This window comes from Panthera leo, chromosome C1 (assembly GCF_018350215.1).
Source record: "Panthera leo isolate Ple1 chromosome C1, P.leo_Ple1_pat1.1, whole genome shotgun sequence".
NCBI classification, from domain to species: Eukaryota; Metazoa; Chordata; class Mammalia; order Carnivora; family Felidae; genus Panthera; species Panthera leo.
The window spans coordinates 123,045,107-124,198,539 of NC_056686.1; the positions used below are offsets into that span (position 1 = coordinate 123,045,107).

At 40.1% G+C, this 1,153,433-nt stretch overlaps 3 protein-coding genes, 4 long non-coding RNA genes and 1 pseudogene across 9 annotated transcripts; 3 read left to right on the forward strand and 5 right to left on the reverse strand.

Moving 5' to 3' along the window:
• The first annotated feature begins 8,152 nt into the window (after positions 1–8,152).
• Positions 8,153–207,652, forward strand: GPR39 (G protein-coupled receptor 39). Its single transcript, XM_042948512.1, has 2 exons — positions 8,153–9,099; positions 207,146–207,652. Exons 1-2 carry the CDS (start codon positions 8,244–8,246, stop codon positions 207,649–207,651), a joined length of 1,362 nt encoding a protein of 453 aa, XP_042804446.1. The 5' UTR covers positions 8,153–8,243; the 3' UTR covers position 207,652.
• LOC122225826 lies at positions 203,026–206,637 on the reverse strand. The gene is made up of 3 exons (XR_006205406.1): positions 206,180–206,637; positions 205,880–206,047; positions 203,026–203,223 (listed from the first exon to the last, which is right to left on the reverse strand). It is a non-coding gene; the product is annotated as an uncharacterized LOC122225826 (long non-coding RNA).
• Positions 207,653–208,066: 414 nt separating the features above from the next.
• Positions 208,067–244,589, reverse strand: LYPD1 (LY6/PLAUR domain containing 1). Its single transcript, XM_042948513.1, has 3 exons — positions 244,258–244,589; positions 242,791–242,928; positions 208,067–208,317 (listed from the first exon to the last, which is right to left on the reverse strand). The coding sequence occupies exons 1-3, from the start codon at positions 244,307–244,309 to the stop codon at positions 208,082–208,084; spliced, it is 426 nt and encodes a 141-aa protein (XP_042804447.1). The 5' UTR covers positions 244,310–244,589; the 3' UTR covers positions 208,067–208,081.
• A 907-nt stretch (positions 244,590–245,496) lies between these two features.
• NCKAP5 (NCK associated protein 5) lies at positions 245,497–974,810 on the reverse strand. The gene is made up of 21 exons (XM_042948658.1): positions 974,679–974,810; positions 856,986–857,059; positions 765,661–765,724; positions 682,069–682,202; positions 561,278–561,365; positions 532,613–532,762; positions 453,484–453,552; positions 443,285–443,323; positions 434,472–434,591; positions 371,413–371,514; positions 359,831–360,019; positions 351,294–355,066; positions 350,349–350,526; positions 342,964–343,039; positions 304,886–305,200; positions 301,740–301,876; positions 298,376–298,508; positions 290,338–290,417; positions 251,329–251,441; positions 245,934–246,114; positions 245,497–245,652 (listed from the first exon to the last, which is right to left on the reverse strand). The coding sequence occupies exons 1-21, from the start codon at positions 974,727–974,729 to the stop codon at positions 245,497–245,499; spliced, it is 6,222 nt and encodes a 2,073-aa protein (XP_042804592.1). The 5' UTR covers positions 974,730–974,810.
• On the forward strand, positions 382,003–389,545 carry LOC122225827. 3 transcript variants are annotated; one of them, XR_006205409.1, is made up of 5 exons: positions 382,003–382,318; positions 383,737–383,865; positions 384,351–384,386; positions 386,090–386,181; positions 389,386–389,545. It is a non-coding gene; the product is annotated as an uncharacterized LOC122225827 (long non-coding RNA). The 3 variants fall into 3 exon arrangements; XR_006205408.1 differs by lacking the exon at positions 383,737–383,865; XR_006205407.1 differs by lacking the exons at positions 383,737–383,865; positions 384,351–384,386.
• Positions 485,368–490,512, forward strand: LOC122225828. The gene is made up of 2 exons (XR_006205410.1): positions 485,368–485,448; positions 490,097–490,512. It is a non-coding gene; the product is annotated as an uncharacterized LOC122225828 (long non-coding RNA).
• Positions 523,137–523,911, reverse strand: LOC122225829. Its single transcript, XR_006205411.1, has 2 exons — positions 523,739–523,911; positions 523,137–523,272 (listed from the first exon to the last, which is right to left on the reverse strand). It is a non-coding gene; the product is annotated as an uncharacterized LOC122225829 (long non-coding RNA).
• Positions 974,811–1,059,222: 84,412 nt separating the features above from the next.
• On the reverse strand, positions 1,059,223–1,059,299 carry LOC122229019 (annotated as a pseudogene).
• Positions 1,059,300–1,153,433: the final 94,134 nt, after the last annotated feature.

The following is a 1,153,433-nucleotide window of genomic DNA, read 5'->3' on the forward strand; positions in this document are numbered from 1 at the left end:
AACCTAAGGGTTCTGGCTTCTGAGTCTATTGTTGTACTCACCATGCTATAGCATGCTCAGAGGAGTCCATGAGTGAATAGAATGTCAATCCCGAATCGATTTGTATAGGTTTACCTAACAAGAGGTGGTGGATCATAGACTACTTTATTAAAAGACATCACTGAAATTTTCATCAAGGCTAAGAACCACCATATCCCTGAACAACCACTGGGCTGGGGACATGCAAGGTTTCTGCTTCAGTGGGCTGGAAAAATAGTGCCAGTCAAGAAAAGATAGTTTGATCTTTGTTTGGAGGATTTTAAAATAAAAAATATCAAGGCCTGGAGGTATTGGTTTCTTCATAAGGGCTTGGATATGGGAGAAGCACAGGAAGCTGTGGCACCGCTGTTTCCCTGGGCTCTGGGCATGCCCTGTGAAGAGGACACGGCTAGGAGCAGCCCAGGAGGTAGGTGTCCTCTGGTCTGCGCCAGCCAGCGGCAGCTGTGCAAAGACAAACAGGGAGAAACAGGGGTGACTACCCAGGCACTTGTCTCCCCCTGGACGGCCTGGGCCTGAATGGCCACTCTCTCCGACCTCCCAGGGATGAAAAGCCTAACAAGTAACAGGGAGACTCCCTTACAGGGGAGGAGCCCATTTTAATGAGCTCAAGATATCCATGTTAAAGGAAGAAAAAAGATATGTGCTGAACTAAAACCATAACTCATCAGCTTACCCAAACCAATGAGACAATTTTTCTATTCTTCATCACTTTTTCTAGATGGGAATAGAGAGGGAACCTGGTAAAAGGGGAGGGAGGGGCAGTAAAGTAAGTAGTCCTCAAATTGAGAGGCACTTTGAGGTCAGAAAATGGAGCAGGTGACTATGTATGGTTTACACAAAGTTTTTTTTTTCAATTTTTATGTTTATTTTTTGAGAGAGGAGAGAGGGAGAGTGAGCAAACTAGGGAGGGGCAGGGGGGGAGGAAGAGAAAATCCCAAGCAGGCTCCACATTGTCAGCACAGAGCCTTATGCAGGGCTCAAACTCACGAATTGTGAGATCATGACCTGAGCTGAAATCAAGGGTTGGAAACTTAACCGACCGAGCCACCCAGGTGTCCCTACACAAAGTTTTATTTAGGGTAACTTACTGACAGGGGGATTGGGCGGGTGACCATCCAGGCACCTAGGAAGCTATTTTTCACAAGGTCTGGACCTTTGTGAAATTTATAGAGTGAAGGGATACACAGAAGGGCAGTGTAGTGAGATCAAAGGATTTGTGCACACCTCAAAGGGCTTGCATGCACCAAACTGGCAGCTACCCTTTAGTTAGATCTTGTGATGCCATCTGTGCATCAGGAAGGGGAGATACTATGTTATCTTTAACAAATTTACAGAGGGCCAAAGCCAGACTCTGCATTCTGGCCTTGGTAGGCATTTCTAAGGTATGTATATTAATCTCCAACGAGCTGCAAACACATAGCCCCAAAGAAGGACATGAACAAGACGGAGGGCCAAAGATAGAGTCAGTATTGTCAGTACTGTCACAGAACGTAACACATAAAACATTTCTAAGAGAGAGAACATAATTTCTCAGAAATCCAGAGCCTCCTGGCAAGGGCTCACCTAAGTATCAATGTGGCACAACATTCTATAAGTTCCATGGGCAGGACCTTAACCCTCTGAATTTGTGAAGCTGGAAGCCTCCATGAAGACATACCATGTTTCACAGAACCTCCCTCAGCCTTGTTCCCGTGGTCCAGGAAGCTGGATCCTGTTTGCCTGTTGGCATTCCAGAGGTGAAGGAAGGAGAAAGTCTCCAGGTTACATGATAATGGCTCCTGAGGGTCCAACTTGTCATTGCTCCTATACTCATCTAGATATTGAATGCTGCAAGAAATGTGGACATTCAGGCTGTCGACCTGCAAGCTACGGATATAGACCAAGTCCTGTGTAGACTGGAGAGAAGGCACTTGATGGATTATTTGTACATGTACCAAACATGTACATAGAAATAATGACCCTCAACTTGCAGGACTATTTCAATCATTGAATAAGCATGGTGTCTGGTCATAGTAGGTGTTTAATCATGGAAGTTGTTACTGTTGTTATCACTTGAGAGTGTTCTGGCTGCAACACTTTCATACCATAGGATGAAAAACAAGGTTAACTGAACTTATCCAATTAGCTGTGTGGGTATTCTTACTTTTTAACAAAATTCATTTTGCAATATTATGAAATATAGCATTCACAGAGTATATAAGATATAAATAACTGCATAATAAAAATCATAAAGCAAAGCATGGTGCAATTACTATCATGTAATTCCTACGCAGGTTAAGAAATAGACATTGTCAGCACTCAGAAGTTCTCACCTGTGTTAGATAGGTCCTTTCCAGGTCATGCACCTCCCCACCTCACATGAGGTGACTTCTATCTATTCATGGAAATGACATTTTTGCTTAATTAATTAATTGCTTTATTATACATATCCCTATATAATATATACTATTCCCCCAATATTATTCTTTTGTCTATGTTTAAGTTATATGTGGACATATTTATTCTTTTGTGTCTTGCTTCTTTTATGCATCATTATAGTTGTTAGATTCAAACACATTATTTTAGTAGCAGTGATGTATCTATTTTTGTGGCTATATAGAATATGAATATGTTTCATTTTACTATCTATTCTTCTACAGATAGATATTTAGGTGTTTTTTAGGTTGGGGTAATTACTGACAATGTTGCTATACACATTCTTGTATATGCATTTTGGTGACATGGGCTGTAGGGTACAGGCATTCCTGGGTCACAAGATATGTATGTATTTAACTTTAGTAGGCCTTGCCCAACTTTTTTCCTAAGTGGTTGCACCAACATACTCCCTCATCCACAATGTACAAATCACCATTACTTCACAGCTTCATGGACAGATGGTATTGGTCATCTCTGAATGTTAGTCAATCTGTTAGGTGTGCAGTTGTATTTAATTGTGGTTTTAGTTTGCATTTCCCCAACTACTAAGGAGGTTGGAGAGCTTTTCACTGTTTATTGTCCATCTGGATTCCTCTTTTGTGAAGTGACTGTTTATCTCTCTGGCTCATTTTTTAAAATGGGTTGTCTGTCTTCTTTCTTAATGAATTTTATCCAAATGGATACTTTATTGTCTCAAATAGCATTTATTGACTGGTGTCCTGGAACTCACAAGAGTTGATTCTTAAAATTTCAGGAGTTTTGTGAGAAGATTTTTAACATGTGGATAGCTCGAAATAAGCCATACTGGGAGTATTTGCACTCTGGATATTGACAGATGCTACTAATCAGGGCATTCCCTCACCTTCAGTCCATAGAGAGTCAGTCAACTGCTACACCAACAGAAAATACCATCTCTTCTGCACTGCCACAGTTTCATCTCTATCATAAGTCCTGTCCGTATACATGTGGATTTATTTCCGTGCTATGTCTTTTGTATCATCCTTTCCTTTGTCTATCCCCATGTCAATACCATACTGCCTTATAAACTATAGGTTTATAATAAGTCTTGATATCTGGCAGAGCAAGTTCTCTTACCTGCTAAGAGTATCTTGCTCATTCTTGGCGATTAACATTTAAAATTTTGGAACCAGCTTACCTAGTTTTTAAAGACAAATCTGTCGAAATCTGTCATTTACCTATGGCTACAGGGTTACTTGCCTTGCAGGACTTTATTTTTATCAAAAAAGTTTATCAACTTTTTCTTTACAGATTCTAGGATTTATGTCATAAGATTAAAATTCCAGTTTAGGTTTTAAAATTCTCTATTCTTTTTTTTTTAATTTTTTAATGTTTTATTCATTCTTGAGAGAGAGAGAGAGAGTGGGGGAGCGGCAGAGAGAGAGGGAGATACAGAATCCAAAGCAGGCTCCAGGCTCTGAGCTGTCAGCACAGAGCCTGATGTGTGGCTTGATCTCATGGATCATGAGATCATGACCTGAGCTGAAGTCAGATGCTCAACTGACTGAGCCACCCAGGTGCCCCTAAAATTCTCTGTTCTATCATTTAATGATTTCCTTATTGATTAAAATCCAAAAATTTTAATTTTTGATCCACCTGGAATTTATATTATAATAAAGTATGGATGTAGGCATCGAACTTTCTTTTTTTTCAAGATGGCTAACCTATGATCGCAGTAACAATGATTGAACAACATGTCTCTACCTACTGATATTAAATGCCACCATTATCATAAATAAAATTCCTGTAAGTATTTGTTCTTTTCTTGGAATGTCTCTTTTGTTTCATTAGCTGTTTATAATATCATTGTTCCATAGGAATATCATGTTAGCCACAAATGCAAGCCACATTTAATTTAAAATATCCTAGTAGCCTCATTAAAAAAAGTAAAAAAAAAGATGTGAAATTATTTTTAGTAATATATTTTATTTAATCTACTATAGCCATTGTATTATTTCAACATGAAATCAATATATAAAAGCAATTACATTTACATTGTTTTTTTTCATATAAAGTCTTCAACATGTGGTGTATATTTTATTCTTACAACACCTGTCAGGTGGGATTAGCCATATTTCAAGTGTATGGAGCCACGTGTGGCTAGTGGCTACCTTGTTAGACAGCTGACGTCAATATTTTTGTTCAGGCAGGTTTACTGTAGCCTTAGCTTTTTGGCTAATTTAGTCCTCCTCATAAGGTCTGGCCCTTCTAGGTTTGGTTCAATGAGACATCTTCACTCATTGGTTGGAACTTCAGCATCTTTTAGCTTGGTGTGACTTTGGGAATTGTTTGGCTTACTGATATGAGGCATTTTTGTGTTTATTATTCTTTACATATTTTGCAATTTTGGCTTGGGTTTTCTCTTTGACCAATTGTTTCATAGATTTTTTAAAATTTTGAGATGGTGGAGTTTTGGAATTTTATCTTTCAGTTTTCTGGTTCTGTTATTACTTTTTAGTTACATTGCATTATAAATAAAGTTATTTATACTATACTTTTTGAAAATTATTGAAGTGTTCTTTGTAGCCTAATAAAGTCACTGTGGTTATACCATTAACTTCTGTAAACAAGGTGTTACTCACTTTTTAGAGTATAAATTGTTGATTAATTTTGAGTAAATGTTAACAATTTGAGCATTCAAAATAAATTTAAATTTATAAAAATGCAATGTATGTGTATGCATAAGTGTGCATATGTGTGTGTGTGTGTGTTTATTTTGGATGCCAGTGTAAGATTTCATCTTAAAAATGAGATTTAGTGCAAAGAAGGGTGTGAAAGCCACTAGCCTAGATGACCTCAAAGGTCATCTAGAATGTGTGAAAAGTGAATATAAATTTCTGAAGACCTTAGGTGACCCCTGAGTGGAGATGATATCAAAGGGTAGTTAAAATATTCTTTGTCTCACTTTCCATTCCTGTTCGTTTTTCCCCTCTATACAATTTGCTAATTAAAAAAAAATCTAGATTACACAGACCCAGGCTGAGTATTACACCAGTCTGTTATCAACAAGTGAGAGCACATTAAACAGTTTTTAATTGGTCTTAGGAAAAGCAAAGGTGAAGTGAAAATTTAATTCCCCCAGCCCTTTGTTCAAAAGGCATTTTTCCATCTGCATTGTAAGGAACACATTTTAATTAGCTTGATTTTCACTGTTTGGCCATGCATTTGTGATCTTTGTTCACACTTTGGGAACGAACATTTTGATGAAAGAAATTAGACAATACTGGAAATCTTGTCTGAGCAGAACAAATTGAAATTATCAATTACGTTGCAGGATGACTGGCACGCTGCATCTGGGGAGAGAAGAAAAAAAATGCCTTTCCCTAAGATGCGCCTGTCCAGCCTGGCACAGTTTTGCCCTGCACAGAGACAGCACGTTTTAGAGTGGAAAGTGCTTTAGTGCCAGGCAGTTTTGGGTTCAAATCCTGCCTCTGACCCTTTATAGTAGGTCACTTAATTCCCCTGATCCTCAATTTCTTCATCTGTAAAACAGGATAATAACATCCTCCTTGTAGCCTCACAGAATGGAAAGAAATGAATAGTGTGAAAATGCCTGGCATGCAATAGGGGCTCAGAGCATAACCAAGAGGAGCATTTCAAAGGAAGGGTCTGTGGCTGGGCTGAATACTTGTGGGGTTCCCAACTGTTTTCTATTGAGAAGAAAGAAGTGGGCAGGGCTGGGGATGTGGCACCTTATGCTGCTGGTGGTGGTGGTGGAGGCAAGGTTCTTCCTAGACCTCCTTCTCAGTTTCTCTGGGACAGCAAACAACCAGCGCCTTTTGCAAAGAAGTCCATTCAGGACTCTGATGTGTAGTTATGAAGCCCCAAGAGTCCATGCTTGCCCTGTGCATTTGTGGGGGCAGCTTTAAGGCCACGGAGGTCATTTAGCTAAGCACAGTGCACTAATAAGGAGATGAGTTAGCATTTTTTTTTTTTAACTCCCTGAGACAGGGTCAAAATCAAATATTCCCTGTGATCCTCACACTATGTGCCCAGGTTTGAGTTGAGAAAACACAATCCCTGTGTCTCTATGTGCATCATTCAGGAGTTCTTTGTATAGCACCCATTGTGCTCCCAGAATTCCCTCCCTGTTAGGAGTGCAGGCTCAGGGTTTGATAGATCTGGGCTAATTTTCAAGTTTCTCACTCACTCTTTTATCTTTTTGGGGAAGTATCTATGTGGCCACTGCAGTTTCTTCATCTTTAAAATCATCACACCGCAGGGTGGTTCCTGAGATTCTTCAAGGCTGTTTTTAGCACAGGGCCTCAGCTAGTCCCTTGGGATGGACACAGAAATGGGATCTATTTTCTTCCTTCCAGGCAGTGGTTCTCCACCTGGGAGGATTTTGTCCCCCTAAAGGACATTTGGTGACGTCAGGAGGCATTTTGGCTATCACTGTTGGGGGGCGGGCATGTAGGAGCTAAACACCCCACAGTTCACAGGACAGCCTTCTCCTCCTCCGCATCCATTACCTATGATTTACCTATGATTTTGGAATTAGGAGCTGAAATGTGTCCATTAGAGGTTTTCCTCTCTCTGAAGAGAGGGAAAATGTCCTGATCCTTAATGCCATTTTTACACTGTGTCCCTGTTTGGGGTGGCCTTGGTGTCTTGGTCGCAGGTCCCTCAAAAGGACGCGCCTCCCATGTGGGGCATCCTGGAGGAGTGTGACATTCTCACATACACCTGCTCCCAGTTAAAGACTTCGCGAGGGCCCCGCAGTGCGGAGGAGCACAACTGAGGGGCGGGGGTCGCGTTCCTCCGGTCCCTCCGCAGCAAGGGAGGCTCTGGAGAAAGGCAGGGCTTTTAGGGAGCTCCTGGTAGCTTCCTTGGGGCTCACTTCGTGAGGCAGCTGGGAACACCCCGAGCGTCGGAAGATAGGGCACCAAGGAGGCAACTGCTTGCTGGCTCCCCCAGGGCGGCAGGCCAGGGACGCGGGCACCTGGGTCCCGCCGCTCCCATGCTGGCGGTGGCACGGCGTCTGAAGGGACATTAGGGCAGGGAGGGGAAGTTCGTCGTCGCCAGCCTCAGCCCTGGACTGCAAGTCTGGGAACACACTCCAGCTTCCCCGCGGCCGCGCCTCTCCGGAATGCGCTTCGGGACAGGAGGCGACCGCTGCCCCGGCGGTGGCCGCGTGGGCGGCGGGGCCACTCGTTGCCCTGTGCTCCGGGGGCAAGATCTGATTTGGGGACCACGACTGCGTGCTGAGTCAAACCCCGCTGCCGGGCTGGGTCTGCAGCGGGGCCCCGGAGCACAGTGCGCGGAAGTTAATGATTAATCGCTGACCGCTCCTCCCCCCGCAGCTCTGGAGAGGGTGCTGCAGGGGGGTGGGTTGAGGCCCGCAACGGCAGGGAGCCCGGAGCCGGGGCGGGGGACTCCCTGGCGGGGCGCGTCGAGCGGGGGCAGCGAGGGGAAGGGCGGGCGCTGGGGGTGCCGCGGAACTCACTCCCCGCGGGGAGAGTAAGACCTCCTTCCTCCTCTCTCCCCGCCTGGCTCGTACACACACACACACACACACACACCCACACACACACCCACACACACACCCCAAACTCCACCCCCAGGCGCCTCCCGGGCCCCTGCTAGGTTGGGCTGCTCCAGGAAGTTTCCATGAAAGCACCAGAAGTACTAAGTTACTCTTTCCAGGTGAGCGCGGATGAGCAAGCGCTGGGCCGGCCCTGGTGAGTTGCAGCCCAGAGCTCTGGGCTCTGCTGGCAGGAAGAAGGCAAGTTGAGGAGGTCTTTGGACCGGGTGGCGTGGCTTTCACCCTCATGGCTTCGCACAGGGACCCCAGCAGTGACTGCTCCTATGTCATCGATCACACCCACGTCCCCGAGTTCGAGGTGGCCACCTGGATCAAAATCACCCTCATCCTGGTGTACCTGGCCATCTTCGTGGTGGGCATTCTGGGGAATAGTGTCACCATTCGGGTCACCCAGGTGCTGCAGAAGAAAGGTTACTTGCAAAAGGAGGTGACGGATCACATGGTGAGCCTGGCTTGCTCGGACATCTTGGTCTTCCTCGTCGGCATGCCCATGGAGTTCTACAGCATCATCTGGAACCCCCTGACCACGCCCAGCTACGCCGTGTCCTGTAAGATTCACACTTTCCTCTTCGAGGCCTGCAGCTATGCCACGCTGCTGCACGTGCTGACGCTCAGCTTTGAGCGCTACGTTGCCATCTGCCACCCCTTCAGGTACAAGGCCGTGTCGGGGCCCTTCCAGGTGAAGCTGCTGATTGGCTTCGTCTGGGTCACCTCCGCCCTGGTGGCGTTGCCTCTGCTTTTTGCCATGGGAGTCGAGTACCCCCTGGTGACCGTGCCCAATCACTGGGGTCTCTCCTGCAACGTCTCCCGCACACGGCACCACGAGCAGCCGGAGACCTCCAACATGTCCATCTGTACCAACCTTTCCAACCGCTGGACTGTCTTCCAGTCCAGCATCTTCGGCGCCTTCGTCATCTACCTCTTGGTCCTGGTCTCTGTGGCGTTCATGTGCTGGAACATGATGCAGGTGCTTCTGAGGAGCAGCCAGGGCACGCTGGCCGGGAAGGGACGGCGGCCGCAGTTGAACAAGTCGGAGAGCGAGGAGAGCAAGACAGCCAGGAGGCAGACCATTATCTTCCTGAGTGAGTCCTGGGGGGAGGGGGGGAGGGGATAACCAGGGAGCTGGCCTCCCCCTCCCCACCCCCCATTCCCTGTGCTCCTCTTAGCTGGTCGTCCTGCCTTGCCGGCGTACACCTCCGTTTGCTGGGGCTGAAGAGGCATTGCTCTGAACCTCTGCATGCTTCTTTCCTGTGTTTTGGGGACTTGGGTAATGGAGAAAAGAACCCTAGACCAGGAGCCGGAGTCTGCCTATGTTTCAGGACAGCAGCTCTGTGACTCTGGCAAGTCACAGAATACCTGTAGTAAAGTGGAGTTAAACATACTGAGAAGTGTGATGGTCATTAGGTAATGTGGGAGAGGTGAAAGTCCTCTGAGAAGGATCAAGGTCTGTGGAGATAAAAGGGGGCATTCTTATCTAGCTGTCTTTACCCTGGAGAACCTTCCTCAGGCAATTGGATTTTGTTCCCATTTTTCTCCTCCTTGGGAGAAGCAGGCTGCCAGAAACACACACTCTCCAGGCTGCAGTTACATTCCCCTGGAGAGATCTACCCAAGTCTTAAGAAACTGGAGCTTTCAGACACACGGTCCTCAGGGTACTTCTCAAGTTTCTGTTGTGTTGGCTCTATACCTTTATCAGAACAGAGAAACGTGGCAGGTATGGCCAGCCTGTTTGATCCAGAAAATCTGGTGTCACAGGTTCCTGGGACTTGACTGATCATCCCAAATACTCAATTCCACTGCAGAGAAAGCTGTTTGCTTTCCAAACTTTTGTTGTGGTGCAAATATTTAAAGCCAGGTCCTTCTGTGTGTCAGGAAAGAAGGAAGGAGCCCTTTCTAATGTGGCATCAGGAAAAGGAATAAATCATGGCACTGTTTGTTTTGGTGTGGGAAACCTGAGTAACAGGTTCAAGGGCCAGGGGGTTGACATGGAAGAAAATGTGAAGGCACTTGAGAAGGAATGGAAAGAACCTGGTCTTGTCCCAGCCCTGCCCCTGGCTTCTGCTGTGTCTGTACAGCAGACTTGACTTTTCTGTTCTGTGTAAAATGAGAGGAAGAGCTTGCAATTTTTGGATGCCTACTCTGCATCAGGGGCTGTGGTAGGTGATTTATATTTCCATTTCCTAGAGGAGGAATTTGAGTCTAGGAGAGAGAAGATCTAATTCAAATAAGCACAGCTCCTACATTGTGACCTTGCTTCCCAGGGCTGGGAAATGAGTGGTTCCCAGTGGCTTACACAGGCTCATGTTGAAGTGAAAATGAAACAAAAAAGGACTTTGAAAAGGAAGGTGCTACCTAGATTAGGCTGGTGGTGTTGCTGCCTCCTAGGGCCAGCCTCTGGAAGTTGGAGTAAGGAGTCTGTGGCAGGTGTTGACATCTGGAGACTTGGGAAGGACACCCAACCCAACTCAATCTCTCACCCACCTCCTGCTTCCCAGAGTATTCCAGGAAGGAATGGATATTAGATTGGCTTGAATATCCATTGAAAGGCTAGTTCTCTCTTCCCTGGTATACCCTTAGGCATATCTTAAACTTTAAGCAGTAATTTATACTATAGTGTGAATGAATCCCCCCTCCCTTTTTTTTTCTGAGTAAAGTGCACTACCTCCCGGTCTAATTTAGGAATTAAGGCTTCATTTGACCAAGGAAAAATAATTTATTTATCTTTGTTCTCTGTTGGGCCAATCTCTGTATTTTTTTTTTTTTTTGTTATCATTTCTCTGAATAGTGGGTAATTTTTATATTTATCCCAATGGGTATTGTTCCAAGTTGAAGTCAGTCTTCATTTTGTAGCATCAAATTGGAGTACCACAGACTTATACTTGGAGATGAATAGGACCTTGGGGATCCTCTCCTCCAGTTAGCGATTGCCTGTGAGGAGTTTGTTCTCACTGCTGCTCTCATTCTTTCCTTCCACTTCTCTCCTTCTTTCTTAAAACAACTATGTATTCATCGCCCACTGCTTTCCCGGGCAGAAAGATTGTTGACTGGCAATCAGGTGCTCAATGTGCGATCATGTCTTGGGGGAATTTACCGTTTGTATTAGCTCATTTCCTTTGCAGTGGGTTTTCAAAGCAGTTCTTGCAAATGTCCCTCTCTCCCAATGAATTTCAAAGAGCTTTTAAAAATAGGAACCTCGCTAATTAACTCAAGTTAGGAAATAAATTAATGGAGTGAAGAGGAAGAAATCACGGCCTGCCTCCATCAGATTAATACAATGCAATTTACTTTGTGGGTGTCATAAAACTTAGGCTTTGGGGCATTTTTAACCCAGAACAACTGAATATATAAGTTGTTTACAAATCGCTGAATTTAGTATAGTGATTTAGCTGTCTTTTTAGCATTTCAGTTAACAGATGTATCAAATTAAAACAAATATTTGCTCATTTCAAACATATTTTGCATTTAATGTGAAATGTAAATGACGACATAGCACAAGATGTCTTTGGAGCTCTTGAGGCAATAAAAAAAACAATTAAAGATTTTCCCCCCTCATTGTTAAAAATGCTAACTTCTGCATAACGGAAGCGAAATTCATAAATCTACCCGAGATGAGGAAGTCTATGTAGAAAATATTAATTTTCCTTTCTGCCTCTTTTGCTATTGTGCCTCATTCTGGTTGAGGTTCTCAGCTGGGTGAATCATGAAAACAAATTGGGAAATCAGGGAAAGAAAGAGATGCAGGGCCGCCTCCTGGCTCTCAAGCAGTTAGCAGGAGAAAACAATAGTAATGTAAAAGTGAACATTCCGGGAAACGTGAGTGTCTCTTGCCTCTTGTTAGCCCAGTGAGAAATCAGTACCAGATAAATTTCCATTTGCAAGGTTATGGCTGATATGGCCATGGTAATACTTGGTGATGCCAGAACAGAGGTTGTTGGCCTGGAGAAGAGAAACTGCTGCGTTATTTATTCCTTGGATGTTAAGGATATGCAAAATAAACCTTCCTTTCAAAACATTTTCCCAGACCTTCCATTTTATCTTTCTGAACTCTCACTTGGAGTTATCCACACCACATGTGGCATCTGGGTCCACAGACACCCATGTTTGTGTCTGTGGCACATGAGGCTTGCTGTCCAAATGTCACCTGCTCAAAGTGGAACAACAGAGTAGTTTAAAAGAAGTATAGTTTTAATTAGTAACTTTCAAGAGCGTTAAGTGGTAGAGACTAGGTTATAGTTACCTCTGAGAGATCTGTAGGCAGTGATTGGCTTTCAACTGTGATCATGAAACCAAAAAGCTTTACAGAGAATCAGGAAATTACAAAATTCAGGAAACATCATACAAAATTCAGAACTCTGTAATGATTATACTTCTTTGCATTCTGATTTCTTCTCCTGAGTGACAGAAAGGGGAGTGAAATGTAGGGGCAGGAACTGCAATACCAACGTGGGTAGCTCATAGGAGACTATCTTGAATATGGACATCACCCAGTCAAGTGCATCTGGGCGGAAAAAAGATTAAGAGTTGCTGCTGTAGGGGCACCTGAGTGGCTCAGTTGGTTAAGCTTCCGACGGCAGCTCAGGTCATGATGTCCCGGTCCGTGAGTTCGAGCCCCACGTCAGGCTCTGTGCTGACAGCTCAGATCCTAGAGCCTGCTTCGGATTCTGTGTCTCCCTCTCTGTCCCTACCCTGCTCGTGCCTCTCTCTCTCTCTCTTTCAAAAGTAAATAAACATTAGAAAGAAAAAGCGTTGCTGCTGTAATGGAGTGCTCTAAAAAGAAGGTTGATGTGTATTTAGATATGTGTGGGTTGAGAGAAGGAGGTAAGAATCATGTCCTCTGGGTTTTAGACCCCAGATTTGGAGGTCAAGTCATGTCTCCTGTGTGTGTGCAAGTCAGAAAGTGGGGCAGGGGTGGGAGCTGAGATGGTGGCAGTGGGTCCTCTTCATCTGAGGACGGTGAGGACCTAAAAAGAACTGTTAAAATTAGCTCCTTTTTTTAAATTAAATATATATTTTATATATATATTTTATATATATTATATTATATATATTATATATATATCTATAAATATTATATTATATATAATATAATATATATAGATATATAGATATATATATATATAAATAATTATATATTTTTAACGTTTTATTTATTTTTGACAGGGAGAGACAGAGCATGAACAGGGGAGGGTCAGAGAGAGGGAGACACAATCTGAAACAGGCTCCAGGCTCTGAGCTGTCAGCACAGAGCCCGACGCGGGGCTCAAACTCACGGACCGCGAGATCATGACCTGAGCCGAAGTCGGCGACTGAGCCACCCAGGCACCCCAAAATTAGCTCCTTAAAACTGAGTCCAAAATTTCATGTGGAAACAGGTTTGATTGGGACTTCCATCGTGAAAAACAAAGGCGAAAATCACGAAAAGAAATTTGTCTCCTATTTTATAAAACATAGCTTGTAATTATATGTTAATTCTCAGAATAATTTGCCAGAATGTGGCTTTTTTGAGGGCCTGATTTTCCTGACAAAATTCTGTGATAGCCTTTGTGTTTGATTTTCTCAGCAAGATGGTAAAGAGGGCTTTCTCCCAAGGGCGTCTCCTAATTCTTTGCTACTTAAATCACCCTCACTGAAGCACCTCTCCTTGGCATCTTTCTTGTCAGTTTTCCATTCTGTCAGGACTAACTGGTCTATGTGGCCAGACCTTCCTTTGTCAATGACTCGCCATGTGATTCATGTGTTTCTTCAGCTCCTTTGTCACTGACTTCATGAAATTTTGCACCTCGTGTGCAGACCATACCCCAAAATATAATTGAAAAATCAACCCCTATACACTAATGTGTATCAACTGATTACATGGAAAATGTTTCTGAGGTGCAAAACGAATTTTATTTATTTATTTATTTATGAGAGACAGGGACAGAGCACAAGTCAGGGAGGAGCAGAGAGAGAAGGAGACAGAGAATCCGAAGCAGGCTCCAGGCTCCGAGCTGTCAGCACAGAGCCCCACGCAGGGCTGGAACTCACAAACTATGAGATCATGACCTGAGCCGAAGTCAGATGCTTAACCAACTGAGCCACACAGGTGCCCCCCCAAACAAATTTTAACTACAGCTGACCCTTGAATAACACAGGCATGAACTGAGAGGGTCTATTTCTATGTGGATTTTTTTCAGTAATTACGGTATAGTACTGTAAGTGTATTTTCTCTTCCTTATGATTTTATTTGTTAGTTTAGAGAGAGGTGGGGGGAGGGGCAGGAGGGGAGAGAGAATCCCAAGCAGGCTCCATGATCAGCACAGAGCCCGACTCAGGGCTTGATCCCACAACCCTGGGATCATGACCTGAGCTGAAATCAAGAGTCAGATGCTCAACCAATTGAGACACCCAGGTGCCCTCCCCTCCATCTTATGATTTTCTTTTCTTTTAAAAAATTTTTTTAATGTTTATTTTTGAGAGAGAGAGAGAGAGAAGGACAGAGCATGAGCGGGGGAGGGGCAGAGAGAGAGGGAGACACAGAATCCGAAGCAGGCTCCAGGCTCTGAGCTGTCAGCTCAGAGTCCGACGTGGGACTGGAACTCATGAACTGTGAGATCATGACCTGAGCTGAAGTTGGACGCTTAACCAACTACGCCACCCAGGTGCCCCATGATTTTCTTAATAGTGTTTTCTTTTCTCTAGCTTACTTTATTGTAAGAATATAGTATGTAATACATATAACATACAAGATATGTGTCAATCAAGTGTTTGTTATTGGTAAGGCTTCTGGTCAAAAGTAGGCTATTAATTCAGTTTCTGGGCAGTCAAAAGTTAAATGCAGATTTCTGACTGGGTGGGGGTTGGTGCCCCTAACCTCTGTACTGTACAGGAGTCAACTGTAGTTGCTTTTTCTTGACTAGTTTAAAAACTGATCTTACAATCACGTTTATATCATTAATTTTCTTATCAAAGGCTATTTCTTTGCTGTGAAGCCCTGTGCCAGTGCAGTCTCGCAGGGAAATATCACGAAAATTAACTTAGTGACTTTTCAGATGTGAGATATTATTTTGGCTCCAATATTTGGATATTTCAGGAAAACGTTTTGCCTCAAGTATTCAGGTTACCCCCTCTATTCTAGAAGGGAATTTATTGGTGTAGATGTGACTGTAATAAATAGTATTTCATGTGTGTTTTTGTATTTGTGATATCTGTCATAAATTGCAAGTGTCCTGTGATCATCCTGGCAGACAAATATAATAATGCTCCTTTATTTTTATAATCAGGCTGTCTCAAAGATTTCATTTCTCCGTTGGAGAGATGCATAGTTCCCATGGAAGGGGACATTGGAATCTCAGTCCTTATTCATTAGCGTGCCAGTTCATCCGTCTTAGTTGCACGCCTCATGGGGGCTGCCACAGTGTAATAAGGCAGCAGAAGCCTCAACTGAGCAAAGTGTTCAGCTTATTAATGCTAAAACCACTCAGAATAAAAACCATTTGTGAGTGGAGACAGCACAGAGGAAGAATATTGAATTAGGAATCAAGGATCCCCATTCTGCCCCAATAGACCAGGTCCCCCGATCACGTGGATGACACTGTCATCTCTCACTGCCTTTTCCTTCTGTCCACCTCCCCTGCCGTGCTGCAACCCTGGGCCAACCCAACGAACTCCCCACCCCTACTCCTTGGTTTCTTTGCCCTGGAGGAAAGAGTGCTCATCATTGCTGCTGAAAGTTCCTGCAAATAGACAAGTGTTCAGCCTCACCTGGGCCCCCTGTTTGGTGAGCACCTTCCTTGGCAAGTGCCTTTGAGAGGCATGAGCTTCTGGAATGCCTCTCCTATCTTGTTTCCAGCACATGTGCTCTCTGGATGAGAGACATAGAATTGGTGCGTCATGGCTGGAAGAATATCTGCATCGACTCTCGCCCTTGTCTGAGCGGCTGTTATTCATTGCACAGCCACTGGGATCTCGCTGACACCGCCCTCCCCAACCCCATTAAATTCAGACCTCTGATCGGCTTCCCATGGCTCTTATGTCAAGGATCAGAATCCTTAACATGAAGTCCCTCATGGGCAGCCGCCTCTCCACCTTTACAGAGGACAGTTTTCCCCTTATATTTGTAGGTGTGGGTGTTGTGACAAAATACCACAGGCTGAGTGGCTTAAGCAGTAGATATTTATTTTGTCACAGCTCTGGAAGGTTAGAAATCTGAGATCAAGGTGCTGGTAGGGTTGCTTTCTGGTGAGACTTCTTTGGTTTGCAAATAGTCACCTTCTCACTGTGTCCTCACTTGGCTTTTCCTGTGTGCATGCAAAGAGAGAGAAAGAGAGAGTCCTCTGGTATCTCTTCTTATAAAGGCACCAGTTGTCTTGGATTAGGGGTCCACCCTTATGACCTCATTGAGCTTAATTACCTCCCTGAAGGCCTCATTTCCATATACAGTCACAGTGGGGGTTAGGGCTTCCACATATGTATTTTGGGGGGTACATGCTTCAGTCCATAACATCCCTTAATCGCTCCACCCCAGTGGGCTCTCTTCAGTTCCTCAGACAGATCATGGTCATGCTCTTTCCTACCACCTGGCCTCAAAGTTAATGTCTTCAGACCAGCCCCCAGGAAGCTTGGCCCATCCTCCCTGACTTGACTAACCCTTCAAATAAGACTCATAGTTGTAATGTTACTTTTATTTTTCTTCTTCACTTTCTTTTTTTCTAATTTTTCTTTTACAATTTGCTCTATGAGATTATTCGTTTGACGTCTGTCTGCCTTCTCATTTCTTGAGGGCATATGAGCTCTCATATTTTGCTCAACACTGCACCTCCATCCCAGCATAGTGCCCATTCCCCGTCTCCCCCCGCCCCCCCGCACACAGCACATGTTCAATGGGTGTTGGTTGACTGAATACATAAATGAGCAAGCCTCGCCTTGGAATTGGGAAGCAGCGTCCTGTTTTCCCTTGGGCAGGTGCTCCTATAGAAGTGTATCACACTACACAATACATTTGGTCAGTCTGAAGTGAAAGATGCTCTCTTTGAAAGGAATACGATTCCTCCCAGGCTTCCAGAAAGTCAGGCCATCATGGAGGACACGTAAAATTTTCTCTCCCCTGAGCAAAGAAATAGTCTGTTAATCAGCCCCTGAGTATCAGCTTTCACCATATGTACCTGCCAGAAGTAACCATGAAATGAAAGTGATTAGGGTGATGTTTAACAGTCCTTGTTAAACCCTGTTTAACAAGATGTTAATGCAGTGAGACAGCTCTCAAAATTATCTCTTGGCAGGCTCTTTCGCCACCTGTTCAGAAGGGGGTTCTCAGGATAAAGGGGAAGAGGGTGCAGTGGGGGTAATATTTTAAAAATATTCAACCCATATGTTTTCTCTTTACTCTTAAATTGCATGCACTTGTAGCCATCCGCCCCCTGTCTGAGCCATGAGGCTTCTCCCCCAAGGGGGACAAAAAGCAGGAACTACCTGGTACAGAGGTATTGCTGATCAGCGTTCAGTCCGGAAGCCAGATTGCTTGACCTCTTTCACCCTTTGCAATGGGTGCAAAGGGGCTGCTGAAATATGTAGCTCTTCCTTTAATGTATCATCAGCTTGGCCTGGTGTGCTGATTAGCCACCACACAGCCACTGCCAGGGAAGACCTTAGCTAAGGGCTCGAAATTCCTCCTTGGAAGCCATTGGAGGATATTAAGGAGTAAGGCAGTAGAGTGAAATCTGTGGTGCCGCTGGTGGGGTGACAGCATGTCTTGCACGGCACTTCGAGTCAACATGTAGGCCCAGACATGTTCCCAGATTGAAAAAGAGGAAACCCTTTCATTGGGCCACAGTCCTGGTAGAGCCGCTGTCACCGGTGAGTCCTTCCTGCTGGTAGCCAGACCTCTGGCTCTTGGTGTTGGCCAGTCTTGCTGCTGTCGCAGACCTCCACAGCCAGAGACCCACTCTCCTTCCGCCCAGCTCCTCACATCGTCCTGGCACAGAGGCCCCTACTGCTCAGCATTGCTTTGGCTCCAGTTGGGAGGCAGCTCCAGGCTGCTGAGCAAGGCCACGGAAGCTCCAGCTATCTCTGTGGTGCGGTGGTCTGACTGTTCTTCACCAACAATCTCAAGTCCTTGCTTCTTCTGTGAAGCCTCCTGCACTGATCTTCCTACAAATGATGAGCCATGTTAGACATTTCTCAGAGGGGGGCATAGATGTGGTCTCCCGACTCTCCTTGGAGCTCCATGGGACCAGGGATGTTGCACACTCCTATTTTTTCAACCTTCCCTATGAGGCTGAGGCTGGGGGCACAGTGGCTGTACATTGTTTTGTAGGTTTAGAGAATAAAATCCCCGGACACTGGCTGCTGCTCCGGAGAAGAGGGAAGCCACATAAACTGTGATACTCAGGGAGGCACTGTGACTTTATCTGCCTTTTCCCTCTCCTTCCCTGGGGTGGGCAGAAATCGCAGATGGCTCCAGAAGTTCCTAGACCTGGAGTACACATACTTGCCCCACTTACTCGTTGAGGTGGCACCGTGAAGGGATTTTGCAGAAGAAAAGGAGGTCTCAGATTGGTTCACCTTAAAGTAGGGAGATTTTCCTTATGGGCTTAGTCAAGTCATGTGACCCTTTAAATCTGGGTCTAGAGGTCAGAGACAGGAAAAGTCAGAGATTTAAAGCAGAGGAAGGGTTTGATGAGCAAGAAATTCTCCACATTGGCTTTGGAGCTTGAGGGGACCCCTGGCAGGGAATGTAGGTGGCCCAGAGGAGCTGAGAGCCAGCATGGCAATGGGGACCTGAATGAGCTCAGGTGGATTTCCCCCAAGAGCCTCTAGAAAAGAACTAGCCTGGCCAGTAACTTGAGACCCTGAGCAGAGATCCCAGGCATGCCATGTCTGGAGTTCTGATCTACAGAACTCTGAGATAATAGATTTGTTTTAAGCCACTAAATTTGTGTTAATGTATTATGTAACAGTCAAAAAACAACAACACATTCCCTGAACTCTGATAGAGGGGCTCCAAGGTAAACATATGTCCTGCCTTAGTTATTTCTTTCTAGAAAGGCCCAGTCTCTAGAAACTTATGTTTGATAAGTCTCACCTTCCAAGAACTGCACCCTTGGCCCAAGCATTCATTGACTCACTTCCCATTGATTGACCCTCTGTGAAGCACTCCGTGAATGGAAGTTTACCAAGCTCCAGGGCACCATAGAATTTTCACTAGGCTTTTAGATTCTTATTTGGGGAATTGAGAATGTATAGGTTTGAGTCCCACCAGCTAGATTTTTGGAATCTTGGATACTTTGGTTCTCAAAGAGGAAGACTGTAGTGGATTGATCTAATTACCATCCTTTGGATAGCTCTTTTTCCCCCTAGGCTGGCACTTAGTAGGTGTTGAATAAATGTTTGGTGAATCAATGAGTGTCTGGGCAGCTTTGCTGCTTCCTGGAGCCTTCCTCACTGGAGGAGAGAATGCCTACATACTTGGTCATTTAGCTCCAAATGGGTTTTGGGGGAGAAAGCCAACCCCATTGTTGAAGGCAAGTCTGAATAAGAGAGATGTCTCAGGCTGACAAACTTTACCATTTTCTGACATTAGAGTTACTGCCAATTGAAAAACTTGACAACATTTCCTGTTTGTATTTCCTGTGTTTAAGAGCCATTCTGGCAGCCAGAGGCTTTTTAGATACCTCATCACACTGCTTTACACATCTCAAGGGTGGCTGGGTACTTGGAGAGCAGTGGCGTTACCAGAATCTGACAGATGGGGATCAGGAGGCAAGGGTACAGTGTCAGATTGCTATTGTACTTGTTAAATGTCTAACTGGCTATGAAACCCGAGGCATGCAGAAATGGGAGTCAGGCCCAGTTGGGAGCAATGAGGTTCATTGAACTTGTAGAGAAAAGCCATCTTCTTTTTCTAGTGAGGGGGGAAAAACATCCAAATTACCTTAGAAATAAAACACTATCCATGGGATGTTTGGGCAGAGCTGAAGTCATTTGGTCGTTGAGTTTATGTATTATTATTCTTTGGAGGACACAATAAACTCAGCAGAAACAAAGCTTTCTGGGAAATTTATGGGTTTACTTTTTATATGCTGCAATTCTGAAGGATTAAATATCATGTGGAAATGACAGCTGCGTATTTTGTTTATTTAAAGGATAGCTGATGGGTTGTCACTGTTTCTCAAGTTCAAGTTGTCTCTACAGGGGAGGCAAATGGGAGGCCTTGGTGATTGAAGGTTGTTTTCCAGAGGATAAAGGAAACGTACACAGAAGCAGGCTGTTTTCCTTCTTGGACTTGGGGTTTCCTCACTACTGAATCAATTGAAAGACCTACTTCCTCTGGGAAGCCTTCCTGGACTGACTTGCCCCTATCAGGTCTTTGAGTTTCATTTTGGTGGTTTATTCAAGTATTTATGAAAGCCTAAGATGTGCATGATATCATTTGGACCACAGAGATCAAGGTACTGATTACCCCCTTCAAGGAACTTAGTATTTCTGTAGTTGGAGCATCAAGGTGTAGAGGTAGAGCCTTATAAAAGGAAGCCTAAAAATACCCTTGGTGAAGGGGCGTGGGTAGTGGCTATTTATCAAGTAAGCTGGTTCCGGAATTTTTAATAGGGTAATTAATTGGACTTCACTCACCCCAGAGATATTGTCTATGATTCTGATATTCACAGCATGGTGTATGGATTTGCAGCATCAACATCACCTGGGAAATTGTAGAATAAACTGAGTTTTGGGCCCACCCCATACCGATTGAATTTCAATCTGTATTATAAGCAGGACCCTGTGATTGCTCCGCACATTGAAAGTATGAGAAGCCCTCGTCTATGACACTTGAAGGGGATTCTTTAACTCAAAAGGAACAGAGAAGGATGAGCTGAGAATGGCTAACCTCACCATTTGTAATAACAACTATGAACATCTTGCAGTGTAGTTGTGACTGGTAGGAATTTGCTGCAGGACACTTGGCTGCAAGAAACTTCACATTGTTTTTAAAAAGAAACTTAATGGGGTGCCTGGGTGGCTCAGTCGGTTAAGCATCAGACTTCGGCTCAGGTCATAATCTCACGGTTCATGGGTTCGAGCCTGCAGGGCTCTGTGCTGACAGCTCAGATCCTGGAGCCTGCTTCAGATTCTGTGTCTTCTTCTCTCTCTGCCCTTCCCCTGCTCACGCTGTCTGTATGTCTGTCTGTCTCTCAACAATAAATAAACATAAAAAATTAAAAAAAAAAAAAAAAAAAAGGAAAGTTAAATCTGGCTCCTAGCCTCCATTGTAGAATAGTGAAAATTCAATCTCAGGAAAGTGTGGGGAAGGCTTCCCCTTCCTCATGGGCTATGAAGATTCAAGGATTCTGCTTCCAAGGCTGCACCAAGTACGGGGACTGGCCAGCCTGTATATCACATCACCATCATGAGGGTAGAACTATATGCACTTTTCAGAATTGCTCAAGGTCATCACCCATTGAGATTTGAGCTGGGATCTCACTCCAAAGTGCATGCTGTTTCCCTGAGCAGAAATATGGGCTCTTAAAAGAAGATGTATTCAAGCTGGGGGACTTTTTATGGGCAGTGAGGGATGGGAAGAAAGAAACCACAATGCCAAGTCTGAGGTACATTTGTCTTGCTTTTAGGCTAGCCAGCAGCTTTTGAATATCCTTCTTGTGTTTGGAGGATTTCCCTCTCTTTGAGTCCTGCTTCCCAAAGGTGGTGGTCAGAAACTTGCTTTCCCAGCATCCCTTGCAGCTAGGGTGCAGCACGTGGCCTGGGCCACATCGGTCAGCTGCACTGGCATGAGATGCTCCTTTGTAAGAGAGTGATGGGAAGGAGCAGCAACCATAAGGAGTCTCCTTGGGGACAGGGCCAGTGTGTGACAAAGTGATATTGAGAGCAAGGTTGCTTTTAGAGAGAGCAAAGACAAAAGAAATAAGGGTAGCATCCCAGGCCAGGGGTTGGCAGTGTCTCTGTGGAAAGGTCTCCACTGGCATCTTGGTGGGATAGCCTGATATGATTGTTGGTTGCATACCCAATTCTCTGGCCCTCCCAGGGCTTATGTAAAACAACAACAACAACAACAACAACAACAACAACAACAAACAACAACCAACAACAACAACAAAAAACAATAATAACAACAATAACAACAAAAAACCCCAATGACTTCATTTCCAGTTTAAACTGGAATGAGCTTTGTTGTTTGCACTAAGAACTCTGTGTGTCCAGATTATAGGTAATAGAACAATTGGATTGCAGTGGGGGGCCCAAAGGGGAGCAGTGAATAGTGAATCTAGATTGGAAAGTAGGTGGGGTCAAATAGGAAGGAAGTTGATAGCTAGTGAAAAGGATTCACGCTACATAGTAGAAGCAGTGGGGAGCCACAGAAGGCTTTAGAGAAGAGGAGTGGCAGGAGGAACTACAAGAAGACTAATGCAGCCCTGGTGTGTGTTGCAGGCAGGGGAGGTGATGTGAGGGGTGTGGGTATGGAAGTGGTTCTTGTGCTGTGGGTTCTAATGATGGTGAATGGACAGGTTTGCCCCTGAAGCGTTATGAGGGGTGGTAGTTGTGAACTGTGCTTACACATTAGAATCACGTGTGGTGTTAAACCATGTCCCTCAAAACCTTTGGGGATGGGTCCCCGGGCATTTGTATTATATCAGCTCTGTAGGTGATTCCCGTGTGGGGCCAGGACTGAGAGCTGGGGATGAGGGGTTTGGAAAAGCAGGCTGGGCCTAGAGACCTCCACTTTGGTGGCTGCACTAAGGTTCTTTGGCTGCAAGCCACAAAACCTGATTCTGATTCTTCTTGAAGGAAAAAGGAGTTTTGTGGAAGTGTAAGGAGTAGTTCACAGAGCCAGAAGAAGGGGTAAAGAACCAGACTGTTCAGGGATCCAGGGGAAAGAAGTTCGTGGACAGCCTGCTCAGGCTCCACCATCACGGAGAGACTAGCTTCAGGCATCCTCCTGTGTCTTGTCGCTGCATCCAAGGTCAGGTTCCCACAGGTGACTCTTCCTGGACTGGCCAGGGTTTTGCTGTGCTCCCTGGTGAACAGCGTGGTGGACAGTGCCAGCAAGACTGCATGTGATGAGAGGCGTGGTCCCCACAGGAAAGCCAGTGACAGAGACAGGTGCAGAAAACACACCCCCTCTGCAGGGCCTCATGAAGCTCGGTGATTAGCATCATCATAGTGGCGTTTCTTCACTCCCTATAGACTTCCTGAACTCTGTTCTTGTGGGTTATCTCTCTGTACCTCCTCTTGCCCCTTGTTGAGTCTTTAGGGATGTTTCCCAGGGCCCAGGTCATCTTAGTGTGTGAGCCAGCTGGAGGGACAGCCCAGAGACTAGCAGCAGAGCCTCTGTGTTCCTAAATGTGGCTGCTGGGAGGCTGGTTAATACCAAATCCACGTGGCATGCTTCCTGCCTGGGAACCTGACTCATTCACCCAGGTTCCTGACCAGGTATTAGACTGTGGTTTGTCGTCACCACAAAATCAGTTTCTATCTGAACCTCGACCTGGAAAACAAAGGTCTCTGGTGGTGTCTCCAGGTCACCTGTGCCCTCTGCTTCCTCGGGGAATTTCCCAATTATGTCTGAATACCAGGCCAGCCTTAAGCCAGGCTCCTCGTTTCAGATGTAAAATCCCACCTTTGATGTCAAGTGTATTTCCCATGCAAAGTAGGGAGTAAGACAGGTGCATTCATTGCCTTCTGGAAATTCAAAGCAGTATGTAAGAAAGAAAAAAGCCACTTGTGAGGAATTTGGTTTAGAAAATGTTTTAGTTTCATGTTGTAATGCTGATTATTCTTTGATTTTTAGATCAGCTAGATTCCATTACCAGGCCAGTTGCTGTTTTCTATCCCAGCAAGTTGAGAAGCAAGGAGGCTGCCCTCCCAAGCACAGTCTCACGGTCTGTCCCCGTGGTGGTGGTTCCAGGGTGGGCGAGCACCCTGAGCCCTCTCCGGGGAGTTGGACATGTGCTGTATATAGAGAGCAGGTGGCAGGAGGAAGGCGCCCGTGGCCCTCACAGTCAGAGGACGGGGCCGTAAGTGCTCAAGTACTCTATCTTGAGTTGTGTGATGATGGCAAGAGTGGTGTGTTAGTTTCCCATGGCTCCTGTGACCAAGTGCCACAAACCTGGTGGCTTAAAACAGCAGAAATGTGTGCTCTCACAGTTCTGGAGGCCAGAAGTCTGAAATCTGTTTTACCAGGCTAAAACAAAGGTGCCTACAGGCCATTCGACCTCTGGAGACTGGGAGGGAGAGACCCTCCCTTGGCCCTCCAAGTGTTTGGTTGTTGCTGACCTCCTTGGCTGTGGCTGCCTCACTCCAGTCTTCAGGATCTTCACGTTGTCTTCTTCTCTGCATGGGTCATCTGTCTCTCTTTCTTTCCTTCTCCCATGGGTACATCTGAGGAATTATGGCCCATGCTCTTAATTCAGGATAATCTCTCTGGCTCAAGATCCTTAGCTTAATCACATGTGCGAAGATGTTTTTTCTTTATCAGGTAACACAGACTCTAGGGATTAGGATGTGGCTTTCTGGGGGACATTTCTCAGTCTACTACAGGAGGCAAAGGGTTGCGGAAAGTGTAAATCGAACGTGGTATGTGATCATAGTCTCCTGAGCCATGAAGAAATGCTGTGGGACATGACAAAAGAACTATGTTCCGATCCCCTTTCCATCACTTACAAGTGGGTGTGACCTTAGGCAAAGTGGCTCAGAACTTCAATTGCCTCATCCATAGGTTGGACAGACTCTGACCTCAAAGGTTGATTTGAGTTTCAGTGGGAAGCATGTGGAGGCCTCCAAGGCATAGCCTGGCATGAGGTAGGTCCTCAGTAAAATAGAGTGACCTTGTTGTAGTGCAGAAAGAATTCTGGTTGAGGACGTGAAAGAACTTTCTTTTAGTTCTTGCTAGCCTGCTGGTGTTATCTTCTTCAGTGCATCTCAGCTTTTCTCTTTGAGGAAGCCTGAAGGGGGTGAAAGGGGTGAACTTGAGGAGTTTGTCTGAAGAGTCTCCACAGAAATAACACAAAAGGGGGATCTGGGTTCTAGTCTTCACTCCATGGAGTAGAAAATCTGTGAAGTCACCTCTTCACTGTAAAGATGCGTGGACATTTGCGTTTCATTCCACTATAGAGCATTGCAGGATGCAATGTAAAAATGTTTTCAGTTCCCTTCCACAGAGTAAAGGTGGCAGCCAAGGAATAGTGACTCTTGATGACTTTGAGGAGCTTCTGGAACATTCTCAGGTGGCCCTAGCTGTGTGCTCATCCCGGCTGGAGAGGTTTAGGCTCAGAAGCTCCCTACACTTAAGAAATTGTTTGCCTTTGACCTTTACTCCATGGGAAGTTACTGGAAGAACACGAGCAGCTTCAGGCCCTGGCAGCCCATTCTGGGTGGGAGCTGTTGATGAATGAATGTGCTGATGTTTTCTTCACGCACCTGTAAGGCCAGAGCATTATTGGCCGTGGCAATCAATATATCAAAATGAATTTTTGGAAGAGTGTCATCAAGCTGAGGTTTATTTCCAAAAACATGAAAAAAAACTCTGCCCCGGGGAGGGAAAGATGACTTTCATTGTGAAATAAACAAAGTTGATGGCTTAGACATTACTTACGTCGTGCTACTTGATCTGAGATGTAGGCTGTGTGGTAACCAATTGTTCCCAGAATCCACATTCCCGACACCCATTAAAACTCGCAGCACTGAAATCATGTTCTCTCCATTTCGCCCATTCTAATAATAATAATGAGAACGTTAAAATGACATTTTGAATTTATATTGCACTTGTCTGCACGGCGCTCTGAGCACTTTCCAGACAGTGTCTCATCAATCCTTATCACAAAATGGTGGGATGTTGGTAGCAGGTAACATTTGCAATTATATTCAACTTAGTAAAGAGCCCCCTGGGCTGGAAGGAATTCTGGTGATAGGGGATAATGCTGCCTTGTGGGTAGAGAAGAGGTGGAAACTCTGACTGCAAGTTTGACTCTCTGCTTTACACATCTCTCCTGGCCTCACTTCTATCTGTCAAATGGGATAATACCCCACATCCCTCAGCAGTGTGATGTGGATGCTTGTGTGTGCTAATCCTGTTAGCTAACTTTGTGGTCTTTTGAGTACTCGCTTTGTACCAGGTGTTCCTTTTTTTTTTTTTTTTTTAAAGAAGTCTTCAGGCCCAATGTGATGGTCAATGAGGGTCTTAAACTCATAACCCTGCGATCATGACCTGAGCAAAGTTCAAGAGACTGACACTCAACTGACTATCACCCAGGAGCCGCTATGTGCCAGGTATTGTAAGAGTCTTTTGTATACTCATTGAATTTTCACAAAGACCCTGTGAGGTGGGTATAATAATTTACTCTACAGAAAAAGCAACTTGAAATGCAGGGAGGTTAAGGAACCTGCCTAAGGTCACACAGCAATTAAGGGGCAGAGGTGGGTTTGACCCTGGGAGACAGGCCCCAGAGCCTGTGGTGTTCCCACTTCCTTAAGAGTTCTTTGGGAGCGGCTGGGTGGCTTAGCCTGTTAAGCATCAGACTCTTGATTTTGGTTCAGGTCATGATCTCGCAGTTGGTGGGATGGAACCCTGCATGGGGCTCTGTGCTGACAGCACGGAGTCTGCTTGGGATTCTCTCTCTCCTCTCTCTGCCCCTTCCCTGCTCATGTTCTCTCTCTCACTCAAAACAAACAAACAAACAAACAAACTGTAAAACAAAGTTGCATGGGCTTTTATACTGCAAACAGTACACAGATGCACATGGGTACACTTGCACACACAGCAAATGGAACTTTCACCAGACAGTATTCACCCACCTTTGACAATGTGAAACGCAGTTTGGTATTTTCTATTCATTTCGTTAATACAAATGCCAGCCTGAGCCACTAAACTGATTTTATGGTCACGGGTAAGACTTGAGCCACACTTTGAAAAGCTTTGCACTATACCATACACCTGGTGCATGCTCGTGGAAACAGGCTTGGGAAGGGAGACGCATGGTGTGTGTGGTGGGGGGCGTGGGGGCTCGGAGAAGGCCAGAAAGCGTGAGGGGTGGCCCCAGCGCTGCTCCCACAGCATCGCCTCTGGGGATGACCGTTCTGTGTCTGCAGGAGTGTACCTGGGCCTGTGGGTGGGTGGGCGTGAGCAGGGGTCACCTCACTGTCGTCTCCTGCCTTGCACTGTAAGGGTCTTTAGTGTCTTCTCAGCCTGTGTGCCTGGGCTTCAGCTCGAAATTAAACCGAGGTCTTCGCAGAGCAGCCAGTATGTGCTGGGCCCGTACTTCTCAGGCTCTGTCTGGGAGGGGTCCTGACTTGAAAGGAAATCGCAAGCCCTCAGGAAGGCAGACAGACAGGGGAAGGGAGAACCAGAGGCAGCTGAGAGGTGAAGGGAGCCAGAGCCTCAGATTCAAGTCCTGCTTGGCTCCTCCTAGTAATGAGACCTTGGATGACACGCTTGCCTTTTCAGAGCCTCTCTCCTCTGGCTACAATCGAAGTTTGAGTGAGAGAACAGGGAAGTGTTTGGTGGCGCATAAAGTGTTAGGAGGAGGGGAGCAGCCTTTGTCACAAGCGGTATTGCCACATACTGAGAACCTGGTATGTGGCAGGAGTAGGGAATGGGCATGCTGTAATAGTCTGTGAAGACTTCCTGGAGGAGGCAGCATTTGAGCTGAATCTGAAGGAGCATTTTCAGTTTCTGGCCAGAAGGATCGTGGCTGCACTCGAGGGGTGGACAGAGATACGCCAGGTCCGACCAGTCTTGTTTGATTCATGCTTATGTCTAATCAGATCATAACTCCGACTCAAGTAAGAGGATCCTGGGCTCCTTCTGGAGTTCTGTGTGCCCTCTTGGCCCGAGGTCACTAGCACACAACCACGTAATTTGCTGAGGCCAGGGTTCAGCGAACCCATGGGCAAGACCTGTGTTTTGTAGTTCATGACCTATAATATAAGCCTGAATTTTACATTTTTAAAGAACTGTAGGGAAAAATAAGGAGGAATGTGTGACAGCAACTATGTGGCCCTATAAAGGCTAAAATATGTACCACCTGGCCCTTTAAAGAAGTTGGCCAACTTGTGCCTTAGGCCCCAAAGTGCATGATCGTTGTTTTATGTTGAAGGCCTTACTTAGTTCTGAATCACCCTTTACTCATTCTTCCTGTCCTTCTGTCACAACCTAAGGGCACTGGAGAGAAGGGGAAAATATGCACGTGATTGCTCATTTTCTCACAGCACGGCTGTCAGGAATTCCCCTGCTTTTGTCTCATGGCACATTAATATGTAGCACTGAGCATGTATATATTTAGTTCTTTTGACGTGTGGCACATCAGTGATTAGTGCCAAATGCCAAAATGCTGGGCTACAGCCGTGATGCCATTTATAATAACATTCATAAGAATATTCCCCTGTGATACAACTTTCCAGTTTTCCAACATAAATAACCTGGGAGGCCAAATTGCAAACATGATTTCTCTTCATGCTTCACCTGGCCATTTGTAATAAGAAGGCAATGTGAAATTTGATCTTAAACAAGAAGTTCAACCTGGAAAATCATAATGTAGTCAGGCCCATCATTTATTTTAAAAATCAAGAGAAAACCAAAGGTGAGTGGCTACTTGGTGTGTGTGTGTGTGTGTGTGTGTGTGTGTGTGTGTGTGTGTGTGTGTGTTTTACTAATGGCATCTTGATGACAAGCTAATGTGCGGCTCAAAATAAAAGTATTGTGGATAGAGATGGCCTTTCAGACACACTGAGACAATATGCCAAGGGGCTTTTAGCAAATGGCGGTGAAGGAGGACAGATTACTTTAACAGCTCTGTTGAAAATAGAGAGTTGTCCTGTGCAGGTGGCTCAGACACGGCTATACTTGACAATGGTGGGACTTTTGTTACAGGAAGATTAGATACCTTTGGATGGGTCTGAGATTGTCCTTGTCTTTTCCATATAGAAAAACGACACCACTTAGAACAGAAAGTTGAAGAAACATCCTGATTGAATGTCTTCCATAAAAGGGATGCTTTTGGGAGAAACACTTCAATTTGCTTCTGATGATTGTTTGGGGGCTCATTCCTGAAGTGGTTTCATTCTGATACAGGCTTAGATGGCTCTGAAGAGAGAAGTGATTTTTTTTTTTTTTTAATTCCAGGGAACACAGAGTGTTCATCCATTTTTCCAAGTCCTGAAGCACATCTCACAAAACACAGTGTAGAGACGAGAGGTGGCCAGGATAAGCTTTGTTTGTTGGGCCCAGTGTTTATCTGTGCATTTGTTAAAGAACTTGACTACCACCAGATAGCATGAGCTGCCTCCAGCTTGCCGCGGGCAGCCCTGTTCGGCTGCATCAGGCTGTTTCACACGTTTGTCTAGGAAGGAATGGGAGCTCAGGATGCATGGTCAAGGTTTGGGGGCTGCACCAAAACATGGCACCAAAACAGGCGGGTCCCTGAGGCTCAGGCTTACTTGTAGGGAAACAGCTCCGAGACCCACTGTGCTGATGGCAAGTCACAAACCCCAGCCTTCTCCAAAGGACAGAGTTCTATTGCTGCTGCCATCCCTGGAAGAAATGTGAGGTGAAGGGCTGGTGATCGTTTTCTGGCAGTGGCTAATTACAGCGAGTAGTGTTGTAACAGAAAGTTCTGTAAAGCCGCTTCCACCTGCTCCACAATAGGCTGAGCTGTGGTTCTTGGCTAGACAGGGCCAAGGGGTTGCTGAGTGAGGAGCGTGGGTTTCTGGGCTCCAGTTTTCTTTCTGCCCCTCACTGGGGGTGTGAGCTGAGAGGCCTGCCTGGCTTCTGAGGGGAGGAGCGTGGTGAGCTGGGTGAGAGATTGGTAGAGGGAAGGGGAATAGCAAGTGGAGATGCCCTTGACATTAATGTGAGTTCCAGAAGTAAGCAAGTAAATGCCAGCCCGGTACTTGGATTAATGGCTTGATGGGCACAAGAAAGAGATCTACCAGTTAACAGAGTTTAATGGTGACTGATGTCAGGTCAATGGTGAGGAAGGGATTAATAGTGAACACAGCTTAAGTACTTTAGAGCATATTCGGGTTTGAAACCTTTTCAGTCATTGGGGTTTAAAAGAAATAATCATAGGTCTGTCATTAGAGAGACAGAGATGAAAGTGTCTGGCTGGGACCAGAATGGAGATGAGAGGCACTCACGCCCTGGATAGGGTGGGTTTCAGCAACCGTAGGGCATGGGAGTGCTCAGAACTGACGGTCCGTCTGGCCTGCCCTCTTTGTCCCCCTGAAGGACGCTCTGCTCTCTGCCTTTTGTCTATGTGAGTGAAGGCCTCAGCAAACAGCCATTACTATTTCAATTAAAAGTCCAGGCAGGCTCATCTTTAGCTTGTAATAAGCCTGTCTTGAGTGATTATCACTATTCTTCATTTCTTGATTCTTTCCAAAAATAAGTACAGTGTTCCCATTTCTTGATAACCTCTACTCTGGACCTCAAAGTGACGGGAATACCGCCTGCCCTCCAACCCCCACCCCCACCCTCAGTTCTACCCAGCAGCTTCCAGTACTAGAAATGAGAAGTGTATATAAGTGACTTGGAAGCTAGACCCTGTGTGGTATGGTGGTCAGGCAGGCAGTTCCCTCCTTGCAAATATGTGGCATTCCACAAGTTAGTTTATAAAGCCTTGGTTTAAAAACTGGACTCATTTGCCAGTTGAGACCTTCTTTTCATGCATGAATGCACTTTTTTTAGACAGAAGATATTTATTGAATACCTACCATAGAAGGAACTGAGAATACCAGGAAGAATAAGCGTTGCAATGTCCTTCAAGTGGGGGAGATAACTGTCCTTAAGAAACCAATGTGGTGAAATGCTGGGGTTGGTGCTTTACACTGAGGGAGCTGTGTAGGGGTACCAGGGTGGGCTCTGATACATGGAAGTGTTAAGACACCTGAATTGCCTCATTTTCTTCCTCTTCTTCATCAGCTCCAAGCTTCCATTTCTTCAGTTCATCCATTGTGCTAGGTGTTGGAAGGAAATCAACTCATTTCATTTGAATTTACATGTGACTATGACTTTAGGGGGATGTCAGTACCCTCCCTGCCAAAGGGAATTTTCTGTGTCTTAATGAGCTAAGACTCAGCTTCTCCAAGGTCTGGCCCTGGAAGGAGACTCTTCAGACAGAGAGGATCATTTACCCTTTGCTCTGACTCAAGCTCATGAATGAATTTGTACCTGCTCTTGATAGTATTTTGCTTCAGTCCCCATCATACCTGCTACCGGGTGTTTCTCCTTCGTGGTGGAGTTATCTCTTATTTGGAGACTAGGCCCTAAAATCAGTGTAAAGGCAAAAGGCCAGTGTGGCCCCAATTTCTCTTGAAGTCACAAAGGTCCCACACTGGAAATCAAATTACCTTCTTTCAGTAAGTGCAACCACGTTTCCCTTCCTGCAGGAACAGATCTTGTGATTGTTCATTCAGAAAGCAGGCAAAATGGGTGGGTAGAAGAAATAAACAGAAAACTACAAATTGTGAAAACACTAAAATAGCGCTCAGCGTGGGCCCTTGGAGGCCCTTGGTGACAGGAGCCCATTGAGACCAGTGTTGATTCCCAGATGTCATGTCAAACTCACTCCATGTCTCAGGGGCATGGAAATTCTGCACTTTGGTCTTTGTGTGTGGGTCTGAGGGGCTCCAGCCCTGAGTTGTGCTTTAGAATCACAAATATACACACAAACTCAGTAAACACAGAGTGTTTACTCTGCCACTTAGAACTTGTTTCATGACCCATCACTTTAAACATGTGTTCTCTTGACCACGATTACCACTGCTCAGGTCCCAGGGAAATGCTTTCCCTCAGCTCTTGCCCTGTGTCCTTGAAAGCAGGTGAGCCTGTGTGAATGCTGTGAAGGTTTTTGGGTTTTACCACTGCAAGAGTCAGACGCTGCTTTGGAGTGCAGGGAAGATTTGAGTGGCAGAAGTGTTTAAGTAAGAGGAAAAAACAAATTAATTATCTTGTCAAATTTCTCCTCTCATATAGAACAGATGCAGTGGATTTTTGCGTGATGAATACTGGTTTTCTAGTAGTGCTGACCGCCCATTTTCTTGCTTCTCTTTCTCTTCCAATTTGTGGTAGCAGAGGTATTCCTGGATCCCCAACGGTTGCATATGGTAACTAAGAAAGGCAGGGGAGGGTGCCTGGGTGGCTCAGGCAGTTAAACTTCTGACTGTTGATTTCTGCTCAGGTCACGATGTCATGGTTCATGAGATCAAGCCCCATGTCAGGCTGTGCCTCTCTCCCCCTTTCTCTTTGCCCCTCACCTGTGTGTGTGCCTCTCTTTCAGAATAAATAAATAAACATTAAAAAAAAAAAGAACTGTAGGGGAGGGAGAAATCTTCCTCTACCTTCAGGGTCTTCTAGCTGGACTTAGAACTAAATTCACATGAGACAGGTAAATGGGAAGAAAAAACCCCCCAGAGATTTATCACTTGCACACAGAGCCCTAATAGTGAAATGAGACCAAAAGAAATGACCAAGGCAGGCAGTTTTTATATGTTTTACATAAAGAGATAAGAAATTTATGGATAATTTACAAGAGAAGGAAAACAGGTGTTTGTGAAATTTAGTTAGTAAGGAACTCTAAGTGGAATTTGGGCTGAGGTAGTAGATTAGTGAAAAAGTGACAAGTTTGGTGTTTTACAGATTTCTTAGCTTTAGAGTTCCTATCTCTGTCTTTTTACTTGTCAGTGTAGGGAAGGTATTTTTCATATGGGAGGTTTGTTTCCTGCTTTCAGGGGGACAGAGGAGGGTTTGGGTGTCCTTGTGCTGATTGTTTCTTAAGTAACTTTTATTTAAAATCATCAGTATGCCAAAGAAGACATACAGATGGCCAGACACATGAAAACATGCCCAGCATCACTCATCATCAGGAAAATGCAGATCAAAACTGCAATGAGATATCCCTCTTACACCTGTCAGAATGGCTAAAATAAAAAACACAAGAACCAAGCGTTGGTGAGGATGTGGAGAAAAATGAACCATCTTGCATACGATGGTGGGAATGCCAACTGGTGCAGCCATTCCGGGGAACAGTACGGAGGTTCCTCAAAAAGTTAAAAATAGAACACCCAGCTCCATGATCCAGCAATCACACTACTAGGTGTTTACCCAAAGAATACAAAAAGACTAATTCAAAGGGATACATGCACCCTGATACTTATAGCAGCATTATCTACAACATCTGAATTATGGAAGCAGCCCAAGTGTCCATCGTTAGATGAATGGGTAAAGATGTGAGATATATGTAACGGAATATTATTCATCCATAAAAAGGGAAATCTTGCTAACTGCAACATTATGGATGGGGCTAGAGAGTATAATGCTAAGCAAAATAAGCCAGTCAGAGAAAGACAAATACCATGTGATTTCACTCATATGTGGAATTTAGGAAACAAAACAAATGAGCAAAGAGGAAGAAAGGAAAGAGAGAGGCAAAACAAGAAGTAGACTCTTAACTATAGAGAACAAACTGATGGTTACCAGAGGGGAGGTAGGTGGGTGGGGGATGGGGATTAAGGAAGGCACTTGTGATGAGCATCAGGTGTTGTGTGGAATTGTTGAGTCACTGCACCTGAAACTAATAAAACACTGTGTTGACTAGCTGGAATTAAAAGAAAAACTTAAAAAAAAATTAAGTGTTTTAACATTATGTGTATTTTCTTGACATCTCCCTTAGCCATTCATTTATTGATGAACACGGGGCTGCTTCCAAGAGGCTATGGTAAGTAATGCTGCTATAAACATCAGCGTGCATGCATCCCTTTGCATAAGCGAATACCTAGCAGTGCGATTACTGGATCGTAAAGTAGTTCTGGTTTTAACTTTTTGAGGAACCTCCACACTGTTTTTCAGAGTGGCTGCACCAGTTTGCATTCCCACCAGCACTGTGAGAGAGTTCCCCTTTCTCCACATCCTTGCCAGCACCTGTCATTTCTTCTGTAAAACACTTGATTTTTAACAACATAATTAGCATTTTTGCTGAAATGAGGGAACATAAGTTGTATGAAACAAATGTATAATTTATGAATTATTTATGCTCATTCAGCATTGCTGAAGTATTAACAGAACACACAGACATGTGTAATGATCAGTAAATTTGTTCATCTTTGATATTTTGCAACTTGCAGCCCTGTAAAAAAAACCTTAAACACATTTAAAATACCATCTTTATGAAGGTGTATTGGTCAAGGAAGGAAGAGAGAACACATTTTATTGAATAATTTGGCAGCTTGACTCACAACTTAAATATTTATGTGGGCTTCCATTTGTACTCTTGGACTGACGCCAAGCCAGAATCACTCAAACTATTCAATTATTCTCTCATCTCATGGCAAATAGTTCAATTCTGTTAGTTCCTAGTGGGTAGGGCTATGAGATGCTCCTCTAACACTGTGATCTAGTGAGGCTGCTAAAAACCGTCCATTTGCTAGAGTCTGGATTATGCCTACTTGTGGAATGGAGAGAGAGGGCATTTTGCAGTTGCTTTAGAAAACTTGTTAGGCCTGGTAATTGTTTCAAAGATGTACATTGATGAAGTGCCCAGAGCTATCAGCTGGGAGTGTCATGAAGGAGGAGAGAATGGCTTCGTATCTCCAGTTTCTTTTGCCGTCCTTGTAATTTAGTTCAGAGTAGCAGGGGCCCTTCCAGATTAGAAGCAACATGGAACATCGCGACGCGTCAGTGAACAAATGTTGAGTCAGTCTTCATTAAAGAAGGACAAAATCACTGGGTGGCATGTCTCCCTTACTGGGAACCAGATAACTTGCCCTCAGCTCATGGGTTACAACTCTCAGGTCCGTTTAATGATGCCAGCAATCCACTTCTCAGTCCCTTTTTGAAATTGGATGACACTACTGCATTTTTTTTAAATGACAAAACTGTCGGGGCACCTGGGTGGCTCAGTCGGTTAAGCGTCTGACTTCAGCTCAGGTCATGATCTCGCAGTCCGTGGGTTCGAGCCCCACATCGGGCTCTGTGCTGACAGCGCTGAGCCTGGAGCTTGCTTCGGATTCTGTCTCTTCCTCTCTCTCTGCCCCTCCTCCACTCACACTCTGTCTCTCTCTCTCTAAAAAACAAACATTAAAAAATCCTAAAAAGATAAATGATAAAACTGTCATTTGAAAATCATTCTTGATTCATCATCCTGACACATTGGTTTCATTGTGATGTATTAACACACACACACACACGATTGCATTATTCCAATCAGCATGTGCATGTTATTTATATTTTCTTTGTTTGTGTTATATGTTATCATATATTTTTACTGTGTTCCTGTGGTCCCCACAATTTCCATTTTTAGAATCTGCATAATACGGTGGGATGATTTTAGATCTCTTTTTTGTTAGATGGAAATGTGAGAGTAAAAGAGGGGACTAGTTCATATCCCTTATAGAGCTTTGAGTTTTTATTAGCCCTGTGGCTTCCCAGTCACTCCTTAAAACCCCTGCTGATTTGGGGCACCTGGGTGGCTCAGTTGGTTAAACTCCCGACTTTTAAACTCAGGTCATGATCTCTCGGTTTGTGAGTTTGAGCCCCACATCCGGCCCTGAGCTGACAGCTCAGAACCTGATGCCTACTTCCGATTCTGTGTCTCCCCCTCTCTCTGCCCTTCCCCCACTTTCCCTCTGTCTCTCTCTCTCAAAAATAAATAAGCATTAAAAAGAATTTTTTTAAACAAAACAAAAAGCCCTGCTGATTTCAACTTGGCCAGGAAACTGATTTGGCAATCAAGGTTCACTAATAAAGGTACGTATCAGAGTTGTCATATTTCTTTTAGGTAAAATTTTATGATATAATGGACTTAACCTTGGTGTATGAACCCCCATATAATTGACGTGCATTGGACATTTAAGCCTGTTTTCTAGGTCTTTTCTTTCATTGTTTTATGAGGCTTTTAAACGCAATACAGAGATTTATTGTTGTGTCTTTGCTTCTATGACAAATTGTTGGTCATACCTGTGATTTATTTTTTTACTAATTCATTCTCAGAATGAACAACCTTGAAATGTAACTCTTCAATGCAACACTCATCCTATGGGGAAATGAGGTCTGCACTCTAATGGTCTGCCTTCTAGACACTTCTGGGTTAAAAAGTAGCCACTGCTGTGTTTGTACCAGATAGATACCAGTTGAGGACGGCCCCCTGTACTGATGAGAAGTGATGGTCACTGGTCAAGAGGAGCCTCAGAATTGTGTGGCATAGTCTCTCCCACAAACATTTATGTAGCTGTAGGCATCATTCAGGAAAGTGTGGGGGAGGCAAGGCAAGCCAGGAGTGGTGGGGGCTGCTTTAGGGAAAGCAAGGGAGTGCAGAGATAGGACTCATGAGAGAAACATGTGGGCAAGTCTTGAAATAATAGGGAAGGGTTAGTGGATTAAAACCGATTTTTAAATCACGTTTTCAAGATTTTCTTAATTGGCATGGGAAACCCTAGGCTGAAATCTGTATCAGGTGCCTGGCCCCGTGCTGACACACTGTACTCAGCGTTTCATTCGCTCAGCTGTTGTTGAGCATGCTGTTTGTGCCAGAAATGTGTGGGGCCTCAGAGGCGCACGTTCACTAAGACATGGCCTCTACCTTCTATCTTTTTCTGGTTCAATGGGACAGACACACATATAGACCAGATGCTGCAATTTGGAACGGACTGTGAAGACTGAACAAAAAGTGCTAACACAGGGCCTTGGCAAGGCGCCATGGAAGCACTCATTCGCTCAGCGTGTCTTTTGATTTTCTGCTGTGCACCAAGTACTGTGCAAGGTGCCGGGGTACAGGAGAGAACAAAGTGGGTAACAGTCTCTGCCTCGTGGAACTTAGGGTTCAGCGATGCCAGGATTCCCCCAGATAAAGGGTTTTGTGGTTTCCACCTGGGTCCTGGAAGCCTTCTTGGAGGAGATGCTGCCAAGGCTAAGTTCATTCTTATATTTTTTCAAGTTTATTTATTTTCGAAAGGGGGGTGGGAGGGGAAGAGACAGAGACAGAGGATCCAAAGTGGGCTTTGCACTGACAGCAGAGAGCCCCATGCAGGGCGCAAACTCACAAACCCTGAGATCATGACCTGAGCTGAAGTCTGACCCTTAACCAACGGAGACACCCAGATGCCAAGTTTAAAGAGAAGTAGGAGTGGGGTAGCAGGAATGAAGGTAGGGTGGGGGCAGGAATGGAAGAGCGATGGAGGTAGAGTAGGGGCCAGTGATAGAGGTGGGATGGGGGCAGAGGTGGGATAGAGTGGAGTGGAGGGTTGGGGTGGAGGTAGAATGGGGGGTGCTGATGGTGTGGTGTGGAGGCAGGGAGGGCAGTGGCATGTGGGAGGAGCAGATGTTTTTCTAGCACAGTGAATATAATGGCACCAAGACTCAAAGCAACTTGTTTAGGCCTGAATATACATTCCATTTGTGAGGAGAGATCCTGGTGCCACGGGCTATATGAACAATGTTGGGCAGACAAGGGAAATGCGTGAAACAGATAAAGTCCTTGTATGGCCTGGTGGAAGAAGGTGATGAATTTTGCAGCCCCGGGTGCACATTGCTCAGCAGCAGAATCCGAGTAGCCAGCCTGTTGCAGCAACCCTTGATCTGGTCTCCATACCTAAGTCCTCACCCAGCCCATCCCTCTAGTCAGTTGTGAAATATTTCCCAGCAGCTCCTGAGTCCTGGGCACAGTAGATTCTGCCCATACGAAGGTAGTGATAATTAAAAAGGAGTCTGTCCTTCTAGGGCCTCGTAGCTATTAGAAGATGAAGGTAAATGTATGCAATACCCAGGAGCAAAGAGCATTGTTTCATCTGAAATCTGAATGGAACATAGAGGGTCTGGCTGACATTTTCAGTAGGGCTTTGTGGCCGACAACATGTGGTTTTAATTTCTTAATGCCTCATTCTTGTCTGTCATTTTGCTGAAGCCTGCTCCCCACGCTCTTGCTTATGAAGATGCTCAGCTGTGGTCTGACCACAGTCCATGTTCATGAATTTCTCCAAAGGCTAGTATTATAATAATTGACTGAATACATGTCCCAGTTAGAACTGCAAGTGGCTTGAGGATAGGAGACTTCTTTCAGAGCCTTCTCTGGGCACTGGTGCAGGTGTTCCAAAATATTTTCCCACAATTGGAGTCACTGGGAAGAATTCATGAAAAAAATCTTTAGAATGTAAGAGTAAAAAGAGTGTGGCTTTTTGATAAAGCTATTAGTCCTTTGATTCCTTTTAAAAAAATGCTTATTCTGAGAGAGAGACAGGGGGAGAGAGAGAGAGAGAGAGAGAGAGAGAGAGACAGACAGACAGGGAGAATGAACCAGGGAGGGGCAGAAAGAGAGGTGGAGCGAGAATCCCAAGCAGGGTCCATGCTGTCAGTGCAGAGGCTGATGTGGGGCTTGATCTCACCAACCATGAGATCATGACCTGAGCCACAATCAAGAATTGGATGCTTAATTGACTGAGCTACCCAGGTGCCCTCTTTGATTCCTTTTGTTGAGTGCCACCTGTCCAAATATCACCAACAGAATGCAATCTGTTGATAAGACAAAGCTATGTTTACTATTTGTGCAGTATGGGAGAACAAAGCCTTCATAGCTTTGGTGGCATCTAAGAACAGAAAGTCATGGTTGAAATGTGCTAAGAGTTGGAAGTTTGGCCTAAAGCAGATCTAGATCTTTCAATGGGAAGATTTAAAAAAATTTTTTAAACGTTTATTTATTATTGAGAGACAGAGTGTGAATGGGGGAGGGGCAGAGAGAGGGGGAGATACAGAATCTGAAGCAGGCTCCAGGCTTTGAGCTGTCACCACAGAGCCTGATGAAGGGCTCAAACTCACAAACCACGAGACCATGACCTGAGTTGAAGTCTGACGCTTAACTGACTAAGCCACCCAGGCACCGTCAATGGGAAGATTTAATAGGGATGGCTAAGGATCCCCATGTAACCATTCAGGATTGGTGGAAACAGCAAGGCGAGGATATTGGAAGCAAGGGATCCCAAGAATTCTAGGATGTAAGCTGTTGATGAATGCTTTCTGTGGAAAAGTTGATGGGTCCTTCTGGAAATTCCTGTGATGAACAATCATTATGTGCCTAAGCAGGAGTCTCCTGGAATAGTCAAATCGTAACTATGACAGTGAAATAGTGCAGTCATGCTAACATAGACGGTAAGCTGTGTGCAGGGTGGATGGTTTTGAATCTTAGCCAAGCAGGAGGTAATTGATGGCAGGAAGAAAAAGGCAGGGAAGGCTTTCTCTAAAGTTTTGTTTGGGATCTGGGGTTTTGCTTAGGCACATACAGAAGCAAAGGGGGCCTTCTGTCCATGAAGATGTGCTCCACGGAGGAGATCAGATTTGTTGACAGGTGGCTGGGTGCTGACCCTTGGGGGCTTGTCACATGCACCCGGCATCCTGACTTTCTGTCCTAACTCAGCAAATACCAGGCCTGCTGCAATCCAGCGACGTGGCAAGTCTCTGTCATCCCTTGTTCCTGTGTCACATCTTTCTCATGACATTTATCTTTCTCATGACATCTAGAGGATGTCTGCTAATGCAGGCACTCACCAGATGAAAACGTTTAACAACCTCCGGATACTGTATTTCGTATTTCATTAAGTCAAAAAACTGCCATGGCTCTTCCATTTCATGCCTACTACAACCAACTCACCTCTAAATGCACTGTGAGAGAATCATTCTTTTCTTTAATCATGTGGCAAAATCTCACCCAAGGAATCTGAAATTGATTTCTCATCCTTTCTGTCCAGACGGTGCAGCTCCAGACACCTTTTTGGTCCCCTTGTGGTGAAATGGGAGGTCAGCCCCTTGTCATCTGGGCTGATCCAAATTTCAGGGAAAAACAAAACAAAACTTTACCTCTCCCAGCCTGTTCTCTGCAACACCCCCCACCTCCAGGCAGTTTGCTGATGGCAGCTTTTCACATACCACCTTAGATGGTATTAAACCCTCTTCTTTCAGTCCAAGTCGAGCAGTAAATAGTCAAAATAAGTGATTGAGTTTCTGAGTAGTAACAGGTGGGCAGTGACTGTAGCCGGGGCAGTCATCACTACGCACAAGGTTCCGGCAAACGTCCTTCCTCCCCAACAAAACATGTGGCCCCTCCCTTTCTTAATGGAGCTGTTTGAAATTTCACATGTTTATCTTGGATATGAGGGCTTCTCACCAGCCTTTTTCTGTTATTTTTACTTTTCAAAACCATTCTATTTCAGTTCTCATCATCTTTGTTCCTCAGTTCCTGAGAACAAGTGTGTTTTTAATGAAGCACTGATCTTTTTTTTTTTTCTAATTGCTTTTCACCAGGCCTACATGATTGGCATTTATTATCATTTTCTGTCCACCTTCTGTGTAAAATGTAGAGGATCTTTGGAATTATTTTCTCACCTTTACTAGGGGCCCAGTGTGATGTCACTTCTTCCCTGCTTACCCCCCACCCCCCGCCATTTCCTCTACTTGTCTTCTTTCCCTAAACCTCTCAGCACCTCCTGATACGGAGCACCTCCTGATATGGAGGCTCTTTATAATCTGTAGGGTGGAAGTAGCTGGGCTGACTCAGACAGTTGAAAAAGAAAGAAGGTCCAGGCAGAGAGGATCCATGGCAGAATCTGGTCTGTCAGCTTGCTGCTGGTAGCTTATGGCACGGACCTTTCAGGGCTCCCATTGCCCTCTGTCAATATCAACATCCTTTGGTCATGACCCAGGCCCCAGCACGGTTAAAGAAGGCCTGAAATTACAGTCCCTGGGGCTGAGGTTTGTAGCAGTGTGCTGGAATCAAAATTGCCTGATAGGAGTCTGGACGGAGCTCTTTAATCCCGATATTGCAACTGTGCCTTCAGCAATCTCCACCGCTGATCACAGAATTCATGCAAAGCAGATGGCCACCAGCACTGTGTTTTCTGCTGTCATCCTTCCCTGGTTGTGCTTTGCAGAATTTCAAAGTAAGGGGAGTTGACCTCCATCTTTCTGCTGACACCCACTTTGTTTTTTTTTTTGTTTTTTAACTGAGAAAACCGTTTTTTTTTTTTTTTTTTTTGGATTGGAGTATAATTAGCATATAGTGTTTTATTAGTTTTGGGCGTACAATATAATGCTTTAGCAAGTCTATATATTACTCAGTGCTTATCATGGTAAGTGTACTCTTTTTTTTTTTTTTTTTTTAAACTTTTTTTTTAACGTTTATGTATTTTCGAGACAGAGAGAGACAGAGCATGAACGGGGGAGGGTCAGAGAGAGGGAGGCACAGAATCCGAAGCAGGCTCCAGGCTCTGAGCTGTCAGCACAGAGCCCGACGCGGGGCTCGAACTCACGGACCGCGAGATCACGACCTGAGCCGAAGTCGGACGCTTAACCGACTGAGCCATCCAGGCGCCCCGTAAGTGTACTCTTAATCCCCTCCGTCTGTTTTACCCATCTCCCCACCCACCTCCCTTCTGGCAACCATCTGTTATATGTATTGAAGAATCTGTTTGTTGTTGTTGTTGTTTGTCCCTTTTTTGTTTGTTTATTTCTTAAATTCCATGTATGAGTGAAATCATATTGTGTTTGTCTTTTCTCTGACTTATTTCACTTAGCATTATACCTTCTAGGTCCATCTATGCTGTTGCAAATGGCAAAATTTCATTATTTTTTATGGTTGAGTAATATTCCATTACATATATAAACCACATCTTCTTTATTCATTCATCTTTTGATGGACACTTAGGTTGCTTCCATATCTTGGTTATTCTAAATGATGCTATAGTAAACATACTATAGTAAACATAGTAAACATATAATGCATATATCTTTTTGAAATAGTGTTTTTGTATTCTTTGGGCAAATACCCAGTAGTGTAATTACTGGATTGTATGGTATTTCTATTTTTAATTTTTTGAGGAAACTTCATACTGTTTTCCACAGTGGCTGCACCAGTTTGCATTCCCACCAACAGTGTACAAGGATTTCTTTTTCTCCACATCCTCACCAACACTTCTTATTTCTTGTGTTTGTGATTCTAGCCATTCTGATACTTATAAGGTGGTATCTCACTGTGGTTGTGATTTGCCTTTTCCTGATGATGAGTGATGTTGAGAATCTTCTCATGTGTCTGTTGGCCATCTGGATGTCTTCTTTGGAAAAATGTCTATTCACATCCTCTGCCCATTTTGTAACTGGGTTGTTTATTTTTGTTTTTTTGGGGAGTTGAGTGGTATATATATATATATATATATATATATATATATATATATATATCACTCTCTCTCTATATATATATCACTCTCTCTATATATATATCACTATATATATATATATATCACTCTCTCTCTCTCTCTCTCTCTATATATATATATATATATATATATATCACTATATGTATATAGTGTTAACTCCTCGAATATATCATTTGCAAATATCTTCTCCCATTTAGTGTATTGCCCTGCTGTTTTGTTGATTGTTTCCTTCATTGTTTAAAAGCTTTTTACTTTGATGTAGTCCCAGTAGTTTATTTTTGCTTGTATTTCTCTTGCCTGAAAAGATATATCTAGAAAAATGTTTCTATACCCAATGTCAAAGAAATGATTGCCTCTGTTTTCTTTTAGGAGTTTTACAGCTTCAGGTCTCATATTAGGTCTTTCAGCCATTTTGAGTTTATTTATATGTATTGTGTAAGGAAGTGGTCCAATTTCATTCTTTTGTGTGTAGCTGTCCAGTTTTCCCAACACCATTTGTCGAAGAGACTGTCTTTTCCCCATAGTATATTCTTGCCCTCTTTGTTGTAGATTAATTGACCGTATAAGCATTGGTTTATTTCTGGGCTCTCTGTTCTGTTCCATTGATGTTATGTGTCTGTTTTCGTGATGGTAGTATTCTGTTTTGGTCATGACAACTTTGTAGGAAATCTTAAAATCTGGGATTGTGATACCTCCAACCTTGTTCTTCCCAAGATTGCTTTGGCCGTTCAAGGTCTTTTGTGGTTCCATACAAATTTTAGTATTAATTCTAGCTCTGTGAAAAATATTCTTGGTATTTTGATAAGAATTGCATTAAGCCTGTAGATTGCTTTGGGTATTATGGACATTTTAATAATATTTGTTCTTTTAATTCATGAGGGTGGAACATGTTTCCATTTGTTGGTGTCATCTTCGATTTCTGTCATCAGTGATTTATAGTTTTCAGAGTATAGGTCTTTCACCTCTATGGTTAAGTTTATTCCTAAATATTTTATTCTTTTTGTTGCTGGCACCCACTTTGTAATAGAGATTTTATTATGGGAGCTTGGCTGAGAGGTTTGTACATTTTTTGACATTAATCTTCTGAACTTCCATTTTCTTACCCGCATTATTGTTATTACCTATGCCTGGGATTTGTAAAAGTTCGGCAGGAAAGCATACATTAAATACCTGGTGCAGAGCCGGACATTTGGCGGCCTCTCCATAACTGTTGATTCCTCCCTCCCTGCTTCTTTCACTTACACTGTCTGAAGCTCTAGCCAGGCAGCTGGGTGCTAGTAGGTGCCTAGGGAATAGGCACCAAATTGAGTGCCACTGGAGAATGGACAAGAAAGCTTTCTGTATTGTGTTTGAACTTCTTCCCTTCCCTCTGCCAGCTAGCTGAGCTAACATAAGATCAATAACAGCCAACCATTTCCTTTTAATTGGTATCTCCAATTCTGAGGCTTCAAACAGCTCCAGCAGACTGCAGGGTTTAGTTTTTAGTTTGCTTAGAAAATACTCTGCAGCTAATTTGGTGAAAGGTACCCACGTTTTCTGTAGCAGTCTGACTCTGTTTGCCATGTGAGCTTGATTTTATCTGATTTTCAGCCCAGATTCTAGCTTTTCCAGTGCTCACAGGTGGAGGCCCAAGGAAAAGGGCTGGTGAGTCTGTGAGCTGCCCCAGAGAGCTTGAACAGAGATGATTAAGACAGGAGGCAAGGGGACCCGGAAGCTGTTGGAAGCAAGAGCACATTTCTACTGTGGAGGGCATGTGTGTGTGTGTGGGGGGGGGGGGGTGCGTGAGTGTGTACCTGTGTGCATGCATGTGTGTGGAGGGAGTGGAGGACTCACATCTACAGAGGTAAACTGCCTAATTTTGGGGAGGAAAACCCAGCTACCTAAATTGTAGGCCTGACTGGCTCAGGCATTTGCTAGGTCCTTATCTGCCCCTAGATGTTTGCCCTTGATGGTTCATCTTCATGGCAAGCTCACCTGTCCTTTATTTCTGACCTCCAATAGCTTCTCTCCACTAGCACCTCCTTACTCTCAGTCCTCACTCTGCTTAATTTTTCTTCATAGTACTCACCACGACTTGGCATTTTATTGCACAGCTATTTGTTTATATTATGTCTCTCCCCATTAAATGTCTGTAAACTCCATGAGGGCAGGAATCTTGTCCATTTGGCTCATTGCCTTATCCTCAGCACTGGCACATGCTAGGCACTTAATGAATATTTGTTGAATGAGTGAGTGGGTAGGTAAATGTTAGAGTGTCTGGGGCAGCAGGCAGAAAGGTGAGAGGTTATTATATGACATAGACTTGACAGAAAATGGGAAGGAAAGCTATCAGATTGATCTTCTGCTAGTACATTCTTCTTCCTTTTCCTCTCATCTTTCACTCTATTTTATGGTTATACTAGTTTTCTTAGTATTTCCCTTTCTGCTGTTAAATAAATATGTTTATTAGGTTTTAATATCTTTACCTTCCAGCTATAAAAGACAATGAGTACTATAGGTTCTTCCTCCTTCCTCTTCTGTGAGATCAGATCTATGCTGTCAGGGATTATAGCATTTATAACCCATTTCTTAATCATAAATCCCAACTTATTTGAGTCCTACTCCTATATTTAAATAGATTCAGTGTTCTCCCCCAGGCTTTTGCTATTATTTTCCACTCATCTCTTAGAGAGCTGGAAAGTTCTTTAATAGTTTCTTCAGGATAGGCTCATGGGTACAAAATGCCTTAAATTCATGCACGTTCAAAAATGTTGGTTTGTTATCATTGTAATGAATGATAGTTTATCTGGGTATAAAACTCTTGTCACACTTTGTGTTCTTGAGGACTAACTACAAAGCTGTCAACCTGCCATCTTCTGACAGTAAATGATGCAGTGTTAAAGTCTGAGTCCAGTGTCTTATTACCCCCATCATCAGTGAGGGGTGCCTAGATGCCCAAAGATTCTTTCTTTGAAGTCTTATAAATGTACCAGATGACTTTGTCAGTTTCTTCCCTGAATATTCTGTGACCTTCAATGTATCCAAGTCTTCTGTGTCTGGGAAGATTTATTGAATCTTATTTTAAATACTCTTTTCTGTACTCTACCAATCTTCCTTTTTTATCATTTTCTCTTTAATCCCTTTAAATTCTTCATATATTTTTATTTCATTTTTTCCCCTCATATTTCCTATTATTATCCTTCCTTTTCTATTCCTTCTGTGTTTTTAGGAATGTCTTGTTTTCCTTGTGCTGCTTTCAATTTTGCCTTTATTTCTGTTATTTAAAAAAAAATTCCACTTTCTATATTTCAGCTAATTTATGCTTTAAATTATGTGTCTTACCACATTTTTCGTGAGCTCTTATGTATCTGCTGTATTGTGTGTGTGCGCGCGCGCGTGTGTGTGTTTGATTGCTTCATTAACTTTTTAAAAATCTATGGCAAAATATTTAATCATGTGCGTTTTTTTTTTTGTTTCTGCCCCACAGCAATATTTTTCTGGAAAGTACCCTTTGCCATTATTTTTCTTGTTCTTTTCCTTATTTTTCATACAATATTTTTTAATACAGCCTATGCTAGTTTCTTTTTGATGACTTAGTTTTGACTTCCATGATTTTTTTGTTGTTGTTGTTCCAGACCAACTATTTATAATTCATAGGAGGTTTGTATAAGGAAGAGATCAGTATTCAAGGAGGGATTTTTCCTTCACTCCAGTGTGTTGCGTGAAGCCTTTTCACCCTCACCTCTGTCAGCCAATGAAGCCAGCAACTGCAGAGCCCTTCACACGCTAAATTCCTTTCCTCTCCCATCATGTGGAAAGACTCATTTTGCTCACATGACATGTCTGTGTGGCTCCTTATTCAACCCAATCTCGTCTGCTTCTTAGAACAAATCTGGGTCTGGAGAGGCTCAAGCTGACAGTATTGTGCAGCCTATTTCCATTGTATTATTCAAAGTAAGGGAGTTTGATTCTTTACTTCTTGATGTGCTCCTCACCTTAGAGTGTGCCTTTCTTCTTCTGAAATGGCAGCCCAAGTGCATCTTCTCTCTTTTTCTGGTCTTCCTTCTTATTGTGTGTTCGTATTTTCTTGTCTTCTGGATTCATCAAGAGTGGAATTTGTGTTTGTGTCTTGATTCAGAGTTATTGTTGAAAGAGGAGAATGAGTGCTGTGTGCTACCACATTCAAAATGGAGGACCTCAGCCCTTTCTGAGCTATCTATCTCTTTCTTCTCTATCATAAAGTCTGATTTTCCACACTTCTGGTTCTCCCAAAGAGCAGCTGTTTTCTTGTCCCTTTCTGGCCCTCTTCAGGTTTTCAAGTGAGGTCAGATTCTTTGTCCCCAGAAGGCTTTACCTTGACCATCTCCCTCTGGATCCCCATTATACTTATAGTCTATGCTGAGTGTAGCAAATACTGCCTTACATTGCTCCGTATTTTTTTTTTTTTTTACATGTGTGTACACTTCTTTAAAAACATGATAAGGCATTTGGGGGCATAGTCTGGAGCATGAGTGCTCTGTGTCCTTTCTAGACTAGCACAAGTCATTCTGTGCAGTAGGTGCTACATTCATGCTTATGGACTATTCCCTTACTATTATGGTTTGCATTGATTTTTGAAATACTTTTATCGTGTCTCATTAATTCTGAGTTTGTGTATTTTCTTCCTGGGCATTGTTCTTATGGAATTAAATATCTGTGTATTTGGCATTATTATATATGATATACAGTCATGAAGATTTTATAACACATATACTGCCTCTGATAATGAACTGTGGGTAAACACCCTTCTTGAATTTAAATGACATTGGTCAATGTCATTAGAAATCACTTTAGCTTTTAGTTGTCTTAAGGATTATATAGGTGAGTGCTCCTTTTAAAACCACTCTCCCTAGGTAGAGCCTTTGTCATCATGTGGTGATGTTCCTTATAGACTATATCCTATAAATGTTAGTCACATTCCAGGTGTCACACCTGAAAGTAAAAGGGAATCACTAGGCCAATGTTTCTCATAGGGCTCTCAGCCCTGCTTAAGTAGATGCATTTCAAAACTTAGGATTGAAGGGTAGATAGTTTGAAAAACAAACACAAATATTCTGTGTAATCCTGATAAAACTCCTAGGGACCTGTGTCCCTATCTCCGCCTCCAGACTCCTAAAGATAAATGATTCAGTCTCCTGCCTGTGCTTCAAGGTAACATTTGACCTGGGCATTCCTCCCAACCTGGTTTGCTGTTCTTGCCCTTCATATGATAATCTACAAACCACAGATGGACAATTTCTCTGATAGATGGATCTGATGCATCTGAAGGTCAATGAATGCTAAAGTCAGTCTTGGTGTCTGGGATGGGTTGAGTGGAGGAAGAAGACACTATTTTAGGAAAAAAGGAGCCAGTAGAGCAGAATGGAAAATGTACATTTGACACCAATCAATGAACCTGTGTTCAAACTGAGATTTTCAAATATGATAAAGGACTAGAGAAGCTAAAATGGTAATTCAAGCCAGACCAGCCTCTTTGACCTCAGCCAGTTGGAGACTCAATGGAATAAACCATTGCTTCTCCAAAAAGAAAAAAAAGAAGAGGAGGAAAAGGTTAATTTCCAATTTCTGGGAAGGTATACCTAAAACACGACAGATTTGAAACCTCTGCCAACAGTTTCTCTTTCTCTGTCTTTTTTCCCCTTAACTTTAACTTTACTATTGCTGAGATACTAGTCTTTTAAATTTCGTTTAATGTCAGTAAGGCAACTCCTATCGTAACCCCAGATGGGAAAGAGACGCATAGCTATGGAACACATCCAGTTCTGGACAGGGGCTTGTTCTGGGTTAACGCTTTGGATGTATGGGTCAGCAGAGTCAGTAACATGCTGCCAGAGACATCCTGGAACTCATTGGCACAGCCTGTGCATACCTGGCAGAGGAACAGGCTTGGGGGAGGGATGGAGTGTCTAAGACATTTGGCCTGCATTGGGTTTTGAGATGCAGAGCTGGGATGGATGAGGAACAGAGTGGCTGCTGACCCTGCCAAGTAAATTCCAAAACCATCTGGCTCCTTTGATGACTCTTGCCCTAGAATAATGATGTGGGACCCTTGTGGATATTATTCTCATTCTGTAAATGAAGAAAACAAGGTGCTGATAAATGTGGTGCTTGCCTCTAGTTACAGAAGTAGCTGCTGACAGCTCAGTTACAGTCCTTAACTCTGCGCTCTTACCTCACCATCCTTTCCACAGTATTTCACAGTGCTCTTTCTCTCTCTGCCTGTTACCCCTAGTAGATATTTCCTAAGTACTTGCTAAAGGCTAACATTACACTAGGGTAATGCGATGTAAAAAGTTGTTACAACAATTCCAGCCTAAGAGGAACTTACTTTAAAATATTATTGACTACATTTTCTATTTTGAAAGTGACATACCACATTTTGGAAATTTTGGGAAATAGCAAGAACAAAAAACATTTAAAATAACCTCAGCCTGCTAACACAACTGCTATAATTATTTTGGTCTATGGCCTTCTGGTCATTTTCGTCATGCATTTAGCTTTTTAAAAATTCTAGTGGAAACTCTATTGCACGTACAATTTCACTTCTTGTTGTTTTTACACAGCCTTTTGTTATAAGTAATTTCCCCCATAACCACTTTAATGACTGTGGGATATTTGCAAAGAACTTAATCACAAAGCAGTTACTAACCATAGTATTAAAGTGTTTTATTGTATTAATTCAAGAAGTGTCTGTGAAGCGTCTTGTGCCCAGGCTCCACTGGCAGCCATCAACCTGGTGACTGTTACCTTGGTGTGCCAAAGGGTTTGGACATTTGGAACCATATTAGTGGGATCCTCATATGAGTTACTGAGAGCTCCAGACTTTATTTTCTGGTCTTTCCTACATTAACAGACCGCCTGATGGCACAAACCTCATTCAGGCTATCTGGGGCCAAGATGCGCTAAGACCATCATAGATCTAGTGAATTCATCCTCATGACTGTTGTAATCACCTCCTCTTCAGGCCTGTGGTGAGGGAGGGATTCCCTGCCTAGGGTTATGGGGATGGCCAAACACACAATATCTGACACTAGATAAATGAGGTCAACATTTCACAGTCACATGTACTGACAGCTTGGTAAGGAGGACCCTGCATGCCACTCAGGGCCACACAGGGGTTGCAGTCAGGAACAGAGGGAGCAACCAGGGCTGGGGGAGACAGACTTTATTGTATCAGAAGGTGGGGTGCCCCTGGCTCTTTTGGGAGGATGCATTTTACTCATTTGGATAATTTGTGGTCTGGCAAAAAAGTGAAACCTACCAGTCAGTGATAAACAGGAACTGAATGTGGTCTGATTGATAAAGAAGGTAGTTTGGTTAGAGAAAGCACCTAATATTGAGCTTTAATTTTAGATCTTACACCCTAGGCACAAAAACTGCTTTTCCTTCCTACTGGCCCTGCCATTTTCTCCAACTCTTCCCTCATATATACTTTTTTTTTTTTTTTTTTTTAAACTCCGAGTTTGGCTGACTTATCTTTAAGAGGCTGTATGATGTGGTGATTAACAGTATACACTCCAAGACAGGCAACCTGGGCTCACGTCCAGGCTTGGCCATGTGCTAGCTGGGTGGCCTAGGCAAATTACTTCCCCTCTTTGTGCCTCATGTCACGTTTCCTGGGAGCCAGCAGGTCCCAGTACGCTTAGCTATAGCCACTGTTTTGAAATGATGATTTGATTTGCTTATTTGCGGGATATGTTTGGATTTGTGAGTGTAATTTATTTGACTGGCAACAAGAAGGTGGTAATTTGGAATACGTGGAAGTGATTGGTTCCCTCTGCCCAGCATCTTCCTCTAAGTGGGAAGAAATGGATTGAGACAAAACCAAAAACAAACACAAAAGAAGCCCATTTGCTCTGCCCAGAACTGGACAGTTACCTGGAACAAATCTGTAGGAACAGATTACTGGACCTGCCTCCAGTAATCTGCATGTCTCTGTGTCCTCAGTTTTTAAACCAGGTGGCCACCATCTCCCAGTCTTGGGAACCCAGTGGCTGCTGGCATGTGTAACTACGATAGAGGGAAGGTCAGCCCTGGAACTCTTTGCTCTGCTTCCCCACACCCTGTCCCTAGCCTGTCACCCCGGTGCAGTTGGCTGTGAGAGCAGTTGCGCTGTGGGATATCACTGGTCCTTTGCTGCAACCATTGGTGTTTCCTGGGGAGTCTCTGGTGGCAAAGAACCTGGTAGCCAAGGAAGAGGCATCTGGGTCTCCCTCAGCAGGTTTAAGCAGGTTTGTCCAACATGCTAGAGTAGTCAGAGTTTTTGAATGAGCACTACTTAATGTTTAAGAAGGAGAAGGTTGTATAAAAAGAGGAGTAAAGGACATAGAATTTAACTGAGATGGGCTCATTCTTTTACCCTGCACTTCATAGCTGTGTGACCTTTAGTAGATTAATTAATCTCTCTGATCCTTAATGTCATAAACTCAGAGCAGTAGTGCAAGAAGAATGAGACAGTGTGCATCATCCATATAAGTTGGTGCCTAGCATAATGTAAATACTTAAATTTGAGTCCTAGGTGATGGAAATCTAAATGATATGTTTTTCTTTTTGTTTATATGTGTAATATTGGCCGAATTTTCTGTAATGAATACGTATTTACTTTATAATGAGAAAAAGAAGATTTGAAACTTAAAAGTTTAAAAGCCATCTCCTTGCCATGCCTCACATGTTGTCTCTTGGGCTGAGCCTTTCCCGGGTCACCCATGCTTAACATATTCTTGACCTTGGGTCTCTCTGAGCAGTCATAGTACATTAACATCAACAGGGGCTTAGAAGGGTCCATTACTTAACTGAGTGAGTGAAGAACTATTTGTCACTGACATGGGTAGAGTACTTCAAATATTTTCTCAATTTTTCAGTAATTACAATTTGAATTGATTTTTTTCATCCAGAATCATTTTCTCTTAGCAGGGTCACTACCTGGATGTTAAAAAAAGAGGGGAGAAAAGCCTTTTCCTTTCATGCGATTGTCCTTTTTTCCAAATGTATTTTCCTTGTGTTTTAGTTTTTGTTTCTCTTCCAGCTAGTAATGAGATGCACTTTGCAGGAAAGGTCAGGGAGGGCTCCTGCAAGCTTTGCAGCTCTGAGGACAGTTCACGGGGCCAGGGTCAACTGAGTTCTGCGGAGTCTGCTATGAAAACCTCTGGGGTGCCAGGCTTCTGGGTTGCTCTTCTCTTTTAGGGTAAGTGCAAAGAGGGCAGTATAACCCCCAACCTGATAGGTCTGGGCCCTTTTTAAGAAACTCAACACATAGGTAGAGTGAGCTGAGTGAGAACTCCTACTGTGTGTAAATTGGTTGTTGAGTCTCCTCTGTTATTCTCTTCGGGTCTATAAAATTTTAGATGGAGAAGGACTGGTGGAGGATTTCAAGGCTGTTTTTTCATGGGTAACTTCCAGGATGTAGAGAATGGTATTTGCACTCAGATAGCGCTTGTTTTTTCAACAGTCTACTTGAGCTAAGCACACCCTGACTTACTCTACTGGGTACGTGGAGTTGTTTCTCCCAGCCTGGACTATAAACTCGCTCACCCTGCATGTCATGGCTGCTCACTTTCTGCATGTTTTGTAATTTTTGATGTCTTGAAAAGTACCTGTCAAAAAACAGAGCTTATATATGTTTACTAATTGGCAATGAAGACCTAGGGGGAATTGTAGGAGTTGGAAAAATGTTAGGCAACAGGAAACATCAAAATAAATTTCCTCCAACCTCTTCTGGAGCTAAGTGGAGACCCTATAGCATCTCAGTCTCTATGGGAAGCCCATGAAGAGTGAATCAGTCCAGAGGTGGGTTGTGAGCACAACTCCTACCTTGCAGGCCATTGGCCAGTGGGGAGCATTCAGAAGCTTCAAATATAATCTCTCTGTAGTCAGGTCGGTGAGATAGGGGTGCTTCCTATGAAACTTTGAGCTGTGTGGTCCTAAAGTCCGTGAAGCCAGGGAACATAGTGGCCCAGCTTGTTACAGGAGGCCAGAGTGAAACTGGAATATCAGGGTCAGGTGGCATCTACACTGATTACCTTTTCATACCCATTTAGAGTGAATCTCCTTCCATTTCTCTTAAGCTTCAGAGAATCTCCCAGAATTTAGATGATTGACCAAGTAGCCCTGAGCTGATAAAATCTAGTTGTTAATTTCCACCCCTTTTTCACCCTTTCTTGAGTATCTTGTATGCTTTCCATTCCTCAAAGCCTCAGTCCTGGTATCCTCTCCTTAGAATTCTTGCCCCTAACACTCTGCCTGATGCTTGATAGGGGATTCTTTTCTCAGCTAAATAAAGCCAACCCTTGTGAAAGCCCCACAAAATAAACACTCTTCAAAATTAAATTATACCCAATATTCATCAAGTCCTTGTGGTTTTTCTCTGTGTATATAACTCAGATGAAACAGTGAATAGTTTCTTGACCTCATAAGACTTTACCTTCCAGACTAGGAGAAGAAAATAACTATATTGCAGGATAGAGTGTGAGAGAAGCATAACAAAGAAGGATGAGATTAACCCCAGAGGGGCAAGGATTCATGGAGGTGGAGGGATTGGGCTAAGTCCATAAGGAGCTTGTGAGATTTACAAGTATGGAAATTCACAGTGAGCACAGGGGTGGTAGGACATTACATCCATAGGGCACATTTTTTTTAATGTTTATTTTTGAGAGAGAGAGAGACAGAGAGAAAGAGAGACTGAGTGTGAGCAGGGGAGGGGTAGATAGAGAGGGAGACACAGAAATCGAAGCAGGCTCCAGGCTCCGATCTGTCAGCACAGAGCCTGACGTGAGGCTCAAACTCATGAACTGCGAGATCATGACCTGAGCCAAAGTTGGATGCCCAACTGACTGAGCCGCTGTAGAGGGCACATTGTGAACAGAGCCACAGAACTGACAGGAACAGGAAAGAGTCCAGGTTTGGCTGGGGCCAGGGATATACGTGGGGGTCAAGGCAGTTAGATTGGAGCCACAAATGGCATTTGGAACATGACGCTGAAAGGTTGGGCCCTATCCTTGAGGCAGGGAAGATGCTGGAAGAATTTTGAGGAGGCAAGGGATGTGAACTTTAAGCTGGTTTTTCTGGCATGTGTGTGGAGCAGAAGGCTGTGAATTGAGAGCGGGAGGTGAACTGCACTGGAAGGACTGGTAAACGTTCTATCTGGCAATCACCTACACTGATGGTAATGCAGGCTGAAAGTAGGGCAGTGGTGGTGGGCCTGGAAGGAGGGGACAGGTGAGAGAGACAGGCCGGGGGATGCTGTGCTTGTCTTTTCTCCTCCCCAGCTAAGGTGACACTGTCACATAGGCAGTCATTTCAGGATTGCAGGAATCTGATGCTTTTGACCACAAAGGGAATGCTGCCCTTGAGATTTGACAATGAGAGCCAGAGTCTATCTGGCTAGGAAGTTGTTTCATTGATTCGGAGGCCTTGGAGGAGCATCTCTGGGACTTTGGGTGTCTCACCTTCCTGGGAGCTGCTCCATTCTTCCTGTGCACCTCCCCTAGATGGGACCACTCCCTCGCGCCAGTGCGTGGCCAGAGGCCCACTCCATTCATTGGGCAGACAGCCTGTGCAGATGCAAGGGAAAGGCTAGGCTCCCATTTTTACCTTACAGCACTTTACAGCCTCTACTGACAGATCCTATTCAAGCTAAAATGAGTGGCTGGGGGCAACTCATACATAATTTCCTTCTATTTAGTGACTTCCTACACCATGGGTCTGCATGATTTCTGTTCATTTAATTAAAGGTTATATTGGCAAATTGTTATCCTTGGGAGTGTGGGTGTGCAGGGAGTGCTTTTGGAATACATTACAGGGTAATTCCCTTTGCCCTTTATTGCCTCTGCAGGCCATGTGAAATTGAATCACAAATAACACATTTTGGAAACAGGCGGAGAGACTGAGGCCTTAGCTTCCTTTGGCTTTAATAAGACAGTAAGCATGTGTATGTAAATGACTCTCTGGTTATGCAGGCAACATGGAGGAGGCAGAGTTACAGAATGAAGGGGAATGATTTCTGCACCCCAGACAGTGAGCTCAGATGCCTTTCCTCCCACCGGGGGAACTTGAATCCAGTAGCTGGTTCTGCCTTTGAAACATCCAGAGGGTCCATTACTATTAATGGGAGTCTCCTACGAGCACCACTAGAGATGAGCCCCACTTACATGCTGACTGGAGGAAATGCAGTTGATGAAACTTTCCGTTTCCAATCTTCCTCTCCAGAGGTAGCTGCAACTCCCAAAGTTCTTGTGCATGAGGGAAGGACAAACAGGTGAACACTGTTATAGCAAAGTTGCTCCCTGCCAGAGCAGATGGCAAAAGTCTGGCAATTTCAAAGAATGTAAAGTCTTTAAGTACTGAGAAGTCATTGCAGTATGGTGGGGTAGGGTATGGGCTGAAGGCATGTTGTGACCAAATAAGACATAGCTTCTTAGAACCCTCCTCTTCATGTGGGAAAGGACTATCATCATGAGTGGATATGGCTGCCTCCAGTCTTAGGATGCATTTGTTCCTGAGGTTGAGGGACTGAGTGTTAATACCTTTGTGCCCTATAACATCCTTAGTGTTGGTGAGCCATTTCTACAGAGGAGAGGTGTGGGGCTGCCATCTTGTTTGCAGTGGGGATTGGGATTGCTATGGAAGGAGGGCATGAAGGTAGGTAGGCATTCACATTAAGTTGTGTAGTTAGGGTAACCTCCCTGAGAAAGTAACATGGAAACAAAATTTTGAGGAGGAGAGAGAGTTAGATGTCCAGTGGGAGACTCCTTCAGACAGAGGGCACTGGCATGAAATCCTGAAGCAAGAATGTGTCTCATTGATGGAGGAATAGGAAATGTGAGTGGAACAGAGTGGGCAAGGAGGAGAGGTCAGAGGTGGGCTTGGGAACAGAGTACAAATTGCTCTGTTGGCCTCTGTAAGAACTTGAGCTTCTCTCTGGGTAAAATTGGTAACCATCATGGTTGAGCAGTGGAATGATGAGGCAGACATGAAAATAGACAATCCTGTATGAGGCAAATGTGTGGATCCAGCTACATGAAGGAATCATAGAGAACTGACATCTCTTCCAGCCTAAGAGGAGGAGACGGAGAGGGCAAGGAAAGTCTTCTTAGGGGAGGTGCCAGCATTTGGCCTGGGTCTTAAATGATAGCTGACCCATGACTTCCTTGATCCCCTGACACCTGACTTCCTTTGTGTACCTCTTACTGAGACAGCAGAGGATGGGCTTCTCTTTTCTGGATTTTTGGACTGCTATGGTGGTCCTTCTTGCCTGTGATTTGTCTGGAGTCTGTGTCCAAGCTATTTGTGTAGGGCTCAGTCCCCACATGATGCTTAGGACCCTAACTCTGGCTGGGAATCCAGTTCCTACCCACTGCCTCCTGGAGATCAGGACCCATGTAGCAGTCTCACCTAGCAGAAACCTACCTGCTAATACTTTCTTAAGGGCTGCAATCTCAGGACAGAGTGTCGGAGAGAAAGGACATGAAGAAGGGAAGAAGGCAAAGTAGAAACAAGAGTGTCTATTACCAAGCTGGCCACACCATCACATGAAGATAGAGCTACTTCCTTGATCACATAAAACATCTCTGGACAGGCCATACAGAACCACTGGAATAGTCCATCAGAGTTAAAGTGGAAGGGAAAGGAATTAATTTCTTGGCAACATCATGAGCTAAGAAATACTACTATTCCATCTTGGCCTTAGAACACTGTAGATATAGTCATGCTTAGCTCATGATGGACAGCTCAGGTCACATGGTTACTGGGTGTTCCAAGGTCATTGTTCGTTTCAGCTAGGACTCAGTTACACACAAGGAGCTATTTAAAAACAAAGTAGTTCTTTGCTGCAAAGGAGGTGGTCTTGTTTCAGAACTCTACAAGTCTGTACTGTAGATCTCATATTGGAATTAGCCCTGTATCCTGATCCACATGGATCCCACGTGTCATCCCAGTTTGCTATAACATGCTATTCAAGTGGCAGGCAGCTTGTACCACAGTCTGAACATGCTATGGGGTCTTCTCTTCTTCTGGCAGCCTTCTTAGTCACCAGATAAATAAACCTGAGTTTTTCCAATTGTGCTAAGTGCTGCATCAAAATTCAAGAATTCTAACAGGTACTCTGCTGCTTTTGTAGTAGTAGCTATACAGGATGTACCGATTTCTTCCTGAGAGGCATGTCCAGGAATGCCCCAAGGCACGTCCAGGAATGCCCCAAGGCACTGGAAGCTCTAGAAATGTCACTGATTGGGTAGTCCCCAAGTATCTTTGGGATTTATATCTCATTTTCCAACATGTGTGAATCTTATTTTTTTTTTTTCAGGAACAAAGAACAGTTTATTATTCACAGCAATAGCAACTGCCAGAGTATCGCTGTTTTTTCTTATACCAGTTTACCAAAGACTAATTCCTGCAGGGTGACACAGAGTCAGGTAATACCTGCAAACATAGGGGTGCATTAAAGGAGAGGAACCCTGAGCTTAGGGAACACAAATCTTTTTTTTTTTTAACTTGTTTTATTTTTTATTTTTTAAAATTTACATCCAAATCAGTTAGCATATAGTGCAACAATGATTTAAGGAGTAGATTCCTTAGTGCCCCTTACCCATTTAGCCCATTCCCCGCTCCCACAACCCCTCCTGTAACCCTCAGTTTGTTCTCCATATTTATGAGTCTCCTGTTTTGTCCCCTTCCCTGTTTTTATATTATTTTTGTTTCCCTTCCCTTACATTCATCTGTTTTGTCTCTTGAAGTCCTCATATGAGTGAAGTCATGTGATTTTTGTCTTTCTCTGACTGACTGATTTCACTTAGCATAATACCCTCCAGTTCCATTCACATAGTTGCAAATGGCAAGATTTCATTCTTCTTGATTGCCGAGTAATACTCCATTGTATATATATATACCACATCTTCTTTATCCATTCATCCATCGATGGACATTTGGGCTCTTTCCATACTTTGGTTACTGTTGATAGTGCTGCTATAAACATGGGGGTTCATGTGTCCCTTCAAAACATCACACCTGTATCCCTTGGATAAATGCCTAGTAGTGTAATCGCTGGGTCATAAGGTAGTTCTATTTTTAGTTTTTTGAGGAACCTCCATACTGTCTTCCAGAGTGGCTGCACCAGCTTGCATTCCCCATGTATCTTATTATTAAAATATCTAAGATATTGCCATTTCCTGCTCCCCAAAGCAATTAGTGTGATAATCATCAAAATAATGGACCAATGTGTTATTCTAGAGAATGTCAAGTTCCCGGAAGACTAGATTATAACAAAAGAATTAACAAGAAGGTGTACTATAAGTCAAAATTCCTTTTGATTCTATCTCTAATAGGTATTGAAAGGCAAAAAGCACTCATCAACTCAGTAGCAACATACTAAGTACCAGAGTCCATATTGGCCTGCTTTAATGATGATATTACATCTAGTCCACCAGTTGGTATTGAGGCTACTGCTTGGTTAATTTTACAGTAGCCTGTGGTTATCAAACACAATACATCTGGATCCTGCAGAGGCCAGTCAGGTAAATTGGGAGATATGATGCAGACCAATATCCCTGTCTCTTTCAAGTCTTGGGTTGTGGCATTAATCTCTTTGGTTCCTTCAGGAATGTAATATAGCTTCCAATTTATTATCTTGGTAGAAAAGGGGGCACTGACAGGGGATACATTTGGCCCTTATTACTACAATGGCTCCTATTCCACAAGTCAGCAAGTAAATGTGAGGGTGCAGCTAGCTAGTGAGTGTATCTAACCCAATTACATATTTAGTGACTGGGGAACTAACCACAGTGTGAGTCATTGGCCTCATTAGGACCACTGTGACTTAGGCTAAGTAAGTCCTCTAACCAAAATATCATGGTGGCATGTTTTAGGTCCTTTTGTATTCGTGTTGGCTCAGACCCTATATTTAACAGTTCTTTAAATTTCTGGATGTTCCCTTTTCTCAGAGGCTAAGTTACCCAGGCAAATGGTCACAAGTCTCTTTCCAGGAGGAAGGAGAGGTATATTTTCTGCATATACTTATGCTAGTGTGTAGAATTCTTCCTCAAGGAAAGTTAGCCTCCTTTTCTGTCTGCCTCCACTACCCTCGTGTCTGCCAGACCAATAACCATGGACAGGATTTACTACAGTGTGAGCAGGGCTGAATGGGCCCTATTCTAGGAAGTAATAGACAATACAGCAAAGGGATTCTAGGGTTTGGCTAATGTATACATTGAGTATAGAGCTTTGCATCTGTGAACTGGCTTAAATCTGGAAAAGAGACAAGAGAACTGTTTCTAATTCTCCATTGTGGTTGATGTTAGTCTTCTGCTGCTCACCAGCTCTTGTGTGTATCTGTGTGTGTGTTTATTTTTTATTATAGAAATCAAACAACATCCTAGTCAAGCTTCCCAACTTGCCTCTTGGAACACCATGCTCTATCACCTAACACCATAGACCGCTGTTGGTCAAGGGACCTCAAATGCTACTCCAGCCTTGCTGCACATTATAGTAATTGTGTCAAACTTTCCTCTCCTTGTCAAGTACTGCTTCCTGTACTTCACCATTCTGGGATCCCAACGTCCTCTTTATATCAGGGAACTCTGTTCCATGGTCGTATATTCATGGCAACTCCTGTTGACACGGGGCACCACCATAAAACATCTCAACAATTCTTGGCCCCCTTCATTGGTACATTTCCTACTTCCAGATTGAAGAAGTGAGCTCTCCCAGAGAATTTAATCACATGGTGGAGACTCAGATTTTATGTAGTAAATCCCTTCTAACAGTTCACCTCTCTGAACCCTCTGACCCCTTCTTCAGAGCTATGCCAACGAAGGTCCAATGTCTTCACCTCATCTATTTAGGCCACCAGAATTCCAGTGTTTCTAGGAATTTTCCCAGCATGATGTTAGGATTAGCCTCTGGTGTCCTGGTCGGTTCATTGGATCCCCAGTCTGAGATGGTGCCCCTCACCTGTCCCTTATCTGTCCTTTTACTCTGCCCTGTATGTGATCTGTCACCCTCAAGATTCACTTCTGCACACATGCAAAGTCCTGTAGATCCTTTGGTGTATAGTCTGTTACTTCCTGGAATAAGGCCTATATATCCCTGCTCACACTGTGGTAAGTCCTGGAACTGGTTATTAACCTAGAGTTCATGAGTGGTAGTAGGCAGACAGATCTAGAGAAGAATAAATGCCATTTGCCAGGCATCTTTTCTTTTAGGTATGCTTGGTACATGGTCTCCAGGCAGGTTGAGGAGGAGGGAGGGGGCTTTTTTCCCTCTGGCAGTGGGGAGAGGCTTCCTCTACTGGCCCAGGGGGTCCAGGATTCTCAGGCTTAAACACAAAAATGTCCCCATCCCAGGTTTCACAATCTCACTCTTACCAACTGGGACTCTGATGCTGACATAGGAGACATGCTGAGGCTGCACATTTAATTTCCTTTGCAGATCTGCCATATGTAAAAATCATATCCTGGGCCTGATTTTCTGCACAGTCTGCCTGAAATTGCAGTGTCTTTTAAAATGACATAGAGTCTAAACTCTTTTAAAACATGCCTGAAATTGGCAATTAGATGCCCCATTTAATTTTCTTTTTGCAGAATCTCCAATGCCTTCGAAATAACCATTTTACACTACTACGTTTTTAGTTATCATTATCCCCATCCATCAAGTGATGCAGCCGTTTGACCTTTCAAGGTGGTGCTTTACCTGAACCTCATCTCAATCAGGTGAAAGCTTTACTAATTGTGATGTGACTGTGTGCCAGGGATTACTACCATCCTGTGGTCACCAGACAGGTGGGTGTCAGGAACTCTGAAGAGTAAGACTGGACTCGAGTCACAAGCCAATCACTTAGCCTGACAGTTTCATGGATGCGGGCAGAAGACAAAATCCTTGATCTCTTGCTCAGCAGGGCCATGTTGTCTGTAACAGAGACTCATGGAGAGTTGTCTGCCAGCAGTGGGCATTCCAGCTCCAAAGTCTTAGACTGAGGGTCTCCTGTTCCCAAGTTTTCTCACTCAGCATCCCTGGAAAACAAAGCCTAAGGCCAGGTTTATGCCTTCATGTAATTGAGGAATATAATTCACAGGGCACTGAGAATGTAGGGGAGAGGAGGTGAGGTCAGGCTGGAGGAAAGGCAGATGCCACCTTGCCAAGCTGGCCTCAGTATCACAACCAAGAACAAACCAATGTAAAGTAGTCATTTTTCCCATTGTGTAGGCCAAGCTGTTGTGCATCAGAGCGGTCATTCTCGAGCAGGAAGGGGGAGGATGAACCTGCAGACTCCTGTCTGTGGAGGCACTCACCAGCCTGTTCTTCCCAGTGCTGCCTGCCTCTTGGGCAGCCCCTGGGGAAGCGAGATCTGGTGCCCACATCTCATTCTGGGCGTGGTGGGAAGAAGCCCAGCCTCTGTGGTCTCTCTTCCTGTTCTTCTGCCTCTGATTCTCAAGATGGTCTGCTTCCGTTTCTCGTTCAGCAGGAATAAGAATGCCTGCACTGCTTATGTTGAAAGATTATTGCAGGAAAGAAAACATTTTGGAAAAGTGCTGTAGAAAAGCTATTTACTTTCCAAAGATTTCTTAAACTTGCATCTGTAGAGGAAGAAGGAGGACTTGAACAGTGCTTGGGAGCACGGGTAGAAGATACCTAGATGGAGGCACAGGGAAGGGTTTCTCAGGTGGAGCATTCTGTAGAAGCAAGGGACAGAGAGGGGAGATGATGTAAAACTGGGATTGGCAAACAGGGCCAAAGGCCAAACCCGGCTTTTCACATCTTTTTGTAATACAGTTCTATTGGAATGTAGTCACACCCATTTGTTATTCACCTTTGGCTGTTTTTGTAGTATGATGGTAGAATTTGGTAGTTGAGACAGAAATCACATGGCCCATAAAGCCTAAAATATTTACAATCTGATCCTTTACAAACCCCTGATGTAAGAGAAAATGCCAAGTATAATACAGTGTAGGTTATTAATAAATATGAATTGCCTTCCTCCTTTTACGTTTCTTCTTTAATAAATAATAAATAGTGATTAGAAGTTTCACTCTTTATAAAGATATTTGATACCACGATTTCTACCAAATAAAGAGTTAATCCCAACACATTTACAAATTTAACATTATGACCATAGCCTGAAAAAAATGGGAGGCAGTTTATTTTATCTCCTTTGCTCTAACCATAGTAACAGCTGAGACGCTGTGATCTCATCTGTTAATTGGGTCTAGGACCAACTATTTGAAATTGGACTGTTCTAGGAAATCTGGATTAATTTTGATTCAGCTTTACAATGACTCTTTAAAAACTATAAACTGTGATCAGGGACATACAAATCAAAACCACAATGAGATACCACCTCACACCTGTCAGAATGGCTAAAATGAATAACTCAGACAATAACAGATGTTGGCAAGGATGTGGAGAAAGGGGAACCCTTTTACACTGCTGGTGGGAATGCAAACTGGTACAGCCACTCTGGAAAACAGTATGGAGTTTCCTCAAAAAATTAAAACTAGAACTACCCTATGGCCCAGCAATTGCACTACTCGGTATTTATCCAAAGGATGTAGGAGTGATGATTTGAAGGGGCACATGCACCCCAATGTTTATAGCGGTGCTGTCAATGATAGCCAAAGTGTGGAAAGAGCCCAAACGTCCACTGACTGATGAATGGATAAAGATGTGGTGTATATATATATATATGATGAATTACTAATATATGCATATATATACATATATATATGATGAATTACTAAATTCTACTCCTGAAATCATTATTACACTATATGTTAACTAACCTGGATTTAAATTTCAAATAAACAAACAAACAAACAATGGAATACAAAGACTAAGTTTCCACAGTCACCAAGCACACAGTGGGATATTACTTGATAAAAAAGAATGAAATATTGCCATTTACAACAATGTGGATGGAACTAGAATGTGTTATGCTAAGTGAAATAAGTCAGAGAGAGACAAATATAATTTTACTCATATGTGAAATTTAAGAAACAAAACAGATGAGGGGTGCCTGGGTGGCTCAGTTGGTGAAGTGTCTGACTGCGGCTCAGGTCATGATCTTGCAGTTCGTGAGTTCAAGTCCCGCATCGGACTCAGTGCTGGCAGCTCAGAGCCTGGAGCCTGCTTCTGATTCTGTGTCTCCCTCTCTCTCTGCCCCTCCCACATCTTGCACTCTGTCTCTGTCTCTGTCTGTCTCTCTCTCAAAAAATAAGCATTAAAATTTTTTTTTAAAAGAAGCAAAACAGATAAACATAGGGGAAGGGAAACAGAAATAAAATAAAAAACAGAGAGGGAGACAAACCATAAGAGGCTCGTAAATACAGAGAACAAATTGAGGATTGCTGGTGGGATGTTGGCTGGGGGGATGGGCTAAATGGGTGATGGGCATTAAGGAGGATACTTGTTAGGATCAGTACTGGTGTTATATGAAAGTGATGAATTACTAAATTCTACTCCTGAAATCATTATTATACTATATGTTAACTAACCTGGATTTAAATTTCAAATAAACAAACAAACAAACAATGGAATACAGACTAAGTTTCCGCAGTCACCAAGCACAAATCTGAACCATTTCCTAGACTCCTTGAGGGGAGGAATCATCTCTTATGTGACTTGGAATCCCCAGTGCCTAGCATAATGCCTGACAAATAGAAGGAATTTAATAGGCTTGCTGACCAAAGGAAGTGTCTGGAACAGTGCCTGGCACAGTTCTTGGTAAACGTTTGTTGAATTATCTCGCAAAATTCTCCATTCATTCAAATGAGAATTTTTAGGCTACGGAACATAGACCATTGATAGACCTGGACTGAAGCTCTCTGTAAGGTGCACACAAATAATTTAAAATCTACATCTAATTTATTTTTCAGAGTGTTGTATCACCACTGGTTGGCCCCAAATACTGAAAGAGCTATCCAATCAATGTTGTCTAACAGGAACAGCTATATGGCAAAGATGGAGAGCTCAGTTGGGTGAGACCTCATGGCTATGCTGCTTTAAGGCCAATTAGCTAGTGCCTGACATCTTCCAGTAAATCTAAATGAAATGCATTCTTGTGAATTCTAATTTCAAGTGAGTTTAATTGAACTTGAGAGAGAAGCTACTATTTAGTGAGTAAAATGAAAATGAAGTAATTGAATATTTTTCCAGAATTGTATTTGAAATGTGTGCTCCATCAAATGTTTCAGAACCCAAATGACCAGCTGCACATGGTTAATATTTGGAAAGGAAGAAGGAGTATTGAAATGTCAGCTTGTAGCCACTAGGAGGGTAAATGAAATAGCCAGCTGTTCAGTTACTCGACGTGGGCTCTGTTTGGCATTCAGAAAGATCTTTTTTTTTTTTTTTAATTGGAAGCTAAATAATGTGATCAGGAGAATTAGGATGAGTCTAGATGACTGAAAACCAAAAACTAAAATCTTTCCCCAGTCCCATCTCCCCCTCTTCTCAACACATACAAAAAAGAGAATGCCACTGTTGATTTGAAATTGTAGATGTTTTGATGTGCTTAGCCAGCTGATTGCACATTAAAATGTTGAGTCCTTTATTTGGAACTATTGAAGGCCTACAGTGTTTTAGGCACTTGGAAGACTGATGATTGAACAGGACTCAATCTGGGGCCTTAAGGAACTTTCTGTTCAGGGTGTAAGAGGGGACCCAGGAATACATTAGTGTAGAAAAGGTAAATGTGACACATACCATAAGAGCAAGCACGGAGTGCTGAAGGAATAGTTTTCTGACTGTGCAAACGTAGCACTCCTCTTAGGGGAGATGCTGTCTGGGGTGTACATATTTGTAGGAGGAAAAGAAAGTATGGGCCCTGTTTGGAGTATGATGAGGCATTTAATGGGGCTGATGTGGAATGAAACATTATGAAATAAGATATATGTGGTGCAATTATGCAAAGCCTTGAATGGATTTGTACCTTATTCATTAGGCAGCCTCTATGAGGGGAAAGAGTTTGACCAGAGATAGGGAACAAAAAGATAGATGTAATGCTCAATATCATTCATCTATCAGAGCAATGCAATTTAAAAACCACAGTAGATACCACCTCACACCCATTAGGATGGCTACTGTCAAAAACCCCAGAAAAAGACAAGTGTTGGCGAGGATGTGGATGAGGAGAAATCTAGAAACCTTGTACACTGTTGGTGGGAATGTAAGACAGTGGAAGCACTAAGAAAAACACTATGGAGCTTCCTCAGAAAGTTCAAAACAGAATTACCATATGGGCCAGCAATCCCCACTTCTGGGTAGATGGCCAAAATAATTGAAAGCAGGCCTGGAACAGATATTTGTACACCCATGTTCATCACATCTCTATTCACAATAGCCAAGAAGTAAAAGTAACCCAATGTCCACTGATGGTGAGTGGGTAAACACATTGTGGTATACACATACAGTGGAATATTATTCAGCCTTAAAAGGGAAGGAAATCCTATCACATGCTACAATATGGATGAACCTTGAGGACATTATGCTAAGCAAAGTAAGCCAGTCACAAAAAGGTAAGCATCATGTGATTTTGCTTATATGACATATCTAAAGTAGTCAAGCTCACCGAAGCACAATGCGGGTTTCCAGGGATTGTACAGGAGAAGCAAAAGGGGAGTTGTGTAATGCGTATGGAGTTTCAGAATTGCAAGGTGAAAAAATTGTGGAGATGTGTTTCATGATCCTGTGAACATATTTAACACTACTGAACTGTACACTTACGAATGGTTAAGGTGGCAAATTTTATTTTTGTAGTTTTTACCTCAATTAAAAAAAGAATACAGATGTAGTAGGGTGGTGTGAGTTGGCTTGTGGGTTGGGAGAGGAAATGCGAAATTAGTTTAGGGGTCATTGTCTTGCACTAGTTCCCTTAGTGAGAAGTAACTAGGGCAGGGACAGGGGTAGGATGGGCGAAAGAAGTTATCAAGGTTGAGTTAGCAAGAGTTGGCTCCTTCCAGAAGCTAGAATGAGGGCACAAGGTCAGAGGTGCCTTGGAGGTTCCCAACTTGAGATAAGGAGGAAATGATGGAATCTTTCCCGACAAGAGTTACTTATGTGGGGAGAGAAGGAATTTGGTTTGAGATGAATTCTGACTGCAGCCTCTGGTGGGTTGTATGAGATCTGGTCTGATTATACTGTGTTTTAAGAGCTATTGGAAGCTATTTTTTTGTTTGTTTTATATTTTCTCTCATTTTTCCATGTGTTTGACCTTCACCTTCACCGTTGGCCTTGCTCGGTAGTTTTTTGCTCACTCTTCAGGTTAAGGGTGGGTTGCACATTGCAGAATCTGGATCTCGAGGAATTCTTTTCCCCAGTCCCTCAATGTGAGGCTGAATGTTCTGTAGAGCCATACAGTCTAGGGAGCTGTGAAGCTTCCTTTCCTAAAAAAGACCCTTTTTGCCCTTAAATTTTTTTCCCTCATCTCTTTCATTAGAAACTGTATTTCTAAGCTGGTAAAATGGGCAATACCCTTACCTTTTGTTCTGTGGTGTCTTATTCATCTAAGCTGGAAGGAGCCTCGGAGGTATGAGCTCATTATTTTTTATTATTATTATTTTTTTTACTTAAGGCATTTCATGGTGACCAGAGGTTTACAGAGGTATTTGTGTTGTGTGCTAGAAGGTCGCCTCCTCCAGATTCCTGGTGTGGTGGCAGTGGCAGATTTGAAATTCCAAATCTGTGTGTTCACAGAGAATTGTGTTGAGGATGGAAAAAGAGAGCACTGAAATAGCCTGATTTCACCCCCATGTGGATTGGTTTACAGAAATAATTACCCATTTGAGTCCTGCAAAGTGTCCTTTTTTTTTTTTAAGTAGGCTCCACATCCAGCATGGAGCCCAACACAGGGTTTGAACACATGGCCCCTGGGATCAAGACCTGAGCTGAGACCAAGAATCAGGTGCTTAACCAACTGAACCACCCAGGTGCTCCCTGCAAGGTGTGTTTTTCATATACCAAGAGGTATAGGAAACATTTGGGGTATTTGCAGAGGCCGGAATCTGGGATTGTAATGGAGTGCACTTTTATGGGCTTCAGTGTGTCACCTATATCAGAAAGAATTTTATTACTGATATTTGGGGACAAATGGTTACTCATGCTGAAGTGAGGTTGAGCTTTGCTTAATGCCTTAACATAAATATTTCAGCCCTGGAAGATTCAAATTCTTAGAAAATTCACCTCAGGCTTTGGAGAACAGCTTATATTCTGAGACAGGAATTTTAATGACCATATCTGACTCTAAGAAACTGTAAATAACTTTTATTTTGGAAATTTCAGATTTCCATCATAGAATTTTTAGAAAATGTAGATGAATACAAATGACCTAAATTGCCACCCCCGTAACAGACTCCTGTTAGTATGGTGTCCCCTGTCCCAGTATTACAGGGGTGTGTCTGTGATGTGAGCATATGTGTATTTTGAGTGTGACCGTATTGTGCATATTAGTTTGCAATCTGATTTTTTCTTTTAATATATCAGGTGTGTCTTTTCATATGACAGTTTTCTCTTTTAACATCTTTTGTAAAGGTCACATAGTTTTTATTTTACAAATTCTCCCTTCTGGACACTTAGATTGCTTCTATCTTGCACTATGGTTTATACCTGTTATCTCCTGGCTTATTGATTACTAGCATTTCCTTTTCAAGTCAGAAGTGTCCCAGTTTGGGTGGCAAAGAATAATAGCTACCCTAATTATTAAGAAAAATGGTGGAAATGGATACTATTTAAATTTTGTGCATGTCTGTTAGTATGTCCTTGATGTAAACCTCTTAAGAATAGAATGTCTATGGTAAACAGCATATGCTGTCAAAGGTACTTGATGCATGAGAACAAGTTGCCCTTTAGAAATGTTATAAGGAGACTATAACTTTGGCCAGTACTAATCACCCTGCTAAATATATATGTATGTATTTAAATATGTACTTCTGTTGACTTAGTTCAAAGTCATTTTGATCTTTAGTTAGTAGGAAAATAAGCATAGATATTATAGACTAGGAGGTGTTAAGGAGTGGAGGGCAGGGGGAGATAGTGTAGAATATGTTGGAGGTAATTGGAGAGTAGCACAGTTATAATCCTACAGGTACTTGGTGGTAATGATGATGTCAGTAATCATCATCATAATAGTGGCGGTTCCATTTATGGTGGGCTGAATATCTGCAATAAACTATTTACTTCTCAAAGCAACTCTGCAAATAAATGTTACGTTCCTGAAGAAAGAATGGAGGTACAGACATGTTGAATAAGTATATACAACTAGTAAGATGCAGAGCTGGAATCTGAACCCAGTGTATCCATTTCCAATACCTAGTTTCTTTCTGCTTGGCCAAGCTTCCTCCCTTGATTCTCTGATCTGCCTTATCTTTTGGATGTCCTCATTTTTTGCCATCAGACATTAAAGATGGACGAGGAGAGAGGTTGATAATGGGAGCCCATTGTCCAAATCCCCTGTGCTAAAAAGTTGCTATCCATGGTTATGTCTAGGCAAACTCAAGAAATCCACTTCACTTTAAGGGCTACCTGATTTTCCTTATGGATTGCTCAAATAGAACAATTTTCTTGTTAATTCAATAGTGTAACAAAGAGGCAAGATGATGGGAAAGTGCTGAGGTCATTGTTTGGCGGTCTTCATTAAATAGTTGAGTTTTTCACTTATTAGAAGACAAACTGAGAGTCTCTGTTGCTTTGAGAATCAGAATATTAGAAAATAATTGCAGAACAGACAGAACAGATGTCATCGAAATTTTTTAAAAATCAGATACAATCACAAGCAAGCGTTTGTTAGACTCACACTTAACAACAGGTTGAAGATTTTGAAGCAGGGCATCAATTAGGCAATAGAAATAGATTTATGTGTAGAGTAATCCGACTTTGACTTATTTCATTGCATTTTGATGGAATATTTCCCGTGAAAAATTATCCTCCATTTACAGTCATTATCAAGTTAAATATTGTGTTAAAAAGGAGCCACTGAGTTATCATGTACAGAAAATGGTTGAAATGGGACCCTGAAATGGGACAGAGTTGAAGGGAAACTCTAAAATGAAAGTCATGTTATCTTTAGATGCGGCTCCTAGCCAATGACCTTCATGCTACTGCTCAACACTGGATAAGAATATGACACTCATAGCAATGTCCCAGCCATGGCTGCCCTCCCCAGCCCTCCTCATGACATTGTTGGAAAGTGCTTTCCTACAGATGAAAGCTGTACAGAATCTGGGCCCAGGGAAACTGCCTCATTTAAACCCATCTTATTGACACAGCCAAGCGAAGCTGAACCTCTCTAGACTGGACAGTGACTTGTGGGTCCTTCTCTGTGTTGTTGATTTTCCCTAAACAATGGGTCTACATTGATCTTGGACTGTTGTCCAGAGTGGATCAGTGATTTTCCCCTTTTCCTTCTCTTATACCTCTGTTTGCATCCTAGCAATGAACTGATTAGGTCCAAAGTTTAATATTTGACCTATGTTCTCTTTTCCCTCCCAGCTTTATGGACTCACAGATATTTTGTTCACTGATCTTGTCCCAATATTGACAGGTCTTTACACCCAAAGTGTCTCTGATTGTTGTCCCTAAGCTCCTCATTAACAAGACATTTCTGGCCTGCCTTTCCCTCTTCAAGATGCAGAATTACGGATCTGTCTTTTTTTTTTTTCTTTTTCTTTTTCTTTTCTTTTTTTTTTTTAGGAGTTACTGGGTTTTTGTGGGTGAGAGAGAGAGACTGAGGCTCAGGCCAGGGGTTGCACAGCTACACAGTAGCTACTGGGGGCAGGCAGGTAGCTTCAGTAATGGCAGGCCTTAGTTCCAGAATGGGATAGGATTTTTTATGCTTGGGCGTTCATGCATTTCTATGTTTTTAATATAATAATCACTTTGCTAAGTTACCTGTCTAGGTCTAAGCCAAAAGCATCTCAGGTTTTAGTCTCCTACTTTTATTTGAGCTAACTTCCTCATATTATTGCATATTATTGCAGATTTGACAAACTATATTATGTATTATCATAGTAATCTATGTATCTATCTTAGTTATCTTTTGCTGTGTAATAAAACCCCTTAAAACTTAGGGCCTTAAAACAACCATGATTTTTATTTCTCATGATTCTACAAGTTGGGCAAGTCTTGGCTGGCGATGTTTCTATGCCATCACGGTGCCATTCAGCTGCAGTTAGCTAGTGGCTGAGCTAGGGTGGGGGCCAAGAAGGTTTCACTCATGTATCTGGTGCCTCAGGGCTCCTCCATATGTCTCCTTAAATGCAGCTAGCTTAGCCTTCCTCACAGTCTGATGGTCTCAGTATCACTGGGTTCCTTAGAGGATTGCCGGCTTCCAAGAGCACAGAAGTAGAAGTTGCCAGTCTTTCTTCAGGCTTATGCCTAGAACAGGCACAGCATCACTTCTACCACACTACGTTAGCCAAAGCAAGTAAAAGGCCAGGTCAGATTCAAAGGGAGAGAAATAGGCTTCAGGTCTGAGTAGGAGAGTCGCTGAAGATGAGGAATTGTGGCCATGTTTGGAGACAATTATACTACATATTGATTTCTTTGTAAGCACCAATATTGTGATACCAAACTGGTAATACCTTTTGGGTTCCATTGAACCAATATTTTTTAAGGCTTTGGATATCTTTACCTGGGTTCCTGACTAATAGTAATTTACAAATCAGATGGAGTCAAATTATAGCAATGCCAATTTCTCCCTCAGTGCTTTATCTTCCTTTAACAGAATTGAAACTCATCCACACACCCTCTAAAAAGAAATACTTACAGTCTAAGTGTTGAGTGACTATCACAACTGACCTACAGAGTTATCTTATGTACAGCATTTAGCTCTGCAAGAATATTCCTACATGGTATATGGCATTGTAGTGTAGCAGTGGAAAACAAAGCCTCAGGAACCAGTTGCCTGAGTTTGAATATGAACTTTGTCATATATGAGCTGTATAACCTTGAATAAGTTTCTTAAGCTCTTTGTGACTCCATTTCTTTATAAAATAAAGTCTTTATAAGTAAGACACAAGCATATAGCATTGTTATAAAGATTAAATGTGGTCAGAGCTATTGTAGACATATTAGTAACATACAGGATATGTCAACTATTGTTATTGACCAGGACCAGCCCTTTAGGGCAGGATGTGTGTGAGACAATTGGAACAGCCAAGGTACAAGGTCAGCTCTCATCAGTCAGTAGAATCTCGTGGGTTCTAGCCCACAACTGTGTCCCATCCTTTTTGCCTCATCCAGCTCACTGGTGGGTACATGGCACAGATGCCAGCAGTCTGGGCAACCCTTGATGTTGGTTTCACTTCCACATAAGATGGAGAGCTTCTGTAGTCCTTCGACGTTGTGCTAGAAGTATATCTCTGTCACTCAGGCTGTGATTCACAATTCTAGTCTCATGGTTATATGGCTAATGCCAGTCTTTTTGGTGTTACACCAGAGCACAGTACCAGGTGGTATGTGTCTCTCAAAAAGGTATCTAACCCTCAGCCTCTGTTGACGTTGTTTGACTCCAGGACCTGGTTGCTCTTTAGTTTTCCCTCAGTGGAGATCACAGACTCCGCACTGCACTCAAATTCACCACTGAGAATTCTAGCTTTGCATTCTCTTCCAAGGCTTATGCTCTTCCAAGCCCCAAGAAGGCCTTTTGGTGTCTGGAGAGCTGCCTCTTGGAGCAGTAATTATAGCCTTCCTGGATACTTTGGATAGAAGCTGCTGTAAAATTCTTAGATTGGAGAAGGCTGCGAGTAGCAATCCTGGGAATCCCTGTGGTACATCAGCTGCCCTCTCGTTAGTAGGTGGATCAGATGTAGGAGCTTTTCCTGACCTTGATAGGAATATCTCTGCTCAGCCTCATACACTTAACCCCAAGGAACTGAATACATAACGCTGGCCCTGGATCCTGTTCAGGTTAATGACCCATCTTCAGTCCCTTAGATAACTCAGTAAAGGTAAAAGTGTACTTTTTAGTGCAGTTTCACCTTCACTCATGATCACTGGTGTGTTGCATTAGCTACAGGCTGGTGGCTAGCTCCAGAGGCCAATATTCAGTGAACATGCCTGTGGCCAATTGCAGGATGTTAACATATCCCTGGGGCTGCATGGTAAAGACATCCCTGTGTCTTCCATATCCAGCTGCTTAGCTGACTAGAAACCTTGACAACAACTTCCCTGCTTAAAAGAAGTGAAAAATGCTGGCTAAACCATTGAAAAATATTTTAAAAGGTATTGGTGAGCTAGCAAGAAGCAAAGACACATAGAGGTCACAGACTAAATGGAAGTAGGTATTCGAGAGGTACTGTGGACCCATGTGGGCATTTGCCAGGTTAGATGAACTTGACCCTTGATGTGTATAGGCATGGGACACAGATCCCTAAAAAAGCCCCAAATGAGAAGCTCACTTCTTCTGTCCAAAGTGGGAAGTCCACTTGGAGACTCTGAATATCCTAAGTTAGGACTGCAAATGGTTACAGACTCAGGGTAAGGATGAATAAGCCCCAGGGGACAGTAAGAAACATTGTCTCCTCCCTTGACTGAATGGAAGGGAAATATTCTCCCACAAGTGTTCCTATATATGAATGTCCTCTCATAGGTTTGTAGCCCGAACTCTCACTATATGGGTGGTTTGAAAAACCTCACTTGGAAAATGGAGTTTTAAGTTGAAGTCAGTGTTGGTTGTACCTTGGGCACCTGGCAGAAGGAAACAAATCTTCTCTGGAGGAACTCGCCTGTAACCTAGGCCTCAAGGAATCCTTACAGATAGCATTCTGGGAAAAAAAATGAGCTTCTACTTTGAGAAGAAAATTACAAAACCACATATGGAATCAAAGCACTAAGAGCAAAAGCCTGAAAAACCAAGACAGCTGAAGCATAGCCGTAGTAGTTTCAGACATCAGAGCCATAAGGCGCAAATTATAAAATAAGTCTAGGACGATAAACAAAGTGACTTAAAAAATAAGACAGGGGCATGAGATTTTAAATAATCACACAGATTTGACAAAGACCAAATACAAATTTTCAAGGTGAAAATTATAATAGTCAAAATTCAGCAATTCTATTTAACAGATTTAATAGCTGATTAGACATAGCTGAAAAGATTAGTCAACTGGAATAAATTTAAAGAAATTATCCACTAACGCAGTCTAGAGAGGCAAAGAGATGAGAACATGAGAATTAGCAGTTATGAAGGATAGAATTGCGGAAGGAGAAAAGAGAATACTGGAAACAGACGATACTGAAAGAGATAATGGCTGAGATTTTTCCAAAACTGATGAAACTAAACAGATTCAGGAAACGCATTAAATCTCGAGGCGATCAAATTATTTTTTTAAGTTTATTTATTTATTTTGAGAGAGAGAGAGAGCGCAAGTGGGGGAGGGACAGAGAGAGAGAATCCCAAGCAGGCTCTGCACTGTCAGTACAGATTTAAAAAAAAAAAAAAAAAAAACATGCTTAGACACACCCTAATGCAAATGTGATATCAAAGAAAATATAATTAAAATAGCTAGAGGAAAAAAATGTACATAATTTTCTAAACATCAGCCCATTTCTAGGTCCTATTTGCTTTCCATATTGGTCAACAGAGAAACTGAATGTAAGTAGGCAAATTGCTACCCTTTTCTGGACCTTCTTGATTTTGTGTAGTGGTCTTAATTTTACCAGAGGAATTTCTGGTGAACATTTTAGAGAGCTCTGCAGACTTCAGCTAGGATAATCACAGTGACTTGCAAGTCCTGGGTGAGAAAACAGTTGTGTGTGAGGGTGGGGCATGGGGGGGGGGTGGACAGAAAGAGGGAGAGGGACACCTTTACTTGATCAATGGTCATTAAATAAGAATAGAGTCCCAAGCAGGGTCTGCAGTGTGAGTGCAGAGTCCCACATGGGGCTCAATCTCACGAGCTGCGAGATCATGACCTCAGTGGAAATTGAGTCTGATGCTTAACCGACTAAGCCACTCAGGCATCCCTAAATAAGAGTGTTATTACTGCATGGATCAGACCTTTGTTCCAATTCTTTTCATATCCTTTTCTTGTATATGTGCACCACCATCCAAGAAATTTTGCTGTGTTAGGAGTGCTGTGTATTTTGTCAATTTTTAATACATTGTAAACCTAATCTGTAACTGGAAGCTGACAAACTACTTTAGAGGGTAGAAGAGGCTCAGAGCCCAGTTTGTTTGGATACAGACCCAGGAGCTGGAGGGCCAAGGGTTAGCTCTGGCGAGACCTCTGGGAGAGTCTGAGGGGAGCTGTGTGTCTCTCAGCACGTGGTCCCCAGGGCGCCTGGCTTATAGCTGCCTGCTTCCCTGTACCCTCTCTTGCTTTCCGTACAGCCCAGTCAGCAAGCCACGCTGTTCTCTGAAGCCCAGCTCACCGGGGGTGCAAAGGCCTTCCCTTTAGGAAGATCCAAAGGAACGCCTCCTTTTTAAGAAAGGAGAGGATGAGAAGGAGATGGAAGACTGGGGGTGCACGAAGTAGCTTGTTGATGCACATATACTTCTCTTCATTGTGGTGTTGGAGACAGCTGGGAGATGGAGAGGAAAGAGGGGGAAGGGGATATTCCAAAGGAAAAAACCTAAGAATGAGACATTGCTCGTAGTGTAAAGAAATACAGCTTTCAGTCCAAATCCTCCTTCATGGAAATCTCTAATCATAAGCTCTATATTTAGACTAAGGGGGGTTATTCAATATTTATCATATATTTAATGGACTTCTATTATATCCCAGGCACTATTCTAAACAGTGGGGGATATAATAGTGAAAAAGATAGACAAAAATCCTGACCTCACAGAGCTGACAGCCTAGCGGGGGAGCCAGAGGGCAAGCCAATAGTTCCTGGTAGCTGGTAAAGGCTGCAGAGATGAGGAAAGTGGGGAAGACGAAGGAGGGGCTGGGGAGCAAAGGGTGGCTCTTTTCGGGGTGTTCATGGGAGGCCCCAGAGGCAAGGTGACAGGAGCAGAGCTCTGCAAGAGGTGGTGGAGTGCCGGTCCCCAGGTGGTGGGCAGGCTTGCTTCATATTGGACGGAAGCCCATACAGCCCCTCCGTAGCATGGAGACGTCAGCATGCCCTGATGGTGGGTCCCCAGCTCCAGGCAGGCACTGCTGAGCCGGGGATATCCCAAACATCGCCCCAGGTTGGAGAGAGTGGAGAGACACTCTTGAAGGCTGGCTGGCTGCAAAAGCTGGGGTAGGGGGGACAACCATGGAAACCAGGCCCTCGAGCTGAATCCATAACTGGGTGCCAGCTCAAGTGTGAACCACAGCACAAGGAACTGCTATAATTTGCGAACCTTGAACCAAGCTGAGCCCCAAATTAATTTTTTTTCCACTGAGCTGAGCATTCAACCAAGGATTTTTCAAAACAGCAACACCTAGTAAGCCAGTCTGAACCAGAACCAAGCCTATTCATTTTCTAAAAGTATTGAACTGGAACAATATGGGAATATTAAAGTATCTTTCAAACTAAACCAGAATTGAACTGATCATTCACAAGTGCTCAGCTTGAGATGGGAAAAAAAAAAAAAAAACTTTTTGGAGAGACAATTTTGTGTATATTAAATGTCTGGCTTGAGAGTCCACTGCCCGTGACCTCTTTTAAATTGTAATCTTGGGTTTAATTCTTACATTTAATTTTTTCATTTGTGCATTTTATTTCCCTGCTTTTTCAACATGTTCTTGACAACAGGAGCCCCATTTTGTATTGCCCTGTGATCTCAGCACAATTCTGGTACATGATAGGTGTGTGGGTGTGTATAGGTGTGTGTGGGGGTGGGGAGTAGGAGGGGTGGGCCAGTGGCATGAAGCCACTAAGAGATTGAAATTTATTTTTCAAGTCAGAGGAAGCCAGGGGAGGGTTTTAAGCAGGGGGCAGTGTGCCCAGATCTGAGTTTCAGAAAGATCACACTGTAGGGCAACAGTGTTGAAAAGGGGCCGGGCTGGAGGGGAGGCAGGGAGGCAGGTCAGGAAGTGATTGTGGTCATCTGGATTGGAATCCTGGCTTCACATTTCTTTGCCTTGTGACCTGGCACAAGTCATATTTGTCTGTGCCTCAGTCCCCTCTCTTGTGGAGTGTGGAAGCTAATCGTGCTCACTCCATCATGTGTTCGTGGTTTACACGACACATCACGCGTACGGTGTGGAGAGCTTAAAAACAGTGCCCGACAGTAATTGGCACCCAATTAATTTGTATTAGTGGGCAATGGAGAAAAAGTAATAAATAGGAGGCACATGTAGATAGTAGAATCAATGGGTTTGTATATAGGGAAGAGTGAGAAAGAGTTAAGGATGAGTCAAGTTGCTGATTTAGGCAGCTAAGTAGATGGTGGCCACAAGAGTGTAGGGAATTTGGGAAAGGACCCAGGTTGGAAGGCAGTGCTTGAATGTACTGAGACAAAGGTGCCTTGGTCTCATATATCTGAGTATTAACAGAGCAGCAGAGGCTGTAACTGGGTACAGACATGCGAGTCATTTGCAGAGCCCCTGGGTGTGTTGAACTCCCCAGGGAGAGGATACAGAGTGAGAAGGCTAACATTCAGGGGAAGGCTGATACTTCAGAAGCAAATTAAAGAAGGAAAAGCTATAGAACAGAGGTTGAGAGAGCCCCTGAAGAGGTAGGAGGCAAACCAGGAACAAAGGGGAGTCACAGAGCCCAAGGAGGGAATTCCAAGTAGGTCATGATCATCAATACCAGATTTCAGTGGTGACATGGCTTCATTGGCCCCCACTAAGATGGTTTCTCTGGAGGGAGTAGGCAGATTCCAAGGGGCTGAAGAACAGCTGGGAGGGGAGGGGTGGAGAGGGCATGGGTAGGCAACTCTTTCAAGAATCTTGGTCATAAAGATGTGGCAGCAGATACAGATTCTCAGAGTTGCTTTCCCTGAATTAGGGTTTGGATTTTCTGGCCAAACTGGGGGATGTTATAGAAATGGTCCAAATCTTCACCTGGCTGATGTCTCTGCATCCTCTGAGGAAGACATACCCCTCTCCCAGTCTCTCTGTTGAACCAGTATGGCAGGAACATGTTGTCTCCCTCCCTCCCTCTCTCTCTTTTCTTCCCTCCCTCCTTCCTTCCTTCCTTCCTTCCTTCCTTCCTTCCTTCCTTCCTTCCTTCCTTCCTTCCTTCCTTCCTTTGTAAAATACAAGGTCCACAAAGGCAGACATCTTTCTTGTCTGTTCCCTTCTGTTTTCCCTTCACTAACTAATGTCTGGCATTAAGTTGGCATTAATTCCTGTAATTCACTTTATCACACAGGGCTCCCATTGTGGGATCCAGGACAGAAATTTCCCTCAGGCTTTTATTCCAGGCATGATTTTCCCTGAGCAGTGGAAATGTTTTCATCACATGGACATTGTGCCTCGTTTCATGTTTCCCTCTGATTATGTTCCTCTCTTTGAGGAACTGAGTCAAATTTGCATCCCATTTAGCAGATGATAGGACATTCAGGCATGTTTTTGTGTGAATTCATTCAACACATCCCTAGCTTCAGTTTTATTTTTCTGTCACTTTATTTTTTCATTTCCCTGGTTTCCTCATTTCCTAATATTTATTTTCTTAGCCTGAATGCATCTTTCCAAGTTTTGTCAAATACTTTCTGAAACAAAGTGTGTGTATACATCAATAATGGGAAAGATAGGGTGGTAACTAGAAGAAGCTGTGAGGAATTCACTTTGGAGGCTTAAGAGAAATGAAGTGGGGAAGGGGCTGAGATAATAGGTAAAGGGAGGGGATGTGATCCACAGCTCCATTGGGTTTCCAAGGGATTTCAGCCTTGTTGGAGACAAATCAGAGACACAAGGAAGAGAATAATAATATAACAAGGCCATACGAGCGTACGTCACCATAAATGGTTCAGGTGAGGAGGTATATGGGTATCAGGAAAGATCATCCTATGTGACTGGCATGTTCTAGAAGGCTTCTTGGAAGACATGGGACAAGAAGAAATGAAATCTAAATAGTGCAGATAAACCTTATGTTCACTGAGAAAGGATTGTGAATGGCAGTAGCTAGTGAACCAGGTGGCTGGGCATCTGGATCAACCCATTCTGGGAAAGAGGCACCCACTGGAATTAGGACTATGACTTGTAAGGGTCAATTTGTAGACCTCCATTTGGAAGCCCAGAGGTGGGTGTCTCTGTCAAGGTCAGAACAGGACAAGACCAGTTCTCTCTTGCTTGACTGCTTGACCTGCCTTTCCTGGCCAAGGTTTTTGGATAAGCATACTCATTCCTGCCCATTCTGATCTGCTGTCTACGCTGACCTCAGTGTCAGTAGAGAGGGCAGGCTGGATTGAAATTCTACTTAAGGCTCAGAGAGCACACCTTCCTTGCCGATTCATCAGTCAGCAATAAATGGAACTTCTTGACAGTTTTAAATTTCCTGCCAGGAGCAGCTGGTCAGTGTTCCTCCAGAAAAGCAGTCTTGGGGAAGTTTTATCAGCATCTAGCTAGAGAATGTATTTTTTCTGTCTCCTCCCTTTTCCATCTCTCCCCTCCCCTCCCCTCCCCTCCTCTCCCCTCCCCTCCCCTCCCCTCCCCTCCCCTCCCCTCCCCTCCCCTCCCCTCCTTGCTTCTCCCCTTCCCTCCCCTTGTCCCTTTTACCTTTAAAGATTCTGCTCCTCTTGGGTCCCTAGTCACTGAAAATTAATTTAGGGACAAGAGAAGGCTTTCTCTGCACAGCCTGCTGAGTTACTCATTACCGTCTTTAAGATTCAAAAAGCAACTCTCTTTTTCAAGGTTCTTTTAATGAGCCATTTCAGCATCGGACTTCCAATTTTCACCCCTGCCAGACAACAGCCGCTGGGAAGGCCTGGAAAACCAGTCTCGCTTCCAGACACTTGCAGCTACTGGGCCACAGGAGCGATATAATTATTCCCCATTAGTGCTCTGTGAAAGTGCAGATGGTGTGTAGAGGCCTGATGCTGTTTGGCTTGCCTTTTTCCCTCACTGAAACATTTTGGTTTATGCCCCTTCATTTCAGACAACAAGGGTAAGGCCTGGCTCAGTGTGTTTACCAATCTCTCCTGCTGGACAGGTTAATATCAGAGTACAGTGTAATAAATTTCCTATACGGAACCTATAATTACTTATTTACCCAGGCATATGAAGATACATGTTAGCCTCCAGCAGGAAAACGTGTTAATCAGAACTCCCTTTGCTGCTGCAGGAAGCACACAGTCCAAGAACATCCGTTACCTGAAACCGAAGGCAGAGCTGAAAAAGAACCTGGTGATAATTTTATCACTGATCACCAACAAGACCATTAAAACAGAAATGTAGCTGTCATCTAGGGAGGAGATTGTGGGGCCTTCACTGGGCTCAGTCTGCCCCTCCACCAAACCCTTTTTGCTTTCTTTCCACTTTTCCCTAGCTCCACCTCTGTTTGAGATTAGAAGTATTTCTGACATGCTGTGCAAATATATGCAAATTCGATGTGAGTTCTTGTCAACTCCACTTTGCCCAGTTTGGCTGGGCTGCTTTTGCAGCATTGGGCGGCTGGCCTCCTGGAATCACAGCAATATGGCCCATGCACCCCATGCCAGGGGCCATTAGCAGCCTTGATGAGTCGAATTAAGGAGCTCTGATGGGTCCACGGTCTCTGGGTGTTATACCGGGCTCTTAGGGTGTGGAATGGCACTAGGTGATGTCAAAGGCAGGAGGGAAAGAGCTGACTTTCACTGATATTTACAATATCTGCTTGGTTTCTGAGTCTTACTTTCATTTTTATGCAGCCATCGTGGAAATTTGCTATTCTGACAGGAACAATTATTTGATGACATCCTTATTCGTGTGTCTCTTTCAGAGCTGGTCTAACAAGCCAGTGATCACTGCTGAGACTATCCAGAGGCAGTCATGCTGATGTGTGAGTGACTGGATGCAGAGATATCATGTATAGATACACATTAAGAGTGCCATCATGACAAGGTCAACATCTCACTTGCATATGAATTCCAAATAACCATTATGTGGCTCCAAATATGGACATCCTCAAGCAACTGGAAATTTTTCTCTATATTCTTGAGGTCGTCATGGGCCATCCTCCTCTCCTTTTGCTGAGGTCTTTCCCTCCCCTCTTCACTCACCTTGATTGCCTGTTCTTTGCAGCTGGAGGTGAGAGGAAGAGTGGGTTCTGGTTAGGTGGGGGCCAGAGGAAAAGTTGCAGGTAACTAGAAGAGAATTCTATGTACTCACGTGACTACCATCACCTTCAAACACAGCTCTTCTTAAACCAGCCCTGCTAGAGAGCAGGGGATCCTTAGTGGAATCTGCAGTCTTACCTTTCTTGCATATACATCACTGTGCAAACAGTAAAAAGATGAATGTTGGACTCCTTTGGGACTTTTATGTAATTGTCATAACTAATTAAGAGTCATAATTATTTCCCACTTTGGAACAAAGCTCTTTGTAACACTCTACTTAGTATGCCACGTGTGGAATGCATATGAATAAATTCCTGTTGCTCCCCACCCTGAAGCTGTCCAAGTAAGAAATAGCTCAAACACACCTTAACCCCCTGCATTTAGAGTGTGTGCCCTAAGGACTCACTAATGGTTCTTGAGAAACATAATCTCTGCAAATGTCTGAAAGAGAAGTGAATGGTTTGAAGAGCTCAGCAGAACCCGGGGAATAAAGATTTCTCTAAACCACACCCTGTTGAAATGCATAGCTGTTAGCTGGAAAAGGATCTGTACTCTGGGTGCCTAAAATAGGCCCCACCCTGACATTACCATTAGAAAGACATCACTTAGGCTCAGTGGTCAATTACAGATGACAATTGTGTCCAATTTTTAACATTAAACTGGTGCAGGAGTCTTCAGCTACTAAGAGTCTAAAACCATCATTATTTCCTTTTGCACGACATCGAAATATGCATTTCATGTGTCTCTTGACTGGCAACAAAATGTCCCTCAGTAGAACTTTGGTTTCCATTACCTGTGAAAGAAAGAGCAAGCCACTTCCAACTGGTGTCAGTTGATTCTAGCTTGGGCCCTGGTTCCAGAGACTCTGAGTGGTGACTGCCTATTTTTTGGACACTCAAATACTCCTTGGGCTTGAAGCCCTGAAGAAAGACCATCCATCTCTACCAGCTTCAAAATGTTCTTCCTGCAGGTGTCCCTTATTCACCCTTAGAAGAGTCTGCCTTTCCCGATAGGCTCTCACACAGAAGTTTCCCCTCAGATGACTGTAGGACTCTGGTCCTTGTCAATTTTAGCTGTGATAATGGCATTTTGTGTGACATATTTTCCTTGTGTTTCCACATTACCTAGAATTAAAGCAACCACTTAAAAGAATTAATCAACATTTGGTGAGTCGTTGTCATACCCGTAAAGTTCTAGCACAATGGAAAAATACATATCCAGTTGTTGAACTCATTTGTTGAACTGTGTAAAATAATTGTTTTTGGTGTGAAAGAAAAACAATTGTTGCGCTTGGATGGCTCAGTTGGTTGAGTGTCCAACTCTTGATTTCACCTTGGGTCATGATCCCAGGGTTATGGGATCAAGCCCTGGGCTGGGCTCAGCACTGAGCATGGAGCCTGCTTAAGTTTCTCTCTCTCCCTTTGTCCCTCCTCCCCTGCCCTGCTCCCCTGTGTGCTCTCTCTCTCTATATATATTTTTTAAAATTATAAACAAAAGAAAAACAATTGAAGTGCTTCATGGGTTCCCCAAAGGAACTTTCTGTGTACTGCTTAGCCTGTATTTGTGGTGAAATCACCTCCATATACCTCTTCAGATTTGCTGAAATATCATCCAACTAATTCTCTGTTATATGCTAATAAATAGGTATGTAAAAAGGACCAAACTTTATTTATATGCATATATGATATCTAAACTAGTTACTAGAATAATATTATGCAGTGCTCAGCAAGATGTGAAAAGGGGTGGGGCAGACCAGAATATTCTCTATTGGGTAAGACCTTAACACAGACAATGAGGTCTTTAACAACTGGGAGTCTAAAGATAAGGAAAGGTAAAGACAGAAGTCCCTATCATGCTGCTTGGCAGGGTGTAGGTCTCAATAATGATAGGTAACATTTATGAATGCCTACAGATACCAGCTGCTCTGAACATTTTACATGTGTTTTCTCCCTTGAATGATTCAGATGTAGGCACTGAGAATTGAAAAGATAATGGCACAGTAAATGGCAGTGACACAGCTAGAAAGTCCCAGGGTCAAGGTTAGGACCACCCCCCCCCCCCGCCACTGCCAAAATCTGCACTGAAATTCTGTATCTATCTGGAGTTGCATCATATTTCACAGCTTAAAGACATGATCCCCACGAACCTGCTTTCACTGCAGACACAACCTGGAGGCTCCCTGGTCACCCACATCTCTGAACAATTAACTACAGATTCTGGTGTTCCTGTGCCTCTCTTAGGTTTGATAACTCACTAGAGTAACTCCCGGAACTCAGGAAAGTTGTAGACTACGATAATAGTTTTATTATTATAAAGGATACTAATCAGAACTAGACAAAAGAGATGCATATAGGGTGAGGTCTGGGAGGGTCACAAACACAAAGCTTCCATGTACTCAGAATGTGGCACTCTCCTGGCACAGTAACCAGGAATCTCCACTGAGCTTTGGTTCCAGAGTTTTTATTGGGATTTCCTTATGCAGACAGTTGGTTGAATCATTGGACAAATGATTGAATTCAATCTCGCCCCACTGCCACCCCACCTCTTCTTCCCAGTAAGGAGGCTAGGCCATACCACCGGGTTCTAAACCCCAATCCTCTAATCCCAAGGCTGGTCTTTGGCACAACCAGCCCCCATCCTGAAACTATCCAGGAACCTTGCTGAGAGCCACTTCATTAGCTTAAACTCATGTGTGGTCTGAGGTACCCACCTTGAATAATGGACAGGTCTGTCACTTAGGGGAATTCCAAAGGTTTAGAGGCTCTCTCCCAGGGGCCAGGACAAAGGCCAGCCAAATTTTTTATTATAGAACACAGCCTAACTGCAGAGACACATTACAGCCTACAGAAGCCTCTCTGCTCCTTTCTTTCCCTGGGCCCTGCATCAAGCCTCTGCAGTGTGCCTCCTGGCTGAACAAAGACTTCTGTTTCTGAGCTCTGGCCAGGTGGGTAAGGAGAAGGGCTACCCTCTGAGAATCAGATGCTGAATGCTCAGGATTGGATCAAGTTTCCTAATGAAAGATGTAGATTTCCCCTACAAAGACAGGAAGCCACCCATTTGGACAACAAACTTTTCTACTTTTAAATGGAACAAGCTGCAAAAGCTTTTCCCAGAGACCAAATGCACCACATTCTTAGGTGCAAGAAAAACCATATTTATATGCCACAGAGGGCAGTGCTGGGCTGTTATCTGCTATCAGCAGCTGGGAGCCCCGGAGCCTCTGATCTACCATTTTGCAGACAGAAATGTTGGTGAAGGGGGTGGGGCCACAGACAGCCTGGGGCAGAGAAATGCCCGTTGACACTTTGTGTCCACTATTACCAGCCCAGATGCCTTGGACCATGGGACCCAGCTCCTAGGTACAGCACTCTGGGTGCTTGGATTAGCCCTTGAATCCACAGGCTTCTCAGCTTCCCAGGAGAGGGAAGACAGATAGGGAGGGAGAGCCTCCTAGAAATCTAGAGTGACTGTGTAGTGCAGGAGAGAGGGAGGAATCAGAAACTGCTGGGGAGGGTCCAAAGATGGGAAACCAGAAATAACTGTTTTCAGAATCTTCCCTGATCACTCTATCTTCTCCCCAGCATGATTTATCCCCTCTCACCTCCAGGCTTCTGCCTAACAGCCCTGAGGCAGACCGACTCTCATCCTGCTGTGATGGGGGTTGGGGAATGAGCAGCTTAATATGTGTTGCCTGGATATGGAAAAAAAAAAGTCCCAAACCTTTCTGATTGTTAAAATAATATATGAGCATTAGAGAGAAAGTGGAAAGATGTGCAGAGCAGAATAAAATTCCTAAATGCTGCCCATTCTATAACTCAAAGAGAACAACTTGATAAATTTGCTATTTTCCATCTAAAACCAATGCCAACCTAACCTCAAACACCACACATACTCACACACACGTACACACAGGCTCACACACATCCACACATGTGTGAACATGCATGCTTACAAGAATGCATGCACACCTACATGTATATGCCCACACATATACCCCCATATGTGTACACACACTCACATGCACATGCATTTATACATGCACACACTTCCATATGTGTTCATACTTGTGTGCACATGTACACTCATACACTCACACATGTCTCCTATTTGATTACTCATTGTCTGAACATGGGAACCAAATACATTCAGAAATGGAGCCATGCTTATAATCATATTTCAAGAATTTTACTTACATTATATTGTAACTATGTTTGCATTCCTCATAATTCTTTAAAAAATAAAATTTTGGATAGTTGTGGCCTTGAGCAAATCTCTTAATTGCTGTGACTCTCAGGTTTTTCGTTTGTAAATAGGCATAGGGATCCCCGCCTTACAGACCAGATGATAGGAGGTCTTAATGAGATGGGAGGTGAGGAGGCACTGACACTGCGCAGGTGGTCAACAGATGACACACCGCCATTAGTGTGTCACCGTTAGTTCCGTGTCTGACTCTGTCACCATTGTCTCTGACAGTTTTATCCTAACCCCATTTTGGCTCACCTGTCTGCAGACACCTGTCCAGGTGCTGAAGCACCTAGGTGGAAAATGCCACAAAAGCATAGAGGAGGGAGGCTCTCAGGAGGTTGTTGGCCATGGGTGCAAGGAGTGTCATCCAGGATGGGTAGGAAAGAAGTATTTCCCAACCACTAACTTTAATTTTTAAAAATCTGTGTATGCCCCAATTGTGACTGAGAGGCCCCTCGGCACCATTGCCGTGGATCAAATGAATGGGCTCACGGTCAAGTCGGTTGGTCATGCCGGCTGTGCACACAGCCCTAGTATACGCAGTCAAGTAAGTGTAACAGGTTATTTGAATTTTGACTCCTTGAAAATTAGCCATGATGGTGACTTAGACTGCTCTACAGTATTAAATTCTTTTTGTTCTTGGTTTTACTTTGTTTACTACCATAATAGATCTGGTAACATGGATAAGGCACATTGATGTTGAAATATGTGAAATGAATGAAGAGCATAAACATGATGATAATTCTTCAAATGTGCTTTGAGATGATCTTTATCTGATTGCACATTGCAGTCATTGGATTGTCACTCATGCGTCGTGCATCAGGGTAGCTCTCCAACTCCAAGAGCCATTGTTTAAAAAGAGAAAGTAAAGCCATGATTATATTCAGTTGGGCTTTTCATTTATTCAGAATAAAGAGTATCTTTATCCAAAATATGTTATTTGCAGATATGCTTAAAAAGAAACTCTGAAAAGAAATAAGCCTCCTTTATCTCATTATCTAAAAGGAAAACACAAGAATTATAAAAATTAATGAGTTTACTTTTAAAGTGCACATTGCAAGAATTCTCTGCATCACATCATGAAACAGGGTTTGGTTCAGATGTGGCCATGAATTTTAATATATATTCAGTCCCCAAATCAAACTTGATATATTACAACACTTTGAAATTTATTGTCAACAAATCACGTTTTTCTTACATAATTAATCTAGAGTAAATTAAACTTTGTGCATCACTTGGTAAATGCAAATATGTACAAATTTGACTACATATTATGAATATTATTAAATACGATTGAAAGTAAAATTTATAATGAATTCTTTAATAGTATACTGATCTCAATGAGATATTTTAAACTTAAAATCAGTTCTGTATGATATTCTAAACACAAATGACTAAATGGCTTTTAAAATTCTGGAGGCAGTTGGTTAAGATTATATATTACTGCAGGCAGCATTCATGAGTCAGGGCATGAAATGCTGAGAGGGGGCTCTGGAACTCTCCTGACAAGCCTGTGGATTGAACATCCAGAGTAGTGTTATAGGTAGGCGGTGGTGGTGATTAATGTTTCCTCAAGTAGGCATGTTAGGGTTGGGGGCCATTTACTGTCTTGGCAAATAACAGCAAACACTTATTTAGTGCTACTATGTGCCAGGCATCATTAACCACGCACTTCTTAGTATTAGCTATTTAACTCTCTCAGCCATTGTCTGAGGCAGGCACCATTCCTAATGTCATCCTCATTTTATAGACAAGGAAACTGAGACACAGCAGTCCAAGCCAAGTGATGACTGAAACCCAGGCTGTCTGGCTGCAGACTCCATACATAGAACCACTGTGCCACATGCTTGTCATAAAGCCCACAGACTCATGGTTGACCTCTCATGGTGTGTGGCTTGTCATTTTTCCTCACCTTCAACCCCAAGCCCTCAGCCTGAAATCCAGTGCCCTTGCCAGGGATATGAAGTTCGTCCTGTGTTAGCCTGGGCTCTGTCCTCTCATGAGGGAATTAAGCTGTTTCTTGACCAAATGTGTCTGGGGATAAGTGTGTGAGTCAAGAATAATTATATTTCTTCATTCTTGCCTCTACAGTTCTGCACTTTATAGGAGCTGCTACTGAGCTGTAACAAATACAAAGCATATAGATACTGGCATAAGTACTATACCATTTCCTGGGAGAAGAGGCCTAGTGTAACTGGGACTGGCATCGCACACCACCCCAGCCCAGCAGTGGGGAAGATTGAAGGGATTCTAGAAGAGATATTCATTCAGAGACAAGGGTACCCAAAGGATGAGAGTAGGGCATGGTCCCTCTTTCTTGGCATTCTCTCAAGACCTCTTAATAGCTCTAGTCCTCTCCATATAGATATATTCTGGTTGTCCTTGATGGTTTTGGTTTGTCTTTGTGGAACTACCTCAGGCAGAGCAGAGGTTGGGGACCCCAGGTTAGAAATCAGGCTGGGATGTGTGTTCTCCTCTTTATCAACTGTGTGACTTGAGGTGACCTCTCTGAGCCTTTGTGATCTCACCTGTATTCTTGGGTTAATGATAATTTTTACTTAACAGGGTTATTGTGAAGATTATGCTTGTGAAATACCTGGCCCAGAGTAATTACAAAGAGCGCTGTCACATACTTGTGTTCATTGCACTTAGTTATTTGTTGTCAACAACATATCTATACCTATACTACAACACATCCTTATACTGTAACGTGTCCATATTTGTATGTAGGATGCATACATGTATTTCTTCTTTTTTATCCCCCTGGGTGCCTAGGAATCTTAGACTTACCGATTAATATCTTTATTACAAAAACTTGACTGCTTATAGCCTACTGCAGACCAGAAGTGTTACTGATAATGTAAACAGTCAGCCAACACATATTTGGTATGGTATATGTATTATGTACTGTATTCTTACAATAAAGTAAACTATAGCAAAGACAATATTAAGAAAATTTTAAGGAAGAGAAAATACATTTACAAGATTAGGCTGTATTTATTGGAAAAAATCCTTATATAATGGATCTGTCCAGTTCAAATTCAAGTTGTTCAAGGGTCCACTGTAGTAGCTATAATTGTAGTGGTCATTGTCTCCCATCAAGATCATTTGCTCAGTTTTTTTAAAAAAAAAAATTATTACATTTATTTATTTTTGAGAGACAGAGAGCACAAGTCGGGGAGGGGCAGAGAGAGAAGGAGACACAGAAACTGAAGCAGGCTCCAGGCTCTGCACTGTCAGCACAGAGCCCGATGAGGGGCTTGAACTCACAAACCATGAGATCATGACCTGAGCTGAAGTCGGATGCTTAACCAACTGACCGAACCAGGCGCCCCATTTGCTCACTTCTTAGTGGCAAGTACCAGCTCTGGTTACCCTGATAATGGCCTGCCCTGTGACTTTGGCAAACCACCAGTGGCAGGTGGGATTCTGCTGATGTCTCCACCACATCCTCAAGGCCCCTTCCAGCCTGCTGTCCCTCATTCTCTGTCATCTGGCCACAGTAATTGCCTGAGGGCAGTGGGTGAGCAGGTGTGAGCTGCTGACCAACTGACACTTAGCAAAACTCTTATTTATTGAATGACCATCTCTCCAACTAGAATGTGACCTCCCAAGAGCTGGGACTGCCACTGCTGTATCCCCAGCAGCTAAAACATGCTTGGCACATAGCGTTCACTCACTAAATGTTTGTTGAATACTGAGCAAGTGTTGACTCACTCCCACTGGTCCTCCCCAAGCACCTGTCTCACGAATGCCTTTGTTTCCACTTCCTGGGGCCAGGCCAGCCCACAGAGGCTCACTTCTGTGCCCTGTCTTTCTTACCAGGCTTTTGGGGGGAGTGAAATTCTCAGTGTCATTATCATTGGTAATTTTTCACAGGCCTCCTTAGAGAGCTGTGAGTTGAGGAGGGTTATACATTTCTGGCTAACTCAGCTTCTCAGCATACAGCTTATTGCTGGGGTCTGAGTAGCAGGCTCTGCTCAGTCTTTGGTAGCAGAAGGACACCTATACTCTATACCAGAGTGGAGAGCACTACCTCGGGCTGCTGGTCAGCCTGAGGAGGAGCAGCCTGGGTGTTCAATATGGGGCAGAAAAGTACCTACAAATGGTAAGAGAGTGTTTGGGGGAAGGGGAGTGCAGCTGACTGATATTTCCTATTCTGAATATTCTCCCACTGCAAGCACAGGACATAGAATGTCAGTGCTGGGGGCTTGTCCACAGACAAGTAGGTCAGCAGTTCTCCAAATTTTTTAGCTGGCCACACTTTGAGAACCTCCAAGCTGGGTGTTCTACCATTATGTACAAGTACTTCGTAGAAAAAAAACCCAGTGTGTGTTGTGGATGATCTGCTCTCTGCCTCCAAATGTAAGTCTATCCTCCTTCAACGAGCTGTGATGGGCCAATGTGACATAACCTTCACCCTCTGCTGGGGCATCTTAGTGTGGCACCTGGTACAGGTGGACACACAGTGAATGCTTATGGGGCAAATGAGTGAATGACAAAAAGTGAAGGGAGGGAGAGAGGAGTGGAGAATTATTTCATATGAATGATGTCAGTGCTAGTTTAAAATCCCCTAAAATTTTATAATAGCACAATATTAAAAAGAACCCAAGTGTCAACCTTGGGGGTCTGATTAAGTAATTGCATAATGCAGTACAATGAAGCAGTTAAAAAAAATGCACACGTTCTCTATGTACTGCTATAAAGAAACTTCCAGATATTAAATGCAAAAAGCAAAGTCACTTTGGTGTGTGTGTGTGTGTGTGTGTGTGTGTGTGTGTGTGTGTATGTATGTGTGTGAAACTACTTTCATGAAAAAAAATGGTAGGGGGGACAGAAAAATAAGACCTATATGTTTACATATGTCATAGAAGCAAAAGAAACTCTGAAAAACTACATAAGGCCTAATAAAAGTAGTTAGTTTTTGGGGGGATCTGGAGAGTCTGATAGGGAGAGGAGAGGATACTTTTTATCATATATGCATTTTATGCCTTTTATAATTGATGTGCTTGGAAAATGTATTATTCCTTCAAAAAATGTAAGTTCCTTAAGTCAAGAGTACATTCTAGTTGAATTTTCGTTATCTGGTGCCCAGCATAGCACATGACTGGAGCTCTCCCTCAATCATGACAAAATTGATTTCCTAATAGAATCTGATCCTTCTCATTCTAGCCAAATCTACCTCATCTGAATTGTTGCTCTCCACTTACAAGAGAGAAAAAGAAGATGGCCTGGCTTGAAGGACATGCTTAGTTACCGATACATCTTTTCACTTCTCAGCTGGGGTGAATTATACTATTGATCTTCAAATTTGTGGACAGTTTTCACCTTCAAAACCATTCAGTTTTACAAGTAAATGGTTTTAGCTGTCAAAAAATTGGTAAAATTCAAGTGTGGATACGACTTGCCATACTTTCTGCAAAGATGCCTAGTCAGAAACCAGTTTGTTTTAATACCTTTTCTCTCTCTGTCCTTTGCACCTCGAGCTTTCTTTGAAAACCTGTCTGTTCAACATCTTTCATGGGTGTGACTTTAGATGAAGAAAGCCAGATACATGTGTGGGTGTGTAGAAACCACTGATATGTCCGTAAGAGTCTGCCCTTCCTTTCTCCCTTTCCCTCTTTCTCTCTCTATGTTTGGGAAAGAATGGTAAATTATTGCACTATAAATGTATTGGCATAATAAGTGGCTGATATTCTTTAATAACAATTGGTAATTTCCTGAGCCATTATAATCAGGCTTTAACATATTAACTCAGTGAAGACTTGATCAATGTCTTTATTGAAAAAATATGTTACGACCCAGCACATTTCCATCCATTACAGTGTTCTTGGTCAATAATCATAATTTTTATTGTAATTATTGAAAGCTCGTTTCCCCTCTTGTGCAGAAGATTGTGAATGTAGAAGTACGTGATTGTGCGGGATCAAGGTGTCATCTGTAATAGCACATTCAGCCGAATTTATGTCCCTCTCCAATTAGGGGACAATCAAGCTCAAATTAATTTAGCTCTCAGCTACTAATGAGCAACAGCAAAATCAGCTCACTATAAAAATTGTTATTGAATTTTATTTCCTTCAACTTGATGCACCTCAGTGCACTGGGAGGTAATGCCGGCTTGAGGTCTGGGGGTTAGGGACCTTGGGGTTGTCTCACCTGTTCTGTCCGTGGGCTTCCTGACAGCTTGGTCCCCTAGAGGACCAACACCTAATGAGTTGTTAGGGGTCCACAGAGATGGGCTGCTTTTACACACTCAGCCTTCCCGGCTGCCTTTTGAGTGAATTCTGTGGTCTAGACTATCATCCAATGTAAATAGAATTCAGGCCAAATTTGTAACTTAAAATTTTCCAGTAGCCATGCTTTAAAAAAGGTTGGAAAAACAGGTGACATTAGTTTTGATATATTTTATTTCATTCAGCAGATCCAAAATATTATTTTAATGTGCCAAAAATATAAAAATATTCATGAGCTAGCTCACGTTATTTCCTGTGCCAGGTCTTCAATATTTGATGTGTAATTCCCATTTGCAGTATTTCTCAGTTCAGCCTGGCCTCAGTTCAGGTGAGAGATCGCTACGTGTGGCTGGTGGCTGCCACACTAGACAGGGCCAGTCTGAGTGAATTTCTTCATTTGTAACAAAGATTACTCTCCTCATTAGGGTTTGCGGGTTGGGGGCGGGCATGCCTTGGGTGCTCAGTGGCAATAAAGAACACACACACACACACACAAAACACACAAGCACGAGAAGATACTACATTTTCATTTTTACTATTAGTCTTGCAAGTCATTGGCAAATTTACAATCTCTGTGAATTGGCTTACAGCTCCTGTCACCATCTACCTTCTACGCTAATAAAGGCAGAATAGATCCTCATAAACATCCTGTTTCCTCATTATCAGAGCTTGGCTTCACCCATTGTGGTCTCATAAAAAATAAGGTTTTGAAAAAATATTAGTATTATTTGTTGCTATGAAAAATGCACATTTTTTTTTGATGCCTGACTCTGGTGCTTTTGCTTTGACATCAAACAGAGCATGAAGCATATTGGCAAATATATGTTTGGGGAATAAGGAGCCGCTGAGTATTTTATCTCACTGGCAGTGTTCCTGAAGAAAGCACAGACTTAAATCTAGGAAAGATTTTAATTGTTTAATATTATAAAAGTTTAATAGGCATTCCAAGGCATAATGCAAGGACACCATTTGTCACTGAACTTGATTACTGCAAACCAGGAGACATGTGATGTGAGCCTGGAGCTCTGGCGTTTTTGTCACTTGGAGACCCCCATACTCTAATGCATGGACGCTGGGGAAGGCGGAGGAGGCAGGGAAGCCACCCTGATGCTCCAGTGGATGTCTGTTGCCTCAAATGAGGCTGCTGCTTGCCAGTGCAGAAGGCCCTTGGATGCCTCCCTGACAGGCTTCAACCTGGCACATCTCATCTCAACACTTATTCCTCCCCTCCTTTCTCTTAAGTGAGTAGGTGTGCCACATTCCTGGTCACCATGTCTTGTCTTGTCCTCAAATTTATCATCCACAAAGCTTCCAGGGAGATCTGTCATGTGCCAGTGGGAGCCCACACCTCACTGGTAAGCGTACTTCAATGCCTCTACATTGCCCTTGGGGCAAAGACTGTTTCTTGAGAGTGGTGCATGGGCTGCCCTGTGATCTGGCCCCTGCTGACTTCCCTTCCTCTCTCTCCCTGCCTGCTTGCCTCCCTCTAACCTTTAATTTATGCCCCTCCTTCTCCGAAGCTCCATGATGAGCTAACCAGATGCTTCCCCCACTGCTCTCCTCGGGCCCCTTCCTCACTGAGAACTTTAGTGCATCTCCTTTATAGGACTCTAGGCTCCACCTCCTCCAGGAAGCCACATCTAAGCCTTCCCAATTCCACTCCAGTCAGGTTAAATGCCTGCGGTACATTCCATGCTATAATACTTTTAGTAATTATACATGTATCAATCATAATGCCTGTGCACCGTCTCCCGTCTGAATAAGGCCTTGCCTCACTTGTTTTTTGAATTCCTTATGCCAAGTTCAGTGCTGGATGCAGATGTTTCGTGGGTGTCTGCTGATGGGTTGGACCAGTTCTCTGAGACAGAGGTTTCTGGGCCTTTCCTCTCTATTGGCAGATGAGGTGTGATGTCTCAGTGAGCTCCAGGGGAGGGTCAGCCATTCTCCTTCAAGGCTGAGCCATCCAGGGGAGGGTCAGCCATTCTCCTTCAAGGCTGAGCCATCCAAAGCCTGCTTTCCATGGAGGCCTGACCACACACATTGCATGGCAGTGAAAATGGATTGCTTTGGTTCGGTGTGATGAGGTCTCAGAACCCCACCAAGAATGTAGGGTTTGGAAATGGAGAGGAGGGGAGGAAGGATAGAGAGGTGACGCCTGGGACGTTGGGAGTTTAATCTCCATCTAGATGACAATGGGAGCATTTTTAGCAGGGAGGACGTAGAGCCCACCTTCCACTGCACATATGTCTCTGTTAGTCTCTGATTGGGGGAGTGCAGAGGACGAGGCCAGAGGTATCAGACTTATATCAGTTAACAGCTGCATTATGTTATGGGTGCAAGATAGGGGGTTATGTTTCTCTCACGTGACCTGAAGCCTGGAAATGGGCCATTCAGGGCTGGTGCAGGGACCACAGTGTCATCAGTGTCTGTGTTTCTTTGCTGTTCTGAGTACAATGGACTTTGTCCTTAAGGCCACAGGATGGTTTCCCCTTTCAAGCAGGAACAAGGGGGAGAGGTTAAGTTCAAAGAGCCAAGAGAAAAGCTGCCAAGTCTCTTTCCTGGATGGCCACCCAGTGACCTCTGGTGGCAGCTCATTGTCTGGCTTGTAACCCATGGACACTATTCCATGGACATTGTGAGCTATAGAGGAGCCTAGGACATTTTGTCCCCCCCCCCCAAAAAAAAAGGGGTTCTGTTAAGAAGGAATGAATGAATATTGGGTGGGCAACCAGCCTTACCACTGGTTTTCTACCATCTTCCTGTGAGGTCATTTTATTTTCCTTGTAGCACCCAACACTCTCTAGAATTATTTATTTACCTGTTGGCTGGTCCACCCCTAGAATATATTCTCCATGAGGAGGAGGGCCTTGTCACTCTTGTTCCGTCCTGCGCATTTTGCCTGTCACACCATAGAGGGTCTCCTGTACTTCCCATGCCTCCAGACCCAGAATAGAAATCCTTAACTCGATTCCCCAGTGGGATATTTGGAAGCATCTCCCAAAGGGTCAGAGTCTTTCTGACATTTTTCACATGATTCATTTCACCAGGCTTGTTGCCTTGTCTCCATCTCTGGGAACTTTATTTATTTTTTTCCCTCCTAGTGAACAAATTAGCTAATGTGACACTGGACAGTAATTAGCAATTTATATAGCAGTTTTTTTAAAAAATTGGCAGAATTCCATTGTTTTTCTCTTTAATTCTTAATCTACATTTTTAACGTACTGCGTCTTCATTCATATGAGAGGTTTCCTCTTCTGAGTATGTCCTTAATGGAACAATGCATTCTTCCCCCTCAAGTAATTATGAACATTAATGCGTTGGTCAAATTATTCAGTCATCTTATAATTTGAGGTGAGAATATTTATGGCCTTTTCTCTCCTTCCCTTTGAGCCAAGGTAATAGTCACTTGTGTAAGTGTGGCTCAAAATGTAGTGGCGTTTGATACTTCTAGAACCTTTCCTGTGGCCCTGCATGCTGGAGATTTTAGAGTCTTTGTCCTCCTAGACGTAGGACATCCTTAACCTTTTGGTCAGCCTTGTACTGTCATGTAAGTGGTCAACACCTTCATATCTCCCTCTTAGGAGTCCCTCACTGTGCCCACCCTTCTGGCTCCCATGTTAACCTGTGCTTCTACAAACAGTTCTTCCTTTGTTATTAGATTGCTCCTTTATTTGTTCAGCAGAGGTTTTGGTGGGGGAGGAACTATACCCTATCCATCTATATCTCCCTAGTCCCTCAAGGGTTGGTAGACACTGATAAATGAGTGTGAAGAACTGAATAACAATAAAAGCCCACATCCAAATGTATTCTGTATGACAGGTGCTGTTCTTGGTTGCTTTAAATACATTCATGCATTTAATCTTTACAATTACCCTATCAGGCAGGTCCTGTTGCTTTGATTTAATCAACGAGGGAGCTACCAGAGGGAGTCATTGAATAGCATGCCCAAGATTACATGACTGATACAGAGGAGAGCAGGATTTGGCCCCAGCCATGTGACACTAGGGCCCACCTGCTTCTACCCTGCACCACCAGGTCTTCTGGTGTGCATGGAAACCACCACTTACATATGTGGCATGAGGGGTGGGAAGCAGAGCTTTTCTCGGATTCAGAGGTCTCCCAGTGGGGATCCCCATGCACTTCCCCCACCTGACTCCAACAACTATCTGAGAATAGAAATTAGTGCAGATGGCAGGAAGCTGAATTGATGTGAACCTTCCTTAATGCCTGGGGACTCCCTACCAGATAAGTCTCCTCACACTTTCCCTAGGCCTGTGTCTGTGGCTACCTGCAGCCCTGAGAAAAGGAGGGTCACCTCCATATGGGACAGAGCCCTTGAAGAACCTGCAATAAGGCTAAAGGGTAGAGGACTGGCCTATGGAGTAAGTGACTCTGCTGCCACCGATGCATGTGACACGTCACTCTGAGCCACTTTATAAAATACAGGTGTTCTCTAGGTGCTGGGAGGCAGAGTGGCAGAGTGCTGTCACTAGGAATTTTCCAGAATTTTTTTTAAACGGAGAAGGGACAGAAATTAGGTCTTCATCTATTTATTTTTCCATGTAACATGAAAAAGGGAAAAAGAAAAAAGATCTCTTGCCACCATCATTTGATAAAAGCACTTTAACTCCCTAAAATATAAGTGGGATTATTTTAGAGAAAAAGAACAATTCATTAAACTGAGCTCAGATGGTTAATGTCATGAAAAACTCAAGACTTTTTGTTTCGTTCAGTGCAACTTGGGCCTGTGAAGATGCTGTCAGCCATCACTGAGGACTGGTTTATGGGAACAACTAATGTAGGAAAAACGAAGGGACCTGCTGTCCACTATTTGTGTAACCTCAGGCAATCTATGTAGCACAGCCGAGCTTCGATTTTCTCCTCTGGGAATTGGGGGCTGCTTTCCAGGGGCTCTGGGAAGCTCAAATGAGATGCCTGTTGAGGATCCATTACCTGGGAGTTCAGTCCATGCTTAGAGATTTTAGAGCAGTGATTTTCAAACAGTGGTCCCTGGCAGGAAGCATCAGTGTCACCTGGGAACTTTCTCCAAATGCAGATTATCCAGATTATCAGGCCCCACCCCAGACCTGCTGTGTCAGAAACTCTGGAGGTGGAGCCCAGCGATCAGTGTTTTAAACAGCCCTCCAGGTGATTCTGATGCATGCTCTGGTGTGAGAGCCAGTGCTGAAGAGAACACGGCCATCTTTGCAAGGGCGGCAGCAGCAGTGGCTGGTGTTTGAACTCTGACAGAGCTCCAAGAGCACCTGCGAAGAGGGGCAGTGAGAAGGTGCTGCTATTCCTGATAATTATCCATCTCAAGCTGCACTTTATTCTCCAACCATCCCTCCTGGAATGAGGCTTTTCCTGGATGTGTTAATCATAGATCATCTGCTGGCCTGTCTCTGTCAGATTCCTCACAGGTAAGCTCAGAGCACCAGTGGCCAACTTCTAGTCTGGCAGTGGGGCAGCACTCTGCAGAATGGGGGTCCCTCCACCCATCTAGCTCTCTCTGACTTCCATATGCCAGGAGCTAGGGCAAGCTACACCCTGCACTTTGTGGTTGACTAGCTTTTCTAGATATGTCTCTCATTTCCACTGGATGAAGCTTATAGGTAGGTGCTGTGGCTGGTGTCCCTGTCTATACAATCTCTCTGCTCAACTCAGGTTCTATAGGACACTCTCAGAATCTTTGACCCAATGAACAACTTTGACTGAGTCACGCTTCCAATCAAAATGGTCCCTTCCCAAGCCACCTGCAGAATAAATCCAAAGAATTTGGGGGGCACTTGGCTGGATGGTTTCTCTCTGAACCATATAAACTTAGCTGGGATGGCTGGAGCATGTACTTCTGTCATGTTCTGTTTGACAAAGTGCTTACAAGTTCTGAACAGATTCAAGAAGGGAGGAAAATAGACCCCGCCTTCTGATGGGCACAGCAGGATTGCATTACAGGATTGCATGACAGGAGGACATGGGATGGGGAATACACTACTTGTTTTGGAAAATACAGTCCCCAAAGGGGGCTTCTAGGCAGATCATATGCCTATGTGGAGGAATCTGAAATTCTAGTGCAAAGAATTATGATGGAGACAACTTGTGGTGCAGAGAAGCAGAAATATGATTGTTCTTCTTTATATATGTGTGATGAGAAAAGTAGGTAGTTGGTGTTAGGAGGGTGAAGAAATTCCATGTGCCTCCCTCTCACCCAAATCCTACCCACCCCACCCTCCCCTTCCTATTCCCCCATCCACAAGGTGCAGAAAGCATCTCCAATGTCTGCAGAATGTACAAATTAGAATATAAAGGTTAATGCTACAAAATATAAAAGTTAGGATTTAGTATTAAGGCCTGCTAAAGCTTATAATGAGCGCTCCCCAGAGAGTTAGGTGTGAGCTCAGGAAGGCAGTATGAGCCCCAAGGCCCTGGAGAATTACGGAAGGAGGGGCGCACTCCTGGTGGAGGGAAGTGGTCAGGAAGGAAGATCCAGCTGTCCTCATCTCACAGGGGCACCGAAGGGGTACTGCTGGGCCTGGTGCCTGCCTCAGCTTCCCCTCTTCTTGCCAAAGTATCATCACCTGATTCCTTCAGGGGACCTCCCCCCATGTGCCACGTGGGTGTCAGGATCTTGTGAGCTGGAGGCGAGAGCATCATGTTTCAGAAATTTGGCTAGATTGACAGGCAGGGGAGAAACCCACCAAGGAGCACTTTTATTTCAGCATGTTAAAACAGTCCTCATCTGGCCACCTGGGCCTGTGGGGTTTGTAATTTTATCTCAGCTGCTGCCCATCACTGCAAGTGTGCTATTAAAGGCAATCTTGCTGCCACTGCTGTGAAATGCCGGCTGGGAGCTGCCAGTTTCCTGGCTGACCGGTGACTGGGGCTTCCATATCTTTTCACTCCAGAGTGTGGTGTGACATCGAAATTGAGTTGGGACTGGATTCTTTCCTCCAGATGAGCCTCCTCTGAAAGGAAAAGAATCCCTATAAAACCAGGGATCAATCTGACTGATGAAGTTCCCACACTGGCAGGCAATCCCAGGCCTCCATGTTGGATTATGTGCTTGGTGGCATCTCTGAGATGATAATCCTGCCCTGGCTGCCCTGCGTTCAGCTTCTCCTGCCCCTCATTTTTCTCTCTGAACTGGGGTCAGCTAGCTGGAATAACAGACCTTCTGGAATATTCAAATCATAGCCTGAATTTTGGGAGATAAAGAAGCACATTTTCAGTATTCCATAGTTTTCTATGATCTATGCCACTAACTCTCTCCTTCATCATTGACAACATTTTCCTCACTGAAAAGCTAAGGAAAATGATGTGGCAGGCCAGTTCTGTGGGGTGAAGAACCAGGGTGGCGGGACCAGGGAAAGGAGCAGGAGTGAGGGAAATCCCAGAAGGAAAATAGGCAGGGTTTGTGCAGGGTGTTTTGGGGTGGGGTGTGGGCAGAGGGCTTGAACTTTTTAGCTCACTTGTTGTCACACCATTTGTGAAGGAGGCAGAGGCAGTTGGACCAGTTTATTTTACCAATCTGGGCTTTGGTGTTCTCAATGGAAAAATGGAGATAATAGGAATATCTTTCTCATTGGGTAGATTGGAAGATTCAGTGAGACAATATGTGTGAATGCCAAGAATAGTGCCTGGAACAAAGGAAATAATAAAGGTTCACTGTCATTGCTACTGTTACTCTTTGATAGAAGACTAAATGAAGGCACAAGGAAATGGATGAAAGAAGGAGCATGTAGAAAAGAAAGTCTGCTGTGCCAGATGCACATGGGCAACCCTTGGGTCTGTTGGGGAGGAAAAATTTTCTCTGTAAATCAAGATTCTTCTAGCTTATCTAAGAATTAAATTGACATGAGACAGATTAACAAGAGAAAATCAAATTTAATTATGTACATATGGGGAATCCATGTAAACACAAGATTCCAAAGATAGTTAAGCAAAATGATGGATACATGTTGTCCTGAACTAAGGAGAAGGAGGTGGGGATCTGGGACTTCAAAGGGAAGGAAGACAACTCACAAGAAGATGAAAAAGATGAACTGTTTGGTAAACAAATATTTTCTGGACCATACAGAACAGTAGGAAACAGAGAAGAATTTTAATAAACAGACTTTGCTAAATTCCTCCCTGGTTTATATTATAATATAGTTATCTATGGTGACTGCTGTCTTCCTGGAGCTGGCCTTCTGCCTAAATTTTTCTAGGCAGTTAGGGAAAGGGTCAAAGGTAAGGTCAGAGTCAAGGTCTTTTGGGCCTTGATGTTTTTAGCCTGAAGTAATCTGCATGCCAAAGGGGTACATCTTGGGGCAACTTGTTCTGAATCCCTACAGGTCATAATCCCAAATCATGTGACTTTGGTAAATTCTTTAACCTCTTTGAGCCTAACTTTCCCCTCCTGCAAAGTAAGAAGATTGAAGTGGCTGGTTTCTAAGTCCCTCCTACTAGAAATGTTATGAACCTTCTCTGAAGAATTCAACATCAATTAGGGCTTCCCATTATAGACCTAAAAGGGGGAGGAAGAAATGAGGGTGGGATGGAAGGAGGGATGTGGAAGCTGGGGGTGGGCATGGGATTCCAGAAGCATCTGTGCCACTTCTAGAGTTTTGCATAAATGGTCTGGGGCGATGTGGCCCTGTGTGGGAGTGGATAGAGCTGGTGGTGGTTTTAGCAGGGTGTGTGTGTTGGGGGGATGGGGGACAGGATGGCTGCTTAGGAAATGTCCTTAAGTAACAACTGTCATTACAGCCCCTGCAGTTGTTCTGGGATGCTTTTGAAATGACCTTGATTCATTGGGTCAGCTTGTCTTCCCCTGGTTGAACACTGAGTGCTTTGTGGGGTCAAGTCCTTCTGTTGACGTTCTGAAGGAATGGGCTGATGCATTTATTCATTGTGAAAATTGTACTTCTGAGACCCTGCAACTAGATTGAGAGATGGCCCCCGCAGCAAAAGGTGATGGAAATACTGGATATCCAGAGTCCAAGGAGGAGGAAGAGGCTGGAATGGGAATTCTCCAGTAAGAGAGGTCATTGATGCTCAGCTTAGCTCAGACAGGGTCCATGGGAGAGAAGCAGAGGGAGCTTCATAGCTGGAGGAACTTACATCTTCCCAGCCCAACTGTCTTGTCACCCACATGGGAAAACTGAACCCCAAGTGTGGAGAAGGTGCACAAATATGCATGTTCTGAGGGTTATGTATGTGTAAGGCCTTTTGGGCACAGAAACAACAAAGTTTGGTATTTGGTAATACAAGGAATAATGAATTATATATGCAGGGTGGTCTGATGTCCCCTCTTCTGCATCCCTGTCCTGCTCTCCCTGACCCCTGTCCAGCCTCTCCTCTCCATTAAAGAATCACACAAACACCCAGCAACACCAAGCTTCTAGGTGGCCTCATCTAATAGAGAAGTATGGGCTGTGGGTAGACAGTGTCCCTCAACATCCATTCTCCCTCCTTCCCTTATTAATAGGATCCCCTGTTTGAATTGGTCACAGGCCATGCAGGTAGAGTCTGCATCTTCCAGCCTCCCTTGCTCAATAAGGCCAGTGACCGAACCAAAGCCAGGGGGATGTGGGCAGAAGTGATGTGTGCGGTGAAGGGCCCCCCTCCTCAAAAGGAAATTGCCTTCCTCCACACCATTCTACCTTCCCACGGGAACCCCAGCAGGGGGTTGGAGGTCCCGTTTTCACTTAGAGCATGAAATGGCATTGTAGGAGGGATGGCACACCTGGGTGGCCACGTGGAGCAGAGGCACTTTAACCTCTGGGTCCCCTATCTTCTTGGACTTTTTCATGAGACAAATATAAAACTTCTGTTTTAAGTCCCTGTTACTTGGTCTTAGGTTAGGTCTTAGCAGCCAAATAGGGGTGCCATGGCAGTGGGGATGGAGAGGCAGTAGTGAAGAGTAATTTGTGTTGGGTCTTGAGACAGTGACAGTATTTAAAATATTGCCCCATCTGAAGCCTGGGCTCTAGCCCCTGATCGGCCAGCCCAGGAAGCCTGGGTTGGAGGCTGGGGTCGTGGTCATTTCACCTCTCATCTGTGACTTGGTAGGGCCTGACCTCCAGGACCAGCATTCTCTGATCTTCTAACTTTGGATCATTATAGATGACTCCACGTCAGTCACTTTGAAACTGACAGCCGTTCACTTCCTCTCCCGGAGAGGTTGGGGAATCAGCCAGGCGGTACGTGGGAGGCAGATGCTTTACACACTCTGCATAGCCAGTCCTTTGTGATTGGGCATGTGGTGGGATTGGAGAGTTGTTCTCCATAAACTCCCTCAGATCCACTGTGCACCACAGGGTTTGCAAACCCACTAGTAGAGTTTATTCCTGGATTGAGTTATTCCAGGCTTCGTAAGGGTTCAAAAACAAGGATTCAAAAAGAAGTCCTTCATTCACTGTTAGCATTCACTCACCAGACATGTATTCATGCTGAAGCTGATACAGCTGGCTGGACTCTAGATACCAGAGACCCAGCATTGAATAGAGCCCAGACTGCCCTAAAACTGCCTCACATCCACAGCACGTGTGCATGTGTGTGTGTCTGTGAATGTGCAGAGAGCCCTCGACTGTGACAGTTCTCCACCTTCAGTGTGCCTCTGAGTCCAGCGGAGACCTTACTAAATGTAGGTTCAGATGAGCATGTCTGCGGTTGGGCCTGAATTCTGGTTTCTTAATTTTTTTTTTATGTTTATTTTTGAGAGAGAGAGAGAGAGAGAGAGAGAGCACAAATGGGGACAAGGCAGAGAGAGAGGGAGACACAGAACTAGAAGCAGGCTCCAGGCTCTGAGCTGTCAGCACAGAGCCTGACGCAAGCCTCAAACTCATGAACCGTGAGATCATGACCTGAGCCAAAGTCAGACGCTTAACAGACTGAGCCACCCAGGTGCCCCGGAATCCTGGTTTCTAACAAGCTCCCATGGGATGCAGATATACGACACTGCATAACAAGGGACAGTGAGACCCTGTGGTAATTATAGTTGCCCGGTGAGCAGAAGGCTCACACAGGAGAGAGGGAGAGAGTTTTCCAGGCCAGTGGTTAGAGGATTGGGGAAGGTTTCCCGGGAGGTTTCGTGTTTATCCAGGCCTCCCCCAGATGAATAGGCCATCAGCATCAGTAATCCGATTGGCATGAAGAACAGTTTTTGAGACTTCTTACATTTTTTTTTTCCAATCTGCATTAAGACACATAGCCAAGAGTCAGCTTTGTCTGGGAATTTGGCATGTGGAGAAAAATGGAAGACATTTGTAGTAACGATTCTGAAACCCAAGTATGCATCAGGATCTCTGGATGGCTTGTCCAACACACATTGCTTGGACCCCACCCCAGAGTTTCTCATTTAGTGGGCTGAGGCTGGGACCCAGGAATTTGCATGTGTGACAAGTCCCCAGTGAGTTTTGAGAACCACTGGTTTATAGTAAGAGCCCCCCTCACCACACTGCCCACAGGCTGTGATGCGGGCAGCAGAGAATGCTGTGGTGGGAGTGATTACTGGGCATATCAAGGGGTGGGCAGAGAAAGAGAGACAAGTATATCAGGAGTGGTTGCTGGCAGGGATTTTGCTAAGACTTGGTCCAGTACAGTTTGTGAGAACAAGATGCTGAGTTGTGAACTGTGGTCGAGACTGCTCATCTACTCTTATTTTGCTACCACCCTGCACTGAGAAGACCCGGTCATCCCAACCAAAATTACTCTTCCTCCTTCCCTCTGCTCTTTCGGAAGCATGCTGACTTCCAGAGGCTGGCTATAGAAATGAAGATCCAGTCCAGTCCCACCAGGCCTCAGTGGACATTGGCACCATGGGGACATTGGCACGAGGTCAGGAGGCTCTAGAGCTTGACAGAGCCTCCATCTTTAGAGGAGCCTCAATGGGAAGGAAGAGGCATCTTATACAACTATGAAAGGAAAAGAAGAGAGGGAGGGACTGGCTGACATTTTGGCTGTTCCTGGATCTTCTAAGGAGAAAAACCATTAGTGCTTGGATTAATGTCAATTCAATGGAATTGGAGCAGCAAGACGATGTGTTTCATATTTTCTCCAGCCCCTGGCAAACCATGCTGATGGATGGTCACCAGGGTTGCAGTATGAGGAATCTCACTAATTATATTACATGGGATGTTTGTGCATTAGCTTGGATGGAATTGTCTCCTAACAGAGTCCTTTGGGGAAGGGTGCTCTTTCAGGTGGAGGATGGAAGAAAACGGAATTGATAAGTAATTGGAATTTGCAAAGGACATTTCCTTGGGCCCTAGACAGAATGGGTTCCGCACGTCCAGCAGGGGGCAGCAATGCTCAAACATTATATCCGGTCATGTGAATCCAAGCTCGGAGTTGTCTCCGAAATCACAAAGCCATGAGGATGGCTGAGGCCTCTTACAGAAGATCTCCAGAACTAGCCAAGCTGGGCCTGTCACACCCGCCCTTTCCCCAACAACCAAACCTTTGATTTTTCTCGGTATGCTGAGAAGTCATTAAATGTTTAGGTCGGCTGGGTTTTAATTCTAGAAATTTTCTTTTTATCTTTTGGCTGCTTTGTGTAATTTAGAATTTCTGCAGCCTGACTGAAAATTATAAGTAAACTAGGATTAAGAAGTCGGCTTTATTAATATGATAGTTCATATAATAGACATTTAAAAATTGTCATGCAATTCATCTTCTCTGGGTTGAAATTTTATTAGTGCTATAATTGATATGACACCCACACACCCAGCTGGGGAACTTATTTGTCGATATCCATTTTAAAGTTGAGGAAATGAGACTGACAGAGTGCAAGAGAAGAAATCTCAAAGAACAGTCCGTTTTCCCCCATTTAGGGATATAAAAGACCTATTCGTTTGTCCATTCCTAAGTCTAGGATATGTGGCCCTTAATATATTTTCTCAGCAATTTGTCAAGTTTGCTTGTAAATCACTTTAATGATAGATGGCTTTGCCTGTTTTGCTGGGCTGGAAAATTCTGCAGCCTGGCATACTTTTCCTTTGGGAAGCTTCTTGCATTTTGTATAATATTTCTCCCCACCATCCTCTACCATTATCCCCCCTCCCCAAGGTTAATTTAATCCTGTTGTTCTTAAATGAAACACCCTAAATCATCCTCCTCCCCTTCGTTGTCTTCCTCCTCACTGTTTAAACCCTTCAAGGATGTAATAGTCTGGAAAATATTTCAATCATCATGTCTCCTTTTCAGCCGGCCAATTCCATTTGGTGTGTTCTCTGTGGCTTGTGCTGAAGTGCAATTTTTCACAGCATTGTTTTTAGTTTAAATAACATGCAGTGCACAATTACTAAAGGTCTTCTGGAACATTCCACTTGGGGTCTTGCCATTAAATAATATTTTGATGGAAAACTAACCCAACTTTCCATAGGAGGAAATGCTATTGGCTCCCAGCGCTAATTGGCTATAAATTTAGCTAAAGGTCCATCTGCCTTCAGAGTTAGACCATCTTCTCTGAGCTCAGAGTGGTGCCCTGTATTAGATGTTTAATGGATAGACTTAGTGAATAAATATGTATTTGTAAGTGCATCATTTAGAAAATAGTCAAGTGCAAGGAATTTAACTCTGCTAAGCTAGCAAATGTAATTTTTCTCATTTCTTACGCTATCTTGCCAGATGTCAGCTCAATTTACCAGCTCTATGACCTTGCATGTGTTACTCAACCTTGCTGAGTCTCAGTTTCCTGCAAACTAGGGAAAGCAAGATCTCTCTAGGCTTGTTGTGAGGACCAAATAGAGGTGCACAGTATTTAGCAGAATGTATAGGAAGTCTGTAAGACATAGCAGTGACTTTTCACTGTTTTTATTATCATCACTACTCCTCTTATCATTCTGTGGTCTAAATCTCATGTTTGGGTGAGATTTTTTACCAAAGTCCTCTGCCTATACATTCTCATTTTGCAACAGCACACATTAATTACTTAAAGAAGCCTTCTCTAACCATCCAGACTAGGTCAGGGCCCCTCCCCTCACCTCCATGAGTCCCTGCTCTTCTTTTCTCCTAAATAGTCATGGCAAGTACACCCTCATAGCCCAAGTGAGGCTAGGAATCCCCAAGGGCAGGGGTGAAGGCTTTCCCTATCAGTGGAGCCTGCGTGACCTCACACAGGACTGGACACTTGGAAGGCTGCAGTGTCTCCCTGTGGGGCTATGAGACAGTGAAATCTTTGCTTCTGGGAGAGGTCTTATCCATCTTTGGTGCCCAGAACATGCCATACCTGGAGCCTCTACATGGTGGGTGTTCAGTGGGGGTTGCTCTGCTGATTAAGGCAATATGCTTACCAAGCCGTGTCCCTCCATACATGGAAGCACGTTTCCTCTTAAGTGTCTGTTTTACTATTTAATATGACTGAAAGGCAGCAAGTCCAAATCCCCACATTATTTCACTTTGACTGTGGAAGATTTCCTTAATTAAGGGCGTTAGAATGACATTCTAAGGTACTTGCCCTAAGAATCCCATGTAACAAATGGCCTGGACATGACTTCTTTTTAGTTAATTTACATGGATGCCAAGAGATCAGCATGTCTTCTTGTGATGTTTGAAAACAACCTGTTTAATAATCCATGTTGCATTTTTAAGGAGGACTTAGGTCAGGATGAACTGCCTATACATTCTGAAATCAGCTTTTCTTCTTTCTGGAACTGGGGCATTTGCTCAAGTACTATCTCCTGTCTTCTCCAGGTGCCTGTGGGAATTACTAACAGATCCTCTGAATATTTTCTTGAATATTCCTCCACATCCCACATGTAAATTTGCTGATCTGACACCTATCCATTACCATAGCTTGACCATTTCCTACTATCTCCTGGCTTGGTGTGGACTTGGATTGTTTCCTAGGACCCTGGCTCTGCCCCGTCCAATTTGCAGACGCTTCTCAGTGCCAGAGAACATAATAGCCTGGTTGGAATTCTAACACTTCGTTTTGTGTTGCCTATTAATTTTGCTCCCACCAAATATTTTAGAATCTTCTCGTGTTGTCTTTACTTCTCATAAGCCTCCATAACTTTTGGGATTTTACCTGGATATGTTTCTTACAAGACCTTGACATATTTTTTTTTTTAATTTTTTTTTTCAACGTTTTTATTTTATTTTTTGGGACAGAGAGAGACAGAGCATGAACGGGGGAGGGACAGAGAGAGAGGGAGACACAGACTCGGAAACAGGCTCCAGGCTCTGAGCCATCAGCCCAGAGCCTGACGCGGGGCTCGAACTCACGGACCGTGAGATCGTGACCTGGCTGAAGTCGGACGCTTAACCGACTGCGCCACCCAGGCACCCCAAGACCTTGACATATTTTTAAGATTCATCTTGACTTGCGTGTCTCTCTCCATCTTTTGCCCTTGACTTTTAAACACCCGAGCTGAGCAGAGAGGACCCTGCATAGCTTTCTTGCTTCCTTTAGAGGTTGCCCCTCTCCTGCCGTTCCTTTCTTCCTAACTCAAATGTGGTAGTGTGGTCAGAATTACATCTTGGAAGCAGGAGATTCTAATTACCACACAGTGGCAGCTGGAGCAGCTTATCTATATAGTCCTCCTGTCCTCCAAGGGCAGCTGCTAAGAGGGTGATGATTGTGTAAGCAAACATGGTATTAATTTTCTCTCCAGGGGGGCTGGTGTGGGGAACAGGAGAACAAATGGGGATGGTTATGTTTCCCTGGAAGGAGAAATAAAGAAGGCAGTGCTCAGGAACAGTCAGGCAGGGGAGGAATAGCTATAACAGGTGCCACAGGAGGTTTGGTTTCCAAGCACTAGTGGTCGGTCCCTGGCCCTTCCCCCTGGACTCAGATGACAGTTGGGGTTTGTGCTGGGCTTCCATGCCAGCAGTGGCCAATCACTGCCCCCAGGGGGTAGAGTCAGTGACATCACTCAGTCTTCCATTCACCAGAGTCTCACCCAAGCCTGTCACCTGGTGGTTCTATCAGAATCATGTGGATTTGAATTCTATTAGCATCCCCGTGGGTGAGGTCCTGGTGTCTGCAAACTTCATTAAGATGATTTTCACATCCTTGATGTTCCTCTTTCTTTCCCTGTCTTCTCCATTCTTGGTTATGTATGTTCCATTTTTATTTCCCAGAAGGCCAGATGCTTTTCTGGGCTTACTTATAGCCAGAATTCAGGTCACCCAGTGTGTGCAGGCTCAGAACCCTCATCCTATTTCCCAATCTCAGGCTCTTCTTGTCTCCACATTTCCACCTACCATTGTCTTCTCAAATCAAGACTTGTATATTTAGCTGAGAAATGTTCTTGAATTGCTGAATCAGGAATCACTTCTACATATGTATATTTTTATATTATTCTGCTTTGAAGCTAAAATATATGGGTAAAGAGGCAATGTGACAATAAATGTGGAAACAATGATAGAATTCACAAAATTTCCATTTTGTAATTTACGGTGAAATTGCTGATTCAGGCAATGATCATCAGTGAATGCCACCATTAGTTAAACTTGATGGAGAACTTCACATGGGGAGGAGTCAAGCTGTCACCTTCTGAGCCCACTCATTAATGATAGCATCATTAAGAGGACAACTGCAGGTCAAGTGCCTCTTGAAATACAAACCTTTCAGCCCTACCTAGAAAGTATTCTTGGAAAAATAAAGTTAAACTTAGATTTAATCAAGCTGCAAAGCTGAATTTCATTTAATAGAGAGACAGGGAACAGAGGAACATATAAAATGACACCACAGAGAGCTAAGCTGACAAATTAGGAATACAAAGCATTCTACAGATGTCACTATAGCAAAGGCATAAGACTTCAGAGACAAAACAATCAAATGTAACCAAGTACAACATGGGTCATTGTCTGGATCCTGATTTGAGCAAGCCAACCAGACAGTTGAGGATATTTGGAATTATTACTAATTTTGTTTGACATGTTAATTGTATTTTTAATATTTATTTATTTAAGTAATCTTTACAGACAACATGGGGCTTGAACTTACAACCTGAGGTCAAGAATCACATGGGGCACCTGGGTGACTCAGTCAGTTAAGCATCTGACTTTGGCTCAGGTCATGATCTCCAGGTTGATGAGTTTGAGTCCTGTGTTGGGCCCTGTGCTGCTGGCTCAGAGCCTGTATCCTGCTTCAGATTCTGTGTCTCCATCTCTCTGTTCCCCTCCCCAGCTTGCACTCTGTCTCTGACTCTCTCAAAAATAAATAAACATTAAAAAAAAATTTTTTTTAAGTCACATGTTCCTCCAACAGCCAGTCAGGAGCCCCTTGACATCTTTGTTTTAAATCAGGGTGATTAGTATATGGAGGTTAGTTGAGCCATCTGATATTTCAGTATGTTTGAAAATGTTTTTAATAAAAAATGCTTTTTGTAGATTAAGAAATGAAGCAAGCTGGTCAGTTTACTTTTTTTTAAGTTTATTCATTTATTTATTTTGAGAGAGAGAGAGAGAGAGAGAGAGAGAGAGCATATGAGCAGGGGAGAGGCAGAGAGGGAGGAGACAGAGAATCCCAAGCAGGCTCCAAACTGTCAGTGCAGAGCCTGATGTGGGGCTCAAACCCACAAATTGTGAGATCATGACCTGAGCTGAAATCTAGAGTCAGACACTTAACTGAGTGAGCCACCCAGGCACCCCATGGTCAGTTTACTAAGACAGAGCGTCTAATATACAATGACCAAAGTGAGTGATCCTGCCTGATTTATATCCTTCTGTTTTTAATAACTTAGGAGACTTGTTTCTAAGTTTAAAAGGGGGGAGGGGAGGTGGAAATTATTATTAGTAGAGTGGTTGGATTTTTACAATAACATGTTTATTTAACACAGCTTTGGTTTTATCATGGAACTTGGAGGTTACATAACTGCTTTCTTAGTAGATACAGAGTATCTGAAGTCTTGAAGGAACCTGGGCATCCATTTAATCACCCTTTTCTCTGAGCTGGACCACTGTAAACCACCCAGAAATGATGGACAATAGATGTTCCTAGTATAGTCTTCCAGAAAGGTGAATATGTTACCTGCCCGATAACCCAAATATAATAGTACTCACTGTCAGGGAAGTCTTCCTGAGATACTAGGCACTCTCTGTCTTGTCCTGTCAACCAGGAAGAGGAGGAAAAGCCTCTTGGCAATAACTCTTCACATCCAGAAAGACTGACATTAACTACGTGGCTCTCGGGTTCCCTTCCTTCTCTTTTCCTTCTTCTCCCTCCTCTTTGGGGTTTATTCTCCACCCTTTCAACCATCTGGAAGGTTCTTCTCTATGACCCCCTGCTTTCCTTGTCCCCTTAGAGGTGTGGGGGCTGCCGGTGTTGAGAATAAGGTGCAAGTTCCTGAGTACACTCCCACTGGCCCCACGTCTTCTGGCCCTTGTCTTGGAGTTGCCCTTTTCCGATTCCACGACCCTTTTATAGACCTCCTAGGAAGTCCCAAACACTCTCCCTCCACTCTGCTCATTTGGTAAGTGTGCACGCAGAGCAAGGCCTCAGTTGTTTGGATCCTACGCTTCCAGAATCCACAGGGCTCAGAAACAATCCAACTTATAAACACAAACATGAGGCCTTGTCAAAGAGGACCTGAGAGGAGAGTGAAGGTTGAGTCCCAGATGTAGGGTCAGATGGCCTGGTGGGAGCAGGGCAGCTGGTTGGGTGGTGGTATCTACAGAGTGCCAGCTTTCCCCACACAAGCTGAGGAAGTGAGAGCAGGTGGAAGAGTGGAGAGAACATAGAGCAGAGAGGTGGTGGTTGGGGTGCTGGAGAGGGAAGTTGAAACATTAGCAGCCGTCCCTCTGTGAGCACACTGGAACATGCCAGCCTGCACTATGCAAGCTGTCCAAATAATGGTCTTCCCTTAGGGGTGGAGGGCTGCCCTGACATCCATGCACCCACCTCTCCCCCATTCAGTTAAGGAGCCCTACTCTGGGCTCATGGTGCCACATGCGTACTTCTGTGCTGCCCTTAGAACCCTGTAGTACAGTATTCACTTATCTGTGTCTTCTACCTGACTGTAGGCTCCTGAAGCCAGCAGGTGCCCCCTTTGATCTCTGATTACCCCGCACTTAAATATGCCTGGCATGATGCCTGCATCTCTGTACAGTGGCTTTGGGAAGCTGTGCAGGGTGTGACTCTGGTGAGGGAGAGAAAAGGAAGACATCTGGGTACCCTCCTGAAAGCCCACCAAATTATTCAACCCAGTTGACTAGTTCAGAATTCACCACACAGCACAAACCGAGCTAAATTTGGAATAATAAAACACTGTAGCCTGGACAATAATGAATATGTAAGCAGCATAACAAAGTGGAGTACAGAGAGCATTCTATGGTAGATGGTTTAATCTTCCTTTAGTGACAGATCGAGGACAACAGCACAGAATGATTGTGCTAATTTGAAAAAGAGAAAATGGATAAGTAGCTAACATGGACAGGATGAATATAGGGAAGCGTTGAATCAGTCTATCCGTGGTTTGGGTATTCTGGAAGACGGCAGATGTAGGTCTCTGGATACTAAGGGACCAGCACCTACCGTGGGCCGTATCTTCCTCCTGGAGAACACGTTAGGACTCTGCGTTGCATCTGTAGTTTGCATGGTGTGAAACTGCCACTACCTTTGCTCCAATGCACTTTGAAGAGATAGTTCATATTTATGAGCAAGTGGGTTTGTCCTTTCAAACTTACACAAGGCATTAGAATGTCAACTCCAGAAGCTGGAAAGCAGCCAGCAAATTAGGAGGCCACAGAAGAATTTTGTGAGTTTTTATTTCAGTCTTTAGTTTACATAGAATTTACATAGAATGTCCTCCCTTCCCTGCCAAGGGGATCCCCAGGTTACCCAGTTTAACTCCTTCATTGTATAGATGAGGCCCATAAACAATGACTTACCTGAGATAACAATGTTACTAGTGGTTAGAGTTTGAATTTATGGTTCCTGATTCATGTATCAGTGATTGTTCCATTATACCAAGGCTGTACTCCCATCCAGAACAGTTTTATAATGCTGATTAAGCTGGGTTATATTGGTGAATTTTGCCGACATATCGTAGATTTCACCAAGGCTAATTTGTGAAGGTGGCTGTGTTAAAGCATTAGAGGGCCTCCTGTGGCAGTTTCCCTAGAGTAAGTGGAGGAAGAGCATCGACTGCGTTTACTCTTGCAATAAATAAGCTTGGTGGCTGTAATATACTGCCATCACTGTTATTTAGGAAAGCTTTTGTCTTAGTGAAACAGATAACCTGACCACAATTGCTAGAATGAATGTGGGTTCATTTTTCTGACATTACAAGAAGTCTCGATGTAGGAGGCTTTGGTTTTAGTTTAACAGCTTAGTGATGTCAGGACAGATGCCTGATTCTCTCTTGGCCTTTGCCTCCTGGTCACAAGATGACTACTGCAGTTCCAGCCATCATGTCCATATTGGATGCAGGAAAAAAGAGGACTGGGTGTAGCCCCGTGCATCTTCCTTGTTACTGGGGGAGAAAACACTTTGCCATAAATGCCGAAGAAGGCTTCTGCTAGGATCTCATGGCCACAATTTTGCCACGATGCAAAGAAGCTGGGAAAATGGGGAATAGGATGGCCTTAAATTGGCTTAAACCAGTCATGATCCATTCCCTGGGGCTGAACACATAACCAAGGCTTTCTAATGCTAATGAAGAAGAGGAAATAGCTGAGTATTCCATATCACCCTAAAACTGTCAAGGTCCCTCATGTGTATATGATATGATCCTGTCAGAGTACAATTTTGATGCAAAGATGGGCAGTGGGTTTTTTTTTTTTTAAGTGTCTGATTCTGTAATCGTTTTATGCCTTTAGTGGACGATTATTTCAGTAACAAACGCTTATCTGAGGATAACAAAGCAATTCCATTGCCACACATTTGTAGTGCTTAACCAAATAATAAATGTCTGGAACACTTTTTACCTGCACCTGTAATTCAACCTGTAAACCTAGGTTAAAGGAGAAATTTTATGAAAAGTTCATTAAGAGTAAATACTAGACAGATCTTTAAATCTCATAATATAAAAGGTATAATTTTTAAATGTTGCCAGAGTTCTGTTAGATCATGTAACAGTAGCATACCAGTGACACTTTACAGTTTTCAGAACTCATTCAATAGAAATTTGAGCACAAAGTTGTGCTGGGCTCTCTTGTAGGTACCTGGAATATATCAGTGAACAAATAAGAAAAAAAAAAATTCTGGACAGATGAATGGAGAAAGAAACTGTGGTGTATACATACAATGGGATACTGCTCTGCTTTTAAAAAGAGGAAAATTCTGTAATATAAACGCAATATGGAGGAACCTTGGGAACATTATGCTAAATAAAACAAGGCAGTCACAGATGAATATGCTTGATTCTACTTATATGAAGCATCTAAAACAGACCAATTCACTGAATCTAAGATTGGAATGGTGGTTGCTGGGGGCTGGGGTAAGGAGAAATGGGGAAGTACTAACTAGTGGGCATAAAGTTGCAGTGAAGCAAGATCAGTAAATTCTACAGATATGCTGTGTAACATCATTCCTGCAGTCTGCAGTAAGAGGCAGATCTCATATTAAGTGTTCCTCCCACAGTGAAATAAAGTTTTATTTTTTTTAATGTTTATTTATTTTTGACAGAGAGACAGAGTATGACCGGGGGAGAGGCAGAGAGAGAGGGAGACACAGAATCTGAAGCAGGCTGCAGGCTCTGAGCTGTCAGCACAAAGCCTAACAAGGGGCTTGAACTCACCAAGCTTGAGATCATGATTTGAGCCGAGTTGGATGCTTAACCGAGTGAACCACCCAGGCGCCCCTGAAATAAAGTTTTAAAAGAAAAAAGACAAGTTCAGCCCTTGTGGAGTTTACATGTGGGGTGCGGGTCTTGGGGAGTATATTAGTGTTTTCCAGAGAAACAGAACCAGCAGTGTATATGCGATTGTGTGTGCGCGTGCGCACACACACACACACACATACACACACACACTCACTTTATTTTCAGTAGTTGGCTCACACAGTTGTGGGATTTGACAGGTCTAATATGTGCAGGGTAGGCTGGCCGGCTGAAGTTCTAGGTCCAACTTGATGTTGCAGCTCTATACCAAAGGCGATCTGGAGGCAGAATTCCCTCTCTGACTGAAGTTCAGTCTGTTTGTTCTTAAAGCCTTCAACGTATTACACGAGGCCCACTCACATTAGAGAGGGGCATCTGCTCTACTCAGGGTTTACTGATTTAAATGTCAGTCTCATTTTAAAAATACCTTCACAGCAATGTGGGGACTGGTATTTGACCAAACATTGGAGTACCATAGCCTATCCAAGTTAACACATAAAATTAACCATCAAAGGGAACCAGACAATAAGCATAATAAATAAAGTTTGTAATACCCTAGAAGACAGTAAATGCTGTAAAAAACAGAGCAAGGTAAGTTGCAACTTAAAATAAGGGGGTTGTGCCCTTAGGAAGAATGCCTGAATGTATGTAGAAAGATTTTCGAAAAGTCTTTAAGGAGCATTTACTACATGTCGAGTGCTCTGCAAAGGAGAGAGAAATGGGGAGAAACACAGTCTCTATCCTCAGGGGTTGCTTCACCATCCAAGAGATGAATAAGACCCTCAAGGTGCTACGTGGTGGGTCCCTGAGGAGCACGGGGCACACGGATGTGGGGACAGGTACAAGTGTCCTCTCTGACTCCATTATCCCTCTAGGGTAGGTCCAGTGTGAGACTGAGAGAGCTGGACTGATTTAGCTCAAGTTCATAGAACCCAGCCCCCCTGGCTTATCTTCCTGCATCACTTTCTAATAAGGAAGACCCAGCAGGTGTTGGCACACAGCCTCTCTGAAAGGTTACCAGGGAGGGCATCCTTTACTCTGCATGAGGGAAGACAGTACTGGGCATAGAGGGGAGAAAGCAGCAGATGACGTCAGGAGCCTGGGGTCCTTGTGGCTGGCTGTACATGGGACACAGAGGACGCTGGTATTGTGGAACTGCTCACTGCCACAGCAAAGGGGAAGAATGTTCTGGAGTGTGAGGAAACCTCTGGGTATGAGGCTGCTTCTGCTCTGCTTCCCTCATTCACACTGTGGTGCCTTACTAGGCCCTTGGGAGAAAGGCTAATGATCCAGCTGAATAGACCATCTCGAGATGGACACGTGAGAAACTGGTAGCAATGGTGGCCTCCAGGGAACAGAACTGGTGGCGACCCTGACTTTCATACCTTTTGGGTTTCGTGCAATGAACATGTATTACCTTGAAGTATTATGTTAAACAAGCCAATACCAAAGATTTTTCTGAAGACAGCGAGAGTTCTTTGAAGGCCACCTGCGGGATTACAAAGGGCTTGGGCTCTGAGTCAGACCGTCCACAGCTCTGCCACTTATTAGCTGGGTAACCTCACTTATCTGCTCCAGGCAGCAGTTTTCTCCCCAGGAAATGGGACAGTCATAAGCTTGTGTGAGGAATGAATGAGGGGGTTTATGAAGGTTCCAGAAACCAGAAGTTGGCCTTGTTGGTTAGCCTCCTAGGTGTACTGAAGGCAGTCACTGACATGCAGCCCTGAGTCCCCAGCCGTGTGCCCTGCCAGATGTCACAGAGATGACATCTGTGTGCCCTGTATGACTGGTTTTCACAACAAACATCTCACCTCATCAACAGCAGTGACTTCCTATTGCTTCTGCTTCAAAAGCTCAGGAAGGGGATAGTGTCTTTAGAAAGGGGACAGAGTAAAATGCTGTTCCAGGGTTTTAAGGTGGCTGGAAAACTTGACCATGCAGCTTAACTTGTTTTTCAAAGAATTTATAGGATCATTTTTCTCCCCTAGACTTGTGATCTCTTCATAAATACCACTTAAAATGTTTACTTTTAGTGCATATGCCTCTTATGTCCCATATAAGCAGTAAGCTTCTCTTTGGAAAAGACCTTGTTTCATGAAACTTCATTCTGTTGAAACCCCTCACGTGCAACTGCCTCCAAGCAATTTCAGTACCCTGCGATTTATCTGCTGTTGGTTATCCATGGCTGTGCAGCAAATTACCCAAACCTTAGTGTCTTAATTCTCACATTTTCTATGCATTAGGAATTCAGGAAGGGCTTGGTTGGGTGGTTCTAGCCCAGGGTCTCTCTGGAGATTGCAGTCCTATGTCAGCTGGGGCTATGGCATTTGAAGGCTTGACTTCCAGGGGGTCTCACTCACATGGCTGGCAAATTGGTGCTGGCTAGTGGTGTCTCAGTTCTATTCTCACGGGCTTCTCCATAAGTCTGCTTGACTGTCCTCATAGCATGGTGGCTGGGTCCTACCAGAGCAAGTGAGCCAAGAGACCAAGATGGAAGCTACAATGGCTTTTATGACCTAGCTTCAGAAGTCACACGTCAGCATTTCTGACCACTCTGTTGGCCACACAGACCACTGGTGATTCAATATGGAAGGAGACTAAATAAAGGCACGAATGCCAGGAGGTACCCTGGAGGCTATCTTGAAGGCTGACTGTAATACCGATCTCATAGCACACAGTAGTGCTTAGAAAGTACATGATAATTTCTTACCTGTGGGTATGAGTGTGTACAAAGAGCATACAATATATAAATGGTGAAGGCCAAAAGTTTGTTTTACTTTTTCTGGATAGAGTTCAATATCTGAAACTTGAATGTGCATTGCAGTTACTTGGAGGGTTTATTAAAGCACAAATGGCTGGGTCCGTTCCTAAAGTTCGCAGTTCAGTAGATCTGGGGTGAGGGGGAATTTGCATTCCAAAAAGTTCACGGGTAATTCTAATGCTCCTGATTCAGGGCCACACTTGGAGAACCACTAATCTAATTTGTATAGAGATGCTAGTGGCTCTTTAAGAATATTTGCCTCAAAGCAAATACCACCTTGGCCTCTTAGAGCTAAATACCAAATGGTTAAATTCATTATGCATGTTATCTTAAACCTGAGGTTTGCTGAATGATATGGAGATAATGTACACATTGGAGAAAGGACAGTATATGGGCAGCACTAATCAATGGTGTACTAGCAAATTCTCCAAAAGAAAGAAAGAAAAAAAAAAAAAAAAAGAAAGAAAGAGGGAGAGAAGGAAGGGAAGGGGAGGGGCTTTAATTTGTAACTTTTGCTGATTTCCACAGTGTAAATGCTCCCACCATGGCCAGTTATCACCAGATTCCCGAAGGTTTCACAGCTGACTCCCTAGCAGGTACAACACCAGCTGCAGCACACCCCTAGCTCTGAGCAAGCTCTTCCCTTGTCATGTGTGATTCTGGAAAGCTGCAGCCCAGGTGGGGTCTGTGCCCGGCCATGGTTCTAATAGTGAGTCCTCTGTACGCTGAGGCTGTTAAGCACCAGGTTTGGTTTTCTTCCTGCCTAGAGGGAGACTTTCTGAGGAAGCTAAAGTGACAGGATATAACTGTGCAGACAACTCCATGTGCCATAGGCGAATGCAAAATGTGACTCCTCAAATTCTCCGAGACACATGCCATCCCCACCTGGTCCAGTCAATTCTAATGACTGCTCCAGGCCTTCTCCTAATCAGGTTCAACCTCTTAGAGCTTCCTCCTCATCAAAGCCCTCGCTGGCCTTCCCTCCCTTTGGAAACTCCCCTCTCTCAACACGCCTTTCCTCAGGTGGGTGACAGGAGCTACTTTAGTGAATTCAAATTTTGAGCTGCCAGGATGCCTGTTAAGAGTATAACATCTGAAGGTGTATAGAAATTGCATAGAAATTTCATCTGGCAATTCACCTTGTAGGAGGCTGGAGACTTCTCTTTACCACCCTGAACTGTTCTTTAGATTTGAAGTGGCTGTTTTTTTTTTTTTTTTTTTTTTTAAATTTTTTTTTTTTTTTCAACGTTTTTTTATTTATTTTTTGGGACAGAGAGAGACAGAGCATGAACAGGGGAGGGGCAGAGAGAGGGAGACACAGAATCAGAAACAGGCTCCAGGCTCCGAGCCATCAGCCCAGAGCCTGACGCGGGGCTCGAACTCACGGACCGCGAGATCGTGACCTGGCTGAAGTCGGACGCTTAACCGACTGCGCCACCCAGGCGCCCCATTGAAGTGGCTGTTTAACTTGTAAGCTTCTTGAGGGTATACAGGCTTATTTCTGTATGTTCCCCACAACGTCTCCCATGGGGCCTTGGGTAAAATAAACCCTTATAAACATTTAATGAGTCCTAATTTGGAATTCTCTCCATTACAGAAAACACTGTCATCCTAACAGAGAGCTTTAGTTGCCTTAATACCAAAGAGTGAGTAATTTGGGAATTTCAATTACCATGAGAAATAAGTGGAGTATGGTTCTTCCTTAGGAAGTCCTTGCGGGGTATCCCATAATGCTTCCTTTTGTCATGTAACAGACATAGTCTTTGAAAACTGGAGTCATGACAATTTAGTGCAATAACAATAATAAAAAAAGCATAGCTTTTGAGGTGGGCAGATCATGACTCCTATGGGAGCTCATCCTTAATAGCCTTAGTAGCTATCCTATTCTGGGTGGCTTTCTTAGACTCTCTGAGTCTCAGTTACCTGGTCTCTAGAATGAGACTGATAATAATCACTTTGCAGGTCTTTTGTGAGGATGGAATGAAATAATCTGTGAAAAGTGCTAGAATGGAGGCTTATGGGGAGTGGACTTATGGTAAGCTCCCTGCCCCACTTCATTATTTGAGGGAATCCCACATACTTGTTTCAAATAAGTCCAGGGCCCCATGACTGACTCTCCTGACAAATTCTTATTTTTTTGATGGTACATGCTTGTTTTGCTGTGAATTTCTAAGATATTTCTGTTTGTTTGTTTGGGTGTTTTGTTTTTTTTTTTCAATTTCTAAGGCAACATTAGTGACAGTGATAAAGGTCTTCTTTCCACACAGCATGACTGGCAGGTCTAATGAGCTGGGGGGGAGGGGGGAGGGGGAAGGAAACATCTTGAGTATTAGCATCTCTGGAAATGTTTAGTAGGGAGAAAAGAAGCTATTTCTTTAGGGCCTAACCTGATTAATAAGATGATAGGTTTGAGATTCTGTGGGCTGGATTTCTCTGCTTTCTATTTTCTGAGGCTCCTGGGTTTCCAGGTTATTTTAATGGTATGGCAGATACTAAGCAGGAGTGATCAGTCATGAATCCCAGGTTTGGAAAGGACAACTCTGAAAGACAGGGGCAGATTAGGAAGAAGGAAATAAACACTTAGCAGGGTGCTTAGAAGATTGCCCCACAATTAATATGCTTCTTGGTCCAGTTTAGCTGTGAATGGTAAAGTAGGGAGATAGTTCCTCTCCACTTGATCGGAAACACATTGACTAGGCACCAACTATGTACTAAGACCCAGAAGGGATAGAAAAACAGCAAAGGGACTGATTTTTCTACCCAAGAATTTACAAGGTAGATTAAAAAGCTATACATGTTTGCTGTTTAGTTGATCATTCTTACTTTATTAGAAAACAGATTTCCTACTCAGAAACAAGTAGAGGAGATTTTCACACTTGGAAAATTAAGTCATGGTGAACCTCTGATATTTTGAAACACTGCCTTTCTTTCTAGCCACTTAGGAAAAGAGACTGCCCAAGTTTGGGACCCGAGACCTGAGCTTTATGGCATGCAAAGTAATCTGAAAAAGTGAGATATGGCTTTCTGAATTTTTATAGAAAACAGCAAACCCAGTGCTTTCCCAAGTTTTTGGGTAATATCAAGCAAATGAACAGTAAAGAGTTGGGGCTTGATTTATGGCTTTATTTGTTTAGTATTTTAAAACAGGCATAACTTTCCATGTGCATAAAATTGTCACAATGTATGGCTTAGGACGCGGGAGTGGGAATCAAGGGTCTGGATTTCATTCAGAAAACACATGAGCACCTTATAGGGGACTGGCTTTATACCAGGCAACCTGTTGGGTGCTCAGGATAGGTGAAAGCAACTTGGTACCATCCAGATAAAGTCTATGGATACACATTTGAGGCAGCAAATAGTTCTTCCCAGCAAGGTCTTGGGGAGACTCAGAGAGAAGGTAAAACTCACAGGCTTTTTTTTTTTAATATGAAATTTATTGTCAAATTGGTTTCCATACAACACCCAGTGCTCATCCCAAAAGGTGCCCTCCTCAATGCCCATCACCCACCCTCCCCTCCCTCCCACCCCCCATCAACCCTCAGTTTGTTCTCAGTTTTTAAGAGTCTCTTATGCTTTGGCTCCCTCCCACTCTAACTTTTTTTTCCCTTCCCCTCCCCCATGGTCTTCTGTTAAGTTTCTCAGGATCCACATAAGAGTGAAAACATATGGTATCTGTCTTTCTCTGTATGACTTATTTCACTTAACAACTACGTGGCAATGAGAAAGAATGAAATATGGCCCTTTGTAGCAACGTGGATGGAACTGGAGAGTGTTATGTTATGACTGACAGTCTTAAAGAAGGAGTAGAATTGGTGAGAGACCCGTGTTGCAAGCAGAGTAAACAATGGCACGCACATTTCATGGTGTTTGGAAGGCAACAAGAACTGTAGATGACAAAGTCTAGAGCAGTGGTTCCCACCTGGTATTGTACATCCCTGTGGATCTTGTTACAGGAGGTCTGGGGTGATATTTGAGATAGCACAATTCTAACAAGTTCCTGGCTGATGCTCAGACTGCTAGCTTAAGCCCACACGTTGTGTAGGGTGGGGGTCGAGCCTGGAATGTAGGAGTAAAAATGGGGGCTGGATGGAGGAAGGGGTGAATGGTGAGGGCAAGGGCCTGTCACCTGGGGCTGATGGCTGCCCCTGGCATGTCTGAGCTATCCCCACCTTCGTACTGGTGATAACGTCTGTGCCGTACCCATTCTCCTGTAGGCCTGGTGCAACACTCAGCCAACACGCTTTCTCAGTCCCAATAGCAGTGATACTGAATTTTACTATTTTCCTCAAATCTCCTGCCACCATCTACCATCATGGATTCATCAAATAGTCTGTTTTCTAATCACAGAGAAAAGAGATAAATTATTGGATGGCATTTTCTTAAGGTATGCATTCTCCCTACCCAAAGCCCCACCTGTGTCTTTCATGCTTTTCTTCCCCCACCTGTCTACTTCTGTCCTTCCCTCTGCTTCAGGCTGAACCCTCCACTGCATTCTGGAAGGTGTCTCCTCTTCTGTTTGGCTTCTTGTGGTCCTCCATCCATCCATCACTCTCCTTTTTCATGTGTGTCCCACCTCTTATCTCCCAGCTGTTTCTTCTGCCATTGATGTGCTCAGAGATCTCCTTTCTTGCACTCGCCCCCACTGAAAAAATGGCCTTGATCCTGCTCCCCTTCTAGCTACAGTCTGACCTCTCACCCTCCCCTCATAGCCTGATTTCTTGAGACCAAGTCCACACTGCTTCTCCTCAACTGTTCTCTGCGGACTACTATCATCTGACTTTTGCCTTCCCCACTCCACTGATGTGGCTTATCTGAAGTTAACTATGCCCTCCCACCTGCCCGGTCAAGGAATTTCAGTCCCGGCCCTATTTATCCTTCACATTGGCAGTGTTGACCTCTCCTGCATTGTCTTCCGTGCTCTCTAGATCCTATTTCTTGGGTTTTTTGTTTGTTTGTTTTTTAAATTTATTTAAATGAAAAGAAACAAACAAAAACAGTTCATCCACTTCTCCAACCTCCCATCCCCTGCCTCTGGCAACCACAATCTGAATCTGTTCTCTGTATCTATGAACTTGTTGTTTTTTTTTTTTTTCCCTCAGATTCCACACATAGGGGAGGTAATATGGTATTTGTCCTTCTCTGACTTAATTCACTAAGCATAATGTCCTCGACGTTCATCCATGTTGTCGCAAATGGCAAGATTTCATTCTTTTCTGTGGCTGAATAGTATTCCATTTCATATACACACCACATTTCTTTATTCATTCATCCATCAATGGACACTTAGGTTGTTTGCATGTCTTGGCTATTGTCAATAATGTTGCAGTAAAAATAATAATGTGCATATATCTTTTCAAATTAGTGTTTTTGTTTCCTTCAGATAAATGCCCAGAAGTAGAATTGTTGGATCATAAGGTACTTCTGTTTTCAGTTTTTCTGAGGAAACTTCATACTTTTTTCCATAGTGGCTGCACCAATTTACATTCCCTTCAACAGTGCAGGAGGATACCTCTTCCCCCACATCCATGCCAACACTTGTTATTTCTTATCTTTTTATTAATAATTATTCAGACACATGTGAGATGATATCTCTTTGTGGTTTTGATTTGCATTTCCCTGATGATCAGTGATGTTGAACACCTTTTCATGTACCTGTTGGCCATCTCTATGTTTTCTTTGGGAAAATGTTCAGGTCCTTTGCCCCTTTTTAAGTTGGATTGTGATTCTGTTTTTGCTATTGAATTTTTTGAGCTCTTTATATATTTTGGATATTATCCCCTAAGTGGATGTATGGTTGCAAATATATTCTCCCATTCAGTAGGTTGCCTTTTCATTTTGGTGATGGTTTCCTTCAGTATGCAGAAGATTTTTACTTTGATATAGTCCCAATTATTTATTTTTGCTTTTGTTGCTTTTGCTTTTGGTGTCACGTTCAAAAACTAATTGCCAGGACTTATGTTAAGGAGCTTACCCTCTGTGTTTTTTTCTAGGAGTCTTATGGTTTCAGGTATTATGTTCAAGTCTGGACACATTTTACATTTATTTTTGTGTATGGTATAAGATAGTGGTCCAATTCCATTCTTTTGCATCTTGCTGTCCACTTTTTCAAGCACCATTTTTTTCTTACAGTATTTTGCAACTTTGTATTATATTTAGTATATACATATATGCATAGGAAAAAAAGTAGGATTAAAGATGTTTTCTCTTTGCTCTGCTTTTCTTTTTTTCTCCAAACTTTTATTTAAATTCTAGTTAGTTAACATATAATTTAATATTGGTTTCAGGAGTAGCTTTTAGTGATTAATCATGTATATACAACACCTAGTACTCATGATAATAAGTGCCCTCCTTAATACCTTTCACCCATTTAGCCCCTCTCCTACCTCCCTCCCTCCATCGACCCTCAGTTGGTACTCTTTTGTTAAGAGTGTCTTATGGTTGGGGTTCCGGAAGATGGCGGCGTAGGAGGACGCGGGGCTCACAGCGCGTCCTGCCGATCACTTAGATTCCACCTACACCTGCCTAAAGAACCCAGAAAACCGCCAGAGGATTAGCAGAAGGGAGTCTCCGGAGTCAAGCGCAGACTAGAGGCCCACGGAAGAGGGTAGGAAGGGCGGCGAGGCGGTGCGCGCTCCACGGACTGGCGGGAGGGAGCCGGGGCGGAGGGGCGGCTCGCCGGCCAAGCAGAGCCCCCGAGTCTGGCTGGCAAAAGCGGAGGGGCCGGACGGACTGTGTTCCGACAGCAAGCGCGACTTAGCGTCTGGGAGGTCATAAGTTAACAGCTCTGCTCGGAAAGCGGGAAGGCTGGAGGACAAAGGGAGGGAGAGCTGCTGAGCCCCCGGACGGCAGAGCTCAGCTTGGCAGGGAACAAAGGCGCCAGCGCCATCTCCCCCGCCCATCCCCCAGCCAAAATCCCAAAGGGAACCAGTTCCTGCCAGAGAACTTGCTCGCTCCGCGCAAACACCCAACTCTGTGCTTCTGCGGAGCCAAACCTCCGGCAGCGGATCTGACTCCCTCCCGCTGCCACAGGGCTCCTCCTGAAGTGGATCACCTAAGGAGAAGCGAGCTAAGCCTGCCCCTCCAGCCCCCGTGCACCTTGCCTACACACCCCAGATAATACGCCAGATCCCCAGCAACACAAGCCTGGCAGTGTGCAAGTAGCCCAGACGGGACACGCCACCCCACAGTGAATCCCGCCCCTAGGAGAGGGGAAGAGAAGGCACACACCAGTCTGACTGTGGCCCCAGCAGTGGGCTGGGGGCAGACATCGGGTCGGACTGCGGCCCCGCCCACTAACTCCAGTTATACACCACAGCACAGGGGAAGTGCACTGCAGGTCCTCACCACGCCAGGGACTCTCCAAAATGACCAAACGGAAGAATTCCCCTCAGAAGAATCTCCAGGAAATAACAACAGCTAATGAACTGATCAAAAAGGATTTAAATAATATAACAGAAAGTGAATTTAGAATAATAGTCATAAAATTAATCGCTGGGCTTGAAAACAGTATACAGGACAGCAGAGAATCTCTTGCCACAAAGATCGAGGGACTAAGGAACAGTCACGAGGAGTTGAAAAACGCTTTAAACGAATTGCAAAACAAAATGGAATCCACGATGGCTCGGCTTGAAGAGGCAGAGGAGAGAATAGGTGAACTAGAAGATAAAGTTATGGAGAAAGAGGAAGCTGAAAGAAAGAGAGATAAAAAAATCCAGGAGTACGAGGGGAAAATTAGAGAACTAAGTGATACACTAAAAAAAAATAATATACGCATAATTGGTATCCCAGAGGAGGAAGAGAGAGGGAAGGGTGCTGAAGGGGTACTTGAACAAATTATAGCTGAGAACTTCCCTGAACTGGGGAAGGAAAAAGGCATTGAAATCCAAGAGGCACAGAGAACTCCCTTCAGACGTAACTTGAATCGATCTTCTGCACGACATATCATAGTGAAACTGGCAAAATACAAGGATAAAGAGAAAATTCTGAAAGCAGCAAGGGATAAACGTGCCCTCACATATAAAGGGAGACCTATAAGACTCGTGACTGATCTCTCCTTTGAAACTTGGCAGGCCAGAAAGGCTTGGCACGATATCTACAGTGTGCTAAACAGAAAAAATATGCAGCCGAGAATCCTTTATCCAGCAAGTCTGTCATTTAGAATAGAAGGAGAGATAAAGGTCTTCCCAAACAAACAAAAACTGAAGGAATTTGTCACCACGAAACCAGCCCTACAAGAGATCCTAAGGGGGATCCTGTGAGACAAAGTACCAGAGACATCACTACAAGCATAAAACATACAGACATCACAATGACTCTAAACCCATATCTTTCTATAATAACACTGAATGTAAATGGATTAAATGCGCCAACTAAAAGACATAGGGTATCAGAATGGATAAAAAAACAAGACCCATCTATTTGCTGTCTACAAGAGACTCATTTTAGATCTGAGGACACCTTTAGATTGAGAGTGAGGGGATGGAGAACTATTTATCATGCTCCTGGAAGCCAAAAGAAAGCTGGAGTAGCCATACTTATATCAGACAAACTAGACTTTAAATTAAAGGCTGTAACAAGAGATGAAGAAGGGCATTATATAATAATCACAGGGTCTATCCACCAGGAAGAGCTAACTATTATAAATGTCTATGCGCCAAATACCCGAGCCCCCAGATATATAAAACAATTACTCATAAACATAAGCAACCTTATCGATAAGAATGTGGTCATTGCAGGGGACTTTAACACCCCACTTACAGAAATGGATAGATCATCTAGACACACAGTCAATAAAGAAACAAGGGCCCTGAATGATACATTGGATCAGATGGACTTGACAGATATATTTAGAACTCTGCATCCCAAAGCAACAGAATATACTTTCTTCTCGAGTGCACATGGAACATTCTCCAAGATAGATCATATACTGGGTCACAAAACAGCCCTTCATAAGTTTACAAGAATTGAAATTATACCATGCATACTTTCAGACCACAATGCTATGAAGCTTGAAATCAACCACAGGAAAAAGTCTGGAAAACCTCCAAAAGCATGGAGGTTAAAGAACACCCTACTAACGAATGAGTGGGTCAACCAGGCAATTAGAGAAGAAATTAAAACATATATGGAAACAAACGAAAATGAAAATACAACAATCCAAACGCTTTGGGATGCAGCGAAGGCAGTCCTGAGAGGAAAATACATTGCAATCCAGGCCTATCTCAAGAAACAAGAAAAATCCCAAATACAAAATCTAACAGCACACCTAAAGGAAATAGAAGCAGAACAGCAAAGGCAGCCTAAACCCAGCAGAAGAAGAGAAATCATAAAGATCAGAGCAGAAATAAACAATATAGAATCTAAAAAAACTGTAGAGCAGATCAACGAAACCAAGAGTTGGTTTTTTGAAAAAATAAACAAAACTGACAAACCTCTAGCCAGGCTTCTCAAAAAGAAAAGGGAGATGACCCAAATAGATAAAATCATGAATGAAAATGGAATGATTACAACCAATCCCTCAGAGATACAAACAATTATCAGGGAATACTATGAAAAATTATATGCCAGCAAATTGGACAACCTGGAAGAAATGGACAAATTTCTAAACACCCACACTCTTCCAAAACTCAATCAGGAGGAAATAGAAAGCTTGAACAGACCCATAACCAGCGAAGAAATTGAATCGGTTATCAAAAATCTCCCAACAAATAAGAGTCCAGGACCAGATGGCTTCCCAGGGGAGTTTTACCAGACATTTAAAGCAGAGATAATACCTATCCTTCTCAAGCTATTCCAAGAAATAGAAAGGGAAGGAAAACTTCCAGACTCATTCTATGAAGCCAGTATTACTTGGATTCCTAAACCAGACAGAGACCCAGTAAAAAAAGAGAACTACAGGCCAATATCCCTGATGAATATGGATGCAAAAATTCTTAATAAGATACTAGCAAATCGAATTCAACAGCATATAAAAAGAATTATTCACCATGATCAAGTGGGATTCATTCCTGGGATGCAGGGCTGGTTCAACATTCGCAAATCGATCAACGTGATACATCACATTAACAAAAAAAAAGAGAAGAACCATATGATCCTGTCAATCGATGCAGAAAAGGCCTTTGACAAAATCCAGCACCCTTTCTTAATAAAAACCCTTGAGAAAGTCGGGATAGAAGGAACATACTTAAAGATCATAAAGGCCATTTATGAAAAGCCCACAGCTAGCATCATCCTCAACGGGGAAAAACTGAGAGCTTTTTCCCTGAGATCAGGAACACGACAGGGATGCCCACTGTCACCGCTGCTGTTTAATATAGTGCTGGAAGTTCTAGCATCAGCAATCAGACAACAAAAGGAAATCAAAGGCATCAAAATTGGCAAAGATGAAGTCAAGCTTTCGCTTTTTGCAGATGACATGATATTATACATGGAAAATCCGATAGACTCCACCAAAAGTCTGCTAGAACTGATACATGAATTCAGCAAAGTTGCAGGATACAAAATCAATGTGCAGAAATCAGTTGCATTCTTATACACTAACAATGAAGCAACAGAAAGACAAATGAAGAAACTGATCCCATTCACAATTGCACCAAGAAGCATAAAATACCTAGGAATAAATCTAACCAAAGATGTAAAAGATCTGTATGCTGAAAACTATAGAAAGCTTATGCAGGTAATTGAAGAAGATATAAAGAAATGGAAAGACATTCCCTGCTCATGGATTGGAAGAATAAATATTGTCAAAATGTCAATACTACCCAAAGCTATCTACACATTCAATGCAATCCCAATCAAAATTGCACCAGCATTCTTCTCGAAACTAGAACAAGCAATCCTAAAATTCATATGGAACCACAAAAGGCCCCGAATAGCCAAAGTAATTTTGAAGAAGAAGACCAAAGCAGGAGGCATCACAATCCCAGACTTTAGCCTCTACTACAAAGCTGTCATCATCAAGACAGCATGGTATTGGCATAAAAACAGACACATAGACCAATGGAATAGAATAGAAACCCCAGAACTAGACCCACAAACGTATGGCCAACTCATCTTTGACAAAGCAGGAAAGAACATCCATTGGAAAAAAGACAGTCTCTTTAACAAATGGTGCTGGGAGAACTGGACAGCAACATGCAGAAGGTTGAAACTAGACCACTTTCTCACACCATTCACAAAAATAAACTCAAAATGGATAAAGGACCTGAATGTGAGACAGGAAACCATCAAAACCTTAGAGGAGAAAGCAGGAAAAGACCTCTCTGACCTCAGCCGTAGCAATCTCTTACTCGGCACATCCCCAAAGGCAAGGGAATTAAAAGCAAAAGTGAATTACTGGGACCTTATGAAGATAAAAACCTTCTGCACAGCAAAGGAAACAACCAACAAAACTAAAAGGCAACCAACGGAATGGGAAAAGATATTTGCAAATGACACATCGGACAAAGGGCTAGTATCCAAAATCTATAAAGAGCTCATCAAACTCCACACCCGAAAAACAAATAACCCAGTGAAGAAATGGGCAGAAAACATGAATAGACACTTCTCTAAAGAAGACATCCGGATGGCCAACAGGCACATGAAAAGATGTTCAACGTCGCTCCTTATCAGGGAAATACAAATCAAAACCACACTCAGATACCACCTCACGCCAGTCAGAGTGGCCAAAATGAAGAAATCAGGAGACTATAGATGCTGGAGAGGATGTGGAGAAACAGGAACCCTCTTGCACTGTTGGTGGGAATGCAAATTGGTGCAGCCGCTCTGGAAAGCAGTGTGGAGGTTCCTCAGAAAATTAAAAATAGACCTACCCTATGACCCAGCAATAGCACTGCTAGGAATTTATCCAAGGGATACAGGAGTACTGAGGCATAGGGGCACCTGTACCCCAATGTTTATAGCGGCACTCTCAACAATAGCCAAATTATGGAAAGAGCCTAAATGTCCATCAACTGATGAATGGATAAAGAAATTGTGGTTTATATACACAATGGAATACTACGTGGCAATGAGAAAAAATGAAATATGGCCTTTTGTAGCAACATGGATGGAACTGGAGAGTGTGATGCTAAGTGAAATAAGCCATACAGAGAAAGACAGATACCATATGGTTTCACTCTTATGTGGATCCTGAGAAACATAACAGAAACCCATGGGGGAGGGGAAGGAAAAAAAAAAAAAAAAAAGAGGTTAGAGTGGGAGAGAGCCAAAGCATAAGAGACTGTTAAAAACTGAGAACAAACTGAGGGTTGATGGGGGGTGGGAGGGAGGGCAGGGTGGGAGGGAGGGCAGGTGGGTGATGGGTATTGAGGAGGGCACCTTTTGGGATGAGTACTGGGTGTTGTATGGAAACCAATTTGACAGTAAATTTCATATATTAAAAAAAAAAAACAAAAAAAAAACTGAGAACAAACTGAGGGTTGATGGGGGGTGGGAGGGAGGGCAGGGTGGGTGATGAAAAAAAAAATAAATAAATAAATAAACATTAAAAATTTAAAAAAAAAAAAAAAAAAAAAGAGTGTCTTATGGTTTACTTCCCTCTCCTTTTTTCCCCCTTCCCATATGTTCATCTGTTTTGTTTCCTATATTCCACATATTAATAAAATAGTATTATATTTGTCTTTCTCTGACTTATTTAGCTTAGCATCATACACTCTAGCTATATCCATGTTTTTGCAAATGGCAAGATTTCATTCTTTTGAATGGCTGAGTAATATTCCCTTGTGTGTGTGTACACACACATACACACACACACACACACACACACACACACACACATATATATATCTCACATCTTTATCCATTTATTAGTCAATGGACACTTGGGCTCTTTCCATACTTTGACTATTGTTGATAATGTTGCTATAAACATCAAGGTTAATATACCAGTTCGGATATATATTTTTGTATCCTTTGGGTAAATACCTAGGAGTGCAATTGCTGGACCATAGCGGGTAGTTCTACGTTTAACTTTTTGAGGAACTTCCATACTGTTTTCCAGAGTGGCTATATCAGTCTGCATTCTCACCAACAATGCAAGAGGGTTCCCCTTTCTCTGCATCCTTGCCAACATCTGTTGTTTCCTGTGTTGTTAATTTTAGACATTCTAACAGGTGTGAAGTGGTATCTCATGGTGGTTTTGATTTGTATTTCCCTGATGACGAGTGATGTTGAGCATCTATTCATGTGTCTGTTGGCCATCTGGATGTCTTCTTTGGAAAAATGCCTGTTCATGTCTTCTGCCCATTTCTCAGTGGGTTGTTTGTTCTTTGGGTGTTGAGTTTGATAAGGTATTTACAGATTTTGGATACTAGCCCTTTATCAAGTATGTCATTTATAAATATCTTCTCCCATTCCATTGGTTGCCTTTTAGTTTTATTGTTTCCTTCACTGTGCAGAAGCTTTTTATCTTGATGGAATCCCAATAGTTCATTTTTGCTTTTGTTTCCCTTGCCTCCAGAGACATGTCTAATAAAAAGTTTCTCTGGCTGAGATCAAAGAGGTTGCTGCCTGTGTTCTTCTCTAGGATTTTGATGGTTTCCTGTCTCACATTTAGGTCTTTCCTCCAGTTTGGATTTATTTTTGTGTATGGGTAAAAAAAAGTGGTCCAGTCTCCTTCTTCTGTTTGCTGCTGTCTAGTTTTCCCAACACCATTTGTTGAAGAAACTGCTTTCCATTGGATATTCTTTCCTGCTTTGTCAAAGTTTAGTTGACCATATAGTTGTGGGTCCATTTCTGAGTTTTCTGTTCTGTCCTGTTGATGATATGTGTCTGTTTTTGTGCCAGTAGCATACTGTCTTGATAACCACAGCTTTGTAATATAGCTTGAAGTCCGGAATTGTGATGCCTCCAGCTTTGTTTTTTTGTTTTTTTGTTTTTTTTTTTCCTTTCAGAATTGCTTTGGCTTTTTGGAGTATTTTGTGATTCCATATAAAATTTAGGATTGTTTGTTCTAGCTCTGTAAAAAATACTGATGGTATTTTGATAGGGATTGCATTAAATGTGTAGACTGCTTTGGATAGTATAGACATTTTAACAGTGTTTGTTCTTCCAGTCCATGAGAACGGATTTTTTTCCCCATTTCTTTGTGTCCTCTTTAATTTCCTTCATAACTATTCTATAGCTTTCAGAGTACAGATCTTTTACATCTTTGGTTAGGTTTATTCCTAGGTATCTTATTGTTTTGGGTGCAGTTGTAAATGGGATCAATTCCTTGGTTTCTTTTTCTGCTGCTTCATTATTGGTGTCTAGAAATACAGCAGATTTCCATACATTGATTTTATATCCTGCAGCTTTGCTGAAATCATGTATTAGTTCTAGCAATTTTTTGGAGGGGTCTTTTGGGTTTCTACATAAAGTATCATGTTGTCTATAAATAGTGAAAGTTTGACTTCTTCCTTGTTGATTTGGATGCTTTTTATTTATTTTTGCTGTCTGATTGAAGGGGCTGAAGACTTCCAGTCCTATGTTAAATAGTAACAGTGAGAGTGGATATCTTGTTTTGTTCCTGACTGTAAGGGAAAGGCTCTCAGTTTTTCCCTACTGAGGATGATATTAGCTGAGGGTCTTTCATATATGGCTTTTATAATGTTGAGGTGTGTTCCACCTATACCAATTTTGTGAGGGTTTTTATCAAGAATGGATGCCATATTTTGTCAGAAGTTTTTTCTGCCTCTATTGAGAGGATAATATGGTTATTATCCTTTCTTTTATTAATGGGGTGTATTGTGTTGATTGATTTGCAAATATTGAACCAGCCCTGCAGCAGAGGAGTAAATCCCACTTGATCATGGTGAATAGTTCTTTTAATGTACTGTTGAATTTGATTTGCTAGTATCTTGTTGAGAATTTTTGCATCAAGTTTCATCAGGTATATTGGCCTATGATCCTCCTGTTTAGTGAGGTCTTTGTTGGGTTTTGGAATCAAGGTAATGCTGGCTTCATAGCATGAGTTTGGAAGTTTTTCTTCCATTCTAATTTAAAGAACATTTTGAGAAGAATAGGTATTAACTCTTCTTTAAATGTCTGGTAGAATTCTCCTGGAAACCTATCTGGCTCTGGACTTTGTTGGGAGATACTTAATTACTGATTCAATTTCTTTGCTGTTTATGGGTGTGTTCAAATTTTCTGTTTATTCCTGTCTCAGTTTTGGTAGTTTGTATATTTCTGGGAATTTGTCTATTTCTTCCAGATTGCCCACTTTGTTGGCATATAATTTTTCATAATATTCTCTTATAAGTATTTATATTTCTGGGGTGCCCAGCATCATTTATTGAAGACACTGTGCTTCTTGCTTCTTTTGTACACTCTTACCTCCTTTGTCATAAATTACTTGACCATATGGACATGAATTTATTTCCGGGCTCTCTATTCTGTTCCATTGAGCTATATATCTGTTTGTATATTAATACCATACTGTTTTGATTACAATAGCTTTGTTGTATAGTTGGAAATCAGGGAGCATGATGCCTCCAGCTTCTTTTTAAGACTGCTTTGGCTATTCGGGGTCTTTTATGGTTCCATACAAATTTTACATTTCTTCTATTTCTGTGTAAAATGCCACTGGAGTTCTGATAGGGACTGCATGGAATGTGCAGATTGCTTTAGGCAGTATGGACATTTTAACAATACTGATTCTTTTAATCCATGAACACGGAATATCTTTCCATTTAGTTGTGTCCTCTTTGATTCTTTCAATTAATGTGTTGTAGTTTTGGGTTTTTTTTTTTTGAAGTTTATTTATTTTTGAGAAAGAGAGAGAGAGAGAGAGAGAGCATGCACTAGCAAGGTAGCAAGGGAGGGGCAGAGAGAGAGGGAGAGAGAGAGAATCCCAAGCAGGCTCTGTGCTGCCAGCATAGAGCCCGACGTGGGGCTCAAACACACGAACCATGAAATCATGACCTGAGCCAAAACTAAGAGTCAGGTGCTTAACCAACTGAGCCACCCAGTTGCCCCAGGTGTTGTAGTTTTCAGTATACAAATCTTTCACCTCCTCCTTGGTTAAATTTATTGTTTTTTGTGTGTTTATTGTTATTGTTGTTGTTTAAAATGTAAGATCCTGAGTTCTTTTCTGCCCTTCTCAGCCTCATTTCCTGGTTCTTGTTTCTGTGACCGGTCTTGACCAGTTACCATTTCGCAGGATTCTAGCCTCAGCTTTATTCTCCTCCAACCCTAAACATCCTCTCTTAGGCATATCACTCACACATGACACTCACTAGTCATATATGTGTATGTGCCCCACATTAAAAAAATAAACCTGGCTCCTCCTCTTCTCTCCTAAACCTTCTCTTCCTTCTGAGTCCCACTCTAGGTGAATCGTACCCCTTGTCACAAACCCCAGGCTTGGGGGTTATGCTGGACTCCTCTCCTTAACTTGCCAGCCAGCCGTAATGGTCTTGTTCTCTGCCCCCTTCAACTCCTATCTCATGCATGAGATACCTTCACTCCATTACTTAGATTACTGCCTTTGCTGCTACCTGAACCTTCCGGCAAATACCTGTGTTTTTTTTACCCCAGCCACAAAGAAATCACTTGGAGAACTTTTAACAATCCTCACGCCCAAGTCACACCCCAAACCAATTACGTTAGAATCTTCAAAGGTGGGGCCCAGATGATTCCAATGTGTAGCCACAGTTAAGAGCCTTGCATTGCATCTCTTCTCCCTCAAATCCATTCTCCACACTGCCACTAAAGTGTTTTTCTTAAAACTCAAATTGGATTATGTTTGGTTCCCTGTTCAAAAATCCTTCAATGACTTTCCATTGCCTTTGGAAAAATTCTTTAGTGTGTTATACAAGCCTTTTTTGGCTTGTTATATGAGACCTTTCATGATTGGCCCTACCTAATTCCCTAGCCCTACCTCCTGTGGGTCCATCAAAGGCACCATACCCAGGCCATTGTGATCCACCTCCCCAGGCTTTTTCAAGGCTCTCTGCATGTGCACAGACTCAGGCCTCGGTCTGGAGTATCTGGCCAACTCAACTCTCTCTGTGCTTTAATATCCTGTTTAAGTGTCATCACTTACAAAAAGCTTTCTGGGGGGTGCACCTGGGTGGCTCAGTCAGTTAAGCATCTGAGTCTTAGTTTCAGCTCAGGTCATGATCTCACGGTTTGTGGGTTCAAGCCCCATGTTGGGCTTTGTGCTGGCAGCACAGAGCCTGCCTGGGATTCTCTCTCTCTCCCTCTCTCCCTGCCCCTCCCCCACTCACACACACACTCTCTCTCTCAAAATAAATAAACATTTAAAATGAGAATGACAACAAAAAAACTAAAAAGCCTTCTGGGACACCCTCATGTTAGGTTAAATGCTCCTTCTCTGAGCTTCCTGGAAACTAGGCTGCTTCTACTACAGCAGCTTTTTTTTTTATCTCTACCACTAGCACAGCTGCTTGATGGCAGGGGCAATCTCCTGTTTACACAGCACCAAAAGGTAGCACACGGTAGGCACTCAGTATATGTACAGTGAATTTATCCATCCATCTCTTCCCACATCTCTAACCTCATAACAAGCTCATGTAGCAAAACAGAAATATAGAGTTGAAAGCTCAGTGAGTTGTTACAGCAAAGACTTAAACCCAAAGCAGTAGGCTGTTCGGACCTTTCTCCTCATTACACAAATGTGCACTTAACACAGGTGAACCCTCCACCCCCTCCTTAAAGCAGCAGCATTATCCACAGAGGTCCAGCACAGCTGAGTGTGCTGAGTTTGCTGGCACACAGAGGGTGGTCCTGTCCCCTGACCCCACTGTTATCAAATGGGTCCTGCTACATTAAATGCAATGTTTGCTTTGATTCCAGAGATGAGGTTAAGACAGAGCTCATTTTATTTTTTTAATTAGTTAATTTTTAAATTTGAATTTCACATTTTATTTCTTAAATAAGTTCGTTTTTTCCAAACTCTTAATTTATATATATATATCTATATATATATAGATATATATAGATATATATAATTTATTGTCAAACTGGTTTCCATACAACACCCAGTGCTCATCCCAACAGTTGCTCTCCTCAACGCCCATTACCCACTATCCCCTCTCCCCCACCCCCCATCAACCCTCAGTTTGTTCTCAGTATTTAAGAGTCTCTTATGGTTTGCCACCTTCCTCTCTGTAACTTTTTTTCCCCCTTCCCCTTCCCCCGGGTCTTCTGTTGAGTTTCTCAGGATCCACATATGAGTGAAAACGTATGGTATCTGTCTTTCTCTGCCTGACTTATTTCACTTAGCATAACACTCTCCAGTTCGATCCACGTTGCCACAAATAGCCAGATTTCATTCTTTCTCATTGCCAAGTAGTATTCCATTGTATATATGAACCACATCTTCTTTATCCATTTGTCAGTTGATGGACATTTAGGCTCTTTCCATAATTTGGCTATTGTTGAAAGTGCTGCTATAAACATTGGGGTACACGTGCCCCTATGCATCAGCACTTGTGTATCCTTTGGATAAATTCTTAGCAGTGTTATTGCTGGGTCCTAGGGTAGATCTATTTTTAATTTTTTGAGGAACCTCCACACTGTTTTCCAGAGTGGCTGCACCAGTTTGCATTCCCACCACCAGTGCAAGAGGGTTCCCGTTTCTCCACATCCTCTCCAGCATCTATATTCTCCTGATGTGTTCTTTTTAGCCATTCTGACCGGTGTGAGGTGGCATCTCGGTGTGGTTTTGATTTGTATTTCCCTGATGAGGAGTGACGTTGACCATCTTTTCATGTGCCTGTTGGCCATCTGGATATGACAGAGTTCATTTTAAAAGAAGAGTTTGGACCAGAGCAATTCAAGTACAAAGGCAATCAAGTTTCACTAGTTCAGAACAAAGAGTTTGAAAACAGACCAAATGTGGAGAGGGGGTGATGATATTTACAAATGGAGTCTTCATCTTACTGAAGATCTATCTGCCAGAGTTTCTTTTCAAACGGGAGCTTACTTTGAGCACTTAAAATTAGCATCCAGCTTATAAAGGTGCAGGGCAGGTGCACATGACTTACAAAAGAGATCCTGCTGGATCATGCCTCCCCTGCCATGCAAGGATGGATATGAAAATGACTTGGAGAGCTAATAAAGCAGGCTTACCAGTGAGAGACAGGGTCTGGACCTTCTTCCCGATTCCCTGGCAGATTCTGATCCTCATCACGATTATGGTAAGGGTGACCACGATCGGGCTGTGATCAGCCATCACCCTCCAGCTTAGTGCTTCTTAATACTGGCTCCACATTAATCTTTGGGGGACTTTCAAAAATCCCAACATGCAGGTCTTACACAAGGCCAGTTAGGCATTAGCCCTAGGAGTGGGCGACCAGCACTGGAAGTTTTAGGAGCTCCTGGAGGATCAGCTGTGGGTCTGGGGATCACACCTCTAGCTTCCTGGTTCTCAAACTTGGCTGAGCTTTGGAATCACCTAAGGGCCTTCAACAAACATGCCAATGCATGGGTAGGCAGGGTATACAGTAGTATCTAGAGATACCATTGTAATTGCTGTGGGATGCAACCTGGCACCCACATCAGGATTTATAAACACTCTTTGGCAATTCTAAAGTGTAAAAAAGTGTCAGAACTACGACCACAGTTCATCCTCCCACAGTTCCTAAAGAGCTCTTTTACTTTGATAGAAAGAATCCATTGTCATAGGAAGATGAGAAACCCAACCTGTCAGGAACATATTTATCCTCCTGGCTGATCTCAAGTGACTGAGGTGGGAGTTCCCTTCAGAAAAAACGGTTATTATCTGTGCTGGAGGGAAAGTAACAGAGTTAGTTAGTTTACAGATTAAGTTCATGGACACCAAGGGCCCCGCTTCCTGTGCCACCGGCTGAACATCCCTCAGTTCCCCCACTGCCTGAGTGATCTCAATTGCCTTGACAGGTCGCCATCCCTCCCTGGAAACATGTAGAGTGGCATTACAAATAATAAACGGATACTACTAATGGACTCAATTATTGTAAATTTCTGGGTCATTGCTGATGGCATTTTCCTCCCTTCTTTCATCCTTTATTCAAAATCTTTCTCCTTATACTTCTCTATTTTTGGATGTGAGGGCTGAGTTAGTGCCCTGTTTTGGGTAGGCAGGCTACAGACTGCCCCTTTCCACCTCATCTCTTCTTTATGGTGTCAAGGTGGTAGCTTGCCCCTTCATCTTGAAAAAAGGCATCCTCTTCTGTAGTCCCAAAACAGGTTCAGGTGACACCACTCTCCATCTAATCTTAGAATCTTAACACTCCGGGGGTATACTCTCAAACAACTCCATTAAGTCAGTGATGAGGATTCTCATATAACACTTTTTAAAAAAATGCTGGGGCACCTGGGTGGCTCAGTCGGTTAAGCGGCCGACTTCAGCTCAGGTCACGATCTCGCGGTCCGTAAGTTCGAGCCCTGCGTCGGGCTCTGGGCTGATGGCTCAGAGCCCGGAGCCTGCTTCCGATTCTGTGTCTCCCTCTCTCTCTGCCCCTCCCCCGTTCATGCTCTGTCTCTCTCTGTCTCAAAAATAAATAAAACGTTAAAAAAAATTAAAAAAAATGTTTATTTCTTAGAGAAAGAGAGACAAAGTGTGAGCGGGAGAGGGGCAGAGAGAGAGGGAGACACAATCCAAAGCAGGCTCCAGGCTCTGAGCTGTCGGCACAGAGCCCTACGCAGGGCTCAAACTCACAGTCCGTGAGATCATGACCTGAGCTAAAGGTGGACGCTTAACTGACTGAGCCACCTTCGCGCCCGCCCCCCCCCCCCCCCACTTCTTTGTAATGAAGATACTCATTGGTTCACTTGGATGTTGAACATAGGATAGCGGTTTTGAACTTTGGCTTCACACTGTAATTCCTGGGGAGCTTTAAAAACTATTGATGCTTATGACTGTCTCCTAGAGATTCTGATGGAATGGTGTGGGGATTGGCTGGGTCAATGGTATTCTTTATTTCAAGGCCTCTCAGGTGATTCCAGTATTTAGCAGAGGGTGATACCACTGATATTTGTCAATAGGAGAGACAGAAGAGAGAGGCCAAAGGATACCCAGAGAACATCTCTCAAGTCTCACTCTTCCAAAGGATTCTCTGTATGAGCCAACAGAGGCATTTGTCCCATTTAGATTCTTTATGAGCACAGGTGGTTGAATGAATTTCCTAGGAGATCAGAAGCAACAATAGGCCACAGAAGAATCTCAATTTCTTTTCAGTGGCCTTTTCTTCTAGAAGTGCTCACCTAGGGCTGCTGTCCCATGGCTCCTGCTGGCCCCTCTGTCCCCATGGCCCATCAGCATTTGTGCAGTGTTTCTTGGGTACCATGGATGCAGGAGAAGAAACTCCATGCCCTGCTGAGGGTGAGCAGGGAGGAGTGGGATGCTGTGTGAAGTGTGAGATCTTGAAGAAGCTCAGGATAACCGCTGGGCCCGCACACACTGTGCTGCCCTCCCAGGTGGACATTCCCTGGTCATATTTGTGGTTTTCCCCTCCCTCATCTTTCCCTTCAATCCTTTTTCTTTCGCTGAATGCTTTCCTGTCCTGTGTGCCGTGTCTTTTGAGTGCCACCAGTAGGACTGCCTGTGACGGCCACAGTCAATGGCCTGCTCAGCACCCATGTCCCTCCACCTCTTTGCTGCCTGCAGAACCTAGAATTTTATCAGGCCTCTGGCCCAGCAGCAGGTGGTGAAACTTGATTAGCCCAAACAGTGGTTTCCCATATTGGCTACCTATTAAAAACACCCAAGGGGTTGTTGAAGCAACGCTGATACTTGGGCCCCACCTCCTGGAAACTCTGATTTAATTGGTAAGTAGCAAAACCTCCCAGGTGATTAAAATATGCATCTAGGATTGAGGATCACTAGGACAGTCACGGTATTTTAGTTCCCCTCACGAATGCTTGATTCAAGATTGGGCAATGAGGCCATTTGGGTTGTTGAAACACGTGGATACAGGGTGGGGATGGGGAGATTTGGAAAGAGGTTTCCTTGGCGTTCGGAGAGGATGGTTCTTCTTTTTCCCGCATGGTCTCAGGAGTTATTTGGGGGAAGGATGAGATGCTTGGAGCCACTGCTGCTGTCTTTTACCTGTGAGTATCCGTGCCAGAGGACATAGATGTTTCTAATGAGAATGGCAGAGTGCAGTGTTAAAACGAGTCTAGTCTTTGAGCTGCTCAGCTGGTCAAAGTGGGAAGCCCCTGTTGTCCAGGCTTCTTGGTTTGCAAGGCCTGCCCGTTCTTCCCAGCCTCACAGCAGTCCTGGGCTAGAAACGGGTCACGATCCCACGTTCCAGGTTTCCAGAGGGGCATTTGTGAGCGTGCCCTGCTAGACAGGCACAGCACATCTGGGGGTAAAGCTCCCTAACACTGATGAAGCCATCCACCCACCACCAAGGGGCCTCCAAGACCCAGCCACCTTGCTGGACAGGTTTTCTGGGGAAGTACTGGCAAAGCATGTCTGCCGTGGAGAGCTCTGTGCCACGAATGAGGCAGGGGAAGTCTTGGTGGAGTCCGGCCAATTCCGGCTTGAATCCTGGTTACTGATTGTGAAAATGAAGTCAGTGAAACTGTGTGTGCCTCAGTTTTACCATCTGTACAATGAGTTAACCTCAAAGAGTTGTTGCTATAGGTCATTTAATAGATTTAGCACAGTACCTGGCACTTTTTCTTTATTGTTAGTAAATGGCAGCTTTTTTGCTATTAAGGTTTTTTTAATGTTTGCGAGAGAATTTGTGAGGTGGGAGGGGTAGAGAGAGAGAGGGGGGCAGAGGATACGAAACGGGCTTTGTGCTGACAGCAGAGACGCTCATATGGGGCTCGGACTCACAAATCTTGACATCATGACCTCAGCTGAAGTCAGATGCTTAACCAAGTGAGCCACCAAGGTGCTTAAGTTTTTGTTTTTGCTATTTTGATCTGTTGACTCTGTGCTGTAATAAGCAAGAGGTAAAGTCCTTGAAAAGAATGAGAAGAGAGCTGGTTGATTTTCATAGGCCTGACTACTGGTTTAACACTTCAGAAAGACTGAACAAGTTTGTGCTGGTAGTTCTCTCTGCCTGGAATCTGTCCACATAATTTGAGCATGATTTGCCAAGTCAGCATAGACGCTGGGTCAGGTGTAACTGAGCTCTGTTCCCACCCCAGCTGCTGATGGGCTTGATTGATATCAATCAATTCCATAACTGGCTGCTGCTGGTTTTGGAAGGAAAGCAGCTGGGCGTGGGGTCACACCTTCCTGGAGGCTGTACCCTGCTTGCGACAGGAGCTGTGACAGAGAGAGGAGGCTGGTTAGCCTGTGAGGGTTGGGTCTTCCAGTGCCTCTTGGCTTCAGAGCACTGTCCACACCGGGGTATCCTCTCTCCCTCGGGACTGGCTGTCAGCCCTGACTCACGCCTCCAATCAGGACTGGCGGTGTGGGTATTGGACTGGTGTCTCCAGTCGGCTGTGAGGGCATCCCAGAGATTCTCAGAAGGCTCACTGACCTAGTGCTCTCCCCACTCATCCTCTTCTTCCTTCCTCCATGTCTCTGATCCATGTGTGTGTTCTCCTCCCTTCTCTGGGCTTCTCCTCAGCTTGGCTGGGACATCCTCTGATTTCCACCTCCTGCGTGCTCTGACTGTCCTACTCCATGTCCCTTCTATCACTTTGGCCCCCTGTTGGGCTTCTGTCTCTTCCGGGAAGCCTGCCTCTGGGTACTTCCACGAGCACCTGCTTCTCGCCAATCTAAAACGTCCCTACACCTCCCGCTGCCCACCTCTGCTGTTCAGACTTAATACTTCCTCTGGGCTTGATCTCTGCCCCTGGTGACCTCCTCCCCTCTGCCAGCAGCAGTGCTTTGCTTCTTTTGTTTTCATCACTGTTGTTTTATTCTTGAATTCCCTCCAATGTCTCCGCCTCTGGTCCATATTTAGTTAGAATATTCTCTCCTCCCACCTTTCTGGGGGTCGTGCTCTATCACTCTATCAACCATCCTTTATCTCTAGAACTTGCCATTTCTTTCTTACTACTTTTTCATCCATTTTTAAGTATGTTTAGGTTTCTGCTATCTTAAAAAAAAAGGGCAGGACGCTCTCCTTCCTCTACTGTTCCCATTTCTGCTCGAGTTGGGCCTCTCCTTTTCCCCACAGAAAGAGTTGTCCAGGGGGCACCTGGATGGCTCCGTCTGTTAAGCATCTGGCCCCTGATTTTTGGCTCAGGTCATGGTCTCACAGTTTGTGGGATTCAGCCCTCCATCAGGTTCTGCACTGACAGCTCCGAGCTTGATTGGGATTGTCTCTCACTCCCTTTCTCTCTGCCCTAAAATAAAGAAGATAAAAATAAAAATAAACACACCTGAAAGAGTTGTCCAGGCTCATTGTCTCCCGTTCCACTCCTCTCCACACACAGGAGTGTGTCACCTCCTCACGTGCTTTGGAAACTTTCTCCCCAGGGATAACGGATCACCGTGGGTTTAACTCCCGAATTTTCCAGAGGCAGTACAGCCTAGGGGGATAGGCCTCTTTAGAATCCTGCCTACCTCTTAGTCCAGGTTTGACCTTTCCACTAAATTGCTTAATTCTTTCGATGGACTTGAACTTTCTTGAAGGCCAGGGCTGTTGACTTCCCAGGGTCTAAGAATAATTAGGGTGAATACATACTGCAGGGGCGATGGGGAGGTCGACTCTGCGGATACTGTGTGCTTCTTCAGTGGAAGATCAAAAATTTTTGCTGGATGAATGAATGAGTTTTGCCCAAAGATAATACTTAATATTCCCACAACCATCTTCTTTCCATTCACCAGGTCCCTGGTTTATTTTCTGATTTAAGAAATCATAAAACAAAGGTCTTCCTTATGGACAAATCTGAGGTGTCTTCTAAACTGACATCTCAGACCATTTGAATCTAAGCTAGGACTGGAACAGGAGAGGTGCCTTTGGAGTGTCTGCTCATAGAAGAGTCACATCTTGATTTGACATTTGATTTCAGACAGTTAAGTTAATATCCCTCAGCAGTGGAGATGTGGTCCTTTTGGTTGTGATCAGGCAAAACATGTTTTAAATTCTAAAATCCAAGCCCTCCTCTGCTATTTGTGAATATAGAAAACCAGGGGTTAGAAAAATCCCCCTCAGGGTCCTAGACTGAAGATCTTTTAATGGGAAGGAAAACTACTGTGTAAAGAGAAGCAGGTAGGTCAAATGGGCAGTTAAAATCAAACAGTTGGATGTCTTAATTGGAATTTCATTACCCTTGTCCTTGGGAGTGATTGTAAACACCGGCTGGGAAACAGGGGGGTGGGGTCTTAATCAGTGGGTGGTAGGGGTTGGTGAGATCTACTCAGTGCAGGGCCTGGGGATGGGGGTTCTGGGGAGTGGGACCAGAGGCCTGGGCTTGACACAACTTGCAGTCTTCTTGAGATTAAACTAACCCCATAAAAAGCAGAGCATTTGATGCGAGACAGTGTAATTAAGTGCTAAATTGTGGCACAAGTGCTAACTGCTAGCAGAAACTGGATGAGAAGTTCCAGGAGTCCTGGAATAGCTTATAAACCCATAGTAGGGATGAAGGATTCCATTGGAGTCGTAAGGAATGGGCCAGGCTCCTTTGACTCAGGGCTGGATAAGCCGAAAAGACAAGTGAGGGGTGCTGGGCAGGTACCTTACAGTCATAAATGGTGAGTGAGATGAGGCCCTCCCAGTGAAGTGATTGAATAGGCTGTACATCCCTGGGCTCTTCCTGGCCAGAACTTGGTCCACAAATCCTTGTGGGGTGCTAATGTGTGCTTCTTATCTCCAGTCTTTGCGGCTGCCCTGGGGTATCTTCCTCTCCTGACCTGCTTTCTATGGTGGCAGCTACAGGCTACTTTTGTGATCTTCTCAGGTCTGTCAACCCAGGCAAGCTCCTAGTGGCCCTTCTGCCCCCCTTCCAGCTTCCCCAAGACATGCTGGCTACCCATTGCCACATCTCTCTTAACCCCCTGGTGATTAGAAGCCCCTTCTCCAAAGGACGCTAGGACAGGCCCCTGAAGGGCTAGGAGTGTCATAGAGGGTCTCCACCAGCTGCTTGATGTGCTCTTACTTTCCTTCTGACCCCTGGGCCTGACTTCCCAGATCCACCACTCTCTATGTTGTATATAAGTTAGTTGTTTTTCCTGAGAGCTTTTAGTGGAACTCTTGGGGTTGGAAGAGATGGAAAATGCATTGTAAGCATTTTGAAAAGGACAGATGAATTTGTTGAATCTTGAAACCAAAATCTACAGGTGTTTATGGCTGAATGCAGGTGATGCCAGGTGTCTATGGGAGGTTGTTGGGCTCTCTTGGGCATAGTCCCTTTTCCCAAATGACCACCAGCAGCAACAGGCTTCCACTCTGCCAGCTAGACATCTTGCCCTAAATAGTCCTCTTCCCCATAGTCCTATGGAAGAAATCACTGAATTGATCATGAATTGTCTGCTTTGGATCATCGACCCAACCCTGAATCATTTTGGCCAAGGAAATGAGATACTGCCATTGACTAGGACTGTGTCACATGCCCAGTGGAGGTAGACTCAGGATGAGGTATTTCCCTAAATGGAAGATGTGGGTTTGTTACCAGAATAAAGAATGCTGGTCAGGCCCCAAATGGTGTCCAGTAGAGAAGTAAAATGGCTCTCCCAACGGCCAGCAGCTGTGATGTCTAGTCATGGGTCCCATATTGCTCATATATAGGGCTGCTGCACCAACTCTTACTCTCCCTCAGAAATGCTCAGAGGCAGGCCTGAGGCTTCCAGTTTGGGAGTCCAGTCGAGGCAAAGCACAGAACTAGATTATGTGGGGAAACGTGGCTAAGATTATTTTCAAAGATTTTGGAAGATCCTCAAAAGCCTTCATTTCTTCCTTCTGCCTTCCTTATTTCCCCTCCTTTGTGGCAGTGGTTGACAAGGGAAGCTGTTGCGATCACGCAGTTCACTGGTTGTTTCTTATTTTGTTGAGCGACACCTTGGATTCCCAAATAAGAAATGCAACCAGGGAGGTTTCAGAGTGATGTGGAGAGGGGAAGAGAGCGGGCCAGGCATTTTCAAGCAGAACATTTGTACAAGGACAGAATGCCAACCTTCCTGTAAGGTTGGCAGAGGTGCCCCCCTCCTCTGCCCCCCAGCAGGCAGTGACAGAAAGGTAATCAGAACCATTTGCCACTTTCCATTCAGGGAGACATGGAACCAAAGTGGGAGCAATGCGTGGATGATAAATTGGTTTTTGCTCTTCCTTTGAACTTCAAGAGCCATCCCCCTGGGTCCCTCCCATCTGATGGATTGATGGACAAGCTCAATGGGCTTAGAGAGGATTCCATATCCAAGCATCTGAGCTGCATTAAGGGGATTCTTCTAAACTAATTGAATGTGAATGTCAGCTAGCACTGATGGAAGAGGGGAAGAAAAGAACCAGCTTTAGCAAGGGAGCTTTCAAAGGCTGAGAGAGAAACCAAGTGGTAAGAAAAGGCTCCCGAACCTCCATTCGACATCTTTGGAGCCCCAGCAAAAGTCAATTTTTCACTGGGTTTTAATTATTTTAAGTATTTATTGCCTTTCTGCAATCAAGAAATTGGAAGCTAGAAAGCAATAAAATTTTAATTGACATAATTTTATATGTTCAGTTTTACATGCTGATGTTTTTATTACATCATGAACATTGTAAGCTAATGCCATTTTTCAAAGCCATCACGAATGGCTATATAACATGCTAGGATAAGGGTGTGCCGCACTGCATTTCAACGTGTCTTTCTCTTTGGTCATTTGGAGTATTTCTGATGTCTGATGACACATTGTTGTAGCTTCATTCCTACAGCAGTATGGAGCTGTGTTCATTCATTTTTACCAACATTGAATATTATTTTAAGTGGTTATTCTTGAGAGAGAGAGAGAGAATGAGAATGAATGCCTGAATGAGCAAGGGGGGGGGGGGGAGGGAAGTGAGGGAGAGGGAGATACAGAATGTGAAGCAGGCTCCGGGCTCTGAGCTGTCAGCACAGAACCCGACATGGGGTTCAAACTCACAAACGGTGATATCATGACCTGAACCGGAGTTGGACACTTAACTGACTGAGCCACCCAGGTGCCCCTGAATATTACTTTAAAAGTCTCTTGCCGGGGTTCCTGGATGGCTCAGTCAGTTGAGCGTCAGACTTAGGCTCAGGTCATGATCTCACAGTTTGTGATTTCGAGTCCCGCATCGGGCTCTGTGCTGACAGCTCAGAGCCTAGAGCCCTCTTCAGATTCTGTCTCTCCTCTCTCTCTGCCCCTCCCCAACTCCTGCTCTGTCTCTCAAAACTAAATAAATGTTAAAAAAAAAAAAAAAAGGTTAAAAGTCTTGGGGCGCCTGGGTGGCTCAGTCTGTTAAACGTCTGACTTCGGCTCAGGTCATGATCTCGCAGTTTGTGAGTTCGAGCTCCACGTCGGGCTCTGTGCTGACAGCTTGGAGCCTGGAGCCTGCTTCGGATTCTGTGTCTCCCTCTCTCTGACGCTCCCCCACTGTGCTCTGTCTCTCTCTATCAAAAATAAATAAATGTAAAAAGAAAAAATAAAAAAAAGTTAAAAGTCTCTTGCCAATTTGATAGGTAAAATGACTTCTCTTTGAGCCACATATCTTTGATTCCGGATAAGGATATTGTTTTCCATATTTATTAATCATTTGTATTCCAACTTCTGAAAATCATCTTTATGCTCTTGGCACATTTTTGGTGACAGTTAACAAGATATTGATACATTAATGTATTTAACATAGTGTAACATCCTTCATATATAACTATCTTTTATAAGATTGGTTAGTAACATTTTGCTCTTTGTATTTAAAACTAGCATAGAGGATATAACTCTATTTTTCTGATACTGTTATTTAAGAATGATTTTTTGAAGAATAGTATATTCACAGGATACTATGAGTATTCACTGAAGTGTCTCCAGTCTTGCCTTTGTGTCAGTTCCCCTTCTCAAATCCTTTGTTACCAATTTCATGTGTACGTTGAGTTCCTTCTATATAGTACACATTTACAAATTTCTGTATTCCTTTTTCCTTTTTATACAGGTGCTAAGGTAATATCTGTACCCTATTACAGCTTTCTCTTTCCCTTAGAGATTTGAAGTTCATTTTCTATCATTACAGAAACAGCTTCCTTATTCTTGGTATGGCAACATAGTATTCTATTGAATGATGTAGAGTAGTTTTTTGAGTTACAACAATTTTTAAAGATTTTATGATCCTATCTGTATCTTTTTATTTATAAATGTATCTATTGATTTTATATTTAAAATTTATATTCAGCCCTGCAATCATTTAAACGCGCCTCTGTGTTTTCTTCCTGTGTGGTTTTGGTTAGACTTTTCTTTTAAGGTAAATGTACATTGACATGCAATAAGAGGTAATACAGAGACATTCCTTGTATCTTTTACCTAGTTTCTTTCAATGGCAACATCTTGCAAAACTGTAATAAAATAACACAACTAGGATATTGATATTGATACAGTTAAGGCAGAGTGTTTCTGTCACCTCAAGAATTTCCATGTTTCTGTTCTATAGCCATGCCCACTGTTTCTTGCGGTCTTTAATCTCTGGCAACCACTAATCTATTCTCCATTTATGTAATGTGGTCATTTCAAGAGTGTTGTGTAAATGGAATCCTACAGTATGTGACCTTATGGGATTGCCTTTTTCACTCAGCATAATTCTCTGGAGATTTATCCATGTTACTGTGTATATCAATAGTATGTTCGTTTTTATTCCTGAACAGTATTTCATGATATGGATGTATCACAGTTTGGTTAACCATTTACTCATTGAAATACATGTGAGTTCCCAATTTTTGACTATTTAAAAAAATTTTTTTTAATGTTTGTTTGTTTTTGAGAGAGAGACAGAGCATGACTGGGGAAGTGGCAGAGAGAGAGAGAGAGAGAGGGATAAGAATCTGAAGCAGGCTTCAGGTTCTGAGCTGTCAGCACAGAGCCCAAAGTGGGGCTTGAACTCACCAACTGGGAGATCATGACCTGGGTGAAGTCAGACGCTTGACCAACTGAGCCACCCAGGTGCCCCAATTTTTGGCTATTTCAAATAAAGGTGCTATAAACCTTTACATACAGGTTTTTGTGTGAACACAGGTTTTTATTTCTCTGAGATAAATGGCCAAGAGTACAATTGCTGTGTTGTATTGTAGTTGTAGGTTTAATTTTGAAAACTGTAAACGTGTTTTCCACAGTGGCTCTACTATTTTACATTATAACCAGCAAGACCTAATGACACAATTTCCTGCCTCCTCACTGGCATTTGACATTGTCACCATATTTTGTTTTAGACAAGACTGATAGTGATGCATCGATATTTCAGTATGGTCTTAATTTGCATTTCTCCACTGGCCAATGATCTTGAACCTCTTTCATGGCTTATTGACCATCTGTATGTCCTCTTCATATCTTCACACTTTTTTCTACTTTGATGGTTTTTTTTTTTTAACTGCTGAGTTTTAAGATTTCTTTATATATTCTACATTCTAGTCCTTTGTTGGATATGTAATTTGAAATTTTCTCCCAGTCTGTAACTTGCTTTTTCAGTTGGGTAACATGGTCTTTCACAGAGAAAATTTTTAAAACTTTTAATGAAGTGCAATACATCATTTTTTTTTTTTCCTTTTATGCATTGTGCTTTGGGTGTCGAGACTAAGTATAGCTCTAGATCTTGAATTTTTTTTTCTACAAATTTTGTAGTTTTATAGTTTACATTTAAGTCTATGATCCAATTTTATTTTTATTTTATTTTTATTTTTCTAAGTAGGCTCCACACCTAACATGGGGCTTGAACTCACAGCCCTGAAATCAAGAATTAGCTGCATGTTCTATCAACTGATCCAGCCAGGTGCGCACCCTATGATCCAATTTTATATAAAGTGTAAGGTTTAGGACGGTATTTTGTTTTTCTTTTGGCCTATTATGTCCAACTGCCCCAGCACCATTTTCTGAGAAGTCCGTCTTTGTCCACTGAATTGTTTTTGTACCTTTGCCAAAAATCAGTCTGGCATATTTGTATGGGTCTCTTTTTTTCCCCTCAATTTTGTTCCATTGATCTAGGTGACTAATGCCTCTGCCAATACTACACAGCCTTGATTACCGTAGCTCTCCAAGTTTTGAAATTGGGTAGATGGATTCCTCCTACTGCATTCTTTGTCAAAATTGTTTTTAGTATGTTAGTTCCTTTGCTTCTCCATATAAATATTGGAATAATCTTGTCTCTATCAACAAAAGCATTTGTGGAGACTGTGGAAAGAATTGCATTAAATCTGCATGTCAGTTTGAGGGGAATTGACATCTGTACTGTGTTCAGTCTTCCAATCCATGAACACCATACGTCTCTCTGTTTAGATCTTCTTTGATTTCTTTTGTCTGCACGTTGTATAGTTTGCTGCATACAAGTCTCAGGCATGGTTTGTTAGATTTCTATTGAAGTATTTTTTTGACTAGTTTTTAATTTTTTAAGAATGTTTATTTGAGACAGAGACAGAGTGTGAGCGGGGGAGGGGCAGAGACAGAATCCCAAGCAGGCGGCATGTTGTCAGAATGGAGCTGACATGGGGCTCGAACCCACGAACTGTGAGATCATGACCTGAGCTGAAATCAAGAGTTGCATGCCGAACCAATGAGTCACCCAGGCGCCCCTTGGTCTTTAGGTTTTGCTCTTGCTTTGTCTTTGATTTTTGACAAAATGATCTGGGAAGTGTTCCTTCCTCTTTTCTCTAGAAGAGATTGTGGAGAACTGCCGTTAATTCTTTAAACATTTGGTAGAATTCTTCAGTGAAACCATCTGGATTTGAAGATTTCTTTTGTGGTGTTTTTTTAAAATTAAAAATTCAGTTTCTTTAATAGTTACACGTTTGTTCCAATAATTTCATCTTGTGTGAGTTGTGGTAGGGTTTAGTGAAGAATTTGGTCTGTTTCATGTAAGGTGTAAAATGTATTTTGTAGACGTTGTAGTAGTCTCTTAATATTTCTTTAATGTCTGTAGTAATATATCCTGTTTCATTCCTTATGTTGGTAATTTGTGTCTTTTTTTTTCTTTGTTAGTCTTGGTAGAGGTTCTTTAATGTTATTGATATTTTCACAGGACTAGCTCTTTGTTTAATTTATTTTCCCTGTTGTGTTTCTGCTGTCAGTTTCATGGATTTCTGCCCTTTTATTTCCTTCCTTCTGCTTACTTTGGGTTTAATTTGCTCTTTTTTGGATCCTTGATGTAGAAGCTTAGATTATTAATTTGAGGCTTTTCCTCTACTCTAATGTATGCTGTTAGTGCTATAAAATTTCTCTCAGCCCTATTTTGGCTGTGTCTCACAAATGTGGACCTTTTCATTCAGTTCAAATCATTGAATTTTTTTATTCCTCCTGAGACTTCCTTTTTGGTCCACAGATTTTTAGAAGTATGTTCTTTAGTGTACAAGTGTATGGAGAATTTTCTGTTACCTTTATGTTTCTGATTTCTAGTTTGATTTCATTACAGCCAGAGAAACTATAGAATTTCAGTTCTTTTAAATTTGTTGAGGTTTGTTTTATTTGGCCCAGGATTTGGGTTATTCTTGGTATATGTTTTGTAGGAACTTGGGGGGAAAAAGTGGATTCTGCTTTAGTTGGGTAGACTCTTCTATAAATTTTGACTTGATTCTGTTGATAAGGATGGTGGGGCTGAGTTCTGTTTCCATGGTGATTTTCTCTTTAGTTCTGTTGAGAGAGGGGTGTTGAAGATTACCAACTAGAATTCGGAATTTGCAGATTTCTTCTTTCCGTTCTATCAGAGTTTGCTTCACATACTTTGTTCTTAGTTCCTGGTCTTTGGCAGACATTTTAATTAGAACGTAGGCTGCTAGACTGAGTTGACAAAAAATTGAGTTGCCACTGTTGGATTTCTGAGCAAACGGTTTTTAGAAGCTGTTGAGAGAATATGTAATTTGTATCTTCTGATTTATCCTGAAATAAAATCTTGTTCAGCATGAAGCACATTGTATTTCTTAATTGTTCTTAAATGTTAACATTCTGAGTTCCAAGAGGGGAATGAAGAGGCTGAGTTCCCTGTGACAGGACCTAAGGATTATGTATTATTGGGATAATTGGTTGTAAAATGCCTCCCGTTTTAGTCTGCTACTGACATCTTTTCTTAGTTCCTTTTAGGTTAATTTTTTTTCTAACCTATCTATTATTGTTCATTCAGAGATTTTGGAAATTGTGTTACAAAAGGCTGCTAGAAAATTGTGTTACAAAATGATTAAAAATAGGGGCTTTAGGGGCAAAGCCTGGGCTTGGAGTCCTGCTTACACAGGTAAAGTCCCTGATAGTTGGCTCATTGGTGAAATGGGAGTGGAAACCTTTCAGGATTGTTTTAAGAATCCAATGAGTAACCCAGTGACAAGCGCTTCATCAATCTCTTTGTTTTTATTGCCTCGGTTAGAAAAAGGGACTGAACCAATGAGTTTGGCATTGGCTTTACTTCCAGTCCTGAAAAGTTTTCCCATCATAGAACAGGTTTCCTTTCAGTTGACCGTCATGGTCATGGGCCCTTGAGCCACAAAGTGTAAATGGCTGGGAAGTAGTCTGTCCACTTAACCAATCCATGTTTCCGATCATGGGTCAGAAACGTCATCTTTTGAAAGTGAAGGTGTGTTTACTTGTATACTTAACCCCACTAATGGGCTATGACACAGAAATATTTCTGCATATTTCATTGGGTACACCTGAGTCATGGAGATATTTGGCCATCCCCCAAGTCAGGTATTAGAACCAAATACAGTGTGTGTCATCCAAATTCTGCTTTGTAAGTATTCCTTCTGATCAGACATTAACTGTAAAACTGGCTTCTTTGAAGTGATATAAAGATGAAAAAATATTCTGTGTTTGGTTTAAAGAAACAAAAAGGGTGACAGTGGTTGGGAGAACCTCTGAGGAAGAGCAGGTTTTACGAAGACTGAGTATCTTAGTTTTACAGTGACATTCTCCCTGTGGGTTTCATTTCTTAAATCATCTTGATTTAACAGAAGACCAAGAGACCAGAGCAAGAGAGGCTAGTTGGTGGGAAACCTTTAAATCTTCTATTATGTATTTGTTTCATTTGACACAATACTCAGTTGGGGGTCTTTCTAGGGTTATTGGAAAGTAGTGACTTTCTTTTCTTCTTCTTCTTTTTTTTTTTTTTTTTTTTTTTTTTTAAGGGGAAGAATGATCTTTTCTAAATCTAGAAAAACACTTAATAGGTCCAGGAGTTCCAGAAGCCATGCAATGGCTTTGTAAGGCCTTAAAAATATTTTAAAACAGTACTTGGGGACAAAAATGGGTCCCCTGGATGGTGACCTCATGATCTTTTCTCATGCCCCTTCCCCCACATCTTTATTGCTCTCCATATCAACGATCAAGAAACTAGAATCAAGAAACTAGATGTTTCAGGCTGACCCTGACCTCACAGCTCGCAGGGCTCGACTCCCAATATCCATGGGAAAATGTAGTGTGGATCACAGGGGAGTGAAGCCCTGGGGTTTAGGGGCAAAATAGATGGTCTCTAAAACTAATTGGAGGGAGGAAACATATTTAAAGAAACCAAACTGGTTTTTACAGCCACCCTCTTCAGGGAAGGAATTGTCTCCATCGAGAAGCTTTTATTAAGTGGCTAATGAAGTATGATGCTCCCTGGGCCCATCTTCCTGTAGGAGTGGTTCTTTCTTGCTTTCTTTTTTAAACTAGTTATCCAAATAAGAATGTGTGTGAACTCCAGTTTCACTGAGTTCTTAACTGACTGTGGTGTTATTTATGGGTGGTGTTTATAAAAACAAATGGGTTTAAACCAGCTTGGGCAGGAGGCCTGGTGGTTAGGGGAAAACTATGGATTGGCTTTGCCTGCTGCTGCTGGGGTCACCTGGCAGCCATGTGAGCAGGTGATTAAGTGACAGGTGTGCTGGGGCCAGGGCCAGCCAGCTGTCCTCCAGGCCTGTTGAACGCCATGGCAGGTGTCCACTACTGGGTGTGAGTCAAAGCTGTAGGTGATGAGTGAGGATGTTTGCCTCCCTGTGGTCACCTCCGGAGGGCCATGTACTGTTTGGGGGAGGGAATGTGCTTATAGAGGAGGAGGGAGGAGGAGGCTGTGCTTATAGATGGAGAATAAAACCAAGTCGCTGCCTGAGTGACAGAGACTTCATTCTTAAAGATGCTAGTGAGCCATGGTGTTTCACTTCATGACTCTGTGAGGAAGAAACTGCACAATATAATTCTTCAGTATTTGGCAACTTGCCTTCTCAGGCAGGCTTTATTGCAGTAATGTACCAGGCTAGTCTCAGAGCTGTTCCTGGAAACCAGATGAGTGGGTGCTGGCTCTGTTCTCCAGCTTAGGATAGAGCAGGGGGAGAGCAATGTAGACCATGGGTCTGGTCAAGTCCTGCCCTCAGATCTTCACAGAGCCAGGCATTTATCTGCAGTGGGTAAGGTCAAGTTGGCTGAGCATCTCTGAGGCCTGGGGCCCTGGTTGGGATTCCTAGCGGAGGGAGTGCTATAGGCTGGCAGACAGTGCCTCGAGGGAACTCTGCTTAGCTCTGCCAGGTTCCCATGCCTGTCTTGGACCATCACTATTCAAAGCAGTGCTCTTCCAACTGTGGGCTGCCACCAACTAGTGGGTTAGGAAACTGATTTAGTGGTTTACAACAAACATTGGAAAAAGGAGAACAGAGGATCAGAATTCACAAGTAGTACATACTATTTGCGAGTATGCTGCGTTTTTGTTTGCTGGGTAATAATGTAAAATGTGTTTCTTACCATGAGTCAAAGAATTCCAAAGCTATTGGACTTTTCCCTTGCAATTATTTCTTTCTACAGATCTTCCTTCCCCCAGCAGACACACATCCTCGAAAGGGAAGTGTTGCCAGTCCCCCAAAGACAGGCACATTTAATCTGCCTTAAAAGAAAGAGACTATTGTAAGAACACTAGTCAACCTGTCAATTAAGGTTAATTTCCTCTGGTCCCCTGTGAATTCAGAGGGACTGAATTTATAGGAAGAGGGCTTGGGGGACATTTCAGTTGTTATTGCTGCAAAACAAACACTATGGTAACTAAGTGCCTAATGAGCACAGGCCCATTCTATTATGCTGATGAATTACATGTGTTAAGAATCAGGGATGACCTTGCCCCTTCTTGTCTAAGGCTGGAAATCTTGATGGCTGGAGGTGATCTGCCCCCTGGGGGCTGGAATCAGCTGGAGGTGTCTTCACTCGAAGGTGTAACATTTGTGCTCTTGGTCAGGGAAACCTCAGCGGAGGCTGTTAGCCAGAGCGCTGCCCTGGGCTCTTTGTGTGTGCTCCAGGCTTCCTCCGGCTTCTTTCATAGCTGGCCAGGGCTCTGAGCAGGTATTCCAGAAGCCGCTGGAACCCATGTGGTCCTTTCTGACCCAATCTCAGAGGTCCATTCTGTTGCATTCTAACAGCTACAAGCAGGTCCTCAGGAGAAGACCTACACCACCTATATTCAGGGAGGAGAGGAACATTTTCAGGGAAAACTGGTGAGAAGTTTTAAAGTTGCCACGGGTTAGCTGAGATGTCCTTTTTGAGAGGGGGAAGGATTTTAGTGACTTTTAAAAGAAAAGCTGTACTTGAACGTGGGGGGACAGTGCCCACCAAGCCAAGGCCCAAGGGCACATGACCTCTTGCAGAAGGGAAGGGGGGAGTAGTGGCTAATAACAGCGGAGGCCGTGGGACCAGAGAGCTACGGCCAGACCATTTATTGTTTAAATGTTAGATGAAAGGCATTCCCCCAAAGGCCTGAGCATTACACGCTAAAGCAAACAGACTAGCATTTCACTAATAGACAAACCAGTTAAGAACAGCCATTGCTAGGAAGTCACTGTAGGAAGAGGAAGATACTTAAGCAACAGGTGTGGTATAGATGACACTTTGGTACTTAGGGTTTTACTCCATTCCAGGAAAAGCCCAGGGACTTACCTTGGGTTGGGGAGGTTTGGGCCTGGGATTCTCTGCCCTATTCTCAGAAAGCCAGGTCTGCTTTCTGTCTTGGTGGGGAGGCCTGGCCAAGTCTCCAGCTCTTTCTGAAGGAAAACATGGTTTCATTTCAAAAGTGAAGATAAAAGGATTGGGAGATTTACTCACTTCTACAAGCTTCTAAGAAAGAAAACCCTGTTTCCAAAAGCAGACCTGCTCCATGCAAATAAGGCTTTCAGAGACAATTTGGTCGGAAATGGGATGCCTATTACAGGATTACCACACAGTCCTTGCTCTCCCAAATTTGAATAATCCTCTTAATCTAGAGGCATTCATTTGGATAATCTGCAAAATCATATTTACGGACTTGTAACAATTGGAGAGAGAATTCCTGCAGACTGATTTCCACAGATCGCAAAAGCCTGGTCAAACAAACCTGGACATGGGGGAAGGGATGGCCAGTGACACAGCCAGGTTGCTCTGTACCATCTTATCCCATCAGGGTGGGGTGGTGGGCCAAGAAGCCATTCATAGCTTCCCCCTCTCCCTTCCCCCACCCCGTGGCTCAGCCGGCTAAACACAAAATTAAACTAGTAAACTAATATTTTTGTATCGCTTTGGTCTCTTGGCGATACATTAAAGAGTATACTCTTTAATATACCAGGAACTCCTAGGTGCATAATAAACCTTCTCACCTGTGAGGGATGTTGCGCTGATTTGGGGCAATGTTCTCTAACACCCATCACTTTCCCCTCCAGGAACTTTCTGGCTGCCCTGGACGCTCGGCGGGGGATCTCTGCTGGCTTGCAGGGGGTCCCTGGCCCTCCTCCAGACAGCCCCTATCTGGCTGAGGCAGAATCCGCCCGCCACGTTAATCAAAGCGCAAAGCTAGATTTCCCTCCGGGCTTCAGGGTGATTTCGGCGAGTTGCCAGGTGCACATTAACAAACTTGGCCCAAAGTGGCTTTTCTTTGCGTGGATCGGCTGTCTGTGTCTTGAGGACCCAGCCTAGGCTGTAGGCTGCACCGTGTGGCACCATGCCTCACCCCCGTTGATGGCACTTGCTCTTGTGCGCAGTCTCGGGGCCCTTGGGGGCGCGCGACCAGGGCTGGAGCAGAAAGCCGGGACTTGGGGGGCTGAGCGGTGGGGGGGGGGGGTGCTGTTCGCTGGGTCTCAGAGGCCAGGCCAGCAGCATGCTTTCTAACGACCTACCTCCTGGCGCTTCGGAGGTGGAAGAGCTTTGCTGGGCATGAGCGCGCCGCTGCCTCTCTGTGCTCCTGGGCCCCACAAGGCGGGGGCCCCTGGGTTGGGCCTTAGTTGCTTCGATTTTGGGGTGGGGCGGTGCGTGGGGGCGGGGAGAGAGGAAGAAAGGAAGCCCCAGCTGTAGGGCTCCTACACAGGTTTTTGAATGCCCTTCTCAGAGCAATGAATTCCAGGGCGAGGCTTCATTAACACGCCCGTTAGAACTCTTTGATTCACTGCCGCTGCCGCCAGCGGAAAGCTGGAACCTCCGCTGGGAGGGCTACTGGGCTTCAGCTTCAGCTAACGCATGCGTTAATGACACTAATGTGCAGCATTTGGTGTTCCTCAAAGAGAGTAAACCATGCGTGCTGTCTTCACCAATATTTTAAACAGAAAGGGGTTGGGGGAGGAAGCCACACCAACCAGCCAAGCCGTCCACTTGCAACATTTAGAGTCCGCGTTCATAGAGGAGAGCAGCCTGTTGGGCGTTCCAACCGGACCGCGCCTGTACGCAGACCCAGCTGCCTGCCTTCTTCAGTGATCCCCATTGCAGATGCCTCCCGTGTGGACGTGAACTCGGGCATCTGAGTTAGAAGAGCATGCTGGCTTACAGAAGAGTTTCCCTTGTCCTGTCCTCTCCTTAGAAGGAACGTGAGGTACCATCTGTTTGCTGTGTTTGGTGGCACTCCTGAGGATTCACCCAGTTGAGGCACCTTTAGGGGTTCCTTGGAAATCCTGTGTGGCATCAAACAATTAAGCAGCTTCAACTACTGCTTTCTTGGATAGACATCAGTCAAGTTGTTTCCATAGCAAAGCTGCTGGAATTGGCCCTGACAAAGCATCACATTCCATACTTACACCACAGGATGAGAGCCTCAGAGCTTTTAATTAGAAATATTCTAGGGGAATTAATTCAGGCCTTGATTGCATGGAGCACAGAATCCGGGTCTTGGAATTAATATGATACTGGTTGAAATTGCAGGTCTGTGCTCCTTGTATGGGATTCTTGATTTCCTCCTTCTACCAGGCTTAAAATGATTTTGAGCAGTATTTGTTTTTTGTTTGTTTCAGTTTTTTGTTTGTTTGTTTGTTTGTTTGTTTTCTTCCAGGAAACCAGGTTTAGTTTGGTCCTTTAGACTTCCAAGTTACTGCTATTGGGGGACAGGAACTATCTCTGACATAATTAACTGGCTGCAGTGGAGAGTGACGTTTTAAAATCTGGGACTCTCTCAAATTGTGTTAAGAGCAAGTTTGTACATTGAATCTGGTTTTCTGGTTGGCAGCATTAAAAGATTGAAGATATGTTCCCACAGCGAAGAAGATTTTTCAAGTCCTCCAGCGGGGACTGCATTTAAAAGCTTCAGTTCAGGACGGATTAGGGTGGTCTAAAGCGACTCTGATCCAGGTTGATTACTGCGGTATTTTGCCAGCCCTCTGCCTGCTGATACTGGAAGCTGTGAAGTGTTTCAATGAAGTCATGTGGTCTTGTTTTCTTTTTCCTTTTCTTGTTTTTAATAGTGTTTCCAAATAGACAAAGCATAGAAACCAAGATTCTGTAGCATGTTAGGAGATCTGTGGCTCTCTGGCTGTTACTTCCGTTATTTTTAGTTAATTCTCTGCATAATAGACCAAGAACTAGGGTACTATTAGAAAATCGCTCTCTCCTAGCTGGGGCCAGTGTTAGGTTAAGGTACTTCATGCAAGTATAAATTTTTTGTGTCATTTGGCCTTGAGCTCTGGTAAAATACTTGGTTAAAAAAAAAAAAGTTTCCTTTCTGGTTTCGGTTTGTCTTGAATAAATGTTAAAATAAGTTATTTTCCCCTGGCTATGCACTTTCTGGTGATGGAAAATAGAGGGAAGGTTATTATGAACATAAAGATTTGGGATAAAACTAATGAATGAAAAGCAGCTTTCTTAAGGCCGAGGAATTTCATGCTAGTGATGCCCAGGTCTCTTACCCAGGGATTTAATTGCTACAGCTCATCAAGTATGGAGTGTCTGCATCTGATTGAAGTCTTGAAGATTTAGTCTAGGAGAGTGGATCTGGTGGCTGAGAAGATGGGAGGTAGGGCAGGAGGGGAGAGGCAGTGGTGACTGTGATGGGGGACAATGGTGGAGTTCATTAAAGGCACAGAGTGGCTAGCAGTCTTAGGATTATTGGCCTTTGGGGGACTGGTCTGGCTCCTGTCCGAATTCCTGTTGTAAGGGAGTCTCCCACTGTGGCTTCCTCCCTACACAGCAAGTGCTACCAACTCTGTATCCTCTGGTGGGAGGAAAGGATGACTTATTTCTCTACTCTGAACATTTATGACACCAAATATGTGGGTTTTCCACATCACATGATTGTCCAGTTCTCTCTGTGGACATCAACTGGGTGTCCTATAATTCAATTCACTTCTGACACTGACCAGAGTTAACACAAACCCCACAGATTCAAGCGTCAGCCCCAAAAGACTGCCCCCAACTACAGATGCCAGTCTCAAGTAAGGGACAAATACAGGGTTTCTCATGACCCCCTCCTCAGGTTTGATAATTTGCTATAACAGTTCACAGAATTCAGGGAAACACTTAACTTAGATTTACCAGTTTATTTTAAAGAATATTATAAAAGATACAAATGAACAGCCAGGTGAAGTGGTCATAGGGCAAGGTGTGGAAGATCCAGAGGAAATGAGCTTGTCCCTGTGGGGTTGGAGTGCATCACCCTCCTGGCATGTGAATGTGTTTACCAACCCAGAAACTCTATGATCCCCATTGCTGGAGGTTTTTATGGAGGTCCCATTACATAGGCATCATTGATGAAATCACTGGCCATTGGTGATTATCTGAATTGCCAGGCCTTCTAACCTTCCCCCAGGTTGGAAGTGGGGAGAGGGCTGAAAGTTTCAACCATCTGGTCACCTGGTTGTTTTCTCAGGCAACCAGCCCTATCCTCCAAGAGCATAAACTCAGTCATGGTGGAAAGGAGCTTATTATGAATAACAAAACACTTTTCATCCTTGTCACTCAGGAAATTCTAAGGGTTTTAGAAGCTCTGTGCCAGGCACTGGAAGAAGACCAAATGCGTATTTCTCATTACATCACATTATCGTAGTGGTTAAGGGTCTTATTTTGGTTACTGTTGTTAAACAAACTACCTCAAAATTTACTGGCTTAAATCACGGTTTCTGTGGGTCAGGACAGGGCACAGTGGGAATGTCTGGTCTTTGCTCCTTGATGTCTGAGACCTCAGCTAAGAAAACACAAAGGCTGGGGACTGACTAGATGGTGTGGGGCTGGAATTATCAGGAGGCTGCTGCACACACTTGTGTGAGACCTGGCTGCTGGAACCAGTAAGGTGACTACCTGTCACTTGGCTTCTTCACAGTATGGTGGCCTCTGGGGACTCAGACTTAAGTCTTCATATATTGAGGTTCAGGGCTTGAAGCCAGTGAATGTTCCACTGAACAAGGCAGATGGTCCATCATGTTTTATATATGGCCATGGAGGTCCCACCCTGTCACTTCCATCACACATCATCCGTAGAAGTACTCCTAATGTGTACCCATGCAGAAGGAGAGTAGGATTGGACTCTACCTCCTGATGGGGACACATTGCAGAAGAGCACGTGGGGTGGGAGATACTGTTGCAGTGACCTTGGGAAAATACAGTCAGCCATAGGTAGGAAGATAGAGGAACCAAGCAGAAGAGATCCAAGGGCAAATCTGGCTGTTCTTGCTCCAGCCTCACTTTAGAACCCCTCTAAGACCGGTTTGTGCAATGCCAAAGCAACTGATGGGTCAAGTTGATAATTTTTTTGTTTTGAAAAATCGATCAGATTTGTCACTATGGGTTGCATAAGCCAAAGAAAAATGGATTGACAGCTTTTGACCTTTCCAGTGACTGTGTTGTGTTAGTTAGGTCCAAGTAGGGAAATAGGGGCCTTGTGTGCAACAAAAAGCTAAGAGATGCCTTTCTGGCAAGTGTTTTCCCCCAGCCCTTCTGCCTCCTTGGTTACTAATGGGTTACCTGGCAACCAGGTTTCCCCCACATCAGCTGCAGAGCCAAGAGGCTCAGCCTTTCTCTTGTAGCTCTCAAATCTCCCATGGATCACTGGGGACAAGATACATAATGAGATTTTAATTGTCACGTAGTATCTGATCTTTTTTTCTGTGTGCGTATCTTCTAGGCAGAGATGTAATTTCAATTAATTTTGCTTATCTGATAAAATTTTCATATCCTTTAAGCTAATTTTATTGGAACTAATAGGCATCATGCTCCCTTTTGAGTTCCAGCCTGGATGCCTTATCCAGAGCAGAGATCTCCTGCATACTCCATCACATCAAAGAATGTTTGGATTGTACATGTGGAAGTAACCTTGAGAAGTGGCCTCTCTTCCCAGATGGAGCTAGTGGGGTCTTTCCTTTTCTTTCTTTCTTTCTTTCTTTCTTTCTTTCTTTCTTTCTCCCTTTCTCCCTTTCTCTCTTTCTTTCTTTCTTCTCTCTCTTTGTTTTTCTTGAAGAGCTTTACTAAAAACTGAATTGATTTTACTGTTTTTCAGATAAAGGCATCAATATTTCCCAAACAATAGGTGCCCCGTTGCTTTCAGTGTCAGACTCCTCAAGATTAAAGTTATATTCATCTTGAAGGAGTTCTTATTTTCCTCCCTACTTCTGCAGGAAAAGGGGCAACTCTATTGCAGTGTTGGGTCTGGGTCTTTGTTTTATTAAGAGAAAAAAGACGGTGGGGAAGGCCTTGCACTTTGTTATGTGAGGCAGAGGGCTGATGCCATTTCTCAGTAATTCCTATGTGTGTGCCAGCTCATGTTAAAATTCATTTGAAGCAGAAATGTGCCTTTGTAAAAATTAAGCTCTTCCCATTTTTTTTTTCATATGGTACAGCTAACCTACAAACTGAGTTTCTCATTTATCCTTTGACATGGTACTGAGTTCAAGCAAAAGCTTGAAGTGTCAAGGAATAGTGGGTCACATGCAAAATGCAGAAAGGCAGTGCTTCAACAAAGCACACACGGATCTTTGGTTTTTGTTGCTTGCATTTGCAAGCTAGCAAGTTTATCTATCGCTTACCATTTCAGGAAGAGAAATCTAAGGAATACGAATGAAAGGGAAAGGTTTAAGCAAAGGGGAAAACAGAATTACTGAGGCTTAAGATACACATACCTTCATAGACCCACACCCACGCATATTAACAGGGATGATTGATTGTTAGGCCCTCAGAGGACCAGCCTTGGGGTTCTAGTCCAGACTGTCACTGGTTAGCTTTATGACCTTAGACAAACAATTAGTAACTGTTCCTACAGGGCCAGAATGAGGAGTGGAGCAGGACCTAGGGAATATAGGGCCCACTGATGTCTGCCAATCTTGGATTCAAAACCTTGTGACTGGAGTTGCATTGGGACCGCAAGGGCAGACACTGAGTTAGGAGCTCTCCGGGAGTGCAGAGATGGTAGCAAAGTGAAAATTGATTTGATGGCATCACCCAAGTCCAAACATTGCCCCTCACCCTCCCTGTCAGTGTCGTGAAAGTGGTTTCATCTCTTAGGGATGGACTCATACCCATCACCTGGAGCGACTGGTGTAAACACACACACAAAAAAAACAAGTGCCAATTTGAACATTTATAATAGAAATGTAGCATGAAAACCACATTTGTTATGTAGATACCAGTGTTTGTATCTGCATATCCACACATTCATGATGGATAAGCATGCTACAGGAAAAACCAACTGGTGCTCACCTGTTGAAAGACCTCTTGGTTATTTGCAGTTTGGGGCAATTATGAAGAAAACTGCTATAAACACTCACATACAAGCTTTTGTGTGGACACAGCTTTTTAGTTCATGGGTAAATAACTAGGTGTGGGACTGCTGGGTGGTATGGTCAGTGTATGCCAATGTGTGATTGGTTTTCAGCCAAACTGTCTTTCAACGTGGCGGGACTGGGTTTGTATTCTCACCCAGCAATGAATGAGAACCCGAACTGTATTGATACATTTATTTGCTGAACAGGGATTCATTGTGCAATAAGTGTTTGTTGAGGGTTCACTAAATGCCAATGTGTACTCTAGAGATTGAGAGTAAAATAGACAAATTCCAGTCATTATAGTTAATAGTTTAATGGAAGGGTTGATAAAATTTTAAAACACTACAAAGAGTAGGTATATAGCATGCTAAAAGGTGATTAGTGCTCAAGAGAGGACCAAAACATGGGCATATACTTTGAAATAGGATAGTTAGCAAGGATGCAGTGAGAAAGTAACATCGAGTAAAGACCCAAAAGAGGTGAGGGAGTGAGTGAACCATGTAGGTATCTAGGGAAAGAGCATTCTACATAGAGGGCAGGAAGCTACAAAAGCCCTGTGATGGGAGCATATCTGGGATGCTGAGTGACGAGTGTGGTGGAGTAGAGTCAGGGAAGAGGGGTGGTAGCAAATGAGGTGGAGGAAAAGTAGCAGTGAGGGGACCAGATCCTGGAGGAAAGTGGTGAAGACTTGGTGTTTTTCTTGGGGTTGGATGTTGAGCCATTAGAGGGTGTAAGCTGAGTAATGATCTGACCTAAAGTTTTAACAGGGTCACTCTGGATGCTGTGTTGAGAATAGCAAAGAGGAAGAGGAAGAGAAGAAGCAAGGAAGATGATTAGAAAGCCAGTGGGGTGGGGCACCTGGGTGGCTCAGTTGGCTAAGTGTCTGACTTGAGCTTAGGTCAATGATCTCGTGGTTCGTGGGTTTGAGCCCTGCATCAGGCTCTGTGCTGACAGCTCAGAGCCTGGAGCCTGTTTCAGATTCTGTGTCTCCCTCCCTCTCTGTCCCTCCCCTTTCTGCACTCTGTCCCTCCCCTTTCTGCACTCTGTCTCTCTCTCAACAATAAATAAACATTAAAAAAACAAAACAAAACCGTTGTTGTAATCCAAGTGGGAACCTAGGGCTTAGGCTAGGGTGGAAGCAGTGGAGATTGTGGCAAGTGATCAGATTCTGGGGGCAACTAGAATGGGGGACTCATACTAGTTTAGCCATCAGGAAATGACCTTCTGCTATTTACTGTCATATCACTGGGAATTACTTCATACTCACCACATGCTGCCTTCAAACTGACCCTAACCAGGGGCAGTGGATCACGTGACCCTGGGAAGTCACTTCAGTCCATTAGGGCTATTGGACATGACTTGTAAAATGGAAATGGTTGAATTTGATGATTTCCCAGGTCTCTCTTAGCTAAAATGATCTTTTGGATTGCTGCTGCTTGTATGCGTATCTGAGTAAGTATGCCTGCACCTATGTGTCTTGCCTCCCAAATATAGTCACATATTTATGATGGGGAGTTAAGAGATTCTAGAGCAGAACAGACCTGACTTGGCTTGGTCCCGTCTAGTATTTCTCTCCTATCTGTCTAGACATAGGAATTGGTACATATTAAATGCTCAGTAAATATTTAGTAGTAGTGAATTGAAACTTAATTTGAATCTCTTCCCTGCCTCCCATCCAAACCAGACCAAACACTTTGGGCTCTGGGTTCAAAATATTTTGTGCACACATACACACACACACATGCACACACACATACACACAAATGAAGTAGGGGAGGGACAGAAGAAGGCAGGGAGGGAGGGAAACTTTTAAAGACAGGCTACAAAGGCAAGAGTCCATGTCTGGCTGGGTTTTATCCCCAGTTCACCACTGCAAACTCTTTTAAGGATTACTTTCACCACTCTGTGCTCCGATTTCCTCATCTGTAAAGTAAATCTCACAATCATACTTACCTTATAGGGTTGATCTTGGGACTCAACAAATTACTATTTGTAAAGTACTCGGTGTGCTGGGAGTAGGGCATGGCCCACAGTGGAGGCTGTATAAGTGGTGGTCGTTGTGGTGGGTCAATGGTGAGCTGACTTTCTTTTTGGTCCAGAGTCAGGACTGGCCAGATGGGCTGTAACACCTGTAGCATGGAGCTTGTTCACTTAGCATGGAGGACTCGTACTGGCTTAGCCATCAGGGAATACTTTCTGCTATTTACTGTCATATCACTGGGAAATATTTCATACTCACCCAAGCTAAGGTTCCTAAGGACCTAAATTAGTTTTTGTCAAGGGGGAGATGAGTTCCCTCTCTGTTTCTTCAGAGCTGCAGCCTGTGGGTCTCTGTCCTGGATCAGCAGCTGGCCATAGGTGAAAGTCATTCCCCTGGAGGAACGGCACTCCTGCAGAAAATGACTCCTGCGACTCCTGTGAATCTCCACGTCACTGGACACAAATGGTGGCTCCTTTCATTTTTAGGAAATATTCTTTATTTGTGTTTGAGGAGAGTGGGGACCAAGTCTAGTATCAGTAGAATTTACCCCTCATGATGGCCCACTTAGCACAATGTGCAATTTTTTTGTTCGGATCAAAGCATATTTCTGCTCCTACTGAGACCCTGAGCCTCAGAAACAGAGCAGCAGCTCGGGTTTTACAGCCGAGGTACGAACCACTAAAACAGGTTTCTAATGAAAATGCTAAGGAAACTTTAATTATAACTGTGCTTTTGGGCTCCCTTGGCAGCCTCTTCTTTTTGATTGTTTTCAGAAAAGGAAAAAAAAAATGAAGCTGCTGTTGATAGTTCATTTTCAGGGGCCTCCGTGAACTTGAGGCTTTGCAAAGCAGCCAAATCGTCCACCCCCCATGAAGAAGCAATTCCTCCCAGGTCCTGGGAGCCCTGCTTCCCTCCCAGCGGGCCCGTTCCCAACACAGTGCAAGGACGAACATCTTTAGGAGGCTGGGAACTAACTGCATGTGAGAAGGAAAAAGACCAGGTTGTGCTTAATGAAAACCCTGGGGTTGTTGTGTCCCCTGGGATTTTATTGAAATTGATTGCCTAGTGCTGTTGACGGCTTTGGGGGGACAGGTTACACGTGTTTGCTCAATCTTCTTCATTCTCACTGTGAAAAATTCCCTCCCTTCCTCTCTTCCCTTTGTTGCCTTTGTCTCCTTGTTCTTTCTTTTTGCCCTCTCTTCGTCCCCCTCTCTGGTGAGGCCCCGGGCTAAATGCGCGTGGCACCCAGTAAGCTCTCAAATACCATTAGTGTGCCTTCTTGCCATCTGGGTCTATCCTGGGCCTGTTTTTCTCTTTCTTCCTCCCGCCTTCCCCAACACTTATATTATCTCTATCTATTGGCCTGGCCCCCTTTCCCCTGTCCTTTTCCTTCCTGCCCTGGGTTTTTCTTCCAGACTTTCTCTGTTCCCCTTCATTTCATTTAATCTCAGTCCAAATCTCTCCCCCTCCCCCCATGTCTCTTCTTTTTGCCTCCCCTGTGGTCTCTACCTCTGTGTTTTCAGTCTCCCTTTGCCACAATGCTCCTTAACCTTGGCTTGGAACATTATAATCACTGGAGAAGCTTTTTAAAAAATCCTAATGACCAGGCTGAACCCTAGACCAATTAAATCAGGTTTATGGGAATGAAAGTCAGGCATCAGTATACTTTAAAAGCTCCCCAGTTGATTCCTGTGCATAGCCCAGGCTGAGAAGCATTGCTGTTCTCCTGGTTGGAACATGTTTGTTGTGCGAAGCCAGCTTTATGTTGCTGTGGCTTATTAAGATGTCTCTGGGTGGTTGGTGTACTTGGTGTGCTTCAGTCTTGCATTTGGTGGAATGCATTTCCTCTAGTTGGGGCCTGGGGTCCTTGCCCTTCTTTCAAGGTCATAAAGAACTCTGTTCAGAATTGAAAGAGAGATGAGACTGGGCTTTGATCAGTGTGGGAGTAGCACAGGGACTTGGGATGGAGCCCAAGGAACTCTGTATTCTTGGCATTATCTAATGCTGGCCTAAATGCAAAGAGACAGTAAAGGCATAACCATGGACTGGAACCTTGTTTTAGACACTTGAGTGGAAGGCTGGCTTGGGTTTGGGTCAGACTGCATCAGATGGGATACGTGCCCTGCAGGAATGTCAGCTGCCCTGTTTGGGGGGGGGGCAGGGGACACAGAGAGCATGCCATTACTGGCAGTCTCTCCAAATGAAGAGAGTAAAGGCGTTTGTTGCACCCCAGAAGGAAACCAAGCATTTGCTTAGTGAACTCAGATCCCTAGCACTTTGTCAGGCAGAGGAGGAAGCAGCAGATCCAGAAGATTTCTTGGAAACACTGCCTAGTGGGCTGATGCTCTGGGGGTTTTACGAGGCAGACTGTGTGGACCTTACTAAAAGCTCTAAAGGGATAGGCACTTGGTGTGTAGTTTTCCACACTGGACATGTGTTCACTGACCACTTACACAAATCGGTTGAAAATGTCTGGTAGCTATAAGGAGACTGAAGTCAAAAAGCAAATAGGAAAACGATCGTGGACCTTTCTCCATCAGGTTACAGGGGTGGAATACAAGGATTCAAATACTATGGGCCAACTAGGCAGATGTGTCCTCCACCTCAAAGTCGAGAAGAGAGTGCAGCGAATATCTCTGGCTGTTCTGACTTTGTTGTTCTCTGGTGAGGGTGCTGAGCCAGCCCAGCCCAGCCCAGCCCAGCCCAGCCCAGCCAAGGTCCACTAACCCACCAGTAGCAGTTTGTTCCTGAGAGTGAGCAGCAGTAAGCTGGGGCAGCAGACAGTGGAGGACATTCTCTGCAAGGGCTGGGTGGCCTCCTTGGCTGCGACGTGGCCTCCAGCTCAAAGGTGGCAGGATGAGTTGGTGGCAGCCCCTTGTGGGGCTGGGAATTCACTTTCCTTGCTGAATTTAACCTTACCTTTAGTGAATATCTAGGGGGTACTGGCTGATGGATACAGATCTGTTTAAGGCTTCTATTACTTGAGACATTTATTTGCATGTATTCATTCAATTACTCTGCTTGAGGGTAGCCTGGTGAAGCCCAGTGGCTCTCAACTCGAGCTAAATTTAAGAACCATCAAGCATTTTTTTTCTGTTTTTGTTTGTTTGTTTGTTTGTTTGCTTTGTTTTAATATACAGAGCTGGTGCCCAGGATCTATCCCCAAAGTTGCTTATTTGGTTGGTCTTGGGTGGGTATCTTATTTTAAAGCAATTGGCGGTGGTGGTTTTTAACGACCCCTAATTTTAATGTGAATCAGGGATGAGGACACTGGTAAGGTGGAAGGCACATGGACCGGCCAGGATAACTGAGTTCTGAGGCTCTAGAGTTCAGGTTTGCCACCCATAGATGTGGAACTGTGGAACGATCAGGCCTATACTCTGTAATGTGAGGTGTGGGCTGCATAGAAAACTAGAGTGAATATCAGACTTCACCAGGGAGTCTGGAAGCTCTAGGAAGTCTCAGGTTGCCATTGCTAGGGGGTAGGGAAGGGTAAGCAGTCTCCATGGGTGATGCTGAGCCACTGTCTTGGAGGTCCCTACAGGCTAGAAAGTTTAGGACCCTCTGATTTCAAAAAGTGGCACCTTGCTTGTGTGGGAACCCAGACATCTTGCAAAGTCCTAGTCCTCAAAGCACTAGAACATGGTTGGCCAAGGTGGGGCACATGGAGAGAGCAAGGGACAGGGAGCTAGAAAATGAAGCGGCCACAAAATGAAAAATCTCAATGTCCATTAATAAGAAGGCAGGAAAGCTGAGGGGTGATGCCTATGCCATTTACACGACTGTGTGAGAGGGCTTACTGGAGGACAGTAAGTTCCCTGTCTCCACCAAGAACTCTTAAGGATCTAAGTTGTAATGAGAGCAGAGGAAGAAGCTCCCACTGGGGCATATACGACAGTCTTCAGAAGACTGTTTTTAACAGGCTTCCAAAGGAGCTTATGGGTTTTTTCTCCCATGGGACCTTAGAAATAAAACTTGTTTAAGAAGTCGAGGAAAAATCTGCTTTTCCCATATGGCAATAATTTTCTGCTGACCCATCATGAGAAAACATGGTGAGTCTTTTGTGTTGGCATGTTTTTTTGTTTGTTTGTTTTTCAGGAAAAGGGATGGCTGGGCGGTTTTTGCATTCTCTTCTCTCCCTTGGTCTGCCTTTGCAAGACTGCTGTAAAGCAGTGGACAAGGCTAGAGGTGCTATCTGTGGCCGGGGAGAGAGCGTTTCTTTGTAGGGATGACAGCTCCATTTCTGCACTGCTTGGATTCTGGCAACAGCATCACAAACCAAACTGTAGGGTTGTGGGCAAATCACTCCACCCTGTGGAGGTCTCAAGTGTCCACATCTGAAGCAAGTGAGCTATATTAGGTGGTCCCAGAGATCCCTTCTAACTGTGATCTGTACTCAGATATAAATGAGCTCATTATTTCTAGGGAATAAAACCTGGAGACTATGCTCTATAATGGGATAACATGAGGGCAAGGTGCAGTAGTGGGGGCACTGGTGAGTTGCTCATCCTCCTCTGGACTTCTTGGGTCCTACAAGAACTGTTAGGTCCTACAAGGGGGCCTAGTCAAGGGTATGGGGTTAGATTGGAATCTAGCTCCAACTCTACTTGCCAAGCTGACCATGCTCTGGTGGCAATCTCTCCAAGGAGGTGACATTTAGCCTTACTCTTTTTTTTTTTTTTAAGTTTATTTATTTTGAGGGGGGGAGGAAGGGCAGAAAGAGAAGGAGAGCAAATCCTAAGCCAGCTCTACACTATCAATACAGAACCCGATGTGGGGCTCAATCTCATGAACCATGAGATCATGATCTGAGCTGAAATCAAGAGTGGGATACCTAAGCCCCTGAGCCACTCAGGTGCCCCTAAGCTTACTGTTAATAACACCATAGGTCTATCCCTGCTTGAAGTATGGGTAAAAAAGCGTCCTTTTTAGATACTGGGCACATCTGTCAGGGAATGCTGTCTGTTTCTGTCTCACTGCTGAGTCTCCCCATACAGGGGGCCATTCCATACCTGTCTACACTTAGAACTTCTGCTTAGCCTAGAGTCTCCAATCAAAAGGTAATTACAAAGGGTGTGCATGTATATGTATGTGTGTAATGGGTTCTTGAAATCCACTGAAGTTGGAAGCTATTCATCAAAAGCTGGAAAGGTTGACATTGTTTTCAACAAACTCTTTTTGTTCACATAGACTTCCAAGCAGTAAGGGCCACTGATTCATTCCCAGGACCAGAAAGACACTGGTGTTTAGGCCTGATTTTTAAATGATGCATTATAGTGTTGGAAGAGCATGGGTGTGAGAAGGGAGAGAGACCTAGAGAGATGGGTGCACACTTGGAAGTGTGCATGTGTGCCAGTGTGTGTATTTGTGGTGAGTGTGTAGGTTTGAAAGAATCTACTTCCGAAGACAGCCTAGGACTTGGCGCCTTCCAGAGCCTCTTTCCTAAGCAAGATATCCCGGGTTTGCATCTTTCCTCTGCCTACCATGTGAACTTCATAGCATGTGTGATCTTGCTTTTACTCTGAGTCTCAGGCTGTTCCGTGTATGTGTGAAATAACCTACCACACCTGAGAACCATCAGGTCAAGGCACTGTCCTCTAGCTGTGAGTTGTGTACATCACTTGACCAGGCAACTGGCCTCACCGTCTGTGGTGCTCATTCCTTCTCTCTTTCCGCAGCAGGCAGTCCATATCTGGGCACATGATAGATGGACCATTAGCCCTTGCCATAATGACTTTGAATTAAGAAAAAAAAAGAAAAAAGAAAAAAGGAAGCGTTCTTCATTTGAACTACAGTAGCTCTCAGAACAACCTATCAGATGCTAAGGTTGTTGAGGGCATTCATTATCACCAACAAAAACCTTTGAGTTCTGAGCTCTAAAGACATAAAAGGCACTGGCTTTGGCATCATAAGAAGCTGAGCCAACAGTCCTGGGGAGAGAACACAACCTATACACAGAAGGATCCAATTAAACCCAGCATATACCTCCGAGCTTGGTGCTAAAGACGTAAAGATGAATGTAACTCATCTCTTGAGATCTGCAGTTTGATGGCACATACAGACTTTTAAACAACTAACCATAAAGCAGAAGGCTAAGCGCTTACATAGAAGGTTATGTATAAATTTTGTGAACACATAAAGAAGGGACCAAGTCTGTTTGCGTGCTCGAAGAAGGCATGTCAGAGGAAGGGGCATTTGAATTGGACTTCACAGGATGACTAGAAGTTTGTTGGGCAGAGAAGGGGCAGTAGAGAATTTTAGACAAAGAGAATTAAGACAGGACCTATAAAAATGCATGGTGTTTGCAAAGTGGGGAGCAGCTTCATGTAGCTGAAACTGATGATACCTGGCTGTGTAGATTATAGAGGGCAAGAGATGAAATTATGTAACATTTACTGAGTGCTTACCATGTATTGGGTATCATACTAAGCACTTTACATGTTATTTACTTAATGTTAAAAGCATGATTTATAGGTACTGTTTGCCTCATTTTACTTTTGGACAAGTTGTGTGGGAAAATGAGTAATTAGGAAAAAAAATTTCTCAAGGTGACATAATGAATAAATGGTGGCACTGGGATGTGATCCCAGGCAGCCTGAAACCAGGGCTTGTGCCCTTCACCACTATCCTGTTTGTGAATATTCCAGAAGCCCTGAGGATTCTTGATGGATAGGGTTGGGGAGACATGGCCTCAGGGAGGAGGCAGCACCAGGAAGGGGTAAATGAAGAAGAGGCCGGTTAGGGGTGGGGTAAGAGGAGGCAGGGGGTACCTTGCAGGCAAGGAGGAATGTTGTGATCAAAGACTGAGATGCAGGAATGAGTACATTCCAGGGACATGGATGTGCTCATTGGTCTGGTCAGTGGCTCAGTTGTTTTGGCACAAAGGAAATTAACATGTCATTGGAAGTCCCTGGAGCATTTCTGCTCTCAAGAAAGGTCCAGTAAACTCTCAATTTCTCTCTGGTCCTTTGCTTCAAACTGACTGAGGAAGATGTAAGCATACAAAGGAAGGAAGACCGAGGGCTGCAGGAAACCCATAGGCCAGTCTTCCCCTCTGTTACATGTGGTTTCAAAAATGTGTCTTCTCCCAAGTATTCCTGGGTAAGGACTGGTGCTATTAGTGCGATTTAATGAATCCAGCAGTGCCTTCCTTCCCATTATGAATCTCTGAGGGGTATTCAGCCTGCAGAGCAGTGGAAGGTTCCAGCTGCACACATTTAAATAAGAGAGACATCAGGGCAGTGTAGCAGAGGCCAAAGGGAGAGTGCTCCCCAAGTGAAATTGAATTTTCTTGGAGTTAAATTGAGATGCTGAGTTGTCTTTTTATAAACATATTCATGGGATTGGCTGTCACTTTCATTTAGTGGGCTTGTCATCTGAACTCTAGTAGGCTGGCCTAGCAGTGGCCTCCCCTGCCAGGGAATGCAAAGCTTCACCCCTGAGGAGCTGGGAGCCTGGGTGGGGTGGGGATTACGTAAGGAGGGACAAGCCCAAAGGAGGGTCTCATCCACAACTGCCACTTTCCCTATCAGCTGCTTCCCCTACAACCTGGCCAAGAAACGGCAAGATGAAAATTGTAACATGACACAGGAGAATAAGCACGCTAGTCCCACAGACGGGGTGAATAGCTATGTGGACATAGGAGAGTCCTTGAACCCCTCTGTGCCTCCATTTCCTCCCTTATAAAATGAGCTTGAAAATCATATTGATCTTAGACTCATGGAGACAGCTAACTGAACTAATACCTGGGAAGTGCTTAATTCAATGCCTAACCAGAAGTAAGCCCTTAATAAAGGTAACTTAAAAAAATCATGTATGATAGGGGCGCCTGGGTGGCTCAGTCAGTTGAGCATCCAACTTTGGCTCAGGTCATGATCTCACAGTGTGAGTTCCAGCCCTGCGTCAGGCTCTGTGCTGACAGCTCAGAGCCTGGAGACTGCTTCCGATTCTGTGTCTCCCTCTCTTTCTGCCCCTCCCCTGCTCATGCTCTGTCTCTCTCTCTCTCTCTCTCTCTCTCTCTCTGTCAAAAATAAACATTAAAAAAATTAAAAAAAAATCATGTATGATAAACAAATTGTATGCATGGGTAAGTAGGAAGGCATTTGTATTTCATGATACCTGCCTAGCAAGGATGAAATTTCATCCTTTGCAATACGTTCCTCATCCTTAGGCATTGCCTTTTTGAGTCTTTTTTTATAAAGTTTTATTTGCTTGGGAGGGAGCCATGGGTCAGTTCTAGTAGAAGGAGGTGGGAAGCACCAGGTTAGAGTAGCATGGCAGGGGCATGAGGTAGGTAAGGTGGGAGAGCTCAGTGCTGATGAGGAAGCGAGACAGACTTCATCATTTGGTGGAGACAAAACCCTGGGTAATAACATCACAGAGAGGTTGTTACCAGGGTAGGAAGGTAAGAACAAGGGCTGTTGGGAGGGTGGTCCCCTTGGGGTTTGCAAGGTTTTCTGTAGGAGAAGGCATTCAGGGTTTGAACTGAAGATGCTGTTCAAGGTCCTGAGGGAAGAGGTGATAAGTTTAGTGATGGTCTGGGGAGCTCCTGTGGGGGAAGGTGGCAGCAGTGCTTTCTGTCTGTTGTCTTTAGTGGTAAGTGCTTCTTTCTCTTATAAGGGTTGCTGTTAATGGAGATAGTGCACAAGGGATGCCTTGAACAATGTCAAAGTGAGAAAGGCAGCTGGCAGAATTGAGAGCCGGGAACTTTCTTCCAGACTCATGGCCAAGGAAATCCAAGGCTCAGGTTCTCTAGATTCTTGCCCTGTGACCTTGGACAAGTACCTTCTGCTCCCTGGGCCTTTGTTGCTGTATAATGCAGGAGCCAAACGAAGGGCCTCATGTTGGTCACTGGGGCAGCACAGTGAACACGTGTGCCTCCAGAGGGGCCAGGTGCCTCCTGCCTCTTTTAGCCTCAGTCAGAAGCTCTCCCTGTCACCCAGGCATCTGACCTCAGAAGGTACATGAATTTTGACTGCATACCAGCCAGATCAGATGATCTGAGGTCCCTCGGTGCTCTGTTATGTCAGTGTTCTAATGCCTGACTATAAGCACCCTCAGCTCTTAACTTAGGGGTTCTTAATCTGGGGTCCTCAGAACCATAAGGGTTCATGGGACAGAATTTAGGTGGTTCATGAAATTGGATAGGATAGAAAAATAACATCTCTTTAATTTCATCTTCTCCTAATGGAGATGTAGCACCTGCCTGTGCTCCCTAACTTAGGAATCTAGGTAACAAACCACAGTCAGAGTAGCAGTCCCTGCCACTCTGTCACCAGTGGAAATCACAGGTATTTCCCATTACTGTTTCTCTGCCCTTGGAGAGTCTCTCCATCACGCACCTGGGCTGGGCTGGTGACATGCTTTAGCCAACTATGAATGTAGAAGAAATGATGCCATATCAGTCTTGGACTTGGCCTTAAGAAAGCCGGGTAGCCTCCACTTGTGTCTTTTAGGGGGATCCCTGAGAAGCCATATAAAACATCTGGCCACCCTGCTGGAGAGACCACACAGAGGGGTTGTATATATAGGCCATGTGGAGAGAGGGAGGCCCTGGGACTACATGGAAATAGAGAACATTCTCCCAGTTCTAGGGCCTTCGCTGAGCTCAGCCTTCCAGGCGTCCCCCTAGGATGTCCCCCAGGGACATCACTCTCTGGAATATTCTAGCCCATTCCAGCCTCCCCGCCCCATGCATGCAACCCCAACTACCATGATGTGAAACAGAAGAACCACCCAGCCAAGCTGAGTCTATTCACAGAATTGTGGGGTATGTTAAAACAGTTTTCATTTTAAGCCACTAAAATGATAATGCAGCAAAAGGCAATTAAAATAGAGCCTTTTTAGTTTCACTATGTAGAATCTAAATTGAGTCCCAAAGTGTCTATATCCATTTGATCTCCCACATTTCCAAGTGTTTGACATCCTTTGTGAGCCAGCAGGGTGTGCCTACCATTCCAAAATCATTACATGATGATAAAAATCACAGTGGACTATTGGCTGGCGTCTACTTTTGAGACCAGCTGTGATGGTGTTCGCTGTGAGGAATGCCTAGAACTCCTAAGAGCTGGATACACAGCCCTTTCTTGAAGAAACAGACCATTGACAGCTGAGTTCTACCCTGACTTGGAGCAGGAAAGCCTCTTAGAGAAGACTTGAGTCCCACTTGGAAGGAAGGGCAAAATTTGGAGTGGTTGAAGAAAGAAGGGAAGATACATAGTGTAAAAGAGCTATAAGCAAATTCACAGATCAAGAATGTGATGGTTAATTTTATATGTCAACTTGGTTGTCCAGGTATTTGTTTAAATATTATTCTGGGTGTTTCTTTGAGGGTGTCTTTTTTCTTTTTAATTTGATTTTTTTGCGTATAGTTGATAACCAATGTACATTAGTTTCAGGCATACAACATAGTGATTCAGGAAGTCTATATGTTATGCTGTGCTCACCACAAGTGTAGCCACTGTCTATCACCATACAATGCTATTGAAATTATATTGACTACACTTACTATGCTGTACTCTGTATTCCCTTTGCTTATTCATTCCAAGCCTGTATCTCCCACTCCCCTTCACCCATTTTACCGTGCCCCATTGCCTGCAACCATCCATTCTCAGTTATTTGTAGGTCTGATTGTGCTTTTTGTTCATTGATTTTGTTTTTTAGATTCCACATGTAAGTGAAATCATATGGTATTTGTCTTTCTCTTTATGACTTCTTTCACTTAGCACCATACTATCTAGGTCCATCCATGTTGTTGCAAATGGCAAAGCTCTCATTCTGTTTTATGGATGAGTAATATTCCCGTGTGTGTGTGTGTGTGTGTGTGTGTGTATCTGTATCTGTGTGTATCCATATCTCACACCACATCTTCTTTATCCATCTATCCATGGACATCTGGGTTGCTTCCATATCTTGGCTATTGGAAATAACACCACAGTAAGCATATCTTTTCAAATGACTATTTTCTTTTTGGGGGAGGAATTCCAGTGGTGGAATTATTGGATCATATGGTATTTGTATTTTTAATTTTTTGAGGGACCTCCATATTTTTTTCCACAGCATCTGTACCCATTTACATTCCCACCAACAATGCATGAGCGTTCCTTTTTCTACACATCCTTGCCAACTCTTGCTATTTCTTTTTGAGTCTAGCCTTTCTGACAGGTGAAAGGAGGTACCTCATTGTGGTTTTGATTTGCATTTCTCTTATGATTGGTGATATTGAGCATCTTTTCATGTTGGCCATTGTATGTCTTCTTGAAAAAATTTCTACTCAGGTCCCATGAGGGTGCTTTTTGTATGAGATTTATATTTAAAAAGGGATTTTGAGTAAACCAGATTGCTCTCCCCAGTGTGGGTGGGTCTTATCCCATCAGTTAAAGGCCAGAATATAGCATAAAGCTGACCTCCCCTGAGCAAGAGAGAATTATGCACCAGAGGGCCTTCAGACCTCATCTTCAAAATCCACTCTTCCTGTTGCTGTAGTGGATTGCTTTTGGACATGAACTGCAGCTCTTCCCTGAGTCTCTGGCCTACTATTCTCCATCATCAGATTTTGGATTCACCAGCACTCCACAAGCACATGAGCCAGTTCCTTGAAATAAATCTCTGTCCATATACATACACATCCTTTTTGGTTCTGTTGCTTAGGATAAATTGAGTAATACAACGAGTGGGCTATTCATAGTAGGAGAAGACCTATGAGCAAATTCCCCAATCAAGGCCAAGCTTGTTCAGAGTTTAATAAATTCTTATCGGAGTAGAGGATTTGTGTTGACCAGTAGAGAGTTTGGTGTTTGATCAAAGGAGTTTCAGGTACTAGATGTTTGAGTGTTTTCTATCAGTAGAGGAGGCAATGGAAGGTTGGAACAGTTGAAATTTAATAAAAAGTATTTAGTGGATGCCCAATTTCTATTCTCCTAATCCACACTGTTCTCTCATCCTGTCCTCTCTGGTTAGCCAAAATAATCTGGTTGAACCATTAAGTCACTCCTGAGATCCTGGAGCACCAACTTTCCTTCTGGAATCCCAGAATGTCCTTGGAGAGTGAATACAAGGGTGGGGCCCAAGGACATAGGATGCTTCCACTCCCTTCCTAAGGCAATGATTTGCCACCATGAGGGGCAAACAATTCAGCAGGACCTTGCTCTGATCTGCCTGTATAATTTTCTCTACTAACTCCTTATCTGAGAAAGCTGTTGAAAGGCTGAGGGCAATGTGGATGAGAGCTTCCATGATGAGCATGAAAAGGAAGCAGAGGATATGCATGCAAAAGTGATTTGGGTCTTATTTTGTATCTCAAGTATTAGCTTGCTCTGGGCTGTAGATTTCAGTAGGTGACAGTAATTGCAAAGTTTGCAAGATGTTGTTTTCTTTTGTTTAAAATTCTAGCTTATCCTTTTCCTGTCCTTTGGTAACTTTCCATATTCATCCATTCATTCTTCATTCATTCATCCTATGTTGAATGAACACCTGTGTAAAATTTATTGGGTTGACCAGAAAGTCCATCTCTTGCTCAGCCCTGAAGGAGTAAGAAATACCGAGTCAGGGGAAGAGGAGTATGCAGGATGGCTTTAGGCTTTGCAGGAAAATGTCTGCGATTCTATTTCTAATGGCCTCAGGGGCCAGTCTGAGTGGAATCTGCCCTTTTAAAATGATGCTTGTCTATAATTAAGAGAACCTTGAGGGAGGTTCTCTCCTGCAGTCTAAAGTTATCCTTGAGGTCTGACATCAGCAAGAGGCAAATTTTATCTCAGGAAACAAGCCGCTCATCCAAAGGAGATAACAGCTGTGAGAAAAATTCCCCCAATGCTGGTCCTGTTGACTTATGTTTCAAAGGAGAACAATTTCAACATGGAGTTGCACTTTCCCTCGAGCTGCTGATGCAAGAAAATGGCTGTAAGCTGCAAAAACTCTTTCAATATGGCATGTATTAAACCTTTCAGAGGTAGTGCTTTGATTTTTAATTTTACGCTCTTGGCAGGCAATCAGGGGTCTTTAATAGTATGGAGGCCAGAGGGAGAATGTTTCAAAACAGTGAGGATCTTATCATAGTGTGCAATTAATGAATAATTATTAAAACCCAGAAATAGCTGGAAGAGAAGGCAAGAGGTGGCAGAGCAATTCTCTGGTTTCAGGCCTATAATGAAACCTCCAGAGAGGAGAAATATGATATACAGTTCCATGCAATTAAATCTTCCCCTTCACCCCCACAGGAAGATCAGCAATTTAAATAGAAAAATAATGCCCATCATGTAGAAAGAAAAAGTACAAGTCATTTACTGACATCGATGCATCTGTCCAGTTTCATTTTTCAGCATTTGTGATTACACTTAATAATAATAATAATAAGGACAACAGTGAAACACCTCCTTGACATCATTTTCTGAGAGTGGGCAGCAGAGTTGGGGCTTGTTGGGGGCCCCAATTAGAACTGTTAAATTGTTGTACAAATGCGCTGCATGAGCCACACAAGTCCGAGCTGTCACAAAGAGATCCCCTGTGCTAGTCTTCTGAACACACGTCCCCCAGCTTCTGTCGTTTCCAGGCCCAATTTTGTCAGCTCCTTGCTGTCGGGATCTCTCCCCTGTAGGTCTCAGTCCTACTGTTACCTTTTTGAGGCAGCTCTAGAAGACCCTGTCATCTGTCAAAGGGCTGTTTACAGTTCAAACGCCAGCCTGCCCAGCGGTCCTGTCTCTGGCTGCCAGTCAAGCACACAGGCTACCGCTAAGCAGGTACAAATGACCATCGCTCCTCGGAACCCCTCCAACCAGAAAGCCCGCCATGCACGCAGGCAGCAGTGTGACTGCAGACAGAGCATTTATTCATTTGTGAGCCACCGGCTGCCCCTGGGCCCCTGCTGGGGCGGGGGAGCATCTGGGGTCAGCTGGCCTTGAAGCAGCCATTAGTTCCCCCAGCTGTGAGGCTGGGGCAGGTCAGGAGGGAGGGGAGCAGGTGGAATCGATGGGCGCTTGAGATGGCAATTTCCCAGCATGGGGTAGCTCGTTACTGAGGGCCTCAGTGCAGACCTGTGTTTTGGTGATTGATCTCAGCGGCATTTCAGGAGGCCCGTCAGCATCAAGGGGCCAAATGGGCCTTCACAATAAATAAATAGGTAGATAGACAAATAAATGAGTAAGGGTAGGGGTTGCTGTTATTTAGGGAGCAGAGAGAGGACATTTTCCAGCATGTCACACGGTACAAAGGTGCCTGGGGTCACCTTATTTGAAATTCATCTGTGGGAAGGCATAGGACAGCAGATCATGAATTTGAGGGTCATGGGACCCTTAGAGGCCAGATGTGCTATACTCTGCCCAGAGTATAGGAATGGGGGTTTTAGGGAAAGGATTGGTTCATTTTTTTCCCCTCTTTGTTAGCCGCATCCCTCCCTTACTTTAGTCAGGCCAGACACTTTCTCTGGTCAGGATACTAAGAGCTGATCGTCTCTGAGCACTTACTGTGTGCTGAGCACTGTGCTGTGGGCTTCATGGATGTCCGCCCATGGAAAGCTTTGAGAACAATGGCAGTCACCTGGTCGTTGTAGAATGGAAAAGAGCTTATAGAGGTCAAATCACTTATACAATGTCATATAGTTAGGGACCAAGGGGTACAACTGGATTCGTGGGTCCAGTTTAACTTCTCAATCGGTGTTCTTAATCACTCTTCTAGATGGTTTGTCACACAGTCCCAGGCTGCCCCTTGTAGCCTCCCACCAGCAGGGGGAGTTTCTGGGGGCATTGAATGCCAGCTGGCTCTGGACTCACAGTAGTAAGTTTACTTGCCCCTCTCATCCCTGGTCAGTCTCTGCAGCCCCCTCCTAGCTAGGGCCCTGTTTCTACTCTCTGCTAATGGACCCTCTGTTCTTTCTCTGCCAGGGACACACTCAGAACAACTCTGCTGGGTCCCAGTCCTTCCTTCCCACCACCCTGACAGGAGGAGGGTCACGTTTTTGAGCATGGTCTCAGAGACACTTCTTTGGTGTCCTTGTTGCTGAGCCCCTCTCCAGAGTCACTTCTGGCTGCACTCTAGCCAGACTGACCTTTGTAATTTAGCGCAAGGGCTATTTCCTTTTTCTACAGCTCCATCCCTTCCCCTGCTCCACTTACACCTCTACCTGGTCCCTGCTTGTTCATTCTTCAAGACTAATTTCAAACATCGCTTGTGTGGAAAGCCTTTCTTTATTTTGCAAGACTATCCACTTGTAAATCCACGTGTAATCTACTCTAACTCTGAATGCATTCATGCTAACGATCTGATCTGGTTACCTGCCTCCCTCATGCACTGGACTGTTGCATGAATGGGAATACTTCACCCTTTGATTCCCACATCCTCTGTCAGGTCCAGAGACTCTAAATGCTTATGTGCTCCTGTGGTTTGTTCTTTTCTTTTGTTCGGTGCTGATGGTCCAGAATGGCCTTGGCTTCAATACCAAAGCTGTAAAACCACCCAAATGTTCTAGACATAGTCATAATCCAGGAACATTCTATATCAATTAAGAAAACATTATCTGCTGTAACAAACAAATCCAAAATGTTATCATGGATTGAGGTTTATTTTTCCCTTATGTAAAACCCAAAGTGGATGTTCCTGATTGTTAATAGGCTCCCCAAGTGATGATCTTTCTTGCTGGGGAGCCTGCTGTCGTCAATACATGGCTCCCAAAGTCCTTGAGCTCAACTGAATCAGGATGACAGAAGGGGAAAGAGCATAGAATACTAAGTGTGGGAACCTTCCGGGGCCAGGACTGAGGGGGTTCAATTACTTGTATTTTCATTTCATTGGCTAGATCACATGGCCCTGCCTGATCTTCAGGGAGGCTGAGAGATGAAGCTCCTTGTGGGCCAGTTAGTCTCTGCCATACTATTTCCTTCACCATAGCACAGTCTGCAAGATTTTGAAGCACCCAACTTCCTATGTTCCAAGTCAGGGAAAAGGGTCTCTTCTCAATTCCTTATGGGAGAACATGATGCAGGGAAATCTGTCACTTCCAGCTTGCTCCAGTGGTAGCTGCATCTGTGATTTTTCTTTTCTGGCAACCTAAAGGGCTGCAGAAGGGCTAGCTTCTAGATTTATTAGGGCTCTTTTACTTGGCTGTCAAAGATTTCCCACAATGCCGGGTGGTGAAGACGGATGGCCAGTTTGGCAAGTTGAGAGTAACTCAGGTAAAGCACTCTTTCCCCTCTGCTGTCTTCTAGAAGCAGTCTGTCACTTGATGTAGTTTTTATTTCAAGCAACAGCAAGTGCAAGTTTAGGTGAGAAATTAGTAACCCTCAGAACACTGGGGAGAGATGAAGTCATTTGCATATCTCTGCTTGGGTCAGGATTTGCATATCTCTGTTTGTCCATTCATCTCATTTGGTGGTTATGACCAATTTTCTTCTAGGAAATTGCTCTGAAGTCTGCTCGAAAGCCTAGTGTACTGATTTGCAAAACAGGAGCTTCTTCTAAGACATGGCTCAAAGCACCCCTCCTCTAAGAAACTTGATCTGATAATGTCACTCTATCCTCTGAACACCCTTGACCCCCTATGCCCTTGGTATGTGGGACCCAAATTATACAGTATCAATTACTGAATTTGACTCGATTTTTTAAAAAAGCAATTTCCTTCTGTGAGCATCTACATGTAGTAAACATCTTCTATTTTCCTTCCTCAGGGGCAATTAGTGAAGTGTTTATTGGAGGCATTAGCTTCTATCATGCTGAAGCAATTGAATGCCCTTATGACCAAAACTGGGTTTTTCATCTGCATACTTACTTATATTACAGAATTGTCAGCCTAAAGGAAAGCAGCTACATGAGTTCAGTATGCATTTTCCTTTGCCCAGAAGCTCTTCCTGCTCATGATTGCTCTGGTGTCTTTTTCCATCCCCCAATGTTGCAGCGTCCTGCATTGACCTCCCTAAATCACCATGTTAAACTATAGGAGCTCAGGTCAGATACTTTTTTTTTTGCTTTAAGACACCAAACTCAGACATCCTTTTCACTTTGTTCAGCTTTCATTCCTTACTAGAAATGAAATAAAGTTTTCTTTCCGTCTCAGGAACTTCCGCTAGACCCATGCATCTCTTTCCTTCCTTATTCCTACTCCTTTGACACCGAACGAGTCTTGCTTGGTTTATGCTTTGCTGACATGAGAGGTATTTTTTTTTAATTCTCTGACCCTGTGGTTTTAATCAGGTCCTGTTTCATTCAGTTAGTGCAAGGAAATGTTTGCTCACTCCAGGACTTGAGGTGCTTCTGTGCTTCCTTCTAAAACATCTTTCACCCTTAGATCAGCAATCGTTCTGGAATTGATTTTTGTGTATGGTTTCAGCTAAGTCACAAGATTTATCTTTGCTGTTTGAAGATCCAGTAGATCAAGACTCATGTATTGAAAAGTCCATTCTTTATCTACTGCTCTGAAATGTTACTTTGTCATAAATCAGGTGACTGTATATGTGTAAGTGTACTTCTGGATCTTTTGTGTTTTGTTGGCCAGTTTCTCTATTCTTGTGCTAATACCACACAGTTTTTAAGTATTAACACTTTATAGCATTTCATGATATCTGGTAGTATAAGTCCTTTATCTTTGTTCCTCATCTTCAAGATTACCTTGGCTATTCTTAGCTGTTTGCATTTGTATATAAATTTTAGAATCAGCTTGTAAATGTCTACAAAATAACTTCTGGGATTTTAACTGATCTAAAATTGATTTGGAAGGAATTTATATCTTTATAACATTGAGTTTCCTAATCCATGAGCATGGTATACACCTCTTTATTTAGGCCTTCTTAAATGCTTTCATTAATATTTAAAGGTTTTCAGTGTACAGGTCTTGCCAGTATTTTAAAATTGTATTTCTGTATTTAAAAAATTTCCATTTTTTTAAAATGCTATTGTACCATTTACAAATCAACTTTGTATCTAGGGACTTCATGAGATTCACTTACTAATATGAACAGTTCCTCTGTAGAAGCTTTTGGATTTTCTGTATATGATCATGTTGTCTGTGAATAATGAGAGTTTTATTTCTTCCTCTTCAGTCATTTTTCTTTCTTGTCTTGTTGCTACCTGCTCCAGCTTTGTCACACTCCAAATAGACTCTTGTGCAACAGTAACAAATGTGTCTGTAAAACTTTCAGTTCTCTGTTGTACAAGATATGCTAAGTGCTGTTACATCCACCCAGAAAACCCTCCCTATTTTGATTTTGTTTAGGTAAAATTCAGGCACCCTTCAGGTCTCAGCTCAAACTCTTGCTTCTTCTGGAAGATTTCATTGATCCCTCTGAGACTGGATGTAGGGAGTGGGAATTGCCCATCATCTGAGGTGATAGAGCACAGCCCTTAGGATACTAGGCTGAATTTGCTTACTCATGAGTTTGTCTCCTCTGCTGAACTGTAAATTCTTCAAAAGCAGAGACTATACCGTTTATTGCTCTATCACCATTATTTAGCACACTGTGTGGCATATGATAAACACTGCATATATGTTAGATTATCATCATTCTTATCCCTACCCTAATGCTTGTCTTCCTCCTCTAGATAATGAAGCATGACCCTCATCAGGGTCTATGGAAATTGTTGAGTCATCCCTCTTTTTCACCAGATCATGATGTTCTCAAGGGCAAAAATCTTTTATGCTTCTATCTCCAGTGTTTCACACAGTGCCTGCCTCTTTTTAGACACCTAGCAAAGGTGTGAGAAAGTAAAGGAGTAAATGAATGCATTGGTGGATGAGTAGCCCTCACTCTATGAAACTGAGATCTATACAGAATGACTTGGGTAGCAATTTATGATACTCGTGCTGCAGAATTATAAGCCTAGAGCCAAAGCTAATTAGTTCAGTGTGAATTTTTCTTTGCCCAGAAGCCCCTCTTGATGTCAATTCTCCTCACATTTCTCTCCATCCATCCAGAATTACAGTGTTCTGATAACTTTCTTAAATCATCTTAAGCAATAGGAGCTCCACGACACTAAGGCTAGATACTTTCATACAGTAAGAATCAATACTACTTATCATAATTTTCAAAAACCTTTGGCATTCTTTCCTCCTCAGAATTAAAGTTTGCTTTTGATCTTGGGACCTCTCCCTCAACCTATGCATCTCTTCCCTTCCTGGTTCTATCTGCCCCTCTCTTCACCCCAGTCTTGTTGCTTGGCTGCTTAAAAACTTGAGAGGTGAGGGGCGCCTGGGTGGCTCCGTCGGTTGGGCGTCCGACTTCGGCTCAGGTCACGATCTCGCGGTCCGTGAGTTCGAGCCTCGCGTCAGGCTCTGGACTGATGGCTCAGAGCCTGGAGCCTGCTTCCGATTCTGTGTCTCCCTCTCTCTCTGCCCCTCCCCCATTCATGCTCTGTCTCTCTCTGTCCCAAAAATAAATAAACGTTAAAAAAAAATTAAAAAAAAAAATTGAGAGGTGAATTCTCAAGTTTTCAGATACCATGGATTTAATCATATCTGCAGGGACCTGGAAAGAGCTTGAGAAAAAAAAAACAAACTATTTTTCATGATCTGTCATCAGGAACTGTGGAAACTCAGCCATAAACTCACAATCCAGGGATCTCCATTGCATACGTTTGAAAAACAGAATGAAGCTCTGCAGGGTGCTTCCCCAGAATACTTGATCTCCAACAGGGCAGGTGACTTTCTTTCCTTCAGGCTCACCTGGAGCCCTGCCCCCTTCTTGGTGTTACTTTCAACTTGCAGGCCTTTATAGAAGGCATCCTTGCACATTGCCTTCTCATCTAAAAACTCAGTTCCACCCCACTGAGATGAGCCAGGCATCAGGATAGGTCCTGACAGCAGCATGTGCTTTATTGGAGAGAGTGGAGCCTGGGATGTTAATATCAGCTGACTAGAGCATTGCAAAGAGTGGGGTAGGGCCAATGAACAGGGGAGACAAGGACCTTGTAAATACAAACTCTTGCCCCAGGCTTCCTAAACTACAAATTATAACTACATTCACCCACCTCTCCTCTTACTCCTAAATAACGATGTCTGTCCATCCAGGGCCATCAGTTGCTTGCTTCTACCTAAAGAAGTTTCACTATTTAACTCAAGAAATTCATTTAGAAGCCACTGTTGTGACCTGGCTCAGGACTAGGGTAAGGCAAGGTAGGCACCTTGGCAAGAAAATTTAAGGAGACACTCATTGCCAGGTGCTGACCTTGCACTTGAACTGCCTTGAGAGTGAGCACCTCCTTAAGTTTTTTGCTATAGGCACCTTTCTTGCCTCACCGCATTTCTAAGTTTTGATCCAAATGTTATAAGCAGGTGTTCCTTCAACACAGATTAAGAAATCATGGTGAGATAGATGTGAATGCAGAAAACCTTCCCTGTGATGTTTCTGTCGAACCCTGGAAGGTTTTGTGAGTCCATATCTGCCCTGCTTCTTCCCTCAGATGAGGGCTATTTGTTGACAGCTTGATAAATGCTGGATTCTGGGTGAGGTCCACTCTTGATAATTTATTGCTCTCCAAGCAACTGGGTAGTGTTACCCAGTTTTGTGGATGAGAAAATGAGCAAGAAGAGGTTGTTCCTTGCCTAACTCTAGAAAGAAGAAGAACCAGAATTAGGCCTAGGTTTGTTGGACACCCTGGCATTCATGCCCAAGAGGGCATCTGCAACCACACAAGGTAAAGCCGTTGAGTTGTTCAGTGGCAGGGATTTGAGTGTATGGGAAGGCAAGGGGCCCAAGAAAGGAGTGTAGGGAGGAGATTCTGGAGGTAATGCAAAGGGAAGGTCAGAGAAGCTCCACTCTCCAATTTGAATTGTTCACAGCAGACTTTAAGCATGAGACATAGAGGGTAGTGCTGGGCCAAGGTGAGCCTCCGTGGATTCCTTTGGCAAGGGGGCAGCCTCCTCTGTGCTCAGTCCACCTGTCTGTACCTCACCTCTGCCTGGTGGCAGCCCTGCCCTTATTAGGGCTATACTCCGATGTTTTTAGCTTAGGCCTAGACCAGAGAATGAGTATAGAATGGCTTTGCTTAGCAAAATGTCACTTGATATTCTCTCAGTGCCTTGCTCATGTCTTCCCTTCCTTGATACCTTTTTCATCCTTTTCAACTAGTAAAATGCTACTTCTGTCTCAAGGCCCATTGTGCGAATCACCTCTCTAAGAAACTCTCTTCAGCTTTTCACGTTATCCCTTACCTTCTGCAGAGGGAAATGGTTCTCTCTTGCCATGAATCTTTATTCTCCTGGTTTTGTGGGGTCTCCTGTTGTAGAGTTGTTTGCCTCTGAATGCAAGTCCACTTCTGATCCATTATGCGCTCCTTAAAGGCAGAGACAGGGCTTGTTTTAGTGATTCTCTACAGTGTTCCAGTCGTACTACGCGTAAACCTAGAGCTTCTTTTACCACCTTCTTAGAGAATGTCCTGTTTGTCTTAATAAAGTTAAAGAATCAAAATGCATCAAACTATATAAAGTGGAAATTGAAACTCCCTTTTCCTCATCTGATTCTACTGCTCAGTGGTGTCCACGGTGGATGCCTCTTCCAGAGGTTTCCCTATACAAGCACAAATGCACAGATGCACATCTAGCATCTAGACCCATGTCTCTTATTTCTTCCAAGAGCACAAACTAGGCATGTGTTATGGATTGCTTTTTTCTACTTAATGGTGTAATGCGGTCTTGGTCTATTTCAGTGCATCCAGTATTGGTTCAACAGGTATGTGTAGATGTACCATGATTATTAAATATCCCCTGTTGTTGGATATTTGGGTGGTAATGTTTCTGGCAGTGAACTTCCTTGTACTAAAATATTTGTGCATCTGAGGGGCACCTGGGTGAGTTCGGTTAGTTAAGCGTCCAACTTCAGCTCATGATCTCATGGCTCATGAGTTAGAGCTCCCCGTTGGACTCTGTGCTGACAGCTCAGAGCCTGGAGCCCACTTTGGATTCTGTTTCTCCCTTTCTCTCTGCCCCTCCCCTGCTCACGCACACTCTGTCTCTTTCCTTCAAAAATAAATAAACATTAAAATAGTTGCACGTTTGAATATTTTTATGGCTTGGAGTCTCAGAGATGGAGTTCCTGGGGAAACTAGTATGTGCCTTTGGATTTGGATTTTGTTGCTTCCAAGGGGACTAAGCAGGTTTTCTCTTTAAAAATTTTTTTTTAACGTTTACTTATTTTTTTGAGACAGAGAGAGACAGAGCACGAATGGGGGAGGGTCAGAGAGAGGGAGACACAGAATCTGAAACAGGCTCCAGGCTCTGAGCTGTCAGCACAGAGCCCAACGCAGGGCTTGAACCCACGGACCGCGAGATCATGACCTGAGCTGAAGTCGGCCGCTTAACCCACTGAGACACCCAGGTGCCCCAGGTTTTCTCTTTAAACAGTGAGTGGGAATGCCCCCTCCCTCCTTCCACCTGAACCTCACTAACACTGTATAGTACCAATCTTTAACACCTAGGTGAAAGGTGAAAATGATTCTTCATTGCCGTTTTGATTTACATTTCTTTCATATATTGGTAAAGTTAATTATTTTTTGATGTGTTTATTGCTATTACTACTGCCTATTCACATCCTTTGTCTATTTTCCTTTAGACTATTAGTCTTTCCCTATTGATTTCTAAGAGCTCTTTATATATATATAATATATATATAAATATATATTTTATATTTTTATATTATATAGGCATTTGTTTGCCATATGTACAGGAAATATTTTCCCCAGTTTATGTTTTTATTTATTCTCTGGGTTATTACTATTAATATTTTTAATGAAAGTCTTTTTGTACTTAAATACTTCTTAAAGAGTCCGATTTGCTTTACTGTAAAATAAGAGCATAAGCTTCGAACTTTGATCAGAGTTCAAACACAGGCCACACAGCTGTCTCTGTGGACTTTCCCAAACCTTTTAACTTCTCTGAGCCTCAAGGTCCTCATCTGTTACTTAGGAATAATACTGGAAATAAATCAGGTATAGAGTAAGCATTGACAAGAATGCACGGAATCAGCGGAGAACCATCTCTGGACAGTGGAAGTAGGCTCTCTCTGGCTCAGTGCTACCTGCCCTTCCTCTACTGCCCTACTGTAGTTCTTCCCTAAAACTTTCCTCCTTGGTCTAGGGGGTTGCTTCCCCACCAAACGTGCCCCTCATTTTCCCACCTGTGAAAAGTCAGGTGAGGAGATCCTGGATGTCTCCTCCCTGATTAATAGGGAAGATAGAATAAGAAGGCATTCATTCCTGAAGTTAAATGTCTGCTCCACCGGCCAGGCCATCTGGCCACCTGGCAGAGGTCACCCCAGCATTCTCCCACTTACGTCGCTAAAACTTACTGAACCTTATCATTTCAGCCTCAGATCATTTTGCTAGATTTTCATTTTGTTTGCGAGTTGTTCATTCCCTCTTGCATTCAGACTAGTAATTTCAGGGGCTGTATTATAATTTCGAGATGTTGCTTTAGAAGCATTACAAAACATTAAAGTACATTTAGCCTTGAATTGTCACTTAAGATTATTGCAGGAAATGAGGGCTTTCTGGATCACAAATGTGACAATAGATTGAGAACACAGCTTCTATTATGACTAAATGGGGATAAAGAGTAAAGAAGTGCTAAGTACATAGTGACTGCTTGTGTGGGTGCCAAGGAACCCAGGGGAATCGAGGCTGCCAGACGATGGGGGCTGGCCTGGGCCATGGTGCTCCGGAGGGGCATGAACCATCCCTGAGTAATGGCACACAGAGGCCTGGCCCTACCTGAGAAGCATGCTGAGTGGTTTGTGGGATGTGGGAGCACAGACTGGTTTTTCTGTTCACCTCCCACCCTACTGCACTCCCGTCCTCTTCTACCTTTATCTTGAGCGTAACCCATAGCCAGCCTGGCAATGCTTGCAATGGTCAGTTTCCCTTAACGTCGGGGTGTCTGCCCATGACCACTGCGGTTCTCACAGAACTGCGGCCTTTAGAAGGTGAGAAGGAGGCCAGGGGCACTATGTGGGGGGTTGGGGCACCCTGCCCTGTGTGTTTCTTTTGTTTGGGGTGGAAATGTGCCAGGAGTACCAGTGATGTTTCCTGGGACTCTGCGGGAGTCTGTAGCCAAAGGCGTAGCTTGGGGCACTACAACTGCCTGCGAGCCAGAGAGCCCCCTGTAGGTGGTGGCCGTAATCTCTAAGGTCCTGCCTGGGTCTTGGGCTCCCAGCCCACAGGCCTGCAGACAAACATTTGCCTCTTCTGCCTCTGCTCTGAGGTGGTGTCCCCTCATGTGCTTTTCCAGGGTACCTGGTTCCTGATGTGGGTCTTGCAGCCTAGCTTGTTTTCTTCTGGACTTGAGGTCAACTTGGCCTGGCATGAGATCACTGCCAGGCACAGTGTGCAAGGCTCAAGGTCTCTTTGCAGCCAGATTGGGACACATGTGTCCTCAGGGCCAGCAGTGTTGGCAGCAACTCAGGCCTTGGGCAGGATGGCCAACAAAGCCAGTGGAAGGTCTGACAAGTGTGAATAATGTTCCTATAGCAGGCTTCTTATGCTCTTGGCCAAAATGAAGTGAAGCAGGCCTCCAGGCCATGGCACCAACACAGGGTCCCAGCAGGAAGGGGGAACTAACTTCCTTGCTTCCAGTTTCCAAGAGCCCAACTCTAGTGGCAGGCAATAGTAGCCCCATTTTACAGATGAGGTGCAAAGAGGTCAAGGAAGCAGGCCAGACAGTGCACACAAGCCAGAGGGAGAAGAGCTCCATGTGGGCCCCAGAAATCTGTCACTTTGGATAAACTGGGTGTTCATTCACCTCTGTGTTGACCTTGTCTTGCTGCAGACCGTAGCAGCCTTCAGTCTCCTATCCCTTGTCCAAGCAAGAGGAGCTCCTGAGAACCCATGTTTGTCCTATATCTGTCTTTGTGGCTGGAGGGGCGGGGAGGGGAAATTCTTCTTCCCGCTATGACTCCCTTGCCATCACACAATTCCCTTGGCCTTCTTGCCCTCTGGTGCTTCCCCTGGCTGTTCACAAGCTGCCCTGGGCCCTTCCTAACCTCTCCAGGAGCAGAGTCCCTGGGGGAGGGGCAGGCAAGCAGTGCCTGGCCCTGATGTATCTTGGATGGATGCATGATGGGAACATGTCCTCTCACCTCAGCCCTTGTTCAGGTTTGATGGAGCTTTGCCCTTCTCATCAGTTGACCGCATCCTGCTGTCTACCTGAGGCCATATATCCTTTTGGGCAGGGACGAGTTCTGCTCATTCTAGACTCTATCATTTAAGTACAGCTGTTAACTTGGAGAGGATATCGGGAGCCTGAGCCTGGGGACTTGGTCTCCTAAGTCACTTGTTCTGGGTCCTTAGAAATGCTTGAGTACTTGGTGCCCAGGGGCCTGTTGCCTAGCCAGACATTCCTCAACAAAGAGTTTCCCAGATGCTCAGAGGAAATAGCCTGGTGTCCTGTGGAATACCCATCCCCTTCAACACCGATCCCCCTGATATAGGAGGCCCCCTCTCCCTATGCACTTGGTGCCAAGATGTCAGCCTAGGGCCATCACCTTTGCATGGGTGGTTTTCTCAGGATGGCTCCTGATGCTCTGTGCCAGGGCATCTCAGCACTGTTTAGTTTATGACACAGGCATGTAAAGGACATTCTGGGGAGAGGAGGGGGCCTCTAACAACCCACTCAAGCATCTCCTGCCACCTTCCCCAAGTCCTTTTCTCTCTATTGCAGTTTCCTGGGACTGTGAAGCTCAGAGGCCATGCTGTCCCCAGGCTCGTTGCAGACACTGCCCTGTAGTGCCCATACCTCACCTCCTGGGGGATCTGTGTAGCTCAGAGCCCCTCCTTCCCTGCCCCTGGACAGGATCACTTGCTCTGTGACACACAGGAAAGGTCTGGGAGGATTCCTGCTTCAGGAAGCCTTCCCTACCACCCTCCTGTGTCTCTAGGAGCCACGTTTGCTTTACTTTGCTTATGCCCAGACACTTGACATCACCCCATATTTTCCTCTTTATTTCTCTGTCACCAGTGGGTCCTATTGAACTCATCAAACTACAGCCTTTGCATTTTTGATATGTCCATTCTCCAGAGAAATCTGGAAAGGCCTACTATGCAGCTCTTCTGCTTCAGTGGTTTTCTTTTGGCCACAGCTGTTACCTGGCCTCAGTCCCAGCCCCCAGAGCCCCTCTCTGAGCTGCCACTGGAAGATTTCCAAGTTCCTGCCTGATGTCCAGAGCTGGCCAGCTGAAAGCTTGTCCCTGAGCTCCAGTGAATTCCCTTAGCTCATTACCAAAGTGTCTCTCAAATAGCACATTAATAGGGGAAGAAGAGTGTCATTGGCTTGCTGCAGATGTCTGTGACTTAGAGCTTACAGCTCCCTGTGCTGGTGTCTGGAGTGGCCATTGCCCAAGGTCTGAGCAGGATGGGTGTATAAGGTCAGCAGCACATTCTTAATGGTGATAAGTACTGCTTTGTTTCCAGTTGATTCATCCAAAGGAGGCTGTTTTGTCATCACTACCGCCAGATATTTGTGGGACAGGCAGTGCCTGCGAGGTATCTTACCACCTGTAGTCCTGGCCACATGGCTCATCTATTCTAATACTTGCCAATTTGCCATTTTTTGGTGCAAACGGGGCAGTGGGGGCACAGTAGATTGGGTGAGTATGGTGGGGGCAGAATTAAAATCTGGCCCCAGTCTATCTAGCTGGTGTTTTTGGTCAAGTCTATGTTGTCTGTTGAGTGGATTGAATGATGCCCAGCTTCCAAGGTTATTTTGATGGTTGGATTTGTAAAGCCCCTGAGCTGGGACAAGTCAATCCATCATGGCCTTTTGGTTCCCTCATTCTAAATAAGAAGGCTGCTTGTCTGTTTCTAGTACCTTCCATGGAGTCCAGTGTTGGAGAGGCCCCATCACAGAGCTCAGGCTGGAGACGAAGGGAATATGCATTGAAAGGACCACTCCTCCACCCACCTCTGCTCATGTTTACTGACCCCCCTCATCCTTGGTTGGGAGAGGAGTGGATCTCTGTCTGGGGAGAGTTTTCGGAGAGGCTTGCTTTGCCACCCAGAGAGCAGCTGGTGCCCACTGGGTAGATGGGGAACCATCTGTACAGAGTTTCAGTGATGTGCCTGAAGGCACACAGGTGGAAGAACCCAGCACCCTGGACTCTATATTCTCAGACACCTGGAGGAAATCCTGCAGTGGGACCGAGGGAAGAATAAAGAGGATGGTGGGAGAAGGGAGAATGGGGGAAAACATGGAGATGATAAGCTTGTGTAGGTGCAGCTTTAAAAGACAGAAACAAAGCTAAAGCTTATGAAGGAAGCTAAACTATTCCTTCCCTACATCTCCTCATCCCATCCTCCAAAGAGAGGAAGGCAAAAATGATTCAGTGCACAAGCCCTGGTCTGGAAATCAGAGTGTGGCAGCAGATTTAGCCCCCGCTCTACCATTAACTAGCTGTGTGACTTTGGGCCAGCCTCCTAACTTCTCTGGACCTTTCTTTGCTCATTTCCTCACTCATTCTCCTCCAGAAGGCTTGATGAGAGCACCTGTTGTCTCTTCTAGCTGTAAAATTTTCTGTGACCATTCAAGCAAAAATCCCAGAGCTCTGACAGTTGTGTGAATGCTCTGAGATGGGAAGCCAGCAAGATTACCTTAGGAGACCTGCTGCCTTATTCTTCAGCCAGAGAAGGCTCTGGAATGATGGAAAAGCCTGGGGGCAGCCTGAAGCTGATGCTGGTGTAGAGGAGCAGTCTCCCACCCATCCCTTCCACTTCACCTCCACCCATGCTGCCCAAACCTCTTTTACCTCCCAGGGAAGCGCCTATGTAATATCTCAATACTGTGTGTGAGAGGAGGTCACAAATAACCAGGGTGACTGTCTCAGTCAGTGTGCGTGGCCATAACAAAATCCTGCATACTGGGTGGTTTAAACAACAGAAATTTATTTTTCTCACTATTTGGGATGGTAGAGGTCCAAGATCAAGAGGTCACCAGATTTGGTTTCGTGAAGTTTTTCTCCTTAGCTTTCAGATAGCCACCATCTCACCGTGTCCTCACATGGTCATCCCTCTGTGTTCCTTTAAGGATACCTGGTCATATAGGATCCTAATCCCACTGTAATTGTACCATTTTAACTTAAATACGTCTTTAAAGACTATCTCTAAATACAGTCCCATTCTGAGGTATCTGGGGCTAGGACTTCAACATAGGAACTTGTGGGGGGCAGGGCACAACTGAATCTATAACAGTGTCTGTGACATTTATTGTTCATGCTGGAATTCTTTTTAAAAAATATTTGAGTTTTTAATTGAAATATAGAATGCACACCAAAAGGTACACATCTTAGAAGCTTACAGCTTGAACACATTGACATAAACAGATTAAGAAATAGAGCATTACCATTACACTAAAATTTCTCCTTGTCCCCTTTCACTTACCCCCACAAAGGTAACCATTATCCTAACTTCTACCATACATTAGCTTTTCCTGATTTTGTACTTGGTATATACAAAATCATAGAATATATAATCTTCTGTGTTTTCACTCAACATTATGTTTGTAAATTTCATCCATGTTGTAGGGTATGTTTGTATTCTGTTGATCCTAAATGCTGTTGTTGGTGTATAGTGTCCCACTGTGTGAATATTCCAGTTTATATGTTCTACCATTGATGAGCTGCTTCAGTTTCCAGTTTGGGACTGTCATAGACAAGTTGCTATGAACATTCTTATACGTGTCTTCAGGTGTTGGTATTTTATGCAGTTCTGTTGCCGTATACATAGGAGCAGAGTTGCTGGGTCATAGGGAAGGCATACATGCAGCCTTAGGAGAGACTGTCACATAGCTTTCCATAGTAGTTACAAGTTTTAGTCCCATAAGCAGCTTATGAATGTTATGATTTATCCATAGCCTTGCCTACACATGTTTTATATCTCTTTGTATTTTCATTTTAGCCATTTGGTTCAGTGTATGGAAATATCCCACTGTGGTTTTAATTTGTGTTTATCTGATGATTAATACTGTGGAGCATCTTTGTATTTGTTTATTGGCCATTTGGTTCTTTTTGTGAAGTGTCTGTTCAGGTTTTTTGCCCTTTTTCTTTTCCTACCAGATCATCTGCTTTTTTCTTGTTGTTTTATAGGAAGACTTTACACATTCTGAGTCTCCTGATTTGGGGACAATTTTGAGAGGAAAACAGGGGAGCTAATAATAACTAGGTGTGACCAGGATTGGAATCCAGGATCATCTTAGGAAAAGCAGGCAAACTCCAGCAAGCAACACACAGTGGGTTTGAGTTTTAACAAGATTTTAAAAGGCAAATAGGAAGGCACCAATGGCTCATGTGAGGTGGAAACAAGAAGAAAAAAGTTATGTTTGTAGTACATGGCTTTTCAGGGCTCTCAGTTCCCTCTTTTCCTGTATCCTCCTGAATATGCTTACCTTCAGATTCCAGTATTGGAGGGAATTTTTATTGCCATGTGATGCTGATTCAGCACTTAGCTTTCTCTCTGCCCACAATGTGCTTTAGGGTCATTAAACTTGTGACATTTTATGATCCTCTTAGTCCAATCTCTGATTTTATTAATGAAGAAACAAATCTTAAGTGGTTAAATGACATTCCCAAGGTCACACAGCTGGTTGGTTAGAGAGCTGGGACTAGATCGCAAAGTTGCAGTTCTTTCTTCAAGGGCATTTTGATGTCTCAATATTTAAATCAGCCCATGTGCAAGGTCACTGCAAGGAATTGATATCTGTTGAAATACTCGGGAGGGCGGAGGGAGGGCACAGACCTGGAAGTCAGAGGCTCAGCCATCAATGGTGTGAGGTTTGCCATTCACCTTCTGTTTTCTCATTGGTCAAATAGGACTTTACTGGAATGTCCTGTGATACACCTTCCAACTTTAAGTCCTACATCCAAAAATATTTTGCATGAGGGAGGAAAAAGGGATATTCAAAAGAAGGTTTTTTGCAACAGGAAACAAATAAGTATAGATTTCCTATGAAAGGCAAGGATTGGGTTGCCTTAATCAATAAAGAGAAAAGAGAGAAATCAAGTTTCAAGTAGATCAAGTCCCAGTGGTATGAGTGGTGGAGAGCAGCCACTGCTGCCTCTCACTTTCTCTTTTACTTCAAATAGGCCAAAGAAAATGTTTGTTTATAGGAGAAAGGGCTCAGGTTATACTTGAGAGACTGAGTGATGTTACCTTAGGAGGTTGAAGAATCTCCTCTGTAGTTCACTAAATTAAAGACATTTATGTAATTGAGATTGTTATGGTTGGAAATAAGAGAAAACCATTTTAAATTGGCTTAAGCAAAATATGTGTAGAATCCAGACTCAAATAATGTTAGAAACCCATCCTCCTCTCTCTTGCAAATCTTCACTTTGCTTTCCTTTGCGTTGTCATCCATTTCAGGGAAGACTGTCCCATCTTAGGGTAGTCATGCCACATGCTTATAAGCTTGTATTTTTCTGTTTTAGCAATTCTAGCAGAGTATTTTTTTCCTAGTGGTTTCAGCAAATGCCCTAAGACTGGCTCTGATTGGCCTGATCTGGATCCTTGTTCATCACTGAACCAGCTACTGTAACTCTGATTGTCCATTCCTTTGTTATCTCTCTACCTTTGGGTTGGAGAACAGAGTCATCTCCCAACATGAATTTCAGAGATTGAGTCATGGATGGACATTTGTTCCCCAAAGGACTATCAAGGTTCTCTTCTGGAAGGAGGGAAGATTAATTCTAGGCAGACAGAAAAACTAATGTGTACTTTACCACCTGTGATAGTGTGATTTATAAGAAATACACGTGGTCTTTGGAATTTGTCAAGTGAGGAGAGCAATCAAGGTATCTTCTGTCATGTTTATGAGGTGACTTTTGGAAAGCATCTCCTGATGGGGCTGGTTGCCAGCAGAACCACCTTTGTGATTAGAGGATTGGAACTTGCAGTCCTACTCTCACCTCTGTGAAGAGAGAGGGGCTGCTGCAGATTAAATTATTACCATCAGTGATGGATGCAATCAATCATGCCTCCATAAAACCTGGAAAGGATGGGATTCAGAGTTTCTTGGTTGGTGAACACATGGAAACAAAAGGAGAGTGGTGCCCCAGAGAGGGCATGGAAGTTCCATGTCCTTTCCCTCTACCTTGTCCTCTGCTTCTCTTCCATCTGGCTGTTGCTGAGTTACGTCTTTTTATAATAAGCTAGTATCTAATAAGTAAAATGTTTCTGAGTTTGGTTAGCTGCCCTGGCTAATTAATGTAACCCAAGGTGAGAGACATTGGAACCTTGAATCTGTAGCCAGTTGGTCAGAAGCACAGGTGACAACCTGGGCTTGGGACTGGCATCTTGAAGTAGGGGCAGGGGGCAGTCTTATAGGACTGAATCCTTAATCTGTGGGACCAGATCTATCTTCAGGTAGACAACATGAGACTTGAGTTGAATGGTTGGGCACCTCACCATAAAGTTAATGCAATCCACATGCAATGGTATGCAGAATACCATGTTCCAGGGAGGATGGTGGCAATGGTATTACTTTGTCTTTCCCTCCAACCCAGGATTCTAGGAAACCTAGAAGGGAAATAATATTTATTGAGTAACAATATGCAAAATATTGACATATAATCTCATTTCCATTGGCTATATATGTATGTGTATATATTTGCATATATATGCATATATACATATGTATATGTAATACATATATACATATGTATATGTAATATATATATAGACATATGTATATGTAATACATATATACATATGTATATGTAATATATATATAGACATATGTATATGTAATACATATATACATATATATTTGCAATAAAAAGAAACAATAGCAAGAAGTTTAAGTTACTTGCTCCCCAGGATCATACCACTCATGAGTGAAGAAGCCCAGTTCTCAGCCAAGGGTTCTAATCCTAAAACCACCATCAATGCACAGTGCTATTTTCTAAACTGGGGCTTCAGTGCCTCAGGCTGTGAAAGTCCTAAATGTCAGAGTGAAAGGCAGAGTCTGGGCTGTAGGAAAGGAGAAAGGGGTCGGGCTGAGGTCCTGCTCCTTTCCTAGCAGCTGGACAGCCCTGTGACCTGAGATGAGTCTCTTGCCTGCTGTGGACCTCCCTTTCCTCATCTATAGTATGGTGGGGTTGGACATATCTGTAAGGTTGCTGCAAAGCCAAGTGTGACCAGTCTGTGATCAGGTGAAGAAGGGTGCCTGGCCATGCTGGCTCTGGCCTGAGCAGACACATCCTAAGGGGGCCGTGGATTTACACTGGGGGGCTTCTGACCACGCTCAGTCCCAGCATGCACCAGGTCACGCTGGTGCCCCACACCACCTAGTCTCCCCCTGGTGCTTTGATTTTTTCCCCCACCTTAGATGTGTCCCACAGTGTGTACCCACCCCCTCCACACACATTGGGACTTTGCTCCAGGCCATGCCAGTGCCTCACACTCCCCAGTATCCCCCTTATGCTTTGTTTCCCCCCCACCTTAGATGTGTCTTGCAGCATGTGCTCTCCTCACCACACCCGTCTGGACCTGCCAGTGCACATTCAAGTAGAGCCTTGCCCTAGGAAGCACTTGTTCTCAGAGGAGTTCGAGATCTGAGGCCCAGAAGCCTCTGCCACCCTCTGCATTCCAGCCTGCCTTTCCTGGGTTGGGCCGGTGTGCTTGAGGGGCTGTTTGGTCTCCTGAGTCTTTCTTCAGCCTCTGCCAGACTCACAATATGCCCAGAGACTTGTTGCCACTTAAAGCCTGAGAGATTTGCAGATTCTAACATGGCCCCAAGCAGGGCTTTGGCAAGAGAGAGGAAGATTCCTGTTCTTCATCCACCCAAGACCAGTTGGGTGGTCTTCCTGGTGAATAATGGAGCTGTCCCAGTGCCTTCCTGCCCTGTCTCCAGGTTCTAGAACAACCTAGAGTCAGTGTATTTTAAGTGCATCTTCTCAGGTTGGGAGAAGTGGCATCTGATTTTTCTTCTATAAGTCCAAAATCATTTTTCTAAGTACCATTCCCTAAGGAATAAAATGGTGTGTGTGTGTGAAATCAGTGCAGTAGGGTTACAGTTTAGTCAAAAATTCAGGATAGGACCTTGGCATACATTTTAATGGGATTAAAGATTTTCATACTTTTAAGAAACATGTGTTGAGGGCTTACTGTGCTATGCTAGGCATGAGTCAGTGTCTAGAATATGTATGGCCTTTGCTCTCCAGTGATTACAGTAGGCCAGCTATGGAAATTCATCATTAAAGTAGTGTGGTTATAGGGTGCTTGAGTGTTTTAGTCTGTTAAATGTCCAACTCTTGATTTTGGCTCAGGTCATGATCTCTTGTTTTGTGAGATCGACCCAGCTGAGAGCACGGAGCCTGCTTGGGATTCTCTCTCCCCTCCCTCTCTGCTCCTCCCCCTGCTTGTGTGCAAGCACTCTTTTACAAAATAAATAAATAAACTTAAAAAAAAGTGTATTATCGTGCAAACAAGGACAAGGTCGGAGAGGTTCCTTCTCTTTGAATGGACAGGGAGCCTTTCCCAGAGGAGGGAATACTTGGTCAAGTAGGAGATTCCTGGAGTCTGTTGTGGGCAAAGACCTGGTATGTCTTGGAAATTAGGAAAGGTATGGGGCTAAGCAGGGGAGTGGTAAAAAGGCTCAGAGGACAGGCAGCAGGAAAGTGGGGAAAGATCGGGATGCTAAGTGATGCTAAGAAGCTTGTACACTGTAGCACAGGCCACACAGATTCTGATCAGCAGGTCGGTGCTGGGGCCTGAGATTCTGCATTTGTAGTAAGCCTTCAGGGGATGCCATGGACCACAGCCTGAGTGGCAGGAGTGAAGCCATTTGGCTATCACTGAGGACTTTACATAATGAAATGATTGTAATCCTTAGAATTTATATCCCTGGAAATCCTAAAAAGTATAAGAATCCTGTCTAATTCATACAACATCCCTGTGAAATGTGATTCAGATCACCCATAATTTTTTTTAGATGAGAATCCTGGCATACAGGGAAGTTAAACTAGAGTCTCACAGGTGGAAAGGGCCTCAGATAATCTAAGATACACGCGTATTTTACAGGAAAGGAAACTCCTTTGTCATCTCTGAGGTTTTGGGGGGGTCTAAAAGCCCAAGTTTCTGAAATTTGACTGTGTAGCTCAGTTAATGCAGGTCCTTGCAGACAATGGTTAGATTCAGATCTTCAGTCTGTCCTGGGAAAGGTCCGGCACTTGCCTCCCTCTCCTGGGCTAAGCTGTGGGAATGGGTGTGGGACTGCATCTCTGGAAGAGAGGGTTACAGACATGGACATACAATGCTGGAGTAATGTACTTAAATTTGTGAGTATCTTTGGTTGGAAGATGCCAGGTTTTAAGCTTCCGGTCTTTTACTCATTTTCTTTGTAACCGGTATCAAACCGATTAAGTGTCATGTATGTCACCATTTTTATCAGTTAAAAATAGGGATGGCAGCCCCCACCCATCTACCTCACTACATGGTTAGGAGCAGCAAGCCCTGGCAGGTCTTCCCTCAGGTATTGTGCACGCCTATGTGCCACGTGCTGTTCCAGTCACTGCAGACCTAGAATAGGACAGAGCCAGCTCTAACCCCATGGAGCTCACATGGCTGAGAAGACAGACACAAAAGGCACATATTCCAAGTTAAATACATCAGAATGTAGAGTGTGATCAAGAAGTATGGGGCAATGGGGGCTTAAAACATGGGTCTAAACTGGAAGTCTCAGCTTGTTGGAAGAAGCAGTCTTTTAGCAGCGACTAAAAAATGAATGTGAATTAGAAAAATGAGGGGAAGGGAAGCTGGCTGGGTAAGGGCTCTGAGTCAGAAGGGGTTGTCTGGCTCTAGGAAATGAGAAAGTGTCAGGTGTTGGAAGGAGACAGAGCGAGCAGAGAGGGTTGTGTAAGGAGAGCCCGAAGGAATAAGCCAGGTAAGATCCTATAGGACTTGTTAAAGACTTGGGACTTTATTCTAAGGTCAATAATATGCCATTGGAAAGTTTTCATCAGGGGAGTGATGTGAACTTTTTAATTTAACAAGATGATCCTGGCTCGTGTGGAGAGTGGTTTGGTCAGGAGTGATTTTGAACAAGACCAGTCAGGTAGCTGGTCCAGGCATGAGAAAATGGAAGCCCGCATTAGGAATGGGATGGGGAGAAGGGAATAGATGATGGAGGTATAACTGATAGGCTTGGGGACTGAGTATGGGAATAAGGAGGAGGAAATACAATAGGGAGACTTTCAGGTTTCCAGCTAGAAAAACTCAGTGAGTGGTGGAAGAGTTTATTAAGGTTGGGAGTAGTGGAGGGAGGGCAGGTTGGATGAACGTATCTCATTATAGGTGCAGATGAGCTATCCAAGCCTTGATGTTGAGTAGGCTGTGGATGTCTACCAAGGCTGGCAACATTGACTTGGGATCGCATTATCCATAGAGATGGTATTTCAGGGTAGAGGCATAGAGGAAGTGCCCACCTTCTAGATGGCAGAGATCTGGGGACAGTATCTAGAGGTGCTCTGCCATTTGGTGGTCAGGTGGAAGAGACAAGTGAGATAACAGATAAGGACTAGCTTTAAACATGAAAGCAGGATGTTACTGTTGGGCTGGATTGGATTTAGTGTGTATAATAATGTGCATCTTAGACAGTTACTGCTACACTCGGATAGGAGAGCTCACGCTTCATTTTCCCAAGTCTACAAGGCTATTTCCTCAAAGTTTTTTTTGCCCCTATGAAAAGAAAAAACCTACCAGGAGGGATTTATTCTTATCCTGTCATGCAACAGTAATTTCATTTTCAAATCATTAACAGGAAGGCATCCTTATCTGATCATTCTTGATACAAAACTCTATCTTAGAAGCCTGATACCATCTCCTCAACTTCCCCGAGAGCTTTACTGATTTTCAGTTGAGAACCCTCAGCTCTAAATAAGCCACAGTATAAGCCCAGCTCCTTCCTGAACCTCTTTTGGTATCTCTCCCATCAGCTGATTCCTTTTTTTTTTTTTTTTTTTTTTTTTTTTGCCTCCTATCCTGGCATTTTGCTGTAGATTGTTCCCAGAATTTCTTTACTAACTTACAAGATATGAGCAGATAATGGGGAGCTGAACTTACTTTCTAATTTACTTTGAAACAGAATTTTAGATTGTATTTATGAGGAGGGGAAGAGGCAGCCTGTGATGGGTGAGAGTAGTCTTTAACTCTGAATTTAAATGAGTCTTCATAGGAAAGTATCCTTCTCGAGAACTCTTGCTGTGGATAGGAGTGGGGGTGGGGTAGAGGTGCTTGCTTTCCATAACATAAATCCAGTCCAAAGCAGACCTTCTCTAGTCTAGCCTGCCACACTCCTATTCAAAGCTAGTTTGTTTCTTTGAAATCCACCAAGCTTTTCTCTTCATAATCGGAAAATGCTAAATGTTAAAAAGGCCCTTTCAAGCTGATAGCATGCCTTATCAGAGAGATGTGTTGGGAAGGGGTGTTTATTTTTACTTATTTATTTTTAACCTTGTAGCCATTTGAATTGAAATACCTTAATTTGAGTTTGGGACTCGGAAAGCATTTGATCTCTGATCCCCCTGAGGGGTCCTGCAGCTGAGGGCAGCCTGCTGGGGCCGGGTGATGAAGAACACCAACTCTGGCTGCCTGGGTCTAACTTCTGGCCTGTCCTGGCCAGCTGTGTGAGTCTGGGCAAGAAATTTAACCTATCCACACCATCACTTACCTTATCTGTATAATAGCAACAAAAGTCAAGTAGTGGCCATCCAGTGGGGCTTAGTGTAAGGTTTAACTAAGCAAGTTTAAGTCAAGTGCTCAGAAGAGTGTCTGAAATACATATGCACTGTATTAATTTTAGCTGGTATTGCCTTCACCCTGGGGCAGCTGATGGGATTATGTAATGAGTAGTAGGAGCTGTGGTTCATGCAGTGCTGCTGTGCTAAGTCCTTCACGTGTATGCATGTCCTTGAGCTTTTCTTACACTAACTCCATGAAGTAGATACTGTTATTTTACCCATTTCACAGAGATGTAAGTCTATGATCACACGGCTGGTAAATAGCAAGGCTGAAACTTAAACCCAGGTCAGTCTGACTCCAAATCCCAGCCCTCACTCCCGCCACTGTACTAGAGCTTAGCCTGAGGTGACAGGGCCATGGGGCACTGGGTGTGGGTGGGGATGTGTGCTGGAGGGTGGAGTAGAGGATGGAGGAAAGAAGCAAAGATTCTTAGCTGAAGTGACCAGATGAACAGGCAGTCATGTAGCCTCCCTGCCACTTGTCATTCCTCCTGGAGAGGAATTGGGCAGAGACAGGGACTTGGGGAAGGGCTCAGGGCTCCTGTCTTCCTGGGATTTGAAATTTGTCCTTTCTCTTTAAACTTGCCTTCTGTTAGTTGTTTCCTTTATTATGGCCTCTACTCATTGACTCTCTTCTTAAAGCCACAAATACCCATATGTAGCTATTGAGGAAGGGATAAGTGGTTCAGAGTTACAGAGCAGAGTGACAGAAGCTTTAAACCTAAGTACTGGAAAGAACTTTGACTAGGAAATGAGGAGACATAAGTCCTGGTTATCTCTCTGCTACTGATGAGCAGGACAACCCTGCCAAAGTCATGGAATCATTCTTGGCTCTATCTATAAGTTAAGGATCAGAAGGTGTCTGAGATCTGGTGGATCTAGGCAGCCTTCCCCTGGATCTCTGATCTCTGGGAGCTATCTGGAAGTGATGGCAGTAGAGGAGGTGATGGAGCCAGTGATGATGGTGGAAGTGGTGGCAGAGAGGGTGATGGGGTGGAGGTGGAGATGATGACTGTAGAGGAGATGATGGAGATAGTGGTGGCAGAGGTGAGGATGGTTGGTAGAGGTGGAGATGATGATGGAGGTGCTCATGGTCATAACTACAAAAAGCCCTTGCCTGGCAGCAAGCACTGCATTTAGCACTTTATTGCCACATTTCATCATCCCAGCAGTTGTTCTTAGATCCATTTTGTAGATAAGAAGCCTGAGCTTTAGAGAGGAAAGATGGGCATTCCTTGGTGGGTGGAGTTGCCCAGGTTGGATGGAAGCAAAGGCAGAGGTGCCAGGAAATACACTATTGGAACATTAGTTCCTGCATAGAGCAGGAGGGGAGGTAGTTTGACCTTCCTTGTGTTCTCTCCCCAGATCCTCTGCCTCTGTGACCAAGTTGTGTCCCAGTGGAAATTGAGGGTTATAACTGCAGGACTGCATTCCCCTGGGGCCACACAGCATGTAACATAGAAAGTCTCACCACATTGACCAAATGCTCTTCTAGGTGCTTTCTCTTCATTTCCAAGTTATCACGTTGACTGCACACCTCAACCCTTAGGCTTTGAGTCTTGGCCTGCAGCTTCTCTGACAAAGACTTGTAGCATCTTCATGGGGGCCATGATTTATCACATTATTTTGGGACAAATGAATGTCCTCTAGCTCCTCTCTTGGTAAGTGTGGCTTTTCTATAACCTGTTTAACGGGCTGACCCTCAGGCCATCTTGGAAAGAGATTGGGCAAGAAACACATTTTTAGTGTAGATCATCCAGGGATTGGCTAGTTAGCACAGTGGGGTGGGACACTAAAACTGTTGACCCCTGAAGGCCTTGGTCAGACTCAAAATTCTTCAACCCCTCTTTCTTGGGCTTGGAGGTTCTTGTCTTGCTTAAATGAGAAAGGGATCCCTTCATGCAATTCCTACTGTCTACTTCTCTTCACCTGGGGATGGGGGATTGGAAGCATGAAGGCACCAGGCTCTGTGTTAGGAGGATTAGTACTGACCGCTCTGGTCAGGGAAGGTAGCTTCAGATTGATTGTGTGTACATCAGAATACACTCCAACACCTGGAACCTCCAACACTCTGCCTGCTCCCAACAAATGTTGATGGAACAATCAGTATGTAGCAGTTTTCTGTTGTGTGCTGAGGATACAACAGTGAAGATGGGGCATCCTGCCCCCATGGAGTCGATGGTCTCGTTTATGCTGTATTGTTATGATGACAGGGACAGGAGTAAAAGATGCTGGTGAACCTGTAGTAGAAACTTGACAGAGCCTTGTGGAGACAGGAAGGCTTCCTGGAGGCAGTGACACTAAGCAGAAACTTGTAGAATAAGAGCTGGGCAAAGCATAGGCAGTGGGGGGAAAGGAGGGGGAGGGAGGAAGGGACACAGGAGAACAAAGAGCAGAGTGTGGGGAAGATGTGGTCTGGGCCCAGGCATGTGCAGAGTCTTGGAGTCTAGGAAAGACACACTAAGGGGCTGCTTGCCTCACCTGGGCCTGGCCTGCCTCAGTCATAGGCACTCAACACCAGTTCTCCCAGGGTCTCCGTCTGTTGTGCTGTACCGAGGGGGCATGAGCAGGGAACGAGAGACGCAGGGGGAGATCTGCAGGTACTTTGGCTGGTCTCCACACTCCCAGAATGCCCGTGTTGCCTCTGCTGAACTCTTGGCTGAGTGCGGCTTTACTCAAGGGCTGTGTGGTTTTTGTGTGTTCTGAGGGGAGGTCGTGGCCAGTGCAGACACCATCAGACTGAGAGGCCCTGTTTTGGACTCCGAGGCTGTGTGAATTTAGGCTCCTCATCCACTTTGCTGGGGATTCTGCTGGTTCACCAGTACACTCAGCTCTTAAGTTTCTTGAGTGCTAGCATTCTGAGGCTTTCTCTACCATTTGCAGGAAACTAAATTCCATTAAAAATGGCAGGCTTTCAGCCATAAAAATTGATGAGTGTTTATAAGTGACATGGCCCAGGTATGTGAGTGGGAATGAGTTGATCCATTGAAGGGCGGCCTGGCCATCCCACAGGCTTAGAGGGCATCATGGCCCTGGTTCCCACCACCCACTCCTGTGCTGTGTGTTACGAGGCAAGAAGCATTTGCCTTCATCTGTCTTGCTGAGGAACAGCTTTTGGCATTTGTAGCTACACCACCCATGGGGACTTAACCATCAGTAGATTCAGAATAGATTCTTTACATAGAAAGCCACACAGCTGCATACAATTGAGATCCACATAGAAAAATATTTATTCAGTGGATTCCAGTTGATCATTTAGCATGCATTAATAAATGAATAGAGGCACTAAACCACCACGCTGACTCTAAATGCTGTTTACTTTGAGTGCATGTGGCTGTCCTACAGCTCCCAGACAGCAGGGCTTGCTTTAGAAATATATATCTGCGATTGTAGCGATTTATATAGGTTTTTCCTTGTCCTGAAGCTTGTAGAGCAGAATGAGATGGATGTAATGCTTAGCAAATTGAAGGCCATTTTGGAATCTGGGTCTCTGGCCTCCACATGGTGGCTGGAGCCACAATGGGGACAGAGTCCTTTCATAGGCTCCATCAAGTAGCTGGGGCAAAGACGGGACATCAAACCATCTGTCTTCCTGGACAGAAGCGGCCATCTGTGGCCTTTACATCATTTTAAAGTTATGGCCTGTGCCCTTCTCTGAAAACAAATTCTAACAGCTTTTTAGTCTTCTTCTAAATAAAATTTTTCAATAGGAAAGGGTGCAAGAGGCAGATGGGTTTAAACAATAATCACTAAGCTGACTAGTCACTGGAAAAGTGACTGCAAGTATCCAGGCAAGCCCTGGCAGGGTCAGAGGGCATGGGATGTGGAGTGGACTCCCAGTGGGGGTATGTCCAGTGCTTGGCCAACACCCAGGTCCCTCACATCCCATCAGCATTGCTTCCAAAGCCTCTCAGATTTCCTTTGGCAAGCCCTAGCAGTGCATGGTGACCACCCATCCAGGAAGCCACCTTTTAGCTGTTAGGAACTTGCCTGCTCCTGATGGAATCACCTTCTCAAAGCCATCCTAGAAAGTAATGGAGAAGGAGAGAAGGTGTGGGTGGGCAGTGTGGGTGGACAAGGGCTGTATATGGCCTGGTTTATGGTGACCTTAGGAAAAGATGGAGGGGAGAAAGAAGAAAAAGAAGAAAGGTAGGACCAAGGCAAGGGCAGTGCTCAGGAATGAGGGAAGGGGGTCTCGGTTATTATGAGTTCAGTCTGCACTCAGGAAAATGGGATGCTTCAAAAGGTGGCCAATGTGATAGTGATAGAACCACAAATGCCTGAGAACCCAGGCTCCACCTCAACTTGGGGTTGTCTTAGATAAGTTCTCAAATTGGAGTAAACATCAGAATCAACAGGTGGGCTTGTTAATTCCAGACTGCTAGGCTCCACTCTCAGAGTCTCTCATTTAGTAGATCTGGGTTGGGGCCTAAAATGTGTATTTCTAACAAGTTCCAAAGAGGTGCTAAGGCTGCTGTTCCAGGAACCCTGCTTTGAGAGCCACTGTCTCAGAGATTAGAGACTAAACCAAGGTTGGTGCTGATTGGGGCTCCTTGGATGGGGCAAAGTCAGTGAGATCAATGTCTCAAACTGGCTAGCAGAAGCAGATTGGCAAACACAAAGATATAAATTGAGTAAGTGCTAAAACCTTTTATTGGATGTATTTGTCTTTCCCTAGCTCTTCATTCAACTAACCATATGCTTACTTTCCACTGACAATTGCTATTTAAATGTCTCTTCACAGGCAGCTGTTCCTCATCCTACTATATGCTAGTTGATTTATTGTTCACAAAACCTGATGGAGTGTTCTCTAATGGGCCTCATTTCCCACAGTCTCTACCCACCCTTCATGTTGTTCTGGCTCTGGAAGCTGGCAGAGTCAGCTGCTATTACAGTCTTCCATCCCTTGCTCATGCTGTGTTTTTGCCTGGGTGCCCCTTTGCAGGCTACCTCTGACTCTCCTTTAATTTCCTGAGCGTTCACCCCCCCTGGGAGGGTCAACCAGCTCTTTGCTTCCATAAAACTGTACCCAGATAGCTCTCAGGACCCTTGGCAAGCAGTCACCTGGCTGTGGCTGCCTCTTCCTCCCCAGCCTTTAATCACTAGTGCTTAAGAAAGGGTCTGTAATAGGCCCCAGCTAATCAGGAGATGGCTGCTGAGTGAGTAAAGTCCAGAGAACTTGAATTAGAGGGTGGGGGGGGGGGGGCAGGGGAGATCACTAACTCCTGCTCACTGTGGTCACAGTTAGAGAGAAGTGGACTATTGGGGCAAGAAGAGATGGAGAATCTATGCTAAACACAGAAAACCTAAATCATTCTCTACAACCTCCTCTGTATCCCAAGGCTTCAATAATTCAGTAAAATGGGACCCTAACACCAAGTGGAAAAGCAAATCTTTGTGATTCAAATCACACAAACTACCTTGACTGGATAAAGATGGAATTTCCTGAGCTTTTTGGAAGCTCAGTATTTAGGAAGCTAAGTATTCTTTTCTAGCAGGTACTCACGTAAGATGGACAGTCTGATGGATACATGGAGTCCTTATCAGCTTGATCGCAAGGTCGTAACCTGGAGTCATACCTTGTTTTCCAAACATGCTTCAGCTCCCTTTGGGGAAAGCTACATTTCACCTTCCTTTAAAAGGGGGAAAATATGTGCTCCAGGGCTTTGTTGTGTGCCTGTTTTTTGAGGAACCTGGTCCTAAAACTGAGTCCAGACAGTGTACAGAGCAGGTGTTGTGCTGACTTTAGCTAGGATCTGAGGTTGGCCTGCCTTGCATTGTATTCCAGATGGGGGATGGCCAGCATTTGGGCCTAAAACTGGAGTGAAGAAAACTACATTTAGGTAAAATGATGGGGGTGCCCCGTGGCTCAGCTGGGTGAGTGTGTAATTCTTGATTTGGGCTCAGGTCATGATCTCACGGTTTGTGGGAGCGAGGCCTGCACTGGGCTCTATGCTGACAGCGTGGAGCCTGCTTGGGAATCAATCTCTCTCTCTCTCTCTCTCTCTCTCTCTCTCTCTCTCTCTCTTTCTCTCCCTCTCCCTCTCCCTCTCCCTCTCTCCAAAATAATTAAATAAACATAAAGAAAATAGAATGATAGGCTTGTTTGTCAATCAAAAGTCAAATCCCATGTTCTGAGCCATAAGACAAGAGGTAGAGAGAGTCGTGCCACTCTGCCTTTGGAGATCTTGGGTGAATCAGCCTCAGTTCCATCATTTGTAAGACAGAGGGGTTCTGGGCCTAGTTTCCATGGGAGACCTGCTCTCCCATTCTCTGATGACTCTAAGGTGAACTCGGGATCACAGGAACAGCTTCCTGCACTGGAAAGGTTTAGAAGGGAGAAAACAGAGCCAGAGTCAGATGTTAAGAATGTTGCCACATCCCAGGTGGCATAGCTTCACGTTTTCCGCAGATGAAACCATGCAGGCTGACTCAAATGCTAGTATGACATGTTGTTGGCCATCTCTATTACTTCTGTTTTTTAAACAACATTACTTTGCCGAGAATAAATCTGTGTCATCGTCTAATGGCACCTGTCATTTTAGCGTAGTGATCACGGAGGACAAATGGAAGTACTTCACGTGGAAAAACAGATAAGCTATGAAGGTATTTCTTACCCAGAGGGCAAGGCTGTCTTCAATATAATACAGATCTATCAATAATATAGTTAAAACAGTTTGCCGACTTAACATGACTGGGTTCAGTTCACTGATCTTCATTCAAGTTCATAGTAAAGTTGTTTTTAACTGTGGGCTGCACATACCATACAGACCAAAGCATTATAGATTTTTCCAAATGTAAGTCCAAATCGAATGCAGCCAAACATAAATTTAGTCAAATCTTTAATATACTCTATTAAGGCATGAATGTAAGATTTTAAAGCTTTGTCTCAGAGTAGCTGGGACTAGAGCTGAACTAGTTGCACACAACCTAATAAAAAATTACCTGGGACACGACAGTCTCAATGTCATCTCAATGCACTTTTTTTTTTTTTTCAAATGTAAAAGTGAGCCATTACCTTATAAAATGACAAATTTTACAAGGGGGCTGGTTTGTTCCCCCTTGCTTCCCACCAGAGGCTAACTTCTATTACATGACCCATGGAGGCACATGTCACAAGTACCTGTGGTGGGTGCCTGTATGCCTAATCCTCCATTTTCCTAGAACAAAATTATGTTTCAAAGCAAGGAGGAAAGACACCAGCCCTTTTTCCCACCTCTAGTTGTGGTGGGAGGGTTAAGAAACATATTAAAATAGATTTACCCTGTTTTTCTACTTTCTGAATGTGACTACTCAAAATTTTAGGTTGTAAGCCACCACAGTAGCTTACATTGTATTTCTAATGGTCAGTGCTGTTTTACATCCATTTTACAGGGTGGAATTATGGCTCATATTTACTTGCCTGCATTTTCTGTATTTTTCAAATGGAAAAAAGGAGAAACAATACTGTGTCGTTCAAAAAAAAACACTGATGTATAATGGCTTTTGGAGCCTAGCAAGCCTGTGTCCTAGCTATAGGATGTGGGCAACTAACCTGAGACACAACTTCTTCCCCTGTACAATGAAGATAATGACAGCTTTGATCTCACCAGGTGATTATCAGAAGTGAGAAACACATAGGAAATAAACACAGAGTGCTTAGCACAGAACCTGGCAAAGGGAACACTCAATACGTTATTCCTGGTTATGTGTCAAGACCTTTCTGATGCTTAATTGTTAACCTCTGTGGATTTCTAACTCAATTTCTCCTCTCTTGTTCTCCAAGTTCATATTTGCTATCCTACCTTGCTACTCTACACTCAAAAAGCAGAGATTTCCCCTTTCCTCGTCACTGGAGAATCTTGGGTCTGGTTCCCTATTTTCAGCAACTTGTTTAGAGTAAGTTACCTCCCACTTATGGACGAGCTCATTTCGATTTCAGAGCAAAAATTTTATCCTGGCTAAAACGACAAATCAAGCTACAACTCTTCATCTGGTCTTCTGCCTTTCCTCATACCCAAGATATTTGGTCTTGCTTTTTACTGCACTCTGCTTCTTTAGACAGGAAGGTCAGTCAAGGACAACTGATGCCGGGTGTAGGGGGTGAAGGTAACCAGCATAAGGGTCACGCACATAGGAGAGGGCCAAAGAAAGGACACAAAAATAACGACTTTGTAACTTGCCCCACAGCCCTGGCCCCTTTCCTCACTGCCTTTCTTCCCTGGGCTTGAAAAGTGATGCTGTGTTCAACCAGAGTAAGTACAAGTGGGTTCTTGTCCCCTTGCTAGATTCTTGCTGCCTGAAGTATGGCCTCCCACAGGGGATCATAAGACACACCTAAAATCCTGTGCTCAATTTCCATATTCTGGGAAATACGTCTTCAGATTAAGATGGTTGTACTGATCTGAAATGCAGTGGTAGAGAAGAGAACTTAAACCTTTGTGAAGACATATAGCTTCCCTACGTAGGGGAAGCTTCCCAGCTGCTTCAGTTAATGAGATGAACCTTTCAGTCAGAACTGCTTCTGCTAAAAACAAGGAGAAGTAACTTATGAACCCACTTCGAAAAGTACACGTCTGGAAGCATCCTTGCTTCTCAAAGCAGTGGGAGGAAAAAAGCCCCCGCTTCCTTGTGCAAGTATTTAAACACAGAAAAATGATGATTTTTGTTCCCTTCCAGCAGCTATAACTAGCTGATTCAGAATATACTCTTGACTTAAGGTGATTTTTTTTTTTTTTTTTTTTTTTTTTTGCTTTTTCATCAGATCAATACATTACTTTGCTCATTGTATTTTTAGACTTATGTTCTCAGGGAAGCAAACACAAAGGAAAGAGATAAGCAAGTAAGTTTGTGTTTCCAGCTTGGGCTGAGGGTTGACAAGAGAAACGCTTAGAAATGATCAGGGGAGCAGAGTTTCCAGAACCTTCTTTGCTGACAGCTGGGATTTGTGGAGGATTTGTTCAGGGAACTGGGTTATTTCCGGGGCAGAGAACATACCTAGGGCTGCTCAGCTACCAGGTAGGGCATGCTCAGGTGAGTGTGTGGGAGGGCGAACCCTGGTTGCATAGACATGGCTGGTTTTCCTGGAGCATTTATCAATGAAATATTTACTATGGATCAGAGGCAGAAAGGGATTATTGCCAACCATCGCTTCCTTGTGGTTTCCTAGAAAATACAAAAGTTCAAAACGTGAATGAATTTTCCTTATTATAGTAATCAAATTTAGGAAATGGAGGAAGTATTTCTGACAATCCAAAATACAGCTTTAAGATCCCAGCTCTCCACACAGGAACTTACTTTCTGGTGTGTTGGCTTCAGAGCAAAGAGCAAATGTGCAGATTCCTGATCTTCCTTTTCTTGGATGTTTTGTCACTGTAGATAAATGCTCCTTTGCTCTGTCAGAGGTCATAGAAATAGAGATGGTGTAAGTTGGAAAGCAAACTTGTGGACATGCAAACATGTCCATTCAGTCAACTTTTGATCTCATGGGGTCACCAAGTGGTGTCCCTTTAGGGCGTGATCATTTACCGTAGTTCAGTGCCACAGGCAATGAGCACACTACTGGCTAAACTTTAAGGGGGTTTTAGATCTGTTGTCTGTGGGTAATGGTCTTTTTCCCCCATGAGGGTGAATAGACGATATAACTAAAAATTTCTAAAAACAGGGTGCTTTGCAGATAGCATGAGAATTACAGGTGTGCACACTGCACGGAGTAGACATGTTCAAAAACCATTCTCAGTGACAGGCTATTCCCGGTTTTGTGTCCCTTGAAATTGAATGCAAAGTCAGTGTCACTAAATATGCTTCTTTGTTACAAGGGACACCGTTTCCATTTGTCTTGAAAATATCACTGGGTTGTCTTTATGTAGACATTCTTTGAAATACAAATATTGTTTCACCTGATACGACATAGGGTATACATCTATTTCCTTAAAACAAAATGACAGATTTTACTGGACTATATAAAATGCTTTCTGGATACACAACAATGAAAACATTTTTTTTTTTTAAATGAACAGCCATCAAAAGGTATGCATAAATACTTGAAAGCATTTAATGGTCTTTAACACAGTCAACTCCCCCAGCCTTGAAACACACTGTTCGATTCTTTTTTGCTAGTGGCAAAAGAAGCAGTCGAGCACAACACTGAAAAATTGGTAGCATTTCCTGGCCAGTAAGCACAGAGCTGGGGAGCTAAATATTTTGTGGCTTTGATTGTTGTTCTCATGCTGTTTGTGTCGGTCTCTCCTTTTGCCTGCTCAGGGCTGATTGTTGTGACCTTGGCTGTCTGCTGGATGCCTAACCAGGTGCGGAGGATTATGGCCGCAGCCAAACCCAAGCACGACTGGACAAAGTCCTACTTCCGGGCGTACATGATCCTCCTCCCCTTCTCCGACACCTTCTTCTACCTGAGCTCGGTCATCAACCCGCTCCTGTACAACGTGTCCTCACAGCAGTTTCGCAGGGTGTTCGGGCAGGTGCTCCGCTGCCGCCTGACACTGCCGCACGCCAACCACAGCAAACACCTGCGTGCCCGCGTCACCTCTGCTGCGGACAGCGCTCGCTCGGCGCGCCGCCCCCTCATCTTCACCGCTTCCCGGTGCAGTTCCTCTGCAAGAACTAACAAGGTTTACTTGAGCACTTTCCAGAACGGGGCCGAGCCAGACTCCAAGCCCCAGCAATTGAGTCTTGAGGCAGCAGAACCCAACGTGCAGATGAAACCACCCAACTCCGCTGCAGGGAATGGTTTTCAGGAACATGAAGTGTGAATGTCAACTATGGAAGCCTTGAGGACTAACCGGCGCCCCCAATGAAAGCAACATGATCCTGACACACGCAGTGACAAAATAAACCATGCCCCTATGAGGGACAGGAGTGGAAGCGAGGGGCCTTGGAAAAAATGGATGCCTCCCTAAGTGTCTTCCAGGGACTGATTCTGCCAGCCCGGCCTTGCCTCTGGTAATAGGGGACAGACTTGGACTCCCCTCTTCCCTTCAAGTACACACTGAAAAGTCAGACTGAATTTATTCAGAGCTTACAAAAACTGTTTTACACCAAGCTCTTTGATTTGCAAAGGAACTGAAAGAAAGAGAATACGCTCCCTCCCAACCCACAAAAAAAGGACACCCAGGAGAAGCTTGGGGAGCAGGGGGAGCGAGGGCCTGAAGGACAATGCAGGAGGGATGAGCATCTCCAACTTCAGCAGTGAGCCAAGAGGAGGGCAAGTTTCAGGAGCAGGATGGTGGTGGGGAGCCCCGGCCGCAGGGCCAAGGCAGAACTGCTCCGTTTCTTGGGCCGGGGCCCATTGCAAAGTGGGGTGTTGCAGCAGCTGATGCACACTGAGTTCAGTTTCCCAGGGGAGCAGAAGGATTGGTACCCAGCGGAGGCGATGAGGCAGGCTGCTGAGGAGGCACACGATTTGCGGTACATGATCCCTGCAACACAACCCAAGAAGTGGGGTTAACTGGAGTTGGCCAAGGTTCAGCTCCTCCTCATTCCTCCCACAGCCCAGCTACTTGGTGGGACCAGCAAGGTACTTTTGGTTGTTTCACTGAGCACACCCCCCCCCCCCCCACCAAAATATAAGTGATGATGGCTTCTTCACCATACAGCTCCAGTAACTTTTGACAAATTGTTCCAAAAGCTATTAGATATTGGTATCAGCAATGAGCTATTAAAATCAAAGTTCACTTAAAAAAATTCACACACAACTTATATTTGCCTTTTGTTGTTGTAACTATCTCATGCCATGGAGAATGAGATGTTTATTATTTTATAAGTGATACAGAGAAAGCTGTCATCTATGTGTTAAATCCTAGAGTTCCCTGAACTAATTCCCATGAGATCCCTACTGAAGGGGCCCTTATTTTTCTGAGGTTTCAAGGTCCACTAGAGTGATGGGGTCCACTAGAGATACTGGTTACAGGAAATAAGCTTTGCCCTCAGAATATATGGCCACCTGCCTAGTTAGCATCCACAGCCACCATTTAGTAAGGTACTGTGAAGGCACATAAAGGAGCACATAGGACACATGGGAATTGCAGCATAGTCACCAGTTAGGTTATCTTGACTAATCATTTAAGTTATTAAAGCTGGAACCTTAATTCAAATAATACTAACTTCATTTAAAGGCTTTCCTGTGTTCCAGACACACTACAGAGGGCTATGGTGTTCTAGTTGATTTATCACTACAGCAAGCCTACAAGGGAGATCCCCATTTCACAGACGGGAAGCATAAGGGCAAGAGAAGTTTACAAATTTGCCCGAGGTCACACTACTAGAAAATGGAGAAGTTGGGATTTGAACCTAGAATTCTGACTCCATTCTATCCATATCCTTACTAGTATACATACCAAAGTAGCCAGCCAAGAAACCACAAAAAATGTTTTTTGGGGGGGAGGGTGGGGTGGGGAGGGGGAGATAAATAATATGTCTTACAAAACTGGGCTTGGAAGTGAATGGCTTTAGCTTCTGAACTTCCCCGCACACCTGAGGGCTCCAGCATATTCGACCAGTAGCCGGGGTCCTTATTCTCTGACTCCCTGCAAGGATGTGTGTTTGCAGGCAAGGCTTTGGTTTGTGCCTCCTTCATCTGCCTTATGAATTGTTGCTTTGGGTTATGGAGAAATGGCAAAAAACTGAGCTACTTCAGACTTCCAAGTGGGAGGTTAAAGAAATATTTTGGAACATACAATTTTAAGTCATTTTTGTTCTAGAACTGCACATTTGAAAGGATGGATTTTCTAACACATAGAAAATCCTGGACAGTAGCTGCTCTGGTAAGATTTATCAGGTAAGATAAAGTCCACACAGAGGGTGTGTGTGTGTGAGAGGTGCTGTATGATTTCCAAGAAACCTGCTATGGGGCTTTGCCCATTTATGGATTTCCCAAAGTTTCTACATTTTCTATCCATTGCCCATTTTAGGAAATTTTACTGTCATTTGCTAGTTCAACTTCAATAAACTTTCTTCAAGTGAATTGTAAAAGTTAAAAAGAAATAATATATTTTTCACTGTAAAAAAAAAAAAAAAGCCCAGGGAGATCAGGTGGAAATGCCCCCTGACCAGATAGTTGCTCCTCAAATGTAACCACTCTTGCCAGTTTGGAAGGCCTCCTTCTGGGCCTGTTTCTATATATATATATATATATACACACACACACACACATACGTATGTATATATATATATATATATATATATATATATATATATATATACATATATACACACACACCCATGGAAAAATAAAGTGTATGTATATGTGTACACACACAGATTTGTTACTGGTGTCACATCCTAGATGCTGATTTACAGTTTGCATTTTTGTTTAGTGACATGGCTGGTATTTATTTTTAAGCCTAACTCTATAGGGCTCAGGAGTGATGATGAGGAAGGTTAATTAGGTAATGAATGCACAAAGACAGCCCTGATTTTTGTGACTGCCTCCCAGGGGATACCTCAAGATCACCTGTTCTGTTGGCCAGGAGAGCTTATGCCTGTGGTCCCACAGGACCAATATATATACATAGATATTTCTATTTCTTAAAGGTGGTGGATGAAGGTCTGGCTTCCAATAAGCCTGAATCTAGGTGCTGAGATCTTCCCTTTGAGGACACTGAGTGGGCTTGGCACATCCTCAGCTGCTGGGAACTATTAAAGTAAACATAGGCTGCTTATAGAAACACGAAGAAGAGCCCAGCAAAATGAAGAATATGCTCCAAATAAAAGACCAAGATAAAACTTCAGAAAGAGCCTTACAGAAACAGAGGTAAGTAATTTACCTGAGAGGGTTCAAAGTAATGTTCCTCAAGAGGCTCACCAACTGGGTGAAGAAGGGATGAACACAGAGCTTCAACAAAGAGAAAATCTCAGTATCAAGGAGAAGTCACAGAACTGAAGAACACAATAACTGAACTGAAAATAACACCAGAGGGTTTCAACATCAGACTAGCAGAACCAGAAGAATGGATCAGTGAACCCAAAGACAGGGCAGAGGAACTCACCCCATTAGAGCAGCAAAAAGAAAAATAAAAAGTGGAGGTAGTTTAAGGGACCTAAGAGACCACATCAAGTGGCTAACATTCTCATTTATAGGAAACCCAGAAGGACAAGACAAGGACAGAAAACTTACTTGAAAAAATAATGGCTGAAAACTTCTCTAACCTGGGGAAGAAAGAGACATCCAAGAAGCCCAGAGAGTTGCAAATAAGGTGAACCCAAAGAGACACACTATAATTAAAATGTCAAAGTTAAACACAAGGAGAGACTTACAAGCACCAAGAGAAAAACAACTTCTTATGTACAAGGGAACCTCCAACTATACTATCAGCAGACTTTTCAGCAGAAACTTTCCAGGCCTGAAGCGAGAAGCATGATATATCTAAAGTGCTAAAAGGAAGAAAAAAACTTCCAAGAGTACATGGCAAACTGATCACTTGGAAGTGAAAGAGAGAGTGTCCAAGACAAGTAAAAGGTAAATGAGTTAATTACCACTCAACCAGCCTTACAAGAAATGTTAAAGGGACTTCTTTAGGCTGAATAGAAAGGGTGCTAATTTGTGACAACATATAAAAGATATATATATCTGATAAATATATAGGAAAGGTAGTGGATTAATTACCTATAAAGCTAGTATGAAGGTTAAAAGACAAAAGTAGTAAAAATAACTACTAGTTAGTAGTTACTAGTAGTTGCTAGTAATTAGTAATTATTAGTAATTAAAGGATACATGGGCTAAAAAAAGATGTAAATGAAATGAAAAAAACAAAATGGAGGGGAGAAAGTAAAAATGTAGAGCTTTAGAACACTTTCAAGCTCATCAACTTACAGTAGACTGTTGCAGATATAAATTGTTATATGTAAGCCTTTCAGTAACAACCTAGCAAAAACTATAAGTAGATATACAAGAGATAAGAACTGTAAGCATACCACCAAAGAAAGTCATCAAATGACGAAGAGAGCCACAGAAGGAACAAAGAAACTGCCAAACTGCCAGAAAACAATTTTTAGATACAAATACTAAATTCTTCAGTCAAAAGATATAAGTGGCTTCATTAAACGACATCAACAAAATAAGACCCATCTATATACCGCCTATAACAACTAATTGCAGATCTGCATATACAAAATAAGCTTTAAAACAAAGACTGTAATAAGAGACAAAGAAGGGCATTACATCAAGGGGTCAATCCAGCAAAAGGACAGAACATCTGTAAAGAAGTATGCACCCACCATAGAAGCACCTAAATATGTAAAGCAAATATTAATAGACCTAAAGGAGAAATAGTACAATAATACTTGGGGACTTTAATATCCCATTTACATTAATAGATCATCCAGACAGAAAATCAACAAGGAAACCTAGGCCTTAACATATACAGAACATTCCATCTGGTTCAGTGTTACTTACATCCATCAGAAAGCAACAAAGGAGATGGAAAGGATGTCACTACTAGTAGGAGGTTCCTGAGCTCACCTCATTCCACAGCTATACCAAAGCAATAACTACATCTATATAACTAACTGAAAATTACTTGCAGGCTAGTAGAACAGATCTTCCACAACTCCTCACAGAGAAAAGGGCACATGGGATAAGGGTAGGAGGGATAGGGATGCAGTTGAAAAGCAAAACCCTGGAGCAAATAACCAAAAATCAGAGAGACATCACAAGCACAGAGGAGGGAGGGGATCAGATCCCACAATGGGTAGCCCTAGCCCTGAGGATTTGCACTAGGAAGACAAGTCCCCACAACGTCTGGCTTTGAAAATCAGTAGGGCTAAATTCTGGGAGAACCAGACGGAAATAGGAAAGAAAGTCCCCACCCAGAAAGAGATGGCCAGATAAACTGGCCTGAGACACAGCACAGAAACAGTAGTTGAAAAGCACCTGGCGTGTATGTAAAGAAGATTTCTTGACTAATCTTAGAACTTGTGCTCTAGGGGCAGGGATCTTTAGGAGATTTCTCAGGAACAAATGTGCTGGTGGGCACCATTTTCCTGTCCTCCCCTAGCCTAGGCAACAATCACTTGCAACAAAACACCCTTAAAACAAACTTGTGGCTGCTAGAGGGGAAGTGGGTGGGAGATGAGTGAAGCAGATGAAAAGGATTAAGACTCACAAACTTCCAGTTATAAGTCACAGAAATAAAAGAAGTACAACACAGAGAATATCATCAGTAATATTGTAATAATGTGTGTGGGGGGAAGCAACAGAATATACATTCTTCTCAACTGCACATGGAACATTCTTCAAGATAGATCATATGTTTATAGGACACAAAAACAAGTCTTAAGAAATTTAAGATTGAAAACATATCAAGCATTTTTTTCAGACCACAGTGGTATGAAATTAGAGATCAATTAGAAGAAGCCAACTAGAAAATTCACAAATATGTGGAGATTAAACAAGTTACTGAACCATCAGTGGGTTAACAAAGAAATCAAGACAAATTAAAAAATACCTTTACACAAATGAAAATGGAAACACATCACACCAAAACTTCTGGAAAACAGCTAAAGCAATTCTAAGAGGGAAATTCATAGTGATAAATGCCTACTTCAATAAATAAGGAAAGTCTCAACCTTACCTTACACCTCAAGGAACTAGAAACAGAACTGAGCTCAAAGTTAGCAGAAGAAAGGAAATAATAAAGATTAAAGCAGAAATAAATGAAATAGAGAACAGAAAAACAATAGAAAAGAATAAATAAACTAGGAGTTGGTTCTTTGAAAAGATAAAATTGACATACCTTTAGCTAGATACACCCAGAAAAAAGAGGATTCAAGTAAATGAAGTCAGAAATGAAAGAGGAGACATTATAACTGAAACCCCAAGGATCCTAAGAGACAACTATGAACAATTACAGGCCAAATAAGAGTCAAAAATATACAATGGGGAAAAGACAATCCCTTTAATAAATGATGCTGGTGTAACTGGATCAGTCTCTAACACCAAAGACAAACATTAACTCAAAAAGGATTAAAGGCTTGAACGTAAGACCCAAAACCATACAACTCCTAGAAGAAATCACGGGAGGTAAGCTCCCGGACATTGGTCTTCATGAGGATTTTTTTTATATTTGACATCAAAAGCAAAGGCTACAAAACCAAAAATAAACAAATTGAAAAACTTCAGAACAACAAAGGAAACCATCAGCAAAATGAAAAGGCAACCTACTGAAGAAAAAATTTATAAATCATATCTGATAAGGGATTACTATCCAAAATATATGAAGAACACATATAACTCAACAGTACAAAAAACATTCTAACTAAAAAATATGCAAAGGTTCTGAATGGATATTTTCCCAAAGACCTATAGGTAGCCAATAGGTACATAAAAAGATGTTCAAAATCACTGATCATCAGGGAAATGCAAATCAAAAGTATAATGAAATACCATCTCATACCTGTTGGGTTGGTTATTACTAATCACAAGTGTGAAAATTTTGGGAAGGGAAACTCTTGTGCAGTGTTGGTGGGAATGTAAACATGTGCAGCCACTATAGAAATAGTATGGAATGTCCTCAAAAACATTAAAAAAAGACATACGATATGATTAGGCAGTTCTACTTGTAAGTATTTATCTGAAGAGAACACAAATACTATTTTGAATAGATATATGCATCCCCATGTTAATTGAAGGGTTATTTACAATAGTTAATAAATGAAAACAACTTAAATGTCCAACAAATGAGTAGATAAAATGTCACATATCTACAATGGAATATTATTCTGCCATAAAAAAGAACAAAGTCTTGCCATTTGTGACAACATGAATGGGCCTTCAGGATGTTATGCTAAGTGAAAAATGACAGAGAAAGGCAAATACCATATGATCTTACTTATATGTGGAATCTAAAAACAAAAGAAAACCAAAGTAATAGATACAGAGTACAAATTACTGGTGGCTAGAGATGGGATGTGGTAGGTGGGTGAGATGGGTGAAGGGAGTCAAAAAGTATAGACTTCTAGTTATAAAATAAGTCACAGGGATGTAATGTACAGCATGGTGACTAGTTAATAATACTGTATTGTCTGTTTGATAGTTGCCAAGAGAATGTATCTTAAAAGTTCTCATCACAAGATGGGGCACCTGGGTGGCTCAGTTGGTTGAGCATCTGATTCTTAATTTAGGTTCAGGTCATGATCCCAGGGTCATGGGATCAAGCCCCGTACTGGACTCTGCACTGAGCATAGAGCCTGCTTAAGATATTCATTCATTCTCTCTCTCTCTCTCTCCCTCCCTCCACCCCCGCCCCCCCTTAAAATGTTCTCATCACAAGACAAAAGCCTACAACTATATATGGTGATACATGTTAACTAGACTTACTATTGTGATCATTTCGTGATATACAAATATTGAATCATTGTTGTCCACCTGAAACTAATAATGTTAAATATAAATTATACCTTAATAAAAAATATATTTTTTCAAAACCCTGGAAAAATAATGCCTGAAGTTACAAAGAGATGTACCAACAGAACCACAACCTGTACTTTTGCTGATACCCTCACATCTTTAGTTAGAAGCCATTTATCTTTGTAAGATGTGTGTGTGTGTGTGTGTGTGTGTGTGTGTGTGTGTGTGTGTGTGTAGTGGGGGGGGGGCAGATTTATGGCCAGGTGAAAGCCCTTAAGAAGGTAGTTCATGAATAGATACCACAAAAAAGACTCCAGGAGGGGAAAAGTTGTAAGCTCCACCCACCCACCCCCTCAGAGGTGTATTTACCTCACAGAGAGAGGGAAAACAGAAAATGGGTCTGATGCAAGAAAGACATGTTAATTGAATGGGTGGCCACTCCAAGCCAGGGCACCATGAGGAGGTCCAGGAGTAAAGAGAGTCTGGAATGATCTGCCCATGATCCACGAGGTTCAGAGCAGCTGCCCTGTTCATAGACCACTGTGAGCCTTCCACAGTGGAGTCTAAGTCCTGGAGACTACAGCTAGAGATACTGTGGATGAAATCAGAGGTGATTAAAAAGATTTCTAACCAGATGGAAGGAAATTCGGAGCTAACAGATATCAAAACTAACTGATGGGCAAGCAGCTGACATTGGGGTATTAAGACCCTGGCTTTGGAGTTATTCAAGAAGAACAAAGAAATGATGCTCTAATACTCAACTGTTGGCAGAGGTAGAGGAAGGAGTAGGAGGTGTTATACTAGTAGGAATGGGCAAGTTCAAGATTAAAAAGAACTTTGAGAAAATAGGCACTTTACTCATCTTTTTAAAATCAAAGCAGTAGAAATGTCCAGCTAAAACTGCCTTTGAGAACCTGGGGACGGAGCTGTGTGGTGAGGCTGGGACAGAAGTGCTGCTGGTTTATAATCTGCAAAGAAGAGAAAAACAAACCTCAGAGTCTCAGAGAAAGAGGAGGCTTCCAGTTCCATTCTAGGCTCTACAGCAGGGAGGATGGGATGGGGAAGAGGGCTGGGGACAAACACGAAGTGGTTTTGGGGAATGCTGAGAATTTCCCTACAAGGAGTGTGTGACTAGACATCACACAGGCAGCTATGGAGCTTTAAGTAAATGTCCCTGAGTTTAGATGTGAGGAAGTCAGGGTGACGTGTGATGATGGAAGTGGTTAAGAAGACCACGGGAAAAATTCTGCAGAGGCAAGGGGTAGGCATAAAGAATAGTAATCAGGCTGAAAGGAAATAGGTAGGTTGCTAAGTGTGGAGGGTCAGACCACAGCTTAAAAGTATTTACCAGTGCCATCACTCACAGCTTATCAGGATAAATTCCAAGTGGCTCTAAGATGTAAATGTTGAAAAAAATCATAAAAGTACTAAAAACCACTTTGGGACCTGTGAGATTTGTCATTTAAGAGTAGTGAAGGCTATTCTATGATGCACACTCAGAAACCATTAAAGAAAAGATTAATGAATTAAACTGTGCAAAAATTTTAAAAATTCAGAGATAGAACAAGCAATCTTAAAATTGGTATGGAACCACAAAAGGCCCCCGAATAGCCAAAGCAACCTTGAAAAAGAAAAGAAAAGCTGGAGACATCACAATTCTAGACTTCCAAGTTGTAGTACAAAGCTGTAGTGATCAAGCTATAAGTATGGTACTGGCACAAAAAATAGACAAATAGATCAATGGAACAGAATAGAAAACCCAGGAATGAATCCATAACTATATGATCAATTAATCTTTGACAAAGTGGGAAAGAATATTCTGTGGGAAAGAGACAATCTAACAAATTGTGCATGGAAAACTGGACAGCTACATGCAAAATAATGCAACTGGACCACTTTCTTACATGGTACACAAAAATAAATTCAAAATTGATTAAAGACCTAAATGTGAGGCCTGAAATCATAAAAATCCTAGAGGACAACACAGGCAATAACTTCTCTGGCCATAGCAACTTCTTTCTAGACATGTCTCTAGAGCCAAGGGAAACAAAAGCAAAAATAACTATTGGGGCTTCATCAAAATCAAAAGCCTCTGCACAGAAAGGAAATAATCAACAAAACTAAAAAGCAACCTTCGATATGGGAGAAGATATTTGTAAATGACATATCTAATAAAGGGTTAGTATCCAAAATACATAATGAACTTAAAACACCCCAAGCCAAATAATCCAGTTAAGAAATGGGCAGAAGACATGAATACACATTTTTCCAAAGAAGATATCCAGATGGCCAACAGACACATGAAAAGATGTTTAACATCACCCATCATCAGGGAAATGCAAATCAAAACTACAATGAGCTACCATCACCTCACACCTGTCAGAATAGCTAAAACTAACAACACAAAAAACAACAGGTGCTGATGAGGCTGTGGAGAAAGGGGAACCCTCTTGCATTGCTGGTGGGAAAGCAAACTGGTGTAGCCACTCTGGAAAACAGTATGGAGGTTCCTCAAAAGTTTAAAAATAGAACTACTCTATGATCCAGCAATTGCACTACTAGATATTTACCTTAAGTATAAAAAATAGTAGTTCAAATGGATACACGTACCCCTTTGTTTATAGCAGTATTACCTATAATAGCCAAATTATGGAAACAGTGCAAGTATCCATCAACTGATGAATGGATAAAGAAGTTGTGGGGTGTGTGTGTGTGTGTGTGTGTGTGTGATGGAATATTAGCCATAAAGCTAATAGCCATTAGCCATAATAGCCATTAGCCATTGTCACTTGCAATGATGTGTTTGGAGCTAAAGAGTATTATACTGAACCAAATAAGTCAGTTAGAGAAAGACAAATACCATATAATTTCACTCATATGTGGAATTTGAGAAACAAAACAACTGAGCACAGGGAGGAAAAAAAGAAAGGGAAGCAAACCAAGAACCAGACTCTTAATGATAGAGAACAAACTGATGGTTACCAGAGCGGAGATGGGTGGGTGGGAGGAGTAAAACAGGTGATGGGGATTAAGAAGTGCACTTGCTGTGATGGGCATCGGGTGTTCTATCAAAGTGCTGAATCCCTATATTATACACCTGAAACTAATCTTACACTGCATGGTAATTAACTAGCATTTAAATAAAAACTTTAAAAAAATACAAAAAGTAAAAAGCAAATTACTAAAAAAAAAAAAAAAGAAAGAAAAGAAAAGAAGAAGAAAATAGCATCAGTGAGCAATTCCCTGAAGTAAAATAACAAATTTCTTTCATTAATAAATGTATAACAAAGGTACGGGAGATAAACTGATACCAGAGGTAAACTGCAGGAAAATTTGTTCTTATGGGCACTTGATTTAACATTATATCATTTTAAAAAGAGCATGATTCAGTGATATTTCACGTTCTAGGAGAGTCCATAAGACTACATTTTTCTCTTGAAAAGTATATAAGTTGTTTCCTTGTCATTATTATTTTTTATTTCAGTCTATAGAGTGCTTATATCCAAAAGAGTGCTATTGATACAGAACAGGGAAAATAAAAGTCTTGCTTAAAAAATAATTCCATCTAGTAAAATCACTAAAAAGTGAAATATTGGGAAAATAATTGCAACTCAAATCACAAAGAGCAAAATTACTTAATATGTAAAAAGTCCTAGAAATCAGTAAGGAATAAAAAAGAACCCACTAGAACAATGGGAAAAGCAAATAAAAAGTTTACAGAAAAGAAAATAAAGTGAGTTTTGAAACAATAAAAAGAGATTTACTCTCACTCCATAAAAAGAAACACAAATTAAAGCTACACTGAGATACAGTAAAACCTTGGTTTGCGAGCATAATTCATTCCGGGAACATGCTTGTAATCCAAAGCACTTGTATATCAAAGCGAATTCCTGCATAAGAATAATGGAAATTCAGATGATGCATTCCACAACCCCAAAATATTCATATAAAAATGATTACAATATGTAATAGAATACAAAATAATAAAGAAAATGCAAAATATACAGAAAAATAAACAAATTAACCTGCACTGATCATTGAAAATCTTTGTGGCTGGTGTGAGGGAGACAAGAGAGGAGGGTTATTGTGTAGGACAATTTTCACTATCACCAACGGAATCACTGCTATCTATTGGCTCAATGGAATCTTTTTCTTTTCGTGCAACAAAGAACCTATCCAGTGACACTTGCTTTTGCCTCCTTTTGAGGATTGTCATTAAAGAAATTCATTGCTTGCACTGCTACAGCCTTATTTGGGTGTTGCTTTTCTACAACATTTTGCACTGTTTTCCACATTTTCCACATCTCCCTAATCTCATTTGAAGAGAGGGATTCCTCCACCTTTTCCTCCTCCTCTGTATAGGAGATGCAGACATCGACTTCTCATAAAATCTTGCAATTTTGGCCACTTGCATACCTCATTCATCCTTCTCGATGATTTCTTTCTTCACTTCCACTGTAATCATCTCCTCTTACCGCTTTTCCTTTCAACCTTTTTCTGCATAGGGGCCACTGTGTACACTTGCACGGATGCTGACTACAGTACAGTATTAAAAAGTTGTTGTCATACACTGTATTTGATGCTACTGGCAATAATGGGGCAGAGAAAAGGGACTATATGTGCAGGCAGCTTTACCTAGAATGAAACAAAGCATTCCTAAGCTTACCCTTGTATGGAAAAGCAAGGACTGTCCATACGTGCTTTGAAGTGACAAAAAATACACCAGTGCCAGTTGTGGGCACCTTTGAATGTCTTGAAAAATCACTGATTTCTGCCAAACACCGCAGCCTGAGGCTGAGCATCTGAGAATGGGAAACAATCACCCACATTCCCACAGCAAGAGACACAGAGAGAGAGAGAGAGAGAGAGAGAGAGAGACAGAGAGAGACAGAGAGAGACAGAGAGAGAGAGAGAGACAGAGAGAGAGAGAGACAGAGAGAGAGAGAGAGAGACAGAGAGAGACAGAGAGAGAGAGACAGAGAGAGAGAGAGACAGAGAGAGAGAGAGACAGACAGAGAGCGCGCACGTGTGCTAGAGAGACCGAAAAAAACCCATTGTCTCGTTGCGGTCATGTGACATTTGGCATCATGTACCACTTGTATTGCTAGGCATCGCTCATTTATCAAGTTAAAATTTACTAAAAATGTTCGCTCGTCTTGCAGAACACTCGCAGAACAAGTTACTTGCAATCCAAGGTTTTACTGTACCATTATTATTTACCACTTGGGCAAGGATCAGAAGTTGATCACCATATAGCCATGAGTCTTGGGAAATAAGCCCTTTTCCACACTGTCAGTTGAGAGAGTAAATAGGTATAAATTCCATGAACGCAATATTGTGGTATCTATCAATATTATGAAATTTGACCAAGCAATTCCAGTTTTATGAGTTTAAGTTGCATATACAAATTCACACACATGCAAAATGACTATATATGGGGTTATTAATATCAGAGGGATTTGCAACAGCAAAAAAAAAAAAAAAAAAAAAAAAAAAAAAAAAAAAAAAAGGACAATCACACTATCCATCACTAGGGTCCTGATAAACACCGGAAGCTCATCCACATGATGGAATGCTACACGGCTGTAAGAGGAGGAGGAATAAGCTCCATGATATTTTTTTTTTTAATGAAAAAATAAAACATGACACCAGAGTAAATATTGAAAATTATCATGGGCACAAATGGCAAATAGTACATACACATATATACAATTTGCATACATACTCATATTATTGGAAGAATACACAAGAAAAAGGCAATAGTGGTTGTCTCTGGTGCTCACTTTAGCAGCACATATACTCATATTGGTTGCTCTGGGGAGGGGCACTGGGTGGCCATGGGATAGGGTTAGAAAAAAAAAAAAACCTGTACAGCTAGCTTTTATAATCAGAACAACGCAAATGAAGCACATATATTTTTTAACCTCCTGAAATAAATTACGCCCCAAAGAATCATTTTATTAGATGCCTTCTCTTTGTGTCTGGCACAAATCCCTTCCTGTCTGTGTCCACCAGAGGGCTTCTGGGAATAAACACACCCTTAAGAAGAGAGCCACGAAAACTTAGCCCCAAACCTAAGTCTCGGGGTCACTGGGCAGAGGTACTCACTCGTGTCTGTCTTTTCATTTTCCCTTGAACCCAGTCCCCAGGAGCTCAGGTCTCGGCCCCAGAGAGTTAGAGGCTGCAGGGAAACCAGAAAGTGCGCTCGTGGCTGCTGGAGGAGTAGAACAGCAGTTTGGAAGGATCTACACTAATTTGAAATGTACAAATCGAACAGTGGCGTTTCTCAGCATTTACCCTTCAAAACAAAACGCACTTTCGCACGTGCACAGCCTTAGGAGGAAAAGGATGCACTTATACTGTGGGATGTTAAACACCAGTTCAAGGTCATGTGCAGAGTTCTGTACTTATCTGGCTCATTATACTGACTGAATCACTACATATACTGATGTGGTTTTCAATAAGTAGAAAAATGAATTTCCAAATGATATACATGTACGATTTATGTAAAAAAAAGTAATACAATGTGTGCTCTTGCAGTGTGTGCTATGTGTGTGAGTTTATGTCAGAGACAAGGGGCCATAAGGCTATACACTGAGAAGTGGTTATCCTTTTAGAAATGGGCCACAGTCAGGAAGCACTTGTGCTTCATTTGTGATATTTTAATGCTGTACAGAGGGAATATGTTTGTAGATTGTATCAGTAATGACAAATTAATAGACACGGAAATTATACACGGAGTAAGCCACTTGACTGACCTGAGCTTGAAGTACACAGCAGCACATGGCTCCAGGAGGGCAGACAAGGGTCCATACCACTGCACCACAATATAGCCCTCATGGCCTTGGGGCTTCCCTAGAACCTCAGGCAGGTGCCATCAATATGGCCATGGTTCTGTGTGGCTTCAGCAGCACCGTGGGCAAGAAGTGGTAGGTATAGATGGTCATGGGTTTGGTTCACCTGCACCTTTGTGAATGCCCTACAGCCCACAGCAGCCACCCACTGCAGGAGATGGCAGTGTCTAAAAGCAGCAGTGAGGGCACCTGGGTGGCTCAGTCGGTTAAACGTCTGACTTCTGTTCAGGTCATGATCTCATGGTTCGTGGGTTTGAGCTCCGCATCGGGCTCTGTGCTGACAGCGTGGAACCGGGAGCCTGATTCAGATTCTGTGTCTCCCTCTCTCTCTGCCTCTCCCCCACTTATACTCTCAAAAATAAATAAACATTAAAAAATAAATAAAAGCAGCAGCGAGTCACCTTTTGGACACTTCCCCAAACAGCTGAGGGACGCTCCTTCCCCATATGACCTTTCTTTTAATCACTTCTAATATTCTACATGTTTTTACTATCAAATCATTTTTAATAGAATGTAGCTCCAGTAATTAGAGCAGTGCTTGATACCTAAATGGCTCAAAAAATACTGAATGAATGAATAAGGGAATGAAGGGGAAAAGGGGAGAACACAGAAGGAAAAGGATCATTTAAAGGGGGCCCAGAGGCCCCATGATAGTGGGTACTTTTCTGACTAGTAGCAACCCCAAATTTTATTCTTGGGCTGGTGGGGCCTGGGTAACAGAGGTTACAGAAAGCTAGCACAAACCCACAGGCCTTACTTGAAACAGGCCTGCGTGAAAGGCAATGCCTTGGTAATGGGCTTTCAGACCCAGAACTGGCAGGCTCTGCAGGGTGATGAAGTGCTGTCCATCACCCACGGCTGGGCTAATCCCAGCTTGGGCCTGCTCCCAGCCATCCCACCCTGCAGGGACACAGGGACGTGTCCTGCCTGTGCCAAGTCATTTCTCACAGCTCCCATCTGCAGACCAGAAGTGTACTTATGGAACATACCACCCACTATCACCAAATTGAACAAGAGCCCCAGCACTTAACACGTTAATCCTCTTTAAGTCTTTCGAGGGGTGATGGCCTCCTGGTAGGGGAACTCTTGGATTTAGATGGGTGGTTATAGTGGCTTTCAAAATACCACAAATTGTTCTCCTGGAGTAAGTCAGTCGTATTAATCTGCCTTATTTAGGATAATGATAGCTATGGAGAGGAATGAAGGAAAGGTAAAATAAAATACTGAGGTTACTTCCAGGGAAATTCATTCCACTGTAGCAATGGTACCTATTTCCTGGGACTAGTGAAATTAGACTTTGAAGGAAATCAAGCTTGCAAGAGTTAGGCTGAAATCATAAAACATGGAAACAGGAGAAAAGGGATTAAATCATATGTGCTCTACACACTGGAATTAAATGTAAAGTGGGAGGAAATGCATCCAAATAGATGGTATGAACACATTTCAGTACCACCACGTGTCCTCCCTGTTTTACAGACACTAGAAACGATCTTTCCAAGTTAAGAAACTTGGAAAAAGTTCCTGGCACAAAGTAGGTGCTATATAAGCGTTTGCTGTTGCTATTTTTATTGTTATTATCTGTCCATGGTGTGTTTTCTAATTTGAACCCTTAATTCACAGAAGTGGCTACTTATTGAATTTATGCACACCACGGTACATCCCTCAGAGGGGATAGCGACTTCAGTAATTACTGATCTGCTCCATCATTGAAAATCACTGGCTCCTTTTCCCATTCTGTCTCCATTCCTCTTGGACTATATTTGGGTCACATTTTAGCCAACATGCTCAGTTTGCATTCAGATCAAGAAAAACCAAAGGCAGACCAGGAGACGGGGCAGCAGGGAGAAAGAACGAAAGAAAGAAGCGTTAGAAGTTAGTATGGATGCTGGATGGCCCCTGTCGTCTTCTTTGCAGCAGGCATTCCATCAGGCATCGGGCGGGCTTTACAGGGTTGAATTATTGATTATACAGGGAGAAGAAGAAAGATGGTGTTTTCTCTTTGCTTGAGTCCAGCTCTTTCTGCCTGCCCCTAACACAGCTGGGTCACCACAGATGGAGCAGGCAGAATAAAAGGCACCTGGAACAACTCTGGTTGACATCAGCCCAGAAGTGGTCAGGGCTTAGGAATACAACATCAGGGAGAGTTACACCATGGCTCCGAGGCTGGCATTCTGACCTGGAAGTCTCTAGGCTGACCTGGCTGGTGGCACACAGTGCAAAAATCTTTAATGTGCTAAATCACTGGTGTGGCGATACCTTTGGCCCAAACTCTCCTTCCTCGAGGTTCTTTCCTGTGCACTTCACTAAGGGGCCTGTTATAACATGCACCCGCTCTCCAGATGGGACCTGGAAAGTTCTAGAACCCCAGCAGGTAAAAACTGCCCAAGCAGTGTTTCTCAGACATCATTGTGCAGAAGAGTTACCTGGGCATTCTTTAAATACAGATTCCTAGAACCAACCCCGGATGATTCAGACACAGGTGGCCGAAACTTCCCAACTGCCACTTTGGGGAGGGAGCGGGCACATGTAGGTTCTAAATGCACAAAACAATTTATCCAGGGAGAAGTCTTTCACTACCTGCAAAGATTTCATTCGGCGTTACAGGCCAGCCCCTGCTCTGCCCTGCACGGTGAAGGCTGTGACAACTCTGATGATCCACAGCCATGGAGAAGGAGAGACGAGCCAGTTTTTCTTCACTGCTTTCCACTCTTCTCCTGGACCACATTTGGTCCATTGCTACCTCCCTGTCACAATAGGTCTGTCCTATCAGCCTCATTTGAGGACAGGCTCCTCTGCCTGCTCTCCAAGGACTTCAGTGATTGAAGGTGGGAATGTTCACTGTCAACCACTCAGCTTGGGTGTGAAATGACCAGCTTAGAAGACCAAAACACTCCTGGAGGTGATCAGGCCAGGGCTAGTTTGAGTACCTGTCAGTAGGGGTTTTTCTTTCTTCCCTTTGGCCCATTCATATCCCACTGGGGTGGCTTTTTCTGTTTAAAAGCAACACTGTACATGGTAAGTTTCTACCCAGGGGTTGGCACACTTCTTCTGTGACAGGCTAGATAGTAAACATTTTGCTTTTGAGGTTAAATAGTCTCCATCACAACTACTTGATTCTGATATTTTATCATGGAGGCTGCCAAAGATAATGCACAACATATGGGGGTGGCTGTGTTCCAATAAAGTTTCCTTTATAGAAATCGGCCACAGTAGTCCACTTGGGCTGTCACAATAAAATATCCCAGGTTGTGTGGTTTAAACAACAGAAATTTTACCGGAGTTCTGGAGGCTAGAAGGCTAAGACCAAGGTGCTGGCAAAAATTAAGCTTCTGGTAAGAACACTTCCCTGGCTTAGAGTCAGCTGTGTCCTAATAGGGACCTTCCTGTGCATATCTCTCCCTCCCCTATAAAGAGGTCAATCCATTGGAAGCCATACCCTTGGATCTCATCTAACCCTAATTATTCTCAAAGGCCCCATCTCCAACTGCAACCACACTGAGGGTCAGGACTGCAATATATAAATTTGGTGGGGGCTGGGAGGACAGTTCAGTTCATAACACAAGTATTGGGCTAGATTTGGTCCAGGGGTCAGAGTTTGCTTACCTCTGTTCTATCAAAATCCAATCACCTTTACCTAATAACACCTATCCCTTTCACCTGGTCTTTCCTCTCTAGTTCTATAAGAAATACAACCCACAGTTTGGAACATTTACCTTTTTTTTTTTTTTAAGTTTATTTATTTGAGAGAGAACTCAAGCAGGGGAAGGGCAGAGAGAGAGGGAAAGAGAGAATACTGACAAGGTTCCACACTGTCAGCACAGAGCCTGATGTGGGGCTCGAACCCATGAACTGTGAGATCATGACCTAAGCCGAAGTCAGACACTTAACTGACTGAACCACCCAGGCATCCCTGGAACATTTGCTTTTTGAAGAATGTCAGAGGGGCGCCTGGGTGGCTTAGTCGGTTAAGTGGCCAACTTCAGCTCAGGTCATGATCTCACGGTTCGTGAGTTTGAGCCCCGCGTCGGGCTCTGTGCTGACAGCTCAGAGCCTGGAGCCTGTTTCGGATTCTGTGTCTCCCTCTCTCTCTCTGACCCTCCCCCATTCATGTTCTGTCTCTCTCTGTCTCAAAAGTAAATAAACATTAAAAAAAAATTAAAAAAAAAAAAGAATGTCAGAAAGGATCTCTGGGTTCAAAATTCGACCAAAGGCCTTTGCTGGCTTTAAACTATTTGGAGAATTTTATATCCATATTTTACTATGTTTTTTAATTGAACTGTCTCTGTAGAAAGTACATTCTTCACAGCATACACAAACATCCTTACAGAAGACATAGGCACAGCTTGAAGGCAAAAATGAGGGGGAAAAAAAGGGCACAGTTAGAACCACTACAAGAACACTGTTTCCAGTGTGGCAGGATGCAGATTGATTAAAACTCACATTTAGAGGTCTTGTGGTTCTGTTGTACGTAAGCCAAAATGGAGCAGACCCCACCCTGGGCAGACCCCACTTTCCACAGTGTATCTGTGCAACTGTCCCTAGCAGTCAACATTTTCTGACATGCTCTGTCACAAGGTCCTGGGGTTTTTTTCTACAGTGGCTGTGAGATAACCAGAAACCACCTTATTTAAGAAGCCTAGTTAGTTCATGTGATGTCCTTGTTTAAGCCATGGTAGATCCAAAATACTGCCTGTGCTCCATTGTTCTCCCATATTTTCTGCTTTGAAGAAGCCAAAAGTGCCTCTTAAAGCACATTATAAATATTGATGTGGTAACCTGTTTCCCCTATGAGTTTAATAATACTTTTCTCGATGTACTTTCAGGAATTTAATGATTTTCTAAGTCTTCTTAAAATCATCATATATTGAAAAAAAAAATAATGATTTTTTTTTTTTCAGAAAACACCATTTTCAAATGAACTTATATTGCCAAAGAGATAAACTGGGAGTTCAAGAAGCAGCACTACTTACTAGGAAGGCATTTGGTAGCACAAGGGGCTCCTGTTCAGGTTTTGTTTTTTTTTTTTTTTTTTTTTTTGTGTGTAATGTATTATTTCTTGACCTATCCAAAATGATCACTTAAGCTCGAAGATGAGTGGCATCTCGTCGTTGCTGGCAAACCCAGTGGGAAATTGTATGTCCTCATAAAGCAAGGAAAGGAAGTTTCAATAATAAACTGAAATTGTTAGAAATTGTTAAACTTAATTTTTTACCAATAAAAATCACCTTAGAAGAATTACAGTGTTAGATGTAAAGAAATATTAGCCTAAGTGCAAGATCAGGGTCTACCATTAATTTCTCCCATTAAGTTCTGGGTCTTGAAGAAATCTTAATCTTCTCATTTACAGACCAAGGTGGGGCAAGCTGAAGTGAATAAGTAAAATGTTCATGTTTCATTTTGCTTCTGAATAATTCTTTACATGGTGGAAAAAACATGGACTCTGAAGTCCAACAGGCTTAGACTAGACTTACCACTGAGATAACACACTAAACTTCTCTAAGCCTGTTTGCACTTTTGAAAAGGGAGAAAGGTGTACTGACCCAACAGACTAACATGTGATGATTAAGGTGACAATGACTGCAAAGCACCTATGATTGTGTCAGTCCATAATACGTAACTAAGAAAAGTCAACTTCCAGGGTACCTGGGTGGCTCAGTCAGTTAAGTGTCTAACTTCAGCTTTGGCTCAGGTCATGATCTCGTGGTTCATGAGTTCTAGCCCTATGTGGGACTCTGTGCTGACAGCTCAGAGCCTGGAGCCTACTTTGGATTCTGCGTCTCCCTCTCTCTCTGCCTCTCCGCTGCTCATGCTCTGTCTCTCAAAAATATGTAAAACATTAAAATTTTTTTTTTAAAAGTCAACGTCCTTGACTTGAGGTGGTTTTTTAAAATTTATTTTTATTTTAGAGAGAGAGAGAGAGAGTGCGCATGTGAGCAGGTGGAAGGGGTAGAGAGAGAAGGGGAGAATCTTAAGCAGGCTCCACGCTTACCACAGAGTCCAGTGTAGGGCTTGATCCCATGACCCTGGGATCATGACCTGAGCCCATATCAAGAGTTGGATGCTCAACTGACTGAGACACCCAGGCACCCCTTGTTTTTCATTTAAAATACACAACTACCATGGAGAAGTGATAAACAAGGCTGAGAGAGGGAAAATTAAGATGAGTCTGGAGTATCTTATCTTGTGGTGCCAAAAAATAAGGAAGTCTTCAAAAAAAAAGATGGGGCATGCTGAGAGGACACGGAAGTCAGTCTCCCAGGGGATAGCTAGGGGAATCTGAGCAACAAAATAACAACAGTACTGGATTAGAACCCACAGCATGAAGTGAATATCCACCAGTTCACCTTTATAGAAATAAATAAACGATTAAATAAACATTTGGAGGAGCAGGGACAGCTATATATTACAGAAAGATTCCAAATAATAAAGTCAGAAGAAATTTTGCAGAAGAATAGAAATTTTAGAACACCACAGGAATAACTTCCACAGTAAGGGAGAGATATACCAACAGGTGCTGATATTAGTGAGCAAAGTTTGAGGAGAAACAAGATATCCGTATAGTTTCAAAGAATTTCCTTCAAGTTATCTATTAATTACAAAGAGAAAAACAGTCATTTGTGGGGAAGCCCAGCAGACACCATCTTAATTAAGCGATCAAAGTTAACATCACTAGTCATAAGACATGCTGACATCAAGTACCTCTTGATATAATGCACTGAAAAATGATAGCACATCACTTCCAAGTAGTCTTCCACAATCTAACCATCAGAAAACATCAGACCAACTCAAATTGAGGGACAGTATACAAAAAGCTGACGGGTCCTCTTCAAAAGTGCCAGCATCACAAAAGACAAAGAAAGAATGAGGAATTGTTGGGAGACTAGCCGAGACCAAGGAGGCATGACAATGAAATGCAATGTGTGATCCCAGATAGGATCCTGGAACAGAAAAAGGAAAACCTGGTGAAATCCAAAAACAAACCATGGGTTAATAGTGTTGGACCAATGTTAATTTCTTGGTTTTGGTCATTATACTGTAGGTATGCAAGTTAATCAACATTAGCGGAAACTAGGTGAAGAATATATATAAAGTCTGTACTATTTCGCAGCTTTTCTGTGGCACATTATTTCAAATAAAATTTTTAAAATAAAAGACATGACTATGAGTGAGGGTCAAGTCTGTATCACTTTTCTATGTACGACCCAAACACAAGCTACAGTGAAACATCCCCAGTCACTGCCCATGCTGATGACCAACACGTGACCCATGCAGCCCCAAACATCTGTGCCACTTAACTACTCCACTCTTGCCTCAAAGATCTTGGAGAATCCTGAAGTGACTATTTTTGGGGGTCGGGGGAAGGGTGGACTTCAAGGAAGATTACTGGGGGAATGTTTTTTTGCCCATCTGTTTCTTTCCACACAAAGGGAACTAAGGGTACTCTGGGCCTCTCTCAACCTCTAGTCCCTCATCCTCAAAGGAGTGACCTGATTGGTTAATTTGGGAAGAATAAAGCAGACACACTTTGTTCATCTGCTTTCTTTTCCTTCTTGGGAGTGAATGGCTTATAGCAAATAGGTGTTCTGCCATGCTCCTCAGGACAAGAAACTTCCCCTCTTTGGCCTTTATGGACCGGGTAGACCAGCTCATTTGGAAGCCTATTTGACATTCACCCCAAAGCTATTCCCTTCAACTTAGTCTTTCTCAGTTACTATGGTGATATTTTTGCCCTCGTCTGCCCTGTTCCCTGTTTTATTTCTCAGTATGCTCAGAACCTGGGTAAGAAGAAAAGCTGATAACCAGTGGGCATTCTCTAGACCCTGCCAGGTTCCATGTGCCCCAGTCTACGTGGTATCCTAGGACCTAAGTCTGTAGCCATGATTCTCTCTGAAGTTGGGAAGCATTTTCCAACTAATCTTCTATTCCAAATAGACTCTGGACTTTGAAAATCATAAACAGTAATGACTTAACATTGTTTTTTTGCTGGGTGAGTTGAGCTGCACTGGGGCAAAAAGAGGATCAAGACCATCATACCCCCAACCCACTCTCACACACACACACACACACACACACACACAGATGTATGTGCAAATCTGACCCATCCCATAGAGTATGGGACTACAGTCCTGTTAGGACACACTGGCTCTAAAGAGGTTTTTAAAATGAGCTATTTTCCTGGTTTTCTCACTTTAGTCTCTGCCCCAACAGTCAATTAAATAGAGGCATAAAGCATGTGTTCCTTCCTTTTTACGGACCACAGTGCATTTATCTTTTCCAACAGTTTCCTTTGTGTCTGCCTTCTTTGCTGGTATAAAGATGGAAATTTCTCAACAGAGCCTTTAAAAGTCCATTACTTTCACCCCACGTTGTACAATTTAGTTTTAAAGTCAACTTCTATGGTAAACTGCTACTTGTGTGAATGCCCGTCTGGGAGTGAGACTAATCTTCCTCTACCCAAAGAATAACCAACACTTACTGCACCAGAGTTATGATTACATCACAATAAATATTCTATGCAGAACTAGGAAGAGCTCCTCAAAGAAAAATGCTTGGAAACGGGTAATTGGAATGAACTATATGCATTTTCACTGAGCTTTGAAAGAAACTGCGAGAAAAAAGATCTTCGATCTGTTCTCAAGTATTTTTTTTTCTCTTAAAGAACACCATGTGAGGAGTTTTGACAGTGTCTGCATTCTAATGGGAACATCTCAGGAAGAAGAGGCTTATCTATATTTGTGCCTTGTTACTGCCATGATGGACACCATTTATCAGGCATAAAGAAGGGAGAAAACCCAGAAGGGAGTTCTTCTCTGGACAGTTTTGTGTTCTGGCTCTTAATTACTTTTCCTCTGCCATGGATGTGAATATTTTAAAAGCCAAAGAAGCCCCTCCATTTGAGCTACAGATGGCCACAGGAACCAAATAAGAATGCGAACCCATTTTAAAAGGCAAAAAACAAAAACAAAAACAAAAAACCCAAAAAAAACAAAAAACCCTTAAAAAAAACCAAAAAAACTCAAAATTCAAAAACAAGGGAAGTGCCAAGTTCCACATTGCACATCCAAACTGATGCCAAGTCCATCTTAACCATGCTGCTAGGACCAGAAATTGACAGTAATGTTAAGGAGCTGCAGTGACCCCGAGGGTAAAAATAAACATGTCTGTTAAAACAAGCACCACCAACACCAGAAAATAGACATGAAACAAGATGCCACAGGAACATTCCTTTTCCTTATAACAGGGATGTGTTAACTTCACTATTCAGAAACCTTTGATTACCCTTTTCAAAAGTTTTTTTGGTTGAGTTTAATTTTCAAGGCTGTTAACCACTTGATGCCAACTTAATTATAACAAGCAAGTAACCAACCCATAATGTATGAGGCCAATTGTTAGTTTTACTTTAGCTTCACTTTAGGGTTGGACTTCTCTGCTCATTTGTAACTTCCTGAACCAGGAAGGTTCTGTACAGTCACTTGCTTTTCCTCAGCTGGTGTCTTTGTTTCCCTGTTTGCCATGGAGGCTTGGGGGAATAGATATTTATGACTTATTATCTCAGTGTTAACAGCGCCCTTCAATAATTTATGAAACAGGGCTCTTGGATTTTTAACCTTGAAGTCCCTCTGATTATTGTTCTGAAATGCTAAGGGCTCAAACTTTAATCATCAGATTCTTGCACAAAAATTCACTCAAAGGTAGGAAAAACAGGGTTGCTGGTGGCATGATGGGTCCAGATGGGGTGGGCCAAGAACACCTTAGTCTTTAACCCTAACTTCCCTTTCACCTGTTGCCAGAACATGGCATTCTCTTCTATAGAAAATATCCTTGTTTGGGGCACCTGGGTGGCTCAGTCAGTTGAGTATCCAACTCTTGATTTTGTCTCAGGTCATGATCCCAGGGTCATGGGATTGAACTCCACTTCAGGCTGCTCACTGAGCATGGAACCTGCATAAGAGCTTAAGATTCATTCTCTCTCTCTCTCTCTCTCTCTCTCTCTCTCTCTGCCCCTCTCTCCTACTTGTGCTTGCTAAGAAAAAAGAAAAATATCCTTGCACTAAAATGTAGTTACACTCTTATATCTCAGCATTCAGTAAACCCAAATATTCTGGAACATCACAGACATCTTGAATTAAACTTCAGGACATCACTTGCCAGTGTGTGTGTTTCTTTCCCTTTCCAAAATGTGATAATCATTTAGGATGACAATGCATTTCAGTGTTCACTTTAGGCAAAAGAGAAGGTGATGTTCAAGAAAGGGAATTATCCCTGTTCTTTCTCTAGGGGATCCTGGAGGCATTGTGCCCGATTTTTCTGATTTTGTGCATGGATTTCTCAAAAGGTGATTTGGCAGACACTATAGCTGGCCACCCAATAGCCACCCTCTACCATCTTCCTTACAGCAATAATGACCATGAGACCATGTTCTGACCAATAAAAAGTAAGCAGAATTCTCTTGGGGAACTTGGGGAGAGTAAAGCTGAAGATAAAAGCTCCCGATGCTATTCTTTCTCTTTAACTTGAACAGAGAAGTCACCTTGTGACCAAGAGGTAACAAGCCTGACAGCAAAAAGCCAATACGCTTAGGAAGTGAGAGGGCAAATGAAGAGAACCGTGTCTTTGATGGCATCACTGAGCTGTGGGAACAACTCCAGGACCACCTACATCCAGACTACTGGTTAGGTAAACAATAAATGTCTTTATGGCTTAAGTCCCTGTTACTTGCCACCAAAAGCATTCTTCAGCAATCCAGAAAGTGATGTCTGGGATGCAGGTAAGAGAAATCTGCCCGCAGCAATGGCTGGTTTATTCTTTTGAAGCTGTGCCCCATAGACTAAAGAGGGGATAGCACAGTGTTTTATTTATTTAAATATAATTTACTGTCAATTTGGCTAACATACAGTGTGCTCTTAGTTTTGGGGGTAGATCCCCATGATTCATCCCTTACATACAACACTGTGCTTTCTGATGCCTGGGAGCTATTGCAGCCGCTTCCTTGAGAATGGCACCCGGGTCTCAGGACAATGATATTAATGATAGTTAATAAACAGAGCAAGAATACAAACAATTAGTTGGCTCTTAGAGTTCAGTGAAACACAGTGTAAGTATAAGGTAGACAGTAGGAGAGCAAAAACATGGTCTTTTTTTCATATCCCGTGTTTCCCTCTATGGTTTAGTCTGTGCACACTCACGGGTTTAGAAGTATGTCCCCCAACTCAAAGTCTGGATGGTTTCTATCTTGAGGAGCATACCCATTTGTATTTCAAATTTGCATTGGTGTATGGGAGGGATCTATGGGCGGGGGCAGAGGTCTGCCAGGGGAGAACTAGTATATGACTATGTGTGGGGTGGGTTACTTTCTCCCTTAGGAAGTTCACGACCAAGGTGGATCTCCACTGTGCAACAGAGTTCCTAATAACGTAAACCGCCAGCTGACCAGATTGACTAAGTGGTGTCCTGTCCCTACCTGGCTTGATTACCAAACTAGCTGGATGTTTAGGAGGGAGGTATATGTGTTTCTTTCCAGAAAACTCCTATGCAGAGCACAGCCAGATTGGCCTCAAAAGTGAGCTGACAAACCAGAAAAACTGGGTTTATTATACTTCGGAGTTGTTCCTTAAATGATAACCGTGACTAACAGGTATCAGTTGGCTTTTTCTGGTTTAACTGAAAAGCAAATGGTATATTAAGCTTAACTTTGTTGTATTTTTCTTCTTACGCTAGAGATTTAAGCTCCCTCATTTCTGGTCTATTATTTTTTAAATACCAATCAATCTATCTGTTTTTGCTTGAAACTTGATTTCTTCAAGTACACTCATTCAGCAGGTATATATTGTGTGTCTTCATATGAGCGAGCGAGTCTAGGTGTGTGGGTGTAAGAGAGACAGAAGGAGGGGGGCGGTGGGGAGTATGCAAGGGAGAGAGAGGATGAGAACAGCTTCCTTTCAGGAGCCCTGTATCCAGAAATGAAAACCATGAATGGGCTCTAGTGCATGAAACTGAGGTTCAATTGGATTAGGAAAAGATACTCTAAAAACACTGAAAGGCTCTGTCACCAGGCACACTGCTGGCTGGAGAATGTGGAACAAAGATAAAATTGTCAGAACATCCTGTCTTCACCTACACCAGGAAGGTCAAGTCTAAGATGCTTGTCCAAGGGCTCAGGTAAGCAGGGTCCCTGGCTGGCTTTTCCACATAGAGCCAGTTTTAACAGGGGTTGGTTTAGTCTCTCTAGATCTTAACCCACTCTTAGGTAAAATGCCTGCTTCCGCCTTGCTTTATTCTTCTTTCCCTCCCAACAGCCAGTGCCAGGCTGAGTAGAAAGTTGTTTGACCTTTCAAACAAAGTTAGCTAGCTCTTCCCTCAGTAGGGGCAGCTCCGCCCACCAGCTGCCTCTCCCTCTGAAGGCAGGGAAATTCTCCTAAGAATCGGGATTGGCTTTGAAGCCCAGATCTCTTTGCACTCCTAGTTTGGATGTCTTCACTGGGTGGAAAACTAGCCAACCTGCCCAGCCTCTTGTTATTTCCGAACAGATTCTCTGAAGTTACAGGAGACCCAAGTGGTTTGGTAGATTTTGCATAAGCAATAAAACAGTGCATAAAACCCACGGCCCAGCGTCACTTAATATACCTGCTTCCGCAGACGCTCTTTGAAGAAGCCTCAGCGGAGGGCATTGTAAACTGCTATGCACATTCGTATTCATGCCGAGCACAGCATGCACGGGTACAGCGGCCGAGTGCCGCACGCCTGGCGCCACCCGCCTCTGGCACTGTCTCCAGTCATTCCTCTGCTCCCGCCAACAAGTCCAAGAAATAGAAAAACATAAAAAGCTATTGTCCATGTCCAGTGAGAAATGAAATGCACTGGACCAAGTATCACAACTTCCTTAAAATAATACACTTCATCACTTGTGCATCTGGATCCCTCTTCGTGGTTTGCGAAGTCATAAAGCTCGAAATCGACATCCTGAACCATCACTGCTTTTTTCTATTTAAGTGCATTCCTTTAAAAAAGCAATTTATTAGCAGCTCTCTATGGTTTCACCTTATCTAAAAAGCACTTAATTCAGTTCATCTCCTGCTTTGCTTTGTACTGTTGCAGGCAATCAGAAGATTGGAAGCAACGTATTAATAAGAGAACATGCCCCGAAGCTCTGGCCCATGAAAACAGCTCCTGAATCACAATGTAGCCACAACCTGAAGTTCACCATGGACAGAAAGAAGTAATGACATATATCATAATTCTTTTTATTTGTAGGCTGATTCATCACAGATTTGGGTGAAACTCCTAAGTTATAGACAAGACCTTTTGTAGAATGCCCAGGGAAGGAAACGTATTATCCACTACCAGAAAGTCTCCTCTCCCCAAAATACAATCACTTCTACCACAATGAAAAAGTAAGGCAAGGAAGAATCCAGCCTAGTTTTTAAGGAGGGAATAACAAAGGGGGGAAATGGAGTAAATGGTACTGCCTACATAAAAGCTATAATCAATGATTTGGTTTGGGAGAAAAAAGCCAGACTTGCACAAGTTCCCTGAGTATTCATTGTGGATGACCTAATCATGCCAGAATCCCATTGCCTTAATAAAAATGCCTTCCCAGAATAGGTCTCAACCTGCTCTACCCTCAAGCCTTCTCAAGGGAAGAAAGAGAAATGGACTGCTCAAGATGTTTAAGGCCTCAGGAAAAAAAAAAAAAAAAACTCCTTTCTTTTCATCTGTAAAATTATAAATTTAAGATCTCTTCTAGCCTACAAAGTGCGTGATTCCTAAAACCCTGGCCTATCAGTGATGCTGATCAGGGATGGGTAGCTGGGATCCTGATAAGAGCTTCAGGCATTAGGAATAGTGCATCCAAGTGCCTCAGAATTCTTGCGTTAACACAAGCCAATTCAAGATTCCCTCATGGAGAAGCAGATTGACTCTTTGATAGACAATGGGTGGAAAGCCCAGCACTTGGCACATAGGTGCTTGATGAACATGAACTCCTTTGCCCTACAGTTCACTGGAATGATTTGCTCTTGGCACAGGTTTTTAGTTCAGCTCAGTAAATTGGCTAATCATCCCATGGAGTTTCAAGTTCACCAACCACCCCATCTTATCCCCTCCATAATTTAGGCATTTTCCCAACCTGAGCTTTCTCTTCAGTTCTTTGTATAAGCAGAAGGAACGAGATCTCAAACTGAGAGGCGAAATGGATGAATTTAAAAAGTATTACCATAAGCAAAAGAAACCAGGCACAAAAGGCCACATACTGCATCATTCCATTTATATGAAATGTCCAGTAGAGGCAAATCCATAGAGACAGAAAGTAGATTAGCGGTTCCCAGATTAGTGACTGCTAATGGGTACAGGGTTTCTTTTTGGGGGTGATGAAAATGTTCTGGAATGAAATATCTATCTGGAATTAGATTATATTTACAATTCTGTGAATATACTAAAAACCACTTTAAAAGGGTGAATTTTATGGAACCTAAATTATAGCACCAAAATTGTTATTAAAGAATGCCCCAAAATAGCATTATGATGATTGCAAAAATCCTAAGGAAGGCAAAGGACTTGAGTTTTAGTCCCACTGGATGTGTGGCCCTGAGCAAATTGCTCAACCTCTGTGCATCTCAGATTCACCCCCTATTAGTTAGGATGTTATCTCACTGTGAACCTTCAGGCTAATTACAAGGATCTTATTGTAAGGGATCAAAGGTTACATTCAAGGGCGCTCTCAGTCTGCAAAAGGGAGAAATAATATGCCAAGTAACCTAGACTAAGACCTCTGGGTCATCTTCAGAGACAGGTAGAGATAGGAGATGAAGCAACTCTGTCAGGTTTCTACTTTCAGGATCGATTTCTAAAGATGGTTATAATGACAGCAATCCTCAGTGTCTTGTATCTCACAAGAAAACAGCTGGCCTGTTCCTATATTTTACAGGGGAGGAAGCTCAGCCCCTGGGACATTAAGTTACATCTTCCTGGGGAGCCTGAAACATGGGTGTTTTCTCTTCCAAAGGAGCTAAGTGGCCTTCCCACTCAACTAGTAAAAACCCCAGGGGCTGGGTATTGAATCCTTGTAAATAGTGTGATAATACTATGCCATGTTTGGGACTTAGAACCTAAGACATTCAATCCTTTTAGAAATTTGAAAGAAAAAAGAAAGGAAGGGAGGGAGAGAGGGACAGAGGAGGAAGAGGAGAGAGAAAGACTCAGGAGACAGGCAAGAAAAAGAAAGCAGCGGGGGAAGGGGAAGAGGGAGATAGAGGAAGCAGGCTGTAGATTTAGATCTTTCTCTTTCAGGAATATACAAGGGAAGCAGGTTTCCTTTTCCAAGTTCAAAGGAAACGGTGTGTTTTGTTTTCATACTCCGTTTCATTTTTCACTTGGGAAAAAACCCAGCTTTGAAGCCTCTCTGTTTAAATTCATTAGGAAAACCATCAATGATGGAAGCTTTCATGAAATTGTAGTGGGAGGAAATAGTGTTATGGGAGAGCTGGATCAATCTTCAAACATTTTAGCTCTGGAGTTGGGAGGTCCGCATTGGCTGCTTGTTCAGCTGGAAAGTTAACATAAACAAATGCTTCACTTACTGGAGAGTCCAAGGGACTAATGACACTTGATATTTACTTTCCAAATACTTCCTTAACAGCCAGCTATGCCTGCCACCTGAAAAAGATGGATGCTTCTTGAGAGCTAAGTGACCAAAGTGACCAGCAGAATGTCTCGCCCCGAAGAAAAAGGTTCTTTTAGAGGCCTGCCAGAAAGGAGGTAGTGATATTGACATGCACTGCACAGAATCTTTTCCTGTGTAATTCATAACCTGATCAAGTTGGACATGGAAACCTTTTCAGCATGGCTGTGTTAATGTTTAAGGAGATCCTTCTTGGCATCTGAATCTTTCTTAAAGTGTTGCAACCTGTTGGACTCTCCTTAGCAAAGTTAAAATAGGGCAATTTGTTTTTGACTTCTGTTTTTCATTTCATTCTCAGAGCATAGTCCATAGCACAGGTGATTGATTCAAAATGGATTTGAGGGTGACAAAGTAACCACTACATGTGGGATGCAGGAGAGGACAGTGAAGACGACGGAGGAGAAGAAATGATATGGGGCAGACAAGAGGGCACTGGAAGATTAACAGATACTACTGATGCTCTTACAAAATCGTTCTGGGAAAAAAGTTAGAAAATTTCTTCGTGCATACAGTGTAATACAGATTAAGTAATTTATGATCTGAATGTCTGCAGAGAAGGATGACTTTTTTTATTTTTCTGATAAGAATTATATAGGTGTATGCAAATGAATACAGGTAAAACTGTAAAAATATACACACATTCATGGATATGCCATTGTGTGTGCATCTGGGTGCACAAACATGCATATGTGCACCTTAAATAAATGAATCCATGTGCAAAAGAATTATGATATAATATTGATTAGCAGACTTCTTCCTGACAAGTCTACCCCAAGGACAAACTAGAGCCTATTTTTTTTTTTTTTAATTGAGGTGAAATAAGGAGTGCATAGATATAAGAACACAAAGGCCACAGTTAGATTTCCATTTCTACAATGGAAACTACAGTGAGTAACTCCTTGTTTTAGGGACATCAGGTCCTCACTTGCTATCCCTTATTTAGCTTGTGAGAAAATAAGGCATAAAATTAATCTATCCAAGGCATGCAACCATCCCTGCCCAACTTAATGAGTGACTAACTAATCCAAAAGGAAAACAGCCATTACTTATACAGCCATAACGTAGATGCAACATGGCATATAAATCAGTAACTCTTGTATTGCAAAACAGACAAATAGATTAATGCATGTTGCAAAAGATGGGTGAAGAGATCGATTAGGTTACTGATTCAGACCATGAACTTTCTCTCAATATACTGCATTTAACTTTTAAATAAGGTTTAGGAGAACCTGTAACATTTTGCTCACTGACAGAGCTATATTTTACTTAGGGCAGAAATTGGCTAGTCTATAAAAATTAAATTATGCCCCTTTCACTGTATCTAGTCAAGAGGAAAAACTCTAATTACAAGATTGCACTGTCAAACAAATGCAAATTCACATTCTTTATATCCTGGTTTAAAAATTCATATGGGGGGAGCTTCTATTTTGAAATGAGAATCAATATTTGAAATATTTTTCGGAACGCAGTGATAAGCAAGAGCAAAAGAAATGTCATTATCAAGGGTGCTGGTAAGTAGAAGCTAACTCATTAAGAGCAGAGCTTGCTAGAACAAGTCATTCGTTATGCAAACATTTAAATATCAATTAGTAAGGACAATGAATGAAGGCTCTCCTTCCCCACAGCCTGGTGCCTTATAACTCCAGAAACGACCAAGGGGACAAAAAGCAGTGGAAAATCTCTGCACCTAATAGGAATGCCACTCTGGGGAATAGGTAAAGGTTAATTTTAAATGTACTTCCCAATTGAAAATTAAATGTACCTGCCTCCAAATTCATAAAAGCTGAGTTTGCAGACTTAATCCAGAAAGGACTAACTAAAGACCTAGGCATATTGCATCGCTGGTATTTTTTGGAAAGAGAATGCCTTTCATCACTGCTTAATGTCAAACTTGCTTGGTTCATTAAAATCTCTTCGTCTGTTAAAACTGTGCTTTTCCTCGACCTGTGAAAAAATGCCAATCCATACAGCGCTCAAACTTTAAAAATCCTACTGGTTGGTTCTCATATTCATTTAATATCAATTTCATGGCCTGTCCAGTCAACCAGTTCACAAAGCCCGTAAGGTGAATATGGTGGACATGAAAACCATTTAAATATTTAGCACTTTGCTTGCATTATCTTCTCAGGCAAACCTGGTGTTATATTTTGCTAGAAGGTGCTGGCTCAGGAAAGCAGGTGCGTCTTGGAGAAAGTCGGCTGGTGGACATAGACCAGATGCGGAACTTTTCTGGCTGTTGTTTCCCTCCTCTACAAACAAAAGTCTGGTTTTTCCAGACTTAGGGGACCCCACAGTCACGTGGGGAGCTTATCAAAGACCCACGGCTGGGTATATCACAGACTAACTGAACTGGCCGCTTCAAGAGTGACGGGAGACATATGGATTTCAACAAAACTTCCAGGAAAAATCTGACGTGCACCCTGAATTCTGAGTCAATGGGCCTTTTCAGTTTTCATGCACTAAGATTTTCAGAACAGGTTATTGATCCAATGAAAATAATAATTCTAACTTCAGTACCTAATACTATTACGTAACAGGTATGACCTTCTTTCTCCAAAGTGGAAAGACTGAAACTGCAGAATTTATCACTGGTGCGTTAGGGGTTAGGGAAATCAGGACCACAAAAGAGGACTACTGGATTTCATGAGACACTCTGTGTAAGACCCAGGCAAGTAGCTGCTATGTTCCCATGTTCCCATGTAGCCCATGTTCCCAGGACTGTGATGCTTGCATTCCATGTGGTCACTTAACAATCCAAGTCTTAGCTTGGCTCTCCATCCCTGTCAGCATCAGGAGGGTTAAGTGTCATGTCTATTCATTGGTCTAACAAGTACATGGAGACAAAAATCCAAGTACCTTGGAAGGAGCAGATCCCCAAACATTGCTCTTTTGACACAGGAGCATGCATTTGGCTAACTTTACTGAATTCAGGCTTAGAATGTGTGTCCTTCCCCCTTATCACAGGCTTTTCTTTGGAGTCCAAGCTGTGTCTGTTTTCTAGACTTCTCAATTGGTATTGCTTTATTATTTCACTCTCTGTGTACCCTTTGGCCTATGGTCTATGGCTGGAGGAACCTAGTTTGGAGAGAAGGTATCCACTTGATCCAACTAATAGCAATTTCAGCCCTGGAGACTCCCTGTGCTAAAGGTTCCCCTAGGTAAGACAGGCATTATAATGCCCCCTCTGCCTTTTTTTTTTATAATGTTGTTTAGAGGACAGAATAAAGCAAGATGAAGAACACCACTATGAAAATGGAGTGTGTGGTATTTATCTTACATATACTTCTAGAGAGGAAGAAACATCTCTCTGAAAAAGGACATCTCTTCTGGCTATAGTTTGGGTTGTATCTTTTTCTTTTCTTGTCTCAACCATATCCCAGCTCATAAAACATGATACCCAGGTAAGCATTGGCCTAGAGGATCCAGAGGAAGTTCCTAATGTGTCCACAGTTTATCCCTATTTTTTTCTGGGTCTAAATTACCATTTGAAAGAAAGCTGCAAATATTTGGCAAAAAACAAAAACAAAAACAAAACAAAAAAACAAAACCCCAAAACAAAACAAAACAAAAAAAAACAACGGTAAAGCGTTCAGAGTGATTACAACTAAAATTGCAGCAGTACCTCTGGAAAAAGGGCAGATTTTACAGGTAAAATCCTCAAGAATGAAACACAAGGAGAAAAGAAACAACTTACCAAAATCATAGTTATCAATCTTAGCTACAGAATCGTCACTAAATTTTATTTTGCTTTTGTAATAGCCCGAATCCCATGACAAATGACAGAACAATGCATGCTGCTTTTCTTGGGACAAATTATTCTTGAGAGCAATTATGTATCAGACTTCCCAAGAGAGCGCTTTCCGTGGAAAGAATCCACACCTAATGACCTAAAAAGAACAGCTTTTAAAACTGCGCACACATACCCTCTCGCCACACATTGATGAGCTAGCTATCTGCTCATCAAATATCTGTGCGGTTAGTAGCAAGGTATTTCCAGGCCCTTCTCTGAGAAGAAACTACTTTTCCAAGGTGCTGCCTTTAAAACTGTAGCCTTTGCATTCATTTGCTAGTAGGTTAAGAACATCACTTGACAGATTTAATCCCTTCAACCAAAAGCTCTGGGGGGCTATGCAGTTAAGCCAACAAAAGAGGAACAGAACTTCGGTTCACACCGTATCATTCACCACATGATGCGATTTCCCCTCTTGTTAATATCCCGAAAATGGCAAGGTCTAGCATTATGGGTTTGACCTTGGAATTCAAAGTAGAGTTCCATTCCTTTCCCCAAAGTTCCAGGTGCACTTGTAGGGGACTTTGATTTCTGGTAAGGCTATTGGGAGTGGCTGGGGAGTTCCACATCAGGGAGAAAACTCTGGTCAGCTGAAGTAAGTGAGGTTTGCTCTCACAGGATGCCCTCCTTCTCCACATAAAGCGCAGCACCTTTCATCAGCCAGCTAGCAGCTAAGCTTGTGGGGCTGGAAACTACATTCCTTTGAACATCTTGGCAATTGGTGCCTGGAATTTGATGCAGTAGCTCTAAAATTAAATAAAGATCCTGTAGTGTTCTTCTAAGAAATATGGCGTGGCTCTATGACAAAACACATTTTTCAAGCTCTGACCTCTGGGAACTTCAACTAGCTTCATATTTCAGGCTGACACTGCTCACAGGCTACTGTCTAGTTGCCCAAGCCGAGCTGGTTATCCATATATTTTCCAGCCTCCTGATCAGCTTTTAGCAGAGAGATGAGGAGAGTAAATAAAAAGAGGAGAACCACTAATTTAAATGCACTTCCCCTCCAGAGTCCCTTGGGGAGAAGCCCTGGTAATTAACTCTAATGAGATTAACTTGGAACTCTTCCTTTTGCCAGCATTGTAAAAGTAAATCTGTGGTAACCAGTGTGTGTGCATTAAATCAAAGTCAGTCCCCTTTCTTGTAATTTAATGCCCCCCGGCCCCCCACCTCCCACTCCTACCCCTAACCCAGGCTGGAGGCAGGTGAGCGCTGCTTGGTTCTTACCCGCACTTTGCTCCATCACTTCTTTCTGACACATGTCTTGAACATTCACCGTGCAATTCACTATAAACTCGGGGGAGGAGCAGTCGTTGTTCAGCTGGAATTCTTCACATTGGTAACACTGGATTTGCAGCGCAAAGCCTGTGGGGACAGAAGCAATCGGATTTAGATCCAGCCCTCACAGAGACCACCCCAGAAACCGCGGCCCTCCTCTGCCCCAGCCAGCCACGGATCCCGACCTCTGGGGTCCTTGGGCTCGGCACCCCTGGGTCTCCAAGAAAGGCGTATGCGGCTGAAGCCTGCAGCCGGCGGCGCGGACACCGAGGGTCCTGCAGGACAAATGAATTCTGTCGGCGACCCCCAGACCAATGCTCCAGAAACAAGAGAGCCCGTCCGACACCACACCTGGCCCTTCCGCCACGGAAGTTGAGAGGCCGGGTACACAACTCGAGAGCGAAGTAGCTCCAGAGACGTGCTTCAGCTCCAGTGTACAGCTAAGGATTTGCCTAATTGTTAATTGGTTACAAATTGCTTAATTACTGTTTTGGCACCATTCGCGGTTGCATTTGCAGACGCCTTTTTAGTTTTAGTTTTTGTCGTCAGCGTTCCTGTGCTGGGGCTCCGAGGTTCCCTACGCGACCACCCAGGAACCCAGGAGGAAGTGCCAGACGCCAAGTGTGCTGCGCCCCGAGTGTCCGGCCTTTCTTCGGGACAGTCCCCGCAGCAGCGCTGGGCGGGGAGGCGCAGCGTGTGCAAGGGGCGTGTGTGTGTGAGCGCGCGCGCGCCCGAGCCGCGACACCACAACCTTTTCTTCTTGGCTTTCAGGGCAACCATTTGGCTAGGGTCCGGTGGGGGTCCCCGCTCTGCAGCGCTCGCTCGAGAGCCGTTTGCATAATTCAGAGGACCGAAACGTTTTCGCATCTCGCAGCGTTCCAGCCTGGCTGCTCTGCCTGGATCAATGAGCTCCTGTCTAGACCTAACACCCCCTGCTCCCGGACCCCCGGGCTTCTTCCCAGCTCCACAACGGCGGCGCTCCGGGCGCTGCAACACAGCCCCGGCGCGCCCGGGCCACAGGCTGCCCAGCGCTCCCGTCACCTGTCGGCGGCGCCACTCCCACGGGTTGCTGGAGACGCCTGCTAACTTGGTGGGGTCAGGGGCTTTTTATCACCCCCTCTCCGTCGGCAAGGCCCCAGCACATCTCGGACCCTCCGTCCTCCCCAGCTCAGCTTCTTCTCCCGCAGCCCGGGCATCTGCAGCTCGGGTCCCACAAACCCATCGCTCCCGCCTCTCCTCCTGGAGACTTTCCCACGTCGCGACTCCGGGCACCAGCACCCGTCACCGCCGCCAAACTCCCGCTGGGCAACCCCTGCGCAGCACGGGCCCGGAGGTGGGTGCCAGAGGGGCGAAGGGGCAGACGGGTAGATGGGGTGTGCTCGCCTAGCGGGGCCGGTGGTTTCTTCGTCTCCCTACCTTGAAGCAAGAACAATCCGCAAAAAGTTGCCGCGATGCCGAGGACCCACATCCTCCCGGAGCCGCGGAACCGGGAGAGGGCAGGCGCAGCAGAGGCGGCGACCGCGGCGGAGGCGGCCCGGGCCGCAACGGCTGTGGCTGCCGAGGCTGCTGGGGCCCGCGCTCCTGCCGCCGAGGCCACCGCCGCCGCCACGAGGAGCCGCAGGTGCCGCCGGCGGCGCCAGCATCGCCCGTGCCGGGACTCCCGGCTGCGGGTCGCTGCTCCTCCCGCGGGCGCTCCCGGGCAGAGCGCGGCGCCTCCGGAGTTGGCGGCTGAGACTGGAGGAACTACTGGCGAGCCGGAGCACCCAAAAAACTCTCGTCTCTTCTCCCCACCTCCCACTCCAGGCACCACGTGACGGCTGCCGAGTTGGGGTGGGGGTGGCGGGCGAGGAAGGCTGGGACCGTCTTTTCAGGTCCCCACCCCCTTCCTATCGCCCTCCTCTCCCGCCTCCGCACGTCCCCAGGACAGGGACGCCAGAAGGAGAGGCAGAGTGTAGTTTTCCAAGGTTGGGAGGCTTGGAGATTGGGGAAGCGTGAGGAGGGCGCAGCAGGTGCCGAGGGGACTGGCCGGGCGCTGACTGCGGGACCTGCGAGGTGGGGTCGTAGGACCGCGTGCCCCACTAGCCCTCCGCGCCCCCCGGGGCTGGTCCACCCAGCTGGGGTTGCTGGGAGGCCCGCATTGGGAGCCCAGTGCCGGGGGCGGCTGGCTAGAGGGGCGCGTGCTCCCCTGAGTAAGACGAAGTTGCACACCTGCAGGCTCCCTGAGGGGGCCGGCGCAGCTGCGCCTTTTCTTCCTCGTAGAGGCCCCTGGTTCAAGACCAGGCTTGGCTTCAGCGGCCGCAGAGCGGGCGGGGTGTGGTGAGGACCCTGCCTGGACAGGCGCCGTTCGCCCCGGGCGGCCCTCCTTCCGTCTGCCCGCTCGCACAGCTGGAGGGTGCAGTGACATCAAGCCTAGCTTAGGACAGGTTGGCCTCCCGGGGACGACTGTCACGAGTTCCCACCAGAAAGCAAATCGGGTGAAGAAGGGAATATCTTTGCTCTCTTTTCCTCCCAAAGGCCGGGATCTTCATCCAGCTTTTCTCAAAGTCACGGGTTATTATTAGTACGTCCTCCCAGGTCCTCTCCTGCATCACGCTTTCCCAGCCCAGGAGTCAGTCGCAGGCTGCCCTGCGCCTCTGTTTTAAGACCCCGTCCCATTCACCCTCTCTCAGTCAAGCGACCCACCTTGAATACTCCCGGGATGCCACCGGTCTGAGTTCGTCTTCCTTGGAGCGGAGCCTTGCAGCAGGTGGTGTGGGAGCCTCGGCGCCCCCGCCCCCAACCCCGCACGTTGTCACCCTTCCCCCTGAGTCCCTGGGGAGAACCCATTTCTGTGCAAATCGCTTCAGAAGCTTAGCTCCTCTTCACCGCCTGCCCTTCCCTTCCCCGCGAGGAAGCTCTCTCAGGCCAGGACGCTGATTATTTATTTTCCCATCCTGCCAGCGGAGCAGGTCTGGAAATGGGCTTAAATGACTTTCTTGTAATTCCTCTGCAGAGATCGTTCCATATCTGCCTCAGGCTCCTTCTCTCCCTTTGCCCCCCTCTTCTTTTCATTTCTAGTTGGTTAACCCCTCGGGGAGACTGAACGCTCTGACCATTACACCCTTGTCTGCAGACTCTGATCTTACAATTGGCTGAATTACTATCTCGGGAGCAAAGGGGGCCACCAGTTTATTTATTTCTTCCGGGAATTGATTGTCTGGAGCACGTGTGAGAGCAAACAACTGGGCCAAAGGATCCTTGAACAAGTTCTTTGCAGATTTCAGAGGGTGCCAACTGTGATAGAACTTTTATTCAGAAATGAAACAAAAGAATTTTTTCAAAGTCTGAAAGACAATGATACTTTACATAATTTTCATTTAGGACAACAAAATTCAATATAACAAATTGCACAAATTAACCAAATAACACTGATTATACAACACTCTTTAAACATACAAACGTGTGCTGAAGTAACCATATAGATCCTAAAAATATTTCTATTAGGCCTACTTTACAAACTCCTGTACAAAAGCAATTATAAATAGTTCACATCTAGAAAAAATACAAATAACCTTTAAAATAGAATTTATCCTCACATATACACAGACTTTGTAGGGAAAAAAAAAGATCTTAAAAAGTAAGAATTTTTTGTAGCACCAGCAATTCATTTTTAAAAAAGTGAACATGACAGACAGGAATTTGCTTTCATTTCTAGTTTCCCCAGATTTTAATAAAAAGAGCAGGAAGATAAAAAATCAAATACTGTTGAGAATCATAGAGAAGCACTAAGCAGAAGAGGTTGTAAGAAAATGTTTGGAGGGAAAACCTGTGGTTGAACATAGAATTAGGTCACTTCTGATCCACATCCTTTCCCATCAGTGTCACACTTGAGTACCTGTTACATTTTTCAGTGGAAGCAGAATTACACTCACTCCTAGAACCTGAATCTCCCTGGTAACAATTTTGAAATTGCATTAGAATTAAAGTTTATATCACATTGAGATTGTGAGTTGGAGAGGACAGTGAGCCCTCTGGTTTTTGGCAGGCCCTGTTTTAGCTTTACAGAGTGTACCCACAAACAATTTGAGGACTAGGACAGTGAAGTCAACAAAACACTTTAGCTGGAATTTTTGAAAAATATATTATCAACTTCTAACACTTAGTACATCATTTCAAGAGCATGGCACTGATTCAATTTATTGCTGTCTTTTTTTTTTTTTTTTGCTACAAATATAATTTCTTTTCCAAAAATTTACAACTTCTGTACAAGTATTCAAAAAAAGTGCAAAATTAAGACTTCTGCATTGTGGGTGTGTTTACATCTAATCTTGGTGAAACACAACAAATGGAGTCTATTGCCCTGTCAGAAAAGGAAGCTCCAGTGGGTTACTTGTTATGAATCTGACAATGGAGGCTCCGTTGTTGCCATGGTTTATTGTTGCCATCTCTGTTCCCCTCCACACAACTGTTTCTTAAGTGCTCCATTTTCAGCTAAGAAAAAACAACAATAACAACAACAACAACAACAACAAAAACGGTCCTTTATACATCATTTGAACCCTGACTTGCACAGGAAGAGAAGCTGTCATATAAAGAATCACTCAGGGATTCCAAATTGTCTACCCCAGGCCTATCTGAGCTACTCAAAGATGCCTCTTCAGTTTTTTCTTTTTCTTCCTTTTGTCTTTCAACCGTGTTTAGAGAGTTCTTCTCTCTTTCTAACAAAATCATAGTTTTGCTGTTATATTTATTGAATGACTCCAGGGAAATTTTAGATAATCTATTCTCAGGATCTTCTTTTGTTTCTTCAACTTGTTTCAATTTCTGCAATAAAAAGAGGAAAATATTAGAAACATATTTCTTTGGAAAATCAAGTTATTCTATCCAATATTCAATTATTGTCTGTATAACGTGCAGTTTAAAGGGATAGAGAGAGCCTACAAGTCTTTAACAACCTTCTGGTATAACTAAAGGTAATAATAAAGGCTATTTTAGGGATAAATCAAGACTTTAATCATTTTACTGAGATAAATAGGTCCCGATTTGCAAACCGGTAAAGTGCCACTTAATTTCATTTTAAATGGATCCATTTGAAATTTGTTCAGGTAAAGTGCCTTATATTTCTTCACCAAAGTTTCAGACTCCTCTCTTTTCTTACTAAGTATTAGTAGTTGTCTTGTTTTTAAATATGGATAAAGGATTGAGTTTCAGCCAGAAGTTGGGGTTATATGGGGGGTGGGGTGGGCAAGGCATACAATCCCTTAAATTGCCATGGGAAACATTATCATATTTCTGTTTTCTCCCTTTATGAGCCCAAAGATATTTGAAAGAGATCTCCAGGTCTGTGGGTGTAGATTCTAGAAAGCCCAAAGGTGGGGGGGGGGGAACATAGTAACACTTTTGCCCATTAGTAACCTCTCCCTCCAGGAGGTTCCAGTAATACCACTCTAAATGGGGATATTTGTAGGATGCTACTGGCAGTCTCCAGGACTTTATAAAACACTGCAGCCATATTCAATAATTATCCTAGGTGAACTCTATAAACATGAATATATTCTATTGCTCAAGTGGTTCCTAAGGTCTGAGATGAGAGAAGAGAGAGGTACAGATACAAAAGCAACACATGTAGACGTGTTAAAGCCACTAAGGCATTTCCTCTTTGGGCAACAATTCTATCCAAACACCAGGAAAAGGTAGGAATAGGGGCTTAGACATGGTCATGATAGTTACGATTTATTAAGCATCCACCATGTAAAACTCAATGAATATATTTTATCTAGAAGCATTTTCATAGGGGACTTGCAACTTACACATCTTCATTTTAAAGAGGAAGAAAACAAAGCTCAGAGCGACAGAGCTACTCGCCCAAGTAGCAAATGGCAAGAGAACAGGATTTGAATTCCAGGCTGGCTGCCTTCCATGCTCTTGTTCCTATTAAACCATGCTCTTATGTAATAAAAGACAAGATGTCCTGTGTTTTTGTTTGTTTGTTTGCCATCCATATATTGTTCATTTTGCCACCCATATATTCCACTTAAGTAACTTGCCAAACCATCTCAATTGCTACTATCCCAGATTCTGATAGTGCAGTTCTGTTCCCCAACCTACCACAACCCCCACACACATTGTTACAATGCATGCACACAGGCGCAATGAGGAAATTGTGTTCTGATCCAGGGAACAACACACATAATCCAAGCCTATGATTCTCCTTTGCTAAATATGTAATAGAGAAAGAAAAAGATATGTAAGTGGATGCCTTTGGTGTCCTAAGAGCAGGCCGAGACACAGTTTCTCTTTCCATTATGGAAATGGCATAATTCTATAGGAATATTTGAAAATCACCCTTGAAGTAGTACTTATTTCATTAGACTGTTAATGTACAGGAGCATTACTCTCGGAGCTCATTTTCAACCCCAAATGGCTGCTTTGAAATCAGAAGCAAGCTAAGGAACAGATTTCTAGGTGATTACAGAAAAGTGGCTCCATAATTAGGAATAACACCATGCAAAAGCCCCTTTTCATTGCCATGCCAATTTTTAGACATTTCTAATAAAGAATTATACAGTACCATCCTAACAATGCACGGAGAACAGGAAATGCTTTGATGTACCAAATGTAGGTAAGTGAAGGACCTTCACTGCAATTTTCTCCTCACCTGAACACCTTCTCCCTGTCTCTTTATTCAAGAACCACGAGCAGTTTCCTTGCCTATTTCTGGTCCATATGGATCTCAAAGTCACTTAATAAACACTTAATAGAGAAGGGGGCATGACACAGGTGGAAGGTGTTGGTGTTGGTGTTGAGTATATACAGCTAGGTGGCAAGGGGAGCAGGCGAGGCCCTGGAGGCAGACACACCTGAGCCTGAATCACACCTTTCCCCTTTTATTGGCTGGGTGAGTGCCCTCCAGCTCCCTTCTGCAGGTGTAAAATCGTAGGACACACTTTTATTTCAGGATTGTTGGGAGTAGTCGAACTAAAACACCTTAAGACCTGATACATAGTAGTAGGTGGTCAATAAATAACAGTAAGGCAGGATTCTTTTTCTAGACAGTGTTTCCGAAACTGCTCTACAGGCCATCAGCATGGGCATTTGGGAAAGCTTGTTAGAAATGCAAATTCCTGAGCCCCACCCAGACTTACTGCATCAGAGATGCTGAAGCCCAGCAGATGTTTTGAACAAGCTCCCCAGGTATTCTGATACTTGCTAAACTTTGACAATCACCTAGTCTGGAAGAACTTGAAGTCTTGGAAGGAAGATAGATGATAAGTATGACTCAGTGTATTAAGGTAGAGATGAAGACAGAATTATTTACCACTAAAACACCCACTGTGTCAGATATAAATAGTACGTCATGTTTTTCAAATGCTTCGTGCTTGTCAGTTTGTTTCTTCAGCTGGTTGAAACAAAGGCCTATGGAGGTGATGAAAATGAAGGAGTGGCCCATTTTAAGAAAAATCACATGGCTTTCTCAGTCTTCCTTTTATTTTCACAGTTTTTAATGAGATAGTTCTTGACTATCAGAACAGTATCAGTGCAAGAGTGACCAATACAGCCACCTGGCACCTAGCCTCAGTGTTGGGTAGTGACACGGAGTGGTGAGGACTGCGGTCAGCTCAGAGCACGTGCCTGCTCTGGAGACAGAAACAGCTACTTAACATCTAGCTTATTGTCACCATGCAGAAACGTGGGCCCAGATCTTTAGATTTTAAAGAGGAGGCTATCAATGTAGAAGACTATTTGCTTGTGTTTAAGATCCTCTCATTTTTAATTAGTTTGCTTATATTAAGAAAAAAACAAAATAGCAACCCCTCTGCCCCAGCACACTGTATATGTCCAATCGCAGTCTTCTCTCTGTTTGGACTTCTGAGGTAGAGATCACGTTTTATACATTTTATGTCCTGTCTGACCCCCTCCTCCTCCTTCCCCCACCAGCTTTCTCCCCAAAGGCCTTGTCCAGTGCTCTGTCATCAATAAATTCTCAGTGGAGACTTGATGGGTTCAACCTTCTCTGGTTCAACCCTCTCTAACAGTCTCAACTGTTTGCTTGGGTTTTGCCAGTGGTCCTGCCAGCTAAGAATAAAAGCACTAAAGTAGCTTCCTTCCCTGTCTCCAATTAGAAGCACACCAGGCTGTCCTCAACACTGTCTTGTCAGATCTCAGGTATTTTTAAAATTTTGAAGTCCTATAACATTTACATTTAAAATACAAGGAGGGCTTGAGGTCAAACAGTAATGTGCTAATGATGTATCTATCGAGTGGCAACAAAACTGCACATTGGTTGGCAGTGACTGTATGTGAAGGTGCTTTGCAAACTAATCATGGTAATAACAGCATTTAATTGAGAGTCTGTTCTGTGCAGACACTCTGCTAAGCACTTTGCACAGCTTATCTGTTTTCATCCTCACACCAGTTCTGTGGCAGAAGGTGTCACTAGTATCTTCATTTGGGGCCAATCGGGGCTTGAAGAAGTTAGGTAACTTGTTTAAGGTCAGGCAGCAGTACCTGTGGAGTGTGGATTTGGACCTAGGCAGTTTGCCTGCAGAGGCCAAGCTCTTAACCTCTATCCTGGAGACAGCTTTACAAATACCAGCCACTATTATCTTTAAGAGGAGCATCTGAAATAAGGATTACAGAAGAACAATATTAATGATAAGAAGCCCTGTGAAGGTCAGTGTTTGACAAGGATTGTGTTGGTTCCATAAGACATCTTCATTTCTTTCGTATATTCATCTGGATTGTGATCAAACTAATGTACTACATTTGTCACCTATAGGTGGCAACAGTTGTACAGTTCTCTTTCTGGTGGGGCTTTTCACTGCACTTGGGAACCAGGTATGGCTAAACAGGGCAGGGGAAAATATATTTTCATGTTTAAAATACATAGCTTTGCATATTCTTAAAATACTTTTCTGCCTTTCGTGTAACCGTGGCGTTACTGGTGATAATTCAAGCAAGTGGATAGATAGAGTTTGCGGAAATCCCCTGGGAATTGTAACTTAACTAACTTAATTCCTTGTAGTCAAACAGTTAATCGATCAATGAAACCAATCTGCTATGTGACGGACTTTGTGTGAATAACTGTGTGGTCTTGACTCTCAGAGAAAGTTCCACGGAAGAGGGGCTGTGGAAATGATTTTGATTTGTGAATATGATGGAGATATATGGTAAGTAAGAGGGATGGCATTCCAAGGAGTTGCCATTTAATAGGCCCCTGTTGCATCTGTACACCGTTCTGTGTCTACTTTAGGCCCATAGGTCATTGGAATAGTCTCTATCCTTGCCCTTTTGGGTTCTGTAATGGACATAATCACTGTAAAGGCAGAAACGCAGATCATAAGGGGTTCTAAGAGCCCCAACCAGGTTCAGTTTTAAGTACCAGCTCAGTACCTGGGTTATTAATAATAAATAGCTTTTGTTTCCAGACAGCTTTCCCATCCAAGATTTCACTTCACTCTTACATCATTCTGGAAGGTGAAGAGGCTCGTGTTGGCTGTTCTCTCCATGGGGTATTTATGGAATTTGTGGTTCATACAAATTCAAATTCAGGGGAAATTGGACCTGGAAACTCGGTCCCTAATTTTCAACACAGAAATGCATACCATTTTTTTCCAGAGTCAACAATGATCGTAGACTAGAGATTCTGCCTAGACCAATATCCTGAACTCTAGGAAGGATAAAATTGAAGGCTATATGGACCCTCACCATAAGGAAAAGATGGGAAAGATTATATAAAGTGATAGAGAAAAACTTAAATGGTAAACCAGAAAAAAAATATACGCTTAATGACATCAATTTCAAAGAGGTGCATGCTATACATGTACAGCCAGAAACTCCTGCCCATAGGGGAAAAACAAGTCATAAATTCATGAAATAGTGTAATGGATTAGTGTTTTATGATGGAGGCTACTCTTTAATTATTTCAAAGAAGTTTGCATCCATTGATTGTATCTTGAAACTTGGTATGTCTACTACAAGCTGTCAGAAAGAGATTCACATCTTGTGAAATTCAAAGGCAACATCACTCCTCTGCTGGACATTAATCCTTACAAAGAGGACTGGCATTTTTAGCACAAATTAATGTAAACATCAACATAACATAGTCTTATTTCTCTATTGCTGTAGAGATTCGCTGCCAATCAGTTCGAGAAGACATGTGGTAGGAAAATAGCTACGTTTATAAAGTGTTTTTACTATGTGTCATGTCCTGGGTTGAGTGCATTGAACGAATTATCTCATTTAATCCTTCTCCTCCCCATTACTTGCATTAATGTTAAAACACAGGGTAGAGAGGTGTAAATATTAGCCACATACTCCTGGTTAATAAGTTAGGGAATTAGAATTCAAGCAGAAGTAGCCTGACTACAGAACTTGGGATCTTAATCATTATGCCCTAGAGCAGGTATTTGGAAACCAGTGTTTAGTTCCCTGGAATTGTGTTAATTAGCTGTGTAACCCCTCTATGCCTTAGTCTTTACATTAAAGTTTTTAGAATCTTCCTTCTCTGTAAAGCTCTGTGACTCTAAAATATTCTTAATTGGGTGTCTTCCAAGCATCTATTATTGGCACAATAAATAGCTCTCTTCCTCACCTATGTTCTGAACAAACTGAAGAATAAGATGAAAAGGCTGGTGGGAGAATAAAATATCAGCTTCATTAATGGGGAAGCTTACATTGGAGAATGAGGTTTCTAACTGCAAAGAAGGGAGTTTCCTCATACTCATTCTAGAAATAGGCTTGGTAACTAGGAGCCCTGGACTGGGGGCAAGTGTCCTCCCATAAAGCTTACAGCACAGCCAGCCTGACTCCAGAGAGAGGGTGAGAAGAGGGGGAGGTGGGTTTAACATTCCCTGTTCTCCTAGACTTGCTAATTACATAAGCCAGCCCTCCTTCTTTCCTGGACAAGTGAATGAGGGGAGCCCAGAGTTGCTGAGCTCCTAGGAAGTTACCCCCTCCTGGAAAGAGGCACTTGAAATTGGGAAGAAGCGTCCCCACCATGCTCCCTACCACCACCCAACCCTTTTCATTATGTATGGTGATGTAGATTTTAACTAGTCATAAATGCCCCAAGGCCAAGAAGATGCAGGAAGTAACACTGGGGGGGGGGAGGGGAATCAAGTTTATGAATGCTCTGCCACTTAGTTGTCATTAAAAATTATTTTTACAAAGATGCAAAAACACCTCATAGAGGGCAGTAGGTGAGGTTGGGCAGAAAAACCTCCTCATAGGCAAAGAAATAAGAGAGAGGGGAGTTAGTAGATGTGAAAGACATAAGAGCTGCCAGGTGGATGCAGATAAATCTAATAGAGGGGACAGTTTGGCTAATCCTGGACATAGGGTTCATGTTGAAGGTCTGATTTCCCTCATCCCTTTCATGATGAGTGAATCTTGGGCACTGGGAGGATGGATCCATGGCAGAGTTTTGTGTTATGGTCTTGTTGTGGGAATGGAGAAGAGGTATTTTAAGCCAGGGATTCTTGGTTGAAGCTGTGCGCACATTGCAAAGTCTAAGTTAAGTGATATTTGCTGGGGGAAGGCCAGTCTCACAGGAAAAGATGCAGCCGAAGTCATTTCTCTTTTCTCAGAGGCACTAATCTCTTCTTTAATGCCACCTCTTACTGTATTCCTGGCGGAGCTACTTTCTGAGTAAGACATAAAAATAGATAAAATGACCTTTGGTGAACAGGAGAGACCCTCCAGACTTTTCTTGAGAGTTGTGGTGTTAACCCTGTTAACCTGGTCGAATTCCAACCTGGATAATTACTTTCTCCCTGTGCTCAGTTCCTTTTATTACCTCAACTGGACACATTACTCTTCACTTGCCCTTCTGAAAAATTAATGTGACGGATCGGTAATAGAGAACCACTCTCTCCATCCAACAACTGGTCGGGAGATGCGATTCAGCACTTGGGGCACTCTCTGTTTCCTTACTGGGGTCCTGAAGATTCTTCAGTATCTCCAGGGCAAACTGGTTTTATTAGGTGAAAGAGTAATTTTCAGCTGAGATGTGTTTTTATGACTATATTATTAACTATATTTCTGTCCTTTACCAGGATCAATGGCTTTTAGTGACCTCTGCTGGACCCCCTGAACCCAGAGGGAAAAAAGCGAGCTTACTTTTTGGAAGAAAAAAAAAGAAAAAAAAAAAAGGCAAGCAGAGAGAAGGTCAGTAAGGGAAGAAACAGGGTGGCTAGAAAACAATATACCTTACAGAAAGAAAAAGAACTCAGCTCAGAGATAAACAATGGCCCTGAGGACATTTAAAACTAGATCCAAAGGGCAGTAGGAAAGAGAAGCCATTTTATCAGAGAGATCAGAAATGCTCCCATATATGGAAAATGGGGGAAGATGTGGGGCCAGGTGTGTCAGTGGGAAGAGAAAAAAGGAACATAAAGAAAATCACAAATGTAGCTCATGGCAGATTAAGGCATTTGGAAGAGGAAAGGCCTGTCATTATAAGTTTGACTTAAACTACTTTATGAACATGCAAAGGACATGTTTGTGAGTTCTGTGAACTCTAACATTAGTGCCATCACATGCCCATTTAAAGTCATACTTTTTGATTTTTGTTTTCCAGGTTGTGGATGAATCCACAAATGTAATTTAAAATGTAGGCTGATCACCTTAAGTAATGCATTTGATGGGATCAATATTGTTCAATGTCTCCAAAAGTAAAAACCTGCAGTGTTTTAAAGTGACCTAGAATCGGGATAAGGATCCAGCTCATTGATAGTGGCTTGTGTAATTAGCTTAAGTAAATGGAACATGCTAACCTCTGTTCTTAGATTCCTTTTTCTTCTTCTAGCACAATAATATTAACTACAAGTTTTATTCAGGAATGAGAGTTGTATGCTGTCTGTGCAGCATAAAGAGCTCATGAACTTCATCAGAGGAAGATACAGCATGAAGGGGCCATCTGTGTATTCCAGCACCAGATAGCTATGTTTTCACTTTGGACTGATAGATCTGAGGCTGCTCTAATAAGAACAAAAATACTCTTATTTGGAGGATGATGAGTGTAAAAAGGTTATACTAATTTTTCCCCCCATGGAAGTTCTCCGTCCAAAGATCTCCAATACCATCATAATGGTGATCATCATAAAAGTGTATCTGAAAGTGCCAAGTTTTTATTACAATGTATTCTGTGAGGGCCAAAGCCAGGGAGAAATATTCCGTGTTATTCAGTAACTGAAAATTGGCAACCTGAAATTACTTCTAATGGAATTTGGTAGACCATTTAAGAGCTGCAGTACACCATGGCAGCCAATCTCTTAGGCACTTTACTACAGTCATTGAGTCCAATGGGACTGTACAGTAAGTTCATCCAGGAATGCACAGATATTTGTACATGTTAGAATGTTCACTCTCTTCATATTTAAGCTATTCATCTCCTAATGCAATTCATGTTTCAGTAGGACTGGTCAGCCTTCCCCTTGGATGCAGTTATTCCCAAGGATATGTGACATATTGAGTCCTAGAACCAGGGCAACTCAGAATCAGCAATTTATTGATCCTTGTTCTAAAGAGAAGATTCCTTGGTGGCAATTGTTCTAAAGATTTAGGAACATTAAGCTTTACATTCTGTATTGTATTCTATTTTATTGTGACAATTGTAAGATGCTCTTATACCTCATTACCCAGTAAACATGAGGGATCCTAGGATGGAAGGATGTGCTAGTTGGGACAATGTCAGTGGAACGTGCTTTCATTCTGGATTCCATCCCTTGCTCTGCCACAGTATGACAGCAACAGTCATTACCTCAACTCTGTACCCAGATCTTCACGAATATTTAAATATGGATTATGCTGCTCTTGCCACATCACTTATTTATTTATCTATTTATTCAACAGATATTTATTGGGCACCTAATATGTATTACATGGTATTCTAGACCCTGGGGATAGAGTGGTATACGAGGTAAAGCTACTGCTCACATGGAATGTACTTTGGAAAAAGTCTTTAGTATCATGTCAATATAGAACAAAGCTTCAGATATTTTAGGATATTAACCCCTGAGAAATGGGCTGGAATAGTCTATCCAGCCTGCTCTTTGGCCTAATAATGGCACTTTAGAACTCAAATATCTTGTCAATCTCAAAGTTGTGGCTGTGTCCATTTTACCCCAATCCTAGTTTGGAATGAATGCCCTCAACTTGCTTAGCGTCTTTTGATCTTCTTCCATTCTTAGTCTGTAACAGCTTTTGTGCAAAACATTTTTCACAGGTTAACTAATTACTATTTCCATTCACCTTTCTTAACCACCCCGGGCCTAGTCATCTCCTAAATTCAACATGCTTAAATGAGAATTTCTTCTCTTTTCTTCAGTTCCATATTGTTGCCAATGATAACCAAGTTTTACAACCTGATCCTTTTTTTTTTTTTTTGTTATTCAGAGATACTCATTCTCTTTCTATAATAACTCATTCAAAGGATCTTTTCCTCTATGAATTCCTGGCCTAAATGTCCAAATTGTCCATTTGACTCTGAACTTATATCCATTCTATTTTATAGGCTGTTTCCATATCAATGTTCCACTTCTCAATTAGATTATATACTTCTTGAAGCCATGGACTAGATTTTTTTCTGCTTTCTTTCTCAGATTCTGACACTATGCCTTGTATCTCTTGGAGTTGATATTCATTGCATATCCATAAAGGTAGTCTGTATTAGATCTGTTTTTACTACACCATTTCCTCGGGACCTCATAGACTTGACCAAGTTTTCTGTAATGTCTGCTTTTCTGTGCTGAACATGTAAAATAAGATCATTTCAGATGTTCACATTACTTGTGATAGTATGGCCCCCAGACATATTAGCAGGGGCATGGCCTCTTGGATTCCAGGTTAGCATCACGAACCAGGATGACCCTTGCAATATTGGATGTCTGACTATTATCTACTTCAAAAAAAGCAATCTCCTATCTGCGTCAAGGGCAGAGACATGTGCACTCACACACAATGGCCACGCTGGTCGGGCAGCTGTGCTCTGAGTCAGCCTCTCCCTCCTGAACCCCGGTGGGTGTGGCCAGAAGTTGGGTGACATGGCAGCTGCCATCATTTCCTGGAAACCCAGGAGTGCTAGCCAAGATAATAAAGCTTCTCGGGGGATGAAATGTTATTAAAAAGAACAGGCCCATGATAGATGGCACAGACATTGGCTCTCTTAAATGCTTCCTTCAGCCAGCGAGCGCTGCCTCACCTGATCTGAGCCAGTGGCAGGCAAGGTGCTCAAGTTCAGATTCTTATCTCCTTAAAACAGGGGTGGGGGAGAACTTGGTGATGGGAGTTACAGTGTGAACATGAAAATGATGACATTCTTAGGGGCAGCAACCAGACTGACTGTTGAGGTGACAAACCCACCGACGTTACTGGGTATATCAAATCAAGAAATTAAACTGCATGGAGATTACATTACAGGTGCCTTGGTACAAAATTCTAGAACGAGGCAGCATGCGGGAGGTTTCTGTTCTGTCTCTGCCACCTGTAATAGATTCAGTTGGCAAACTGACTCCTGCATTATAAAAGGTATTCTCTTCATAAACCACCTAGGCTGGCTCAGTGCGACTTTATGAGGTTTAATTCAGCTATCCACTACAATAAAAAATAAACTATTTTTGTCTCACATGCACAAAACAATTTAATTTTTAAATTAATGTAAAAGCAAAAGGCGCCTTGCTCCGAGTGAAGCAAGTTTGCCCCACACAGCTGTGTAAACAGAACTCGATCCCTATGAGAATTAAGTGTGGATCAACAAAATCAATAGTTAATTGTGTAACTCAGGGTCTTTCATTTCAGATCTAATCTGTAAAGAAGGTCCAGGGAATGTTTGTGTTTTGATTTTCTTAAGATATTATTTAAAACCTTTCTGTCAGGCACAAGAGTTCACTCAGTCTTCACATCATTTCCCTAACTTATTTGGCTTGTGAGCAGTCAAGGTCGTACTGACCCTTCAGCCTCTCCAGTCTTCACCTTCTAAAGTTCGGTGTCTTTATCAGCCAAGCCACCTCATTCGGGAGTCTGGCTGGCACTAATGCTGAAAAAACTTTATTGCAGAAAACAACCCAACGTGATAGGTGTCTCGGCACCAGACATGGCTGCATTAGTTGTATTATGAACTACCTTTTGGTCTATTTCACCACACTATGTATAGCAACTAGGCAGCCACCTTCACCCCCACCCCCATCAGTAAAATGTATTGTGCTGTGAAGATGCACGGTTTTGTGATGTGGCAACAACACATAGGTTAAGCCAGTAAGAACAAATATGCTATCTGTTCCAGCAATCTGAAAGGGACCCGAGGGAGGGGGTGCTCTTTGAATAGAACCTATAAAAAAAGTCATCCAATCTCATTAGCCCAAATGGATGAGAAGGGAAGGAGGGCAGGGAGGCCTCCTTTGCAAAGGGGATAGTACAATAACATTCAGAAGACCACGGGAGTAACAGATGGACTGCCTTGACCCTTGTTATATTATAGCAGAGCTAAAAATGTAATGTTTGAACTTCTTTTCCCTTTAAAGTGTAACCTTTCATATAATAAGTTAAGCCTTTCTCTCTCTTACATATTGTTAGAAGCCTTCATCCATTTTGGGGACTGAAGGCAAAATAATTCTGGAAATAATGAATCATTTTTCTTTTTCCAGTGTGTCCAGAAATCCCATGATTATTTTGCTATTGCAGACAGTGACCTTCTCAAAGGAGGCCTATCAAACATTCAAGATAAATAATGAGAGGGTCTCTTTTTCCTGCCTCAAGGAAAAAACTGCATGGAGGGAAGGTGTTTGTGAAAGCCTCACTATGTTCATCTCAGGAAGGGCAACAGCGTCCTCCAAGTGAAATAGAGCAGCACGTGTGTTTGTGTGTGACCAGCGGCCCCATTCAGCGGGACTCCCAGGCAGCGTCCTTACAGGGACCTTGGGGGAGACACCTAAACTTTTCACCCAGTAAAGCTGGAATTGGATGTTTCACTGGTGACAGGTAGAGCACGTTTTAAACTTCTTGACTTGTAAGCTAGTTAACTAAAGGAGAGGAAGCTCTGGTTAATGCCTCCTTCCAACAGTATAGAAAAACATGGTTTAGGCAGAGTAGGGCCCAGGAGCTAAGACTAATCATAATGAATCTCCCCTTCCTCCCATAGCTCCATCTTCCCACCAAGCAGCAGATACTCAAAGGGCAAAAGGAGCCTTTCTTTTGTCTCCCTATGGAAGCAACGTCTAAGTAGAGAGCCGCAGTTGAAATAGCAACTTTCCCGTGATTTGAGCACTCTGGGGATGCACAGGAGTATGGGCCAGCTTATCAGAGAAAAAGTTATCTGTCCACCTTTTTATGTCTCTGTGGACAGCTGTACTCAAGTCTCTGTGGACAGATGAGGACACAGACCCTAACTTCAGGAGTAGGTACAAGACCTTCCCAGATATGCCTCCAGTCTCCTCCTTTCCTTTGTTGAAACTCCTACCTTGCCCCATAGATGGGTAGTGGATGGCCTGGTTCTAGACCAGGGGAAGAAAATTCATTGCCGGTGAGGAGGATCTGACATAAGCACAGATGGGTGGATGGTGTGAGTGGGTAGTGGGGACTGTGGTGAACTCAAGAGCACCTGCTCCCGTCAGTTAGTGGGGCAGCTAGTGCTTATTTAACAAACATCTACGTAGTACTTATTATTGCTATCACACATAGGGTAAGGAATTATCAAAACACACTTTCACAATGAAGACCGTGTGCATTTCTATAGGCTTGCATTGCACCTGACACTGACTGTTCTGTGACTTCCTTCTATGATTTTTTTTAAATGTATAGGATTTAGGTTGATATCTAGGAATATAGCAAGTCTAGTAGTTTGTGGTTTTTTTTTTTCCGTGTCAAAATGAAAAGCCAGCGATGAAATAGAAAGACATTTCAAAGATATAGGGCTCCCTATGGAAAGGGGAAGGAGAATAGGGGAGTGAGAAAGAAAGTGCTCTATTCCCAGGCAAGCTCAGGAATCAATGTGTTCAACTAGGCAGTATCCAGTGGCAATGCAGGGGCAAGGGTAAAAAAGCAATCTCAAAAGTAATCAGGATACAAATGATCCAGGGCTTTAAAGATAAAATTGAAACCGTTCAGCAACACCTTGAAAACAAGCCAGTAAGCATGCAGATAAGGATCAAGCACATTACTTAGCTGGCCAGCTGAGGATGGCAACCAGCTGAATTTTGAGCCCAGAAAGGCAGTTAGTATCTCTGTGTTCTGGCTCACATATCTTCCTCTCTCCAGAATGTCCTCCCCACTTTTCACACCAGCCAATACCCACTCATCTCTGGAGATTTGGATGGAGGAAAATATCCTATGAATTCTTTTCTAGCCAGAGCCTTGACCACTTCCCCTTTTTGTTCTCACTTCATTCTCTGTGCAGACTATTATCATGGCATCAGTGGGCCTTGGATGTATATAGTGGTGGCCACAGCTCAGTCTCCTGGGTAGGCTATGACCCTCTTTATCTTTTCATCCCTTGTGTCCAGAACACGCCTGACACATAGGAGGTCCAGAAACATGAGTGGAATGAAGGGAGGATGCTAATTATATTTCTTATTTACTGATCATCTTTTTTCTTTTCTATAATGTTTCCTTATCTTTTACCTAATGCCGTTTATTGCCTTTGAAAGTGATTGAGTCCCAAGGATAAGATGCTGTACTGTCTGGTAGGGAACATTCATTTATTTCCCAAGGGGTAGTTGATGGTCTAATTACCCAGAAGACACTTAAGTTTCCTTTATTTAGAAAGTAGCGATAATAACCTCTCCAGTAAGTAAACAGGAAAACAGATTTTCATTTTCAAAAAAATTTGATTAACATACAATTTTCAAGGAGTATTTCTATTGCCACAAACCAAGCTCCTTACAATAACCAGCAGCACTGGTTACACAGATTAAAAGACATTAAATAAGTCAAGATTATATCATGTAGCAATGGGAAGATTAATATGTCAGTGAGGCTTTCTAAACATCCAAGTAGTTTCCTGGGACAGAAAAAAATCCTCATTGTGCTCAAAATGGGGGAATTGCCTTAGAATGAAGGTTTGAGAATACTGTGATGAATTTCAAGAGTAGTGGATGTCCTTAAAGAATACAAGAGATTTTGGAGAGTTGTTGAATGACTGCATCCCCTAGATGTAGGACAGGGTGACAGCTTAGGGTCAACTCGGGAGATGCTCAGCCTGGATTGTGTCCTTAGGCACACAGGGGAGAGATGCAGTGTGGCAGAAACAGATCACTGTAACAGGTAGCAATTTTTCCCATATCAGAACTAGCATCGGCTACAGTTGTGTGGGTGGGGGACAATTCTCTTTTCCTCAACTCTGTGAAAACCTAGAGTTTCAGTGAGTTAAATGTGAGTGGGCCGGTGTTTCTCTTTGCTGGATTCAGCGCATATGGCTTCTCTGTCGTGTGTATCTACAATTCTCTTAAGTGACTGGAAAAAATACTTTTTCTTCCATCAGTGTTAAAGAAGTCACTGGCAAACTGTCCCTTAAATATTCTTGTTGGGTGATATCAAAGGATTACTTAAAGGCTGTTCCAAAAGCTATTCCCCATTGGAAAATGACTAGGAAAAAGACATTTCAGGCCAGGTCTGCTATGCATAGATACTTACATACACACATATGCGTGAGCGCACATGCACACACACACACGCATCCTTCTGATGCTTTCAGGGCATGGCGATAGAAATGTCATTTGAAGCAAGGAAAGAAAAAAAAAATCACCCTCACAAAAATGTTTAAATGAATTTTGGTCTCCTGGTCAGGGCCAATAAAGATCTCTTGCTGTGAGCCAGCTCGAAAAGTAATGCGGTGAAGGATGTTACACTTTATGTGGTCTGAATGTGATTAGTGATTAGCACGGGTAGCCTCGGTCAGCTGGGAATAGCAATCAGGGTTTCTCTCCTGCAACCCTGAAGGGCTACAAACACGACTGGCTTCCATTCCATACGATGATGGGATATTAACTGAAAACCTAATTAACCTGTGAATGAATTATGGCCTAAGAAATACACTGTTTTATAATCAATTTTAAGTGAGTCCCTAACAGAAGATAAGAAGAAGAAAAAGCTGTAAAATTATAAGAGGTTAGTACATTCTGTTCACTGTGACTGATGATTTTGAGGGAGATAATTTTACAATCCATCAAATTTTAGTCATTTCAAAAATCATGCCTCCCAATGTATGCTGTAAATTAATTTTAAAATTTACATATTCATTAAAAATCGTACTGAAAACAGCAGGAAGTGAGCCCCATTTGAATAATAAAATAACTTGTTATTCCACTGGAGATAAAAAAACAAAAAAAATTAAAAGATTTTTATTTGTTGCTAATAATCACATAAGTTGCTATCTGAGTTAGTTAAACCAAGAATTTACATTCACCAGAAGCATTGTCATAGTATTACAGATAATCCCCCAAATTCTCATTTTGGGTGGAGGAAGCAGGTCTTGTAACATGTAAAAATCACCGGAAGAAAAACAGGAAGGTGAAGACCATGGCTCTTAGCCTGCTGGGTGTGCATGTCTGAGGCAGGGCTACAATCACCCTGGGGGGAGGGAAAGGGGTTTGCAGACAGGAAAATATGGCCTGGCTCTGGGGAGGAAGAACACTTGACTTATTATTATTATTATTTTTAAAACCTCTTTATTTTACTTTGCAAAATCTATTTGGTTGGATTTCCCATAAAAAATGGAAGGCTTGCCTGAGGTACAGAACATTCCAGATGTATGCATTAGCCTTGACTGCTGAGGGGCTGGTGACCAGCAGGGGTTGACTTCACAACACCAGGGACGTAATTGGAAGGGCACAGAATTGCAATTAGAGAGCGAAGCCATGCTACATCTGAGTGAACACAACCATTCGCTCTAGATTAACCTCATAATAGACCATTGACTCAAAGATCTGGCCCCACGGTATGAACAGCCTAGATTCATCTACAGAACAATGAAAGAGTCAAAGGGAACAGAGGGGGTATGAGGCACCATGTGAATTCCCTAGTAGAATGTACAATCCACTGGGCAGGACACAAGGTGATGTTCTCTTCAAATTCTGGGGAGAGGTGGGGGAATGACAATAACTATTTGCCATGAAATTCAGTTTCTTCGTGGCTCTTTCTTTCCACAGGGGATTCAAGATAAGGTATTACCATTATCTTTAAGAAGACAAGAGATCCCTTTACGAAGTGCTGTTGGTGAGGTGCTTGGCTTACACTGGCTCCACTATGCAGAGTTCACTGCTTGAGTGTACACATGGCTAATATTAGGCACTTGTGTGGCAACTGCTTGCTACATGCCCATGGCAGGCAGTGCGTACCAATCTCTGTACCCCACACCCCCAAACGTGGATACAACCTCAGACCCCTTTTCATACACTGATTCAGGCAACTTCTGCCCATTGGTTGTTGATATCATTTGAGATGAAGGCTATTTGATATCGCTGCTTAATGTGTGTGTCTGTGTATCTGTATACATATGTATATGTATATGTACATATACATATATACATGCACACATATATACATACACTGAGTGTATACTAATGTATATAAATATACTTACATATCAGAGTATCTTTATATTAATGGGGGAGGTAGGTCTCTTAGTGTATGTGGCTAATATTAAATATGTATATTGATGCCTTAGTATATGGAGAATTTAAGTTATCTTTGACTCTTCTCTTTCTCTCATACCCACATCTATCAGTTTTATGACAAATTGCCTGTGTGTTCTCAGATGCATTCCTCTCCTTTTTGTTGCTTTGCTCTGCATCATAGGGAATGACATTTTCCAGGTTCCTTCTCTATGTGGCTTCTGGGGAGACTCAGCCAATAGCAAGCAGTGGCAGAAGACTAGAGGACAGGAGAAGGGGAAAAAACAAGGCATTTCTTCCCTTCTCTGTGACCTGTGGTGTTCCTGGAAGCAGCTTCTCTAAGGCTCCATCTCCTGTCAGATAGTCCCTCCCTGCCATGGTTCCATTGGTCTAGCTACTGGGCTTTACTGATACCTTCTGCTATTGTCTCTCCACCCCTAGGAGATGACTGTCACTTCCTGCCTCTGCTTGTCCCTGGATTGACTAACTGTCCCCTATAGAGCTCAGTTACTCCATTATCTAAGTAAGTGATTCCCTGTATTAAATTCTAGAAAGACTTAGAATGGTTCCTGTTCCATGCTAGACTCTGGCCAATACAATCATCTAATTCCATTTGCTCTACTTTTTAAACATACCCTAAATCCAATAATTCTCCATCATTTGTTTTCTGCTACCATGTTAGGGCAGGATACCATCATCTCCTGCCTGGATGACCACAGTGGTTTCCTATTCTCCATATAGCAGCTATAGCATTCCTCAACAACAGTAAATCAGATCAGATCATATCACTCCCCTGTTCAAAATCCTCCAACAGTTTCCCTTTGCCAAGGATGAAACCTAATGTTGCTGCCACACCCAAAGGGTCCTATGTAACTGGCTCCCGGATTCTTGTCCACCCTACTTGCCTTCCTCTCTATCTCTCTGCTCCAGCCATAATGGTCTGTATATAAGTAGAAAAATATGAAGCGTGATCCTACTTTATCTCTGCTGATATGCATCTCCTTTAAATAGTAACATTTCCATGTTTCACCTCCTTCAACTTTCTTCAAATGTCCCCTCTTGAGATAGAATTATCCAATCACTCTCTCTGAAGCAGTACCCTTATTTCCTATCTAGTTATTCTGCTTGACTTTTTAATAAGCTAAATCACTACTTTATATTATATTACCTTTTGTCTGTTTATTATCTTTCTTCTCTATAAAACATTAAATCCATACAGGCAGGGGCTTTGCCTTTTTTATTTTTAATTTGCTTTGCTCTCAATGCCTAGAATGCTACCAACTAAATAGTATGAACTTTATAAATACTCTTGAATCAGTGAATATGAACGATAAGCCTATATCAGACTGTGAAAAACAAGTAACACAAAGGAATAATTAGTTGTGTTATTAAGAATACAAATAAACATATAAACACTTTTCTATTTAAATTAATATACATGTTCAAAATGGAAACTAACTGTAAGCCACGGTGTTGCTTGGTAGTTATGAAACAAGCTAAGTTAGTGAGTGAACTGTACTCTGATTTTATTCTTTCCCATGTTCACAACCCTACATCTTTCCTTTTCAGGCAACTTTCCTTGGTACCTATGTTTAGTGCACTTGTACACGATGTGGAAATACTCTGAAATTCGCATTAGTGAAAGGGAACCAGATAGTTTGTAGATAAAATCCTTTGGTTTACTTGTTTCAATTATATAAAGTAGAAAAATATACCTGAGATGTCTAGAGCTATTGTCCCACCACCAACTTCTTCTGGCCAGCATTATAGCTATGAATGACCTCTTGTTTAAGGGACCTGATATTGATAAATCCTAAGAACTAAGTAAGTCAAGGCTGATTTCTTCCTATTGAAGTTGAAAGTCTTAATACTTATCCTGTCATCTTTATTTTTTGACCTTGAGTATTCTCATGGGTTGATGTGTCCCCTAAAAAGATATGCTAGCCTCTGATACCTGCGAAGGTGACTTTATTTGGAAATACAGTCTTTGCAGATGTAATTCAGATGCAAGTTAAAAGGAGTCATGTTAGAATAAGATGGGTCCTCAATCCAGTACAACTAGTGTCCTTATCAGAAGAGGAAGAGAGTCAGACATACACAGAGGGAAGAAGATGTGGAGAGATACAGGGAGACACACACACACAGAGGGAATGCCATGTGAAGACACAGACATACAGAGGGAAGGCAGCCATGTGACGATAGAGACAAAGAGGAGTGTTGTGTGGCTGCAAGGTAAGGAATCCTAAGGGCTGTTGGCAACTACCAGAAGCTAGTAGTTGGCCCTGCTAATATCCTGATTTCAGACTTCCGGCCTCCAGAACTGTGAAGGAATGCATTTCTTTTCTTTTCATTTTTTTAAGTTTATTTATTTATTTTGAGAGAGAAAGAGACGAGAGAGAGAGAGAGAGAGAGAGACAGAGAGAGATGAGAGTGAGAGCTAACAGGGGAGGGGAAGAAAGAGAGAGGGAGATGGAGAATCCCAAGCAGGTTCTACACTGTCAGTGCAGGGCCTGATGCAGGGCTCAATCCCTCAAACAAATCAAGAGCAGAAATCAAGAGCCTCAGGCTCAACCAATAGAGCCACCCAGGCACCCCGAAAGAATGCATTTCTGTTGTTTTAAGCCCCTCAGTTTGTGGTGTTTCATTACAGTTTGCAGCAGACCTAGGAGACTAATAGATACTTGATACTCTCTAAAATATCCGTTATCATTAACAGAAGCCATTTTAAGGCACTAAAATTCTAGGTTTATCATCACATGCTTATTAGGTGTTTTGTTTGTTTTTTTAACTGCTAAGGAGAAGTAAAGCAAGCTTTTTTTAGTCATTTTTTTTATTGGACTTAAAAATGTGATGCTGAAGGGGTGCCTGGGTGGCTCAGTCGGTTGAGGGTCTGACTTTGGCTCAGGTCATGATCTCGCAGTTTGTGGGTTTGAGCCCTGTGGTGGGCTCTGTGCTGACAGCTCAGAGCCTGGAGCCTGCTTTGGATTCTGTGTCTCCCTGTCTCTTTTTGATGCTTCCCTGTTAATGCTCTGTCTCTGTCTCTCAAAACTAAATAAACATTAAAAAAATGTGATGAAGATTAAAAAAAAAAACTTTGGTTTAACTGTGCCATGTGAAATTGTGAAATTATGGTTGCATTAATTTTATAAAATATTAAAAAAATTCATTTGAAAAGGAAAATAATCAGAAAGGAAGTTATATTTAGAGTGTCAGGAAATGATGGAATGCAACATTTGTAGAAAGCTTTTGATGCTAAGCTGTGCTAATGTGTTAGTTACCCTGTTTCCCTTGTTGGCTCACTCCATGAGTGGTAGAAAATTGTAATCAACATTTCCTTGCAAATGTGTACTTGGCTCAAAACTCTTAGAGTGCCAAGGTTCTTTCTCTTTAAAAACATATTCAAATTTAATTCTCCCTTAAAATTTGAAAATGCTAGAATTAGGCACAAAATTCTACTTCTACCTAGAATTTCTCCCCACAGCACGCAAGTGGAATATAACTGGAAGGCTGTAAATATAAAGGGCTTAACTTCCTTCTCTCACTTAGGGATGATATGCAAATGAGGGAGTTACAGACCAAGTTAAACTCATGCCAACCAGAGGGCCATCTGGCATAATGATCAGAATATGACCAACTCATTTGAACCCGCTCTTCTTGGAGTCCCTATTGCGTCATGAAAGTTAAGGTTGGCCCCAAAATTTGAGTCAAAGATGAACTCAGGTGCTCTCCCCCGAACTCCAGCATGGTCCTCAATAAAGTTTTGGACCCACTTGGGTCAGGTTTTGCTTATAATGGAGGAAGAAGTCTCATCTTGGAATGGAAAAGACCATTTGATGTTTTCTTGGTAAGGAGAAAAAAAAAATCTCAGAATGAACATCGTTTCTGCCCCAGAAGGTATATCGAGAGAAACCTGGTTCGGTGATGGAAAAAACAATCTAGAAGGATGTAGATGTCAGAGCTTACTATGTCTGTAAGGTAGGAATGGCCTTTTGATTCTAGAGCTTCTTTTTATTCCTTGCTTGATTCCTGGCCATAGAGCCCACTTGTGCCTCATAATACCTAATTAAATGATGGGTCATGACAAATTTTCAATGGAACTGCCTCTATCAAGAGGAAATGTGTCAGTCTTAATTCTACTGGTTACATACTATGACCTTTGGTGCATAAGGTGAGAATGATTAAAAAAAAAAAAGTAAGCCATAAAGAATTCCCATATCGTATAAAATTGTGCCTGTATTTGAAACAGGCTACAAGGATACTTTTTGCTATTCCTATTCACTTCAGCTCATGTACCTTTACATTTCCCCCATTTGACTTTTAACCTTTTACACTATACAATTTACAATTTTATATCTTTCCTAATGTTCTATTGTTTTTCATTTCTTTTAACTCTTAAAACCTTTAAAATCATCTCACTTCAGAAATGTATATCCTTCTTAGCTTTGTTGAATTCCTTTTTCTATTGAAGATTAGATGTGTCTTCATATATCACCTATACTAGCAGTTAACTTTCATTGAGTATTTTGGCTTCACTCAACCCAAAGCTAATAAATCGTGGTTTTGTTTGATTGTTTTTTACATTAAACACTTAGGGAAATTAGTTGGCAACAAATGTGCATATATTTATTTTAAAGTTGCAATTATGAATTTACATGGACAGAGAATGAACAAATAAAATGCATTGGCTTTGTATGTAAAAATGAGGCCATGACGACCCCACAGAAGGGAAAATTTAATGACTTCTATTTTTCGGTAGCACATATAGGTTTCTTTTGGTTGATCCATTCTATATAGTCTAGTCCTCCTTATGACCAGGAGTTTACATGTATAAAAAGCTTACTAGCATTGGGATGCTACAATTTTTGTGAGCAGTTAATGCTATTATTTTATTAAAAGCTAATTGGCCCATGTAGAGATAGTGGTCATGCAAACACCTATTAAATACTTCCTGTGTTCAAGGCACTGTGATAGAGGCCCCATATACATCATCTCCTTGTGATTCCATAACTTAATGGAGGTAGATTCTCTTATGCCCATTATAGAGGTGACAAAACTGAGGTTCAGCAAAGTTAAGGAGTTTATGTAAGGACAGAAAGGGCTTTCAGATTCTAGAGCTCATAGTCTTTTTATTGGGATCATTAGAAGAAAGTTTAATTGTCTATATTCACTGGCCATAAATTTGGACAGATTTTAAAAGCTCTCAGAATTGAGGGAGAGAAATCAAAACTAAGGAGTAATTCTCCTAGATTGACAGTTGGCAATGCTTTATATGATTACATTAACCATCCATAAGTAGGTCACACTAGAATAATTAAAAGAGAGCAGGGGCGCCTGGGTGGCTCAGTCTGTTGGGCGTCTGACTTCAGCTCAGGTCATGATCTCACAGTCCGTGAGTTCGAGCCCCGCGTCGGGCTCTGTGCTGACAGCTCAGAGCCTGGAGCCTGCTTCAGATTCTGTGTCTCCCTCTCCCTCTGCCCCTCCCCTGGTCACGCTCTGTCTCTCTCTGTCTCAAAAATAAATAAACATTAAAAAACATAAAAGAGAGCAAATAATATAGATCTCTGAATGGTGGATGGTCTCATGTCCCCATGCTTCTAACTACGGTCCCTTAAATGGAGAGCTGTCCTTTTGTTGTCTGTCAGGATGTGCTCAGAGGATATATGCAGTTCAGTATAGACCAAGCACCATGATAAGTGCCACTTAAGTTTATATTTTACTTCGGGTAATTTTGTGCATTTATATTTAAAATGTTTATTTATTCTGAGAGAGAAAGAGAGAATGAGTGAGCATAAGTGGGGGAGGGGCAGAGAGGGAGAGAGAAAATCCAAAGGAGGCTCTGCACTGTCAGCGCAGAGCCCCCCATGTGGGGCTTTATCTTATGACCCCATCAAGAGTTGGACACTTAACTGACAAAGCCACCCTCTGCATTTAAACTGCAGAGCTGTAAATCGCAAACTATCCAAATCATCTTTGTCATTCTTTATTATTAAAAATACTGGACCCCCTGAGAGAATGTCATATTAGGTCCTTTTCTGTTCTGAAACTTACAGGCTTCTCAGGATATGAAAACAACACTGGAAACACTAACAAAAATAGAAAGAAAAATGGCATCATTGTTTTTTGTTGAGCCTTTTGTGATTTTTCTAGAGGCTTCCACAGGTCAGCTTAAGGTACCATCTTCAGGTACCATCTATGGAAAAAAATTTCCATATCCTGAAGAAAGCTAAGTGTATATATGATGACATTTTTCATTTTAATATAGTTGATCTATTTTCCAGACTGTAGAAAACCGGGAAATGACTTTTCATTTAAATATAAGTTGAAACCCTTTGGGAAAGTAAAATAATTCAAGAAATATGGAGAAATGGTTGTTTCCAAGCCAACAGGAGAAAGGGAAAGTCTTTTTGGTTTTCAAATCAGTTGTTAGGGAAAACGTTTTTCTTCCCATCAAACTTTCACTTTTCCTTCTTTAAAATAGATTAATCATAGCTGTGTAGGTTTGGTTTTCTGCCTGCTTGTTAAAATGTGGAAAATATGAACAGTGGCTGCAAACTTTTATGAGTAAATTGTCATTTTGTGCCTTTTATTAGCCTATATTTCAAACCTCACATTGTGGGAGCTCACTGCTTACTTCTGAGCCTTTCACTGGTAAGAATATGCTAATGGGTTATGCAGACCATGTCTTTATGAACTGACAGTACAATTCCAGAGGACGAAACAGCTTCCAACCATAATTCAGTAGCACAGAAGTGTTTTGTCAACCAATTTGATGGGTTTTTGGAGTTCACACATTTTAGGACCTAATAATACACAGACACTTGTGTATCTTTTCCTGCTTTGAACAGACCAAACTCATTCTGTGCTTTTTTATTTATCTTTTAAATTTTGTATTAATTATTTTAGAGATCAAAATAGCACCACAGTAAAACTATACAACCTGCTTTCATCTTCAAAATGACTCTTTAGAGCACAAAAGGCAGCCATATTTGGCAGAGCTGCCAAAATATGAATATGGCTATGTGATGGACAAGTCATTGAACTTTTTTTCTATGGTTCAGTTTTATCATGTTTAGCATGAGGACTAATGCAGGGTAGTCAGAGCAGTATGTCTCAACCTGTGATCCCCAGACCAGCAATATCAGCAGTACCTGGGAACTAGTTAGAAATGTAAATTCTAGGGCCCTACTCTGGTCCCAGAGAACCAAAACTTCGGGAGTATACTAATTGTGTATTAATCCACGTATTAACAAGCCTCCATGTGATTCTGATGCACACTCAAATTTGAGAACCGCTGCCATAATGAGTGAGAGAAGACAGCTCTTAGCTACAATCTCATAGTGAATCAATTGTAAAACCAAACTGTTCCATCAGCTGCTGCTGCATGGACCCCTTTCCTACACACGAAGTGCTGGACAATCATTTGAAAGTCCCTAATGTTATGCCAGACACTGTGCAAGGTGCTGGGCACAGGGATTAAGATGTGGTTTCAGCTCTGAAGGAGCTGATACAGGTAGAAAAACACAAATAGTTTTGCTGTCTTTAGAAAACAAACAACAACACTTATTTCTATGGCATGTTTCCTACCTAATTTGACAATTCAAAGCATCATTCTTTGATCCCAAAGATAAAAATGGTGAGGTTAGAAGTCAACACTGGGTTTCCCAGGGCCAACTAGAGGGAACCTGAGATCTACCCTAAGTTTCCATTTTGAAAGTTAAAGGAATGAAGAATACATGATGACAAATGATATAGGGATGATTGTATTGTGCTGTGCTGTGATTCACAATGGCTACATCTGTCAGACTTTTTGACAAATGGCCTCAAATGTTCCCCAATTAAGTGAACTGCGTAGAATTGAACAGTTGCTGGGAATAAAAGAATGTGTCCTTCCATTTTGGGGAATAAATTTACTCCCATTCACACAAGGATGGGTCATCATTAAAAGTGTTTATGTGCCATAGGAAAAAATAAAATATAAGAAGGCAGTGGACGTAATGCATCCTCTAAGGACCTCCCAGCCAGTGTCAATTTGGCAGAGTTTGTGATGGGCAATGAGGAATGACAGCTGCTCCCTGGTGCCACTCTTGGATGCTAAGGACCCAGAAATGAAAGGAAACTTCAGCTTCTTCTCTACCTACCTCCTAAGCAATGGGAAGACATTTTAGATGATTAGTTGGCCTTGGGGAAAGAGGTGGAAGAAGAAAGACTAACAAGCCGTAAACAGGTCAGCCTAGAGGTGCAAGAGAGCCCTTGAGATACAATTATCTTCCCCTAAGAGTTTGGACTCCGAATCCAAATAGTCCCCAAGGCTCACACACTGTGAGGGAATGGCAGTCTGTTCACACCACTTACAGAACACTTATCAATTTCTAGTTCTTGTCTTTTCTGTTTTTCATCATCATATCTTGCCTGCCACCATCATCATCAAACCCACTGTCTCCTCCATGTCACTAAGTTTCCTTATGGAGATTACCTTTAGCTGTCATTCCCCAGCATCCCCATTACTTTCTTCCAGGATCACTATAGGTCTAGGAACTATAGGTCTAGGAATCTCTGACTTACTGAGTGATTTCTAGGATTTTCTAGTCTGTTTCCAATTGAAGATAAAAATTTGCATCCAAGCAAATGCTGTTCTTTTCAATATAGTCACCTTAGACATATATAAATTTATTCTAATAATTCACTTTGGAATATTTTCTTTTGAGGTTCTTTTCAGAATCAGTTTATCAGACTCATTACTTCATAGCCACATTTGGTATTGACCAAAGATGGTATTATTGCCTGGATTCGCCAGATTTGCATCCGAATGATGCTGATTCCAAAACCCAAATTCACCTCCAGTGGGTGAAGATATATGCTCCCCTGAAGGGAATATAGACATCATATTAATTAATGAGCTGGATTTTCCTTCTCAATTGAAATGGATAGACATGAATTGGTTGAGTCATTCATTCATTCACTCAATAAACATTTTTTTTTTCCAGCACTTATTTTGTGTAATCATTGCTGTCAACACAGAGCCTGATGTGGGGTTTGAAGTCATAAACCACGAGATCATGACCTGAGCCAAAATCATGAGTCTATGCTTAACCAACTGAGCCACCTAGGCACCCCAAAAGTTCATAGTCTTTTAATCTCTAATAGTATTTTGAATAAATTCAGCATTACTGACATAAATGTATAATTCCTGGCACTCATTTAGATGTCTAAGTTCTTTTTGTTTATTTTTTAAAAATTAAAAAAAAATTTAATGTTTATTTATTTTTGAGAGAGACAGAGACAGAGTGTGATTGGGGGAGGAGCAGAGAGAGAGGGGGACACAGAATCCGAAGCAGGCTCTAGGCTCTGTGCTGTCAGCATAGAGCCCAATGCGGGGCTCAAACTCATGAACTGTGAGATCATGACCTGAGCCAAAGTGGGACACTTAACCGACTGAGCCACCCAAGTGTCCCAGGCAGGGTTCTTTTTTTTTTTTTTTTTTTTTTTTTTAACGTTTATTTATTTTTGAGAGAGAGACAGAACACGAGAGGGGACAGGGCAGAAAGAGAGGGAGACACAGAATCTGAAGCAGGATCCAGGCTCTAAGCTATCAGCACAGAGCCCCACACAGGGCTCAAAATCCCAAACTGTGAGATCATGACCTGAGCCCAAGTCAGATGCTTAACCAACTGAGCCACCCAGGTGTCCCAAAGTTCTTTTCTTTTAAGTTTATTTATTTATTTATTGAGATTGAGAGAGAGAGAGAGAGAGAGAGAGAGAAAGAGAGAGAGAGAATCCCAAGTAGGCTCTGTTAGCACAGAGTCCAACACAGGGCTTGAACCCATGAACCACGAGATCATGACCTGAACTGAGATCAAGTGTCAGACACTTAACTGAGTGAGCCACCCATGCAGTCCTTGGATGTCTAAGTTCTAATTTGTTAGATAAATATACAATGATTATTTAAAGTCATTCCTTATTCATATGTGATCACAACTGTGACAAAGACAATTGTCACCCAATATCTAATATGCTATTCTTTCTTTTAATATTTGAACCTCCTGAGGTTTAATTGATTCTTTTTCTCCCACCTACAGACCACGTTTCATAAGTACCTTTGCATATAGGTATAGTAATATAACTAAGTTCTGACTGCTGGGACCTGAGTGAAGTGATATGTGTGTCATTGAGGGCATATACATAAAATAGAGAGCTTTGTCCTCTCATTCCTCTTTTCCCCTTTCTGGGCACTGAAATATGGATGAGGTGCTGGTGAGTCAGCTTTGGATGTAAGAATGAGGTTAATACCCCAGCAGATGGTGAAGTAACAAAAGGAACAGAAGTATCTGGATGGCCTTATGGAGCAATGCCAGCAGGAATCATCTTCCTACTTCTGGACTGTAATTGAGAGGGAAAGAGACTTTTCTCTTGATTGACTTATTGTGTTTTGGGGTCTAACCTAAGACTAGTTTATATTCCAAGTCTATATTCCAATGTATTCCAGACATATTTCAAGTCACATGTCTTTTCCATTTTGAACATTTACAAGAAAACAAATTAAATCCTTTCATTCATCTCTACTCTGTACTGGGTCATCTAGATACAGCCTATGCCTGCTTTTTTAAGAATTTTTCCACCATGAATGATAAGAGTATCCTTCCTTTGGTCTCTATATCTCTTTCAGAAGCTCTGAAAGCTCCCAGCAAAACCACTCCTCCACTCATCTCCGTACCACCATTGTCTGGAGAAGTTTAGAGGAAAAAGTTCTTCAGATAAGAATGCACTACTCTGCAACTCCACATCATCACTGGCAGAACTGCTTCTGGAAAGACCTCTACTATCCTCTTTACAACACAATAATATCCACAGTCTTGCCATTATTATTTTCTTTGGAATCTCATGATTAATCTCATTGAGCCCCATACACGTGTTTTTATTACTAACCACAGGAACCTTAAGGCTCTGAGGTCATTCATAATTCCCTAGACTATTATGTTCATTTGGGTCTGTATAACCTCCTTTAAGGATCAATTTGCCACCCCTCCTATGCCCCTGTGCTCTTGAAACTCAACGCTAATTAATAGAAAAATTATCTTATATAATCTCAACCTCTTTTCTGAGTACTCACTTAAACTTCTAGTTCTTTTTTGGGGGGTGCCTGGGTGGCTCAGTCAGTTGAGCATCCGACTTCGGCTCAGGTCATGATCTTGCGGTTTGTGAGTTCAAGCCCGCGTTGGGCTCTGTGCTGACAGCTCAGAGCCTGGAACCTGCTTGGGATTCTGTCTCCCTCTCTTTCTGCATCCCACCGTCCCGCCCCCCCGCCCCCGCCCACGCTCACGCTCTGTCTGTCAATAATAAATAAATGTTAAAAAAAAAAAACAAAAAAACTTCTAGTTCTTTTTTTTTTTTAATGTTTATTTTTGAGAAAGAGAGAGAGAGAGAGAGAGAGAGAGAGAGAGAGAAGGGGCAGAGAGAGAGAGGGAGACAAAAGATTCCGAAGCAGGCTCCAGGCTCTGAGCTATCAGCACACAGCTCAATGCGGGGCTCAAACTCAAGAAATGTGAGATCATGACCTGAGCCAAAGTTGGACACTTAACCAACTGAGCCACCCAGGTGCCCCAACCTTCTATTTCTAACAGAAATCAGACCTCTGGGGAAATGACTTCCCATGGAGTCGTCTCAAGTGGTGGCTACTTTCTTCCCTATACCCTTTGTATCACTGGACCTGGAGGTGGAGTATGTATCTTTCTCTCCTTCCTTGTTGCCCCAGGATTGATTTTCATGCTGTCTGATTGCCACCCATTTCACGTCCTTTTTATAATCATCTATGGATTTCCTGGTCATTTATTCTAATTTACTAAAGACTGTGGTTCACTATCACACTCTCCAATACAACTCTATTCACAAATCTCGATGATTTCAATGTCCATGCAGATGATCCTTTGAACACCCTGGTGTTCTCTCTCTCTTTTCTATTTTATTTTATTTTATTTTATTTTATTTTATTTTATTTTATTTTATTTATTTTATTTATTATTATTTTTTAAACTTAAAAAAATATTTATTTTTGAGAGACAGAGAGAGCGTAAGTGGGGAAGGGGCAGAGAGAGAGAGAGACAGAGAGAGAGAGAGAGAGAGAGAGAGGGAGACACAGAATCTGAAACAGGCTCCAAGCTCTAAGCTGTCAGCACAGAGCCAGACACGGGCATCAAACCCACAAACCGTGAGATCATGACCTGAGCTGAAGTCAGTTGCTTAACCAACTGAGCCACCTAGGCATCCTATGTGTCTTCTCTTTTCTATAGATCTTGTCTTCTACCCACTTCCACCATCACCTAGTGAACGCCTCAAGAAACTCAATTTTAAATTTCTCACTCTCTCAGTTTCCTTGTTTACCAGATTACTTCTTCTAATACTTTAACCTAACAATCTTTTGATTGGAATCCAACATCCATTAATTCTACTAATTTTTTAAGATTCCTAGTATCCTTCATGTACACATTTCCATTCTTTTAAGTTGTCAGATAAGATTTATTAGTTCTATTTTATGAGTAATTTTAATTTACATTTATTTATTTATTTATTTATTTTAGGTTTTATTTTATTTTTTCCTAATTATTTATTTTTAAAATATAACTATCATCAAATTTCAATTCTTATTCAGCTTTGTCTCCAAGATTTATCTTTGCTATCACTTCCTTTCAAACACAGTCAACTCTATTGCTCCTTTCTTTATTGTACCATCTGACCCAAACCCAACTTCATTAAGTCCAGCTCTCTGCCTATTTCATTATTGCTGCTGAATATGCAAATAGATAGATACAAAACCCTGCTTATTGGTCTCATTTAATTCACAAATACTAGCTTCAAGCTGACAATCCTCATAATTTTTCTAGTCCCCCTCTTCTAGACTGTTTCACACATTCTCTTCTTTCTTCACAATTTCAATATGTCATTAACAATATTTAGTCTCAGCTGATGACCCTACTGTCTATTTTCCTGAGAAAACAGAAGCAATCAGAAGAGAATTTTTATAAGGTCCTGCCCATATCATATCTAATTGCATCTGCCCATAAATTCTCCTACCCTCTAGTCATCATGGATGAGCGTCATGCTCCTGTCTAAGAACAACTCTCCCCCGCACCCTTGTACACATCTCCAACATCAATTTTTCTCCCACTTTCCTGGATTATTTCCATCAGCATACAATGTTTGGCAATTTATCCTAGTTTTTAAAAAAAGCCCTCTCCAGTGCTCCATTTATCTATGCCCTGTTGCAAAAATACTTAAAAGTTTTAGATATACTTACTGTCTCCAATTCCTCTCATCCTACTTTCTTGAGTTCTTCCTAATCAGAACACCGACCTATCACTCAACTGCTATTTCTCCTGTCAAGATATTCAGTGTCCTTCAGATTACTCCAAAGGTTAATTTTCAGTATTATTTGACATACTTAATATCTTTTCCACCTTGAGAACTCTTTCATAATCATATCTTCATAGAAAAGTCTAGTCAGGTTTCATGTAAATTGCTGTGCAAAGTCTCAGTCGTATCAAATTCTGAATTAGGAGGTATTCACCTGTACATGGGAAATACTGGAAGGAAATGAAACAAATAATGAAGAAGAAGGAAGACCCAAGAGCTTGTCTTTAAAACTGATGATGCTCACATTTTAGAAGAGATGTCTGTAAGGTAGAAAAACCTTTAGAATTTGTATAGTCCAACACTTCTGTTTTATAATGAGGAAGACACTGAGGACCGGAGGAGTAGTGATTTCTCCATTGTTATAGAATGGCAGAGTTGGGACTAGCACCTAGGACTTCCACCTTGGAAAGCTTACTTTAAGCAGTTTACACCGCTATACCTCTGGTATATATATATATATATATATACACACACACACACACACACACACACATATATGTATATACCTCTGATATATATATACATATATATGTATATATGTACATATATGCATATATATGTATATATGTATATATGTATATGTGTGTGTTAATAAATACTTTAGAAACAATTATATAAATAGATATACAGAATAATATATGTACAAAATATATAAATATATATACATAGAAATATCACATATATACATATATATGTACGTATACAAGCATATAACATCTATGTATATATATTTTCTTAAGATTGGTTTCTCCTGAATGAAAGAAAGAGCTCATGCACTCCCTCTCTGTCCACTGCTCTCCTCTTAGATATCCCTACTTGCTCTCTGCGGGTCAAGCCCATCTTCCATTAAGACAGAGCTGATACTGAAGCAAAGGACTATAGGAAGCCCTTGATTTGGCAGACCACTGGCTGAATATAAAACTCACTGCCCTGTAGCACTTTTTTTGTTCTGCTGATGAAAAGAAGCTGGATCGGGGGATTAGGGAGACTTAGCTCTGGTGCTGGCAAACTCACTGTGTGACGTTGGATCTCATCTGAACCAAGAAGAGGCTGTATTAGGTAAAGTCTTCATTCTTCCCTTCTACCCTGAACTGCCCCACTGCAGGGTACCTAGAACCCCCAAGTTACCTATAACTTTTCCTCCTGATCTTTGCTCCCTCTCCATGATCTACTGCCACCTCAGCACTGAGCTTCTTGCCTACCTGATTGTCTGTCTTGATTAGCTGAACTGACTTCTATAGGTGGGATTACTGGACTATACGATCTGGGGTTTTTGCCAGCACCCTTCCTATCTAATTTGACTCTTGGTTCAGGCTACTGTTAGCTACTTCTCAGTATCCAACATGACATGAAAGAATGAATAAGCAATGGGGAAAGCTGGTCTTGTGAGGCAAGAGAGGCAATTCAAAAGAGCACTAGAGCAAAAGGAAAGACAATAAAAGGGAAGATGAAAAGAATGGCATTATGACACTCAAGCATAACACTCTCTGATACTGATTCTGGCCTAGAAGAATAGAAGGAGCCTAGGGTAATATGTGACTTGTAACTAAAAAGAGTGTGGCATTTAATACTGATTAAGAGTCCATGAGGTGCCAGCGTGGCCCAGTCAGTTGATCATCTATCTGACCCTTTTTTGTTTTTTTTAATTTTTAAATGTTTATTTTGGAGAGAGAGACAGAGCATGAGCAGTGGAGGGGCAGAGAGAGAGGGAGACACAGAATCCAAAGTAGGCTCCAGGCTGTGGGCTGTCAGCACAGAGCCTGATGCAGGAGACCGACGTAGGAGCCCAATGCGGGGCTTGAGCTAACAAACTATGAGAGCATGACCTAAGCGGAAGTGGGAAGTTTAACCAACTGAGCCACCCAGGCACCCCTCTGACTCTTGATCTCAGCTCAGGTCTTGATCTCAGGGTTGTGAGATCCATGTTGGGCTCCACACTGGGTGTGAAGCCTGCTTAACAAGAAAATGAGTCCTTCTAACATCTAAGAAGGTTGCAAAAGGCAAAAATTGGAGGTAGATAATTTGTGGGTGTGCAACTCAAAAAAATGGAACACTGGAAAGTTCTAGAATTCTAGAGGTCTCAGATCAGGCTATTCTTTAATGGTCACTTTTCCTACAGTTATTTTAATATAAAAGAGATTTAAAAAACTTGGCTCTCAGATTCCCAGAATGGGATTAATCACAATCTAATATTCATGACAAATTATTGGACTACACATGGTCCTTTTTCATTAATGATATTTATTTATTATACTAAAGTGAATGACTGTGGAACCACTACCTAATCCAAGGACTAGGATGTTTTAAAATTGCTTATGTCTGCCTACTTTTTCTTCTGTATGCCATCCTGTGCCTTCCCTACATAAGTAACCACTATGATAAATCCTGTTATCATTTCTTGCTTTTCTCTTTGTTAGTTTTATCACATACATAGGTATGATAAATAATGTTTAATTTTCTTGTTACTGAACTTTATAAACAGGGTATCATACTACAAGCATTCTTGTGAGACTTGCATTATTCATTAAATATGTTACTTAAATAATTCCATAGACTTGGTTCTATCTATGGTTCTTTCCATTTCCCTGTTGCATAATATTTTACTGTGTGAATATGGCACAATTTGTTTTTCCATTAACATGCCAATGAACATTCTGGAGGTTTCCAGATGTTTTTACAATTACAAACTGCTGTGGATAGCCTAGGACAACCTTCCTGGTACCCATGTGCTAGAAGATCACAAGGGCATGTTTCTAAGAGTGAAGTCAGTGGATAAAGGAGCATAAAAACAATCACCCTTAAACAACAATGCCAAATTCTTTTTCAAGGTGATTCTTATATTTACACTCTCAAAAGAAGTGCAAAAGAGATCTTGCAATTTATGTCCTTCTTCAACACAACACATTATTAGATTTTTAAATTTTTGTCAATTAAATACATATAAAATGGTATTTCAATGCTGTCTTCATAAAACTTTTCCTGATTACTAACCTAGTTAATCATCTCTTCATGTGTTTACTACCCATATAATTTTTTTCTATTCTTTAAAATGCCTTTTCATGTTGTTGGACCTTTTATCTCTTAAATCCTTATCTTTTTCTTATTAACCTATAGGAAATCATTACATATGCATGGTGCTAATCTTTGTTAGCTATATGCAATGCCAGTCTCATTTCTTAGTTTGTATTCTGGATTTCTTTTTTCATAAGGTATCCACTGATGAACAGAAGTTCTTAATTTTCATGTGCTTTTAATGCTTTCTGCATCTGGTTTAAGCAACCTCTCTTTTTACTCAAGTCAAAAGGAATTTTTAAAAGTTATAGTTCTAGTTAATTGTTATTGTTATTAGAAATACAGTAAACTCTTTTATATTGATCTTGTGTCCAGTCACTTTGTAAAACTTTCCTGCTATTTCTAGTAAATTTTTTCAGTAAATTCTTTTGGGTTTTCTATGGACATATCTATAACATCTAAACTAAAGGAAAGAAATAGTGGTATACAAAAAGAAAAGAAAAAAAAAACAACTCCAAAAACCAAAAATATTTGATCACAAAAAAGGAAAGAAAGGAGATAAAAGAAATGTGGAAACATAAAAAATGAATAAGCTACATGTTGTGAAATAATTAAAATGAATAAAGATGAAGAATAAAATAAATGAATATTTATTTAAACTGAATAAAGATGAATAAAGATGAAGAATAAAATAAAGAATAAAGATGAAAGAAGGGGAGATGATAAAAAATAAGAGTAGAAATCAATAACATAGGAATTAAAAATATTAGGTTTAGCAAAGTTAAAATTAATTCTTGGATGAGACTTAAAATTTGACAAATCAATGGTTAGCTTGATTTAAACAGAAAAGGTTAAATAACTTATATTATTAATAAAAAAGGGGATGTAACTACATATATAGTAGGGATTAAATGGATAATAAGCAAATTCAATCAACTGGTGTATGTCAATAAACATGTAAACTTAGACCAAAGGTCCATATTCCCATAAAAATTTATATTATTTATCAGAACTGACAGAAGATGAAATAGAGAGCCTGAAAAACTTTATAACTTAATGAAATGGAAGCAATCACTAATCTTTCCACAAAGAATATATCAGGTCCATATATAAGTAAGTTTTTTTTACACTTTTTCAAGGATTAGATCATTCTAACTTATACAACTTCTTAAAAAATAACAGAAACAGGGAATACTCTCCACTCATTTTATATAACCAGTATTACTTTGGTAGTAAAGTACATGAAAGTACGAGGTAAAGAAAGCATAAGAAAATAACAACACTGAGCCATTTCAACCCATTTAATAAAATGAATTAATAATAAATGAAATAATAATAATTAAATGGGTTAATACATAAATATGGATGTAGAAATCTTTAGCAAACTATTAGCTAACTAAATTTATCAATACATACAAAATATATTATAATGTAGCTAGATTAGGTTAATCCCAAGGATGTAAAGCTGGTTTGACATTTAAAATATATAAATATCTTTTACTTTATTAAGAGATTAAAGGTAAAAATCACATGATTATCCAAATAGATGCATATATACCTTCTGATAAAAAAAATCAACATGAATAAATGATTAAATTAAAAAAAAAAAGAAACTAGGGTTCTTTGTTAACTAGGGTTAAAAGAAAATATCTCTAACCTGATAAAGTTAATTTACCAAAAAATAAAAGCAACAACCAAAAAAGTTATAATGAACATCATCATGCTAAGAAACATTGGAAGTAACCCCTTTAAAAACCAGCAATAAGACAAGAATGCCTATCATTGCCACTTCAACATTAACTGAAGCTTCTTTCTTCTAAAAGCATACATCCTTTTCAGAGAATCTCATATCAACCTTCCCTTTAAATGTAACTCTAGAAACAGGTGTTCATAGATGCAAGGTATAGTGTTCTGAAGAGGTAGAACACTACACCCTCCCCCAAAGTCATTATCAAATTTCTTTTCAAAAATAATGCTCAGCAGCATGGCACATTTTAACAGTCATTTAAAGAATGGAAAAAAAGAGGAAAAGTATAATTTTACATAGTTAGTTGTAAATCTAGGAGCATTATCCAGGCTAAATATCTTCTCATTCTGGGACCAAGGAATTAAACTCATTTTGCTTTTTCTTTTCCAACAAATGCAGAGCTTAAAGAGAGGTTTTAGCCCATAATTTTGTTCATCTTATGATCCAACTGGTATTATGCTGAAAAACATTTGTAATTTAACTGTATTATGTGTGTGAACTTTGCACTACAAGGAGAACTAAAGAGACATTTTATGGCACCGAAATGATAATTTTTTAAAGCCTTTTTTTTTTCCTTTTGAGAAAGGTATCAGAGAATCTGTTCATTTATGCTTTGGGTTTTTAGTGAAGAGAATGACTTATTTCAGGACCAATGCCTTTTGCTCATTTAACACATATTTATTAAGTGCCTCTTGTGTGCCAGGCACTGTTCTAGGCACTGGTGATACAACAGTGAACAAAACAAAACATTCAGTCCTTATGTTGTTCAATGTCCAGAAACACATGAATGCTACTCAGTAACAAACAGGGCAAGGATGAGTCCAGGAGGGCCTAGAATAAGGGTCCCCTGTCCAATATGTGCTTTCTTCCTCTCTCTGAAAACCTTTCATTACTACATTTTAGGTACAAGAAAAGTGTCCAGATTTATCACCTTCCAGTCTTCTCTCACTGCTCCATACTAGAGCTACACCTCACCGAGTTTTTCTTGGTAAATTAATTTATAGTAATAACAATAGCCTGAACTGAAAGAGCATCTTTCAGAAAGGTATGTTGCATATGCTGTTTCATTAAAATCTTGCAGTTAGGTGTTATTATATTATTTGACAGAGGAGAAACTGAGGCTCAGAGAAGCTCAGTGATACTACATATTATGAATAGTAATTTGACTCTTAAGAATTCATGAACATTTTCTGTTATATCTGGTTGACTGATTCATTTTCTCATGCATGCATGCATTCATTCATGCATGCATTCATTCTTTCATTCACCATCTCAGCAAATGCTGAGTTATATATCAAAGAAAATTTTGGATTTCATGTTGTTGTCCCTGAATGCTGAGTGTAGTCTTTATCTACAATCCATCAATGCATGGATATTCCCCACCTATGTAACACTGTACAACCCAAATGTACGCACATTTTCCTTACCTCTTCCTTCACCAGTGTATGGCATAGAAAAACTCAATGAACAATAGTTTGAACAATTAGAGTTTTTTTCCAACAGAATAATATCATTTGTAAAGTGATGAATACCCTAATTACCTACTAATGGGAGAATCCAAGCAGAGGCTGAATAAGAATAGGATGAGGAAGATTCATTAAAGTATCCATTGAATGCCAGGAATTAGGAGACTGTGGCACAAAACAAAACAAAACTCTTCACCCTCATGGAACTTACATTCCAGTGATAGGGAAGGTAGATGAGAGGACTCACAAATTCTCTTCAAACATAAAATCTCTAGGTTATTAGACATGGGGAAAAAAGCAGAAAGAGAGAAAGTGAGTTTTTTGTTTGTTTTTCAGCAAAGGCTATAGGACAGATTCATATGTAAGCACAGATTCTGGGAAGAGTGACTGCAAATCCAAGCCTGTTCATTATCTGTGTCTGTGCTGACCCTCTGCTCACCTTTCAAACTCACTGGCACACATAGATCACAACCACTGCCAGTTGGCACCGGCTTTACATTACAAATCACTCTCATAAAACCATATGTCCTTCTGTTCTGTTAACTGCCGAGGGGGAAGGCTGGCAGGCACTGCAAGTCACTGCCCTCTTCTGACCCTCTCTTCATTCCCCAGCTCACTCACTTGTCCATAGGAAAGATTCCCTTCTCCTTCATGCCCACTCAAACTTGACTCTTCAAGGCTCACCCTAGAAGTCCCTCCAGGAAGACACCATGACTACTTTATTCCTTTTGCTGGGAACCCTGTTGGCACTCAATGTCAAATGCACAGGCCATTCAGTTACCCAGGCCTTCAATAAACATTCAGTGAGCCCTTGCCATGTGCTAGAGATTCAGTATAAAAGGTCACAATTCCTGCCATTAAGAAACAAGTAGGGGAGACATATGAGGACCGTAGCAATTTGACAGTTATGGTAAGACTAGAGTACCTCGGGGGCACCTGGGTGGTTCAGTTGTTAAGCATCTGACTCTTGATTTTGGCTCAGGTCATGATCTCATGGTTTGTGGGATCAAGCTCCATGTCAGGTTCTGTGCTGCCAGTGTAGAGCCTACTTGGGATTCTCTCTCTCTCTCTCTCTCTCTCTGCCCCTCCTCTACTTGTGCACTTTCTCTATCCCCATTTCAAAAATAAATAAACATTAAAAAAAAAAAAAGAGGACACCTGGGTGGCTTAGTCTGTTAAGTGTCCAACTCTTGATTTTGGCTCAGGTCACAATCTCAGTTTATGGGATCAAGCCCTATGTTGGGCTCTGTGTGGAACGTGGAGCCTGCTTGGGATTCTCTCTCTCCCCCTCTCTCTGTCCCTCCCCTGCTCATGCTCGCTCTCTTTCTCTTTCTCAAAAATAAATAAATTAAAAGAAACCCTTTATATGTTAAAAAAAAAAAAAAAGACTAGAGTACCATGGAATCACAGAGGAGGGACAGAAGCCTAAATCTAGAGTTCTGACTTTGAAAGCATCTACTCCACTTGAAATGAGAAATAAGACTTCATTTGACGTGGGAAGAAAGACACTATGATAGTTCAAAATGTAAAGTCACAGAGGAGTTATGAGAGGGGACAGGAGGGTATGGGTAGGGGTGGGAGGCTCTGTATCATCCTTTTGGGAACTTATTTATATGCAGCTGGTCTTATTAGTGGATTTTTTAAAAATAAAAGTATAATTTTCATACAATATTCTATAAGTTTCAGGTGTTCAACACATTGATTCAATATTTTTATGCATTACTAAATGATTCCCATGAAAAGTATAGTTATATCCCCATGACTTATTTATTTTATAACTGGAAGTTTGTATCCTATTTATTTATTTATTTAATGTTTATTTATTTACTTTGAGAGAGAGAGAGACAGAGACAGAGACAGAGAAAATGAACATGAAGTGGGGGGGCACAAAGAGGGAGAGAGGAAGAGAGAGAATCTCAAGCAGGCTCCAAGCTCAGCATGGAGCCTGACGTGGTGCTCATTTTCAAAACTGAGAGATCGTGACCTGAGCTGATATCAGGAGGTAGATGCTTAACCAACTGAGCCACTCAGGAGCCCCTGTATTTCTTTTAATGTCCTTCACCCATTTCATCTGCCTCCCAACCCCTAGCCACTCTGGCAACCGACAGATAGTTTTCTGTATCTAGGAGTCCATTTTTGTTTTGTTATTTTGTTTTTTAGATTCCACATATAAGTGATATCATATGGTATTTGTCTTTCTCCCTGTGACTTGTTTCACTTAGCACGATACCCTCTAGGTCCATCCATGTTGTCACAAATGGAAATATCTCATTCTTTTTTATGGCTGAGTCATATTCCACTGCCTATCACTACCACATCTTCTTTATTCATTCATCTATAGGTGCTTCCATATGTTGGCTATTGTAAATAGTGCTGCTATAAACATCAGAGTTCATGTATCTCAAGTTTATAATTTTTCTCTACAACTAGACTCTAAGCTCCATGTGGGGAGGACCATGTCTTGTGTTCCTTCTCTATTCCCCACAGAACTTAACTTAGTAATGATGCATGGTGAGTTTCTAAAAGTACTGAGTCTCCTCATAATCAGTATAAAAGGAGAGACTTTACTGTCTAATTGGCCTAAGATCCTTCTCTTGCACATTTAACTTCCTTTCCTTCCACATGTTCAGGCCTCTAATATAAGTGCTTCAAAGATCAGTTAGTAACAGAAGGATAGTACACTGTATGAATTACCCAGAAGGCTCTTGAAAACAAGCACTTCTTTATCTATACATAGGTCTTATGGTCCTTTTCCATCAATTAGGCCTCATGGTGAAATGACTTAACACAGCAAACTCCAAACTCCAGAATGTGGGGATAAAAGGCTCAGGCTGGTCAGTTAAATCCAGCCTTTAAATGTGGAACAAACTGGGATCTTTTTGTTTTACCCAGTTACCAAATTGTCTCCCTCATGTCATAAAAGAAATGGATTGACTTTTTCTTTTGTTAAATTATTCCTTTAAAACAAAACTGACTTGAAACAACTGGATAGTCAAATTAAGAAGTTAGAGCCATATGTGAGGAAAATTCCAAACTGTATGGGTACAAGAGTAAACATGAGGATTATTTTTTCCCAATAACTTTGGAGTGGGAAGGGGCTTGTCATAAAATAAGAGATTTATGAGCTTGTCCATATGAAAATAAAACCTTCTGCACTGCAAAGAGCATCATATGTGATGTCACAAGCAGATGAAAATCTGACAACATTTAGTTTGTATCATAAACAAAGGAATATCCCTAAACTGAGATGAAAAAAAGACTAACAAATCAATAGAAAATTGGGCAAAGGTAACAAACAGATGATTTACAGAAATAGAAACACCAGTGGCATTTAAGTAAGTTTAAACAAAAGTTCTCATCCTCACTCTTTTTAAAAACATTTTTAATGTTTATTTATATTTTGAGAGAGAGAGAGAGGCAGAATGTGAGTTGGGGGAGGGCAGAGAGAGACGGAGACATAGAATTCGAAGCAGGCTCCAGGCTCTGAGCTGTCAGCACAGAGCCCGACGCGGGGCTCAAACTCACAGACCGCGAGATCATGACCTGAGCCGAAGTCGGATGCTAAACCGACGGAGCCACCCAGGCACCCCTCACCCTCACTATTAATAAGAGACATCAAATTCAAACCATACTGGAAAATTATTTCTTCTGTGTAATATTGACAGGACACAGAAGTTGACCTTGAATTTGTAGGTGAGGCTTTGGGGAACAAGGCATGTTGATCACTGCAGGTGGATCTGAAAGCAGCACAAGTCCCCCGAAGATACATTCACTTTTTCACTCAACAGCCCTATTTGGGAATCTATTCCATAGAAAACTAGTTAAATTAATTATAACACAGCCACACAATATAGCTGTGCAAAAGAACATGGGAGACTTTTATGTGCTGACATAGAATGGTCTCCAGGATATACTGCTGAGTGGAAGAAAGCAAAATGAAACAAGATGCTGACAGTGTAGATAGTAAGCTTCCTTCTGAACACAAAATATTTATCTGCATTTGTTTGTTGTGCACAAAGACTGGGAGGATAAACAAAAAAACAGTAAAAATGGTTACCCCGTATGGGGCTAGAGGCACGGAGATTGAGAAGGGACTTCTGTGATCAATGCAATAAGATCAAAGTTTGAAAAATGACACCTGAGGGAGACTGCAAGACCTTCTCCAAATAGCGGAGACTGCTGAATACTGAAGCATGAAGCTTGACAAGTAAGCGAATGCAGCATTTGTGCTAGCATGTGTGATAGAACACTGGGCAGAGGGATGGGAAGACACCTGCTTGTTTCAAGTTTTGTATTTGAGTCCTTCCACACCTCTCAAAGAATCATGGGCACAGGATGCAATGAATGATGTCAGCACAGCTTCAGGCCTTCCCTAAAAATATTGATCCTATAGACTTTTCTACAGAATCCTAATTAAGGCTCAAGGAAGGTGGGGCGCCTGGGTGGCTCAGTCGGTTGGGCGTCCGACTTCAGCTCAGGTCACGATCTCACAGTTCGTGAGTTCAAGCCCCGCGTCGGGCTCTGTGCTGACAGCTCAGAGCCTGGAGCCTGCTTCACATTCTGTGTCTCCTTCTCTCTCTGCCCCTTCCCTGCTCATGCTGTGTCTCTCTCTGTCTCAAAAATAAATAAACATTAAAAAAAATTTAAGGCTCAAGGAAGGCACCTGATGGTTTCTGGGGGCAGGGGCGTCCCAGGATGAAAAGGGTCAAAATGACATAATTATAGCACAGGATGGGCCAAACAGATCAAGAAGGTGAAAAAGACGAGAGGGGAAGAAAACACTCCTGAAAATGCTTTTGGGGGCTCATAAGCAGGGAAGCTGGGAGCCAACCACCAGCCTTCTCTGCCTGCACAAGAGGGAGAGCCAGCTTGGCCAATACCATGGAAAGGACGCTATCTCCTTTTCTAATTAAATTCCTTAAAGAGTGCGCTGATTTATTAATTTATAATAAAATCCCTGGTCTAATTAAAAATGGTATTTTCTCCCACCTGATGTAACTTCACCATATTTCTGATTCCCATGTAATTGAATCTGAAAACAATGATGCTGAGTGATAGCTTGGGATATTGCTACTTATTGTGAAAATAAATAATAAGGAAGGAGAATGCTGCTTGGCTTGTTTCAGGGAAGTTTAAATCACCTCTTTCTCACTTCGACTGAATTTTAACAACATTTAAAGATAATATGATATTTCCCATAATGAAACTGTATAATGTTGGCTAATTTATGGGAGAGGTTTACCTCTCTGAGGCTTTAGCATCCTGTTAATTTGGCCCACAGTTTGCAAGGTCTCTGAACTCCCCACCCCTATTTCATATCCTCAACCTTAAATTCCAGGATTTGTTTTTTTCTTTCAACCCATTGTACATAATACTGCTCATATTTATTTAGCACTCTGCAAATTGGAAGACTTGTGACATCTATTGTCATGTCTGAACTGCTCTGGGAGAAGGAGGCAAGGTGGGCATCATGTGGCAGACAGAAGGGAGGCTCAGAAAAGTCAACACTGGTCATCCAGGATCACAAAGTCTATTTACACAGCTTGACCTAGAACCCAGGTGTCCTAACTCCTGATTGTGGGCATGTTTAACATTTCCAGCCAAATGACCAAAGCTTTTGGTTTCTAGGTTCCAAGAGATTCACAGGGCAGCTAGTTGTGTTATTCACTGAATGATGCTTGACAATTTTTCTTGGCAAAACTCCTGTTTGCTGCTTAGGAAGGAACAGTGTGTGTGTGTGTGTGTGTGTGTGTGTGTGTGTGTGTGTTTCCCCATGAACTCACCTGCTTGGTTGTACCGTATGTGTATGCTTCTAGGTTTCTGGCTGGTTGAGGAGGAGCAAATTGGCATGGGAGAATGTTAGAAATGATCCCTTTCTCTATCCTTGAAGTTTAAGAACAAAGCACTCTAAATAATTAGAATATACCCATCTTCTTTCCCTTCATACCTCAAAGGTTTGCATACCGTATTCCTGTTTTGCATACTATAATAATTACTTCTAGAAATAGTTACTTCTGAACACTAAGCCCCTTCTTTTTCCTACTTACCCCATTTCTTCAAGAGCCTTTCTTCTATTGACCTCAGCAGTTTTATTCCTGATATTTATGTTAATCTTCTAAGTCTTACACATTCAGAGCGAAGAGTTCTGGCAAGAGGCCCTTTCCAAATGTCACTATGTGCTTTTTAGCCAAAAATGAAACTCTAAGGTTCCCAAGGAAACCCAAACACCTGTTGACTATGTTTTTTCTTCACTTTTCATCTAATTGCAATTTACCTAATTCACTAGAGCAGTGTGAGGATTAACTGTCCTCTGGTTTCTTTCAAGTCTATAAAGGATTTCCGCCTCCTCAGGGCATATGTTCTCTAAGAGAGACAGAAATGAAATACTAATAAGAGATTTCATGTACAGCAGTCTCAAATAGTCTGTGCTCTGTGTTACCATTTCAGGCAGTTGGTGTCTCCCTACCACCCTCTGACAAAGGCTCTGGTCATGCGGTCAACAGCCCAGTGTGAAAGGCCCAGACAGACACATGAACTTCTTTTCAAAGCCCGTTGGAGGAAGTGCATTTTAACTACCCATTTAGGTGCTGAACCAGGCCTGGGGTGCCTGCTGGGAAGGCAGAGGGATTTGGCTGCTATCATATTTTGGCATAAATATTTGACAGCTTGTCCCTCCCAATGAACATTTCTGATGCCTTAAAGGGTAATCTTCCCTTGGCTTCTTCCCGGTATTGTTGACATTTTGTGCAGGATAATACTTGGTTATTGGGGGCTGCCCTTGTGCATTATGGGATGTTTAGCAGCCTCCGCAGGCTCCACACACCAGGTAAGAGTCCCCTACCTCTGAATGTGAAAATCCCAAATGTCTCCAGAGATTGTCAAATGTCTCCTGGGGGCACGACCATCCTGTCTGAAAGCCAAATCCTGTGTGAACACTCACGGTACTACTTGGATTATGGGCAACCTCTACAAAAAAACCATCCTTCAATAGGCTCATGGGGCTGTCTTGGAGGTCCAGCAAGCGACACCCCCTTCTGCTCCCCCTGCATGAGGCTGAGAGGACGCAGTTTCCCAAATGATGTGTCATCCAATTCACTGCTTAGATATTTTGTTTCAGATCCTTTGCCCAGTTTTCTTTCTACCCTGGCAGCCAAAGATGGCTAATTTGCACAGCATTAAGTATTATTTGCTCCCCCCACATATTCCACAACAACAAGGGATTTTTTACTTCGAAATTCTACTTTGCAAGCTCCTGTTTAAATGTTTCGGGCTACCACACATTTGAAGTTGAGAAGGTAGCACTGGGGGTGCTGTGGTAATGATTGGGGGGAGAACGTCCGTCAAAGAGTGACAAACTCCAGGAGGGGGGCGTCTCTTCCCTCCAAAATGTCTCATTAGGGTCCCAGACTTGGCCTCCCTCTCCTCTATATCCCACAGTCCAATTTAATTGAGCGACGGCCTCGCCACGGCACACTGCTCTTTCGACAGGAGGGTAAACTCATTCTGTCCATCATGACATTTGCTTTCTTAAGGGCTTCACAATATGCAGCTTAAATAATTAAATTCAGGTCACATCTCAGCCTCCCTTTTCAAGCTTGTCTGAAGGCACGGTGGGTTTTTATTTTTTTCTTCTGATGGTTACATTTTGACCATGTGATTTTTAGAAGCCAGTGGGGTTTTTGCTTCTTTGGTTTTATTGTTGTACATGACACTTCTTCCCACTGAAACCCCCAAACCTCAGCATAGTACAAACCCCCTCCAAAAGCTGAACAAGGGCTGTGGGTTTTCTGATGGTGGACAAAAGGTGACAGAGAGAAACTTGAGACCCTGGTTACTGTAAGGGTCTCAGAACAGCTTGCTTGTCATGGTCAGTACTTTTCATTTGTCACCCAGGAAAGTTTATTGCTAATAGATGAATCCCTTGTGTTTTATTGCCTGTGTCCATTTACCTTGAGTTGGGATGAGCTTGTCAAAAATAAAGCAAATCTTTAAAATGACCTAATAAGAGTGAAGTTCCAGGAAGGACTAAGGACAGCTCTTACCTGGAGTGTCCATTTTAAACAATAGATTTCTCTGGGGGAACCTGGGAGTGATTATAATGAGTTTGGATTTTGTTTAACCTAATGCTAATTTTGCACATTACACAGATTTGTCATCTTTAAGTCATATGCCAGATAAATGCTTTAAAATAGATGCAACTTTGTGTGAATTTTCTATAATATAGCAAAATCTGATTGCTCTATTAATAGCCAAAGTCCTCGGCCTTGGGAAGGCAGGGTGGCAGAGTTTTTAAAATTCATCATCTCTGCATAATTAGTTGTGAATCTCTAAGTATTCAAGCTGAGGAATTAACCAGGACCTGGAGCTGTTATCCTTCAGGGTCCCTTTTAATATTGTTCCACAGTCATCATTTCCCTGTGTTTTTCTAATTACTGCAAAACCAATTGTTTTTAACTCAACTGCCCTAACTCTTTGCAATTTGTTGAATGTAATCACCTTCAAAGGAAGAAAGTACACTTCGTGTTCAGAAAATTGGAGCTTGATTAGATCAGCATCATCAGGTGGCTATGGGACCCTGGTTCTGAAGCTTCACTTATTTGACATGATCATTACATTTTGAGGGCATGGGGCTCAAGGAAGGAGGGAGTGTTCTTGAAAGTGAGCTCAAAAGTGTGATCCATAGATCCTCGTGGGATTTAATTTGGAGAAGCAGATTTATGAAAACTCAAAAGAAATAGGAATTTAGCTTTCTTACTCTGAGAAGCCAACAGTATGGCCTTGGGCAGTAGAACACAACTGTTTAGGGTCCTTGATGATCTCCTCACTTAGATGGTGCTTCAGGTTTAGAAGCATCCAGGGAGCAGCGCTGTCACTAACCTGGCCTCAACCCCCAGTGTCCAGCATTGGTATGGACACCAAGCAAGGGCCAAATAAACCAAAATGAACTAGTTTAGAGGCCAATCATCTTCTTTGCTTTTATTCTTTTGCCAGTCTCATTTACCTATCCAGTTATCCAGTTCAACATGGAAATTTTCAAAGAACAAATATGGCAAGAACAAAGGTTTTCAATCTTGATTTGTCTCTTTCAGATCTCAAGGGTATGATGCATTTTCATCAGTAAGACTGACTGTCTGTGACAACAATTCCCAAAGTGGGGAAGAGATTATGAAAATCAAGCCAGGGTTCATGGAGCCATATGAAAGAAACAAAAAAGCAACAGATTCTGAAATGCTTCCTCAGCACCCATGAAGAATCATCATTGAAGAATAAGCTAAAATTCTACATCCTTAAAAAAAAATGGAAAATGGATTCATTGCTTTCTCCAGCACAGCCACCAGGGAAAGAGAAATGTCCCAGTAGGTAGCAACTCTGGGTCTTTATTTCTCGGAACAAGGAAAAGTCCAAATGGAGCTTGATTAGAGGAGCTAACCAAAGGCCTTAAAAAGTTTTGAGAGTTAGTTATAATTTTATTGAATATTTATGATGCTGTTTAACATTTATTAAACTAGGCCTTGTGTTAAGTGCAGAACATAAATGAGGGGCAATCTTGGCATTAGTGAGAGAGTTTACTGTGCAAAGAAATAAGTACAATCTCAAGTGACGAGTGGCAGAAATAAAATCAGGGTATTACAGGAGAATAGACAAGGAAGAGTAATTGAGGTATGGCTGATGGAGGAGCATCTGGGAGGACTTCCTAGTCTGAACTGAATCTTAAAGACTAAGTTAGTAGGAGTTACGTGAAGGTTAGAGAAGAAAGGTATTGATATGAAAGATATTCCAGGAAGTGAGATCACAAGAGCAAAGGTATGGAAGACCCTAACAGCATCATGTATTCAGGACAGAGGGAGCATTCTGATGACACATAAAATTTAAGACAGAAAATGGAAAAAGATGAAGTAGGAAAGGCAAGGCCAAGGTGGGCCTTGCAAACCTTATGGAGGAGGAGATTGGATTTTTGTTTGTGGGTAATAGAGAGTCCTAGAAAAGCTTCCAGCAAAAGGAACAACATGATAGGATGATGCATTTGTGTGTGTGGGGGGGGGGGTGGGACTGGCAAGAGGGCTGTGTGGACCAAGGAAGGCCCTACGGGGGCACTGGTAGAGGAGCTAGAAAGAGGGAATATTCGAGAAGTATGTGGTAGGGAAGCCAGCAGGCTCTCAGGACTGCCAGAATGTGGAAGGTGAGAGAAGGGTCCAGGAAAACTAACTTCACAGAGTATATTCCTAAAAGAACGGCAAGACCATCAGTTAAGACAGAGAGCCTGGGAAGTAGACGTTTCTAGAGAGAAAAAGACCAGCTTCAGTTTGTACTTCTACCATTGAGGTACCTGGGGGGATTGGTAGTGGTGGTGCGCAGCCTGGTAGATGAGCTAGAAGCTTGAGAGACAAGCATCAGCTAGAGACTGTTATTTGATTTTTTACTAACCAGGTCCAGCAGGTTTGGCAGGGGTGAGACTCCCCTACCTCCCTTCAGAGATCGGGGCTCCATTGCTGCAGCTCGCTGGGTCTTGCCTCATCTGACATTCTGCCCCTGGCTTGCTCTCTCTCCCCATCCCCTTCCACCTCTGCCCCATGCTCATGCCTTCTCCAAGCCCCTGTATGCAGGAAAGAGGCAGGAATGTTTGTTATGCCCAGCTTGGCAAATGAGAGTGGGCATCTCTGTGGAAACAAAGCCAGAAAATTACTTCTGTTGGAAACCTCACCCGCTGGGCCACCTACCCAGCTCCTAAATCCTGCTCCTGCTGCTCTGCTCTAACAACCTGGACTTTTCAAATATATTTCAAAGTTAAGCTAAAGAAACCAACCTTGAAAGAAAAGACATGTATTTTTACTTTAGTGTTTTATGAGCCCGTAGGCAGGGTTTTGGAAAGTAGGTTTCTTTGGCCACATTCAGTATGATTTAAAGAAGCAAGTGGGGAGGAGAAACCAAGGGAATGTGGGGTCACAGGACACTCTGTTTGAAAGGAAACGCTTCCCAGGCATGCTGTCATTGGCAGGGCAAGTGGCTAATGATCGAGCAGTTGCTTGGGGGAGGGGTTGGTGGGTAGCGTATGGGGTGCGAGGCAGAGGTCCCTGACTCTGCGTTTCCCACAAACCATGGAGGGAGAGACTGCCAATGTCAAGAGCCTTCCTCTACCTGTGGGAAATTGCAAGAAGCCAGGGAGAGAGGGCGTATTTGAGAAAGGACCATATCTTGGAGAACATCCAATAAAGCTTCCTGGTCTACTGGCAATTCCATTCTGCAGGGTGGGGACCTCTATTACAAAATCATGTTACTTAAACAGGGAAGGGTGGGTCACTTTCATAGGTGCATGTGATGAAAACCAGGCAAAATGGTGACTGGAAGGGAAGACAATCTTAACCACATATCCAGGACATGCATTCCTTGTAGTGTTTTTCTCTGAATCATTTCTATTTCCTTTTCAGATCAATTTTGCCAGCATTTAAGAAGTTAACACTGCTGCGTCCACCATACCTGCCCCTTCCTGGGGTTTCTTGGAAGCCAGCATGCACCCACAGCCACGCCAGCTGTCTGCATACGTTCTTTCTTCCTGGCAACACTGTCATCAGCCAGGATGAGCGGCCACCTGCTCTGTGAGGGTGTGTAGATGACACAGCTCTGGCAACAAGTTCACTATTAAAGGCAGAGGGCAGGTGCCAGGCTAGAGGAAAGCATCTTCTTGCTGGTGGTGCTGCTTCCAGAGTTACTCTACCTAAACCTTAGCTTCTTATCCAAAGAAGCACCATTCACTCAGAGGCTGCAGCAATACTATGAAAGGAGCCACTCCTCTCAGATGGGATTTGCTCTGGGTAGAGAGATTAGGATGAGCAAAGTGAGTATATTGAGAAAACAACTCAGTCTGAGACTCCCTTCCTTTTGCAAAAAGATCAAAAAGAAAAGTTAAAGGAACAAGTTCACTGTTTACCAGGATCCCTGGCCATCCCCTAATGTTCATTCCTGATTGCTTTGCATGACTCATTTAAACAGAGCAATGTTAAAATTTGCACCCTAAAGTAAGTTCTTTCATACTCCAGTAGCTGTTCATTGACACAGTTTGGTTTAATCTCTTTCTTTCTCTCTTTTAAGTTTATTTATTTATTTTGAGAGAAAGCACAAATGAGCACACATGAAGTGGGGGGAGGGGAGGGAGGGGAGGGAGGGGCAGAGAGAGAATCCCAAACAGGCTCCTCACTGTCAGCGAGGAACCCCATGCAGGACTTGATCCCACAAACCATGAGATCGTGGCCTAACCCAAAATCAAGAGTCGGATGCCTAACCGACTGGGCCACCCACACACCCCTGGCTTAATCTGGTTTCCTTTTCCAAGATGTTTTCAAATTGCCTTTGGACCATCTTCCTCTTCCTCCACTTACTTCCCTCCAAACCCCACCCACCCCTACTCCCCACTGGAAGCCCACTGCCAGAGGGAGAGACAGGACCACTGAATGCAAAGCTTGTATCAAGCTACATATGGAATCATGGAACTCCCCCTCAACCTCTGACATCTTTCTACACCGGGCTCCTAAGACACCACACTTCCCTGGGTCTCCTGCTCACTCCCTACTTGCTTCTGCTCAGTTTCCTTTGGGGGCTGTTTCTTTTCTCCCTGACCTGTCAACTTGGGAGGACCAAGTCCTCTCTCTATCAATACTCCTTCCCCTCCTGGCCTCACTTGGATCTGCTATGTGCTGATGCTCAAATTTACATCTCTAGACCAGACCTCATCTGCTGAGCTGCAGATGCCTACAGTACGCTGCCTACCCAACACCTCCACCTGCTTCACAGGCAGCTCACACTGAGCATGTCCAAGATGCTTCCTCAAGCTCCAACCTCAGCCTTCTCCATTTCAGTCAGTCAGTCCCTGCCAGGACCCAAACATCAGATCCACCCTTGACTCTGCTTTTTCCTTTACCCCCACCCTTTAATCTATCAATAAATTATGTTGTCTTTTTAACTAGGTCTGGAATCAGACCATTCTCACTCCCTGTGTTGTATTAGATGCATGTGGTTATTAATATTTAAGTTGAACTTAATTAAAATAAAAAATAATAAAATAGAGGAAAAAATGGAATGGGCCAAGTAAGAACTCATAAGAAAACAAGAGCAAAAATTAAATTTAAAAATTTAAAAATTAAATTTAAATTTCCTTACTTATACTAGCCACATTTCAAGTGCTTATGGGCCACATGTGGCTCGTGGCTCTGGTACTGGACAGTGCAGATGGAGAACATTTCCATCCCTGCAGAGAGCATTACTGGCCAGTGCTGGTCACTCCTTTTGCTGAGACCACCCTGTCCCAGTCACTAACATCTCTTGCCTGGATGACTATAATAGCCTCTGAGCTGATCTTGCTTCTTCAGTCTTCACGACATGGCAGCCAGAGTGATCCTTTGGAAATATCTCAGGTTATGCCTCTCCTCTGCCCAAGGTCATCTAAAGATCCCATGCATGGCTATCAGAGAAGAAGCAAAGTCCTCAGAATGGCATAGCCAGAATAGGCCCATATGTTATATTGCCAAGACTCTTGGAAACTGGAAACACATGCTTGATAGGTTTTCCCTAAAGCAATATATCAGTCTTGTTTTAAAAAAAGAAAGTCATGCTTTCATCATATAATTGATAAATTAGTATTAGAAAAAAAGTTGATTAGTATGAACAAAATGATTCTCCATTGCATCACTGAAATATTTTGGACAATCCAGAGTAGATTACAAGGAAAGTAGATCCCAGATCCCAGTTTGTGTTATGGGTCCATCTGTCCTCCTGTAGCTATAAGGAAGGGCCATCTGAATATACACATTTTTAAATGCCTCGGGATGATGGTTTTTCTGCTGCCAATTCTGATTCAAGAAGAAAATACAGTGAGCAAGTCTGAACTTCACAAACAGATCTGTTCATAACAGCATGGCTCACAGGTGCAGAGCTACACAGCACGATATTAGTAAAAAGCCTGGAAGACTCCATCCATGGCTCACTGGATGATTTAACTTGCCAGAGGATGTAATTAAGAACAAAGTTATCTTTCTAGTCATTCCTTCATTACAGAGATAACTCAATTGGAGACTTTTTGGGAGTTGCCAGATTTGGAAATAAAATCCTTATAGACTGCACTGAAATGTCATGAAGATTATACCAGAAAACAAATTGATACACATAGACAATCTTCTGTACATAGCAGAAAATTAGATCTCAGGAGAAAACGCGGGGCTAAGATGTAAAGTCAAGGGTGGGGGCATGGAGGCAGAGTACTGTGAAAGGCAAAATCAGCGGCTTCCCAGAGAGAGAGGAGCCCCGAATGCCCAGGTGCTCCCAGAAATTACCTTGGGTGGCGCTCTTCATTGCTTTCACTAACTTGCCCCTTCCAGCTCCAAAACCATTATTTCCATAGTGCAGGTCACTGTCACTATCACTGCCACCACTGGCAGAGTACGCACACATTCTGGGTACCTTGTCCTGAATAAGTAATACGAGACTGTTAAGATTATTCACGCAAGTCAAAATGGGGCAGAACATCCTGTGAGAATGGCAAACAGTTCACAGTTGGCTGTCATTGTGCGCACAGAATTCCATTCTGCTGCCCCACCCCCAAGACCAACTCTGCTTTTCCTTTCTATCTGCCTCACGCTGAGCTGGCACAGTTTACTCAATTATTGGAGCTGCAGAAACAGGGCTGTGGTAATGAAGCCACTGACCACTCGGAAGCCATTGTCCCAAGCAGAGGAAAGTCCTTGCATTTACCCGCTCTGCATTTTGTACCCTTCTTTATGGGGTCTTATTTTTCTCAAGTGCCTATTATGAGCTGCTCTTTTAAGCCTAATGGCTTATTTGTTTAACTGATCTCAGCATTGGCTTTCGAGTATCAGAGGGTATGAAAAAAATCAACCTTAAGCACAAAAGAATGCATGCTTGCCTAATTTATAATTTTCTTCTATCCCTTGAAAGGACAGGAGCCTTTAGAAGTGTGTGATTGCTAACCCGATATAATCCTTGAATCGATTGAAAGTTCATGGGTTGAGGGACTCAGTCTCCCCTCTTGCTCACATGCACACACAGCCTGAGTCTTGAGACATCACTGGTGTGGTGATGCGGCCTTGCCAGGAATTGCTGAGGTGGTTGATAGTGTACAAACCATTTCCCCTTTGTGCATAGAATCAGAATACTAGATCCAAGACTGCAACCCGGTGTAAGGAATTATAAAAGAATGTCTTTTAGGTTTGAAGGCTTTCCCATTAGAGCCCATTATACCTCACCCATCCTAGACAGTTCAGGTACAGATGTATGGGATGGGTCTCTAAAGTCTGTTAGGGAGGATGTCATTCAGTTGGAAATTATAAAAACTCATTTTAGGATGTAAGCTCCCTCAGCTAGGGTTACAAGTTCAAGCAACAATTCATTTCCTTTATACCTTCATTCATGTATTCATTCATTCACCCATTTAACAAATGTTTATTGAGTGTCTATTCTGTGCCAAGAGGTGTGGTAGTCTCTGGGGTTACAGAGCTCAATACAAGAGATACCAGTAGCCCAGCAAGGATGATGTCCTCATGGATAAGTGTCCTGGCTGTTCTACGGGAGCCCCACATCTAGAGTTCCAGCAGGACCTCAGTAACATTTTCTGGGTATGATAAGATGCACATTTTCATCTCTCCATTCAATAAACACTAGTGGAACCAGGCACTGTGCTGGTGCTAGAAATGTAAGCTAACTCTTGCTTCTAAATTTCCTTCCCTGGTAGTCAGCAAAGCAGGGTTCTAAGTTCCAAGCCACAGCAATCACTCTCTCAAATCAGAGCAGGATTTCCAGTGGGCAGAGCTGGGGCAGGATGAGGGAGAGAACCCCAGAGAGGGGTATGTATTTGGTGGGCATATATGTTGGGGGAAGAGTGTTCTTCCCTCACATACAGGGGGACAGCAGTCCCTGGGCTGGCACTCAGTTGTTATTACATTTACTTTCTTGGACTTGCCTAAACCTCTTTGCCACTGTCACCACCTGTTGTTTTTGAATGATTTCCCTTCCAACTCTGGGTGTCTTTAGGGTTTTCTCAACTTTCCAGTTCCCAAAGCAAGCACAGAGTCCTTGGGACAGCCCATGGACCAGCAGCATCAGCATCACCTGGGAATGTCAGAAATGCTTGGACCTCAACCCAACAGTACCAAATCAGACACGGTATGCATGGATCTATAGCTGTCCAGGTGATTCTGATGCCCACTCAAATTTGGGAATCATTGATTTGGAGGAGTCTTAACATTTTTATGTTTAAATTAAGGCATGATAGGGGCGCTGGGTGGCTCAGTCAGTTAAATGTCCGACTTCGGCCCAGGTCAGGATCTCACAGTTCCTGAGTTCAGGCCCCGCGTCAGGCTCTGTGCTGACAGCTTGGAGCCTGGAGCCTACTTCAGATTCTGTGTCTCCCTCTCTCTCTCTCTGCACCTCCCCAGCTCATGCTCGCACTCTGTCTCTGTCAAAAATAAATAAACTTAAAACAAATTTTAAATTAAGGCATGATAAAGTACACTGGCTTACTCTTTTCCCTCTTAGGCTCCTGCCTTAGAGAGGCTACCCTTCTGAGTGCTAGACATGGAATTCTGAGGGCTGAATTCTAGTCCTGACTCCTTTCCTGTGGACCCTGAGCATGGTCCAGCTTCTCTCTGGAGTTGTGTTCTCTGCTATAAATTGAGACTCTGGGCCCAGAGGATCTCTCTCTCTCTCCTTTTCCATAACACCATACTGAGGTGCTAAAGGCTGAAAGAAGGTTCGGCCCCAGTGACTGTGGGGGACCCCAGATGTGGGCTAATTTGGGTATCTTCTCAACATAAGTTGGTAGAAACTCTAGTAGAAATAGCAATGGGTGCTCCTAATGCCAAGTTTGGGAGAGGCAAAGGCAGCAGGAGTGGGAAGATTCAAGGAAGGGTGGGGGAAACTCTGATAATTGATCCATATGTTCCTCTTCCCCCACCTTGTCACTACCAGGTGCCACCAAAGACACTGAAGGGGCCCAGCCCCAGGAAGTTGAGAAACAGTGAACAGTTTGAATATGGCCCAGGTAACTAGCTGGAAAAGGTAAATAGGAGGAAGACTAGGAGAGAATATCAGGTAACCCCAAGGGATGATAGAATGTCCTTGAGCCATGGGCAACTTCCCAGGTCCAATCACACATCAGGAGGCATATGTGTGCCATCTCAGGGTGGATGAAGATCCCATAGCAAAACGATGGGACTGAAGACACAGAGATCTCACTGACACTCTGACACTGGCAAGTCACTGGCCTACCCCAGACCTCAGTTTATTCCTCCCTAAAAGAAGTATAATTATACCTCCTTTATCTGTCTCATAGGAGCAAGGTAAAGGTTAAAAAGTAAGAAGAAAATAATGAAAAAGTATCACTGAATCATTCTCAGTGGTGTTCTTATCTTGGGAATGTTCTATGCCACCTAGTCTGGACAGATCATCTATGCCTCAAGAATCTAGGTGCAGATCTGTGGAGGCGTTTCACTTCCTCCCAACAATCCATGCTATCACTTAATAATTCAGGCAAAAAGGTGAGCTGTGGACCTTAGTTTTTATTCACCGAGCCAATGGCAAATTTGATTCAAAAGTTGAATCTATTGTAAAAGTGTTTAAGGAGATCATTGTTCACCGTCGGGGCAATAAGTGGAGGTACCCTTCTGTCAGCCTCTCCCTTACCTGGGTCTCAGCCGTGGGGGCTGCACAGCCCCAGTCTGGAAGCTGCTCAGTTGCCATTGTGTTTTCAGCATATTCAAATGACGAGCAGGTCTGAGGCCTTGGCTCCGCTTCATTCTGCTTTTGGGAATTGATTTTTCCTAAATGAGAAAATGTACATCAAACCACAATCAGCTTTCTTGAACTCTTTACAAGTTCAGGGAGGGAAGTGAGGGAGACATTCAGGAAAAAAAAAAGTCCAAATACACTCAAAGCTGGGTAGCCCAACATTCTGTCCCCTGTAAATCTGTGCTAATTAAACATCTGCATTGCATGTTGTGTGTATCTGTAGAGGATGTCCACCTTGGAGAGCTGAAGGCAAACTTTCCCACAAAACGATGATAGACTTTTCACATTAGGAAGAGGTTAGGGGGAAAATCATTTGGGAAACAATGATTAGTCCTCAAATAGTGTTATCCATCAAATAACAAACAGGTTTCCTTTTTGGATCACTTCTCAGAGCCTTCATTGTGCTACTGGAAGTTGTCATGATGTCCAAAAACAGGATTTAAATTAGAAGCCCTTCCCAAAGATACTTGGGCAGGGAACCCTTATTTTCCTAGAATACCCATTATGGTCATTCCCAATGCACTCATAATGTACAACGGGAAACTTTGCTCTTAAAGATCTGGCAGGGCAGTGCTTCTCAAGCTTTTATGTGCATACGCACCAGCCGAGTTTTTGTTAAATTGCAGATTCTGAATCAGGAGGTCTAGAGTGCGGGTCTGAAAGTCTCCATTTCTGAAAAGCTCCCAGGCAATCCTGATCCCAACTAGCCGATGGATCACACTTTGAGTAGCAAGGGCGTAATTAGCAGGGAATGATTAAAGAAAGTGCCTCCATTACCCTTAATAGTAGATTAACCTGCAGAGTGTACTCCTTCCTTGTGCCAGAAAGGAGAATTGCTATTATTATCCTCCAGCCTCAGTGATTACCGACAGGACATGCTGTGATAGCCTCTCAACAGCATTCTGCTTGTGAGCAGAAGCGAAGTAATTGTATTTTCATCAGCACTGAGAGGTTTGTACAGTTACCTCTATTTTTGATAGGGGAATAAGTGAAAAACCAATTCAAATACAGGCATTAGGGGAGCCTAGGTGGCTCAGTCTGTTGAGCATCTGACTTCAGCTCAGGTCATGAACTCACGGTTCATGAGTTTTCAAGCCCCATGTCAGGCTCTGTGCTGACAGCTCGGAGCCTGGAGCCTGCTTCGGATTCTATGTTTCCCTCTCTCTCTGCTCCTCACCTGTTCACATTCTGTCTCTCTCTCAAAAATAAATAAAGATTAAAAAAATTAAAAAAAAAAAAACAAAGAGGGGCGCCTGAGTGGCTCAGTCGGTTAAGTGGCCGACTTCGGCTCAGGTCACGATCTTGCGGTGTGTGAGTTCAAGCCCCGCGTCGGGCTCTGTGCTGACAGTCAGAGCCTGGAGCCTGTTTCAGATTCTGTGTCTCCCTCTCTCTGACCCTCCCCCGTTCATGCTCTGTCTCTCTCTGTCTCACAAATAAATAAACGTTAAAAAAAATTAAAAAAACAAAACAAAACAAAAAACAAAGAAAACAAATACAGGAATTAAACAGGAAGTGACTCCTCCTCTAGGCAGGGATAACCTCACTCTCCTTTTGTTCCAGCTGGTTTTCCATTCCCTGGCTTTTTAATTGAGTAACCAATGGCCATAGAGAAAAGAGAAGCCTTGGAAAGGCAGCCCTGCCTCTGGACCACAGTGATGGCATCATTTGATAGATAGGAAGCTTTGGGGTGGGAGACACAAAAATACCCTGCAGTTATGTTGACCTCACTCTCTACCATATACTACTTTTTTATAACTCTTCATGACAATTTAATTAAGACACAAACCTCCAAAATCCAGCACAGTGGATATTAGCAGTAAGATCAGAACAATCTCCTTCCAATCCCCTTCTTATGAAGCAATTCAAGGCTTGTGGTTTCTATTCAATTTGTTATAATGACAGTGTTTAATCATGAAGTCTACTTGGCAGCCCGCCGCTGAATTGAGGTCACACATGTGACTATTCAAGCATGGAGCATATAATCTATAACTAAGATCTTGCCCCTGAATCTCTGGAGGCTGTGTCATTAATTAACAATGCATTTATTTAAAAAATAATATGCATTACAGCCTTTTAAAATGTAGCCTTGGCTTGAAACGAGCAGAAGTTTGTGATGAAACATCCATGGCAGTTAGTATTATTGTATGAAGAACTCAGCCATGGGATTAGCTCAATCACATTTATTCAAAGATATTTAATTAAATGCCTTCTTTTCTAATTTCTCAAAAGCCTATAGTATAATTTCTACTTGTGGCTCCTTTCTAGTCATCAAATTATAAAAGAAAGTCTTTAGAGTTCTCGTTCATATGCTTATGCATGTCATAAATGCAACATAAGCCATGCAAGTTAAAAATTATTTAGTATCATCCTGCACTGCAATAAATATTTTTAATCTTGAGGGAACAATGAAAAAAAAAAAAAACTTTGACCCTTAGCCTGCTCCTGTCTTTAATCATGGAAGCTTGTTTCAATTGACGGTGACGAAGGGCGGTACGTCTCAGTGCAGAGGCTCATTCCACTGCATTGCAGCTAATGCACAATCTACTGCTGAGATATCAAACAAAGTTTTTTATAGTTCAACATATAAATATATTTGAGCAGGATGGGAATATGTCAGAAGACATACATTTCTGGTTAGAGGGCAAACAACATTTCAGCTAAATTTATGTCTTGAGGCTAACCTGGTCTATATTCAGATTTAGGTTTTACAAGATAAAATCCTATGGGTATGTTGTGTTTTTTTTTCTCTTAATCAATTTATATATCCATATACCTGTGCTTAGGTGCTTGTTTCCTTTATATGTGTGTACACTCTTTAATGTAATGCTAAGAGTAGATGATGTTTAATAGTCGTCTTTTTACTTTTTGGTTGAGGACTTACAGGAATTTTCATGCATCCACGTTTCCATTGGGCAGAGGTCACTGACTGACCTCCTGGTGGAAACCTTCTCTGCTGCCTGTTTTCCACTTTTTTTGTTTTTTAGCAAGTGCATTATTTTGGTGTGGAAACAATCTAATTTGGAAGGTCATAGGTGTTTTACCTGAGGAGGCTGGTTTGGGGAGGCGACTTTCAAGAGGACGCATCCCCCTGGTGGTCATGATGGGGTCGGATGTGGAATGAACAATGGCATTATCTGCAGAGACATGGCTGTCTGCAGAGGAAGGCACTTCTCGTTCAAGGGTCTGAGCTCTGATAGAGGAAGCTGCACAAAGTGTTGGCTGGAGAGGCAGGATGGGTTCGGTGTCCTCTGGGGAGTCTGGGTGGCATATGTACCGCCCTGTGGAGCGATTTCCAGAGTCTGGGAGTGGGAAGGTTCCGATCCCACTGTCCAGTGTCCTCATCAGGCAGTTTGATTCTAGACAAAGTAACAACATAGTGAGGATTAAAGAATATTCACATAAAGGAATAAAAGTATCACAGGCATTTGTATCTAATCTGGAGGAACGGAGATATCTAGAAGGAAGAAATACTATTAATGGGGTAGTAAATTTCCAGTGAGTGGCATCATAAGATTTAATTAAACATGGAGATACTCCCTTCACTTAATATGAGGTAAGGCAGCCAGCCATTCCTGGCAGTGAGAGTCACATATACATTTTCCTGGCTGGTTCTCCAGAATTATCATACAAAAAGAACAGTCATTAGAGACCAAAACATATTTTTGGTAAGCTTTATTTCAACTGGGAATCATATGACTTCAACCAATTAGGTGAAATTTATTAACCGAAATATGATGAGTAATGAGCACACATAACACATTGAAGTGATGTCCTGACAAAGGTAATTGTGCATCTCTTACATGAATTATCATCCACTTGTCAGTTAACGGAGTCTCTGGCCTCTCAAATTTAATTGTGAGGGCAAGTAATTCACACGCTACAGGGATCATCCCCAAACATACCTTACCCATGATAACATCACTGTATCAAGTGGGCTTCATTTGGCCCAAGTGCCATTTGAACTCAATTTGTTGAGAAGACCACAGAGCCACTTCATGTCTTTCAGTGACTTTATGCAGTGACAAAACCCATCAGTACCTTCGAATATCTTGTCACTCCCAGAGATCTCACTACTCCCTAAAACAAATCAAGTTGATTTCACCATATGGGGGTAACATATTCTGCTGTGTCTCATCTTTAAGAAATTTTATACACAGATAAAAATTCAGTATCTGAAAAATTTATTATGTATTTCACTTCTAAAATGGTGGTATGATTTACCAAAGCCAATGAGACAGCTTCCAAGATCTGTTTGTCACCCCAAAAGTCTCATGTTTATATAACAATCTTCGAATAAAGTATCCTTAGTAAAGTTTTTGTCAGCAGCTTATACATCTAAGACTAAGTAAGAGGCACAATTCAGCACCCTTTTAGGCATGGCAGAGAATATAACGGAATAGGGCATAATCTTTGCATCAAGAGGCTCAACAGTGAATATTTTACAGTGAACAATGGTTTGGAAAATGGTAAAGTCAATAACTGTTACATGACCCCAACACAGGATTCTTAACCTCTTGAGGTCTCAGGTTCCTCACAGGATTGCTGTGAGGATAAAAATGTTTGCCAGCAAATTTCTAGAATTGAGAATGACACCAAGCATACTGTGAAGTGGCTGGAGGAATTAAATAATGAACAGTGACATACACAAAATGCTTAGTATATATATTAGATATTAGCAGATAGTTTATCCATCAGTGCTTTTCTTACATAATTGCCTTTGATGCTGAGCAATTAGTATCAGAATTCCCAAATCTGTCCATTCCCTACCCTCTTCCTCAAAACCTCTTTGCTGTAAATGAGTGGAAGAATTCTGGGAATTTCCTAATAGTAAGGTAAAAAAAACAAAAGGGTAGGGGTGTGGACAGACGTGGTTGTTGTAAGTTCTAGTAGGTTTGATGCTGGTTTTGGAAGCACTGGGAAGACAGTCCCTATCAAAGGAGAAGCTTCTGTTTTCAAAGGGATATTTAGTGGGAAGATGCAGATACGCTCTTGCATTTAGCCATCTCCTATGCCATCTGACTCAGATACTGGTTAGGGATTGCAGGGGCCTTGATTCATATGACTATGTTCTGGGGTAGGCTTTTGTTTTGCAGGATCACAAGGGCTAAGTTTTAGCTCCATTCATTTCAAGTCCTCCACCTGGGCAGCTTTACTCTCTATCAATTTTAAAGATTATTCTTTATCTTCTCCATTCATTTTCTCCTCAGTTAAGGGGACCTGATTGTTACAGAAGGGCCTTTTTGAAAATGAACAGATATTTGCATGGGGAGGCATTGCCAGAAGAGTTCAAAAAAAAGACCCTGCTTTTCAGAATTTGAGGTCCTTTTTTCATTTTAGCCTAGAAACACAAAACCCCTCGGCTTTAGCATATCCGTGCGTTGTACTTGGGGCAATTCTAAGAGGCTGAACTACTTCAGTATCATACAGGAGCACATGGGTCTTCATCAGAACTGGTCCAGTGTCTGGGAATGGGAAGCAGACTCAAGGCACACAGCAGCGGAGGTGTGTTAGTCTCCATGTGCCCCAGGCTACCTCCCGTAATAATTTACTCCCAGCACCTTTAGGACTGTACCTGAACTAAAGAGTGCTCAGCAGGAGGAGGCAGGTGGAGCTCTTTTCCTTTTGTGGGCATGCATCATCAAATCCAGTTACTTATTGTGGCCAAAGGACTTTACTCCTTTCTTTGCATCGGTCTTCATCTTCCAAACTTATAAGGTAAGAACTATTATCACCATCTACAAATGAGGAATCATAGCTCAAAAGGTCCAAGTAACTTGCCCAAGGCCTTGCACTATAAAAAAAAGTTTGGATTTGAATCCAGTCAGATGTATTTACAAAGACCATGCTCTTAACCATCAAGCTATCCTGATACTTGCCCAAAGTACGGATAAATCCAGATGTGGGGTCCACTCGTTTAATAGCCATTGAGGCAGCCTTGTGAATGCAAAGCTCACAGAATGCCCCTCTGCTCCTAAGCAGGAGTTCAGCTTCTCCTCTGGAATTGGAGCAGGTGCCTGAATTCTAGCTGGTTCTCCTGCTCCCCATCCTGAGGTCTGAGTCTACTGTTGACATTCTCTGTGTCTAGGTGGTTGTTGCCCCATCATGCAAGATGCCTGCACACCCTGATCTGCATGGTTCCTGAGAACCACTATTGCTCAGTAACTCTTCCCTCTGTCTTCTTCAGTTGCATCCATAGACTTCCATGCCAACATTTTTCTGGCCTTAATCTTTGCTCTCTGGACTAGGTGATAGGCATTGTCTTCAAGGGCAGTTTTTCTGGCTTTGTCTAAGAACTCTCTCCCCTACAAGTATTTGATGGGGAGCACTGAATCCAATCCTCTCAAATGGAGACTCAAAAAGCAAAATGAGATCCATGGCTGCCTCTTTAGTGAGCTTCTGGGGAAAAGCTACAGACACCAAAGCCTGTGTGTGCTGTCCTGGCCTATAACACAAGACAGAAAATAGGGTAAGGAGGGGTATTGGGTAGGAAAAATGATGAAGGCTGTTTAAGTATGGTACTCTTTGGAAAATACCAAAATTTTCTGGTTTCTGTCTCCTTAAATCATTTTTCTTTCCCTTCTTTCCTTTTACAATACTGTCATACTAGAATATATAAAACAGGACTTTTGGTATTCCTGAGTTCTCAGATTCTCTGAGAAGTGTGTGACACTAAACTCACAAACCACTTGCTATTAAAGTCATTTTTTATTTCTAATAATTACAGATGCCAAATGTAGTGAATTTGAAGAACTCATTTGTAAGTACCTATGAAAAGAGGTGTAGACAGTCAGGGACTCAGACACCATATGCCAAGTTTCACCCTCAAGCAAATTTCTCCAGAATTGCATCAACCTTTGGAGGTGGAGTTTATATTGAAAAATGCTGACCCCTTCGTTATGTACTTTCTTTAAGGTGCTGTAAGTTTCTCACAGTTCATAAAAATACTGTAACCTGAGAAAGTATAAGATATTGTACTTCTGAAGCCAGTTTTTTTTTTCTGAGAGAATTATAAGAACCACAATGTAATTAAATGGCTGTGATAGGAACAAAGTTCAAAGTGGCAAGCTGACCTTGCATCTCAAATGAGTTGACAGTCTTGATCTTGACAAGTCTAAGTTCACATTTGTGGCTGTGAGAACAGATGCCAACAGGGCCTTGCTAATGAGTTCAAGGGTTGGGTCTCTGGATGGACCAGCAGGTTTCATTCTTCCAGGGTCACTAATCACTCCTGTGACCCTGGTCAGCCCTTCCATGTACTTCTCATTGTCCCATTTGCCTTTATCTCCCATTCTCTCAAGGTTAAGTTCTCTCACTTATGGGCACCAACCAGCCCTAGACATTTCATCAATGACTCACAGTGGTGCTTCCCAGTCCTTTTAAAGTCATGGCACATATAGAAATTTGTAGCTCACTGAGGAAAACACTGGCTACACCAAGGAAAACACTGGCTACTTGAGAGCTGAGGGCTCACCATCTCAGCACCCCTGAGTCCCATTTAGGGTGTCAGCAGCAGAATGGCAGGGAATCTTTTACAGGATGGATTCAGAATCTTTTGCTCACCCCTCGAACCTACCACCTTGTAGATCTCTGGCAGGCAAGGAGATGGATATCTTTTTGGTCTCTTAGCAGCTGATACAGAAATTTCTACGCCCTCCTTCTTTGGGAAAAAAGCTCAGAGTCCTTGGGTTAGGAATACTGTCTGGCATCAAAGCTTCAGTACAGGGGAACTTTACTGTACATAAAAGGGAGAAAAGCAGCCCATGAGTGGGTGAGTAGCCAGAAAGGGTGAGGTTCTGCATTGGATGGTGGCAGAGAAGAAATTCTGGAGAAACCTTTCTATTGCAGATTTGCCAACTGTTAACTTAGGGTGCACAATGTAAAATCCCCACTCACTTCACCAAGGAGCATTAGCACTTAATGCTCCTTGTACCAGAAACCTCAGCAGGTGGTTTTAGTTTTCTCATCTGAAAATTAGATCATACAGCCTTCTTCATGGGGGAGCACTGAGGACTAGAAACATAGTACCTAATACACATAGCATGGTGCCTGGAGCAGGCACAGAGCTAACATTCAGAAAACAGCACAATTCTCAAAATCAATGTTATTAGACTGTAAACATCCTGGGGGCAGACTGGATCTTATTAATTTCTTATATAAGTCCATTCCTGATTCTATATTTTCTTTTTTCAACAGTATGGTAATTATATGCTGATAGAGCTGATAATAACAATAGGCTGATCAAGTATTCTCCATCATCAGTGCTCAGCACAGCACCTGACACATAGATAGTTCTCACTGAGTGTAATGAAAAGAACGGGTGGAGAAAAAAAAAAACAAAACAGCTCTAATCTTTAGAAAATTCTTCCTGAAATTAAATTTAATATGAAGCTTTGCTTTTGAAATCCCAATCGGCTGCCTTTTGTTCTGACTCTAGCAACCAAAGAAAATAGCTGACTTCCTTCTTCTGTATAGCTATTTTTCACATACAGCCAGACTTCATTAATTCAGATAGCCAGAGGGATAAGATCATTGAGAATTATTGGATATTTTAAAGACCAATTTCTTAAGACTTCCAAGCCGTTAGAACAAGAGTCCATGACCAAGACAAAGGACAGCACCTGGGATGATGTTTCGGTGTCCTCCTCAATCTCCTGCCCCTCCTCTTCCGCCCCCCAAAGCATCACTGGTCTGAAGGTTTCAGATCTAACAGGAGCCAGAGTGGCATCATCACCCTGGCCCTCATCCTCAGGAATTCTTGATGCCATGCTGAGTGCTGGAGTCCCACTTGACATCAGTGCCCTTAGTACTGTACGAACTAAGCTCTTATAGAGTCAAATTCCTGGGAACATTTGTAGTGAGTAGATGAGATTATGCAGTAACATCTTATATGTATTTACACAAAACAATGAGTTTCTCTCTTTTAAAACAATTTGTTCTCTCATGTGGATTGTCTAGGCTTCTTCCAAACTTGTTTTGTACTATTTCTTTACACAGTAATGTTATCTTTAAAAATAGCTGCAAAGGGAAAAGTTTATTTCCAGCACTGTTTCAGTTAATATAAATTTCCAGGTTGGTGGAATCTGAATTAGCAATGATTTTGAGTGTTTGGAAAATGTTGCTGATTTTCCCTCAGCCTTCTCCTCTATGGATTAAAGTGTCTCGAACGTTTTCTCACACAATTCTCTTTTCTCACACATTTTTGTGATCCTGTGGCACAAATCTTAATTGCTTGAGTTTGTAAACCCAAATTCCTGGTATTATTAATGTATTTGTCCAAAGAGATTATTTCACAGAATAGGCTTGACAAAACCTGACTTGAGTTCTAAGTTACTCAGAATATTCAGAAGAATGAAGTGAAAAAGAATAGGTGAAGTGGAAAGGAACAGGCCTCAGAGCCGGAAAGAGAAGGCTTGAAGACCTGTGGGGCTACCTGCTAACTGTGTGACAACAGGGTTTGGAAACGATTCTGACCGCATACAACGACAGCACATTTGTAATGAGCCTGGCGCAGTACTCATGACAAAGCAGGTGCTCTGTAAGTTTCACAAGTGGTTGTGAGGGAAAGGTGGGGGCCCCTCACACACACTGTCATGGAGCCCAAGGTAAATCAAATTTCCATCTGCGTGGTTAGTATATTACTGCAGCACCTGGGTACATTTTACCAAACAACTACCTTGTGTTTGTTTCCTAAGAGATTACCTTTTGGCAACCATTTCCTTAGGCCGGGGGGTGCGGGGTCGGGGGTGGGGGGTGGGGGGTGGGGTGGGGAGGGGGGGCAGTTAGCTGATTGTAATCATTAATGAGCAATTGTGAAGATCGAGCAAAGTACTTGGAGTTGGCTGCAAGCTCCCTCATATATAGAAAAGGTGGAGTCTGTTCTCTCAAGAAGTCCATTTTGGAGTTGGCACCTGAAAGGCTTTTTAAAAGTCTAGATGAATGATGCTTACTGATGTCGCTTTACCTACAGACTTATTACATTCTCGGGGAACATTCAAAAATTAGTAAGCCATGATTTTCCGTTAGCAAGGGTACAGCTCATCTATCCTAAACAGTGTACTTGCTCCCATGCAGTGATCTACCTTCTCTCACGGAATCAAACAAACTACTTTAGTAACCGCTGATTTTTGTCCTCTTAAGCACTAATAAATCCTAGAAAAGTGGAAAATTTAAAATCCAAACTCTTTTTTACTTTGAGCATTTCAATCCTATCTACAAGTTTCAGCCCAGAAATGCAGTGAGGATCCAATACAATGCACCAGCCAGAAAGGGTGTCTATATGGGTGCTTAATATTCATGCCACATTATTAATTGGCATGCTTTCTTCTAATGCAAGTGGTCATGTAAAGAAATCTTTGTATGAGTTCTCTCCAGGTTCCTAAACATCTTTAAGCTACGTGCGGTGTTGGCACCAGAAATTTAAACCACAGATGGGAGAACAGATCTCTTTATTTGCACATCCTTCTCTTCATCTGTATGACTGAAACAAGTTAAAAAAAAAATAATCCTGTTGCCAACGCCACAACAATTACATGGAGGTTATGCATTCTGAGTTGGCTCCATGGTTTTTTCAAAGTCGTCAGAGATGACTATATTGGCTATTTATTCACAACCATGGGGTAACTTTGGCTGTGGCATTAAGATGACCTTTTGGGGGGCGCCTGGGTGGCTCAGTTGGTTAAGCGTCCGACTTCGGCTCAGGTCATGATCTCGCAGTTTGTGAGTTCGAGCCCCGCGTCGGGCTCTGTGCTGACAGCTCAGAGCCTGGAGCCTGCTTCAGATTCTGTCTCCCTCTCTCTCTGCCCCTCCCCCACTCACACTCTGTCTCTCTCTCTCCTTCAAAAATAAATAAACATTAAAAAAAAATTAAAAAAAAAAAAAAAAAAAAAAAGACCTTTTGGAAGAGTAAATTCAATTTGATGGCTTTGGAATGCATGAGAATACTCAGCCTCTGAATTCCAAGTGGATTTAAGCTTTCTGAAACTTGAAAAGTTTATAGAAGAATGGAAATTTGTTTTCCATTCCCCTACACTCTCTTTGATATAAAGGAAGACCTGGATGTTGGATGTTGGGGGTCTGGAATTCTATTACACAGGGAATGAATATGAGAAAGAATACAGGAAATTAACATGACAAAAAATTAGAGGGACAAACCAGACCATGGAATTTCTTTATAAAGATGAAGATAAGTTATTTAAACTAACATAGAAGAAATGCCACCTTAGGCTGGGGTTGGTTTCTGGTGAATAAACATTCTGCATCTGATAGTAGCATCACATAAAATACTGTAGTGAGATGTCATTTAAGAATATAAACTGGAGAAGGTTAGAGACGGGTTCTAAATGCCCATGTAGACCATCAATTCATAGAAATACTTCTTGAATTTAGTCCCATATGCAGCTGGTAAAACCCTTGAAGGAAAAAAAAATCCTTTGCTTGCTATGTGTTCCTTCCTGTCACACTAAAACAACGTTTAAGGTTCTGAGGGTGGTCTTGGTCTAGTATTTTGGGATTTGTTATGCAACTTTCCAAACCCTTCTTGATTTTAAAAATGTTAATAATTATCTCTATTCTCGTATCCCCCCCAGACTGAGCAATCTTGAGATCTTCACATATTCCTTCATTTCATGCTATGCTACTATGCTTGTTGTATAAAACTATGCTCAGACTTGTATGCAATATTTACTGTGATATAGAAGAGTATGGCCAGTATGGTTTAACTGACAGCATCTGTTTGAATTGGTCAGCTGGTCTAGGAACTTTGATCACAGTCTCCTACATCCTATTTTGGGAGTCACCACTTCAGGTCAAAGTCTTAGATGATGAGTATACACATAGATCCCTCCTAACTCCCCCAAAAGCAATGCCTACCCCTTGACCACTTTCCTATCCACATGTCAAGTCTTGCCCTATTTACTTTGATATTATTCTAACTTAAAAGAAAACAAAACACAAACACAGTACTCTCATTAGCCAAACTTTCTAGAATATAACAATGTGGAACCACAATGGTTCCAGCCCTGATCTGTGATCACAATGTTTTATTTGGAGAAATGCGAGCTTATTTCTCCCTCTTGTTTCCTGTTATCCTTGTTCATTCTCTATCCATGACAGAATTACTCTATCCTCACCTTTTTTCCTCCCAATCTAATTATAACTTAGCTGTCTGCATCTTCTTTAAATATACTTTTGGACTGGTGCTCATGAACGGCATGTTAAACATCTAAACAAATGATGTTTACAGATTCTCCTTTGTTTGCAGACTCATTATATTCTCAGATTACATTCCCAAATTAGTAAATCATGATTTCCTTGTAGAGAAAGTACAGCATATCCATCCCAAAGGTTATCCTTGAATCTGTTCAATAATCTAACTTCTCTCCTGCATTCATTCCATCTCTATCTGTCCTGCCAAAGGAAGTGAAAAGTTAAACAATTATCTGGTGAATCTGATAGACACAGATGGCTCTTATGGGTAATTCTGTGTCTCTAAATCTCTTTTACTCCATATCAGGTTTTCTGAATTATATGGACTACTGCCTCTATTCTCCATTTCACCTGCCTAGATAATATCTGCTTTGATGAAGCAACTGAGGGAAGGGAGGAAAGAAAATAAATTGGGGGTAAGATGTTGCAGGAAGAGATTCAAAACAGTTTGATTTGGTAAGAAGCATATAAAAACAAAGAAACACGGGGAGATGCAGACATATCAACTTAATAACAGATAAAAATTTATTAAAGATGTTTACTAGAGCTAAAGCATCTTATGTATTATTACCCAAACTTTTTTTATATTAATTTTTTACATGCTCTAAAATTGCAAATTATTTCAGTTTGTTCATATTATTGTAGTTATAGATATTTAATGAAAGCCTCCAGAAAGATACAAATGTAAAGTTCATAGATGTTTTTCTCCATTTGTCTCTATATTTAATCAGTCTCAATGATTTTTTAAATTATATGCAGAAAGGAAGAAAGCCTGAGTCTTCATACTCCTAAACTTTCTTTTTTTTTTTTTTTAATATTCACTTTAACACACCTTACTTGCTTGGTTCAGGATTTTAATTATTATATGGTGATCTATTTTAAGTGAATATTTAAGGACCATTTATTTTTCTTTTATGTGACTTCAGTTGAAATGTGGGTGAAGAGAAGGCTGAGGTTAATGCGAGCCTATCTTTCCATTTCAGCTGCCACTCTCCACTCTCCAATATTCCATGGTTGTCTCTACAGGAAGATAATAAAGAAGTAATGAAATCCAACAGACCAATGGATATGGATATAGGTAAAAATACAGAGAGGTTTTTGCTTCTGTCCATTAAGTATTAACTGCAACAATGCTATTAAACACTTTTTCAGATATTGGACAGTAGGCAGCATACGACTTGACCTCTGAATCATGGGAAACAAATGAGGTGAGCCCTACAATCTCCCCAGCCTTCTTCCTGACTACCGTTTCCAGACTGAACTACAGAGAGAAGGAATACAGAGCCTGCAGGTCCTGCTGAATTGAAGAGATAAATATAGGTGCATGTGTTTGTGGGGTGGGGTGGGGATCAAGGTTGCTAAAATTTGCAGGGCGGTATATTGTAAAGAAAAGATAATAGCAGAGGTATGCCTAAAGTCTTTGGCCCTGTACTAATCTGAACATGCATGAGGTAACTACATTCATGATGTCAGAGAAACAATTACTATGAAGCACTAAGTTAAATAATTTCTTGAGCTCACATAAAGCTGAAAATAGTTTATGTTTCCACCATTCAGGGAGGCTAGGCTTTCCAATATATGGGCTATAGGCTAGAGTTCTAAGAAGGGACATACTTAATAATGAGGCTAAATTATACTTTGAATAAAGGTTTCCCTGAACAAAGAACAAAACTTGACAGTAAGCCTTGAAAAATAAAACTAATCTGCAAATACTTTTAAAAGAATCCTAGAACATAGTCCAAAAATTGTTATAGGACTACTGAAATCTGGCACCCAACAATGTAAAATTTATAATTTCTGACATCCGGTCAAAAAGCACTAGGCATGCATAAAACGGAAAAATATGATCTGTAATCAGGAGAAAAATCAATCAATAGAAACAAAAGCATTAATAAGAGATAATGATGTTCAGGAGAAAAATCAATCAATAGAAACAAAAGCATTAATGAGAGATAATGAAATTATCATAAAGAACCTTAAAATATTTTTTTTAAATTTTTTTTAACGTTTATTTATTTTTGAGACAGAGAGAGACAGAGCATGAATGGAGGAGGGGCAGAGAGAGAGGGAGACACAGAATTGGAAGCAGGCTCCAGGCTCTGAGCCATCAGCCCAGAGCCCGATGCGGGGTTCGAACTCACGGACCGTGAGATTGTGACCTGAGCTGAAGTCGGACGCTTAACCGACTGGGCCACCCAGGCGCCCCAAGAACCTTAAAATATTATAGATATTATAAATATGTACAAAGTTATAAAGTAAAACTTGAACATAATTAAGAGATATCAGAATAATAAAAATACTCAATGAAAATTATAGACAGGAAAAAAACTACTAAAATTGGAAAAAAAATACACTATCTAGGATTTATAACAGATTAGCAGAGATATCAGAAAAGAAAAAACCAACAGTGAATTTGAAGACATAACAATATAAATGATCCAAAATAAAGTATATAGAGAAAAAAGACTTAAAGAAATAGAGCATCAGTGACCTTAGAGTCAATATGAAGTAGTTTAAATATGTATAACTGGAGCTCCAAAAGGAAAAAGAGAAAAGAGAAGAAAACTTACGTGAAGGAATAACCAAAAATGTACCATATTTGATAAACTGTAACCCCAAATCTAACAGACTCAATGAACCCCAACCAGAACCAACATGGAGAAAACTCCAGTAAGACATATCATAATTAAGTTGCTGAACATTGATGATAAAGACAAATCTTAAAAGCAAATGAAAATAAAGATACTTTACAGAAGAACAACGATAAAACTGACAGTAGACTTCATGTCAGATGCTATATAATCCAGAAGTTAGTAGAATTACATCTTTAAAGTGCTGAGAGAGAGAGGAAAAAAACTATTAACCTTATAAAATTAATTTCAATTAATCAACTTTTCAATTATTGTAAAGATCAAGGAAAAATAAATATTTTAAAAACAAACAAGAGCTGAGTGAATTCATTGCCAGAGGATCTTTAGTGTAAGAAACATTAAGTGTATTTTCACAGGCAGATGGAAAATGAGTATCAGGTAAAAATCTGGATGTAGGAAAAAAAAAAAAAAACCACCAGAAATGGTAAGTATGTGTTGTAATATAAAATGTATTTCTATTTTTAAATCTTTTTAAGGATAAGTAACTAAAGCAAATATAACAGCATATTGCAAGGTTTCTAATATATGTAGACATAAAATATAACAATAGCATAAAGGAGGGAGAGGTTACAAGAAAGCAATCTATGATATATTATTTAAGATAGTGCTAAAATAAAGATGTAGACTACATTTAAGCATTACATTAAGCACTAAGGGATAACCTGCAAGTAGAGATAAAGGGGAATTATGAAAAAAATGACTTAAAAGAAGACAGAAAAAAATGCAAAACTATGAAGAACAGAGGGGACAAGTAAAAGGTAACATATTAAGATGGCAAATTTAAACCCAACCATTTAGATAATTACATTAAGTGTAAATGGCTTAAACATGCTGATTAGTAGGCTGAATCTGTCAGAATTGATTACCCAAAAAAAAAAAAAAAAAGCAAGATCCCATTATTTTCTATCTATGAGAAATCCACTTTAAATATGTTCATGGATTAGAAGATTTAATACTAGGGGTGCCTGGGTGGCTCAGTCAGTTAAGTGTCTGACTTCAGCTCAGGTCATGATTTTACAGCTCATGAGTTTGAGCCCCATATGGGGCTCTGTGCTGATAGCTTAGAGCCTCAAGCTGCTTCAGATTCTTTGTCTCCCTCTCTCTCTGCTCCTCCCCTGCTCATGCTCTCTCTCTCCTTCAAAATAAATACATTAGAAAAAAAATTTTTAAAAAGAAGATTCAATATTATTCAGATGTCAAATCTCTCCAAATTCATCTGTAGATTCAAGGCAATTCTAATGAAAACACTACCAGTCTTTCTTACAGACAGTGACAAACTGATTTTACAATTATTTAGAAAAAATATTTGGAAAAATTATTAAATTTTTTTAACTTTTTTTAATGTTTATTTATTTTTGAGAGAGAGAGAGAGCGAGCAGGGGAGGAGCAGAGAGAGGAGATGCAGAATCTGAAGCAGCCTCCAGGCTCTGAGCCGTCAGTACAGAGTCCCACGCAGGGCTCGAACCCACAAACCATGAGATCATGACCTGAGCTGAAGTCAGATGCTTAGCCGACTGAGGCACCCAGGCACCCCAGGAAAAAAAATATATATATATATATTAAAAGTAAAACAATGTTAAAGGACTGATGCTACCTGAATTCTATGTGGCTATACGTGGTACTGGATGAGGAGTTGCACATTAGACCAGTGGAACAGAACAGACATTCCAGAAATAGACTCACACATATATTGTCAATTGTCAAAGATGACAAGATAATTTAATGTAAGAAAGATAATGATTTGAAAAAAGGTACTAGAAACACTACATACTCATATGGAGAATAATGAACTTCACCTCTTTCTTCACACTGTGTACAAAAAAGTATAGACTAAAACATAAGAGTGAAAAACCATAAAAGTTCTAGAAGAAAACAGAGGTTATCTTTGCAAGCTTTGATTAGGCAACAGTTTCTTAAATAGAGCTCAAAAGCAAAAAACATAAAAGAAAAATGATAATTTAGACAATCAACATTTAAAAAAACCTTACTATTTAAATACACTATAAAGAAAATTAAAAGGCAACCAACAAGCTATAAGAAAATAGCAAAAAAGTATATCTAACAAGGGGTTTGGATTCAGAATAAAAAGAACTCTTATACTACTAAGAGAATAAACAATTCAGTACAAAACTGCACAAAACTTTGAATGCCTACATCACCAAAAAAGATATGTGCACGCCAAGTAAACATAGGAAAGGATGTTCAACATCATCAACCATGAGGGGGATGCAAATTAATATCACAGTGAGATACCACTACATTCCCATAAAAGCGGCTAAAACAAAAAAGACCAATAATAATAAATGTTGATGAGAACGTGGAGTAAGAGGAACTCTCATACATTGTTCTTAGGATCACAGAATGGTAAAACCACTTTGGAGAACAGTTTGGTTGTTTCTTGTAAAGTTAAACATACACTCATCATGTGACCCAGCAATAACACACTTGCTCAAGAGAAGATAATATATATGTCCACCCAAAGACTCATACACACGTTTAGAGCAGTTTTGTGTATAATAGCCCAAACTCAAAATAACCAAAGTGTCCACTGGCTAGTGAATAAACAGATGTGGTATATCCATACAATGAAATACCAACTGGTAATGAAAAAACGAAAACACAACTGTGAAGACATACAATATAGATGTTTCCCAAAAGCATTTACATTAATTGAAAGATTCTATTCACATTAAATTCTAGAAAAGGCAAAAGTATAATGATAGAAACAAATCAGTGGTTATTTGGGACTAGTGGTGTTGAGAGTAGATTTTATGTAAAGGAACATAAGGGAATATTTGGGGGTGATGAAAATGTTCTGTACCTTGATTGCCATAGTGGTTACACAGCTCGTACACTACTCAAAACTCATGAGACAATATACTTATATAAGCCTGCATTTTGTTGTATATCAATTATGTCTCAATATTCCTGATTCTAAACATTATATGCCCAGCCTTCTGATAAAGAGTTCATGAAATCCAAAAGTGCAATCCTGGTTATCTGGGTTATCTGCAATCCTGCACTTATCTGGTTGAACATGGCTCAATAGAGGAACTGGGCTTTCTGAGGTATAACCTTGAATTCTCCTTACAGGCATCTGAACATCATCCTGGGAAGGAAGGGTCTTCAGGAGTCACCAGGGAGCCAACTGAGGTTATTCCTTAATCCCAGATCAGGCAGCACGCAAAGGACTTTGTTTATTCCTTTCTCCTTTCAACAATCCTGGCAAGTAGCTACTATTATCCCCATTTGACAGAGGAGGAAAGCAAAGCTCTGGGAAAACAGGGTCACTTGACATAGTGCAAGTCTGACTCCGAAACCCAGGCCCTTTCTATTCATTAACCTGCCTCCCAGTAGGGTTGGTGACCCCTAGTATCAGAGATCCTGCCAAGTACTCTAGAGCCCAGTATTTCTCTAGCTTGGGGGTGGTGCACAGACTCCTGGATTCTCTGGCTATGTGCCTGACTCTCCTCTGCAAAGGTCTTTAAGGACCATAGCCACTGAATCGTGGCTGGACATACCATGTGGAAATGCATTTGACCTTCACCATCCCTCATATTTCTGCAGAATAACAACATTTGCAGATTGCTAACTACAGGGTGAATGCTGTACTTGTGTCAGATCATGATAAAATATGCAGCGGACACATTTTACATACAAGGAAACTGAGATTTAAGAAGGTTAATAAAGTTGTCCATGGTCATGTAGCTACATGTAGGAGAGCCAGGATTTGGAGTAAGGCCTATACAAATCACAAAAGCTCATAGGGCTGACTGCTACGTGATTTTAGTGTTGTCTTCTATATTCAGTTTACCAAGCACTCTGAATCAGTAAGGATGCCTTTGGTGGAAAGTAACATATTAAATAGTAAGGATGCGTTAGCACATAGTCCAGAATTCAAGCAAGCTTCAGGGCTGCCTTAATCTAGAGCCTCTGTCTCCACCTCCCTGCGGTTGTCTTGGCTCTGCCCATCCTGTGTGTCAGCTTTGGCTTCATGTCTGTAGGAACCACCTCTAGGAGCTCCATACCAGTCAGCTGTATACTCCCAAGTCCAGAAGGAAAGAGAAGCTGGCTCTTCATGTGGTTTCTCTCTACACCTCCAACCATTCTGTCCCCTGAAGACTAGCCAAATGAGGTCACAAGCTCATTCCTGGGCCAATCCATGTGATTTGGAGAAGGCCATTCACTGACTGGCCCAGGCCAAGCTTCTTGAGCCAATTGTTTGCAGGGAAAATTACCATAAATGCGTTAATAACTTCATACCCCTGAGGTGGAAATGAATATTGGGAGGCCAACCATAATGTTTGCTACATTCTTTCTCAGTTGTTATTTCAATAGAAATTTACAGTAATGCTATGCCTCAGTGACAATCTCCTCTTTACAGATGAGAAAACAAACAGAATGTGTATGTCTCAGGAAACAGGGACATGTGCAGCAGCTAGGATTCGAAGTCACGCCTTCTCATTCCAAGTCAACAGCTCTTTCTCCTACTTGGACAACTGCTATGACTGTACCCCACTTGCCTTCTTTAGACCACATTCCAAGATGTTGCTGAGAAGATACTCATTTTCGAGCTCTGAGCTTCTGGTATGTATCATCATTTTTTCCTAATTCAGTAACCACTCCATTACGGACTCCAGTGAATCATTTATAAACAAGTCAGGAGGCTTTTTTTCAGCACTTCATTTCTAATGAGGTTTTATAGCTATCATTTAAAATAAATACATAGTCTGATGTACCTTAAAACCTATTTAGTGTTTTGTAGACATTCTGCTCTTTTCCCTCTTTAATTTCACTTTCTAAACAATCTCATGTTCAAAAAGACTGTCCTTTTCAAATTCTTCTTCCACATCTATGGTCAACACACTATCAAAACATACCCTTGGCCTCTGGCTCTCATCAGCTCTATTCATTCTCTGTAACAGACCTAAAAAGAAGGTTCTGGCCTTTGGGCATTTAAAGCGAGAATGTCACAAAGGTAGTATCTTTTTCCTTAAAAAGATGAATAAGATTAACACGATGGGGAAAAAAAACCCTCAAATATCTGCTTAACTACACAGGGCACTGTTTCAACTAGAGTTCCAACAGAAATGGGGAAAGATAAAAGGCTGGTGGATGATTGTGGCTTCAGTACCTAGCAGAGCCCCAGATGTTGGTAAAAGGAATCCCTTGCACCTTGGGTCTATCTTACATTTAAGGCATGCTGTCATGAACCTGATGTCCTTTGATTTTCTTGGCAATAATGTGCTGAGTTGGGGAAGGCAGAAGTCAGTATATCCAATTTACAGACACAGAAACCAAGGCAGCAATCTGCTTACTAATAAGGGACAAAACTGTAACTAAAACTTAGGTATTCTTCTTCCAGGTTCAGCGCTATTTATGCCACATTATTTTGATACCTAAAAAGTTAGGAAAGATGTATGAAAGATATGAAGGCTCAGAAATTAGTTTAGCACCTCTAACTCCAGATTTTAAGTTTGAATGTTACGTATTTTTGGCCTTTCCTTGGTGTTAAGGAAAAGTAAACAAGACTTGACAGAAAATCTGATGAGAAGCTGCAATCATTGTGACCCAAGGCCAATACATAAAAATTCAAAAGATGTTATCAAGAATATATGTTGGTACCAACTAGGGCAACTGTCATAACACGGCCTTATCATTGCATGTTAATTAATATCGAATGCTATCGATTCTTCAGACAATGTGTCTCTCTGCAAGAACAGAGGAAAGGGATGAAAGAGGCATAAAAAAAGACTCTTATTTTTCTCAATGTGAAGAACTGGGAGTAATGGGGGGAGGTCTTTAAAATAAGGAGCCTAGCTGGAGCATGAGGAAAAGATCACAATAGGGAAGTGACCATGGTGAGGAGGAGAAGAGGAGGCTGAATGGAATCTGGACCTTGGAGGCCATATTGAAACATCTGGAGTTCAGCCTGGAGATTTTGTTTATAAACAGTGTTGCTGGGGAAGCAGAAAGAACAGCTATAACCAACAGCATTGCTGAAGGTGAGGTTAAGGAGGAAGCCAGAGGCAGCTGAAAGAGCTTCAGGATGTAAAGGCTGGACATGTCTCTGGGAAGCTCAAGCAAGTCATAGGACACTTAGTGATCCCTAGGCCCTCTCTCTCCCTAGCTGATTGGAAAAGGGTCAGGAATGGAGCAGAATGAGGCAGAGGTTGACTGGGTCTTTCTGTGGGATCCTGAGGACTGTGGCAGAGGGGAACATGCTAGAATGTCAAAGGTTTTTGATAGCTAAATCTGCTTAAGTGTGCTGGGGAAGGAGAAGCTTTACTCTGAATGACACAGCTCAACCTATTTGTTTCTGAAGAATTCCTCTTGGCTTCTATTCCAGATGCCTGTAGAACATCACCCTACAAATGGAGTTTATTATCCTTGTAAATACACACTCACTAATGAGGCATGGCTTATTGTGAAGCAAGGCACGTGCCCCACAGCCGTGTCTGATCCTACTCCAAGACCTCCATCATCCCAAGACACTTCACTCAACATGGCAGGATTCACATGCTTGATGCAAAGCCTGACTGGATTCAAGGATCCTTGTGCAATTGAGGAAGCAGGGGTAGGTATGTGGATGTGACCCTAAGGTGTCACTTTCTCATATGGAGGTTGGCGAACAATAAGAGTTTCTCACTCCATGCACAGCAGATTGCTTTCTGTCTGGCAGCTTAATTACAACATTCTATACAAGTTATATCTATAAATGAAGGCCTAGCACAAATTCAGCACAGCACCTCACACACTGTGGAATCCTGGACATGCTGCTTTGAGGGGAGGAAGGCCATTTAACCCTATTCCCTGGCAGCCCAGTCTTCTTGCAGAGCAGAGCAGCATGCGAATTGCACAGTGTGCTAATTGTCATCCATGCCTCTGGCCAATCAGCACAAGTGCTTACATGGAAAGCAACTCCCACTGATTTCAGCAGGAGCATCTCATGAACACCTGAAATCATCATTTTTGCTCTTAGAAGAGTTTGCTCTAAAACACCAATTCTAATAGGGATCTATTACTATGTAATGAATAAATATTCCATGCACATGTGCATACATTTTTCCAGGGGCCTTGGGCCCTTTCATCCTGCAAATGCCTCTTGAATCTTTACTCCCATTGGGTTGAGAGGAGCTCATCTGTAGAGGGCACACACCTCTTTGAGGAAGTTCACATCTTACAGACGTCAGAATGGGTTTTGATCCCGGATTCGGTTGAAGTAAAAAAGAAAAAAAAATCTAGCTTTGTTTGCTCATGTGAAAGTGGAATGCTCAACTGGAGGGCTCCCAATACCTGGGGGTCCACTAGGGCCTCCCACTCCCCTGTTTTACATAAATGGTGATGATGTGGGCTGTCTGATATTTGACTCCTGGCATTTGCAGTCTCCCTAGCCCCTGCCCAGTTTATAGGATAAATTCATCTGCTCATTTTTTCCTTGGCCCAGATGAAGCAAACTGGTAGTCATCTGCACAGATGACAGCAGTTCAACTTCCTCTAACTAGCTGATATTCTAATCATCTTGTTAAAATCTAATTACGTGTATTGTACAGAGAAACAGAACCAGTAGGCTCTGTGTGTGTGTGTGTGTGTGTGTGTGTGTGTGTGTGTGTGTTATAAGGAATTGGCTCATACAGTTATGGAGTTATGGAGGCTGGAAAGTCCCAAGGTCTTCAGGGAAAGTAGGCAAGTTGGAGACCCAGGAGAGCCAATGGTTCAGTTCCAGTCTAAGTCCCAAGGCTTGAGAACCAGAACTGTCAGTGTACTTCCAGTGTGAAGACCAGCAGACTCGAGATCTAGGAAGAATTATTATTCCAGTCATTTCTAGTCTGAAGGCAGGAAAAAAACTAACACCCCAGCTCAGAGGCACTCAGGCAAGAAAGAGAATTCTCTCTTACTTTGGGTAGGGCCAGTCTTTTTTTTTTTTTTTTTTTTTTTTTTTTCTGTTCAGGCCTTCAACTGATGGAGGAAGCCCACTGCACTTAGAAGGGCAGTCTGCCAATGTAACTGTTAGTCTTCTCCAAAAACATCCTCACAGAAACATCCAGAATATGTTTGATCAAATATCTGGGCACCCTGGGGCCCAGTGAAGTTGACATATAAAATTAATATCACAGTAATTAAGGAGCGGTTGTTTGTGGCACACAGTGATGATTAAGAAGCCAAAATGTGTGTGGGGGGCATTTTTAAATTAAAACATAATTTTTATACCCCCTTCAAATAAGCACATGCAAGATGGCCGATTTAAGATGAGCTTAATGGAAACCATCCTGCTAATACCCTCCTCCTCCCACCCCAAAGCTTGGAAAGACATTGCTATTACTTAGGAACGAAATCACTTTTTTAAAACTGCTTTCCTAACATTTTCTGACGGAGACTTCTCAAACCTTATGGAAATTGACAGAGAATAATGCTAAGTCCTCTTCCCAGATGAGGCAAATGAGGCACATGGGGGAAGAAATAGCTTGTCTAGCATCGTAATATTTGGAAAACAAATGTGTCTGCACTTTAAGAACTCAGGATTGCATCCCCCTGCCTCTTTTTAAAAAGTGTATGGTGCAATTTCCTCGTGTAGAAAATGATGGATATGTTGGTTATTAAAGAGCTGATTAAAAAGCAGGTGGAAAGCAAAGGGTTTAGGGGCTATTACTTTTAAACAGGGGGAACTCCAGTAGGTGTCCCCACAACAAGGTAGCTTCTTTTTTGAGACATCTGGTGCTAGTGTGGGGTACCAGATTTGTTGGTTTTTGGATAGCATGCTGGCAGTCGCTGGCCCATCCACCTTCTAGAGACTTACTACTTGAGTGTGCCCCTGCTGAACTTCAATTGTCAGTAACTACACCTCTTCGCCCGAAGGTAACAGCCCCAGAATCAGCCCTTGGCTAATCAATGATGGGAGGTGGTGACGAATACCCAGTTTCCTCAATCCTTAGGTAGGGAAACTGCAACTGGGGTGCTATAGCCTAGTGTGTTCCTTCTGTCACTTACATTGATAGCCAGGGCTGGCAGCAGGTGGGTGTGACCTGTGTCCTGCTGTTGCTATCTTGAAATGCTTAATAACTTTTAGACAATGGGCCCTGCATTTTATTATACACTGGTCTATGGGAAATATATGGCCAGTCCTGGTGGTAGCTGGCATGATAACCCACCCTTTATTGGTTGATTCCCCTCCCCTGTCTGACTTCTACTAATTGTTCCTGTACTAATAATTGACTCATCTCTAATTCCTTTTTACAGGGTCTACTTCTGGGAGACCCCAAATTAAACTGTTGCAAATGTCACCAGAATCCTGACAAAAACACTATGAAGAATTAACAAAAGCCATCCTACTAGTTTTTAAAAACAAAACAATAGTGCACATGGGTTTAAAAATTACTAAAAATAGTGTGGTGATTATATAAGCTGTCATTTCCACACCATACTGTAATATCTAGGGAGGTTTTATAAGCAAGTAGTACCCAACTCAGCTTCCCAACTTTGCTGCATCTCAGATCAAGTGCCCAGGTGAATCCAGCACGCAAATATCTCCCTGAAGAAGTAGGCCAATAAATAGCAGCAGAGTTGACATTTAAACAATGGCTCTGAACGCCATCTGCTTTAAAGAAATTATTTGTCTTTGCCAGCATGTCAAGAAGAATAAGTTCACGTAATTTAGGAACTCCTAAGGCAAATAAATTCTTGATTATTTACAATGACAAGACTATCTATAGCCAACAAGTTTCTTTTAGTAATGTCCGACATAATGTCTTAAAAAAGGGTTAGGGAAATTGACCTAAGAGGAACATACTAGAGCGATTCAATCTTCAACTAAAGTTTAAGAAAGAGATGTAAATGAGGATTCTGGTTCCAAATAAGATCAGCTGAGCTCACCAAATCCAAGAGCCCATGTCGTCTCTCTTTTTGTATTCCTAGAGTCTAGCGCAAAGCCTGGAATAGAGTCAGTGCCGAATCGATAATTAGGAACTGACTGAAAGTTTTATGGCTGTGCCTTTGAGGTTTGAGTACCAGAACATGAAATTGTCTCACCTCTCCTGGGGAAGAAGCTCTAGGTTTTCCCGTTGGCCCTATCTTACACACTGAAATTTGTTAAATGGGTGTAAAACCAGTGCATGAGGACCAAGTGAGAGGAAGAGACGGGTGGGACACTGCATGTGGTGGATGGTTGTGGTTTAGGTGCGTTGGCAGCATGTGGGGGACGCAATACTTGAGAAATGGCTGGAGAAACATAAAGCCATGTTAGGTCTTTCTCTCCATGTGTGAGATGTACATCCAGGAACTTCTGTGACCAAATCCAACCATCCTTAAGTCATATTGGTTTTCACTGTGAATCCTGTTACCACCATGTGGTGAACTATAAGACAGAAAACCTCGTTGAGCCTCACTCTCCTCATCATTTAGAGAGATGATATCCAGATTAGTGGCTTTGTAACAACGGACAGATATCCTACTTCCCTCACCTTCCTCAGGATACATAAATGTTAGTGCAGTTTGATGGTTAAGTGAAGCTGTCCCCAGAAAGGCTAGGCTTTTTAGGCTGCTTACTGGATAAATATTAAGGACAGAGGGGTTAAGAGGTCATATAAACCCATTTGGAAATGTTTTAAAATTTAAGAGTTTGTCCTGACCAATTTTGGAACATGATGTATCTTTCTGATCGAGTTGTATGAAAACATTTTTCAGTGAAAATTCTTTGTCCAAAATTCTTTTGGACATACAACCAGTCCAGATAAAAAATGTGGGTGAGAATTTAAAGATGAAAAAAAAAGGTAAAGTTTTGATTACTAAGTGGAACACACTAATTTTGTACCAATGGGGGAAAACAAATCCCCAGTACCTGGAGAGTAATGGAAGTGAGGTAAGAAGGGAATTAATTATCTTTTTTTTTTTTTCCCCTCAGAACTATTCCTGGATGCTTTCCCCTTTTCCTGAATGAAAACGCTCCCCATGCTACTTTTCCAAGCTGTTGGTGAAGGCCTTGCAGTCAAAGTGACTGCTGAGCCTAGGATCACACCTGACACCACCAATCACAAGACAGCGAAGGTGGCTTAGCTCCTATATTTTCCACAGACGACACTTATGTATGCCATTGACTCATGGCATTGATAATGACACTGATGCCATGGACAAGTAGAGCTGTTTGAAACTGAATGCAATATCTCTGTAACCAAGAACTAACCTGAATTATTTCTGGCTAGATTGGGAATCACACAGTTAGGAGCTCCAAGATGGGCAGCCACATGGGGGCCCATTAACCTGTACCTCTGACTCATGTTTGTCCTGTTTGGAGTACCTTAAAGACTGTAAAGTTTTTGTGTCCAAAAGTACCATGTACTGTCCATGGAAATGTCCTTCTTGTGTCCACGAGGATGACCCTATCAGTGACTACCATGACACTATCTCAGCCTGGATGGAGACATTCAAGTCAGCTTCAGATTAATTGCGAACCTTTAAGGGGAATAACTGAGGCCAATGGTTTGGTCTCACACTGCTGTATGGAGTCCTACTGATAATAATTTTGCTGTAGGACGTTTTGGACAAGGGCCAAGGTGACAGATTGCAAAGAAAAGAGTTGTCGTAGCAGGTCTAACAAGGCTTACCTTTAGAAAGGCCTGATTGCAAGTCTGGCCCTTTACTAGCACTGGGGAACGTGGATTTTGAGAGGGTTCCCAGCACCCTAACTGATGAGAGTGACTCACTATGCCTAAACCGTTCACGTGAACAACGTGGTTTGTGGTAAACACATGCTTTCCTTTGGGGAAAATGGGATCTTTATATGTGCTGGTCAAGATGGTACCTGTGTGATCAGCCCCCAATAAAACCTGGGCTCTGAGTCTCTCAAGAGCTTCTCAGGGGGATAGCATTTCACATGTGTTGTCATAACTTGTTGCCGGGGGGATTTAGCATGCCCACAGGAAGGGGACCCTTGGAGGCCTGGGCCTCATTACCTCTCAGTGATGCTCCATATGACATTTCCCTTTGGTGGTTTTGCTTTGTATCCTTCACTGTAATAAGTCATAGCTATGATTACAACTAAAAACAAAAAAAAAAACAAAAAAAAAAAAGGAAAGAAAATGATGTCCATAGATACCTATACTTTACCCAGTATCTATCTTAATAATAACTAGACTAATAATGAAGACGAAGAGTTGAGTTCTTGCTAGCCCCTGGCATAGCTGTCAAGCACTCATCTGCAAAAAGCTCATTTCCTGCTTCCAACAACACTTCAACGTAGGTCCTTCTGTTATCTCTGTTTGGCAGATGAGGGAATGGAGGCTTAGAGAAATTCAGGAGCTTGCTCAAGATCACAGCATCTGTTAGGTGGCAAAGTGGGACCTGGAACATAGGCCTATGTGACTGCATCCCCCTGGCTGGGATTTGAGGGGATCCATGGGAGCACTAAAAAAAAAAAAAAAAAAAAAAAAACCTGCAAAACTTTAGGCAAATGCACGATGGGTGACGCTACTGTGACAGATGATGACTAAGTCCAGCCCAGAAATTGTGAGCATGTTTTGAAAATTTCTCCTTTACTCTCCTTTACTGTGATTGAAACCTCGTCTTCTCACAGATTTATGAGAAGTGGGGACTTGACATGGACTGGCATCTTGAAGATCAGGTATACCCCCATTCCCTCAAAGAGTGTTAGAAATTGGTCTGGGCCAAAAAAAAAAAAAAAAAAAATAGAGACTACGTAAAATAAATTCTCATCTTATAATTGAGGAAACAGAGAAATGCAGCATTTTGCACTAAGATATAAAATCCCAGACTGGGCTTTGGATCCTGACTCCATTCATTTCCTCAGGACACTGCCTCCTCCTTGCCACTTTTCTCTTTAAAATCAGACTCCAATGTAACCCAGTATATGAAGAGTGCTTGTATTTATTATTTTTTAAATTATAACTTACATAGGAAAGTGACCTGTCTTGAAGCAGAACTATACACAAAATACTTCTGACATCGGAGAAACATTCTGATGACTGGGTCAGTGGTGAAGGGAATTAACACCTTTGGAAATGTAATCCACTCATCCAGAAGCAGGGCAGCAGATGCCCACTCCAAATGTGTTCTTACACACATAGGATTCCTTCCAAATGGACTCTGAAGGCAGAACACATGGCTGAGTTTCAAATGGGCAGAAAGTCACCTTAAAGCATATTTCCCCTCCATTTGGGAGTTGACACAATCGAGTTACAGGCAGAGACTGTTTATCAAGGTGGCATGAAAGTCTCTCTTCAAATTCCTCCTGCTTTTATAATCAAACAATAACATCTCCAGAGTATAGGTTTTAGCTACATAAGAAACATATTGGAAATTGATTCAATGCTGCTGGCTTGGCTGTAACAATGTTTCATAACCCAGTAACCTCTCAGTTTGTTCTTCCCCCTTCCCGAAAGCTTTTAGCTGTACCAGGGTGGCAAAGCATAGATAAAGCAAACATCATCCTTTTATCTGATTGTGTGCAAAATGAGTGGAGAGGCATTGTACCACTGATAAGATGATTGCTAAATGAGTCTTCTCAAATTCTATCAGTGGGCTTATGGAAGAAATTAAGACTGACATTGATAAGTTACTTTCTCAGGCACTACCTTTTTCATAAATGAGGGCTTGTCTTTCACAGCAGTTAAGCCCTACTTGCACGTGTATGATTCATTAAAAAGTGCCCTGATCAGTTCCATGTTGTAACAAAGTCACTGAGATGCCTTCCTTTCTCTGCATCCTGTTCTCTTCTCTAGGATGCTTCTTGAATATGGATTCATGCAAGTCAAGAGCACCCTATTCCCAAGATCACGTTTCTTCTTTCCTTCCTTAGTAGCATATTTCATTACACAACTCAATTTTCATCTCTACAATTTTCCATTGCCTTCACCTGATCTATCATTCTGGCACTCTACACTTCCCTTGTGCTAAGGTATTTGCTCCAATGTGCCAGACTTAATGAACGTATTACTGGGATTCCCCATGGACTGGATGTGAGGATCACCTTAATTGAGGTTTTTTGTTTTTTGTTTTTTTTTTTCATCAGATATATACTATTGAGTTCTTACAGTAGGAACAGAGCCTTCCCAGTGTCTGGAAAGCTACAAGTTCCTCTCTGGCAGGATCTCTCTCTCCTTCCTTTTCCCCTCCCTCCCTTTCCTCCTTCCTCCCTCCCCTCCCTTTCCTTCCTTCCTTCCTTCCTTCCTTCCTTCCTTCCTTCCTTCCTTCCTTCCTTCCTTCCTAAATCACATCTACTTCTCAGTCACTAATTTTTCATCACCTTCACACATAAGCAGAACTGCTGGCTTTAACTGCACTTAAAGCACAGTCGGTTCAGCCAATCCATAATGTGTGGTCAACTCAGAATTATCTGTGGTCGACTGGACAAGAAAAAGACAAAAATTCAAGAGTTTCCCACAATCTCTGTTTCTGACTTATTCCTCTGACACTTGATGTACTTCAGAATTGATGATGAGTAACTTAATATGGGTGGTCAGGGCCGTGTTCCTTTCCTCCCCTCTCCCTCTTCTCTAGGCCAGTCTCTCTTCTGGAGATGATAAAGGGCCAGCCAAATGGTAGGAGGGAATGGAGTGCGGTGACGGATGCATGGTATAGACCAGAAGGATAAATGGAAGGCCCATTCAGCCCACAGATACTTGCCAAAATATATTTGTGTTTTGTTTTGGATGGTATTTTAATTTTTATCTTTTTTTTTTAAATTGTCAAACATACTATAAATACAGGAGTAGATACAACATATAGATTCATTTAAATCACCACCATAAAAGAACACCCATAGCCAACCTTAACAACAGAAAGAGTGTTTTTAAGACACTCTTGTGCTCCTCTCTGGTCATATCCTTCTACTCCTACCTCTTCATAAGACAATCACAGTGTTGAATTTCATGTTACTCATCAATTTTCCATGTTATTTTTGTTTTTACAGTAAAAAAATGACATTTTTATTAAATTTATATATAAGCTCATCTACAGAGTTGTACTGATTTATGATGTAAACATTTATTACTGTGGATACTTGTCTAAAAGTTTGAAAGACATGGCCATTCAAAAAATCTTGGCAAGGACATCAGGGAATATATGGCACGGTGACCACAGAAACATTGTCATAATAGAAAAAAATGGAAAACAATCCAAATGTTCATCGACAGTAGAAAGGATAAGTTTTAAAATATGCATGCTATGGAATACTATAGAGCAGTGAAAACTAATAAATAGCAGGTGCATGTACCCTCATAGATTCATCGCAAAAACAATGTTGATATAAAAAAAGCCAAATGCAGAATACTTACAGTATGATTCTAGTTGTATAATGAGCAAAACTAAACAAAACTGTAATAAGGCTATCCAAATAAAAATGAATATTAAAAGATTACATGTGTATTATATATATATATATGTGTATATATATATGCACACACATATACATGCATACATACATACACACGACAATTTCTTTACCCATTCATCTGTTGATACACTTCGATCATTTCCATATCTTGGCCACTGTGAATAACGCTGCAGTGGATGTGGACATGCAAATGTCACTTTGAGATAGTGATTTTACTTCCAAATAGAAAATAGAGGTATCACACAATGCAGCAACCCCACCTCTGGATAGGTATCCGAAGGAAATAAAATCCCTATCCCAATGTGTAGATTTCCTTTTATTTATCTTGCTTGGAACTAATTTGGCTTTCTGAAACTGAGAATCAGTAACTTTCTTTAATTTAGAAAATTCTTAGTCATGAATTCTTTTGATATTATGTTCACCCTGCTCATTCCATTCCCTCCTTCGTGAGCTATTATTAGATGCATGTGGATTTTATCACCTCTTACTTAATGTATTTTACCCTCTCCTTCACTTATCCACCCCCTTGGTTCTCTGTGACACATTTTATATAATTGTTCAACTCTGTCTTTTAGTTGAGTAACACTCTCATCAGTGGTAATCAATACTAACAGCTTTTGATTTTTTGAAGTTCTTTGTATCCTTTTTTGATATCAAACTTTCATTTGTTTGTTCCTTTGTTACTGTTCATTTCCATTTGTGTTTACTTTGAATACATAAAATATTTTTATTTTACATTCTCTATTGGATAATTCTCAATTCTGCAGTCAATGCAGGACTTATTCTATAGCTTGCCTTTTTTTTCTTCCCTGCCACTCGCTAATGAAATTGTTATTTCCCCTTCTTAGTGATCTTCTATTGTGAGTTAATCTTCCTTGGAATTTTATCCGTGTGTAAAGTTTAGAGTGGTTGCATCAAGAGAAGATCTGCGTTGGATTCTGCCAGATTCCTACAAGCACTATCACCTTGAGTCTGCACTTTTTAAAACTTTTCATTACGATAAATTTCAAATATTCTCAAACAGTGGGGTTGCACGGCTCGAAAAATATTAATATTCTGCCATTCATGTCTCAACTATTCCAGTTTCTTCCAGTTTCTTCTCTGTAGTATTTAAAAGCACAGTTCAGAACACTTAAAAAAAATTCAAGCTGGGGGATTTAGGGGACACAGAGAGTGAATGAGTGCCTTGATCCACAGGAGTGTGAGCTAAGGATTCAATCTTCAGAGGAGACTTTTTTTTCCTTTTTTTCTTTCTTTCTTCAGCTAGAGTTAAGACTGAGTTGAGGCTAAGTTAGGAGCTTATCCTTACGGTCTTCCTCTGGGTTTGTTGCCACTGCTCTTGGGAATCCAGCCTGATGCGGGTGGGGAAGGCATGTTTTTGATCTAACACCTTGCCCTGCTCAGCCCCTGGGCTCTCATTATGTCAATAGTTTAGCTCCTTAACACCAGGCTCCAGGGAGGATGACAACTGTTCCATGTCATCCATATCTGAGGGACTTCAGTACTAAGTGAAAGTGAAGGCAAACTAGGACAGCTGGTCACCCTAGCCCTTGGTCATCAGACCCTGGGGTAAGTGCTGGTTACAGCACTTCCCCCCACTCCCTGCCATGGATTCTAGCTCTCTTGCCATCCCTGCCTCTGACACATTCCTTGTAGGCAGCTCCACCATGCATTTAAAAGAATATGTGTATTTTTATATTATATTCTACACTTTTAGTTGTGAAATTCTGGGAAAGGACTTTGAAATTCTAATCTGAAATATTGCCAGATAAAAGAAAGTCTCTGAAGATTTGCTTTTTACAATTGAGCCCGCATTTTAAAATGTATCATATGTCACATAAAAAATCTATATTTTTTGGCTTCTGGTGAAAAATGGAAGGACTTGGTTACATAGGACCAGCCTTCTTCTACAGTGACAATGGAAATTGACAAGTAGCTGCTCCCCTGGGGTGCGTTGTATTGTCTCCATTCCTTAAAACTCCCATCACTCATGTAATATATGCTTGTATATGCCAAGTCTGGCCTATCTCACTCATTGAACCGGGGGCTTATTGGAGTTTTCAACCCCCAACCAAGCAATCTACTAAAGGGATCCTTGAACTGTGGTGCCTGCAAGGTGGCCAAAAAAGTACCTAGCCATCATTTAGCATTCTTGGGGGTTGCTTTGGTTCACAGCTATGGACTGAGCTGGGTTTGGATGTTGGCTCCATTCCATACCAGCCACGTTGCTGAACAGAGTATGTAACCTTTCAATACATCCATTTCCCCACTTGGAAAGGGTGACCATAGTATCTAAGCTGCAGGGTTGCTGTGTGGATAAAGCAAGGCAACATACATAAAACACGCTGGTCAGTGCCTAGCATATAGAAAGTTTTTAATAAACAGTAGATATTCATATATGACCATCTTACTTCTTTTAGAATTTACTGTCACACTGGGCAGGTTTCTGGTTCAGGGTCTGAGGCACTCTGCTTTTTGACTTTGTTTTGACCTTTTGCCTATTCCTTACTGTGCCATAAGTTACATACACGTGCTTATGTTTACTTTAATTGAATGAACTTCCTCTTAAGAAATTGAGGGAACTCTACAAAATGAGGTCTATGTATAGCTATTTCAGATTCTCCAACTTACACTGTACAGTGATAGGCCTTGGAAAAATGTGGGAAAAAGGGCAAAAAGTATTTAATGTGTCTACCATTACCTATTTGGTGAGCCCTTTCCCCTTCTCGCACCTGGGTTAATTCCTGCCACCCACTAGGGCTTCAGGTCTGCCTCTGCCTCCAGCAGCTGAGTGTCCCCATCTGAAAAACACCATGCTTACCTTTCCTAAATGTCAAGCTATTCCTTCTTCTGATTCTCAGTTCCCTGGAAGGAGAATATACCAGCCTCATGACTCATCCCTTTAGGGTCTTGCTGGTACTAAGCTGAGAAATGCACTACTGCTATTAGTCAGTGAGGCTCAATGTGCACCCTTTCCAGAGACCAGGTATTGTGTAACAAGCCACTTGAGGGCCTTTCCTAAAGGGGTCACCAAAGGGTAGGGAATTCTAATATGCTACCAGGAGAGATCTTTTGGGGCAGAGACCCCTTTGGCAACCCTTAAATAATCCTGGGTGTCTACCCTTTCACATAAATATGTGACTCTACTCATCAGAGCACACCATTCAGGAGGAATCAATATGGTGCATATATATAAAAAGGTGTTACAATTTTAAAAGTTGGAACATGAACATGAAAGTGATTGGATGGCCACTTCTGATCATGTTAGCCTTTCTTTAAAAATCTCCACAGTCTGTGTGTTATTCTGTAGGATAAATTTCGAATATCTAAGGCTGGCTTTCAAGGTCTCCACAATCTAGTCCCATCTTACAAACCAACTGTATCTGTACCTTATTCTCAAAAATTACTCTCTACTCTAGCCAAGCTGGTGCTCCATTAACTATCGTCCCCTGCAGTATGCCACATTCCTATCTTCAGGCCTTTGCTTACCCTCTTGCCCTTGAGTTGAAAGACATCTCCCTGTCCCCTTGGCTGATGAGATCCTAACCTTTAACGCAGTGGTTCCCAAACCTTGCTCCCCACCGGAATCACTTGGGGATCTTTAAAAAGACACTAATGGGTAGCTCTTATCTCCAGAGCTTGTGATGTGTTATGGGGTGTGACCTGGGCATCAGCATATTTAAAATTTTTTATGTTTATTTACTTTGGGGGGGAAGGGCCAAGACAGAAGGAGATGCATGAAACAGGCTCCAGTCTCTGAGCTGTCAGCACAGAGCCTGATGTGGGGCTCAAACCCATGGACCACAAGATCATGACCTGAGCCAAAGTTAGATTCTTAACAGACTGAGCCACTCAGCTGCACCTGGGCATCAGCATATTTAAAGACTTCCCAGGGGATTCTGATTTGTAGCAAAGTTTGGGAAACACTGGTGTAAATGGAAAATTCACTTTAACTTCAATATCTTATTCTCTTACTTTTGTCTTTTCCTCACACATGAAAATCAACCTTCCTGGCTTTACCAAAGCTGGATTCTACACCAATCTGTACACTCATATGTATGCAGAGTATTCCTGTAACTTAATCTATGATCACAGTGTATCTGTTGGCTTTTCTGTCTCCCTACTAGATGGCTGTTGGCACAGTAGAGGCACTGTGTCTTACTCATCCCATATCCCCAGCATCTAACCCAGGTCGTGGTTTGTAGAAGATACTCAGTATAGGCTTGTGGACCTAAATAGAACTCAGCTTCCTGGTGTAATCTATAGGAACAAATATTTTCCAGGAGTAAAAAAAAAAAAAAAAAAAAAAAAAAGTCATACATTCAACTCTCCAAGTCTACAAATCTCTATCTCTAGTGAAAGAAAAACAAACAGAGGAAGGGAGTCACAGACCAGACTTTAGTAGGCTCATAAATACAGAAATCTCCACCAGAGCCTCAGCTAGTGACTCTCTCTGGTAGTTAGAGGGAAGTACTTATCAGAAACAAGTTTACAGATGACAACAACAGAAACCCAGCCACAAAGGAATGAAAAAAACAAAACAAAAGCAAAACCAAGGAGGATGACCTGTAATATTCCAAGCACAGGACTTAGTATGTAATGGATATTCAATGGATGAAAATTGATATTACTCTTTCCAGTCCTTGTCAGAAGAAATCAGATGGTCCTATTTCCATGGTTCTACCTTCATGACAGGTAGTCATGGCTGTCAGATGCAAAGCTTCCCCTTTAGAGTTTGTCACTTGCAGTTGTAAATTGCAGAACTCTATGTAGTCACATGGAAGTGTCCTTTCCCAACCTATTACTTTATAGTACCTCTTAGATGTCCAATTTAGGTACACTACTCCATCTTATTCCCCATCCATAGACATTATTATCTAAATAGTTCTCAGTTCAGTGCCAGTCTGTTAGCAGTCAACAGAACATCATTTACTAAAATTGTTATTGAGAACATTTGTACTTCCCACTCACATTTTGTTTTGATCAATAACTCACCCTTTCTACAATTAAGCTTAAACATGTCGGCACACTATTTAAAATGTGACATTTGACTTAAATAGCCATCTACTCAAAAGTTGTAAAAGTCTCATCAAGTTTCTACAATATGCTTTAATTTTATTTTTAGTATGAATGACACTCCCTGTATACAAAATTCCTGATTTTTTTCAAGTTTTCTCAGTGGGGAAAATTGGTAATATTCTCAAAATGAGACAGATTATTATCATTAACTTTAATTGACTGGCACCTATAGTCCTGAAAGGCCTGGTACCCTCTTGGTTTTAATTCTAGAGAAAGGAAAATTCTAGATACATTATATTTCAGAGAAGATTTATGTGAGCTTTATATACTTTGTGGGTGACTAAGTATATATTACTCATAGACACAGTGGTGGCAAACTAATCCCAGATCAATATATTTTCTCAAAAAGTTACTCAAGATTAACTATACTAATAGAGAGTGGTTGCTCAGGTCATGCAAAACAAAAACTAAGCATACATCATTAAAATTCTGTATTTTCCAAAAACTCTTCAAATTTATTTTCTATAGTTTTCTTAAATTACAGTGACAATTTATGTTTCTACCAAGGAGGTAAGCTTGGTAGGGGGTGAGCAGCAGGCTAAAAATGGTATGTGTCCTCTGAAAGCCATTGCCCCTTTCTTCCAAAGAACTTCCTTTTTTGTTTTTCCTCCTGGACATATGGCTTGCTGCCTGGCATGTTTCCTATCCTATGTACTACATACTGGCCAATGGCAGAAGGCATGGGTCAACTGCTAGGAAGTATTCACAAAGGGATCTTGCTGGTTGGAAAGTGAATGGTTTTTCAAGCCATCTTGAACCATGAAGTGGCCTTGGGAATGGAAAACATATAAACCAGAGGGGCAAGATAGGAGAAGTCTGGCACTGTCCTAACATCCTGGATTACCTTCTTCTGGACTGTCCTGCGTGACAGCAAGAAAATTCTGTTGTTATTTAAACCGCTGTATTTTGGGATATCGTTCACTTCCATCTGAATCTAACCCTACTGATACTAATAATTAAGGGAAATCCAGTCTTGGATTGAAAATAATTGTGGTCTGGGTAATTCAAGCTGTATAATCTATGTACAGATAATGACGGTTGACCATAGTGTATTAGGTCATTAATATTGATGAGGGGGCAAAAGGCAAGCTAAGGACAAAGCAAAGCTAACACCCTTGCACCCCCTAGCCCCAACCATGTTGCAATATGTTTGCAACTGTCTTAATGATTTACAAGAAAAAAGCAATCTCTAGAAACCTATAGACTCAATTTCCTGGAGCCCTAATATCTCCCCTCCATAGGACAGAAAATCTTATATGATCACTCTTCACAGCCCCAGTGCAGCCTTTTCTTACCATGATCCTGTCCCTATGCTTTAATAAAATCACCTTTTTACACCGAAGACATCTCAAGAATGTTGGCCGTAGGCTCTGAACCCCAACACTCCAAACCACATCAATATTAATATAATAAGATAGGTTCCAGAACTCATTCCATTCGGATGAGATCCACATCTAGGTTTTGATTCTTAAATTCTCCATGTAACTGAGGTACTTGATTCAAGAGTCTGTGAGACTTTCTCTTTCTCTCCTAAGAACCACAGCCAGAGACACTTTGACCTCAGTCCAGGCCTTCTCTCCTCTGCTGTGTGAAGAAGCTACTGCATTCCTTGACCTTCATTGGAATGTGACAATAGAAACTATGTGTCATATGACCCTTTCATCCTTTCTGTTTGTATCAAACTCTAGATTGGGCACAATGCTATGTGGATTCCATGCTGTATGGCTGAGTGAGAAAAGATTAGGAGAACGAGGTCTGTATATTAGGCAGAGGTGAAATGGTGATTGTAGCCGGTTATCTAAATCTTCTCTACTTGGCTCAACACAGCTTTGTCCCACTGCTTAGCCTTCAGGCAGTCTATTTCTCAAAAGTACAGTTATATGACAAAATAATTTTTCCTCCCTGGCACTGTGCCTTGTGCTATTTATTGTCTGAAATCAGGTTAATTCTGTCCTTTCTTCCTCACCCCATAATTTGCTCAAACCAGTGATGTGAATGCCTGAAACTTTAATACAAGTTTCAAGAGTTCCTCTTAACTGGAGGTAAAACTTTTCTTGAGTCTTTGTTATAATGCAAATATGTGACCTGAAAAGATACCTGCTTCACCTATTACTCCACTGATGTGAGTTAGTCTACCAGATTGGCTAGCTAAAGTCTAGGAGAGAGCAAGGGATAGTGAAATGAAATGTCCCGGGAAAATGGAAATAAACTGGTGAATAGTCTGATAAGTAAGTCAAAGGGGATCTTTATTGAGTACCTGTTATCCTCCTGCATAATATATTAGCTGCTGGCTAAGGCCAGTTTGGGGAAGAATGGAAAAAGGAGGAGGACAGAAAGATCACTTGGGGGAAATTCCTGAGGTGGGTAGGAGGGTACCAAGCAACTCCACAGAGCTACCCAAAGAAAGCCAGATTCTTGGGGCTAGATAATGCCCTTTGTCATGCTCTCCTTTGGTCATAGGAGCCAGAAGCCTTCCTTTAGAACTAAGAGACAAAGAGGGCAACCAGCCAACAGGGGAGGGTAAACAGATTTCATGCAGCCATGGGGCACTGGGACATTTGACCATTGGGCTATTGGACAGATTATTCTTTATAACTCTTTTAAATTTGGAGAAAATAATACATATCCTTCATTTCACTAGAGCCTACCATGAATCCTTGTTTTCTTGGATATCATTCAATTCTGCTTGGTTTCTTCCTTAAACTCCTCAAAAGACATTTCCTCCTCTTTAGAGGAATTTCCAGATCCTCTGCCTCTGCTTAGAGGATTATTTTTGATACTATCACTGGCCAGTGTTCTTAATATTTATTTATTTTTGAGACAGAGAGAGACAGAGCATGAATGGGGGAGGGTCAGAGAGAGGGAGACACAGAATCTGAAACAGGCTCCAGGCTCCGAGCTGTCAGCCCAGAGCCCGACGCGGGGCTTGAACTCACCTAGCGCGAGATCATGACCTGAGCTGAAGTCGGTCGCTTAACCGCCTGAGCCACCCAGGCGCCCCTTCTGGCCAGTGTTCTTAATATGAAACAATATTTTTTGAATTCCTACTGATCATTTAATCCCATTAGATAATTAATATAATACACAGGGTGAACCTATTATAGTTAAATAGCAGGAAAGAACAATTAGAAATATGAGCTTTGTGATCATTTGTGATAGCACTTCTATTAGGCTGGGCTAGTCATTTTCTTGTTGTTTATTAACGTGGAAGTCTGACATTTATCAGGGTGATTTTAAAGAAAAAAATCTAGTTGTATTATTTTAGTTAATTTATGAATCTTGAATTTCAATATAAAGCAGGCTTAGTTAATGCTACTTTATGTTATAACCAACTCCTAATATTTTGATTAAACTAACATGACAAAAATGTAAACATTCAGATTCACAAATTTTCTGATTATTCTTCTTTGTTAATGGCATTAGCTGTTATTTGGTTAGAAGGATAACATATTTAGATTTGCTCGGTTGCAAAGCATATTCTATGCTTATATAACATTTTGAGGCTATGTGACAATACTTAGCTTAGACAAAATGAAGAATATTGGGTTTACCAGCATGCTAAAAATACCTTCTCAGTCATTCTTGTGGAATAAAAAGAAATACCCACTTGTTTGTTGAGTCTCCTTCAGTCTTCAAATGGATGAAGTTTTTACAAGGTTTGCAGTGATCTTATGGATCGATTAACCCAGGGAATGTTCTCAACCCTGTTCTCTCTGCTACCTTATGCAATAAAGAGTAGCAATATACTGACTTTCCCAGCATCCTTTGCAGCTAGGATTGTCTTTATAATCTGGTTCTCCTCAACAACATGTAAGATGGAGTCTAGCGGGTGGATTGTGATGGAGCTTTTATTCTTCCTTATACTTTGCGCCTTGAATATAAAGGAATGCCCAGAGTGGTGGAAATCAATTTGCAACCCAACAGGTCTGAGGACAAAAAGCCAGGGCTTTTGATAACATTGTTGAGCTGCTACCCATCTTTCATGTTTTTCTTCTTCCAGTTTTTTTAATTGTGTAAAATGATCAAATGGCTTTATTCCATATAATGATTACTCAGATTTGCAGTTGTCGTTTTATTGGTAGCTGATAGCAGCTTATTCACATAGTTCCCCCCTAGTTTGAGGAGATAAATCTCCATAGTGTGAAGACCAGGTCAGGTCTCTGTCATAAGCATGGTCCAAATTTACTTCCAGGAGAGTAATCTAAAGCAGCACTTTCCAACAGAGCTCTGTGTGATGATGGAAATGTGCACACAGACCACATAGGATATGTAGCCAGTGAGCACTTGAAATGTGTGTAGTGCCACTGAGGAACTTAATTTTTAATATGACATAGTTTTAATGAATTAGAACTGAACCTGAAATGGCGACATGTGGCGACTAGCTATTGGGTCAAACAATGCAAACCTAAAAAATCACTAGCCTATGAAAGTATACATTACTGTAGTTCTTTTGAAAAAAAATCAGCCTCTAATTTTATATGTTATTTTACAGGCCCGAGAACACCTCATTATAGAAAAATGATGATCCAGCAGGGCATTACATAGTGTCATGTTTGAAGGTTGTTAAACAATATTTAACTTGCATATTAGCTAGCTACACAGAACTGATACCAATTTAAGCATTTTACATTGACAACTATAATAAAAGATGTCTTCTTGGAATAATAATCTTATTCAGACTGCACTCATTCAGCTGTTTGTTAAGGTTTTTGGCTCCTCAATTACGAATGGAAAGAATAATAATGGAGTGCCGGTCTCATTAAGCTGTGGGGGTACAATAACTCTCTGAGAGAAACTGTAAGTTACAGTTTGCAGAAGACTTCCGGGTACACGAGAAAACCAGCCATGGAGGGTCTCTATAGGACCCAAAGAGTGGGGAGGTGCTTGAAGCTGGCAGCTGAAGATACAGGAGCAGTGGATACTCTAACCAGACTAGAAACCAGAAATGTGTGGGGCTGTCATGCCCTAGAACATAGGATTCGATATCAACTGCTATACCCAAATGTGATTAGAAGAAATTATTCCATCATGCCTTGGTATCTGGTGTAAAATTCCTTAATTGGCATGCTTGCTTTCATAGCTATTTTTGGAGCCTGAGGAAAAACTTATTCTGTCATCATCCAAGGTGGCTGCTATCACCTGACAAGGATTATAGTCACAGACAACTACCCCACCAGTTACCTCCTGGCTGCTGAAAACAGGTCAGCAAAAGGTCAGCAAAGTCTTTTCGTGTTGGGAAGCTGAGTTCCTTCCACCTAGGCCTAGGCACGATTTTAAGAAATAGCTGACAAATCAAACTTATTTCACACACACGGATACTTGTAATCAGGGTTCTAACAGAAATGATGAAGAAAATGAGTTGTGAAGTTTCAGCAAGCCATGTACACCGAAATCTACTAGGTTCTGTGTGTAAAACATATTCAATTAAAAAATGATTCCATTTAAGAAAGCTACCACCCCACATTTCTATGGCAGTTGTGCAGAATGCTTCTTGAGACAATTATAGAAGCTGGATCGATTCAAAGTTGATTTTTTTCCTCAGAGAAATTATTTACACTCAGCATTGTTTTCATTTCATCCTGACAAGTACCTACTTCTCATCAGTTTGCAGCGCATTGCTCTGAAAACACGCATGTTTTCTCTATAGGTCCTGCTTTGAACCACTTACTTTATGGTAGCTTCCAATACCTGAGAAGATAAAAGGAAGCCTGTGTGAGAGGTTAAGACCCAGTGCTCACAGAGGTGAGGCATGGGACGTGCTCTGTAGGAACACACTGTGTCTGCAAGAAGGTTGCATTAAAAAAATATCACCCATGAAGATGTACATGACGTGGATGTTTACCTATGATGTGGCTCTGAAATGTGGGCTCCGCGATCACATCTTCATCCTCTTGCAGGTCTCCGCTTGCTTCTTTTATCTGTGGCAAGAAGAAAATACTGTAAGTTCTTCTTTATTACATTCAACAGATTGTCCGCAATCCTCAGAATGGTGGTTGGTTCTGTAACAAATGTGGGCATGTGTGAGTCAGCTTGTGTATGTACATATACATATACAAAGATTCTTCATTCACTTGGCTTTATGACAAGTTTTAATCACAAGAGCATATTTTCAGAAATATAACCCCAGACCTGAAAATGAAGATTTTCAGGGTAACTAATTCTCCAAAAAAAATTAGAGATAATAGCGTTGGCTTTTAATACTTAATAAAGTCATAGCTGTTAGGAAAAATTAAAGTCAAAGGACATATAATTCCTCCAGAGACAGCGACTTTCACCACAAGTTATTTTAATAAGAAGAAAGAAATATACTTAGATCTCCTGACACTTTCCTGGAATGTAACTCTCTAAGAAAATTATTTTTTTTGTTCTTTCTGTGATGAAACATAAGGTGACTATGATGTATGCTTAGTGGACTAGAGCAGTGACACATTTATATCGATTTTTTAGGTCAAAAACATTCCCCTTATATTTCAGTTGAAATATCCAGATGCTGAAGGGGGTAGCATTCAGCAGAACTCTAGAGACCTGAATAAAGTCACAGTGTTTTACAAATGAGAATTCTGAGATCCAGTAAGTTTCCATAAACATATTGTAAGTGGAAATGTTGGGATTACAACTCAGGTCCCCTCCTTCTCAATCTAGTGACAGTAGTAGCAACAATAACATTATCAGTACCAACCGTAATTTAAGATTTTTTTAAGTATATTTATTTTCAGAGAGAGAGAGAGAGAGAGAGAGAGAGAGACAGAGAGAGAGACAGAGAGAGAGAAAGCAAGTGCAAGAGATGGGGAGGGGCAGAGAGAGAAGGAGAGAGAGAGAATCCCAAGCAGGCTCCTAGCTGTCAGTGCAGAGCCCGATGTGGGGCTCAAACTCACAAACCATGAGATCATGATCTGAGCAGAAGAGTCAGATGCTTAACCGACTGAGCCCCCCAGGTGCCCCGGTACCAGCCATAATTTAAAAAGCAAGCTCTTAAATACTATAGAGCAGGAGCTGTTTGAGCTCTTAATGCCTATGATCTCATAATCCTTAGAATAATGCTAGGTGCTATTGTTAGCCTCCTCTTCCTGAAGAAACAGACAAGTAATTACCCAAGTGGTGGAACCAGGATTCAAACTAAGTAGTACCAACTCCAGATTTGTGTTCATTTGAGGGAAATTTGTTGTTCTCAAATGTCCATTTGACTATGCCAGTAGACTTGGCTTCAATATCAAGGCAGCTTGTGGTCCTTGGCAGAATGACCCAAAAAGCCCTTTTAAAATATATCCCCATCGGTCACCTGGGCAGCCAATGATAATGATGTGAACCATGCACTGAATGCAATGGAGTTCTGCTTAGGCACATGCATTAGAGGCTGTCAGTGGACATGTGCAGGGGCTTGAGTGGAATGCCAAGAAACTCTTATTTCATACTTGCAATGTTGAAAGTCATATGGTGCATAATGACCTTGAGATACATTTAGCTTTTACCTATTTTTCATATTTAATGGAATAAGACCAATATTTATATCTTAAGACTGCAGTTCCAATATCAGAATGTAATTGGTGCTTATTCTGTATATGCTGATAGTCAGACGGTGGTGGACTCAAGAGAGTATGTAGATGGCTACCTGAACCTCACAAGGAGAGACCAAGGGTTCAATATCCAGAGGCCATGCTTCCTCACTTTCTTTCCTCATCAGCCTTTTGCTCTGCAGGCATCCCCCTGTTTGTTAGCATGTCCAGAAGAGGAAAGTTAGGGAACGGGGCAGGGTGTGGTCGGGGGGGAAGCCTTCATCAATAATCTCTGTTTTCAGTAGTGGACATTTATGCACAGCAGAGAAGAAAAATGCCATGAGCATCAGCAAGGCTAATGTGTTACTTATTTGCCTTCCAAGCTTTGCCTAGCTCAGGGATCTGTTTGTGACAAGGCGATCAAAAGACTCACTGAAAAAGGGATCCCAAAACACCTTCATTTCCATCAACCCAATCTGAAGCTTCCAACCTCATTTATAGACACATCAATGAAATCTGTTTGTATTTTCAGTGCATACCAACTCTTATGCCAACATATTTAATGTTTTTCCTTACCTGTTATGTAAAATAATATTTCCTTTAGGTTTTCCTAAACTGGGGGTGCCCTGCTAACCTGCTGGAATGTAGATGAATCATCATCTTTATCAGCCTGTGAGATTCTAAAATAAAGATTCCAATAATTAAAATAAGATTCTCATCTTACAGATGAGGAAGAGGCTCATACAGGGTTAGTGATCTCTTCAAGGTCAGAAAGGATTTCAGTTTTAGAGGGGGCACTCCTGGCCCCTATTCATTGCTATAATTAAATTTTTCATAGTGCATGATACTGTCACAGATGTCCTTTCTAGACCTTCCCAAGAACTAGGATATTTTTTTAGTGTCTGCCAGTTAGATATGTAGGCAGTACTCCACGTATATACAAGCAACATTTTTATTTAAGAGTAGCAAAAATTTTCCAAGTGTGTGTGTGTGTGTGTGTGTGTGTGTGTGTGTGTGTGTGTTTAACTTCCTTGCTTCCCTTCCCTTCTTGTTTCCTAACCAATCTGTGGAACTTCACCACCACTTTTCTCCAAGTATCATATTCAAGACAGAAAAAAAAAGGCCATCCTTTTGTCCTACCTTTCAGCTCTCTGTCAGAACTTTTCTAGGGCGTTCTGTGCTTAACAGCAAATGTTAAACGTGGCCTCTGGGTATTTATCAGAGGAACAGGGCTTGTAGACAAGGTCCCTGGTTCTTTCAGCTTTCCTAGGCTGATGACCCGTGAGGAGTAGATGACCCATGAGAGGAAAATCCAAAGGAGATGGGTGAAGAACTAGCAAAGGAGTGGAAAATGAGGCATGCCTCAGAATGGCATACTTGTTGGTTCTAATCATCTATACAAGTAGATTCCAATGTGAAGTGGCGAGGAATTAAAAAAAAATCCATTTGCCTATGGAAATGAGGGGCATGATTTGTTTTGGCAGCAGATTCCCCTTGCTAATTATATTTTTCATCGGCTGAATTTAAAATGAATTTTCATTCTTGATCGCACAGGGTCTGGGTATTGGTGAGTCATTGTAGGAACTTTGCTGGGGATCAGGGGCTGCCAACTCAAGATTAAGAATTTGCCAAAGATAGGCACAAGTGGGACGATCTTCACATGATGAAGCCCTTCAAAGATAGGAGTGGTCACAAAACCCAGAAGTTTGGCTCAGAAAAGAATAGTGATTAGAGATGTAGAATTTTCTCAAGCATTGTTCTACCAGAAACAGACACAACCTAATGTCAGTAATGTCCTATTTGATAAGAAGTAGCAGGTAATTCAAGCAATAACTATGGGCTATTTTTGGTTTAAGTTTGTTGTCAGTATGTCAGGGGCCTTCTAATGGTACACTTCCAACTTCTGTCCATCTTTTGGGGTCTGCAGTTGTAGTCAAGAACTGTACCAAATACTAATCCCTAACAGGAAACCAGTAAAGTGTCACTGTGCCCATTATATTCTATTCACCCCTACAATTAGAAAAGGCAGGGAGGAATGAGTTTACAAAGGACCCTGGAGGAAAATGGAAAAAATAATTCAACACATGCACACACAGACACACACCCAACATTTGGGGATACCCTTCATTTGGAATTCTGCTTCTATGTCTTCTATAAATCATCCCAACATAAACTGCTTCCCAGAAAACAACATTTATTGCAAAAGAACAGAATATAATGAACCTAAGTGAGACAAGAAGCGATCTTTGGAAGGAAAACTCTAAAAGGCATTACTTTTAGAAAAGTTAGTCATTTAAAAAAAATTGCAGGAGGAGGTCAAAATATGCATGCTTCTTATTAGCATCAAAATGCATTTAGTACAGAACTGTTCAATTAAGGATGTTGAAATTACAACATTTTGCAGAACTTAATAAGATGATAACAATTTGCGTAATTATTGTACTATTTTATGCTATTTCATCACCACCATATCATTTTCATGGGATAGTATTTGATGCTTTTTTTATTAGCATATGTGATTTTTTTCACACTATGGGACACTGGCTGAAAAAAATACTCATAATTTAAATTAAAATACCCATATTAAAACGGCCATCTCTTCCCAGCGCATGAAGAAGGTATACGATCTCGTTAATTTTGTTAACAATTTTTATTTTGTCCAGTGATAGTCAAGTAGGAGCCTGGAGCTGTCTTCCCTTGAGACTTCTTATTACACAAAATTATCTGAATCCATAGGAAGGAAGGATTTATAACACATAGCAAGTAGAGTGCATTTCTTTCTTTCTTATTTACTTAATACCTATGCAATCTTCCCTGGGGATGCCTCTTCCCATCTTGTCATGATTTTATATAATTCAAGTAGAAGTACAAAGTAACATGGCCCTTGTCTAAATTACACAAAAATTAGAGCTAAGTGGTCTGTGAATGATGGCCTAAATGGGGACATAAGCCTCTAATTAAGGTTCTGAAAAGAGAAAAAGATTGAATTCAGCAAAGAATTAATGGGACTTTTACACATATTTTAAAATGTATCTAGCAATCCTGAAAATGGGTATTGATATGCAGCTACCAGTGAATGCAGTGCAGGTCTGCTACATACATGAATTTGTTACATGTATGGAAATGCTTATGTATCAGCATAGATTAGAATACAGTCCCTGAGGATCCTCATAACTGAATATAGTCTTGGTGTGTAAAGGGAAGAGATGGTGGTATATTATAACATTTTGAACAGTGATTTCACTAAAAAACAAAACAAAACAAAACCCATGTGACACGTAATGTATTATGCGTAGCTACTGTTTTCATCCCGAGTGAATACTGTCAGAAAGATTCTCTGCAATAGAGTTTAAAATAAGCAAATGGGAAATTTACCTTGAGCTCTAGTAGGGGAAAATTCCCTCAAACTCTGAATTTTAAGAGGTTCATGGGCATTCCCATCAATATGCTATGGTATTACAATATATCCTATTTTGCAACTAATTTCCTTCCTGTACAGGCTGATAACATATAATAAATAGGTTTTCACTGCTAGTCTTGTACTAGTCCCAAAGGAGACTATGGCAATGTCCTTTCTGAAATTAGTAATTTTAGTCCATTCCACATTGATGATTATGGAGATGAAACAAAAAAACCCCACTGCATTTTACATTAAAAAAAAAAAAAAGACTAGGTGGTCAACTATCCAGGTTAATAATATTCCTCTGTATGGAAAAGCTTCCCAGCATGACTAATTTCCTCTTGCAGCTAACTAGAAAAAATTAGCATATCCCTATTGATTATGTATTTTGGGGTGGTTAAGTAATCTTTGTACTTCACAGAAAATAATAAGAATGTTTCTTGCTGATATTCTGGAAGGACCAAAGGACACTTATTACTACCCTGAAATGTAGTAATTCAGTGAAAGACTGAAGACGAGAGACAAAAAGCACAGAAATTACTGTAGTGTTAGGAAGTAACGAGAAAGTAAAAATGAAATTGTGAAAGCCAAACAAAGGTTTTTTGTTTTTTTGGTATTTCTGTGCAGCAAAGATATATACCCTAAGCTGTCAGAAACATATTAAATGGGGCATAGTTAAATTGAGTGCCTCTGATAAGAGGCTCTGCCAGGCTATCAAAGTTTTAGATCAGTTGGATTGAATTTCTGGCATATTGCACGTTTCCACACTGTTCATTCTCTCTTTCCTTTCGGTGACACTACAAGGGCAGCCTTACATATGCTTATAATTTGTGATTTTACAATGCGGGGGACATCTACATTTTCAAAGAAGGGAGGATACCATGGAAGCCCAGAAGAAAAAGGCGGGGGGGTGGGGGTGGGGTGGGGGGGGGAACTTTTGCAAGGACCTAGTTTGCAATATGACTTCAGAGCATTTGAAAAAAAAAAAAAACAAAAAAAACCCCAAAAACTTTATAGCTCTTCCGAGTCCAAAGCTATTTGAAAGAAAAATGTGCATTTGTGTTAAATTAAATTATGTCTATGAAATTCTAAGGGATCCTAAATATCAAGAATTAATTAAACTAGTAATTAATAATAATGAATGCCAATCATGATTACTTCTAAAATCTCCTGTGAAACACTCTAGAAAAAAAATGTATAATTACTTTATATTTCAGGTTTTCCCTAAGAAAATGGTAGTATGTACCATATTTTACAATCTCTTTTATTATAGTACAAAAACATATGGATACAGTAATTCTATAAAAAGAATTTCTTTTTGTTTGTGGAAGTGCTTCAAAACTTATACAAAGGAACAATAAATATCACCAAATCAATTATGCAAGAACAGAAAGAAGGTAAGGAGAGCAAATGCAATTTAAGGTAATTTTAAAACCAAAATATTATTTGAAACAAGCATATCCTGGGGAAATATAAAAATACTCTTTCATTTTTTAAATATTTATTTTTGAGAGAGGGAGAGGGAGAGGGAGAGGGAGAGAGGGAGAGAGGGAGAGAGGGAGAGAGAGAGAGAGAGAGCTCACATGACACAAGAGCAGGGCAGGGGAAGAGAGAGAGGGAGATAGAGAACCCCAAGCAGACTCCATGCTGTCATCACAGAGCTAGACTTGGGACCAGATCTCATGAATCATGAGATCATGACCTGAGCCAAAATCAAGAGTCAGCCACTTAACAACTGAGCTACCCAGGCCCTTTCATTTCTTAAAAGAAATTACCCCTGAGTTGAGTTTTTCACTTCATAATTAAGAGACTCAATAATAGGGAATCAAGTTCCAAAATAGATTTCTTCAATACTTTCTGTCTAGGTGAGAGGAATTGGTACATACAGCTTTCAGAAAAAAAAAAAAAAAAAAAAAAAAAAAAGAACAGTGCTTAAATCGAGCCATCAAAATAGCCAACAATCTCTCCAACTGTTTAGCACTATTATGTTTTATAATCATGTCCACGCCTTTTTGTGTTGTTGGAAATGAAGGAAATGATCATCAAAATAAATCCCCTGCACAGGAGCCTAATCTGAAGATGACACCAGCCTGTCAGTTGCAGGCACTCTGGTTATACTGCCCTGAAAGGCAGCTAACCCAGAAAAGATCCTGGAGGCAGAGACTCCATTTGCAATATTGCTCTCACTTCTCTGCTGTCACCAGGTGTCTCTCCTTTTCCTTGAACTTTCTCCCCCCATTCACCTGATAATCTTGTGCTTGTACATTGCCATCAGCTTAGCTAGAAAGAACCCAACCAGATTCACTTCATAACCAGGATGGGGGGAGCACTTACCAGGGAGCTTTTCGGTATTTCCACATCGGCTTTGGTTTTGATGTTTTTCTTGTGGTTTCCTTGAGTGCTCGTAGAGCTGCTGGTGAGGCAGGAACCCTGGGAGCTGCCCTTTAACACTCTCCTGCAGGAAACATTATTTGATCCACTTTCTGTCTGTTGAGCGGCTTTCTTATCAACTCTGCAGGTAGAAAGTGATTCCTCTGATAAATTACATTGCTCTTCTTCAATCACTACTTTTCCCAATCCTTTGATGTTTAAGGTAACCTCTTTGTATCTCTTTGTCTTTAAACCTTTGAGTGATAAATGTTTGTCAGTGGCCTTGATCAGATCTTCACCTGACATCCCAGGAGTGTGTCAGTTTAGATTTGATATTTATTTATTTATTTATTTATTTATTTATTTATTTATTTATTTATTTACTTACTTACTTACTTACTTACTTACTGCTTGTGAGATGGGGGAAGGAGGGAGCAAAATAAAAGCCACTGAAGAGTGATTGCTAAATACATGTCTGGCTTGAGATCAGCAGGAAATGTAATTACCTCTGGAACGTTTCTAAGTATACGTTTGCTTGCTTGGCACAATCAATGAGGTCGGCATACCTTAAAACGTATGTGTAATTTTGTTCCATTTCATGCCATGTGGGTACAATCCACGGTCCCAGTGTAGGCTGAATTTCTATCAACCTTGATAAAACTTACCATTCTTTAATTTCAAAGACCATTGATTTGGTTAACAAAGTAACATGGACTAAATTATCATTTTATGGCTAACTTTTATTTCATTGTTTAAATTCTGGCTAATGTACAAAAGACTGCTGCCACTGTGCATTTCTATTTGCATGAAAACATGCTTGACCAGCATTTCATGTGCAGGAAGCAAACGACCCTCCCTGTTTTGGGGGGGGACCCCTTGACACTGCCACCCTCTTTGCCAAGACCTTACCTGTTCAAAAGTTCCGTCATAAATGTATCTTTCGTTGAACATGTGACAGGGCTGGGTCTACTTCTTGGTTCAAACTTCGTTTGGTCATAGACGTCTTGTGGGGTCTTCAAAGTATTTTTGCTTTGTAAACTACTGTCTGGACTCTGTGCCAACCTAGTGTTCCTGGCAAGCTCATTTTCCATTTTACACTGCAGCTCAGGCTTCTTTTTCTCTTTTTTTCTCTCCGATTTTAGCTGTTTGTTTCCAAACCCCAAACCTTTTGCATCCTTTTTTTCCACTTTGGTTTTGGAGACATCCATTTTCTTGCTACTGAGAGCTGGAAGTCGACTCCTCCGAAAACCAAACCAGCTGGCTAAAGAAGGCCCCGGCTTTGGCTTCGCTTCCACAGAGGGGGACTTTGTTTGCACTTGGCCCTTTTCCACGTTTTCCTGAATGCACAACATGACCTTTTCTTCAATTGTGGGTGAGAGGGGGGCTTCGGGGCTCACAGCACCAGTCCTGGTTGTAGAAGTATCTGGACACATTCCAGAAGTTTCTAGCTTGGAGGTCCTGCTTGTTTCAAAACTGTGTGGACGCTCTGTCCTCCCCGGATTCTGCGGGGCTCGTGGGCAATCTGCTGGGGTGGGTGGGCATGTGTAGTGGTCACTGTTTGGTTCCTCAGGGACAGCCATGGTGGGACATCCTCCCTCTGCATAGCCCTGCTTGTCTTCCATTCCACAGGGGACAAGGAGCCCTTCAGATGTTGGAGGGACCCTCAAAGGCAACTTGCTTGGGCTCCCATGCTGGTTACTGGGGCTGCTGCCTGCACTCCCTAGGGAGGCTTGCCTGGTGGAGAGATGTCCCAGAGGCCTCCCCACACTGGGGAGACTGTCAGACATGGGAGCAGAAGGGGTCTTGTTGGGCGAGACTTCCGCGGAGGAGCTCTGTCGAGTGAGGGAGTTGCCTCTCTCAGCGGTGTTGGTAATAATCTGAGTTCGAACTTTGCCTGGCCCTTCCATGGGGGGAGTAGGGGGCTTGTCACCCGAGTGAGCACTGAAACTCTGGCTGCGGGCTTTGGCTCCATTCATGCCTAGAGCTGGTTTTAAGTGTGGCTTATTGGAGGAAAGGGATCTTTTCACAGCCCTGTTTTCTACCCCATCTTTTCCATCAGCCTCAAGGATGCTATTATCCAATGACTCTGGCATTGCCGTTTCCAGGGGAAGCCCTTCAGCCAAATTGCCTTGTGCCTGAAAACACAGTGGAGTCACAGTTCTTTCTCCCACTGTGGTCTCCATGCTCACTGGATTCCCAGCATCCTCTGGCTTAGCCTTGCTCACAGCCACAGAGCTTTTAGAGGCTTCATTCAGACTGTCTTTTTCATGTTTCCCTGGCACTGTAGAACTTTTCCTGAGCAATTGGGGAGATTTCATGAGGACTCTGAGCCCAACCGGGAGGCGAGTTTTCAGCCCTTTCTCATGAGCGCTTTGACAACCATGTGGGGTGTTATGGCTTTTGGAGGAGGGTGATGATGAGTGACTGTTACCCTGAGATGATGGTGATTCATTCGCCCCTAAGAAGGCAGGCTTGGGTGAGGTGGGGACACAGTCATTCATTTGTCCTTTTCTTCCTGGGGACACACTTTTGGGGGATGATATTTCCAGTGGCTCAGGGCCTGAAGGACAATTCTTGGGAGTCCGTAACCCTGTGTCTGCTTGTGTGATCCCAAGCGTTTGGTGAGGTGGGGTTCTGGGGACACCTCTCTTTGGAGAGACCTTTAGGGGCCCTGGGGCCATCACAGCAAATGAGCTGCTTGGGGTATGAGCGGAACATCTGGTTTGAACCACTCTTTCTGTGGAGGGCAGAGGGTGAGTGAAGATAGGCTTTTTGAAGGCCACAGAAGGTTTCTTCCCTGGCACTTCTGTCATGATCTGATTAGAAGAGATAATAGGAGCAGAGGATCCCTTCAGAGGTGGGGATTTGAATATGGTCCTTGCTGTTTCATTGGGGACCCTGGTGTCAGGCTTGGCAGATGAGGGTGGTGGCAAATAGTCATAACTGGGCCTGATGAGAAGGGAGCCTGACCTGTCTGGAGGGGGTGGGGGGGGAGGTGATTTCATCCCTGCCTCTGGCCCAGGGTCACAGTGTTTGTCCCTTGTCGGGGGTTCTCCATTGTCACCTGGCTCATTGAGGGGCCTTGGCAGTAACTGTGATGCTGGAATCTGACTCTTGGAGCACTGAACCCAATCCTTTCTGCTGGACATTTTGGAGCCATGAGGAAGTTGGCCAGGGTGTTTTGGAATGTGTGAATCTGGCTGCAAATCAAAAAGGGGTGCTGGGCCCTCAGTCTTCTTGAACCGTGAGAGCTTCCCAGGAGCTAAGGCTGGTGATTTTTCAAGAGACACTGGGCCCGATGAGGGCACTCTTGAGGAGAGTTCAGGCTCTATCATTTTTGATTTCTGAGGTGAAGACTTGCCCCTGGCAGGGATTTTTGTCAGACTTTGTTTTTGATAGATACCCATGGACACTGAAGACCTAGAATTACTCTGGCATGACACAGTGAGTGTTGGTTTGGCTGGTCTTGGTCGCTGAGTATTTTGTGTGACTGTCCTGGGGCTGAAAGAGTCAGTGGGTGCCACAGTAACATTATCTATGTCATCTTTTGGAATGTTTTTCTCAGTTTGCTCTTCAGGTCTGTTCAAGAAAGTGTAGTCTCTTGCTGCAGCTCCTGGCTGTAAATGAGCCATTCCCTGAGGTAAAATTTCAGTGTGTTCTGCCTTGGGTCCAGTAGGGGCCGAATTGATAGAAATTTCATTTCTGGTAACAGTGACAAAGCCAGTCTGGTGAGAGCTGAATTCAATGGGCTCGCCATCTTCCGCGTCAAATATGACGGTAATGCATTCTTCTGAAGAAGTCCTTTTTACAACCCTTTGCTGCTTAATGAAGCTAAACGTCTTTGGTCTACTCTCTAAGGGGATGGGCACTTGTTTTTCCTCCTCATCAGGAGACCCCAGTTGAGATTTTCCAAATCCCATAAGGATGTCCAGATTCTCCATGGATCTGTCAGTGTCAGCAGTCAGTGACAAGTCTGAATGGCTTTTCTCGTCACTGCTACCAATGTGCAATTCATCAAAGGCTTCATTGTCATCGGTGTCTGAAAGCTGTAGACTGAGAGCCACATGGCCCTGACCGCGTGGCTCCCTCTCTCTCTGTACTTGAGGCGCCTGCACACTTGGGCACAGCATCCTCTCCAAGGGGCAGTTGCTGGCACAACTGGTCCGATTCTCAGGCCTTTCCCTGGGGTAAACTGAGGACATACCTTCTGTAAAGTGTTTTCTATTTAGCTCCCAGCCAAATAGGCTGTCAGAAACACTGTGGGTTAATTTATGACTGTGCAGCCTGCAGCTCTGGTTTGGAGCTGCCTGGAGCAAGGCTAAGGAGGAAGAGTCCTCATCAGCATCATCATGGGAATCTGTGTCATAGACAAATGTCTCGTGAGGCTCCTTGCTGGGGCTCCTCGTGTCAGTTGGTTTGCAGGGGGGATACCCCTTGATGCTGCTACTCTTAATTCCTGGAGAATATATTCCTTCATTTGAGTTCATGCAATCTTTATAACCCCATTTTGTTATCACTGACGGGGGTTCAAGTAACACCTTTTGCTTCTGTAGCTTTCTTAGTCCTTCCAAAATGTGACTTTCCTTGATACGAGTGGGAGGTAGTTCATCTGTCGGACTAGCGAAGCCACTTGGGAGCGAAGAGTCAATACTTAGCCTTTTATCCCAGTTTTGTGATGATTTCTAGGAAAGAAAAGTACATGTCAGACATCATTGAATCACGTGGATCACAACTACAAAAAGGAAAAGTACGTGATTAGACTTGATTCTGGTGGTTCAGTATTCCTCTATAAATGCATACCTTAATTAATTAATGGTAATTAATCATTAACTATGTAGCAAATCTCTGCTTTGCCAGCTTCTGAGCTAAGTAGCCCATGATGTAATAAAGTAGTAGATAAGGACCCTGCCCTCAAGGAGCAAGCAAGCCAGCAGAGGAGAGGAGACTTGACACAAATAACCAGAAGTCAAGGGGGCAAACAAGGAGTATGAATGTAGTAGGAACTCCAGAAATTCAGAGAGAGGTCAAACCCCTGTTTGGAAAAGCCATGAGAGGCATATATGAAGATTTTTGGTGTGTGTGTGTGTGTGTGTGTGTGTGTGTGTGTGTGTGTCTGTGTTTCAAACCTCCCTAGCCCTAAACAAAGGATGAGTTTGCCTTGGCTGAAACCTAGGGGAAAGGATCTCCAGGTAGAAGAAGTGGGATGGCAAAGACCAAAATAGTGAAGATATGTTGAAGGTGCACTTAGGAAATAATCAGAAGAAAATATGACCTCATTGTACAGTATTTACAAGAGGTAGAGCGGGTAAATGGAAAAGCAAGTTGGTCCCTATATTAATGGTCCCTTCCATTCTAAAATTTGATAGTTCTGGGTCTTCATGACTTTCTTTGATAGAAGGGGAACATCTGTGAAACACATACGTACATCTAACAGTGGGACACTGGCTGCTAGAACCCTATAGTAATGATTTGCCTACTATGAAAGGTCAATTTTCTGTTCTTCATACCATCCCAAATAGTAGTGCTGATTTTGACTAAGAATGACACAGAAAAACCATTCTATCCTACACAGACCTTCATATTTCTCATAGTATTGCTAACCAGAAGTGGAGGGCAGAAGTAGAGAAGTAGCATTTACTGACCATCTGCTGTGTAGCAACCACTGGAACAGGGCTTTGAATTAATATTCAGAACAACACCATGAGGGAGACATTATCAATTCTGTTTTACTAGGGAGAAAACTGAGAGGCAGCATGGTTAGTCTGTTTAAGATTACACATTTAAGGAAGAGCTGGAACAAAGGTTTCAAAAGCTCTGATTTCCAGGGCTCTTCCTGGGACTCGGTTCCAAAGTAGCATTGCGGAGATTCGAACCCAGGCAGGCTGGCTCTCGAGCCTGCATACCCATTGGCAATGCTATGTGACTGGAGCCAAGTCTCTCTGTCCTCTTCTCTATATTGTCAATGTCATAATAGAGATCATACATAATCGTAGACAATCTTCACACCGCTCACACCCCTCTCTTGAATGGAAACTGCAGAGTTTTATCGCATACCAAGACTCAGGGAAATCGGTGGGATTTGGGCACTGACCTCAGTCTTTTTTTTTTTTTTTTTTTTTAAGGTTATATGATTAAAGGTGAAGAACTTCTATGAGTGAATCTGGTGGTTTCAGACGTGTGCTCTGTGCCCACCTTGCCTAACAGTGCAACTTCTCTTGGCATCTCCATACCAGCTGCCCCCGCCCATAACTGACCACAAACCATGTGCAGAGGTTGAAAAAGTGTCAGAAACTTCACATTGTAGCCTTGGCTTTTTAGTAATCTGTGAACATTTGTTTACATCTAAGACATTTCCATTAAAATTACTCTTGCTATCTACACCACATGGTGTTTATTTTTTTATCTGTTATTTGTTGATTGTTTTTAAGTCAAATTATATATTTTCTTTAGAAAACTCTCCAGTATCAGAAGTTGCTGTGGATAAATGCTATTTGGTGATGCCTCCCCTTTCCTCTCCTTTTCCTCTATGCCAATAAAACTTCTTTGGAAATCAGGAGAAATCCCATTAGTGAGTTTGGGTATTAGAGACCAACCAGTGGGAGGGCTGCCCCTCCTTGGGTTTCTAAGAAGCTCCATGATCCTGATAGTCACGTTCACAATAAGAAGAGAAGCCAGGCAAAAGTACCCCGCAAGAGCTTGAAAAAGGCAGATTTGTTAAACCCATAGAAGATGTGCTCAGCCGAGCTCACTCTGCCTCTTTAAAGCCTGGCTTCCTGAGGTTGGATTCATCCCAGGGCCAGTGACCATAAACCTCCCAGGGCCCAGCTCTCTATCCTATGGAAAACCAATTGAGGAATGTGGTTAATCTCACAGGATGGAGAGCTGGGCCCTGGGAGGTTTTATAGTATTCAGTAATTCAGTAATTTTTATATAGTAAATATATAGTATTCAGTAATTCAGTAATATTATAGTATTCAGTAACATGAGAAAAGTTTGGAACAATCTGGAAACTTGAAAAAAAAAAAGCATGAATCTTCTATAGGAGAGATGAGGGAGGAGCTGGCATTTCCACAGGCAGCTTCATGCTGTGCCTGGAAAACAGCTGCTCTGGGAGGCAGTGCAATTGGCTGAAGGATGCCGCTGATAACATAGGGGCCTAGGTTCCACGTCCATAGTCTTTTTCTATTTCTTGACTGGACAATGGTTTCACACAACTTTTTTTTTTTTTTAATAACATTCTTGGTCTTAATGTAACCAGTCCATCCCAATAATTTGAATAATATTTCAAGCTTGGCTGATTCAACAGGGCCATGACAGCAGAATGGCAAAGAGTGAAAGTTCTGGAACCAACTAGCCAGCTCTGCCACTTACCAGCTATGAGATCTTTGGCTAGTTACTTAATTTCTCAGTAGCCCAATTGCCTCATCTGTACAATGGGGGAATAGGCAAACCTACTTAAATAGGCTCTTATGAGCACTGAATGAGCTAATACTTGTGAAATACTAAAAGAGCTGGGTGGCACATGGTAATTATTCATGAATTAGATCCAGATTCCTCCATGCAGAGCAGCCTAATGCATCTCTTGCAGGCTTCCTTTCTGTTTCTATAGAAAAGAATATTAAAAAAATAATTGTGAATTATCAAAGAGCCATTGGTCACATATTTATTATTATGCAAGTTATTATTGTAGTCATGTGAAAATTCATAATACATGAATTTATTATGTAAGTTAATACTAAATGAGTACTTGGTACGTGGTAAGAACTGTAGAAGTTTCTTAAATAATATAAATTTAAATGTCTTTATGGGCTGGGTCTAGTTTGCTAGGTCCTTGAAAACTGGGACTATGTGAGATGTGACAGGTGTGCTGGTACTCCAATCCATTCTGATTCAGGACCTTATGAAATCCACAGATGACAGTCACCTGAGTGTGTAAAAATTACATAAGAACCTAATTTCTCCTTTCTCAGGGAAGAGGTTTCCCTAAAAGATTAAGAGGTGCTCGAATTGTAAGAATTTCAGGAAAAAGAAAAGAAAAAAAGGCAAGCAAGGCAAAGGACAAAAAGACAAAGGCTCTGAGGGGGGAAGGGGGGGAAAGGGGGAGTGAAGAGAACAGAGCAAGGGCTCTGGAGCCAGTGACAACCACAAAGAGAGGGAACATTCCTGACCATCTTCCCAGTTTGTTAAGAGTCAGGCTCCAGCAGCCATTATTCAGAACTTTGAACATCTACTCAGAAGGAACAACTTTGATAATACACACATGCTGTATTAGGAGTCTGAGTCCAAGGGAATAAGCTCTAAATTCCACTTTGAAATTTTTTCTGAGTTCTTGTTCAGAGTATGACAAAGCTACTGCCTCACTATTATTTTCTGGCAGTTATGAAGCCCTCCTGGCTTCTATGCTTCCAAATCATAAATGGGAGTTTACGCATATGACAGGAACATGACCTCTGAAACTTCTGATTCAGGGTTTCCATTGTTGTGTACTTTCTGCTTTTCTTCAATATGGGGAAAGGGCAGAAGTAGCTCTTCCACACCCTCTGCTTATGGCAGCCTGCACAGATGCTTGTTCGCTTGTGAGGGCCCACCTAGCAGATGGGAGGCATCCAGCAGCAGGAGTTACCTAACAACCTGGTGAAAAAACTCCCGGCATCTAAGTCAGCGCATGCCTGCCTCCAGTGGAGCCACAGTCCCTGTCATCTACCATGGTATTTTCTCTCTCTGCCATGCCACCCTCCAATTTATAGTCAATTAGTGCTTTATGAGGCTATAAAACTGAGTAAAGGAGGTCAATATAATACATGCCATGCTTGAGTAGTAAATTCCTACAAAGCTAATGATACTTTGAAAACTTTCGGCCATTTATTCTGAGATGATGTACCATCCTCCCTATCATCTGGGAAGAAAACAACATTCGCTTTGAGTTCTCAAGGGATGCTTAGTCGGGGTTGGCTTGGCCAGTGGCCTTGCTCACTGTCATTTGCAGTGGGCATTAGCAAGTCTTTCTGAGCATCGCAGCAATAGAGAGTGTCCATAAAACTAATTGGAAACATCTGAGTTGGCCTGAAACATCGTCACTTTCATTAGGCCAGGGCTCTGGGTTCCAACTTGATATGAATCTATGAGCTTGGTGGGCTCCAGCAAAGCCCAGAAGGAAACTGTCTTCTTCCTCCCAACTCCCTCCCATGCTGTCCAAGTCATTTGGGTTAAATGATCCTTCCACCCCTCACTTGCTGTGGGACTTCTGGAAAGTAACTTAACATTTCTGAGCCAGCTTCCTCTCCCATATAATGGAGGAAATGAGATCTCCCCATATAATTCTGTGAGCAGTAAATGCACAGGTACTCAACAAATGGTCATTCTCTTCCCACCGTCCACCTTCCTGCCAGAAGAGGATTCTTTCCTGGCTCACTCTGATGCTAAATTGTCTCAAAAGGAGGCCTTACCCTTTTCCTGAGGTTCTTTCCATCGTGCCATGTGTGGGAGGAGCCGCTGGAGTTCTCACTGCAGGTGCTCGAAAGAGACAGCTCACTGCTGCTGCAGCTGTTTCGAGGACAGAGATGACCAGGCATGACGATCCCCAAACCAGGGCATTTCAAAGCAGGGGCTCCTGATTTTGCATTCGGCTGGCATTCCTAAAAAAGCAGGACAGCTCTGAGCTAAGGCTTTGCTTAGGGGACAGTAAATACCAACTTGACATCACAGTGAGGTAGAAGCAAATGTAGCCGAGTGCTTCGAAGGACAGCTTTTGGGGTCAAACAGCCTAGAGGTCCAAATCTTGGCTCTGCCTCTTGCTAATATACTAGAAGGAATTATTTAATCCCTCAGAGCTACATTTGTTCTTAAAGTGAATAATGATACTATTATCATTACTGCCTACCTTATAGAGTTACCACAAAGACCAAATGGGGTTCTAGATCAGAAGCATATCACACAGTACCTGGCCTAAGTGGTACTTGATTATGACGAACTGCCATCACAATGGCAGAAATATCACAATGGTAGTTTCCCACTTTCTCCAGTCAGATGGGTCAAATAATCAGATCCATATCAAGCCATGACCAATGGTACAAAAGAATGAAGACAGAGTAGCATCTTTGGCTGTAGGGTTCAAGAGCATGACCACTACACTGGGAGTTTAGTGACCTGGATCTCAGGCTGCATGTTACCCCTGGCAGGAGACACTGAGTAAAGAAAGCATTTAACTCCCATGCACCTCAGGGTCTTCCTTTGTGTGTGTGTGTGGGGGGGGGGGTGGGGACAGTTCCACCAGATTGTTCTCCTGGCCCCACACACAGCATCATTCTGAGTCAGGAATCAAATACCCAGGAAGTCATGTCTAGTGGCACATCAAACTGAGGAATTAGGAGGTACTGTTGGAAAGGTTATGGAACTTTCCATATCATTTGGCCGTCTAAATGGTAAAGACTGCCACATCAACTAGATCTGGGTTCCATGCCGAAGACCCAGGTGGGGGCACAGGTGACAAAGTTGTAAACATCTAAGCACATCCTGACAGCCATATTCTTGGCCCCTAATTAACAGATGAAGCTCCATGAGCTGGACAAGCTAAATTAATTTAGCATCCTGATCACGAGAAGAAAGTCTCTCCATTACCGTCTCATTCCACTCTCCTATCTATATAAAGCTTTGTCTCAGAAGCTCTTTGATGGGGAACCATCTGTCTTTGTGTCATTCACAGAATGGCAAAGCCTCTTACTTATGCAATTTATTGACACTTTATAGGTGCCTTTATTACCTGAGTACTTATCACTGTTCTCCAAATGCAATTCCAGCTGACAGTGACTAAATCCCCACTGGAGGAAGGAAAGGCATGCTGTTCTGGGAGTACTCAGGGAACATGCTAACCCCCTGCATAAGTACAAAGGGTATATTTAATTTCCTCTCTAATCAATATCCATAACGCTTAATAAGGTTAGATTTTCAACATCAAGCATTGCCTGCTATCAATACTTCATTTTTGCTGCATAACAATCCCTTTAAGTGATCTAAATATGCCAAGAAATTTTACTATTCCATCCCCCACCCCCGAAATTTGGCTCTAAATAGCACTGAGAGGAGAAACTCGTCTTAAAATTCAGCATTCAGCAGTATCTGTTGATTTATGACCTTGTTACTGCTGCATGTAACTTACTTAAGGAGAGTTTATTATTTGCACCTTGACAGATGTCTACAACCAGTAGTGCTATTGCACAGGTTGCCTGACATCGACACTTGGGCCACTGCGTACATCTAGGACAAACTTTCAGAAGTAACACATTACACTCCCCTTCTACTCGTGCACTTTCCTATTTTCACCATCCCCAAACCTCTTTCATATTTTGTTGCTTGAGTAAGCAGGGTGGTGGTTTTATTTAGGACTGCCTCTGCTCTGGCAGACTGGTCTGTTCTCCAGAGGAGATTGTGACTGTGTCCTGCGAGACCATCCAGATCTAAATTTTTCTTTTTTCTTTTCTTTTCTTTTTAATGTTTATTCATTTATTTTGAGAGAGAGAGATCTGGGAAGAGGCACAGAGAGAGGGAGAGAGAGAATCACAAGCAGGCTCTGCATTGACATTAAGTAGCCCAACATGGGGCTGGAACTCATGATTCATGAAATCATGACGAGCCGAAATCAAGAGTTGGACACTCAACCATCTGTGCCACCCAGGTGCCCCTGATATAAATTTTTCTAATGGCCCTTTTCACACTCTGCATGGCTTTCGGTTACCGTTTGTACTCTACCTTTTCTCGAAGCACCGAAACTTCCATGATTTCCCTCTGTCTTTCCCACCTATTCCTTCCTACTATACCTATCAAAATTCTATCTATTTTTACAGCTCAACTCCATTCCCAGGACACTTTTTACAAATAAGCATCCTTGCCCAGTTGTTTCCCATGTGTGTACCTCCTGTATGGATGCTGGATTAAGATGACAGGAAATTTAACCTCAGAGCAACCAAAGGAAGGAATTGCTGCATCTGCCTTTGACCATGAACTTGAGATGAGCCGATGTGATGGAGCATACTTCAGGGAGGTGGAGAAGACCTATTACTGTCATGTAGAGGCCAGTGGGGTTGGGGGTGCTTAAGCAGAGAAGTATCTTCCAAGTCAGGCTTCCCATACTTCAGTGTGTACATGTATCATCTGGGATCTTGTTAAATGCAGATTCTGAGTAATTCTGAGGTGGAATCTGATGTGTAGTATTTTTGACAAGTTCCCGGGTGCTTCTATGCTGCTGTGCCAGGACTTTGAGTAGAGGGTCCCTAGGGGAAGGTATGAAAGAGGTCTACCTCTGATGTGGGTTGCTTGGTAGCAAGTTGTATTACCACACGGCCTGACCTGGACTTTGGAGCAGGATGAAGGGAATGGTCTGAGCCTACCCATGGACCAGTGCAGTGGGGAGAGAATATGAGTATGTGTGTAGGGGGGTGGGGGGGGAATTTACAGGGTAATTCCTTAAAAGAAGAGGAAGGGTCAGTCCTCCATATCGGATATTCTCCCATATTTCCCCCACATTAGACAATCAATATTTGAAGGGACCTAGAATCAATATTTAATAAGGGACCTAGAATCTCTTACATCATGGCTGCAATGCGAGCTCCTTTTTCCTGAAGTCTCCTTCATCAGCACATGATTATCAAGCAGGATTATCTACTCCAGCAAATAACTAACTGCTGTGTGGTTGAGTGCTTGTACTCTAAGGCCATTTATTAGGTTTAAACTCTGGCCCTTCCACTTGCTAACTCCTTAACCTTGAGAAAGTTATTTAACCACTCCATGCCTCAGTTTCCTTATTTGTAAATGGAGATGATGAAAGTACATATCATACAAGATCACTGTGAAATCTGGACAGCCCCTGGCATACAGCAATGCTTAGTAACATTTAGGTGTTCCTACTATTATTTTTTTTATATACGTGTGTCTTGACTCTCAGACTAAATCACAAGTTCACAGTCTCCCTAAGAGACTCTACGTTATACTTTCTTGTGGTGCCAGTATTGTCTGACACCTTGCACACAGGAACTGGACTGAGCAACAGCCAAAAGTGTGGGTGCCCTTTGGTTCTGGGAATTATTGATATGAAGTTCAGAGAGATATACTAGCAGATACTACTCTTTGTTATCATTCCCCATCTTTGCCACGGTGTTCTGTGGCTGTGGCATAGTGCCGATTATGAAGAACAGAAGAGTGCTAAACGGCAGAAATCTTATTATTGCCCCAATACGGTTGGTGGGTACTGTGGTACATGAATTTTATGTATTGTGGGATTTCATCCTCACCACGATTCTCAGAAATAGAAAAGAAATATCATTATGCTCATTTCTCAGATGGGGAACTTGACGCACAGTGGCATTGCTGTCTTGCGTAAGGTTACCAAGCTAGTACAACATTCTGAAGTCAGGCCCACATCCTAGCCATTATTCTATGGCACCAAGTAAGGACCTTAACAATAAGCAGAAATCCTGGACATATACAGACCATAAAGTACCCAACAGGGAAGAGATCTAATTAGTAATAGATGATTATTATTAAAAAGATTTTTGGCCGAAAAAATGTATAGTGGTTTCCACTGTAACATTATCTTAATTATGTTGACTTCATTGGCAAAATACACCCCTTTTGCACTAGTCGAAATGTTTTTTTCTCATTGTGTATTTTAGATTACTACCTTGGGTGACTCATGCTTTAACATCTTTACTGTGAGAAATACAAACAAAATCTGTAATTAAAAAAAAAAAAATGAGAGAGGACTGTCTACCCTAGAGAAACCGGGACAACCTGAGGGGCCATAGGTGGGTGATTGCGAACTAGGGGAGATAAAACGGGCTGTGTAGGCATGGAGAGGAGGGATCCCCTTCTGCAGAGAGACAAAGGGAAGAGAAATTGTGGCTGGGGAAGCATAGGACTGTATCTGGACAACAGAAAAAACATCAGATCGGGAAGGAGAGGGATCCCATCTGTAACTGCAGGTTAGAGGATCTCTAACTGCAGATCCCACCTTTGGACTGGGGCTGGTTGCCCTGTTCATGTACCTGGTGAGGAGGGAGCCACCTCCGGGTTCGGTGGTAGATCAGGGGCAAGGTCCGCAGCAGGAGAAACCGGTACCCTCCCCTGAAGTGCTGTGGCACAGGACAAAACCAGCCAGGACCACATATCAGGAGGCGTTTCCCTAGTACCGGGGTGCACAGAGAGGGAGTTTAAATCCCAGCCAAGCACCAAGGCCACAGAGTCAGAGAAGTGAGACAGACAGCCTAGTCTGTGCCCGTGGCACAGTGAGGACGGCTTCAAAGGAGTGATTTGGGACACCAGGTTGTGGAGGAGACACTGGGGGGTTGCCATTTTTCTCCCACCACCACCAAGGCAGGGGTCTCAGGGAACTGACCTCGGGGCCCAGTGGAGGTGGGACCTGCCTACACCAAACCACGCCCCTCCAAGCCAGGTAACCGTGTATCTACTGGAGTGGGATAGATGTTGTGGAACCAGACACACCCCCTCCTCCAGACCAGTGCTTCTGCATTGCCTGGATTAATTCTAGGACAATTCTCACTATATAGATGTATTCTTCCTTCCATTTCTCCTTCTTATCTCTTCCCTCCTCTAGGCTGGTTACTATGGCTATTGGTTTGTTTAAACGGCCATATTTAATCCATTCTCTTGATACAGGTTCTTCTTTACATTCCTTTCTTTCTCTCTGGAATAATCAACCAGTACAGTTTCTCTGTCTGGGTAACTTTACCTTCGTTTCTTTTTCCCCTACCTCCTTATTTTCCTTTGTCTATCTTTGGATTAAGCCTTTTAGTTTCTCTGCCTGGTCATTGTTCATTTTTTTCTTTTTCCCCGCCCCTGTCATTTCTGTCTTTGTGTGTGCTCTTCCATCAGCACCGCCTCCACCCTGTTCTTTACTTGTAGCTCATGTTTCTGGTTTTTTGCTTTTGGATTGTTTTTAGTTTTTTGATTTTGTTGGTTTGTTTTATTGGTTTGTGTGTCTGCATGTTTTTGTTTCCTGTTTGTCTGTCTGTTTTCCTTTCCAGGGCTACTTCAAGGAACAAATCTAAGTACATCTGGTAGAGGGTCCAAAACATCACTACAAGTAGGGAAATAAAATAACCAAAGTCACAACACCAGAGAGCAAATAACACTCTCCAAAAAACACTTACTGAAGGCCCAGGCCCTGGACAGTGTATGACCCTCTTTAATATAGCAGTGCTCACAGGTGCAGAACACATAACAAGCTTTTAAAAATCATAAGGACAGAAAACTAGCCAAAGTGATGAAACAGAAAAATTTTCCTCAAAAGAAATTCCAGGAAGAAATGACAGTTAAAGAATTGATCAAAAAAGACATAAGCAACATAACTGAACAAGAATTTAGAATAATAGTCATAAAATTAATTGCTGGGTTTGAAAAAAGCATAGAAGACAGCAGAGAATCTACTGCTGCAGATATCAAGGGATTAACAAATAGTCATGATGAATTAAAAAATGCTATAAATGAGGCGCAAAATAAAATGGAGGCAGCCACAGCATGGACTGAAGAGGCAGAGGGGAGAACAGGTGAATTAGAAGATAAAATTATGGGAAAAGAGGAAGCTGAGAAAAAGAGAGATAAAAAAAATCCAGGATCATGAGGGGAGAATTAGAGAACCAAGTGATTCAATCAAATGGAACAATATCCATATCATAGGAATTCTAGAAGAAGCGGAAAGAGAGAAAGAGGCTGCAGGTGTGCTTGAACAATGAGAACTTATCCAATCTGAGGAAGGAAACAGGCACTGAAATCCAAGAGGCACAGATAACTCCCTTCAGATATAACTTGCATTGATCTTCTGCACAACATATCATAGTGAAACTGGCAAAATACAAGGATAAAGAGAGAATTCTGAAAGCAGCTAGGGATAAACGGGGCTTAACACATAAGGGTAGACACATAAGGGTAGTAGCTAACCTATCTACTGAAACTTGGCAGGCCAGAAAGGAGTGGCAGGAAATTGTCAATGTGATGAACAGGAAAAATATGCAGCCAAGAATCCTTTATCCATCAAACCTGTCATTCAGATTAGAAGGAGAGATCAAGGTTTTCCAAAACAAACAAAAACTGAAGGAATTCATCACCACTAAACCAACCCTATAAGAGATCCTAAGGGGGACTCTGTGAGTGAAATGTTGCAAGGACTAAAATGTACCAGAGACATCACTACAAGCATAACCTACAGATATAACAATGACTCTAAACCCATATCTTTCAATAATAACACCGAATGCAATGGACTAAATGCTCCAATCAAAAGACATAGGGTATCAGAATGGGTAAAAAAAGCAAGACCCATCTATTTTCTGTCTACAAGAGATTCATTTTAGACCTGAGGACACCTTCAGATTGAAAGGGGATGGAGAACCATCTACCATGCTACTGGAAGTCAAAAGAAAGCTGGAGTAGCCATACTTATATCAGACAAACTAGACTATAAGTTAAAGGTTGTAACAAGAGGTGAAGAAGGGCTAATGCCCTAATTACAGGGTTTGTCCATCAGGAAGAGCTAACAATTATGTATGTCTATGCACCAAATTTGGAAACACCCAATTATATAAAACAATCACAAACATAAGCAATCTTATTGATAAGAATGTAGTAATTGCAGGGGACTTTAATATTCTACTTACAACAATGGACAGATAATCTAGACAGAGAATCAGTAAAGAAACAATGGCCCTGAATGATACATTGGACCAGATGGACTTGACAGATATACTTAGAACTCTACATCCCAAAGCAGCAGAATATACTTTCTTCTTGAGTGCACATGAAACATTCTCCAAGATAGATCACATACTGGGTCACAAAACAGCCCTCAATAAATAGAAAAGAATTGAGATCATACCATGCACACTTTCAGATCACAATGCTATGAAACTTGAAATCAATCACAGGAAAAAGTCTAGAAAACCTCCAAAAGCATGAGGTTAAAGAACATCCTACTAAAGAATGAATAGGTCAACCAGGCAATTAGAGAAGAAATTAAAAAATACATGGGACAAACGAAAATGAAAATACAACAAACTAAACCCTTTGGGATGCAGCAAAGGCAGTCTTAAGAGGAAAATAAATTGCAATCCAGACCTATCTCAAGAAACAAGAAAAATCCCAAATACAAAATCTAACAGCACACCTAAAGTAACCAGAAGCAGAACAGCAAAGATACCCCAAACCCAGCAGAAGAAGAGAAATAATAAAGATCAGAGCAGAAATAAACAATATAGAATCCAAAAAAACAGTAGAGATCAATGAAACCAAGAGTTGGTTTTTTGAAAAAATAAACAAAATTGATAAACCTCTAGTCAGGCTTCTCAAAAAGAAAAGAGAGAGGACCCAAATAGATAAAATCACTAATTAAAATGGATTTATTACAACCATTCCCTCAGAAATACAAGCAATTATCAAGGAATACTATGAAAAATTATATGCCAACAACTGGACAACCTTGAAGAAATGGACAAATTGCTAGACACCCACACACTACCAAAACTCAAACGGGAAGAAATAGAAAATTTAAACAGACCCATACTTAGTAAAGAAGCTGAATCAGTTATCAAAAATCTCCCAACAAATAAGAGTCTTGGACCACATGGCTTCCCTGGGGAATTCTACCAGACATTTAAAGCAGAGTTAATATCAATCCTTCTCAAGCTGTCCCAAAAATATAGACATGGAAGGAAAATTTCCAGACTCATTCTATAAAGCCAGCATTACTTTGATTCTAAAACCAAACAGATACCCAGCAACACAAAAGACTACAGGCTAATATCCCTAATGAATGTGGATGCAAAATTTCTCAACAAGATACTAGCAAATTGAATTTAACAGCATATAAAAAGAATTATTCACCATGATCAAGTGGGATTCATTCCTGGGCTGCAGGTTTGGTTCAATATTCACAAATCAATCAATGTGATACATCACACTAATAAAAGAAAAGAACCATATGAACCTGTCAATAATGCACATTTGACAAAATACAGCATCCTTTCTAAATAAAAACCCTCAAGAAAGTCCGGATAGAAGGAACATACTTAAACATCCTAAAAGCCATTTATGAAAAGCTCACAGATAATATCATCCTCAATGGGGAAAAACTGATAGCTTTCCCTCTGAGATCAGGAACACAACAGGGATGTCCACTCTCACCACTGTTGTTTAACATAGTGTTGGAAGTCCTAGCATCAGCAATCAGACAACAAAATGAAATAAAAGGCATCAAATTGGCAAAGAAGAAGTCAAACTTTTACTTTTCACAGATGACATGATACTCTACACGGAAAAACCTGACAGACTCCACCAAAAGTCTGCTAGCACTGATACATGAATTCAGCATAGTCGCAGGGTATAAAATCAATGTACAGAAATCAGTTGCATTTTTATACGCCAATAATGAAGCAGCAGAAAGAGAAATAAAGAAACTGATCTCATTCGCAATTGCACCAAAACCATAAAATACTAGGAATAAACCTAACCAAAGATGTAAAAGATCTGTATGTTGAAAACCATAGAAATCTTATGAAAGAAACTGAAGAAGACACAAAGAAATGGAAAAACATTCCATGCTCATGGATTGGAAGAATAAATATTGTGTTAAAATGTCAATACTACCCAAAGCTACCTACACATTCAATCCAATCCCAATCAAAATTGCACCAGCATTCTTCTCAAAGCTAGAACAATCCTAAAATTTGTATGGAACCACAAAAGACCCCAAATAGCCAAAGTAATATTAAAGAAGAAGACCAAAGCAGGAGGCATCACAATCCCAGACTTTAGCTTCTACTCCAAAGCTGTAATCATCAAGACAGCATGCTATTGGCACAAAAACAGACATATAGACCAATGGGATAGAATAGAGACTCCACAATTGGACCCACAAAAGTATGGCCAACTAATCTTTGACAAAGCAGGAAAGAATAGCCAATGGAAAAAAGACAGTCTCTTTAACAAATGGTGCTGGGAGAACTGGACAGCAACATGCAGAAGAATGAAACTGGACCACTTTCTTACACCATACACAAAAATAAACTCAAAATGGATGAAGGACCTGAATGTGAGACAGGAAACCATCAAAACCCTAGAGGAGAAACAGGAAAAAAAAAACTCTTTTACCTCAGCTGCAGGAATTTCTTAGTCGACACATCTCCAAAGGCAAGGAAATTAAAAGCAAAAATGAACTATTGGGATCTTATCAAGATAAAAGCCTTCAGTGCTGTAAAGGAAACAATCAACAAAACTAAAAGGCAACTGATAGAATGGGAAAAGATATTTGCAAATGACATATCAGATAAAGGGCTAGTATCCAAAGTCTAAAATAATTTACCAAAACTCCACACCTGAAAAAAAATCCAGTGAAGAAATAGGCGGAAGACATGAATAGACACTTTTCCAAAGCAGATATCCAGATGGCCAACAGACACATGAAAAGATACTCAATGTCACTCATCATCAGGGAAATACAAATCAAAACCACACTGAGATATCATCTCATGCTGGTCAGAGTGGCTAAAATGAACAAATCAGGAGACTATGATGCTACAGAGGATGTGAAGAAATGGATCCCTCTTGCACTGTTGGTGGGAATGCAAACTGGTGCGGCCACTCTGGAAAACAGTGTGGAGGTTCCTCAAATAATTAAAAATAGAACTACCCTATTACCCAGAAATAGCACTGCTAGGAATTTACCCAAGGGATACAGGAATGCTGCTGCATAGGGGCACTTTTACCCCAATGTTTATAGCAGTGCTTTCAACAATAGCCAAATTATGGAAAGAGCCTAAATGTCCATCAACTGATGAACGGATAAAGAAGATGTCGTTTATATATACAATGGAATACTATTTGGCAATGAGAAAGAATGTAATCTAGTCATTTGCAGCAACATGGATGGAACTGGAGGGTATTATGCTAAGTGAAATAAATCAGGCAGAGAAAGACAGATACCATATGTTTTCACTCATATGTGGATCTTGATAAACTTAACAGAAGACCATGGGGGAGGGGAAGGGAAAAAAAATGTTACAGAGAGGCAGGGAGGCAAACCATAAGAGACTCTTGGATACTGAGAACAAACTGAGGGTTGATGGTGGGTTGGGGAGAGGGGAAAGTGGGTGATGGGCATTGAGGAGGGCACTTGTTGGGATGAGCACTGGGTGTTGCATGGAAGCCCATTTGACAATAAATTATATTTTAAAAAACAAAAATGGATGAAAAAAAAAGGAGAGAGACAGAGTGAACGAAGGCAAGAGTTTCTTGGATATAAATTGCACACTTAAAAAATTCCTGACCTTAAGGCCATATTATAGATTGGAAGGCATTAATGTCTTCATGAATGTTTAAAGTGACAGCATTCCACTGAAATTTAATTCCAATCTAAATTGAGAATATTTACCTTTGATATAGAATATCCTGTCTACATTGATAAAGTTATACAACAAAATCAAAAGCCAATTATCCACAAATGTTCATCTGTCACTGTTTTAAGCCTAACATTTTTCATTACATATTTATTTGGCTCTTGTATTTTTCAAGTTACTTTCTTTATGTCAATGAGAGTTAAAAGCCATGCTGGTTAAAGTTTTGCCAAATAAGCACAAAGCTAACCCTAGCTAAAAAAAAATGTACAGCCCATGAATTTTTAAAAGTTCATACATAATATATCATAAAAGTAGGATGAATAATATAGGACATGGGCTTTAATAAAAAGCTCCTTGACCATTTCTCAGAGACTTTGAGATGTAATCAATACCCAAAAAGGTATCTTGGGGACAAAGTCAAGATTTATGATATTTTTGCCAAGAGTGACACTTTCTGCTTACTCTATCAGCTGGGGGACATAATATTGAATTTCAGAGAACACAAGAAAGGAAGGTATTTTTATCTGCCTGACAATGCTTCAAGGATGCGCTTTATGGTTCACTTGTGACATCATATTTGATGGAAGGAAAATAACCTGAACAAGCATTCTGAAGGCAAGAGGGAAACTCACATGAATCTCAACATCAGTTCGTGACTGCGTCAGACTTCGGCTTCTTTCCACGTCTGAGAGCAAATCTCCAGATGAAAGATCTAAGATGCGTGAGTGAAGTTTCTAGGTAAAAAGCAGAAATGTTGCACCGTGGTGATTTAATTGTTTGTTTCCAAATCCTGCCTTGGCCAGCTAAATCTCAAAGGAGTTGACATTTCTAGATTAGATAATACATGTCCTAACCCAAAACATTTATTCTAGTTTATGAGCAAGCCATATGTATGTATGTGAAAACTATAGCTTATAAATAGTAATCACACTCTCACTGTCTGTCAGTTGTGCTGGAAAGTATTAGTAGGAAAAAATAAGTAGGAGGAAAAATGTGAATCATCCAATACACTTATTGGCTAGTATGAAAAATAACTTTCGATATTCACATTAGAAAACAATCACCATGTCAACCTTATTATGTTGAATAGTGGTTAAAATCTGAGCAAATAATTATAAAAGTGACCTTATTTCTAAACAGCATTGATCTTGTAAAATCTTCCCTTGGATACATTTTAACTCAAAGTCATTAATGTCATCTGTTAGGAACAATTAATGTGAATAGAAAATAATTGCATCTGGGAGCTGGGGACGTGGAGGATTTTGCGCATTAATATTCACATGCTATTTGATTATATACTCAATTCTTTATTTCAGCTTTGCTTGGGAGGCCTGCTAAACCAGGGACATTTCACTATATTAATCTTTATACTAATTACTAAGGCTTTTCTGTGGACATTAAATTTGATCTGTTTAATTGCAAATACAATAAAACTCATGATTTATGTCTAATGTTTCTGCAAGGCTGATGACATTTTAAAATGGTACTTGTAGCCTGGTTTGTCTTGGTTACAGCTTTTGTGACTTCAGACACTAAAAAATCGAATTGAGTAAGTAAATAATGTGGCTAGGCGTGCCTCCCTCACCTCTGAAAAGTTTTTCAATTACTTTTTCTCCCTGGAAAGGCCTTGCTGCATACAGATGTTGATCCAGGAAATGTCTGAGCTTCTGTGTCACTAATTAGTGTTAGAATCATCTTAGAGTACAGAGGTGGCCCCACCGGTCACTCTGTTCTTGCAGATGTGCCATTGTCAGCAGGAACCCTAAACTCCACTAAAATGAGTCACATTCACTACGTTCTCCATTTGACTCCCCTCGGACTGAACTTGCATGACAGCCCCTATGTGTGTGGTTAGTTGGCCACTCAACGAACATGCCTTCAGCACCTGCTGGAGGATGAGCGCTGAGGTAGAACTGTGCTGCATCCCTCAGCAGGAGGGCATATTTTCTATTATGGATCATTGTCCTCCTTCCCAGTGAAGCTCTAAATCACTATTTTCTTCAAATCAAAAAAAAATAAGTTTTTTAAAAATGTTTATTTATTTTTGAGCGAGGGAGAGAGAGAGGAAGACATATAAGCCAAAGTGGGCTCCAGGCTCTGAGCTGTCAGCACAGAGCCTGATGCGGGGCTCAAACTTACAAACTGTGAGATCTTGACCTGAGCCAAAGTCGGATGCTTAACTGACTGAGCCACCCAGGTGCCCCTAAACTCTATCTCTACCCCCATAGTGGGGATTGAACTCACGACCCTGAGATCAAGAATCACATGCTCTACCAACCTAGCCAGCCAGGCGCCACCCGTCAACCCCCCACCCCCCCGCCAAATTTTTTAATGTTTACTTATTTTTTAGAAAGAGATAGCACAAGTGGGGGAGGGGCAGAGAGAGAGACGGAGACACAGAATCTGAAGTAGGCTCCAGGCTCAGAGTTGTCAGCACAGAGCCCGATGTGGAGCTTGAACTCATGAACAATTAGATCATGACCTGAGCCAAAGTCAGATGCTTAACTGACTGAGCCACCCAGGCACCCCCACTGTTTGCTTTAGACCAATACTTGTGCTTTCCTCAATCTGTGTTTGTGGGGCTCCTTTGACCAAAAAGGGCATAAATTTTAAACTAGCTGCCTGTTATTTTGAAAATTCTAACTTTTTCAAAAGAGCTAAGACATCAATAGGTCACTAGAGTCAGGATGTTGTTTCTGTGCAATTTTTAGAATCCTTAGCTTGAGCTCCCTCTAGAAACTGAGTCAGCTGGGGGCAATAGTCATTTAATCCCCGGGACCTATCACAGTGTGTAATAGTAAGTAGCAAGTACCCAACTGATGCTTGTTATAGTCTATAAAGAAAAAGATGTCTTTGTATTTTTTCTACCCACATATACATTTTAAAGATTGAGAGACTGCCAAAAGAATGATAATGTTTTGAGACATAAGGATTCATTTATCAATATGCAAACAGTCCAAGTTATAGGAAATGACATTCAAGAAAAGAAATGATGATTTTGAGTGGTATATCATGTGATATTGGGGAAGAGTCCTTCTAGGTTAGCTATCTGATGTAATTTGGTTCATGGTTGCTCTTCACTCCTTATCAAATATATGATGTCATCCTTTGCTTTCTGTGTGAATCTATGTATGTATAAATGCATCCTCCTAAATGATGTTATATTTTAGCAGTTTATATCCAAATGTTCACTTCCCCTCAATTGAAATTAGTAACATGGTGTGGGAGAGGGGGCAGGTCCTAGGACAAGGGGCCAGGTGATCTGAGTTCCAGCTCTGTCTAAGAGTTTTACCAGATCTTGGGAATGTAACTGCATCTCTGTCTCTGATTCCTTGCTGGGTATGGAGGGATGGAAGTGGCTACTTAACCTACTCCACAGGTAGGGAGAGGTGTTGCCATGGTTAGGAACAAAAACAGACAGGACAGTGTGCAGAAATTCACACAGCCTTACACCAATTACTGGTCAAAACTGAGAGTTGTTGGTAGGTAATTTCTTAAATGCTAAGGTACACATGGATCCTCTGTTGTTAGAGTTTCCACACATGTAAGGCAAAGTTCCACATATGCAAATACAAATTGACTTGGGAAACAAAATCTATTTCTGTGTTAAGGCAGTAGGCAAGAAAATGGTGGGTAAATATCATCTTTTTACACAATTTGCCTTAAATAACCAAGAAAGCTCAAAAGTCCATATATGTTACATTTATTTTTTGTTGTTGTTACATTTCTTATAAGAAGAATTTTTATGAAAGGCTTATATTTTCACATATGTATAGGTATATATAATACCCTAGTGAACATATTCTCATGGACACACACATACAGGGTGTACAAGAGAATAAGCACATCACTTTTCAAACTGGTACTGTGATGTTATCTGTGCTTAGTAACGATCTTGGCGTGGAACACCTGGGTGGTTCAGTCAGTTAAGCATCCAACTTTAGCTCGGGTCGTAATCCTGCGGTTCGTGAGTTTGAGCCCCACATCGGGCTCTATGATGACAGCTCAGAGCCTGGAGCCTGCTTCAGTTTCTGTGTCTCCCTCTCTCTCTGCCCCTCCCCTGTTCGCATTCTATCTCTCCCTCAAAGATCAATAAATATTAAAAATACATAAATAAAGATCTTGGTGCAAAGTAGGTAGAATATAGGTATGGGGAATTCAATTAAAGTTATTGTCAGAAAGAGTATAACTGACAGGAGAATACTGTGACCTCTTGAAAGAAGTCTCCCTGCTTAGTTAGAGGGAAAATTCTCAGCACATACCTATCTATAGTTCACATTCACGGCTAATGTCCATCTGGATAAAATCTCTCACCTGAAATAATTCAAACTTATAATTTTTAACCTGAAAATCGAGAGGAATCTTGGATTGAGACGTGAGTTTTTAAATGTTTTAGACATGAGAGGTAGCAAGATTATTCAGTAGAGGTTTAAAATTGACCTCACATCACCTCTTATATTATCTCAGTAACTTAGATTCCACTTGGTGTTAGAAATACAGATTCCCAGCCTCACACATTTCCAAACCAGAGGTCAGTGAGATCTGTTTGCTCAAATGCTCCCTTTGATGGAGACAGTCTACCCCTCCCTTCCTTCCAGACTGGTATTATCCAGTCCCTCTCACTTCTGAGCTGATGCTTTTGTCTATCTTCTCATGGCACACCTTCCGTGCTCCTTCCCACCCACCTAAAAACCTGCTCATACCTCAGGATTGCATTAAAACCCTACCTGTAAGGTTGTCTGTCATCAGTAGCCCATACTGGATTCCACACTTAGCCAGATGATACCCCTGGCCCATTTTGGCCCTGAACCTGAGGGCCATGATGGCTGAATGGCTCCTGTATGTAGGGTCTATTTTCCTAACAGGGTGATCAGGTCTATGAGAATGCAGGTCAAGCCCTGTATTTCTGCTTTGTCCCTGTGGCAGGGACTGGCTAAGTGTCATGGAATGGATTTCCTCTTTTCTCTGGGCACATAGTTAGATGGCATTTCCCAGCCTCCTTTGCAGTGAGGTGTGGCCATGTGACATAGTTCTAGTCTGTGGAGTGTGAACCAAAGTGATGTTGTTCCTGGCCCAGGAATACCTTTGGTGTGTGGTGTGCTAGGCTCTTTCCCCTCCACTGGTTTGATGTAGCCAACTGAGCATAGCAATCTTGTAAACGATGTGTTAAAGATGGAGCCACCAGGGAGAAGGAATTTGTGTTCCTGAATTGCCGACTGAAAGGGTACCACCTAGGGACCAGAGATAACTTTTTGGACTTTCAATGAGGAAGAAATAAATGTGTACTGGGTTTGAGCCATTATTCACTTGGGGGTTTACTATCATGATTAATATTAGCCTGGCTGAGATAGTCCTCCTCTGAGATAAGCACTCTGTAACATACAGGATAGCCACTCCATCAGTCAGTCAACAAACACAGATTCACACACACACATACACACTACACATACAACACATACATAGTCACACGTGTATATAGGGTTAGGTCAGCAGGCCAAGGGGACTTCTCCCCCTGAGGACTTTCAGCTTCACAGGGAAAAGGCGTGCTTTCTGTCACTATGTAGAGACAGGGGTGGGGATTTATGTGATGTGCTAAAGTGTATTGCAATCCATAGTCAGAACACTCCCTCATGCCAGTATAAAATACCAAGCTCAGCTCTGGGGGGCCTGGTGATGCTGGGGCGGCTAGTGCCAGAACCACACCAGGTCATTGATATTTGGTGGATGACCCTGTCTTGGGTCTGCCCACAGTATGTTCTCTGCACGGTTCTGAATCTGTAATTCAAAGCAGAGAAACGTTCCCTTTGACAGACTGTGCCCAGGGCCAGCTGCTCTGTATCTGGTGGGATGAGGGCAGAGTGGCTCCTTCAGAGCAGCAGATACTGATTTGGCAGCTCGCCAGTTAACGATGGTAGTGGAGACTGGACGTGGCGGTGCACTTGGGCCTTCAGAGCTGGGTTAGGGGACCAGTTTCCCTTTTCCTGTTTCTCTCCACACTCACGGAGCTGCAGTTCTCCGGCGCTCAGTGAAGACTGTGCATTTAATAGAATTCTGCCTCTGGGTTTTTGCTGAGGATGGAAATGAGGTCTTCACTGTAAGGCCGCTGATTTCTGAGGTCAGGAAAGCACTGAATCCTCATTTAGTGGCACAAGGTGCGGGTAAAAAGTATATCTTTATCTGAGAAGTTTGGGCAGCATGGGAAACCAGGCTGGAAACATCAAGTGGAGCAGGGTGATAGAGCAGGTTCTGTGTCCATCAATGTACTTCCTAACGTGTGAAAAGGAACGTGTGGGTTTTTTCCTGCCAAGATCTCAGAAGTTATTAACTCAGTGTAAGATGTAAAGAGGAAAGGGCTTTTCTTCCTTTAGTCTGATTCGGTGAGAGAATTATTCTAGGCTTATAATCACTCATACAATTTATTCTCCCCTCTAACTATGAAAATCCAAATATTGTAAAAAAGAGAAGTTATGGGAGTGGATATGGTGTACATATGATTAATGGGTTCTACCAACATGAGTAATTTAGGCTCAGCAGCAGAGGTAGAAGTGAATTAGTGTTTTTAACGTGATTTGCCTCAATACCCTTGATTTACTTGACCTTGGTAGATACTATTGTGTGGATATCCAGAATTCTACCTCAGGCCTGTTGTATATTCTCTCCAGAGTTGCTTTTTTCTCTCTGTGAAAAAAGTCTCTCAGTTAAAGGGGATGGCTTCAAAGCATAAGAGACTGTTAAAAACTGAGAACAAACTGAGGGTTGATGGGGGGTGGGAGGGAGGGGAGGGTGGGTGATGGGTATTGAGGAGGGCACCTTTTGGGATGAGCACTGGGTGTTGTATGGAAACCAATCTGACAATAAGTTTCATATATTAAAAAAAATAAATAAATAAAGGGGATGGCTTCTGTGCCCACAATTCCTGAATTCCTGTTTTATGTATCAAGTGAAAAGGTCTGTTAATTGCCACACGAACTACTGCTAAACCTTCTTTAGTGACATTTCCCTGAATTCTGTTCACAATATGCTCCACCCATTTGAAGGTATCTTCTACTCTCAAAAGTGCATGGCAGGATATTTAGAAGAAAGATGCAAGAATTTTTTCAAAATCTGCCCCCTCACCATTGGCATCTTTAACTGTTCAGCATCCGGCCCACGAGATGGGATATCAGGGCGTCCTCCTCCCCTCTTCCTGCCTGCTCCTTTGCTGCGCACTGCTGCTCCCACTCTCTTGGCTGGCTGCTCGTTTGAACTTGGACTTTTTTAAGGGATCACCCTCACTTGCAAATCTAGTGGCCTGGATCCTGGGCTGATTTCTCGAGTGGAAGAACTCATTGCTTTTTCAGCTCCAGCTTTGTTTGCTGATCACCCTGACTCCACTTTGAAGAGCTCATCTCAACTCACAGCCTCCAGAAAGCTTCCTCGAGCCCCACTCCTGCTCCCTCAACTCAGCCCCAGGTTGGCCCTGGGGCTCCTGTTTCATCTCCTTTAATCCCACCACATGGGAAGCAAGTCTGGAGTGCACTATTATGAAAGCCTCTGAGCGTCTTTTGATACTCCTAACTTCAGACGATTTCCTGCAATATCACCACCTTTCTGGATAGCCTCTGTTACAGGGGCAGAAAACACAAGTGGTGGATTTGGTATGTTTAAGAGACGTGTTCTAAATATGGCTCTGAGCTAGACATAACCAGGTGAATAAGCTTTGTTCCTCCTGTTGGATAACAAGGCAATTTTCATAGGTATGTGTAGGCTCCGGAAGGAAGTTCAAAGAACTATCAATAGTGTGGAGACTGATTAAGATAATTTCTCCTTGGAAGCTTTACTCACCAGATTATTATCCAAAAAAAACCAAAACCAAAACCAAAAACAAACAAAAAAAAAACAAAAACCAAACCAAAACAACCAAAAAACAAAGTTTTACTTTATGCACATACGTAGACTTAATATTTTTGCCATATTCAGGAAATGTGATTTTTCATCAGCCCTTCCAGATACCATCAGGAGAGCAGACCCCTGGTTCACATGTTACAAGTTTCATTCCATTTCATTAAGAATTTATTATAAAACAGAATATGACATAACTGTATATTACATAACTGAGTATAAATGATCATTTCTTAGATTCACAAAAATTTGAGCCTAGGACAAAATCTTTTTGGATAAGAGCTGATGTTTAATTAATTATGTCATTATTTCTATTTTTGGATACAAAGATAAAACATAATATCTGCATTCAGCCACCTTGCTGATGCGACAGAGTATGGTTTTCAAATGTTCTCCTGGAAGCTTTTTAAAAAACACTTTCACCAAGATTTGATCTCACTTCAGAGTCTGAAATTTTATCTCTCTCTCTTTTTTTTTAACCATATACAACAGTTCTTGCTGCAATTATATTTTTCCCAACAACTTCTAGACTTGCCCTGAATATAAATCTTTAGATGCCCTGGGTACATTCTGTTTCACTCTGGATGCCTCTGTAAATGACATGGTCCTACATCCTCTTTTCTACTTCTCTGGGATCGAAGGTTATAAAATACTTTTGAAACAATTATTCCAGAACTATATTCAAAACCTTCTTTAAGGGTCTCTGCTACCATGACAACCTGATTATCTGGTGGCTGCCTAAGGGAGCATTTGGGTTTGGTGACTAGGAAGTTCATTTGGGCACTTCTGCAGCTTAAACTGATGACTGGAGTATCTCAAATCTGTCCTGTCCTCTGAAACTCCATTAACAGTGCCCCGAGGACCCACAGGGTGAGAACCAGCAGGAAGATGAATGGAGATGAAAAGAGCAGACCTTGCCCTTGGGAACCTCCACTCTAATTAGTTCAACAAGAAGCATTTATGAAGCATCTACTGTGTACAGAGTCTCGACTATGAACTATGAACAGACTCAAGGAAGCTCATTAGTGGAGCCCACTCAATATCAATGAAGAGCCCACAGAGATGAGACAAAAAAAAAAACACATAAGAATTCTTAAGGCAGAATATGCAAAAGAGATCATGGTAGAGTAAGGGTGATACGAGGCAGAAGTGGGGAGGGATGGGGGTCAGCCTGGTAACACAGTTACATATGAGTAAGATAACGTTCTGTGTAATAAATGTTCACACAACAGGGGCTTAGTTCTCACTCTCAAGCTTCCAAACCTCTTGGTCTCTTTATAGAAAACAACAACAAAAAAGATTCAGAAATATTTAATATGTAACAGCGAAGTGGCAGAATGTTGGGAGTGTAGGGTTAGGGGTTCCACAGCAGGCCACCTGTGGGCAGGTGAGGAGCCAGTTCCGAAGAGTGATTCACACTTGCTTGCCTGTGAATAATCTCAAGACTCTCTGAAGCTTTCCTTTTGTGTTCTTCCCTGACTCTGATCTGAGACAGGAAATGATTCAGCACAGCCTGAGCCTATTCTGGGATCTAAGAGATACAGAAGTGCGGTGAAACTTCCATTTTTATCACTAATTACTTTAACAGGTACTTTAATAAGTGCTTGCCAATTGCCCCTGCTGTTTTGTAAAATTATCTACACTGCATTTTACATTTTTAATCAAGCTTTATTTTTGAGAAGTTTCCTGGATTGATGAAGCTTTTGCTTTTTACATGTAGGGGGACAAATTTTCCCTCTGATTTCATAGAACTAAAGAAATTAGGCAGGGGTCGGGGGTAGGGGGGGGACCTGGCCTGCTATTTTTACCAGGCCTATTGGAAATTATGGTGGTGGCCACTGGAGTCGAACACACCATTTCTTAGGAAGAAATGAATCACTTCCTGCCCTGTGGGGTACAAAGGCTCTGTATGAAGTCTCTGCCCTGAATCTCTATCTCATGGATCCTCACACTAAATGTGGAAGAAGTTACTATCTTAACTTTTAGGGATGAATAAATTCAGGTAACCAAATCTAAGGAAGGGATCCAAAGTCAAAAGTTTATATTCCAGTAAGAAGTAGAGCCAGGATTCTTTCTCAGATATGTGTCCTTCTAAGTCCAGACTTCCACATTCCGTTTGCTTCTCACGTGAAGAGAGGGAATTGGTCTCTTTTGCAAGGTGAGTTGTTTATTTCTGCCTAAGTGTTTAGCCCATAATTTGGGTCACTCCCATCAGTAGCTGTAGACATTTTCTGAGCTGTGTTTAGCATCAGGTATGTCTTTCACGTATATTATTCTTTGAAACGCTCATCATCACCCATAGTAAGGACATCATCATTCCCATTTTATAGGTAAGAAATTGAGGTACAGAAGCTAAAAATCTTGTCTAATGTCACATAAACAGTATCCCAGGTAGTATGAGTGCAGGGTTCATTCTCTTAATTTCTATAATTGGAACTGGCTTATGATGGTTCGTTATATAAAATTTACAAAAATAACAATACAAATTAATTAGACAACAAGACAAACCATGTAAGATTAAAAAAAGAAGTACCTCGAAGTATAATGTAATACCTTCCCTTACTACACTCAAACATCATTAATTCATTTATCAAAAAACATACTTTCATTATTATTATTTCATTATTATTATGATCGGTAATTTTATTGGTACTGGTGATGTTTTTATTTCCTCTTTAGAGCTCCACATTCTTTCTGGAAAACACAATTTTGTATATAAATTTGGATCTAACTTAAAATAAAACTAACGAGAAAAACAGCAAACATTTATAGACTACATGCCAGGTGCTATGCTTAGTGCCCCTATTATTTTTTTCTAATTTAATCCTTATACTCACCTCATGAGGTAGAAACTGTTATAACTTTGATTTTTCAAATGAGAAAATTTAAAGAACAAGAGCAGGTGAGGTACTGTTCAGTCAGGGATTTGAACCTGGACTCATATGTCACGCCTGCCTGTGATAGGGTCCCCTCTCTAAGGAAAAACACAACAAAATAAAAACCTCAAGGCAACCTGGCTATACGCATACCTGACAACATCCCTCACGACCTTCTAACATGAGACCACTTAATCAGACCACATGTTTGTGTGTTACCATATATGGGAGACAAAGAAGTAAAAAAGGTATTAAAAAACTACGCCACATGGCATTCAGGGCTAAGTTTCTAGGGTATCAACCCAACTGAGCCGTACTGGCACAAATAAAGTTACTTCCTGAAAAGAAAAGCCTCCATGTCATGACTCTGTGCGAGAATCCTGCCACATGACCTTTTTAGGACACCACATTCTCTGCCACTGTGATGTCTTACCTAGGACACAATGATGAACAAACACAGTCCCCACCCCCAAAGGCACAGGTAGGAAGACAAGCCATCGGGCACCCTCACTGTCATGTGCCATGTAAATCTCAGCAGGAGGCTCCATGGAGGCTTTCCTGAGAAAAATAGCTAAATAGAGAATGTAGGAACAAGAAATGATGACTCAGGTGAAGGAGCCAAGAAAGGAGGGGGAGAAAAAAAGGCCTTCTGGGCAGAACGTATGCAAAGGTCCAGAGATGAAAGAGTGTGACATCTTTCTGCAAACAGTTGAGCAAGACCATGGAGGCAAAAAGATGAGAGAGACATCTCAGCAGTAAGGAACCTGTGGCAAGTCATACAGTGAGTAGTAAGGGCTCAGACTTGAACTCATCACTGTCTCCAAGGCACATGCTTTCCCCTTTATCCCTTTGCCAGGCCCACATTTTTTCCTAATGCTGAACTTAGCTGTGGCCTCCGTTACTCTTATCTACGTAAACAAGCAAGGCGAGGTCTATAAGAAGGGACTGGAAGGGTCCCTGGAAGGAAATGCAGACACGGTGGAGACACACAGAGCTTCTGTGCCTTTGAGGGGTGCTTCTTGGTTGCAGGGAAGGGAGGGGGTTCAACCTATGATGCTTATTTCACCACTGCGTGCTAAAACTGTGCAGATTGCTGCTAGCACTCCAGAGGTCTCTAATCGCTAATCAAGAAGATACAGGGTGATTTCCTTGGTGAACCAAAGGGGTTCATTTTCCAGGCTGTTGGCAAGAAATCATACCTGGGCCCTACTCTCTTCTTGCAAGTACAACAAGGAGACATCAAAATAAAGAATTAGTGCCTAGCACTAGAAGATTAAACTCCAAGGAAGGGGAAAGGTCTTGTTGGTGTTTTGGAAACAAACAAAACAAAAAACCAAATAACAAAACAAAACAAAAAAACAAAACCGAAAAAAAAAATGGAGAATTATATATAAGATGTGTGCCTCCTCACATTATTAAAAGAAAGCTGAGAACAAGTGAAATTCAGAGTTTGGGAGATAACTGCTGGGGCCTTCACAAACTATAGGATTCACCCTCATGGCACTTCCTGGCATGGAGGCTAGCGTTAAGGACTAGATCAGACGCCCATGAAAATGACTTTTGTGCTATGCACTCATCTGCATTTTATAGGCCAGTGTCCTTGTTCTAATAGGACAAGTTCCTGGAGTCCCATTCATTTAATATTTGTGAAGATGTATTCCGTAAGCTCAATTTCTGGCTGAATGTTCAACGAGGGCCCATAGTCTCACTGCCCCTGATAGTTAATACTAAGTTGTACATTATCAGGGTTTCAGACTTATTACTTCAGTTTGCTTTATAGGCTTTGTTGCCACAGATCCACATCAGTTTCCCTGTGGCTTTATCCCCACAGCAGTTTTTTAAATCCACTGTGACTTTACCCCATGGTAAGAAATGCCTCATGGTGTTACAAACAAGCGGTTGAAAATTGTTATTTATGTGGCTCCCTAATAGCAATTTGAAATATAGGGCATAAAATTACTAACTTACAATACTGTTCAATATTAACAGTGGGAAAGGTAATATGTTAAACAGACATTAAAGGATTAGCTGTAAAATACATTTCACTAAGCTAAATCATTTCTTGGCAAATGGCAGTTTTCAGCTATTATGTAGGATTTATCAAGTCAAGTGGATTTATTTTTATTTTTCTATTAGTTTGCTAAATATATTCTATATTTAAATTTCAATCTTGTGGATTTTTTTCCCCGGCATATTAAGAGAGGCTGTTGAAAACAGAATGTGAAGTAGAAGTGATGCCAGACTTTCAAGTCAAAATCGCTCCTTGGTTTCTCCAGCAAATCCTCCAGCAAATCGACTAAAGACTCAAACGTAACATCCAAGAGAAAAGTAAATGGATATGATTTTACAAACATTTGTATGACAGATAAGGGAGTTACGACTGCATCAGAGAATACAGTAAAAAGGCATGTTCTCCACAAGACATGAAACAGTGCTTCTACTCTTTTTCTTTCTTTCTTTCTTTCTTTCTTTCTTTCTTTTTTTTTTTTTGCTTCAGACAACACTTTGTTCTAATCAAGCATGTTCAGTAAACGTTTATGTATTTGTGAATCAGGCACGGAGGAAGAAGGTGGAAAGAGAAATTCCTAATCTCCCAGGGTGGAAATTGTGAAGTATTAAATGGATATCCGATGCATAAATACAAATAACATAATCTCTCTATTTTCTTCTGAGACAGTCACCAGTTACAATAATCCTAAAATTATCCCATCTTCTCAAATCCCTCAAGATTTATTAATTTTCATAAACTGCTTTGATGGAAACTTTCTTAAAAGATGCAAAGTAACCTTTCTCGAGCTCTCCTTTTACTTCAGATCATGGACAGCATTTTCAACCTCAGAATACCAAAAGTGAGTTCTTACTTTTCAAAGGAATTGGTTATGGATCTATAAATAACTATTACAAAGAAATGAGCATTATGGAGCAAAGAAACTGCTCTTATACTCATTTGAGAAATGATTGCAGGATACAGATTCCCAAGAAGTAATTATTATTATAAAATTAAGGGTCTGCTTTGAACACTTGCTAATCATCAGCTGGTTTTAGAGACAAAATTTTTTTCCCCAAGACTGTGAGTCGCAGACTATAAAGATTTCTCCCCAAATGTCCCTGTTAATAATTCTAAATGGCTTCAAAACATTTATTACATATAAATCTTTACTTTTTTTGTTCAGCTGTTTTATGTGGGATGGTAAATTTCTTTTCATAAATACTTTTATATTGATCAAAAACTAATGGAATAAGACGCCCTCCAACTTGAGTACATAAAAATACAGTCAGCGTGTAAAATGTGAGTCACTTATTCAGAAAGCCGACGGTTGGTTCCTGGAAGATGTCACCTAGCCCAGCAAGTCACTGAGCTAGGCTAGGATGGAGTCCGGGCCCACGCACTGCGGCCATGTTCATCGCATCACCTGGACACCTCCATCAACTGGAATCCAATGAACCCCAACCCTTGATTAGCTGACTTACTTATTATTACCTTTTTAGCTGACATATTTAAGACAAAGATGATCAACAACTAGAAAACTAGCTTTTAAACATTCAGGATAAATCCTGGGTCTGAGTTTACACATTAGCTCCCTTCCCCATTTGCCACATCCATAACCAGGGAGGCAAGGCTGGCACGTGGCCAAGGTATGATCAGGCTTGGGTTCAGATCCTGGTTTTGTGTAATTTAAGGCAAGTTACTGTACCCTTTGAGCCTTAGTTTCCTTTATGGATAATAGTAACAACATCAACTCAAGGGGCCTCATTGAAGATTTGATGTTCAAGAGAAGGAACTCTGGAGTTATAAGGTTGTGGTAAGAATTCAATTCACCAAGGGGTTTGGACACATGAAATGCTCAACAAATGTTAGCTATTTTCATAACCAGTGACATAACTTGTGCAATGCAGGGGACCATTTGTAAAAAAAAAAAAAAAAAAAAAAAAAAAAAGATACTAAGAACTTCACAGTGATGACAGAACAGTATTACATCAAGCACAGGGCCCTTCTAGCCCTTGTGTGACTGTACAGATTTGCACCCAAGAAGTCCACCCTGGCTCTTATCTTCTCTGATTATTTATTATTAGACTCGGAAAGATACTCCCAGACCAGAAAAAGATCTGGTTATGTTCCCTTTGCTAAGCTTGCTGAGGTAAGAGTAGAATCTTAACATAATTTTCAAAGACAGAATAGCATGATTCCCACCCCCTCTTGCATCTACCCTCAATTAGTGTCAGTGCCAAAAGTATGCCTGATAGTATAAACCAAAAAGAAGTCCTGAGACAGCTTCCTAATATCATTTCCAGTGAAAAGCCACCATTTCGGTAGCATGTAGGTGATAATTTGCAACACGAGACCTTAAACTCCAGAAAATGCCAATAGCAGGGTATCCAGTTGAGACAGAAAAAAAAAAAATACACAGAGCAAGGGAGAGTGGGGTCAATATTTCTTGGAAAATCAGTTTTGTCAATTCTGAGGTAGCTGCTTTATAATCAGAATGTTAGGTAGGAGTGGCTTGTTCTAAGTCCCTCCTGTTTCCACTTATTTCCTTTCCTGTTCCTACAGGAAGATTGCCCATATCCTGGAAAATGCTCCTGCCTGGACAGGAAACATGGGAGAAATCCCTTGCTGAGACATCAAGATGGCTCCAGGTGAAAGTAAGCTGAGCTGTGTCTTATATTCACATTTACATTTCTGTGCCCACCCACCTGACTTTCCTGTCCCACTCTTTATTTTGTAATGTTTATTTTTGAAAGAGAGAGAAAGAGAGGGCACATGCATGAGTGGGGGAGGGGCAGAGAGACAAGGAGACATAGAATCTGAAAGCAGGCTCAGGGCTCTGAGCTGTCAGCACAGAGCCCGAAGCGGGGCTCGAACTTGTGAACTGGAAAATTATGACCCGAGCCGAAGTTGGACGCTGAACTGACTGAGCCATCCAAGAGCCCCATTTCTTGTCCTACTCATTAGCAACCCCTTTGTCATAACACTCCCTGATGTTCCCAATCCTGAAATTCACTTATACTTGTCCTGTTGCTACTCATGGTCTCTAACATGACAGAATCAAGGAGCAGTTCTTAGTAAAAACCCTAGGCAGACAAACAATGAAGTTATATAAAATGGCAAATAATGACTTCAGAATTCTACCCATATAACCTTTCCAGATAAATCTCTGAGAAGAGACAGTTTCCTTTGCCACTGCACTATCTAGACATGGCCTCCCAAAGGATACATATAAGTCAGAGCACCAAGTTTCTCCTATTCCCCTCCCTAAACTGTAGTGTGTAGCTATAATTGCTAAGTACAAAAATAGCTATTATTATATTATACCATGTGGTACCACTATCACATATCTCTCAATATGAAAATCCTTTAGCAATATCCAATTAATCTTAGCCTGGGCCAAGACAGACTCTGTCATGTGCCAGCAAAGAACCATGTAGCCTGCTGCTGGTCAGTGGAGTAATTGTGAACCTCTTAAATTCTTTTTTCACATTTACTTCTTGAATCTGTCACCAGACCCTAGAACCCTCTGAAAGAACTAGGCAGTTTTCAGTACGATCTCATTATTGACATTTATGTTGATTGATGTTGGCTCTTACAGAATTGGAATCTGCAGATCAATTTCCTTATTAGATTCTTTCTCACTGCTGCCATAATCATTTTATCACATAGGCTGCTGCTATCAAATGCTGCTTTGTCACTATGTAATGGGACAAGCCAAACCAGTTCCTCTAGTCTGTTACAAGAAACAGAAAATTCTCCTGGTTTTAAATCTGACTTTCGTCAAATTTTAAGAAATTCCTGGATAATTATACTTGAACATCCTCTTTGTAAAAACTATGCCCCATGGAGGAACCAGTGATAATCTTAAGGTAAATGCACACAATACTACTTAGAACCATTTGTCCTTTCCTCTCTGAGACTGTCCAATGTCAAATTATGAAACAGGTGCCATGCACATGGTGACTTTTGCCAGCTAGGTAGAGCAGGTGATCATGTCAGGGTCTCTGGTAGGCTTCCCAAACCTGGCCAGGTAGTTTTGTGTAAAGGGGGAGAAACAAACCCTCCAAAGTGCTTCTAGCCCCACAAGTGGTCATCACTTGTAAGAGAGCTAAGAAAACAAAAACAAAAACAGGGTGGCTCTCATCAGAGGATGCATCCCTACTCTAGAGAGAACAACTCAAGGGTATTAAGTAAACATTGCATGGAAAGAATAAATAATCATCCTTGTATCTACACAGGCCTGCAATTCCTAGGAAATATACAGACTCTCGGGGTTCCTTAATGTGAGAGCTCAGAGATCCATGAGTAGAATTCAGAGCCTTTGTGAACTTGGAGGAAAAAACAATGCATCTTCAGTTTCACCAAACTTGAACTAAAATTTAACATTTCCTTCAGTTATGAATGTAGGCATGAAACTACAGTGGTATTAATTGGTGACTCTGTCACTACAAGAGATCACAGACATCTTCATGTCACGTTGCAGTTGTAGTAATATCTCTAAATATTATATATTGGAATCATTACATAAGAACTAAGTTAGAACTTCCATTTGAGCTTGTTATCTCATGCTTTAGGAATGAAGCTCATCTTACATATTTTTCAACACCTTAGTAATGGCACCTCAGTATAATCGGTTTCCTTTTATAATCCCATGTCTTCGTGCATGTAATAGCATTGTTCTGAGAAGGGGACCAAAGGCTTCTCTGGTCTAAAAAAAAAAAATGGGCCATGGCTAAAACATGGTTATCAGCCTCAATTACGTCACTACTCCCGAACCCTCCATCTCACGTCGTGTGTGATGGTGTGATGTGGAGACCTTCTGTTGTGGCTCTGACTTCCCACATGTGTGAGGAAGAATGGGTGGATTTCAGCCATCCTGGGTCCTGACGATTACCTCCAGCACCTGGTAATGCTGGCTCTGGTTGGACAAGGAACGTACATTAATTTGAATCTCCACTAAAATAAATGAGCTTTCTTTTCATTGCCAAGCTGAGCTCTACAGCTATGATTGTTATGTATCGTTGCAATCTAGGCCTTAATGGCATTTTAGCCCTGTGGTGGGTTCACAGAGAAACTATTTTCAAACTTCAAAAGGCCATTAAAACATGTGCAGATGTCTGGAAAATTAATACTATTATCTAACTCTCACCCTTTGCCTGTAGGAGGCAAGGAAGAGACAAGGCTCAATAAAGATATTAGAGATCAATACATGGTCATAAAGCAAAGTGCTGTCCTTCCGGGGAGTGCGGGTGGTGACAAGTAAGGAAGCCGACAGTGCTTTTGAAGAGATTTTCTCATTAGATTTTTTTGTCAAAGTCATTCACGTAATCTATTAAAAATTTAAAGAGAGAATAGGGATGGCATGGAAGGTAGAAGAAGGGAGAAAGAGATAAAGATAATTTTCTGCTACCCTACTTCAATTTTGATGTTCAAGGTCCTGAGATCTCAAGAGTGGAGGCGTTCATTCATTCACATGACAGAACCCAGATTTGTCAAGGTTAATGTTGAACAAGTTACAGTTTCTGTTCTCAAGTGTTTTGAATTTGAGAGACTTCAGCACATTCTGTAATTCTCAGGATACGGAGATATTCTCATAGTTTCAAGGCTTTTATAAAGTTTTTAGAACCATGGTCTCTTTTCTTCCTTTTTATCATTTTATTTCTAACAGATTTTATTCTGTAAGTGTCCCAGCTACCCCAATAAAACATGAAAACAAGACTTAATTTTTTATCACAGAATGGAAGCTTTACACTTTTATTAAAGGATTTCTTTTAGAGAGTTCTTCAATATAGAAAGAGGAAAGAGAAAGAAAAATGTTTTAGAAGACATTTCCAGCAGTTTTTTGTCTGTTTTCTCAGATGGATGGAGCTGACCATGGGAAATATACTGGAAATTCTTAAAGCATTATATGGAATCATCTCTACAGATAGCCCTTCATCAAAAAACCTGAAAACATTAACAGACTGTGGGTAGCGCATCTGTTTAAATTCAAGAATAAAGAAGACTGTGTCAGCCTCAGCCAAGATTGCACCTACCTGTAAGAAACAGAAAAACTGACTCTAAGGGGCTTAGACATAAACAAATCTTAGGCATCTGTATTCTTACAAAGCAAGAAGTTCGGAGCTAGGTGGTCAATGAGATTATGGGGGTTATTTGTTAGTACATCTTAACCTAGCTTATACTGACAAAGCAAGCTCACATGAAATGACACCCAAAAGACCTGTGGCAAAGGGTCTAAAACAGGAGAATGTATTAGCAATCTCTCAACCATATTTTAATTTCACTGGGGTAATTGTGGGTAACACATCCTTCCAAATGGAAAGTTTTCCTTTTCAATTTCAAAATAAGGACTCTCAGGATTGCATTCAGCTGTCAACAACAACAACAACAACAACAACAACAACAACAACACAAAAAGCCTGACTTACAATGTCATAAGCTTATAGTAGCGTTTATATTTCTCACACAGCAAGATGTCTGGAGGTAGGCAGTCCAGAGCTGGTGGTGAGTTCATTGATATCATCAAGAAGTCAAACTCTTCTCATTCCTGTCTTGTTCTGCCATCTTTTGTGTGAAGGCTCATGCTAAGATAGCTGCTATATTTCCTGGCATTTCCTCCACCTTCCAGATAGGAAGAAGGGGGGTAAGCATAAATGAACACTATAGCTATGTTTCACCCCTTTTATCAGGAAAACAAAAGCTTGCCATAAATCCCCACAGCAGATTTCCACAAAGGTCTCATAGGCCAGAAGCAGGTCAACCTGGACTCTCTTAGTACAAAGGGAAGCTGAGAAACAGCATATTTGTCTTTCTAGTATCTGGGGTAGAAGAAATAAGGAAGAAAGGTGTCCGCTGAGTGTGGTGGTCATGAATGCTACTTACTAAATATGTCCAATTCTCTTTCCTTCTCGGGACATGTCTACTTGTGTTTCTTAACGCGTCTATGGTTGAGTGGGGCCATATACTTAGTCTGACGAAAGCATTTTTAATAGTGATGTGAAACCATCCATAGCTCTCTTCTTCTCAGCCTGGTGATTGGCAATGTTTGAGATGGTGGCTACTCCATCAGTAATGTCTCCTGAGTGTCTAAGATGTGTGGCTGGCTCCCGTGCTGACCTACAAAAGTAATCTAGCATAAGAACAAATCTTTGTGTCTGAAGCCACATATATTTTGCAGTTGTTTGTTACTACAGCTTACCATAGCCCATCCTGACTGATTCAATGAGTCAATTTAAAATGTCAACCAGAAGGAACAAGTTTGAGAGGCAAGTAGTCTCAGGTAGGCCAATGTCTTAGAGATCTCTGAAGCAATACTGATTTCAGTGGGATGATATCCTGAGGCCAACTTTCTCTACTTCAAGCGCAGTTAAGTGGTCTTTAATTCATACTGTTATAGCTGTCCTTGTACTGCCCATGGGACATAGACAAATTATCCCTCTCTCCTGTGTCTCTACACAGGTGAGTAGCTAATGAAACATAGCGTGTTCAAGGTAAGCCACCAAATTTAATATGAACTTCCAGGATGACCACCCACAAAAATTTAATGTATGATAATGACGGATGGCATAGTTTATGACAAGCCTAGTTAATGATACAATTCACATGTCTGCATTGCTGAGACTGCCCTTAAGAGGAAGCCAAAAAAAAAACTAGGGGTGCGGGGAGGTGACTAAGAGTTAAAGCATTAATGGCCTCTTCAGTTACATTAAGAATCTGATTTTATCTCTGAATATACTATTTCACAGCCTCAGCAAAGTCAATAGAAATTCATTCAGTAGTGACAGGGCTTTTCCACAAGGACTCCAAAGCCACCAGTATCAAGCCACTGTAACAGAGGCAAGTCATTTGGGAGAAGAAAGGGGGCATTAGGAGACTTTAGTACAAAGGAGGTGGATTGCTTGACTAGCTGTTTCAAGTTTCACTGTTGCTCATGTTTCATTTTAACTACTACCCCTGGTCTTACCATGGGATGAGAGAAGTAAGCCACATGGATTTGTGCCAGCAAAATGCTTAGTTTCACAAAAGATAGCAACACCGAATCTTCCACGACATGCTTCTGTGCTAAAAGTCACTTAACATAACTTCAGGCTCATCTGGATGGAAATGCGTGGAGAGTAGGGGGAGCAACAAGGAGAGTACTCAATGGCTACAAGTGTCAATGCTGATTCGGTCCCCTCTAGACAGTCACGTTCCAGTTCCCACTTGCAAAGGTCAAAGGTTAGTTTGAAAACAGCAATGGAAGAACAGAAGGTCATTGTCACGTAATGTTACACTTCCATGGGAGCTTTCAAGTGCTCCTTTAAAAGAAGGTATGTGAGGGGCGCCTGGGTGACTCAGTAGGTTAAACCTCTGACTTTGGCTCAGGTCATGATCTTGTGATTCATAGGTTTGAGCCCCACATCAGACTCTGAGCTGTCATGGGTTCGAGCCCCGAGTCAGGCTCTGTGCTGACAGCTCAGAGCCTGGAGCCTGCTTCAGATTCTGTGTCTCACCCTGTCTCTGCCCCTCCCCTGCTCACATTCTCTCTTGGTCTCTCAAAAATAAATAAACCTTAAAAGAAGGTGTGTGATAAACTCTTCCTTTTCTAAACTCCAAGTACACCTTCCCTGCATGTGTACCTGCCTCATTTTGTGTGTGTGTGTGTGTGTGTGTGTGTGTGTGTGTGATCTTCAAGTGTGAATTTTTAAAGCAAACATAAATATTGTAACTTTAGGGGCATTAATAATAACGGTTATAGCTATAGTTCCTTCTAAATATTTCAATGGATTCCCACTCTTCCATAAAAAAACATAAACCCTTTAAATCTTTGAATCATTTAATTTTATGTATTCTTTTGGTATTTCATTTGGGAGTTATGGGGTGTGAAATATGCACCATGATGAGAAAACAATTAACCAGCACACCTGTTGTTTATGCATATCGTATTGAAGAAGGGCCAGCTGGAGCTATTATTTTAATCCACAGTATGGTGTCAACCAGGGGGCTATCAGAGGTGACCTGATGACACTGAATTATACTTTCATTTGTATTACATGCCTTGCACTTGGCCCTGATGCTGGAATGATACTTCTCAAATTAAAATTGTGTCTTTAACTCATAATTAGTGAGATTTTCAGATTTAGTAGAAAAATTAAAGTTCAGATTTACTACAGAAGTAGTAAGTGATAGAATTGTTTTTTTTTTTAATTTTTTTTAGCCTTTATTTATTATTGAGACAGAGAGAGACAGAGCATGAACGGGGGAGGGTCAGAGAGAGAGGGAGACACAGAATCCGAAACACGCTCCAGGCTCTGAGCTGTCAGCCCAGATCCCGATGCGGGGCTCAAACTCACGGACTGCGAGATCATGACCTGAGCCGAAGTCGGACCCGTAACCGACTGAGCCACCCAGGTGCCCCGTAAGTGATAGAATTGTATTAATAACAGAGAAATTGCCATTTATTATATTACTATAAAACAGGGAATTCACAGGTAAAAAGGTAGGGAAAAACTGGCCATTCTAGATTTGTTCCTAATACAAGAGGAGAAATATTCTGTTTGCTACCTTTCATTAACAGACTGTTGATAATAGATGGAAGCAATGCATATTTTAAAAAATCTTAACCTCTGCTTTAAAATTTGATTTGGGGCACATGAAACCAATAATTATATCTCTGGCATGCTACATGTAGATATGTGGGGGTGGAGGGTTATTTTGTTTAAGACAATGGTTTTCAATCTATCAAACCTAGTGCCCCTTGTAAACAAATATTTTTTAATTCCCCATTTGCTGCATGCCAGTGATTTTCACAGTTATTATAACTTACTATACAGTAAAGAATTAACATTGAAGGCCTGATTGCTATTTCTTTTTTTTTTTTTTTTTTTAATTTTTTCAACGTTTTTTATTTATTTTTGGGACAGAGAGACAGAGCATGAACGGGGGAGGGTCAGAGAGAGAGGGAGACACAGAATCGGAAACAGGCTCCAGGCTCCGAGCCATCAGCCCAGAGCCTGACGCGGGGCTCAAACTCACGGACCGCGAGATCGTGACCTGGCTGAAGTCGGACGCCTAACCGACTGCGCCACCCAGGCGCCCCCTGATTGCTATTTCTTAAAAGGCTTGCTTATAACATAGGCCCTGGGCTGGAATCTGAATTACAGAAGGTTCCTACTGTGCTTACTGATCACGGTAGCTTACTGTGCCTAAATTGTTTATACAAATAATGTGGCTCATGCAGAATACCTGCTTTCCTTCTGGGAGTCTAGAATTTGGGTGTGTGCTAGGCAGAGGGTGCCTACCTGACCTGCCCTATTAAAAACCCTGGGAACTGATGCTGTATGAGCTTTTCTGGTCAACAGTATTTCATATGTGCTGTCACAATCCACTGGGGGAAGCAGATGCATCCTGTGTGACTCAAACAGGAGAGTTCCCTTGAAAGCTTGCGCAGGTCTCCCCAGACTTCACTCTATGCCCCTCTGCCGACGGCTGAGTTTGCTTTGTATCCTGTCACTACAATAAACCTTAGCTGTGAGCACAACTAAATACTGAGTCCTGTGAGCCCTCTTAGCAGATCGTTAAACTTAGGGGTGGTATTGGGGACCCCTGAAACACACACACATACCAACTTCAAAAAAATACATATAATATATAAACTTATAGGAAAGGAAATATATGTGTAATTTGTAATAGAACAATACGCTTGTCAATATGCAAATGCTCAGGCATTACTCTCCTACAGGGTGTAATGAAGTGGTCAGATGCCTGCACCATGGAATGACCACAGCTGTGACACCATAAACACAGACTCTTACAGGTTTCTTGTGTCGGAGACTCAAATATAATGAAGACGGCTACAAACAATGGCGTGCTTTCCTCAAATGGGGAGCAATTCTTGGTGAAACTATAAACAAAACAAAGCTCAATTCTTCCCTTAAAAAATTCTGACCAAATTCAGCTTACATTAAAACCATCCCCAAAATACTTTGAGTTTCTGCGTAAAACAGTGTGAGATGCTCTGCTCAGATAATCATGAGCCCACAGTAAGATCAGGTGGGATGGATGAGGCAGCAAGGTGCACGGGGCTAGGTGTGGCATCTTTGCCTCCAGTCTCTGAAACGCTTCCTAAATACACTCCAACCAACGATATGCGCCAAACACCTCCTTCACAAGGTGCACCGCTGCTCTGTTCAGAACTACTGGTCTTGGAGAACACATAATGACTCTGTGGGGCCCAGAAGTGGGGCTTATGGGGAATCTGATATCAGGCGGATGGAGATGCTAAGACTTAATAATAACATCAAGGAATAAAATAGAGAGTGGGTTTCCCTAGTAGCTGAGAGCAGACTTCAGTTCAAATTAGTCTAACAAACCCTTTGTAGGCACGTACAATGCGGTGGGAAAGGACAAGGCAAAAGCAGAGGCCAGGAGAGAGAAAGTGCTTATATTTAGGGGCAAAGAGTCACTCCAATTATCCCCAGAGGTGATGATACAGAAGGGGCTGCTTTTCATACTTGAGCGGAAGACCACAAAGAGAGGGTGGCAAATATGAAGGGTGTCTGTCATTCAGCTGGGGACAGAGTGTGGGGGTATAGTCATAAAAATAGTTACAAATGCAACAATTAAAACTGTCACCAGCTAGACCCCAGACCTGACTTTTAATGTCCACCTGCTTGTACTCATTAACCTTTATCTTACATTCTTCCCTAAGTTCTTCTTTCTGGTTTGCCTCTTAACTCAGGCAAATGAGACCCTAAACCACCCCTCGGGTGATGGTGACCATCCTGACAAGGCATCCCACTGGCCGAGGCCACCCAGACTGCTTGAGCTAACCCAGTGACCCAGGCCTGCGCAGATGGATTGTGGAGTGAGTCCTGGGATGACTGGCAGTTAGTTTTACCTCTTTTAATACTACAATCTCCACCCAAGGAGGCACCTCAGCCTCATTTGCATAACATACAACGTATGTATAGGCATGTTTCCTTAAGGCACACGTGTGACCTTACGGCCGCCTCTAATCCAGTGACAAGACTTCCTGATGTAAATATTCATCCTAATCCATGCACCCTCTCTGGGGAGTCAAAGCTTTGGAAGTGATTCCTCACATGATTTCCTTTCTTTGTGCAAAAACACACTTGGAGTTTCTGACTCACCAAGGAGCAAAGTCACACTGGTTGGGTTACAAAATGAATGCACAGCTACTGTGTGTCAGGCCAGGTCCTTATGTGTTATTTCAATCCTCACAACTTCCCTGGGAGGTGGCTATGTTTATTAGTTCCATTTTACAGATGGAGAAAATAGAGGTGGGGAAAGATAAAACAACTTGCTCGAAGGAAAAACCTGGACGATCTGGCTCCAGAGTGCGTGCCCTTAAGTTCTATGCCATGAAGAATGCATGGGAAGCTGTTATAATCACACACAAAATTTCACAGGATTTTCTGAGTCTGTTGATTCATGATCTTAAATAAAGTCTGTTTACTGATTCTCGTTTTTGAATAAAGGCCTCTAAAAATAGATGGTTTAAATGTATTTCAGTTGAGTTTCTGAGATGTGATGCAGCTGCCACATAGCTTTTACAAAGCCCAAGGCTGACCCTGTACCTGTTTTTAGTTCACAGCGGGGCCACTACTATAAAATTAAGACATTGGTTAAGACATTGGCTTTGAAGTCAGACTCAAGTTCACATCCAAGCTGAAGCATCTACCAGCTGTGTGATCTTATCTGTTATCTGCAAGAAAGGAATATGTTTCCTCATAGTATTTTATGGTAATGAACGGATACCCTCCAGGGAAAGCACCTGATGGCGCACTGAGGCGTGCTCAGTGAACAGTCGTTCTTATCATGACTCCCCTCACAGTGCACAGTCATGTACTTGGTTCAGTCCCAGAAGGGAATTGCCTCTCAGGCCACCCCTCTGGCAGCCTGGTGAGTGTGCTGGCTCAGCACAGAACAAGATGGAGAAGTAGGTGTTTCCTGTCGGCATTCTCCTGTCCAAAGTTCCCTGGGAGTCTTAATGCCCAACACACACAGCGCCCTTCTACAGCCCTGCTCTGAGGCCTGTGCAGGCCCAGTCTGGGCTGTGCTCCATATGACAGGTCTGTCTTCATGATGGCATAGTGCCATCTCAGCTGTCAGCTAAGAGACTTCGTGTCTTATGAAGAAACTGGGGATGGAAGGCTGAAGTGACCATAAAAAAGCACTTACAAATATTTATTTGTATTTACTAAAATGATAGCAAGTCATCTCGCCAAACAATGAAAGTACTAGCTATGCTTTACTTATGTCAGAGTAATAATGGGTACAATGCAATTAGTTTCCAGTTAACATACACAGTATAGCCTTTGTAGGGAAATAAAGTTTGGATTCTAGGCTTGCTAACTGAATGCCTTTGGGCAAGTTTGAAGTTCATTTCATTATCTACAAGGTGAGGGCAAGAATGCCTACCTTATAAAGTATGGGGCAAAAAAAAAACGAGAGAATTTATAAAAAGTATCATACTTACCCCACAGGAAATTCTCAGTAAGTGGGAGCTGTTACTATTATCTACAACAGGGACTTGCAAACCTATGGGCTAAATCCCTGTTTTTGTAAATATATTTTTAAAGGAACACAGCCACGTTCATTCATTTATACATTATCTATGGATGCTTTGGTCTACAATGGCAGAGTGAGTAGTTCAGACAGATACCTTACAGCCTTCAAAAACTCAGATTGTTACTATCTGAGCCTTTACAGAAAAAAAAAAATGTTTTCTGATTCCGGATTTAGAGTAGGAGTTTTTCAAGCCGTAGCATGCATCAGAATCACCTGTAGGGCTGGATGAAACCCACACTGCTAGGAGTTCCCAGCTTTCTGGTTTAGATCTGTGGTGACCTGAGAATTTGCATTTCTGACTTGCTGCCAGATGATGCTAATGTTGCTGGGACAGGAACCTCACAGGGAGAACAAACCATCTACAGAAACTTTACCCACCTCTCCTTTCTTCAATTTCAATAGTATACATACATATCATAGGGTTGCTCTGTTGCTGTTGATACAGACATAAGAGGTATTTATATTCTCTATTCTGGCGTTCCAGCCAGATTTTCAGATTGCATGACTAGTGAGGACGACTTTTCATCCCTTGGTCCCTACTACAGTCCAAAGACATGACAGATAAGACTCAAGGTTTCTGCTCCTCTTCCGCTGGCTAGAGTCTGTTCCTTTCTTCTAACTGAAGCAGAAGCAGAAGCAGAAGCAGAAGCAGAAGCAGAAGCAGAAGCAGAAGCAGAAGCAGAAGCAAGGTTTGAGTTTACTTCCTTTCAGCTTCCTTTAACCCTCCACCAAGGTTTTACTGAAGTATCCTTTCTCATGTTACCCTTTTGAGCTCCTTTCCAAGTTTCAAAAATTATATTCGGTGACATGCACAGAAATAAAAAAATACCAGAAAGTTCTTGTAAGTGGGACTCCAGTTTTTATTGTTGTCATTGCTGTTCAATGTTCTGTTTGGTTGCTTTTTGAAGGAAGTGGGGAGATGATTGGCTCATTGGCACTTCTGATTATTACGCTAAGTGCTAAGGACAGATAATCCCTTGCTGTTTTCCCCCTTGCTGAGTTACCAGGAACTCAGGAGAGTAAACAGTATTTTAATCCATGGAACAAAGGACCAAGGTGCAATGTGGGCTCTGGTGGTTGACAACAAAAAAAGATATTTTGGGGACATGAGTCATCCCCAAATCACACCACAGAGATAATAGCACAGTTGACCTTACTCTACCCATCTACTGAGTACTTGGATATCCTTAATATTGCTTCCAGCAGAAGTGAAAACAGTACAAAGCAACTCTCCTCTCATTGGGGCGGATAAAGGTACATATTTATCATCTGCTCAGTGACATCCGGAAGCTGGTCAGTGTTTAGAAGAACAAAATAGAGTAATTATCAAAAGAATATCAAGTGGATCAATGGCACTTAGTGGCCTTTTAATTTAAAACAATTATATATGAATATATATTTATTATAAATATAAAAATGTTTATCATAAGAAATACATATCCTTATAATAAAACTTCAAATAACATAGAAGCATATGAGTAAAAGTGCAAGTCTTTTTAACAATTTCCCCCTCTTCTCCACCCCCGATCAGTTCTTTTTCCCAGAAGTAACCGTGGTTTATATTTGGTGTGCATCCTTCCAGAATTTACAAACACATGCTGCATTAATTACGCTTTTTTGTTTGTTTGTTTGATGTAGTTTTGATGCTTTCACATGGCGGAGGCTTGCCGACCCTAGAGAGGTGATTTCTCCTAGGTTTGGCCATTTCCTAACCGTAATAAATACTCATGGAAGGGTTGTCTTTCATATGCAAACTAACCAATCCAAAGCCCCTACTCCTCAACTATCTCCTTTATTGGACTCTTCTACTCTATTACACTGTCACACTGTACCCCTGCCCTAATCACCTCAGGTTAAACTTCAGACACCTAAGGGCACCCCTACACCCCAGAGCCTGCTGAAATTATTCAAACTAGTCAGTCCTAAATCTGTTTACTCTGCCTCACCGGTTCCTTCCAGCATAAACCACAGTAAAGGTCCTTGCCCACGTTTTCCCTGAACTCCTTCGTCATGATCAACCCTGGTGCTTCCCTGGGCAGCCCCTGCACAGCAATGGCATATATCATTCTCTTGGAACTGGAACAAAGGATCTTTTCAATGGTGATGGTCTCCTCATGCGCTGGCCTCAGCATACCTGACTAATAATAAAACTTGCATCTTAAAAACACATACTAACACACATTTTTATATATATATATATATGTATGTATATAAGCTGATGACAGTACTATGAATATTGTTCTCCAACTTTTCATTTTCTTTTCTTTATGAAATAGACTATTTTGAAATTATTTTTGTGTTCAGTAGATATAGGTAAATCTTACTCATTTTTCTCACTTCACAGGGTTCTAGTACATGGAAGAACCAACCATCCTACTTTGGTTGTTTCTAAGTCATTGTTCTGAACAAGGCTGCAATAAACACCACAATAAATCTATACATGAATGTGTGCAAGAATTTCTGCAGCAGAGAAACCAAGATTAAGCATTTCTGAGACTGAGAACATATATACTTACATTTTTTTTAAAGTTTATTTATTTTGAGAAAGAAAGAGAGTGTGTGGAAAGGGCAGAGAGAGAGGGAGAGAGAGAGAATCACAAGCAGGTTCCACACTGTCAGCACACAGCCGGATGCAAGACTTAAACTCACAAACTGTGAGGTCATGACCTGAGCTGAAATCAAGAATCAGACACTTAACTGTCTGAGTCACCCAGGCTCCCATACATTTTTGCAATAAGGAACCAAATAGCCTTACACACAGACACACACACACACACACACACACACACACACACACAGGTACCAATTCATACTCAACTATATTTGCTTTTCATGCGCCAAATACTGGATGTCAGTTTTTAAAATTTTTGTCAGTTTCTAGTTCTTATCAAAGTACATAAAATAGCCTAACAGGATCTGATTTAATTTTCATCAATCTGGGGAGTTAATATTGCTATTCTTGAGTATTCTCATCCATGGACACTGCATTCTTCCATAATATATATTTCTTACTATCCAATACAATTTTATAGTTTGCCTCACCTATGTCATAGAGCTCTTAAATGGGCTTATTTCTTATTTGTGTTTATTGTGTTAATATTAATGCATTTCCTGTGATAATTTTCTAATTAGTCCATATGTAGAAATGGTGTAGAGAAGTTTTTCTACTTTTATATTACACATTAAAGAATTTTCTCTCTGTAAAGTTTTTCTAGGAATACCTTGGATTCCATGGATAATGTTTTTCAGAAATAATAACAACTTGGGGTGCCTGGGTGGCTCAGTCAGTTAAATGTCCCACTTTGGCTCAGGTCAGGACTCACAGTTCATGGTTCGAGCCTTGTGTCAGGCTCTGCACTGACCACTCAGAGCCTGGAGGCTGCTTCAGATTCTGTGTCTCCCTCTCTCTCTGCCCCTCTCCCACTCCCACTCTGTCTGTCTCTCTCTCTCTCAAAAATAAATGAACATTAAAAAAAATTGAAAAAAGAAATAACAACTATGTGTCTTTCTTTCCAATACATATGCCACATATATCTTCAGTTTTCTTATTGACCAGTAAAAATTAAATAGCAGTACATAAAAATTTATTTATATTTTTTATGATTTGAATTTAAATGTTTCAACTTTCAATATTGAAAATAATACTTGCTCTTGGATTCTAATAGACAATTATTATCAAGTATCTTTTAGCTTTTTTTTTCTCTTTAACTAATGAAATATAATTTCTGGCAACCATTGAGATGATCATATGAATTTTTTTATTTTTATTATTTAAAAAAAATTTTAATGTTTATTTATTTTTGAGAGAGAGAGACAGAGAGACAGAATGTGAGCAGGGGAGGGGCAGAGAGAGAGGGAGGCACAGAATCTAAAACAGGCTCCAGGCTCTGAGCTGTCAGCAAAGAGCCCAATGCGAGGCTTAAACATACAGACTATGAGATCATGACCTGAGCCGAAGTTGGACGCTTAACCAACTGAGCCACACAGGTGCCCATCTTTATTTTTTTAATTAGAGGATTACATTAATGAAATTACTAAAGGTAGAGTTTCTTTGTACTACTGGAATTAGCTTTGCTTGGTTATAATTTGTTGTAACTTCTAATACATCACTGGATTTTTCAAACAACGTGTTGATCTTTATAAAGACTGCATTTCCGGGGGAAATGAGGAAAGTTCCTTCATGCATCAAAATCATAAGACTTTCTTTAACACTGAGTATGGCCAAAATACCCTTTCCTCCCATTTCTTACCTTTTCCCAAAATTGCTTAGTGATCTACAGAAGAGGGTAGGTCTTTTACTTACAAGTGTTTAGATTTGAAAGAAAAAAAATGGTACATTTGAGAAGAGGTCATATATGTATTTGAAAAACAAGGGACCCACAGAATTTGATATGAACAACAGGGAAAATGACATACAAGCTTTTACATACTTCAATTGAATGTGATTGTTTGATAGAGAAAAACATCCAACTGTCTTGTTTGGTTTTGCTCCTAGTTCATTTCATAACTTTCGGAACATGTGACATAAAGTTCTATTGATTAAGGGGGAAGAGGGCTGGTTAACTCTTCATTCCCCTCCCCCATGGATGTAGAAATGCACATATTTTACCTATGTATCCATGAAGCTATAAATATGCCTTTCTAAGAATGTAACTGCCATTATTGTAAGAGCCACTTGAGGAAAGTGAGCATGGGGAGAAGTAGAGAAAGAACCTTGCTGGTAATAACAGCAATCTAGAACTGAAAGCCAGATAAAGACTGTTATACATCCTGCTTCTTAACACAGTTCAAACTTCGCTGTGGACTTCAGTCCACCAAACATAGATGAGAGAAGGATGCATTCCTTTTACCTCCCAGACCACAGAGCTGAGAACACTGGCGGAGTCCTCGAAGTGGTCCCTCTGGTTGGCAGTGAAATCATGCCCACCTTGTTTTGTGCCAGTTTTGTTGTTCGCAGGAACGGCTTCATAGGGAACGACTGACTTGGAATAAAAGGCAAGTCTCCGTAGGATGTTATGTATCAACATTTAAGATTATTGTGTTTTTTTTTCCATATGTGTTTCATGAGTAGAAGCTTAGACTCCGTGTTCATGTGGGTTCTTGTTGCCCAATGTCACTATCTGAGTCAGCCTACCCTTGGAGAATGGGAGAGAAAACTTCCCAGCTGAAATGGTTTAAGTAACGATAAAAATCATCTGTGTCAAAAAGATCAGGTAGTACACTCTTGTGAAGGTGTTGCTGCTTTGTTGAGGGAAGGATCTTTGCTGTTCCAGCTTCTTTCTGGGTCATTGGGCGGCGAAGGTTTCCTACCTTCTCTTGAGATGATTTTCTTCTTTTATCTTCTATAGAACATTATGCATTCAATTTTACTGGTATAAAGCTCTCCTTATCTGTAGTTCACACCATTTTCTAATTCCTAATGTCACTTATTTGCATTTTTACTCTTTTTTTCCTACAACAGGCTTGTTCAAATTTCTCTTTGTTGGGGATGTCTGTTGATTTTTTTCACTTCCCTGCCTTTCCTGGATTGATTAATTTTTCTTTGTTCCAATTTTCACTGAAATAGTTATTATACTCATCATAGCCCTATTCTCATTGTTTTCCTTTTAATCTTTAACTGCCAGTTAATTTCATGTCAATTAATTTTATTTTATCCACATAAAATACATAAAAGTTTAAAATTCCAATATTACTAAATGGTTTATAATTAAAACAAAAAATTAAAAGTCTCTTATCCCACCCTTCTTTACCTCTTGGGCCTATAATCTACTACTGGTTTCCCTGGTATTTGGCTTCAGCTTTTGGAATAATCATCATAGTTATGGCTAATAAAGTGCTTACTGCATATCAGATACTATTCTAAAAATATACACACAGCAAAGGAAACCATCAAAAAAATGAAAAGCCAACCTACTGAAAGGGAGATCATATTTGCAAACCATATATCTGATAAGGGGTCAATATCCAAAATACATAGAGAACCCATACATCACCAGCAAAGAAATAATCTGATTAAAAAACTGGCAGAGAATCCGAACAGACATTTTTTCCAAATATGTACAGCTGGCCAACAGGTACATGAAAAGTGCTCAACATCACTAATCATCGGGGAAAAGCAAAAGAAAACCATAAAGAAAAGTCACCTCACGCCTGCTAGCATGGCTAGTATCAAAAAGACAAGAAATAACAGGTGCTGGTGAGAATATAAAGAAAAGGTAATGCTTGTGCTCCATTGGAGGAAGAGTAAATAAATGCAGCCACTATGGAAAACAGTATGGAGGTTCCTCAAAAAAAATTTTTTTTTAAATTGAACTACCATGTGATCCAGGAGTTCCACTTTAGAGTATATATGTTCAAAGGAAACGCAATCATTGTCTTTAATAGACCTCTATACTTCCACATTCACTCCAACATTATTCACAAGAGCCAAGACCTAGAAACAATGTTCAAAAGTGTCCATTGATGGATGAATGGATAAAGAAAATACACACACACACACACACACACACACACACAGACACACACACACAATGGAGAATTATTCAACCATAAAAGAGAAGGAAATCCTGCCATTTGCAACAACTTGATAGACCTTGAGGACATTATCCTAAATGAAATTAAACAGAGAAAGACAAATACTGAATGATACCACTCATGTGTGGAAGCTAAAAAACAAAAACAAAAACAAAACCAAAAAAAAAAAAAAAAAACACCCAAAACGCCCAAAAAGCAAAAAGCTACAAACTCATAGAAACAAAAAATAGATTGGCAATTGTCAAAAGTGAGGGGTGGATGGTGGGAGAAATGGGTAGAGATCAAAAAGTACAAACTTCCAGTTATAAGAAATAATTTTTCTAAAAGTAATAAAAATATACATATGTCATTTAATTCTCATTATCTTTTATTACTGGTGGGAAAATCACAGTTCTGAATCATTAAGGAACTCTCTTAAGGTCACATAGCAAGGAAGTTGCAGAACTAGGATTCAAATTAAGGCAGTATCTGTTAAAAAGAGGTACTGCCTCTCAAAAATGCTTTGCTAACATGTGTTACAGTTATTTCTTGATTTATCAACTTTAGACATCATCTACTGACTTTGCATTATAGTAAATAAAGACTAACATCTCCTGTTACACACCCTCTCCTCCTGCCCCTTCTTATCCTTCCAACACAGTAATCTGCAATTGCTATTTATTTTTTAAATATTTATTATTTTGAGAGACACAGTGGGAGGGACTGAGAGAGAGGGAGAGAGAGAATTCCAAGCAGGCTCCATGCTGTCAGCACAGAGCCTGATGTGGGGCTTGAACCCACAAACTGCGAGATCATGACCTGAGCTGAAATCAAGAGTCAGATGCTCAACCGACTGAGCCACCCAGGTGCCCCTGCAATTGCTATTTAAATCCATAACAATTATATTATCAGGGCCATTGATTGCACAGTTAACCAAACTGCACTATTTGTAATAGGCTATTTCATAATACTATTTCAAAATAGTGACGCTTTTAAGAAACAATCCCTTATTTTCTTAGAAGTAGCTTTAAAAAAATCCTGTTTTGTTCTGAAAACCTGTATTTTATAAATCTCCAAATGACCCTCAATATTTTCCATATGCTCAGATATAAAGTTTCCTTTTTCTTAAAGTTCCTGATTTGTTTTTGTTTTTGTTTTTTTTCCCTAGAGCCCCTTCCCAGAGCCCTGGGGTGAACTGGTTTCAGAGCCTGCTGCACAACATTTTATTTTATTTGTGGGTCTACCCTTCACCATCATTTTCAGTCTTCTCTGTTGATTTTCTGTGTCAAATCCTCCATTAGGAGAATATCACGTTTTCCCACTTACTACTCTATGGTAGCTCTAAGAAACAGGACACCTGCTAGTTTTAGTCTGAGTCCCCATAAGCTGGAAAGTATCTTTAGTCTACCCTCATGTTTGATTAATGTTTGGTTGGTTATAGCAGGTTGAACACATCATTTCACTGTCAGCCCAACAGTGATGCTACTGAGAAATCTGATGCCATTCTGTTTGTAGTTCCTATTTTGTGACCTATAATTGCCCTCTTAACCCCTTGATGACTCTTGCCTTTAAGGAGCTTCTTTTTTCCCCAAGTGTTCTAAAATTTCATGATACATTTCACTTTGGTGTTTCTTCAATCCCTGCGTTAGGTACTCATTGGACTTTTCAGTTTTAATGCTTGTGCTTTTTCCTGCTTGGAAATTACCTTATTCATTTCATAATTGCCTTCTATTTTCTGTCGTCTCTTTCTGGTATTCCTATTCCTTACTCCTGCATTGTTCCTTTACTTTCCTTATTTTGGGGATTCTAATATTTCATCTCTTTTCTCAACTTTCTGGAAGATTACCTATATTTAACACTACAACCTTTCCATTGAATCTTTTATTTTGGTTACCACAGTTTAATATCGAAGAATTCTTAAATTTCTCTCATCTCTTTTCAGGGTAGTAATTTCTTTACCGATGGATTTAGTATTTTCTCTCATATTTCTGTTACGTCTGGGTCTCTCTTTCCCATTTGTTTTGGTGTCTTTTATTTTTGAATTTATCCTGAAATGGCTGCTCATTCTTGATTGCCCATAAACATAGGAGAAAGTATTTCTAACAGCTGATTAGAAGCCTCTGCTCATGGGCGGGGCTTGTCTGTGGCTGGGCTCAATGAGGATGATGAACTGACCTTCCCACTGGGGAGAGCCCCAAATGTCAGGAATTGGAAGCTGTTCATCATTTCTGAAATGAATCCTCCAAGCCCTTTCCCGGCCTGGAAGCAGGGTGTTATATATCTGCATGTTGATGTTCTGGCAGCTGGACAGAAGGGCAGGTATGGATGGGACTCTATAGTGCAGCATGCAGACTTTCACTTAACTCCTTTGCAGCCCTAGTATCCTTAGCACGGAATGCTCCCTGCTCAATTTCTTCACAGGATCAACCCTTTACTGCTCTGTGCATGGGTGTGAGTGGTGATGAGTGAAGTGAATCTGGAGGTCTAGCCACAGACACAACCCTCCTCTCTCTAGCGCCTGAGGGTCTACCAAAGGTACCCTGAAAGAGTTCTGCAGGGAGAGTTACTTGCCCAGTGACAATACTTAGGCTGCAACTTCTTCCACTTCATTAATTCTGCTCCTATTACTTGACTTGCTTTACTTTTCTAAAGGCTTATAGAGGTCTTTGATCTACTTTTGTTTCCCCTTCTGTACTGTTTTAGTGTCATGGGCTAATTTCTTATTTCTACAGCAAAAGAGACCTGGGAGTAGAAATCCTGGCTGAAAAAGAAGTATGTATTTTTAATTTTAAATATTTTTATTTTTATTAGAGAGAGAGAGAACACAAATAGGGGAGAGGGGCTGAGGGAGAGAGTGAGAGAATCTTATGCAGGCTATGCTATCAGTGTGGAGCCCAATGCAGGGCTCGATCTCACAACCCTGGGATCATGACCTGAGCCAAAATCAAGAGTCGGATGCTTAACCCAATGAGCCACCCAGGTGCCCCTAATTTTAATACATACTGATGGCTGGCTTTGCAAGACTGTAACATATCATAAACACGACAGTACCCTCTCCATGATATTCATTACAGTAAATTAGTATTATTTCTCTCCTAATTATTGCTATAATTGGATTAAAATATATCTAATTTCTGCCTAAATGTTAATTACCGTGAATTCTAGTAAATTTCAGTATCTTTTGAAACGTTTGTTGACCATGTGGGTTTGCACTTCTATAAACTACTCTCTCATATATTTGCTCCATTATCTAGTGTATCGTATGTTCCATTTGTCAATTTGTAAGAGCTTTTTGTATATTACAGATATTTGTCTTATGTGTCACAAATATTTTTTCCTCTGAATCCATCTGTCTACTAACTGTGTTAGTGGTATTTTTTTAAGTACACAAAGTTTTTATTATTTATAGAATCAAATATATTCACTTTTATAGCTTCGGGGTCTTCATTTGATTACACATGTGGGATCCTGTATTAGTTTGTAATATCTATCATTTCCACTACATTGACATCTGTACTCTATCTAGAGTTTCTTTATAGGGAATATGATAACCAAGTAGACCTATTTTCTCTATACCTATTTTTTTACAGATAGTTGGCTAGTAGTATAACCACCATCTTTCAAATAATCCACTCATTTTCTGCAGAATTAAAATTCTGACTTTATTACATGTTATATTTTCAAATATATTGAGATCTATTTCTGAATCTTGTATTCCATTCCCCTGGTCTGTTTGTCTATCCCTATGCCAAGAACATATTGATTATTTTTAATGTTTATTTATTTATTTTGAGAGAGAGTTAGTGGGGGAGGGGCAGAGAGCAGGGCAGACTGAATCCTAAGCAGGTTCTGCACTGCCAGCACACAGACCAACCTGGGGCTCAAACTCACAAACCAGGAGATCATGACGTGAGCCAAAATCAAGAGCCAGATTCTTAACTGACTGGCTGGGCCACTCAGGCACCCCAAGACCATGTTGATTTTAAATAGAGTACATTTACTGTATGTTCTTATCTAAGGACACAGGTCCCCCTGACATTTCTTCTTTTTTCACACTTTTCTTAATTTTTTTTTCTTCCTAAGCATCTATTCTTCCAAAACCATGTTAAAATAATTTAATCTAATTCTAATATTTTGGTGTGTGACTTCTATCATGGGGTCCACTACATTTCTTTTTTTTTTTTTTCCTCAGTGTATTTCTTTTAAAATGTCTTCCAAAATGCCTTACAGTTTGAGCCCTGACTACAAGAGGAGTTGACTTTCTGTTTCCATTCCTAGGTGTTTATTACAAGAATAGGCAGAAGCTACTAATTTTTGTTTTATTTTGCCTTCAAATGAACAAGGTTACCATTTTTACTACTTTACAAGAAATTAGAGATGATTTCCAAGTATGTATTTTAAAATGAGTAAAAGAAATAGTTGTTAAGTTCTCCTTTTCCAAAATTTATACCTGCCATTTCATTTTTGTGTCTTACCGCATTTACTGGAAACTCCAATACAATGTAGGACAATAATGGTGATATCAAGCACTATTGTTTATTTTCAGATTTTAATTGACATTATTTGTTTGCCAAAGAATTGCTACATATTTTCTATTACATGTAATTTGTTTCCATCTTCTCCATCTTTCTTAGAAATTTTAGTGGGAATGGGTACCGAGCTTTTCAAGTATACTTCCAGTATCTTTTATCTTGGTCCTATGGCTTTTCTATTTTAATTTGTTCAAGTTGTTATACTGCATTATATTGACATACTTCCTGATATCGAAGCACCCGGGCATTTCGGGAACTACCTCATTTGGTCATAGTGTATTGTTAAAGATATTTCTTGATTCTGATTGCCAATATTTTCTTTAGAGTATGTGCATCTAAATTCATGAAGGCTGTTTATCTACAGTTTTCATATATGTACTATCTTTCCCTGGTTTTGTGTTATAGTTATGATGGTTTCATCTTTCATATAATCTGAAATGATTCAGATACTATTGGTATTACATGCTTGTTTAAAGGTCAGGCAAGGCTCAGCTATAAGCCTATCCGTTCCTGGGAACTTTGTGAATGGTTAGTCTTTAATCACCTTTCCAGGGTCTTCTGCTGTACACTTCATTTTTTGTTTTTTTTGGTCTATATTTTTTTAGGCAATAGTGACTTCAAATGTGTTGCTATAGACTGGATGTGTATTTATTATAAACTTTTATATTTTTTTCTCTCTTGTATCTTCTGTGACTATGTTTTTTCTCATTCTAATATAGTTCAGTTCTCCTCTTTTCTTTTCTTATTTCTTTTTGGTTAAATGAGAAGATTAACATTTTATTGGTAATTTAAAAATATCTTTTGGAAATATACATATTAACACACATATAAATTTTCTATTTATTAATTTCAGCTTTTACTATTAGGTAATTTCCACTTTGTATTTTCCTTTGGTTTATCTTGTCCTTTTCATAATTTCTTAAAATGAAGGGTACCTGGGTGGCTCAGTTAAGTGTCTGACTTTGGCTCAGGTCATGATCTCATGGTTCATGAGTTTACGCCCTGCTTTGGGCTCTCTGCTGACAGCTCAGAGCCTTCAGCCTGCTTCAGATTCTGTTTCTCCCTCTCTCTCTCTGCCCCTCCCCTGCACGCACTCTTTCTTTCTTTCTTTCTTTCTTTCTTTCTTTCTTTCTTTCTTTCTTTCTCTCTCTCTCTTTCAAAAATGAATAAGCCTTTTAAAAAGTCTTATAATTTTTAAAATGTGGATTAAGTCACTTCATGATTTTTCTCTCCTTTCTAATACTAACAACATTTAAAGATATTCAATCTCCATTTTGCTATGTCCCATACACAACTTCTGCTTTTGTCACCTGCCCATAGATTCTGGGCTGTAGTCTGTATCTTTTCATGGCTTCCTAGATAGTCTGTAATACCGGATTTGCCATCGTCTTTGATCCAAGGATTGTCTAGGAGTATAGTTTATAATTTCCAATTAACAATACGTTTGATAACTTTTTACAATTTATTATTTTGTCAGCTTATTATCAGAGAAACAGCCTATAAAATCCACACACTTTTTATTTCATTAAGGTTTTCTCTGTGGCAAGGCATAATTGATCTTTCCAAGTGTTCTGAAGGCATATGAAAATAATGGATATGCCTTATTGAAATGATACAGGGTTTTGTATATAGCTATTATGTCAAGATTATTGATTATATTATTTGTATCTTTATAGCCTACCTACCTATTATTTGTCTATCAAAGTTGCCCATTTCTAAAAGAATCCATGTCTTTGTGTTCTGAAGTCTTCCTATAATAGTAGGTAGTATATTTTTTTACTACATTCTCTTGGCATTTAGGCTGGCTGCTTTGTAAAGTAGCTGCTGTGGTATTTGGTGCATACAATTTTATGACTAAATTTTTATTCATGGCTTATAATTTTTTTATTATCTAATGTCTCTCTTTGTCTGTTTCAGGCTTTTAATCTTAAATTTCACTCTATCTGTTATAATTCCTCCATAACTGTTTTATGTTTGCATTATTTGGGGATCTTTACTTATTCATTCATTCATTTCCCCTTCACTGCTTTTTTTTTTATTTTGTTTTTTTGTTTTCTTTACATCAATTGCTTACCATTGGGTGTTATTCTCTAACACAATCTGAAGATCTCAGATGGGGTCTATCTTACTTTCGATATCTTATGTTATATTGTTCCCTTTTCTCTTACCAATTCAATATTTTAATTTGCTATGTGTTTCAATGTTATCCCCTTGCTAACTTAAAAGTTCTAGTGTTCTGCCCTGAATAATACACAGATTTCCCACACATTTGAAAAAAAAGCCACGAGACCAACTTTTTCCCCCACAGAGACACATTTCTATCTTTCCACTTCCCTGACATCCTCATTTAAGGCCTGAAGAATACTTACTTCTGCTTCCCCCTACTCTTTCTCACCTTTGTTCTTCCCTTCCCTCACTACTCCCCACTGTAAGGTTTCACTAAGGACAGCTTAGCATTTTAAGATATAGACAAACAGAATCTTCCTTGCAATTATGAGTCATTTGTTTTGAGCCATACGAAATACACATATTAGACATTCTCAGAAGTCCATCGCTATAAACGTATGTGTATGCTTGCCTATGTGTCTATAGCATGTCTCTATATACATAAGTTATTGTATTATTCTCAAATTTATAACATTTTCCTGCAATTGATGTTATTTTAATTTACTTTTATTCTAAGTAATGCTTTTCAACTATATAAGTAATATATGAATACATTTTCACTGTAAAGAATTCAAACAATACAAGAAAGAGTCATGTGGCCATCCCTCATCCTATTCCCTTCCCTAACGCAGCCACTGTTAGAATATAGCATGTAATTTTCCAGACTATTTCCCATATACACACACACATACACACACACACACACACACAGACATATATACATACATACACGTGTATTTAATATAAATGGTATCACGTGATCTGTACAGGTTTGCAACACACACACACACACAGACATATATACATACATACACACACGTGTATTTAATATAAATGGTATCACGTGATCTGTACAGGTTTGCAACTTTACTTAATATATTTTAGAGATCTTTCTTGGTGAGCAAATATAGTTGAACATACTTTGTCACATAATACTGTATAGCATGTGTGTAGCATAGCTTTTTGATGGACATTTATGTTGTTTCTACTAATTTGCTATTGAAAACAATGTACAACCTTTTACATGTCACCCTCTAACATGAATGAGGGCTTCTGTAAACACTGGATCTATGGAATTGCTAAGTCAAAGAGTAGTGCTTTACTATTAAATTGCTACCCAAGAATTGCTGTACTTAACCAGCATTGCATGGAGTTTAGATTTTCAATGACAGTGCATGATGATCCTCTCTAGCATTTTTTTTTATGCCTTTCTACGTGCATTACAAAATGGCTATCATATCCATTCAGTGAAATGACACTGTGTTCAATGTAGTAAATGATAGTATTTTTCCAAATACCTTTTATATGTCTGTGTGTTGAAACACTACTATATGTGTACTATAGAAGGACTAGAGTAACCATTTCCTGAAATAACACTATTTTGCACATAGCAAACTCTTGGACAGAACTTAATATGATTAAATTTTTTTTACGCTAGTATGTTGGGGGAGAAAAGGTATGTTGTGTTTCAATTTCTACTTAGTAGCAAGGTGAGCATCTTCTCATGTTACCTTAGCTATGTGTGTTTCCTCTCCTGTCAACTGCCTATTTTCATTTTTTGTCTTCTTTCTGCATCTTTTTCTAACGTAAAATTCTAACTCTAATTCACAAGTTATCTATTTATAGAGTTTAATCCTTTATTATAATATATGTTAAATTATTTCTCCCAGTCTGTTACTTATGTTTACCTATGTTTATGGAATACTTGGTCAACACAAATTTTTAAACTGTGAAGTAATCAAATGTAAAAATTCTTTCCTTTAATATGTCTTGGTTTTACACCTTGTTTGAGAAAGCATCTAATACACTAAGATTAAAAAAATATTCTTCTGCAGGCATCTAGGTGGCTCAGTCAGTTGAACATCTGACTTTTGATTTTGGCTTAGGTCATGAACCCAGGGTTGTGGGATCAAGCCTCACATTTGACTCCATACTGAGTATGGAGCCTGCTTAAGATTCTCTCTCTCCCTCTTCCTCTGCCTCTCCCCTGCTTGTACTCTCTCTCTCTTAAAAAAAAAATTCTGTATTTTCTTCAGTATTTATATGGTTTTGTATATTTATGATATTAATGCATGTAAAATTTATATTTCTTTATGGTAACATGGGCTGTAATTATTATTTTTTTCAAATGGATTGCCAAATGTCCTCCAACCATTTATGCATAGTTCATTATTCCTCACTGCCACCTTTATCATAAAATAAATTCCTACTTAAAAATAGGCTTGTTCTTGGACTTCTCTTACATCAATCAATTTATCTCTTCTTGGTTCAAACCCACACCATTCTAATTATTACAGTATTTTTGTGTATTCTGAAATATCAAAGGATAATTTTTCCACACCACATTTTGTGTAGTGCTTTATTTTGAAAGCTGTCTTGGTTACTGGAGAACATTTTTACCCTCCCAGGTGTATTTTATAATCAGCTTGAAAAATCCCATAAAGAATTCTGTTGGATTTTGATTGAAAATGCATTCAATTTCAGATTGGCTCTAGAAGAAATAACATTTTTATAACATTGACTTTTCTCATTTCATGGATATACAATACTATTTCCATTTATTCATTTCTTCCCTCCTTTTCTAATTAAAAAGTTTTGTCATTCACTTAGATCTTACATGTATCTTATTAGGTTTATTTCTAGGTAGTTCAGATTTTTTATTTATATTATGAATGGAATCTTTTCCCAATTACATTTTCCAATGGGTTGTTACTGAAATAGAAGAAACTTCTTGGATTTAGTGTGTTTTAATGTCAGGCTACCTTGGTGAACTCAATAACCACCAAATTTTCAAAAATTTCTTAAAATTTTGTTTCTACTAATGAAAACTGTATTTTCCAGTACTAAGCATTTAATGTGATATAATAAATTTAGAGTTAAGTTTCAGAATCGGCTTTCAAGTCTATGCGTACAGACTATAACCCCCCCCTTATATTATTTCATGCTGACTCAGCATTCAATGAGTCCATACCCCCATTCCATTCCTCTCCCACCCCACCCCCCAAGATTAAGAGAAAGAAGGATTTCTGTTTCTTGCCAAATCCCTCATTTTACCTAGTGAGACCTAAAGAATTTAAATGATTTGTCCAAGGTCATACAATGTAGCACTGGCAGAACTAGATTAGCTTCTGGGAGGTTATTGCCATTTCTAATGTAATAAGAATAACAGTCACTTTTATAAATTGTATATGCTTCTAATATACAGCTTTGTCCATTTTAGTATTCCATGATATTTGTGTAGGATTTTATGAATATGTAAGAAATAGGCACATTTCCATGTCATGAAAATACTGCTGGCTTTCAATTATATTTCTAATTTTAATAATTTAATTAACTTTTATTTTAATTTTAATAATTTAACTTATTAATACTTTTCATAAGTAGGAAATGGGTCATATTTATATTGTAACACTATGTAAGTATTTCCAAAGTGGTTGAAGACAATTATCAAAATGCTTGGGAATGAAAGCCAATGAAAAGTTATTCAACCCCCAAAATGCCTTGAGCATTAAGAGTCAACGTGGTGTAAAAAATTGGGCCAAAAATATAATTAAATAGCTATTATCAGCAGTTTAATACACTATACTATGTACTTCACATACACTATCTCACTTAACTCCAAGACACATACAACAACTAAGAGACAAATATTATTGTTCTTACTTTTTTTTCCCTTTCACAGAGGAGATACTAGAACTTTAGAGGCAAAATTGCTTGTCCAAGTTCAAGACATTTGTCAGTAGCAAAGACTGAAGTGGAACTCAGGTGTATTTAACTCCAAAGCCCTTTTCCTAACTTATTTGTTTATTAATCTATTTTGCTTAGAATCCAGCTAAGGATATATATATCCACCCATTTGGCAACACTGCATAAGTACACCAAGTCCTGGGGACATTTTAAACTATTAACTGAGACACAAATGCATCTGTAACCAAAAAGCTTGTCGTGTAACTTACTGAACATTTTCCATGAGTGCCTCTGATGTAGTATTCATGACATATCTCATCACAAATTAAAAAAAAAAAAAAGTCATTGTAGAAGAACTGATATATGCAACTACATGGATGAATATCAAACACATGCTAAACAAAATAAGCCAGACACAAAAGAGTATATATTATATGATTTCATTTATATTAAACTCTTGAAAAGGCAAAACGAATCCAGAGTCACGGAAAGCATATCAGTGGTTGCCTGGGGCTGTGTATTATGGCGAATTGACTGGGAAAGTGAACAAGGGAATCTCTTGGGGGTAGATGATACCTAATGCAAATATTCCCTAGAAACAGGTCACAACCATTGGTTGAATTAATAATATACCATGTGGATCTTAAGGTTTTTTTTTTTTTTTTTTTTTTTTTTTTCAATCTGGTCAGAGAACAGCAAAATTCAGCTACTAAAATAAACAGTCTGGAAGCTTAGTGAACAATCAATTGTGATAATCCGTCTAGCTGAACAAAGGGCACACATGAACATCTCCAATGTTCTATTTTGATATGGGATTCATGCAGTGAGTTGTTGTTTCTTCCTTCTTGCAATGGACAGGAGATTGTAATGAGAAGATAATTTTGCATCAGAAGCAGCAGTTTACAGATTATCTCTTTCAGTTTTTCTCATTCTTACGGCAAATTCTGCTACAGCATTCAGAGTAATGGAATTTTGCACTCATATTATTATAAGATTTTTACATTAATTCAAGGATCTCAATGCTTGCCTTGAACAATGTCAAATATAACGGCAAAATATGAGCAAGACTTATTGGAAAACATCTGTATGCATCTCATAACAAAAAAATGCACAATACACTCTATTTTGAAATTCTGATTTTCTTCACATTAAAATTGCCTTCAAATATACCTATTATGCAATATGATTCCTATGACATGATCCTTTATCCATTATCCCCTCCCATTTAATATTTTGCTATTTAAGAGAGAAAAACAATCCTAAAAAGGAAAAAAAAATGAAGACAATTCTCTCTCTTAAGAGAACTTGTACTTTGAATTTATAAAGGTGAATATTCAGGGATCTAGCACTCTTGGCAAAGTTTTCAAAACAGGTATGAAGGAAAAGAAGGATATGAAATAGAAAGTATCCAATACAAGGTGAATGAATAAAGGTAAAAGGACAGTTATAGTGCACATCATCAGCACAGATTAAATCTTAATTTAGGATTAATTTCTTAATTAAGGAAATTAATAGATAGACTTCACAAGGTCCCTGGACATGTTGAGGTTATAAGCAAATTTTTCACTGCATGTAGGAAAAAAGCCTACTGCCTTGTAAGACTCTCCAATGATTCTGGCCATATGCCGCCCACATTCCCCTAGATTAGATACGTAGCTAATTCAGGGTATATCCTACTTATCCAACACTAGCATATCTCATACACATATTGTTGCTTAAACATTCACTCTGAGCCACAGAGCTAAAAACCCATAAGGATCTCCTTAGAGCTAAATATTCCCAGAGAATCCCCAGAAATATAAATTCCCAGGAAAATCCAAAAACAACCAAAAAGCCAAGAGCAGAGAGACACTGACTTCATTTTGGGTCTAACACCTCAGACTGGTTTATCAAAAATATTCCTGCTGAGCAAATGGATCACTTATTGCACTTTCCCTGTTCCCTTGCCTCCCCCACACAGGCCAATGACCTCATAGGCAGAGAAAGGAAAGAAGGCAGCATTTGTTCAACTTCTACTCTGTGACAAGCAATGTGCTTGGCATTTTGGACACCTTTCCATGCTTTGTTTGGATGGAAAGTTAAGATTCTGGGAATCGCAGCAAACTGTCCTCACCCAAGCAACCTGTGGTGGAGTGTGGACTTGAATCCCAGCTAGCTTGGATCTTAGCAAATCTTTCTGCCCAACTACACAGTGTCTCCTGCCCCTCGCCTCAACCTCTTTGGTCCTCTCCCACAGGGAGTTGGATGTTTACAGCCAGCTCACTCCAGCTAAACCATTTCCTAGGGGCAACTGGGTGGTTCAGTCTGTTAAGCCTGCAACTTCAGCTCAGGCCATGATCTCACCATTCATGAGTTCGAGCCCCACGTTGGGCTCTGTGCTGACAGCTAAGAGCCTGGAATCTGCTTCAGATTCTGTGTGTGTGTGTCTCTCTCTGCTCCTCCCCTGATTTCTCTTTCTCTCTCTCTCAAAAATAAGTAAACACTTAAAAAATTAAAAAAAAAAAAAACAGAACATTTCCCAAAGCTGCCCATTACGCCACAAGCAAATTTCTTAGGACAAGCGCACCCTCGTCCTTCATTTAGGTAAATTTCAAATGTATTACTGCATGCTCATGGTGGGAAAGGTACAATGCTGGGAATCAGGGTGCCTGGCTTCTAGCCTGCTCTAAAGAGACTATGTGACCTTGTACCAGGCGCAAATCAATCTAACTATCAGATGGCGAGGCGGGTAGATTACACGATCTCGAAAGTTGAGATGTAATATTCCGAATCTATTATTCCTTGGCATAAACATGTTTCTAGGGAAAGTCATTTGATCATGTTACCATATTATTAGATTCAGTGCCCTTATTCAGGGAAATATCAATTATGCCCACAATGGTTTAGTCCATAATTCAGATTATTAGGACATCACCCCAGTGTATTTTATTTGATTTGTATAAAGTGTAGCACATTGCTAAATCCAAACAGACCCTTAAATGCCATTTAACCAGATGATTTTCTGAAAGCTACTGCAGTATTCTTTGCATGTGCAAGCCTGGGGAAAGTGATGAAGGTGAAGTTGGAGATGAGATGAAGCTCTGAAGCAGGAGAAGAAGGACCATGGCTGAAAAAACGCAACAGCCTCTACGAATTTCATTTTCTTGTATTTAAAAAAAAAGCATTAATAATCTAGGTTTCTAGTAAGGGTTCAGTGGGATGATTCTTGTCTGCTAATAAGGTATAAAGTGACCTCAAAGCAGAAAAATCAGGCATTATTTTAGATCTTGATTTTGAGACATGAGTCTGACAGTTATTGATAGAAATTGACCCAGGTAAGGGATACAAGCTGCTTTATAGGCAAAAAAAAGCTGCTACAACTTGATTGTATAAAAATGACTTTATGGACAGGAGAATGTGGTATTTTCTTGTTTTTTCAACCACACAAAAGTATCCTATTACCTCACGTGTTCAGAGATTTCCATCAGAATTGTGGAAAATTTGACTGGGGCTTGTGTATGTATTTATGTATGATAGTGGTGGTAGGTAGGTAGGTGTTCCTTTGTCCTTGAAGCCAGTCCCAACTGTTCTGGGGCAGCCAGGTACACAAGCCATGCATCGATCATCAGGGGAGGAAAGCACCTTGTCCTGGTATTATTTATCTCTGTCTTTCTGACCAGTTTGGAAGCCACTGTGAACCTAGTCCCAGCATATTTCTTAGCAACGGCAGAAGTCCAGGCACAACTAAAGGCCAATCCCATTTGTTTCTAGTGTCTGACCACCCCAAGTTACACTGAGCTTCAGACCTGCCTGAAGTTCTCCCCTCATGGAGACACAGCCTGGTCTGGGCAGGCTTTGCTGAGAGTTTCCAGATGCTTCTATGTGCCTTTTTGGTGTATATCCCTCATTTTCCCCTCCCTTCCCTGACCCATGCAGCCAAGACTTCAATGATATTCTGATAGGTTAAACACTTGTTCTGGAGTCTCCTGGATAGTTGGCAGCAGACTGCAAAATCACTGCCCGGTTCCAGAAAGTGGCTCTTGATTATGTCAGGGTAGGTCTCAGACAACTGTACCCTCATGGCAAGAGAAGTGTTAGAACAAAGCCAAATCGCTTTTTGCTCCTGGAAACACTGGTCTTTCATGTCAGAGTTTGGGTTACTTAATCTTTTTGTGCCAGGAATAAGATTTCCCTGGTGTGACATCCACTGATAGCAATGGACATTCTATGACTTGGAGTGCCAAGAAATTAATGCTTTAATCTGCATAATCAAATCCCCAGGTAAACATCACCATTCTTTTCTCAGTACTTTCTATCCCTTGCATTCCCAAATCCATCCTTACATTTACCCAAAATTCATAAAAATGCAATACTTATAACAATTTTTACTGGGGGAGCTTTTAAGGTTCCTGTGATAAACATTTACTGCATGAAATTCACTAAATCCAGGATCATCAGGTTTTCTTATGCGTTTGAAATATGAAAAAATATATACAGCCTGAATGTTGCATGCTATAAGGTACATTTCTTGAATTTACATTTCAATCACTTAGTCTATTTCAATATACTGTTGATTTATATTCAGGTTTTAAACCTCCATTTAATGTTAAAATCCTTAAAACAAACCGTAGCCACAGAGGGCTTTTCATTTTTCATTAGTTTTCTTAACTCAGCTTAACTCGATTCTTTCTCTTATAAAAAGCTAGAAAGAATTGTTGTTGAAGGGCACAGTGACAGAAGACTCAATTAGCATGATGCTCCTCACAGGTGTCTGTTTCCCTCCAGAGCTCAGTGGGTTAACCTGATATGGTTGGAAGGGACTGGGGAGACCAAAGGAGACCAAATCAGGTTAAGGCGATTTTATGATTTTCGAATTCTGATTAAAGCCAGGATGTGTGGTTGATATAAATTCCAGTATTAAGCTTAGCCTGGAGTTTAGTTTGCAAATTGCTTTTAGAACAAACAACTGTTCCTTGTTCAGTTTCATGGCCAGCACCTCCTAAGACTTTCCTCACACCCCAGATAGTGTTAATCATTCTTTTCTCAACTCGTAAATATTTGTCTCATTTACTACTCGATCGCACAATTGTTTATTCATATTACCTGTCTCCTTATTGAAAAAAAAAAAAAAAAAGAAAACCTGTGTCCTCAGTAGGTGATCAATGAATTGTTGCTGAAATAATGAATACAGCAATATATTCTGGCTGTACTGGGAATATGACTGTGAAGTCTTGTACCAGGTGTTCTGAGCATGTACATCATATTGTAAGATAAACCCACCCTCTCTAGAGCCAAGAAAGAAAAGCAGGTTGAAGACCAAATACAACCCACAGATGTTTTATTGGAGCTCTTTGGTATTACCAAATAGTTAAGTTGGGTGCCTATGTTTAAAAATTGAGAGACTGACCACAAAAGTCTGCATTTCCAGGTTGTTAAAATACCTAAAGCTATGGAAACACCTCATCAGCATTTCTATGTGGTCACAACTGGCTGGAGCTGGCAGTGGAGTACACAAAGTCCTTTGCTTATTCCTTCGACTGGCTCAGCCCCTCATGGCATTTCAGTTCGCCATGTTGGTCTTATGGCTTGAGATTTTTCAATGTCTCAGGTAGGAGGATGGTTTATGCAGAGGCAGCTGTACGCTCTTGAAAGCGATATTTGGGACACATCTAGTTTTAGGAGGCTACAAAGAACATGAAGCCAGGTGCCTTCCATTAAGTAACTTAAAATTTGGGTAGGGGGTTGGGACAGGAGAGAGAAAAACTCATACCTCTGAAAAAATATAGAAACATCAGTTCCTCGGCTAAAGGCATATCTATGCAACAAAATTCTCTACAGCTCCAGGGAACAAACAATTCCAAGATGAAACACAGATGAGACCCTGAGGTCTCACTGGCAACAGAAGACATAAAGCAAATGCAAAAAACAAAAGAAACAACGTCAACAAAACTACAGTTCACTTAAAAGGAGAGATGAAGTTCTCCTCAGCTGTTCCAGCTTATCTCAACACAATATTGCAAAGTCTTTCTTCTCTTGTGTGCACAGTACCCTAAGGACTGTGCACACTTCCTTCTTTCTTTTCCACTCCTCATGGTGGCCTCATTTGTGAAGCCATTTCCTTCTAAGCTCCTCTGTTGGCAAGCCTTTCCATGTGCCTCAGAGATTCACTCAATCCTTAATTCACTCTACATTTACTGAGGCTCACCTTTGTTTAAGTTAAGTACTGGGAAGATTCTAAGGTCAATAAGGCAAGGTTGTGGTCCCTATGAAGATAAAAGCTAAAGCAAGCAAGTGAAGACTAGCAGTCATACCCTGACTTCCTTATAAAAGACCACTTGTACCCCTGACCGTTACATAATGGTGACAAGAAGCACATCATAACACAGCATTTAGACATGATACATGGACAATTAAGGCCAGGGCCAACTGACTTGGGAATGAAGAGTAAACACGTATGAAAATAAAGTAGCCTACTTACAAGGTGACATATCAGTACAGCCTGGAACCTGGTGAGCAAGGTGTGTGTAGGACACGGAGGGGTGGGGATGGAATGATTTTATTCCAGGAGCACTTCCAAAGCATATACATATAAAACAGGATTGGAAGGAGGAGGGAGACCTTCCCCATGCCTTCACATCTTTGCACAGGCTGTTTCTTCAGGCTTGTGTTTATATTCTTCCTCGTCCCCTAACAAACGTCTATTCATGTTTCTAGACTCACAAGGAGGCATTCCTTCCTCTGTTAGTCCTTCCCAAAGCCCCTGACCCACCAGGGTTAGTCCTCCTGCCCTGCTGCCCTGACCCTGTAGCATCTCATGCGCCTCTCACCACAGCACCACATTCTCCTTGGTACTTATGGACTACAACTGCTGAGGAAATGCATTTCACCACCGAATCCCCAGCACTAACCTACATTTGGTGCTTCAGATTGATTAAGTGAAAGAAGAGGGATAGCAGGGGTGGATGGGAGGGGTGGGAGGAACAGCATTTCCAACAGGGGAATGACATACAAAATGGAACAGTTGAAGGAAAACCTATGTTATGCTCTGTGGAGTGAAAAGTGTTTCTGCTTGGCTAAAGTAAAGAATTTGTGTCAGAAAGGGAAAAAAAAAGAAAAATGAAGTTGTTGGGGGTGAAGCAAGTCTATAGACGGCCTTGGATACATTACAAAGAGGGGAAAATCACATCTTGCCATAACCTGAAGATTCTTCCCCATATTCTCTGCTACTCTTACTTGATTCCAAACCAACCTTGCATGGGGCATCTAATAATTGAGAACCCTGCCCTGCAGAAGCTGTGTGATCTTTCAAAGTGTCCTTTGCTTCTCAGAAAGGCCATTCTCCATACTCCAGACAAGTGAATACCCTTCCCAGAGCTTATTGCATGAGAACCCCTGCCGCACATTCCTACTATGTTTTCACGTTTAACAGATACCCACAATGAAGCCACCAAAGTTCTCTGATCACGCAGGATAACAAATCACCACTGGCGGTGCTCTGCCATCCAGGCTCTGGTGTCACTCACCATCCCTACAATATCATGACAGACTCCTCCTGTCATCCTGTGGTTATTTCTAAATTAGACACCGAGTCCATAGAGCAGAGCCAGAGGCCCCTCCACACCTGGCACAGAACAGTCCTGAGGGAAGAGCTGATCAATTTTAGAAACTCATAAGGCAAATTTATATCTTTGCAGGGTGGGAAGCCAGGTAGCTGCTCTAAATATGTATGGATTTTTTTTTTTTTGCCACTTCTCTTGACTCCTTCTTAGCTTGTGGCTCAAGAGAGGCCCAATCAATCCGAATGAAAAGCCTCCAGCTCCAGAAGTGAAGAACCATTGTCCCATTCTTTATCCAGTCCTTTACCCACTCACCTCCTTCTCCCTTGATGCTTTTTGTGTTATTCTAAAGTCTCCTAATTACTTCTTTTCATCTCACTTTTCACCTCAACTCTGTATATTTAGAAAGTACCCTAAAGGCAGGTGTGCACACCTTTTAAAAAGCAAATATGTACAGTTAAAAACATTTAACTGGTTGATGTCTTCTAATTCTCAGAATGACCAAATACCCTGGAGAAGGTACCTTCATGTTGGTTGTTAATTGATTGTTCAGCTCTGGGTAGTTCTGCGCGGCTGTGTTCTTTATGCAATCACAAGTTCTAAGGTAGCAAAGAGTGTAAACGCCTAAAAAAAATCCTTCTTCTCAGAAATAAAGAAAGGATTAAAAGTATAAACTGGGTACCTAGCTACAGCGAAACTAATGGAAAAATATACCTAAGTGGACAGAAAATGGCATAATCTTCAAACTAAGATTACAATCTTATCACAGTTAGAAACATCCCCCTCAAGAAGGAAAAAAAAAAAAAGAGGTTAGAGTGGGAGAGAGCCAAAGCATAAGAGACTCTTAAAAACTGAGAACAAACTGAGGGTTGATGGGGGGGTGGGAGGGAGGGAAGGGTGGGTGATGGGTATTGAGGAGGGCACCTTTTGGGATGAGCACTGGGTGTTGTATGGAAACCAATTTGACAATAAATTTCATATATTGGAAAAAAAAAAGAATGAAAAAAAAAAAAAGAAACATCCTCCTCAATAGTGATGTGATCAAGATGGTGATAGAGGTTGCTCCTGACTTCAGTTCCCCTCACAAGAAGACCAACCATCCCTAGATAGGACACCATTATGAAAGTCCCCAAATACAGGAGTGAGGCGGAAGCAGCCCTTTGGACTACAGAGACCAAGAAAGACCACACTGGAAGGGTAAGAGAAACAACTACACTGTGACTGCATCAACTCTCCAAAAGACTGACAGACCACTGCACCAAGAGGGCCCTTGGAGCCTATGGTTTCTCCAGTGGGAGAAAAAAGAGCCTGAGATAGACATCCAGGTCCCTCAGCATTGTGGGTCACTGCCTGAGAGGTTCATTTGGGTCTCATCCCATGGGGATTGCAGAGGACTCTGTGGAGCTTGAACACTGGAGATCAGATTGGGACAGAAAAGAGGGGCAAGGCTTACAGTCACCAGTGCTTGGATCTGGGCAGACCAAGTTCCTTCATGCAATGGCACCTGAGATTCCAGCCAGTGGGTTTGCCTATCTGCAGAGACAAGCCAGTGACCTCATGCCAGAATACTCAGTATGCAGTTCTGTCCTGTATGGGTCCCTGAACAATGAGCAGTGCCAGCCTCTGGACCTGTTCTGCTATCCCACACAGACAGTGGAGCAGATTTGTAGCCCCAATTACTATTGTAGCTTCCAGCTCCACCTGACAAGGAAACCTAACCAGAGCACCTGGGAAGCTGTGTGCCCATCCTACAATGCCACTTATAATGGCATTTGAACAGAGAGCTCAGCCAGCAGCTCTTACCATCTGCAGAGACCAGCTGGTGGCCTCATACTGCCAGGAAACTTGGTGTACAGTTATGCCTGATTTGAGTCCTTGGTTAGTGAGTTTTCCCAGCTTTGAAACCTGTTCTGCTGTGCCAGCAAGGCAAGGAAGTGGGCTCAAGGCCCCACCTATTGTTGAGTATAGATCTCCATCTTACCTTCCCAGGAAGTATAACTAGAGCATCAGGAGGTTGCATGGCCCACTGTAGAGCCATGTTTTGTAGTGGTACTTAGAAAACCCAGCCAGCAGCTCTGCCCATCATCAGAGCGGATGGCCCTGTCTGACTAGGAGCTCAGTGAACAGTCTTTCCTGATTCTGGTCCACAACTAACAACGTATAACAACTTTGGACCCTGTTCTATGTCCCTGCCTAGGCAGGGAAGAAAATTCACAGGCTTGCTCAACTGCTATGTAGAGCACCCACTCCCACCCAATTAGAAAGCCTAATCAGCAAATGTGGAGCCCATCCTCCAGCTGCATTTTGGAAGGGACCCAAGCCAACAGTTCTATCCAACTGTTCACAGCTAGTGACACTTCCAACCTAAGGTCTAGATCAGTGCCTCACCCAAATGGAGACCCCCCTCAGAGCAAACCCCACTTGCTACCAGCTCGCCTTGCCCAAGAATGCTACCAAAGATATTCAGAAACCTCTTCAGAAACCTATTCAGATATATAAACCTCCTGACAAACAATTAGAATTATCCTCTTAAAGAAGTTTAGTAAACTACAAGAATGCACAGGCAACTACACAAAATTAGAAATACAATGCATAAGCAAAATGAGAAGTTTAGCAAAGATGAAGAAACCATCCAAAAAACAAACAAACAAACAAACAAAAATCATAAAGCTGAAGAATACAATGACTGAAGAATTCAGCAGAGAGCTTCAGCAATAGACTCAACCAAGGAGAAGAGAGAATTAGTAAACTGGAAGACAGGTTATTTGAAATTCTCCGGTCATTGGAGCAAAAAGAAAAAAAGAATAAAAAAGAGTGAAGAAAGCATATAGCACTTATGGCACATAGTCAAGAAAGAACAATAAACACATTAGGAAAATCCCAGAAGTTGAAGATAAAGAGAAAAAGACAGAAAATATATTTAAAGCAAAAATGGTTGAAAACTTCCCAAACCTGGGGAGAGAAATGGACATCCAAATTCATGAAGATCAAAAACTCCTCAATAGGCTGAACCTGAAAAGGCTACACTGACACACATAATAACTAACTTTTCAAGTCAAAGACAGATAATTTTGAAAGTAGCAAGAGAAAAGTGACATGTCACATGCCTGGGAACTTCCATAAAGCTATGGGTGAATTTCTCAATAGAAACTTTGCAAGTTAGGAAAAATGACACACTATATTAAAAATATTGAAAGAAAAAAAACTAAACCCCAAATACTATACCTAGTAAAGCCATCCTTCAGAAATGAAGGAGATAAAGACTTTCCTAAACAAACAAAACCTGAGGGAGTTCATCACCACTAAAACTGTCTTACAAGAAATGCTAAAAGGTGTTCTTTACATGGGAATAAAGGTATGCTAATTAACATTATAAAAACACATATCTGTATGTGCAAAATTCACTGGTAATGATAAATATGTAGTCAAAGACAGATTTTCTATTATTATAATGATGGTGCATGTCCACTTACAACTCTGGTTTTAACATAAAAGAAAATGCATTAAAAATAAACATAAGTACAATAATTTGTTATTGAATATACAATATAAAAATATGTACATTTTAAAATCAATAACCTAAAATGTGACAAGGAGAAAAGAAAGTGTAAAGCTCCCATCTGCTACCCAAGTTTAATTGTTATCAGCCTACAACAGGATATTATAAATATAAAATATTTCAGATAAGCCTCACGGTAACTACAAAGGAAAAACCTATAGCAGTTATACAAAAGATTATGATAAAGGAGTAAAGCATACTGTTACAGGAAGTCAAAAAATCACAATAGATAATAGCAAGATAAAAAGCAAGGAACAAAACACCTACAAAATTAAAAGACAATTAACAAAATGGTAATAGTAAGTCTCTAGCTATCAATAATTACTTTAAACATAAAGTGATTAAATTCTTCAATTAAAAAACTTAGGATGGCTGAATTGAGTCTTATAAAAAAGATCCAATGATATGCTGCCCACAAGAGACTTATTTTGGCTTTAAAGACACACATAGATTGAGAGTAAAAGGATGGAAAAAGGTATTTCAACCATGGTAAACCAGGAAAAAAAAACAAGTAGCTATATTTATTTAAGACAAATGGACTTTATGCTAAAAATGGCCAAAAGAGACAAATAATGTCATTATATAATTATAAAGGGGTCAATCCATCAAGAATATATAATAATTATAAATATTTATGCACCCAACATCGAAACACTCAAATATATAAAGAATATGTTAACATAACTAAAGGCAGAGAGATAGCAGTACAATAATAGAGAACTTCAACACTCCATTCTTAACAATTGATAGATCCTACATACAGAGAATCTATAAGGAAACAGCAGATTTGAACACTATAGACCAAATGGACCTAATAGACACACACAGAACATTCCATCCAACAATAGTAAGATACACATTTTTCTTAAGCACCAAGGGAATATTTCCTAGGATAGATCATATGTGAGAAAACAAGTTTTAGCAAATTTAAGAATATTGAAATCATCCAAGCACTTTTTCTGACCACATTAGTAAGAAACTAAAAATCAGTAACAGGAAGAAAATTAGAAAACTTGCAAATATATGAAAATTAAACAATACACTCCTGAACAACCAATGGATCAAAGAAGAACTCAAAAGATAAATAAAAAAGGTATCTTGAGACAAATAAAAATGAATACACATCAAAACTTGTAGGGCACAGAAAAAGCAGTTCTAAGAGGGATTTTTACAGTGATAAACACATGCATCAAGGAAAAATAACAATCTCAAATAAGTAACCAAACTTAACCCCCAAGGAGGTAGAAAAAAAGAACAAATTGAGCCCACAGTTAGCAGAAGGAAGGAAGTAATTAATATTAGAGGAGAAGTAAATGAAATAGTGAACAGGAAAACAATATAAAAGAATAACAAAACTAAGGTTTGGCTTTTTGAAAAGATAAGCAAAATTTGTAAACATTTAGTTGGACTAACCAAGGAAAAAAGACAGAGTATTCAAATAAAAAAATATAAATTAATGAGGAGACATTATAAATGATAATAAAGAAATACTAAGGATCATAAGAAACTACTCTGAACAGTTAAGTGCCAATAAATTGGACAACCCAGAGAAAAAAACCCAGGAAAAATGTCTAGAAATATGCAACCTAGTACAACTAAATCATGAATAGAAAATCTGAAAAGACCGGTAATGAGTAAAGAAATTGAATCAGTAATCCAAAACTTCCCAATAAAGAAAAGCCTGGGACCAGATGGTTTTGCTGGTGAATTTGACTAAACATTTAAAGAAGAATTAATGCCAATTCTTCCCAAATTCTTCCAAAAAACTGGAGTTTATAGAACACTCCCAAACTCACTTTACAAAGCTGGCACTACCAAGATACCAAAGACAGATAAGGATACTACCAGTAAAGAAAACTACAGGCCAATATCCCTGATGAATGTTGACAAAAAAATCTCAACAAAATACTTGTAAACTAAATTCAACAGCAAATAAAATAGATCATACACCATGATCAGCTGGGATTGATCCCTAAGGCACAAAAGTTTCAATGCATGAGAATCAATAGAAGTGATACATCACATTAATAAAATAAAAGATAAAATCATATGATCATCTTAGTAGGGACAGAAAAAGCATTTGACAAAATTCAATGTTCATTTATGATAAAAACTCTCAACAAACTGGGTGTGGAAGGAACATACCTCAACATAATAAACACCACAAGCTAACATCATTCTCACTGGTGAAAGATTTTTCCTCTAAAATTAGGAACAAGACAACGGTGCCCACCCTCACCACCCATATTCAACAGAGTATTGGAAGTTTAACCAGAGCATTCAGTCAAGAAAAATAACTAAAAGCCAATGGAATCAGAAAGAACCAAGTAAAACTGTCTCTATTTGCAGATCCAACAAGCAATTAGACTTAATGAATTCAGTAAAGTTGCAGGATACAAAATCAACATAAAACATGAGTAGCATTTCTACACACAATGAATTATCAGAAAGAGAAATGAAGAAAACAATCCCAGTAACAATATCATGAAACCAATAAAATACTTACAAATGGATCTAACCAAAAAGGTGAAAAATTTCCAAACTGAAACTATTAAACACTAAATTTAGAAAGAAATGAAAGAAAACACAAATAAATGGAGATACTGATGCTCTTGGATTGGAGAAGCTAATTTTGTTAAAATGTCCATATTACCCCAAATCATGTATAGGTTTAATAAAATCTCTATCAAGATTTCAGTGGTATATTTTACAGAGATAGAAAAAAAATCCTGAAATTAGTTTAGAACCACAAAAGACCCCGGAGAGCCAAAATAAGCCCGAGAAAAAAGAAGTAAGCTGGAGGCATGACATTTCCAGATTTCAAATATATTACAAAGCTACAGGACTGAATTTAAATGTTATTGGTAGAAAAATAGACATATAGATGAATGGAACAAAAGTGAGAGACTCTTCCCACCACCCCACCAAAAAAACCCCATGCATATATGGTCAACTAATATCTGTCAAGGGAGCCAAGAGCACTCAATGGAGAAAAGACAGTCTTCAATAAATGGTGTTGAGAAAATTGGATATTCACATGCAAAAGAATGAAACAAACAAATAAAAACTCCTATTTTATACCATGCACAAAATCAACCTGAAATGTCAGTGTACAGGCTTAAATATAAGACCTGAAACCATTAAACTTCTACAAGAAAACACTGGGGGAAAAAAAGCTCCTCAAAATTGATATGGGTAATGATTTGTTGGATATGAAACCGATAGCACAAGCGACAAAATCAAAAAGAAACAAGAAAGACCGCATCAAACTAAATGATTCTTCACGGCAAAACAAATGATAAAGAAAGAAAGAGAGAAAGAAAGAAGGAAAGAAAGAAAGAAAGAAAGAAAGAAAGAAAGAAAGAAAGAAAGAAAGAAAGAAAGAAAAAGAAAAGCCAACTTATGGAATGGGAGAAAATATCTGCATATCATGTTTCTGATAAGAGGTTAATATCTAAAATATATAAGAAGCTCATGCAACACAATAACAAAAAATCAAGTAACCCCATTTAAAAATGGGCAAAGGGCCTGAATAAACATTTTTCCAAAGAAGCTATTCAAATAGTCAACAGGTACATGTTTGATATAACTAATTACCAGCGAAATTCAAATCAAAACCACAAGCTATCATCTGATACCTGTTAGAATGCGTATTACCAAAAAGACAAGAAATAACCATGGAGGTTCCTGAAAACATTAAACATAAAATAATCATATGATCCAGCCACTTCTGGGCAAATGTCCAAAGAAAACAAAATCATTATCTCAAGGAGGTATCTGCACACTCATTTTCATTTCAGCATTACTTACAATTGCCCAGAGATGGAAACAGCACAAGTGTTCATTAATGAATGAATGGATAAAGAAAATGTGATACACACACACACACACACACACACACACAATCCAATGACACATGAATGAACAAAAAAAAATGTAATATGGGGCACCTGGTTGGCTCAGCTGGTTAAGTGTCCGATACTCTTGATTTCACCTCAGGTCATGACCTCAGGGTCATGAGATCAAGCCCTGTGTCAGGCTCCATGTTAAGCATGGAGATTGCTTAAGATTTTCTCTTAAGAATGGAATATATACATATATTCATATATATATATATATATATATATATATATATATATATATATATATGTATATATATGGAATATTATCAGCCACAAAAGAGAAAATCCTGGCATTCTGACAACATGGATGGACCTTGAAGTCATTATGCTAAGACAGAAAAAGACAAATACCATACGATCTCACTTATATGTGGTGTGCAATAAAAGAGAACTCATAGAAACAGAAGAGATTGGTTGTTGCCAGAGGTTGAGGGTGGGAGGTTGGGGGAAACTGGTGATGGTGGTCAAAACTTCCAATTATAAGATACATAAATCCTGGATATATAATATACAACATAGCGACTAGAATTGACAATATTGTATTGTATATTTGAAAGCTGCTAAGTAAGTAGATTGTAAATTTCTTATCACAAGGAACAAATTATAACTATGTGAGATGTTGGATGTTAACTAAACCTACTGTGGTGATCATTTCATAATATTTATGTGTATAGAATCATTCTGTTATATACCTTAAACCTATACAACGTATGTCAGTTATATCTTAATTACTCTGGAAGGAAAAATAATAAAGAAAATGACATTGTTGCACACACAAAAAACACAAACAAAAGAAAATTCTTCCCCCCTCAAATTATATCCCATAAAAAGGTCTGTAATTAAGTGTTGAACAATCACTAAGTACATACAATGAATACATATTATGAACAGTGATAATATCGGTGGGAGGTAAAATGCCACATTCAGCATGGTTCTTGCCCTCATAGAGATTGAAAGGAAAGGTTAGCATAAAACCACAGTTCCTGGCATTTCCACTACATGCCTTCCACCATCCCTGCCATGAGAGATTAGGATTATATAATTCCATACATGACCATGACCTGCTTAATTGTGTGGGATGGGTCATCAATACTAACGGAGCTTCAGCAAGGGGAAAGTTCCAGGAGCACTGCCATGGCCCTGGGGTCCTTGAAAGCTGGCAGCACCAGCCTAAGTCTCAGAGAATGGGATTCATTGTTGTGGGTAGGTGGAGAGGCCAGTGTACAGTGTATTCTCCTGTCAAATCAGACTGTTGAAATAGATTTACACTCTGAAAATAAAGATTTAGGGGAGAAAAAAATAAACAGAAGTACAAGAGAATTTTAAAATCCTCTAATATCATATGAAATAATACCATAAAACAAAACACTAGCAAAAAAAAACACTCTAGGAAGTGACAGCAAATGTTTACACCTTGGTTCTAAGCTGTCAGATTCTCAACTGTTTGCGTGAATAATCTATATTACGTCATTTCTTTTCTTTCTATTTTGGCCTAAGGATATGGGTATTAGGACCCTTTGAAATATCCAATGAGAAGGAAAAGAAAAGAAAAACTGTGTTAGGCAAAAAAATATGAGAATAATGTTTTATCAGAATAAGGATTACACGGTGTCCAAAATAAGACAAAAACAGAACACACAGGAGAGGGGAAAATCATGGATGCCACAAATCAAGAGGCTTTCAGAAATGTGTAAATATGGTCGTTGCCTTGTTGTGATTTCACTGCAGAAGCCCTCTGATCCGACCTGATCACATGGTCCAGTTAATCAAAATGTCAGTTACAGTATGGAATCAGAAGTTCCTCATGATCATTTGTATTCCATAGAGGGAGCACAGAAGGGAGGGGGAAAGGAGGGACCTGAGCCAGACCATGGGTTTAGATTCCCACTCTGTCAACTACCAGCTGGGGGACTTTGTGCCTAACAGTCCCCATTTGTAAAAATGGGTGCAATGATACTTCCTGCCTCATAGGATTGTAATGGAGACTAAACTGGTGAGCATTGTAAAGGCTGTAGAACAGTATCCTACATATGGTAAGCACTATGCGTTTGTTAAATAACATTGTTGGTAGGGCCAAGGCCACTTCTTTGCCTGGGGATCCTATTATTAGAGTTTGTTTTTTCAGGAGGGAGGGATATCAAACACATGCTTTATGCGTTGTCTATGCATATGTCTTTGTTTTGGGTTTTCTTAACAATGTAACAAGAACTTAAAATGATTTCCGAAGCAATATGCATACAGAATGCCTCCACAGTTAATATAATTCTCCAGCTCCCATAATTTTTTTAGTTAGGCACCTATATTTCATTTGATCATAAACATTTATTTAGTGACTTGCCTTTATAGATGGCTTTCAAGTATTCAACTTTGTTTTATATAAACAATTCTTACTGTACCCTATTTCATCCCTATATAGTAGTTTAAAAATTACATAATTGCCATTTTAAGTACTACTTGCCTAAACATACTGAGTCACAAAGATGGCTCATTTATGGTAAGAATTCAACTCACCTCACAAGAGAAGTAAAGACACTTAGTAAAGAGTTCTCTACCAGTTTCCAATGTCTGATAAAATGACTGTTGTTTAACATGATTTACAAAAGGAAATGGTGAACGTTGGTTAATGGGCTCAAATAAGGTTAGTTAGAGACTCAAGTTCCATTAAGAACACTACCTTGGAATTTTATTTGCTGTACTGGCTTCTCAAGTCTTTAGAATTTAGCTCAACTTGTTTATTTTAATAAAGGGCCTTGCTACTGTGATTTGTTACCGCCCCTAGTCCCAGAAATACCATTCTGGAAACTGGAATCACCACAGAACATTACTGCTATTCTTAAGAATTTAATTTTCAGGTTAGTTTCTCCCCCCCACCCTGTCTCCAGCATGTACCTGGTCCCTTTATAAATTTCCCAGATTTTTGTAAACTAGCCCATAGAACTTCTTTTTTGTTTCTCCTATACACAAAAAATTGCTACATAATATCTATGTAACCTCATTTTCTATTTCTCAGGACAAAGAACTGACTGGTTCTTATGAATTATTTCCTTTTCTACTTTTTACAGTCTATCTCCTAAAATCATAATGGGTTCAACAATCTTCTTTCTGTATTTCTCTTCAAGTGGGCACTTTACATTGTAGATAATCATTAGGCCGTATTCGGCAGGGAGCAACTAACACAGGTTTCTATGACATACAGAAAACTAGTTAGAAATGTACTGTACTGAGTCTCCAGTCTATGGGCAGAAGCTGTAAGGTCAATAATGTTTGGAACCAGGGGCGCTGGTGGATTTGCAATGCCCCAAAGCCACACACTCCAAAAGGTTCGGCTGGATGGGCACGACTGGGGAGCTCCAAAGCATCCACATATGACAGGAAAAGTTCAGAAGAAGTGAGGGCATAAACTTCCCTTAGGTGTATGCAAAATAACTCCCAACTTACAGAATATATTGGTGTCATTTATTCATTATTCCGTTCAACAAATAATTAAAGTGCTTCCATAGGTGCAAAGCACATACAGCCTGTTTTTATTTTTAGCCAGTGCTCCACCGTGTGTATTTGTGCCACCAGACAATGAAAAATGCAAGTCACATAATTAACAGACCCCCTGAAAAGCCAGAAACTCCGTCTATCTGTGATAGATGGTAGAGCGCAGGCATCCCGCTTTCTACCATTCTTCTTTACAGAACCATTAGCAACCTATCTTTTAGAAATGTTATTCAAATTAGAATGGCTCCCGAAAGTGAAGACTATTTGGGGAGGAATACAAAGTGGGTTGGCTGAAAATACCCAGTGAATAAACACTGAGTTCTATTGTTAGCATACGCATCATTCTCTGCCATTTGGATACGGATTTCAGAAATTTGTGACAACCAATGAAAAAGTTTAAATATCCATGGCACATGTGTTTACTCTGGAAATAAGCCACCATGATTCATAAACAGAGACGATAGATCCTTAAACATTGTTCTCAAAAAGCCTGAAGTTAAACTAAGCAAAATGGAAAAATTCATGTACATGCAACAGCTGTTAAAAGTAATTATAATATTGGATCTTGATACGAGAGCAAAAGAAATACAACTTTTTACAGATGCAAGATTCTCTATGATAAACATTTGTTGTGGTTGGGACCAGGAAACAGAGATAGACCAATTTTTTTCTGCATAATTTTTGAGTCATAAATTATGAATGATGCTGTAACAGATAAAGCAGAGAGGAAATTAATTTAGGAGATGAGATCTATTGTGCAATTCAGAGGCTGGTTTTAATTTGGGGAGGGGGAAATTATATTTTGATGTTCGGCTTTACCAAACATCTTTCTTTCCCTGAAATAACCTGCAATTTCTCATTATTTCCCTGAGGAGTCAAGGAAAAATGTTCATACCAAAGTTCAAAGGGTAAATTAGCAACAATGTCCCAGCCATATGGAAAAGTGTTGTCCTGTAGAACTTCCTATGGTGATGAAAATGTCCTATTTATGCACCTTCCAAAATGGTAGTCACTGTCCATATGTGGCTTTTCAACACTTCAAATGTGGCTAGTATGTCACAGGAACTTAATTTTAATTTAATTTTCAATTTCCATGGCACCACATGGTTAGTGGTTACTGTGCTGGGCAGTGCAGTCTAGAGCATACCTCTGTCTTTTCCCTTTCTCTCAGCCAATTAGGCCAGACAGCTGGGGATTATTTTTTGTACGTTGCCCCTGTGAAGCCTAACCCTTTGCTAGCTTAGCCTCAGAAGGGCTCTAAGCAAGGCTCATGGGAGCTTGTCTGAGCAAATATACACATTAATAGGATTTGAAAAAACCCAGAAAACAGCAAAGATCAGCCTTCCAGACCCCTTTGCCAATTCATTTGTCTCCCTACAAATCAGATATAGTCTCTGGTGCTTTTTCAGGGATGGCTTCAAAATGATTCAAATGGCTTGACTTTCCATGACTTTTCATGTTATGAAGGAAAGTAAAGAAGGAGCTCAGGGAGAGCATTTAGATAAAGGCAACCTGAAAACACTGAGGCAGGATATAGGAGGAATCGTGTGTGAGCAGGAACTCTGCACAGAGAGAGGTATGAAAGAAAAACAAATCCCAGAAGAATTTTTGACTACAGAGGGAATGAAATGAAGAAATGTGCTGTGGCATTGCATAAAACTCTTCTTTGCTTATCATGGAACGCAAGATTACTAACATTAGTCCCCAAAGTAATCAATTATTTCCTGACTCTATTCCAAAGTTTACTACAGGACACCTTCTGTCCCTTTTACCTGTTTATTATTTGTTGATGTATTTCTTTATCTAAACATAGCTTTAAAAAGTCAGCAATTTAAGAGACATTCAATTTTAAAGACATTCCTTGAAAAGGAAAAGAATCAGGGTTCTGATACACTATGCCTTGCCTATGGAGATCCTGGAAACTTTCAAACTAAAGTAACTTCTTGTCAATAGCATTTCAGTAGCAAAGATTGTTTCCACATAAGCACATACCTGAAGGAGTAGATCAGAAGTTGGTCTGATTCGCTGTTGGAACAGGATGCTTAACGTTCGATTCTGTTGTTCTAAATCAAACACTCTTGTTTTCAACTTTACACATTCCTCCCTTAGATCCTACAACAAACACAGTGAAAGAAAAAAAAAGTCCATAACTGAAAGACACCCTTGCATATTATAACCATATTTTATCTGATATTTCAGACACATTAGTACAAAAACAGTATTTTTATCCTTCAAAGCCCCCAGGAATAAATCACACACGATGCTTTCTTCCACAGCCCATTGTCTGATAGAATTATTATGTGCAGGGAAGACCAATTTGAAAAAAAAAAAGTACCTTGAAATCAGAAGTGCATTAATCTAGTATGCTATTTTTGAAGATGGTAAATGCTAGCGATATGAAGTCAATTTAAGTTTCCACCTATATATTTTGCCTTTTCACTGTCTTCATAAAAGCAATCATAAAGCACAAACCACAAGGACAATAATGTTTTTGCAGTGAATAGAGATGTGATGAACTAAAGAAACTATCACTTTTGATAGAGCCTTTTGCTGTCATTTGTGGAAACAAGTTGGAATTTTCAATGCTGGGGCTAATAGAGCCAGTGATGCATTTAGTGAGAGAGAGGCAACTCTGAAGTGAAGGCTTTAAAAGGCCACTTGAAACTGCTCATGCTCTGAACTAGTGCATTTCCATGTGTTTGGAGGGGTTCATCTTGGTGCTGGGGAAGAAGTTGAGTAACCGTACCTGGGCATCCTTCTGGAGCAGCACTTTCGAATAGTTCAAAGACCACAGAGACCTTGTCCCCAGCTTTCATGAGGGAGGCTAAGGCACAGGGGCTTTAGGATTCTCTGGAATATACCAAGGAGCTGTCCTGCAAACCAATTTGTGATAACGATACGTGCAGTGCTTAAATGTCTACACCCTCTTTGATGGGGGTTGAGAAGACCAAGTAGAATAATGTCCCAATTCAGAGTTCTTTGAAAGCTGACCCTTTCTTACATGTCAAACTTGATATTTCTCTATTTCTTAATTTCTTTTTTTTAAAGGCATCTGCTCTTGCCATATGAAGAACAACTGTCTGCTGTTTCGTTCTCAAATGCTCTCATGCACTCCTGCTACCCCCTGCCCCCACTTGCCATCATGTTCCCTTCTCATCTACCTCATTGTTCATTGTGACTGGTGTCCATTTCAAAATCTGTATCCTCTCTGACACTTCTTTAAAAAGTTTATTTTGAGAGAGAGTAAGTGTACACATAGGGGAGGGGGAGGGACAGAGAGACAGAGGGAGAATTCCAAGCAGACTCCACACTGTCAGCACGGAGTCCGATGTGGGGCTCGAGCCCACAAACCATGAGACCGTGACCTGAGCCAAAGCTGGATGCTCACAACTGAGCCACCCTGGCTCCCTTCCTCTCTGATACATTTATCTGGCATCCCCCAAAGACCATTACTTTTTCTGAACTCCAGTAAGCCTTCAGTACCTCTTACCGGACATTTAGTATACACTGCTTTGTACTGATTTCATCTTTCATGCTCTAGACTTATCTTGTCAATTAGATGGCACATCCCTCAAAGGCAGGCATAAGAAGACAGACCAATAAACAACACCACAAGTAGTTTGTCCTTTCACTCTTTTATTCCATAACCTGGCAAAGCACCACATACAGTATGACCTTAATAAACTGTGTGATTATTTTGGTAACCGGGATGATGATGATGCCAAATTCTATTCTCTAGTGTTAGTGTGACTGAGGCTTTAAGTTTCTCAGCACTTCTAGTTTGTGCTTCTATATATTCTGATGTGGGACAGCTACAGCCTTGCTAAAGCTCTGCAAGGAAGAGAGAGAGCATCAGGCAACAGCTCTGATCCCCAGGCCCTAAACAAGAGTCACACAGGTGAGTGTGCCTGTCCATTAACCTTGTGTCAACCTAAGTGTGAAGCCAGACAGTTCTAGCTTCTGAAGCTTTACCAGAGCCTCATTATATCCAGTTGTATTTCTTCTATTTACAGAGGGCAGGGAAATAGGCCAAGGTGTGGCTCACGGCACAACTTACACTCTCCTCATATTTTTAGTTAAATGGGTAGAGTTTATGCATAGGATGGTTACAACTGATTATAACCTACAAATGCAGAGCATAGAAAAAGAAATGTCATGTTCTTTTAGGCAACCAGGTCCAAGATATAGGAAGGCAGCAGACATTCAAGGCAGGGGCAGAAGTGTGTGCGCGAAGGGTGCTTGGGTGGCTTAGTCGGTTAAGCACCTGACTTTGGCTCAGGTCATGATCTCATGGTTCATGAATTTGAGCCCTGCGTGAGGCTCTGTGCTGACAGCTCAGAGCCTGGAGCCTGCTTCGGATTCTGTGTCTTGCTCTCTGTCTGTCCCTCCCCCACTCACACTATGTCTGTCTGTCTGTCTGTCTCTCTCAAAAATAAACAAACATTAAAAAAAGTGTATGTGCACATGAGCAATATGCATTTGGCAGAGGCCACTTTGGGGGCCAAGGCACCGCTCAGATTAAAGGCTAAACTTGTTTCCTTTATTTAGAATTCAACCTCTCTCTGTGTCTCACTTATTCTACTTTTTTCTCTTAACATGCCTATAACTCCTCTGCACCCAAACACTAATTGTTTTCAGTACTGGTAATTAAGTAATTAATAAAACTTGACTGTGAGGTAAATAAATATTAATAGTACCTATTGTGTTGCAAAACATAATCATTCTCATCTGCAGGTGAAGAAATGCAAGTAGAAACACACAGGTGAGGGTTTGCAAGAAAGGAGACCTGTAAGGAATAGCACTGATGATTTTTTTGCAGCAAAACTGAGATACCTTGAAACAGTTCTTCAGATGGGTAGAAAGAAAAGAACGGAAAAGAAAAGAAAAAGAAAGAATACACACACACACACACACACATCAGGCTATTCTATAGAGATTTTTGGTACAGGTGCCCAAATTTCAATGGCCATTACTGTTACTTAAGATGGTAAAAGTTCATTTAGCAGGGACACGAATTAGTGACCTGGAAAACTGTTCATTGCTCTTGGCTCATCTAGATCAGCGCATGGCAGAGGGGGAAATAGAAGGCTTTAGGAATGTGACCATGGTCTTACGATTGTTGACAAACAGAATTGAGCTGGTCTGAGAATCTGTTGACATAAAAACTCATAATTGCCTATATTGTTCTAAATTCTTGTTCTCTTTACTTAAGTCATGGATGGTAAGTGATGTCAGATAGTTATTATCTTAAGAAAATGTATTAAAAACCATGGATGTGTGCCCATGTGCACACACATAAGCACAACCAGACTGGGCAGATGGAAAGAGCACGAGAGAAAAACAGTAATTTCTCTTACCACTACTAGGCTGCGGCCTAGGCTGACATAAAGGGACATATGACACATATAGGCTGGCTACAAGAACCATTATTTTGACCCTGACAGTTATAGAGGTGAGACCTAGACTATCCTTCTGGTAAGGCGTTAGAAACAAATGAATTCTCCTCTGCTTAGATGCTATCACTGGTTCACAGTGGGGGCTGGGCCACCTGTTCTCTTTCACATCCTTCTTTTTCTTTTTTCCTAGCATGTTCCAGGCCTCAAGACGAGTACCCCAGTGAAAATATAGGGTTGTGTCTTCTGAAATGAGAAAGAGACCTTATATAAAATTTTATTTGGGGGAAAATGATGCCAACAGTTTGACTACATTTAATCTCACATAAGAAAGTACATGGGTCTGTGGGTCAAGAAAATAGCCAGACCTGTTTTCCTTGCAATCTACATGTCACTAACAATTGAAAATAGTAAGAGAGTAAAGCTGAATACAAGGGCAAAATATACTGAGCAATACTGGTCTAAAGGACCCTGTGTGTCTTCATGATCTCAAACCATAACTTCCCTGGAGTATCCATACACTATAATCCTGGTAAGTTTCATCTGCATTTGGGGCTAAAGAAGATTCTGGATCTACTTCTATATAGTACCTATGAGTATAGCTGCTTTAATGCATTTAGAGCTAAACCATTATCCATTGAAGTCAATTTAATAACATGTTGACTGCTTAGGAGTAGGACATATACTGACATCACTAGAGTATTGTTGAAAACTGTATCTGATTTTGTCATGCAAAAATGATACTATAGTGGTAAAACTGCTTAAGATGGAATGCATATCATGGGAATACACATCAGATTGGGAGTTAGGGGTCTGGACTCTGGTCCTCGTTACCCGTACGACCTTGAAGATGTAATTTATTCTGGTTTTGTCTCAGTTCCTTTACCTATAAACTGAGCGACTGCACAAAACAGCGCTTTCAAGAGAATGAAAGTCTCAGCTGCTTCGTGAGATGGCTTTTCAAGTGTCATCTAATTCCTTCCCTGAAGCTTAATGGCCACCATACCTACCTGCTTCTCCTTGTAACAGTCCTTCTCAGTGGCTGTCACTGATATATCCCTATCTTTTCCTAAGATGCCAAGACTTCTGTAAAAAGAAAAGCCCTTTCTCAGACTAACCAAGGGCCTCAACATCAAATATCTAAAAGGCACGGCAGGTAACAGAGATATGTGCCTGCATCAGGCCAGCCCTAATGAACAGGGAGTCGTTAGTCCTGTGGCAAACTGAATACTGCAAGCCTTCATCCCAAAGGCATTTGGATTAGAACATCATTAATCTGGGTGATGGCTGAATAGTTTATGTAATCATAGTAAATTAAGCCCATTACCAAAGCTAGTTGACAATCTCAGTATTAAATGCTTGTTAATAAGGTCCCTGGCAAGTGTGAGATTCTAGGGTCCAAAATAAGATGGATTCTGAGAAAGCCCAACTCCAGATTTCCAGAGTCAGTTTTGACTCCAATATATGCTTTGGAGATCTCACATGGTTTCCTTGCTAGCCAGAACTGGAATGTTCCCAGAAGTTTTAAGAAATCCATTGGCTCCCTCACCTTTTTGTTCTATTTCCTGCGATCTCAACTAATAATTGAATTTCAATCCATCTGTTGATTTCCACAGCCTCATCCCTGGCTGCTGAGCTACAGTGGGGAAAAACAGTAAGTGATCCAATGGAATCTTGGGGGCTGAACACCGCAAAAGGAAGGGGATGGATTTGGAGTGTAATAACCTTAGGCTGAACATATGGGCTTTGCCACTTCCTGCAATCAGAGCTATGGGAGCACTATTTCCTTAGTCCTATCTTAACAGGGTTGCGGTGAGAACAAAATGACTTAGTGCATTTAAAGTGCTTGGGGCGCCTGGGTGGCTCAGTCGGTTGAGCCGCCGACTCCGGCTCAGGTCATGATCTCACGGTCCGTGAGTTCGAGTCCCGCGTCGGGCTCTGTGCTGACAGCTCAGAGCCTGGAGCCTGTTTCAGATTCTGTGTCTCCCTCTCTCTGACCCTCCCCCGTTCATGCTTTGTCTCTCTCTGCCTCAAAAATAAATAAACGCTAAAAAAAAAAATAAAAAAAAAAAGTGCTAGACGTGAGGTATGAGTCCTTGTAAGTGCACAGTAAACATGAACATATCCTCTCCAGGGGACTGGATCCTGCACACACCAGAGCCAGCCAGGTAGACACAGGTGGCCTGACTGCCCCTCCACAAGGGACAAGGGATATATGTAGAAGTTTGGAGTTCTTTCAGACACAAGCTACAGAACTCTGTTTTGCATCTACCCAGTGGCTGCACTGCTGGGTTCTACCACACAGAAACTTATGCCGTGTAGGAAAAGAAAACAAAAAACAAAAAACACCATATAAATAGTTGCTTATTCTAAAGAACATGCAGACAAAGCTAAAGTTGATATGCTGGAAAATGGCTACAAGAAAAAAAGATTTTCTTTGAAGTTTGGTGATAGTGGCAAAAACATAACAAAACAAAACAGAAAAACCTATGGCAGTAAAGAACCTAGGACAGTTACATTTGCAGTGAGTGTAATTGACTTAATGAAGATAAAATATATTTCAGACAAGAATTTGAGGTAAGCCTGAATTATTGATTCACTTGCACTTGTAGCCTTGGACCTATGATTTGGAGTCATAAATGGAAGTGAGCTGGGTTTAATATTGTCACTTTAGCTTTATTGATCTAAAGGATGGACAATCTGCTGTGTTAAGGGAATCCACAGGTTTCTGAGATAAATTGAATTACTTGACTAGAACAGTGTATGTACATTTAACAGAAAGTGATAAGTTCGTGGAAATAAAATTTTTTATCAGTATTGGGAAAAAGAAGTACATTCTGTTATTTCAAGATGCTTATCTTGGCCAATTCATGAGATGCCAGAAAAATGCTTCTTTGGTTGTTCGTGGTAGATTTTCTTTGTGTCATAACAAAACAATAAACTCTAAAACTGCATGCTTATGACTGTAATTTCACCTCAAAACAAATTTTTTTGTGTGACTTGGATAAATCACTCAAGATTTCTGCTTTCACTCTGTGCCAGCTACAACCTCTTTAGAATCAGTTTTTTCATCTGCATTTGGAGTACATTTTATTTCCTATATCATGCTCTTAATTAAAAAGAAATCTGAGTCCTTTTGTAGCAATTTTACAGCCCCTATAAAAACCAGGAAGCACACGTTTCTGCAGAACATGATTCTTTTGGAATCCTGGAAACTCCTGGCATCTCTTTTTGCCTCAGAGTGTCCCCGAGGTATGCTATCTCACACGGCACCATGTCTTCTATGTCTTATTGCTTAACGGTACCAAGGTAGATTTATCTGTTTACTAGTTATTACTTGGATTTGTGTAGCTATTTTTTTGTGGCTGACCTGAAGGTCCCATTTTCCTTTATATTGTATCTGATGGCTTCCTTTTCTCTTTCCTGAGGCACCGCTAAAAAAGATGGGCACGAGAAGGTTTCAACAGTTACATGTAGAACTCTCAACAATGCTTCCTTCATTCCTAGGTTTGTAATTAAATGAGCAAAGAGTTTCCACCAGGAGGAAAGCAAATGAGAAATTAAAGCCTTTGAAAAAGAAAAAAAAATCAAATATCTTGTGACAGAAATTGTGAGATGCACAAAAAATCTGTTTTTCCCATTTTTCCACAATACTAGGACGGTCAATGTTCAGCTGGGCACATACCCAGGATAAAGGCTTCATTGTCAGCTTCCTTAGGTGTGGCTGTGTGACTAAGGTCTGTTCAAGGAGATGTAAATAGGGAGGTAAGAAAGCTTTTGGAAGTCTCTCTTAAAAGGCAGCTAGTGTGTGCCCTTTACCTTCATTTGTTTCAGCTTTTCCTTCTTCCTGATGGCTGTAATGGGGATGTGTTGGCTGGAGCTAAGCAGCCATTTTGGACCGTGAGGTGACCTTGGGAATGAAGGTCATATTCCACAGAATAACAAGATAGAAACCAGAGACCTCATGGAATTTATGGAGCAGAGTCACTGTATCAACCCTACACTGCCTACCTATAGATTTAGATATGAAAAAGAAATAATAGCTTAGGTTATTTAAGTTACCACTATTTTGGATCTCTGTTACTCACACTGGAACCTAATTCAACCTAATAGGTGTACTTAAATCTCTTTATTTATGTGATATTAATGCAAAATCTGAACCAGTTAAAATCATTTGAAACAGAAAGCCATGATATTTTAACAAAAGTAGTTGAGAAGAAAATCTAGCAAAAAATATTATCACAAGGCCTCCATAGTGTAAATTAAAAATGATATTTATTTACATATCTCCATGAGAAGTGGTCAAGCCCTAATAAAATTATGTTTAATGAAAAAAAATTAAAATGTCACAAATTATTTTGCTATCATTAACCATGTATTCCAGAATATGCCACATGATCTAAGATTTTCTTTTACAGAGGAAGTCCCCATCTCACAGAGAGGCAATTCAGAATACACAGAGAGGTAATTTCAGATTTAGTAATCTGAAAGAACTAGAATTTAGCTTCTGAAAAACATTATAGAAAGAGATGGAAAAGTTTCAATAAAATGGACCAAAGCAGCCAAATTTGAGCAATTATCTCCCTCTGCCCATTCTGGCCCAAAGACATGATTGATCTTCATACTATCTGAAGCCAGAATAGGGACATGGCATAGGAGAAGACATACAAATCTCATGCTCAAAAATCATCACTTGTTTTTATCTTTCAACTTTACTGAGGAATAATTGACAAAAATAACTATATATTTAAAGTGTAAAATGTGATGATGTGCTACACCTTACAGAGTGGGATGATTACCAAGATCAAAACAACTAACACATCCACACCTCGCAGTAGCTTCTTTGTTTGGTGGTGAGAATGCTTAAATCTACTGTCAGCATCTTTCAAGTATGTAACACTGCCATTTTTTTTTTCCATTTACCATGAACCAATCCCTATAGGAACTCCCCTGTGTGCTTTCTTTCAAAGAATGGCCACTGCAGTTCTGGGAGGGGGGAAATGTTATCCCCACTCTACAGAAGAGGAACTAAGACCCAGAAAAATTAAATAATTCCCCTAACCTCTAAGACCTTTTCCCTGAATTTTAGGCTTCTGTTAATGCTGTCCATGAAGGCTATTCATTTTATAGGAATTGGAAGAATCCACTGATATATTTAATGTCTGTATTTACCAAATAAATGGGTGCATGGTAATCTTTCATCTTCTATTACTTTACCAAGAGTTTGAATTTTAGGATTCTATTGGTCACTGATATTACTTTGTATGCCCATCTAAAACACACACAATTTTAACCTAAGTGAATAAATAGAAAAGTATTGCATCTATCAATCACAATTTCCTAGTTTGACAATATGAGTTCCAACCTATTCACATAAGTACCTTGAAAATAATAAGTCAGAAAGTGACCTACCTTTTGAGTGAGCAGAGCTTGCACAACTTGGTTGGCTACCTTTAAAAAATAAAGAAAGAGTTGCCATTTATAATAATGAGACTTTAGATGCATAGACTCTAATTTACCAATGTGTTTCCCACAGCTTATTCTACCTAATTAGCTCCTTATTTGCCTCTTTCCTCCCCATGTAGAGAACCTGATTATTTTCATAATAGGCCTATCCTTCTAGGTAATATTTTTCTTTTTTCCAAAGGTGACCTTGTTGCTAATTAAGATGGTTAGGTTGGAAAGATCATTCATACCTTGACTTCCACATTTCCATATTTGGAAAAATAATATCCTTTCATATGTAAAGTACTCCAAGAAGGCTAAAAAATGATACAGTGTAAAACACAATCCTAATTATCTGTACACAATTTCTACACTTTGCTGATTTACAATGTCCTTTGCCTCTCCTTCCTATACTTCTGCTGTGTGACTATTTCACTATTTAAAATGACTTGGAATAGAGATAGGTTTGAATGGTGAAGGATGAGAGCAAATCATCGTTCTACCTATGTTCTTCTTACATCCCCCATATCTTAATTTATGCCATCCTTTTGTCACTGCTACCAGTAGCAGAGTCTGATAGTTGGTGACTCTTGTATCTATTTCCCCCTTTCTACTAAGTAATAAACTCTGATTTTTTGGCTGAGTACATTCAAATACATACCCTACCCTTCCTTGTAGCTAAGTGTCACTTTGTGACAAGCTTCCGACTGATGAGTTATAACTAGACTTTTCTTGGGCTTATAGAAAGTATCTAAGAAGAAGAGGGCTCACCCTTCTTCCTTTTCCTGTCTAGGATATAAAACTGATAGCTGGAACCTCAGCAGCCACCTTGACAGTGAAAGTCACTGAGCCTGGCCCTGATGATATAGGGAGTTAGTTGCACTATCTCTATACTTCTATGAGAGAGGAAACATAAATGTCTACTTTTTTTTTTTTTTAGTTTCCTCCAATATGCAAACATATGGAGTTCTAACTCATATATTAACATAACCCTAGTTTTTTTTTCAGGTATCAGTCAAGTTAGGGCAGTAGGAGAAGCTCTCCTCAGTAGAAGCCCCTCTCAACCCAAGAAGGTGAATCTTGATTAATTTAAATCAAACACAGCAATTCCATTTAGTGAATGGTTTAGGAGTGGGTATGTGCACCATTCCAGCCAAGGGCCTCATATAAAACTAGCAACATGTCTCTGGTATTTTGAAGATCTGGCATTTTCTCTAGATAACCATTCATCATTTCTCTGTGCATTTGTGCTAACACTTCTTTTTCACCTGCAGGTTTCAAAAACACTATATAGGAAGCCACTCACTAAACTTGACCATAACCTTGAAGCTATATACCCATATAGCTACTATTGATAAAATTAAGGTGGGCAGGTGAATTACACAGTGTTTTTCAGGTAGTACATAAACTGTATACACTTAATGTGATCACTGAAACTTATAGCCTTGAAGAGCAATATTTAAATGTCTTAGACATCAGGAGAATGTCTAATGTCTCATTCCTTTCTTCCTTCATTTATTTAGTATAAATATGTAGAGTATTTGCAAAGCTAGATGACTGGAATGTGTTCCTTGGTTCAAAGAGAATATAACTAGTAGGAAGTTGCAAGAACACAATTATAACACAGTGTGATAGGCATGTAATCATCTTGGTAATTCTCACATTCAACCAAAGCCTGACGGACACGCTTTCATCTTTTTCTCTTGATAACCTATTTCTTTTTGGTGATACTCAACTATGTGTGCTTGTTCTCCTGTCTAGTATAGTGGAACAGATTAGGGTAAGAATGTTTTCATGGCGCTTAATTGTTTCTTGACTCAATATTGACAAAGTAGTGCATCCTTAACGACAGTTGGCTACCAATAAGTCTCACAGAAAATTAAAATACAGGCTGTCATCAACTGTGGTTCGGAGGCATTCACAGCACAAGCAGTAAATGATTAAAATCAGATTACCTATAATTGATTAGTTGGACTGTAGGCAGAAGAGGTTTTTTTTTCCTATCAGAATCCTTGCCAAATTTACATTGCTGATATTAAGCAAATTAGAGAGACCTTTCATTAAACCTAACTATAGTTTTGAAATAAAAGCATTATTGATTTATTTTTTTGAAGTCCATCCCAAGTTAAAGAAACATATGTAAGGAATCTCACAGACAAAATTAAACCGTATTTTCCTTAACTGGTAATTTTTTCTTTTTCCTTTAGCATTTAATTTACACATGATCATAACAGTGATAAATGTTATTCAGTCCTACAAATTGACCAATAGTGTCATCTTGAAAATCTTTCAGTTTTTAAACATTCATTCCAATTCGTAAGTCACTGAGAATTTAAAGTCAAACTGGAGGTCATCCATTTTATTCTTGGCAAATTAAAAAAAAATACAACAACAGAAGAATTCAACTATTCACGCAGCTTGAATCAGGAACAAGGCACCCAAATTAATTCATACCATAAATAATTTAATGCTTTTGGATCTCAAACTTTGGATTTGATTTACAGTCTCATAAAACTGCCTAATATCAATATTTTCTTTCCTTTCTCCAAACTGGTCCCTCACTTAAACCGGGCTGTGGAACAGTGGTCACATAAAATAGCTCTCTCCATGATTTAACGGGAGACATAAATGAATATCCTAACTGTAACAGCCCGCAGGAGGGAATACGTTCTATCTTTGCAATCCGAGTATGTTGCCCTATAGGCTCCATCTCTGACACAGCTCCTTCTGGCAGGTACTTTGGACAATTGCTCTACCTAATAATTGAACAAAGATACACGAATGCATTATTTCTTTACCTACTGACATGGGGTTATATTACCCAGAAGGACTCGCAGGTCTTCTGCAGAAGAGCAGGCCGGTTTGTACAAATGCTTTCCCGGGTACTGTCTATAAAGACAGTTTCCTGGGTTTCATTACTACTTTTAACAGCCAGCTTCCCCGAAGCATCAATAGAACAGCTGTTTGGAGCTTGCGCCTGCAACCTCTAATAGGTTCACAAGATGACCCCTGGAATGGGCCCCTGCCCTCATCATAGAATTACGCCCTTAGCACTTGGGTTGCAAATAATCACACACCCACAGGCCCAGCTAATGAGAACAAATAACTTCCAGTGTCACCTGACAGCTTTTCTCTCCAAAGAAAGGAAAAATAGCAGCTGGGCTGGGCCAAGGGGACTTGAGACACACTGAGCAAAGCTGACAGTCCTTAAGCCTCTGGCTTGTTTTAACAACCTGTCTTAGGCTCTCTGTGGAGACCTCCCTGCTCTGCCTCAGTGGAGCAGGACTATAGGGGAGCCCGAGATGCCAAGGAGAGAGCCCAGGAACCTCTCTTTTCCCCTGGGTAAGAATTCTCTCACACAAGCCAGCCCCTCTGATACCGGGTTCATCTTCCACCCACACAGGTCTTTGTTCTTCTTCTTCTCCAGCAGGCTTCCAGGTGGCATCTCCCACCCCCAGTCCCCTGTTGCCGCTGCACTCCCCAGGAAGCAGGTGGGCAGAGGGAGGAGTCAGGGCTGCGGTATTGTCTGCTCTTTCAAAATCATCCCTGAGGCTGGATGTGAAGTCACACTGGTGGGGAATAAACCACACTTATTCCAAGAGGGAGCCAATCCTCACCACATCCAGAGGACATCCAGGGCTGGGTCAAGGGTGGTAGAGTGAGAAACTCAAAATGCACCAAGCTCTGACAGGGCTCCTCCTGCCTCACAGTCCTGCTTTCATCCTTGCAGGTGCTATTTTATCATGCAGAGCAAGTGTCCTATCGGCACGCCCCTTTAAAAACCTTGGTAAGAAAGGACAAGTTTTGGAAATTGTGCTTTGGAGAAATTTTCAATGCTTCTGAGTTTGATTTATCATACTGAGACAGCTGGGGGTGAGCGAGTGGAGTATTGGGCAGAATCACGAGAAGGACTTGGGTTCAAATGCTGCCTGTGTTGATTATACACTGATATGTATGGGGGTGGGGGGGCAGCTTAACTCTATACATCTATGGAGGAGGGGGAACTGACTACCTCTCAAGTGGTGAAAAGTGCATGAGATGATAACTATAACCGGAAAAACCACCGTGGACAGTACCTGATAAAAAGCAGTCACCCAATGAAAGTTAGATCTGAATCTGAACATTTGAACTTCAAAGACTAAAATGCATTTTCGGGTAAGTAGTTAATGAAGAATGGTTTGAGAATAAAAGATGTTATTTACATAGGAATGAAGTGTTTGCATGTGTGCGTTTATAATATGCATGTATAAATATGAATCACTAAGTACCTATATTATTTACTTGCTCTGTAAAATACTGGGAGTGGGAGAAAATCATCTAAATGTGTATGTGGGATTGCAGGGAAAATTAACTGGGAAATTAATTTGGGGCTGGTAATCTCCATTCATTAATTTAGTCATTCAACAAATACACATCAAGTGCATAGTATGGGCTACAGATTATGCTGGATCTTGGAGAAATAATGGTGAATAGAACACGGGTGCTGCTTCATGGTGGTTAGAGTCTGGAGCAGACACAAGAGGTCCCTTATCTGTTGATTTCCTGGTCCATTCTTGCAATGGGCATTTGAAGCATGTGAAAGCCACAAGCAGGATCACCCCCCATCTCCATCGATAAGACACTGCTTTTCAAGATTCCTTAGGACCCAAGTGAGGGACACGCACTGAGAATGTCTGATGATTCCAAAAGTCCTGGCTTACAGCATGGGAATCAGAGAGGAAGGTCAGAACTGCCCTTAACAACGTACTATTGCCTTTATTTAGCCTTGGTTTAAAAGAAATTCTGGGGCTTCTTTTTTTCTTTTACTGAACTACCTCCAAAGTCTAGTTTTTCCTGCCATTGTGCTCTGAAATAGAGAGCACAGAAAAGTCAAAGACCTCAAATGTGGATCCTTACTGACTATAAGGAACTCACCCTATTCTGATGGTTTGAAGGGGAAGGCAGGTTCTCTAACTTCTGTGTGCAAAGGCTCTGCCTAGGAAATCTGTTAGGTGGCCAATTTCCTCACACTCCATTCTGCTTGGATTTTCAGCTATTTAACTGAGTGAGGTATGAGGATCTGCACGTATTTTTATTTTTTTCTGCATCATTTTTATTTATTTTTCAAATTTTTATTTAAATTCCAGTTAGTTTTCATATAGTGTAATATTAGTTTCAGGTGTAGAATTTAGTGATTCATCACTTATATGTAACACCCAGTGCTCATTACAAGTGCACTCCTTAATCCGTATTACCCATTTAGCCCATCTCCCCTACCTCTACAACCTCTCCTTGAGTAACCCTCAGTTTGTTCTCTATATTAAGCATCTCCTTTCTGGTTTGTCTCTCTTTTTTCCCTCCTATGTTCATTTATTTTGTTTATAAAATTACACATATTACTGAAATCATATGATATTTGTCTTTCTCTGACTGACTTATTTGGCTTGGCATAATACACTCTAGTTCCATCCACGTGGTTGCAAATGGCAAGATTTCATTTTTTTTGATGGCTGACTAATATTCCATTGCATACATAGACCACATCTTCTTTATCCATTCATCGTCAGTGGACATTTGGGCTCTTTTCATACTTTGGCTATTGTAGATAATGCTGCTATAAACATCCAGATGCATGTATCCCTTTGAATCCGTATTTTTGTATCCTCTGGGTAAATACCTTGTAGTGCAATTGCTGGGTCATGGCGTAGTTCTATTTTTAACTTTTTGGGGGATCTCCATACTGTTTTACAGACTGGCTGCACCAGTTTGCATTCCCACCAACAGTGTAAGAGGGTTCCCCTTTCTCCACATCCTCACCAACACCTGTTGTTTCCTGTGTTAATTTTAGCCATTTGGACAGGTGTGAGGTGATATCTCATTGTAGATTTGATTTGCATTTCCCTGATGATGAACGATGTTGAGCATCTTTTAATGTGTCGGTTAGCCATCTGGATGTCTTCTGCAGAAAAATGTCTATTCATGTCTTCTGCCTATTTTTTAAATTGAATTATTTGGGGAGGGGGTGTTGATTTTGGATACTAATCCTTTATCAGATATGTCATTTGCAAATATCTTCTCCCATTCTGTCGGTTGCCTTTTAATTTTGTTGATTGTTTCCTTTGCTGTGCAGAGCTTTTTATCTTGATGAGGTCCCAATAGTTCATTTTGCTTCTTTCCTTTGCCACAGAAGATGTATCGAGTGAGAAGTTGCTGTGGCTGATGTCAAAGAGGTTGCTGCCTGTGTTCTCCCCTAGGATTTTGGCCTCACATTTAGGTCTTTTATGCATACTGAATTAATTTTTGTATATGGTGTAAGTGGTCTGGTTTCATTCTTCTGCATATTGCTGTCCAGTTCTCCCAGCACCACTTGTTGAAGAGACTGTTTTTTCCCTTAGGATATTCTTTCCTATTTTGTCAAAGATCAGTTGACCATATAGTTGTGGGGCCATTTCTGGGTTTTCTCTTCTCTTCCACTGATCTATGTGTCTGTTTGTGTGCCAGTACCATGCCATCTTGGTGACTACGCCTTTGGAATATAGCTTGAAGTCCATAATTATGATGCCTCCACCTTTGTTTTTCTTTTTTCAAGATTGCTTTGGCTATTCGAGGTCTTTTGTGCTTTGAACATCTGCATGTTTAGCAATTGCTGCACATCTTTCTGCAGAATGGGCCCAGAAACACACTTTGACAGGATTTACTTTTTGCTTGCTCAGATACTGTTGAGGAACTAGAAATAACCCAAAATTTCCACATGGGTCTGTTGCTCTTCTATCATCATATCCAAGTTTGGAAGAGCTTCTATCTTCTTACTGACACTTTCTGAAAATGTTCTCTAAAGCATAGCATTCAGAGGGCCTAAGTGCAACGGTTCTTAATCTTGGCTGAATATTGCAACTCCCTGGAGTCTTCAAAATTTCTAACACCCAGGCCCCACTTTAGACTAGAATTGGATCAAAATCTCCAAGGTGAAGCCCAGTTGGCAGTATTCTTAAACCTCCCCAGGTAACTCTGAAGTGCAGCTAAGGGTGAGAGTCACTTGGGCTTCACCTGCTCCAGCTCCTTTGGCTAAAGACGCCCTTTCAGTTCTGTCCCCTTCACTGCTGACTCACCCACTGTCTCTCCTGCTCTTTGGTGACTGTCTTATATGTTCTCAAAGGCCCCAGTGCACCTCATTTTCTGTGTGAGTGTCTCTCATTTCATTCTTCTGTGATTAAGCATCCCCCTCACTTCTTCTGCCAGGCTGGGACCACCTTGACTTTCCAGGTCTGCGTGACACTGACACCCAACAAATACTTATAGGATAGACTGAATCCATCTAGATGTAAGGCAATGGTTTGAGAAAATGTTCTTTTGCTTATTTTTATATGTGTCATTATCCTTCTGTCCATGGGAATTAGTCAGTTCTAAAGGAATTATGGGCAAAGCATTAGTGAGAATAAACAGAAATTCACTGTTTGCTAGCAAACTGTATGTCAAACAGCTAGATGAAGAAACTAGACTCAAACATGAAAACCTCCAACCTGCTTAAGAAATCCTTGGTGTTGCCTTTGTATTGCAAGGCAAGGAGATGAGGATCTAGGTAGCAGCAGAGGCGATGTGAAGTGGTGAAGTGTGTGGGCATGCGTGTGTTCTGGCAAGCCCGTGTGTGTGTCTGGATGTGGCTCTGCGTCCTTCTAATAAACATACCCCTTTTTAAGAATACACAGAGGGGATTTCCTACTCCCAAGCGTTTTTCTCAAATCCTCAACATGTTTTTCTTTTCCCAGAAAATAACAATCAGTGCAAAAGGGATTGAAGCACATTTTAAATTTAGATTATACCCACTTGTGTATGTTTTATGAAACCCACTAGCAAGGAAATAGCGTACACGAGGCCTTACCTTGTTAGTTTGTCTAATTAGTCTAAAAAGCCTTGAAAACAATTTCCAGTTGGCATTATTACTACACTCAACTACCCCTTTGAGAACGTTCTCTTACAATGCATGGAAATGGATTGTCTACCCTCATGCAATTAGTTTCAAAACAACTGGCATGTGTAATCAGGGGCCAGTATCATGAATACAAAACATCTGTACTGCTAAGAGGGGTTCTGAGCTGCCAATCACCTCTTTGGCAACAGTTAATTTTTGCAATCAAGAACAGAGGGACTCTCCCTCTAAAAATTCTGTCTTCAGAAGAAACTCCACGCGAAATGGTTCTGTGGATGAAAAATTATGGTTGGCTTGACACATCCCGACAAAACCTTCAGCATGCTGGCAGAGGGAGCATATGGAAAACAAGACTATGAGTTTCCATGAAGAAGTGCTGTGAGCTTTTTGAGTGATGGGGAGGGATGACCAGTGGGAGAACTGGGACAAATAAGAAGTTTCTATGGTGTGATTCACATAAATTTGACTTCTGAATACAGATATGGTTTTCTCAGAAATTCTGTACAGGAGGTTGAAGTGAAACCTGGCTGATCGATACATATGGCCCAAGGGCAATATCTGTTTCTTTCAATATCCTTGGATGTATCTGGTCTTTCTTGCCCTAAACTTTGTTGGACCAAGAGCCTGGGGGACAGGGTTTAGAAGTGCTAAACTGGCTTTGCTAGACTGAGTCATCGTTCCCCACTTATGTCAACTTACTTCAGCTATTCTTTCAATTTGGGGCCTTGTAAAGATGATTCTGAGTCTTTTTAAGTCCTGACAGGGCAGAGTACTGCAAATGCCATTTTTCTTGAGTAACTAATACATATGGCTAGAAATATTAAACAATTAAAGAACTTTCTGGAAACATGGTGAGGGTTCTTCAACCACACATCAGTAACCATAAGGCAAGGTGGTCCCGGCTATGAAGACAGTGGGTCTCAAACTGTAGGGTGTATCAGCATTGCTTGCAGGGCCTGTGAACACACAGATTGCTGGGCCCGCTCCCAGAGTCCCTTAGTCTGGATGTCTGTTGTGGGGCCTCAGAATCTGCGTTTCTAACAACTTCCCAGGTGAGGCTGATGCTGCTGGGTTCAGGGGTCACATTTTGAGAATCCCCGGTGTAGGAAAACAGCAGCCCCAACTGCAACTCTGAGGAGAGAGGCCACTTTGGGTTTGGAGGGAGGGGGGGAAGGTGTAAGGTGGCAGCAATAATGTCATAACTGGGATTCGAACCTGTGTTCTTTATGGCGTCACCTGTCACCTCCCGGGACAGTGTGGGGAAGGGGAAGAAAGATCAAGAGGGGTTTTTTGGAAAAGATTTTCCTAATTGTTAGTGAGGAGAAAAAGACTGAAGATATATATGCTAGTTTCCACCAGTAAGGTAATGGAATGCGATTAAACGTAGCTTTTCATACTTTCTTAAAACCTGTGTCAGCATTTCATAACAAACCTTAAGATGAACAGACAGATATATGCTAGTTTTATCTTTATTTGGACAGATGACTAAAAAAGCCATCCCGTTAAAGTAATAACCACAGTCGCCAACAAAATCCCAGATGAGAGCGTGTCTGTGAGGTGAAAAGCCAATCCCGGTTGGATGATCCAGCGGGGGCTGAGGGTATGATCCGGGGTGGAGTGTGAGGGGAATGGCTGTGAGCAGAACGAGGGCCCCACACACTCTTCAATTTTCCCCTTTCCCACCATCCTTGCCTTCGTCTCTTTATTATCATCAAATAATACTTACCGGGTTTACTCACACGTGTGGCTCTGTCTTCTTCCACTCTGTTCAAATTTTCTTCCTCACTTCCCTTTCTCTTTGTGGCTTGTTCTCAATCTACTGATCCTTTCCCTCCGGCTGCCAACTGTGAACGTCATCCCCACCCACTACATCGAGGGTTTGCTTTTTCAGACACGGCATCCAACTGGCGATGCAGCATGCCTTGACATAGCTTTTCTCATTCACAGCCTGGAATCACACTTACTGGGCGGAAGAAATTTATCATACAGTGAGGCATACCTCAACTGTGCCACAAGAATATTAAGTAGTAACCAAAAGGAATTTACAGATGCCTGTACAGTGAAATAGGAAGAGAAGGGAAGAGGGAGGGAGGGAGAGGCTGACCTTCCTTCTCAGTGTCCACATACATGTTTGCAACCTTCCTTTGGAGATCAAAATGCTAATGTTCTGTGGAGGCTGCTAACAGACCTATATTAAGATCTGACCAAGGGAATCCTAAATAGTTCAGCCTTTTGTGAAGAGCCTTTCTACTCCACTTACCTCATCAAGACATCTCTCATACTGTTCCCTTTGATTTTCATTTTCCAAAGCCAATGCTGAATTCTCTGCCTGCAGTGAGATACAAAAATAATACAAATAAATCAATGAAATGTTGTGTTAGGTGACAGCTTATTCAATACAGTTACTAAATATACCTCCTCAGGATCCAAAATAATCTTTGAGAAGAATCTTTGACAAGTTTGCTCTAAGTACTATTATAAATAACTCAGGGATGACTTGTGTCCTATCAACTTGTTCACAAAAGTACATTACCATCTCAAGAAATGCAAAAACTTGATATTCTGAACAGGTAGCAAATAAAATCATGGCCTGATATGAGAGCGTTCTGTAAAAAGATTACAATGTTTATTTCATTCTATGAAAATGTCAATGTAAGAAATGCCTTAATCCACTTCATTAAGACCTGTCACAGTTTCACAACCCAATATTTGTTTAGGCCATAGAAAAGAATCTCAGGTATATTCATGAAAGCATAATTCCAAATGCAAACCAAACACGTGGCTTTCCTTGTTAAGCAATGGCTTTTGAACATAAGAATATAATGAGAAATTTAAGAATTTTACTATATTTGAGTCCCTCCCCCTCCCCCTCCCTTTTAAAAATTACTGCCTCTCTGCTCCCCAGAACCATGTGGGTGTCTGAATGTTAAATAGGTTACTATAGGATACTAGGTTGAATATGTTACAAGTGGAATAAAAACGGGAAAACGTCACGCTCATCAGCATATTAGGTTTTAGAAGGAACATGAAATGGTGACATGGGCACTGCCCTCCACATCTGGTGACCTGGGTCCCCTTCAGCTACTACTGGCTCTAGTCTGAATCCTGAACTGTCCAAGTTAACCCTTCCCAAGGCTGCAACATTGACCACACACCCTGCTCCCCCAAACAAGCTCCCCCAAGCAAACAGGCTTCTACCTACCCTTCACTACCTACCCCTTCACCACAACCTGTCTTGACATTTGGAAGCGGGGGTATAGAGTTCTAAATCCATTTTTTCCCTCAAAACAACGATGGTGATTTCTAGGTGTTAGAAAGAAAGATCAACATTTTCCCCTTATAGTTTCCTCCTACCTGTTTTTTTAACTTTCTATTTGAAATAATTTCAAACTTGCAGATAATTTGAAAGTGGAAAGAACTCCCTCATACCTTCTCCTCAGAGCCACCAGCTGTTAACATTTTGCCACATTTGATAGATCATCATCTCTTTCTTTCATTGTTTTTCCCTGAAACTTGAGAGGGAACTTCAGGCATGATGTGCTTTATCCCTAAATACTTTTGTGTATGTTTCCATTTTCTTACACAACCAAAGTACAGTTGTCAAATTCACGAAATATTAATTCATACGATACAACAATCTTATCTTCAGTACCTATTTCAACTCATCCATTGTTCCAATAATGTCATTATAGCAATTTTTTTTTTCCAGTCCTAAAACCTATCCAGGGTCAGGCATTGAATCTATTTGTCACCCATATTGGATCTCTTAATCTGGAACAATCCTTTGGTCTTTCATGTCATTAATTTCTTTTTCTTTTTTTCTTTCCTCCCTCCCTCCTTCCCTTCCTTCTTTCCTTCCTTCCTTCTTTCCTTCTTTCCTTTCTTCCTTCCTTCCTTCCTTCCTTCCTTCCTTCCTTCCTTCCTTCCTTTTTTCTTTCTTGGAAGAACACAGGTCAATTATTTTGTAGAATGTCCCTTAATTTGGGTCTGTTTCAAGTTTCCTCTTGCACACTTGTCAGGAATAGCACAAAAGTGGTGTGTGTGTGTGTGTGTGTGTGTGTGTGTGTGTGTGTGTGTGTGTGATGCTGGGTCCTTCTCAGTGCACATAATTCTATCATATCCATATACCTGTTATTGGACATGTTAACTTTGATCATGTGGTTAAGGTGGGGTCTGCCAAATGTATTTCAAAATCACTTGCCTTTTGTAGTTAATAAATAAATCATGCAGAGATGTTTTTAGACTATGAAAATGTACTATTTCTCATCAAACTTTTATCAATTTATCTTAGCAACCATTGAATCTTGCCTGAATCAATGATTATTATGTTTGCACATGTTGATTTCTCACTCCATTATTCTACTTACACTTATGAGTTTGCATTCTTTTCTAAGAAAGTGCTTTTCCTATTTATTATTTACTTATATGAATACATGGGCTCTTATATTATTGAAAGGGTTCTAAGTCATTACTGAATTTATTTTGATGCCCAAATTGTTCCAACTTTGGAAAGGTGAACCCTTGTAACCTGTGCCTTTTGACATGTTTCCATCATTTTTCTTGATGTTTATTCATTTAGTTGGAGAAAGAGAGAGAGCACAAAGCTGGGGAGGGGCAGAGACAGAGGGAGAGAAGACTCTCAAACAGGCTCTGTCAGCCTAGAGCCACACACAGGGCTTGATCCCACGAACCATGAGATCATGACTGAACCGAAGTCAAAAGTCAGATGCTTAACCGACTGAGCCCCCATATTTCCATAACTTTGAGAAAAGACTCTTTTTAGGCACAAGAAAATGTTTCAAGCCCACTTTGCTTTTTCTCTGCCCCATTCCTGAAATCAGCTATTTCTCTAAGGAATCATGTTTGCTTTTTGTTGGGGAATGATATTTGGAAACTATGATCTGAGTGTTAATGTGTTCCCATTGCTACTGAGAGGTCATTTCTTCCAGTCCCTTTCAGTAAAAGGGTTTCTCTCTTCTTCTCTTCACTACACCTACACACACACACACACACACACACACACACACACACACACACACACTCCATCCCTTACAGAATTCTTCCTTGCCTTCTCCTTTTCTTATTTGGGTCTTCCTTTTCTGCAGGGAGAACACAGGCATTCACTATTATTACATTTATTCATTTATTCAACACTACTGCGCATACAAAATTGTTACACTATGAAAAACAGTAGTAAGAAGAGTTCACAATTTGTTTTTTCTTTAGAATGCAGGTATACATAGTAACAATATTGTGTTCAAAAGTTACTAGATTGGTAACTGTCCCCCTTTCATAATGGTTATGCTATTCATTCCTTCCTGCAGTTCAGTCCATTTGTTTCTGATGGTAGTAACATTTAATTTCTCTTCTTGTGCATTTCACCTCCATTTTTGAATATAGAAAGTGTTAATATGATTCCCAGTGTCAAAACTATACTAAAAGATATACTCAGCAAGGGGTCACTTCCTCTCCCACCCCTTGTCCTCCACGGCCCTCCACCTCTTACAGGTTCATTTATAGTGTTCTCTACTCCCTTCTGTGTCTTCCTTTATTGTTACTATCAAGTTACAATGATGTCCCTTGGCCCTCTGCAATTACATATGCCACAATTCCTACCAATCCTCTTGTCACATTCTTTCTGCTTAAATCAGCATGTTTCACATTCACGTCCCGTTCTTCGACCCTGCACCTATCCTTGTTTTAGCTTCTTTAATACATGATGATTGGAGGAGGTGGTCATATATTTTTCTTCATTTCTTTAGCATCTTAGAATTTTCCCTCTTCCTTTTTCTATCAGAACCAGATCTTCAAATGGCACCTCTTCCTTTTTCCTTGCTTCCCTCTCTCCAGAAATGTTGCTTTTCTGAGACAGTTACCTCAGGTCCCCCGCACTTTCAAGCCCTGCCCTACAGCCAGCACTGGGCACTTCCCGTCTCCATGGCCAGTACTGGGAATGTTTTCCCCACACCCTCTGCTCCCACCCTCGCCTGGGACACACAGGCTTGTAGCCTTTGTTCTGTGGATATTTCATTTTTATCTTTCTACTTAACAGTGATTTGGAGTTCTAATGTTCTATTTTCCAGTAACTCAGAAGACATGGATCATATGTGGTTTTCTTTGTGCCTCTGATGACTGCAATGTTTTCTTTGACAGATATATTAAAAGCTCCAGCTTTAGACCAGTTTGTTAGTTTAATCAACAATGAAATTCAGGTCCAGTGATCAAATGACAACGGGGCACAAAAGTTGAGGGAAATTGCTGGGAGAAGCCTTTTTGGATGTGGTCTTGCTAGTGTTAGATCATCTCACCCTATTCCTGGTTTGAGTCCCAGGATTCAAACCCCTGTTTCTTCTTCAGGTACCAGTACTAATACTCGACTTTGACTTCTTTCCTACATTCTTGTCATGGGTAGACATCTGCCACACCGTCCAGTGATTCCACCTCCTGCTGATTATCTGCTTATTCAATATTGGTTATTCCTAGGCTGTTTCTTCTCTTCGTTTCCACCCCCCCCCTCCCCCCACCTCCCAACACTCAACTGAAAGCTGTTTCCTTTTGATCGCTGCTATTTCCTTCAGGGACTGCTGTGGCCTGTCACACTGAACTTCATTCATACCTGCAGCTGGTGTTACCTCCCAGGTCCTCCCTCAGTCGAGGTGGGAGGACCGGTTCTAGGTTCTAGCCCCAGTGTGGCAGTCTATATGGCAATACTCATCATGAAACCTTTAGCGAGCCATTTAATGTTGCTGGGTTTACAGTTCTTTAGGTAATAAATGAAGGGAACAGCCTAGCCAATCTACAAAGCGACTTCCAGTTCAAATATTTGAATACTGTGAATCACAGGGGAACTGCCAGAATTCCAATTCTATAAAGTTGCTGCTTTCTTTGGAGAAATTGAGCTTGTGTGGGGTCTGCTGGTTTCAGTAAGGCAACTGCACAAAGGATAATGGGAATAGATAAAGGAGAGAATGGCAATGCCAGTTTACGTTGTTTTCACTTTAAACGTCTTGGAAAAACTGTGTAAGGAAGTAAAGCTGAAAATGGGAATTTATATGGGATGTCTCTATCTCACTCCTACCCACAATATCATGTTGCAATAACACTACAATCGATCCATTCAGATAATTACCATCATTACACCACTTACATTACTTGCCTCACGTTTACTGCTCTGACAATCTATTACAGGCAAGCAAATTAAATACCTAAAGGGTTCTGGGGAAGACAAAGTCGTCACATTTATGGTTAATGCGTTCTGTTACAGAGACCAATTTAATTGATGTAATCCTACATATCCCAGGGGACAATAGAGATATTAACAATTATGCCAGTGAAGTTCAAATAATCTTGAACCTGTGATCTTCTTTAATGCATTTGCACTTATTAGAAATTCAGGATTTACCTGCTACCAAGATGAGGCAACAGGGGAAAAAAAACAAAAGAAACAAACAAACAAAACAAACCTAATTAAATGTGATTTAAAGAAACAGTGGATAATTTTATGGCAGGGATGGGAAAGGACAGGGAGAGAGGAAAAGAGAAGTAGGTGTTACTACTGAGACTTACAGAAATGACAACACGGGTCTTTTTTAACTTTAAGAAATTATGTTATTAACTCAGTATACTCAGAGGATGTAACTAGAGCATGCATGCTAACTAAATGTACTGGGTCTTGGTATTCAGTTTTGCCTTCTATAACAACCAAAACCTTTTGCCAGACTTACTTCCTGATTTAGAGCTCCGTGTGGTTTCCTCACAACCCCCAGGTGCTGGGATCTAAGTTCCTGATTTCATCTCTAAAGTTCTCACACATTTTTATAAAACTGAATAGCTTTCTAGAGTAAATCTATATCGTTTGGGTTTACTGTGGAGGATTACTGTAAATTAATTACTGTAAATTAATATATACTTAAAAGAAACGATGTTTTTCAAAGGTCTTGCTCAGTGAATAAATGTTAGCCAAAACTTACAAATGACTGAACAGACCGATGCTTCTAGATTGCTGCTGTACATTAATTCTCTAAATGCTTATTATATTTGAAATCTCTCTATACCATAAATAGCTTAATACATCTTTGATGACTGAATATCTGTGTTCCCCCAAACTCCATATGGTGAAATTGTAATGCCTGATGTGATGCTACTAGGAGATGGGGGGGTGGTCTTTGGGAGTGATTAGGACATGAAGTTTGAATCCTCCAAAATGGGATTAGATTTATATAAAAGAGGCTCCAGAGACCTTGCTAGCTCCCTTCCACCATGTGAGGACACAGCAGGAAGGCGCTGGCTGTAAACCAGGAAGCAGACCCTCAACAGATCTTGACCATGCCAGAGGCGTGATACTGGACCTCCTGGCCTCCAGAACCGTGAGAAATAAATTTCTGTTGTTTATACACCACCCAGCCATGGTATTTTGTTACAGTGGCCTGAATGGAATAACACAACATCCTCTTCCATAGCCAAAGGTAGGATATTTCTGCACAAGAAAGTTCCCTCTGCATTAAGTGACAATTCCACTGTAAGCTTTTTACCTTGCATAGCCTTCCCACTCACCTATCCAACATCCATCTATCTGTGTTTGCTGCTTGAGAGCATGTGGCAGCTCTCAAGGCAGGCCAGCCTCCTGGGTCTCTTGTGAGGACCCAGATCTTGTTTCCTGGGCTGCACGCCTTTGCTTCTGCTGCATTAGCCTGGAGTCTGCCCCACCTCCCTAGTGGCCCTTCTAAATCCCACTCAATATTTTGTGGTCTGATTCAAACATGAACCTCAAAAGCTAAAATGGGGGTGTATATTAAATTTTAAAAAGCAATTTCAGATGTACAAAACTATTTGGAAACCATTACAAAGAATCCTCCTACCTTTCACTCCCAATGCCTCAAAAGGTTACCTTTTTGCCACACTTACGTTATTACTTGTTTATAATCAGAGATCACTAAAAGAATTTTTTTCAAAGTAAGATGCAGACATGATATCCCTTTACCCCTTAATACTGTGAAGAGTATTTTACGAAAAATGCATTTTCTTACATAGCTGCTGTATAGTTATTAAATTCAAGAATTAACTTCCATACAAAATCCTAGTCCACTCTACAGACCTTGTTCACATTTCACCAATTATCCCCCTAATGTCCTTATTGAGTCCGGGATCAACTCCAGGTTCCCTGCACTTAATTATCATTTCTTTGTAGTCTCCTGTAATGTGGAATAGTTCCTTTGTCTTTCGTGACTTTGACATTTTTCAAGAATACAGGCCAGCTATTTTGTAGAGTATCCATCAATTTGTTTCATGCTTCCTCATGGTTACATATAAATATTTTTGGCAAAACTATCACAGCGATGATATCGTGTCCTTCTTGGTACATGACATGAAGAGATATGTGGTGCAGATTTATCTCATGACTAGCCTGCTAACTTTCATCACTCAATTAGGTTGGTATCCACCAGATGTGACCATGAAAAAGGTATTTCTCTTTATAATCAGTAACTATCTTGTGGGAAGTTACTTCAAAAATATATAACTACCCAAAGTCTTTGAGATTATGCAAATATCTAAATAGCCACACATTGTTCATATATTTTAGCATCCGTTGATAATTTTTTGCCTAAAACAATTATTACAGTGATGGTTACCAAATAGCAATTTTTAAATCCCAATATTACTCCTATGTTCATTAGTTTGACCTCTAAGGAGGGGGTCATACATTTTAACAATTAATTATAATGCCTTCAATTGGGATTAATAGTTTTATGAATATTGATAATATTCTCTCAAGCCAAACTGTAAGCCCTTTGGGACCGGGATGATGCCTTATATGCCTCTTTTCAAAAGAGTAAGATTTAAAATTTTACTATAGTTCTGGGTGGAGCTAAAACTCACTTTGATATTTATATGTACTTAATACCAGTGAGTTTGCACAAGCAGTATGTCAGGCATTTTTACCTATGTGCTCTCTGTGGTGATCACAGACATACATACAGATATATCCTGATGTATCTTTTTGATAATAACTTATTCACAAGTGGGAAGTTAAACAAATGACAAACAATTTTTACTCTTTACATATGTCAATTTATTATTATGCTATCTATTGTTTCCAAACAACAACAAACAGTATACATCATCTGACACATTTTGACAACTGGCAGAATATTTAAAGTTTCTACTTCTCTATACTAAGCAGTATGAGAAATTGGGTTTTTGTTCCTAAAGTGTTAATTTCACTCATCACTAGTATTACCATAGCGGTAGATTAAAAATGACTGAAAATGCTTTATGACGTATGTCCTATACTCTGGACTGGCCTTATTGACTTGCCTGGCTAATAGAATGTAGCTGAAGTGCCATTATGGGGACTTCCAAGGCTAGACCATGAGTGTTTTGGCTTCTACTTTGGCCTCTCAGAACACTAGCTCTTGGAGTCTTGAGCTACCACGTAAGAAAGCTGGTATGTTCACGTGGTATCAGGCCAGGGCCACACGGAGAGGCCCTGGAGGATGAGATGCCCTGTGGAGAGATACAGGCCAGGGAGCACTGAGAAGCCAGATATGGGAGCAAGGAAGCGATTTTGGAAATGGATCTTCTAATTCTAGGTTGGAAATGAATCCAGCTGTGTCCTTTTCAAATTCAGGACCCACACTGTTGTGGGAAAAAATAAAACAGTCATTTTAGGTCTCAAAGGTTACACAGCAATAGATAAGTGGAATGGACATATTTAGGAGATGAGCGAGAACATCAATTTTTCCCTGCATACATCCAGTTACTGATCTCTCACTGTTCTCCAAGAAATATTCTATGGAGGCTACAAAGATATACAAAATAGGGGCTACCTCAAAGAAGGAAATAGCCTCATAGAGGAAACAAATTAATTTCTCGCATTGAAAGCTATCATACAATAAGATTAGAGGGAAAAATAATCGGCTAATTTTACCTGAGGTAGGAAGAGGGAACTTGACCTTTGAATGAGCCTACTCAATAGGCATTCAAACCAACAGCAAAAGTCCTCATTGGAATGAATAAAAGAAGTATTACAATTTTGAACAAAATACCAAACAAATGACATCTGGCTTGTATTAGGAATTGGAAATTATCCCACCATGATAGAATCCTGGGTGTAGATGCTGCCAAATTATTATGAAAGTGAGTAATGTCAGGCACCAGTAAATATCCACTGCAGAGAATATCTTGGGTTCAAGAGTGATGAACAAGAACAAACTGATGGCGTGCAAATGAAAGCAGTAGAAATGCAGCAGGGATACTGTGGTCTGGAGGAAAGAAGGTGGAAAGAGGAAGGAAAAAAGAAAAAGAAGAGAAGTCCAATCCACAGAACTTAAAAAGGATGCATCCCTGTGTCTACCTCTGCTGCAAAAGGTGGTCTTTTTCAGAATGTGTCTTCCCATCTGACCGAAAATCTTTCAGTTCAGCAAAGGTACACAGGTCAGAATAAGGGTAAGAAGGCTATTTGGGAAAGTGTGTTCCTTTACAACTCCCACCCTGAATTGGGGTCCTGTGGTGCTCTAGTTAAATAACTTACTTGCTAACTACAGTGCCATCCAACTCTGGTCTCTGGGCCAAGGAACCTCACATCCAGCCTTTTGAACAAAACAAGGCATGCCCCAAAAATCCAGAATTACACCATAGTCTGTTCTATTTTGAACTAGAAACACTAGGAGAATAAATCACCACAGGAAGGGCTAAGTCTGCCATTAAGCATGCCATCCAAGTATGCACATTTTGATTTAGTAGAGGGGTGGAAAGCCTGAGTACAAAGGATGACACCAAGAACTGGATTGGATATTGAATCTCCTTCCTTTTATCACCATCAAATGAACCTGATGTGGTCTGTATCATTCACCTTATCGTAGCCCGTCACTGTAGTGACTGTGCTAGAGATAGGTGGCTAAGGGGTGTTTCCCACTGACTGTATTTAAGAGCAATAGTCTCTTATACCCAGGTGGGGTCTAGGGCTCCTATACATTTTGGAGGAAAATTCTGTCATCCTAAAAAATTCAGGAAATAGTTATGAGCTGTGCCCATCCACAACAGGAATGAACATGGACACTTGTGTATCCAAACATGAAGACATATCACCGAAATGTCCTTGCTCTTGCACTCTAAAGACCTTAGGGATAGTCGCTAAGTCCAGGCCTAAAACAAGGCAATGGGCACATAAATTGAAATAAAATGTTATCCCTCTTTCAAGGAGTTCAGGATCCCATGCAATGAGAATGTGTTATGTAGGACCTGTCTGCAGGTTCATTTTTGAAGAATTAAATAGAAAACATTTCACAGTGAAACTTCTGTGTACTTCCAGAATTTAAATCCTTAGGTGGGGCTCTAAACCAGTGGTTTGCAAACTTGGGTTTGCATTAGGGTGACTTGGTGTGTTTGTTAGGTCAGCTTGTCGGGCACCAACAGTGTTTGGATTCAGCCCATCCAGGGAAGGACCCATGAATTTGCATCTCCAAGTTCCTAGGTGATGCTGATGCTTACTGGTCTAGGAACTGTATTTTGAGAACCAGTGTCTCAGTAGGATCAGTTTCAGAATGAAGGCAGTGATTACTTTGCACCACCCCCAGCTGTCGCCAACTTTGAATGGCTCAGGAGTTTCTTACTGCTTTTCTGGATTTGGAGGTGGCCGCCATGTGTGTCTTCTCCACCAGAAGCCCTCAAAAATCTCTTGAGTGGAACAGGTGCCTGCTCTCTGCTTCCACAATGTATCATCTGTGTGCCTCTAGGAGAGCACCTACTGTAAAGATTCTCACTTCATGTAGATGAAAACATACAAGTTTGTGCTTTGCTTTCTCTTATTCATTTTATGAGTCCGCCTCTCTCCTCTTACCTCAGTGATTCTCACTGGGGAGAAACAGTCCCTTAGAGGATATATTGATGTGTGTCTCTGTTTCTGTGCGTGCATGGGAGCAAGTGCGCACGCGCGTGTGTGCGTGTATGTGTGTGTGTGTGTGTGAATAGGAAAAAATGTGTGTCACTTGGACAAATATTTGATATTGTACTATATCTGAAAAATAATAAAAGGTAATGCTTTCACAGTAGAAACAGTAAAGAAAGCTCCATAATTTTCTTGCCTACAGGGGACATTCAGGAAAGAAATCCATGTATGGAGTTGGGAGGCGGTAGGAGTGGTAAGAAGGGTATATCATCCTAGGAGCAAAGTCTGAGCAAATGTCCTCTCATTAGGGAGGACACAGTGTGCTTTTTTAATTTCCTTTTTATTCTTATTTTTTATAATGGAAAGAGGCCTGGCCTTTGAAGTTAAGTAAGTGTTTATTTGGATCCTGGTGCTGCTTCTTGCCTGCCATGACCGCAGGCAAGTCACTTGGGCTCTGAGCCTGTCTTTCCTTGGTAAACGAGAGGAAAAGGAATACCCATCACTCCTTTGATGTTGAATGGCATGATGAATGTAAGGTACATCTAACACAGCGCCTGGCCCCTTATAGGATTCGATCAATGTCCGTTTCCTTCTGTCCTTTGTAGAACAACTCTCGTCTGAATCTGGGCAGCTCACAGTCTTCAGCAGGGGGAGAGGCATCAGCCAGGGGGTCTTTGTGGACTGGGGAGATTCCAGCCAAGAGCAGTGTAACATGGGCCCTCACACCTGGGTCTTTTAAACAGCCTTGCACATAGGTCAGCTTCTGGCACTGGCTCCCTTCATCTGAAGCCTTCTCTTCTCCTTTCCCTCCCTCTCTTACTCCTCATTCCCACTTGCCAGAGCCCATTTATCTACCACCCTCCCCTGCATAAAATTCGCTATCACAGAGATACTCCCAACTTCCTTCACATTAAGATTCACAGCTGATAAATAAAGCACTAAGAGGATTTGCATTTTAAGAGAGGATTAAGGAGTGAATCTTTAATTGTAGCAATGGCTGAATTAGAAAGCGGGAAAGCAGGCAGGTTTGCAGGGGTGTAGGTTGGTCTGGGATAAGTCATCGCATTTCACCTTAAAGCCATGTCACAAGTGATCACCTACTGGGCTCTCTTGTAAGGCCTAGAAGGACTTGATCATGAGAATCTCTACTATGTTATAGGGCAGTTGAAATGAACCATGTCCCACTTGGTTCTTCCCAAACTGAACATATGAAATAGTCATCTCTCTTGTGGGTTTTGGGTGCCACTGAGCCACTAAGAACAGGGTGCCACCTGTTCTTAGGTGCCTATTCCCTGCCACCCCTTGGCTACAGCACCCGCCACATGTAGTGCAGGGTGGTTGACATCCACCCAACCCCTGGCTCAGTGAAGGCAGGCCATGTTGTTTCCTCCATCCTGCACTGCCTGGGACGTGGAAGGGTAACCAGACCATTTGTAATTCTGACACTTTCCACGTACAATCCTTACTTCCCAGGGATGTAGACTGCAGCTATGATTATAAAAAGAAATTTTAATTGGTTAGGGGAATAAACACTTCTGTTTTATGCGTCCAAGGTGCTGTTTCTTGATTCTTCTCAAACTTACCTTCAAACCCTTGCCACTTGCCAAGGCCACAGATAGGACGTGTTGAGAAATCACCACCATTGCAGATTCCATCCCCACCCCTACACGCGGTACTATAAACTATAACAGAAAAGTCCACCTACACCCTTTAGACTGATATGGAGTAAGAACAATCAAGCCAGGCTGAGGGAGACACAGGATAGCCAATGGCTCGGGGACATGAGACAAGAGCTGCACACAACCTCCCAGCAGCGGGACCACATTCTCACCTCCTCAAAACAAGCTCCTCTTTGGGAATGTGCTGGCAAATGTTTAACAATCTGCTCTCTGGGAGAGAAGAGTCCCACTTGGAAGTCTTTTCCAATTTCCATGGTGTAAATACCGCCACCATGATTGAGTCCAAGGCCCCAAACACAAAGTTGGGAGGAGATGCATGGGAGCATATCATCATACAGTGTCCTCACCATATAGGATACAGAGCTCAGATAATAGTAAAATGGTGTCACTGATTTGAAACGAGATATGTGCCCCTATGTTTATTGCAGCATTATTTACATTACTCAAACTATGGAGGCAGCCCAAATACCCATCAATACATGAATTTGTAAAGGAGATATGGTCTACATACACAACGAAATATTACTCAGCCATGGAAAAGAATGAGATCTTGTCATCTGCAACAACACGGATGGAACTAGAGGGTATAATGCTAAGTGAACAAAGTCAGTCAAAGACAGATATTATATGATTTCATTCATAGGTGGAATCTAACATAACAAAATGAGCAAACACACAAGCAAAAGCAAAAACAGACCCATACATATGGAGAAAAAACTGGTAACTGATGGGAGTGGGGGCAGGATGGGAGGTACAGGCTTCCAGCTATGGAATGAATAAGTCATGGATGAAAGGCATAGCATAGGGAATATAGTCAAGGGAATACAGTCAATGGTATTTTAATATTGTTGTATGGTGAGATGGTAGCTACAGTTGTGGTGAGCATAATATATACAGTTGTTGAATCACAATGTTGTACACCTCCAACTAATGTAAAAAAATAGTAAAATGGGGTGCCTGGGTGGCTCAGTTGGTTAAGCATCTGACTTCAGCTCAGGTCATTATCTCGCAGTTCATGAGTTTGAGCCCCGTGTCGGGCTCTGTGCTGACATCTCAGAGACTGGAGTCTGCTTCAGATTCTGTGTCTCTCTCTCTCTGCCCCTTCCCCACTCAGGCTCGCTCTCACTCTCTCTCTCTCTCTCCCAAAAATAAACATTAAAAAGTTAATAAAAAAATAGTAAAATGTAAAATAATCAGGAAGTGATGAGTTTTGAGTGTGTATTGTCTTTGCCGTTAAATGTAACTTACATAATTTAATTAATAATACTTGCTGTGTTTAATGACAGGCTCACAAAATTCTTGAAAAAATAACAGTTGGATCTCCAAAGCTGGTATGAGCTTCCTTCCACACACCATTATTCCCATCTATCATAGATCTTGAGACTATCTCTCCGATGGGGTAAACGTACCCATTTATATCTGATAATACAAAAGGGTTTACTGATTGTGTTCTGCTTGGAATTTTATTCAGAAACCTACTTGACTCAGCAGTGACCATCAGGCCTCTCAGCTTGATGTCATTCCCAGCTCTGCTCTCTTCCTGAGGTCTGTTTATGCGATTTAGTTTCAGAAACTCAAGTGTCACATAAAGTGTCATAAAGCTGATAGCACAGGGACCTCCTCCCTCATTTAATGAGGTGCCTTCCTTCACCTCTGAACTTGCTAAGGAGGTTAGCCTCACCACCCCTTCCCTGAAACTCTTTCATCCACCACTTCTCAGGCCCTGTCCCCAACCCCACACAAGCTGGAAGAGGAAAACTGATGCATTCAGCTTGCAAAAGACTGCTTTTGAGAGTCAGACATGTGTGGATTTAGGGAAGTGAAGATTTGTGGGTCTGATGAGTGTGTGTCTTTAAAGGCTGATACAAACATTCTATTATTCCAAACATTTAACAGCACTGTCAAATTATGCCTATTAAAATTGAAAATTTCAGCAATTCAACAAATTACATATTTGAGCTCAAGATGTAACAAGCATTTTCCAATCATGACAGAGCAAACAATTTAGGTACTCTAAAATTCTTAGCAAAAGCAACCTTTACACATATCTCCCCCACCCCCAAGATGTGCTTCAGACATAGAAAATCTATGACTTTTAAGTAATTCCTCAACCTGAATCACCTGCTTCTTAGTAGAGGAAGACAACGTCTGGTCTCAGACATTTCTCAGACTATATTTACTTATATTTTGTTCTTCAAAATCTTGAGGAATGGGTATTTGTCCCCCGGTACCAAGAAGCAGGTGATTCAATTTGAGGTATTAACTGGAAATTCCTTGAGGAATAGGATTATTTGACTTCTGAGCTATTCAGGAACTGAAGGACAAATGGGAAGAAAACAAGAGCAGACATCTGTGTTCCAGGAATCATTTTACGCCAAACAGGAAGTTACTTAAAAAATGCAAATAAAAGTACAAAGATATACCATCACACACACACACACACACACACACACACACACACACACTAGACAGGCACAAATTGAAATTTTTATATGCAAGTGTTGGCAACAAGAACTCTGAGATACCACAGGTGGGAGTGTACATTAGTTATACCCATTTTAGAAGAGTTTGGCTTACAAACAATAAGAGACTCTTAAAAACTGAGAATAAACTCAGGGTTGATAGGGGGTGGGAGGGAGGGGAGGGTAGGTGATGGATATTGAGGAGGGCACCTGTTGGGATGAGCACTGGATATTGTATGGAAACCAACTTGACAATAAATTTCATATTAAAACAAAACAAAACAAAAACAAAAAAAGAAGAGCTTGGCTTAACCTGATAAAGGAGGATACTCATACATTCTGACCCAGCAATGCCATTTCTAGGTATATTAACTATACACACCTGTGAACATATATACTAGGATGCCCATATACGTGTATTCACAACAGCTTTGTTCTTATCAGCTCCCACAGAGAATTCAAATGAAAATTTACAGTGCATTGGATAATTTGTGGTAAATTTATACGAGAGAATCCTACATAGAAGTAAAATACAGTGGAGTAAAACTACATGGATGAATCTTGCAATCACAGCACTGAGCAAAAGAAGCAAGATGTATATTTAAACATACATGTGTGTATGTATACACACAGGTGACTCTTGAACAACAGGGGTTTGAAACGCAAGGATCCACTTATATGCAGATTTTTTCTACAAATGCAGCATATTTTCTCTTATGATTTCCTTAACATTTTTGTTTCTCCAGCTTACTTTAGTGTAAGAATACAGTATACTCTACATATGACACATGAAATACGTGTTAATCGGCTGCTTATATTATCAGTAAGGCTATTAGTTAAGTTTTTGGGGATCAAAAAGTTATATGCAGAATATCAACTGTGTAGGGGTTTGGTGCTCCAACCCATGTTTTTCAAGGGTCAGCTGTGTGTGTGTGTGTGCGTGTGTGTGTGTGTACCTGCATACATATACACACGTATATAAATATACACACACACAATACACACATACATCAATACACTGACATGATTTCCTATACAGAGTCTAAACAGTGAAAAAGTTAAATTATATTGTTTAGAAATACATATATAAAAAGTAAAACTCTACTTTTTTTTTTTTCCCCCAAAAGTAAGAGAAGGATCATTACAGAAATCAGATTAACTAGTATCTCTAGTAGGGAGAAAGGAAGCTGTGGTAAGAGAAGATCCCGTGCAGGAGTCCATGGTACTGGCAATATTTCATTTGTTAACCTTATGGCAGTTACTTAATTTCTTTGCTTTATCATTCTTATCTGTCAACGGACATTTCAAGTTCCTTTCTGTACAACACATCACAAACATATGCACACATACTTATACAAACAAACCCACAAATAAGTGATAGAGCACTGGGCAGGACCTGAGGGCCAGGCATTTCTGGAAGGGCCTCAGTGGGTTTGGGGAGCTGAGTTCCACAGTAACAGGTCAGTGAGTAGATAGTAGGTGACACTAGTTAGGGATAAGGCCACAGAGATGGAAGGAGCCAGATGTCAGGGTGAAGGAACAGGAGCAAATGTATATTTCCCTTTTTTTTTTAAGTTTATTTATTTTGAGAAAGAGAGAGAAAGCACGAGTGTGGGTGGGGCAGAGTGAGACAGAGAATCCCAAGCAGGCTCCACACTGTCAGTGCAGAGACTGCTATGGGGCTCAAATCCATGAACCATGAGATCATGACCTGAGCCAAAGTCAGACACTCAACCAACTGAGCCTCCCAGGTGCCCCACAAATGCTTATTTCCACTAACTAATCCCAGCACCAGTGACTGAAGGGACTGAAGAGAAGAGGGAGAGATGAGAAAACACATGACTGTCAAGGACGACATGGAGGAGGGGGAGAAAGACATGCATTTGAGAGACAATTCAAAACAGATTCATCAGCTCCCAACCAGGAGCTACATGAGGAGGAGAGCTGAGAAGTGAAGATGTCATAAAGGTTTTTATCTCAGGTCTCTGAGAGTGTGATAAGGTCTTTAGTAGAAATGGAGAACAAAGTGAGATAAACAATATTATGGGAGATTTTTAGAAAAAAGTCTATTGGTTTGCTACATAATGATTTTTTTTCCTTCCTGCAGAGAAGACACAATGGCCACAAACACATAAGCCTGGTTCTTACGCAAGATTTGCTGGTAGTCACCCTAACTCCTCTCCTCTTTCTTCCATTGTTGGCACGTTTTCATTAAATTCTTAAAATTTTTTTTAATGTTTATTTATTTTTGAGAGAGAGAGAGAGAGAACAGGGGAGGAGCAGAGAGACAGGGAGACACAGAATCAGAAGCAGGCTCTGAGCTGGCAGCACAGAGCCCAATGCGGGGCTCAAACTCACAAACTGTGAGAACATGACCTGAGCTGCAGTTGGACACTTAATCGACTGAGCCACCCAGGCGCCCCTTCATGAAGTTCTTTTGTTCAGTCATGCCAGTGGCTCACACTAACTCTTCCCTCTCTCTTTAGGGAAGAATAACGTCCTTTTGCTTAAGAATCCACAAGGAAAACATATTAAGCTTTAGGAAGATTGTGGTTCACTTTAATTATGATGCATGACTTCTGGCCTTTCCACTCAGGACAACTGCCCTTCCACACAGGTGGAGGAGACGGACAGTGGAGAGTCAACGGAAGGCAACCTTCAGCCCTGCTCCCCACTTTCATCTACTTCCAACACGAGTGGGCAACAGCTGCCCTAAGTGGAAGCTGTCTGCCTTTCTGCAAGGATAGAGTGCAACAGGTAGCATTGTGTCTAAGGCTAATCTAGTCTGGGTTTGGTCTTTAGCTGGAACTTACAAGGGTATATAAAACCCCTGGACTTATTTGTATCATTTGGTGTCTAGAGATTTCCACTCGGGTTACAAAAAAAAAAAAATCTAAACAAGATCTGGTCATGAGAGAGGAGTTACCCTTGAATTTGTGGCAGCTCTCGAAATAATTCTGAAGAAATCATGAATTCAATTTTGTATATTTGAGATGTGAGAGTAACTTCTGGAAAATGTGTGTCCAGGAGTTGTAAGCATGGGTCTAATTTAAGACAAAGCCAGGCTGGAGCCATTGCTGTACCTGGGATGGAGAAGAAAAAGGGAGGAGCTCTACAAAATGATGATGATGGTGGCAATGACAGTTAACAAGCACTGATGATGACCATGTGCCAGGCTCGGTGTCCAGCACGTAATATACTTCATCTTCAAAGGGAGAATATGTTGTTCTCTACACTTTGTAGAGAAGCAACCTGAGGCTCAAAGACATTTACTGACAGTCTTTAGCTCACACAGACCTGACAGAATCACAGGTATTCTAAATCAGTACTGTAAACACCTTCCCATTCTGAACTCCCAAATGTTACCCTAAACTAAATATCCTTGTAAAAACCACATTTCCTGTTTCCAAGTCCAAGAGCTGAAAGGGGGTGGGATGATTTCCCGCTCCTCTTTAGAGAACTGGCAAAGCAGCAGGATTTGCTTTGAAAACGGTGGGGAAAGAAGAAAGCTAACACATTTATATACCATCCTAATTCCTCCCAATCCAGCTTTTAAAATTTCCTGGGCTGTTTTGTGTGGGTGAGTGGGTGGGAGCTGGCAGATATTTTTAAGCAGTTGGGACCCTGGGGTGATAAGGGATGAGGAGAACTGAAATGTAATTCCTTTTTGAGGGCTAGGATAAAAGAAGAGTAAACACCTCAGCTTATAGCTCAGCTCAGGTACAATAATAGACATGTAGGCTGAAAGCTAGCAGCCACCAATTTTATTAAAAGACTTTTTCTGTTTGAATTACACATCGCTCTACCAAGGTAATACTGAATCTCTGTGCACACTGTGTACTTACCCAGTGATGCTACTCAGGAGGTATTTTATACCTAGATGACGTCTCATAGAGATATTTTAAGTATAAGCATAGTGTGATATCCAGTGATCTGGTTCTTTAGTTGAGTTTGGTGGTCTTAAAAACATTTTCTAGCAGGATGATGTGGCAGAGAAAACACGGTTTCAAATTCTGGCCACTTACTGCGGCAGTGATCAAGGTGTTTAATTTCTTTTGACTTTATTTTTCTCCCCTCGTAAACTTGCCAGACTCCCTAAAGCCTTTTCCAGCTATGAAATCCCAGACGTCCTCGAATTTATATAGTAATTACCACAATACTAATCATCATAAAATCATATATTCTTAAAAGATGATGAAGACAATCAGACTTCTACTTCTGTCATGGTTCAAACAATCTCTTTTACAAAATTCTGAAATATATGGCCCTCACTTGTTCCCTTCTTTGAGTCCCTGAGGAGATCAGCCAACTCCTGCCAGAACTCATAGAGCCTAGCTGGCCTCGTTTCTCTAAGCCAGACTTTGATGCAATCTGTTGATCAGAGAGAAGGGTAACCAAACCAGAAGAAGTCTCATTAAGACAAACATAGATGAAATGTAGGGCTATGTACAGCAAAGCTTATTTCCATGTCTCAACAGATGGCGAGGAAAACAATGTCTTGTTGATCTGGTTAGAGCAAATTATATATGAAGAGTTCTTCTATATAATGAGAGAGTATGTGTTGTGTGTGTGTGTGTGTGTGTGTGTGTGTGTACAGCATATGCCAGCACTGTAGGAATAGGAACCACTCAAGTACCCCAAAAGTAAGGTCTATGAAGAGTTTTGTAAAGTCCTATTTCATGTTGAAGGAAATCAGCAGTGACATATGAAGGGCTTGCAACAAGGTCCTAGAATTGTCAGAAAGGAGCAGTTACAAGTACTGTTCTAAATGTTAACACCTAATGCATTCACACTACTTCCTCTTACTATCATGTTTGTGAACTCCAGAAGAACTTTCTTTGCAACTTGTATAACATTTTCTGTTTTCCAGGTCTTACACATCAGTCTGGTGTACCAATCAAAATGTTTGTGATCCCTGTTACTATTGATTTTGGCCTTGGAGCAAACCACATAAAATAAAAAGATGAAAACCGAAAAGAATAAATAAAAACCCAAAACAACACACACACACACCCCCCTCTCTACATACATACAAAATAGGGTTACTCAACCTCAGCACGACTAACATTTCGGACCAGATTTTTGCTGTTGTTGTTTTTGAGGGGCTGTTCTCTGGATTGCAGGATGTTTGGCAGCATCCCTGGCCTCCACCCAATACAGACCCATGGAACTTTCAGGTTTGTGAATGCATTTTATTACCTTTTAGACTGGGATATCAAGTCGAAGTGAGTAATTTTATAAATAAAGGAAACTGGAGCTCAGAGATGTAAAATAATGACTGTCCACCTGACCATCATAATGCATCTCTTGGTATAAGACACAAGAAGACTGGAGCTGAAAGAGATCCCAACTTTATCAAATCCAGTCTCCAGGTTGCAGACAAGAATATGAGACCTCGCTTTGTAATTTTTCTGCCCTTCTACCCATTACACTGATCATCTGGATAACTGGTTCTGATAGTTTGAGTATTAAATAAATCTTCATTTTACCCTTCCAGGTGGCAGGATTTGGGCCCAATTTACTTGAGAAGACATCTTCACAGAGCATGTTCCCTTTGATCAAGTAAGTGACGACAGGTTGAGACAGCTCCAGGCTCAGGTCTCACACCTGCTGAGATCCACTCAGGTCCCATGGCAGCCAGAGCACAATTATCTAGTCAATTGCTCTGGAGGGAACATCATCTCAAAAACATGACCAAGTTCACACCATCGTAATTAATCAGACAACTGCTCTAGTGTGATGGCAGTTAACACTTCATAGACTTGGAACTGTCTTTTTTGATCCAGAAACCACTATTCACATTAAGGCTGAGTTGTATTTACATAACCAGAGTCCCACATTTGGATGCTAATTAGCAAAATAATACCCACAATGCAATCCCACTTAAATATTTCACCTCTGGGTGGAAATACATTAAGTAAACAACATGTAGAATGAAATAGGATTGTGTCAGTATATTTACAACAGAAAAAGTACTTGAAGTCCTGTATAAAAAAAACAGGCTCTTTGTATTTCTTTAGGCTGTCCTAGAATTACTGTCTTTGAAAAATGTAGCTTTGGGATACTATAAAGACAGGACTATATAAAGAACTACTTTAAAAGAGCAAAGAGCAGAGTTGCTCTGTGCATTAATTGCATGTAAGTGTATGTCAGGAGTCTGAAAGAGGCTGGTTGCAATTTGCAAATCCTAGTACAGGGTTTCAGCCATAATGATGTTAGATCATCTTCTCATGCTTGTGAGGAGAAATAAGACTTAGTCATACTTCTAGGTGACATGTATTTTGCTTTTCAAAACCAAAGGTCCTCATTTTCTGTTAGCATTTGAGCATTAGTTTGTTTCACAGCATTTGAGGATTCTTGAATTTCTGTGCATATTGATTTTTCACTTACCAACATTCAAACACAAAAGTATTTATTATTGTGCATCACAATGATAATAAAACTGACTTTAAAGTATCCAGGCAAAAAAAAAATACCACCTATATTAGTCTGGAATGAAGTATTCTTAAATCTGAGGAAGTCTATTATTATTCAAAGATCAATCACAACATGTTAAGAAGTGAGCAATTTAAGAAGAGAGGGCAAGGTGGGAAAGAGGCATTTATCAGACACTGAGGGGAAAGCCAACGAGGGTTGATAGGTGAGATGTCCAGTTAGAACTTGACTAGCAACGCAAATCTCTGCTAGGTATCACTGATAAAGGTCAAGGGGAACAGAGTTATGACAGTGAACTTTAAAAATACTGACAGGAAACAAGAGTACTGGTTTCCAGGTGCATTGCTTGGCTATTCACATAAAACCATTAGTCCCTTCACAGAAAGGTTTATTGATTTACACAGACACTCATTTGTCACATCCTGTAAAGTACATTAAAAGCTGCCCAAGTATTTCAAATGTACTCAACAAATATGCCTTCTCACCTGTGTGCAGTCTGGGGCCCTGGCTGTAAGATATTTTCAGTGTGAAGCTCTTGATTGAGGAGAAAGCAGCAACTAAAAAAGTGTGTGTGGCCTTAACACCCCTCCCTGATGTCCTGCTGACAAGTCCCTCCCCTGGTTGGGAACTTCTGGTGCCAGATTTCTACATATAAGAGGATTGCATTGCAATGGGTTCAATGCAGAAGGGATTTGCCACAGAGGGGCAAGACATGGTTTCATCTTGCTCCTCCCCCATTCCCGGACTTCCCTGTAGTTTGTCACTTCCACTAGCACATGCCTGTCAGGTGACAGGCCCTGCATTTAGTGTGGGAGACAATACAGACTAATGCATTACAGTCGCTCTGTCATCACCCATGTGGTGGTGAATTACAGTACCACAACTTATTTTTTTTAATTTTTTTAACGTTTATTTGTTTTTGACACAGGGAGAGACAGAGCATGCATGGGGGAGGGTCAGAGAGAGAGGGAGACACAGGATCTGAAACAGGCTCCAGGCTCTGAGCTGTCAGCACAGAGCCCGACACGGGGCTCGAACTCACGGACTGCGAGATCATGACCTCAGCCGAAGTCGGACGCTTAACCGACTGAGCCACCCAGGCTCCCCTACAGTACCACAACTTATTAGCACACTCCTTACCACGTAGCTTCCTCGCCTATAAAATGGGGGTATAAAGAATTCCTGGGTTGCAGGTTATTGTGAGGCTCAAATAAGATAGTGCATGGGAAACACTAAAGATCAAGATGCCCACTCCACAACAATGCTACACTGTACAGCTGCATCCACTTGCCACTTGTGGCTATGTATTTTGAAATTAAATTAATTTAAAAATTCAGTGTCTTACTGGAACCCTCTTGCACTGTTGGTGGGAATGCAAACTGGTGCAGCCACTCTGGAAAACAGTGTGGAGGTTCCGCAAAAACTTAAAAATAGATCTACCCTACGACCCAGCAAGAGCACTGCTAGGAATTTACCCAAGGGATACAGGAGTGCTGATGCATAGGGGCACTTGTACCCCAATGTTTATAGCAGCACTTTCAACAATAGCCAAATTATGGAAAGAGACTAAATGTCCATCAACTGATGAATGGATAAAGAAACTGTGGTTTATATGCACAATGGAATACTACGTGGCAATGAGAAAGAATGAAATCTGGCCTTTTGTAGCAATGTGGATAGAACTGGAGAGTGTTATGCTAAGTGAAATAAGTCATACAGAGAAAGACAGATGCCATATGTTTTAACTCTTATGTGGATCCTGAGAAACTTAACACAAGGCCATGGGGGAGGGGAAGGGAAAAAAAAGCTAGAGAGGGAGAGAGCTGAACTATAAGAGACTCTTAAAAACTGAGAATAAACTGAGGGCTGATGGGGGGTTGGAGGGAGGGGAGGGTGGGTGATGCGTATTGAGGAGGGCACCTGTTGGGACGAGCCCTGGGTGTTGTATGGAAACCAATTTGACAATAAATTTCATACCAAAAAGTAAAAACTAAAAAAAAAATAAAAATTCTGTTTCTCAGTCACACCAGTGACATGTCAAATGCTGTTTGGCTCAATGGCTATCATATCAGAGGACATAGCTAGAGAACATTCCCAACACCAGACAAAGTCCTGGAGAGCACTTTCTAGAGGTTGATATACATTATTTTAATTTATAAACTAATGCTTTATAGGCATTATTATTTAATCGGAGGCACAGGCCCATGCCTGATAGTCACCAAAAATTATTTAATGTGTTGACTTGGGACATATATGGTGACAAAATCCAACTTACTATATCTTTATTATATTTTTTTCTTCCAAATCATGTTTCCATCTTTATCTCAATTTATCTTCACAGTATCCTTATGAAATAAATATGTTAGACATCTATCATTTTCAACTCATCAAGAGGGAAACATATAAGTAGAGTATATATATTCTATGAGCAATGTCTATCCTTTGGAGAGTTTTGGGAATAAGAAACAAATAAGGTAATAAATGCTCATCAGCAGTAATGAAGTTCTCATTTTTCCTGATTTGAAATTACTAAGACCATTTTAGAAAAAAAGTGAAATGTACACAAAAATATGAAGAAAACAAAAATTGCTCAAAATTACATAACCCATAGATAACCACCATTAACATGGGGTCACTTTCTAGAGGTATAAAATGTATATTGTACATGACAGTTGATTTACTAAATGATGATTTTTTTCTCACTTAAAACAAAGTGGATATTTTCCCACACCATTAAAAATGATGACACATTTACTGAATGCAAAAGCGTTTATTGTGGGATATATACTATAGATTATTTTACCTTGTCTCACTTGTACTAGTAAAAATAATGCTACAAAGACTGTGCTTAAACATAAATCTCATTTTAAATCATAAATTATTTCTTTGGAATGGAGCACCGCAAATAGAATTAATGGGTAAAAGCCTTAGAATGTTTTCACTGATTCCTGATACACATTACCATTTGGCCTTCTGTAAAGGCCTTATCGATTTTCACTTCCCCTGGGGTGTATGTGAGTGCTACTCTTCCTTCTCCAGCACCGATTAGTACCATCTAAACATGTTGCCAGTTTTGTAGGCAAAACATCCTCTATTATTATTTAACATTTTATTTCTTTGACTACACGGGAGGCTAATTTTTTCCTATGTTTATTAGCTAATGGTATTTTCTCTCCTGCGAACTGTCTCTTTATATCCTTTGCGCAGATTCCTGTCACAATGTTTCCATTACGAATTTATATTAAATCTTCACGTATTGAGGATAGCAAAAATTGTTTTAGTTCTAATGTCTTCTCTTTTCCTGTCTTTTAATTTTGTTTGTAATATATTCAGGTTCATAACATTTAAATGTTTATAAAGTTAAGAAAATCTTTTTCCTTTGTGATTTTCTTCATTGACTTTATAATTAGAAAGTCCATTCCCACCCAAGAGCAATTAAATAGTCACTTTCCTCAAATTTAATAATGTTTCAATTCCCCTTTTTGGTGCATTTACCTCTTTAACTCATATGGGATTCACATTATGCTGTCAGGTAAGCATCTTATTTTCTTTCCAAATAATGAAAAAATTGTTCCAGAACATTTACAGACGCAGCCTTTGTCTCCTGGTTGATAGGTGATATCTTTTTTTTAATTTATTTTATTAAAAAATTTAATGTTGATTTGTTTTTGTGTGTGTGAGAGAGAGAGTGTGTGCGTAGGGGTGGGGCAGAGAGAGAGGGAGAATGTGAAGCAGGCTCCAGGCTCTGAGCTGTCAGCACAGAGCCTGATGCGGAGCTTGAATCCATGAACTGTGATGTCATGACTTGAGTTGAAGTCAACACTTAACCTACTGAGTCACCCAGGTGCCCTGGCTTTTTTTTTTTTTTTTTTTTGAGTTTATTTATTTATTTTGAGAGATAGTGTGTGGGGGGAGGGGCAGAGAGAGAGAGACAGAGCGGGAGAGAGAATCTCAAGCAGGCCCCACACTGGCGGCGTGTAGCCCAATGAGGGGCTCACCAACTGTGAGATCATGACCTGAGCCATGGTTGGTGCTTAACTGACTGAGCCACCTAGGCACCCCTGTGTTATCTTTTTTAGAAGTACTAAACACTTAAATACGGTAAAGTTATTGTCAGATGACTTATACTGTTTTATTGATTTACCTGATCTAGAGCTATAAGCACACTTTAACTACAAGTTGATACCATTTTAATACTTAATACAGTAAGCCATCATTTGTTATTCTTCTTCCTCTCAAACATTTCTTGTTTTTTTTGTTTGCTTCTTTCTACATTGTCTATAGAATCATTAAGTCCTCCTCATTCCCCTCCTATAATCCAATTGATTTTCACTTCTTTTAAAAGGTTATAATCAACCTTTAAATTATTTGGGGAAGAAATATCAGTTTTGCAATATTTGGTCTTCCCCTGCAGGAACATGGTATACCACTTTATTAAATTCTTGACTTCTCTCGATAAGTTGTATACATTTATTTAAATGAGTTCTACACTTTTCTTTAAATAGTATTTTATGACCTTCCTTACAATTATACACTGAATTTTCCCCAATTATTTTTTGAACCATTATTCCTCACTGACAGAAAACAACTGATTTTTGTAATAGTCATATCTGACCACTTTATTACACTCTTTTATTAATTCTTAGGTTTATTTCACTTAATTTCTCAGGTTTGTAGTATAGAGAATGCCACCTGAAAATAACAATATGTTTTCCCTCCTTTCCAATAGCAGTGCAATTTTACCTCTGAATCATGTATTAAGGGAAGTGGCAGAACTTCCAAAAAGGCATTTACAAAGTATGCTAATCGCTGGCACCATGGTCCTGACTATACTTCAATATCTACAGTATATTTTCCTATTGAGAGTGATAGTGGCTGCCAGATAAAACTATTTATCTTAGTAAGGAATTTTACTTTTAGTTCTAATTTTCTAAGAGTTTTAAATAGGGATTCGTTTGGAATTGTCTGCAAGACTTTTGGTCTATTTCTCTAAGGTGGCATTGGGTTTTCTTTGTCAGATTTGGGTATCTTTCCCTTCTACTCTAACTTCTGGAATAGCTAGCAGAACATGAGAAGTACCTAATACTTGAAATTTTACAAGAATATGCCCATAGACCACTTGACTAGAGGGACTGAATTCCACTTTAAGTAGATGAGGGACAAATTAGCTGTTAAAGGAAGTGCCAACAACAGTGGAGAAGCAGATGGGCATTTTCCAGATGAGTGATGATGCTGCATGCAGGAAGTGATCTGGGACTTGTCATCACCCTACAGAAGCAATATGGTCTCATAACCCTCACTCCAAAATTTGGTTTGGATGTCGAGACTGATGATACCACGTATGCACCAAAAAGTTAAGAAAAGATTTATTACTCACACACTGAGTTTTTCTGGGGAGATTAAGGAAGGTTTCCAGGGAGCTCTGAACATGGCTTGGGCAGCCAGCACTTGCAAGGTCTGAACTTTCTGACTGAGACAAAGGAAGCCTTTCTTATCAACTTGCTGAGATGTGGCACAGAAGGGAAAGGAAGAGCGGTGGGATTTGAAAGCTGTCAGCAAACATCCAAAGTGGAAGCCAACTATTTATTTCAGTAGAGGTTGAGGGAGGGGCACAGGAAGACAGACTTGATGATAGAGAGGAAAGGCAAGAAAACTGGTGTCTCTAAATGGCCTTAGGAGTTTGGGAGGCAGGAAAACAGTAATCCTCCTCCACATACTGAAAACTGCATGATGCATAAGGGATTTAGGGTACAAAAGAAATTGTTCTTTTATCTTCACTGGTATAACTTGAATGGCTTACCATTTGGAAGAAAATTTCGTGGATTTATACCATGTACTAGAATCGTGACTTCTGTACCATAATCAGAATATTTGTCATTGAATTCCGAAAAAAATTATTTTAAACATGCAAGAGTAGAAACAAAGAATTTAGCCTCTTCCTAGCATTATGTCTTCCATTTTGGTACACAGAATTACCTGTAGAATCCAAACAGACAAACTTTCTACAGTCATAAGCAACTGAACCAACACTGTGTAATAATACATACTTATTAATAACATCAATAGCTAAACTTATTGAGAATTTACTACGTGCAAAAGTGCTTAATACTGCATGCATCATCTCATTCAATCTTAGGGCAATCTTAGGTATTCGTATTATTAGTCCTCCTCCTACCCCACTCCCTTTATAGAAGAGGAAAGTGATGATCAAGGAGACTGAGCAATTTACTTCAGATCAAAGAATCAGTAAATGAGGGGATAAGTTTTCAGCCTAGAACCCTTTGATTCCAAATCACCACTTGCTTTTAACCACTGAGCTGCACTGAATACCTTGTCTATGAACCTATACCATAATAAGTGTGTGGTTCATAGGGTGGGTGCCTGAGCTCATTTGAATCCTAGCTTCCACTTACTAGCAATGTGAGCAAGTTTAAAAAAATTCTGCAAGTTACAATTTTCTCATCTTTAAAAACTAAGATATAACAGTATCTACTTCCTAGGGTTCTTGAGAGGACTGAATGATTAAACATTTTTAAAGGATTCAGTATATTATCTAGTACACATAAATTATGTGCTTAATCTAGGTTAACTCATTTTAGTAATAAGGTCATAGGTAGGAACATTAATTTTTACCTAGGAGTGGTGACAAAATATTTAGAATAATATGTAAAAAAGCACAAATACCTAGGAATTGAAAACCTCTGGGTTGACCTTCAACTCCAACCAATTATTACATAACCAAAGTCAAGCATTTCTGAGGTTGTATAAATGCTTTTCCAACTTAACCTGATCTTTTGCCTAAAAGGTAAACCATTTTGAGGAGGACCTGAGTGGCTCAGTAGGTTAAGCGTCTGACTCTGGATTTTGGCTCAGGTCATGACCTCACAGTTTGTGGGATTGAGCTCCACATAGGGCTCCATGCTGAGCATGAAACCTGTTTGGGATGCTCTCTCTCCCTCTCTCTCTCTCTCTCTCTCTGCCCCCCTCCTTCAAAATAAATAGATATCAATAATAATTTAAAGGAAAAAAAAAAGTAAACCATCTTGAGTACCCTACCCGGCTCTAACATGGATGCTTCAGAGATTCAGATCTCTATGGCAATAAAGCCTCAGGTCTACTTCTTGCCAAGAATTTAGAGAAGCCTCTTCAGTTTAGCCATGAGGTATAAACTCCTACATAAAGATGTCTAATTTACTCATACAGACTCATGTTCACACTCTCTTCCTTGCAGCATGGAAAAGATACTTCCCATTGTGTATTCCTGAAGTTATCATTGGCATTAAATAAGAGGCAGAATGGCTGCCCTACAAGAAGACTCTCATCACTGGACAACACAACTTGGAACCATCTACATAACTATTCAATTTAATGTAATCATTCTTTTAAAAGCCTCACATTCAAAAGACGTTTATTTGGTCAATGCTTTTATTTTTATTTATTTATTTTTAAAGTTAATTTATTTATTTTGAGGCGGGGAGGGGAATAAAGAGAGAGATAGGGAGAAAGAGAATTCCAAGCTGGCTCCATTTTGTCAGCGTGGAGTCCAATGCTGGGCTTAAACCTACAAACCATAAGATAATGACCTGAGTTGAAACCAAGAGCCAGATGCTTAACTGACTTACCCACCAGGCACTCCTGGCCAATGTTTTTCTACGTTAAAGCTTGTTAGCTCCAAAAACCAGCTCATGGTATAAGTGGACACCTCTAATTGTTATAAATTCTTTCTTTAGATTTTCACCCCTAAAATCTTTATTTATTAACTCCTTTTTGCCTTAAGAAATATATTACATCTATCTATATATGATTCCATAAGAAAACTTTTATAATATTCAGAGACCTAAGTGATATGTCTTCTTGATTTTTCTTTTCCGAAATTAAGTAGCTGTGGCCTGAGTTCTTTCCATCTTTCCCTACAACATTGTTTTTAGATCCCTCTAAAGGCAAACTATTTCATTTTCTTTCCTTTTCTTTTTTTTTTTTTTTAATACACCTTCTGGTTTGTCAATTTCTCTCTTGAAGTGAAACTATCTGGAACCAAACCCTTTAAGATGTGGTCTGCATGAGGCAGAATGTGGCAGGGCTAATCACAGTGTCTAGAGAAAACATTATCCTCCTATTAAGCATCCTCTGTCTGACTTGGCTCTTAGCACACTCTTGATTCATACTGAATTTATTTTTAACTACTGTCCCAAGTTTTCCTCCGAACGCTAATTGCTTTGAAGCTCCGGGATTTAACAAATTAATTTTTAACCTACAAATGCAGGAACTAACATTTATTACTGTTAAATTTTATCTTGTTTACCACAGCCTACTGTTCTAAGATACTAAGATATTATAGAACATTCAGAATTATGATTTTGACAAGATCACAGCTATTCTCCCTTCCCAGCTAGTACTACCTATACATTAAAAAACTTGCTTGCCTTCCAATAGTCATGTCAGTGATAACATATGATGAGTAACGTAGTTATGAAGATAGACCTCTGTGGCATAGGTCTGGAAAGATTTCTCTGAGTTAATTAGTCTTTATTTGGCTAGATCTGTGTACAATGGGGCAGCTGATTATGCATCTATCCAACTGAATGATCCACCAACATATTTCTTAATCCTCTCTGAACATTATCCTGAGTCAAAAGATAGATGCCTTAATGAAATCCTGATACAACCAACTTATAGCAGTCTCATGATAAACAGTTAATTTTTTTAATCTGTTAAAAAAAAACACTTTATTTTTAGTGAGCTCATGCTGTGTCTTAGTGATTCCATCTTTATCATTTGTTGCTTTCTAGACATTTTCCAGGTACCAATATCAAGTCCCTGTGCTCTGGTTTTTAGAACTTTTTTTTTTTCCTTTATAGAAATAAGAACTGTATTTTCCCATTTTTTGGTCCTTTCGCTTATCTCCAATATGCCATTTCCTCAGGGATTATCAACAGTGGTTCTAGAATAGTATCCAGTACTTGGAATGCAATTTACCCAGACTGGAGAATGATGAGTCATCTAGGGTTGCTAACTGCCTTACCAGTTCTGGAAATCGATTCTCCCCTTGGGATAATGAACCCATCCTTCCCAGTGTGAGAAACACTTTACAGAGTCTACAGACAGAAAGTACGAGGTGACTAACTTTGCCATTTACTCTTGCTGCTGCAAATGCTGCTGTTTTCATGATGTTACCAAAAGGCCCAAGTGGTTGAGGAAACATATGTGTTTTTTTTCTTCTCAGAAGGATGAGAATAGTACAAGGTTTTAAAAAGCCCTCACTGAATATGCTAGGCCTTGTTAAATATTTTCTATAAAGTATCCCATTTAATTTTTACAATAAAGCTATGATAAAAGTACTGTGATTGTTCCCATTTTACAGACGGAAAAAGCTTACAACTGGAGTAGCTAAGGAACTTGCCCTAGGTACGGCTAGTAAGATGTGGACTTGATATTCAAACTCAGGTGTTCCTGATATCAGTGACCATAAGTATTAACCATTATGCCACAGGGCAATTTATTTAAAAAATGTAAATTTGGTTGACACTCTTAATGTTTGGGTTTGGTAAATTTTGGCTTATTAACATTTATATTCAAATATGCTATTATTTTAAATTTGTGTCTCTTGTCCTTTGTAACAGTCCTTTCGTCTAGTGAATGTGCATACCCTTTAAAAATCTGGTTTTATCATTGAACTCCCTGTGTGATTATGTCATTATGTTAAACAGCTCACTTCCTTCCTTCTCACCCTACTGTGGTTCAAGAGATTTGTTATGAGTGTGTCCATGCATGCACAGATGCTGCCACTGTCTTTAAAGTGCCTCCCACGTGCGTGGCCAAGCTGCCCTTTGCCAGGGTAAGTGGCCTCTATTAGATGAGAGGGCCCTGGTTTCCATCTTAAGGTGATAATGGAGAAATGTCTCTGCAGCACAAAAGTAGGAAGATTTGTTATTTCCTGGGAACCCATTATATGTGTCTATTCTACTTTGTGGTGGCTTCGGTCAACTCTGGGGCTGCTGCCAGGGGGCCCTCTCAGGCCCTCCAGCTGCTTGAGAGCCAACAATCACTGCTGCTGGCTGCTGGCATAACCTGGATGAGCTGGTGAATCAGGGCTGTTTGCACAAGCTATGAAAGTGCGCCAAAGAAGCTCATTGGTGAAAACAGCCAGGTGAGGGAATAGTTCACATAGTTACCTATTCAGCAGAGCCCTCACTCTCAGAGCCTTCTGTCCAAAGTCAGATGCTGACCTCCAGGGACAATACTGTAGTGACAGAAACAGGCAGGCGTGGGGACCTCCTACAGGGCCACACGGGGACTGCTCTGCCTGCAGTCAGCCATGCTCTCCTTCTGTGGTATGATGCCATTTAGGAAAGATAACCAAATTTGAGCTCACGATGTAACAAGAGTTTCCCAATCACAACAGAGCCAAAAATTCAGATACTCTAAAGTTCTTAGCAAAAGAAAGAAGTTTTAAACATATTTTAGCCCCCACATGTGCTTTCAGAGATACCAAATCTGTGACTTTCATGCATAGAGTGAATTTTGTGCTGATTCCAGGCCTGACATGCAACTTCATTTCAGTCAAGCACAAGAAGGCGAGTAAGACAATGTGTTCAAACAGAGAACCCTCAGGCTTTAGATGGAACACTCAGACTTTTTCAGAATATCTAGGGCCCACATTAGAACCTTCAATCCTTTGTGGGCTGTGTTCTCTTTCAGAGTGTCCATGACTTCACTGTTACATTTTCAATGAATCGTTTGATATCTTACTTCTCAAAAACCAGGTAGGGTATACAATCTAACTATTGCTTTGGTTCCTCTTGTTCCATGGATGCTCATTTGCTTTCTTAAGTTTTTCTTTATGGCCTAAAATAATAATAATAATAATAATAATAATAATAATAATAATAAAGGGGCGCCTGGGTGTCTCGGTCAGTTAAATGTCTGGCTTCAGCCTCTGTCATGATCTTGTTATTACCAAGTTCGAGTCCCACATTGGATTCTGGGCTGACAGCTCAGAGCCTGGAGCCTGTTTCAGATTCTGCGTCTCCCTCTGTCTCTGCACCTCCCTTGCTCATGCTTTGTCTCTCTCTCCCTCTCAAAAATAAACCAACATTAAAAAAAGTTTTCCTTTACTTCCCAAGAAGAATCAGATCCCTCCCGATGCTCAGAGTTAAGCACACAGTTATGACCCCCTCTTCTCCCTCTGCTCTCAGAGAGGGAAGCTACTTCCGAGACAGGTCAAGAATTTATGAGAGGCGCTGCTTGCCGCAGCCTGAAATTCCAGCAGGCTAGCTGAGATCCCACACCACTACTTCTACTGATGGTTTCTTTCAAATCAGTTGAGATTAATCATCCTCCACCTGCATACTCTGGCTTCATCTCTCAACCCTCCTGATATGTGCTGTGCAGCTGTAAGCTACTCATTTCTGAGTACAACTTCACAAACTTCTAGTTTACTTCCAAACTTGACTTTTACCCCTAAAGGATATTAGAAAAAACATGGTTTTCACAACCTACTAATTGCATATTAAATAAACTGAATAAATTATTCATTTATTTAATAAACTAAATTATTGTGGTTTCTTTCCTGCACCTAACGTTTGGAGCTGGGCTATGCCCTGGATATGAGAGCCAAATCATAAATGTGGACGGTGCTCATTTACTGATAACCCACTATGTGCCAGTTGCCTACATAACATAGTCCAATGCTGAAATGTTATGTGGTAATCATACAGGCCTACATTACTAATTTATAAGAAAAAAAATCAACTAATGGGCACAGATATTCAAGTCACATGGTGGTTCAGAGAATAGGCTCTGGAGCCACATGGCCTGGGATCTGACACTATTAGCTGTGTGATCTTAGCTAAGACTTTGAACCTCTCTGTGTCTCAATATCCTTTTGTGTACCCACAATAAGAGCAGCTGCTATAAGCTTTTGCAAAGAGCAACTACGAAGTGAAAAGTGCTTAGAACATGTTGGCTACATAGTTCTCTCTCAATGAACGTGAACTGTCATCTTAATTTTCATTATTATTTATAAACCAGGGATTGACCCACATGGCAGATTCTAAACATTACAGATGTGAAGAGCCGTTTTGGGGTATAAGCTTCCACCAAAATGACTCAGACAACACCGTGTACATCGTGCGCTTATGGTAAAAATTTGTTGAATGAACATTTGAATAAACAGGCCTTCAATTTTTAATATACCCGCAAAGAACAGGACCAGCACCGACTGCATGGAGAAAATTCTCATCATAATTTTCCATCTTCTCTATCCTCGATTAGCATACTTATCCTCTTCCTCAATCTACAAGTAAATTTGAAAAACTAATGGAATTCAGATTTATTTATGAAAATGAATCTGCTTCTTTGTTTAGGGCAATGGACCCCGTTGGTAATATTTCTCAAGGTGTTTTTTTTTTTTTTTAAGATTCTTAAAGGAAACATATAGTTAAAACTCAAGCCAGTTTAATACACCTTGAAAAATAAGCATAAGAGCCTTAATTGCCTTTTTCTTGGCATACATCAATTCCTACACATAAAAATGCAGCACCGAATAACAATAGTGAGCCACGTTCCTTTTAAATAGCACATCCGTGTGAATACTAGCTGTCTATTATGTTTCTTAAAATCTAGGAGGCTGAACCATATTTGTGAAAAGAAACTTTTTAATAAAATTTAAAAAGCCTAATTCTCGTGCAAGGAAGAAAAGCTAGAAATGTCTTTCTCTCTCTCTCTTTTTTTAATTAGTACAAAACCTCCCCACATGCTTCAAAACAGTAACAACGTGATGTTAATATAACTCATTATAACTGCAGTCGTTTATTACAGAACATTCTAGGCAAAAAATAATGCTGTGTAAAATATAAGAAAGAGGGAAGAGGACATTTGGGGAATTATAAGCAATTTCCTTTTCAGATAGAAGTTTATAAGTCCTAACAGAGTTCTGTTGTCCCTTTGACCAGTACTCACAAGTATTCCCATAGAATGATACTTCCATTGAAATATAACCCTACATTTGGGGAGCCTGGGTGGCTCAGTCAGTTAAGCATCCGACTCTTGGTTTCAGCTCAGGTCATGATCTCATGGTTCTTAAGTTTGAGCCCCTCGTCATGCTCTGCACTGACAGTGCGAGTCTACCTGAGATTCTTTCTCTTTTCCTCTTTCTCTGCCCCTCCCATGCTCAAAGTCTCTCTCTCAAAATAAATAAACAAACGTTAGTGCGTGTGTGTGTGTGTGTGTGTGTGTGTGTGTATGTGTGTGTGTGTGTGTGTGTGTATGTGTGTGTGTGTGTGTGTGTGTGTATATATATATATATATATATATATATATATATATATATTCCTACATTTTTTCTTAAAGTAGATTTCAGAAGCCTGGATATATTTTTTTTCATTTTAGAAAATCAAAATGAAGTTATAACAGTGTTATTATGCACATCAGTGACTATTTTCACATAGAGCCCCAAAATTTTACGCTAGAAATAGTCACTGAAAATTCAAGTACACTCCCCATGTCCCACTGGTTTTTAGGGGAGCTAAAAAATGCCTTGACACTGGTGGTCAGAAATGAGTCCTGGAATTGATTTCACTTATTAGAAGATGTGACCCTGCCTGTATCTCTTCTTTGTTCCTGATATCTATAAATTGAAGGGAATAGAATCAGAATCAACTGGAAGTTAAAAAGCAATCCCTCCCTCCCCTGACAAACACACACATACCAACTTCATTACAGAGTTTTTAAAGCCTAAATGGTTGGGCGTTATGGGCAGGAAGACTGTACTTTTTATAGAGAACACATGAGATCTTGTTGCACAGCCTGGTTGAAGGACCTCTTGGTTCTATGATCGTTGAAGTTATTCAGAGATTGAAGATCTGTGCATTTCACTGTCCATAAATTTTATTTTAATAGAAAAAGTGATAGCTTTGGGGCACCTGGGTAGCTCAGTCAGCTAAGCATCTGACTTCAGCTCAGGTCATGATCTCGTGGTCCATGGGTTCAAGTCCTGTGTCGGGCTCTGTGCTAACAGCTCAGAGCCTGGAGTCTGCTTCGGATTCTGTCTCCCTCTCTTTCTCTGCCCCTCCCTCACTCATGCTCGCTCGCTCTTGCTCTTTCTCTCTTTCTCTCTCTCAAAAATAAATAAACATTAAAAAAATTTTAAAAAGTGATAGCTTTGTGATTCTGATGGTCACTGAAAATGTTATTGGAAGCCACTGGGTAAAAACATCTATCCCGCGAGGAAGTGTGCATCTCTGGATATGTGAGCTCTGTGGCTTCACCACTGGAGCAACACTGCTATGTTCTGACACCCCAGAGAAATCATCAGTTCCCATCCTGAGTGTCCTCAGTGGCAATTTAAGATGTAGCCAGAACTCAACCAGACATCAAGTAAAGCTATGGTGAACATGTCTGTGGCATACCTTTCATGTCAACCATGATGTTCCTAAGAATTTATCTAAGGACAGAATTTAAATGACAATTACAGATGTGCACAAAAGATTCAGGTGCAATATCCATATGATGAGCCTAAGTCAGGATGGGTCACTTGATGCACCTGCCAGACTTAAGGCCAGGGCAGTGCCGGTGTGTGTCTGCCTGAGTTCACGTTCTTTGGAAAGGAAGTCTGCAAGGCGAGAAGCAGAAAATTCCGCGGTGTTATATCATAAAGGAAAAGGAGAGGTGGGCATGCTGTGTGCTTTCCTATAGAGAAAGGGACAGGAGGCTCAAGTGGATGGGTCTATCTTTTGATAGGATTTGGGGACTAGTACTCTCATCCCCGGAATGACACTTTGGGGCCCACAGGGGAAAGGGGCGTTCCTGCCATTTTTTTCCCCCTAGGAGACCTAGGGAATGCAAAACAATAGGAACAAAATATCTGAGATAAGGCACAGCAGAGCCCTCAGGATTATTAGTTGTGCAAAATTGAAGACAGAATATAGCCTAGTGAGGGAGACATCAGGGTCCTTGTGGGGGTTCCTAGAGCAGCAGTCACAGACAGGGGCCTTCTCTAAATTGCTTTCCACCCAGGGCTGTGTGTATTGGAGGGTCAATCAGGGAATGGGAGAATGTGTTTTCATGTACATATAAATGAGCTTTCTGGGGATTTCTGAAATGACTGTGGAGCAGTTGTTTTTGTGTGTGTGGAGGGAGAAGAGTGAACTGAGCTTCTGTATCATCTGGAGGTGGGAGAAGATGGAAAAGAGCCAGCAACATTTGAGTCCTTCATGTGACATAATATGAACTCATAGGCAGATGAGTTAGGGAGATGGGGGAGTTACACTTATAATATAGTAAATTTGGAAACAAAGAAAATGTCCAACAGTAGTGAGTGAGAATTAAGTGAACTATCACACATCCATACAATGTAAGGCAGGGCTATATGACTCAAAGAATAACTGTGTATATTTTCTATGTATTTCACAGCCCACTATTCTCATTCTCACTGTTACTCCAAGAGCATCCTGAGACCTCAGTGAGCAGAGGCAAAGCTCAGAGAATTTGACTGCCAAAGTGAAGACAGTAATATTCATGTCTGCAGAGCCTGCCCCCTTTTCTTATCAGCATCCACAGATGGGAAATTCTGCTGCTGAAGGAAATGTGGGGCAATTAAGAGGGGCTGACAAGTTCCGCCTGGGGTTAAAAATGTCACCATGCGTACAGTGACCATAAACTTTATGATCAAGCATGGTCACTACTGAGACTGAAAGAAGGCACTAATTGGATGGGCAACTGGGGCTTACAGTGTCCCATTTATGCATGGGGCTGGTGGACCCCCTGCCATTGTTACAAATGGAAAATGGATCACTACACAACCATTAAAGTTGAATCTATAAACCACACATCATGATGTGTAAAGGCTCCACCTGTGACATTATAAAAAGTCATATTACAAAACGGTACATGTATATGCTCCCATTAAAATAGGAAAATACATAGAAAAGAATAACTGGAAGTCCACATGTGGAGAAGAATGATTATTCCTGGGTAACTGTATAAAAAGGATATTTAAATTCTATAGTTTTCAATGTATGTATTAATGAACATTTATTACTTATACAACTAAATTTTATGTAAAAAATATGAAACAAAGTTGATGTTGGACCAAAAGTTTAAAATTTTTTTAATGTTTTTATTTATTTTGAAGGAGAGAGAGACAGAGCATGAGCAGGGGAGGAGCAGAGAGAGGGAGACATAGAATTTGAAGCAGGCTCTAGGCTCTAAGCTGTCAGCACAGAGCCTGATGCGGGGCTGGAACTCATGAACTGTGAGATCATGACCTGAACCAAAATTGGACACTTAACCAACTGAGCCACCAGGCGCCCCCAAAGTAGAGTTTATATGTGGCACTAGATGCTTAATTCTGAAATACAAATTCTTGCCAACATTTGGAATTATGGCTACTGTTTTTCAGTGGACTCAAGTTATAATTTTCTCAAGGATATGATCTGTGTCTTATTTCATGTTTTACACATTTATAGGGATTGGGATAACACCAGTTTGTAGTGTGGATATAGGTTAATATGTGGCCTCTGTTCTGGGGTAATCAGATTGAAATATTACATTTTAGGTCTTGATTCTCTAATGCAAGATTTACATAACAGTACCCAAATCCTCAGTGCTGATGCCTATTAAAGCTCATAGAATGACTTCCATGTACCCTCTGTCAGGCAGTATTCTAAGCCGTCTACATGCTTTATTTAATTCTTACCATTATCCTATGAGAGACTACGAACTCTTATCATGCCTATGTTATAGATGGGAAAGCTGAGTTAGAAAGATGGGCAGTGACTTGTCCAGGGAACTAAAATGCATCATCTCTCCTCCATCTACAATGGCCTTTCTGAGACTACTCAGTTGCTCTTAAGTCCACTGGAAAAAGGAGAATTTCAGTGGTTTTCAACCTTGGTGAAGATTTTATGCAAATAGCGGTTTTTTTCTTAATTTTAATATATACCTTTTTATAACTCACCTATAAGATACATACGTTTGGTTGCTTATTATAAATTATTTGTTTACAGGTACACTTTACTGTTATACTGAAAAGGGCATTGCAATTATAGTTCACAGACTCAGGCAACATGGCCCTTTAACTTCCAAAATGGGTCACTTCTGGTTTGTCCTTTAATCTACTAGGGTGGTTTGTTCCTTTGTTGTAAAAACTTGCTGATGCTCTAGTGAAGGTATCTTTTCTGCTGTAAAATCTGTAATTCTATGATTATTTTTATTTGCTGGCCAACCTGAAGAACAAACATAAACAGTGCTGATGAACGTTCTTTGACTTGACTGGCTCCAGACCAGGGAGACACAGATACGCTGGAGCACCTGTGTTCACGAGCAGAAGTGGGACTTCACTATCCAGTCCCCATGGGCTCTTGACTGAGGCCATCTGAAACACTAGCCTATAACTCTCATTCCTTTTAACGTGTCTTTAGGGCTACAAACAGTAAGACTTCCTTCCCACCAATCACTCCATCACTTTACTCTGAATTCCACTTACCTCATTTCATAAATTTACTTTCTCTGGGGATCTTTCTATTCCTCTGAAGAAGGACCAATTTAAATCATCATTAAATCATCACATTAAACACCAGTTACCACTGGCTACAAGCGGAGCCAAGAAGTGTATTATACCGAGTCTTAAAAATGCTGTCCATGCCTTTTTAATTTTAACATAAAATCAGAACTAGCTATTTTATCATGGAGGATTTAATAAGTTTACCTTTTAAACTAATGGACTATAATGGGTTCCTTAAATTTTGCATGTAAAAACCCCTGGGATGGGAAACTTTCAATTTCTTCTTAGTAACTCATCACTATAAATCAGATTCCTTTAATATACTAAACACCAATGCCGTAAGGAGCTCAGAAGGAACTTGTACCATTTTCCTTCTGATGTTTCGGCCACAAGGAAAGGCTAGTTTATTTCTGAAAGGTAGCACTCAAAGCAATTTCATTTTATTTCCCTCCACAGAAGATATCAGATATTTAAGCACTCCCATAAAAGATCTACCCTTAGATATTTCAGAATGACCAGTTTCTTGGAGATTTCATTGGTTTCTCCCTTGCCAGAGAATATTTTTTTTTTCTAAATAGGTTTTAATTCTGTCATCGTACATTCAGTGAATATTTTATAATATAATATTGGTTTTTTTCACAGCCAGTAGTTAAATATTAATAGTAGAACACATTTATTGGATCGTTTCCCCTCCAATTAAAATGTTGCACTAATTATGATAATGGTGCTGATATTATAACATCGATAATGGCAATGCTATTGTAAAATAACAACATTGATTTATTTTTGGTCCTTCTCCAACAGTTTGCATTCATCTAGATTTCTAAAATAATAAAAAAAGGATGATAAAATCTAAGTTGATTCAAAGGTCAGTATAATGTAAATAACAATGCTTTCTAAAGATTCCAAGTTTAAGAAAAGCCATGAAAAGAAACTGTTTCCTGAATACTGCACAGTTAATCACAATCTGGTCCCTAAAGTTCTCCTACAGTGAAAGGTCTACACACTGTCAATTATCAGGATGAAAACTCAAAGTTGTTTTTAAAAATTCATGCTTTCAAACATCTGATTTCAAACAAAAGAAAGATATTCCCATTCATTCACAGAGTTGGTACCATGTTAAGTCATGGATGGCCTGGATTAGCTTATTCTTTAATGATTAAAGGATCTAATGGTTCATTTCATGGGCCTACAACCTCAAGTCAAAGGGGGGAATAGAAATTGTCAAGTTTTCTTTATTTCAACTTAGCCAATGTGACATTTCATATGGCAAAGTGGATTTGCAGTGACAAGAGAGGAAACGGATTTACATGCATGGCTGGACAGTTGATATAGCCCTCTTGGTCTGGGGCGATAGAGAAGAGAGTGAAAACCACACATAGAGGCAGGACACTCCAGGGTGGTGTTTACTTCAGCTACGAATTCATCAATTACCATGCCACTGAGAATCCCAAGATTATAATATGCCATGCAGTCAGAGGATGTGGAGGCGCAGAGCCTCTGGTAAAGAATGTTCCCGTCTATCCTGTTTTGATTGTGGGTTCTGCACAGTGGCACACAGAGCCCGTTGGAACCAGGGCATCTGGAGAGAGGGTGGGCGTGAACTGCAGCTGAGGGGGAATCGTTCACTGAACATACTTCACAGAAATTGGCTAAATGTTATCAAGCCACGAAATTAATGTCAACACCAATCATAGGATTAAATATACAACATTTGATGCAAAATCAACAGGAAGATGATGGTAAAGCTTCTGAAAACAGGTATACTCGACCATAAAGAAATCAGATCAGAGTGAACAACAGAAAGAAAGGGAGAGACTGAAGGCAGAAGAAAGGAGATAGGAAAGAAACAATAGAGAAGAGAAAGGAAAGAATAAAGGGCTAAGGGAGGAAAAAATACGATCTCTAGCAGACATGTTGTATACCTCCTACCGCACCATGCATCAGCTCTAGAGAAATTGAGAGTTTATGTGAAATACAGCAATTTGTCTCAAAATCATTGAAAGATGCTGAGGCTAAATGGTCTCTCATGCAGCTTTCTCATGGGCAGGAAGCACCTATAAAGCTAGAAGGAGAGGCCAAGCCTGCCTTGTCTCTCTACCTTAAGGTACCAATGGGAGGAAAGGTGCCCTTGTGGCGTAGGTGCCAGTGATGGTCATGGTACAAATTGCTAGAATCCATCTAAAATCCAAATAGCAAGAGTGTTATCCCTTGGCTATTGCCTACATATCTAGCTGTGCCTATGTGAGTGAATGCCCGGGTCCCACCATGAACACCTTCTCCTCCTTATCACAATAGGCTTCTTATTAACTTTTCTTTGGTGATTAAACTGCTAATGCTAAGCTTTGGGTATACTGATGTCAGTTCTGAGGTCAGACAGTTCTCAATCCCGTTTCACCACTTACTTAGCTTTGTTACCTGAGACAGGTTACCTACCCTCTCTGAGGCTCGTTGTTCCTGGGTAGGAACAACAACGTGTACCTCAGAGGAGGTCCCTATGCCTATTTTACTCTCACATTCTACAAACATTCTCAATTATTCTCCTTGACTATGTACTGAACACTATCACTGGACTGGTTGACTAATATTGTACAAACTACATTTTAAAACAATGACTATAACAAGATACAAAGAAAGGCACTATATAATAATAAACGGGACAATCCAATAAGAAGATATAACATTTGTAAATATTTGTGCATCCAACATGGGGTACCCAAATATATAAAGCAATTAATAATGCACAAAAAGTTAGGGACACAAGAAAGAGGCCTCCTTTTGTTCACATATCACCTCAGAAATTAGGGGAGGGATAAGGGGAAAAGTCAAGCCAGGAATTAAGCAAATGCTTAAAAAAATCAATGTGAAAATACTTGCTAATCATGCATCTCGTAAGGAACTGATATTCAGAATATATAAAGAACTTCTTTGACTTAACAACAAAAACCAAACAGCAGATTAAAAAATGGACGAAGAATTTGAATTGACATTTCTCCAAGAATGATAGGCAAATGACTGATGAGTATATGAAAAGCTGCTTAACATCACTAATCATTAGGGACATACAAATCAAAACACAATGAGATATCACCTTAAAATGGCTACCGTTAAAAAAGGAAACAAAACAAAAACCGAAAATAACACATTTTCAAGAAGGTGGATAGAAGGATGGAGAAAGAGCCCTGAGTCTAAGACACGATATGGGCTTGCAAATATGGCTATGCAGAGAGTTTGTTCTGAGTAAATACATCGCCCTAATGGCTTAAGCCAGCTTGCATTGGATTTTCTGCCATTTGCAACTGAGAGGGTCCTCACTAATAAGATAGTTAAGGAGGAAAGGCATGTTCTAGGAAGAGGGATCTACATATGCAACAGCCCAGAGGCCAAGTAACCAAGTGCCATTCTGTGTACATAGTTTGGTGAGAGCGTTTAGTAGGTGTGAAGAGTGATGTGGAGAAGCTGCAAAAGTGTGGAAGAGCCAGATTCTTCTAATTCAGTGTCACTCTGCCAGAGCCACTGTAATAAAATGCAAATGTGATTTCAGAATTCCTCTCCCCTGCTTAAAATACTTTAACAACATCCCAAAGGTTTTAGGATGAAGTTCAAACCCATTAGCTTGGCACCCAAGGCTCCTGATGACCCGCCTGCTTCTTCTCTCTTAAGTTCCATTTACCACATCTCTCCCATGGGTACCCTGTGCTCCAGAGAAGTGGAACTACTTACTGTTTTCCAAACATGCATGCTGTTTCATGCCTTTGTGCCTTCATTTTACATGCATTACATCATTTACTCCTCACCAGAGCCCCAGGAAGTGGGTGTTACTGTCCTCATTTTCCAGATTGGGGAAAACAAGGAGTGTAGAGAATTAGAGGAACATCAAAAGCCATACGGTCAGTAGAAAAGAGAGTGGGATTTGAACACATGTCTGTCTGACACCAAAGTTCTCATTCTTTCTTGTTGTTGTCACTCATCCTACCTCTTTTGCCTTCTGGTCCATGGATCTGTATATTTCATAGACTGGTCTTTTAATGAACTAAATACAATTTCAGGATCTCTGGAGTGGGGCTGCAGAGATGCTTACCAATCAATTCAAGCTACTTTGCTACTAAAATTGACACTTGCATTTTCTTCATTTAGTCCACAAACATTTCTGAGCATCTCCTTTGTGCCAGGGAGTGAGCAAGGTGGTGGCACTGCTGGGGTGATATTTATAGCAGCACTTTCAACGATTGCCAAATTATGGAAAGAGCCAAAATGTCCATCGACTGACGAATGGATAAAGAAGATGCGGTTTATATATACAATGGAATACTACTTGAATATGAGAAAGAATGAAATCTGGCCATTTGCAGCAACATGGATGGAACTGGAGGGTATTGTGCTAAGTGAAATAAGTCAGGCAGAGAAAGACAGATACCATATGTTTTCACTCATATGTGGATCCTGAGAAACTTAACAGAAGTCCATGGGGGAGGGGAAGGGGGGAAAAAGTTATAGAGAGGGAGGGAGGCAAACTATAGGAGACTCTTGGATACTGAGAACAAACTGAGGGTTGATGGGGGGTGGGGGAGAGGGAAAATTGGGTGATGAGCATTGAGGAGGGCACTTGTGGGGATGAGCACTGGGTGTTGTATGGAAACCAGTTTGACAATAAATTACATTTAAAAAAACCCCAAAAAACACAAAACAAAACAAAAACTAACAAACAAAAAACAAAGCTAGCCATAGCCCTTGACTCCATGGTGCTTACAGTGATCTACGCCTTCCACCTGATTCTCATTGAGAAGCCTTCCTGGCTACACACAAGAATGAATACCTTTTCGCTTTCATATACACATAGCACTCCATCATTGCTGCTGCTGAGGAAATATCATCAGCTGCGTTATTCTCAACCAATGCTCATGAGTTATATCAGAGATTAATTGATCAGGTAAATGGGATAAGGAGGAGAATAGACTGGAAATAAATCAATGAAGGAAATAGTGTGCTGTGTCTTATATAGCTGGGATCAATTGTGTTATAGCTCACTCAGTGAGGCCCCAGATTGCAAAACAGCCTGCTTGGAAGGGGTCATGAACAGGGCAAATCACTGATTTAACGACATAAAAAATTTTCATTGCTTTATTTATAGTCAATTTCTTACTAAAGTGAACACTGTCTCTCAATAGTACTAATTCTGCAGGATCAAAAACCAGCAATGTGTTCTTTTCTATTAATTGGGAGAAACCTGATCATCATTCAATAGGCTCTTTGTGGAGAAAGAAATATGTAAGAATTAAGAATTAAAAAAAAGAACACAAACCACAAATTCAGCACCAATAATCCAGTGAAAATAAAAAAAAAAAACTGTTTTAAGATCAAATCTTTAAAGGTACTGTTAGAAAATCAAATAATTACATTGTACCTATTATTTGATAGGCTGGGTTATGGTAGAAAAACTGATGGAATTTTGCCAACAAAAATTATAACCAAAAAATAAGAAAATATTATTGAGAAATGAAAAATTCAAAGGGAAATGTCTAGTGTCCAAAAGCACCTTTTGTGAACATAAACCTGTATCAGTCCTTCATTCCCCAGCGAGAGCTGGATGGGGTCTGAGAGATGAAAAGCTGGACGCCGGCCTGGTTGGGCTGAGTGAGAAGTGATTAAGGCATCATGGGAGGGAAAATGAGCAGCTGGTCCCAAAACTCGTGGGAGAAGGCTTCTCACTGTCCTGCAGGGTGTGCAGAGGGGAGGGCATGCTGGTGCCCAGAGAAGCCTCTTTGGGCAAGCAACCTTCATACACCTCAGCTGCTATTCATGGGCAGGGGCTTTTTCTGCCCTGAAAATGTTGTTTGTGGCAGGAGACATTCTATGAGCAGGAAAAAAAAGCCGTTATCCCACGTAGGAGAAAAGACAGTTTTTTTGTTTTTGTTTTCGTTTTTTCAACTGCAGCGGCCATAAAAAATGGACTCATTTTTCTTGTGCTGCACCCTGGACCCAAAAAATAGTTTCAGAATTTCTAAAAAGACTGTATTGTAGATGGAAGTTTTGTTGCAACCAGCCAGTCAGAAGTGAGGATTAACTTAAAAAAGACTACATTTCAAAAAGGCCCTAAATCCCCAAATTAAGAAAATGTAAAATGTTACTGAGAGATCTCTCCTTTTGTGTGTGTGCATTGATCATGTTTATTCAGTGAGTCACACTTGAAATGCAGCATGTCAAATCCTCAAATAGTATTAATTCTTTTAAAACTACATGAAATTTCCCGTTATCAACACGGACCAATAAAATACAAACAGGCATAATTGGTGGAAGACAACCCTTAACAGCTAGTGCAGGTTAATCCTTTGGTGTGGATTAGATTATAAAAGGTATAAATGGCAATTAATCTCCAAGTCTTACATTAGGGATTTTATTTGACTAAGCTTGGTGATTACGTGAGTGTTAACCAGAGTAACTTAAGAGGCAGGGAAGCCCCACACCAAATCACATTAAATTACACAGGAGTTGGAGGGATCCAAACTGAATTGAAGAATTAACATGGAAAAAAAAAAACTACGAAATATTTTCATTACAAGTTAAAGAATGTGAGATAGATCAGGACAGATGTTTTTTAAGCTATGGGATGAAATGGAGATTTAATAAGAGCAAGGCGAGAGGAAGATGCTACCTTGAGATTCAGAATTATATGCTTTGCATTTCATATCCCCACAGATACTAGCTGTGTCTTAGACAGACCAGTTATTTGCTACTTTGGGGGGATGGTTAATTCTAGTCTGAAGGTCATCTGTTATAGTTGAGAAAGTGATTTTGCCCACAGTGACATATTAAAGAGGGGGAAAAAAGTTATAAAATTGAGAGTTCTTGGGCATCTGGGTGGCTCAGTCGATTAAGCATCCAACTCTAGATTTTGGCTCAGGTCATGATCTCATGAGTGTGAGAGTGTGAGATCCGTGAGTGTGAGCCCCGCATCGAGTTCTGTGCTGACAGTGAGGAGCATGCTTGGGATTCTCTCTCTCTGTCTCTCCTTCTCTCTCTGCCCCTCTCCCTCCAAAATAAATAAATAAACTTAAAAAAAAATTGAGATTTCCAGACAATTAGGTATTGGTAACTACTATTATTTAAATCAAGAACTCGGTTCTATCACTAAGCAGTATGCTACGGAAGTTCACAAAGCAATTTCATTTATTCCCTTTGCTCTTTCTCATGGAGAAGAGGCAAAGAGACAACATTCTGCATGTTGATTTATAATTGTTTTCCAGTTTCACATGTATGACATATATCTGTCTCTTCAAGTAGAAGCATATTTCCATCCTTCTCTTAGACTTCTCTATATGCCATCCACAGTGCTTCGAATATGGGTTTTAAATGCTGTGGGAAACAGCATGGGGGACGGGTTGAGGTCAAACTGCCTGGGGATCCAATTTCAGCTTCATCATTTAGTAACCAATTGATCTTGAGTAAGTTATCTAACCTCTCTGTGCCTTGATATCTCCATCTGTAAAATAGTTATAATAATAGTCTCCGTTCAGAGGGTTGTTGTGAGGATTATGTGAGTTTTTCACGAAGCTCTGAGAACAATGCCTGGCACATGGTGAGCAGTATATAAGTGTTACATTCAAATAATTTTTCTTTTTTGCTAAATGACCAAATATTGCTTTGCACCTATACCAGTTAATATTATTCAGCAATTGATGAGGCTTCCCTAACCAAGACGTGGTTTGAAAATTTGCTAAACTTAGAACAACTCTCTTACTATTTGAGATAAGCCAGAAGATAAACAATAGCTATGACACACATACCTATCTTGTACGATGTTTCATAATTATTTATTACTTGCTGAAAAACTTGAGTGGGCAAAGGGAGGAACAAAGCAGTCATGTTAACATCTAAACCTCATTAAAGTTTCATCTTCTTTTAAAGTCCAGGAAGACAAATGAGTTACCAGAGGAATTTCTTTTCCTCTGTAAGGCTTATACAGATATTTGAACATAACTGCTAAAGTAAATTCAATGGGATCTCCTAAATGGCCAAATGTCACAGTGGGGGCAGGTAGGGGAGCTGAAAGAGCCCAAATATCAGTGTTGGGTATAGATTTCAATGTCTGAGATGAAGTTGATATTAGACTCTTACTTACTGAGGCATTTTATTTGAAAAATATATATATAGTATGCTAATTTTTAATATGAACATTGAAAAATAAAAATGATTGTTAATTTATTAAAAAGGAAAATGAGTAAGTGACAAATCAGATTGAGGGAATTATCCTCTTAAAAAATATACCAATGATTACTTGGCATGGAAGGTATAGTAAATGACAAAAAAAATGGCCATATTTTTTTTCTTATCTCTGTATGTTTATCCTTTGCAATGTGACCTTGCCATCCTTCCCATCAAGATATAGGATCTATTTCCAACCTCTTGAATCCAGACTGGTCTTGTGACCTTCTTTGACTAATAAAATGGAGAAGTAAAGTCATAGGAGTTCCAAGTCTTGGACTTGACAGGCCTTGCAGCTTCTGTTCTCATTCCCTTCTACCATCATAGGAAGAAGAGTGGTCTAGCCCACTGAAGGACAAAAGGTCACTTGGAAAAGACATGATCCATATCTGCTAAAGGCTTCTAGATCAGATAGCCAATCACCAGGCATGTGACTGAGGCCATCTTGGACATTTGCCAGATGACTGTGGCCACATGGGTGATCATTAAGAAGAACAGCATGAAAACCACCCAGGCCAAATTGTTGGCCCAGAGAATTATGAACAAATAAAATCATTGGTTGTTTTAAGTCATTAAAAGTGTGAGGTTAGTTTGTTATACTGCACTAGATAACTGATACTGATGGCTCTCAAACCTCTTAAAATGAAATCAAAATTAAGGAACTATAGACATTCAAAATGAGTCAAAGTAGGAAAAACACACAAAAGACTTTGCTGTTTCTACCTACAACTGTTTGATATAAAATATTTTCAAAATTAACAATTAAATTGGAGAATTCTTGGCTCTCCATGCAGAGGTAACTTGTTTTGCTTGATTTGTGTTACCCGAGCTAATAAAAAAAAGGTAAAAGATAAAATATCATATTTCAAAATCTAGAAAGTATTTTGGGAACACATTTTAAGAAAACAAAGTCCATTAGATTTTTTTTTAAAGTGTATGAGAATCATTTTTTAAGTCTTTTATTGAGGGAAAGTACTAAGAAATGAATCCACATGTCTCTCCTTTAGCTGAGCATAGATCTCTAGTGACTGGGAGCAAGAATATGGGGAGACCTGTGGAACTTTGCTCCATGGTCCTCAACACACAATCCCCTCAAAATAGGGGTAAATTAAGTTCAATGTGTATCTCATTTCCTCTTGATTGCCCTCATATTTGTCCTCTCTTATGCCTATTTCTTCCTACTTTTGGTCTCTGCGATGGCTTTGTGATGTGTCAACCTGGGTAGGCTGAATTACATTTCCCAGAATCCCCTTTCTTGTCCATTTCAGAGTCACAAGAAAGATGCTTAGAAGATCTGGAGGAGGGAAATGAAGCCATAGACATTGTGTAACTCACACACGTTGTTACCGATCTGCTGATTCAACCGGTGGCCATGAAGCAACAACTGGGCCTGCAATTGTTCTATCTTTTGCTGGATTCTTCTTCACTTTTCCTGACTCCTGAGACAAGGATGTGTGTTTAGCTCTGTGACAAATGGCCCTTGCAGGATGCTGTTGAAACCAAGGTCAGAAGCAAGGATACGAGTTTCAGTTCACCATTATGGACTTCCACCTCATAGCTGTGGGCACCAGCCTACTTGTGATCTTCCCTGACTGCCTTCCCTGTAGACTTGAAACTCCAGCATCGGAGGCAGACACCACAGCCTTATGGAGACCATTTAACCAGCTCCCACAGCTGCATAAGCCAAGTCCCTGTAGCATATTTGCTGGTTTTGGTTTTCTGGTTGAACCTTGACTGACACTGTCATTGTTCTGACCATGATGACACTAATAAGGTTATCTCCAGGTCGGTAGATCCTCCACATCTCTGGAGAAAAAACAAAGAGCCCTCAAGAGACTATAGAAGTGGCTTCACAATTTCAGAGACGGTGGAGATGATGATAGAAAGATAATACATATATAGTACATACTATGTGCAGGTTCCCAATGCTAAAGACTCATTTTATTCTACCAACAACCCTATGAGATATGTACCATTATTTCCTCTTCCTCTGTGCTTTGAGAGTCAGAGAGATTAAATAACTTGCTAGTAAGTGGAAAAGCCAAGAATTAAGCTCAGGCATTCCAACTCCATAATCTATGTACTATGTACTGTTATGATCTATTACATGGCTTCAAATCAACCTGTATCTAATGGTTTTCATTCTCTGGTTACCTCACCTTTTAGAAACATTTCATGTGGGAAGCTAGCCTATGACAGTGTATCAGGACATCTCAGTGCTGTTCCTGATTTCTGATGTTGCTACTAACTAGCTCTGCCGTGGACAGGTCATGCTAACTCCCTTATTCATAAAATGATCTCCATGTTTTCTTCCAGCTATAAAAGTTCACAATTCTATAATGTTCTGACAATGACGTTATAAGGTCTTTGAAGGAAAGCAATTATATACAATAAAATCAGATTCGAAAACCTTCGTCTATGGATTTTACTTCCTTGCATTTGCTTTCCACAACTTCCCATATCAAAAATTCCTCTGTAGCTTCCTATGTCATTATAATTATAGGTTTTTATTCTTTTCATATGTGAGGACCCCACTAATCTATTTCTACACACACACACACACACACACACACACACACACACACACACGAAGACTTGTGAATAACCACATAAGAAATATACTTTGACTGTAAATTGAAGAAATATATGACAAAGGCCAAATGCTACATATATACCAATATATGTACCAAATCCTACATTTGGTAATGCTTTTAAGAGAAGTTGTTTTTATTAAGTGTAAGAACATCTGAAGGCATCTGAAAAACATATTCACTGTACAGGAAAAACTGCATGGAGTTACTGATCTTTGGAAGTCTTGGAGTTACATTTTCCTTTCTCCCTGGGTTCTTGGAGTACATACTAGGCAGGTTTTGCTGATCATTTCACTGTTATTCATCTATTTTAATTTTATTAAACTTACGGTACAAATGTAATTATTCTTATGAAATATATGTCAAAAATCAAAAGAAGAATAGTTCTAAATGCCACAGCTTTATCCTCTTTAGACTTACTGCCTAGTTTTTGTTGTTGTTCCCAATGCTAAAGACTGTTGTTTGTAAATCTGTAGGTTTTTGGTCTTATAAAAGTTTCTGATCAGGAATGTCATGTCACTTAGTCACCATCTTTCAGGAAAAGATTTTACAAGAGTTAAAAAGTCAGGAGGATGGGGCGCCTGGGTGGCGCAGTCGGTTAAGCGTCCGACTTCAGCCAGGTCACGATCTCGCGGTCCGTGAGTTCGAGCCCCGCGTCAGGCTCTGGGCTGATGGCTCGGAGCCTGGAGCCTGTTTCCGATTCTGTGTCTCCCTCTCTCTCTGCCCCTCCCCCGTTCATGCTCTGTCTCTCTCTGTCCCAAAAATAAATAAAAAACGTTGAAAAAAAAATTAAAAAAAAAAAAGTCAGGAGGCAGGTATCAAGTTGGAGACAGGGAAGCAATACAGGGTGTAAAAACAATTCAGAAAAATTGAACAATCAGCCCCAGAAGAGTAAGAGATGACTGCTTTTACAGGCTAGAGTCCAAATCAATGGCCTTCAGTATTTGGTTGAGCTGATGGCTATAAAGTAAAACGGTAGTACTGGCACTCACCAGAAGGGTTAAGGTGACATTGCACTTGGAAATGTAGCAATAGCTAAACAAAACGTGGACATGATAGGAACAACAGCTGTGCTAGCTATTTTTCTTGTGTCTGAGCCTATGCCAGAAAGGGGCTTACTTTTCTGAGAGAGAGAGAGAGAGAGAGAGAGAGAGAGAGAGATACACTACATGCATGCATTATGATACTCCTAGCTACACACCCTAGAACTCATTACTTAGAGGACACACAGCAAAAAAAGGTCATGCACCCCATCCCTGGCAAGTTACCATGGCAGTCTCAGTTACCTTCTAGGGACAACCTTGATGGGGTTTGAAAGTGATGAAGAGAGGATTAAGGGTTAACTTGCATAGTTCAACACTGCCACCTCAGACAAATCTTTTCTGATGATCCTCTGATTCTACCCTTCAACCATAAGCTGAACCACCCTCACTTCTATATTTTGCCAAACTTGTGCTATTATACATGGCCTTATACTGCACTTTAAAAGTACTGTATATATCTATCTTCCCCATTAGACTGTGACTGAGGGCAGGAACTATGTCTCATTCATTGATCTGTTCTTAGTATCTGGCGTGGAGTCTGACTTATGGACAATGCCCAGGGAATGGGAAATGGAATTAAATAAATCCTGTTATTTTCTCTAGAGAGCCAAATTTAGGATAAGAATCCATGTGGAAATTTTTCCAAGTATGTGTACCAGTTTCTCTGGGGTTGATGACAACTGCCTTTAATTGTGCATAAAATAGGTAATATTTATTCTTTTGTAACTTCACAAAAGGCAACAGCAAAAAGCCTTCAATATGGCCATGATCCAAATTAAAATTCTTCAACTCCGAAGAAATAACATGGATCTGATCAAAATGTATGAGTTGCTTTTTTTGTCACCATAATTTAAAGACAGATAAATGGTATTTAGGATTTACATATACATGTGGAGTCCAACCTCATTATGATGATTGTACCTAGAAGCCAGGGAGTTTTGAATCTTAAATGTATTTTCAGAAAAAAAAATGTATTTTCAGAGAAAAAAAAACCCTACAACAATAGCTTTAATTTAACTGGAGACATTTATTGCACAATCCCCAAAGAGCAGGATAAATTGTTGAGAACATCAGCACACTGTCTATTCATCTGGCATATTAGCATGAAAGGGGGCTTTTTGCCCACTGGAGGCTGTTCTCTTCTCTACAGGATCTTGCTTTTGAGATCTGTGAAATTGCTATTTCAAATACAGTACATTGAGATTCACTCTAATCTTAACTATGGAATTAAAAAAGTCATTATAACTTTAAGTATAACTTGTTGGTATATTTGGCCAAGTCACGAATCTTGCCCTTGAGACCAACATCTACATTATACCAGAAAATAGACACATGTACAGCCAATTATCTGTTCCTTTCAGTGATGGCATGCAAAAACTGTGTAAAGGCATGGATAGCTAAATATGGCAAAAATCACTATATGGGAAAGATATTCTTTAAAGAATTATCTTTAAAGATATTCTTGAAAGAATTAATGATCACAAAGTAAAATGTAGCTTTGAAAATCACAGTTAAAAACATACCTTTTAAATCAATTAAAAACCGACTTGGTGTTCAGACAAGGGTGACTGTTCTTAAGGGATCACATGTGATATGTAATACAATATGGTATCTCTACAGCCCTCTGTGATCTAGTGTGGAAAACTACGTGGCCATCTACTTGACATGCATTCCATTTCTCCTAGGAGAGTACAGTGTATAAAAATCATAGGGCTGGTCAGTATGGATCACGCTTTTTTAGGTCTTGTTACCCTAATTTACCTTATCAAATTAGGGTTATGCCATTCCCCTTGTGACAGTAATTGGTTAATATATCCAGAGGATAAACCAATCAGTACCTGGCTTTTTTCTGGCTTTTCTTCTTTTCAAGGGGCTACTCCAGGAAAGAGTATGTAATCCATTTTAGACCCAAGAAGGGGAGGCTTCTGGAGATGGCTCTATATTTTTCAGGGACTCCTGTGAGAGATAGCTTTGGTAATATATTAAGTGGATATGAAACTTGGATCTGCTACAACCATTTATCTGCCTTGAGGGAGCCATCTTAGAATGATGTGAACATATGGAAAGGTCAAAGGCAATAAAAATTATACAGAAAGATGTAGCCTGAACCTTCACAAAATTGTAGCAAAAGCCCAACCTATTTCTGGACTCCTTTAAAATGCTCGATATCTTGACCTCAGTTTTCTATTACTTGCGGCTGAGTGCATCCTGATTATTACAACAGTAAATAGGAACTGTGGTATCAGAGCTGATTTCTGAACGAAGAATACGATTTTGACAAGCATATAATAGGAATAGGAGTCTGCAGAGCCCTTTCCAGGGTCAAAAAATTGCAGGAATAAAAGCAAACAAGTATAGAAGCACACAACGTGACCAGGTTCAAGTGCAGCATATAAGAAGACAGGTGGTAAGTGAAGCTGAAGGGCAGGTGACTGCAGTTGAGTGACCCTTCCAGAATGCTAACTCTGGTAACAGATGGCCACTGGACCAGAAGAGGGAAAGCTAAACACAGGTGGCTATCACAGTAATCCGGATGAGAGATAATTAAGACCTGGGCTTGCACACTGCTGAAGATGGAGAAGAAAGGATGAGTTCAAAGGGTGTGTCAATGACAGAATTGTTGCGTCATACTGCATGAGAGGAAGAGAGAGAGTAAAAAATGGACTGTGATGTTTCGATCTTGAAACATCATTTGGTAAAGGCTAATGCCTTCCCATTAATCAGAAATAAGAATTCAGGCAGAAGCGCGAGTTAAATCACATTAAATCATTTTTGGAATATGTTCTGTGTGATTTTTTAAATGATAGTTACGGAAACAATCTAAATACAAAATAACAGGAAGTTAGATGAATTATGGCACATTTACTGAATAAGCGAAATACTATACAGTGAGTTATTAACATTTTCCTGTGCATGGCTCACTTGATTGCTAATATTTCCATGCCAAACACATCCCCATAACAAAGGTTCTTTGCTCTGTGTGGCTGTAGCAAGACGGTGGGTTACATGTTCATTTCAACTCCATCTCTTTCTCTGCCACTAATAAATCCCTGGGCACCCAACAGTTGATATCCTTTATGAAAAAGAATGTCAAGAAAAATGCTTTAGACTTGGGGAAAAATAACTAAAAGAAGCACTGTTCTGATGTGATGCCAGTTTTGAAAATTAAGAAATATATATACACATGGGAAAAATAAAATATACACCACTTTGTTTATAATCATTAACTTGGTGTGGTAGGATGTAAAGTATTTTTTCTTTGGCTTGTTTATAGTTTTTTCCCCTAAAATGCACATGTATCAATTATATAATTTTAAGGGAACATTGTCTGTTGGGTTCCCCAGAGGCAGATAATGAGATAAGGATTTGCATAGAAGTGATTTATTAGGAAGTGTTCTCAGGAGAAGCCAGTAGGTGGACAGAGGAGTGAGAATAATCAAGGAAGGAGACCAATCGAGGGTATTAAATCAGATAAATCCAATTGGGGATGACTTGAGATCAGTCCCTCAAGGTCAAAGGAGCTGGAGATATTATTACCACTCCTCCTGTTCCTCACTGGTTAAGGGCTTCCCTGTAGAGATAAAAATGATTCTCTGTGCAGGAAGGAAAACTTGAGGGCAGTCCACCCACCAATAGAGACAGGTGTTGGCTGTTAGGAACACATACAAAAATAGCAAAGGGATGTTAAGGAGTGTGCATGGTACACTGACTGCATCTGCTAGACATATTCATAATATGAAGTCTTCACTGTTTTGTTTAATAAATATGAAAGCCTTTATTTGATGACTATGTCCGTGCATATTAAAACTGTTTACTTTTAGGGGCACTTGGATGGCTCAGTCGGTTAAGCGTCCGACTTCAGCTCACATCATGACCTCACAGTCCGTGAGTTCGAACCCAGCATCAGGCTCTGTGCTGATGGCTCAGAGCCTAGAGCCTGCTTCCAATTCTGTGTGTCTCTCCCTCTAACCCTCCCCTGCTCATGCTCTGTTTCTCTCTGTCTCAAAAATAAATAAAAATGTTAAAAAAAACCTGTTTACTTTTGGTAAAAAAGTAAAAACCCCAGAGGACTGAATAATAATGTATTATTGGCTCAGAAATTCTACAAAGGGAGGTTTGAAAAGTCTTACATTTTAAAATGGGTATGTTAGAAATTAGGACCATTAGGATATAAAACTTGATGACATCTGGAGATACCAAATGTTGATTTCTTCTTGTTGTTACCAAGCCAAGATGGCTGAAACTTAGCAAAAGGAATCTCCCTTCCTGACAGCAACATGCCAAACTTTTAAGAACCTTTGCAAAAATCAATGGTGGTCTGAATTATTCAACTAGTGTAAAACAGGCTAGAGTGGAATGCAAACTATTTTGTTTCCATCGAAGATCTAGGACGGCCATCAATTATGAATCCCCAATGTAAATACTCCTTAGGAAGAAGAGAAAAATGCCAGATTTGAGAACATTAGCTAACTGAGTTGACCCTAGCTAAACCCCAATGTCTTCTCCTATTTGCTAATAAGAAGAACAGACCCATTGGCACAACATAGGTTGGGAAGACCATGGGCTCTTGTTATGTTTCAAAAGGGACTGGACCAGGCTATACCATCTTCTGAACTTTAAGCTCTCTTCTCTTTTCAATAAATATTCAGTATGTTGAACCTTTAAAAGGCATCTCCTTCTCCAATCCCAGAAGGCTCAGTCTATATGGGTGGCTGCCAAGGTGGCATAATTTAAGGTGTTTTGGAAAAGTTCTGTTTATCCCCAAATAGCTTGTCTCTTCTAGCCTCTCAGCCATGGAAAATCAATCAAAATGGGATATTTTAGGAATCAGGAGCAACAATGGAGAGCAAAAATGAATAGGGATACTCAGGGATTCTTACCCACAGCAGAAGTGATTTTATGGATAGACTTCAAGAGTTCTGGGATCTCATGAAAATATTTGAGAAATATTGCATGCATACATATGAGTACTTTTTTAGGTAATGGAATCTAGGAGTTACATTATGTTTTCAAGGTAATCCATGACCCATGAAAGGCTAAGGGAACAAAAGTGAGAGCACACCTGTATTCTCTATGCTTGATTGGCTACTAACTGGCCAGGTGATCTCATACTGAGACTTTTCCTCCCTCAGTTTAAGATTCATAAATTTCTGAGGACCCCACTTTTTCACTTGGTTAGTTTCAGAGCTCCAGCGTAGTGCTTTTTTGTGCTGCTGTTGTGTTTGTTTGTTTGTTTTATTGTTTTTCGGAGAAGCAAATGGCCTTCTTTCAAAGACTACTGAGGAATATGTCCAAATACTTCTGTTGTACCTGTTCCTTATAGGTCACTCCTATAGCTTGGGGAAGAGTAATAAAATACAACAACATTGGGGCACCTGGGTGGCTCAGTCCGTTAAGCATCCGACTTCAGCTCAGGTCGTGATCTCACCATTTGTGAGTTTGAGTCTTGCGTCAGGCTCTGTGCTGACAGCTCAGACCCTGGAGCCTGCTTTGGATTCTGTGTCTCCCTCTCTCTCTGCCCCTCCCCAACTTGTGTGTGCTCTCTCTCCTCTCTCTCTCTCTTTCTCTTCTCTCTCTCTCTCAAAAATAAATAAACATTAACAAATTTTAAAAATATTTTAAAATAAAACAACACTACTGGAGAAGAGGGGGGAAGATACTTAGGGGTGAGGGAGGGAAAGAAGGAAGGAAGTCAGAAGGGGGAGGGAAAAAGAGATGGCTTTCCCTAATAATATGGTGTTATCTATGAGGCAGAATTGAACAGAGGTAATGGAAAGTGGTTGTAGGATCAGATTTTTGCCCTCCCTTTCACTTCCTTTGAGTATCGCTGCAATATTCAAATTTTTAAAAGCTCAGTTTTAAGAGGTTTTTAATTAAATTAGGATGGGAGGCAGGGGGAATGCATACATGTGTATATTCTCTTTAATTTTTACATTTTCAGTTATCAAATCATCCATGTCCTCCGATGAGTGATAAAATACAATAAAGTAGAATTTTTACAAGCCTCTTCATTTGTTTAATAGTGATGATGTGGAAAAATGACCTTTTAAAAACACTCAAACATTTAACTTTTGATCCTAAGTCTTCTCCCCACAGCTTAGTTTATTAAAACTGAACACATCTTGACACTATAAATTAGGAAAGACGAGAGGGCAATCCACTATAATTAGAAGTCTGGGCTAGGCATTCTAAGGGATAGATCACTACAACTATTATAATGCAGTTTATTGAAAATTTTATTGAGTCTCATTCGTGCACAAGTAATAGAACTGCCACTCATGAATTAGGCTTGAATAAGAAAAGTCAAAATTGCAACAACTTCAGCAATCCCTGTAGACTGAGATCAGCCTTCTTTCATGCACAAATGTGCTTCTCTCATTAACAGAGGTAAAGGTAATAACTATGGGGAGGGGTAGGCAGAGAAAACCTTTCCAACTCTTTTTGTGGATTCCACACTCCTGACTGTGTGCTCACTTAACACTGATCATCAGCATAAAACAGATTCTGCTCGCACAAGTGCTTGTATGGGCCCATTACACTTATTAAGTACCTAGTGTGCTCGGCATAATTCCTTAGTTTTATTTATGGGAAGAGACCAAACTGGGATTGAGACTAGAGACAGTCCCAAAGACATAACAAGAGCCCATGGTCTTCCCAACCTATGTTGTGCCAGTGGGTCTGTTCTTCTTATTAGCAAATAGGAGAAGGCATTGGGGTTTAGCTAGGGTTTAGCTAATGTTCTCAAATCTGGCATTTTTCTCTTCTTCCTAAGGAGTATTTACAGGACTCAGTAAACATTGGACCATAGATGCAGTTAACAAATATGGCCTCTACCACTGCACTCCTACACTTTATTGAGGTATTTACACTTAAAATATATCAAATAGAGAGACACCAATTTGTGGCTTGTAAATACTAGTTATACCTCATCTTCCAGGAACATAAAGTGATATAGAAACTGAGTAACAGTTAAAAATTAGTAAAAAGCTAAATAAGCAACAAAAGAGTAACATGGCAGCATATCTTTGACAATGTAGAGTGCAGCCATTGAAATTACAGTAGATTCTTATGATGAGATGTGAAATTTTAAAAAGTAAGTTGTAAAATGTAATATATTCTTTTGCAAGGATCTGAGCCTGTAAATGTTATTCTTTTTCAGAGATCTGGGTCTGTACTCATGCCAGATGATTTTAATTAAGAAAAACATACAGGGAAAAAAATACAATAATAAAACAAAATAGGATGCTAATACTGTACCATGGGGAAGAATAGTTAAAATTATGAGTGATTTTTAACTCTCCTTCTGAATTTTTTATAATTACCTTATAAATTATAGTGTACTCATAATTAACTTTTATACTAATAAACACATTAATAATGAAAATAAACATTATTTACATTCATATATGAATTCAAAATTTTAAGTATTTCTCCTACTCTAACTTGATTCTTCAACTACCACTTGAGGATAAAAGCAAAAATACTAAAAAACCAAGCTGTCAGATCTGAAGACGAAAGACAGTGAGTAAAACTTGGTCAAGTCTGCATTGTTGGTGGACCACACCAGTTGGTCTGGAGCAAAATATATCCTGAAAAACAAGGTTGCTAATACCCAATTTAGCATTCCTTTCTCCCCAAATCACAGTGCTATTTTTGGTATAAACTAAGTACATCTATTAGAGAATGTACTTAAGGGAAAAAAAATCCCTTTCTGTTACTGCTTTTGAGGACAAGATTTCTGCTGTTTCTACTTCCAGCAACCATTGTATCATTCTCTGGCATCTTTCCCTGATTTTCCTTTGGTAGACCACTCTTCTCTCATTCATGGTCCATACAGATTTAAGTAGAGCTAACTCTATCTCGCATGTCCATGATTATGCAATGGCTGAGTTCAGTGGGCCAGCAGTCAGCACAGTCTAATGGACTCCAACCTCATGTAGTGTGAGTAAGCCCTGAGATCCTGTTGGACCTTAGCTGGAATAATATTCTATCCATTGGGGTTGCTAGGCCAGTAGCAAAGGAACCTAGTGCTACAAATGATCTTTTTTCCTACATTTTGAAAGATCCTGTCTGAAAATGGAATAACCCAAAGAGGAGAACAGCTGAAAATACAATGGGATGTTTTCTAGTGATATTGTCTGAAACCTGGATCTAGCAATACCTGAGACTTGACACTATTACTGGACTTTTCTTTTACATAAGTTGATGAATTCTGTTATCTCTTTAAGCTAATTTGAATTTTGCTTTTGTTGTTACCTGCAGCCAAAAGATCCTGGACTCGTATTTCTGCAATTATCCATCAAAATGTACACAAACATACTTTCTGGTCAAACAAATGCTTACTGATTAAAGAAACCACTGTAATTAGATATAAGGTTGTCAAAACTGTAATCATTCACCACTGTTGTGATCCATTGTACTTCCTCCCCTGGACAAATGTATTTGAGCACCTTTTAAGATACTAAATGAGAAAATACTGAATTAAATAGCTATAGCTATTTGATTTATCTCAAATGTATGTGGTATATAGTTCCTCAATAATTTTGGAAGGAAACAAATTACTTCAGATATGCTCACCCACATTGGGCAATCTAAGTGTCTATGGTGTTTAAAAATGGGTTTTGATCAACAGGTCTTAATTGACAAAGCAGAAAAAGAAGGTGCTTAATTAGCCATCCTTATCATTAACATTAAACCTGAAAACATTTTTACTAATGGTCATAAAATATAATGTAGATTGGTGATTCTCAAACTTTAGCTTGCATCAGAATCACCTGTAGAACTTGTGGAAAAAAAAAAAAATTCCTGGCCACACTCCCCAGAGTTTCGGATTCAGTGAGTCTGAGGTAGGGCCCGGGACTTTGCATTTCTAACAAGTTCCCAGATAATGCTGATGCTGAGGGTTGAAGAACTACAAGTTAAGGATCACTTGTTTAGATTCTTTTTTTTTTTTTTTTAAGTTTTGCATTTGGGCATAACTGCTTATATTTATTTGGTGTCTTTGTTTTAAACACGTGAGCTCACATCTTCTGACATGCAGGTATATTTTAGGTCTGAAAATTCTGGACATAAAGGTCATGATGTGCTTTAAAGGTGGATGAGGAATAACACACTTTAATCTGGGCAAAAGCTTGATTAAAATAACTCATTATGGAAGCCAATCAACCTTAATTTCCAATAGGTGACAGGATCAGTCAGGCATTCTGCTACATCAAGCAAAAGTCAGGCTTAAATGTTGTCCAGCTGCATTTATTAGCAAAGTTCAACAGGTCAAAGTAATCAAGATACCACAAATGCTTAGGTGACTCTCTACCTCTGCCTAATAGAACTAAGTGGTTTCTATCTGCCAATAGGGACAAGTAACTCTTAGCAGGAGCAAATAAACAGTTTAGCAAAACCTGTGTAATCTGCATCCAGTCATTAAAATGAGAGTACAAGTCAAAGAATCTGCTAATACCAGGTAGAAATGCCTTATTATTTTGTAATAATTTAATGATACCAATCAATTTCATTCAAGTAAGAGTTTCTTGGACTTGAAACTAGGGAAGGGTCTAAATTGAGTGTTATGGGGCCAAAGCTCAAAATCTCACTGGCTTTCTCTAGACTTGCCTAACGGGGTTTCTATATTGATAAACCACCACATTTCCCCCTATATTCCCATTTAAGCCTTAACCACTGATGAAGTAAGGATCGTTCATAGTTTAACAGCTAAGATTGCATTGTAACAGAAACTTCATTATAAGTTCTATGTAAAATATCTTCTCTATCAATATGAACATAGTTCATTTTAGCATATCTCACTTGAAAAATATATACTTGAAAGGTAAAAATGTGCCAGCATTAGCTTTAAAGCTGGTAAATCACAATTGGCAATAAGGATTTTTATTTCTGTATGGTAAGGAGGTGTGATAACATAGAAGCACAGAGTTGGAGGAAATCTTAGACCTTCTGCTCAATCTCTTCCTTATACAAATGAGGGAAGCAAACTCGTAAAATGGCAATTTATTGTCACAGGAGTTTAGCCAGCTATGGAAACTCATTGAGGGTCATAAATTTCTTATTTCCCCAATCAATAGAGGTGCCTTTTCAACACATCTGCAGATGACACAGAACAGGGTGGAGAACACAGATGTTGGGCACAAGACTCAGGATCCAGAAAGGTTCCAAGAGCCTGAAGCAATGGATTACACTAGAATACATCCAGCAAGGTAAAATTTAAGTCAATACAATGCCCCACACTCTAGTTAAAAACCACCATGCCAGAAGGGGAAGAAAAGACATGGTGTCAGCACATGGCACAGAGGACTGACTTAGGGGTTACAATGAGCAGGTGGCCCCAACATTGGTCAACAGTGTGATCACACACCAGGTGTACTTTAACAGGTGTGCAGCACATGCAGAGGGGAAAGAGGGACAAGATTTTATTTTGCCTTTTACTGCTCAAGTGGGACCTGTCATTATGTTCTGTTGGATTTCCCACTCACCAGGCATATGGAAAAATGAGATTGGGGCTCCTGGGTGGCTCAGTTGGTTGAGTGTCAGACTCTTGATTTTGGCTCAGATCATAATCCCAGGGTTGTGAGAAAGAGGCCAGCATTGGGCTATGTACTGAGCATGGAGCCTGCTTAAGATTCTCTCTCTCTCCCTCTGCCCCTCTCCTTGCCTCACACATACTCTCTCTCTAAAAAAATAGTAAAAAAAAATTAAAAATGAGATCAATCAGGGAGAAGAATCAGGATGGTGAATACACTGGAACTATGTCACATAAATGCAACAGCAGAAGAAACTGTGGCTATTGAGCCCACAGGAAAAAAGTCTTGGATGGGATGTGATGGGAGTTGTCCCTGAATGAGACAACTTGTCATGGAAGAGGAATGGAACTGTCCCACGTGGCCTCAGGAGACAGAAAGAGCATTCTTTGGCAGAACTAGACTTCAGAGAATTCTAAAAAATGAAAGTCACTCAAAGATGGATGATAGCTAAATAAAATTTTGGCTACCATTTTCTTGAATCCTTATTTTGTGCCAACCTCTGTGCTGAGGATTTTTTGTTACCTCATTTCACCCTTCTAACAACCCTGTATTAGGTTCATTATCATCTTTAGTTTAAATATGAGGCAACTATAGCATAGAAAGCTTGAGTAACTTGTCCACGAAGGCATAGCTGGCTGGTGTGGTACCCTGGATTCAAATCCTGGCTCTCTGCTAAGCCAGGTGCTCGACCTCTGCAGCACACTTCTTTGGGCTGCTTTGAAAAATAGGTTACCTGCCATTGGCCGTGTCCTAAATGTAGGCAGACACTGAGTTAAACATAACCTTAATGTTCTCTTCCAGTGAGAAGAACCTGAGACTCTGTGCTTTGTAGAAATGAGAGAGCCACATTTTGAATGTCTAGCTATACTCATGTAAGGTAACACAGAAAAGGGTTTTTTTATGAACAAGAGAAAATTACTCTACGAACATTGTGAAAATGCCCTGGGATTCTTCCTAAGTACCACTGTCAGCTAAGGAGTTACTGCCTTCCTGGGACAAAGAAGGGCACAGGGGGGTTGGGGCTTCAGGTAAAACATTTCCCCGAAAACATTTGCCTAAGTATCTGAGGAAAGCAGTCAAACCAAGACAAATGAAAGACTGGGACTGAGGGAAGACTTTGCCCAGGTGAGTTCAGGGGTTAGTGAGTCTGCTCTCATTCCAGAGGCACAGCCACTGGACAAACACCATGAAAACAGTGGACAAGACCTGGGCTTGGCATACAACAGGGACAAGACCTCGAGGCAGGCTATAAACAGGACAGGCCCCAAAACTGTCCATCACCCTATGCACCTGGTAGGGGAAAGGCTGTGCTATTGGTCCTCAGAAGACAGGAGAAGGGAATTTTGGATAATGTGTTCCCTACACCTACACCCCTGAGGAAATGAGTGGCCTGGGGAAGGGGCTCACAAACCTTCCACAGACACACCCGAAGCATGAAACACTGGTGAGTGATTTATCCCTCCTGTGGGGGTGGGAGAAGGAGGAGGAGGGGATGGTGGTCAGAGCACTATCAGGGGTTTCTCCAACTCCTTAACTTACTGAGAAGACCAGAGGGCTGAACTAGTCACACAGGGGGTGTGGCAATCAATGCCAGCAATAAAATTGCCTAAGGAGCAGAAAAGAGGATCTGTAAGCACTTGGGGACTGATGAAGTTATGTCCCATCATCTGGATGCCTGATTAGGAGAGCACAGGTCACTCCTAAAAGGTCACTTTTCCCACAAGCTGGGTGAAAAGAATTTCCTCCGTCTTACCCAGACTTAAGATTCTGCTATTCAGTTAAGAAGAAAGAAAGAAGTGTCCCTTATACCACACTTCATGCTAGCTTTTAAATATAGTAGTCTTTGTGGCACAGTGGATTGACCATCCGATTCTTGATCTCAGCTCTGGTAATGATCTCAGGAACTGTGAGTTCAAGCCCCACATCTGGCTCTGTGCTCATGGTACAGAGCCTGTTTGGGATTCTGTCTCTCCTTCTCTCTGCCCTCTCCCAGTTGTGCATGCTCTCTCTCAAATGAATAAAACCTTGAAAAAAGAAAAGCATTACTTTTTCATTTAATGCATTTGCATATGTATTATTAGCCCATCTTAGAGACACTGTAGCAGAGGCTCAGAAGTATTGATAAAATTCCCCAAAGTTAATAATAGCAGCAGGTTCTGAACCAAGGACTAAAGATTTCAGTCTCTGAGCTCCCTTCTACCATGACGCCTCAACTTTAGGGAAATTTCAAAGTACAGAGGAGTCAAGAACCAAACAGGATAAGCTCTCTTTACCTTCAGTTCTTTGGCTAATAGGTACAGGCAAGTCCCATTTGGCTTTGCCAGGAGATTTGTGTTCATGTGACAGTTATCCCAAGATATTTGCATTTAACTATTAGACTCTTGGAGTGGGGTAGGGAGCTAAAACTAGAGGAAATGAGTGAAAAGGGGGATAAGTGAGGACATCAGATGGGAAGACAAAGGAGGCTGGTCATGTGATCACCTCTCAGGCTGTTTTGGTAATCAATGTCCAAGTCTACTTCTGTAAAAGCAGCTGGGAGTGAGGTTCTCAGCCAGCTACTTTTTAAGAAACAGGCTGTCCTCTGGTAGAGCCAAGATAGGTGACCTTCTAGGACATCCAGAGGAAAAGAGGCAATGGATATCATATCCAGGGCTGTCTTCAGGGTGAACACCCGGATTTAATTCAGTGGTAATGAGTAATGATGATATTTTTTGCTGGTCTTTGGAATTTATAATGACCCTATGGGAAACAGCTGCCCTCAGAAAACATCTATCTTTCTGTGAGTGCTCACTAAAAACTCACTGCTCCCACTTCCCCAAACCATCTCTAATTTCTGTGTTGAAAACCAATGAGTAAGTAAAAACTTACAAAAGTGAGCTAGCAGCTTCACTTCATGAATGTTTTATCACCTTCCGAAGTTCATATATGAGACCAAATTATCACAGGATTTATTTTTGAAAAGCAAAAGTTAATAAGGCATTTGAGAAAGATGGATGAAGTCAATGAACAGGTGTTTCCTACACATACAATAAAGACTTCTTTCTCCCAGGGGCGTGCTACGTCTACCCAGAGGGTCAGGGTTCATTTAAAAGGTTACTTGTTTATCACATGCTTACTGTGGGTTCAAATACAGGTGGCAATCCTTAAATCAAAGAAAAAGCATGGTGAGACACAGAAATCAAATAGGAGAACTACAAGAATTACACACTTTCAAGTTGTTAACATTGGGATTTTTTAAAAAAAGCTCTTATCTTGGGTGTTAAAAATAATAAAAGACAACCTATGGATTCGTTAACTCTGCCTAAAAGTCATTACATGGCCTTGCATAGCAGCGTTGATTTAAAAATAAGATATGCTAATTTATGTACCAATAGAACAAATGAAAACTAGAAATGATGCAAAGTAGGTGAGTGTATCCTGGGCTTTGTCATTTCTTGGTTTATCAGTGTTAGTAATTATGTGTAATTTTAAAATAAAATGATTCCTTTAGCAGATAGCACACAATTCCCCGCAGCCCATGAACGGAAGACAGCCTAGTACTATGACTATTATCTTGGCTTACGATCACTAAAGCAGGGCCCCTCTTCAGCTTTTAAACCTTTGTATTCATGTGTAGAGTCCATGGTCTGGAAGATGCAGGCAGACACCACAATTCAAGCCTGTGGGCACTGTCCAACAGGGATACAGGGTGAAATTGTCACTATCTGTCCTTGCCCTCCAGGAGCCCACACGTTAGGGCTGACAGGACACTTGTTTTCTTTTGGAACTTAAATCCCAGATAAGGGAAATGTGAATTCACAGCACCACACTTTAGGGGACAAATATACTGCACTGCTTCACCGGTTTCAGTTGTCACCTGCCCCAGGTTGCCTTGTGAGAATTGCTTCTTATTCCTTAGAAAGGACTAATACATACTTTCTGCTATAAAATTAGCTCCAGTGCTGAGATACACAAACTTGCTACCAAAACTGAAATCATCCGGACCCAAGATGCATGGGGGCTTCTGAAGTCTTTCTCCAGTTCCTTGGCATCCTTATAGTGCCTCCTGAAGGAATGCCCAAGGGATACAAGGAAGGGAGGGGAGCGGGGACAAGTGTCTGCAGACTGGCTTAGATAATGGTAGACTGTAGTGATGACTGTCTTTCTGTCTTTCTTTCTTTCTTACTCTATTTTTTTTATCATCAACACAGATCCCATGCATTTACTATTTCATATGAATCTTTTCTCTGTACTTTTCCTGAAGCAATGATACAAATGAGCCTCCAGAGAAAAGTGGGCTTCTTTATGAATGACTGGTGTGGGGGACTACTGTGGCTATATGCAGGTTTGCAGCTCGTTGTAACACGATCCATCTCAGCCGGTTATGTGCAGAGAGCAGCTGGCAGCAGGTGCCCAAATAGCTGCTGAGAGAAGTTAAAAGGGACTACTGCCTGCTGAGAGAGCAGAAGAATGGCTTTAAGGACTCCCTATAGCACAGCCTCCAGCAGCCAAGGGGGCATTGGCAGGGAGGCAGGGAAAACAGCAGCAGCTGACAGCCTCACTGACAAGCAGTTGGAGAAAACATAAATTGGCCATTCAGAGTGAAGGTCTGGGGACCAAATGGGAGTCTAGGAGGTGGAGTGACAAATGGTGACAAGCTATTTGGACAACCTCAAAGGAGAGGCTGAGTACGAAGAGATCCATCCTCCAGGCTCTCTCTGTGCAAAGTCCAAGATGAAAGACACCAGCACAGAGGCAAATCTTGGCCAGCTGGAACACAGAAGCCCTGGTTTTGGAAATGACCATAGACCCAGGTAAACATTTTGCCTTCTCCCCTCCCTCCTCCTCACACCTCCACTTTGGCAAGTGAAAAGCAATCCCTCTGCACAAATAAATCAAGTTTAGAAACTAAAATATCATACGATTAATATAAGGTGACTAGCCGATTCATTCTAAACAACTCATTATGTGGAGGGAGAGGCAAACACAAATGGAATGAAAAGGATAAATGGAATCAGCAAAAAGAAATGTGATGAGGAAGAAGGACAAGAGACCCCCTGTCCCTGTCCATCTACCCAGTGATGAGAAGAAGCAGAGAAGCTGGTGAGTGAGTAAAATAGGAGGATCAGTAGTGAAAGACAGTCTAGAAGTTTGGAAGCAAAATAGCCCATTGTCCCTAAGTCACAAGATGCACTAAAAGAATGTCCATTCTCAGATACCCATGCAGCTTGAGGGGGCAACGCAGTTGTGTGCAATGCACATACACATGGGGTGTGTGTGTGTGTGTGTGTGTGGGTGTGTGTGTGTGTGTCTGCCTGTCTGAGAGTAAGTAAAGGAGGATATAAGAGTGACAGAAGAGAAGGAGGAGGAACAAAGAATTCTTCTCTACCTCTTTGAAAACTGCCTTTTATAACAAAGACATTAATTTTTTAAACAGACCAAACTTTAATCTGTTCACTATACATTTACTCCTAGCATGTACCTTACTAAAAGTATTTTTGAAAAATTCCTTCTTTTGGAATTACAAGCTGATACAGTTTAAGATTCATATGAGATTATCAGATAAGTATGTTTTAATATTTCCCCCCCACCCCCCAAATGTATTACCAGTACATTTACCATATTTCTATCCGGCTGGCCTCAAGAGGTTGCAATGTTATATAATTGTTATAATTATTATATTCAGTATATACTTATTAAATAATGAGCATAATTTAGATTGGCTCTGATGATCTATGAAGCTTTTAACACCTTTGTGATAAGGCCTTCAGACTCGCTTTTGGGACACTGAGAATTGGGTGAGGCCACAAGTGGGGTCTGCCTTCAAGAATTTACATTCATCTCAGAAAACACCCAGACGCTGAATTTGGGGTGAAACATAAAATCTGTTTCTTTTCTTATTTGTCTCTCTCTCATAAAACTAGACTGCTGGGAGATTTTTGGGTATTTGGGTTTCTCAGGAACCCATTTTATCACATGGACTTAGACACATCGGCACTTCAACACACTGTCTGCCTATAGTTGCTGCTCATTTGAAGCTGGAATGACCTACAGAGTTACTTCCCTCGAGTTACAACACTGTGCGGGAGGCAGTCTCCTCTAAATGAATTCATGATGAGCTTGGTATTTTATGAGATTACCAAAACCAATTTGACTTTGACCCTAGGCACATAAAAAGCAAAAAACAATAATGATGCCACATGAAAAGGTGTTTGTCATGCTTCTAAGAAAGTTCCTGTGGCTACGGCTACAAATGAGACACAAGTGACAGAAACCTCTCTGTCCTGAGAAAGAAGATCCAAACTTCCTGAACCGATTATGTTCCCTGATTGTAACTGTAAAAGGATTTCTTCTTTTTCCTTTGCTATGTTGAGATAGTGTCTTCACCCAACAAACAATAGGCACTTATTACAAACCACACCTTCTTGAAAGCACAGTGGAAACTTGCTTTCTAGGAGAGCCCCACTTCACTGTATTAGTTGAAAATACTTATGAACATGGAGCTCTGAAAGAGAGGTTGTACCGACTTGCGTTGTGCTATCACTAATGAGCCCCAATTAGGAAGCCAGGGATGCTACTGGGCACGCTGAGGATGTTTACATTTCCTAAGTTACATTCACAAATAAGACCAAAGACGTATTTTATGTGGTTCTAAAACAGAAGTGATTATCTAAACTAATACTGTGGAGATCCTTCCACCCATGGTCCTTTGCATTTATTAATCTCTCCCCTCCCCGCCATGTTCAAATCTCAAAATCCCTGATTCATTCTAGCAGTTGGTCACAGTGCTTTGGTAATAAAGTAAAACTGTATATTTCTCACTCCCAAAGCAGAAAGGCTCTAGGGTTGGGGCTGATTTGAATGCTAATGATTTAGATCCCCCTCAAAAGGCTGCCATGAGAAATCAGAGTAAGTAGATTCCTTACAACACTTCATAGTGTTAGAGTGGCCATATTTCCTGACTCAGCTGCTAAAGGTAATACCTATGCATATAACAAGGACACATTTCTGGACCCCATTCTGGAGCCATTTCTCCCCCCAAGGCTGTGTAACATTTTCTCCTACCAAATGAACAGAGTTTATAGAATGCCCTGGTTCTGTAACTGGGACTGCTCATCAATCATACTGCTTTTTGAATCACAGCTTCTAATTTTTATTCATGACACTCAGGTATGTTACTTAGAAGCGTCACATCTAGGACAGCTCAGACACCCACTGTGGAAAAAGAACCAAGATTTGGGGTTTTGTTTTCCAATTATACTCATGACATACTAAGCTTAATCATACTTTGTAGATAAGGATTAAAATGCTAATTGGCTGTAACTGAGCAAATTGAGGCCTTTTGATTAATCAAGCCGGTCAGCTTTCAGTTTCTGACATCAAAATTTATACTCTCCAGGAAAAAAACAAGGCCACGGCTACATAACATTAAACCAACACACAATTAACAACACTTTGTTCTAATTATCTGTGGGCACAATTAATGTTGGCTCTATGGTTCATTTTTCTTCTTTGATGGCTCTTAAATATTTATGGAGATTAGTCCTTGATGCATTAGCCTTCTCTAAGATCTGGGGTTTTCTTACAAGCTCCCACGCAAATCTGAGTAGGGCAAAGTAACACATTTATGCAGATTAATTCCTGACATATTGGCTGTTTTCTAACATCCGAGGTATTTCCATCAAGCTTCCCCCCAGATCTGGCCCCACAGGGGCATTGTAGCCACAGGTGCCCTAACACTTGAGCCCACCACCTCCCACTGAGGAGTTTTTCTTTCCCCTCAGCAGTTGGTCATAACCGATAAAAGGTTATGTCTTGATTGAACAAGCTTCCAGGAGCTGGAAGGCCAGAAGGGCTGCTGTAAAACAGTGCTGTAGATGCTAACAAAACCCAAGGTAAGAGGAATCCTCGGCTGCCTGTTACTGGGGAGAGTAAATTGCAGACAAGTTGAGCTCCCTCGCATCAATAGTAAAGAGACAGGCAGAAAGACAAGGAGAGGCGATCAAAGGCTTTCAGTGATTGGTACAACTTCTGTTTATGGCACGCACGTATTTTTCTACACTCCAAAGTCAGTGGGGGCCTAAGTTTTAAGGCCATAAATATTCTCCCCAAGACTCAGAACTGTTCACACTGCCACTCGTGTGTTTGTTTGGCCATGTTATGTTATGCGGTAAGTGGGACTGAGGCTCCTGGGGAACTACAGCTCCAGGGTACTGTGGGGGCTGGAGGGGCTGTTAGTTACAGATGTCTCTAGACAGATCAGAGGTGTGATTAGACAACTCCATAAATTGTAAAAAGGGGGGGCTGGCACCTGGGTGGCTCAGTCAGTTAAGCATCCCACTCTTGATTTAGACTCAGGTCATGATCTCATGGTTTGTAAGTTCGAGTCCCACACCTGGCTCTGTGCTGATGGCAAGGAGACTGCTTGGATTCTTTCTCTCCCTCTGTCTCTCCGCCCCTCCCCTGCTTACTGTCTATCTCTCTGTCAAAAATAAATTTAAAAAATAAGCTTTAAAAAAAAAGAAGAAATATTGTTAGCTCTTAATATATATGTGTTGGGTAGATGGGTATTTCCATGCACTTGCACACAAAGGACAGGAAAAGGTTTTCATTCTAATTTATGACCAGAAGTACCCTAGACTCAGGCAGGCCCACTTGCTGGTGGCTCCTTGAGACTTGTTCAGGCTTTGCTGCTTTTATCAAGGCAACTCCCTCTGCTTCTCCTCTTACTGTTTGCCTGTAAAATTTGCATACAGCCTTAAAAACTTGGTTCAAGCGGCACCTTTTTATCTCTATGCATTCTCGAAAAGAATCCAGTCAGGTACTTCTATCTTGGTGTTTCATTGATTCTCGTACATAATTTTTAATTTTTTTGGAAATTTTAGCACACATTATTATTTTCATTATTTAAATTAGCATATTTTTGTCTTCCTTCCAACAGTGTGAATGTCTCAAGGACAGAGAACATGTTCCATGGATCTTTGTAAGTCCAACATCCCATAGCAGTGAAGGTCTAGAGATGCCAAAGAAGGGAGAGAGGAAGGAGTGGGAAAAGATAGAAAGAGGGAGAGAGTGGCAAGGATGAAGAAGAAGGAAGAAGAGAGAAGAAGGAGAAAAGGAGGAGGTGAAGGAGGATGTGGAAGGGCATTAGAAGAAAGAAGATAAGCACAGAAGGAAAAGACTATATCTAAGCACCAACCTACCTTCCTGAGTGATATGAAAGCATTTCTGACATTTAAGTAACCAAAACACTAGAACTTTGCCAGATCATGGAATTGATGGGCCTATCAGTCGAGATGCTCCACCCTCCAATGGCCAGGGTATGAACACATGCCAATGTCGCCCCTCTCTGGAGTCTGGGAGTTCTCACAGAACTACTAGAAAGAGAAGCGATCCTTTCACTGGTGTTGCTGATTCAGTGGGACACTAACCTGGAAGCTTCTGGTTGCATCTTTGCCAACACATAAAGAGAGCCTGCGTAACAATGAAACCCACTCAGAGGTGCCTGGGTGGCTCAGTCAGTCAAGGGTCAGACTCTTGATTTTGGCTCAGGTCATGACCTCATGGTCATGAGAACATGTGTGGGATTCTCTCTCTCTTTGTCCCTCCCCTGTGTGCATTCTCTCTCTCTCTCTCTCTCTCTCTCTCTCTCTCAAAACAAACAACAAAAACAACAACAAAAACTTAAAAAGAAGAATGGAACCTACTTAGAGGAAGGCAAAGCTGAGCGAGGGCAGCTGCTCCCTGACCGGCCTGAACCTCGGCATTCACCTGTGCCTCCAGCCATCGTTATACCTCAGTCTCTAGTTCTGGCAACATGCTATTGCCTAACTCAGCCAGAGTAAAGCCTCTATGATTTGTGACTGAAAGAACAATCACAAACAATACTTTGAAAGAAGAGCAGGATGGCCTGCATGGTGAAGTTTTCCCAAGAATTCAGATCTCTGGAATTGCTTGAGCAACCCCTGAACCATCCTATCATTTTATCCTGTACTGAACAACCAGGGTGGCTCCTTAAAGGGTGGCTTGGGGGCTTTTCCCTAACTGTGCTGTCCCCACCAGAGTCACCTCTGGAATTATTAATTTCAGAGAGCCATTTATTCTTAATCAGATATGAAGAGATCTGCCTACTTGCATAACTTTAAATTTTTTTAATGTTTATTTATTTTTGAGAATGAGAGAGAGAGAGAGAGAGAGAGAGAGAAAGAGAGAGAGGGCAAGCAGGGGAGGGGCAGAGAGACAGGGAGACACAGAATCCAAAGCAGGCTCCAGGCTCTGAGTCGTCAGCATAGAGCCTGATGCGAGGCTCGAACTCATGTACTGTGAGCTCATGACCTGAGCCAAAGTCAGACGTTTAACCGACTGAGGCACCCAGGAGCCCCTAACTTTTTTAAAAGAATGGTCATATTCTAATATTATATTAAAATATATGCATAGAAGTCTTAGGTACCAGGATTTTCATCACAACATTATAATAATGAAAAAGTGTCAACAACCTAAGTATTTAAACCAGAGATTAAATAAATGGTACTTTGTATCCATTTGACAAATTTTTGCACAGCCATTAAATCATATTTTAGAATTAAGATAGAAAAATAATATTGATGTATTTATTACACGAAGGAGCAAGCTACTAAACTGTATAATGTGATATTTTATAATTTTCTAATTTGATTAAGTACAACAGAAAAAATGGAAATAGACATGTCATATAACATATTTCTGAGTGGTATGATTACAATCTCTATTGCCTTGTATTTTCCTTTCTATGATATGACTGCTACTTTTATAATCAGAAAATTGCTAGTAAAAAGTTATATACTGACATAGGATTTTTTTTAACTTCAAGCCCCTTTGCTGAAGAGAAGTTTTTGTCTCTAATCCTAGCTTTGTGATCGTTGCTAGGTGACCCACAGTTGGATACAAATTAATCAGGAGAAAGATATACAGCAGATGCTTTCAGACAGGGATGTCTGGAGTTACCTGTCAGCAGACTGTCATAGAATTTAAAGATGAGAAGGAAACAGTTAAGGATTTCTATTCAGACTACCACCAGCGTACTGCTTTATTCCTTTAAAATTTCCTTTTATGTTATCTTAGGATAGGAGAGGGTAAAAGTGAGAGGAAGGACAAGGTAAGAACTTAAAGCTAACTGGGAATGTTAAGAAATGACACCTCCTCTCATCAGCAGAGAGCCAAAGCTAAGCCCGGTGTATCACCCCCAATGCCATGTCAGGGGAGCCATCCAGGCAGGGCAGAAGATGCTTCAGAGCACTTGTGGTTACAAGCTTTCCTCAGGCTCCAACACACTCTGGCACTGAGCATGTGAAGGTGGGACTTCTGCATCTGAGTTTGAACATTCATGGAAAGGTCTACTCAAGACTGTGTTTGGTACTGAACTGAACCTAAGGTGTTTGAAGAGCTTTTAATATCACCCTAAGACTCTACCATCTGTGGTTCTCAATCCTGGCTGTGCATCTCAATCTCCCACAGGGCTTGACGACAACACAGATGTTGATTCTCCATTTCAGACCTCATGCGTTGGAGTTTCCTGGGTTGTCATCTAGGCACCTGAAGTATTAGAAGCTCAGTTTCTGCCCGGGTTTCACCCCCTGTGGATTTCACTCCTACATTTCTATTTCTCTCTCCTGCATCAGGGATTTTGTCTTTTCCACCACATCACTCCTATTGGCACACTAGCATGCCCTGAACAGTACCCTGCTTTTCTTTGCTGTTGTTTTTAAGGGCTTGTACTGTGTCTCTCTTCGGGCAGGACTGTCCCCATGTTGGCCCCACTTCACAGGAAAACTTCTCAAAAGAGCCTCCTGTATGTGTTTTCTCCACCTCCTTGCCATCCTACCCATTCACATCAGAAACTGTTGCCATCCAGCTTTTAGCTCTCCCCATCCCTTGCCAGTCAGTGATGGATTCCGTGCTTTATCTTTCTTATTCTGTTAATGGTACTGACAAGGCTGCCCTTGAAACACTTTCTTCTTTAGTCTTCTATGACACCTCACCTTTCTGATTTTCCTCCTACCTCACTAATGACTCTTTCCCAGTCTTGTTGGCTAGCTCTTCATCCTCTGCCAGACCTCTAATGGAGGGGCACCCCCGGGGTCTGTCCTCTGCCCTGTTAAGGTCCACATTTACACTTACTTCTGATGTGGCCTTATTAAGTCCCATAACGTAGAATGCCATCTATATGCTGATGACTCTCAAATCTATATGCCTCCAGCCCTGACCTTGGCCTTGAGTATCCAACTGCTTACCAAACAACATCACTTGAATGTTTAGTAGGAATCTCAGCTTAACATGGACAAAACGAACTGATGATAGTATATTCCTTTCACCAAGTCATCTTTCCTCCAAGCCTGGCTCTTTTCAGAGATCTACTACAACCCCATATTCAGTTGCTAAGGCCCGAACCTAAAGGTCACTCTTGATTTCTCACATTCTCTTACATTCCACAGCCAATCCTTCAGTAATGCCAGTAGGCTTCGCTTCTAAAATACATACTTACTTGACCATTTCTTATCACCATAACATAGTGGAACCATACTGGAGTTCAAATTCTGACTCTCACACTTATTGACTGCATAGCCTTGGGCAACTTACCTAGCTTTTAGGGGCTCAGTTTCCTCATCTGTAAAATGGAGATGATAATCTTATCTACCCACCCCCACAATGTTATTATAAAGATTAAAATAGTGTGTGTGTGTATGTGCACGTGTGTGCATACATGTGTATGTCTATATTCACAGACAGGTAAATAAACTGGAACAGTGCTTGGACATACTAAGCTCTAAGTCAGAGCTTGCCACCACTGTCACTATCATTATTCCCCTCTAGCCCACTGGTCTAATGATATTATTATATATTATTATTTCCTATTAGTCCTAGGTACCCGTTCTAGACCGGTCTACTAACACCTCCCATCTAGACTCTAAAACTACCTCCCACTTGGACTTCCTGTCCTGCTATTAGCCCACAAGCAGCAAGAGTTGTCTCTCTAAAGCACACGTCAGACCATGTTATTTCCCTAGTTAACGATCGCTGATGACTTCACTTTAAATTCATAATTATATTCAAAGTCTTTTCTGTGACTGTGGCCTATAAGATTTTAAAGGGTTTGGCCGTTGTCTACTCCTCTGAATTCATCTTCTTCCCATTTTTTAACCTTATACCTGTGTCCTAGGGCAAAGATCTTTCTTTTGTTTCTCTAACTTGCCAACTTTTCTACCATATCTAGGCTTCCTCACCTGCAGTTTCTCTTTGTCCTTTGTCCACTGTCCATGTCTTTATTCAGTTGTCTCCTTTGTGTTACTTATGGCCTGGTATCAGCTGCCATTGTAGGTAAATAACTCCTCTGTTTCTATTCTCCACTCTCCCTAGACTATCTCACCTGACTTTTCTTTTTCAGAGTCACCCATTTGTCTATTTATCTGTTTGCTTGCTTATTTATTATTTAAGTGTATAATTTCTGTCTCTGTTCACTGGGGTTTTGGACCATGAAAATTGATCTACTCCTAGTGTTTGGACTATAGCAGGTATTCAATAAGTATCTATTGACTCTGAACTCAACATATAATTGTGATGTGCAGACAGCTTTGAGAATTATTATTTTAAACTACCTCATTTTAAATAGGAATTACTGATTAGCAAAAATGCTTATGCTTAGCACTTTAATTGTCATACTTTCATGGAAAGGTATAACTGAGTAGAAAAAGCTGTTATCTACTTTAACATATTTAATTGCCATATTTTTCCGCACAAAGTAAATCTTTTATATAAGAAGCCAAGTTCCTCTGACCTTGAGGCTATAGCTAAGGTATCAGCATTTACCTGGAGGCTCAGCACTCCCAGGTTGTCTCAGGCCTGCTCTCCCTCTGGCTAGAGTCTGGGAATCAGTGATGCTATGGGAGTTGAGAGTGAGAAAAGGGTATGTCCAGCCCTTTTCTAGTCAGGTGTGCAGCTGGTCAATGAGTGACAAGAAAGAGCAAGTGGGAATGTGGGGAGAGGGGCCTGAGGCAAGCAAATCATGCATTTCAAGGAACATGCCCATAAGCAAATCCATAAGCAATCCTGAGGCCAAAACCCAGGGAAGACACAAGATCAAGTCAATGGATTGTGGAGGTGAAGTCTGGGAAAATCCCTTGAATCAGTGGTCAGGGATAGGGTTGGAGAGAGGGGTGGTCCTTTCACAGATGTGGCCTGTGACAGGGAAGTGCTACTGAAATGATGAGCTTGATCCTAAGTTGAGTAAGCAGTCTCTTAAACACAAGTCTTGGAAATGAAACATTTTTAGAAAACACTAACTGGCACTATAAAGTTACAGAAAATGTGCAAGTGGCATCTGAATGACCCATGTGGCCCTTATGACACAGATATAAAATACACCAAATGGCTCCTCCACCAGATATCAGGAACCTAAACAAATATTACAATCTAGGGAGGGGAAAATAGTTGCTGGGTGGTGAGGGTAATGGTCTACCCTTCTTCATGAACACTTGAAAATTACTGAAACCAAGATACTGAGCAGAGAGAAAACAATTCACAAGGGGAAGGTGAGGAGGGGATATTAATCATTATTTTGATTTCTGGCCCTGGAGCTGTTTTTGGAAGGTAAATGTCTTATTTAGCAAAATACCTTGATGAATTCTGGGAATGGGATTGAATGAGACCAGAATTGGAGTACAAGAACAGAGTATAGAGCTCTGCATAATTAGTGATCGGGGCCTTGGCCATGGGAGAAGGAGCAAGTGGGAAAGACCTGGCCACCTCCTGTGCCAGGAGACTAAGAAAGGGGCAAGGGAGAAATGCCCTGTAGCTGGAGGACTTGGAGGAAACAGCTAACTAAAGACCAAGTTCAAAGCCCTTAGCTTTGAAATATTCTGCCATGGAGTACCCTTTAGTGAATATGTGTCCCCATATGCTTTGTGGGGTTGGGTTTTGGAAAAATTAAGTAACAGGATTCTGTTTCACATGAGGTTGATTCTGAAAGGAAAAGAAAGAGGGACTGAAGCTGAATCATGTAGGAACTAAGCCCCAGAAAGGACCACAACAGGGAACAATCCTGGGGTGGGGCTGGGAACACTTGACTCTCCTCAGGTCAGGGAATAATGTGCTTGGACAATATGAACTCAATTCTCAAATTCAGGGGCTCCTCAGATATGTTTTAGGTAGCTTTTGAATATTATTGTAATATTAATCATGAACATAATATTGGAATTTAAGTCTATGAATCTTCTCCTTTTGCACACTTTCCTGGGAACTGTGTGAGGAGTAGGAATTAAGAAAGGCTGATTTCCATCAGCCTATGGAACATCCCTCTCTACTTCCTCTAACACCAGGAGCCAAGAGATTAGGGTACACAAAGGTGAGTGTTTCAAAAATACACTGATGGAAAATATTTTTTGTTTTCCTAAAATCTTGTTATATAACATCAAATTTTGCCAAAGTAAGTTTGAAGCATTATGGTTAATTCCCCTGCCATCTTCCAGAGGAACATTTTGTTAAAGTGTATACATCTGGGTGGGGGGACTATGCCCAGCTCTGAGTGCATTCAATTTTCCTACAATAACTGCTAACTTAAGCAAAAGATTCTATACAGAAAGCACATGTAATAGATGTTTAAGAATTAAATTAAGTAAAATGTTAAATTCATAGGTAAATTGTATGACACATATATATGGTTTGTATGTGTATTTTATATGCACACACATATATATTAATGAAAAAATATAAATATATATAATGAATATCTATTTTTATTTTCCATTCAAATAGATGGTGGTGAGCATTGTGGGCAAGGATAGAGTTCAGTTAATATTGAGCAAAAAATTTTAGGAAACGAGCAGTGACACTGTGACCAGAAGAAACTAATTTAGACAATAAAATATTTTTGTGGATTAAAATTGTGCGGATTAATCACACTTAGAGATATCATCAATTGCATCCAACTAATGGATGCAAGACTTGTTGCCTGAAGTATAAAGATCTCTGTGAAAGAAAAAAAAAAATACTGTTTCTCTCTTACTCAGCGAGGGTTTAAGAAACATTTGCTGCCAAAGATATTTTTAAAATACCTCTTAGCTTGATTAAATAAAATGTCCTTCACAAAGTTGTCTCAGTGACAATTAGATGAACTAAGAGCAACTGTCACTATAGTTAGGAATAAAACTAACAATTTAAGCACATGGTTCTGGAGAAATAAGAAACTGTAGTATCAACTCATTTCTACTATTACATCCAGGTAATTCAAACTCTAAACGAAGCTATGATTTTCTCAAAAGTCTCAGAGAGCAACCTCAGTCTCCCTTGAGAAGGTTTTCCCACCTTCCTCAGTGACTGTCTGAGAAACGACACAAGTATGAGAAGCTTTGGGAAAATAAGGTTGATTCCTGGCTGTTTGCCCCAGGGGAGCTGCCAGAAGCTCCCTAAACTGACTTCTCTTCTGCCCCATGTTTGGTATCAATTGCTTAACTTGTCAATCCTTAGTCACTCATTTGTGGAGTAGCTCAATTTTTTCATTCATAGTTCTTGTGTTAATCATTACAACCAGGTAAATAAGGACAAAAATGATTTAGCACAAGTCAGGAGCCTTGCAGTAGGTGGATGGAGGAGACCATGTGCCAGGCACCGCTGTGCAGACATTAACTCTGCATCAATGACCTATAAGGCAGGTTACTGTTATGATCCCCATTTTTGCAGTTGAGTAAACAGAGGCACAGAATGCCTAGTGAACTTACCAAAGATTTCAAAACTAGAAAGTAGTCGAGTTGGGATTCAAAAACAAAAAATAAAACAAAACAAAAAAACACATGGGAATCTGGCTCCAAAGTCCATAATCTTAACTCTTTTGCTTTACCTTTGCTGAGGAAATTAGTGTGGAAAGGGCATGCTCACTATAGACAACATGGTAGATTGGAGGCAGAATTGCAGTAACCAAGCATAGGAAATAAGACCTCTCTGGGGTCTTGTTTCTTCACATTAATTTTCAGGCTTCTGTAGACCCTACTGTTGAACTATATTTTGTAGATGTTAGCTGAAGGATCCTTGCACCTAGTTAAGATGAGATGGGCTCACCGTAGGCTGGTTAAAAAGTAATTCTGTTCCTATTCTGTGCTAAATCAACTCATAGAAAAAGGCATGTTCACTGAGTCTTTCAGCATGTGAGATATCAATCAAGAATAACTGGAATGTGGGGTCCCTGAGTGGCTCAGTTAGTTAAGCATTCAAGTTTGTCTCAGGTCATGGTCTCATGGTTCGTGGGTTCAAGACCTGTGTTGGGCTCTGTGCTGACAGCTCAGAGCCTGGAACCTGTTTCAGATTCTGTGTCTCCCTCTCTCTCTGCTCCTTTCCCATTCATGCTCTGTCTCTGTCTCTCAAAAATGAATAAACGTTAAAAAAATTAAAAAAAGAATAACTGGAATGTTCTTTGAAGACTTCTATAAATGTTCAGGATTTAGCACTTGCAGGGATGTCAAAGGCCACTAAATAAAAGACCAGTGGTTCCAAAGCGCTCTGGAGGCTCCAAATCCTCCTTAAAGTACCCTTAGCTCAGCCTCACCTCTACATGTATCTGTTTTCTATGCTAAATTTCCACATAGGTTGTTATTGTTTTTGTTTAAGACATGTTTCAACTACTTAAAAATTTTTTTTCTTGCAATCGTCTTTATATAGTAATGGATATTTTATTTATTCACTCACTCAAGTATTCATTATATTAGGCATTGGGAAAACAAAGTGAAATACCACACAGCACCTTCCCTTGAGTGCATGCCATTTTAGGAGTACTGATCCAGTTTGAGGGCTGAACTGAATTTAAAATGAATTATTGTCCTATGTACACTGTTTAAGGCATTCCAATCAGAGTCACTAGGGCAAGACTCTCAGTGCTACAAATTTTAACCGCTTACTCATCAATTGCAAATGATTCACAATGGGAGATCTTAGGATCCTATTTGTCTAGGAGAACCGAGAAAGGAAGACTTATTCTCACTCAAAACCAATGTTAATAAAAGAAGCAGAGCACTGTCATTTTTCCTCAAACATGAAAAAATTGTTTCATTTCTTACCTCTAGAGCTTTCAATCTTTCCAACAGCAGTTTGGTGTTTTCTTTCCCATCGTCGACACTGCTGCTTTCGCTCCTCGAATCCTCATCCACCACCATGTGAAGACCTTCCAAAGCTTCCTTGTGTTTTCTCTCTTCCTCTGACAGTTTTTCCTGAAGTGAGAAAGAATTATTGCTTACGGTAATCTCCCCTGAAAAATAAACAAGAGTCTGAGGCATAAAAGTTTGGAACCTCTCTATTGCTTTTGCATTCTTTTGGGGCTGAGGTAGAGAAGATTTTGTTAAACAAATTCTCAGTGGTGCTTATATTAGTAAAACACAACAGAGAAATTAATGAATCCTCGCAGGATAAAGCCATTGGGTCAATACCTCTGAATGCACAAGTCCTCTGCCCTGTTGGAGTTGACCCAGCCAACAAAAACCTTAGGATGGGATCATGCGGTTAATCCGTTTTTAGCTGCACCATGGAATTCAGCTGTACTCTAAACTGGGAAAAAAAAATAAATCAACCCTTATACCCTGACATGTGAAGAGCTTAGCTCCAAAACGTAAGATCATTAAAGTCACTGGACATACAACTATTTAATTATTCTAAGGGAAAATAAAATATTATGAAATATTGAAATGATAGTGATTTCAGATTTCTAAGCTGAAACCAATTAGTTCCTTTGGCTTGATGACACAGCTCTTAAGGACCCTTTAGTTCCTTTTCTAACACTTCAGGATTTGTCGTATAGCCTTGAGGCAGACATAAAATGTTGTTATCTTGTCTTTCCTCCCTGTTGGAAGCTCCTCACTCAACCTTATCGCTGGCAGCTTTGGGAAGTTGAGAAGTGTTAATTTGAGCCTTATGATTGCCTCTTGTTTTCAAGGGAAAAAGAAATGTCAAGAGAATATCATATGAAAAGAAAAATCTCATCCATTCTATACATATATTAATACTCATGTGCTCCGGAACCAGGTGACATCATTCCATCACACTATTTAATTCTAACAACACACTGCAGAAGTCCTTGTCTTAATACAACTGGTTGTCAACCATGTGGGCTAAATTGCAACATCAGAGGTGAGAGACTTCTTTACATTTAGCACTAAATAAAATCATTTACAAATAAGAAGCACAAAAGCTAGAATTCTTAACCTCTAGGTCCCTGTACAATCTACTTACAGGGGGAAAATTCAGGTTTTCAAACTGTTCCCAAACTGTTCACAAAAGTGCTTTGGAGGCTCCAAAAATGTTTAACTTATTTTTGAAAATAAATTATAAAGTATGTAAAATATGTCTTAATGTATAAGTACATATATATAGATATACATGTATTTGTATATAGGTATATACATATACCTGAAGACCACACGGTAACTTGACTCATGTTACTCCTCTATACAGATTTCAAGATATAATTTCTTCTGTCATCTCTCTATAGAAATGCACAATTGGTTAGGAAGGTGAGAGCTCTTTATGAAATCAGGCCTCGGCATGTTTAACCACATACGACAGGCAGATATGTTCACTTCTATAGCACATGTATTTCAGCCCAGATAAATGCCAGGCAAGTTTAAGGTGGACATCCTCAGGGCAGGGCAAAAATCCAGGTTATGACAGCATTTTTAATGCTTTGATTCTTTAAGGTCTGGTCACTTGTCAGACTTTCATTTCCATGATAAGGAACATAAAGTATATACAGTTACCAATTGAAATGAAGAGGTCCTTTTATTTCTCTTTTAAGATGTGAGACTGTAATTACAGTCTCAACACTAAACTGGGGTTGTAAAGCAAGCCATGTTTTAAAAAATGCCATCTACATCTATTTCTCTGTGTGAATCATGGTTTGCTCATTCCTCCAATTCCACATGTTTTTTCTCCCCCTTCCTCACTTTATGTCTTATAATAATTAGGATTCTACACCTAATTAAAACAAACAAGAGCTACTGGTGTGGAGAATGAGAAACCAAAAGACTTGGTTATATGACAACTGGATTCCAGATCTACCATTTACCTGCTTGGCAAGTAATCTTGGGCAAACTTCTTAAATTTCAATAGCTCTTGGTTTCTATGTCTTCTAAATACCTAAATGAGGTTAATGCCAAAAAATAGAGCATACACACATATTTAGTCAATTCTCATTATTCCTGATAATTCTGTTCCATAAAGTTGCCATGAACACTGAATTAGCAAATACTGCTTCTAGGGAAAATACAGGGTTAGGTTCCTGTAGGCAACATTGTCAGCACTAATCAATACATTGTCTTGATTTATGAGTGTTTCTATTTAAAGACACCTTATTTAATATGTATTGTTAATTCATTTACATTGAACTAGCAGCTTACAGTTCTACAATGCATACCTGAACAAAGTTATCTAACACCTGTTTTCTCCATAAGGCACATCACAGCCTTCTTAGGAACACTAGGTAGCATTTCAGTCCTATGTTTGGAGGCCATTTTGAACAGCAAAATCACTAATAAAAAGCATAAAATATGAAAAGTGTGGTACTAAATAGAACACCAAAGGACATTTATTTACAGTAGGAGATCAAAAACAAGCAGGCAGAGTGGTACCTTGTTTGACCTCAGCCGGGAATGTGTGTGTTAGGTGACTCAGAGTTTTCACTGTTCGTTAAATTTACCATCAAAGCACTGCACATATTGACTGCAACCAAATTTTAGGGAGTAGGTGAATTCAGAAATACAAAATCCAGACATAATGAGGATTGACTGTAGACACACACACACACACACACACACACACACACACAAAGTGTCTAGGCACAGTGCCTAAATATTATTATATGAAACAACTGGAAACGATTCAAGATGATATAGATTATATGTGAGTGCTTAGATTACATAAAATGCACGAGTGATTTTACACAGTTTGAAGAAAGGGCGATCAATGAGGACTGTGGGATGTAATTTCATGGTAATGTAACATGACTTATGCTTTGATACAGTGATACAACTTGAATAGTTAAAGAGACAAACAGTGGGATTTTTTGGTTGAAGAGAAAACTGAAACAAAGGCCCCCAGGAAGGAATTAAGTTTTGTCCCTACTGGTTTATGAGAAAACCAGTTAGATTATATTAACACACGAAAATATTAAGAGAGTAGGTGAGTACAGGATTGTAGAGTAAAAAGAAAGGATTCTGGGAAATGAGTAATAAAAATTCAGACACCATTCATTAATTTGTTCATCCTATAAATGTTTATTGAGTGTGAACTATTGGCCATTTGCTGTTCTAGGTGCCGGACATATGGCAGACACGACAAAATTCCTACATTTCATGAATTTATATTCTGATGATGGGAAACATTCCTAATGCCAAATCAAATCAAGAAGTTATATAATTGTAGCTAGTGGTAAATGCTATGAAGAAAATAAAACAGTATGATGTATGGTCAGCGGTGTGTCTAAAGAAAATTTTTAGATAGGGTGATATCAATGTAAGGTGTATCAGCATAAGAGAAGGTGGCCATGTGAGCTGAGACCAAATGATGAGGAGGAAGCAGTCAAGCAACGGTCTGGGATAAAAGCATTCCAAACAAGTTAGAGCAAGGCCAGAGTCCAGAAGCAAGGCTAAGGTTTCCTTGCTGACCAGCTAGGAAGGAGTCCGTGACTGTAAGAGCATAGTGACTGTAAGAGCAAGAATAGTAGGAAATGTCATCAGAGAAAGAGTTAGAACATGGGAGGTCTTGCAGAGCATGAAAGGAGTTTGGATTTTATTCCAACTGCAATAGAGAACTGGAGGCTAATCAGGGAATTGAAAGATTCTGGTTTACATTTTAGAAACCTCATCCTGACTGCCGCAATGGGCTACGAAAGGAAGGAGCTAGGAGACTGGCAGGGACACCTTTATATAGGAAGAAATAAAAACTAGGAACACTGTGAACTTTTTAAACAAAAAAATTCCCAAAAACAGTTCTCATACTAGATGGAAGGTCAGAAGCCCTGGATTCAAAGCCCAGCTTTTACATGTTTGCACCTTACTGGGAAAATCATCCAACTTTATTAGTTCTCAGTTTTCACCCAGATGTGAAATGAAGCGGTTGGACTAACTGCTCCTTCCATGGCTAAAGTTCTAGCAATTCAATTACACAACACAATTTTCAGGAAGGAAATGTCAATATGCTCAATGGTGGCAGAGATGACAGGAGAACAGAAAAAGAGCCTCTACATTTTGTAATAAGGTTATTAGTGGGGACCTGAGAGCTAAAGTGTGATGATGGTACCCACATTGTCAGTGGTTAAGCAAAAAGTGAAAAAAAAAGAGATAATAGAGGCAATTTTCGTAGATGCTTATCTGAAAGTCTGGCAGGGATGGGAAGGAAATACAAAAAACTGTAGCCAAAGGGCATCACAGAGATAAGAGGAAACCTTTCTCAAGATACAGAAAACTGAGCTGTTTGAGGAAATAAAGAGAAGAGGGACAGCACAGGTGGGAATGGTGAAGAGGAGACCTCCCAAGCAGAGGGGGCAGAGGATGAAGGACACTGATGGAAAAGTCAAGGTTTTTCAAATGTGGCCCCCTGAAAAATATCACTTTGCAGCTTAATTCCTGAGTTAGTGTTTCTATATCACTGGTTAATGTCTAGCTTAAGTTCTTAAAGAATGAAGATCTCAGAAACCAGGCAACACAAGGATGAGAGTGACCAGGGAAGAGATGGGAGCCATTAAAGGGCATAACACAAAGCAACTACAGCTGAAACCACAGAACACTCAGAAAAATGGGGCCAAACACAGGCTCAGAATCATTCCACCCCAGAGGTGAGGGAGTTGGAGTTTTTAGGCACCAACCACATAAGAACAATGGTTGTGGCTACCTGCTGGGATGTCAGTTTCCTGGTATTTCCAGCCTGCCATAGGCAGTGAAACTACCCATACTTCTCACGTAGAAGTACCCCCTGGCACAAACACTGATAGCTGGAAGTCAAAGGAGTACTCTAGATGATTCTGGAGCATGGGCAGGGCACTGCCAATGCCAATTACAGACAAAGAGGGGACTTGCAACTGTTGTGATATGACACTGTCTAAGAAAGAAAGCCATATCTGTCCACTGCTTAGACCAGTCACCATCCTAAAAGCACACTTTGCTGTGTTCTGTACTGTAAATGCCCTGAAACCAATCTGGAAGGTAGGATGATCTTTCCTGTCCTTTCCTTCACTTTTGTGTCGCAACCACTTACTGGTGTGAGAATGTTAGAGTATAATGTAACAACCAGAAAGAGGGAAGATAGAAAGGACATATACTACATAAGTAGGTGAGCAAGAGAAAAATAAGCAAAGAGAAAGTGGTGGAAGAGAGAAAAATCTGAGAGAGCTGGAAACACAGCTATACCGTACTTGACAGGTCACTACTGTCCATTTCAGAAAAGCTAGCTACTGAATTTATATTAGATGCATAAAAGCATGACAATATATTTTTTAAATCAAGTATCTGTATTCTATCCACATGTAAATAACTCATTTCAACCAGATTTTAGTTTGTTTGCTAAATAATCATCTGTGATACACATGGCAAGAGAGAAGACAAAAACATCTGGTTGTAAATGAAATATATTCTTTTGAACCTCCACGTATAAATAAATAAATAAATAAATAAATAAATAAATAAATAAATACATAAAAATAAGCCAAGTCTACTCCTGAGGATGTCAAACTGTGAACAGAATAAGTTGATTCCAGAGGTGACCTGTTTTCATGTTTTAGTTCTTTATGGACTTTAATCAGCAGTGAATTCTATAAAAGTGAGGCCAGCACACAAACAACTTTCACTCCCCACATATTTCATATATGGTTGAGACCATAAGCTTGTTTGCCTCAACAAATACCAGCCAGTATGCAGGAAGCTAAAGATTTAGGAGCTCAGTTACTCTCCAAGGGTTTAAATCAAACTTTGCCTTGTCAGTACCTAAAGCAATCCTTAGCGCTGTAAGTTTCTCTAAGTGGTTACCAGGGTAATGATTCACCTTTGGGGGAGCCCTCATCTTTTGTTCTCAAGTGGTCAGCATCATCAGGCCTGTGTAAAATAATATCAATCAACACAAAGCTCTGGGTCATATCGGTTCATCTCAGACAGATGACAGTCCAGGGAGCAGAGAGCATGCAGTGTAGCTCTTCAATGATGGCCAGCGACTGTTCACTCAAAAACACTGTGGAGGAAAACGATCATAATGCGCTTCCCCCAAAAGCATCTTTTACTCATCTTTGGGTCACCAGTTTCCCCCAGCCCAGCACACAGTGGGACCCAAGGAAAGTTTCATGTGGTCACCTTACTCAATAACTAATTAATCCATCCATCCAATAAATAATTACTGAGCAGCTCCTATGTGCCAGGCACTGTGGAAGATGTCTTGGGAAGAAACGTGAATAAAAACACAGGTGGCCCCTGTTCTCGGGAGCGTAGAGTCTTGAGGAAGGAGACAGTTACTCAAAATGTCACAAGCAAATGTAAAACAGTACTGCTATATGCATTGTGAGAAAGACTTTTCAGTTGCTCTAAGAACAAGTAACAGAAGGATGCAAAAGAAAGTCCGGAAAAGTGTGGGAGTTAGCCAGGAAATGACTATGAGTTGGGAAGAAGAGAGGTCAGTTTAAAAAGTCTGAAAGGAGGCCTGATGGGCTGATGGGACTATGCCACAAGTGAAGGAACTTTGCCTTTACCCTAAGATCAGTGGGAAGCCATTGTTTTCCTCTGCGCACCTGTGTATGTGCATGTCGAAGAGGTGACAGGGTAGATTTGTGTTCTCGACTAGCCCTGTGGTACACTGTGAAGGATGGATTGGAGGGAGGTTAGCATAGATGTGGGGAAAATAAGATACTACTGCAATCATCTAAGTAGGAGTTCACTGAACAATGATTAAAATGACAGTTTCACAAAATGAGACCTCATAGTTTGTAAATCATCTTGTAATTTTGGTTGTTTAGTAAGAAGCTCCTCCCACAATGACAAATAACTAACACTTCCTTGGGTCACTGTTGTTCACGTAGTGGGCCAACAGCAATTGGCATCAGAGTCAGGGTGGCAGTGACAAGGAAAAAGTGTTGTGTGTTTAAAACGCAGATACCTTGGCCAACTACGGCACTAGTCAGTCACAGTGTCTAGGAGTGGGGCCAGGAATCTTTAATTTTAGAGAACACCCCAGGTGATTCTAATCCATGCTTAAGGATCTCTGGATGAAATGCGTAAGCATAAAACATAAATCACTTCAGATAAGCTTTTATGGCTGCATATTTAATTCTTTATAAATTAATATTTAAAATGGACACATAACTAATCATCCAAACCAATACCCACTGGAGACTAAAGGGGGATAGTGGCTATTCGTAGTAGATTAGGACAGTAGGTGTAAGCCAGGCAAACTGGGACATAGTCACCCATAACTTGCTAAATCCTACTTCGGTAATAGATGTCAAATATTGACATATAATAGAAACTACTCTATATTAGTGTGACAAGATGCCCTTGGGAAATTCCTATTTGAGGTCTGACACTTCAGTGCCCACCATGTTATGATTGTTCCTTCTCACAGATGGCATTAGTAGTTTATAACTATTAATTCTGCAGCAAGGAACACTAAATTTCCAAGAGATAGTTTCTACATGTGCAGTGTGAAAGAGTTACAACTCCCTTGCTGGGAAAGCCTTCCTAATTTAAAAATAATGCTTGCTTTCCCCTTTCTTTGGATTGAAAAAATAAGGAGAAATCTGCCCATTAGAGATTTACATGAGGTAGGAAAGAGGCAGCTGGTTGTCACAATGATAGTAAGAAAAGTGATGAAAGAAGTTTAAACCTTCTGGCCCCTTCCCCCTCTTCAGTCCCACTGGGAGTGTAGTTGCCTGGTTGTGGTACAAAGGCTTGACTTCAAGATGGTGGCCCTGTTGTCTCCTACCCCATCCCTGGGGCGTGATGCTAGGTCAGTCCAGGACTGTAAGGACGAATGAAGCACCCCAAGTCAGGGCAGAGGTAAGAGGCACTGTGTGTCACTATGTTGGCATTTTATTTGACAGGAGGAAAGGAGAGTCAACCTCATCCATTTCTTGAGGGCCAACAAGTTCCATGTCACTGTGATTTATTCTGATCCACAGTGGGAACAAAGGCCCTTTGTACCCAATTTCAGAATAAGTAGAAATAAGAAATCTACTTTATAGTCCTAGCTGTGCCACTAAACAGCTGTGTGATTTTAGTCAAGTCACATAATTTCTCTCTCCCTTGATTTCTTCATCTGTGAATAAAAAGCACAGAAATAGACTAATCCAAAGGTCTCTTTAAATTTATATGATTTTGGGGCGCCTGGGTGGCTCAGTCGGTTAAGTGGCCGACTTCAGCTCAGGTCATGATCTCGCGGTCCGTGAGTTCGACCCCCACGTCGGGCTCTGTGCTGACAGCTCAGAGCCTGAAGCCTGTTAGATTCTGTGTCTCCCTCTCTCTGACCCTCCCCCGTTCATGCTCTGTCTCTCTCTGTCTCAAAAATAAACAAACATTAAAAAAAAAATTTAAAAATATATGATTTTGAGCATCTGTAAAAACTCAGCTTGGGATGATAAGTATATAAAATACTGCTGAAAGTTTAGAGATTTTAATACAGAATTCTATTAAGATTAGATCCAGAAGATACCTTGCCTCCTAAAATCTTTGTGCTTCTTTTCCAGCATGTATTTTTCTCTCTTTATCCTTTTTTTCCCTTGAAAAACCCATTCCTCTTTTTGCTGTGTACTTCTCTTGGGCCCTAAGATACAAGTCACCTAATGTGGGGCGCCTGGGTGGCTAAGTCGGTTTAGCATCCGACTTCAGCTCAGGTCATGATCTCACGGTCCGAGGGATTGATCCCCACATTGGGCTCTGTGTGGAGACAGTTCAGAACCTGGAGCCTGCTTCAGATTCTGTGTCTCCCTTTCTCTCTCTGCTCCTCCCCTGCTCATCCTCTCTCTCTCTCAAAAATGAATAAACATTAAAAAAATTAAAATGTTAAAAAAAAAGAAGTCACCTAATGCAACCTTTGCATTTAGCACATTCCATTCCCTGCCTGTAAGAAACAAAAAAGGTCTGGTGAGCAACAGTAAGAGAGTTTAGGGAAAGACACTTCTAACACTCACAGGAAATGATGCCCAACCAGAATCCTTTCTGAGGGCATTTGCTGATGGGAGGAATGACAACAAGCATCTACTGGTCACCGGGCTTTAGAAATTTTTTTAAAAAATTACTCATCTATCAATTTTTATTATTTTTTAACTCTGATGATTGGCATAAAGCCAACACACAGACACAGTGGGTGGATAGTAGTGATAGTTTTACTCTGTTCTAGCATATTACTTATTTTCTGATGGGGACTACCTTATCTCTTAGTCCTGCTCAAAAAAAAAAAAAAAAGAAAAAAGAAAAGAAAAAGAAAAAAGAAAAAGAAAAAGAAAAAGGAAGGAAGGAAGGAAGGAAGGAAGGAAGAAAGGAAGGAAAGAAGGAAGGAAAGAACCCACCTCAAGTACCCATAGTTTTCTTACCTGTAGACAGCAAAACGAAACCAGGGTGAATGTGAAGACACATTAAACTATCCAACCTTGGAAAGCTAGACAGTTGTAGAAGTTAGATTAGAGTTATTTCATTTTAAATATCCAACCATGTGTTAAATCCACTGACTAATTAACAGTAATAATACTTTAGGACCGATCACATAAAGCAGAGACTTGGGAGATGTTAGCACGAAACATCAAGTTCCTTTTAGGACATCAAAGGCACAATAAATAGCATCTAGTATTGGTATAACACCTCGGAGTTAAACCAAACAACCTCATAATACCATTTTCCATGCTCAGAGCAATGGGGACATAAGGCAGTCTAGACCCCCTTTACAGACAGGAAAACAAACTCTAATAGGTTATTAAGTGATTTGTTAACAGGAAGTCAGAGATCAAGAATTTAAAAGCAGCTCTGATTTCCAATGCCATGCTCTTTCCACAGACTCAAGTTCTTTCTTCTAGACTTTCTCATGCACCCATAGATTCATCCTATGTGGTAATTTTATCTGAGAATCGGGATATTTAACTATGAACCATGCTGCTAACAACATCTCTTCCAAGGCTCCTAGGCCATTCCTCTAGGGAGTGGGTGATTTTATCAGAGATGTCAGGTTTGGCCTTAGACTATCAGCAGAACAGGTTTAACAAACCACTACCACTTCCATAGTTAATGATGATTCAATTAGTTCAAAATATAAACACACACCATGATACAAGCTAAATGGAAATGTAGAGGCCAATTGTCTGGCCTACAGCCACCCCAGTGCACACTCGTGGCTTCAGCTTCTAGGATTTATTTACTCATTTGTTTTCTGGTGGTGGGGAGGGTGTACAGAATATATTGTCACTTTAGATAGCACTTCACCAAATACTGTAACAACATTCCCAGGGACTGCTAGCAGCTTTTGTTCAGTACCAGCATACTAAATTTTAAAGGGGGAAAAATAGCGCCATATAAATCACAGGATTTTAAAAGAACATCCCAATTTGTTCACAGTTTAACATTACTACTGTCAGGCAAAACATATAAAACTCTTCTTTTTCATCCCCGGATTTGACTTACAAAGTGAACCAAGCACACAGTAAAATCCCCAAGATTAAATGTGTATGATGGATAAGAGAACAAAGTGTTTTCTTTATGTCTCTAATATGAACCCACGACCACTGGCATATCAATTCACATCTACTCCACATTATTCTTCACTCAAAACACTCCTCAATGTTGCAAACTATCTTCCATATTGAACAGTTCTGTGAAGTTACGTTAATAAATTTTCAGATGATGCTTTTATTGTCTGTTCCATCTATCAGCAACATTTATTTCCTCAAAAAAAAAGTTCAATTCTAAAGGCATTTTACATAAAGGAAAACTCTACTGTGGGAAAGGATGGTGTAAAAAACTCGGCCATAATTTTCATTAAAGGTATGCTCCAGATGGCTGGACATCTAAGAAGATTAACAACAGAAATTACATGTTTATAGTCCCTGGATGGTTGTCTGAGTGTAACCTGTGCAGAAAGAAACCAACAGCAGTCAGACTGTCATGTAGATGAGGAATTTCAGTGGCTAATGGTTAAACTTAAACACTTGGAGTTCATTAACAATAACTCATAAATTAATGTCAAAATTTGCACCCAATCTTTCTCTTCCTCCTCTGCCCCCTCTTGCCCTGCCCCCATTTTGTGAAAGAATTCATAGGACAGGGGATCCAGAGAGGCTCGAGTGGGAAGCTGAGCTCATGAATTGAGCAACGGCCATCCCAAAATGAACTGATAATTAGGCATTAACTAGTTAGCAGTATGTGGGTTGCTATATTACTGATGTCTTTATATATGTCTTCAATAGCTATATGTCTGAGATTCCTGGAGAACATTTTAAAGTAAATTCAAACAATTTAAAATTTTCTCTTTGTCCCCATAAATACACATTGTTGTATGACCAATATGTCCAAATTTTTGTTTCAGAAAATATGGTCAACACTATATATATATATTTTGATCATTGATGGCAGAAATTAATTTATCTTCTGTGTCTGTTAAACTCAAGTGAATTGGGAGGCAATTTTGCTTCTGCTAAGAGAGAATTCTTTAAGTGCTCAAATATGATAATAAGAAGAGTAACAACAACAACAACAGCAGCAGCAGCAGCAGGGTGCCTGAGTGGCTCAGTTAAGTATCTGACTGTGGCTCAAGTCATGATCTCCTGGGTTCTGAGTTCAAGCCCTGTGTCGACCTCTGTGCTGACAGCTCAGGGCCTGGGGCCTGCTTTGGATTCCATTCCTCTCTGCCCCTCTCCCGTGCGCTCTCTCTCTCTCAAAAATAAACAAACATTTAAAAAATTAAAAAAAATAACAATAGAACAACAACAAAATAGTTCATATGGAGAAGAGACTTTATCATTCTGATTTCAGTAAACAGACACTGTATGTAGTTCAACAGCTCCCAATTATAATTCAAGACCTTCAGGGGCAGGAATAACATTTTACATATCACACCACATCACTACACCCTGCACAATACAGAATGCACTCAATGAATATCCAATATTGTCGAAAATGATGATGTTTAATGAGGATGATATTACCTTGTTTTACTTCTAATGATACTGTGTGTAATATTAATGCTGAATGACTTAAATATTCATAAGAACTTTCGACAGAAAACTATTTTTAAGCAAGTATTGTGCCATTAGAAACATAAAGCAGTGGACTGATAGAATATTTGCATAGAAGATAAAAGAACCATTAAATTGATTTCCACTCTTAGAAAATGAGATTTTGCAAGCTTCTCCTTTAACTGACATGCCCACCAAATTTATCTCATACAGGAACACATCAACTTTTAAGCCATAAAGTTATCTATCCTAAAATATCCTGGGAATTTCTGGAGACTCATAGACCCACTCCTAGCAAGGCATTCCATTCTTCCCACCTTTTTTCCTTCCCAGGGTTACCTAAAAGAAAAGCTCTAATGAGGTGCATTAGTTATACTTTTGAAAGTCAGAGATGGATTATATAGTTAATTCTCCTGAGGGCTTGTGTCAGATCAGACAGAAGCCTCACCTATTTGCACCTAAATGGAACTTAAGGATAAAGCAAGAATATCACATTTTTTTCTAGCACAATTTACATAATACTTGCTCTCTCTAGTCAGGCAAATCTCATAGAATAAGACCCAACTGAAGATTTCACTGAAGAAATGTTGCCAGAAATACTGTCCTGGTGTGCTTTTTGACATTAAAACTATTATTTTTATCCCTAACCTCTGAAAGCAGCAGGAAGCTATCACTTGAGGTGCTTCTTTGTCATAGAGTGGGATGTACATTCTGACAAGCCACTCCGAGCCACAGTGGGAGTGGTGAAGCAAAGGGCTGTCTGGTGAAGATACCTATAACCCTGTCAGATGATTCATCTTGGTGAATGAGGGAAGGAAAAATTCAGATAAATTAGCAAGAAATAAGCATGATCCTAAAAGATAATCAGAAAAGTCATTATATAAATATATATTTAAATATAAATAAATATATAAACATATACATGCATCACAAACTTGCATAGCCACTCTTCATGCAAAGTCACTGTGCATTTAAAGAATAACGAACTGGGCAAGTTGTGGCTCCCAAGACAAATGCCTCTCCTACAGGTCTTCCAACTTGCCCTGACAAATAGTCTTCTAGATCCCACCTCTGGTCATCTTAGGGCTTCCCTGTTGCCACAGGGAAGGAAAAAATATAAAACTAGCCACGGACCTGGTTTCTTGTTCCAGGTCTGCTGCTCCTGGGCAGTGTGGCCTTGTGAAAGCCCTTTGGTTATCTGTGACACTATTTTCTCACATGCAAAATGCAGTGGCTAGATACTGGAGGTAACTTTCCTCCTGAGCACCTTAGACTTGCTAACTATCCTGTTCATCTCCACACTATGACTCACCTTCCTGTGTCACACAGCAACTGCTCTCTTAGAGAATATGGATAGCAGAGACTGGCCACCTTGTACACAGCCACATGACAATGAACAGCTGGTAAACACATCCTATGTTCTTGATTACACTAATAATGAGATTATCCAACCCCTTCCAAGCAGCCCTCCTCTCCAAGATACCAGAAAATCAGTTTATAGACTCTCCCCATCACCACAAACACTAACCCTGAAGCATTCTGCCCATAACTCTGGCTACACAACACAGTAAGCATGCCAGTTTCACAGTGTGACATGCCATGAAACTCAGATGATTTTGTGCACCCAGAACTATCCCAGATGCTGGTAAAAGTGTCAGAAGCAACTGTGCTTCAGGCCATTCTGGAAATTCAGTTCCAAATGAAAGGCTTTGAACTTGTTGGGATGAGAGGGGTTCCAGGAGTTCCTTGTGAGGATCAGCCCTGGGTTCTGGCTGTTTACATCCTCTCTGCCAAGTTTATACTGTCTTTCCAGGGCCTGCCTTTCATTACGCCAAGGACAAAGTCTTAGTTTGGTAACTCTCTAAAACTTGCTAATTGTTTGAACTTTACAAAAGGAAAATAGGCCTCAAGCTCAGTTAATAGGCAACACTAATTAGGGTGAATTTAGAATCATGTCTTGTTTTCTTTGTGTCCATGATTCCTTCCTATTTATGCAAGTGAAATGGTTTTCCATTTCCAGCAGGGTCTTCCTACCAGCAGGGATTTCCTTGACACTACTGTTTCCTCAGACCTCTGCACTAGGGCTCACTCCTTCCAGGCTGAGATCTCCAAGCTGGGCCCACACTATGCTCCGGTTATTTTCCTGAGTGGCTCATGGACCCAGCTGTCTCAGTGCCCTCATGTTCTCCCAACAATCCTGGCCTGCCTTCTACCCCTCCACTGCCTCCCCAGAAAAGAGCTCACTATAAATCCACGGACTGAGTATGACTGGGAATAAGGTCCCTAGGACCTCAAGAGGTTAAGTCAATCCTCAGTCATTACAGCTTGCATGGCTCAGTCGGGATCTGGACCCAGGCTGTTGGTCTCTTTAAAGGCTTTAAGCTCACCCATAATCCTCTGGTGTCTCTCATCAGGATACCCATAATCCATTGCTGAACCTCACTGGAATATCCAAAATCCTCTGCTGTACCTCACTGGAGTTCCCATAATCCTCAGCTGTCTCTCATCACAGTATCCATTGAAGCAAAGGATCTCTCCATTTATCTGAATTTTAGTTTCTTTCAAGGACCAACCCACCTCCCACATTCTGCAGAAGGTCAACATGCCTCCTAAGCAAAAGGGACCAGGGCAGCTACTCCGGAGGAAATGCTGGTGGCAGGATAATGAAAACAAGACCCTGGCTGCAGGATGCTTTAGCATGATGAGCAAGAAAAGAAAAACATATAGCTGAATCTAATGCCTAGTCGTGTAGTGGTTCTCAACCCAGACTATGAATTAGAACTGACTTGGGGAGATTTAAAATTTTGGGTGCCCAGAACACACACCAGATCAATTAAATCAGAATCTCTGGGGTGGAACCAGGATATCACTAATGTTTAAAACTCTCTAGATGACTTCAAGGCATAGCCAAATGTGAGAACCACTGGTGTAGAATGTAATTAATGCTACCCCTGCAAGACTATGGGACTTGGAATCAAGAGGCCAAGTTGACTGGAGCCTAATGCTGTATGACCTTTAGAAAGTCAAGTGCCTCTGTCAAACTCAGTTGCTTTAAAGTGAACATGAACTTATTGTATTTTGTATTTTGAGAGGTTAATGTGAGGATCAAATGAGATGGTGTTGTGAAAGTCTACACTGTAAAACAGAATATTAATTGTTACTGTGGCAATTTTCACTACTGTTTCTCTAATGGTGTTGTCTAGATGTTTAGGAAAAATAGGTAATAAGAATTCATGGAGGGGTGCCTAGGTAGCTCAGTTTGGTTAAGTATCTGAGTCTTGATATCAGCTCAAGTCGTGATCTCGTGGTCATGAGATTCAGCCCTGTGTTGGGCTCAGTACTGAGTACACAGCCTCCTTGGGATTCTCTCTCCCTCCTTCTCTACCCCTCCCCCCCATTCAGGTGCATTCACATGCACTCTATCTCTCAAATAAATACATAAACATTTATATAAAAAAAGAATTAATGGAAAAGAAAAAATACAATAGTAGGGCTAGACAAGTTAAATATAGTGACCCAAGAGAAATACAACCTAATTCATCGTAGGAATACATTTACAAGTTATTTTGTAAATGAAATAAAAAGGTTGTAAGAGCATGCTTGCAATGAAATTGTTTTCAGACCATCACTTATAATTACCACAGAAGTTTACTTACTCAGACTAAGATGTAAGCTTGGCATTAGTGGGGAGAAATGGATTTAACTGTGCTAATTTATTTATTTCTATGAAAAATTTTTAACATTTATTTATTATTGAGAGACAGAGACAGACAGAGCATGAGCATAGGGGTTTGGGGGCAGAGAGATGGAGAGACACGGAATCCGAAGCAGGCTCCAGGCTCTGAGCTGTCAGCACAGAGCCCGAAGCGGGGCTCGAACCCACAAACCACAAGATCATGACCTGAGCCAAAGTCGGACGCTTAACCAACTGAGCCACCCAGGTGCCCCTGATTGTGCTTATTTATTAATTTAGTTCAAAAACAAAATTTATTGGGGGAGAATGACAAACCAACCAAATAGAAACATGCCTGGAAAAATGCATTTTGTTCTGTTTACAAAACAATGCAATCATCATGAATGAGGATCTATCCTTGGCTATTCATTTAAACAGGTAAGGGAAGAATATAAGCCATTGTAAGACCCCAGTTCAATGAGCTTGCTCTAAATTTCCTTTCAACCTGTCAGTTTGCCACTTGGTACAGTCCACAAAGGACATGCAGTAAATGGTGCTGGGACAGCAGGCCATGACTTCAATAGTTCATTTTGATAGTATCAGCCTGAGGTCTGAGCCCTGAGAGTACGAGCGGGGGAGGGCCAAGAGGAGCAATGCTTCCTCTCTCCTTTGTATGCATATGATGCCTGGCAAACCAGAGAAATGATGGCTGTAATTTGCAAGTTGCATTTGCTCCTTTTTCTCTTCACTTCTTTATCCCTATGCTACTTCCTAACAACTCTGTTCCCTGACACTCCTGGTCAAGAGGGAGTCTCACCCAGACTTAACCCAGAGGCTTATAAACTCCTAAATTCCTTTAGAAAAAGTGTTTTCCTTTCCCCTTCCACTCTAAACCCCACATCCTAAATTCCAGTGTTCTGAGACAAGCAGTAAGAACAAAGCCCACAGATTTAACCAGTTCACACTAACATGTGAATGATCTTCCCTTGAGTATTTTATATTCTGGAATTTTTATTTCTTACATGGGATGGTGCTTTAATGGATGGAATTTCAGAGAACCATATCTAAGGGAGAAAATGTTGGCAGATAGGGTCTGGGGATGACAGATGGTGTAGTAGGAGGAGATATTACCACAAAGGCCAGCCCTATCTGGGAACCTGACCTGGGTTCAGCACTCTTGAAATGTTGACATTTCTAAGCGTTCCATCATTTTCTCCAATTCTGAACTTTTAGGTTCTCAATAGCCTCCATGGCACTAGCCATTAAGGTAGACTAGAGTGGGGGCAGGGTAAGAGGACAATCTGCCTGTGTGAAGAGAAAGAATGGACGAGTAGACAGGGCTACAAGTGTCATAAGAATACTAGCGACTGTGTGTTGAATACGTAAGATGTGCTGAACACGTTACCATGTGCTACCCCAGTTGTTAGATGAACCGTCTGGGGAAGCACTTTAAAAACGGCAGCCTTTCTAGTTAGCCTTATTAGGCCCATTATGGAGAAGAGAAATGGGAGACTCACGTTAAGTTGCCCCAGCTGACAAAACTGAGTGAGAAAAATGAGATCCGCTCCCAGGTCTATCTGACCCCGAAACTGTGTCTTTAATTCCCCTTCATATGTTCTCCAACCATAATCCTTTATATGCATAGTCTCTAGAAAGTGAGGAGCTGCTGAGAGTTCACAGCATCCTTTTTCATGATCCACAACTTTCCTCTCCTCAGATGTTTCTTCCCATTATTAATCTGAATGAGCTCTTACACAGGAAAAGGAAGAAACACTGAGCACTGTTTGCATCTCTATTAGAATGAGGGGCCAACAGACTGACATGGGATGGAGGGGGCAATGCATGTTCAATGAACTTCTCCACTATCTCCACCCTTTGAGAGCCTGAGGACTTACCAAGCCCAGTGCACAGGGGGCAAATCCTCTGTCTTTGGGCACTGGCACAGCTGGCACAGGCCTTTAGCATCCTCAGCTTCAGTAACCTCTTGTTCCAGGCAATAGAAAAGTAGGAGCAGGAGGGAAAGCAATCATTGAGTTGTCGTTGACCTTCTACATTCCCCTCCACCTATAAATCCAATGTCCTTATGATGCTACTTCCTCCACTGCTCTTCACAGAGTTGGGCTGGCTAGAAAAGATCTCCAAGATCACAGAGTTGGCCCATTAGCAATGCTAGTGACGTTAGAATTACCTGGAGACATTTTTAAACACACCAAGGCCCAGGCTCTTCTGCTGGAGAACAGGTTCTAGGTCGAGGCTCAGGCAGGTTGAGACCTAGAACACAGCCTAACCCCATGTCTTTCAGCTGAGTTCTGGGAAAGACACATTCTGGAAGTGGGCCAGAATTCTCAAGCCCAGAAATTGCTGTACAGAGAGCAAAGACAAGCTCCTGAGCCTGCAAGGACTGTGGTTCTGCTCCTCAGACATGTTGGACAGGCCAATTAACACCTGAATCCTGCAATGACTTCAATGCAGACAGCAGACTCCTAGCCAACCACTCTCCTCTCACCCCACACACCGTGATTCCTCTTCATTGCATTGCAGTGCTTGGTGTGCAGATGAAATCAATAAGGACAATACAGCTGAAAGGTTACTGTACAGGAGCTCTCAGTAATGAGTGTGTGTGTGTGTGTGTGTGTGTGTGTGTGTGTGTGTGTGTGTGTTGTCCAGCAGATGCTTTCCACTTCTTTCTTAACTATTTCCTAATTCCAAAATTGTACATTTGCCCCCACAGACTATTTTATCTCCATTTTAGAAGGCATTTAGCCAAGTCCTAAAACAAAGAAAATTACAGTTTTATTCCTTCAGGTGAGTTAAGAAAATAGGATCAAAGCTCATGGACTGATATCATCATGATTTTGCTCTGTTCAAATTCATTTATTTCTAAGAGGAAGAAAGAACTGATGTGCCTGGTTAATGATGTGAACTACCCAAAGTGTCTGCATGAGCTACACACTTACTAAAGGGCAACATCTTTTGGTTTCTACCTACAGAACCTTTTGACCTAAGACATGTACTGGGTATTCCAAAGTAAAGTGTGGCCCTTCCTGAGATGAGTTGAGGAGAGCAGCTCTCAAGTTCATTGGCAATAATCAGCTCACCTGTATGAAGAGAAGGTGCTTCTCCAGGGCACCATTCTATTCATAAGTTACATTTGTTTTAACAGAGAGACCATATTCTGCTTTGACTTGGTAAAAGTTCCGTTCAGGGTCAAAACATCTAACAGAGAAAGTGTTCATGTCTGAGCACAAAATTTAGACAGAAACTGAGAATGAGAAAGTAGAGTCAGAACCCATTAAACCAGGGAATTTAAATTCCCGAGAAGAACGGAGGTAGTTATTTAAACTCTGAGTGCTATTATTTAAAGCCTCTGTTCCTTTCAAAGTATTTAATATGACTTTGGCATTTCATAGGTGAATGCTCTCCTCAGTCAGATGTCACCATATGAGATTGTTTTGAAAACTTCTGGGATTCTGGAAAGTCTTCTGTAGAGTGCAAAATCATAAATTCTTCTTACGGAATAATTTCAAAGAGAAAACGATTTTATGAAAGACAATGTTCTTAGCTGTCCTGAACCTCATCACACACTTTGGTTTTGAGAAATCCTGTCTCCTTTACCTAAATTTACTATCTGAATAGAAGATGTTGCTTAAAACAAAACAGAATAGGACAAAAAGAGGAAGGAAACCATTTCCTCGAGGAGCAGTTTCAGCCATTTAAGACTTAACACACAATAAAAATACTCCTTTTATTACCATTACTCACTTCAGCAGCTACTCAAAGTTCACAGCAATTCAAAGAAAAGGCCAAATTTCTTAAAGCGGAATCAAAGGCATTTGAGATTTCCTGAGATTACAGGTCACAGACATACATAAAAAAGCTCAATAAAAATATTTCATATTCCATTGTGTATTATAATTTTATAAATGCCTATGCAAAGACTTAGCCCTCTATCAACAGATACTCAATAGAATTTTAAATCATTTTTTTTTCCCAACTGGTATGCACTCACAGAAGGTACTCACTTTTGATCTGTTTTTGCATTTGTTTACCACATTCTATTTAGATTAAAAAAGAACAGGGAAAAAAACCCACTTTTCTAAATCACTTATATGAATTACAAACAAGCTCTTTAAAGAGTTCTAAAGAATTCAGCTCTCTTGGCTAATTAACTGCCAGAGCGCTTACTGAGATAAATACTGTGCATGAAAGAATCAGTATAGATGCATATGCGTGCACTGGGCTGAGAATGGGGCTCTGAACCTCAACTCTTGTTTTCTCCTTTGCAAACTGTGGGAACAGGGGTGGTGGAATGGATGGATACTAAAGTACCTCACAGGTTCCCAACATATTTATGGACCAGAAGAGTCAAAATGACTCACCAAACTTGGGGGAAAAAATGACAAAACAAAAGAGATCATCCTAAAGAGGGGTCCGGAGAGCTCAGTCTGTTATGATTCCTTCAGGTGATTCTGCGACTCAGCCAGGAAATGGAGCCAGGAAACTTGTAGCTTCTAAAAATCACAGGTATTTCAATTTTGCCTTGCATTTACATATATTCATGAAAAATGGTTTTATGTTAAAAGTTTGAAAATATCACACTTGAAATACGCTAGGAATATTGCTATTGAAAAGAGCTTTCTTAGAAAGGTAACTTTTGTAATCGATTGTTTAATATAATTTTTCGAACTTAACTTTTCTTTCTAGTGCACTGGAATTTTTTCACTGAATTTTTTTAATGTTTATTTTTTGAGAGAGAGAAATAGAGAGAGAGACAGAGAGACACACAGCACAAATGGGGGAGGGGAAGAGAGAGAGGAAGACACAAAATTAGAAGTAGGCTCTAGGCTCCAGGCTCCAACCTGTCAGCACAGAGCCCCACACGGTGCTTGAACCCACAGACTGCGAGATCATGACCTGAGCGGAAGTGGGAGGCCCAACCGACTAAGCCACCCACGTGCCCTGAGTACACTGAAATTTTTGAATTTGCTTCAGTCATTACAGGGAAAAGAGGTGAAGTTTAAAGTCAAAACTTTCCCACTCCTGATAAGAATTCTAATTTGTGAAATAAGTAACATCTCGGCTGGGCAGGTCTTGAGCTAAATCCTAGCCTATGTCAGGTGCTTTCTGTGTACATAAAAGGGTCTGGATATATTCTTGATGACTGACAGATTTTAGGATAACTAGAAAGGATCCCTTTCCCCAAGCCATCACCTGGTTCATCATATCTGAGAATACTTTGAAGGAACTGCTTAAGGAAAAGTCATTTTGATTTTCAATTAAATTACTTCAAATGGAAATGATTTGGGTAACACACTAGATTGCTTTAAACACAATCTACAGCATCAATGACTGAACATAAGCCATCGTTGGAAATAATGGAGCTGGACTCAGAAAACACACAGCTCAGGGGTGCCTAGTTGCTTGAGCGTCCGTCCGAGTCTTGATCTTGGCTCAGGTCCTGATCTCATGTTTCTTGAGATTGAGCCCTGTGTCAGGCTCCTGGCTGACAGTTCAGACCCTGCTTGGGATTCTCTCTCTCCTTCTCTCTCTGTCCCTCCCCTGCTTGCGTTCAAGCATGTGTGTGCTCTCTCCCTAAATAAATAAATAAACTTAAAAAAAAAGAAAAGAAAAGAAAAGAAGAGAAAAGGAAAGGAAAGGAAAGGAAAGGAAAGAAAAGAAAAGAAAAGAAAGAAAAGAAAAGAAAAGAAAAGAAAAGAAAAGAAAAGAAAAGAAAAGAAAAGAAAAGAAAACACACAGTTCAGGGCTCTCCACGGAGGTGGGACAGAGTAAAGGGGTAAAGAGAGGGAGACTCAGACACTGATGCAATGTGCTCTCTGCTAGGACAATGACTTAGGCACCTTTTGGAAACAACTCTACATTCCATTGTTATGGTGATTTACTCACTCTGCTAAAAGGGTACAAAAGAGCTCAGGCAACCTAACAAGGGTAATGTGTAACTTTTGGTAATATGTAATTTAACCTCTCTGTGCCTCAGTTTCATCTTCTGTAAAATAAGGAAGATGATAGTACCTACTTCAAAGCGTTCTTGTGAAAGTCCAGTGTGTTCACCCTTGTAAAATGATTAGAATACGACCATCCATAGTAGGTGCTCAGCAAGTGTTGGCCAGCAGTAGGTCAGAGTGCATACCGTCGCTAGAGGCACTTGGTGCCCATACTCTGCGTAGACCAAGCCATGCAGGACTGCAAAGAAGTGTCAAAATCCCAGAGTTCTAAGAGCAAGAAGAAACCCTAGAAATCCTCTTTCTGTTTTGAGGATTGGCTTTAGACTAGCATATTTTACGCAGTCCATGTATAAAAAAATAAGCCACTATTTAAGACTAAAAAACCCATAAAAACTGGAACTTCAATCTTCCTTTGAAACATAAGGCCATCTGCCCACACTGGTGACTTCTGGGTGGGACTGTTTCCCTGAGACCACACAGAGGCTCTCAGGGTGCCAGTCTCTCCACCACTCCTGAACGCCCTTTGGCATTAAACTGGGTGTGGGTTGCCAGTGCACAGTTTTCAAAAGCAAGGCTTTTGTCTTTTAACAAAACAAACAAATCAACCCCCAAAAAACTCTCTCTGTACCTGTTTCCCTACCGAAAGTAGAAAAATAGAACGTGAACCCTTAGAGAAGATTTGACCTTTCTCATACCTGGTCCACTTGGGCCATTTACACGATTTGTTATAATGTAGGTATTGCATTTGTGATGTCTCATCTGGTTCAACACCTCTTCTCTTACAAATATGAAAAACGAGGACCCCAGGGAGTTTAGGTGACCATCTGAGGTCCCAAGTCTTGTTAGTGGTGGAAGTTGTACCCACATGCAGGACTTTTCCCCCCTCTCATCGAAGTTCCTGCTTTTCCAGCCACTGTCTTCTTTGTAGCTACTGTAGGTTCAGTCTGTGTTCCATATGAAGAAGCAGGACAGGAAGCCTACCAGCTGCGACAAGGATGCACCCCAGGCTGCTACAGACACCAGAAACCTGTACCCGGGGTAATTCATTAGCAGTGGTAGGATTATCCTTTCTCAGCCAGGTTTCCTGTCTTAAAGAGTCTTTTTTTTTTTAAGATTTTATTTTTAAGTACTCTCTATACCCAATATGGGGCTTAAACTCACAACCCTGAGACCAGGAATTGCATGCTCCACAGACTCAGTCAGTTGCCCCGTCTGCCCCCTGCCTTTTTCTTCTGTTAAATATTCTGATGGCTGAAGCAGAGGAAATGACGCCCCTCTCAAGCAACTGCTCCATTTCATCTATGCTTAATCCCACCTCCCTTTCATGTCTAATCATGATTTCTTTTCTTACTTCACTAAATGACATGGTGACCCAGGTGATGAGAAAACATAAGATGACACATAAGAAAACCCTAGACGCTTAAAGTGAATGAGCTGGAGAAAGAAACAAAACAGAGGAGAAATTGCAGCTGTTTCCACTTGTTCAGGTTCCTCCATGGACAATCTTTAAGTTTTCCCTTTCCTGCCAGCGAAATGAGACTGTCCTACGTACCAGGTCTAGCACTTTCCCTACGTACACACAATGATGCTATTTCTCTTACACATGTGGCTTTCCTACCCGAGAGATGACAGGCGTGAACACTACCGGAATTACTAATTTATCTCAGTTTACTTACACTTATTTATTTTGTATTTTGACAGTGATTCTGTGAGCTGGGGGGTTTTAGAGTGTGCTCATTCCCCACCCTACCATCAAACTGTCCCACAGACAAGGGCTTAGTTTAATTCTATAGATCTCATTTAGGAAACTCAATGATCTATCTCCAGTTTTACCACTGAGCATTTGCCAGAGTTGAATCAGGCCTCTTAGACATAAAGGTGAAACAGGCTCACCCTTAGAAAGGAGCATGATAATATCTATTTTAGAGACTGATGGAATGAAAAAATGAGATCCATTCTGTGCCCTTTGTAAACTATAAAGCACATGTGTGGCCTATGTGTCCTAACAGTCAGATGTCGTATTAAAACACTAGGGAGGGGCGCCTGGGTGGCGCAGTCGGTTAAGCGTCCGACTTCAGCCAGGTCACGATCTCGCGGTCCGTGAGTTCGAGCCCCGCGTCAGGCTCTGGGCTGATGGCTCGGAGCCTGGAGCCTGTTTCCGATTCTGTGTCTCCCTCTCTCTCTGCCCCTCCCCCGTTCATGCTCTGTCTCTCTCTGTCCCAAAAATAAATAAAAAACGTTGAAAAAAATTTTTAAAACACTAGGGATATAAGGTGTTCTGAGAAAGGCAGGCTATAGGACTCAGGAAGAAGCTCGTGACTCCTGATTCCATTTCAAGAGACAACAGAGACAGAAATAAACAAACAAACAAACAAACAAACAAACAAAGGGAAAACAGATTATTAAACATAAGTCCTAGTCAGGAGGAAGCACCTCCAGGAAGAGCAGTGTGGTAAGTTTGGTGGCATCTTCCTGTGTGTTCCCAGAACCCATCTACGCAGGCTGCTCTTTTGGCCCCTATCACACTGTTGCATGTATTTCATTATTTGCCCTCCCTCCCTCCCTACTCTCCAGCATCTTATAAATCAAGCTTTCCAGGAAAAGGCCTCTGTGAGGCAGGCATCTTTGTATTTCCAGCACTTAGCTTGCTGTTGGCTAGGAACTTCCAGCCTGCTGGGTTAATGTTACTTAGTGTGACAGACAGACAATGCCTCTGCCCCCCCACCAGAGATGTCCACAACTCAGTCCCTAAAATCTGTGGCAATGGCACCTCATGTGGCAAGAAGGACTTTATAGATGTGATTAAATGAAGGATCGTGAGATGGAGAGATAATCCTGGATGTGCCCCACGTAATCACAGGATCTCTGTAAGAGGGAGGAAGGGAGGAGGGTCAAACTCAGAAAAAGGAAACACAACAATGCAACCAGAGTTTGGAGTAGCCTAGTTTGAAGGTGGAGTTAAAAACCATAAACCAAGGACTGCTAGAATCTGGAAAAACTAAGGAATCAATTCTGTCTTGAGGCATCAAGAAAGAATGTTATCCTTCCAGCACCACGAGTATAGACTTTTGACCTCCAGAATTATAAGAGAATAAATTTGTGTGGTTTTAAGCCACTAAGTTTATAATAGCTGAAGTAGGAAACAAAAACACTTAGATAAAAAGTAAATGCGTACCTGTCATTTGAATGAATGGGCAAATGAACAAAAAGAGAGAGCTCTGAATAAAAAAGGGAAAGACCTAGATTCAGATTCCAACAATGAGCTGGGTAACTTGGGCCCCATATGTAATCTCTCTGGAACTCCTTGTGAAGAGCCAAGGGCATGGAGACAGACCGATTAGGAGTCAAGGCGCTTCTAGGCTATTTCATGCTGTGCATCTTTGGGCAAGTGCTCAGCTCTCTAGGCCTATGTCCTATCTATAAGATAGCAATAGTGACACAACTGTTGGGGGAATGAATGCGCTCCAGTCTAGTTACGTTTAATGGGACTCTGAGTTAGGCGCATGTGAAACTAGGCACATAAAAACTTTACTAATGTCACTTCATGCACAAACCTTGAAACCATGACAATTCTCCAAATTAAAAATGAGTGAAGGCTTAAAAACTGTGAACAGGGGCGCCTGGGTGGCTCAGTCGGTTAAACGTCCGACTTCGGCTCAGGTCATGGTCTCACGGTCCGTGAGTTCGAGCCCCGCGTCGGGCTCTGTGCTGACAGCTCAGAGCCTGGAGCCTGTTTCGGATTCTGTGTCTCTCTCTCTCTGACCCTCCCCCACTCATGCTCTGTCTCTCTCTGTCTCAAAAAATAAGTAAACGTTAAAAAAAAAAAAAAAAAAAAAAAGAAAAAAAAAAAAACTGTGAACAAACTGAGGGTTGATGGGGGGTGGGAGGAAAGGGAGGGTGGGTGATGGGTATTGAGGAGGGTACCTGATGGGATGACCACTGGGGGTTGTATGGAAACCAATTTGATAATAAATTTCATATATTGAAAAAAAAATGAGTCAAGGATTACACAATGGTAAAGCTGGTAAACTGTGAACAACTGGCTGCCACATGGTGGGTCTGCTTCAGCTGCTGAACAGAAACACCCACTTGTCCTTTGTGGGAACCCATGTTGAATTATGCAAGTTAGAAACAATACAAGTAACAAATTATGAGAGGTCTCCAGGAACACACCCCTAGAACAAAATATGACCACCCTTTAATGCATGCAAAGCAATTACCATGGGTCTGGAACACAGGAAGCTATTATTCTGCTATTATTATATTAACTCAGTGATAAAAGCCTCAGAATAAACACTTCCACGATAGAAAATGAACCAAACTCCAGCTTTCCCATGGGCTTTAGCTTTTCCTGGGCCTCCAGCTCCTGTCAGAGAATTCTCACAGTTGGAAAATCTGAGTCAGGTGTGCTAATAACACCCCAGATTATGAAGTAATAGATTTTCCAACTCTTACCTAAAACAAGGAGGTGTTAACTGTGTGCTCTACTGAGACCGCCATACACATCTTGCACACCCTCTTTGGGCCCCTCAGCCATATTTAGACTAGAATCAGTGACATGACAAGGACCTTCTTGGGACTCAGTGCCAACCAGCAACACTCTTCTTTCTCTTCTCTTCATTCTGTTCCTAGAACCCTCAGAGAACAAGGTTGTGCCTGGTACATACTACAAGCTCAATAGATATCTCTTGAATGTATAAGTGACTTTTATGGAACATACAGCCCATGTCTCTCTCCCATTTTCCAGACAATGAGCCACAGGCCAATTAGAGCAATAACTAGAAAATCCCTTCCATGTTGCATGAATTCGACTTAGTAACTGTCTCCTCCCAAGAGAGAGGAGCTAATTTCTCAAATCCAGCAGACTGGGTTATAGAGAGGAAATCGTTTTAAATAACATTTTTAAAACTGTATCTGTTTTTCTAAGTAGCTTCCAGTTTCACAAAATGAATTCTGATGCTAAGTGCCCCATAATGAGGAGATCTGGAAAAGCATAAGAGCAACACTGAATTATTTAGCTCTAACTAAAGCCTGGTGTTACCTTGAGGAGGAACAAATGACTTATGTTTCAGATTCTTTTAGGTTGCACAGAACCACTTAATGCAGAACCAAGTCCTGTTTTACTTGTACCTCCATTTTCTACCAAAGCACAACTAATACTTGGGAAAACTTTAGAGCGAGGAGGACTTAAATCCTTATCCTAACTTCGGGTGACCACACATCAGGAAGAGCTGGGCAGGCATTCCTTGTGTAAAGACCACCCCTCGAGAAGAATCTAAACCCTTTCCCTAGAAATGGACGTTAGTGATATTTTTTTCCTGTTTTTTTGGAGCTAACTTTCATCTCTTCTCTGGTAGCTTAAGTCAATGGCTTGCACTGTTGTCCCTGGAGCTAGAGAACAGATGTTCCCCTTATCATAAAGTAGCCTTGTATGCTTCAAGAGTCAACTACTTAGTGCACACACTTGTTAAGGCTACCCATGCCTAGATTTCTTAACTTCGTGTAATACTATAACGTTTATTATCTGGTCCCTTCTGATCTTCTTCATAACAAGTTGGGTTGTAGACCCCTGAATCCATACACTGAGGGAAAATCATGTGACATGATCTTTACCAGACAGGTTTCCATGAGTGCCTCCCCAGACACTCTTGCTTTTTAGTCAGAAAAAAATCTAGGGTTGCCCAGTGCTTACCCCCAAGTTTCTGCCCATTTCCTTGCCTTATTTAGCTGTTGGGGCTCCCTATGCTTAGTTGTACAATGGATAGCAGGTCTCTATTTGTGATTTTAAGTGATTTCCAGTAAAAGTCTTCAATTTCTCTATGTCGGGTGCCTGTGCTCTTTCTGCTGTATTTCCCTTTCCCACCTTGCCAGAGCCGTCTCATCTGTGTGGCCAACTTGGGTCGTGCTCAGATCGGAAGCCCTTCTTACCATGCTGGCTGCTTTGCTGTGTTACAGAACCATGGAATGAGGATGATCAGAAGACAGTGACTGGCCACTTTGTCTACCACTTACCAACTTGGACCTCTTCTGAGTCTACAGTGCCCAAGGTGCAAGGCCACACCCATGAGCACAACATACAAGCATGACCTCATCCAGCTCTTCCAAGTACCCCCAGTCTCACCATCAAGATTTTTATCTCATCAGGCCATTATTTACTTACTTTGAACTTCTTATTCTTCTTGAGCCTGCCATGCAAATTCACACTACTGTACCTTTCTCTAGGCTACCCTGCTGTTGGTAACATCCTTCCTCCTGTTCTCTCTCTCTCAGGTCCCTAAGTGTCATAACTCTGAAATATACCAAGTGTCATACCTTCTTGGAGGTATGGCACTTAACTTCCCAGACAGGATGAGTCACTCCCCTCCATATTCCCAGAGAATGCTACAGATACCTCTGTTATCACCCTGACCATGAAGTATACACTGAGGTACTTTTTATTTAATTATTTCGAGAGAGAGAGAGAGAGAACACAGATGGGGTAAAGGTAGAGACAGTGAAATCCCAAGCAGGCTGTGCACCGTCAGCATGCAGACTGATGCGTGGCTTGACCTCACAAACTGTGAGATTATGACCTGAGCCTAAATCAAGAGTCAGATGCTTAAATTGACTGGGCCACCCTGGTACCCCAAGTACTATGGTACTTTTATAGGTTTCTCTGTTTCACTATAAACTTACTTTTTGCAGCTTCCTATGACCCAATCTACAATTTGTTTCACAGAGTCCAAGATATGAAGGAGTTAAATAAACATGTATGTGATTCCTTAAGCAGAGGTGACTGTATGGTTCCCAGCACCTGGGTCTGGACCACACTTGTTTATTTATCTCTGGGTCAGGGAGGACAGAGTTAGAGAAATACAAGAAAAACAAGCCAACTGGTGCCCAGCCAAGAGTGAGAAACGTGGTGTACCTGATAGACCATTATATTAACAGTTTCTTCTTTTTTCTGCTCTGGAGGCCCTTGACTCTGCAATAGATTTCGCACTGTTTCTTCCATCCTGAGAAACAAACAGACAAAATAAAGACTTTCTTTAGAGATGGTTTGATTAACATGGGGCTATTCCAGTTAGTAGAAATATTTCTTCAGTATAGTTCCAGTATAAGCTTATACCTGGAAATCTCTTTTCTCTTCTCTCTCCTTCATACCCTCCATTAGGAATCTGTCATGAAGTCCTTTAAAATTAAGAATGTCTCTGAGTTCTCTTTGTCTTTACCATTCAGGTCCCTATCACTGGCTTCCTGCATTTGTACTCATGCAAACATCTCCCACTATCCCTCTTCACTTTCAATCACTCCCCTTTCATTTGACACAATGTCACCACATTAATCTTCCTGAAATACCACTTTTTCTTAAATCAATTTTCAAAGTTGGTGACGAATATTACATGAATGCATCTTCGCTGTTAACAAACTGTTACATCTTTCCAGGGAGGTCTGTGTCAGCACACAAAGATCTATTCTTTTCAGGTACTTTCTGGTATTTCATGATGCGAATGCACCATACATTATTTAACCATTCCTCTACTGATGGAACTTAAATTACTTCAGATTTTTTATTCTTTCAAATAATAAACATCTACACATACAGCCTAGTGCACATTAATTAGTATTTCTATGGGTTATAATGTAACTTATATTGTATGTTATAATCCTATATTGTCTTACATTCCTACTTCCAATACCCATTCCCCATTGCCCAAAAGTAAACAGTAAAAAAAAAAAAACAACACATTTCCATTTCCACTTTGAGACACTGTCTCATGTTGTTACTCCTTGAAATGGCAAACCCTGCATCTTCTCATTTCCATCCATCTTTCAAAATCTACTTCAATTTCACTACCAAAGAAACATCTTCACGGCCTCCCTCCGCATTTCCTTGAATTTTTACAGCCTTATGCTTTACATCACTCATTCTATCATTCAAAAACTCCCCACTTTAATGCTCAAATTATATGCATGTTCTTTCTTCTGAAATTAATTACAATATTTGGTATAAAACCATGTCATAGATTTCTTATGTGTCTCCCCCCAACTACAGATAAAGTGGGTACTCAGTAGACAGTTGCTATATGAATCCTTTGTTAATGCATTTTTAAAAAGTATTAAGTAGTTACTCTGTGCCAGGCATTGATCATGTATATTCAAACTGTGTTTGGATGACCTTGTCTCTGGGGCCCATCTGTGAGGATACATGGACGATACTCTTAGGGGAAGACACCTGAGCAGGATGCTCTGAACACAGTGAGTGCTCTCTTGCCCAGAACCTGAGTTGGCTGTTTCTATCAGTCCCATCCTGAAGACTGTATTTCAGTGACTCAGTATGATACTAGTTTAAAAGACCTGAGGAAAAGCAGGCTCATCCAGCTTCTTTCTCTCACTAAAAGCTTCTGGCAAGACAAATTAAGGGCTCCAGGAGGCGACTGAATTCATGAAGTGGCAAGACCATTACAGTAAACAAAGGAGTACAGTTCCAAATGCCAAACTTTCTAATATGGCATAAAACTACTTAGTGGCAGAGTGAGGAAACTTCAGATGAACTGGGCCAGTTCAAGTCTAGGTTATAATTGGAGAAATTCTGCCTTTACAGGGTATGCCATCAAGATCCACTCAAAATTTTAGAAGACAGTGGACATTGATTATGAGCGCTCAAAGAATGATTTGTGACTATATTTATATAAGCCATCTCTTTGTGCATCCAAACAGGAGAGCAAAGTCTGGCTCCCTGTATTTTCACAAGTCTTACATTATTAATGATAACATCAAAATTAAACAGTACTTTCAACTTGTTGAAGAACTCTCATCTACTAATCATTACAATGTACTTTTAAAAGATCACTACATCACTACTACACTGTGGTGGATGAGAAGCAGAGACACAGAAAGGTTAAAGGCTAACTGACAGGATCACAGCTAGCTGGGTAGGTTAGGATGAAGCCATTTTGCCTGAATATCAAAGAGCGGCTTCTTTCCACTAGATCTTATTTACATACAGGAAATGATTTTAAATGAAGAAGAGTCTTAACTTCTAATCAAGAGTTACCATGGTGAACATCTATTGGGTGCTGAGCCCAAAAAGGCAAAAACACCATTTCTGACCTTAAGCTCTGAGAGTGCTCACGATCTTGTAGAAGAGACAAACTGAATTTATTTACCAAAAAAAAAAAAAAAAAAAAGAAAGAAAAAGATATAGGGGTGAAGAAAGCACAGATTCTGAAATATTAAGTGATCAGAGCCAATTTCTAATATTCTATTTCACTGTATGAAAAAAACAAATTATCTCTCAAATGGTAGCAGATTTTCCATGATGTTTGTCAAATCTATCATAAACAAAAAAAGTAATGATAATGGTGAGGAGTTGCTCAAGATCAGGCAGCTTGTGTATGATAGATCAGGGACTGGCCCCCAGCATCCTAAATATCAGTCTATTTTCTCTACCTCAGTACAGAGGCTGCAGGTCTTTCTTATTTCAATCCATATTTCATTCATTTATAAATATTTGGTTTAAAATGTGTCTCAAGTTTGTTAGATTCAGTTAAAATTAAATCTTGTCTTCTTTTAATAAGTTGAAATATACCTCTGTCAGTGCATATCTTGCTGAATTATCTCTTCTGTATAATTAAAAGTTCCATACAGAAGTTGCTAGATCAAAAAGAAAAACATCTATTCACCTTCCCCCATTTTTCTTGGCTTTATGTTGAGAAAAAAGAAAAGAGAAAGAGGCAGGCAGGAAGCTGTTAGATTCTCAAGCAGCCAAGACCCACAGTAACACTGTGAACATCATTTTCTGGCACTACTTCATGATTAATTGAAACCAATTACATTTCCAAGCCATATCTTGGAACAGAGTTGCAGGGACCCAACCCAACCTTTGGTAAAAAATTAACTTGTCTCATCTTTTCATAACCTTTATGAATCTGGTCATAGAGAAAATAGTTTGAACCTGATGAGAAGATACGATTATTTATTCCCTGATGACATCTTCTTTCTTTTAATTCTCATTTAGCAAACATCTCTCTTCATTTTCCTGAAAATCAAAGACTGTGAAGCACCATTCATTGTCGTTTGAGGTCCAATGGTATTTTACTTTATCCTATTATTTTGATAGCTGATGCGTGAGGGTGTGCATTACCAGCCTTTACATAAAATACTTCCACTATCTGTTTTTCCAAATGTGGCTAAAAATAAGCAAATTTCTTTTCCCAGGCCAGATGTGGGCAGAGATTTTCTATTTTTCTTTTCTTTTCTTTCTATTTTTACAAACTGTTGATTGGCTTAGCATCACCCTTAATCATTGTCTTTTAGCTCTTTTTTCTTTTTTTTTTTGGGGGGGGGGTGTCTAATCTGTGACTAAGTTCTTTCTTCTCCTAAATACTGGTCAAGTGGCAGTCAATGAAAAATACATAGACCTTAACTGCATTTGTTGACATGTTTTAAGCTTTAATGTATATTAAGAGAACTATTTTTAAAAAGTTAAGTTCTATACACATCAGAGAAAAAAAACTAAATTCATTTGTCAACAGTGTATTTCAGATACCATAGGTATAAATGTAGGAGTTTTTGCCTCATGAAGCGCTAGATACTGAGCAGAACATTAGACTGAAATGTTCTTTTGTGACTCCTCTGATCAGATATTCAGTTTAGCACAGGTTAGTTTTTGACAGAAATAGAACAAAATAAATGCAGAACAAGAAGCCACTCTCCCCAACTCAAACTGATAACTGATGGGACTCTTTCAACTGAAAGCTGAACTGAGTCATATTTCAAGAAATATTTTAATGGGTACTTGCAGATTAATCACATAACACATTAATAATGAAATAAACAATGAAATTACTCAATATTCTCTCACTGTCTCTTATGTGAGAGGTTGCAAGGTCATAATCAATTCATTTCTGCCTTATTAACAAAATCCGAGTTTTTTGAGGTCAGTGGCTCTGCCTTGTTGCTTACTTTATCTCTAGCAACTCAGCATAGCTACTGTTACGGGATAGGTAGTCCATAAATTCTTTTTAAATAAATGAATGAATCTAAGTGTTTCTTCACTCATCCATCCCTTGGCTCCTTTTGATTTGCAAACAGACCAATATGTAAATCTGAGTGGTCAGAGAGAAGTAGACAAATGAGAGGAGCCAGCAAGACTGGAGGGTAAGTCTTACACTGACATTTGGGGCTAAAATGTCCAGCTCCTGGTCATTAGTAAAACAAACTAGCTATCTCTCAGAAATAACTCCCTGCTCTTTCTGTAACACTGAATGTGCAGTCTACTGTCAGTATTAGGCTAAACTAAGCTAAGCTAATTAGCTTAGATGGCTAGAACAGTACCTTAATGAGGCCAGGGTTCTAGATTCAGTCCCCAGCCTGGACATCCTTTAACACCATCAGACTCCTGGCTGACTAACCTCTGCACAGACAGTCCAGTGTTCTGCTTCTGGGGCAGAGAGGGTAGAATTATCTAAATGAAAAACATATTTTGCATGACCTCCCATATCACTTGCTTTCAATTTCTTTTTCTCATTCCACTTCCATTGCTTTGATCAACAAGCCATTTTACCTCCCCATTTTAATTGCAGTACAAAGCTTTCTTCAAGTTTAGGAGTGGAAAGAAAAGCCTACTAATTTTCAATTCCAAGAGGAAACCATTCATGTGGAAATTTTGCTGGTTTAGTATAGGGTTCTGCTCAACTGAACCAACTTGTTTCCTCAGAAAATGAGAGTTTCCTCACTTAGAAGCTAGCATATCTAAGCATGTAGGCATGGACAATCCCCAGGTCCACTGTGACTTTAATGTTCTTAACCTAGTCTCTGCTGATCCCCACTGCAATAGTTAGGAACAGTAAATCTACAGCGAAAATAACTGAAAACTTCACAGAAACTGAAGCTCACTCTGGATAAATGTCGGAGGGCCAGAATCTCTTCTTTCTTTCCTAGATGATATATATATATATATTTTTTTTTTTTAGATGATATATATTTTTAATTCAGCACAAATTTTGCAAGAATAATACTGTTGCCCAGAAACCACAGTGCTCTAATTCACTCGTGGGGATGCAACACCATTCATAAACAGATCGAAAGGTGCTGGTCCAATTTGAATTACTGCATCATATTCTCTTCAGGGCCATCTGTATGTAAGCAGAAAGCACCATAAATTTTCTCCTAGGCAGGCTTGTGCTGATCCTGCACTGGGAGCTTGCTGAATGGCAGACATGGAGAAGGCAGGGGAGCAGAGATGCCATTCAGGGGAGAAGCCCCATTTTCCACGTGGAGTTGAAGGGAATCCCCTGAATGTTAACAGGTAAATCTCAAGTGTTTTTGCTCACTGGTGGCAAAACAAAGTTGCATTTATGGATTCATGTGACTGTAGAGTTCATATTCATCCAGAGAGAAAAAGAGAGAGACTCCCATGGGTGTGAGTGCCAGAAAGAAGTGTAGCACACCAGCTTTCACTATGGTTAACACTGGTTAACACTTTGAAGGTAGGGTTTGTACTATATACCAAGAATCCTTGAGAGGTCTGTAAAATGGGTTACTTCCCTTAATTGAGTGGAGGTTTTAATTAATGCAATAATTATTAACTATTATGATGATGTCTTATTAATACAAAATAATTAATGGTCAATATAACCACCCATGTCCAGTCTCATGAGATCAAGAAGTTAGTAAACTTCTAAAGCTATCCTTGTATAATGAAGTTTCATAAACAAACCCAGATTTAGTTCTTTTTAAAATTTTCTCGAGTAATCCAAAGCAGGAATGTTCTTTGAGTCTGATACAACTCAGAAAGCACTTTGAATTGCCAAGATAAGTAGTTTTAATATAAATGTATTACTTGAGGGATAGATCTTTATAGTTCAGCATTCAAATGTTAGGGGAACTTTGAAGATAGCAGACAGTTCAATTCAATTTATAGTTGGCCTTCACTATTTATTCTTTTTAGCTATGTTGATATGAATAATAAAAAATACTTGAATATATCATAAGAAAAAATACTGAATTTTAATTAGAGACTATTCTGTTCTAGAAAACTCATGTATCAACTTGGAACATCATTTTTCCATTTCTTAAAATGAGAATTTTCTAATTTTGTCTTAGTCAAGGAATAATGTGAACTGGACAATCAAGATTTCTTTCTTAATATTCATTATTAAACTTTTGAAACTTTAAATATAGCAATATAATGGTGTTACTCAAGATGAAGTTCACTATGCTTCAGACAAGTTATGCATTTCTCCATAGTTGTAATTGGCTCCTCAGCAGATAGTTATAACCCCAAAGAATACATCAAACATATGATACTCTCTTCTCTCACAGTTCAGACCTGTTTGGGATATGACCCAGAGAAAATTAAATACTTGAATGAAATGATTGGACTTGATTCTCATTGGCAAACTCATCTTGAATTTGATTTTCATTTTCCATATCTTAAAGGCTTTTTATTGGGGGGGGGACCTTGACAAGTGTTAAGTCATTAAAGCTTAGGGAGGTTAAATCAACAGTGACACCGGATTTTAATAATGTACAAGGCACAGTAAGTAAAAGGTGCTAATCTGTGACTTTTTTTTTTTTTTTTTTTGGTATGTAGGAGAAGATCAGGAAAATCCAGTTGGCCCTATTTGGGATCGAACTATAGCATTAAATTTTCTGGAAAAATAAAAGTATAATTTTGGCAAAGAAGTGCATTATGAATCCATAAAACTGGCTTCTGTATCCTCATGAATGTCCATAGGGCATTTTCACTGGGCCTGCTATTTAAATCACATAGTTCTTGTGGCGTTTGATCCACAATATTTCAGAGTGGTTTCTCTTAAGCAAGTAGATAGGGCAAAACCATAGCACATCCAGAGAAGTGGTGTTATCAAATCCTCTCCCAACCTCAACCCCTGTGGCCACAATATAGTCAGTATATCTCAGTCCCTGGCACTCCCTAAAGTGGCAAAAATGGGTGTGGGGGTAGATATTCTTATCAGCAATATAACTTAGAACAAATAACTTTCCCTTTCTCTTTCTTTTCTTTCTTTCTTTCTTTCTTTCTTTCTTTCTTTCTTTCTTTCTGAGAGAGAGAGAGAGAGAGAGAGAGAGAGAAAGTGGGAGAGAGAGGCAGAGGGAGAGAGAAAGAGAGAAAGAATCCTAAGCAGGCACTGTGCTCAGTATGGGGTCTGACATGAGGCTCAATCCTACAACCTTGGGATCATGAACTGAGTTGAAATCAAGAGTTGGATGCTCAACTGAATGAGTCACCCAGGCGCCCCAGAAAAATCACATTTTCTAAGCCTCAGTTTCCTTATTTGCAAAATGGATATTTCATGCCAGCTCTACTTACCTCAGAGAGATGTTAGGAGGATTCAATGAAACAAAATGTAAAATGCTATATAAATTGGCACTTGTTTTCATTGTGGTTTATAAAGATAGTTCTTTTAGAAGTCAAGGCCCTTTGAAATAGAGATCCTTCGGCAGTGGTATTAGAAAGGCAAAGAACAGGCTCCTTGGGATTATCAGCCGATCGAGCTAATACTTTATGGAGGCACCCACCTTTATTGCCTTTTTCCAAAAAGTATAGAGAGATATAGCACTTCTCTCCAAGTTTCAGACAACTGGTTTGAAGAATAACTTACTGTATTGGTCATGATACAATAGGTTATGCTCTAATAACAAACAATCCCAATAGCTCATTGACTAAAAAATAACTAAATTTCTTATTGATCCAAGGTCTGATCACCTTAGCAGTCAACTATTCTCCTGGAATAGAGAGGTTCTATGTCCTGGTTTCCCAGGACAGTCCAGTTGATGTCTATTATACCGGTATAATTAGTAATAGCACCCTTTTTATTGCAAAAAGTGTCCTGGTTAGATCCCTGTCAGTGGAATAACTTAAGTATTCTGGCTTCTCTAACCTTCTCAGCATGAAACTTTCATCATTGCTGGGAAAAGAGAAACTGGAGAATGTTATAGGGATTTTTATTGCCTCATTCCAGAACTTCACTTCAGTTTGAAGGCTATTGGCCAGAACTAGTCACATGGACCAAATAACTGCTAGGGCTGGTGATAAATTTAGTTTTGTGAGAACCCAGCAAGGAGAAGAGAACCAGTTATTGGTGCTAACATAATGGCTTCCATACTTGTATTTTCAGAACTGAAGACATATATGGAACTACGTCTCAGTGACTGTCTACTCTGCCTGTGTAACTACACAAAGTTTTTTCTAGGTGACTCAGTGTCCAAATACAAGAAAGGCAGGAAGCAGTGGTCTTCTTGGCCCTTTCTTATTGGGTATTACTTATCTCCCTCTGCTGGGCAACTGAGCTGTCACTGCTGAAACTTCTCTCACTTCCCAGCTAGATATTGATTGTCACCCTTCTTTCATTCATGCCAAATTGATTGCCAGCCTATGCAATTAGTCTCTCTGAGCCTTCTGAACTGTTCACAAACGTGTTCCCTCTGATCGAAGAATCTTCAAACAAACACCTTCAAAGTCTGCCTTGCTTTGAAGAACACACTATTAAGCTTCACTGTGACAGTGGATAGTCATGTTTTTGATGCAGCTTATTTTATAGTAAATATCTGTCAACATGGAAAAACTGCCTGCACTGGCACAAAACTTTTGTAACCTTCCAAATTTTACTGGCAATGAAAATGAAAGACATACTTTCTCAGTGGTGTCAGTGGAGGGAGATATCTAATGTTTTACTACTGCTCATCCAATAGTCCTTGTTTAAAATATCATCACCATCCACGATATGGCAGTAACAGGCATGCTTGATCCTTAGAAACTCTGAAGTGTAGAAATGTGTCAAGATTTAACCAGTAAAAGTGAAAACTGGGGAAAAGAAGTCAATTTAAAGTCTGCTTCTATGTTAGATTTAAAAAAAAAAGAAAAAAGGAAGCATCAGAGTAATATGCTATCCATATTATTTCCCAGAGTAAATTGTGGGATATCACAAAAATGCATTTTGTCAATCATCATAATCATCTCTTATTTGGATAGAGGACATTTCTGTCAATTACCATAAGAAAAGGATTCCCTCCTTCCCCTCCTTGCCTATCCAAGCATCTTTCAGGCTCCAGTCTAAGTCTCACCTCCTTTTTCCCTGACAACTCTAGCCCATAGAAGTCTCTCCTTAGTCCATTGAAAAATATTTTTTCTGGAACACTCTGCAGAAAATCACCAAAGGTTCTCATTAGCAGTTCAGATTACCAGGTTCAACTGAGACCTAGTAAATCAGAATCTCTGGGAGTGGAAGCCAGGAATCTGTATCTTTTACAAGCATGTCCTTTCACATTAACCTATGAGAATCTATGTCTTACTCTCATGTCCTCCCAAAACACTTACTCATATACTAGCTGGCACTGTTAAATATCATTAAAACAATTTCATGTCCAGGTTTTTTAGTTTTACAACTAATTTGTTAGCTTGTTAAAGGCTCCAGTGTATCCCATGTCTTCTTCTGTTACCCAAATCACGTAGTGGAGTACCAGTTGATCCTGGGTAGGTGGAACTTCCCTAAACTGTGGAGTTACATCATTTGGGGTATATACAATGTTGAAAACTAAAGGGAAAAGTATATTTAGATGAATCTAATTTTAATTCCAAATGCAGAAAACTTAAAAATAACACTTGTGATATGAATACTCATTCATTTATTCAATCACTCATTCATTCACTTATCTGTTCCTTTATTTGATAATCATGCTTACTGTGTGCTTTGTGCTATTACTAGAAACTCAAATAAAGAAAAACTGCCAAGTGTGGGAGATAGGCAGGTCAACAATTACCCTACAGCAGCATCAGTGCCAGAAGAAAATGCTAGGGAGGTTTAGAGATATAAGAGGCTACCTCTCTTGAGGTACTGATCCATCCTACACTTTGGCAAAGGAGCAGGATTTGGCTTGATGGAGAAGGGATTTTCAAATGTAACTACTGCTTGTGTTTGCAATTTTTAAATTGCGTATTGTGAGTTCGCTTAATGAGAAATATACTTCAGTGCATGCATACTAGTCTATATGTCTACTGAAAATAAGGGTATTCCATTTTAGTTTTATACAAGTGTTGGCATTTTAATCAAATGCAAAGCACTTTAGGAGCATGTGGGTGGCTCAGTCAGTTAAGCGTCCAACTTCTGATTTTGGCTCAGGTCACGATCCCATGTTTCATGAGATTGAGTCTCATATTGGGCTCTGTGTTGACAGCATGGAGTCTGCTTGGAATTCTCTCTCTCTCTCTCTCTCTCTCTCTCTCTCTCTGCCCCTCCCTAGCTCGTGTGTGCACACACTCTCTCAAAATAAATAAACAAATGAATTTTAAAAATGCAAAGCATTTTAAATCATTGTTAATACAAATCAGTTAAGGCTCTTCCAACTGAATTACATACATTTAAAGTTATGTTCATTGATTCATAGGAGCTTAATAACTGCCCTTCACATAATGTCAACCAGGACCTCTAGGTAATGCTCCCCCAATGGGCACATATTCATAATTTGAGCATTTGTCTCCTTATGTTCCTTGTACATGTGTATTTTTCCCAACAATTTAGGATGTTTAGGTTTTCCCCAGTATTTAGAGTATGCCCTTCTTGGCCCTTGATGTCTATGAGAAAATAAAGAATAACCACATCAGAATATCTTTTGCTAAGAAAAAAAAACTGCTCTAATAAAACTTATACCAATAACTGCAAAATTCCCCAACCACGAGTTTGACATTAAATAAAAGTCAATTGTTTTCAAATGTTTCTTATCATGGAATACAAGTTTTTATATAACACTATTATCACACATTCCTGCACAATAAAATGGATGTTGAAAAATACAATGACTTTGGGCTAAAATAGTGTCCATTTGTCCTTGAATTTTCAATGCTACAAAATGAAAGCAAGGTTAGTTGGGAGGAAAGGGCAGAGAACCTATATAATGACACTAACTTCAAAAAATAAATTTACTTTGATAAGTAAAATCACCAGAGAAAGAAGCACAATTTTCAGATTTATTATAAAAGAAAAAAAGTAAACTAAGCAAAGATACTCAAAATCTGCCAAGTGATAAGATTTTTGAAATATAATTGATGAGCTGTAATACAGTTCACCTTTGAGCAACACATCTAGGGGCACGGACCCTCCAATGTAGTGGAGAATACACATACAGCTTTTGATCCTGCATAATTTAACTACTAATAGCCTGCTGTTGACCACAAGCCTTACCAATAACAACAAAAAAAAGTAAATTAACACATATTTTGTATGTTGTATGCGTTCTGTACTGTATTCTTAAAGTAAGCTAGAGAAAAGAATGTTATTAAGGAAATCACAAGGAAGAAAGTTACAGTACTGTATGGAAATTAACCCATGTGTGAGTGGACCCATGCAGTTCAAACCCCTGTTCTTCAAGGATTAACTGTGTACTATGTTGATTAAACTACTGGAAAATACCATGACACCATGCATAGATATACACAGTGTTAACTACTTTGTATCTTAAAGCTGTGCTGCCTTGGAATGTTCAATCTATGGCCAAAAGTCCTTTTCCTGCTCCCTGCATATAGACAAAAGAAACTCTGCAGCCCTCTGCTTCCTGTCAATCCATGCATTTATTGTCATTTTGACAAAGACTAAAAACCTACACTAAATGAACGTCAAAAACCAAGTAATAAGCAGCACATCTGCCTTTCTTCCGAGGATCTTGCCTCCCCCAGACAAAGAAGAGAAGCAGGCTTAATTGTGAAGTGCAGACATTTCTCCCAGCTTGGGAAGAAGGAGGAAAGGGCCCCTTCTGCAATACCCGGCTACAACATGGGTCCCTTAGGACTTAATTATCTCTCTCTTGTTAGGCTATAATAGGGGCTCTAAAATGATATTGCAGTTTTTCTCCAGCCAAGAAATTGATTAGTAAAGTTGTATAAATCAAATGTCAACATTCTTTTTATGTTTGAGTGTGGCCTGCAACCACAGCCTGCAACAGAAGTTGTCATTATCACGCAACAGTTAATGAGGGTAGCTACTGAGGCAGGGAGCACATCAATACGGAAGAGGAAATTTGTATCCACATTGACTGGTAGGGTTTTTGGTGGTGCTTATTTCCAGATTTTCTATATAGATGGAGTGGCTGATTATCACTCTATGAAAAACGTTGCTGGTGTCCTTGCTTGGACATCATACTCTCTAGGGGAATTCATTATGTTCATGATCATCTCAATGGCAATGCCAATTAGAATACTGACAGACGTGGAGGCTTCTGAACCCTCTCTTCCAGGGCTACTACTGGAACCCTGGATTCTGTTCTTCCCCACATTTTCTGGACCTTTGCTCTCAACCTGCCGTTTTGGCAGCTTTTTTGTTCTTTCCATGAGCTTCTGTTTTCATCAAATGTCAAATAAGTTAACATAAACTTTATCCTAGTGGAAACTTCTTTTCTCCCCACTCTCCTTTTGCAATTTATCCATCCCTCTTGTCTCTCTACCCCCTACCGCCAGTAGTTTATATGTTCTGCTTTCACATTTCCCCCACCAAATCCATCTCAACAACTACCTTTAATCTGACTTTTGTTCTAACCACTATGCCTAGAGTGGTTTCTTATCATCAGTAGATGTGAAATCACCACATTCAATAACATTTTCAAAGTCTTTTGGGTTAAGCCATTTACCTGCATTGGCCACCTCTTCCTTCTCCAAGTTTCCCTCTTTGTTGCTTTCCTGACTACATGCCCTCCCTTCCTATTTGAACACTTCTCTGCTTCCTACGGACATCTCCAAAAATGGCCACATCTCCTGGCCAGGGTGTCATTGTCCCTCTCTCGGCTAGCTCTCTCTGTGTCTGTCTTTCTCTCGAGGCTCATCTATATCTATTTTGCTTCAGATTTCCAAATCTAAATCTCCAAGCCTACATCTGGCTTTTCAATAGCCCATAAGACATGCTCAAGTCAATGGTTCACCATAACCTAATGCACATGTGCCAGTTAGCATATCCTCCCTAGACACTCTACCTTATCTTGTCTTCTCCACTGGGACCCGGGCAGTCTTGCCAGCCTCTCTTATGCTTTCCCTGCTGGTTAAGCATGAAGTCTGGGAGCTGCATCTTCTCAGACTCTACTGCCAGCTTTCAGGTTTTGTGAATGAGGTGCACTCATGACATTCTGGAAGCTAAAAGGAGGCATATGCTTTTTCTCCCCTGCCAACACTGGTGCAGACCCTGTGAGTTTGCCCCAGGTGGCGGGACTCTGTACTCCCTGACTGTCACCTTTCTCATGGCCGCACAGCTGCTGCACCACTGGCAGCAGCTCACAGTCTTTCTCCACCTTGGGCAGCAGCAGCAACCTCCCGACACTGGACCACAAGCCCAACTTGACTTTGGCCGCTCGTAGAGGCCCCCCAACTTCTGCTCCTTGAAATGTGCATTTGTTTTGCAGGTATGTGCTTATGTGGGTTAAGTCCCTCTGTGCTGCAAGTAGACCGTCATGTCTCTTTTCCTGACTGATACTCATCATCATCACCCGTCACTTGGAATGAAAGGTTTGCAGCCTCTTTTCAACTGTCTCCTCTTTCCTACCACTTCCCAAGGGTTCCCAATTCCTCCCCTTCGATGCCTTCCTCTACTCTTGGCCCATGTCCTGTCCCTACCTAGACCAGGCTCCATTTCCTTTTCTTAAACTTCTCTATAAGTGGTCTACCTAGTTCTCCTACCTAGTTAGTTACTTCACGGTTCCCACCTGCATTAGGTCAATCTTCTTCAAACAATCATTCTTACTGTTTCAAGAATTTAGTTGAAAACCTTACTAAGACTCATCCTTGCTGCCTACAGCACAATGAGTGAACATGAACCAAGGCATCTGCAATATTTCCTTCTTCCCATGGCCTTATTTCCCCCTTTTCCTCCTCATATTCCATATGCACAGTCATTCATGGCTACGTGGAATTATGCTTGCAGTATACTCTTTGCTTTCCAGCCTCTGAACCTACTTCTTATTATATTCCCTTCTAGAATGCAATTTCCCACTACCCCTAGTGAAGCTCTTCAAATCCTTATTAAAGAATCAGTTCAAATATCACTGAAAATCCCCATATCCAAATGTATTCCTGCAACATACTGAACCTAACCTATATAGCTCATGAGACCATTCCAATTTTTGCATCTCAACAGGTGTGCTGTCTCTGTGGCATATTATGGGTGCCACATAACTTTTATTTGAACTATGTTCTCTACACTGGGCTTAAATCTCTGGTTTGGACAATTGTGAAAACAAAGAAAACATGAGACTCAGTTCATTTACCATGTTTGTGATCCAGACTAGAAAATAAGATCTGGGCATGAAGGTCTTACCACATTTGAAGCCTTACCTATTCAATAGTTAATGTTGTATCCAGTGAACCTCACAAATCTCTTTGCCAAACTATAGTTTCATTCTGAGTATTGCTTGAAATTAGTGGATCATGAGAATATAAACTTTCTCATGTATAATTTTTCCATTTCAAGACTTTCTGCTTTATAGACAAGAACTAAGATTCTAAATGTGTAAATACATATATATTAATTTGAACCGTATGAAACTGCTGATATTTAACCATTTTTCGTCTATGAGTTTTATATGGTTCAATCTAATAAATACATTAAAAGGATTTTGTTGCATAGTTACTTTCACAACCGGGTTTGCTTTATGTAGTAAGGCACAATAAACAAATGTACTTAAAAATAGATACATCTCATGGGAAAGGGCTTTAATAATGACAGCAATAATAATAGCAAATACGTATTGAGCACTTACCATATACCATCCATCATGGTAAGAATGTTACCTAAATTATTTCTCTCTCTCTCTCTCTCTCTTTCTTTCTCTAATTCTTATGATAACTCAGTTTTAATCACCATTTGATGAAATAAAAAACTGCTGTTTGAAGTGCCTAAGTAACTTGCCCAAAGTCACATAGCTACTAAACAGTGGAAGAATTTGAAATAGGGAAGATTATTCTAGAGTTGCTACTTTTGACAATATTAAAAAGTTAACTATTTTTTCTCCAGAGGGATTTTTGTCTCTTTTGCCCTCCTGGTGATACTAGGAAAAAGAATGAAGAGAAATGAAACTCAAGAAAGAATTAAAATGTCACCTCCTCTTAAAACCATTCCTTGTCTACTGGGGCTTTGATCTGTTTATTGTATTTCTCTATAGCCATTTATCTTTTTTCCCTTCTATGTTGGACTTAGCATATATTGCTTCCTCCCATAACTCCACATACATGTTTAAACTTCCGAATAAAATTGTAAAGTTCTGATAGGACAGTAAGCATGTCTAATATACTTCATCTCCAAGAGCAAGGAGCTCTCTTTTATTTCCATCCAAACACAGTCCTTCCTCCCTTCCTTCCTTCTTTCCTTCCTTCTTCCCTTCCTTCTTTCCTTCCTCTCTTCCTTCCTTCCTTCCTTCCCTCTTTCTTTCTTTCTTTCTTTCACTCTTTCTTTCTCTTCCTTCCTTCCTTCTGTCTTCCTTCCTTTTGTCTTCCTTCCTTCCTTCTTTCCTCCCTTCCTTCCTTCCTTCCTTCTTCCCTTCCTTCCTTCCTTCCTTCCTTCCTTCCTTCTATCCTTCCCCCTTCCTCCCTTCCTTCTTCCTTCCTTCTATCCTTCCCCCCTCCCTCCCTTCCTTCTATCCTTCCCCCCCCTTCCTTCTATCCTTCCTCCCTCCCTTCCTTCCTTCCTTCCTTCCTTCCTTCCTTCTTCCCTTCCTTCTTTCCTTCCTCCCTTCCTTCCTTCTATCCTTCCTTCCTTCCTCCCTTCCTTCTTCCCTTCCTTCTATCCTTCCTTCCTCCCTTCCTTCCTCCCTTCCTTCCTTCCCCCTTCCTTCCTTCCTTTCTTTCTTTCTCTTTCTTTCTTTCTTTCTTTCTTTCTTTCTTTCTTTCTTTCTCTTTCTTCCTTCCTTCCTTCCTTCCTTCCTTCCTTCCTTCCTTCTTTCCTTCCTTCTTCCCTTCCTTCTTTCCTTCCTTCCTTCCTTTCTTCCTTCCTTCCAGTAATTAATTACTGGGCCTTAACATTGCAGAGTACAAACAACAAGATAAAAGACTCAGTCTCTACTCAAAAGGAACTTACTACTGTTCCACAGGGGCACACAGAGTGTGTCAACATAAACAATGGCACAGGTTGCATACCTTCAGAGAGCAGAATATAAAGAGGGGAGCCACCAGCAATTACTTACTGCTGTGTGAGTTAGTTACTTCAGAAAGAAATTTTAAAAAAACTGATACAGTTTGGGTGAAGCCTAAAAGGTAAAGGAGGATTAGCCAATGGAAAACCTTGAGGAAAGCATACCCAAAAAGAGGGAACAGTGTGTACAAAGGCACAAAAGAGCCTGGAATATTTGGGTCACTGTAAGTGTTTGGTTTGGCTCAGCGACAGGACCAAACAAAGGAAATGGGGAAGAGAGTTAGGTGAAAGAAAGGAAAAAGGAAGAGAACAAAATTTTCTCTTGAATTTAGAAAAATCCACATGAGAGGAAAGCAGTGGCCCCATGCCAAACAATAAAACCAGATAAACTCAAAGCAACTGTCCAGTGACCAGACTGATGTCAATTACCTCAAGCCCAGGCCCATATACAAGAGAGCTTGGTATGTGGGATGTAAGAGAGTCACTATCACATGAAATTTGATGATTTATAATAGATTTGGGAAAGTTGGAAATACAGTCAGATGGACACAAAAAGCTGATGAAAACAAAGAAGGTCCTATTTCTACCTGCTCTGGTAATTGAAGCTCTTTAGCTGAACAGATGGTGCATTTCACCAAAAATCTGATGGAAACAAATCTTTACAGGCCTTCTGTATTAAGAAATAATTTAGCAGCCTTCCCTGGAGGTTTGGCATGTTCTTTGTCTAAGTATAATATAATACAAAGAAACTAGTCTTTAGGAATCTTTAATTAAATAGTCTTAATGCTATATAATAAAATGTGGTCTAATTGCTATCCAAAATGAATCATAATAAGAGGAGGTTTTCCAAGTCTGGACATGTTGCTAACAACACTCAGTATAAGAAAGGATTTTATTATATTTTTTAGAAGTATGTGTCTGAAAGGTTCAGGAAAAGAGAGCTGAATCTGGACAAAAGAACAGAACTGATGACCATATCCAAGGTGATTAACTTCACAGACAAGGCATCTGCTTGCCTAACGAGGAAAATGTATTTTGACAGAAGACTAGAAGATACAGTAATGCAATATTTATGGATTGCAACTCAAATGAAAACACCTTTTAATATGTAATCGAATGACATAACAAATTTATAATGTCTTTTCCATTCCATAAATTTGCATTGAATAATGACAAAGGGCAAGGAAACTACCCCATTGTTAACTGATTGATATGCAGTGTGAAATGTGTTCAATATTTATATTCTTTCCACACCAATCTTCTATTTTTATTTATATGATCATTTCCTGACAAACATAATATGAACAATGTCTGGAGAATTTTTATTAACAAAGTGCTAAGACAATACTGCTCTGCCTATATAAAACCATTTGCTAATGTCTGATGTCAACACCTATTTATATTATTTTTTTCCTCCCCATGTTTTCCGAAGGCAATCATTTCCCATTAAATTAATCCTCACCACCTTCAAGGCATTTGAGTATTCTTCTGGCATTTCACATTCTTTGGGAAACCTCTGGGTATTCAGATTCATTATGGAAATTCCTAAAACCAAAGCAGGGTGAGGATTTGGAAGTGTCATATACCTTTCTTTTCCTAATGTAGAACCAGAGGGCGATGCACAAATACAGTATTTCATTTTGCAGTTAAGTTCAGGTGAATTATTCAAACTTCAAAATGTGAAATATGCCACGATTACCATTATTAAAACCCCAGTAATGCCCCCACCCCTTTTTTTTGGAATGGAAACATAGCTGAAGGTGCCCAATTAGTAATGAACAGAGAAAGCCATAGCATTCTTGCCTGCAGATTCTGAAGAAAAATCTTTTCTAACAGTTCAAATCTTCTTCATTTTACTAGACCATAGACTCATTTCACTGACAAATCCTTATGCTCCAGGACTTTTTTGGGGGCAAGTTTCTCCCTCCTTCCTGCCTTCTTCTCCACACATGGGAGCAGTAACACTGAAAAAGGCTTCATGGACTGCAGTGGAGGCTCCACAACTATGAAGCTTCAGCTTTACAATCAAAATCATGCTTTATGATGGGTACTACTTCTCACCTACCATTTAATTTCTTGGGCTCATCCAAGATGGTAAAAAATGAAAGAGCAGCAAATCTAAGCTCTTAATGGCAGGTGAGAAAGGGTAAGGGAGAGTCTTTTCAAACCTTTCTGAGTCCTCTGACTCAAGTCCAAACTTCCTAGGATTCTCTCTTTGACCTCTCAGATCTTGCTGGTTTTTCAACCAACAATTCCTCAAGCAGTTGTTGTCAGTAACACTATTCACTATTCCATCACTCATATCTTGTCTTCCAGCGTTCCCTGCAGCGGTCTAGGTGTGTGTCCTGATGATATCCCAGGCAAGGTAGAATGTGGCCATCTGACTCTTCATCCCACCCATGTCACCTGGGAGAGCACAGGGTACCCCCACTCGTGCAATGGCTTACCAATCAAGTTGCCTTAGGAAACCACATAGAAGAAGCCTGAGGTCTTGTGGGCATGCTGTCCTGTTTTAGTCTTGTTTTTGAGTCAAGCATCATCAGACTGTCTGCATGCTGGCTATTAAGGTGTTAACTTCCTCAAGAGACAACACATTATTTGCATAAGGATCACAAGGAAGAGGCCAAAGAGCAAAATGGTTAGTGTTACTATCCCTGGTTCCAGAAAGCCAAGGTTTTACTTTTACTAGATGTAATACCTCAGTGTCTCGGTATCCTCACCTCTTATACAGGATGTGAAGATGACAAGAGTTTTAAAGAATTTCAAGCATTGAAAACTGTACACAAGTGCTCCTCTTGCTCACGTTCTCAATGGGCATGTGTTATCATTTGCTCTGGGATTGAGAACAATTAGCAACAGCCCCTGAAAGACAGACTCAAGGCTCTTTTCCAGTTTGTTTTTGCTGTGGGTATTCAGAGTCAGGAAGAACACAAATCTTCATCTATAGAAACTGAAGGGAAATTTTATTTTCAAAAGAAACAAGCTCATGGTTGGCATTATGCAATGCCAAAGAGTGAGCCTGCAAATTGTGAGGAGTGGAGCGTGCCTCAAATGCTTCCAACCCTCTAGCCTGGTTGATTTTTAAAAGTCACCCATGAAAAGTTTATTTATTTACCTTGAATTATTGTCTATTAAAATGCAAAGACTCTTGGAAGGAAAACATATTAATGAAGGAAAAAGGCCTAGCCATAGGAATGAAGATAAACCTTAGGTGTGATCTTATTTCTTCTACTTTTCTACTGTACAGTATAATTTTATGGAATCTGCTTAACCTCCTTTTTATCAAGTACAAAATAGGGATACCTCATTGACAGGCAATTTAGAGTGGAAATCATATAAGGAAATCACATAGTTGAATGCCTGTTATACAGAAGGCACTCAATATGTTGCAGCTCTCATTTATTTTTATTAATTCAACTCACTGTGAGTAGTTTACCAGATTATTCTGAAGCAAACATTCATTGATAGTAAAAGGTAGGAGAATGCACCATTGCAATATATAAGTGTAGGAACTCAGGTGTACCACCCCAAAATACACCACTTTGGCATATTGATTATTCTCAGCTATAGGCACCTGAAAAGTGGCAAATTTAGGAAGAGGTTTTCTGTGAACTCCCCTTATCTGCCTAAAGACAGATCTTCCAGAAGCAACTCAACTGCCATCAGTTCCCTGTGTGTGAATCTCATCAGCCAGAGAAGGATTCTCATTGAAGGGTAGGAGACTAGAAGTCCACACCACCCCTAGACCAATTTTGTCACACTATCATACCTCCTGTCTATTCTTCTAAGTGTCCCTTCACTTCCTAAAAACCATTTGCCCTCCCCTAAGACCCCGACATCTCTCCTGCCTTTTCCCTAGTGGAATGACATTCAATCCTGAATTCTAAAGCTATCTCTTCAAGTTACTCATTTTCCCTGGATATCTCCCATGTAGATACAAGGTGTACATGTTAATAAACTCCCATTCATTTTTTCTTATTAATTTTTTATTGCAATAACTTTATTAAAGAAAGGTAGAGGGAAAGTTATTTCTCCTCTCATATAAGATAATTTGATAGAGGAGACAGAAAAGAAAAGGGGAGGGCACTAGCAAAGGTGCAGAGAATCAAGGCAGCAAGAGGCCAGTATAAGCAGAAGACACTAGAGCTTCCCCTGCTCTGAAAGCCAGGGCCTGACCTGTGTGTGACTTTGTTTCTCCCTTCACACTGTTTTACACCTTAATTAAAGTTTCTTAATTAAGTTCTGGAAAAAGTCCTTCAAAAACTCAGCCCTTGACTCTGATTATTCCCTGACTTTGCAGCCCCAGAAAAGAGTAACGAGGCCACACAAGACTGAGCTGGAGGCACCTGGGTCATCCCCACAGAGTAACAGGAACGCTGGACTCAACTCCAGTGTGCAGTGGGCGTACCTAATCATACTCAAGAAGTTGGGAAAGCTGCCTAAACCAATAACCCCTAAAAGAAAGAAGCTTATTGTCTGAAAACACAGATAATTATAGGTAAAATCACAATGGAATAAAGATAAAAACATAATCATCTCTGAAATGTGTGATAATGACTATAAAAAACAAATCCTCCACTTACATCTTCTGATTTACCCTTATTTTTAGTGAAGTTGAAATGTCTGCCTGGGTCAGACCCTGCACACTGCTAAGGGAGATGTGCTAGGTGTCACTGCCTGCTTTCTTTTCCAGGCTCTGCCACTGACCAGTCATGTGGCTTTGGGTGAGTGACGTGTTTCTGTTTCCTCATGGGTAAAATCTGCCTATCATAAAATAGCTGCTCAATAAATGTTACATCCTAATTATAACTGAAATTATTTCTCAATTCAAATATTTATTAGCCATTTACCACATATTTAGACATTGGGGCAATCAAAGAAGACTTTGAGTGGGTCCATCTTTGTTCAGTTGAAGGTAGGAAGGTTGCTAGGAACATAGTGTAAAGAATATTCAGTGATAAGCCATAGAGTTTGGCTTTGATTCCACAGCAGATTAGAAACAATGGGTCTTTTAGAGAAGAAAATTACTTAACAAAAGAGATGTCTGTGGACCCTGAGTCCTTTGGTGGTCAGCTAGAGACTGAGGGCCACTTGGTCCAGACAGCGGATGAGGTGGGTGGAGATTACAGTAGGAAACAGAAAATAAATAAAGAAATGCATAAAAGAAACACTTTCAGGAGTCAACAGGACTCAGAAATAACTACATAAATGAGTAAAGCTGAAGGAAAGCCAGAAGGGACTGTATGTAGTTGTGTGCATTCTTCCCACAGAAGAATTTTGTGTGCATTCTTCCCACAGAAGAATTTTAAGGGAAGCTAGTTGGGGCCTAGGTCAGTATGAGTTTGTTTATTAACTTTTATTTTATTTTATTAAAAGAATTCTTCCCATAAAAAACAAAATCCAGGGACAATATAACTGGTTTCAAATACAATGTAGTGAGCTGCATGCAATTTTGCACAAAGCAGAGGTCAAGCAGAAGGCAAGTATGTATGAACTAGTCTGCCTCAAGGGGTCCAGGGTATCTTCCCAACAAAAGGCAAAATCTGAGTGGGATCATGAAAGGTGGAGAGGCATTCACCAAACAGAGAAGTGGAGGAAGGCTATTCCAAGAAGAGAGAGCAGAAGGTACAAGGATGCAAGGGTGGAAAACGGTAGAGCCGTGATGTCAAAAAACCATCCCAATTGCACCCAGATGAGCAATGTCAATGGCTGCCTACTCTTGGTAATGGTGCAAATGCCAAAATAACCTCCCCATCCACCTTGGAGCACACACTAAATCTCCATCCAACACACTCCCTTAAGGAAGTCCTTGTGAAATAAACAGTTCAGACTAGCCTTCCGCTACTTTTGAAGGAAATCAGATCAGCCAGCTATGACAGGGCAAATATTTTTGATGCATTATGCATTGTAGTATTTCAGAAAGTAACACCCTTAAAGGAGAAATAGGTCACAAGATGCAGAGATTTTATTGGAAAGAAGTATGGACATATTTGGTGCCTAGAAATCTGGGTTCCCTTGCAGGGAGTGAATCTGGGGAACAGCAGGACGAAATTGGTTTCAGTGGGCCTGAAGGCAGGAAAAGCTCAGAAATGAACAATGAATATATGCTAGAATGTTTATTTCTAAAGCCTTGATGAAAAATTTGTTTAATATATTTCTATTTATGAATGTGTGTATATATATATGCACACATATGTGTATGTATGTATATCTAAACATATGAGTGTTATGTATATGTACATACACACATGCACAGGATACTTAATCCATGAATTATATTTGCTATTATGCAAATTTCTGTTCTTGAGCACAATAAAGGGCAATGGTATTCATACTTTTGAGATGACTCCCAATGATCTCTGCTTCCTGTCATTTATGAGTGTGAGGTCGATTTCCCTTGAGGATAGGCTGGAATTACTGACATGCTTCTAACCAACAACATACAGCCAGTTTAACGGGATGTCACGTCTGTGATTATGTTACAAAAGTTTGTGACTTCCCCCTTATTGGCAAACTCTCTGTATTGCTTTCTCTGCTTGCATGCTTCTATGAAGCAAGCTGCCATGTTGGGAAGGTTCATGTGGAAAGGAACTGAGAACTGCCAGTGGCCAAGTTGCAGAAAGAAAGTGAATCCTATCAATGCCATGTGCTCTTGGAAGACAGTCTATCCCCAGTGGACTCTGGAGGTGCTGACAGCCCCAGCAGACACCTTCAATGCAGTCTTTGAAAGACCCTGCAGCACAGAATGCAGCTAAGCCATGCTCAGATTCCAGACGCACAGAAACTGTGAAGGAATGAATGTGTGTGAGGTTCTAAGCTACAGTTTTGAGGTAGTCTGTTACAGGGCAATAGATTACCAGCATAAGGGCCAAGTGTTAAAATATATCCTCTTTATTCAAACAAGGAAAACTGTAAAGTTTCCCTCAATATTGACTCTGACTAGCAAGAGTCTCCTAAACACATGGTTAATTTTCTCTCATATGTTTTTATATGTATTCTATTGTAATTTATTTACATTTCTTCATCCTATTTCCCTGTTGCTTTGTTTCTCCTTTAATTATAAAGCTTAGTTGTGAACCTACCATCTTCTTTATAATCAGCAAGGAACTTCTTGCCAATGCAGGTCTTATATCGAGGACTAGCTCTCTTTGATATATTCAATGTACATTCTTTATATTTGAGACATGTATGGATGTATTAATTGCTTCTCACTGACATGACTGTAAACTACATGAGAGCATGAAGGATATCTAATCACACAGTGTAAAGATCTATGACCCAAACAGAATTGCTTGTACTTCATAGATCTTCAATGCATATTTGGAATTAATTTTGCAGATATAGTACAAGTATTCCATAGCTCTGCCATGCATACTTGGGATTAATTTTGCAAATATAGTACAAGATATTTCATAGGAAGTTCATAGGACTCTTGAAAATAAGTCACAAAAGGAGAAATTAGTGAATGTCCTCACTTACTACACAAATTTGAAATAAGTTATACAAAAACATACTTTCTCTTTATATATTTTTCAGTAGAATATAAGCCAAAGATGCTAACCACTGGACCCACATAAGGTATCAAAACAAAATAATTCAAAGGGAAGTTACACTTTTACATCACAGGGCTATCTACAAATATAGTGCTCATTATGCAATAAAATAATAGACCTTAATAAGCAAATACAAACTATGGCATTTTATTTAATTCTAAAAATTTAGAGTTAACTTATCTCTTACGAAGGATAAACAAAACATTTTTTAGAGATGTTGAAAACTCATTTACTTGTATTTAGCACAGAAAATGTGGAAGAAAGTTACACACTTATTTTAAACAATTATAATTTCCCAATATTGAAAACAACAGCTGTGGAAGAAAGTAATTAACATGATTTACTATATAATCATTCTATCATTATATGCTATTTAGAAATACAGTAACAAAACTGAGTGGCTTTCTTGCTTGTGCTCATAAAAGACAAAACAAAACAAAAAACCCTGTTTTCTCAGTCTTCTCATGCATCAACTGTGCTTTAAAACAGTTTTGTTCATTTATGAGAGAACATTTTATGATATGTTTCCTTGTATTTTGGAACTCATTACCCATTGCCAGGTACAGCTGTTTAGTATGTTTGCCTAGCCCCACCTACCCTGTGACAAAGAGATCTAGTGCACATCTTCCTGGAGTGATAATGCATTTGACTATGTGCCACAGAAAAGATGAGGATGAGTTTGAAAAGATAACCAAGTCTTCTACTTGCCTATTTCTGACTATGCTTTTAGGTGTTTTGCAAAGAATGAAAATACCAGGTGAATTAGTCCAATTACCCCCCTAGAGAAAGGGACAAAGAAAAGGAGTTTTCTCCCTTCACTTTACCATCCTTATTACTATCCAATTTTCTCAAACTTATTCCTCCCACTGCCTTTTGTGGTGGAAGTATGATGCAGCCAAAAGACTTAAAAACAGGCAAATATCCGAAACATTTTCCTACATAGAGTAAAATGTTTCTTAGTGCTGTATCTCTAAAAATAACTAAATGTTAGCTATCTATAGCTTAAAACTATTAATAAGTCAGCATATCATCTATTTGATCTATGTTTATTTTCCTTTGTTTCCTTTTGAGGCTAATGATGATTTTTGAGAGTGTAAAGACTCATACTTTGTATGTTTCCAGAACCAGAAAACTAAGATCCTGTCATTCAATGAAATACTATATGTTAGAAAGAGTATGTGTAGAGGTGTAAACAAGGTATTACTTCAAATTTCTAAGTGGTTAAATGTCTGTAAGAGGTACAATATACTGTCACTAGACTGTGCTGAGTGTTGTGCATAGAGGTGAGTTTTAAAGAAGAACCCATCACTTTTTAATTATGGCATCAACACTCCACTATCTGTTAGCAAGCAGTAGGACTAAAAAAGATAAGACCAAGAAGAGTGAATGCAGACTTTCTGAGTAACTACAGCCCAGAATTAAGGTAACAGAGGATTTTATAACACAGTCTATTTGGGATATTTCCAGTGGAGTCACTATAGGCCCAAGTTCATTCTTGAACTCCAGGGATGACAGTCATTGGGGTCTGTCCAGTGATGATAGCATATTTTCTCATCATGGCCATCTAAAACCACAGTCAACTACATCTGTCCTAATTTCTGTTAAAGAACACAATCAGGGGTCATTGTGAAATCAATTTCCATAAACTCCCCTTGCCTTGGGAATAAGAGGAGGCATTAAAGAAAAAGGTAAGGGGGCGCCTGGGTGGCGCAGTCGGTTAAGCGTCCGACTTCAGCCAGGTCACGATCTCGCGGTCCGTGAGTTCGAGCCCCGCGTCAGGCTCTGGGCTGATGGCTCGGAGCCTGGAGCCTGTTTCCGATTCTGTGTCTCCCTCTCTCTCTGCCCCTCCCCCGTTCATGCTCTGTCTCTCTCTGTCCCAAAAATAAATAAAAAACGTTGAAAAAAAAAATTAAAAAAAAAAAAAAGAAAAAGGTAAGGATGACAAAGAGTTCAAGAATTCAGAAAAACAACTGTCTCTCAACCTGAAGGGTATTTTGCTATTTTGACCAAAAAAAAAAAAAAAAAAAAAGGAAGAAAAGAAAAGAAAACTCCTTCAGAGGAAAAAGATGCAACTTTCTTTAAAGGCATTTAAACTTGCCTTATTAGATTTCATGTTTAGGCCCACACATTTTTAATCAAACGAGGGTTTGTCTGGGAGGCTCACACAGCTTTGGGAAGACCAGTGCTACCTAAGGCTTCCAGAGAACTATCCTTGGTGCTGACTTCACATGCTTTCTGCCAACACTTCCCTTGCTAAGATTTTGATGCTAATCTTTTCATAGACAAAGTCCCCCTCACTCCAGTCCAGGGTGCTCTTTTGAGATACACTGCTCATCTGACAAATAGTTTAACCAAACAAGGATCTATCCAGACCTCTATCAACCCTGTCTCTTCTGCCCTCCTCTATTCCTGCCTAATTCATTAGGTAGCTACCATAAGAGTTCACTCCAGTCAGCACGACAGGTAGCTGTGAATTGTGCTATTGAATGGGGGTAAGAGACACACTGCCTTGGACCTAAATGCACTTAGGAGTGCAAGACATTCAGGAACAGTGAATGCAGCTCTCCTCTCAAGAGACAATAAGCCCCTATGTCTATTTCTCCCTTGAGCTGGTAACCATGAAAATGACTTGTGACATCAAAACTACCCCAAGCATTGAGAGATGATGGTTCTACTCACATCAGTTCACACACATCACCCAGTATGTAATACCCACAAACCACACTGCAAACACCCTTGAGTTTCTATTTCACTCACTGCAACTCCTAAAAGATTATAGATTATAAGGCACTAAACACAACAATTTACTGGCACTTATATTCTAGACATGGTTGTAAGTGCTTTGTATGTGTTAACTCATACCATTTTCAAGATAATAATCTCTATGAGTAGCTATTATCATTATCACTCACTCACCTACCCCTCTTAACTTAGATGAAGCAAATGAGAGAGACAAGTTACGTGACTATCTCAAGGTCACACAGACTGTAAGTGGTACAGTGGAATATGCAATGAGACAGTTTGGCTCTAGTATCCGGTATCCAACCTGCTTCATGTCCCTGCCAGCTATATAGGGAACTTATACAGGGAGGGGACTCTTATCTTAAAAGGAGGGCTGGACTAAAACACTTTGAATTCTTCCAGGCTGAAATTTTTGTGGTTCTAAGAACAGTTTTGCTTTTGTTTTTGCTTAAATAAATGGTCTTTCCCAAAAATGTATATTATATGTTAAAGTACAATTTATAAACATAATAATTATAATTTGTTTAAAAAATACTCCATTATTATTTGTTGCTTAATTGCTTAGTTATTCAAAATTTTCAGTTCTATATTTGCTTATAAAATACTATATGCATTGTATTACATTGAGTCTGTACTTGTATTTTAAATTTACTGATCTTAGGATAAAATTCATAGAGGGAATTATTTGACATTCCTCAGAATATATTTTCTCATGGACTCAGAAAATTTAATAATATAAATTACTATAATTACTAATATTTCTATTCCTATAAGAACAAAAACAAAATATCTCAATAAGTTGTGTTTTTTTTGTTTGTTTGTTTGTTTGTTTGTTTTTTGCCAGATAACTGTTAACTACCTATTAAATCAAACAAACTAAAAAAATCTTCTGGTAACTTTTTTTCCTAAAATGGGCCACATACTTTTAAGTTTCATTGGTATGATCTGAACATAATTTAACCTTTCCACGGCCATTTAGGACAGTCATTATAACTATCAATTGCTGAGTATATATAATTTTCCTATCCTTTTTCTAATTTGTTATTTGTCTGACACTGTTAACACCATACTTGCTTCTAACAGTTATTTATATATATACAAGATCTCCCTTACTGGATTTCTATGAACTTAGAAACTTTATAACCCAGCTGATTAACAATGTGTCTAAAATAGAAGCAAAATAATTATGAGTGAGAAGTGAAGTTCTCTCCAAAAAAACAGAGCAAGTGCATTTAGTATACAAATCACAAACCATTTGTTTTCACTTCCACAAAACATTTTGAGTCGTTTTTTTTTATATTCCCAGCTGTGTCCTAGGAAGCTGAACTCATCCCATCACTGAATTTCATACACATTTAATAGCCTTATCAGTAGCTGTAGCATTAACTATAGTAATGACATGGATGTGTATTTTTACATCAGCTGTGGTGCTAAGATTGTCACATGCATTATGACATTTTCATTTTCCACAACTTTCTGAAGTGGGCATTATTGTCCATATTTGAATACTATCATATAAAGGTTACAGAGGTAAAGTAAGTTGACTCAGACAGTTAGAATGTGGTGGGGAAAGAATTCAAACCCAGGTCTGTATGACCAAGAGTAACACTAATCATTATCCTAATTGTGTGGAGAGAAGGAAGAAGTTTATTCAGGGAAGAATTTATCACTGGATAGAAACATAACTGTGGATCCAATTCAGCTTTTATAGGCTGTCTTAGTTATGTCCAGTTATGTCCAAAATACCACAGGGTAACTTATAAACAACAAACATTTATTTCTCAGAGTTCTGGAGGCTGGAAAGAGCAATATCAAGGTGTCAACAGATATGGAGTCTAGTGAGGACTGTCTTCCTCGTTCACAGATGGCCATCTTTCCACTGTGTACTATATGGCAGAAGGAGGCAAGGAGCTCTCTAGGGCCTTTTCTATGACAGCACCAATGCCATTCTCAAGGGCTCACTGCTCATGACCTAGTTACACCCCAAAGGCCCCACCTCCAAACACCATCACAGTAGAGATTCGGTTTCAACACTGAATTTTGGGATAACACAAACACTCAGTCTGTAGAAAAGGGCCTTCAAAAATGGTCCATATCTAAAAGTAGAAATGCTACCTGGTGTAGTATGAGCTAACACTAAGAAGGCTGAATCAGTCAATATTTACTGAGTATCTACCTTGTGGATTTCAATAATAAATAGCTTCTCAGGGCCTTGAAATGAGTGGTGCCTGCCCCATCTAAGGGTGCAGGCTAACAATTGCCCTCAGGACATATCAGGCTTCTCAACGGGAAGCAGAAAGAGACAATGGGGCAATGAGCACAGCCGGAAAATGCTCACTGAATGTCCATTCCTGTTTGTTCTCCTCCTTCAAATAAGCCATAATTGACTTTGGAAACCTACTGGACAAAAAAGAAATGTTAACAAGGATTTTTCTGGTTATATAGCTAACCCCATTAGAAAACAAAATATCCCTGAGGGTCTGGTGAGATTGGCTGCCCAAATCAAGAAAATCCTCTTAGTTATGTACGCAGCTGTCAATGCAAACAGGTACTTTGCAGAAGCTGTTAGCCAAATCCCCCTCCTGCACAGAAAGTGTTTCAGAAATGCGTTCTGTGGTATACACAGAGAAATGTGCTCTGTGGTACAGATTAGGTTTCAGTGAAGAAGATAAGAACTTTTATCACTGACAAATTTTCTCATCAGATCACATAATCAGAGCATTGATTTTGAGACAGGAATGACCTTGGAGGTTATAGTGGGATGGCTAATAATGGAACAGTAGTGGTAGTGCCTATTCCTGGGATGATGGATGAGCAGCCAGACACCAGATTCCCCAACCAGGGTCTCATATTCAGTGTCTTTAGGGGCGAGGCAGGCAAAGCAAATCAAGGGGCTGGCCAGGGGAGCAATCCAGCCTCACTTCTATCTGATCAGGCCTGCTATACAGAGTTGATCCTGTGTCAAGAGATCATGCAATTCTCAAGAGAAGATAGAAATCCAGATTTTATAGCTATCTACATATTTTGAAATCAGAGAGGGGACCAACACCCCCCTCCCCTCCCAGGCTACCAGTATCATCTCTGACCCAGAGAACAGGCAGGTAACTCCAGATAAGTACAGGATATTCTGACTGGCAAGGTGGATGAAGCCTGGTTATTAACACGTGGAAATTTTGATAAGATAGAAAAATTAAGCTATTAAAACAGTTATTTTTTATTATAAAATCATAAGTGCAGCAGGTACTCAGGCATAAGGTAAGCCTTAGGGATAGAAGAGGAGTCAAGGATATCAGTACACATAATTTTTGCTAAAACACACACACACACACACACACACACACACACACACACACACACCTACCTGTGAAAGACCCCAAATTGTGCTTTTACATTTTGATGTGGCCATTTGGATGTCACAGGATCACAAGTGCAGCTTCCTATCATCCCTTTCAATAAAGATACCACATCCGATACCCTGTGGGAGTGGACAACATGTCTCTACAGTCAGTGTCAGGGCCAACTCTAGTTCAGTGGGTGGCACTTTTCAGAGAATGTTAAGGGGTGTTGGTCAATGTCTTGGCCAGTGGGAAAGTGGACAAATCAGATAATATTAGTTTCTGGTGGTCATTTTTGACCATAAACTAAGTAGCTTAAAACAACAGAAATTTGGGTCATGTGGGTGGCACAGTTGGTTGAGCATCCAACTTCAGCTAAGGTCATGATCTCACGGTTTGTGAGTTCGAGCCCCGTGTCGGGCTCTGTGCTGACACCTCGGAGCTTGAAGCCTGCTTTGGCTTCAAGCCCTCCCTTTCTCTCTCTGCCCCTCCCCTGTTCATGTGCTCTCTCTCTCTCTCGCTCTCTCTCTCTCTCTATGTATATGTGTGTGTGTGTGTGTGTGTGTGTATCAAAAACAAATAAATAAACATTAAAAAAAAAAACAGAAATTTAACTGTTCACAGTGGTGGAGGCCATAAGTCCAAAATCAGTCCAAAATCATGTCAGCAGAGCATGGTCCCTTGGCTCTGGGAAGGAATCTGTTCTTTACCTCCTCCAGTTTCCAGTGACCATCAACATTCCTTGGCTGTGACCACAGCTCTCTCTGCTCTATCCTCACAATGTGTTCTCTCTCTTCACTTCTGTGCATTTTTCTTACAAGGATACCCATGATTACATTAAGGGCCCACATAGATAATTCAGGATAAGCTCTTTCTCTTAAGACGCTTGACTTAATCCTGTATTTTGCCATGTAAAGTAATATTCACTCTTTTGCCAAATAAAGTGTGAGTTAAGAGAAAGTATATATTAGTCTCTGACCCTAACTCCTGTCATGGAGCTCCTAAAATCCTTATAAATTTCTAAGCAATAACAACACTAGGAATGTCTTTTGTTCTGCTGAGGCAACTATAAATGGGCTCCTGGATTAGGACTGGTTACCAGAAAGACTAAACCATGATTAGAAGCTTGCAATTTTCAACCCCACACTCCATTTTCCAGAGAGGGGAAAGAGGCTAGAAATAGTTAATAACTGATTGTGCCTACATGAAGAAGTCTCTATAAAATCCCAGTAGTAAGGGGTTCAGAAAACTTCCAGGTGGGTAAACACATTCACATACCAGCGAGTAATGCACCCCAACTCCATGGGGATGGAAACATTTGCACTTGGGATTAACCCAGACCTCGTCCTATGTATCTCTTCACCTGGCTGTTCATCTGTATCCTTTATCATATCCTTTAATACACTGGTAAACATAAGTAAGTGTTTTGCTGAGTTCTGTGGGTCATTCTAGCAAATAAATCAAACCTGAGGAAAGGTCATAGGAACCTCCAACATGTAGCCAAATTGGACAGAAATTGTGGGTAACCTGGAGACTTTCTTCTTACAAATGCATCTGAAGTAGAGTGGCAGCAATCTTATGGAACTGAGCCCTTAACCTGTGGGAACTGATGCTATCTCCAGGTAGAGAGTGTTGAAATTGAGTTGGATTATAGGACACTCAACTGGTATTACAGGGAGTGGCTTGATGTGGGGAAAATCTCGACACATTTGGTGATCAGAAGTGTCAGAAGTGAAATGTTTTGTGTGAGTAATAAAGGAGGAATACAGGGAAGAAACACAGAGTAGGGGAGTTATTTCCTAGAAAGGAAAATTAAAAAAATATTATTTTTTCTTCACATAAAGTGATGCTTACAGGTTCTGGGGCTAGGGCATATGGATGTTTTTTAGGGAACCACCAATCATTCCACTATAGTGGCTAATTGAGGCAGGCAGCAGAGACCATTAAAGGTCTCCAGAAATTTAGAGCACTTCATAAGATCTCAATTCTGGGAAACCTGAAGGGGCTTACAGGATTTCAATAAATGAATTCAAGTAGATGAGATCAACAAGTGGTCACTGTGACAAGGAAACCCACATGACAGGATCTCCTCTGACAGGAGGAGAAGGTGTGTGCAGCTGATGGCTTAGGAGTCCTATCCATGGCCTATTTCCATTCCCAAAGGTAAGAGAAGTCCCAGGACAACAGATAAGATTCAGTCTGACCATTGGTTTTTAGGCATCTTGGAAAGGTTCCGGATTAGCTGACCTGTCAGTTGGCAGATGAACAAATGCCTCTGAAACTGATACTGCTGAGAAACACATTCAATGACGTAACATACACCTCGCAAGCTCCCCTTTGCATAGACTATCGGGGGCTGAAATGCTATAGAGCAAGTTGAGTTCTTCCAACTTACCTTAGCTATTTAACTTTAAAAACAATTTTAATGTTTATTTATTTTTGAGAGACAGAGCATGAGCAGGGGAGGGGCAGAGAGAGGAGACGCAGAATCCAAAGCAGGCTCCAGGCTCCAAGCTATCAGCACAGAGCCTGACTCAGGGCCCGAACCCACAGACCACGAGTTCATGGCCTGAGCCGAAGTTGGACATTTAACCGACTGAGCCACCCAGGTGCCCCGCTATTTAATAAAGGAATATTTAAGTGATTTTCCAGTCATCATCAATACAGACACAAGGTTCTATTTTTCTTAGTACCAGAACCCCTGATCTTGAACTTAAGAAAATAGTCCAACTACCTTAAGATTGCTCATAACTAAATTCTACTACAATTCTGCATATGCCATTGTATGACAAGGGTTAGCCCTGACCTAGGAGTTCAGATACCATGAGATTAGGAACACATCATTCCATCACCTATATATAAACACACTAAACTTTTGAGCTGCCCCTGCAGGGCCAGGTCTGGACAATGGAGTGCTGAGCCCAGAGTCAGGCAAAATTTTCAGAGAGGTTGCTAATGACATGTTCCTTAGTATCAGGCAGCCACCGGTGAGCTCTAAACACTGGTACTGTCAGCCAGAAAGTTCACAGAACCAGGAGAAAGTTCAGTGTACACACTCCTCAGAGAGAGGGGTCAGGATAAAAAACTGTTTCATGGACAGCTTTGTTTTGATTTTTTACAGAAACATTTTTTTTCAACTCTTTAATGATTTCTAGACAAATTACTCAACATTTACTGAGTATAAATTTTAAACAATTGAATATGTCAGTAAAATTCTAAGTGGAAATAAAAAAGAAGCCACTCCATCTGTGAAACTGTGTCTTAAGAGATACAGGGAAATAAATATAATTCTACTACTTTTCTGAACAATTTAAATGACCATGGTGTTAAAACTCAGCAGACACAAATTGGGGTAGGTCATTGTCAAAATGCAGATACCAGGAATTCAACTCCAGAGTTTCTGAATCTGATTCAACAAGCACCCCCCAAGTAATTCTATTATAGGTGGTCCAGGAACCACACTTTGAAAAATACTTTCCTAAGGTAAATGGGTGCTAAAAAATTAACAGGAATTATTTGAGAAATATCTATTCATAATAAGACCATAACTGATATCAGTGTACCATAAACTGAAGTTGTTAATCAAACATGTCAGCTCAGGGATTTCAAACAACATATTTTTAATTTATTTTAAACATATCCTTTTTTATAATTTTTTTAATGTTTATTTATTTTTGAGAGAGGGAGAGAGGGAGAAAGAGTGGAGGGACAGAGAGAGAGGGGGACACAGAACTGGAAGTGGGCTCCAGGCTGTCAGCACAGAGCCCAACACGGGGCTTGAACTCATGAACTGTGAGATCATGACCTGAGCTGAACTCAGAAGCTTAACCAACTGAGCCCCCAGGTACCCCTATCATAAACATATCCTTAATCTGGCAGATCCTTGATTTGGTTTTACTCCTTCCAAAGACTGCTTTTAAATCCTATATCCCTTTTACTCAGGGAGATTAACATCTTAAACATTTACAAAGGAAAAAAAATATTTAAACCTTTTTACTCATTGAAAAGCACATCTAGCTTATCTTAATTAATAGAAATGATAATTAATGAAAATGTGCTACAATGCTCTTCAACCCTCAACTTTTGTCTAATAAAAATTATCTGGTAAGGAACAGCCTATACACTTTACTGATCCTCTTCCAGTTGGTTCTTGTATGCTGGTATTCCCCAATATTTCTCACATTCTGCACTATGATACATTTATCTATGAATGTCATCCACCCCATTAAACTACATCCTGTGGAATTAGGGCGATGGCACTCTCCATCCTTGTATATGGCCTCAAACACTGCCTTGAACAAGACTGGTATAAATAAAAGTTTATTAAGTTGTGAAATGGAATATGTTCTTTTTAATTATATACTCCATTTTATGTGCATATACGTGTATTTTTAAAAAAATCTATGTAAGTCTACCAATTTGTTTCGGGAAAGAAATTGTTTTCTAAAGAAGGAAAAATAAAAATGTATACAGGATACTGTCAAATTTTGAAAGAATCTCAGGCATATAGATGTAATCAGACAGTGATGAGTTCCTTTACAAAAGAGAAATGACTTAGATCCATTTGAAGTGGGAGGGTTGTGAAAAGTTGGGCTGGTCTAACCTTTGAGACTCACGCTACATCGGTAACATTACTGGTTACACATAATTTCTCTATTTCTACAGGCCATGCAAATTTAATTAAAAGATACTGAATTTTCTCCTAGATAATTTCTGAGCTATTCATTCAAATTTGGAGTAGATAAGAGGTTCAGAATGGCCTGAGTGCAATGACAAATGTTAACTTATGCAAGAGCAACATCCTAAGAATAGTGATGATTTGGTAAAATACCCAAAAGAGGTTTGCATATTTCAGATTCTTGAGTGGGGTACAAATGCCCATACATATGTGAAAACTATGAAATTTGGAAAAGGAGATACTCTATCTCTCTCTGAACTGATCCGGAAATAAAGTAGGGGAAAGAAAAGGCAAACTGTGTAAGGAGTGCTGAGGGTTCAGCAAGACATCTTTTATACACACTTTTGCCTAGAACTGGAAAAAAACCAAGCCTCCCTGCTACAATAAATCGTAGAACAAGAATCACAAAGCCAATCACTGTAATGGAAATGACTGTCCATTGTGATAAAAACAAGGATGGACCATGGCAAATTCAGATACAATTCTGATGATAGTACTGATAGCAAGAATTTTGCAAATAGTGTTCATTTATTACATGAACTTTAGCAATATTCTATATCTTAATTTTCCCCCATCATCTATACCTATTCATTAGGCAAATCATTTAAATCATATGTTTATGCAGTATTGATATGTAAATAGTTATGTGTATATAGCATTGAACTGGTCATTATTCTGAAGTCTATGAACAGAAGTTATCTTTTTTTTTTAAATAAAGTTTATTTATTTATTCTGAGCAAGGTAGAGAGAAAGCACAAGAAGAGGAGGGATAGAAAGAGGGAGGGAGAGAATCCCAAGCAGGCTCCACGATCTTAGCTCAGAGCCAGATGCAGGGCTCAAACTCAGGAACCATGAGATCACGACCTGAGCTGAAATCAAGAGTTAGACACTTAATGGACTAAGCCACCCAGGTGCCCCTATCTTTTTTTTTTCTTTTTTTATCTGAGTTGACATTTAACTCAGTTCCATTTGAAGAAAGGTTGTCTTGCTTCATCTGTTAAATGAACTCCTATAAAATTACATGACACAAAATATACACTTCAGGAAAGAACCTGAGCTTGTTCAAACATCTGACCAATGCACTCAAGCACTAAACATAGACAAGTCCTTTGTCCTGTATTGATTAAAACTGCAAACACTGACTCTTCTAAATAGAATATTCTTAGTCTCATAAGTAAGAGAGAAATAAATAACACCCAATACATATTACTTACAAAGTAAAGGAATAAATCAGGTTTTTATCCGAAAGATTTTTTCTAATAAAATTCTCATTTAACATTATTATTCTCTTTGCAGTTTAAATTCTATAAATGACAAAAAAAGCAAAGAATATCATATATTCCACTGATTTCCTCTGTTTTTATGATATGCTTGACAATTTCATCAAAAAATCATCTGATAATTAACTGTAGTCAGTTTTTAGAATTTGATTTAGTTTTTATTATAAGAAACAATCACACAATCTAAGTTTATAACAAGGCATCTTTCCAGGGATTTTCAAGTTTCTATATGAATTCAACAGCCCCAACACAATGAAATGGTAAGGTATAGAAAGCACCTACCACAATGTCTGGCAGAGTGAGCAGTTAGGAATTGTTTGGTGCTCACTAAATGGCTGCTGGTGTATAATGGCAAGTAAGTGGTTGAGGTGGGAGGAGGTGATACAGGCAAGTGGTATATTTCTTTCTTAGCCTCCATGTTAATGTTTAAGATGTTCTTCTAAACGGAAGATGAGCAGACAGTAAAATAATTCCTACATGAATCCAAACAATTATTCAGTGAAACATAAAGTAAATATAATCATTACTTAAAATATATCTGATAGGTCACTGGACATGACAAACTTATGCTTCTTTTAAAATTGCTTTTCTATTAGCATACTAAATTTTTATTGATAATAGGAACAGTGTAACTACTCTGTAAACTAGTCTAGATGCATGTACATGAGAGAGAACACATATGTATGTTTTTTTTTAAATTTCTTATAACTAAGGATTAATGTTAAAGACTTGAATCTAACAGATTTATCCATGTAGGGACTTTCCATTGGCATTATTTAATCACAATTAAATAGATAAGTGAAAATCACCATTTCTTTAGGGTGGCCTGGTCTACCTAATTCTTGTAATGTACTTGTTCTTTTGTATGGGAAAAACACTAGAATTTATACAGATAAAATAATTCTAGAGGATCATCAAATATGTAAAAATTCCAAAGAAATGCTTCTGATAAGTTTAAGGGTTTTTTTTTCAAAAAATAAAAAAATAAAAATACATTACGGTAAAATAAGACTCTAGTCATTTTATGTAGAAAAAGATAGGATTCAGTAAGCAGAGAGGGAAACATTAGAGCCTGAGGTGCCTGGATGGGGAAAAACATGTATTTTGAAACAATTCTGAGAGTGTCTGCCCACAGTACACCTCCTTAGGCATAAGATTCCTCTTGAATGTAACAAACCCCACCTACTCCCCCTCAGGTTTCCCCTCAGGAATTTGACAAAAGACCTAAGTATGGCCCTAGACCACTCCTCATACAATGAAAACAAGCCAATCAGGAATGGACAACCCAGCACCTAAAGCTATCAAGCCAATAATGGTAGAATCTGAGAAAGAACAAGGGGAAAGTGGAGGGGGAGGGCTGACCAGGACCTTATAAAACAAGGACCCTCGCCAAGAATCCTGGGGCATTCAGTTTCAAATGTCCAGTCTCTGTAAAGAGAGCTTTCTTACTATTCTTCCTAATTTTACATTCTAATAAACTTTTGCCTGCTGCTCATTTTGTGTCCACCTCTTCATTCTTTGAAGCAGCGAGACAACGAATCCTGGGTATTGTGGTAAAAATCCTGCAACAATTTGTACTATTTTTTAATTATTTTCTATATTCTTGAAGCTGTGGCATAGGAGTCCTTGCTGACCAGAGAGACTGCTCTTAGTTGGGGGGGGGGGGGGAGGGGGCTACCTAATGCCTATAGAAAACAAACTGCTTTCCTTCAGATCACACCTTTCACATGCAAACAAACCAATCCAGACACCAAACTTCAAAACATCTCTTCTATCTGGTTCTTAGATTCCAGGAGGTAATGTATTTCTGCCATAATCACCCATGGCCAGGCAAAAGAAACCTAGAGCAAGTACCTACAGTGGAGCTCACTGAAATTATTCAAAATCAATATTAAACTTGCTTACACTGATTTCCCTTTCCTAAGGAAATCATATTAAAGGCTCCTGCCTATGCTTTTGCTTTCTGACCAAGACTGGTGCGTCTCAAAGTGACCCTGGATGGAATGCTATGCCTCCCATTTCTAGGTAGATCTGTAAGTACAAAATGTTTTCTTCATGATACTTATTTCTGTTTCTGTGTGTCTTACCATACCTGATTACAACAAATGTCAGGTACATACTACAATACCATTAATTAGGTAATTAAAGATATCATTTGAGGAACACACCTGTCAGGAGAGGCACAACACTCCTTCCAACATCAAAGAAAGATGTTTGGGAATTTCAGTGGTAGGATCCAGGATCATGTTGTGGGCATCAGGACAAGTTGTGAGTGAGTGTGGGATTGGCTTCTATACTAACAGTATGGAAAGGCTGGCCTTCCAGAGGGTAGAGATTCTCATTTGAGGTCCACTGGGAGTAGACAGAGAATCCCAGAGAACTCTGATGATATTTCTATTTGGGGTTTAACATTTTATGTCACATATTAGCTTGTAGAGAAGAGTTAGAACAGTTTGCCATGGAACTAATTTAGGTTTTAGTAGAGAAATAGAACAGAAGAGATTAAAAACAAAAACAAAAACAAAAACAAAAACTGGAGTTTAATCAGTGCTGAATATTTATACTCCTGTTTACCCATCCCATAATCACACTTTGGCTGCTTTAGAGTAAATTATATATTGCCAAACTCTTCCTTAAATTTTCTAGCAATTACAAACTAAAAAATACAATTTAACAAAAATAGGGTAATAAGTTTGCTCATTGCTTGTAGAGTACCCTTGTTTCTAGGCCCTTTCTGCAGACAGAGCTAGGAAACATATATGTGAATGATAACACATGCATATACACACACCTATACATATTTTTATACCTACCCATAAAAAGCTTGCTGAATTTTTTTTTCTAATTTGGGATAGTGTTAATTTACAAATTAAGGAGAACCTTAAATATTATTTTAATTAACAGATTAATTTTTCCATTTGTTCAACTCTATTTTTATGTACTTATTAGGTGTTTTCATAATTATCTTCATGTAGAAAAAAATAAATGGAAAATAATAGTATAAACATGTACCAACCATAAAAAGTTAAGGATGGGATTAACAGACAATGAATTTAATATTAGGTTAACTCTAAGACTGGAAGAAGGAGCATCAGATGAAGAAGTAATATATGACCATCACTGCATTGTAATATTCTATTTTTTAATCTGGGTACTGAGAAGTGTTTATTACATTATCCTTTATGAAATTTTGACACAAAATATTATTTAATTTTTAAAAATATATAAATGAAAAAAAATTAAACATTTTCTTAAATAACTTTTCTTAAGACTTAAGTTCTTTTAAGAAGTTGTAAATTCTTAGAACAAGTGAATGCTTCAAAAGAAGAAACCCTCCAATAGAGCTTTAAATTTCATTAAAGACAGAAGGTACCTAGACTCTTAGAAATTGCTGAAAAACCATAGAGGGCAACTGGTAAAGTACTGCAAATCATTTGCTTGATTTCAGAGAAAGCAAGAAACAAGTTCTGAAAATGGAAGTATCAGCATGATTTTTCTCCCAAAGGGAAATAACATGAAGGGTCAGGAGAATACGTGGCTCTTTTTGTTGGGGTTGATTTTACAAGCATCCCTCTACCCGCCTATCCTGTTGCTGGCTCCACCTCCACAATCCAAGTAAATTGGTAGGTTGACTCATCAAAATAACTCATGCCAAAAAAATATTTCTCAGTGATTTGCCCTTGTTCCCCTCTTTAACAACAGAGACCCACTTAAAGTGCAATAGTCTGCACTTGTCCTCAGTAAATTCAATTACATTTCTTTCTGGCTACTTCAGCTGGCCATGATGATTGTAAATTATACCCTGCCCCCATCTTCCTGGCTAATTTTCATCCCCACAATGTGAACTTGATGGGGATGCTTTGTTTTTTCCACTCCAAAGTTCTTTTAGCAAGGACCAAATTATAAACAGTGCTGTGTTATGCACTTTTCAAAACCCTGTCTGTAGACAAAGTCTCAGCAACCCTCTGCACCTCACTTCTGGGATAACTAGTACCTGTTCATGCCCAAACCTCTGCTTTCTCATGAACTTCCAATATTCACTAAAACTGCCAAGATTGGTGATCGTCCTGAAAAACCTTCGTATGAAGTAAGTCCAATCTGTGTAGGTTTGAAAAATACAATAAAAAATATGCTGAATTATGAACTCCCAGAGTATTTTTTTCCTATGGATAACTGGAATGAGAAACTTTAAAAAATATTTGCTATCATTTTTCAAAATGATTATTTTAACTTTAAACATGTAAGAACTCATCTGCCCCCATCTTCCTTCAATTGCCTGGATGATTATGATGTAATTGCAGTTATAATTACAAAGGACTTCAATTCAATTTAATTTTAATTATTTAAAATTTGTAAACACTCCAGGAAAACCTCATTAAGCTGGCTGAACCAGCTCATTTGCAAAAGGGACCAAGGAGTCATCATTTACAATTATTCACATTACAACATCCATTCAACTCACACTAACCATTCTGATTAACTAGTAATCATACTCACTTGGGGTGAACAGCACTGGCAAAGCTTGTTATAGCTTTTAAAAAATGATTTGCAAAGCTGCATATATAAAGCAACCCCCACATTCAAAAACAGCCAGAACTTTGGCCTGTAAGCACACCGGAGGGTAAATAGAAAGATTCTCACAGAATACATGCATTTTAAAATATCTATGTGTAAAATTGATGTCTTGGAGTCCCTATCGATTCAGGTTTGTCTTTTTTTACTTTAAGATTACACGATCTGCACACCTTCCTCAGAGAAAGCACATCACTGTGATGTGAGGCTCACAGTCAATCAGGGGAGTGAGCCTAAGCCCTTGCATAAGCTGTGTTTAGAATTAAAGTGCCCTGCTGTAGGAGGATAGGAGGGGGAGAGAGTGCTTGAGTACTAAGTGTAGGAAAACCCAGCTCAGTTGGAAGCCTAGATCTTTCAACCTCTCTGAATCTCTCCTTAAAATAATCCAAATACGAGTAACTACCTCACAGAGTTTTGCGGAGGATTAAAGATGCCTGGCAAATAAATAGAAGATGTGCAATATGTATAGTTTATAACATTAAAAATGCAAAGCTAAGGGTTAGCGTTCTGTTACTTAGTTAACAGCTACTAACATTCTGGTGAATGATGTGTGTGAATATATTTTAACTAAAAAGGACTAAACTTTTCAGAAGCCATCATTGGTTAGCTTACTTATGAGAATTATAATAATTAGTGAATAAAGAATGTGGGTTATACAAAGCACACATGGATAATTTGCACAATAAAATGTTGTCCTATAACACACATTTTCTAGACAATATGAGGATTCTTGAATAAAGATATTTATTAGGCAAATTAAAATCCCACCTGGTGATATAACACTCATATTGTCACATTTAACCAGATCTATTCTCATCTATTATTAAAATTTTGGCACTTCCTGCAGAGACTTGGCTAGAAACAGAATAATAATAATCACTCTTATTGCTCACTTTTACAAAGGGCTTTTAAATTTCTGAAATGATTTTAAGATCCACTGTTTGAGCTTGTCTCCACAACGATTTGTAGATTTTGAGCATGAGCAGATTTTACACAAGTGCACCAAACAATCAGTGGTCATGGCTGTTAAGTGGCAGAAAGATTGCCACTTTGGGATTGGGTATCATCTTTCTTGTGAATATCTCAGCCCTTTCCATAGTTACAAAATTAGGGCTCAATAGAGATGAGTTAATTGTGTGTAGAAGATTCAGCGGGCAAGAAGGAAGAAGACGTAAGAGAAAGTTTTTTTGTTTGTTTTTGGTTTTGTTTTAAAGAAAAACATAGTAATGGTAAGCTAGTTTGGGGAAAAGAGGGATGGTTTTATATGGGGGAGTTTAGGTGGGAAAAACATAAATGTGTAACCTTTGCACCATTTGAACTCTGCATTGTGAAATATATATATATATATATATATAATGGGATATTATTCAGCCATCAAAAAGAATGATATCTTGCCATTTGCAATGGTGTGGATGGAGGTGGAGTATATTATGCTAAGTCCATCAGAGAAAGACAAATATCATACGATTTCACTCATATATGGAATTTAAGAAACAAAAGGAACGAACATGGGGGCAAAAAAAAAAAAGAAAGGCAAACCGTAACACAGACCCTTAACTACAGAGAACAAACTGAGGGTTGTTGGAGGCGGGGTGGCTGGGGGAATGGGCTAAATGGGTGATGAACATTAAGGAGGGCACTTGTGATGAGCACAGGATGTTGTATGTAAGTGATAAATCACTAAATTCTACTCCTGAAACCAGTATCACACTATATGTTAACTAACTAGAATTTAAATAAAACCTTAAAAAATTAAATCAGCATTTTACTGGATAATAGAATGTAATCTCTCTTATTTCCAAAATGAAAACCATGAAAAGATGCTAACACACTTTGCACTAAATCTACTTGGAGAAGGAACAACATTTTCCTGCATTCACTCAATTCATCCTGGAATATAATACATAAAATTGTAATTCAGAGCACATTATCTATGCTGCTATTTATTTTCTGAAACATTAGTCCTGTAATACTATTCTACATTTTTATATTAAAATATGTTCTGTAAGATTCATGCATTTATTCTCAGGGGAACTGGTCTATGTAAGTTTTGTAAAATGTCGACCAACTATTTGAATGAAGAACTGAACCAAAGATCATTGATATTCTTCATTTATCACTAACCAGGCTTTGATAGTTGAAAATATTTGTTAATCATTCTTTGCCTCAATTTTATCACCAAAAAGAAAGAGGAATAAAAGTGGTTGCTTTGAAATGTATGTGTGACTGCACACATTTGTGAAATTCTCTGAGATTTTCCAACGGAAATGCTATTGGAATCATTAAAATTTAGTGAACCTTGGGAATTTGAATCCTTTAATACTCCAAAGGTAAAGTAATCAGATTAATGGATTTTTTTTCCTTGGTTAATCTTGTCAAGAGTCTAGGTTGTTCAAGATCAGATGTTTTCCACCTCTCTATTGAAAAAAAACTGACTTGATGCCTTGAGTCAAGAAATAAAAGCCAGCTTCCTAATTATTCCCTCTGTGTGGTCCTCTGAGACTATAGCTGATCTGGGGTTAAACTTACTCTTTAGCTAATTAAACTCCTTTTTTGTTTTTAATTAAGCAGCCCTAACGACCTTCCTTTATGGACAGCTGGCTGCGCTATAATCAGAATAAGTTTCTTATATTTAACATGGGGTAGGTGAGTGATGACCAAAAGGGTCTTAAGAAACTGCTTTTAGTTTTACCAAATACAACCAATAGTGGGGAAGGGGACAGGGAAGTGGGCTGGAGCAATTCCAAGACTGAAGTGGTCACAACCGAACAGGTGCAGGCTCGGCAAGGCCTGAGGACCTGGGAGGGATGTTCTGCCAGCATGCACAGCACGTCAAACCAGGTCTGCAGCGTGTACCCTGAGCACCTCAAAGAATTAAAAGAGACCAGATGTATGGATTAAAGCCCATGACGAAACTGCCAATCCATTATTTTATAATGCACAGTGAATATCTAAAGAAATCAAGTCCTCCACTCCCCCTGAGGTGATTTCATTGTTTTAAAATATTCAAATGTACCTGCTCTAAGCTACCATCAATTTTTTCTGAAAATGAGGTCTAGAGAAACGTAGGCTTTCAGTATGTATTTGTGGAATATTGCATGGACGAATATAAATGAATAAATGAAAAAGCAAAAGATCATTTATGAACCCGATTCCATATCCTCATTCTGTAGATGAGAAAGGTGAGGTCTAGAAAGCTTAAATGAAATACCCACGCCCCCAGGTAGGTTTTTCAATAAATCTTTACTGAAGACCTACTAGATGCCAAGCAAACTGGGGGCTATAAAGATGATCAAAGCTGCCTTTCTCCTGTGCAGATGGGCATATCCCTTTACAATGTTTGAGACAACCCATTCATCATTGGTTTCCAGCAGCTGTGCAAGTAACTTTCAGGTTCACAAGTCAGAGGCTTGAAAACATTGTTTTTACTTTTCATCAATGACAAAATAAACATTATTACACCAAGTCAGCTTCTTATTTCTCTGAATCCTGTGCAGTACCCAAATTAGGATTTCACATAGTAATCATTTACCAGGACCTCCCTCCATCTGGAGCCAGGCCACAGTTACTAGAGCATTCTTACTATAAAGCTAATGGTGGGCAATGATTATGAGGACAAAATGTTGGTTTTCCACCTTTCTAGAAAGGGATATGAAGGTGGAGGCCTGGGTGGGCAAGAGGAATGAAGAATGGAGGTTTTGCTGTTAAAAAGCATTTACATTTTACCTGAAGAAAAAAAACCTGTTTTCTTCCTTAAACTTGTGAACAATTTAATGTAAAACATTCAATACCATTACGTTAAGATAAGCCTCTTTGAACGAGTGAAAAAAAGAGAAAAGTTGTAAGAAGGCAATAATTAAACAGAATGTCAGAGAGAAACAGAATCAAAATCATAAGAGTACTACTTTTTTTAAGGTTTTTTTTTTTTTTAATTGAGATAGAGAGAGAGAGAGAGAGAGAGAGAGAGAGAGAGCGTGCGCGCTGGGGAGGGGCAAAGAGAGACAGAGAATCCCAAACAGGTTCCACACTGTCAGCACAGAGCCCAGGCTTGATCTCAAAAACTGAACTCTAAGACCATGAGATCATGACCTGAGCCAAAAATCAAGAGTCTGAAACTTAACCAACTGAGTTACTCAGGTGCCCCAAGAATACTACTGTATTCTTTCTGTGTTGAGGAATGAGAAACAGGAAAGAACAAAAATGTAGAAGAGAAAGGGAAGGGGGGGAAGCACAGTCTTGAGACAATTTTTAGTTCCTATTCACCTGAGCTATAATTTTCAATGATAAGCCAATCCCCTGTTGTCCCACCTTCATGTGGTCAGCTGGCAAAGTATTCTTCATGGCTCTGTCTCTGCTCCAGTCCTAGGAGAGCTTTTATTCTAGAGTGGCTAGATCTAACAATGTATTCCTCCCCAAGCTGTAATTTTCAGGACAAAACGATACTGTCCAGAAAGCAAGATGGTGTCTACTTGAGTAATATAACTTATGGCTAGAAGGTTGCCATCTGTAGTCTAGTGACCCAGAATCCTCAGGAAAATCAAATGTTCCACATGAGTGGCAAATACAAACTCACATTCTAAGAAGGTGCTTGACACCCACTTGCCAACAATTCCACTCATAGCTCTCCTTTCAGCCTCTTGATTTTACAATAAAATTTTCCTTTCTGAAATATAGCTTGGCTATGGAAATAAATTTTAATTATATAAATTTGCAAGGTGACCTTTAAAAAACTCAAAGGTTAACTTTCTTTACTGTCTAAATCCTACTGTGCCATGCACAGCCATGCAAATCAGCACCAGTCTAATCTGTTTCCCTTATGATTTCTACTCTCTTTGGCAGATTTCCATTTTGTTTTTTCAAGTCTAAGTTGCTTACGGGGCGGGGGGGGGGGGTGGGGTGGGGGTAAGATTTCAAAGGAAGCTCCAGTTCCTGGTGTCTTCATGTAACTTTGGTTTTAGTTACTAAGGAAATACTTCTTTGCAGCAGCTACACTATAAATCCTTTAATTCCTCCTTCTCCTAATTCTTAAGTAATCCATTCAAACTGCAAAAGCAAATACTATGAAAGCATTCCATAGAACACAGAGCTTGCAACCGGATATATATATGCGTGTGTGTGTGTGTGTGTATAAATAATTTTAATTTAAATATATTTAAATCTCTCTATATAAATATATAAATATAAATAATTTTAATTGAAATATATTTAAAACTATACAATTTAAAATAATTTAAATATAATAAATTTTAAAAATAATATATATATAAAACTTCAAAATTTCATATTAATTTCCATTCGAAATTCAAATTCAAGTAGTCCATGCAGGGTAACTAGATGAATAGAGGCAGTGTATGATAGATAAAGTTAGTACATGCAACATAATCCTGCATTGTTTATCAGAATCAAGGAGGATGGCAAAATCAAGTCAGAGGCTGGCATAAAATTTAAGGCTAAAACTATCCGAGCTTGTAAGAAAACACAGGCGGCATTTAGTTATATACTAAATCTAAAATGCTTTGTCCCAAAATGTTTACTAACAAACTCAATTATTCCTTTCTCAAACAGTGACTGAGATCATACCTTGTCCAATAAAGTACTAGGAATAAAATGATATGTTACATCCCCTGCCCAAGAAAGAAGAGAACCTATACAGAAATAACCACAGAACAAAGAAAAATATGTTAAGGGCTAAAGAAAGACACAATATGCTATGACAGATGGATAAGAGAAGAATTTAATGCTGGTTGAGGTGTTGGGATAAGCTCTAATGTAAAGAGAGACATTCGTGCTGGGCCCTGTTACCAGTGGACCATGCCAAGATGGTGGCTGTGAGAAGACGTATTCCAAGCAAGAGCGCCAACACTAGGTATGTTTGCGAGTGTTGACGTAATGGCAAGTTGGCCCACTGTCCTAGAAGAGGTGGATAGATTGAAGCCACAACCAGGCCAAGGAATTAGAGTATTGAACTTCAATACAATGGCGATGGGTACAATTTCAGGTGTTTTTAGTAAGGCTGGAAATATAAAATAGTAAAACTAGAAAGTATTCTTTACAAGGTAGAATGACACATTCCCACTTTTATCAGATCTAACTTGGGGTTTCCTCATCTATTAGACCTCCAGGAGACCGCCGTGTGTCATCATTCAGCAAAATCATGAGTTAAGTGTTGACATGTATTAAAGCTTTGGTCTTTCACCAGGTAAGCATTTTCATTTCATCACACAAAAATAAAAACTTGATGAAAACACCTATAAAACATCCCCACTAATATCTTAAATTGACACACTTTTTTTGTTTGATGACTCTGAATCATTTCTAATGATCTACCTACCAAAAGCCGATTTTAAAAATAATGCATTATAATTCAGAGAATGAAGTAGGGACTCAGGAGTGAGGAGTGGGGTTATCAAAAAAGGGCCAAGGTAGGGGAAGGCAGTTCTCATTTAAGAATCAGGGAGTATACAGATCCAAGGGTCACTAGGGAATTATAACGCAATCAACCAAAAGGGAAATGTGAATGAGTCACCCAACCAAAAGAGTACAAAACAATATCAAAGGTGATATAAAGAATGAAGAACAGAAGGTTTTAAATAACAGCAAACAGCCTGAAGCACTTCATTTTTATCTTAAGGTATGGAATGTAGTAGATCAGCCATATTGAAAAGGCCAGAGGAGGATATGCTAACAGATACCAGTTTATTTAAACATTAAAGAATTAAGATGCCATTTTATACAAATTCAAACAAAAAATAATATCAAAATAAAAGACATCATGGTTATAGTCGATTTAAGCTCTCAAATACACAGAGTGAAGATAAAATGACAATGTTGTGTGGCATTTATTGCATTATTTAATCTACCCAACAGTTATTCTCTCTCTCCAAGTCTCACAATAGCCAGATGCAGAGCTGCAGGAAAATATGACTTCCAGCAATGGTACTTTCTTTCTTTTTTTTTTTTTTTTTTCAGTGAGGGAGTCAAATGGAATTTTCCATCTGGCCAGTCTGGTTTTGAGGTTCACCTGCCTTCCTTATGGGGTGGGGGGTGGGGGTGGTTCATTTCTCCGTGAGCTTTAATAATAGGAACAGTAAGTATTTTCTTCTTAAGATCATTTGCAACACCTTAAGTTATTAAGATGCTATTAACCAATATGTAGATAGATGGACAGATAGAGAGACAGACAGGTAGGTAGGCAGATAGGTAAATAAATTCTATTCTTGCTACCCATGCTTCAATCTGTCCCTCTACCTACTTTCCTATTTTCCCCAGTTAATCAGATCATTCTTGAATCCCTAATATTAAACTATATTCTAGGCAGGAGAATTTCATGACTGAATCTTCTATCTGATGTGGATTCTCTTATCTGCACCATTTTTCTCTATGATCTTACCATCTGGAATATTTCATTTTTTATTTTTATTTTTTGCCTTTCTAGGACTATCCATAATCTCTCTATCCCTCAGTGGCCAGCTTACTTCTGGCCTCTTCATGAAAACTTCCTGAAAGGCAGTGTCTCTTCCCTGATTTCCTACACTCATTATCCCCACTGTAACAATTATACTCTATCATATATTAGTTTCAAATTATTCTACTATGTGATTCCATGCTCTTCTATAGCTCTCCATTGCATCCAGAATGGTATCTGACAGTCTTTCAAAAGTACTTATTAATAGATAAATCCTAAAATTTCATTTTTTCAAAAAGTTAAGGGCTAAGTAAATAACCTGATTTGCTTCTCTTAAATATTAAGCCTTCAAGTATCTTTCTGTTTCATTTTCAATGAAGATTTCTTATAATTACATATCAAATGCTAAATAACAGTAGGTGTGAGAATTGTGCCTAACTAAATATGACCAGGGTAAAGACTATATGCATATCTTTTATCCTTTAAGTCAATAAGCACTTCTTAAGTGCATACTATTGATGACAAGCAGAAAAACTTTCCCTTGGATTTTTTTACAAAAAATGAATGTGCACATTTGACAAAAGCAAAACTCTTTTTTTTTACATTTATTTATTTTTGAGAGACAGAGAGAGGCAGACCATAAGTGGAGGAGGGGCAGAGAGAGAGGGAGACACAGAATCCAAAGCAGATCAGACCCCAACGCGGGGCTTGAACTCACAAACCGTGACATCATGAAGCTGAAGTTGGATGCTTAACCGACTGAGCCATCCAGGTACCCCCACAGCAAAACTTTTTTGAAGAAAGACTTACTTTCAGGCGATTTTGTTTAATTTTTTTTTTAATTTTTTACTTTTTTGCAAATTGTGTTTAGGAATCTGTGGCTACAAAGCTGAAGAGTATCAGGGTGGTTGTTTTACGTTGCTCAAACTGGCAGCTTCTTGAGTATAAAACGATGAGGAGGACAGGGAAAGTCCCCTCACCAGCCAAATCAGCTGAGATAATCCAGTGATCACCATGAAAAATGACATATATTGCAGCCAGAGGACCCTACCCTCCCAGGACATGGTGAGATACCAAAATTGTTAACTCCAAAGAAATGCCTAAAAAAGTACATTCATTCTTCAGTGGGACTAAGAAAATCATCCCAGGAGCTAAACTTCAAACTACTTAAGATAAAGAATTACATTTAACAGCATAAATTTCAAAAATCAAAATTATGATATGATTGTAATATCTTACATATGTAATGACAAGTTCTTTTCTTTTGTAACTACAAATACAAAAACCAGTAGCAGGTGGTGGGTATCTTCTGGGAAAGGAAAAGATCAAACTTTCATGGAAGGCCTTTTTTGGGAAGATTGATTTCAATTTTTTTAAACATTTATTCATTTTTCAGAGACAAAGAGGGACAGAGTGTGAGCAGGGGAGGGACAGAGAGAGAGGGAGATACAGAATTTGAAGCAGGCTCCTGGCTCTGAGCTGTCAGCACAGAGCCCAATGTGGGGCTTGAACTCACAAACCGCGAGATCATGACCTGAGCCAAAGTTGGACACTTGACCAACTGAGCCACCCAGACACCCCGGGAAGAGTTGATTTCAAAAGGAAAAGTGCTTTTCTGAAAAAGTCCTACAGAATATATCTATCATGACAGGTTGTTGTAGAGCAAAAACCCAGTTTATTCAAAATTCCAGGTATCACCAAATATAAACACCACGGAAGGAAAGGTTTCCAGTGCCACTAGATTTTATAGTTGCATGTTCCTGTATACATTTTCATGGACTAGACTGATCTAAATATAAGAGACTATCTTCTTTCCCGTTTCCTAGCTGTCCCTGAAATCTACTTTGCTGCCAGCTACAATCCTTCCCCGTTTTTATTTAAAAGCCATCAAGAGTCTACAGTAGTAAAATTGAATGGAGATTTCAAACATGGACCAATTTTCCTTTCTTATGACCTATGAAGATAAATGCACACACAGTTGTAAGGAATACAAGCTTTGCCCAAGATATACACTAGAATAAAGAGACATCATTCTTCTTTCTGGAGAGAACTGAAGATTTATTAGAAGACAGCAGGTCGGGCAGTCTTTCAAATATCTTATAATTTCGTTTGTGACATTCTTTCTTTCAGGGGCTTCATCATCCAGGCTTCTTTTCCCTCTCCTTGCTAGATTCAGAGGCAGCTTATAATCATGATAACTAACCCATCCACCATCCACGGAAAACCATGGGGATTGCCTGTACCTGTGAACCTGCAATTAAATAAAGGCACTGCATCTGTAACAACCATGGAGATGGAAAAAAGCAAAACTAGCTTCCAAGTCCTTGAATGCCAAAATATTCGAGAAAAGTAGTTTGAAAAAAATTTTTGCATTATTAAGACTGTCAAGAAATTGGATTTTACACTGGAGTAGATTCAAATTCAACCACTGTATCTGAGTGCTGTTCCAGGCACTGTCATTGAGGTACTTGAATATATATTAGCTCATATGATCCTCAAAACCTTCTTAAGAGAGATTTAATCTGCATTCATAGTTAAGAAACTGACACTCAGAGAAGTGAGTCAGCCTGCTCAAGTCACAGAACCAGATGAAGAGCAGAGCTAAGACATGAACTCAGGTTTTAAGTACTCAGAGAGGACAGAATTAGAGAAACACATTGTCTGCTGGAACTTCCAAATCTCATCTTTGAATTTATTGGGGAAAATGAAAATTAAGGAGTAGAAAAAGAGAGAGGAGTTTTCAGAGGAAGAAAGAAATCAGGCTTGTAATTGATCAAAGTCCTCTTCCTGTAGGACTGAAGCTTTACTATTAGTACCTGGTGGCTTCTGGGCCACTAGATCTGTTCCATTTTAAGCAAACACCACCTAAACACCTTTCTCTGTCCTCCAACCATTAGGTGTCATGCACATTGATTCCTTGGGAAGTTCACAGAAAAACATACATCTTGCCTATCATGCAAAATATCATTCAAATCTTGCTGTTCTTCTGTTCTCTAAAATCCTTCTGATGAGCATTAAACATGAAATGTAAAAAGTTATAGAGATGGAACAAGCCAAGTGTTAGAAACAAACCCTAGGTGCTATGCTTTTGTAAGGAATTATAATGGCTAGGGAGAAACCATTAAAAATAAATTTAACATTCAAATTCCATCTCCACAGTGAAGACAAAAGGACCAATTACATATATTTGGTGTTATTTTGAGCTCTGGTTAAAGAGGAAATAGAGACCAAGGAAAAAGTTAATGTATCACTTTACAAGGTTGGTATCTATAACTTCTGTTAAATGAGGGATGAGGCAATGCTCTCTGGCAACATCACCTGGGTCAGGTAAGTGTATCTGCAGATTTGCAGTAGAGATATTAAGCAGAATTTTCAGAAGAATAGGGCAATGACTATTACTACAATGCCAAAGACAAAAGTATAAATGCACAACCTGAGATATGAAGACTCAGCATCATCTTGAGGAAATAAACATTTCTGTGTCCTTCAAATGAGCTACTCAATAGTTGTGAAAAACAAAGCAATCCTTTCAGGTAGAAATTCATCAATCATTCTGCTTCTTCTTGCAGAAGTACTGAGGTATGGGATCCGGTGGATGGCTTGAGATACGTTTTTAAGAGAAGGGCTACAGGTTTAAAAATATATTTAAAAGATAGTTCACATTTAATTTTATTTCTGGTGAGATTAATGTTCTACAACGTTGGATTAACTAAAATGCTCTGTGAAATAATTTGCTTGGTGAATCAATCTTTATAGTTCAACTGCTTACAAGGTTTACAAAGAAATCCTTATAAAACCAAAGAGTCAGTAAAAAGCACCCATAAATTGACTCACATAGAAAAAAAAAAAAACAAGACTATATTACCAATATATTTATATCTAAATAACAGAGTAAGGATTTGAATATGTTAGAAACACTGTAATTGGTCCAATCTTTCCCTGGGTGTTCTCTTCCTACTTCAAAGTGGGGGCACTAGAACAGTCAGGCAAAACCCAGCTCCTATAAAAGGCAGCAGTATACATATTATTCCAGACAAGCAAAGCAAGGTTAATGCAATTCCCCCAAGAGAGACATCAGAGTGACTCTAGATTAATTAATCACAGCAGGAAGAAGCTGAGTGGCCAGAGATGTTGCTAAGTTGCCCCTATAGAATGGACCAAGAGGCGCTGGCTTCCTTAGGAATGAAATGGAGATGTGATTCCGAATATCACATTTTGGATTTATAATCAATAATTCTATTGTCAGATCATTTACAACAAATGTGTTTATTTAGCTGGCATTGACAGGAAACTCAATTTCTTATCTCTGAGCTATTTGAAGTTATATATATACGCTGCCAACATGCATTTATAAGTGCCGAATCTATCTGCAGTTTCTCTTTTTCTGCTAGGAAGAGTTCATATAGCTTACCAAAGAGCCTGACCAGATCATAAATCAAGGGGAAGCAATTTCTGATAACTGAATATGAGTTTCCTCTAAAGCTTTTATGTGACGAAAGTCTGAGGAGCTCTGTGACTAGCACAAAAGAAAACCCATCACAACCCCCCACCCCCATCAATTGCTGGCCTCTTTGTTCTAGAAAGCACAACCATAATCGGAAGGCTCTTTTCAGCACTGTGAAGCACATATGCCCTTAGAGTCAGGAAGGCCTCCGCCGCTTAACTTTCTTTCTGCTCACTGCTCTCCTCACATCCAATATAAGCTGAGCAGAGTGAGCTACTACCAACTTCTGACTCCTGCCCAAGATATGTTTTCAATTTGCAAGAAAACTCACACTACCTAATTTGTATATCTTGTGAGGGGAAACTGCTGACATTTGAGAACGAGGAAAAAGCCTTTAAGATCTGCTACAGGGCAAATGACAGTAAGTATAAGGAATACCTAACCAACCTGTTGCTCCTTTAGAACTGTCCACGGTCATTGCCAACAATGAGAACTTTCTAGGTGCCAGGCACCACCAAATCAAACTCAGCCTCAGTGACTCATGAATTAAGATTCCTATTTCATTTCCCTCCTAGCAGAGATGCTGAGGAAACGTGGAAGATGCTGACATCAACTTATGCTGCCCTACCTTATGCAGTCTGCGTCTTTGCCTGGATTTTCATTGCTAGCTATAAAACTATAAATGAGACACCATCAGGGAACTGAACTGGATATAAACAAATTTGCAATGCTTTACCAAGTTGCCTTCATAGCTACCCCCCACCCTGCCCCACGCCCCTACCCCAAACAATAGTAATTACAACTGGGAGATAAAGCTTTAAGTACACTGATATTTTAAGTGCCGTTTTTTGTTTTATTACAGCTTTGCCTATGAGAAGAAATCTCTCTAAAAGGGGTCTTCTAACAATATAAAAATCACATATGTGCCAGAAAGAATGCTGAACTGAAAACCAAATTTGCTTCTAAGTAGATAATGCCACTTTTCCATGATTATACAACTGAAAGAACAGATTAAGAAAAACTGTTACAGAGTTTTTCTTTTACTGCAGCAAAACCATTTCAAAGAAAAGATAAACTCAGGGAACGATTACAAATGTTGTAAAAAGCCGAAGAAGGCTTGGTAAATAAGGAAGTTTTAAATTACTACTCACATAAAAATAAATGTTACTGTCCATCACTGCTCTGGGTAGGATACGCTTTGCATAAGGGATACTTAGATGCTAGAAGGAAGAACACCGAGAAGATTGTAATGCAAACTCCGCATTGTTTATGAGTTTCTTCGCCTTCTAATCTCTCTGAACAGAACCATTTAGTAACCACACCCATGACCTTTTCTTTTATTTCAAATTCTGCCAGAACTTAAAAGTTCACTGAAGTAAATGGACTGGTCCATCTGAGGACATGGTGTTACTATCAACCTCCTTAGCATGTGACTAAAATCAGGGTGCTTCGAGGGGCTTTGCAACCAATGTTTTTACTGAGCAGCAACAGCCAAACTAGATTAAAATGAGGAGGACAATGAACAGTCCTGTAGCCTCACCCTTTTGCTGAATGTGTTGATTGCCACCAAATTATTAGAAGAGTGTTCTCTCATCTCCAGCCACCAGAGTAAGCAAAAAGGAAACATCTCATAAATCTACATTCTAACAGCCATACTTGTAATTTTTAAAAAGCTCAGATGGTAAAAACAGCTGTGAAAAACCTTTTTGTGTCTTTTTCTCCTTCAACTGAAATTGTTCCCTCTTGGGGTGCCCAGGGGGTTCAGTCGGTTAAGTGTCCAACTCTTGGCTTCAGCTCAGGTTACGATCTCACAGTTCGTGAGATCCTGTGCTTGAGATTCTCTCTATCCTTCCCGACTAATGCGTTCTCTCTTTCTCCCTCCCTCTCCCCCCGCCCCCCCCACATAAACAAACAAACAAACAAACAAACAAACAAACTTAAAAATAAAGAAAATAAATTTAGGCTCTCTTTGTAAAAAAAAAAAAAGGAAACAATTTGTTCTCTCTTATAAGTTAGTTCACTATACGGAGGGATACAAAAACGTACTTCGGGGGGAAGATGGTACAGTTGAAAGGTTACTGACTGGGCATCAGGACACCTGTCTAGGTACACTAGGTGGCCTCATGACCTTGGCCAAGCCACTGAGAGGTCACGTTCCTGAAAGTTGTAGGAGAATCTTGTTTGGTGGCTCATGTGTACTCAGGTGACATTACGAGATAATATGAATGTTTGGTAGAAAATTGTTTATACTGCTACAGTTCATGTAGATATCATTGATTCATTGTCCCTTCATCTTAATATGAACTGCTAGCTCTATTCACCCTTAATGTCAAGTAGTTGAATAAAAGAAATGTTTGAAGGTGTATGTACACATGCTTGCGTATACATGTATTTTTCTCATATGCTTCAGTTAGATAATTAGAACTGAAGGAAGCATAACTGATGAACTAGAAAATTTAGTACAAATAAAGCAAGAGAAATCTGGAGCTTCAGTGCATCAATACAGTGAAAGACAAATTAAAGTCTTAATTACCAAACTGTAGAAGCTATTTAAAAATTATGATTCATGTTAAAAGAACTCACAATTGAAACAGCCTTGTCATCATATTTCCTTTTGTTTTCAATAAGTGTCCCCATTTCTTATCATACAGAAAACTGTCTTCTTTTTTATCCTTTAAATGCCTCTTCCAGTGCCACAATTAAATTCAAATCCATCACAGAAAGTATATACTAAGTTCTCTGGATGAGATACATAAATAGATACTGCCAAAGGAACTCAGTTAAGAGAATCCACCAAAGCAGAGAAAGTACATTTGTTTCCAAGTCATCCTACACACATTCTCTGTCTCCCCGCTCTCTTTCTGCCCTCCACTCACACATTCCCTTATACACACATACGCTCATAGATGGAAAACAATGCAGACCTGGAATGTCACATGCTATACGTTTCATTATTCTGAATAAGAACAAATTCATTTTCCATGCAATTAAAAGGAAATGCCATACATCCCTTCACATGTAAAATCCTGTTGTGTATTTATTCTGGTCTCAGAAACATTAGACTAAACATTCTGCAATAATTGTTGAAATGGTTGGGGTAGGAGTGGGGAGGATAGGGAAGAAAAGGGAAATATTAATATCAGAGATAGCCTCTATAAGAAACTTCATTGGTATGGGACACTGTAGTGGAATCTATTTTTTCTAGAGTGTTTACCTCAATTTAAGTGGAACAGTGGCAAGTTTTAATTTTAAACAAGTTGTGACTTAGGAATTACTCCATTCAAGTATTTTTCTGAGTCCCTGGGGGAAAAGAACACCCAAATTTGGGAAAATTAAGGGAATCAAATGCCATTTTGTGCAGCTAATATTCAATACGATTTTTAAGGTGTGACATCATTTTATTATAAGAGTTAGAAGCTTCCCATCCATATTCTGGGATTTTATTATCCTTCATGTAAACTCCAGTTCTATATGTTCAATAGCTTATAAGACATTCTAACACAAGCTAATGTCACTTAAATTTAGTATATTTAAAACAGGAGACAATATTTCTCAGTCTGCCATCAAGAAAATAGGCAACCAAAATCACAATTACTTAGGCACGAAGTTTGCTGGAGTCTAGCCTCTAAAAAATGAACAAAAGGAATCCAGAATCATGTAAAAATGGGAGTAGACACAGCTGATTAGGTTTTAGAGCTAACCTTAGCAGGAGGAGCCAAGAGTCAAGTGTGCAGGTACTTGAAGGGGCTGTCACCCCTTCACCTGGTTCCACCCAGTAGAGTGGATGGGAGGTCTAAGCACCAGGAGATACTCAAAGTCAAATGGGAGGTGACATACTCATTCAAAGAAGAATGCCTCCCAGCAGCTGGAAGTATAAAAGTGAGTTTCAACCTGAGTAGAGGCTGTGTAGGATCAGTTAGGTTGCAAGGGCCTTAGCAGGCCAGGCTGCTTTATAGGACAACATTTTGGGCTCTGTTCACTGAAGAGTTTAAAAGATTATTTCCCTAGGAAACAGACTTTGAGACAAAGATTAATATGCAGGAAACTTATTGGAGGGGAGTGCTTAACAGTAGGATTTAGTAAAAGTAACTCTAAAGCCAGACTAATCCCACAGAATTGCCACCAATTAGAGTGATGTGACCAGGCCTTTATGTCCCTCGTGAAGTAGTCATTGCATGTGGGCCGACCCTGAGAAGAATCATGAACTTGGGTAGGATGTCTTTCTTCACATGATGGAGATTCCCAGAGAGGGATCCATCCATACTCCCAGTAGTTGCAGGAAGGACTAGGAAGTCCTGATGGGGAAGGGTCTGGAGAGTGCATCTCAGCAGTCACTACAGGTATTCAGCTGGCAGCTGAGGTAGAAATCTACTGGGAAAGGTGGGGTTTAAGGTCACCTGAATCTTTGTAGGCTTACCAGTGCTGAGAGCCACTCAGATATACAAAGCCTATACTTTGGGACCAGCAAGACAGAGCTACACAGGTCCTTCCTGCTTCCCTTCAGAGCCACTGAGAAATTGTCTTCTTAAAATATAAATCCTCCTGGTCTTTGGATGATCAATTGTTTTATGTCATCTGCATTGCTCTAGTCACAGTAATAGTATTAAGATGGCCATCGCCTGAATATACTGTTGGGGGTTTGAAGAAAAGGAAGTGAATGGCAATGGGCAATGCCATCCTGCTTAAATCCAGTACCCCAGGCAAATGTAACAAGGGCCCCCTTCTGGACGTCAGTTCATAGATTGGTTCCCTGATCAATGTTGGGACTGTTAGAACAGTAACTCCAACTCTTCCCCCAACAACAAAATTAAGAAAAGTTAAAACCACTGTGTGAGGAATTATCTGACTTCATGCAAGTCACTGGCATCTGGGTGAGGACTGAAATAGTGGGCCACACAGAGGGGTCTGTACCATGACACTGCTTGCTCATTAGTGACTTACCTGTCACCCAAGGTGTCTGAAACAGGCTTCACAAATGGCCAAAGATTTCAGAATATAGATATACAGGAAATACTCTTTTCTAAAGGTTCAGCTGACACATTTGTAACTAAGCCAAAGATACAACATGAGTGAACCTTAAAAGCCAGTTAGGGATGAATGCAAGTATGAATTAAATTCAAAGTTTGAAATCAGGAATTCTACAGTTGTAGATTATAGTTTTCTGCTGCTTACTCAGTCGGATAATACACATAAACTATGACACTGTGTTACAAAACTGTGCCTCAAGGACTAAGCAATACAGATTTCGGGGACCAACATTACATGGTGAGGTATTCATGATTCACAGAGAAGTTGAAAATTCGATGCCTTGAGATCTTTCTATATAGATCCCTTCCAGTCCAAGTAGAAAATAACTTACAAATGTAAAGCACTGAGACATAAAATTCTGTTATTCTATACATCTTATTTTAGTTCCTTTCTAAGCCCACTTGCTAAATCATTTCCTTCTTTGGGGATATCTTGGACCCCTTTCAGATCCCAAATCTACTCTTTCTGTTCCCCACCTGCCCAGAGATGACCACTAAAGGAGATAACATTCTGATGTGGTCACCTTCCCATGCTGCACACTTTTTCTTCTCATTTCCAATCAAAATCTTTTATTTCATTCCCCCAAGGACTTTCTCCCTATTAGGCAATTGATGAAATAATAAAAACTAGGTAATGATAGCCATTGTTACCTAATGGGGCACCCACCCCAGATATAGACAGATACTGAAGTTTTATTCATCAGCCTTTTAAGTGCTATTATTGCACAGCAAAGTATGAAAAAAATGATAATATTACAGTAAAGCCTGCAGTTTCCTTCCAGCCCCATAAGATAGTGGGTTTGCTGAGGCTGGGTAAAATGGGAATAGTTTACAAGGTAGTTGCTTGATAGTGACTGCATGAATGAAGGCAGAAAAAAGGTACACGTGATTTACAGACAATAATAGATTAACAGTTTAGAGTAATGGTAGGAACAAAAGTCTAGCACCTTATAATTAGAGAAGTCACTCAGTAAATATTTATAAATTTCATTGATTCATTCCACAAATATATGCTCTATTTGGAATCTAGTATTTGCTGTTCAGTAGGTACCTTTAATTATGTATTCCAAAATGATCATTTGTGGCTGAAATTTCAACAGTATGACAGGTATGTAAGAAAGCATATTTGTACAGAGAAACCCTTGCAATGTAATTAATATCACCTTGCATATATGGCTATTAGAACTAGAGATGAACCAACCTGGCAAATTCGGACACTGATATTTACATATTGAGTTTGTCAATGAGGAAGAAAAAAAAGGACATTTCAGTGTGTGTTTATCATTTCCTTTTGTAAAAGGTGATATGAGAACACTGTCTCCTTACTTAATGAAAAATACAATTAGCACACTCAAGGCTGTTAAGGAGAATTACCATGTAAGGATAATGAATGGAAACTAAAGAAAGACTAAATTAAAACAGGATGATATAGCTAATGAAATACGCCTTGCCCACTAGGCCAACAGATCCTTCTCATCCAAACTGGATCAATTTTTAGGTAGGGCTGGTTACAGGAAGGGAGTCTTAGTACCCACTCCCCAGAAGAGAGAATTTCACATCAATCTACCTATACCCAAGAGAAGAGGGCAAGGAAATTTTTCCCACATCTTCTCTCCAGTGTACCTGAGGACTAACTTCTCGGTTCCCATTTCCTAAAGAGGGCCAGTCTCTTGCACAAATTCATGGAGTTAGAAATGCTCACCACCTTGCTGCCATTCTAGACTCCACAGGAAACCTGGATACCTTAAGGAATGAATGGCTCGTTCTCAAGTCACTGCTACTTGAGGCCTCAGCATAGTAAACCAAAGAAAAATTCATGCAATAACTGCCAAATTCTTATACCATACAGTTTTACTGGAGACGTGTGTGTGTGCACGTGCATGCACATCCACTTGTATAAGGCAGCTTATTTTCTAGAATATGTACCCATAATATATACAGTTTTCAAAACTATGTATGTATAGTTTTCAAAAATCTTGCTTTTGTAGACATTATGTGAGTATCCAACCTCAAGACTACTTACTAATCTTAACAATTTAGTGGTTTAAATGTACATGAAAAGTCACCTCAGCAATTATAATTCTCACATCCATTAACTACTTCAGGGACAAACTAATGGAATAAAACTTTAGCCATAAGAAAGACAAAAAAATGACACTAAAGAAGCAAAAGGAGCATAACTATTCATTTCCAGAAAGTTTTAACTGTAGACTAATTATATTGGTGGGGAGCAACAGAAGAGTTAAAAAGGTGTGAATTGCAGAAAAAGAAGGCACTATCAGAGTTATGTTAACTGCAGCATTATCTATAATAACCAAGGTATAAAGCAACCTCAGTGTCCATTGATAGATAAATGGATAAGAAAATATATAGTGTATACAGTGTGCACACACATGCACACATGCACTGGCATATTATTCATTCATAAAAAAGGATTAAATCTTGCAATTTGTGACAACATGGATGGACCTAGAAGTATCATGCTAAGTGAAGTAAGTCTGGCCAATAAAGACAAATACCATGTGATTTTACTTATATGTTGAATCCAAAAACAAAGCAAATGAACAAACAAAAAAAAAGAAAAAAAAGATAAACAGATTCATAAACATAGAGAACAAACTGGTGGTTTCCAGAGGGAAGAGGGGTGGGAGATGGAAAAAAAAAAACAAAAACAAAACAAAACAGGTGAAAGTGATGAAGAGGTATAAACTTCCAGTTACAAAATAAGTACCTCACAGAAAAGTACAGCATACCGAATATAGTTAATAATATTGTATGTCAACTACACTTAAATTTTCAAAAAACCTATTAGAATATTTTTTTAAACACAAGGAAGACCTACAATTGGATTACAGTGGCCCCATGTACCAGGAATAGTGGAATGCCTGTAGAGGAAGATGTCACTCTATTACCCTTACCAGTTAAATTCTACTTAACAGAAATCAGAGAAAATTCATGAGGCTGGGCAGTCCTCTGATTTGCTAAGATGCTCTGAGTATAGAACCATGGGAGGCCTCTTATTCCTTCTGAGCCTCAGTATTCTTAGGCACAAATAAAATCCAACCCTCTTGCAAGTGATCTTAAAGCTATACTCGTTGAGTTCTGAAATTCAGCAAAAAAATATTAATACATTCCAGGATATCATATGCTTTGAAAGGGAGAGACAGGAAGATAATTAACATTTCCTAAGAGCTTCCTATATAAAGACACACTAGCACCATGGATAAAAGCAGAGGCTCAGAGCCAGACTGATGGTTTCAGATCTCACCTCTACCATACACCAGTTCATTCATAGAGTGTTCTATGTATCAAATGAAGTAATACCATTGCATAGCATAGTAAGTGCTCATTACGAGTTAGCTATTGTTTTGCTACTCTGTGCTGGATCCTTTCTTACATGTTCATGTCCTCTCTTACTTCAGTTATTTGCTGTGCTTTTCTGTTTCCCTAGATTCTTCTAATTCCCCTCATCTTTCTCCCTCCTGCCTTCCTTTCTTATGCCCTCTCAACATGTCACCATTTCCAGGAAGTACTGCGTGACCTCTCCAGATTGAAACAGGAGCCCTCACACTCCCATCTCACCATGAACTCCCACCATGTGTCTAACTGTAGACAACTTGAGAACAACATCCATCCCCAGGGTTCAACCCAATGCCAGGCATTTACAAGGACTCCACACTTACTGGATTAATATGTTCCTTTGCTGAATCCCTATGATAGCCCTACAAAATAGAAACACTACTATTTCCATTTTACAGTTGAAATATATGAGGAACGCAAGACTGAGAGGTTTGAAGTAAAGATCCAAAGAACACATTAGTAGTAAAAGCAGGTTCCAGGATATGAAAAACATCTGTCTGAATCCATAGCTCATGCTTTTTCCTGAGTCTACCCTCCACGTGAATGTGACATTATGGATTTAACGAGAGACTCGTTTACAAAAGTGAATCTGTGCCTAAAATGACAAGCAAAGCACACAGGTTTGGTATAAATTGTCAGCCTGGTTTCACTAAGGGAGATGTGCCAGCGAAATATCATCTTTAGAACAGCCTTCTCAAAGTGTGGTTCTTGGACCAGGAGCATCAGCATAATCTGGGAACTTGTTATAAATGCAAATTATTGGGCACCACCCCAGAACCACTGAATCAGAAATTCTGGGGTAGGCCCTGGCAGTCTGTATTTAATGGGTCTTCCATGTGATTTGAATGCTCAAGTTTGAAAATCACCTGTTTCAGGTATGTTCATTCATTGATAGGTACTCCTCTACTTCATATGCACAACCAGTGTAGAAGTGGGATGTTTGAGGGTTGATACAGGTCTGTAACTCTTCCACTTAGTTATAAGCCAACAACATAGCCAAACTTTCCACTGAAATCTTAAATACAATGAAATATATTAGGGGTGTTATGCAATTTATTTTGAGAAGATGATGCTATTAATTATTATTAACAGGCACTTTTAAAATAGAGTTTTGTTTTTCAAGAATCCCAACATTTTACTCATTCCAATTCCAGATCATTAGGTTCTTAATTATGGCACATTAAGTGTCATTTTTAATTCACTGGTGAATATTTATTGAGCAACTGTCAGCCAGAACTTCTCTACAAAATGGGATATGACGCCAACTAAACAATGTCCATGCCCAGAGTTTATGGTTAAAAGCATTCTAATAGCAAGCCAGTATGGCAATCAATGGTGTTTCAAATGCAAATTTTTGCTTGTGAAAAATTAAATATGCTTAAAAATTAAACTATCAAGTCATGTTCAAGAACCACTATGTCTACAGCATTTTAAGCATCTACTCCCTCTCTCTCTGCCCTGCCCCCATTTGTACTCTGTCTCTCTCAAAAATAAATAAACATTAAAAAAACCTTTAGAACAAGGGGGAGGCACCTGGGTGGCTCAGTTAAGTGTCCAACTTCAGCTCAGGTCATGATCTCACAGTCTGTGACTTCGAGCCCTGTGTCGGGCCCTGTGCTGACAGCTCAGAGCCTGGAGCCTGCTTCAGATTCTGTGTCTCCCTCTTTCTCTGCCCTTCCCCCACTTGGACTTTGTCTCTGTCTCTCAAAAATACATATTAAAAAAAATTTTAATAAAAAAAGAATCCTTACAAAACTGACAGAATCCTCAAAATATTTACTTAAAATCCAGTTAAGGCTTCCAATTCTAAGATGCAGTAAGCATACTATCTATCCCACTGATCACAATAAAAAAAGATAACTGAATAGAATACATATAATACCTATTTGAAAACTCTGAAAAGTTAAAAAAGAACAGGTGGGTCAGAACTCAAGGAATCACTCATTAGGCAATGGAATTCTTGTTACTTTTTTCTTTCTAGATTTTTGGTCTAGACTTGAGGACAGCCCCAATTCTCAAATTGTAGAGCAGCTATGAGCAGAAAAATGTCCAAAAGAAAGCATCACTTTTTGGCCAGAAGACAAAGAAGGGGGACATTAGTCAACAAGTATCTATAAAAGTCACTCTCCTCTCCTTTTCTCCCCTCCTCTCCCTCTTTTTTCCTTTCCTGTTAATTTCCCAGCCATATACTGAGTAGAGCCCTGATGATGAAGATGTGCTCATGCCAGGGAAGCAAGCATTCACATACTTAAAACTCTAGAAGAAAATGTCTATGGCTCCTCTGAAAGGGGGTCTTCATGGTCAGAAGAGTGTACAGAAATTCCCCATTATTTTTTTCTTCCTATTTTGTAACAAAAGTTGACTCATTTGTGGAAGCCATACAACAGTACAGATAGGTTGAAATCTAGCTTTGTGGCTAGGGCAGGGAAAGGGATACCCTGAGAGCTAGAAAGGATTGGGAAAATCACAGAGAAGAAGGTGAAGACAATGTATACCTATTATACCCAGTATAAAGTCCCTGGCTCACTCCCAACATACGCATTTTGAATTGGCCTAAAAAAGCACATCAAGAGATCTAATAACTAAATCAGAATGTAGACTACTGCCCAAGCCCCAGATGGATGCCAGCTTGGTGAATGTGCTGGACAGGTCTGAAGAGTACCACAGAAGTTCTGAAGGCTGCTAGAACCACAACTCACAAAAGGAAAGATGGGGCTCATGATCTAAGCCTAGTTAGACTGACTGCTTACTAAAACAAAAAGAACCAACATTCATCAAAAGACTTCAACACAACACAAAGTCTCATCATAAGCAAAATGCCCAAATTAATCCAAAGTAATTTAGCATACAAAAAAATTAGAAAAAATTAACTCTCAAGGGGAAGAAAAAAATGGATAGAAACCATTCCTAAAATTATGCTGTTAAAATTTCCAGCCAATGAATTTAAACCGTCTCTTATAATCATGCTCCACAAAATAGGGACAAGCACTCTTTTGTTTTTTGTTTGTTTGTTTTAATTTTAGTTATTTAACATACAGTGTAATATCGGTTTCAGGAGTAGATTTCAGTGATTCATCATTTACATGCAACACTCAGCGCTCATCACAACAAGCACCCTCCTTAATACCCATCACTTATCTAGCCCATCAACCCACCCACCTCCCTCCATCAACCCTAAGTCCGTTATCTATAATTAACAGTGTCTTGTGGTTTGGTTCCATCTCTCTTTTCTCCCTTCTTAATTTTATATTCAGTTTTTTTTTTAATTTTAAAAGACAAACACTCTTGAGATGAATGAAAAGATAGAATTTTCATAAAAGAAAAAATATATGTAGTGATACAAATAGAAATTTAGATATTAAAATTTTATTTTAGTTTATTTTCCAATGAGAAATAATTTGAGCTAAATTTTATTTTTTAATATAATTTATTGTAAAATTGGCTTCCATACAATACCCAGTGCTCGTTCCAACAAGTGCCCTCCTCAATGCCCATCACCCACTTTCCCCTCTCCCCCTGCCATCAACCCTCAGTTTGTTCTCTGTACTTAAGAGTGTCTTATTGGGGTGCCTGGGTGGCTCAGTCAGTTGGGCGTCTGACTTCGGCTCAGGGCATGATCTCACAGTTTGTGAGTTCAAGCCCCACGTTGGGTTCTGTGCTGATAGCTCAGAGCCTGGAGCCTGCTTTGGATTCTCTGTCTCCCTCTCTCTCTGCCCCTCCCCTGCTCATTCTCTGTCTCTCTCTGTCTCAAAAATAAATAAAACATTAACAAAATTTAAAAAAGAGTGTCTTATGGTTTGCCTCCCTCCCTCCCTCTCTGTTTGTAACCTTTTTTCCTCCTTCCCTTCTCCCATAGTCTTCTGTTAAGTTTCTCATGATCCACATATAAGTGACAACATGTGGTATCTGTCTTTCTCTAACTTATTTCACTTAGCATAACACCCTCCACGTTGCTGCAAAGGGCATGATTTCATTCTTTCTCATTGCCAAGTAGTATTCCATTGCATATATAAACCACATCCACTCATCAGCTGATGGACATTTAGGCTCTTTCCATAATTTGGCTATTATTGAAAGTGCTGCTATAAAAATTGGGTACATGTGCCCCTATGCATCAGCACTCCTGTATACCTTGGGTAAATTCCTAGCAGTGCTAATGCTGGGTGTTAGGGTAGACCTGTTTTTAAATTTTTGAGGAACCTCCACACTGTTTTCCAGAGCAGCAGCACAAGATTGCATTCCCCCCAACAGTGCAAGAGGGTTCCCATTTCTCCACATCCTTGCCAACATCTGTTGTTTCTTGAATTGTTCATTTTAGACACTCTGACCGCTGTGAGGTGGTATCTCAGTGTGGTTTTGATTTGTATTTCCCTGATGAGGAGTGACGTTGAGCATTATTTCATGTGTATGTTGGCCATCTGGATGTCTTCTTTGGAGTGGTGTCTTTTCATGTCTTCTGCCCATTTCTTCACTGGATTATTTGTCTTTTGGGTATGGAGTTTGGTGAGTTCTTTATAGGTTTTGGATACTAGCCCTTTATCTGATATGTAATTTGCAAATATCTTTTCCCATTCCACTGGTTGCCTTTTAGTTTTGTTGACTGTTTCCTTTTCTGTGCAGAAGTTGTTGTTGTTGTTTTTTTTTTAATCTTAATGAGATCCCAATAGTTCACTTTTGCTTTTAATTCCCTTGCCTTCAGAGATGTGTCAAGTAAGAAATTGCTGCAGCTGAGATCAAAGAAGTTGTTGCCAGCTTTCTCCTCTAGGGTTTTGATGGTTTCCTGTCTCACATTCAGGTCTTTCATCCATTTTGAGTTTATTTTTGTGTATGGTGTAAGGAATTTATTTTAAATTATTTTTATTAAATAATTTAAATTTAATTTATTTTAAATTTATTTTAATAAATTAAACTTGAAATTCACTATTCAGGGTTAATAGCAGAATAGAGACAGTTGAAGAAGGAATCTGAGAACTTGAAGATAAATAGAAAGTATTTTAAGTAAACAAGGACAAAAATAATATACACAGAGACCAAAGGAACCATATCCAAATGTCTAACATTCATGTCATTGAACATTGAACTTGAATGTCTAATATTCAAGTCATGGAAAAATAAGAGAAAAAAATGAAAGAGAAAAAAAATTTGAAGAAATAATGGCTGAAAACTTCCCAAATTTGATAGAAGACATAAACTGGAAGGTTTAAGAAGCTCAGTGAATAAGACACTAAAAAAAAAACAATGATAAAGAAGAAATCTTGAAAGTAGCCAGAAGAAAACACCACATGATACATATGAATGATTTAATAACTGGAATAAAGTGAAAATTTCTAATCAGAAATCATGGAGGTCAAAAGTGGAATTATATTTTTAAAGTGCTGAAAGAAAATAACTGAAAGAAAGTAATTCTGTCAACATAGAGTTCTTTATATAATGAAAATATCCTTCAGGAACAAAGGTAAAGTAAAGGCATTCTCATATTAAGAAAGATAAAGGGAATTTATGGGCACCATAGCTGTTCTAAAAAAGATGGGCATTGAGGAGGGTACCTGTTTGGATGAGCACTAGGTATTGTATGGAAACCAATTTGACAATAAATTTCATTAAAAAAATAAATAAATAAAAAATAAAATAAAAGAGATGCTAACAGAATTTTTTCAGGAAGAAGGGAGATGATGCCAGAAGGAAATCTGGAATTTCAAGAAAGAAGGAAGAGCAAATGAAATCTTAAATATCTGGATAAATATATTATTATTATTTCTCCTCTTAAGTTCTTGGAAATATGCATGACTATTGAAAGTGAAAAAAAACCACTTTGTCTACTGGGGTTTTCAATGTAGGTACATCTACGTGTAATAACTACATAACTACTACTTTGTACCAAAGGCTGACCCATTTGTGGAAAGGATGAAACAGCGCAAGTAGGTTAAAATCCAGTTTTGTGCCCAGAACCAAGGAAAGGCACACACTGAGAGTTAGAAAGTATTGAGAAGAAGGTCAAGAAAATATAAAATACAAAGAGACCTATAGGGCTGAAGATTTCTATGTTCTACTTAGGGAGTTAAAATATTAACTCTGAGTATACTATGAAAAATTAGGTATGCATATTGTGATCCTTAGAGCTATCACTATAAAATCTATACAGGAATATATGTGAAAAACAATAGACAAATTAAAAAAAAAATAAGAAAACAGAAAGTCACTTTTTTTAAAAATTTTTTTAACGTTTATTTATTTTTGAGACAGAGAGAGACAGAGCATGAAGAGGGGAGGGGCAGAGAGAGAGGGAGACACAGAATCTGAAACAGGCTCCAGGTTCTGTGCGGTCAGCACAGAGCCTGACGCAGGGCTTGAACTCACGGAGAGTGAGATCATGACCTGAGCCAAAGTCGGACGCTTAACCAACCAAGCCACCCAGGCGCCCCCAGAAAGTCACTAAGAGAAGATATGAACAACATTATCAACCAACTGGAACTATCTTGCATATCTAGATCACTGTAACCAGCACACATGGAACAGTCACCAAGATAGCACACATCCTTAGTCATAAAGCAATCCTTAACAACTTTAAAATAATAAAAATCATAAAAATGTTTTCTGATAACAAAATTAAAGTAGAAATCAGTAACAAAAATATCTGAAAATTTTCCAAATATTTACAAGATACTTCTAATTAATCCATGGGTCAGAGAGGGTGTCTGTCTCAAGGGACATTAGAAAATATTTTATACAAAATAAAAATGAAAATACAACATATCAAACTCTGTGGGAAAGGGCTATAAAGGTTGCTGGTGAGAAATTTACAGCATTATGCACTTACATTAGAAAAGAGGAACGTCCTGAATCAATCATGTAAGCTTCCACTGTAAGACAGTAAAAAAGAAAAGCAAACTGCACTTAAAGCAAAGTGAAAGAATTAAATAATACAGAACAGAAATCAACAAAATTGAAAACAGGACAGTACAAGGAAAAACACAGTAATCAGAAAATAATTCTCTGAAATCTATCAATCTTCTTGCTCTTCGTGTCCAAGAAAAAAAGGAAAGAATATACAATTTAACAATATATGTAACAAAATGGTGAGTATCCCTACCGAATTCAAAGACATTAAAAAATTATAAAGAAATAGTATAAACAACCTTATACCAATAAACTCAATCACTGTGATGAAATAAACCAATTCCTTGAATGACACAAACTGCTGAAACTCACTCAAGGATAACAGACAACCAGATTAGTCATCTCTATTAAAGAAATTAAATTTGTCATTAAAAACCTTCTAAAAAAGAAAACTGTTGACTAAAATGGTTACACTGGTGAAGAGAACCAAACACTAGGGAAGGAACATTTGATTTTTATACAATCTCTTCCAGAAAATAAAAGAAGAGCAAACATTTCCTGACTCATTTTATGAGGCCAACATTACCACTAGCACCCAAATCAGAGACAGAAAATTATAAAACAGTATGCACTTTAACATAGGTGTGAAATTTCTCAACAAAATATTAGCAAATATATTCCAACAATATATCAAAATGATAGTACATCCCAAACAGTGGAGTTCATCATGGGAATGTAAGTGTGGTTTAACATTCAAAAATCTATCAAAGTGATTCAGTGTTAACAGACTAAAAAGATAAAAACACATGATCATCTCAAAAGATGCATTATAGAATGAGAATAGGTAATTTTTTAAAATGATAACTTTGGATAGATCAAGCTGCCTGATTTTAAGAGATACCATAATGCTACAGTAAACAAGACAGGGTGGTGTTGGCAATAGGACAGACATATCGATCAGTGAAAGAAAATAAAATCCAAAAAAAAAAAAAAAAAAAAGACCCACACAAAGAAATGACTACAAAAGAATAGGATAAGGAAACTTTCTGGGGTAAGAGAATTTGTTTTAATTTCCCAGTTGTTGTATTTACATAATTATGTGTATTTATTAATGCTAATAAAACTCTATATAAAAAAGTAGATTCTTGTTCCAGTTAGGAAGGGTGTTCAGTTGCTTCTAACAGACTCAAGTTTACACAAATTATGGGATTATTTTACACTCACCAAAAAGAGGACTAGAAGTGGGCAGTCCAAAGCTACCAGAACTACTTGTCTGAGAGTGTCTCGAGTCTACAATACATATTAGTCTGCTCTGTAATCCTATGAGTGTAACTGCTTCCACCCTTGAGTTCACTCATGGTCATATGATGACTGCTGGTGCTATAGCCATCAGGTTCAGATAAAAGGAAGCAGGAAGAGCAAAGGAAGTGGAGAAAGCAAAAGGGCAGCTGTCAGCTGAGTCAGCCCCATTAAACAGTGTTCCTGTAAACTGCATAAGCAAATTCAATCCTACATAAATCGCACTATCTCTGCAAAAGAGCATGGGAAAGGTATGTTTTTTTAATTAAAAAAAATGTTAATTTATTTTTGAAGGAGAGAGAGACAGAGCGTGAGTAGGGCAGGGCAGAGAGAGAGGAAGACGCAGAATCCAAAAAGGGCTCCAGGCTCTGAGCTGTCAGCACAGAGCCCAGTGCAGGGCCCAGCTCAGGGCTAGAAACTTTTGAACACGGATATCATGACTTGAATCAAAGTCCGACGCTTAACCCACTGAGCCCCCAACGCGCCCCTGCAAAATGTAGTTTTAAAAGCTGCACTCACGGTCATCATCCACAATACAGAAATCTTGTTAATAAGAGGAGAAAGGGAAGAATAACTATGGGGTAGACAAATAGCAGTTTATGTATTTAAACAACTAGTCACAAATTTGGTACTAGTGGTTTGGGACTCAATTTTAGAAAAGCAATTCAAGTCAGTGGAATTCAACAAGAAAGGAAAACAGAGAACCGTGAATCCCATTCACATATTTGTAAAAGTAGAGCCCTACTTGTAATGCTTAGGAAAGGCAGTATGACACAACTGTTTTTACCAAAATAGTTGTTTGAACATACACTGATACTCCATCCCTCAGAATTATAGAATCATCCTATCTTAGGGTTTTAGGATTAATATGAGTAAGTCAAATCAAACTGGAATTAACCACGCATGTTTTTTCTCCTTCTTGATGGACCAGAAAAAGAGACTCAGAAAGACATGTGTGTTTAGGTCATTCCTTCCTTCTCCATACACAGATTTTGCTGGCTGACCCTGTTCCAGAAGCGTGGATGCATGTGGTGATGAAAGGTCATTTCACGACTTCACACATTACAGATGGTGACTCTTTCTGGTAAAAGCTAGAAAAAGAAACTTCTCACTACTTACTGTTGCTAACATTTTGTTTCCTGCCAACACAAAAACAAGTCCTGATGATGGGACAAAATGTTTTCTCCAAATGCAGTTTTGTCCTTGGAAAAGCAGCGGTGTAGGAAACATGGAGGGAGGGGATGCTGGAGGGAAGACAGCTCCGTCGGAGGCTCAGCACTGTCACTAATCAGCTATTGAAACTTGTGCATGTTATTTCTATGACTCTCAACAAGCTTTGTATATGTGCTGCTGAAGCGAGCACACTCTCAACAAGTTTTGAACAAGGATTCTCATATCTTCATCTGTAAAATGAAAACCAGAATACAGTGACTTGTCCAAGAGTCACATACAGAACACGAACCCAGGTCCCCTGACTTCCAGACAGTGCACACTTGCCAAGCGTATGTTTTTTGTCTAAGATGCCCATAGTTTCTCCCACTCTCTTCTACCTCTGTGCAGACAAGGGAAGATTGCAGAAAAGTAAAACAAAAGGCCAGCATGCTGGTTCCAGCTCTCTGACCAAGTACGTACGCAATCTTAGGCTCAGCCTCCTCAGCTATAAAACAAGAAGGCAATCCTAGACTGATGACAGCAAATGACCCCCACATATATTTGACACTGAACTTCATCAGATATTTTATCTTACAGCAGGAAATGTTCTTGGATCACCTTTTGGGAAATGTGATCAGTGCCATTCAACTTCTCAAGTCATGACACACAGAAAATGAAGGTATGAGCATTCTATTCTAGCATAAATGGAAGAGAACACTTGAGGTGGGAACGTGAAACCACGCAGGTGCCCTGAGGGTCAAGGGGCAGTCAGTGCCTCTTGACTGACTGCAGTTTCAGCTGCCACACATGAGTTGGGAAGCCAGAGCCTAAACTCCAGCTCAGATCTTTAAGTGCATTTGATACCACTCTGGAACCTGCAGCTTTATGGTTCTTGTAAGACCCAGCTCTGGGTGGGGCAACTCCCTGAGATCTTTGCTGCCAGACAGCGAATTGGGATGAAGGTGGCAATCCTTACAACTGAGGAGACTCAAAACACTGTAAGAGGCAGACAGGAAAGCACCTACCTCACCAAGACAGAGGAAGGAAGATAAGACTTTCATCTGCTCACTTTCCCTACTCCTATCTCATCGCCCCACCACCTAAACCAGACAGAGGCAGAGGAGAAAATGATAGAAGAACATCCCTCTTGAACATGATGCACAAATTTAGATTGCATTTTGATCATTGACTGCCTTTGTAGAACCTCCTTTCCCCATAAACCTATGTGCTGTTCTCTTCAACCTGGTTTCACCTGGTAAGGACTTCGGCCAATGAAAACACTATGGAATTTTTTGGTTTTTGCCCCAAAAGATAATCCTACTCTGGCCTAGTCAAAATTAGATAAACACCCAGTGGCCAGAGATGACAGAATTTAAACAGCAGGCTTTTCATATTTTACTGAAGTTACAAAAGAGATGGAATACATGGAATAATAATCTGGAACAACTACACATTTAGTAACTAGGAAGTTCAAATCACTAGATTACTATGCTACTTTTTTTTTTCTTTCTCTAAACTAAGCAAGCATTTAGAAGAAAAAGGACACACAACAAAACTCACTGACATCAGGGATTTATTCAGCAAAGCAATTTCCAGAGGCTATCCTGGAATCATTTCACATTCAGCTCAATATTCTGTATCTTCCACATCTATATCTTTTGTCCTATACAATGATAATTGATGGCCAGCATTACAGCCCTAAGGTCCTACAACACACTGAATCATCAAAGGGAGATTCAATTATATTCATAAGACTAGATGTGCCATAGCAGCAAAGGGGACTTAGAGATTGAGAAGGGTTGAAACAAAGGATTTTCTGGTTAACCCTTACTGAGTCAAAAGGAAATGAAAAAGATTCAATGCTATGCAATATTCTGGTTGATAGAGAGAGATTTTGATATTTGAATGTGCAAAAAAATGAGCATTTATGATCTTACAGCCAACTCAGCAGCAATTTTACTGGAACAAGATTTTGCATTTTTGCCCAGCAGAAAGTTGACTAACTTTTTATGGGGGCTATGCTTTATTGTGATTTTGCATAATTAAAAATATATTGTAGGTTTATTTTTGCTTTTACATAAATGATATATGGGCTATTTTAGAAACATGTAAAATATAGACTCAAAAGAATGGAAAAGATCTTTGGGAGTTTTACCACCAAGGAAAAGTCATTGTTAATATGTGGTAGGAACCATTATCACATTCCTTTACCTAGGCATGTGTGTGTATATACACACACACACACACACACACACACACACACGCACACATATATATGTATTTTAATTTTTAAAAAAGATTTCCCCAAATCCATTTTAACCTATTATTTTACTTAACATTGCATTTAATGTTACATTTCAATAATTTCATGTAATTAAAATTATTCTACAATATTATTCTTAATGGTTGTAAAATACTCTGTCAAAGAGGTCTGGCGCCATTTAATGGTATACCATTGTTGAATACAAGATTTGTTACTTGCTTTTCATTGTGATAAACAATGTTGCAACTGACAGCCTACAATTCATAGAATTCAATCTTTGCTTACTTCCATAGTGACCCATCTAGCACAGCACCTGGCACACTGGAGATCTTCAGTAAATAATGATTTCTTCAGCATACTTTCCAGAAGAGAATTGATAGATACAAGACTATGAATATATTTATGACATGTCAAAGTGCTTTCAGAAATTTTGGAACAATTTATACTCCTGACAGCGCTGTGTGAGGGATCCCAGAATAAATATTACTCTTAAACAACCACCACCAAAGTATTCACTTGATTGCTATATTCTGAGTAACCATTAAAACACTACTGGGGATGTTCTGGAAACATGTCAGGGAAACTCAGACATGATATTGGATTGGTAAATGTGACATGTCCCACACGATTTACACTGTCCTAAGTTAGTCCCTCTAAAGTCAAAGGGCACTCCCTAAGAGAGGTTTTCCTAAGCTTTAAATCGGGGCCTGGCAAAATTCTCAGCTACTGCCTGTTTTGTAAGTAAAATTTTATTGGAACACAGCCACACCCACTGGCTTACCTGTTGTCTACAGCTGCTTTTGTGCTATGATGACAGAGCAGAGGAGTCACAACAAAGACCATTGCAAAGCCTAAAATACTACTATCTGACCCTTTACAGAAAATGTTTGTCAACCCCTTCTTTAAAGCTCTAAATTGACATTTGGTATTGTGTGTGTGTGTGTGTGTGTGTGTGTGTGTGTGTGTGTGTGTGTGTGTGTTTAAACCTAACTAATGGTGTGTACCCATAAGAATCAGATAGCAATATTTACTGAATGCTGTGAGGCATGCTAATACTCTCAAATTGAGAGATGTCTCTAATTGTCGAGACAAGACAAATAGACATGTAAGAATCAGTCAACAAGAGCATTACAGCATTGGAAGACAGTCATGGAATGAAGAGTGGAAGTACAGAAACATTTCAAAGGAGGGAGAGAAAAGGTGGGATTGAAAAGTTAGCAAATTTCACTGACAGAAAGAAAGCACTTGAATTAAGCCACGCATTAAAAGAGCATGGCTGTGAAAGAAGAAGGGGGTGATTGTTCTAGAATCAGGAGCATCAGCAGAAGCAGAAGATGTGGCTACATGTGTACTGCAGGTGGACCAGAGCACCTAAGAAGATGTCAGGACATAAGGCATAAAAATACAATGTGCCTATGTGCTTTGAAAGCATTCATTTTATATTTAAAGGAAGCCCAGGATACATCTTTTACTTAATAGAAGAATCCTTCTGTGAAGCAATTGTTTATTGTGCAATCCCCCTCTATACCTCATAATATCAAACTTTCATGTCCTTCAAATTCTAATTCAGAGTTTTTTTCTCCAAAAATACGAATACCGATGCAAAAACTACAGTGAAAGATCAGAAAGCCTAGGGAAAAAATAGGGCCCGAAGACAAATACACAGAAACACAAAAGAAGGACCAGCAAAAGGATCTCCGTCTCTTCATATGTGCCCAGCCCCCATTTAACAACGCATTTTTCTAAATCTGCCAAAAATACAATATGCTTATTTTCTAGCTCCTTTCATCCAAGCTAACACAAATGCCACTTCAAAATGAAGGTCTTTATTTTTGTTGTTTACAAATTTTAAGATTCAAAATGCTTTTTAAAACATGCAAAGAAAGATACATTTACAGTGTGATCATTATTATTCAACAAATCTTCATGGCAAACCACACTCTTCTTAACGCTGTCGTCAAGCACAGATGAATAAGACGTTAAATATATTCTCTTTCTCAACGTCTTGTATGTGAAGGGGCAGGGGTAAGGGGATGACCTTTTAGGAAAATGTGGTGTGTGGGAGAAACTTTTCAGAGAGATTTCACAGCAGTTTTTGGTGAAGGAAAGGTTAGTGAATAAATGTATCAAAAATGCCACCAAAGAATTTTTGATCCCAATATAAAATGTTGTCAGTGTTACTCTCAGCACACACTGTTCAGGACTGTATCACTACTCCAGTCAGTTATCCTTGTGTTAACACACATCTGACTTACGTGATGTGTTACACAAGTAGGTAGGTTTGAATCACAGAAGCAACAGGCGCAAGACTAAAGGCTTGTTTCCACAGAAAGAGTTAGGAAGGAGTCATAGCATACTGCTTTTTCACTAAATGAATATTCACTGGGAAGGCTGATGGGATGAAGGAGAGACGCCCAGTTCACTCTATTCATCTCCTCCTGGCCAGGGACCTCCTCCCCATTACCCAGGTTGCCAATGGAGTTCCTATCTTTCTTACTCCCTTCCTGGGTGTGCAAGGTCAGTTAGGAGCCCCACTCCCTTGAGAAGCAGTGGACTGAGAGTGGGAGCTCTCCTTTGGACATCTAGGTAAGCACATCCAACACCCCCTCAGGCAAGACCTATCCCTGGTGTCAGGTTATGGAAGCCGAAACATTTTGAGTTAATGACTCCTGTGAGCCCCAATGGCCTACTGTTTAATTGTGTAATTATAGACAGTTAAAAATGCATGATATGTAGTGGAGAGAAAACAGTTGGTGCTTCGGGAGCCATTATGGATTACAGTTTATGAAAATTTAAAGCTATGCAATATTTATATGAGCTGGGCTGCGCTGAGTTATCCTGTAAATGCGCCCTGTTCTGTGGCCATTGTTCCTCTCCAGAAGCTAAGAAAGGTAGATGAGGATCCAGAAAGATGCCACAGAGACTGAGGATTTGGAGAGAGAGCATCTTCAGTGCTCTGCTTCACAATACTCTTTAAGTTTCTGTGCTTCAGTGATCTTATTTGTAAATAATGCCAAGAAAATCCAGCCAACAACGCATTTTAGTAACTATTTGATAGTTGCTCAAATTCTTCTATAAGAGGATTGCAAGGACTTTCTTTTTATCATCACTTGGATATTAGGGCTCCCCCCACCACAAAAAAAAAAGCCCACACTGTATTAGTCAGCATTCTCCAGAGAAACAAAACCGATAGGGTATATATAAGATGGTATTGGTTATAGGAATTGGCTCCCATGATTACAGATGCCAAAAAGACTCACCATCTGCTGTCTGCAAGCTGGAGAATAAGAAAGCCAGCGGTGTAATGCAGTCTGAGTCCAAAGGTTTGAGGGTGGGCATGGGGGGGGGGGGGCGGGGCGCAGAGAAAAGCTGCTGATGTAAGTCTGGGAGTCCAAAGGCCTGAGAACCAGAAGCTCCTATCCCCAAGAGCAGAAAAAGATAGGCATACCCGGTCAAGAAGACAGAGACTTCTGGAACACATGGGTGGCTCAGTTGGCTGAGCATACAACTCTTGATTTCAGCTCAGGCTATGATCTCACAGTTCGTGATTTCAAGCCCCACATCAGGCTCTGTGCTGACAGCCTGGAGCCTACTTGAGACTCTCTCTCTTTCTTTCTCTGTCTCTCTCAAAAATAAATAAATAAACATTAAAAAAAAAAAAAAAAGGACAGAGGGGCGCCTGGGTGGCTCAGTCGGTTGAGCGTCCAACTTCGGCTCAGGTCATGATCTCGCAGTTCATGAGTTCAAGCCCCGCATCGGGCTCTGTGCTGACAGCTCAGAGCCTGGAGCCTGCTTCGGATTCAGTGTCTCCCTCTCTCTGCTCCTTCCCCGCTCATGCTCTCTTTCCGTGTCTCAAAAATGAATAAACGTTAAAAAATTAAAAAAAAAAAAAAGAAGGAGAGAGAGATAATTCAACCTTCCTCTGTTTTTTTGTTCTATTGGAACCTCAGTTGATTTTGTTCTATTAGGCCTTCAGTGGGATGCCTGCCCATATTGGTGAGGTTGGATCGATATTCTTTACTAAGTCTACTTACTCAAATGCTTATCTCTTCCCAAACACACTCACAGACACTCTCAAGAACAACTTTTTACCAGCTATCTGCCTGTCCTTTAACCCAGTCAAACTGACACACAAAAATCACATACATACCAAGCTAAAAGTACCTTAGACATCTTTGGGGATAAAGCAGTGGATTAGCAAGTATTTATAGGCCACCTGGCTGTTCTTTAAGGTTAGGCCTACTAAGGGTCTTACCAAGCATAAACCCATCCAGCCCACAGGTAGCAATGGAACTAGTCACCAGGAGTATGCTGGAGATTGAGAAGGAAAAGTATAAAAGCAACAGTAAATAGCTACATAATCACTAAAACTTAACATTTGGTTAACACCTGATGTGAGATCAAATTGTATTCAATGAGGTTCATGTACTTAGGCTCTACAGGAACAAGGACTGATCTCTTTTCTTCCATCCTCCCTCCTCCTTCTGACCTCCCTCCTGCTCTTCCTCCCTCTCTCCTTTTGTCCCTTCTTTCCCTTCCTCTGTTACTCCATTTGTTTGCTCATTCTTTCCCATTCACTGAGTTGCCAAAATTTAAGGAGATCTCACTATGTATGTGTCACGATTCGTGCTAAGGGCTAGCTTAGGAACACAGCACTCATCTTTGATCTCAGTTCTTAAGGATTCAAGTCAACTGGCAAAGAAAGGAGAAAGAACTTCTTTCTGACTACCTGAAGTATATGAAAGAACAATCCTAACAAGTTCAGAGGATCTTGTGCAACTGCCTGTGGCAGTCAAAGATGACCCCAAAAAGGACGTGACCTTTGAGGTCGCGTTTGAAGGATGAATAGGAGTTGCTGAGCACAGAAACTGGATGAGGCGTCCCCGGCACAGCGAGCTGCATTCACCAGTGCATAGGAGCTTGAAGAACAGAATGCATGAGGAAGCTAGTATGCCAGTCAGGGTGGACAAGTAAGAAAAAAAAAAGTGAGGGAGAGGAAAACGGCAAGAGAAGCAGTCACATTGCAAGGGACAACCTTGACTATCATATTGAAGAGAATTAAGTGCATCTGGAATGCATGGGTAACACAGTTTTACCTGGGAACCTGTCATCACCCTTTAGTGTAATGACATCATAGAAATACACATGCTATGTGCAGAAACCATGTGCCTGGTAGAGACAAAATATTATGGATATTTAGAGTCAGATCTGCTTTCAAATCTGTACTGCAGGTATTAACTCTTTGACCGGGGCACGTTGCTAAAACATCCCAGAATCTTGATTTCCGATTTGCAAAACACACTTTGTGGGGTTGATTTCAAGAATAATTGGGATGTGATGAGAAAATGCTTAGCCAAGTATTTTCACTAGGCTATGAATTTGTCTCTTGCCTTACCAGCCTGAAACACATCTACATGGTGTCTGTCTCTCATCTTTGATTTCAAAAGTCCAATCTCACCCTGCCCTTCAACTAAAATAAATACATAAATGAATGAAGCTTTCCGCTCCCCAAAGTCACCTTTTTCAAGAGCTCTATAGCCACAACCCATGACCTCAGCATCACTAACGTCAGCATGTAGTGTCCCACATACTCAGATGGTGCCCTTAGGTACTTTTTCACATGCGCCCTTTACAAATCTCAAGGCATTTTTCACATAGACCTTCCTCATCTCCCCCGTAGGTGGAGGCATGACTTTGCATATTCATAATAAATTTAAATATAAATCTCGACAGGAGCTGACAAAGTTTTCCTGTGAAAAGCCAGATATTAAATATTTTAGGCTTTCTGGGTCACATAGGTCTCTGTGGCATATTCTTCTTCTTTTTATAAACACCTCTTTAAAAATGTGAAAAAATACGTTCTTAGCTAGTTGACCACACAACGACAGGCAAGAGAGGGGGTGGGGGGCAGATTTGGGCTGTGGGCTATGGTTTCAGTAACTTCTCGGTGAGGACAATAACGTGATAGTATCTGGCAGCATTCACAATACTTGCTTCAAGGAGTATAAGTTGCACTACTATAAGCTCCAAAAGTGTGCGAAGCTCACTAAATAAGCACCAGGCATCCACTATTTTCAGCAAATTTAGAGATGATGCAGCATTTAACAGAGAATTGCAAAGCAGTAACTCTCTAGGTTGTGTTTGCGGAGAGAGAAACTTTATAACCAGTACGACTACAACTTTTTAACGCATTGAATTAGATACAGAAAGGCACACTAACATACACGCAATGACAGTGAAAGAAAATACGTGAGATTTTTAACAGTAGCGACAGGATAGATTTGGGGAGCTGTTTTTGTTTTTGTTTTTTTCATTTTGCTAGAATGCCAGATGGTATAAAAGAAAATCCACCTATTCCTTCTTGTCTAGTCTTGGAGTCACCTAAAAGTGTGAAGTCCAGTAAATGCACAATCAAACGGGAACTTTTTGTATTTTTTTAAACATGCATTTATTTTTGAGAGACAGATAGAGACAGATCATGAGCAGGGGAGGAACGGAGAGAGAGGGAGGCACAGAATCCGAAACAGGCTCCAGGCTCCGAGCCATCAGCACAGAGCCCGACGTGGGGCTCGAACTCATGAACCACGAGATCATGACCTGAGCCGAAATCGAGTCGTACGCTTAACCGACTGAGCCATCCAGGCGCCCCAGAAGTTTTTGTTATAGGCCCATGTTTCAGGTCTTTGGGTAGGGACGCTCATTAATTGTTTCATTATTTGTTTAGATCCACTGCCCCATCCCTGGCACTCCACGACTATAGGGACAGGGCCCCTACTGCATAGCAGAAGAAAGACTAAAATATACCACAAATGAGATCCAGAAGCAGATGTCACCCCTTTCCCTATGGAGTAGTTAGAGGGCAAAGGAAGCCAGTAACGGTATTCTCTTGGTAATAAGTGTCCCCAATATACACTCAATTGCATTTTTCACAGATAAGAGCCAACCAGCAAGCACACAAACTCCCTAGATATTGTACAATCAACACCTGCTACCAGAACCTTCTTCTCTGTTTCTAGTTAGAGAATTGTCTAACTAGAGAATTCTACATGCACAGTCTGAAGCAAAGATATAGTTTAAGCCTTAGAGTCAGCATAGGACAAAGCTTTTCGCTACTTCCTGTACCACCTTTTCTACATTACAAAAGTACTGTCAACGCTCTTTGACTCATGGACATTAACTCAATATAATCTGCCCATCAGGCACACCTTACTCACAGTTTTGCGACAACCTTATGGCATTTCTTGGGACCCCAGCATTTAGTCCTCCTTCTCCTATTTCCCAGCCTTGCTTATTTGTCAGGTGACGCTTCCCAGCTCTGGCTCAAGGTCTGCATCCCCAAGCTGTAGAAGCTGAACTAAAAGACCTGTTGAAATCCTCTTTGATTATTTTTTGTCGTTTACTGAGCCACACCATACATGTCTCCTCTGCCCACTCATGGGACATACCAGTGTTGAAAGGAGAAACTCTTGGTTCCTGGGATGCTATCGTTCAAGTGGAGGAAGAATCTGAACAAACTGCTATTTTTTATTTGATGCCAGATCTAGTCTATTTTCCTTTTGAAGTCAAGTGAAATACCACATTAAAATAATTTGAGATCAATTGTTTATAGTGTTTTGCTTATATTTTCTCAAAAATAACACTGAGAGAGATCATATTTGCTTCATAATGAGTGAAGAATATACTAACTGATTTGATTTTTTATGTGTGTGTCAGCCTGGACAATAATTACTAAAGGGGACTGGATACATGGTGGGGTGAAGAAACACTGAGAGAAAGAAAGAGCCTTGAGGTGATCTTAGAGGTGAATGTTTTGTGTTTCTATGATACAGGAATTTAGTTACCAGACAACGATGTTATCACATTGACATCTCTTGGGTACACTAAAAAAATAGAGAGAGAAAGTTACTTTTTAAGAGCCAGGACTGTAAAAGGTGGAACCAAGGAGAATTCTTGGCCATACAATTTGTTAAAAACTTCATCTGGGATCTATTAATCTCTGAGTTTAATTAAAAGTCCGAATGAACAAACTGCTATTTTATCTGATGCCCAGTTCCATTTGGTTTTCCTTCTGACACTAAGGGAGGCTGACTCGAACTTTTCTTCCCTATCTACTTTAATTTACTCTTGTAAATGAGTTTAGACCTAATGTGTGACCCCCCCCTGGGGCATTCTATAACTAAACTAAGTTACCGGGGAGATTTGCAAGTCCAGTAACAAAGTAATCCAAAGACCAAAAAGAACAGTCTAAAAAAAATGCTGTTTCTCTTTTTCGATCAATCCTCAGGATTAAAGGCAGAATTTATTGATAAAGACAGAGAAGTAATCCTCTGATAGAGTGAGTTGGTATATCCATGTTCTCCATACTCATTCAATTAATAGACTTCACTGTATGCAAACACTGATAAGTGGATGAAATGTGTTGCTTCTTAATGATCTAATCTGTATTCTAACAGGATATAGGCTCTGCTACACAAACACTTCGCTTGGTTATTTCCCCCAAACATTTATGCCTCAAAGTATGCAAGGCATTTATTTTGACAGTGGGGCTTGATGCACATCTCTGCTGTTAATAGCTCTGCAAACATTTTACAATGAAAATATCACACAACTGGAGCTAACCTCATTATTTTCCATATTAATAATTCTTACAGCAAGCAGAAGATCATCAAAACCCAGAATGGTAATACACAGATGTTTAATGTAGATGTTCAAGAGCTCCTAGCCAAGTCATTCTTTCTGTCAACAAATATTTATTGAGCAACTACTCTGTTCCAGGCACTGTGGTGTTTGTACATACTTTTAAATGTTTTTTTTTAAGTTTTTTTTTTAATTTATTTTTGAGAGAGAGAGAGAGAGAGATTGATTGATTGAGCATGGGAAGGGCAAAGAAAGAAGGAAACACAGAATCCAAAGCAGGCTCCAGGCTCTAAGCTGTCAGCACATAGTCTGACGTGGGGCTCGGACTCGTGAACTACGAGATCATGATCTGAGCCGAAGCCGGATGCTCAACCAACTGAGCCACCCAGGAGCCCCATTTGTACATATTTTTAATAAAACAGACAAGGTTCTTTTTCTCAGGGAGCTGCCATTCCAGTGGGAACATTAGGCCACTGAGTTTAACAAACAATCAAATGCATATTTACAAATTGGCATAAATATTACAAAGACTATACTTTTCCTCACCATAACCTTCCTTAAACACACTTCATTCCTGTCTCACTATCAAAAGCCCAGTTCTATTCATAAGTTTGTGCCAAAGTTCTGCTACTTCTTTGTTTTTCTTCCCAATTCAAAAGTTAGCTGTAGATTATTTTAGTTTTGATCTGATGTGAAAATATTAAGCCTTTGGTTCCAAGAATTCCACATGAACAGCCTGAAATGAAGATAATTATAGTTCATGCTTTAGAGTTAGCACAGGACCTGAACAAAGCCTGTTGTTAATTCCTATGCCACTTTCTTCTGTAACTTTATAAAAGGGACGTCTCCTCTCTTTGACTCATGGGGACATTAATTCAATACAACCTGCCTATCAGGCACCCCTCATTCACAGCTTTGCAGTAATCTTACAGCATTTCTATGAACACCAGTAGTTAGTCCTCATTCTCCTACTTACCAGGCTGGCCTCATTTCCCTCAAACATGGAGTAGATTTACTCTTTCTGTCAAGACTTCTCTCTCACACCTCTTCTTTTTATTTATTTATTTTTTAATCTTGGTTTATTTTTGAGAGAGAGAGAGAGAGAGAGAGAGAGCAGGGGAGGGGCAGAAAGAGAGGGAGACACAGAATCCGAAGCAGGCTCCAGGCTCTGAGTTGTCAGCACAGAGCCCGACGTGGGGCTCAAACTCATGAAATGTGAGTTCATGACCTGAGTTGAAGTTGGACGCTTAACCGACCGAGCCACCCAGGTACCCCACACCTCTTCTTTTTAAATAAAGCTCAAAGTTTCTGTCCCCTCCTAAGCACATGTGCACAGGCTCTCCCACCTTTTCTTACCTCTAGCGTTACCTGCCTTGCCACCCTACCCTCTCCTCTTACTACCCAGAGAGAGAAGGCTTCTTCTGCCTTTTGCTTTTGTTTAACACACGTGTGGTGCTCTCACATTTTCAACTGTCCTGTTATTTATGGTAATGATTTTCAACCCTATCAGATGCAATGTTCCATTTTATAACAAATGTTATGTAATACTCTCTTTACTATCCTGAAATGAAATTAACAGATAATATAACTTACCTACAACATTATTTCAAGAAAAAAAATCAATATGATGCCCTAACTGTATTACAAAGGCAAAATAAAAGGGAAGGGAAGTTGTTTGTAATAAAATAGTATGTACTGAGAAAGGCTATCCTTGAATACATAATGAATTAAGCAAAAACATTCACCTGCATACAATTATAATGGATAATTTTGAATTTAAAAGAATTAAAACAGAGGCACCTGGGTGGCTCAGTCGGGTAAGCGTCTGACTTCAGCTCAGGTCATGATCTCACAGTCTGTGAGTTCGAGCCTCACATCAGGCTCTGGGCTGACAGCTCAGAGCCTGGAGCCTCCTTCAGATTCTGTGTGTCCCTTTCTCTCTGCCCCTCCCCCCACTTGTATGCTTGCTCTGTCTCTGTCTCTCTCTCTCTCTCTCTCAAAAATAAGCAAACATTAAACAAATTTTCAAAAAAAAATAAAAGAAATAAAACAATTTAAGTCCCATACAAGAAGCACAGAATATAAAAGAACAGAGGTAGAAGTTAGCACTAAAATAAAAAGTTTGGGTTAACAATACCAGATCGGATTTATTTTTATATGATAAGAAACAGAGGAAGACAGCCATAATTAGAACATACGAGACAAATTACAGACTGTCAAAATGGAGAAATGAGGAAGTATGCTATTCTCATAAAGGACCTGAGTCGTATTTAAAAGTGAATCTTCTACATTTTCCGTTGAGTTATGACATGCAACAGGGTCATGATAATTACCATAGAAAACATCAATTATCCTAAAATCCCACCTTCTGCTGAGATGTGTGTTCTACCTTAGTTCTTAAAACACTTTGCATGACACACTCTTCAATAAGCCCTGAGAGGTAAGTCAGTTAGAGAAAGATAAATATCATATGATTTCACTCATATGTGGAATTTAAGAAACAAAACAGATGAACATAGGAGAAAGGAAGGAAAATTAAGATAAAAACAGAGAGGGAGGCAAACCATAGGAGACTCTTAAATACAGAGAACAAATTGAGGATTGCTGGTGGGATGTTGGGTGGGGGGATGGGCTAAATGGGTGATGGGCATTAAGGAAGACACTTGTTGGGATGAGCACTGGATGTTGGAGGTAAGTGATGAATCATTAAACTTTCCGCCTGAAACCATTATTACACTACATGTTAACTAACTTGGATTTAAATTTTAAAATAAAAAATAAAGAATAAATTAATTAAAAATAGGCCATGGGAGGTAAAGGATGAATGAAAAGGTGGAAGAGTAATTCAAGAAGCTGAAATAGGTTTGTGTGGCTGTCTCTTTGGACAGAATCAGAATATGATGGAAAAAATGCAGAAAAAATAAAATAAATAATTTTTAATAATTAATGTTTCTTATGGTGTTCCTATATACATATATATATATATACACATATACATATATATGTGTATATATGTATATATGTATATATATGAATGTATATTATAGCAAAAATATGAAATATTTTTAAAGCAAGCTTTAATAATGAAAGTCAATGAGGTCTATTGAGCTTTACTTGTCTCAGTAATTTAACAATGTTTGATTTAAATGTTTTAATCAGAATCTCCTATCTCTGTTACATATTTGTAAAAGGCAACTACAAATGTAGACAGGTGTTTGAAAACAGGAGTCTGTTCTTGTTAACTTGATGGTACAAATTATGATCCAATTGCTGACACAGCTTACCAAAATGGTGGGAAAAGCTCTTGTTAAGATCTATAAAATAAAGTACCCACACTTTGAAAAGTAGGTGCTTTATGGGAAAAAATCTGCATATATTAAAACTATCCAAAACTATTTTGGGTGTGTACATAAAGTGGAGTCAGGTTCCAGGCACTTATTTGTGCCTATGTGAATGTCTAGCAGAAGCAGGGGCAATTCTTAGTTTCAGAATCTTTACCACATATTGAAGGGCATCTAGCTTTCCTGGCTCTGACACGCTAAAAGCCAATAGTGCATCTATAGGAAGGAAGATAAAAACAGAGCCCCTACAATTTCAAAGCATCACTTAATGGGCAGTACTTTCCTAATTAGGACCATCGCTTTGTTAGAAACCTTTTCAAAATCAAATCTCATAGTATTCTGCCTTCCAGTTCTGCCCTATAGCTTTGAATCTTACAACCTGTTTTTCAATATGCCTTGTTATCCACCACCCCAGGTGTATGAGGGTGAAAAATGACTACTGAAAAGACTTGTAAGTCAAATCTCTAGAACCTAAGAATGTTATCTTACTCGGAAAAAGAAGATTTGCAGCCATGATTATGTTAAAGCCCCTGAGATGAGTAGATAATCCTGGATTATCCAGGTGGGCCCTAAATCTGATGATAAGTATCCTTATAAGAGAAAGAAAGGTAGATTGGAGACAAACAGAAGAGGACACAGAGAAGAGGAGGAGGCAATGTGACCATGGACGCAGAGACTGGAATGATGTGGCCCCAAGCCAAACACTGCTGGTAGCCACCAGAAGCTAGAAGAGGCAAAGAACAGATTGTTCCCCATGGAACAGAAGGGAGCAAAATCATGGGACCACTTGATTTTGGATTTCTGGCCTACAAAACCATTAAAGAACAAATCTGTGTTGTTTTAAGCCACCAAGTCTGTAGTAATTTATTACAGCAACAAAGGAAACGAATGGATCAGATAAGTTGGTCACTGGCAGGGCAAAATTAAAATTAATACCATGCTTTGTTTATGTGTTTGTCTTCCCCTAAGACTTTCATATTCCCTAAACCGGGTTGAACACTGGCGGGGGGGCGGCGGGGGGGGTGGGGAAGACAGAATGAAACATGTTTACTCTCTCATGCACCCCACTCAGCCTTTTGCAGGATATGGATCTCAAGCTTTTCTTCTGTATTACTCCATTACACAAACTAGAATAGAACAGCTTTTTCTCTTCTGTGATGAGATTCCATTTTATAAGCCAGAATAGAATCGTCCTCCATTCTTCAAAGCACTCACCTCCTTTTATTTTTTTATTTATTTTTTTACAATTTTTTTAACGTTTATTTATTTTTGAGACAGAGAGAGACAGAGCATGAACGGGGGAGGGTCAGAGAGAGGGAGACACAGAATCTGAAACAGGCTCCAGGCTCTGAGCTGTCAGCACAGAGCCTGAAGCGGGGCTCTAACTCACGGACCGCGAGATCATGACCTGGGCCGAAGTCCGCCGCTGAGCCACCCAGGCGCCCCATTCTCACCTCCTTTTAAAGCTAAACATTCACTCCTGTGATTCTTTGGCAAATACTGGTTTCCCTACAAGAATGCAAGCCCCTAGGGGAACCTGGGTGGTTCCCTCGGTTAAGAATCCAAGCCCCTAGAGAGAGAAGGACCTCTGGGTGTATCATCTCATCACTGTTTTTTCTACAGCTTGGCATGGTAGCCACATTTAAACATGTATCTATAAATATGTTATGAGTGAATATGTATATACAACCATTTACAGATGTTTTGGTTAGGAAAAAAAAAAAAGAGACAATTGTCATTCGCTACCACAGTAGCAGCAGCAATGCATGTTTTTCCAGAATAAAGCAATGTTTTAATGAGTAGATTCTTCTACATACTGTATTTGAAATTTCTGTTTCAGTGGTCTCATCACCCCAATGTCTGATTCAATAGTTTATCATGGTCAGTTCTTGGCCAGTTTAGAAGGTTGAATTGTGCCCCCTCCCTGACTCCAAGTTCATGCCCAAACCAGAACTCAGGGGATGTGAACTTATTTGGAAATAGGATCTTTGCAGATGCAGTTCAAATTAAAATGAGGTCGCACTGGATTAGGGTGGGCCTGAAATCCAATGATTGGTGCCCTTAGAAAGACAGATTTGCATACATGGAGACAGAAGTGACACATACACAAAAGGAAGAGGGCCAAATGACACAGGCAGAAATTGGAGGAGTTCAGCTACAAACCAAGGAATATCAAGGACTGCTAGCAACCACCATAAGAACAAAAATTAGAAAAAAACAAACTAACAACAACAAACACAAAGAGGAATCCTTCCCTAGAATCTTTAGAGGAAACATGACCTTGCTGACACCTTGACTTTGGGCTTTTAATCTCCAAAACAGTAAGAAAACAAATTTTTTTTGTTTTAAGCGCCCCCCCCCCCCCACCTGTGGTACTTGGTTATGGCCATGTTAAAAGCTAACAGACAATAAACCATGGGCATATTTTACAGTTTGTCCATGGTTCTTATAATGAGTCACCTCACCTTAGTAACACCATTTCTATTAGCCAGTTCTGGCCAACAGAGAATGATGGGGACTCAGGGGCTCAATTCCAGGTGAAGACTGCAAACCACTGTCACCTGAGCAAGTGGTACTGCACAGATGGGCTCAGGGGCCAGGTGGGCTTCTTGGTTTTATCATGATCCCTGTCTCTTTCTAGTTACAAGACCTTGGTTAATTTACATAAGAGCTCTGTGCCTTAATTTTCTCATCTGTAAAATGGAGATAAAACCCCTTACTCACTGATTTCATGCTCCATGTAAAATGCTTAGGATATTTACCTAGGACAGGATAACTCTGTTCCATAAATAATAGTTATTACTATTGCTGGCTTTAGTGATGACTAAAAATAAGTCATCACTTCATCCAATAAAACAAAACTAACCAGGTGGTTGCTGTAATACAATTCTGACCAACTAAATACTTTTATTCTGTGTAAGGAGGACTTTATTTTCCTTATACATTGCTCAGGACTTTGATTCCATGAGTTGCCTTTAAATGTAAAAACCATTCCATTTTGGACTAGCAACACCTGCACACCACTTATGGTTGCCTCAACTTGCTCAGCTTACAATACAGTAAGCTTAGCACCCAGCAATGATTTCTGAACAAAGCTCAAAGTCAGGAAACATTATACTACTCACTGTGGATATTGGGAGACAAACCCTTCTCCTGTAAGGTTTTTATAATTAAACGTGATGACATCTAATGATGTGTTCGACCTCTTCTCACTCGTGCAAAAACTTTATTTCTACTGGAAATGCAAGGCCTGCTTTCCTCCTTCTAAATAGTAAAGGAAAGAATATGTAAATATCTCTGCAACAGTTTCTGGTACAGCTGGTGAGAGTGGGCAGGATACATACCAACTACTACTAGGGTTTTCAAAGAATATGGCTATGGTCCCTGCTCATTTTACCATTTGATAGAAGAGGAAGAGACAGATGCATGTAAGTGCTACGGAAGGGGCAACTTGAGAGATCCTAGTGGTAATGGAATGTTTTATTATTTTATTTTTTTGAGTGTTTCCTATCTTGATAATATTAATGTCAACATCCTGGTTGTGATATTGTACTCTCATTCTGTAAGTTACCATGGAGGGAAACTGGGAAATGGGTCCATGAATATCTATGTATCATTTCTGACAATTACATGTGAATCTATAGTTTTCTCAACACAAACCCTCAAAACTTAATCAAAAAATATCCAGAAGCCTCCAAAATAAAAATAAAACACACACAGGTTATCTGAAAAATACAAAAAAAAAAAAAAAAGGTGATACATTACGAATTAATTCTTCTAAAACACAGACTAGGCAATGAATAATGTTCACAGTATGGGACAAACAGTGGGGGTAGGAGAGCACTGCCTGATGAGAAAGAAAGGACATTGGTCTGAGCACGGGAGCCGTCCTGGGGGCCCTGTAATATCAGGTGGGAGCAATTCACTTGCTAGATTGCAGGAAGTCTGAGCAGCTCAGGCAGGGGCATGTGGCTTCAAGTCTTAGGGACAGGAGGACAGTCCAGTTGGTTGCAGGATGCTCAGGGGGGTTGGGAAGTGGCTATTTGCCAACCAATGTGGAAATATTTTAATATTATGGCATATATGTGTCTATCAAGGCACCAGTTGGTAAATATCGACCCTGGATAAGGCTGTGATGAATTGGATTCGCGCAATGATAATAGCCAAACCCTGGAGCAGTCACATAATAGAAGAGAGCCATGAAGAGACATAAGAAAGCACCACTGTGTTTCAGTGCAGGCAAACTCAGTTCTACAAAGAGTCAGCAAGGTGAAATGTCTGAGTCCTCAAATTCTAGTTTAACATATTTTCTTACTTTCTAATTATATTAATTCAAGAACAAAATATCCTTGTTAAAGAATTAAACATTCCCATTAAGGCTGAATAGCATCTACCTTCCAATTTTTAATCTATTCCCCAGAGCTAATTACTCTTAATTTGGTAAACTCATCTCAGGTATGTGTATTCACACGCATTTGGTATTGTGTTGGATGTTAACTATGTGTTTACATATGTGGTAAGCAGAATTTTAAAATGTTTCCCTCAAACTTCCTGTCTATTCCCCAGAACGGTGAATATGATATCACACCCTGATTATGTTGTTATGTGGCAAAAGGAATTTTGCAAATATAATTAAGGTTGCTAATGAATTGACTTTGAGTTAATCGAAAGAAAGATTATTCAAGTGGGCCTAATCTAATCATATGTGCCCTTTAAAAGTGCAGTTTTCTCTAGATAGTAGCAAAGGGGAAGTCAGAGAGACTCAAACCACAGAAAGAATTTGAGGTACCATTGCTGGCTTTGAAAATAAAAGGCATCGTATGCCAAGGAATGCTGGAGGCCAACAGAAGCTGAGAGTGGTCCTCCAGACAGTCAGCAAGGAAATGGGACGTCAGTCCAACAACCACAAGGAAGTGAATTCTGTCAACAACTTAAATGAGCTTGGAAGCGTATTATCCCCCAGAGTCTCCAGGTAAGAACCCAGCAGTCTGGCTTACACCTAGGTGTCAGCCTTGTGAGACCTTTATGCAGAGAACCCAGTTGAGTCCACTCAGACTTCTGACCAAAGGAAGTGTGAGATAATAAATGGGTGTTTTAGGCAACTAACTTTGTGGTAATTTGATACATAGCAATAGAAAATTGATACCACATATCATTCTGCAGTTTGTTTTTACTGAGAATTTGTTATAAATATAAGCAAATTAATTCATTCCTTTTTACCTACTTCTGTTCCACAGTATAAGTAGAAAAAAAATTTTTTTTCCCAAAGATAGTTACCAAGAATTCCTCCCATCACTTACAAAGCTGCCACTTTCTTATTTCCCTCTCTTTGAATCTGGGCTGGCCTTGTGATGTGTTTTCACTATTAAAATCTGGTGAAAATGATGTCCTAGGACTTCAGAGTTCGGATCTTGAGAGACCTTAAAGCTTCTGATTTTGTCATTTTGGGATCCCTGTAGCATGTATAAAAGCTTGAAGTGAACTACTGAGTGATGAGAGATCACCCTGGGGAAGAGTGAGGAGGAAGGAGAGGGAAGGCTGGGAGGGAGAGAGATAGAGATCTAGACAGACCCAGGCAAGCTTGTGGTAATCTCAGGAGTCTCTATGTGGAGCAGAAGACCGCTCAGCTAAGTGCAGATAGCACAAAGAATTATGAGAACAAATACTGAATCATTGCCTGTTTAAGCCACTGAATTCTGAGGCAGTTGGTTATGCCACAATAGATAACATTATAATAAATAAACCATGAATAAATTATGAACATATTTTCCTTATCAATTTCTCCTACTGTCGGACATTTTTTAAAAAGTTTATTTATTAATTTTGAGAGGCAGAGGAAGAGAGGGGGGGTGCAGGGACAGGGGGACAGAAAGAATCCCAAGCAGGCTCTGCATGATCAGCATGGAGCGTGAAGCCCAATGCTGGGCTCCAACCCATGAACAGCGAGATCATGACCTGAGCCAAAATCAAGAGATGGATGTTTAACCAAATGAGCCACCCAGGCACCCCCATTTTTGTGTTTTCTAAATATTAAAGTGGACCACATGAAACTGACATTCCTGTAAGTCAAAACTGCTCAAACGTCATCGATTTCTTAAGGTTCCATCATACAAACACTCTGGTCATAAATATCCCTTCACGTACCTCTGTGCACATGGAAGACAATGTCACTGCAGGGCAAATACTTAGAACTGTTTAGTTGTATGATAGACACATTCTAAATTTTAACAGATGTTGTAAAATTGCCCACTAGAATAACTATCAATCTATGTGCCTATTACCAATGTATAACGTTATCCTATGTCCCTTGATCTATATATTCCTAGAATTCCATTTTAACAAAAATAGGGCTCAACATGAAGCCTACTTCACATGGACAAATATAAAACTAAAGTAGTGCTGGCAACCTGATATAAAGTCCCTGATAATCCACAAGGCATTTTGAGTTTTAAATAGCCTACGGTAGGTGACTATTTGAGACTAGATAGGCCTTCCTATTTGTACAATAGTTAAACTAATATAAGTCGTGTTTATGGTCTATGAGTAGAGCTTACCTAAGCACTGGGAATGGAACTGGAGTAGAGCTATACTGGGAGTGGAGGAGTGCACCAGCCTAGGTGGTCACACAGTTTCAGTGACACTAGAAGATGAAACATAAGGACACTGTGCTCCACAGATAACAGTGCTATCCATCCATGTGCCAGTATCATGATGGTTGGGAGGGTGAAATTTTGAGGAATGTTTAGAACATGTTTATAAGATGTGGCTTACCAAACATTTGTCCATGGCAGAGGCATAGACTCTTTTTATATAGCATTTATGTGTGGAAGGTGTACTTGTTCTGCTCTTTTTCTGTAATCACACAAATTTCACTGGGTATCTGGTCACACTGCCCACCTCTCTTACTTGATGATCAGAACCTTTACTATGAACAGGATTCAATGAGAAAGAAGGAAAATGGGAGTTCCCGGAAGATTTGGTGAGTGGTTACATGAGTATAGAGACGTCCTTTTAAAACAAAAGAGGCCAAACACCCAGAGGATGTTTAGTTGACGCTTAGTTCATAGCATGGCTGCACACGTTTTACCGCACAGAGGCAGGGAAGAATCATGAACCCACATGGCCCCAGTTGACTGGCAGTTCACTATAAATTGTTTTGTTTTCTAAACATTAAAATCACATGTTGTGAAGCACATGGCAGCTAACACAATTTATCAGGGGACTTGCCAGAGCTAGGGTTGTTGGGTATTCCTGTGTGATCAGTAACCCATGTGTTTTCTACACTGGGGTGAACGCTGTTACCGAGGAAGGCAACTGACACTCTCTCATCCCAGTGAAAAAGCTCCATCTTGGTAAGTCACCTGCAAAGTCAGTGGCCTTTTGGCAATCTATTATACCCTTTTCGAAAGTTGCATATGTTTAGAAAACAAAACAATTTACTTCCCCCAAAGCAAATACGCAGAAAAAAAAATTCAAGAAAAGCATTCAAATAAATTAGAACTATTCCAAAAACAGAGTGGGGAATGCCTTCTGAAATAACGTAAATACCTCAAATAAAAAATTTCCAAGGTAATGTGTTTTTAATCAAATGCATCAATCTCAAGTTTTTACAACATCTGCAAACTTGAATACGATTGTATAATGTGGCCAAAATGCAATAAAATAATTGCATTAGGGTTTTGGCATCACTTTATAATAAGTGGACAGTAATTGTTGCTAAATTACAGCTGAATCTCTGCAGAATTAGATATTGCATCATATTAGGATCGAATGACTCTGTCATGATTAATGATACTGCAGTGAATACCAAGAGAATTAAAATGATTAGCCACTTATTCTAAAGTGTTGACATTTTTCCATGATTTTAGAGTAGTTTCAAAAGAACCTTGAAATTAAACTTATTGCTAATGGCTACGGAGATAAATCCAGAGACAAATATTCCTTAAAAGGTCAACTTTATTAATGAGAAAATATTAAAATTTTTTAAAAAACCACTTAGCTGAACTATCCACCTTAAATAACTAACAGCAAATGATGTGTTTAACATCCTAGTTATATTTGAATAATACAGACATATAATTAAGGGTATTCAGCTATAATTAAAATCTTCATATTAATTCTCTTTCTAAATAATTTATGCACTTCAGGCTACATATGTGTGATGAAGTAAAAAAAATGCATTACCAGTTTCAAAGAAGTTTATGTTATTCAATTGTAAGGTCTTTTGGCAACTTTTTAAAAAGAAATTACAGAGTAAAAGCAAAAATTGGTGTTTAATTGTTTATGGAATATGTTTAGGTTATAAATAAATTGCAAAGAATTCTCAGGAGAAAATTTGGTGGCAATTCATTAGACCTACACTTGGCAGTGTCTTACTAAAGTAATCATACACCTGAAAATGGACATTAAAGAAACATTCATAGAAAGTGATTTGTGTTTTTCCTACTGCTTTAGTATTACTGAATATTACTTCCTAAGATAAGTATCAAATTACACAAGATATTGTGGTTCTTAGAACCAGCTATTCTTGGCCCCAAGAGTAATTTTGTAAATGACTGAGAAATGCAAACGCTATTAAAGAGACTAAACATATGGAAATAACAACTTTGAACTGGTACAAAAACAGCCACGAGCTGAAATTTTGAATTTGTGTCTAATTTACCCAATGATCTCTCTGGAATATGTTTTCTGCACACACGGGTTCAATATTTTTTTTCTGACCTGGTTTCTCAGTAAAAAATAAGGTAAGAAAGATACATGAAATACAACTGAGAAAACATGTAGAACTCTTCAGAATAAAGTTAATGTATCACCTCCAGGGTTTATCACTGTGATTAGGAACCCTGCCTCCATCTTCTCAGAAACTCATGTATAAAATGGAACAAAATTTTAACACATAATATTGGGGTCAAGTAGCAACAGGATCAGGCATGCTTATTACTTAGAGAAAACTTGCAAAACTTTCCCCCAAAATCTTGTTTATTTGAAACTCCATATAAATTATATTCTCAAATGTCATTTCTCTTTTGATCAAATTAGGAGTAATACTTTCTATTTAAGCAGTTGAAATGAACTCTCTTCTGTGGCTTGGAGAAATACAGTTGTATTTCAAAATGCTTCCTTACAATGATTTTCCCCATACAGATGTGAGATTAAAGTTACCATTTTTTAAAATATTATGTTTGTATTCTTAACATTTTTGTCATATTGACACTATACATAAATGATTTATAAAAATAACATTTTCTTTACAATTCAACAACAACAACAACAACAACAAAAAGCTAAAAGCAGACACTGAGGCATGTGGAAAGGCAAACCCTTAATATCAAAAGTTGTTTCTGGATGTAAGTGGAAGAATGTTCCAGTGGGGCTTCAAGTCTCACTCAGAGGTTTATGTTTGGCACAATAGGGAAGAATGTTAGGAAGTAAGGATCTTCCCTTGGATGCTGTATAGCTGAATGCAATGAAAGATACAACATGCTAAAGATAAACTTATCATATGGCATTCAAATCAGTCACTAGTGTCCTCAAAAACATATCAGAAAGGCCCCTAAAAGCACATCTTGGTTCTGAAAATGGAGAAGAAAGAGGAGTTTCTGGAAAAAGTATATCTTAGAAGAAAAAGTGATTTTGTAAAATCTTAGCAAAGGAAGCAATGATTGTTTTTTTTTTAATATGAAATTTATTGTCAAATTGGTTTCCATACAACACCCAGTGCTCATCCCAAAAGGTGCCCTCCGCAATACCCATCACCCACCCTCCCCTCCCTCCCACCCCCCATCAACCCTCAGTTTGTTCTCAGTTTTTAACAGTCTCTTATGCTTTGGCTCTCTCCCACTCTAACCTCTTTTTTTTTTTCCTTCCCCTCCCCCATGGGTTTCTGTTCAGTTTCTCAGGATCCAGAGGAAGCAATGATTGTAAGAGAAAGCATGAGGTCATTAGGAATGCATCATGCCAAACTGACTTCTTTAGTCTTCCTTTTTTTTTTTTTTTTTAATCAATAGATTTCTTAGCTCTGGGAAAGGACATAGGTCAAAGCACAAAGGAAGGAAAAAAAGGAAGGAAGGAGCTGTTTTGTTAATCAATTTCCTACAAATATTTTGTTAATTGCTACTTGTCTAAAGCTCATTCAGTTGTTTCTTCAGGATCTTGATCTCAAAATCCAAGTTCAAACGTGTTTTGCTCTAATACATCTTCTACTTTATTCACACCTTCAATTGTCCCTAAAATATGCCTATGGCTCTGGCATTGCTATTGGCTCAGGTTTTTTTTTTTTAATTTTTTTCAATGTTTATTTTTGAGAGAGAGAGACAGAGAGACAGAGCATGAGCAGAGGAGGGGCAGAGAGAGAGAGAGAGAGAGAGAGAGAGAGAGAGAGACAGAATCCAAAGCAGGCTCCAGGCTCTGCGCTGTCAGCACAGAGCTCAACGTGGGGCTCGAACCCACGAACAGCAAGATCACGACCTGAGCTGAAGTCAGATGCTTAACTGACTGACCCACCCAGGCTCCCTGTTTCAGATTTAATTGATAGGTCAGACAAGCATGTAAACACACACACCATGTATACAAACCAATGTATACAAACACGTTGGTCTCATGAGTCCTTTCCATTAATAATCATAAGAATCTGACAGGGTACAAATTTGGGACTGAGCTCCTGCAGAACTGGATTCAGGTCCCAACGGTGCAATTAGCTCGATGGGTGACTTTGGTAATGTCACCCTTCTTCAATCTCCCCATTTGAAAAATGCTGGGCTTGGATCAAGGATATTCCTTTCAGCTATGAGTATGTTTTATCATCCATGAGTCATGTCTGCTACTTCACCCTATTTCTATAGTGCTAAAAGCTCATTTCTCTTCATTTTCCCCAGTGAGAATGATTGCTAGCTTTCCTCTTAGCAATCTCATTACATATTTTTACATATTTGTTGGTTATTATGTTTTCTTTCCGTCACTTTTACACATGAATGAACAGCATACGTTATCTTCAGCTTCAAAAGCTTCAACTTCATTTTTCACTATTTTCTTTCATGGCTACTTTTTGAATCCTATTTCCTAATATCCACGTAGGGTTGTGGTTGAGAGTGAAGTCTCTGGATTTAGGCTGCCTGTATTTGAAGCCACTTTCTGGAGGGGAAATTTTGGAATGATCCTTTGAAGTGATGAATGGTAAGTATTCTTATTTATAAAATGAGTACATTTTAACAGCAGCAAACTCTTAATTATGACACTTATAAGACAGAATGCACCTTCAGCATGCACTGGAGGTCAGACACATAACTGACGCTATTTAAATTATTATTTGGGGTGTTTTTATAGTTTCTGATACCTCCTCATCTCCAGGATGCCCCAGAAAACTGGTGCTTTCAACAGAATTTACCCAAATGAGCACTAAACAAAGCTGAAGAGAAATAAGTCCATCCACTTAGGAAGACATGGTACTTTCTTTTTAATAATTAACTACATGACTAAGGTGAACTCTATTTCTAATCATGCCCTAGGCCCTTGTATCAACTGCCTGAGCCCATGACCTCAGGAACAATCTTTCAGTGTTTCTGGCTAAGAGGTAACCATTCTGAGTGGGGAAAGGACTCCTACCTTCTTGACCCGAAACAAAATCATTTAAAGAACAGAGAAAACTACAGATCTTACAAAATGAGAATAAATAAATAAATAAAAGTCAAAAGTGTGATTCTTTCTTAATTGACAGAGAAATGAGCCAGCTGTAGTGCCACCTTTGAACACAGCACCAAAGAGATGTGTCCACAAATCCACCAGAACTTCTACCTGCTGAAGATCTAATTTCTGCCAAATACCTAATTACATATCTTTGACTATGTCCTCCCTCACTGTCAGGAAACTGGAGGTGTTACTGGTGAGCCCAACAGTTCATTGCTTGATAAAACACTCATAACCTCAAAATGTAAAGTTGGTCACTTCCTCCTAAGCAACCACATTTGTGAAGCCAGACAGAGAGGTGGGTTTCAGAATCTTGAGTGTGTAAAACTACATGAAACTGACACCAGTGTTAGGGGTTTGCAGAGAATGATGGTGAGAATGACCATGCTTTCTCTTCAGATCTCATTTCTGTTTTTTTCTTCCTCGATTACCTTCAGGACATGATCTTTTATATTACTGTTCTAAGTCTGCACTTTCCTGTGGCCTTTTATATGTTGTTCTTACACAAAACAAACTTACCTTTTTTTCATTCACGTGCATCCTTCCTAAATACTCAAAGATCATGTCACCCAACCTGGCCCTCCTTCAGCTGTTTCCTTTAGTGTTCCTAAATGAATTTCATCAAACCTCAGAGATTTCAACATATTCAATTATTGAAGTGTGCCTTAACCTGCTTGCTCCAGATGAGAACTCACCCAGATGCTCATTAACTGTTACTGTATTAGCATCCTTTGACTATTAACCTTTATAGTGGAGGCTAAAGAGAAGAGTTGGCAATGATTTCCCAGCTCTCCTGCCAGGTGCCTGCCCCCCACCCCTCTAATAAGTGGCAGGCCGCCTCCTCTGGGAGAATCTTCTGTCTTTTGGACACATTACCCCATTTCACTTCATTTTCTAAAACAAAAAATCACATTGTCTTCCTGTGTTTTCTGCTCTATTCCTTTCATCCTTCATATTTTTACAGATACCTTTGGACTCTACTACCAATTGTACCTAGAATTTTTTTGTTTCCTCATTGAAAATTGTACACGAACATATATATATATATATATATATATATATATATATATATATATATATATCCTCATAGGATTCTTTATTTTTAACCTTCAACCAGGGAACACAGATGCTTAAAATCATTTCATCCTAGATTTGATAAGGGACATTACTTTTTTATTTACCAGCTGGTTCAGAAGGACAATATGTACATAGACATAATTACTGTCCTTTCTGCTGGTTTTAGTTTGAGAGATTCTCATTATTCTCATCTATAAGAGGATAAAATAAAATTTTCATTCAAATCTCTCCAACTCTCTTTATCACTCTACTTGGGAGCATTTCTTTTGTCCACCTACTTTCTAGAACTCTCTATGTTGCTCATTCTTATGCCACTCAAAATTGGGCTGTGTCTGCGTTAGCCATTTTATTTCAATTAGTAGGTTCTTCATCCAAGCAACCCAGGCACAGTCAACCTACCAGCATTCCACCATGCCGACCATTGGTACCACCAAACTCTTACAGGGAATGTTGGGTTCCAGGATTAAAATCCAGTGAATCTTAACTGGTGTTCAATACACTTGACAGGCATAGGAGCAAATGGGAACAGGGTCTGAAGGGAGGATCTCCATACCTATTTAGAAAAATGCCTTCATAATGCTATATTTAAACTTCCCGCTTATGTTTTTGGCTAAAAAGTGTTTTGTGTGTATGTGTGTGTGTGCATGCATGTGCATGTGTGTGTTTCCCCTTTTCTCTCTCAACATGTTTATATTAAGCTTTCACAAGCAGGGAAATAAAACATAAATCCTGATCACTCAAGCCAAAATACAACCATATGTGCTCTTCTCACCTACCCACCATCCTTATATTTTATTCCTTCTCTCCCTTGGCAGATGTCTTCCCTTAAAAAAAAAAAAAAAAGAAGAAGAAGAAGAAGAAGCTGACAGTATTGGAAAAGGAAAGCACAGTGTGGGCTACATACCAGGGGATAACTTTTAGGAGATATCAAGAAAGTGGGGCCACCTCACCACATCTTTTAAAAGTCATCAGGGCCAGCAAGGCCTGCTTAGTGGCAATTATTTGAGGCACACCTATTAGGCATCTGCCCAGCTGCTATTTTTACCCACTCTCCAGAGGGAATATAAATGCTTTGTTCCCATTTATGCAGATGCCAAAAAAGGTCACCCTGTTTCAGAAAACATACAAACAGTGATATTTGTATTCAGTCATTTTTAGGTAATGACTTTCTTCTTTTTCTTAAACGCTGTTTGGAAGTGGTGAGGCAGAACTTGTGTGACTATAAAAATGGCACTTTTTAAAAATATGGTTAGGCCAGATTATTGAAAGACCAGAATTGTGAAAACAGCTGCTTTGGAAGTGTGAAAATTTTTATGGACTCATAAAATGTTACAGTGAGAAAGAACCCGAGAATTTATGTTAGAAATGAGGAAACTGAGGCCCCAGGATATTAAGGGAATTTCTCAAGGTCATTTAGCATCTTAGGGCTGAAGTAAAAGCAAAAATCAGTCTGGTGGGTTTCCCAGTACATGCTATTGTCTCACCCTTTTCAAATGTCAATCTTTTTGTTAACCTGGCCTTATACAGGAGAAATTTTTAGCCTATTCCACTGCTGCCTGAATCCAAAAGAATGTAGTGTGAAAAGGTCATTTTTAAATTACCAAAGCTTCCAAAACGTTGGTTCAGAAGGGATCATCTAAATGCTCTTGCTGCTTCCAGGTAAAGCTACAGCAAACCCTCTCCACTCTGCTCTGTCAAGTCCCAAAGGGTAGGAGGGCCCACTGCCAGTCCCCACAGCCTCCGTGTCATTACCTAACAGTACAGACTACAGGCTAGAAGGGTGATGATGGGCTCCCACAGGTTCTATGGGTCATGGCTATGTCTGCAAGTCAAATCATACCCTTGCATTTTGCTTTGCATGAACTCTATATTACTGCAAAGTTGTAGGACATAGTACTAATGTCATTTTAGAAATCTGAATTCTAGCTCAAAAGCAGCAGAACATCTCAATCTTTAAAGGAGATTTGCAACAAACTGCACGAAATGTCAATAACATGCATTAACATTAGTCAATCCATTTGTTCATTTGCTGAATTTTCATATGGAGAGCTTGTACAGTAGTGGCATATCTGCATGGAGTGGAGAAAATGCCTTTGAAAAACCTCCCAAACCCCCAACAGTGCTAGAAATCTGTCCATGATGAGCACCTCTAGTGAGACGTTTATTGATCATCCACTATGAAGTGGGTCCTATGTTATGTTCTGCAGATATAGCCATGGATAGATAGAACCCTTGGCCTTGGGAAGCTCAAATCTAATAGGAAAATATACCCTTAAGAATAAGTCAGGGCCTCAACTAAAAGGTTTTGTTGGGCTCATTTCATCATTTTATTTCCGTCCTTCTAGAAGGCACATTCCTCTAAGGTGGAAAATAACCTTTCAACATTATCTAGGTCACCTGCCTGGCCCTAGGCAAGAATAGGACTTAACCATTACTGTCATTTAAAGAAATCAGCCTCTTTCCAATAGGCTCTCTAATATGTCACTGTATTTCCTATTAGTATATAGTAATATTACTTCTAGCTTAAATCCCTCATGCTGTAATTCATGTTCCCTTCCCTTCTTTTATTGACTCTTTAGGGAAGATGGGATTTTAATAATTCCACTAATTTAACTTGAAGACTACCTCAGTTTCCTGTTTTCTGGGATCCATAGTCTTGATTTATAATTAGGTAGGTAGTGTACATAATTCTCCTCCGTGTCCGTCCTAATCCAGAAGTCTGAAAATTGTTCACAGCAGACACAGAATTATCTGCCAAGACAATGAACATTTTAGTCAGGATTTCACCAGCACTAAGACTGAGGCATGCCAAAAGACAGTGTTTTCTTTCTTTTGTTTTTCTTAAAGTTTATTTATTTTTTTGAAAGAGAGAGGGACAGTGTCAAGTGAGGAGGAGCACAGAGAGGGACAGAGGCAAATCCAAGGAGGCCCAACACGGAGCTTGACCTCACAAACCATGAGATCACAACTGGAGCAGAGATTAAGAGTCACATGCCTGAGCCACCCAAGTGCCCCTCTGTGTTTGCAAGTCAACATTCCAGGACAGCATCTCTCTTTTTAACAACAGTCTTCCAGGGAGCCCCTTGTGAGACTAACAACAGTGACCTATCTCTTTAACTCTTCTTCCTAACCTAGGATCAAACAAGTTCACCAGCATGATAAAAGTTTTCATTTTGAATGAATGATGAATGAATGAATAAAAAAAACAAGGAGTTTCTACTCTCACTATAATGACCCTTCTTATATAATATTTTTAATATTTGAGAGAAATTTGTTATGGCCCATAATTTGTTTTTTAATCAAGTCTCTTTAATAAAGTCATTCTCTTTTGTCTTCTTCCACATATTTGTTTAGGTCTAACCATTCACTCTTGCACAGAATTTGCAAAAGAAGCAATCCCATCAAACCCTTCCTGAGATTGAATAAAAAGTCCCTGATCATACATGAAAAGGCCTCAAATTACACAAACATTAATTTAAACAAAATAAGCTCCCTGAGCACTCAGGATAATAGTGCTTTGCAGAATTCAGATCTTTTCTTGGCTGTAATGTATCTAAGAGCTATACAGTCAGACCTTTAAACTCAGATGAGTTTATTTATAGAAACAAAATTCTACAAAGCAATTTGGAAATAATATGTGCTACTGAAAACCCAAATACTGTAAATTATCTTCAGTACTAAATCAAGGAATCAGCAACTCTCAACCATTAAATCAGTAATGTTTTCTATAGAGAATTCTGTTTCCTGTGTGCTTGCAAATGTAAACAGAGCTATTAAATAGTTACCACACAAGGATATAGAAAGCAGAACACTAGAAGGTGTTAAATTCATGATGTTGCTCTAATTTTAAGTTTTCATTTATACTTTTTGTAAAGGCTTAGAAAATCTGTTTCATTTAAGGATACCTGTATGTCATAAAAAAAAAAAAAAAAGCTATAATGATTTCAAGTTTGGTATTTTTGAAGGTCTTTTTCAAATGAAGCATTCTTCCAAATTCAAGTAATTAAGGATATTAGAAATATTTCTCAAGAACTTATTCCATTAGGCATTTTCAATGGAATCAAGATTTTTCTTTTAAAAAATTAGAAAACCAAGTAGGAAGACATTTTCATGCAAGTATGTTAGGGAAAGTCCTAAAAAGGAGGTAAGAAAAAATAATAGCAACATAAATTCAATTATTGTTCCAAGTAGCCACAGAAACATGCAGAAACATGGTAATTCAAGTAAATAAATTATTCTCATTTTGCTCCTAGCTGACACAAATTACTCATTTCCTTGGACTTGATACAAGAAGGCTTCAGAGGAAAAGAAGAAATGCAATCAAAGAGCCAAAAAAAAAAAAAAAAAAAGCACATTACTCATCGTCTGCCAGCCTTGAAGTAACTGGGATTTACTATCATCCCTCATCCCCCACAGCACTGAAGGAGATGTTCATGAGCCAGACTCTTACATGCTTAAATGATCTCATTCATAGATTTGATTTGCTTTTGTAGGCTCCTGCAACAGTTCTGAATGGTGGCATTGTGACTTCCAACCAATTGCAAAGTGCCTTTAGTTATTTGTTACCAATTAAGTATTGAAGTTTGCAAATGACATGCATTAAAAAGCTAACTGAGTTTATTTCTAAAATAAGCAGGGGCAATAAAATATTAAAAACTAATAATAGGGCCTGGGCATCCACGGACCAGAAAGAACTCAGGCCTGAGTGGGCTGCCACTGTCCCAGGTGCTGGATGGTGGGTGGGTCCAGGGTACTAGAGAAGGAATGTATTAGTGCAGACAGCACCAAGAAGAGGGAAGCCTGAGAAACCTAAGCTTTTATCAACCAGGAGAGAAGTATCATGGCATCTTAATACCCTGGTGCATGTACCTATTAGGGTCAGATAAAGGGAAATATCATTTTGGTTAAGCAAATTGGCCTCACTCACATATTTACAGTTGCATTTTCTTGAAGAGGAAAGGAGGTGGGGTGACGTGCTAGAAGCTACACATAACCCATGGCTTTTCCAATCTGTGATCCCAAGGAATTATGCCACATATAAATATATGAAGGCAGGGTTACAACTCTGCCCTTTTGCTCTCCTACACTGTGTTCGTCGGCTAGGGCTACCAGAACACAAAGCCACAGACTGGGTAACTTAAATGAGCAATTTATGTTCTTGAAGTTTTCAAGACCAGAAGCCCAGATCAATTGGTCATCAGGATTGGTTTCTGGTGAGGACTCTCTTCCTGACTTGTAGAGAGCCACCTTCTCAGTGTGTGCTCACATTCTATATGCACACGGAGAGAGAACAAGCTCTGATATATCTTCCTCTTCTTATCATAATCCTGTCCAATTAGGGCCCCACCGTTATGACCTAATTTAGCCTTATTTACCACCCCCCCCAAACCTGAGAGGTGCCATGGCTTTACAGTTACATTGGAGATTAGGGCTTTAACATATGAATTTTGGGTGATATAATTCAGTCTATCACACATACCATGTGAGAGAAAGGGAGGCCTGCCCCCACATATTCTCTACTCTGACCAATGTAAATGAAAGTGAATTCAGAATTATTGGTAGAAACAAACAGCCTTTAAAAGCAGACTGCCACTATAGAATTACCTGTCCTATATTCATCCTGAGCCGAGCCTCACTGAGGGATGGGCCACCTTGACTAAAACACCTAATCACTGCCACTTTCCAATTTATCAGCCAGAAAATACTGATTAGATACCAATTTTATTCCCAGACCAAGGGGTTATACAAGAAGATCCACATGGTTTGGGGGGAAATGAGTGTATATAAGAATCAACCAGTGGATAAATCAGCTTATTTCCATTTACTCAGTGAGAACCAGAGTATTCATGACAGCCATGTGAAATCTGCACAGGTAGAATAATACACTACAAATACTACTGTGATGACTACTCTGTCATGTGTCTCTGCCATGGTCTCTATGGAAACAAGGATGTTCCCTAGCACAAAAGCATGTCCCAGAACAGACTGGGCCTTGGTACCTTTGGTGCAGGAACAGCAATGTAAGTGAAACTGTTTCTTTTTCATGGTAACCAGTTGCAATTCTACTCAGGAGCTCCATTCATATTGCACTCTTGTGAACATTTGGTGTACAGGATGCTTAGATTTAAAAATACAGAATAGTGATCACAGAATAAAGGGTAAGTCAGTGGAAAAACACATGATGTTTTAATTCTAGGAAAAGAGAGACACAGCAGAGTATTAGTAGAACCTTCCAAAAATAGAAACCAAGATTATAAGTGAATTAAAGGAGTATATGAGAGGACAATGAAACAATTCTGGATGAGATATAGAAGTGCAAAATTCTCCATACAAAAAATGGGAAGATCAAGGGCAGTACAAAATATAGAAAGAGCATAAAACTTTGGAAGTACAATATAGAAGCACTTACTTGTTTTATGGCCTTAGCTCTCTGAACCTCAGTTTACTCATTTTTAAATAGATACGGTGCCATAGATTTCAGTGGTTAACTGCAAGGATTAAGTCAACACACACAAACCCAGGCACATATACGCACAGAATATCCATAACAGAGCCTGATAATACACAGTAAAAACACTCATAAGTATCTGCTGAAGGAATAGATGAACAGTAGAATTACCAGCTACACTTCTGATGCAAACTCTCAGCTGAAATACTAGCAACAATAATGGTAATGCCATTTTTAGTAAGACATAAAAATCTTAGAATCCCTTCCAAGTCTTTGTGCAGACAAAAGAGTAGCATCCATTTAGTTTAATATAAAATTATTGTCAGGGCTACTCTATAATTTGCCTCCTATAAATGTCCAGATGCCACTACATTGGGTGTCCAATGTCTAATGTCCAATGTAGTGGCATCTGGACATTTGTAGGGTAGAGCGGACGGTCTCATGATTGCCTTGTTCTATTAGAGCTGACCCAGAGCCAGATGTTTGCAGGGAGTCTATTGCTGGGCTTATACTTTGAATAATTTTTAGTATGAAACTTGTCTCCAAATGATAAGCCAGGGGGCAATCAAAGCAGTTGTCCTTGCTGAATTCTGTTTACAGCTGTTCCCCAAGAATATCCTTCCTTCTTCTAGTAAAGTTTTCTGCCAACTTAACATAGCAGTGTCTCTCTGGCTGAGCACAATTGTATTTGTGTTGTAGAGTTAAGGCAGTATAGTCCAGTGCCCCCACCTTGGACACATCTATTCCTTCAAGGATGGTTTGAAAAATTAGGGATTTTTTTCCTGAATATGTTTTCAGCCGATGTTAATTCTACAAAGTAGACAGGCAGCTAAAGCCTTTGAAATTGCTAAATACACTTTGAGAGCAAAAAAATAATTTTTTAGGAAGATTAATGTTCAGTTTGTATTTCACTTAAACTGTTATCAATATTTGCGAAGCCAAATGTAAAAAGCAATAAAATATATCAAACCATGAAAGCAAAATTAAAGGTTTCTCGTATGAGTTGTAGAATTTAACCTAACAGTCCTATCCCAGGCATGATATATCAAGGTCTGAGCTGTGAGCACTAGGAGACTCCACTCTGATGCTTCTGTAACCCCTCTTTTCTATCAGATGAGGACTCCTTAGAGTCAAGAAGATGTGCCTACCCTCTGCCCCATGATGCTCTGTTTACTTGTGAACCAGCAATTTCCTTCCAAATGGCCCTGAGCCTATTGCCAGGACCAGTGCGAGGCCTCTCTGTGCTCTTAAGTCCCAAGAAGTGACAGTAGGGAAGGAGTGTGGGCAGGGTAGACACCTAAAAGCTAGGGTGTCCGCTGGGTGCACTAAGGCCCCTTGTGGTATGGGATGATGGGGCCTGGGGTAGGGAGAGAAAGGCAGATAGATAACCAAAGGATTGGGCTGCATGCTGGGACTTTGGAACTGGTTGTCGGTACAACCACAAGCCAGCAAAACCACCAAGGAATGAGAGAATTTTAAACTCGAATTTGGTCTTCCAGGACCTGATGACGGTATATTCATCAAGGTAAGAGACTAGAACATATTTCATTCGGCAGTTTGCTAGCTTGATTTATGATTTTTGCATATTTAGACCTGTGGAATATGGCCACATTTCTTATACACTTGCCCTAGGCTCTGTAAATGTTAGGGGTCAGGCTGTAATGAAATTAACTTTAGAAAATTACAAGCATATAAATGAAAGAATAATTGTATTAAGTTCTGTTAATTTCTTTAGCAATATTAAGATTACAGCTAATAATCTACAAGAAACTGTATGTTTTTGAGGTTCTTTTTGTTTTTAATGAAAAGTTACAAACTTCTACAAAAGTAGAAGTTAAAATATAAGAAACTCACAAAAATGTCTCCCTCTCTTTATGCCCTCCCCCGGCTCACACTCTGTCTCTCTCTCTCAAAAATAAATAAACATTTAAAAAAAATTTTAAAAAGAAACTCTCATCTACTCAACATACAGCTTCACTATAAAAAACTGAAAGCCAATGAGGCTTCATCATCCTTACTCCTGATTCTCCCTCACAGTTATTAAAAGCAAATCACATATTTATGTTAATTTGTGTGTTTAGAACATGAAGCACTTTTTAAAAAAATGTGCCCATATATCACCACACTTAAAAACATGAACTGTATCAAATGTTCAGAAAGTATACGAATCTTCCAACCAATTCTTTTCACTATTTCTTCAAATTAGGATCCAAATAATGTTCCCACAACATCTCTTAAGACCCTTTATCTACAGGTTTTCTCCCATCCTCTTTTCTTTCTTTGCAGTTTATTTGTTGAAGAAACCCGGCTGTTCTTCCTGTAAAATTCCCCATAGTTTGGATTTTTCCCAACTTATTCTCATGATGTTTCCCATAAATTGGTCATTAGATCTATAGGCTTGATTAGATTCAAGCTCATTTTTGTGTAATATGTTTTCATAGATGGTGTTGGGTATTTTTTAAATGTCTATTTATTTTTGAAGGAGAAAGAGACAGAGCGTGAGCAGGGGAGGGGCAGAGAGAGAGGGAAACACAGAATTAGAAGCACACTCCAGGCTCTGAGCTGTCAGCACAGAGCCTGACGCAAGGCTTGAACTCACTAGCCATGAGATCATGACCTGAGCCGAAGTCTGACGCTTAACCGACTGAGCCACCCGGGCACCCCGGGTATTTCTATCATACACACACAATGGGAACTGTTTCTCTCTGTGATGTTGTCAGCCAATGATGCTCACTGCCTAGACCCATTATTTCATTAGGAGTTGCAATTCTAATGACATTCTTAATAACATTCTAATTATACAATCCTATTTTTCATTTATTAACTGAAATATCCTATGAAAAGAAACTTGCCCTCCCACCCAACAGTGATTTAGTTATAGTTCTTAAAGAAAGGCAGGATAAATGCTTGAAAATGTTATTTATCAGTTTTGAAAATAATGATGGGGCACCTGGGTGGCTCAGTCGGTTGGGCGTCCAACTTTGGCTCAGGTCATGATCTCACAGTTTGCGGGTTCGAGCCCTGTGTCAGGCCTTTGTGCTGACCAGAGCCTGGACCTTGCTTCAGATTCTGTGCCACATTCGGTCTCTGCCCCTTCCCCACTTGTGCTCTGTCTCTCAAAAAATAAATATAAAAATATTTAAAAAAATAAAAAAAAATAAAATAATGAGCTGGTTCTCTAGCATCCTCGAAAATTTGTGTTGGGGTTGTTTTGTACCATTATGAATGAAAGGATTTAAACATAGATGATGCATTTCAATACACTGCAGTCATTACTCTTATTGATGCACAAATGGAAACATTTTTGACCGGTAGAAGCCTTTTCAAATTGGATCATGCAAACTTTTAACTACTGTCTCAGGATGACAACATTAACACTGCCTCCAAAAATATGATTACTAAAAATAATTACTTGTTTTTTTTCCAGATAATTGAATTTATATTTTGTTCCATTTTAATTTCTATTTGACAAATAGTAGCATGGAATTAGTTTTAGGTGTACAACACATTGTGTCTTTTTGTTTTTATGTGGTGTGTATGTTTTTGTCATTAATAAATCCTAATATAGATGTATAAAATTCTATGCCTGGAAGTCATTTCAAATGATTTTGTGCATGTGTAGTTTTGTCACCAACAGTTAGATGTATTTGTTTTGTTGTGTTTTCAATGGGTGAAATTTTAAATGAGATGTTATAATTATATTAAATATTTTAATATTTGTAAAGTCAAATTCTTTTTTAATTTATTTAATTTATTTTTATTTTTTAAAGTTTATTTAGAGAGCAAGAGAAGTGGAGGGGCAGACAGAGAGGAAGAGAGAGAATCTGAAGCAGGCTCTGAGCTACTGGCATGGAGCCTGATGTGGGGCTCAATCCCACAAATCTGGGATCATGACCTGAGCCAAAAACAAAAGTCAGAGGCTCAACTGACTGAGCCATTCACGTGTCCCTCTAAAGTCAAATTCTTAAAGTTTATTCAGAGAAACTTAGCTCCTATTCTTGTTGCATTCTCTGTTCTAATATCTATAGCTATTTTTAAAGTTTTACTTTGTCCTTCTAAATACATTTCTTTCAATGTGTTTGTTTGCATGTCCACATACACATGTATACACAAATCCCACTTTCTTCTTAGATTAATTATAGTATATTAAGCATCTACTTTTCTCTACCTGGCACATTTTTCTCTTTCTTCACGTAATTTGATGATTACATTTATATGAAAATAGGAGAGAAATATTGACTGAAACATTGAAAATGAGAAGGAAATCTAGATGAGGGTTTTTGAGAAGGAGTACAGTGGAGAGGATGGTGAGCTCCATAAATCACCATATTTGTATCCAGCATTCATTTCAAATTTAACTGAAGATCCATTTCTCAAATTGTTAAGGGTTCATTAATCAAGCAATTCTTGAAAAGGACACACTGATATATGAATTTAATTAGTACAAAGTTTTATAAGTTTCAGAGTGAGTTGGTTTGAAAACACATGCCTACAACCACATTTTGTGTCTTGTGCTAAATGATAGAGAAACTTGTTAGTCATGTAGAGCATACCCCAAGCAATAAATGGATACACATGGATCCTCAAAGACACTGGAAGAAACATTTCAGAAAGTAGCATACATCTAAAACACTGTTTTTAATTTCTCCAAACACAAAGACTGAAGTAAAAACCTCCTCTTTGAGAATCTTAACATCTATTAATTTCATAGTATACAATAAAAAGGGAATATATGTCAAAGGACAAATGAGCCTGAATGGAATCCTGGCTTAGCTATTTAGTGGCTGTGTGACCTTTTGCAAATCATTCAACTTCACTGGGCTTTATTTCTCTTTTCTATAAAATATGGATGCTAATACTTCCTCATAGAGTTTGTCAGCGAAGAGATTACATGTTTAAAGCACATTCCCAAATCCCAAATGGTAAAAGGTCAACACTCAGTACACTTTAGCTCATTTTTTTTTTCTTTTGTGGATAACAAACAGGAAACATCACAGAGTAATGGCTAAGTTCAAATCCCAGCTATAATACATTCAAGCTGTATGACAACGGGTAAACTATTTAACCCACATAGGCCACAGATTTGTCATCTGTAAAAGAGAGATAATTGGAATATTTCCCATGGAGAGTTGCTTTAAGAATTAAATTACATGTGAGGAATCTGGGTGGCTCAGTCAGTTAAGCATCTGACTTCGGCCCAGTTCGTAATCTCACAGTTCATGAGTTTGAGCCCCAAGTCAGGCTCTGTGCTGACAGATCAGAGCCTGGAGCCTGCTTTGGATTCTGTGTCTCCCTCCCTCTCTTCCCCTCCCTCACACGTGCTCTGTCTCCTTCTCTCCCTCTCTCTCTCTCAAAAATAAACATTAAAAAATTTTAATAAGAAAAAAATGAATTAAATTATAAGTAATATGATGGTTCCTCCATTACAAACTGCTATATCCCTGGTACCTAGAATAGTACCTGATATCTGGTAAGTTCTCTTTAAATGCTAATAAAAAACTAATGAGTTAAATACACATCTCATATATCTTATGTTTAAAGGGTCATTTTAGGGGTACCTTGGAGCATCAGTTGGTTGAATGTTCAATTCTTGGTTTCATCTCAGGTCATGAGCTCACAGTTTCATGAGTTTGAGCCCCGCATCAGGCTCTGTGTTGACAGCTCAGAGCCTGCTTGGGATTCTCTCTCCTCTCTCTGCCCCTCCCCAACTCATGCACATGCTCTCTCTCTCTTTCTCTCTCTCTCTCTCTCTCTCTCTCTCTCTCTCAAAATAAACAAATATACTTAAAAAAAAATAAAGGGTCATTGTCGAAGTTTCCAGTGCGCAACTTTGCTGTTTTTTCCATCTGAGAGTTCTCTCCTTGTGCATTTAGATGCTGTCCTTCTGTGCTTCATTCAGGTTTTATTAAATGATGGATGTTCTCACTGTCATTGCAACCTCTAAGGTCCTGGCCTTTCCTGAACTGGGCTTTCCATGAATTGAGGCAGTAACTACAGCCTTACTACTCTACCACTCAATTCTTTACTCAGGAGAGACTGCTTATAAAGTCCGAGTTTGCAGAATCTTGAAACCATTCAAATCTATTACAAAGACCTGTAGGGTATTTCCTGATAACATAGCGTGTGCTTTGGTGATTGTTTCTGAAAAGGCAATAGACTTGTAAGTGTTATATGTGTCATGCATATTGGAAGTATACTAAATATATTACTACTTCACTAGGGACTCTCTTGACAATAATGTGAATTGCTGAGGGAATAGAAATCAATTCTTTAAGTGTTTTCTGACATCAAAGGTGACCGCTGGGCTTCAGGAAAAGGGTTCAAAATAAGACTGACTTGTGTGATTGAGATATTCATAAGATCAACCTGCAAAGGTAGGCCAGGCATTCTTTCACTACCCAGGATGCAAGGGGATGACAAAGGCCTAAATTCAAACAGCTAGTGTGAAATAAGGGCCTTAGCAGAACTAAGCTCGAGCAATACACAACTGTTAGCTGCCTCTGAAACCCATCACGGATACTCACACCTTTAGACCTATCTTTGCGTTCTGTTCTTTTTTTTTTTTTTTTTTTTTTATTTATTTTGGGGACAGAGAGAGACAGAGCATGAATGGGGGAGGGGCAGAGAGAGAGGGAGACACAGAATCGGAAACAGGCTCCAGGCTCCGAGCCATCAGCCCAGAGCCTGACGCGGGGCTCGAACTCACGGACCGCGAGATCGTGACCTGGCTGAAGTCGGACGCTTAACCGACTGCGCCACCCAGGCGCCCCGCGTTCTGTTCTCTTAACCTAAAATGCCCTTCCTTCAGTTCCGTATTAAATCCTCCTCACCTACACATCCTTCAATAGTCATCTCAAATAAATCCCTTTCTGACATGCTCAGTTTTTCTTAGGTCATTTTTTTTTCTCCCTTTCTTGCAGTAAAGATTTGATTTCATCTAGCATTAGTTTTTTTCAAGTGTGACTCTTTCTTTACCATAAGATCCTTAGAGAGAGGGGAAATGACTTATTTTGTGTCCCTCTACCTTGCTTAGCACAGTCAAACCAATTTTGTCATTTTCTTTTTAAACTGTCATACTTTTTGGTCTCATTAGTTCTTGTAAAAACTTACTGCCTGTGCAACAATACTATCTGAGTGAAAAAATTTTAAAGTGAAAAAAATAAAGTAATTTAGGAATCTGAAAGTGATTTAGGTAAATATGATATGACAGAATAGCCAAATGTCATCCAGAGTAGGGGTTCAATAAATGGTAGCTTAATATAGCAATATGGCCAATTGGAAATATTTATTTCAACATTTATAAAACACCTACTATGTATCAGGCAAAAGCTATAAGAAGTTTACATTCTACTGGGGGAATATAACTATATTGAGGTCCAAAACCGTTAGCAAATAAAAATATATACTTAATGTATTTACAATATGTATAATAATTAAGTGAGGAAAGTGGAATTAAAAAAAAAAAAACATCAGAGAGAAGGTGAATTTGGAACTGGGTTTTATTAGCTAAATATATACTGTCCAAGTCCATAGCCAAGGGGAAATCTGGGTCATCTCAGCTAAATTCAATGACTACACAGTTCATGTAATAAATATAATTGTATTTTGGTGGTAGGCTAGATGTCTGAAGGTACCATTTTCATCATCAGTCCAGCTGGTTTAATGATGCTGTACAGAAATATACTAAGAAAGTAGAGGCTATAAAAGGGATACACACTAAAGAGAGACAACTACAGAAACTTCTTTATGGACTCTGAAATGGGAAAACAGTGGCTACCAAGATCTCCTTTTAATTTAATAGAATTTCATTAATCACTGGGGCCCAAGTTTCTTTGGGTACAATCTCAGTCAACTGATGATAAAGTCTAAGAAACCTGGTCAGTGGCAGAATGTCTACATATACAATCAAGGCTGAAATCTACATGAAACACAATTGTTTCTAATATTTTTAGTATCTTCATCTTCTATCAATGATCATAAACTACAAAATGAATTAACGAGGAAATAGACAATATTTGTCCAGATGCCAGAAGTCCTGGGGTCTAGACTGAGATCCACCTAGCCATGTGACTGTGGACAAGTCACTTCATTTTGGTAAAGTTGTGACAGTGTTATTTATTAAAATTATGATATCACAATGTGCCTTTGCTTACAATGCCAAAGGTTAAAGTGAAAACTGAATGAAATAATGTAAGGAATGGTTTTGGAAACATTGAAAAATAAAAGTATAAAACATGATATTTGTGACCATGTTGCTATCAATAATAATAAAAATGCTTATTATAAAAGAGAAGTTTGAAATGTTGCAAAAACTACATTAAACATGGCAAAAGAAACTCATCTTTGTGCTTTGTGAAAATATATCCTGTCACTTGCTACTACTCCAAATGAAAGGTGAAAACCTTCAGTCAGAAGAAAAATACAAAGAATTCTGAAACACAATTTTTTTTTAAATTTTTTTAACGTTTATTTATTTTTGAGGCAGAGAGAGACAGAGCATGAAGGGGGAGGGGCAGAGAGAGGGAGACACAGAATCTGAAACAGGCTCCAGGCTCTGAGCTGTCAGCACAGAGCCCAACGCGGGGCTCGAACCCATGGACCGCGAGATCATGACCTGAGCCGAAGTCGGCCGCTTAACCGACTGAGCCACCCAGGCGCCCCCTGAAACACAATTTAATGAAAACCACAACACGTTTCTTTTGTCAGAAGCCCACAGCTTCAGCACAGCTAATTCTCTGTTTTATTCTCAGAAGAACATTCCTAAAAGCTCCAGGCTTTTCGTTAACAGCAGATGTACATATTTATAAACAAGAACCATGTTAACTGAATAATTTTTCACAAATTATATCAAGGATCCCAAAGAAGAGTTCCAAGTGTTTACAGCCAGCACTCAGAGACACACTCTGTGGGGATACCATTCATTAAAGGCACTGCTTATGGACGAAAAAGGTAATCAGAAAATAATCCTCACTCCTCAGATTGCTGCCATTGCATTTGCCCCATACGCTACCATAGAAACACTCGTATAAATGTTACCTGAGGGTCATAAAACACTCTCTGAAAGTAAACTTTGCCCTATGGGAAGTAAACTTTTAATGCACCAAATTCCATTTAGTGCCCTGCAGACAGGAATTCTGCAAAGAATATTCTGAGAAAAGGCAACTCATCTTTTATAGGTGAGTACTCTATCATAGAAGCTCAGGAATGGAAAATCGGGTCTTCATCCTCCCCGGCCATCATGGTTTATGACTCTAAGAATGATGACTATTATCAAAATTTTACAGATTCACAGGGAAGGCCATTCTACAACTTCTCTTGGAAGCAAATTTCTATCATAAACACACTACCTTTAAAATTCTTCCATGGTTAACCTTAGTCGTACATAGTGCAATTCTGGCCGCATCTTTCTGTTTAAGTGAAGATATTCATTCATTCTTGTATTCATTCATTCATTCATTCATTCATTCTTCAACCAACAAATGTTTATTGAATGCCTATTATGGAAAAGGTTATTGGTTGTAGTGTAAGAAATATACGGGGATATAAGAAAAGATCTCCACTCCTTAGGCAACAACCCTGAACTCCTTATTTAGATCATTACTAGCAGCAAAGTATAGAAACAGATGCCAATTTGCAGAAAATATGGAGGACAGAGAAACATGTTCAATTGCCCCAAGAATAGAAAACAACTAATTTAATTTAAACTGATAAACTCTGTAGGTCAAATGCTCCAGGTTCTTCAGTAGATATCTGAAAGAAAATCAAGTGATGGAAGGCAAGCTATTCATTAAAAGAAACCTAAAATATATAACCAGTTTTATAACAAACAACCAAGACTAAACTAAAGTGTCTGGGGATGCACATTAAGTGATAGCACTATTAAAAACACCAGGAGGTTATTGCTCTAAAACCAAGATATTAGTTATTTAGTTGGGGAAGATGAAGGTTGAAATTGGGAAGAGGCCCCTAGGGCCCTCTGGGGGGCTAGCAGAGTTTTCTTTCTTGACTTGATGTTGGTTACAAGTGTTCACCTTAAAATAATTGAATAAGCCAGGTATTTCTTGTGTGGTTTTCTGTATCTGGGTTTTGCTTTTCCAGATGCATTTGTTAACATGGAATAACTCCTAATCTTTGCTAGTGAGAATGCAAAATTGCACAGCTACTTTGGAAAAAGTTTGGCTGTTTCTTGTAAAGTTAAACATATATTTCCTACATGAGTTTGTAATCCGATTCTTAGTTACATACCCAAGAGAAATGGAAAACAATGAAACTAGAGCATGAAAGTTGCAAGTTTATAGCAACTTTATACTCCTAAAACTGGAAGAAACCCACGAGTAGCTGCATGGATAAACAAATAGGTACTTTTTTTACAATGGAATGTTACTAAGCAATAAAAGGGAATGAACTACTGACACATGCAACAACAAGGATGCATATCAAAAGACACACGAGGTGAAAGAAACCAGACACAGAAAGTGAAATACTTGATAAATTAAGTTGTATGATTTCCTGGAAAAGGCAAAACTATAGGGAGAGAGATCAGTCATTGGTCATACATTTGGCGTATGGAATCGGAATGGACAACAAAGGGAAATAAAGAAACTTTTCAGGGGCAGGAAAATATGCTGTATTTTGATGGCAGCGGTAGTTATATGATGGTGTTTGTTTGTCAAAACTGATCAAACTGTACACCTACAAAATGGATTTTCTGTAGACCTGACCAAAAAAGTATTTATTATTGACAGTAAGAATGAACATAGTTTACAGTTTTAAAATAAAATGGATTCTATATCCTGTATTTTCTTAAAAGAAAAAAAAATAGGTTGGGGTGGGGACAGTAACACAGTAAGAGTGCTATGGGTAATTAAAAAAAAAAGTTTAGAAGAGAGACTAAATCACCGTTTTTGTTTGTTTTGTTGGTTGTTCGTTTTTACTGATGGCTATTTCTTCAGAGAAATTGTTTAAAAGTGAAAACAATTCTGGGTGTCATAAAGTTCTTTCTGTTCAGGCTTTTTCTGAGCCAGTTCAAATAAATCCTAAAGCAGACAACATCAGAGCCGAGAGCAATAATGGTTATGTCCACTGCAGAGGATTGTAGCTTCCTTTTGCCAGTCAGGTTCCTGAGTATTCAATTTTGTCTGTCCTCAACAGAAATATTTCATCTGGGCACGGCAGCTTTCTAATCTTGATGTCTCCAGAGTCAAGTAACCAAAATAGACATGGTGAAAGCCCACCGTCTCCCCCTCCCCCACCGAGTTACACAAGGATCATACTGTAGAGAGCAAGATAGTTCATTCCAGGTTCCCAACACAACAGCCTCGTGGTTAGAACTTCAAGAAGGTCTGGTTAGAACTTCACTCAAGTAATACATTTCAGTTTAAATATAGTTTAAATTCACTGTCTTTTAAAAACTGTAAGAAGCATTATAAAACTATAAGCAATTCAACTTTTTCACTTTACAAATGAACAAACTGAGTTCTAAAAAGGTCGAATTACTTAACCAAAGTGATTAAGTTAGCTAGAGGTGAAGCTAGAGGTGAAGCTAGAGGGGAACCTGGGTGGCTCAGTCCATTAAGTGTCTGACTTTGGCTCAGGTCATGATCTCGCAGATTGTGAGTTCAAGCCTCCCATCAGGCTCTGTGCTGACAGCTCAGAGCCTGGAGTCAGCTTTGGATTCTGTCTCCCTCTCTGTCTGCCCCTCTCCCATTTGTGCTCTGTCTCTCTCAAAAATAAATAAACATTTTTAAAAATTTTTTAAAAAAGAAATGGAGCTAGAACCACCTCCTAGAAAGCCCATTTAATAAGATGTTGCTCTGTGAAATAAAACCGAAACTATAGTCTGTGTTAATACTATTTTCACTACTAGAGATAAATAACACACAATATAACTTCTAAGTTTTCTACTCAACAACGTATACCTCTATTAAGAATTTAGGAAACATTTGACAATGTCATCATGCCTTATGCAGAAACAGAAATACAAAGGAATTAAGAAATGCTTATTATTAAGTTAGCTGTTGCTCAGGGAGCTGAAAATGGTCTTCCCCATTCCCCCTCCCCCAGCCATTCTCTTATAGTTGGTTTTAGTCTCCCTCTGCTTTGCTCAAGCAAGAGCTTAAACACTAGATCACTATGATATAAACTTCTTACATTAAAACATGATCCATACTATGTGAATGAGGCATTTTAAAAGATGCTATTTAAAAATCTTTCTTCCATCTGTGCGATTTGAAGAAAATTTATCATTTAACCAGCACTGCCTTCTCATTTTAAACTTCTGGTAAATTTTCTCAAAGGAGATGAGAGACCTCCATTCTTATGAAAAGTCTTAGCTAGAAATATTGCTTATAGCATGGAAATAGCAACTCCAAATCAACAGAAAATTTCCCTCTATATTCATCAGGAGGAACAAGACGCTCAGGAGAACGAGCCCCTGTGATAGGTTAAAGTTGACAAAGGTCTGAGATGGGAACAAATGTAGAAAAGGGGCAGAAGAGCTCTGTGCTATCGATTGTCCTAAGGTCAATTGACAGCTTTTCTCATCTTGTTATGTTTTACTCCTTCTAAAGATGTAGAGAAAATGTTCTTTTAATGCACCAGACAGATACAGAGGCAGAAGGGAATACGTGGGTAGAACATTTAAGGGCATATTATCCTCTTCAACACACACTTCTATGCCAGGTGCCTACAGCTTCGAAATGGGCAGCAGAAAATGAACCCTAGAATTCCATAAAGTTTCTGAGAGCCGATAATGTGAACAGCAACCAGTGAACGAGTTAAGTAGTAAAACCATCTCAATTTACGTCTCCTTCAAGTTCAGCATGCAGCCGACTGCACTTAAGCATAGCAATCAACTGTGATAGAAGAAATCCCAGTTATAGTAAGCAAAGAAATAGCTTCAAGGCAGCAGATAACTGTGCAGGGAGAGAAGGTCAGAACAGGTGAAAAGAAATCCTGGAGGTAGAGAGTGAAAGCTTGGACTCCATTTGGGTGATTTTTAACTACCCTTGCCTATTATGGGTGACAAAGCTTAACTGTTCCCTTTACTTAAATTTACACTGCATGGTGTAAATATGCACATATAAGCACTTGCGCATGCATACAAACACACACACACACACACGCACGCACGGGGAATATTTCAAGGCTGTGGAAAAGCACTAACTAATTCCTAATGATGCTATGAGTGCGATATGGGTTGCTAACAGTAGATAGTTTATGAAATATGTCTTCGTGGTGGTGAGTCTACCAGGTTGATTCTAATTTAAAGCTTCAAATATACTGCAGCACAGAGCTGTCATATGATAACCATGTGTATTATTATTGCTAGTAGCACTAGGCAATCACTCATTTATTTCACCTGGCTTGATTCATGCTTTTGCATGATAACATGCCATTAACAAATATCAAGTTTGGCTGTCTTGAATTTGGATAAAAGTTCCCTTTATTTACAGCTATGCTATATATGTGGGGTTTTTTTTGTTCATTTACATACATAAGTCTTTTCCATGTGGAGTCTACATTTTGTGCGGATACATACTGTGTTCTATTTTATTGTACACACAATAAAAATGGTTGATTGTCTGATAAGAGCAACAGCTTTCAGCAATAATCCACACATTGACTGTACTGCTTCCAAAGGAACCAACTCAAATACAGGTGTAAATCATGCATGGGTGACATGATATCAGTACTCTGTATTGCTGATTTCTCCACAAATCTGTTTTCTTTCAAATCATTGTTATTTTACCCACTGGTTGGAGAGAGTGTTCCTTAAGTGCTTCTCTAGGTGAATCTAAGGGATGCACAACCACCTCATTCGCTCAAGGTAATGACGCTGGGGGTTCCAACACTAATCATCTTTATATAGGAGGGAAGGCAGTGACATAGCCTCACTCACAGCATTATTACCTCAGCTGCCTAGAGATGCACACTTCAATAGAACAGTTAAAGGGAGGGTAGAGACAGCTACCCAATTATAGAAGGGTGGGCACAAAGCTAATCTCACATAAAATGTGCCCAGCCATGTATACCACACAGATGACAGGTCAAATAATCATTATGACATTTGGAAGGCATCTTTGATTTATATCACCAAATAGCAAGACAAAGAAGCCACCTGTCTCTAAGCACCACCCTATTGAAATGTTCCTTCATCTATGGCAACGGTTTAATTTGGAAACACCTTTTCTGTTCTCCATATTTATATTAAAGAATGTAATGGTCAGAATCAAGCTTGTTATGGCTTCCCGAATCATCCTCAGTACAGGTGATTTATGATTTATGAGCTTAGAGCTGATTATGTAATCTATGGTCACATCTCTCTCCCTTTTTTTATTACCCAAATTTTGGACCACTGCTGATCATTATACCCTAATCAGAAGTCAAGAGGAAAGGGGGGGGGGGGATTATAAGTGAAGGTTTGGTGGCCACATAAAAAGAGAATTACTCATGCAAATGTTTTTACAGATGTTTATGGCCTAAGTGATCCCCTTACTCATTACCCCAGAAAATCACAATGTTCAGGTTTGTCTGGTAACTTTAAGGCACCATATCACCTCACTGAAACTGCATAAAATCAAGCCCTGGACTAATTATGCTGCAGTGCTCATTCTGATGCCTGAACTCTACCTCATACATACACTTAATTGTCCCAGCTTCTAACTTCACTATCTGCTTTCCTCTCCAATGCCTCAACTCATCTTGAATCTGAAACTCAGTATCTCCTTTACTACTGTTCAGATGGCCCCGTGGTGACAATACCATCAACTATACCAGGAAAATACTTCTCGTAGCTCCACCCAGTCCTCAGCATCTCATGTCTCTGTGCTCCAGGTTAATAAAACAGGTACTAAAAAGATACAACACATGTATATTTAGATGTTGCCGTGAACTTGCAGTACGGTGGCTGACTTGAGAACCGTGAGCACTGGAGTTCTGTTTTACTCATTATCATTTAGATATGAACCCAGCATTCCTATTTCACATACTGTGAACTTCATAAATTCCTTAACTTTGTAGACATAAGTGAGATTACAGAAGCAGCAGTACTTCTAAGAATTAATCCTACTCTGAACCATTTTGGACCACTGTCTATTATATCCTCCTGTGCCATCTCTGAAGGGGCCGAGGGATGTGTTCTGGTATGAGTTTGTTACCAGAGCTAATGTCTCTCTCCCTGAGGAGTGGCAGCCTTTGTCTAGGAGATAATGATTACATATGCTGTTATACATTCCTTTTGATGTTGTCCACAAGGAATGTTAGAGGTAAATCAAATGCTCACTGTCAGAAAACATGTCAGGCCATGTAAGAATGATAACTTGCCACATTATCCTTTTATAGCTTTTATTTTCTATTATTATTTTATTAGTCTTATTGTAAAACTACCTTTTACTGTAAGCTACTTTGTGTCTTTTGAAAAGGTGAGTTACTAGCATTATTTTTCAAAATAAACTCATCCCATAAATACACTCAAAGTAAATCTACATCTCAGACAGCATGATGTACAAAATAAACTCATTAACCCAGGGAGAAGAAGGAGAAAATTATCCATATACATATGGGCATTTAGATGCTGACCACATCCAAAGGTGATGAGCTATACAAATGTTCTATAATACAGAGAATTTTACAAAGACCTAAGTTATAGCAACAAGACTGTTCAAGTAAACATAACTAGAAATATCTCATAAACCACAGTTTAAGATGTGAAAGGTCATCAAAAATGGTTCAGTGGTTCTACTTAAATTATTGCCTAACTATCCTACCTGCGATATATGCTTTTTTTCCCCCATCTATTGCTGAATTACATTAGTTCTTTGGCTGTAATTGGACTTGAACTTTTCAGTTCCAATGATGCTTTACATTAGGAAACTGAATACAGTGGTGGAAAATGTGGAGTGTAGAACCAATCACTATTTGTTCGACATATAATTATCTTCTCTTTCAGCTTAGGATGTAGCCTTGGCTCTGGTGCAACTCAAATCTGTATGGGTGTCATCTGATTTACAGCAGATGACCTGGTATCATATGAAAATAATTTACTGTGTCATATGTCTCCGGCTCTGTAAATCAATAGCTTGAATACAGAGACATCTCAATTAGACAGTGCAAGAAGGGTAGGGCAATCTACCTCCTCCTTTCCTATATCATTAAAATGGCAAGTATTACAAAGCAGTGCTTGTTTTAGAGTTGCTTCAAAAGTGGGGGCTGGATCTATTATTTCAAGTTGGGAGACATAAAGTGAGAGTTGCCATCAAACCAAATGAAAAATTGAGCACAAGGTTGTGTAAGTAATAGCTTATGAGGGGTGGGACAAGCATTTGTTAAACTACTGATTGGTGCATTTCTACAGCACCTGTGTATTATCATGGGCTCAGAGAGTGGAATGGGATGTTAAATTATGACTCGGAATACAGAGGAGTCACCCATCCTTTCTAACCTGCTCCCCTAAGAAGTCTCTAAACCAAAGTCACAAACATTCATGGTATTCATCACAATGAAATAAATCATCTGTAGGCTCAACTTTGGTTTCTCCCTGCAATGCATTCAAAGCTTAAGCTATCATTATAAAAGCTTCATAATGAGGAAGCCAAATCATCTATCACTGATCACATCCAAATCCCAATAGGAAATTAAACAGAAGATCCACATAGATTGATCGGAAAAGATTTAAGGCAACTTCTCAAACTTGATTCTGCCTGGGATAACCTCAAGAAAGAGAAAAAAATAACGCAAAATTAATTCCCTGATTTTGCAAATGGTGAAGTGAAATACAGAAATGAAAGTAAATCGTCTTTCACAGAGTTCCCTTATCAGGTCCCAGGATTGGAACTGCACAAGTCTGTGTTTTTTCCATGGAATTGAACAGACTTTAAGTAATAGATTGAACCTTCAACTGGTCCCATAGTAACTATAATTGGTAGCTGAAAGATTATGACTGTGCAGGAATTAAATCTAATCAGAAGCCTCCTTCCAAATTCAAGTTACGTCTTTTTAAAGGAAAGAAACACATTGATTTAGATTTTTTTAACCATTGGTAAATGTTTCCTTTAAGTACTGAGTGAGTGCTTCCTGAACAATTAGATTCACATTCTCTGTCCACTTTAAAATAGAATTATAATAACTGGTAAACTTTCATCCTCCTGGTTGGTCTTTCACAGGGCATTCCTACAGGCCACACAGCGACTACTTCTTCCTGGAAGATCCCTTGGAAAGCCATGAGAGAAGAAAAGACAACCAGATCCAATAAAGCCAAGACTATGTGAAGTGCAAATATCAAGTCTCAGCCAATCAACTCCAATACTATCTGATGGCTGGGCCAGAAAAGAAGGTCTAAGCTCTTAGGAAATTAGCTTCTCAAATTCAAGAGAAGCTTTCACAATGAAAACTCAAGCACAAGTGCTATTGGTGCAGGAAGAGATGCACCTCCAGAATCAAGAGGCTCAGTTCAGAGGCGTACCTAGAGAATTGTTGCTGCAGACCACGCATCTGAACTCGGTTGCGCTCAGACTCCAGTGTCACCTCCTGCAACCGCTTCTCACTCTGAAGACGTAAGTGTCTCTCCTCTTCCAATTCATGCATCAGCTTCTCATGCTATAAAAGGCACAAAGGGAATGACTTTTTAGAAGGTGTTTCTTAATTACTATGAGAAAAAAATAATTAGTAAGAGCTGTCAGTTACCAACTGCTAAGTTGGACTTTATATATAAATTAATTTCATCCTCATTACAACCCCATCAAGTAGGTTCTATTATTAACCTCCTATTACAGATAAGAAAACTAAGGATCAGAGACATCTAAGTAATTTGTCATAAAAACCAGAAGGTAACAGTTATCAATCCTACCTGATTTGTCTCTAATGCTTGAATAATTTTCACTAAACCAAGTGGCTTCTTGTGCAGATATGAAGATCTATGACCCAATAATGCTATCAAATATGTTGTAATTCAAGTAGTGATGAGTAAGATCATTAGTAGGCTGTTCAGAATTATTTCATACCTTCAATGTCTGGTATATGCTTTTAAAGAAACATAACTGACTTTTTTAAATTTACCATCTTAACTATTTAAAAAATTTTTAAGTTTATTTATTTATTTTTGAGGGAGGGAGAGAGGGAGAGAGAGAGAGACAGAGAGACAGAGAGAGAGAGAGAGAGAGAGAGAGAGAATAAGCGGGGGTGGGGGCAGTGCCAGAGAGAGGGGGAGAGAGAAAATCACAAGTGGGCTCTACACTGACAGGGTGGAGCCCAATGTGGGCCCTAACTCATGAAATGTGAGATCATGACCTGAGTTGAAATCAAGAGTGGGATGCTAAAGCAACTGAGCCACCCAGGCGCCCTGAAAAATAACTAATTTTTATACAATGACCTGCAATTTCAACTTAATTAGGCCATGGAGTTGATGAGAATAAGGTTAAATAATTTGTTTTTATTTCTCTAATTAGGTTTTCACAGATAAAAATAGGGTAAACCACTCACTTTATTATTATCCTAGAAAACTAGCCCATTCACAAATGGGACTCAGGGTTTCAAAGGACTAGATGACTCAAAATAGATGGTCCAGCAAAAACTCATTCCAAAAACAAGGAGTCAAGTTGGCAAAAGAGTAGGGGAACCCTAATCTTGCCTCAGCCCTTGAACACAGCTCGATGAATATCAAATCGTTTTGAACACCCAAGAAATCAACCTGAGGACTGAGAAAACAAAACTGCACAACTAGAGGTAGAAAAATGGCCACATCATGGAAAGTAGGAGCTGCAGAGAGTTGATTAGGGGGAGAAAAGAACTGTGGGTGCTGTGATGGGGAGGGAGCACTGATCAGAGAGAGAGAGAGAAGTGAAAGAGAAAGAGAAAGAATGAAAGCACACACAGGGGACTTCACAAGAAAAACTCTTCCTCAAAACCGCTGGCCAGGAAAAGGAGAGAGGATGACTACTACAAGTTTTTATAAGGAGCAGAGCACAGCATCTGGAGCACAGATTTGCAGGTCTGCACCATTGCCAGGGTTGTGCCTGGTGGGCTTGGTGGTACTCCGGTGGGGAAGGAAGGTGGAGACCCAGAAGTGGGCAGTGTGGTCTGAGGCTCCCCTGGGTCACAGGCAGAGAAACAGTTCTCCTGCTTGGATACATTTGGGAATGGAGGCACAGCCTCTGAGGGAGCAAAAGAATTGACAGCACCAACATGCTGCCCTGTTTTCTAGCATAGGAACAAAGACACTGGGTGAGAGCTGCAAACTTTGGTGCCAGCTTTTTGTTGCACTTTACCATAAACTCTGAACCACCGCCCAATCGTGTAACCGATTTCTGAGACAAACCAGCACCGGCCACAGTGCAGTGAGACCCTCCCCCAGAGGATCAGTGCAGGTCCAAACTCTGGGAATCTCTAAAACTTGAAGTTCTTAAACCCAACCACACACCTGTGATAAAACACAGATGTACTGTGACACCTGGCAGGCAGACATCTCAGGTACAGACAGGGCAAAGACAGGGATCTGGCAGAAGCCAGGGACACAAGAGAGTTGACTGTTTGCTCTTTTGTGGGGGCTTCCTGAAGAGTGGTGGACAGTTGTCCACCTGGGGATGACAGAGTGGGATGATGCCATTTTGCCCCATGCCCATTGCACTGATGAAACTCAGTGAGCTAAACAGCAACATTCCTTGTAGGTTGGAACCACTTACACCAAGCCCCACCCCCTGGGGCTCTGCAGGGGCATCTCCATTAGTTCAAGTCTTCCTGAGAATCAGTACAGCAGGCCCCACCCCTAGGCCAGCACAAAACCTTCACATGCACCAAGTCTACTGCTCATAGGGAGCTGTAAAGCTTCAGCTCTAGGAGAAATAGGATCTAGCTTCCTGGTGTGTTTGTTTGTTTGTTTGTTGGGACCTAGCTTCTTTAAACCCGCAAACCAAAACACACCTAGGATCTAGTTTCCTTTTTTAGGGGGCTGGATATGGTACCTCTTCTTAATATAGGCATTATGTTCAGGAACATAAATACAATAGGTTTTCCTAACAATCACACACATTCAAAAACAGTGACCTGGACAAAATGACAAGATGGGGGAAGTCACCTGAAAAGAAAGAATGGTAAGTGGTCACGGTCAGGAATTTAATTATACAGAAAAAAATAGGATGTCTGAACCAGAATTTAAAACAATCATCATAAATATACTAACTGGGCTTAAGGAAGGCATAGATGACACTAGAGAACCCCTTAATAGAGAGATAGAAGAATGAAAAACTAGTCACACTGAATTTAAAAAATGCTATAACTGAGATGCAAAACTGAATGGATGCAATTACAAGGATGGACAAAACGGGGGAACACTCATCTAAACAGAAAATCAACAAGTAAACAAAAGCTTTGAATGACACAATGGACTAGATGGACTTAACAGATCCTAAAGCAGCAGAATAAACATTCTTTTTGAATGCACATGAAACATTCTCCAGAATAAATCACATACAGGTCATAAATCAGTCCTCAACAAGTACAAAAAGATCAAGATCATACCATGCATGTTTTCAGACCACAACATTATGAAACTTGAAGTCAAACACAAGAAAACATTTTGAAAGACCACAAATGCATGGAAATTAAAGAACATCTTACTAAAGAATGAATAGGTTAACCAGGAAATTAAAGAATAAATTTAAAAAATACATGGAAGCAAATGAAAATGAAAGCATGACAGTCCAAAAACCTTTGGGATGCAGCAAAGACAGTCCTAAGAGGGAAGTATACTGCAATACATGGCTACATCAAGAAGCAAGAAAAGTTCTCAAATATACAACTTAAACTTATACTTTAAGGAGCTAGACAAGAAACAGCAAATAAACGTTAAAGCCAGCCGAAGAAGGCAAATAACAAAGATTAGAGCAGAAATAAATTATATAGGGGGAAAATGATACAGAAAAGAAAAACAACTAAGAACTGGTTCTTCAAAAGAATTAATAAAATTGCCTAGTCAGACTTAACAAAAAGAAAATAGAAAGGACCCCAAAAGATAAAATCATGAATGAAGGAGGAGATATCACAACCAATACCACAGAAATATAAACAATTATAAGACAATACTATGGAAAATTATATGCCAACAAACTGGGAAATCTGAGAAAAATGGAAAAATTCCTAAAAACATACAAACTACCAAACTGAAACAGGAAGAAATGGAAAATTTGAACAGACCCATAAGCTGCAAAGAAATTGAATCAGTAATAAAAAATCTCCCAATGAAGTCCAGGTCCAGATGGCTTCCCAAGGGAATCCTACCAGACATTTAAAGAAGAGTTAATACCTATTCTTCTCCAAATGTTCCAAAAAACAGAAATGTAAGGTAAACTTCCAAACTCATTCTTAGAGGCCAGCATTACCTTGATTCCAAAACCATAAAAAGACCCCACTAAAAATGAGGATTATAGGCCAATATCCCTAATGAGCATGGATACAAAAATTCTCAACAAGATACTAGCAAATCGAATCCAACAGAACATTAAAAGAATTATTCACCACCATCAAGTAGGATTTATCCATGGGCTGCAGGGCTGGTTCAATATTTGCAAATCAATCAATGTGATACACCACATTAATAAAAGAAAGGATAAGAAACATATGATCCTGTCAATAGATGAAGAAAAGGCATGTGATAGCATTTGAAAGCATCCATTCTTGATAAAAACCTTCTACAAAGCAGGTATAGATGGAACATATTTCAACATTGTAAAAGCCATATATAAAAGACCCACAACTAATATCATCCTCAATGGGGAAAAACTGAGAGTTTTTCCTCTATAGTGAGGGATAAGACAGGGAAGTCCATTCTCACCATTACCATTTAACATAATACTGGAAGCTTTAGCCTTAGCTCTCAGACAACAGAAAGAAATAAAAAGTCATCTAAATCAGCAAGGAAGAAGTCAAACTTTCACTATTTGTAGATGATATGATACTCTAAATAGAAAACCTGAAAGGTTCTAAAAAATTGCTAGAACTGATGCATGAATTTAGCAAACTTGGAGAATATAAATCAATGCACAGAAATCTGTTACATTTCTATACACCAGTAATAAAATGGCAGGAAAAGAAATTAAGGAATCAATCCCATTTACAATTGCACCAATAACAGTAAGATACTTATGAATAAACCTAACCAAAGAGGTAAAAGATCTATACTCTGAACACAACAGAATAGTTATGAAAGAAATTGAATAGGACAAAAAGAAATGGGAAAAAACTCCATGCAGATGGCTTGGAGGAACAAATGTTGTTAAAATCTCTATACTAACCAAAGCATTAGACCTATTTAATGCAATTCTTATTAAAATACCACCAGCATTTTTCAAGAGCTAGAATAAACAATTCTAAAATTTGTATGGAACCACAAAAGACCTGAAGAGCCAAAAGCAATCCTGGGTGGGGGGGGGCGGGGAGTGAAACTGGAAGCATCATGATTCAGGACTTATATAACAAAACTGTTGTCACCAACACAGTATGGTACTGACACAAAAACAGATACTTAGATCAATGGAACAGAATAGAAAACCCAGAAATGAACCCACAACTACATGATCAACTAATCTTTAACAAAGCAGGAAAGAATATCCAATGGAAAAAAGACACTTTCTTCAACAAATGGCATTGGGAAAACTGGACAGGAAACAGTGGTTTTGATCTGTCCATAAGAATGAAATTAGACCATTTTCTTATACCATACACAAAAGCAAATTCAAGATGGATGAAAGACTTAATGTGAGACAGGAAACCACCAAAATCCTAGAGGAGAAGATATGCAGCAACCTCTTTGACCTTGGCAGGAACAACTTCTTACTAGATAGGTCCCCAGAGGCAAGGGAAACAAAACAAAAATGAACTATTGGCAATATATCAAGATAAGCTTCTGCACAACAAAGGAAACAATCAATAAAACTAAAAGGCAGCCTATGGAATGGGAGAAGATATTTGCAAATGACATATCTGATAGAGGGTTAGTATGCAAAATATATAAAGAACTTCTAAAACTCAACACTCAAAAAAACCAAATAACCCAGTTAAGAAATGGGCAGAAGGCATGAAAAGACATTTTTCCAGAAAAGACATTGGCTGGCTAATAGACACTTGAAAAGATATTCAACATCATTCATCATCAGAGAAATTGAGATCAAAACCACCATGAGATACCACCTCACACCTATCAGGATGGCTAAAATTAACAACTCAGGAAACAACAGATGTTGGCGAGGATGCTGGAAAAGGGGAACCCTCTTACACTGTTGGTGGGAATGCAAACTGGTACAGACACTCTGGAAAACAGTATGGAGGTTCCTCACAAACTTAAAAGTAGAACTACCCTATGACCTAGCAATTTCACTACTAGGTATTTACCCACAGGATACAAAATTACAGATTTAAAGGATACATGCATCCCAATGTTTATAGCAGCATTATCAACACTAGTCAAATGATGGAAAGAGCCCAAGTGTCCCCTGATGAGTGCATAAAGAATATGTGGTGTATACACACACACACACACACACACACACACACACACACACACACGATGACATATTACTCTCTCACGAAAAAAAGAAATCTTGCCATTTGCAATGATGTGGTTGGAACTATAGTATATTATGCTAAGCAAAATTAAGTCAATCGGCATAAGACAAATACTGTATGATTTCACTCATATGTGGAATTTAAAAAAAACAAAACAGATGAACATATGGGAAGTGGGAGGGAAGAGGAGAGAGGGAAACAAACCACAAGAGACTTAATGATAAAGAACAAACTGAGGGTTGATGGAGGGAGGTGCGTGGGGGAATGGGCTACATGGGTGATGGACATTAAGGAGGGCACTTGTAATGAGCACTGGCTGTTATATGTATAAGTGATGAATCAGTAAATTGTATGACTGAAACCAATATTATTCTATATGTTAACTAACTAGAATTTAAATAAAAAATTGGAAAGAAAAAAAAACAGCCACAGAACTGGTAAAAAAGTATGCAAACTCAGATCCTCCTGATGTTACTGATTCACCCATGCTAATGTCTTTTTGTTTTTGTTTTAGTTTTGTTACTAGAACTACTTTTTTTTTTTTTTTTTTTTAGCACGTCATTCTATTATGGCTATGGTTTCCACTAAATTAAGTATTTTGCATGCAGAATAGATTATCTTCTGATAAAAAACAAAGAACGGTTCAATGCCTGACTTTGAGGGACCTACATTCTTTCAGGGGAGAAGGGAAGCAGAGACTGCAGGCTCCAAATAGGACAAGGTGACTCTGAACTATAGATTACCCAAGATGAAATGCAATTCACTGCATCAGACATATTCACCAGGAGTGATAGGAAAGGTGGACTTTCTCTAGCTCTAATTCATGGGGGAAAAGTTCTCCTGAGGATCATGAAAGAAGCATTAGAGTATGATCTGGAAATAAATCAAGATCTTCTAAAAATATTTGCGCATTCCCTTTCCTGTATATTTTTGACCACGCCCTTCCTCCTGGGAGGGCAACAAGTCCTTTCAGGTCTCTGTATTCAAAATTAAGATAGCTTCCAGGTTCAGCTTTGAGCCACCTCTCTGAAACTTCCCCACATCAAGTCTGTCTCCCTTCCCTGATTTCCACACCACCTACACACTTTACCACCCTGTACGCTCTTACTTACTTTCTTCTATTATTATTTTTCATGTGCATTTATCATGATTCTCCACCTATATAAACATCCGTTTAAGACTAGGACTATATATAATGTGCATATGTATTTTTGTACTTAGCACACTAGAAATGTTTTGCTTATTGATTCTTGAACTGGCGCTTAGCTAAGTCAGGCCTGTAACTTCTGTCTCAATCTCGTTGGTGGTCAATTTTTAATCTCCACAAAATCAGTTACTTCTGTCAGATTCAGAAAAAGTAAAATCAAACTCAAATCTTTTTTCTATCATGTTCCTGCATCTTTGGCAAAGGAGAAAAACATGGTTTAAAAAGAAAAACATGCTAACTAAAGTCAAACCTATAGAGAAAAAGAATGGCAAAGTTTATATTACATGCATTTTATCATTTATTTATTTTAGTATTTATTTCACTATTTCTTATTTGTTTCCTTATTTATATTTTATTTTTTTGATATAATATACTGTCAGGTCAGGGACGCCTGGGTGGCTCAGTCAGTTGAACAGCCAACTTCAGCTCAGGTCATGATCTCGGGGTTTGTGAGTTCGAGCCCCGCGACAGGCTCTGTGCTGACAGCTCAGAGCCTGGAGCCTGCTTCTGATTCTGTGTCTCCCTCTCTTTCTGTTCCTCCCCCACTCACACTCTGCCTCTCTCTCAAAAATAAATAAATATTTTAAAAAATAAATAAAAATAAAAATAAAAATATAATTTACTGTCAAATTGGTTTCCATATAACACCCAGTACTCATCCAACAAGTGCCCTCAATATAAATATATTTATATTTTATTACATATATTTCACCACAATAAAAATATGAAAATAAAATCTACTCTGTTATTATACATAATCAACACTCCTCTCTGTATAAACTCACTGGATCAAAAGGAACATGGATAAGTTACCTATATTATAGAATTTGCAAGACTGTGCTTTGGTTCCCAAAACAAAACAAATGGTGTATGTTAAATAGTTAAAAAGCACATCCTATAAAAAAAGGGTGAATTTTAGCAGAGAAGACAGTATCCCTTCTTCCTTCACAAGTAAAGAATGTTACATAGATTCACGCATTGTCATATTGATGAATCCCCAAAATCTAAAAAGGGAGCGCATTTTCCATATGAATAATTTTTTCTGTTCAATTTGTTAATGCTTTTCAAATAAAAGGAAAATGATAGCCTTACAAAACAGTGAAAGTTCTAGGGAATTCTAGGACTAATGAGGCAAAAGTTGTTTACTAAAATATATTCCCTTTAAATGGTGTGTATTTCAATTAAACCATCAAAGCTTGACTCTAAGCCACATCTACTTTCTAAATGTAGGGGAAAAAATTTTACCCAAATTATAAAACATGGATAAAAATAACAGTAGAATGTGTCAATAGACTGGCCAGATTTTTTTTTAATAGTTGTACCCTGGATATAAACTGATCTGTCCCCAAAGTAATTTTGATTTTCTCCTAGGTTTGCTCTAGATCTTTTAGAGCGGGGAGTTTTGGGAGTGAGAGACGCAGAATAGTTGAGTGTTATTTATATGGTGCTGCTAGGTACTGAAGAGCAGTTAGTAAAAAACAGTATCACAGAAATCTGGGTTACAGTATTGGATGCGGCCAAATTTCTATGGCATCTCTCTTTCCATAGAACCCATGGGCTGGGCTGGCTGTAAGAAGCCATCTTAAAAAAAGCTCTGTGTTTTTCAAAACTCACTGAAGATCACTTTTGTATTTCTCCCAGTTGTATTTAGCAAGTTCACCTCTTCCCTTTCTCCTCCTTGGCTTTTCTTACCATTGTACCTAAATAGCTACAACAGGAACACAAACACTGGCCCACGGGCTAAGTCTAAGTGATGTGACACATATGTTCACAGGACACTTTGCCAGCCATACATTATTCATTCTGTTTAGAGTCATGGACTCTACTTTCATTAAAAAGGCAGGTTTGCATAATTTTCTCAGCAAAAACTGACTCTGAGTGGGTAAACTTTCAACTCCATGTTCCTCTTTAGTTGATGCTTCTACCTATGAAATAAGTTCTATGAGAAAAATTTTGAGTTTGGAGAAAACTTTACAATTTACAAAATTTTCCTCTTTCATTGGTTCATCTAGTCCTCAGGACAACTTGACAACGTCAATAGTTATCAATGCCATTTAAAGATAAAGAAAATGATATAAAGAGATGGAAGGCGCTTGCTCAGGGTTGGTTCCACTGTTAGAAATGATAGCTCTGGGACTAGAACCAAGTATTTTTTTCTGACCACAAGATTCCCTCCAAACCCCAACTTTTTTTCCCCTTGGGATAGTCAGTTCTGCTCTAACATTTATTTTTTAATCTTTTAATCCTTTATTTATTTATTTTTAAAAATTTTTAACATTTATTTTTGAGAGGGAGAGAGAGAGCACAAGCAGAGGAGGGGCAGAGAGGGCGGGAGACACAGAATCTGAAACAGGCTCCAGGCTCTGAGCTGTCAGCACAGAGCTCATCATGGGGCTCGAACCCACAAAGTGAGATCATGACCTGAGGTGAAGTGAGATGCTTAACCAACTGAGCCACCCACGTGCTCCTATCCTTTATTCATTTTTATATTTGACATATTACATATTAGTTTCAGATGTACAACATAATGATTCAATGTTTGTATACATTGAAAAATAATCACCACAAGAAGTCTAGTGATCCTCCATCATAATGCATAGTTACAAAGTTTTTCTTTTTATTCTCTTGTGATGAGGCCATTTAAGATTTATTCACTTAGCAACTTTCAAATATGCAATATAGTATTATTAACTATAATTGCTATGCTATTACACACCCCATGACTTATAAGTTTGTACTTTTTGACACCCTTCACCTCTTTTGCCCAACCCCCATCCCTCCTACCCTCTGACAACTGCCAATCTGTTCCCTGAATCTATCAGTTTGGTTTCCCTTGTGGCTGAGGTTGGTTTTGTTTTTACATTCTGTATATGAGTGAGTATATATGGTATTTGTTTTTCTCTCAGTCTGACTTATTTTACTTAGCTTAGTGCCTTCAAGGTCTAGCCATGTTGTTGCAAATGGCAAGAATCCTTTTGTGTGTGTGTGGCTGGGTAGTAATCCATTGTGTGTGTGTGTGTGTGTGTGTGTGTGTGTGTGTGTGTGTGTGTATGTATCACGTCTTCTTTATTCATCTATCCATCCTGGACACTTAGGTTGTTTTCATACCTTGGCTATTGTAAATAATGCTGCAACAAACATAGGGGGCATATATTTTTTTAATTAATGTTTTCATTTTCTTCAGATAAATATCCAGAAGTTGGGATTGCTGGATCATATGATACTTCTACTTTTTAATTGTTTCGGGATTTTCCATACAGTTTTCCATAGTGGCTGCACCAATTCACATTCCCACCAACTGTGCACAAGGGTTCCCTTTTCTCCACATCCTCACCAATGCTTCTTATTTTTTGTTTTGCTTTGATTTTGATAACAACCATCTAACAGGTGTGAGGTGATTATGTGTCTGTTGGCCATCTGCTTGTCTTCTTTGGAAAAATGTCTGTTCAGATCCTCTGCCCATTTTTAAATCATATTTTTTTGCTATTTATTGTAGTTCTTTATGTATTTTGAATATTAACCCTGATGGGATATATGATTTGAAAATACATTCTCACATTCAATAGGTGGCCTTTTAATTTTATTGGTGGTTTCCTTTGCTACACAGAAGCTTATTTCAGTTTGATCTCATTTGTTTACTTTTGTTTTTGGAGTCAGATCTAAAAAATCAAAACCAAGACCTACGTCAAGTAGCTTACTGCCCAGTTTTCCTTTCAGGGGTTTTACGGTTTTGAGTCTTACATTCAAGTTTTTAATCCATTTTAAGTTAAATTTTGCATGTAGTGTAAAATACTATTATAGTCTCATTCTTTTGCAGGTGGTCAGGCAGTGTTCCCAACACCATTTATTGAAGAGACTGCCCTTTTCATATTGTGTATTCTTGTCCCCTTTGCTGTAAATTAATTGACTGTATAATCATGGATTTATTTCTGGCTCTCTGATCTGTCCCAATGATTTTTGTGTTTGGTTTTTATGCCAATACAATACTGTTTTAATTATGATATCTTTGTAATATAGTTTGAGGTCAAGGAGCCTGATGTCTCCAGCCTTGTTTTTTCTTTCTCATGACTGCTTTCACTATTCAAGCTCTTTTGTGGTTCCAGACAAATTTTAGGGTTTTTTTCTATTTCTGTAAAAAATGTCACTGGAATTTTGATAGGGATTGCATTAAATCTGTAGATTGCTTTGGGTAGTATGGGCATTTTAACAATATTAATTCTTCTAATACACAAGCACAGAATATCTTTCCATTTATTTGTGTCTTCTTTCTTTCATTAAGGTCTTACACTTTTTGATAGACAGGTTTTCTACCTCCTTAATTAAATTTATTCCTAAGTATTTTATTCTTCTTGATGCAAGATCATGACTAAGTACCTTTGGGCCCTCATTTCATTTTCTGGCCCTCAGCTTCATTTTCTGTTCTTCTTCCTGTGTCCGGTCTTTACTGGTTAACATTTCCCAGCATTCTGATCCCAGTTTTATTCTCTTCTAACCCTAAGCATCCCTACTTTGGACATGTCACCCAAACTTGGGATGTAGTCCCTAAGAGCACTTCTTTAGGCCTCTAGCGGGGTGGCAGACCAGGGGCTTGCACCTTAGACCCAAGCTCCCGGACACACAAATACACCTCCTTGCAAAGACTGGTGTGTTTCAGTTCATGTACAGTGACGGTTGGGGGTGGTAATTTGTCAAGAACTGTCTCTCCAATGGTTTCCCATGGTTTTCAGGAACACAAGCCACTTTGGTCTCCAGATCCATTTGCTCAGTGGGTCCTCTGGTAGCAGCCACAATCACCAGGGTATCAGATGTAAAGAAACCAGGGAACCAGATATGTGTAAAAGACCAGGAAAGCAGGTATGTGTAAAAGCTTCCCTCTTGGGAGATAATGTCACTGCAGCATAGTGGCATTAGTGAGGCAGAGGCAGAGTCTAAGGATGGCATCTGTCTGTGCCTCCATCCCTGGAGAGAATGCCAAAAGGCACGTGCCCCTTCAATGGATGCTTTAAGATTAGCAAATGAAACTCCTTCACATATAGTTGGATGCTTTTCAAACTGCTACTCCTGAGCCAGACCCTGGGGTGAGCCAGTGTGTGCATGAGCCTTTTAAGAGCTGTTTCTTAGTTCACTATAAAGCCTTTGGGTCTCATGGAGGCAAGCCCCAGGAGTCTTCAAAGCAGATGTTTTGGGGGCTCATCTCTCAAGTATTGGTCTTAAGAGTTAGAGTGCCTGATATAAGCTACAAACCCTTCACTCCTTAAGGAGAGGCCCTGGATTTGTGAATTCCCTCCCAACTGCAAGTGGCTGAGCTGGGGGTGGTTTACAGTGAGACTGGATCTCAGCCTCTCCTACCCTCCTGAATGAGAAAAGGACTTTTCCCATCTGATGTGAAAGAGATGTTCAGATGGTTTTCAGAGAGAATTTTTCCATATGTAGTTGTAAATTCAGTGTATCTGTTGGAGGAGGGTAGTTTAGGATCTTCCTACAACACCATCTGGACCACCTCTTAACACTTATTTTAAAAGCGTAAATGTGTTTTAAGGTAATGGCTCTGTTAGGGGACAATGTGAGCATGACCCAAATCTCACATTTGCTTATGCCTGATGTCATTCACAAGAAACATGAAGTGAACACAGAAAACTGCAGCCTGCTGAACCTAGTGTAGAAAGAACACAAATCATACATATCTAAGACAGATGGGCCCTCATTTAGTGTGCCCATTACGAGCCACCCCACCCATATCTGGTGGCACAACTTGCCCTCTGATTTCAGGCAGCCTTCCTGCCACCATTTAACAATAACTCACAAGCTGGGGCCTGCCCTTCCAATGACCCCTTCCACAAGCCAACTGCCTGTCTTTTTTCAAGGTGAAGTAGCATATTTATTGTAGTATTTATGTATTTCTTAACCATTTAACACACGTAAAACTTAGCTGTCATTTTTATTAGATTTCTTTTTTTTAATGTGTTACTGACCAAGTTTTTGACTCTTGTGTCCTACTTCCATTTTTCCCACAAGCCATGTGCATTGAGTTTTAGGAATGCAAGGTTTGTGTTATAATGAAGCTGACTGTGTATCACAGTTGAGAAAAATAAATCTGAATCAAAAGCAAAATTCCAAAGTCCTTTCCCTATTTGGGCACAAGCAAAGAGTTGGGCCTTTGACAAAGAATCAAACATACAAACAAAAAGAAAAGTGTATTATGTATACCAGTGATCTTGTTCTAGCTCATAGAGGTAGAGATCTCGTCTCTATTTCATTTAAGGGCTTAACAGAGACCTTAAACTTCCTCAAACTTAATTACTATCCTCTGATTAAGCCCCCAGGGAAGAAAACTCCACAATTTCCCTAGATAATCCATTCCATTTTCTTAAACTTCTCTCCTGATAATTTTGTTAGACTTGCTTAAATTGTTTCAAGTATTGAAAAGCCATTTTTATCTGCATGTTCCCAGGAAATGGATAAAAATCTATATATTCTAATAAACATAAAAAAAGAGCTATGTACCCACATGTATTTGAGCAAAACCCACATGGATTTATTCATTCCACTCAGATCACAAATGTTTACTGAGAAGTTACAGGGTGCCAGACACTGGACCAGACCAGGAGACCAGCAAGAAGTTGAATAGAAAAGGTTCCTGACAGCAGCCTATTTACACACAGTGAAGAGGGCAGGTGCTAAATGAATTATCACACAGGTGAATGTTATCAGCATAAACTGATGGATAATTAAGGGTTTGCTGAAAGATGACAAGAGCAAGTGATAGTGTTTGGTGGCTTACAGGAAGGCTTCTCTGAGGAATTAACATTTAAAATGAGACCTCTGTTGGGGCGCCTGAGTGGCTCAGTCGGTTCAGCGTCCAACTTCGGCTCAGGTCATGATCTCGCGGTCCGTGAGTTCGAGCCCCGCATCGGGCTCTGTGCTGACAGCTCAGAGCCTGGAGCCTGTTTTGGATTCTGTGTCTCCCTCTCTCTCTGACCCTCCCCCATTCATGCTGTCTCTGTCTCAAAAATAAATAAACATTAAAAAAATAAAAATAAAAAAATAAAATGAGACCTCTGTGATGACTAGGAGTCACCAAGTAAAGAGAAGGGACCAGCACTCTTCCTGGGAAGGGTCTTCAGTCACATATGTGAAGAAGGAAGAGTAGCCCAGTATGCCTGGAGCCTGCTGAGCAAGGGGATGGGAATGGCATACGATAGAGGTACAGAGAGCAACGCATGGGCCATGGGGGACCATGAAGATTGTATTAAGGATATACGATTGCATCCTGAGTAAAACGGTAATTCATTGCAATCAAGTGAGTAATAGGATCTGGTAAAGAATTTGCAATTATCACCAGACTACTGTGTGGCAAAAAAATGAATTCTAAATAACAGAATGAGAAAATATTTAAATAGAAAATGGTGAATGCTACCAGCTTCTAGTTTAGACTGCATTTGCTACTCACACGGTTTTGGACAAGCCACTTAAAAGTTAAATGTTTTAAGCTAGTTTCCTCTGCATACTAGAGAGAGTAAAATTGTCCAAGCCAATTTCATAGGATCACTGGGAGGAATGAGCAAAATAATGTACAGTAAAGCACTATAAAAACTTGAAACTCTCATATAAAAATAAGATATGACTAACTAGAATTATATAACTTTTTCATCTAATGTAGTTTAGTTACTTTTGATAAATTTCATAAAAATTTTAGTTTTTAAGAATCACTACATATTAAATAAATATTGTAGTTATAGACTATTTTTAAAATGCTCAAAATGTGTTTGAGTGGATCAAATTTTAATACATTTTAATGTAAGAACTGAAAGATTAATCACAGATATCATCTAGAATGCAGAAAATGCTGTGTTTAGACATCCCTAAAAAACATTATTTTTTAATCCCACTACCTAGTATCATTTTAAACAGATGGCTTGATCTGTAGGGTGCCAAAACTTCAGGGGTTAATACTGAGATATTAACACTGAATTTCAAATATAGAAAGTCAATAAATAACTCTATTTTAGGCCTAATTATATTTGGTAATTCTAGCTACTAGCTAGTATGCTACTAGCAAAGTTAGTTATAGAAAATTCAAAGAATTTGGAAAAGAAAGAAGAATTTTCTTTACTTGCTATGAAAATTCTAGCACCATCATACATGGTCATGTGTCAGGTGAAACACCTGCTCTAACAAGAGAGGTGTCTCCCACATATGCTCCAGGTACTCTGTGTAAGTCCTGAATAGTGAGTGACATGGGGCATCAACTCATCCAGAGGTATTCTACGTAGACGACATTAAAAGAGATACATAATAATATGTAGAAAGGTATTCACTATATGTGTACATTTCAAAAGATTTCCTAAACTGTGTCCAAGTTATAATATTCTTGTCAAACATTTTATGATCAAAGAATCGTGGGAAAAATACTACTACTCTTAAATAACAAAAGGATCGGGGCGCCTAGGTGGCTCAGTAGGTTAAGCATCCGACTTTGGCTCAGGTCATGATTTCACAGTTTGTGGGTTTGAGCCCTGTGTCGGGATCTGTGCTGACAGCTCAGACCCTGGAGCCTGCTTCGGATTCTCTGTCTCCCTCTCTCTCTACCCCTCTTCTGCTCGCACTCTGTCTCTGTCTCTGTCTCTCTCAAAAATTAAAAAAAAAAAAACATTAAAAAATAATCTAATAAAAGGATCTAAAGTAAGAAATGAAAAGAGGCCATTAGAGAAGGTCATAAGGATTATGATATTCTTGGGTATTGATGAAAAAAATATATGAACTCATTCAAGAAATGCAGAATCTGGCAAACAAGTCACATGTTACACAATGGAGATTTTAAACTAGACTATTAGGAAAGATAGGTACATTTGATTCAGTAATACAAACATAAAGTGTGGTATTAAGACTCAATAATCAATTCAGAACTTCAAGATGTGCTTAGATTTGCTTATTAAATGGTGGCCAGACAGTCACAGATACTGCCATGTGTTCACCAATTAACATCTAATGTATACTGACACATTTTAAGATTATACAAAGACCCCAAATAACCATTCTAATTCTCTTGCTACCTATTGAAAACCTAAAATTGGCAAGTGATTTTTATCTTCACAAGTCCATAAACCAAACACATATCAGCAACAAAATCAAAATGTTATATTTACATGAAAACTCATTTTTAATGGGAAAAACTCTATATTAACCAATTTCTAGCAATCCAATGTAAAATGGGGTCTGAATTAAGCTACAGTTATTACATCTAATTGCAGCCTCATTTTTGCTTTTTACACAAATTGCAATATATTTTCCCCATAAGGTTCTCTGAATTCGATATCTCCATTAGTTATGAAAGATTCAGTTATCCCAGAAGCAGAGAAACAGATAAGGAACCTAAGAATTGATTTTTTTTTAAAGCCCACACTGTTGGCTGTAACAGAAGAATCAGAATCAGATTTTGAGATGCTAGGATAGAAGCAGTGCAGTGTACATCCGCAGTGCTGATAACATCGCCCAAGAGAGACAAAGCTTTTATTCTAACAACAACAACAAAAAATATACAGAGCTTGGTTTAAAAAAAAGTGAGAAGGGGGAGAAATGGTGAGTGAGAGAAATGAATAAGAGAGTAGGGGGAAAGAGGAGGAAATTTCAAGGGTAAAGAAGACAGATGGGCACTTAGGAGGATCTTAAAAATGTCCTCAAGCTAGACAGGAGCTCTAAAAGAAAAGTGCCACAGGTGAGTCACTCCATAAGATTAAACTTTCTTAGGCAAAAATTATGCATATGAATATGTTTTTTTTTTTTTTTTTACTTAGCAAAGGAATACAGATGTGAGCTTTATGGAAGGACTATTTCCAGGGTGGGTTATACGGAGAAGCACAATAAAATGAAGGCTTGGCACCTCAATATTGATATGGTTTGTAAAGGCATGTTGGAACAAATTATAAGAAATTGTGGTATCCTATACAAAGAGAGAAAATGAAGCTGTCCTTTGCTTATAGTCAATGATCTGTATTATTTATCAATTGGAGCTATAAGTGAAAAATAAAACAGCAATACTATATCCACAATATAATGTAACACAGTTTTGATTATATTATCATACAGCTGACAAAAATTGGAAAGTTATACATTGCTCCATTTCCCACATTTTTTATCACCTTAAGTGTCCTGATTTTCACCATCATGATTCCAGTGGGTGGAGTAAGCATGAGGCTGGTAGTCTGGGTTATTATCTTTTCAGTTCTTCTATTAGATGGCTGTGCAACTTTGGGAAATACAATTACCCTCTTTGGACCTCCTTTTAAAATGGTATGGTCCCTTTCAACTCCCACATGTTATATACCCATGAACTTAGTCATAATTATGGTGATGGGGTTTAGGACACCTTACTCCAAAATATGGCACCCTGCTATACTGAATATCTTAAGCTAGAGAGTTTGAGAAACTGTCAGAGGCAAAAAGGTCACTCCGACCTCCCCTCTTCCCTGCAACAGGTCATTAAATCCCCATGCGAGAGGTGCCCTTCCTACAGTAATGAGGAAGTAAGGCATTCTTATCACCAGAGACAGGGAATTGGGGGCCAAAATATCTGTACAATCAAACCTTGGAAAACTAACCCTTATCTTCCTAGTTACTTCTTTACCCTTCTACACCGAGCCCTAATCCATCTGTCTTGTCAATTCTTCACACATTGGTTGTTTCTTTGCCTAAAAGGTATAAAAGCTTCCTGCTTTGGGTCTTCATTCTCTTTTAAAGGCCCCCATGTATATGTAAAAATTAAAAAAAAATTGTGAGCTTTTTTCTTACAGTCTGTCTCATATCAGTTTAATTCTTAGACCCAGTCAGAGACCTTAAGAAGGTAGAGAATCTTTCCTCCCCTAATACATCAAGGAAAAACATAATTACTAAAGATATGAAGAGTATAAGGAGATGAAATCTAATGTTTCTAAGATGGGGAGGGTGTACGTATGTGGGAGATTAGTCATAGTGTGGATTTCATTTGATAATGATAAAGGTGACTGGCATCCCCTGACAGATAACTAGGTGGGTGAAGCTGTGGATTGAAGAGGCTAAGGGCATGGTTTCCGGGGCTAGTGTAAAACAGGCAAGGCGATGTTAAAAAGGTAACATGGGACAGCACACAACTGGGAAGAGAGGTGGTAAAATGCAGACCCCAGAGGCACTGGATTTAATTTGATTCCCAAACAACTGTAGGTCTCGGTAGATCTTGAGAAGAATGACAGAATCTAAATGATGTTTGAGCAAGATAATTCTTCCTCAGGGTAGACTCCAGAAGTGAAGGACTACTGTAACAGGGACAAGCATAGACTGCTTCTTTTTTATTACTGTCATTCATTAGCAATGGTTCCTTGAGTTGGAAAAAACCTTTCCACAGGGTTTTCTGGCTCACTGACTTTGACTTCCACAAGCTTCTCAGAAAGCCATTTCCTCCCAAGCCCTGTGAGTATCTGATCATTATGGGGGCTGACCAAGGAGAGCAAAACATTGAGTAATAAACCAAATGAGTTAGTAAGCTTGTTATCCATGGTCAGCTGCCTAATTCAGACACATTCTTTCTTTTACCCCAATCATTTCCTTGAGTTTGTGTGGTCAAAAGTTTCAATTTTCAACTTTACTTAGAAAACAGCTTCATTTACCCTACCACTGGGTCCTCTTATAAGAAGTCAGTGGTTCCTTCTTTTCCTCTGGTCACAAATCTTTCTCTGTTGTCACGTTAATTGATCACAATTAACAGTAGCAATTAATTATTCTATCCCTTTGGGAGTTCTCAGAAGTCATTTTTTTTAAGTGCCATCCTACCTGATTGAAATTGTAAGTATTCTCTTCTGTTTTATGGATGCAGTATATTTCATATGCAGAATGGGGAGGATCTCAGTTCTTTGAGGATTTTTACTTCCAGTTCTCTGCCCTGAATGAATCTTTAGACTTTAGAATGGTCCTAGATTTATTCCCCAGTTCACCCCCACTCTGTTCCTTTTCTGTCTATCCCACAATGTCCAGTAGGCAAATGAATGGCAGCTTCAGCAGATTTCGCTTCCATTTCAAAATCCAAATCACTGTATTTCTCTCCTTGCTCCTTATTATAGAGGGTCCAAGATCTTGTGTTCTCTATTCTACACTCCTATCTTGAACTTCAGCTACATTTAGTGTACAGGTTAACACCTGCGCCACTTTTCTCCACCCTAATGTCTCTTCGCTGCCCATCTAATTTATCCCGTACATTGGTGCTTCTAATATTCAACTTAGCTTTTTTTTTTCAAATTAGAGGTCATATTTCTTGCTAAGCATTTCATATGTAATCATTACCTCGTATCTCTTCAAGCAACATGTTTTTCTTTAGGCAGGTATTGAGCCTTGCCCTTGGTAATGAAACCCCATAGAATATTAGCATATCGTTGAACATGTCAAAAGTGTTCAGTATACTCTTGTTGAGGTAAACTGATTCCTCTTGACCTCACACTACTCCTTTCCCTTAGTTGGCAGCCAGCTCTAGGTTTGCAAAAACTCTATCAATGACAACTTTCAGTCTTTAATCACTCTGAAGATAGTGTGATGAGATTTTCTTTTGTTTAGAAACCTCATAGACACAGTTTACCCTGTGTGTCATTTCCTGTCCTTTACACAGCCTATGTTTTACCTTCTCCCAGCAGCCCAGAGAATGTAATCCTAAACTTCATATTCTAACCCCTTATCTGCTTAGTCACTTTCTCCTTAACTGGTAAGTCAAAAATTTCTTTTCTTAGAGGATTTGAAGTGACTTCCTATAAAAGCATTTCTAATTCCATTATTTGGGGATAGCACATTTTACTGTTCTTATTGTTCATCCCACTAGATTTTACAGAATTGTAGGTGGAAAAAAAAAACCTATTCAGATAAAGAAGGCTTTTTTTCTCTATGATTAGAATCCTTATATTCCTGTCTTTCTTCACTGAATGGCTGTAATTATGTGTATGGGAAATTAGAGTATTTGCTATGATAATTATTCACTCTTCTAAAATAGGAGAATAATTATAATGTCACCAACAGACTGTTCAAGGTACTACTGGAGCTTTCATTTTAAATCTGCCAAGAAATAGCTTACGGGACCATCCCCTCAGTAATTAATATTAATTTCTCACAATACATTTTATTCACTTGGAAAACACACTAGAATACCTTCCTATTTCACATTTCATTGTGGAAATGTCTCTTCAATATTTTTTTTAAACAAAGCCCTGAGAATATCTGGATTGGTTTTTACATTGCCAGCTTCTATTATTTTATGATACTAGATTATATTAGAAACCTGAAATTTTATAACAACATGATTTTTAGAAGTCTGCCTTATCCTTGTTAGCAAATGCAAACTTTCACATTCTATAATTCCATTAAAAGGTCAACTATAATATTTAAAAGATCAATGTGGAACTAATCACAAGTTTTGGTTCACTGCTTTAGTATTTCATTTCACACAGTTACCAACTTAGAAGAAATTGAAAATACTACATATTGAATAATTAGAGTGTGTTATTTGGGGAGGTAAGGTTAAAAGAAATATCATTTTTCATGGGGAAATCATTAAAAGCTTATAAATGAGTTGAGCGAGTATAGTTAATCTATAGAAAAGGAAAATGTATATTCTTAAAAGGCAATCTGAGCACCTCTTTTAAAAGTACACTAACATCTTGGTTAATCACATAAATAAAGGGGGAGATTTCAGTAGATAATCTCAGTTTCTAAGTGGTGGGAGATGATCAAAAGAGGTAGCAAACAGAAAACATGGTCCCCTATTATACAAATAATAGTCATGAAAAACCAGTGTAGACTACAGTTACCACAAACAATGTCTGTCACATGGCTGGATCTCAAAAAGCTCACACAAAATTCATGGTTATAGGTCTTTTGTGTGCAATTTAAGTGAACAACAGTAATGTGTTCTCAGGTGCCCTGTTTGTAGTCTTCTGGCTTCTCTCCAGCTTCACACTCCTGGCTGAATGTTCAGACCTCTCACACGTACAAGTAGTCTCACTTGGACAGCGTAGTCAGACTTGAATGAGTACAACCAAACTGTCCGCTAGGGTTTCATGTGGATGCATTAACATCTTTCCCTTTCTGTAGGTCTTGAAATTTAAGGGAAATGGAAATCTTTAGACTTGAAAGGCACTTTAGTTTATTAAGTACAACTGAGGCTCTAAAGGTACTAAACACTAAACAATCTAGTCTATCCTTTGTCACTGTGCACAGAAGATTGAACCTTCTTTGTGAAGCCTCCCTTCCCAGGTAGTTGAGAGCAGATTTTTCAAGAGCTTGTTGGAATTTTGCATCTGAACCAGTAGGAATTATAGTAAAACTTTTATTTACATTTATAAATTAATTTCCTTTGCAATATAAACCTTTATACATACGCTTAAAATTAAACCCCTACAAGAACACAGAAAAGCAACCAGCGAGAAAGATCACAAAACATTTTAATCATTATTATATTAGTATATTTAAAAGCCCTCCTAGAACAATTTATCTTCTTTTTCTGGAATTAACATTACTGAAAACTAAGTGTTCTTATGAGGTCTTGAATGCTATAAAATGTGTTTCATCAGAGCGCCTAGGTGGCTCAGTTGCTTAAGCGTCTGACTTCAGCTCAAGTCATGATGTTGAGGTTCATGAGTTTGAGCTCCATACCAAGCTCTCTGTTGTCATCACAGAGTCCACTTTGGATCCTCTGTCCCCCTCCCTCTCTGCCCCTTCCTGCCTGCGCGCTCTCTCGCTCTCTCTCTCTCTCTCTCAAATAAATAAACATTAAAAAAATTGTTTCCTTCATTTTTACTGGTAGAGGATATTGGTACATTGCTCTACAAGTGTATGTTTTTACACAGACTAGAAATACCAGAATTTTTGAACAAAGGAACAGATTCAACATGTACAAAGAAATGGTTCCAATTAGCGAGCTTTAACAGACATTAATTAGCATGGTCAAGGAAAACACATGTGCCATTACACAGGAATGCCATTCATCACATCCAAATACCTACAACAGCAGCTATCATCTCTTAGAATGAGAGGAATTACACACAGTCCACAAATTACAAAGGGTTCAGTATACTTATGTTATTTTATAAGCAATTATTGAATGCACAAAGCATACTACAGCACAGAGAGTCTGTGGATTTATTTCACTTTTTTTATGAAAAAAGGATTCATCTACTCAACAACATTGTAGCCACTGGCATTAAATTCAAACTGGGGCTTGTACCAGCATCCCCGCTGATGTGAAAACAAGGAAGCATGTACCTATGTTTAAATAGCACCTACCTAGTTCCGGAAAATTAAAAAGGAAATTCTAGAAAAAAATCAAGAGAATTAAAAGTAAAGAAAAAAGAAAGGAATGCTCTTAGTATCACAAATAGGAATGATATTGATGTGGAATTCTGACTGGTAGTTCTAAGCACTTTCCACATAATTTAATACCCACTGGATTTTCACAACACTAGATAGGAGGCACTATTTCCAAAGCAATTTTTTGTTTTTAAGATTGTGAAGCTAAAGCCACGGGAAATAAACATCAAAGCCAGAGTTTGAGCTCAGGAGATCTGATTCCAGGGTCATAGAGCTTGACTGCTTCCACTTAAAAGTACCAAGGTGTTTCTTTCCCAGTCTAGTAAACTTTCACCTCAACCGGTGAACCAACTGTCATTAATTTTACCCCTCACCTTTAGCCTTACCCTGTTAGACGTGGGATGCAAGAGTGACTTAAGAGACGGTCTTAAAAAGAGATTGTCTTTGCCAGTAAGAATATGATAATGTGGTAGGACCAAGATGATCATATACCAATTAGCTGAAAAACCATGACTATTTAGAGCAAGGTCTGGTCAAATTTTTCCATCAGGAACCAGATGGCAAATAATACAGGCTTCATGGGCCCTATAGTCTCAGCTGCCAATACTCACTTCTGCCTTTATAGACTTAGATAATATGTTGACAGGTGGGTGTGGATATATTCCAATAAAACTATAAAAAGAGGTAGGGTGTGGGGCAGCTCAGATAGAATTTGTGGACCCTTAATCAAGATTACCAGTTGACATCTCATGAAAATAAATCAATTCTAATCATTTATTTTCCAGGAGGTTGTATTCCTTTTATCCAAAATTCATAAAGTCCTCAAAAGCTATGGAGTTGGGGAACAGTCTTTTTGTTGAGAAACATACACAATCGACATACTATCCCCCAAATTTACTGAAAATGTAGCCACTGTTGACAATCTGAAAAATTAAGTTTGGATTTTTCCAGAAAGGATGACCTTTTAACAGTTCTAGAAATCATGTAATATTTGTGCTTGTCAGTGTGCTATGAATAAATATTTTATCTATCTCTGTGTGATTATATCTCAGTACAAAGGCACTAATTTTGTGTTATACATAGAATTATATTTTACTGTGTGGAGGTGAGCCATTAGCCACTGTCAATTTTTATTCTCAGGAATAGATACTTCCCCCACTCCCTTGGAGAGGGAATAGAGTCTATAGTCATTTGCTCCCAGTGTCATTTAATGCAAAAAATTATTCAAATCACTTTAATTCAACAATTTATAAGGGACTTACTTCATGTCAACTAATCTCAGCATTAGATACTTCTGAATATTAGTCATAACATAGTACAGATAAACTAGTCATATAGGTAAACATATTTTTTTCTTTCTTTTAATTTTTTAATGTTTATTTATTTTTGAGAGAGAGAGAGAAAGAGAGAGAGAGAGGGAGGGAGGGAGGGAGGGAGGGAGGGATGGGGGGAGGGGCAGAGAGTGGGAGACACAGAATCTGAAGCAGGCTCCAGACTCCGAGCTGTCAGCACAGAGCGTGACACACGGCTCAAACTCACAAACAATGAGATCATGACCTGAGCTGAAGTCGGCTACTTAACCAACGGAGCCACCCAGGCACCCATTTTTTCATTTCAAAAGCCTATGAGATTTAATAGGAGCTGACAACTTTAAGTGCTTTTCAATCATATATTCTCAGATGCTGAAATAAAATTTCAAGTCTAACCACTCATTAAAATCAATTCAGTGCACAATAAGACCCTTTAGCATACACATGACAGGCTGTAGCAGAAAAACCATTTCACCATCTCTCTACCAAAATTTTTATATTTACTATGTGCTAAATAAATTACTCCCCTACCACAGCCACTAATTCAGTCTTCATGACATCTGAATTGATCTGGGAGAAAAAGACTTAAATTTGTAATCTATACCTTGTGTAGCCCTTGGGTTGTGCCTCTTTTACTGATAATTTAACTCCACAAATTGGGTTTTCGTTCAGATTTTAAAGACTTCAAAACTTCACACATCCTTTTGTTTGTTATTCATGGATTGCTGTTAAACTAAATGTTTTCCATTCTGGGAATAATAGTTTCTCACAAAAATAAACCCAGGCCTTGACAAGCAACTCCACACCATCTTACAGCTTTCCTAAGAATGAACAGCATGAAAAACTACTACCTCCAAGAATTAAAAAAAAGAACACACTGACTTCAGTGCTTATGCAATGTTTACAAGTCTCTTAGAGCTGAATCATTCCACTAAAACAAAACTTCATAAATTAGAAAGCTATTGGATGGTGAGCTTTCTGAGAATAACAATACATCTTTGTCCTTTATTACTGTTTCAAATCATTGCAACCATACTGCTCATGTTCATTTTTACATCTTCTCTGGTGACAAAGTTGTTAAACAGCAGTCGCTAGATAAAATGGGGTTACAAAATGTAAACGACTTTGTGTTTTGTGAGACAACTGTCCCAGGACAGTTTTATATGGCTTTACCACTTTTTTTTTTTTTTTTTACATTAGTTGTTGCATTTTAGACCCCAAATGCAAAGCATGATTTTACATGGGACTTTTTTACATACTCTAAGCTGTGAGTTCCTGGTATTTGTGAACACGTAACTTCCAGTTATTTGTTCATCACATGATTTCCTCCTTTAATACAAGTTCCAGTGGGAATCCATAGTGGATGTGAAGCATGGCAGCCAGCAGCATATATAACGTGTACTCTGTACAACCTTTCTCTATGACACTAAATTCCCAAAGCATATAACACTCTTTTCCATCAATAAGTATTTAGTTGTCTGGGTGAAAGCTAAAGCAAGTTGGGGGGAATAACACCAAACACTTCCAAATACAATAAAGAGGAAAACAAGCCCTTCAAATGCACACACCTTCAGTAAGTTATGCTATTCCTTTGCCTTCGTGTTTATTAGCCAAAAAAAGAACTCAAGGAACAAGGACTTTAAATCATTTGAACCTTGCATGTGTTTATCCGTGACAAACAGCAACAAAGGCATTTACAATTTTTATTAGCAGCAGTTGATATTTCCTGCCAACAGAGATGGTTTTGCATTGCAGTGAAGCAATTCAATGATCCAACTCCAAGGTTTTTCAAAAGATGCTTTCTATTTCTTGCTCCAAGATAGCACTTCTAGGCCTTAGCTCAAAATTGCCACCAAGTGGACGGACAAACACTGCTCTGGCTGTACAGCAAATGGCTGCTTCCCACTCTAGGAGAACTGAACAAGTCATAACCACCAGCATTTACCGAATACCTACTACGCACAAGGTGTTCTTTTAGATACTGCAGATGAGATGCATTCTGATTACGAGCGAGAAGGCCAAAGCCCTATTATGGTGCCAGTGTTCTCTAGACCTCAAAGTATACATTTATTTATTTCTGTATACTCTCTAAGGGGAGACAATAGCCTGTTAATGCTACTGTACTGAGAACAAGGGCAACACTCAGCTTGGGGAAAGCTTTCTTATTGTCAACAACTATCTAATTATATGAACAAGAAGCTCCTGAATACATAAAATTAGAGTCATTTTTAAAACCACTGATAGCATCCAAGAGACCAATAAAATGAAGGTTATGTGGACCCTCCCCCCACTTTTACACTCCTTCATGGAGATGCTGTTCTAGAAACGATAGTGGTGGTCATCACTCACTGTAGTACTGTAACCGGGACTAGGCACTTGCACAGATGAAAAGCATCTGCATGCCTAGCTCCTCAGCTGCCTTTCTTCCCACTGGTTCACCCTGACCTTTCATACCGTAGAGCTTCGGGTAGATGAAACTCCAAAGGGAGAGAAGCTGCAAACATATTTGATAAACCAATTCATTTAATGGAATATCAAATGTATTCACATGTGTGATTCTAAGTCCTATTTAGGCTAATCCTCAGCTTCTAGCATTATTTATTTTGCCCTATAAAACCTATCTTCTCTCTTGGAAGCATGGGCACCAAAGGGAGGAACAGTAACTTTTAATGGGCACAGTTAGAACTAGAAATTTTTATCTGAAAACCATAAAGCTTTTAAAAATGAATTTGCAAATGTAATTGAGCTTCTAATAGCTGCTACTGATAGTAATTAAAGAAATCTCATTTCCCTAAATTAAACATAATGAAATGTTTTTCAAGATCAAATAAAACTAGAAAATGCCATCAGGGTGATAGAATTTGCCTCTAAAAGTGGTATTCTGGAATTTGCAGGGAAGCTTCAGTTGCTAGCAAGAGCCAAAGGCTTATAGGGTGATGGGTAATAGGGAAGTCATTTTCACTGTTTTATATCAACTTTTATTGACTGATAACCGATCTGAAAGGCAGTATATTGCAGGGCTTCACATCGCAGTGCGCATGCAAATGTAACAGACATCCTTAAAGCTCTTCTGTTAGGGCCTTTAGGAGTTTGTTATTTAATTAAATGTCAGCTTGTCCTCAGTTCAACTTGTGCATTTCATACTTTTAATGTCTAATTTTTACATTTACATTACTTTTGCCTTTTCTTAAAGTAAAAACCGCATTTGGGGGCCAAAGTGACCATGACACCCTGGCCTCTGTTAACAGGCAGGGAAGCGCTTTAATAGTTCAGAACTGATCACTGCCTGCTGCCTCATTTCTTCATAGTCTAAAAAACAAACAAACAAACAAACAAACAAACAACATCTATATTTATTTCTCTCTTTCTCTTTATTTTAGCAGTTTAAATGTCTGGTGGTCAAGAAGTTTTTCCTTCTGTTGGATTTAAATATTGTGTGCCTTAATTTAATTCTTTGTCTTATTATTTAGACTTCTACAAAGCTAAGAAAGAATTAGTCTCACAACTCTTCATAAAAATGCTTTGTTCCAGGAGAAAATAATTAGGTCAACCTTTAGCCTTTTATTAACAGATGCCCTACCTCTCATACAAGTGGTATAAAGTATGAGAGGTATATCTCTCATACATATGGCATAAAGTTTTTGATCATTTTTGCTACATTCCTCTGTTGCTTTTACATCCCCTTTAAAACTGGTTATCAAAATCAGATACAATAACTGTAGCTAGAGTTAAATTACTGTCAAACTAGGCAAAGAACCACTGATGGATCTTACTAAATGCCAGGGCTCTATGCTGCACCCCATAAATGCACAAGGGCTCTATGTGCATCCCTCCTATCTCCCCATGCCACCAACCCTTCTCTTCTGAGAACCTTCCATTTGTTTACTGAAGTACATGTAATATGTAGTCAACAAATACCTATCTTTGACTAATGATTCTTTTCTAATTTTTGGTCTATAATGACCCCTCCCCCACCAATTTTTTCCTCCATCATTAGTTCCTCAATCATCTTGCCCATTAAAATGGTGATTTGTTTCCTTAGCCCAGAACAGAGCATACTGCTTGTATTAATTAATTCATTGACTATTAATTCTTTATTTTGTGTCAGGCACTTAATAGGTATTGCTAATTCAATTCAGACTAAGACGAGACTACCATCCTGAAGATATTTAAAATCTAATCAGTGATATTCCTTTCAAGTAAGATTTATTTTAAATCATTTTAATTTGTACATCTGTTTTTTAAAGTATAAATGAACTGTCCTATATTAACATTCCTTTCAAACTGAGGGATGAGCATTTGGTAACATTCTATGTGTTGACTTGGTCACTCACTCACAGGTTGCATTTGTGAAAATTCAGTGAGCTTTACCACTATGCAGCTTTTTTGTATGCACATCATACTTCAGTGAAAAGTTTAAAGAAGAGAAAATCTAGGTAATTTAGATACAACACCAGGAGCATGATTCGTGAAGGAAGAAACTGATGATTGGGACTTCATTAAAATTAAAAACTTATTCTCAGGGCACTTGGGTGGCTTAGTCAGGTGATTTTGGCTCAGGTCACGATCTCACGGTTTGTGGGATCAAGCCCCACAGCTGCTTTGGATTCTCTCCCCCTCTCTCTCTGCCCCTCCCCCACTCTTTCCTCTCTCTCAAAATAACTAAACATTTAAAAAAAAACGTATTCTCTGTAAAGACTCTGATAAGAGAATGAAAAGATAAGTCAAACTGGGAGAAAATCTTTGCAAAACACTTATTTGATAAAGAACTGGTATCCAAAATATTCAAAGACCTCTTAAGACTCAACAATAAGTCACAAACAAACTGATTAAAAATATCTGAATACACATCTCACCAGAGAAGTTATACATATGGCAAAAAAGCATATGCAAGGATGCTCAGCATTATATGTCATTAGGAAACTTGAAATTAAAAGGGCAATGAGATACCACTATACACTTTTCAGAATGATTAAAATCCAAAACAATGACAATACCAAATGCTGGTAATGATGTGGAGCAAGATGAATTATAATTCACTGTTGGTGAAAATGCAAAATAGTACAGCCAGTCTGTAAGACACTTTGGCAGCATCCTACAAAGCTAAACACGGGCTTCCTAAAAAATCCATCAATTCCAATTCTGGGTATTTATCCAAATGAGTTGAAACCTTATATAAACACAAAAGCTGCACATGAATGTACATAGTAGCTTTATCCATAATTGCATAAACATGGAAGCTACCAAAATATCCTTCCATAGATGAGTGAATAAACAGACTGTGGTATATCCTTGCAATAGAATATTATTTGGTGATAAAAAGAAATGAACTACCAAGTCATGAAAAGGCATGGAGGAACATTAAATGCATATTACCAAGTAAAAAAAAAAAAAAAAAAAAAAAAAAAAAAAAAAAAAACATTGTAAATGCTGCAAACTATATAATTCCAACTTTATGACATTCTGTAAAAAAAACCTAATAAAAGATCAGTGGTGGCCAGGGGTTCAGGAGTGAGCAGATGAATAAATAGGTGTCACAAAGGGGACTCTTAGGGCAGTGAAACTATTCTGCATGATTCTATAATGGGGGATGTGCGTTATTATGCATTTGTCAAAACCCACAGAATTGAACATGAATGCAAGCTGTGGTCTTCAGTCAATAATCATGTAGCAATATTGGTTTACCAATTATTACAATTTTACATTGTTGTACCAAATGTACCACACTAATGCTAAATGTTAATAAAGGAGAAACTGGGGAGTTGGGGAAGGTAATATGGGAACTCTGTACTTTTTGCTCAATTTCTCTGTAAACCTAGAACTGCTCTATTTAAAAAGGCACAAAACAAACTGGTTTGATAGCTTCAAACTATTAAAAGGGCTTCACTCAAATCTAATCAGATTACTCCAGGGATCATAGACCCTGAATGTCTCCCTTCTATCTTTGGGATAAAGTTGACTTGTAGGCATACAATGCAGAGTTGTTGGTAATCCAGCCCACTCAGTCCAGCCCCATTTCCAGCCACTTCCTCAGGTGCAGTGTGCTCCTGGCACACCTCCCTATTGTCATTCTTATTGGTCCTAGAATACTTCCTGTCTCAGTAAATCTCCATCCTTGGTCAATTTTGTCAACTCCTCATTTTCTTAAGCCCACTTTAAATAGCTCCCCACCTGGAAGTTTTCTTTGCTACTCTTGAGTAAAATGAGTACCTCCTTCTTCTGCCTTCCAATCATATGCTGTCCTATTAATATTGTTACTGTTCACGTCTCTGCCTTATTTGCTGGGTATGAACAACTTGACAACTTGAGGACAAGGATCATGTCTGAATTATTTTTTCACTCTCTGGTGGAGAGTAGTTGTTCAGTAAGATTCTACTGAACAACCCATCAATAAATGACATAGAGAAGCTCCTTAAATTACTATTAATAGTAACAATTGCAACTCACGTGAGACAAAGGTATAACGTCAATGTTAATGACGTAATTTCTATGAAGACCTGAAATAATATGGACTAGGTAGCTGCCATTCTGATTATATAATTTACCATTGCAATGACACTTAAAGGTCACAGTGGAATCACTTGTTCATTAGACACACTCTTTCTCAAAGACCAGATGTCTTAAGTAAGACACTGGTAAGTGCTAGACCACAATCCAATTCATGGCTGAATCATCTGATGAGCACCACAAGGGTAGAAAGTCAATGTGTGATGGATTAGAGACAGATATATATGCTTTATATGCTAGACATGTCGAAGTCAGAGGCAAGCATTCTGTTTGGAAAATTAAGGATTCTGACTTACAGTCTTGACCAGGTGAAAAGCTAATTCTGTTCAGCAGTGTGAGTCCAAGATGAAATGCGATTGTGGAAGTATCACAAGTCATTCCCACCATTTAAACATGCATGCTAGGGTAAGAATCTATACCTGGGCTACTTTTCTTTCTTCTTAAAGTCTGCTTTGGCAATTCTATCTACTCTGAAACCTGAAGCATTTATCTCTATGTGAGGAACGCTCCGGTCTGTGTGCCCCTTAATGCAGGGACAGAATAACTTCCATTTGCCCTCCCTGACTAATTCTATACCATTTTCCACGCTGATCTCTGTCCTGGGAGGATGCCCTAACTGGCCCTCATTCATGGGTTTTGTGCTCTCTGGCTTCCTGTCAGGGCTGGCTCAGAAGCAGCCCCAGGAGGAGATCAGAGGGGGATGTAGGAATGTGTATTTATTTACCTAACTCAATTAGTTCTCAATGCTGTGTGTTAGAGCACATCAAAAACACACAGAAGAAGGCTTATTAACATGCAAATTGTTATGACCACTCCCAGTATTTCTCTTTCTGTAATGCTGGGGTGAAGCCTGAGCATTTGCACTTCTAACAAAGTCTCAGGTGGTGCTGATGCTGCTGATCAGAGCACCACTTTGAGAACCACTTGCACATTTCCCTCCCTGAAAGATACTTCTGAGTTACTAGTATCCTTCCACCCAAAGTCACTGCTCCTCTCAAAGTGATCCACCCCACATATGATTGCAATGGCCGACTTCATGTATCAACTTGGTGAGGCCATAGTACCCAGATGTTTGGTCAAACATTATTCTTGATGCTGCTGTGAAACTATTGATAAAATTAACATTTAAATCAGTATACTTTGAGTAAAGCTAATCACCTTATATAATGTGAGTAGGCCTCATCCAAGCAACTAAAGGCCTTAATAGAAAAACAATGACCTCTCCAGAAGGAGGAGGAATTCCACCAATGAACTACCTGTGGATTTGAACTGCAACCCTCCTCTGGGTTCCCAGCCTGGTGTCCTATCCCAGCGATTTTGGACTTGATAAGCTTCCACAATCATGTGAGTCAGTTTCTTAAAATAATTTTCTCAATAGATATACAGACAGATAGATAAAAGAAAGAATACACACACACAAATTCATGCACACACACATCCTGTTAGCTTTGGCTCTCTGGAAAACCCTAATAGAAGGACAGTATCCCTCCAGGAAACATGTTTCCTACATTTTTCTTCAGATAGGAGGATACCGTTTGACTGCTTTGAAGTCTCTGGTATCTGCACTGTGTCTTATGGTGTTCCTATTTCCACACTTTTGTAAACAGTCCCTAAGTAATATAATCTTCTTGTATTATCCTATTTCAAATGTGTCATCTATTTCCTGTAGATATCCAAGCTAGTACAATGCATCTTAAATTCAACGAGTGGAAAAGTCAACTTGCCTTCTTTCATTCTAAGCCTGCTGTTCCTGCTGTGCTCCCTCTTGTGATTAATAGCTTCCTCCCAAGCACCCACACTTGTAAGCTTAGCATCAGTTTTTGACTTCTCATAAATGTTGGTTCAACTTTCTAGGTTCTCTACAATTCTGGAAGTCTCTTACTACAGTGCATGTCTTTTTTTTGTCTTTGTATCTCCAGAGCCTAACAGCATGTGCTAGTTACAGGCAGTCCCAAATTATGTGCTAATGAAATAAGAAGTTAAAAATTTATATGGATTAAATATGCTTTCATATACACTGTTTCCAAATCCCAACAAGCAAAGGTCTTCCAATGAGCAAGACTGACTACTAACATGATGGGTGTTGGTTCTTCTTCAACAATAATAATTCTATCTATTCTCCATTCCCATTTCCAGAACTCTGCTTCATGATTCTATTATTTGTGACCCAGATAATTATATTAGCCTTCTAACCTGTTTTCTTGCCTCCAATCTCTTGTTCCTTTAATCTAGTTGCATCTTAAATCTCTGACCATGACTTTCTCCATATGTCATGACATTCTACTACCCAACTAAGATAATCCACATTTCTTAGTTTTTATTTGTGAGAGTCTTCAGAAGCTGGTCTCAAGCTAAATTCTCAATCAATCTTATCACTTCTTTGTATGCAATATCTAGTCCAAGTGCATTCACTTTAAACACATTCTGAGTATCTCCAACTCTGTGTCGTACTAATCCCTTTGCTTGAACCCATTTGCTACTCATTTTCATATGCATCTGTCATAACCAAGCTCCTGTCCTGTTGTTGCCACTATGCCAACCTACAATGACTTCTCATTGACTCAAATACTTTCAACCGTTATTGCCTTCACCTCACATCTATAATCTATGTATACATGTCTCATTTCTCAAAATAGACTGTAGGTAACCAAATGACCTACCAAATGGTGCTCTACTTTTTGTACCCATCCAGCCTAAATCATAGGCATTGCCATAGCCCAACCATGGTACTCAACACATCCTTCAATGTGTATACCTGTGGCCTACGAAAAGGTATGCCTCTAAGGAACCACTACTTTGCTCCTACTTCAGGGCATTAACAATACATATAGGAAAGTGTTCCCATCTGCATGGGGTTTACAAATTTCAAAAGGGGAAGCAGACTCTATATTTAGCTAGTTTTACTGAGTGTTGTGAAAATAGCACTCTATTATATGCTTTGATTCATGGTTTCCACATTTCTGTGGTTTTTTTTTTTGTAGTCTTTTATTTTTGTTTTTGTTTCCGTTTTGAGTAAGAAGTGTGTGTGTGTGTGTGTGTGTGTGTGTGTGTGTGCGCGCGCTATTTTGTTTAAGATGTACTCGTAGGTAATGTAACTCAGAAGATTTTAACGTAGCCCAGGAATCTCCATATTAATGAGCACCCTAAGTATTTAAAATCCTAGTGCTTTTTGTTTGTTTTTTGTATTTGGCTCCCACTTTGCGAAACACTGAAATAAAGTATAAAAGAAGAAAAGAAACAAAGACCTCATGCTATTGATGGAGCATTGTAAATAACACTATTAAATATGTCCTATTACTTGAAATGCTTATTAAATTAATTTTAATCTTTTCATTTAAAAATTCATGTAATCCAATAAATTATTTTTCAACTGAGAAAATGATTCTCCATTTGCCTCGCAAATCTTTACCCCACATAACTGAAGGTATACTAGATAATGTTTTATCTCCTAAAATACTGAGGGGTAGTAATATGGATATTATATGATATAAAACATATTATGCAATTCAACTAAAGGGTGAATGTGCTTCTAAATGAAAGACAGTATGGGTAGCCAGAGAGGGAAGTATTGCTCTATACATATAAAGCTAAGCAGAAATCAGACAACTGTCCTTTAGGAAATTTAAAATATTCCATCCCTCCTTTCTGTTTGCTCTTGGTTAGGGAGGTTTTCATTGAAACCTATTTGAGGCAAGTGCTGAGTATATTTGCTATCATTGTGTTCTTTGATCTCAGTATATTGGATGCAGCTGTAGAAATAGGTAATGTGGGCAAATACGAAGAAAACAAACTGCTGCCTGCAGATAATTTTTTTCTGGGCTGTTAAGGGAAATCCAAGATGATTACAAATTTTCCTCCATTTATTTTTAAGACAAGAATAGCGACACACACTTCAATCTTCAGAATAACAGTTTCACCTTTTCAACTCACTTTGAATTATGAGTCAAGAAAATTCATTGTGCTACATTAATTCATTTGTTCATTCAAAAATATCACCGAGATTTTATACCAGGCACATAAATAAGGCACCACCTACTCTGACAGTAGTACCCAGGTGTCCTATTCACATCCCAGAAAAATGGATTCTCCCTCTCCACAACAACCGAGTTACATAAACTGTTACCTCATTTCTACATTAGCTCTGACACTTGCTGTTCTGCATACTTCAGTATTCTGTGGTCTCAATCCATTTTATATTCAAGCAACAGAACTGCCTTCTCAAATATAATTTAGATCACTAGCCATTGGTTCGATAACACAAAATGGTGTCTCAGGGATTATCAATCGTCCAATTAATCAGTCAATAACTAAAGTTATTGAGAACCTACTGCTGTTATAGGCCCTGGGGGTAGAGGTAAAGGAGAGAGGGAATAAACAACAAGTTTAACATGTGACTTTGGCTCTTAAAGACTGTGGTGGGCTGCATGACAGCACTGGAAAGATGTCCACATCCTAAACCCTGGAACCAGTCATTTAACAAAAGGGATTTGGCAGATGTAATTAAGGTCATGGATTTTAAAATACAGAGGTTATTTTGGATTATAAAGATGGGCCCAATATAATCCATGAGACTTTCACAGAGGGTTTCTCTTGCTGGAGGCGGAAAGAAGTGGGAGTGGGAGGTCAGAGAGATTCCAAGCAAGAGGATTCAGGGCACCACCACTAGCTCTGAGACATAGGGACCCACGTACTAGGATTGGAAAGAGGCCTCTGGAAGTGAAGAGTGGCCCCTGGTTCAGGCAAAATGAGGCGCTCAGTCCCACAACTGCAAGGAACCAGATTCAGCCAACAACCTAAATGAATATGGAAGTGGATTTTCCCAGAGCCTCCCAATAAGAGTCCAGCTGACCAACACTTGATTTGTGACTTGTGAGACCAGGAGTGGAGAAACCAATCAAGCCAACCCAGATTTATGATCTACAGAACCTAAAGAAAATATTATGTATGTGTTGCTTTAGGCTGCGTAATGTATGCAATTTGTTATGGAAGCAATAGGGAACTAATACAAAGACCCTATAAGTGATCTATATGAGGGTAGTACTACTTTATAAAGCAACACATTCCATAATTAAGAAGATGCAGAGTCTCGTAAGAACCACTGGCATAGTCCTACAAGGTTTGAAAAGATTCAGACAAGAGAAAAGCGTTTTTGTTTTGTTTTGTTTTGTTTTGTTTTTTTAATTTTGTTAAATTTTATTTATTTTAGAGAGAGATAAAACAGGGGAGGGGCAGAGAGAGGGAGAGAGAATCCCAAGCAGGCTCCACATTCAACATGGAGCCTGATATGGGGCTTGAACTCACGAACCATGAGATCATGACCTGAGCTAAAATTAAGAGTTGGACACTCAACTAATTGAGCCACCCAGGCGCCCCAGGATGAAAGAAAAGTTAATGAGGCTTGTAAGAGTCACAGAAGATTTTGTGAAGGAAACAGAATTTGAACTGGTTGAATAAAGAAACTATTAGATAAAGAGAAGCAATCATTTTTAAAAAGTCAAACAATTGGCAGGGGCAGAAACAAGTAAATTGAGATGACTATGGGAAGGGTAGTTCAAAAGTGGCCAATCTTGTTGGTTAGCATGGGGAGTAAGGCTTACTTATTAAACACCAGCCTGACAATTGTTCTTAGGGGTCACCCTTGGTCAAAGTTTGGAAGAGGAGCAAAGGGAAGGGAAGCTCTCTGGGCACATGATGGGGGCCTCTCTCCCCATCCCTTTTTCATTCAGACTTTTTCCACATTGACAGGTTTTATATTTGAATTTCTGGGTAGAGCTGCATTTAAACAAAGATTACATGGCACTATCAGTTTGCCAAGGCTACTATAACAAAGGACCACAAAAAAAGTGACTTAGAACAACTGAAATTTATTCTCATAAATTCTGCAGGCCAGAAGTCTGAAATTCAGGTGTTAGCAGGGCCATGCTCCCTCTGAAAGCACTAAGCTAGGGTCTGTTCCAGGTCTCTTCCCCGACTATGGCTATATAATTGCAACCTTTACATGGCCTTCTCTATGTGTGCATGTCTGGGTCAAAATTTCCTTTTTTTAAAAAAAAATTATTTATTTATTTATTTATTTTGAGAGACAGAGTAAGCAAGGGAGGGGCACAGAGAGAGGAAGAGAGAGAAGCCCAAGCAGACTCCACACTCAACGCATCTGCAGGGCTCCATCTCACAACTGTGAGATCATGACCTAAGCCAAATCAAGAGTTGGACATTTACCCAACTAAGCCACCCAGGTTCCCCTTTATTTTTTTTTTAATGTTTATTTATTTTTCAGAGAGAGAGAGAAAGAGAGAGAGTGTGAGTGGGGGAGGGACAGAGAGAGTGAAGGAGAGTCAGAATCTGAAACAGGCTCCAGGCTCTGAGCTGTGGCACAGAGCACAACGCGGGGCTGAAACTTGGGAATGGTGAAATAATGACCTGAGTTGGATGCTTAACCAACTGAGCCACCCAGGAATCCCCTTTCCTTTTTTTTTTAATAACGACCCGCATCTTTGGACTCAGGGCTGACCCTGCTGCATTAGGACATCTTAACTAATTACATCTTCAATGACTATTTTCAAATAAGGTCATGTTCTGAGTTATTGGGGGTTAGGACATCAACATATGAATTCGGGGGAAGACACAATTAACCCATTACACGGCTAAAACAAAGTTTGAGAACTACATGTATCAAAAAACAATTCTGACCACGGTTGAAACACCTTCATACAATAACTTACCTTCCAACGTGCCCAAGCCACACAATTTACTCATTCTTCTCCCTACCTACGACCTCCTTCCTCTCTTAAAACTTCCTATACCCAGGTCCAAGGTTCAGTCCCAGAATTTTCTCCTTTAGGAAAAATTCATATGATAACCTATTTCTAGGGAGATTATTGAGCTTTATGTATTATATTAGCAATAAGCTATCTTACTTGTTAATAAACTGCTTAGTAACCACTGCCTTGGCATTCTCTATGAGACTGGAGTCAATACCCATGACTCATCTGAATCTTCTTGTACCTATAACCCTGTTCTATGCACTCACTAAAATTAGTCCACCTAAAAATATATTCAAACACTACATACCTAAGAACAGTGAATTCAAAGCTTAATCTAAACTTTGTTCTGTAGAAATACACCTCTAGCCCAATATTTAATTCAAGCATACACGTCCCCTATCAATGTGTCAACCACTGGGACTGGCAAATACTGCATAATACCCATGTAAACTCTACTGCTGATGTTCTGAGACTCAAGCCTTCCACTCAAAACCTCAAAAGCACCACCTAGTGTTCCAATGTCAACATATATGTCAACACACTACTGAGCAAAGGACAGTGGTGGTCGCCCTGGCAGCCAGCATACACTGCAGGTAAAAATTAAATCTTAGAAGCTCTCCAGTAAAACTCACGTTTGAAAAGTAACCACATCCCAGAAAGCTCAGGCTTGTCCTAAGAAGTTTTTGCTTTATATTTTTTTATGAGAGTAGGTAATAAGATACAAGGAACATTGGTGTATGCATAGACATCTTTGCCTATAATCACCAAGGATCTATAGCTAAGGTAAAAAGTATAGATTGTTCTTAATTTCCTTAACAACTCTTTATTTAAATGTTTATTTATTTATTTCTGAGAGGCAGGATGGGTGGGGCAGAATGAGAGGAAGACAGAATCCCAAGCAGGCTCCATGCTGTCAGTTCAGAGCCCGACATGAGGCTTGAACTCACGAATGTGAGATCATGACTTGAGCCAAAATCAAGAGTTGGACACATAACTGATTGAGCTACCTAGGTACCCCCATAAAAAACTCTTGAAATATAGGTTTAGAGTCAAGAGGCTTTACAGGATTTCTTCACTCCCAAAGGACAATTTGGATCAGATTTGCCCTTCTCTTTCTTGTTCTTATTTTGTGCCCTCTCAGAGATCGTAGAGTCTATAATTATGCATTCACCACTTTCAAAAGCCTATGTTTTCCCCACCATACCACTAACCTCCTCAGAAAGGATGTTCCACAGAAGTAGGCGAAAGGCCAAGAAAAAAATTTTTTAAAGTTTTATGTAATTTTTATCACAGCCAAGGAGTGGTGTTGCAGAGATATCTTTTTTGTAAGAAGTCATTTAATTACTGCATTTAAAATTCGCAGAAAGCACTGTGCTGAAGATTAAAGATCTACATGGAAAAACATTGTTGAATTTAAAAAGTACCATGCCCACATTTACAAGAGTTATAGCATCTTAAGTTGAAAAGGGATTGCTCTATGGAAAGCAGAAGTATAAATACAATACTTTAAGCCACAGCATCTTATTTATTTTTGGAAAAAGAAGTGCAGCACTTATTTACCCCTGTAAATATAGTGTTACTATGAGGGGAAAAAATCAAAGTGATCTATAGAAGCCCTAAATTCTTTCCTGAACATCCTTGGGATGGTGACTCTGCTCAACCTCCACACCTGATGCCACATTTTTACTCTTAAGGAAACACTGAATTGACTTCCTTGATGCAATACTTTTTTTTTAATTTAGGAAATATTCCACTCAAGTCTTTACATCTTCACAACACACAGTCTTTTAAGAAGACAAGCCAGAAAATTGAGAGCTTCCCAAGCCACTTGTGACTCCTCTTAAATTACTTTCTGCAGTTAAAATAACTGTGTTTGTAAACCAAGTGGTTTTCAAGAGTAGGATCCCCCAAACAGCCATATGTTATTGTTTTCCATGGAAGAAAATGCATTATTGTGAAGGCTCAGTGACATAAAGGTGGCACTAGAGAACTAGGGTGATGCTTTCACTTCCATAAAAGGAGAAATATAAAAGAGAACAGCCCAAGGAAACGCAGGTACGATGCTTCATCTCAACAGAGGCGAAACATGTTCTGAAATGTTCTACCTTTATATGTTTAAAAAAGATGGAGAATTAAGTTTCAAGGAACTTAGAAGTAAAAAAGAAAACACAGCAAACAGCTCTTCCGAAACCTCAGGGGGAATTAGAGAACCATCACTCCACGTGACAAAAGCCCAGCATTTGGGCTACTTGGCGTCTGCCTGCATGATTGGCCTTGAAGGCCCCATTTACACTGGTGTTCTCAGATCACAGTTGTTTCTCATGCTTTAACTTGATTGAAACCGCCCGATGCTACTGGAATCTAAGCCTTCCAAAGTTCCTGAGTTACAACCGGCAACAAAAAATAATAATAATAATAATAAACTTTCCCCATGGGAAAGTAGGGACAAATATTTAACTTGTCAAAAGTTCTCAGACATTTTGGAAACCCTTTCTATTACATTTCCTTAACACTGAAAGTTGTCGGTCAACACTAAGTCAGGCCAGCTTTATACTTTTGCTGGTTTACCGGTAAAACCTCAGAATAAAAACTGTTTGGCACTGTAACTTTAAAAGGCACAAGCTTCTGCATAAGGAATTTTATAATCCAGAGGGACTGGAATTGTATTTACCTATGTGTTCTTGAAAAGGTATAATGAGGAATAGAGTTTAATTTTGCTGCCGTTGTTATTTGTTTAAAGTTTTCATTTTCCCATTGACCTCTCATTTTAACAGAAATTTCATTTTGATTTCTCAGGTACCTTAACACCTTAAGTTTTAGTTTCTCTGGCAAGCAGTGATTTCATTAGATGAATTCCAATTCAAAGAACCCTGTTATTTAGAGGCAGCCTTATAAACTGGGTAAGAACATTTTCCTGCATACTTAGACTGAATAATTTATCTGTTTTATAAGTCTGTATTCTCAAAACTTAGATATCTTAAATATGGGCATATCTCAACTGAACAAAAAGAGTGCCAACTGAACACCTACTTTAAGCATAGTAATGCCTAAGAAAACAGATGATATAAAGCAAGTTAGGCACCGCAAACAATGAAAGTACAATTCCAAGCCCATGGGCAAGAACTCCCATTTCAAACACTTCAACGTGTACAGATCCATTTTATGGGGATGCAAAGCACGGAAAAGCTCCCTGTGGAGGCAGGCAAATATTCTTTCATGACAGATAAATTAATCCCTTTCAACAGTATGTGGTGGCTCATCCACAAAAACAACTATGGTGCCAAATGGTGTAAAAATTTCCAACCTGCTGCTGTGTTTCCATTTTCAAATATGGCTCATACCCACAAGAGGAGGGAGGAAAGGAGAAGGTTAGAAAAGTGGGCTCTGGAGGAAAAGCGGAGTATGAATCCAGGTTCTGCCTCTTTCCAGCTGAGACCTAGTGAGTTCGTTTACCCCTGGGTACCTATTTGCATCCTTTTCCTTGTCCTTGCCAAATTCAATAAAATAATAATGCACTAAACATATTTAACTTACGACTATGTATTATTACTGTTATACCTTATAACACAAATGTATGAAGTATAGGCTGGAGGTTTTGGTGACTGGGTAAGACTCTGCTCCTCATCTTGTCTATTACCATTCCTACTGTGAATCAAGTACCCATTTTTGGCAGTTCTCCAATGTGGCTTACAGATGTCCACCCTATTTAAATGACACACTCAGGTCTGGTTTGCCCAGATTCCTAAACCCCTGCCCTGTAGTCTCCAAGGAACCTCTTCTTTCCAAGAATGCACCCAAATTAAAACTTACAGCATGTGGGCTGGTATACCAGGAACACCCTGAAAATTGGAAAGGATATAACTTGTTTTAGAAGACAGTTGTTGGAAAACACCTTAACAAAAAGCAATAAGCTGTGTTTGGGTGTCTGAAGAGATTCCTCCTCTGAGGCATCATCAATCTGTACCAACATGCCTGGATTTGTGGTCTTAACAGGTACAAAGAAGGACTAGATAATACTAAGTGTTGGCAAATACACAGAACAGTTCTTAAGCAGAATGGTTCTCAAAGGACAATGGTTTCGCCTCTCTTCCTTCAGGGGACATTGTCCATGTCTGGAGACACTTTTGGTTTTCCAAAAGGGTTCTGAGGGTGCTCAGGGTGCTACTGACATCTAATAGTGAGAGGCCAGGAGTGCTGCTAAACCTCCCACAGTCCACAGACAACCCCCACAGAGAATCATCAGGCCCAAAATGTCAACAGTACTGAGAGTGATAAACTGATCTAAAGTTGCAGTAACTCTCAGGCACTGCTGGTGAGATTGCAAACTGCACAACCCCCTTGGAAAACAATTTGGCATTATATGATAATGGCCCAGCAATTCTGTAGAGAAGACCTTCAAGAAACTCTTCCAAGAGTCACATTTAGTATCGTTTGTAGAAGAAGCCCAAATTTCTATCAGTAGAAGAGGTCAATTATGGTATATCCATCCAGTGTAAACTACAGAGCAGTGCAAATGAGTGGATTGAAGATGCATGCCTTGAGAGAAAGAGAAAGCAAAATGACTCTCCCAGCAGAAGGGAACCGCAGCAAAGAGAGTTGTGGAGACACAGTTAGTGTGAAGTCCATGGCTGACCACAGAGACACTTTAGATTCCAGGGGATCTAAACTTTAGGCTGTGAAATAAAAATGTCCTCTTTCATCACCCAGATCTAGGGATCATGCCTTCAATATCATTTGTCATCCTTGACCCCAAATTCCACTCCCCTAGTCACCCTCTGATTATTAATAAGCTCTTTATGTATGTTGGGGCCCATGAGGCAGAGCCCTGGAAGGTAAAAGCCTTTTGTTCTCATGAAGAGAAGATTTTCCATTACAAAAATTACTAAACTGAGTTCAATGTAGTCATAATTGTTTTCAGCTCAATTTGTGACAGAAATTTATATTATCTTTTGGTTAATTCTATCAGCATTTTCAGTCAACAAATGCTCCGGTGCCTACTATATGCGGGATGTGGTGTTTGGTGCTGTACAAACAGTGGGGACCAAAGAGAGGTCATCTCTGTTCTCCAGGAATGCCAGGCCAACTGAAGAATGTGCTCTGGAAATATCAAATGGGATACTGTGGTAGAAGTAATGGGGTGGGGTGCATCAGGGTAGGTCTGTCCAAGGAGGCAATATGGAACAGAGAGGAGAATATGGAAAAGAGTCAGCTATGCAAAGAACTGAGAAAGGAACATTCCAGGGAGAAGGAACTCTGAAATTTTAGAGAAAAAATAAAACAATTTTAATGTCATATGCAATTTAATGTGATAGTCATTTTGCCTGGTTCATACTTTACAGAGATGTAATCATACTAACATCAAATTTGCTGTCTTGTTTAACAGTATTTTATTAATATTTTTTTCACGTAACCACACAATCTTAATAAAAATATCATGTTCCACAGATGTTCTACACTTCAGCTATATGACCTTTTACTTAATCACTGCCTTGGCTTTCGGGTGTTTGTATTATTTACAATTTTTTGCCTTCTGAATAGCACTGAAATGAAGTTCTTTATTTACATAATTTCACTATCTTTTGTTTTATTGTCCTATGCCAATTTCCCCTATCTTACATTTAAACACAATACCCATACTAGGATAATGGAGAATGTTTCATTACTGATTCATCTTAATCACTTTTATATTTAAAATCCTTAAGTTTAGAGAATACCTCATATTATCTAAGTCATAAAATGTCCTTCATTTTGGCACAGTCTCCAATGCTCTTCAAAATTCATCACATACATAAACTAAAGAACTGAACTAGAGCTACCAAAGACTTTAAAATTGGAAATCTGGTTTTAGGAGGCTGACATTTCTCTAGCTTGTGATTTAACGTATGTTTTTGCTTTTTGTAGTCTGGCAGTCAACCTTACATATTTCCTCTTTGAGATGGTTTCTGATCACCAGGCCACATTATATGACAGAATTACCTGGGACTACCTCTGAATTAAGTACCACTAGACTGAATCATGATAAAATTCAAAATTTCAGCTCAAAGGCTTTCTCATGTGTCTAGTACCTTGTGGGTCTTGAGGTTAACAAGTTGTGGTGTGTGAGAATCCCTCCTTCTGACCCCAAACTCTGGCCTCTCTCAGAAATCCACTTACATAAAAGCAATAGAGTTGTCACATGATGAAACTCAAGTCCTTTGTGTTAACAGAAATGGTAAGTGATGATATTTAGTACTGGGATGATAAATGACAACCTGAAGAAATCGTCACCTAACTTGCTTGGCCCATTGCTCTGAATATCACAGAGGGGTTGAAGGCAGCACAATGATTTAGCCATCATTGACTGATTAAACATAAACCACTGGAATAAGTAATATCTTTGCCATCACTGAAGACAATTCCAGTGTGAATCCTTTCTAAACTGCTTCTTGGTGAATGGCACAACAATAATCAAAGCCTGCCTTTGCAAATTTGCTCAGAGATGATACATCACATGCATATATTTAAAACTCCCACCCTGAAGCGAAAGCAGGACAGAAAAATAGTTTTGTTTTGTTTTGTTTTTCTAAGAGATGAGAAAATTATTATTTTAGAGGTTAAGAAATCTGCTTGAAATAGTATATAATTAGTGAGGCAATGAACTCCGGTCTCCTAATTCCAAATCAACTGTTCTGTGCCCTGATATCCTACATGAAAGCATACTGGAAAGGGATGAGGTTCTAGTTCCAGCTCTGTCATGAATTCATAAGTCATATCACCTTATGCAAGTCAAGAAACTGTGGGGCTCAGTTTCTTTATTTATAAAGTGAAAAAATTTGATCACATGACCTCTAAATGTTGAAAATTCCATTTTAAAAAATTTTAAATAAAAATTTTAATGTTCATTTATGTTTGAGACAGAGAGAGACATAGTGTAAGCAGGGGAGGGGCAGAGAGAGAGGGAGACACAGAATCTGAAGCAGGCTCCAGGCTCTGAGCTGTCAGCATAAAGCCCAACACAGAGCTAGAACTCATGAGCCGTGAGATCATGGCCTGAGCTAAAGTCAGATGTTTAAATGACTGAGCCATACATGCGCCCCTAAAATTCCATTTTTAAAATTATTTTTTATTATTAATTATTGAATTTATTTAAAGTAAACAACAACCAAACTGTTTACCCATTTCTCCCAATTCCAACCCCTTCCCTTGGGCAACCACCACTCTCTTCTCTATATCTTTGAGCTCACTATTTCTTATTTGTTTTTAATTTTGGATTTCACATAGAAGAAATATAATACAGTTTTTGCCTTTCTCTGACTTATTTAATTTAGCATAATACCCTCGAGGTCCATTCATTTTGTCACAAATGGCTAGATTTCAATTTTTTGTATGTATGAATGATATCCCATTGTTATATATACCACAGATTCTTATTCATTTATCTATCAACAAACACTTAGGTTCTTTCCATATCTTAGTTTTTGTAAATAATGTTGTAATAAACAGGTGGATGCATATATCTTTCTGAGTTAGTGTTTTTGTTTTCTTTGAATAAATACCCAGTAGTGGAATGACTAGATCGTATGGTATTTCTATTTTTAACTTTTTGAGGCACATCCATATTGTTTTCTATTATAGTAGCTACATCAATTTACATTTGTACAAATAGTGCATAAATGTTCCCTTTCTTACACATCCTTGTGAACAGTTCTTGTCTTATTGATGACAGTCACTCTAATAATATGTTATGAAGTAATATCTTACTGTGGTTTTCATTTGCATTTCCCTGATGATTAATGGTGTTAAGAACCTTTTCATGTACCTGTTGGCATCTGTATATCTTCTTTGGAAAAATGTCTATTTGAATCTTTCTTTGCCATTTTTTAATTGAACTTTTTTTTTTTTTTGGTGTTGAGTTGTGTAAGTTTTTTTTTTTTTTTCATATAGTTTGGATACTAACCCTTTATCAGATATGACATTTGCATTATTTTCTCCCATTCTGTAAGATTCCTTTTCATTTTGTCGATGGCTTCCTTTGCTGTGCAGAAGCTTTTATTTTGAGGTAGTCCCAATTTGTTTATTTTTTATTTTGTTGTCTTAGTTTTTTGGTGTGAAATAAAAAAAAATCTTCACCAAGACCTATGTCAAGAAGTTTAACCTGTATTTTTTCTTCTAGGAGTTTTACGGCTTCATGTCTTATATTCAAGTCTTTAATCCATTTTGAGTTAGAGCTTTGTGTGTGGTGTAAGACAGTGGTCCACTTTTATTCTTGGCTGTCCAATTTTCCCAAAACCAATTATCAGAGAGACTGTCCTTGCCACAGTGTATACTCTTGAGCCCTCTGTCATGAATTAGCTGACCAAATATGCATGGGATTATGTCTAATCTCTCTATTCTGTTCTATTGATCTATGTGTCTGTTTTTATACCAATACCATACTTTTTAAATTACTATAGCTTTGCAATATAGTTGGAAATCAGGGAACCCAATGCCTCTAGCTTTGATCTTCTTTTTCAAGATTGCTTTAGTTATTCAGGATCTTTTGTGGTTCCATACAAATCTTTTTTTTTTTTTTTATTTTTATTTTTTTTATTTTTTATTTTTAACATTTTTTATTTATTTTTGGGACAGAGAGAGACAGAGCATGAACGGGGGAGGGGCAGAGAGAGAGGGAGACACAGAATCGGAAACAGGCTCCAGGCTCCGAGCCATCAGCCCAGAGCCTGACGCGGGGCTCGAACTCACGGACCGCGAGATCGTGACCTGGCTGAAGTCGGACGCTTAACCGACTGCGCCACCCAGGCACCCCAACAAATCTTACAATCATTTGTTGCATTACTTTAAAAAATGCCATTGGAATTTTGATGGGGATTGCACTGAATCTGTATATTGCTTTAGGTGGATGGACATTTTAACAATATTAACTCTTCCAATCTATTAGCATGGAATATTTTTCCATTTATTTATGTCTTCAACTTATTTCATGACAATAGTTTTCAATACAGGTCTTTCACCTTCTTCGTTACATTTATTCCTAGGTATTTTAATTTTTAATGAAATTATAAATGAGATTGTTTTCTGAACTTCTCTTTCTGTTAGTTCATTATTAGTGTATAAAAACACAACAGATTTTTGTGCAATGATTTTTTAACGTTCAACTTTACTGAATTCATTTATTCTAACAGTTTTTTGATGGAGTTTTCAGAGTTTTCTCTATATAATATCAGGTCATCTTTAAATAATGACAGTTTTACTTCTTTCTTTCCAACTTGGATACCTTTTATTTATTTTTCTTGCCTAATTGCTACTGTTAGGTCTAATACTATTTAATAAAAGTAGGGAGAATGGGCATCCTTGTCTTGCTCCTGATTGTAGAGGAAAAGCTTTCAGCTTCTCACCAGTTGAGTATGATGTTAGCTGTGCTATTAGTGTTCAATTGTTGTCAGATATGGTCTTTATTATGTTGATGTATGTTTCCATTGTAACTGCTTTATTGAGATTTTTTATCTCAATAATGGCTCTCATCAAAGGATGGTAGATTTTGTCAAATGCTTCTTCTGTATCTATAGAGATGACAATATGATCTTTATCTTTCATTTTATTAGTGTTGTATGTCACACTGACTGATTTGCTGCTGTTGAACCATCCTTGCATCCCTAGAATAAATTCCACTTGATCATGGTGTGTAAGTTTTTTAACAGATTATTGAAATTGGTTTGCTAATACTCTGTGGAGGATTTTTGCATCTATGCTAATCAGGAATATTGGCCCATAATTTTCTCTTGTTGTGGCATCCTTGTCTAGTTTTGGTATTAGGGTAATGTTGGTCTCCTAAAAGGAGTTTGGAAGAGTTCCCTCCTCCTATTTCTTGGAAGAGTTTAAGAAAGATTGGTATTAATTCTTCTGTGAGTGTTTGATAGAATTTACCAGTGAAGCCATCTGGTTCTGAGCTTTTATTCAATGAGAGGTTTTTGATTACTGATTCAATCTTCTTACTATACATCAATCTGTTCAGATTTTCTATTTCATCATGAAACATTCTTGGCAGGTTGTATGTTTCTAGAAATGTATCTGTTTCTTCTAAGCTGGCCAATTTATCGGTGCATAATTTTTCACAGTAGTCTCTTACAATCCTTTGGTATAGTAATTTCTGTGGTATCAGTTATAACTTCTCTTTCATTTCTGATTTTATTTGAGTCCTCTCTTTATTCTTGGTAAGTCTAGTTAAAGGTTTAATTTTGCCTGTTTAAAGAACCAGCTCTTAGTTTTATAACCTTGTCTATAGTTTTTATTCTCTGTTTTATATGTTTTTGCTCTAATTTTTGATATTTCCCTCCTTCTACTAACTGGGTTTCATTATTTCTAGTTCCTTAAAGTATCAAGGTAAGTTGTTCACTTGTCTTTTCTTGTTTCTTGAAGTAGTCATTTACATTTATACATGTAAGTAACCTCTATTTATCTTGTGTACCTCTTAACTAATAACTGTAATTATAGTTATATTTACTATGTTGTCTTTAATCTTCATACTAGATCTATAAATGATTAATCTACTAACTTTATGATTTAATGTTCCAGTGAGATTTATTCTTTCATATGTGTTCTTATTAGCAATAAGTACCCTCTCTTTTCAGCATAAAGAGGTCCCTTTAACAATTCTTGTATATTCAGTTTAGTGGTGATAAACTCCTTTAACTTTTGCTTCTCTGGAAATCTCTTTATCTTTCCTTCAATTCTGGATGATAACTTTGCCATGCAGAGTATTCCTGGGTTGGAAGTTTTTGTTCTGGTTGGTTTTTTTTTTATATTATTATTCATTTTTTCTTTTAGAACTTTGAATACATAGTGTGCCACACCCTTCTGGCCTACAACGTTTCTGCTAAAAAATATGCTAATAGTCTTATTGAGAGGGAAAGAGGGCCCCTTGTTCATGTTCTCTCGCTGCTTTTAAGATTCTCTCCTTATCTTTAACTTTTGACATTTTTTAATTATAATGTGTCTTAGTGTGTGTCTCTTTGGGTTCATATTATTTGGAACTCTCTGGGATTCTTGAACCTGGATATATGTTTCCTTCTCCAGATTAGGAAAATTTTTAGCTGCTATTTCTTCAAATAAGATGTCTGCCCCTTTCTCCCTCTCTTCTCCTTCTGGGGGTCCTATAAGGTGAATGTTAGTCCATTTGAGGTCCTATTAAGTCTCTTAAGCTACTCATTTTTTTCTTTTTTCTTTCTGTCATTCTGATTGGAATAATTCCACTGCTTTGTCTTTAAGTTAACTGATTCTTCCTTCTGCTTCATCTAGTCCCTTGTTGAACACCTCTAGTTTATTTTTCAATTCAGTCATTGTGTTCTTCAGTTTTGTGACTTTTGTTTAGTAGTTGCCTATACTTTCCATCTCCTTTTGATTAACTTCCCACTGTGTTCATGCATTCTTCTCCCAGTTTGGTGAGCATCTTTATGATCATTACTTTGAACTCTTTATCAGGTAATTTATTTATCTCTATTTCATTAAGGTTTTTCCCCCTCTGAGGTTTTATCTTGTTCTTTCATCTGGAATGGATTTCTCTATTCTTCATTTTGCTTGATTTCTATATAGTATATTTCTGTGTTGATTCCTATACAGTAGATAAAACAACCACCTCTCTTAGTCTTGAAAGAGTGGCACTGTATAGAAGGAAACTTTTTTTGTTCAACCCTATCCCAGATCTTAATTGTCTTTCAAATTTTTGTGCTTGTCCAAGCAGCCTATTATATTTTCGATAGCTCCCAGAAGTTGAGACTGTGTCCTGAAAAGGAGGATCTCAGCACCTAGATTCAGACTGACTGGACGCCAGACTCTCAGACATCAGCTTTTAAAAAGTATGCAAATATATATATACAGTCCCATGGGGCCACAAAGTATCAACCCTGCTGGCCACTAGAACCAGACAATCTGGAGGTGTCCTCTGTGTGGCAGTTGTAAAAATAGGGGCTCCAGACAAGTGTATAAGCTCTTTTCTCAGAGATACCAGCAAGCTGGAGCAAGGCAGAGACAGAATGCCAAGATAACACCCACATCCTACATTCCTTGAAAGCAACTCCACTGTGCACTAATGTGTGCTCAACATGAATCTTTGCCCACAGTCCAAAGTTCCATGACAAGCAAAGAGGCCTCCTTCACAGAAAGCCTGGGGATGTGTATGGAATAGGCCTCAGTCTGTTATTTGTGCAGTGCCCTGGGAGTCATAGCCTTCCAAGTACTGTCTGTCTGTCTGACTGCCACAGTTCCCTGGGACCCAGGAATGAAAGCTCCCCACCTTAGCCAGCAGAGCCACATGATAAAGGTATGTCCTCTGGCAGCAGCTTCCATAACCTGAATACCAGACATAAAAACAAGGCCACCATACAAGTGTAAAGCTCATCCCAGCAGACTCACAGTACAGGGTGAGCACAAAGATAGTGCCCACCTTCTGACATCTCTGGAAAAACTTATAGCCATCCCTTAGATGCATGTTTAATTAGGAACATCCTCTCAAGCTGCAGTCATGATGATTAGCTAATAGGCCTCCTTCACAGAAAGGCCAAGCTCCTGGGTACTTTGCCTCTTGCCGTGCCCTGGAGCTGGTAGCTGTTAAGAATTCTTTATTGGTTACAGTCCTGTGAGATCCATGAATATAAGTCCCAATGGCCACCAGCATCAGGTGAAGTAGATGTGCCCCTGGCAATAGCCACAAAAATCAGAGTGCCAGACAGGGATATGAGCCCCTTTCTGGGTGACTCCAATTATTACCATGCCACAACACCAGGATCACAAGCTCCATTGGTCTCCAGAATCGGGCTATCAAGAGGCATCCTCTGGGCACAGTCACAAAAAGAAGGGTACCAAATGCATGTAAAAGCTCCCTCCTGGGAGATCCTGGTGCTCTTGAGCATGACAAAGGGAAAGCATGACGATGGCACCTGCCAGTCTATATGTCCAGAGAATGTTCCAAAAGGCTCCTATATGTGTGTGTTAAATTAGACTGCAGCTCCTTAAGCCGATGCTTTACTACAAGTGGGTGAGCCTCCTTTACTTAAAATTTGGACATGATTGGGGGCACCTGAGTGGCTCAGTCGGTTAAGCATCTAACTTTGGCTCAGGATATGGTCTCACAGCTGTTGAGTTCGAGCCCCACATTGCGTTCTGTGCTGACAGCTCAGAGGCTGGACCCTGCCTCAGATTCTGTCTCCCTCTCTGTCTGCCCCTCCCCCTGCTTGCATGCACTCTCTCTCTGTCTCATGCTCTCTCTCTTCACTCTCCTCAAATATAAATAAATATTTTAAAAATTTAAAAATTTGGACATGATTGGTTGCCTCGGAGCTAGGTCCTGGTGTGGGTTGATCTGAGTGCATGAGCCTTTAAGAGATGTTTCTCAGATTGCTACTATCTTGTGGTCTCAGGACAGCAGCTCCATTGTTTTCAAAGTTAAATGTTTTGGGAGCTTGTTTCTCAGATGTGTATCTTAGAAGTCTGGGTGCATGATGTGAATCCTTCTCTACTCAGTTAGATGATCTGGATTTTGAGTTACCTCCCAGTTGTGGGTCACCATTCTGAGGTGAAGTTTATGGGGAGATTGTGCCCTAGGTTCTCCTACCCACTTTGAAATGGTTTTCTTCTTGTCTAATGTGTAGTTGTCATATAGCCTACCTTTAGTGTTTTTTTAAGGAAATTATTCCATATGTATCTGTAGTGTGAGTGTGTTCAAGGAAGAAGATGAGTCTGTGATCTTCTTAAGTTGCCATCTCATCAAAATTCCATTTCCTGTTACAGCCTTTTTTTCTTATTTACGTGAGAACAAAGTGTCTCCCCACTATACATTCCTGCTCCCCACTTATCCAGTTATACTCCTACCCATGGTAAGTATGTAGATAGTATCTGATTCAATAAGTGAACCTCAATGCCATAATATAATAGTGGTAACAGTGATGAAAAGATATTAATAGCTATTTTTAATTTTGTGTTTATTATATGGAAGGCACTATTTTAAGTGCTTTATATTACAACTCATTTAATCTTCATGATGGCCCTAGAACTAAGTAAAGTTACTATCCCCACCTACAATTAGAAAACTCGGACCTGGAGACATAAAATAATGTGTTCAAGGTCAGCTGGAGTCAAGATTCAAAGTCAAACAACATGATCTTACAGCACATGCACCTAACTTCTACTCTGTGAAGCCACATTCCTTAACTTAAAATTTTGTCAAACTAGACTTTAAGAGTGAACTTCAACTAGGGCGCCTGGGTGGCTCCATCGGTTCAGCGTCTGACTTTGTCTCAGGTCATGATCTCTTCGAGCCCCACGTCAGGCTCTGTATTGCCAGCTCAGAGCCTGGAGCCTGCTTGGATTCTGTGTCTCCCTCATTCTCTGCCCCTCCCTGCTCATGCTCTCTCTCTCTCTCTCTAAAAAATAAATAAACATTAAAAAAAAGTGAACTTGAACTGATAAACATGATAAACATTCTTGACCACAGATCTTGCCTGAATCTGCCTTATCTAGAATAGTACCCTACTACTATGTGAAAAGACCCCAACCAGATTTTCCCTAATGGATTAATTCTTGTACATTCTTGATAGAGATGTCTGTACTGTTTATAAGGTCCCTTTCATTATAGGGACTCCTGACACCAAAGGAATTACCTGGGCAATGCCCCACTAAAAGAGATCTACTACAGTGTGACGTCATCAGAATGGGTCCTACACAATACTTGGCTCCTTTCCTCTACTCCACCTGCTGGACTTTCTGTAGAGCTCCCTTCCTCTTTTGAGTCAGTAGAAAGTCAATTAATTCAATTTGCTATAAAATCTTCCACTCCTAGGAGAAACATTGAGACAAGAAACCATAACGGGGAAAACAAAAAACAAACAAAAACAAAACAAAACAAAAAAACCTTCTACTTTTAACTCCAGGAAGAAAAAAAACAAAATATGCACAGTTTTATTATCCATGTTCAGTATTAAATGAAAGCAATTTTCTTGCATTTTTGTAAGGTCACATTTGTTTTTTATGTTAATGGGGTAAAGTTTTCAGAGCAAAGAGGCTGAGATTATCCCTCAAATAAAAATAGGGTTCCTAAATGTGTGGTCTATGAATTTACCCAGCCCCAGTGCTTCCTCTCTGCACCATGGACAGTGTCCTCATCTTCTAAGTAGCCCAGCAAATGGAAAGAATGTCCCTCTCTCCTGGTAGCCCTGGCACTAAGGGGCCATGCTAGTCGTTCTCCTCTCCATTATTCATCAATTTCCTTGTAGAGCTGTAGAACACAGCCCAGGACCCAGCATCCCAGCATAATAAGGGTGACTATATAAGAAAAGTCCACCAGCATTTGTCAGCAGCAGTAGATGCATACAAGAAACATCCTAAAGTTATAACAAAGACTTCTGAACAGCTCTCACCAATCTCATCTAACTACCTTGACTCTGAAATGCCTAAGTTTACTGAAGTAAACCATAAGGCAACATATCAAAGTTTCTCACTGCTGTTGTGTCTCTAGAATTCCACCACCACCCTAATCCTGATACCACCAATGAGATGTGCTACAGTAAATCTCACTCCCACTAATCAAGATGGAAATCTTTTCTTTCCCAATACGTCCAATTGCACAAATGAAGCAGCACATCTCTTTGCCTTTCAAGGAGGCTCACCCAGGGGATTGTGGAGCCTTACTGACATAGCAACTAGATGGTTTGTCATCTATCTCTTCCTCTTATGGAGCGTTTCTGCCATCTTTTATCAGTGGTGATACACAGCTTCCTTTTTGTGACAGTATTAACCCAGGACTGCTGCTGTAAGCATCCAGACTGTGCTCGCCGCCTGCAGGGACTTCTGATGAGAGTTTATCAGGACTGCTGAGGCTGGCGCTTTTATATTAAAGTGGCTCCCACTCACAGTTATTAGTGTGTGTGTGTGTGTGTGTGTGTGTGTGTGTGTGTGTGTGTGTGTGGCAAGCCCACACCTACACGCACATCAGGCTAACTCACCAAGAGAGGGCTTCATGGAGCAGTGGGAATCTGTTTCCAGTTAGAAAATAGGATCACTTCTGTGCAGTTGAAAAACTAATCTGATATGAAATGGACCTGGCAGAGTTTAGAAGTAATGGCTCATACCTAGATGTGGCTGCCAAAGTAAGGTATTAAAAGAGTTACCAGCATAAGGTATCACTGTGCAACTCAGGGTTGTTTGTAAAGCAATAAACAAACCAATAGATGTAAAAGATGCACTATATTCCCCAACCACAGTATAAGGAGGCTGAAATAACCAGACACTGACTTTTAGAACATGTTTTCCCTTGGATGACTTTTTTTAAAATAATTTTAATATGAGCATAATATTATATTCTACATAAGTCACAGAGATTCATGCGGAAGCAATCCTCTTTAAAATGGCTAGAAAGATAGGCATTTCCAATGGGAAAACATTGACAAATGTATAATTTCATTGCCTTTGGGGGCGTCTTGTAAAAATGTAAGGCACAGAGTTGGCAACTTGGACTCTGAGGTCAGACAGAGTTCAAGCCAGCTCTGCAATGCCCTAGTTGTGGGAACTGTACTCTGAACTAGTACAATGGGGGTATTAATAACAGGAGCCTCCTACATGGGTTGTTGTAAAGAGCTTGTGCAGAGCCTGTGAAGAGTAAGTGTTCCACAAATATTAGCCCTTGTCATCATTATCCTGAGTGTATTGTGGTTTCTGTCATTGTGGGTTCTCAAAGGACTCTGCAGGGGCTGTAACAAGGAAGTCTGCCTAATAGCTTCTGGTATCACCCCTACCTTTATGACTTCCACTTTTGGCACTGTGTTCATAGTATTGTAATGGGTGGGGAAAATGGAAAAGGAATAGTGCATGCCTTACTCTAATGAGAAATTCTATCCATATCCTGGCAACAACGGGAATGCGTACAGCCTATATTGTGGAGCCTCCTGACAAGACTCCATTCAGGGCAATGGTGCAGTGGATGAATAATCTGAAGCCATCTGTATTCTCTTCTTTTCTAAATTTCCTTTCCATACTGTCTCTGTTGAGGTCCCACTTTGGTTTTGCTTATGCTTTGGGTCTGAGACTCTTCTCAACTTAGGAATAACCTTTCTCCAGTTGTCTTCAAAACATAACCATCTCCTTAGCACTGTCATGTTCGTTCCTGCACTATTCACAATAGCTGAGATGTGTAAACAACCTAAATGTCCATCTACTGATAAACAGGTAAGGAAAATGTGGCATATGCATACAATGTAATATTATTCCGACTTAAAAGAGAAAGAACTACAACATGAATCAACTTTGAGGACATTATGCTAAGTGAAGTAAGCCAGTCGCAGAAGGACAAATATTGTGTGATTCCACTTAGATGAGGTATCTAAAAGAGTCATATTCATAGACTCAAAGAGTGGCTCCAGGTGGTGGGTGGGTAATGGGGAGGTACTAATCAACAGGCATACAATGTTGGTTAAGACAAATAAGTTCTAGAGATCTTCTGCACAACACTGTGCCTGTAGTCAACAGTACTGTATTATCACATCAAATTTTGTTAAGAAGGTAAATCTCATGTTACGTATTCTTAGCAAAACAAAAATAAACACATACACAAAACCATCTCTTGGTTTGGTGTAGTCACTCAGACAATAAGCTTCCTGAGTCTAGTAAACTAAACTAGTATACATAATCACATGGATCCTGACACATTATAATTATATACAGCATGGCAATGATTTAATCTTGAGACTCTGAAGCAACATGGAATAATCAAGTAATTTTTCACACTGGAATTTTAGACGTTTGAGCAGGTTGGTAGACAAAGGGAGAGTTTTGAGGCTGGATGCTTTTGAGGACATCTCTCAGATTATAATACATAAGTTACAACCTAACTTTCATACTGTGACATCAACCCCACAAAAGAAGAAACAGATGCTTTTGTGGAATGGTAAGGAAATGTAGGTTATTACATGTTTAATTAAAGATTCAGCCATTTTAATCCAGCAGAGATGTGATCCCAACTGAGTAGAAATGTGAGCTTTGAAGAATATAGTATATATATTTTTAATTTTTGTTGTTTTTTTGTTTGTTTTTGCTGATATTGTTTTAATAGAGAAAAGCATTAGGACCTATCTACTCGTTGCAGGGCTGAAAACAACCTCATGTTACCAGCCTTCGGTCCTGTTATCTGAGGCAGTCTCCCTCCCACCCCAAAGGCCACATCTGGTTCCATCAAGCTCAGAGTACCATGCCACATGCATTCCATCTGGAACTTGCTGAGGAAAGAAAGAATTCAACTTGGATTTTAAATGAATGTGGCTCCCTCTTCTGGTAGAAAGCAAGAATCAATAAAATTCTCTGAAAAGGAGAGCAGGGGATTAACCTCTCTCCCAGCTCCAGAAATATTTGTCAACACAATACTCCAAACAAAGGGACAGACCCTCCGTGGTTCTTATATTTTGATACAAATGCTAATGTGTCAAAGAGACCCACAGTAAAATGCATTAACAAGGGAAGGAAAGCACAGAAATCGTTCTTCAGAATAGAGAAAAATGAGACACTAATGAAAGAATTCTCCAAGGGCTATGTTTGAAGATAGCATTTGAGGTTAAAATAACTAAGTGTTTTCCTTAAATATTAAGAAATTGCCTTATGTTCCCTTGGTCTCTTAAAAAAGAAGCCATTCCTATAAAGTTACACATGGATGGAGGGACTGAAAGACAAACCACACACTGTGACCAAGTACATATGTTAATATGCCAAATGCTCATTTGACACTTTGATTTTTTATCAGGTCAAAACTGTGACACTAAAATTATCTTCCATCACATCCCTACAAGTAGGTCTCATGAAGGAACAGTTTGAGAAAGAGCATTTTGCATGCGAGAAATAAAAACTTGAGCCCCAACCGTATAATTGTTTATCATTAAGGCAAAAATGTAGACAACCGTAAGAGGCGTACCATATACCTATGCTTTCACGAATTTCAACAGCAACACCAATTTTGTATTGCTGATGCACACATGTGCCAGTTCCTAAATAAATCCTAAAAGGCTGAGCACTCTAGGGGCCTAAGAAATGGTTAAACACAAGACAAAACAAAAGAATAATCCTAGCACTCCAAATAGAAGAGTCCATTTAGACCCCCAGATTTTGTCTCTTAACACTTCAGTGATTGCTAGATTATATTCACTCCTGAATGATCCCAATGTTTCTGGATCACAAACCCTGCCACTTGCTGGAGGCTACAGCCCAGATTTATCATGTCTTTATGAAAGAGTTTCAAGGCTGGATGCAATGTATTGTGCTCCCATGCAGAAGGTTCAAGTTCAGGAAGGCAGAGAGCTACACTCTCATGCCAGGGGCACCCAGAAAAAAACCCAGGTGCTATTTTCTTTGGTTTCTGAGGACACTTCACTCACAACCTCAATGAAGATTAGGTAACCTATTCAGAAGTGGGGATGACAGGAGGTTGGGGATAGGATACTACCAAGACAGCTTGGAGAGATGTCACATTCTCTGTTCTTTTTGTATAAAGAGGTGTATTGCAACTCTGGGGGGAGCCGGAAGAAAGCTAATGGATATGGAAACATCAAGTATCATGCATATCCACATATAACAGATTTATCAGGAATTTGGAAACCAGGAAAAGGGATAAAGAGAATGGAGAGAAGACAAGAAAATATGCACTTTTTTCACTGATAAAAAATACATGTAATTAACATTGGTATAACAGCATTAACTAAAATAAAAAGCTTATTTAAATTTCATCGATTTTTCTACTAATATCCTTTCCTTTTTCCAGGATCCCAGACTGCATTTATTGTCGTGTCCTTCCAGTTTCTAGGAGTTCATCAGTCTTTCCTTGACTTTTATAACCTTGATAATCATCAAGAGTACTGATCAATTATTTTGTAGATAGATCTCAATTTGAATTTCTCTGATGCTTTCTCATTACTGGAACAAGTTTATATATTTTGGGGCAAATATAATACACACACACATGCGCACACACACGCGCGCGCGCACACACACACACACACACACACACACACACACTGTGTTCTTTTCAGTGAATCATATCAAGCAGTTAATAATGCCACTATGTCTTAATACTGGTGATTTTCATTACCTTGATCACTTCATTGAGGTGTTATCTGCCAGATTTCTCTACTGTAAAGTTTCTACCTTCTCTTTGTATTTGATATATATCTTGGGTGAGATCATTTGAGGCTTTGAATACTCAAGATTCTGCCCACTAATTTTTAGCCTCGATCAATATGGACTCATGGAAATCTATTTTATTCTACAGGTTTAACTAAAATACTGAGGCTTTCATATTATTCTCTCACTCAGATAGTTCCAGCTTTCGTTATTAAGATTTCCTTCAGGTTAAATACTATGTTCTTTTTGAGAAATTCCCATCTATTTGGGGGTGTTTCCTTACTTTCTGACACAACAAATATTTCAAGTTCATCTTGTATTTCCTGCTCCTGCTATGGAATCAATCACTTCTTTAGAGACTCAGTTTATTTTATTGGAGATTAAGTGTTTTGAAACCAAGATCTGGTCTCGAGTTAAACTCTGTGACTGGAATGCCAATGGTTCAAGCCCTTTCAATGGACAGAGCAAGGAAATCTATGTATTTATAATAAATTATGCATACATGTATATCTACATTTCTGTACCTATAACGTGTGTGTGTGTGTAAGTGGAGTATACACCATGTGTGTATGTTAAAAATACACACACACACACACACACACACACACACACACACACACACACACATGAGTTTTTACTAATACCTCTAATCCCAAATATCAACGGGTTCATTTTAGCTTTATCCATTTCTTTTTTGATAACTTCTTTCTCTAAGAATAAAAAACCCAGTTTTAAATATCTGCAATCATCTACAATATACCTACTTGCTTAATTCTAGTATACAAAATTGTTTACGAATTTCTAGCCCGTACCCTGTGAGAAACATCTTACCTACTAGATGACAGCACTTATGTACAATTCTCTTTATCTTTCACCTCACATAAGTATCCAATCAAAATACTGTTTTTCACCATTACTTAGGTTGGTTCTTCACTCACCTCCTTCACTTTATCTGTTAATATTTTAGAATATAGTTAATATAGACAGAATATAGAATATAGACAGTTAATGTGTTACTGTCTTTATTCCATTGGGGGTTCCTCACACATCCTGATTGGTCTTAATCAATTGCTTTTTTGAGGACTATGTGGAGAGTATGGGAACAACCCTGTGACTCTAGAAGTCAGAGCTGTACAAAGATTCGGTGTGTCACTTTTTGCTCATCCCCCCTACCTTGCTCCCATTACCCACATTTCCCACCCCTTATCCAACCAATACCTATAGGTAACCAATCACTTTATTCTCTCATTTCTTCTTCGTGTTTATTTCTTTTATACCAATGGGCAGATATGTGTATATTTCCTTATATGCCCTTCATTCTTACATGAAGAGTACCATACTATAGATATTCTCTTGGGCTCTAGTTTTTCATTTAACAATGTACTCTGGGAATCATACTACATCAATTCATAGAGATCTTCCTTTTTTGTTTTTCTTCTTCACATTCACATATTATTCCATTGCATAGATATCCTACAGTTTATTCAAACCATCTCTTATGTATGGGCATTTAGGTTGTTTCCAGCATTTGCAATTAAAAAGTGTTGAAGTGAATAACCTTGTGCCTGTGTGCTTTTACATTGCTACAGATGTATCGAAGGATAGACTCTTAGAAGTAGGATTGCTAGGTCTAAAGGCAAGGGTATATGCAATTTTGTTAGATAGTACCAAATTTCCATTCAGAAAGACCACACCAATTTGTGTTCCCACCAGCAGTGTATGATGGTATTTTTTCCAGAGCTTCAACAACAGAATGTGTTATAATATTGTGTAGTCTTTATCATTTTTATAGGTGATAAATGATAGCTCAGTGTTGCTTTATTTTGTATTTCTCTAATTATGACTGAGTATGAACATATTTTTCATTTGTCTGTGGATCATTTTTATATGTTTTGTGAATTGTATGTGCCCGTTTCTTTTCCTTTTTTTTTTTTTTCTGTTGGATTTTTGATACACTGACCTCAGTTTTAAGGATTTTTAATATGCTAAGTATGCCAGTCCTTTGTTGTGATATACATTGCTAGTATTTTGCTCTAGCTTGTCAGCTGCCTTTCGGATTTGTTTACAGTGTTTTGGGTCATGCAAAAACGTTTAATTTTCATGTTCAACTTATCAGCCTTTTCTTGCATCTGGAGTTTGAATCATAGTTAGAAAGCCCTTCCCTAAACCAAAATTAAAGAGAAATTCGTCTGTTTTCTTCAAGTATTTATAGTTTCATCTGTTACATTATAGTTTCATCTGTTACATTTGTTACATTTTAATTGTTACAATTCATTGTTTGTCACAATTGAAGTACACAGAATTTTTTTTGGTGCTGATTTAAAGCTTCATATCCATTTATTCTCACAACATTCTAAGAATTGCCTTGATTTTCCTATTTTGACTTAGACCAAAGCTAACTCCAGCAGTAAGTAACTTGGAGTAATCAGCTGGATCTGACCGTCAGACTGAAGCTTTATGCAGTCCACATTTTCCTCCTTTCCTTATCTTGTCTCTTCTGCTCAGTGTCTGCCTCTGTCTGTCTGTCCCACTCTCACCTCACAGATGGGAAGCTAGAACTCAAATGATAAGCTTAATTGGGTTAGGGGCAACAATGGAATGATTTCCTGACAGCCCATTCTTTATTGGAGGGTACACTCTAAGCTCCATATACCAGCCCTCATTGTGAAGTACGAATGCCACTGACCATGGTAAATCCATTAATAGGACTTGCTTCCCATTATTAGCGCCATCTGAGTCTGTTAAAAATCTTAACTAGGAGTTTAATTTCTCTACAGAGGGCTTTAAATTAATTAGGGGTTTACATGCTAACAAAGAGCCTGATACATTCATAAATCAGTCCAGTGTAGGAGGACTATGTGAAGAGAACGTCTATTCAATGGAGACCTCAAATCCAGCATCCCCGTTGGGCTCCCAACAAAAGGGTGCAGGTGTGGAATAGGCCACTGTGACAAGGAAGTCCCAATAATTATTTTGCATCACTTAAACCACAGCAGGTAATATGGCAAATCAAAGTCCCAGGCGCTCAGCAAGTGAAACCCATGTTACCATGAAAAGCCACATCATATCACTTTAACCTCTGTAAATGAATTGCCATAACACTGTGATTTATTTTATACCAAGTCCAAGAATTAAAAGGACATTGATCAAAATGATCTCCTTCTCCCCCACCCCCCCTTTTGTTAGGAATAGAAAGTAACAGATGGAACCACTTTTTTTTCTACCCCCCCCTTTTTTTTAATGCAGGAAACATCACTTCAAGAACCTTTGAAATTGCTAGCTCCTTTTACCAAATACACTTGCCTTAAGGATTATACTCACAATCTGTTGTTTGAAAAGAATGTTACTCTTATTTCTTTAGTTAATCACAAACTTGTACTTCCGAATCAAGTTTAAAAATGCCTAACAATGATTCCCAACCTTATACATTTCCAAGTGATAGCAGTGTTGTGTTTTTTTTTTGTATCATTTGATTCAAAAACACTTGATGAATGCAAGTAATGACAGACTCACTTTTAAAAGATTTTGTGTTTCATCTGTCACAATAATATCCAGCACTACATGAAAACCATGAGTGTATGTATGTGAGAAATGACTTTTTTCAATCGTGGATTCATTTTTGAATAATTTTGTATTTCACTTGACACAAAAACATCTACCAATAATATGAAAGACATGAGTGTATGTATATTTTTAAAAACACTGTTTTATTTATTTTTTAAATTTTTTATAGGGGGAGGAGCAGAGAGAAGGGGAAAGAAAGAATCCCAAGCAGGCCACACGCAGAGCACAACGCGGGGCTTGAACTCATGAACCGTGAAATCAAGAGTTGGACACTTAACTGACTGAGCCACCCAGGGGCCCCAAAGGACTGCTTTTTTATAGTCTACATAACTATCTAGCTTACATGTGGATTTATAATAGTAAATTGTCACTCTCTATGACAGTTCCCCTTGCAGTCATGTCTTTGTAATCTCTTTGTCCTTGCTGTTCAATCTTCACTCCCTTTCCCAACCACAGGGATCTGAATCCCACATGGTGGAAGCAAAATCTATATAAGTAACATTTAATAATTAATTCCTCTTTGAGATGAAAACTTGACTATATCAAATTTATCCCCCTCCCCAAAAAGCGTTAAGAAATCAATAGTTTTAGGATATGAAGCCCAAAATTCTCAGTATAAATATAACATAGAAAAAGCTATTGTGGATTTAAGCTAAATAATCCAGGTTGCAGTTCATTTTAAAGTTTGGGAATCATTGGAGTGAACACTAAGAATTTTAGTGAGTGACACAGGATTTTTTTTCCCCTATACATATGATATAAAAAGCCACACAAAGTGTGTGTTTTCCATCTACCCGTGATCACAGCATTTGGTTAGGGTAACAATGATGTAGGCCCTGCAGAGTTTACTGCCATGGTGAAAAGACAGAGAGAAAGAGAAAGAGAGAGAGAGAGAGAGAGAGAGAAAGAGGAGAAGGAAAGAAGGAAGGAAGGAAGGAAGGAAGGGAAGAAAGAAAGAAAGAAAGAAAGAAAGAAAGAAAGAGGAAAGAAGGAAGGAAAGAGAAGAAAAAAGAAAACTAATGAAAAGAAAGGGAAAGGGATAGGGAAAGGGAAAGGGAAAGGGAAAGGGAAAGGGAAAGGGAAAGGGAAAGAGAAAGGGAAGGGAAGGGAAGGAAAGGAAACATTGTATGCCAAAGAAGAGGTATTTAATCACATTACCTATTCTGCCCTACCTCCACCCCAGTGTAAAGAGAAGTGTGAATGACAGGGAGTAGGGATCCAGAATTTACTGCCCAAGCCTTTCCTCAGCCTCACTTTACCCTTTTCCACCATACAGATGTTCTCAGAATGCAAACATGCACGTGCCAGCCAAATTTTAATAACAAAATAAAACAAACAAACAACCTCTTCCTCTGATCCTATAGTTCCCTTAGGCTATCACCTCAATTTTTGGCTAATACAAGTTTCTATAGATTGTGAAAGAGTGATCTCTATTTGAGATCCCAGCTTCTATTTTGGGCATTTTCTAGTCTAGATTCCCATACTTGTGAGGCTATGATGAGGCACCTAACACAACTTACAGAGCTAGTGTCAAAGAAGGCCATAGCGGGAGCCAGACCTTGCACCCTTGCCAGAGGGTAAGTGATCCCCTGCTCCGCATGATGTAGGCGGAGGTCACCTGGGAAACCTGGACTTCCACCTCTACCCAGGGCTAAGGAGGCACCTCCAGTCCTCTGCCCACTCTCTGTGGGATAGTGTCAGAGAAGGCCTGGGGAAGAGACGGCATTTTACACCATCACTCAGTGTTAAGGAGGCCAAATTCCCCTCATGTCACAGCAGGCCATATGGGACAATAACAAGGCACTCCTACCCCTCTGCATCTGGGGGCATATCACTGAAGGTCTATTAGAAAGTTTGAATTCCCATTCCTGCTTGGTAGTAATGAGAAGGGCCCCCTTGGGTATCGATGTAGGCTGCTGGGGAACCCAGGCTTCTTCTCTAACCTGAAGAAGAACCTCCCCCTTCTGCTGGGCAGTGTCAATGAAGCCAGGAAAAGCAGAAGGTTTAAATAAGGTCCAGAATCTCACAGCACACCATACCCAAAAAGGTCCAGATTGCATTGAAAAAAAAAAAAAATCACTCATCATACCAAAACTCCAAGATCCCAAACAGAACGAAAAAAAAAAAAAAAAATCATCAATAGATGCTAATTCCAAGAAGACAGAGATGTTAAAATTATCAAAGATTTTACATTGGCCATGATAAATACTCTTTGATGAATAGTGATGAACATTTCTGAATCAAATGAAAACTAGAAGGTCTCAGCAAAGAAATTAAAGATATAAATGGGAATTTTAGTACTGAAAAACTCAATAGACAATATAAAAAACAAGGGCTCGACAGCAGAATGGGGTACAGAAGGAAGCAGCAGAGAACCTGAAGGTAGAGTGGTAAGAAATACACACTCTGAACCACAGAGAGAAATCAGACTGAAAACAATATTGAACAGAGCCTTAATGATGTGTGGGACTCTAAAAGAGGATCTACCTTTCATGTCCTCAGAATTCTGGACAGAGAGGAAATAGAAGGGTAGGGCTGAAAAAGCACTCAAAGGAAAAAAAAGTGGGTGAAAATTTCACAAAGTTGACAAAAAAGCATAAACTTACAGGTTTAAGAAACTGAATAAATCCAAAAAAGTTAAACCCAAAGAAATTCCATACCAAGATACATCACAGTAAAACTTCTGAAAATAAGTCTAAGGGTACCTCTTGAAACCCATGAGAAAGAAATTACACCACACTTAAAAGATCAAACAGAATTTCAGGAGATTTATCATCAGAAAACATGGACACCAGAAGAAAAGAGCATATTTTTCAAGTGCATAAAGAAAAAAAGTGTCCACCCAGGAGACTCTAGCCAGTTAAAATATCCCTTGGAATGAAAGAGAAATTAAGATATTCTCAGACAAAGGACAACAGAAGAGAATCTATTGCAGTATATCTACCCTAAAAGAATATCTAAAAAAAATTATCTAAATAGAAATGATTAAAAAAAAAAAGGGAACCTTGGAACATCAGGAAGAATGAATATGATAAATAAAAATATGAATAAATACAATAGACTTTCCTTCTCCTAGTAAAGTTTCTAAAATCTGTTGCAAAGTTGAAGCAAAATTTAAAACTCTGGGGGTTATATTTATGGGATGAATCACTGGATTATACTCCTGAAACCAATACTACACTGTATATCAACTAACTTGAATTTAAATAAATAAATAAATAAATAAATAAATAAATAAATAAATAAATAAAATTTAAACTCCTGGTTATGTGGTTCTAAATATGTGCAAAGGAAATATTTATAATATTTATATTTAAATGGGGAGAATAAAGGAATATAATGCAAGGTAAAATTTCTGTACTTGACTTGCACTGGTAAAATTATAGTACCAGCAGACTGATAAGCTATGTATATATAACGTAATACTTAGGGGAACCACTAGGAAAGCTGTATCAACACATAACTAAAAAACATTATAAGTAAATCAAAATATAATTCCAAAAAATGTTTAAGTAACCTGCAGGAAGGCAGGAAAAATAAAGGACAGAAATGAAAATAAACAGAAAATAAACAGAAAATAAAAAATACAAGGACAGACTTAGGTCTTAGCATATCAAAAATTCCTTTGAAAGTAAGTGATCTTAACAGATCATTTAATATACAGATAATTGTAGAGTAGATTTAAAACCATGACTGAATTATATGTCATCTACACTAAAAATGATATATAATATATAATACTATAATGATATGGTCAGGTTAAATGTACAAGGATGGAGAAAGATATATTATGCAAATATTCATCAGAAAGTAACTAGAATGGCTATATTAATATCAGATAAAGTAGACTTCAAAGTACAGTAAGTGAGTGGAGACAAGAGAGGTATATCATGTGATTATAAAAGGGACAATTCACCCACAAGGCATGGCAGTCCTAAGTGTCCATGCACCAAACAAAACAACTAGAAAATGTGTGAAACAAAAACTAATAGAACGGAAAGTGTAAATATACAAATTTACAATTATAGTTGAAGTCTAACACTTTTCTCAACAACTGATAGACCAACTATACAGAGTATCAACAAAGATAGAGAGGAACTCAACAGCACCATCCATCAAAGGGACCTAATTAGCATTTATAAAACATCCCACACAACAACACCACAACATACACAAATACTTTCTGGTCTCCATGGAGAATTTGCCAAGACAGACCACATCCTGAGCCATAAAACAAACTTCAGCTGGTGCTGGAGACATTGCACATCCATAGGCAAAAGACAAACCAACAGAAACAAAACAAAACAAAACTTCAAACTAAGTCTCTTTTCAGATTTAAAAATTAACTCAAAATGGACCCAGGTTTAAAGGTAGGTATAAAAATGGTAAAACTTAGAAACCAGGAGAATATAGTTGAGACCTAAAGCAAAGCAAACAGGTCTTAGACTTGATGCCAAAAGCACAATCCATAAGAAGAAAAATGGAAACACTGGAATTCATTCAAATTAAAAACTTCTGTTTTATGAGATATTCATCTTAAGAAGATGTAAAGACAAGCCACAGTCTAGGAGAAAATATTTGCAAACCAGAAATCCAACAAAGGACTACAATATACTAATAGCCTTTGACAGAATATGCAAAGGACTCTCCAAGACTCAAGAGTAAAAATATTCAACAACCCAATCAGAAAATGTGTGGGCTGCACCCGGGTGTCTCAGTTAGTTAAGTGTCCAACTTCGTCTCAGATCATGATCTTGCGATCTGTGGGTGCAAGCCCCACATCAGGCTCTATGCTGACAGCTCAGAGCATGGATTCTGCTTCAGATTCTATGTCTCCTTCTCTCTGCCCCTTCCTTGCTCGTACTTTGTCTCTCTCTCTCTCTCTCTCAAAAATAAACATTTAAAAATGTGCAATAAAACACAAAGAGATTTCCAAGTTTATTTATAGAAAGCAATTAAGCACATGAAAGATATTCAACATTACTAGCCATTAGAGAAACACAAAAACCCAAACAAAATATCACTACACATATATGAGAATGGCTAAAGTAAAAAGGACGAACAATACCAAGGATGTGTAGAAACTGGATTACTTACACAATGCTGGTGGGAATATCAAGTAGTACAGCTACTCTAAAAACAGTAGGGCAGTTTGGTAAAATAATAGTCATGTAACCCAGCATATTTCAATTCTGAAGTATCTATCCCAAAGAAATAAAAAATGTTGACACAAAAACATGTACATGAGTGTTTACAGTAGACTTTATTAACAATAGTCCCAAACAGGAAGCAATCCAGATGTCCTTCACAAAGTGAATGATTAAACAAATATGGCACATCCATACCATGGAATACTATTTATCAGTAAAAGCGGGGGGAGGGGGCCTCTGTGGCTCAGGTGGTGAAGTGTCAGTCTCTTGATTTTGGCTCAGGTCATGATTTTACGGTTTGTGAGTTAGAGCTCCACATTAGGCTCAGCACTGAGCATGGATCCTTCTTGGGATTCTTGCACTCTCTGACCTGCTCCTGCTTGTGTTCTCTCTCTCTCTGAAAATAAACTTGAAAAAAAAAAAAAAAAAAAAACGAAACCAACTATTGCTAGATACAACTAACTGGATGAGTCTTCAGAGAACTATCTGGAGTGAAAAAGGTTATATACTATATGATTCCTTATTTATAATACTCTTGAACTGACAACACTATAAAAATGGAGACTAGTGACTGCCAGTGGTTAAGGAAAGGGGGTGGGTAAGAGGGAAATCCATAAAATCATAATAGGAGAGATCCATATGATGCTAAATATGTTTTATATCTTGACTTTATCAATGCCAAGTGATATCATGATTTTTACTATTTTGCAAGATATTGCCAATGGGAGAAACTGAATAAAGGGTACACTGGGACCCTTCATTATTTCTTACAACTTCATATGAATGAATGAATGAATGAATGAATGAATGAATATGTCCCTTCATTATTTCTTACAACTTCATATGAATGTATATTTCTCTTTCAAAAAAAGCTTAATTTAAAAAAAGCTAGAGAAATGATTATTTTTTTTATGAAGACACTTTCACTTCTTTCCAAACACCTTAAAAATCAGTGTTTTGGTAATTAACAATTAGTTTTATTAAATTTGTAAGGGAAAGTAAATAAGCAAAAGCTAACCAGTTAGTTGTAGTCTCTAAATCACATGGTATTTCATTTTATCTTTTGAATATGAAAAATAAATGTCTAATTCCAAATTATATCTAAAAAGAGAGTTTCCATAAAATACCAATATATTTCAGTAGACAGTTAAGGACACTGAAGGTTGCCTACTTACAAAGAGCACTGGTGATCAGGGTTAGAGTTGATAAGGGTAACCTGACACTAAATTAATTCACTGCTTTTAAATTTAGTACATATTTGCACAATTATATACACATGCATACAGAATGTTCTTATTAGTACATACTGAGGTTAAAAATAATGACTATTTCAACAATAGCCAAAGTATGGAAAGAGCCCAAATGTCCATCGATGGATGAATGAATAAAGAAGATGTGGTGTATATATATACAATGGCATATTATTACTCGGCAATCAAAAAGAATGAAATCTTGCCATTTGCAACTACATGGACGAAACTGGAGGGTATTATGCTAAGTGAAATTAGTCAAAGAAAGACAAAAATCGTATGACTTCACTCATATGAGGACTTTAAGAGACAAAATAGATGAACATAAGGGAAGGGAAACAAAAATAATATAAAAACAGGGAGGGGGACAAAACAGAAGAGACTCATAAATATGGAGAACAAACTGAGCGTTGCTGGATGGGTTGTGGGAGAGGGGATGGGCTAAACGGGTAAGGGGCACTAAGGAATCTACTCCTGAAATCATTGTTGCACTATATGCTAACTGATTTGGATGTAAATTAAAAAATAATAATAATAAAAAATAAAACAAGTTAATAAAAAAATAAGAAAATAAATAAATAAATAATGACTATTTTCTAAGACTTTTTAAAAAGACTCATGAGAGATAAAAGGGGCAACAGTTTTCTCTGACAAGGGTTCACAGGTGGTTATTCTGTACCTGATATTAACCAGCCAATCATTTAGGGCTATGTGCCTTGGTTTACACATCATCAAGCAATGAAGTGCTTTTCAGCAAATATAATATTGCAGTTCTAATAAAATGTTTTATCCAATAATTGAGTAAACATCTTCTTCCTCCACAAAGTCTTTGAAATGCATCTTATTCCACATATAAGGTAGGGACATTATTTTGTCTTTCTATTTGAACCACTAGCAACCACTAGATAAAACATTTGAAAAAAAAAATTCTCCATAGATACTCAAGGAGATACTTTACTTGTTTGGGCCAAGAACAATGGTGAAAGCAATGGTGAGGATTAACCAATGTGGAAACTCAGGATAAATACCCTTGAAAGGGGACTTCATCACAGCACCTTTCATGAGCTCTTGGAATATCATGAAGATCAGAAAGTTTGAAACTGAATTTTAATGACAATTAGCAAAGAATTTTTGACAAATTTTCTAAAGCAATTCGATACAGAAAGTATGTCTGTTTAACAAATGGAGCTAAAAAAAAAAAGAAATAAATCAAAATTAGAATATATAATCTCAAAATAACATTGTTTCCACCATAAAAATGAAAACAGGTCTGACAGAGTCAAGATTATAAATTTTAAAATCTCATTAGAGAACTAAAGATATTAAGAAACATGAATGGACTGAAACTCAGGAACTGATGAATCCCCACTCCAAGGAATCAAGAGACCCATGGTGGCTTTCATCCTAAGAAAATGGATGGATGAGAAGTCTGTCATTGATGGGAGAAACCAAATAAAATGTTTATAAGTGTTTTAAGTTTGAGTGTGCTGGTATGTTTATTTAGAATCCTTAGGAGTCACAGCTACAAAAAGAATGTGAAAGGGCAACACTTTTGCCCTGCTGGTAGGAATGCAAACTGGTGCAGCCACTCTGGAGAACAGAATGGAGTCTCTTCAAAAAATTAAAAATCGAGCTACCCTACAACCCAGCAACTGCACTACTAGGTATTTATCCAAAGGATACAAAAATGCTGATTTTAAGGGGCACATGCACTGCAACACTATAAACAATAGCCAAATTATGGAAGAGCCCAATTGTCCATCAACTGACGAATGGATAAAAATGTGGTATGTATGTATGTATGTGTGTGTGTATGTATATACATACAATGATATATTACACACTGATACAATGATATATTACTCATCTATCAAAAGGATAAAACCTTGCCATTTGCAACAACATGAATGGAACTCAAATGTATTCTGCTAAGAGAACTAAGTCAGCCAGAGAAAGACAAATATCATATTATTTCACTCATATGTGGAATTTAAGAAACAAAACAGATGAACATAGGGGAAGGGAAGGGAAAATAAGATAAAAACAGACAGGGAGGCAAACTATAAGAGACACTTAAATACATACAGAGAACAAACTGAGGGTTGCTGGAGGGGTGTTGGGTGGGAGAATGAGCTAAATGGGTGATGGGTATTAAGGAGGGCACTTGTTGGGATGAGCACTGGGTGTTATATGTAAGTGATGAATCACTCCTGAAACCATTATTAAATTATATGTTAACTAACTTGGATTTAAACAAAATTAAAAAAAAATAATAAAATGGAATATGGCTTAAAAAAAAGAAGAAGAAGAATCTGTACCATCTGCCAATTTTTGTCCACTCTTTACTGAACCTTCACCTGGAAGCACTGGGTCAGAGAAAGACAGCTGAGAAAGAATCCCCCTAAAGTGTGTGAGTATCAAGGACCACTAAGGCCAAGGGCAGGGCAAAGAAACCCGTGACATACACTTGACTTTCAGTAAATACTCATCATGGGCTGTTAGCTGATGGAGTGTCATAGAGATCTGAGAGAGAACTACCCCAAGGGACATATACAGAGAGAGAGTTCCTAAAGCTGTGGGTAAAAAAAAGAACTAAGGGACACAGGCACTCCAGCTCTCCACTGAATATGCTGCTACAACCCCTATTGCTAGAGGCAGGGCAACAAAGTGGAGAGTGATCCTTAAGGCAAAGAAAAGCTCAGAGTGGGACTAGAAAGCAAAGAGTACTCCCTCTTTGCTACAGATGTTGGAATTTTTTTAAGGCATTAGAAAAGCAAATATATCATTCTTTTATTTTTTTAATGTTTGTTTGTTTGTTCATTTTTAGAGAGAGAGTCAGTGAAGGGAAGGGGTGGAGGGAGGGAGAGGGAGAGAATCCCAAGGAGCCTCTAGGCTGTCAGCATAGAGCCCAACATGGGGCTCGAACTCACAGACTGTGAGATCATGACTTGAGCTAAAATCAAGTCGAACACTTAACTGAGCCACCCAGGTGCCCCTTTCACTCTTTTCAACAAAAGAGCAAACCCTTGAAAAGGGGCAGGGAGATGGAAACAATATCTTACCAAAGAAATAGAAGATAAAAATAAAGAAAATGTTGAAAGTAAAAAATAGAAAACATAGGAAAAAAATTGAAAACTAAGAGACAGAAAAACCAAAATAAAACATTCACTGGATTAACTCAATAGCAGAATGGAGACAACCAAGAAACAACCTATGAATGTGAAGATACATCAATAGAAATTATCCAAAATGTCAAGAGATAATAAAAATGAATATAAACTCTGAGATCTGTGTGATACTACCAAAATTTCTGTGATTCAGAAGGATAGAGAAGGATAGAGAAAAACGGGGTCTCAGAAGGATAGAGAAAAAATGGGGTGCAAAAAATGGTCAAATACATAAACTTACTAATTCAAGAGGCTCAATGAATCCCCAACAGGATAATTTCAAAGAATTCTATGTTCCAAAACATAGTTACACTGTGGGAAACCAAAGACAAAACAAAGCAAATACACAAACAAAACAACCAGAGACCAAAATTAAGGAACAACAAATCTAATTACTACAGATTTCTCATCAGAAATCAAGGTAGCCTTGATGGGATAAGCACTGGGTGTTGTATGGAAACCAGTTTGACAATAAATGTCATATTAAAAAAAAGTAACAATAAAAAAAAAGAAATCAAGGTAGCCAGAAGGAAGTATAACATCATTTTTAAAGTTCTGAAAGAATGACCAACATTTAGAATATAAAATTTTTAACAAGATTCATTTCATTAACACCAAAACCCAGAAAACAATTAGGGTTAAATTTAATAATAAGGTGTTCAAGAGCTCTGCGCTGATAACTATAAAATACTACTGACAGGTAGCATTTGAAAAAGATAGAGAAACAGATATAGGGAACAGAAGAGGGAATCCAAATATAGACTTGTACATCTAGAGGGAATGGTTTCCAAAAACAACACTAAAGGAAGCAAGGTCAATTCAAAAAATGATACAAAAATAAGTGGGTATCAGTATTTTTAAAAATGAACCCCAAGCCTCACGTCACACCTTGAACAAAAATTAAGTACCAATGAATCAAAGATATAAACATAAACCCAAACATATAAAGCTTCTAAAGGAAAAAAAAGAAGGTATTTCAGTCAATACAGGGTATGGAAAGATTATTTGATTACAGAAAGCGCTAATTGTGACTGACTAAATAAATAAATGGAGTGTTATCTTTGTTAAAATGCTTTTGCTCATCTGGGGCTCCTGGGTGGCTAAGTCGGTTAAGCATCCAGCTTTGGCTCAGGTCATGAGTTTGAGCCCCGCATCGGCCTCTGTGCTGACAGCCTGGAGCCTGGAACCTGCTTCTGATTCTACCCTCTCTCTCTGTTCCTTCCCTGCTTGAGCTCTTTCTCTCAAAAACAAATAAACATTTTTTTTTTTAATTAAAACAAATGCTTCAGCCATCAAAGGACACCATTTTTTTTCAAATGAAGAGGCAAACCAAAGAATGGGGAAGGATGTGCAACACTTATTTTGACAACAGACTTGTATTCAAAATATATAAGAAACTTATGAAACTCAGAAAACTTTTCACTTCCCTCAAATAAGCACAATTTGCCAGACATATAAAGGGATAATAGGTGGATGAAAAGCGCTCAACATCTTCCATCATAAAGGAAATGCAAATTAAATCACAATGAGACACCACCACGTATCAATTACAATGTCTAAAATTAGGGGCGCCTGTGTGGCTCAGTCGGTTGAGCACCCCCACTTTGGCTCAGGTCATGCTCTTGTGGTGAGTTTGAGCCCCAGACCCTTTGCTTCTTACACACACAAGTTAATGATTACTGTCTGACTGTTTTCTCCATGTTCACATGTGTAAGATCTTGTTTTCTTCATGTTCACCACGTAGGTAATATCTTGTGAGCTCAATAAATAAGGAGACAAAACCCCTGTTTGGGGCTCTTGTCTCCTCCTGGACATCAGCCCCTCCTATATTCAATTCTTCATCCACTCTCTTGATGGACAAGAGAGAATTCCAGACTCATATTCTGAGACACAAAAGAGCCAAAAATACTCAGTGGAGAAAAGACAGTTTCTTCAATAATGATGCTGGTCACTTGGATCATTACACTCAAAAGAATGAAATTAGACCCCAATCTTCCACACTCACAAAAATTAACATGAAATGGATTAAAGACTTAAATATAAGACCTGAAACTATGATACTCTCAAAAGAATATGTAATAACAAAGCTCCTCAATATGGCTCTTGACAATTAATTTTTGCACATGACACCTAAAGCACAAACAACAAAATAAAAAAAAAAAAAATTAACAAGTGAATACAATAAACTAAAAACTTTCTGCATAGCAAAAGAAACAATCAACAAAATGAAAAGGCAATATGTAATGATTAAAAATATTTGCAAACCATATATATGATAAGGGGTTAGTATCCGACATATACAGGGAACTCTTATAACTCAACAGCAATAGTAGTCGTAGTAGTAAAAATAAATTTAAAGAATAAGCAAGGGACCTGAATATTTTGTCAAAGAAAATAATATAAATGTTCAACAGGTACATGACAAGATGCTCAACATCACCAATCATTAGGGATATGCACATGAAAACAGTAAGATCCCACCTCATGCCTGTTAGAATGGCTAGCATCAAAAAGACAAAAGACAAAAGACAAAAGACAACAATGCTGGTGAAGGGTGTGGAGGAAAGGGAAATCTCAGGTACTCTTGGTGGGATTATAAACTGGTGTGGCCACTATGAAAAACAGTATTGGGTTTCCTCCAAAAATTAAAAATACAACTATCATATGATCCAGCAATTCCACTTCTGGGAATATGTACAAAGGAAATGAAATCATTATGTCAAATAGGTGTCTGTACTTCCATGTCCATAGCAGAAACTATGACAGGAGCTAAGACATAGAAACAACTTAAGTGTCCATCAGTGATGGATGAATTGATAAAGAAACTGAGGCATATGTATATGGAGAGAGACTATATAGAGAATATATACATATAATTCTATATAGATATAATTAAATAAATATAGATAGGAGTGAGAATATAGATATAGAATATGTATCATATTCCATAATAGATATAATTCTATATAGATAGATATAATTTTATATAGCTATATCTATATAGAATATATATGGTATATATATAGAGAGAATATAAATAGAGAATACAGAAAATATTCTCTATATTCTATATAGATATATTCTATACAGAGATAGAACATATATCTATATAGAATTGTATCTATATAGAATTATATATATATCTCTATAAAACTATAACTATATATGCCTATATATAGAGATATATAGAGGATGGAATAATATTAATTTATTAAAATTGAGGAAATCCCACCACTTGTGGCAACATGGATGGACCTTGAGAGCATTACACTAATTAAAGTTAAGTCCAACAAAGAAAGATAAATACTATATGATCTCACTTATATGTGGAATTGAAATTTAAAAAAAGAACTCATTGAATTAAAGATGAGATTTGTGATTATGGGGGCAAAGGTACAATTGGATGAAAGTGGTCAAAAGGTACAAACTTCCAGTTATAAGATAAATAAGTGCTAGAGAAATCATGTGTAACATGAGAACTGTAGTGACCACTGCTCTATGATAGATGAAAGTCATTAAGAGTAGATTCTAAGAGTTTTAATCACAAAGAAAAATATATTTATAATATCTGCATGTAATGATGGATGTTAGCTGAACTTACTGTGGTCATCATTTTACAGTAAAGGTTAAGCCAAGTCACTATGCTGTATACCCCAAACTTATACAATGTTGTATGTCAATTATATCTCAATAAACTAGACAGAAAAAAAAGAGATACAAGGAAATAACAAACCAACAAAAACAGTAATGGTAGTATATCAATGGGACACAGGAGCCAACTAAAGTGACTGCTAATGGCCCAAGCTAGAACAATTTGAGCAAAAAAAGATTTTATACTGGTTGATAATCTTAAATATAAACATCAATGCATTCATAATGTAAAAAAAAAATGATTGAAAATAAATAGGAGGAAGAGACAAATATCTCAAGCAGAAGAATCCAAACTAATTTAGGTAGATACTCCACCCTCAAGGAGGTGGAACACAACTCTCCAACCCTTAATAATGGGCTATGCACAGTGACTTCCTTCCAGAGAGTACAGTATGGAAGGGCGTGGAGAGTACCTTTCCGGAGGGAACCTGACAAACACCACCTCAGTCAGGTGATCCAGGTATACTTCAACAGTCATAATTATATTGATAATATCCAAGCCTCACATGAAATGATGAAAATAACACTTTAATTTGATATCTACATTTAAAAATATATACCCATCTAATCATGAAAAAAACATCAGACAAATCTCAATGAGATAAATCCCTAAAATTCACTAACCAATATTTGAAACTGCCAAGGTCATGAAAGGCAAGGAAAGTATGAGAATCTGTCACCACCAAGAATTTTGGGAGACATGCATAATGAGGTGAATCTGAATGAAATCCGTATTCTATATAAGATTCTGAAAAAGAAAAAGGGACATTCAGTAAAACTATGAAAATCTGAATAAAGCATAGACTTTAGTTAACAATAATGTATCCATATTCATTAATTGTGACAATTGTAACACAATAAGATAAGATGTTAATAATTGGAGAAACTGTATGGGACATATGGGAACACTCTGCACTATCTGTGAAATTTTTTTGTAAATATTTAAATGTTGTAAAGTAAAAAAGAAAGTTTATTTTTAAACAGTGAGTTGGGATATGTCTCTCAGTTTCTTTTTTCAGCACCAATTTGTATAAAACAGCATTTCTTTCACTAAAGGTTTGGTTGAACTCTGTAAAATCATCAAAACCTCGCAGCTTTTTAGGGGGCAGATTTTTAAAAACTTTTAACACAAAACAATTTTTAAACATTCATAAAAGTAAGAAGAAAAGTACAAAAAATACTCAGCATCTATAGTTACCAAATATGGCCAATTTTGATTCCTCTAAATCACCTAATTCCTTTGTCCAGTATATTTGGAAGTAAACCTAGACATCAGAAACCTGGACAAACCTAGGAATTTTACTGGTAAATATTACTGCATGTATCTCTAGACAATAAGGACTCTTTTTTAAATATACAACCATAGTAGCCAGAGTATACCTAAACATTAATAACTCTTCATCTCAAATACCCAAAGTTCACATGATCCAAGTGCCTTATCATTCTTATGCATAAATTGATAAGTTAGTAATTGCTGACAATTTTATGATATTTCTTCACTTTGTAATTCATTGGTTTTAATTTCATTATTTCTTTCTTCATTATTTAGGTTTTTTTAAATTCTTCATTACTATTTGACTGGATGATTAATTTTAAATCTATTTTTTGCCTATTTTGTGCATTTAATTTAAAGCTATACATTTCACTTTAAATTTTAATTTGATTGCATCTCAAAATTAGTGGTTCCATTGTCAGTGAGTTTAAATATTTTTAAGGTTCCTTATAATTTGTTTAAAAATGAGTTACTTAAAATATTATATTTTCATTTTCAGATTTACTCAAAAATTTCTGTCTATTAATGATTTCTAATACTACTGACTAAAAAGGGATCATGAAAACTAGGACACTGATGTATTTGTATAAGTATTTTATATTTTACATTTCATAAAAGCAAGGACCTCATTCTATTCTCTGCTGATACTATGTTGAATAAACAAATGAACAAAATAATATGTAGGGCCTATTTCCAAACTTCAGCACATTTACAGAAACATGTCCTGAAGTTTAGAACCTACCATTCTCAAATGTTCATAAATTAAAAGCCAAGTAGATAGAAATGATTTTTTAAGTTGGCTTTTATAAGGAAATTATAAATTTCTGCTCTTTCTCCAGGTATATATTGTGGATATATTTGAGCAAGTGATAAACACTGTGAACGATGTTTTGTCCCCAGTGTTCCTCTTCTTTGGATGATACTTAGAAGTCAACAATACTGACTACTTTCTACATCAACCTATTTACACAATGAGACAAGTCCAAGCTTTTCAAACTGTTAAAAACACAATTTTTCAAAAATCAGTTGAACTTCCATATACTAATAGTGATCAGAAGGAGAAATTAAAAAAAAAAAACAACAACATTTACAAGTGCACCAAAAAGAATAAAATACTTATGAATCAATTTAACCAAGTAGATAAAAGATTGATATGCTGAAAACTGTAAGACATTCATGAAAGAAACTAAAGGTGACACAAACAAATGAAAAGATAGTCTGTGCTCAATGACTGAAAGAATATTATTAAAATGTCCATACTACCCAAGCAATCCATAGATTGAATACAATCCCTATTAAAATCCCAATGGTATTTCTCATAGAAATAGGAAATTTAAAGCTAAATAGACAATTTTAAGATTATGATGGAATCACAAATGACCCAGAATAGCCAAAGCAATCTTGAGAAAGAAGAATTATATTACAAAGTTTTAATAATCAAAACAGTATGATATTGATATAAAAACAGACATAGAGATCAATGAAACAGAATAAAGAGTCCAGAAATAAATGCATGAATATTTGGTCAATTAATCCTTTGTTTACAACAAAGGAGTAAAAAATATATATGACAGTCTCTTCAATAAATGGTGCTGGAAAAACTGGACAGTCACATGCAAAAGAATGAAACTGGACCACTATCTTAGACCACACATAAAAATCAACTTCAAATGGGGTAAATACTTGAATGAAATACCTGAAATCATAATACCAGAAGAAAGAATAGGGGTAAGCTCCATAACATTCTTGGCAATAATTTTTTGGATATGACACCAAAAGCAAAGGCAGCAAAGGCAAAAATAAAACAAACAGGATGATATCAAACTAAAAACCTTCTGCAAAGGAAACCACCTACAAAATGAAGAGGAAATACTTGCAAATTATATATCCATTAAAAGATTAATATCCAAAATATATACAGAACTCATAAAACTCAATAACAATCTAATTACAAAATAGGCAGAGAATCTGAATAGGTATTTTTCCAAAGAAGATATAAAGATAGCCAACAGGCACGTTAAAAAGTGCTCCAATAATACCAATTATCCAGGAAATACAAATCAAAACCACAATGAGATATAACCTCACAATAACACAATAGTATTAGAATGACCATTGCACACAAGACAAAAAAAAAAAAAAGTGTTGCCAAGGATGTGGAGAAAAGAAAACCCTTGTGCAATATTGGTAGGAATATAAATTGGTGCAGCTACTATGGAAAACAGTATGGAGATTCCTCAAAAATTAAACAAAAGAAATAACATATGATCCAGCAACTCCATTTCTGGGTATTTATCAAAGGAAATAAAATCAGTCTTGAAGAGCTATCTGTACTCCCATTTCACTGCAGCATTATTTACAACAGCCAAGACATACAAACAACCTAAGTGTCCAACAACATGAATGGAGAAAGAACTCGGCCATAAAAATAAATTAATCTTGCCTTCTGCATTTGCAACAATGTGGATGGACCTTGAGAGCATTGAAAAGATTTATGGCAATGTGGATGGACCTTGAAATAAGTCTGAGAAAGACAAATGCCATATGATCTTACTGATTTGTGAAATCTTAAACAAAAACAAATTATACATGCAGAGAACAGATTAGTGAATGCCATAGGCGTGGGGGTTGGGGCATGAAGTGAATGAAGGTGGTAAAAAGGTACAAATTTCCAGTTACAAAATAAGTAGTTCCTGAGAACATAACATATAGCTTGGTAACTATAGTTATAATACTGCTGTATTTTCAAATTTGAAAGTTACTGAGAATAAATCTTCTCATCAAAAAAAGTTCTCATCAAAAAAAAATTAAGTATGAGTAAAAGTTCTCATCAGAAACAAATTAAGTATGGTGATAGATGTTACCTAGACTTTTTTTTTTTTTTTTTTTAATGTGCATGGAGGGGCAGAGAGAGGAGAGAGAGAATCTTAAGCAGGTTTCATGTCCGGCACAGCACCCAATGTAGGGCTTGATCTTACCACCATGAGATCATTACCTGAGCCAAAACCAAGAGTTTGATGCTTAACCAACTGAGTCATCCAGGTGTCCATAGACTTACTGTGGTAATCATTTCACTATGTATACACCTATATCAAATCATGTGTTGTGCTCCTGAAGCTAATATAGTATGTTAATTGTATCCCAAAAAAAGGTAAAAGGAAACAATTTGCCTTGGTCACATCTTAACCCCCTTCTTTGACTACAATTAGATAGAAAATCAGATGTATGACCTACTGGACTATTGCAAACAACAAACTTCTAATTACATCAAAACCAAATCCTGATCCCAAGAAAACTACTAACGAGAACTGATATTCTTAGGGACTATGGCTCCATGTCCATCCTGGCAGTGTCTGAGTATCTACATGCAGGATAAAATGGAATCTTAACAACAAAGTAAATGGACTTTCTTTGTGTCCTTAGTGCCTTGAGATGAGAAATCAAGAATTGATATTTTTCTTTTTCCCAAGTAGAAATTACTCAATGAGATGAAAAGGATCTATACAGAATCTAAGATTTGGCATAATTAGCCCAAGCATTTCAAAAATTGTGTTCAGTAGAATAATAGCATTCTTTGTAAATAATATCTCTGATACAAAACAAAGATGAAGAGTGGCAGAAATGATACCCTTCGAAAACTTTTTTTAACTTAAATTTAAGAAAATAGCAAATATACTTAAGCCATTGTTCATGTCATTTTTGAAATGGTCTCTCTGTGGTAATTTATTGTGCTATAAATATAAATAAAAACATTATTTTTAATGTAAATACATATTTTTTTAACTCAAACTCTTATTGTCATTCACAAATAAAATTGTCTTTGTAAGTTTGGAGAAAAAAATATGATTAGAAGGAATCTGGCCTACAAAGTATTAAGTAAACTATCAATTTCTAGTAAATAAAACAATTTACAATAGTGTAAGAATCAACAATCGTTAATGAAAAAGTACAACCAGTCCAGGAGTTCATGTAGATTGATAGGGGTATTTGGAATATGGTGAAGATGACAGCAAAGGTTAGACTGTTTAATAAATGATGTTGGGAAATTAATATCAATTTGGGAAAATATGTCTTTTCATCTCTGCCTCACACCAAATTAATTCCACAGAAGATGAAAAGATTTATGGCAAAAAATATATATACTTTCCAAAAGATAATGATAATGAGTATCTGTACACTTTGGGGGTGAAATAGGTCTTTCTACATATAATAAAATTTAAGATGACATTAAAGTCTTAAAGACAGAATAGATTTTACGCAAACTGAGCCAGTGTTAGGGAGTAGACGCTGAAACAGAATCTCCTTGAATGAAGAAAAGCAAGGTCTTAGAGCAGTCTGTGAAAAATAATGAAAAGTAAGTATCAAAACAATAGTGATAGTTATTCCATGAAAGAGTTAAGAGCAAAGGAAACAAGTATGAAATATCTAATTGCTGGAAGAAGGCTCACCCAAATAAATACTTGGGTTAACAGAACAAAAGAGCAGGCAGAATTGATAAAACCTGGTAACGTACATAGGCAACTACTGGCAAGCTCATGATCTTCTTACTTCCACATATGTATCAACCAGCCATTACAAAGCAGTCTCTCTAGGGGCACCTTGGTATGTCAGTGGGTTAAGTCTCCTACTTCAGTTCAGGTCATGATCTCACTGTCTGTGAGTTTGAACCCAGCGTTGGGCTCTGTGCTCAGAGCCTGGAGCCTGCTTTGGATTCTGTCTCCTTCTGTTGTGCTTCCCCTCCTCTCTCTCTCTCTCTCTCTCTTAAAAATAAACATTAAAAAAAAAAAAAAAAAAAGCAATCTCTCTACATACAGTGTGGTACTCTGGATTGAATCCTAGATCATAAAATGGAAATTATTGGAAAAACTGGTGAAATTCTAATAAAATATGAAGTTTGGTTAATAGCAACATGCCAACAGGAATTTCTTAGTTTTGATAATTATACCATGGTTCTGTAAGACACTAACATTATAACTCCAGATCAAGGGGATACAGATGTGAAACTTTCTTCTAAGTCCAAAATTATTCAAAAACAATAGGTGAGCTAAAATAATACAATAAGTTTCTCAAAAATGGTGCCTTGAGTACTATCTTAAAATTTCTAAGTAAAGAAATGTATTGCATAAAGTCAAATTTTTAAAAGGGCATGCTTTGCATTAAAGACTTTGATTATAACAAGTTCATTGATGATTTAAAAGAAAGAGCTGACTCAATTATATGTTTTTTTTTTTCAAAATACTTACTAAACTTTTCCATACCATTTTTCCTTTCGTGTGGATAAAAATACAGAATACTGTAAATAGTAGTCTTTAAATAAAGTGATGTGGTTGTGATGAACTGCCTTCTGCTTTTGCTGTAGACATGACAAAGTTCTGGGCTTGTAACAGCAAGAGTTAAATTTAGAGGATGAATAGAAGTGCCTGATTTTAAGAGCTGTCAGATACTGAAAGAATCAGGACTTCAGAAATAAATGAATCCTACGAGGAGAAAAGCTGAAGCATGTAATTAAGTAGAAAACCAGACTTAAGAGGAGAAAAACCTTGAGAAAAAGGGAAAAGAAACAAAATAAAGGACACTAATGAAAATCAGGGCTTATGGTGTCTCTAAGATTGCGATAAATCATAGAAGGTGAGTGGGGGGAAACAGTGATATGAATAGTAGTAAATCACATCATGTCACTGCATCACACAAAGCCTTCCAATGGCTCCTATCACTCAGACCATCAGCCAGAGAACCCTGGGGACCCTGATGACTTACCATTCTATCCCCAAACACAGCTCTGACTTTATTTCTACTATTCACTCTCTCCCTCACTCCTCTCCAGATAGTCTGTCTCCGTGTTCTTCCTCAGGCACCCCAAGTCTTTGCACCTGTTCATCTCCCAACATAAAATGATCCTCCCCCAGATAGTACCATCATTCACTCCTTTGTCTCCTTCAAGTTTTGCTCAGTTACTAACTTTTCAGTAGTAACTAACTTCACTACTATAAACTTTATTTAAAATAGTGATTTCCTAGAACTCCCAATCTTTCCTACCCTCATCTTATTTTCTCATAGCTGCTTCCACCATCTATCACTCTAAATACATTCAATGTCTGTCTCCACAAACCCTAGAATGTAAGCTCTCAGATTTTTGCCTGTTTTTTTCTTCCACTGATGTTTCCCCAGTGCCTAGAACAGTGCTGGGCACATAATAAGTGCTCAATAAATATGTGTTAAATCAGTCAACACATAAGTGTTATTTTTCTTTTTAAATTTTTTTTTTTATTTTTAATGTTTATTTATTTTTGAGAGAGAGAGAGACAGACAGACAGAGTGTGAGCCGGGGAGGGGCAGAGAGAGAGGGAGACACAGAATCTGAAGCAGGCTCCAGGCTCTAAGCTGTCAGCACAGAGCCTGACATGGGGCACGAACCCAAGAACTGTGAGATCATGACCTGAGCCGAAGTCAGACACTTAACCGACTGAGCCACCCAGGCGCCCCAAGTGTGATTTTTCATTACCATAATTAAAATATGAGTAATAAAATACTAGAAACATCTCCAACGTTGTTTTCTGAGCAATGAGAGTAATTTTTTTGTCTCCCTGCGTTTTCTGGGTATTTTCTACCCTGAACAATTACTTGTACAATATTTCAAAAGGGGCTTTTATCTTTTTAAAGACTAGTGAGTTATCTGCCGGAGATTATTTCAACTGAGGTTCATTTACTGGCAATCAGAAAGATACATTCTTCAGAGGCATGTTCTTATGAGCTTAAATAACATTTAGCTATTACCAGGAAAAGCTCCTCATCATAAAAACTTTACATAAACAAATACTCAGTAACATGATCCACTAAGCTAATGGAACCATAAAATCCCAACCTCCTCATTTTGAAGATGAAAAAACAGAGAGCTAGAAAAGTTGTCACTTCTTCCCATTCAGTTAGGACACAGCTGATGACATGTACAACAGGAGCTAGCCTGAAACAAAAGACTGAAACACTGCAGAATGGCCTAGCCCATACACATTTCCCAATACAGTCCAGTCCCAAAGTCCAGACTGGACATTCTCAGTTTACTATTTGACTAAACCTTCACCTTCTCCAGTTTACTTCCTTTTCATTGTGCAAAGATGCTTGTGAGCAGTTGTTTCTTATCATTTGGACATTCAAGATTCTCTTTGCATTAAGATCACCAGAAGAGCAAACAGTTGATCACTTAAGGATTTTAGCACACTCAAAGGCCACTGCACCATTCCAGAATCCACTCAACATTCCGCCTCTTGCTCCAGACCTTTGCCTTCCCTGACAGAAGGGAGAGTCCAGCAGATTTTACAAATTTCTTATTCTTTTCGGTGGATGGATTGTCAAGTAGCACTCAAAATCCAACAGACACAGACTGCAAGGTCTAAAAATGTACCACTTCTCTTTTTTATAAAAGATAATTCTTGTGCTGAAAAACTGCACCTGTGCCATTGTTTTGTCATAAGTGAGAAAAAAAAAATCTGCTGTTCTAGTTTTTGCTTAGAGGTAGCAACAGCAGGTAATCCACACACGTGCATACTCTGGGTCCCCAGACAGTCATCTCTGATGTTAGAGTGGCACACAGGCAGATACTGTGGCAAAGAGAGTCTATAAAATGAAGTTGCTATGGACCAAAACAACATATTGATTTTTTAGTACAATTCAAAACACAAGGAAACATCAGTTCTCTGAACAGCACACACTGGAAAAGACAGGGAGAAATATACCACTGTGGCGCACAGAAGGAAAAGGACAGATGATAGTCACATTAGCAAACATCCTAGTGTTCTTTTCGATTGCTTGTTTCTAAGTTCAAAGAACTGAGAGGCTTAAATTATGTCGAACTGTTCTTATCTGAAAACCCAAGATTGCTCATTTGCCAACACTGTGCTCACAGCTGGAAGCCTGGGTCTTCCGGAAATAAAGCCGTATAACCCTCTGAAAGTTGGAACATCCTCTTCCATGTCCAAATACTTATTTCTTTTTCTCAGTTAATACAGTCTCCCTCCTTCCCCACCCCCACCCTCTCTCTGTCATTCTCTGTAAATGGCACAACTGTCCAAACTGCATTATGAACACATTATTTACCAATACATCATTAAGTCTGCTGCAAGCAAATATTTTTCTTAGATAGCCTTAATGCCACAAAATGCCTTTCAAGCCAGAAACCTCTGGCAGGGAGGTTCAGAATCAGGAGAAAGCAACCAGCACTTACCATGGCCCCCTCACTTCTTCTTTGGGCAACTTCTCGCTGCAGTCGGGCCACGGCCAACTTCTCCCTGGAGAAACAAAAGCACATGGTTAGGTGACTATTCTTCTCAGGGTAGAGGTACACTGGCATGGCTTTGAAACATTCTTTTGAGGTCTCCAGAGGAACTCCTTCCTCGGTTTAGCTCACTTCCTTAACTAAACTTTCTATAAATATTTGAAGTAGTTCGTGCATTGTTTTCATTGAGTGTCATGACAGAGATTTTTTGTCTTGGGTTTTATAAAAGCCAAATAAATGTTGAATGCTGCGTAAAAGCTTCCCTTTAAGTTCATTAACATATGTAATTTGTAAATAAAAATTTTCCATGGCTAAAACATTTCAGTTGTCCTTTCTGTATCAACTTTGCTTGTATATACTTATTTTTATTTCTTTTGTTGCTTTATGCAGATTGTGAATTTTATTGTTTTTATTTATTTAGTTTTTAAATTTTGCTTATTTTTCAGAGAGACAGAGATAGAGACAGAGAGAGAGACAGAGAGAGAGAGGGAGAAGGACAGAGAAAGGGAGACAGAGAATCCAAAGCAGGTTCCAGGCTCTGATCTGTCAGCACAGAGCCCAACACGGGGCTCAAACCCAGGAACCGTGAGATCATGACCTGAGCTGAAGTCAGACATTTAACCAACTGAGCCACCCAGGCACCCCTGATTGTGAATTTTAAAAGGCAAACAGATATAAATCTGTATCATTCTTGAAATAATAATAGAAAATCCTTTACAGACTTGCTACATCAATGTACCATGCTGAGTATTTTACCTGATCTTACATGAGTCTGACAACAATCCGATAATAGGCTTTATTATCCCAATTTATGTATTTGGAAACTGAGACTCAGACATGCTAAGTAACATACCAAGCTCCCAGCTGGTATGTATCAGTATTAGGATCAAACTTCAGTTTAGTTTTGTTTTGTTTTTTAATTTCACAAATCCTAAATAAAAATTTTGCTTATCATTGTTCAGAGCCTAGAAAATTTGTAAAATTTAAAAACCTTTTAGCATTCTTTATTTTATAGTGGGGTTTATCTAGTACCTGATTTCATTTACAAAAAAAATTAATACTAAAATTTTAAGAATTCTTTGTAAGGAATTTTGGATAGCTTTTCAATTCTTAAAAAAAATAAAAAATAAAAAATAAATAAATAATAATAAATTTTTAAAAAACAGTATATAGACAAAGTAGGGACAAGTGAACATTCTAGTAATCTTCCAATCTTAATTTTAGCAAGGATTTTCCCTGAAATCCTTCTACTGCTATCAAGATATGAAAACACTTGTGTGATATTTCATCCCTCAACCTTCCCCCTACACAGGATCACAGGACTGGCAATTTGCAAACAGCAAAAACAGCAAGGGAATAACTGGATGCCCAGCTGAGTGAGAGAACGTCTCCTATCCTAACCGCTTGGGTCTTTGAAGTGCCAACAAGGCATGTGCTTTACTCTGGTTACAGTTGAGTACATTTTTTAGTAGGGATAGTTCTATTTGAATTAGTGCCTACAGAGACAGATTAGAAGGAATAAAACTAGAATCAGGAGACTCCTGAGGGGACAAAGTTTTGGGAGCCTGGGGCAGGACCCATGCATAGGTCCTGTGAGAGAGGGCAACGAAGTCAAGAGGACGAAGCCCAGAAGAGATTAAGTTATGCACCTCTCTTTGGAAGGCAAGCAAGGCAGAGATTATACATGTGTTCTCTGACCCAAGTCCTAATGATCAGATGAAAAGAACAAAGAACTGAAAAAGAAAAATATGACTGACTCCTGGTTTAATATGAAAAATAAACACATGGTAAATATAAAGACAAAGAAACTGGAGAAGAACATACCCTATACTCTAGGATTGAGCAATTCCACCCTGGGATATAAACCCAACAGAAATGCATATGTATGTTCAGTAAAAGACATGTACTAGCATGTTCATAAATGCATTATTTGTTATCACCTTAAGCTCAAAATGCATACCCCATTAACAACAGAATGGATAAACTACAACATAATTATATATGGGGATGCCAGAAAGCACTGAGAAGGCTAACCACAATACTATATGGAATACCACAAGCATATGAAAGAAATAAACACAGAAAAGTATACAGTTTATGATTCCATTTATATAAAGTCCAAAGATAGGCCAATTAGGCCAGAAAAATAAAAGATGTGAATGTCAAAAAATGAAAAGGTAAAAAACTGTCTCTAGTCACAGATGACAGTTTTCTAAGTAGAAAATACTATAGAATTTTCAAAACAACCTAACAACTAGTAAGTGAATTTGGCAAAGTCACAGGATAAAAGCGAATACACAAAAATCAATTGTGTTTTTACATACTAGCATCAAACAAGTGGAACATTTACTTTAAAAATTTCATTTATGGGGCACCTGGGTGGCTCAATCAGTTGAGTATCCAACTCTTGATTTCAGCTCAGGTCATGATCTCACAGTTCATGAGACTGAGCCCCTAGTCAGGTTCTGTGCTTGAGAGATTCTCTCTCTCCCTCTCTCTCTGTCTTTCCCCTGCTCATGCCATCTCTCAAAATAAATGAATAAATATTTTTAAAAAATATTTGTACTAGGGTCAAAACAAAATACTTAGGGAATAAATCTACTAAAGATTTGTCATACTACTACAGTGAAAACTATAAAAATAAACTCAGAACAATTAAAGGAGACCACACACACACACACACACACACACACACACCTCGCACACTCTGCAGATCCAGATCTCTTGAAAGGGTCTTGGAAACACTCAGCATCCCAGGACCATGCTTCAAGAGCTTAATCTAGAATATATAGAATTAGAAATGGAAGAACGGTTTGGAAAATTTCCTGGAAAATTTTCCAATCCTTATTCTTCATTGCTGAATCTTCAGCGAAAGATTTAATATATATAACAGCATGTTAATTTTCTACAAGAGCAGGTTAGCATAAAGAAGTCATTCTTAGAAACAGAGCAAGAGTCTAGCTTAGCACAATCATCCTACTAAATGACGAAAGAGCTCTCACACAGTTTAAAGGTTAGGAACATCACTGTTTTATTCTTAAAAGAGTTTGCTTTTATAACACTATTAGGAATTGTCACACAGTATAGGTGCATGTCAAATCTTATAAAATGCCATTTGTAAGAAAAATTTAGTGGTTTTAGCCATTACATAGTTTTTAAAAAGGAAACTATTAATACACCATGAATTTTATACTCTGCCCATATGGTATATTTTTAGTCATTTAATAAACAGAGAGTGAATCAATGTGAAAGGCTCACGTTTGAAGTAGCAGCATGTTAGCCATTCAATTCAATGAAACAGCAAAATATGTAGAACCTGGAAACATCAGCTTAGGCCTGACCTACCACCACATGAATACAGATGCCCCGATTTCCAACAGGCATATGGAAATGCATGACGCAAACATGGAGAATCTCAATGTAGTCTGAGTCACAGAAAAGACCATCCCCAACCTGAGCCCTGCAAGCTAGTCCTCTTTACTTAAAAGTTGTAAAGTTGGGTAAGTCTAGTTACTTGGGAGAGACCCTGATTCAAAGTCGTTAGGTAGTGAGTGAGCAGAATTCTCAGGAACAGCAAATACAACTGTCTCTTTAAGACCATACTCTGTAACTGGTTTAAATCATTGATTCAGGAAATGCAATACACATAATGTCATGGAGCATGAATCTCTAAGGCTTGCAAGTAACAGCTCAGGGTTTTCTATGATGTAGGTGGACAAGAACAGTGCCATCTAAGTCCCACTATAGCAAAGCACCCCCATTTTGACCTATTTAATGTAGTAAGTTTATGAACCCTATATCCTTTGAAAATAGAGTGTCAAGGCCACAAAACAAACAAACAATGATTACTTTCTTGAGGTTCAGAATTCTCTATCTCCCAAATCTTTCATATCTTTGGTATTTCATGTATTGTCAGGGTTTTTGTTTTTAGTAGGGATTATATTTTATTTTCATATGAAGGAGCTTTCATTCTTTATAAAATTTAAGGAAGTGATAGAGTCATTGATGGGTGAAAGCATCTATGGTGAAATTCTCAGCATTTCTATATATTCACATTTCCGGGCTCAAATTATCAACTTAGTCAAAGTATTAAAAATAAATGGGTCTGCCTTTTTACAGCCATCTCATTTGCCCTTGGGTTCAGCAGTCCCTTGGCAAACCATATCTTTAAACCCCCAAGGTCCCAATATATGTGTGAAACCAAATGGGACCAGCATCTTTTTCATGCAAATTCAGCGTTCTTAAAAACAGCTTTGTTTAAAAAATAAAGAAAGAATCCTTGACTTGCATGCTACCCAAGGCATATTAAACACAGTCACATACACATACACTCTTGCTCCTATTTGAGGACCTTAGCTCATCTGCTGGAAACAGACAACTGTGCTTTTGCAATGCATTGCTGTTTTGTTTTGTGTTTGTAGCAAAGCCAGTAGCTCATTATGAAGGGGGTATTGACTTTATGATTGCAAAACAAATGCCCAGGGATATTTTTATTGAGAGCTGTGGATTCTTCTTTACCGAATAGGGATAAAAGAAGGATATAAAGAATATACACACAATGAAACAAAAGAGACCACAAGCACTTCTCTTTCAGAGAAATGCAAAGAGAATTTTTCTCTCCAAAAAAGATGAAACAGAACTATTTCACTTATTCCATTTTTTACCCAAAAGGTGAATTAGTACCAGGTTTCTGAAGTCTGTCAGTATAGCCCCAGATAATTTTAACTAAAGATAATAATGGCAACAGCAAAATTATTTATGTGAACCTTGGAACTTCACAATACCACTAATACGAATGCAATTTAAGTCCATGGGAAGACGGTCCTCCATGAAGACAACAGGATGGTGGCATTTGTAAAATCCAGGAAAGACCTGCAAGGTCTGCATGGTTGGAAACACAGCAGCTTGCAAAGAATATATTCGGTTTGTGATGTGTGGAGATGGCAAACTGAAGGGCACTGCTGAGCCATCTGTTGCATGAGTGCGGAAGACAGGACTGTCTGGAGACAAATCAATGTTCTATTGCGACTCTAAAGGCAGCCCAGCACCCACCCTGAATGGGTGAGAATGAAACCAGTGAGCAGCCCCTGCTCTCCACTAGGCAGATGGGAACCCCCTGAGGATGCCCTGAAGGAAGAGCAGCACGAGCACACAGCCTAAGTGTGAAGAATTACATCTACTCATTGTCAGTCTTAATGCCCCAAACTACTCCATACAAACAGTGCATTTGAAAGGTACAGATCTAAAGGCACATCAAGGCAGCTGTCAGTGTATTAGATAATCTGTGTTTTGATGAAGCTGCCAGACAATTTGTGTCATCTCTACTTGACTTTCCTAGAAAAATAAAGAGTAACAAGAAATAAAATAAAGTATAATCAGAAATTATAATAAACTATAACAAAAACAGATATAAGGAATAAAGGATAGACATGCTCATATATGTATTTAAAAAGAAAAAAAATTCTTTGGCATCTTATAAACCCAAAGACATTGTGGTATTTAAAGAAGCCTGTAATAGCTCCCAAAATATCCTAACTTCATGTTAGTTCTGGTTCTTAGGTTAAGTTCCTACTTTCCACAGTATTTCAAATTATTTATTTTTTAAAGTTTATTTATTTTGCAAGAGAGAGAGACAGAGACAGAGAGAGTGCACGTGCATGCACATGAGAGGAAGAGGGCAGAGAGAGAGAGAGCGAGCGACAGAGAGAGACAGAGAGACAGAGAATCCCGAGCAGGTTCCATGCTGTTAGCACAGAGACTGACGAGGGGTAAGATCATGACCTGAGCCACAATCAAGAGTTGGAGACTTAACCAAGTGAGCCACCCAGGCACCCCTCAAATTATTTAAATATATAAACAGTTATATATGATATGATATACATATCAATCTCTTAATTTACTCAGAATATTCTGCTAAGTGACCATACAATCCAATGATGATGAAAATTCTGATTAATTCAGCAAATAATGTGAATTCGCTCTCTGCTTGGCACAGTTGTAGGTCCTGGGAAATATAGTCCACTTTCAGAGAGCTCAGGGTCTAATAGACAGCACACCTAAGCACACCAGTGTCACGAGAATGTAATAAACACAACAGAAGAACAATATATTCAAAGCTGGATTTTAACACTAAAGTGAGGTGATAATTTTATCAAAAAATTGAAATTGAACCTCCTTTACATGGGAAGGCACATTCTACTATTTCTAAAATCAAGTTGTTTTTTAAAGTTCATACTTTTCAGCAACAAGTCACATAGAGAAAGCAGGTTTTTCCCACAAATATTTTAACTATTAAAAATCTCTGTAACATGTTTTGGCTGCTATTCCCTAAATGCCTCAAGGCATTTTAATGCAATGGTATTAGACTTTACTGCCCCTTTGGGTCATGGTTTTATTCAGGTCACTTCTTTCAGAGACACATGAGTGACTTATTCTTCCTCTTCTGTTCCAAAGCATTGTACCACCATATCCCCAATTTAAAAAGGCAACAGTAATAGCTAACATTAGTGAATAATTACTATGTAAAGCACTACCCTCAGTACTTTACATGAAACATTTAAAGTCAAACAATGCCATGACATAGGTATAATTAACATCTCTGGGATATAAAGCAATAATTCTCAAAATTTTTGGATTCAGAGCCTCTTTACACTTTTGAAAACAATTACCATGGACTCCAAAGAGCTTTTGTTTCTGTAGATTGTATCTATCAACATTTACCATATTCCATTTTAAAATGAGACCTTGAAAATACATATTAATTTATTTGAAAGAATAATTCCATCACAGGTTAATTTAAACAACACCTAACTACGAATATAACAAAATAAAACTTAGTAAGAGTGGTACTATTTTATACATTTGCAAATGTCTTTACGATCTGGCTAATAAAAATTACATCTGAATTCTCCTATCTCCTTCTACATTCAGAATGTTGCAATGACACACGATGAGTAGCCTCTGGCAAAACAGTATATGCCCACGACAGAAGGACCATGAAAAAAGGAAAATAACGTTTTAGTATTCTTATAAAATTCGTCTTGACTTCTAGATCCCTGAAAAGGTCATAGGGCCCTTGCTGCCCTGTGGTTCACAATTTGAGCACTATTGATGTACCTTCCATGAGGAAACTGAGGCTCAAATAGGCTGAAAAACATGCCCATCAAGCCATTGTTCTTAAATTTAAATGCCATCGTGCATGTTTTTCCAAACCTGCCAAACAGCAGTGAATACATACTCAGTTAAAATCTCACTTGTTAGAACTTGTGCCTCTGTATCTACTATCACCTGTTACCATTATCTCTACTGCTAGAGAAGGAGTCACAAATAATGCAAGAAAATTTTGCAGTCTTTAAGGATGAAACACATTTCCAAACCATTTTTACGCCAATCAACGTGAAAACCACTAATAGAATTTTTCTGGAACGCATTGAATTCCAAGTACTATGAACCTCCATTTCTGGCAGAATAGAATAAAAATGCTAATCAAACCCCCAATATAAACCTATGCTCAGGCAAGAATTCTGTTTCAAATAATACCCCCTCCCCCACGCCTGGCATTTTTCCCTGCAAAGATACCACCAAATGCCTAAAAGGAATTAGAAAGATGATTACTGTCATTTATACCTTGGGGCAGAGAGCCACACTTAAAATCTTGGGGAAAGGTTTCAATTAATCATCAGCCTTCCCCATTTGTGAGCATGCCCTAAGAACAAGAGCATGGTAGTGACCTAGTATGTCTGTAAGGAGAGCAGGTCAGCTCCCCCAGGAGGCCTAGGACCATTCTCTGCACACAGAAGCGTCCTGGGGAGTAACCCGCATCAGAGGCATGACAATGCCTAGTGCCAGGTGTGCCTGTCGAGCAGGCAGATGGGGAGACCGGTGGCAGCCGTCCCTGCATAACAGTTAAATTAATTAGCCTTTCCAAAGCAGATCATTTAATTACTCATCCACTCAGATATTCAAGGCGAAAAAAACTTCAAGAAACTTCTAGAGATACAACACAGAGGAAACAAACTTCTTTATGCACTTTTTCCAATATATAATGTCCACGTTGGCCCCAACACTTTGAAACACAAAAATTTACACTTTTATTACCGACTTTAAGGGATTTTATTAGCATCCACAATGTATAAAAGTCAGTAAGTTGAGTGTATGTTCTAAATTGGTGACCTTCATACGATTTTGTGCAGTAATTACTAACAGAGAGCTGGACAGAGCATGGCCAACATGCACACCCCACTGACTCTGAGAGAGAGCAGCTTAATAACGTTATGCTGTGCTGATTAAGGAATTCCCCTCTCTCCCCCCAAAAATAATTAACACAGACACTTTTTAAAGAGGTGTGCTGGAATACAGAGATCATCAGTAAAAACAAACCCTAATTTTAGCTACCTGCCTTTCTGAAGGCACATGGTCCTTCATCCACATGGTCCTCCTTATCGAGCTTTCTGGAGCTTCTACAATTTTTTTTTCAAAATTTCGAGTATTCCAAATACTGCACCATGTAAGTGTTCTTGAAACCATTCTTCCCTGAATGTTCCTCCATTCGCAAAATTGAGGTCTCAAACTGAACGTTCATTTTCATTTACAGATTCATGGATTCATCTAGAGGGTCACTCCTGCTGCCTACAGCAATCACCTGCTTACCTTTTTTTCTCCCCAACTGTGCTCTAAGACCCAGAGGACTGGGACTTTACGGTCTTCCTGTGTCCAAGGAACACACATACCTGTCAATGAATCAAGGATCATGCTTCAGAGCAAAGATGGCCTCACTGACTTGAGACAAGATCACAGGCTGCCTCCACCCATATACAGATACCAGAGGTTGGTCCCATGCCCAGAGCTTAATGAAGTGTGCCAATGTAACCACACAAGCTACCTACAATCCCTACCGCTATCATCACATATGAAGCATTTTGCACATTTTAGATGTACCAAATAATATTGTTAATAAATAAACACACCTATGAAAGAATGAACTTGTATTTCTGGGTTTTCTCCTTTTTATTTTTATTTGGAACTGTGAGTAATACACATTAATTGTTATTAAATGTTAATTACAACATTTTTGATACAAAGGGCTCTACTGATTTATTTAATGCAATACTGAGTTAAAGAAACTCCATTATCTTCTCCTCTCTTTGTTGGGGCACAGTGAAATCCCAAAGCTCCCCTACCTAATGTGTTTCTGAAATACGTATTAGAGCAAAAAACTATCCTTCCACCAAGTTTAAATGGGAATTTCTAGTCTTAACTTTTGCAGTAACTTATTTATTGAGCAGAAAGTCAGTTCAGGGACCTCAAAAATCATTTTCTCGAGATACAGCTTTTATGAACCATTGAAGAGCCACTTGACTCCTTAAACTTAATTTTCGCTTCTGAGAAACCTAGATTTTAGACTGAGGATTCCTTATATTTCCATGTTTTTTTAAAGAAACTTGGAATTCCCCATGTTTTCATGCACTTCCCCCATATTCCTTCCCTTAATATTAAAATTCCACTAATAAGACACGATTCTAGCTGTGTATTATGTCTGGCAATTAAGAAAAACTTGGTAAACAACAGAATTGTATTAATAATGTTTGATTTTCTTCCATCAATTTTGGTAACGTTCAAAAGTGATGGGCTGTATGTAGTTTCCTACATAAAGGGAATTCGAAGGAAAAGAAAACACGTACTAGCCATCTCCTAGGGAGCATTCCATACTGTCGATGTGCCCAACAATGGCCCTTATGTGACAATTAATTTTGTTTCCATGGCTTTCAATTATCAATGGCCCTGAAATTACATTCTGTCTCCATTTTCATGAAGGTCCTAAGATACTACCTGTGACTAGATTTAAGGCATCTGTCTAGACTCAGAATAATAAAGCTTACAGGTTCTTAAGAGGCAAAAAGGTAATGCAGGAAGCCCTGGTGGACTCTGATACAGCCTAGTTTACACCTAAAACCTCCTTCCGTCATTTTTGGGATGAGTTAGACACACAAGGTGAATGCTGTTCAACAAAAGGGTGGCTTTTATGATAGACTGGTAATGCCATCAATTCATTCCACCAATATTATGCCGCCTCCTATGTTGGAGGCACTTTGGTAGGCTCAGTAGAAGATACAATGATGAGGAGGCTTAATTGTTCCCATCAAAGGGCATTCTGTGTCTACATACCGTGTTACAGGTCCCCCAAAACTCCTCTATAGAGGTCCTGACTCCCAGTAACTCAGAATGTAACCTTATTTGGAGGTAGACAAATTAACATAAAGTCATTAGAGAGGACCCGAATCCAGTATAACTGGGGTCCTTAAAGGGACAGATTTGAAGATAGACACACAGGAAGAATGCTATGTGTGATGGAGGCAGAGAATGGGATGATGTGTCTATAAGCCAATGGATGCCAAAGATTGCCAGCAAGCCACCAGAAGCTCAGAGAGAGGACTGGACAGATTCTCCCCTATGGACCTCAGAAGGAAGCAACACTGTGACACCTTGATCTTAGACTTCTAGCCCCCAGGACTGTGAGATGATACATTTATGTTGTTTAAGTTCCCCAATCTGCAGTACTTTCTTAAGGCAGCCCTAGCAAAAAAATAAAATAAAATATACCAACCATATATGTTTGAACACAATGCATCTCTCTATATACAAGCATACACAAAATTCGGTAAAATGTAATGGTGCTCCAAGTAAGGAGTAATATATTTTCAGCAGGACTGTTTACTTCTGATCAGAAAAAGAAATGGAAGTCTTTATAGAGGAAGTGGTAGTCACATTTCACACACGTTAAAAGCCATAAAAAGTCACAAGCCAAACATAGGAATTTATGACTATAAAACTATAAACTATTGACCGCAAAGCTGTTTTGTTTTGTTTTTTAATCTAAGGAGCTCACTTCTTTTACATGCCATTTCTCAAGCGAGTTCAAGACAGCTATATGAAGGGTTTATTTTTTTAAGTTTATTTATTTGTTTTGAAAGAGACTGAGTGTGCAAGCAGAGGAGAGGAAGAGAGAGGGGGACAGAGGATCCAAAGCAGGCTCTGTGGTTAAAGCTTAACCTACTGAGCCACCCAGGTGGCCTTCCCTATATGAAGGATTTAAATGGCACACTTCATACCTGAACTTCCACAGGTATGCATTCTCTTAAACAGAAAAGAGTTTTAGTAATATCATCTTCCTATTCTTTTTACTCCCTCTACTGTGATTTCCAGTATAAGATAAGGTGCTGTCTCAATGCTCCATTACAAGAATATTGACTTGGTTGGCTTTCTAGACCAGGGATGGCTTGCAAATACACTAGCTCACTCTCTGGCTGCCATCCCCATTTCACGAGTATGCACTAGTCACTTGCAGGTGACTGAGAGTTAGGAGACCTTTGGAACTGGAACTGGTCTGTCTAGAGACAAAACCATAACCAGGCCCTCATCAGCTCAGGTCTCTACCCAACCAAACCATTATCAAACTTTAGGAGAACTACAAATTGCCTGACTTTCATAAACCATTCAACTTAATAATCTTCCCCAAAGCGTTCAGTATTTTTTGATGCTTTGATCATTTGCCAAATCACTTTTATGAGTCCGTAATCTAGCAGAACCAAGATCACCTACTTTCCTTTCAGAATCCTTTTCCCTGTTGAGCTTTGTAACCTGATTAGATTCTTCTTTTCTAATCTTTTCATATGGATGGTATGAATTTGATTTCTCCTGACTGCAAGAAACAGAAACAAACTCCAGAAAGAATAAGAAAGATGAAGCATTTTATTGAGAAGACTATGGTATTTCAGTAGCAACTGAATGGCCAAACTCTATGAAGGGCAAGAATGAGGGCACCTCCAAGGGAATCTGCAGCAAGAAGTCAAACACCTTCTCATTAGATGTTCCCATGAATCCCTGGCTCAGCTCTGGGGACTTGTGGCTTCCATTTCCCATCTCTTTCACATTTTAAACTCCCTGGAATAAAATCCTGATTGGCATAGCTTGCATGAGGCATACACTCTGGATTGATGAGCTTTTGGCCTGGGGTCAGAGTCATATAGCACTATCTTAGACATGCTCTGGCCCATTATGGACTCAGAACTGTTCTCAGAGAAGTAAACAAGTCTTAGTGTCTACCACATGGTTTGGTCATCTGCACTTCATATATGTCTTGTCTTTTTTTTTTGGAAAAAGCTTTCTATATATTTCCTAATTAAAACTTACTTGGACCTGTAGCAAAAATAAATAATCAGATATCTTTCAGATATCTTGTATTTTTTAATGTAATAATTTTTATATTCATTCCAACTAAGCTAACTCCATTTGAGATTTTCTGTTAAAACACCTAGCTGGAATTGAGCCTAGATGTTGCTTTCTTCATATTATCTTGGCCCCACCCACTATCACTATGACTTAAAAATTTATATTGAGCTCACTCCTCATTTGTTTCTTCTAGAATACAGAAATAGCCATTTGTGTATATATTGCTTTCTGGATATTGTCCTATAGTCTCCACTGTCAGCATGACTTAATTTATATTGAGCACACTCCTAGAAGTGTTATCAACTATCAAGCATGTACATGTTCACACAACATGTATAATATCAGAACTAGAGAGTACAATTTTAGGAGACACAACAAACCAGGAGATACCTTCCTACTCTAATTGCTATCCTTCACACCATTAACAGCAAGACTGTTCAAATTACCAACAAAAAGATTTTAAAAGACTCAGTGTAAAGGGATGTCAGTGTAGAAAATCTAGAAGATAAAAGAGAAACTCTTATCTCCAAATATTCTTTGTAAATAAATAATCTAATGGTGGCCAAATATGTGTAATACTCAATTAGTGTCTGAGCTGACCAGTAGCTAAAAATCAACAAAAAAAGTAAAAAAAATTGGAAATTTTAGAGGGAAGAAGGAAGAATAGAGATAAGAGAATAAAGCTGAGTGTCTAAGAGATGAAAAATGAATGGCGACCAATCTGTGAAATAATTTAATATATGTTATACCAGGGACCGTAATGGGGAGGAAGAATACTCTCAGATACAGGACCATCTAGGATACTCTCAACAGAGATAAAAATCTTTTAGAGAACAGGAAAGCAACTGGTATGCAAACAAAAGCAGATGTTTTTGAAGAATAATAATAGCACAACTACCGGGCAGAAAAATTCTGTCAAAATAGGTTACTGTAAACTTTCTGTTTATATGCAAAGAAACCTAAGCATTTATAATTACCATGTTTTATTGATATAGTAAGAGAAAAATTTTTAAATGAAGGCATATTTTGATTCTTAAAACAAGAGAGGGGAAAAGCAAGTGGTAAGTGGTTCAAAGAGACAATAAAAAGCCACTTTCTGAAGGATGATAGACACCCACTATTCCTGAAGGCAGATGATGGTTAAAGTGGTGAGCACTATTCTCTGCACACATTTTGGTTACTTTTAAGCTAAAGGAGAATATGAGTAATGATGACAATAATACTTTCATAGTGACTATAATCCAAGCACTTTCCAGATGGTCATTAACTCATTTAATCTTCACCCTAACCACAAGGGGGGCACTGTTATCTCCAGTTTACATATAATGAAAATAAGGCACAGAAAGATTAGGTATCTTCCCCATGATCACAAAGCTCGTAATTGATGATGTCAGGATGTGGACACAGGACCTCTTGCCTCCAAAGTCCCCTTCTTAACTTCTTATGCTGTCCATGTGTTTCTAGCCAGACTTAGAATTTTCAAATTGCATGTAGTCGTTCAGAATGTGGACACTAAAAAAAAAAATCTTCATGTATTTCATAAGAAGCTCTCAAATCCTATCTTAATTCCCCTTGGCACACAGGGAACTAAAGAAGCAGAATAGAGTTGTGGTTCACAGAACAGACTTGAGCCAGGCTGCGTGGGCTCTGAATCCCCTGTCTCCCACTTATCCATTCGATGACCTAGGGAAATTTACTTACCCTTTCTGTTACAGAGCATCATTATTTACAACCATGCACTGCCCTTTTCTATAGGAGGATCTGACTTCCCTACCCCACTGGTATCAGCTTTGGTCATAGAAATGTGTGTGGAAAAAATGTGTAATTTTTAGGAAGCAACTAGGCAAGAGCCAGGACAAGGAGTACCATGTTCTCTTCTCTCATTATGATCAGCAGTGTTAGACAAAGAGGATGGCCTGCGCCCTGAAGTGAGGTTGCCTCACAGCAGAGCCAAAGACGCATCTCAGACATCTAGAAGAGTAAGAAATATGCCATCATTGTAACTCACTAGGATTCAGGGGCTGTTTGTTACTAAGACCCAACTGCCTCTCTTCACTCATACGTTCTCTGTTCCTCGATGCCCTAGCTGTTTCTAGGGCTGTTGCAAGGATTAATGGAATTATTTTTATGAAGTATGTAGAACAGTGGTACATGAAGTGTTACTCCTTATAATTATTTTTATCTATAAATGGAGGGAGAGAGGTATTAGTGAGCCAGATACTAACCTGAAAAGAATACAAGCAGAGAAAAAGACTGCCAAAAGGAAACATCCCCAATACTAATCAAATCAAATGCCTTTCTGTTTCTCAAATTCTTTAAACTCAGTTCTCACATCACACTGGTTGCCCTTTAGGCTTTTTTCAAACTTCTCCTCAATGCTCCCTTATCAACCCAGGAATCTTATTTACTAGATGACAATTCAGGGTTTTAATATTGCTGACCAGGCTCCAGATACTTTTCCTTCTACAAAATACAGTTACTTTGGCCATGAAGATATTCCTCCTCCATTTCCCTCAGCTGTCTTTCTGGAAACAGAGTTGAACACAAGTTTTCCCATCTGTGGAACACAATTTTAACGAGATAATAATAGCTGTTACCTCTGTTTCTAAGGGTAAAGGATTAGATAACTTTGACAAGTTTCTTTGTTTCATGAGTTTGGATTGGCTTTCATTTGTTAATGTGAAATTTTTTATGATAAAACTCTTGCCAATTAACTTTTCACACAACTTGCTTTCAGGGGACACCTCAGCTGACCACTCCAGGTAGTATAATAAGGTAGTCTCAATAATATTGAGACGTCTTATGCCCAAGAGGAAGATACTGTGAGCCTCCTTCTAATCCATTCTAGAAATCAGACCACTTAAGTGGGGTCCAAAGAGATCTTTGATATCATTACCCTCATTTTAATTTTTTTTTTTTTTTAGTGTTTGTTTATTTTTGAGACAGAGAGAGAGTGTGTGAGTGGGGGAGGGGAGAGAGAGAAAGAAAGAAAGAGACAGACAGACAGACAGAATGCTAAGCAGGCTCCAGACTCTGAGCTGCCAGCTGAGAGCCTGACACGGGCTCGAACTCTCGAACTGCGAGATCATGACCTGAGACCAGGTCAGATGCTTAACCGACTGAGCCACCCAGGAGCCCCTCATCACCCTCATTGTAAAGATGGGAAAATGGAGACTCAAAGAAGGTGAATATCTTGTTGACAAAAATAAGTCAGTTGAAGAGCAAAACCTAGATAGAACAGAGTAATTATCTATAGGAGCCAAGCTAGTGCTATTTCCAGGGCTGATTGTGTTCCAGAGAAAACCACTGGGACACATGAGTGTATCTGGATACAATGAAAATATGTTAAAAATTCAGTCCACAAATTCATTCATTCCATGTAACTGAGCATTTTAACTGGGTTTTAATCTGACCTATTCACAAAAGCCAAATAGGTTACTGAGAAAGATACAATAACAGAGCCCCATTTTATGAAGTTGATATGTAAAGCAGGTTGGTAGGACTGAGTCAGTATCAGGGCTTAACTAAACTGAGATATAAAACAGAGACTGAATTAATTCATTACATCAAAATGCTTTATTTGGCAGTTACTTACTATATAAATAGCTCACCAGCTATTTTCCCCAAAATAATAATGATTAGAATGGCTATCATATCCAACAAAAAAAGTCTGAAACAGGCAATAGCAAGATCAATGTTCAGAAAATAAATACTGAAGGCAGCTATAGCTGCTTTTGGCTGTTATTGGAGGCAAATAAAACTCAGTTATTTCTAGCACTCATCACTTTAATGATTTCTAAATTTGCTTCTCTAAAAAAAATGTATCGGAGATTAATAAATTTACATGAAAACAAATAGAAGGTGTAAATTGCTAAGGGCTTCACTCTCTTCACTTTCATTCTAGCCATTTTTCCCAAATCCAGAAGAAAGACATTCCCTAAAGCTTTGCATGGCTTCTGGCAAAATCATCTCCCATATAACTAAATAAAGAGAGGATGTATTTTTTTAGTGGATAATGATAAAACTGAGATTTATAGCTAAAAAGATTATTGATCACAAAAGCTTTGCTTTTTTTTTTTTTTCTTTTTCTTTTTTCCTTCCACTCCCTGGCTAAGTTCTCATGGCTAAAAGACAAAAGAGAAAACAAAACAAAGAGAAAGGGATTCTATAGGCACCCATATACAAGAAAGTTATAATAGTTGAAAGTCACAATAAAAACAGATTGTCATAGATGGGAATTCCACTAGAGCAGGACAATACATCTGCTTTGGAGAAGGGCTCAATCCGTTTTTAAAAAAATTTACTGATAGACAAAGTCCAGAGCTGAAACACATTCGTGGGATCAAAGGCAAAGTAACTAGCAATGTCCTAGTTAGCTCAAAAGGAAAGCAAACCAAGCAACAAACAGACTCTCTTGCAAATGGAGAATGTCTTTAGTACAATACAATAAGACTGTTGTATGTGACACCTTGATAAATTAAAGAAACAGAAACACTGTCACAAAAAGAAAAGGAAGAAAGGAAGGAAATTCACAAACAGTGCCCACAAAAGATGGATAAGAAAGTTTTAAGAGAATACATGCATTGATTAAAGGCAAGCAAGGAAAACAAGATAGCTGCTCTATCTAGCTAACCCCCAGTGCACATGTCTATTGTATTATTTCCTTTGGCACTGACTACAAGAGAGCTTCATCCTATGTCTCATAATGCTATTATTTATAAAATAGAAGAAAAACATCCTGATAAGAATATACCTCAATAGGAAAAAAGTCTCCTATATAATCTGAGTGAACAGATGAAAAAGAAATGCTTTTTCAAAGTAATAACAATTACAAAGCAACCAGTGAACAAGATAAGCACTTGCAGAAGGGAGCCACATGAATCTATTCAACCAACCAGCTTTTCTGTTATGTGAATCCAAGAATGGATCACTGTCGCTCACTGGGAAAACCTGTGGTGTTGTAAAAATCAGCACCATCAGTATACGGTTGGGGAGAGGAATATGTCCAAGAAAAGAAGAAAGTTTAGAAAGAAATAGAGCAAAGGCTGACAATACAACTCCTTGTAATTCTTCATTCAACATTATGTTCTTTGACCTACTGCATTTAAAGTCAATATGGAAGACACAGGATTTTGAAAAGTACACACATACACGGTGGCTCCTGATCTCCAAAAGTGAAAACTTGCAAAATAAGTATTTTGGGTCCATGATATTATCAACGCTTGTTTCTTGTAAGTATAAATAGAATGTTCAACTGTGTATGTGAAGTTATTTTCATAGTCTGGCCCCAAGTATTAGTGTCCCTCATACTAAAAATATTTTGCTGATACAGCACATTATATTGAAATAAAAAATCAAAACAGTGAATTACAAGTCCAAGTTTATAAACAATCTGTTGAATATGGGTGTTTCCTGTTTTGTAACTTTATACACAATATGTACAGATAACTACATTTAAATCCCAACAATTTTATATACTAAGTGCAAGGTGATCAGTTATTTCAAAGAGTATTTTGATAATTTGCTAGAGGTGGGAAAGAACAAACAAATATACAATACAATTATTTGGCCAGTACTTACTGAGCCATTATCTTACTTACTGCTTTGTTATGATCCTACATGCATTATCTTACTGAATCCTCACAAATCTCTCCTTTTCACCCATTAGCAATCAGACCTTCTGAATGAAGCTCCTATACTTTAAGCCACTGCACTACACTCCTTCACAGCAGATTTCTGTGGTACCTAATTCGCTGTTGGCTACAAATGGAGTTTTATTCCGCCTTTGAAACATGATCAAACCAAGGATAATTCTGGCACTGATCCCCCAGCAGGTCTGTGGCAGGATAGGCCCCACAAGACTAGGACCTTTAAGCAGACCCACACCCCAAGATATGGCAGATAGTCGGGAGCTCTTCTGATCAGGGTTCAATGTAGGAAACTCAGGCATGCAAGCGACAGGAGCACATTCTGACAGGGTACAGGTAAAAGTCCAGATTTCCAAGTCCAGAATGTCATGAAAGGCAGGGTCCTATAAAGGGATTTAAAAGCTGGTGGTCAGCTGAGGGTGTGAGGTTCAAGGACAGAACTCCCATGTCTGCAAGGTATGATGGCCAACAGCTAAGACTCTTCGATAAACTGAAAAATGTGGCAGAATTTCAAGATATTCACACAGAATGAAGCAAATCAGCACAAGAATGATTTGAACACACACCTAGGTACTTTTAAGTTTACTTCTCAAGAAAATCATAGTCTTTAAATGAAAAGTATCAGTTAACTATTGTTCTATTGAAACTATGGCACTATTAGTTTTCTGGACTCTGATAGGTATGTTTTGAAACATGGCAGGTCTAGATAGCTACAGCACTGATATTCCATGAGGAATGGGCTAGCTTTAGAAACATTAATTCCGGTACTGACTATTGTGTATTCTTTAACACATTGCGCATATCTAGAGACATCTGTTAGGAACAAAATCTAAGCTTGTACTTTTGTTGACTTATCTTCCACTTTAACTGTTCAACTGTTGGCGATGAGCTAAACTTTACGGATTCGTTCAAATTTCAGACAGAGAGACAACAGAAGGCTTGAGATCAAATTTTACTTTTAAAGTATCTAAGGTTTTAAAGATTGTCTTTGCTTTTTCAAAGAATTGAATATATTAAGGGAAGAACTAAGGGATAAACATATTTTGATAAAGTATGCAATTTATTATTAAGTAAACATTTATATGAATATAGACATATATTTAGGGAGATGGACCCCGTCTTACTCAGTATAGAGCTCAGTGCACATTAGGCCTTAGTAGATGCTGCCTGCAGTGAAATTACTTAATATCTGATTTCCAGATTCATTATCTTCAAACTTGAGTAATAACATCTTCATTCTTCATTATTCACACATTACACATTTGCAAATTTGCCTACTCAATAAAGTTTATTTGCAACCCCAAAATCAATACTTGAGGCATTTCACAATCACTTGCAGAAATGAATTGACCAACAAAAAATCAGAATCACCAACCTGCACAGTCCCAGATAAGGATGAACAAGGTGACACTCTGTAGCTTTCATAACTGTAAACAAGTGTCCTTTTCATTATTTATTTAGTGCCACATTTTTTGCACTTTTATGGTTTTTGTTGGTGATTTTGCTTTTTGAAATTGCCCCTAAATGGAGAGATGAAATGCTATTTATTGTTCCTAAGCAAAGACAGACTGTTGTGTCTTATAGATAAAAATCATGTGTTAGATTAGTTTAATTTGGCTATGAGTTACAGTGCCATTGACTATGAGTCTAATGTTAATGAATCAATAATATATATAAAGTAAGGGTCCTTAAACAGAAACACAAAAAGAACACACATGAAGTTATGTACTGATCAGCTGATAAAACTGTTATGACCAGAGGCTCACAGGAACCTGTGTATTTCTCCTAGAAGCAGTGCTTCAGCATTCGCTAATCCAGTGTTTGTGGAAACTTTATAGAACATAGCTACTACAATGCTGATGAGAATAAACTCTACTTTCTCCAACAAGTTTTTGTGTGTGTGTGCTTGTTTGTTTCTTTATGTCCAGGAAAATGTAGGCTAATAATCTGGTGAAGTAACCAGCACAGGTAGGCACTTAAAGAATTTTTACCTACCTAAAAGCAAAACCATTGTCATCTTAGGCATCTGCAAACAACACAACTGAAAATATCAAACTCAGATTCACTATATTCCATTGAAGAGGATATAAAAAAGGAAACTGTATTTAAATGTATCACTAAAGTCAATACATTAGAAGAGGGAAATATGAAGATATTTATAGTAAGTCAAAAGGCATCTGAGGTATTGGTCAGGATAGTGTTGTTAGAAAACATGGTATCAACTCTGCTAATTATAAAATCATGGTCTCTTATGCATAAACCATTCAAACTAATCCAATTAAAGTGGCAATTCAAATGTGAGCATATCAGTGACAAGTCTATTACATCTATGGGTTTCAATTATGAAGGTGTTATGATAGTAAAAAAAACAGGATTTGAACATAAAGCACGCATAAGTGCAAAATCTTGTCAGCAAGAAATACCCCAATTAGATGAAACTACAGAATTTACTTTAGAAAATGTTAGTGTATCACTTAGCAAAAAAAAAACAAAAAAAAACAAAAAAAAAAACCACAAAAGTTTGCACCTTGATTAATTGAGAAATTCTAGTATTCTGAAACAGAGATAGATATGTGTATGTGTGTGTAAAAGTGTAACCAAGAACCTCTTTCTCAGTAGAGGTAAGACCATTTTAATTCAGATTTTACTAACTCAGAATCAAGAGCTAAACAGGTATTTTAACAAAATTACAAGGATAAAAGAATGATAAAATTACATTAAAGGAGGCTGAACTTGTAAAGCACAGTATTAAGAATTAAAAACAAAAACTTGGCAAGATTATGAAAGCATCTATTTACATATAACTTATTTATTCAACCAATATGCATTAATTCCCCAACAAATGTATTGAGTTCTGCTCTGGGCCAGCCATCAGAGATTCCCCAGAGAACACGGCAGACACAGAACAGCATTTCTGAAGCTCAGATGCGAGTAGGTGAGACAGACTTGTCAAGAAATGCATTGCAAGGTGATAAATACAATTGAAGATGGAAATGCAAAGCAAGAAAAACGTTACCAGGCTGAGGCTGGTACTTTGACAAGAACCTCTTAAACATGTGTCTCATGTTTAAAGCTTACATTAAAGTAAGGCTTCTCCAGGGGCCACTTTATAGACTTAACTCTAGTGAATAGAAATACCAGAAAAATAACACAGCTGCAATTCCAAAGGGGTGGGAGGGAGACCTCACTAACCCAGACCAGTTTGGACCTCTCCCCTCTCACTCTTGGGTCACTTTTCCTATCAAAACCACAGCCAAGTAACTAAGTTACTAAGCCAGAGGATAAAGGCATTGGACCCTTCCCATGGTGCCTCTGGCTGGCAGAGACCATGCAAGGAGAGCACTCCCAACTCTTTCCAATGAAAACTTGTCATGTAGTCTCTCCTGCGAGAAAGAATTAGATTTCCGTTATCTTGAAGTTACCTGGCGTAGTCAATTGATGGGAAGTTTACCCACTTTAGTCCCCTTGTGAAAAATGACACTTGAATATTAGGAGCACCTACTTTATCCCTTTCTCATCCCCCTCTGTTTTTAAAACAATATGTATGTGATTTTATGTCCTTTTCCAGGCTTAGGATCTGAACAGTTTATGTGTCTGAGGCTGCTGGAGAGGAGCAGGATTGGTTCAAAGAACTCAGTCCCCCACCAGTAGGTGCCTGCACACTAAATGTCAAGAGCCTAGAGCCAAGGAGGCCTTGCTGCTGAACATGAGGTACCTCTACCCACCCTGACTGACTGGGCTGTATTTAAAGTGACCTACAAAGTCCATTCCTCATCAGGCTTCCTTCCTGGAAGGAAGGTAAGTGCTTCCGCTCCAGGCACTAGGGAGACGCCAATGGGAAACAGAAAGAAGGCAAAGGTTCAGACATCTGTAAGATTTCTGGACATAAGGCACATGACAAATTAATTTGAACACGACATCAAAGAATGAGCAGAAAAACGAGGAAAGGAAGTCCAATATTTTAAATGTAAATTGCATAAACTGCATTGATATGTTAAAAAAAAACAATTCACTCCTAAGATAAATTTAAAACAAAATTATTTATGTATTTTTATGTATTTATAACACTTTTTATGTACATATAACTTAATGTATTTTGTATATATGTATATCTGTACATTTACATATTTCATGTATATATTATATATTTGTGCATATTTACATATATAGCACTCCATATATTTATGTATATATATCACACCAATTTTAGTGTTTATGTACATATAACACTATGTATATATAATGTTATATTTGTGTATATATAATACTAATACTCAACTGTATATTATACACACACATATGTGTGCAAATATATGGCTGCTATTTACCCAAATCCATTTCCTGTTCTTGTAGGCACAGAGGTAAACAACATTTCCCTGCCTCTTTTGCAGTTACGATTCCAGTCAATGAACTCTGATCACAGTGATTTGTGCTACCCGTAAGTTTGACCCATAACAACATTTTACAGATGGTTCAATGCATTTTCCAATTTTGGCACATGAGGATGGAGGGGACCTACAGAAATCTTGGAAACCACAGTTTGAACACAGTAGATCTTCCATCAACCTGGTTCCTTGAGCAACTGCATGGATGAAGTTTTCCCTACTAAATCTGAACATATATCTAGTTGTATTATATAAACAGAAAAGAGATTTATTAGCTAAACAACTAGAGATTTGAATTATTTTTATCACAGTCAAACCTACCCTCTCTATACCCTCACTTTTCTGGCAAACAAGGAAATAGAAGTTTATCACAACATCATAAATTCTAACATGTTTCCAATGCATCTTTCCTATTTCCCTTCTATTCCTGTGCTTGCCTGTCTTTCTGTCTTTGCATGGGGATGTGATCATATGAGTCAACAGAAAGAAGGACTTTTATTTGAGCAAACTTCTGTCAATATCATTTTTAGGGGTGGAGGCCTAAGCATGCACGTGGCATCTGTGAGAGAAACTGACTGACCATCTTAACTTTTCAAGATGTATGCAGACTGCAGTGCCATTATTCCAAATCCAAAGACAAATACCACAGCCCCCAGAGAAACACAAATAAAACACTGAGTGTAATAATGAGCACACAGACATCAAAAACTAAAACCCAATCATTTCCAGCATTCTATCGGAAGGTTGTGATTGTGAGTGTGCCTTTTCTCGAGGCTGAGGACAGGAATGTAGAAGCGTGTCTGCAGGTTCTAGCATCTCATGGGCACAAGGAAACATGATTTTAGTGTAGGACTCAAGGAGGTTGAATTCAATGCATAATTTCACAGAAAGCCTCACATTAGCTGAAAAACTAGAACACAGGAAGCAATCTGGAGATCACAGCTCTGGTAAGCCAGCTAAGGAAATCTGGTTGTCCCTCCCTCAGGTTAGTGTCTCTACCATTCAGTACTTACACTTGTCTAAACTTTCTTTAAGTGCCTTCCAGAAAAGACTCCCAAATCTTACGAGGCAGCCCAAATGAGTACCTTCAAAGGCAAAACATTCATCTTATTTTCAAATGAAGCAGCTCTGTGGTCACTTCTCCTCCATCTCTTTCTTTCCTAGACGAGGTTCCATGAAGACATGTTTGATGACCAGGAGAGCTAAGAGAGCATTTCAGATGCAGAGACTGAGCTCCAGCTTCTAGTTCTTCCTCCACCCAAATGTATGTTTCCACATAAATCACAACCTCTCTGTTCTCACTTTCCTCATGGCAAAGCAAGAGGAATGGATAAGAGGCTCAGTACGTCCTCTTCCAGCTGTATCAGTCTATGTGTTAGCTTGCAATTTATCTTCTATTCTAGGCTAATAACCACCCCAATTCCTTTATTAGGTCCTTATGTTAGACATAAAATCCATAACGTAAAAACTGGTTTTAAAATGCCATTTTACAGTCAATCATGATGGATTCCCATGACTATGATTTTTTTGTACCTGACAATCAAATCAGTCAAATGCACTTATCAAAATCCATTTAATACATCATGTGCTGGCATCTTCCAAAATATGTTCCCTTATTATGTTTACCAGAAAGATTTTTTAATGAGCAGCTGCCTCAAAATTAATTAATGATACAGTTCACACTATAAAGTTATAAGCCAAAGCCCATTATAACTAATGCATTTTCAGTGTAGCTCAAATTGCAAAGGATAGTGAAACTCCAGATGATGACCCATTTATTTAGAGCAGTATGTGAATCAACAAATATACAGAAACATGAAACAAACAGTCCTATTCTTAATGCATATTTTGAGTACATTCTGTAAAATACTGTATGATGAAATGCTAGAATATTAAGGAAATCTATTGTAACTTATTTCTTCCTATATACTCTTAACGTTTTCTACTATATAACCAGACTATAGGAAATCAGAGTATTTAATTGTACCTGCTAGATTCCAATTCTTTCTACCCACAGAAATTCTCAAGCCAAAGAATTATTGTATAGCCCATTAGCTGATTTCCTTCAAACACCACCACTTTTCATTTATACCCTGCTCACGCACTACATTCCAAAGTGTTTTGAAGGAAATAAAAATGAGGTAAATAAAACTGAAACACTCCTTTGCCAACATTTTTTTTAAATCAAAATCAGGTGTAATTGAAAGAAAATGATTACATGCTTTGCTGGCACTTGTTCCATTTTTTAGAACAAATGTTCACACTCACCTAGGGGATGTTTCCATCTGCTTCTCTCATTTTGGTTTCCTTTAGCTTTAAATTATAATACATAGATAAATTACCAATATCTTACTACCTAAAAATATATAACTCGGGCCTGATTTTTTTCAAATACACTCTACCAAAAATGAGTTCCGTTTTTCTCAATTCAGATTTCAACAATTAATCTTTAAGTTAACAGAAAAAGAGATCCTATCACCATTTGGGGAAAATACAGATTTCATCATCATCCAAAAGTACTAATTCTAGAGCTGCACATCCTATACTTATGAACTCAGCCATGCAGAGAGAGTAGCTATTCTTTTGTAACCCAAAATCCAAATTTAATGTGTAGGTATATTTTGAAAAAATAGAAACTAATAAAATAATAAGTTAAAAACATTAAACAGAACACAGTAGACAATACTTTACAACTGGACATCAAGTCATATGCATTTGTGGCTCAGGCCAGTACAAAAGTGACATTGTGAAAACAGATGTGACAAACCTTGACCACACCAAACCCTGGTAAAAAGCCAAAGCTTCAGTACAGCATCCATACACATTGGCGCCCCCATGCCTCACCTCTGACGCCCCCAAAGTAGCTGCATAACTGATTTATTTTCCATCCAGATGGTTGGCGTCCTGTAGACAGACTTAAAATGCTAACTGTGTCTTGGGCATGCTTATTCAGTGAGTCTTGAAAGCCATTATTCACTAATTTCATGTGGAAATGAAATTTCAGCTTCCCATTGTGTACAAATAACTTGGCCACTTATACCACATACAAAAAGTGCTTTTCGCCAGGCAGGAGTGGATGGCTGGAATGCAAAAGCCTTCCTGTGTGCTTTCCTGGCTCGGGCCCAAGCCGGCATATGGCGGCCCCACCAACCACCTCCATATAGAATACTAGGTGAATGCTTTAAGCAAGCACTGATAATGTGATTTACAAAGCCCACACTGGACGGCTGCTGTTTGCCTCTATTTTCATTCAGGATAGAAGATTAATCTTTCCTCAAATAAAAGCATTTGATGACATTTTGGGCTCTCACATCCATCCTCCCAACATTACTCACTACTAAAATTTTGGTATATCTAGAAATAATCTTGAGTTTCTAAGCTTTCTTACTTTACCATTATCTTACTCTTGAATATAATTCTCAACATAGGCATCACCCTCTGTTTCAAGTCTGGAACTGGCAGGCAAAGAAAGGCTGGCTTTCAGAGAGCCAGTCAGAGGTTTTAGTAAAGCTCATGTGTTTTGCTTCTGTGCAACATTTCCACACTGTGCTTATAAACAACTATTGATATTTTCTGGAATTTCATTCCAGAAATTGTTTGCTTTCACATGTCAAAGAACTCTCTTCCCTTCCCTCCTTGGGATTTTTTTCAGAATCGGCAATGCTACTCATCAGTAATAAATAAAATTTCACGTGTAGATATATATTAACATTTCACACTGTGGCTGAGGAGCTCAAAGTATTTTACAAACACTGCCAAAATCATCAGTGATTTCCAGCCCTGAAATCTGACTTTCGGATCTTCCCAAGAAGATTTATTTATATCACGTTTGCAAAATACAATGTGTATTTATAAATACAGGCATTTATCTAATACTCAGCAACAGATGCAACAAGTCATATCCTGGGACTGGCAGAACTTCCCAGAGAAATGAGATATGCCTGCCTAGGGTGATCCTTTCTCTCTCCTTCTGAGGTATAAATGGCTTTTCCTCATCTCCTACTTTTATCTACCCTACCAAATAGCTCTCTGTTCCTCCCCCCATATCTGCAGAAGGCTAATGACCCTCCTTGTCTTAGATACCCCAGGAATGTGTTTTTGTCCATTGCCCTTCCCCAGGCTTGTCTGCTATGTAACTGAATTTCAGGATGAGATGAGTGATATAGATTATGAAGATATTTAGGACAATAAAAATAAACATGATCAAGACAAAAGAGCTCAATCTCTGTTCTGCGTTACTCATCCAATTTCTGAAAATAGCAATGCTGTCAGAGTCGACTCGGAAAATACCGTTTTCTTTTATTTTCTTTTTCTTTTTTTTTTTTTTTTTGTAACAATAAAAACAGCTGATAGTGCACTCAGAAAAATCAACTCTGACTTGTTCCTGGAATCACAGCCCACTAAAAGAAAGGGATATGGCCTTCCATCAAACAAACAAAAAAAAAAAAAGTAAACACAAGTTAAAAACAAGGAACTGGCTCCAGCATGGAGGTGACATCCAGAAACAAACAGTGATCATTCCAGAATTTCTAGAAGGGGATTCAAAGGAGGAACCTAGTTGGAATGAGGAGAAAGGGTATTTGTCTTAAAGCTTTATTTGCAAAAGCAACTCACACTTATAATTGGACCGTGGGTTTATGAAGAGTGGCCAGAGCAGGTGGCCAATGTACATGCCATGAAGTTAACCACTTCAATAAAAAACCCTGGAAAGAACAGGGCTACTGTATGCACTATCACTCAGACCCTTAGAAGTCAGCTTTCATCTATCAGCTTTAAAATAATTGTAAATAATGGGGAAAAAAACTTTGAGACACAATAATGGCACTCAAAAACTGCACAATTCTAAACTGAGAGACACACAAATATTGAAGCAAAAGTGAATGTCTATTCTTCTACTTATAGCACCTTGCAGGTCATTACTGGGAAGGTTTTTGTTTTAATAGAAGGCCTATATGATGGAGTACTTTTTACAAAAGCATCATTGGCACAAATATCAACTGACTACAAAAATAGAGTAACATGATATTCTTCAGTGTATAGTTTGTGTCCCAAACTAAAATACAAAACTATGTCATAATAATGTTTGTTTTAGATTTTAAGTGTATGTTGCTTTTGGCTGACCTTATTATAAAGAAAGTCAAAAGCAATCACTTTTAGGGTCCTTTGAGAAATCACCCTTCATTCCCATCTTAAAAACAAAGTCAGAAGCAATAAAGCATGGATTCTTCTATAATTAAAGTGCAGCCCCATTTTTTAAATCATGAAAAAGAGTTTCAATTGATAGAGGGCGGGTCCACAAAGTTGTACCTGGAGAAAACCTTTTCTGCAAGTCTGTTTTGAACAGAAAGGCAGCTCTTGTTGAATCTGGGATATGTGACAAGATTCTCACAACAAAGCAAGTCTGCTTCTAACAGACACTAGATTGAAGCATTACATAGCATTTCATGCAATGAAATGGAATAACTAAGCTACTGAAAAAAAAAAAAATACTTCCTTGGTAGCTACCACAAAGCAGTGAAGGTAGCAAGAGAAAAAAAAAAAATGCTGTGACAGCATTTTCTTTTGATTCAGCCCAGTAGCTATGGAAACTATCTTTTAAAGACCAATTGGTGCTCTTCCCTGCAAACCATATGAAATAAAACTATGTCTTAGCCTCACGGATTCCATGGTTTGAGTCTTCATTTTTCAACACGTTCAACTTATGTAAGCTCAACTGGAGCTTTAGCTCAGGTATTTGCAAGTTGAAGCTATCATATTTGACTGATACTGTGGATTTAAATTAGAAAACCCATGAAGGTGTTTCTGGATAAAGCTGCAAGGAGTCATAATGCTCAAATGAGGAGAAGTAAACATTTGTTAAATCTGTTTGATGTGCTCCAAGAAATGCAATGTTTGCTTCTTTCTATTTCTCTCTCTCTTCTTCTTCTATGAGGTAAGAACGGATGGAAATTCCCAACACTTGCCATGTCATCAGCCCAAGTGTTTTCTTTCCTGTGGCTGTACATACACCATAGGTGATGAGTGGCAATTCAGGGTCAAGAGTTTCCTCCTGTTTTAAGATTTTTCTTTTGTGGCTCCCTCAATAGGAAAATTGTAGGCAAGCTAAAAAAGAGAGCAGGTCTATGGTCTGGCTTTTTTGCCTATATGAATTTTAATCATAAACTATTTGAAATGGAACTCTCTTCAGAAATCTATTTCCAGACTTATTCACTCTAATTCTTTAAGGTTAACCATTTTATATCCTTAATGATATTCATTTTTTCTTTTGAAACACAATTTCATAAAGATGGATATTCTGTGTGCTCATTTTCCTACTCTAAATACCACCTTAATTCATCTTCATTGTGTCTTACTCTCTTCAGTCAAATCCCCTCAGAATCTATTCTTTTTTCTGCATACAACCTTCTCTTATCAAAGAACCCAATTCTTTGATAAGAATTTTCAAAATTATAATTGAGTAACTATTACCTTCAAACATGCATGACTTTGTCTGATTGAATTGGTCAGTGTCATCTTTCTCTTTAACCTCCAAACAATCTCACAAAAAGTATCAAAGTATCACAGCCTGTTTACAGAATCTTACTTTGTGCACGGTTAGCATGACACTTAAAACATTAAAGGCTGTGGGAAAAAAAGACATTATAGGCTGTGTATGATACAAAAGATAATCCTGAAGAACAATGAAGTACAAGATTTAAACGACATTAAGAACGATTATGAAATAAGAAAATTGAGACTATATGCTTAAAGCATATATGTTAAAATGCTTAAAGCATTTGATCCATTGAACAAAACGGAGTCAGAAACAGACTCACACATAGACAGTCACTTGATGTATGACAAAGACGACAAAGCAAAGTTTTGGGAAAGAACAATCTTTTCACTATATGATTTTGGGTCAGTTGGAGGAAAAAATGACTTTTTATCCTTTGGCCATATCACAAACCAAAATCAATTCCTAAAGGACTACAAATATAGAACTAAAAGGCAACATAACACAGCTTCTATGAAAACAAAACCAAACAAAACAAAAACATAAGAACATGTATCTTCAGGATTTGGGAATAGGCAAAGGTTTCTTAAGGAAGACACAGCAGGTACAAAGAATAAAGAGGGAAACTGACACAGGGGATTTATGAATAGTAGGGATACCTCTTCCTCAAGAGGCACATTCAAGAAAAAAAGGTAACCCATGGAGTGGGTATATGTATGTATATATATTATATTGTATTATATACATTATATATTAAATTAAATATATATATTTGCAATACCTATATCCAATTAAGGACTTGAATCCATACCATATGAAGAACTACTAAAAATTAACAAGAAAAAAAAAGATATAACCCAAAAGAAAACCGTGAAAATGACTTGAACAGACATATCACAAAAAAGAATAACTAAATGGTAAGCAACCAAATGAAAAGGGCCTCGACTTCATTAGTCATCAGGGAAATGCAAATAAAATCACAATGCAATACTGCTACTACCCACCAGACTGGCTAAGATTAAAAAAAAAAAGAAAAGAAAGTATTAAGGGTCTGTCAGCAAAGATGTGAAGAATACAGAACTCTTGTATGCTGATAGTGGGAATGTAAATTGGCACAATCATTTGGGTGAACTGGCAGCATCTATTACAGTTGAACACATATACTCGGGAGCCAACAATTCCATTCTCAAGAATATAATCATTAGAAATATGAAACCATGTTTACCAAATACATGTACAAGAGTGTTCACAGTAGTTTATACTCTTCAGAAAAACCTCAACCCAGGAAATACCAAAGTGTCCATCAACAGTCAACTGTATAATTAAATTGTGGTATATTCAGTTAGCAGAACACTGGACACCAATTGGAATGATCAATTTCCAACTATTTTCTTTTTTTTTTTTTTTTTTAATTTTTTTTTAACGTTTATTTTTGAGACAGAGAGAGACAGAGCATGAACGGGGTAGGGGCAGAGAGAGAGGGAGACACAGAATCGGAAGCAGGCTCCAGGCTCTGAGCCATCAGCCAGAGCCGGACGCGGGGCTCGAACTCACGGACTGTGAGATCGTGACCTGAGCCGAAGTCAGACGCTTAACCGACTGAGCCACCCAGGCGCCCCAATTTCCAACTATTTTCAACAATAAAGGCAAATATCATAAATACAACATTGAATGAAAAAAGAGAAAACAAGAATTAAATGTTGAATGACTCCATTTTTATGAAGTTCAAATGCAGGAAAACCAATATATGCTTACAGAAATCAGGATAGTATTGACCCATGACTGAAATGGTGAGGTAGTTTCTTGGGGTATTTTCCTTGACTAGTTACATTGGTGTTTCCACTTTGTTAAAAATCAGTGTGGTAATACTTTTGATGTGTATGTGGTTGTGGGTCAAAAAGTTTTCAAAAAATTAAAGGCACCATTCCCATTTTCAACAAACATAATTTTAAAGTCAGAGCACAGAGAGAAAAACATGAGACTGTTTTTCAAGCAACACAGCACAGCTGAATATGTGCTGCTCCTATACTCATATTCAGCAAGCTCCTATACTCTTGGCCAGTATCTTAAGAATGATGAAAAAAAATTATAAACATAGGGGGGAATGTCCGGCTTTCCAAAAGTTTATAAGTCAAGAAAAAGAACTAAGATTTAATTTTAATAAAGAAACAAAATAGAGAATAACAAGAGACACTACTTGATTATAATGCTGGGGCCCACAGCTATCAGACTTTCCCCTGGCTGTGCTACAGGGACTGGGAAAGAAAGAAAGGGACTGGGATTGAAATGACCAAGAAAGGCCTCATGGAAGATGTGGCCATAAGTGTAAAATACAGACCAGGGCAGTGATGAATTAATAGTCTGGAAGAGAAATGGGAATGATTCCAGGGAAGGAGAATCCTGGAGCAGATGAAAAGGAGACAGTAGGGAAGAAAATACTCAATAACGAACTGTATGCTGGTAGAGACAAATAGCAAAATCATTGTCCACCTTCCGATGGAATAATGACTGGAAAAAAATCTTGTTAAAAATGTACTTATTCATTCAACTATAATTATTGTAATGTTATGGAGACTTTTCAAATTATGGGTCACAACATATCAGTGAGGAGTTCCTCAATCCAGTACTCCTTTCAACATCATCAAATGAATTTGGAATTTAACCATGTCCTGCATTCATTGCTTCCCACCTGCTCTAGATCACAAATGTTGAGACCTTGCAAAATCATTGACATCCCATGTATTATTTAATGTAGTGTCGGTATGTATTTTTAAACTGTGTTCCATTTGGAAACACCTAATATGCATAGCCCTGCCCTAAGAAGGGTCAGGTATTTGGCAATTTGGGGAAGGATTTTGAGTTGGCTTCCCTTAAACTATCTTGATAGTTGTCATGTTTCTACATCAGTTTCACTCTATAAATCTAGCTTCAGGAAGGCTAATGGCTATTTGATGATAGAGCCATTAATGATGTGGATATTAAAAACTCTGACAAATGTAAAAAAATATTTTTTACATAGAACAATTTTATTCTGTATTAATTTCCTGCCCCCTCACAATTTTGCAGGCTTCCATTAAAATCACATAAAAATTTCCCAACCCCTTCAAATTTTACAGCATTAAATTAAAATTCCCTAAGCAGCTTCCACCCATGCAGCCACCCCCATCACTTTAAATTAAAAGGAAAACTCACTAGGAACCCAAGGTCTCATGTAGTAATAGCATTCCAATCAGCTACACAAAGCATTTATTGTGGGACAATGTGCATGAAAAAAGACCCACTTAAATATACAAATGCATGTTTTCTTTATAGAAGCTCATACTGGGAGTAGAGAAGACCTTCAATTCATTCTGAATCCTGGAGACCTGGAAGTAGGCAGGCATGGACTACTTCAAGTGCACATTCACTTCCTCTTCTACGTAAATCTGTCTTTCCCCATATCTTATGGTTTCGCAATTTTTTCCCCCTCACATCCTATTTTCTGCTGAGGTGACTTAAAGTCATGTCTGTCTCCTGTGACTTGTTCCAGAATTACTCTAAAATACTCGCAAAGATGTTGCTATATTAGGAAAAATGAATGGAAACTCTTAAAGTCCTTTCAGGGACTTTGCAGCTCCTCTGCCAGCCATGTGTTGATTGCTTCCTAATTGGCCCGTCACGTTACTGATGGAGTGTTCAAAGCAGTTTAGGAATTTATTCCCAAAAGCTGCATGGATATTCTAGATAAATTATTATCTTACTGCCTAGTTGGAAAACATGCTCAATGCTAAAAGGGAAGTGGTAATGAACTTGTCAACGTACAGTTGCTTTCATATTAGGTAGTCAGTCACACAACTTCTTCTAACGTCTTTAAGCCATTTTCAGAAGATGGCAGAATTATAATGCTGCACTAAGAGGGTGAGTTGATATGCATTGCTTCTCCTTGAGATGAACTATTCCTAAATATATACCCAATCATGCAGGGGTATGCATATTCCACCTTCTGCCATTTGCTCCTTAAGATTTCTTTTTTTTTTTGTCCTCTTCCTTAAACAAAACCACACAGGGCTCCACCAAACCAAAAGCAACCCACTGTTTCTGGACAGAGGTAGTGAGCATGTGCCCTACTCCCACACTCCTCTCCCATGGCCTTCCTCTACAGTGAGGTACATGGGACACTGACACGTGAGACAATTTCAGAGGAGGAACTGTTGTATGATGGAAAAAAAGGCAGGAGTGGAGCCAAGAGCCCTGGTTTCTAGTCCAAATTCTGACACCAGGTAGTGATGTGTCATTGGGCAACACATTTGGACTTTTTATGCTTTAGCTTTCTATTTTATAAAATTCAGGGGTGAGACTAGATAACTGCACTGCACTCCAGCTTCAAAATTCTGTTTTATATTTAGTTGAATAGTTCACACATTTGCAATGACATCCTTTACTAAGATTGACTCAGCACAGGGCACATACCAAAACCTTGACTCTTTCTGTTTATTTTTCTACCAGATCAACAGACTCAACCCTCATCCTTGGAAGAACCAATTTCCTATTTCCTAAATTCCAATGTATACCTTCTCATTTACAACAGGAATAATCTCTTCACTACTGAGTTTTAGACTTGGCACTACCCAGTGATGTTACTCAGTATCTTACTTATGTTTTTCTTTCCTTAAGTTCTGTCAAGGAAGATACCTCTAAGTTCATTTGCCCTGAATTATGGATTTTCATTTAGTCACCCTCTTCCCCTGCAGCTCACAATGTGCATCAAATCCCTAATGCCTTCATATTCCCATTTAGGTAGCTGTGGTTGGAAAAATAATGCACCCTTCTCCCCAAAAAAGACGTCTACATTGTAACCATCAAATTTATGGATTTGCTAACTTAAATGAAATAAAGGACTTTGCAAGTGTAATTGAGTTAAGCATTTTGAGATAAGGGAGATTACCATTTAACCAAGGGAGGATTATCTGGGTGGGCTCAACATGTCCTTTTATTTATTTTTTAAGTTTATTTATTTGAGAGAGAGAGAAAGAAAGTGAGTTTTGATCCCACAAACCATGAAATCATGATCCAAGCTGAAATCAAGAGTTGGATGCTTGACAGACTGAGCCACCCCAGGTGCCCCAAGTATCATTTTAAAAAGGATGTGAAAAAGGGACACCTGGGTGGCTCAGTAGGTTGAGCGTCCTACTTCAGCTCAGGTCATGATCTCATGGTTCATGAGTTCCAGCTTCATGTCAGGCTCTGTGCTGACAGCTCAGAGCCTGGAGCCTACTTTGGATTCTGTGTATCCCTGTCCTCCTGCTCCTTCCCGGATAGTGCTCTGTCTCTGTCTCTCAAAAATAAAAAACAAACATTAAAAAAGTTAAAAAAAAAAAAAAAAAAAGGATGTGAAAGAGTCAGAGTCACAAAAGGAAATGTGACTCTTCTCCACGGATGTGAGATCAGAGTGATCCCACTGCCAGAAGAAGCCATAATCCAAGGAATGTGAGCAGCCTGTGGAAGATGGAAGGGCAAGGAGTGGATCTTCCCCTAGAGCCTTTAAAGGAACACAGTGCTGCCAACCACTTGATTTTAGGACTTCCGACCTCCAGAATTGTAGGATAATTCATTTGAATTGTTTTAAGCCATTAAGTTTGTAGTAAGTTGCTATAGCAGCAATAGGAAAATATCATAGTAATTATTAAGTTTTTTATCTTTGAATCCCCCCAAAAGAGATAAACCACATCCCCTATCACAGCCTGTACCTCTACCAGTTCTAGCCATGGCTCGGATGTAAAAAATAATATATCCAAAGCCTGTATATCTACGCTGGAGTAGAAAACATCGATGCAGATATTCATGTGGAATACAGAGAAATGAGGAAGGAAAAGAGGAAGAAATGAGGAAATATCTATCACCAAACTACAAATATAGCTGTCAGACAAAGGTCCCAAATGAACAGATGAAGGACTTAGTGAGTTTGTTCCTGAGGGATACCTCCTTAAATGATGTGTGCAGGCCCACCATAGTCCTGGCCCTGGGAGCCACTTCCCCATTCCACACCGCTGAGGGCACAATGGTAGTAAATTTTTCTGAAGTGGGAAAATAACTTCTGGGTAAACCCAGCCTGGCCAACCAAGGATCCTCTATAGATTTCCAGAGGGACCCATGTCCCATGGCTCCAAGTGTCCTCTTAAGTCAGGGAGGACACAAGGAGGACCAGAGGCGAGTGTCATGCAAGCAGAGGTCCCCATACATACTGTGGGGATCACTCCAGTCCGTCTCCAGCCTTGCTACAGAGCTGAACTCCAGCTGGCCATCGGCAAACCCTTGCTGAGCACTGACTCTGCATGCTGTACTGTGTTCCTCGCTCTTGGAAGCAATGCCACCAGGGAGTCTTTAGCCTGGCATAACACTCTGCTAGACGGGACCCACATTAAAAGGACCTGCTGACCCACACCTCTTACTTTAGCCCCAGAGCAGCCAAACCCATCATAAAGATGTTCCTCCTTAGCATTCTTCATGCTTTTTCTCATCAACCTATGTCCCACCTCAGAGCATATTTCTGACTCCTCTGGCTCTAGCTTAGATGTCCTCTGGCTGACACCACCTCTCTCTGTCACAAAAACTCTATGCTAGGCCAGATAATGACCCTCACCCATCAATATGTCCCCAGCCTAGTCCCTGAAACCTGTGCAAATCTCACATGGCAAAAGGGAACTTTGAAGATAAAATTAAATTATTGCTCTTGAGATGGAGAGGTGATCCTGGGTCATCCAGGTGACCCAAATTTTATTACAAGAGTCCTTATAACAAGAGGAAAGCAGGAACATAAGTGTCATAGAGGAGGTGTGACCATGGAAGCAGAGGTCAGAGTGCTCTAACTGCTGGAAGGAGACCAGGAGCAAAGGAATGCAGGTGGCCTCTGGAAGCTGGAAAAGACAAGCAAATGGATTCTCCTCAAGAGCCTCAAAAAAAGTATGCAGCCCTGACAACACCTTTATTTTAAACCTGAAAAATCCATTGCAGACCAATGACTTCCAGAACTATAAGACAATACATGAGTGCCATTGTAAGCCACTGCATTTGTGGTAATGTGTTACAGCAGCCATAGAAAACTAATACACTCTCTAAGACTGCTCTGGATACCACCATCCCCAGCCTGACCTGATCTGAGCATGCTTCTTCCTTTGTTCTCTTGGTCCTTCAATTAAAAAATGACACAGGCACAGTCTCTATGTTTATAAGCTGACTCTCTGACCCCAAATCAACTCCAGTCAATGCTATGAGAGCTCCAGAGGAGGCATGTGATGTCTGCTATGGATCTAATATTTGTGCTCCCCAAAATTTCATATGTTGAAGCCCTAATCCCCTATGTGAAGGTACCTGGAGGTGGGGTCTTTGAGAAACAATAATGAGTCATGAAGGTGGACCCTTCATGAATGTGATTAGCATCCTTACGAAAGACGCAATGAGAAGGCAGCCAGGAAGACATCCTTCCCCAGACACCAAATTGTTTGTCAGCACCCTGATTTTGGATTTCCAGCTTCTAGAACCATGAGAAATAAATGTCTGTCACTCAAGCCACCCAGCCTGTAGTATTTGTTATAGTGGCCCAAGCTGACTAAGGCACATGGTCTTGTGCCTTGACCTAGGAGGGCCCTGACCTAGCCAATGGAGGAAGGAAGTTTAAACTAAGACCTAAAGATAAGGGTTACACAAGAGAAGAGAGACAGGCAGCCAGCAGTGTGCTTTCACAAGCTGAGGAAAGAGAATGGGGGCAAAGGAAAGCAAGAGGAGAAGGCAGGGCCCAATGAGGCCCAATGCTGAGGCCTCAGCAAGAGAGATTTTTCTTTGTTCTAATTCAACCTAAGTGGGGAGGTTTTAACCAGAGGAATGACAGGAGATCTGCAAGAATCAGGTTCCTGACAGGACATCAGAGAATAGAGTCTACAACACAAGGGAAAACAATGGCTTCAAGCCTTTGAGGTTTTGATGAAATGTGTAAATATTTCCTACAAGGGACTGCTCATTAATCTGCAGCTATGTGATCGACCCTTAGCAGAAACAACTCCTCTCCTGCTGAGCTCACCAGTAAGCAGTGCCTTAAGGAAGTAGGATGGGGAGAGAAACACGCCATGGAGAATGGAGAAAGCATGCAGCCAGGATGGGGCCTGGGAGGCCAAGCCCCAGCAGGAGCTTAACCTGGGGTGGGCCAGCTGGCAAGCAGCCCAGGCCCCAGATGAGTGGGGACGGTTAGAGCAGGACCACCCACCTCAGCCACTTCAACAGGTCACTGCTGGCCAGAAGCCTGCATGGCTGGGACTTCTGTCTCACCTGGCACTCACTGCGGGAGTGGGAGTGATGCTTTCCTTGGCTGAATTCTCAGTCTCACAGTCGAGATGAAGCTGGGTACAAGCCACCCTTCAGGAGTGCTAAGAAACAGCACCAAACGATCCTCCAGATACCTCGAGGAGGGCAGAGGATGAGGTCGGCTGTTCCGGAGGCCAGCTCTGCCCTCCTGGGTATTTTGCTGCCTGCTAATTTCCCAGTGGAAAAGACCCCATGTGGGAAACAAATCTTCTCAGATTTATTTTTATTAAAGTTGAAAGCAAATATCTGCTGCTAGTCATAGAGCAACCAAACAGAAGACTAAAACTACCATTGAGCTCCCAAAGACAGGTCAGGCCTTCCATGAATATGTTGGTCCTTATTTGGTGACATGGCTCTCACCTCAGCAGGCTCAGGGATCTTAAGGAGGTCAACAACACTAACCACAATATCCAGTACATGAAAGATGACCCCCACCCCCAAAAGCATGGAAAAGCACAGAAGGCACCATACCCAACTTCTGAAGCAGAAGTTTGCTACCCACTAAGAATTTAGATGTGAAGTTTAGAAAATGCAAATAAACTCAGTGCATATAAAGAAACATGAACTCTTAACATTTATTTTTAAAAGCTTATTCTTTTTAATAGCAATGGAGATCAGACATGATACAAAAGCAGAGTTTCTGCTCTGTGAATAATCCACTGCATTTTGTTTATTTGAATGGTTCTCTGAAATGGAGGTCTTAGATCCCAAAAGTAGGAGGAAGTCTCCTCATATTTGGCCTTGGCCATAACCCATTAAAATATTATTTTAATTTCTTTAGAAAAAAAATTATCTCACAGACCTTGAGTTCAAGAATTAGAAGTACATAATGTAAAGGGAAGTTAGCTGTAGTAAGTTAATAATGTCCCTCCAATACCTGAAGCATCATTATTCACAAGATGATGACAGTCTAATCCCCACATCTGCTGATTAAACAAACAAGAGAACAGAAGCTTGGTTTTCAGGCTGGAGAGATGTTTATTAGTAATGGGGAGAGAGCTCATGGCAGTAAAGATTCCTGAGGAAAGTTCTAAAATCACTTTTCCAGAGATCTTTAAAAAGAAGGAAGAAATGTGTGTGTTCAGGTCAGTTTTGAGGGACCCATGCCTAGAAGCAATTGAAGAGAGGGGACACTCTTTGAGCTTTGCATTCTCAACACACAACTCTCTTTCTTGTTGCAGCCAAGCAGACACACAAAAGCCTAACCTTCCAACAATGTCCCAAGTCAGAGACATCTCATCAGTGGCTGAAGCTCGGCCCCTCTCTGCATAGATACCAACAGATCAGACCATAAGAGGTCTGTGAGCAAAGCTTGCCATGTTATGGTCAATTTTTAAACTCCAAGGATATATTTCTTCTACCCTGATGTTGATTCAGGCAAAGGAGGGTACACTAACATTCTCCAGCATTCTTGGCGGAGTGAGCGCAAACATTTCCTTTATGGCCCAGAGGTATATGAGGCCAGAGTCAGGCTGCCCAGGAGCACCACCAAATGGAGAAAAGTGTCTCTTCAATAATGTCAACCAAAAAGAGAGCCCAGAAGGCTTCTAGAGTCCTAGTGTATGGTACCTACAAATTTAAATTTGGGATTGACTTGCTGCTGGTAGAGTTCATGTCCTGAATAATCTTCTGAAGCAGCCATTTACAAAAGCAAGCCACAATCCTTTATCACTCTTCTTAACCAGATAGCAGTCCTGGGGTGCATCCGCAGACTACAACTTTGTTGACATGTGAGGTGAAGACTTTGCCAGCAGCATTCTGGACAGAGGGATCCATTCACATCCCCAGTCCTCTGACAGGATAACTGATTCTGTATTTCAGGGTACAGATGCCATCTATCTAAAGCTGCCTCTGAAGTGGGCATACGTAACATCATTCCTGGTGCAAAAATCAAGCAAGCAATCCCCAACTTTATCCATTCATTTATGATGACACAAAGCACACTGATATTGCTCAATGCATTTCAAAATATAATCTGTGTTCAGCTCTGTGGCCTGAGAAAGCAGATTCCTTAAGAAACACAGGAAAGGAGGAAAAGAAACACAGGAAAGGAGGAAAAGAGAACAAAGATATCTGGGATGTCTAATATATGCAGGCACTCTGCCGGACCTTTACATAATTTACTTCTTTTAACATTGATGACAAGCCTACAAAGTGGTTAAGGCAAGTATATTCTTCCACCTTTCCTGGAATAGACAGTGTGTGTGTGTGTGTGTGTGTGTGTGTGTGTGTGTGTGTGTTTGTGTGTGTGTATAGATACATATATATACACATATATCCCACAAATAAAACAAATGAAAGCTGTAGAATAGAGAAGTGAAGGGCTGGAGCTCACAACGCAGACAGTTGTAGAATTACAAAACACCCTGTGAGCTCATGTCCTATCTAGCACCCTAATTGTCTTTTCAATACCCTGCACTCATTAGAATCACTTGACACTCACACCTCCTACCACCGCCACCCCCCACCCCTTTCATCACACTGACCCCTCAAGTGGAAGCAATATGGACATGTGATGTCTGAGGTGCACAAGCCCTGGGTTGGAACTCTATTTCTGTGTTTTCAAGCTTTGTGCCATTGGGAAGGTCATATAAGTTCCTAGTCTCAGTTTCTTTATCTATCAAATGAGGATATAGGGCAAATCTATGTGTACTACAGTGAGAGAAAAAGGACAAAATACATGAAAAAATGGCTTAAGATTATAAATTCAGATGTGATTTGATATTATCACAAAATCCCTCCCAGACATGTTCTACCAGCTCCTCTACCACGTGAACCTCATAGTGACAGAAAATGCTTGACTTGAGCATGTTCTTTAGAAGAGCAACCATTAATTCCATTAATTCATAGAGTGGCAGAGAGCTAGACAGACATCTATCATATTCATGGCTCCACTGCAAAAGCCTGAGAAAGATATCCCTACAACTTTTAGATGACAAGCAGGAATCTGATAGTTGGTTTCTAAAAATGGTCCACCAATAACTCATACTTCTAGGTATTCATGCCCTGGTTTAGGCCCCTCTCTCACTGAAAATACATTGGTCTTGTGAATCACTATAACCTATAGAACATGGCAGAAGTAATATCCTGACACTTCCAGGATTTAGCCTTAAGGAAGTCTAGAAGCTCTTATTTTTGCCCTGGGTCAGTATATAAGAAATCCTCCTGGAGCGCTGAGATGGAAAAATCACATGAATCACATGGAGATCTAGAAGTTTTTATTTTTTCCCTGAGTCACCACATAAGAAGTTCTGCTAGAGAGACGGGATGGAAAAATCACATGGAATGAGACCAATCCAGCCATATCTGCAAGCCAGCTGAGCCCAGCCTTCTAGTCATCCCCAACAAAGCACCAGACATGCAGGTGAGCCATCATCAGTCCAGCCTCAAGGTGATTACAGCCCCGGCCAATAACATGAGGAACAGAAGAAATACCCAGCTAAGCCTAAACAACTTTCAGACCTGTATGAGGGAGTACAATAGTAATTGTTTTAAACCCTAAGTTTGGAGGTTCCTTATTATGGAGTAATAGATAAAAGTAACAATGAAGAGGATGGAGAGAGCTGCCACCATTTGAACATTCACTATATGCCTCACCTTCTACATACATCATCTAAATTAATATTCACTACCATAGTGTGAGAAGGGCATTAAGACACCAATTTACACATGACATTGGGTGAGGTTGAACTCTCCAAGGCCAGGTAGAGATGGATTTGAAATCAGTTGTGATTGCTGAGCCCATTTTCTCAGGAACTGTGTTAACATTTCTCACTAAACATGTCACATAATTGTTGGTCTCTATTAAAGAGGGAGAGTATTGGGTTAAACAAACAAACAAAAAAAAAGGTTGTTAATTATTAGACATCTATTTTAAATAATATAAATGGAAGCCATGTGTTACAAGGAAAATCGCTTTCAACTAGGAGTCTGGAAACTTGAAATCACTAGCTGTGGGAAATTAAACAAGCAATTCAATTACCGAAAAAAGTTTCCTTTTATAAAAGATGAAAATAATAAAATGTTTTCTTAGATTTTTGTGGGTGCTATGGGATCAAAATGAAATAATGAGTATGAGGGACTTAGGCAAAGAAAAAAAAAAGTTTTCTAGAAATGTGAAGAATTGTTGCTGAATTAACCTGAGCTGTCAAGCACTTCACAGTTATCCCAGAAGTTCTCAGTTCCACTATTTGTATTTTCTTGCTTTCTTTAGGGATGAATGTTCACATAAATACTGTTCTGTTTTCAGAGATTTGAAACACATCGTTTTTTTTTTTTTCAAATGGGAAATAAACTCAAAGACAACTATTTAATACATTACTTATTAACATTTTTAGAAGCAAAGCTAAAAAGCAGAAATCCTTGGGCTTCTAGTGAATGGCTATATTCCCCATTCCTTTGATCCATTGATTTATTTGAGTTTTGTCCCTCAGGGAAAACGAAGGTGTAAGCAATGGCTTTAGGGAATGTGTGTCCAGAATACTCACAGTCCTAACATAGGGTGAAGGAAGGTCTAGTGATACTGGATACCAGAAATTAGTACAAAATATAGCATGGCTATGTTGACTGGCAAAAAGTGAATATTTGGACTTACCTGTTCTGTCAAATGAAATGAGATATAAAAATCCTCATAAAAACAGGCCCTTTGCCCTTTGGGCGGTCAGTGGCACCCAAGAGCACTAAGAGTCCTTTGAACTATCCATTTACCATTTTTTTAAGTTTATTTATTTTGAGGGAAAGAGAAAGAACATGAATGGGGGAGGGGCAGAGAGAGAGAGAGAATCCCAGGCAGGCTCTGTGCTATGCGGGCAGCACAGAGCCAGATGCAAGGCTGAAATTCACAAACCGTGAGATCATGACCCAAGCCAAATCAAGAGTCGGGTGTTTAACTAATTAAGCCACACAGGTACCCAGAGCTTTTGTTTTGGAAAGCAGATGGTGTCACTGGTAGTCTCACCCATTTTTTTTTTGTATTGGAAGAAAAATCTAATACCAAAATAAGATAATCAAGAGTTGTATTAATGAACAACTTATGTATCAACTCCTAAGTAAAACATGACAGTGGTAAGGAACACGATTTTTATTAAAGATTCAGTCGGTTGAGCATCTGACTTCGGCACAGGTCAAGATCTCGCAGTTTGTGGGTTTGAGCCCTGCATTGGGCTCTGTGCTGACAGCTCAGAGCCTGGAGCCTGCTTCGGATTCTGTGTCCCCCTCTCTCTCTCTCTCTGCCCCTCCCCCACTTGCGCGCGCGCTCTCTCTCTCTCTCTCTCTCTCTCTCTCTCTCTCTTTCAAGAGTAAATTAACATTTAAAATTTTTTTAATAAAAAAATAAAAATAAAATTATATTCTTCCCCAAACCCCAAAGCATATACATTTCTATTGTATGAATAAACTAAATATTGTGGTTTCTATTTAAAAGTAGAAGGAACAATGGGTAAATTAAGACTATATAAAACATTCAGTCTAATGCCCTATTAAAAACTTTCAAACAAACTAAGGGTGAAGTTAGAAATATAGTTTGATCTATTTGGTTTTAGATGTGTGATTTAGTTTGTGGGAAATGGTACTCATCTGTATATTAACATAATAAGTAAGATACATGTGTATGTTTATACTTATGTGATATTATCTATTGTTCACTGAACAAAATGGAAACTTACACACTCTTCTTAAACTTAATTTTGTAAAAATAGAAACTGTGAGAAGGAGCTAATTAAATCCTTCATTAAAATTAAGAACCCCATTAGGAAAAGTTGTGCCCACAAAACAACTATTGTACAGTGATTATGGTCGATTTGGCATGTCTTTGTTCCAACCTTCTTAAAATGCTGTTACAATTGCTTTATTGTTATAAACATTAATAATACACTGTTCACGTTTGCTTTTATTTTTATCAAGTAACATGTATAACACTGAAAAATACTCTTAAATTTATATGTCAAAAGACAAGGTCAACATTCTTTTTTTTTAGTTTTTTAAAAATGTTTATTCACTTATTTTGAGACAGAGAGAGAGAGAGAGGGAGGGAGGGAGGGAGGGAGGGAGGGAGAAAACAAGCAAGCAAGCAGGGGAGGGACAGAGAGAGAGGAAGAGATAGAGAATCCTAAACAGGCTCCAGCACGTTGTCGGCACAGAGCAGACAAGGGGCTCAATCCCATGAAACATGAGATCATGACCTGAGTGGAAATCAAGAGTTGGATTCCTAACCGACTGAGCCACCAAGGCACCCCTGCAAAGCCAATGTTCTTAAAAGCACATTCAACTGTGGAAAAAAAAAAAAAAAAACACGAAAATCTTGAGTGTACGGTAACTTCTAACTAGAAAATAAATATGGCCACATGAACCATTAGAGATAGATCATTGTTTTGCATTCATTATCATTCTACAATTAATGAAAAAAACATAAAAACATTCTATTGTTTTTAAAAAAAAATCCCTGTCTAAATTTAGCACACTAGGGGCCATGGACAACTGTGCCCAGACAGGGAACTCCTTCTAAGCTGTGCCCCTCACCTCCCATTTCCTTCATTTGCCACACCTTATCTCTTAGATTCACAGGGCAATAGCAGGCCATTTTATGCTAACTAAACAAACAACAACAATAGCTGGACACATCATAATAATTCCTCCACAGCCAACAGTCTGTAACACACTTATGAAGAATATACAATCACTACTCAGGAAAGGAAAAGAAGATTTTTGCAATTATGCAGTGAATTTAGCCAATGAAGACAGCCAAATGAAGAATTCAGGGACCAACATGACCTTCTTTAGCCTCAAGGAGTCACCACGCTCAATGACACTGGTGCATCTACACAGTGTAAGTTAATTTAACAATAAGACACCAATGGGCAGAGATCCATCCAGGAAGAAGCAGAGAGAAATACAATTCAGGGTTTTCAAGGCCATGAGAAGTACAAATAAGCAATATAACTGGAGAATCACAAGGATTCAGACACTTTACGGAATTCCACACAACAAAAGAGAAAAATACTCAGAAATGTTCACACTAATAATGGCAAGTACTCTGAATCATTTGCAAGCTTCCAAACACACGAACAGGGTTATAATAGGTGTAGGAATGGAAATAAGTAAATGCAGAGAATAAATGAGTTATTAAGCATTTAAATGCATTTATATTCATAAATATGTAAGAAAACTGGGAAACTTATCATAACCAATTATTCCGATGATCAATTCTAGAGAAAAAGCAGTGAAGCTTCTCATTTAATACCACTGCATTATACTACTACCTATTTTGGAAAAGGAGTGTTAAGAACATTTCTCAAAGGCAGAAAATAGTCACAGAAAAAGAAAAAATCATTATTTTGTGTATTCTTAGGTGAACAGCCAAAAGCCAGAAGCCTAACTCCCGTGCACAGATTAAATAGAATGTGAAGACTAACCCTCAGAGACCAAACAGACAAATGATGGGACTCAACACCATGCAGTGACATCTCTGTATCTCTAGGGATGAATAAACTCAGGAGAGCTGACAACAAAATCTGCATGACTTCTGTGTGGTGTCCACTGTCATTTCTGATAAAGCTCCCCACGATGAAGAAAAACAATAAAAGTAGTCTTGAGCCAGACAAAGAACTAGATTCCCAACAGTGGGGTGCAGGGTCTCTTCCCTGTGCTGCAGACAACCCCTTGGTACACAGAAGCCACTTCCTTCCAGAGGGAGATGTGATGACTGCATGGAGACATTTATGGCAGTATTACACCTGATGTGAGGCTTAAAATAGCAGGGCCATGCTTTAGTCATATTCTCTTGAGGAAACATTTGGACTATAGAGCATCCCTCCAAAAAAGGTGCATGTCTACAAAGTTTAGAGTAAGTTCAGGTGTGTGTCTCATCAAGTTCAGAGTACATCTGGAGTACTTCACTGTTCTTGAGTGTCAAATAAGATACTAGAAATTCAGAAATCCAGAGAGAGTTTGCTACATAAGATTCCTAATGCAAAAGAATCTTAAAGTTTAGAGCCATTTTTCATTCTCACACCTTGGCAGCTCTTTTTTTTTTTTTTTTCTGGTCATTCAAAAAAGAGTAGGGGTTCTCACACTCCAGTAATTCATGAAATCTACCTTCCTTCCCATTCTCAGGTTGTCCCCTAACCCAGTCCTCTGTATTCCTTGATACAGTCACTCTCCTAATAGCCCTGTGCTCCCCAGTCAGATCCCAATTTACACCATTTTCAGGCTCATTTTCCTAACTTTTCACCCAGATAGCCTGTAATTCAAAATTATCAATGGCCTCCAATAGCATTTCCCAAAGTAAGATCCACAGATATCTGCCCTCCCAAGATGTTCTATTACAACTGAATTAAGTGATTAATATTCATGGGGAAAAGGGCACCTGGATGGCTCAGTCAGTTAAGCATCTGACTCTTGATCTTAGCTCAGGTCTTGATCTCAGGGTCTTGAGTTCAAGCCCTGCACTGGGTTCCATGCTAGGTGTGGAGCCTGCAGGAAGGAAGGAAGGAAGGAAGGAAGGAAGGAAGGAAGGAAGGAAGGAAGAGGGAGGGAGAAAGAAAGAAAGAAAGAAAGAAAGAAAGAAAGAAAGAAAGAGAGAAAGAAAGAAAGAAAGAGAGGAAAAGAAAAGAAAAGAAAAAAGAAAATTGGGGCAATGCTTAGAGATTAATAATGCAGATTAGCATATTAAAGCCTCTGAGAAACTCTGTAGGAGAGAAAATTTTTTTAACTTTTTCTCAGCTTTTCCTACCTTCAACCACAGGGTTGTGTTTTGACTTACACACCTACATCCAGCAGAACTACCATCTTTGGAAGATGGGCTTTGGGAAATGTTAGCCCAGAGGATAAAGTTGATATTGCTTACCATGGATGCACTGACCCATATTAATGGGTTCCTGATGCACCTCTCCACCTGCTCCCACCTGTCTTCGGGGGTTGCTCAAGTGCCCTCCTGAGAGTCTGAGTGGAAGTCACCTACCTCCTGGCTCGCTCTTTCTCCCTGTTTCCTCATATCCAAGCCCACTGGGGTCAGCTTACATTCTCTTTCCCTCCAGGAAGCCTCTGTCCTAGAAGTCTCAACCACCCCTGCCCTCACTCGTTGCTTCATCTTCCAACTACTTTTACACATATTTCCTTTTTCTATTTCACATGGCGGGGGAGCGGGGGGTAGGGGGGAGGTGGGGGGAGGTTTGGTGCCTTTGAGGATATGTCATACTCCACCTGGATAGTATACTCCTTGCAGGCATTTGTATCTTTTTTTTCTAATGTTTATTTATTTATTTTGTCAAAGAGAGAGAGAGAATGGGTATGAACACGCATGGGGGAGGGGCATAGAGAGAGGAGAGAGATGGAGAGAGATGGAGAGAGATGGAGAGAGAGGAGAGAGAGAATCCCAAGCAGGCTCTGCAACTCCCGCACAGAACCCGATGTGGCGCTAGAACCCAGGAACTCTGAGATCATGACCTGAGCCAAAACCAATTGCTGGGACATTTAACCAACTGAGCCACCCAGGCACCCCAGGCAGGCATTTGAATCTCTATAACTAGTTCTATAACTGACTTATATCTAATTGCATTTTATGATGATTTACTATGAATCCATAAAACCTGGGACAAGATCTTGTGCAGTGCAAGTGATCAATAAATATCTTTTTTAATGTTTGTTTATTTTTGAGAGAAACAGAGACAGATTGTGAGTGGGGGAGGGGCAGAGAGAGAGAGGGAGACACAGAATCCGAGGCAGGATCCAGTCTCTGAGCTGTCAGCACAGAGCTGAGCAAAGAGCCCAATGCAGGGCTTGAACTCATGGACTGTGAGATCATGACCTGAGCCAAGTCAGATGCTTAACTGACTGAGCCACCCAGATGCCCCAGAATAAATATCTGTTAATGAAAATAAAGTGGATTTCTCCAAATATTTCAGTACAGAAAGAGGAAGAAGGAGACTATGTCAAGTCAGAATGAAACTCTCAGAGTGACTGAAATTTAGCAGAGTGGGTGAAGGAAATTCACAAAGCAGCATGAGAATTCCAAAATTTCAACAAAATCATCACCAGTGCTGAAATGTCTAAGGAGAAACCACACACCTGAGGTCATGTTCACCAAACTCTAAAGGGGACTGTCCTATACAAAAGATATGTTCCCTAATCTGGTCTTAAGGAGACATGATGATTTTCAGGAGGAGGAGAAAACATCCCAAATCAGATATTTTTCTAATTCCTAATACAGTAAATTCCTGTTTCCTTCCTTCTTTCTTTTCCGCCTGCCCTCTACTCAACACATTTATTGAACACCTGCTAGGCATTCAGCACTGAGCAAAAAAAATATCTGGAAATGTCTCAGGGAAAATCAGAACTATGAGGTACAGAAGAACAAAGGCTCCTACCTTGTGAAAGTCTTAGTGAAATGCAAGTACAATTTAAAATAGTGCATAAGACAACAAGGATGAGATAGCCTGAAATACTATCTTAAAGCTGACAAAAGCAGGAAGTGTGCAGAATCATGCCATTTCAAAGTTGCATGTTTCTTTTGTTTATTTGCTTCTTTTGAGAACTAATAACTTTCTGTCTCTAACTGTTCCATATTAGAATAATGGGCCCTGGTCATAGTCACTCTATGTCCAACATGTTGCCTGACACATGGTGGGCACTTAGCAACAGTCTGATCAGTCACTTACTGGACAAGAAAATGAATAAGGCAGGAAACAAGTCCTTCCAGCTATGTGTAGAAATGCTACATTTGACTGAAAATTTTGGTGCTGTAAGTCCTTTAAACCAGAACACAGTGGATGGTGAGCTGTAAAGAACAATCTATGCCTTCTTGAGTTAAACAAGTTTCCTTTAAAAATACCATTCTGAGAGATTAAAATTCAGATGCACAACAAAATATTTACATAGCCTACATGATTCCCCGTTAATGTTACAGTAATTTAGGCAAATTTACTATTCCTGAGATAAAACCATCACTCCAGAAATTTGGGAAGACATTCTATTTCATACAGTTTTAGTAGGAAAAAAAAAAAAAAATGAAGAGTGACAGCTGAGTTTGGACAACTGTCACTTGGAAGAAGGTGGGGAAAATGGTACTACAATACTAGAATATTAATACATTTAGGTAATTAAAAAAAACACAAAACAAGAAGTGATTACAAGTAAAAACAAAAGAGGAACAATCTGGGAGAAGTCAAAATGATGTACATCAGGTAAAATGTGTGTTGTGTACTGTTTGTCGATTGTGCCAGTAAGCTGAACTAAGTTTACATTTTACAATGTCACCCTTAGCAATCAGCACAAGCACATGCGTGAGTATAAAACTTGGTATAAATTAGAGAACATTTTGGCAGCCTAAATCCCATGCCATTAAAAGAATAATCATAAAATTATTGATGATAATGTGGTCTTTAGATTAAGGAAAAGCCTTCTAAGAGAAGGAAGATATTTCCCTGAAGGCATTTGCAATGAACATGAACAAAGAACAGAAAAAAAGGACAGAGATAAATTCCTCACTGGCTAATTAACAAAGCCCAATCTTTTCTTTCTTTCACTTCTACAATGCTGTCAACAGAATGTAGAGGATCAAGAGACTGCAGAACCCAAACACGACCCTAGATAATGTAGTTATTAAATAAATCACATTCACATTTCCAAACAATTCATTCAAAGCATTGGCAAAAACCACCTGAAGTAGGTTTATCTGGTAAGGATAACTTTCCCCTTTGCACCCCATAATATTTTGTTAATAACACCACTCTGGCACTTAAGTTTCTTATAATATAATATCTTTATAATGGAGAAAATAACATCTGTGTCACAGACAGCATGACTGCTTCCTTTAATAAAGAATGTGTCTGACACTCATCAGGGCTTAATAAATGACAGGTGTCTTTATTATGATGCTGTTCCTTCTTACTATGCTGTTATCATTATTATTATTTATCATATCAACCCCTGCTCTCTTGGAACTTGAAAGCAGAAAACGAGACTGTGGTTTTCATTTTTGCATTCCATGCAACCCAGCACAGCACCGTTCTCAGGCATTTGATGACTTAATGTTAACTGAAACTTTCTAGGGTTACCATATGGACTAAATTTTTTGTGCCTGAAAGAGAAAATTGGTCATCAGACTTGTAGAAGGAACTTGCTCCTCCTGAAAGTAGCTGCAATTGCTTTAAACTATAACTTCCCTATAATGGTTGTTCTCTGTGAGGTTCTGGGAGATAGTTCAGAAATGAGCTGAATGTGAAAAAGTCTGACTAGGTCCCAATCGATATGAAAATAACACTAAAAGACCTTAGCAGATAGCATATGTTAACCTTCTGTGCATTAGGGACAGTTCTATGTCCTTGATACATGTTAGATTTTACTCTTAAAAACTTACAAATGCATATTTTTTTTCATGTTTTACAGGTAAGGAAACTGAGGTCATTTAGAGAGATTATAATTTTGGCCCAAATCACATCAATAGTAAATGCTATGGGAGTGTGACCCCAGATCTGTAAGACTCCCAAGTTTGAACCCTTAACCACTGAAACATACAATTTTAGTAACACTCTGAGTTCACAATCCATTTAGAAGCCACAAACTTACCTCCAGCAGTAAGTGCTATGACTTCTTTCCAACATCTTCCCACACAGCATAAACTGATTCGTTTCCCTCCCTTTTCCTCAACTCTCCTACCTGAGTTACCTGAGAATCTAGTTACTGGCATCTTCCTTAACGAACTTTGTAGGTTACATTCTCGAAAGCAGTGTGAAACAGCCATGCCCTGAGAAGAGCAACAAATTTGTAAGAGCCAACCTGCTGACCGGGAAGTCTGAGCAGAAGGGGGCATGTGCAAACAGAGTTTACATAGGTGGAAGAATAGAATATCCAGGAAGCAACTGCAGTCAGAGACAGCAGCCCTCAGTACTACTTCACTGCAGCAAGAAGGCCTTTCAAACACCCGCATTCTGCACCCTTCAAACTATACCTGCAAGAACTCCACAGGACAAAACCATCAGATATTTGAAAAGAAGATGCCTGTTGGCCAGGCATGAAATGCACAGTTCTGCAGAAAAACAAACAAACAAACAAAACAAAAAACAAAAAACTAGGGGGGCTTGGAGCACAGACCCTATTCTCTAAAAGCGCTCCCCAGGAAATACCTATTGGATGAATGAATGAATGAATGAATGAATGAATGGTGGGCCCTACATTAGAGAGTTGTGGGGAAGACTGATGACCCTGAACCAGGCTGACATTAACCATCATCACCACAGTGCCAAAATCTCTGTTCCGTTTACATCTCTCGCATTAAACAGGGAAATGTGAGCAGTATGCCTCAGGTTGGGATCCACTGCACCTCCCTCTTGACTTCATCATTTTGAAACCTGAAGCTGCTGAAGTCTGTCAGAGGAGTGCCAATTAGGTCCATCTAATTTCCCAAATATACGTATATTTGTTATGTGTTTTTCATTGACATACAAGTTCTAAACTAAACTGTAAACGAAAATGTTATAATTTCTAAGAATGAAAATAATATATGGCAATGCCAAATACAGAGTAATGGGCTTTGGTAAACAAATTCTCCAGCAAAAAACCTAAGGAGAAAAAAAGGACACTCACAAAACCTACCCATCTAAAAGTTCCCACAAAGCCACATGGTACTAAACAGTAAAAAGCTACTTTGGTCATCTCCATTTCTTCCTAGTAACAGACCTTGCCCTGTGATTACCTCCTTGGCTTATCGGTTAATCTGGTCGTACCCACAGCCAGCCTCTGGCCATAATAAGCTCTCAATGATATACTACCTTGCTTGCAAAATTTTGAAGAAAACGTTTCAAAATGACAAGGAAGAGTATTATCAAGATGTCTGAAGTGCCAACCAAATTTTATAACTATCAGCCAGCATCCTAAAAATCATTTTTGGCGAAAAGTCATGAATGATATTCACAGCCCAGAAGTGAGAAAAGGCTTCCGTCCATGCTTAAGGAGGCGATGAGAAAATGAACACATCTACGTGAAGCCTTCACACGCATTCTCCCTGCAGATGATAAAAAGCAACACTGCCACTTATCCACCTGAGATATCCTCAGTTCTCAAAATAATGGGTGAAAATGATCAAAACCTTAATTGTCTTCATATGGCTCAGACAAGGTACATAAACTCATTTTTTTATGCTCCCAGCACAGAAAATTGCTTCATTTCTAGAGTAAATATATACTAGAAACTTGCGGATATCTCAAGAATGCCTTGTAGCTAAAGAAAGTAACATCACTGCCTACTCATTTGGCTTAATTTGCTAGTCTCTCAGCAACTTCATGCTTACGCTTCCAACCCCTTTTAGATCCTAGGATGAGGCAACAGTCCAGAACCCTGGAAAGTCGCCGTCTCCAGCAGCCAGCAGTTTACTGAGCCACCATGGTCCCAGGATGGACTTTCTTCCCAGGATGCCTTCCTGGGAATGTGCATGTCCCATGCATTCCACTTATCTTCTCTAAGCTACATTCCAGTAACTAAGCTTCATAAGCTTCTTCTGAATTGTTTATTCTGTGTTCTAAAGCTCCATCCGCTGTTGAGATGATTTGCAAGATTCCTTTTCTTTTTTGTTAAGCAGGATTGGTGAGTATTACCGGGCGTTTAGGTGGAATCACTGCTATTTAAAATTCCTGCTGCCGAGATTAAAGGAGATAAAGCCTGTGAAAGCCTTTTGTAAACTGTAAAGTCCTGCTCATATGTAGTGTGCTGTTATAATATTAGCCATAATAGCAATAACCCCAATCCAGTTGTAACACAGGCTTTAAAATGATAATAAGCATTTGGGTCTTGTCTTTGCTGCATTCCCAACGGGGGCCTACACTGGTGCCCAGCAAGGGGAAGCCTCTCGAAGAAAGTTTTGTTTGGATGCATAAACGAATGACTCTAAAACATCACATACTTGTCCAAATTAATGTCCACAGGCAAAACGAAGCTAGGCATGACAATTTAGATAATGAAAATACTTGGCAAAAATACTGTGGTGCTGAAAAGAAATACTGCAGAAAAAGTTCTTCTAAAGATAATTCCTTCAGTAATGAAATCTGGCCCTTTGCAATCAGTATTGGGGAGGGCAGGGCGTGGTGGTACAGGTTGGGGCAGGTATTTCCATTAGTCCTGAAAATTTGCCCTAGTTCAGGATAGCTTACAGGAGGAGGCTGCCATCCCAGAAAAAGCCTAGGGTAATGAGTATGAGGGGGTTAAAAGGAAAAAACAAAACAGAACAAAACACAAAAGGAGCAAAGTCTATCCCAGCAATGGGCTTATTTTCAGGCTCTTTCCAGGGGTGGAAATGACCGAATTCTCTGTGGGAGAATTTTAGAAGCATTTTAGAAAATGCTTTTAGATGCATCTGTGCTAATCACTCTGGTCATTGAAGGGTTGATCTATTTAAGGACCTGTATGCAGGAAAGGGTGTGGGAAAGAGGTGGAGGATGAAAATAGAAAGGAAGATGGTAGTGTCCAGGAACTGGGGACTCATTTATCCTACTCAACTGAAGCCTTGAAAATAAGAAGGGAAACTCTGGAGTAGCAGCTGATTACTCAGGAAAGCAAAGGCTGGCACCGAATTTAACCCCAGAAGATGAGGATATCCTAACACCCTTTTTATCTAAGGGACCGGGTGGGGTCTAGAGAAGAGAAGGAAGAGAGCCTGCTACCTGGGCGGTCTGCAGGGCTCCAGCGGTAGGGAGGGCCTCTGCATCAGCGGCTGCTAAGCTACAGAAAATATCGTATTTCTGCCCATCAATCAGCATTAAGCTGCTTTGGGGGCTGAGCTTTCGGCACTGGTAGTTGCCAGTAGCAACAGGGCACACACTCCTCACTCCTGGCGAGCTGGGGCGGCAGCAGCAAGGGAGGGGGCGGTCAAGGCTAGAGGCTGTGAGCTTGGCAGACAGGGTCGGGAATCCACTGGTGATGGGGGAGGGGGACGGGTACCAGGTAGAGGCGGGCGTGCCCTGCAGGGGCCAGCCCAGGTAGCGGACCAAGCCACTGGCCTGTGTGGGTGGGAAGTTTTGGGGTTTCTGGTGGCACAGCAATGCCCTTGCCAACCTCAGCAGCCTGCCGTCCAGCCTGGAAATGTCTCACTCTGCTGGCATCTGTACAAGAGAGTCAAGGCCGAGAGGGCAGAAGCCAAGCTGGTACTGCTCGTGGGTGGGTTGGGGTTCTAAAGATCCACCCCCTCACCCGCCACCCCTCCACCCTTCAGAAGTCTCTGGAGAATGCCAACGTGGAATTATGTCTGCACGTGTGAGTGTTTTCGTTTGCACTTCCAGCACAAAAGCGAGGCCCCACAGGTGGAAAGGAGGTTGTGCGTGCGTGTGTGTGTGTGTGTGTGTGTGTGGTGCTCGGACTGCGTGTGAACCGTGAGATGGCTGAGGCACACGCACGCGGCTCCCACCCGCCGTCCCGCCTAGGGCGTCAGGGGTGTCTGGTCTCAGGCACTTGGGGAAGAGAGCCAGAACCGCGCGCCACCTCCCCGAACTTCTCCCCCTGCCGTCGGGATCCGGTAAGGTGGGAACGAAGGGCAACGGAGAGGGAGGTGGAGGGCAGAGGTAGACCCATGAGAGCACAGGAGCGGGCACGGATGCAGGGAGCCCTTGGGCACCAATAGGAAGGACGGAGCTGAAAGGCCAGTGGACAGGCCCGGGCTTCGGGCGCAGGGGGCGCGCCTGCGAGGGGCGAGGGCTAGCGTCTCCTTACCTGGCCTGTGCTGGAGCATTTTGCAGCGGGGCGGGGGCGGGGTGGGTGCCACCCTCCCTGGGGGCCGACCCTGCAGTGCTGTCACTTCGGGGGGCAGCCAGGCGTTGGCCGCAGAACCCGGAGTTGACAAACTTGCCAGGTCCGGAGCGCGCAGAGGTGGCCCGGGCCACGCACGCCGCACAGCCCACGGCAGCCGGGACACCGCGCGCTCCCAGGAGCTCTTCCGCTTTGTTGTGTTCCACTGGTCTCCCCGCGCCTGCCTCTGGGTGTCTCCGCGCCCTCCCAGCAATGGGACGTTTCGCCCGCGTTCCGGGAGGCCCCTCGGGTCTGCGTGCCACTTTCCTCCCTGAGGCGCGTTAAAGAGCTGCCCTGGAGCGCCTGGCGGGGCTGCGCAGTGCGCTCCTACCGGGCGGCTCCGGCCCGCAGATTCCCGCCCCCCACCTTCTCCCCCTCCCCGCCCCTCCGCGGCACCCCCATCAGAAGCTGCTTAGGATCGGGCTGTCAAATCCAGCCCATCTGCTGCAATCATAATCAGTCTCAACCGAACGGTTCTGACAAATCTCCGCCTGGAGCCGGAGTTGGGGAAGCCGGTGGGCTAGGGGCGGGGAGGGGAGGAGGGGGCCACAGGGGCGAGGGGGCGACAGGGGCTGAGCTCTGGGAGAGAGGGGCCTAGAGGCTTCCATTGTCTGTCCCAAACAGAGGAACTGAAATGGGAAATGGGGATCCCCAAAGCGAAATACTGTTTTCCTTTCCCAGTTCCTAGTAAGAAAAATCAATCCACCCTGGCAGGCCCTGGCATACCCCACCCCCATCCCAAGCCACTGCCTGCTGTGTCTGGGTGGAACGAATTTCTGCTAATGAACTACACAAACAGGTCCTGTAATCTTATCATCAGGCTGACCCACAGACTGGCAGAGATACCCAAAGTATTGTAATTGGCAGGTAAGAGCTAGAACTAACAGCCATTTGTCTGGAGTCAGAAGTTGATTCTCAAGTACATTTGGAAATAAAGCTTACAGAGGGAGAACCGGCCTGTCAATGGCAAAGAAGCACAGCCCTTCCAGTCGTGTTGGCATTTCGGGAGATAAAAGGAACATTTGTTCTGGACAAGAAAATACTGAACTTAGCCCCAGGTTAGAGCTTAAAGAATTTTCATAATTTTTTTCCCATTTTCTCGTGAAAATGCTTTTTAAAGAAAATCTATTTTAACAGAAAGTGATAACTTCGAAAAATGATTTTTCCAAACTAGTTTCTTCTACAGATGAAATAAGGTGCTATACTTTGAACTATTTTAATGTGCCACTTCAGTATAACCACACATAGATCTACTGGTTATACCCTTACAAAGAAATAAGGCAAAAGTTTTTAAAAATCAGTGAAAATAACAGTGGTCCTACATATACATAAACAACTCTTAAAGCATCAAGAATACAACCAGCAGGATTGTGTATGGTTTTGTACATTCTTCTCAAGTGCTAGAAAATGTTCAGTTGCCCTGAAGGACGGTAGTTATTGGGGAGAATAATTGGTTGGATAAACACATCACCAGTTGAAAAGCTGAAGGGGAAAATTTTAACCCATTTATTCGGATAGGTATAAGAGCTATGCAAAAATAAGTATACTGTGAAAATTTAACACAGTTTGAAACTGGTGCTCAAAAGCATTCTTTTGCTTTGTGCTGTCGGTGAGAAATGTGGGCATGCCACATTAAGTGCCCACTTGTCTAGGCAGATACTGTGTCTTCTACTTTTCTTATAGCCCAGTGGTGCTTACAATAGCAATATGTAGCTATGGGCTGATGGTTTGGAATTCTAATTTACAGGTCAGGATTAAAATCATATATATCACTGTGACTTGCTTGGTAGGTGAGGGGAAAAGAGGCTCAAGTGTTACTTTTCCCAGTATGTAAATAATCTGAAGTCAAGTACAGCTTCTGATCAGATTTTAAGACATTTTTATCAATATTTAAACATCTGAAGTTTTTCATTGTCAATTTGTTTAATGTGTTATTAATATTAAGACTTTTAATTAAAAGATTCATCAACACGGTGCCAAGAAATAAGGATTTCTGAAGAAGTCCTCTCCATCAGAATCAACTTTCATGCTGGTGACTAATTTAAAGAACAGTGTCCAGGAAACTGCTGTTGCCCAGGGGAGAAAAGAGCTAAGCTGAGAGACGCCAGGCTGCAGGCACCATCGTGGGTTCTGCTATGTCCTTCTCTCAAGTTGGTCGTTTCAATTGCATCAGGGCCAAGCAATTGGCCATAGGCATGATGGGTGGTCCCAACCTCCAATTCATCAAGTCCTTGGTTCTAACTTCAAAATATATCCTGTCTAGTTCTTTCAATTACTTATATGAGTGAAAAAAAATCACACAAATATTTTTGACTTTATGGAACTTACATTCTGGAGGGGAAGAACGACATTCGGAAAGAATACATAAGGAAATCGTATTCTCTGTTATAAGGTAATCAGTGCTATGGAGACAAAGCAAGGAAGGCTGAGCAGTATCCAAGTTTAAACAGAGAGCTCAGTGAAGGTCTCACTGAGAATCTAAGTGTAAGTGCATGATTAAAAGAGGTGAGGGAGTAGGGAAGCCATGCAGGTGTCAGAGATAAGATGTTGGTACAGTGGCCCTTAGGATTGAGCCCAGTGAAGACACTGCAGGGGGGTAGTAGGGATGGAACAGGGCGAGTACAGAGGGTTAATGGAGATGGTCTGAAAGGACAGATCACTGTGTGAGACCTAATGGGCCAATTTAAGGACTGGCTTCTACCCTAAGGGATATGGAAGGACAGGGACACAGAGGGTTTTGAGGAGAGAAGTTTCACAATCTGACTTTTGTTTTAATGGACCATTCTGACTACTATATTGTAAATTACAGGTGGAAAAGGAGGGAGGACATGGGAAAACCTGTTATTAGGCTACTCTTAGACTCAACGTGAGAGAGGATAGACAGGGCCATGGCAAGATGGATAATGAGAATTGGTGGCAATTTAGGATTGTTTTGAATTTAGAGCCAATAATATCTGCTCAGGACAGGGGATTGGGAAAAAAAAAGAAACAAAAGTAAAGAATAACTCCAAATGTTTTGCCTTAGCAACCAAAAAACATAGAGTTGTTATTAACTGAAATGGGGAAGCCTATGGGAGGAGCAAATTTTGGTGGAAGGAACAGGGATTCAGTTTTGGATTTGTTAAGACTGGGATACTTATGAAATTAAACTTTAAATATAATTAAAGATCTTAGAATAGTTCCTAGACTTTGGTAAAGGCCATATGTTTGTAGCGGTGGACCTTGTGTTAGTGAAGTTTGTATTGGGTGTCACAGTTATTATTGATGTTTACCAACCAAAAGGAGATATTGATTTAAGTATCTGAATAAACATTCAAGGATTGTGTTCAGGGGACAATTCTTAGATGGAGATGTGAATTTGTAAGCTATGTAATATATACATAGTTAAATCCATCACATCAAGTAGGCCATTAAGGCTGTGAGTATAGTTAGAAAAGAGAAGACATTTGAGAATGGAATCCTGAGTCATTCCAACTTTAAAAAGCCAAGAAGATGAAGACCAATGAGTAGAAGAGACCATCCTAAGGGGCAGCTTGGGAGAGAAAGTAAACTAGGAGTGTCGGCTTCTCTAGAAACCTAGTAAAGAAGATATTTCAGTAAGGAGGGAGTCATCTGTGAGCCACAGTCTCCCAATATGATTGGCATTGCAGAAAACTCAAAGAAAGGGGCACATGGGTGGCTCAACTGACTCATGATTTCAGCTCAGGTCATGTTCTCACAGTTGGTGAGTTGGAGCCCCTGCATCTTACTCTGTGCTGATAGCATTGAGCCTGCTTGGGATTCTTTCCCTCTCTCTTTCTGCTCCTCCCTGGCTTGCACTCTTTCTCTCTCTCAAAAATAAATAAATAAACACTTAAAAAAAAAAAAAAAGAAAGAAAGAAAACCTAGGGGCGACTGGGTGCTTCAGTTGGTTAAGCGTCCAACTTCAGCTCAGGTCATGATCTCGCCTGAGTTCGAGCCCCATGTCGGGCTCTGTGCTGACAGCTCAGAGCCTGGAACCTGTTTCAGATTCTGTGTCTCCCTCTCTCTCTGACCCTCCCCTGTTCATGCCCTGTCTGTCTCAAAAATAAATAAATAGAAGTTAAAAAAAATTAAAAAAAAAAAGAAAACCCAAAGGAAAATAGAAGAAAACTATGAGAATATTCATCAAGGTTATTGGATAACTTGTCTAATGTCTGCTTATAATACTACATCCAAGGTATCCTAGCACCCAGGCAAAGATGAGGTGCATGAAAAATATTCAGTGTATGCTGGATTAAGTAATGAATCAACCAAAGGACTAAATGCCTTATGCTGCAAAGTATTTCTCAAATTATGGCCCGAGGATGATTTTGGAGAGGTCTTCTGTTCTCTAAGTCAAGAAATATTGATGTAGGACAAGGTTTATAAGAGGGAATAGATTGGGAAACATGATGTGTTTCCCATTTATTAAGCAATGTCAATAGACAAAGACTTCTAGCCCATAAGTCTCATATCAAATATTTTCTCCAACCATATTTGATAAAATTTAAGTTATTAACAAAGAAATAACTCACATACATACAGAAGTGAAAAAATACACTTCTGTAAGTAACCTTACAACTTGAGACAACAACCCACTTCAAATAAGCAAAAGATTCAGAAATATACTTTAGCAAAAAACATATATATATATAAATAATAATTTTTAATAAATAATTTTAATAAATAATTGCATGAAAAGTTGCTCATCATTATTAGTCACTGGATAAAAGCAACTTAAAAACACAAAGGAAAAGAGATATGCACCCCTAGATTTAGTGCAGCATTATTTACACGAAAAGATATGGAAGCAAGTCAAGTGCCCAAGTTGTCAACTGTCAAGGGTCAACTGTATCTATAAAAGGTAACAACATACATGAATCTCTTCATGGCATTATGCTAAGTGAAAGAGTATCATACATTCTGACTGGCTTCTGCTTTATTCTGTTTGATTCTAAAACACTCTAGAGACAAAAAGCAGATCCATTTTTGCCTGAGGCTGGGGATAGAGATGGGACAGACTACAAAGATGCACAAGGCAAGTATGTAGTCAGAAATATTCTATATCATGATTGTGGGGGTGTTTACAAAACTGTCAAACTCATCAAGTTATATACTTAAAAACCGGTGATTTTTATTGTATAAGTTATAAGTTATAACTTAATAAAAAGATTTTTTAAAAAATTTTGTTTTTAAGTTATCTCTACACCCAATGTGGAGCTTGAACTTGCAATCTTGAGATCGTTACATGCTACACTGAGTGAGCCAGCCACGTGCCTCCTTAATAGAAAAAAAATATTTTAAAGAATCAAGAATTTAAAGTGAGTACGGTTTGCTTGTTTGTTTGTTTTTGTTTTCTTTTTGTTTTTGCTTTATTTTAGTAGGGGAATTTTAGTGCTTTCCCATTTGAGAAGAGGAAGCTTACTTCAGAAATAACACCAGTTCACAATCCCCAATGAAATAACTGATTCAAGTAAGGATCATCAATAGATACTGAAAGATGGTAAAGAACAGGAAACTGAATATTCATATTTTAACAAATATCACTCCCTAACAGTTCACAATCCCCAATGAAATAACTGATTCAAGTAAGGATCATCAATAGATACTGAAAGATGGTAAAGAACAGGAAACTGAATATTCATATTTTAACAAATATCACTCCCTAATGTTTGCTAATTGCTAAGGGAAGAATTTATATTATACAAGGGAGAGATCACCTGCCGTGTTCCTCCTTGTATGATGCCATATGAGAGTGTAAAACATTGCTTACGGAGTTTTTATTGCAAAGAAACATGTTCAACCTGAATCCAAGCAAGTCTTTTGACATAATTTTTAGCTTACATGAAATATGCAACCTAGAGAATTAGATAAATGACACCATAAGGAAACAATGAGGCATATGCAGGATAAAGGATGCTCCTGACTTTTCAAAAAGCCAGTGTCTATGAACAGAACAAAGTAGGAAGACTAAAATAGATTAAGCAAGGTAGGGCATAACTAAGTGAAAGTAATGCGATTGGTCTTTCTCCAAAATGAACAGCTATGAAGACATTGTGGGAACAACTAGACAAATGTAAGTCAGGCTGGTATTAGATAAGAGAAGTTTCATCAGTTTTGCTAAGGGTAAACATGATATTGTAGTTAAAAAAAATTTTTAATGTTTATTTATTTTTGAGACAGAGAGAGACAGAGCATGAACGGGGGAGGGTCAGAGAGAGGGAGACACAGAATCTGAAACAGGTTCCAGGCTCTGAGCTGTCAGCACAGAGCCTGAAGTGGGGCTCAAACTCACAGACTGCGAGATCATGACCCGATCCAGTCGGCTACTTAACCAACTGAGCCACCCAGGTGCCCCATATATTGTAGTTAAAAAAGAAGTGGTCTTTATTGTAAAAAGACACATGCTATAGTATTTAGGTTGAAGTATCATGGTGTTTACCACTCACTTTGGAAAAAAAATATACATGAAACAAAAATGTTAAAATGTGTTGATGCTAATTTGTGCGTAGATGAGTGTTTTATTCCCCTGGACTTTTAACTTTTCTATATATTTAATTTTTTTTCTTAATAAAAAATGAAAAACTACAAACTTCTAACAATTATAAATAGATCAATAATTAATGTAAATGGGTCACTAATTAAGTATAAAGAAATCAGAAAAATTAGAGATTAGTATCTTAAACTGACTGTATATCAACACTTTGAGAGTGGAAGGAACTAAAGCAGTACATCATGAGAAATACTTTAGTGCATATTCTAGAAATGAAAAAAAAATGGTAAATGAATGTGCACAGCATCTAACCCAAAAGGATAGGAAAAGAATAACAATAAGTACGTGGAATAGAGGAAATAAAGGTAAAATCAAAGTCTAATAAAACAGAACACAAAGTATTAGTACAAGATCAATAGAACAATATTTGCCTAGACCAATGAAAACCAAAGACAACATAAATCAATAAGCCTAGGAGAAAAAAGGGCTACACAACTGAGAATACAAGAGAGATTTAAAATAATAGAACTACTTCACCATGAGCAACCTTAAGGCCATAAATTTGAAAACACAGGTAAGATGATCAACACCCTAAAACTTAAAAATAGGACACTTAATAAAACTCACTCAAGAATCAAAAGAATCTTGAACAATTTCATAGATAAACTCAGTGGTTGAAAAAAACAAATTCCTTGGGTATAATCAATAGGCCCATATTTCTTTATCAAGATATAATTCACGAATCATAAAATTCACCCAGTTAAAGTGCACAATTCATTCATTTTTGGCACATGCAAACTGTGCAACCACCATCACTTCCATCACTTAAGTTTGGAAGATTTTCATCACCCAGTAAAGAAACCCACACTACCTAGTAGCCATCACTCTTTGCTCTCCAGCCAGAGGTAACCAAAAATCCATTTTGTTTCTCAACCAAATTTGCCCATTCTAGACTTTTCATATAAAGGCAGTCATACAATATATGACCTTTCGTGTTTGGTTTCTTTCACTTAAGCATAATATTGTCAAGATTTGTCCACGTTGTACCATTTATCTATACTCATTCCTTCTCTTCTTATTGCCAAATAATATTCCCTTGTATGCATATACCACACTGTACTTATCCATTCATCAGTTAATGGACATTTTGGTTGTTTTTTTGTTGTTGTTGTTTCTACTCTGTGGCTATTGTAAGTAAGTCTGCTGAAAACCTTCATATGCCAACTTTTGTGTGGACATGTTCTCATATCTCCTGTGCATATATCGAGGCACACAATGTCTGGGTCCTATGATAACTATGTTTAACAATGTGAGCAACTGCTAAACTGTTCCAGAGGAGCTATCCCATGTTTGATTCCCATCAGCCATGTATGAGGGTTCCAATCCCTCCATATTTTCTCCATTTTTTAGTATTTATTATTGATTATAGCCATCCTAGTGGGTATTGAGTGGTAGCCTTCTTTGTGATTTTGATTTGCATTTTCCTAATGGTTAATATTGTTCTGTATCTTTTTATCAGTTTATTGATCATTTGTTTATCATCTCGGGAGAAATGTCTTTTCAATTCCTATGCCCATTTTTAAATTGAATTATTTGTGTTTTTTGTTGTTGTTGTTATTGTTAAATTGTAGGCCCAGCTTTTTTTTAAAGCAATTTTTACAAAACTTGGAAACAATACAAAACCTCTAATATCCCTATCTAACAGAGAGAGCTATAGGAAGTAGGAAAAGCATGCAGGAGGAGAAAGAGAAAGGCCAGGGGCAGGGAGAGAAGAGGAGGAGAGACTTTTATGAGTCTTGATACTTGATACTAAATACTTGATGCCTTCATACTAAAAGTAAACATAGATCATACAGGGAAAAAATTAGTAAATCTGAAAAATCCTAAATAAAACAGGATATATCAATAGAAAAATAATAGCAATAATGGTAATAATAGTATAATATGACCAAATAAGGTGTAACCTGTAACGCAAAGGTGATTTGGTCCAAGAAAACCCTATTAATTTCTAAATATACACATATTTTAGAAGATTAAAAAAGAGATCATTTCAATAGTTGCTGATTTTTTTTTATTATTTTTTAATAGTTGCTGAAAATTTTAATAGCATTCAACATTTACTCATGATTTATAAACAAAAATCTTTCACAAGCTAGAAATAGATGAGAACTCCCTTATGTTGATAAAAGGTGCTTCCAAAAAATCTATAGCATGCATGATACTAAATAGTGAAATTTAAGCACATTTCCTTTAAGTTTTTGTTCTAGACAATAATGCCCATCACCACTTCTGTTCAACGTTTTCAAGGTCTTAGAGCAATGACATAAAGAAACAAAAGATATAAGAATGAGAAAATAGGGGCACCTGAGTGGCTCATTCAGTTGAGCATCTAAGTTTTGATTTTGGCTCAGGTCATGATCTCAGAGTTATGGGATCAAGCCCCATGTCAGTCTCTGTGCTAAGTGTGGAGCCTGCTTAAGATTCTCTCCCTCTCTTCCTCTGACCCTCCCCGGCTTGCTCTCTTTCTCTCTCTCTAAAATTTAAAAAATTAAAAAAAGAATGAGAAAGTAATGAACAAAACTACCATTATTTATAGCCAATATTATCTCCATAGTAAACTGAAGAGAAACTAGAGGCAAATCATTAGGTACATGAAAATAGTAGTGTGTTTACTAGATAAAAGAACAACATATGAAAATATATAGTGTCTCTAGGAAAGGTGACAAAATATGAAAAACAACATTTTTAGAAGATCTCTTCTAAAATAGTAAAAGAAAGCATATAGGAATGAATACCAAGATGTTAAAAATCTTTATATTAAGTACTTTGTTGAAGGGCATAAAAGCAGAACTAAGCAATTAGGAAAACAGAGTGGCAGATTGAAAGATGCAATCTCCTGACTTAATCCTTAAATGTGAAATATTATCAGTCAAAATCCCAGCAAGTTTATACACTGAACTTTACCAGCTGATCTTCAAATTCTTATAAAAAAGTAGGTGGCCAAAAATAACCAGCTAATCTTTTGGAAGAGTTACTGCACAAACATCCAAAAAAGGTCAGTCCCCTCCTTTGTGGGTAGAGAAGTGAGTGAGTTAAATACATCAATGAAAACAAAGAGAATCTAGAAACAGAACCACATACATGGGATCAAGGTATAAGACAAATGTGTCTATTAGTTAGAGGGGAAAGGCCTGGCAATTGAAACAATGGCATCAGATCGACTTTCTATCTAAATAAAAAAGACAAAATTAGAATGCTACCTCAGACCATTCACGAAAGAATAAACTCAGATGAAAAACTAAATGTGTGAAAGAGAAAACCAAAGTTGGAAGACTGACACTACCCAATTTTAAGAGTTATTATAAAGCTACAGTAATCAAGACAGTGTGGTATTTGTGAAAGAACAGACAGAAAGATCAATGGGACATAATGGACCAGAAATAGGCCTCCATACAGTCAACTTATTTTTGACCAGAGCAAAGGCAAGACAATGGGGCAGACATAGTCTCTTCAACAAACGGTGTTAGAACAACAGGATATTAATCATTCAATTAATCTAGAAACAGACTTTACACCCTTCACAAGAATTAACTGAAATGGATCACAGGGCTAAATTTAAAATACTAAACTATTAAACTCTTAGCTGATAACCTAGGGGAAAACCTGGATGACCTTCAGTACAGTGATACTTTTTAGATACAACACCAAAGATATAATTTATCAAAGAAATAATTGAAAATATGGACCTTATTACAATTAAAAACTTCTCTGTGAAATATAATATCAAGAAAATGAGAAGACAAGTCACAGATTTGGAGAAAATATTTGTGAAAGATACATCCGATAAAAGACTTACCTAAAATATACAAACCATTAAAACTCAACAATAAGAAAACAATGCCATTTAAAAAAGGGCCAAAGACCTTAAACGATACTTTACCAAAAAAGATACACAGATGGTAAATAATCATAAGAAAAGATGCTCCACACCATGTCATCGAGGGAATGTGAATTAAAACAATAATGAGATACCACTTTATACCTGCTAAAATGGCCAAAATCCAGTGACAGCACCCCCTGGGGGCAAGGATGTGGAGCAACAGGAACTCTCATAGGTTGTTGGTGGGAATATAAAATAGTGGAGCCAATTTGGAAAATAGTTGGATAGTTTCTTACAAAACCAAACATACTCTTACCATATGATCCAGTAATTGTGTTCTTTGGTATTTACCTAGAAGAGCTGAAAACTTAGGTCCACATAAAAACCTACACATGGATGCTGACAGCATCTTTATGCATAGCTGCCAAAACTTGGGAGCAACCAAGATGTCCTTTAGCAGATGAATGGATAAACTATAGTACATCCAGACAAGGACTATTACTCACCACTGAAAAAGAAACAATGAACTATCAAGCCATGAATAGCATGGGGATACCTTAAATGTATATTACTAACTGGAAGAGCCCAATGTGAGAAGAATATATGCTATATAATTCCAACCATATTACGTTATGGAAAAACCAAAACTATGGAAACAATTTAAAAATAAAGTCAGTGGCTCCTAGGAGTGAGGTGAGGGGGAGAGATGAATAGGCAGAGAGATGAACAGGAGGAATCTGATGGAAGTGAAAATACCCTGCATAATATTATAATGATGGATATGCCATTATCATTTGCCTGAACCCACAGAATGAACACCACCAAGAGTGAACCAAAGGTAAACTATGGCCTTGAGTTGATTATGACATGTCAATATAGGTTCACTGTTGGTAAAAATGTACCACTCTGGGGATTAATGTGGATAATGGGGGAGACTGTGCATGTATTGATACAGAGGGAATATGGGAAATCTCCATACATTCCCCTCAGTTTCACTGGAAACCTAAATCTGCTATTTAAAAACTAAAGTCTAAAAAAAAAAAAAAAAACCAAAAAACAAACAACAACAACAAAAAACTCTTAATATAAAAAGCCAATCTATAAAACTTTTTGAAGCATGCTCTGGATTAAGACTTTCTACTTCAGGTTGGGAAGTAAAATGAAGTACATTGAATCTCTGTGGGGAAAAAAAACCCATTACCGTGAAGAAAAAGAAGTCAAGGCACAGTTTAGAAGAATCTTTTTTGAAAAATATATATCCTAATATGAATCCTATCCCAACTTTTAAGCTACTCTCAAAGGAAAGAGAGAATTCAAACTGAACTTTCAACTTTTCTAAAAAAATAATGATAAAACCACTGGATGCATTTAAAGCAGTGATCACAGAAAAATTAACAGCACAGTTAACAATAAAAATTTGAAGATATAAATAAATTCTCAGCTCAAAAGGCCAAAAAGGGAAACTTAATCAGTGAAAGCACAGGAAGGAGACAAGGATAAGAGCAACATGTACTGAAGTAGAGAACAGAAAAGCAATAAATACAGTTAAGAACTCAAAATCCGTCTTGTTTCTTTTAAACAGATCACTACATAACTTAATCCAAAGCTGTCAAGGCAAAAAGAAAGCACAAATATGCAAGATAAGATATGACTATAGGAAATAACCACTGAAATAGAAAGAAAAATTAAGAGGGGACTAAACAGATCTCATCTCTATGCAACTAAATTTGCAAATACACATAAAATGGAATAAGTCTTCGGAAAAGATTTTACTGAAGTTGGTTCTATTCAGGATAGAAAACTTAATCAGACCAACTTTTTTAAAAAAGCAATAGAGAAAGCAATTAACTCTCAAGATTAGACCACTCCAAGATTCCATATTGTTTTTCCAGAACATGAAAAATGAAGGAAAACCTGGTAATTATTTTTATAAGGCAAGTATATCATTAACAGTTACTATGGACTGAATGCTTTTATTCACAATAAATTCCTATGCAGAGAGCTTACCTCCCAATATAACAGTATTAGGAGGTGGGGCCTTCGGGAGGTGGTCAGGATTAGATAAGACTGTGAGCATGAGCCCTCACTAATGGATTACTGCTCTCATAAGAATCATGAGACAGCCTACTTCCTCCCTCAGCTCTCCACTGTGCAAGGATACCAGGAGGATGAGGACACAAGAAGTCAGTGGTCTACAACACAGAAGAGGGCCTTCACAAGAAGTCAACCATGCCGGCATGCTGATTGCAGACATTCAGCCTCCATAACTGTGAGAAATGAATTTCTTTTGTTGATGAACTAGCGAGTTTATGGTATTTTGCTGTAGCAGCCAAAACTAAGAAAACAATTTAATCTGATTAAAGACAGTTAAAAAGTATGATAGCCCAATGTCACTATATATCAATGCAAAAAATGCTAAATAAATACAAGCAAAATGATGCAAGACTACATTAAAAAATATACCAAGACCAAAAGCCACTTGCATCTGGCTCAATATTAATATACCACATCACTAAATCTAATGAGAATAACCGCATGAGTCTCTGCACAGATATTTTTAAAGCCTTTGACAAAATTTAACTCCTTCCCTGATAACAACCCAAAAATATAGGATTCTATGTATATTTTCTTCACATAACACACATACACACACACACACACACACACACACGCCCTCAATGTTCACACCAGTATCTTAGAGAAATACTTGAGGCATTTCTAGTAAAATCATGAACAAGGCAAGGCTGCCCACTGTCCCTACTACTATTCAACATTTTAGTGTCATCAATGCAGTCATACAACATAAATCAAATGGGAGCTAAGAATTAGAAAAAAATAAATGCAAACTATATTTTCAGATGACATGATAGTACGCCTGAAAAAATAATGCCAATCAATGATAAAATTAATCCAAACAATAAAAATTCAGGTTCAATAAAATTAATATACATAAATCAATCACCATCTTATATACTGTTGGGGGGTATATTGTTCTAGAAAACCTCATTTACATTAGCAACCAAGACAATAAGGGAAAATCATAAGAAGAAATGTATAAAACCTGCATGAGGAAAGCTTTAAAATGCCACGAATCATGAAAGCAGACTTGAAAAAATAGAAGACCTTCACTCTGCTATGATACAATGACTCAGTATTATAAAAATGTCACTTCTCTCTAACTGAATTTATAAAATTAACATAATTCCAATAAAAATACCAACAAGATTTTTTTGGAGCTAGACAAGTTACTACTGAAGTTCTTACAAAAAGTCTTGTAAGAATAGCCATTAAGAAAAGCTGGAACGAGAAATATAGTTTACTGTGGAGCAAACAAACTATAAATCTCCTGTAATAAAAAAAAAAGTCAGGCACTGGTGCATGGATAGACAAATAGGGTAGGAACAGATGACAACATCCAGGAAGAGACCTGGGAACACGTGGAAATCCATGATCCACCAAAAACAGCATTTCCAATCACAGGGACAACAGTGGGTTTTTAAATGAAGAATGCTGAACAAATGACTGGCCATTTGACCAAAAAGAGCATTAAATTCACTCATAAACCATACAGAGCACGAACTGCAAAGAGATTCAGAATTTTAATGTAAAAAAAAAAAAAATGAGGCCATATAAGAAAAACAGAAACAGGTAACCTCTCTATAACAGTGACTCAAAAAGCAGATACAGGAAAAAATCAATAAATTTCAGTGTCTTTTTAGACAGCATGTTATGTTTGTTTTTAATGGCTGTTGTAACAAATGATCACAAGTGTAGTGGCTTAAAACAACACTAATTTACTGCCTTATAATTTACAGTAAAATTCTGAAGGTCTCACTGGTTTCAAATCAAGGTGTGGGGAGGGCTGCACTGCTTTCCAGAGACTCTAGAGGAGAATCTGTTTCCTTAACTTCTCTAGCTTCTTAGATGCTGTCCACATTCCTTAGCTCCTGGCACTTTAGTCCATCTTCAAAGCCACAATTGTGCAGCTGTATGACCTTTTTTTCCAGCCATATCTCCCACTCACTATAGCCAAGAATGATTCTTAGTTTTGAAGGGCCCACCTGAATAATCCAGGAATACACTTTCCATCTGAGGGCACTTAATTTAATTATAACTGCAAAGTACCTGTTGCCATGTAAGATCATCTATTTACAGATTCTGGGAATTAGAACATGGACATCTTTGGGAGCCATTATTCCTTCTACCACACATAGCAACATGAGCGCACATGCACGTGCGTGCACACACACACACACACACACACACACGCACACACAAATAATCAAAAGACTACTGATGTGCTAGGAGAAAATATCTGTTATAAATCTTAAACAAAGACTAATATCCCTAATATACAAATACAAAGAACTCTAAAAGGAAGGGGAAAATCTTAAAAAAATTAGTAAAATTATGGACGATTGACATGATGTGAAATTGGTCTCTGAGCATATGGAAGTGTTCAAGTTTACTCATCACTAGAGAAAAGAAAATGAAAACTACACAGAGCTATAGCTTCTCATCTATTCCATGGTAGAAAATGGAGACATTCAAAAACTTCTTCTGTTGGTGAAACTGTGCATGAACACACATTCTCATATATCGCTAGTGAAAATATAAATTGGTACAAACTTCCTGAAGGAAAATTTGTCAACATCCAAAACACTTCATTTGCATTTACCATTTGAGTGAGCATTCTCAGGTTTTGGAGTTTCCCCCGAAAGCACACTTCTAACTATACAAAAATGCATAGGTACCCTGGTTATTCATTGCTGCACTGTTCATAATTTTAGGTTGTTGCTGAAAATGTCTCTGACTTATTATTGCTTTCATAGATTCCTCTTTCCACTTATTTGATGGCTCATCTTATCTTTCAGGGTGGATTATAAACTATTTTGTCATCTTTTACAGGCAGTTTCTACACTCTACAGTAGCAATGAATCAATGTTTCCCGATTTTTAAATTATTAAGGTTGGACAATCATTGTTTTGAAAGAAATTTCATTTTGAAATAAAGCTCTCATATAAACTAACACTGTATGACTTATTAGTTTGAGATTTGCCCCAGACTGGTATCTATTATACTAATTTCTACTTAGTTCTTACTAAGTTTCTGCGTTTTGTTTTTTGTTTGTTTTGTTTTTATTTTAAAGAAAGAGAGAGAGAGAGAGAGAGAGAGAGAGAGAGAGAGAGAGAGTGCGAATGGGGGAGAGGAACAGAGAGAGAGATAGAGAGAATTTTAAGCAGTCTCCATCCTCAGCACAGAGCCTGCCACAAATCTTGATCTTACAACCCTGGCATCATGACCTGAGCTGAAATCAGGAGTCAGACACTCAACCACCTGAGCCACCCAAGTACTGCCTAAGTTTCTGTTTTATCACAGCCAGTCTTAATCAGATAATTTTGGTTTCTTCAATAATTAAACCTCTGTGGCCAGGGCTGAGTTGAGCCCAGCTACTCAAAGCAAGATTCTACTGGACTTCCCACACTCTTTTACTGACAACTGAGCAGACCCTTGTTCTAGGATAGCATTATCATCATTAATAAAATATGTACATAGAATGTACTTAAGGAGTGCCTGGTTACTCTCCTGGGGCTTGGTAACAATACAAATAAATACATACCCATGCTCTATCAATCATTCTACTTTTAAACTTGAATGGCCTTACATTAGTAAAGGTACTCATTCAACCATCATTTATTAAGTAGTTATTATATCAGACTCTGCGCCAGATTTTTAAAATCAAGTTTATGGTTTTCAAGCTAAAAAAGAAAAGGTGTATAACTTCAATTTTTAACAGCTAATTTTGTGTATTTTTTGTTTGTATTCAGATCCTGTCTTTACATTGTCTCCCAAAATCACTGCCTGTATTACTTATGTTAGTATGAACATATATGTGTACATATATATGCACACATATTGGTATGTTTATATATGTGTATATATATAACATGTGTATGTCTCTATAATCCCATACATGACTTTCATCAGAATACCTCCCTTTTTATTGGGAGCCTATTAGCAAAGTAGTAACATATGCACAAATTAGGGGGAGGACTCCCCTCCTTCACACATCTGCTTATTTTGCTTATTTTCGTTTGCTTACATCCACCAAATCAGGGCTCAGAGTGGCATCCACACATGTGTGAAATGACTGTGTAAGTGAGATAGTAGAATATATTTAAACTAAATTTGCATGTAGGAAATTCATTATCTCCTCCTCTACCCTAGCATGGGGATAGCTCCTGTGGTTTTCCAACAACCTATACAATGTAATCCTCTGAAAGTAATATAAACATGTTTTTGAGAGGAACTCTAACAGAAAATTAATAGTGTGGTATCTTTCTCACTAGATGATAAAAGAATTTTACAAGGATCTTATCAATCCTCTCAGTTTTTACTTGATGAGTTAGGGGTTTAGATTTTTTAATGTTTCTCATCATAGAATCACAGAGAGAACATGTTTACTGAAAAGAACCTAATACCATTCCTGCCTGCATTATAGATGGGGAAATTGGGCTTGCGTGGTATTTAGGACCACACAAGGGATTCAGAGAGAAAACTACAAGTTGGCTGCAAAGTGTCCCCACCCACTTCCCAGACTGCTAGCCACTGGATTGATGGGGCTTGAGGTGCCTGTGGGGCTCAGCACAGCAGCTCTAAGCATGGGGGAGAAGGACATGGAAACACAAAGTCAAATTTGGAACGACCTGCAATGCTTCTTGACATATTCAGGAGCTGGTATGGATGGGGTTGTAAAACAACACAAGAAAGTATAAAAATTCATTCTAGATCAGGAATTGGCACCCACAGTAAAATCTTGCCTATTTTCCTAAAGTTTTATTGGGACACAGTCACACCCACTCACTTATGCACTTCCTGTGGCTTCTTTTGAGTTCCAGCTTCAGAGTTGGGTAGCTGTGACAGGGACCATAAGGATACAGCCAGTAAAGCCAAAAATATTTACTTTCTTGCCCTTAACAAAAACGTTTGTGGACCTCTGCCCTACATAATATTGCCCTCTTACCAGGCACTACAAACATGAATAAATACACTCTAAAAAACACTACTAACAATTATAATTTTGAGTTACACTTTGAAATAACTATGGTAATTAAGTACATGTTATAAATTCTAATGAGCCCTCAAGTTTCTGGTACAAGTTGTTCTACAGCATATACATTCCTATGGAATGTTAGTGACATTCCATTTTTAATAATAAGAATAGGAGGCATTTTAGCTAATTAACTTTTAAAAATTAAACCTAAATTAACTTTTTATAGTCAGTAATAACTACAGCTGAGATTACTTCCAGATAATTAAATTATAATGTTCCTAATGAATGGATCCACTCTAACTTTCTCTACAAAGATAATTATAGTTGCTTATATAGTTTCATTTTGTCCTTTGTGCATACAAGATTATTGTACTTTCCCAAAATGTAAACATGGATTTTTATTGTTAACTATTTATTTTTTAAAGTTTATTATTGTTTTAGAGAGAGAGAGAGAGAGGAAGAGAGCATGAGCAGGGTAGGGGCAGAGAGAGAGGAAGAGAGAGAATCCCAAGCAGGTTCTGCACTGTCAGCGCAGAGCCCAACATGGGGCTCAAACTCCCAAACCATGAGATCATGACCTGAGCCAAAATCAAGAATATAACACTTAACCAACTGAGCGCCCAGGTACCCCAAACATGGATTTTTAAAAATCTATTTTTTTTTTGAATTAAGAATACAACATTTACCAGATTTTTAAAATAGCCTATACAATTTTTAAATTGCAAAATTACTGTTTGGGCAAAATCGTAAATTCGAAGAAGTGTTATGAAAGAAATAGAATTCTGAGACATGTTCTGGAAATATATGGGGCATAAGATAAAGGGAAGAACTATAGCTGAAATTGACATGTAAGGGATTGAAATAAAGTAGAACCATCATAAATTATTAATTTTTAGGAAGTATATTTGGCCACCAGAGAGAATCTGTTCTGTCTTTATACTATTTTTGGCCTGTATATGGAGTCAGGATAGACTAGGTTATATTATGGTAACAAACGATCCTCAGATATCCCTGGATTAAAGTGAAAGCTTATTTCTTCTTCACACTAAATGTTGGGAAGGGCCTGTACTCAGTCATTCTATGGCTCCAGTTTTATAATAAACCATCATGCTGAGCACTGATCGCTGCCATGCCAGAACAAAAGAGCACATTGGAGGGTTGCATATCTGTAATTAAATGCTTCAACTTGGAATGTTACTTTTGCTAGCCACTCATTGGCCAGAATGAGTCACATGACCTCTCCAACCACAAGGAAACAGGAGTTGCAATTCTGTAATGTGTCTATAAGGGATAGAACTGGAAATATTTATTAATAACTCATTGAATATTTAATGATTAAGGACTCAAGCTGTGAGCCAAACTAGTTAATTGTGCTTCACATTCTTCATCTGTAAAGTGACACAAACACCAAACCTCATAGAATTGTGAGAATTAAATGAATTAAATAATTGTAAAGTGCTTCAAAGAATACTGATATAAAGTGTTATCAGTGCTTTATTTCAACCTTTGCACTTGCCACACTGCTCTTCAGAGTCAACAACAGAGGAGAGCTGTCTTAGAAATGCTGACTTGGGCCCAGCAGGGATGCCTAGGAAAAGAATTCTGGACAAAAAAAATACATGATCAAATGAAAGAAATCAAAACGCTGTATCTTCCTTCAACATACATTGATCCAGGAAGCAGGAGACAAGTCATTAGTGAGGTAATGGTTTAGTTAGCAGAAGTTGGAGGAACAGAGGGATAAAGACACCAAAAACTAATAGCAGGTCTTAAGAAATATGAAGGCCAAGGGTGCCTGGGTGGCTCAGTCGGTTGAGCGTCCAACTTTGGCTCAGGTCATGACCTCATAGTTCATGGGTTCAAGCCCTGCATCAGGCTCTGTACTGACTGCTTGCTCAGAGCCTGGAGCCTGCTTCAGATTCTATGTCTCCTTCTCTCTCTGCCCCTCCCCCGCTCACACTTTTTCTCACTCTGTTTCTCAAAAATAAATAAATGCGAAAAACAAAAAAAAATTTTAAAAATAAATATGCAGGCCAGAAGGTGAATAGAGCATGTGAACACGCATGGACATGGTTAGTAGAGGATGCTGGATAGGGCAACTCTACAGTATACATATTTAAGGAATACAGTATGTGAATTGAATCTCCCTAATATGCGCTTTACAAAACTTCCATCAGGCTAGAACTGAGAGCAAAATACAAGACTCCAACTACCAAGGGCAAAGCCAAAAATAAAGAGGAGAAATGGGAATGAAGAGGAAGTAAACCAAGAATCAGTGTCCAGGAAATATAGTCAGAGAGCTCCTCCGCCATAGAAACACAGCAAGTGGTGGACTGATGGCAATGTTCATTCCTATCAGAACACCCGTTGCCTCAGCACTGGCAAGTGTGTTTGCTCTGAATCCCTAACCCATGACTGTCCACCCCTGACAACCCATGATGACCATGCATCCATATGCATGCAAACAATCCTGGACTGTTAGGCACCAGATGAAGAGATGAACAGACATTATTCCCTCTTCCACTAGCTTACTGGTTAACAAGAGAGCCAGAGGAGTTATTAACCCACCTATAACATAAATCAGAATGAAGTAAGTTCTGTGCGGCAGTCACATGTCAATTTTGTGGGAGTACAGAAAATGGAGCAGCCCATTTTCAGTATGGAGTCAGAGAATGCTTTCTGGAGGAGATGGCTTTGTAACTGAGTTTTTTTTTTTAATGTTTATTTATTTTTTAAAGAGAAAGAGAGAGACACAGCACAAGTGAGGGAGGGGCAGAGAGAGAGAGAGACATAGAATCTAAAGCAGGTTGCAGGCTCTGAGTGTCACCACAGAGCCCAATGTGGGGCTCGAACCCACAAACTCTGAGGTAATGACCTGAGCCCAAGTCAAATGCTTAACTGACTGAGCCACCCAGGTACCCCATGTAACTGAGATTCTTAAAAGAAGAGGGATAAAAATTTGGAGGATGTAATAAATACCAAAATAATGGAATATCATGAGCAACCATGAAAGTATGGACCGTTTGGACCATTAGGAGTGGGTACAGGATAAATAAGTTTAAAAAATAAAAGGGAGCTTTTTTTCCCTATATATTTCCTATAGAGTCACAAATTCAAAAGATCATAGAGCTGAAAAGGAATTTCAGCTCAAATTCCTGCTTTACAAATCAAAGTCAGTGCCCAAGTCACTTACCTATGGTTACAGAGTGTCAGACTCAAGACTAGAATTCCTACCATAATACTGAAAGTGTATGTTACTTTAAAAGATAAAAGATTCAAGAAAACAAAAATGATTATGAAGCTACTCTTGTGGTTTTTCTGTGAGCATTCTGCATCAGAAGCAAAGTGACTTACGTCTATATGGTTATAAATGATATGAATAGAGTGAAATCGAATTATTCATTAAACCCTAATGTGTCTAATGGAGGGGTCACCACTTGAAGCTTGTATGTGTTTAAGCCAAATAAGAGGAAGCTGCATTCCACAAAGTAGGGATTAATTTTATGGAACTTATTACCCAACAAGAGGTGGGAGAGGTTAGAAATACAAATAGATTTTAAGTGGCTTATATAAATTAATGACAGACTCATCATAGTTAATAAAAAAAATGCTATGTTTGGGTCATGTTATAAATGTTTGAAGTTAGTATCAAAGAGGCCCTGCTTGCCAACTTTGCCAAAGACAGAGACGGCACTGGGCCATGATGCTCCTTGACAATTTTTGCTTCCATTTGTGAAAGCCTCCAAATGTTGCATTTCGAATGCCATGAGAAACTGCCAGGTTTGTGAATTGAAGATGGATATTCAAGAAGCCAATCTGTAACAATATACGAAGCAAGTCAACTATATCTGAAGTGTCTGCTTCCCAAACAAGTATAAAGGGTATTTTTACGCTCCAACTTTACATGAAGAATCAGGTCTTAGAAATCCCATGAGAAAGTTTTCCTAAGGATTTATCCACACTTTCTTCACTGGTTTGCTCAAATGAGAAGCAGGAAACCTTCCAGACATTTTGAACCTCTGACCTTTTTGTGGTTTTCCCATCAACACATGCAAACCTCCATGCAGCAATTCAAAAATCTCTTCTCACTGCATTATAGCACGGCCGTATATTATCCCTGTATCTAGAACACTTCCCATTTCCAGCCCATTATAAAGGGGTTTAACTGCACGTTCCTTAGGAAAAAGATCTCATTGGTTCATAAATGTAGGAACCCAGTATCATATATACCTATCTGGTTTTTAAAATGATTTTCCCAAGCTGCCCCTAACTGACCCTTCCCAAATGTTTCCAGTTGATGAGTGAATAAGCTTTTGCCTTTCACCCAATCTCAGCTCATGCCTTCTCCTTGATAATATCAGGATATCCACATCTGATGACGGTCTGGGCTAATTCATTTACTCCAATGTCTAGCAGCCATCTGACAGGAAAAATAATCTACACGGTATTTATTGCAAAATCTTCACCATTGTGACAAAGATGAATGCGAACTTCACACCATCATTTTTCAACTGTTATCCAAACTTGAAAATGGTTTTCAAATGTTAACATTAAAATTATGAAGAGGAAGATAATGGTTCTACTTTAAAACTGCTTGGAAATGGAACTTCTGTAACAATGCTTTAGCATTGAGCCAGAAAAATAAACTTGTCTACTAACATAGTAAATGGGCCAGAAATAAATCTGTCCAATATGGCGGGGGTTGGGGGTGGGAGTGCATAAAGAAGAGGCAGTGGAATTGAATTTCCAAAATAAATGATCTGAAACTTTTAACATAGTGTATCTTCAAAAAGCACAGTCTTCTTTTGTGAAATGTGCATATCACTGTCACAATATAGTTGAAACTGGAAAAATCTAGATATGAACCATGAGAAACATCTACAGCACTCTACTTTAATCTCTGTCTTCAGCAGAAAATCCGGTAGTTCCATTCACTTTGATGCACTCTATATAAATATTTTCTCATGAGCTTTGTTTCTCCCTTCTAGCATTATCCTCCCTGACAATCTTTGACTTTGGGACTTTAACTGTTAAATTAATAATTGTTCACTTCAGTGATGATCAGAAACTCACTCTCTTCTCCCTCCTGAAGGCAAGAGTGATTGGCCAATAAAAGTTCCACCAAGGTCAGGAATGGCCTAATTTACTTGTAATTATTAATTGTGCTCTGACCTCATAACCATAAGTAAAGCCCTGGCTTTGGAAAAAAGAAGATGTAAAACAGGACATGGCAATTTAAAAAATAAGAGAATAAAGGCACACTAGAGAAAAAGAGAATGGATTTTCTAAATTTAAAACACTCTTTACCCTTACTTGAAATAATGATTTATATTCTTTGAGTCCACAAGAGACTAAGCGGATATGCATGATGCAATGCCGGAATTTTAGGTATTTTGCCTAAAGGTTATTAACAATTAGTACCACTGGGGGGAAAAATCATAAAGTTAGAATAAACAACCCTCTCTCAAAGGATGACTGGAACTAGACTTGTAATCTGGTCATAATAAAATATATTGTGTTTATATTAGAGCCTCGCATGTTAACAGGAGAATTGACAAACTAGAATAAATCTAATAGGTGGCCATGATTAATTGGGGTCTGAAAAGTAAGTTGTGTGGGGAGTAATGGAAGAACCCACATCGTTTCCTTTTGGAAAAATGAGCACTGAGGCCAAACATGTAAAATGGTCTCCAAATATTTAAAAAAGAGATGGTACACAGAAGAGGAAATAGTCCTTACAACTAGAGCTACTGATGGCAACATTAGGGCTGGAGAGTGAGAGTCAGATCATTAGTCATCTGGCATGAAGGGGTGGCTGGCCTCTTCCTGTCCAGTGTAGCAAAATCCACTCTATGCAACATCAGAAAGATGGGCCCTCAGCTTGGACTCTCACATTTGCAGTGGTACACAGCTCATTATCTCAAGCACACTCTCTTCTACATTAGAGGCTAGAAGCGTCAGAACATTCCTTTCTAGTGTTGAGTTGCCAACTCTCAGGTTCTAACTTACACAACTGGTTAACTAGTTCTGTCTTCATGAGTAACTCAGGATGTGGCTAATCCCTTCTCCACACGGCAACTCACTGGAGTTTTCACACAATTATAGGTCTATCCTTCAGTTTTCTATTTGTCAAACTAAATAACTCTAATTTCTTTCACCATGATTAATTTATTCTGCACATCATACCATTCTAGTCACTGGCCTTCTTGACTTTTGATGGTCTGTTATGTCCTCAAATGAAATCTGAAATAAATATCCTTGATACAGTGTCACCAGCAAGAATACCACATAGGACTTTTAATTGCCCCGTTCGAGAGAATCAGTTAATATGTGTTAGCTGAATACTTATTATGCTCAACCTAAGCTAGTCACCATTTAATATATAGCAGAAGGCCAAATGCTGTCAATATCTGTACAATTAAAATTAAGGTACATGGGAACAGTTCTGGAGTTTTTGTAAGATGTGAATCATTACATGTACATTTGTAGTATAATCCCAAGTTAAGGGAAGATCAGAAAAAGAGTGGAGCCCAGGCAGGCTGAGGAATCCATGGGAGGAGTTATAGATCAGGAAGACCCAGACTGTAATTTGAAGGATGATACAAGTAGTCTGAAATGGAGACAAGGACAACAACAGAGAGAGTATGTGTGTACCAATAATCAGTAATAAAGGAGGTCAGGGTCGGTAGGGACATGTGTAGCTAGATATAACAATATTCAGATTTGTACTGTACCATTTCCCATAGTACTTTCTTTCTTGTATTCTATTTCTGGGTATTTATCTGAAGGAAATGAAAACACTAATTTGAAAAGATATGTTTACCCCTATGTAGTTAAAATAGCCAAGATATGGAAGCAACCTGAGGATCTATTGATGGATGAATGGATAAATAAGATATATATTTATAAGTATTAGCTATGGAAAATTATTCAGCCATAAAAAAAGAATGAGGCCCTGCCATTTGTGACAACATGGAGGTGGGGAGCACTAAAGGGCATTATGCTAAGTGAAATAACTCAGACAGAAAAAAAAAACACCTACCATATGATTCGGTTTATTGTGGAATCTAAAATAAGAACAAGACAAGATAAAACAGAAACATACGAGTAGAGAGAACATAATGGGATTTCCAGAGGGGTGAGGGTAGAAGGAACAGGTGAAATAGGTGGAAAGGAGCAAGTGTTGCACACTTCTAGCTATAAAATAAGTCATGAGGATGTAATATTCAGGGCAGGTAATATAGTCAATAATCTTGTAATAACTTTGTACGGTGATATGAGTAAGTAGACCTATCTTTCTGATCCCTTCATAATGTATACTAGTAACAAATCACCATGTTATACACCTGAAACTAATAATGTTGTATGTCAATTATAACTCAATAAAAAATAGTAAGTAAATACATATGCTTGACTTTGCTAAAAATTTTCCAGGACTCTGATTTCCACAGGCATGTAATCTGGCAAACTAATCCGTGAAAGAGTACGAAGAACTAAGAGAGTAATGTTAGGACTCTCATCAAGTGGCAAAAGTAAAGATTTCAGAGGTAATTTTCTGGGTACCCAATTTCCTTTATTTCAAGCATGGGAATTCTAGGCAGTCCAGTGGGAGAAGTATTTTTGGATAGATGTAACTTTTGGTACATTTTAAATTACATCATCTTGGTAACAAATGGTCCCAAAGGCCAAAGTCCTGAATTTTGTATCTCATCCAAAGAATTTCTTTTAGAGTGGCCTTCTATAACTGGCCCCATTTATATCTTCATTTCCAAAGCAAAGATACAAGAAAAAAATCAATTAGACAATAACAATGAATAAATCCAGGTAAATACACATTCTGGCTTTCAATTAACCAGCGAGTCTGTGAATCTCCAGGGACTACTGAAGAGCCATCATAAGACAATTCAATTTCCCTTAATAGGGACCATAACCCCAGAGTTGCTTTTTTTTTTAAATTTTAATATTGTGCAATTGACTTTTCTTATACCATGCTGTGCTCACAGCCTCTGTGGAAACTTAAACATTATTCAACAGGACAATTTCCTGAAAAACCTTTTGAAAGTGGTCACAGACTGTGACCCTGCTCGGGTGCCCTGGGTCTGCCAGCATGCTGTTTTATTACCTTTGGAAGTTTCCATGCCAAAACACAGCCCAAGGATTAGAGCGTAAAGAAAACACGCTCCATATAAATAATGTTCTGCCTTCTTTCAAGAAGGGAAACTGTCACCTTCCACTCAGTAATCCCTTGTATCTGTCGCTTCTCTCCCAACCTCACCTCCCAACCCTTCAGGAGTCCTACAAGGTAATCAGTAAGAATTACAGATTGTGAACTCTCAGAAAGGACTGTTGAAAACACTTTTTTCACCCCTTTCTTATATCAATGGGAAACCAAGCCCCCAAATGCCTAAAACCTGTCTCAAGACCGGTCTTGGTCTTGGGCTGTCCCAAGACCACAGCAAGTGGCAGCATCAGCACCTGCAAGCCACGAACTAGGAAGGATCTGTTACAAACTTAGTAATAGTACAGCACAGTCAGCAAACAATCTGAACAGAGACACTGATGATACTGTTGAGCCAAGCAATGCCAGCCCTAACTAGTCTGAAGTGGAGAGCAGCAATATTTTAGAAGAGAGTGCCCCTTATTTGTAATTACGTTCTCTAAAGCACTTAGCTAATAAAACGGCAATTTCCTTGTACTTGTTGGCTGTTCTCTTTACTCACCTTTATTTTCCCCCACTGTTTTCCATGTCACTAATCCCCTGAAGACTCACGCTCTGTTCAGTAGCCTAAGTCAATGCTATTAGGTTCAACTGCACTCTGACTTCAAAGTCAATGTCCATCTTCATGAAATTTCTTACAACCTTCTCTGCAAATACCCCTTTCTAGCCTTTTAGGTCAAGCCTTCATTCTGTTTTTAAAAGTAACTTGACGTGTCTAACATTTTTCTGCAACTCACTTTTACACAAGGTGGAAAAGAAATAAACGCTTGTGATTTCAGGTTTTGATTTTTAGCATAGATTTTTTTTTAACCCATCATAGTCTCTTAAGTCTTTTCTTTCAAAATTTAAGATATTCTTACATTGCTTCTATTGATAAGGTTCTTTGCAGCTCAAAATTGGTAAACAAAGGGAGCAAACACTGGGGGCAGAAATACCAATTTAGAGCCTCACCCAGGATGTGCACCCATGATGCAGACATGGCACACCTTAAAACTTCTTACTGTATGACTGCCTTTTGAAAAAAGCATAAAGTAAAAGTCTAGTAAAGCAAGCACACTTCATGATATTTATCACTAATAACACATGCACCTCTTTATTAAGTGTCCCCATTTTTACTTTCTAAGAGTAATTGTCTTTAAATAGTGTGCCTCCTTTAGCATTTGTACGCCATACAGGCAGATGACTTTTTACTAGACTTCTTGACTTTTTTCTTGCACGGACTACAAATGAGCTCAGCTCATCCCCAAAGAACATATAAGCCCTTAATAATTTCTCTTCTTGAATCATGATTATTCCCTTCCATGGCTATAAAAGTGATTAGGTTGTCTAAAATGTGAATTAGTAAGTTACAGAGTTGACTAAAATACTTCAAGTTGTCTCTGTGGTTTTGAGGTAAACAAAGTTTCATGTTTGAAGTTTTAGGTCTTAATATAAGTGCTATGAGACACAAGAGTAATGAGAAGATCTGCTTCTTTGGGTCGCAGACCCTAGGGGTACAACTGGCCCTCACAAGGAAATCAGAAAACAAGCATGATTCAGAACTACCTGGTTGGACCTGGTATAGTGGCCATTTAGGGTGAGGACAGAGCCACCAGTACATGTCTGGAGTATTCTTGCTGAAGTGTTGTCCTCCTTAACTGGACTTAATTAGTAGAGATCTCCCCAGTTGGTAAAACAGAGTTCATGGAGTAATGCAGGATTGAGAACTGGAGTGGTCTTTCTCTCCTAGGCAGATGGTTACAGATAGCGAAAACCTATGATTATCTCTACGGAGAGGACATGTACGATACTTCATGAGTGAGTATTCAGTAAAGAGCAACGCCAGATCATCAAGGCAGCCGGGTTCCATAAAGCAATCTCCTGAGGGCTCCTGGGCCATGAAACCAGTCAGAGGTTGCCAACCTCAGCCAACCTGACAACAGACGTTCTTATCTTAGAAGTTCTTTCTGCCCTGAGATACCCAGAGTATGCCTTTACCAACTACTTTACAATTTCAACCTATTCCTGATTCTTTGATTCGAGGGCACACTTCCATCCTCAGCTCTTTGTTGGATTATTTATGAGTTCTAATTTATAATTCAAAAGTATTCAATATGCCATATAGTCAAAGCCTGAGGGGGAAAAAAATTACAGTTTGCATTTCCTCTTTTCAGAGAGGCCAGATAGCTCTCCCCAGAGTTAAGAGGGTGGAAGTGAGGTTCTAGAAATCCCTGCTTGCTGCCAGCCCTCTAAGTACAAAGATTCACAAAGAATGAAGGTGTGTGTGTGTGGGGGGGGAGTAGATAAGCAGAAAAAGGCAAAAGTAAATTACTCCTTTTAACTTCATAGTTACTCACATAGCGATATGTAGTTATTGCCTAATAATCAATTCCTTAAAAAAAAATCACAAGTATGCTTAAGCACTAACAGGTTAGTAATTTTGTTCCATTAAAACTAAAATTAAATAGAAAGCTAGGGTAATTACCCCTTTCATTCCTTCTTCCACCAAAAAAAACACTTCATCATTTCTTACTGTGGGTGTACTTCAGCCTCAACACACGCATTTAGATCAAGTGGGTCATTTATATTGTTGCCTGCTGGAGTTTTTCTCCTTTCAACTTAGTAGGGAATATTTGGTATCTTTATTACCCTAAATAAATCTACAAAATGCCTTTTGCTTCCGCTCTTCGTTTTAACTTCGGATAAATAAATCACATTAGGTTCCTGGCCGTCATATTAAAATAAGCATGGACCTAAAGATAATAAACGTGTTTTAAGCCAAATGTTTTCAGATTAGATAGAGGTAAATTTCTCTGGATGGCCCCCGAATCCTATTGATGTTGAAATATTTGGGGGGATTTTGAGAGTATTTCTTGAAGGAAATAAACCTGTTTAAGCTAGAAGTAGAATTAATTTCAAATCACCTATGGACCTGCATGTATAAAAGGATTCAACACAAGCTTCCCATGGCAGCCATAAACCCATCTTTCAAGTGGGGATACTTCCCCAGTTGTCTTGAAGGGCAATTTTATAGCTTCATGGGTTCACCTAATGCCTTCATCTATAGTGTGCTTTATTAACTATAAAAAGCTCTAGACCTGAATTTCTCATCATCTTATATACAGTTGTATTCAAAAGTCTTAAAGGCCGTGCAAACTACATCTATTCAGTAACTGATTCTCCCTCTGCTCTCATGCCCTCAGATTTGCTCCTCTTCAGGAGTCAAATCCAACAGCCCCTCCTCAGGGAAACTCCTGGACTTCTGAAGGACAGTCTCCTAAAACCTGTTTAACAGATTCTTCCCCCTAGGCCCATTGAGTGACCTTGATAAATTTAAGTGAATTTTCTTTCAAACAAGATTTGGAGTGAAGAGAAGGAGATAAAACCCATAGGGTTGTAAATAGCCTATTTTAACTATTTATTAGGTTAGGACCTAAATAGACCTTCTGTGCTGGAGTAGCACAGTCCTTTAAAGGGTGGACAAATTTTATTTAAAAGGGGGGTGGGGGGAAGGAAAATCCTGTATATAAAGTTGATGCAGAGTTTCACTGTGGCATTTTTGATGTCTCCTTGCCCCAGAAGGCCTTGGTTCAAATACTAGGCAATTCCCTAAGTAGTTAAACATGTAGACCACATACAGGTCACCTAAATAAACTATAATGTTGATGAATCCTCAAGTACAAGGTCAGATATGAACCTGAGTAATCTTCCTGTTCAGTCAATTCAGTTAAATTTCTGGGCTTAGTTCTATTAGTCCCTTCTGCTACTGAACAGAAGTCACCTTAGAGACAAGAATGCCACTTCACCCGGGTCTTCAGAGCTGTGAGAAGATGCCTAAATGCTTCCTTGTCCCTTTAAAGCAGCACCATCAGGCTATAGTAAGTATCCTTTGGGATATGGTTCAGCCCACCAGCCCCCTGCACATTGTCTAGGGATGACATAACTGGTGAAGCATGTGGCAATACCCAATTTCCAGAGCTCTGATTTATTCTCCCTTATGCTGGGCAGAGGGCATGACTTAGAGGCAATACTCTTATCTTGGCAGGGGTTTGAGACTGTCTGCATCTCTAAAACAACCCCTGGTGGGTAATTGAGAAATGACATTGATGGGTTTCCAGGGTGGCCCTTGTGCTTACACTTGCCCTATAATACAGCTATGATTTAGAAATCCAGCCCAAGGGTTGAGAGGAGGGGAAGATCATGCAAAGCACGCTAGCCCTGGTCTCCTTTGACCCCGGCAGAGTGAGACAGAGGTGCAGAGCTGGGGGACCATGTGCTCTTATTGAGTTGGCATAGCATGAGGTTTGCTTTCAGAGCTTTTATTGCTATTAGCACTGAGCTCTCTCTGTTTGCTGCACATTTTATCCCCCAGAGATAGACTCTTTTTCTCCTGAAGGGATTTAGAAAACAAATCACAGTTCTTATTTTATTTGGTGTCCACCATTAAGAATTCATGCAGAGCAGTTTTACTTGTTGCCAATTAAGATCTCCCAGTGGAAGTCTATGATTACAGCAAAGGCAACCTGTTTAATACTCGGCATCTCCTTAGTCTACATAAATTAACCCCATGAGGGTAGAGATGGGCTAATTCTTAAGATACCTGGATAATTTGATTTTAAAATCCAAGATACACAGAAGGTAAATCTCCAAGAGCTCTGGGCTGGATTTTTCTCAGGGCATATGTGCTTGCTTCTTCTTCTTACTTCCAGTTTACAACTATAAGTCAATTTCTAGGTAACCCATGAAGAAAGCATTTTCTTTTCTCAGGAACAGAGTAAGAGTATGCAGCCTCTCTATAAGCAGTTGTAACATCACTCACATTTTACAGAAATTGAGATCAGAGCTGAAATGAATTGCAGGTACTTGTGCCAATTATCTCCACCCAAAAATGTATAAAGACATTGAAATTAGGAAGACCATCAATGAGTGTTTGAAATGTGGATCATTTCATTTGAGTGTTCACACTTACATAAGCAACATTTTGAAACATGAGAATGAAATACTTTTTGTCCATTTTTTTCTTATCTCTTAACTTAGCATAAGAATCACAGATAAGCGAGAAAGCAAAAGTAAAAGTCTATTTTAAAGAATTTTGGGAACAAAAAAAGACCCTGAATAGCCAAAGCCATCTTGAGAAAGAACAAACCTAGAGGTACCACAATCTCAGATTTTAAGATACACTACAGAGTTGTGGTACCCAAAACAATATGGTTCTGGCACAAAAAGAGATACACAAATCAATGGACCATGACAGAGAGCCCAGAAGTAAATACATGAATATGTGGTCAATTAATCCATGATGAAGGAGGCAATATACAATCTCTTCAATAAATGGTGCTAGGAAAACTAGACACAGCCATGCATAAGAACAAAACTGGACCACTTTCTTATGTTGTGCACGAAAATAAACTCAAAATGGTTTAAGGACCTCAATCTGAGACCTGAACCATAAAACTCTATTAAGAAAACACAGGCAGTAATCTCTTGGACACCAGCCTTTACAACATTTTTTATGGTTATGCCTCTTCATGCAAGGGAAACAAAAGCAAAAATAAACTACTAAGATTACCAAAGTAAAAAGCTGTGGTATAGCAAAGGAAACCACCCACAAAACATAACAAAAAAAGCCACCTATTGAACAGGAGAAGATATTTGCAAATGATATATCTGATAATGGGTTAATATTCAAAATATATTTTTTAAAATGTATATAACTCAACATCAAAAACCACAAATAATTCAATTAACCATGAGCAGAAGACCTGAAGAGACATTTTTCCAAAGAAGAAACACAGATGGTCAAGAGACACACGAGAAGATGCTCAACATCACTATTCATCAGGGAAATGCAAGTCAAACCCATAATGAGATATCACCTCATACATGTCAGAATGGCTAAAATCAGAAAGAACTAACACATTTTGGTGAGAACTTAAGAAAAGGGAACCTTCATGAAGTTGGTAAGAATGTAGATTGGTGAAAACACTGTGGATAACAGAATAGAGGTTCCCCAAAACAATAAATATGGAAATACCCTATGGTCCAGTAATTCTACTACTGGGTATTTACCAAAAGAAAACAAAAACACTAATCCAAAAAGGCATATGCACCTCCATGTTTACTGCACCATTATCTACAAGAGTGAAGATATGGAAGCACCTTAAGTTGCCACTGATAAATAATGTATGATTTTACACACACACACACACACACACACACACACACACACACACACACACTGGAATATTACTCAGCCACAAAAAAATAATGAAATCTTGCCCATTTGTACCAACATGGATAGACTTAGAGAATGTTATGCCAACTGAAAAGTCAGAGAAAAACAAATACCATATGATTTCACTCATGTGTAGAATCTAAAAAAAAAAAAAAGAAAAGAAAAAAGAAACAAAATAGAAACAGACTCATACAGAGAACAAGAAGATAGTTGTCAGAGGGGATGGAAGATAGACAAAAAAGTTTAAAGGTAAATGGATCAAGAGGTACAAACTTCATTTATAAAATAAATAAGTCAAGGAGGTATCAAGTACAGCATAGGGATTATAGTCAGTAACATCACAATAATGTTGTATGGGGACCAATGTAACTATACCTATGGAGGTGAGCATTTTGTAATGTATAGATATGTTGATCACTATGTTGTATACCTGAGACTAGTAACATTGTATGTCAACTATACTTCAATAATTTTTTTTTCAAGTTTGGGTACACTAAAATTATAATTTTATCATTGGATAGGACAGGTCTCAGTGACTTTTATATCAATCAGGGATCTATACATCATTTTCAATTAGATATCTTACTTCCCTTGATGATGTAGGAAACCATTACGTTTCACATTTCCTCCTTCAGGAAGCAGGAGTTAAATGCTTTACTAGGGCCAACACAGCCAATGATCAATAGTTGTTCAGATTCTTGAAGTTTGGTGCTGAGGCTTGGGCTGCTCCTCAGGAAAATGATGATGAATTAGAAATTGCATTTTTCCTACATGTACATTCCCCTCTTACTAATAACCTGCACTCTTCACACTATTAGAGGACCTTTAATTACAGTATCCATCCCAGTAGCAGTGAATTATAGGAAGAGGGAAGAAATTGTTATAACCATGTTTCCGTATATATTTCTGTATATTCTGAATATATTTCTGTATATTCTGTATATTTGGTGACTGAACTGGATAGATCACTATTTCCCAAAATATGTTTCTTGGAATTTTGGTCAGAATAAATACTGCAAGAAAAATAGGATTTTTTTTAAGAAGTCAAAGTTCTCTTTTATACTCTATTTTTGAAACTCATAGCACATGTTAGCCATTTAAATTGCTCTGAGAAATTCTAGAATTCAAACAATTTTAAAACTTGGTTTTACCTAATATATTTCAAATTTGGACACAGAGGAATCCATTTATAAAAATCTGAACATTTACCCGGGGTATTCATTTTTCTTGGAATGGGATTAAGAAAATGTTCATAGATCATTTAGATCACAGGTTCTCAACAGGAAGGAAAGAGGATTCTGACCTCTGGGAAACATGTAGAAAATGTCTGGAGACATTTCTGGCTGTCACAATACAGGGGGGGAGAGGGAGGTACTGGTATGTGGTAGGTAGAAGCAAGACATGATGTTAGATAACTTATAATGCACAAGACAACCTTACTTTTACCCCCCTCCCAAGATAATGGTCTGGCCCCAAATGTCTACAGTGCACTGACTGAGACTCCCTAGCATAGATACAGCATGTTCAAATGGGACTCTGATCTGGGATCTGTAGGCTAGCAGGTGGCACTTTGCATTCACCAGATCTTGTCATTTAATGTTGGCCATGCAGACCTTATTCTTTATGTACAGACTACTGATAACACTGTCTCCAAGTCAATCTATGAAAATCTGAAGTGAACACTTTGATATCATCTGGTGAAGTTATCAGCAAGCTGTTAGGTATCTCTTTTATTTTACTGATTTCTAACTTATGCTCCTGAAAGCTTTCTATGATATATATGTATTAAATGCTACAAAGTGATCCATCTGTATAATTAGAGAAAAATAAGATTAAACATGTATCTGTAAATATTGCATAAATGTATTATTTTAACCATCATGTATTTCAAATAATCTCAGTGTTCAGTAATCTTAAAAACTAGCTTTACTGATAGCTTCTTTCTACAGAAAAGGAAAATTATTCCAGAGAGGACACCCCATGGCCAGTTTGGGAAGGCCAGGCCTAGAGTCCAAGCCTCCAAAACTTCTGGTCCTCTTTCCTTTTCTATAATCATGCTGCTTCCATTTTCCACACTTAATTTTATATGTGACATGAAAGAGTTATTAACACCATAAATATTCATGAATTCAATTTGTATCTCCCAACTGTTTGTGTTTGTTCTCAACTCTTAATTTGAAGCTGCGAATGGATAAAGGTTTCTATCAAATGTTACAAGAAAGACATTCTCAGTAGTCGTTTTTTTATAATCTCTCTTGTCAGTCAGATATATTTAGCCAAATCAGAAATGGCAGCAGATGATACAAAAATCATTAAGTGACGGGGCATCTGGGTGGCTCAGTCCGTTAAGTGTCTGACTTCAGCTCAGGTCATGATCTCACAGTCTGTGAGTTCAAGCTCCGCATAGGCCTCTCTGCTGACAGCTCAGAGCCTGGAGCCTGCTTCAGATTCTGTGTCTCCCCCTCTCTCTGCCCCTCCCCTGCTCATGCTCTGTCTCTCTCTGTCTCAAAAATAAATAAAAACATTAAAAACTTAATTGTCAAAGAACCTTCTTATGCTATTCTTAATCTTCCACATTAAAACAAATGAACATGCAGAAATTTAACATCCCACTTCAACATCTAGTAAACCAGTTGTCACCAGGAATGTTGATTTTTCTTCATCAAGCAGGGAGGTGCAGAGCAAACTAAGTCAACCCAGACTTGTGGTCAAATCTTACACTGGATTTTAAATTCTGACTCTACCTAGTCAGATGAATTCACACAAGTTTTCTGTTAGTGTCGAAAAATGTCTTTTCTGAGCTAAATGACAGCTCATTGCTAGACAGCTATATTTAAACTTCAAATTTCTTTGCAATTTGAAAACCAGAGACAGATTATAGGTCTATTTCAGTAGAATACTAAACAGGGCCCCCAAAATAACTAGTTATCTTGAGAGTATGATTATGACAATATATCTGTGTCACAGCAGATGTTTTATGCTATAAGAAACAATGACAATCTATTAAAGACTAGTGGGCCCTTTTATAAAAATAAGCAAAGACTTAATTTTTGTATCCCATCTTGTATCAATCTTCACTGGGTCCCATTCTTTTATCATTAGCCAAATAGCAACAGTATGTCATGTGTCTATCATGCTTTTGATCAATACTCAAACACTATAGCTATCAATTAATGCTGACTACAATTATTGTTAGAACATCTAAGCATTCAAGATTTGTCTATGTTATATGTAGGTTGAAGTATAAATGGGAGGCCATCAATTAATATCAGCAGCAATGATAATAGCCCACTTCATGAAAATTATAGCAGTTACAAATCAAAAGCATAATAAAAATCAGCAAAAGTTTATACTGACTTATGGGGACATTTGTTTAAGTGTGCTTGAGACATGACATGCTATTCTTATGATATTCTGCACATCACCGATTTTACCCTAAGTCAAGAAAGTATTTTTAAAATTTAATCATAACCAGAAAGAATTTCCCACCTTGTTCACTGTCACTGGCATATCCCTCACCGAAAAACAATTTGGCTACAGTTGCAGTTATGATATTGTAATAACCATCAGAAAGCCTACCACTTTAAGTCAATCAAGATCTGCTTATAAAATATAACCAAGTATAATTTCATGATTCAATAAATAGTATATAAATCTGCTATTATTGGTTTTCATTTTCTTTTCAATACTACCCATTCCCATCTTCTCTCAGGTAGTTATTCTGACTATTCAAATGCCATTGCCCTTTATTGTTATTCAAATGAAGCCTTTTTATTAGATCCTCTGCCACTATATATAAGGCTCTACTTCTCCAGCAGCAATTATTCTATTTCTGAAGGAAAATAGAAGCGATTGCACACAAAATTCTGAGCTCTTCCTTTATGTTAGGTCAAGTCTATGCCTGAAATTGGATTTTCATTTAATCCTATCCAAGAAGACCAAAAGGTTTTTTATCAGCTATCTTATCAAAGCAGGAAAACATTCTTTTCCATGCAGGTTTTTTTGGTTCAAAACCCATGAAATCATAACTCCTTCCCAATGATGTATTTAAGACACACTTACTGACCAAATTAAACTCTAATTTGTTTCATCAGGTGGTATTCATCTTTTTTTGTATATATTTTTCTTTAAAAAGATAGTGAAAACCAAATATCCTTTATAAATAGTTGGAATAAAATTTATAATTCATTTAAATAACTTTTACACCTTGGAAGAGATCTATGGGAAATATAAGCCAAAAGATACATAACTATAAACACACTGTTGCCAGTTTTATTAATACAATACACTGGTTAACAAAAGAAAACTTTATCGATACCAGGTTATAGCTCTAAAAAACATATCTAACAAATATCACACAGTTATATAAAATTAACTTGTATGTCTGTTAGCAGCAAGCAGACTCAAAAAATATTTTCTTTTGTTGTATCCTACAAGAAGTTTTTCCATGCACCAAAATAGACTGTCTGTTACTATAAGCACAGATCTGTTCTTAAGCAGGGAAACTGATATAAAGCACAGAACAAATGAAATTATTAGGCACTTTGCCTAAGAACTACAGTCCCTCAGAGAAGACAAATTTCAAGGTTATTAGGATTTGTTACAAGATGAGTGAAGAAAGGGCAGAACAGCCTAGTACAGAGACCAATGATGATACATTTGGATGAGATTGGACAAGAAAGCCACAGGGTTAGCAAATATTTACCCACCATCTCTGTATACAGAGAGAGTACTCTCCTCCACCCATGCTGCCAAGAGATAAGAAATAAAGGACTTCAGGGGCTTACTGACCCTGGGGAGAAAAAGCTAATTACATTAAACAATTCTGGCACTATGGGAGGCATCATGTGATTCAGTACTAGCATATTTATTCCAGATAACAGGAGCCGTAGGAATTTAGGAAAAGCAACCACAGATTCCATAAGAGCACCTATGCAGAGCATGACCACATAGAAAATAACATCATAACCATTTTGATCAGCCTCAATTCCCAAGAGGCCCCAGGGACCAAGTATCTTGAAAATATGCCTTTTATGATATTAACTTTTTTTTTTTCCAAATTACCTATACCAATGTTCTCCCATAACTTTCTTTATCAAGAATCAGAGCCCACCAGGAAGAACAAAAAACTAAACATGAGAGGCCTATAGAATAGCATTCTTAAAATATCCTCCTTTCATATGAAGAGAAGCAGACATTTTAAGCAGCTGTATTCAACTTTTTAATTACAGGAAAACTCACTCTTTAAGCAGGCAAGGGTGAGAGAATTTGGGTTCTAGTTTCCACAATGTAAGTTTGCTGTGTGGCCTTGGACAAATTAATTTCCTGACCTTGACAAAGTGTCATGATTTGAGCAGGTCCTTGACTTAAGCACAACTTTTGGCACTATTGCTTTACTTTCATTAAAGGTATAAAATTCTCTAACGACCCTCTGGTGATTTTTGCTTCCAAAGGTGATTTTGACATCAAGTGTAAGAAGAAACAGTTTACCAACTCCCAGACTCTGTGATCAACACCCAAGCTATCAGGCCTGCTATAAGTTAAAGGCATGGATTTCACTCACCTCCATAGACTTCTGTGTTGTTCCTCGAGCTGAGTTAGAAGATGCTCAATGTATTTATTGGAGTCCATGTATTCCTGCACATGTAGACACACAAAGACAAATAAAGCCTCATTACAATAGTCACTGGAATTTGGATTATATTTCTCTTTGCAGAAAAGATTTTTGACAAAATAATCCCTGATCCCTCTCAGTTCTAGGAGTCAATGCATCTGTGACTTACATGCAGAGTTCCTCACAGATAAATATTTTCTCCATAAATTTGGATCATTCTATAAACAGAGAATTTGACTTCTACAAAGTTAGCATAAAAGCCCTCTTATTCACAGATGAAAGCTAAATTTCATGGTCATCTACACTGTGGTACACATATTTTACCATATAAAAATAAGTAAGCCAATGATGCTGCTGACCTTAGAAGAGTAAGAATAAAGTAGACAATACAGGTCTTGATTACACTGGTCTTATTATAATTACTTCCTAGTAAAAACACTACTTTAAAAAAAAATTTAGTATTTATTTATTTTTACTGTCTATTTATTTGAGGCAAGGGGCAGAGAGAGAGGGAGACCCTGAATCTGAAGCAGGCTCCAGGCTGCAGCTGTCAGGACAAAGCCCGATGTGGGGCTCAAACTCATGAATGGTGAGATCATGATCTGAGGCAAAGTCGGATGCTTAACTGACTGAGCCACCCAGGCACCCCAAAATATTTATTTATTTATTGAGAGTGAGAGAGAGAAAGACAGAGAGTGTGCGCACACGCATGAGTGGAGGAGGGACAGAGAGAATCCCAAGCAGGCTCCTCACTGTCAGTACAGAGCCCAATGTGGGGTTCAATCCCACAAACTGAGATCATGACCTGAGCCAAAATCAAGAGACAGATGCTTAACCAACTGAGCCATCCAGGTGCCCCTGAAAACACTACTTTTGAACTATATAGAATGCTTTATATATTCACTGAGCATACTGTTTGCAATGATGAAACATGTCCATTTCCCTTTATCTCTTTATATAAAAACATAGTCTAATTAGTTTGGGTTTTTCCCCCCTTTGGTCTCCTAGAAAAAAAAATCTACCTTCTAAGAAGATATGAAAACAAGGTATATATTTTTTCAATATGTCAATTTTTGTCAATCAAAATGTTTTCAAGAAACATTTCTGAAAAAATAATGAATTCCTTTACAACATGAGATTTATAGAAGTTTAAAGGTTATTAAAATGATTTTTTAATTAGTGATTTCTGAGTATGAGGTTCATATGCAATAGTTTCATTTGTCATCTATCAAGCAAAGCACAATGTGTAAAATTTCTGATGATTGATTTCATCCTGAACCTGATACTTCTTATACTTTTCTTTGAACATCTAGCCTGCAATCCTCTGTGTTTATAGTATATCTATACTATGGAAGAGTATGCAATGATTTCTGTGTTAAGGTACCCATGAAAGTTACTGTTTTGTTTCTTATGGATTTGAGATAAAATGAGAACTTTGATTAATAATGATTCTTTCTGAAATAGATTTGTTTTGATTAAGTGCTATGTATAATCTATTGCTCCTATAAGAATATGCATTATAATGAGGGAGGGTAGAAACTACACAGTAAGAAGGGAGCTGATATTATGAAAAAAGTCCTTTCCTGAGTTTCTGGACCTAGATCTGCTCGTGTAGCCCTTTTTACCTTTCTACAATATTTCAGTTAGACTAGATAGCACACCACATCCTTTCTTAGCTAAAACTGCTAATTCTCTAACAGTATAACTTTATTTCAGATGATTAGCTAAATAATATTCTTTTCCAGGTTAATAATTTAAACAAGAGCATTGAGCATATTAAATCCAAAGCAGAAATCTGTTAATGAAGAAAGTTTTAACAGTTTGTAGATATGGTATTATGTATCCTGATCAAGATTTAAAGATTTAGAACACTCAGTTACCAAAGACATTAATTTTCAAATACACCCATGAAATAAATTTTAAACAGGTTCCAGTTAGAAACAAATACATAAATCTCAAAGTCATTCATTCATTCTTTAACTCAATTGTTTTTTTTTTTTCAAAATCTATTATTCTCCAAATGCTATTCTAAGTTTGGTTCATAGAGTAATAACCAAGAGGGAGAAAGTTCATGAAGGAAACACACCAGTGATGAGAGAATTTAAATGGGGAAGGGCACCTCCCTGGTATAAGGTGGTTGGAAAGAGATCCAAACAAATGATATTTGAGCTAAGACCTGGAAGAGAAGAAGGAGGTAGGCATATAGAGAAAAGAGAGAGGAGTGAAAGGAAACAGCATATGCAAACATCCCCAATATGTGATGCTAAAGGAACAGAAAGGAAGGCAGTGGGGCTGGAAACAGAGTGACTATGGTGTGGAGTCTAAAATACAGTTAGCAAGCTAAGCGGGGCCAAAGCATGAGCAAGCAAGCTCTGGAAAACGGTTTGCGCTAAAACCCATGGATTTGTTATTTTGTTCACTCTTCTTAGCTCAAGCAAGAGGATAAAGCTGAAAGGTATGTGATTATAGATAGGATCTTTCAATCAAGAGTTAGGTTCAAATCCTAGTTTTGGTACTTACCTAGCTATGTTCCATAGGTCAAATTATTTAATCTCTCCAAGCTTTATTTCCATCATCTTCAGAGAGAGAGAACTCATAGTCAATTTACAGAGGTGTTCTAAGAATTTAATAGTTTAAGTATGCATATATTATAGTGTCTGCCAAGAGGTAAGCATAGGCTTTTTCATAATACCACTCACCTCTTCTCAAAGGCAAATCACTTCACAATGTGAAGGTAATATCCATTTTCTCTTATCTTACCCAACATCAAATTTTTGAGTGTATGCTTCTTCAATTACAGTTGCTGAATATTAGAATAGGATGTTAGACAGAGATGAATAGTAATAATACAGATTTTCAACCATTAAATGTAGGGGCCGCTGAATTGGGATTTACAAGCTATTTCAAGTAATGATATGGGCTGTTTCAATTTAAAGTAGCTTCACCTGGGGTGCCTGGGTGGCTCAGACATTTGAGCATCCAACTCCTGATTTTGCCTCAGGTCATGATTTCAGGGTCATGGTATCAAGCCCACACTCAGCACAGAGCCTGCTTAAAATTGATTCTCTCTCTCTCTCTCTCTCTCTCTCTCTCTCCCTCCTCCTCCCCCTCCCTCCCTCTCTCTCTCCCCTCCCTCTCTCCCTCCCTCCCTCTCTCTCTCTCCCTCCCTCCCTCGCTCCCTCTCTCTCCCTCCCTCCCTCTCTCTCTCCCTCCCTCTGTCCCTTCCTCCCTCTCTCCCCCTCCCTCCCTGTCTCCCCCTTCCTCTCTCTCCCCCTCCCTCTATCTCTCCCTCCCTCCCTCTCTCTCCCTCTCTCCCTCCCTCTCTCCCTCGCTCCCTCTCTCCTCCTCTCTCTCCACCTCCCTCCCTCTCTCTCCCTCCCTCTATCTCCCCCTCCCTCTCTCCCTCCCTCTCTCCCTCCCTCTCTCCCTCTCTCTCTCCCTCTCTCCCTCCCTCTCTCCCTCTCTCCCTCCCTCTCTCCCTCTCTCCCTCCCTCTCTCCCTCTCTCCCTCCCTCTCTCCCTCCCTCTCTCCCTCCCTCTCTCCTCCTCTCTCTCCACCTCCCTCCCTCTCTCTCCCTCCATCTCCCCCTCCCTCTCTCTCTCCCTCTCTCCCTCCCTCTCTCCCTCTCTCCCTCCCTCTCTCCCTCTCTCCCTCCCTCCCTCCCTCTCTCTCTCTCTCCCTCTCTCCCCCCCCCTCTCCCCACCTACTCCGCTCTCACTCTCTAAAATAAAAAAGTAGCTTCACCCGCAAATAGACGGCCAATAGACACGTGAAAAGATGCTCAACATCACTAATCATCAGCGAAATGCAAATAAAAGTTACAATGCAATATCACTTCACACCTGTCAGAATGGCTGAAATTAAAAACACAAGAAACAACTGTTGGCAAGGGTGTGGAGAATAAAGGAATCCTCTTGCACTGTTGGCGGGAATGCAAACTGTGCACCCACTATGGAAAAGAGTATGGAGGTTCCTCAAAACATTAACAATAGAACTACCTACCACAGGATCCAGTAATGCCACTACGGGGTACTTACTCAAAGAATGCAAAAACATGAATCTGAAAAGATATATGCATCCCTATTCACATGCAATATTATTTACAATAGCCAAGATATAGAAGCAGCCTAAGTGTTCACGGATGGATGAATGGATAAAGAAGATACAGACAGGCACACACTAGAATATCACTCAGCCATAAAAAAAAAAAAAAAAGAAAAGAAAAGAAAAGAAAACTTGCCATTTGCAACAGCATAGATGGATCTAAAGGGTACAATACTAAGCAAAATAAGTCAGTAAGAGAAAGACAAATACCATATGATTTCATTCATATGTGGAACTTAAGAAACAAAACAGATAAACAAAGAAAAAGAGAGACAAACCAGAAAACTCTTAAGTACAGAGAGCAAACAATGCTTACCAGAGGGGAGCTGGGTGGGAGAGAGGTGAAAGGGATTAAAGAGTACACTTACATGATCAGCATGAGGTGTTGTAAGGAAGTGCTGAATCACTAGATTCCACACCCGGAAGTAATATACCACTGTATGTTAACGAAACTGAAATTAAAATTTAAACAGCATGTAGAAACTTTTAAAACAAAAAAAAAAAAAATATTAAGAATAATATAAAGATTCCCACTCTCTAACTGCTCCATGATAGCGAGACAATTTAGGTGGGAGCTCTCCACAGTGTCTGGGTAGGATACCCCTGGATCCAGCCAGGAGAACATTAGTTGCGTGAATACTAGAGTGTGCTATTGCTAAGGTGCAATGAAGAAGCTGAATCTAGTTCAGCAGATAGCGGTTATCACCAGGAAAATTCAACTCATGCAAAGGTTTCCTGACCTATTATTTTTTCTTAACCAAAACTTACACAAAACTTCACTGCGTCAGGCATTGGGCTAAGTACTTTTGCAGTATTTTCTCATTTAAACTCAATATCCCCAAAGGTAGATACTATTATTATCCCCATTTTGAAAATGACGTAATAGACTTTCCAGGGTCATACAGCAAGGAAGTGGCAGAACCGGGATTTAAGTCCTGATATGAGTCCAGTACAGAACCACTCTGTATGTTCTTCCTAAACCCACCCTGCTGGCTGACTCATCCCCATTATGTTTGTATATGCTATTCCTTTTGCGTAGAACACTTAACCAAAATATCAATAGTGGCAACAGTAATAAAATTTATTATTAAAATTAAACAAATAAAGTACTTTCACCCATTTTTCCATTAAACTAACTACAGCAATAACTATCAAGTCCTAACCCACGTGATAATGGGAAACTAGAATTATGACTTTTCCCTCCTTTTGAGCTTTATTTTTCTCCATAGCGCTTTCCCTCTAACATCCAATATATTTTACTTGAGTACTTTTTGGTATTGCCTATACCACACTCGTCTCTCTTCTCAAACACACACACACACACCTAACTGAAATTAATTGAGAAAAAAAAAATATGATGCTTATGTGTACCTTCTGTTAATTTCTTCCCTGGCTGAAACAACTTGGGCAACATTCTCATACATTTATCATTTCTGTCCCCTGAATTGAAGAAATTGGTTAACTAATAAGAAATCCCTATCATTTTATAAGAATAAAAGAGGGTTCCAATGGGAACCACTTTTATCCATCCATTTGGATATTAACTCCAAGGAAACAATTGCTGGTGAGGGCAGATTGGTTTACAGTGAGCTACAGTCATTATGAAGTGCAACGTAGCTACTATACCTAGAGCAAGAGCTTGGGTATCAAGCACATTCTGGATGTTACTAAACAGGGTCTCCACTATTTCAAAGTATCTAAGGCACAGGCAGAAAGAAAGGGCATGACAAGATTCCATCTCACTAAAACAGCTCCCCAGATTGCCTGAAAGACACTGGATATTTGGGAGAGCTTAGAGAAAAATTTTCTATACATTCAGATGGACAGAAAGGAGAATGGGCACTGTCCATAGAGTATCTGGATGGATCACTCCAGAATAAGCACACTGAAAACATACAACATAAAACCCATGACAAAGCACATCACCCTCAGTCACAGGACAGCATGTCACTCTGAAAATGATTAAGAAAAACATGAAAAGCATTTTAGAAAGAACCTTAACATGTTCAGTAGTATCCAGAAAGAGTGGCACTGTCTGAAACATGCGCAGAAAGCTTTAAGGAAAGAAAAAGGTGCAGAGATGAAAAGACAGCCAAATTAATTTTGTAAAAATGGGTAAGCTGAAACAATAAAATGAAATAAAAAGGGAGGTGGGTGAGCTAAGAATTTCAAGGAAATATCAACCACCATTGCAAAATTGAAACCTGTTGATCCTACACTGGGATTTTTATGATGGGGTGATTCTCCCCATCATGGAATGATGCCTTAGTGAAGAGGGGCCAGTGGGTGTTGGTGTAACGGCACTGAACTGGTCACACAAATGAAGTCTACTCCTCAAGTATCTCATCTAGAAACCATCTAGATCAGGTCCTTAAATACTCTTCTGCACCTTCTATGGTAGGATTCACTTAGTGTGTCTACCATCCAGTTAGTGAAGACTGAAACTACTATAACCTAGAAAAATACATAAGCACATATCCCCATTATCCTTGGTGTCAGAGTTCACGGTCCACAACACAGTTTACCTGTGAAGACTGTCAGTGTCTCAGGCATTGCTTTGGCCAGCATTTACTTCTTATGTCCTCACCACAAAGACTTGATCCAAAGTAATGCTATTAACTTGATAAACATTCTAATCTACTCATTTTCCTTATGAAAAAACCCACATCAGGTACAAGAGTAGAACTGATGATGAAATCACATACACAGTCCTGTGGAGGACAAACCAAATCTAAATAAATTAAGTAAAAGATAAAGATGAAAAAAGAGACACAATGGGTATTAGGTCAGAAAACAGGTTTATCTAACAATTATGGCTTTTGAGTATTTTACAAGATTTGGAATGGAAACAATGATCTAAGAGATAATTAAATATTTCAGAATATAGAGGAAAAAAGAAGACTTGAATACACACATCAAAAGGGCTCATTACATCACATTCCAGGCAGAAATTATGGGAAAACTATCCACACATCCACTTGCATAAGAGTAAAAGAAAAATAGTGGATGGGGCATCCAAACTGACAAAGGGGTTTCCTACCAAGGATTTCAGGTAGGCTGTTCATAGTTTCCAGCCATCCCTGATGTCCACTGAAATAAGGTACACAGACATTGAGTTTTATTCCATAGATATCACCAATCAAGTAGCTATTCTATAACAAAGCAACAGAAAGATATTTTTAACTATTCATGAACTCAGAAAGTAAAGCACCGAATTTAATTGAAAACATGTGTGTATATGTACCTTGAACTTACTTTAGGGTGTGTGTATATGTACGTATATACCAAATGTCCAAGAGATGAAAATGTACCTAATACATATACATATGCATGCATGTGCATGTGTGTATATACACATGCATTCTAAACCTGAGTGATGCATAAAGGATTTATAATATAAAGCAAAAATTCAAAAGAATTTAAATGGATTTTATGTCCAAAAATGTAAATATAAAATTAAACAAAGTCCCTGAAGAAAAATGTAAAGTATACATTATATATCTTTGTCATGGACAGAGGAGGGGAACAAGAAAGAGGAAAGCAAGATCACAGAAAAGTCTCTGTACATAGGAACAAATTCTTGTTCTATACTTGACTTGATAATCATAAAAAATTAAGTACAAGGGTATATTTTGTCTACATGTTTAACAATTGGGGGAAGCAATTTGATAATAGATCATGCAAATTAAAATGTACATGTACCTTCGACCCAAAAACTATGTGTCTAGAAAACACCCTGAGTAAATAAATTAAAACAAATGATGTTCAGATATTATTTATGACAGCATGGAAAAACTGGGTATAGCCTAGCTTCCAAAATTGCGGGAATTATTAAGAAAAAAGCACACTTTGGCCATTTTAAGAATTATATAATTTCTTAAATTTGTAAAGAATATATAATAAAATGGAAAACACTATAATATTAGGAGAGACATAGGATTTAAAACAATACAATCCTTTTTTAATCACAATTTTGAAAATATACACAAAATATTAAAAGAGAATAAAACATGGTATATGGTAGTACCATAGGTTAAATTTCTTCTGTATACTTCTCTTTCTAGTTTAATATATGTTCAATATACAAATTTAAAAAGTGATTTTTTAAAGGAAAATACAGCCCCAGAAAATAACATCCACAAAGATTTTATAATTAAATTTTAGAAAGTGAGATCTAAAATATCACAATGCAGTAGTTTATGTTCTAAAGCTAAGCTGGTGTTTGAAACAATAGTCCTTCTTTTTTTATTACTTGCCCTTGTCAGTGTTCTGCTAAAAGCATTTCACCCAAGTTACGATTAGAGAGGAACACTAAGTTACACCATGATATATTTGTATAATATGCTTAAAAGTTTAACAAAGGTACAGCACTAAAAAGACATCTGCTTCTTGGCTAAAACTTATGCAAATTAGATTCATTTTGGAGATGTATTTCAGGAAATTTGCCTTTCATTTCTTTAATGCACATGTTTCAAGGCAATTAGTATGAAACATTTAAAGCGATTAGAGGTTTATAGATACACCTAACATTGCATATCTGTGTAGCATAAGCCCATTTAATGTGAACCTCCTACTGTCTGATCTAGGTCAGTTCTGAGCAAGACCCATTATAAATGAATTCTAATGACGGGAGGATCTGATGTATCATTAGTTTTAAGTGGAGTTTAAAATATAATACTAAAATCAAAGCTTGCAGAGATCCCAAATCCATCCACATAATCTTGATGTTATAATCAGTGTAAGTTACAGCAGAATTTGTAAAAACTGTGTCAGCACTCTTGTACGGTTCCCAATTCACCTTTGGGCAAAGAAACACACACCAGGAGGCCAGCTGTTCAAATCACCGCAACTAACATTAAATACAGGGATTTCCATAATTAGAAAATGACTAACAACTGTAATAAATGATGTTGCCCTCAAAAATTATTTGTTACCTTAATGAAAAGTTGCACCTGCGCAGTGATTGTAAAAAGCTCAAACATACCAACTTTGGGAATTACACAGCACTAGACAGAAAGTGGCCTCATATTTGACTGGCATCTGTGCCAACATAAATTCTTCCAATGAGATACAAATCAATTCAGGAATACCAGCTCTAACAAATTGATCTAACTGCCATTATCTCTCCATCAGCCATCTCTTACTCTTCCTTTTTCACTCTTCAAACAACTCAACCTTGCTTCCACTCACACTGCAAACTCTTCTGTGGAATTGTTCTGTTAGAGCCACAAGTGACCTCCACAGGTGTAATCACAGGTTCCTTATAATTAGTTCCTGCAGCACTTGACATTTTCAACCATACTCTGTGCCTTCTTGGTGTTCTGTGAAGGGGTTTCTGGTCTCCTGCTACTGCTCTGAGATCTTGGACTTTTTCCTTCCTTCTTCCAGCCCTTTATGTATCAAGAGTAGGGTTCCACCCTAAAGCCTTCTTTCACTTTCTACTGGCAAATTCAGTAGAGTACCTGGGTTTTCAAAATCACTAAAAATCCAGAAGTTCCCAAATATTTACTTCCATGCTAGGTCACTCTTTCGAAGTCCAATCCTCTGTATCCTGCTATTTACCAAAACAGGTTCCTTTGGATGTATACCACTCTTCAGAGCACATCTTACTTCATTTTTATATCCTCCAATACTTAGCAGAGAAGTTGGAACATTCCAAGTACTTGAAAGTGTGTTAAATAAATGAAAGCATCAATTTATTTATTCAGTTTCATAACAAGAGAATCTGAAATTATAAAACTATCACTCTGGTCTTCCAGAACTGCTTTTTTTTTTTTAATTGAAAAGGTTATAACAGTCTTATAGGCATTCAGGCATTAAAACAGGCATTCAGCAGTTTTTCCAAAATTACTGTATGCTCACTTTTTTCCATTATTACAAATCAGAAATGGCTTCTCAAAGATAACCTAATGACAATTTTGCAAGAAATCAGGTTTTTCTGATCTCCTAATCCTGAAGTAGATCTACGGACATTAGTTATCTATGCCATGGAAGTCATATGAGCTCGTAAGGATCAATACAATGCAAAAGTGATAACCAAAGTTTGCTATCAAATGGAGGGATAATTGATAGCATGATGAATAGAAAACCCTACAGAATACAAACATCTCATAACCTCTGCCATGTATGAACATTTCATTATTATCCATTAATAGCAACATCATAGATACATATAGAAACCAGAGCCATTGAAAAGTTTTATTGCCTGCTATTTTTGTATCAAGGCAATGTAAGCAATACAAATCAAATTATTAGTACAGCTTAGCAGTACAATACATCTCAATTTGTTGGAGACTACCAACTTGTCCCCCGTTATACACATTCTGTTATTTCTTTTAAAGACAGCTTCCAGTTGGACACACGGCTTCTAAGCTAGAGATTCAATTTCCATCAAAGTCAATGCGAAGATGTAACTGAATGCAAGCCAAAAAGACATGAGCAAAAATGGTCCATGCAATATCCAAACAATCTCCAACCCAAAGACAAGGTACTTGCCAATTATACATTCACCCCCCAGCTGGGAATGCTAACAACCTTGGGCCCAGAGACAGAAGGTTTATGTTGCTGATGGCAAGACTGACTGATCTTAAAGTAGCTGTCCACCCACCCTTAACTTTCCCTTTGGCCTCATACATGAAAAAGAATGAAGTTTCTGGTTTATTTAAAACTATTTATTTTGGGTCTCTATGTTACAACAGCTTGGCCTATACTGTAAGCAACAGTGTAAATATTAGTCAATAGTTTTGAAATTAATATAGCAAACACACAACATTAAATACTAAGCGGCTAACTTTACATCTCTGTATTGATTTATGGATACAGGTTTGGAGTCACAGATTTCTGAAGCACTTTGAGCACTTTGGCATCCTTCTATCTGATCCTTCCAACAGTCTTGTGTCATGCTCACCATTTCAATGTACAAAACAGAGGCTCAGATTGGGGTTAAATGATTTCCTTGGGGTCCAACAGTGACAGATTTCAAACAATTGCTCAATCTAGTACATTTTTCACTGCACCAGGCCAAACTGAAGCAGAGCACGTCCTTCCCACAGCCAACTGCTCTCAAGGTAGATTCCATGTTGGTAAGACCAAAAATGGAAGCAGAATGACTTCATTGTCCCCTTCATTTAGGGAGATGTGGCTATATGCAATGCTGGAAAACAAGGTCAGAAATAAACCTCCAAATTCAGGATAATTATATAATCTTCCTAAATTTGGCTTTGGTTTTGCTTTGATTTGCCTGACCGGGTTGAACAAGGCCAAGGGAAGAAATTCGGTTGTCATCTCATGTTTGGCATTCTCTTCTCATAAATGGAATAAATCCAAACACACACCTTTTAATTTTTATCAAAATTGATAAAGATGCTATTACTGATAACTATGTATTCTTTGAGGAAAAACATAAGAATTATACTTGGTTTTAGGTGGGGAAAAAAGATGTGATTATTGTATTTCTAAGCTATGTATGCTATTAACAGCAGTTTGGGAAATCAGTATGTATAGGTTAAATGAAGGAATTCACTTAGGTGGTAAAAATAACTCAACTTATATTTAGGTGCATCCCCACATGTTGAAGGTGAAATGAGAAATAATTCTCCCTCTCCTAAAGTTCTGCAAGTCAGTAACATATCATTAGTCAACACGGCAGTCAATGGTGTACATACACACACACACACACACACACACACACACACACACACACGAAAACAAATATTTAAGTGACATAGCAGAGTCTTCATTTCAACTTTGATTATTGCTTTGATGGAAAGACACTGATAGAACTTTGAATAAGTGGACATGCTCAGTTAGGTAGGTCACTAGCTATTGTGGGTAGAAGAGTTCAGCCACAGAAAGTTTAAGGACTACTCCAAATCTGGTAACACATCAAAACACAGAATTGACTGATGAATCCATTTCATCATTATATTGTACTTTTCTCATGTTTTTTTCCACTCAAGTATTGGATCACACAGTGCCATTCCACTCATTACAGCATAACAGAGCCCCCTCAGTCTACTATCAGTGCCCTTCAAAATCTGGACAGTTGTGCTCTAATTTTATCTCCTATTACTCCTCCAAAGTTGCCCTGGGACACTGAAAAAGTCAAACTCCTTGCTTTTACTAAAAAGGTCAAGATATACACTATAATGTCAACACCTAGTATAGGACTTGGAAATATGTGCCCAGAGGTACACTGGCACCAATGTCATCTCTCCCCCCAGTGAGAGCTTTAGGGCATTTTAAGAGACTTGTGCACTTGAAGCATCACCTGGGGGATCACAACACATTTGTTTACTCAGCCATGGTTCTCCTTTGTTCACTTGAATCATCTAAATCACCTGGGCTGATTAAAACAGATTGTTGGGCTCAACCCCAAAGATTCTGATTTGGTGGGTTTGGGATGGGGCTGGAGAATCCATAGCCCCAACAAGCTCCCAGGTGATTCTGATGCTATTAGTCTAGAGACGACTTTTTAAGAATCATTGCCTTACTGTTACAGGCAATAGTTTATTGCTTAGCTCTATTACCATTCACTGTTCTCTTTAAAAAAATAATGATATCAGTGTAAATAATGCCTAATTCAATAAGCAACAAATATTTTTTAGTGTGAATTTATGTTCAGCACTCTTCCAGGTCAGGGAATGAATCCATAAACAATATAGACAAAAGTCTCCACCTTCATGAAATTTACATTTTTGTGGAGAAAACAGACAAAACAATTCAATTCAGTTAAGTTTTATTTAGAAAAATTAAAGAGAGTAGAAGGAAAAGAGGAGTTGAAGTAGAAGACTCAGGTGAATATAGACTGATAAAGGAGGAGACAACACTTGAGCAAAGGCCTCAAGGAAATGAGGAAACTAACCCCAGACAGCTATCTTGGGAGACTCATCATAGGCTGAGAGAAGAACAAATACAAAGACCTTGAGACAGAAGTGTGCTGGCAAGTTCCAGGAATAGCACAAACATGGGATACGGAGAAGAGACAGATCCTAAGGGTCTAACTATCCTGGTAAGAACTTTACTTTTGCTCTCAATGAAGTAAGGAACAATCTCAGGGGGATTTTACCTGAGGAGGCAAACCATCTCACTGAAGTTTGAAAACGATCCCTCTGCTACTGTTAAAGGCAAAAATGGGAGTGTATGTATACAACAGGAGCAGAACCAAGGGGACCAGCTGGAGGCTACTGGCAGGAGAGGATAATCACTTGGACTAGGACATCACAAGGAGAGTCATCAACTGTTGCATTCATATGTATTTTTGAAGATCAAGGTGACAGAATTTACTACCAGGTTAAATGTAAGAATAAGGAAAGAGTAAATAATCAAAGATAATATTTGGGTTTTGGCCTAAGCAATTGAATAATGTTCCATCTCCTAAGACTATGGAAAGAGCATGTTTGTATAAAGTTGTTGAATAAATTGTTCTCCTGTGGGCAATTAGGTTTGAGAAGTCTACTGCATATGGAAGAGGGAATGTTGATGCGGACATTTGTCTTCAGATTAAAGGTCTAGGTGCCAGAAATTTGGGATTCCATAGTGAGTATGAATAGTATTTGAAACTATGGGACTGAGGTGAGATCACCTGATGAAGGAACAACACTGAAGAAAATGGGATCCAGTAATGGAAGTTTGGGAGGTGGAGAATAAGCCAATAAATTAAGGAGAAGCCAGTAAGAGAGGAACAAGAAACCAGTACTTCAGAATAGTGTTTCAGGAAGAATGGAATAGCAAATGCAATCAGTGTTAAAGTAAGGGGGCCCCCAAATTAACTATTGCAGTTTTCAATATGGGGGCTATTCGTGTCCCGGCAAAAGCACTTTTAGTGGAGTAGGTTTTCCAAAGTCCTCACTGGGGAAACTAAAGAGAAAAATTGGGCCAGGGGAAGACAGAAACTATGAGCAAAGTTTTCTAGAAAATATTAGGTGGTTGTTAAAGTTCAGTGTTCCTGAGAGGCTACAGAGGCTCTGGGGAAAATGGTAGATCCCAGGTCCCAGCCAAGAGATACAGATACTGTAAGTGTGCGAGTTAGGTGGGACCCAGATATCTAACTTTAAGAACTAGGGAGAAAGATGTTGCCAGTTATCCCTGAGGCACCTTTGGAGAATGGTCTCCAAAATAGTGATCTTGGTCATTTCTGAGTAGCTCACAAAACAAAACCAACCCATCACCAGCCATCAACCAACAAATCAAACCTTCCCTGAACCACTCACATCACTTATTCTATTGAGGCAAGTTGGGGCCTTAAGTTTGTTGACACTCCTGTATCATTAGCAAATAAGACTGAAAGTAAAGATGTTTTAGAAAAAGAACAGGTGGAGATGCCTGGGTGGTTCTGTCAGTTAAGCATCAGACTCTTGGTTTAGGCTCAGGTGATGATCTCATGGGTTTGTGGGTTTCAACCTCACATCGGGCTCTGCGCTGGCAGAAAGGAGCTCACTTGGGATTCTCTCTCTCTCTCCCTCTCTCTCTCTCTCCCCCCCTCCACTTGTACTGTCCCTGTCTCTAAATAAATTAATTAAAAAAAAAAAACTTTCAAAAGAAAGAAAAAGAAAAGGAACAGGTGGTCCCACTCATGTCAGAGCCAGGAACTCTTGTAGGAAAATCTGGGCTGCCTATCCAAGGAAGATGTCCTTTGCCACACAAGAGGGTTATAAAAATATTTTTAAATGTTTCCATATTCATCTTCAGTAAGAGGCTTCCCTCAGGAGATGGGGTATTTCCTACTGGGTGAGGGGATTATTCATTTATACATTAACACATAAACCTTGTTTGCATTTTTATTTTCTGAGCCTGAAATATTCAAGGATTTGAGTATGTTGCCTGTTAAACTGCACTTCTCACTTGTGAGCACATAAATCACACTGGAGAAAAGAACATTGTTCCTGGAGCAAGGTATTTCAAATACTTCCCTTCCACTGCCTCTGGAAGGGAATGGGTGTTACTCAGAAGTAGATGTCATTTAATGTCTATTTTTCATTGTAAAAAATAAGAAAATGAAAGTAATGGAATGGATCTTAAATTTTCCTCACTTTCATGTGGCTGCAGTCTGTTGTTTTAATTATTTAAACATCCAGACTTGTTTTGGTGAAGAGAAACACTTACATTTTCCTGTTGCATTTTCTAAAACAAAAGGCAGCAGAACATATGAATTGCCACACTGACCACCATGTTCTCCTCTTTCCCCCGAATCTATTCTCCATATTAACATCAAATAATGTATATTGGGAGACCACGGGTGTCCCCCTGCCACACGCCACAGGAAATAACGGCTGGAAGCTCTGAGGAGATATGCTGTCCCCTCTCAGCTACCTTCTCAGATGCCATATTTTGCAAAGTATGTGTGTGTGCGTGCACACACATAGAATAAAGCTGTATTGTCAATGCAAAATGCACAAAAGTACTAACAGCAAAAAATTATGCAAAGTCAGATTTTCATGTGATTGACAAAAGCTATAAAACCACAGTAAAAAGCATTCCCAAGAAAACAACTAGTATGAAGAGCTGAACCAGAAAACCTTTAAGTTCACACCAAACTTTGAAAGAGTAAGTGGTTTCTCTTGGACAACAGTCTATGTGATTGATGTGAGCATAATATCTGTGGCCATCCCCCTCCCTGCACATACTAAAGGTCAAGTACAAGGGAAGTTCTAACTGAGGTTAAAAGAGAGATGTCCTCTATGGAGGGTTAATTTCATCCTGAGAGTCAGCGCCAGGAGCCTGGGGTAGGACTTGGGTTCTGTTGGAACATGAGGGTCTAAGAAAGAACAAACCACAGCTCGAATTCACTGGAGTCTGTGCCGCAGACACTGTGAGCCTGTTCAGTAGAACCTTCTCAGTCAGGGCTGTCAGTGTGGATGACCCCTAATGTAATATGGAGGGGAGTAGGCCATTTCTTCAGCTGTGGCAACCCCAGTGCTGAAAAGAAAACATTTGAACTTGCCCAACATCCTTCAGGAAGAGGCCAATTCCACAGAAACAGATTCAGCTCCTTGAGGGCCAGTTAAGTGATATTTCAATATGGTTGCCGATGCCAACATCAATAAGGGTGCAATGGGCATGGAGGTGGGGGGAGAGAGCAGAACACATCTGGCTGCCACTCTTCATATCTTTAAATATGACCAGAAAAATGCCAAGTGGGGACTAATAGGTAAGAGGGGAAGGCCCCTCTTTTGGCAATGGGCCCCTGTGTCCTATAAATAAAGAGATTCCATCAGTTGGCTGACTACCACTTTCATGGAGCAGCCCCTCTTTCCACTTTGTAGTCTTAGCTCTGCCAAGGCACATAGTGGAGAAGTTGACCAGTGGTTAAACATGCACCCTTCTGAGACTACAGAACAATTTTCTCCTTTGACTTTGCCTTGCGAGACACTGAGCCTACAGCTTCACTGAGTATCTGAAATGGCTTCCAGGAGAATCTTGCCTAGGAATCAGCTGCCAATCATACGAGGAAGATTTTAGCATAGTTTTGAAAGATGGAGAGAAAGGACTTATGAAGTTCAAGATACCCCAATAAAAAAATTCAGTAGCAAACTTTTTCATTTTTTTCTCAGAGACGGGATTAAGTACCATCTGTTTCCTGGTACCTTCCACTCTCAACGCGGTAGCTTATTTTATGTGGAGAAAAAAAAACCCTGAGATTATCCTCCACGGTGCACCAAATGTGGTATAAAATGATTACCACTCTTCTGATTAAAAAGTGTTTTTATTAGTGGTAACCCAAAGGGCTGATACAGCCTGAAGGAAACTGCACTGTTCTCTTGCTTGAAAGGTAATTAAAAAGCCATTTTGCCCTGACAGTGGAAACTCTCTGATTCAGGAGAAAAGAAGTTTCTTCTTTCTTGAAAGGCAAGACAAATTAAGTATGTGTTAGAATGTGGTGACACAAGTCTATAATGCTCCCACTTGGAAAATCTAAAGAGAAATATTGCTAACACATAGCAACTTTTAATTTAGAGCAAAACCTCATGCTCAGAGCCTCTATTTCTGTGTCAGTTCACCCTTGGAAGAGAAGCAGGGTGGTAACACACTGTGTTCTCTGGACCAGCATCATTAGCATCACCTGCAAACTTATTAAAAACATAAATTCTTGGGACTTTCCCTAGACCCGTGAATCAGAAATTCTCCAGGTAAGGCCCAGCAATATGTTTTCTTTTGGTTTTGTTTTAGTTTTTTTTAATGTTTTCATTTATTTATATTGAGAGAGAGAGCACGAGAGATGGAGAGGCAGAGAGAGAGAGAATCCCAAGCAGGCTCCCTGCTGTCAGTGCAGAGCTCAACAAGGGGCTTGCTAGAATCTACGAGCCACAACATCATGACCTGAGCCGAAATCAAGAGCCAGAGGCTCAAATGACTGAGCCACCCAGATGCAAGTATGTTTTTAGCAAGTCCCCTGAGGACTCTGATCCCACTCAACTTCGCAAACCACTGCTTAATCAACAGTTAATAAATTAATTACCCATCATCATTACATTCATTACCCACATGTTTCCCCCTCCCCAAATTTAAGGTTAACTGATTGCCCAAGTCTATAATTCATTTCTCTAGTTGCCCTGAGCATTGAGTAACAATGCAAGGTGTATTTTTAATGTATCTCATTTTTGAGTGTAGGGTGCTGGAGAATCATTAAGTGACTTACTTCATTGCATCTGGTGAAAAATCTAAGTTTAATTAAAATAACGTAAAACCAGCAATAGCCACACCGCCGTGAAGCCCACATTGCTACCAGTCGTGGAGGTGCCATTTTACAAAACAACATGAGATCAGTACCCGTGATAAATAAAATGGTAGCAGGTGCACCTGTGCTGTTATTTACAATTTTTTCTTCAAGTATTTCCTCTAAAACTGCAAAAGCCTGTAACTGAATGGACTGTACAATGTCTGGGACCTGAAGAGTCAGGGAAGTGCCTTGTACTGGAACAATCATCCAAGACAGGAAGTCCATTTTAAAAAATACATGTATGGGGTAGCCATGCAGAGAGTTCACTTACCAGTGGATAATAATTTAACTATCCTAATCCTTATTTTTGATGAAAATCAGCCACACTTAGACAAGGCAGATGTGCTAAATCAATTTAGGAAGGCAATTTACTGTGATGAGGTTGTTACTGAGTCAAAAAGAACATCAGGGAATTTATGCAAATATTTTGGGGAATTTGTTCTGAGTATGCAAATGCCACATAATTAGTTATCACGCTTTTCATGCAAAATTAAATTTGCTATAATAACAAATCACACTCAAGAATAAGGCTAGTTAACATGAAAAGGCCCCTCATTTTTATGACTGAAAGGCTGCAAATTGAGGGTAAACTGCAGGTGAGTCTAATTCCAGCCTCCAGCATTGTTATTCATTTTAGTCAAACAAACCTACTACAACAAGAGGTGGCAGGATTTTGAGGATTTTGGACAGCACTTGTATGCATGAGGGAACTACACGAAGTAGAAGCAAACGGAGCCTCTGCTTTGGGACTAGGCTGTCTCAGGAATGATTAGCCAGATAGAGTATCTTTTACCCTTTTAGCCTGTAATTATTTTTGAAGGACTCAGTGCTATGGTTTAGTTTACCAGAAAAACAAAGTCAAATTTCTCTTTTGGACTATCTCTAAATTCTCACCACTGCTTGCTTTCTGCCTGTTCCAAGCTGACAGGCTGGAGAGAACTTGGACTTCAAGCACACTGGTTCTCTATGACTCATTCAGTCAGCATCCTCCCTGGTAGGTGGTCTCTAGACCTCCACTTGCTGGCAAACCTCTGTGTCTGCTGTCCTTGCTGAAAAAATATGGGAATTGGGCTCTAACTACCTCCAGGCCATTTCAACTGTAGTGCACCCCTGCTTGCCCATGGCTGAGAAGTTTCTTAGTATGTGAAGCTTTCAGTGCTAACACTGGGAAAGTCTTGAGAAAATTGGGACAAATTCGACACTCTTCCATGATCACCTCTTCCTCTATTACTATCAGCCTCTTTGCCCATTCCTCATAACTGGGCTTCAGTTTTTCTAAAAATGATGTGAGAATGAGCTCAGCCTTGAAGTTCAGTGCTATGGACCATCACTAACTCTAGGACAGACTTTTTTTGCCCATCCACCATCCACTGAAGCAGTGGCTGTTTGTTCCAGCATGGCCCATAACTCACCCAGATCTTGCTTCATCCTAAGTGGACTGCTCCACTTGGGACCAAGGGGTCACCATCATCTGAGGTTCACTCTCAGAGCTCTCCTCCTCTCAACTCCTCCCCCAGATCAGAGCTCCAAAGATAGGTCTGTCTACATCACAGCCATGCCCCCACCTTGGATACTGTGCTTATATCAATTTCTGTTCTGTGTCATTCACTGGGAGGAATCCTTCGACTATAATAGACTCAATTATACTCTTGGATTACATCTAAGTCCACACTAGTTCATTATTGATATTCCTGTTTTAGTGCTTTAAATAGACTTTGCTATCCCTTACGGAAATGACTGGTGTACTTTTTGAACACTGGTGCTCTCTTTTCTCACAGATCACAAGCATTGGGCATACTGTTGTTTTAGAATCTAGACTACTCACCTGCTTTGCCACATTAGCATAGTGTATATAATGACAAAAACAGATTCTACTACCATGTTTTTTTGGAAAAACAGGAACACAAAGCTGTACTGAAGCTAGGATACTCCAATGTTTGAAAGCTGCATTTATCCATTAGACAGAGAGATAAAATGACAAAAATGGTAGGGATATTTTGTAAGAAGCGGGGAAGTGAATGATAACAGCACAAGGTCTGTCTGGCTGCCCGCACATGGAGACATCTAGTTTCCTGTTAAATCTGGCTGTTTAAAGCACCTGACTTCTCCGGTTTCAAGAGCTCAATTACCTACTTCTTGCCACATCCCTAGCTTAACAATCAAGTATCCCTGGCAAACTTCAGTGTGTTTGACCCCTTCCTCTTCTATCTTTCTTAGACTGAAACACCAAAACCAGGATTATAACCAGATCAAGTCCCGATTCCCAATAGCTGTTTAATTCACTCCAGTTTGACAGTATTGCCTTCTCAACTTTAATTATAACTATGTCTTGTCTTTGCCCAATACTCAACCTAACTTGCTAAATCTTAAAACACCGAATGTTTATGCATTTACTTTACATGAAAGTTATATTTTTGTAAAAATTATGTGTCTAATTTTTAAACATTTTATAGCTACTGTATCTCACAATCATTTGTAAAGTATCATCCCTTCATTCATCACTTTGGTAAAGTCCATTTTATATACACTAGGTTTGCTTAGCAGAAAGTCAATAGATTTGATTAGACAGAGTCCTTCTAATCTGTAAAGACACAAGTAGTTCAAACAAATATTTTAGTACCCACTGTACAAACAACGCTCTGCTAAATGCATCAGCTTTGGCCTCTGAAAACAGGAAAAGCATGGATACAGGAAAGTTATGTATAGTAAATTATGGAGACTTATTTTATAATGAAAGGCTATCATTCCACCCAGGATTGAGGTCCAGAGGTATGATTAATGCCTATTAAAACTGAACTTGTGGGAAAATAATTTATAAAAATCACATTTTACCTAAAGTTTTATTCTCAACATAACACCATCAAGTTAAATTATCTTTTACAACATACCAGTAAAACAAATACTTCTATCTCCATTTTACTGATAAGAAATCTGGACCCATAAGGTTCAAATAACAATATTTGAGTAAGTACTTGAAAACAAAATTTGTAATCATCAAAAATGAAAGAAAAAATATTACCTTTCTTTTCATAATTTTCCTAGACCATAGAGAATATTCTTCAAAAAACTGCATTTCATAATCTGTCCTGGGGTCAGAGCCTAGGACATGTAGAAGCTATATAGACTATGAGTCTTCTGGGTTTCAGTTTCCTTTTTCATAAAATGAGGAGATGCAGCCAGATCAGTGGTCAGCAAACTTCAGGGAACATCAGAATCACATGGAGGGCTCGTTATAACACAGATTGCTGGGCCCACCCCTGGAGCTTCTGATTCAAGAGACCTGAAGCAAGACTTGGCAATGGGCATATCTCACAAGTTCCCATGTGATGGTGATGCTATTGGTCTAGGAGCACACTTTGAGAACTGCTGGACTATATCACCTCAAAGGCCTCTAAGATTTTTAATGTGGAAAGATTTAATTAATATTCTTCCATTTAGACCAGTTGCAAATAAGCATTCATTAATCCATCCATCCAACCATCCATCCATCCATCCTTTCATCTATTTGTTCAACAAATTGTTTTGGACATTTATTACTAGTGTGTTTTCAAATAGATCCCAGTTTGGGTAAAAGTGGAGAAAAGGATTTAGAAAAGAAAATAATTTATATCCTTTATGGGTATTTGACAATACTCTTTAACTTCATTCCTGTGATCACGTAAAACCAGAAAAAATGAATTAAATCAGAGAAAGCATATAAAAATGAGTAAGATAGTATCTGCCACAAAAGATGAACTCAGCAAACATTAGCTGCATGGATCATTGACACACAGATAATCCATGGATCGTACTCGTTTTTCTTTTCTCACGGTATCGTTAGAGCAGCTAGCATCTCTCCTTTTTACAGCATTTTGGGAATTTCCTCCATATTTACTGGAGGTTAAATAAGCAAAGACCAAGGTTAAGAAACCAACGACCAAGACCATGCTGAAGAAGGGAGACGCTGGGTTAAGAGAGGTGAGGAGAATCACCTATAAACAACATAACTGATTCCTAACACGAGTTACCCAATTAAAAACAAAATTCCTGCCTACACATTATGTATTAACATTCGTTAAGGCCAACCGCGCCTCAAGGCACACATTTCCTGTGCACCACCTCACTCCTGGCCATGTGGTTGGGGTAGGAGCATAGAGGGGTGGGCGGCACTGGCAGCAAGAGAGATAAAATAAATAAAACTGGCAAAACCAGCACAGTTGTCTGTGGAATATGACAGAGAAGTAAATTAAACCTAATCACACTCCCAGACCAAATCACATTTCTAAAGGGCTAGAGTTCTGCAGACACATGTTTAAATAATAATAATATAATAACATTCCCGATGTTATTTTGATAAGACTCTAGCCCTCAGGTGCTCTTAGCTTCTTACTGTGAGAAATGGTTGTCCCACCTACAGCCTGGCACCAACCATTTCAAATTATGCCCAAAGAAACTCCCAGAAACTCCCCCGGGAGCTGCTGAAAGTCACCTGCACTGCGTGAGATAGATCTTGAGCTCTGGACGGAAATCTTAATTTCCAGGTCTGTCTTCTAAAAATACCAGCCCTCATATACATCCTTTAACCTCTTCTGGGATTCTAAGATACAACAAAGTTTGAAATTAAAACTTTAAAAAGGCTGGATTGCATTAAATTTAGCTTACCTCTCCCTCTACAAACCAGAATGCAGGGGTAAACCAGGCCTTCCGAGCAAACAGCTCCCTTTCTGGCTCAAGGAGCAAGAAGGACCCTCCTGGGACAGCACAGAAGGCCTGAATGGCATTTCAGTTTCTCTGAGCTTACTTGTGGCAGTAAAACAGACTCACTGAGAAAACCCTTTAACAATATTTACTTGGAACTGTACAAAAAAAATATTTTAAAAGATTTTTAGGAAGTAGGAAAGTCTGTTTCACAGCCAGCTGTGTGAGACAGAACTGCAGGAAGGCTTCTGGAAACTTTCAGCGGTGCTGGAGCTTCCTAGCTATGTGGCCTGGAGATGTACTTCCTCAGCGAGGGCACAAAAAGAAACTCCTAGAATTTCTTCAAAGATTTCACGTGGGCTTTACAAAGAAGCCCTGATTTTAGCCAAACAGAAAGAATACGTTAGTGTCACACATGACCATCAATTGCCATCAAGTAAGAAAAGCAGAAAATACATATTTTATTTTTACTTTAATTTTATCTTCTGAGAGAGAGAGAGAGAGAGAGAGCAAGCACTTGCGCGCAAGTGGGGGGGGGGGGTCAGAGAGACAGAGAGAGAGAGAGAGAGAGAGAGAGAGGACCCAAAGCCAGCTCTGTGGTGACATCAGTGAGCCAGATGCAGGGCTCGAACTCATGAACCATGAGATCACAACCTGAGCTGAAGTCTGATGCTCAGTCCCTGGGCCACCCAGGTGCCCCCAAAATACATATTTTAAAATACACGCTGTATGCCATGCAATTTCAGAATCCATGTATTTATTCACTCAGCAAGCTCTACGATGCACCTGCTTTTTGCAGAGCTAAGAGCTACTGAATATAATGGTGACAAAGATAGACAGGGTCCCCTTCCTCACTGCCATACATAATCCTCACAACCACCCGGGAGGGGGAAGTCACCATGATCTTACTTCATAAATGAGGAACTAAAGTTTGAACATGGTAACCCACTTCTCCAACTATACACAGCATGTGAGGGAGAGCCAGATGTTATAATGAGGACTCTGTGTCTCCAGAGTGTGTACTCTAACCTTTAGGGAAAGATGGGTCCAAATACTGTAGGAAAACTGGACTACTACAGCCTGTAAAGACTGAATTTATGGGTGAGTGTCTACATAAGCCTAACAATAAGGTGCTTTTTTAACAGAAACTGGCTTTCTTTCATAGTACAAGCCCTTTGAGATGATGTTTCCCGAGGGATTTTCATGCACTATAACTCATTTTTATTATTTCAACCCTAGCCTCCCTTAAGCACTGGCATCTCGGGTTTCTACCGCACCGCTCTGCACTGGTTTAAGGGACACTGCATTGCTTGAGGTTATTGGTGGGCACCTGTGGTGGACATAATGTGATTCAGGAGATCAGGAAGCCTCCTTCTTTCTAAGAACCACTCCTCCCCTACCCTGTGGCACTGGATTCTTGCTCCCAGGGTGGAACCTGTGACCTGAATGAAAGGCAGGCAGCAATCACATTCCCCTGGAGATATTGATGGGTTCAAGGATGCACAATGAATCCAATCAGAGCCAAAGAGGTTTTGCTGGGACTAAGATGTGAAGAGCATCTTCTCTTTGCTGGCCTTGGGGTTGCCAGCTCAGCCTTTGTTACAGGGATCATCACCACCTGTGTCCCTCACACTGTGCCTTTGACCTGCCTATCCTCTTTTCAACAGGCCTGAAGTGTACACTTTTACCAGACCTCATCAGCAAAACGCTGCTGATGATATGAGCTACAGAAAAGGTGAAACCATCCAATAAATGTTACCATGGATGAAGGCATAATGCTGCCTCTCAGGAGTTATGATTAACAAATAAATATAATCATGCAGCTCTCTTTTACACTCATTTCGCAGGGTGAGCCGATTCAGAGATGAATGGCTCAGCATTTCTGGCAGAGGAAAGGCAGCTACTTAAGACAGTCCTGAATGAAAAACAATAAAACCCACCACCGGGCTGGTAAGATTGGATCACTGAGGGCAAAGGGTCCTTAAACAACAGCTAACAGTTCTACCTTCCTTCAGAGATACTTTGCAGACTCTCGTGTGAAATACTTTAAGGAAACCTGAAATTCTGGACATTAGCAATATTAACCTGAAAATTCATATCCTTCCATGCCCCTGTATCAACAGCCCTCTGTCCCAATGTAATGACATGTGAGATCTGTGACATCACCCACAGAACAGGATTCAATGATGACTCACTCATCCTTCTTTCCTCCCCTCCCCCCCCGCAAGGCCACCAGCATCCCTGCTGCTCAAATGGAGTGCACAGACCTGAAGCATCAGCATCTCCTGGGTGCTGGTTAGAAATGCAGAGTCCCCGGGGCGCCTGGGTGGCTCAGTCCTTTAAGCGTCCAACTTTGGCTCAGGTCATGATCTCAGTTTGTGAGTTTGAGCCCCACATTGGGCTCTGTACTGACAGCTCCGAGCCTGGAGCCTGATTCGGATTCTCTGTCTCCCTCTCTCTCTGCCCCTCCCCCGCTCACGCTCTTTCTCTCTCTCTCTCTTAAGAATAAATATTAAAAAAAGAAGAAGGAGGAGGAGGAAGGGGAGGAGGAGGAGGAGGAGGAGAAGAGGAGGAGAAGAAGAAGAAATAATGCAGCATGCCAGGTCCTGCGTCAGCACTAGGGGCTCAGAATCTGATTCTAATAAACTCCCAGCTACTTTTCCTGGACTGTGGGCCACATTCTGAGTAGAAAAGGTTTGGGCTTCAGTGTTTCTTAATCTTACTTGATCATAAAGTTCCCCTGGGGAATCTTCTTACAAATACCTATTTCTGGGCACAACCCCAAACCTCTCAAATTAGAATCTCCACAAAAGAGACTTGGGCATTTACCAGGCAGCCAAGGTGATTATGGGGGGCAGGCAAAAATGGGAAATCCTGGGAATCAAATTTCCAGTGCCAGCCTGTGCCCTCAGCTGCTAACCCTTATCCTGCCTCAAATCTGTTGCTTAGCAGATGGAAACACACTACTGCTCCCACTTGGGCTATGTATTTTTCCCTTTTTTCCCTCCAGAAAGCTGGCTACCAAATGCTCCATCTTCAGCACCTACAACTTTTTTTTTTTACCTTTATATTGTTACGTGAGAAAGGACCTCAGAAATATTAAAATCCCAATTCTATTCAAAGAAATGAAGATAGCTTAATAATCATGGTCCAGTGCCATTGCTATTTATGGTCTTAGTGTACCCAAAACGAAATGAAGATTCTAATTGTTCTGCAGGTTGTAGACCAAATGTATTGCTTGGACTAAATAAATGACTTTTTTTTTGAGGACTCACAAAATGCAGCAGTGTTAGTAATGGAAAAAATGGATAGAAATAATAACTCTCTCCCCCTAGGATCTAGGAAAACAGCATTTGCTAAGGTTTTCTATATTGCTTAAAAACTAGTAAATATATTTAATATGGTTCCTAAAATTCTTCAGGCCTCTGAAAAATCCTTAAATATTAGTCCTTCCTTAGCCTTGGATTCTTCATAAGACAATAGGATATTCATACCTGTAGGGTTCTTCCAGTGATAAGTCTAAAAGGGAAAAGGTATACCAGTGTTTGCCACTGTGGGGTGACCTTGAACTCCAGGAGACATTTTTTATTTGGTTGTTGTATCTGGGAAAGAAGGGAGGAGGCCCTGGCAGCAAGTGGGTAAAGCCAGGGACACTGCTAAGCCTCTTATGATATTCAGGACAGTCCCCACAATGATGAATTTTTCAGGCTGAGATATCAATGGTGTCAAGGTGGAAAAATTCTGATGCAGACCAGGCACTGTCCACATCCTCAGAGCTCAAATATGAACATCACCCTACTCTCCACCTACTTCCATTCAGCTCATAGTTACCTAGTCAGTAGAACCAAATTTGAAACCATGTTCCTCTACCTCCAAAGCTGTATTCTCTCTATTCCAACATGCTACCTCTCGCTGCAGAAAAGACTATGGTAATCTTCCCATGTTGATTTATACGCGTCCCTGCAAATTGGAAATCTTGTACTCCGTCCTCAAATTCATTGAACATTGAACACTCTCATTATGCCGTTTTGGGTGGAAAGTGGCAAATAGAGGACTTGAGGAAGTGGATGAAGCCCAAGATGCAGAAGGTTGGGGAAGACTAGTATTTTTTAATCTATTTTGTCTTCAACAGAGCAGCTGAGTTCTTATGAGAATCAAGATGTTTAAAACTTAGTATGTTTTTAAGAGGAAAAATTGAGATCCAAATGACAGAGGCAGAAGTAGAAGTTGAAAAAGATTAACACTTTCTGACTTCTCTTACCACCAGATACAGCTCCTAGAGTCTCCCTGGCCTGGACAGTACTTGACATACTTTGACAGCCAAAATGTTAAAAATTTAAGAGCATTAAATAATGAACACATAACAGAAACATGGGGAAAATACCAAACACTGTGAACTCAGTTATGATGTCTTGGTAACAAGGAGTGAAAGCAACCAACCCATCTACAAATGGAGAAAAATATATACAAATTTTATTCGAAAGGTAGACTGGATGCATGCCTCATGCTTAATTTAAAATGAACTTGCATTTCAACCTTGGATGAGTAGTGCTGAAATATGATTAAATGCTGGAAAGTTTCATGGAAAGAAAAACTTACAGCAATCATAATATTAGATTTTTATTCCCCTAGGGTGTCTATAATCATAGGACAAATGATTAAATACACCCTTTATGTGGAAATGCCCTGTAGTTACCATGAACCTCTTATTATGAAGAAAAAGTAAGACAATAAAATGGAATTTGTTTAAGGAAACATTTAGAGTTTCATTTAACTATTTCCTTTACCCTCATATATCAGCCATTAAACCTCCTCTATTAAAATTTCAGAAGATAGAATTGAGTTTTCCACTAAGTTGTTGAAGAAGCCTGAGAGGGGGGCTATTTGAGAGGGGCTGTTCTAAGACAGAGGCTACACTGGCAGAGCCATCAGGAGTGGTTCAGCCTTCACGTCTGGCCTCGTCAGCTACTCCTACTTTGCAGTGCACCGGCCCGTGGTGGACAAAGTGCAAGCAGGGGGTAGCAAAATGGCCAGTGGGCAAGGGAGGGGTTCGTTAGGGACTGCATTTAAAAAGAAGAAGGATGGGGCCCCTGGGTGGCTCAGTCAGTTGGGCGGCCGACTTCGGCTCAGGTCATGATCTCGCAGTCCGTGGGTTCGAGCCCCGTGTCGGGCTCTGTGCTGACAGCTCAAAGCCTGGAGCCTGTTTCGGATTCTGTGTCTCACTCTCTCTCTGACCCTCCCCCGTTCATGCTCTGTCTCTCTCTGTCTCAAAAATAAATAAATGTTAAAAAAAATAAATAAATAAAATAAATAAATAAATAAATAAATAAATAAAAAGAGGAGGGAGTTCCAGGCATGCTTCACAGTTTTCCAGTAGACGTAGCAAAAGAGAAAAAAATAATAGAAGCAGAGGAGCTCGAGGTGGAATTTACCTACCAAAGACACCATCAGTTTTAATAAAAAGTAGTTAAGCCTTAAAAAAGAGAAAAAGAGGGGCGCCTGGGTGGCTCAATCTGTTGAATGTCTGACTGAAGTTTAGGTCATGATCTCATGGTTCGTAAGTTCAAGACCCACATGGGGCCTGTGCTGACAGCTCGGAGCCTGGAGCCTACTTCAGGTTCTGTGTCTTCCTCTCTCCCTACCCTGCTCCTACTCTCTCTTTCTCTCTCTCTCTCAAATATAAACATTAAAAACTAAATTTAAAAAAATATAGAGTCCAAAAGTCCATCAACTGATGGATGGATAAAGAAGATGTGGTTTATATATACAATGGAATACTACATAGCAATGAGAAAGAATGAAATGTTGCCATTTGCAACAACATGGATGGAACTGGAGAGTATTATGCTAAGTAAAATAAGTCATTCAGAGAAAGACAGATATATGTTTTCATTCATAAGTGGAATTTGAGAACTTTAACAGGACCATTGGGGGGAAGGGGTGGGTAAAAATAGTTTCAAACAGAGAGAAGGGGAGGCAAACCATAAGAGACTCTTAAATACAGAGAACTGAGGGTTGATGCGGTGTGGGGGGAGAAGGAAAAATGGGTGATGGGCATTGAGGAGGGCACTTGTTGGGATGAGCACTGGGTGTTGTATGTAAGCAATGAATCATGAGAATCTACTCCCGAAGCTAAGAGCACACTGTATACACTGTATGTCAGCTAACTTAACAATAAATCATATTTAAAGAGAGAGAGAGAGAGAGAGAGAGCGAGCGAGCGCATAGCTGATAAAATCAGAGGTGTGAGATGGGCAAAGCACTGGAGAGAAGCTGAAGGGGAGAATGGACTGGACATTGGGTGTAACATAAAGTCACCTGAATTGTGAAATTCAGGTTAGATACAAGAGAAAATATTTGTACTACGAGACATCAAATGATTACTCTATTAATTAATTTAGTCATCACAGCTAATTCTGGAATAGTGTGTGCATTTTATAACTGCTGAATGCTCCAGAATTTTGAATACACTAAAGAAGACAAAGGACTCTACTATGGGCTGAATTGTATACCCCCAAAATACATGTTTAAGTCCTAATCCTCAGAATCTCAGAATGTGACTGTATTTGAAGATACAACCTTTAAAGAGGCGAATACTATTAAATAAGATCATTAGGGTGGGCTCTAATCCAACATGACTGGTGTCCTTATAAGAAGTGGCCATTAGGACACAGAGAGGCACAGAAGAAAAACTATGTGGACATACCAGGAAAAGACAGCCATCTACAAGCTGAGGGGAGAAGCCTCACAATAAAAATGACCTTGCCAACACCTTGATCATGGATTTCTAGCCTCCATAACTGTGATAACATCAATGTTTGCTGTTTAAGACACCCAGCCTGTGGCACTTGTTACGGTGGCACTAGAAAACGAATACAGACCATCATACGCTGTACAGGGAAGAAGAGTTCACCACCGCTCTGCCCAGCTTCACCAAATCACCCAAGGAGTCTTACAATATGAATTCTGGTCTTCTGATCTGTGGCTTTGGGACAAGTCTGAGGAATCTATGTTGCTTAAATGTTCTCCTGTTACCCTTGAGCTGTAAGCTTTAACCTGGGGGGTGAAGATGCTATGAAAATGAAAGAGAATATAATACTGGGTACTATTTTCCAGAATTAGAAGGGAATAGGATAAAGAAAAGTGTTTTTTTTCTCCCCTTAATATATCAATAGCTAACTTTTTTTAAAAAGATGTGTTGTATACTGTTTTTTAAAAGTATAGGCTCAGTCATTTAAGCTTTTGATTTCGGCTCAGATCATGATTTCATGGTCAAGGGACTGGCCCCTGCATCGGGCACTGCACTCACAGCATGGAGCCTATTTGGGATTCTCTCTCTCCATCTCTCTCTGCTCCTCTCCTGTTTGTGCTCTCTCTCTCAAAATAAATAAATAAACATTAAAAAAAAGTACAGGTTTGTGGCATAAAACATCTATTAACAAAAAGAAAAATAGTTTGCAAGTCTCTTAATTATAACTTTATTTTTGATGTATAACTTACTGAATCACACAGTGTTTGTGGCAGCTAAAAACTATTGAGCATACACTATATACAATTAACATATTAATTCACACATAGATGCACGCACACACATACACACACATCAATGTGGCATATAATTACTATTAGTCTACTTATTTTACAGATAAAGAAACTCTGGGTGAAGATGTGCATGTAAGTGAGTGTGTGTGTGTGTGTGTGTGTGTGTGTGTGTGTGCAGTTTTAGGTGAAATATAAAAGGTACCCTAATTGTCCTTGACTGATACTAAATTTTTTACACTATAATTAATATTCTTGTGCTGCACAGATTAACTTTTATCAGTTCTGGGGCTGAATATAAATATTTATACTCTCTCCTTTTCTTGCTGGCAGGGTAGAGTAGTTTAAGACACCTTTGTGGAGAGGGTGTAAGATGAATAGCAAACAACTGATGAATTTCTCCAAAGTTTTACATTAATGATTAAACAGCATCATCTGATGACTTACTCAGCAGCTCACAGACAATAAAACATAACTAAATCTGTCAATTAGCATTTTCATCTTCTCTCCTGACAGAGCTTAATGGCATCTGCAAAATGCAATTTCCAACCCCGAGCTCTTTGACATTTTCTATTTCCTCCTGTGTTTCTCTCCCGTCGCTCCTGTTATGACTGAAAGCAGCAGCGTGTTATACTCCATGGTGGCAAATGCATCACCTGTGGTTGAAAGGAAAGCAATTATTGTGTCCTCGCTAAATCTCAGGGTTGACTTGGGTACCGCTTTTCCACTTAAGCGCATAAACAGCCAACCCAGGACCTGTTTTAAGTGGCTGAACCTTAGCGACAACAGCTGGACTGCAGTCTGATGACACCTGAGGGTGTGGGACGCTGCCAGAGAAGAGCGCCTGCCCTTCCAGTAGCTACAAACACAGCACTCCACATTCCCACCTGCAAAGTGACAAACAATGACTGGGAAGGTAACATATGTACTTCCCTTTCCTGCTCCCTTAGTTTGAGGACAGTGACCCAGAGTGGAGGTTGGGCTGTTTCTCAGATGGTTCTCCAGCTGGTGGGAGTGGATACTATTTACACAACTGTCAGGAATTACATTTCTTTCTTCCCCAGGCAGCTATATTTAGCTCACGTATGTGTTACATATGTGTCAAATCCTGTCTAACTCTGCCATTTCCGAATAGTCAAGAAAGGATATTCCAAGTGATAAAGAAGTATGCCTTCAGGGAAACTTCAGAGCATCACTGGGGAGCTATGCATCTAATGGGGATATCTTCATTATTTCTAGGCTCAAGAGTCAAGTGCCCTGATAAAGAAATGCTCAATGTAACATTTCCTCTTGAATTATTTTTTAATGCACCTTTGCCTCTCTGTGCTAAAGAAATTGTCTCATTAACACCATCAAGCACCAAATGAAACATTCCATTCTAGACAAATACTGCAAGCCCCTATTAACCAGAATCCAATGAACTGATGCACATAATTAACCAGATTCAGGTCTAATACCCCATTTCTAGAAGAAATAATCAATGCTCAGGAGGATATTTCATTTCAGCCAAAGAAACAAATGTCAATGCTTTTTCTGGAGTCAGTTAGCTCAGTGGTCCAGTCTGCAGTGTCTTCTACAGAGAAAGAATTTTTAGAATATTGACCCTGAGGAAATAATCACACAGTCATCATAGAAAGGTAAAATTATGACCATGCCTGCACTTATGACTTGAACATTTCAGAAATATTTTCCATGCAACGGGACAAAAATTTGTAAAGGATGTTAATGATAAAGCAAATAGAAATGTATATTCATGAATATACCCCTTAGCCTCTAGTATTCCAGAGTAAAAATTTTAAGGGCTGCCTTTACTCTGCCATTTGTTTTACTTTTGAGGGAGGGATGTAACCATTCTCTCACTTCACAGATAGGTGACTTGAGCTGTGAGGTTAAATGACATGCTCAGAGTTGGACAGCATGTCGATACCCAATGCAGGTTAGACGCATGAGCTTTGGGCTGAACATCTCATGAGTAAATCCATCACTACAGAGGAGGACCACTTGACAACACTTCTCTAAACGGTTCCCTTTTGAGAGAAAATTCTGGCTTTAAAAAAGGGGTTTCTACTACCCAACAATGGGACCTCTTCCTTGCTAGTTTTTTGGAATAATTAATTACGAGGCTAAGATTTGCCCCGGGTTGTCTGAATTGTCCCTTCTTGGTAACGAGCAGAATGAACGCGAAGCCTCTACAAATTAATCTACCCAGGGCTAGTTCAGAAAGTACAATTTCTATTGCTCTATCAGCTCCAAGAGTTTTACAGGCTGCAGGTGGTTAATTCATTTGTGAGCTGTTCTGCACACACAGTCACACACACACACACACACACACACATACAACAAGGGATGAGAATAAGCAGATCCAGTTTTTTTTTTTTTTTCTTTTTTACATAAAACTGGATCCTGGAATTTGAAGAGGTATTGATGAGGGCGTGGTAAATTGGAAGAACACAGTAGAGTCACTTGGTCTGACTTCGAAGCCTGCTCAGCCATTTAATACATAACCAATGCTCTCTGCCTCCTTACAGGACTAGGAAAAGCCATGGCCTTGAGGAGCTCAACAAATACAGTGTGGAAGTGAAGTCACACAGAAATTCTTAATGGCTGCTCATTCCTACAACTACGATGCATCTAAGTCACACACCATTACCTTTTCAAGAGTTAGTAGTACAGTCAGGAGTGATGGCAATTGACCATCTTCCCATCTTCCTTCAAGACTTTCCATAATCATGTCTGAAAATGTCTTGAGAGTCAATCAGACTGCATTGCTAAACACGTTGGAATATGATTGTCCTGTCAGAGAAAACTCCTCCAATCTTCTTTGCCTCAATTTTTTTTTTATTATATGAAATTTATTGTCAAATTAGTTTCCATACAACACCCAGTGCTCATCCCAAAAGATGCCCTCTTCAATGCCCATCACCCACCCTCCCCTCCCTCCCACCCCCCATCAACCCTCAGTTTGTTCTCAGTTTTTAAGAGTCTCTTATGCTTTGGCTCTCTCCCACTCTAACCTCTTTTTTTTTCCTTCCCCTCCCCCATGGGTTTCTGTTAAGTTTCTCAGGATCCACATAAGAGTGAAAACATATGGTATCCGTCTTTCTCTGTATGGCTTATTTCACTTAGCATCACACTCTCCAGTCCCATCCACGTTGCTACAAAGGGCCATATTTCATTCTTTCTCATTGCCACGTAGTACTCCATTGTGTATATAAACCACAATTTCTTTATCCATTCATCAGTTGATGGACATTTAGGCTTTCTCCACAATTTGTTTGCCTCAATTTTTATACTATTTGTTGCTTACGTACATGGTGGAGGACGGCATAAAATACCTTGGGGAACCAAATGTGAAAAAGATGGGGAAGGATCTTGCGGCCTCCCAAGGGAGCCATGTGCATTTGTGAATCTAGTACAAGGTGGTGGTAAGTGCTACGGAAGGGACCCAATTTACTATGAGAAGGAGAAGCAGAGGAGGAAAGCCAGTTACCAATCTCTTCAGAGATGGTTTATTTCAGTGGAATGAGAATGGTTTATTTCAGTGGTATGAATGTGGATGCTGGAGTCAGCTGGCTTGGGTTCAAGGCCTGGTTCTGTAATTCCCTGGTTGTCTGACCTTAAGCAACTCCTTTAGCCACTTTGTGCCTCAGTTTTCTCATCTGTAAAATGGGACTTACACTAATAATTATTCCTGCCTCATATGGGTTTTAAGAAGATCAAATGAATTAATTAATACTTGTAAAGCTGGCACTCCGTAAAGCTAGGCCACTCCTTGTAAGCACTGAATGGGCACAGCGAAGCTCTTAATAGTGGCAATTAAAATTACGGTCATGGAGCGCAGGCCATGGGACAGATAGATATCAGCTCAGGCACTTTATGTTCATCATCTTATTTTATTGAATCTTCCCAGCAAGTAGCTATTATTTCCCCATTTCATAAGTGGTCACTCCCAAGAGTTGAATAACTTGTCCAAAGTCACATAGGTGGTGAGTGGCAGAGTGGAGCTCAATCCTATGACTGTCCAGCTCCCAAGTCCATGCTCTTTCTATCACTCTACACTGTCTGCTACTGTTCTTCCATATTTGCACATAAAAAGAATTTCCTCCAGTGGGGTGCATGTAGATTTGGCTTCGTTATCAAGCTGTTCCCCATTCATAACCATCCCCTCCGAGAGGACTGCTGCACGTCTTACAGAAGAAATATCAGTGCATGCTAATTAAAGCGTGGAGCACCAGATGCTTTGCCAGAAAGTAATTAGTGAAATTCCTGAATTAGGGTGCCCCTCACACTGGTGCAGGGCAGAAAACAGCTTCTGATGTTAGATTTTTCATCTTGAGAAGAGGGATCAGCTCCTTTAAGTCCTGGCTGAGCTGGGTCTCTTCTGTGAATCGAAGATGTGTAGATACCCAAGCACAATGTATAGACATCGAAGATGTACAGACATTAAGTGCAAATGACATAAATGAAGGAAATGTTCATTTACTTGTCATTGTTCACTAACTTCTTTAATAAAGGCAAACATTAGCTGAGTGCTAATTGTATGGCCTGCATTGTGCTAAGTGTTTTATATTAGGTATCTTGCTCAAGTTCTATGTGGCCCAATGGTGTGAGCCTTATTGTCATCGACACTTGGCAGATTACCAAATGTGGACACAGAGCCGGAAGGTAATCTGCCCAGCTTGTTGCATATCTGTGGAATGTCTCAATGGAGGTGGGATGCAAAAGTGGCAATCTGCTTTCTGATCTATAGTCACTGTGTTATAGTTTCTTCCCCTCTCACTCCTAACCAAAGCAACAAAATGTTTACTTCCAACAAGAAAATTGCTATCCCTCACCACAGAAATATAACCCAGATCCTAGTTCCTAGATTACTGGAAATTCTTCCTATTTGACCACTAACTCCTGCTCTATGGGATGCATATACCTTTTCCCTTTCCTTTAGTTGAACAAACACATACAAGCAAAGACTGTGAATATTGCAATTCATATAGGGAGAGAGCTAAAAATCAGTCTAGGGTTTGGGGGCTGGGTATCACCAAAAGAAAAGCTCCTTAATCCTGTATGTATTTTACCTTTACTGTAAATCTCCTTCATTTTAAATCTGTCACTCGCTCTATAAGAACGCACAGAATAAAAAACCATAAAAAAGTTAAATAAGAATTTTAGCCTAATGATATATTGATTGTGCATACATATCTTTATTTTTACATATTCTGTGTTATCATAAAAACCCCATTAAAAGCTGAGTTTAAATAATTATTCACTTCTCATGTTACTATTGTAATCAATTGCCTATTATGAAAATTATGGCCATCTTTAAGAATTACTTTGCTAAGTGAAGTAATTACAACTGATATTTTATTTTCTATTTCAGTTCCCCAAATTGATTTTTTATGCTAATCTTTGTATGAAAAGTGGGATATAAATTTCTTAAAGCAAAATGAATGGCTAGTCAGGCTTCATGTTTGATACTTTATATGGTATTTGGGGGTTTTCAAGGCATGTTGCTCTTAAGAAGACATTGGTGATTATTCTATCTGTCAGCACTGAAGGAGGTAGAAATTTCTCCATTTTATGGTCTTAAGTATCTGATATTCCAAGAATACAGGGGTGTAGGCCTTCCACAAATATAAGGGTTGAAAAATCACACCTTCTGTCTACTAAAATAGCCATAATTTCTTAGAGATTCAAGAGAAAAGCAGGGAAGAGACAGATGCCATTTACAGAATGTCTTGGATGTACCTGACATTAAATGCAATGAAACATATATTTTCGCAATTCCTTACAGTTACCTGGCCAGGCAGTTATTATCATTCATACACATAAGGAAACAAGTGCAGACAAGGAAGGCAATTTGTGTTCTATCAAACAGCTAACAAGTGGCTGTGCTGGGAATCAGATCCAGGTCTAGTGGTTCAAAGGCCACACTTTCTTGTTTTCTTTAACCCTGCCAAGTGCCAACAGCTTAAATGAATGTGTCTTAACACAAGGACTGAAATTCACGATGATTTTACCCTTTGACAACACTGTCTTGCTAATGTTTCAAGTTGAAGAGAATGCCCACCCCAGTTGTTCACTATAGTGAACTGTAGAGGGAAATGCATGAAACCCACAGGGTGAACATGTGTTAGAAGCAAAGGCGTGAATAGTAATTATGGATATAAATGGAATTAGTGAGTTGAAGTGAAAACCGCTCAGTGAAACAAGACAGTCGTCCTAATTCTAGAGGAGCTGATAATAAGCTGGGATGTTTGAATAAGTTCCTCCATCATTGTGGCCTTGAGATAACTCATTTGTAGAGTGAAGGGTTATACTTTTCAGGTAATGACTTCTCTTTTGCTACCAGAAATGACTAAAACTGAGTCCACTTCTGAAAGTGACATGCAGGAGGGCCTCTGTCAGGCAGACGTGAATCCCTAACGGCATCTCATGGCTTCAGGATCACAGCAGGCATTCATTAAATAATGTCACCCTGATTTGTTCCCAGGATCCTGGGTGTCTATTAGTGACACATACATGACATTGCTATAATAAATACTAGACACTAAAAGCGTCAGATCCTTCAGGGGCTCCTGTGATAAATCAACAAACCCCTTGTGGCTATGTTAGAAGTCAGGCCTCTTAGCAATTGAGCTTTCACACCCCCTCCCCGCCCCCCCAACCCTACTCCCAAACCCACTCCCCATCTTCTTTATTATTATAAGGAATGCAGGGCTCCTGGGTGGCTCAGTTGGTTAGGTGTCTGACTCTTGGTTTTAACTCAGGTCCACCATCACATGGTTCTTGAGTTCAATCCCTGCATCAGGCTCTGCACTGACGGTGCAGAACCTGCTTGGGATTCTCTCTCTATCCCTCTCTCTCTGCCCCTCCCCTGCTCGTGCTTGCTCTCTCTCTTTCTTAAAATAAACAGATCAACTTAAAAAAAAGGAATGCAACTTACAAATACATCAATGTAACGGACTATGTTTCCTTCCTACATGATGTGTTCAGTTCACACTTAGTATATCTCGGTTTTGAGTTTAGCTCTGCCACTCCTTGAACTTAGCTGTACTCCTTAAACTTCATCCAAACTTCTCTGGCCTTGGAGTCCTTACTGGCTTGAGATGGCTCATGTCCTAGGTGCTCCAAATTCAGGGCAGCTCTGTTTAAGATGCAGGTTGATAAACTGGGGCTCTGCATTAATGCCCTGCTAAATGTCTTTGTTACAGGAAGGGGTTCAAAGCAGTCTGATGTAGAATTTTCCTGATTGTTTGGGGCTGACTTGTGTCCCACCAAAATCCACACCCACCCCAGTACTTCAGACTAGAACTATGTTTTAAGACAGAGCCATTAAAAAGGTGATTAAATTAAAATGGGGCTGTTAAGCTGGTCCCCAATCCAACACGACCGGTGCTCCTATAAGAGAAGACGAGGACACAGAGATGTCAGACACAGGCACAGAGAGACAATCACATGAACACACAGCAAGAAGGTGGCCGTCTACCACAAAGAGAAGCTTCAGAAGAAACCACACCTGCCGATATCTAAATCTCAGACTTCTTCCAGCCTCCGGGACTGTGAGAAAAAAAAAATTCCTGCTGTTGAAGCCACTCAGAGTATGGTACATTATTATGGCAACTCTAGCAAACTAATATCCTCATTATACCAATAATAAATCTCCTGGGGAAAGATGCGCCATTCTTATGATAAATTCCATGCTTTCACAGAGAACACATAAACCTAAACAAATTTACCTTCAAAGTTAGCAATTGATTCTTTGGACTATAAGCAAATGCTATGATAGGTGCTATACTCTGAGGTTTAAGTGTGTTTTACTCCATCAGGTACATATGTTTCAATCAAACTTTTAAGAAGTCTGGATTTAAACATTAGCAAGTAATAGTAAAAATTCTCAAAAATTTAAAGGGTACAATTAAAGGAAAAACTGATCGAATGATTTCTTTAATTATTTGTTTGAATCAAATTTCTAAATTTAATAATTTGGTTAGAAAAAAACATCAGTTTATCATTACTGGCACTTCATTTTTAATGGGGTAAAGGACTGAAGTTCTGCACAAAGTAATAGCAACATGCTATTGTCGAGGGATACCAATAAATGTTTAAAGATGTGAGAGTCCCATAAAACATGCAAGTTACTACTAATAATGAAATTCTGCTAGGAAAAAATGCACACCCATGGTCTGCCATTGCATTCCAGCTCATTAACAACAGAGAAAATTACATAAGCATCCACAGCCTAAGAAGACCTTGACACATATATTAGCAACTGGATAACGCACCCCTGTCATACAGTGCAGCTCTCGTTCTGAGATTAAATACTATTGCACTGTCACTGATCAATTATGTTCATTCTTACAGCATTCTTACAGTAGAGATAATGGGTATGAGGATCTATTTGATATGTCAGAGAATTGAGGCACTGATAAGAGATTTGCTAAAGCAAAAGCTCTATTAAGTGTTTGGAGTTGACAAGACTAGAACCCAAGAAATCCCTGGGACAAGTACTCATCCTTTCCAGGAGAAGGTGCTATGACAAATATGCTTCAAAATACAAGGCCACTTTCCCTTTCTGTATGATCCAGCTATTGTTATATGCTAAGAAAAAATCGAAGCCACTAATATAACATGAATTCTTGAGAATTTAACTATCCATCTTGTTTCTCCCTCCTCCCTCCCTCAGGCCACTTTCACAACAGAGAGGAATGTTAAGTTGTATACATTTTTAAAAGTGAATCTGCCAGAGGAAAGAATCTTCTAGAAATAATGAGAAGTTTATGGAACGTCTTCTCTTTTGATCTTTAAGAAGAACACAAGGTTAAGTTGTGGGGGGAAACAAAAAGTTTTATGAAACAGGTCCCCTGGGCTGTGAATCCATGCCTCTGAGCTATTTTTAATAAAGCATATAAACAGTGGGTTGCTTTGGTCTTTGAAAGCTTGGACTTTGGAACAAGGAAGAATGAAGAATTCCATGACTTTTGACACTTAAGAATCTTTATGTGTGTGAAGGGGAGCTAATTGAACAAGTGGGCTGGGCTTCTAGGATCAGAGATAGAGGAGACCTACTTTAACCAAATATTGTTAATATGCTCAGTGGCGGCCATTAATTTATTTCTACTAAGACAGATAACCTTCTGTTTGATACCAGTAAGAAGAAATAATTAAGAAAATCTAGAGCCAGAGCAAAAAAGATAGGGTATCTTTTGACAAGGTGATTCTTCAGTCTATAATTAGCAACTGATAAATTGCTATACGGGTTAACGTTGGGGAAGAACAGCTAGTTATTTAATACTAATCTCATTTACTTCTTAAACCACCTTTCACTGACATTTGCCCTATTTTGTCCCGTCCTGTAAGGAGGCCATTTGTTTTATAGAAAACAAATTAATTTAAAAAGCATCAGTGTATACCAGCTATGGTTCTGGAAACATCAGCATGGTCTTTGCTTTTAAAAGTTTGGTTTTGGGCGGGGGGTGGCTGGCTGGCTCACTCAGTAGAACTTGTAGCTCTTGATCTCAGGGCTGTGAGTTCAAGCCTCACGCACTGCATGTAGAGCTTACTTAAAAAATATACACAAATAAAATTACATTTAAAAGTTTGGCTTCAGAAGCAAATGCAGTCATCACCACTGGCAATCATCTGGTTATTTTAGCCTCCTGGGGTTAGAAAGCCAATCCCCACCCCCATGTCCTGCACACTTGCTCTTTACCAAACTTCCCAAAATACATATTCCTTGGCCAGCAAATTACTGTTTTCTTTAATTATGCCAGCTGACACACACACACACAAAAGGCCAGCTTTTCATGAAGCAAGGGGCAAGCATTTGAGAATTACATCAGATCACAGAAATAGCAAGTTATTCGCAATTATCTGGAGTTAACTAGCATTTTTTTTTTTATAGCTTGGAGGTAAATGTCTTTTCGTTTAAATAGAGGATGATAAATTCTAGTTATCACTTTAGGAATCACTTTAGGAAAGAATGCTCAAAGAACTCATTTCCCCTCAAAAGTCCTTTTTTCTGGCCAAACTGTATGTTACCAAACAACATGGTATTTTAAAATTTGGGAGTTTCAGCTTTCTCCTTCCTCCTCTCTCTACATTCTGCAAATATTTATTAAGATTCTATTATGCATTAAGTTGGATCCAATAGAACGCAATTGGTTTGACTTACAAAAACGACTCTGGATACCCCTGAACAAAATGTGGGGAAAGAGGAGACAGGAAGATCTAATACCCACCCTCAAAGATCTTTACAATCTAATTGACAAAGCCAAGAAACAGATAATTAATGGCTCACAACAAGAGACCCTAATAAACATAAGCTGAGTGACATAAAATGGTAAAAGTAGTAAGAGTTGAAAGATGGTGACGGTCCCCACCAGTGGAGTAGACAAGATTTCTTTGTGGAAGGATGGCAGTAAGCTGAATTCTACAAGTGTATTCTGAAAAAGAGAGGGCACTGTAGCATCCAAGCATTTCACTTCTTATGCCTGACTGAGCTATTTTCTCCTCTATCTCAGCTCATATCTGGCAAGGGGCATCGCTGTTTCCAGACTTCCCAAAGAACATGACGAAAATGGTTATATTTAGGTATCATTTCGTGTCACTTGCTTCATCTGAAGCATACTAGGGGTGTTCACAGGTTTTCATAGGTCTTACTTTCCTTTCTTTTTTTTCTTTTCTATTGTCAATTCCATGAATCACCATCCACTTCTGAATGAATTACAAAGCCCATCAGATCAAATCTATTCTTGTTATCTCTTACAACCATGCTCATTTATCCCATAAGATAAATATTTATCACAGTCTATACATGGCTGTAAAAATGTCAAAATAGAACAAGGTAAGAACTGCCCAACGGGGTGAGACCTACCACCTGTCTCTGACTTGCCACTCTGGAAGTGAGCAATAGTTTTCCATTTTTTTCTGTGTCCACACACCTGAACGCTCTCCTCACAACAGTAAGTCCTTCAGGCAGTGCTTCTAAGCAGCAGGGGAATGGGTTTTCTTGCTGAGAGAAATAGAGCAGATGCTCCCATGGGAAGAGAGGTATGTAATTCAAAACAGACCCTCAGTAGGTGATGGGCATTGAAGAGGGCATCTTTTGGGATGAGCACTGGGTGTTGTATGGAAACTAATTTGACAATAAATTTCATATAATAAAATATAAAAAAATACAGACCCTCAAGTGATCTTGATGTTCTCCTTCTCCTCATCCTCAGGTATCCACCACTGAAAATCACTCTACTGGATATATGAGTTTTTTTCTTAACATCAAGCTCAATGAGCACCGTGCTATCTTGCCTTGATAGCTTGTTATCAATCTGTCATCTAAAAAATTACCTAAATAACTTTTAAGTTACCTATAGTTCACAATACTGGTGTTCCAATGCCCTTTAAAAACTTACCAGCTGTTAAGTAGCACAGCACTGACCACACACAACCACCCTAGATTATCTCTTTACCTACGTGTCTCTCCACTCACACTCTGAACTTCTCAAGGTCAAGGACCATTTTGTTTTTTTAGCTTGCATTTCCAGTACCTGAGACAGGGCCTGAAATTTAGCATTACTTAGAACCTCATTAAACCACATTTTTGCTACTCATACATGGTCACATATCAGCAATTTCATAAGATTCAACTTAATTGTCGTAAGCAATGACAGATGAATTGGAAGAACAAAAGACGAGCCAATACATTCTTGAGGGCCTCAGAGAAAAGAAACAGAGAAGAAAAGAAAACCAACATCTACTGAGATCCTGATCCAGTAGGTCTTGGGTTGGAGATAGGAGCCTACATTTGTAACCAGTCACACAGATGATCTTATGCATAACGTGCATGGACCACATTGTGATAAAGGCTGCTCTTTGGGACATAAAGGGAGTAGAATGTGCTTCTGGTCAATAAGGGGGAGATAAGAGACAAGCCTGCCTCCCACTTCTCCTGTCCATGCTAATCATCTTCATCTGACCCACAACTGGCTGTGCAAGCCAGATTCAGAGAGCCCAGGACAGTTTGGATGGTTGTCCTCAGGCCTTACACTACTATACTTTTTACAAGGATATTTTGTCCTTTAGAAAGCACCAAGAAGTGCCTGAGTGGCTCAGTTGGTTGAGCGGCTGACTTCGGCTCAGGTCATGATCTTGCTGTTTGTGAGTTCGAGCCCCTTTTCAGGCTCTGGGCTGACAACTCAGAGCCTGGAACTTGCTTTGGATTCTTGGTCTCCCTCTCTCTCTCTCTGCCCTCCCCCGCTGGGGCTCTGTCTCTCTCTCTCTCAAAAATAAATAAACATTTAAAAACAATTTTTTTAAAGTCACCAGTAGCTTTGTGACTTTTGCACAACAATGCCCCCCCATGTCTCCCCTTCCCAGTCTGCACGATGCATGCACGGTGTATGATCGTCTAGTTCCCGTGCCCCTGAGTTGTGCCTCTTTTAGGAAACAGTTTCTGCAAGATGCTCAGAGACAAAAGCACCCAGAGGTCACTGTGTTCTTTGTTCAGATGGCCTCAAAGGCTGAAAACACTGGGGTTATTTGGACAGATTTCATCATGTTGTGATTAATTAGAGCCTACACTTGACAGGCTAGGAGAAGGTCACCACAGGACTCACACCATCTCTTTATGTCAGAATAGTAAGAGATGGGTGAGAAGGTGATCTCCAAAACGAGATGGCAGGAACCCTGTAATGTGGGCTGCAGGCTTGCCGTATGTAAACTCCCCTAATGCTATCTTCTGAGTAGTAAAGGTGAAGGTTTATTCTGTAAAATGCAGAAACACAAACGCTCCACGGACATGCAACCCACAGATGCGGATATGTGATTGACGTGCATGCTGGCTAATGACTGCACGCGCTACAATTTCACTGGTGCTTTGAACCAGGCACTACTCATGAGGGACAATGCATTAAACTCATCATGTTATGTCACCAGACATATCATGCAGTGTTGACATGCAGTATCAACATACTAGCCATTAAGTATGTTTGCCTGGGTTTCTTGGTTTTATTGCTACCATGAAGAATACCAAGAAAATATAGACATATTTAATTTAGACAGACACATGACAAGAAGACAAATGTTATTAGCTAAAAATGATAAATATGATATGCCTGTCAAAAGAAATCACATGTAAAAAAACAAGAAGAAAAGAACCTGTATACTCATGTTTAGAGCAGAGAAATATTTCAGAGAACAATCATATAAGGAAAACATAGGGGAGAAAAAATAAGAAATTTGACCCTTTGAAAAATTGTCCTTCTGAAAATTATAATGAGACCCTCACCAAAATCTGACTTTCATTCATTCATTCTGTCAACCACATATCTCTCCATCCATCCACTCAATAAATGTTGACTGAATGTCAACTATGTCCAGGTACTATCATAAACAATTAAAATGTGATCTTATGCAAAAGTCATACTAAGTCCCCGTGCTCACGGAGCTTAAATTCTATTGGGGGAGACAGACTCAAACTCATAAATTCATAATCTGAATTCATATAGTCAGAAGCACTGGTATAAATGTCCAATAAGCTTTAGCAAGGGAGCACTTGATTTGTAGCTTTTGCCATAATGTAAATACTCCTACACTGGGCAACCTCAAACATCACCAATGCGATGTCATAATCAATGCAACGATGTGATATGTACCGTCAGGACTGTAGCAGAGTAGTATAAGCTGTATAAACAGTATATAAGCAGCTACAACTCATGCCTAGACATGGAATGAAGAAGCAAATCATGGCAAGGGGCTAGATATTACAGGGAATGGTGGATCTTTTAGGTAAGTGGTTGGAATAATTCTTGGGCTAATGACATTTGGGCAGCGACCTGAATGAAAAGGAAAGAAGCCATGAAATCACGAAGTAAAGAACTGAGGGGACTGGGACAGAAACAATAAGCACAAAGGCCCTGAGAGAAGAGATATTTGTATGTCTAAGAAACAGAAAGGCCACTGTGTGAGGAGAGGTAGGCAAGGGCTAGGTCATCTAGGGCTTTGTGGGCCCTGGGATGAATTTGAATTTTTATGTAAAAGATAGGAATTCAAAGAAGAGTTCTGAGCAGGCAGTGATGTGACCTGACTTATCTTTTTAAACATTCAGTCTGGTTGCTGAGGAAAGAACAGAAAACAGTGCACTACAATAAAAGTGCCCCCTGCAAAGGTAGAAACATGATGACCACTTAGGAAGGTAAGAAATGAAAGTGGCTGGGAGTACAATGGTAGAGGTAGATGTTGGAAGAAACGCTCAGGTTGGGATATAATTGATGGGTAAATCTACTAGAAGTCACTGATGGATTGAATAGGAGAAAGTAAGTGATAAGTCTAAGGCAATCTCAAGAATTGCTTAAACTTAACTACTATGTGAATAACAGTCTTAGCTACCAGGTAAATAAGAGGCTTGGCTATCATGTGGTACCATTAGCTGAGATGAAGAATACTGAGGCAAGAGCAGGTGTAGAAGCAAAATCACAAGTTCAGTGTTGGTCATTTTAGGTGAGAGTTACTGACATCCAACTGGAGATGTCAAGTAGGCAGGAGGATATACAAAAATCTTTTGCTTAGGGGAGAGGTCAAGAATGGAGATACAAATTTGGAAGTCACCTGCTATCACTAATCTTAGTGATTATGCCATTGAAGCACTGTCTGAGAACCATTCATTTAGAATGACGAGACTTCAACTTTAAGGGGCCCCTGGGGAAGAGGCAACCTGTTACAGGGAGATATGTGAGACCTATCTCTCCGCTGTCAAGCAATTCGTGTTCCTGAAGCTATGGTTATTAAGAGATGCTCCTTTTCCAGAATGACCCTGTTAACATCCATACAAATACCTATTAAACTAGAAAAAGATTTCTTACCTATCCACTAGAAAACTGTGTGTTTTGATGCTCAGAAGATAGAGCAAAGGTTCTCAGCCCTGGATACACATTATAATCCCCATGGAGCTTTGAAAAATACTGACACCTGGGTCCCACCCCAAGTGATTCTAATTTACTTGCAGCATGGTGGTAGGAGGCACGGCTTTATTTTTCAAGGAGTTAAACTGGACAAGGGATAAGAAAAGGCAGTGATAGAACCAAAAACCGGAAGTCCTCCACAAAGTTGAGGATGCTTTTTAAACTCATCTGGGAGGAGAGAAGGATGTGGTCTGAGAGGGGGTGATGACACTGTGATTTTGAAGGCGGTTCTGGATGTGGCACAGGAGGTGAGATGAAGGAGAGCAAAAACATCACTGGGGATGAAGGAACTGAAATAACCGAAGGAGGCAGGGTGTTGGAAAATCTTTGGGAAGCTTGCAGTGTTTGTCTTTCTATGTCTAGCTTATTTTACTTAGCGTAATATATTTCAGTCAATCCATGTTGTCACAAATGGCAACGTTTCCTTGAAGTTTGCTGAGAAAGCAGATCTCTAGTGTGCATACACACACACACACACACACACACACACGCACACACACACACACAATTTGCTTTGCCAATTATGCCTCAACAAAGCTGAAAAAAATTCATTCCAAGTTTCAAACAAATACCTTTTACAATATAACTATTGATAAGAAGGGGCCCGTTCTTACATGCAATCTTATTTGGAGAATACTGTTTAGAAATCATTCCAATATTTAAATCTTTATCCTTTTATTTTATTAATCTACCTAGAGTGACAAAACACAAAATCTGCATTTCATTTTTGGGCAGTGGGAGTAGTTCTCAGAAACTATGAAGAACAATGTTACAGCAATACCGTCTCAGTATCAATCACTTCCCCAACATTCCCAGATGCCCACCACTGCCACTATGGATACCACTAACCTGCATGCTGTTCTGCGATTTGTATTCTCTTCATCATGAGAAAGAGAGGTCCAAAGATTACTAAGTGCAAAGAAAACTTCTTTTTCTTCCTGACTCCTGATTCCCTCACATTGTTAAAAAAAAGAAAAAAGAAAAAAACCCCACAATGCAGACAACAATTTCCTGATGATGGTTAATGAATGAAGTTCAATATCCGGCAAAGACTGTGACCTCCTGCCCAACGGGGAAGGACTTACAAGAAATAAAAAGACATGTAACAAAGAAAAGCTAAAGTTTTAAAAATCTCCAAAGATGTGCAAGCAAATAAAAAAATAAGCAACTACCAAAATATTTCTTGTTAGAAGTTTTTCAGGATTGGTGACTTTCTCTTGTTCTGAGTAATATAAAATATGCTTTCCCCAAAATAACTCTCGAGCACATTTTTTTTTCAAAAGCAGTTTATTCTGAGCACACATCCTTCCCTACCTCTCATTCCTTAATCTAAAATTGTCCTGTCAACTCTTCCCTTTCCACTGCTTTCTCTCTATTCACGAAAAGGGAAAGGGGTATATTTTAGTCACTTGTATGTGGTCAATTCAAACCCTGTTATCACCATGCTGTGGCCTTTGGTTTGGGGAAATGTCATTCTGTTTCCCTAGAAAGAAGAGACCATGGCATAATGAATGAATTTGCTTCTCCAGGCACCACTCTTACTGCCCCCAGAAGACCAGGAGGAAAACAACATGTTAGAAGGGCAGCCCCAATGCCCCCTGCTACTCTTCTTCTAGTATTTCTCCTGGCAGAAATCTCAGAGAACATAAATGAGATGTTCAGAGTAACCTGCTGTCTTTATATTTTAAGCATCTCTTGAATAGGTTCAGTTCTTTCCAATACCACCACACCATTTTGCCCTCAACTCTTGCATGGTCTACAGAACTAGCCTGCTCACCAAATTCTGTGTTTCCAACTGACCTCTTATCTTCTCAGCAACCAGAGTAAGCTTATTTTTTTTTTCCTTTTGAAATAAGTTTACACTCACAAGAAATGGCAAAATTAGAACAGAGAGTCCCTTGTCCCCTTCATTCAGCTTTCCCAATGATAACATTTTATATAACCATAAACACAGCCTCGAGGAAATGGATGTTGGTCAGTGCCGTTCTCTAAATTCAAGTGATCCTTTAAAAATGCAAACCTGATCATGCCAACTCTTCCCCCTTTGATAAACCTATTACTGGCTTCCCATCAACTCTTAAGAATAAGGACTAAAATTCTTAAACTGGCCTTAAATACTGTCATCATCATTACGGTCTGGCCAGGATAGACCGGCTTCTCACATGTAGTGCCAACAAACTATCCCATTTAGCATTTTAGTACACTCAAAAGTATTGAAACTGAGGGTTCTGTGTCTAGTCTGCCTGGGGAGACATCCAGCTTTTGTCTTGTGCCACTCCACTTCTGGCTCCTCAGCCCATGACACAGACCTTCTGTAAGCTCCTAGGATAGGATGCTGGATGTACAATGTTTCTTCCTGTCCCAGGACCCTTGCACATGTTCTCTTTGCCTGAAACACTTTCCCTCCCCACTCCCCATTTGCCTTCTTAGCTCCTACTTGTCTCGGCTGAGCTAAATCATCACTCCGTCCCCAGACTAGGTCACATTTCTCTATTAAATGCCCTCAGCATGCCCTGGACTTCTCCTTTGAATTGCTAATCACAGCCATAATTTTATATTTGTTTCTATAAATAGAGTAGGCTGTAAGAAGTCAGAGGGCATATCTGCACAATATTGTATCTCCAGAACCTGCAGGAGCTTGCTACATGGGATATGATGACTTTGTAGCTGAGAACTGAATGAATAAAAAGCTCAGATCACAGCTTCAGGAGCAACAAAAGCAAAGTGGTTAATGGATTTATGAAAAAACAAAAGCAAAAATCTCTTGCATCACCTTTGTAGGGCGCTCCTCACATGGCTCATTTATAATCATTTCAAAACCCAGCTTTGGGGTGAGAGAGACCTAAGGTTAAAACTTGGTGCCCATTAACTGAGGAAATTTGTGCTAGCAATTTAACTTTTCTAAGCCTTAATTTTTTTCATCTGTAGATAGCAGTAGTAGTAATAATGATACTAAAGTCATCTGCCCTATAATGACAATTATAATTATTATAATAATGTGATAATTATATAATTATAACAATTATTAAGTACATAATAATTATTATTATAAGTAATAATAGTCATCACACTTTTGCGAAGGTTGAATGAAAAAATGTACAGTGCTTAACACTCAGGCATTCCTAAGTGAACATGAACGCTATTATAAAGTTGTTTTAAGTGTATCATTCCCATGTCTAAGACGATTTCCTTGTTTCATAGAAGACACGCAGGGAGGACTTATTGATCCTCACCTGGCATGGTCACCCCATCATTGGCTCCTCTTTGGTCTCCTCGGCTCCGACAATCAATGTTATCCTTGCCCCCAACGGGGCCAAACCTGGCACCTTCTTTGACTTTTCACTTCTCTCTTCCACACGCCACATCCATCAGGAATGCTGGTCTGCTTTCTCCTTGAGATACATTGAGAACCCTGACACTCCCCATTCTACCTGCTGCTCCCCACCCCACCTTATCTACCTGGATGACCTTCAAATAGGTCTCCCTGCCTCTGCCCTTGCCCTGAAGAGCAGCCAGAGTGCCACTGTTAAAATGCAAGTCGCATCAGATCTTTCTCCTGCCTAAACCTTTCAAGGCTTACGGGGCCCCATGGAATAAAGCAGGACATGTTTTGTGAAACCTGCATCCTCTCTTGAATTCGCTCTGGTCATTCCCCCTTTCAGATCTTCTCTCAAAGGAGAGTCTTACCCAAACACCCTACTTAAAGTCACAACCTCAACACTCTTCCCCCTCCCTGCTATGATTTCTTCAGACCACTCAACACCTTCCATACCTTGTGTTTATTTATTTTCTTTATAATCTGTCTTCCCCACTAGAATGGCAAGTCCAGAATGGCAGGAAATTTTGTCTGTTTGGTCCCTGCCATCTCCCTAACATCTAACACTGTGCCTGACATGGATTAGATGTTCAGTAAATAGATCTGGAATGAATACAGGGGTGAGTGAATGAATGAATGAATGAATGAGGCACCACTGCTCCTAAGACAAGACCTGTCCCGGAAATAATTTGGCATAAGTTATGAGGCACAGACTAAAACTCTAAACCTGTGTCAGTCATGTGTTCAGAGGTCCAGGAAGAGGAGGAAAGTTAGGGCATACCTAAGCACATGCTGATGCCTGGCCTGCTGACAGCAGCTGCATCAGTCTTAGCATGGACAGTGATAACAGCTTGGTAGTAGCAATGCCTGCCTCGCCACTTTGGGGCTGCTGAGTGGCTGAGTAGACAAGGATGAGTGTGGGTGCTATCCACAAAAAGGGAAGCAAGTGTTCACATTCAGATAGTGGCCTGAGCTGGTGGGCCTACCAGTGATGTACGTGGGCTGCCCAAATTCAGGAAGATGTCTCACAGAGAAGACTCTGGACAGAAACCCTACTAGCGTGGGGGCCAAAATGAGTCCATTCTGATACTAGCCAAATTAATTTCCTTTTGTCAATATGTATGGAATTTCCAGAAGCACATATGCTGAGAAACTCCCTCAATAGCCACTGTCCAGATGTTGTCAAAATACAGGCCAAAAAAAAGAAATATTTAAAGTCATTTGTCTATCTTGTGACTCCACAGCTTTTTGCCAAACAAACAAGCTTGTCTTGTTAGAAGCTCAAGAATGAGCCAAGGCTCTGGGTGGACTGGCCTTAAAAGAAACTTTGGGTCGTATTCAAACAAACTTGGACCGAGAAAAGGACATTGAATTCTCAATTAGAATGAAGTTATTCACAAACTCAAGGGAAGTGAACTTTGACAAGAAAAATATGCAAGAGCTATAGTACTGAGACCTTGTAAAATCAGCCTACAAATATGAAGCCTGGGTTATCTAGTACTGTCACGAAAAGGTATGAAGCTGTTTGTACAGAAGGTACAAACTGGAATATTACTTAATATCCCAAGAAAGGAGACCTTCTCACAGTCTTTAAGGCTAGAAGGCACCTAAGAGACACTCTGGTCTAGGTATCCCATATAAGTCCCTTCCAGATTCTTGCCTGCAGTCTCCCTTGATGTTATCACATCAGTTTGGGGTAAGTAACAAAATCTCCAGTAATCGTGGTCTAGGGAATTCTCAGCAGTTAGTGTGATACATAAACTAATAGACAAAGTCCTATAAAAGATAACTGAATCACTACCTGGCTTATTAATGATAAAAGCAAATTAATGGTCCAAGCCTTCTGATTCCTAACAGAATACCTTTACCACATTAGAAGGGTAAGCAAAATAAGTTAGCTTCCAGTTTTTCTAGTTTGTGTGCAAAACCATATATAACTTCCAAAATATTGAGACATTATAACCATCTGGGCAACATGTCCTAAAATCTTAGAAAACAATGCTTAGTCAAAAGAGTGTCAGTCAATGTATGTAAGGTATACAATAAAACAGCCTGAAGAGGTCACTTTAAGTGACCAGAAATATTAACCACATACATTCTAACTAGCTTCTATAATAATGTCATTATCTAGATGAAAGATAAAGCAATTCTGGATGGTTAACATGGTGTACAATAAAATATTTACAGTTCTTAACATTTGTACTTAAAATAATTGCTTGAGGCCTTCACACAGAATCAAAATTAAACATTTAATAGCTCATTGACCTTTATGTTTATCACTCCTAAAACTGGATAAGTGAAAACAGATATTTTATTCAAATGAAATCATAATATTTTTGTAGCTCAAATTTTTTTCTCTAGCTCAATTTGGTAATAGTGTGCTTCTTTACATGAGTGATTATGAGGCTATCTTAAACTGTAGTCATTGCCCTAAAGAAAATGTTTATGGCCTGACTGGGATAATTATATTCTCCTATTAAATATCACTCCTCCAGGGCTAGTTATTGTTGAGTATAAATGTGCCACTTTATATGCAAATAAAATGTACTGAGATTTGAATAAAAGGTTCTGCATATATCTACTCACAAATCATCTTATTATGATTCATATTAACAGATAGAACTTCTTAAGACATAAGATGCTAATACCGCATACAAGAGGCAATTCTTCCCTTGAACTTTGGTTTTCAAAATGTTTAGATACAGCTGGAAATATTTCCTCTTCTCATAGCTACAGCGGATTGGGGTCTGAATTCTGAGTTGTATTTTGAGCCAAAAGATTTTACAGTATTGTGATTACTTATTACCAAAACGTGTTGTTTCTTTTGACCCCAATTTCTCTGCAATCCTTTTCTTACATACCTACACACCTGAAAAAAGGACACCTCAGAGTCCAGAGTTTCCAAGCCTTCTTAAATTCAGCCTAGAAGAGAGCTTCCACAAACATTGCAAAGAGTATAGTCATTTCATGCCACATATGTGAATTTTCTCTTTAAAAAAAAAAACCGGGGCGCCTGGGTGGCTCAGTCGGTTAAGCGGCCGACTTCGGCTCAGGTCATGATCTCGCGGTCCGTGAGTTCGAGCCCCGCGTCGGGCTCTGTGCTGACAGCTCAGGGCCTGGAGCCTGTTTCGGATTCTGTGTCTCCCTCTCTCTGACCCTCCCCCGTTCATGCTCTGTCTCTCTCTGTCTCAAAAATAAATAAACGTTAAAAAAATAAATAAATAAATAAATAAATAAAATAAAATAAAATAAAAAATAAAAAATAAAACCTATATTCTTTGAATTAGAGCTTTGAGCAAAAATAGCACAGTAAAACCCATGATTCTGTTTCTTGCATGTGAAGAAGCAATTTTTTTTTTTAATGTTTATTTGGCTTTGAGAGAGATGGAGAGACAGAGAATCAGTGGGGGAGGGGCAGAGAGAGAGGAAGACAAAGAATCCAAAGCAGGCTCCAGGCTCTGAGCTGTCAGCAGAGAGCCCCACACGGGGCTTGAACTCAGGAACACCGAGATCATGACCTGATCCGAACACTTAACTGACTGAGCCACCCAAGTGCCCCTAGAAGCAATGTTTTTTTATCTCAAATCCCATCTCAAAGCAGTGCCTTATATTTTTATTAACCACCTTTCATGGTGCTATGAAACAACTATTTTTTTTAATATGAAATTTATTGTCAAATTGGTTTCCATACAACACCTAGTGCTCATCCCAACAGGTGCCCTCCTCAATGCCCGTCACCCACTTTTCCCTCCCTCCCACCCCCCATCAACCCTCAGCTTATTCTCAGTTTTTAAGAGTCTCTTATGGTTTGCCTCCCTCCCTCTCTAACTTTTTTTTTCCCTTCCCCTCCCCCATGGTCTTCTGTTAAGTCTCTCAGGACCCACATAAGAGTGAAAACATATGGTATCTGTCTTTCTCTGTATGGCTTATTTCACTTAGCATAACACTCTCTAGTTCCATCCACATTGCTACAAAAGGCCGTATTTCATTCTTTCTCATTGCCAAGTAGCATTCCATTTTGTACATAAACCACATCTTCCTTATCCATTCATCAGTTGATGGACATTTAGGCTCTTTCCATAATTTGGCTATTGTTGAAAGTGCTGCTATAAACATTGGGGTACAAGAGACCCTATGCATTAGCACTCCTGTATCCCTTGGGTAAATTCCTAGCAGTGCTATTGCTGGGTCATAGGGTAGATCTATTTTTAATTTTTTGAGGAACCTCCACACTGTTTTCCAGAGTGGCTGCACCAGTTTGCATTCCCACCAACAGTGCAAGAGGGTTCCCATTTCTTCACATCCTTGCCAGCATCTATAGTCTCCTGATTTGTTCATTTTAGCCACTCTGACTGGCGTGAGGTGATATCTCAGTGTGGTCATGATATTATACATGGAAAATCCGATAGATTCCACCAAAAGTCTGCTAGAACTGATACATGGATTCAGCAAAGTCACAGGATACAAAATCAATGTACAGAAATCAGTTGCATTCTTATACACTAGTAATGAAGCAACAGAGAGACATATAAAGAAACTGAACCCATTCACAATTGCACCAAGAATCATAAAATACCTAGGAATAAACCTAAACAAAGATGTAAAAGATCTGTATGCTGAAAACTATAGAAAGCTGATGAAGGAAATTGAAGAAGATACAAAGGAATGGAAAAACATTCCATGCACATGGATTGGAAGAATAAATATTGTCAAAATGTCAATACTACCCAAAGCAATCTACACATTCAATGCAATCCCAATCAAAATTGCACCAGCATTCTTCTTGAATCTAGAACAAGCAATCCTAAAATTTGTATGGAACCACAAAAGACTCCAAGTAGCCAAAGTAATGTTGAAGAAGAAGAAGACCAAAGCAGGAGGCATCACAATCCCAGACTTTAGCCTCTACTACAAAGGTGTAATCATCAAGAAAGCATGGTATTGGCACAAAAACAGACACATAGACCAATGGAATAGAATAGAGACTCCAGAATTGGAGCCACAAAAGTATGGCCAACTAATCTTTGACAAAGCAGGAAAGAATAGCCAATGGAAAAAAGACAGTCTCTTTAACAAATGGTGCTGGGAGAACTGGACAGCAACACGCAGAAGAATGAAACTGGACCACTTTCTTACACCATTCACAAAAATAAACTCAACATGGATAAAGGACCTGAATGTTAGACAGGAAACCATCAAAACCCTAGAGGAGAAAGCAGGAAAAAACCTCTCTGACCTCAGCCGCAGCAATTTCTTACTTGACACATCTCCAAAGCCAAGGGAATTAAAAGCAAAAATGAACTATTGGGATTTCATGAAGATAAAAGCTTCTGCACTGCAAAGGAAACAATCAATGAAACTAAAAGGCAACTGACGGAATGGGAAAAGATATTTGCAAATGACATACAGACAAAGGGTTAGTATCCAAAATCTATAAAGAACTCACCAAACTCCACACCTGAAAAACAAACAATCCAGTGAAGAAATGGGCAGAAAACGTGAATAGACACTTCTCTAAAGAAGACATCCAGATGGCCAACAGGGACATGAAAAGATGCTCAACGTCACTCCTCATTAGGGAAATACAAATCAAAACCACACTGAAACAATTATTTGAAAAAAAACAAAAAACAAAAAACAACTAGATGATGCATATTTTGTCCCTATCTGTGCAGAGTTAACAATATAAGATGAATACTAACTATTTAAGGAAGCAACAAAGAAAAGCATTTCATTACCATTTTCACTACTTTCCTGCAGCTCTGCTATCCTTGCCTGGAGCCATCAGAGGAATATGGGAGAGCCAAGCAGCATGAGTGTTGAAGAATGAGCTCTAATTTTCTGGCCAGTGCATTGAACTCCCAGAGTCAAAGGATCAGATAGATGAATGGGAGCTAAAGGAAAGGATGTAAATGAGGACATCTCAGGGCTGTTTCACCAAATCAAGACATTAGTGCACATTTGGGAATGTAATTACTTATGTTGAAATGTGAAGAAAACCCTGTTTCCCACAACCTAGAAAGTCATTCATCCAGCAGTCAAAATTAAATATTTATACTTCTTGAGAAATACCTACAATTTTATTTTTGAAGTCAGAGTCTGACTATTATACTTTTTAAATCAGAGCTTAGGGGTAACAGGAGATATCATCAAGTTAGTAGCTGCATTAAATTGAAAGAAGTGGGGAGGCCTTTATGTTCTTTTCTAGAGAGTACAGAAAGCCATGTTCATTGTCAACATTTCTTCTCATACAATTCAAAGACAATTGGTAGACACCTGTAAAATGCCAAGGGGCTGAGATTCTTGATCAACCTGAAAAGCAAGACCCGTATAAGTGGTATTATGGGATATATTTATTAGACTGCAATTTCCAGAAGGGTGACGTTCCTGTCTGCTTTGCACATTACTGCTTCATTCTTGCTGAGAACAGTTCTTCTCACCTAGTAAGCTCTCAAACACGTTTGACAGAGAGATGAATAAATGAGTGCATGCTTTTCCATTCTTAGATATTGCACTATTTCTTATCCATTCTTCCAAAACTATAGTCACCCAACACTTACTCCTAATACTTGGGACACACACACAGACACACACAGACATATGTGAAAATACTTTTCACTAGACTTTAAAAAAATTCTTCAGTGTCCATAATTACTAAGATGTTCTGCCTCAAAGCAGAGAAATGGACTAAATCTATCCTAAAAATGAAAATAGTTTCCATAATACAATAGCAAACCAATTTAATTAACACTTAATGGTAACAGGACATAGCTAAAATCACCCTCAGAATAATTAATTTAAGTAAAGATTGTCATGGATAGAGAAGGCACAAAAGGGCCAGCATGGAGTTCATTCTTGCTCCCTAATATTTGAGACAAAGAGATTAGGTCACTAGAAAACTTTGTGCCTCAAAAATGACCTCTTTATCAATCTTCTTGTCTTTAGTCTTGCCCTCGCCTAATTCCAATTTGCAGAATGGAGTCGGGTATCTATCTAAAATGCAAATTGGGTCATGTCACTAGCTTGCTCAAAACACATCAGTACTTCAGTAGCTCCTACCTACCTTTTTGAGAGCAACTGTTTTGGCTCATTTGCTTGGCATAAAAGGCCTGACTTGAACTGTATCCCTCCTACAGATCCAAGCCCATTTCCTTCCACCCCTGGCCTTAAGTGATAAAACAAACATGGTAGTTTTTACTTTGCTGAACACATTGCATTAATTCATACCTCTGGACCTTTGCACATACCACTTCAGTTGTGTGGAATACCATCTTCCCCTTTCTTCACATTGTTGACACTTCCTCCCTTTCAGACATGTCAAGTCTCCTCTAAAGAATGCTTGATTACATGCCCTTCTGTTACAGTCCAGTATAAGCATGAGCGTATCTCAGTATATGTGCTGTTACATTGGAATTAACCAATTACATGTCTGTCTGTTTCTGGCCCTACATTCTAAGTATTCCCATTACACAAATTATGTCAAAGTCATCTGTTTACTTCTAGCACCCATTTTGAAGTCAGAGTCACAGTACCAGTGGAATTAATATGTACTGAACCAAACTGAGTATGTAACATTATCTTGCTCTTTTGCCCATCAATAATGCCTAAATCTTCAATGTTCTGTTGTGGCCTGGGAGTTTCCAGAAATCATCATCCTCTTTCCTTATATGAATTGATTAATTGAGCTACTGATATCCTTTGTAATCTATTAGTAAATAACATTATATTGAAGACTCAGGTGGGAAACATACCAAAGCATGAGTTCACTTTGTGTGCTAACACTATATTATTAAAAATAATTATTTAAATTGCAAGGGATGTTTGCATTAAAGCATCACAGTTAAATTTTGTAGTAACTCAACTACACATAAACTTCGCATATCTGGAGTGCTTCTACATTTTTTTTTCATTTAAGAGCTCAAGCAAGTTTTATAAATTCAAAAAATAATTATAAAATCATTTCTCTGTGTCAGTCTAGTAAGGCCAACATATTCCCTAGAGAGATTTTCTTATAGTTGTGATAAACTCAGAAAAAAGTATGATAGAAATGCTGACTTCCCTTTAACAATGGTGGTTCTAGCTGGCACTTCCTATTATCAATAAACACTGTGGACCCCAGTCTCCAATCTCCAGACAATGCAGTGACTTAATCAATATTCTCCGAAGCACAAAGCACACAATCTTTTTTGTCCTTTGTGCATTTTTCACATCTTAGGATTGTCCCCCTTCAATCTTCCTGAGTGCCACCTACCCACACATCCATCCCACTGTATATCACTAGTCTTTACAATTTCTTCTGAGTTTGGTTTTGTTACTGTGCTGAAATCTTATGCATAATTATGTGAAGTTGCTATGGAGATTTTGTGTGATTTGTCATGAAGAAAATCTATTGTGTTTGGGATAATTCTACATACTAATGACTCAGGTATCCATTTTCCTCCTTATTTTCTCTGGGATTATAACCAACTGCATATATTTGAATATCTATAAGCAAAAATCATTTTATAAATAACACAACCAGAAAAGTTATTGAACTCACTACTAAGATGAAGTGCTTTAGTGCAGCCAGACCAGTTTTTCATGATTTAGAAAAAACTTCTATTACAGGACTTTTTTGAATACCAGCTGAATTCTTGCCTGCATCCTTTAGGAAGAGATCCCAAAGAAATTCTTTTACAATTATATCTCTTAGAATTCTATCACTGATTATCTGATATATATTTTGGCTGTATTATCACTTCGAAAAGGTAATTTTGAAGAACGTATTAAACTATTTAAGTGAAATTAAGAACAACTTAAAAAAACCTTACTAAAAATCATTTATTTGTCATTTTTATATGTCAAAGACATTTTGGAGGGGGGATCTAAGGGTGACATTAATTATTTGACATTAATCAAAGGCAGTTCAGACTAATGACTGGGATCTGAACCACAGAAAGCAAACTTTAGACCACCTAAAAAGGTTCATGATTTAATCTTTCTTGCCTGACCTCTCCACTACCAACCCTGGACAGAGGAAGTTCTGAAATATCATATCGATTATCATTAGACAACTCACATAAATCTCTCTTCTAGCCTCTAGATTGGCAAAGCTGATTTCAGGATCATGATTGATCTTTGGAGACAGACATTCCTAAGTCACCTATAGGTAGAAGAGAATTTTGATGAATCTAGCAATTTGCCGTCAGAGCATCCGGAGGATAAAGATAGAAGCTAGAGAAGTCAAATTTCAAATCAAAGGCAGACCAACTATAGAAACAATTCCTAGGCAACACTTCGTCTGAAAACACAACCACGTTACCAGTTTCGCAAACAACCAGTTCTGAAAAGAATGTATGATATTCACTTAGGATAATTTAATTGATACCACAGGTACCTAGACAGAAACCCAGATGGAGCCGAGATAACAAGGAGATGAGAAGGAGGGGGAACAGAGCTGGAGAGACTGAGGTAGATGCTGTGGGACAAGTTAGATCAGAGCCAATGCTTGTGTGGTCCTTTTAAAGGTAGAGCTGATATTGTTTTGTATAAATCAGGGCTGGTGAGTAACCCTTAACTACTAAGGTAGAGAGGAGAAAGAACAAAAAAGAATAAAAGGAAGGAAGAGGAAAAGATAGACATCACTAAACTGCCTATTCCCATGCTGTGATAAAGGAAAGGTAAAAAGGAAACTGTATAAGCAAACTTGGCAGAGAGGAAGTCTGCATGTCAAGGCTCCCGGAGGAATTTAGGTGCCCTGACAAAGGACTCCAGATCAGTCAGGCACCAGATGAGTCTGGACAGTAACAGGTTCCTTTCATTGCCCTGGTGGTAATGCAGTGAAGTACTTTCTTCCTCTAGATTGGCAAAGTTGATTTCAGGGTCATGGTTGATCTTTGGAGAGGAACATTCCAATCTCAGGATTATCCATGAGGAACTTGCCAGTTAGGGTCTTTAAAGTACCAGAGCAGGTGACAGATCGTGGGGAATTATTCTCTGTGCCACAGCTGGTTAGAAGAAAGAAGTGTTCCTGGAAACAATAGAAGATCATCCATGGAGGAAAACAGGAGACAGCTTTTGTAAGAATGTGAACAGAAAATAAAACTAGTCTCAAAAGGCTGCTGGGTAGACGATCATGGCAAATCAAATTGGAGCTGGACAGGAACTCAGAAACTGGAGCTAACAAATGCTTAGAAGGTCTTTTCTTGGGAAGAAAAAATGACCAGCTCAGAGGGAGGATTCAGAACCATATTGCAAATGGTAGACACAGCATAGCAACGGTCAACCCACAGCAGCAGACGAGGACCTGCTGTGGTCCCTGGACATTTCTTACAAGGCTTCAGGGAAAGTGGGCTCCTGTCATATCACCAACCAGGGCTGTGGGCCTTTCCTGGGAACAGGTATCTGAGGTGAGAGGGAGAGCCTCACCCACTCCACAACCAACAAACATACCCCACTCTTAATTCAGGTAGAGCAATGATAAAAGCAGAGACACTGGCAGGGAGATCTCTGGTGGCTTTAAAACTCAGCAGAGAAAATGAGAGAAATCTTGAGACTGCAGGCAGGCATGTCCAATTCAAGAATGTCTAGGAGAGGAAAGAGGACCATTTGGGGAGTAAATAGCTGAACGATTAGAAAAAGTAAAAAAGATTTGGTTATCTCAGTCAAGAATCCTTAAGCAGAGCGGCAAATAGAGATTCAGAATTTCCTCAGTATCCAAAGTCCTCTTATAAAATTTTTATAAAACTTTAATAAATACCTTTAAACAGTTTATCTCATATTAGTGGCATAAAAATAAATATTAAGTATATTCAGAATATATTAATAAACAACTTCTTATCAAATACCGCCATGTGGTCCAGGGTCATCTTTGTAGTTTTGTTCATGATTATCTTGTCAAAAGCTAATAAAAAGAGAACAGAAGTAGACTAAATGGGCTATTCCTGCCACAAGTAAAGGCAAAAATGATGTATTCACACATGAAACTAACATTATGTAGCTGGAAGTGTGAAAATTGGAAAGACAGATGGTCATCTTCCATCACAAGACTGTACAAAGCAACCAAATGCAAAAGAACCTACACCTAATAGAAAAGTCCACAGAAGACCAGTCAAGATATAAGTCTAAGAGATGCTTCAGCAAAACACCATGTGTCATTCAATTCATGTTATATATTTAAATTTTATCTGGTTCTGTAATTAAATGAAAAGAATTAGCAGTAGAACGTACAGAAGGAAAAACAAGTGATGAAGGAAGAAAGAAACAAGTCCGTAAAAACAGTATCAAAAAGTCCAGGGTAAGCCATGACTTACAAAACCTGGTGAAATCTACAGGGTGTCGAGTTACGACTGTGTTTAGAGTTAGATGAGAACAAGGACAGAATTGACTTACTGCTTGATGCAGATGATGTCATGCTAATACAGAAGCTGGAGAAAAAGCAGAATCATTCAATTCCTGTATCACTTCCCCCTTTGCTATCAAGGCAAATGATCTCCAGGTTGAAAAGAAGAGGAAAATGTGAAGCCCAAGATAAGTGACGAGATCCCAAAGGAGATCAGCAAGCTTCTCTGCATAAATCCAAGTCTCACCAATAAATTACGCCTTGGGGTAATAAATGGACTTCAGATGGGATGAGGGAGGCATTGTTGGCCATCTCTGGGGAGTCATGAGGAGTCAGAGAGCGGTCCATATTAAAAGCAGAAAAATGTGTTTATTTTTTAAGAACATTTCAGAATAGTTTTTATTTTCAAAATCAAAGGAATAAACTGCACTTAGAAACTATAAATCAGTTTCTAGGCCAACCTCTTGCCCCTCGCCCTCCACACAAATCATTTCTAGAATGCAATGTTTTAAAAGAGGGTGTATGACAATTAGAAAAGAAATCAATGGTCACTTGGAGTTACAGGGGTTGCCTAAGAACAGCTCCCATCCATATCTTTTTGGAAAAAGTCAACAAGACTGAGAGGCAAAGTGAATCTGGAATTCTGTTGAGTGTTTAACAAAATAATGCTTGATGACCAAGAAGAAGGATACAGAAAGAGGAACGAGATGATGGTTTGAGGGAAGTGAATCCAGAGAGGCACACTGCAGTGTCCTCTGTCTACCACGTGTGCTAAGGATGCGCCTAAAGACCATGAGACGCCCGGACTCAGAGTCAGAAATCCCATACTGAGTAACTCCTTCGCCTCTGCTGAGCACAAGCGTCCACAAATCTGGTGCGCTGCCTGTTTTTGTTAAGTCAAGTTTTACTGGAACACGGTCACTCGTATTTGTTTACCTGTCATCTGTGGCTGCTTTCGTGCTTCAGCGACAGAGGAGAATAGCGGCAGCAGAGACCCATATGGCCCACAAAGCAAAAATATTTACTATGGAGCCCTTTACAGAAAAAGTTTGTCAACCCTCTGACTTGTCACATAAGCTGGGATGGAACATAACCTCTGATACTCATTTTCATCTTCCACGGTATTAGAGAGTGATGGTAGCAAATGCTTCGAAAGGGATTTAATGAAATAATATATGGGTTGTAATGTGCTATATGCGTAGAAGTCACGTGTTATTAGCATCATTCTGTCTGGTCAAAGATTAATAGCAGTGCTTTGCACATTAAAGACTTGCCAGTCTGCAGTACATCAGAGACTCCCCCAAAATACTGAATGGGCTTTTATTTTATTTTATTTTTTTTTTTTAATTTTTTTTTCAACGTTTTTTATTTATTTTTGGGACAGAGAGAGACAGAGCATGAATGGGGGAGGGGCAGAGAGAGAGGGAGACACAGAATCGGAAGCAGGCTCCAGGCTCCGAGCCATCAGCCCAGAGCCTGACGCGGGGCTCGAACTCACGGACCGCGAGATCGTGACCTGGCTGAAGTCGGACGCTTAACCGACTGCGCCACCCAGGCGCCCCCTGAATGGGCTTTTAGATGACTGGATGGATGGATGGGTGGATGGATGGATAGAAAAATGGCTGACTGGCTGGTTGAATGATAATAGTAACCACACCTTACTTGGCAATGACTATGTGCCAAGAAGCTGTTTTAAAGACAATGCCTTGTTTTATCCTTGTAACAGACATGGTACATTATTTATATTTTAATGCTGAGTAAAGGAAAAGAGATCTGAACAATAACAACAACAGTAGCAACAGCCAGTATGTGTAAGGCACTTGCTATGTCCCAACCACTGTGCTAACTACTTGTTAAATGTTACTTAACTGAACCTCTCAGCTCTCCCATGAAGCAGGTATCAGCACCACCACCACCATAATCATCATCATCACCATCATCCCATAGTTAGTGATGAGAAGATGGAGGCCCAGCAAAGCTAAGTAATTTCTCAAAGTCAAACATCTGGCAGGTGGTGGAACTGAAATTCAAAACCTTGTCTTCCTGACTCCAATAGTCTAACAATCATATGTTGGGGCAACCGATTTACATCAGTGAGCCTAAGTTCATTGAGGATAAATGTCAAGTCTTATTAAAAGTAAGTCATGATTAAAAATGAACTGTTTGAAGTGTCTGATGTAATGAACCTAGAAGCAGTTTCTAGGAAAAATTTGGGATCCGGGCACAAAAGAATGGCAAAAACAGTGCAGAATTCCCATGATATTCCATATCGAGCTTCCCCTGATGTTAACATACTGTGTAAATAGAACATGACAGTAAGAACCAGAAAATTAAAATGGGTACAGTACTGTTACCTAAAGATCTTACTTGAATTTCACCAGTTTTTCCACAAATGCCCTTCTATTGTGCCTGGATCCCATCTGGGATCCCGCTATGCACCTAGTTGCTATCTCTCCTAGACGCTAACTAGTCTAGAGTTGTTAGACTCTTCTAGTTAGTAACAATTCTTTCCCTGTCTTTCATATGTTTGACACTTTGGAAGAATATTGATTAGCCATTTCCTCAGATGTCTCTCAATTGAGTTCATCTGATTCTTTTTTCCTCATGACTGGACTGAGGCTACCTGGTTTTGGCAACACTCCAGAAATACTGTTGTGTCCTCAGTGCATCATACCAGGGAGCTCATGATGTCAACATGTCTTGTTATTTGTTCTAACAGACTACAATCTCAGTAAGCTGACACTCATGCAGCCCAGGTGTTAACACACACACATACACGCACATAAATACAAAATCTAATGACAGTCCCAACTGTGTTAAGAAACTTTTGAAAACCATGAGCAAAAATATTAATATCAGTCCTACCTTTCTTTCCAATGTCTAGATTATTGGGAAAGTGCTGGGTTGAGAGAGAGGCTATGAGCAATCAAGTTGACTTGCTCTGCCTTGCTGTATCCCTACTGGCTGGGGAAGCATGTTGACTGGACTCCGGTGTGTGCATTTAGGCCTTGAAGATAAGACCAGCTTGGATCATACTTCAAACACTCATTCAGTTCCTGGTGTGTGCTGGGCTAGCCCCAATCTCCTGTCCCACCTGTGGGTCAGTCTTATTGGATGATGGGCTCTAGGAGGAAGAATCTTCCAGAATTCCACCATTACACTTGACCAAATAATACCAATATATTCCTTGATTCTATATTTAGATTCAAAAATCTAAGTTCTGTGAAGATAAGGGGAGTTTATTTTTTCACATCTTCTTTAACAGCACATAGTCAACTTTAAAATTGCAACTGAACACAGAAAGAGCTCACTGTGCATATGCTAAAAATCTATCACTCTGCTCACACAGGCATAATTATGGAGGCTGTAAGAAGACTCACTTTTTATTTATTGATCTGATTTCTATAAGTTGCCTGCATTTCAACATTTTTTCTCTCATTTTCCTGATAGATTTATACTGTCTGAAAACTATAGCTTCATTCCATTTGAAATGTGGACACTCTACAATTCAGTCACTGTAAGAAAAAGCCTTTAATAATTAAAGTAGCAAAGGTGTACCCTGCTGGCTCTAAAATACTCTGGTAAGATGTTAGCCATCAATATTTCTACAGAAAATGCCCTATTCAACAATATGTCCTTATTATTTCACTTATAGACAATTATCTGATAGCGTGCATTTAAAACCTATAATAAAAGAATAGAGGGAAAAGAAGATTGGCTCATATTAAAAACACCTATCTAAAAAAAACCTGCAGAAGTGGGGAAACTAGCACACAAATTTTTTTGAAAGTTTAGTTTTTGCAATTTTTGATGACCATTTTAAGTAACAATTACCATTCTGAGAACCTTTCATTATTAATTGCTTATCAAGAGTAAAAGAATAAAGAAGATAAAGTCAGAAATGTGTTAGAGATTTTAAAAATAATACTGAGGATTTAAATGTTAAATAAATATTTTAATTAAATACCAGCAACTAAACAAACACTTATTTTGATGGAACTTCCTTTTCCAGTACTCATTAAATTCAAATGACATTTTAAAATTTATAATGTTCCAAATATTAACAACAGTAAGGAGGCATGTGAAACAACTTACTGATTTAATAAGTCTCCTATAATCAAGACTTGAAGGGACTTGAAGCATCACATGGGGTATAAACTGGTATAATCTTTCTGGAGGACAATCTGACACTGTGCACATAGAAAAGTTTTAATAATGCATGATACTTCTGCTCTCCAGATTCATCAAAAGGAAATGGTAACACAAACATACGATAATGTATGTTCATTTTGTTCATATGGCTTTACTTGTACTAAAACTTTGAAAATGACATAAGTCACCCAAATAAATTTTAAGACAAATGGTCCTCAACTTTTAGGCCTTCCACCTTGAAATAACCTGAACTTCCAAGTAAGGTCCTTCCAATTCTCCTTCTATGCTCAATGTGAGCTCTATCCATCTGTCCAAAAAAGACAGCCAGAACAAAACAATGGCAGTAACATCCACAACAAACCCCTTCTGGGCCAAGGAATGGTGGCACTCTCTGCCTGGCCAGTGAGCCAGGTCACATGGCTGCCACACTGCCCTCCTTAGTATCTCAGAGCCTGAGCAACTGTCAACATTTACTACAGCTGTTTTCACCAGAGCAGAGGTGACCTTGGGGTGGAGGAGGGACTCAGTGGACCAATCTCTGGGTTCCCTTCTAGGGAGAAGAACTTTTATCTTGACTTTTATCTTACATAAGGGGTTGGTTTTCTAAGCGAGATTTTATCTGAAAACACTCACTGTTGTAATGACCCAAAGTAGTATTATTATTACTTACTTTTTTAAAGTTTTTATTTTAATTCCAGTTAGTTAGCATTCAGTGTTATATTAAGAACAATTCACGGGTGCCTTGGGTGGCTCAGTCGGTTAAGCATCCGACTTCGGCTCAGGTCATGATCTCATAGATCGTGAGTTCGAGCCCTGAACTTAGTAGGTTAAGTGTTGACTTCAACTCAGGTCATAAGATCGCAGTTCATGGGTCCAAGCTCCACATCAGGCTCTGTGCTGACACTTCAGAGCCTGGAGCTTGCTTCAAATTCTGTGTCTCCCTCCCTCTCTGTTCCTCCCCCTCTCGCTCTCTCTCTCTCAAAAATAAATAAGGATTTAAAAAAATTTAAAAAAAAAAGAATGATTCAGCAACTCCATACATCACCCTGTGCTCATCATAACAAGTGCACTCCCTAATCCCCATTACTTAGTTTACTCATCCCTCGACATTACCCCTCTGGTAACCATCAGTTTGTTCTCTATAGTTAAGAGTCTATCGTTATTATTTTTTTTAATTGAGTGCAAACAAGAAAAACAAAGTGCTAATTTTAGACACAGGGATTGAAGATTTCATCAATTTAGAACAGGGCTACAATCTCTCATTCAAAACCCTTTGTAGTAGATGCATTTTTCAGGGCTCCTGGTTGGCTCAGTTGGTGGAACATTGTGACTCTTGAGCTTAGGGTCATGAGTTCAAACCCCATGTTGGTCATGGAGCTTAATTAAAAACAAACACACCAAAATGTGAGGTGATTTGGGGCACCTGGGTCGTTCAGTCGGTTAGGTGTCCGACTCTTGATTTTGGCTCAGGTCATGATCTCATGGTTCATGAGTTTGAGCCCTACATCAGGCTCTGTGCTGACAGCTTTGGATTCTCTGTCTCCCTTTCTCTGTCCCTTCCCCACTCATGCTCTCTCTCTCAAAATAAATAAATATTTAAAAACATTTAGATGCTTTTTGCAAATCAGACTATTCTATATTTATCAGATAGTTAATAGAGAAATGTATTCTATATTATGTATCGCTCCCAGGAAGGACTTAGGGCTGCAACTCAGTCAATACATTAATATTTCTTATGTGAAACATATAAATGTCTGCACCAAATGAATTACACAAAAGCCATAAATTGCCTCACATCAATTTATATCAGGTTTTTCTGCCAACTGAGTTAGGCCAAACCTTTAAAAAAAAAAAAAAAGAAAGAAAGAAAGAAACTTTTTTGATTTCTAGAGCTGTTGGCTATTGAGATTGGGGCAAAGGGACTGTGTGAAGACAAAGCTGGACTATCCGAGGAGTCGGAAGCAGAGGCCTCAGCCCAGTCAGACGCACCCACTGGACTGGTGCCAGCCAACGAAGGTTCAGTTAGAAAGGCAGAGAGTCACACAGAAAGTTCTGTATCAAAGGTAGAAATACTCATCAAAGATGACAAGCAGGATAGGACTTCTTTCAGCAGTCAGTAATGATGTCTATTCTGATGTCATTCTTTAAAATATGGTTTAAAAAGGGCCTATATATGCTTTAATATCCAAACAATTCCGTAATCATTTGGGGAAGTGAAAATATGTGCACTTTGTCTTGTTAAGCAGGGAAAGCTAACAAGAAATAAGTATTTACCCCATTAGTAGATGAATAGATGATTGTTAGGTAGATAGAACTCATACTCATGAGTACACATGGATTAAAAGAAATCTATCTGAAATGAAAAATAACAAATTGTTAATAACAGTCTTTATCTCAGGGTTGTACAAATTGAGCTAATTTTTAATTTTTGCTTTAACTGTTTCTGTATTGTTTAGAAAATTTTTTAGAGTGAAAAATTATTTTTATAAAAAGAAGCAGCTCTTTACCTTTGGTGACAAATGTAATTATTTGCAGTTTATATATAATTTAGATCTTCAGGACTCAAGTAATTCACCCAAAGTCACAGTGTTCATTTGTACCAAAATTGTATCTGGACTCCAGTCCTTTAACTTCAAGCCCTGTGCCGTCTCCATTTTTCCAAGGCTACATTTCAAAATGAGGCATGAGTTATGGTCCCTGTCTTGGAAACACTAATGACTGAGTAGAGGAGAAGACACATATAGATAGAAAGCAATGATCAAATATCACAAGATGCTATCTACTTAAGTAACTTCTGCAAATCCTTTTAGAATCAGTGTGTGGTGAGGGGATACATACAAATCTCAAATAAAAAAGTATAACATTATATCCCATACCCATCACAAGTCTCCATGAATTCAGAAGAGGAGAAGATTTAGAAGTACCAGAGAACACTTCATGGATAAAAGATGGATTTACTTTGAATAGCCCAAGATCCAGGAGGTTATTTCCACAAGGACATATCCAAACAGCATGGACAATGACTGACAGCAAAGGTAAGATTCCTGTGTGGGGCATGTGGGTGGCTCAGACGGTTCAGCATCCAGTTCTTGGTTTTACCTTAAGTCATGATATCACTCGTGGTTTGTGAGACTGAGCCCCATGTCTGGCTCTGTGCTAACAGAGTGGAACGTGCTTGGGATTCTCGCTCTCCCTCTCTCTCTGCTCCTTCCTCACTCGCTCACACAGGCTTGTCCACTATCTCTCGCTCAAAAGAAACAAATAAACAAAGAAAAAGGATTCAGAGGCACCGGGGTGGCTCAATCTGTTAAATGTCTGATTCTTGATTTCGGCTCATGTCATGATTTCACGGTTTGTGAGTTTGAGCCCTGTGTCAGGCTCTGCACTGACAGTAAGGAGCCTGCTTGGGTTTTTGTCTCTGTCCCAATCTCTCTCTCTCTCTCTCTCTCTCTCTCTCTCTCTGACTATCCTCTCTCTCTCTCTCTCTCTCTCAAAATAAATATTTTTTTAAAAAAAGATTTGTATGTGTTGGGGAGAAGGGGGAACTGACTAGACAGGTGGAGTGGGGCCAGATCAGGACAAGCTTTGGGAGCTACACAAAAAGTGATTTAGATTTGATGAAGAGAGAAATGGGAGAAATGTGAGCAATGGACAACTTCACCAAGAAAACGGTATGACAAAAGCCATATAACTGGTGTGAATCCTACAGCAGTGTATAGGATAGGATTGACAGGGGGAGCCTGCATAGCAAGAGGTCAGATACACGGCTGTGGAAATGATAACAGGCCATGCAAATTGACAAAGGATCAGAATCAGGGCTGGAAGTCAAAGGCTGAGTCACAAAAATGCTAAGGTTTTGAAAGAATGCCTTTGAAAACAGTGATCCCTTGACAGAGACAGATGATTTTAGTTAGGTTCACTATCTCTGAAGGGAGAACAAAGAATTAAAAAACATGAAGTGTTCCCGTTCATTAATATTATACTATGATCATTTAGCTTTACAGATTTGAGTACTGAGGCCAAGGGGCCATTCAAACTTCCAATTTGCAACAAAGTGTGATTCTGTCCTGAAACTGAGGCCATATTTCTGCTCATTCTGTGCAGCTATCACAAATGCAGGGTTAGGCCGACATTAAGGAGCACAAGTCAATACAATTAAAGGAAGCCAACAATTAAAAAAAAAAAAAAGCAAAAATCTTCCAAATATGAACACTAAATCAATAGCACTTTCTTTTCACGGTGGAATAGGACCTTATGTGGCTTGAATAGCATTCAAATGTGTTCTTCTGATTTATTTGTAAAAGAGAAAGATATTACAAACGTAGAGACTGGATAAAAATTTAAGCGTTTGTGTCTTCCCTGTGTCTGCTTGGGTATTATATTTTGTTTGAAGTGTTTTTTAAGAAATGATTTATTATCTTCATCCAGTCTGCCTCACCAGGGACACCCCACTGGGTCAGAGTGGCCAGTTTAGTTGGGATCCCGGTGCTTCTGAACCTTTAAATAGACAGTGCCTTGAATTTCATCTCCGGGATCAGGTCACATCCAAATCCACTTAACATTTCACTGGTATGGTTTTTGATGTCATCAGAGACCTTGATGAAATTACAATCCTATTAGTCACGATGGGGGAAGACAGGAGACCTTAGGTGGCTAATGTTCCATTCATAACAAGAAAGAGACGTTTAGCATTTGTAAAGGGCATTGATTTCTGATAGTTCCCTAAAGAACGAGGCTCAAGTGAAGAAATATAACCAGAAAAGGCTTGGGGGGAAAAAAAGACAGAGAAGGCAAAGTTGCACTAATCCAAACAGCTTTAACTCCTTATACTTTTTACAACTTTGCTTGAATAAAAAGAATTGTGTATTCATGTAAATGTGGGTAGGGGGAAGGGCAGTGCAGGACAGGAAGGACATGCCTTGCTCCACAGAGATTCTCTTACTGAGAAATCTGGGAAATTACACTGAGCCCTTGATTGATGCCAAAGAGGTGCCTCTAAATATAAAGGGTAAATGGAGGTTACATGGAAAGGGCTTTTAATCTGAGTGATAAATTGCCAGATTCCATTATGCTTAATGAGTCTCATCAATGCATAGCTGGACTCAAGAAAATAATAAGATCCCTTTCAGAGCCTAGTATAAACAAATTAGAAGAATTAATAATAAAAATCCTGTTAATGTGTATGCAGTTTTAAAAAGTTAATGAACTCAATTTTATAAGTTTGGCTAACGTATTTTTAGCATTTAAAAGAAAAATGCCGGGTCATCAAAATGGATTCATTCTTTAGTTTCTTTTATGCAAGCATGTCCTGCATGAGACTTCAAGGATAACATTCCTTTTGGTTAACTCTTCTCCAGGGAGAGCCCTGCTTAGCAGTTCCAGGATGTGACAAAGAGTGTCGCAGGCCCTAACACGCTTAAGATGCTTACTGACCTGAAAGTAACAAATGAGATTCATTCAAGTGAATTTGCCCAGCCTCATAATATGCTTCCTACCCAAAAGGATACTACAGGAACACAGAGATTCTCAGCCACCAGGCTGGCTGGTAAAACACAAATCTTTTGATTCTTGATACAGTCCCAGGTAGCACACAAGAAACAGGATCTGAAAACATCTATGCAGGGCTCAAAATAGAAGGGATGGTCTCCCATCAGCTAAGACCCCTGAGCCTACTCAAGAGAAAATTTGCTGGTTTTGCGTCAACAAATATTTGTGCAATATACCATCAGTCATGGATTAGAAATCAGGTTCTCACTTTTGGCCATCAGGATTCTTTGAAGCCATCATTTAAGAAAGAACCTCAATGCTCAAGCATATAATCAAAGCATGTGGGAGATGAGAAAAAAGGTAGCCTCTGTTTTATAGTTAAATCCCTAGGCGAGAAGACATAATCAGACATCTGTGCTCAGTTAGATTTCCATTAAAATGAATGCCATGTGCACCGTAATGCAATGTGAAATAACAGAACTCATGGTTTTCCAATGGCACCAAGGGGCATGGAGATTGCTGGCAATGATATCCACCTCCAAAGTTAGGAACAAACCTGTTTATAATATTACAAGATAATATGTATAGTGTCTGGCACACAGTAAGCACTCAATAAATATTTCTTCAGATTTGAATGGAAGAGTGACTTCTTTTATATACAATCTGCTATATAAAGTTTGTACATCCTCTATTTTACTATAAAAATAATATATGCTCTCATGCACATCTGCTTCAACCTCTGAATCAATAAGGAATGAAAGCCAGTCTCTCCTCAAACATTTTCCCCCCGCTGGGCTGCTAATGGGCTGCATCCACACCTCTGAGGGGTGTGTCTTTAGCAGGCTTCCTCCTCCTGTCACTTGTTGCTGTCTCAATCCTGTTTTGTTTTTTTTAGCCTTTTTAAAATTTATTTTTATTTATTTTTTGCAGTTACTCACAAAGTCATTGAGTTTCAGGGTTTCAACAGATGCCTTTATGCAACCTTGTCCTTCGCTATTCACAAACACACCATTACACTAGATTTTATAAGGGACAAAGAGTGGAATGAATCTAAAGTCTCAGTGTTTATGCAATACAGTGGAGTAAGAAACGAACGTACACACGCAAGGTTAATGATTTTAAGGCCACACGTGTGAGCAGGCCCAGAAGAACCATAATCAGAGAGGAAAGAACGTCGTGTTGCTGCTGGCAAAGGAGCTGAGATTTGACTTCATCCTGAAGGATGAGTAAGATTCATGAGTAAGATTCATGCATGGACAACTCTGGGAGGAGACAGTATCAAGAAGATTAACTATTATGAGCAAGGATGATGAGGATGGGAAAGTATGTAGCTGGTATGGGGTCAGTGAGGAGACTGTTATGTCTGCCACAAAGGTTTCATTATGGGAACAATCAGGTAGATGATGGGCAGGCACGTGAACCCACCTTGGGGTCCTTCAAATGCCAGATTAAGGAACGAGATGTTATCCCATAGGAAAAAAGGAACCATATGGGATTTTAAGCATGGAAGAGACAGTAATAATGGTCTGCTCCCCCTATTTCCTCTGACTACAGAATACTTTCTCAGAATCTCATCACTGCATGCTTGTTCCAAAACACTTATTTCTTTTCCCCATGTCCAGGGGCTCAGCCATTGAACCACCCAGGTGCCCTGACTACTACCTGTTATACAATGAACAAAATATTTAATCTTGCTACTCCTCTTCCTTTCAACCACCCCATTTCCTTTTAAGCCCACTGCAATCACTGTAACTCAGAATTTCCTTATCTGTGACCAGTTACCACCACAGGCACCTTTTGGGTCAAATCTTGCCCTCCAATATCAGTACCTTCTTTGTAGAACTCACTTGGGCTCTGGGAAGACAACATAACAGGTTAGATCAGTGGTGCCTAGATGTCTCAGTGGTGCTGATTCTGTTGATGCAAACACTTCCCCATTAGGATGGGAAGGAAGTTGAAGAAACCTTCTGCGAAGCTCAAATCAGGATCTGATGACTCGTTCACTCTATCTGGATATAGGCCAATCTACCAGTCCTTGGTGGCAATCCATCCCCTCTTAGGCAAGCCACTCTCCAAGTAAATCCTCAATGAAAATACCTCCTCAGATAGCGCTCTTTATGATTGCTTTCATAACCTAGTTTCAAGGATGATATAAGTTTCAAAGAGATCAGCAGTTATGTTATGATTTCAAAAATCTTTTCCTCACTCATCCCAACCTACCACACCCCCCATGAGCATCTAAAGTATCTCTAAACCATGACTGGTTTCAACTCAATGCTCCCAAATGAGGTATTCATTCAAATGACTTAAGATTTGCTCTCTTTAAATACGTTACATTCCCCAAAACTCAAGACCTATCTGCTATTTAAAATATAATATACCGTTTACTCTTAATGTGGAGCTTAGGGGCACCAATTTCCTTCACAGCCAAAAGTCTGTGTGTAACTTTTTACTCTCTAAAACTTAATTACTAATACCCTACTGTTGCCCAGAAGCCTTACTATTAACATAAACAGTTGTTTAACATATATTTTATATGTTATACATATTACATATTGTATTATACAATAAAGTAAGCTAGAGAAAAAGAATTATTATTAACAAAAGCATAAGGAAGAGAAAATACAATTACAGCGCCATACCTACATTTATTGAAAAAAGTCCACGTATAAGTGGACCCATGAAGGTCAAATCTATGTTGTTAAACAGTCAACTGAAAGTTAAAAGAAAAGATTCTGGAAACAGATTATCCTGGGTTCCAGTCCTAATCCTTCTGCTTACTTTGTGTAACTTTGATTACATTACATAAACATTTCAGTCTCAATTTCCTCATCTATAAGATGAGAATGATAAAAATATTACCCAGAATATACGGCTGTTGAGATGATTTAATATATATATTTGTCAAAATGCCAGCATATGGTAAATACTTTCTAATGTTAGATATTATTAGTATTCCATTGTGTTTTTAAGCTTATATATTATGTGAAGGCATTTATCCAATCCTCACTCAGTGTTGAAAAAAATGGCAGAAAAAAGCTATAGGTGTAGAATACCAGAGGTAGAATAAAGGGATACTGTCAAGGGTCAAATGATGTACAGAAAAGATGGCGGGAGAAGAGGGAGAGTGGACACCAGACCTGGCTTGCGTCAGAATTTGAGGCAGGAGTGGCCCTGCCTTGGCAAATGATTTACGTGAGCCAGATTTGCTTTCTAAGAAAAACAAGATTTTATCTGACAAAGAGGAGCACAGACAGCCTGAGAGCACATATAAGACAAAGTAAAGATCCCTTTAGATTCTCACAGGACTCTTCCTGGAGTTCACAGAAAAAAATCTCTCCATTTCCTTAGAAGATAAATATTTTAGTTTTAAAATAAATTATTTTAGAAGTCACAAAATGTAGTAGTATATTTAGCAATACCAATGCAAACAATGCTCTTATTGTCAAGGGATTAAGTTAAATTAGAGGAGTAAGAATAGATGACTATAGGCACACACATGTCACATACAAATAGCCTTGAAAACACCAGCGGGAGGGGAGAGGCACATAATACTTAGGTTCAAAGACTATATAGAAACCCATTGTATGTGCTTCGTAGAAAAATAAACAAATAAGTTGCACATTCTCAAATAGCCACTCTCCTTTCAAACATAATCTTCAGCCAGTAGAAAATGAAAGAGGTAAAAAGTGAAACAGAATAGTAAATAGTAATTAAGCAAACTTTGTTTCCCAACAACAAAACTCAAATTCATGAACAGAAATTTTCTTTTTTAAAATTTTTTAAACACACACACACACACACACACACACACACACACACACAGAATCCAAAGCAGACTCCAGGCTCTGAGTTGTGAGCACAAGGCCCAACCCTGGGCTCGAACCCACAAACCGCGGAATCATGACCTGAGCCGAAGTTGAATGCCTAACTGATTGAGCCACACAGGCGTCCCCAGAAATTTTCTTCTATTTCCACTGTCTGTAACTCTCTTTTTCTTCCTCCCCATGGTACCACTGACTCAGTTTATTCCCCCACACACTTCATGCACAGATCTCAGTGATTAGCAAATGTGATGCCATCATTAGAAGCAAAATGAAAGAGATCTGTTTATAGAGCAAAGTGCTCTGATCCTGGACCTGCCAAATTACTAGTTTAAACAAATGACTACAAGTCCATTGGCCTTAGTTCCCTATATGAAAGTGAGAATCCAGGTGAGATTCCTGAGGCAGGGCTGGGGACCAGTGCTTCCCAGGTGTATAATCCATGTGAACCTGAATGGCTGGCCTCTCCCACCTTACAAGGCCTGGTCTGTAAGCCTTGTAAGGCTTACAAGAGGCTGACGACGCTCTCCCACAACCATCCTCCACTTCTCCCCATCAGTCACAAACCCAGGGAGGGGATGTATGGGCTTGTTAGCAGCAAATGCGTTTCCAGCAACTCAACAGTGCTGGCTGAACTTCCTCCTCCTTTCTTTTGGGGACCTCAGTTTTCCCATTCCCACACCTATCCATTATGAAAAAGAGTGAACAGCATATATGCGATCCCGATCACAGATGTGGAATAAAGGAAATTAGTCTGTGAGGCAGGGTTTGTTCCTTCTCTGTATGCATCCTGTGAGGGATCAGAGAGAAGATTCCCTGGTGTCTAACACTGTTCATTCTCTATCCCAAGAAAAAGAACTTTTCTTTTCTTTCCCAAGAAAAGGAACTTCCTAGACTTTGACCTTCATATTGATTCTCCCTTCTTTTATGTTATCCACCTCCACTTAGCAATTCCTTCCCCCAGACAGCACTGAGTTGCCTTAGTGTGTAATCTGTACCCAGGCTGATGAATCACCTGGATATTCTCTCCAGTTGGGCATGCTGTTGCTAGGAAACACCAATGGGGTTTTGCCTTTGATTCTCAGAGCCCTCTAGGATGGTGGCTTCCTCTTCTCCTTAGATTTAGGGAGGACAAGTCTGCTTTGCTTGGATCCAGCTACATTGCCCTGCCTGTTTCAGGAAGCAATTTCCTCCTCAACAGTAAACTCCTCTTCCAGACTTGCACCTTCATCTATAGTTATCCCCAAATTCTTTCACCAACCCATCTTTCTTAGACCCCTTCTAACCAGATAAATCCTCCTGATTCGCTTCTCTGTACTTTCAAGTCTTTCTTTATTTTTTTTTAATGTTTATTTATTTTTGAAGGAGAGAGAGACAGAGTGTGAACATGGGAGAGGTAAAGACAGAGGGAGACACAGAATCCGAAGCAGGCTCCAGGCTCTGGGCTGTCAGCACAGAGCCCAATGCAGGGCTTGAACTCACAAACTGTGAGATCGTGACCTGAGCTGAAGTCAGACACTAAACTGACTGAGCCACCCAGCCACCCCTCAAATCTTTTTTAATTGAACATATTCTAGTTGCTATCCAATGGCTGAAAATTTCTTTCTTATTTTCTTCTTTAACATCCCCTCTCCTACCACCACCACCCAAGTCCATCCTATCTCCAGCCAACATCAGGTCACACAGATGGCAAACAAATCACAAAATAAGCATGGAACCTACTTTTCTCTGTGCTGTTGGTCTTTAGGGAAAGGAGATGGATCTCCAAAGCACATTACAGTAAGACCCACACAACTGGAGAAGTAATCAGCCTCAGGAAAACACTTATTAGACTTTGTGCCTAAGACCAGATTTACTGTCTTTCCTCTGCTCATAAATACTCAGAAGACTCCTGAAATTCCATTTTGGATAGACCCCAAGCCAAAGGGCCCTCCAACAACTGGATTTCAAACTCTTCTAAGTGGGACAACCCTAAATTCATAAATTCATAAATACAGCCACTCTCCATCCCTATGCCCTTCTTACGGTATTGCCACAGCCTTGCAGGAGGTAAGGAGAAGTAGTGTTTCTCTGGAAAAGGTTCAAATCCCCAAGAGGATGGTTTTCAGGTGGAAAATTCTCCTGTTCCAGTTCCACTACCATATGAATTGGTAGATATTCAAAAACATACTGTTCCCATGATATTACCCTCTTTGTCATTTTAGAGCTTACCCACCCTAATTTCTCACATTCCAATATATATGTATATATTTTTTTCTATGGTATTAGTCATGTTGTAAAAAGACAAAATTAGGCCAGGGTTGGCCAAAACTATGAAATGAGCCAGATGAAATGAATCTACTAGCATATATTTAAATATCTGGAAAAATGGATAACAACCTGAAAGCCAATATTTTTCACAGTAGGCATGTAAATGAAAACAGAAATGTAAAAAGGTAAATGGGTCTAATGTCTAAATGACCAGCACAAGCAGGAAAAAGAATGCTTTAGAAGGTGGCCATTAAGACCAAGTCAGGGAAGTTGGCTCTCCAGGACCTAAGGCCTGGCTAGGCATTCAGGGAAGTGTGATGATCCCCATCAAGGACTGGGCAATAAATGAAATCATGCACAGGTACAATAAGAATGAATAGAAGACATCAGAGTTTTTATTTCAACGCAAGTCTGGCACACATCATCAATAAACACAACAAACATCTGATGAGTGAATGAATGTATGAATGAATGAATGAATGAATGAAAGAATGAATTTATAAAGAGATAGGTCTCAGAAACAGTGAATTACCCCCATGCATTATAAAAGATATCTCAAATTCAGTATACTCAAACCTAACAAAAATGAATAATTTATAAGACAATATAATTGGTATTACCAATTGGGAACAAATTCCAATAAATGGTGATTGACAACTGAAACTCATCATGCTCACACCCAACTAAAACCATTTGCAATATGGTATCACTATTCACCACTCACAAACCAGGAGTGTGGGTATCATCTTCAACTCTTCCTCCTCCTCTGTCTGCTAGGGTACTATGCCACCAAGTTCTCTTGGGCCTACATTCTAAATATTCTTTAACTACATCCCTTTCTCTCCATCTTCATGGCCAATGTTGTTACAGTTATGTCTTAATTGAGCTTCACCAAGACCCTTGCAAACACTTCCTGACCAGTCTGCCTGTTTATACCCCCTCTCACCCACCCTCCAAACAGCAGCCATGGTGGTCATTCTAAAACTTAGATTTGATCAACACACCTTCCCGCTTCAAACCTTCCAGTGACTTCCCACTGTCTATAGGATCAAGGCCATAGCATTTAGGCCTTGCATATCTTCCCAATCTCATCTTTTGTCATTTCCTATCTTCACCACTCCGAGGCTCCAGATATGAAAGGCAGAAAAGCACTGTTATGAGCCAGTCTATAGTAGTAGCACCAGCTATTGCTGGGGATGTCTGTCTGAAATAGAGGCCAGGTTGTCACTGACATGCCCCATTCCTATAGAGAACTTGGATTCTTTTTTGGACAAGCACACCCAACCTCACAGCTCTATAGGGAGGCCTGAAATCAATTCTGGGAACTGTTCATCTGGCAGCATGGGCAGAAATACATTAGCTATCAGACATAATGTTTAGGAGTTCCTGAGTAAAGGTATCAGGGAAATAACAACAAATTTTAAAAAAATCATACAGGTAAGTGCCTCATCCTGCATTTCTGAGTCACCAAAATCTGTCCTATACACCAGACTTTCTCATTCACCTACAACTATCCACTGGAAAGTGATATATCTCTATTATTGCGTACTTTAGCTTAACTCTGCCAAACTAATAATCAAAATAGAAAATCTGCCACAAAATCCAACATTACTATTAATTCCAAATTACCATGACAACTAATACTATTAATAACAGTAATGACTATTAATTCCAAAGCTTAATATAAATTATTTGAGATCAGCCAAACTTTAAAAGTAATAAGTCTGTCAGTGAATTTTTAAAAGCACACAACTTTAATAAATACAGTAGAAATGTTACAGCAACCTTCTTAAATTCTTAGTAAATGCTGCAGCAAAGCCTTTGCCACCAAGTACACTATTTAAAATTCACTAAACAAGTAGGAAATAAATTATTCCCATTATCATTCTTTACCTGGATCAAAACTGGGAGGAAAAGCAAAGGGAAAACACTCAACCGAAGTATTTCACATGAAGAACCTTGAGGTCGAACAAAGGAAGTTAGAAAACGGGGTTACAGAGCAACTTCAAAATCTACCTGGCCAGGCATCCAGTGCCCCCCCTTATTTACTCAGAAATAATTCACAGACCACCTACTATGAGCGTTAGACTGAAGGCAACATTCTGAGTGTTCTAAGGAGTGCATATGACGTATAAAGACAGCTGATTTAAGGGCAGATGGAAAGCAGGGCAACAATGAGGGAGGTGAGAGCTGGCCAGGATGAGTGAAGGAGCCAGCAAAGCTAAAGGCCCCAAACCAGCCTTGGTACCACAAGTCAAGTGCAAGCTCTGACCCAGGCAGGAAGCAGGACGTCGGCCTGTGCCAGTGGTTGCTTTTACAAACTGCCCTGAAAGTCAGCAATCATAGGGAAACCAACCTTGGGCAAACACAGTGTTTCTCAGGATGTGTCGTTATATGTACCCCAGGGGGGTTTGTGGGATGCCTGCAAGCAGCTCACAGAAGAATATATTTGTATCTTAATAGCTATGTATTTATTTCAGTGTGTATCAAAAAAAACATATAAATAAATAAAACTAACTTTTTATAATAGTTTTATGATGAGATCAACCTCATGATTTCATTAATTTTCGTGCTTCTAGTTATATCAAGAAAAAATATAAAGAACAATTGTACAGAAAATATAAATAAAAAAGCTATAAGTGAATGATGGTTCAGGTCTTACATATAGAGATCAGAAAGATTATACTGAAATGACTGACGTTTGGAAAAATGGGAACTTAACCAAAGAGGGAAGGCATGTCAGTAGAACTGAAAAAATCTAATGTTAGCATCAAAATGATACACTCGGAGAGGTTTTCTTCTGCTTTTCAGATCAATTTCAGACACAAACCAATCTGAATTCTTATGTAAACTTCCAAATTTTCACAGAATAACCAGTTTAGGGAATCTGAATCCAACTTCTTAGCTCCCATCTGCCAATTTTTGCATCCAATTGCATAAAGTCAGACCGGAAGGGGTGTCTTCCCTCCAGAGCATACAAATCACAGCTTGGGGCTGGGGCCCCAAGAGTGGCAGGTGTAATTAACCTGGCCGACCTTCCTCCCCAGGCCTCCTCGTCCCAGCACAGGGAGAGGCCCACAGCCGGGAAAGGGTATCAGAGGAAAGCAGCGTGTGTGCCACCGAGGAAATTAATTGAAAAGAACAAAACCTCCCTCCATTCTATCTCACCCCGATTCAGAACATCTTAATTGCAGAGAGCCTAAGCTCATTAAGTGCGGCTCAACGGTTGTCAGAAGATTATCAAGTATTAAATTTAAAACCTATATAGTCTTCACGCCTCCTGATAAAAGTTTGTAAGGGTATTTTTTCAGAAGCCCTGTCTGGAATGACTGTGCAGTGGTGATTTGCTAAGGAGCTTATCCTACCAATGCGGGTGTGAGTAATTTGTTTCTAATTATTTCAATAAATGGGCTATATAAGAAATCCGAATAACAAAGTAACTTATGCCACAGAAGAATAAATCCTGGTGCTCTCAATGTCCAGATAAGTAACCATGCTATTAAGAGCTGCCTCGTAGATAATTGTAGTTTTGTATAATGATAGAACTCTATTTACATAATATGCCAAAGGTGTCTAATGCAAAATAGGGTTTACATATAACCTTGTTGAATCTGCAGAATGAATTCATATTCCACCCTTGCATTGGTCAAAAAACATTATTTCACACTCCATCGCCCTAACAAATAAATTAATAAAGCTTACCGCTATTCCTGTAAATCCCGATATGTGTATCTCTCTGGATTCAATATAACAACAACTTCTTAGTCTTGCCCTTGCATGTCCTTTGAAGCACTCAGAGAGAGAGAATTATTCTCCAGACTGCCCCACCCTGCATCTGACCTCCAGATGTATTTCACCAAACTGGATTCTGGCCAATGCTGGGGAAGAAATCTCAAGGCCAGTGATGGCCTCATCCTTTCATGTCAAATGAAGGAGGAAAGTTACCAGGATTCTCTCCTTCTCTTCTTAAAAACCTACAAAATACCAGGTTTTATATTTCCACAGTAAAATTCTAGTAAAGCACCCCAGGCTCTTTATCTTTACGTGGTTGTCAGGGCAGGGACAGTGGCCTTCTCATTTATTCGCCTTTATAACCCTAGTGTCTGGAACACGTGGATAGATGTTCACTACCTGGCCCATAGTTGGTGCTCAATAAATACGTATAGGATACATGAACAAGCATTATTAGTGCTGTATCCCAGATATGAAGAAACGATCCATTGTGATATCAGGACAGCTCAAAGGTCTGTAAAATTCATGAGGCCTGTATTTACCAGGCATCTCAAACCTGTCTCTGTGTAAGGTATTTTGTAAGACATAAAAGAATAAAAATTGTGATTTACAGTCAGATCGAGGGAACCAGCTGAACACAACTAAAACACTGGAAAGCAAACGGTTTATGCACTTATTTGGAAATATGTTTCAATATTATAAGTGTCAAAAAGCAAAGAACAGAAATATGGAAGAGAAAGGAGAGAGGAAATCTCACTTTGGGCTCCTTTGAATCTCATCCTGAGGGACTTAAAACCTAATTCCCACTTTTAGAAAGGAAAAAACCTATGTTTGTTTTTCCCTCTAAAATCTTTGTCTGTTGTTTATGCTGTTGTTTATGTTTATATAGACAGACAAGATTTACACAAGCACAGGAAAAGTCCAAACTGTTCACACTGATCAATGATGTTATTAAACTGAGGGCTAGGACTTGGAGAGGGTACTATTTCACCTTCTATTTTATGTATTTCTGCATTGTCGGAATTTCTAACAATGAGTAAGTATCATTTTTTATAGTTAAACAAAACAATTACAAATTTAAAAAGAAAACTACAATTAAGTAACTACATTTTATGGTACATATTGAGCATTCTAGGAGCTCAATAAAACATTAATTGTCCAGAATGCAATTAACCAAAGACCTCAATCAACTGGTATTTTTTACTGCATTATACTCTTAGGAAAAAGAAGCAAGTCTTATAATTCATACCGAGAATTTAGGGAGCAGTACTGTTTGTCAAAAGAAATCAGTTTGAGGGTATGGCTAACTACCAAACATTCAGTTCCTCTAACTTATCTACCTCCATCTTTGTATGCAATTATTAGTGCTGTTTAGACATTTGCTATTCTATTTGTCGCCTCGGACAAGCAGTCTGTCAGAATCTCTGGCCCCACGCAGACCCACTGAATCAGAAACTCTGGGGGTAGACTCCAGGAATCTGAATTTTAACAAAATCCCCAGCTCATAGATATGTACATGAATGTTGACAAGCCTAGTACAGAATATTAACCCTGAGTTGCTGCATGATTCTCAATCCACAAAGAAGGACATATTTATTTCCATTATATTGTCCTTTTAAAAACAGAAAAGTAGGCATTTTATATTTTCTGCAGGAACACTAAACAGTATTAACTGATAAAGAAAATGAACTAGACACATAGTCATCCCTCTCTTATTATTCCACAAAATTGTTGGAAATAACATTAGAACTTAACACAATAAAAGATAGTGGAAAACTCCTGCTCCAAAACCACTCTGTGAAAAGTACAATCCTGCAATTACTTTCTTAACCACTAAACAGTGCTCATGCATTGTCAGGACAAACAAATACCAGATCCCAGACCTGGGACAACAAGGCATGGCACTTAACATGATACCATTCCCCATTCCACGCCAATGACAGACATTACCAATCAATTATGGCACTTTATCCTTCCATCCAAGATGGTGCATCAGAATCCTCAACAGAGTACCATAGTTAACCATGGCCCATGAATCAATATTAGCATTTATGAGGAAATATTTATCTATATTTAAAAATTGCTAGAAATGATAATAGCCTGATTAAGGAATGGTAAATGAAGGATCTGTAATTTAAGGTCCCCCTGTGTAAACAAACCAAATGAGATTACAAAATGGCCAAAGATTATCCTCTGTATCTAAAACATACTTATCTTCATTCTCCAAACTGTTTGATTACAGAAGATAAAGATTAGAAATTAGAATCAATGATATTCTAGACCCAGAAGGACTCTTAGAGACCATCTAGCTCAGCTGTTTCCATTACACAGGAGGAAATATTGACCTAGAGAAATCACACTGGCTAAGTCACATAGCTAGTTATGGCAGAGTCCAACTGGGAATCATTCTGTCTAACCAAGAATTCTCCCACTGTATCAAAGGGTTCCAAAAACCACAAGAGCCACTGGTAGGATGAACTGGGCATAATATGCATACAGATTTGGAGATAGAGGACAATATCATCCTCTAGTCTAGGGATGAACCAAATTCATGTAATGGTACACTGTTCTTGGTAGTACAAGCCCATCCTCAGCCATCAGGTGGAGTGGAGATAAGCTACAAAATGGCAAGTTCCACCAGGGGGCACTGCACAGCTACTTCTGGAAGTCTTGTAGGAAAGGGCACCAGGAAGGAATTTCACAGGTCAGCTTTGAGGCTATATTTGCAGAACATCTGTTCTTAGGTCTCCCAACGATACTCAGACTAAAGACGTCCAAAACAAACTCATGGTTGGCACTGTGTACCTGTGCCAAAACAGCAACAACAAACCTAGTCCCACTCTTCCAGGTAGTTCTCTCTCAAAGAAACCACTATTTATACAGTTATGCCTGATGGAAGACTAGGGGTCGTCCCTGGTTCCTCCCTTTCCCCAACCTAAATCCAATCAACAACGCCATAAATTTTATCCCTAGATATTTTGGGAATTAGACCCTTCTATGTCCCCCATTACTTGGGTATCCTTGAATGCTGCCTTCTCTTGCCTAAAGTTCCACAGCAGCTCATTAGCTGGTCTTCTCTTACTTACTATGCTCTTCTCCCCAGTCTGTTCACCATTTAATGGCCAGAGTGATTTTTTTCAAATCAAAATTCTGTGTCACTCTCCTCCACTTAAAACCATTCAATAGCTTCTCATAGGTTTTAAGAAGACGCTCAAGTCTTTACAGGATCTGACCCCCTCCATCTCTCTTGCCTTGCCCCTAAATTTTCCCCCAACCTTCTGCACTCCAATACACTGGTCTCTCAGTTTCCTGGCTCTTCATTACTTCTTTTACCACAGGGTTTTATACATGCTACCTCCTCTTTATTTTCCATCCTTCACACATCAGTTCCAGGCTCACTTCCTCAAAGAAACCTTTTTAGACTCCCCAGTGTAGGTCACTCCTCTACAATATATTCTCATGGGTAAGTATTTGTTTCCTTGGGAGGACTTACATGAGTTTACAATTATATATTCATTAGTCTCCTCACCCACCAACCTGTTCTCAGTTGTCTGCAGACTCCGTGAAAACAGATCCATTCTGCTCACTGTTTCATCCTCAGTGTCTAATCAGACACTGACACATAGTAGACATCCAGCAAATACTGAGTGAATGAATGAATGAGTGAAGGCTTGGTGTTTTAGCTCATACTACTGCTCATGAAGCAACCAATAATCATTTGCAGTTTCCAGGCATGTATGAGAGTCAGGAATTCTAGGATTTCTGAGGAAAAACAGCTTCTTAGCTATATCAGTCATTCATAAAGCTTATCATCATAATTCTTCTGCAAATGGCCTGTGCCTGAGAGCGGTATCTATCCTAAGCTCCAAGAGAAGCCATTTCTCTGAGTTCAGACATCACTGCCATGACATCTTATATCCTGTCATCTCAGACTGATTCTCCCTTTCAGGTATCAGCCTCACAATGTGAGGCAGAAATGCCAAGTATGTAAGCACCCAAGTTAGTCTCAGGCATGGGATAACGATGAACCTGAGAACTGTCAGCAAAAGAGCATACCAGGGGGCAGATCCTAATGCTCTGGTACTTGTGAGAGACTCATCATGGAAGGTCAACAGAGAACACAAGGTGTTCCTGCTCTATACCATAGTCTTAAGGCAGTTTCTAATATTCAAAACTGATAATTAACTATACTGAGTAATCCACATATTTCTGAAGTATGCCACAGCCAAGTGGACCAAAGTGTTTTCTAGAGAGTCGAAACAATTGGAATGTATGCTTTTGCGCTTGCTCATACATTCATGTGGCTCTCTCTCTCTCTCCCAACCCCACTGACCCTCATGTTCACTTGCTCAGGTTCTCTCTCTCTCTCTCTCTCTCTCTCTCTCTCTCTCTCTTTCTCTCTCTCTGTGTGTGTGTGTGTGTGTTCTCATTTTCCAAAGAACTCTAATGTTGAACAATGAACTAAATGTGTATCATACAAAATTACTTTTCTTTTACAGAGAACGTCTAGGGACTTGTTCTGCAACAAGAGAATCTTGAAACTGTAATTAACATTCGGTTAATTCAGTTAACAGCCTGAATTACGGTACGGCTTTCAGGTCACCTAAATTATGCTTTGATTAGAACAGTTCCCCTATTTGGAAAATACTGGAAGCATCTCAATCAAATCCTCGGCAAAGACACCTTCAACCTTATCTCCAACAAATTCCCTCACTAAGAATGGTAGCTACTGTTCACATGGTGACACTTGTCTATTACTAAAAATATGAAAAGAAATTAGGTGCCCTGTGTGCAATTCCTGGCAACCTGGCCCCCTGCTGTCAATCCCTGCATCTGTACACACACCTGTACACATACCAATATCTTATAGGAAAAGACCACGTTTGGTACCCTTCAGGACCCACGATGGGGAAGACTGCTTCCAATGACTTCTACTTTACAACTGGAGACTAATTTAGTCCCTGGAAATGTTGTGGGTTCTAGTCAGTCATGACTAGGTCCTTGACTTTCTGGTTTAAAGTACCTATTATATGCATATCAAAGAGGACATAAAGCTACATCTACATGGCCTGATGCATCGAGGAACATGGGCCTATTTCCATACTAGTTCCTCCTTTTAATCCCGCTCCCCAGTTTTCCTCAAAATCTTTGCCTTCTTTCTTATGGAATATGTTCTTTCTAATTGTAATTTTCCCATTTTCCAAAACTACAACACTCCTTGTTTTTTTCTTGGCTACTTTTCCATTTCCCAGTCAGGACTTCCATCTCCTCCTTGCCCTTCCCAAATGACTTCTTATTTCCTCTAAAGCATTAGTTCTACATGCTGGCTGCATGTCGGAGTCACTTATAGATGTAAAAATACACACACACGTGCATGCACCTATGTCTAGGCCCCACACCAGAACAATTAGGTCAGTACTCTGGGGAATGAAGTGTGGTCACTGATAATTTTGTAGGCCTTTCAGTGATTCCACTCATGTACTCAGGGGTGAAAACCTCTACCTTACAATTTGTTTACCTAATTATACCTTTTAACTTTCATTCACATACTCAGACTTATTTATCAATAATTTATTCATTTTTGCTTATTGAAAACTCCAGAGGTATCATTTTGTTAGACACTGAGAATGGCTAGATATATAGACGTATCCCTCTTTGATGTTGATGTTCTGAATATTTCTAACCTCAGTCTCCATGCTCTTCTTACCTATACTCCCTACTCCTCACCTGTGAGAGCTCTCTGCCTTTATCATGATGTCAACTACCTTCTACTTCCTGAGAGCTCTAAATATTTAGTCCAGACACTCACCCTGATATTCAGACTAGGATATCTAACTACATATTGGACCTGTTGATTTGAGTGACCTATGGACAAGTCAAATTCAGCATGTCAAGAAAAGGTTCTGACTTCCCCCTGAACTCACTCTTCCCCCTACATCCTCTTAGTTGGTGGTCCCATCATCCAAGTTTAAACCTGAAAGTCTTGCTTCCTGTCCCTCTCTCCTGCACTCCCACCCCTCACGTAACTTTGGTGTTGTCTCCAAAACATTGTGTTCATCCACACTGTCAGTGCCCAATGCCCTAATTCTGGCTACTGATGGGTATGCCTGCCCATATTTTGCTAGCTACAGTCCCATCTTCAGCAGAATCACCAGAGTAAGTAGTCTAAAGGGAAAATTGACTCATGCCACTGGTTTTCCTTCATTCCTAAGTAAAATGTAAGGTCCTTAACCTGGCATACAATGGCCTCCAAGATCTGATCCTACACAACTCTCCGCCACTACTAGCATGGATTACTAACCCACAATTAAGGCTATTACAACACAAAATGGTGTACAGCTTCCATTTTTCAGCAGGGATCTTTCTCACTCCCACCCCCAACATTCCATTCAGTCACCTCAGTATGCAAAATTCAGCACCACCTACCTCTACACTCTTTGGTTGATTATATTGCTCTTATATTAAGTGCATATCTCAAACAATATACCACTATTTTTTTAATGGTATAATAACCTATCTTTGTTTCTATCTGCCCAGTTACATGGTGAACTCCCTAACTACAGTAACTACGACTGTATTATTACTGTTTTTGTTATTTTTTCTTTATATTTTCAAAATGTAGCATAAGGGCTAGTATATCTCAAGTACTCAGTAGCTACTTATGAAATGAATGAAAACTTCCCACCCTTAAGAAGCTTAAAATTTTTAAAAATATTATTTTAACTTTTATGTTCATTTATCAAATTTCAGACATAGTTTCTTTGCTCTCTAACTTTAAAATGTACCCCCAAAGCCCATTACACTCAAATACAAATAAGACCATTTAAATCTACCTCACTATAATTTTCCAGGAATATAGAGGGATCATATATACTACTAAATTATACGATTGATGTAAAATGACACTCTTGGGAAGCAACAGAGCTTAAAACTGCCTTGGTGCTTCTCATAATTTAAATGTTTTGCAGAAAAAGTTCCCAGCAGAGGATGGAGTCTACAGTCATCTCCATATGGAAACCAAGTTACACAATCAGACAAATATTGAGGCTGGTCAGCTGAATTGAGTGATATTGACTGACCTGGTCCCGCATTCAAGTCAATGAGTGCTTTTTGGAAACTAGACTTTTGGATGGTATACCAAATATGTGAATGAGTAGAGTAGAGCTTTCCTGAGGAAGAATTACAAATAAGCTTATTTTATTAGGGATTCAAGTCCTGAGTAATAAACTCAGTTTGACCCTGTCAAAATCCTACATCTAGCAGCATTTTGAGAATTTGTTGGTTCCACTGCTTCATTCCAAGTTGTTTGTAGTTTAGTTGAGCACATGGAAGCTTTCAGTTATCAAAAATGTGCTTAAATATGCACATTATTTCACATTCATCTGCACCTGCCTAGCAGTCATCACCAGAGGCCCAGGAATATTCAGGGAACCACTGAACTGTGAGCAATAGTTAATAAAAAATTCCTGCAGTTTTAATTACAAACAAAAACCAAGCATGTTTCGACTCTATAAAATGGATCTGGAGTATCCAGGGAGCTGCTGCTGTTTATAACCACACATAAATTATATTCATCTTTCACATTGAGTTAGTGCAGCATCACAAATACACAGATAGATAAAGCCAGCAGGATTCAGTATCATAAAAATATTAGTTCTACCACCTGTTTCAGGAATTTTCTGGAACAAATAGAAACTAACAGACAATTTACTCATCTTTCCTATCATGGGGATTTTTTTTAAGTCATCTTCCTATCCATGGAACTAAACAAAGGACTACTAAGAACCTTGATGCTATAAATATTGAGAAGTAAAATTTCTGTGCATTATCCAAAAATCATTAAGGGTAGGAAGAAACCAATAAGTAAGCCAAACATCACAGATTATCCTTCCTTTTGAGCTCGGACTACCAAGAATCATGGTGAAAGATGTCTGAGATTCTTATCAGGGCTTTAGGTCTCCATTTGCTTATTCCTTCATTTATCATGTATTTGTGACCAGGTCTTGTACTGGGCACTCAGCACACAAAGGCAAGTTATAAAGGTCTCTGCCTTCTTTGCAGAGATGCCCTCTGTATAATGGGTGATTCACACAAGCAATCACACAATTGGGTAAATGTGAGGATGAAGACATGCCTCCTTTACTCACGCTTTCAACAAATATTTGGACTTGAGTTTTAAAATTCAGACACTGTATGAGGCACTAGTGAACTAAATCCAGTGCTTGCCTATGAATCGTTTATGAAAGGTGTTCACACAGTAAATACACAATTACAAAATAGTGAGATTGAGCCAGGGTAGGCCAAGTACACGGGAACATCTGTCAAGGTCCCCCAGTTCAGACACAGGGGTCAGGGAAATTCTGAGAAATGGAGCATCCAAGACAAGAGCTAAGAATGGACATGCACTAGTCTGATGGCGGAGGTGGTGGGTGTGGGGATGAGGGCAGCAGGGAGAGGGAGCTGCATGTCAAGGGACCTCAATGCCAGAAGAATGTACACACTGTAATGATTTAAAGACTAAAGCTGGGATTATAGTACTTATGCCAAAGAGTTTTTGTATGGCAAAAGAAACATGAGATATTACAACTCCTTAATATAAGATTTGTAAATGATTATTCAAACCTGGGAAGGGAATCCAATAAATAAGAATCTGGGGGAAGGAAGCTCAGAAAACACATAACAAAATTAGATCACATAAGGGGAAAGGCAACTCGATTCATCAAAAACGTCACCAGAAAGGTGTGATGAGAAAGCAGACCAAAAAATTATGAATCGTCAGCCTCAAAGTTAAGCCCAGGAAGATAGGATCAAAGCTTTAAATCACATGTGAAAACGCCTAACCCAGGGCCTGGGACAGAAATATTTAAAAGGTAGATTTATTTACCTGGTCTTGAGATAATAGGAGGCACCATTCCTACTATTCCACTTGAAATGCTAAATGAGAGAAATGAATACCTAGCAGTATGCCTGCCGATATCTTGGCTGCTATTGCTGTCACTGCTGTTGGTACTGTTACTATCAGCTATGAGAAACCAGTTAATAATTTAGACAGTGTATTAGTTCAGCTAGGAAGGGCATTTCTTACTTCAGGAAGCAACAGTCCAGGCTCAAATATTAAAGCTTTTGAAAGGGGTGTGGAGGGTACCCAGGCTGGGGTGTGAAGAGCATGCTCTGTCCTCCTGAGAGAGATGGATGAACTGGAAGAATTATGTAACTAACTCAAGGTGGACCACAAACTTTTATTCACAGAAACACCCTTCAACACTATGAGGAGGACCCTTCCATTCATATAGATATAGTAGCTGGGGCTGAATATTACCTTGAAAATACCCAAGCCTTGTTTGGGTCAGAACAGATAAGATCAATAAGCCCTTTGCATTGAATGGTATTGATTACCATTTGGCCTTGTGGTTAACATGCAGGAGAGAGACTGAGCATCTAGTCATTATTTAAGTTGTGTGTATAAATATTTCAAGGAGATTCATAGAATTATCAGATCATTGTGTAGTCACTTCTGTTAGTTTCCAGGAAAAGAATCCTGTGTTCATCCACACATCTTCTATTCTCCTTAAGACCCAAACTGCCACATACATAACAAAGATAAATTATCCCCCTACTCAGCACACCATTTTCCTAAGCCTACCCCTTCCCCGTTTTCTTTCTTTTCACCTTTCCCATTCATTGGCTGTGAGTGTATCATGGAGGAATAACTGAATTACCAAGACATGCGAAATCCAACAGACAGGGCCAGCGAAGTTGGCAAGCTGAGGAAGGTTGTAAATATCCAAGTTGGAGTTTAATCAAAGTACATAAAGTTGAGTGAACTTTGTCTATTCCAGTAAAAGGGAGAAACAAAATTATTAGGCATAAAGCGAAACCCCAGCTAAATGAACAACATCATAAGGGCTTTTTCAGTTTTTCAGGCGCTTGCATTTACCTGGCCTCAGGTTCTCCCCGCTGAGCTAAGCCAAGCTGGTTTTCACTGAATAAGATTTGCTTATCCCAGGCTGATGGTTTCCTTTTCCAAACCCACAGTGGAGCCCAAATGCATCTCACATTGTATGCAGACACCCAACATGGGTTTCAGGATATTTATCCTTGGCTTCTAAGCATGTGAGTTAAGATACACGGTGTATTAGCTTGCTAGAATGGCAGAAACAAAGTCCTACAAACTAGTGGCTTGAACAACAGAAGGTACTTTCTCACAGTTGTGGAGGTCAGAAGTCAGAGATCAAGGTGTGGGCAGCACTAGTCCCCTCTGAGGGCTGTGGGGGAGACTGTGTCCCATGTCTTTCCCCCAGCTTGCAGTGGTTTGCTGACATCTTTGGCATTCTTTGGCCTGTAGATGCATTACCACATCTCTGCCTTTATCTTCACATGGAGTTCTCCCTGTGTGTGTCTGTCCACATTCCTCTTTTTTTTTTTATAAGGACACCACTCATACTGGATTAGGGCCCATCCTAATGACCTCATTTTAAATTGACTACTTGTGTAAGACCCTGTTTCCACACAAGGTCACATTCTAGAGTACTGAGAGTTATAACTTCAATCTAATAATGGAAGTAAGTAGACATTCTTTTAAATACTATGAATTTTTAGGGGACACTATCCAATCCATAACACACAGTAACATCTTTACCATTATCATCATTCAGCTGAGTCTAATAATGGGAAAGACACAGGCTTGTAGTTAAAAGGACTTAGCTTGAAATTCTGCCCTGTCACATGCTCTGAGCTTCCCTACCACGTGAGACAGAGAAAATCCCTATCATGCAAGAATAATGTGAAGAAGAAGCAGGGAAAGCAACTTCTATAAAGAAGTAATGACAAACCTTGCACATTACAGATCACTGACAACCATTTACACCCAGCTAAAATAACCTGCCAAGTCAGACCACTCTTTCAATAAAATAAACATAAGACAACAAAATCAAACTTATTTATTTCCTTGTGAAAAATGAAACCTCTTAAAAATAGTTTCAGAAAAAAATCTCTCAACTCTCTTTGTTTACCTCTGAGACTCCAAATACCCCTTTTTCCTATAATAAAGGTTTTTATTTATGGTGGTTCACCCAACTGTATAGAAAGCAATCCAAAGTAATCCTTTCTGTTTGCCTTTTTATATTTGAGTTTTTCTGATTCTTTGATTACAAACTCTTGGAATGGAAGAACAGTGTATTCAGTGATATATGAAAACATGTTCCAAAGATAGTCTTTTTATTGACTACCTTCTCTATGTAATTCAATGGGAATTTAGTGAAATTGTTAAGGGCACCTCTGTTTTTAAGTGCACTGTCTACTGGGGTATTATTGTTGCCTCTGTTAGGCAGAAGCCAGACATGAGCAGTGAAAGGAATGCCCTGAGGTAGAGTCCCATGTCCTTGAAGGGGAATGATAGAGACCCGAGCTGGAGGCAGGCAGAGTGATGAATAAACTACATATCAAAGACGTGGAGGTACAACATCCTGACCTGTGGCTGACAGATCAAGAGCCACAGGTGCAGAACACGTGCTCTTCTCTTCCACCTGTCAGGTATCCCCTAAACTCATCATAATGAATTTTCATGGCAGGTACAGCAACCTCATGGAGAAAGGCTACCATGATCTGACAGTTCTGATACAAACCTGATACAAAAACTCCCCCTCCCAACCTGTGGGAGGAGGCCCCCAAATGATTGGAAGCAGCCTCCATTAGAGACTACCCCACTCTTCGTTATAGCTCCTCCCAACCCAGAAAGACCTAGCCAATTCCAAAACAACCTAGGGGCTGGTTCCACCTAGGAACCTCCTCCTCTATCCCACCTTGAGAGTATACTTTTGCTTTAATAAACTGCTTTGTGCTTGCCATTTCCTTCTATCTCTATTCTGAGCATGGAACCCCACATAAATCTTCTCGTGGGGAATCCAAGGACCCAGACCTCCATTCATACAATGCACACTCTCCCACTGGTAACACCTCTATCCTTATTATCTAAATCTGCTTACAGAAAAACCATTGATGCATTTCTGGGGATTAAGTAATAAAGTGCCCTGGGGCTGCTGGGTAATATCAGGCAGGTTGTAGACTGCACAAGAGTGCCTCAACATAACCACTGTCAATTTTTATATTTATTATGACAATTCTCTAGCAGACAGTTGCAAAATCTTGTTCTACTATAAATGTGTAAATTATAAAAAAAATTTGTAATCTGTACAACAAGGGATGATTTCTAAAATTTGTACAAGGCAATGCCTGGGCTAACTTTGTCCTTGCTGCTGGTAATGCTTCCATGTAACTCTTTCAGGCTATTCTCAGGCAAGAAGATTGAAGCCAGAGGAAAAGAGCCGGGTGCCATCTTTAGCACCAGTCATTGTGAGGAACTGAACTGGAGAGAATCTTCTGAAGAGTTCTGTATCAGGGTCGGCTTCCACCTTAGTGTCAGCTGCTGGAGGACAATTTTAGTCAGGAGGGTGTCCTGCGGGAGCGGTGAGTCTGCTGCCCATCAATGGTGCTCACCAGAGAGATGAAGGAGCTAAAATATGAAGTTCTTTTTGGCAAATTTTCCACTTTCTGGTCCCCACAGAGCAGCAGAAATCTGATCCCTGCAGAACTGACAACTGTCTTCACAACTGAACTCTCTGGGAAACAACTGATGGAAGGTAGCATGTGGTAGAAATCTGGCATACTGGTATGTGATCAAGACGTTGATCTGGTACATTTTAACATATCAAAGAGAGATTTTTTTTTTTAATTTATTTTTTGTTTGTTTGAGAGAGAAGGGGTTGTGGGCAGAAGGGCAGAGAGGGAGAAGCAGGTTCCATGCTCTGCGTGGAGCCCAGCACAGGGCTCAGTCCCACAACCCCAGGACCATGACCTGGGCCAAAATCGAGAATCAGACACTCAACCGAGTGGGCCACCAAGGCACCCCAAAGGAAGAGTTTTTTATTGTCTCAGTACAAAATAGCAATCTGACCAATTAGGTCAATCGATGGAATCACTCTGAACCATATATTCTAAAACTTAATGAGCATAAGAAGTAGAAGAGGGGCACCTGGGTGGCTCAGTCAGTTAAGCGTCTGACTTCGGCTCATCTCATGGTTCGTGAGTTCAAGCCCTGCATTGGGCTCTGTGCTGACAGCTCAGAGTCTGGAGCCTGCTTCAGATTCTGTGTCTCCCTCTCTCTCTGCTCCTGTCCTGCTTGCACTCTGTCTCTCAAAAAGCGAATAAATGTTAAAGAAAAAATATATTAAAAAGAATTAAAAAAAGAAGTAGAAGAAAAAGAGTTTGTTTTAAACAAATGCATACTGTAGGTGCAGAGTATAAAAAAGTCACAATAATAAATTTGCAGGGGTGGATAGCAAAATCATCTGATATATCAACACCGACGTAATTGGAGAAAAATGTGTGGGAGTGATTGAGAGCAAAGCACAGTGCATGGAGGTTTGTGAAAAGCAGAATGGAGAGAGGGAAGCCCCTCAAGCTTAACAACTCCCCCAGCAGGAGCAGTGCAGAACACCATGGGGCAGATGGGAGGGAACAAGTTTTAAACACCTGATTCACAGTCAGCCAATAAAAAAACATCGGGAGGTACAGTGTGAGAATGTATAACATGGAGTTGGGCTGGCAGCTGCCATCACAGGTAATGGTGTCAAAGGTCACATAAACCAAGATTCTGCTACAGAGGCCACTTTTCAAAGTGTAATGAAGAAAACGAAAAATTTGAGAAACAAGGAGCCAAGTAGATATAAAGAAACAGACACAGACGATCAGAGGAGTATTAACACAGAGACCACCTTCCAGCTAACTGAGCACTTCCTGAATCCCAGGGTCAATTCCTGCCAAGTGCATTTCCTTCCAGAGGGGGCCCCAGAGCCTGGCCACAAAATGTTCACTCTTTATTCCAGCTAGCCTCAGTGAGTTTATGCTCCTTATAATCACAGCTTTGTAACAAGAACTCCAGGAATGCCAGGCACAGGAGGATAAAGTCTGAGGGGGGCAGTGAAGGACAGTTCAAGGGGAGATGTCCCTGTGGGAGAAGGAGAGAACCAGGTTATGGTTTCTGCAGCCAGAAAAGATCCAGGGTTTTTACTGCACAGATAAAGAATGACTCATTGGCCCTAAGATTAAAAGACCAGCTATCATTATGGAGACAGAGGAAGGGTGGAGGGGAGGTGATGGAGGGGCAGTAAGCAGCAGAGAGAGGAGAGCTCTCTTAAGATTATGCACATATTCATAGCAAGAATTCAAACTGGGGAAGTCTACTTCAGGATGTTTTTTTCAGCATTTTATATGAGGTTTTAATGCCTCCCCAACATTTCCAATGAAGAGAAATCCCCTTCAATAACAACACTTTCTGCAGATTATTAAAAGGGACAGTGTGAAAACTTCACTAATATTTAGAAATATATGTAGGAGAACTAACTTGATTCCTTCATCACATTTTCGAGTAACTGGTGTGGGCTCCATTTCTGACCACATAGCACAGTACAGATAGACTTTTGTGTATCAAAATTAATGAAAAAAGCGGGGATTTAGGGATCTCAGTAGTTCTCCCAATTTAAATACGCTTAAGTAACTGTGAAAACCGGTCAGTTTACACATAAAGTCATGCCAATTTAAAACAGAAAAGTTCCATTGATATTGACCACATTTTTGGCTCCTATTAAATTGCTACATAAATATATAAAGCAGGTCTGTAATACTATATGTCTACAAAAACATATTTTTGGCAAACAGAAGTCTTTCCATTTTTAATTTCAATCTTCCTTACTCAGTATTCTTAAATATTTCTAAATTACTTTTGGTTTTAAGTATCTTCTCTGCCCTCCACTCCCCCCACCCCACTCCACCACCCTTTTTCCATCTTGAATTTATTCATCCTTTTCTTTTAAGGAGTCATGCATAAAATAGTTTGATATTCATGCAGATTGTAATTTCCGGTCTCTCAAAATCCAGCTTCCAGTTGTCATTGAAGTAATATTTGAAGTGTGATGGTATGGGACAATGGTTAGAGTGGGTTGAATTGTGGTCCCCCCAAAAATACACCCATATCTGAACCCCTGGAATCTGTGAATGTGATCTCCTTTGGAGAAAGAGTCTTTGTGGATATAGTTAGGTTAAGGATCTCCAGATGTGATCATCCCATATTATGTGGAGGGCCATAAATCTAAAGGCAAACATCATAATAAGAGATATTCAGAAGACAGATACAGAGAGAAGAGAAGGGAGAAGGAGACCAGATGAAGAAGAAGGCAGAGACTGGAGGATAGCAGCCATCAGCCAAAGAAGGGCCAGAGCCATGAGAACTTCAAGGGGCAAGGAAGGAGTCTCCCTGTGGCCTTCAGAGGGAGGGGACCCTTGTTGATTTCAGGTGTCTGGCCTCCAGAATTGCAAGGCCAAAATTTGTGTCATTTTAAGCCAAATGTACAGCAGCTCCAGGAAACTAATATAACGATTAAATGAGATCTCTTTATTTTTCATTTGCTTTTCATTAAACTTGTGAATCATACAAAATGCTGATATTTTTGCCAATATAACCCTTAGAATTATTAAAAATAAGTATATTGGAATAAAACATTAATAAAATCAGAAGCCAAGATAAAGTTTATTTCTGAGTGCTGTTTAGTTTTAAAAAATCACAAAATGGTTTTAAATGGCAATGGTGTTTACATATTTATGCACTTTCTGGCTTAATGTTGTCAGCTGCCACAACAATTGAATGAAAGCTATAACCCATAAGAAAAGACCCAACTCCCTCTAGTTTTAATATATTCTGCAAAATAAGAGTTGAATGAAGCCAGTAGAAAGTACAACATTAATGAGAGCCATGCTTTTAGTATCAGAATTAATATGTAGTTCAACTGAATTCCTACTATGTGTCAGGCACTGTGCTGGGAGGAGAAAGAGGTCTTATCTCTCTATTAAAGTGCATTTACTCTACTATGGGGATAAGTATATAAGTAAATTGGCTAATTTCTAAATTAATTAAATTCAGAATACAATGCCTGGGAGTTTTAGGAGATATCTCACCTTCAGTGCATTATCTAGTGATTCTGAGTCATTCTGTAATTTAAGACTAAAAATTAAACTCAAAATAACTGGTTTCAACATAATCCATATTGACAAAATCTGTAAAACATATTCACAGATTAAAACATCTGACATCTTAAAATTGGGCAACCCCGGTAGAATACTGCATGTATATTAAAATACATATTTGAAATTGGTTTGGGGTTATTTGACTAATAACAATCCCATTAGTTAATTTAGGGCTATGTACACATCCTATGGCAATACAGTTAGCAATTTAAATACAAAGTAGCCCTGTTCAAAGTTAAGAGATTTAAATGTCTACGGAGAACAACTGGCCATATATATTATAGCATATTCTGCAATTGTTGAAAATAATGTCTATGAATATATTTTAATCACAGAAAATAATTATGAAATAATTCTATCACATTAAGTGATAGAATCAGAATACCTAGCTGCATCATGACCTCAACCAGGTAAAAATATGCATAGTAATTATCTCTGGGAATTTATATTATGTGTGGTCCTGGTAGTACCCAGAACAATTCTGGACAGATTGTTAAATAGTATTACACAATCAATTGTTGAATATCTACTCATCGTTTCCACAGTGATGATTTCAGCATTTTTTAAATAAAGAATACGATAGTTCTATCCTCATTTGAACTAATAGGACCATGTTCTCAAGGAACCTAAAAAAAATGCTAATTTACAGATAAATTCCCCAAATCTGTGCCACAAATAAGGCCAAAACACCAGAACTACCCATGCTATCGTGTTCACTAATGCATGATACGTCACTATTAGAGTTTCAATCCATTGTCTCCCAGTAAAATGCAAATATCACCAGGGGGATCTCTGATCTGGAAGGTGACACCCTTGGCCTGTTGCATCCCATAGAGGAGACTTCCAGCTTTTGTGATCCAGGCACATCGTAAACTTTGGTATACATCTGCTGACATAGCTGCCTAATGAGAGGAAAGGCAGTTAGTGTGGTTATGTATATGGGGCACTTGGTAAGATAACAGTGAACCAAAGGAATCTGGAATGTGAGCTAAGTGCAGGTGTAGAGCAGGAATAAGTTCCAGACTTTTTTGCAGGAGGAGATAGGTCAGAACGAGGAGAATTTAGAAGTGGGACTAAGACAGGAAGACAGGAGAACAGGAAAATTTTTATTAGTAAGTCGCAATTAAAATGGGGGAGGGGAACTAAGTGGTAAAGGCATCAGCCAGGCCAAATGAGAAGTAACAGCAGGCATTTCTCATAGAAGAGACAGCACAGCTCTGAAGGTCTGGGTTAGCATTTCTTTGGTTAGACTCATGGTAACTGGTGTGTTCCCTCCACCCTGATTTTCAAGTCAGAGTTCTACCTGGGCCCTTATGGAAACCTCTTCCTTGCTTTTCACCTTCACTGGCTTCCATTGTCCATAGGGAAAAGTATATCAAACACTTGGGCATTGCAAGGAAGGCTCTTACTTACCTCTCTGAGCTCCTCTCTTCCTACACCTTCTCTTGGACCAAATGCACTAGTCTAATCTACTCGTGGCTTCCAAACCTGCCTTCCATGACCTCTCAAGTCAGCTCAAGGAAGGAGAGTGTGAAATCCCTTATGCCTTCCAGGGGGGCCATACTGTCAGCCTCCATCACAACCCATATAGTTTCATCAGGGATGCATTAAAGATTTTTGTCTTTCAAATTAATAATCTGGAGCATTTTAGTTAGGATTCAATCCAGGAGGTTACTTCTGGTAGATGGATAGAGGAAAAGGCAGAAACCCTGGGTGTTCAGAAGGCCCCAGTGCCAGAGAAGTTGGATTCAACTTGCAGTGTTGTTCAAGACTGACTGGCACCATGTACATTCAAGCCTTCTGGTGATACTGAAAGCAGATCCATTCAGAAAGGCCTCATGAGAATTAAGGCCCTGAGTGGTCATCCAGAGGTGGGGAAGAGATGAGAAAGGAGATTGGATGGAAAGTAGGGGCTTGGATTAGGATGCTAGCTTTGGTAACTGATGCAAAAACTCATTTCCCTTTAGGTTGTAGAGATGGCTGATGCAAGATGAGAGAATAGCTGGAGGTCACCCAGGACGGTAAATTAATAGCAATATAAGACACAGCTCTTTGGTGGAAACACATCCTTATTTACTCATCTGGCCATATTTCTCTAAGAATTTCTAGTGAGTTGTGAGGGACCAAAAGATTATCTTAGTTGTGTTAGTAATTGGCCAGAGCTATGTTGTATATGCCAATGGAGGAAGATCTCCAAACCTAAGATGGCATACTACTTATCTTTGAACAGTTTTGAAAATAAAATCATGGGGCACCTGGGTGGCTCAGTTGATTCAGCATCCGACTTCAGCTCAGGCCATGGTTTCATGGTTTGTGAGTTCTAGCCCCGCATCAGGCTCTATGCTGACAACTCGGAGCCTGGAGCCTGCTTCCCAATCTGTGTCTCCCTTTCTCTCTGTCCCTCCCCTGCTCACACTCTGGCTTCTCTCTCTCTCCCTTTCTTTCCTTCTCTCTCTCTCTCTCAAAAATAAATAAACATAAATTAAAAAAAAAATCATATCACAAAAACCAACTAGTGATGTGATTTGTCAATTATGCTTCAGAGAGTTAAGAAAGTCCTAGGTTTTCACTAATAAAGTGGGTCTGTAAAAATTCTTGTCTAAAACAAATAACGTAACACTAAGTTCATTAGGGTTAAGCCATTTGTTTTGTAAAGAAAGTGAGTAATGGATAATTAAAATGCCATGCATCACTGATTATTAGCGACAACTGGTATTTTCACAGCATTCAAAAAATACAGAAATTGATTTAATTAAATTTACTTTAGCCAGTACCTCATAAGAGTAAAGTAAATGGCCTGTGGCGGATACATACGACCACATGGCGTTATGAGTTATTTCTTACATGCGTCACTAAAAGTATTTCGTCTAGCCGCCAATGTTTTATTGAGTTTTTAAAAATCTGAACGTCTAGCATTTAACACAAGCCTCTTGGTTCAAAACGACTATATTTCACATCCATGTGAAATGTATTAGATTTTCAGGAAAGTCCATCTATTGATGTAATTCTAAGAACTCTAGGCTGACGTTAGCTTTAACAGTGAGGGGTGCAAACTGGTTTTGTCAGCGTGGCCCTTCCTGCCTCCTCCTATGCCACATGCTGTCCGCTCAAACATCCCCACTGGGGCACAGTCCCTGTGATCCTCCTAGGACTCTTTCATCCCACTTCCACCAGGCTCAAAGTCCCCTCTGAATAAAATGGAACAAAGAGGGTTCATGTCATTTCAGTTCATCCTTGTGTTCCTGTCAGAGGGTAAGAAAATGAAATTGCTTATCCAGTGTGTTCCATCACTGAGCTCCCATGGGAGCCCTGGAGCTGGGCAGGGTGTGTGGAGAGGGGAGACCCCAGCCCCCTGGCAGACCTGAGCTAGTGACTGTCCTGCACTGGGCCTCCCCTGGGGAACCAGCTTGCTCTGCACACTCAGGTGGCCTGGGGCCTGCTTGATCTACGTTACCTGTTACCTTGAGTGCTCTGAATTGAATGAGTTAAGAGACTGGCTTTGGTTTTGTCAACATTCTGACCATGACTGGGGGAGAATGGGCATTTGGGCTCCCTGTCCCACTGAACTATTGAAGTAGAACCCCCAAATTGAGCAAGGTATAGCAAAAGCACAATAGCATGAAAAGCGATATGAGGAATTAAAGTTTTGTTACAGATTTCATTTAAAAAAGTTTTTTAATGTTTATTTATTTTAGCAGGGAGAGGGGCAGAGAGACAGAATCCCAAGCAGGCTCCACACAGTCATCATGGAGCCTAATGTGGGGCTCAATCCCACAAACCCGTGAGATCATGACCTGAGCCAAAATCAAGAGTCAGATGCTTAACCAACTAAGCCACGCATGTGCCCCCAGATTTTGTTTTATAAGCAGAAAAACTATACCACTCTATGCTTGTATTATGCCAAGGGACATTTGCCAATTGTTCTTTCTTGCAAATGACTGTCCTTCTCTCTTGACTTTTGGGATATTCATATATCCTTTATTTCAATAAATGATGTTACTAGCAGATGACCCCCTTGCCTTTCTCTCTCCAGCCATCATTTTTCCTCCTGGATTTCAAAACTCACTTTCAATTTGTTCCTTTTCTGTCAACTCTCCGGCAGCATTTAAGTACTCAGATCATGCAGTGCAGGGATTCACTACCAATGGTCAGGCTTCCCACATTCGTCAGACCTAGATTCAAACATGATCTATCTACAAGATCATGATCTAGTATGATCTACAAGAGCAAATAGAAAGTGACCACTGCCTACATTTCCTGTTTCTTATCCAAACAATATTCTTGTTTGTTATACTCCAGCTACACTTACCTCTATGTTTCTTAGCCATGTCAACTTCATTCCTACCTCAGTGCCTTTGCACTTGCTGCTTCCCCCTTCCTAGATAACACTTCTCCCAGATCTTTGAAGGCCTGCCTCCTTATTATATTAGTATCTTTATTGTCATGTAGGTCTTAACTGAACCCCCCCCCCACAAACCACCAATTCCCCCTTGGTCCTAACTGATCTTATCCCTCTGTTTAATTTCCTTCCTACCATACATCTTTCCCAGGTGTTCCTATACTACTGCTATCTCTCCTTTTAGAGGTATAGCTCCATGGGAACAGTGGCTCGTCTCTCTTAACACTGTATCCCAGTATCTACAACAGAACTCAACACAGTAGGTATACATCTTTACTGAATTAATTAATGGAAGTTGTTTTTATAAGTTGTCTCTTTTGGTAAAATAGAAAACAGGCCGTCCTTTGATAGTATCTAAGCTTTGGGGGAATAATTTAAACATCTATAAACTCCCTAATTTGAAGATCCACAGCTTTTTAAAAGCACCTTCTACAAAGCTCCAGCCTATTATCGTTTCTCGTCATGTTGGGATTTTACTTAATCACACATGTCATCAATAAATCAACAGCAGCATCTCAAATTAGAAGGATTTAACCTTTGAGTGAAGAGGGGATTTTAGGCAGTTTTACCTTAGTATTGATAAAGTTATTCTCTTCTCTCCCAGATGAATGAGGACAATTTCCCTTCACTTAGCTACATTGATTTGCACTAAAAGAATGAATCATTCTGATGAGTCCTGAGGAGTTCTGGAGAAAGGCCACTTGTGAGAGAAGATAAGAAGTGGGATGCCAGGGGAAGGGGTTGTGTGGGTAGCTAGAATGGAGCATAAAAACCCTGGAATCCCAAGTCAGAAGGGCCAAGCTATGACACAGGAGGAAAGAGACAGGGCTGGGAGGGCTTTCACCAAGCACCTCCCCATTCCACACTTTTTCCTGAGGCTGGGTCTGCCTCATGTCCTTTTGGTACGGCCCCAATTTGTTCAACAACAACAAAAACTCTTAATAAAGATGGAAGGAAGAAAGGAGAGAGGGAGGGAAGGGGGAGAGAGAGAGAAAGACACTGAAAAACAGTAAAAGGAGTTTAATGGGGGAAAACAGTTTAATGATTAATTAAGTTAATAGAAGATCAAAGTTGGGAATCTATTTGTGGCAGGAATGCAGACAGCTTTCTGCTGAGTAAACTCCATGCACGCAAAGGCCTGGGCAGACACAGACCACACTGGTGTGTTCCCAGGGACACTGACCTAAGCCACACTGTAGCTCCTTAACCTTCATGCAAAGAAGCAAAGTCCATTTCAAGATCCACCTGGCCCTGCCTTCCAGGAGGATTTGCACTGTTCTTATCAACCAGACTCTTGTCTCTCCCACTGGAGGCAGGGGAGTCTTCAGTCTTTAGCACTATTTTTAACATGAACCCAACCTTTCTGACAACTCTCCTGAGTCCCCCTGTGTCTCAGATCCAACAAGAAGAACACTCAGAGAGTATTCCCCCAAATAGGAAAATGAGGCATTTCTGGGCCCCAGGTTCATACCAGACTCTAGCCACATCTGTTCTGGCAAACAAGTGAATTCATACAACACCAAATGAAAAGCACAGGAGCCGAGTTTTATGATAAGAAATGCTTATCATAAAGAAATGCTTATTAAAGATGAAATAAGGGTTCCAGGAATTTTGCCTTAACTTGCAAGTAAGGAGATGCTATTGTTCAGGTGCTGATCAGTGGAGATTTTCAAGTTTTCTTAGAAGCACAAGTGTTTGCTCTCAGGATAACTACGTTGTTTTCCTTTAGGGCTTGTCTGTACACCATGAAAACAGAGAAACCAGTCTAATCCTGGTCCCAACTGTTGGCTTCTTTTAAAACCTTGAGTGGTTTGTAGTCCAAACCAGATTTGCCCAGTTTCCATTGAAGAAAAATCCATTTACCACAGCATTCAAAACAATTCAGCAAGCCTGGGAAGAAGATGGGCAAGGGATAGGGCTGGGGGCTGGGGCTGAGGCTGAGCGGGTGGGTGAGATGGAGGGGAGGCAAACAATCACATTCCCTGCACCCCTACACAGGATGGGGAGAACGAGGCAGTCCCCTTAATAGGCTGAGCCCAGGGCTCCTTTAGAAGAGCCCAGTGCCATGGGGACATCTGGGTGGCTCAGTCAGTTAAGCATCTGACTCTTGGTTTTGGCTCAGATCATTGTCTCACAATTCGTGGGTTCCAGCCCCACAATGGGCTCTGTGCTGGCAGTGAGGAATCTGCTTGGGATTCTCTCTCTCTGCCCGTACCACACTCATGCTTGTGTGCTCTCTCTCTCTCCTCAAAATAAATAAATAAACTTTAAAAAAGAAAAGAAAGAAAAGAAGAGGCCAATGCCATGAATGAGTGTGTCCCCAGCTCCCGAGCTGGCTGCTGTGAAATACGCATCACACTGTGACTATTCTGAGAAAAGATACCCCATAAGTGCCATCCTGGACAGTGCAAAACACAGAGAACACTACAATTGATATGCAACAAATTCTTCAACTTCAAATCATGTAACAACAAAACCAAAGTTTGGGGTTAGACAACAAATTTATACACACACATACACACACATACACACACACACACACACACACACACACACACACACACTGTATACATACACAAGTGAGCCTGATTTTATAGTGATGTTTGAGAGGGGGAGATTACAGGGTATCAAGACTAGCCAGCATTAGGATAGGTGAGAACAGTCTCATAATTCTTAGCTGCCCTAATTGGAGGGGATCTAGGCCAAAGAGAACCCAAAGGCAGATCATACCTATGTATCTGGGGTCACAGACTTCATGAGCTAGTCTACAGGTCTCATTTTCTAAGAGAAAAATCCAAGGACCCAGAAAACTTAAGTAGTGTCCCTAGAGGTACACAGCCCATAGACCTTTCTTCTCACTGCTGAGTGGGGACAAAACACCTGACTGTAGGTGTGACCACAAAAAGGGGAGTCATGAAACCATTGGTCTCTCCTCTCCTGGAGCCATGGAGTCAAGTCAGTGCTGCCACAGAACAACAGGCCCACTGTTCCTACTCGTACAATAGATTTGGGGATGGCCCAAAGTCTGTGCTCTCTTTGTGTGTAGTATATGTATTTTTTCAACTGTCTGAATGCTGCTCCATGGTAAACCTAAATGCTCTATGAGGCACAAATTATTTCTTCCTTCTAAGATTAAAAGCTCCCCAAGGCCAAGAACTATGCTTTTCACATCTCTGATTCATTCCCATCTTGCAAACGGATGGCAATTGACACATACTTGTTAATGCTTAAGGAACTGACTGTAATTGACATTCCATTGGTGACTAAGGGGACAGAGAGGCCTTGTCTAAGGCCTTGTCACGTACCTTGGAGGGTGATAGATTATACTATCTGCTCATAATTCTCCTTTTCCTCCTACTCCCGCTGGTAGGACAAGTTCAAAGCACCTCCCACCACCAATGACTTTGGGCAGAAGTCACAGCCAGTTCCAAGCAGAGCCTTCTGGCCTGCTCCTCTTGTGTTTGTGCCTCTTCCAGGAGGTCAACATGCCCCTGCATAGCAGGGAGGATTGCTACTGCAGTCTGGGCTCTGGGACAAGGTAGATGGAGCAGGCCCACCCTACAGGCTGGAGTCTAGCCTAGCCAAGCCTAGGAAGGACCCAGCAGAGCCATAGCAACCCCAAAGAATGACAAATAAATTTTGCTTATTGTAGCCACTGCATTTTTCTGGGTTGTTACCACAGCAAAACTTAATACATGGAATCTCTCTTGAAAGTAAATCTTCCATAGAGCCAGGGTGCTGTAAACTGTTTTCCACCAATCTGGTTGCACAAAACACAGAGGTCCTTTTTGGTAGATAATGACATCTATCAAACAAGTCTGACCTTGCTACTGAGTTATATATAAAAAAAGCAAACCTAGATCAGATGCCCCTACACATATGTAAATATTTATTCAATAAACATGGATTAGCCAACAGGCATGAAAAAGGCCTTAGAACCTGTTGGTCAAGTACAAGGAAGCCCCACATCTAGGTCCTGGTTATGCCACTCTCACCACCTGTCATGAAAGGTTTTCTAGAGGCAGACACCAAACATCCCAGAGGCAGTATCCTATTATCCTTTTAGTAGACATTGAGCAATTATAACTATGCAAAGACATAGGAAACAAGATTCGGGGTGCCTGGGTGGCTCAATCAGTTAAGTGTTTGACTCTTGATTTCAGCTCAGGTCATGATCTCACTGTTGGTGAATTTGAGCCCCATGCTTGGGATTCTCTCTCTTTCCTTCTCTCTCTGCCCCTCTCTTGCTCTCTCTCTCTTAAAATAAATAAACCTTTAAAAAAAGAAAACAAGATTCAAGTGCCATCTCCAAAGGAGCAAGTGACAGGCCTTACTAGTCTTCAACCCTGTTTATGCTTCAGTGGTAAATCAAGAGAGAGAGAGAGAGAGATAGGGAGGTAAGCTTACAGAATACATATAACTAATATATATACAAATAGCTTACCCATATAGATCAAATATTAATACCTTGAACTTCACCAATGAGATCATTTCTAACATTTGTCAAGCTAACTAGCAATTCACTAATTTCACAACCAGAAGCAAATTCTGACGTTCACAAAACCTCAGGTATTAACAAATGGGTAGCTGGCTAAAATGCTTCTAGAAGCTTCCCCTGGAGTATGACTAACCACACCTGGCATGGGAATTCTCAGGAAATCTGACCGTCCCCTATGATGAAATTTAAACTAGCTAGCACATACTTAAAATCATACTGGTCTAAGGGTTTTGAAGTAAATTGTGAATATCATAACATGGAGATTACTCTCCCTGCTGCATCCTCCAAAGATATCCAGACTTCCATGCCCAGGGTTAGAATCTTCCCTGTTTGTGCCAGGTTGACCACAGAAACCAGCTTGGGGATTCATGCTTCAAGCCAAGATTGCAGAGAACAACATGAAATAAAGAAAAGAAACTGTAGGAGGCAGCTTTGACAATCTAAGCCCAAATAGTCAGGGTTCATGGCACTAAATCAAGTAGAGAGAACACAAGGCAAGGAGCCACATAGTATATATAGACTTAGTGTCAGAGACCAGAATACACTGACATCATGCTACAGGCTGACTCAGACAGAATACTCCCTGTACTCCTCCTGCTGGGCAGCCAACAGAGGTCTGGGGGTAACTTGTCACACCATAATGTCCTGACATGCTGTTACAAACACAACATTTATGTCACAGTAACTACAAGTACTCAACACCTTTTCTACCTCATTGGTCTTACAGAAATCATTCATTCTCTGACATTGACTGAGTACCTTCCTAGCCAGACAGTGCACCTGACATTACAGATACAACTTCAGACAGTCACAGACTTTGTCACAGAGAAGCTTTGAGCAGGGGTTTCTGAATCTGGGGCCTATGGCTAGGATCCATGGATGAACTTCAGTGGTCTATGGATGCTCTGAAAAGCAAGGTCCTCTGCGTGTGTACTACTCTAGGAAAACCTACACTGCTCATCAGGTTCATAAAGGAGCCCATGACTCAAGAATGATGAAGAAATGTGTGTCCATGAGGAAGCTCATAAGAGATGACTTTATAATACATGCATTTACTGGAGTGTCTGGGTGGCTCAGTCGCTTAAGCTTCCAACTTCACCTCAGGTCATGATCTTGCAGTTTGTGGGTTTGAGCCCCACATCGGGCCCTGTGCTGAGCCCCACATCGGGCCCTGTGCCAGCTCATAGCCTGGAGCCTGCTTCAAGTTCTGTGTCTCCCTCTTTCTCTGCCCCTCCCCCACTTGCACTCTGTCTGTCTCAGAAATAAATAAACATTAAAAAAATTTTTAGTATGTGCATTTACTCAGACTTTGCTATGGAAGATCAACCTATACGGCTGACCACATAAAAATAGACTTTTTTAAATCAAAATGTCCCCAAAAACTCTTAGACATATTAACTGGAATAAGGTAAAAACTTATTTAGGAAACATCCTTGTAACATAACTAATGACTAATAAAAGTGGTACTAGAGATGCTATAATAAAGCCAACTCCGTCTTCTCCATTATAAAAGTCAATCACAGACCCGGTAAAGTGAGAGCCCAAGGCTGCTTTGAAACGTGACTCTATCCACAGGGTAATATAATGACTCTCAAGCCTCATTTTACCCTCCATTTGCCTCTTCATGTCAACTATGAAGTAGAATGGGCAGAATTTATATCCATAATTTAACAATCTACTGCACCTTGTTGGCTCCACTGGCCTAGAATATACATTAAAGTTAAGATAATCAATGTACAAGTAACAGGGGTATTTCCCTTTGAACTGTCCAAGCCTGTTCAGCAAGGAGTATGGCTAATGCCAATGAAATTCATGGACCAGGAAGTTATGTGATATTCACAGTGTCATTTCTATAATCCCTGCTACATCCCCATGTATTCCAGTTTGAGAAGCAAAGATTTAACCTCTGTGGGGTTCAGTTTCCTCCATATATTAAATGGGAATAATAATACCTAAATCAAAAGGTTCTTGGGAAGATGAAGTGTCACCTATAGGCTAAATCATATAATGTAATCAATCTGCCTGGTACTTAGCCGGTGCTCAGTAAGTATGAAGACCTATCTACGCCCCAAACTTCCATCCACATATGTGCAAAGTTGCAATCCCCAACTTTGATGTGCAGCAGCAGCCTCATGGGGAATTTGTTAGAAATGCAAATTCTCAGGCCCACCACAGACTTACAGAATCTGAAACTCCAGGACTGAAGCCCAGTGACAGTGTATTACCGAGTGCTCCATATAGTTCTGACAGGTGCTGAAGCTGATGTAGAGGAGGAATCTCAATCATGGCTGTACACTAAAATCACCCAGGCTGCTTTTAAAAACTATTGATACTCAAATCTACCTCAGACTAAATCAGAATCCTAGGCACTGATCATTATTAAAAGGTCCCCAGGGGTAAAGTGACTTACTTTAAAGCACTCAAGGAAGTCCCCTTCCCTCCCCTCCTATAGTCCATGACATGAGGGGTACTGGAAATCCCATCAGTATAAAGTCCTCCCCTGGATATGGAGCTGCCATACCTGTGAGACCTTGGAAAAGTTTCCTACACTTCTCCTAGCCTCAGTTTCTTCACCTACAAAAGAGAGACAGTAACAATCCCTACCGCATATTACTGTTTTCAGATGTGAAAACTGAAGTGCAAAGCCTCTGTCATTTGCTGTGTCCCACAGAGCAGGATCAGGAAGAACAGGACCCAGTCTTTGCCACGTCCTCTCTGCTGCAGAGTCATGTATATCAGTGAGGGAAGGAGAGATACCTGGGATCATAGAGAAGGCTTTTGCCTTCTGAAAGGCAGGGCTGCCAGGTAATGGCTGGCATAATGAATGTGCCATCTGGGAAGGCAATGGCAGGGCTTGTGGGACACAAGGGAAGGCATGTGTGGCAAAAAGAAGGATCATCAGAGGGAAGAAGAATGACTAGTGTGTGTGCCCAAGGATGGATGCACCACTCATTTCCACTGCGTTCAGTGGAGAGGCAGGCAGCGCTGGCCAGGACCCATGGAGACTCAGCCTTCAGAGTCAAATTGAGGAAGGGCTTGGAGAAACCAGGGACAGTACAAAACAGAATAGGAAGAACACCTCTGTGCTCTCTGGTCTAACTGAGATAAAGGGAGTGGGGACCCAAGCACAATTTAGCTCCTTTCTCCTAAAATTGATTTCTTTTGCTTGGTAAGGGAAGCATAAGCCCAATGATCCATTAATTCAACAGTGTGGGAGCCCAGAAACGAAGCACAGTTGACCCTTGAACAGTGTAAGTTTGAACTGCATGGATCTACTTATATGTGGAATTTTAAAAATAAGGTACAGTACTGTAAATGTATTTTCTCTTATGATTTTAACATTTTCTTTTCTCTAGCTTATTTTATTATAAAAATATGGCATGTAAAACTTTTAACATACAAAATGTGTTTTAATCGACTATGTATGTTCTCTCAGTAAGACTTCTGGCCAAGAGGAGACTATTTGTACTTAAGTTTTGGGGAGTCAAAAGTCATATACAGATTTTTGATCATACAGGGGGGTTGGCACCTCTGGCCCCATCTTGTTCAAGGATCAACTATAGTTAATTCCAGGGAAATTTGACTTTGGGTTTATTTTCCCATTATTTCTATCCCCTTCTTCTTCCCCTGCTTCCTCCCTATGATATACACACACTTGAGAATCACCATTTCTGCTAGATGAGGATGGTTATTGTCATCTGAGAAGGAGCTTCAAACTAAGTTTTATTATTCCTACCTCTAAATACTGTTCATGCACAATATTGAGGGGTCAAAAAATGGAGAGAAGGCAGCTGGCTATGGACTGTGACCCACCAAAGGCCATAATGGTCACTGTGTGCTGAGGAAACACTAGGCTATGCCCCTTTTCTTCCCTGACATGTTCTTCCTGATTCTGAACTCCACGTTCCAATGTTGGCAATGGTACTCAGAAGGCTTTGGTCTCCCTTACTGTGCCTTCTTCTGGAGTAATGCCTCTTCCCACATTTTGTCATGGTGACCAGGAATGACCAGGAATGGCATGGGAACTATTTCTACACTTAGGTTGGAAAGGTGCCAAGGTCAGTGAGGACAATCAAGAAACACTCAGGGCAGTCTCCAGCTTCACTTATTACAAAACAGAAAGAAATCTAGAAGCATATTTCAACCCCAACACTCTGAGACTTTATTGGCATTAAAAAAAAAAAATACCATAGAGGCCTTAAAATCACTTACAATAGAAACTGACTTTTTATGACAGATGTTGTAAAAACAAAACAACTCCAAAGTTGTAATCTCCAAATCGTGAATCACTTTATTTAAACAAATATTTGAGATCAAAATTCCAGCACAAACAAATACTTTGGGTATGCACCACCTTGAAGTGCTTGCTTTCAGTGTGTGTTGGGAGTTTAGGGGAGAAAAAGCAGGTGGGAGGGAATTTGAAGAAAGCACGTATGAGATGGTTGTGAGTCCAGTGGGCCTACAAGGACAGGCTTGCCTGAAGGACACAAGCAGAATCGACCAAGTTTAAGTGGAAGCTGAGGCCAGCATGTGGGTGGGAATGTACCATGAGGAAAGAAGGTGCAAGTGTCAGAGAGAGCCCACACTGCACACACAGACAGGCAGGGAGGGAGTGGAACTCAGACCAAAAGACTGGAAAAGCATTCCGGAAGGAAGAGCTAGGAGAGGTTTACCTTCTAGTAAAGTCCTAAACAGCTTTTCTAGCTTCAGCAGTGGGGATCCAAAGAAAGGCATGGGCTGGTCTCCTAAATCTAGCAAGAGTGTAATACACAGAAGCTGCAAGCAGAGGTAGTAAGACAGTCCAATCCTGTCCATCAGATGTGCTCTGATTGGTCTGCACGAAGTTTAGCAATAGTGAGCCAATAAGGTCAGTGTATTGGATCCGTGTATTGGTGTCAATATCCAGGTTGTGATCCCTGCTACCAGAGCATGCTAGATGTTACCATCAAGAGAAATAAGAGGAAAAGTGTAGGGGATTTCTCTAGATTATTTCTACACCTGCATGCAAATCTACAATTACCTCAAAACAAAAAGTTTTTTTTTAAATGAGCTAACCTTTACAAATCAGAAGATTTTATATAAAAATCTTCATTTCTAGCTGTTCTTGAAGAGTTGTTAGATCTGGCAACACCAGGCCCACACCATGTTCCTGCAGTAACGTGTTATCCTATCATAACAGAGGAAGCAGAGTAGCATTGTATTCCCCAAGAAGGAAATGAAAATCTATGCCGTACCCCATTCTGCATCAACCCTGCTTGACTTATTTACGTTATTGTTCCAGTCCCAATGGACACTAGATTTTTCCCATTCTTCTGTAAAGAGTGATGGAGTTGAAGGGTTGGTTGTTCAAAAGGTCATAAGAGTTTGTACAATTTGTCTGGAGTTTAGCACTGCATCATGAGTGAGAATACAAGGACACCTCACTGTCCTGGTTCCCTTGGGGCTGTGCACATAATAGGTATCATTACAGTATTCTTCTATAGTTGCAAAACCACTTACGATGGGTTCCAAGAAAAATCAATGCCGTACTAAATGTCATGCTATTGCAATTTCTGTCATAACTCAGAAGTCACATAAAACATAGTTCTTAAAGTCACAAATGCTCTAAAATTCTTACAAAATAAGAATTAGGTTAAGGCTAATTCTTAACCAAAACTGAGAGTTATCAGGACACATACTTTAATTAGATTTCTTCATATATGCACACTCTGTGATTCAGAGACAGGCTGTCATTCCAAACTGAGTCGGCCTTCTGGTTTTCTGAGGTTAAAGCATTTTCCACATTGAAAACCTGTCTCCTTTGGTTTTCACATGGTAAATTGTTCAAGTGGAATCATTTACCCCAAGGGCAATGAAATGCTCCCATTATCACTAAGCAGCAAAGGGCAAAAGAGCCAAAGGGTAAAGACAGGAAGGAAAAATTGAGGTCATTCCTTGCTTCATGAAAAAAAAAAAAAAAAGGAATGACATCGATTCACATTTAGGCCCATCCTTGTGTTTATGAAACACAAATCCTTCCTCGGCTCAATATAATGCCTATCTCTCTACCACCTTGCCCCCACCATGTACATCATGCTCAGATGCCACAATTCTTTCTGGCTAGGCCATTCTAATAATGATGCTGTCACAATTTCAGCTATAAAAATCAGATTTCCTCTGTAAGAAGTCTATTAGGGCTGCAAATGGGGACAAAGCATGATATTTTTACATATTCTTTAATACACGAGTTAACTTATCAAGAGAGTTAAATTGCATTTAAAATTCAGGGACAGATGTAGGCCCTGGCTAATGGTCCCTCAAGTGGTCTGGTGTGTCAGGGACTCACTGACAGGTTTCTCTCATTCCTCTCTGGTGTTGAACTCTGACCCACAATATGTTCCCTTTATGCTTAGCCGTTTCCCAAATCAGTAAATACACAGAGCAAGCTGCTTCTCTCCACTACATCCTCAGATTTACTCAGTTGGGTTAAACGGGTTAATTCACTCCTGCAGTCCCCACTGATGCGACCTCACTTCATACTGGCAAAAGTGGGTTATTCATGTTGCCACTAGGACTGTGTCCCAGCCAAAGAGACTGTGTATCTGGAGTTCCTTGCAAAATGCCAGAAGTCTGTGAGTTGGCGGTGGCCAGGGGCTGCTGACGCAACCACAGCTCGTGCATTTGCGAAATTAAATTATAAACGGGAGGTGCTCCCTCTGCTAGTCTGAAAGTAATGGCTACGACATGCAAACCGAGTCATTGTAGATGAAATATGGAACTGGTCTGCACTGTGTGGGGCATCAACTGAACCCTGCCATAAGGCATCTGGTGGGGCCATGGGTCCCCTCCAAGTTTTCCTGTGTGTGACAGCCAGCTGGCAGAGCAGCTGCAGGCCAGTTTACTGTGGGTCCAGCTGACCATCCCCCCTCAGACAATCCATTGAAAGGTCAGAGGGGCTTTGGCTCTTGCTTTGAACAAGTGTTGTTTGCTCACCAGGGGTTCCATTGACCACAGGGCAACAGGACATGCAAATAATTTGCAACTTCCTTAATTAAGGTAAACTCTTAATTCCCAAAATAGAGCTCTACCTCAAAATGGGATTTTTATTTCTTTCTCAAATATTTTGTTGTAGCCACACATCCCTTGTCTGTATACAAAGACTTTTTTTTTTTTTTTTTTGAGGCTTTTGGGGCAAAAAAAAGGACAAAACTATTTTTCTTTTTTTTTTTTTCCATTTTTGAAGTACATCACTTATTCTGAATGGATATATAGTCCTAGATACAGGTGCAGACAGCAATCAAGTATGGTTTTGATTCCCAGAGACGAATTTATCTGAGCAAAAGTAAAACATCACTGTGAGCGGTAGTGGTAAATCGAAAGCAACTTGGTTGGATTTTGAGAATCAGTGAGTTATACCAATAGTCACAGTGAATGAAATATTTCTATTCCTCATTTAGTGTCAGTCCTCTCTGCTGCTAAGAGATCTTAGGTTTCTGTTTGGCTTGGAGAAATCTGAGGTCTCCCCTAGGTCTTCATGATGCGGCAGGTTACTACACATAAAACAAGTAACTGGACAACGTCATCCTCCGTGCCAGGGGCCTCATGGTACCCTGGCTCCAGTGGGAAACAGGACAGATGAGGTCCCTTCTTTTCCAGAATGAAATCAGGACACATCTTATTCCAGTCCTCCTTTCCTAGCAAATCCACGTGTTCTGTTTTCTGAAACAGGCTCAGTAGAGACACCTTTTGGATGTGTTTGTCAGAAATCACATATCAGACTATAGAGAAAAAAACATTTACTCTGGAACAACTTTTTCACATTTGAGAAAGTCTCAGTATTTGAGAATTTGGCATCTTTCGAAGGGGAGAGAAGCCATCCTCTGTGCTGCCTTGATGAGAACAATCCCGGCAAATGGACACCCTGGGCTTCTGAGAATGGCCTGGCTATGACTGAAAGATGGGAGTCCCCCTCTACTGTTAAATTGGATTGGCAGGGGAAAAGGTCTAGTGCCCAACCTAGCATTGAAAAGAATCGGTTTGGGCATTATCCAAACAAGTTCATTGGGTATCATGTTGAAACAGCCACACTCCGCAGGATGTTTATTAGCTGTTTTTTTTTCTGTTTTTGTCACTCAATAGGATTTCAGCTCGGCCCAGACTACCCATTCTATGCTTGTGTGAGAAACCTCTAAGGACCCAAGATCAAAGGGGCTTATGCTGGAGAAAACTCTATTTCTAAAGCAACATGCGACTTTCCAAGTTTAGGAAAAACAGGCCTCCAAGTGCAGCATCTTTTTATTTTACAAAACCCTTCTCTGCCAAACATTTGCGTTTGCATGCATCTAAGCGTGGGTCAATGTTTAGAATGAGAGTAAGAAACACAAGTTTCAGTGAACGGGTTGCCAGATACTCTGCTTTAAAAATGTTGCTTAAAATGAAAACCACTTTTCTTCTCACACTTTGATATGAATAATGAAAATATCTTTCTTTTTGTCCCAGAGAGTATATTTTAAAATACAAAAAAAAAAAAAAAAAAAAAAAGTAGCATTTTGTTTTGTTTCTTTTAAGGGAGCACATTCTCTTCCATTTGACTCATCTGGTTTTTCCAATTATTGGCCCCTGATCATTGGCACTTTGCTGGGATCAGCCCCAAAGGAGCCAGAAGGGCCAGTTCTTCCAGTATCTCATGATTTGTGACAACCCCAAATGGCGATTTCCCATTAGCCTCCAACTGCCTTTCCCCCTCCCCCGCTCCCCCGCTCCCTGACAGAAGGCACACACCTCTCTCCCAGGAGGTGAGCTTGCGGCACTCCTAAAGATGTCACAGCATGGAATCAACCCCGGACGCTCTTTCTCAGGTTGATTCCGTGAGCTCAGGAAGTCAGCCTGCCAACCAGCCAGCAAAGTGCCCGGTCAGTGGCAGGTGTCCTTCCAGCAGAGAGCTCACGCCTCTGCGCACTTTGTGGGAATCATGCTAATCCGAGGGGTTGGGACGGGAGCTCCGGGCTTTGTGACCTCTCATTTGAGAGGCCTCAGTGCACTGTTTACAAGATGGAGCTATTGTCCTCCATGCCTTCAATGGGAGGATCCAGAGGACCACAATGTAGATCAAAGGATAGCAAAATAGGACCTGGGAGCAAAGGCTGAATCATCCCGGCATTATTTTGCCTGGAGAAGAGAAGGCTGGAGATGGAATATGGGTTGAATAAGAAGAGAAGGCTGGAGATGGAATATGGGTTGAATAGACCAGCACGGCAGAGGGCTATTAATGTCGTCAATGCAGCCAGCTGTTCAGCACTTTCAGTGAGAAGAAAAGGAGCAGGAGGGAATGAATGTCAACCGCAATGAGAGAAATTTGTCTGAAACTTGTAACAACAACAACAAAAAATTCAAACAATGGGGGTTGTGATAAATGCTAAGCTGTGACGGGGAAACACACTGTTTACTTTAAAACTAAGACTTCTCAGTCAAGAGTTTCAAAGGCAAATTTGCCTGAATGCAAGGAGCAGACAGGAAGAAACTTGGAGGCTCACTTCACTTAAATACAGGCAACATATGACTTGGGCCTTTACCAACTGCTCTCTACAGCTGACATTTATTTCAGAGGACAGTGTTACAAGCTACTACCTGGGACTTCTCCGCCCTTGCTTTAGCGATTTATTTAGCTGAGGCAGAAACCATCAGTGCAGCCAAGTGACCGACAAGTACGTTGGGTGATGGGCATCCTGACTTCAGTTCTGCAGCTCATCACTCCACACCGTGAACGAGCACTGCACCTCAGTCTCATGAACTGTCAAATGGGAACAGCAAATTAATAAAAGGAATGAAAAGTACAGCAAACCCAAGTGTGTGGTACTTGGACTGCTCAGACCTCAGGGCTACTCCCAAACAGAGAAATATGCGGCTCTTCTATAACTGTTTTTATTTTTTTTATTATTATTTATATATTTAATTTTATCTTTTTAATTTATCATCAAGTTAGCTAACATGCAGTGTCTATAGTGTGCTCTTGGTTTCAGGGGTAGATTCCCATGATTCATCGCTTACATACAACACCCAGTGCTCATCCCACCAAGTGCCCTTGTCAATGCCCATCACCCATTTTCCCCTTTCTCCTGCCCGCCCCCTTTTAGTACCGTTTTAAGTTACTCCCACACCAGCCTCTTGTGAGAGAAATGAAGAATTCTAAGAGCAGTGAACTCAAGACCACAGCTCAAGCTGGTATCCAGGCTGTGATTTCCCACAGTCTGCAACCCAGCATCAAGGCACCACTGCGTGGCACCCACCAGGGCAAGGCAGACACATAGTGCTTTCATTACTGGGGCTGCGGTCTGGGCCACGTTTGGGCATCTTGACTGGAAACATTTCGCCATGAAATCCTCAAATATCAGAACTAGAGAACTCCATTGCCCTTGGTGCTTGTAACAGGTAGGTTTTAAATAAATAAAAAATAGACAAAGTGTTCAACACAGTAATAAGGTGATGCATTTTTTTTTTTTTTTTTAGCCCTATGAGTTCAGGCTGAGGACATATTTGGTCACAATGAAAGAAAATAAAACTTGTCCACCTAGAATTCTATTCACAGAGGAAATATCCTTCCAGAATGAAGGTAAAATAAAGGACCTTTTCAGCCAAAAGTTGGGAGATCCCAAAAGCTGGGAGAAGACTCACACTGTAAGAGGGGTAAAGGAGGCTACTTAGAATGCCTTCTGCCTTGTAAGTATGTCGTCAGTTGGAACACTAGGTTTCTGTCCATAATATATTCCACATAATGTGTCAGAGACAGAACCCTGAACTGGGGCTGTCCTTATGCAAGCCTGGAACGTTAGAGATGAAAAGGCCAACTGAGCTCATTTCATCAAACCCCCTTATCTTCCAAATAGGAAACAGAGGGTCAGAGAAATGGGGACAAACCAAGAATAATGCAGTCATTGGAGGGACGACATGGGAATTAGCCCCCAGATTTTATGGTCACCAAGTAATATGCTTTACCTCACTTGAAAGGCCACAAACTGATCCCCAGTGGGGCCAATGTGATTCACAGACGTATTTCATTTGGACCAAAAGTGGGTTTAAAAAATTAAAATTAGTTGCTTTAAAAAACGAGAAGACATTGCCACGTAAGCTCAAGTACCTACATGAGCACAATCAACTCAAGTTCCAATGTTTTCTGCCCCTTTTATACAGGATACATACTCTCTGGTTTGCCACAGTCACCCCCACTCCTTAATGACTCCACAACAATAAGGCCATGGGTGACTTTCTATGACTCGTTGCACTCCCAGAGTTGCTTAGCTCAGACATGTATTTCATTTATTTACCTCATTTCCCTGGGCCATTTGAACATTTGATTTTGCAACCCCTTCCCTTCCATATGCTGCTTCTATTTTCCTAAGCAGTAAAACCATTCATGATTTTTTTTTTTTTTTGCAAACAAAAAGCATGTTTATATGCATGCCTGGCACACACTTGACCCTATAGTGATTATGTATATAGAACTCAAGACATATAAAAGTTCACATAAGCTAGTACAGGAAGCTGGTTTATTTGATCCACTTTTACAGAAGACTTTAAACAGTGCCAAAGACTCATTTGTTGTAGAACAACATTCTGAAGGAGAGACGTGAGCATTTTGCCATTTCCCTTAACTTCTGCAGGGGAAAATGTGTAGCTTAGTCGGTTAAGCATCCGACTTCGGCTCAGGTCATGATCTCACGGTTCGTGGGTTTGGGTCCCGTGTCGAGCACTGTGCTGACAGCTGGGAGCCTGGAGCCTACTTCGGAGTCTGTATCTCCATCTCTCTCTGCCCCTCTCCCCCACTCATATGTTCTCTCTCTCAAAAATAAATATTAAACATTAAAAAAAGATAAGATAGACACATCTGTCCACACAAAGTCTGCTACATGAATTTCATAGTAGCACTATTCGTAGCAGCCCCAAAGTAGAAATAATCTAAATTTGCACCGAGTGATGAATAAATAAGATATTGTATCTCCATACAATGGAATATTATTTGGCAATAAAAAATGCTACCACATGGATGAACCTTGAAAATATCATGATGAGTGAAAAAGTAGACACGAAAGATAACATACTATAATTCTACTTTTACGAACTGTCCAGAACAGCAAAAATCTATAGGGACAGAAAAGAGATCAGTGTTGTCTAAAACTGGGGACACTGAGAGGAAATGAGGAGTAACCACTAGCACATATGCAGTTTCTTTTTATGATGAGAGAATGTTTCAAAATAGGTAGTGGTGATGGCTGCACAACTCTGCGAATATCCTAAAAACTACTGAATGGCACACTTTTTTCAATTTTTTTTTTAACGTTTATTCATTTTTGAGAGACAAAGAGACAGAGCGTGAGCAGGGGACGGGCAGAGAGAGAGGGAAACACAGAATCTGAAGCAGTCTGCAGGCTCCGAGCTGTTAGCACAGAGCCCAACGTGGGGCTCAAACCCACAAACCGTGAGATCATGACCTGAGCTCAAGTCGGATGCTCAACCGACTGAGCCACCCAGGCACCCCCAATAGCACACTTTTAATGGGTGGGTATGAGAGTATGTGAATTGTATCTCAATAAAGCTGTTATCCAAAAAGAGATAAATGAAAATAAGACTTTTGAAGTTGGGGAAGGGAAGCTGATATTTTGGACGGAACTGCTCCAGACCAGGCAGACTCCAGTGTGGCTTTGTATGTCTTATTTCATTCAAGCCTCACAGCAACCAGTCAGGTGGCTTCATTCCACCCATTTCACAGATGAAGAAATACAGACCCCTGGAGATTAAGCTGCCTCGGTCACTTGCTAAGCTGAGATTTGAACCCATGTCAGCCACCCAGAATTTTCTCCTTCCCTAAAAGACAAGTGAAGGTACTAAAAAGAAACTACTTGCCTTGGCTGTTTCTTCATGCTGCCTATAACTATTTAATTATGAGCAGGACACCAGCTTTTCTTTGCTTAAAAACTAACCTGAGATATTTCAACTGATTAAAGTCTTTCTAAAATCAAATAAGGTGTTTTTCTCAAGGTGACCCGTATCCCTTCCTGAATGCAAAGCCAGACCTGCTTAAACCATTGCTCTGACTGCTGTCTGTTGGCATTTTCTCACTACCCAATATTCTCCTTGAACTCACCTCTGCTTGCTCCCTCATTTGATAGGAGAGCTAAAAACACTGCCTAATGTATGTCTCCCTCCAGTCCCACCCCTGCATATACAAAGCAGCATCCAGGTAGCACGGCACACTTTCATGACCTCCTAATCCTATCGCTATGCACGTCTCTAATCGTTAGCATCAAAGAGCACTCACAAATGAATTCATATGGACAAAGTCCTCAACTAAGCATTCCAAAGGCATGCACCAGCATCCAACCCCAATCACTTTAAGAGCTTGTGTGAAAGCACCAATCATTTGGGAACGTGCTAAGGTGGGGTGAGAGGAGATAGATTCAAACAGAACTCATGTTCCTTGCCTTAAATGAGGATCATTCCAAGCTGTACAAGAATGGGCGGCCAGCAGAGTGTCTGGGATGCCAGCCATCTCTGAGCCACAGGCACGGAGTCTGCATTTACTCATATCACAACCCATTATCTTCCCAGCCAGGCTCCCAACCTTACCTCTACTGAAGCAGAAGCCAAGTGAACCAGCGAATGACCTTCCTGGGTCATCAGGACCACAGCAGCCACTCAGTTTGGCTCCTTACCACCTCAGCTCTTTGATCTGACAGCCACAGTCAAACCTTCCTTTCCTCTTTCTGAACATTCCCAGTATGCTTCCTCCTGCCTGTCAATATTTAACTACCCTGTCAAGTTACATTACATCACCTGCACTAAATCCTACCCCAGTGATAGCTAAAGGGTGTGCCTGTTTGATTTAATTCAACTATTCTTTATCAAGAGCCTTCCATTCATTCATTTCTTTCAACATGCATTGAGCACTTACTGCATTTGGCACTGGAGATACAAAAGTGAAAGATCCAATCCCCAGAGCCTACTTGGAGAGACAGACAAGACAGTGTGGTGTGTGCTATGATGCTGAAGCACAGAGCACAGGACTGTCTTCCATTACAGGCTGGCTGTTGAGAGATGCAGTGAATGGGACCAGAGAGTTCCTAAAGAGGGCGGCACTCAGGGAGACCTCTCTGATGGGCCAACCTAGATCTGGGAAGTCACAAGGATGAATGCCTGGCCTGGGTCCTCAAGGAGCTTTAATTCAACACAAGGAGATCTGTCATTCTACAGGCTGGCAGTGACTTACATAAGTGCCACAGGAAGATTCAGAATATAAAACCAAACAGGATAGCCATTTCCTATATTTTCTTGATGAGTCTGATCATCAGCCATTTCTAAGACTAAATATTTGAAAAAGGTGTCTCAAGAGAGAAAACTGACTCCAGCCAGTAGATCCTTTGGTGTTGTAAATATGAGTGATTCCTGAGATCTCTGGAATAGCAGATAAACCTATTAGTAAAGGAGATTGCCTGTGACCCATTTTCAAGACCAGGGAAACAAGAATTCAAGTAAGAGAGTAACATTTTTCCCTGGCCAAAGGAATTAATGTGGGACAAAATGGCTTGGCCACAGGTAAACCAAGATCTGTTACATACCCTTCTAATGGCTCCATGACTTTTCCAACACAAAATTTCCTGACATTTTACATAATATAGACAGACCTGCAGAGCCACTGAGTAATACTAAACTGTGGTCTTTAACTCCATCTGGGATCAGAAGACTCAAAAGCTACTCACTTTGGGATTTTTTTCAATGTTTGAGTTTACCATCTAAGCACAGCTCACAAATATGCCCCACATAGTCTTTTTTCTACCAAATCTTACTGTAGCTTCATGCTCCAGAGAACAAAGTCCCCCATGTATGTATGAACAGTCAAAGGACCCCACCACTGGGGAGCCTAAGAGGCTTCCATGGAAAGTACTGGAATATGTGAATTGCAAACTACAGCTTGGCAATCTCAATATATCTAATTTGGGATATGTTCCAAGCTCAAGAGCATCTCTGCATGGAAGCAGTTCTATTAGTCAGTTTCTCAGGTAATTTTCCAGGTCCACATGTATACTTACTTCTCCAAGAGTTTCGAAGGCAAACATTTACAGTCTATTGTTGTAATATTTTACTACAAGGTATTTAGGGTTTTGACAAATACTAACTGACATTGCCACCATTCCAGTGAAAATTGATGACCCGTATCTAATGCCTACTACTTGGTTGTGGCTGAAGACATTTTTTAGTGAGTTACTGATTTTAAGCAGAACACTGCTCCAGACCCCTCTTTTACATTCTGGAAGAACGGTTTGATTTCAGCCTTTAATAAATCCACACTGCATGTTGAATCATCACAAAACTGAAGTTTTGCCACACTCAAGATTGTTTTTTAAATCAAGACTTTCTCAGAGCCTTTTTTTTTTTTTTTTTTTTTTTGCTTAATAACACACAACACACTTGGCATTAGAAATATTATACATTATTAATGGAACAATTGTTACCACTAATTGCCAAATGCCCAGGGATTTCTGGATCCAATTAGAATGGATTTGTGTCATTTATCTTGCAATCGCACTAGAAGGAGGAGGTACTATATGACCTTTGTTTGTTTTTATAGGCAATTCTAGCACACGTGAGGTAAATGTTTCAAATAATATTAATATCATAGGTAGTAAGATAACTAAAATTCCATGGAGAGTAACCAGCAATTGTGACTAATGTTGCCACATGTAAACCATGAAGAAATTCAGCTTTCAAAAGACAGAATTTTGAAAATATATCTGGTTTATCTCTGGGGTATACAGCTTTACAAAATTGAAGAAAGAGAAGTTTTCAGGTTTTTGTTTTTAATAAGTCATCTTAAGGAGAAGTTCCAAAATAAAACTAATGGCTCAAAATCCAATTTAATACGCATTGCGTTTAGAGAGTGAGTAGCACTGTGTACCCACCGTGAGTATAGATAAAGAACTTAAAGCCTCAGGCAATATTACATGACCCTGGGTAACCCACTTCATCCCTGTGATAAGGGTCTAAGCCTGCTTACCTCTTAAAAGGAGTAATTAAGGAAAAGTGATTTGTTGTTTAAGCTACACACCAATACTGTCGCAGGGAGTATTGTGCCTTTTCTAAAAACGTTTATTTACTTTGAGAGACAGAGATAGAGAGCAAGCAGGGGAGGGGCAGAGAGAGAGGGAGACAGAGAATCTGAAGCAGGCTCCACAGTGTTAACTGTCGCAGAGCCTGAGACAGGGCTTGAACTCACAAACCTTGAGATCATAACTGAGAGATGCTGAATGCTTAATCAACTGGGCCACCCAGGCACCCTGAGGAATACTGTGACTTTTAAACACTTTGGGAGCACAAGATGTGTTCTAGGTCACAAGAGTCCTTCTAATGCCACTACTAACTGTCATAGTGTCCCCACACTGAGGCATTCCCTGAGAAGCACAGCTTGGAGTGCTGAAACCAGGAAGTCCTGGGAACACTATGGGTTGACCACTCCACAAGCTCTATCTCATGTCATGTTAGAACTTCATCTTGTTCATATTGTTTCGCATCTTGTCTGAGCCAACAAATTCTGATTCTCCAAAATTCAGTTGATTTTTTGAAATAAATATTTATAGCTAAGCCTAATAAATAATACGGATTTTCAAGTTGTTCGAACCTATTCACGGTGTTGGGGCACCTGGATGCTTAGTTGGTTAAAGTATCCGACTTTGGTTCAGGTTGTGATCTCACTGCTCGAGGGTTTGAGCCCCCCACATCAGGCTGTGGGCCGACAGTTCGGAGCCTGGAGCCTGTTTTGGATTCTGTATCTCCCTCTCTCTCTACCCCTCCCCGACTCATACTCTGTCTCTCTCTCTCTCAAAAATAAATAAACATTAAAAAAATCCATTAAAAAAATGAAACATTATCAATTACAGAGATTTTTTTTTTGAGGGGCTCAGGAACTAAACACAAAAACAAACTCAAAAAAAAATTTTTTTTCAGAAGGACTTCATGTCCTTGCTACTCAAAGTGTGGGCCACAGGATTAGCAATATTCCCAGTACTGGAACTTGTTAGATCTGTATAAGCCTGACCCACCCCAGACCTCCTGGGTCAGAATTTGAATTTCTATAAAAATCCCTGAGTGGCTCTGAGGCAGAAGCCAGTTTGAGAAGCCTTGTTTTAGAATGTGTTTAAGCCTGGGGTAAGAAGGAGCAAACCTCCATAAAAAATGTTTGATAGAGTTATAAAAATAAAAACATTCCTGCAACTCAAAGCATTTTGACCAAGAAAATGAAAGACGTTATTGTAATTTACATTTTCTGGGCCTTGTGAATTTTACCTTCATAGTCCGGGAGGCCATAAAATGTAGCTACACTCTAAATGAGGCCAATGATTCAACGGTTTTGCTACAAGGAAACCTATAGGATGCCAGGATCCACTTCAAAGGGTACAGCCAAGCTGTGAGGGGACCTCCCTCTGTGCACAGGTCTGTACCACCACCCTCTGCCCCTAGCATCTCCCTTGAATAGGGAATCAAACCTGAGATGACTCCTGGATTTTAGGTTTACAACGGAAACATCAGTGGGCAGAAGAATGCATGAAGAGCAAGTTTCTGACATATAAGTCAAGGGGTCTATTTTGGAATGGGGCGGCGGGGTGTGAGTGCTCTAAAAGTCACCTGGGTAGAGACGAGGTTGGTATTTGGACATACTGGTCTAGAGCAAACCAAGTTACAAAACAGTATGCATATGACTCATCTTTGTAAAATAATTTGGGAAGATGTCAGCAGAGGGGCTATATCAGATAATAAGGGGACACAGGATTTTATAGAAGAGAGCATTTCAGGCCTAGAGGGCAATGGAAACTCATGTCCTGTGGCTAGAGGGAAAAGAGGGTAAAACAAAACAAAACCAAAGTGATATACCAAGAATAACTAAAAGTTAAAGTGGAATCCAAAGAGATGACAATAACCACAGTGAATTCTAATAATATAAGGGTTAAAAAGTTTTCTGTCTTGAAACAGAAGATGACGTTATAATGTCCAGTACAGTAAGATTCTGAAACCCAAATTCTAAATATTTCAAACAGGGAGCCAGAAAGAGACTGAGTACAAAAATCTTATTTGTGTATATAGAACTGTGTCATTTGTACCTTACACACAGAAAATGCAGTCTTTTTTTATGTCTATTGGATATAAATTTACAGAAAGTGATTACCTATGTGGCCACAAAGAAAACAGTAACATTCCTTGAAGCAAATGAGGAAAGAACAAAAAAAATCCACAAAAATCTAAGTGGATTTAACTTAAAAAATAGTCTTCTAACTAATCCAAGAATCAAAAATGCAATAAATGTATAATACATGTTATTTAATATGAATATAACAATCAAGTATATTTCATATCAAAACTGGGATGCAGCTAAACTCAGAAGAAGATTTATAGCTTGAAATGTTTTTATTTTAAAATGAAAGGATAGGGGTGCCTGGGTGGCTCACTTGGTCAAGTGCCCGACTCTTGATTTTGAATCAGGTCACAATCTCACTGTTCATGAAATTGAGCCTCATATTGAGCTCTGCGCTGACAAGCATGGAACCTACTTAGGATTCTCTCTCCTCCTCACTCCCTGCCCCTCCCCTACTCATGCTCTCTCTCTTCAAAAATAAATAAACATTTTTTAAAAATTAAAAAAAAGTAAAAAATGCTGAAAATAAATGAATTAAATATTTAACTTAAGGAATTAAAAAACGTAAGAAAACAAACTTGAAGACAAGAGCACAGGAAAAAAAAACGGAAATAGGTTGGCTTTTAATCAATTTATACATTAATTCAAGAAACATTCATTGAACAGTGACTAGGAATTTTATTATTATTATTATTTTGCTACTCTTCTAGATTCAGGAATATGGCAGTGAATGATTGCTGATAATAAATAGATGAACAAAAAATTCACGGTTAAATAATTGATATAGATATTTGACACGCAATGAAAAGAAACAACTCCCTACACTTTTAATACAATCTAGGGACAGAGGAAGGAAAATAGTTAAATTCACTGTTGAGAAACCTGACAAATACTACCTGAGCCAGGAGATCAAGGTCAACGTTGTCTGTGATAGATCCTGTTAATAGTATATACCCTTGAAAAAAAAAAACATAACCCTTGTGTAATCATGAAAAATAATGACAAATTTCAATCAAGGGGCATCCTACAATTTACCTGGTCAATATTCCTAAAAACTGTCAAAATCATCATAAACAAAGGAAGATTGAGAAATTGCGGTAGGCCACAAGAGTCTAAGGAGACATGACAACTAAAAGTAAATGGATTCTAGATGGCATCTTGGAACAGGAAAAGACCATTAGGTAAAGGTAAGTAAATGTGAATAAAGCACGATCTTAATTAATAACAACATGTCATTAATTGTGACCAATGTACCATACTAATTAACATAAGCTGTTAATCACAGAGGAAACTAGATGTGAAGTCTACAGTAATCCTATAGAATCTTTTCATTTGTTTCTCTAAATTGAAAATGGTTGTAACAAATGAAATCTGTTTGAAAATCTAAAAATCAGTGGGTAATTTCAGATAGAGATACAAGTGATCAAGAACACAACATAGGGTAACGTAATAGGATGGCCTAGGATGGGACGGTGGCAATGAAATGTCATCAGCAAAGTTTTCTCTGAGGCACTTGAGCTGAGACTTTCATAATGAGGTAGGGAGAAAATCTTAGGGAAGAGAAAGGGACAACATCAAAACAGAAACTCAAGCAAGCAAGCAAGCAAAGGATAAATTAAGCTGAAAGCTGAATATTTCAAAAGACAAATAAAATAAGCAACCCTTTAGCATCCTGATTAAGAAAGAAAAGCACACAACACAGAGAGTAAGAAACAAAGTTTACTAAGGCAGCGTATCTTAATGCAAAGTCTGATAAACCTGGCATAAAAAAAGAAACTCTAATTTCCTTTATAAAATTAAATGTGTTTTAAATAGAATGTTAGAAAATTATATTTAGCCTTGTGGTAAAGTAAACTATGACTGAGAACAGTTCATTTTTTATATAAGGATGAATCAATATTTTAAAAATCAATTAAGTTTATGTTAACAAATTAAAATAAAAATGTGATTATGTCATTAGATGCTAAAAATCATTTACTACTATTTTGTAAGAACCCTTCTGGGGGTACCTGGGTGGCTCAGTTGGTTAAGCGTCTGACTTCAGCTCAGGTCATGATCTCACAGTTCGTGAGTTTAAGCCCCATGTCGGGCTCTGTCCTGACAGCTCAGAGCCTGGAGCCTGCTTTGGATTCTGTGTCTCCCTCTCTCTCTGTCCCTTCCCCACTTGCACTTCGTCTCTCTCTGTCTCTCAAAAAATGAATATAATATTAAAAAAAATTAGAACTCTTCTTGACTTTAAGTAAAATAAACATCAGAGGATGCTTCCTATGCATAAGAAAGCATTTACCAGAAGCCAATATAAGATGCATTTATATTAGAGTCATAAATAAGAATGTCCTCTATCACTATTTACTTTTCAACACTGTTTGAGAGCAGATGTAATAAGATGTGAAAATGAAATAAATAATACAAATACTGGAAATAATCTAATATATAAAAACAATTACTCATGGAATATATCTAGAACATTCAAGAAATATAACAAAATCTTTTTAAAATCAAACTGTAGTAAGACAACTGAAAATAAGATAAATATAAGAATACAGTAGTGTTTACTTATACTATGCATTAACAGGAAATAAAGGTAAAATAAAAATCTCAAAACTCTTCTTGTATTTTGAGAGAATTTGTTTTACCGAGATGCCCAAGGACCAATGAGATACATACGAAATAAATTAGTACTACATTTGATAGAGCCTCAGAATTTGAAGTAATAATTCCCCAGAAGACAAACATCAACCAAACTTGTCTTTTCCATCAAGTTGGTCAATCCCACTCTCCATGTTTCCTATGTTTACATGAGCTGTTTCAAGCTGTCTCCAAATGTGTCATCTACTTCCAGCACAGAATTAATTACTGTATGTTGATGCAACAATTTACCCACTGCCCACTCCTACTCTGGCCTTTTAGAGGCAGAAGAGGAGAGTTCCATGTCCAAGGTACACATCTCGGAAGCCCTGAAGGCTCCCTCGTTGATGTGGCCTTTGTGTTTCACTGATTTATTCCTGGAGAAAACTTGCTGGAGTTGTTGAAAGGTCAGCTGAGATCTCTGCAGGGTAAGCAATAACACGAGGCTCTACAATCCCTGCAGAAACACAGGGGCACAGAGAAACAGGGTAACCTGGCTAGTGAGTGGTCTTTTGAATAGCAGGTTCATAATTTGTATATATATGAGAGGATTATTTTATTTTATTTTTATCAGACATACCTAAACCTCAGAAGCAAATGCTTCCTCATGATACTGATCTCAAACAAGGAGGAGGGGGCCAGAGGTGATGTTAATAAAGATGAAAAGGGAGAGGGGCACAATTCCCTTTACCATTAAAACAAGAAATAAGGAATAAGTGTTCCATGTGAACGAAGAGAAGCATCAAATTCATTTATGTGTAAAAAAAAATTAAAAAATCACAACCCAAGACCCCAAAGCATGTGAATGATTCATAACTCTGTAAAATTATCCATATAAGAAGGGGCCCTGTGAGGACCTCTGTGAGATGCGCCTGGGTGGCTCAGTCGGTTAAGCATCCGACTTCAGCTTAGGTCATGATCTTGCAGTTCCTGGGTTCAAGCCCTGCATTGGACTCTGAGAGGACAGCTTAAAGGCCTGGAGCCTGCTTCGGATTCTGTGGCTCCCCTGCTCACACTCTGTGTCCCTCTCTCTCAAAAATAAATAAACATTAAAAAAATAAATTAATTAAAAAATAAAAAGAAATAAAAAACTAAATATGTTTCCCTCTGAAATAGACACATTTACCACATACTTGGATCCAATGAATACCCAAAACATGAAATCTATCATTACATCATTCCTTAGCCTTTGCTTCAATATCTGCAAATTAGGTTGAAAGTGAATTTTTTTAAGCACCTAATGTTGTTCTTTGTCACAGCAAGAGGTCATTAAACTTTGATAAGGGAACATCGAAGTTTGCAGTGGAACTGCAGGACTAATCTTATCCCATTATCTGTATCATGCAACAAACTTAGCATCATTATAGTTTCATGAGATACAATAAAAATTGCTCATTAATTATTCATACTCTGTTTCCAATACACAGAGTAAAAAAAAAAAAAAAAAAAGTACACGAGAGAAGCAGAAATGCTGTTGTCCTAAACATTTAGTTAGGTCAACAGAAGACTCAACTGAGCTTAAAAACATTAGATTTCAGAGCTCCTAATAGCATTGATGGCCTGAGTGCTTTGAGAGTTCCACACCTCCTTTCCTACATGCTATCAAATGTTCCCATTACCTATTGTGTTCTTAAGCCACAGACAAACACAACATCAAGGTTATCTATCCTGTACATTGACTGAGTCAGCCCCAAACCAAGTCTGTCCAGTAAAATGTTCAATGCAAATCTTTAAACGATGAAAATGGCCCTCCTAAATACCTGGCCATGAAGGTAACACATTATTTTCATTAATATCTAGTTTCCTACCAGATTCTAAGCTTCCTGGGCTTGGTAGCAAATGGTATTATTTTGCTTACCACTGTAGTCTCAGAATCTGGAAAAGCACTTGACACACAAAAGACAAATATTTATGTCTAATAGATCCTAGACTAAGAGTATCTCTACTTTATGCACCTATAAAAATGGACATATTATGGGGTGCCTGGGTGGCTCAGTTGGTTAAGCATCTGACTTCAGCTCACATCATGATCTCACGGTCTGTGGGTTCAAGCCCCACATCAGGCTCTGTGCTGACAGCTCAGAGCCTGGAGCCTGCTTCGGATTCTGTGTCTCCCTCTCTCTCCACCCCTCCCCTGCTCATGCTCTCTCTCAAAAATAAAAAAAATAAATTAAAAAAAAATTTTAAATGGGCATGTTATAATTTCTGTAACCATTTCTACATTGTTGGGCATTTAAGTTTCTTCATACAGTATTTTAACAATTGTGATTAATATCTTTATTCATGTGATTTCTTCATATTTTGGGCTCCCAAAAGGAGAATTAGTGAGTCAAAAAATCAGAACATTTTTATGGTTCTTGATACATAGTGCCAAGTTATTTATGGATGAATACGACAAGTAAAACATGGAAGAACAGGGGTGCCTGGGTGGCTCAGTTGGTTAAGCATCTGACTTCAGCTCAGATCAGGATCTTGTGGTTCATGAGTTCAAACTCCATGTCAGGCCCTGTGCTGACAGGTCAGAGCCTGGAGCTTGCTTCAGATTCTGTGTCTCCCTCTCTCTTTGCCCCTCCACACCTGCCTCTGCCTCTCTCTCTCTCTCTCTCTCTCTCTCTCTCTCTCTCTCCCTTTCTCTCTCTTTCTCTCAAAAATAAACATTAAAAAATTCTTAAAAAAACATGGAAGAACAAATTTTACCATGTGCCCATGAAGACCAGCTATTAAAACTTTTTTAAATAGTAGATAACTTAAGGGAAAATTGGAATGCTATCATATTTTTTCTGTAGTTTGTTCTTAATTTCTCAAATTGGGTATTTTTCTCTGCTTAAGTAATTGTATTTTCTCTTTTGTTCATTTGCCAAGGAATGATGGGGTCACGGCCATCCCTCTGTATATGGGAGCCTTTCTCAGATACTTAAAAGACCATAACTTCTCTGCCAATTTCATTCCTTTCGCTTCAAATACTCTTTCTCAAGAACACAACAGAACCTTTGAAAGCTGGAGTTTAGGTGATACTTCTATTGACCAGGGATCTTATTACTAAATGAACTTATAGGATAGGCCAGGAGCCCGTCAGAGGTCATGATGAATCCCTCATGATGGTCATCTAGATTATTTATGTGTGTGTTGATAAACACTGCTAGAGGTGGTTACTCTGGAAGAATTAGTGATTTATTTTACAGAGTCAGACCAGTTTTATAAGCTAATAAGTACTAGCCTAAGTAAGTCATAGTCAGGGACCAGCCTACACAAAGAAATCCTAGATCTACAAAAGTTTCAGTGGTAATGCAATTGAAAGCTGTCACCAAATCCTGTTATCTATCTGGGTAGAAAAGTGCTCAACAAAATTGTGATAGCCCAGAAGGTAGAGAGCTGAATTAAGGGCAACAATAACCTTTGAGTGAATGGCAGATTCAAGATAATAGCTGAGTGATAAAATAAAACTTTCCCAGTAACCCAAGTCCTAATAAAATTGCTCTGTAAGTGCTTTGGGGCTACTGGTCTCTTTAACTTCTTTGTGTTCCTAGGGCTGGAGGACATTTGGTTTTGGCCGTACGCACATTTATGGATGTGCAGGCAATTGAGGCAACTGGTAATGCAGCCCAAGGTGGAATGTGGTTTGTATAGCCTAGCAAAAGTTGGCATTCTTGTGTAAATATTTACCTATGACTTCTAAAACAAAGCAATCTGTCCTTGTTCTAGACAGCAATCCTTAAACACTTGGAATGAAAGATTCCAAGAATACCTATAAAACTGTTTTAGATTTAAGAGGTCAAAAATCCTCATAGATAACCCAAGGTATGCATGGTAAAGCTAAATGTTTACCTCTTCCTTTGTTTCTATTTGGCTAGATAATGCTTGATAGGAAGAGAAAGAGCATTTATTTTAAAAATGCTCCTTTTCAAGAATCATTTATATAGAGAGAACTAAATGTCAACCACAGATGAAGAGATAGCCACATTCTACAAATAAGTTAATTTCAAGGGGAGTTTCTTTTCATCTCCCACTGGAGATCAGAGTTGAACAGGGGAAAGAAAATTTAGTGATTAAGAGCACAGATTGGAGACAACCTCGGTTTAATCCCAGTTCTGCCTTTATTAACTGTATAATTTGGGAGGTGCCATTAAATTCCATATTCTTTCATTTCCTTCTCTATAAAATGAGGTTGATAATGACAACACCTACCTCATAGTGTTGTTGGGAAGAGGAAGTGGGTTAAATATGTAAAAACCCTCTAAAGCAGTGCCCAGTATATAGAACCATATATTTTCCAATAGAAGATTAAGAATATCTTAAGAGTGGAGTTTATAGAACTGTGTTCTCTAGTACTCAACATTACTGCAGCACATAGTAGGTGATCAATAAACAATTGATGAGTGAACATTTGACTATAAAGAATTTTCTACTAGAATTTCTTTACAGAACAACATTTCCTTGTCCCATCAAAGCATGACAATTCAACAACAGGACTGACAGACTGTTTTCAGAAACAATTCCAGGGTGAGAGTACGTACACCCCTATGCATCAACAGAATGAATAATGAGAGGGCAATGAACAATATTAAATAAAGAGTTTTAATGTGAATCCAAATGACTTTTCATTAATGCAAGTACTATTTTCTTGGCATAGCCCCCGCCTGCCCTTCTATTCTTTACTGATAAAGCCATGACTATTACACCATCTGGGATAGGTCAAGACCAAGTGGAGAGTCTGAGCTCATCCCTAATTACTCCATTATTCAAGCAGGGGTTAGAGAGTGGGTGGGAAAGTTTCAGGGAAAGATTTCAAATGACACAGATTCACTAATAAAATGCTCAGGAGCTGATTTAGGCCTATTTAATCTCCAAGACATCTGAAACAAGACAACATCTGTAATGACTTCTTATCCTGGAAAATCCCAGAGCGCTTTACATTTTTTTTTTAATCCATGTATTTAGCAGTCACATCACTCATTTATGAAATGTAGTTCTTGTTTCTAGAGTAAAAGGGAGAAATGTTTTTAATAGGTACCGCAAGATAATGAGATGACTAGACACACAGCTCACATCACTGGAAATGGAGACAGACTGGCTTTACCAAGTTGGAATGGGGCCAGCCTCCCAGCCTTAACAGAACTCACCATACTCTGGGGGTGGCATCACCAGCTTCCTCCTTGGATAGAAATGGGATAAGAGACTAGGTAAGTAAATGAGTGAGGTAATGAGTGAATTATTAAATGAACAAATATAATAAAGTTAAAAAAAGTACTGGCCTACAAAGATTTTAGTAGAAAGAGGTAAGGCCTTTCCCATTAATCAAATCTGCCAAAGAATGGATTCCATTTTAAATATCAACATGTGTCAGGGCACCTGGGTGGCTCAGTCGATTAAGCGGCCAACTTCGGCTCAGGTCATGATCTCACAGTTCATGAATTTGAGCCCTGCGTCAGGCTCTGCACTGACAGCTCAGAGCTTGGAGCCTGCTTTTGATTCTGTGTCTCCCACTCTCTCTGGCCCTCCCCGGCTCATGCTCTGCCCCTCTCTCTCTCTCTCTCTCTCTCTCTCTCTCATTTTCTCTCTCTCTCTCTCAAAAATAAACATTTAAAAAAATTTTTTTAAATATCAACATGTGGCTAGTGGCTATGAAATTACACAGTGAAGGCGAGATGAGTTCCTTAGACATCTCTTTTTTTTTTTCCTGTGTTCTCTTCCCTCACTTTCTGCTTACATATGGGGTTCCTCCTTGGCCCCCTGCTTTTGTGACTATGCACCCTTTCCTTGGCTGTCCTTGAACCACCTGATATTCTGCATCACCAAAATCTAACTTTCATCCTCATTTAAAATACCTACTCTTCATGAATTTATTACTTCAGCTGCAGGCACTATAATCCACCCAGGCCCCAAGCAGAGAACCCTTCTTGACAGCTCATCTCTCTTCCTCCACCCCCATTGACAGGATTATCAGTTCTTGCTATATTTATGCTTACCTTCCAGCGATTTTTCATATCCACCCTCTGCACCCCATTTACCATTGTACACTCCGAATTGTCACCCACTCTTTCCTATATTTCAACTGACATTCTTAGTTCTGGCTGCACATTAGAATCACATGGCAGGAGTGAGATGCCTGGGTGGTTCAGTCAGTTAAGTGTCTGACTTTGGCTCAGGTCATGATCTCACAGCTCATGAGTTCGAGCCCTGTGTCAGGCTCTGTGCTGACACCTCAGAGCCTGGAGCCCGCTTCGGATTCTGTGTCTCCCTCTCTCTCTCTGCCCCTCCTCTGCTCAGGCTCTATCTCTCTCTCCTTCAAAATAAATAAACATTAAAAAATTTTTAAAAAATCACATGGGGAACTGAAAATATGACCAGTGCATGGATCCACACCAGAAGATATGGTTTGGTGTCCCTGGGTGGCTCAGTCAGGTAAGCATCTGACTCTTGGTTTTGGCTCAGGTCATGATCTCATAGTTCCATGGGTTCGAGCCCCATGCTGGTTCCATACTGACAGTGCAAAGACTGCCTGGGATTCTCTTTCTTCCTCTCTCTCTCTGCCCTTCTCCCACTCACATTGTCGATAGATAGATAAATCTAGATAAATAGATAGATAGATAGATAGATAGATAGATAGGGTTTTATTCAGGATGAGGCAGGGCCCAGGCATTGGTATTTTTTAAAGCTCCCCACATAACTTTTGTGCAGTGAAACGTGAGAATAGTTCATCCTGCTCATCGGTCTGGATCTAGTTTTACTGCCCCTGTAGCCACATCCTGAAAAAGCACCAGGCTGCTCTTTCTAGAATGTTCATCCAGAAAATGAACCCCAAATTCCTTACCTTTTCCTAGCCTTTCTACTCATGTGCTGACATTCCCAAACTCACAGAAGCAGATAGTAGGATAGTGGTATCCAATGCCTGGAGTGGAGGAGGGGGATGGGAGTGGAGGAAGGGACAGAAATTGGGAAATGGTGATATCAAGTTTCAGTTATGCAGGATGAATAATTTCTGGAGCTCTAATGTATACTTGGTGACTATAGGTAATAACAATGCATGGTATTACTTGAACTTTGCTAAAAGAATAAGTCTTAAATGTTCTTATCACACATGCACATAAAAATAACTATGGGAGATAATATTTTAATTAGCTTGATTGTGGTAATAATTCACAACATATTTGTATATCAAAACATCATGCTGTATATCACAAATAAAATTTTTGTCAATTATGCCTCAATAAAGCTGGAAAAAACAAGAAGATCTGATACAAAAAAAAAAAAAAAAAACTAAACAAAAACAAATCATCACTTATCCATTCCTTAAAAATATATTTTTAGATAACAAACTTAGGTCTTCTCTCCCAGCTTCACATCACTTATTGTACCTTTGTGTGATCTCTGGGGATGTTCTCTAGGGATACTGGAGAGGGCTCACATGTCATCAGGTGGTGAGGACCAAAGTAGAGATGATTCCTGTGGACAACCCAGCCCATGTCTGTTCTCACAACAGCAGGTCTGCTTTTTGTGGCCAGGGACTTGTGCTCTGGGGTGAGACTATCTGCATTTGAAGTGTGGTCTTCCCCTGGGAGGGTGCATGACTTTAGTGAGTTATATCAACTCTCTAAGCCAGCCTCTCTATACCAACTCTCTAAGCCTGTCCTCATAATGGAGGACACTGACACGCTTACCTCATGCAGCCCTTCTGAGAATTAAATAGGGAAAACTAAGAAAGGAATTTACATGGTGCCTGTTACAGAGAAAGCTCTGAATAAATAACAGCCCATATCACTTTATGATTCTTGTTGGACTTACAAATAATATTCTTCTAAAGAAGGGATTTACCCGCATTTTTAAACACTTTTGTGAAAGCATTGTTCTAGAATGTTGTGACTGTAGAGAGGCCAACCTCGTTCTCCCTTGGGATCTGTGTAATTTGAGTTGCTAATGGATCCAGTGTTATTTCTTTATTCTGCAATTCAGAGACTGAAGTCCACACCTTGCCTGTTCACTAGATCCTGTCAGTGGAAAAGAAAACACCAACCTAGGACTCACATTTCGATGCAAAAGCCACAGGTGTTGGTGGGTGCCAGCTTCTGGCAGCATGGCATAAAAAGAAATGAATGCTCTTGCCAATGTTGAGAATATGACTGCAGTATGCCTATTACAAATATTTACCTTTTTAGCTGGAATACCAGGGGACACTAGGGTTTCTGTTTAAACAGTGCTTTGAGGCAGAACTCATTGAAACAACATGGAAAGTTTTGCATAAATAAACTTATGATTATACTTGTAACACATCATACAATCAGACTGCAAAATAAAGCTTGGAGGGACAAAATAATCCCACTTATTTACATGTAACTCTAGTTTCCAATACAGATTTGTAGATAACTTTGTGTAAAGGATAGTAGGATATATTTTATTCCTGGAAAAACAGGCCTATCTACTAGGGTTGAAAAAGCAGCATAATTTGGGGTTATAGCATAGGGGCTATAAGCAATGCCTTAGGGTCAAACAAATACAGGTTTGAGAAAAATAAGGCACTCAGAGCATCTAGAACCTAAAATAGATGCTGTAAATTTTAACTCTGATAATAATATCATCATTAATAATATGATTCTCTAGGGATATGTGACATAATTTTACCAAACGAAGTAATTAGGTTGTATTTTATTTTATCACATTTTGTTTTATACTGCTGCTGTTAATTTGTAATTATAGATCAACCCCCAAATATTCACAGACTTCAAACCTGGTTTCAATAATTTCAATTTTCTCTGAAAGTAAGCTGATCAACACTGAGCTATGGAAATGAGATTGAGGTGTCTGCATTTTCATGACCAGAAGGCATGAGAACTTGTCCTAAAATTGTTTGATCTTGTTACCATTTCTGCTGAACACTTTGAGTCACGCCAGAGTACAGAATGCCTTTTATTTAAAAGCTTCCAAAAGAGAGATTGCATCGACAGAAATTCAGAGCAAGCTGCTGAAAGGCTATATTAATCCCGATCCTAAGATATTACACTAAATATTTGACAGGAATCCAAACTTTCCTGTAGCCTTCCACTAAGAAGCTAATCTTTCATAATTTTAACTGTGAAAGTGGAGGACTTGATCTTTTGAAATGGAAAAGGTGAGTCTAATTGAATTTCCTTCTTTGGTTTCTTATTAAAGATGGGACCGGATTGAATCATATTCAATTAATGATTGTACTTGGATATATTGTTCTTTTCAGAAGCTGGAAATAAGATTAACAAAGCCAGACAAAGATGTAGGGGGCAATGGTGCCAACTCAATACTTAAAGGGCTAGGCATGCGTAGAAGTAAAGACCTATTTCAATGCCATTGATTCTGGAGTAGGCTGCTGTTCTTGACCAATTCAAGGACTGAGTGGAAAGTTGTGTGATACTGGGCATCACCTATTGAGGAAAAATAAACTTACAAATGCTACAAATAATAATTGAGACATATCATTCTAATCTCCGCCCTTCTCCTGCGAATCCAGCAAATACACCATGATCCTTGTCATTGTCAACTCAGTGCACACCTGTCCTGAGCTCACTGCAGCCTGCCTACCCAGTTCCCAGCCACCAAAGCTCAGGTTTAGACTGTTTCTCTCCATAAGGCTTAATGCAAGTCTGGTAACCATGGAGCATGTTTTATGAACCAATAATTGTGATATGAGATCTGATAAATTACCATAATTAAGCCAAACATTTTAAAACTGGGACTGTCCAGGAACACAGATTCAGTAATTATGGTCTCTCTAAAACTGTCCCTTCTTGGGGCACCTGGGTGGCTCAGTCAGTTAAGCATCCGACTTCAGCTCAGGTCATGATCACACAGTCCGTGAGTTTGAGCCCCACGTTGGGCTCTGTGCTGATAGCTCAGAGCCTGGAGCCTACTTCAGATTCTGTGTCTCCCTCTCTCTGGCCCTCTCCCATTCATGCTCTGTCTCTCTCTGTGTCAAAAATAAATAAACATTAAATTTTTTTTACATAAATAAATAAAACTGTCCCTTCTATAAGCTTCTCTGTGAATATTTTTCTTCTTTGTCTTAAACACTGGCATTCTACCATAACAGAACTGGCCATTCTTTTGCTAATTATCTCACATCTTTATTTGTGTATTGCCTATATAGTGATGGTATAAGTGTTTCCAGGGCAAACTTATCAGTTCCTCTATTCTTCAGTGTTGACACAGTAGAAGACACATGATATGTGTTTAATTAGTACTTCTCTAAATAAAGCTTATTTGTGGGGGTAGGGGAGGAGGTGGTACAAGTTTGGAGACAGAATCTTCTAGAATTTCATTCTGTCTCTGACCCTTGACATCTGTGTAAGCCAGAGTAAGTCCACATTTTAGGATGGGCATAATAATACACAACACTGTGATATTATGTGACATTTATGCAGTGCCTGGCATGTAGTAAGGCCTTCAACCATACGTATTCCCTCAGTGAACAGAAACACTGACCGAAGAGAGGTTTTAGAGTATGAGAGGGAACGGAGCATAGTGCCCATGAGCATGGGCTCTAGAACCAGACTGCCAAAATTCAAACCCAATTCTAAACTTCCAGCTATGGGATTTGGGGTTAACTGCTTAACATCTTTGTGCCTCAGTTTCTTCACCTGTGAAATATAAACATTAATGGTATCTACCTTCCCAGATTGTGAGGGTTAAATGAGTGAATACTTACACAAACAGGTGGCTTTGGTATTACTAAGGATGAGCTCAATTAGGAAATACAAATGAACTTGGTCAATTCTAAAGGTCTTTTAAAATTCTGGATGCATAGTACTATGAATATATATACTTTTGCCTTTAAAGCCCCACATATAAGAGAAGGTAACATTCATACTGAGACAGGCTTTACTGCCTACACATGTAAGTAAACAGCAGATACCTAAGTTTAGCTTTTTCCTTCTCCTCTTACAACTCACATATCTGCCACCTATGGTATCTGAGCCTATTCAATTTATGATCTCCCATAACCAGCTAGGAAGCTGAATGTGGAAGAGAAAGCTGAAGCCAAACCTGAGATTCAGTTTGGAAGACTGTTTATTAGAATAATCAGTCTTCTGCAGAGATGGTCTGAATGGAGACCTCTAAGTGATTTGTCTAAGATAGATGCCCAAGGTGGGAAGGTCTGGACTCAGAGCCTGACATTGAACTGAACCTTCAAGGAACCTTCCAATCAAGTTCATCAATGTCAAATTTAAGGTCCTTGCAGCAGGTGGACTATGTCAGCACAAGGTTCATTACTTAACTAGCCAGAAGCCATGACAGGGCTAGGACAAAAAAACACTTGTCAAGAAAAACTAGGCACTACAAGAGACTCGTTTTAGACCTGAAGACACATGCAGATTGAGAGTGAAGGGATGGAAAAGCATTTATCATGCAAATGAAAATGAAAAGACAGCCAAATAGCCATACTTATATCAGACAAATAGACTGTAAAACAAAGACTTGTAACAAGAGACAAAGAAGATACTTGTATACTCATAAAAGGAACAATCCCACAAGAAGATATAACAATTGTAAACATTTATGCACCCAATATGGAAGAATCCAAATACATAAAGCAGTTAATAACAAACATAAAGTAATCAAGAGTGATACAATAATAGCAGGGGACTTTGACACCCCACTTAACATCAATGGATAGATCATCTAAACAGAAAATCAACAAGGAAACTGGCTTTGAATGAAACATGGTACCAGATGGATGTAACAGATATATTCAGAACATTACATGCTAAAACAGCAGAATACACAATTATTTCAAGTGCACATGGAAGATTCTCCAGAAAAGATCACATATTAGGCCACACAGTAAGTCTCAACAAATTAAAAAAAGACTGAAGTCATACCGTGCATCTTTTCTGACCACAATGTTATAAAACTAGAAATCAACCACAGGAAAAATCTGGAAAGAACACAAATACATGCACATTAAATAAAAAGCTAGTACACAATGAATGGGTCAACATAATGATGGGTCAAGTCATCAAAGAAGAAATCAGAACGATATGGAGACAAATGAAAATGAAACACCACAGTCTAAAATCTTTGGGATGTAGCAAAAGCTGTTTTAAGAGGGAAGTTTACAGCAATAAAGGCCTACCTCAAAAGCAATAAAAATCTCAAACATTCTAAACGTGCATCTACAGGAGCTAGAAAAAGAACAAACAAAACCCCAAACCTAACGGAGCTAGAAAAAGAACAAACAAAACCCAAATCAGTAGAAGGAAGGAAATAATAAAGATTAAAGTAGAAATAAATGAAATAGAAACTAGAATGAATGAATGACTAAACAAGCGAATAAATAAATAAATAAAATAGAACAAATCGATTAAACCAGGAGCTGATTCTTTGAAAAGATCAACAAAATTGATAAAATTTTAGCCAGACTCATTAAAAAAGAGGACCCAAAGTCAGAAATGAATGAGGCAAAATAACAACAATCAACACCACAGAAATACAAAAATTTTAATGAATTTTAATGAAATTCATTCATTTAAAAATTTAATGAAATACAAAAAATTTAATGAAAAATTATATGTCAACAAACTGGACAACTTAGAAGAAATGGATAAATTCCTAGAATCATATAACCTTCAAAAACTGAATCAGGAAGAAATAAAAAATCTGAAAAGACCAATTACCAGCAATGAAATTGAATCAGTAATCAAAAGCCTCCTAAGAGGGGTGCCTGGATGGCTCAGTCGGTTAAGTGTCCGACTTTGGCTCAGGTCATGATCTCGCCATCTGTGAGTTTGAGCCCTACGTTGGGCTCTCTGCTGACAGCTCAGAACCCAGATCCTGCTTCAGATCCTGTGTCTCCATCTCTCTCTGCCTCCCCTGCGCGCTCTCTCTCTCTCTCTCTCTCAAAAATAAATAAGCATTTAAAAATTTTTTTAAACTCCCAAGAAACAAAAATCCATGACCAGACAGCTTCACAGGTGAATTCTACTAAACATCTAAAGTAGAGTTAATATCTATTATTCTCAAACTATTCCAAAAAGTGGAAGAGGAAAGAAAGCTTTCAAATTCATTCTATGAGACCCGTATTACCCTGATACCAAAACCAGATAGACACCAAAGACAGATAAAAGATACCAAAGACAGATAAAAATAGAACTACAGGCCAGTATTTCTGATAGACATATGCAAAAATCCTCAATCAAATATTAGCAAACCAGATCCAAAAATACATGAAAAAAATCATTCACCACAATCCAGTGAGATGTCAATATCTGTAAATCAATCAATGTGATGCATCACATCAACAAGAGAAAGGATTAAAAACTGTGTGATCATTTCAAAAAATGCAGAAAAAGCATGTGACAAAGCACAACATCGATACATGATTAAAAACCCTCAACAAAGTAGGTTTAGAGGAAACATACATAAAAATAATAAAGACCGCATATGAAAAGCCCACAGCGAACATCATACTAAATGGTAAAAATTGAGAGCTTTTCCCCTAAGACAAGGAAGAAGACAAAGATATCCACTCTCATTGCTTTTATTCAACATAGGACTGGAAGGCCTGACTGCACCAATCAGACAAAAAAAAAAAAAAAAAAAAAAAGAAAAGAAAAGAAAAAGAAAATGTATCCAAATTGGTAAGGAAGACGTAAAACTTTCACCATTTGCAAATGACATGATACTCTATAAAATATCCTAAAGACTCCACAAAAAAACTACTAAAACTAGTGAGCTCCATAGGGTTGCAGGATACGATATCAGTGTACAGAATTTTTTTGAATTTCTTTTTATATAAGTTTATTAATTTTGAGAGACAGAGAGAGAGAGAGAACAAGTATGCAAGCAGGAGAGAGGCAGAGAGAGAGGGAGAGAGAGAATCCCAAGCAGGCTCTGTGCTCATCACGGAGCCCAGTGCAGGGTTTGATCTCACAACTGTGATGGATACAAAAGAGTATACTTATCATGATGAGCAGCAGGTGTTTGTTGTATGGAAGTGTTGAATCACTATATTATATACCTGAAACTGATGTAACACTGTATGTTAGCCATATAGGAATTACAAATTAAAAAAGTAAATTCAATACAATATTTTTAAACATATATAAAAATTAAATAGAAAGACTAGGTACCAGTTGCCCTTATAGTTGCACATTGGTAAACTTGCAGTTTGCAAAATAATTCAGAAATTCGAACGAAGGTGAGAGTAACAGCACCATCAAAATGAACACTAAACTAAGATAATAAATTAACTTCATAACACATTCAGCATTGACATTCTTAGCAGCAGACCTCAGCTACTAATAACAACTCCACACAGTTTTCATGCTACTGGCTTTGCTGCCTTCTTCTTCTCCATCAGGCTTTTGAACCAGGATTCCATAGGCTATGCCAAGTTAGCTTAGGCACTTCCCTTGCCATCTCAGAAGAAATCAATACCATATCCAAAATCGTTATTTATATATTTAAGAGTCTTCTCTCCATCAGTCTTGTTCTTTTGGTCTCTCTGCCATAAAAATTCTACCAGAGATCACTATTTTTCTTACTCTCAAGTATGATTCAAATGCATTTCAAATCAGGGAAACCTGATTGTGTCCATACCATTTTCAGGATGGAACAAAATGGAATAACAAGACAAATCTACTACAGAAACAGACAGAAGGAGGTTTCATGGGAAAATCTCAGCTGAGCGCTGAGGAAGGCAGATTACTGGAGAGCTCTGCAGGAACAGCAGGTAGATACCAAATGAAACCACAGTCCTTGTTAGAGGCATCCACACAAAGAAGGCTATTCGGTGTTCTGCGACGACAGACATCACCTCACACCTAAGCTGTGTTCAGTGAGAGAAAAGGAGTCAGGTACATGGATCAAGACAGGAAAGAAGAGGAGGTAGAGAGGAAATAAAATAGGAAGAGTTGCAGTAATTGGACTGAGTTAATGACTCTAGACAGAGCTATACAAATAGGAGAAGGTGAGAGGCTGTGCCCTCCCCAGGAAAGACTTCCCGCACTCCTTTGCACCCATCAAAACCTTCCCCATCTTTTGGTCATTGCTGAGACCCAGTGGCCCTCTAAGAACTGCAAGCCACCAACAGCTCCCCTTTGACACCTGATGTCCTTAAGGTCTGCATTAGTGTTTCTCAACTGGAGGTGATTTGGCCCACGAGGGCATATTGGCAACATCTAGAGACCTTTTTGGCTGTTAAAAACTAGGATAGTGGGCCAGCATGTACTGGGTGGAGGACCTGGATGCTGTTAACATCTTATAATGTGCAGGTCGGCACCACAGCAAAGAGCATCAGTAGTGTTATGGCCGAAACCTCTGGTCTGCGTCACTATCATTGGGTCCCAACTCCTCCCGGCCTTGAAAAGTAGTTCCATGTTCTGGGTGTCTGTGTTGACTCTCAGGCCAGCTTATAAGTATCTTTGGAGCATAGAGCACACTTGGTACTTCATACTGTCACCAAGCATTCTGGCACAGTGCCTGAATGCAGTAGGTAGGGTGTGTAAAGAGTGAAGAAGAAAAAGGACAAACGTGTTCATTGTGCTGGGTCAGAGCTAAAGGAAGTTGCCTCTTGGTAGCATCATCATCAAACCCTGCTACAGAATGCCATGGTAGAATGCCATCTGAACAGCGAGCAAGGGGTGAGATGCTCGGGCAACGAGGAGAGCCTGGGAAATAACTAAGAATGAAAAGGTGGGGGCCAGGCTGCAGCATCACATCCAATAGTCAGTGAACGAAAGCATTGAAAAATGGGCATTTCAACTTTTAAAAGATGCTTTTAGACATAATTTAGAAAACAGTCCAAAAGCTGCACAAACCGGGTAAAAATTGATCTGTGCACCTCACAGCGCTTCTGAGCCTCTGCTAGTCTTCTGCAAAGAGCAGTGCAGATACCCCCGGGCTTTTTGAGGTTTTTGCTGAGGAGAAACAACATGAAAAGACTCTCTTTATTCCCGCCTACTCTCTCTCTCTCTCTTTCTTTTTCTCCCCTCCAACTTCTCTCCCTCTCTTTCCCCCACTGTCTCTCCTGCTCTCTCTCACTCCCCCCCTCCCTCTTTCCCTGTCTCTCTCTTCTTCTTACCCTCTCTCCCTCTCTCTCTCCCCCACCCCATCTTTTCTATATCCTTTCCTCCATTCTCATAAGTCCAGAAAAAGTACAATCACCTCCACCATAGGGCTTCCAAAGGCCCATCCCGCTTCCACTGTGCTTGAGTATAGATCTTATACTGTACTTCATAATTGATGGTTCCAGAGCTGTTGCTCCACTGGGCTGTGGGCCAGCTCCACGGTGCTGAGACCAAACATTATCCTTTAGTCCACCAGCACCTAGTGGAGTGCTAGGCACATCCTACATGCTTGATAAACAGAAATTGTTGAACTGTTGAACAAGAGAAGACTTGTGCCTGTCTGAGACAAAGCCACACCTCAGTCAAAGGGCCAATTCCCAGCCAGCGTAGCACAGAAGCTGGGCAGCTTCAGGTCAGGACACCTCAGACACTGCTCAAATGACAAAGTCTGTAAGCTTGAAGGCATTCCCATCTGGGAAAAAGCAGCAGCCACAAAGTTCCCATTCTAGAATGTCCTTACCATCAACTGCATGTAAATTTCTAAGTATTCATTTCCAATAAAGATAAAGGACGTTTGATGCGGCCCCTAGATGTTAGTTTTTTTCAAGCAATATCAACTGCATAGTTCCAAACACACATTTGCCAAGATGTAGCTTTTCTTTCTCAACCTATCCTGTCTGATGGCAAAAACAAAAACAAAATCTTAAACTCGTCACCCCAGAGTTTTCTCAAGTTAATGTTCTCAGGGATTCGGGTTTAAAGGACTGTCACATTTAGCATTAAAACGCTCTCCTTTGTCTCTCCCTGCCTTGCCTGACTGGGATCAGTGTGAACCTCACAAGTTCCTGCAGGGGAGGGGGGAACAGCGAGTGCACTGCCTAGTCTTACTCTCTGTCTGTTCAATGCTGGCCTTTGGTCTAGACGTGTCTGTCTCTTCTTGTCTGGACTTTAATAGAACAGTACTCCTTCAGTGATGACCACTGGCTGATCTGCAGAATCACATAACTCCATTCAGATGGGTGGCATGGGAAAGCATTGAGGCTCAGCCCATCCCTGGCAGGAACCCTCCTGTTTCAACTGACCCTCCTCCATAGGATCAGCCCTTCTTACATGGGCCTTCTCTCTCCTGCGGCTCAATGCTGGACTCTGCACACAGACACTCCCCTAGACCTTTGAACTGACTGCAGTGTCTGTGGCATGAATCACCCTGTGCCATTTCCACTGTGCTGAAACAGCACAGAGCACGTGCCCCAAGGTGGCGGCTGTCCCTGCTGGACCACACCCCTGGACAGTCACACATTCATCACCAATCCCTAGGCTTCAAGAAGCTTCCATCAGTGACACCCAGCTTACCCATGAGTCACCTGCTTCCACTTCAAACTCTGCTCCACAGAGCTGTTTTCTCTGTGGGAAGAGGGGTGCTGCAGTAAACAGTGAGTATAGGGACCTATTGAGTCTATTTTCATTCTCCTGATGACCTTCTCTTTTATCTTGATAGCTGTATCTTGAACCTAGAAATCAATATTCTGGTAAGCTTATTCATTGATAGATTTCAGACAATTTCATACCCCTACCTAGGGTAACAGGCTACCCTTAAATGCATGTGAGATTATTAATCAGTGTATAAGAAAAACTTAGCAATTATAGGATTTTGTTACATTCCAATTCACGTGAAAAATGAATGGCCAGCCTTTTCCTTTTCTAAGTCTACTTCATTTTCCAAAATGTCCCCATTCTCATGATTGACCTGCTTGAGGTCTTCAAATAAAGTTAGTAGGGATCCAGGATTCTGAGTTTGTCCCATTCTTCAGATGGGAAAAGAGAATATCTGACAGAAGGAAGGACTAGTGTCCTGAAGTTTTGGTAACATGATCTAGAGGAGTACCCAGGGCACCTTAGGGTCCTTTAAGCAAAATGGAAATGCTAACATGAGGACATAAGGGGCCCAGAAACTTTACCTTATTGTAAATAACTTAAAACATTTTTTTAATATTTATTTTTGAGAGAGTGAGCGAGTGAGCAAGTGAGTGTGAGCAGGAGAGGGGCAGAGAGAGGAAGACAGAATCCAAAGCAAACTCCAGGCTCTGAGCTGTCAGCACAGATCCTGATGTGGGGCTTGAACTCAATAACTTTTTTTTTTGTCCTAAATAACATTTTTTTAATATCAAATTTATTGTCAAATTGGTTTCCATACAACACCCAGTGCTCATCCCAAAAGGTGCCCTCTCAATAACTTTTTAAGACAAAAAAATTAGAAGGATTATTTTTTTTCAGTTCTATATCTCCTGGTATTGCTTGAAAACACACCTTCTTTATCTGCTAGAGGTAAGTGCAGACCCATTGTCCTTCTCCTTCTTGTCAAGCAAAAGGATACTGAACCTTACACTCCATATCCCAATGGGGTGTTAAAAGGGTAAAGTGAGAAAACAGATGTGAGACACCAAGCTACAATCGGGAGATTATTAGAAGTCTCCCTGTGAGCACTCTCTCTGGGGATTTGTCAGGGCTCTGTGTTTCCCTTCCTTGTACTCAGATCCTTGTTTTTCCACAGAGTCAGGCAGGACAAGAGTCAGGATCCTTTCTCCCCTCACTCACTTGCCAGCACCTCTGAATTCAAGGCCTGACAGCTGGGCAGGAGGTGGCCCCACTGCTCCTCTGAACGCATCTGTTCTCCAAATGATCCTTCCTCAGCAGACTTCTTTGACCTTCACTCATTAGGATTCCCCATGGATTGTGCTCTCCATGTGAAGAACTGCCTTAACTAATTCCTTGCCTTTTAGCACCTCAAGGGGCCAGAATAGATGCTATATGATGATAAGAAATAATCTCTTAGATCATTTTATTACTTCTATATGAGGACACTAAACATTTCTTGTGATTGAATGATTCGTTCAGGAAAGAAATAATTTAGTAAAAGGCCATTCTCCTATTCAAGAAAGCAAGTTGTAAAAGTATCAGATAATTTCACTTTCTTGCATTTCACTGCCTTGAAACAGCTCCCAAATCCAAGTTGGTCTCCGTTAATGTGAGAAATTGGTTTTTGAAAAGAAGAAATTCATGGTAAGAAGATTTTACAAGTTGAATCTGATGGATTCATTCACAAATAATTTTATTCAACACTTTTATGCTGAAAAGCCTACATTGTGTGAAGTGTTGGGGGGATATAAAGTATTAAGAATAAAGTTTTAAATGAAACTAGTTGTTTTGCATGGTAGTTTTAAAACACTTTTCATATATATCTGACTTCATTCTCAAAAATCTGTGATGTATTTGCTGTTATTGCCATTTTAAAAATGAGGAAAAGGAGGCTCACTTTGGCATCCCTGAACTAAAATCCCAGTTCCTATAACTTGAAACTCCAAATCCTTCTCATTACACAACACCCAGCCCTTTGGTTTGCAATAAGTAAGTGTCCCTCCGAGTAGTAAATGCAAAGTGCGATTTGGTTCTTCCAGTGAGCAGTCACTTCTCACTGGAGTGATACAAGAGAGTTTAATAGGGTAGGTTGTCATTCCACTTGGTCCCAGAGGAAAGAGGATCTTGATAGCCCTGGGAGAGTGAGTAGCAAATAGTTCAGGGAGAGGGGAAGAGATGAACAGAAGCACAGAAGTAAAAGGAAGCTAAGCAATTTTGGGGACTGGAAATTAGAGCAGACTGCTATAATACGGAGCCCCTGGAGAAAACAACAAAGGAGCAGTAAGTGAAAAACAGAGGTTGCACAGAACCTCATTACTGGGTTGAAGGATTTATACATCATTCAATGACCAGTATGTGTGTATGTGTGACAGGGTGGTGATGGTTTTGGATGAAGATGGCATGATTCAGCTTGTGTTTCAGGGAAACTAGCCTTAACGTTATGCAAGACAGACCTGCAAAAAGAGGAAGTGAGGACTGAACAATTGCCAGAGACAGAGGAGGAAGCTCTCCTATGGATTCGAGGAAGAATTAATGCAGTGATCATAGGAGAGGAGAAGAGAAAGGAAGAGAAACAAGAAACATAATACTTAGAAAATCTAAAAGGCTTAATAATTTATAGAAGGTTGAAGGTGAGAGAATGGAAGTCCTATGGTTCAAGTTGGGCCACTGGAAGACTGATCGATATCATAAATATATATGATCTGAAAGAAGAGAATCTTGCAGAAGCCTTAAGTTTTCTAAGGAAAAAGAAATATAAAAATAGTAAAACAGTAAAAACAAGCACTTGCACACTTATACGACCAGGCGTCTGTTGCTCATGCAATTTTTACAATTTTTTGAGTTGCATAGGATTATTACACTTACTATCATGGTGAAGACACTGAGGCAAAGAAGGTTAAGACAACTTGCACCAAGATAACCCAGCTAGGAAGTGAGGGAGGCAGGAAGGAGGTTGGCCCAGGCAACCCGGCTCCAGAATCTATGCTTTTGACCACTATGATCTGCTACCCTTCTAAGATAAGCGTGTTTCTGAACATGCTGGTTTTACAATGCCCTGGAGATGAAGATTCCTAATAACAAGGTCAAACTCAAGCTCAGAAGAGTAACTGGAAACTAAAGGTGCATATCTGGAAGGCATCTGTGTGGAGGTGACAGCTAGATTTGTGGAGGGGATGAGGACAACCAGCGGTGGGGGCATGGAGAGGCCCCAGGAAGTGAAGGTGAAGTAGGATCCAGGATGGGGAAAGAAGATAGACAACATAAGCTGGAAAAGTAGACGTTAAGTGGGTGAAAAAAAAAAGGGGGGGAACCAAAGAAAGAGAAAAGAAGAGTGCAGTCAATGAAAGAAGGCCTTCGGGTGAATTTCAAGCATTATCCCAATAATATGAAATGTGGAAGGCCATTTAGGCAAGGAGCTGACCAAGCAAGGGCTATTGGTAAAGCTGAGTGGGTGATTCTACACAGACAGTTGGGTAAATTTCATGGCTTTATTGTGAGGAGCCAACATGGATGACACTCCCACCTGCAACACCCAATTCTACATATCATCCACTCACTGCCCTCCCCCCAACCAATCTATCAGTGGTACAAAATCAAATTACATAGACCCAAGAAAGGCTCAACATTGCAGAGAAAACTCCATGTGCATCTTTTATTGAGCTATGTGAGAATTCAGAGATACATGGCAAGGTCCCTGAATTCATTCTTTTAGTAAAGTTGTCTTCTTATGTAAATAACCCAAAGTTAATCTGATGAACAACTTATTTTCAAAGTCTGTTTCTTTGTTTTAAATAGAGGAAAATTCAGCCTCAAGGCAGTGCCACCTTGCATCTTTATCTGTGGCCCTCATCTTGGTGCCCTGAAGAGCAGCCAGTGTCCAGCCTGCTGAGACAGGGTTCCACATACAGTACTTCTAATGACCCTAGCCACACATATGGGCCACTTGTCATATTCAGCTTTAAGCTCACTGCTGACAATACTTATCAGATCAAAACAAACATGCCTATTAAACATATTATAAATTGGTGTACATGAAGCAAGAGACAGAGTAACAGAATAAAGCAGACATAGTGTGGCAGAGGAATGTCCTAAGCGCGTATACCTAAAATGTACATTTCTAATTTATTCTTCCCATAGTATTGTATGTTACCTCTGAAATGAAAGCAAGTATTATTCTCCTGTTGAATTTATACTTCTCTTTGTCATAAGAAGTTTGATATTTATTCTAGGGGGGACAAAAGGCATGATATGTAAGTTTCCAGAAACTCTGTGCCACAAATCAAACCTTTGAACCATCCCAACATGGGGAAGCTCATGCATTTCATTGACTCGGGAGGAAGAACAAGCACAAATTTAGCTAATCCATTCTGTATGGAATCATGTCAAGTAATCCAGTTGTTTATCTTGAGCAGTCAAGAGGAAAGACTTGTTAAATCTAAAGCAAAAGTAGCACATGTAAGCGCTTGATTTGGTTTTCTTCAAGATATCTCCAAAGGCTGCAAATTGAACTCTGCCTAGAAGTGCATGTTGGGGCAGCTTTTCCTTAAAGCATTTCCCTTCCTTTAAAAAAGCCTACTGATAAAAGAAAAAAACACATTTATGAAGATATTTTAGCCCTTTAGTCTATGTGCGTCTTAATCTTTCTACCCATCTTCCTTCTTTCTACAAAATAACATAGGTAGACAAGGCGCTATGTTTACATAAACATACGTAAGATGTACACGTGAGCAAAGATACAAGCTGCTCCTCATGGCCTTTTTCTCAGTGTGACATGATGTGCTTTGACACTTCCATGCACTGTGTATATACCTCCATAAGAGCTCTTATGCTACTGGGTAACATTTCTCCCTGCTAGGCTGAACATACAAAATCAAGGACGGTTTCTGACCCACTCTGCATTACCATTACCTATCACAAAATAGCTGCTCTGTAAGTCTCTGCTTGATCAATGGATGAATAAATGAAAGCATGTTCCCAAAACTGCTGTTAACTCTCATGCATATTAGAAATGAATTTCTGCCTCAGGCTTTTGTGCTTTTTTTTTCTTTTTTTATTTCAACTGTAGCTTGAAGATTCAGTGCTCTTGTGCCTGAGGCAAAAGTGATTGAAAGTAATCTATTTTATACTCAGAATATTTAAAGGAATTTTATAACATATTAGAAAAATGGGAAATTATCAAAATAGATGAGTGGCATTTTATAGATCACAGGGAATATATGTTCTCCCAAAGACAGAAATACTAAACCCAGATACCTCTGAAATTTGAAATAGGTGGACTTTTAGGTCCCTTCCAACCTTGAGAATTCTCTCAACAAGGAAATAGTAGTTTGTCCTAAGGAACTACTGTTCCTTTTAATAATATGACTCTCTAACTTTCAGAATTCTCTGTCTCCAAAATCTATAGGCCAGTCTGAAGTGGATTTCATGTCAAGGTTGAAATCAGGGATTGTATCATCCTGAAGGTACCACTTTTCTCTGTTATATGCCATATTGATTTGAACTACAAAGGGAGGTTAATATATATAATGAACATCATTATGCCTCATCCAAATCTCATAGAGTTTTATGGTATTTTTCTTTCAAAAGGAGTTATAAGACACAGAAGTATAAGGACTCTTAGAAACCAAATACCACAATTTCCATCAATTGTCTGAACTACTCTGACAACTCTCTGTCAAATGCTTGTGTCTGTGCTTGAACACCCAAAATCCAGAAACTCACCATCTTCCAGGCAATCCTTGGATCTCTGCAAAGAAGTCCTGTGACAAGGTATCAAAGATATACCTTCCAGAAACATCCATTGATTTGTTAAATTTAGACTCTTGGGGCAATACAGGCTAAAGTTGAATCCTTCCAAACACTCATACAAATAACTTTTAAGGATTTAAAAGAAAGCTTATTTTTTTCAGTCTGATTCTTCCCATTTGTTCTTTGGACCAACATTCAAAGTTCCATCCATCCGTCCCTCAAGTAATGTCATCTTGAGTCATTTAACTCTCATGGTCATTTTTCTCTGAATACATTCCAAAATGTCCAATGAATTTCATTAGTATTTGGTAACCTTCACTGAATATAATTATTTTCAGTATAATTTGAAAAGTCCAAAGTAGAGGAAGATGATGACCTTCTTTATTCCATTAATGGAGGCTCTGGATTACATATTACATTTTTAGGAGTCATTCACATTGAGATTACTGTTGACTGTTTAAATACATATTGTTACTAAGCCAATAGCCTTCTGATACTCTAATGTACACTTTATTCTAGAACCATGCCAAACTTCACATTTATTTCTATTAAATACCTTTTGTCATCTTTTTTTTCTTACCCTCTAACACCTTTCTTTGGCTGAAACTTGAAAAATTTCAATGGTGTGCTATCCTCAAATGGGATATATATAGCTTCAATTATCTTTACTCACATCACTGACCTAAACACTGAACAGCCCCAGGACCATGAAAAGAAGTGTGTAGTATGCCACAAAAACCTTCTTCTGGTTGACATCAGTCTCCCTTTGAGGGTAATAATTCAACCAAGATCTAATCCACCACATAGTATCAGCATCCAGACCACATTTCTCCACTTTTTCCACAAGGGAAAATGAGAAACTTTGTGAACAGTTTCCACATGATAAAACTAAAAGACCGTTTTGCCAAAAAACAAGACAGAGAAAAATTTATTATTGTATTACTCACCCTGTGTGTATGGGGTTAAATATTCATAGCAACCCAGAACCTGGAATGTGACCTTATTTAGAGATAGGGTCTTTACACATGTAATCAAGTGAAGATGAGGACATACTGGGGTCTATAAAATGACTGGTACTCTTATAAGCAGACAGAGATTTGCACAGAGATACAGAGAGGAAGACAGCCAGGTGAACACAAATGCAGAGAATGGAATTATGTTGCCATGAGCCAAAAATTGCTGGCAACCACCAGAAGATGGAAGAGGTAAAGAAGGAATCTTCCCTAGAGTCTTCAGAGGGAATGCAGCTGGGCTGACCTTGGATTTATATTCTAGCCTGCAGAACTCTGAGAGAATATATTTGGTTTTTTCAAGCACATAGTTTGTAGTAGTTTGTTATAGAGGCTCCGAGAAACCAACACATTGTGTGTCATATGGAGAACACTCACTTTCTCCCTTCAACCTGTCCAAATACTATGGGCACATCAACTATGCCCCTGCCTCAGTCTACTTCAATTCCATATATATCTCTCCCTTCCTTTCACTGTTCAGTCATTGAAATGAGGACTACACAACTTGGCAGCTAGTAATATACTCATTATAATATTTTACAATTATTTTTTGAGTGGTATGCTTGTACTTCCAATTAGATTATAATCTTAATGAGGGTAGGACTAATACTTTGTCTTTTTGTGTAGTTTACAGCATCAAAACCCCACTCTGCCCAGCGTTGCTACACACACACATACAACACTCCAACCATTGACCATGATAAAACTGGCCTGGAAAACAAATTCAGTTAGGATACAGTTGGAATAGTTTATCCTGATAAATACTATAGCACTTTTAAAAAATATGTTACAATATGTTAATGGAGAGAAAATGTGAAGGAAAGTAATATATTTTAAGGAATTTTCACTAATGTAAATGTTAAAATTAATCTCTTCACTTGTTGGAGAGAATGTTCCCCTTTTTTAAATGTTTATATACTTATTTAGAGAAAGACAAAGAGAGCATGAGTGGGGGAGGGACAGAGAGAGGGAGAGCTCAGAAAATCTTAAGCAGGCTCTGTGCTATCAGTGCAGAGTCCAATGGGGGGGCTCAATCTCACGAACCATGAGATCATGACCTGAGCTGAAACCAAGAGTCAGATGTTCAACAGATTGAGCCACTCAGGGGCCCAAAGAATATTCCTTATAGTATATATTTTTTCCTCTTCTTTCCTCTTTCTTGGTTATTTGTGTTGTCCTAGTCGTAGTTATTTCTTTAACCTAGGATACATGAATGCCCTGTTAGAGAAATGATCTGTAATACGAATATGCTTTCTGTAGATTGCTTAATATCATGCAGGCTACTCACTAGGCAAGCAGGAAATCTTGTGATCTGTTGAGCCTCAATAGGGATACTTAAATGAGACTCAGAAGCCATCCTCTACTCCAGTGTTATTTCATGGATCTCACTACTTCCTTTTCATCAGCAGCAATTGTGAAATGCAAAGCAAGTTCACTGGGAACCTGCTTTCATCTCACCCTTCTCCACATTTCACATTGCCAAGAAATTGAAGGCCCACATTTCAGTGAGCTGGGCCAGGACCTATTCATGTGCTGATATCAGAAAACTTATACCCCAGTTTCAACGAGTATCCTTCCCCATAATCAATTTCATCAGTGAAAGCCAAGTCGTTCTCTGCTGAAAAGTGAGCTGTGATATCTTCTCTGTCTTCTAATGGATCTTTTCCCTGGAATGCCACACACAGTCATGTAACAATCATTCAAAGGTACAGCTTTTTTTTTTCCCTGCCAAGGTAACACATTCACCTCAATAAGAATACACCGATTCTTTTAGCAAAACCTTCTTTCCATAGCTGGGAAAAGAGGGTGACCATATTAATATCTATCAACCAGGTGGCCTGTGTCTCTAATGGTAACTGATGCCAGGTAACCCCACAATCTCAGAGACCCTGGCCTGAGAAAGGAATTATGAATTTTGATTCCTTCTGGGCTAAGGCACGTATAGGGCTCTGCCACTTGGTACGTGACTAATAGGCCCTACTGAGGACAAGTCTTCTTAACCCAAAGGAGTGATAGGAACTTCAAAATTTCCTTTCTAAAATAGAACTGTATGTGATCTTCCCTCACACACAATTATCACACATTGAGTAATGGGGTGAGGGAAACATATGTACTGCAAAGGAAATTTAAGGAAGAAACAATAGGAAGTATTTCATTTAGCATTCTTTAGGACAGGTGATCTAGCATATCTGAAACAGCTACCCAGCTCACTCCACTACATTAATATTTCAATTCTCTGAGATGGAGAAGAAAACAACCAACTGGCCAAAACTAATAATGCTTGGTTAAAAAACAATATGATGCCAAATGCAACCACCTCTCCTTGAGAAGACTGTTTCTCATTTATGCAAGCTTAGGTCACACTGAAGGACATCCCTGTTCCCAGGACAAGGGACCATCTAAAGAACCAAAGCATGAAATACAGCCTATCAAGAGAGTCTTGGTGACTGGGAAAACAACTAGCAGTTCTGCAGGCAGTCTATGAGAAGGGGAATATGGGGTTAGGGGAAGCCTTGATTAAAAGAAATATGTGTCCAAGAAGGAAATCCACTGATGGAGAATAATACATCTGCTATAAATTTAGACTGATGGCTGACACTAATGGAATGAGGAAACTCTCACTAGGAAAAGTCATTCACAACCATGCATCTAAGTGGCAGAGGTGAGGAGGAGGGGCTGGGGGCCTGCTGATATATTCCCTGCCTGGATACAATTCTCCCAAATGGCCCTTGTTAAACAATTTCTGAAATGTAAGAGGTGACATGACAGAAGGCTATTAGAGGAAGCAATGTGAAATCAATCTGTCCATTCATTCAGAGCAACACTGAAGCATCAGGAGTCAGACTGGAACATGCAGAAAAAGTAACTGAAGTGAGGTACAATTTTAGATGCTCTCATTGTGTAGTCCCAGCACCAATCCCTACCTTTAGAAGTGAAGGGTGAGGGGAAGGGGCACCTTTCCTCTGTATTGCCATTCCCTGGTTTTGGAAGTTACTATATTTCAATTTGTACATACACATTTTAGTATAATATATTTATTTGTGTCACTAGACAACTGAGCTCCTTGAGGGATCCTTTCCCCTTCATATTTTCCTCCTGTTCCTAATATTGCTATGTAAACAAATTCATTGTTGAATAAGCAAATTTATACACAGAATGGGAGAGATCTTAAAACTCCAAATAAAGCATCCAGTAATGAATCAAAAACTAGCTTCGATTTCATCAAAAAACAAGGGAATTGGAAGTGTTTTATTATCTTTAGCACCTGATTCTAAAGGAGGAACAGCAGTTAAATAATATAAGATGATTCTCCCTAGTCGTCAGCAATCAGCAAACACGATAACTAGAAAATCCAAAAAGCAAAGATTACCAAAATGAACGTATCATCTACCTATTTCAAGATTTATGGAGCTACAGGATAAAGAACACTGTAATCTTCCCTCTCTTTAAACCAATCAGTAATTTTAAACTGAACTGCAATAACCTCAGTAAATGAAAATTTCTACTGATTTAAAGGATTTGAAGAAATATTCTGTATAGTATTGATCAAATAGCTTCTCTTTTAATAAAATTTCCTACTACATTAGTAACAGATGTTGACAAATCCTTATGAATAAAGATGTTTGTTGCTTTTTATAGGGAGGGAGGGAGGGAAGGAAGGAAGGAAGGAAGGAAGGAAGGAAGGAAGGAAATTCAGTTGGAATTTGAGGCAGGAAGGAAATTCAGTTGGAATTTGACAAAATATTTGTTCAATGTAATATAATTTAGCCAGTAAAACCATTATTAATTCAAATGTTATAATTCCATGGGAAAATATGGATAAGATGGTGCTCATGAAAACAAGAAATGAAAGATTAAATGATTTGTAATAAATGAATGGTTGGGCAGATAGATAGATGCTCCCAAGGAACGAAGGCCAAAACATGAGGTGAGTTTTCTTTTTTTGAACATTTTAGATATATTTATATGGAGCAATGATTATTCACAAACATATTAATGATAAATTGCAAAACTAAAGTTGAAAATAAAAAAGGGACATAGGAGAGTGACAGATTTTGAGAACCACCGCCAATTAGTTTCAAATCCATTATTCATATGTTAGAATTTATCATCTATTTCTAACTTACCTTAATAGTTACCTGAAAAACAGCAATTGTTTCTGTTCATTAAATTGCTTTTTTTGTTTATCTACAGTTGCAAATCAGTAAAAGGGACAGTATATGTTCATTTGTAGTGATATGACTACAGACTAAGAAATTAGTCACCTATTGGGGCAACTGGGTGGCTGAGTCGTTTGAGCGTCCGACTTCAGCTCAGGTCATGATCTCACAGTCTCTGAGTTTGAGCCCCGCGTCGGGCTCTGTGCTGACAGCTCAGAGCCTGGAGCCTGCTTCGGATTCTGTGTGTCCTTCTCTCTCTGCCCCTCCCCCATTCAAGCTTTGTCTCTCTCTGTCAAAAATAAATAAACATTAAAGAAATTAGGCACCTATGAATAGAAACTAAGAAATTAAGCCAATAATATTCAAATTTCTCTTTCAAGCTGCATTAAAAAAAGAATTTCTCTTGGGGGGTACAGGGTATGTATACTGAATAATATCATTTAAATGAAATTAGCCACTCTGCATGTTGTGATTACTATATATAAAGCACTGCCGGCTTACTTCAAAATCAGTATTTGGTATAGAATCATAGTTCAGCATGCTACTGAAGATACTGATAAATATAATGTTTGTTGCCTGAATTAGGTCATCAGGGACAGGTCTTCAGAAGATGAAAAACACTTTGGAAACCTGTAACTGTGCTCTCAGCACCTTTGACACAGGCCTATCAATGGTACTAACATCAAACCACGTGATATTTATTAAACATTCATTTGCATCAACATCTGGCTATCAACGCTGTGGATTAAATCACATACTTATAAACTCAAGCCCTTCTTTGCCCAAGAAAAGGGTCTGTTCAGCATTTCAGATCTCAGCTTCTGTAGAAACTGAAGTGTTTTTCACATGGCTGAGATTTTTGAAAATAGTCACACCTATTATACCAATGAAGCCAAGTGTAAACATTTGTACATTCTACAAATGGTTCAAAATTTCAAGACTGTCTGGATAAACAGGTTATGTGGACCTACATACTTTCAGACATGTTTTCCTTTTCCCTAACTTTTGTTTAACAGGTCCAAATATTTTACCTAGAATTATAAAGACTTATTTGCACAACGCAACATACTCTTTCTATTCTGGTAACCAATCAAAAATGAAAACAGTGGGATATTACCTATCATATAGACAAAACATCTGGGAGAACAGTCACATATTTTTATCCAAAAGGCTTGAATTGAGCAAATATGTGGCATGATGCTTAGTTTTAGGGTATTATTTTCAGCTTGGGTGGAAACATTTTTGACAGCGTAGACTTCCTCACATGGTAAATGCAATTAAGTTTCCACTTGGATCTGAGAGAAAGGCCAAATAGTAATTTTCAAAAGAGCCTTTCATAGGGAGTTCAAAGAGAAAGGTGTCAATATATTTTCTCTGAGAAATATGACAAACAAGATATTTGCATCCATTGAACTGCACTGGGTCAGGAGACTGACCAATCCAAGGACACACAGACCAATCCAAGGAGGTATTAAGGCCATGAAAGCAACCCCAGATCATAGATCGACTGTATTCTCAAAGACGTAACAGTCGTTATTTGACAGCCAAGACATTTTGCAGATCAAATTAATCCAACTCTACGTCTCAGTTTTCAAAAACCATTTCATGATCACTTGTGTCAGTCTTGGTTAAAATACTGGATGCAGTACAGTTTTCTGCTAGCAACAAAATTTTCATTGAGTCTGGATTTGGTTCAAGCAATCCCAAAAGAAAAGGGTATTCTTTAAGGAAAGAGTCCAAAGCAAAAGGATCTCTAATTTTTCTTGGTATGCTTATTATATTGTAAAGTCATAATTAAGATACTTTCTATGAAGTCTAAAATTACCCATGTCCACAAAAACAAAAAATAATGAAACAAAATAAAATGGCACTTGTCAATACAGTTCTTCTTTATTTTGCCCCTCTCTAAATTCAAGGTCAATTGTTCAAAATGCCTTTATGAATATTAAAATTATGACTTCTTTCCCTTCTAGGATTTATTATGGCCAATTGGCTTTACTCATTTTCCTGGGACAAATTTTCCAATGTCTTCATTATTATTCAACATCCACCATCCCATACTGTCACCACTGAGACCTATGTATCACATCCATTGCTCAGGAAGTTCTATCTAATGGAATAATTATGTCTAGAATGTCCTATATGATGATCTTTTAAACTTTGGTCCAAGTTACAACCTGTTTCTGCTTTTTATTTCTTTTTTGGATTTTTCTGCTTGTGCAAATTATGATCAGAAGCTAAGAGGCCTTCATGTCAAAATGTTTTTTCTGCCACTTCTACCACCACCCGCCTCTGAAAAAAGAAAAGACAATATCAAATGAAAGCATAAAGTATCCTCAGTGAATAAGCTCTTGCACTTGAGAAACCAAGCTAATTTTTTTCTTTATGGAAAAGCAGAACATAAACTGTTTTTAACGTTTGAAAGCCTGACAATCAAATAGCTGCCAACTTAAGATTCGCAAGCATTAAGTTTTACATCAGCCATGGTTAGATGTAAATAAATTCACCTTAAGAATCAGTCAAGGCAAAAGCACATCATAACTTAACTTCCCCAATCACAGGAGCTGAGAGGAAGCTACAATGCATTACATCAAACAATATCCAAAAGAAAAACATTCAGGCTCTGTATCTACTGAGTGATGGTGTTCCATATCTTGTTGGATTCTCTGAACATTTATTGTTTTACGAGCAATAAAACCATTGCCTTGTAATCCCAAGTGAGGACCCACAGCAAGCAAAATGAAGGATGGAAACTTTGGCAGAGACTGGGACTTTCCTGTGAAATCTTTATTACTCCATTTGTGCTTCACTAATAGCACCCCACTGTTGCAAGGGTAGCAATGTACCCAACTGTAAGAGAACATTTCCTAGAATCACTCGAGGATAGAAGTAACAATCAACAAACAAGCTAAAACCCTTACCAGTGTACAGGACTTCCAGGAAAACTCTTCAAAGGTCTCTGAGTTGGCAGATACCCATTTGCCCTCCTCTCTCCCTCTTCCTCCTGCCTAGACTCCCATCAGCCATAGTGTGACTTGAGGTGACATTGAAGTGACCTTGAGAATGCAAGAGAATGATGGAACAGAAGATAAAGGAGTATAGGTCTCTGATAACATCTGGGAGTCACCACTATCAGCGGGAATGCTTCCTCCAGACCTCGTGTCCCATGGAAGAAAGGTAAATCCTTTCTTAAGATATGATAGTTTAGATCTCTTACTTGCAGGTGTACCCACCAATTCCTAAATGATATAACAGCTTTATTATAAGTGAATTTGAAGAAGGCTGCTGACTTCAAATCAGTAATACATTAGTCTTTAGTTATTCTTCCATTAGTGAGAATAGGTTGGATAAAACAAACAACTTTTTTTTTAACGGATTCTTTTCAAGACAAGTACATATTTCCTAGATATTTTGAACTAAAGTGGAATAAAAGTACCAGCCAATGTAGGTGTCAGTCCCACACACCTAACCACATTTCTCTCAGCAGCCATAAAAATGTGCTTGCTAAAGTAACTGGGACAGTTGGATATATCATTAGTGTAACGAGATCTTTGTTTTTCAATTCCTGCACTGTCCAACCAGTTCCTTTTATTCACTACTCCAAAGCTATAAACTCAATTTCCAAGAAGCAACACAGGTAGCAAAGAGACCCCAGGTAAGAGTCGCTGCTGAGGTCAAGAATGCATCATATTTCATACAAAAAAGGAACTTGACTTCTCTAGAGAGGTATGTGATAAGAAGAGAGATTCCATCTGACAAAGTGGTTCCCATGTGGCCTGCCTGGAGCCAGGGGAAATTGGATTAAATAGTTTCTGATGGCCTCATCCAGGATAAGATTTCAATGATCTTTATTAACTTCCATTAATCATGTAATCATCTTTCCATTTTGTAACTGAATTTATATCATTTTAAGATAATGGCTTCCAGGGTCTATAGAGCTAAAGCTACAATATGACCTCAAAGACTCCTCCCTCCCCTTGGTTGAATATCAAATGCTGCCACTGAGAATTGTTTTCCATTTGATGTGAAAGGAAAGATGTCCACAGAAACACTTATGCCATGGCCAAGGCAGAAAGGCAATGAAGGCTTAATCTTCATCCTTCAAAATAGGATGCTTCCTAACTATTCTACAGCTGGCTCAAGGACAAGTGTAAAATGTTTAGGATGGAAAGATAAATTTTAAAGTAATTACTTTTTAGATACCTTGTAGGAACAAAATCTTATGGACGCTATTTCATTCAGGAAAAATAATAATAAACATCAAAAATAATATTCATGAGTTGCTAAGTGGGAAGAAGTATAAGGCAACTCAGTAAGTCCACTTAACAGCATTCTTCTGTGTAACTTGAAAAAAGCACAAAAATCCATTCATGAAGGGCCATTTTCTCCCCTTCCTATTTTTTTTAATCTTTTTATTTAGAATAGGAGTGATTCTAAAATTCTATTTCCATTTTTCATGCTGTACACAATAATTAATTATAGAAAGAAATGGTATTCCTTGAAATTTCTAACACTTCTCCTAAGACAAAAGTTAAACATGATTTTCTCCCTTTTCCTTTGCTTAAATGAGTGTGTGAGTGTGCATGCCCTTTTTTCATCATTTCCTGTGTTCAGTTTTGATATCGGGCCTCTGTCCCCTCACATTGCAGCCAATAAATCTTTTATGAGTTTGGCTGATATATGCAGCCATGTCTGATGGCTACATTATGAATTCTGAGTTCCATGAGTATCAACAAAAATTAGTTGAGTTGAAGCTAAACAAACAGAGTTAAAAAGAAACTCTGTCGAGTTTAGAATGGACCTGCCCATCATCACTGGATGAGGTACTGATGGGTACTAGCTAGACTCACATATGCTGGATTAGTGAAAATTTACTAGTTCCCAGAAGAAAGGTGGCTAGTATTAATTATATGGTATTAATCACAATAAAAACAATATCTCTCCAATTTAAAAACATGAAGAATGTTATGTATTAGGCATCTAGATGTTTCAGATGTGCAGAGCCAGGGAAATTCTGAAGGGCCACTATAACTTCTTGGTGGCCATGGGATCAAAGCAGATGAAGTATGGAATGGGAGGTGGGTCACTGCCTGTCCACACAGCACACATACCTTCTAAATCTACAATGTGACACCAAGGCCTCAAGATTCTGAGTGTTACCATTGTTGAATCTACCATGGGGAGAAAATAAACCCACAACAATCTTTGGGTTGTTGTTGCTATTTACTCCTCCATAAAATTTGTGAAGAAATAACTCCTGGGTATAGCAGGACCATAAGAGGAGGGATTGAGGGTGTTACAAGGAGGCTGATAAAGAATCTCAGGATTTGAGAACAGGTACAAACTATTTAAATGGTCAGTTCATCAGTGCTGTTGAAATGGGGAAACTATCATCTGGCCTATAGAGAATTCCATCTACACACAGACATTGAATTAGAAAATCCTTAAAATGGGGGCACCTGAGTGGCTCAGTCGGTTAAGCATCCAACTTCAGCTCAGGTCACAATCTCACGATTCATAAGTTCAAGCCCTGCATCAGGCTCTGTGCTGATAGTTCAGAGCCTGGAGTGTGCCTCAGATTCTGTATTTCCCTCTCTCTCTGCCTTCCTCCCACTCATGCTATCTCTATCTCTCATAAATAAACAAACTTAAAAAAAAATCCTTAAAATGACTTCCTACAACCACAATAAACTTCCCTACAGGAGACAAAAGTCACTCCCTGCCTTGGGAAATCCACATATACATATATCCCATTTTGGGGGTCTTACAGTCTGCCCCAGCTTTGCTAGAACTTTCTGCCATCTTGTGTCCTTTCCTCTCTAGTGCTAAGCTCATCAAAAGAAGAACTAACACAAAGTCCTGGTCAATAACAGGTGTAGCACCTGACATTTTCTTACCATTTTTCCTCACAAAGCCAGACGTAATGTACATTTGTACATTTCTCCCATACTTGAGATGTGAGCCTAAGCAAAGCCCAAGGAGTTATGGACTAGCAATTTGTCTCTTTGGCTTATATGAGTACAACATTTCTATAGGGTTCCTCTGGGGCCTAGCATTGGAGGAGCCAGGGGCCAGTTAGACCAGGCCTCCTGCTCATCAAATCTTCAAACAGACTTCTGGTGTTATCTCCAAGTGAAATTATACCCATGGATCGAGAGATACACTAAGGATTGAAGGAAGACCACATGGAGGATTGAACTTAAGTAGGTTAATGGAAAAAATTTAAATACCACACAGTTTTCCTTTTTGAGAGTTCTGAATTTTTTTATATATAAGCATCTTCAAAAAACTGAAATGTCCCAGACTCTGTTGATCTCCTAAAGTCTTACAGAGGTATTCAAATATATAATAATGAATATCTAATATATATTCAGGACTGTGAAGCTTCCTCATATTAGGCAGCACTCGTAGCTGAAATATTACTCAAATATGCATAAATCCTTATAGAGTAAAAGTAATCTGGCTTAAAATATTGACTTCAGTATATGTGTGATCATTTAAAATGCTTATAAAGTACATAAAGTATAAGAAAAGGAAAAAAGATAAAAGTTTGTCTTTCCTTCATCAATTAGGAGGTAGAAAAAGTGTGCTATTTTTAACTAATGTCTAGTCGTATGGTTTGAGATTGTATTCTGTCTCCATGGAGAGATAAGGAAGAGCCTGCTAACTACACTTTCCCCTTTTTGGCCTTACCTAAATAACAGGGAAATTAGCTCCCACACATTTATCATCTAATATGGTTTCATTCCTAGTTATCCTCTTGGATATTAAGCAAAAGTTTCAAACTGCTCATTTACTGAGCTGACTCACACGTAGGGCTGAAAGAGATACATAAAGGAATTACGGCGTTGCCAGAGGTATACTTACAGCTACCTGACTTTTAGGATTAATGGCAGAACAAATCTTAAGAGAAAGACCAAGATATTTTAATCTTGTGCATATTACCTATTTTAGCAACATATTCTCACACTGTTTTTGCTGTGAATATCTAATTACTACTAAGTATCAAAGGGAGTTCAGAAATATCCACCAATATAATTCATATTACAACTTCAAATGAAATTAAAATTTAATTTACACTTTTTACAATAAAATAATTGTAGCTCATTTACTCAAATAACACTTAATATGAGCAGATGCATATGATTATAAAAGCATGAAAGAAAAGCCATTTAACTTTTAACTAGAATTGTCATATATAAACTATAAACTATAACAGAAAGTAATCTTACTTTTTCCTTTAACCAACAGAAATAGCATCCCAATAAATTTATAATAGCTAAGAAATTCAATCTTGAGAAAAGATTTACATTTTTAAAAGGCCTGCCTTGTAGATATTTTTCTACTTAAAATATTGCCTTTACAAGATAGCTAATATTTAATATCTCAATAAGATTTCAAAATTTCAAAATTAAGCCAAAATATAGAATTTACAATATTTAAGCTAATTAGTACATATCATTTTTAGAGAAGAAAAGCTACTTCTTCTGATATAGTAAAATAATACCTATTAAAAACTCTTTTTCCAAGTTGAGTTTAAAAAAAAAGGGGGTACCTAACAAGGGAATAGAAGACACAGCACAGGGAATGTCATCAATGGTATTGTAATAGTGTTGCAAGGTGACAGATGGTAGCTACCCTTGCAGTGAGCACAGCATAAGCATAGAGAAGTTGAATCGTTATGTTGTACACATGAAGATAATGTAACATTGTAGGCCAACCGTAGGAGAGAAAGAAAGAAGGAGAGAAAGAAAGAAAGAAAGAAAGAAAGAAAGAAAGAAAGAAAGAAAGAAAGAGGGAAAGAATTAATTAAAATAGGGAACTTAAGTGACTCTTTTGATAGTCCAGAGGAAACTAAAGGGTGTTCTTTCTGGATAAGCAGCACAAAGCACTAAATTTTATTGCAGCCAAACGGAAACGGGACGGGGTCCAGTGAATGAAGAGTGGCAGGAGAAGGAGTCTAGTCTTTGGCAATCTTCATGCTGTGCACATTTGGAGGAAAAGCCTCCAAATGTGAACATTAGTTATCTTTGGAGGGTGAAAATATGGAAAACTCTTCCCATTTACCTACATTTCCTTGTATTTTATCAGGTGTCTAAATTGAATGGAAATTATCTTTTTTTCCTAGATGTTCTATTTCATTCTTTGTCAAATCTCCTTGGTCTTTTTAATAGTTTTTTTGGGTTTTACTTATATTTTCATGCTTCTGTATTTTAAACAGATTGCATTACGAAGGATAAAGCTAGAGTTTCAACAATACAATGCAAAGACTTAAAGAACTAGGAGGTTTATAGTGATCTCATCTGGTTTCTGTGTGAATGGTCCAGGTCTCTCTGTGCCCATTCAGAGACCCAGGCCCATCCAAGCCATTGCATCTCAATCCCCTGGGACACCATCAACAACTGCCTGGTAAAGCCAGGTTGTTGCCCATCTATGCTCCAGCCAGGACTGAAGAACTAAGAGTGAATAGTGATACACATCACTTCCACTCACATTGTATGTATGGAATCCTCCTTACATGGCCACACCTGATTGCAGAGCCAACTGAGAATGTAGCCAAGCAAGGTAGCCACATACCCTCCCCTCCACTTGTATTCCTATTAAATTGGTGACAATCAATTTTATGGATCACTGGCCATCTCAGCCACAACATGAAACATATCAAGATTTTATATTATGTGCCTCATGTACCCAGTGTCAAAGTCTCTACAGGTCTGATTCCGCTGTCTACTATTTCTTCTGATTTTCATGTGTCACATTCTATTTCCCTTTGTGTTTTGTGATTTTTGACTGGGAGTTCATGTTCTATGGAATATTATCTATGGGAATGTTTTGAGGCCCATGTTGGAGTTACATTCTTCCAGAGAAGGAATATATTTGCTTTTGCCTACCTGATTTGTAACTAAATTATTAATTTAAGTTCTGGTTAGTCCTCACAGGCAAATGTCCTGTCAATCTCTTATGGGAAGTGGACCTAACACCAGCCCTCACCACTTAAGATTGCAGCTTTGGGAGGACACAACTTGAGTGGGCCCTGTGCTTATCTGCAGATCACATCAGACTCTGAAGCCATGAGAATGGAAGCCAATGGATTGCCAGACACCCTCAAATGCTGTGGTGCCCACTTACTTCCCAAATTTGAATTACTACTTAACTGTTGGCCTCTCCCAATTCCTTGCTTTTGTACCAGCTTTGCAATACATTTAAAATTATGGGTCTTTTCTTGTTTGTTTTACATTTTGATCAGGATTTTAGTTTTCCTTTCAGAAAGATTATCTGGGGTTTCCAGTCTAAGGTACCATCAGAGATAAAAGTACCAAATATCATTTTATATGACATACTTACATATATGCACATACATATTTATATGTATATGTATATATATTCTATATATATATATATATATATATATATATATATATGATTAATAAATGACTTAAGGGAGATCATCAAGAGAACATGAGAGCTGCAATCAGAAGCCTAGAGCTTCCCTCCTTAGTCTTGCCTGTTATGTCATTTCTTCATCCATACAATGGGAAGAGCAATAGCTATCTTACCCATTTCTATGAGATATAATGATGATCAGATGATAAGAACTTTGCAAAGTCTCCAAACGATACTGCCAGTTGGAATTTGGACCAAGAACCTTACAAGTTTAAAAACATCCATATGTCAATAGGTACAGAAGTGTTAAAAAGCAATGATTTACGAAGTCTTTTTCTTGATATCTTCCACAGCCTCTGCCCCTGCTGAGTTGGCCCTCCAGTTATTGGCTTCACCTGTGAACAGTTCACCCCCACTGCTGACTTCATCGAATATCTTCTTTGTACTTCCAACTGCATTTTATGTGAACTCTGGAGCGATTAGTTGCTAGTATCAACAGTGGTGCACAGTCTAGGAACATTTATTACTCCCCTGCTTGGCTTAATGTTTCTGACTTGGTACCATAATATTATTAATAGTCACAGGGCACAATAAAAGAAAATTAAGTGTTTATTTTGTTTAGGATTTAGCCACTTTACCTACAGCCTTTTTCCATTACATTTGCACATAAATGAGCATACACTACATTTTTGAGATGCAAATCAGGTTTTAACTTTGCTAATCATATAGTTTCCTTTCTGGGAGTCTTCCAGGCTGGCTTCAGTGTTACTCCTGATGCATGTATATTGTAGCAAATGAAGAAATGGCCATGTGGTAGATGTTTGCCCATTTGTGATTCATTAATAGTTGTTTTTGCAGAGCAACTATACTTTAAAATCCAATGGTACTCCACATATTCCTTTGCAATTCCAGGAGTGTATGTATTAAATTCCAGTGTGAAGTCAATTGTTCAACTGAAGATCATTTTCTAATAAATAGTTAGAAACAATTGCCTTGAAATATGGAATCAAAGACCTGAAAACTACTTCAAGTAAAATATACTGGAACCAAGTTTCAGCATTTAAAGGGTCCTCACTTTTCAGCATGAGAAAAAGCCCAAAGATCTGAGACATTTAAGTGGGCATCCAAGGTCAACAAAATGAGTTTACTCTACATTTTCTGCCTTCCCTACCACCTCCTACCTAGTGTTCTTCTAAATGAATTGTTTGTTCTGCCTTGAAAAGATAAATTAATATTTTACATGGCAAGAACTCTTTTATTCCTTGGTGGGATATTTCTAACTTGATTTATATGATGGTGTTTAAATGTTTAAAAGCTTTTGTAAGGCAGGGTTTCAATCGATTAAAGAATTCAGGTTCCCTTGAGGTCCCTGCATCAGGTATTATCTCAGAAGGGCTCACTTCTAAAGATTTACAATCCAATCTCCTCTTCCTGTTAACCATATATTCTGGTGAGAATCCCACTGGACCGAATGTGGGGATTTCAGCCCAGCACTGTCACACAGAGTGACTGCAAACAGCACTGTTGAGCCTTCATTTCCCAATGCCCCATCAACGGGCTCTGGGTCATACCAGATTTGGGTCTGCTCACCTGGCAATTTGTATGAGACCTCTAGGAGTTCTGAGAATATCAAAACACAGGTTCAACACAGGTTATTGTAAGCAGAAAGGCAGAAGATCAGTATTCTGGGAGAATCTGCATAAAATGAACTAACGTTAAATCCAAGGTAACTCTGAAAAATGTGAATAAACTTTTGCATAATACTTTGCAGTTTAGAAGACTTTTGTTTTTAAATATTCCATTTCATCTTTACTACAAAGGCAGGCATATTGTGATGATGGGGATTTTTTTGGTGAAGAAACACAGTCACAGAAATGTGGGGAGATGGACTCAGGTCTATTGGCTCCAGATCCAGACTGTTCCTTCTTCACATTTCTTGGGCAGGAAACTCTGGCCCCAAACTAGGCTGTCTTCCCTACAGACTTCAATGCACCTTCATTACCTTCCTCCATGGCATCTTCTCATTACACTTCATTACACCAAAGGCCCTTGTCTCATTGCCTTGGTTTTGAAATCCTGTAAAAAAACAGCCACTACCCCACCATCTCTGACATCTCCTCCTCCAAAAGTGACCAAGATCAACATAACGCAAAGTGTTTTTGAGGACTCTCTTTGGTAGGATATTTGATTTTACCATAGTTTTACGTAGCAAGACCACTGTAAAATCATGTAACTCCCTTCTAATCCATCATTGGTATTCATTTTTTATTATTTTATGCCTTGTTTTCAATAAGAAGTTATTTTCATTACAGTGACAGTCTCTCACTGTAAGTGCATCTTTTCCCCTCTTGTCAAAGGACTCTAAGTACTAGAAGAGTCGTAGTTATTAAATTTCCCCAACGCTTTACATTCTCCCCAACCAATGATACTCATCCTGAAAAGGACAAGATAGCAAAAATCCCTTTGTGAAACACTCCTGTCTACTTGACCAGCCTTATGCCTTGCTAACAAACCATCATCCCTAAAAAGAAAAAAAAAAAAAAAAAGCATTTCTCTCTAGTTAGCTAGTTATTTCAAATTTGGTCTGCCTTTGCAAGGAACCTAGGGTTAGCCATCAGCAGGTTTTAAAATCAGGGAAAGTGAAAAGCCAGGAGAGGGTGGAGTGCCTGGGTGACTCAACTGGTTAAGTATCAGACTCATGATTTCAGCTCAGGTCACGATCTCATGGTTCTTGAGATTGAGCCCTGAGTCGGGCTCCGTACAGACAGGGCAGAGCCTGCTTGGATTCTCTCTCTCTCTCTCGCTCTCTCTCAAAATAAATAAGTAAATAAGCTTTTTTTTTAAGTGGTTTTATTAAAAAAAAAAAAAAAAAAGGCTGGGAGGGAGGGGAAAGCAACCAGGCAGGGTGAGACCAAGTTGTTTATTGCAGGGTAAATATTCAGAAAGATGCCACCTTTGATGATCCTGATGGTGTTTTATCTGAACTCCTGATGTTTCAGTTGTACAAATGATGCGCCTTCCTCTAATGTTTTTCCATCATACTAAGGTCTGAGTAGGGCCAGAGAATTCACATTTCTAAGAAGTTCCAAGGGGATGCTGATGATGTTACTCTGAGGACACACTTTGAAAACTACTGGTCTATATAAGAGAGTATATAAAGTTTCTAATTGTGCACATTTTAAAATCTGGGCTCAGTTTATTCTTCCAGCCTTACTTTGTAGAATTTGTCCAGTGAAATTTACTTTCCTGCCATGCTAAAACTGCCAACCGTGCTCAGTCCCTGCCTGCTCTCAGAATTGTCCCTCCTTGTATACGCTGCTGGAAGAGCCCTTATATCCGAGTTCTCTTTCTCTATTGACAAACAACCACTAGAAAAATGCCAAACTCAAGCATGTATCTAGACCATGTAGGTAATAAAAATGCATAAAACACAAGAAGGACAACATAAACAGGGTTCTTTAAAGGAACAGCTTCTACCTAGCCCCTATGTATTATCTTCCAGAGGCCCATGCCAATCTTCAGGCCAAAATTCCAGATTTTTTAAGCCAAATCTCCAGATTCTTGGATACAGATAATGGATTTAAAAAAAAATTTAAACCATGAAATCGCATGCTGTCTGAATTCAGCCAAGGCCCATAAATTTCCAGTATATAGTTGCAACTTGGTCTTCTCAAAACTAAGTCCAGTATCTGATCCTTGATGCAACTTTCCTGACATGCTTGCCCAACAATATACTTATCGTGCACATATACATGTACAGGCTAAGTTGTACTATCATTTCTGCGCCTATGGCACTTTGCTAAAATTTATATGTAAGTATTTGTTTTCTTTTTTAAATATGGGTGACATAGTACAGGTGACATACAATGTTGCTGTATTAGTGTCAGGTGCACAACATAGTGATTTGACAACTCCATACATTAAGCTACACTCACCACAATCAGGGCAGTCATGATACAATCCCACTACAGTATTATTGACTATGTTCCCCATGCAGCACCTTTCATCCGGTGACTTATCCATTCTAAAAGTTAACACTTCTTAGTCCCCTTCACCCATTTTGCCTATCTCTCCAACAACCCACCGCCCTTTCTACCACCATTTTATCCTCTGTATTTATGATTCTGTTCCTGTATTTTGTTTGTTTTGTTAGATTGCATATACCGAAAGCATTTGTTTCACTATTTACATAAGTATTATCCCCACTACGAAGTAAAAAGCTCAATGGCAAAAACTAGGTCTTATGCTTCTTCTAGTCTTCTTTCCAAATGTAGGGCACCCAACAAATATTTATTGAAGGAAAGAAGGAAGACCGATTAAGTGAATGAACGAAAGTAAACTCTCCCTTTATGATGTGGCATAAAGTATTTTTTTTCCACATATCATAACTGCCCTTTGTTTGGACTTGCTCAGTGACATGCTGTATTTCCCACAATGAAATGTCCATATTTCAGCCATGCTTTCAACAGATGTACAGAAAATGTTGGTCCAAGTAATCTAATATAAACACTGGAAGTATTTGAATCGAGCAGTATTATCTTGGCCTGTCTTTCAAGAGGGAAATGATGGGTGTGATTCATGACAATGACTAAAAGCATCAGTATTCCCTTATCATAACTCCAGGTAATCTTTCACATGCATGCAATTAATTTCAGCATTTAGAAATAGGAAGATTTATGCATCAACCCAAGAGCCAGCTGTCTCCCACCTATTTAATCCAAAGCAAAAAATAAAAAAGAACAACAAAAAACAATTCTATACTGTGTCTAACAGAGAGGAAGTCCAGCCAAAAATTCTTCTGTATCCTCCATCCATACCTTTCTTATACTTCTAGAGTTTTCCAGACTCATAAGCCTGTGTGTGATCTGAAAGCTGTCAAATACAAACCTAAAATGGAATTTAACCAGAAGGTTTCTTCAGCCCTAAAAGTCTTCCCTAATGAGACAATGGTATTGTCAATGGTGCCCTTCGATTCAAACTTTCAGTGTAAATAGAACTCCTTGTAGATTGGACTGCAAAGTCAGGTATCCCTTTCATTTTTTAATAAGCATTAAAGATAATTGTGATTTTCTTTAATTACAAAATATAACTTCATAATTTGTAAGGCTTCTTATTAACAGGGTTCATTCAATTCCAATCAGGTGGCCCTCACAATGGAGTATAATGAAAGCTGCCTGTTCTGCTGACAGCATTCTTCAGCTTCCAGAGCCTTTATCAATGGCGGATAAGCCATCAAGCAGCACGTGATAGCCCTATATACTGCCTTCTGTGCCTTTACATTTTAGTAGAGAAGCTAATCTGCACACTTTTAATTTATTCTTCATACATTCTTCCCCTAGAGTCAATGATATTAATCAGTATAAAAGAAAAAGAAATTAACAGGTAAAATTATATTTTAAAATGTTTAAATGGAGCGATCCATCTTTAGTTGTTTTCCATTCATATTGAATATGCTTCGTGCTCTCATATAGTACATTGATTTTTATATTATGAATTAATATTTTCTTCAGGAAAATACATCTGATTTCCCGTATCCTCCAATATAAAATACCTAAATCAATAAGGTAGTTGCTGATGATGCTGTTATAATTACCTCTTCTCTTTCTGAACACTTTTGCATTATGAGCTAGATGTGAGATTGGAATTCATGCCATGGTCCCCTGTGTAAAGTCACCCAAGCTAACCACAACAAAATCTACCCAGTCTCACTCTGTGTCCCCTTTCCTTCCTTTGCTTCCTCTTTTGTGGGTGAGCTTCAACACTCTTTCCCAAAGCATACTTTTAATCATGATTTGTCTCTCATGGAGAAAACTTAAGGTTGGTTGAAACTAGCCTGGGATCCATTAAACACTTTTCCAAAGCTGTTGAGCAATATGACCCTAATTTTACTTTCTTAGAAGAGAAAAATGGAGGGGCACCTGGGTGGCTCAGTCGGTTGAGCATCTGACTTCAGCTCAGGTCATGATCTCACAGCTCACGAGTTCGAGCCCCATGTCAGGCTCTGTGCTGACAGCTTGGAGCCTGGAGCCTGCTTCGGATTCTGCATCTCCCTCTCTCTCTACCCCTAACCCACTCACATTCTGTCTCTGTCTCTCTCAAAAATAAATAAACATTAAAAAAAAAAAAAGAAGAGAAAAATGGAGAAGAGAGCATTGCCCTTCATTCCAGGTATCCTGACTTAGCGGCCTGATTAGCTGGCTACTACTGCTATAGGTTCAAGGTCAATGGACTCTGACCATTGCCTTTAGCATACAATTGGAGAGTTGTACCTTCTCCTTTTGAAAAAATCTTGGCTGATTTATTTCAGCTTGGCAATTCTGCTCTAGAAAGACCAAGCTGCTTTTGGTACTCTAACTTTTACACATCTTCTACTTCATAACTGAGTTTTACATGACATTTTCATGGCAGTGTTTTCCATAAACACTCTCCTGTTATTCAGGTTCATGCAGATTCATAGTATAGCTTTAAGAGAGAGAGGAGACATAGAGCTCTGCAAAAAGAACCAGATCTTCACAGTCTGGCTTCAAACTCATTTTCTCTTTAAGGTCCATCACAAAGAATCTCCCCAGCTCCAATCATGCCAGCAAGCACCCTGCACTTTATCCATACCAGTAGCTATATTTGCACCACAACATATATTCCCTTATATCCCCAATGCATATTTCTGACATATTTCCTTGTATTTTTTTTTTCTGAGACCTTATTGGATAATGAACTCCATAAGGGCAATGACCTTTACTTACTTGAAAATTTCCTTCAACAGAGATGTAAGCACAACCTTAGATCTGGAGGCAGCAACTCCACCATTTGCTAGTAATAGCACCTTGAGCCTCTCTATCAATCTCTTAGAGGCTTGATTTCTTATCATTAAATGGAGATAACCATGCCACTTTCCCTGTCACCTCAACAGGCAGCACTGTGGCTGAAGATCATATAAATTATAGTGTGCCAGAACACTGTAAACTGCCAAGGGCATACAGATGCTGTAACAATTATACTGAATAAATACTGCTGACACATAAACCAGGAAATATTTAAGATAAGACAAACAGAACAGAGGTTTCACTGCTATAAATATAAATATGAATATTAACATAAATATAAATATGGTTTCACTATAGCCAACTAAAATGCATTTTTAAGCATTGTGCATTTTTTAAATTAATTTATTTATTCATTTAATTAGAGAGAGTGCATGAACAGGGCAGAAGGGCAGAGAGAGAGAGAATCTTAAGCAGGTTCCATGCAGTATGGAGCCCAACATGGGGCTTGATCCTACAACCCTTGGATCATGGCCTACGCTGAAATCAAGAGTTGGACATTCAACCCATTGAGCCACCCAGGCGCTCCTAAAATGCATTTTAAGTTGTTATTTCTCTCATATTCTTCTGAAGAAGCTGGAGTCTTAAACACAAAAGTGTAAGGATTACGAGGTACTAGAAATGTGTAAAGTACACTTGGCATAAGATTTTGTTGAGGCATGCCGAGGGCTGCAGCCAACTGGAGAATCCACGTCTTGTCTAAAGTAGGAGCCGGCACTGGGTTCAATTAATTATACCATGCAGAAAGGTAGGCCAGACATTTCAAGAGAAGTGGCAATCCATATTTTTATAAGCAAAATATCTAGATTTTTAAATTGTTGGTTTTTAACTCAATTCTTAAAATAAGTGTAAAATAAATGTAAAATGTAAAATACAAATACATATCCATTAATGGATATGTCTCATGGTTCACAAGAATTTGCAACCTCTAATACAAGATTTTCAACAACTAAGTTTGTATGAATAATCAACAAATGTTCATGAGCCCCAGTGAGAACTAATTTTGAACCAAGTTTTTTTTTTTTTTTAAATATCCAAAACAAGTATAAGGCATGGTCTTTGTTTTCAAAGCAGAGGAACTATTAATTATTAAGTGCCTATCATCTATTCAGTTACTTTGCATAGGTAATCTGTTCACATTAATGTAATCCTTAAGGTGATTACTCTCATACTCATTTTATGGATTATGTAAGCAAGGGAGACTATGGCATAATTAGTAAGTGATGGAATAAGAATTTTAACTCAGTTCTGGCTATTGCTAAAATTCATGTTTCTCTGCCAGGGAAAGGAATGGAATCAAATATTGAAGATCTAAAGAATCATTGAAGCTTAAGCTGGGTGGAGGGGGGACACTGTAATACAACTTCAGAGAAAGGAACACTGGTGAGGAATATGTCACTCTGAAAGACTTGGTGGAGGATGTTGGCCTTGGGTTAGTTAAGATTTAAATAAATTGAGAAGTAGAAGAAAGCATGAATGAAAGCTTGTGTAGGAGTGACTTACCCGGTCCTAATAACTTCTCTCTCCCTAAAAAAACAAAAACAAAAACAAAAACAAAACAAAACAAAAAAACTCTATTTAAGGAATATCTATTGATTTCGCTTGCCTCAGTGTTCCTTCATCTTTTGGTAATAGTACCTTTTTGCCGTCTTTCTTTTGGAAACTATCCAGCCATTATTTTGTCCTGGAGCATCACTAATGTGGTCACTAGAGTCACCTGCACAAAAGCATACTCAGACATGCCATACCTAGACGTGAAAGGAAGTTAAGCCCACGGAGGCAATACAAGACTACTGGTGCCCCCTCAATTCCTTGGGTATACAGTTATGCTCTTCAGAAGGTACCAGATAGACTGAGTACTAGTTGCCCATAGCAGTGGCCAATTCAGTATTTGCATCATCTTGCCCTCCTTCTCAGAATCACTCTTGCTCTTTCCCTCTTCTTGTTTCCTACAATCACTTCACAAATGAACTACCTGTTCCAAGTCCTTGACTTATGGCTCTGCCTTGGGGGAAACCCTAAAACAGTTCTTCATGCTGAGATTCCCAAACTTCCCTTTATCCATCTTTCTCAAGGCAAGATTATTCAGCTTTTATTTTGATACTGATCTCTCCTCTACTTTTCTAATAACTTCCTTGCTTCACATATATCAGCTAGCACAGATTTCTGTTTCTTACCACCAAAGAGCCCCAAGTGATTTATAGCTTCATTTCAAGTGGACCCATATTACACCACTGGATAATAGAAGGAAAGTTATACATACATACAAATATAGATGTCTTGCTGAAGATCTGTGTGGTTGTTGCTTTAGATGGTGAGAAACTCTGAAACATCAGATAATATTATTAAGTGGCTCTTAAAAAGCTAACATTACAGGTGGACTGTACGGTCATCTGGCAGGGAGTGATTCATGGTGTTTCTGCCAATGTCCACAACTCGCATGATAAAGTGTTGAAATCCAACACTTCCTTGATAACTGCCAGGTCATTTAAAACTGAGATACCATATGGTTATATACCTTTTCTATTAGTTCACCTATAACCTCTCTGAAATCATTACCTTTTGTTGTTTCTCTCCTAAGCACTACTCCTGTGATAGAGTAATCCTTGGAGGAAAATATAAATTATTTCCTACTTCTCCAGGTGAGGAACTAGAGAAGAGATGCAAGATTCAAACTCATATCTTTTGGTTTTTTAAGTTACTGTTGACCCACTAAATCATACAGCTTTCCATTGCCACTTCAATTAAATGGGTTAGATTCCTACTAAGGCCAAGTGTATCTCTCATCTATCTACCTACCTACCTACCTACCTACCTACCTACCTATAATCTTCCTCCCTTCCTTCTGTCCATCCGTCCATGTTTCCTTCCTTCCAATCATCTATTGTTCTATCTAATTTACTAAGTGACTCCAAATACAAGTATAGCCCTGAAGAGTGGCCAGTTTTCAAAAATCTGCATCTGAAATTACAAAGAGAAAACCCACATTATTATAGTGCATCTGGTACTTGTTAATTCTTAATCTGTTGTATCTTTTACTGTCATTTCTCCAGATGTGAGAGTCTATCTCATAAGTTAATATTTTGCCTAAACTACACTAAAGAATTGTTGAAACCAAGTTGAAACTCCTTGGCCCCCCACTCTTTCTATACAGGAGCTGTCTATGTCTAGCTGACTAAATGCCAAGATCATAAAAATCCACTGACTAAGAAACTTGCAAATGAGTCCAAGATTCTCCCCAACTTCACGGGGGTATGTGTGTTTTATACGCTGTTGGGTTTATAAAAGAAAAAAATGCTAAGAAAAATCCAGCATGTGCTAAAAATTAATAATTTTTTGAGAACTTTGTTAATATTCTACAAAGAAATGGTCCTTTTATCTCCTAAAATAGAATCCAGGACAATGGATTTGCTTTTGAACAATGAGTTCAAAAATAGAACTTGCCATTTGGAAAGTTTCTCAAGATTTTCTAGAACAGTGGTTTCTAAATGCAGCTCATCATTAGAATCACCCAAAGGGCTTTAATAAAAAAGATGATTCCAGGGTCCCACCCTAAAACTACTGAAGCAGAATCTCTGGCAGGTAGGACCAAGTTTCCTGGTGATTCTGACATTCAGCTAGGATTGAAAACCAGAGCTAGAGTCTAGAGTCTGAACATTAAATATTGCCTTAGCAGTTAAAATTTTAGTGCCTGTGATTATAATTTTATTATATTAATTTCCTTTGGATTTATATTTTGGAAGAAAACCCTGGATGGGAAATCATTTGGCCATTATTGGTCCAAATTCTCCATTTTGAAAAGGCCCTTCAAGAAGTTTAAAGAGACCTTCAAACGGTAGGTTTGTCCTCCAGTATCCTGATCCTTTATTGCTGTATTTCTGTAGTTTTGTCAGAACTATACCTCTAAGGACTGAAGACAGGCCTGCAGGGAAGATGGGAAGTTATTTCCATCCTGGCTGAATCATCAGGGTTGAGTCAGAAAGCTGGAAAGGACCAGGAGAGACCATCTGGCTTAGTCTCTGTCTTGATGTGGTTGTGATTTGCTTCTAGGAATTTCAAGGCAGGGAGAGTTCACTGCTGGTGTTTCAATGTCCCAACAGTGACTAAATCCTTCCTTAGGGCCACTTTGTGCTGCTACCAAGCCAGCATTTCTTGATCTCCAGTGCAGGGATTCTTCTATCCCTCCCTGATTTAATCCTTAAAACCAAAGAGCTACACTTAAAATAACATGAGAGGGGGGTGTCTGGGTGGTTCAATCAGTTAAGTGACCAACTCTTGATTTCGGTTCTGATCATGATCTCCTAGTTCATGAGTTTCAGCCCCGTGTCGGGCTCTGCTTGGGATTCTCTCTCTCTGCCCCTCCCATGCTGGTGTGCTTGTGAGTGCTCTCTCTCTCTCTCTCAAAACAAATAAATAAACAAAATAAATTAACATGAGAGGATGGATTGTAATCTCAATAGGAGCATGGTATAATAAAGACAACAGTAGATTGAGTGAAAAAAATGTAGACAGCAGTCCCAGTGTAGCCACTAACAGAATGTGCAAATCAGGCCAATCATTAGTGATCTCAGTTTTTAGTTTCTTCACCTGCAAAATGCAGAAATCAAATTGGTTTTGGGCTTTCTGTGTTTGTCTATCATTCTATCATTCATTTATTTCCTTATAGATGTCTTTAATTGCCTTCAGTAAGTTTCAGTGAGCTGTGCACTGAGTAAAAGTAGGGAATAAGACAAACATGTTCTCTGATGACAAATAGCTATGGTCATAAGGAAAACTTAATAATAAACAAACAAATATGTACTTACATTAATATCATTTCTGTGGAGGAAAAGAAAGGTGTTGAAGCAGCCTAAAGGAACGATTTAGGCTGGAATCTCCCCTCCTCTAGACAGCACACCTGGCCCTCTAAATCACTGAAGTGTGGAAAGGCAGATGGCTGGTGTGTTCCAGGAACTCTCCAAATGGACCGGTTGACCCATTAGCATGGAACTAATCAATCCTATTAGATTTTGGCAGCTTCTAGATGACCATATTGGTGAGGAAGTATCTATGTTTGCTTGCACAACTATATAAACATCTTCCAAGAAAATCAATAGTGTCTCCAAACTTTAGAGGCTACACTGATTGGCCCCCATGACAGCATTATCACTGGCTCGCAACTAGTGACAAGGTCAAAGACATAAATTCTGGCCCATTAGCTTTACTTAAAAAGGGTGTCTCACAGCCACAAAATAAACTGTTAACACTGGCTCTCCTCCCAAGCAAGAACTGAATATAAAGGAACCCAACAATATATGGATAGCTTGGTCAAGTTTATCACCAGTAATGGAAAACATCTTTTGTGGTATTTTCTTTGCTGAATATTGAAGTGGGGGCTTAGCCTAGTATCGATGAACTCTATTAACAGGCTACTACTTTATACTGGGGCAGTTTGTAATGTAACTTTCCAGAATGCCTTCAGGTCAGTTGCCACAAATTATGTAACAAATCTGTAAGGCAGATGGAATGATACGTGATATCACCTGCCCATCAGAAAAAAGAAAACTATGGGGAAATGAATCACTTCCAAATCATGTAGCTAATTGGAAAACATGCACACATGTACATGTGTGGACATATGCATGCACATGTGTGTGCACACACTCAGACCACAAAGCTGTGTCTCTACCAACGGACTGCCATGCAGACAGTGGTAGTCACAAAGTCATAAAAAGAACAGAGCACATGAAGGACAATACGTAACTAGATTACACAGAAGAAAACAGAGTACAGCTAGCCTTTGGATGACCTAAAAATTTCCACTCCACTCTTTCTTAAGAAGCTGAGTTGCCAGTGAATATACTGGAAATGCCAACATAGGTAAATATCACATGCCTTGTTTCCTTGTTTGTTCTTAAAGAAAAAAAGATGTTAAGTAAGACACCCCAGTTACTGGTTTAATTTCACCTGAAATATTTCACTATTATTGTTGTCAGCAGAAGCATCACTACCATTTTTATTATTCTTTTGAGAAGAAAACTCAAACTCCAACAATGTGAAGCTGGCCATTATTCTGTCACCTGAGGTACCATTTTTAACAATTCCTCATACTTTTACTTGCTATTTAAGCATGAAGCCCCAGGACACCTGGGTGGCTCAGTAGGTTTACTGTCCAACTTCAGTTCAGGTCATGACATCACAGTTCATGTGTTTATGCCCCACATCGGGCTCTGTGCTGATAGCCCATAGCCTGGAGCCCGTTTCAGATTCTGTGTCTCCCTCTCTCTCTCTGCCCCTCCCCTGCTCACACTCTGTGTCTCTCTCTCAAAAATAAATAAACATTTAAAAAATTAAAGAGTGAAAGCTCCTATACATACAGTCTGAAACAGAACCGGAGACTACAGATGGGTTAGCATTCAGCACATGGGAATAAGAGAACTATGGTTCAGTCAGCTAAATTGACCTCATTAGGTTATCAGAAATTTTGATTCTATGACAGAGTAGTGAACTTTTAAAAATATCTTTTGCTCACAGCAATCATGCAAAAAGCCAACAGTATGATGTTGCTAAATAGGGTCAAGCATTATGAAGTGCTTCTTACTGTTTTTGTTCTGATAAAAACAATTAGTACTCTATTCCTGAGAATCACTGATGGACACCAGTTCATTCAATAGGTCATTGTGTTTCCTGTGATACAGTCTTCCCACGCTTTTGCACAAGGGCAGCCATTGGCTGGGGTCTTCTTTGGGGGAGACAAGCCCTTGAAGAAACAATAACTACAGATTTTCGGAACTGCACCCTGGAAAACACAGCCCAGCCTGCTGTGGGGGTAAAAGGCAGTGCCCAGTCCTGCATCTTTGAAAGCATGGCTTAAAAATAGCCCAGAGCACTTTCCTGTTTGGAGGACTCAGTAACAGCTGTTCATAGCCTGCATTTCTTTCATACTTCCCTCCCCACCACAAAGAAAATACAAAGTAGCACTGGCTATAGGAATGGACATTATTCAACATTAATGTGCCTTCAACAATAGCACAGGAAGAGTCATAGACACAATGAAGGGAAAATGGGGAAAACTCAGGAGGAGCAGAGAGAGCAGGGAAGAGATACTTTTAAATAATGAGAAATTTAAAATAAGTACCAAGGCAAGAAAGAAAGGACAGGATTTGAAAGGTTGCTTCTGAGAGGTGATACGGTGGTGTGAAAAGGGCACTGTGGGTGGAATTCTAAAAATCAAAGTGTTTGTTAGCTCTGTAGCTAACTAGCCATGTTTTCTTGGGCATGCCCCTAAGTATCTCCATGTCTCCTTCCTAAAATGGGCAGAGGACGGCAGAAACAGAGCCAGTCATCTTCTAAAAATCCCCTCTAATTCTGAAAATGGTATACGGTATGAATGTGGACTATAGACAGCAGAGACGTTGGGAGAAACACTGGATTTACCCTCCAAAGAGGCCCCTACAGAAGGAGTTCAAACATGAAGCAAACTGAAGTATACCCAGATTCATGGCCACCTGTTTCTACCATCCTAGGAGGGCTGCTTAATGGACAGTGAGAAAGTGGTTCTTATCCCCCATGCTATAGTGGCAACACCCAGGGAGCCGCATGGTCCGAGATCCACAAGCACAAAATTCCTTCCTGTCTTCCATGGTTCCTTGAAGTTTCTATCCCAGGGTTCACAAAGCCAAGATGGCAGAATGCATGTCCTTTGACTGGAGGCCATATAACAGGCGCTGAGCAGATAAAGAGCAGGTAGAGCATAACAGGTAAAGAACAGATGTGCTGGAGTCAAACAGACCTGCATTCTCAATTCTGCTGAGTACAGATCCATGACCTTTGCTAAATATGTTAATATTTCTCTGATTTTCAATTGCCATTTTCTCTTAATTTCTAAAAATGGAGATAGAAATGCAGTTATCAAAGTGCATGCCACAGGGTAAGCACTCAATATACATCACCTGTTATTATCTGTTATAATTATTTTCATGGAGTGTTTTCCTTACTTTCCTTGGAGAAATATCCTTTGGCTTTCTGAATCACCCTATCATCTTTGATGAAAACATAACAAAGGACCTTCTGGTACGGGATGGTCAAGTAGCAGTGGATCACCTATTGACTAAAGCTTTACCAAGCAGGCAAAAATTAGTCTGTAAGTTCCTAAGATGACCTACTTAGTAAGTAAATCCAAACACTTAAAAGTTGGACTCCAATTTTGTAGATGGAGTTCCACTGGGAAACAAATGTAAAATTTTACAACCAGCATAGATTTGCCAAGCGTTTCCCTTATGTTCACTCCTTCCATCAAGAGAAAAGACACAGCAAGTCTCCATTTGGGCAGTTTCACAAAATAGGGTATTTCTTCTAGCTCTCCTGTGACTGGACTAGGCTGAGAAATCAGCCAAAAATAAGTGTAAACTATAGGCCTATGTGCTTCTCTGAAGTTAAGACTCACTTTAATGTTAGTCTTTTCTGTAGACACAGGGATAGAACATCTGAAAAAGCCTCCATAGGACAAATCATCTTAACTGAGAGAAGAACCCTCTGAAAAACTAGCTAATATTCATGGAGATAAAACTGAAAAGTGGGTGACATAGGAGATCTTTCTTGGCAGAACTGGGAGAACAGACAATCCTCCCCCAGAAGGGCTCATGAGAGTTTCTGTATGAAAGGAAGGCTTTGATAGAACTGTATTTCCTAGTAATTTTTTTTTACTTCTAACACACTGATATGGCCTTCTTACAACAAAATAGAATCATAGAATTGTAAGGTAGCAAGAAACGATATAGAATGTTTACTTGAAACTCTTTATTTTATTTGCCCAAGTAATTAATTCCTTGTCTGTATTTTTTTTTCTTTTTTTTTCCCGTCCTTGTCTGTATTTTAAAGTGGATCCCAAATGACCTAAATCTCAGCCCAATAAAATCACATACAACATGTGGCTTTGTCATTATTTTTTATTTTTATTTTTTTGCTGGGCACCAAGTAAATCTGTCTAAATGTCTAAGTTCCTGGACACTGGAGCCTTCAACTTGAACATGGTGGCAGCAGTATGCCTAAGGACCTGCCAAAGAAAACAGAACACCAAGAAACCCAGAGGTTCAATCTGATGAAAACTGTGGTAATCAAATCTTCTTAAACCTATGGTTTCTGTCTCGCATGGAACACTGGCCAGGCTCCAAAGGGAGATTTCCAGGGTGCGAGGTAAAGGTGGTTGTGGAGGAGGTTGGGAGAAAACAGGCTAAGGATGCTGGCAGAATTCAGGAGCCAGGGGGGTCTGAGAGACAAGGCACCAGTCCTGTAAAAGGTTAAGGACCTCGCTTTGGCAATTTTGTCCTTTTTGACATAACAATTTCCCTAATGTCCAAGTTAGGAGCACTCACAACAAAGCTCCCTCTGCCCAGTATCACTGACTAAAACCCTGGAGCTGGGTACAACCCAGGCATTGCAATGACCCTTACTCCCATGTCCTGAGTGGAGTCTCTCTAGGACATAGGTCCCCAGGAAGGCCAAGAGCAGGCCATGGAGAGTACTTAAGATAATGCAAGTTTCTCTAGCTCCCTCCCTAGGGAGCACCTATTCTCAGGTGATTCCAATCCTAGCCCACAAAGCAACACAAGCAAATCCTGTCAATACCAATTTTAGATTTCTTAGGCCCACTCAGCAAGCAGCTAAGATCTGCCCACGACAATAATAATGTGTGCAGAATAGTACAAGAGAATCACCAAGGTTATGACTGAATCTAAGAGCATCTCTTAGTAAAAACATCCAGGTAAGCAATAGCAAGAAGGGCAATGGCCAAAGGCAAAAAAAAAAAAAAAAAAAAAAAAAATCCTCCACCAAAAATTCAAAACACAATCTCTATGGCAGGCTGTGTTCTGCACTGTCAGCATAATGAAGGCAAGGTCTCGAGCCAAGAGACTAGGGTTTGCTCAGAAGGAAAGTCAAGTGAGGACACAGAGAGAAAGAGGCACGTTATGTATCCCCATTCAGTATTAAGCAAGTATTTTTAATACCACTGGACATAACCAGTGAGACCCAGGCAAACAGAACTGACAGAGCTAACTACAAGGTTTGTGGTGCTTGATTCCAGGAATATGTTCCTTTTTAGCCAAGTCTTCCTTGTGGACTCAACCTCTAGCTGTATGCTTCGCATTCACTAAGTTTATTATCTGTTTTATGATTTCTGTTAAGACCTAGGAGTTTTCCTGAAGAAGAGGCCTAACGTAGGCCTGCTCGCTTTTCCAAAAGAACCAGAAGAAACTTCAGGCGAAACACTAAAATGGGGAAATGGGAAAAGAGTGCAGTTTGATACTGACAGAGAACATGAAAAATTCTCAAACTCAGCTCACATTCACCGAAGGTTTCGTATCCATCTAGTTCAATATTCATTCATACATTTATGAATTCATGCATTAATTTATTGAAAAAATATTGGATGTCTATGACATCAGGCCCTGTTAAGGTACCAGAGAAATTGTAATAAAAAGTTCCTCTTGTGTAGTTTTCCACCCAGCCTGGGAGATGGACAATACATGCATAGATAAGTGTTTTCATGAGTAATACAAGTAACAGGAGCAAACAGTCATGAGCAGAGATCCCTGTAAAGTGAGGCAGGGAGTTTTGGTACCAGATGGAGGATCAGTGAGCCTTACCTCAGATGCAAACAGAGTTCAAGGGGCCTCAAGATGACCAACACAGCCAAAGCCAAATGGGCCAGGTTAAGGTGAAAACATGATGCAATGTAGCTAGTTCTCTCTGGAACTCCCGTTTTCCTGGAGGCTTTCTGTAAGACCCTCCCAGCCACTCTAGGCCAGGAGACTTGCTCTCTTCTGTGACCCTACACCTATTCTGACTCTACTGCTCTGCATAATATCTGCTCCATCAGCATCAGATGCTAGATCTAGTCTTTTGTGTGTAGGGCCATGTCATCTCTAGAGAGACCCTGGGTAAAAATAAAGTCTTGGGAGTCCGGAAAGATGTGAATTCTAATTCCAGCTCACCACTCACTTGTTGCAAACTAATTTCTCAACCTCCACTACAAATGGGATGAGAATGCTAGTACCTACCTTATCACACAGTTGTAAACAGGGTACAGTACAGAAAGAGTGCTCAGTAATGGGAGTTGCTATCAGCAGATGAGTCAGGGTCTTATGGAAAGGAGCTATGCCTTTGATTTTCAGTTATGTCCCCAGTACTTATAACACAGTATGTTCCCTATCAGTGGTCTGTGAAAATAGCACTACATGCTCCCCAAAGCACTATTTGGAATCATCAGGGATAAATTCCTTGAAAGATTCTGTCACTGGGGCACCTGGGTGGCTCAGTTGGTTAAGCATCTGACTTCGGCTCAGGTCATGATCTCACTGCTCATGAGTTCGAGCCCTGCGTCTGGCTCTGTGCTGACAGCTCAGAGCCTGGAGCCCCCTTCAGATTGTGTGTCTCCCTCTCTCTCTGCTCCTCCCCTGCTCATGCTCTGTCTGTCTGTCTCTCTCTCTCTCTCTCTCTCTCTCTCTCTCAAATATAAAATAAAAAAAAAAATTTAAAGATTCTGTCACTTACTAGTTATATTACCAAGAAGGATGGTTCTTTGCCCCAAGCCTCAGTTTTCTCATCTATTAAATAGGAATGATCATACCAACCTCATAAAGTTATTAGCTACAACCCATGAGACAATATATGGAAAAAAGAAAGCATTTCCTGATCTAAACTTCTGGTTCAGTGGCTCTTAAGTCTTACTGATTTAAAGTCCAGTTATGTGAATCCACAAATCCTTTAAAAGGGAATTCACAGACTGAGTACCTCTCTTTGACAAATTCTTCCTGGACTGGAAGAGCAGGGTGTGGTCAGATCCATTTAGCTGTTGCCTAGAACAAAAGTCACAGAAGAGGACCAATGTTTCAGGTGTATGTGACTCAGCTCGTGGTTATCGGAATTCCATGTGTTTATTTCCAAGGTGAAGGTCATTAATGGTCTCTGCACTGGTAAATCTGACAAACTGCTTTGTATTTATTTCATGTTCTACATGAGCCATGTGATATCTTAAATATCTCCCCAAGTAGCAGTAAAAAGCTGGGTGTAGCTAGGGAAGGTCACCATGCCCTAATAGACATGTCCAACAACTTTGTGCGATTCTAAATGGTACTCTGATCTTGATGGGATTTACATTTTACTGATACACTTCAATGTGTTGTGGATAGATGTAAAGCAGTCAAAGAATAAGGCAGACATGAATGCCAGTACAGGTCCACAGGACAGAAATAAATGAGAATGAGCATAGGAAAAGAAAAAATAGCCTGAAAGCAAAAATTACAATTAGCCAATGACCAAACACCTCCATACTATTCTTGTTCAAGACCATCACATTATCCTCATGATGACTTTGGTAAGCTTATAAAATCCAGTGCCAGTATGAACATTACTGAAATATTTTGTAAACCCAATCTGTAGACCTCATGAGAGCAAGGAATTTCATCCATTTTTGTTTATTGATGGTGCCTGGCACAAGTAGGTACTCAATAAATAGTAACAAAAAATGAGTGAATGGATGAGAATCTTGTTTTGGGGTTTCCTACTGGATTCTAGTGTATCTTATATTGCTGTTACACTGCACTTTGTGTTCGTCATCATCCTTTCACACAATTAAAACTTTCCACTAATTATTATCTATAGCTGACTTCCCTATTTGCTTATTTTCTATAACTGACTTCCCTATTTGCTTATAGTACAGAAAAGAGTAATAAAGCAAAATGGGCAGTGCCATCAAAAGAGAACTGAGTGTAATGAATAAATGATGAGGTCAATTTCAGGCAGAAAGACAGTGACAAAAGGGAGTCTCTGGAGGGTCTAAGCCCAGCCAGATCCCTATGCACTATCACCTGAAGACCTCTCTGCTCACTTTCTGGGAAGTAATAAAGTAGAGAAATAGGGTCAGGTTGTTCTTCCATGGCCAAGAATTCATTCCACCAGGGAAGGATGGGTTTATGAGAATAAGTTGGTGATTCTGTGGCTTATTCTACATGGACATACATTCTTTGGGTTCGCCTTTCTACTAAGACATCATGCCACCATAATGCATAATCCACCCCCTCTGGGATGGGCAGTAAGAGGCCCACATAGGGCCCCTTTCCATTTCTTCTTACCATTACAGAGACTTACCAACAAATTTGCTCATACAGCCAACTTCTTATCTTGTCCCAAACCTAGGCCTTACAGCTTTCCCTTACCCTCACTTCTCATACACTAAAATTCCTTAATTCTCTCATAATAATCTTCTTCTCTACATTCCCACTACCATGGTCTTAGTATAACTTCATCTTAGATTTTCCCTAAACTAACAGAAATATTTCCTAATCAAACTTTATGCCTCAAGTCATGCGCCCCTTCAATCCATTTTTCATACTTCCTTCCCAGGTGTGATTCTAAAAGGCAATCCTGATTATATGTCCTTGTATTGGAAAACTAAATTCCTTATCACAGAATATAAGGTCTTTTGTAATCTGGCTCCTGTCACCCTCTCCATCCTCATGTTCAACCTCTCCTCTGATGACACTCCACCTCCCAGCTCTGCTCACCCACTTGCCATTCCCAGAGCACCCTAGTTCTCCTTACTATTGTGCCTTTTCTTTACAGTTCTTTGTCAAAAATGTCCTTCCTTCTGTCATCTGCCAGCCACTCTCATCTCTAGGGATGAGAGGATTCCCCTACAGCCATTAGGCAGACCTCCACCCAACCCATCCTGAGTTTCCCCAGCACCTGCTCTTTCTATGATAGCAACTATAATACCAGATTAAAAATTACTTGCTTACTTACCTCTCCCTGAAGTTAAAGACCGTGTTTCATTTATAGGAACACACACACAGAACACAGTCCTCAATACACAGTTAACACTCACTAACTCAATGAATAAATAAATTCATCACTGTCTCTCAGAGCTGCCCTTCCATTCTTCCAGCAAATAATTTAGTTTCTGATCTCCCAGATGCCAGAAAGCAGCCACTTGAGTACTTAAAAAAAATCAACTGTACTGTAATGCTACTTAGGAGATTGAAGGGATAGAAAATGCATCCTACAATACTCAGACAAACTGGTCTGTAAGAAGGAAAGAACAAATATCCAATTACTGTGTTTGAAAGGGGAAACTGAAAATACAATTGTTGGCAGAGTTCTTCAATCAGATGCCTTGTCTTCTCGCCATCAAGGACTAGATACACACAGTCTGGAAACACTCCAACTCTTAGTGCAGTTGACAGGGGACTTGACCAAGCAACCTGTGCACAGATTTACACACTCAGAATGAGCTGATGACCAGCTGTCACCTGCCAAGAACAATTACAGTTTAGACTCATCTGAGATTTGTCAAGTCCAGGGACAGGGCAGCTCTATTAGTTATTCTAACTGCTATTTCATTAAAGCCTATTTCTGAAGGGCTATAGTTATCTGTGCATAGAAAGACTTCCCAACTACTAAATAACAGGATGATGCAGAAGGATTCAATCCAGAGGCATGGGCATGGAGAGGGAAGGTTGGGCCTCAATGAATTATACCTAGGAATAAATCCACCAACTCATCTGGGTAGTATAAATAGTAGACCAAGGTAGAGTTACCAGCTAAACATAACATTTAAAATAAACAAACAGTAAAGCATTTCCTTGCTGATTACTCTCAGGCAAAATTTTATGCCTGCCTCGTATAACGTCATGATGTCTCAAGATCTAAGTTAAATAACCCACTTGCTTTGACAGATCATTAGTTTATTCAGAAATTCATTAAAACCAGGAGTGTGTACAAAATCTAACAATATTCAAGGCTCCAGAATGTTTTTTTAACCAGGATTTCAGTCAAATATATCTAACAAACTGTTTTTGGAAATGACATTAGCAAACAAGTTTAATTCTGTGATATTATTTATAGACAAGCTGACATTACTCACCTAACAAAGCCATGCTTGTCTAATCCCTGATTAATTACAGCAGAAGGAAGCCTTGTAGAAGAGGACATCTTGCTCATCTGGAAAAAGGGTGACCTTGTGGGTGACACATGGGGCACCTCTTGAACCCAAGTCTGGCCTACCTGTTAATTTCTGACTGAAGATTACATGCTTTATGAAAATTTCATTTTCACATGCTTTGTGGCCAGCCACAGCCCAATATCTTCTCCCAAACCCACCGTGAGCCCTCCAGCCCATCTCACCTCTCTTTCCTTGACTCCTTAGACTACTTACACAACCTTGCTTTTGCATGTAACTTACACATAATCGAGAAAGTAGAACCATCTAATGAAATTTAGGACAGTGCTAACTAAGCACAGAGCAAATACCCAAAAAATGCTTTCTGAGCTTTGTGTCTCTTTTTACAACGCTTGTGGTTCTCAAGGTGTGGGGCCCAGCAGCAGCAGCAGCAGCATCACCTGGGAACTTGTTAGAAATGCAAATTAATGGCCCCACCCAGACCTGCAGTATCTGAAACTCTGGGGATGGGAGCGGTCACCTGTGGTTTAATGAGCCTTCTACAGGATTTTGCTGGAGTCTCAAATTGGAGAATTGCTGCATTAGGATTACAACTCTGCACCTATTTGGAAAAATTTGACCAGTTTATGAGAAGGGGAAAATATCAAGGTTCTTATGATGAGTTTGAATAAGTTAAAAAACAAAAGAATTTCCAATTGTCTTTGCAAAGAACTACTTCTTGCAGAAAGTAAACACAGTAAGATTAGGCATCTGAAAAACAAACAACAAACAAAAACCCAGGAAAATGTTTGTCTAATAAAACAACACAGATTATATTTCTAATTATCAGGAGAATCATTTAGCACTGAGTGTCAGGACAACCACAGCCTCCTGAATTAATTCTGATTCTGAGCTGAATGAATGTGCCAAGCTTATTCCCATGGAAACCGAGCACGATACAGATTGATAGGGTTATAGAACATATAACGGAGCTAAGGCAATTGCCAATTTTAGAAGATTAGCATAGAAAATGTGATGCCACACATTCATTTTCCAAATATCAGATGTGCTTCATCTATATTCGAGGATAAAGGACTGTCAAAATTTGATTTAAGAGAAAAGAAAAAGCCCTAGTACAACACAGCCTATCATCTTTGAGTTCTGGCCAAAATGAGGCAGAGGTTCTGTTTTCTTAATACTGCTTTAATTACAAGGAGACTGTTTTGAACATTGGTATTAAACAGGTTGCTATGGCTTCCTGCCTAAGAATTTGGCATGCAAGCTGCAGTCATGGGCGAGCTCTGAATGGTCTGAATAAGGTGCACACGAATAGAGTTTCTCAGCCTAAACCCCTGGCATAGAGCATCCATCAGGAAGAACACCGGGAGGTAACAGAGCACTAACAGAGGAACTGTCTCTCTTCACTTTCCTAGACACTCCTTCCATGGTTCTCACTGATCACCTGGTCATATAGAACACTCTCCCTGTATAAAAAGAGGCTGCTTCAAACAGCAGCAGACCTGCTGCGGCTGTTTCTGAGCACGGAGAACCACGTGGAATGTTGTTTAGACTTCCAAAAGATTTGTTTGTTCCCTGGGCAACTTTGGCATTTCCAAATTTTATATATGACTGTGACTAACAGGGAAGAAAGCAAACAAGAAGTTCAAAGCTGAGCTAATTATGCTCAGATACACGTTTTTGTCTCTGGTAAATAATAGAGAAGTAACCACGGGGGATTTTATCTCTGTGTTCCCAGAGAGATACAAAGACCCTCAGGTAACACAAACACCAGAATGTTCAAAATTAGCAAATTCAATCTGCAGAGCTATGTTTATGCTTAATATCTATTCAGATATCTAAGACTCCTTCTGGCCTGAAAACTCTCCATTTCTCTGATCTCATAGCTTCTCATAGGGATGGTGTCTTTGAAATTTCATGCCAGGTTTTCACAATTTAGGTTTTTGTCAAGAAAAGAAAAAGTCCATAAGCAACATATGCCACAAATTTGAGGTTGTTTTTGTAAACACCCAGCATTTAAGAGCTGTGCCTGACATTCAGAAAAGCTAGTGGTAGAGTTTCATATTTTGAAAGGGACGGGAAGAGAAACATATTTTTGGTAAGCAAATTGTCTGCGTTGGGGCTCCAGACAAGTTCATGGATTCCTTTCAGGATAGAGTAGTCCCCTCTTATCCATGGCAGATACAGTCCCAGACCCACTGTGAATACCTGAACCAGTGGAGAGTACTGAATCCTATATATAGCATGTTATTTCCTATACATACATACCTATAATAAAGCTTAATTTATAAATTAGGCACAGAGAGAGATTAACAACAACTAATAATAAAATAGAACAATTAAAATACACTGTAGTAAAAGTTATTTGAATATGGTCTCTCTCTTAAAATGCCTTATTGTTCTGCGCTCATGCTTCTTGTGATGATATGAGATGATTAAATGCCTACATGATGAGATAAAGCAGGTGAATGATGTAGGTGTTGTGACGTAGCATGAGGCTGCTATCAACTATCTGATGATGATGATATGTAAGGAGGAAGAGCATCTGCTTCCAGAACACAGTTGACCAAGAAATGCTAAAACACAGGTAAGGGGGACGTCTGTATTTACATTTACATGTAATGAAGCATAATATGTGTGAGGGAAAGGTGAGGCAGAGGTAAGAGATGGAACAACTAGTAAAGGGTATTTATTTATAAGTAAAGGACCAAAAAGAAAATGACAAAAACAGCAAAGACATCCTGTAAGAGAAGAAGGAAGTGATTTTACCCTATGTCTTGCATTCAGCTATGCTGACCTGAAGGTCTAGAGAAGGTGAAGGAGTTTGTACTATTTGTCCAAAAGGTCATTAAACTCATATCCTAAAGCTTGACATGATTATCTCATAAGCTATGATAGGTCATTATCTCAGCTTCCATAGATAAATTTGTTTATGGTTCCAAGAATAACCCAGTCCACTCTGAAAGTTAGCGGTCACACCCAGGACAGTGACCTCCTGATTCAAGGAACCTGCTGGCTGACAATATTATTTGAATTCTAATACAGGTTTCCAACCCAAGATTGTTTTCTTTGCATGGGGAGAAGTAGGCTCTGCAAGACTAACTTGGAAGTTATGGGTAATATTTCAGTTACTGGATTGGGGCTGCCAGATGTCACTAGCTTTATCTTCTTGTTTGCAAATGTGAGGCAGATTGACCAAAGTCACTTAGGGACTTATATCAAAGAATTATTATCTATTTTTGGTTTGAAACCCAGTACCAAATTGGTAAAATTAACCAGACTTTAACTGGGAAAAAAAAAAGTCTGGTTAATTTTCTATTATCTGGATGTGATATAAATATTTAATTCACAAAGCTTATTTGCAAGTTTAAACTACTATCACAAGAGAAGGAAATACTCAAGTCCTTTGACTTAAGTCAATCATCTCTGGGTTCTAAAAATGCACAAGCTAGATGGAATCAGACATTTTTAGAAAGTTAGGTGATAAAAATCCATGCCAGGTGGACACATCTTGCTACGTCATCAGAGATCAAAAACCACAAAAACCAACCCATGACTCATGGCCAAGGAAAAGTGACATACAAGCCACGTGTTATTGCAGATCCCTTGATTTTCACAGGTAAAGAATGGATCCCAATTTGTTTCTGATGCAATACTATTTTTTCAAAGAGTTTCTCTCATCATTCACAAGCATTTAGAAGAGCATATACTTTAAACATTTATAAGTCTGGACTTCATTACCTGGAAGTGTATAATTATTCAATCTGAAATCTTCAGAGTGTAAGTCATCTTGTAGCAAAAAACACAGAATTTTATGAAAAGGACACAGACTGCTTTTAACAACTTGGAGGTCTGATTTTAGATTTGAAAAGCAATGCCAACCATAGATCATTGATTTATTTTTTGTTCTATTTATTTTTATTCAAGTGTAATTAACATGAAGTTATATTACATTCAAGTAGATATGATCGGATGATTCAAGAATTCTATATGCTTCTCAGTGTGTATCAAGGTAAGGGCACCCTTAATCCTCTTCACCTATTTCACCCATCCCCCACCCACCTCCCCTCTGGCAATCACTTACTTAAGTGAAAAAAGTCAGAGAAAGACAAACCATATGCTTTCACTCAAATGTGGCATTTAAGAAAAACAAATGAACAAAGAGAAAAAGAGAAACAAACAAACAAACAAAAAAAACCCCAGACTCTTAAATACAGAGATAATTCATTTTTCAAAGCAGACAGAGGAAAATTCTATTTGCTATTAATTCAACTATAATTTAAATTTGGAAAGACTTAAGCTTCGTCCTTTTAAAAAAAAAAAAAATACTCACTTGGGGAACCTGGGTGGCTCAGCGGGTTGAGCGTCTGACTTTCGATGGGGTCATGATCTCATGGTTCATGAGTTTGAGCCCCACGTCTGGCTCATTCCTGTTAGCGTAGAGCCCGCTTCAGATCTTCTGTCCCCCTCTCTCTCTGCCCCTTCCCTGCTTGTGCTCTGTCTCTCAAAAATAAATAAATCTTAGGGGCGCCTGGGTGGCTCAGTCGGTTAAGCGTCCGACTTCAGCTCAGGTCACGATCTCGCGGTCTGTGGGTTCGAGCCCCGCATCAGGCTCTGGGCTGATGGCTCAGAGCCTGGAGCCTGCTTCCGATTCTGTGTCTCCCTCTCTCTCTGCCCCTCCCCCGTTCATTCTCTGTCTCTCTCTGTCTCAAAAATAAATAAACGTTAAAAAAAAAAATTTAAAAAAAATATATATATATAAATAAATCTTAAAAAGAATATATTAAAAAATATTCAATAGGGTAGTCACTGTACTCCAAATCTTCCAAATGAGTGAGGTCTTACCATTTATTCAACCCCTCTGAAGTTCACAAAAGTGTGACTTTTGGCAAGGCTTTTCCTTGTAATTTACAACTCAAGCATATTTATCAGATTGGAGACACTGCTCCATTGACACATGTCTTTCTGCAGAATTTTGGAAAGCAAAAGAGTTCTGAGGTACAACTTGAGTAGAAGTTCTGCAAACCAGACACAGCAATAATTTATCTCAAATATCAGAGTGTCAAATGGAAGGGCCACACCTGGATGAGCCAATAATGCCCTTGGCAAAACAGGATCCTTAAATTGATTTTAAAGGTAACAGGGCGTCCATCGATAGATGAATGGACAAAGAAGATATGGTATGGATATACAATGGAAAATTACTCAGTCATAAAAAAAGAATGAAGTCTTGTTATTTGCAACAACACAGATGGACCTAGAAGGTATTATGTTAACTGAAATAAGTCAGATAGACAAAGACAAATATCATATGATTTCACTTATATGTAGAATCTAAGGGAAAAAAAAAACAAATGAATAAACAAACAAAAACCAGAAATGGATCCATAAATACAGAGAACACACTAATGGTTGCCAGAGGAAAGGGGGATGGGGAGATGAGCAAAATGGGTGAAGGGGAATGAATAAGTTAGAGAATATCTTCCAGTTAGAGAATGAATAAGTCATGAGGATGAAAGGTAGAGCCTGGGGAATGTAGTCAATGGTTTGTAATAGTGTCGTATGCTGACAGATGGCAGCTACACTTGGGATCAGCATAGCATAACAGATTTGTCAATTCACTATGTTGTACACCAGAAACAATGCAACATTGTGTATCAACTAAAATTTAAAAAGTAGAAAAAGAAAAGTTTATAGGGTGGCTTTGGGCAAAATGGGAAAACCAAACATTAAACTGGGATTACAAACTGACTTTTAAAAGGTCTATCTTGAAACATCTGAAAGGAATTTAAGCAAATAACTAATTCTTAGATAGTATAAATTATCAAATATTAAATTTCCCTCAGAAGTGAACCTTAGGGTTCTTATAATGGTGATATATTTGTGACATAAATTTCTTTCCCTATAATATTTCTCTCTTCTCTGCTCACTGATGCCTACAGTCCCATCATTAGAAATTTCCACCTTTATCACTTATTTAAATGCAACACAGAGGAGAGGCCCATTATTCTTGCTCAGTCACTGAAACCCATCTTTTGCTGGGAACACACTGATAACTGAAATCTTCTTTTCTCCTTTCTTTGGTATCTCTCACATTGTACAAGACACTTGCTATCATAGAGTCATTGAGCTCTAAGGAACTTGACAAGTCACTGGGGACCCAACCTGTTATCACAAAGACAAGCCAGTGAAGCTGAAGCTTGGAAGGGAAAGGAGAATTGTCCAGAGTGTCTCATCCAGTTAGTGAAAAAGCTGGGACCAGAGTGTGGAGCCCAGAGCCACTCAGCAATTCACTCCCTAGGCATTTACTGAGCCCTACTATGTGCTGGACACTGCATTATGTTGGGGACATGGCAATGAGAACTATAAATATCTTTTCCTATAGAAGCTTGAGATCAAAATGAGTTCCCAGACTCAAAAACCAATACAATGAATCTACCTATCTAAGTGTAATTATAGAAGGGAGTCTTTGATTAACTCTTTTCGATTCCATCTAAGGAACTCAATGACTAAGATATAAAGATTATTTCCTTAGAAGTTTTCCCCTGAAAATAAGTACTAGAATTTAGATTCCACAGACACATTTTTGACTGAGATTTCCACAAATATAATTTAACTTACTAATGAATTTTTTTTCTTGTATAGAGCATGAATAGAGAGCTCAAGCATTTTAGTTGTATACTCAGAATTAAAGTTGTTTATTCATTTATTTAGTCTGTTCATTAGGTGTGTATACAAAGATGATGGACACAGAAATATTGATTTGATTACTCCTGATAGTCAGATCTAAACTAGTTACTATTAACAATAGCAAAGTTATTAACTTTTCTAATGGATCAATTTGTACGTTGTCATGGATGATGGTGAGTCTTATTCAAGTGTGAAACCTTAGTCCATTCAATTTTCCATTAACTCTCTCAGATAATTAGTTTCAAGAAATACCACCATGTTACATCTGACACTTTTCCAGTCCCCCTGGGAATATCTGAACCATGTGACAAGATCAGAAACCACAAAATTCAATAAGGAAGGGGTATTAACAATACTGGACAAGCAGTCTTTGCTTCATGAAAGCATCAAGTCTCCCTACATTTTTTTTTCACATCATGTACTTGTCACAACTGAATGGCCACTGCTTTGGTGTCTGGCCTCGGGTTTCCCCCACATCTCAAAACTCCATGACGGCTCTGTCAGTCCATGTGCACATAGCTTCATCTAGTTTACAGGCACCTTTTCCCGAATGTGCTGTATTTATATAGTTTGGGAAATAAGCAGAAAATACAATGCTTAGTTTGTGATCTACCATTTCGGTAGCTTTTGCAAAGCCTCCTCCAAAGGTATATTATGGGCCACTGCTCTGTTTCATTCTGGAACATCACATAAATGCTAGCTGCTTTCTGAGGGCTGAGTGAGCAAAGAAGAAATTGGATCCACGTGTTGGAAGGGAGTTGTGTCCTTGCCTGACTGTAGAGAGTTACTCCAGTCTCAAGACTGACTCAGTTTTCTACCTTCATTCCTCTTTCTGTCATATACAGAGGTTATATTATTGGTATTCATACACAGCCAAAGGGAGGAAAGCCTCCTGAACCCAACTCCTCAAGCGCGTGCTTTAAGCTTCTATGACTTCCATCTGTGTGGCTCCCCACTGGGGCTCTCTCACCACCAGAGTTCTGAAGGAAGCATTGCAGAAATTCAGAGAAAAAATGCTGAATTTTTAATATAGCTATATTTTTTAAAGATTTTAATAGGAGCACAGAGCCTCAGACATAAGGTGCTCAATGAAAATTTGATAAGTGGAAGAATGGATGGTGAACTTCCAGGTGTGTCTGAGAAATGAAAAATCTCCCTGTGGAGGGATGTGGTGCCTTTTCCTTGCTCTGGACAGTGGCAGGCTTCAGGAAAGATCTTCCACTGTGTACAAATGAGTGAGCCTGCTTCCTGGGCCTCTTGAGAGTGGTTGAGCACCTCCAGCTCTCAGGAACGTGCCATCTTTGGTTATTTAATTAAGAGAGTGTATGGATCACTTATAGTACTTGCCAGGATAAAGCTTTACTTAGCGGCTGCAGGGACACATAAAAGGAACAAAGCCAGTGCCTCCAGCAATGACACTTTGTTTTCTCTTTATTAGAGTGACTGTTATCATTCATGTTTTCCTTTTTCCCAGCCATTCATGGACCATCTCTCAAAGCTCCCCTCTGCTGGGCTAGACTATGGTAGACTATGGACAAGTTAAAATCCCTGTTCCATTTCCTAGTTCTTACTTCATCACATTTCTCCCTGGTACTGGAGTTTAACTTTTTACTCTCTCTCTCTCTCTCTCTCTCTCTCTCTCTCTCTCTTTTTTGCTCTTGTGCCACATGATACTTTATAAGTAGAGGAGAAAATAGAGGCTCAGCAAAATGTAAAGGGTTGAGGAGGGCACACAGCTAATCAGTAGCAGAGCTGGTCTTATTTTATAATGCTAGGAGCTGTGTGTCCTTTCTGTTAGCTGGTTTCATTTTCCTTTCTAAAGGATCCCTGCAGCAACACGCTTATCAACAGCAGCAATAATCTTGAGCTGGATCCTCTCTGAGCAGAGGACTTTGAACACTACATGTGTGACTTGAATGGCTGTGCCTTCATAATAACCACTGCATTTGCTTTTTTCCAATTTTCCCCTGGGATCTGGTAATCACATAGGAAAAAGGATAAATGTTCTTCCTGCTCCTGCAAGACTAAGACTCCTTTTACTTAACTCATTTTTTTTGTTAAAATGTTTTTTAATGTTTATTTATTTTTGAGAGAGACAGAGACAGAGAGAGAGAGATCGAGGGTGAGAGCACAAGCAAACGGGGGAGGGGCAGAGAGAGAGGGAAACACAGAATCCAAACAGGCTCCAGGCTCTGAGCTGTCAGCACAGAGCCTGATGCAGGGCTCAAACTCATGAAACATGAGCCCATGACTCAAGCTGAAGGTGGACCCTTAACTAACTGAGCCACCCAGGTAAGGTTTTGTCGTTGTTACTTCCAGACAGGATTTCATTAACCAAGAAGTACAGATCTGATCCTTAATTGAGTATTCCAAATAGTACAGAGTATAGAATAACTAAGAAACTGGCCTGTGGTGACTTTGGTCAGACTTGGTTCTGGTTCAGAAACTCGGTGCCCACTCTTGCTAACTTAGGTGATTTTAAGCAAGCTATTTAAGCTTTTAGAGCCTCAGTTTCCACATCTCGGAAACAGGAATTATGCTACATGCATCACAGGTCGCCGGAAGAATTAGATGCATATCAACTCTATGAGGGGAGGACAACAGTTGTCTTGGTCACCATAGAATTCTGTGAAGAACCAACCACAAAAAAGATATGTTGAAAGAAAGAATCAAAATATGTATGATGGATCTGTGCAGTTCCTGGCACATCACCAATGGCCAATAATCTGTGTCTAAGTTAATTTTCCATCTTTCTTCTTTCTCTTTCATCTCTCCAGAAGATTGGGTTCCATGGTATGTGTAAAAGTAAACATTTAACGGATATAAATTGCAACAGTGGAAGAACTTTTGTAGAGTCACATGCCAGAAGTCCTTCAGAGATTAGAGGAAGAGTCTGAAGATAACGGAGTCACTCTGGATTAAATGTAGGATACCAACCATTCTTTATTATACAGCACACTGCTGACCATCCCCACCAGAGCTCAGAGTAAGATAGACACCTCCAGGGAGGAATCAAAATCTGGGATTCCTGGTTATGACTTTGCTCTTCGTCCCGAGTAAAAACTCCATCCTTACACGATGACACGCACTCCAGGCTTTTCAAGGGCTCCTGGGGAAAGCATTTCAACCCAAAATATCATCTGTGATCTGTTTTCCATCACAGAGGGGAAAAAAAAAAAAAAAGGTCTGATGTTGGACATTTAGCTCCATGGGAAACTACCACCACAAATTGAATTTTGAAAATTCAATTCAATTTAAAATGCATTAAGGCCTATTTTAAAAAAAATCTTCTGGGGAGTCCTTTGTTATGTCAGGAATTTCTTTGGAAAGATGAAAAGCAACCACGGATGCATCTTTTGTATAAACCTGGATTCACATATATAGAACTTTCTTAAAATGAGGTATGAGGGCCTCAGGGCCTGCACCTCTTCCAGGCACTTCTTCAGAGAAGCTTTCCCCATTCTTGCACTGCTCGGAACACTAGTAGAAGCTCTCATCACAGCACACAGGAAAGTTTCTACACACAAGGGAGGCCAGACTGTTATCTGAGTAAAAAGCTCCAGGGAAACTACTACAGAGGAGAGCCACCATAAAAAGTGTCATTGAAGCTATGGCACTGAGATGGCATTCAGAAAGAAGCCAACCCCAACACCAGAGGAAGGGGAAGCCAGAAAGCTCACTGATCAAAGCACAGAGAGGCATGCTCCCCCCAACTTTGAAATGTGCTTAAGGTACACCTAGATGGTACAGGTATTAGCAGCATGAGTGCTGTGGTAAGATAGACCTCGGAGTTTCCTAGTCATGTGATCTTGGACAAGTTATTTCATTTTTAGCCTCAGTTTCTTCATCTCTATAAGGGGATGCTATAGTATCTCCCTGTAGAGTTGTTGTGAAAATTAAATGAACTAATACAAATAAAATATTTAAGTCCAGCACCCAGGATATAATAAATATGTTATTGGCTATAATTATTATTATCAATAGCACCAAGTCAGATGAAAATGAAAAGCCATATAGAATGATTTAAAGTCATCTGATTACTCACTAACACCATCATCATCATTCCATACTAAATGATCACACACTGAGGGGAATGTGTACTGGTCCCTCCTCCTTCCATCCCCAGAATCCAAGTATCCCCAATCAATGGCTGGATCATGGTCTCTTTCCCTCCTCAGAACCCAGTGGTCCTGTGCTTCATTTTCTCAAAGTCCTTTCTCAACCAAATGACAATCGGATAAGCTTCATGTCAGCCCTTTCAAGGGACATAATGCAGCTCAGTTTAGCATTTAAAAACTAATTTTAATTCTAGAATCTCAGTACCAGTCAGTGCTCACATCCAAGGTACCAACATACCCGAGTAGAGGATTAGGCCCTAATTAGAAGCAGGTCCTAAAATATTATATGAGGACCCTGGTGTTTCTGCTCGGTTTAAGTTACACTGACTTCCAATCATGCATTTTATCTTTTGGCATGCATACATAGGTGCCCAATAAATGTTACCTTTGGTGATAATAAAACAAAAGCCTAACTTTCAAAAGTGAAATAACCAAAAGACCATTGTCTGCATTCTTGGCAGCGGCCAGAGAGCCAGTTTTCCCAAGTCAGCAGCCTCTGAGGAGGCTGGCCAGGGGCCAATTCCCAGGGCTGGCGCATTCCTGGGGCCTGGCAAGAGGCCACTGGGACCCTGTTTCCTCTTGCGTTCTCTTTATGTAGCGGAAAATCTTTCCTGCTTCGAACTCTCTAAGTCTGTTTTGCCCCCTTCGAAGTAAAGAGAGAGAGAGTCACATGGGAAATGATCTTCAGCCCCTTCTCCAAATCAAGTCTCCCACTGCTCCAAGTTGGCACAGCTCGAAGCAATTGAAGGCATAAGACAAACAAAAGAGAGCTCGGCTCTGTAGCCCAGTCTCCAGCCTGATTCTATCAGGGGCAGAGGGCCTGGGGCCGAGGACCCAGCAGGACCCTGTGCACAGGGAGTCATTGTACACTTGTTTATAAGGCTATGGGCACTTCTGCAAGCCTTTGGAATAAAATTGCCTGTTATAAATAGACACTGGCTGAGCTTCAAGGGTGAGAGAAGTAGGCCAAAAGTTCCAGAAAAATATAATGCTCCATATAAGAAGGTCTGGAGTACAGCTCATTAACAGGGGACTACTGAGGCAGTTGGCCTCAGAAGAAAGGAATCCAAGGTCTTGTCTGATACAACCTGTAGCTAACACCTGGGGAACATTTCTGGCTGGTCACATCATGGATATGCCATTCGGTTTTTAAACATCATATATGAATATACGCAAACCAAACATTTAGAAAAAAGTCTTTTCTGAATGTCTCTTTCCATCTGCAGACAAAGAAAACTGCCATCTGGAGTTGCGACGTCAGCTGGCTCCACATATTTTCAGGGAGGAGGAGGAGGTAACACGCCGAGCACTATGTTGTGTGCTCCATTTGAACCCCTTCCCTTGATTCTAACAGCCCAAGCTCTTTCTACTACATTACGTGGCATTTATTTCCTCTGCAGCCTCTAAAACGAGTGCCCTACACACAGTAGGCTCTTCGTATGTGCTTTTCCTGGAGCTGACCCTGCTGCTTATGGTTTTGAGAGGCTGAAAGTTAGCAGTGAGGAAAGCCATCATGGCTATAATATGATACGTTTCATTGGCATAGAGTCCTACAATCTCCAAGACAACTTTCTGAGTCTTTGTTTCTCTTATGTTCATGGCAAACCCACTATCAAGGAGACAGAGATTCAGAGAGTTTAAGAAACTTGCTGAAGGCCACACATCTACCGAAGGTCTCACCTCAAGTTCAAATATGCAGACTTGGAGTTCTAATGCAATGATCAATCCATTATATGACACTCCAGCCACCCCACAGCATTGCACTAGGCACTTTTATCAGGACCTCTTAGACAAGACAGTGTCACTGGCCATGTGGAACTTGTGCTGTGAAGATACCACATCATATTGTTTTGGTTAAACCAAGTTGTTACCAACTTCCAAGGAAATGGGCTCAAAAGCAACTCATAGGCAACTGTTTCTAATAATATAGAAATAGTAACCTAATCTTGTTTACGATAGTGTTTTCTTCCCATTCCAGACTAGGTGTGGTATAGATTATAATAAGATAAATGTGCTGAATGTGTTCTGTTGGCCCCTAAACATCCACTTTCTATCCTTCTTTACCCTGCTCTGTGCCCCCAAGATGCTATGTAGGCCCCTTTCCCTCTGGTTTCCAAGTGGGTTCAGCAAATGGGAGGTGCCAGAAGGCCCTGGAGAGTGGGTGGGGAAGTGGACTTTTCATGCCCTGATCCCCACCCTGCTGGGCCAACACTGGTTGGCTGCATCTCTCTATCTAAGGTGACACTTGCTACTAAGTGGCTCTCTCCTTCTGGCCACATAGTTGTATGGTCACGTCATTCCCCTGCCCTGTTATCCTGTTGAGTTCCCTACATCCTGCCCCGCCTTTGTAAGAGGCCTTTTATTAAACTGTCCTCCATGGGCACCTGGGTGACTCAGCTAGCTGGTTAAGTGTCTGACTCTTGATTTTGGCTCAGGTCATGATCTCACGGTTCATGGGATCAAGCCCCACCTCTGGCTCTGTGCTGACAGCATGGAGCCTGCTTGAGATTTTCTCTCCCTCTCTCTCTCTCTGCCCTCCCCTGCTCTCTCTCTCCCTCTCTCTCAAAATAAATTTAAAAAGTAAATTAACTTAAAAAATAAATTGAGACAGAGAGAGACAGAGCATGAATGGGGGAGGGGCAGAGAGAGAGGGAGACACAGAATCGGAAGCAGGCTCCAGGCTCTGAGCCATCAGCCCAGAGCCTGACGCGGGGCTCGAACTCATGGACCGCGAGATCGTGACCTGAGCCAAAGTCGGACGCTTAACCGACTGAGCCACCCAGGCGCCCCAAACAAACTGTCTTGAGTGTGCCATCAGTTTCCTCCTAGGACCTCAACTGATGCAGTAAATAAGGAAATAATATTGTTGATACAGTCTTTGTAGGAAAAACTATGTAAAGTTCCTAAGGTCCTCCTAAGAGGATGAAAAATTCTGACCACTTTAGATCTGGCTCTCTTCTACTTTCTCTTCCTCTTTGCTAGACCTCACCAAACAGGAAGTAGGTCAGATATTGTGCCTCAGGGACCTATCAGCAGAGCTCCAAACCTGGCCCACAAGATCTCAGAGTAGCTACCTACTGCCGCCACATCTGGCTGGTAATTTCAAACACTTTGCACTCAGCCTTGTGCCCACTCACACCAGATTATGGCAGCCTTCATGACCTGGCCATCCCCAGGGACAGCAGGCCTATGACAATAGCTCCTCCTCCCAGAAAGGCCAACAGAACCTACTTATCTGCTGGCTCTGACAGATGGATCCCAGAGTTTATCAGACCAAATGATTTTATTTCCCTCAACGCATCTATGTGCATGAGAGCAGTCAATGAATTAATTGTATTAGGAAACCTACCAAGCTGAAGACAATTGCTTATGACAAGGACTAGAAAGGTGCTGAAAGACAGAAGGCAAGCAAACCTCAGAGGCATCTTCGGAAGTGGACAATTATGATCCATTAAGCCTAGTTAAGGAACTGAAATTTTTGAGGAGGAAACATCTGGAACTGCCTGGAATGCAAAGGAACCAGGAGGAACCACTGTTTGGGCTTGTAGAGAGCAGCCCAGACAAATGGGATTCCGTGTTAGGCAAGAATTGCAAAATTAGTACATGAAAGGGACAGCATTGAGGCAGTGCATCTGGTGTTAAGTGAAGCGTTTTAATACAATGGCTCCTGGTTTTGCTCTTGAAATATTAATTGAAATTGGGATGAGTATGAGGGCTGTCACATGAATAGAAAACTGGCAGAAAGATCATAAATACTGGCTAAGCTGAGCCAAGGCAACAGAACATGGCAATAGAAAGGGAAGTGAAAATGCTGCCTAATTCCCAGCCATGAACCCTGTGGATGCTTACTAAATATTAATTGAGAATAATGAACTATACTAGAGGATGGTAAATTAGTGTGAGACAGGCTGCTGAAATACAGCTAATATATATGTACAGTTGGTATAGCATACACTGAAAAATGAGAAGAAAGGAAATCAAAATGATTTAGCTGTGTGATGTACCAGGAAGCGTGGGTAAGAGGATGGGGGAGGGATGGCAAGAGGGACAAGAGGAAAGTTAAGACAATAATTCAGGATCACAATAGAGCTTTCTTAGGGTCTCGGCAATTCCTCAAGTATAAGCCAGGCACCTTTGAGTCATACTCTATTCTTTTAAGACATTGTGGTTTTCTCAATAAACTTCTTCTTTAGGGACCTCAGGGACACCACAGATTAAATTTGGACCAATTTCATGGATGGAGATAAAGCTGTCCTCCTTGGGAAAGCCCTCTCTGATCAATACAGTCAGAAGAGCAAACTCCTTCCTAAATCCCATCACTCTTGTTTGCACCACTGTATACCTCCTGGTATTACTATGATTTGTATATATGTGACTATATTTTGTAAAGCTTCGTAAAATGGAAATCATGCTTTGCATTTCTAATTGAGTGCTAAGAAATAGCACTTCACAGTGCTAAGTGACCTTAGTAGGTGCTCAGTTCCAGTGCTGATCAATTAGGAACACTACAGAGGAAAACACGCACCTGTCAGGGAGAACACGCCTACTGGGTTGGAAGACCAGCTTCTAAGGAGATCGATAAAAGCTCTACCTCTTGTTATGGACAAAACACTAGAGAATCTGCCACGGGAACAATCTTAGGCTGCCAGAGGAGGATACAGAAACCTCAGTTGCCATGGAAACTTGTATGATCTGATGACTCCCATTGTTGAAATATGGTGAAACACCAGGAGAATGACAAGCAGATCCCTGAGCTCTAAGAAAACACAGAACACTCCAAGCAAATGTCGCTGCTTATTTGTACCTATTTCTTACAACGCAGTATCATTTTATCATAAATAACAGAGCATTTACAAAGGGCTTTCAAAATGTTTCCAGTTCCTATCTTGATTAAGTGATCTCTGAGACCCCAAGTATGTATAGGTCTATGTCTGCAGCAGGCAGACAGCACTCACTGCAGCAGGTGAGTACAGGTGATGGAGCCAGGTGTTTCTGAGATCCTGCTTTGTGACCTGGGTAAGGTCAGCCATCTGTGTGCAGGTCTTATGGACCAGGCTTGCTAGACTAATGACAGAGGAAGCTACCTAATCACTCTTGGGTCACAGATACCTTTGAGAATATGATTATAGCTATGGACTCCCTCCCTATAAAAAAGTGTACATATGCACATACATATAAAATTTAATACAATGCATTTCAGAGAATTCAAAACCCCTGGAGCCTTTTCATAAAGTTGCCCAATCAAGCACCTTGGAACTCAAGACGGTCGAGGTATCATGTTAAAAATCTCTGATGTAAAACAAAAGTCTTTATACACACACTGGAATCATCCTTGGTAAAACTGAAAAGGTTGTCGTCCACCCTCCCAAACGTTTGATCCAGCGCTCAGTGCCTCCCTCCTCCAGGTAGTGCCCCCTTACTCCATATCCATACCTCCTGATAGTGTGTACTGAGTTCACAAATGGCCCCTAACTTGTGAGTTCACTCATTCATTCACTCATTCATTCATCCATTCATTCATTGCACAGCATGTTTTTCATGTGTCCAACTTGAGGGACCCAAATGTGAGTATGACAGGGCTCATGTCCTCTAGGACCTTACAATTCAGCTCAGTCAGGCCCGATTTTGCTTTCCAGGGGATACTGGGCAATGTCTGGAGACAGTTTTGGTTGTCACAGTTGGGGGAAAGGTGCTATTAGCATCCAGTGGATAGAAGCCAGGGGTGCTGCTAATATCCTACAATGCACAGAACACCCTCAACTTCGCAACAAAGAAATACAGCGTTCAAAATGTCAAATACACTGAGAAACCTCAATTTATGACAGACAGGCATGTGACAAAATGTTGAACGCAGTGATAAAGACCAGAGGTAAACATTATAGCAGCTCAGGAAAGGGCATTTTAATAAAAACTTTGGAATATAGGATTATGGCAACAGACTGCCTTACTTTCAATGACAAGAGGAAGGAAGAAGGGAAGAGAAGCCATTCAGGGTAAGCCATCACCATACTGAAGGGAGTCATTCCTCTGTGTAACACCAGAGAAGGGGGCATCAATTTCAACTGGTGGGCAAGCAAATGGCATTTTGGGGGGAATTCCCTCAGGGGAAATGATGTTGGCACTCTACCCACCCCCATCACTCAGGGGCTCACCCAAAAGAATGTGCAGCCATGTGATCAGTTCATCACTCAAGTTATAAAACCTGTTGCATACTGCGTGACAGCTATACTTTGGATGCACCTTGTAATCCATAATTCCTCCCTACTCTACTCCCAATCCACTCTATATCTCCATCTAGTACATGTATACACCACAATGAGTCTCCAGGTGGGTAAAAACACAAAGTTATAGATACGATATATTATAGAGAGATTTTATATATATAAACACTATCATAAACTTTAATCTCTGTGGAAGCTGGTTCCAAGACTTGGTTAATCAGAAAAGGCACAAGACCAGAAGTCAGACCTAGACTGAGTTCCAACATATGCATTCTTTATTCTTTGTATCTCCCTCCCAACCTCCAACCCTTTGACAACTGTTTTAGTAAAATCAGGCCTGGTCTGTCTCATCAGCAGGGAGAGATATGGGAGATGTGCTGATACACCTGTATACTTCTAGCCTGTTGAAGCTGGGGCTGTTTACAATTGGAAGCACAATGCAAGGAGCTCCCAGTCACTGCCATACACTCCCAGTCACTGCTTCTGAGCTGCTACCTGTGGAGTGACAGCATGATCTGGAGGCAGCCACAACGGAGTTGAAATCCCAAGTCTACCACACATCAGTTCTATAGCCCTGAGGAAGTTCCTTAACCTGTTAAGTTTCAGAAGTTTTATTCATAAAATAGGAATAATTAAGGGTCGTCATTAGTGAATGACAATTTCCATCTTAAGCACTGAGCAGAGTGTCCTGGCACATAGTAAGCCTCAGTAAATTTCAGCTATTATCACCAAGGGAAGAGAGCCATCCTGGTTCATACTCAGTGCATGGTCACTGCCTGAACATGCTAAGCTGTCTGCTAAAGTGGCTTGGAGGGTAGACTTTACCATCATCCTTGTGCAGGAGCCATGCTAATATTCTCCGTATCACTCCAATTTTTAGTATATGTGTTGCTGAAGCAAGCACAAAGATTTTTTTTTTTATCTTTAAGTAATCTCTACACCCAATGTGGGGCTTGAACTCACAACCTGAGAGTCACATGCTCCACTGACTGAGTCAGCCAGGCACCCCAGTAGACTTTACCAGTCCCCACTGCCAACATACTCTATGTCCACTGCTTAGGTATATTCTGTTTCTGCTCCTTTGTCCTGCCTTCCACTCAGATTATTTTCAACAGCAATATTGCTCATATCTCCAGCCTCCCTCCCAGCACTGTTCTTGGTGGGTTCTGATATTTTCCTGCTCATCTGGGGCCCCTTTAAGACCCTTAGCAACCAGTTATTTTGGGCTGTGCCTACCTGGCCAAGCCTCCCTGTCTTTTCCCAGCCCATTTGCACCAAATCAATCCATAGCCCCCAGGTGTCTGTGCTGCTGGAGAGAGCTGGTCAGGACATTCCTCCAGCATGTTCTTGACCTACCATGATAGGCTCAGCTAGGCTGCAAGGCAGATTCATTAGGTATTCACTTAAGCATTTGACACTTTTCTCATTCCACCATTGCCTACTGTCAAAGGGGAGCAGTCAAAGATTCAGCACAACATTTTGGGAAGGTAGCTAACCCAGGCCAAAGCCAGTCTGTTCCCCACCTATTGCTTCTTCCCAAAAATGAGCTTTGGCTGGATCCTCAGCACCACACCTTCCCACCCACACCTGGATCCAGAGCATGGTCTCTGTTCTTCTTGGGATATCCAGGAGACAGCTAAGATAACAGCCCTGTTGGGGGGGATAATGTAGCTGAGGAATAAAAACCTCCCTCTTATTTATTGACCTTCCTCCACTTGATGCTCACTTGAAAAATTTCAAACAATCTTGATATCAGAGCACAAAGGTCAGGCTTCCTGGAGGGCAAGCTGACCTTTGCCCAGTGGTGAGAGGCACTGAGTAAACCGTATTTCACATAGGCTTCCATTAGTAGAAGGGGTCACAGGTAGCTGGGATTTGAGTAGCTGGAAACCTCTAGCAACCTAGTGATTTGTGCTCTGTATAGCATTGCTATGGTGAGAGGTAGCTCAAACATAGCACCAAGAGTCAAGAAAGCTACAGGCATGCCAGGAACACTACGAAAACACAGTCTTGGTTAGTATTCACAAGCCACTGGCTATACTGAGCAACACTAATAATGCCCCTCTTTTGCATTTAGAAAAAGTCTCAGTGAGTTTTGAGCTTTCTAAAATAGTTACCTTTGCCCAAATTCATGTACTTGGGTATATATATCATTGTTTGACTTCCTAAACCTGCTCCTTTGCCTGTCTCAGCATATTGTGCATCGTGAGGGTAAACACAGGTCACTACTCAGAAAGTCAGCACCCAGGAAAAGTGAACTAGACCTTCAAGTTTCCTATTTACCATGTACAAATATCCTTTAGAATCCAGGCTGCTGCCCTCACAAATAAAGTTTCATTGGAACATAAGTCATGTCCATTTATTCACGTATTGTCTGTGGCTGCTTTCCTGCTCCAGCAGCAGAGTTGAGTAGTTGTGGCTGCTCATAGGCCTGTAAAACCTAAAAGATTTACTATCTGGATTTTCAAAGTTTGCTGAACCCTGCTTTGGAATTACTTCCGGTCACTGAACAGGGGTGAAATAACTGAAGATAAAACAGTAGAAATCTACATTTGTGTATTTGTCAGAATTTGTCCCTCTGTAAATATAAATATACATATAAATATAGATTTATTATAAGGGATGGACTTGTAATTATAGAGGCTGAGAAGCCCCATGATATTCTGTCTGCAAGCTGGTAACCCAGGACACCCAGCGCTGTAGCCCCAGTCCCAACCTGAAGTCCTGAGAACCAAGGTAACTAATGGTGCAAGTTCCAGCCTAACTCCAAAGTCCTAAGAAGAAGGAGTGCTAGTTTACAAGCACAGAAGAAGATGGATGTCTCAGCTCATGCAAATGGCAGGTATGACCTTTCTCTGCCTTTGTGTCCTACTCAGGTCTTCAGTCAATCACATGATGAGGGCAAACTTCTTTACTGGATCTACTGATGCAAATGCTAATCCCTTCTGGAAACACCCTCACAGACATGCCCAGGAGTAATGTTTTGCCAGGTATGGAGGCATCCTTGAGCCTAGTCAATTTGACTAGGAAAAGCCAATTCAGCAATGACATGAGTTATTACCAGAGGGTATGGGACAATATCCTTGGGTTGCCCCTTTTTTCTCTGCTCACCCACCAAACTGTCCCCATTGTTTTAGTTGTAGTACATGTGCTACTGAAGCAAGCTCTCGAATCACCTCAGTGCACATTCTACCTCCAGCTTCTTCATGGTGCTCCTTACACACTCCCCCCATGACTTGGTGCCTCTCACAGTCAGTGCCATGCCATTCACCTCCTCCATGTTCTATCATTTTTTCTGCTTATTAGGTTGGCTTCCAAAAATAAACTATTGCCTTGTATCAGTCAGGGGTTCTGCACGAAAATGATGGCACACACAAAGTATCTAATTGAGATTTGGGTAAAGGACCTATGCAATAACGTGTGGGCAGACTTAAAGCAAACCAACATGAGATGGACTGGCAACATCCAAGAGTTATTACTACCAAGAACCCTGAAGGGACATGGGAAGAGGAAAGGTGCCAGAACACAGAGAGAACTGTGGTTTTGTGGGAGAGGGTTGCTCAACAGAAGCTGTGACCTTAGACAGAGTGGTCCAATCACTGTGGTCCAGGACCAGATGAGGACAGAACAGGAAAGCAATGATCTTGATCTCTCTCCCCGCCTGACCTCTGATCTCCTGCTAGTTACCCCTGTTGGCCAAAGCTAACTAGATGCCAGAAGACATAGGAGCCTATTGACAAGATCTGTGTGATACATCCTCCAGGGGTGCACAGCCAGGTAGAGAAGGATGGAGTAGAAATGGTGACTATCCAGCATATCCCATAGCTACTAAAAAGTCTCAAATATAAAACAGGTTTTCCATGATGCTTGTTGGCTGACTTAATATGTGCCTGTGGAAGGCTGAATTACTCTAATGGTTCTGATACAAGCCATCGAGAGGCTAAAGGATGAACTGAAGGACTTGTGTGGGGCCTTTCCTGCACTTATGAATTTATCAAAACCACACTGTTTTCAGAGCTGAGGATCTAGTGTGGCCAATGTTTTCACTTCCTTCTGGTAGGGGGAAAAAGGAACAGGGTACCATGAAAGAATTTTCCATTCATAAAAGAAACCTACTCCCATCCATGCTGAAAAGCAAAAAGTAATTTTTCCTCAAATTAAAAGAGAATTTTTGCTATTTATATGTGAGATGGTAAAAAAGATAATTCACTCCCAGCCTTCTCATCAGCTAAATGCTATTACAGCCACAAGTACCAAATAGCTGTACAGACAGCCTGGGGATGATTCTTACAAATAAAAAGGCACAGTGTGAAATGCTGACTTTTTCTGATCAAAAAGCATCCTGGGGTGGGCTGAACAGCTGTGGGTCAAGAAGAGGCCTCGATTTCTGGGGTGATTTTTATTGCTATCACAGAGAAGACTGTACTCGCCGTGAACATGCGGCTACTCGATGCACCCCTCCCGGTGAAGGCAAACTTGCAGTCACTTGTCTTTCTCTCAGGGTATGTACCCCCCACCTTGAAACATATTTTTCATTTCAGTTTCACTTACCTGTCACTTTCTTCTTAAAAAGAGTGATTTATCAAGTAAAAAATCAACATCAAAGAGCACTTCAACGTTGCCAGGGTACACACACAGACACACGCAAAAGCATACACACTCAAACCCTCCCGTGTCCTGTCCTGAAAGCAAAATGATGACTAAAGACCACCAAGGACTATCCCCCAATTGGAGCTTTTTTCAGCATCAGGTCTGTGGGTTTCTTCACGCTGCGGTTCCTCCAGCCTACAAATTTAAAAGCTGTTGCAAGGGAGCTATAATTTCTACTCAACACTTCATGATTTGATTATGTAAAATAAAAAGTATAATGAAGTTAATAGCACCTTATTCTCGCAGTACATTATGAGGAATATTTTTTTTTCCCTGCAAAATGTGGAAATGGAAATTACCTCTGGGCCTTCTAACTCTCAAAAATGTGGGTCATAATGGTTACTGCGGTGGAATTTCAAGACTTAAGATTTAGTATATTTCTCTTTCCTCTCTTCAGTTTTCCGAAGGGACATCTTCTCTTACTGGGATTTTATGCAGTAAAATGCACAGACGTGGAGTGACGGGCAGGAGACCCACATTATATGCTGGTTGTGGAACCTCAAGAAGAACATTTAATCTCACTGAATCATAACCTTGTCTGCCAAGTGAGGAGACTGGATAACCCGGCCCCAGGTTAGCACTCTAGGATTTTTAAAAAAATAACATCAAGTGAAATAAGGTAACCCTTCCTTGGGAAAGAAGTGTAGTATAGGATACCAGGTGCTTCTTTTCCCTTGTATTTTCCAGCAACCCTTATCCAGAATCATCACGCTGTGCTTCTTTCCTAATTATTTGTGTGGTTTCAACATGGAGCCAAAGAGGAGGACAATGTCTTGGGTTCAAGTCCTTTACAGCCAGTCAGCTTTGACCTCATCCCTGTCTACCTCTCCTCCTGATGGCTGCAATAGAATCCACTCAAGGGACTTTCAATGGGTCTCAACCTCGAAGCCCCAACTCAAAACGAGCACTCTTGCTGTCACTGCCTCAGTATCTTATAGGAAGAAAGAAGAGAACACTCAAACAGAAGGCAAATTTACAGTCACATGGCCTAAACTGTATACTGTTGAGTAGCATTTGAGGACTCCCATATACCAGACCACATAGTCAAAAGAGAGCACACTCTTTCAGGATTTTCCCAATTATCCCACATGCAGATGTGACACTTAATCTGCCTCCAGGAAACAAGGAAGATCCTTCACTGGTGTAAGAAAAATCTCCTAAGCGTCACTTGGATTTAATGGGATTACGCTTCTCAGGTGGTGCCAAGCAACGAGTTCTTATTTTTCCAGTGTGCTTTTATGCTGGAAATCAGAAATTGGATCTTCAGGCCCCATAAGACTCAGGGTAGAGCCATATGCCAAGGGGAACCCAAGCTTGTCTTTGGGCTTTCAGCTAGCACTGGTACTATGACAGGCTTTGATTTATGCTCACAATCAAGCCTGTCCCTGAGCAAAATTTAAATGTGGACAACGATTTCATTAATGATGTTTCCCCTTTCTCTGACTTGCAGGTACCCAACCCCCTCAGGATAATTCACTACTTTGTCCCTCCCTGCCCCAACCCAGCACTCCGTTGTGCTCTGAATCCTTTTGTTCACTAATTCCCTCAACAAAATGTTGCTCAGCTGCTTGACATTTGGGAAAAAACCAAGACCTCTTATTAATGAGGGCTACTACGAATTACTGAAAGACAATAGCTTTGCATGCTTGCATTTATAGAATCTTTGCATATTCTCTGGGACTGAAGGCAGAATTGAGGACTGTAGGGACTAATCAGCAAGGATATTTTGGGGTTAAGAGAACCTTTCCTGTGCTGCTCATATTATAATATATGGGCATCTCAGTCCTCTGCTTAGGTATATGACAGACCCTGTAGGCAGGTTAATCGGTAAAAAGTGTTTTCTTTGGAAAAGGAGAGGCTGAGAAATTATCTTTTCATCTTAAGTTCCCCCCAGAAACTATCCCCCAGGGAATATACATATAAGCACACACACACACACACAATTTTCATCACATTCTACCCACAGGTAGAAAGACTCAAGAGATGAGAAGAGGGCACATATATTTGGAGGAGAACCTAAAATGCTACAAAATTTCTTAGTCTCTGAATGTAGGCTGGTAGGTGCATAACCCACAGAGACACAGAAATTGATTCTAAGAACAAGAGAGGAAGTAGACACAAAAGTGTCACGTAATCCTCTTCCCCATTCCTGGAAACTCACATCTAGGAATAGTTTGTGACATTAAGCCTCAGAAATTATGAGTAAATAGCTACTCTATACACTGGCAGAGCAAGACCTACAGCAGCAGAGTCAGAAAAGTGCAACTCCTAAATCAATTCAACAAATATTTGATTGGATGCCTACTCAGACCCAGACACCAGGCCAAGTCCTGGGAGCACACAAATGAATAAAACACATCCCTCCACAGCATGCAAAAGAAGATGCTGAGCTAAATGTCTATTTTGGTAGATGAGCAAAAGATAAAGGAGTGACTTGTCTGATTTCTTACACTGTTCATATGCATTAGGGAACAGAAGAGGGAGATACACCTCTGAGCCAAGCAACTGTGAAAGAGCGGCCAACTTTCAGAAATCAGTGACTTTGTCTCGTTCCTTGCACGAACCAGATTCTCATACACGAAGGCAAACACAACTAGGTTGTTAATGACACTTATTGGCATTAACACTTTTGCAAAGAAAGTTCATAAACAATTGAACCAGGGTACGTACCTAAGAAGATCTTAGAGACGCTTCGCTCCATATTTGAAGCTCTATTGAATTCTTGTTCAACTTATCCCCAAAATTAAGATAAATGGGTGATGGAACAACTATATATAGGCTTGGCATTTGGCATCAGCTTTACAGTAGTGTTTTTGTATAGGTTAAAGTCTACTTCAGCTGGAATTAATGTAATTATATATAATGTTGACAGATTATGACATTTGCCTATTAAGACACTATACAAACATTCCAATTATTTGCTGGCTTTTGACTTTGTAAAAACTAAATGAAACAAAATCCCAGGGGATATGGCTAATGGGGTAACTGGAATAGAAGTTTCAAAAGCACAGTGTTCAGGAAATAACAGTCAAAGAATAATGCATTTTAAGCCAAAACATATAGAGCGGTAAATGAATATTTAGTACTTACCACAAGACTGCTGTCTAGAGACAGCCTTTTTCCAAAGTCCCTTTTCTCAAGCTGTCTCTTTCCCTCCATGGGTGAAGTTATTTATTTTCCTTTGTGATTTATAAGAATTCCCCTTCTGTTTCCAGGGTCACTGTAAAAAGTGAGCATGTGTTTTACCATCCGAGTGAACAGTGTTTAGACCCTTGTTTTTAGCTTTCTAACCAGAAACAAGTGTTGAAGCCAAAATACCCAGACCCAAATCATAAGTACAGAACTGGGCTCTCTCAACTCAACAGACCTCTCCGTGTTGCAAACGTCAGAGTCATCTTTATGGAGGCCCCTGTGTTTTTACAGGTCTTGCTAATGGCGCTGGGGAATGGGTTTGCAGGTTGAATCAGCAGACTGTGGAAAAAAGCAAACAGTCCGTTTCATGCCACGCTTGCTCCACACTCGTCTTCCCTCTATCAGCCAGAATCAATCTGTTACTGTGCACATAGATGCAGTCTGCAAATTCCATGAGATCAAACTGACAAAACCAGACTCCATAACCAAGAGCTGCTGAGCCCAAGGCCCGAGGAGGAGAAACTGAAACCTGAACATGATTGTTAACACTTCCTCATAAAACATTTAAACATATTGGGGGAACATTATAAGATGCATTCTCTTTAGGACAGGTGGATTCCAAATGGATGGTGGAGGATATGTTATGGTCAATGAGTATTTGAATGTCCACTGCATTTTACCATACCAGATATGGTTAATCCCTGTACTCCACTGTGGTTGCTAGTTTTAGAATGAATAAGTGTCCCGGTTAGTAAGAATAGATCATGTTTATCGAGCACTAGCTTGCAGTTTCACCAACATATAAATGGGAGGAAGTAAAAGAAATAGGTTTTAGTCCAGGCTCTCCTACCCATTAACCAAGGTATCTTGGACAAGCCATTCAGCCCTCTAAAACTCACCTTTCTAAAATGAGAAAACAATTAATGTTGGTGATCAAACGATATATGTAAAATGATTTAAAGGCAATAAACTACAATTTACATGTAAGTTATAATTATGCACACATTAAATTAAAAACAAGTTACCCTTAAATACTAACTTAACATAATTTGTCTTTGATGATTGAGAAGGCACTTGGAGGTACAGAAATTGCTCATAATTGACACAAAACATAAAGCCATTGTACTGCTATTGTAGAAAAACTGAACTTAATAAAATACCAAAACAATCAGTTTTTGATAAAATTGAAAAGAAATATGTTCCACAGCACTCCCAATTGCTCCAAATCTAATGAGGATGTAACAGACCTGACCTCACAGCCCACAGCACATGGTCTCCTTCTCCTTGTTTCCCTCACCAGGAGGAGGGCTGGGACAGCTGTGACCCAGACGGCATATGTCCAAATGATGGTCTGTTGTAGGAAACTGATGGACTGCCTTCCGGGACATAGGCTCTCTCCTCCATCTTCCACCTCTCACTTTAGGAAAACCAATTTCAATTCATTACTTGTCCACTCAGAAACTCTTAGGGGGCACCTGGGTGGCTCAGTTGGTTAAGCCTCTGACTCTTGGTTGTGGCACAGGTCACGATCTCGCAGTTTCCTGAGTTCGAGCCCTGCATTGGGCTCTGTGCAGGCAGTGTGGAGCCTGCTTGGGATTCTGATTCTCTCTCTCTCTCTTTCTCTCTCTCTCTCTCTCTCTCTATTCCCCCTCTCTCCCCCTCTCCCCCTCTGCCCCTTCCCCACTCATGCTGTCTCTGTCTCTCTCAAAATAAATGAAAAAACTTAAAAAAGAAACTCCTAGAAGTCCATTGTGAGTTCAAGATATAAAAGCAAAATTTTCAACATCATGTTCGAGGTCTACTTCCTGCCAACTAGTCTCTTACAGTCCTTGAACACACAAGGCACATCCCCAAGACCATGCTTTAGATCACACCCTTCACCTCCCCTGGGTCTAATTCTCCCCTTGCTCCAGTGCCTGGCTCACATCCCATCTCCTTCACGTGACCTTCCTGGTCACCCTACTTAGCAAAGACTTTTCTCCCAAGTTCCGTAGGGGTCCTTAGGGACTTACCTTATTAACTACCATCATCACCTAGCATGGTTTAAATATAGGAAGCTCTTATTTTTTGCTACTGGGTAGCACCTAGTAGTTAAAAATAAACTCTTGGCAGCATTTTCCACAACAAAGTTAGTTGCATGCTATTACTATAGGCAAAACTATTAGCCAAGTGAAATGCATTCTAAGGGCTTGCCCTTCCTATTTTCAGCTGTTCCCATCCACTTTGCACCACCCACCAGCACCACCTCACCTCACTGGTAGCTCAGAATACTCTCTGTAATGATGGATCCTGCTACAGAGACTACTCAGGGCCTGAGATCTGTCCATCAAAAACATAACCTCCTAAGTCATTTACTTGTTGTCATTTTTTGTATGTTTCTTGCCATCCTAAGTCTTATTCCAAAGAGCCCTGGTATTTGATAGGTCACGATAGATAATCCTTTGGCATTTAGCATGTATTTATTAAATGCCTAATGTATGAAGAACCCAGTACTTAGGTGTTGGTGACATTACCATGTATAAGGGAGATTAGGTTCCTGCCTTCATGGAACTTCGTGGAAGATACAGAAAATAAATAAGCAAACAAACAACTCCAAAACATGATAGGTACCTGCTACAAAGAAAATAACCCTCAGTAGGCACTATTACAGCGTGTCAAGCATGTGGAATCGGAGCACATTTTAGACAGAATGGTAAAAATAGAAGCCAGCCATATAAAAATCCAGGTAAAGAGCATTCTAGAAAGAGGGACCAGTCTTTTTTCACTGACAAAGAGCTGGAGAAAGGTTTGTGTGCCCCCGGAATAGGGGATCAGTTTTTTTAGGAATGAAGGAAGCTGGGAAGACAATGTGTGAGAGAAGTTCTACGATGTAAGCAACAATTCTATCACACAGAGTCTTAGAGGTCAAGGTAACTTGTTTGTTCTGAACACAACACTTAATCTTAAGGTTTGATTACTCCTTACTAGCGGATAACATTAAACAAACTATTTAATCTATATAGGTTTCAATTGATTAATCTATAAAATGGCATTAATAATAGGACCTTCTTCATAGTGGGGTTGTGATGATTAATGAGATGATCCATTTAAAGAGTTTTACCAGTACCTGGCACACAGTAGGTAAGAGTTAAATATTAGATATATTGATTATCTTTCCGGGAAATGTGATTAAACTTTCACAAGCAATGCTAGTAACTGGATTTTATGCTCCATAATAGGTTGTCGGGATGGTCATTTTGGGAAACAGATCTTTTCGACAGTGGTTTAACCTGATCAATTTCTTTTTGTACTTTACACTGCCAATTATATAGGCAGAGATTGACCTTCAAAACAGTTAGCAACTGATAAGGCACAGGGATGGGCCAGTCAGAAGGCACAGTCAATGGCAACAAGGACTACAGCTTTAGCAGTGTGTCCTAGCCAGTTACCATCCTAAATGTATATGCTACCCCTATCCCAAGAACTTGAAAACTCACAAATTATATCATAAAGCAATCACAGAAAGGATCAAAGTAAAGTTATCCAAAAGGATCAAAGCAAGACCACTCCAGAAACAAAATGGCAACCAGGATGTGTCAATATGAAAAGGGGAGGGGTCCACAAAGGAAAAGTCAGAAAGGCTGACACACTCTGTCTCCAGCACTGTCGGCAAAAGAGAGTGCCCACATTGACATATACCCAGCAAAGACCACAAGTCTAGAGGGAAAAGGAGTATGTCAGATGCCAGACACTTTGATACTACACTGGCCACTTGTATCATCCAACAAACCTCCTTGCTCAGAGAACACTGCCATAAAGCAATCTTCTAATTTTATTTGATTCCCAAGTAATTTTACTTATCGAAGAAGAATGGGATGACCAGCAAATACAAGGAGCCAATCTTTTGGAAATCTACATTTTTAATATGAATTTGCAATTCAGCCTCTGACTCTTTATATTCATCATTTACAATTTGCTTAGTGTATTAGCTTGAGTTGCCATAAGAGAATATCAGACTCATTGGCTTAAATGATAGACATTAATTTTCTCACAGTTCCGGAAACTAGAAGTTACAGATCAAGGTGCTGGCAGCGTGGGTTTCCGGTGAGACATCTCTCCTTAGCTTGCATTTGGTCACCTTCTGTGTCCTCACATGACCTTTTCTTTTGCACACATGCTTCTGTGCCTCTTTCTTTTCTTTTTTTTATAAGGACATCAATCCTATATGGTGAGGCCCCCACTCTTAAGACTTAATTTAACCTTAATTACCTCCTAAAAGGCCCTATCTCCAAATATAGTCACTTTGGTGGACAGGGCTTCAACATGAATTTTCAGGGGTTACATCTCAGTCCATAAAAAGTTTCAGTCAGATGCCCAAGTCTGATCACATCTCAGCATGCTAATAATCAAATTTCTGAATCTAAAACCGGACATAAAACCCCAGGTATCAGTGGCTACCCCCAGACCTGTCTCTCTCTGCTGGTTAATTCACTGTTGGATTTCACCATCACTACTACCCTTTGCCTTTCCCTGCTAGACTCTTCCCTATATTGTGGGTCTACAAGGTGCAAACATTATCAAGACTTCTTAGTCAGTTGGCCAACTTGGATTCTGCCAAGAGGAGGCAGTGAGAGATCAGGAAGCAACTGGAAACAAAAAGCCCTATGCTTCCGGCTGCAGATGAGCGGCATCAATAGCAGGTGACTACACAATCCAGTAACTTCTGTGATTCCTCCAACAAGCTCAGTGTAAGAAAAAGCAGTAGCAGCTTTCCCCGTCTTTGAGTATCACCAAATTCTGCCTTTTGCTCCTCCAGCTTTTCCAACAGTTTCATTAAAAAATTCCTTGCATTGGGCCTGGGTGGCTCAGTCAGTTGGGCATCCGACTTCAGCTCAGGTCATGGTCTCGCAGTTTGTGAGTTCGAGCCCTGCGTCAGGCTCTGACAGCTCAGAGCCTAGAGCCTGCTTCAGATTCTGTGTCTCCACCTCTCTGCCCCTCCCATACTCATGCTCTGTCTCTCTCTGTCTCTCAGTAATAAATAAACATTAAAAAAAATTTTTTTTAATTCCTTGCATTAACTCTCTCCCTGCTTGAAATATACAGACCAGTTTCTCCTTTCCAGGCCTGACAATAACTGATTCACACTCCATAAACATACTGCTGGACAGGCAGCCAGCCTTCCTTGGGCAACTCCTGGTCTCCTTTTTGTGAGGCTCCAGAACAATAGCATAGAATTAAAAATCTTACCAGACACTAAGTTCCTGGAGAGCAGGGACAATATTTTATGTTCCGTGTTCTCCTAGGTAGAATAATGCCTGATGCATGCAACATGGCAGACACTCAATGAGCATTTGTTGTTTGCATGAATAAATGAATAAATGAACGTTTACAGTTGTCTTTGTGAACACCTAAAGAGCAGGGAAGCAATATAACATTGCTAAAGCAAAGAACTGCTATACACATTTATAAACCTGAAATTACTTTTATAGCCAAACACACAGTTATATTCAAACCTCAAAGAAAACATTTTGTCAGTATTTTAAAACTATTATCAACCTAAAAATTACTGCTTAGGACCTGCCTCAACTAACAAAGCACCAGAACTGAGTCCTGTCCCTGCCTTTTCTGAGGTTCTAACAACTCTTGTTATAAAGAACACACATTTGCCTCCAAATGATGGGTTGGAAGCCTCTCCTTCCTTGTACTGGGAGGAAAATGGTCAAAGAGTTGAAGGAAGACAGGATATTAAGCATCTTTTTTTGACTGATGGACACTGATACTGGTCTCCCCTCCCCTCTCACATACATCACTCCCTAAGTGATGAAAATACCATTTCTTGGTATCTGTAGAATCTGTGTTGGGCTTAATAAACTCTCTTGAATTTTCCTCACAGATAGTAATGGCCTTTCAAGACTAAACAGACCCTTTAATATTCCTAAAGATGTCAGTAATTTCTTTTCTCTGCCAGACTTTATTAACCAACTGTATAATTTTCAAGGGACAGTAACCAAACACCATTAAATAAAACCACAGAGGCATATTTCCTCACATGCACATATTCATACGCATGCAGACACATTCACACACACTCGCCCATCCACTCACACTCTACTCGGGGAACTTTTCTCCGTAGCAATCCCTGCCTCTCTCATTCCCCCACTCTCCAGCCCTGCTTTGAAATTTTCATGGTAGTGCCAGAAGAAATGGAGGAAAAAAGTAGCACCAAAGGCTTTAGAAGATCTGGCTCTCAGCCCTCTTTGCCAGGTAAACTTGGGCAGGTCCCCTAATTTCTGTGAGTTCACATTTGTCTATCTCTTCTCACCACGTTACTGTGAGGTTGAAGTGAGACAACGTATGATTCAGGGTATTTTTCAATCAGCTTCATTAAGCAACAAACTGTGCAAAATAGGATTGTTTGCAGCCCCGTACACATCCAGAGAACAGAAATTGTGTCAAACTTATTGACATGTCCCCTGCAGGACCCAGCATAATAGCTCCTATATGGTATAAATCCTATAAAGAATAATTTCAGGGGGCACCTGGGTGGTTCAGTCAGTTGGGTGTCTGACTTCGGCTCAGGTCATGATATCACAGTTCATGGGTTCGAGCCCCGCGTCGGGCTCTGTGATGACAGCTCAGAGCCTGGAGCCTGCTTCAGACTCTGTGTCTTCGTCTCTCTCTCTCTGCCCCTCCCATGCTCACATTCTGTCAATCTCTCTCTTGAAAAATAAACATTAAAAAAAAATTTTAAAGAATAATTTCAGACTTGAACATGCCAAAGACAAATCAAAAGGGAAGCAAGTTTCTTGTCCCTGACAAAGATGAAATCTTTTCATCCCACCCTGGATGCTCCTTCAAATCACCTGGGAACCTTGTAAAACACACCGATGCCCAGACTCCGTTCCAGACCACTGGAATCCCTTTTTTTTTCCCAGACAAAAATAAAGAAAAAAGTTTTATTAAATTCCAGTTAACATGCAGTACAATATTGGTTTCAAGAGTAGAACTCAGTGATTCATGACTTAGACTTAACACCCAGCGCTTATCACAAGTGCCCTTCTTAGCACCCATCTAGCCCATCTCCAACCTACCTCCCTCTGTCAAACTTTATAGTTCTCTAAGACTCTCTCTTCTCTCCCCTTCCCCTATATTCATCTGTTTCTTAACTTCCACATATGCTATCATATGGTATTTCTTAGTTATTTCACTTAACACACTCTAGCTCCATTTATGTCATGGCAAATGGGAAGATTTCATTCTTTGGCTAATACTCCATTTTATCACTTTCTTATATATACATGCCCGCACGTGCACACACATACACACACCACATCTTTATCCATTCATCAGTCAATGGACATTTGGGCTTTCTCCATACTGTGGCTATTGTTAATAATGCTGCTATAAACCTTGGGATGCATGTACCCCTTTGAATCTGTATTTTGTATCCTATAGGTAAATAATAGTGAAATTGATGGATCATAGGGTAGTTCTAATTTAGTTTTTTCAAATATTCATAGTAAAAAAAAAAACATAACTCTTAAAAATCCTTGTATGAGTTTCCAGATAAATTATTAATTGTTCTAACTAGGACTGATCAGGATGTAGTACATTTTACTGTGAGGAATTGTTTTAAAAATAGGTTAAATATTCTAGAAAATGGTGGACCCAGAGATTGAACCAAAGTAGGCTAGCTTGGAGAATGTAAATGTAGTTCAGAAAAAAAAAATGAGTATTAGGCACACCCATCTCATTGTCTTCAGTGTTCCAGATTCAGTCCCAAAGTGTTTAACTCTCAAAAGCCCGCCTCTACTAACAATATGACAATTAAGCTGAAATTAAGTATCATCAACAGGCCACATTCCCTCTGGCAGCTATGGAGGAGAATCTGCAGACCACTGGAATCTCTAGGGGAAGGGACCCCAGGCACCAGAGTATGGTGACAGCATCCTGGGTTGCTGACCACTGGTTGAAGCAGTGGTTCTCAAACTTTGCCATCTATGAGAGTCACCTGGGGAGTCATTGAGATCAAGTGAATCAGGATTACTAGGGGTGGATGCAGTCACCATGACGTTAAGTTCCCTGAATGACTCCAACCTGCAGCGCCAGTTTCAAAGGGTGAAGCTGTGCCCCCTTTCATGGCCTCCTTCCCTTTCTCAAGGGCTGAGGGACATGTAGTTGCTGGCAGAAACAACTGCTTTCTTTAGCCACAGCAACCAGCAATTCTTAACCTGAAAACACTGACCCCAAAGAAGAATGTCAGATACAAACAATTTGGATCAGCACCTTCCTCTGTATGCCCACTCTGTCCAGCTCAGTAATCACCCTGCATAAACCGGTCTTTCGCTTTGGGCAAAAACTAATGTTGACCGAAGACGGAAATATCAGATCTAGAGTCCAAATTAATGCACAAACATCTCAGAAACTCAGAGTGAGGCCACCCATTTAGAGAATGAGGGAAAGAACTTTCAATACCAAATACAAGGATGGAAGAAAATCCTGATTCAAATGCTCCCAGGCCCGCTCCTTCCTTTCTCCCCACTGTTCTCCAAACATACCTGGCTCTCATTTCTAAGTGCAAAGAGTAGGAGGGAAAAGAGGAAACTGTGAATCTGTAAGATTTGCTTAGAGCTACCAAACAGAATCTTTGAAACTCCTGTCGGCTTTGTACTGAAATCTTTTCATCCACATGCATCAAGTCTACATAAAGGAAAGAATTGGCTTGTCTTATACTTTAAATACATACACACAGCAGTTTCCTTTTAGAAGATATATTGCCTCAATACCTTTCTGCTACCGATACACCTATTTGTGAAGTACACAGGTAGGGGTGTATATACACATGCACACATGTATATATGTATATATGTGTGTGTTTGTGGGTTGCACGCTACGTGAACGTGTAGAAGTGTGTGTGCTCATGCATGTGTGAGTGTACACACTCCCAACAGAAAACCACTGTCTCCATTCTGGACAGGAGAATAAAAAAAAATACCAAATGATGGGACTTTCAACCACAAAATAACTATTTAAATCCGAACAGCACCCTGAAACTGATTTAGAAGACTGAATGCTAACAGATTTCCCGAATGTAGCCCATCCTTGCCAGATAAATTAGGGGCTGGAAACACTCTCTTCGGGATGTGACAACAGCTTTTTTCTTTGAAGTGGAGGAAAAGTTTGCATGATGATGAAAATTGGTTTTTAAAAAATGATTTCATGAGCTCATGTTTATTAAACTTCTCACCCTAGAAGCTACTCAGTAGCCTACAGCTGATAATTTAAATGCCAGAATGGAACCCTAGGAATTACTGCCTCGTGGTCTCCATAAACGGCTACCTCCAACACAGGAACTAGTGAACCCTAGTCAAGTCAGGGTCTGGAAATCTTGGCAGTTACTCAGCATGCAGCTTCAGTAAAACAGTTAAAGAATTGATACTAATTTGAATTAAGTTCCTTAGGAATGGAGGACAGGGAAAGCTCTTTGAACCCCTAAGATATCAAAAATTCAGCGATTTCCAACTCCTTACCATTTAAATATTTTTTTAAGTTGAGATATCACTCACATACCATTAAAGTTCAGCCTTTTAAAATATACAATTCCGTGTCAGCCCTTTTTATTACCAAAACTTATTTGCTATAGAAACTCGGGTTATGATTCTCCCTCAGTAGGGACACAAAGAAGTTTCCTCATCACTGCTTCAGGCTCCATCAAACCTGACTGTGTCATGTCCCCATCATTCTGGGTAGCAGCATCAGGGATAGTCCTGAGTTCAAGCTCTGCAACTGAAAAGTTCTATGACCATAAACATTTTCTGTGAGCTTGAGCGATTTAACATCACTTGGCCTTGTTTTCCTCATAGATAAAATTCAGATAATAACGATAGCAGAAATCACCTTAACAAGATGGCTCTGAAGTTTAAAAAGTTTGTTTTAAAATAATGAGTAATGGAGCGCCTGGGTAGATCAGTCAGTTAAGCATCCAACTTCAGCTCAGGTCACGATCTCATGGGTTCATGGGTTTAAGCCCCGCGTCGGGTCTGGGCTGACAGCTCAGAGCCTGCTTCAGGTTCTATGACTCCCTCTCTGCCCCTTCCCCACTTGTGCTCTGTCTCTGTTTCTTAAAAATAAATAAATGTTTAAAAAATTTTAATTAAAAAAATACTGAGTAAGATAATAACTGTTAGGTATAATTCAACAGAATTCATTTGGCTCAGAATTCATAAATAGTATTTATCCAATATCTATTTTGGTCCCAGACCTGTGTTAGGCCCCAAGAGAGAAAAGAAGTAGAAAGAAAGGAAAAAAAAAAAAAAGATATAAAGCACACATCCTCAAATTTTAAGAAGGGGGGGCGGTTTATATTGTAAAAAGGTAAAAAAAAAATGTGAATGAATGAATTTTTTGGTACAAAGGAGACTCAATTTCAGTTGGAATAATCCTGTAAAACCTGTCTTTATTTCATTCAAGTACTTCCAGCTGATTTCCAGACAGAAACTATTGCTACATTTTTAGAGTGTATGAACCAAAAGCTAAGAGACAGAACGGCAGGGCTTTGGAACAGGATATGCCTTTCATCTCTGTCTGCTCTTCTCCAACCATCTGTTCTTTCTCTCCCAGTCCTTCTTAGTAAAGCTTCTCCCCCCATTAAATTTCCTCCTCTACCTCTTCTCCATTTATCGCTTTAAGGAACGTTCCTAGTTCATTACATGAAATGCCCATACGTTGCCCAAGAACTCCTTGGGGTAAAGTCAGTGTAAAAATGAAACAGATAAATAAATGACTTTTAAAAATAAATAAAGTGTGCACATAACCCCAGAGGATTGGAAGACTATTCAGATAAGTGACTAGGGAAAAGAATTTTCACAATGTGTCATCTGCTAACGCTAATGAGTTAATTAAATTAGAAAAATTCCACAGCCAGAAGCAAAAACATCCAAATACGTGGGATGCTGGGGGAATTATAGACCATGCTACTAAATGCATTCTGTTCAAGCTACCCCCCCCACCCCCCCACCCCCCCACCGCTTTGAAAAGGCTGTGGAGAGCTACACTTAAAAAACCATCCAATTTCAAGAGCGTATTTTCCATCTGGGGCCAGTTGGGTAGAATATGCTCTAAACTCTGCAAAGCCTGCTGAAAGACAACATGACTTGTTAAGAAAACTGTTTATGAAAAACAATGTTTTGAGAAGATCCAGCAAAAGGTTTAACTGTGATGTCCCCCAACATTGCTGGATTCATTATTTCCCATTAAATGCCTGAGCATACAAGTGAAAAGCCAAAACAATTCAGGAAATGGATACAATCAAATGAGCTGGACGACAGTACATTTTTGCTAAGGCTTTACATGGTAATTAGAATATTTCCAGCTACCTGGAAGCTTTTCTCTTCAAAAGGTTTTTTCTTTTCTTTTATGGTAACCTCCTTCCACAGCCCCTACATCCCAAACAATCCTGTGTGGAAAAAAAAATGCTCAAAGCCTAGGAAATCAAGATTGAAATTACCATTAACATACTGAAACCAATAGAAAGGATTCATAATAAACCATAAAATGTAGAATATAACATTAAATGTCCTAAGTATTAATAGCTGTCAAAATCAAATGTATGAAAAAAGTCTCAAAGATGTTTATCTTTTTCTATTCAGTGTTTACTTAAATTGCGAGCACTATTCACTTGTGAGGAGGGAGGTGAGCTGAAGTCCCTTTCAAAGGTCAAACAGGTGATGACCACCCATTTACACAAATAACTAGAGAAAGTGAGGTTAGGGGTGTGTGTGTGCATACATGATGTATACATGTACTACACATACACTCATGTGTATATACTTACATGTGCATATATGATGATATTTCTCTTCTTGTTCTCATGTCTCCCAGATTATGAACAGTGCTAATGAAAACTTCTAATTATTAAGGATTTTTTTTTCCTTGCGATGAGTTGTTTCTTTTTATTTGGGCTTTGAAGGCTCAGGAATAAGAGAAGTTCTCTGGATAGCTGGATAAACCTTCTCATATTCAAGAATAGGAATCACCAGTGGATTCATTAAAATGCAGATTCTGACTGAGTAGGTCTACAATGAAGTCTGAGATTCTGCAAGTCCAATAAGCTAATGCTACTTTGATACTAAAGGATTAGAAATTTAAAATGGGGAACATATCTGTGTCCACTTAAGAGTAAATTTTCTCATAAAGCTATGCTCTTTCTAGCTAAATGTCCTAAGTTTGTTCTGGACATAATCTAAGATATTGAAAGGACTACATAGGTCATGTAGCTTAGGTCTTATGCAATCATTTTTATGTTAACCTCTATTCAGGATATTTGGAATCCCAGAACCTGAGGTTTAAATGGTTTCTTCCAGGGGCGCATGGGTGGCTCAGTCAGTTAAGCATCCGACTTCAGCTCAGGTCATGATCTCATGGTCTGTGGTTCGAAACCGCATCGGGTTCTGTGCAGAGTGCTCCTCGGAGCCTGGAGTCTGCTTCGGATTCTGTGTCTCCCTATCTCCCTGCCCCTCCCCAGCTCGTGCTCTGTCTCTCTCTCGCTCTCACAAAAATAAACATTTAAAAAAAAATTTAATGGTTTCTTCCAGACCCCTCTTCACTCCCCACCGCAATATAGTCATTGCCTCTAAAATAAACCTAACAAATTGTTGGCCTGTCTCTGCTCATCTCTTCTGGTGACAGAAGCTTCCACCACATTCCTCAGAAGCCCATCTCATATTTGGGGACGTGAATAGTTAGCAAGGTTCACTCTGTCTCCTGGATTTCTACCCACTTGGCCATAATTCTGTTTCCTGCAGCAAATAAAAGTTTTCTCTTATTCAAGCAAAATACCCCCAGTTTCTTCAACACTTTCTCTTGTGAGAAAGTTTCCACAGCCCTTGGCTTCCTTGTCCCTGTCTCTGAAACTTCCTAGAACTTAACAAAAATCTAGAAGGTAATTAGTTTTATTTTATTCAGATTCCTTTAAAAAATTATAATACATGCATTTATTCTCTTTGTAAAAGACACAAGGAGTAAAAAAAAAAAAAAAGTACATAGATTGTAATGTGAAAACCATACCGTTTTCACTCCTGTCCCCAGAGATAATGACTTTTAATAGTTTTCCCACTTGTTTCCCTGTAGAAATATGTAAATATATATTCATTTTTTCTTTCCATATAAATGGGATCAACATTTCTTTGTGACTTTTTTCACCTAAGATATTCAATACAGATGGACCTAATTCATTTTTTACAGCTATATGTTGTTCTATACAATTAACAATAAGTCATTTATTAACTTATGGGTAGAAATTGCAACAGGCACTGTTGTTTTCTATTTTAGACAGTGCTGCCATTAGAATGACATATGCCTCTTTTGTGCTGGTGTAAGTTTCTCTATAAGGTATAGACTTCTAAAGATAGAATTACAGTATAAAAATTGTATAATTTTGATAGAAATTGCCTAATAGCTTTTTTTTCTTCCAAGATTTTATTTAGATTCAAGTTAGTTAACATATAGTGTAGTACTGGTTTCAGGAATAGAATTTAGTGATTCATCACTTATATATAACACCCAGCGCCCATCACCACAAATGCCCTCCTTAATGCCCATCACCCATTTATCTCATCCCCCCACCCACCTCCCTCCATCAACCTTTGTATAGTTTGTTCTCTATAGCTACAAGTTTCTTCTGGTTTGCCTTGCTCTCCATTTTTATCTTATTTTATTTTTCCTTCCCTTCCCCTATGTTCATCTGTTTTGTTTCTGAAATTCCAAATATAAGTGAAATCATATGGCACTTGTATTTCTCTGACTTATTTCGCTTAGTAATACACTCTAGTTTCATCCACATCGCTGATAAGGGCAATATTTCATTCTTTTTTATTGCTCAGTACTATTCCATTGGTAGGAATGCAAACTGGTGCAGCCATTCAGGAAAACAGTAGGGAGGTTCTTCAAAAAGTTAAAAATAGAACTACACTAAGACCCAATAACTGCATTACTAAGTATTTATTCAAAGGATACAAAAATAGTAATTCAAAGGGTTGTATTCCCCCTTAATAGATTTTGAAAATATTTTAAGAATGGATGTTACCACTAACAATGTATGATACTGTTTTCCATAATTGTTGTTACTGAAGAGAACCAATCTTAAAACGTTTCCAAAATTGTTAGCAAAAGAAAAAAATAAAGATCTCATTGCTGTAATTTACATTACATCATTATTAGTGAAGCTAGATGTCTTTACATGTTTGTTAGTCATTTGAATGATTTTTCTTTTTATTGCCTACTTGAGTTGTCTGCCCATTCTCCCACTCCTATTGTTTTTTTGTTACCTCATAGGAACTATTAATACATTTTGAATGTTAATTATTCATGAATGCACATTGCAAGTATGTTCTCCCAGTCTATCTCTTGGTTTTTCACTTTGTTCATCTTTGTATAGAATGTTATAATTTATTTATGGTCAACTGTGTCAATCTTTTCCTTTATAGCTTCTAAATTGAAAAAAAAAATTCCATTATGCTCTCTTAATCCTTTATGGTACTATCTGAATATACTTTTTCCATAGTATAAAGCATAGATTTAACTTGGTCTTTGAAAAGTATATTCATTAATTCTGTGATTAAGGTTCTGCCACTGATTTGGAATGTCCCTGCATAATAGAAAACTTCAAGATATGCATGGTTCTTCTCCTTGGACTCTCTACTGGAAAAACATACTAATCTAGCAGCATCCGGTTGGCTCAGTCAGAAGAGCATGTGTCTCTCGATCTTGGGATTGTGAGTTTGAGTCCCACATTGGATATAGAAATTACCAAAAAAATTTATTTAAAAAAATACTAATCTACTTGCCTAATCTCACACCATTACCACCCACACTGCTTTAATTATGAAGTTTTAGTAAATTTTGATATCTTGCTGTTCAAGTTTCCCTTGTTGTTGTTCTGTTTGGAAATTTCCTTTGCTATTCGTGCTCAGTTTTGCCTTCCAGTTGAGCTTTATGATGATTTCACTATGTTCTACAAAAAGTATGGTACAGATTTTTATTGGATTGTATTTAACTTTATATATTATTTAGGAAAGAATTTAGATTATATTTTTGAGTCTTCCTGTTCAGTTATGTAAATGTGTTCAGCTATGTAAATTTGCTTAATGGCCAAAAATTCTTCCCATTTCAGAATGCCTTTTCTTCCTTTGAAATGTGTCTTTGATGTTCTTGCAGTCTAGGGATGGTGTCCATTCCAGTTCTTGAAAATGAAAGGGTTTAGGACTCTTTTGACCAACGAAAAAGGGGGAAAGGATAATGAGGTCTGACACTAAACCTAAAGTGAAGTTTCTATCTTCTATCTTAGAACCCTGAAACTACTGTACTATGAAGAATTTCAGTATAGCTCCCTGGAAGAGGAGAACTGAGGTGCCTAGCCACATCAACCACAAGATGTCTGGGTGAGGCCACCTTGGACCCTCCAGCTCCAGTCAACTCTTCAGGTGACCACAGCCATAAGAATAAACTCAGATGAGAAAAACAGAAAAACCACAGAGATTGCCAACTCATGGAATTATGAGAAAAAATATAAGTCATTTTTGTGTTAAGTTAAAGAAATACTAGTTTGTTATGTAGCAAAAGATAACTTAAAAAGAATATCTCTCCATTAATGTGGGTTATTGTTCATGTCGTTTAATAAATAATTATAAATTTCATTAAATAGTCCTTAGGCATACCTCCTTTAAATCTGAGATATTTATTTATTTTTATTGTTCTTGAAGTTAAATACTTTTTTTCTGATTACATTTTCTGATTGGTTATTAGTAGTGTAGAAATAAACTATTGATTAATAAACTTTGAACTTCAGTTTAGACATTATCCTGAACACTTTTGCTAGTTCTAAATATGCTTATTTTATTTGGTTGGGTTTTCTAGATAGAAAATAGCAACATTTTTGGCTCTTTCTTTCCAGTATTTGCTATTCCAATATTTGCTGGTCATATTGCATTGGTTAAGATAGCAAGTTGATAGTGGGAATTTTATTCCTTACTTCAGTAGAATGAGTTGTAGTTTCTTCACCAGTGATTATGAGATTGTCTGATTTCTTTGTAACTAAGAATTATCAGATTGAGGAAATTTCTACATATTCTTAGATCACTACAGTTTTTTTAAATGTTTTATTGTTATTAAATTTTCAAACATATTAAAGTACATAAAGTAACAAACGGTGAGGTACCCACTGCCCATATTTAACATAATTAATCTTTTGCTATATTTGCTGTAGTCTTTTTCTAGGCTTTATTCCAGGGATATAAGAGTGATTCAGTATTCACAAATTGATCAATGTGACACATCACGTTAATAAGGTAAACGATAAATGGTTTATATGTGGTTTTTACCATCTGATTATGTCAACAGATGAAGGAAAACTTCTGACAAAATACAATATCCACTCATGATAAAAACTCTCAACAAAGTGGGTTTAGAGGGAACATACTTCAACATAATAAATGCCATATATGAAAAACCCATAGCTAAACATCATACTCAATGTGAGAAACTGAGAGCTTTTCCTCTAAGATCAGGAAAAAGACAAGGATGTCTGCTCTCATCACTTTTATTCAATGTGGTACTGGAAATCCTAGCTGCAGCAATCAGACAAGAAATAAAAAGCTGAACTCATAGAAACAAAGACCGTAATGGTGGTTGCCAAGGGCTAGGAGGTGGGGGAAAACGGAGAGAAGTTGAACAAAGGGCACAGACTTCCAGTTATAAGATGAGTAAGCTAGCTGTAGTTAATAATAATGTATACTTGAAAGGTGCAAATAGTAAATGTTCTTACCACAGACACACACGCAAAATGGTAATTATATGATGTGATGAAGGTGTTAACCAACCCTGTTATGGCAATTATTTCATAATGTATTCATGTACAAATCATCATGTTGTGCACCTTCAACTTACTCAATGATATAGATCAATTATATCTCAATAAAGCTGGGGATTAAAAGAAAAGAAATGCTTTATTACTTTTTGCAGTTGGATTGAGTAGCCTCCTGTGCAGTTGGATTGAAGACAGTATCTCTACTCTGACTTGATTACTATTTTTTTATACATTTATTCAAGGTTCTTGGCATAAGAAGGAGCCACATCTGACAGGAAAACATTGGCCTGGCCATTAGTCTTTCTAAGGACTGAGTCCTCCCTCTATTTCACTGTTTCTCAAGCCTTTAAAAATTTTGTATCACCTTCCTTCAGCACCCTTCATTTTTTTTCCTAATTGCTCTACTTCTCCCTATGAATTTTTTTTCAATTTTTTATTACATTTATTTACCTTTGAGAGACAGAACACAAGTGGGGGAGGGGCAGAGAGAGGAGACATAGAATCCGAAGCAGGCTCTGGGCTCTGAGCTGTCAGCACACAGCCCAATGCGGGGCTTGAACTCACAAACTGTGAGATCATGACCCGAGCTGAAGTTGGATGCTTAACTGACTGAGCCACCCAGGCGCCCCTCCCCATGAAATTTTAACACCACAGATATACTGTATACCTATTTCAGTACTGTTGACATTTGGAGGGGCTACAAACAATTGTGATTTCAAAGTTTTTTGGTCTCAAGAGCCATCTCTGTTAAGAATGTTTCTATCTAGAGATTCCAAACACTTTCAGGTTTCTCAATTTCCTGTTTGGAGCAATTCAATTGGACTCTCTTACATAATCAGAAAGGCTTGTGATTTTCTTGACCAACAGAAGCTGGCCATGGTGACAATGAGTTCTGAATTATTGCACTAGGTGTACACGCATTTGATGAAGCACCTTACAGGGAGAGGAGAAGAAAAAATGATTGGGCAAAGACAGGGATGCAAATCGAAAGAGCTAATAAATCAGGAAGGTAATGTAAAAGAGGGAAGCTGGCCCCAGGGAAACTATGTCCACCTGGAAGTTCATGTTCTGCCTAAAATGGGCAGCTGACGCTCAACTGCATCCAAACCCACTGGACAGGAATGAAGGTTTATTTTATCAAACCACTCAATTTCTAAGAAAAGTAAGAAATTCAGATATTTTTGTAAAATCTCTCACTTTTTAAAGATTGCTTCGATTTAAAAAATCTATTTCACAAGCCCCAAAGATTCGTCTTTCAGAAGTATGCAGCTTATGAATTACAAATTTGCAAACTTTGGCTACATGAGTCCTCATGAACCTTCCACCTCCTCTAAAATTTGATGATTTTTACATTTTTAAATTAATGTAAGACTCCAAGAAGACTCAGTCTTAAACATTAACACAAAAACTCAGAACAGCAATGGGGAGGGGGGATTTAATTTTCCATCACCTGCCAATGCAATGGAGGAAATTCAAACCTTCTTTTCAAAGATAATTTTACTCCTTTTATGTGATGTCAAAATGTGAAAGCAATTATCAAAAGTTACAGAATAAGTTCAGAAAGCTTAAAAGTTTTTTCTCCTTACTTCAAAATTAAAATAATACTTGGGTTACTAAATAATTTTTAGATATTCATGGATGCCATTACAGCACATAGATTAAAAAGCCTTTCCTTCAAAGCCAATTTTATACATTTCTTCAATTTAGTAAATTCCCTGAGGTATGTGAGTATGTACTTCTGTAATTTTTTGGTTGTCTTTATGTTTTTTATTCCTTGTTGGCTTTAGTATGCCTGTCTAATCCACACAAAAAAGTTGTGAAGATCACATGTGGATATTTTGATAGGTCATGCTAATTAAATGGCCTGAATTATGGTCATACTTACATCTCATATTTTGCTGTGTGGATGGCTTCTGTGGGGTTTAGCAAGTCTTATTAAATTTTAGAAATTCAAATGTAAGATATGTATATCTGGTTCTGTTAATAACTACCTATGTATCTTCAGACAAATTATTTTTCTATTCTTCAGTTTCCCCCTTTCACATACAAAAGGAAATGAACTAAGTGAACTAAGGCCCCTTTTGGCCCTCAAATATTTTGATCTAGAAAACAATGAAAAGGATTAAAACCTAGAGTTTTGAATTCATTGCATCTTTTTATTTAAAACTTTATTGAGATATAATTCACGCATCATAATATTGACCCATTTCAAGTGTACTTTTCAGTTGATTTTAGTGAATTCAGAGTTGTGCACTCATCACTACAAATGTTAGAATACCTTCAAAAAACAAAAAAACTACAACAAAAAACCCCGACACGTTAGTTGTCCATCTCCCCACACCCACTGCCCACCACCTAGCTACAGCAACCCCTAAATCTATATTCTGTCTCCAAGGATCTGCTTATTCTGGACATTCCATATAAATGGAACCATAATAAGTACTGTTTGTGACTTCTTTCACTTAAGACGAGGTTTTAAAGAATTCCCCATGCCTTCGCACATATTAGTACTTTACTTCTTTTTATGGTTAAATAATATACCATTATATGGATTACTATATTTTATTTATGTATCCATTTCTTAGTTATTAGACATTTTAATTGTTTCTGAATTTTGCTACAAACATCCATGTATAATTTTTTGTATGGACATATGTTTTCATTTCTCTTGAGTACATATCTGGAAGTGGAATTGGTGGATCAAATGGAAACTCTTAGTTTAGCACTTTGAAGAACTGCTCAACTCTTTTCCAAAGTGGCTGCAACATTTTAAACTCTCATCAGCAATGAATTAGGGTTCCAATTTTTCCACAACTTTTTCAGCATTTGGTATCGCCCATCTTTTTTACTATAGCCACTCCAGTGGGGTATGAAGGGCTATATCTCACTGTAGTTTCAATTTTTATTTCCCTAATGACTGATAATGTTGAGCATCTTTTTCTGTGCTCATTGGCCACTTGTATGTCTTCTTTGGAGAAACATCTATTCAAACTTTCGCCCATTTTTTGATTGGCTGATTTGTCTTTTTATTGTTGAGTGGTAGGAATTTGTTTTTTATTTTCTAAAAATCTCTTGCCAGGTATATTTACAATTATTTCCTCCCATTCTGTGGGTTACCTTTTCACTTTCATGATAGTGCCTTTGACACACAAAATTTTTTTTTTTTTTAATATATGAAATTTACTGTCAAATTGGTTTCCATACAACACCCAGTGCTCATCCCAAAAGGTGCCCTCCTCAATACCCATCACCCACCCTGCCCTCCCTCCCACCCCCCATAAACCCTCAGTTTGTTCTCAGTTTTTAACAGTCTCTTATGCTTGACACACAAAAATTTTTAATTTTACTAAAGTCTAAGCCATCTATTTTTTGTTTTGTTTTGTTGTTCATGCTTTTAGTGTCACATCTAAAGAAACCTCTGGGGGTGCCTGGGTGGCTCAGTCGGTTAAGCGTCCGACTTCGGCTCAGGTCATGATCTCGCGGTCCGTGAGTTCGAGCCCCGCGTCAGGCTCTGTGCTGACAGCTCAGAGCCCGGAGCCTGTTTCAGATTCTGTGTCTCCCTCTCTCTGACCCTCTCCCGTTCATGCTCTGTCTCTCTCTGTCTCAAAAATCAATAAACGTTAAAAAAAAAAAATTAAAAAAAAAAAAGAAACCTCTGCCTACTCCAAAGTAATGAGAATGTACTTGTATTATAGGAGTAATTTTAGCTCATACATTCAGATCTAGGATTTTTTTTGACTTAATTTTTTATGGTGTGAATTAGGGGACCAAATTCATTCTTTTACACATGGATATCCAGTTGTCCTAGTACTATTTATTGAAAACGCTATTTTTCTCCCCAAGGAATTTGTCTCAGCACCCTTGTCAAAAATCAACTGACCGTAAGTGTGGCAGTTTATTTCCGTACTCTCCATTTTATTCATTTGATATCTACGTGGAGTCCTATGTGTACCGCACTGTGTAGATTTTAGTTTTGTAGTCAGTTTTGAAATTGGGAGTGTGAGACTTCTAATGTCAGTTTTCATTTTCAAAATGGTCTTGGCTATTTTTCATATAAATATACCTTATATTTCCATATGAATTTCAGAATCAGTTTATAAACTTCTACAAAAATTTAGCTGAGATTTTGATAGGGATTGCATGGAGTCTATAAATCAATTTGGAGAGTATTACCATCCTAACAATGCTGTGTTTTCTGATCCATGATAATGAGCTCTCTTTCTACTTGTTTAGATCTTTTTTTAAGACTCTTTCAACAATGTTTCACAATTTTTTGGTGTACGACTCCTACACTTCATCTGCTATATTTATTCTCAAGTATTATATTTTTTGGTTACTAACCTAAGTGGGATTGTTTTTCTTTTTAATTTTATTTATTTATGTTGAGAGAGAAAGTGCACAAGCAGGGGAGGGGCAGAGAGAGAGGGAGAGAATCCCAAGTTATCAGCACAGGGCCTAACGTGGCACTCAATTTCATGAACCATGACATCATGACCTGAGCCAAAATCAAGAGTTAGATGCTTAACCAACTGAGCCACTCAGGTGCCCCTGTTTTCTTCATTACAGTTTTAGATAGTTTATTGCACTGTATCACTTTTAAGTTTCAGGAGAAAAATTAGGTCCTACTTCATTCATGCCAACTTTTTCTTTTGAGTTTCAAGAGAAAAATGAATTCGTATTTCATTCATTCCAACTTTTTGGTGTTTTGCTTTAAATGATGTATTTATTTTTATTTTACTTCTAAGTAATATATTTCTATTTTCCCATTTTATTTTTAAATTTCATTTTTATGAAGGCATGACAAGACTCATAAGAGCTATACACTGTATATTTGAATTGAAGTTAAGCTGGACACAGCAGGTCAATTAAATCACTTACAATAAATAGCAATAGACTTCTATCATCTTTCACTAGCACCTGCTGAACACTTACTGAATGCACAACACTAACATTGTCTCAGTAGCCCGTATTCGCTGAAAATGCATTCATTGCCATCTAACAAGCAAACTGCATTTAACTCTCATGACCTCAGAAAAACAGTTGTTAAGAGACCAAAACATAAATAAATACCCTCATCATTTCAAGCTTGTTGTTTTGATTAAATATTTGCATTTTTTGCATTAAAGGAAAAATGTCCTTTGACTGCCAAAGAAAAAAAAAAGTACTATGAAGCTGAATTTCAATTTTACTATTCAAACCTTTCCAAAGCTGCCACTGTACATTGCCTTTTAAATTTATGTTAATGTTATTGAAGGTATAAAATGTTATTATACGGAAAGGAAGAGGAACAAAATATATTCAGACTAGTAGATATTTTCCTGACAAATACAACATGTATTCAAATGGAAAGTCACATTAGGTCAGTAGGAAAACTTTGAGGATCAGAGGAAGTTAAATACTCAACACCCTGGAAAAATACAAACATTTAACATATGTACATTTTTGTGGACAATTTTAAGGATTCATGGTTACTCTGCAGCCCAGCCAAGGATAAATGGACCTTAAAGCAAGAACTTCCTATTAAATAATATTTGAAAAAGATATATAACTGTCACAGATAAATTCTCTGGGAAATATAAACAAGATAAATATCCTTATGAACCAGAAACTAAGCTCAGAGAAAAAAGAGGGTACACTGAAGTCCTGGGTTTACTGAGTTCTGGGTCTAGACACATATAAAAATGAGAAAGATTTTATGACACCTAATATGTACTAGGTGTCAAAATCTTTCTATGAAGGTTTAAAGACAAAGGCAGCAAGCTCTCTTCATGAAAACATAGTCAGTAAAAAGGATCCCTCAATCTTGAAAGAAGGTTGGTAAACACTAATTGCTGCCTGAGGCTACAGTTTGTATAGGATGCTGATCTTCCTGGTAGAAGGAAAGTTCCCAAGTTCGGACTTGAATCAAGTCATTTTCTAGCTTAGTTTTATCTAAGATGTGCCCAATTTTACATTACAGGGTAGATACACTATGTTATTCATATAAACCCTGGTTATCTTGAAAGCCTGCAGAAAGCATCCACAAACCCTCTAGATGGAGAGGAGTGTGCAGAGAGAAGGGGGGGAAATTTCTCATTCAAGATAAAATGGAAAAATTAAAGCACATGAAGACTAATACTGACAAAAGAGCCAAATAAAAAATACAGAGAATTCACTGATAAAGAAATGAAAGCAGTGAAAAAACTAAAATTGACATCAGAAGAAGACATACTAATATGGCAAGCAAGTACATGAAAAGGTGCTGGACATCACTATCATCAGAGAAATGCAAATCAAAACCACAATGAGATATCACCTCACACCTGTTAAAATGGATATTATCAAAGATATAAAAGATAACAAGTGCTGGCAAGGATATGAAGAAAAGGGAACACTTGTGCACTGTTGGTGAAAATGTAAGTTGGTGCAGCCATTATGGAAAATAGTATAGAGTTCCTCTAAAAATGAAAAATAGAACATACAATCCATCAATTCCACTTCTGAATATATGTCCAAAGAAAACAAAACCACTATCTTGAAGAAATATCTATACTCCCATGTTTACTGAGATAGTATTCACAATAGCCAATAAATGGAAACAAACTAAGGGATTTAAAACACACACACACACACACACACACACACACACACACACACACACACCCCATAAGATTATTCAGCCTTAAAAATTAAGAAAACCCTGCCATATGCAACAACATGGATTAATGTGAAATAAGCCAACTCAGAAAGAGAAATACTGCACTATCTCAACTGTATTTGGAATCTAAAAAAAGTCACACTCATAAAACAGAGAGTAGAATTGTGATATCCAGGGACTACAAGGTGGGGTGGGGGATATGGGTCAAAGAATACAAATATTCAGTTATGCTAGATGAATATGAAGATCTAATGTACACCATGCTGACTACACCTAATAATACTTTATTGTGTACTTGAAATTTGTTAAGACAGTTGATCTTAAGTGTTCTCTGCACACATACACACACACAGAATTGTAACTATTTGAGGTGATGTATATGTTAACTAGCTTGATTGTGGTATCAATTTCACTACATATATATCACATTGTATACCTTAAGTATTTACCATTTTTATTTGTCACCTATGCCTCAATAAAGCTGGAAAGAGGAATGAGTAAAAATCAAAATATAAAATTAGAAAAACATTCATAAAAAGAATGAGAATTTATAACACAAGAACATGCATATAAGGAACACAAAAAAGGACCTATTATAAATCTAGAAAAGAAAATCACGGTCTGAAATAAAATGCCATAACTAATATAAAGTTTAGACAAGACAATGAAGAGAGAATTAATGAAATAAAAAATTGTAGTGAAGAATTCACCTAGAATGAAGCATAGAGAAATAACTCAAGAAATATCAATTGAAAGTTTCTGAAATACATCTAAGAATTTCAAAAAAAAAAAAAAAAAAAAAAAAAAGAGAGAGGGAGAGAATAACATAGAAGAGATATCCTAAGGAATAAAAACTAAAATTTTTTCAAAACTAAAGAACGTGTGTTATGATTGAAAATACAGAATAAATAAATTTAGATAAACATGTATAATATTAAAGGTACAGAGCATACCCAGCAAAGGGAAAATCCTAAAAGGTAGTAGACATGTTTGGTTTTTTTTCTAATATTTTACTTATTTTTGAGACAGCACAAGCTGGGAAGGGGACAAAAGAGAGGGACAGAGGATCTGAAGTGGGCTCTGAGAGCCCAATGTAGGGCTTGAACTCACAAACCTTGAGATCATAACTTAAGCTGAAGTTCAGCACTCAAATGACTGAGCCATCCAGGTGCCCCAATACTAGAGATGTTTTTTAAGTGACATACAAGTGAGGCAGGGGATATTGGTGGGGGGAATGGGTGAAATGGATAAAGGGTACAAATTTCCAGTTATAAAATAAGTAGACCGTAGAAATGAAAAATACAGCATAGGGAATATAGCCAGTAAAATTGTAATAACTTTGTTTGGTGACAGATGGCAACTACACTTTATCATGGTGAGCACTGAGTGATGTAGAGAATTGTTAAATCATGTCACACATTTGAAACTAATATAATACTGTATGCTGATTATACCTCAATAAAAACAGCCTTTTGCTTAAATAATAACATAAAAATAAAAATAGAAATACAATAGGATTTATCAATCAATTTAAAAATCAACATAATTCCACTGCTGGGTATTCACCCAAAGAAAAAAGACAAATGCACCCCTAGGTTTACTGCAGTATTATTTACAATAATCCAGAAATGGAAGCAACCCAAGTGTCCACTGACAGTTGAGTGGATAAAGATGTGGTATAGATAGATATACAATAAAATATTTGCCATAAAAAAAGAATAAGATCTTGCCACTTGCAAGAACATTAATGGACCTGGAGGGCACCACACGAAGTGAAATAGGTCAGACAGAGAAAGCCAAATAACCATGTGATTTCACTTACCTGTGAAATCTAAAAAACAAATGAACAAACAAACAAACAAACAAAAGCAGAACAGATCCATAAATACATAGGACAAACTTATGGATGGGAGGGATGGGGCAAAATGGATAAAATTGAGTGGGAGGTACAGGCTTCTAGTTAAGAAATGAGTCAGGCACAGGGATAAAAGGTACAGCATAGGAAATATAGTCAATGGTATGGTAATTATGTTGTATGGTGACAGTAGGTAGCTACACTTGTGGTGAGCACAGCATAATGTATAAACTTGTCAAATAACTGTGTTGTATACCTGAAACGGAAGTAACATTGTGTGTCAACTATACTTCAACTTTTAAAAAATTGTTTAATGTTTATTTTTTAGAGAGAGAAGCAGAATGTGAACTGGGGAGGGACAAAGAGAGAGGGAGACACAGAATTAGAAGCAGACTCCAGGTTCTGAGCTGTCAGCACAGAGCCTGATGCGGGGCTTGAATTCACGAACCATGAGATCATGACCCGAGCTGAAGTTGGAAGCTTAACTGACTGAGCCACCCGGGCACCCCTATACTTCAATATTTTTTAATGTTTATTTATTTTTGACAGACAGAGAGAGAGAGAGAGAGAGAGAGAGAGAGAGAGAGAGAATGAGCGGGGTAGGGGCAGAGAGAGAGGGAGACACAGAATCCGAAGCAGACTCCAGGCTCTGAGCTGTCAGTACAGAGCCCGATGCAGGGCTCGAACTCACAGACCACGAGATCATGACCTGAGCTGAAGTCAGACACTCAACCAACTGAACCACCCAGGCGCCCCTATACTTCAATTTTTAAAAAGCCTATTAGATAGCTAGACTGCCAGCATATTTGCAGTCATCACAAATAAATGCCTGAACACAAGAAAATAATGTCTTCAGAATGTTGAGGGCAAGTAACTGTGGACCTAGAATGCCAAAGTGAGATAAAATATACCTTAAGGAATGAGAACAGTCTAAAAACTCTTTAGACTTACTCAAACAAAAATGTTTACCTTTCCCAGACACTCACTAAAAAATTACTGAAAAATGTAGTGAACACAAAATTCACAACTTTTTTCTTATAGTCTTTTTTACTCTGCTATAACTTCTGGTTAAAAAGAAGAAGTAGAGCACCCGGGTGGCTCAGTCGGTTGAGCATCCAACTCTTGATGTTGGTCCAGGTCATGATCTCTAAGTTTGTGGGTTTGAGTCCCACTTCGGGCTTTGTGCTGACAGCATGGAGCCTGCTTGGGATCCTCTCTCCCTCTCTCTCTGCCCCTCCCCCCTCTCTCAAAAATAAATGAGTAAACATTTTTTAAAAAGTTGTAATAATCTTGTAAATTTAACAATCAAGTTGCTTCTTCAAAAGGAAAAGACAATTTAGCGGAAATAGAGAATTATGTAAATGAGAACAAAAATGAGAGCAACATCCACAGAAAAAATAGTTTAATATAGTAATACAAAGTAATTCAAAAATGGTTAGAATAAAAAGTTTTAATTTTATGCAACCTATGCTAATTACATCATGGCCCTTCAAATTCTTGATATCCTCATGCATCCTTGAGAAAATCCTTGTGAAAATTACTTAAAGAAACATTCCTGGCTGTATACAGAATATGTGCACTGGAGGGAGAAATAACATCCCAAGAATCATTACCTTCAGTATCTGGCTTATTACACAGCAAATAGCAGGTAGTTGATAATTTTTTGTTGAATGAATATTTGCAGAAAAACAGAAAAAGAGCAAAAATTAAAGACTAGTGTCAACACTGTGCTGTAGCTGATGCTAAGAAATAAAGGACAGTATTTTAAAAACCTACTGGTACTTCACAAAATGGTTGGAAGGGCTGGGAACTCAACACAGGGCTCAGCTGCCAGAAACAATTCTCAAAACCACACTGCAGAACTGGATGATGAGGAAGCTGTTGTGCTGCCTCCACAGCCCAGCTCCCCTGTACCCCAAAAAGCTCAGAGCCCATGACACCATCCATTCAATAAAAATGGAAAGCTTTGCATTGGGACTGTTTGCACACTTTACTCCCTTCAGAGATGAATTCTGTCCCCTAGTACATCTGGTTGATGGAACTAAAGTCATATGCCTGCATTCCATCTGCAAGGGAGGCCAGAAATTTGCATTCTGGTTTCAATGTTGGAGAGGAGGTAGTCACAATGTAGGAATGTCCCCAAACATAGAGAAGCTGTTCATAAGATGACAAGCAGCCACAGACATGACAAATGTCTATGGCAATATACTTACAAAAATGGTAATATTCTATATACTTCTCCACCTCCAGCTATGTAGTATCATTTAACCCCAATAAATATTCCTCCACAGTATCAGTCTTGAGGACTGTACAGCATCTCATTTACTGGATATACCATAATGTGTTTCAGCCATCCCTTATTATCAGTCATGTAAGTGATTTCTAAATCTTCATGACAGTTGCTTAACTTTATGAAGACCCATGACCATTTCCTTCAGGCAATGCCATGACCACAGAGATACTCTTGTTTTTTAAGTTCATTTATTTATTTTGAGAGAGAGGGGGAATGAGAGGGGGAGGGGCAGAGAGAGCGAGGAGCAGAGAGAATCCCAAGCAGGCTCCGCACTCAGCACAGAGCTGGGGAGATCATGACCTGAGCTGAAATCAAGAGTTGGACACTTAACTGACTGAGCCACCCAGCGCCCCAACCACAGAGATACTCTTAAATGTCCTCCACCACCTCTCTTCCACCCCACAGCATCCAGTCCTACTTCCCATTCATATTGTCTCTGAGTAATAAGCTTTGGAATGTGCCGCCATGTTTGGAGCTCAGTTCTAGTTCTGGGTTTCCCTTCCCTCAACTGGGGGTAGGGCCAACCTTCCCAGGAATTCCTGGACATCCCATACACTGTGATTTTCATCCTATCACCATGTCTACAGTCTATTTGGATTGCTAGGTGTTATATTCTTATCACCTCCTCGAAATGCTTAACCTCTGAAAACTAGAACTAGCAGATACTCCTTTTAGAACAAAACCTAATAGTTTTAGCTTCTAGGTGTAGAATTGGCATAATGGGGTGCTGCAGCTTTTTGGGTCTGATGGTATAATATTGTGTAACTTACTTTCTTTGAGTTTCAACTTTTCCTAATTGTAAAATGGACATCACTGCACCACTATACGATAGGTAAGAACACAACACCATTTACATCATAGGATATAAATAGGATTCAGTAACTCATATGAAGTAGTCCAGCACCAAGCACATCAGTTACTAAAATCAACCATATAAAATTGCCTCTTTTTAAGTACCTGAAAACTTCACATCCAACATTATTATTTCAATCTAGTATTATCTCTGCTAACTTCCAGAAATAAACTTTTCATCAACACCAAAATCTCTAGTCTTTTAACGGTCTTTGTGCCCCCAGGCCATCAGCCCTTTTCTGTCTTCCTTTCCCCTGTATCCATCTCAGGCCCCAGCATCTGCTCCATATCATCCTTCATGAAAACCTATTTTTTATCTCACTAAAGATATTTTTTTTCCTTTCCTTTTCTTTCTTTCTTTTTTTTTTTTTTTCCTTATTCTCCTGTGAAGAATTTCACACAGCCTTCTTTTGGAGGGAGGACTCATGAATAATTTGTAGATGCTCACATGTCTGTCCTTCCCACAACTATTTGTCCTCAAAGACGGACCACACCTGGTTCACCCAGTCACCCAATCCCAGGGCCGAATGTTTGAGATGAGCTCAATTTGTTTAAAATAAAATCAAACTCCTGAGCAGTGAGTGTCTTTGCAAATAACTTCTGCTGCTTCATGCCAACTTAGAAATAGCCGGCGATTTGGATCTTAAGAGTTTTGATTTGTATATTAAATTAAACATTCCCATGTCTGGAAACTAACTCGGTCAGACAAAAGTTGGGATTCTGTTCCTCTTTTATCCTACCTTTGGTTACCTCAGGTTACTTATCTGGATAAAATAAATCCTTTTCTCATGATTCCAGGAAATATTCCTTCAGAATAACCCCTTATTAAAACATAAAGATAAATATACATGTACATATACATACATATACATATGGCCTTTTTAAAAAGTAACACATGAATATATTCTCAAAGTAAAAAGTTAATATTATGTAGAAACCTCTGTGGAAATCAGTGAAAGTTTCCTTTTCACACACTCCCAATTACATCCAACAGGAAAAAAAAAAAAAAAAAAACTATTAACAATTTATCTTTCTACAACTTTTTCTAAGCATTTCCATACATATATGTGCATTATTAAAATACATATGGTTCTCAAACATAAATATACCCTATTCTACATATTTCTGACAACTTGATTTATTTAATAATATATCAAAGAGTCTTTCCGTGTGAGGGTATAAATAACTCTTCTTTATTCTTTTAATGGCTAGATGACTCTGTAGTGTGAACAGAGCATTATTTGTTTGACTTTTGCCCTGTTGATGCCATTTAGACCATAAATAACTTATCACTATTGCCAATGATGCCCCAATGTGCATTGTCGGGCACTTCTTCACATACAAGGATGAACGGTTTTCTAGGATAAATAGCTGTCCCCTCTACTTTAGAAATTCCCATAAATCAAAATCATTGACTCTTTCCTGTTGTGGTTTGGATTAAGAAAGACAGAGAATGATGCCCTCAAGTTTGGGGAAATTTAACTACCAGCCTTCAGAATCAAATTCACGTCTAGCTTAAAATATCCTCTGCCTACAGAATAATTCAAGTCATTCTGTCATTAACCCAGAACTCCCATGCCACCAGTTTTCAGTGCCCTGCAAATCACAAACTTCACCGTAAGGGTTACAATTCTCATTAGTTCTCAAAGTCTGATTAAGGATTCACAGGAAGACAGAGTTGCTTTGGATCTTTAGGCAACAGAGTCTCATGCAAAGTCTTGACTGTGTCTCAGGAAGGACACACCCAAAAGGAAATAGACATGCAACCAAGTATTGAAGACAGCTGGTGTGGAGAATTTGAGGCTAAAGTCAGTTTTTTCCTCATCCAATTTCCTTCATTATCCATTACACAATATAAAACTTATTGTTTAAGCTACTCTTGGCAAAACTTTCTGCCTGTTGCTGTTTGAAGTCAATGTGGCAGGAGATGCAGAAGTAGCTGAGTTGGGTTGCCTAATTTTCAAGGTGGTTCCTAGGATGGGGCTTCTTTATCAAGGAAACTGACCAACACACTTAGGTCTCTACTTCTCTCTGCCTGTGACTGGCACAGATTTAATAAACTGGAGGCCCAAACAGAAAATAAAGGTGGTGACAGAAATTCTGAAATATACATACATCTCTGAAAATACACATTTTCATTTCAAATGATGGGCATCAAGGTATAACATGTGGCGAGTTGTAGGACTACCTCCACGGCAGCCTCTGTGTCCAATTAGCTTCAGTGGTCATCACATGAGCACCTCTACATGCTAGATGCTAACTCTGAGGATCTACATTGTATAATGCTTCCATTAACACTCACTAAGTATACATCTACTGCACCTACAAAACAAAATTGAAACACTTTGAAGTCACAGGGAAGAATTCTGTACCTTACAAGACACCGAACAGTGGTGTGGGGGGTGGGGGTGGTGTCAGAATTCAATGGTCCACAAACTTATCTTTGAAAAAAATATATAATGGCTTAAGAATAATCTCAATGATATTGAAGGAAACAGCACAGGGGCACCTGGGTGGCTCAGTCAGTTAAGCATCCAACTTCGGCTCAGGTCATGATCTCGCAGTTCGTGAGTTTGAGCCCAGCATTGGGCTTTGTGCTGACAGCTCAGGACCTGGAACCTGCTTCAGATTCTGTGTCTCCCTCTCTTTCTCGGCCCCTCCCCCCACTCATGCTCTGGCTCTGTCTCTCAAAAATAAATAAACATCAAAAAAAAAAAAAAGAAAGAAAAGAAAACAGCACAAAAAAACCTCTTCATTACACAGAAAGTACTTTTGATTATAGCAGAAAAGATTAATGCTACTAGTTAAAATACCCTGGGATTATTTTATTTGATAATAGTTTGATAAAATACCTTCTAAATTCACTTACTCTAACATGGAAATCTGAGGATATATAAAATGACATTGGTTTGGTCTAACTGAAATGGTAAAAACAGAAAACTGGAAACTCCAATGCACATGCTCACATGCATATATACACACCCCTGCATGGGCACGTTTGCTCACTCTCTCTTTTTCTCTCACACACACATACATACACACAGCTCATCCTACCACACTCATTTGGCTCAGTTCATACCTTCTGATACAGTCCAATACATTGAAAACCAATGGTAAAAATGTACCCCCACTGAGGAGAATCTATACAAAAAGATATTTTTATACAAAAAGAGATTTTCAAAAAAGGACGAGTAGAGAGAAAACGTCAGGGGACTCAACACTGTCCAAGAGATTATGTATTTCTAAAACAGTAGTAAAAGCCTAAAAGGAATATTTAGAGGAGTACAATTTATTAGATTTTCCACAATGACTACCTCTGTAGAATTTCCCCAGAGCATTTTTCAACTCTGTATGAGATACCTGCCACCCCACTCAGTTATGTCTTACTTACCAAATACAGCTTGAACTGTGACTTTTTTTGAACTATAACATTTCAAGTGATCTCATGGATGTGTATTTTGACATAAAGACATGGTGACCATCTTGAATGCAACACATCCAATGGGGCTTTGAAAGGGGAAAGAGTAGTTCCAGAAGTTTTAGGGTTCCACCCCCAGCCCTGTGTCCAGAATGTACCTGGTCCACAGAACCAAGAAACTATAACAGCAACAACAAAACAGCTCAAGGTAAAGCCATCTCAGGCAGATGAAACACTCTGAGAGGCACAGTGCCCTCTTATTTACTCTAAAACCTTATCTGTGCATTGTGCTAGCTTCAAATACAAGGGTCTAGAGGAAAGGGCAATTATTTGTTTAATGCTTCAAAAAATGTAAGAAAGGGTTCAAGGAAGGAGACAGAGAGGAGTGGAAAAATAGAAGAAGGAACATCATTTATACAAGGCAAAGACCTTTTCTTATCATTCCAACCATCAGCCTTTAGTTTTCTGAACACAGCTCCTATATGCTTAAATCATACAAGATATGATGAAGGCATGAGAAAAGTAGAAGTCAGAGTCCATGGTTTAGAAAGTTTTGCTATTGCCAGGGAAACAAGATTTCTGTACATTAAAGTATTACAGAAGAGTACATTGTTTTTTCTGCTTCTTCATTTATTTATTTCCAACTTCCTTCCCCCTGAGGATTTGCAGTTACCTATAAAAGTATATACAAAAACAAAATGATAAAATAAATAATTGGGGAAGTAAAGCCAAAGGGAAAATACAAACAAGAAAATAATTAAACCGGGGTTAAGATTAAATAAAGAAATATACAATATGCTGTCCAGGCTAGAGGTGATGTATAAATTTGGCTTAAAGTTTTGAAAGCCTTAAACACAGACAGTAAATCACACACCACACTATGTACAGAGTCATAAGACCGTGGTGGTTAACAGGGACAGGGCAACCCTTGCCAAACCAAGCTGCCCATTGATATCACCTGAGAAGGTTTCCCAAAATTAGGTAATGAACCCAAATTCCCAGAGCAGGCAGAGAGGGAGGGAATGCTGAGAATCTGCATACTTCAAAATGCAGTGACTAGGATGCTGTTAGCTCTGAGACTAGGAATGACCTATAGAGATTTAGAAATGGGAGGACCCTCCAGAAATTAGATTACAAGAATTATGGAGGATGTGAAACTCAAACTGAGCCTCTAATTTTGGATGCAGTTAGGAGAGGAGGACAGTGGGCATTCCAAGTGTGGGTAGACACACAAGTCAAATCACAGAAGAAGAAGGGACCCTAATGCCATGGAAAAGACAGCACCATCCGTAGTCACTCTGAAGTAGGTGTCAGGGGCCCTAGGACATATTTAATTTACTCATTAATCTATTCAATTATACTCAAATCACAAAGGAGTTAAAGAAGCATATACACAATAAATGATCAAAATAGAGGTGAGAGATATTAGCTACCTATTGCTATGTAACAAATTACCACAAATTGAGTGGCTTAAAATAATATACATGTATTATGGCACAGCCTCCATGAGTCAGAAGTCTGAGTACTGCTTAGCTGGGACTTCTGTTCTGGACTTATAAGGCTGAAATCAAAGTGTCAGCAGGCCTGAGTTCTCATCCGAGACTTGGAGTCTTCTTCTGAGCTCATGCGGCTGTTGGCAGAACATTCTACATCTGCAGAACTCATGGCCACTTGCTTTTTCAAGATCAGCAAGAGAATCTCTAAGACTTTGATTCTCTGACCTTGAGGGACTTTAACGGACTTAACCAGATTAGGTCAGGTCCACCCAGGTCCTTTTTTATTAACTCAAAGTCAATTTAATTACATTTGCAAAAATCCCTCTTTCACCTTTGCTATTTAATGAAACCTAGTAACTGCAGTGACATCCATCATATTCTCAGGCTCTGCCCACACTCAAAAGAGAAGGAATTATATACCAGATTCATGTGTAACAGGAGGCTGACATCTTGGGCTCCATCAAAGAATTCTGTCTACCACAAAGATGAGAGGATGAAAAAATGCAAACATGCAAGATAGAAGAGTCAACAGAGCATGTGTAATTAAACATGCAAATTTGCTCTGAGCTTCCTGGAAGTTGAAGTAAAAAGGAGACTCGATCAAATTTCCCAGTACTCTATGATCAGTTTTTAGTAGTAATTTATACAAGTCAGTCTTACAGAAGATATAAAAATACCATGTCTTTACATAGGAATCATGAAATGATACAGTGTTAAAATAAAGTAGAAGAAATAAGATAGTTGAAATTTGATCCAAAATAACTCTTTGTCAAATTGGGGATGTGTTTGTCATCAACTGGCTCCCCCACCATAGGGGAATATCAGCAATGATGGGAATAGAGTTCAATGGGGTGCTGGGTCAATAGCAGGTACCATGGGCTGATGACCCAAGTACCCATAACAGAGGTTAACCATGAAGAGGCACCATGAACTGTTCCAGGGGAAGTGAGAACACCAAACTGCAAACAAACTCAAGTTAGAAATCAGACAGACCAAACATATGGAAGAGCAAGAGCAGTTCAAACACCACACAATCTCCAGCAGGTCCCACAGAAATGTTGCGTCATTCTTGTTGCCCCAGTAAATTCTACCTGGCCACCTCCCTGTGGAACAGCTTTACCCCAGGGCATCTTATGAGCATCATATGATCTCTGACAGGGCTGGTCATAGTCTCTGCTTTACTTTATGCTGCTCATAATAATTTGTTCTAAGCATTCAATAGAGTGAGCTGTGTCAACCTATATGGCATTCACACTCTAAAATATACGTGCAGTGGCATGCCAACCTCCCTACTCTCTTCCATCCCCTAAAAAATTATCTCTTTTTATGACCCCACTCACTTCCACCCCCTCCTGCTCAGGCCTACGTAGATGCCTCCCTTCCTGAGTGGCTTCTGTCCTCATGCACAGCATCAGCATTGTCTATGGAATCATTCCTGTTTACTTGTGTCCTGTCTCCCACAGTCTGATCATCTGGGACACCTCACCAACCAACCTCTTTCCTCTTCCAGTTTCCATAGAGGTTATTAGTTTAGATTTACAAAGCTTGTAGATGGGAGAGGCCGTGGAATCCCACATCTCACTGTCTTCCTCAATGAAGTCCAACCCATCACTGTCTGAGCACTTCCAGGGACAAAGAACTATTTCATAAGGTCCCAGACTCTTTCTGTGAATTTTCAAATGATCAAAAGTAATACCTAATATTAGGTGACAATCACTTCTCTTTAACCTCTACCCTTAAGTAGTAGTGAAAGTTGTGTGTGTGATTGTTCACCAATGGACATGTCCTAGAGTATTCATAGCACCACCATTTGTAATGGTCCCAAACTGGAAACTATCCAAATGCCCATCAATGGTAGAAAGGACTTATTAGGACACAGATACAGTCATACAATGTAATACTACACAGCAATGAGCCCCAAATGTGGTATGTCATATGGATGAATCACATCCCTATAGTATGGATGAAAGAATATAATATATAATGTGTGATTCCATTTATACGAAACACAAAAACAGCCAAAATTGATCTGTACTACCAGAAGTCAGCATGTGGATTACCTTAGGGATGTAACTGACAGGAACTTGAGGAAGGCATCTGAGCTGCTGCTATTTCTTGGTATGAGAGCTAGAAACAGTTTGTAACAATTTATCAAGCTGTATACTCAGGTACATTTACCTGTATCTATGTCATACTTAAAAAAATTGTTTAAAAGTCCTCTTCCTCCTCCAAATGACCTGAATAAACAAAATTTCTTTAGACATTTCTTATAGATAAGGATTTTAGAATGTTCAAGATTCTAGTCATCTACTTCTAAAACCTCTGATCATTCCTTTGGAATGTAATCACACTGATTGGTTTGTAGCGTTCTTTAAATGTCCCATGTGAGATTACTACTTTCCTCCAATATGTTGTGAACTTCTTAAAGATTATCTACTTTCCCTTTTGATTCTCTAGTAGCACATATATTCAGTGTCCACTGTATACTTGGAAAGTATTCTTCTTCCCTCCTCTTCCTCAGCAAGTGCAGATAAAAGAGAATCAAATTTACATGGGACCTATTTGATTAAACAACTAAGTATTTTTTTCCTTTCCTTTTTTTTAATCAAAGGCTTAATACTAATACTAATTTATCCAGTGAAGTCAAATTCTATTTTGTTCTTTTCCTTCAAGTTGATCTAAGGACTGTCCTTTGCCCTGATTTATGAGCCCTTTTCAGACGTTTCATTATGGAGAGGTGGAGACTATTAGATATAGAGAGGTGGAGACTATTAGATATAGAGAGGTGGAGACTATTAGTAAGCTGATCCCTCTGCAATACTGATTTAGTGTTCCTTACGTTTTGTCTCTATCATCCATATTGACCTAATGTTGTACTCCTTCCATATAATTTTCTCTTCTCAAGGAAGAAATACTAATTTGGACAATGATAATGATGAGAAAGAAGCATTCTAATTTCATGTAAAGTTAGTGGTAAATCCTTCTTTGATGGGCTAAACAGAAGGTAAGATAAATAAGTAATAGAATACAAACCACATTTCTAATGGAAAGAAAGAATTGTGGATTCTAAACTATGGCATGAAGATAATGCTTTTGATGCTGATAAGACTCCCAGCTGATAGCTTATCTTTTCAGAGCAAATATTGCCAGAGAAATCTACAGACATTCTCATCACGAATGCTGTTCTCTCTCTGCTCACACACTTTCTCTCTGCTTGCACACTTGGCGCCTGGCATCCACAAGATTTTCTGAATTTTCCTTTCCTACTTTGCAGTTTTTTCCCAGAGAATACTCACGGACATCAGTCACTTCTATGAACAAATGATAAAAAGAGAGGCCAACTTCTTGACCATATTCTTATACCCATCACCCAGTTGCCTTTGTAACCAATGGTTCAGTCTATAAAAGTATAGCCCACCCTACTCCAGGTTTTCTAGATATATAGATGTAAGGATAGATAAATATATAAATAGGAAAAAGAATGAAATTATGAATCTGGGAAGATTCTTACCATGCCTGTTGAAGAACTATCTCTAGAAAATTTAAGACACATGTCTGTTCTTTATAAGGATAACACAAAACAGAGAAGGAAAATCTAAGAAAGCCACTCATGCAGAAACTATTTAATCAAAGAGTAAAGACAATTATAACATCTGTTAATCTTCTGGGGAGGTTATAATTAAATGCTTTGGGGAAACACCCTTTCAAGGGTGATCCTTTCACATCTGTTGTGAGGACACACAGCATTGTGTAGTGACGAATCACTTCGGCACTTTGGGAAAATGGGACTTCTGGGGATCACAAACACTGCAAGAGCCCCCATGCATGCAGCCCGGACCTGAGCCCACTGTGCTTTGCTCCTCAGTGCTTTGGATAATTGTCTGTATGGTGAGTCAGGCTGCAGTCATTGTCTGTTAAGGAATAACAGGATCATGGGGCTAGAAATGGCCTTGAGACTATCTGATCTCCCCCTTCACCTTGCAGATGGGGCCACTTGATCCTACAGCTGGCTTGTGGCACTTTACAAGCAGGGTTGTTCAATCCTCCCAAATTACACTCCACCCCACCACACTGCTGTCTCTTTGGTTTCTCTCTTTACTTGGGCTTGTAATTCAGATGTGTTCTTTGTTATAGGATCACCATTAATAAAGAAACCCTAGGGTTTTTGACATTTATGGAGAAGTGGGGAAACTGAAATTGTTCCCTTCTTCTCTACCTCCTGGTCTGCTGAGAAACACTGACCATCTTCACTCCCCCTCTATTTTCCTTTCTGGGGAGGATGAGGGAGAGGAGAGAAAAATGAAGATAAAGAAGGAAAACAGGAAAAGATAGGAGTAAATCAAAGGAGAGATGGAGAGAGAGGGAAGATTGAGAGAAATAAGGACAGAAAAGTAAGGTGAAGTAGGAAAGAGAGAGAGAGATGAGAAAGAGGCAGGGGCAGGAGGAGCTAGGGAAGTTGGTCCAGGGATACAGAAAAACAGTATCAAAAAAAGACTTCACTGAAAGGAACTGGACACTCCTTATACCCACCTTACTCCATAACCAGGTTCCACTATACTTCAAACAAGCAGTTCTACACATACAAAAGTCCACCGGACTTGGCAGTTTTGCTAAATGAAATGCAAAGATTGTAAAGCCAAGGGCAGCACATAAACAGATGCAATGCGTTGAGCAATGAAAAATATGTCCATATGGTAAGAACATAATAAATGCATTCATGGACAGGAGGGGTGTGGGGTGGGAAGTCTCCTTGGTAGTTGTTTACGGCTACAAATATTAGTATGTGCCAAATGCTGCGTACATGGGGCTCTTGACATTTGGCGTTGGGATTATAAGTCCCTATGACCTGGATGCAGTGTTGCCATCAGCCCTCCCAACTCCCTCCAGCAATCACCTACTTACAGGGGCCTACATGTCTTCAACTATTAGGAGCCACTAATGGTGATAATGCCCACCATTTACTGTGAGTCTATTTTTGTGCTGGCATTCTAGGTGTTTCATTTCATTTAATCCTCACAATGATCCTATAAGGAGGTAATAGAATCAAAATATCCAGTTCAAAGTCTTACTATGCAATCTGGAACAAATTAACCTTTCAGTACCTTGGGTTTCTCATCTATAAAATGGGATTAATAGTAATATCTATCTCAGAGGGCTATTTTGAGGATTAAATGAGACAACATTCATAGAAAATACATCAGGACCAGACACAATATAAGTACTTCATAAATATTAGGTGAAATCATCATTGCTATTACTATATTGTGTGGACAAGGAAACTGTGCTCAATGAAGTTAAATGATTCACCCCAAGTCAATAGAGACCAAAACATAAACTGAACCCAGGTATACCCAAGGATAAATGCCACATGGTCATGGGCTGTGTCTATTTTTCTCTGCTACTCTGTTAACTGAGTCCAAAGATTCTGATGTTCCTAGTATATGATGCAGCCTTTCAGGAAAAAGGTATCCAGAACATCTCTGGCCCAACCTGGGAAACATAAAAGGGCACATTACCGAGTTCAGGACATCATCCTCTCTCCACTTTCTTGTCCTCATCAATGAGAGAAGAGAAATCCTTGTCCCTTCTCTTCATTTACCTTCACATCTTTACAGCTCCCATTTGATAAATGCCATGAACACTGATGCTCACATGACTAGAAATAGAGTCACTCAGTCACTCATTGAAAGTTAGTTAAAAAATAATACCATGCCTCTATGCCTTGTGTCCACAGGCATTTGAATGCCATGAGATTTGAATGTCATCAGCTGAGTTATAAAAAGGAATGTGTTCATAAGTATAAAAAATGGAGAGGCCATAGCACTAATCAAAATCAAAAAACTTGTTTATATCCATCCATTCACCAAATATTTGTTGGGCACCTACCATTTGCAGCTACTGTTCTATCTAAGGCTATAATATTAAACAGGATAGACAAGGCTTTGCCTTCATGGAACCTGTACCTTAGACAGGGAGATGTTCTTAATCAAATAGTTGACCACACATTTAACTATGCTACTGACAAGTGCTATGGAAAACAAGTACCTAAAGCTATCAGAGTGTATACCAAGTAGGGGAAGACTTCCTGAGGAGGGGCCATTTAGGGTGAGCAGGAGCTGTCCCAATGACAGTGGTGGGGAGGAGGGAGACTTCTTTCCCAAAAAATAGAGATTTCAGTGAGTGGGAGGAGCTGAAAACACCCAGTGAGGATGGAGAGATGAGCTCTGCCCTAATCCATTAAATGACTTTAGAAAAGACATCTCCTTTCCCTACAGCTCTGCTTCCCTCACTGGAAAATAAGTGTGAAAGAGTATGTAACAAGTGCTCCTGCTCTCACATATTCTCTTGATTCTCCTTCCCTGTGTCTTCATCAAGGGCATATCACAGGATGAGAAGATTCTGGTCCAGGTGCAGGGAACAGAAAACCCATTTTTGTTGAGAGTGGGGCTCACTCAAATGTAGGAAGCAAGTATAAAAAGAGAAGAGAACCATCGTGTGTTTCTCCCATATTCAACATCCAATACTAGATCCCTGAAGGCTCCAAGACTAAGACCCCAGCTCCATAAGAATCATCAGGTATAGGCTGGATGTCTTAGCACTGGAGTCCTGGTTTGATTGATGGGCTATCAATACATTGAATTCTACAATTTTTCCCCCTAAGAAAACAATGAAAATGAAAAGTTAAGACTTCTCATTTCTCTAGAAAGAAATACAATGTGCTTGAAAAAATAACTTTGGTAGGTTTACTGCTCTTAATCAGGTGTCCTTAAAAAAAAAAAAAATTGGCTTCTTCAACAAGGTAACTGTTTCAACTAGTCTGTGAAATTTTATTTAGTTTAATAAGGCCCTCTACTGGCAATCTCCAAAAATACAGTCTTTTTCAAATAATTTAAAGTATTTTAACCACTCCCAACAATAAAGTATCTCACATTACCGATTATACAAATCTAGACTGAAAGAATGAATGAGAAGAAAATGAGAAAGGAAATAAATGTCATTTCAAGTGGCCATTCAAATTCACTATCCATAAAATAACTTACAAGAAGTATCATTTGCTTTCCTCTGATGAAACTATTCCAGATGTCAGAGGTACGCAGAAACAAGGATATTTATCACATTAAAATGTATGGAATATTCGTGGAATCATAAAACCAAATTATGAATGCTATTTACCAACTACAATAAACCAGATCATTTCTATTTACCCACATATGAGTAATTGACTATAATTAGAATTTTTTAAAATGTTGAAGGCAGGCTCTTTAAAATGCTTCTGATACAGGGGCGCCTGGGTGGCGCAGTCGGTTAAGCGTCCGACTTCAGCCAGGTCACGATCTCGCGGTCTGTGGGTTCGAGCCCCGCGTCGGGCTCTGGGCTGATGGCTCGGAGCCTGGAGCCTGTTTCCGATTCTGTGTCTCCCTCTCTCTCTGCCCCTCCCCCGTTCATGCTCTGTCTCTCTCTGTCCCAAAAATAAATAAAAAACGTTGAAAAAAAAAATTAAAAAAAAAAAAAAAAAAATGCTTCTGATACAGCACAACTGGTAATTAAGTTCTCTCACTTGACAAATGACAAAAAAAACAGTATATGGTGACCTGAGAATTTATTCATATAAGAAGAATATTTTAAAAGTAGATTGCCTTTGACACATTTGTCAAAGGGCTGGTAGAACTGAGAAAATTTAACTACAGATTTCTAGAAAATTAAGTAAATTTTTTAAATGAAGCAATTAATAACTTCAGGAAAAATATGTTTAATAGAATGGAAATGTGATAATACATTATTTGACTCAACAATAAGCATGAAAAATGTGCACTAAATATTAATTTAATCAACAATTGTGATATATAATTCCATTGGAGAACAGAGAAGGTGTGTGAGATATAAGAAACTTATACTGTCTGTTGTAAGAGAAAATAAATCAATAATTTTATATTACAAATAGATATAAAACATTATTTAGAAATATTATAGGGCCGCCTGGGTGGCTCAGTCAGTTAAGCATCTGACTTCGGCTCAGGTGATGATCTCACAGTTTGTGAGTTAGATCCCCACGTCAGGCTTTGTGCTGACAGCTCAGAGCCTGGAGCCTGCTTCGGATTCTGTGTCTCCCTCTCTCTCTGCCCCTCCCCCCACCTGCACACTCTCAATGTCTCTATCTTTCTCTCAAAAATAAACATTAAAAATTTTTTAAATATATTCTAGAAAAAGCAGCTAAAAGAGTAGAAATTTTCTCTGAGGAGCAGGACTGGGGAAAGGGGTGGGAAGGATGGCTCAGGGACCACAAAATACATATATCTTCATATATATATGTACATATAGTACTATACATGTATGTATTTATACATAATATATGTAGTTATAGAGCTACACAAACATTTGTTTTTCTACATTATGAGCATATATTACTCCAATTTTTAAAAATTTTTCTAATAATACAATTACTACTGACAATGGGAACCATGTGGGACCTATCTTTTGAGCTGGCCCAGATCAGTGTTCTGTTTCCAGATTCAATTTGCCAAATGAAGCAAGTACCCTTCATGGAGCAGTTTGTCAGACATGCATCTCGACAGTAACATTTGTTCCCACATTTCAGAACTAACAGCTCTTCTTTCAACACCATAATATTTATCTGCCATATTATGGACTGAGCTTATATTCCAAAATGTGTTTGGGACTTTCCTCTTGAACTCAGTCCATTGGGTTTCTATAGTCTATCCAAATTCTACTCAAAGGACTCACTAATCCAGAAAGTTTATTTCTAAGAAGGAGAGATCTGGTTTCTTGCCCTGAAAATACCAAGATTAATTTATGTAACTACTGGGAAGTACCTTGTGTAATTGAGGCTTCCAAACTGACATGACACACTTCATTAGACAAGTATGTATTGGGGCATAGTAAATGTTGCGGGTAATGTTCTATGCATCCGAGAGATTTATTATTTCATCTATAAGAAAACACAACTGGGAATCCAAAGTTCCAACGGCATTAAACTTTGCAGAATTAAAGAGCTAGAGAAAAACAAGGCTATAAGTTACCTTGTGTTTAACTGGTTCTATGGCTTGCCAGTGTTCACTGTCAACCATCTTGGTTATTTAAATCCACTATCACAAAATGCTGCCACTTCCCTTGGTAAACTCTTTAGGGACAACCAAATGGCCAACCATCATTTCCATTTTTTTTTTTAACCTAAATCACCTGGATTACACTTGACCAAGTTGAACTCCGCCAACAAAAACCCATACCAAGAATGCAAATAATCTTGATGTTTAGCCATAAACTTGGACTAATCCACAAGAGGATTCATATACCAAATACCAAAGAACTGGGCATGTGCTTTAGACATTTCTGAAAACTAGAAAATGTGAATCACCAGTTCAACCAGTTGACACCCAGAAGTATACATCTGATTTGCTGCTGTGCCAGTACAATCAGTCCAGGAGACAAGCAAAATCAAAGTTCCATCACTGGCAAAGTTTATGAGGAAAAAGACACCTTCTATATCCAGAGTACAATGAAGGATTAAGACCATGGGCTCTGGGTTCAAATCCAGCATCTGTCTCATACTGCCATGTGATGGCTACACATTACCTCATCTCTCTGTACCTCAGTATCCTTGCCTGGGAAAGGAGTATAGTGACCATAATGAGACAGCATGTGCAAAGAGCTTAGAAATGAGCCTACTCTACTGTAATCACTCAGTGGTGATTGGGGGAAGAAAATAGTTTAAACAGTTTAAATATTTCCCATTAAACATGTATTCATACACTTTTTTTCATCATTTGTTGGGAACTCACTCTGTGCCAGATGCTGAGCTAGGATGCTGACATTACAAATTTGGCAAGGCTGTGGAAGATAAATTGGGTGGATAGAGAGGTGCCATGGGCAAGAACATAAAGGTACGAAAGAACATACAAGCCCAGCATGCTCAAGTAACAGAAAGTAGCGTGGGTAGCTAAGCCAGTCATTTCCATGCGAATCATTGGAGGAACTTTTTAATAATGCCTGGATCTGAATCTCACTTTGGAGATGCTGATTCATTAAGTCTGGAGTGGGACACGAGCATCTGCAAGGTAAATAATAATGACAATAGCTAACACTCATTAGTACTTAATATATGCCTGGCATTGTGCTAAGTGTTTTAGCTACATTAATTTATTTAATCCACCCCCATGTCTTCATGAGGTAGGCACTCTTTTTTTCTTTTCATTTATTTATTTATTTATTTTTATTTAGTTAGTTTTTAGAGAGAGTGTGCTCGAGTGAGAGGCAGAGGGAGAGAAAGGGAGAAAAAATCTTAGGCTCCACACTGAGCATGGAGTCTGATGTGGGGCTTGATCCCACAACCCTGGGATCATGACCTGAGCTGAAATCAAGAGTCAGATGCTCAACTGAGCCACCCAGTCGCCCCACCCTGGTAGGAAAACCTATTAGCCACATTTTAAAGAGGAGAAATACAAACAGAAATGTTGAGTGAATTAACCAAGATCATAAAGGCAGAAAGTGATAGAAGCAGTGTTTGAGCCTGGTCAGTTCAGTTCCAGATGCCAAGACCTCCATCACTATGCCATGCTGCCCCTGGACCTTCAGTGGAAGGTCTGGGTGAGCTGTCAGGCTAAGAGCCTTGTGGACAGATATGGAAATACATGCGGAGGAGTGGAGAAGAAGGAATCAGAGTAGGATGGTGGGTATTACATCAGGAATAGCCCTGTTGGCATGCTCAGGAATCTGGCATCGAAGGCCTTGAACCCCAGTGAAGAAGAATGTAAAGCCACTCAGCACGATTTTGTCAACTACGTGCAGAAGCCCGGATGCTTGATGAAGAAAAGGGGATGTTTAATATTAGCCATTCACTTACTCATTTATTTGGTATTATACATTGAGTAAGATTCTGTACTACTAGGTGCTGTGGATATAGGAAGCAGTAAACCATAGCCATTGATTACAATGGACAAAGGGATTTAAATGGCAAAGAGCTCCAGATTCCAAAGCACAAGTTATCACAAGACACCATGAAGATCCAAAGAAGGAAATCACTACAACCCGCAGCAAGGGCAAGGAAGGTTCCAGAGAGCAAAGGAATGTAGCATGTGGGGGGGGAATCTAGCTGAATGTTAGAATCTGAGGTCCAGGCTGCAGTGAGAGGATGAAGGGGGAGGGGGAATCAAAGAGAAAATGAAAAGCTTATACTGGCAAAAGGGGCTCCAAAGGGGAGGAAGGAAAACAAGGTGTGGGCAATAAAAAATAAATAAATAAAAAATACAAAGTTTGAGACTTGAAAGTAAGGTCGAAGTGCAGAATGTCAGAGCTGGGAACCACCTGATACCTTGGGAACTTTACATGATACAAAATGCCTTTTGTACTATTTCAACTGCCAGAATCACCCCACTTTGCCTTTTGGCCATCGACTGTAGTATAGTCACAGTTCTCTTTGGTTCTCTAGCAAAAAGAATGAGGAACAGAAACATCTCGAAGCATACCGAGAGCCAAAGTCAAAACAGGAACAGGGCCAGACCACCTTTATCTCTCCACCTTCACACCATACTGTTCCTACAAGAAGGCCAGCAACCACATGTGGGTCCTGGTTTTTCTATAATCTTTAGGAATGGAAATGTGGAATGTATGCTGGCATGAGCACCAAAGACTTCGTTCCTTGTTGTAGCTCTGCCACCATCTTGCCATGTGACTCTGAACAAACTATTTCCCTTCCTCATGCCTCAGGTTTTCTTCTGCAAAAGAATTAGCTGTGACTAATAGTTTGAAAACTGTTTTAGTAGCAGTTCCCTTATTTTAAATGAAAAGTTGCAAAAAGCACTGAGCATCTATCTTAGCACGGTGTGCTCTGATGGAAAAATTTGGGGCTCACAAACAGGCGGGAGGGTGCCCACCTTAGAAATCCATGGAAAACACTGAAATATTGTAGGAACTTTCTGGCACTGGCTTCTTAGAATTTTGTGAAGCCAGAGAAAAAGGGAAAAGCAGTGAAGGCTGTCCCTGCTCTCCTGGGCTAGTGACAGAGCAGCTGAATTGAGGAACAAGCTGGGGTTCCAGGAGTGAGTCACAGGGTTCGCGTGCTGGAGTTAACACGCTAACAGCCAGTTCTTACCAATCCATGCAGCAGGGCTGTCCCTTCTAGATGGCAGGAATCAGCTGCAATTTGCTACTGGCTACAAGCACAGAATTGCAAAGCCAGAAGCCTGAAGCACGCAGCAGAAAAGACCAATGCACGCATCTCTAAGGTAGAATTTCCAGGTGGCCCCGTGCTACTGTGATCAGAGCAAGCCCATGTCCAGCTCGCCGCACGAGAAGCCCCTCTTCCTATTCCCCCAAGAATATCTGGACAGTTTTAAAGAGTCAGGAGGAAAATCAAAGAGAGGATGTGGATCTGAAATCCAAACCTAGCTGAGTGTCAAAATAGGACTTTTTTAATAGTACGTTAATTCAGGTTCCTAACTCAGAAGACAAGTCAGAACAGTGAACATTTCTCCAGATACTCAATGGGAAAATATCCAGATAGGAACGGTTTCAATTTCAAAACATTCTTCTATACTTTCAAATTCCCAGAGAATGAATGAGCCTGGGTGTGTGTGTGCGCGCGCCTATGGGGAGAGGGTGTAGGCAGGAGGGAACTAGACACTGTAAACAGCATGCACATATTAGAAATCTATAAATCGCAGAAGGGATCAGAGACAAAAAAAAAAAGTGGGCTTCCCCCTCCAGCACACCAGTTAATTAATAATTAAGTTTATAGTTTTCTATTAAAATTCCTAGGTCAGCCTCATAGTTTTTGGTATGGTTGGTTGCTTCTTATTTGAAAAAAAAAAAAAAAATTCCAAACTCCCAGCAGAGGCAAAAAAAGGACTAGGCATTCACTATCTATTATCATCTATATACTGGTGCCTGTTCTTAGACAAGGAGTCCTCTGCACCTACCCCAGCAACTTCAGCGCACTATAATTACTAGGAACAAACACATACTTGTGGCAGCCGAGAGAACCTGTGGAAACACCTAAACATCATCACCTCACTTCAAAAGGAAAGCAAGCTGTTTAAGCAAGAAAAACTGTTACAAGAGTTTACAAAACAAACAAACAAACAAAAAACAAAACCCACAGCTTACTTGTAGTTAGCTCTTCAGTCAATACATATCACAGTCCTGGAGACAGACACAGCCACGGCTCTCTCCAGCTAAAAATTTCCTCCCAAGTTTATCCTCTGTTTATTTTTGAAGCGTTAAAAGGCCGCACCAAGAGAACACGCTCAGTTTTCCTGCACATCCAAAGCAGCAGCAAAGTCCTGCAGCGAATTCGGAGCAAGTTTGCGGAGACTTGCTCCCCGGGCTGCGGCTCCGTGGTTGCTCCGAGCTTGTAAATACAAGCTCCGTGGACAAAGTCCCAAATGACATCACTGGCAGCTGCTTATTGTTGAGTCTTTATTAACTGACTGTCAAAAAGAAAGGAGGGGGTGGGGAGCGAGAGTATCTTTTCTGCAGCAAAGTCGGCATCTCGGGGCGGACTCCAGTGATACATGCTTAAATAATCCCATTGATTCAAATTTTCAAGAGCTTGGTTTTTCTCAGGTCAGAGCCGTTCTCCGGAAAAACACCCAGAATCGCCTCCACCAGTTGAGGCTGGATAAACTGGAGACGAGCAGGGAAAGTGTGCAATGCCAGCATGGCCCCGCAAAGTTGTTTACCCACCTGTTTCCAGTCTGCTCCAGAGTTTGATGATTCACAAATAGGAATATTAGTTATGGCTTCTGTAGCCTGACAACTTTTATTGTGATATATACACCCAGCTCGTGTCTTTCTGAAATGTGTTATCCTGGGGTGCAACTCTTTTTAGACACACTCGAAAGTTTTTCAGCTTGCGGTAGAAGAAAGGGTTTCCTGAAATGAAGGCAAAATTTTGTGTATATGTGCAAATAGGGTGCTGGAAGCTTTCTTTAGATTCTCAAAAAAATTTTTTAATGTCTTTTTAATTCCAGTGTCGTTAACATACAACGTTACATTAGTTTCAGGTGTACAATATAGTGACTCAACACTTCCATATATTAGGGCTTATCAAGATAAATGTACGCCTAATTTTCTTCACCTATTTCACCGGATTCTCAACATTTTAATGACCTACCTGCACCACCCCCATCGGGCCCCCCCAAAAGTAACCTTTGCCAGGTATCTGTAATAGTCTCATGGAGTACTGTAAGCCCCAGTCACTTCTAACCAGCAAGACAAAAATGGGCATTTTCCTGCCTGTTTTCCACTCTCTCATAGAAGCTCTTCTGTCAGCTGGTTCTTACTGTTTTTTTTATAGTTCTCTCCCCACCCACCCCACCCCCACCTGGGGAAATCCACAAATCCTCCACCAGTCTCTGTCATGAAGCTCAACACTCTAGACCACTGTTCTTCCTTCCTCTGAAGTGCTATAATGATGCTGACTATTTATATTTATTTGCAGCTTTTTATATACTGACTTATATTTTTAGCTTGTTTTGTAGCCATCTGTGTTCCGTCTCCCCAACCCAGTTTGAAAGGTCTTTGAGGGCAACCATTGTGTTGTGTTATTTGTTTATACCCAAATAGCCTGCCATAGTCAATCTTAAACAGAAACAGGGGGTGTGCGGTGGGGGTGGAGACTAAGAAGGGAGGCAGGAATAAGGTTGGCAGATTCCATGGAATGGGTGTATATTTAGATTAAACACTCTCCTGGCCCTTGGGAAACAATGACCTCACATCTCACTACTTCCCCACAGTGGATGCTCAGTGCATGTCCAAAAATTACTTTTTTCAAAGAGCAGCAGTTGATTTGGTAGGATATCAAGGCCCCAAAATATTCTACTTTCATATAGGAGTCACTCGAGGTACCTGAGTGGCTCAGTCAGTTAAGCTGACTTTGGCTCAGGTCATGATCTCATAGTTCGTGGGTTCGAGCCCCGCAGCAGGCTCTGTGCCAACAGCTCGGTGTCTGGAGCCTGCTTTGAATTCTGTGTTCCCCTCTCTCTCTGCCCCTCCCTCACTCACACTCTGTCTGTCTCTCAAAAATAAAAAAAAAATAAACATTAAAAAATTTTTAAAAAAAAGGATGTACCTAAAGATTTTCTAGGTACAAACCCTTAGAGCCAGCAGTTCCACTTTTCCAGAATGAGCCCACCACTATATTCACAAAAGAGCCCCAGGATATAAGCTCAAAAATGTTCTGTGCAGCATTATTTGTAACCCAATAAAATACAGATAACTTAAATATCCATCAATATGAGAAAAGGTAAATATAGAAATGATGGTACATGCACAGTACAGAAAACTTAGGGATGAAAAAATTTCAGGTAACTGGGCATGTACTGATAAGGAAAGAAGTAGTTGCTTGCTGAATGAATTAAGCAAACTGCAGTATAGAATGTAGCGTGTGATGGAGGACTTATACAAATTATTAACAGGGGTTACCCTTGGGGAGTCGGATAGGGGAATTTTCATTTTTGTATGCTTATGTGTGGTCTGATTTTTTTTTCAATGAGCATATTCCACTTCTGTTATTAAAAAGATAATAATAGTATAGGATTGTACAATTTTCAAAATAAATCACAAGGAGAAAACAGCTATTTTTTCAACAAGTCTAACATATAGTAGGTAATCACTACAGATCTATTGATGGAACACATTTTCGGAGTCTCTGTGAGGATACAGCAGCACACGTGGGGATGGAATGGGGTTAAAAAGACACAGAACCAGACACTGGATTTTCCTTCCTGATCAAATGACCGACACCGTTCCCCCCCCCACCCCCCGCCACCTCCTTGCCATTACATTAGAGAACTGGTTTGAAAACCTCTCAGACTCTGTCCACCTTAAGCAATGATTAAAGTTAAGTGCTCAGAACATAAAGTGCTGACCTTTCTGTTGTGCAACTGCTATTTGACAAATGGAATTTTAAGGTAAGACAAGTATGAACCTCTTTGGCTCCGTTCGCTGGTTGCTAGCAAGCACGAGGGAAAGTCGGAAAGCTTGTAAGGGCATAGGTTTGCCAAGCTCCTTGTCATGGCTGGTCTAACATTAAGGAACTCTCCAGAGGAAGGTTAGAAAAGTCTAACCCACAAAGACTCTTCAGAGCTTTGTTAAGGACTCTAGGCTTTGAAATTCAGTGGCCTGGGGTGATGGCATAATGCACAGGTCTGTCTCCTCTACACAAGGCCTACATGACCTCTATAACTGAAACCCTCAGGCATAAGCCCTGCATTAGATACTACGCTTTTCTTTAGGGGGAAAATGTCCAATAGAAAGGATGACTGAAAATTTCCACCAAAGTAAGAGAAGTTTTTCAAAGCACTATTTCCATTCCCCTAGAGAAAGCACGTTGGAGTCTTATCTTACTTCCTAGTGAGAAGATATCTTATGTCTGTAATAATTTCAAGAAAAGGAAAGTATAGCCCACGTTTCCTGCATGTTTTTATTTTGCTATGATCCACACATTATACGAACCTGAGGACAGATTCTGTTTAAATGCTCATGTGGAGCCCTTTAGGTGTGATACTGTCACACTTTCCCAAGTGAGAGTTAAAGACAATTATTTAACTTGACTTACAACTTAGTATAAAAATAAATAAGGGAAAGACGATGGTGGGGGGCTGTCTTCTCCACCTCTACCAGGTGATCATTAACGCTGCTGCCCAAATTACCTCACATGCTAAGATGCTTAGCTCACCTCCCGTTTCAGGGCCTTCTCAACCCCATTCAGGGAATCCCCTCTCTCCCATGAGGCTTGCCTTTACCCATGGAAGACTGCCAGGCGGTGTTATAACAGGCATACGAATGTGTATTTATCTGCTCCATTTTCAAAAGTCTGGTGCTATATTGTTCATGATTGAGTGTTTTCTGGAAAATCCCTGAAGTCAGAGATGGTAATCAGATCCGCAAGGTGTGAAACAGAGCCCAGAGGTCCCTGAGAGATGCTTGCTGGTGATGGTCATGTAATATTGGTGACCTATCAAGACTATCATCATAGGTTTCTATCTCCAGTTTCTGATTTCCCCTCCCTCTGCCTCTTATACCCAGAAAAAAGTAAAACTACAGCCATTTATTAAGCATTTATGTGTTCTATTTACATTAAATGCATTATCTAATTTACCTTTAAAATAACCCAATGAGTTACATACTATTATTATCACTTCCTTTCTACAACTAAGGAAACCAAGGCCCAGAAAGATGTGTTACTTAAGTAATCTGACTACAGTCACACAAATAGTAAGAGGTAGAGCCACCATTTCAGTTCAGGTCTGCCTAACCTTCCAGTGTCCTGGGGTGGGCTAGATTCCCCTGAGGATTATAAATATTGAGAAGAGATTTGATAAACCAATATGAACAAAGACAAATTGTCTTTCAGTACACCTTTAACTTGAATCTTTAGACATTTAGTACACCTTTAGACTGGAATCTCAAACTAGTGTGACTTCTGCTCCTTCCCATAACTCAGCTGTTCTGCTTAGCTTTTAGAGGACATACGGTGTAGGCCTCAAAGACAAGTGCCAAGACCATGGGAATCACACTCATGAAACTTATCCCCAGAGCATCACCTTGGAGTAAATTCTCCATGCCCTTACAGATGGGCAATATCCGATTGTGAGGAGAAAATGCTGAAGAGCAGGCATTTAAGTGTGTTTCTTATTTCCCTTTACACAGAGCCTTCAGTAACTCACAAACCTTTGCTCTGATATCTTTTGTTTCTTGTGGAGCTAACAGTTCTACCAATGCTTAAGAATAGCCTGTTGCCAGTTAGTCTACCCCGCAAAAGTTAATCTGATCAGCAATAGGAAGCAGAAGAGAATTTAGAAGGAGTAACACTTCAATATTCAAATCAGCATGGCTTTTTAAAAATTTTTTAAAGTTTATTTATTTTTAAGAGAGAGACAGAGCATAAACGGGAGAGGGGCAGAGAGAGACAGTGACATAGAATCCCAAGCAGACTCCAGGCTCTGAGATGTCAGCACAGAGACCAATGCGGGGCTCAAACTCATGGACCTCGATATCATGACCTGAGCGGAAGTCGGATGCTAAACCAACTGAGCCACCCAGGTGGCCCATCAGCATGGCTTTTTAGGTAAGTCTCGAGGGGCCCTGGAATCTGCATGTTGGGGAAGTGGCGCACATCATTTTCATGCAGGTGGTTAAGCTTTAAGAAGCACTGACTATAACAAGAGAAATGAATATAAGACTTCTGGTCTACAACCAGACATTGATAAAGACGAAGGAGCTTTGTCCAGGTTCCTTAGGAAAGAGCACTGTGATCAACAAGCAAATTCTTGGTAACCATTAGCGACATGAATCACATCCGGCACAAAGTTGGTACACAAAGTGTGACTCGGAAGAGACAAAACAGGTGCCACACTGATGGCCTCAAAACATTTTCAGGCTTTAATCGCGACAGATGTTACAACAGCCTCCATATGTAAACTAAACAAAAACAAGAGTAAACCATGAAGTGTGAAGTCCGACAAAGTTCAGATTACTCTCACAACTACTGCTTTGATACGTTTCATGATAAATCAAGCTTCAAATCTACAAACGCCTTTTTCCTCACTGGGGGAAAGGGAGTTCACTTGCTGGTACCCTCAACTCCATGTAATCTATTGAGTTGTTGACATTATTGGGGCACCAGGGACCTCCGGAGAGGGGCTGATATAGTCAACATTTGCTGAAAAAGGAGGTGAAGGGGAAAGATGTAAAATTTGACCTACTATGAAAATTTGTCCTGGAAATAGGGTGCTAGCCCCCCACGCCTTTGCTTTCCCACCTAGCTCAGGCTCTATCTAGGTCCAGCCACAGAGGAAGAGCAAGGGTTAATGTGCCTCAGGCATGAGAAGCCTTTTGATGAAAGGCCCTATGTAAGTATAAAGTATCACCATGAAGTTGGAGGATTTTATTTCAGCCTCTTCATTGTGTTGTTGACAGTGCATACTGTGAGTTTGACATTTTTAACTAGTTTGCTTGCCCCAAATAAAAAGGGCTGGGCTGGAGGAGGTGGGAAAAGAGGAGGGGGGAGGGGAGCCATATTCTCCCCTAACTTGGATTTTACACCAATCTGACGTGTAGCATTAAAGTCCAGTTTGCCAACCGAGTCCCACAATGCTACCTCAGAGATTTATGTAAATTCATTAAACTGCAAGATGCAAGTTGCATTCCTTTTAATCTGAGAACAGAGTCCTGAAACCAGAGCCTGAAGGAGGCCTCAAGGGACATGGCTGTCTATACACTGAGAAAGCAACTCATTTTGTGGCCTGTGGGGATTGTCTAAATAAAGAGACCCTGAGTTCGATTTTCACCAGATACAGAGAGGCCATTAAAATCAGTGATAGCCCTAAGGGAAGGAAGAAGGTGGAGATAGCCACCTGGTAGATGTGTGAGACCCGGATTATTGTGTCATTAGTGCCTTTAATAAAGCCTACCCTGGATGGCATGACAGCTCCTCGTGGTTCCTAAAACACTGGGGCTCTAGCACCCAATAGCACCTGCCCCCACTCCACATACGAGCCCCCGACAACAGCCCTGGGATGCAAAAAAGAAAGGCTGATAACAGGGTAGGGCGCCCCAGTGAGGAGGCAGGATGGGTTCTCAAGAGGACAGACTCCCAGGCTCTGGAATCCCTGCCTGCATTTGCCAAATGGCCAGCAGAGCCTTGGGCTGTTGGGCCTCCCCCGCCCCCCACCCTAGGCCCCAGAATTCCTCCTTTCATGCTGACAAAGCATTTTAAGTAAAGAAGACAAAAGTGGGTGTGCTGGAAAAAAGGCAAGTCAGGGGTCTGTTGAAAGGATGGGATGGAAGAGGGGTGTAGCTTTCTTCTTTCTTCTTCCCCTCACCTTTGGAAGTATGCACATACATACACACAAACATACAGGCAACAGGAGTTCTTTTCTCTGATGGCCTGATATGTTAGGTTCCACAAACACCTTATTTTTGTGTCAAGTATTCCTCAAGGGCCCTTTAGAAAAGGCATCCTTACAGATCAGAGAGAGAGAGAGAGAGAGAGAGAAGCAACTCGCTCCACAGTCTGTCTCCAATCAGACATCCCTGGGAAGTCAACAGAAGTGGCAGAAACAGAGGGGTGGAAACAGAAGAGAGCTGATCACTCAGGTGCAAAGAACACGTGTGGAAACCTGGGCCGAGGCTCCAGGGGATGTGTCAGGCTGGGCTTTGCCCCAGGTGGGCTTTTACAGGTCCAGGGCAAGCACTGTCCTCTTGCCCTCTTGCCCTTGTGAAGAGAAGTGGTCACCACGCAAGCAGGGATGATGCACATTTAGCATATCTCCCCAGAGAGGAAGTGCCTATTCTTTCCTCGTATTCCCAGGCAAAGCTCACTCTGGTGTCTAGAAACCATCCTTTGTGCAGAAAACCACACTGTACTAGGATCCTCCATAATTGCCCTGAGGAATCAGAAGGCCTGCGGGACCTAACTCCGCAGATAATAGAGCCCCTCAGCTCCATTGTCACTGCTGGTTTAAACTTTATACTTTAAATAAATCCAGGGGGTTGTTTTAAGACAGATTAAGCTGTTTCTGGGTACAATAATCTATTGTTAAACCTAAAAATCTACCAGTGGGGAAATTATTTTAAAGTATAGCCTTCCTCATAACAAAGAAGAATACCAATTCATTTTCTTGGTTATCACTTATTATTTTGACTGATCATAATAACATGAGTCTTATCAGTGTAGGTCATGAGAGGCTAATGTTAGGTTAAAAACACTTATGATATGGCTAATACCTTCTGAATAAATATAAAAATGATAAATTCCTTGGGTGCCTGGGTGGCTCAGTCGGTTAAATGTCTCTCGACTTTGGCTCAGGTCATGATGTCATGGTTCATGGGACTGAGTCCCACATCAGACTGCACTAATGGTGCGTGCCTGCTTGGGATTCCATCTCTCCCTCTCTCTCTCCGTCCCTCTCCCACTTGCTCTCTGTCTCTCTCAAAATAACTAAGTAAACATTTTTTTTAATGATAAATTCCTTGTTTGTATAGGAAGGGTATGGGTATTATAATAAGGAGCATTTAGAATGCTATTTTAGCAATAGGATACTTTTGAAATAAAATCTTCAGTAGCATTTGGTTACATAAAACAGTCGTAGGATGGTAGCCCTAATGGCCCACAGCCCGTCCTGCCAGACATCTCCCACTCCTACCTGCCGAAAAGAGCAGAAAAGGGACACATATTTATAGGCAGGGCCAAATAAATTGAACTCAAGTACGTTATTCTTTGCCTGTCTGCTCCACCCCTTATCGACCCTTGCTCTCTGAACTCTTTTGACCCAGAGCCTCTGCAGCACCCAGTTTAGCACTTAATTATACACAGCAAGGACTTCTGTGTTCACATTTGCTTTCGATAAGCCACTGTTATCTCTCAATCAAGTTGGTGTCATTTTGACTCAGAGACCACATTCTAGACTTCATAGTTAGCAGGGCATTAGGCATGAGGCCTAAAAAAGTAAGGACAAGCAGGTGGATTTGACCAAACAGGGGATGCCAGTCACAGACTTGAATGGGTGCCAGGGAAGCAGGAAGGCAAGGGATCAGCACCTCACATGAGGAAACTTGACAGTTTTTCTTCTTTTTCTACTCTCTTTTCCTTCTTCAGCTCCCCCTCTTCCGAGCCACATGGCAGATGTAGAGCATCATACCTCGCCGCTCCTCCAAGATGCAATCAGTGTAACTTAATAATGGTGAAAAATAGTTTTGGAGTCCAGAGAAAATAATATATTTTTATCTAATAAATGTCATGTGATCTTGAGGACTATACCATGTCACTCATCTCTTAAATCACTATCTTTTTAATTTATTATTGAATCCTGTATCCTAGGCTCTATGCATATTTTGGAATCTGAACAACTATGAATACTCATGGAATATTCAGTGGGTGTCTAATGGTGGAAGTATAATAGAAAAATATTTGTGCCCCTGTTTTGAGGAAAATAAAGTGGAGGGGGCCATTAGCCTAAGGGTGAGAGGTGGTAACAGATTATGTGTTAGAAACAGACAATAACACGCAGCTAATTGAGCATGATGCATGATGCACTAACCTCTTGGATACAAAGAAATTAAGTCATTAGTAGGGAGCCTAGTTCCTCAATGGTATTGTTGACTAAGCATGAACTGTGTTTCACATGAGGTTAGAAAGTCCAAAGGTCACCATTAGTGAAACATATCAGCTCTTTAGGGCCTTTCTGTAGCACATTCCATATATTGGACATAAAGTAAGCAGATCTTGCTCTCATTTCAGTGTAGAGACAAGATCAATCTCCACCAAAACTTTTTGGCCTTGGACTTGGATTAAGCAATCCTTAGAAAAGCACTCCCAGAGGCAGGTAATCTCCCCATTCCCTACACCAAACTTCCATACCAGCACTAAGTGTCCAGTCCCCAGGAGAGACTCATTCACTCTGGGATGGGTGGGTGGTGGATAAGCCAGACATCAGTTTTGGGTGGAAGTGGGCTTCTTACTACCTTTGAAATACATATTCGATCTCTGGTGAGAGAGAAGAGAGGAAAGAAGGAAAGGATACTCCAGAATCAATGAGGTGAGGGCAGGTGTAGAGGAGGCTCCAGGATTGTTCTGTAATGCACATGGGTATGAGAGCATCGCAGTCTGGACTGAAGATAATGGCTCAGGGTCTGGCCTGACCAGTAAGGCAACAGAAGTATTCAGGTGCACAATGGCATTTAGCTCTGGATTGTATCCTCAATTAATTGCCTCTTTTACCACTTTCCATTCTTTCCCTATCCTCAGCAGTGTTTTTGAAAAAATTTTCTCTTTTAATTCACTGTCCTCATGTTCTGTTTCCTTTTGATCTCTATTTGCTGCCAAGTACATGTGAAGCAAGTTTCTCAACTCCCTGCCCATCCCCCAACTTCCTACCCATCCACGTCCATGGCTTCAGTTGTAAGTCCATGAGGTGCCTTGGGAAAGGCTTTGTTTGACCCACATAGAATCCAAGTTTAGCACTAAAAGTCAAACATGCTGGGAAACCCCTTGGTCTAGGCACACCAAGAGGGTTGATCACCCTAAACCCATCCAATTTCTATTAACAACTTCCCAAAATCTATTTTTTAAAAAAGGCTAAGTAGAAACAGTGTGTTTCCATACAAGCCACCTAACACTCCCAAATTGCTTCCATCAGCCCCTTCCGTGTAAAGATTCTGCATGGCTTCCTCTATTTCCTGCTGAGTCCCACTTCCTACAGCAACATAAACCTCTGCTCTAGTCTTGTGTTTCCATCTTCCTGGCCACCCTTCTTTCCTTCAGCAGTATCCCTTACCCTTGGACAACCTCTTTTCTTCCCACACCCATCTTAGTAAAAGACATCTGGCCAAATTCTGAACTCTTTACAAAGAAACACTGTGGCATGTCCTCCAGGGAAGGCCTCGTCTTTCAGTCTGGAACTCAACTTGTGGAGGATGCTAGCTTGTGCTTCCCAGACCCCTCCTCAAGCAGCACAGGGCCTCCAGCTGCCACCTCCTTCAGGATTTGTCTTGTCCAAGGGACCATCCTTCCCAAAGTGGCCCACATCCAGTTGCTGATCCATGTAAGAATATAAAGGCCAGGGAATGTGAGCTGATTCACTCCATGGGCCATATGCATTTGGCAGCTGTCCAGAGGGCTGGCTGAGGCTTCGTGAGATCGGCATCACAGTTCACCTTCTCCTTGTGTCCAGTCCACATTCTTCCCTTCCCTTCTGTGGGTACCTACCCTAATCAACTCCCTCCACCCTGCAACCTGTATTCTAACCCAATCAATACAGGCTCTATCTCAATTTCAGCTTCTAGAAAGCCCAACCTGTGTTATAGCCTCAAACCTTATGAATTTTAAGTGTAAATGGGGAAAGAATGTGTGGTTTCTGCAGAGTCCTCAATAAAACCGGTTTTCTTAGATAACTATGACACTGAATCAGGGTGAGAAACCACAATCTGGAGAGCCACAGGATATGCTCCAGTACAGAAGGAACCCAACAGATCATATGAAAAGAAACACACTTAAAGCAGAGTAGAAGCTTGAATAATTAAAGAAACTACATAAGGTCAAATAATAATAGCAGTAACTATAATGACCATAAACACTGACATAGCACTTAGGATGTGCCAAATGCCTCTCACGCCACTTTAAATGTCTTCGCTCAGTTAAGCTTCACCGCGGTTATGTGATTCAAGTCCTTTCATTATCCTAATTTTACAGTGAGGAAACTGAGGCACACATAGGTTGAGGAGCTTGCTCAAACTTGCACAGCTAATGAGTGGGCAGAGCTAGGACTTTGACTCAAGGAGCTGGCTCCAAAGCCTCCACCCAAACTAGATATGATGTGAAAGCAGTTAGATGTACTCCATGTATTTATGGACACTAAAGCAAGGGGAACCAGTGAGAAATCAGGCAATGAGGAACTTGAAAACAAACAGGACTCAGAGGGACAGGTCAGATGGAACATGACAACCGAAAATGACAGCAGAGACCTCAATTCTCTGGCCAGATTCTAGCCTGGCCTTTATCCTTTCTTTATAGGGTAGGAGGTCAGCTCAGGGTTGACCAGCATAGGAACATGTGTGAAGGCAGATAAGTGGGTATACCTAGCTAAAGTAAAGGATTTGAATACAGAAATGCAGACAGCTCTTAACAGAAATAGGAAATAAAACTGCCTCAGTGGAAGGGAAACAAGTGATAAGGCTAATGCCCTCATCCCACTCATGGCAATAAACACTACCCTCCATCATCAATAAGCTACATCAATACTTTGATGACCTTCCTTTTTCCCTAGATAAGGAAATCCTCTATTTTTTTTAATGTTTATTTATTTTTGACAGAGTGAGAGAGAGAGAGACAGACAGAGCATGAGTGGGGGAGGGGCAGAGAGAGAGGGAGACACAATCTGAAGCAGGCTTCAGTCTCTGAGCTGTCAGCACAGAGCCCGACGCAAGGCTCGAATCCATGAATTGTGAAATCATGACCTCAGCTGAAGTCAGATGCTTAATCGACTAAGCCACCCAGGCGCCCTGGAAATCCTCTATGTTAAACTGAGATACACTCAGCCCCAATTTCAAACCTCCATGTCTATATCCCAGTGGGTTTCATATATATACTTTTTTCTCCCCATTATACTTCCACCATGTAAAAACAATTCTTTTATCTCCCAGAAATATGGGATAAACAACACCATAAGTATTTTTGGTTTCTGTGCATGTCAACACAAAAAAATAGAGATTAAATTGTTGTCTTTCCCTTTTCTTTTTTTTTTTTAATTTTTAACGTTTATTTATTTTTGAGACAGAGAGAGACAGAGCATGAACGGGGGAGGGTCAGAGAGAGGGAGACACAGAATCTGAAACAGGCTCCAGGCTCTGAGCAGTCAGCACAGAGCCCGACGCAGGGCTCGAACTCACGGACCTCGAGATCATGACCTGAGCTGAAGTCGGCCGCTCAACCAACTGAGCCACCCAGGCGCCCCTGTCTTTCCCTTTTCTATCCAACTCTGCTGCTGCAGAGAAACCAGACAAACCAGTGAGCCCACTGCCAACAACACATCAGTCACAAGTTACAGGTGCAAGCCATAGGTTCCTTCCTTGACACTTAGGAGGCCAAAGTTTCCTGGCTTCCCCTAGCGACCTGTTTGCTTGCCCACAAGCTACTGCTAAGTTGGGATGACTCCAGTCATTGCTGCCTCTCAGATGAATTTTTAAGCCACATTCTTTCTTCTACCTCTCTGTAGGAAGGAAGAGAAAAAGGTGAAGATACATAAATTTTTTAAAAATCGTACACTGCAAATTACTAATATTCCAAGTCTTTGGTCAAGCAGGATCTAAATTTTTGTACCTCTGTTTCTCTGTGCTGTGTGTATTATTCAGATGGATGTGGAAAATTGAACCCCATGCTAGATGCACAGAAGGGAAAATAGCTATTTTCTCTTTTGCCATGGAAACCCTGTGCACCATGGGGTGCTAAGAAGAAATGAACAGCTTTAATAACTTGGGGGGACGGCTGCCTCTACCTTAGCCAGCATAATAGAGTTACGGTACAGCATAAATCACAGGGTCTAAAGCAAGCTGTCTCTTGAAGGCCCAGGGAAGCCTCTTACTCACTTAGAACAAATCAGCATGGTTTATTTCCAGGACAGGGTAAGCATTTCCCCCACAAGCTTGAATCACCTCTCTGTACCTTAGAATGCTCAGTGTGCAGGTCTTCAGAGGTAAGGGAACATTGTGGATCACATTTGTATGTGATGCTTGCATCCCGAATACACAATCACATCATGAAAAATAATAGATATTATTTTTTAGGATCATGATTCAGGCATATGCGCAAATACATGAATATATGACCCATCCAGAGTGTGTAATCAGTATAAATAGTTTAAAGCCAACCTCTCTCTCTCTCTCTCTCTCTCTCACACAGAGACTTTTAGAAATAAATAGTTTTAACCTCAATAACGATTTGCAATCAGTTATTAAAAAGCTCAGTTGACATCATGTTTCTTCCCACCTTCTTCCTCTCTCCCTTCCTCTTGCCCATCCTTCTCATATGATTTAAGTCAAGAAGAACTTAATAATATCCACATTAGCCCCTAACACTTACTCTTTTTCAGAACTCTGTTTCACATGGAATGACCTCATCCCAAGTTAATCCTCCATTGCTGCTAAAATAAATCTGTATTGAATGAGAACATTTGTTTTCCTGTCTTCAATATGAGTTTGAAAAAATTAAAAAGTAAACGCGGGAAGGAAACGTCTCAGATACATCTGGGCTCCCGGTGAATAGTATCAAAATGCTGCATGCTTGTAAGACATGGCTAGAGATGTTTATCTAATTGGATGTCTGTACTTCTTCCCTTTCCCGGTCCACTTTCTGCTGTGCAAAATTCTTCCTATGGAGAGTGAGCCCATTTTATTGGAACTCACTGGCTAACTTAGGTCCCTCTGTTCTGCTTGTGGGATCTCACTGGCTGCCCTGAGGCCCAGGTGTTAGTTTGGGAATGCATTCTCCCAGGGCAGGCATCTGGCCCTGGGTCCTTGGCAAACCAACTGTGACAGGTTCCTCCAACAGCTGCAATGGAAGCCTGAGCGTCCAGGTGATTAAATAATCCTGCTTTCTAGCCTGCTCATGTGTCTGGATTGGAGCCATTTCCCTGGAATGGGACTGAACGGCTCTCTGCTCAATGACCACAGCTTGGTGTCCATGGGCTGAGGCTCCTCTGGAATTATGAAATATCCCTTATCTTTCCCCGCCACTCAAACCCATAGTTATCACAAACATGCCCTTGGAAATAGGAGATCCTCCATTTGCCTGAAATGGAGTTGAAATTCCATTTCTTCATTGTAAATAACTGTTAAATTTGATAGCTGGGCATTGAAAAGCAGAGGCCAATTCTAACACTGACTGGAAAATATTCTTTTCTTGCAATGCCAGGCATGCCCACGCAACACACATTTGACAACATGTGTACTCCAGATGAAGATACAGACCAAGAAAAGGGATACTCCGTGTATTTCATTTACATTTTCCAAAGACACAACACCATGTCCTAGAGAAATAATTAAAAGACGGCTTTTTGGTGAAGTTTAATGCTTCTGATATGCAAATACCAGTGGCCTCCCATTGAATAAAAACACAAATCCACAGCAGGTGGTGGTTTAATTTAATGACAGCTAACTGCTACAAGGGGATCCTATAGACCAGTGATTTTTAACATGTGGTCTCTGGACCACAGCATCAGTGTCACCTGAGAGTGTATCAGAAATGCAGATTCTCAGGCCTACCCCCATCGACTGCATCAAACTCTGTGAGTGGGACCCAGCAGTAGTTCAACAGCCTCCCATGTGATTCCGATGTAAGAAAAGTTTGAGAACCACCATTCTAGGTGAAGCTGGTGCTTGATATGATCTAACTGAGGGAGTGGAAGGGTTGCTCTGAGAGCAAACATGCTCTCGAATAATCACTGGGTCTTAATCTACTCCTACTTCAGCTAGCTCTGATTCATGCTGCTGACTCTCTCCTAAAAGGTGCTACCACCAGGTAATTCTCTGCTCTCACACAATTATATCCCCCAATACACACAGGAGTAATGAGCTGGTGATTTGCTGCAACATGTGCAGCTCTACAGACATCCAGATGTATCCACTCACCATTAAGTCCTACTCAAAATTCCTCCAAGGGACAGACATAAATGTCCCCATTTTATAGATGGTGGAAATCTAGGTTGCCAATGGTCTTTCAGTTACCACAAGATAAAAAGAGATCTGGGTTCACTCTTTGTTATAGCAAATAGCAGATTCCTAGTCTCTTGGTCCACTCAATCTGGTATAAAATCAAAAATCCAAAGACACTTTTCCAAGCCTCAACCACATAGGAGGTTGGGCTAGGGATATACCATTACTGGTTCAAGATGGTTCCAGTCAGCTGATACAAAATTTTGGTAGACAAAATCATCTTGCAGAACAGAATCTGGGATGATAGCCACTACTGATGAGATCATGGTGAAACAGTCATCTATATGCAATGCCAACAGGAGTTGTAAACTGGTACAACCTTTCTGGGAAGCGATTTGGCATATCCTTTGACTTATTAATTGCACTTCTTAGGATTCATCAAAAGGAAATTGCCCACAGGTGCTAAAAATGGTTAATATATAAGAAATTTCTCTGTAGTAATATTTTTATTTTATTTATTTATTTTTTACAGTTTATTTGTTTTTGAAGGAGAGAGAGACAGAGCACGAGCCTATAAGGGGCAGAGAGAGAGAGGGAGGAAGACATAGAATCTGAAGCAGGCTCCAGGGTCTGAGCTGTCAGCACAGAGCCCAACACGGGGCTCGAACTCACTAACCATGAGATCATGACCTGAGCCAAAATCGGACACTTAACCGACTGAGCCACCCAGGTGCCCCTGTAATAATATTTTTAAAAATAAGAAAGATATTGGGGCACCTGGGTGGCTCAGTCGGTTAAGCGTCCGACTTCGGCTCAGGTCATGATCTCATGGTTCATAGGTTTGAGCCCCACATGAGGCTCTGTGCTGACAGCTCAGAGCCTGGAGCCTGCTTCTGGTTCTGTGTCTCCCTCTCTCTCTGCCCCTCCCCTGCTCATGCTTTGACTCTCTCTGTCTCTCAAAAAATAAATAAATGTTTTTAAAAAATGATTTTTAAGTAAGAAAGATATTTGTCTTTCTCTGTCGCACTTATTTCACTTAGCAAATACCCTTGAGGTCCATCCATCTTGTTGCAAATGGCAAGATCTCATCCTTTTTTACAGCTTTGTAATACTTCAGAATGTGTGTGTGTGTGTGTGTGTGTGTGTGTGTGTGTACACAAAACATTTTAAACAATAAGATGCTATGTCTTAATTTTTTTATTAAAAAAAATTTCTTATGTTTATTTATTTTTGAGACAGAGAGAAACAGAGCATGAATGGGGGAGGGGCAGAGAGAGAAGGAGACATAGAATCTGAAGCAGGCACCAGGCTCTGACCTGTCATAACAGAGCCCCACACAGGGCTCAAATCCACAAACCGTGAGATCATGACCTGAGCCGAAGTTGGACACTTAACAGACTGAGTCACCTAGGCACCCCCCAAATTTTTTAATGTTTATTTATTTTTGAGAGAGACAGAGAGCACAAGCAGAGAGGGGGCAGAGAAAGACAGGGACAGAGGATCTGAAGCAGGGCTCAAACTCATGAACCACATGAGCCAAAGTCAGATGCTTAACTAAGCCACCCAGGCATGCCAGTAAGATGCCATTTCTTAAAACTTATGAGTTAATATGCAATACACTACCAACATAGATCCATGTGAATACACAGAGATATTCATTGAAAATAACTGATTAAAAACCACTGATATATTAGGAATGATGTTATAGTGTTTTATTATACCAAACCTGGGAAAAAATAATATCCCCATTTTGCAGGTAAGGGAATGGAAGTCTATAAACACGAGTGATTTTGTTCAAAATTACCTAATAAATACAGATCAAGGTCATGCTTGTCTGAATCAAAGCCCATCCTTTGCATATTCTATTGTCCACTGCCTCTGACAGTTTAAGTGGTTACACATCATGGTTGAGCTGGGAATGCAAGCCAGGTTTCTTAATTTTGTTTACTATCTATTGCAAAAAACTTACAAAATATCATTTTCTCATAGGTCATAAACCACTTCTATTTAGATTTTTTGCCAACCACCTCAAGAAGCAATGATAATAATTGGGGGGCCTGGGTGGCTCAGTGGGTTGAGCGTCCGACTTCAGCTCAGGTCATGATCTCGCAGTTGACGAGTTCAAGCCCGCATCGGGCTCTGTGCTGACAGCTCAGAGCCTGGAGCCTGCTTCGGATTCTGTGTCTCCCTCTCCCTCTGCCCCTCGTGCTCTGTTTCTCTCTGTCCCAAAAATAAATATAACCATTAAAAAAATGTTTTAAAAAGAAGCAATGATAATAAAAATTACAATTATTGAATGCATAATATGCATTAGGCATGTGCTAATCATTTTACATGTTACTTCATTTAATAGTTTTCATGACAACTCTATAGACTACAAGCACAATTTACCTTATTTTACAAATGAGGAAACTGAGACTCAGAGGGTTTAAGTATCTGCCCTGTACACACAGGTAGAAATTATCAAAGTAAGAATTCAAACCATCTGTTGGACTATAAAGTCTATGTTCTGAATCTCCTCATTGTGAACGATTTCTAGAGAAAAAGAACTTCTCCAGCTCCTTCCATCTCTTATTCTGGCATCAAGTTTATGTGTTTTGGCATAAACAGTATCTTGGCATGGTGCTGATCATTAAACAAGAAAAAGTGAGAACCAGCACTGTTGGCCCTTATAAGAGTCTGGGATTAAGTACTAACAGATATTAAAGATAATAGGCAGATCTGGCATTTTCTCCTCAACCACTTTAGCACAGAGTTCATTAAGTGCTGAGGTTTTCAATGGTAAAAGCTCATTCAGTTACAATTTACTCAGACCCTTAGTAGGACCCCAATGAATACTTAAATATTAATGACCAATTGAAGCCAAACATTCTCTAGGTATCTAAATGCCTGAGTCTCAGACTGTCCAGTAAGCTGTCAAAACAGGTACCATGTGACTGGCAGGCCAATCACCGAGTCCTCAATCACTTCCTTTCCTTCTGTTTCCAATTCCTAGGCTATCCCTGAATCCCTGTGTACTTGACCTGGGGGCTTACCTCCTTGCCCTCCCTCACCTGTAAGACCTGATGCTTTATGTGGGTGGTTCACCATCACCTTGACTTCCTCCCTTATAAGCCATTCTCAGTTGTTATTGGATCACATGCTATTATGTCAGCTTCAGGAAAAGAGGCACCAGATTATTCCTTAAGGTCTGGTGCTCCCAATGGGCTCTCCTCCAAAAATTGGGAACCATGTGCTCTCACTTAGATGTGAAGCACTGTGAGAAGAAAGCTAGCCAGTCCATGCCCAATCCGGCATCTCTTAATTCTCAGAGTGGTGGTGTGGGCAGATGGGGCTACACCATGGTAAAAGATCTAGTGTAAAGTCAGTTTACACTTGATCCCATTTAAAGACAGCAATATCACATACACACACATACACATATGTACACACACACACACACACACACACACACACCACAGGTGCAAACTGCCTTCAGGAATTAGGGAGGTAATGCAAATGAAGAGCAGAGTGGGGATACAGTAAAGAATGGTGGGACTGTGATGAGCTGGAAAGTGCATGACCAGCAGAAGGCATTCAGATTATAGTTTGTTAACTTCTTAGTGGGTGGAACAATAGAGGTCTTCAGAGGCAGTTCACAATCATTGAATGAGAGAATCAATTTTTAGCCTCGACTAACTGTATTTTTATCAAATTTGAATTCAGGAAAAAGTAGGGTGAAGACTCATACTAGGCTACCATCAGTACCCAGGGAGTTCTCTTGTTTCACTTCATGAAGCAATAGGCTGGCACCAAGTTCACCACAATATCAGTCATCACATTTTTTAAGAACAAGCAGTGTGCAAGAACTAGAACTCAGGAGCCAGATTGCCTGGGTTTGAATCCCAGGCTCCCCGTTTACTAGCTAGGTAACCTTGCATAACTTACTTAATCACAGGCAGATCTGTAGACTAATGGTACCATTATCTCATAGAGTTGTTGTAAATTACTTAGAACAATGTCTGGCACATAATAAAGGCTCAGTGTCAGATAATAATCATTGTGTGACCAACTGAAATGGCTCACTTCTGCTCCTGAGAAGATAACCTGAGTACAACATATTCAGTCATCTTTCAGTTTGGCAAGGAACATTGGAATGGAAAAATCAAACGCTAATTATATCTTCCTGGGAAAGACAGTCATATGGATGACAGAAGAGCAGTTAAATTTTGTACACGCAGTCTCCACCTAAAAGGAAGGATGGGAAAAGTCCTCAGGGTGACAGAGGAAAACCAGACAGGGTTTGAAACTGGGCTTGTCCCAGTTTGAAATATGGTCAATGTAGGGAGAGAGTCTGGCCCTACCCAACTTTCCTAAATCTTGAGAAGGACAATGTATTCCTGGCATCTCCCCATCCCACATCCTCCTTTAACATCATCTTATCTTAATTTTTTGTTGGGGTTTTTTTTTTTTTTTTTTTTTAGTCTCAAACCATTTGTTTTTAATTCAAGTTAGTTATCATATTGTACAGTAATGGTTTCATGAGTAGAACCCAGCAATTCATCACATACATACAACACCCAGAGTTCATCCCAAGTGCCCTTCTTAATTTCCATTACCAATTTTAGCCCATCCCCCCCACCCACCTCCCCTCCAGCAACTCTCAGTTTGTTCTCTGTATTTGAGTCTCTTTTGGTTTGCCTCCTACTCTTTTTTGATCTTATTTTTCTTTCCTGTCCCCTATATTCATCTGTTTTGTTCCTTAAGTCCCACACGAGTGAAATCACATGATATGTGTCTTTTTCTGACTGACGTATTTTGCTTAGCATGATACACTCTAGTTCCATCCACGTTATTGCAAATGGCAAGATTTTGTTCTTTTTGATCACCGAGTAATATTTCATTGTGTATATATATGCCACATCTTCTTTATCCATTCATCAGTCGATGGACATTTGGGCTCTTTCCATACTTTGACTATTGCTGATAGTGCGACTATAAACATTGAGGTGCATGTGCCCCTTCAAATCAGCATTTTTGTTTCCTTTGGATAAATACCTACTAGTGTAATTGCTGGGTTGTAAGGTAGTTCTATTAATTTTAAAACACCTTGCTATCAACCTGCAACCCATGCCTCTCTTGTCTCAAAGCACCCGTGTTTTAAAATTGCCTCTTCTTCCCCTACTGTAACCAAAATGCAAAATCTCATAAAGAAAGGAGTCTGATTTAACTAATTCACAGGATGGTGTACATTATTGAGTACCTCACCTGCAATTTAACCCTCATCCCCATCAAAATTTTCCAGTCCCTCTAGTATGGTGTTTTTCAAACCATAATGTATATTCCATTGCTGATTACATCAGTTTAAGGTGTCCAGACCAGTTTTGTGTTAATGAAATAAATTAGTAAATGCTAAAATGGAATTAAAAGGAATAGAAACTAGAGTGTGTACCATGGGGTAAAGACATCTGTATCTATATATGTCAACAATGTCATAATGTTAAATGTATTTCTTACTGAAGGTCTGTGACCAAAAGCCTTTAAGAAATACTGCTCTAATGCAAAATCCCATTGTCTGATATGCTTGGATTTGGGCCCAAAAGAACTCACAATACCCTTCTCATTTCTTCCTCCCTCCTTGCCTCCCTGCCTCTCTCTTGCTTCCTTCCTTCCTTCCTTCTTTGCTTCCTTCCTTCCTTCCTTCCTTCCTCCATTCATCAGAAAATTACTTAAGACCTACTGAGAGCCAAACACTGCTTTAGGCAATAGAGGTACAGAAGAAAACAAAACCCATAAACTCCCTACTCTCATGGAGCTCACAATCTAGAAGAAGAGAAGTTAGGCAATAAACAAATAAAAAATAGGGGCGCCTGGGTGGTGCAGAAGTTTAAGCATCCCATTTCATCTCGGGTCATGATCTCAGTTTGTGGGTTTGAGCCCCTCATCAGGTTCTATGCTGTCAGATTCTGATTTTCTGTCTCCCTCTCTCTCTGCCCATCCCCTACTCATTCTCTCTCTCTCTCTCTCACTTTCTCTATCTCTCAAAAATAAACATTTAAAAAAATAATAAAAACACAAAAAAATAGACATAACATGTATAGTATTGTTAAGTGTTGTGGTGAATAACTCAGAGCAGCAAAGATGGAGGTGATGTAGTTGATCAGAGACTATCTCTCTAATATAGAACATTGAAGCAAACTTGAGAAAAATGAGGAAGCAAACCATGAGAATATTTAGGGACAGATGTTCCAGGCAAAGGGACCAGTGGAGCATGGTTGCTGAGATGACAATCTGCTGGTGCTGGAAAAGAATGGCAAGAAGCTGGTAGAACGGGGTTGAGGGAATTAGGGGAACTGGGGGTAGGAAATGAGATTGGGTGGTGGAGATGGAGATCAAGGTTGTAGACAAGGTAAGGACTCTGGCTTGGACATGAAGCAAGATGTGGGACCACTGGTGGTTTGCGAGCAGAGAGCTGACATTTCCTGCTTACATTTCTAAAGAAATGCCAGGAATACTGGGGAAAGATGCACTGCAGAGAAGTCAAGGAGGACACAGGGACACCAGATAGGACATTTTCTGTAATCCAAAGAGTGATGTGATGGGTGGCTCTGACCAGAACAGTGGAGGCATTAGGATGTGCTCAGATCTGGGATATACTTCAAATGTCAGTCCAATGAAGTAAATAGCAGTGAAAAGAAATTTAAAAGGCATGAATAAATTCAAGGATTTCTCCTTACGATAAACCAGAACGATTGAGTTACCTTTCCTGAGAGGGGGAAGCCTTCAGGTGAAGCAAGTTTCAAGAGGAAATTGGGAGTTTTTGTGAAGATGTCAAGTTGAAAGCCTAATGAAGCATCTAATTGGAGATGTCCAGAAGGCCATTGGATATACAAGCCTGGGATTCACAAGCAAGATACCAGATGGAGATCTAGATTGGGGAGTTGTCAGTATATAACTAGTATTTAAACCCGTGAGGCTGGATGAGATCACCAAGGAAGTACACATGAATAAAGAAGAAAAGATATTCAGACAGTGAGGTAATGTTCAGGCACATTATAATCTTCTTCATGTTCACCAGATGGCCAAAGCCCCTTTATATGTAGGTAGAGAGCCATACAGAGATACCTGGACCACTGCATCAGGAAGGCTGCCATTCTTTCGTTCAATAGTCACTGACTGCCTACCAGTGCTGGGCAGACAGCCTCAAGGAGAAAGAAGAGGCAAAAACATTACACCTTGAAGGAAGAGAAGAGACTCACTAATGGACACAAGACTCAAGCTGACCTTATTTCCGCACATAAAAGAAATTTCACTGGGTCGCTCTAAGCTGCCAGAACAAGGCCAGGTCACTGTGCACTATAAAGAACATGGGCAGGCTGGGCTTAAGCTTGTCAAGTCCCCATGGAGGGGCACACCGCACATCCTTCTCCTGCTTCCCTCCTTGTGCCCTGCCCTGCCTCACCCCCCTTAACTCCACAACGTTCTCAAAGGAGTGTCACTAGGCTGGACCTGCTGAGCAGCACAGCTTTCTTCTTCCCTGTCCTGAGTCCTCTTCTTTCACCACCTTGAGTGAACTGTGGTGTGCCTGACTAAGGGTGGGGAGGGTCGAAAGGGGATCCTGACAGCCAAGGGGAACCACCAAACCCAGCTTCAGGGCGGTAACAACCCAAGAGGAGGAGGAACTGGAAAATTCTCACTTTGTGAATTGTCATGTATCTTTCAACACCATTGCCTAAGGCATTGCTACCGCTCTTTTTGCCAAGCCCTTCAACTCACTGAGGCAGAGACTGTTTTGCTTTAATAAAGCAGAATTCTTGATCCATGCTCCTGTTTCTGAGCATTTCTTCACAAAGTATATGGCACTGTGAGTGTGTAGGAAGTGTGTGTGAGCGTTTATATATGCTGTGAGGTTGTTTCTTTGCTTGTTAGAGAGAGAGAGAGACAGAACAGGGGAGAGGGGCAGAGAGAGAGGGAGACAGAGGATCCGAAGTGGGCTCCGTGCTGACAGCAGCAAGCCCAGTGTGGGGCTCGAACTCACAGACTGCGAGATCATGACCTGAACTAAAACCCACTGAGCCATACGGGCTCCCCAAAAGAGAAAGAGAATCTTAAGCAGGCTCCATGATAAGCACAGAATCCAACATAGAGCTTAAACCCATGCACCTGGGGGATGATGAACTGAGCCAAATTCAAGGGTTGGATGCTCAACCTACTGAGTCACCTAGGCACCCCTTATATGTTGTAAGTTTGAATGAGTAGCACGTGTTGTATGAGTGTGGGAGCGTGTGTAAATGTGTGAGTGTGGGAGCATGTGCATGTGAGTATGTGAGCTGTGTGGGTGTGAAAGGCATGTGTGTTACAAGTGTGTACAGTGGTTTATGAATGTATTTGTGAGTGTGAGTGTGTGTGTGTGTGTGTGTGTGTGTGTGTGTGTGTGTGTCTGTGTGTGTGTGTCTCCCTCTCTGAATCTGTGTCCCTCCTGTGCTGGGGCCCAGACTGCCAAGCAGCTGTAATAGAGCCAAGACCCACTTGGCGGGAACTTCCTACCCCTCTTGGAAGATAAAGTAGGACTGCGTGTCAGGTGGGGCAATGAATCATTATTTAGATCCCAGTGATCAACATTAAACTAAGAGCCCAAATAAACAGTGTGAGCTAAGTTTGGGGCCTCATAAAGCATTTGGATTGCTGGATTTCCCTTCCTGATGAGGCGGTGTGTTTGCCAACCGAGGCTTCATGAAGTCACGTGTCTCAGAGAACAGCTGCCCCATTCTGCTGCCAGGGCAGCTCTGCTGTCTCCTCCCCTTTCCAGATAATTCAGGCATCTCCCCCTGCGTCGGGAACACAGCCCCACGTGTTTCCAGGAAGGAGGGGGAGAGCAGTGCGGGCTCCAGGCAGTTGTCTGAGGCAGGAAGGGAAGCACAGCCTGAAGTCACGGCCCTCTGTAATGGCTTCGGGAATATTTCAGCTGCAACTGTCACTGTTGGTACCAGGCTCCATCACCCTCAGATGGAGGGCTCCTGGGCTAAAGAAAGAAAGAAAGAAAGAAAGAAAGAAAGAAGGAAGGAAGACAAGAAAAGCCCTGGAACCCACTTTGGAATCTGCAGAGAACTGTTACCTGTACCACACCTTTTGTTCATCTCATCAACCCTGAAAATTGATCAGATGCCCAGAACATTTTGTGTCACAGAAGCCATCTCAGAAACGAGACCCACGCCCAGGTAACATCGGCTTACAGTGGGGATTTTTAATTTTTTCAAACTGTACCGAAGAGTATAAGACAAAAGTAAAACAAACAAACAAAAAACCACCTCTCTTCACTCCAATAACTTCAGAAACATCTTCAAGGGTAATTATCTATTGCTACCTGTGTGGTCTATGTCCTTCCAAAAAGGGTCAATCATTTGCACACAGAGGTTTGTTCTTTTTAAAAATGTAAACAGTGTTATTTTACACACACATTTATATGGGTATAAGACATTTTTTACTTGACAATATACCTGGCATAATTTTCATATCCATATAGACTGTCTACATAGAATTCTCTTGAACATATGCACCCCATTTTATTTAACCAGTTCTTTGCTGATGGATGTTTAGATGGTTTCAAACCCAAGACGCTCAAATGTGCCTAGCAGGCTTTCCTGCTAGTGAGCTACCGTGCACTAGTCAGAGAAGGAGAGTTCCAGGTCAGCCCGAGGCAAAATAAAAGTTATTTGTACGCGAAGGCATTTCTTTCTTTGTACCACACCTAATGTCAGCTAAGGCTTAAGGCCTTCATACTTATATCTCTCCTTTCTGAATCTCTTCCTCATTTGCTATGCTCTTGGACTTTTCTCCATCCCCTGTCAAACCCCAGAATTGCTAGCAAAGAACTGGAAAACAAGTTTTTGACTTCATGTACACCTTAGACTTTTCCAGCTCACAGTGATGGGAACAATTCATTAGAATACCAACAACAATTCGATACCACAAAGCAAACTGCTCACTGAATTTTTCACTTTCAATCATTGGTCTGATGTCACATAACACATACAGGAATTTGTAGATTAAAAGCTGTTTACTTTTAGAAAAGGATCCTTGATTTTTCTTCCTAATACACTTTGCCTCCCATGACCTTTAATAAAAGGAGAGCATTTGTTTGTGTAATTGTTTGTTTGAGATAAGATTCTGTGTTTAGGTTTTCATGAAAAGTGCTTTTTATGTTTCCATTTTGTCTGAAATACAACCATTTCGAGACTTAACGTTATAGTTGTAGGAACATACCCAGCTGTGTCAGGAACTGAAGGGGGATTCATTTGGGTTAAGCCTTGTTCTCAACCTCAGTCCAGGCCCCAAGAGGCAAAATATACAGTATCTTTGAAGCAGAAAGCAGTTGAGTCATTCCTGTGAAAATAATTTCCAATGACATCTGTGAACTGTGGGCAGTCAAGCCCTGGATTATCTTCCCTGAGGAAGATTGTACAGTTCACAGTGGTTATAAGATAAACAATCATTACTACCATAATTTTAAGTAGATTAGCTCTGGACAAAGCTGAAGCACAATCCACAAGGGAAGCCCAGAACTTCTTTTCAAGATTTATTCAATGTTTCAGCTTACTCCATAGACATCTGTATATAAATACAACTGTGTGTATGCACGTACATACATGTGTGTATCATTTTCTTGGCCATCCTCACAAAAGAGAAGGGAGAAGGTGGCCTGACCAGCTGTGTAGTATGGATGAGGGGTCCTGGACTTGGGAATTTCCTGAGAACATTTTGTCAAAAAGCAATAGGATACACCTCAGAACCAGGGACTGGTAGCTTCTATTATCATTACTGCACATACACACAAAGGGTATTTTAATGCCCTCCCCAATTTTAAATTTTCTTTTTTTTAAGGTTTCTTTTTTATTTTTTTCATGTTTATGTTTTGAGAGAGAGAGACAGAGTGTGTGTGGGGGGCGGGGGGGGGGCAGTGGACAGAGAGAGAGGGAGACATAGAATCCGAAGCAGGCTCCAGGCTCTGAGCTGTCAGCACAGAGCCTGATGCAGGGCTCCAACTCATGAACTGTGAGGTCATGACCTGAGCTGAAGTCAGACGCTTAACTGACTGAGCCACTCAGGTACCCCTATTTATTTATTTTTGAGAGAGAGAGAGAGAGAGAGAGAGAAAGCAGAGGAAGGCAGAGACAGAAGGAGAGAGAGAGAGAATCCCAAGCAGACACCACACCGTTAGTGCAGAGCCTGATGTGGGGATTTAACCCATAAACTCAAGATCATGACCTGCCTGAGCCGAAATCAGAGTTGGAGGCTTAACCAATTGAGCCACCCAGGTGCCCCAAATTTTAAAATGGATTCTGATTAAGATGATGCTAAAAATTTAATTTACAAGAACTCCCTGCAGTATTTTTATTCTTTGCCTTTGGCCAGAGGTTGGGGAACCCCAGAAACAGGGACTACCATTTGGGTGTTATGGTATGGCAACCGGCCACTTATTAACCCTCCAGCCTTGTCCACGTTCATTTATCTCTCCCAGCACCAGCTTCCTCTTCTGTGAACTAGAGCCAATGACAGGACTGCCCACACAGGGGCGATGTGAGGATGAAATGACCTGCCACATCTGGAGGGTACAGCATGGCACAGCCCAGAGCAGCCTTCAGTACTGTCTCAGACAAACTCTTGAGCCGCCTCTCCCTGTGCACGTGCAGTGTGCACCCAGGCGGGTTCCCTCCTGGGAGTCCAGCCAGGAGCCCAGATCCACGCAGGGCCTTATGGAGAGATGAGGCGATGTATTCAGGCTCTACTTTCTTCCTACCCAAATCTTCTCCAATCTACAATTGGCAAACATATCCTCCCTCAGGGTTGCAGTACAGCCACCTCATGTGGGGTCAGCCCTTCTGTGATGCATTGACAAGGCTAGTAGATTCAGGTGGGTTAGTTATTGGTGACTCAGTTGAGATGAGATGGGTGGGGGCTAGTGCCATCTCCAGCATAAGGAGAGTCTGACTCTACAGATCTCTTAGTCTGAAGGCTGGGGAGAGACACCCAACCTCAGTGAGAAAAGTCCCTCCCCTGCTCTCTGCCAGGTACGTGTGCCCATCTGGCTCCTGAAACCTCTCACTTCTCTTGAGGCTCCCTCGCCTGCTGCTGTCACAAGATGGACAAGCTTGTCGACCTAGTTAAACTGTGACCTCCTGGAGTCTGAGACTGTGATTTGTTCCTTTCTGGATCTTTGGGGCCTAGGGGAGTGCCTAAAACAAAGCAGGTGCTCAATCCACTTTTAGTGAGATGTAACTGAATGGAAGAGCCACGTAAAAGGAAGGAATTTCTAGCTATCTGATTCCCCTGATATCACCAAACTGTATTCTGCTGCTCCTATTTTTTACAAGACAGAGATCATTCTTCCCACCTTCCTTCTCTCATAGAGTGTGTTTTTTTAATGTTTATTTATTTATTTATTTATTTAGAGAGAGAGAGAGAGAGAGAAGAAGAAGAAGAAGGGGCAGAGGGAGAAGAGAGAGAAAATCCCAAGCAGGCTCCACACTGTCAGCGCAGCCTGACACGGGGCTCAATCTCATGAACCATGAGATCATAACCTGAGCCGAAATCAAGAATCAGACGCTTAACCTACTGAACCACACAGGCAACCCCTCTTATAGGGTGTTGTAAAGAGATGACAAGTTGGATCAAATCTGAGGACACTGATGAAGCTTAAAAGGGGTTAAAAACAATATAATTGTTTGAAGCCATAAAGAGGATATTTTGCATCACTTCACTCTTCTGTGAGGATCACAGGATTCTGCTGAGTCACTGAATTAATTCATTTCCTCATGTATACTTTCGCTCATTCATTCTACAAACACGCTGAGCATAAAAGCTGAGTGAAAAAATACTCCCCTCAAGCAGCCAAGAGACTTATGGCAGAAACCAAAGAGTAAATAAATGTTCTCAAGGCGAAGGAATTTATGCTGTGACAGACACAATCCCAGAGGCCCAGAGGGACATCAAACCCAACTTTTTGTGCAACACGGTCAAGCCATGACTCCTGGGGGAGAGCAAGAGTCGAACAGATGAAGATAGAAAGAAGGGCACTCCCAGCTGAGGGACAGCAAGGTCAAAAGCAGAAAGACAAGGAGCCTCATGGTGGAACCGGATGCCCTGTGGCTCACATGGCTTTCATTTTGTATTGTTTTGTTCTATTTTACTGAATGTTTTTAGTGAGGCATGCACTGTCCAGTTCATCCAGGGCCTCAGCACCACTGTATTAACTTACCCTGACTATTGCTGTGTGTCTTTTTTTTTAACATTGCCAGCCTGGGTTCTGATGGCATTTAAGTTTGCAAAGCCAGGAACCAAGGAGGGTGAGGCAGAAGACATAGGAAGGGGACAGATAGCGGAGGTCTTGGGAGGTCTTGGTGGGCCGTGGTAAGGAAGCTGAACTTTACCCTGAGGCCCCGGAAGTACCACAGAAGGGCTGCAAGCCCAGGAGTCACCAAATCTTTTCTCTAAGGGGCCAGGTAGTAATCACAGTAGGCTTTGTGGGTCATACCGTCTCTATCACAACTATGTATCTCTGTGATGGACAATGAGAGCAGCCACAGACAATCTGCAAGCTAATCAGCATGGCTGTGTTCCTGTAAAACTTTACGTATGGACAATGGAACTTGAGCTGCATATCATTTTCCATGAAACCAAATGTTGTTCTTCTAATTGTTTTTTGGGGTTTTTTACGTTTATTAATTTTTTGAGAGAGAGAGAGAGGCAGAGAGACAGAGAGCACAGGAGGGGCAGAGAGAGAGAGAAGGAGAGAAAGAGAATCCGAAGAAGGCCTCACACTGTCAGCACAGAGCCCACACAGGGCTCAAGCCACAAACCATGAGATCATGACCTGAGCCAAAATCAAGAGTCAGATGCTTAACTGACTGAACCACCCAGGTGCCCCTTGATTGTTTTTAACCATTTAAAAATATACAAACCATTCTCAGCTTGTGGGCCATATAAAAGCGTATGTGAGCAGGTTTGCCTGGGACCTTAGTTAGCCACGCCCAGTTTTCTATGGGTCATTCTGGAAGCAGTGATGAGGGGGTGACATTTGCAGCATAGAAGGCAGGGGTGGCAATTAGGAAGCATTTGCAATGGCCCAGGTGAGACAGGATAGAGACACGCTCTCATGGAATAAAGAAGGATGGACAAGCACTTTGGGGAAACCGTGATATTGGATGCAGGGGAAATGGTCAAGGGTGACCTCCAAATTTTTAGCATATTCATTACTATTCATATTAACTGAGAGAAACCAGAGAAGTGGGTTCCAGGGCAAAATGGAAACAGAAGCTTAACATGGGGTCACTTTGGGGAGCTTACAGGACATGCAGGAAGAAATGGGTAAGGCCATTATACCAACTGGAACCACTATGAAGCATCAACAAACACATGGCTTATATCATCACAGACTTCAGGGATGGAGGGGCGGGAAGGGGGAATCTTGGGAATCCCTCTGCCCCAAGAGAGAATTAGACCTAAATCATTTTGGACCAGGGAGAATTCCTCCTTCTCTGCAGTAGGTTTAACTTAACATCCTTCGTGCAAAATGTGAACCAGTTCCCTCTCATTCCGCTGCAGGAGAGACAGAGGACTGCTGGCAGGAACCCCTGAGGACATGGCCACTGGGAAGCTCAATTTGCTCATCTTCATGAAAATCACCGCTTGATAATTTTGCTCCCCTACATGAGTCACCAATAGCATACTTGGGAAAAACCACATCAAAGATCTCAGTATATTGTCTCTGTGATTATCTAAGGAGCTGACTACAGCTTCCACCGCAGCAGAGTGGAAATTAGCTTAAAGTAATGTTTCTTAAAGTGTAGCACTTAGACTAACTATACTAGCATCACCCAGAAACCTGAGAAAATGCAGATTCTTGGGCCTGAGTCCCTCCGCCCCAGACCTACAGAATCAGAGACTATGGGGGTGGGCCCAACAACCTGTGATTCAACAAGTCTTCAAGGTAATTCTGACGGATGCTGAAGTTTGAGAACCACTGGCCTGGGAGAGGCAGCCAGAGCTGTCCCTGACTCCATCTTTGGCTCCCCTGCCTGCCCCTCTTACTGCTCAGGATCATCACAGACAGTTGATATCAGTCCTTTATCTCCAAGCGCGTTCATCTCTGGAGATGCTGCAGAGCACAGTGGGTAGGGAAGTCTGGAGTCCAGTGATGTAAAACTGACTTCACCCATCTGGATAAATTGTGAGGAAAAGGGCCCTAAGTGGTGTTGTGGTTAAGAATACAAACTCAGGGGTCACCTGGGTAGCTCAGTTGGTTAAGCGTCTAACTCTTGGTTTCAGCTCAGGTCATGATCTTACGGTTCATGAGTTCGAGCCCTGCATGGGACTCTGCACTGGCAGCACAGAGCCTGCTTGGGATCCTCTTGCTCCCTTCTCTCTGCCCCTCCCCTGCTCATGCATGCTCTCTCTCTCTCTCAAAATCAATAAACTTTTTTTTTTTAAATGTGATAAAATAAAAGAAGAATACAACCTCAGGAATCAGACTTTGTGAATGGAGATTTTCTGCTCTATCACCTATAATGCTGGGTAGCCTATGAGAAGTTACTGAGCTTCTCTGTGCCCTTTCCTCAGCCCTTTAATGGAGACAATGAGTACCTAGCTCACCAGGTTGTCGTGAGGATTACATGAGTTAATATCTGCAAAGCAATTTAACAGTGCCTGGCGCTGAGTGCCACAGGAGCGCTATTTACTATATTTCTATGCCAGAGATACCTCATCTTCAACAAGCAACACAATGCATAACATACTGCAAGTTCTTGGGACAACAGTGCTCCAAAGATCTCCTAGAAAACTTAAGCCTTTTCCTGGCAACTTTATGCCTCTCTCCAAAGTCCTATACGGAGCCCTAAATTGATGAACCAGGCTGGACCAAACGTCTTTGAGAAAGTTCCTTTTCTTCTCTTCTAATTCAAAGCGCTTAATGTGAGGCAGACCTAGTGGGCCTTTCCCTAAGATGCACAGCTCGACCTTAGTCCTGTGGCTGTCACAACTCTAGGAGTCCAGTGGTGGACCGGAAATGGGTCTGGCCTAAGAAACTCTCTCCCTGACAAAAAGGGCCTCATTGCTTTAAATTGCACATGGTGGGCAACTTTCCCCCAAATCCCCGCTGGACCTCCCAAAGTGGGTGAGGTGGAGACTCCCCCAAATAAGTGGCTGGCAAGTTGTACCTGGTGCATAGGATTCTGGCTAGGATGTACATGTACTGATATCCCAGGGCAACCGAAACAAATTATAACAACTTAAGTGGCTTAGAACAGAACCATTTTCCTCTCAGTTCAGGAGGCTATAAGTCCAAAATCAAGGGCTGTGCCCTTGTGTGGGAAAGAATCCTTCCTTGCCTCTCCCTAGTTTCTGCTGGTCGGCAGCCATCTTTGGCTTATGTAGCTCTATCACCTCAATTCTGCCTGGGTCAGCACATGCTCTTCTCCCTGTGTGTCAGCATGCCTCCAGATTTCCCTCTCTTTGTAGGACACCAATCATTGGACTGAGGGCCACGTCAATCCAGTAGGACCTCATCTTCACTTGATTACATCTGTGAAGATCGTACAGGGCAACCGAAACAAATTATAACAACTTAAGTGGCTTAGAACAGAGCCATTTTCCTCTCAGTTCAGGAGACTATAAGTCCAAAATCAAGGGCTGTGCCCTGTGTGGGAAAGAATCCTTCCTTGCCTCTCCCTAGTTTCTGCTGGTCGGCAGCCATCTTTGGCTTATGTAGCTCTATCACCTCGATTCTGCCTGGGTCAGCACATGCTCTTCTCCCTGTGTGTCAGCATGCCTCCAGATTTCCCTCTCTTTGTAGGACACCAATCATTGGACTGAGGGCCACATCAATCCAGTAGGACCTCATCTTCACTTGATTACATCTGTGAAGACCCTTTCTCCAAATAAGGTTGCAGTCATAGGTAACTCAGTGTTAAGACTTCAACATATCTTTCTAGGGGACACAATTCAACCCACAATGGATGGCAGGTGTCTCACCTTATATGCAGACTCAGGGGTGTTGGAAGTGGGGTGTGTGAGGGGCTGTGTGAAAAGCACTGAGGCCCTCACACCCCTGTAGGAAGAAGCATGGAGGTCCATCACTGCCGCCTTTGGGCAGAGATGGGCAGAGGCTCGCAGGCTCTCCACCAGGGGTCTGCCTCACCGACCCAGTGAATGGGCGAGTGCAGAGAAGCAAAATGGAATGTCTTGGTGGGGAATCTGGGAATTTAGGTTGGCAACAGGAGGGTGCCATCTGACTTTTGGCAGAAGAGAAGCACTGAACGGAGTCCCCGCTGAGTGCCAGGCACACTGAATAATTGGATAATGCATACATTATCTTGCATATAAGACACACTTCACTGACTTCAAGGCAGGTCTGGCCGTGACTGTGTTGATTGAGAAGGAGAAGACTCTGAGAGGAGAGAGGAGAAGGAAAGGCAGTGGCAGTTATGGGAACATGGGATGCTGGGAAACCCAGCGAGGCCCCTCTTGCCCTCCATGTCTGGGACAGGGTGAGACACTGGCACTCACGAGTATCCCCATATGTGTCTGCCTGGAAACCCTGTCCACTGCCCCAGAGGGCATGAAATCAGAAATGGGGAGGGCACAGGGGCTTTCTCACTGCCTTTTGGGAAGAATCCAATATGCTTATCCATGCCTAGCAACGGTTTTAAAGCCAATCAGTCACACACCCTGTGGTGAGGTGAGGGAATGCCAAAAGATGTCTGAAGAGTCAGAGTAGAAGCCGCCTTCTGTCAGACCTCTGGAAGGCGGGGTCTCAGCTTCACTGGCTGGGTCTCCCATCTGGTCCCAACAACGCCACTCTGCTTATGTGTCGCTGGTGAGGTGGGAATCTCCTAGGGGACCCATGACAGGATGGGTCCAGACACACGGTTCTCAAGAGAATAAACTCATCACACGAGATAGCACTAAGTGAGCACACAGAAGGCCAACTTAAAAACGAGTAAACATGTTTTGGCTGTCATTTAACAACAGATCTTGCAGAAACTCATTTCAGCTCAGGAATCAACTGTTTTCATGCGCATATCCAAGGGGCCTGAATCTTCAGTAGAAATGCATTTGATGCCATGAGCATTTGCCTGATAGAAGATTTCTCTTCTGCTTTCTCAAGACCAGAGCTCAATGTGTGTGTGAGAGAGAGAAAGAGAGGAGTCAGGAAATAGGGAAAGAAGGAAGGAAAGAAAAAGGGAGGCGGGAAGAAGACAGAGAGAGAGAGAAAGGTTGGCCTCTAGGGACAAAGTGAAACACTTTAGTCCTGGCACACACTGTGGCGAGCACACAAAACCTTTTTTGTTCCAAGGCCAGACCCCAAACAATGGGCCATAGGGACGCCTTTGAGAAATGCTCACGTGCCCACTGAAGCAGAGCTGACCGAGTTACAAGCCGGGAGCCCAGGAGTTGTCTGTAAATTGGTGAAAAATGGAGCTTCATTATAAATCCCCTTAACGGGAGGCGACATTGGCACCTCTTCCTCTTTTTTTTTTTTTTTTTTTTTTTTTTTTTCCTGCACCCACATATTTATTATAGCATTAATAACAGCCATGACAGGGAAACACCCTAAATGCTCATTGATAGATAAATGGATAAAAAAATGTGATATATACATGCAATAAAATATTATTCAGTCCTAAAAAGAAGTAAATCCTACCATTTGGGGCAACATTTTTTTTTTTTTTTTTTTTTTTTTTTGGGGGTAAAACATTTATTTATTTATTTTTTTTTTTTTTAGATTTTATTTTTTTTTTTTTTATTTATATTTTTTTTTTATTTTTTTTTTTATTTTTTAATATATGAAATTTACTGTCAAATTGGTTTCCATACAACACCCAGTGCTCATCCCAAAAGGTGCCCTCCTCAATACCCATCACCCACCCTGCCCTCCCTCCCACCCCCCATCAACCCTCAATTTGTTCTCAGTTTTTAACAGTCTCTTATGCTTTGGCTCTCTCCCACTCTAACCTCTTTTTTTTTTTTTTTTTTTTTTTTTTTTTCCTTCCCCTCCCCCATGGGTTTCTGTTATGTTTCTCAGGATCCACATAAGAGTGAAACCATATGGTATCTGTCTTTCTCTGTATGGCTTATTTCACTTAGCATCACACTCTCCAGTTCCATCCATGTTGCTACAAAAGGCCATATTTCATTTTTTCTCATTGCCACGTAGTATTCCATTGTGTATATAAACCACAATTTCTTTATCCATTCATCAGTTGATGGACATTTAGGCTCTTTCCATAATTTGGCTATTGTTGAGAGTGCCACTATAAACATTGGGGTACAGGTGTCCCTATGCATCAGTACTCCTGTATCCCTTGGATAAATTCCTAGCAGTGCTATTGCTGGGTCATAGGGTAGGTTTATTTTTAATTTTCTGAGGAACCTCCACACTGCTTTCCAGAGCGGCTGCACCAATTTGCATTCCCACCAACAGTGCAAGAGGGTTCCCGTTTCTCCACATCCTCTCCAGCATCTATAGTCTCCTGATTTCTTCATTTTGGCCACTCTGACTGGCGTGAGGTGATATCTGAGCGTGGTTTTGATTTGTATTTCCCTGATAAGGAGCGACGTTGAACATCTTTTCATGTGCCTGTTGGCCATCCGGATGTCTTCTTTAGAGAAGTGTCTATTCATGTTTTCTGCCCATTTCTTCACTGGGTTATTTGTTTTTCGGGTGTGGAGTTTGATGAGCTCTTTATAGATTTTGGATACTAGCCCTTTGTCCGATGTGTCATTTGCAAATATCTTTTCCCATTCCGTTGGTTGCCTTTTAGTTTTGTTGGTTGTTTCCTTTGCTGTGCAGAAGCTTTTTATCTTCATAAGGTCCCAGTAATTCACTTTTGCTTTTAATTCCCTTGCCTTTGGGGATGTGCCGAGTAAGAGATTGCTACGGCTGAGGTCAGAGAGGTCTTTTCCTGCTTTCTCCTCTAAGGTTTTGATGGTTTCCTGTCTCACATTCAGGTCCTTTATCCATTTTGAGTTTATTTTTGTGAATGGTGTGAGAAAGTGGTCTAGTTTCAACCTTCTGCATGTTGCTGTCCAGTTCTCCCAGCACCATTTGTTAAAGAGACTGTCTTTTTTCCATTGGATGTTCTTTCCTGCTTTGTCAAAGATGAGTTGGCCATACGTTTGTGGGTCTAGTTCTGGGGTTTCTATTCTATTCCATTGGTCTATGTGTCTGTTTTTATGCCAATACCATGCTGACTTGATGATGACAGCTTTGTAGTAGAGGCTAAAGTCTGGGATTGTGATGCCTCCTGCTTTGGTCTTCTTCTTCAAAATTACTTTGGCTATTCGGGGCCTTTTGTGGTTCCATATGAATTTTAGGATTGCTTGTTCTAGTTTCGAGAAGAATGCTGGTGCAATTTTGATTGGGATTGCATTGAATGTGTAGATAGCTTTGGGTAGTATTGACATTTTGACAATATTTATTCTTCCAATCCATGAGCAGGGAGTGTCTTTCCATTTCTTTATATCTTCTTCAATTACCTGCATAAGCTTTCTATAGTTTTCAGCATACAGATCTTTTACATCTTTGGTTAGGTTTATTCCTAGGTATTTTATGCTTCTTGGTGCAATTGTGAATGGGATCAGTTTCTTCATTTGTCTTTCTGTTGCTTCATTGTTAGTGTATAAGAATGCAACTGATTTCTGCACATTGATTTTGTATCCTGCAACTTTGCTGAATTCATGTATCAGTTCTAGCAGACTTTTGGTGGAGTCTATCGGATTTTCCATGTATAATATCATGTCATCTGCAAAAAGCGAAAGCTTGACTTCATCTTTGCCAATTTTGATGCCTTTGATTTCCTTTTGTTGTCTGATTGCTGATGCTAGAACTTCCAGCACTATATTAAACAACAGCGGTGGCACCTCTTCCTCTTGATGTGTGGTACTTTCACTCTCGATGTGAGAAAAGGTCCCTTCCAAGGAGGCAGTGGAGAAAGTTCTTTACCAGGAACTGCCTCCTGAAGGATGGACAGCTGCAGCAGCAGTCAGGTCTCCACGTGTGGAGCCCTGTACGCTCCCACGGCGGTGGCTGGATGGGCCCGGGAGGCTCCTATTCTGAAGGGGTCACCGACGCAGGCCTGGCCCACCTGCAAGGTTCCTGTGCTACGAGTCAGGCCCCCAGGCCACAGCCCCACTCAGGCTGAAAGTGGGCCTGAGCTGCCTTCTCACATGTCCTGCATTCGCATCCTATTACACTCCCAATTTCTACTTCTGTGTTCAAATTTGTTTGTTCTCATGAGGTCCCGTTTCACCTGTCACCTGGCCACCACCTTTCCAGCAGCCACCACAACTGCTCTTTATGAGGATGATGGATTTTACTTCTCTTCCCCGACTGAGCCCCCCAGTGGAGCCCACCCAGGGGCCTCACAGATGGCATGACCACACACGGCATGATGGGAGGGTGAGTGAACGGTCTGCAGATGTGCTGACAGAAGTGAACTCAGGCCTCTGGAAATAAAAGGCCGCTAGCCTTGCCTGCCAGCCTCTGAATGAATGACCTGTGAAATGCGTTCATTCAGCTCCCCATGCCAGATTGGGGGACCAGGAAGAATCATCCTCTTAATCATTCATTCAACAAATACATACTAATACTAACACTATGCCAGGCATGGTTCTAGGCACTTGGAATACAGTGGGAAACAAGTTTGATATTTTTTTCAACCCCTACCTTGAAGAACTTTTCTTTTTTTTTTTTTTTTTTTTTTTAGTTTTGTTTATGTATTTTGAGAGAGAGAAAATGCGCACATGCATGGGAGAGACAGAAAGATGGGGAGAGAGAATCTCAAGGAGGCTCCACACAGCACAGAGCCCTATGCCGGGCTCAAACCCATGAACCATGAGATCATGACCTGAGCCAAAATCAAGAGTCAGATGCTTAACCAAGACACCCAGACAACCCCCTCGAAGGACTTTTTAAATGCTTTTTGCATGTGAGAAAATTCTGAGACAGAAACAAGCATGGCATGTTTCAGAGCAGATAACAGGTGAGCATGGCCAGAGTAGAGCTGAAGCAGTGGCCAGTGGAAAGCACAGAGGTTAGGCAGAATTCCGGGTTAGACCCGGAAGCCCAAGGTAGGATTGATTTTATTCTACCAACAATGAGCCGGGGGGTGAAGTCATCTGAATGATGTTTTCAAAATATCGATGTATGTGCTATATGGAGAACAGATGGCAAGGGAGCAAGGACAGATACAAGAGGCCAGTGGAGAGACTACCACAGAACTATCTATTCGGCACAGGCAAGCATAGGAAGTGCCTCAAGAAAGCTGATGGGAGGGGTGTCCGGGTGGCTCAGTCGGTTAAGCGTCTGACTTCGACTCAGGTCATGATCTCGCAGTTCGTGAGTTTGAGCCCCGCGTTGAGCTCCGTGCTGACAGCTCAGAGCCTGGAGCCTGCTTCGGATTCTGTCTCCCTCTCTCTCTGCCCCTCCTCTGCTCACACTCTGTCACTCCCTCTCTCTTAAAAATAAATAAGAACATTAAAGAAAATTAAAAAAAAAAAAAAGCTGATGGGAACCCAAAGAAAAGAATGTCTGGAACTGTATTTCCAAGTGTGGTGACAACAGAGGCGGTGACATTGGCCTTAGAGATTTGGGAACAGCAAAGAAGAGAGGAATTAAGGGTCTGTTCTGGATGATGAGCAGAGAGGTGATTTAGGAGATGGGGTGTAGGCAGGGGTGCTGGAAAAGCAGAGGTCATGAATGCTGAGGGGTGCCAGACAGTGAGGGCCTAAATGCCAGGCCCTGCAGGTGAGAAAGCCACAGGGATCCTTCAGGAGCGAAGCAGAGCGCCACTGGCTCTGGGAACGGAGTGTAGAGCCGGGAGCTGCAGACTTTAACTGTGAAGGGCCAGCCAGTGACTAGTTTGGGCTTCGCGAGACCTAAGTTTTCCCTTGCAACTGTTCAACTCTGCACCCGAGACAAGTACATAAACAAATGAGTGTAGTAGCTCTGTTCCAATCAAATGTTTCTCAAAAATGTAGGCCTGGGGCCTGGCTTGGAGGACTGGTTGTAGTTTGCCCATCCCTGGGTTAGAGGAAGGGAGAGATGTGAGGCAGCCTCGGAAAGGATGTGGAGGAGTGGGTTAGACTAATGACAGAGGGAGAGGAGGACACAGATGTGAGAGGCTTTGTGCAGACTGTCAGTGGAGGAGCCCAAGGGAGGGTGATTCACCATTCCTAAATTTCTAGACTCAGGCAGAAGCACTTTATTCACCAGCTAAGATAAAGAGCAAGTAATGGGCAGGAGGTAGCATAAACACGCCTCCCGCATACACACACATGCGGAGGAGGAGAAAATGGAGGGGAAGTTGCATTTATGTCCACTGGACAGCAAAGAGACACAAACCATGAGGTCAATTGAGAAACAATGATCAGAGAGTCAGGAGGTGGCCTGCAGAAGGATGCAGCCGCCGGGGAGCTCCCAGAAGGGTGACGGTCCCCCAGAGGCAAGCTGGAGGCACTGATAGCTTTAGGGATTTAATCCATTGCAAGGCTTCTCCTGCATCTTATCCTGGTCCCCTAGTATGAGGTAGCACCTGTTATCTGAGCAACTACCAGGTATTTAACCTTGGACTAGGGACTCTAAGGGGCCTTGAAAGACAGGTGGTGCAGTCTTCACTGTAACTCATAGGGGAGGCAAGAGCCACTGAAAGGCTGTGGGCTGTCCAGTTCACCGCAGTGTCTGGGAATGCTTCCTGGGGGAAGGGGGCACCTGGAAAAGCAGGCAAAGCAGGTGAGAAGTGTCCAGGTGGGGGGAGAAAATGCATATCAGCCAATAACGGCAATGAGCGGAACTTCCCAAGAAGTAAGGATAGCCAGTTTTAGGCTGTTACATAACTAACATTAGAATGCATGGGGAGAATTTGATTGTGTTCTTCCTTCCCCCCAGGCTTACTGAAGCTGCTATTGCTGAGAGGCAGCAGAGCACAGCAGCTAAGAACACACTCTGGAGACAGCAACCAGGTTTGAGTGGCAAGTCTCCATGACTGTGTGGCTTCTCCCTTCCGGGGCTCGGTTTACTCCCTCTGCAAGCAGCCTGGATCATAACAGAGCCCACACATGGCACATGACACTCACGATGGATGCAGGGCTCACACCCACATCAGCCTCGGTGCAGGATGCCCTTTTCCGGAGCTCACCTCTGGGTTTCCCTTACTGCTTGTGCTGGGGTCCAGTGACAGGGGAGTGGAGCAGGACTAGAGGTCAGAAGAGTTCCCCCCTCCCCCAACCCACTCAGCACTGAGGATTGTCCTTTCTCTTTCTCACTCTGCACCTTAATGCAAGAACAAAAGAGCACCTTACAGCCATCACTATATACTTCCCTCGGCCCCTGCCTTTCAGACAGTTTATTTTCTGTCTCAAGATTGAAACTCCTCAGGTAGAGAACATTTTGCAGTTTTAATTAATACAGATTAATCTATCTCCCGGGGCTGTTTGCAGTATTAATCCCTACCGGGTGCCTTAAGCTCCTTAGCAGACAGGCACTGCATTCTCACCAAGTAGGCTGGACTGGATCCTGAAGCCCTATTCCCCCTGCCACTGCCTCTCATCTCATATAACAGCCTCCTCGTTCTCTGTAAATTGGTTGGTTGGGCCCTGTGAATTTGAGTTTATCCTCTGCCTGGTGCAATTATGTGTGAAAATCCTTGATCCTTGCCTAGGGCGAGGGGAGGCAGGGATATTTGTGTGGTCTGGGCACTGAGCTCAGGGTTCAATCCTGCTATCTCTGACCTCCTCCGTGGGTTCCTGAGTAACTCATGGAGGGTGGGAGGGGTAGGGTGAAGTCATGGCTGGGGGACATGCAGAGAGACAGAAGGAACAACACCCAAGAATATTGATGGATTTGATAACTTGGCATAATAGCCTAAAACCATGGTCCCTGAATTAGTCATAGGGACTTGTTTAGAAATTGTTGCAAGAAATAACTCTGCTCATCGATTTGTGAAGGCTTGTTATATATAGGGTAGGTATATCAATATAAATAATTTGCATTTGTGGTTTTGCCTAGCTCAGTGCTTTGTTTTTGTTGATTTGATTTGTTCCTATGTGGGCACCCTATTCCCTGAGAAAACCCAAAAGAACAAAGTGTTACAAATGCATCTCAGCTCTTTGGGTGTATTTAAAATTTCATTCCTTGCTACTTTAGCACATGTCTTACAGAGCTGCAATGACCTGGGTAAATGAAGCACAAAAAGACAGCAGGAACTCTCCTCTGAGGCTCCATGAACTAAAAAACCAGAATAAAATGTTAAAAAAAAAAAAAAGAGGAATACACTCACTAAAATTGAAGCAAACTATCTCTTTGCATACACTGTAATCCATAATTGCATTGGTAGGTTAATGTAGGAAAAAAATGCTGATTTTTCACAAGTTCACCTTGGCCTTGCTAAAACTGACAAACCTAAGTTGAATCAGATTTTAATATAGCTCCAAACATTTCTTAAAACAGAACTTCCTAAAGAAAGAAGCATGCACCTTCATTTGTCTGGTAATATGCTCTATGAAAAAAAAATATATATGAGGCGCAAATAAATTTGGTAAATATCCCATATTATGACATCTCTTGGAAATCACAATGAGAATAAGCACATTAAATGTTCCAGGAAGTCTGTAGAAAAGTGACTTCTGTAAAATACTTACGTTAGGAAGCCTGTGTATCACATAGAACTT

Coding starts and splice junctions, on each gene's coding strand:
- LYPD1 (XM_042948513.1), bottom strand. CDS start 244,309: ATGTGGGTCCTCGGCATCGCGGCAACTTTTTGCGGATTGTTCTTGCTT. Junction 242,929..244,257: donor CGGATTGTTCTTGCTTCAAG/GTAGGGAGACGA, acceptor CTGTCCCCACAG/GCTTTGCGCTGCAAATCCAG. Junction 208,318..242,790: donor AGTGATGGAGCAAAGTGCGG/GTAAGAACCAAG, acceptor GTTGTGTTGCAG/GGATCATGTACCGCAAATCG.
- GPR39 (XM_042948512.1), top strand. CDS start 8,244: ATGGCTTCGCACAGGGACCCCAGCAGTGACTGCTCCTATGTCATCGAT. Junction 9,100..207,145: donor GCAGACCATTATCTTCCTGA/GTGAGTCCTGGG, acceptor TTGCCTGCTCAG/GGCTGATTGTTGTGACCTTG.
- NCKAP5 (XM_042948658.1), bottom strand. CDS start 974,729: ATGACCCAGGAAGGTCATTCGCTGGTTCACTTGGCTTCTGCTTCAGTA. Junction 443,324..453,483: donor ATGAGAGATGTCTTGATGAG/GTAAGTGGAGTA, acceptor TATTTTTTAAAG/GTAGCCAACCAAGTTGTGCA. Junction 251,442..290,337: donor TTAATCCTCACACTGCTCTA/GTGAATTAGGTA, acceptor TCCTTATTTCAG/ATGCTCCTCTTAAAGATAAT.